Consider the following 1,153,433-nt stretch of genomic DNA (forward strand, 5'->3'; position numbering starts at 1 on the left):
ACTTTTGTTAAATGATCAAATAGGTATGCCCCCTTAGGATACACCCCTTCATATATCTCCTTGTTAGCCCTAGAAACGCTACTGGCCATTTAAAGGCTGTCCATTGAGTGCAAACTCATATTTAGTAATTTCAGACCTCCCCGAGTTATTTTCGTTCATACTTTTTGTATGATGCGTTGTTTTTGGCCGACCCCTGCCCTTAATAGTCCACTTAGTTCATGGACGGCCCCATATGAACTACTTTATACTGATATTTATGTGTATTGTTTATAAACATGCTAATGTTCACTGTTTAGGTGTTTAGCTTAACTTTATGTTTTTGGCACAATGTCACCCCGTAGAAGGGGTGAGATTGTTCCAAAGTTCATGCGCTTCCAGTAAAATTTGGTTTCATTGTAACTAAACCATCTCTACGGTAGTTGTTAATTGAACAATTAACAACTACCGTAGAGATATATACTAATTGACAGGTTTGAAATCAACTTAGTTTCTAAATTGTGTGTATACTGAGCTAAAGATCAAAAACATGTTTTTTTGGCACAATCTCGCCCCGGATGACGGTACCAACATTTGAACCCCGTTTAGTTCCGCCTAGACCTAGACGTGTGATCACGCACTATTGAATTTGTTTTATATTTTATACTATTTGAAGCAAATTGATACTGTTTAAAATCAATTCAGTTCAACATGTTCAAATCTCAGTTAGGCGGTACTGCTAGATAGTGTCAGAGTAGGACCATTATACTAGCCCCGTAATTGTCCTGTACTCTAACAGCCGTCGATGAAGTCTGTCGATAAAAAAGGGTCAAGTCTTAGAAAGATGTTTAAACCCAAAACTTTGCTTTTTAGTCGTTCTTCATTCTTTTTAACATTCGTTTTTTTTTGCATTTTTAGAACATCTTCTGATCTATCTTCAGCGATTTGTAGGCATTTTTCATCATTTGTAGTCTGTCCATCGCCTTTTTCTCATTAGTTACTTTTTCTGGCGACTTTTCTGCGCCTTTTTATCATTGTTTTTTGTCGTCCTCCGTTTTTTCATCGTCTTTTAGCCTACTTGTCATCACTTCGTTGTATTTTCGCCACCATTTCCCCATCTTTTTGTCTTCTATATGCTGTCATTTCGTCGTTCTTTTGTAGACTTTTCGTCACATTATAATTATTATTGTCATTTCGACGCCGCTTCGCCGTTTTTTATGTCATCTGTTTGTTGTTTTTTCTTTGTATATATTGTCTTTTGACGTAGGACTACGTCTTACGGCAAGTTTTGAGATAGGGTGTCATTCCAAAAAATCTAAAAATGCGAGCGTCACGAAAAATGATAGGTTTTGAGCGCTAATAGCTCAGCGGTTTTCCGATCAATTTTCAATATTCTTACACCAATCGATCGGAAAATCTTCTAAAAATTGAAGAAAAGTATGGATTTTTGATGTTGAACTATTGTTTTGTTGCTGCCCAAGAAGATGGAAAAGAAGGCTTCAATTTCCAACATATCACGTCGACAAAATGTTCTTTTAAGGACAAAACATAATGTTCATGAAAATTTGAGGAATTTTCGCTTACTGATTTTAATTCTATTTAATTTAGATTGATTCTAATTGTTCGCTTCTTATCCAATAATTTTAACCGATCACCTCTCGCGCTTCTGTTCGCTTGTTGCTGCTGGTTGAGTTGGTCGTCTCGGAAGGTAAGAAGCAACCAACAAATATACCAGCTCAATGTATTCGGTCAAGCGTCAAAATGCATAAAACCATGGGTTCAATAAAATGAAAGTTTTAGTAACATCTTTTGCATCTTCATTTAAAATTTGTTCGTTCTTCAAAGAACGGTTTTCGGTAATTGATGAAACCTAGGAATCTTGGAACTTAGGGCTTTTCACTCGGTTTTCTTTAGCAACACAAATTTATCCATCACCAATGCTACAGTAATAACACGTAGCGTAATTTTTCTTTGGCAGCAAAAGGCGAACGGCTCACTGGTAACTTTGCTCTTTTGTTCAGACTGAAATTGAAATGCTCTATTTTATTTAACGTAGATGATAGAATGAAGGACCATAAAAAATAGGTGTGGCCGATTCTACTGCCAACATCGTTTGCCAGGGCAAACGAAAGTCACGCTCGACTCGTGCACGTTTGCAGTTCCCGGTCGGTCGTGTTCATCGGCTACTGAGCGTGTGTTGGAGCTAAAGTACTCATTTCGCTGCCGTGATGCAATATCTGGCTGCTGAAGTTCTGGAATTGGCAGGAAATGTGCTGCTCGCGACAACAAAACGACCAGAAGCATCCCACGTCACTTGCAGCTGGCCACTTGGAGTGGTATTTCATCGTGATTCAGGACCATACACAAACGGCTTCGTTGATCGCATAGCTGCTGAGGCTTTCCGGCTGGTCCGTTGCAACAAGCCCTGCCTGGTTATCGGTACTCCAATTTACCGAACAGAGAATTACGTTAAGTGCGTTAGTGCAAGTTTATTGCAAGCTGGAGTTATGGTAATCAAACAATCGGTCCTTTTAAGGGCCACACAACGATTGAACGATTTTCTTGCCCAGTTAATACCATAATAACACAGGCAACGAGGGAAAAGTTGAATTTTTCGCTATTGTGGACGACCAACAAATGACGGAAATAAGTTTTCTGGTCACGGGCGACATTTTCTGCGACTTCTAAAACGCCTGAAGGTTGTAAATGCTTTATCAGTGTTGTTTTGTAAGCCGCAGAAAAGTTGCGAAAAATTTTCAATTTTTTGAAAACTCGCGCGTACCGTCTACCGATGATGAAACAGATCATAAAAATTTATTTACTGCTTGGTTTCGTTTTAATAAAATAGATTCAATCAATTCGTGAATATAACTCCAAAATCGGTTGAGGATTGAATGTATACAATGTTACTACTTTGATAAACGTTGGGTATGTAGCTTGTATACATGAAGAATCGTAGTATTACATATTTGAATACATCCTACTATCGCTACAAAGAGACTTGCGTGGTCCTACGTTACCTATGCGGTCGTGTCTTGTGCACAACCCCTCTGATTTTTTGTTATCTTTCCGTTATATTTTCGTTGTGTTTTCATGGTCCTCATGTTCACACATGTTAATGTGTTCACAACAACAAAGTCGCCAACCGATAAGAACCACCTTCCAGCAGAGCTTTACAAACAGGGTTAGAAATGCTAGCTAGACTGGGTCATTTTCGCGGTTTGCGAGGAGGAATGGATAGAAAGAGTGGTTTGTCCTATCTACAAGAAGGAAAATTTGCATCGATTGCTGCAACTATCGTGGCATAACGTTGGTAAACGCCACCTACAAGGTAGTCGTCTCCTAAATCCCGTTACACCGGCTGTCACCGATCGCACACAGTTTCGTAGGGAATTATCAGGCGGGTTCCATAAATGCTCGCGCCACTACGGGCCAAATTTTTACTATCCAACAGATTTTGAAGAAATGCCGAGAGTACAAGGGAGTGATCTGACGTGCAGGCAGCGAAACGAGAGGCACGATTTTCAGCAAAAGTATTCAACTTCCTGGCTTTGTAGATGACTTTATTAACAGGAACTTTGCAACGGCGAAGGCAATCTAGGCCAGACCGACAGTGGAGTCTAGGAAGGTTTGAGCTAAAAATAAATGTGTCGAAGATCAAATATATAAAAGGAAGAGGTTCAATGGAGTCAAATGCGCGCTTCCCACGGACAGTAGTCCGTTGACAAACCAGAAGCCAACCAAATCTGGGATACTTTGCCCTTTGTAAAACGTTAAGATCAAGGAGCATACGCCGTCGTACGAAGCTGTAAATGTACAAACTCCTTATTAGACCAGTAGTAAGAACTACATTTGGAGGACATTTGCGCCCTTGGAGTGTTCGAGCGGATGGTGCTGCGGAATAATTTAGAGGATTATAAACTGAAAGTGGAGAGTGGTGGAGGCGTATGAATCACGCCCAAGCAACAATGTGAGTTTTATTGTACTCTTACGGCGGTTTTCATGATCAATTTTGGTCTTAAATGCCACCATAAGAGTGTAATAAAACCTAAATTGTTACTTGGGCGAGCTACAGGCACTGCTTGGAGAGATTCCCATCGTACCTCGGGCAATAGTAAGTTACAGTGGGCCGGCCACGTCGTAAGGATGCCAGATGGTAGTACGCGGAAACCGATTCTCTTCAACCACCCCTCCGCTACCAGGAACAAAGGAGCCCAACGTGCAAGATGGTTCGAAAGTCACTTGCGACCGCTGAGTCACCTGCCGACGACGACTATACCCAGCGCCATAACGTGCAGTTGGCCAGATTGGCTTTTGCCAACGGCGCTATAGAGCGTGCCACGGCCTGAACCTTAGTAAGGCACTCTCGAATGTAGCGAAGTACTGGATATAGGGAGTTATACGAATCATGTAGTCTAATTCTAAAAAACTTTAAAGGTACACTAATTCGATTAACGAAGCTGCGCCATATCGGGCCTTCGTCAGGGCCGCCACAATGTCACGCTACGGCTCACGGAACCCGGTCTAGAATTTGAGCCCAAAATCTGACAAAAAATGAGGTATAAAACTTAGTCCACAATCTAGTTTGAATCTGGAACCAAATTTAATAAAAAGTATGGTCCACGATACAGTCCTAAATCGGGCCAAGGTCCACAATCTGGTCCAAATCGGATTAAAGTAGTCCACAATCGGGACTAGAATCTGATGCAGCTCCGAGATCTGTTTCAGGTCTAGAATGTGATCCAGATCCAGAATCTGATCCGAAATCTGATCAAAAATGTGGTCCAAAATGTGATCAAGAATTTGGTCTAAAATCTAATCCGATCGGATGAAAACGATGGTCAAAATTGGGTCCAGAATCTAGTCCAATTCAGTTCGAAAATCTGATACAAAAATTGATAAAAAATGTAGTCCAGGTTCGGAATCTGGTTCGAAAGCTGATCCAAAACCTGGTTAGCAAATATGATGATGCGTAGCTTGACATGTTTCAATAATCTTACTTTAACTCGCATGTGGCCCTTAAAAGAGCTATTGGTTTTTTTTTTTTTTTTTTTTCCTGTATGGACTCATCACTGCGACCATTATGGTTAGATCTATTGTGATATCGCCCGGGTGTTTGTTGTATAACCCGCACTGCATTTATTTTGGCTATAGTCGCTATTGAGTGAGCGATATGCTTATTGAATTTTTTTTATGCGTGCTTGTGTGTAATTTGGGTACCCTTCTTTCAATACTTTACTCTACTTTACCCACCTCGTTCCACATGACAGCGCACAGTCCCCAATTATAGTCATCCCTGACGTAGCAAACCAGTGCATTTTTACTATAAGGGTCTCATTTTTGCACTGTCAATAGGCCATATCGGGATAATATAGAACTCAGCATGAAGGAAGGGCGATGAGGGGCCTGAGAATAAACCCATGCTAAAGTCACTTTGACATCGAATGGCCTGATTCTACTAAGGTTCGAACCCATGACCATTCGCTTGTCAAAGCAGACTCGGTAACCTTGCGGCTACAGAGCCCCTCAAAGAGCTATTGGTTACATATAACATTAAAGCCAAAGCAAGTTTATCGCAAAGCAAGTTTCGACGTGCCGTTCGAATGTCCTTCTCTTTTGACATGAATGGCACGTATCACTGTTCTTAGCTCCGAGAAGGTTTTACTAGTTTACTTTCACAGCTTACCGCTTGTTACATAGCAGAAAATATGGCACATACGCAAAAATTTCTGTTTTATTTATATGAGAGTCCTTATCATTCTACCACAGGGGTGAGGGGTCTCAAACCATCATAAAATCAATTCATACCTCCAAAAACCTCCACATGCCAAATTTGGTTCCATTTGCTTAATTAGTTCTCGAGTTTTGAGGAAATTTGTGTTTCATTTGTATAGGAGCCCCCCCCCCTCCTCTTACGCACTCCATAAAATTGCTTTCTTACCCCTCCATAAAACTCTTGGTCATTTTATCTATCCAACGACATATAAATTGTTCAGTTTCGTTCAGTAGTTCAGTAGCCTAATAGCATTTGAAATCTTTCATTCAAACGTTATACTTCTATTTTCGATTTCACAAAGTGCTACCCAGTTTCAGTATAGTAAACAAAGACGTAGTCCTACGTCAAAATATGGCACAGAATCTGGTCCAGGCCCAAAATCTGGCCCTGGTCCAGACCAGAATTTGATTCACAATCTAGTCCCACATCTGATCCAGAATTTGATCACAGATGTGGTCAATTTGATAAAAAAGTGGTCTAAAATCTGATGTAAATTCTGGTCTAGCTCCAGAATTAAAACCCAAATTTAATCCACATCCAAGTCTGACAATAATGTAGTTCTAAATCTGATCTAGAATCTGATGCAGCTTCAGGATCTGTTTCAGGTCTAGATTGTGATCCAGTTCCAAAGTCTGATCAAAAACTTGATCAAAATGAGATCCAAAATGTATGTGTCCAAATAAAAAAATATCAGGTTTTAAATCTGATACAGAATCTGATGCAGATGCAGCCTAGGTTTACAAATCTGGATCTAAAATCTAATCCAAAATTTGGTCAAAAATCTGATCGAAAACTGGTTCAAAATTTGGCCAGAATCTATTCTGCATCTGGAACAAAATTTGATAAATATGTGATCCACGCTATAGTCCAAGTCCAAAATATGGTCCAAGTTCGAAATCTGGTTCAAAGTGTAATCCAAAATCTGGTTGCTGGTTTAGAATCTGATTAAAAATGTGGCCCAAAGTCTGGTTTATATTCTGGTCCAGTTCCGGGCCCAAATTTAATTCAAAATCCGATAAAAATTCAGATTCAAAATCTGGTTGGTCGCTTAAAAGCTGATCAAAAAATTGTGGCCCCAAAACTGACCCAAAAATATTGATCAAAAATGTCGTCCAAAGTCCGGTTTATAACTTGGTATGGAAATCTGGTTTATAACCTGGTACAAATGGTGATCTAAAATCTAGTCCGAAATCTGATAAAAAATGTGGACTAATATGTGGTTCTGGTCCAGTCTTTGATCCAGATCCAACATCTGGTTTTGGTACAAATTGTGGTCCAATATCTGATCCACAATCTAGTTCAAATCTGTTTCAAAATTTGTTACAAAATTTGAAACAAAATTTGATCAAAAATCTGGTCCAGAATTTAATGGCAGGTTTAGAATCTGGCTGGTGGTTTAAAATCTTATCAAAAATTATAAACCTGAAAGCAGTACTGATTTAGGAACCGAGAAAGTTCTCGACAAGGGCGGTACAATATCACACTATGGCTTCAGTTTTTGTACAGCGCCATTAATCGTAGGTGTCGACAGTAATCTCAAACACGCTCGAGTCGAGTAAATCAGCTGGAATATATGAGGCAGCAATTTGTGCATCCAGAGCGGAGGCGGTTTTATCGCAGGTTACAGACGGGAAAAAATTTGCAAACAGCTAACAAGAATCAGAAACAGTTGAAGATTCAATTGCATCGAAATTGTAGATTCAATTCCATCAATGGGCTAATTTAGACTTAAAGCTTTACTTCAAATTAAACTGGAAATTGGACCTTATATTGGATGTGAAATTTGACTTGAACTCGAATTTGCTGGCTGTAATAGCAGCTGCTAAATCTGGCCAGAACTTCACTGGACCATCATGAAACCTAATAAAGGGTAAAATCTGTTTGTTGAGACAGTCACTTTTACATACTTCCAAATTCACGATCTTATCTGTCGCAAAAACGGTGGTTTTCTTGCCACAGGAACAAGCCTGTGATTTGTTGCACGTATTTATTCGCCAAACTAAACTTGAATCTGTTGGAAATCTTACCGCGAGTAGGAGTCTTGAAGAATTCGACCCCCAAGATTTGGTTGCAATCGTGCTTCACATAAGTTTCATTTTCGAGCAAGACACGTCCATCTTGCTTTATCAGCACCTGGTCGCACTGCGTACGACCCCAGATTATGGCGACTATTGCTTGTTTCGCCAAATCGAAATGCGAGATGTTGGGATCAGACATAACTTTTCGAATGACCTTCATTCGCAGTTGATGATTAAGGGTTCCATTCCGACGCGTAGTTTGTACTTTGCGGGCATTCGTGAAATTGTTGCTTCTGCTTTTTAATAACACGAGCCACTGTATTTTTAGGAACTATCCAGAAATTCTGCCAGCTACCGAGTTCATGCTGATGGATTTTGGAGGGGATTGTGAAAAAATTTTTTCTCCTCTTGCATGATAAATATCTCGAAACAAAGTTAGTTTTAAACTGCGCCCCATTTCTGTCACCAGCGATCCCAAATACGCGATCACATCCCCCACTTCTAGTATGTCAACGGTTACTTTCCGCAATAGGAAGAGTGTCCTTTGAGCCTTTTCCTTTTAAGTATTTGGTCTTCGACACATTTATTTGTAGCCCAAATGATATGCATATTAAAATTTAACGTATTTAAGTGAAAACAGTAAAACTGGATTAAACGAGCATTACACTACAAAAAACAATTCAATAATGTTGTTTTTTTTTTGTTTTCAAGTTTGTTACGCTCAAATACAAAGTATACAAACATGATTTGTTTCCATTTAATAAAACATGTATAGTCAACTATTTTGTTTACAGCATATGACACGTGTAGTTTTGCTACCCATACCCATTAAACTGACAGAATCATTCACTTCTCTTAAATCTAGACAAACATATTTAGATGTTTATTTTCTATTTTTCCTTGCACTGGGAACCGACTGCTGCTGAGAAGTGTGAAAAAGTACGTCCACACAGCATCTGCACTGCAGCGAGTGTGTCATGGGATCATTCCGGATGAATACAAATTTATGCAAACGTATTTAACAATAAATTCAAAACAAATGTCTTCGGAATCGATAACCGCAATGTGAGAAATGATTCTGATTGCTTAGTCGATAATTTATTGTTTGTTTATTTATCTTACAAATTAATAGCAAAATTTTGATGAAAAAGTGCACTGCACAATGTTTCCCGTTGTTCTCATTTCACATTACACAGTAGCTGTAGTGATGACACTAACGATGCATATCACGTGTGTCTGTACCAAATTAATTCAAGCTTTCCTGTTCACACTTACTCACACTCTCGTTAGGAGAGTACAAGCCGTCTTTAGTGCATGATCTCAGGACACGAATAATCATAAACTAGAGCAATGCAATTGGCAAAATTGCCATTGCAAAAACTACAGAATAGCCATTAAATGAGAAAATTTTATTGCTTGGATTCGGTCATCCAAGACTTTCACAAAACGGCAAACTGAACATTCCGTTTCATGCTATGCATGGACAAACCCACTGTATTAACTAAACTCCACTGGACGTCGAAACACAATTTAATCTAGCAAAACCGTTTGACGTAGACGGAGATAACCCAGATAGAATCCTCCACCCACTTCGGCTACCGTGTAGAGCCAGACAATATATAAATAAAAAGAGGAAGATTAAATTGATGCTAAATTCAAATTATTTGCTATCTGTGCTTCTTCGTAATTGCAAGCTATATACATATACCAAATCTTCCTCCCAAGCTAGCATCGCTGGCTGACTTGTGGATGGCACAATGTCCTTGTGCTTGCTGCTATTATGCAATTCAGCGCAATTAAATGTTTTCACTTAACGGGAGCCGAAGAGCACTTGTGCGCAACCCGGTTCGTAAAATACTTGTCGTGGCGTGGCTGCTTGCTTGCTGCTAGCTATCTGCTGGCTGAGATGCGTTCGCTATCCTGTCGAATCCTTGAAAGTTTCACCCCACCAAGCACACTTACCATTGTATCCATCGGCCTTTAAAGTACGAACAGAACCGGTTCGACTTCGCTCGAGTGACGGAGCTCACTGTTTTGTTTCACTTTTCCACATTTTCCACGAACGACCGGGGTTGAAAAACAATTCAATTTTGTACGTCACTTCAATGTTGGTTGTCGTGCGCTGAAAGGAAAAAAATATCGAAACTTTTGTTAGATAATTTCCGATTTTGTTGTTCATTTGATTGTCGCTCGTTTGTTTTGTTTGCTCCCCCCCTTCCCAACCTTACCGATGTGCGAGAAAATCGAACAGAAGGGTACCCCGTGGCACACAAAAGGAAAACTATAAACAATGCGATGTTTTCAATCTAGTTCTGCGCGGTTTTCTCTCGTTTGTATGTTTCCTTTTCAAACACACGACGCTAGCGACAGCGGGCGGATGCAATTTTCCACCAACACTTGCTTTCTCCGACGGCGTCAATGTTCAACCCTCATTATCACCCAGCGGCGCACCATGCTGCTCACGCTCACACTCACACACGCGGTGGTACACGAGATGTGTCGTAAAGGCGCACCCCTGCTGGGCTGATTTTCTTACACGCTCTCCCTTTCTCTGGCACAGAGCGATGCGTGTTCGCAAGAATGGCGGAAGTACGTCATCCTATCAGACAATGACATGGGAAAACACAAAACGGAAACGAATGATTTTCTAAAGTTTTCACCAGCATTTGCCATGATGATTGGCATTCGGCTTTTGTGAAACAAGAGGATTAAAACCGTGCCAAGAATATATTACTTTGTTAGAAGTTGAATGACATTTTTATCTGGTGAGTCTCTTTCAAATAATATTATTTTTTGCAATATCATTCAAAAAAGTACATATCCCAAGTTCGGTGCCAATTGGACCTCCTTTCAGTCAATTGGAAAGACCCGTTTTTATTACATCCTTCAATTTTCTTTTGCTCATGAATGTCTTCGGTAACGTCAGGTTTAGAACCAAATTCTTTTTACGATTTCGAAAGAAATTATTCAAGCAATATAGGGGAAGACATCAACAGCGAAAAAACGTTCTAAAAATTGAGAAAATTGTATGAAAAAAAGTATCAGTCGTTTTGGTTCTAATCCGAATTAGTTACCAAATATGAAGCTGCAATTTCGTCTCATTGTTTCCCAACAGGCAGGAAAACATCTCAATCCAATAAAAATGATCTCAAATCCAATCTAAATCGGCATATCCCAGCAAAATTAGCCCAAATCCGAACAAGTTAGTCTAAGCCCAATCAAAAATTATCTAAATTCAATTGAAATTTGTTTAAATCCAAACGAAATTAATTCAAATGCGATCTAAATCATTCAAATCTACTCAAAATTAATCCAAATTGGTCCAAATCCTACCGAAATTTGCTCAAATCCACTCTAGATTAGTCCAAAACCAATCTAATCTTGCCGAATTAGTCCAAATCCAACCAAAATCATTCAAATCGAATCGAAGTTGGTGCAAAACCACTCCGGTTTAGGGCAAATCCGATATAATTTATTCCAAATCCAATCCAAATTAGTTCAAAATTGAGCAAAATCTTCTAAATCCAATCAAAACTAGCCCAAGCCACTCCAAATCAATTGTCCAAAGTGAAAATTGTCCAAACTTAATGCAATTCAAATAGAAATTAATACAAATCTAATCCGAATCCGATCCAAATCCAATCCAAAACAGTCCAAATCCTGTCTAATTTACTCCAAATCCCATTAAAATTAGTCCAAATCCGACCACAATCTTCCAAATTCACTTAAAATTAGTTCAAAGGCGACCCAGTTGGCTTCGAGGTACGCTGCAGATCTAACAAGCCAGTCGTCGTATGTTCGAATCTCGGCTGTACGGTGCTGCTAGATAGTCAGAAGGATTGTTACACTAGCCCCGTAATTGTTCTGTACTTTAACTAGCGGGCTGTGAAGCCGGTCGACAAAAAAAGTCAAGTCTTTAGACGCTTAAGCCCAAGGCTTTGTTGTTAGTCCAAAATTACTCCAAATCAGTGCAATGCTGATCTAAATTAATTCAAATCCGACTGAATTAGTCCGAATCAAATCGAATATTGTCCAAATTCGATACCAATCAAATGTAAATTAGTACAAATTTATTCCAAATTAGTCTAAATTCTATCCGAATCCGTCCAAATCCGATCCTAATTAGTCCCAATCCAATCCAAATAAGTTCAAAACCAAACCAAATCAAAATCCGCCAAAATTTGCCCAGATCTGATTAAAATCATCTAAATCGGATCGACATAGGTCCAAAGCTACTTCAGATCAGTGCGTTGTCGATCCAATTTAGTCTAAAACCAATATAAATTAATTCAAATCTCATCCAAATTTGTTCAAATCCGACCAAAATCAACGATATTCAATTCGAATCATGTCCGATCCAAATTAGTACAAATTTAATCCAAATTAGTCCAAATCCAATACAAATCAGTCCGCACTAAACCTAAATTAGTCCAAGCCCCCATTACTTCAAATCCGACCAAAATTATCCAAATCCAATCGAAATTAAAGCCGAATCCGATCCAAATCAGTTCAATTCCAATCTAAATTTTTCCGAATCCCATTCAAATTAGTCCAAATCCAAGATTCCAGAATTCAAATTTGTTCAAATCCTATCTAAAGCGATCAAATGGATTCAAACCAACCTAATTAATCCGTATCTAGTCAATATTATCCACATTCAATTGAAATTAATCCAATTCCCGTCCAAATCAGACCAAATTAATTCCAAATTTGTCCAAATCCGACTAAATTTGTCCAAATGGAATCGAAATTAGTCCAAAGCTACTCTAGATCAGTGAAAATGCGATCCAATTTGGTTTAAATACAACACAAATGATGTGATGATAAAGTGTTGATGGAAAATCCAGCGAAAAGTCACAAAATTATGTTCTGTTACAAGGATTTTTTTTATATTTTATTCTTGTTGGTCTCTTTCTAATCTTTTAACGATAAAATTTTCATGACCACATTTTTGTTGTTCCTGAGTTATGCTTAGCTTAACTGAGGTAAGGCTTGTTTGCGACAAAATCTGGACACCTCAATTTTGCAATAAAACTAATTTGCTAGAAGTTTAATCCATGAAACAATTTTATATCATTTATGTGTGTATCGTTAATAATTATCAAACAAATTAACATTACTTATTTGGTCTGCATGAAAAATTGGCGAACTTAGGAGTTTACCCTTGCCATGAGTGTCAGTGCACACTTGTTGGCAACCAATTTAGCTGCGTTTGTCCTAGGTTTTCGAAATTTATCTATAGTTGTTGCTTGTTGTTTTTGCTGGGACAGCTCTCTCTTCACCAAAGCTTAATACCGCTCGATGGGGCGTAACTCTGGACAGTTAGGTGGTTTCGCATCCTTCGATACAATATGGACTCCATTAGCATCATACCATTCCAAAACATCTTTGGCGTAGTGACAGGATGCCAAATCAGGCCAAAACAGCGAGGGTACATCATGGCTGTGTAGGAACGGTAACAATCGTTTCTGCATGTATTCTTCACGGTATATTTCCTTGTTAACCGTTCCCGTAGTGATGGAACTTTTGCTTGCTCGACCACAACTGCACATGGCCTGCCATACTAAATATTTTTTGGGGAACTTGGCTTTCTTCTTTGTCCTAAAATGCTCTGCAACGCCATTCCGTTTCATGGCAGTGTAAAAAGACATACCAGGAAGCTGTTTAAAGTCTTCTAGGACATACGTTTCATCGTCCATTATAACGCAAGGAAACTTCGTTAAATATTCACGATAAAGCTTACGAGCGCGTGTTTTGGCCGTCGTATTTTGCTTATCATTACGGTTTGGCACAGTCCTCACCTTGGCGACATTTTTATTTTACGAGCAATGGTACGTACAGAAAGATCTGATCTCCTCCGTAATATTTGTTTTACCTTCGCATCCTTGTGGTGGGTCTCAGATCCGTTTTCGTTTCACTTCCCTTCTTCCTAGCTGTTGTCAAGCGAGCATCGAACGATTTTAAAACACTGTGAACAGTGCTTGGAGGAAATCCAAGCTTTTTGGCAATTTTTCTTAACGAGAGATCCGGATTTTTATTGCGACCGCACACAATTGTTTTTCGCACCTGCTCTTCTTTCGACGCCATTTTACGCTGAGCGTTTGTAATATAAACAAGTGTTATATTTTCAGATAAGGTTGGTAAACGGCTAGATAATGCGGAATATAGACCCCATAGTGGTCGTTAGCCTCTTATCCAGCAACTCCGATCCCGACCTCCTCGTGGTACCAGCCGGAATACGAGCAACCCTAGCGGAGATCGGGTAACCAACCCCGGTGGAAACTAAGGTCGTATACTAACCGGGAAGGAGGTATAGTGCGTCTCGGCACTATGAGATGGCAGCCCCATCGCGAGACTCGGTAGTGTTGCCCCAGTACGGCTACACACCTAAACTAAACTTAACTAACAACATTCAAGCATATTCGGAGCGGAATATTCGGCATCGACCTAGGCGACGGAATAAAGACGACGAATGGAGACTCGGGACATGGAACTGCAGATCGCTAAATTTCGCAGGTTGCGAGCGGGTGCTGATCGAACAGCTGGAACCCCGCAAACTCGGCATCGTAGCTCTGCAGGAAATCTGTCGCAAAGGAGAGAAGGTATGGAAGATCCGTGGCGGAAAGGCCCAGTTTTACCAGAGCGGTGGCGCTACCAACGAACTGGGAACGGGCTTTGTAGTGCTGGGCGGAATGCAGGATCGCGTGATAGATTGGAAGGCGATCAACGAGAGAATGTGTGTATTGAGGATAAAGGGCCGTTTCTTCAATTATAGCATCATCAACGTGCACTGCCCGCACGAAGGTAGACCCGACGATGAGAAAGAAGCGTTCTACGCGAGGCTGGTGGCAACGTACGACAGCTGCTCGTCACGGGACATCAAGATCGTCATCGGGGATATGAACGCCCAGGTCGGTAGGGAAGAAATGTATAGACCGGTGGTAGGACCCCATAGCCTGCACACCGACACAAACGATAACGGCCAACGATGTATAAACTTCGCAGCTTCCCGAGGCCTGGTGATCCGAAGTACCTTTTTCCCGCGCAAGGATATCCACAAAGCCACCTGGAGATCACCTGACCAACGTACAATGAACCAAATTGACCACGTTCTCATAGAGGGCCGGTTCTTCTCTAACATCACGAACGTACGCTCCCGTCGGGGTGCGGATATTGATTCTGACCATTACCTAGTAGCAGTACATGGGCGCTCAAAGCTGTCCACCGTATACCGGACACGTCAAAGCCGTCCTCCTCGGCTGAACATCAGGCAGCTAGATAACCCACAAGCTGCCGAGAACTACGCGCGAGTACTGAATGAGGCACTGCCTTCTTCCGAGGAGTTAGGTGCTTCAAACCTCGAAGACGGTTGGGGCAGAATACGCTCGGCCATCGGAGAGGCCGCTACCGCGGCACTAGGTATTGAGCCTCGAAGTACACAAAATGATTGGTTTGATGGGGAATGCCAACAAGCGGTGGAGGAGAAAAAAAATGCTTGGAAAAATTATCTAAGTATTGCCACTAGAGAGAACCTGGCCAAGTACCGACGAGCTAGGAACCAGTTGACCACGATCCTGAGGAGAAAAAAGCGCCAAAAGGAGGACAGAGATCGTGAAGAATTAGAGCAACTATTCCGAGCTAACGACACGCGCAAGTTTTATGAGAAGGTGAACCAAACTCGGAAGGGCTACACACCGAAACCTGACATGTGTAGGGACGAGGGAGGGAATCTAATTACAAACGAGCGCGAGGTGGTCGACAGGTGGAAGCAGTTCTTCGATGAACACCTCAATGGCGAAGTCGCAGAAGGAGGCGGAACGGAAATTAACCTAGGAGCGCCCATGGAAGATAGTGATGTCCTAGCACCTGATCTCCAAGAAGTCAAACGAGAAATCAGGTTGCTGAAGACCAATAAAGCCGCTGGGAAGGACCGCCTACCGGCAGAGCTTTATAAACATGGCGGGGAAACGCTAGCAAAGGCTCTACACTGGGTTATTTCGAGGATTTGGGAGGAGGAAAAGCTACCGGAGGAATGGATGGAAGGAGTGGTTTGTCCCATCTACAAAAATGGTGATCGGCTAGACTGCTGCAACTATCGTGGTATTACGCTGGTAAACGCCGCCTACAAGGTACTCTCCCAGATCCTGTTACGCCGGCTGTCACCGATAGCACAAGGTTTCGTAGGGAATTATCAGGCGGGTTTCATGGGGGCTCGCGCAACTACGGACCAAATGTTTACTATCCGACAGATCTTGCAGAAATGTCGGGAGTACAACGTGCCCACGCATCACATCTTTATCGATTTCAAAGCAGCATACGATACAGTCGATCGAGACAAGCTATGGCAGATAATGCACGAATACGGTTTTCCGGACAAACTGACGCGACTGATCAGAGCTACATTGGATCGAGTGATGTGTTTCGTACGCATCTCTGGGACACTCTCGAGTCCCTTCGAGACGCGACGAGGGTTGAGACAAGGTGACGGTCTATCCTGCATGCTGTTCAACATCGCTCTTGAGGGGGTGATCCGACGAGCGGGCATTGAAACGAGAGGCACGATTTTTACCAAGAGTAGCCAACTTCTAGGCTTTGCAGATGACTTCGATATCATTGCCAGGAACTTTGCGACGGCGGAGGCAATCTACGCCAGACTGAAAGCGGAGTCTAGGAGAATTGGGCTAAAAATAAATGCGTCGAAGACCAAATACATGAAAGGAAGAGGCTCAAAGGAAACAAATGCGCGCCTCCCACGGACGGTAACCGTTGACGGCGACGAACTAGAAGTGGTAGAAGAGTTCGTGTATTTGGGATCGCTGGTGACCGCGGACAACAACACTAGTAAGGAGATCCAGCGGCGCATCCAAGCGGGAAATCGGGCCTACTTTGCCCTTCGTAAAACGCTACGATCAGGAAGCATACGCCGCCGCACGAAGCTAACAATGTACAAAACCATTATTAGACCGGTAGTTCTTTATGGACTTGAAGCCGTGACGCTGCTTACGGAGGACATACGCGCCCTTGCCGTGTTTGAGCGGAAAGTGCTGCGGACGATATTTGGCGGAGTACAAACTGAAAGCGGAGAGTGGCGGAGGCGTATGAATCACGAGCTACAGGCACTGCTTGGGGAGACTCCCATCGTACATCTAGCGAAAGTTAGCAGGCTACGGTGGGCCGGACACGTCGTAAGGATGCCGGACGACAGTGCGACGAAAACGGTCCTCTTCAACAACCCCACCGGCACCAGGAACAGGGGGGCCCAACGTGCACGATGGCTCGACCAGGTCGAAAGCGATTTGCGACTTCTGAGACGACTAGGAAATTGGCGACGAGTGGCCCAAGACCGAGTTGAATGGAGACGAGTGCTTGAAACAGCACGAGCCACCCCGGCTCTATGCTGCTGAAGAAGAAGATATATTTTCAGAAAGAACAGACATACGTCTACCACTCTGCAAAATATTTCACTCATTGTTAATGTATGTGTGTGTATGTGTGTGTTTAGGGGTGTCCAAATTTTGTCGTCATTGATTTTGCACATTGCAAAAGCAGTTTTTTTTGTTTGAAACAGAAATTCTGTTCATAAAAATATATTCGCTGTATTCAGATAGGCAAGAAAAATGCAGTGAACACATTTTTAAAGACACAACCCATGTTTTGTGCCTGAAACTGCTTCCGAAATTGGGTTTTCCTACGAAAAGTTAATGACTGCTAATTTCCCGTTAAAGATACATATCTCATGAACCGAACAGTACGCTGTACGAGCAAACAGTTTCTTATGAAAATGTAAGTAAACTTTTTTCTCTTGCTGCTCCTGGAAAAGAGCACGGTAGAAAACGTTAGAAAAACTCGACAAACGGGATGAAAAAAGAGGTAAAACAGGCATGGGAATAAGAAAAATGAAAAACAATGATGACACAATTGATACGTAAAAATAAGAAAAATGGAAAAGAAGAAAATGGGACGAAACCCAAAAACATAGGAGACTAAGCAGAAACAGTGGGGGAACGGAAGAGCAGAAAAATTAGAAAAAAAGAAGTAAAAACGACCATGTTAAAGACGAAAACCTTGAAAAAATGACGCAAAGTAGAAAAAACGGAATAGAAAATGAAAAAACGGGTTAGCAAAGGGGAACAAACGGGATAAAATGAAAAAGAGAACAGGACAAAAAAGGAGCAATAATAAAAGGAAGAACGGAACAGACGCAAATTAAAAATTTGAAAAGGGTCAACGACACAGACTGAAAGACTGAGAAGGACACGGGACACGAAAAGAAAGAGGAAACAGTGGACAAAAAAATACCGATAGAGGAAAATTTTAACAAAATGGGAATGGGAAGGGAAAATGGGACAAAAAAGAAGGAAAGAAAAACAGCAAAAACGGATCAAAGAAAAAGGTAAAATTGGAGAGATATAAAGACGAAAAACGGGAGATAAAAAAGAAAAACCGGAAAAGGAAGAAGGGAAAAAAGCGCAAAGAGGATAAAGGCGTCAGAAGAAAAGAAAAAAGAGACATCCAAAAGAGGAAAAGCGGAACAGACGAAGACGAAAACCGAAAAGGAATTAGGAAAAGACGACAACCAATTACAAAAAAAAGGAAGAAGGGAAAAGAAACGACAGAAAACGAGTATGAAATAAGTTCAGTACGAATTTGCACACTACGGGACTTCTGCTGGCTAGGTTATTTGTAGAATGTCCGATTCGCGGCTGCGATTCGTCATTTTACTTTGCAGTATCCATCGTTGTTACATCCAGCTCCACCTCGGCACCGACACCATTTGGACTCCCACGTTCTCTGCCAGCAACCTTGTATTTCTTTTTGGCGGTGGTAATGGTAAGTACCAATCTCGCTGTTTCCCGTTTCAAAAGCCTAAGGGTCTCTTCCACTGCTCTACGGTTGAATCCGATAATATCGACGTCGTTGTCCGCAAAACCAAGAAGCATGTAAAATTTCGTAATGATAATCCCGTTCCTTTCCTTTGCTATTCGTATTACACCTTTCAAGGTAATGTTGGATAGCAGGTTAGAGAGTGTATCCTCTTGCTTCAATCCATCTAACGTCACGAAAGCGGCTGTGGTCTCACCCGCAATTCTGACGCATGGTTTTGACCCATCCAGTACCACACGAATCAGCATAATTAGTTTCTCCGGAAAACCATATTCTAGGATTATCAGCCATAGCTCATTTCGTTTGACTGAATCGTACGCTGCCTTACGCCTTTGCTAATATATAAACATACATCGGCGGTTAGACCCCGCAACGATTGATGTTTTATAAAAGAACTTCATTTTTTAGACAAAATTATGAAAAATGAAATAGAAAAAATGGCCGACGACCTCAAATTACTTAAACAAGAGGAAAAATTAATATTTTTGTATTAATTTTTTAAGTGGAAATAAAAATTAAATAACAATGATGAATTGAATTCTCTGATGTCTGAATTTTAAAGGGGATCACATACACAAGTTTTGAACAAAATCGGAGCACTTTTAACTTCTTCCCGGGCTAAGTTGGAGTAAGTAGATTTTGATAGTTGAATAAATAACATTTTCGATCAGTGCTAACCTTTCAAGATAATTGAAATAATATCATCAGACCACACGTTGCCGGCGCGGGTTTGAACTGTATGTAACTAGGCAAGGAGTTCCTTGAAAATGGGAATCAGCCATCATAATTATTTATATCTTGATGGCCTATGCTAACAATAATCTTTTTTCTTATGTCTGTTCTTTTTACTGTTCAACTAACGTTGGGCCTATGGAAAACAAACAACTGAAGTATTTGCTAAATAATTGATTTTGACACAATTTTTATAGCAATTTTTATATATAGTCAATAATAACAATAATTTTGCAAAACATATTTGGCAAAATGTCGATATTTTCACGGTCTATAGAAGTTTTAAGCTTGTTCAAGTTTTAAACTTATCACCTATTCAATCTCTAATAATGAAATAAACTAAATTGGTTTGATGAAATCATATAAAAATTGTTTTGTTTATATGTTTGTAAGACTGTTATGAAATTATTATATATGTAAACTGACAATATACCCAAGTAGCACACTTTTGTCACTTCTGGTGGCTGCAACCTATTTATGACTGAAATCAGTCATTAATCGGTTACCACAACTAGTTTATAACAACTGCGCTAGTAGGGTATCCTTTCAGCAGCATTCAGTTTCAACATGGATTTCCCATTGCTTTAGTTTTAAATCATGCTACTTTTAATCAAAAATTCACAATTCCAAACTGTATTCCTCTATTCAATTAAGAGTCATTCTCAGAAAAGCTTTAATTTTGAGCAATAAATCCAGACCGTAACGCAATCATCCGGTCGTGTATAAAGCAATCATCCGGTCATGTATTGAATAATAATATTCTTTATATTTTCGGCCCCAGAAAGACGACTGACAAAAGATGGATAAAAGTATTTGCTAACAAAAATTGCAGTGCATAACATTCTACTAATCTGTTATTACTTTGTTACGCAATATCATGTATGCGAGATAGCAAAGCGGTTGAGCAATGATTTTTATCCGCCGAAATGAACAAACATTTTCTAAAGTTCTTTAAAAATATTATATTAGTTTAGATATTCAATTTCAGCTCTGCTTGGCACTACATTGCCATCCACTGGCAAACTTAACTCATGATTTGCATTTGAAAGTTAAAAAATCCAGCATCATTACTAAGTAATTAGAAAAACGCTCACAGCTCACAACTCGGCACCAATGTCAAACTTGTCACCGCTGCTCTGGATAGGCCAAGCATTCCCGCAGCGTATAGCATTTATCACGCTGAAAATGTTTTCTTCCTGCCCAGCGATTGCGACACCAATCGGAAAGTTTTTCACGGCTCGTGTTGGTTGAGTCTTCCTCAGTATCCGCCTCGGGCAGAAATGTCACTTGCTGCCGTGCAACGACGGTACCATTCTGCGGCAAATATCACTCCTATTTTTTGCCACTTCAATCGAAGAAAATTGCAAACACCACAGCACGCCCCTCGTTTTCCAGCATAGCAATGCTCACAGTTCCAATAAACGGTAAATAACAACAGAAGAGATACAAACGTACCCTTTTTTTCACTGCAAATATGTTGGTGGGGCTCCGCTTAGCCGCGCAAGAAAATTATCACTTTCGACTGCTCTGTTTTCCGCACACTTCAAACCGAAGCAAGATAAAATTACGAACAAACACTGGAAAATGCGGGCCAGAAAAAATCTCACACATGCAGAGAGAAATAAAGAATTAGAGTTTTGTTGTTTTGTTCTTCCTGCTGCTTCTTTCGAATTGTTGGTTTTTCCCTACGCTTGACACGAATTTTCCACCGCCCGAATATAATATAATAGCACCAGAAGAGGCGTTCAGCGTGCTTTCACCGGGAACGAAAAGAGAAGACTGAACGGAAAATGCGGTTTCCTTGCTGCATAGGTATCGGTTTGCGAAACACTGCTGAGCCGAAGGCTAAACGCCAAACTCAAACATCATCATTCATGTGGCCCATGCGGAAAGTGGTTGTAACGATTTTCCTCTCGCGCTCTCACGGGTCTGCCTTGGATGTGTGTGAGGACGAGTTTTCCACGAAATACGGCTTGCACCCAGACATCGAAATCGGTGGGGGGCCACAGTAGGGTGGTTCGCTAGGAAGAGCAAATATTTGACAAATAAAAAATTGGACGAGTAGAAAAATTTTGATTTTGGACCTAAAATATCAAACTCACTGCTCTCTATTTCTGGTGGTGCATCATGCTCGACAGCGCCCATCCTTAGGGTGCAGGGTCAGCCCCGAAGTTTATGGTTTCTTCCTGGTTTTCTGCTCAAAATAGCGTGCAGCAGCTTGCCACATTGTACTACCTTTAGTAAATCGACATTATTTTATACTTGATACAGCTAGGTTCATGCGTCTGTGTCACACACCATTTTGCATTTTGCCGCCAAGAATATATCACAGAATTTTACGGCCAAAACCCCCATCTTGCTGCTTTCTATTTAAAAAGCCTAGAAACCTTTTCCATTGTTCTACGGCTGATTGTAATTATATTGCCGTCATATGCAAAACCAAGAAGTATGTGAGATTACGTGATGATGGTCCCGTTCATTTTCACGTTTGCTCTTTGTGTTGCACTTTCCAAGGCAATGTTCAATAGCAGGTTAGAGAGTACTTTTTTCCATGCTTCAATCCATCGATCGTCGACAAAGCGCTGAGGTCTCATCCTATTCTATTCACTATTCCGACGCAAGATTCAGACCTATCGTGCATCGCACGAATCAGCTTAACTAATTTCGTCGGACAACCATGTTCTAGCATTACCTACCAAAGCACACTTTGTTTAACTGAATCACACTCCGCCTTAAAGTTAGCTAATACGTGATGTGTCTACAAGTTGCTGAACATCTGATCCATCTGATCTCATGAAAACCACCTTAGTATTCGCCGACGAACGACTATACTAACGGTCTTGGTCTACAGAACAGCCGCTCACTTTCCGGTTTTATAAGTTCATCCGGAATATCGTCCTTGCCACCAGCTGTTTACTGTTTTCAACTTACCAATTGCCTTCTTAACTTTCTCCCGTGTTGGTGGCCACACAGCTTGACGTCGCCCACAATTGTTATTTTGTTTACCTCACTATTCAACAGCCAGCGTCTGGAAGTTCTCCTTGCTGTTACCGCCGTTCTGCGTCGGTAAGCTTGCTGTGCTCGCGTTTTTTAGACGATAGGAAGGTATCGTGCGTATCATCTCTCTCGAAGTTGTTTCAATGGCATATTAGAGGTTCCTCCACAGCCTGCTTATATCTTCTTCCCTTTTTGGCTGCTGTCTCGCGGTTCGTTGATCAGGACTTCTGGCGTATTCCGATGCCACACAATCTGCCATCAATCAGCGTCCTCTTAGTGTAAGCATTCGCCGCGTTCGACAATCTTGCGCGAATCTTATACACGACGAGAGTCGATATTTGGTCCCTGAAACGAACGTATGTCAATGGCATCCGAAAACCGTCGACTGTCAATCAAAATATGATCAATCGGGGAACTAGAGTCCCCATTTGGTTGCTTCCCGGTGCGTTTCTGAATATTCACACTTGGATAGTAGGTATTACAGATGACCCATTCCTCTGGCTGTGGCAAAATTTATGAGCCTTAGCATCCTGATCCTTAGCATCTCAGACTTATTTTTTGTCGGTACATATACGTTGTTCAGGCTGTAGTTGAAGAACTTGCCTCTAATTCTCAACACACGGTCATCTACGGGCCTCCATCAGATAACTCGTTGCTTTTGTTTGTTCAAAACTACGAAACCGAATCCACCGCCACTGTTGTACATGTGGTACTTAAAAGAAGTATCTGCAATACGATCTACTGCATGGAATTCCCTTTCTCCAGAATTTGGCTATACAGCTTCCTGAATAGCAGCGATCTTCACTCCGAGTCTACGTAATTCTCGAGCATGTAAGCAAGCTCATGCCGGGCCGGTTGATGGAGAGTTCGAACACTTCAGCTCCTGAGTTTTCAGTCGTTATCTATCGATCGTTTCCTTGTTCTTTGCCGGATCCTATGCCGATTGATCTGTTCCGTATTTTAATTTACGTCGTTAGTGATAAATGAGAGATTCAGTAAACTACCTTGCCAGCATCGCCATGTCTACATTCAGCTTCGCACCTCCTAGCTTAGCTGCTCCAGTATGTACATGAAGCGTTTCCAGCTATGGTCATCGATCGTCGTCGTTTTACTTATAGCGTTTTTGTTTTTGCTTGGGTCCAACTTAGGTTCGCTCTAGTTCCAACCGAACGGCTGTCAAAACATTTGTTTCTTCACTCAGGTTGAACTTAGTTTCGCTCTAGGTTGAACTTTTTAGACGACGGGTTCGCTCTGGGTATTTTTACAGTTTCAACCCGGCCATGAGCAATACACTGACAACCTGAAAACGTTTGTTTATTCTCCCGAAAATATTTGTTTATTCAGTGGTCGAGTTGGAACTAACCCAGGTTAAAAAACAAAAACGCTATTAGACCTGCGTGGAGGCGCTTAAGAGAGCCAGAGCTATATTTGATGCTCCTTCCAGGTAACTCTCTCCATTTCATACCCAGTGCGGCAGAATAAAGGGATGAAATCTGAGAGCTGCACTTCCAACGGTTCAAAGGAACTATGCGATGGCAGTGGCAATCTTCGCCTGAACGAAAGCGGACTTTATGAGCTTCCAAAGTTTCCTGATATCGCTCCTTTTAATAACATTTTGCTAATCCAGTAGTGGACACATCGAAGCCACGTTTCGTCATAGCCATAACCATTAAATTATAAGATGATAATTCATCTTATAATGAACGCGCCTTCTATGTCAAGGAAGACAACTAGGGGGCCGTGCACTAATTACGTAAGGTATTATGGGGGGAGGGGGGGTTCCGCGAAATCTTACAAAATCTTATTTGGGGGGGAGGGGGGCTTAATCATTTCTTACGTAAGATTTTCTCACACGAAAAAATTATGAAAAAGTCACATTTTTAATAGCAACTTATGTTATTTGTTACAAAAATTTTTAAATTGATGAAGTAAGTTGTGAAGTGTCGAAATCTTTCATGCTGCAAGGAAATGCATAGCAACCTGCTGAGTATTTTAGCCTTGTCCACTCAAGGAAATAGCAGTTGGCCTACTTGTTCCAGAGTCTCTGATGTCATCGGTTTATGCTATTATTTATAATTTATAATTTATTCGTATAATTCATAGGACAATTTGGGTCTAAATGAATACTTAAAAGTTACTTAATTGTTAGTATTTACATTGTCAAGTGCACGAATACGTTAGCGGTAAATGCGTGATAGTTCGTCAAAAATAAAAACGTCAGCAAAGCAGTTGAATTGTCTGATCATGGAAGCGATGGGAGAGTTGGCAGCATATTGCGTTGAATAGGAGTCTTCCTGTAGAATCATTCTGGGTCGTAAGACTCTTGAAGGTGCGTAGAGTCCGATTTGCGATAGGATGTCCGGTGCATCATATTCGCCAGTTAAAAGTTTGCAGCCAAACAACGATTGCGAAACCTCTCTACGTCGACTTAGCGTGCTTAAACCCAACAGACGACAGCGGTCTTCGCATGGTGTTAAGTTTTGCTGATCCCTCCAAAGAAGATGACGAAGTGCATATCGAACAAATTTTCGCTGTACGTTTTCCAGTCTGGCGGACCAGATAGACTCGTGCGGGCTTCAAACGATGCTCGCAAATTCCAGCGTTGACCGTACAATAGAGCAATAGAGAGCTTTGAAGCAGATCGGGTCATTGAATTCACCAGCAATCTTAAATATGAACCCAAGACTACGATTGGACTTGTCAACGATGGCAGAAATGTGGGACTTCATGGTGAGTTTCTCGTCAAGTAATACTCCAAGGTCCTTTATCTGTTCTACCCTATTCAATTTTGATCCGGAAATTTCGTAATCGAACTCTATTGCGCTTCTAGTGCGATGGAAACTGATGACGCAACATTTCTCCACACCCAGTAACAATTGATTCCTTACGCACCAGTCACTTAACATGTCCAGAAGCTTCTGCAACATTCTGCAGTCCTCGATTCTTCTGACTTCAAGATAGATCTTCAGATCATCAGCGAAGAAAAGCCTTCCATCTTCATTGAGTAGTAACGCTGCATCATTTATGTAGATACAGAATAGCAATGGTCCCAAATTGCTACCCTGTGGCACACCAGAACCATTTGTAAACGCGGCAGGCCGGCAGTTGCCAAGTTGTACGAAGAGTTGCCTATCCGTAAGGTAAGTTTCCAACCATCTGCACAATCTTGTGGTACACCCAAGTTTCTCCAACTTGCTTAAAAGAATAGTATGATTAACGGTATTAAAAGCGGCCTTCAAATCAGTATAAACTGTATCCACTTGCGCTTTGGCGCTCATACTATTTATGCAGAACTATGTGAAATTCACCAAATTCGTTTCTACAGATTGCCCGGGATCATTCCAACATATTTCGTTGCAATTTCCTATCTCAATCCCGCAAGGCAGCCGCAATCCCTTATGATATCACGAGAAATATTTTTGTTTAAAAGTAGCTTACACAATTAATGTATAGCTGTACCAATGGAACAAGTGCTTGATAAGCTACTATACAACAAAAATGTTTTTTGGGATATACTGTTCTTCTGTTCCCAAATATCTTGCCTGCCGTATGTGGCCAGAGTGGGGTCAGTATTTTGCTTCAAAGGAAACCGCGGTCATTACAGATCTGTACATTAGACGCAACGCAGTGCCAATTCCAACATAAGACCATGTCGCGTGTCATCTAGAAGAGGCAAAGAAGTTCTTTGTATACTACTTGACGAGGACACGTTTTCAGACGATTTAGATTGGATCAATGCGAATTAAGTGAACGCTAGTGAGTTTCTGAGCATACACCAACATTTATTGACAACCTCAATGCTGAAATACGTTCTGTTCGTGAGGGGGCCATTAAGGGATTTACAATAGATAATTGATATTATTTGTTTTTTTTTATGAATTTGTTTGAACTTTGGTTTTTATGAACTTGTTTGAACTTTGTTGACTGTTTCAATATTCTTTCAATGTCTATCTTTTTAAATAAAACTTGAATTTTGATGTTTCAAAAAATCTTACTAAGAACTTGTACGGGGGGGAGGGGGGATTGGCCAAAATCTTACAAAATCTTATATAGGGGGGAGGGGGGGTTCAAAAATGAGGAAAAAGGCCTTACGTAATTATTGCACGGTCCCTAGTCAAATTTTTTCGCTTCAAAAGACTTTTCTAGTTGTAGAAAGGTTTGTACTGCTGTTATTGCAGCTTTGCCTTCATGATTTGCTCAGAAGAGTTTTTGCTAAATAAGATTAAATTTAAATAAAGGTCCTTAATAAAACTATCATCATCATCATTAAATTTAAATAGTCATTTTTTTCATTATTTTTAACAAAACCAACGATAACCTTATCGATCTAATGGATTTCGATGAAGTTTTTTTTCTTATTTGCCTTTGGGATGAGTGACCCAGACCTCAGAGTCGTAGCGTGACATTGTGTCACCTTGGCGGAAGCCCAATTTGACGCTCCCTCATATCTTAAATCAGTGCTCATTCCAGGTTTATCACTTTTTCGTATTTGCCCCTTATCCAATACTTAGATGCACTTAACGTATGTATTGAAAAAATGAATTGATTTCGGATGGCGATGAAAAAAAATTACAAAAGATAATTCAATGAAACTGCCGGAAGAGGGTGAGCTGGATGAAGTCCATCTTGAGGACTGTTGGAATGCCGTGAAAAGAGCCATTAGCGAAGAACGTCCTAGGCCGTGTGGCACCGAATCGACTTAACGAATGGTTTGACGAGGAATACCAGTAGATATTGGCTGAGAAGAACGCAGCGCGGGTATAAATGCTGCGTAGAGCCACCCGTCAGAATGTGGAGTGATACAAACAGAAGTGGAGGCAGCAAACCCGACTCTTCAAGGAGAAGAAGCGCCACCAAGAGGAGAAGGAGTGCGAAGAACTCGAACAGCTTTCACGACACACGGAAGTTCTATCAGAGACTCAACGGATCTTGCAAAGGCTTCGAGCCGCGGGCCGAAATGTGCAGAGATAAAGCTGGAGGTATCTTGACTGACGATCGTGCGGTGATCGAAAGGTGGAAGCAGCACTACGATGAACACCTGAATGGCGTGCAGGCGGAAGACCATGATAGCGGAGGAAGTGACCACATTGGTGTAGCAAGCAACGAAGATGTGCCACCCCCATCGATAAGGGAAGTTAAAGAAGTCATCCAGCGGCTGAAGAACAACAAAGCAGCGGGAAGGGATGGCATTGGAGCGGAACTTATTAAAATGGGCCCGGACAAGTTGGCCGGCTGTCTGCATCAACTAATTGTCAAGATTTGGGATACGGAACGACTACCGGAGGAGTGGAAAGACGGGGTTATCTGCTCTATCTACAAAAAAGGTGATAAGCTGGAATGTGAGAACTACCGAGCAATCACTATCCTGAATGTCGTCTACAAAGTGCTGTCCCAAGTCATCTTTCATCGACTATCGCCAATAGCCAATAGATTTGTGGGAAGTTACCAGGCCGGCTTCATGGAGGGTCGGTCTACAACGGACCAAATCTTCACCCTGCGGCAGATCCTCCAGAAGTGCCGCGAATTCCGAGTCCCCACGCACCACCTGTTCATCGATTTCAAAGCCGCATATGATAGCGTAAACCGACAAGAGCTATGGAAAATTTTGGACTAAAACGGCTTTCCGGGTAAGCTTACTAGACTTATCATGGCTACGATGGATGGGAGTCTTTCCTGCCTGCTATTCAACATTGCGCTTGAAAGTATTATAAGACGAGATGCGATCGAAATGCAAGGCACGATTTTCAATAAATCCAGTCAATTTATCTGCTTTGCTGACGACGTGGATGCTGTCGGCAGAACATTTGAGGCGGTGGAAGATCAGTACACCAGACTAAAACGCGAAGCAGAGAAGCTTGGACTGAAGATAAATACGTCTAAAACGAAGTATATGCTGGCGGGCGGGGCCGAGCGCGACAGGACCCACTTGGGCAGTATCGTGGTAATCGACGGGGATGAGTTCGAGGTAGTCGACGAGTTCTTATATCTTATCACTGGCAACTGAGGACCACGTATTATCAGCGGAAGTCGGGCCTACTACGGACTGCACAAACACTTGCGGTCGAATAATTTGATCCCCCGTATAAAGTGCACACTGCACAAAACGCTAATTAGACCGGTTGTCCTCTACGGGCACGAAACGTGGACACTGCTAGAAGAGGACCTACGAGCACTCGAAGTTTTCGAACGGCGGGTGCTAAGAACCATCTTTGGCGGAGTGCAAGAGAACGGCGTATGGAGGCGAAGAATGAACCACGAGCTCGCGCGTCTCTACGACGAACCAAGTATTCAGAAAGTGGTTAAAGCTGGACGGATACGTTGGGCAGGACATGTTGCTGGAATGCCGGTCAACTATCCTGCAAAAATGGTTTTCGCATCAAATCCGGTGCGAACAAGATGAAGAGGGGTACAGCGAGCGAGGTGGCAAAACCAGGTGGAGCGAGATCTGGCGAGCACTGGGTGCCCGCGGAACTGGAGATCAGTTGCCATAGACCGAAACAGATGGAGAAATTATACTGCCCAGACCTTGTCGTAAGACGTTAGGCCAATTTGTTTTAAATTCTATACGTTTATTAAGCCCTTTATAAAAATGATTAGACGCCCTGCCAGGTGGCTTTACTGCTGTGCACCAGAATCTTCACTATGGTCAATCAAAAGATAGACGTCGGCATATTATTCAACTCTTTCGTGGCCTTGGCGGTGCCTTTTCCGTTTTGGCCACAAAATATTGAAGTAAATGCTATGTTTGAGCGCAGACAAACAGACGAGACACTCGCGTTAATTCCATTGTTCAATCAAAAACCACTCATTTTTTTCAAAAAAGCATGTTTCGCAACATTGCTTCAAGTTTTCAGTATAAACCCTGCAGCATAAAACCCTGAAAATGCAAGCTACTCCGTAACATGTATAACGGAAGGTGCTAGTGTGCAAGCAAAATGCGTAGGACGACGGTTTCGAAAGGATTTTCTTCTATGTGTCATGTCAGTTCGTCAGTGGTTTGAGCTTCGCCCTAAAATTTACTATTGATCGCAGTTTGGAGAGTTGGTGAATGTCGGAACCACCTTTATCTTCAGCCGGTGCATCTCCTCTAGGGATCTCTTGCCCTTGGCCCATGCCAGTTCCGGCCAAAAGACCACATTCTTTGCGCGATACTTTTTATACAACATACAACAGCGGCTTGAACATTCTCTTCTCTCTGATCGTCAGCCATAGAAGGATCTTCTTCGGGAACCTGGGGCAGAAGATATACTCGACGTCATCATTTACTTTTTTGGTGGGAACGTACTCGGTCCTTTGCCAGCCGTTACGTACAGCGTTAAATAGTTTTCGTCGCCCATTATGACCACGACATCGTGCTTCGCCGGAAAAATGTTTTTCACTTGCACCTTTAGCCGTTTTCTGGCCGATTGCCTCCTACTCAGACACGGCCAGCCTCGACTGAGGCTTCCACATATGTGTGTTGCCAGTGAATCCTCTCTGATCTTCGTATTTCTTTATTATAGGCAGTGAGAATTTGTTTATACTTCTCCCACTGTTGCGTTCGTCTAACTCGTTAAATAATTTCCGGGTTTACTCTCTAAATTTCACTAAGGTTTTGTTCCACCTGGGTACATCTCTATTCATAGAGCGTTCCTTTGCAGGACAGCTTTCATGATTTGCTAGTTGGATCAGGTGTGAAAGTTGTTTTGAATTGTCCTCTTGTTCTTGAGTAGCATTTCAAGCTCTTGACTCCAACCTTCAGGTTCAAATTATGCTGATCCCAGTTTGTTTTCCTGGAATCTTTTAAGATTTCTTTCATAAATCATTTTTTTCATAATCAAATATAATTTACTGGTGATCGGACAAGGATTTTTCATTCGATACATTCCAATTTTTTTATTTTATGTTATCGTTGGACCGCATAGTGTTAAGTCAGGTGCTTTTGGTCTTATAACGTTTACAACAGTTGGCGATGTGAGAATAACTCCCGAACGTTGATCCTCCACATGGGTTATTATTTAAATTCAATTTAAAATGGTTTTTAATTGTTCCATCTCTATGATGTTAATTTGCTGGGAAATAGAATCCACTGTTCTTTACCAGCAGTGAACAGGGAAAGCAATTTACTGCACAGGGTGCCCTGGTGCCATGCAGGCTCAGTTCAACTTTGGGAAACTTAATTAGGCCCCTCAAGCATTCATCTTTAGGCACGGGTCGCGTTACACCGTGGGTTCTCAGCAATTTGCTCAAAATCCAGCATGCTTGCTACATTGAGAGCAAAAAATTCTTTACAAGATTCGTCGCGGAAGAAGCCCGGTGTGCAGATCCAGATGGACCCATCACATGGATGCCACCATCCACGAATTTAGCGATAGGTAGCTTCCATTAAGCGTCCTTATTTCATTTGCTGGGTCCATGCCGAATGTTATGAGTCGAATTTTTTGGTTCATGATATATGATACGCTCAAAAAATCAATTCTAACTTGTATGCCCTAAATCATGTAAACTTGATGGATAGATTTGAACTCAATTCAAACGTTTACTTTATACCTACAGCAAAAATCATATAATAATTTAAACTACACTTCACTTTAAAAGCCATACTTTATTGGAGATTTTACATTCTAACATACTATTTTTTACTAATGTACAAAACTGAAATTAATCTTATCTGACTATTATATTATAGTATGATTGTAGATAATCTAGGGAGAGTGACTTTTGATTTTAATGGGTTCTAAGCATTCACATTCTTGCAAGTTAGTATTAGTTTTATACACAGCTGTGCGCGTTATATACGCGTAAATGTTGTTTTGTCGAAATGAATTATTAATATTAGTACTAAACTTTTACTTTTTTCATTAGAAACGAAGGAAGCGAGTGTAAAATAAACTTTATTCCTCAGAGAAGCATTTTCTTTCAGAAAATATAAAATCTATTAATCTTTTTGTATAAAATATAGCGATATTCTGTGGTCGAACAATGAAAAATTATATAGAAAAAATGTCTATGTTACGAAATTGTTTGGAAATTCCACCATATGATTAGTAAACCTAGAACCAAAATACACTTTATGGCCACCTGTAGACGACTTTCCGTACACGATTGGTTGGACTATGTACAAAACTGATTTTACTCTCCATCCGAGTCCGGATCGATCACATTGCGAATGCGGTTTAACGTCTCTAAACTTTCGGGCGGAACGACCGGTGCCTGCGAAAGTCCGGACGTGGAAGGTGCGTTCGGATCGGAAGGATCACTGGAGTTCTGGTTTTGCGGTTGTCGTGCACTTCGTCGCGTTATACGACCTAGAAGAGTTTCGCGCACATAAATAAGTGAAATTTTCAATAACCCAGTTCGGCTATTTCATGCTTACCTTCACCGCCATCGATGATCAAGCTTGTGTCCAGTACTTTTGCTTCGCGTTCCATTTGCAGCTGCTTGCGCAGCTCGCGACATTTCGCAATCGTTGGTTCTCCTTCGAGACCCTTCTCTTGCATAAGGCGCAGGATCGCGTTTGCTCGTTCCTGGTTTGATTTGCAACCTTCCCACAGTTTGTGAAACTTGACATTTTTAAAACCGGCAATTTTCAGATACTCTTTCATGGCTTGCACAGAGCGATCATTACTGGGACTAACTGTGGACTTACTGTAATTAGAATAAGATTACTATTGAATGGAGAATTTCAGTTTAACTTGTCGAAATACCTGTAACTTGAAGAGGATGTGGTCTTGTATGATTTACTGGTTGTTTGGTATTTACCATGCTTGACGGGCGCAGCTTGTGGCGGTCTCCATGATGTATTAGGTCGATTTTGATCCGCTCGCTCGTCATCCGAGGAGCTGCTTCCAAAGGCATATAGTACGTGAAGCGGCACTGGAGAAAAAATACTTTTAATATTTGTTGATTTCTTTTAAAATCAATGTTCAACAAACCGTTAACGTTTCCAAAATAGATATCGTTCGGAATGTCCTGCGATTTATCGTAGAACCGTCCGTGTTTCTTTTTGTTCTTCTTCTTGACCAGACTCTGCAGTTGTGCTTGTTGATAGGCGGGCAAATTTAACCGCGCAATTTGCTCCATTTTTTGCTTCCGTTTGCGTCGTTCTTCGACGTCCGAATCATCCGTATAGTGCCGTTTGCCGGATTTTCCGCCGGTATACTTCGAGTACCGTTCATTGGCCATCTTTTGTCGTTGGCAGCGAATTTTGGTGCTCGCTGTAAACACCCGATCCGGCGTGCCGAAGTAAATGTCGTTTGGAATGAACTCATCCTCGCTGGAAGAGCTGGACCAGGCTCCGAAAGGGCTAAAAGAAGCACAAGTATTGGAAAATTATAATATTTTCAGTTATATTTTCTGTTTGAACGTGATACTTACTCGTTATTGTCGAATATCCGTTGTTTCTTCTGCTTCTTCTTTTGTTTTTCTTCCTTCCTCTGCGCCATCTGCTGCTGCTGTTTGAGATAATGCTGTTGCTGATAGCTCGTCGCCGACTGCGGCTTATGTAGTCCTGGTTCCCGCTTAACAAATCGGGTATCCAGAAGTTCCTTTTTGATGTTCACTATCCGCACCACCGGGAGCTCCTTCTTCGGGGGAGGTAAGGGAGTAGTATTGTCATCTTCCTCATCCGTTAGCAGCGAAATCGTATTCAGTTCTAAATCATTTTGACAAACAACGTCGTCTTCGCTTCCCGATTTGTGACCATCCCCTTTCCTTTGATCCGATGATCGAGATTCCTTCTCCCCATCGACAGGAGAAGCCGTCGCCGATCGCGAGACGCTTCGGTTGTGACTTCGGGTTTCTTCCTCTTCCTTGGATGATTCTTCCCCACTCGGCTGATCCTGATCGGATTGTTCTGCATCAGAAGCTTGATTTTCCTGGCTACTCCCCCGATCGTCATTTTCCTCCGATGCCGTTTTTTCCTCCTCCAGTTCTTTCTCATCATCCGTGGCTATTCCAATCGCTTCGCCATCATCATCTTCAGCTGTGATCATCTCAACTCCCTCCTCCACAACTTCTTCCTCTTCACCCAACTCTTCATCTTGACTACCTTCCGCTTCCTCTTCTTCCTGGTCACTGCCATCCTTCTCCTTCTCACCACCTTCTGAACCAGCATCGTTTTCGTTCTCGTCATCATCCTCATCATCATCATCATCTTCGTTAATCATCCTACTGGGATCAATGATCGGTGCATCCATCGTCACAATCTGTTCCATCTTGTCCATTTCGATACCTTCCATCGCACCGTAATCGCCAAGCTCTGCATTTTCATCAATCAGCAGGTCTCCAGCCCGGTTTAACTCGTCACCACCATCGCCATCACCGGTTAATCCTATATCGTCGACACTCTCCGTCACCCGCTGTTCCTCTTCCTCGTCGTCACTCTCCAGCACTCGTATTTTTTTCCTCTTGTGAGCATCCGAGTCACCAGCAGGAATCATTACCACATTCTGAAAAATCGAAACAGCACTTCTTTTTTCCCCAGAATCAGCCGATCCTGGTCGTTCGTCGTCTTCTCGTTCACTACCGGCAGCAGCAGCAGCGGCAGCATCGTCATCGTTTGGTTTTTCATCGCCTGTGCAAGCATCCAGACCAACATTAGCAGTACCGGTCGGCTCTTCCTCATCCTTTGGCGGCTCTGGTGAACGAAGCAATTCCAGCCGGTCGGGGCCATCCTCTTCTTCACTGTCGTCATCATCGTTCAGTTGGACTATTCGGCGGCGTTTTTTCTTTGCCGTTATGCTGCTATGATCTTCCGGAATTTCAACGGGTTTGCTAGAGGCTACCGGGGTCGTAGTAGAATCGATCTCCATTGCAGCTTCGGGTTGAGTCTCTGCTGCGTCTGATGGGACATCGGTACTGGTAAGTGGAGCGGACGTATCCTTCTCAGACATTTGCACATCTTCAACCGAAGCTGGGGGTTCATTTTGCTCGGGTCCATCGTTCGAAACTGGTTGAGCAGTTTCTACGCACGGTAGAACTTCTGGGATCGGGGTTTCCGTTGATTCGGTGTGGTCTGGTTGAGCAGTTTCTACGCACGGTAGAGCTTCTGGGATCGGGGTTTCCATTGATTCGGTGTGGTCTGTTGTTGGTTCTGCCGATGGTGACACTTCTGTGAGGAAGAAGAAACGTAAACGTAATAAAACAGGCCTAATTAAACAAACCGACGGATAGGATCCGGCAATCGAGGGCGGAATCTAAACAGAACGGCTATCGTTTTAAGCATTTACGAATTGCTAAATAATTAAAAAAAATTCTCATCAAAAACATCGTGCATCGGCAATTTATCGCTTTCGACCAAGCGAAGTGACTCCTTCGCTTTCTCAAGTCTAATTGGATGCAGCATCGGTGTAAGATCAAACACCTTTTCGAATTTGTAAGGTTTGACATTGTGGTCATTTTCTAATACGCGTCGGATGTCACGAGCAGATATTTTCAGTTTTTAACCTGTTGATTGGCACTTCGTGGATTTCGCTGAAGTCGCCCAAGTTTTCAAGATCTCTTCAGCGTCACTTGAATAAAAAGCAACTTGAATTGAAGCCTCGTCTACCACCGCTTGTTTCGTTTAACTGAATCGTACGTCTCCTTGGAATACAGAAATAGATTAAGCGTCGAAAGATCCCGCTGTTGGTTTCAATTTAATGCGAGAGACCAATGTTTGAACATGATCCTGGTATCTGTAGCTATATATAACTATAACTCCGCCAGTGACCGACCTTTTCTGATGAGCCGCCACGTGTGGCTCCCTAAAAGGAGTGAACAAGTGATGGAAAATTGTATCGGGACCCGAGCGTTCTGTTACAACCAGGTTAATGGAGGATTTGTCATTTGTCATTTGTCATTTGTCATTTGCTTTATTTCCAGTAGCGTAAGGTACAACCTTTTTAAAATACTACCTCCGGCTCGTCACAGTCATAGTAATATTATTGCTAGTTTCTTACAAAATAATTTTACTACCTAATCTAACTACGGTTCCAAAACTGTATACAGCCCCGTTTGAAAATTGCTTCCGATGATGAGCGCTTTATTATGGGAGGTAAACTATTCCAATTTATAACACCTTGAATGAACAGTGAATTGGCGTAATTTGTAGTGTTGTTTGAAGGGATCACCAAGTTTTGAATCTTCGATGCAGTATGGCCGGAACTTGCGTGGTTATTAGTTTTCTCAAGAACAAGCAGGATCGGAATGAGTAGAACACTTGCAGAGAACACCCCAACAGATTTTTTTGCAGATGGCTCACATGGTCGTATCTGGTCAAACCATAGACGAAGCGTACACAGCAATTTAATGCACAGTATTTAATGCACCTCGAAGACGTTCAAACAAATTTGCACTAAGGTGAAAATTATCCCCGAAAAAAAAAGTGCGGCAGGATTAGTGATTTAAACAATTTCAGCTTAGTGTCGACCGTTGCAGCAGAAATACAGGAGTATAGCTAAGGAGGATTGCTAAGATTTGTCGCTCGGCGTGGAGCTCCGGATGACTCCATGGCAAATTTGTGGTAGATCTATCCAGTGCTGCACATCGAGTCTCTTATGCGATAAATCTTGTAAAAATCTTTTGCTCTCAATGTAGAAAGCAGTTTAGGAGCATGCTACATATGTGGTGAAATGCGGAAGAGGACCTCAACCCTCAGCGTAACGCGACCCGTGTCAGGAGATGAATGGTTGCGATAATTGAGTTTCCCAAGGTCGAACGGGGCCTGCATGGTACTAGAGCACTCTGTGCTGTAAATTGTTCCCTTTGTTCTAAACTGGTAACGGACAATTGATAGGTACTATCGCAATGGAAAATATCACTAAAAAACTGATAGGGAAGCCAAGAACCGCCAAAAGTTGGTACTAAACACAGGAAAAGGTGTGGCGGTGGTGCACGGAGGTAGATCGCAAATATGTAGTCCGATCGGTTCGGACGCTACTGGCGGAGTGATGGACGTAGGTTTGGAAGAGGACTTTAACCTCGACAGCATGTCACTTCGGCACCAAAGCACCCTCGGGCGGGGTGCACATACAGGGAAATACTAAAAGCTTTCAGCGTAGCCATAGCTACGGTTGATTATCCCGTTGCAGACCGGCCGCGCCGTCTTTCTGAATCACATAGCTGACCAGGAGACTCCAATTATTAGGCCTCTGCTGCAAAGTCGAGAACGATACGAGCGAAACTCCCGCCTGAGAGTGCCCCGTCATCACCAAGACAATACAATGCAATTCCGTAGCGTTAAGGTTGGAAAGTGCGCAACTTCCCTCCGGAAGTGTCGCACCGCCACCTAAACAATGCAACCCTACGAAGACTAGGAGAGCGCCACGAAAACCTCGCAAGAGGCGTACGTAGCAACCACCAGCAAATAACAGTAAACCCCAGAGGCTCAATCCGCTGTAAAGTGCGGGTCGGCGACCCGGTCGCTCAACTCAGCGAAAACGCTGCTGCAACCCGTTCACCAAGATTCGATCCATTATTGGATCAAATTGAAAACGGCAATTCTGCCACAAAATAAGCAGCTTTCGTTGCATTCAACTAAACTTCCACCACGCCAAGTATATGCCGGAAGTTCACCAATAAATAGCTTAGGGCACTTCTGATCCAGGAGCCACTGATTAACGATACTACGATACTCGGTTCATCAGACGTTAATAGTAAGTTGATCTATTGCAGTTAACAGTGAAAGCTTTAGGACTGCTATTCTGTTAAATAAGAACCAATTTTTTCCAACGCGACGTCGCATCGTTGCCATTGCGGTGGTTGCCCCGATGACTTTTTTTTTTTTTTTTTTTAACGAGTAGGGAAATCTGCTATCAGACACCTGAGAAGACAGCTCAGGGAGTGGGGTTTGGTATCCCGTGAAGATCGTGAAGATCCAGACCCACTAAAACCCTACTCGAGTCTCCAGCCTCAATCCCCCCTGGAACCACCTTATCGGTATTACTTCAGGGAGGGGCTATTGTGCTTAACGCACGCTCTTAGATAACTACTGGACTATGGTAGTTAGGCTGTTTATTCGCCGTTGATCGGCTTTCCAGCGGTTTTGTAGCTCAAGTACGATCTGGGTAGCAGCCGCATTGACCGCACCCCAGACGTCCGAGCTAGAACACATCCTTTGGACTAAGTTATCCGGAGTAGTATCCTGTCCGCTAACTGCCATCATGTTGCTTCTCACGCCCTCGAAACGAGGGCATATGAAGAAAGCATGTTCTGCAGTTTCCTCAACGTCCGCGCATTCGGGACACTCGGGGGACTCCGCATGCCCAAATTTGTGCAGATACTGTCTAAAACAACCATGCCCTGACAGAATCTGTGTCAGGTGGAAGTTGACTTCGCCATGACGCCTGTTGACCCATCCGGATAGTTCCGGGATAAGTCTATGTGTCCACCGGCCTTTTGTGGAATCAGACCATGCCCGCTGCCATGTGATCATCGAGGCCGATCTTGTGGTACTCCGTATGCCTCTAGTTCCACGTTGGTTGAAGCACTCTACGTCCTCGCTGATGATGATACCAATAGGCATCATACCCGCTAAGACGCAGATTGCGTCATGTGAAACTGTGCGGTACGCACTCGCCACTCTTAAGCACATGAGACGATAGGTGCTTTCCAGCTTGGCTAGATAGCTTTTGGTACCTAACGCCGATGACCACACCGGCCCGCCATACCTGAGTATGGACTGGACCACGTTGGCTAAAAGCCTTCGCTTGCTGCCATATACCGCAGAGCTATTAGACATCATACGAGACAATGCCGAAATAGCTGTGGAAGCCTTCTTGCAGGCATAGTCGACGTGGCTCCCGAACTTGAGCTTGTCGTCGACCATGACTCCAAGGAGTTTTAAGAACCGCGTTGACGAAATAGTGCAGTCCCCGACACTGATATTTGCTTGCTGCACCGACTTGCGGTTGTTAACCACGATAACCTCCGTTTTATGATGCGCTAGGTCCAGTTTCCTGGATCGCATCCAATCTTCAACAATGCTTATAGAGTGGGCAGCCGTCAACTCAACCTCTCTGATAGATTCACCGTAGACTTCCAAGGTGATATCGTCCGCAAAGCCGACAATCGCCACCCCTACCGGAAACTTTAGCTTCAACACCTCGTCATACATGACGTTCCACAACACCGGGCCCAGTATGGAACCTTGCGGAACCCCTGCGGTGATTGGAACGCATTTCTGACCCTCCTCCGTGTTGTAGCATAGCACACGATTCTGGAAATAATTTTCCAGAATTCTGTACAGCGACACCGGCACTTGGACGTTCCGAAGCGAGCTGGCTATGGAGTCCCAGCTAGCGCTATTAAACGCATTTCTCACGTCGAGCGTGACAACTGCACAATAACGAATACCTGTCCTCTTGGGCTGGATTGCCACCTCGGCTGTCTTAGTGACATACAAGATGGCATCCACCGTAGATTTGCCTTTTCGGAAGCCGAATTGGTTCCTTGACAGACCGTTTGTACCCTCCGTGTACTGTACGAGTCTGTTAAGGATAACCCTCTCCAGCACCTTGCCGGCAGTATCGAGTAGACAGATCGGCCTATATGACGAGGGGATACCCGGAGGTTTTCCCGGCTTCGGCAATAGGACCAGGTTCTGTCGCTTCCATCTGTCCGGGAAGTGGCCAGCTTCCAGGCATCTATTCATTACTGCCCCGAATAATTCGGGAGCCTCTAAAATAGCCGCTTTAATTGCCATATTCGGGATACCGTCTGGCCCCGGTGCCTTGCTCACCTTTAGGGATTTAGCGATATCAATGAGTTCCTCGTTCGTAACCGTCACTTCCTCCCCGACCTCCAAACCGCCGTCGCCCACGTTACTTTGGATGTTCGGCTGGGAGGCCGACCATCCTACGCTATGGTCTGAGATACTGGAACGTCGGCCGTGGGACGACTCAGCGGCCTGGGGCCAGGGCCTTGGCTCGTGGCGCGGAAAGAGGCCCTCGATGATCCGCTCCAGCATCTCTGGCGATTGCTCTGCGGGCGCCATCACACCCTTGGTCTTTGCCATTACGACTCTGTAGGCATCACCCCACGGGTTCGCATTGGCACTAGCACATAACCTTTCAAAGCAGTCTCGTTTACTAGCTTTTATCCCGCTCTTAAGCGCTGCGCGTGCAGCAACAAGTGCTACTCGACGTTCAGCCCTGCTTTCATCCGAACGAGCTCTTTGCATAATTCTCCTCGCACGAAAGCACGCTCCGCGGAGTTCCGCAATTTCATCTGTCCACCAGTAAGCCGGTGACCTGCCATACCTAGGACGACCTTTCCTAGGCATGGTAGCGTCACATGCTCGCGACAGTACCTCAACCAAATGATCAGCGTTCGGATCGGGCATACCGCGATCACCGCACTCTCTCCGGATCGCTTCCACAAATACTTCGGGATCGAAGTATGATGTCTTCCATCCACGGGTGGTTGGAGTGTTGGCCCTACTCGCCGCCTGCCGCCTCGTTATCTGACCGACACCATAGCGGACCGCCTGGTGGTCACTGTGAGTGTAGCCATTATCTACCCGCCAATCTCCTATCAGACCAGGACTGCCGAAAGTCACGTCGATGATAGACTCCGCACCGTTCCTACTGAAGGTACTTGTGTTGCCGACGTTGGCCAGATCTACGTTGAGCTTTGCCAGAGCCTCAAACAGAATCCGACCCCTATGGTTCGTGCGACGACTTCCCCACTCTACCGCCCAAGCGTTAAAGTCGCCCGCCACAACCACCGGCCTTAAACCAGTCAGCACAACTGATACTCGGTCTACCATCCGCGTAAACTGCTCGATAGACCAACTCGGCGGAGCATAACAACTGCAGTAGAACACTCCACCCACTTTGGCAACCGCAAATCCCTCGTCTGCAGTTGACACAACCTCCTGAACCGGGAACCTGCTTGTTGTCCATATAGCCGCCGTCGCAGACCTATCCGAGACCCAGTTGCCGTTTCCGGCAGGGACGCGATATGGATCCGAGACTATGGCATTGTCCATTGCTGACTCAGAAACTGCTTGGTGTAACAGCTGCTGAGCTGTGCTGCAGTGGTTCAGGTTGAGTTGTGTCACTTGCACTATGAACGTGGCTTAGTCGCCGGCACACCGGCCGGGCACCTTGGACCTCCCGTTACGTGCTTTGCGTCCCGTTTACCGGTACAGATCAGGCACTTAGGAGGCTCCGCGCAGTCCTTTGCTTTATGGCCAGCACTGCCACATCTCCTGCACAACTGGCTCCTATCTGGCCCCTTGCAGTTCCAGGCTTTATGTCCGTGCTCGAAACACCGGAAGCAAGCTTCCGACTGCTTGGACACGCTCAGTGGGCATACCGACCACCCCACTTTTAGCCTAGCAGCTTTCAGGGCTTTGTTTCCGTCAATCAGCGGAAGTCGTATGGTGGCTACCTGGGTCCCGGCCGGACCCTTGCGTAGGCGAACCGCCTCGGTTGCCACCACCACTCCACTTTGCTCTTTGAGAGCTTGTACGACCTCACGCACTTCGGTGATCTCGTCCAGGTTCTTAAGCTGGAGAGTCACTTCTGGTGTGAGAGCACGTACCTTCACTCCGTCCCCGAGCACTCCTTCCGCTATGGGCTTGTATGCGGAACTCTTCTTTGTGGCGTCCTTCTTTAACTCGAGGATCATATCGCCCGTGCGTGAGCGGCGGATGCTCCGTACGTCCGCGCCCAGATCCTTGAGTAGGGCGTCTCCTCTCATGGCTTTCAGAACCTCCGAGTATTTCGACCCGTCGGTTTTCAGGATAAGAGCGTCGCCCTTCTTCGCTCGCTTTCTTGCCGGTTTAGGTGGAGCAGTTTTTTTACTGGAGCCTCCTCCGCCTTTTCTCTTGGCCCTAACCTCGGTCCACGGGCCACCTGTCTTGGAGCTTCCCGCTGGTTCATCGGTTAGCTCTGCCAACCCGCTAGCCTGAGGGCTTTTACCGATCAGGCGTTTTTTCGGTCCGCCAGGGGTGCTATCCCCCGGGGACTGTCTCGGGCGCTTGGCGGATGCCTTACCGCTGCTGGTAGCGCTTTCCGTAGCCTCCTGGGCCGCGTTACGACACTCCGTCAACGGGCAAGCGTCCGTTTGTACTGCCTTCGACGCCTTCACGGTCACCTTCTTAGCCTCTCCTGCACGCGCCACGAGGTCGTTGTGCGTTTTGGTCGCTGCATTCAAGGTTCTCCGAAGCATGAGCAAGCTCTGCTTCAGGTCCTTGGAGAAATTGCCGCGACCTGACGTAAACTCGATTATTACCTCGCCCCGATGACTAAGGAAACAGGAGATAGTCGTTGCGCCCGCCTACTTTCCACAGGACTAGGACGAGATACCACCGCCCGAGATTGCTGGGTCCGTGCGGTGCTGCGAGGCAGTCAACAAGCCATACGTGATAGACTGCGACGCCAACGCACACCACACGACATGAGGCAGCTCGAATACAAATAACAGAGGTGAGTACTTACTTGAATATTTTACTTCTAACCATGTCAATGTAATCATTGTAGGGAATGACACCACCTTACCTATCCACCACCACCTATCAGACAAGAGGTCTTAGACCTTACTCTATGAATATGCAGCACCCCCTTGCAGAGAAAGCTAAAAATTGGCATGTCTCTGATGAACCAAGTTTATCAGACCACAGACATATCATTTTCGACATCGAAGCTAATCCTCTAAAGAGAGAACAATTCAGGAATTCGAGGAAAACATATTGGAGTTTCTTTTAGGGAACATCTGATTGTCTCACGTAATTCCTGTCACAATAATATACGGAATGCAGATGAACTGGATATCGCCGCTAGCGACTTCAATGTAGGATTACTGACGCGTATAACACAAACTGTCCAAATCAGAATGCAGCATGCAGAATGCAAATCAGATGCAGCGAAACTAAATCTTTCGGGAGACGAAGCGCTATCTGGAAGAGCAGGAATATGCAGAATTGGAGCGGCTGCATCATTCTCAGGAAACGCAAAACCTTTACCAGAAACTGAACGGACCCCGCAAAGGCTTTGTGTCACGAGCCGAAATGTGTCGGAAATGGATCAAATATTTACATTGCGGCAAATCCTCCAAAAGGGTCGTGAATACAGACTTCTCACGCACTCTTCGTTCGTTAACTTAGAAGCCGCATCTGATACCATCGACCGGAAAGAGCTATAGAAAATCATGGACGAGAACAGCTTTCCCAGGAAGCGATGGATACCATACAGTCCTGTTTTCGGATTACGGGTGGGTTACTCATTCGAATCACACAGAGGGATTCGTCAAGGTGATGGTCTCTCATGTCTGCTGTTCAACCTAGCGCTACAAGGTGTTATGAACCGAGCGGATATCAACACGCGGAACATGATCTTCAACAAATCTAGCCAATTCGTCTGCTTTGCGGATAACATGGATATTATCGGCAAAACATCTGTGGTGGTGACCGAACAGTATACCAGACTAACGCGCGGAGCAGAAAAGATAAGGTTAAAGGTAAATACGTCTAAAACAAAGTGCATGCTGGCCAGCGGAACCGAGACCGACCGACGCCGCTTAGGCAGTAGTATAATGATCGACGGGGATGAGTTTGAGGTAGTCGACGAATTTGTCTACCTTGGCTCACTGGTAACGCGGACAATGATACTAGCCGTGAGATTCGGAGGCGTATTATCAGCGGAATTTGTGCCTACTAAGGGATTCACAAGGAATTACGGCCAAGTTCCGTACAATGTGTACCCTGTACAGTACGCTTATTAGACCGGTTCTTCTCTACGGGCAGGAAACATGGACAACGCCCGAGGAGGACCTGTGAGAGCTCGGGGTTTTCCAACGACGAATGCTAAGAACGATTTTCGGTGGCGTACAGGAGAACGGAGTATCTATGGAAGCGGAGGATGAACCATGAATTCACACAGCTCTATAGCAAACCGTTTCCAAAAAGTGGCTAAAGCTGGATGGATACGATGGGCAGGGCATGTTACAAGAATGCCGGACAACTACCCTGTAAAGATGGTGTTCGCCTCAAATCCGGTAGGAACAAGACGACCAGTGGAGCGAGATTTGGCGGAGAGTACTCGGTGTCCGAGGAATTGGAGAGCGGTAGCCGAGTTACATGGAGAAACTTTGTTTAACAGGTTTAGTCTTAGGACGGCAAGCCACATAAGTAAAAAGTAAATAAGCGGTTCTCGAGGAGCAGCTCAAGATTCTTGCGAAATGCTGTATAGACAACCGCTTGTAGCTAAACTCCTACAAATATGTAGTTATTACATTCTCAAGGAAATAAACCCGACTACACCCTATCAGACTTTACTTTTCCTTTTTTTCCTTTTTTTCGGGTTATCCAACTGGTCGCTTAATAGCGTATAAAACTCTGCGCTGGGCCCTTTTGTGTTGTCAACAAAGTGTCAGGGAGACCTCAAACATCAATTCTACCTGACGAGACAGGCACTGGCGCCCACTAAAACACAGGTAGAGCCCCAAGCATAGCCGTCACGCCTATACCCGCAGGCGGAGGCGTTTCGGCCCTGCGCGGACTCCACGAACTGACTCTAAGATCTCTCTGCCAAAGGCCGGAATGTCATATTTTAAATATAATGATGATGATGACGATGATGATGATAATGATGATGATGACGATGATGATGATAATGATGATGATGAGAAGAAAAATAATAGATCGAATTTGTAAATGTGCTTTGGACTTTTTGTACCACTCGAGTTGCAATATGTGGTATAGTGAAGAAGTGGAGAATTCGTCAGCCCCGCCTGACACTGGTCTTCAACCGCGCGCACGCTTTTAGTTTCCCAACACAAACAACCACAAATGAACCAATAGATAAGACAAATTTCGGAGCAACTCGGATCAACTTATCAGGGCAAATTTAATCTTTCATCCCCTTAGCATTCACAATGCATTCCCACGATACGAAGTAAATTGAGCGCAGCACAAGCTGGACGTTCGCGGTAGTCGACAGAAGCTTCAAAATATAGAGACTCGCCCGCCGAGACCAAAGTGCTGTAAAGCTCTGGGCTTAAACGTTTCTTTAAGACTCGACCCCTTCCCATAGACAGAGCCCGCGGGCAGCCATCAGAGCTCAGGACAGCCACGGGGCCAGTGCAAAAATCCTACTCTATCTAGCAGCACCGCCTAGCCGAAACTTGAACACGCGACACGAATTGACCTAATTTTCCCATCTGCTACCTAAGAAGTGCTATTACCCGTAATCATTACAGAGTGGTCCTTCGGCATCCAATTGGATCTGGTATCCCGCTTACATCCCCTTACTAACCCTAAGCCTCCGACCAACTGAATCAATCCGACATTTTTCGGAGATATTTGTGACAGTTGTTATAAACAGGGATGAATCCCAGAAAACTTCATCTATTGTCAGAGATCCCCATACTGGCATTATTCTTAAACGGAATAAAAGCACTTTCTGAACAACGCAACAATCACATTTGGTAAATTTTTACCCCGAGTCCCACTTGAAATCACAAAAGTATTTTGATATATACCCACATTCAGAAGTAAACGTGACCGCTGTTCATTTACTGATTAGTTAAAAAGCCCTACACCACGACAAGGTTCAGTTTTATCGTAGGGGACTACACCCTATCAGACTTTACGCTGCAAAAACCTTGTTACCTTACTTTTTAAAACAAAAAATATCACAAAATTTGACAATACAAAATCAATTAATAGAATGGTGCCCCTTTTAATAAAAATTTTATGTTGTCATGCTCGAGCCTAATAAGACCTGGTTTGTTATCCTCGCTTGTCCCCTGCGTAGTACATTAAGAGTTCAAAGAATAATGGTTCGACTCACAAAGCAGAGTATTGCAACAAATTTCAATGTCTTCGCTTGTCTAAAGCCAGATTAACTGCTCGCTATTTAAAAATTATGTTAAAGCAAAACAAACAGTTTCGATATCCATAATATACGACCGAATTTTCATGTATTCTATACAACATTCAGCAGATTTGCCCAATTATAAATTCATTTTTTACCTGTTAACTGTTCCTGGGAAGCTGTCACCTCCTCGTTTGTGCCTGCAGCAGTAATTGGTTCATCATTCGGAAGATTGGAGGCCGTCTTTTCCATTCCTAGTTGAATTTCGTCGTATGCCTGTGGCGCCGGTTCCAGCGTCGTTTGCATCACTTGTTCCGGTTGTGTTTCTGGCACGGGAATTGCCTGGTAGCCCATGAGCTGACCGCTATCATTCGCTTCACGGATGTAATTCGGTTGTTCATAGTCAGGTGCTCTGACCGGTATCATTTGCGGAATCGTCACTGGATCAACGGATGTTTCCATTGGAACTATGGATGAATTTACCGGAATAGGTTCCGGCACTGTGGCAAACTGCTGATTTGGGTAGAGTTCATAACCAGCAGGGCCGCTGCCGGTCTGTATTGAAGGCATTAATCCATTGGCTTGCACTGGAGGTAAGTTTTCCTGTTGTTGTTGTTGTTGCTGTGGTATGGGCGGAACAAACCCAAATCCAGCCACAGCAGAACCGGTATTAACATAGTACGTATCGGCAGCTGAAGAAACTTGCGCATCAGGGCCCGGTTTGTTCGCTACCTCATCCGAATATGGTTGGTAGGTTGGCGGGATGCTGTAGGGATATTGATCCATTTCTTCGAATTCGATTTTGTTTATACCGCCGCAAAGTGTACAAGCTTCTAAAGACGCCGCGAAAATAACGCTCGTTTCTGAAATCAGCGATAAGTTTGCCGGATGCAATTGGAAGCAAACTTTTGCTGCATTTTGTCGTGCGCTAAACCATGAATAATATTCCACTAGCAATGACCGGAAGAAATGGTTTAAAATACACTAAGCACTAAAAAAACTTTTGCCAGAAAATCCGAAAACATTGTAAAATGCATGAAAAAGGCAGACTTTGATGACAGAGATTTTGACAGTTAAGTCTGCTTTTTGTTGTTATTTCTGTGATTTTCAATTTCTCAAGCAGCGTTCACGCATACATTGATATGTTTGCTATAAAACATTGCTATATGAAATTTTATGCGGGAGTTGTCTAAAAACTACGTTCTAGAATGGTGACCAATACGTGCGTGTAGCGTATTTAGGGTGTTTTTAGTACGCCTCTCAAGAACCAGATAAACCTTTATTTAAATTTATTGAAACAGGTTTAACCTTTCGTTACTCGCGCCTTATTAGCATTTGCAAATCTAGACGCCACTATAGATGCTTAAGCTTTAATTATTCGCACCAACTTAGATTCATAGGCATGCTAAAACCTAACAGAATTCACTCGAATACTAATGCCACTTGGTGAAAAAATTTGAAACTTTTTCCACTCTTTGTAAGTCTGTGGATCAACTTTGCTGAAAACAGTAATTTTCTTTATTGCTGGAATCCTGAGATAAAGTTAACGATTCACAGGCGTTGTACAAAATACAACAGCGTGAGTAACGGAGGGTTAACCCTGTTTTCAGCAAAGTTGATCCGCAGACCAAGAGCTTTCAAACGGTGGAAAAAGTTTCATAATTTTTTCACCGAATGAGATTAGCATTCGAGTGATTCACTTCACAGAATTCAGAATTCTATTAGGTATCTATAATTCAAAGTTAGCGCGAATAACGAAAGGTTAAGAGAATACTAAGATCTATTCTAGACAAAAAATCACTGTATTCTTCAGAGACTTGGGAAATCAGAAATTACATACACGTGATTGATATTTAGTAGTTACCGTTTTACCGAAAGTTAATTTTTTGACGTAGGACTACGTCTTTGTTTACTATACTGGGACTGGGTAGCACTTTGTGAAAACGAAAACAGAAGTGTAACGTTTGAATGAAAGATTTCAAATGCTAATAACTACTAAACTACTGAACGAAACTGAACGATTTATATGTCGTTGGATAGATAAAATAACCAGCAAATTTAGAGGGGGGTGAGAGAGCAATTTTAAGGAGGGTGTAAGAGGGGAAGGGCTCCTATAGAAATGAAACACAAATTTCCTCAAAACTCGAGAACTAATTAAGCAAATGGAACCAAATTTGTCGTATGGGGGTTTCAGAAGGCAGGATTTTTTTCTACGGTGTACTGAGACCTCTTTCCCTTCTAAGAGGAGGGGGGGGGCTCCCAGACAAATGAGAAAAAAATTTCCTCGAAACTCTAGAACTAATCAAGCAAACGAAGCCAAATTTGGAATGTAGGGGTTTCAGAAGGCAAGAATTTTTTCTATGATAAATTGAGACCTCTACCCTCTTTAGGAGAAGGGGGGGCTCCCATACAAATAATATGCAAATTTCTTTCATAATTCGAGAACTAATCAAGCAAATGGAACCAAATTTGGCACGTGGGGGTTTTTGTAGGCATGAATTTATTTTGAATTTATTTATTTTATGATGGTTTGAGACCCCTCATTCCTCTGGATAAGGACTCTCATACAAATAAAAAAGAAATTGGTCATTCATTACCATTTCAACCTTTATGATGCACACAAGTAATTTTTAAAAGACGTTGCAGGCGTTGTACTTATGAACCCCCGTCCACGTATTTTCAAAGCCATTGCATTAAATGAAGAATTGAATATGAATATTTCGCTCTTCTCTTTTAAACATTCACTTAAACAATGGCACTCACAGATTCTTATAAACATACATATGCCAGAAATGTAATTTACATTAGTCTTTGATCTGAAATCTGATATAGTCCTACGGTATTCTTTCGTACAACCCTTAGCGCTGTATACCTTATAGTTTTTTCTATTTTCAAAACTATTTTATTAAATCAATTCGTAGAGAATTGCCGATCGGTGGATTTTGTAAGTGTTCAAAATTTGAATAAAATACTTTAAAGTTTAAACGTTATTTTATAGCAAATCAAATTCATAGTATTTATTTCCACACTTGCAATGAATCTGTCTGACATTCACATTCATATCACAGTACTCTTCCTCGTAGAAGCTCGCGAAAGACCTTTGTAAATCTTCAAGTCTTTCCGACAATTTCTTCCTCTGATCACCCAGGGCCCACAGTATGCTAACGTGAAAAGATCGGTCCGTGTAGAATTCGGGCAGCTTGTAAAGTCGCATACAGTGGTCAAGTTTCTCTACCAGGTTTTCAAGCGGCCCGCAACTGTTCGGATGAATTTTTATTGCTAAAAAGGTACGCGTGTGCTCTTCATTACAGTAGACGGCTAAGTCGGACAGCAATATTGTGAAGCTAAAAAAACACAATGAACTGTTAGAATATTTTTATACAAAACAAAATATAATTACCGTTTAATCGAGTGGAGTTCGGACTTTACATTGTCCACAAAAGTTGGAATATTATGATGCCGCAAAATGAAAGTTTTTGTAAGGCTCAAATGAAGATTGTCCACTCTGTTCAGTTCTAAACTTGAATCGTTGGAGACCTGATCTACAAGCAACTGTTGTAGATCGTTGATTGCATCAATATCGTTATCTGCAACCATAAAGTAATTAAGTGATTAAGTATATTTCAACATATTAAAATTACACTATCGTACAGTCAATGAAAACGTAACTGGCCCAAATTCCTCTCTCGTGCGGAAATGTTCGAATCCGACCTTGATGCTTTTCTACGTTTTTCGTTGAGGGCTCTTCGGTTTTTTCCAATCGAAGTAAATTTTTTGATAAAGGTAACTTGGTTTCATTTTTGTCGTTGGCTGGTTTCGTGTTTTCATTATCATCACTATCAGAACTGTAGTACTGTAGAATATTCTGCATTTATGCGATTTAAATAAAGAAAGTACATTAAACACCGAGTTCACATGTAAGATTTTGTTTACTTTTGATCGAACGAAAACGAATGCGCTAGTCGCGGTGCAATCAAGGAAAGGTTTGCTCATTCCTCATTGCAGACTTTATAGCACATACCTATCATTTTATAGCATTGCTAATAGGGGATCCCAAAAGCAGCGATTACAAGGTACTATAAAGAAATTCCAAGAGAAATTACGCCCGCCTCTAAAAATAAGTTTGCAAGCAATGGTACTGCGGAGATTCCATCTTTTTAGCTCCCACGCGAAGATTATTAGCGTGTTTGCAATATAACAATATGAACCATCAGCACAGAGAACAGATTAACCTAGGACAGGACGTGACATGTTGTATCGCAAAAGTAGAATCAATATATATAGAATGCCAGTGTAGCTGTTTTTCTACAGGACTCATGGTGGTAAACATGATGCTAACAATCTGTATCAAGTCTGTGCATCGGGAACTTCATTGTCAAAGTTTCTCATTGTTATTTATCTGTTCTTTATCTGTGCGCTGGTTGGTGCTGTCATCAGTGCGCTCATCGCTGTGTTTTCATGCCAGTGAAAGTGTTCTTGAACGTTCTTTTTCTTTCGTCCGGATGAATTGAATCCCACAACTGCGCCCTTTTGCACCGATTTTTTCAGAAATTTGAAGCAAGCGAAGTTTCCAATCACATTATTGCGGAGTTTCCACCTATTTAGAGTCCCACGCGAAAATTATTAGCGTGGTTATTTTCTGCGTTTGCCACACATGTTTGCACTTTAGCAATTTGAACCATCAATGTCTCGTTATTGCCTGCTCACTGCACCCCTCCTTGCTAAACAAGCATATTTTCAATGTATTTAGTAAGTACAGGATAATAATTATTAAAAAACGAATTTGTGTAGGGCTCGTAAAATTGCTGCAAGGTACAATACTTGGCAGCCATATTTGAAATTTTAAACGGGTTGTCAAAGTTTGACAATGAGATTCCCCTTTTGATGAATCTCAGGCACATACATATGCATATATAATGTATATACATTATATGAGCATGTGTGATGTTTACCACGCGCACTGCAGCGACACTGGCATTCTATATATATTGATTATACTATCGCAAAAGAGCCAATTTGCTGTCAAAAAAGAGCCAGCTTCCTGATTGGCTGATTTTATGCGTGCAACTGTAGAAACAAAAATTTATAAGGGAAGCGCAAAAGTGTTGATGGAAACAACAGCAAACACTGAAACCACAGAGAACAAATTAACAGGCTCGAAGGAAGTAATCGATTTTTTGTGCGTAAAATCTGTCGTAGCGCCCTCCAGAAATAGTTTGCCAAACGCATAGAAAATATTCATGTACCTTTATCAATATTTCTTTGTGCTGGAGTTACAGACCCGCTTACGAAAAAGTCGGATGCCTGGCAGAAATCGAATAAAACTATAGTCTTCATTTTTCGCTCGATTCTCTTTATGTCAAATGTGACACTTTGAGGCAGGAGAAAAGGGGTTCATCAATTTTGCAGTTTCGGGCAAAAGGTAAGAGAATAATATGGAACATGACAAAGCAGGTATAATTTAATTGATAACCTGTTTATTGCACGCTTCGTGCTGCTACAGTCCGCTGCTGCTACCCTCCAAAAAAGGAGGGAAAGCTGAATTGGTACAAAACCGGTTTTTATTCGAAACCTCTGGCAGAAATCGAACAGAATTCCGGCAGAAAAACCGAGGCGAAATTTCTGCCCGGATCGAGTGTGTCATTTCTGCCAGTTTTCACGGGTGACGGCGGCCAGAAATCCGGCAGAATGTCTGTCAGAAAAAGTTTTTCGCTGCCAGATTTTTGTTCCTACCAGATTAACAGGCTCGAAGGAAGTAATCGATTTTTTGTGTGTAAAATCTGTCGGTAGCGCCCTCCAGAAATAGTTTGCCAAACGCATCAAAAAATATCCATGTACCTTTATCAATATTTCTTTGTGCTGGAATTACATAGCAGCGATGGCAGCGACATCAAGATTTAGTTTGCCACTTACTGCTCGAGGAGTGCTCTATTGAAGGATTACTCGTAGATTACATAAAAACCTTTGACACACTTTTTGTCAATTACCTGGTAGTCTGTTCTCTGTGCTTTATCAACATTTCTTTGTGCTGGTGTTACATAGCAGCGATGGTAGCGACATCAAGATTTAGTTTGCCACTTACTGCTCGAGGGGTGCTCTATTGAAGGTACCTGGTAGTCTGTTCTCTGTGGTTCTGCTTCGGGCGAAAAAGGGCTGCGCGTATAACTACTGCAAGAAATGTCGCGTCGCGTCGCATGTCGCTTGCACTGTGGGGGTACCCTTAGTTTGTCACTTACAGCTCGAGGGAGGCTCTATCGTAGGATTACTAGTTGATTACCTTGCTGATTGATTACATAAAAACTTTTTACACATTTCTCGTCAATTACCTGGTAATCTGTTCTCTGTGCTGGCACCACTAAGGCGGCGGGAAATATCGTACAACAAACGTAAATAACCATTGGCGGCGGCGGTTTTTCTTTGTTCGGCTAGGGGGCTAGTCCAGGCTCTCTTGTTCTGCCTACAAGCACGTTTAACAGCCCTCTCCAGTTCGGCGTATCGTTGACGGGCAGCTGTTTTAGCCGATCTGGTTCGCGCTCGCTCAATGCCGGCTTTCGCCTCGCTCCGCTCGTCGATCTTCCTCCAAGTTTCTTCCGAGATCCACTCCCTCCGCCCGCTGCGCCCTTGCCGAGGGCTTCACCATTGGTCGTGATGAAGGCGTTCTTGATGCCGGTCCATTGCTCTTTGACGGTTCTATCAGGTTGCAACTCCGAAGCTCGGGATTCAATTTGTCCGACAAAAGCCTTTTTCACCTCACGATTCTCCAATCGGCGGACGTCATAGCAGCACCCAACTTTCTCCTCCCGTCATTGGACACGTACGACGCGCAAACGTATTTCATCGATAACAAGATAATGGTCGGATGCGATATAAGCGCTGCGTTTACTGCGTACATCAAGAAGGCTCCTTCGCCATTTTCAGCTGATGCAGATGTGGTCGATTTGGTTTTCTGTTCGGTCGTCGCGGGAAACCCACGCCCCTAAGGGGGAAGAGCTATCCACCAATGACCATGTTGTTATTACCACAGAATTCTGTAAACAGCTCCCCGTTTCCGCTTATCTCTCCTAGGCCATGGCGTCCCATGACGCGTTCAAGGTCCGCGTTGTTTAAGTCAATCTTCGCTCAAGTGGATGTGGCTATAAAAACTCTTTCTTCTGCAGGTCGGCAGCATCTGTTGGCGCATAGTACTGGATTGCTGTAAGGTTTCTAACCCGTGTTCTGAATCTGGCAACGATTGTTCGCTTATTTATCGGTTCCCACTTAATCAGGGCCGCATATGCCATCCATCTACTCTTACGTCACTGTACGTGGGGGTGGGAGGCAAACGTTACTTTCTCGGGAGCCTCTTCCTACCATATATTTGGTTTTCGACGCATTAATTTGTAACCCTATCCTCCTAGCCGCTGTTTTTAGTCTGCTGTAGATTACCTCCGCCGTCCCACGGTTTCTAGTAATGATGCCGAGGTCGTCTGCAAAGGCTAGGAGTTGGCTACTCTTCAATAGCGATATTGAATAACATACAGGACAGTCCATCCCCTAACGTTGCCCTCTGCGCGATTCGAAAGGACTTGAGAGTGTCCCCGAAACGCGCACGTAGCACATCACTCGTTCTAGAGTAGCTTTGAACAGCCGCGTCAGTTTGTCCGCAAAACCATACTCGTGCATTATCTGCCATAGCTGTTCGTGTTCAACGGTATCGGATGCTGCTCTGAAATCCATGAAAATATGATGCGTGGGCACGTTGTACTCTCGACATTCTGGAGGATTTGTCGGAGAGTAAAAATTTGATCCGAAGTAGCACGGGCCCCCATAAAGCCCGCCTGATACGGCCCTACGAATTCTCTTGCTATTGGGGATAGACGAAGCAACGAAATCTTGGAGAGCACCTTGTAGGCGGCGTTGACCAGCGTAATGCCGCGGTAGTTACAGCAGTCTAGCCGGTCGCCCTTTTTGTAGATGGTACAGACTATACCTTCCATCTACTCCTCCGGTAGCATCTCTTCTTCCCAAATCCTTGAAATCAGCCAGTGAAGTGCCGTTGCTAGCGGTTCTTGGCCATTTTTGTAGAGTTCTGCTGGGAGTCGGTCCTTTTCGCTGTTGTCGTTTGTAGGTACTCCGAGGCTAACTTCCATTGCGTCTCCTGATACTATATCGCCGATGAGGTGCTCAGCAAAGAACTGCTTCCACCTGTCGACCACCTCGCGCTAGTTTGTGATTAGATCCCCTCCCTCGTCCCTACACATGTCAGGTTTTGGTGTGTGGGCCTTGCGAGTTTGGTTCACCTTCTCGTAAAACTTGCGGGTATCATTAGCCCGGAATAGCTGTTCTAGCTCCTCACGATCTCTGTCCTCCTTCTGGCGCTTTTTCCTCCTCAGGATCGTGGTCAACTCATTACTTGCTCGTCAGTGCTTGGTCAAATTCTTTCTCGTGGATATGCAAAGATAGTTTTTCCAAGCTCTTTTTTTCTCTCTATCGCTTCTTGGCATTCCCCGTTCATGTCGTTCACTCGAAGTGGACCGCGGTTGCGGCCTCGTTGACGGCCGAGCGTATCCTACTCCATCCGTTTTCGAGGGTCGAAGCATCTAGCTCCACAGAGGAAGGCAGAGGTTCATCCAGTACGCGCGCGTAGTTTTCGGCAGTTCGCGGGTTGTCTAGTTGCCGAATGTTTAGTCGAGGAGGGCGACTTTGTCGCGAGGTATAAACCGTCGATAGTTTTGAGCGCACATGTACTGCTACTAGGTAGTGGTCCGGGTCAATATAGGCACTCCGTAGGGAGCGTACGTTGGTGATGTTCGAGAAAAACCGGCCCTCGATGAGAATATGGTCGATTTGGTTCGAGGTACGTTGGTCAGGTGATCTCCAGGTGGCCTTGTGGATATCTTTGTGAGGAAAAAAGGTGCTTTTGATCACCAAACCTCGAGAAGCCGCAAAGTTGATGTATCGCTGGCCGTTATCGTTCGTGACGGACTCTGGAAAAATTGGGCTTTGCCACCACGGTTCCTCCACACCTTCTCGCCTTTGAGACAGATCTGCTGCAGTGCCACGATGCCAAACTTTCGGGGTTGTAACTGATTGATTAGCACCCTGTCGCCACCAACGAAATTTAACGATCTGCCATTCCAGGTACCAGGTCTCCATTCGATGTCCTTATTTCGTCGCCTTGGTCCATGCCGAATGCTCCGAGAAGATATTTCTTGACTCTTGTTGTTAGTTTTTTTTGGGTTTAGGTAGGTAGCCGTACTAAGGTTTACGCTACCGAGTCTCGGGATGGGGTTGCCATCTTACAGTATCGAGACAACACTGTGCCTCTTCCCCTGTTAGTATACGACCTTAGTTTGTTGGTTACCCGATCTCCGCTAAGGTTGCTCGTATTCCGGCTGGTACCACCTGGAGGTAGGGGTAGGAGTTGCTAGATAAGAGATTACGGACCACAATGGGGTCCGTCCAACGCATTATCCAACCATTTACCAAACAACCCAGATTAATTGATTACTATTTTCGGTTTTACTGAAGATAGTGCGTTTAATGACAAATAGGATTGATCATTTGAATAGGTTCCTTAGCCAACAAACGTATATCGTTTGTCAACTGATGCATAGTTTAGTTATGTTAAAATTTTGCCTCGACCTCATCTAACAAACATTAAACATTTACGCAACAAACTGTTTAATATTTGAAAAATGTCCTGCATTGTCGAATTGTACCTAACGGGTGGCAATTACAATTTTGGATTTTTTTCGCGGCCCTTATGCTCAACAACAAACGAGCTCAGAGAGAAATGAGAGTATGTATGTGTTAGCTCTCTATCTCTCTTTTTATTTTGTTTATGCTTGCCCAGTTTTGCTAAAAATGGCGTCGAAACAAAAAGCATTCCGGGAGCGCGTTGTACACTTCTGCGAACTGCAACAGAAATCTCGGCAAAAAGTATACGGAACAACATTTAAAAAGCAAATATGTTCCGTCTTCGACTGTTTACCATATCCTAAGATGCCCTACAACTATTCGTAAGCAAGGTATTGGAAGACCAGCCATCATGAAAATGGACAATACGTGTTTTGGCCGGATAGAGCATCATCGTATTACGCCAAAAAAACCCAACCGTTCCTGAATACCCATTCGATCCCATTTTTACCCAAAAACCACGACCCGAAAAATCTGTCTCAGTGCGCTCAATCGAAGATTTCTTCGGAATTTTAAGTTCCTTGGTGTAGAAAAATAACTGGTAGAATCAAGAGATGCATTCGCAAAGTTAACATGACGGCCGTACAACGCTCCTGTTTCGACGTCAAACGAAAGCTTCGCCGAACAGCCGATTACGGACCGTTTTCAAATGTATACTATTCTTTTTCAACAATGGATAATGTATGTTTAATTTCGGTAAATCAGATCTTCTTCTTGTATCTTTGTCTATTTTTGCAGCTTGAGAAAAAAAGAAAAGAAAAGTAGTTTTACGCCAACCCAGCGTTCGAGCCTCTTGGCACAGATCTATATGCTTTTATTAAATGTTGTCAGGCAGTAAAAGAATAAAGTAATATGAGCTATAATTGCTTTTTGTACGCTTCGTTCCTCCGTATTTTTGACTTTATTCATTTTTTTTACTTATTTGTTAATTGCAAGATTATAATTAGTTTTTGTGTGAGGCAGTTCATTGATATTATTGAATTAGCTAAACCTAATTTTCTATTTGCGGAAAACCGCTCTATTTTCCAAACGATTGAAAAAAGAAAAGATCCATAACAAACCATAATTTTTTTTTCTAACTTGCAATACTGGACGGTGCACCATCAACAGCATTCGGGTATCCCTTGGTAATGTTTTCCCGGCGAGACATTTTCACAGATGGGCTAGAAATGCAGCTTGTGGCCCCTGAGTGAAATTGCGAAAATTCTCACTCAAACGCATCTTGCTTGCCTGCCGAACGGAACGGAGGGATTTTCCGAGAAAAGAGTCACCGCCGAACGCGAGCAAGAGAATGAGTGAATGGGTGGAAAAGCGAACGCAAGGAGAGCGCGCGCGAGAGCTGAGCTCCTCCAATGGCAATGGCTGATGCAGCCAAAAATGCTGGGCTATGGCAACGTGCGGTGGAACGGTCTCATGCTGGCTGCCCTCGCCGTCGTTGTTTCAGTTGGAGCTCGGAGCTAAAGCTCCCCAATAACTGTATCGTTAGTATTGTGGAGTACGCGACATCGTTCGGTCGAGTTTTGCAACCAGTGCTCGCGGGGTTATACACTAATCGTGCGCGTGGCGTTTTTTCTTATTCTCTGCTTACCTCATAATCTCATCTCCCTTCAGCCGCGCCGGTGTCTGCATCAAAAGACGGTGGGGGTGACGTGAAGGGAGCCTTGCACAATAGCTGCACAGTCATGGATTTATCGCGGTCCGCCGCTGCGGTGGAGGCAGAGTGGAGTGTTTGTTCGGTGTTTGCGATTTGTGTTCGTAAATGGTAAAGTCACTAGAACGACGACGCTGCTGACAGGCGACAGGGGCGACGGTCGTCATATGTTCTTTGGTTTGGCCCCCGCGCTTACCGTCTTACGCGAGATTCTGCTGATTGGTGGACGGGAAAATGTTACGATCAACAGCCGGGCAGGCACGAAAGATGCAGTGAATTATTTTATGAATATGTCGGCTACGTTGATGGCGACCATTAGGTCGTCCTGAGGCATTTTGTGCTGCGGTTATACATACATAGTTGCGAAGAAAGTGTCTTGCTTAATCGAGTCGTTGCGTGCGTGCTGAAAACGAGGGAAGATAATCTGCAGACAGTGTGTTTTGCTAGCAAAATGAAGTTAATTTGAGAAGAGGTTGTATCGGCTGTACGTGAAACCAGTTGTGTTTAGGAAAAAATCTGCCAAATCCATCAAAATACGCTCGTATTTGTCACCCGCCGGTTTCATGTGGGGGCGGCGATAGGTTCGTGTGGGTACAGTGTGTCAGTGGTGCAGTGAGGGAGGACAGACAGACAAACGAAGAAAACAGAAAATATGCTGCGAGTGTAGAGAAGTGAGTACTAAGACAGATTGAGAATAAGTAACGTGATTACGCGAGAGAGCGAGCGAGAGAGAGAGACTGGAGAATATCGGCGGGACCTAAAATGTTCGCTTGAAGTGAAACTGAGACGGAGCGATGGTTCCCACGTTGGGGTCTTTCTGAAGAGAGCGTGGAATGTAAGCAGTTTTGTAAAACGGATAAGTCGCAGTGCAGAAAAACTCCAGAAATCAAGGCCCGCGAAAGTCAGTCAAACATTCCAGTATTCGATATTCCGTCTTGAAGTGTACGGTAGACATTTCACGACCATAGACGACATCGTTTACCTTGGTAGTGTGGCATATAAACGGCGGACCCCTTGATTGCTTTATCACACTTATGCAAATTAGCTTGGAACGGTCGAAACGGGAAAAGAGTGTCGGATTGGGCCTCAAATTCCAACCCATTTGAACATATGTTTTAGTGATCGCAGCCGGAGCCGATGTGGGAGCCCGCAGCTCTCGCAACCAGTCGACCAGTTCTTGCGGCTCTCGATCGTTTTCTGCACCCACTTTTATTGTTTTTGTTTTGCTTTCGTTTGCTCCCGTCGTCGATCCGGTTTCCCCTTCAAAGTGTGAATGGCGTTGGGTCGGGGTTGCGGTTGAAATCGTGTTTTACACATGCTTTGGACATACGGCAGTGCCTCTTACGAAATCTCACCATCAACAGTCGCGCCAGCGAATAAAGAAGCAGAAATGTGCAGTGTAAGCAAATAGTTGTTTGGATCAAAACAAAAGGCCACAACGAAACGAAACGAAACGAGCGTGAAAAAAGCGGAAAATATGCCGAAAGGCGATAAAAAGTAGATCTTGCAGCGCAGGCATATAAACAACGTCGATTGAGGAAGGATTGCTAAAATAAACAACGGAAAGCAAAACAAAACAATACATAAGCCAGGCAAATAGTAATGATTTTCCGACTGTCAGGAGTGAGAAATTCGTACGAAGAAAACTGATCTCGATCGTACGTACGGCTGAGGCTGTGTGTTTGTGCAAAAAGTGCTTCGTGCCAGTCGGCGGTAGTGAATACGGGCGCGCGGCAAGAAGATGCGGTGGGTGGCCTTCGCAGCGGCTCGATTGTATGGCAAAGTGAGATAAGTTTCAACCAGTCTACCAGCATCAGCAGCAGCACCACCACCACCAGGCAGTACCGAAATTGGATTAATTTTCAACCGTGCGGTTTCTCGGTTCTCGCCGACTGGAGAAGCGCACTACTATTGTAGGCCAGTGAATGCCACAGGTAAGATGCGCTCATCACGTGGAGTTTTTTTTTCATTATTCGCCGTCTGAGAGGAGGTTTTATTGGCATTGAGCTTCAATCGTAAGAGGTTTGGGTATTCGAAGTCAAAGTCAGCTCAATACGTTTGGCAATTCGACGCCGTCTGGTGAAGTTCAGTACATAGAATTAACCTTTAATATTTATGCGATTTTGATTTCATGCGGAGCGCAGACCTTGAAATGGATTTCCACGTAAAGAAATTGGGTAATTGGCGCTGTTGGAACGAAATGATGGCGGTAAAGTGAAGATAGAGATTATTATGAAACGTTTGGTTTATATCAGGTTCTATTTGGCTGCCTTTTAATAATGATTAATGATTTAAAATCGATTTGAGCTGTACATTTTACCTGCGCGTGAACTATTTATTGAATAAATATAAGTAGCTACCATTAAATAAGAAAAGATCACCTTTGTTATACAGTAATGTGTCGATTTTGTCAGCCCCAGGTTGAATTTTGGTTCTCGAAAAGTGATTCTCGTTGAAAAGTGGTTCTCGAAACATTTTTTTTGTCTGGTGTATCGAAGTTTAACGGTCTGCATCTGTCTTCATATGGTGGAAAATTAACATATGGTGGAAATCCAACCAAGATGGAAAGCTCGGTGCGTGCCGGATGAATCTCCTTTGGACAGCTTCGATTGTTGTTCAGCTAGTTCTACTCCCAAGTCTTCGACATTGGCCACATGTTGTAAAGGAGGCCCTACGACTGCCTATATGATTGGAGTTTTGCTTCTAGTAATCGTGATGACAGAAAATGTGGAGACGCTTGTAGAGAGATCCATACGATGCCAATTAGCAAATCGGTCCGCTAGATTTTGTAGCTGCTTGCAGTTCTCTACAGATCTAACGACAAGGAATATTTTCAAATCATCTGCATATAATAGTTTACATCCAGTTATGATTACAAAACACACGTCGTTAAAGTATATGAGGAAAACTAACGGTCCTAAGTTACTTCCAAGAGGAACACCAGACTGATTGCAAACATTACCGGACTCGATAGAGCCTAGCTTTACTACGAGTATGTCTCCTAGTCAGTAGAGTTTCTGTAACTAAAATTTGATAGTCAATACGATCAAAGACGACTTTTAGGTCAGTGTACACTTAGACAGAATGTACTAAACTGTGGAAGGTTAGTGCTTATAAAGCGTCTTGGGAAAAGGCCATGTTGCTCTTTCAAAATATTAGGTTTTACTTTACTAAACAAGAGCTCGTAAACGAGAATCTCCATTAACCTAACATGCACATAAAAATGTTATTGCACGGTAATTCTCGATGTTGCATTTATGGTATGCTATTATTCTGCTGCTACTCGCATAACAGTCCCATTTTCTATAAAGTTTTTACCCTTGTTTATAAATAAAACTGTTATGCGAGTAGCGGCAATATTGCTACACAAACATCAGACTGAATAGATGTGAATAACTGCAAACCACAGTCACATGCATCGTCTTAAAAGTAATAAGTAACTGATTTGAAAAAGATTAAAATTTATTGAAATACTGAACAATATTACTTGTGTCGTAAACATTACCACGGAAATCTAATAGTTCTTATTAGAGTTGCTTCCATAATTTGCTAACGTCTACTCGCAACTCATATACCTGGGACAATATTCTGCCTACAGCAAGATGGTCGTTTAGCGCTGTCTGCAAAAACATTGGAACGATAGCATGAACATCGGTTTGCAGCTTGGTCCCAACACAAAAACACCAAATTAACCGAAAAAACTATCAATTGCTACAGAGAGAAAGAGAAGAACAGAACAACTATAGCCACTTTTTGCTCTCCTTTCTTTTTTGACAGTGATGATAAAGTAGGATGCACTAAATCAGTCAAGACTGGCCAGAATTTGTTGTTGGGCAGCATTATAAGCGGATATAATGTAAATGGCCTGACACTTTGACATTATAGAACATTATAGAATTGTTATATATGTTCATATATATTACAATTTAATTGCCATTTTAATGCTGAGTGGTTACTTGGGTAATATTAAACAAGTTTTCGGGAACATTTCACATCGCTTTATCAATTTGCGCGGAACAAGCCGTGGATGTACTAAAAATGCTGGAAAATGTTTTGCGGAATCCTAGTATTTTTGCGCTTTTCGTTGGTGTCCGGTATCCTCTGGGCACGACAAATTTTTATATTTAAAAACTTATTAAAACAAGTGCATCTAAAAGTGTCTTTTTCAGATAGCCAAATTTTTTGTGGTCAGTTAAGCTTTGTCAAAATTTTGCCTGTTTTTCTGTTTTACTTGTCTCTGACTCTGTCGCGGTCCAACGTAAACTTCGTAACCTAAAACTTCTTCACTTTACAAAAACATTTACACTTGATCGTGACAGAGTTAGAGACAAGTAAAACAGAATAAACACACCCGGTACAGTACAACACTGAATGTGCCACTTAATGGTCGGCAACCGGCTGCTCACTCGCTTCCACCACACTACAGTTGATAACCTTCTATCTTCTCTGTGCGGAGTTTATGTGTGCGTGTATGGAATAGTTGGAATATTGGGATGCTGGAGGGACAAAATTAGATATGAGACTACCTAATAGAGTGTGGCGGTAGTTTAATTACAAAAACTCTTGAGTACCGACCGAGATAGTGAAGGTTGCCTTGAACGACCTAACATATTTTTGGCCTCATATTGAAATTTTTCCAGTTTCATCCAGTTTATCGTTCTTGGCATCAAAGACTCCTCAACTTTTCAAAAAAAAATTGCCTGTTTGCATAATTAGCACATATGGTCAACCTATCTAGTAGTATTTCCGAAAATCTTAATTGGTTATCAATTTACCTGAGTAAAATTGAATACACATGAGATTAAATTCATTTCCATATCCATAATCCATAAAAAATATATGTATGCCTAATTCAAGAAATGTGGTTCCATTAACCATATATCCAACCTGATACTTACATATTTGTAATTTGTGATAAAAGTCGTAAAACATGGTGCCACATCGCTCTGCCATAGAGAAATATGGCACTATTACTAGCTGCCATAAAATATTTTCATATAATTTGGTCCCGACTTGAGACTTCCATAGCTTGATGAACTCTCCTATTCTTTGGCTGCCGTATACATTTTATCTAACCAGTTTGCTCACTGCGCCTCTGGTCATCTTGTTCCGACCGGTTTTGAAGCAAATTTATCCGGCATTCTTGCAACATGCCTTGTCCATCGCTTCCGTCTAGCTTTAGCCAGTTTACCTTAATAATGGGTTCGCCATAGAGTTGTGCGAGTTCATGGTTCATTCTTCGCCTCTACACTCTATTACTCTGTTCTCCTGTATGCCGCCGAAGATCGTTCTTAGCACTCGTCTCTCAAAAACTCATAACACTCGCAAGTCCTTCTCAAGCATTATACACGTTTCATACCCGTAGAGAATACTCGGTCTAATGTTCGTAGAGTATACTTTGTACGGCGATTCATCTGCTTGACCGCAGTTCTTTGTGAAGTACGTCTTCCGCTAAAATACGCCTTCGAATCTCACGGCTGATGGCACTGTCTGCCGTCACCAGTCAGCCACGGTAGACAAATCCGTCAACTTTATCGAACTCATCGCCGGTGATCGTTACTCTACTGCCCAAGTATCAGCATCTTTGGCTCGAGCAGCACGTTCCTCACAATCATCCGCCCAAGTAACTTCGGTCGACCACGGTTCCCCCAGCCAGCATGTACTTTGTTTTGAACGTATTTACCTTTAATTCTTCATTTACCGTTAGCTTTATTTACCTTTAATTTGTAAAAGCTCGTGCACTGCGTGTTCATATCCTCCCAGTTCAAAACAGCTTGTAGTGCTATCACAGACTAACAGACGTAACACTTCGAACACATTTTCTAACAAAACATCGTTTCAATGACACCCCTAAAACTTGGAAAAAACACTAGCATCACCTGGTGCAGTCTTCGCGCTACGCAAAGCAGCTTGCTATAAACTTAGCAATGCTATAAATTTACTTGTATATTATCTGACAACAGCGCCAGTGCAAGCGAGCGGCGTTTTCGCGCAGCGACTGTGGTTTGAGTCTTGGCTTAAGTGAACATTTGAAATGATCGTTTTTATTGGCGATGGAATGAGGCTTCAGTGTTATGTCTGTTAGTCTGTGGTGCTATGTTGATCAATAGCCATGAGAGATCATCACCTTGACGAAGCCCTCTATGAGATTTGAAAGTATTTGATAATCCATTCGGAATCCGAATATTTGGTTCTTTCCATCGTAGATTTAATCGGTTTGATCAGCTTTCCAGGAGAGCCGTTATCGTCCAAGATTCTCCATAGCTCTTTCCGGTCGATGGTTCCATATGCTGCTTTGAAGTCAACTTTGGAACTATGGAACTTTGGGTAGGAACTTTGTATTTTACGGTAACGGTCTTTTTGAAGAATCTGCCTTCTTCTTCTTCTTCTTCTTCTTCAACAGCATAAAGCCGGGGTGGCTCGTGCTGTTTCAAGCACTCGTCTCCATTCAACTCGGTCTTGGGCCACTCGTCGCCAATTTGCTAGTCGTCTCAGAAGTCGCAAATCGCTTTCGACCTGGTCGAGCCATCGTGCACGTTGAGCCCCCCTGTTCCTGGTGCCGGTGGGGGCAGAATCTGCCACAGGGTAAATAGCCGCTACGATATCATCCTTCCCCTAGTTGATTTAATGCTCTTTAGCTGCTTAATGGCCGGCTTAACTTCGCCTATCGGTGGGGCTGGCACCTCTTTCATGTTTGTCGCACCGTTGAAATTGCGTTCCCCGCCGCCATGGTTCTTCATCATTCAGGTATTCGTCGGAGTGATGCTTCCACCTTTCGGTCGCCTCACGAGCGTCCGTCAAAATACTATCATTCGCTCGCGGCACAAAGCCTTGCGTCAGTTTCTGGTAGACTTTCGCGGTTGCTGAGAACGATGCAGCTTTTTGACCTCCCCTTACTTTTCCAGGTAGTGTGTTTTCTCCCGGAGATTTTGGGTTCCCGGCATTTTCTTCTGTCAGCGTCCTTCGACGATTCGACAAATGGCACTGTGCCTCATTGCGACCCGTGCAGCGTTCTCTTCATCTATCACCTTCTTTCATCGTCATACCTCCTACATTTATTGTCATGTTCCGCTAATTTCAGGCCATCCGTCAGATAATGCTCTCTGCTACAATGTTAATGGCTGTTTTGATGGTATTCGAACAGTCCTCGAGAGGGGCTTCGTCCAGCTCGTCCTCTTCCGATAGCGCAGCTTCGAGTGAGTACGCGTAGTTTACGACCAGTTGATGTTGTTGTTGTTGTTGTAGTTGTTGTTGCTGTTGTTGTTGTTGAGACTCCACGATTATTGCCAGAACCAAATTATGGAGGTACAGGTATACCTCGATATAAGACAACCTCCTTATAAAACAACCTCGATATAAGACTTTTGTTACCTCGATATAAGACAAATTCCTTTGAAATAGCTGGTAACGATACCAGAGCTAATTTTCGATTCCAAAATCGGCACCATGCAGGTGTTCATTATTTCAAAATAACCCTAAAAATTGTACAAAACTAATACCTCAAACAATAATAAATAGCTCAAAAAATGTAAACACACGACACAGAGCAAAATTGGCGACCGCCAATGCATTTTTTTTCGAAAAAAATGTTTCGATACATTCAATTTCGATATAAGACAACTTTTGGAAATTATAAATTGTCTTATATCGAGGTATCCCTGTATATAGTGACAGCAGTGCTTGGAGAATTCGCAAAAATTGATGATTTGAATCGATGAACATCTCTCACACTATTCGCCTACCTCGCCGATAATGCATCGATCGGCTTTGAATCTTATCACCAACATAGCCTCATTTTAAACATCGGAATTCGTTCAATAATTGAAAATTGAACATTGAGTGTGGCCGATTTAGCGGGTATAGGATGCCCGGGGATGCCGGGAAGTATTCAAAATAATATCACTACGAAATGACAATAGTTTGAAGTAGTATTAGTTGCTTTAGAAGCAGCAGAATGAGATATTTCGCATTTTTGCGTTGCACTCGATATTCGAAGAGGGAAGTCCTCTATGGTCGGACAGCCTCTATGGCCGGACACTAGGATTTCTCACACACAAAGATTGGTAAAAATATTCGGAAAACAAGGAGCAATAGTAAATAACAAGATTTCATGGTGTCCCAATTATGACGTCTTTGTCTCAAAAGGAAAACAAATGAGAACTGGTTCAACCATTAAAACCAAGAGAAACGAGTAAATTTCATAAAAGTAGGGGATTGTCCCCTGTTATGAAACGGCCCCGGTTGTGAAACACCTGTAATTTTTAACGTTTTTATTATCCTAGTGCAGTCAAGTTACTATCAGCGTCTAGTCTCATAGTAATACAGTAGGATTTCGAATTTGGCAACAACTGCGTGTCGCCTATGTTGCTAAAATCGAAACCGTGCCAAAATCGAGACCCTTTTTGATATGACAAAATTGAATGTAAATGCATTGGAAATTAACTAAATGTTATTAATCAACGATTGCAACCTTTTTCACAAAATCCGCCAAGACCTATCCATGCGGTGTAAGTAAATTTTTGGTGACCTACGGTAAGACATAGTCCTACGGCAATAAAAATATTATTGTTCGAAACATTCTATGATCGCAAACTTTTTTTCATGAACACACTTAGGGCAATATTTTTTCGTCATTTAAAGTAATGCGGAAACTGACTGATATTTAAGCATACTTTTGGAAGTAAAATATTTTGTGTTGCCCAAAACGGATACTTTTGTTGCCAAAATCGAACCATGCCAAATTCGAAATCCCACTGTATAACTTTTGAGCAAACAACGGTTAAACTTCAACATTTACAATGCTTTGTAGGAAAAGTGTTTAAAAACTCCCAGAAAAGTTTTTTCGCATGTTTTGCAATTAATTATTTTGTGTACCAAATGGAATAAAAAGCTCAGGTAAAGGCATATAAGCTAAGTTTTGGACCTCTATTTCATCACACAGACAAATTTTAGGTGAAACAATTGACTCAAAAATTATTATATAATTTTTTTGCAATATGGCCACCGCCCCGGTTATGAAACAGTCGAGTTCCCCGGTTGTGAAACATCTAGGAAATCAATTATTTTATACTTCAATGATCGTATATTACTTCAACTGGGGCATTATGAGTTTTATGGCCGCAGGATTCATTTAGGTTTAGCATAAACTCAATTCCTTGTAACACATGTAATAGGCCAGTGCATTTCAAATACGCCAATATGATTGCTTGCTTTTTTACATGCATTCATTGCGATTCAGATTTAGATGATTAAACGAAGAAATTGACTAATGATTTTGTATTTTTAGTATTTTTCATGAATAGATGATTTTAATTTTAGATTTTCCTTCGATATTTTTATATTTTCTATTCTTTTCTAAAGATTTCCCGAGGTGTTTCACAACCGGGGACACTTTTCTTTTAACCACAAAAAACATGTTTTGAATTTTTGCTATTACTTTTGTGTTTTAAAGAAAAACCATATACTTCCTTTGGCAAAAAGATAGGTATATGTTTAAACTTTCCAATGCTTCAAAAAGATTTGGATTATCCGATTAAAAGCTATGGCCAATAAACAAAACCTGTTTCATAACCGGGGACATTCCCCTACATTTATAAATGTTTTTAATAAAAAAATGCAATATTTCTGAACGATAGAGTTGTTTTCCGAAACAGTTTAAATTTGACATGAAAATACAAGCTTATGAAGATAAAACTTAATTTTTGAACCTGTGTCCTGTCCTCTATGCCCGGATACCAACTTGTTGGTAATTCTTGGTAAATTAATCAGCAAAATATATTTATTTGGTCTACAAAAGCTATATTTTTGATTCCTATCTGAAATAAAATTAGATAGGCTATTCAAAAACTGTAAAAAAATCAGAAAAAAATTGCTGCAAAATATCAGTTTGATGTCAACCTATCAACGTGCCTAGTAAATGGAGTAGCGGCGTACATTTTCGCATGCATTCCACATTACTAGCAATCTCACCAAACATTTTATGTGAGTTGAACTTTATTCAACTTTTATACAGCAAACCTGCAAACACGGGACTTACAAGATTCGTGCTGGGGTAGGGGAACTGGGGGGAAAATGAACACCCTTAGCAATTTCGCCATTTGCTTCCCCAGGAATCAACCAAATGCTGAACGCACTACATGAATTGAAAGCTGGATTCATATTCCACGTAGCAAAATATAAAGGTGTTTGAAAAAGGACGATTTGTCATGAAAAATTCCTTATTTTCGAAAGCGACACATTCGAGCCTGATTTTTTTCGTGTGGGTAAAATGAACATGCATTGAAGGCAAAATGAACATGTCATAGAAAACTAAAGTTAACATGCAGCTTGGATAAATTAAACATCATTTTACCTTATCATTGTTCTACATATGCTGTAGATATTCGACAAGGCTGCTGAAATTAAAATAGGACTCCACAAAGTTAACATAATGTATCTTCGCCACGTTCATACAATGCTTGACTTTCAACTCGCTTCATCGGTCATTTTCCGTCATTTTTCGAGAGAGTCGATCATTTTTATTCATTGAATTGTAATTAGGTCCTGGCTGCTGATAAATGGAAAATAAAACATCATTATACACATGGTTCATTTTGCCCCCATAGTGAAGTGTTCATTTTGCCCCCAAAACACCAATTGTTTTCTAGTGTTTATTATAAACAAACAGTTGATAAAAATATTTGGAATTTTCGACAGATCCGCAGGACAGTGATAAGTAAACAACACTAAATGATACCAATAGTCGAAATTTAATTTGTTTTGCCAAAAAAGCTCATATACTATTAGTGGAAATTACCATCGGCTTCAGATTTTTATTTATTTATTTCAACAAATATTTTTTACTTTTTCAATTTTTTTCACATTAGAAAGCTTATGATCACCACATATTGTCTCAAACAGCTTGAAATACTTATGGGAGAAGATACCTATTGATCTGGAACAGATTTTAATCGGTTTACTGGTAATTTGGCTACCTGTTCATTTTACCCACAGTTCCCCTATACTATCTACTTTCAAAGTTAACCTTGCAGCGCATATTTTGTTGCTTTGCATTTTTTTGCTTAAAATATGGCCATAAAGCCGGTATTTTTTGAGTTTTATCTGACAACCTAAAGTGTTCGAGCGTATAGAACTTCCCTCTATATTCAGCGATGCTATGAAGCGTAAATGTATGTGGCTCACCTGTCGTTTGAACTATTCGCTTCTCTGTTTTCTCGTGACAAAATCGTTTACCGATACTCGGCGTGTATATTCATTTTGCAATCTTTCCAACCTTTGACTGGCAGTGTCGCAAAACACCATGAAGGTGGTCATCAAAAGTCTACAACGTCACCTGAGATGGTTCGAAAAGTGAAGAAGCGGTTTGAGCGAAATCCAGGAGGAAGTGCCAATCAAACCGCTAAAGGACTGAAATCGCTGATCGCATCCTCCGACGCATATTCATACGAGTTGATCATACGAGGATGCAGCGCCTGCCATAATTGGGCTGGTTTGGGCTGCTGTAACCAGGGATGAACGCTGATCAGGTTATCGTGAATATGTCGGGTGTTTTAGAGGCTGCTTTTACGCCGTTGGCAGACAAACATTACAGTCGGTACTACATATCTTATAAAATACAAAATAACCAAGAATAGTTGAAAAACAATGTTCCGAACTTCATTTCGACCACACAATAATGGTTCTCACCAAATGTAAATCCAATGGATTATTCCCTCTGGGTCGTTTTGAAGAGCAAAATCCGAGTTAGAAAATATACCATTCTTGAGACGCTGAAGAAAGTCATTGTGTGAGTGGTCCGAGCCGATTTCATAGACTCTTGATAAGGTTACGCATCGAGTCCTGTAAATAATTCAAGTTCCGTTTAAATATTATGCCAAAACATAGTTCCACCATTACTATGACAACCAACCTTGCTATTGATCACCATACCAGCATATAAATTTTTATTGAAATTATGGTGAGTCAGGGTAACGGATGGCTGAACTCTGTTGAATTAATACATTAGAATCGTCTTCTCAAATTTGTAGCTATAGCCATATCTACAACTATATATCAAATACAACAAAAACGTGTTTATTGTGTCATCTGACTAATAGCCCATCCACGTCTTTTATGGCAAATAAGACACTTCCCAAGTGTGAATTAGCAAATCTAAAGAGTGTGTTTACTTTTTCGCCGATAAAAAGATAAACTTCGCGTATCGCTCGTTAGCGTGTGAACCTGGTCGATCACAACCGGACCGACACTACAGAACGCCTGCATATGGACGTGTGAGGGTATGCATATGCATACCTATGTATTTGCACTGATTGTGGCTTGTTTTTGCGGTGCTAGTAAACAACACTTCTAGGTAGGTAGATACCATGGTTACATTGAGCATCTGAATGTTTATGTTTGGATTGCTCCAGTGGATTTCGAGGGATGTAAGCTAATTAATGAACTTAAACAACTTGTTTGATCTTTCGGTTTGCCTCGATTACCGGCCCGGTTGTGTTGCGTTGGGAGGAATCTTGTTGACTTGCACCTGCAGCGCTCTGCTATTAAATATTTGTCGCGGTGACTTGTTGTGGGTTGAAGCGTCAGTCAAGCTTAGGTTTTCTTTATGATGAGAAACTAATTGTCAGAATCTCTCACATTTTAAGTCGGAATTTTTATTCTGTTGTACCTAAACATTTCAAACATAAACATTTTTTTCCTTTATTACACTATAACAGCGTGTAACTTAATAGCCCCTCGGTTTTATAAAACGAATTTCACCTCAGCGATTGAGGTCCACATTGAATCGCGGTGACTCACCGTCAACTTGCCCAATCAGCCACCGAAATATCCCGCGAATGGTGAATCCGTTCCGGGGGCTGAGGCTGCAATCAATCGGCGGTGGTACGTGCATTGTGCGCGTTTGGGATTTTCTATCCCGATAATCGCAAATGTGAAATGAAGCGAGGGTGCAGATATTTTTTCATCAATACAATTTTTGATACAATGAAAGGGATTAATTGAAAATCGGAGCGAGGCCGTGGATTATGTGTGCACTACGTGGCGAAAGGCAAATTTTTTCCCGATTGTGGAAAACGAGAAGAAAGACTGCGGCGGCAGTGTGTTTTCCAGAGGCAAATAATTATTTATGGCTTGGCATGCAATGGATGTTGAAAAAATGTGTTACCGTTGGTTCGGCTGGCTTTATGAAATATTTTTGCTTTACTGCTTTAATGATGACAAATTTGCCGTCAAGCTCATTGATCGGCCAAGTCAAGTGATAAGGGTTTTGACAAGGAATGGGTAATTGGTTTATTCAAATGCAGTAAATTGGATTCCTGATCTGCTAAGGCTTGGTCACATGTTACAATACTGATACTGACTGGTCAAAAAATAAAAAACTCGGTGAATTGTAGTTGTGAAGTTTTTCATCACCCGCCATATTCATCAGACATGGATCCGTCCGACTACCATCTATTTTGATCGATGTTAAATGTCCTCACTGAAATACAAGGTGTCGGAAGTTTACTTAACGTATTTGTGACCTTAAAGGATCCATAAATTTCCAATTTAAATAACCTGTTAATTTTTTAGATCTCCTCTATAAAGGATCAAAACAAACCAATGGCAATCATCGCAGTTTCAATCATATCATATTCATAAGGTGACAACTTTCGGCGACCGCCGTGATAATTGTTTCCCACCATTTCCTAGTTGTTCTTTCGTTTTGGATAATTACAAATTCCAGAGAGCGGTCGACCAATCTGAAATAGTATTGCAAAAAACCAACTCGCCGTAAACTATTTCGTTTCTGTAGACTGCAGCGCGAAGAGTACAACAACAAACAAGTTGTTTCTAGGGGGTGGGAGATTGCTGTAAGTTAAAGTGGAACTCCGAGCAGACTAAGGATGAGGAGGATATGACATACACTTTCCAGTTTCTGGCCCAACCTGCAGTAAAACTTTCGGGAAGGTTGATACTTGTCGGTTGCTTCACCATCTGCCCGGTAATTTGAATACTTGTTGCTTGGATCGCTCCCGGTTCCCGGTAGTGTTTGGGTAGACGACACGTAAAAAACGTAAAACTGGCATGCAGGTTCTTGTATGCCGACGGGATGAGAGTAAATTAACTTTTAGTTCTCGTGATGCATGCTTTCCTAAAAATACCAAACATGTTGGAGACGTTTCCTATATCAGATGAAAGACCGACATGTCATTGATACAGAAGAGCTCGTAACAAAATCGATAGTTACGCTTGATGGGATAGGTGCTTGTATCCCGGAAGCATTGACTGAATTCTGAGGGATCATAGCAATGGAAAAGTTTTTATGCATTCACTTTGATGGTTAGGTACTATTTACAATACTACTGCTGCAACATTTGATGCTGATGAGTTTTGCTTTCTGTTGTAGGATTTTCAATATAAACATGAAGGTCTCATGCGAGGCTCTCCGATATGGTAATTAGCTGCGCCTGCAGAAAACCAAACCGTACCCACCACGGAGAATAAATTGTTTCTATGAAAAACCAATTAAAACTGCTATCCTTCGGCTTAGCCTATGAGGATCGTATACGATGGTAAACAACATTTCACGGTGATGCTCCCGATTATTGTGTCTTGTATGTTGATGGCAGAACATTACTCCTGACAAATGGCAAGCCAGCGAGCAAACCACAGCGCATCGGTTTGGTTTGGTTTGGTTTCGCTGAGCCGAGGCAAAAATGATACAGGTTCGAATAAAATTGATTTTTAATTAAAAGGCTTCCGTTGTATGTTTCTGTTTGTGGGATTATCCGCGCTGCTGCTGCTGCTGTTGCTGCTGGAAATGTGAAATTGCGAAATGAATGTAATTTTAAATAGAGCCGGTAGAAATATTTTTTTTGCCATCACGCCGCTTATTCTTCATATAATTTATTCACGGGTTCAGCATGTAACTTAATAGCTTTAATTATTTATTTTAAAATAAAAACAATCAGTATCCAAAAATGAAATGCTTGTCTCGGTAACGATGTTGCGAAAGTTCTGAAGCTTCCAGCAGGTACAATTGATCGTTGAACGAGCACCAAACAATTTTATTATTTTTATATGAACAGACGAAGTTTTATGTTTGTTTCCAAAATAAAAGTTTTCATATTAAAATATTTTACATAGCAGCGTTTTTGTTTCAGTTTTAGTTGGAAAACAATACGTTGTTTTAGTTAGTCCATCTAACAAAAATTGGAGCCAAACATAAGAAAATCGAAATTAATGTTTCAACCTTGATTTTTGGTGTCACTTTACTCAAAAATAGCGTAATTTCAGAGAACTCCGTGAATTTTGAGATAAAATATTGTTCGTCATGAAATCAGTTATCAGGTAGAATAATCAAAAACCAATTTTCTCCTAGTGAAAACGTTGTACATTAGCATATAAAAATGCAGAAATATTTTTTTATAACGATAATTTTAACAATAGATGAAGGAAATGGAACAGCAAAGTAATTAGGGTACGGCAAACCGCAAAGAGGAAAGGGTGAAATTTTTTTGAACATGTTCGAATGCTGAATTATGTTCGTAGTTCGTTCTAGCCTGATTTTTTAATAGACCCTACTTGGTAAAATAATCTTAGAGGGGAGACACGAAAAGTATCTTTCATTTGCAGAAAGGAACTATTCAAAAATCAGTTGAGAATAATTCCATCTATTCCACTTATCACAAAATTGCTTTCATTTTTTCACAGAAAAGAAACTTTTCGAATCATTTTTGGTTCCAAAATTTAAAATGTAAGATTTCAGAAGTGCCAACGGCCAAACATTCATAAGTTCAAGCGTCCAAAAGTTAAAACACCCAATAGACGCTAAAAAGTTTAATAGTACCACAATAAAAAGGCCCAAATTCCAAAGTTCAAAAATCTAAAAGACCGGAAGCCCAAAAGTCCAAAACTAAACTTGAATTATAAATCCATAAAAAATTACATCAAAATTCTAGAAGACCCAACATCTAACAGCACAGGGTTCAAATGTCGGAAAATTCAGAAATTTAAAAGTCCAAATGTCACAAAATAAATCAAAAAACTTTAGTTCATATGTCAAAAAGGTTTAAAATTGAAAAAAAAATAACATATAAATATGAAGATCTAAAAGTAAGCAAAGAAAAACTTTTGTGCTACATTTCGTTTTGAAAACGTGATGATTTTCTCGTTTTATTCGACAGATGTCGCAGCCAGTCGTTAAGACAACAGCACAATTGCGGGGCTAGTGCTACGTTCTTATTTACTCTAGCAGCCTCCCGGGCCGAGATTTGAACATACGACGACTGGCTTGTCAGGGCAGCGTTGTACCTCGAGATCAACTGGGACGCACTAACGACAGGTCCAATAGTACAAAGGAAGAAAAATCCCAAAAGTCCAAAAGTTTGAAGGTCCAATATTGGGAGCTTTGCCCAAAGTTGAACGTGGTCTAAAGGAAACGCCGCGCTAGAATTGTTGCCAGAATGCTGTAAACAAACTTGTTGTTCACATAACTGAGCATTTCGTTTTTGAGTTGCGCGGTGGATAACTTTCAATGAAATTCACAATATTATAAAGCCTTAACAGTCGGAAAATTCGGTAGTGCGACCCAAAAAATTAGAAGTCCAAAAGTTTCGACGTCACATAGTGTACAAGGCCAAAATTTAAAAATCCTGAAGCTTTTAGCTTCAAAAGTTTAAAAGTCTAAAAGTTAATAAATAATTATATAGTACCTAAAAATCTTAAGGTCCAAAAGTCTGAAGGTGCTGCATTATAATGTAACTGGATTTTTGTGAATTGGCCCGCTTACGGGAATAAACAATGTTTAAGACCAGTAGTGTTGTTTTATTCAGGGTCTATTGTGAAACACCCCCCCTCTTTTGTTCAGCGTTCGATGGCGTCGGCAGAGCTATGAGGTTAGGGCGGGTCTGTAACGAAACAAAAGAGGGATCGGTGAACCTATGTTCACCCAATAATGCTCCCCTAATGGGTGTATCCGGCCACCTATCACACCTTCCGTAAAGGCAGAGGCTCGGATCACAGAACGGGTCTGACTCACCTTCTCCACCAATCCCGTCGGCTCAGGACACCTCGCGATGGACACTGCTCCGGTTCCTGGGTAACGCGGCTCTTTGGCGGTTATCTGTGGCCTTTCCCCCACGGGTTCTCCTGGGTGGCTGGATCAACGGATGCGGTCCACGATGACCAGTGCAGCGTCCCTTCGGCACTTTGGCACTCGCGGAACCTTTATAATAAAAGAACGGACAGATTTATTTCCGTACTTTATGGTACGTCGTGACTCGCTCACAGTTCACTTCAGAATAGATAGTCTCGGCGATGGCGTCCTACGGGTTTCCTTAACATGGTGGAAATAATCTTCACGTCGTCAACTGACGTGTGTGCTTATGCTGTGGGGCGAAAAGCTCACAGAGAGCATTAAACCTGCAGTTGTTGAACGGGATGGGGGTTGATTGATGTACGGTAGGTTCGAAATAGGATAGGATGGGATCGTGATCGGTGGTTTTGGTTTGTCGTCTCCGACTCTGTTCACACTTGCCTTGTCTCCACTTTCAGTGATCCGGATTTTAGGATTCACCGGTCGGGGTGGTTATTAGGCTAGTAATAGTTCAGTCGATTCCCATCTCTTGGAATCGTTACAATAAAGAGCCAAGAAACGGAAAAATCTCAAGTTCAAAAGGGCCAAGAGCTCAGAACCTTTGGAGTTTTTTTTATAGATACTTTGTTCATTTGTTACCAATCAACAGACCCAGATGGTCCTAATGATGCTTAAGTATACTTAAAATATTTACTTTGATTCTAGAACGTGGCATGTGGAAGTCGAATCCAGAAGAAACTCTTTTGAAGGTTCGTTGCAGACCGATGACAGCACCGTGGGTTCCGTAATTAGTAGGTGTACGTCGAACAGGCAAATTGTCAAAAGCTCAAAAGCTCGAAAGTCTCACAGTGCCGAATATCTAAAAGTCCAAACGATCAAGAAAGTCCAAGTCCAAGAGACTAATAGTCTAAGCCTATATAAGAGAACAAAAGTCCAAATTGAAGAGACCAAAGGTCCAAACCCTGGTGACAAAAAGCGGAAGTCCAAAAGACCAAAAGTTCAATTCCAAGGTCCAATTCCAAGGGAACAAAAGTCTCAATCTAAGACTCCAAAAGTTCAAATCCAATAGACCAAATTAACTATTAACCGGATTAAATTAACCGAAGTACAAGTCTGAGAGACCAAAAGTGCAAATCCAAGAGAACAAATGTCCAAATAAGATACCTAAAGTCTAAATTCAAGAGATCAGAAGTCCATCTAAGAGACCAAAAGTCCAAATCCCAGTGACCAAAAATCCAAATCCGTGTGACCAAAAGTCCGAACCCGATATTCATGGGGACCAAAAGTCTACATCCAAGTGACTAGAGGTCCAAGCCTAGAAGATCGAAAGTCTAATTTCAAGGAACCAAAAGTGTAAATTCAAAAGTCTAACAGTCCAAATTCAAGGGATCAATAAACCAAGATGAAGGGACCATAGGTCCACATTTAAGAGACCACAAGTTGAAGTCGAAGTGACCAAAAGCCCAAATCGAAAAGACTAAAGGTCCAATTGCAAAAGACTAAAGTTCCGAACCTGAGGGTCCAAAAGTACACGTCCAAGGAACCAAAAGTCCTAAACCAAGAGACGAAAAGTCCAAGCCCGGGAAACTGAAAGTCTAAATTTAAGAGACCAGAAATCCAAATCCAAGGGACCAAAAGTCCAAGGTCAAGAGACCAGTGGTCCAAATCCAAGTGACCAAAAGTTCAAACCCCCAGTAACCAGAAGTGCAAGTCCAAGGGACGAAAAGTCCAGGTCCAAGAGACCAAAGATTCAAGTCTAGACCAAAAGTCCAAGGCAAAGTCTAAGAGACCAAAAATCTAAGTCCAGGAGACTAAAAGTCTAAATTCAAGTGATCACCAAATCCAAATGACCAAAAGTGCAACGACAAGGGATCTAAAGTCCAATTCCAAGAGACCAAAAGTACGAAACTGAGGGTCGAAAAGTACAAGTCCATGGAACCAAAAGTCTAAGGACAAGAGACCAAAGGTCCAAATTAAAGTGACCAAAAGTCCAAGTCCAAGAGACCAAAAGTGTAACTCCAAAAGAACAAAAGCTTAAGGTCAAGAGACCAAAGGTCCAAATTCAAGTGTCTAAAAGTCTAAATCCAAGTGACCAAAAGTTTAAATCCAAGTGACCAAAAGTGAAACTCCATGGGATCAAAGGTCCAATTCAAAGAGACCCAAAGTACGAAACTGAGAGTCCAAAAGTACAAGTCCAAGGAACCAAAAGTCCACATCCAAGAGACCAAAAGTCTAAGGACAAGAAACCAAAAGTCCAAATCCAAGTGACCAAAAGTCTAAATTCAAACCAAAAGTGCAAGGGTCAATTCCAATTCCAAGCCAAAAGCGGCGCGTACGTGTCATTTCTATACTGTGTAAACTTTAAGGCTGATACAAATTACACGTCATAATTTCTTGCCGTTCCGTTGTTGTTGACGGTTGATAACGGTTAATCTGAACCGGTCTTTTTAGGTGGACCAATCAGATTGTAAGGCAGTTTGACAGTCGACCATAAACGTTCGTCGAGTGTGTTTGACAGAACATGACTATGCTGGAGCCATCTGTGAAATTTTTTAGCTTTTCCAATGATCCATTGCAAAAGACTAAAGTTCCGAACCTGAGGGTCCAAAAGTACACGTCCAAGGAACCAAAAGTCCAAAACCAAGGGACGAAAAGTCCAAGCCCGGGAAACTGAAAGTCTAAATTTAAGAGACCAGAAATCCAAATCGAAGGGGCCAAAAGTCCAAGTCCAAGAAACCAAAAGTTCAATTCCAGACCAAAAGTCCAAGGCAAAGTCTAAGAGACCAAAAATCTAAGTCCAGGAGACTAAAAGTCAAAATTCAAGTGATCACTAAATCCAAGTGACCAAAAGTGCAACTCCGAGGAATCTAAAGCCCAATTCCAAGAGACCAAAAGTACGAAACTGAGGGTCGAAAAGTACAAGTCCATGGAATCAAAAGTTTAAGGTCAAGAGACCAAAGGTCCAAGTTCAAGTGTCTAAAAGTGTAAATCCAAGTGACCAAATGTCCAAATCCAAGTGACCAAAAGTCCAAGTCCAAGTGAACAAAAGTCCACATCCAAGAGACCAAAAGTCTAAGGACAAGAAACCAAAAGTCCAAATTCAAGTGACCAAAAGTCCAAGTCCAAGTGAACAAAAGTCAAAATCCAAGTGACCTCTAAGTGCAACTCCAAGAGACCAGAAGTCTAAGGTTGAGAGTCCAAAAGTCGAGTGTCTTTAAGTCCAAATGCAAGTGACCAAAAGTCCAAACGCAAACCAAAAGTGCAACTCCAAGAGTCAATTCCAATTCCAAGCAAAAAACGGCGCGTACGTGTCGTTTCTATACTGTGGCACTGCACAGTGGTTTAAAACGCAAACCTCAGCATTTTTAAAAAGAAAACGTGAAAAAACTAGTGTTTTTAGTAAAGTTGTTGTATGTCATTAATGCCAACTTTTGACAGGAATAAATTTTTGATTAATTCACCTTAAAAAGAGATTATTTTAAGGATAATTATTTTTTAATTTCGAAGAAACAAAATGTGTGCTTCGGCAAACTTGTAGAAAATAAAATTTAAAGAAACATGGTCGAAGATACTTCGGTTATATTTCTTCAAACAAACGAAATACAATATTTTTTGTATGAACAACACCTAAAAACTAAAAAATATCTGCTTTACTCTTTTCGATGGCATTTTGAAGGCCCACTAAGTTCTTGAAAGTTGCTTATATGTACCATTTTGCTGAATATGTCATAATAATATCTTGAAGTTTTATGCTGGTTTTATGACTTTTTTTTATGAAAAGTTGTGCTTTTTATACTACAACATCTCGAAAAGTAGGCAATAGTTGTAGAAAAGATGACGTACATTTGAAAGGGTAACATTTTGGCTTCCACATCCTGGTAAATTCAGTAGTATCCCTTAGTACCTGCGGGGCTAAATCATCAACATTGTCATTTTCAATAATTTTGATTGTTTGTTTACGCCACTTTTGTATACCGCACATTATTTTTCCTCTAGTATATCTCCCTTTTAATCATCTAGTGTGAAATAAGAAAAGCGAAATATGTTAATCATATTTAATGAGTTATACTGGAGGGAAAATTCAAAAGACTAAAAATTCAAACTCGATTGACCAAGAGGGCAAGTCGAAGGTACCAAAAGTCCAAGTCCAAGAGTCCAAAAGTCCAAGTCCAAGAAAACTAAAGTGCAAGATCAAATCCAAGAGACTAAAAATCTAAGCCCAAATTAAAAACTCTAAAAGTCCAGGTTCGATGGACCATCAGTCTAAATTAAATAGAACCAAAGTCCAAATCCATAAGATCAAAAGCAATGTTACAATTCGTGCGAAAAGTCAGCGTTGTCTACCCTCACGCGAAATAGTATAAAAAACATAGCCTTCATCGCTTACGCCGCACACGCAGGCGTAAAAGAAACAGCCGCCGGTGCTGTGTGCAGACATTCTGCTACCCACACACTCGCGCACGCACATCCTCACGTCGTCTTCCTGCATAGCTTATTGCCGAGTCAAAAAACTCGCAGGGAATCACCTGCCCGTGAGGCTGTTGGCACACTGGGATACAAGTTTTGCATAACTTTTTCTTCTTCTTCTTCTTCTTCGCCCTCGATTCTACTCACGGTCGGGAGTACGAGCCGTCGTAAGTAATCGGTATCAGTAGATCGGGCTGCAATAACGAACGACGAGCAACGACTGTAGCTGTTAGCTAAACACACACTCGCAAAAATTCGTTGCAGTGCGTGAAGAAATAAGAACGGGAGTTTTAAAGGGATGCTTATGCCGGCGTGTTCGTTAGAATGAGTACGCTTGTGTGAGAAAAATAGACCACACGAGTGTGGGCTTCGCGAGACTGATCAAAAGTCCAAGCAAGAGACCAAAAGTCCCAGAGATCAAAATTGGATTGTATAGAGACCAAAAGTCTTAGTCCAAGAGACCAAAATTCCAAGTCCAAGAGACCATAAGTGCAAGTCAAAGAGACGAAAATTTCAAGTGCAAGACCAAGTCCAAGAGACTAAACGGTCAAGCCCGTATTGAAAACACCAAAAGTCCGAGGGTCCATCAGTCTAAATCCAAGAGAACAAAAGTCCAAATGCAAGAGACCAAAATTCCAAGTGCAAGAGACCAAAAGTCCAAGTCCAAGAGACCAATGGTTCAAGACCAAGTCCAAGAGGTTAAAAGTCCAAGTCCAAATTCAAAATACCACAGGCCCAACAGGCCAAAAGTCCACGTTCTAGAGTCCAAAAGTCCAAGTGACCAATAATGCAAGAGATCGAAAGTTCCATTTTAATTGGGGCTTTGAAAATAATTATTTTACCTCCTCTAAGCCGATTTTAATGATTTAGGTATCAAATTAAAGGTATTCTAGTGAGCTTCTTAGGAAAAATGTGACTGAGGCTAAAATTGTTTTTATATTGCAAAATTTTTATACATCGTTTATCCGTGTTTCCAAAGTTTGAGGACCGAATAGATCCCAAATTTTTTTATTTTTTTTTTCTGAGAAGGTGAGCTTTTTTGCATTATGCATAAGCATAAGAAATCTGGACAGTTATAATTTTTTGGTTTTAGAATACAAATTTTTCAGCTTTCCAGTAAAAAATACAAGGCCGAAGGCTATTTTTTCTAATTACACAACTTTTAATATTTTTTACAGCTGTAATAACATAACATTTTTAATTTTTATAAATTTCTAGAAAGTTGAAATTTCTTTACCTAATGTATCAAAAATTCAAATGTTTTTTTTTCAATTTTGATGTACATTTCTTAATTGTTGCGATAATGTAACGGAGACGCATGGTGTTCTGTTTGGATACTTCTGGAAATGGATGCTTTTACTTTTCCTCTGCTAAACGGATATTTCTTTTCGGGCTAAATCTTTTTCCTTATTTCCTTATTTTCCTTAACTCATTTTCAGGAAGCTTGCATTTGATACCAAATAGTTAATACAGGTGTAGTGGTTCAAAAGTTATAAGTTATCCAATATGGTTCTAAAAAGGATTGAGATGGCAAGGGTTGAGAAGGGCTAATGGCAACCTTCAAAAGAACGTTACGCTAGCGATTACCATCATTTGTAATCTGCTTATAAATGGATTGCGACAATACCTATTTTATAATCTGAAATTAAATTCTTTTGTAATATTAATAGCCTTCAAAAACAATGTTAAATTACAATGCGTCTCCATCGTTCCAGATTACGTTTTCAAACAGTAAGCTATAAATTTTCGAATCTATTTTGATCCGAAAAAATAATTATTTTTAACTTTCAACATTGAAATAACAAATATATTCATTGATTTGTTTGAATAACTTATGTATCTAAGTTGGTAGCATACAGAATAGATCAAATTATTGCTTCGCCTTTTAACTTGGTAATCGCGTGATTTCTTTCTTTATTTGCTTATATATTACCAAACTTTCTCGACCCGCTGCCACAATCGGGGCGGTTCTGCCTTAATGTCACGGTTCAGAAAGGAACTATTCCAACGGTAACCGACGAAAGTGCACCCACCCCCTCTGCCAGAAGTCTGCCAGAAAGCAATAGCTTGTAACAATAAATCGGCAGCAAAAAGCAACCATCGATAGCCTTGCGAGCTTTGCTAGTTCCGTCCGAAATCGAATTCTACCTGTTTCACCGGGGAGCTTCGCTGTGTTCCTAGTCGGTTCAACATGGTACATTGGTTACATGTGCGTAAGTATAAACAGACAGCGTCATAACGAGCTCGATAAGCCCTTACCGGATTAAGGGGCTTCTGTCTAAAAAGAGGATTCGAATTCAGTCGAGCGGATCGGAATGAGTGCGACTGACAAGACTGCGAAATACCAACCGAGCGCTAGGTTGGTACATAGTATCCTTAGCCGTAATCGATACTTCGCCTTTAATGCGGGGATTTACTTTCCCCAGTCGTTCACTCTTCTGGTGGCGTTGAATTGTTGTTGCTGTTGGCGATGTCATGCAATTCCCGGTACTGGTTCGGCTCGAGTGCTGCCCAATCTGCCAGTCAGTAGTGCTAGTACCGACTCACTCATATGCCTGCCCGACCGTACGGATGCGGAAAATTTGACGAAACTGCGCTTCGTTTAGCGGTGAAATTTTCCACTTCCTGTTGCTGAAGGTTCTCCACTGCTCCAAGGTGGTAGCGGCGGCAGGTGGATACGCTTGCCTAAGCGTCCTATTCTGGGAGTTCAAGGACACCGTCGTCGTCGTCGTGTCGTTTTTGTTTCTTTGCAACAAACCCAACCAACAACCGCTCTCTTAGAGCAACCCCTGCCAGCCCAGCTAGTGTAGCGTGTAATGAAATCGCCCGCCCGGTGCCTTCGTAACCTTCTATGGCCTACCGAATAAACGCTTCCGACCTTTTCTTTTCGCGTGAGCTTTTCTAGACCTTGCTGTGCGCCGGCATTATTGATAGCGACGACGGTCGTCGCGGTGCACGTCGAGTTCTGTCGACGATGAGCGACATTTAGCTAACTGATAGCAAAATAGGCAACGTTTTGCACTGTTGTTAAATATAACAACATCTTGCTTTGATCTTTAAGTAAGGGTACGCTTTTATGTGTGCTTTCTGGTTGGTCTCCGGCTCGCGATGCAGGTCTAATAAGCCGTTGTATGTTCGAATCTCGCCTGGCAGAGACCATTAGAGCTGGTAAGATTCTAGCCAATTATCCTGTACGACACTGTGTAGTGGGTTGAGAAATCTGTCAAATGAAAAGAAACAAAACCAAAACTTAGCCTGGCTTAGGCTTATGTGTGGAAGAGCTGCTGCAATTGCGAGTTGCTTGAAAGCTTTTTCTATTAGCTACCAAGTTTCTAAGAAACAATTAATTGGCTTTGCTTGGCTGACGAGCGTTTCTAAGGAGCGAGTCTTTGGCTCGTTCGTTATCCACCAGTACCTACGTGTTGCTCCTTTTTCATTAGTGGAATTTAAGATTGAAAACCTGTATGAAACGGCTTTCGCCCCAACTCGACCAGAGGACCTACAAAAAATGATTTTGTGATGACTTTTAGAAAATATCCTGAATTTTTATAAAAAATACTGCAAAAAATAAAACTAAATTTCTATATTGAAAAAAAAAAGCATTTTAAAAACTAAAAATCGATTTGCATGAATAGGTCACCTCAGAAGTTGATGAAATTTTTTTTGAAGATAGATAATTATGGGACCTATAAGTCTTTCCACTAGCGTTCCCAGACGTAAACAAAAGACGGGGCGCCCGATCCTTGACAAGAATGTTTTGGCCTGAAACATTAGGCCGTATGAATAAAAGTGTTAGAGAAAATGCTCCCATACGATTTAAACGGCAAAAGCAAAGCAAATTGTTTTATTCATACGGCCTATTAAGTAAATGCCGGATGGCGAATCTATGACTTCTTATCACAAAAATACCGGCCGATTAGGTACACTTCTCCGAACTTTCGGATGCAAATGGATTTAAAATCAAAGTTTGGACTAGATATTTTACTTTGGAACTGGGCTTGAAATTAGTGTAGGGGCATTGAATGAAAAGGTGAGTAATAATAGCTGTCAGAAAAGTCAATGCTCACAAAAATAAAACACTTGCATAAATTTCAATTTTTAGTGCTTTAATTACCAGTCGCAATCGTTGTTGAAAAGCGTTCCTTCTGGCACGCACGATATCCTGAGATATTTCATTCGAAATATTCTTCAAATATTGCTTGAGAGGACCCACAGTCAACCATTTGGTACTCTCTAGTTTGGCTGGTTATAACCCCATGCAAAGAAGTCGGGAGGATGTAAATCGGGCGAAAAGGCAGGCCGCTCTTCCGAAGAAATAAAATCCGAAAAATTGTCCTCACACCAAGCCTGTGTAGCTTTCGCCTAGTGAGACAGTGCAGAATCTTGTTAGAAGCGGTACGGTGCATTCTTTTAGTGTTTTTCCGCAATGGGAATCAAATGTTTCTTCAACAAACCATTATCGATGTAATATTTAATGTTGGTTTTATCACCAGGTTCAACGAACAGCAATAAAACCTTCAAACTTTTAGAGAAACATTCTCATACCACCACCCTGGAAACATTCTGGAGCCTTTGAACAGTCAGTTTATCCCGAGGAAGACCAAAAAAATGTGCTGCATGTTTCCGATCATTTTGTTGGTTGTTGTTATCCTGTAACAGGAACATTTTTTCGTTCGAAAACAGAATTTCATTATCATATTATTGAGCAGCTGCTCATATCTTTCGGCTCTTGCAACCTTCTGCTTTTCAGTCAAACTGCCCAAGCAACACAGCTTGTTATCGAACAGTATACTATTACATATATCAGAACATCTCTATTACCTGAAAAGCGCAAAAAAATTCAAGTCTAATGAAACAAGAATTGAAAGAAGTATGTATCAGGTTATTTCATACAAATTTAAAACGTTATTATAGCATAAGCTACAACTTGTTCTTCCAGTAGTTTAAATTTAGTAACGGAGACATAATAAAAACTTTGTGTTGACATGTTGACAAAACAAACATTATACATTTGATATGAGCTGTCAAATAAATTCATATTATCCCAAAACATCTCAAAACCTTAATAATAACGACATATGTTTTCAAAGTACGTTTATAGTACTCTTAAGCGACTACTTTCCAGGAATATTATTTTCTAACTTGTTTTGTGTGTTACTTGGGTGTGCACCCGTTGTTTTTTGTATGGAACTAATCGAAGATCATCTTTTAAAATATTCTTCATGGTTGACAGCGAAATTCGAATTTCCTTACCCATCTTTCGTCCAGACTAATCTGGTTTCCGTCAAATTCGTTCTCTTACTCGTTTGATGGCTTCTTTACACTGCGTTAACGGCCAGGTTTGAGAAGTATTTTCCAAGAATCGGTTTTCTAGTATTGCTTGACGGTACAAAAGATGAATTTTTCTTTAATTCCGAGTGGCTTCAGCTTCTTTGAAATGTCACAGTGCCGAAAAATTTTCAAAAACAGACTTCTCAGAAGTTCCCTTTTTGGATCCTTGATTAGCTGTGTTGACATTTGAATACACTCTACACGAAAAATATACAGACACATCTGTGCTTACCCCCATTTTTATAGGTAAACGCGTCCAAAAATACTGACAGTTAACAATTCTCACCCTGTAGACTCGAATTTGGACGTTTTTAGACTTGAAGCTTTGCTTTAAATTGAACTGAAAATTGGACTTAAAATTAGATTGAAAATGAGATTTAAATTTGAAGTAATTTTACTTGGAATCGAACTCGGAAATTGGATTGAATTGAAAGAAAATTGGACATGATTTAGACTTGCAGTTGGATTTGAATTAAAAGTTCCAATTTGACTTGAGGGATTTGAGGGACTTGAAATTAAGATCGAAATTGAATTTAGCACTGGAACCGAAGTTGTTCATGTAATTGGACATAAATTGGATTCAAATACGCCCCGCAGTTAGCTTCGATGTACGATGCTGGTCGGACAAGCCAGTCGTCGTATGTTCGAATCTCGGCTTGGCGGTGCTGCTAGATAGAGTCAGAAGGATTTTTGCTGAACAGCATGCAGGATAGACCGTCACCTTGTCTCAACCCTCGTCGCGTCTCGAAGGGACTCGAGAGTGTCCCAGAGATGCGTACGAAACACATCACTCGATCCAATGTAGCTCTGATCAGTCAGAAAACCGTATTCGTGCATTATCTGCCATAGCTTTTCCTCCTCCCAAATCCTCGAAATAACCCAGTGTAGAGCCTTTGCTAGCGTTTCTCCGCCATGTTTATAAAGCTCTGCCGGTGGGCGGTCCTTCCCAGCGGCTTTATTGGTCTTCAGCAGCCTGATTTCTCATTTGACTTCTTGGAGATCAGGTGCTAGGGCATTATTATCTTCCATGGGCGCTCCCAGGTTAATTTCCTTTCCGCCTCCTTCTGCGACCTCGCCATAGCTACAAACCATACAGAGCAGCAAATTTTGAACGCGTTTTTCTCTGAATAAGATTTTTGTCACTTGGCTCGGTCTTACTTAAAGCGACCATTTGAGCTATTATCATTCATGTATTTGGTCTTCGACGCGTTGATTTATAGCCCAATCCTGCTAGGCTCCGCCTTCAGTCTAGCACAGATGGCCTTCGTCGTGGCAAAGTTTCTGTCACCTGCTTGGCCACCTGGCAAAGTCATCTGCTTAGCCAAGAAGTTTGCTACATTTACTGAGAATCAAACCTCTCTTTTCGAAATCTGATCGTCGGATCACCTGAAGAGCGATGTTGAGAGTCATACAGGATAAGTTGTTCTTCAGCACCCTCGCTGCGTTTCGAAGAGACTCAGTTCTATGGACTTTCACAGCCTCAGCCAGCCGATATTCGAACATACAACGTACCTCAATACCGGCTGGGAAGCCATAACTTTAACTCTGTTATTTCAATTTGATTTTTTGTCTGATGAGCAAAGCAAAGCCGTGGGATTAAACGTCCTTTCTAGGACTTGACCCTTCTTCATCGACAGACTTCGCAGTCGGCTACTAGAGTACAGGGCACTTACGGGGCTTGTGCAAAAATCCTACTGACTCTATCTAGCAGCATCGTCTAGCCGAGATTCGAACATGCGACGACTACCTGTTAGACCAGCATCGTACCTCGAAACCAACTAAGCGGCATTTGTCTGAAGAAGAACACTCAATTTCAACCAAAATAGTTTTGAACTGAAAATAATTCTCCATTTCCTGAATAAGCTGCTTACGGTTAGGCTATGTCATGTTTGTTCTTGTAAAGTCTCCCCTCCCCCCCAAGGATCTTTTCTGGCTACGCCCGTGGGTAAATAAATAAATAAATAAATAAATGATAACATAGATCTTCGCAGATTTATCCATTTTTCAGTTCCCAAATTGCTATTCAGAGGTCACGTTTAATAGAAAGACAAGCAAGTCATAGGTCTTCACCATCATAGTTCTAAAAGTTTCAACAGAAATTTCAAACATTCTTGCACAATTGAATCCAAGTGTCGTTTGGCTCTTCATCATTACTAGTAGCAGCGTTGTACGAACCGTTCTATAGTCATAATCGACAGTCGGGCTGTACTTCATCCGCTGATGCCAGTCCAGGTTATACACACTGAAGGAAATGCTTTCGTTCTGTGAAGATGCACAAACTTATTCAGTAGAAATATTTTCAATCTAAGCTTTTTTACCGCTTCTTTTAAATCATTAGCCAGCTTGAAATTCCAATACAGTTCTATCATATGCGCTGCGATATAACTAGTCACGATAAGTGAATCTACTGACAGTCCTTTGTAAACACAATGCAGTATACCGCCGGCCAACGTCAAAAAATTTGTGTAGAATATAAACGTAAACGTTTTGTTAAGAAGTCGCTTTAAGCAGCCAAATTGCTCCAACAATGCATTGTGACGTATAACTGTGGCGTTCAACTCAAACTTTAATTCGTTCCAAAACACTTTAACCTTTTCGGTTTCTTGCATCTTTGTTTGCTTTTGGATAATGATGAGCTCGAGCTTTCTATCAACACGAAAAAATAATGAATCATAATCGGTAATCAGTTCCTCGAAACATCGGTTGAATCCCAGAAGATATGTGTTGTGTACGGTCAGGTTTGTTATGTACATCAATGAAGCTACGGGTAAGAAGCAAAAATTTAAAATATCAAAGAACAACTTCCATTTTGGTCCATGTCGAACTAGATTGCCCGGTGTACGGTACGCTGGAGTGTTGGATAAATTGAATATTGGGTTCAGAATCACATCTGCGGAAAAACAAACCAACCAAAATATTGCGAGCCCTCGTGTCAACCGATAAGAACGAGTTCTGCCTGGAATTTGAGGTGGTCTCTTGTTCAACATACGCGACAGATGACCTCTAATCTGTTGCAGATATTCGAGATAATATAGTGTTGCTGCTACACGGAACATAATCAAAAACGTTTCGGCAGCGAAACAGAATATTATGATTTGATCCGCTGAAGTATTGCATTCAAAAAACGCGACATACAGGCGATCGATTGTAAGCATAAGCACTAAAATGATTAGGACTCGATAAAATGCAAATAAACACTGAAAACAAAAGTTATTGCTTGACAGGCGAATCCCTATAAAAAATAACGTTAATTATTAAGTGAGTGAGATTTAACGTTCCAAACTGTTACCGCCAATCAGCAGTGCAAATTGAAACGGACGAAAGAAATCCGATTCATCGTCCAACGCTATCAACATTTGCTTGAAACGATTTACCGCGGTATTGAACATTTTTTTCACAGCTGGTTTATAAAAAGTGCATTCTAATGGAAATTCAAATTCGTACTGCAATCGTTTACTTCGTTTACTTTTACTGAGTCAGTATCATCGCAAAACTTGGCATTGATTTTTGCTCGCTTGTGAGACAATTTAGTATGATTGATGCAAACTAGAAAGTGACAATTTGAAGCAATAAGGTAGATGTACCAGTGATTGTGGGTGTACGAGTAATAGTGGAAACTTAAAACATTTCATAATTTTGGGAGATTTTAGAATAAATTCGAGAGAATTTTAATTTTCTATTTTTAGATATATATTTCTTAACAGTTTTATCTAAGGTACACAGTTAAAATTTAGGATGTTGGTGCAAAAATGACACTTACCTTTTGAACAGACGAATAACATGCAATTATTTAAGAAATTCGTAAGAAATCATTTTTCGCATTTTACCAAGCCTACGTTGTTATCCTGTCAGTTACATCCTGGGCGGTAAACAAAATTCCACTATTATAGAAACATTTTCCACTATATTAGAGGAACGTTACCACTACTGCAGGAGCACAAACTGATGTCAGAAAAAGCAATATTTTAGATATATTAACCAATAGAATTGTATAATTTTGGTACGTGTTTAAAGCCAACGTTATGGTGTATCATATTATAAAGTTCAACTGGAAACTAATAAATTGAGCATACAAATTGTCTTTAAATAATATCCCCCGACATAATCCCACTATTACTGGAGCATCTACCCTACCATGTCAAATTTATTGAAGTTCTCACATTAATTTTTGATGAATTCGAAGAAAGCACCTGCACGTAGCCAGAGGGGAGAAGGAGAACTGAGGACCATGGTTTCTCTGAAATAGTTTAGCTCTTAATATTAATAGTTTTTAAAACTGTACTTATGAAAACTATGTTGCGAACAAACGCTCGTTTTATATCTTTGTCAGCGAAAGTTTTTGCTCAACATATTATGTTCATACATATTTTACTTGGATATTATTCACGAAGAGGAAGACGTGTCCGAAAAAGCCACAGCAAAACATTAGGTCGAAAATTAAATCTAATCGTCCCAGTAAAGTTGTACAAAAGCAGGTAAAGACGCCATTGCAGCCACGTGACCTAGCGGTAGCGTATTGGGCATAAAAGGGTTGGTCGCTTAGCGAGACTAGCGTATTCGGAGCATTTCAGACCCTCCCGTGAGTGTTTGTCTTTTGTTGACAAACAAAACCCCCACCCACGTAGGGTACCGAAAATGCATACATGATGTAAAGACTCGACGGACGCCGAGACGTCTACCAAGAGGCAGAATAGGACGGAACTACCTCCATAGGGAGCAGTCTCATACGGGACTCAGTTTTAGATGCTAAGAACAATTCTGGAATTTAGTCCATCTACGTTCCCGAATATCTGATACTATTGCCCGTTGATGACATCGACCATGGAGTTCCCCGTTGGATATCCAGTTTGTCAAATCGCTAGGTATAAATGATATATCTCAGGCAGCGATAATAAATGTCTACAGTTTTTGCGTTGGCTCCACTGAGACGCACTACGTTTCGCAGGTGTACAACAATATGGATTTAACATTTAACTTGGACATTCGGGTTTTGGCACATAGAGTGATCTGGCTTGAGCGCCAAATGTTTCGCAGTTCTGCAAAGGCATAAATCGTGTGGCTATATCTGTCTTGGGACCACCATCGGGCGTTGTTTGACTACCAAGATATTGAAAAACTTCCATCTGCTCCCGCTACTGTGCAGTTAACGGGATTGTCAGTGTTCACTACCATAGACTTGGCAGGTCTTACATGCTGCTTGGGAGCTCTAAGAAAGGTGCTCTGCATATTTATTCGGCGTTGTGCTAGAAAGAGAATGTTGTCGATTAGATCGAATTCATAGGGTCAAACAAGACGCCATTGTGCAACATCTTGCACGAGGGCACCTCGTACTGAGTCTCGAGGAGATGGACTTACTTACTTATTGTCCATGTCCGCCGGTCCGGCGGAACAAAGGGATGAAATCAGAGATCTCCAATGCTGACGATTACCCGCCATGGCTTTTACCTGTCGCCAGGACAGGTTCTCGTCTACAGCCCGGGTGTCGTTGGCTAAGCTCCGTCGTCATGAGCCTCTGGGTCTGCCTCTTCTACGTTGTCCTTGTGGATTCCAGTCGAGTGCTTCTCTGCAAACCTCGTTCGCTCCTTTCCTCAAGGTGTGTCCGATCCACTTCCACCTACGTTCACGAATTTCTGTGGCTATCGGCCGTTGATGACACCGACGATGGAGTTCCTCATTGGATATCCAGTTATCAGGCCACCAGGCACGAATGATGTATCGCATGTATCGGCACCGGTTAATGAATACCTGCAGTTTTTGCGTTGTTTCCACTGAGACGCACCACGTTTGGCAGGAATACAGCAGTACGGATTTAACGTTTGAATTAAAGATTCGGGTTTTCGTACGTAGAGTGATCTGGTTTGAGCGCCAAATGTTTCGCAGACCTGCAAAGGCACCCCTGGCCTTCCTGGTCCGTGTGGCTATATCAGTCTTGGTACCACCATCGGGCGTTGTTTGGCTACCAAGATATTGAAAGGCGTCTACCTGCTCAACTTGTTGTCCCGCTACTGTGAAGTTGGTGGAATTGTCAGTGTTCACTACCATTGACTTAGTTTTCGCAACATTGACTGTGAGACCTGCTGCCTGGGAGCTCTCGAAGAGGTCGTCTAACTTGCTCTGCATATCGTTTCGGTGTTGTGCGAGCAAGACAATGTTGTCGGTTAGGTCGAGGTCATTTAGCTGCTCCACCGTTAGAGGATTCCAAGGCAATCCTCGATTTGGTCTACTGTCAATTGCTCCAACTAATATCTCATCCATAACGACGAGAAACAGAAGCGGTGATAAAATGCAGCCCTGTCTCACGCCAGCAGTAACCCTTATGGGGTCGGACAAGACGCCATCGTGCAAAACTTTGCACGAGAACGCCTCGTACTGAGCCTCGATGAGATGGACTTGCTTATCTGGAACTCCTCTATGCCTAAGTGCGCCTCAGATGTTTTCGTGATTCAGTTTTTCAAACGCTTTTTCAAAGTCAACGAACACCGGTAGAAGACAGTTGTGGAATTCGTTGATCTGCTCCAATGTAAAACGGTACGTGGTAGATTGGTCTACACATGATCGTGGCCAGCGTGGAATCAAGCTTACCGCGGCTCTTGCCGTATCAAGAATTCCTCTCCATTGTACTCGATCCTGGGCTACTCATCGCCAATTCGTTGTGCGTCTCGACACACGTAAGTTGGTTTCAACCTGATCGAGTCATCTGGCACGTTGAGCTCCTCTATTTCTGGTGCCGGTAGGGTTCTTGAAGAGAAAGGATTTCACTACGTAGTCGTCCGGCATCCTTGCGACGTGGCAGGCCCACCGTAGTGTCCCAACATTCGTGTACGATGGGAATCTCTCCAAGTAGTGACTGCAACTCGTGATTCATATGCCTCCGTCACTCTCCGTTAGCTGTTTGTACTCCGCCAAGAATAGTCCGCAACACCTTTCGTTCATATACGGCAAGTCCACGCATGTCTTCCGTAAGTAAAGTTACTGTCTCAAGTCCGTTGAGGAGGACCCGTCTGATTAGTGTTTTGTACATCGTCAGCTTTGTGCTGCGGTGAATCCTCCTTGATCGAAGCGTCTTGCGGAGGGAAAAGCAGGGCCGATTTCCAAGTTGACTGCGTCGTTGAATCTCCTTACTTGTATTATTATCGACGGTGACCAGATTGTCCCAATTATACGAATTCATCAATCACTTCCAGTTCATCGGCGTCAATAGTCACTGTCCATTGAAGGCCAATGTTGCTTTCTCTGGAGCCTCTTCTTACTATATGTTTGGTTTTCAACGCCGTTTTCGATATCGTCTGCGAAGGCTAGGAGTTGGCTACTCATGCTGAAGATCGCTCCTCTCGTTTCGATTGCCGCTCGCTAGTTCACACCTTCAATAGCGATATTGAATAACATACACAACAGTCCGCAACCCTCTGCGTGATTCGAAGGGAATCTAGAGTGCCCTCGAAACGGATACGTGGATCATCACTCGCTCCAAAGTAGCTGCTCTAAAAACCACAAAAATATGATGCGTGGATACGTTGTACTGCTGAGCAGGGCCCGATAACGTCATCTTCAATCTCATAGCGCCACTCAATAATGAAGCAGTGAAGCTTCGGTTTCAACAGAAGCAGCACCGCTTCAGTTTCAAACTGGCTTCAGTCAGCGTCAGCGAAACTAGTTTCACTTCATCAAGACTATCGGTTTCTACTTTTCATTTGTACTTTTCTATCAAATATTCAGAAGAAGGTCAGTAACTTTGAATGCAAATAAATTGAATTTGAGTAACATTTTCTACAATGCAACGCATATTAAAGTTAACCTAGTCAATGTCGAATAATCGTGCCTGAGTTTCTACCGTCGTCAATTGAAACAGTCACCAACTTCAACTAAAGCTTGCTTGAATCGTTCTGTTCAACAAATGAAGCAAGTCACTTCATGTATGAAGCGAAGGTAAGAGAAAGTTAGCTTCATTTATTTGTTTCGACGATGCCAGGTCCTGCTCCTGACATTTCTGGAGGATTTGCCGGAGAGTAATAATTTGATCCGTAGTAGCACGGGCCCCAATAAAGCCCGTTTGATACTGCCCTACGCATTCTCTTGCTATTGGAAATAGACGTCGATGCAACGAAATCTGGGAAAACACCTTGTAGGCGGCGTGGACCAGCGTAAGTAATACCGTGGTAGGTGGTAATTACAGTAATCTAGCTGATCGCCCTTTTCCACATCCAGTTAGGTTTCCTTTTTAGGGATTTTGACCAATATTCACTACATACAGTTCACCGGAAAAGTTGCAGTTTTCCGTATATTGCTGAATAGCTAATGCATCATTTGGGCTGATGAAGTCGGGTCAGCTGGTGATTTTTTTCGTGTGGGTAAAATGAACATGTCATAGAAAACTAAAGTTAACGTGCAGTTTGGATAAATTAAATATTATTTTACATTATCATTGTTCTACAGCTGTAGATATTCAACAGGGCTGTTGGAATTAAAATGGGACTTCACAAAGTTAACATAATGTATCTTCGCCTCGTTCATACAATGGTTGACTTTTATCTCGCTTCATCGGTCATTTTTCGTCATTTTTCGAGAGACTCCATCATTTTTGTTGCTTGAATTGGAATTAGGTCGTGGCTGCTGATAAATGGAAAATAAAACGGCATTATACAGACTGTTCATTTTGCCCCCATAGAGAAGTGTTCATTTTACTCCCAAAACACCAATTGTTTTCAAGGGTTTATTATAAACAAACAGTTCATAAACATATTTGGACAGATCCGCAGGTTAGTGATAATCAAACAATACTAAATAATACCAATAGTCGAAATTTAATTTGTTTCGCCAAAATAGTTTATTTACTAATAGTGGAAATTAGCATCGGCGTCAGATTTCAGCAAATATTTTTTACTTTTTCATTTTTTACCTTTGTTATACTATAACAAAGGTTTAAAAATTGGTCGAAAAACACGAAATTGATCCGAGGCCCGGAGGGCCAAGTCACATATACCAATCGATAGGGTTCGACGATTTGAGCAATGTCTGTGTGTGTGTGTGTGTGTGTGTGTGTGTGTGTGTGTGTGTGTGTGTGTGTGTGTGTGTGTGTGTGTGTGTGTGTGTGTGTGTGTGTGTGTGTGTGTGTGTGTGTGTGTGTGTGTGTGTGTGTGTGTGTGTGTGTGTGTGTGTGTGTGTGTGTGTGTGTGTGTGTGTGTGTGTGTGTGTGTGTGTGTGTGTGTGTGTGTGTGTGTGTGTGTGTGTGTGTGTGTGTGTGTGTGTGTGTGTGTGTGTGTGTGTGTGTGTGTGTGTGTGTGTGTGTGTGTGTGTGTGTGTGTGTGTGTGTATGTATGTAATGATTTTTTCTATCGCCTGTTTCTTAGAGATGGCTGAACCGAATCGTTCGCTATTACTTTTGTTTGAAAGGTATTATTGTCTAGTAGATCACTATTGAGTTGTTTCGTGATACGACGTTTCGTTTAAAAGTTATAAGCAAAAATGTGAAAACTACGTGTCATGGGTTTCTCCGGAACTACATGACCGATTTCAACGATCTTAGTATCAAATGATAGCTCTTGTTAAACCTAAATTGTTCAGAAATTTTTTATTGAAAACAAACAACTAGTTTAAAAGTTATGCTTAAAAAACCTGTTTTGACAAGGTAACAATTATCGCCTGTTTCTCAGAGATGGCCAAACAGATTTATGCGCTATTAGTCTCATTTGAAAGGTAATATATCCTAATAGATCACTATTGATTGATTTTTTGATAGAACGTTTAATTTGAAAGGTACGAGCAACCGTATGCACCACACCAAAATTAACAATAATTTATAATGGTTTTAACTAAGATAATTTACCTAATTTCAATTATTTTAATATCAAACTAGAGGTTTTGACACTACGAATATATATGCAAAATTTCATAAGAATTGGTTTTACCGGTCAAAAGATATTACCCCCGAACACACGCGCCAACTTTTGTAACACAGTTACTCGCGCGCAAAATAGCCCCAAACCAAAGAAAACGTGTGCACTAGAGTTTTGACTGGGAAAACTTGGTTTTAGGTTTATCGAACCTTTGGAAGAGTTTCTTGAAATTGAAAGCTCTATCGTCTGGTGGAATTTAAATTTTGATTAATCCCCCTAAAAGTGAAATAACAAAAATATTTTTCTTCAGTGTCAATATAACACATTAATGTGTTCTGCAAAGTTATAGAGCATATTATGTATTACAAGAAATTTTGCTAAAGACAATAACCTTCTATCTCTGCAGCGAAGATAGAAAAATCTTATTTATTGTATAAGATTTTGCAAAATCAGTTTTTCTATTTTTGCTCTTTTTGTAATTGTTGTCTGGCTTTTTCATGTACTACAAAATTGTACTACAAAATACACAACTTTGCTGAAAATAGTATACCTCTATGTTTGCTTGTTTAGGAACTGTTTAGGAACTTTGATTATAAAAAATACCCTAATTTTGACTACGAATTACTCGACTACCAGCAGACGGATACATTTAAAACATTTTACATTTGCTGATAGTTTTGCTGCATACAGACACCATTTTTCCATATGAAGAAACAAGAGAAAATTCAAGTTGGGGCCAAATTCTGGTACACCTCACATGCTGATTGCTTCGTTTCTATGATGGCGGTTTATGCTGATCTATTTTCCCAACAATTTAAATTATTAATGCATTGAATAATTATGATGTTTTGCTCATAATAATTTTTTTGGAAAATATACGTAAGTTAAACAACGATTTGTAATTTTATAACAATATGGCGTAGGAAAACCTACACGTTTTGTACAAAATACAACAGCGTGAGTAACCGAAGGTTAATAAAAATTGATGAAAATTATTCAAGAAAACTCTATTTATGTGAATCAAATAGAATGGCATTACAGGAAATTATGCATAGTTCAAAAACCTATAAACTAGACCTTTACTAGGCAATGTATATGTTAAAGAATAAGATTTCCTCTGTCAACTTACTTTTATTTGCACTTACTCAGATTAATAACAACTTACTTATCCTTACTCAGCAATTTCATCAAAAAAGGATCTATCAAAATTTAAAAGTGCTCCTATTTTGTTCAAATTTTGTAAACTTATTCAATTTTCAAAAATTTTATGTAAACCAACGCACTACGCAACGTTAACCAATAGACGAAGGCGTGTCGATTTCTATCTCAAATAGCAAGTAAGACCGTATAACAAAGGTTCCTTTCACCACTAGGTGGATTAAATCGGGTTTTTCACATTGGAAAGCTTATGATCACCATATATTGTCTCAAACAGCTTGAAATACTTCTAGGAGAAGATACCTATTGATCTGGAACAGATTTTGATCGGTTTACTGGGAATTTGGCTACCTGTTCATTTTACCCACAGTTCCCCTACATTTTTTAATAATCAAAGTGATTACTTCAGAGCAACAAATTTTTGATTTCGCGTTGATACACTGGAATTAAAATTGCCTCTTCATCGGTGTGGACATCAATAGGTTTAGTTGCTTATTTTCATGAATTTTTTACACACAGAAAGTTTCATTGAATTCGGAGAGAATACTGCAAACCCTATAGATGAGTTGGCGCGAAATCTTTTGAATGTTAAGCAAATTGGATGACGTCTTATCATGTCTCTAATTTTATTGCGGATTTGTTCCAAACAAAAAGTTTGTATTTCTGAGTACAAAAACAGAAAAATAAATAAAAGAAAATTTTTGTGTCACATACCGATGCGTACCATCGCGCAAAAATTGACAACCTCCAAACAGTATTTCCGTCCAAGCAGCTGCAGTATGACACGTATCCACATACCACATAGTGAAGAACCTTCCTTATCCTAACACCTTCCACTTCACCATGGCACCGGGCCTGCTCAAAAATCCAACCAACATTGCGGCACAATTCCACGAATCGCACGTACTTCACGTACTGCATTAAAATCAAGCTAGCATGCGCGCCCCTCGCCTCGCCTTTCGACGCAGCGTGATGTCATCTTTCAATGACAGTATTTTAGCCTCGTTCGTAACTCTTCCAAACGATCTTCCCACAGACGTCTTTCTTAGTCGTCCAGCACAAAAAAGAAACTTCGTCACAACCGCCGTCTAGTATAATAGACTCTGTTCTGCTCATCAAATACTCTTTTTCGGCAAGTTTGCGATATGACCGTGATGCTTTTTCTCATAATTTTACAACCCACCATTTGTCATCGTCGACCGGCGCCGTCATGTTTTAGCATATTTCCGACCAAATTTTTCATGCGGAGGTGGTGGCGGCGGCTGCAGCGGTTTTGGACTGTTTTGCCCACCGGTTTGACGCGCGCCTTGCCTTGCCTCAATCGAGATCATGACACAGCAGCAGCCGGCATAACTAAAGCGTACGCTCGATGGACTGGAACTTGTTTGTAGCGTCAAACAATATTAGCGAGCATTTTCACGATTTGTCACGTATCCGGGAAAATGCGAACGCGCTCTTTGAGACCCCCGGAAAGTGACTTTTTATAGATCCAAATTGAACGACCATGGTTTGCAACGTGATTTGGCAGTACGGAAGAGAAGGCGCTATGCTGTCGATGGCAAGCTCAAGCACTCGCTATTTTATTATGCTAATAAATCCAGTTATATAGATTCTTTGCACACAAATACATGGGCTCATTTTTCAATCCATTCTGCTTGGGAGGAGAGGTCCATGGTGAAGTGAGAAAAGGCACCCAGAATGGATGCGAAGCAATTATTGCTTTGAGGATTTATACAATTTACCAAAAGTATGTACACCATAACACAACACAGTGATCAACTGGAATTAAATAAACACCTTACCGCTTTGGGACCGACCTTTTTTCACCGTCCCCCATCATCATTGAAATCGTCACCGGCGAATTTGAAATTCAAACCAGAACCAAATTTGCTTCCGCTGTATTCCGAAAAGGTAAACACTTTCGCATAAAATATGATCTGGCAGCACCTTTGCACCTATACGAAACGGAAACCCAACCCAAAAACTCACGCCACCAGCATCCCACTTCTGTCGGCACGGAGTGCGGTGTTGAAGAAAATCAACGTCATGCAGAAAGGTTTATTCGTTATTTTTTTTTGTTCTACCGGGCCTTCGCCAAGGGCTTATTTACTTTTGGGTGTTTTTTTCTATGCGGAGATTTCTTGACACGAGAAGCGACTGCCGGGAAGCGACATATGAGAGTGAAATCGAAAAAGCAATACTTTTCGGAGACCAGAAAAAATAACTGACAATATAAACTAGAGCTGTGATTTGTTTGCTAAAAAAGCAAAACTTTACAACTCTGCCGTTTGTTCCACACATATTGTTTGGCTCCATCAGCAGGAAACGATTCAGTAAGATTGTGTTTACATTGGCTTCAACAGGTCAATAAGGGCCACTTTCTTTTCTTAGTAAAGAGTAAAAACTTCGACTTCATTTTGTCTATGACAATTAATTCTTAAATTTGTTGGCTGACTTTTAGAATTATGGGGAAAAATTGCTAAATATCTGTGGTCGTCTCTCAACAGTATACATAACATAACATAACATATCACTTATCTACGCTCATTTGTTTCCTTTACTGTACTAAAGCCTGGCTAACAATTAATAAAGACCTGTAGAACAACTTATAATTCGGTACTGGGGTGTCGCAAAACAAAATGAATCAATTGCAGTATTTTTATTGGGTTTTAAGTTTCACAGTATTACATCACAGCATTTCTCTGGTTTTGATAAAATCTCAAACTTTTTTCTTAACCGAACTCATCATACCCTACGCATGTGACGAATCAGCATGTTTCTTCCACTTTGAACGCATTTTTTAGCACTGTTGGCTATCCCCTCGCTTCGTCGAAGTCGTGATTTGACAATTACCCAAAACTTTTGTCTTTTGGCACGAAATCGACATTATTAGCTGCATACCTTTCTAGCACAACTTTAGAGGGTAGTGACAGCTAACTAAATCAGGCCAGAATATAACGTTTCCTTTATGCTTACGAATGAATGGCCAAATCCGTTTCTTCTAGCATTCTAGATGAAAGGCTCAGTCTTCAGTCCACAGCTACATATTTCTTGCCAGCTAATGGCCTTCTTTGAGAATTCTTCAGCAAATACGAACCTGGCATATCGCCACGATCAGTTGCAGTGTAAAAATTTTGACCGGGAAGTTGCTTGAAATCCATTTTCGTATCGTCCATCAAAATACATCCGCTGAAAATTCGTTAAAAACTTACGCCTACACTGATAATAAAACTTGGTTTATAGTACGAAAACGAGCGTTTGCTTTACGAATTATTTCGTTGTTTTCTACCACGAAGTAGATTCGTAAAATCAATCCTGAATGTTTTGTACATAGTAACAAAGCTATATTCGTATGAATCATTGCATTCTACAAAATGGTTTGTAGATTTTAGGCTGTCGAAGGCTGTCGATAAAAGTAATACTAGATTTCACTATTTTCCGATAGGTGTCAGTATGCTACATTACCGACACCTATCGAAAAATAGCGAAACCTTTATTATCTCTGAAAAAAAGCTGATATTATCGGGAATCGAACTGAGCTCGTTTGTCATACACTTCTTTACGAACAGTCGACGACGCCGCAAACCACAGAACCACAGCTACTGCGTACCAAGAAGGACATAATTGCACAAGTCTATTTTCTCTTCATACAATCTTCGCTTCCCGTTTTCGTCGATAATGATGCCAGACAACAACCGTGCATCAAATGGGTCTTGATGCAAGACAGCTACGAATGTGCTCTCGTAAGAAATACGAACCATTCGTAATAACAACATTTGCGGTAAACAATAAGCCTACGAAAGTTTTTAAATGGTATGAAATTATTTGTACCAGCTACGAATATAGTTTTACGAATGTTTTTTCAAACAAAATACGAAATTATATTCTCAGTGTAGCATACTTCTTGGCTACCAAATTCGGCTTCAAGTGCCGATTCGGATGTTTACAGGCACTGTAAGCCCTATAGCTTTCTCCAGTGAGGATATTCTGCGTGGTTTTATAGTTGGCATCGTACCTTCTAGTCATATCCCAGATGGAGTTGTCTGGATTGGCTTTACCGCACCTCAATATGTTCCTCCTCAGCGCTCAGTCCCTACTTCCGGTTTTCTTGAAAATTCTTTGCTCATTTCTGACACGTACGTTCCTTATAGGATTTATTTCTTATTCCCGTCGTAGTAAGTAAAGCCATTCTAATTTTTATCATTTGTTGGATGGATTTAATGAATACTCCAAAAGTTCTTGTGCTGATTTGACTAAAACACACTTACCTTCCGATCCGTGAACTTTGAAATCACTGAAAAGCGATTATTAAAGCATATTATTGAAATTACGCAACTGGCTTTATTTCTTAAATTCGTCGTACCGTTTTAAAATCCGACCATCAAAATTTTTCATCGTCCGAACTAAAAATCACAACAATGTTTACGAAGCCAACGCGTATGTATTTGTGTAGGACGGCATGACAAATGTAATTCTGCAAAATGTCTGCAGGTCAGGCAAGTTTTACTGGCTGTAGAATAACGACAATGCGTTTCGTGAGTTATTTTCATTTATGAATGACGGAAACTAAAACGATTAGTCGACATTTTCTTCTTCGTCGCACGAGAAAACGTATGTAATTTGGCTGGTAGGACTTCTTTACCGATAAAAAGCATTTAAATAGATCTCAGCTCACTTTGATTGATCGTGTATGATAGACAACAAACTCAAATATGAGGGAATAACTAGTTTTGCATTATGTGTCCTAAAAATGCTGATATTTTTAATAATTTGTGTTGGATAGGACGGGAATAGGCAATTACGACGAAGCAGCAACATACCCTACCTAACCTTTTAGAACATTACGCTGTTGATTTTGGTATTCTTAGCACTTTAGCCAACTTTGATCCTGACCAAACTCTTGATCTGGATTCTCGATTTCCAGTGTGTGTGTGTGTGTGTGTGTGTGTGTGTGTGTGTGTGTGTGTGTGTGTGTGTGTGTGTGTGTGTGTGTGTGTGTGTGTGTGTGTGTGTGTGTGTGTGTGTGTGTGTGTGTGTGTGTGTGTGTGTGTGTGTGTGTGTGTGTGTGTGTGTGTGTGTGTGTGTGTGTGTGTGTGTGTGTGTGTGTGTGTGTGTGTGTGTGTGTGTGTGTGTGTGTGTGTGTGTGTGTGTGTGTGTGTGTGTGTGTGTGTGTGTGTGTGTGTGTGTGTGTGTGTGTGTGTGTGTGTGTGTGTGTGTGTGTGTGTGTGTGTGTGTGTGTGTGTGTGTGTGTGTGTGTGTGTGTGTGTGTGTGTGTGTGTGTGTGTGTGTGTGTGTGTGTGTGTGTGTGTGTGTGTGTGTGTGTGTGTGTGTGTGTGTGTGTGTGTGTTTGTGTGTATGTGTGTATGTGTCTACAATCCATCGCGGCAGCGCTTTTATGTAAAAAAATTACTTACATCCATAAAGTTTATTTCTGTTAATGCAAATAATTTTAGTCCTGCAGATGGAAGCGGATAGCTCTATTGTTCATCCTGCGACCCATTTCTAGAATACTTGGATATACACGTACATTCCGCGGTCGTCTTCGTAAACAATAAGCCCCGCATGAATATTTTTACATACCTATACTTCTAGAATAATTTTCATTATTCTGGCACGTATTTAGTTGAATAAAATAGTAATTGCAAAATTCTTCTAAACGATTTCAATTTTAATGCATAAATCATTATCTCTACCGTAGCACCAACTTCATGTCAAATGAAGCCACTCTTCGTCAATAAATATCGAAAATTCTACACTCAAAAAAATCAGCACGTCAAGTTTACGTGAAAACATAGGTAATTCTCATCCATCACACTTTTCATGTAACATTCACGTAAATTGTTGGTAACTCGCACTCATGCTAACCAGTTTACGTGCAATCCCGGAAAGTTATATCAATTTTCCCATTAACTAGTACATGAAGCTCACGTAAGTTACTGTACAGAAGTTTACATGATTTTTCACGTGGATGCGACGTGCCGATGTTTTTGAGTGTAAGAATTGAAAATTGGCATCTGGAAGAATTTTTTTGGGGTTTATTAGTTTGTTTTGTTTCCTTGACATGTGATTGTAAACTATTTTAACTTTGATCAGCATACTATAGGAAGGCAGCAACATTAAACACTACATTCGCGCAAATTGCATCAATAAATACTTTATTTGAACACTACAACACTTGAACTTCTAGTAAAACGGAGCGCTCGAATGAAAACAAACAACCGGCAACCGTGATCCCAGACTCTCCTCGACTTTAAATTGGAATTAAAGTGATATGAAATTGGACTTGAAATTTCATTTGAAGCTGAAATTGGTCTTGGTATTGGTGTGGAAATCTGGCCTGTGGCTTAAGCAGGACGATCCGCACAATCGACTTAGAATTGAACTTAACTCAAATTGGATTTGAAATCAGACTTGGTATTGGACTTGAATTTATAGTTGAAATTGGATCAAAAAGGCATAGGAAACTGACCCTGAAATTGAAGTATGACTTAAAATTGGTTTGAAAATTGAGGTTGAAATGGAATTTTATGTCCAAATTGGAATTGAAATTGGATTTGATCTTTTACTTGAAACTAGACTTGAAATTGAAATTAAATTAGACTTGGAATTGGACTTGAAATGGGACTTCAAGTGGAGTTGAACCACACTGGATAAAAAGTTGAACTATTTGGGACGTGCTGTTCAAGTTGAATTAGAAATTTTTTTATTTGAAATTAAAGGTGGCATTAAAAGAAAATTGCACTTCAAATTGGAATTTCAATTGTGCTTGAATATGTTTGTTCTAGTTTCCAGTTAAAATTTGTATTGAAAAGGGACTTAAAATTGGATTTAAAATTACAGTTGAAACAGGACTTTAAATGATTCCTGCCCTGAAGAATTCCTCTCCTATAAAACCTTAAGGGGCATGAAATTAAACTTAAAATGGCACTTAAATTGCACCTGATATTCAAAATTTGGCTGAAATTGTACTTGAATTTGTGAATTTGAAATTGACATTAGAACGGAAGTTGAAATAGAGCCAAAAATTGAACTTGAAATTGTGAATTTGTTAGCATTGAATGAGACAGTAAATGAGACTTAGAATGGGACATGAAATTGATTTTGAAATTGTATCTGAACCTACCCTTAAACTAGGCCATGAAATCAAACTTGAAATCGATCCCGAAATTTTACTTAGAATCTATACCTATAAAGAAGGATTTCTGTCTGTCTGTCTGTCTGTATGTTCCTTATAGAATCGAAAACTACTGAACCAATCGGCATTAAAATATGCATGTAGAGGTTTTTTGGGGCCAGGAAAGGTTTTAGTGATGATTAGAAACCCCTCCCCCCACTAAGAGGGGGGGGGGGGCTCCCATACAAATGAAACACAAATTTCTGCATAACTCGACAACTAATCAAGCAAATAGAACAAAATTTAGCATGTGGGTGTTTTCGGTGACAAGAATTTATTCTATGGTAAATTGAGACCCCTCCCCTCTTTATAAGGGGAATTATAACTCCTCTCCTCTTTAAAAGGGGGGGCTTTCATACAAATTTCCTCATAACTCGAGAACTAATCAAGCAAATGGAACCAAATTTGGCATGTGAAGGTTTTCGAGGGCAAGAATATTTTCTATAGTAAATTAGGACCCCTCCCCACTTTAAGAGGGGGGGCTCCTATACAAACGAAATACAAATTTCCTCATAACTCGAGAACTAATCAAGCAAATGGAACAAAATTTGGCACGTGGGTGTTTTTGGAGACAAAATTTTTTTCTATGATGAACTGGGACCCCTCTTCACTTTAGGAGGGGGGGCTCCTACACAAATGAAATACAAATTTCCTCTTAACTCGAGAGCTAATCAAGCAAATGGAACCAAATTTGGCATGTGAAAGATTACGAGGACAAGAATATTTTCTATGGTGAATTAGGACCCCTCCCAACTTTAAGAGGGGGGGCTCCTATACAAACGCAATACAAATTTCCTCATAACTCGAGAACTAATCAAGCAAATGGAACCAAATTTGGCACGTGTGTGTTTTTGGAGACACAAATTTTTTCTATGATGAATTGGGACCCCTACCCGCTTTAGGAGGGGGGGGGCTCCTATACAAATGAAATTCAAATTTCCTCATAACTCGAGAACTAATCAAGCAAATAGAACCAAATTTGACATGTGGAGGTTCCTGGAGGCAAAAATATTTTCTATGGTGAATTAGGACCCTTCCCAACTTTAAGAGGGGGTGCTTCTACACAAATGAAATACAAATTTCCTCATAATTCGAGAACTAATCAAGCAAATGGAACCATATTTGGCATGTGGGTGTTTTTGGAGGCAACCATTTTTTCTATGATGAATTAGGACCCCTTACCTTTTTAAGAGGGGGGGCTCTCATACAAACGAAATACAAATTTCCTCATAACTCTAGAACTAATCAAGCAAATGGAACCAAATTTGACATGTAAGTGGTTTTGGACGCAAGATTTTTTTCTATGGTGAATTGAGACCCCTCTCTTCTTTAGAAAGCGAGTTATGGCCCATCTCCCCTTTAAGAGGGTGGGCTTCTATACAAATGAAATGCAAATTGCTGCTTATCTCGAGAACTAATCAATCAAATGGAACCAAATTTGGCATGTGGGAGTTTTAGATGGCAGAATTTTTTTCTATGGTGAATTACGACCCCTTCCCCTCTTAAGAGGGGAGCTCCCATACAAATGAAATTCAAATTTCCTTATAACTTGAGAACTAATCAAGCAAATGGAACCAAATGTGGGAGATTTTGGAGTCTTGAATTTATTTTACAATAGTTAGAGACCTCTCACCCCTGTGGTAGGGGTATATGGACTCTCATACAAATAAAACAGAAATTTTTGCGAAACTCAAAAACTAATCGAACTCGAGAAATTCGAGACTCTTCCATAAAACATTAGTCAACACAAGACCACAAAAACTATCTATAGTAACACTAGATCATTCAGGACGAGACGGTCGCGAGTGTTGCCAGTGACCCGCCGTCGGAAGCGCCGCCCACTGGGGGGCTTGCAAAACTCGAGATTGTGACAAAGATCATCCGAGATTCATGATTTATGTACAACACAGGTTAATTTGTGGCAATACGAAGTTTGTCGGGTCAGCTAATTAAACATAAAATGGAGTTGAAATTGAATTTAAATTTAAATTAATTTGAACTAGTTTTACTTCAAATTGAACCAGATATTTTAAACTAGAACTTGAAATAGAATTTAACATTAGACTTGAAATTGAAATTGTAGTTAAATTCTCTGGTGTGGCAAGGCTGGAGAACACTGGAGCAGGTACCAAGTGCCACGTGCACTGGGTCACCTCCACTAAAAAATTTATTACATGTAGAATAAAACTGTTCTCCTTGGTGTAACCCGAAAGTCTGGAGTCGTCAATTCAGCAGCCGCTATTGTTGTGTTAAGTAAATAAATACGTAAAAATACATACAGTCAGTCTCAAATCCAACTCCATGTCCAACAATAACTCCCCTGCTTACATTGTTTGTTGGCCTTACATCTTATGACAAGACCTGCGTAGCATAGTTCCTCCATCTAAATCGGTCCATGGCCGCTGGTCCTAGTTTCGCGGGCACCCAGTGCTCGCCAGATCTGGCTCCTCCTGGTCTTGCCAGCTTGCTCGCTATGCCCCTCTTCGTCTTGTTCCTACCGGATTTTGTAGGGTAGTTGCCCGGCATTCTAGCAACATGTCCTTCCCAGCGTATCTGTCCAGCTTTAACCACTTTCTGAATACTGGGCTCGCCGTAGAAACGGCTCATTCTTCGCCTACATGCACCATTCTCTTGCACGCCACGAAATATGGTTCTGAACACCCGCCGTTCGAAAGCTCTGAGTGTTCGTAGGTCTTGTTCTAGCAATATCCACGTCTAGCAATAGCCCACAGGAGACAACCGGTCTAATTGGCGTTTTATACAATGAGGACTTTCTACGGGGGCTCAGGTTGTTTAACCGTAAGTGTTTGTGGAGTTTATAGTAGGCCCGACTTATAATGTTGTATAGCAGGCGGGATAGACCATCACTTTGTCGAAGTCCTCTGACATTCGAATAGGTTCGACAATCCACCCGAGACATCCGTCACATCACTTGATCCCATCCATCGTAGCCATGATAAGATATACTTGCTCTAGGTGCGAATGAAGCCTTTTGTTGAAGGGCAAATTATAACTAGTCCCTGCACATCCTGGTTCTAAAGCTAGATTGGTTGAAATGTAGTAAAAAGCATAGAAGGAAAAAGGGGTGAAAACACCGACACTTAAGCACGGATAATAAGTAGTTCGCACATTCGCTCACTCAATAGCGATACTGCAAAAAACGAAGTGCGGAACAACGCCTGGATAAGATCACAATAGATTCAAATGCTGGTCGTAGTGCTAATATCCATACAAAAAAAAGAACTCTCCATGAAGACGGCATTATAACTTTTCACGAATCAATTGTCTATTAGCGATAGTCGATGAAAGATGACTTGGGCAGGCACTTTGTAGGCGGTGTTTAGGATAGTAATCGCTCGGTACTTCTCAGTGTCCAGCTTATCGCCTTTCTTGTAGATAGCGCAAATAGCCCCATCTTTCCACTCCTCCGGTAGTCGATCCGTATCTCAAATTTTGACAATCAATTGATGCAAACAGCTGGCCAACTTGTTCGGGCCCATTTTTCTGCTCCAATGCCATCATTTCATGCTGCTTTGTTGTTTTCAGATGCTGGATGACTTCTTTAACTTTGTTTATCGTCGGAGGAGGCTTATCTCCATTACTTGTTGCACCAACGAGGTCACTTCCTCCGCTATCATGGTCTTCCGCTTGTATGCCATTCAAGTGTTCATCGTAGTGCTGCTTCCACCTTTCGATCACCGCACGGTCGTCAGTCAAGATACCTCCGTCTTTATCTCTGCACATTTCGGCCCGCGGCACAAAGCCTTTGCGCGATTCGTTGAGTCTCTGATAGAACTTCCGTGAGTCGTGAAAGCACTGCTTCTCCTCCTGGTGGCGTTTCTTCGTCTAAAAGAATCGGGTTTGTTCTTTTCGCTTCTGTTTGTATCGCTCCACATTCTAACAGGTGGCTCTACGCAGCATTTATACTTACGTTGTGTTCTTCTAATCCAATATCCAATATCTGCTGGCACTCCTCGTCCAATCATTCGTTATGCCGATTTGGTGCCACGCGGCCTAAGACGTTCGCCGCTTCGCTGTTAATGGCTGTTTGACGGCATTCCAACAGTCCTCAAGAGGAGCTTCATCCAGCTAACCCTCTTCCGGCAGCGCGGCTTCGAGAGATAATTCGTAACTTTTGACAACATCCGGTTACGACAACTGTGGCGGACGCCTGTATCGTATATTGTTCACAACAGGTAGTGGTCCGAAACAAAGTTAGCGCCCGGATAAGTTTTGACGTCGATAATGTTTGGAAAGTGCCGACCATTTGTCAGAGCGTGGTCGATTTGTGATTCCGTCTGTTAGGGTCATCTCCAGGTGTACCGATGGTGGAGGTTATGCTGGAAAAAGGTTCTTGGTGGCGGCAAAGTCGAGTAATTCTTACTCTACACAGTCGGGGATTAATCGGCCACCCTCCAATCACCCGCTTCTGCATCTCGCTCATCACTATAAAAGCTGTGCCCAGCTCATGTGGATTTTCGTAGCTCTGGTAGATGGTGTGACCCTCCCTATACGTACATACCATCGTTTCTTTCCATCATACCTTCTGCAGCGCTACAAAGTCGAACTTGCGGCTTCAAAGAGCACATGGGTATTTCCAAGGAAATTTAGAAACTGACAGTTCCATGTTCCTAATTTTTAATCGTTAGTTCGTTTTCGTCGCCTGGGTCTTTGCCGCTTGTTCCGATCCGAGTTATTATTACTTACGTCGTTCGTTGCTTTGGTGTTCTGTTGGTTTAGGCTTGCAAGGCTCGTAACCAACCTTACAGTATCGCCAGAGGACCAACGTGAACGTAGCTCGAAAGAGCCCTCCTTCCCTGTCAGCATACGACCATGGTTTCCACCCGGGGTTGGTTATCCGACCTCCACCAAGGTTGCTTGTATCCCGGTTGGTACCACGCTGCGCAAAACTCGTGCAAAGAAGCTGTACAGAAAGTGGTTTACGAGACCGTTTTCCATTGTGATGGATGATGAAACCTACATCAAGGCCAACACCAGACAAACGTCGGGACACGAATACTATGTTGCCCGCTCTAAGATTGCAAAGATCCCGGGAGTGTACGGAAGAAGAAACTGTCGAAATTCGATAAAAAAATCCTTGTTTGGCCAGCGATTTGCAGTTGTCGAAAATAAGCCAGCCGTTCATCACACCAGCAACCCTAAACGGACAAGGTCCAACTTTCAACTAACAATTGTGTCTATTCAAGATATCAGTTCTGTTCTATCTGCCAGATGCACATTATTCATTCTGTATAGTTATATAGAATACATCATCATATTGGGGAGCAACAATAAAAGTTTTTCTAACAAAGTTTTGACACGAGTTTTGCCTAACTTAATCATACCGAAGGTTTTGTTTTGACAGTTGAATAAGGGTTGCATCTAATTCCATAGGCCAATTATCAAAAAAGTTTCAACCGGTTTATTGGCGCAGATCAACTTTGGGGAAATTCAGAATTAAATAACAAAAATGTGTTACTGTTAAGTGTAACACTGTAAATTGCTCTATATGGGAAAATATACAATAACAAAACGTTAAGCGCTTCATTAATTTGAGATGATCAGATTAAATTTTGTCAAATATCAACTTCAAACTGAAAAGATTGCCAACATGTGGTTTCCAACAACCTGACCGTCACTATTCAGAATACCGAATTCCGTAATTTTATTAAATTATTGGCGGTATGCAATCAATTGCAGAATTAGCTCGCCGGGAATGTGCAACACAATGCTGAGCCAGCTGCCTCGTTTCCGTCGCATTCCAAATGCGTTGCAAATTGATCTAAACATTCTCTGGATGGCCGTCTGAAATAATCATAAAAATGCCATTCCCCATCGTCGGATTCAATTAAAAGCCAATAAAATTAAGCTCCGTAACCATCTTGTTTCGCTTGAATTTTGGGTCCGCTGGCTATGAATAGAACCGTCTGCCCGAGCCAAATCAATACCGAACGCGATGCTGCACCGCACCACCTCCTCCCACACACACAGACGGATAGGCTACAGGGGAGGCTCCCCAGCTGGGCTCCCTTCCTGTTGCGAGCTGCTCTAGCCACATGTAGTCCCATAATCGATTTTTCATCTGCTGGAACAACGGCGAAGGGAAAACATAAAACCGCTTTCTGTTGGGATCTGCCGACCACGGGTAGCAGCACAGAACTTATTTATGCTGAAACCGGAAGAAGCCCTCTCAGCATCCTTTCCGGTCCGCTGCCGCAATAACCCGCAATAACCCGCCATCAAAGAGGTAAAAATATGAAGCTAAAACGGCTGGTTTCACCTAGCGGTAGGATAAACCTTTCTGGGCTAAGCGGTTTTGGAAGTTCGACGTGTTTTTGGTTGACGGTACCCATTATTGTATTTTGTTATTCGAACTCAATCATAGATAGCATTGTTCGGAAGTTTGAACAAATACAACATTTTCCGCCTGATTACAGAACCATTCCAATAATGTTTGCTGTGTAAAAGCTGGAAGCGGAGCGCCTTCGGTTAGAGGTTAAATCACAGAACCTCTATTATAGTCTACCCGTTGGTTGCTTGTAAGTCTCTTATCTAATCCCGCCGAACGTCGATACCTTCATCGCGTTCGATGCTACGAAGCTCGACTCACCCTCCATCACCCCTTTCGTGAGGAATAGCGGGAGTGGAAGGTGTGGTTGCGGGCAGGATTCATTCGGAGAGAAGATAGAAGTTCAATAACACCTCGCAACCAATCGTCCTCTTCCGTCCAATCTCGTCGTAGTTATTTCGGACGCCCGAAGGCAAAACCGGGAAGAAGTAAAAAGAAGAATTCCTTTTTCGATAAGTACCCTCCAAGCGAATGTACCAGACGGGATGCATTGTGTTCCTACAAAGGGTATTCGTTGCTTTATCTTGTGCCATCCTCCGCCTCCCCCCGGCGAAGACCATATTTGTACGAACAAATGTACTTTTAATCAACAATCTATGTGTGCATTGCGACAACCGATGCGGTGTGGCTCTCGTATGAGAACGGGTTACCAATACTTTACCGGAAAATTGAACGGGAGGAAAATTGTTGTGATGCTTGGCCGATTTTTCTCGTGTGTTGTTAAGAATCGAACTCGATTGTTTGACTACAATGTTTATCTGGAAGTTCATTGCGTTTAGCTAGAGTTTGCGGGTTTTATCTGCTGTTTTTCACTTGGTTAGTTGGTTAATCTTGCAAAAAAAATAGATTTCAGAAATTTTCAACTTTAAATTTTGATCAATATTAATTTAGGAGAACTTACCTTTTGTGAATCAAAGCTGTGACGTTAGGAAAAACATGCCCGCGTCAACTGACGTCTGTGTCAACGAACATCTATTGAAAGAAAGGCACAATAATTGTACGAAGAATGTTCCAAAAGCCAATTCAGGAAAAATAAGCAATCACAAGCAGTAGGTACCTACCGCCCACTCATCACTGTTTCAGTTCGAAAGAATGATTACATACAATTTCATCTCGTGGAAGGCGTTGTTGGCAGTTCTATGTTTACATATGTAGGCAAGCGAAGATCTCGCCGTAGACATCTTCGGTGTGTGCTTTGTAGTAAACGCTCAATTTAATCGCGTACACACAACATAGCATAGCCACCCGCAACTGTTGAAACATGACGCGAGTCGCGTCTCGCTTCGAACTGCCAAGCCAGCAGCCGAGCCGGGAACCATCGCCCGTTCGGGTTTAATTCAGGCAGAGCCAGCCTATTAAATTGAGATGTTGTCATTAGACAGCCAGCACCGTGGCCCGTCTCGCATCCAAGTCACGGCCGCGCAGGGTCGCTTTTCGGGATTTTGGGCTGGCACGCAGTCAACCATCGGAGTGATTTATTATTTCGCCTGAAAATAAATGTTGCTGTGCAACAGATCATTGATTGCGAGATTATCGTTCCATGGATAAAAGGTTTTTGGTAACAAGATTTTTCGACAGTTGAAAACATTGAATTTAAACGACGCCTTCAAGTTTTTACGAGAAAAAAGTGTAATGACGTTACAAGACTTCCATAGCTTTTGAATCGAAGCTGCTTTTAGGTGTTATTTATTTGCCAACTCGGCACGAACTTTTCAAAAAGGTCAATCTGCAAAACGTAAACAAACCGAGAGACGGCTTCTTTCCCTATACTAGTCCAGCAGATAATAACATTCACTCGGTTTGTCTTCGTTTTGCAGATTGCCCTTTTTGAAAAGTTGGTGCCGAATGGTTATCTTGTTTATCTATTTAGTATTATTTGTTTATTTTATTCAATACATTCATCTAACAGTGTCTTTATGAAGGTCATATAAACTGTTATAAAGGATCAGTTTTTGACGATCTTTGAACAAAATTTCGAGTGCGCTCTTCAAACTCGAACAGTTCTTCAACCCGAGTGAATATCCGGATGCATACTGTCACTGGTTCGTGGTAGCCAAACGTGGTTCAGAGGAATCCCGTGTTGAATAAAGCCATAGTTCGCAGAGATCGCTGCGACGCTTGAAAATTCACTTTAGAAAGTCGCTGTTCAAAATGGCCCATATTGCTTCCTTGAGGAACACAAAACTTATTTGTTAATACAGGTGAAACAGTAGACTTCAATTCAGTTAACTTCATTTGTAATATTCTATTGCGTAAAAGTAAATCGAACCAAGCCAATAGTAGCTGCGAGGCTCCCGAACGATGCAGCTTCCGTAGAAGAATGCGATGATCCGGTCAAATGCAGCTTTTATGCCAGTGTAAACTACGTCAACTTGTTTGGTAGGCACTACTCGTGCTGTGAAGCTCATATACAGCTCTTGAGAATTTCAGTGCTAACAATAATTTCAAAAAGCTTGGAAGCTACAGACAAGATGCTAATACCTCTGCAGTTCTTAACATTCCGACGATCGCCACTCTTAAATATGAACGGGAAACAGAACGACTAGGTAGATAGATAGTTTTAACTAAACTTACTTACTTACTTATGTGTCCATATCCGCCAGCCCGGCAGAACAAAGGGATGAAATCAGAGATCTCCATTGCTGACGGTTACCCGCCATGGCTTTTACCTGTCGCCAGGACAGGTTCTCGTCTACAGCCCGGATGTCGTTGGCTAAGCTCCGTCGCCATGAGCCTCTGGGTCTGTCTCTTCTACGCTGTCCTTGTGGATTCCAGTCGAGTGCTTTTCTGCAAACCTCGTTCGCTCCTTTCCTCAAGGTGTGTTCGATCCACTTCCACCTACGTTCACGAATTTCTGTGGCTATCGGCCGTTGATGACACTGACGATGGAGTTGCTCGTTGAATATCCAATTATCAGGCCATCAGGCACGAATAATGTATCGCAGGCACCGGTTAATGAATACCTGCAGTTTTTGCGTTGTCTCCGCTGAGACGCACCACGTTTCGCAGGCATACAGCAGTACGGATTTAACGTTTGAATTAAAGATTCGGGTTTTCGTACGTAGAGTGATCTGGTTTGAGCGCCAAATGTTTCGCAGACCTGAAAAGGCACCCCTGGCCTTCCTGATCCGTGTGGCTATATCAGTCTTGGACCACCATCGGGCGTTGTTTGGCTACCAAGATATTGAAAGGCGTCTACCTGCTCAACTTGTTGTCCCGCTACTGTGAAGTTGGAGGAATTGTCAGTGTTCACTACCATAGACTTAGTTTTCGCTACATTGACTGTGAGACCTGCTGCCTGGGAGCTCTCGGAGAGGTCATCTAACTTGCTCTGCATATCGTTTCGGCGTTGTGCGAGCAAGACAATGTCGTCGGCTAGGTCGAGGTCATTTAGCTACTCCATCGTTAGAGGATTCCAAGGCAATCCTCGATTTGGTCTACTGTCAATTGCTCCAACTAATATCTCATTCATAACGATGAGAAACAGAAGCGGTGATAAAATGCAGCCCTGTCTCACGCCAGCAGTAACCCTTAGGGGGTCGGACAAGACACCATCGTGCAAAACCTTGCACGAGAACGTCTCGTACTGAGTCCCGATGAGATGGGCTAGCTTATCTGGAACTTCTCTACGCCTAAGTGCACCCCAGATGTTTTCGTGATTGAGTCGGTCGAACGCATTTCAACGCAAGTCAACGAACACCAGCAGAAGAGAGTCCTGGAATTCGTTGATCTGCTCCAATATAATGCGGAGCGTTGTGATATGGTCTACACATGATCGGCCAGCACGGAATCCAGCTTGCTGCCGCCGGAGAGTAGCTTCTCCTGGATCCGGTTGAGGATTACCTTACAGAGTACTTTGAGAGTAATACAGAGCAACGTGATGTCACGCCAGTTACCGCATTCCGTTAGGTCTCCTTTCTTAGGGACTTTGACCAATATGCCCTGCATCCAGTCCACCGGAAAAGTTGCGGTTTCCCAAATATTGCTGAAAAGCTGATGCATCATCTGGGCTGACAAAGATGGGTCAGCTTTGAGCATTTCGGCTGAAATACGATCTATCCCTGGCGCTCTATTGGATTTCATACTCTTGATGGCTGCTACACGCGATTTATTCGACGAACTGTAGGCGTCGTACGCTGCTGGTTTTGTTGGTCTCTGACATTTGAAACTCGGAAGAGTTGTTCAAAATGTTCAGTCCATCGCTTAAGCTGTTCTGTACGGTCAGTCAATAGCTGACCAGCTCTGTCCTTTAGCGGCATCTTTGTATTCATCCTGGCACCACTAAGGCGGCGAGAAATATCGTACAACAAACGGATATCACCATTGGCGGCGGCGGTTTCTCCTTGTTCGGCTAGGGAGTTAGTCCAGGCTCTCTTGTCCCGCCTACAAGCACGTTTAACAGCCCTCTCCAGTTCGGCGTATCGTTGACGGGCAGCTGTCTTAGCCGATCTGGTCCGCGCTCGCTCAATGCCGGCTTTCGCCTCTCTCCGCTCGTCGATCTTCCTCCAAGTTTCTTCCGAAATCCACTCCCTCTGCCCACTGCGCGCTTTGCCGAGGGTTTCATCACTGGTCGTGATGAAGGCGTTCTTGATGCCGGTCCATTGCTCTTCGACGGTTCCACCAGGTGGCAACTCCGAGGCGCGAGATTCAAGTTGTTCAACAAAGGCCCTTTTCACCTCAGGATTCTCCAATCGGCGGACGTCGTAGCGACACCCAACTTTCTCCTCCCGTCGTTGGACACGTGCGACGCTCATGCGTATCTTAGCGATAACAAGATGATGGTCGGATGCAATCTCAGCGCTGCGTTTGTTGCGTACATCAAGAAGGCTCCTTCTCCATTTCCTGCTGATGCAGATGTGGTCGATTTGGTTTTCTATTCGGTCGTCGCGGGAAACGCCGTGGGGGAAGAGTGACCCACCAATGACCATGTCGTTATTACCACAGAATTCTGTAAACAGCTCCCCGTTTTCGCTCATCTCTCCTAGGCCATGGCGTCCCATGACGCGTTCAAGGTCCGTGTTGTTTGAGCCAATCTTCGCGTTGAAGTCGCCCATGTGAATTTGGATGTCCCCCTTCGTGGAATAGTTGAGTCGAGCAGTTCATTCGAGCAGTCGAGTCGAGTAGTACAGTTGAGCAGTTTATTCGAGCAGTTGAGTCGAGCAGGTCAGTCGAGTAGTCCAGTCGAGCAGTTGAATCGAGCAGTTAAGTTGAGCTGTTGAATCAAACAGTTAATCGAGCAGTTGAGTGGCTAAGTCGAGCTGTTGAATCAAGCTGTCAGTTGAGTCGAGCAATCAAATCGAGTATTCTAGTCGAGCAATTGGGTTGAGTAATTGAGTCGAGCAGCCGATTCGAATAGTCCAATCGAGTAGTTGAGTCAGTTCATTCGAGCAGTCGATTCGAGCAATTGAGTCTAGTAGTCCAATCGAGCAGTGGAATAAAGCAGTTGAGTCGAGCGTGGAATCGAACAGTTGAGTCGAGCAGTCTAGTCAAGCAGATGAATAATGCTGTCCAGTCAAGCAGTCGAATCGAACAGTCCAGTCGAGCAGTTTTATCGAGCAGTTAAGTCGCATAGCCCAGTCGAACAGTTGAATCGAGTAGTATAGTCAAGCATTCGAACCGAACACTTGAGTCAAGCAGTTCTAGTCGAGCAGTTGTCGAACAGTTGAGTCGAGCAGGTCAGTCGAGTAGTCCAGTCGAGCAGTTGAATCGAGCAGTTAAGTCGAGCTGTCGAATCAAACAGTTAATCGAGCAGTTGAGTGGCTAAGTCGAGCTGTTGAATCAAGCAGTCAGTTGAGTCGAGCAATCGAGTATTCTAGTCGAGCAATTGGGTTGAGCAATTGAGTCGAGCAGACCATTCGAATATTCCAATCGAGTATTTGAGTCAAGCGGTTCATTCGAGCAGTCGATTCGAGCAATTGAGTCTAGTAGCCCAGTCGAGCAGTGGAATCAAGCAGTCCAGTCCAGTCGAGCAGTTCAATCGTGCAGTTAAGTCGAGCAGTCGGGTCGAGTAGTAAGTCAAGCATATGTGTCAAGCAGTCGAATCGAGTAGTCCACTCGAGCAGTTAAATCGAGCTGTTCAGTCAAGCAGTAGCGCCGAGCAGTCGAATCGAACAGTTCAGTCGAGCAGTTCTGTTAAGCAGTTTAGCAGTCGACCAGTGAGGTGACTGAGAATACAAACCATTGCTACGAAAGCATAACGTCCTGTCAGGCACCTGTTTTTAGTTACCGATAAGCCTCTTATGACGTCCTGTCAGAGGCTTGGTTTTCGGTACAGACATAGGCCTCTTATATAAATAGATTGGAATTGCGTACAAATAGTTTGAGAAAAAATCGGACAGTTTCAGTGGCTTTTTCAAGAAAGTTCCTTATGAATCATGGGTTTTACCTCGTATTTCGAAGAAACGACTCCAAGAAAGTCCCAGAAAGTCGATTTTTGGATTTTTTTTTTCGAGATAACGCCGGATGTCGACGTTTCATGTATTTTTAAGTCATCTGGCATCAAAAAAATTTTTCGAAAAGGCTGATTTGACTCCTATGGTGATTTTCCAACTTGCATACAAGTCCAACTTTGACGGCCTTGCGGCAGCAGTAAACCAAGTCCGATTGAGCTAAAATTTTGTACAGGACGTTTTTTGGTGGCAAAGAATATTTTACAGAGTGCTCCGTTCGAAAATTCGAACTCGTTTCTTCAAATGTTTATACAATTCCTGGCCTTCGAAGACGACCTCGACGGCATCATTACTAGAAACCTTTGGATGGCGGAGACAATCTGTGCCAGGCTATAAACGGAGGTTAGGAGCATTGGGTTACAAATCAATGCGAAGAAAACGAAATATATGGTAGGAACAGGCTCCAGAGAAAATGGACAGTGCCCATTGATGGCGATAAAGAGAAAGTGGTTGATGAGCTCGTATATTTAGGATCTCTGCTCACCATCAACAAAAATACGAGTAAGGAGATTCAACGACGCTTTCAAGCGGGAAGTCGACCCTACTTTTTCTTCCGTAAGACTCTTCGTTCAAGAAGCATACGCCGTCGCACAAAGCTGACAAAACGTTAATCAGACCGGTATTGGTAGTCCTCTACAGACTTGAGTTTGAGACAGACTTTGCTGACGGACGTGCACGTATGTCCACTTACCGTATTTAAACGGAAGGTGTTGCGGACTATTTTTGGCGGAGTACAAACGGATAGCGAAAAATGGCGTAGGAGAATGAAACACGAATTACAGGCACTACTTGGAGAGATTTACATTGTACATCGGGCGAAAGTTGGAAGACTACGTTGAGCCGGCCACGTCGTAAGGATGCCGAATGACTAGGTAGTAAAATCTGTGTTAAGGTCGAACCAAGTTGAGTTTTACAGATATGAACTGTGCGGCAAGGAAACGGCTCATGGCGATAGGGTGTCGCCCGAACCGATCGACGTAATTGCTCTGTAAAAAGAAATGTGGAAACATTCGCAGAACGGAGTCGATGCAAACTAACGACCAAACAAAGCATTAGTCTTTAAAAATATATGCTGTTTTGGTGTTAGAGGTGATTAAATTGATAATTTTTCAAATTCTTCTCAAATTAGAAAAGACGTCTTTGGAAACGGGTTGCAATTCTAAGATTGAGTTTACCTGCCAATCAAAAAAAAATAAAATTGATAAAGCACCGATTTAAGACTCAAAATCAACTGCAGTTTCAGTTCCTCGAAATCGTGACTCTATTCGGAACGCAAATTGTATTGTATGTGACATGTTGCTTAATTTTTTTAGTAGTTTTACAGTAAATAGCATTTAGTCACGTTCCTTGCAACCTTAGGAATGCGGTTGTTGCGAAATGGATATCCTGCAAGGTTAGATTTACACCTCTGAAGTGTTATTCCAGTTAAATGAAAGTAAAAAAAATAAACACTCCAGCACGTACAACATCATTGTATCTAATCATGTTTTCACCGAACGAGTTTACCATGCGGTTGTGGTGGGTTCATCAGCGATGACCTTGGCGCAAATACTATTAACCAAACACTCGGTTATCTTGCGCCAATCCCATGGAAGAAAAACAAACACACTTCAAAGAAAGGCAAATTGTCCAAAAGCGAATCAACATCCCTGGCAGCCGGCCGCCACGCACGAATCAGTCCGCGCACCTACTTCCTGCAGAATAAACAACAGAGTGTTTGGGATTTTCGTAGCTTCGGCCACAAGCCGGTCGGTCGGCCCACGGACAAAGTCACCATCATCATCATCGTCGTCATCATTGAAAAACAAACCCGATAGCGAGAAGGAAAATAAAAGCAGTTGTACAACAGTAAACAGTACCTAGGCTAGGTGCATTATACTTCATAACAGACTTGAATGATGCCGCCAAGGTGAACAGCAGAATTGTCCCTGCTATGATTGTCGTTGTGATTGTGGTCGGTCAGGTTTGAGTTTTGTTTGATAAACTTTTGTTGGTTAAAAATGGTCTTAATTCGACTTTGCCTGATTGTTTCCTTATTATAAGGGCAGTCCATCAGAAGCTTATACTTAATAGTTTCTTCAGTTTAAATGAAAAATTTTTATATTAATTTTTAGTGTTAACCGTTAGTGAAAAATTGCATACTTTTATGAGAGTAATTGCATCTAGTGGGTAGCTCATTGCATAACAGTTTGCTTGCTGCAGTCCATTGTACGTACGCAGTAATAGTTGTCAACTGGTTCGACCAACACCTAGCTCTGCGGTTTTGTGGTTTTCTATCGGTCGGTTTTACATCAGGACAGTCCGAGTGGTCAGAAGTGAATGTGTGTGCCTCTGCTAGGAAAATAAAACATCCACTGGCACTGGGTCGAAGTAGTTGAATGTTTTTTGGAAGCAATTCAGATGAGCTTCACCACAAGTAGGTCTAACTCCAGCTTTCTCAGATTTTTGTTACCCTTCACGAATTCTATTTCTGCAATTGCTTGTTCCTCCAAATTAAACATCAATAATTTATGCAATTTAAATTGTATTACGAAAAGAACATACAACTTCGTAAACATGTGCTCTAACCAAGTTTTCAACAAGAGCATTGATAGACTTCCAAGTTCCAACATAGTGTTGAAGTCCTTTGGATTCAGTTCATTCATGGTGGTGCCTTAAAGTAAATAAGACTGTTCGAAAATTAACGAAACGCAGTTTGCATAGTGATATCAGTTTTTTGGAAAACTTATTCTACGTGCACATAAATAGCGTATCCAGACATAAGCAAAACGTGAGGCACCCAACCCTTCAGAAGAATATTATGGCCTAGAAGAAACGGAACAATAGTAGGATGGCGAAACTATTATTGTTCTGGACTTTGGTTGCAATTGGATTTAAAATCAAAGTTGAAATTTAACTAGAAATTAGACTTGACACAATACATGAATTAGACTTGAATTTAAACTAATTTTAGCTTGAAGCTTTACTTCATTTTGAATTGGAAATAGGACTTGATATTGGATGCGAAATTGAGCTTAAATTTAAAGTAATTTGAGCTGGAACTTTTATTTGGAACTAGTTGAGTGGCCGATCTTACCCGGGGCGCCTTGGTCTGACAGCCACTTGTACATCAGTTATTGTAACAGAAATGCAATAATGCAAAAATATAACCCTTGTTCCTCTGTTGGATGTTCCTCGTCAGCTCCCCCTCTTTTGTCTACCTGGAAACTTACACATCTGTTTTCTTTACGGAAATCCCTATAAACCCTATAAAGAAAGAGATACAATTACATTTATCCTATTTGCACCTTCCGCTAACAATGGTCACCCCACCCACAGGTAATGAATAGTTTCAAAATCAGTAGAAGATGCAACAGTGTTTCTTCCATGGATACATACAAGCTGTCATTCCTTTCATCTCACTTCAAGACAAAACTTGTTTGTAAACAATGTTTTTAGTTTCACCACCAGGAGCAAGTATGCACAAATTATTGGCCGAGCCCACTCTGGAACATGCCACATAAAGTTGATCATGGGAAAAACATGGTGTTCTCAGATCAACTCCACACTGTTTGAATGATTGCCGCTGTGACTCAAATAGAGTCGGCCAGCAACACTTATCACTAATGGTGGAACACTTTTTATACGGGTCACTTTGATTCGACGCATAATTACACTTGACAAATCTACAGCTGCGAGCATTGCCGTTTAGTGTTTCGTATTTTCATTTTTTCTTCCTGTTAGCAACCTCCTGTCATCAGCTCCCTCTTTTGTTCCACCTTTTGTCACTTAAGGAAGAACCATCCAAATATTTCGGAGTCCTCCCCCTGTTACTCCCCCTCTCTTTTGTCAACCCCTTCAGTTCTAATTGATATAAATCAAGGAACATGTATAAAAGTTTGATAAAGAACGGTCAAGGCGTTTCGAAGTTATCGTCTCCCCCCTATTAGTCCTACCTCCCTTTGTCAATCCCGGTGCTGTTTCCCTGATGTGTGCCAAGTTTGATAAAGAACGATCGAAACGTTTCGGAGTTATGGCCTCCTCCTATTAGGGACCCTCCTCCTGTCAGTGAACCTCCCCGCCTCGTTTTTGTTAACCTCCCAGTGCTGATTCTCTTATGTCAAGGAACATGTGTGCCAAGTGTAATGAATAACCATCCAGGCATTTCGGAGTTATGACCTCCTCCTGTTACAAACCCCTTCCCCCTTTTACTTTCGGAGTTATGGTCCCCTCTTTGTCAACTCCCGTGCTAATTCGCTGAAAGGCGATTCGGAGTTATGCCACCCTCCTTATTAGACCCTACCCCTATCGGGGAACCTCCCTCCCTCGTTTATGTCAACCCCCCAGTGCTGATTCTCTTATGTCAAGGAATATGTGTGCCAAGTTTGATGGATAAGCTTCCAGGCATTTCGGAGTTATGGTCTCCCCCCTGTTACGACCCCCCCCTTTTATTTCGGAGTTACGGTCCCCTCCTCTATTAGTTCCCCTCCCCCCTTTGTTAACCCCCGTGCCAAATCGCTGATGTCAAGGAACATGTGTGCCAATTTTGATAAAGAACGGTCAAAGCGCTGCGAAGTTATGGCTTCCCCCATATTAGGGACCAATCAGGGAACCTCCCTCCCTCGTTTTTGTTAACCCCCCAGTGCTGATTCTCTGATGCCAAGGAACAATTGTGCCAAGTTTGATGAATAACCGTCCAGGTATTTCGGAGTTATGACCAGTTATGACCCCTTCTGTTACGAACCCCCCCCCCCCCCCCCCCCCTCACCTTTTGTCAACCCACCAGTGCAAAACCTCTTATATCAAGGAACATGTGTGCCAGGTTTGGTGGAGATCGGTCAAGGCGTTCTGGAATTATGGTGGAACATACAAACATACAAACTCACGCTCACTTATATAGGGTAGTCGATCCAATAGTTGTGGTAGTACCAATAGTTGCGCTACTATTCATTATTAATGCATATTTTCGTCACCGTAGCATTTTAGATAAAACAATTACATTCATTATATAAAACAGGTTTTTAGAAGTATTGGTAGTTAGACTACACCATTAATTTTAAAAGCATTATTTGCTAAAATGCCAATTTTCCAAAATCTAACGCGCAGTATGAGCGCACAACTATAGGCGCTCATCTATAGTTTTGCTATGATGTTTTTTCACTTGGCAACCTAGCAATGTATATGAAATAACACAATTAAAGGAACATCAAACTTAATTAAGGAAACATTAGCGCAACTGTTGGTACAATATAATTGAATCGGAAAATTCATTTTTGCTTTATAAAGCTTCTCGTACAAAGAAAGCAATTGTCTTGCCTTGTGACAAATACCTTGTATTTGATAAATTTATATCCCACAAGCATTAATTGAAGCATATAGCTCAATAAACAAGCAAAATGAAGTTATATTGTGCTTAGTGGCGCAACTAATGGATCATCTACCCTATATAGATTAGACATGAAATCGAAATTAAAACATAATTTGAAGCTTTTTTTTGAAATTGAAATTGAAGTAGGCTTAGAATTGAACGTGAAATTAAAGTTGAAAGTTGACTGAAGATTGGATTTAAAATCGTGCTCGAATTTGAGCTTAAAATTGGCTTTGAAATTGGATATAAATTGTACTTGACGTTAGACTTGGAATTATATTTGAAATTAGACAAGAAATCAGAATTTAAATTTGACTATAAATTGAACTTTAAGTTTAGGTTTAGGTTGGAATTAAATTACCCCTGAAAATGGGTTTAAAATCGGACATAGAATTGAACTTGATGTTATACGTTAAATTGGATTTGAATTTTGACTAATTTGAACTTGAAGTTTTACTTCATAAAGGATATGGACACGAAATCAGACACGAAGATTTACTTGCAATTAAAATTGATATTCTGCGGCTTATTCTCTCATTCTGTTTTATCTTTTTCTGTTCCGTTTTTTTCCAGTCTTGTTTTTTCCACTTTTTGCTCCGTTTTTTTCCTTTTCTGTTCCGTTTTCTTGGTTTGGTGGTGCTCTCTTTCCTTCCGTTTTTGCTCTTCATTTTTTCGTCCTCTTTCTGTCCCGTGTATCCATTTTCATTGTTCCGTTATTCTTCGTTTCCTGTCTCATTTTTACTTATTTTCACTCCTATTTTTCCTCATGTTTTTCACTCGTTTTCTCTTGACTTTATCCTTTTTTTTTTGTTTCCAGTCTGCTCCGTTTCTCCTCTTTTTGATGCGCTGTTTTTCCGTCTTTTCTGTCACATTTAGGCCATTACAAATATTTTCTAAAGTTTTTGTCCTTCCGATGCTAGTCAATTGAAGGGGGGACGAAAAAAAAAGACTTCTTTAGTTAGGCAAAAAAAAAAAATTCTTGATTTTGATATATGTTGTTATTTTCTATACAAAAACCTGACAAAATAAAGTCAAAATCGAAAAAAAATTTTTTTGCCGGTATTCGGAAGCTATACATATTATTTGTACTTCCAATTTTATTTCGTGCTAGAACTCTTTTTTTGAGTTCTTTAGGTTGTAAACTTACAGATAATTGATATTATACAAAAAATTTTTACTCGAGCTTAACAAATTTTTTTTGCCTCCGATTTTTAGAGTCAATTTTGAAGGGCAAGGGAAGGGCATCTGCAAGTATCTGCATATTTTGCATACCAATTTGTAGGGAATTGTTAAAGTTATCTGCCCAAATGTGTATTTCAGAGAATTCCTGGGAATACCATGGCTGGGAATACCTGGGAATAGTGCGGATTTTTTTCATACATTTTATAACTTAACCTCCTAGCGTCAAACAGTCTTCACAGAAAATATGTATTTCAGCATACTGAATAATTTTGTAGAACATTTGAAAGCAATAAAATAATCGTGTGCAAAGTTATTGAATAAAACTGATTGTTAAGTGCTCTTTTTAACACATCATTCTATTTCGCATCCGGTAAGAGATAGATAGTTACTTTATTCAGCAAAGTTGCTTATTTTAGTATGTTCTGAAACTTTTGGAGAAAAAAAAATTATTTAAGAAAACAAAAGGGTGATATACCTAATAGGTGAATTCATGGTCACCCTAATAGTGCAGGAAGATGCGCTATATTTTATTATTTTACTTCTCCGAAGACAACACCCTTGAAAATTTACACAAATTTACACACAATTTTTTTTTGCCTCCGATTTTTAGAGTCAATTTTGAAGGGTAGTGGGGACAAAAACTTCAAAAATAATTTGCAATGGCCTTATTCTATTTTTGGTTTCCGTTTTTCCCTTTCCTCTCCGGTTTTCCTTCCTTTATCTTTCGTCTTTTTCTCTTCTGTCTTGTCTCTAACCTTAGTGCGTTTTTTCTAGTTTTCATTTTTTCCCTCCTTTTTTGCATTGTTTTTGTCCATTTTTCTCCTTTCATATTCCATTTGACCTTTTATCCCGTTTTCCTCGTTTCCTCTATCGGGTTTCTTTTTGTCCCGAAATTCTTCTTTTCCCTTTTGTTTCTTTTCGGTTCCGTATCTTCCGTATTCGTATCCGTATCTTCCGTATCTCTTTCTTGCTTAGTTTTCCCTCTTTTTTTCGTTTTTCTTGTTTATGCCTTCTCTTTCCTCTTTCTTTGTTTTTTTTTAAATTTCTTTTCCTGTCCGGCTTTACTTAAGTGTTAATTTTCCTGGTTCCATTTTTTGTCTATTTTTACTTTCGTTTTCGCCGTTTTCACGTTTCCAGTTTATTCATCTTTTCCTGTCTCATTTTTTGTCCGGTTTCGAGTTTTTCTTTTTTTCGGTCCCGATTTTCGTCCTTTTTCGCTTTTTAATTTCTTTTCTATCGCGATTTTCGATCTCGTCTGTTTCCTTCTTCCTCTTTATGTCCTGCATTTCGTTTACGTCTGTTTCGCTCTTGCTCTCAATGTCGTCCTTTTCTATTACGTTTTGGTTTTTCTTTTCCATCTTATCCCTTTTTTCAACCGTTTTCATTGTTTTTCTTTTTCTGTCCCATTTTTCTCTCTTTTGTTCCCGTTTTTTCTTCTTTTCTTTTCCTCCTTTTCTATCCTTTTTTTATTTCTTGGTTTTTTCTACTTTCCTGCTTGTTTTCGTTTCTCATCTTTTTCTGTCCAGCCTCCTTATTTTTACTTCATTTTCCCTCATTATTTCTCCCGTTTTTTTCGTTTGATTACAATCACTTTAACAGCTCGTGACTTCTGCGGGGTTGGGATTTGAACCCGGGTCCTCGGCGTGCACTATGGGCCAGAAATTAAAATTTCGGGACAAAAATATTTGCGGTTAAACGGCATGTCTCAGCTCAATGTGGTCTTCGGCAACTTTTTGAATGAACTTTTGAACTTTGAACGGCAACTTTTGAAGGGGTCGTCCAATATTTAAGCGTTACTTAAACAACACTTTAAGTAATAACTTTTTCAGTAAATTTTTTTTCACCTTTTTTTCACCAAAATATTAAAGATAAACTAATTTCAAGTATTTTTTCTGAAGATATCAAACTTCTACCTTTTACCCATTTTCAGCAACAGAACTTTGTTTATAAACGACCTCTCAAATCACATTTCTTCTTGTAGCATGTTTATGTCAATAGACAGCTCAATGTGATGTTCTAGAAAACGATTTGCACATTAAAGAGGAATATTTTTGCTGAAGACTGTTCTGCTTTATATGCATTAATTAATAAGATATAACTAATTTTAGGTTAAAAACCGTCAGTGTAATAGCAATTCTTTCAACAAAAGCTGCTTCACCGATTTGATAATATAAATAGCATAGTGACGGTATCAATGAAATTTGTTTAGTTGTTACAAAAATATTCTTATTTTTAATCGCTGTCTTACTGATTTTTGCTTTCTATCGTATTGACTGACCAAACCATGCATAACTTCCTTACCCGCAATGGGCCATAAAAAGTTATTATTTCGATGTTTGCACTTGCAGGAGAAAATAGAAAATCGCCGGCCGTCATAAAGCATGGGGATCAATTAATTTGGATGACGTGATACCGTGTGCGAGGAAGATTCAGCACAAAAATCCTCATCATCATTATCATCAATGATTCGTGAGACATAGACTAGGCAGCGTCTACCGAGTCTCACTCACTTACCCGCTTAGCTCAGGGAAACAAAGAAAGCTCTTTTCAACGAGTCATTTACGATCGGAACCACTGCTGCAAGTGTGCAACGCTAGCTCGACGTGGAAATAAACGATGCATGTCCGGTTCATTGCACGGCTACACACTTCCATAACTACAACCAACCACATCCCCAGAGCAGCCACACATTCGATGAACTTGTTCCGCAGAGGACATGGATCCCGGGGATCTGCCTCTAATGGCACGAAAGCGTCCTGCGTCCTCCTCCTCCCACACATCGCACCGTTTCGTCAGCACGGTCTGATGGCTGGTCGTTAGTTGCAGAAGAAACAAGCTTCGGTAATCAGATCCTTACATCTTCTTAATTAAAAGCTTTACCAGCACTATTCCGAAGCTGGTGATAATTGTTACACAACAATGGGAAGACAGCATAAAAAACAGGATCAACCATTTGCTTCTCTCGACCAACAAATGGAATGGCAGTTTTCCGGCTCCAATGTCATCGAATAAATGGACCAAGAAGCCAAAGAGTTGGTGGTCAGGTTTCTCGATTTTTGGTTCGTAAATTCTACTGCTAGCTAGCATCGTGCTTCGCTTGCCCGCTTGCTCGAGCAACGAAACAAGGCAAGACTAAGTCCAAGCCAGGTACAACCAAATTAACGTCGGTACTCGGAAGGTTGAAAAACTCTCCGTCAAACGAAAGATTTCCTCGATTTCAACAGGATAGGCAAAAAGCCACTGACATGGAAACTGTATTCCGGGGAGTTTTTCTCAATCCCACCGCTTCCGTTAACGACGCGGTTGTCACCGTCGGTCGTCGTCGACGAACCTCAGCCGGGTACGTTTTGTTTTTTCGTTCATCCCACCGTCAATTAAAATTTTAATTAAGAAAAACGACACGAGCGTCAACAGCTAGTGCGCAACAACGGCCCGGTGTGCGGTGGAGTAACCGAGTCGTGGTGGTGGGTGAATCAGAGCGATGGGACCAGAGAGAAACAGAGAGAGAAAGCGAAAAAAAAAAAACGACGGAAACGGAAGAACGCGTCGGAAGTGCAATTAAAAGGTTCTCTTTTGAAGTGGCCCATGGGAATGGATAAACGCTTTTGGCGGAAATTGAACCAGAAAAAAGTGACTTCTAAGGATTCGGTATATTGGCTGCAGCAGGCTATTCAGTAAGAGGTGTTCGTTAACTTGAGCGTTCAGAAAAGGTTGTTGTCACACTTTTGCGGGCCACCAGGTCGGGAACTCTGACTTTGATTTGAAAAAATTATAACGATGATTGGCTGTTAATCTATTAGCAAATATAAGAGAGTGCAGATTTTCTTTCGGTTTGACTAAATTGTTTCTAAATTGACAATTATTTCGTCCCAAATGTATTGTAACAATTACGCGTTTTTGAGCGAAGTCTATTTTTACGACACCGATGGTTGTCGAAACGATGATGCACCGAACTGTTCATAGGGTTCCTCTTGACAGTAGCACAACGTAACACTGCTTAAACCAGTATAACTACTTGATAATCAAGTACCATCATACTGAATAAAGCCATCTTTTCGACAATGATCGTACAATTCCACATTATTTACCAATGCGTATCAAGCCGATCCATATCTTTTCATTTAACTATGGTCGTACCGAACCATACCCCAAGTAGCACACTTACGATACTTCTAGTTACGTCAACCTAATAACGACTTAAATTAGTGATTTAACACTCAGTTCAATCTTTTTATACCAAGTTTGTTAGTAAGGATACTTCATTAAACATTAAACGTACCGAAATATTTCATTTGCTTATGGACGAATCGGACCATACAATTCTGTGCCATACAGAATCTTTTTATTTATCAATGGTCGTGCCGAACCATTTTAATTAAAAGCTATCCAGAATCATTTTATTCTCCAATGGTCATATCGAACTATTTCATGCATCTATGGTCCTACCGAACCATATACCTCATTGAACAATGATCGTGCCGAATCATTTTACTTATCAATGATCGCACCGAACCATTTGTCTCTTATCTATCGAATCTTACGATCCGGATAATATAAATGTCTGTTTAGAATTCAGAAAACTGCAAATACATTCCATTGGCCAGTGTTTGCGAATATGTTTAATCTTTGTATTAGTTCTTTGAGTTCTTATATTGCATAATATAGCTCTAAGATGTTGTACATAAAAGAGTCAGCCGGAAACTGAAACAAATAGTTTTTATGGTCGTGTTGGATTTGCAAATAATTTTTAAAGTTTTTGTTATCCCCCCCCCCCCCCTTCGAAGTTGGCTTGGAAAATCGGGGGGCAAAAAAACAATTTGCCGGATATAAGTCTTTTATAAAATTGATTCCCTGTGGACTCTACAGTCTAAAGTACTCGAAAAATGAATATATACGCTGCTAACACGGAATAGAAATGGAAATTACGAACAACGGAATTTCCGAAAATCCGCAAAAAAAATTTCGTTCGATTTTGTCTTTCTTTTTCTATTTTTTTGCTGGAAAATAATAACGTATATATAAAAAGCAATAGTAGATACTAAAATTATTAATTAGATATTATTTAGAATAATAAATTAGAGAAATTAGATATTAAAAAATCTCTTTGTTATTTTTCGCCCCCCCCCCTTCAGTTGGCCAACATCGGAAGAACAAAAACTTTTTTAAATATTTGTAATGACCTTATTTAACTGAATAAATACGTCTGGCTGTTTGCAACAGTTATGTAGTCTGATTAGAGTAAAATGTTGCTTCGAAAATTCTTGATCGTTTGCTATCATTAACTCATTTTTTAAAATTTTGCGACTTGGTTCAGTCTGATTTAACACCGACCATATGATATCGCGACAAGCAATCGAGTTGAGCACGCGAGTCGAGCAGTCGAATCAAGCAAGCGAGTCAAGTAGTTGGGTCGAGCAGTCGAGTTGAACAGTCAAGTAGAGTAGTCAAATCGAGCAGTTAAATCAAGCTGTTCAGTAAAGCAGTCCAGCCGAGCAGTTGAGTTGAGTAGTCGAGTTAAGCAATTGAACCGAGCAGTCAACTCAAGCAGTTTAATCGTGCAGTCCAGTCGAGCAGTTTATCGAGCAGTTAAGTCGAGTAGTCCAGTCGAGGAGTTGAATCGAGTAGTCCAGTAGAGCAGTTGAATCGAATAGTCTAGTCGGGCAGTTGAATCGAGTAGTCAAGTCGAGCAATCTAGTCGAGCAGTTATGTCAAGCAGTCGGGTCAAGCGGGTCAGTCGAGCAGTTAAGTCGAACAGTTGAGTCGAGCAGTTCAGTCGAGTGGTCTAGTCGAGCAGTTGAATCGAGCAGTTAAGTCGAGCTGTCGAATCAAACAGTTAAGTCCAGCAGTTGAGTCGAGCAGTTGGGTTGAGTGGCTAAGCCGAGCAGTCAGTCGAGCTCTTGAATCAAGCTGTCAGTTGAGCCGAACAATCAAATCGAGTAGTCTAGTCGAGCAGTTGAATCGAGCAATAGGGTTGAGCAGTTGAGTCGAGCAGCCGTTTCGAATAGTCCAATCGAGTAGTTGAGTCAAGCAGTTCATTCGAGCAGTCGAGTCGAACAGCTGAGCTGAGTAGTCCAGCCGAGCAGTGGAACCAAGTAGTTGAATCGAGCAGTTGAGTCGAGCGTCGTATCGAACAGTTGAGCCGAGCAGTCTAGTCGAGCAGATGAATCATGCTGTCCAATCCAGTCCAGTCGAGCAGTCGAATCAAACAGTCCAGTCGAGCAGTTCAATCGTGCAGTTGAGTCGAGCAGTCGGGTCGAATAGTAAGTCAAGAAAATGTGTCGAGCAATCAAATCGAGCAGTCTAATCGACCAGTCCAGTCGAGCAGTCTAGTCAACCAGTTGAGCAATCGAGCAGTCCAGCAGTCGACCAGTGAGATGACTGAGAATACAACCCATTGCTACGAAAGCATGACGTCCTGTCAGGGACCTGTTTTTAGTTACCGATAACCCTCTTATGACGTCTTGTCAGAGACCTGGTTTGGTACAGACATAAGCCTCTTATATACATAGATAAGAAGATATGGTCGTAATGAACCATTTCAATGCCATACAGAATAATTTTATTCACCAACGGTCGTACCGAACCATTTCATCCGTCTATGGTCGTACTGAACCATATACCTCATTGAATAATAATTGTACCGAATCATTTTAGTTTATGACTATGCAGAAATGTTTTGGTTACCATGGGTGGGTAAATGGGTCGTACGGAACCATTTCTTCTAGTTTAGTTATTGTTTCATCGGACCGTTCCATTTATATTCGGAGTTCTGAGCATCTGAGTTGTCCTTTATCAATTATGCTGGTCATGTGGACCAAGCGCTTCATCGGAAGGGTCGAAAAAATTAAGGAAAGCAAGGCAATAAACAAGCATCAAAAACATACTCTACAAGTATGGATCAAATAATTTTCCTATAATGTGCCAAACAAATAACCCTTCGAATTAGGTCATAATATTTCATTGTTTATGCGACTAATATTTCAATAAAATACGGATTGTAGATGAAAATATTCCGTATACGCGCAACTCAAAGTGACCATTGAAGAAAAAACCTTGACCTCTGCTAAGTAAATTGCCTTTTCCCGGCTGGAAGGCAACTTTTGATGAAGGTTATTTAGCTTGTACACTTTACCTGTCCGTCGGCTCTTCAATACATATAAAATTTATTTGATACTTACTATCAGGCCGTTGACATTCACCAGCAGATAAACAGTGCAACACTGTTTTTTCTCATTGATTTTAGAGAGAGACAGCGAATAACATACGAAAAAGAAACTTCTATCTAGAGAAAAAGACTGAAATTCAGAGACGTTCACTACCCCAATTATTTTATAATACGATGAAAAGACTTGGCTTACATTTGGCAACTTCGTAAGATTCTCCACGTTTTTCTTTGCAATCGCATACTCACGCTGTTGGCAGTCTACTTGCCGCGGGACAGATAAAACGACACATTGTCCAATCAATCGCGGTGGAGACTAGTGCTTCGATCCAATTGATTCTTACAGCCTCTCCCAGTCGAGATTCGAATTTACGACAACTGGCATGTTAGGTTCAGTGTCGCACCTCCAGGCCAACTGAGAGGCACCACCGCTCTGGTAAAATTTGGTTTTATCACTATGAATCTTCAACGCCTTCTGATCTTTGCGGCAAGTTTCCCGCAGTGCCACAATGCCAAATTTTCGGAATACCAGCTGCTCGAACAGCACCCTGTTATCACCTATGTAGTTCATCGATCCGAAGTTCTAGGCAGGGCTTCGACCGATCCTTTTTTTCTACCGCAGTCACACTAACGCACATTCAAGTTCATACCGTCCGTTTAGTGGTGGAATACGAACGCTATGCATAACACAACTGGCAGTTTGCTCAGTCAAACGCCGATTGCACGCAGTAGAACGAACCCGTTCTTAAGCTTCCCAAGTAACCAAAAGTTCCGAAAAAAGGGGATTTTTTGGCTTAATCAGCCAACGAAATGATCATGAATAGAACTCTATTCAACTTATTTTTAAGTAATTAACCGTACTTTCAAGTTCGTATTTGATGATTAAACTTCGAAGGGAATACAAAGTAACTTCTAACCAAGCTTCTAACATAACTATAAAGTTCGCAAAAAGTTCACTTGTCGCTATATAGAACACTGTTCAGCCCAAAAAGAAACTCCAATAATTTTAAAAATAAAAAAAATGGGGGAATATTTTCCCACTTCTTCCTGTTTTCTAGATTCATGACATTTCTCATTAACTAAGGTATTTAATTTCGGTTAATAATCGACTGTTTTTTATAAATATTAATTTATTGTAACTTACCACACACCACCAACCAATATACCTCAGGGATGTGAACTCGAGTACTTCTTTCCGGTGACTTAGACGCATACCACTGCTGTTGCTGGAATATGCGGTTTGCATCGTTTTTACTCGATGTGCTAATTTCTCATTTATCGCAGCCCCGAAACGAACTTACACTTAAGAACAGCACATCAGCAAAATTCATGTCACTAGCGGCGTCAGAGATGGCGCAATGCATCAGGATAGGCTTACAACGAGGAACGCTCGGGTTCAAATCCACCTGCGGTCGGTGTCAGTTAGGCTTTTTTTAAATGGTCTATTTTAATCGCATGAACCGACTTTACAAAAGTTAGAAGGAGGCGGAGGTAGAAAATAGAAAAGTATAAAAATAGAACTAAAAATGCTGTTTTATAAACTTTTGCCAAAGTTTCTTTAGAAGCTGCTTAGCGCTCTATGCAGCGAACTCTAGGCAACTTTGAAGTTTGGTTAATTACAGGTAAAACTGCTTAGCAAGCTATAAATCCATAGACATAAAGCATGTTAACCTTCCTTAGACACCATTATCCGAACTCTAAGTTACTTTCAAGCTCTATGTTGAACTTTCAAGCTGCATGTTGAACTTTCAGGTTGCTACAGATATTAACGGTACTTTAATGAGAATGAAGTTCGGTTTACAAATGTTGTGTCTGGTTGTTCAGCAAGAAAGTTCTGCGGAACTAAATTTGTGTCAAATATGAACTTTCAAGTTTGTTCCTTAAGTGAAATTCGAACTTTTGGTTGCTTGGGTTTTTAACATTTTCGGGAGATCGACTGTTTGCTTTTGCTGAGATGCCGCATGAATTGTAAGACAGCAGCAGCGCAAGCGGCAGATTGACTGGATTCAAAAAACAGTCAAATGATCATTCAAAAAGCGGAGTTTGAATGCGGAAAGCTCACATTCACGGCTCACATTCAACTTGCGATCCCTTTTCAAGCCCTGGTTCTAGGTACAGAGTTTCTATTCCATTTCCCTATTTCGTTTTCATACCCCGCTCCTGGCCTGACGCTGTCGTGAGCCGCCCCAAACCTCATTGAGAAAACTTTTCGTATATTTTTAAGCGTCCTACACATATATTTTTGTAATGTGTAATGTACCCAGCAAATGAAGTTTATATGCCAAACAAATATCTTTTATGTATACACGAAAAATTTGCACATACTTTTCATATGCGTATAATTTTCATGTGTACTTCTAGGCAGATTTGGTTTATATGTGGCACATGAAAATCATACGAATTTTCATATGGAAATTTACCATTAATTATGTGCAGAATATTTTGAGCGAACACTGAACATTGATGAGAATAGTTTGACCAGCCCTACTCTTACTAGTAGATTGTCTGATATTGAAATGCTTTTACTAAACAGTGTACTAAATGCGTATATTCTCAAGTTTCATTGGTAATTTGTAAAGGCATCCCTTTCTCATATGTATGCCGTAGTTCTTTATATATAAATACTTTTTCAAAACTAAATTTTCCGCAACCTGCATAAATATTAATCCAAGTTATTTTTTCTGTTGCTTTTAGTGTACGCAAGTGGGCAGATTGCATCAATTAAACTACTATTAATTAAGCGTTTGAAATTGCAATTGCAATTCGTTAAGCTCGAAATGAACCAAACTATGTTGTATTTAATTCTCAACTGCCTCTTAACAGTTTCTCATAGCCCCAACTATGCAGAGCTTTTCCCTCGTGTTATATTCAGGGTATACCGGAGAAGTAGTTATATCCTACTATCATAGTGAAGTGCAATTGAATTTTTGAAATCAGAACAGTATAGTGGCACAGTTTATACTTCCAACACTTTGCAACCAGCTTTATATGGCTGTGATACAGCAAAGCTCAGTCCCGCCGTTATGCTGTAAACTTTTCCAGAACAACTTGATTCAATTCCACAAATGAAATCTTCATCTAAACTTCATCTGCTCCCTTCCTTTTTTCTGTTTTCCAGATTCACAGCCGGGCTCCCGAGCGGAACAGATCACATTGCATGAACGCATCCAGCAAAGATTTATGAAGCCAATTTAGCAGGCGTCACTAGTACAACCGAAAACGAAACCGAAACGGGCGGAACGCAGGAAAAACGAACAACAAATTTTCAACTCTTGCTTCCGGCACGGCACGGAGAATGCAGCAGCGGGCTTGCTACTAGCTAGTTTACCCACTGTACCATACTGCCACGGAACGTGGCAGCACCCGAGCCTGCCCAATATAGCAGCTGAAGCGTGCAGTGAGGTGTGAAACGGAAACTCAAGTGGAGTTAAGTGAAGTGGTAGAAGAGTGATAGAGAGCGAGAGAGAGTGAGCCAGGAAAATAATTGCAGTGCTGAAAGTGAGAACAACGTGAAAATTGCATCGCAAGAACGCCGCTTGGCGGAAAAATTCCCATAAAATCTGCCACGGAGACTGTGCACAGAAGATCGGTGGTCACTCGCCACGTTAGCCAACCGCACCCGTGCACGTTTTACCGTAAGTGTCAAACCAAACCAAATGGGTGGGGGGTTGATGAAAGGGATAGGCTCGTAACCGAAGGTCTGATATTAATGGCATAAAAATTGTACTTTTGTGGGTGGTGAAGATGCAGTTTTTGATAAACCACAAGTGAAGCTTGCATCTAATAGGGTGTAGTAAACGACAAAATGTGATTTTAAAATTGAGCTATTTAAAACCCCCTACTTATTATCATCGATCTAAACGAATACGTTGGGAAAATAAATATTATGTTTAATGATATTTTTTTTCTTCTCTTTGTTTTCCCCTCTAACACAGTTCACCCAACCGGGCGGTCTATGCGTGCTGAATTACGAGCAGAGATTGTGTCAGTTGTGTAAGCGGCAGTTTTTTTTTTTGCTTCCATAGCATAGATGCAGTTCCAAAAGTCTGCCAGTGTGTCTTATGATCGCCGTTTGTTCCACTAAAGCGTTAGATAATTCCGGTGCCCGCGTTGAAAATTAAATAGAGTAAAAGAAGCCGAAAGTGAAACACAACAAAAGGCAAAAAGTGAAGAGTCTGGGAAATTTCGAGAGCGTGGAAAATTGGGTCTTGCGCGGGAAGTGCGACCGTAGGGAAGTTGAAAGTGAGAGGTCGGCTCGGTATAATTACGGTTAAGGCGCAATGCATTACGCTCGTTGGCCAAATCGGTGCTTAGGCTGTTGGTGCGTTGGCGAATCGACGATATAATTACTGTAGCTGTTTATGCTGAAGTTTATGGAAATGCTGCATTTGTTCTGCTGTGCTGCGGTGTTGCGGTTCTTTTGATTCAGGTAAGCGAACTTCGAATTAATTTTCCACTGGACTATAACGGGGAAGGGAAAGGTTGCCTAACCTACTGTGTCGTTGTGGATGGAAATGAATCTGCGAGATGCTAGTGGGTCAAAGGCAGAGATCAGCAAATTTAGCGATATAACAGCATACTTTCAAAAGTTTAATATATGGATATATTTCTGCTTAGGATATGAATCTTTTTTTTTTCAAAGAAACTATTTTATTTAAAAAACAACAAGATGTTTTCTTTCAGACATATTGTAAACAATTTGGTGAATACCACAGAAATGGAAGATATTTTCATGTTATTTATAACGATAAATAATTAATAAAAGACGCATAGCATTCGCAATTATTTAATTTTTTAGTCAAATAACTTCAGTGCTTTTCAATTGCAAAGTTAGATATATACATGCAGTTTAGTCAGAGATCAAAGCTTGAAAAGCTGGATAAAAGATCTATAACTTATGACAAAAACTTTAAAAATAATTTGCAATGGCCTGAAAAGTAAAAAGTAAAAAGTAAAAAGTAAAAAGTAAAAAGTAAAAAGTAAAAAGTAAAAAGTAAAAAGTAAAAAGTAAAAAGTAAAAAGTAAAAAGTAAAAAGTAAAAAGTAAAAAGTAAAAAGTAAAAAGTAAAAAGTAAAAAGTAAAAAGTAAAAAGTAAAAAGTAAAAAGTAAAAAGTAAAAAGTAAAAAGTAAAAAGTAAAAACTAAAAACTAAAAAGTCAAAAGTAAAAGTAACAAAGAAAATTTTTTATTCGACCAAAAAAAGTGTTAAAACGCATTTTTACTTGTAGTTTAAATGTGAAAATCAAATCTATTCTTGCTTTTTAGATAGACGTTAACAATTTCCTTGCAAAAAAACACGAAAAGAAAGACAAAAATAAAAGAAATTTTTTTGCCGATTTTCAGAAATTCCGTTGTTTGAATTTCCGTTTCTGTTTCGTGTTAGAAGCATTAACTCAACTCGTGGACTCATTTTTCGAGTTTTTCATGCAGTAGAGCCCACAGGCAATTGATTTTATAAAAAAATTAAAGTATATCCAAAAGTGTTATTTTTTGCCCCCCGATTCTTTTAGCGAATTTCCAAGGAGGGAGGGGTTAACAAAAACTTCAAAAATAATTTGCAATGGCCCACAAAGTAAAATGTAAAAAGTAAAAAATAAAAAGGCAAAACTGAAAAAGGAACTGAAAACCGTAAAATGAAAAAAAAACGATGAAAAGTGAGAAATGAAAACAAAAAAATGAAAAAATGAAAAATTCAAAATGAAATATCCAAAATCGAAACCCGAGGCCCTAAATATACAACGAAAAATCCAAAACTCAAAAATAAAAAAACCTTGCCGTAAGACGTAGTCCTACGTCAAAAAAAGAAAACATGAAAATTGAAAAGGAAAAGTAAAATGAGAATTAAAACGTAAAAGCTTTTAAAGAAAAAATAAAAAACTCCATGATGTTTTCATCATGAAAACGAAAGAACTAATTACTAATCAGATTTTTTTCTGAGTTACATGATACAACCCGTGCTATTGCGGGTTTTTATTCGAGACCTTAGAAAATTCCCTAATCAACTTATTCTGTATATTTTTTTGCTGAATTACATAGAAAACTCACTGGCATTTTCGCAGAAAAATGTCTGTTAAAAGTTGACTGACCAAAAGCTAATTTTGAACAAGCCATGTCCAAAAAAATCGGTAAATTTCTTTTAGTTTTCTGGACGAATAGTACCTAGCAAAGCAAGGTCTTTGGCTTAAACCGTCATTAGACATAACCCTTCTTTATCGACAGACTTCGCAGCTGGTTGTTAGAGTACAGGAAAATTACGGGGCCAGTGTAACGATCCTACTGACTCTATCTAGCAAGCACCGCCTAGCCGAGATTCGAACAGACAACGAATGGCTTGTTAGACCAGGTACCTAATGTACCTAATGATCGAATTTTCAAATATGTCGTATTCGTCCAAAAACTATGCGCTTTATGATGTTCTGGAACAACCTGTATGAAAATTTTTCAAAATACCCAGAAGTTCTAGTAAAACTGCTAGTCCATTAATGAATGCTTTGTTTCGGCCCGGTCCAGGTTCATCTAGAATCTTGTCCGTTCAGGTCTAACGCTGTTTAAGTCCAAGGCCGTTCAGGTCCAAGTTCCATCTTGCTTTAATGCCTCTTAACCAAATCTAGGTATAAGTCAAAGTCCAAGCTTAGAATTATATCCAAATCTAGGTTTAAGTCAAGTTCCATAACGAGGTCCAATTGCAAGTCCAAGTACATATCCAGGTACAATTCCAAGTTTATGTCCTGATTCAAATTCTAGTCTAAGTCCAAATCCAAGTTCATGCCCAAGGCTAGGTCCAAGTTAAGGTCAAAATCCAAATCCAAGTCCATGTCCAGGTTTCAGGTCGGGTTGTAGTCTTGGTTCGTCGAAGTTCTAGTCCAGGTTCAAGACCAGGGCCTAGTCTACGTCCAATTCTAGGACTAAATCCAGGCCCAAATCCAGGTCCTAGTCTAGATCCAGACCAAAGTCTAAGCCCAAGTCCACGTTCAGGTTCAATGCTAGGTCCAAGTCCAAGTCCAGGTCCAGGTTCAATGCTAAGTTCGGGTCTAAGTCTAGATTCAAGTCCGGGTTCAAGTCCAGGTCCAAGTCAGGTCCAAGTCCAAGTCCATGCCCAAGTATCAGTCCAAGCACAACTCCATGTTCTGATTCAAGGCCAGGTCTTAGTCTAAGTCCAAGTCCAGATCCCGGTTCAAGTTCAAATCCAGGTGCAAGTCCAAGTCAAGGCCCAAGTCTCAGCCCAAGCCCAAGTCCCAGTCCAGGTACAAGTCCGGTCCAAGTCCATGTCTAAGTCCAAGTCAACATCAAAGTCCAGTTCCAAGTCCAGATCAAAGTCTAGGTCCAAGTCCTTGTCCAGATTCAATGTTAGGTCCAAGTCTCAGTCCAACCACAACTCCATGTCCAGGTTCAAGGCCAGGTCTTAGTCTAAGTCCAAGTGCGAGTCCCAGTTCAAGTCCAAGCTCAGGTCCAAGTCCAGGCCCAAGTCTCAGTCCAAACCCAAGTCCAAGTACAACTCCAAATCCAGATCAAATTCTAGGTTCAAGCCTGGTCCAAGCCCAGGTCTAAATCCAAGTCCAGATCGAAGTCCAGATCCAGGTCAAAGTCCAGGTTCAAATCTATGTCCAGGTAGTGATGTCTAATTTTTTCGGGTAATCGATTAGTTAATAATCGATAAATACTCTTTATAAACTTTGAAATATCTTTTGACGGTGACACAGCCACTACCTAGATAAAACTTAGTATATGGTTTCCAAACTTCAGCGTGATATTTCAAGCCGCCCATTATGCGCAAATTAGCTGATGAAGTGCGGTAATTTTAGTAGCTAAGCCAACCACTGTAATAAATTCAATTTTTTAGATCTTGTCAGGTAATAAAATTTCAAATTTAAATAATCGGAGCACAAGCCAATCGGTTACAAATTAATAGATTATTTCAGTAGATAATCGATTCGTACGATTAATCGAGAAGTTATCGGGCATCACTACTGTCCAGGTTCAACGCTAGGTCCAAGTCCAGGTTAAAGTCCAGGCCCAAATCCAGGTCCAAGGCCATGTCCGGGTTCAGTGCTAAGTACTGGTCCAAGTCCAGATTTAAGTCCGGGTTCAAGTTCAGATCCAAGTCAGGTCTAAGTCCAAGGCCACGCCCAAGTCTCAGTCCAACGACAACTCCATGTCCAGGTTAAAGGCTAGGTCTTAGTCTAAGTCCAAGTCCCATTTCAAGTCCAAGCCCAGGGGTGAGTCCATATCCAGGGTCAAGTCTGAGTCTAGGCCCAAGTCACAGTCAAAGCAAAAGTTCAATTCCAGATCTATGTTTACCAAGTCTAAGATCAAGTCAAAATCCAAGCCTAAATCCAATTCACCATCCGAGCCCTAGTCCAAGTCCAATTCCATGTCCAGGTTCTAAACGATGCCCAGGTTCAAAACCAGGTCCACGTCCAAGTTCGGGTCCAAATCTAAGCCAAAGTCTGAGTTCAAGTCCATGTCCAAGTTCGAGACCATGTCCATATTCAAATCTAGGTTCACATTCAAATCCATGACTAGGTTCAAGGCAAGGTTCAAGTCCAGGTCAAAGATCAGGCCGGATCCAAGTCCAGGTACACGTTCAAGTCCAGGCACAAATTTAGATCCAAGTCCAGATTCAAATCCAAGACCAAGTCCAGGTCCAAGTCAAAATTCAAGTCCAGGTCCCTGTCAAGCTCCAAGTCCTAATCTAAAGTCTTAAGACTCTTAAGTCCTAATCTAAAACCAAATCCAGGTCCAAGTTCGAGTCCGAGCCCTAGTCTAGGTCCAATTCCAGGTCCAAGTCCAGGCCCAAGTCCCAGTCCAATTACAACTCCAAGTTCATGTTCTAGTCTACCAAGTCAAAGTTCACCAAGCCCAAGTTCAAATCAAAGTCCAAACCCAAGTTCGAGTCTTAGTCCAGGTTCTGGTCCAAGTTCAGGTCCAAGTCCAAGTAAAGGTCTAGGTCCAGATCCAAGTCCCAGCCCTGGCTTAAGTCCCACCCCAGTCCAAGTACAACTCAAAGTCTTTTGAGTCTTAGTTCAGCAAGTTCAAGTTCACCAAGTCAAAGTACAAGTCCAAGTTCAAGTCCAAATCTAAATCCAAGTCCAAGTTAAAATACTAGTTCAAACACAAGCACAAATCCAAGTCCGAGTTCTAGTTCTAATCCGAGTCCAAATACAAGTCCAAGCCCCAGACCAAATCGAGGTCAATGTTTTAATTTTAAAACTATACCGATGGCAGTATTAATTTTTATAACTCATTGTTCATGTTTTCATATTGTCCTTCATAGTCTTCCGGAAGATTAATATTTTGTTAGTTCCTTTAATTTGTAAATCCTAAATCCTTCTTACACTAAGAACGATATGTAGAGTGTCCTATTTTCTTAAGAAAAACTGAATTGTTTTACTATTGACATTAAAACTGTTATAAAATCCCACTAATCCCACAATCTTTAAGCAAAAAGATAGCGTTTCGATTAGTACGCACGTGATTGAAATTTATAGTTTTAACTGTAACTTTGTGGTTTTGAATTGTCAATTGAAATTTTTTTTGTACAATAATGTTCACTTAAATTGTGCACACTTAAAAAAAGTACCGAAGTCAGCAAAATTTTGCCGAGATTTGGAAAGCCGAGCGTTCGGTAAATTTTTTTATGATGCCAAACGTTAGTAAAGATCCGTAAACGTCGAACTGCAAAACTGAAATTTTGTCCAAATCTCGGCAAATTTTGCTGAGTTTTTTAAGTGTGATGATTGAAAAAGAAATGAATTATTAAAGCCAAGCCCCACGCCAAACAGCAATGGATTTTACGGTATCAAGTCCACTGTACTTTTGAACTTCCAATGTAAAAGATGCTTCCAATCATTGCTTTCCATTTTATCATATATCAGCAGAATATATCCCAAAACGTAAAACGTTATTTTTTGTACTCTGTTTGCTCCGGCAGAAGCATCCTACTCTCAAGTACAGCAGGCTCATGAACGAACAAAGAAAAAACTTGTGAATTTTCGTACAACATACCAAAAGATAGATGCAAATTTGGATGAACAAATCGGTGGCCTACCGTTCTCATCGGCGAAGTGACTTATCGTCGTTTGCAAATTTCCACCCGGCACGGTTCTGTAGGTGCTAGATGTATGTATGCACTTGCATTCCGGAAATATTACGATTTGAAGTATACCACAAGAAGAGTACAATGCCGGTATGCATTGACGAGTGCAACTAACGAAGGCAAATGTTTGCACGACTGACATTAGATACTCTGTAAAGCCTGGTTTGTTCAAATATCACGCCCCAGCTTGTGAATAGATATTCCATATATACTTCGGTCTCGGTGGGAGCCGCGCTGACGTCGTCCCGGCAGGGATAGAAGATCACTGAAAGGTCGAACCTGTACTCCATTTCCATCCTAACCCGGAGACTGCTAGTGGAGCCTTGCATCCCTCGGCTTCGCTGCTTCCCCTGCCGGCTTGGCCTCGAGTGTCGGTGGTTTCTACCCACCCTTTGATCTACGGCACTATTTTTCCCCGAAAGGGCATACGAACAGTGAACACCCTCGAACTGTTGCATCACACAGCACTGCAACCACTGGCCCTGGTGGCTGGCAAAGTGTTAAAAGGGCTGCTGTTGCTGTGGCTCTCAGCAAAGGCTCCTACCCAGTATAGAACCCGACGGACCGAACAGCTAAACCGTGATTTGGATTTATGCTCGCGATATTGACTAACCATGTAAGGCTCGTGTTTCGTTCGCTCGTCAGGCTTTCCGTCCCGGTTTGGCCTGCTCGCGAAAATGTCAGACCTGATTGCCGAAAGGGGTACGTTCGTTAGTGTTATAGCAGGAGCCTATCGAAGGCGGTGGCAATAAAATCGAGACGGACGCTGACAGCATCAGCAGTAACGACTCCGAGCGGCAGGAGGGCGCTGTGAAAATTTTTCAATTAAAGCGATTTATAAACCACATTTGTCGGGCTAGAGCGACAACGATGGTCGTCTGTCCGTCCTGTAAGGCAGTGCCGATGAACGAAGCTATTTTCACAAGTGAGAACAGGCTTTGCCACGTTTGTGGGTTGTCCGGAGGTGAGTTCTAATGCTGTCGAAATTTAATAGTTGAAAATTTTTAGCTTTTAGATTGTTGGGAAAAGTTAGATTTTGTTTGGAGTAACAGTAAACTGTAGCTTAACTGAGATTTTTTTCCATGCAAGGAATGCCAGTTAGAGTATCTCACCCAGTTATTGTCGATTTTACAGACTAACTGAATTGTTTACGTCATACCGCAGCGTCATTTCTCGTTTATTGCCATTTTGTACGAAGCGATGCAATCAAAACGGTCAATAATTCACAGCACTTTTCCATTCCTCAAAAACATTCCCGTAATTGAAATTGTTTTGTTTTGTTTGTCGTACAGCTGCGTCTCTCCCCGTGGTACGGTCGTTACTAACCAACAACTGCTGGTTCCCCATTTCGGTTACTGTACTGACACACTTGTATCACAATGCAGTAGTACTATTGCAAATTGCTACCCATTAAACGATTGTTACGATTTAAAAGTCAACGAGCTCTGTTTCATCATAGTCGTTGGAAGTTCACACAGAGAGGCGTGGGCGCAGCGTCAACCGGTGGACCAGGCCACTCTGTAAACTGGTGAATCTGTGGGTCAGTGGTTTGTGTTTGGATGAGAAAACGAACGACACTAATTTCGTTCCAAGTTACGCATTGTTTGTCGCTGAAGCAAATTTTTATGCACTATGGGCTCGGCGTTAGCTTGTTATGGTTGTTTGACAACAAACGAAATCGAAAGTACTGGTTCGAGGTTCGAGCGAAGAGAAAAATGTTATGCACCACATTTTGCAATGTCTTAATTACTGTTCACGGGTTTTCAGTAACGATCAATCTAAATATTGGTTGCACGAATTCAGCAGTTATAGTTTTTCTTTCGAGTAAGCAAAACTTGGTTTTGATTGGCTAAGCAAAAAGTTATTTCTGAGTTTATTATGGTTTTCATATCCAAATGACTTAAGCTGCATTAAATCTGCATGAATAAAGTCCATTCGAGAAATAATCGAAATGAAATTTCAAGAATTTCAATTAATAATCCATTCTACTTTCTTCGGCTATATAACTTTTTTTAACGTAGAACTACGTTTATGCTTTTCATAATGAGGTGCACTTTATAAGTTCGAGAAATGATCATGTAACGAAAAGTGGTTATGATTTGCACGCTTATGTCTAAGCCATTTTTCAATGGATTTTAGAGATATTTGCATCAATCGATCAGAAATTTTTCTATAAATTGATTAGTACAACAAATATAAAAGTAATTTGTCAAATCACTATCGACAAAAACATAAATAGTAAGCATTGTCAAAAACGAACGAATCAGCTAATCACATAGAAGCACTCTTTTACTTCCCAGGCCCGGTACGATAATCTGCGGTTTTGTTTACTTCGATTCTAAAAATAGTGACCAAACCCTCGCTTTCCAACAGGACGGGAGTTATTATTCATAACCAGCAAACCTGGACAAAATTGAAGTACCTTCAGGACTATTTATCTAAAAATGCGAAATTACCCTCGCTCTTTGATCGATGTTGTTATTTTAACATTGAACCTAGACGAATTCGATGTCCGGAAAGTAAACTTGTGTACAGGTGTAAAACTACCCTATCAATAATTCCTACCCTTTGATCGATCTTATCATTTAAGCATTTAATCTAGACAAAGTTGATGTCCTGAAAGTAAACCGTTGAAGAAAAGAACGCACCTCTGCTCTTCGATATGCTATAAAAATATATTCTAAACTGAAATCTTGTATAGAACAATCAGAGATGTTGTGTAATACACAATGCAATGCAAAATGTTTTGTGCTTTTTAATGCTAAATACCAATGTTGCGAATCAAGCAAGAAGTCAACCCTGCCTACTCACACGTGAAAGAGTATGAGAAACGTAGCATTCAACGCTCACGCCGCGCACGTAGGCGTAAAAGAAACAGCCGCCGGTGCTGTGTGCAGACATTCTGGTACCCACACACTCGCACACGCACATCCTCGCATCGTCTTCCTGCATAGCTTATTCCCGAGTCAAAAAACTCGAGGGAAATCAGCTGCCCGTGAGGCTGGTGGCGCACTGGGATACAATTTTTGCATTACTTTTTCTTTTCTTCTGCGTCTTCGCCCTCGATTCTACTTACGGGCGAGAGTGCGAGCCATCGCGTGTAATCGGTTTCAGCAGCATGGGCTGCAACGACGAACGACGAGCGACGACTGTAGCTGTTAGCTAAACACACACTCGCAAAAACTCGTTGCAGTCCATGAAGAAATAAGACCGGGAGTTTAAAAGGGATGCTTATGCTGGGGTTTCGCTAGAATGAGTACGCGTGTGTAAGAAAATTAGACCACACGAGTGTGGACTTCGCAAATCGCAACACTGCTTTAAACTGAGCTGACAGTCAAGTAAACATTGGCATCCCTACGGATCCCTCCTGTTTTGTCTTATCCATCATTTTCGAAAGAAATTAATCTAAATGTAATGCTTGACTATTGAAACTATGGAAAGAATTGCAAGCAACTAACTGGCACAAAGCAGCAAATGAAACGTTCAAAACTATTGTCGGATAAGAGAGTCGCTGATTTTTCTAGTTTTAAGCATTGCTGCGCTTCGTCACATGCAAAAATATTTCTGTAGCCCTGTTTCCTTGCAAGGCAACAGTTCCGAACCAATTCTTTCAATACCTATATGGATACAATCTACCAAAAGGAAAGGATGACCGATCACTTTTCTATGACGTTTCACCTTCAGGACATCAAATTGCACTAGATTTAATGTTTAAAGATAAACTCGGTTGAATTGAAAAAAGGGGTGGTTTTATACTTTATCAAAATTACTTACTTTTAGGACATGAAATTTGACTAAGTTTAATGTTCAAACGACAACATCGGTTGAAGAACGGCGGTCGTTTTGCACTCTGGAGTATTTCCAAAGCACAGATGCTAAATTGGTATAGATGTAAACGTCGTATCTTCGACCTGTTGAGACGAGGAGTTTCTGTTACTTTTTAGCAAAAATCAGAGGGGTTGTGTACAAGACACGAGCGCATATGTAGGTGACGCAGGAATACGTAAAAGTCTCTTTGTAGTGATACTAGCATGTATCCTTACTTACTTACTTAATTGGCCTAACGTCTTATGACAAGGCCTGCGCAGTATAATTTCTCCATCTGTTTCGGTCCATGGCAACTGATCTCCAGTTCCGCGGGCACCCAGTGCTCGCCAAATCTCGCTCCACCTGGTCTTGCCACCTCGCTCGCTGTGCCCCTCTTCGTCTTGTTCCTACCGGATTTGATGCGAAAACCATTTTTGCAGGATAGTTGGCCGGCATTCAACATGTCCTGCCCAACGTATCCGTCCAGCTTTAACCACTTTCTGAATACTTGGTTCGCCGTAGAGACGCGCGAGCTCGTGGCTCATTCTTCGCCTCCATACACCGTTCTCTTGCACTCCGCTAAAGATGGTTCTTAGCACCCGCCGTACGAAAACTCCGAGTGCTCGTAGGTCCTCTTCTAGCAGTGTCAACGTTTCGTGCCTGTAGAGGACAACCGGTCTAATTAGCGTTTTGTACAGTGTGCAGTGTTCTCTGCTTCGCGTTTCAGTCTGGTGTACTGATCTTCCACCGCCTCAAATGTTCTGCCGACAGCATCCACGTCGTCAGCAAAGCAGATAAATTGGCTGGATTTATTGAAAATCATGCCCCGCATTTCGATCGTCGCTCGCCTTATAACACCTTCAAGCGCAATGTTGAATAGCAGGCAGGAAAGACCATCTCCTTGTCGAAGTCCCCTGCGAGATTCGAATGGGTCCGACAATCCACCCGAGATTCTCACACAGCACTGGATCTCATCCATCGTAGCCATGATAAGTCTAGTAAGCTTACCCGGAAAGCCGTTTTCGTCCAAAATTTTCCATAGCTCTTGTCGGTTTACGCTATCATATGCGGCTTTGAAATCGATGAACAGGTGGTGCGTGGGGACTCGGAATTCGCGGCACTTCTGGAGGATCTGCCGCAGGGTGAAGATTTGGTCCGTTGCAGACCGACCCTCCATGAAGCCGGCCTGGTAACTTCCCACAAATCTATTGGCTATTGGCGATAGTCGATGAAAGAGGACTTGGGACAGCACTTTGTAGGCGGCATTCAGGATAGTGATACCACCTTTCTTGTAGATAGGGCAGATAACCCCGTCTTTCCACTCCTCCGGTAGTCATTTCGTATCCCAAATCTTGACAATCAATTGATGCAGACAGCCGGCCAACTTGTCCGGGCCCATTTTAATAAGTTCCGCTCCAATGCCATCCTTTCCCGCTGCGTTGTTGTTCTTCAGCCGCTGGATGGCTTCTCTAACTTCCCTTATCGATGGGGGTGGCACATCTTCGTCGCTTGCTGCTCCAATGTGGTCACTTCCTCCGCTATCATGGTCTTCCGCCTGCACGCCATTCAGGTGTTCATCGTAGTGCTGCTTCCACCTTTCGATCACCGCACGGTCGTCAGTCAAGATACCTCCATCTTTATCTCTGCACATTTCGGCCCGCGGCACGAAGCATTTGCGAGATCCGTTGAGTCTCTGATAGAACTTCCGTGTGTCGTGAAAGCGGTACAGCTGTTCGAGTTCTTCGCACTCCTTCTCCTCTTGGTGGCGCTTCTTCTCCTTGAAGAATCGGGTTTGCTGCCTCCGCTTCTGTTAGTATCGCTCCACATTCTGACGGGTGGCTCTACGCAGCATTTGTACCCGCGCTTCGTTCTTCTCAGCCATTCGTCACGTCGATTCGGTGCCACACTGCCTAGGACGTTCTCCGCTACGCTGTTAATGGCTGTTTTCACGGCATTCCAACAGTCCTCAAGAGGGGCTTCATCCAGCTCACCCTCTTCCTGCAGCGCGGTTTCGAGAGATAACGCGTAGTTTTCGGCGACCTCCGGTTGCTTCAGTCGCGCTAGATTAAACCGTGGCGGGCGGCGGTATCGTATGTTGTTCACAACAGATAGTTTTTGACGTATCCTTACCATCACTAGGTAGTGATCCGAATCAATGTTATCGTCCGGATAGGTTCTGACGTCGATAATGTCTGAAAAGTGCCGACCATCTATCAGAACGTGGTCGATTTATGATTCTGTCTGGTTGGGTGATCTCCAGGTGTACCGATGGTAGTGGTTATGCTGGAAGAAGGTACTACATATGGCCATGTTCTCGGAGGCGGTGAAGTCGACAAGTCTTAGGCCGTTTTCGTTCGTTTGCGGGTGGGCGCTAAACCGCTCCAATCATCCGTTTGAATTCCTCCTCCTGACCAACCTGAGCATTACAATCTCCGATGATAATTTTGACATCATGTCTTGGGCAGCGGTCGTATTCACGCTCCAACTGCGCGTAGAATTCGTCTTTGTCATCATCGGTACTTTCGAGGTGAGGGCTGTGCACGTTAATTATGCTTATATTGAAGAATCGGCCCTTGATTCTTAATCTGCACATTCGGGGGTTGATCGGCCACCACCCGATCACCCGCTTCTGCATCTCGCCCATCACTATAAAAGCTGTGCCCAGCTCGTGTGTATTGCCGCAGCTCTGGTAGATGGTATGACCATCTCTATACGTACGTACCATCGCTCCTTTCCAGCATACCTCCTGCAGCGCTACGATGTCGAACTTGCGGCTCTTCACTTCTTTAGAAAGTACGTGGGTACTTCCGAGGAAATTTAGAGACCGACAGTTCCATGTTCCTAATTTCCAATCGTTAGTCCGTTTTTGTCGCCTGGATCTTTGCCGATTGTTCCGATTAGAGTTATTATTATTACTTACGGAGTCCATTGCTTTGGTTTTTTTAGTGGTCCAGGCTTGCAAAGCCCGCAACCAACCCCACAGTATCGCCGGATGGCCAACGTAGCTCGAAGGAGCCCTCCTCCCCTGTCAGCATACGACCTTCGTTTCCACCGGGGTTGGTTACCCGATCTCCACCGAGGTTGCTCGTATCCCGGCTGGTACCACGAAGAGGTAGGGGTAGGAGTTGCTAGGTAAGAGGCTGTGAACCACTGTGGGGACTATTTTATGCCCAGTGCACAAGGCACCGATGGTACGCATTACCAAGCCGTTTACCAGCCACTAGCATGTATCCATGCATGTAATCATTCGATTCTTCAGTATACATGCGTATTTCTATGTGCATTTGGAAACAATTTAACGCAATCAAGAACACACACTGATGTTTTCCTGTTACCTTACAGAAATCAAAGATTTTATTACCAATCGTTCCACCACATTGAAGGAATTTTACCAATTCAATCCCATTTTAACAACAGTACCTTTAATCACTACACTTCCAATGAAACGTCAAACATGCGCATCCATACAGAATTAAATTATAACCGAACACTACAGCTGTAGCGCACTTTTCCAACACAGATATCAAATTCGCCTAGGTTTAATCGACTCGCCGAAAGAATTCGCAAAATCGCAATCTGTTGGGACAATGGACTGTTTTTCATTCCTAGTCCTTTTTAATTCATAGTCATTTTTCATTCAGTCATTTTTTCTGGTACAATTCCCTAACACAGACCAAATTGGACTAGGTTTAATCGCGTTCGAAAGAAATTTGTTGGCACGAGAGGGCTTTGTCACTCTTTCTGGCATGCTTCCCAACCAAGGACATCAAAATGATCTAGGTTTAATCGCGGTGTTAAGAAATCTTGTTGAGACGAAGAAACTTTGTCACTTATTTTGGGTTACTTTCCAAACACAGATATCAAATTGGTACAGGTTTAGATCATCGTCAAGAATCCTCCAGCCAATCACGTAGCGAGGTTTTTCAGTTGGAAGTGCTTCATTATTTTCAATTTTTCAATGGTTCAACATCAAGAATCCATACTTTTCTGCATTTGGGCCAATTCTTAGAAGACTTTCCAATCGATTGGTGTAAGAATATTGAAAATCGATCGAGAAACCGCTAAATTAGCGTTCAAAACCTGACCACTTTTCGAGAAAGATTTTTTTGGAACGACGTCCTATCTAGCCAAACCTTGCCGTAAAACGTATTACTACGTTGAAAAGTTTTTGCTGTAACCTCTCAGCAAGATCAGTTATCGGAAAACCATTTCGGCACAACATGTCTGAAGGTATTAGCATTACGGGAATTACAAAAAAATCAGAGGGGTTGTGTACAAGACACGACCGCATATATAGGTGACGCAGGACTACGTAAGTCTCTTTGTATAGTGATCGTAGCATGTATTCATGCTTGTAATCATTCGATTCTTCATGTATACATGCTATACGTAACATATATACATGCTACATGCGTTGTATGTCAACGTATTTATCAAAGTAGTAACATCACAGAGAACAGACGTCCAAGCGAAAGGTCCCCACTTGGATAAAACTTATGTCAAATTAGTTGGGAAACTATAGTGATGATGTCGCTAAAGGCGCATAAAATTCTACACTGAACTCAAAACATCTAGCTTCTGGCGCTAGCATAGCGCTTGTATTTCATATATACTAGCGCCAGAGCAGCCCAAGGTTGTCAGTGTGCAAATCAAAAGAATCATTTAGTTAGGAAAGTATAGTGGTAGTAACACTAGCATATTAGATGATTTTAATTTGAAATTTTATCTAAGAATTCCCGAAAAATTTGTTCCTGAATGGATGACTGTTCTCTGTGGTAACATTGTATACGTTCAATTCTCAAAAGATTGTGCATTTGAAAACAATTTAACCAAATCAAGAACACAAACTATTGCTTTCCTGATACCTTACTGAAATTAAAGATTGTTTTAATTATCCATGGTTTCCCACGTTGAAGGGATTTTACAAATTCAATCCTATTTTATCAACAGCACATCTTTTCACTACACTTCTAATGAAACGGCAAGCATGCGTATTTATACAGAGTCATATTGTAACCGAATAGTACAGCTGTAGCACATTTTTCCAACACAGATTTCAAAATCGCCTAGGTTTGATTGTTTCGCAGTAAAGAATTTGTGATTTATAGGGACAACGAACTTCTGTCATTTTTTCTGGCACACTTCCCTAACACAGACATCAAATTGGACTAGGTTTAATCGTGTTCGTAAGAAATCTGTTGGTACGAGGGGGCTTTGTCACTCTTTCTGGCGTACTTCCCAAGCAAGGACATCAAAATGGTCTAGGTTGAACCGCGGTGTTAAGACATCTTGTTGAAATGAGGAAGCTTTGTCACTTGTTTTGGCTTACTTCCCAAGCACAGATATCAGATTGGTATAGGTTTAGATCATCGTATAGAATCTTCCAACCAATCACGAAGCGAGAATTCTGGTAAAACATAGGTTCATTATTTTCAATTTTTCAATAGTTCAACATCAAGAATCCACACTTTTCTTCATTTGAGTCAATTCTTAGAAGATTTTCCGATCGATTGGTGTAAGAATATTGAAAATCGATCGGAAAACCGCTGAACTATTGGCGCTCAAAACCTTTCATTTTTCGTGACGCTCGCATTTTTCGATTTTTTGGAATGACACCCTATCTCAAAACTTGCCGTAAGACGTAGTCCTACGTCAAAAAAGATTTGATTTTTTCGCCTTTCCATGGCAGTCACCTCTTAAATATCAATTTTGCTCAAGAACTGTGCACGCGGTTTTTACGATTGCATTGAAATGTTCTATTGATAAAAACTATCACTTTCAAACAGTTAATTATGTTTGACGACAGTCGAACACTATCTCTAGTGACAAATAAAATAGGATAACAAGGGTTTCTTTAACCAATAGGTGGACTAAATCGTTTTTTTTTATTTTTAAATATTTCATTTTTTAATAATAAATTTAGAACGTGGAACGTAATCTGGCCGCACTACGAAGAATCGCAAATAAAATGCGAACGATAGGTCGTAAAAGATTAAGTCTTATAGACGTGTAATGGACCGTTACTAACGGTTATGGACATGTTAAGTTATAGCTAATGTAAAAAGAACCTTTTTGACGTAGGACTACGTCTTAAGGCAACGTTTGGGATAGAGTGTCACTCCAACAAATCGAAAAATACGAGCGTCGCGAATAAATAAAGGTTTTGATCGCTCATGGCGTGACAAAACCTCTCCGTCCCAACAGGTCGAAGATTCTTTGCGACGATTTAACTTAGACCAATTTAGTATCTGTGCTTGGGAAGTAAGCCAAAGAAGTGACAAAGTCTTCTCGTCTCAACAAGATTTCTGAACGGGAAATTAGTAGTCATTGATTTTTTGTCGAAGAGCCCAATTTCGGAAACAGTTTTTGGGTGTAAAAACGGAGTTCTGTTTGTAAAAATGTAAATACTGCATTCTTCTTGTCAATCTGAACACAGCAAATATATTTTCATGAACAAAATTTTTGTTTCAAACAAAAAAACTGCTTTTGAAATTGACAGAATCGATGACGACTAATTTCACCTTAACATCGCGATCAAACAGGTCATTTTGATATCCTTGCTATGGAAGTATGCCAGAAACAGTGACAAGGCTCCTCATTCCAACAAAGTTTTTAGGAACACGTATAAATCTAGAACAATTTGATGTCTGTGTTAGGGCAGTATGCCACAAAAAATGACAAAAGTTCCTCGTCCAAACAGAATGCAAATCAGGGTTAATCCAACGATCCTGTTGATTCAAACAGTTACTCCCAGTCAAGATTCTAACGTACGGCGACCGGTTTGTTAGACTAGAGTGTCATATCTCGAGACCAACTGGGAGCCTAGTAAAAACTGCATACGCTTAGCAAGCATGAAACTGTTATTTTTCATTTTACTTTCAATCGTAATAAAGGAACTGTTTTATTTTTTTAGTTTGTAAATTCTAGAAAAAGTTTGTAATTTTTGAAATCATAATAAACATAATTTAGGTGCAACCTTTTCGATTGACTCGGGAATATCAATATTTGATTTACACAGAAGCTCCTCATCGAAAATGAAAAAGCAGAGCAATTTCCTAATCGAAAAAATCTACCTTGCTTCAGCGCCGCCGCTTTCCGAATCTCTTAGTACAGTATTCCATTCATTGCCATTACAAAAAGAATGAAAAAAAACACGTCGAGAACGAAGCAATTTTCTATTTAATTTTCCTCTCAAACCGACAATGTAAACAGTGATTCTTGTGCGCATACGTGCACAAATCTCAGCCCCTCGTCGCCGCCCCTTGGCTGCTGGCACGGGAAAATGAAACGATCGCATTTTGCAGATCTCAGCACAATCCAATCCTCCCGACCGACCCCCGCCCGCTGCGCTGGCAGCTGGTAGATCAGCAGCGTCGAGAGCAAAAATGCGAATTATTCATGGAACCATGTGCTGCAATGAAATGCGCTTGTAAAAACGCGAACTCATCCGCGAATGGCGCAAAAAATGAGCTCCAGCCACCAGCCATCAGCCACTAGCCAGTGTTTGCCGCGGCTCTTCGCGGTGGTGGTCCCTCCGGTGATAGTGAAACGGCACGATTGCCACTGCTGCTGCAGCTTGAGGCGGTGGTTACTCATTTCGTCGGCTTTAGTGTACCCCCAGTCAGTGCAAGGCCAGAACGCGACGAGCCTCGTTCGAACGAGCCAACCACGGAGGATGGAAGCGACGTAAAAAATATTATCAAAATGCTGACATTCTGCCCAAGAGCGAGGTAACAGAGCCGGGTGACGAAAAGTTTTTTGCAGTCCGCGAAAAAAGCAGAGCACGCGGCCTTCGAGAGACTGTTTCCAGCGAATCTGAACAGGTGGAAGAGGGTGCGGGCGAGGGGACATTGCTGGCTTTGCTACGAGTAGTGTCTCGATTTTTATTTACAACTGCTGTTGTAGTCACAATCCGAAATGTACGTGAATGTGCTTGCTGTATGCAGTGTTGAATTTGGATTTTTGAATGTGCGGTGTAACGAGTTTTTGAAAACATAATGTTGAGTAGCATGTAATGAAGTTTGGCCAACACTACAGTTGGAGAGCTCACGGAAAAGTACCCGTAATTGAGTCTGCCTGTGTGCCTTAGGGCCAGGTTTGGCAATTTAATACAACATTGTAGTTAACTTGAAGGCGAACAAAGTTGTAGCCATCGAAGAATGTGCCAGATTTGAGAGGGTGTGATCTGAAAGGCGTAAAACCGAGTATTTTTGTGAAGTTTTGTTAATTAGGAACCCTTTTGTAAACTTTTTAGTTGAAAATATTGACAAATATCCCGCTTACGAAGCACTGTTTGAAAGTACTTTCTAAACATAATCGCATCAAATATGATTTGAAGTGCCGCATGATGAAATATCCTAAGATCCATAAATGCTCCCGAAAACCGGGTAATAGATTTTCCGGATTTTCTCTAGCTTACTTTTGTGTGCCAGTTCTGGGTCGTATCGTTCTAATGAGCCCAAGGAAACAAAAATCGGATTAAAAATAAATGATTTAAAGCAAGTTCAAAATAATTTTGGTGCCAATGCAAGCAAACCCATGGGTATAAACGTCCTTTCGAACTTAACCCTTCTTTATCAACAGAATTCGCAACCGGTTATTAGATTAGAGTAAAGAGGGGTAAAAGTGCGATGGGGGTTAAAGTGCGATTCAATGATTTATCGGTGCAGATTCCAAGTAAATTGACTACATTAGCATGAATGAGTGACTACATTGACAGCTTGAATCTAACGTAAACTTTGGTTGCTTACGAAGCATAGTTGCTGAGTTATGCGCAAATGTTATTTTAGGGCGGCTTTGATGTAATTTTTCGTTATACGGCAAATACGATATCAACAGGAGGATATTACTTGTTGAAAATTCGTAGCAGCGTTTTACATCATTCACATATCTGTTGTGAAAATACGGTGAAAAGAATTTACAAAATATATTTCGCTTTTCCATAATTTAATCAAATCCCGTCAAGCGCTCAGCGGGGTAAAAGTGCGATCAACGGACGGGGCAAAAGTGCGATTCATGGACGAGGCTAATTATATACAGCTTTACGCACTTTATTACAGATACTAGATATGGAAGATCTGCAGAAAACTGGGTGCTATACAGATGTTAGCCGAAGGAAAACAATGTTTGTTTGTTTTTTATTTGTTAACGGAGACTTTAAATCATAAGCCTCATTCGTCTCCGGAGTGAAGGAAAACAATGTTTTTCTGCTTATGAAACAAAAAATAAACGTTTGGAAAAGTTTCGATCTGACGGAGGCTGTAATAAACATAATAGAAAAGATGCAAATTGAGAGTATTGCTTACCGAAGCATATTACAGATTGAAGATAATATGGTGTTATTACTATTGATTTCCTTGACTTATGTATGTATGTATGTATATATGTATAGGGGGGGGGGGGGGGACATGGGTAGACTTGCAGTAAGGCTTGTTCGCGCCAAAATCTGGACCATGAGGGTCAGTACAGTACTTGGGCTTCAAATGGTGAGTTGACAACCTGGAAGGAGCGTCAAACACAGCCCTGGTCCTCACAAGCTCCCGCCTCACGCCTCCACGAGTCATATGATACCAAATGCGGCGTAGCCTGGGCAATGTTGTCAATCTGACAATAGCGAAGTGAGGAGGTGCGACGCGAATACTGGCGCGGTAACCATAGCATGGCGGTAGAGGAAATGCTTCGTCAAACACGAGCGTCTGTTCACCAAGGAGGTGCGGCTCAAACAGCGTCTGTTCTCCATGTTAGGGGCGGCTGATTATTATACTCGTCCTTATGCCAGCAGGGACTCTAAACAGTGCTGTGCACGATGGTCCTCCGGCGAGACAGGGGGTTAGGGGCAGGCCCAACAAGCCGCCCTGGAAAACTAAAAGTTACCAACAACGAAGAAGAAAATAGGGATCGGAACAGTCGGCGTCGACCCACGCGACGAAATAAGGACTACGATTGGAAACTCGGGACATGGAATTGCAAATCGCTCGGCTTCCAGGGTTGCGATAGGATAATATATGATGAATTACATCCCCGAAACTTCGAAGTCGTAGCACTGCAGGAACTTTGCTGGACAGGACAGAAGGTATGGAAAAGCGGGCATCGAGCGGCTACTTTCTACCAGAGCTGTGGCACCACCAACGAGCTGGGAACCGGCTTTATAGTACTGGGAAAGATGCGCCAGCGTGTGATTGGTTGGCAACCGATCAACGCAAGGATGTGCAAGTTGAGGATTAAGGGCCGTTTCTTCAATTACAGTATCATCAATGTGCATTGCCCACACGAAGGGAGACCCGATGATGAGAAGGAGGCGTTCTACGCGCAGCTGGAGCAGGTGTATGATGGCTGTCCGCGACGGGACGTGAAAATCGTTATGGGTGACATGAACGCGCAGGTAGGACGGGAAGCTATATATAGACCGGTAATCGGGCCAAACAGCCTGCATGCCGCAACGAACGACAACGGCCAACGATGCGTAAATTTTGCAGCTTCCCGCGGAATGGTAGTCCGAAGTACCTTCTTCCCCCGCAAAGATATCCACAAGGCCACCTGGAGATCACCAGACCAACGAATAGAAAACCAAATTGACCATATTCTAATCGACGGTAAATTCTGCTCTGATGTTATAAACGTTCGCACCTACCGCAGTGCGAATATAGATTCGGATCATTTCCTAGTTGCAGTTTGCATGCGCTCAAAACTCTCGACGGTGCATAACACGCGTCGAAGTCGTACGCCGCGACCCAACATCGAGCAGCTACGAGTCACCGGAGTTGCCAAGGAATACGCGCGGCAGCTGGAAGCAGCGCTACCAACGGAAGAGCAACTTGGCGCAGCAACTCTTGAAGATGGTTGGAAAGGCATTAAGACCGCCATCGGTAGCACTGCACTAGCGGCACTAGGTACAATGAATCCGAACCGAAGAAACGATTGGTTCGACGGCGAATGCGAGCAATTAGTGCAGGAGAAGAATGCAGCACGTGCGAGAATGCTGCAACACCGTACGAGGGCGAATGTGGATCGATATAAACAAGCACGGAACAGGCAAAACTCGGTCTTCCGGAGGAAAAAGCGCAAACAGGAAGATCGGGATCGCGAGGCGATGGAAGAACTGTACCGTGCTAACGATAAACGGAGGTTCTACGAGAAGTTAAACCGCTCGCGCAAAGGCCATGTGCCGCAGGCCGATATGTGTCGAGACTCAGACGGTAATCTTCTCACGAACGAACGTGAGGTGATCGAGAGGTGGAAGCAGTATTATAACGAGCACCTTAACAGCGATGTAGCTGAACATGGAGGTGACGATATGGCAATAGATCTTGGAGCATGTGCAGAAGACGACAGAATACCAGTCCCTGACCTCCAGGAGGTAGCAGAAGAGATCGGTCGGCTGAAGAACAATAAAGCGGCTGGGGCTGATCAGCTACCCGGCGAGCTGCTGAAATACGGTGGTGACGCACTGGCTAGAGTGCTGCACTGGGTCATTGTCAAGATTTGGGAGGATGAGCTACTGCCGGAGGAGTGGACGGAAGGCATCGTGTGTCCGATCTACAAAAAGGGCGACAAGTTGGATTGTTGCAATTACCGCGCAATCACACTGTTGAACGCCGCCTACAAGGTACTCTCCCAACTTTTATGTCGTCGACTATCACCATTTGCAAAGGAGTTCGTGGGGCAATATCAAGCGGGATTCATGGGTGCCCGTGCCACCACGGACCAGATTTTCGCGCTTCGGCAAGTGTTGCAGAAATGTCGCGAATACAACGTGCCCACGCATCATTTATTCATCGACTTCAAATCGGCGTACGACACGATCGATCGAGATCAGCTATGGCAGATTATGCACTACTACGGATTTCCGGATAAACTAACGTGATTGGTCAAGGCGACGATGGAACGAGTAATGTGTGTTGTTCGAGTATCAGGGGCAGTCTCGAGTCCCTTTGGATCTCGAAGAGGGTTACGGCAAGGTGATGGGCTTTCATGTTTGCTGTTTAACATCGCTTTGGAGGGTGTGATAAGAAGAGCGGGTATAGACACGAGTGGCACGATATTCACGAAGTCCGTCCAGCTTCTTGGTTTCGCTGACGACGTTGACATCATTACACGTACCTTTGAGAGGATGGCGGAAACGTACATCGGACTGAAAGCTGAAGCCAAACGGATAGGACTTGTCATTAATGTATCGAAAACAAAATACATGAAAGGAAGAGGTTCTAAAGAAGTGAATGCTGACCTCCCTCCCCGGATTCATTTAGACGGTGATGAAATCGAGGTGGTAGAAGAGTTCGTGTATCTGGGCTCACTGGTTACCGCAGACAACGACACCAGCAGAGAAATACAAAGACGCATTATGGCAGGAAATCGTGCTTACTTTGGACTCCGTAGGACGCTGCGATCGAACAAAATTCGCCACCGCACGAAGTTAACAATCTACAAGACGCTGATTAGACCGGTAGTCCTTTACGGCCATGAGACATGGACTATGCTCGTGGAGGACCAACGCGCCCTTAGTGTTTTCGAACGGAAGGTGTTGCGTACCATCTACGGCGGAGTGCAGATGGAAGACGGAACGTGGAGGAGGCGAATGAACCATGAATTGCATCAGCTGCTTAGGGAACCACCCATCGCTGCCACCGCAAAAATCGGTCGCCTGCGATGGGCTGGGCATGTCGTGAGGATGTCGGACGACTGCCCGGTTAAAAAAGTTCTCAATAACGATCCGACTGGAACGAGACGGCGGGGCGCGCAGCGAGCAAGATGGATCGATCAAGTGGAAGGCGACCTGCGGACCCTACGTAGACTACGTGGCTGGCGAATTGCGGCCATCGACCGAGTAGAATGGAGACGACTTCTTCGTACAGCAGAGGAAACCACGGCCTGGAGCTGATTAAGACTAAGAAGAGGGTCAGTACAGACTTGTTGGCAACCAATTTAGCTGCGTTTGTCCAAGATTTTCGAAATTTATCTATAGTTGTTGCTTGTTGTTTGTGCTGGGACAGCTCTCTCTTCACCAAAGCCCAACACCGCTCGATGGGGCGTAGCTCTGGACAATTAGGTGGATTCGCCTCCTTCGGTACAATATGGACTCCATTAGCATCATACCATTCCAAAACTTCTTTGGCGTAGTGACAGGATGCCAAATCAGGCCAAAACAGCGAGGGTGCATCATGGCTGTGTAGGAATGGTAACAATCGTTTCTGCAGGCATTCTTCACGGTATATTTCCTTGTTACCCGTTCCCGTAGTGATGTAACTTTTGCTTGCTCGACCACAGCTGCATATGGCCTACCATACTAAATATTTTTTGGGGAACTTGGCTTTCTTCTTTGTCCTAAAATGCTCTGCAACGCCATTCCGTTTCATGGCAGTGTAAAAAGACATACCAGGAAACTGTTTAAAGTCTTCTAGGACATACGTTTCATAGTCCATTATAACGCATGGAAACTTCGTTAAATATTCGCGATAAAGCTTACGAGCGCGTGTTTTGGTCGTCGTATTTTGCTTATCATTACGGTTTGGCACAGTCCTCACCTTGAAAGACTACATGTCTTGTCGTTGCTTAGAAGTGTGCACGAATGTTGGCGACATTTTTATTTTACGAGCAATGGTACGTACAGAAAGATCTGGTCTCCTCCGTAATATTTGTTTTACCTTCGCATACTTGTGGTGGTTCCTCAGATCCGTTTTTGTTCCACTTCCCTTATTCCTAGCTGTTGCCAAGCGAGTATCGAACGATTTTAAAACACTGTGAACAGTGCTTGGAGGAAATCCAAGCTTTTTGGCAAGTTTTCTTAACGAGAGATCCGGATTTTCATTGCGACCGCACACAATTGCTTTTCGCATCTGCCCTTCTTTCGACGCCATTTTACGCTGAGCGCTTGTAATATAAACAAGTGTTATATTTTCAGACGTCTACCACTTTGCAAAATATTTCACTCATTGTTAACCCTCTAGTGCCCAAATTTTTGATTTGCTTGAAAAAATTCTAAAATGCTCATTTCGTGGCCAGAATAATGGAAAAAATTCTCTAATTCTCTTTCTATTCTCTAATCTATTCTCTAATCTATTCTCTAATTACTAAGTTCAGGAATAGTTTAATTATTTATAAAAATTCGTAACCCGCCAATTGGCGGGGTTGGGCACCTGGGCGCAAAAAAGTTGCGAAATCTAATTTTTCGATTAAATTCGGGACATCAATTTCAGAACATCTATAACAGTGCTAGTATTGATGGAACTAGTTATAATGAGCTTCAACTGAAATTTTTGTATACATAAGATATTTTTTTAAAATTAAAAAATAGGACAACACCGTACAGTTGAAGAATATTTGTCTTGAATGATGGAAATCGTAGAGACAGGCATCTATAATTTTTTTTCAGCGTGTTCTGGGAAATGTTGTACTCCATCAAATCTGATGTCACACGGTGGAAAATATATACGTTCGGTTATGGCAGCTTGACGTAGGACTACATCTTACTGCAAAGATTCAAAAGGTTTGCGACAGCCCCTGTCGAACATTTTGAACATGAAACCGAACATTTTGAATAAAAACATAAATTTTGAACATAAATCCAATAAATGGTATACTAAGCGATTTCTATGCTTTTTAGTTTTCATTCGAAGTAGATACTGACCAACGAGACCGTTTGCCATATCCACGGTTTCCATATACTTATTGTATACCCAAATCATTGGTGGTACAACACCGATATATTTTTTGGTGGATTGGACGAACCGAGGGACAGTCGCACATGGATCTATATTGAACTATTACTATTTTTTCTAGCAGCATAGACAGCATAGGGGTGGTTCTTACCGTATCAAAAATCTTCTCCATTGTACTCGGTCCTGAGCTACTCGTCGCCAATTTGTTGAGTGTCTCGACACACGGAAGTTGGCCTCAGCCTGGTCGAGCCATCTAGCACGGTGAGCCCCTCTGTTCCTGGTGTCGGTGGGATTCTTGAATAGAACGGATTTCACTGCACAGTCGTCTGGAATCGTTGCGATGTGGTCGGCCTACCGTAGTCTCTTATCTTTCGCCAGGTGTATGATGGGAATCTCTCCAAGTAGTGCCAACAGCTTGTGGTTCATATGAGTTTGTACTCTGCCCAAAATAGTCCGCTACACCTTTCGTTCAAATGCGTGCACGAATTTCTTTCGTAAGCAAAGTTACTGTCTCAAGTTTGTAGAGGACTACCAGTCTGAATAGCGTTTTGTACTTTGTCAGCTTTATGCGGCGATGTATGCTCCTTAATCGAAGCGTCTTGCGGAGGGAAACTAGACTTGACTTCCAGCTTGAATGCATCATTGAATCTCCTTACCCGTAAAATTGTCGGCGGTAACCATAAATTCCAAATATATGAACTCATCAATCACTTTCAGTTCATCGTTGTCTATGGCCACTGTCCGTGGGAAGCGAATCTTTCCAAACAGACACAGAAACAGTTGTATTTTCAAATTTGTTAATGAATTCAGCAGAATGACCACGATCTTGCCTACTGATGTCCTTATCAGTAAGCAGCGGGCATTTGGGGATTCTATAACTCCGAATAGTTCAGTAATGTCGTATAATAATTATCGAAAAATATGATTTTTAAAATCCGGTAAAATTTTAGAAAGGCGAACAACAATATTAGTAACAGCTCCCAAGTCAGGATTGGCTACACCATAATATGATTAGAAACTGTAACCATTGAAAAACCATTAGAGTCTGATAGAACATGAAACTTAAATCCTGTGATTTGTTTGATAAATTGGGTTTTTCATTTTTGTTATACACATTTATTCACTACAATCTTTTATCGACTGGTAATTCAGTCAATTTGTTCATTAACACAAACTTATTAACCGGTATAGATTAAAATTTGCGGTTAAAATGGTCTATGATAGATCCCATTTTGAATAATTGTCTTGCTTATCAAGATTTTGTCGTTAAGCATCAAAATTCGCCGGGTTTCATGGAATCTATTTCTTGGTTATAGGGTTATGGTTTTCAAATACCATAAAATGCAAAAATCTTTTGTGATATAGCTATAAAACGCCATATTGCAGCTCGTCAAAAAGGCGCCCTGAAAATTAGGTGATAAGTCCTATAAATTCCCCTTCCATATTAATGCCACTGCATGTTTGTAAATTTTTCAAGGCATATAAAAGAAGCTAACAAGGCTTATAACAATAATTTTTAGCTTAAACTCGAAAACAATCAATAAATAAAACGGAAACAACACGTTGTCAAATTACCAAAAAAAAGTTGGCGTTAATGCCCAACCCCGCCAATTGGCGGGGTCAGTTCCTTGATAACAATCGACCAGTTCCTAAACTTTTTATCGCAAATTTCCTTTTTTACCATGAAGTACAACTTATCAGCTACTCACCAATAATTTTTTTGTTAATTTATTCCAAGAAATAAGCAATTTACAACAATTTGAATTTCACTCTGCAGAGCAAAATAATTTTTTTCTCAGTTTTCTGGCATTTTTCAAGTTTCGCACGAAATATCTGTCTCAAATTAACGTAACAAAACAAACAAACTACTCGAATAGTTAGATTAGACTATAATGAGAAGGTATGGGTGGATATCAACATAAAACGATTAAGCATAGTAGATTTATAACGATTTACCTGAAGCCCGCCAATTGGCAGGGTTGGGAACTAGAGGGTTAATGTATTTCCGAAGCTGTCTGTGTTTAGGTCCAAATTTTGTCGCGAACAAGCCTTAGATGTAACAATCAATTTCGCTGCACCAGCTATAACCCACGTGATGGTTTGTTTGTTCGGAGAGTGCAACATAAATATTGTTTTAAACCTTTAAGAGTTTCCTCCTAGTGATTCCGGTTGACTCCTCACTCCATCCTCCAGTCTTCCACTCATATGATGCCTCTGATTTATGAATTTATCATAGAATGCATTTAATGAATTTATCACATTATATATAATGAAATGCAATTAATAGGGATAGAAATAAAACGAGCTCCCCAGCAGTCCTTTGAATCAAATATATTGAGATTCCATCATTAGTAAGTTTTACGGTCAATGTTTCCATTGTATAGTAGGTGTATGAAAAGCTTTAAAATAGATTCTTGGTCTGAAAGACTTATGCATGATTTTCTCTTTCTTTTCTGCCTTAGCTATGCCTTTAGGTATCTGTCTACTTTCCGACAATTCTCCCCAAATATAGGTATGTCCCAAAGTAAAATCGGCGCGAAAAATGTTAATGAGCTCGGAAATTATAACTCTGTCTATTTTCCGTAAGAAAGCGGGTAGAATACTATCCGGATCTGGTGATTTTATTGATACAAAAGAGCTTAGTGCCCGTTTGAACGAATGCTCGAATCAACGTGCAATGAAAGAAAATGATGGAAACCATGCATTATTTCTGAACAGCCAATTGTGTTGTACCGTGAACGTACCATATTCTGCGCAGTTAAGACATTTTTGTGATTCTTTCGCTATTCTACGTATCCTAGATTTAAATTAACAACGTGGATAGCAGCAACGTGTAGTGTTACGGTCTATAATATCTGGTAAAAAATATGGGAATTATAAGTCGACCAACAATTGAGTATTTTTTTCGTTTTGTAAATTTATCCACGGTGCCTAATTCTGCGCACTTTCTTGCTCGTGTTCCTGATTCTGCGCATATTTGCTCCTAATTCTGCGCACCCAAAAAGTGAAAATAAATACTCTTGCCATGCTTTTTATGTCTTTATACGCTGAAAGCACACAAAAAAAATCCGGCATTCGCCATTACCATAATTAAATCCATGATCCGGTCTTCTTGTGTTGTCCGGGTGGCAAAGGAATATTGCTATCATTTTGATTGCCTCATTTTAATCTTATATTATCGATAACGTGAAGGGCGAATTGATTCGGGTTTTCTGCATACTGAACATTACACTGTAGACTAATACTAAAACTTGTGTTTTCATATAGAAACCACTTCCCCACTCTCTGACAGCCCCATGAGGTTGGACATTAACAAAAAAATAGAACACATGGTTTCATGAATTGGCGCTCGTTCGGACCCCGAGACACAGCACAGGATGCCAATCAATGCAAGTTAAAGATTCTACTTGAATTTTCATCTCTATACCTAAGCCATTTGGGCGAGGTTGCATATTCTTTCGCGATTTCTTCGTAGGATACATTACTGCACAGAATTTGGAACATGAATAAAAATTCTGTGCCTAAATCTGAGCATTATTGCATCGCATTTTTCTAAGGAAAGCAATGCATGCAATCACTCTTTTTGTCAAAAATATGACTAATTATTCTTTCTAATTATGCTGGGTAATTTGATCATTGCAAAGAATTTCGACCATAAATTTGTTAATTTTCTAGAAGGACAATTTTAGCTTTGGTGCTAACGACGATGTTTTCTGCCACATAAAATACTTTCAGTTTCACGTTAAATTATTTCGTTCTCAAATATTATGACCCGTTAGTGAATAATGGCGTAATATTCAACAGACATTTATAAAAAAATAACGCAATGATCATAGTTATGCACAATGTTGAAAAATACTCATATAAAGAAAAATGCGCAGAATTAGGAGCTGCGCAGAATTAGGGGCGGTCACGGTATACAGCCAAGGAATATCCACTACAATTTTTAACATTTTCTGCAGTCATCACCAATCGCGAGGCCCCCCTGAACTGCGGGGCTCTGAGCGATCGCACGGGTTTGCCGGGCTAAACGTAGTAAGGCTCTGGTAGTAAGATGTCATTTAGCCACAATTTGGCCCATCAGAAAGTCTCTACAAAATGGGTCTAAGCAGTGGAATCCGCAAAGTGAAGGTCCGCGGTTTGCCCGTACGCCAAACGGGATCAAATTGGTTTCCACACATTCATTTCACCGAAGAAGTTGGAGGATGTTCCGGAGAAAATGAAGCTTAAGTTCTAAACCAAGCATCCCGCTGGTGTCATGATGTTTGATTTGGTGGCGTTCAATGGTTTGAAATTTGCGCCTGTTTTTGTTGATTCTGCTGTTAAATCATCATCAATACATCATCACATGGTACATCAATATTTTGAAAAACCAAATGTTTCGCTGGGTGAAGGCTAGCTTCTCAGAGGATTAATACGTTGTCATGCAACAAGATGGAGCACCATGTCTTGACGTATGACATCGGACCCAACGATAGCTGATGCAAAACATGAACTTTTGGATAATAGTGATGTGGCCCCCAAGCAGTCCGGACCTTAATTCGCTAGATTATTCGATTTGGGCATATATTAAAGCACAAACCTGCAAAACATGTCTGCTGATTTTACTTTTCATTAAATAAATTATACTAAATTTGGCTGATAGCGGCTTTATGAGCTTCGCATCCATCTGCTGAATCGAATTCCTACATAAAGGCATTACGCATTTGACGAAATCAAAATACCGATTAGGGATTGTGACAGGCTTATAATCGTTTTAATACCTGTAATCATCTGCAAAGCTTTAGACACAAGAAAAGCTGCTTCTAATCGGCTTTTGTTTTCTAATAATGAAATGGAGCAATCATGCCTATAGCTACCCATGAATTCGTACAAATTAACGAACATCTTCTTAATAGAGCAGAACACTTACAAGGGAGAAACCGATATGAAAACTTTAACACTTTGCAGCACGAATGTTCGGAGATGTTCATCTCTTAGTTGGCAATTATCTGCAAATACGCACAAGTACACAAATTTACACACCAAAAACAACAACCAGATCTTGCTCGAGAAGCGTGAAATGATCCCTAATTTTTTAGCTACTTGTAGTCAGTCAGCCAGCCAGCCAGCCAGCGCGCAGTTTTCCGACATGGAAAACGCAACTCTCACTCTCTTTTTCATCAAGCAGTTAATCGAGGCATTATGATGGGAGTCATAATTTAACAAGCCCCACCACTCCGTGCGGTGTCCGAGGTGGGCACACTGATTCCTTTGAGTTAGGTATAATTTGATATGAAAAATCTGTTTTCTGAACCGAAAATAGGTATTATGTTTCACAAATCGTTTCTGTAAGATACTTATACGAAAAGCATTACATTTTTACGGGTAGATGTGCAATGTGATTCAAGTGATATTCGTGCATTCTTAAAATCATTTTATAAAGTACTCTAAAGTATTTTTTAGAATTTTCTGATAAAAGTTTTGGTCTTGAATCAATTAAGTTAAGTGGAAGATTTCTTCCACTGGCAAACCACTGTGTTACCACACTCTTTGTTTGACTTGGCAAGATAAAAGGAACAATTTTGAACACGGATCGTACATGCTGCAATGCTGGGCCAACATTGCGCTCTATTGACGCTTCGATGATTATAATTATTCATGGTCCGTTCATGAACGGATAAGGTCTAATGGTAGTAGGTAATATTGCGCCGGTCGGTCGGTGATGGAACATCAAATTTATTGGCTTCCGAGAGGGAGAGTTTGTTTTATCGCTCTGTCGGCCGAAGTACACGCGGACGTTTAATCATAATTAAAATTCATCGAGATACGGGGAGCGCGAGCTGTTTGCCACGATAGTATAGATTCAGGCGACTACAGCTAGTTATTTGTCGGCGACTTTCGCCAACAAAGGCAATTTTATGTTTATTAGTGTTCAAAGCACGGATTTTTATACAACCCTTTTGAACTAAGTCCCCTATAAAAATATTTAATGTTTATCAACAAAGCTTCAGTGCCTTTCAGAAACCTGTTTTGACGCAAAATTTTTACCGTTCCTCAAAGAGTAAGACACACCAGAGTTTAGGAATTTTGAATTATTTCAAAACAGTATGTCGCGTGATGAATTGTCGAATAGTTGCGCTACTTAATTGAACAGATTAACCGATAGCAACACAAGAAAGAAACTTTTAATCCTCTATTTCACGAAGTAAGAAGTGTCGAGCAACCACGCACCGTAGCTAAAAGTTAAGCTGAATGATAAATATAAATGATAATCATTCGTCAACACGCTACGCGAAATAAACCGATAAAACACATCATACATCAACACCTCCTTCGTGACTACACGGCAACGGTTCAGTAAATTCCAGCCCCGATCAGCGCCATCCATCAGAGGAGCAGAGGAAAAACCAAATCCCGCAAACGGTTTCTCGGCTGGGCTTATCCGGAGAACCAAGAGCAGCAGCAGCAGCAGTAGCAGACCGAACGCAACGGTTAAAGCAAACATGATTTGGATTCAAATTAGGGTAATTGATCTTGAATGGACCTATTTAGCACTTTTTAACACCACCACTCGCACTCCTGCTCAATTTACTCGTCATTTGTAAATAATATGTGGTGATGTTACTATTTGTTGGAAAGTACCACCTTTTTTCTACATTATCAGTACTTTAAAAATGTATAATTGATGAAACTTTTATTAAATATATCGTTTTTTGCCAAAGCCTTTTTTTGATCTTGAATGGACCCAACATGATCTTGAATTGGACCTATTTTTGATTTTGAAATGGACCTAAATTAGGATTGTCATAGTTTCTTGCATGTAAATGAACAAAATAATAACAAAGAATTTTTTTTAATAGTACAACTATACTACTGTTATTTATTAATAGTACACAAGGTTAAACAGTTTTTACCTTTCTTATACTCTGTTAGAAAGGTATGAAAGTCGGTTGAAAAATTTGAAATCGGTCAGTCAGCCGAGGGTCTTGTTTTTATGTCAGCCCAACAATTGAACAATGTTTCAGTGACTTGATATGCGTAGTGTATGTATCTGTGTGTGACATTTGTATATTGGGAATTTATTATTACCTGTTGTTCAGATATGGTTGAAATGATTTCCACGTCATAAAAAAATGTCGCCAATTAGTTTCAAAAATTTAAACCATTCATTAAAAATATGTAATATAACTTGTATTAAACGTAGTTTATCAAGTACAGCTGGGTTCGAGTTTTTATTTAGTGACTACATATTTCGAAAGGTCAGACTTTTACTGACGTAGGACTACGTCTTACTGCAAAGCATCTAAAGGTTTGCGACAGCCCCTGTCGAACATTTTGAATATAAAACCGTTGCAATCGTGAAAAATTCGTTAATTTTTGACACATTTATATGCAATTTTTTCAGTTGAAAAATGGTCTAGATTTTGTCACGGTTTCGATTTTGGCAACATAGGCGACACGTTGTTTAAATGATGGTCGATGAAGAACTGTACCAGATAGAAAATAGGAAGTTTCAAAAATGAATACTTTAGATCTCAGAGTCACTCAATTTCGGTGGACAAGGAGGTATTAATTTTGTCACAAGTCAGAGGGGAGAGGTGCTTAAAGAAAACTTTACATCCCCCAAGAAAAAAATCAGAGGGGTTGTGTATAAGATACGACCACGGATGACGTAGTACAACGTTAGTCCGGTTGCATGATTTTGAATATTTTACTAAACTGATTTTTAATCTATCTGTCAATCGACCAAAAGGTGATGTGAAGTCAACCTGCTTACTTATCGGCGGAATATAAGGCCAGGTGATCCAAACATTCGAAATAAAGGAATATAAGGCCTTTGCAAAATATTTTTTAAGTTTTTGTCACCCACCCCCCTTTGGAAATTGGCTTGAAAAATCGGGGGGCTACAAAAATTTGGAGGATATGAGTATAAAATCAATTGTCCATGGGCTCTACAGCCTGAAAAACTCGAAAAATGAGTGTACTTAACACTTCTAGCACGAAACAGAAATGGAAATTCGAATTCGGAGTTTCCGAAAATCGTCCAAAAAAATTCTCTCGTTTTTGTCTTCTTTTCGTACATTTTTGCATGGAAAATAATAACGTATATATTAAGAGCAAGAACAGATTTGGTTTTCACGCTTAAACTTTAAATAAAAATGCTTCAAACCCATGTTTTTTGCTCGATTAAAAAATTCACTTTACCCCCCCCCCCCCCCCCCCCCCCCCCCTCCGCTTTAGTGGCCCAACACCGGAAGGACAAAAACTTTATAAAATATTGGTAATGGCCTAATTTTACTTTATTCTGAACCTCATAATTATTTTAACTAAACTAAAAAATTATCAAATACAATATTATTTTTTTAGGCATATCCAGTTCGAAAATGGTCCAGATATTGATCCAAATTTTATATTTTTTGCACCATATCATTATCCAGGCCTTTACCTAATTTCTAAATCCTCCATTGACGCACAGATGATTTTATTGCCAAACCAGGTAATTTTGTAGGGCGGTTGGGCATCACAAAGTTTCACGAGGGTGAGGAAGTTGGCGTTCTTAACCATCAGAAGTGGTTGCTTCTTTTTACTCAGACGAGTCTGATTTTGTGACTACAGGATCCGGTTGAATTTTATTGGCCTTAGGGTTTTCGGTCAGCGCGCTAAAGGTGTTTTGAAGCTTTGGTATATGCTTGATTAACGTGTTTAAACTATTTTTCATCTGAGTTTTGTCAAAACTTAAACTTACAGCTAAACTTTTTGCTGTATTTATATGGAAAATACAGGACGTTATTTGTCCATGAAAAAAATTTTGCTTCCAACCATTTTTACGATGTTGCCCGTAGATAGTTAAGCAGGGATAACCACTTTAAATAGGGTTTGGAATATTAGCTTCGTAACTCAATTCGAAGTTCCAATATTAGAGTTTCCTATACAATAAAGCTATATATAAATCTTCAGAATTGTATTCTCAAATAACTTGTTTCATTCTTCTGTGCATTACTTTTAATGATACAAGAATTGTCCCGTTTAGCATAATTTGGGATTTTTTTTACATAGGGCGAACAAATTGGGAAAATTTTACTCTACTTATATAGATTACTTATATAGATTATATAGATTACACTTTTGCTTCGTGCTAAAACAAATACGTAAAATCCAATTGAAAAATTTAAGTGTAACTGGTTTTGTGCTAAATGCAAATGAAGCAAAAATAGCTCTTTTTTAAGGGGCATAGTACCTTTTACACCATATTTTTTGCCTAATTTCAAATAATTTTTTCTCGATAACGCGAAAGGCAAATTGAATCGCGTTTTTGAAGTAGGACTACTTCTTTGATTTCTATATTGGGGTGCACTTCAGAAAAACGAAAAGGGAACATGTAACGAAAAGTGGTTATGGTTTACACGCTTATAACTCAGTCATCCCTCAATAGATTCTAGAGATATTGGTATCAATCGATTGGAAATTTTTCAAAAAATCCATTTCTACATAGTTTATTACATGTTTCCCTAACAGACATGTAATAATTAAGAAAATATTAGACGAACATTCATTAATTCAATATTTTCATTTTTTTCCCTCCCCACGTCAATGCTTCCCAAGCACAGATGACAGAAATATATACGAGATGAGCTATGGTTTAAGCTTCCTTTGATTGTATTTACATTTAGTTTACGCCTTGTAATAGAATCCGTTCGAAAATTGTTAAGCTTTAGCTGTTGCTGCTTGCTGCTTCTCCGGAATAAGGCATCGAAGACATCCAAATTCACTGAGCGAGACGCCAACAAACCGAAGAAGCCATCGACTCGTCCGCCAGCGAACGATATGGTTTTCGCTGCTATCAATGCCCTGAATAATCAACGGATCTTCGCTGCAAGCCGTCTTCAAGTAAATCGCCGCCAGCCACAATTGTGACGTGTCAAGCTTGGTCACATTCGTGAAAATGGTTTTGAAATTAGGTAGCTGTCGAAAAGGTCGAAAAGCTGGTCCAAACAAAGAGAGCAGGCGCTTCCGATTCGTTCAAGGTTGATAAAACGGACGATAACAAATTAAATTTGCTAACTGCTGTAAAGGCGGCTCCGATTAAAGCTGTACTACTGGAGTAAATATGCGGCTGCCCCCGAACAAAAATCTACTAAGCCAATGGAATCCACAGCAAAGGCACCGAAAGCCGCCAAAAGAAGTCGTTCCAGCGGAGAAGGTGGCACGAAAAAAGCTGCTGCCCAGATGTAAATTTCCTTGATTTGCATTACTAGTATCTGGTAGAAAACAATCAGTTCTTTTAAGAACTACTGAATAAGTGTACAAAGCAGTTAAATTGATTTTTCTCACATTTTTCCTCAATTTAAAATGAACATGACAAATTGGAAGTTTATCAAGTATGAACGTACGAGCCCGCCAGTAATGTTTAAACTATATTACATGGCAAAATCCTCTGAAAAGCAAACTGCGCCACTTCGTAATTCGAGACGAAGCGTTTAGTGAGAAAATCGAATTACATCTTCATGTATATATTTGGCCCTAAAAAGGGCTAATTGTTGGATAGTTACAGAAACCTGACCAGATACATTTACTATGAGTATTTGTACTTTGGTGACTGTTTCGGTACGTTCCGAGACGGCGCGCGCATGGCAAACTCACCCGGCAGCCAGCCACACTCACTATAACTTGATATTATGCTTGACTGAGCCGAAGTCAACAAACGAAAGAAAATAGCGTAGCTCTCCTAGCGGCGTGGCTTCTTCTTCTTCCTATCGCTTTTTGCGGCCTTTCCACTGGTTGTCGGTGCCATGACATGAAGACGATGCTTGATCTACAGAAACTGGAAGCTTCAAACAACGTACAAAGTCACGCCTTATTTTCTTCTCTGCCATTCCCTTTTCTACGTGGATCAGCCTTTGTTACAAATTGCTGCCGTTTTCTCTGATATATAACCAACGGTAATCCGAGGAACCACATCATTTTCGCATGGGCATCGGTACCGAGAATAACGATCCAAAGCCAAAAAAAAGTCGTTCCAAGGAGAATGCGGTCCGAAAAAAGCTGCTGCCAAGCAGTAAATTTCTTCGATTTGTATTATTAATATCTGGTAGAAAACAATCAGTTCTTTTAAGAACTACTGAATAAGTATATGAAGCAGTTGAATTGATTTTTCTCATGAATGATATTCCTCATTTAAAAATGCACATGACAAGTTGGCAGTTTATTTATCCAAGCTTTAACACGTACAGTAATTGGATGTTTAAACGGCATTACGACAAATATTGCGAACTCATGTTAAAAGCATCAGGTTATTGTAACAAATGAACAAACAGATGCAAGCATTCACAGTTTCATTTTGTTTTAATAAGTTGCCTTCTTTCCAGCAACTTTCCCACAACAGATCCATTATGGAGTCGAAAAGACCATTATAGTTTAGCCAAATTATTAAATAAAAAAGTTCCACACCAATTTCCAACAGTTTCAATAAAAGCGCTCGTTAATGAGCAGAAAAAGTTATTGAATAATTGTCCTGTACTATAACATACTTACTGAATACAACTGATCATATACCTACCTACATATGCAAAATTATGCCATTTAGTGATTCTTTCTGGAAAGCATGAAACGGAAAAGCCACATTACCTGGCAAAATTCTTTGAAAAGAAAACTGCGCCACTTCGTAATTCGAGGCAAAGCGTTTAGTGAGAAAATCGAATTGCATCTTCATTTATATATTAGGCCCTAAAAAGGGCTAATTATATAGTTACAGAAGCCTGACAAGACACATTTACTATAGGCCGCTATACTTTGGTACCTTCCGAGACGGCGCGCTTGGCAAACTCACCCGGCACAACCACACACAACTGTGAGTGCACGTCTGCCATGCCCGTTGCCGTGCCATCCCTGTCGGCATTAAATGAAAGAAAATAGCGTTGCTCTCCTAGTGGCGTGGCTTCTTCTTCTTTTTCCTATCGCGCTTTGCGGCCTTTCCACTGGTTTTCGGTGGCATGAAGACGATGCTTCATATTAGGTTGCTCTGCAGAAACTGGTAGCTCTTCATTAAGGAAGCACCGGACACCGGTTTTGTTCAAACAATGTACGGTTTCGTTGTACCGCCTTTCTTTCGTGTCTATGATTCTCTACCCTACGTTGATCCGCCTTTGTTACAACTTGCTGCCGTTTGCTCTGGTATATAATCAGAAGTAAGCCGGCGAACGGCATCATTTTCGCATTGGCATCGGTACGGTGCCGAACAGACAGCAGAGAGTTGCGATTGTATCTCCCTCACTGGACTCGGCAAGGACAAACTAGTAAAACGCAGCGCAGCGGCAGCAGCGGATCATTGTTTGGTGTAGAGTGCGCCGAACGCGTTGGTTGCCGGAGCATTATCAGCTATATTAGAACCAAATAGTTGCGGGGAGCGGAAGAGCTTGAATCAATGGAAAATGCTCTGTCCGGTAACCATTGTCACCTGGGAGGTGTTGTTTCAAACATTCAAGCCATTCTGCTGGCCGGATTTTCAACCACATAATTTACCACAACCCGTCCTTTTTAGGACGAACGAATTTGTTTATGAAGAGATGAAAATTTTCTGGTCCAAGCAAAGAACTGGCGCTTCCGGTTCGTTCGCCTACCAAACTTGCTAGCGAGAAGCAAGATTACTAAGTCAATGAAGACCATAGCAAAGGCATCGAAAACTCTAAAGCCAAAAGAAGTTCTAACGGAGAATCTGGTCCGAAGAAAGCTGCTGCCAAGCAGTAAATTTCTTCGATTCGTATTATTAACAGCTGGTAGAAAACAATCAGTTCTTTTAAGAACTACTGAATAAGTATATGAAGCAGTTGAATTGATTTTGCGAACGGCATCATTTTCGCGTTGTTTGGGTTACGATTTAGTGAGTGAGAGTTACGATTTTATCTCCCTGTCCGGACGCGACAAAGGTGGTAAAACTCGGCAGCAGCCGATTATTGTTTGGTGTGGAGTGTAAATTACGCCGACCGTGTTGGATTCGAAACATCGATCTATTATTGTCAATTGCAAGGAAAATTGTCCAATCAATAAGTGTGCAATCGCTCATAAAAGTGCTATTTTAGCTTAAATCGTTTCGGTTTCTTCGGCGCACTTATTGCTTGGAAGATAACGAAAAAGTGCGCCGAAGATACCGAAACGATTTAATGCAAAATAGCACTTTTATGAGCGATATCGCACTTTGGATGGTACAATTTTACTTGCAATTGACAATAAGCTGCTATAATAGAATATTAAATAAACTAGAAAACCCAAATTTTGGTCGCGGAAGCAGAACGGCTTAAATTGGTGGGAAATGCTCTGTCAGGTGTTACGATTGGGAGACGAATTGCTCTACATTCGTAGTCCTACTTCAAGCCTGCGCCCGTGCCACTAGGCATGGACCCTTATACTTTTTGCATTCGAAACATTGCATTTTATACTAATATTTGCAATTTTGTTTTCATAAGGGAACCTCTTACCCTTGCCCCTACGGCTCCTTGAAGATAGTCGTTCAAAAAAAACATGAATTGCGGTACCATGGATTGGCGCTAGGGGGCTTATCCGAATTGAAAAATTCCAAAACGACATGAAAGAACATTAAATTATCTCGTGTTTGATCCATCCTTTTTTAGAATTCGAACACATAACAAAATGGCGGACATTGAAACATAAAAGTATGGTTTTTAAGCGAAAAAATTGACTTTAAACATTTCTAAAAAAATCAAAAATTACAATATCAAGAAAAGGATGGGTCAAACACTAGATAATTTTGTTGGCTTTCAAACAAAAAAAGAATCATAAGAATTGCTTGAGCCGTTCTTGAGATATTTATGGTACCGACTTTCAAAACCTGGTTTCGAGAAAAACGACGTTGAAGTTTTTACTCGTTGTTTAATCGCTCCAGACATGCGCGGTACAAATAGCTGTAAATTTGTCAATATTTGGAATTCATGCAAACCACTTCAAACACATATGGTCAAAATGTTAATCTTTCGAAATAATCAATAAAAAATTTAGATTTTAAAAAATTGAAAAGGTACTATGCCCCCTTAACAGAAGGCAGTTAGTATCCCTCTTATCTTTTAATCAATGATGGTTAAAATTTTTGTACAATACTGAGAATAAATTAAGTTTATATTGTTTTAAGCATAAAATGACATATGTTAGCTAACTAATTAGGAAGACTTTTTAGTTTCAAAAATAGAGGCTACAATGTACAAACACTATGAAGCAACTACGAAAAAGGATGAGTGATAGTTAGTTTTATCAATATAATTAAGTTTTTATTTAGGCTATAAATCAAGCCTACTTTCAATATCCCGTGCTTATAGATTAATTATAAACGGAAATACTATAGTGACAACAAACAGTTTTATGGAATATACAACGGCGTGTTCGTTAGTGGTAGGCAATGATAGCTACCGCCAGTGATGTCTCGGAGCGCAAAACTAGGTCCATTCTAAAATCAATACTAGGTCCATTCAAGATCAAAAAAGGGGGTTAACATTTTTAAGGAATTTGAAGATTTTACTGGTTTTACTGAACTTTTAAATACCTAAATTGAAATTACACATATTTTAGCATCATTTTAAGAGTATTGTTTTATTTCAAACCAGAAGGGTCCCGGGTAGTAACAGTTTGAAAATGCTCTATGGTGACTGCCAAAACGCTGAAAAACAGCTACTTTTAAATAAGCGGCAATAAAGTGGTTTTGGCTATAATTTTAATTTAATTTTAGTATATTTAGGTTCAGAAATGATTAAGGATAAACATAAAAGCTAAATACAGTACAAAGACTTGATAATTATATCCTAAAATTCTTATTTAAAAATAGGTCCATTCAAGATCAGAATTCGACTAGGTCCATTTCAAAATCATTTACCCTAGATAATTTGCAGAATAAAATGAGATTAAAAATTAATTACAAAATGCTTTTGTTCAGGCGGGCTAGTACTAATGTTGTTTGTGTGTTTGGCTGCTCTGTTTCGGCGGCTCTGTACTGAAGCTTATTCCGTCAGATGGGCTGAGCTGTACACGGCTCGAAAAGCAAATGCTCGAAATTCAATAAGCTACCGACATTTTTGTTTGATACACTGCCGAGCGAAAATATGAAACAAGATATATTATAAATATAGCCCACCGTACTGGAAAATATTTTCTAGAATTGATTTGAAACGATCAACCGGTAGTGTTGTAGCGGGTGGAGATGAAGTCAAATTTTATATACCAGCAGGGTGAAGGTAAACCGAACGAAGTGGAGCCAAAATTAAATCACTGGTGATTCCATTAAAGACTTAGAAAACGTGCACCGTTTTCCCACGAATTATTAATACGTAATAGGTACATATAAAATGGTAGATTGTTGATCAGCACATTTTATCGTGTTTTGCTAACGACTTAGTTGGATGTTTGATAAGCATCGCTTTGTTCGGCAACTCGTCACGCGATGCATAAGTGTCGAAAGGGTTGTCAAACAACCGCGTGCATTCGTTCCGTTTTCATACGATTGACGGTAAAGTACAAGAGATTTAATTTGTTTTGACATGAAAGTTTTTACGTCCACTAGATCTACAGTTGCTTTAAGATTCAATATTTTTTCACCAAATTTGGAAATTTTCCCGAAGACCTGTTCTATTTCCATAATTTCTACAGCTCGTGGCCATATGTTACAAAGCCCGGAGTTATTCCGGTGTTTCTTGGGGGATCGCAACGTGGGTTTTTAACGTTTTTGTTTTCTAAATTGGGGTGCACTTTAGAAGTACGAGAAATAACGATATAACGAAAACTGGTTATGATTTGCACGCTTATAACTCAGCCATTTTTCGAAGGATTTCTGCATCAATCGATCAGAAATTTTTCTATAAATTGATTAGTACAACAAATATAAAAATAATTTTTCAAATCACTATTGAAAAAAGCATAAATATTAGGCACTGTCAAATATGAATGAATGAATGAACTCTTTTGCTTCCCAGACCCGGAACGACAATCTGATACACATGCAGTTTCGTTTACTTCGATTCTAAATACTAATTGACCGAACCCTTGCTTTCCAACAGGACGGGAATTATTTATTACCAGTAAACCTGGACTGAATTGAAGTCCTGAAGGTAAACAGTTTCATAAAAATTCGAAACTACCCTCGCTCTTTGATCGATGTTGTTATTTAAACATTGAACCTAGACGAATTCGATGACCTGAAAGTAAACAAGTTTGTAAAGGTATTAAACTATTCTTTAATTATCCCTACCGTTCGATTGACCTTATCATTTGAACATTAAACATTTAATCTAGACAAAGTTGATGTCCTGAAAGTAAACCGTTGAAGAAAAGAACCCAAGTAACAATTTGGGTTTTATTATTTTGGAATTCACGCGTTTTTTACGCGAATTTCGGAATTTACGCGGTTTTTTACGCGATTTTTGGAATTTACGCGGTTTTTTACGCGATTTTCGGAATTTACGTGGTTTTTTTACGCGATTTTCGGAATTTGCGCGTTTTTACGCTAATTTCGGAATTTACGCGGTTTTTTACTCGATTTTCGGAATTTACGCGGTTTTGATTTACGCGGGACGTATCCTTCGCGTAAAAAGCTACTTGAGTGTATATCGATATACTATAAAAATTTATTCTAAACTGAGGCCTTGTATAAAAACGTGGTAGAAGGAATATCGAAGTTAATATTAGTTTTCCGTGGTTTTCTTATATTCACGTTGGACGCAGTTTGGTTGTCCGCGGTCCCAGCGCAACGTTGGTGTACCATGAAACTTAGCATGGTGACGCTCAAGATCTTTCGAGTGCTAAGATTCATGACACACCGACGTTGCAGTGGACAACCGCGGACAACTTTGAACTTATCTCGACCGCGATAAACCTAGACCAATTTGATGTCTGTGTTAGGGAAGTGTATCAGAACCTTGTTCGAAATACAGAATAGGGGTGAATATAAATACCGTTCCAATGATGTATAACACTCCCAATTAACACATTATGATAAAGTTTTATAGACCGGAAACAAAATTAGTCTCAACCTGCAACAGTCTCCTCTACATGCTACATTCGTTGTATGTAACGTTCAACAAAGTAGGCCTAATCGTCTCGCCGTTAAGAATTTGTGATCTGTTGGGCAAGGAACTTTAGTCATTATTTCTGGCGCACTTCCCTAACACAGACATCAAATTGGTCTAGGTTTATCACGGTCGCGATAAGCTCAAAGTTAATTCCCAAGCCGTAGTTAATATTAGTTTTCCATAGCTTTCATATATTCACGTTGGACACAGTTTGGTTGTCCGCGGTTCGACACTTTAATTCAAAATTTAATTTAATTCACATCAATCAATCGATTAGACATTTTTCTATAAATTGATTAGTATAGCAAATATAAATATAATTTGTCAAATCACTATTGATAGAAGGATAAATATTAGGCACTGTCAAAAACGAACGAACCAGTCAATCACAGGGAAGCACTCTTTTGCTTCCCAGGCCCGGAACGACATTCTTATACACCTGCAGTTTTGTTTACTACGATTCTAACAACAAAGTGACCGAACCCTTGCTTTCCAACAGGACGGGAACTATTCATTACCAGTAAACCTGGACTAAATTGAAGTCCTGTAGGTAAACAATTTTATAAAAATTCGAAACTACCCTCGCTCTTTGATCGATGTTGTTGTTTAAACATTGAACCTGGACGATTTCGATGACCTGAAACTAAACAAGTTTGTAAAAGTGTTAAACTAACCTTTAATTATCCCTAGCGTTCGATTGACCTTATCATTTGAACATTTAATCTAAACAAAGTTGATGTCCTGAAAGTAAACCGTTGAAGAAAAGAACGCACCTTCCTGTTGTCTTCAACCGATTATATATCGATATGCTATAAAAATTTATTCTAAGCCGCAGCCTTGTATAAAAACGTGGTAGATGGAATATCGAAGTTAATATTAGTTTTCGGTGGTTTTCTTATATTCACGTTGGACGCAGTTTAGTTGTCCGCGGTCCCAGTGCAACGTTGGTGTACCATGAAGCTTAGCATGGTGACGCTCAAGATCTTTCGAGTACTAAGATTCATGACACACCGACGTTGCAGTGGACAACCGCGGACAACTTTGAACTTATCTCGACCGCGATAAACCTAGACCAATTTGATGTCTGTGTTAGGGAAGTGTACCAGAACCTTGTTCGAAAGACAGAATAGGGGTGAATATAAATACCGTTCCAATGATGTATAACACTCCCAATTAACACATTATGATAAAGTTTTATAGACCGGAAACAAAATTAGTCTCAACCTGCAACAGTCTCCTCTACATGCTACATTCGTTGTATGTAACGTTCAACAAAGTAGGCCTAATCGTCTCGCCGTTAAGAATTTGTGATCTGTTGGGCAAGGAACTTTAGTCATTATTTCTGGCGCACTTCCCTAACACAGACATCAAATTGGTCTAGGTTTATCACGGTCGCGATAAGCTCAAAGTTAATTCCCAAGCCGTAGTTAATATTAGTTTTCCATAGCTTTCATATATTCACGTTGGACACAGTTTGGTTGTCCGCGGTTCGACACTTTAATTCAAAATTTAATTTAATTCACATCAATCAATCGATTAGACATTTTTCTATAAATTGATTAGTATAGCAAATATAAATATAATTTGTCAAATCACTATTGATAGAAGGATAAATATTAGGCACTGTCAAAAACGAACGAACCAGTCAATCACAGGGAAGCACTCTTTTGCTTCCCAGGCCCGGAACGACATTCTTATACACCTGCAGTTTTGTTTACTACGATTCTAACAACAAAGTGACCGAACCCTTGCTTTCCAACAGGACGGGAACTATTCATTACCAGTAAACCTGGACTAAATTGAAGTCCTGTAGGTAAACAATTTTATAAAAATTCGAAACTACCCTCGCTCTTTGATCGATGTTGTTGTTTAAACATTGAACCTGGACGATTTCGATGACCTGAAACTAAACAAGTTTGTAAAAGTGTTAAACTAACCTTTAATTATCCCTAGCGTTCGATTGACCTTATCATTTGAACATTTAATCTAAACAAAGTTGATGTCCTGAAAGTAAACCGTTGAAGAAAAGAACGCACCTTCCTGTTGTCTTCAACCGATTATATATCGATATGCTATAAAAATTTATTCTAAGCCGCAGCCTTGTATAAAAACGTGGTAGATGGAATATCGAAGTTAATATTAGTTTTCCGTGGTTTTCTTATATTCACGTTGGACGCAGTTTAGTTGTCCGCGGTCCCAGTGCAACGTTGGTGTACCATGAAGCTTAGCATGGTGACGCTCAAGATCTTTCGAGTACTAAGATTCATGACACACCAACGTTGCAGTGGACAACCGCGGACAACTTTGAACTTATCTCGACCGCGATAAACCTAGACCAATTTGATGTCTGTGTTGGGGAAGTGTGTCAGAACCTTGTTCGAAACAAGTCGAACGCAATAAAGATCCGATCGAAATACAGAATGGGGATGAATCTAAATACCTTTCCAATGATGTGTATAGTCATGTACGAAATTTTCAATTATTCGACTACCGATTAATCGGGGAGCGTTGTCTGCACTAATCGATTAATTCAACTATGTACTCGTGTCAGTGGTGTTTAATTAAAAATATTCTAATATTTCTTTGATTAATTCGATTAATCGAACAACTATGAACAATTAACGAGCATTATTCGGGCATTATTCGCACTCATTGAACTATTCGATTAATTCAACTACTCGTGCTGGCAGTATTCGATTAAAAATTATTCGAATATTCCATGTGTTATTCGATTAGTTGAATTAATCGAACGATTAAAGGACATCACTAGATGTGTAACATTCATAATTAAAACATTCTGATAAATTTTTGTGGACCGGAAACAAAATTAGCCTCAACCTGCAACAGTCTCCTTTACATGGTACATTCGTTGTATGCAACGTTTATCAAAGTAGTATTTAGCATTGTAGTAGTATACGTTCAATCTAGAATAGAATTCAGAATTATTTCCAAAGAAAAGGAAAACATGCGCATCCATACAGAATCCTATTATAACCGAACAGTACTGCTGTAGTGCACTTTTCCAACACAGATATCAAATTCGTCTAGGCTTAATCGTCTCGCCGTAAAGAATTTGTGATCTGTTGGACAAGGAACTTTAGTCATTATTTCTGGCGCACTTCCACACAGACATCAAATTGGTCTAGGTTTATCACGGTCGAGATAAGCTCAAAGTTAATTCCCAAACCGTAGTTAATATTAGTTTTCCATAGCTTTCATATATTCCCGTTGGACATAGTTTGGTTGTCCGCGGTTCGACACTTTAATTCAATGGATCTTAGAGATATTTGCATCAATCAATCGATTAGACATATTTCTAGAAATTGATTAGTATAGCAAATATAAAAATAATTTGTCAAATCACTATTGATAAAAGCATAAATATTAGGCACTGTCAGAAACGAACGAACCAGTCAATCACAGAGAAGCACTCTTTTGCTTCCCAGGCCCGGAAGGCTTACACACTTGCAGTTTCGTTTACTACGATTCTAACAACAAAGTGACCGAACCCTTGCTTTCCAACAGGACGGGAATTATTCATTACCAGCAAACCTGGACTAAATTGAAGTCCTGTAGGTAAACAATTTTATAAAAATCGGAGGGGTTGTGTACAAGACACGACCGCATATATAGGTGACGCAGGACTACGTAAGTCTCTTTGTATACATGCTACATGCGTTGTATGTAACATTCATCAAAGTAGTAATATTGCATACGTTCAATTCTCAAAAGATTGTGCATTTGAAAACAATTTAACGAAATCAAGAACACAAACTATTGCTTTCCTGCTACCTTACTGAAATTAAAGATTGTTTTTATTATCCATGGTTTCCCACGTTAAAGGGATTTTACCAATTCAATCCTATTTCATCAACAGCACATCTTTTCACTACACTTCTAATGAAACGGCAAGCATGCGGCATTCATACAGAGTTGTATTATAACCGAACACTACAGCTGTAGCACATTTTTCCAACACAGATATCAAATTCGCCGAGGTTTAATCGTCTCGCAGTCGCAGTAAATAGTGATGTCCGATTTTTCCAATTAATCGATTAGCTAATAATCGATTACTTTTTGGGCGGCCAATAATCGACATCGATTAATCGGCGCTATATAATCGATTAGTCGAAATAATCGATTGATTATAACCTTTACGTCCCGATACCAGAAATAAGGATACTTGCAGTTACACTTTCGGCTCTATCTCCATTGTTGTTCAATCGATTTCTATGCAACTGACGTTAAGGGGGGACCCTACTCTGGAAATTCGGAAAAATAGAATTTTATTTTTTTGCATTTTCGAAAGGCTTATACCTTCAGAAATGTCAAGCCAAAAGGATTTTTTGATATCTAATCTTGTCGAAAAGTTACGGCGAAAACTGTGGGGTCACCTCAAGGGAAGTGCATCGCTGTACGAAACTTTAAACACGTTTTTCTCGAAACCTTGTTTATTCAGCTGGCGGTACGTGTATCTCAGAATCCAGTGGTCTGATTTGGCTGAAATTTTTTTTAGCATGTACAAATGAATTATGTAAATTGTTACGTAGCCGTTTTTTGATATCTCAATTTTTCAATTTTTTATAAGCTCGCGATTGGTGATTTTTGATGAAAAAACACCTTTATTTTGGAAATTATGCCGCCATTTTTTAAATTTTCAAAAACCGCTACGTAACAATTTAGGTATTGACCTAAAGCTTCAAAATCATCCTTGAAATTCGTTTTCCGATACTCCGTTGGTTCCCAGCACGTACCGCCAGCAAAGAACTATTTTCTAGAAAGCATCCACGTGCCCAGCTGCCACTAGAATAATAATCACTATTTTGGCATTCAAAAAACAGAAAATACATGTTCGAATATACCTCAACCTATAACCAAAATACCCCAACACTTAACTATAATTTCAATGTGCGAAAAAAATTCACGAAAATCCATTATTTTTCAATCTTCCAGAGTAGGGTCCCCCCTTAAAAGAACTACATTAGATTGGTCGGTAAATAGCAGGTTTTTTTCTTGAGCTGTTTTCTTTTCAGCTGGATACCAGGCTTACGACTTGGCACTTCTTTATCGACAGACTTCACATCCGTATTATTAGAGGGTTATTAGAGTAGAATGGGACAGCTACGAAGCTAGTACAACAACTCTACTGATTCTATCTAGCAGCATCACCTGGCCGAGATTTGAACATACGAATACGACGACCGGTTTGTTAGATCAGCATCGTACCTCGAAACCAACTAAGCGAAACCAACTAACTGGCCAATCGCATGTGGTTAATTTAGTAGCTAAGCGCCAGCCACTGTAATAAATTAAATTTGCTAAAAATTGTTGAATACTAAAATTTCAAAAAATCCGGCATAATCGATCGGCCAGGTAATCGATTATCTAATAATCGGGACATAAAGCAATCGATTAAAAATTAATCGATTATTTTGACAGATAATCGATTAGTTCGATTAATCGAGAAGTAATCGGACATCACTAGCAGTAAAGAATTTTCGATCTGTTGGAACAACGAACTTGTGTCATTTTTTCTGGCACACTTTCCTAACACAGACCTCAAATTGGACTAGGTTTAATCGCGTTCGTAAGAAATCTGTTGGCACGAGGGGGTTTTGTCACTCTCTCTGGCGTACTTCCCAAGCAAGGACATCAAAATGGTCTAGGTTTACCCGCGGTGTTAAGGAATCTTGTTGAAATGAGGAAGCTTTGTCACTTGTTTTGGCTTACTTCCCAAGCACAGATATCAAATTGGTATAGGTTTAGATCATCGTAAAGAATCTTCCAACCAATCACGAAGCGAGAATTCTGGTAAAACATAGGTTCATTATTTTCAATTTTTCAATAGTTCAACATCAAGAATCCATGCTTTTCTTCATTTGAGTCAATTCTTAGAGGATTTTCCGATTGATTGGTGTAAAAATATTAAAAATCGATCGGAAAACCGCTGAGCTATTAGCGCTCAAAACCTTTCATTTTTCGTGACGCTCGCTTTTTTCGATTTTTTGGAATGACACCCTATCTCAAAACTTGCCGTAAGACGTAGTCCTACGTCAAAATTCGAAACCACCCTTATTTATTGATTAACTGATTGATAGGCTTCGCCCGTTATCATCATTAAAACTAATTATTTATCATATAAAATTTACATAAAACAATCTAAAACTACACTTAATTTGCTGCTTTGTCATTTGAACATTAACAATATCTAGATAATTATAAAATATGGACATCATTCTATATACTGGTTCGTTTCTAGCATAGTTTTGGACTCTATTTGTCAATTGGAAAGGCCTAACCCGCCTCAACGAAGAACGTCCATCGTACACGGTTATCTGACTCAACAAATATGGCGAGTTATACCTGCCGCTGAGTAGATCCTTTAGGAAAAGAGCATCTGTGGTACGTCGTCTGCTCTCTAAGCTTTCAGTTCCAATCAACATGCACAACGACTTGTAATCGGGCATCTCTCCAGACCATCCTAAATTCCGAAGGCATAGCGTATAATTTTTTTCTGAATTCGTTCGACTCGTTTCTTATGCACGTCATAGCATGGTTGCCAAATTATGCTCGCGTATTTAATACCACTGCGTACTAAGGAATTATATAGAGTAATGATAGTATACGGGTCATTCAGATCTCCACTAAGGCGTTTGATTAAACCGAACAGTGAATTTGCCTTTGCTACTATCTTTTCCACATGACGAACAAAGTTGAGCTCATTATCTATTTCTACTCCAAGATCACATACACAATCCTTTCTAGGAATTACGTCACCTTCTATTAGACACTCAGACAACAATTTGTTTGGTTTTCGAGTGAACGAAACCTCGCTCTTTGATCGATGTTGTTATTTAAACATTGAACCTAGACGAATTCGATGACCTGAAAGTAAACAAGTTTGTAAAGGTGGTAAACTACCCTTTAATTATCCCTACCGTTCGATTGACCATATCATTTGAACATGTAATCTAGACAAAGTTGATGTCCTGAAAGTAAACCGTTGAAGAAAAGAAGGCATCTTCCTGTTGTCTTCAACCGATTATATATCGATATGCTATAAAAATTTATTCTAAGCCGCAGCCTTGTATAAAAACGTGGTAGATGGAATATCGAAGTTAATATTAGTTTTCCGTAGTTTTCTTATATTCATGTTTGTTTGCAGTTTGGTTGTCTGCGGTCCCAGTGCAACGTTGGTGTACCATGAAACTTAGCATGGTGACGCTCAAGATCTTTCGAGTGCTTAGATTCATGACACACCAACATTGCACTGGACAACCGCGGACAACTTTGAAATTATCTCGACCGCGATAAACCTAGACCAATTTGATGTCTGTGTTAGGGAAGTGTGTCAGAACCTTGTTCGAAACAAGTCGAACGCAATAAAGATCCGTTCGAAATACAGAATTGGGATGAATCTAAATACCTTTCCAATGATGTGTATAGTCATGTCCGAAATTTTCAATCATTCGACTACCGATTAATCGGTGAGCGTTGTCTGCACTAATCGATTAATTCAACTATGTATTCGTGTCAGTGGTGTTTAATTAAAAATATTCGAATATTTCTTTGATTAATTCGATTAATCGAACAACTATGAACGATTAACGAGCATTATTCGGGCATTATTCGTACTCATTGAACTATTCGATTAATTCCACTACTCGTGCTGGCAGTATTCGATTAAAAATTATTCGAATATTCCATGTGTTATTCGATTAGTTAAATTAATCACAAAAAATTAATTTTTGTGGACCGGAAACAAAATTAGCCTCAACCTGCAACAGTCTCCCTTACATGCTACATTCGTTGTATGCAACGTTTATCAAAGTAGTATTGCGGCGCTTATAATAAATCCTCCTGCTACGGCGGTAGTAACGCGCTCAGCAGATAACCGCGAGACAACCGCAAAATTAAAATTTAGGTTTTCTGGTTTTTGGCTCGATAAAATATCAGTTTTGTAACGTGTTTGTGGTGGAAAATAATTGATTTGGTAAATTTTCAAATACTTAATTACTATAATAAATCATGCGCTTATCTTTTTGTGGTTGGATTCAGCTGTCAAGATAACCGCAATATGAGGATTTTTCCTGGAATCTGCAATAGCATTGTAGTAGTATACGTTCAATCTAGAATAAAATTCAGAATTATTTCCAATGAAGTGGAAAACATGCGCATCCATACAGAATCATATTATAACCGAACAGTACAGCTGTAGTGCACTTTTCCAACACACAGGGCTGTCATTCGCTCACACCATGCGCCCAATGTTCCAATATTATGCCTTGTCGCACAGAGCGATTCGGCAACACACCTCTACAGCTAATATGCACACAGCGTACGAGCGAAAGCAGAGTGGGAGCGAACGACAGCACTCGGTGAAAATCGCCCAGTGAGTGACAAACAGCACTTGGTGCTGCCCTTTGCCACACTCCGTGCGAAATTGCGCAAAAAAATTGTTTTGTATTTACAAATTTTCTGCCCTTTTAACAACTAATATGGTCTATGTTAAGTTAGTACGGATCAGGCACCGCAACAGTAAAAATGTTTTTTTCAATCACACCACTTCAACTGACCCAGCGCAGGGTGTACAATCCAGCCGCGCAGAGTGCGGCTCTTGGTGTGGTAAAGCACGCAGCAAATTTATCACTCTGCGTTTGCGACTGCCTTTTGTTGGTGCGCGTAAAGCACGAAAGAGCGTGTTTAGCAAAAGAGACACTGAAGGGAATTTGTGAGCGAACACACACCGCATGGCGAGTGTTGTGTTGTTTAAGAATGTGTGTCTTTTGGTCTGCGCTGCGGTTTATGCCACCTCTGCCAACACAGATATCAAATTCGTCTAGGCTTAATCGTCTCGCCGGAATTTGTGATCTGTTGGGCTAGGGCAGCGGTTCCCAAATGGGGGTTCGCGAACCCCCAGGGGTTCGCCAAAACTTTAGTTCGCTGTAGAATAGTATAGGGAAAACCGTCAGGGGGTACGCGAACCGAAAAAAGGTTGGGAACCACTGGGCTAGGGAGAAGGGACTTTATTCGTTTTTTATGGCGCACTTCCCTGACACAGACATCAAATTGGTCTAGGTTTATCACAGTCGAGATAAGTTGAAGTTCAAAGTTAATTCCCAAACCGTAGTTAATATTAGTTTTCCGTAGTTCTTATATTCACGTTGGATACAGTTTGGTTGTCCGCGGTTCGACAATTTAATTCACTTTAATCTTAGAGATATTTGCATAAATCGATTAGAAATTTTTCTAAAAATTGATTAGTATAGCAAGTATAAAAATAATTTGTCAAATAACTACTAAAAAAGCAGAAATACAAGACACTGTCAAAAACGAACGAAACAGCCAATCACAAGGAAGCACTCTTTTGCTTTCCAGGCTCGGTAAGACAATCGTATACACCTGCGATTTCGTTTATTTCGATTCTAAAAAAAAAGAAAAAAAAACTTCTAGAACTTTTTACAAATAGTTTGCATAAATACACAACATTGCTGAATATAGTATACCCCTATCTTTGCTTGTTTAGAAACTGTAGGATTTTTAATATAAAAAAACCCCAAAAATTCATGTTGACTGAAGAGTTTTAAAATCATGTTTAAAAGCACAAAAGTTAAACAACATGTATCAGCTGACAAAATCGGGATAAAAAGCTGATAAAATCGTGGGTAGACAAAATTTTGAGCTGACAAAATCAGAACATTACTGTACAGTCTTTATATATATAAGGGTTGTCTGTAGCCGGAACCAGGTCTCTGACAGGATGTGATACGAGGCTTATCGATAACTAAAAACAGGTTCCTGGCAGGACGTCATGCTTTCGTAGCAGGTGGTTCTATTCTCTGTCACTTCACTGGTCGACTAGACTGCTCGATTTGATTGTTCGACTGGACTACTTGATTCAACTGGTCGACTAAACTAGTCGATTAATCTGCTCGACTAAACTACTCGACTCGATTGCTTGAATTAACTGTTCGACTTAACTGCTCGACCCGTCTGCTCGACTGGACTGTTCGGTTCGACTGCTCGACTTAACTGCTCGACACAACTGCTCGACTCAACCACTGGACCTGATTGCTCGACCAAACTGTTTAATTCAACTACTCGATTCACCTGCTCGGTTGGACTACTCGACTCGGCTGCTTGATTCAAACTGCTTGACTCAACTGCTCCATTTGACTATTCCTATCGGCTGCTCAACTATACTGCTCGATTTCGTTGCTCGATTTCACTGCTCAACAAAACTGTTTGACTTAATCATTCGACCCGACTGCTCAACTCAACGACTCGACTGTTTGAATAAACTGATCGATTCGACTGCTCGACTGGACTGTTTGGTTCAACTACTCGACTGAACTGCTCGATAAGATTACTCGATTTAACTGCTTGACCCCACTGCTCGACAAGACTTGTGACCCGACTGGTCGGTTCATCTACTTGACTAGACTACTCGATTTGACTGCTCGACTCGACTGTTCGATTTTACTGTTCGACTCAACTACTATACTCGACTGCTCGACTCAATTGCTCATCAAGATATCAACGTGCCGCTTATTTGAAACGGTTCGCGGCAGAAAATGGATGGTTCAGAGCCACTCACACGAAAGAGCATGCTAGAAAGAGTCAATAGGATTATTGCACTGACCCCGAAACTATCATGTACTCTAATAGCTGGCTGTAAACTCTGTCGATAAAGAAGGGTCAGAAAGACGCCCAAGGCTTTTTGCGAGCACAAAAATATGTTTCAATATGTTTGCGAGCAAGTTTCAGTTTCAGGCTATGACTCTTTTATGTACGACATCTTAGAGCTATATTATTCTAATTATAAAATCTTCGCATGCCGTGATGCTCAAAGAATTAATGCAAAGATTAAGCGTCTACGCAAACACTGGAAAATGTAAAGTAAAGGAGTGGCCCACATCAAATTAGACATTTAGACAATTAAATACAACCCATTAGTAAGCTTTTGACATATTCATTTCATTCAACTTCGATGCCATAACCGTTTACTCGCACCTTACACTTTACAACATCTGGCTGCAGGTTCTTCTTCAGAAACCCAATTTTCCTCATTTTCGTTCCTACGTTCTTAGTTCCTACGGGGTACGTTCCTTGGGTACGAAAGTAACCCCGTTGGTTTCGTACCACTCCAGGACATCCTTTGAATAGTAGCAGAAAGCTAGATCCGGCCAAAAGATCGTAGGGCCCTCGTGTTGCTTCAGCAGAGGAAGCAGACGCTTCTGTCGACACTCCTTGAGGTAGATCTGCCCGTTTACAGTTCCGATAGTCACGAACGGCGCACTCCGTTTGCCACATGAGCAGATCGCTTGCCGTATCATATATTTTTTAGCAAACTTTGAAAGTTTCTGCTTCCTTACTTCCTCTTAAACATCAAAATTGTACTGGGCGGTATTCTCAGAGTTTCGCAGTTTCGTTGAAGATTTTCCAGGCGTTTGCGCAAAATAAATTCGCGACGTTGCTTTTCGGGTGACGCCATTTTTGGAAAATTTTTTGGAAAAACTGACAGCTATAAAAATACAGTGTAAATGACACCTCTAAACTACTTCTACCTAAATTTTCAAGAGAAAATATCCAATGGGTATTTTTCTACAGTGTTTCTTCCGTGGTGCAATTTGATGTGGGACACCCTTTATTCGCAGTTTTCTTGACAGATAATTATATTTTCCGAATCGTTAGATTCGGGCTCAACTCAAGTAGGTATATTTATGATCACTCGCTTGTATTCGGTAACATTGCAGCTCCAGAGCCCCTGTATTTTAAACAACATAAATAAGGAGATGTATAGTCAAATCGTACCGTGCGATGAAATTTGTTTTCTTTGATGTACCGATATAATAACAGAACTAATAATGGACTGGACATGGTAATGATGTTATCCATTTCGGAATTGAAGGTACTTTTTAGGGTCATGCGAAAACCTAGCAACGTTGCTGGCTTGCTTTTCTATGGCACTTGGTTTAAACTCGATATGGCTTTTTACATCATTGAAAATTTCAATGTGATTTAATATGTAATGTAATATATGAGCCTTCCCACTCAACCAGTCCTTCAACTGGTTTCATCCCCTATTCACCTCCAAATTATGTTCGACAAGCAGATAATGGTAACTCGGTACACGTGACCAACAGCAATTTCGACTCATTCAACAACAACAATAACAACAACACTCTGAAAATGACAAATTGCATCTTCAACAAGGTAATCTCTCAGTGTCAGTACCTCCAATGAAAGGCACAAAAGGAAGGGAAAAAAATGCGAAAAATCGCGGATTCACTGTACCACCACTACATCGTCGCCGCCCCCGCGAGTGGCTTGTAAACAAGCACATTATGCTAATGCTGGCGAATTAAAGCGCAAGCCGCGCCACTTGAAGCATATGCCGCAACATAGAACATACACATTGCCGTCACATTACAACAAGCATTCCGAAAAAAAGAGCTACAGCAACTCAACGATGTGTGTTCTCGTACGTCATTCTAGCCATCCATCAACGGAAGCTCTCTATCATTATCATCAGCTTCAGCTGGGTAGAGTGGGGTGGGTTGGCAAGCAAGACCACCCACCCAGCCGCCAGGCCGTTAGGGTCGGGAGCAAGCCAACGAAAACACATTCCGTTTGCCCCATTCAGCAAAGCTCGTCAGCCACCCACCCACGTCAGCAACGAAATCAACACACTTCAAAGCGGCAGATGCAAATGTTACATTTCGCCCAGTTCGGCGGAGTTGGGTTGGAAATTGCTGCAATTTCAGAAGTATGCTTTTCATTGTTGCTACCACTCTCTGACTGAGGCTGTTCGTTCGTTCCTCTGTTCGTTTGTTGTGCGGTTGTTGTACTAGCAGATGGTTGCTTCCGTACATCTTGATAGATTTTTTCCATTATCCGAAGTAGATCGGATCTGCTTTTGGGGGTAGAGATTTTCGAAGCGTTTGTTGGTTTGTAGTAGAACTTCTCATTTTGACTTAAGAAGATTTGCACGACAATAGAAGGTGTCCCATTTTAACAACAGTAATGCTGTCAGTTGTGATTTTATACCAAATAGTTTAGTAATTTGGTAGAATCATCGCCCAGGAACAGATGACAGTTGGTGAACATCACGCACAACAACATGTTAGCCCTTTGAGAGTTGGATTTGTTTAAGGTTTTTCGACTGGCAAAAGCCAAATACAGATCCCAACGAATCAATTATGTAGGATTACGGTCCAAATTAGCTGTTAAATAATAATTAGATCACAACAACTAGTTGCACATAGCTAAGCAAAGCTAAGCCAAACGAAATTTCGTAACAAATCTCCTGCTTCGTTTCCCATTTAGATTTCCACACCGGCAAACGGATCCCCAAAGTTAGCAATCCTCCCCCTGTTCTGCCTCCTTGGCTGTACGCGGGGATTTCGGGTTCAGCGACGGCCTGAACCGAGCGGTTTACCTCAAGTCCTCAATCCACTGGCTCGACCCGAACCGTGTGCCGCCGCCGCTGCTGGTTTCCTTTTTTAATGCTCAGCCACAAATGAGATTACAGAGCTCAGTTGTTTGGATAACATTTTTCCGACCGTTGTTGTTGTGGTGGTGGTGGCGGCTGTATGCCACCAACTTCTAGCCCTTTGCTGCTGCTAGGTCGTGCCCTTTCTCCTTGTGCTATATCTCTGGCCCTAGCTGTACTTTCCAAGTGCGGTGGTCGGCAGGCGGGAGAAAGGTTGTCGTGTTGCCGGATGCGCCACACCCAGCAACCGCAACCAGAGTGGTGCGGGGAGTGGTGTTGGGATCGAAAGGAAAAAAGAAATTCGACCTTAATAACTTTATTTTATGCGATTCATATAAATGAGATAAGTTTTTTTCCTCGGGATGGCCTTTAAAAAACCTGTCGTACGATTACTGCTATTCGCTGGAGTGGGGATGCAAGACGATTTCCCTACCCAACTACCCGGAGTAATTGGATGTCACAGTTTTCGAAGAAGTGGAAATTTAATTGAATCGTTTATTCCGGACATCGAATTTGTTTGCGGTTAACAATTGTGTTTAAAAGGGGCATAAAAGTCGACATTTATTGTTAGAGTTTTCAGCGGACCATTCACCAACTTGTTGCTTTCTCTCTCTAGCTCTACTGGTGCATTAATTGTGCTGACACTAGCACTTTGCATTTCTTTTTTAGACGTAAAAGTAGATTTTATCTGACAATCTGACAAAAAGTGAATCAGATTATACAGGATAGTCTCCTTGTAGTTGGACGCACTTGCCAGTAGCATACCACATTCAACGTTTCAATGAACCAGGAATGGGGAATAACATTATAATTATAATACTCCAAGCGGAAGCGGTCCGGAAGTAATTAACAAAGAATCTGGTAAATCGAATTACGAACTTTAATCACTTTTGATCACCTCGGCTAAAGGCCTCCCTGCCTTTGCTTATCATTGCCGATTGGCAGAGCGATATATTTATAGCAAAGGAGTAGGACAGTTTTCATCTTCCTTGCGTTTTATTTTCCGCAGCAATTCTGCTCGAAAGCGAGGGACTTTATTTTATGGCCATTATTGTTTGGACTAAGTTTTGATGGGAAAATACGTTAGCATCGTTTACGAGTGCTTGGCCGCATCCGATTATGATGGATGGTAAAATTATCGGTTGCCTTACAGTTTTACGAAATCTCTCCAATTACGTTTTATTTCTGTCATTATAACTGTTGTACAACGCAAAGTTTTGTATTGTTATGATAAAACTAAATTTTATTTCTGCCGAATTTTATACTAGACCCTCGATTTGAAGCTCAAGCTGAAGTTGATGGTTACTTTTAATGCAGTTCGTTTGTCAAATTTCATGAAACCTCATCGTCTTTATAAAGGTTATTCTAACTTTAGGGCCTTTACCTCTGATATCGGTTGGATTCTTGAAGACAATCGATTTTATCACACTGCCTTCCAGTTTCTTTACGATTCATTTGGCTTGCTTCTGACTTTTGCCAGAAGTATAAAGGAAATTTCTGCAAGCAAAGCTTTCAGCATGATGATGAAAGTTATCTTTTCTTAATGCTTCGTTCAGTTATGCTCAATTACGCTCATTTGATATTTTATAGCCTTTTAGAAATAAAACTTGTAGAAATGTTGTATAATGTGATTTTAATTTATAATATTGTTGGATTAAACAGTTACGGTTAACCGCAATAACTTGCAACAACGCTGTATATGGTTGTTTTATGATCTGTTATTCCAACTTTTAATCTACATTAATCAGGTATTGAAACTTGTTGATAACAAAGCAAAGAAACTCTAGCAATTATGTTGATTTTTTGCTGTGTTTGTGATTGTAGAAAAATCTTTCAACCTGCCGTTAAATTCATTGTAATTTTTTCACCTGTAAAATGTCACCCACAATGAATGCACTTGAAAGAAGCAGAACAAACATTAAGAATAAAACATGATTTATAGCATGAAAATGAATGTTTGTTTTACGAATTCTTTTGTTGTTTTCTACCACGAAGTAGAGTCGTAAAATCAATGTTCAATGTTTCGTACATATAGACGAGGGTGTATTCGTACGAATCATTGTAATTTAAAAACGCTTCGTGCATTTTACGAATGTTATAAAAGCTCACGTATAAACATCGAAAAATAGCGAATTTTTTTTTCTCCGAAAAAAGCTGACATGATTTAGAATCGAAGTTGAACTGATTTCACATATTACCGTAAGAACAACCGACGACGACGAACAACTACAGAACCACGACGATTGTGTATGAAACAGAACGTAACTGCACAAGTATGTTCTCTCTACTAAACAACCTTCGTAGCCTGATCACGTCGAAAACGATGCCAGACAATAACCGTGCCTCAAATGCGTTCTGGTGCAAAATGTGCTACGAATGTGCCTCGTACCAAATTCGTAATAATAAGGCCACTGCAAATATTTTTTTAAAGTTTTTGTCACCCTCGCCTACAGAACTCGAAAAACGAGTGTACGAGCGAATTTAACGCTTCTAGCATGGACCAGAAATGAAAATTAGAACAATGGAATTTTTGAAAATCGTTAAAAAATTCTGCTTATGTTTTTTTGGTTAGATTATAGTCACTTTAAAAGCTTATGTCATTCGTAACTTCTGCGGGGCTGGGATTTGGCTCGGGTTTTTGCATGGAAAATAATAACGTGTATATATAATAAGCAAAAATAGATTTGGTTTTCTCGTTTAAACTTTAAGTAAAAATTCTTAAAACGCTTTTTTGCTCGATTAAAAAAACTTTTTGCTTAGTGAAGCAGTATAGTCGAGCGGTCGGGTCAAGCGGTTCAGTCGAACAGTTAAGCCGAACAGTTGAGTCGAGCAGTTTAGTCAAGCAGTCGAGTCGAGCAGTTGAATCGAGCGGTACAGTCGACCAGTAATCGAGCAGCTGAGTCGAGTGGTCCAGTCGAGCAGTTGAGTCGAGCAGTCGATTCGAGTAGTCCAGTCAAGCGTTGAGTCGAGCGGTTGAGTCGAGTAGTCTAGTCGAGCAATTGAGTCGAGCAGTTAAGTCGAGCTGTAATCAACCAGTTGAGTCTAGCAGTTCAGTCGAGCAGTTTAGTCGAGCAGGTCAGTCTAGCAGTTGAATGGAGTAGTCCAGTCGAGCAGATGAATGGAGCAGTTGAGTCGAGCACTCGAATTGAACAGTTTAGTCAAGCAGTCTAGTCGAGCAGTCGGGTCACGCGGTTCAGTCGAGCAGTTAAGTCGAACAGTGGAGTCGAGCAGTTCAGTTGAGCAGTTAAATCGAGTAGTCTTGTCGAGCAGTTCAATCGAGCAATCGGGTTGAGCAGTTGAGTCGAGCAGCCGATCCGAATAGTCCAATCGAGTAGTTGTGTCAAGCCATTGAGTTGAGTAGTTTATTTAAGCTGAGCAGTTGAGTCGAGTAGACAAGTCGAATTGAGCAGTTGAGTCGAGAAATCCAGTCGAACAGTGGAATCGAGCAGTCTAATTGACCAGTCCAGTCGAGCAGTCTAGCCAACCAGTTGAACAATCGAGTAGTCCAGCAGTCAATCAGTGACTGAGGTGACTGAGAATACAACCCAGTGCTATGAAAGCATGACGTCCTGTCAGGGGTCTGTTTTAGTTACCGATAAACCTCTTATGACGTCCTGTCAGAGGCCTGGTTTTCGGTACACACATAAACCTCTTATATAAATAGATAGATTTGTAATGGCATAACTTTTGCGGTGGAAAATATGACCACAAATGTTTTCAAATAGCATGAATTTTTTAATCAGCTACGAATATAGTTATTCGTAAAACTTTTTTGATTCATGATAAATTATTTTGGTTTATCCTGCTTGTTACCACATAATTTATAGAACATGTGGTTAGAAGAGGTAACTTGCAAGAGCAGCTAGATATAAAATAGTTGTGCTCCGTTACCTCCACGTTGCAAGTTATCATATTTTTGCATCTAGCAATACAAAAAGCACAGCTGGAAAATATACGATGCTTAAGAAAAATTCAGTTCAGTTGGAAATATATCAATTCTTTTCGAGATGTGCTCAAAATGGCCGTTAAAAAGATCAAAAAAATATCACTACTGAGAGAAATTGTCTAGCAATGTGATACGTGTCTAGCAACAATTAGTCTTAACATAAGGGTAACATTCATATATTACGTAACGAAGATATCAATGATCTTTTACACCCTGTTTTCCTCCGAAACACAATTCTCAATTTACGACGTGCAACGCGGTACCGTCGATTCGGGTGAAGTTGATCACCGCGGACCAACGAGCAAAAAATTCATTTTTCTACGTTTATACTGATTCATAAAGCTGACAATGTATCCATTCATATAAAGATTATGTTAAAGATCAAAGTCACTTGGATTTTAACAAGTTTGATCTTGTGATTGGTTTGATTTTTCGAAATTTACTATTTTGATCGAATCGCAATTTTCAGCATGTCCGATAAAACTCCTTTTTCGTTAACACAAATTTCGTTGCAGAAGGAAGTTTTAATAGAACTAATTCGGCTCTCTAATTATCTGGCTGTGCTTTGAAAATGTCCATGAACAAAATAATGCAATAGAATTTTTATAACTTGTTTTATTTTGTTCAACAAAATAAAACGATTGATAACATCATGTACCTAGACAACACTGATTTCTAAACCGCTATAGCTGCGAAATGGAGCTGCCACCTGCGAAAGATTTGTTCTTTCTGCGAAACAGAATAGAGATTTATAAAAGAGTGCAAAAGACACATTTACACATATATACAGCAATGTTTAAGCAAAAAACGCGATTACGATGCTAAAATTTGCTTGATATCCTTTTCATCGTTCATGTTTATTTAGCAGACGCATCAACCATGCTAATAAAGGGCCGACACACCGACACTTTAAGCACGGATAATAAGCAGTTCGCTCACTCTATAGCGATACTGAAATAACAACGAAGTGCGGAACAACACTTGGATAAGATCACAATAGATCAAAATGCTGGTCGTAGTGATAATATCCACACACAAAAAAAGGGCCGACTGCCTCATTTTTCTACTAGTTGCTATACGCGTCAATGTTGCCTACATGCAGGATGTTATGTTGCCTATCTCGATTACGCCAGATTTTATACTGCACGCTAGTTTATTGCTTTCAAAGCATATGGTTTGATAGCAATATCGTCTTGATTTCTATCATGATCAATTTCACCCGTGATTTGTGATTTTTCAATTTCGCGATTACATTAGGTTGTACTAAAAGAAATATTTTTTTAGAAGATGTACCTGACACTGTCGTGAAGCCAGCACTACAGCACTTAGTTTAAAATTGAATCATTTTTTAAAATATGTTTCTATTCAAAGACATATAAAAAATACTCGAAAAAGTGATCAATTTCACCTGATACTACAATTACGATACTACATAACCTCACCTCACATTGCTCCAAATTATTCCTCAGTCCGTATATCGCCTCCAAAATGGTACGGATAAGCGACTTTTGTGCGTCAAATGCGATTTTGTAGGATACATATCAGTACGTAACTCTAATTTGCAATCTAAGTATACATGTAAAAATGCTGACTGGAATATGCGCATTAAATTTTATCGAGCGCCATCAGAATTTCGCCATTTTTGTAAACTAGTTATTTTAACCAAATAAATAAATAAATAAATAAATTTTATTTTCTTTTTTTCTCTTGTATGGACTTATCACTATTGTGATATCTCCCGGGTGTTTGCTGTATTCTGCATTACGTTTCTTTTTGTTATAATCGTTATTGAATGAGCGATATGCTTATTAAATTTAATGCTTGCTTGTGTCTATTGGGGTTTATCCTTCCTTGATAGTTTGCTCTACTTTACCGATTCGTTCCTTAGGTGCTTTCTGGGACATGAATCGATTGTTAAAAACTTTCTTTCAGCAACTCACACTTTGCTTTGATATGATTGCGGATTGAATAAAATATTAGAATATGAATATAAATATGAATATGATAGATAGAGAGGCAGATAGATACGATACGATACGATGCGATGCGATGCGATGCGATGCGATGCGATGCGTTACGATACGATACGATACGATACGATACGATACGATACGATACGATGCGATGCGATGCGATGCGATACGATACGATACGATACGATACGATACGATACGATACGATACGATACGATACGATACGATACGATACGATACGATACGATACGATACGATACGATACGATACGATACGATACGATACGATACGATACGATACGATACGATACGATACGATACGATACGATACGATACGATACGATACGATACGATACGATACGATACGATACGATACGATACGATACGATACGATACGATACGATACGATACGATACGATACGATACGATACGATACGATACGATACGATACGATACGATACGATACGATACGATACGATACGATACGATACGATACGATACGATACGATACGATACGATACGATACGATACGATACGATACGATACGATACGATACGATACGATACGATACGATACGATACGATACGATACGATACGATACGATACGATACGATACGATACGATACGATACGATACGATACGATACGATACGATACGATACGATACGATACGATACGATACGATACGATACGATACGATACGATACGATACGATACGATACGATACGATACGATACGATACGATACGATACGATACGATACGATACGATACGATACGATACGATACGATACGATACGATGCGATGCCATGCGATGCGATGCGATGCGATACGATACGATACGATCCCATATTTCTCCTTTTACACTAGACAAAAAGCAAAGTCATGGGTTTGTACCGTCTTTAGAAATTACCCTTCTTTATCGACAGACTTCGTAGCCAGCTGTTAGAGTACAGGAAAATTACGTGGCCAGTGCAACGATCCTACACACTTAAATATTTTTTACCGAACTCGGAGCAGCCGAACGTTCGGTAAAATTCGATGGTGCCAATCGACGTTTACGGATCATTAGTAATTATTTGGCATCATAAAAAAAATTTACCGAATGTTCTGCTGCTCAGATTTCGGTAAAATTTACGGTAATTTACCGAACTCGGTACTTTTTTTTAAGTGTGTACTGACTCTATCTAGCAAGCACCACCTAGCCGAGATTCGAACATACGACGACTGGCTTGTTAGACCACCATCGTACCATGAAGAATTTTTTTACATCGTTTTTCGAATTAACGTGGTTTTGTTAAACGGTTTATTATTACACGCAGCGTACCCCCCGTGTAAAAAAGACTTGAGTGCTTATCTAGTTGACATTTTTTGTCGTTTTTCAATTTCCTGTCTGCTTTCTTTTTTCTTTCGCATTAGCCTTATTTTCCTGTTTGGTTTCTTTTGTTTTCTATTCCGCATTTCCTTTCTTGTCTCGTTGCAACTCTGTTCTACCTCTCGTTTTTCTTTATGTCTGCTAGCTTTTTCCTCTTCCTCTGTTCCTATTCTCATCTCTTCTAGTACGGATTTCTCCTTTTTTTCTGAGTCCTGAATTTCCTCTGTTTTGTTTTTCGTCTCTTTTCTTTGTTTTCGGGTCCGTTTTTCATCTTTTCTTGGTTCGTTTTTTGTCCTTTTGTGTCCCCTTTCCGATTTCCATCTTATTTTCGTAGCCGTTTTTAACTCTTTTCTATCCCGTTTTTTGTCCGCCTACTTTTCCTTCTTTTCTGTCACGTTCTGTTTTTCTTTTCCGCTTAATTGCTTTTGTCTTCGGTTTACATATTTTCTTCCCATTTTATTTTATTTTCTGTCCCGTTTTTCCTCTTTTTCTATTCTTACGTCTCCATTCTGCTGCTTCCATATTTGCTTCTTTTCTTTTTCTTTTTTCTATCCGTTCTGTTTCGTTTTCTTCGTTTGATTTTCCAGTTTTTCTACATTTTCTTCCTCATTTTCTTTAGGGTTTTTTTTTCTAGTTTTCTACTATTTTTCTTCTTTTCTCTTCCGTTACACATCTTTTTCTGTCCATTCTGCTCGTTTAACCTCTTTTTGTCTCTCGTTTTCTTCTATTTTACTTTTTTCTCGTTATTGTTCCGTTTTCCTCCCATTTGGTCACGTTTTTTCTTTCGTTTTTTTTTTTCATGCTAATTTTTATTCTTTTCTCTCTCACGTTTTTCCTCTTTTTCTAACCCTTTTTTGTCCAGTTTTTGTCATGTTTTTTCGAGCTTTTTTTCTTTTTTTTCTCCTGTCTTATTTTTCCTATTTACGCAATTAGAACTTATCACAAAAATAATGGCAAGCAGTTCCAGGATTCTGGGTAACAGAAATAATTTGGCTTACAGAGAAGGTAGCCCAAGTAACAATTTAAGTTTTGCTGTAGACTTCATTCATTAGTCATTTTGGTCATAAAGACGACCATAAGAGAGTAATAAAACTCACTTTGTTACCTGGGAGAGGACGCAAGCAGTTCATGTCTAATTTCAAGTCCAACTTCACGTCCAATTGATATCCAATTGTAAGTCCAATTTCAAATCAAATTTCAAGTGCAATTTGAAGTAAAATTGAGGCCCAATTTCAAGTCCATTGCATTACCTTAAAAGGAGGAGGAGGCCACTTTCTGATTGAATCTAATTCCAGTTTCAACTCTGATTTCAAATCTATTTTCAAGCCTGATTTCGGATCAAATTTCAAGTTCAATTTATTATCATATTCCCAATTTTACGTACTATGTCATATTCAATACAAGTCCTATTTGAAATCCTAGGTCATGTCCATTTTTAAGTAAAATTAAAATTTATTTTAACCTTCTGCTGCTGAGGTGCCCTAATTTTAACGATTATGTTGATGTGGTAGTCTGCTGGATACCTACACTTCACGTTATAGTTGTTATGGTTGAATTATGTAAATTCAGTTTTTAATTATGTTAGAATTGTAAACATATGTTTAGCAACCAATTGAATGTATTAAACCATCAGATATGAGTCGGGAAGACATTGCAAACATCAGAATCAAAATTCAATACGTAACGTATCTGCTGCGTTTATTTAATTTCTAGAGTCTATCGCAGAAGGTTAAGTCTAAATTTTAATTCCAACTGATGGCGCTTGCCAGAAGGTTTGATCCCCGATAGATGGTCCTACGTTGTGTCTGATGGTGTATGAAATCCGGTTCACCCGGAACGAGAATTAGCGCAAGGGGCTATGGTGAAAGGTTGAGTCGTAGACGACAGTAGCGGCTCCGGAGGTGATTTCGGATCACGGGCGGCGAGGAGAATCACTTTTGTCACACACTTTATTTTATTTTAACTAACTTAACGATGACAAACAATTTGGGGTTTTATATAAACTTTTATTAACGAAGGGATCTCTTAATTTAGCATGTAATCGGTATGAGATCTCGAATGTGACTGAAGGCTAACTGCCGAGTGGACAGATCGGTCGGGTAGTTGGCTTGACGATCAAGTAAATGTGGCTGCCAGAACGCCTAGAAAAACTCGCCTATTGTGCGCCCGTTAGCACCAGCTGCGAAGTGAGAAGACGAAACCTCACTCCGTGCTGCCAGAGCCAACATACCCGCCGCCTTGAACTACTATGTTCAAATTAACTAGTTATTTAGGTTCACTTTTATACATAGATTAATATTTATTCTTGTTGCTCAGGATGGTGATTGATGGCTGGAACATCCAGTTGCTCATCCTCGGGAGTCGATTCCGGAACTGGTAGCAGGCAGATCTTCGTGATTGGCCTTGTTATGGTTCCTTTTGCTGTACGCAAAGTTACCACGCGTGTCAAATTGTCGCTTCCAGGGTGTATTTGTATGATGCGGGCTAGTGGCCAACGGATTGCTGGCAGCATTTCATCTACCAGGATTACCATGCGGCCTGGTTGGATCTCGTCGTTTCGAGCAGCACGTTTCGTATCCTTTATCAGCTCCTGCAGATATTCTGATCGCCAGTGTGACCAAAATTTCTGGACGTGTTGTTGCAGTCTTTGGAGATGGTCGAGGGCGTTCACTGGAGTGTGTAGAAGATCTGGGTCGGGCAAGGCTTGAAGCGATGATCCGGTAAGGAAGTGCCCCGGTGTCAATGCAGCAAGGTTGTTGGGATCATCGGACATCGGCAACAGAGGACGTGAGTTCATAGCCGCTTCAATTTGGTGCAGAATCGTATAGTAGTCCTCGAAACTAAGGCGTGTACTACCCAATTGCCGAAACAAATGTCTCTTGGCGGTCTTCACAGCCGCCTCCCACAGGCCCCCGAAGTTTGGTGCTTTAGGGGGAGTCAAATGCCACACGATTCCTTCCTCTGAACAAGCAGATGAGATTTTGCTTTGCTCAACTTCGCTCCTGAATCTTGCGAACAATTCCGCCAGTTCGCGTTTGGCTCCTTCGAAGTTTTTTCCGTTGTCGGAATATATGTGCGCCGGGGTTCCCCGTCTCGAAATGAATCGACGCAAAGCAGCTAAGAATCCTGGGGTGGACAGGTCCCCAACCAGCTCTAGGTGGACAGCTTTTGTTGAGAAGCATATGAATACACAAAGGTAAGCCTTGGCAGGGGCTGCACGCTTGTGAACGGGTTTTATGTAGAGTGGACCTGCATAGTCCACACCCGTATGTGAGAATGGGCGACTTGGGCTGACTCTAGAACTAGGCAGCTGACCGATTTGTTGCTGCTCGGGAACGGGATGCTGGCGTGAACAGCGGAAGCAGTTTCGTACGATGCTTTTCACCAAGTGACGACCATTCAAGGGCCAATATTCCTCGCGAATCGTTGACAGAAGAAGACGCCCGCCGCCGTGGACAAGCTTTCGATGGTAGTTCTCGCCGATAAGCCGAGTGAACGGATGGTTCTTTGGGAGGAGGGCAGGGTGTTTCGATTGGTATGGAAGCTGAGAAAGGTTAAGCCGACCTCCAACTCGCAAAATTCTCTCTGGGTCTACAAATGGCATGAGACGACGAATAGGTGAACTTTTGGCAACAGAATTTCCTCGCTCAAGCTCCTTGATTTCATTACGGAATGCGTCCTGCTGAGCTAAGCGCACTAGAAGGGTATTGGCATTAGCAATTTCTTTGACAGTGAGCGACTGTCGATCAACGTCGTTATCTGAAAGAGGTGTACGTGGCTGGGTTCTGGTTTTTGATCGAGTTCTTTCCGAAAAACGCAGGCAGTAGCCGATGATGTGGAGTAATCGATTATAGGAGGACCACCGTATAAACCATGGGTTGATGCCAGGTGTCGTTTGAACCGATGCAGCTACGCATTTTTTCTCAGGTACTTCTTCGGGGACTGTAGGCAGATGACAAATTGGCCAAAGCTGATGCGGTTGAACCAACCAGGATGGACCATACTTCCAGGCTTCACTATTTACGAATTCTTCGACTGACATCCCGCGTGAAACGAGATCTGCAGGGTTCTCCGATCCGGATATATGATTCCATTTCCCGCCATGTGTGTGGTGTTGTACTTCTGACACCCTGTTCGCAACGAAAGTTTTCCAGGAACTGGGTGGTGCGCGAAGCCAGTACAAGCAAACTGCAGAATCAGACCAGAAATAGGAAGCCGAGACACAAATGTTTATTGATTCCTTTACGCGATGATACAGGTGAGCTGCCAATACGCAAGCGCAAAGTTCTAGACGAGCGATTGTGAGCCTTTTTAGTGGAGCCACCTTGCTTTTCGAAGCTAGTAGCCGGACTTTAACGATACCCAGAGCATTTTCACATCGAACGTACGTACAGGCTCCGTATGCAGCAGTGGAAGCATCAGCGAACGTATGTAGCTCTACGGTGGCCTCGGGTAGAAACGCGTACCGGTCGATTCGATAGGTTGCAATCTTTGGTAGCTCTCGTCGAAAGTTTTCCCATTTCAGCTGGATGGAGTGAGGTACTGGTTCGTCCCAGTCGCAGGAGAGTGCCCATAATTCCTGCATCATGATTTTCGCTGTGACGACGACAGGTGCAATCTGGCCGAGCGGATCAAAAAGCCTAGCGATGTCAGACAAGATGGATCGTTTCGTAGGAGCTTCATAACGTTGTAGTATTGGAGAATCAAACCGAAGTTGGTCGGACTCTGGCTCCCACCAGATCCCAAGCGTTTTCACAGACTCGTCTGGGATGAATTGGACACTGGATTGTGTGCCGATCTGATCGTTCCTCAGCCCCTGCAAAACTTCTAACCGATTCGAAGTCCATTTCCTCAAGATGAATCCTCCTTTGGTTAATAATTCAGACAACTCTTCTCGGAGCTGGATAGCTTCCTGTACCGTGTTCGCTCCTCCGATAAAGTCGTCCATGTAGAAATTTTTGCGCAGCGCGGGGGCCCCTAAGGGGTATGCAGAGCCTTCGTCGTTTGCAAGTTGTTGAAGGGTTCGTGTAGCCAAAAAAGATGATGGAGCTAAACCGTAAGTCACGGTTAGAAGCTCGTAAGTCTGGACAGGGACGTCCTTCGAAAACCGGAACAGAATGCGTAGCAAAGCGAGGTCATCAGGATGATGTAGAATCTGCCTGTACATTTTTTCTATGTCTCCGACGACAGCCACAGGGTAAGTGAGGAACCGAAGAACAATTGAAAGGAGGTCATCTTGAACCACCGGACCCACACAAAGTGCTTCATTAAGAGAGAAGCCGGTCGAAGTACGAGCTGAACCGTTAAATACCACTCTAATTTTGGTAGTCGTACTATCTTCCTTCAGGACAGGGTGGTGGGGCAGATAAAACGTGTGGGAGTGATTTCCGTCGTCCGGCTCGACCAGTCGCATATGGCCAAGGGAGAGGTACTCCTCTATGAATTTATGGTATTCCTTCTTCAATGTTTCATCGCGGTCGAGTCGCCGTTCAAGCTGAGAGAAACAGCGAAGTGCACAGGTTTTAGATTCTCCTAACATAGCATCAAAGTCGGGCTTTCGTGGCAGACGAACGATGTAGCGCCCCGACTCGTCTCGTGTTGTCGTAGATTGATAGAAATCTTCACAGTAGCGCTCTTCGATGGAGTAGTTATTGTTGACGGTTAATTCCTCGGTTTTCCAGAATCGTTCCATACTCTCCTCCAGTGTCAGCATGGAAACAGCAACGATACTAGGATTTGAGGACTGCAACTGAGCGGGGTGTGTCGTGGTAGCTGAGCCTGTGACGACCCAACCAAATACGCTGTCCACCAGAATCGGAAGATTATCGGCCATCCGGAGACGAGCTGTGCTAGGGAAGAATGAATGGAAATGTTTTGCGCCTAGTACCATGTCAATCTGCTGGCTCTTGTTGAACAGGGGATCTGCTAACACTAAATTCTGCGGAATTTGCCAATCATGAACGGAGATGTCCTGCGCAGGAAGATCTGCAGTAGCCGTATCCATCAGTAAAAACTCGATCCCGCATTCAAATTGATCATTCTGGGACTTGATGCGAGCGAAAATTGTTTCACGCACCCTCTTGGAGAGATTGCCTGCTCCCTGGATAGTCACGTTCACTGGACTTCTCTTCAGATGCAAACTGCGTGCCAAACGATCAGTAATGAGATTAGGCTGGGAAGCACTGTCGAGTAAAGCACGAGCTGTATGGTCCTGACCGTAAGCATCAATAATCTTAACCAACGCAGTTAATAGAAAGACATCTTCTCGAGGCTGCGGCGCAGCAGTACTAGCAACAACTCTGTGAACACTCTCCGCTGATGCCATGAAAGATTGGGATCCATTATTGTCGATGGGCTGAACCGCTTGAGTCGGCATAGACGTATGAACGACGGTTGGTTCATTTGCTGACCTAGAATTTTCACTGGAGTGCAGCATGGAGTGATGACGCTTATTACAGTGCTTGCAATTGTAATTCGAAGGACAATTTCGAACGATATGATCGCTTTTCAAGCAGTTGTGGCACAGTCGTTTAGCAGACACGAATTGCTGCCGTTCGGTTGGAGAATATCGGTTGAATTTTGCACATTTCATTAGCGGATGTTCCTGGTTACAAGCAGGACATTTGCTTTCAGGCCTGGATGTGGAAGCGCAAGATGACAAGCGAAAGTTGGACGACTTCTTGGACGTAGACGTGGACACAAATGGAACGGATGGTGGCTGATGATGGTTAACCATGACGGACTCCAAGACTCGCATTCGTCGCTGTAGAAATTCGATCAAACAGTCGTAGTTTGGTTGATTATTCGTTGATGCATGATCCTCCCAGGATTTCAGTGTGTCGCTAGGAAGTTTAGTGCATAGAAGATGCTCCAGGATGCTGCTCCAGGAGTCAGTCGGCTCACCTAGTTGACCCAAAGTTTTAGTATGACGCTGGAATTCATCGACCAGAGCGTGCAGAGACGCGGCAGATTCCTTCCGAACCGAAGAGATATCGAACAGAGCCTGCAAGTGTCGCTTCTTCAGTAGATAATCATTCGCGTATCGGTCGACGAGTGTTTGCCAAGCCAAGTTATAGTTCGCGGAGCTGATGGCTATCGATTCGATCAGCTGCGATGCCTCACCTTTTAAAGCTGCCTTTAAATAGTGAAATTTTTGGATGGAAGGAACGTCCCCGTTAGAGTGGATCAATGCCAAGAAGGTGTCATGAAATCCTAGCCACTGCATGTAGTCTCCATTGAATTCAGGGAGAGAAATGGTCGGAAGTTTCAACCCAGAGAGAGCGGAAGTGTGAGACGAATTTTCAGGGATGCGAGCTGGTAGACTTGAAACAGGAAGTTTGGAAATCAAGTCGGCTTTTATTTGAAACAGCCGAGGCTCAAAATCGGCACGAATGTCTGCGTTGATTTGCCTACCTTCCTCAGTATCCTCGCTGTCTTCTAGCTGCCCCTGCACCTCCTCCAGGGACGCCCACATGCTGTTCAGGTATTCCAGACGGATCGATACCTGAGCTTGATCCCGTTCTGCGTTGAAGGAATTCACGAAGGCCTCTGCCCGACCCAATGCAGTCATCATCGTTGCTCGCCGGGATAGTAAAGTTGCTTTATGTAGTTGTGCCATTTTCCGTCGTGTTCGGATGATGTTAACTAACTGGCGAGAAACGAGTCTGTCGAACGAAAAGACCCCGGTAGGCCTGGTGAGTGGATTGATAAATACTTGGAATGGTACTCACCAATTCCAAGGCAAGTATGTGCCTTGTATTTTATAATATAAAGCTGCCAACCGGAACGTATAAAAGCACAGTCCGTGCTCATTGAGCTGGATGTCGCTAGCAGTTTATGAATCTCGACGAAAATCCACAGAATATAGATGCTGGATAGTTGAACTGGGTGCAGAAATTATGCACAGAAAACCAATGTCGATCCGCAATGACGATTGGTAGCGATGATTGTTGTATCAATCCACTGAATTGCCGGGATGCAATGGTGGAATAGCGTCTCTGGGACTATCCAAGCTCGCTGTAATGGCGCTTAATGGCCAAAAACACAATGGCGGTGTTCGAACAATAGAGCGGTTGGACAAATTGTCCTCTCGGTGACGGTAACCGGTGGCAGTCAAGATGTACTCCAAACGGCTTGGCAGCAATCACGATCCGGTCCGTCGACAAAATATGCAAAGAAACGAAACGGGAATCTAAGGGCACCTGCGAGCCACAAAATATCAATCGGACAGGTAATTACCTGATGGCCGATTATTCGAGCCTTGTATAATTAGGATATACGCCTATAAAGATGGCCGGAACAAAATGGCAGCGCCCAGAAGATCGTCTCACGTGCTTCGGATGATTGTTGAATCCGGACGATGTGGCCGATCCTGGTCACGGCACCAGTTTTATGATGGCGCTTGCCAGAAGGTTTGATCCCCGATAGATGGTCCTACGTTGTGTCTGATGGTGTATGAAATCCGGTTCACCCGGAACGAGAATTAGCGCAAGGGGCTATGGTGAAAGGTTGAGTCGTAGACGACAGTAGCGGCTCCGGAGGTGATTTCGGATCACGGGCGGCGAGGAGAATCACTTTTGTCACACACTTTATTTTATTTTAACTAACTTAACGATGACAAACAATTTGGGGTTTTATATAAACTTTTATTAACGAAGGGATCTCTTAATTTAGCATGTAATCGGTATGAGATCTCGAATGTGACTGAAGGCTAACTGCCGAGTGGACAGATCGGTCGGGTAGTTGGCTTGACGATCAAGTAAATGTGGCTGCCAGAACGCCTAGAAAAACTCGCCTATTGTGCGCCCGTTAGCACCAGCTGCGAAGTGAGAAGACGAAACCTCACTCCGTGCTGCCAGAGCCAACACCAACTTTAAATTTAATTTCAAATCCGGATATCATATCCACTTTGAAATCAAATAGAATTCTAATTTAAACACTGATTTAAAGTCTACTGTCAATCGAATTTATGTTCAACGTCGAGTCCAGTTTCATGTCTAATTTTATGACCAATTTCTAGTTTAATTTAGTTTCTATCTATGTTCGACTTAAGGTAACAATTTCTCCAATTTTCAATTTTTCATTTGCAAAATTGCATTGCATTTATTAAGGTCAGAACGCTAATGCAATCAGTTCCCCTACACAATATTTGTTTAGGAAAAAAAACTCAAAATTAGTTAAGCCTGAAGTGAACTCCGTAACAACGAATAAAATTCCTCTGTATTAGGGACGGACAAGGAAAATAAAAACGAATGGCAGTTAATTATTATTCATCACAAGCGACACAATCTTCCCTACAACCCACCATAATTATACAGTAAAGTTTTCTTTTTCATCGGTTTTCACGTGTTTTTGTGCGGTATTTATTTTTCGCATTTTTCAAGGGATTTAAACTAATCTTTTCACGTGATGCGATGCATAATAACAACGTAAAAGAAAACCCTAGTGTAGGTACCTATCAATCGATCCTCAGCCGGATCAATCCGAAGCCGATAGCTTGCTCGTCGAAACAAAGTTATTTTAGGCTGACAGGAAACCGCTATTAGCGCTCTGCTGCTGTTGCTGCTTCTTTCTATTTAATGGGGTGCGAAAACAGACGCGCAAGGTTCGGGTCGGTAAGGGGGACCGGAAACATAATTCGGTTCTCTGCTAGGCGGAAGGCGGAAGCTGCCATAAAGTTGCAAATTAGTTCGGTGGTAAAATCAACAGCTGTCGGGAAGTTTTGTCGCAAGGCACGACAGTCGTGCTCGATACGCGTCAGCCCGAAACTTAGACATGATTGTAGCAAAATCGAATTAATTTGCGAAACTGGAAACAGCCAGCGGTTAATTAAGCTGCAGAGGAAATACAAACACCGTCACCGATGTTGATTAATCCGAAATAAACGCAAACAATTAATGGTTTACCAGTTATGAAATGGAATCAGCTGGCAATTACCTCATCACATTCGTTGCTAAGTTCATTCAACAACGATGATGATTATGATGATGATGATGATGATGACTATGAAGTGGTAACGAAACAAAAGCTCAGTACATTTTCATTTTCACCTTCGTTCAGCCGCAGTAATAATAATCTAGCGCGTGTGAATTCTCATTGAGTTCACTTTTTTCCAGTCAGTGTGTGATTCTTCCTCTCCACGCCGTACCGGATGGACGGGTGGGTTGGAATGGTTTGCCCCCTCTGCTGTTACAGCTTAATTTTCCGGTGATGCGAACTTCTTACCTTGTTCCACTCACCGACCGGCGCGCTTGGCGGTGCAGCAGCAGCGGCAAGGTCGTCTCTCTGCTATAGCATCAAGGTATATATCACAATTGTAGGTCTAGCATGGAGTAAACTATTTTTAAAATTGCAGCTGTGTATGATGGTCTTGGAAACAGCTGTCACTTAGTCTGTACGCTTCAGTTCGAAAGTAAGCGAAACATTTGCTATGTGGATCATGAACAGCTTCGGAGCATCCACCCGACGGATGGACCTAACGAACCGAAAACAGCACAGCAGCACCAGCCAACTTATTTAATTCCGGCACATTTTCACGCAGTTCGTTCAGTTCGGTGGTTTGGTTTTGTTAATTACCAATTCAGAAACGGCAACGTTATTTTTTGTTTTGATTTCGATTTTTCTGTATTCTCGTCCAATTGCAAACAAGTATATAATTGTATAATTAGGTTGTGATCTTGTTCAGAAACGCTAGCTCTAATTATTGTTTGAAATATTTCAGCAGATAATCAGGCCGAAATGGCAGACTTGCATTCTTCGGCTTTAAATGATTTCTGAGCTCTTGAGCAGCTATTATTTGGTCAGTGTTAAGTCAGACCGAACCAAGTCACAAAATTCTGATTTCGAGAAAAACGCGATCAAAGTTAGCTGCTCTGTATGGTTTAAAGCTATCAAGCGTTCGAAATCATCTCATAACTCTGGATGTTTGCAACATTCATGTAGTCTAATTAGAGTAAAATATAGATTAGAAAATTCTTGATCGTATGCTGTGATTAACTCATTTTTTTAAATTTTGCGACTTTTTTTTCCATGTGTGGACTCATTACTGCGACCAGTATAGTTGATCTATTGTAATATCGCCCGGGTGTTTGCTGTATGACCTGCACTGCATTTCTTTTTGCTATAATCGCTATTGAGTGAGCGATATGCTTATTAAATTTTATGCGTGCTTGCGTGTATTGGGGTTTACCTTTCCTTCAAAGCTTAATCTACTTTACCCACTTATTCCTCGCTGCCAGCACTATCCCATATTATAGCCGTCCCTGGCGAGGACTCATTCGTACCTCTGACCAGTACACTTAACTATAGGAGGGACATTTGCACTGTCAAGAGGCTTCAGAGGGTAAATATAGAATTCAGCACGAAGGAAGGGTAAATGGAGGGGCCTGAGAATAAACCCATGCTAAAGTCACTTGACATCGAATGGCTTGATTCTACTAAGATTCGAACCCACGACCACTCGCTTGTCAATTTTGCGACTTAGGCCGGTCTGATTTAATACTGACCTTTTAAACTGTCGAGTAACTGCATCGTTTTTACGATGGAATTTACTACGTAAAACTATACTGAAGACAAAAGCATACTATACTCGTCAAGTAATAAAAGATCTCTGAAATAGTTTTTTGTTGTTATGTTTTATGTGTTTTCGTTTTTTGTTTGTAGGTTTTTTGATAAATCCGAACTAGCGATTGCGTCGGTCAAAGGCCGCTGGTTTTTTTCGCGTTCCATCATTATCGGTGCTATGACGCAGACCGTCAAACAATGTAGTGTCTCAATCACTGGCATGCCCAGGCTGGGGCACGCTGAAGTGCATGCCTCACCCTCTCTGTAAAACGAAGTAATTTCTGTAACCCACAAAGCCGCAACTTTCAATTTAATCGGCCACTATTTTTGCGATAAGTATTAATTGAGAACACAGAAAAAATGAGACAGATGGAGAAAAAACAAAAACGAGCCCGAAAAAAAACGGGACAATAACTGGAAAAACTGGTCAGAAAATGATGAAAAACGTAAGAGAGACAATAATAAAAATAGACATGAAGAAAAACGAACGAACAATCACGAGTGAAAAAAAGTGAAAAAAAAAAGAAAATGAGAGAGAAAAATAGGGAAAGCGATGAGAATGGACAGAAAAAGATATAGAACGAAAGTAAAAAGAAGAAAAGAAGGAAGATCTCAAAAGAAAATGAAGAAAACGAGAAAGAAAATGTGTAAAAACTGGGTTGCAAAAGTGAAAAAATAAAGAGAAAGGAAACGGGATAGAAAAGAAGGAACAGCCAAAAACCGAAAAAAAACGGAACGAAAAACGGAACAGAAAAGGAGTTTAAAACGAAAATTTCCGGAAATTTAACGGGGACGGAAACCGGGACTGAAAAATAAAGAAAAAAGTCGAAAGGGAACAGAATTGGACGAAAAACGAACTAGGAAAAGAGGAGAAGAAAAGGGACTGAAAACGAAGAAAAAAGACGGAAAACGAAACGGAGGAAAATCACGACACAGAAAAGGTGAGATAAACGGAACAGGAAGAGCAGAGAAAGGAAACAGAGAAACAGGAAAAAGCTGGCAGAAAAAAGGAAAAAAGATCGAGAGGGTACAGAAGCAAAAAAAGACAAAAAAGGAAATACGGAACAGAAACCAAGAGAAACCAAACGGAAAAAGAAGAACAACACGAGAGAAAAAATAAAGCAGATAGAGGAAACGAGAAAAACGGAAAAAGAGTTGAGCGGGATATAAAAGTAGAAATATGAGATGTCTTCATCAGCCCCGTACCTGCCTCCCAGTTGGCCACGATGTAGGACGCTGGTCTAATAAGCCAGTCGTCGTATGTTCGAATTTCGGCTGGGAGAGGCTGCTAGAGTCAATAGGATCGTAGCACTGACCCCGCACTGTCCTGTATTCTAACAGCTGGTTACGAAGTCTGTCGTATAAAAACAGAAGGTCAAATTTCGATAACGGAATTAGCACCCAGGCTTTGCTTTTTTCATCATCCCCGTTTTCCACATTTTGATGCCCCGTTTTTTGTCTTTTCTATCATTATATTTCCTTGAAGACGATGAAGATGAAGACGATGAACGAGAAAGAAAAGAAATAAAAAGAGTTAGAAGAATCCGAAAACTGGAAATGAAAAAAAAGACGAAAAGCAAAGAGAAAAGACTGGAAAGCATATTGCATCAATTCAGGCGTATTGCATCAATTAAATATGAGATTTCTAAGCACTGCGTTTAACTCAAATTTCATGTCCAAATCCAAGTAAACTTTCCAGTCCAAGATACTCCAAATTTAGGTTCAATTTTCAGTTCAATTTGAAGTAAAGATTCAAGCAAAAATTAGTCCAATTTCAAGTCTAATTGAATGCACCCCCACCTTCCTTTAATAAGGCCATTACAAATATTTAAAAAAGTTTTTGTCCTTCCGGTGTTGGGCCACTGAAGGGGAGGGCGAAAAAAAACAAAGAACAAACAAAGAAAAGAAGTTTAAACGTGAAAACCAAATCTTTTCTTACTTTTAATAAATACGTTGTTATTTTTCATGCAAAAATCTACGAACTAAAAGACAAAAACGAAAAAAAAAAAATTTTTGGCCGAGTTTCGGAAATTCTATTGTTTGAACTTCTGTTTCTATTTCGTGCTAGAAGCGTTAACTCAACTCGTACACTCATTTTTTCGAGTTTTTCAGGCTATAGAGCCCACAGACAATTGATTTTATTAAAAAAAAATTAACTCATATCCTACAAATCATTTTTTTGTCCCCCGATTTTTCAGGCCAATTGCCAAAGGGGGGCTGACAAAAGCTTTGAAAATGATTTGCAATGGCAAATAAATGTTAAGTCCGATTACTATATCAATTTCAAGTCCAATTTCTAGTTTAATTTGAACTTTGATTTCAAACCAAGTTGCCCACAAATGTCCGCCATTTTCAAACTAACCAACTGATATTTTTATGGTAAGTAATAACAGATTCGCCATCTTACGATTACACTCAAGTCGCTTTTCACGCGAATGATACGTTCCGCGTAAATTCCGAAATTCGCCTAAAAAATCGCGTGAATACCGAAATTCGCGTAAACAACCGCGTAAATTCCAAAACTAGCGTAAAAAATCAAAATTTCGCGTAAAAAAACTTTGTGGATTTCAACAGTACAAGAAAAAATAGACGTTTTGAGCACATCCGCGTAAATTCCGAAAATTGCATAAAAAACCGCGTAAATTCCGAAATTCGCGTAAAAACAGCGTAAATTCCAAAAATCGCCTAAAAACCGCGTAAAAAAACCGCGTAAATTTCGAAATTCGCGTAAAAAAACACGTAAATTCCGTAAAAACCGCGTAAATTTCGAAATTCGCGTAAAGAAAAACCGCGTAAATTCCGAAATTCGCGTAAAAATAGTCACGTAAAAAGCGACTTCAGTGTACACCATTTTTTCGAAGGGTCGAGTGCCCCAACTTTTGTTTATGTCTTGGCATGTTAGTGCTTGAAATTGTTGGATTTGGGATTGGATCCAAAATATAATTAAGTTAGAAATTATATTAGACTTGAAACTTTGTTTAAAATGGAACATTGAAATTGAACCTCGCTTGGACTTTAAATTGCACTTGAACTTAGACCAGAAATTGGTCCTAAAGTCGGACATTTCTCTCTTAGAATTGGACCTGGAATGGGAGGTGAAATTGGAAATAAAATAGAACCTAAAGTGGGTCGTTCAGTTGTACATCAAATTGGACTTGAAGTGAATTCAATTCAAGAAAATATAACTTGACTTGAATTGAACTTGTGGTCGAACATGAAATTAAACTTCTAATCTAATCTAATTTAATACTAACGCAACCAATTCTAGCTCCATAGCTAGACTTGATCAACCTACACCATGCATCCCCACAAAGACATCGGCACTCGGAATATTGTTACAGAACCGGTACGACAGCGTTCTGCAACCGTCCCGATCCTGTACGCGAGCACAGAGAGGAGGTATTCTAATACATTATCGCGAGCAAGTACTTGTATCGTAATAATCCCGATACTCCTCCAGTACAGTATTCTTCGAATCGTCAATCACCCATCATTGAAGCAAAGATAATCTTTTCTCCATTTATTACCGGAACGTGGGAGGTTTGCGTACCAAAATCATTCAAATGCGGCTATTATTGAGTGTTGTAGAAGCATGACTCCACGAACTTTTTCGCTGCAATCGCAACCCCGTCAACCAGCCTTTATTTCGGGAGTCAGGGAGTGTCAGTTGGTGTCAAATGCCATCAGAAAAGCTATTAAGTACGTCTAATTGCCTGCGTAAATCTCAAGCAACCAGCTGTTTGCATAAATTTGGGACATCGATCACTCTAAGTTGCTCGTACAAACGCCTAGCCCGTGTCTTGACTACCAAATTGTGCATCAAGTGCCGATTGGGATGTTTGCAGAATAAGAGCTATAGCCTTCTATATTGAGGATATTTCTTATGGTTTCATAGTTAGCGTCGTATCTTTCAATCATATCCCGGATGAAAATGCCAAGATTGGACTCAACATAACTCAAGACCTTCCTCCACAGCTCTCGGTCCCTAGTTCCGATTTTCTTGTAAGTTCTTTGCCGCCTTTCCACATCTAGGTTCTCCTTCAAACCCTTCAGAATATTACAGACTGTTGACTTCGGCATTTTTAGCGCTTTAGCCAGCTTTGATCCAGACCAATCTGGATTTTCCTGGTGTATGTGAAAGATTTTTTTTCGCCTTCCGAGTTCCATTCTATACTGCTCCGCAACGTGGTGAAATATTTTGACGAACTTGCGCAGTTGTTCTGTATAAACATGTAAACGAGGTTATGTCAAGATGTTCCAGGTCCTACCACTAAGAGGCGTGCTAGTACATACGAGGGACGTCCAGAGTTACTTTCAGTCAGACTTTATAATCCCAAAATAAGACATAGGGCATCATTCGCAAATCTTTGTGTACTAGATAAAATTTCAGAACAGAAGGTGGGGCACATGTCCGAGTGTGCCCCATCCCAGGAAATCCAATGTGTTAAAATATTGATTTATAATTTGGCATATATGTTAACTTCCACATGGGCTCCGGGACGTGGAAATCAGTTTGTATCAGTGCGCTTATATTGAAAATAGACAGTCAAACGTTAGCGAAAATTCAGACTGTCCATATGCAGATTCTTTTTTCTGATTTCGCGAAAAAAAAGCACACTGTTATTGAACGACAACTAATTTATTTGTCCCTCTAGCAATTCCGACGGTATAACCTAGTCGTTCCGAAAGATTGGTTCCCGAATGGTCAGTTCGATTTATTCAACAATACCTAGAGCATGAGGTTGGTGCTCGATAGAATAGCAAAACAATCGCTTATACTAGCCGAAAGGATGCGGTATGGTAGCAGGTGCAATACAGCGGAGCAGTAGTTCTGCCAGAAGAGCTGTGTTGGAATTAAATATTTATGCACTTTAAGGGACGTGAGGGGCATGATAAAAGCTGCAAGCATACTCAGTGGGACGTGATTTAAACTTTTGCGTCCGAAAAGTTTTTCTTTCTACTTGGTTGCATCCACCACCGAACGTGCCATAAGCTTCCAAATAAAAAGTTCAGAGTTCCAATAAAACGTAATAATAACAAGTCAATTCTTGTTGCAAATACCTATTCAAGTTTTCTGGGAGATTTTACTCTCCAACATTTTTGTAATAGTTCTTTTTTGCATTCTGCAACTAAACTGTCAATTCGTTAGATCAAATATGAAAACAATGGAGCTGGTGAAAGAATTAAGTAAAAGCCGATTCCAACGAGTTTGAAAATCTATGTAAAACAATATCAACTACGTTTCAAATGTTCGTTTAGTGATACTATGGTATTAAATAACTTTTTTCTTTCTCTCTCTATTTAATTTCAGGTACGCATCGCCAGCCAATATCCGCTGCCATAGAATATACACACCTCCCCGGTGGCTGTCATGTATCCAATCAACCGTCGCTCAATCACCGATAACGCTAAAGTCGAAAATTGTCATTCAACTGCAGTGCTAATTGACAGCAGCTAATCCATGGCCGGAAAAAAGTCAACCAGCGAAGAGGTACGTTACGTTCGTACCTAAAAAATGAAAAGAAAAACCGGTTATTTCACAGGCTAACATTCCTGGTCGGCCACCACTGCCGCGGCACCGGCCGTATTCTCACATATTTCGCCAAAACATGTGAACGAGATATTCACGCATCAATTTGGGCTGTCACTCGAATTTTCATAGCGTTCATGTTCGAATATATTGTACGTAACTCAGCGTGGACAGATTTGGCAAGTGCGGGTTTGTTTTTTGTGCGGCTCACTTGATTTAGCGCGCGACAAGTCAATTAATTTCGCTCTGGATGTTGCCGCGCGTGATCCGCCGAAAGCAATCCACTTAACAGACGAGAAATTCAGGAAAAAACTTTAACTTCTAACGTTATAGTTTATTAGTGAATGAGATTTCCTATTCATAATTCAAAAAGCAAAATAAAATTACTCATCTAACGAGGAAAATTCAGTCAGTGCTAGAATACAAAGCACGTCTGAAACTTGCGTAAGAAAACTCATATCATGTACGAAAGCTCCTTAAAAAATCAATTTAGGATTTTGTGATAGCAAATTTACCCACTCACTCATCCGAACAGAGAGGTAGGTACGAAAATATTGAATCGACATTGTTTCCGCTATAATAGTGCAAAGCACAGTATTATTTATGTAGGATTCAGTGCGTTTTTCGATCTAGATGACACGGCCGCTTTTAGATAGGCCGTTGATTGAGCTGAAAAGTCCTGGTCGGAAATGGTAAATCATGATGGCTAAAGCGGAGTGTTTGCCATTTACAGTTAAAATTAAAATTAGGATGCTGTCATCGGTATACATAGTTACGTAGATATACCTAATGTCTGTCAAAGCCAAGCAAAGCTGGAACTCCTCAATTTTGGAAAAAAATCACTACGGAGAAATGAGTTCGTTTTCACAGAACATAAATATCCATTATCGGGTATTGAAAATAAATTGTTCTAGGAAAATAAACTGCTTTTCTGAAAATTGCTCCTATATTGTAGATCACAAAAAGCGATTGGTTATATTGGGAGCTTTGCTTAATATATGGAAATGCCTAACTTATTTTCAGTCAATATTATTTAATCACTCAATGGCGGTTATAACAAGAAGAAATATAGTGCAGGTTATACAGCAAACACAAGCAAAAGGGCGATATCGCAATAGAAAATGGTACTAGTCGCAGTGGGACTCATCACACATGGAATAAAGGGGAATAAAGTAACGTAACGAGTGAGAAAATGAAAAAAATAGAAGATAAAGAACATCACAAGTGAGATTGTAAAAATAGGAAAATATAGACACCCAGTTGACTTCGAGGTACGACGCTGGTCAATAAGCCAGTCGTCGTATGTTCGAATCTCGGCCGGGGGAGGCTGTTAGAGTCAATAGGATCGTAGCAAGTGGCCCTGCAATTGTCGTGCACTCTAACAGCTGGCTGCGAAGTCTGTCGTATAAAAACAGAAGGTCAAGTTTCGATAACGGAATGTAGCACCTAGGCTTTGCTTTGCTTTGGACACATGACAAAATCCAAAAAGTAAAAATAAGTGAAATTGATAAAATAGGGCTACGAAGAAATGAAGTGGGTGTTACATGACAAAATGAAATTAAAAATTACATTACAACAAAACCTCTGTGGTTCAGGGGTTACGCAGTATCAAGTAACGAGAATCACGGGGGTCTAGGAAAAAAAGTTGATAACAAATCCGTTTGTGATTGGCTCTTATTATCTCATTTCCTAGGTTGGTAAAATGAAACGAGCTACAAGCCTAGTAAGTGTCGCTTCAATGAGTCTCTTCTTATCTAATTTCATGCCCTTTCTTCCTCAGGTCTTGGGGATACTATAAAACACCTGTGTTTCATTACTTCATTCTGCCATTTCCTTCCCTGTTCACCATCTCACGACTGACTGACGCCCCATTTAACGCGGAAAGCTGTCAACGCATTCTGACCGTTTCAACATACCATGTCAATTCACTCTGACCGTATGTAAACAACACACATTACACATTACAGGCAAATCCTGCCAGAATCGTGTGCTATGGTACAACACGGATGAGGGCCAGAAGTGCGTTCCAATCACCACAGGGGTTCCGTAAGGTCCCATACTGGGCCCGGTGGCGGTGTTGTGGAACGTCATGTATGACGAGGTGTTGAAGCTAAAGTTCTCGGTAGGGGTGGCGATTGTCGGCTTTGCGGACATCATCTATCAGAGAGGTTGAGTTGATGGCTGCCCATTCTATAAGCATTGTTGAAGATTGGATGCGCTCCAAAAAACTGGAGCTAGCGCATCATAATATGGAGGTTATCGTGATGAACAACCGCAAGTCGGTGCATCAAGCAAAGATCAGCGTCAGGGACTGCACTATTTTGTCAACGCGGTCCTTAAAACTCCTTGGAGTCATGGTCGACGAAAAGCTCAAGTTCGGGAGCCACGTCGACTATGCCTGCAAGAAGGCTTCCACATCTATCGGCATTGTCTCGTATGATGTCTAATAGGTCTGCGGTATATGGCAGCAAGCGAAGGCCAACGTGGTCCAGTCCATACTCAGATATGGCGGGCCGGTGCGGTGTGGTCATCGGCGTTAGGTACCACAAACTATCTAGCTAAGCACCAATCGTCTCATGTGCTTGAGAGTGGCGAGTGCGTATCGCACAGTTTCATATGACGTCTTAGCGGGTATGATTTAACCAACGTGAAACTAGAGGCATACGGAGTACCACAAGATCGGACTCGATGACCATATGGCAGCGGGCATGGTCTGATTCCACAAAAGGCCGGTGGATACTTCGACTTATCCTGGAAGTATCCGGGTGGGTCAATAGGCGCCACGGCGAAGTCAACTTCCACCTGACACAGATTCTGTCAGGGCATGGTTGTCTTAGACAGTATATGCACAAGTTCGGGCTTGCGGAGTCCCCCGCGTGTCCTCAATGCGTGTAAGTATAGAGGAAACTGCAGAACATGCTTTCTTCATATGCCCTCGTTTCGTGGGCGCGAGAAACAACATGATGGCAGTGAGCGGACAGGACTCTACTCCGGATAACTTAGTCCAAAGGATGTGCTCATCAGATTTCCCAACTCGTAAAAAAATGGTATCCTCTATGGTATAATTACCAGGATGCCACATCCTCCCCATGCGTAAAATGAACAATTCAATATATATTATATCAAGTCAATTATAGATACTTAATATTGCTGATGCAATGGTCCAATTATTCTTGCTTGTTATATTGAAATTCGTTAACCCTCATACATAGATGGTAAAGAAAATCGATATCCGTTTCGTAGTGTGACGACCTAAAATAGAAAATACTACTTGTCTTAAAATCTTTGGTAGGACACGCATAACAGTCCCAGTATCCACCATATCTTGTCATTGATGTAATACGTCTGTCATCCTTACTTTCCTGAAGTCAATGGTCATTATTTTCTATCTATTCAATGTTTTAAGGCTCTCAAAACATTGGCTTTAGACTCATTTGGACTCACGTCTGGACTCAATATTCATAGATGTTACCAATGGCACTCTCGACGGCTCAACTTTAATGTGCATTAACCATAGCCGTCTCGAAGGTTCAATTTTAATATACGTTGGCCAGGACCCTCTCGTCGGCTCAACTCTAATACGAATTACCCAATTTCACTCCATAAAAAGTAGAAATAAATTTTGAATTTATGACAATTTTGCAACAAGCGTACCAAAAATTTTAAAGTCCGCAATAAAAAAAAACTGTTGAAGAGACCTTGTTTCTACTACAAAATCTCATGTAATTTTTTTCCGGGTTGGCCATGGCCCTTTCGCCGGCTCAACTAAAATACGAATTTGTCAGACTGTTTTACCATTTATTTTTGTTGTGTACGAAACATGTTCAAGACGTGCGATTTGTTCAATGAATTACATTACTACTCCAGTTGAGTTTCCGGTTGATTCAATCAATCCGTATCCGAAATTTCTCTTAAATTGTGTTTGAAAGTGAAATTTTTTGTCATCTTTTATGCTAACCTTGAAGTATTGCACCTTGTATTTCGCTTACTTTGGGATCAATCTCAATAAAAGCTGGCGTGATATTTTTTTTTTCTAGTGTGCAATTTTGCCATACCGGCTAGTGTGTCATTTCATTTGCACTGCAAAATATGTTCTATTTTTCTAACCTTACCACGAAATTCATCCCGAAAGTTGGATTTAGCAATAGATCGCCAATGTGATATCCTGCTTGTTCACCATCTCACGACTGACTGACTGACTGACGCCCCAATTCAACGCGGGAAGTTGTCAACTCACTCTGACCGTTTCCCTCTAACCCGTTGCACGCTACAGGCAACCACCTTAATAATGTGTGAACAACACACATTGCACATAATAGGTAATTCTTTTATGGTATAAATACCAGGATGCCACAGATTGGAAAGGTTATCGTTATAAGGCCATTACAAATATTTTATAAAGTTTTTGTCCTTCCAGTGTTGGACAACTGAAGGTAAGGGAGGGGCGAAGAAAAAGTGAAGAGATTTTTTTAATCGAGGAAAAAAAACTGCGTTTTAAGCATTTTTATTTAAAGTTTTACCGGAAATTCCATTGTTTGAATTTCCATTTCTGTTTCGTGTTAGAAGCGTTATTACTCGTTTTTCGAGTTCTTTAGGCTGTAGACCCCACAGACAAATAATTTTATTAAAAAAAATTGACTATCTCATTATATCCCACCAATTATTTTTTGCTCCCCGATTTTCAAGCCAATTTCAAAGGGGAAGAGAGAGGTGATGGTGACAAAAACTTTAAAAATATTTTGCAATGGTGTAAACCTAATTAATCTATTAAAAATTGCAATATATCAGTGGGAGAATGAAAAACAGTGCCCGCTTCTGAGCTAGGGTGGTTCCGAAAATTTTCATTAATTCTATTTTGCATTTGAACCGTTCTAAGCAATTGTTCTGGCCACACTGGTGAGGCCCTCGCGCAACGAACTTAAGTTGACAGGAGAAAATAAACAAAGTTGTGTCAGTGAGACTTGGAAGAAAATAAACAGCGGATAGAAGATTGATTGAAAAGTGAAAGTCATCTTAGATAGTCGGAGTGTATAGAATTTATAGTTGAAGATAGTTGAAGTTTATAGAGTATAAAAGGCCGATAGTTGGAAAGAGTTCTCGAAAGTGAGTTGAAAGATAGCACGAAGAAATAGCTGTTGTAGTGTCAAGAAAGTGTTTTGCGGGAAGAAAAATAGTTTGAGTACGAGTAAAGATACGAGTGTTCATACGGAAAAGCTAAAACGGAAAGGCAAAAACAAACTACACATATCGGAGCTGTGAGTAATTTATCACGATTTACAATAACATTGAAAACTAAAGCCGGGAAAATATTTATTAGGGTGGTTCAATTTACGGCACGATAGATAGCAAAAGAAGTTCGCATAAATCAAGGCAGATAGAAAACAATAATGTAATTAGGAAGTAAAAATAACGTTAAGACCAAAATAACACTAACGGTCAAAATATATATTTTAGTTTTGATCGACGCTAAAAAGGCTCGAATTGCAAAGATCGTTTTTTATTCTGCGGCGTCACAACAGCAATATTGTAAGTGTTAAACCACTGAACCAATTTTGATGCTTTTGTTATCAAATCAAAGATATTTTAGTAATATTTTTTATTTATACGGCTCGCGCACAAATGTTTAACGGAGCCAAAGTGACACTTACATTTTGTGTCTTCTCCCGTAGGCATAAAATCACTCATCTTTTCAACAAAAATTAAATTAGGTAACAATTACAAAAAAGATTAATGAAGGTTACCTAATTACTAAAAATATTAACATACTAATTTGTATGAGTTAACAAAGGTCTAAATCCTTCTGCTTCTATAGTTAGAAAAACACCAATATTCGTGTTTACCCGAGCAGGAGCGAAGAGCAAAATAATATAAAAACAATATCAAACTGTGTTATAATGGTATATTTTGTTATTGAATAGATATGGAGATACATTGATAACAGATTTTGTTATAGAGTAGATATTTAAAACAGTGGTTGTAAGATGACTTTAATAACTGATTTTGTTATCATATCTTATTTTGGCCTTAGAAATGACATTCGATATATTTCATACAATTTTTTTATTAATTAAAGAGATTTTAGATTATAAATATTTTATAAAATGATTTTTTATTATCTCATATACTACTGGATTTGTTATTCAATATCTTAACTAAAATATGTTATTCTAAACTCTGAATATAGTCATGTTATGGCTTTGTTATTCAAATAACACAAGTAGTTATTCTTTTGGCCTTAAAAGAGTAAAATTTTGATATTATTTTTGTTATTTTACCAACTATGTCAGCCAAACCAAGACCAAATTTTGATATGAGTTATTCAATTTCGAATAACACATTTTGATATTATTTTGCTCTTCGCTCCTGCTCGGGTAGCATACGTTCGTTGGCAGTGATAATTATCGAAAAGCTCTTTTATCTACTCTCTTATTCCTGAGCTGCGGTTGCAACCATTGATGCACGAAAATTGATTAACATTAGCCAGTCTGTAAGTACACATGTAGCCTGTTTCAGGATTATGTAACAAGCAAAAAACCAAGATCGACAGTGGAGCTTGTACAATAAATGTCCAAAGGGCGATGTCTAAGGCGGAGTTCTGCTGTTGCCCGCATTTGCTGTGTTATTTGGATTTCAGTCCACAATCTTTTTCATCTTCTTGCCATAACTTGGTTGACCGCCAATAGCTTTCTTCTGCGGCGTAGTCATTCTACTTTTGTAAGGAAAAGTCGCCCAAGCTAGAGTTCACTGGGCCCGTAACCTGTAGATTTGACTAGAGCTTAACCACCTTTATATCTTTATTTTCGCTAACTCGCAATTCAGAACTAACTGATTCAATATTTTCCCTAATAGCCTAATTCCTGAGCTTCTTGGTGTGATCACTTAGATTATACATATTCAATGATCGCGTCAGCGCAACACAAATAACAATCTTTTCAGGTAACCAATAAGCATTAGTATAAGCAGTAAATCAATCGTTTATTAGCATCCCTGGCGTTTTATACTGCAGGTTGCTGTTTATCAGCGTTTTGACTGCATAACTGTTATAAATTGGCATCCACAATTCTATTTAAATTCTTCTGGTCGGTAACTAGCTGCAAATAAGCATTGTCAGCACTATAAGAGGGATAGCAGTAAAGTAGCCGCATATTTTGCCAAAATAGCATTTAAGTAGCATTTAAGGCAACTTTAAAGCTTGTTGGCTTGCATTTAAATTGCATTAGAAAAGCTTATTGGTTACCTGGGTTATATTGATCGCAGAACTACAGTGAGATGCATAAGTAACGTTAATCCATTTTACGCATTTTTCAGTGTAAGCAAAAATCGAAAATTTAAAGCATTTTTAAACCAAAAGCCATTCTTTGATTCTTTGAGCTCATTAGTAGCTAAGTGAATGTTCACTGAGCTTCTATTGAGCAATCAGCATTGTTGCACCGTAAATATAAAAGATACAGAAGGGGTCAGTCCCGGCGTAGTGGTTAGCATTCACGCCTCTCACGCCGAGGACCCGGGTTCAAATCCCAACCCCGCAGAAGTCACGAATGACCCAAGCTGTTAAAGTGACTATACTCTAACAAAAAAAAAAAGATACGGCAAAACTTTATTCGGTAAAATTGTGGATAATAACTAGTTATACAATTTAAATGTCCTGTCACTGTCAAATGAATCAAAATTGTGTCTAAATGATTGAACCATCCCTGGTGTCGTGATAAATTTTTATCATATTCTTTTTCATCAATCAATGAATAATATAATTTCTGATCACTTGATGAAAATACCTCTAAATTCCAATAAAAAATGGCTGAGTTAAAAGCGTGCAAAGCCACTTTTCGTTATATGTTAATTTCTCGTACTTATGAAATGCGCCACAATATAGTAAACAAAAACGTAGTTCTATGTTAAAAGTATCACTTAATTTCGAACAAAAACAAACTCTATCTAATCCTAATGGGATTGCGTAACGTTGTATTCTGTTCTGAGACAGACACAAAATGAGTGTCGTAAAGCAAACGTAGACAATAAATCCTACTCCGGCTGGCACGAACCTATCAGTTTACGCTAACTTTCAACCGCAAATCGAAATAATGGGATGCGAAACTGAAGGCTTTCCGCCAGCAATGACAACACACAACCTAGTATTTAAGGTTGTTGGTGCAGATTCTCGTTTTGTTCGGGTTTCCTATTTTCCGTCGAGCATTAGCAGTCGAGGGGTGCTTCATTGTCATCGCCGGTAGGTTTCGTGTTTCATCGAACGTTACAGTAAACATACATTTGCAATTTGAAATATTGATAACAAATTCTTCTGTAGTTTATTTTACGAATATAAATAAAGTGGCCAATTGAAAGCGTGAAATAATAAATTATTCTAGGTTATAATTGAGTGAGCATATATGAACTGTTTAAAACTTGGCTAAACACTCTAACTATCCTTAGAAACAGGCAACCTTTGGCTTTGTGCTTCCCCGGGGTAGTCTCATATTCATATTTCATAAAAGAGCAGTTCCTTGTCAGCCTATGGAGCCGGCAGAGTAGTGGTAACATCTAAACATTCCTGAACAGCTAATCTTCGACTCGTTGTCGGTTGAAAGCCCATTTCGAGCACTTTTGCTTCCACTTAAAGACGACGACACTCGTTGTCGTTGCCATCATCGAGGGACAGGCTGAGATGATCTGATGAAGCAAAACCGAAATACATCATCTTTTCCCCAGCAGAGTCAACTGATAGGAAATTTTCCCGTACAGTACACTAAGCCGTCTTCGGGGTCGGGAAAAGAAGCACCGAAGCCATCATCATTATCATCATCGAAATCATCTGCTTTTTTCGTTCCCGCCAAGTGGCAGCTGTGGTCTTAGTCCTACATATAGGAGTTAACCTATCGCCGAGCAGCACGTCGAAGATGGTAGAGCAGCAAGCACTTATACGAGCGATGATATGTTTCTCAAATGTATGAATCTTTCATGATAATGATGTTGAAGGAATAATGAGCAAGCTGATGATGATGAACATGGAACCTTGAATGGAGTTCAGGAGCAAAAAGGAAACATCACCACTCGCTCGCCGCCTCGGGAGGGTGGGCTGTTTACTTCTCCGCAAGGAAAACAAGCCGCCGGTTTTCTCGCTTTATTTGGCCCAAAGTGGCACGGACAGGCAGCCCATAATTAATCACACTGTCGTGCATTGTTGGGCCTGAATCGGGAGCCCCGCAGCGATATTCATCACCTAGTTTGATACTATTAGCATCAGAACACGGCGCTGGCTGGCTGCCACATAATACCGTCGATGTTGAAGTTGAATAACAACACGCAAAATGAACATAGAAATGGCAATGTTCTATTATTACATTATTTTAATATAATTGTGGAGATATAAATAATATTTGATTGGATTATGCATAGTTTTTACCATTCCGGTTGATCAGTTAAACACATACAGTAATACCTCGATTAATTACTATCTATTACTATTTTTGAATTTTTTGAGTGTATGATATATTGAGTGTATGATATATAGTTCGATAATTTCGATTTTCAACCTTCAACTAGCAAAATCTTCACACATTCTTCGTTTCTTCGCATTTATAATTTATCTTTCAAACACCAAGTCCAAATCATTAAATTTGGAAGTTACCTGTTTAAAATGCTCTTTTTTCATTTGCAATCAATTTTATTTGAATATAAACAAATTTTGTTTTTGTTTCGATACAACGTAACTTCGGTATAACATAACGAAATTTATGTTTGCAGATATAAAAAAAAATTTCCAATATTTTCTGTGGGTTCACAAATCGGATTCCAAAGTAGATAGTTAAACTATAGTTATCTAAATGTCATATAATTTCTTTTTTTTTCAATATGAGTGTTCTCATAACAAGGCGAGTAAAAGTGCGTACGACGATTTTGTTCCATCAGGCGATGAAATGCGGGATAATGACGGGAAACTATTTACGTGGTCGATCAGAAGCGGGAAAAATGCGCAAGTGCTCTTCGCAAATTGTTTTCTCCTGACGATAAAGAAACGCATAATACAGTTAACAAGACGAATACCACGCACTACATATAAAGGTAAAATGCTTATGTTTTATATCCGAGGGTTCGGAGAAGCACTTAGCTCCTGCTAGAAGGATACTTCTAACGCATTCAGAAACATTAAAGATACCGTAGAAGCCGCTGAATCAAGTGATCTCCTTTTATCCCTCACTTTCTTTGAGGTAGAAACACAGGTTATAACAGTCTTAAACAGACGTTGCCCATTTCATCAGTTCTGCAATTTGTCAGATAGCAAAAATATTTTTCAATTTTCGAATTTCTTTTGAACGCTAATAGATCGGCCAATTATGAATGGATTTTCATGGTTAAGATACCGATCGACTTGTAACAGATGTATCAATTATGTGGTTTCAATTATAATTTTCTTTTGACATAGGACTACGTCTTTCGGGAAGGTAGCTGGTATTCAAAAAAAAAAAATCAAAAAATGCGAGCGTCGCGTAAAAACAATAGGTTTTAAGCGCTAATAACTTGGCGGTTTTCAGATCATTGCCAACATTTTTGCATCGATCGATCGAAAAATCTTCTACGTATTAACTTCAATAAGCACACCTTATAAAAAGTAGTAAAATTTTCTATGTTACCAAACGTTACTAAAAATCCGTAAACGTCGATATACACCATCGACATTTTTACCGAACGTTCGCTTGTTGAAATTTCGGTAAATTTTACCGAATTTTTAAGTGTGAAGAAACCTATTAATTTCAAAGAACGCACTATTGACAAATTAAAAATGGAATAAAGCAGACGAACTACGAACATAAGTTTCATTTTATACGGTTTGTCTGAACTTTTCCTGAATTGTTTCCGGCTCGTTAGCAGATTTTTTTTCGCTCTGAGTACTTAAAATCATTGATATCTCTTGTTTTATGATTCAAACTCATCGGTGTGTAAAAGTGCTTAATTTACATAATTACTCCGAGTGAAGCAATTGGCAACTGAAAAGATTTCTTTTTGAAAGTTTTCCAATTTTAATTCTAATTTATGCACTTGTTTGGAATCTACCATTTTGTCCATCGATTTTACGGACCTTGAATTTTCATAGAGAAGTTTTGAAATTCTCGAAAGAAGTATCTAGTGCTAGTTCTAGGTACAACACAAAATCAGTCGATATATTTACAACTTTACCTAGCGCACAGGTCAACCCCTATTAAAATAGGTAAATGCATTTTGTGACAATTTTCAACTACCAAGAATTTAAAACATACCTATGACGGTGCTTAAAAGGAAAGACGAAATTGATCAGTCATCAGTCAGTCAAAGTTTCTAACACTTGTGTCAAGAGACATTTTAAGTTTTGAAGTTCTTCGCTGTATTTCGAGTCATTGAGTAACCATGCGGCCGACAAATAAAGTGTGTAACTGTGAACAGTGTAGATTTCCCGGCGGTAATTCAGCCAGGGATGGGCTGTGTTCAGCTTGTTATGAAGCTTCGATGCAGGGAACATGTAACATCGCCACAGCAGCTGACGATTCGACGACCAAAATGGCCGATACCATGCGCTCCTTGCTTCGTAAAATACGAGCGCTGCTTAGCCCAAAAAGTGGCGGTAAAATCATCGTGATCGAACATCTGGCAATAAGGAAGACGCCGGAAAAGAGGAAAGTCACCGATATGCAACTAAAACGTCTGCGAAAGGATGTAATCTAACGTAACTAACAAATGAAAAAAAAACCTTATAATTAAGTAAAAGTATAAAGTCGTAAATAAAATAAAGTTTTTGAATACAAATTTTAACTTTCACTCATTTCTCACCCTCAACATATGATGATGTATTCTCTCTGGCTTCTGGTTACTCCTGCAACCGCTTATTTGATTACTTCAGATGAGCTTATATTTAGACCAACCTCTTGTTGTGTTGTCTTGGCCTTTATAATTATAATGAAATCAATGATGTAGGTGTCAAGTAGTATCTCTAGGGCAAGATACAAAGTGAAGAAGAAAGAGTTGAAGATTAGGCCAGGGAACGTTCCTCTTTTCCTAAGCTGGGATATCCTAAGCTGGGAAAAATGGGGCATGGTCCAACTGGAAATCGTCGCTTCGGGATTGGTTAGGAAAAACGCCATCATAGTTTTAACGTGTTTTTTTAAAAAAAGGGACAAAATCTCCCCGTTCCAACCGGTCAAAGATTCTTTGCGATGATTGAACTTAGACCAGTGAGATATCTGTGCTTGGGAAGTAAGCCAGAACAAATCACAAAGTCTCCTTGTCCCAACAAAATATCTTACGACCGCGATTAAATCTAGACCAATTTGATATCTGTGTCAGGCAAGTGTGCCAGAAAAAAGTGACAAAAGTTCGTTGTCCAGGTAGAAGTCCAAACCTCTACCACGCCGAAATGCATACTGACAGGGGTCCAAGAGTTGGTGAGTCGAAACTAATTTTGATCAATCTTCTGTTAATAATCCTTTCCATAGTCTTTCCGGCACAGCTTAGCAAGGTGATAGGTCGTTGGTTTCCAAGCATCTTAGGGTCTTTTCCTGGTTTCGGTAGCGAGATCACAATTCCTTCCTTCCATTCCTTAGGGATGCAACCTGTCTTCCATATGTGGTTGATCAACGTCAGAAAAACGGTTTTTGTCTTGAACGGTAGGTAGGTGTTTTACCACCGAGTACCCTAGCAGATCTGTTCCAATCCAACTGAATTTCAATTACCTGGATCAATCGGCCAAAGCAATCCACTCATAGAAGTGTCACAGTTGTATTAGTTAGCGACGTCGGCAGGGACCCCGGAGGAAAATGGTTCATTCAAGGCCGAAGAATTTTCGCTCAGCTTGCGTACAGTGCGCAAGATAAGGTTGATTTGTGTACTAGGATCAGGCAATCAAAATATCATTGTTTGTACGCAGAAATAACCGACAAAAACGAAGAGCAATAAACCAGTTATTTTCTGCCTATAAAACAAACATACGTAGGAACCAGAATGTATAACGATAACAAAATATTAGAACAAATGAATGTCCCTTCACACCAGCAAGTAGGACAACTTTCGATGGGAATATATTTTGATACACACTCGCTCTCACAAGCGCTTGTTATTGGTGATGTAATTGTACAATAAAAAAGGTCTTTGTCGCCAGTCGGCTGGTTAAAGACAATATTGTATCAGCAACTTGAACAAAAGGGACAAGCAGCAAAATCCTTAAGAAAAGACCAGCTTCCTTTGACCTAAAATCTGGCGTACAAAAGTTACCAACGTTACCTTGGTAACTACCAAACACTGCCGCTGCCGACACAGAGTAACATAATTAGGATTGCTTCTGTTGCGTACAATACGTATTGCATACAGCAGCGTGTCTTTTTCGCAGGCAACAACATAGTTGTCATGAAACACCTCTATCCACGATAAACAGCTCCGATAGCTTGTCTTTGTCCTAACTTCCATGCAATAGTGACAAACTTTCATCATACATTGTCGCAACATGTTGAAGTAGGGACAACATCTTTGTCTCTTGTGCGTTCGTGATTTTTGATTCCCTGACTAGGATTAACGGGAAACTAGCAGTCATTAACTTTTCGTCGAAGAGTCCAATTTCGGAAGCAGTGTTTGGGCCCAAAAGCGGGGTTCTGTTTATAAAAATGTATTCACTGCATTCTTCTTGCCAATTTGAATACAGCGAATATACAATTTCATGAACAAAATTTTTGTTTCAAACAAAAAAACTGCTTTAAAAATTTGCAGAATCGATTACGACTAATTTCACCTTAAACGACTGAACGAACTCCTCCCACAAACTACGCTTTGCCACCCGGAAAGTTTTCCTGGTGTTATTCCGAGACAACTGAAAAATTTTCAATGCTTCGATGAAAAAAATAAAATTTAATTTCTACACTGAGAAAAAAGCATTTTAAAAACTAAAAATCGATTTTCCCAAAAAAGCCCATCTCGGAAATTAATGAAACTTTTTTGAGATAGGTAATTATATGGTCTACAAGTCTCTCATACATTGCAAAATGGGTATATTGAAGGAATAGAAGTTTCACTAACAAAATCTTTCAAGTCCTTCCCGATAAAAAAGGTATAAACAGGTATAAGTTTTTGTTAAAAAAACTTTTTTCCTTCCTTCGTCCTTCGACGGTTCGTTGAAATCAAAAAGACTTTCTCAACGGCGGAGAAAGTTCGAATGCAGGCAGTTATAGGTTCGTGTGATCCAAAGGTTGTCCGGTGAATCGCGGCTACAGTAATCCGGTCGATCGGAGTGAGCGTTGCGACGCACGAATGTTTTAGACAGACAGGATTGTCGGTGCATCGATCTCGCCATTAAATATCTTCGCCACACCACACACACTGCTTGCTGAACCTTCCTACGACGCTCGAGTGTCTGAAGACCCAGGAGACGACATCTATCGTGATACGGCGGTAGATTTGCTGGATCACGCCAAGGTAAATCTCGCAACGCGAGCCTCACAACGCGTTTTTGAACTCATTCGATGCGTAGATTCCATGCCAGCTGGTAAGGGCACCATACCAAACAAACATTGAAAATAATAAGTGGACGTACTAATGAACAATATAACACCTTTAAACAGTGAGGATCATTGAAATCACGAGCGACTTTAGCGATGAAACCTAACTGTCGAGAAACTTTTGCTATTGCAGTGATGCGATGCAAGTTGAAGGGGAGTTTGGCATCAAGCAGTACCCCAAGGTCGCTAACGTTATCAACTCTAGTGAGCTCATTTATTTGATAGTTGTAGACGATTGGACTGGCGATGCGGTGGAAAGTCATTACTTGACATTTTGCGATGCTGATCACAGTTTTTCCTGCGTCAATCGACAAACAAATCCAACAGCCTCTGCAGCCGGACACAGTCATCTATAGAACGAATCACAGAATATAATTTCAAATCATCTGCATACATCAATCTGCATCCTACTCCAAGCAGCGTCGCAATATCGTCGAAAAACGACACAAACAGGAGAGGTCCCATGTTGCTGCCTTGAGGGACACCCGAGCAGTTAGTAAACTGGGAAGAAAAACAGGAGTCGAGCTACACATGTAGAATTCTGCCACACAAATAGGAACTGAGCCATTTCGTAAAATTCCGAGATGCGCCGAGTCGCGAGATTTTCTGCAGCATTATTTTATGGTCAATACGATCGAACGCTGCTTTCAGATCAGTACAGATCGCGTCAATTTGTACTTTTTGTTCAATGTAGGATATGTAGGTGGACGTGAAATCCATAATATTCGTGCTTGCGGATCGACCAGGCATAAATCCGTGTTGGTCGGTAGAGATATAGCATTTTGTTCTAGCTAGTGAAATTACTCATTACTATTTCAAACAACTTGTATGCCGCAGAAAGGCTAATAATACCACGATAGTTCAGTGCTGCCAGATCGTTATCAACAGTAACCGACAAGATCGCCTTCCCTTATAATCCGATTTGTAGGATCCTCAAACTTCGTGGTGAGCATTGAAATCCCCCATTAGAACTATGGGACGTCCTACTTCCTATTATATTGACAGTTCAGATCATGTTTCCAGTAACAAATACCAGTGTTGTGAGCGGAGCTGCAATCGCATTTTCGGGTCGTCCATAATAAGTGAGCATTATTTTTATAGGAAAACGTTCACTTTTGTAGCATCAATTATAGAAGCAAAAGCTCATCTTGCGTTACATTTGAAATGCGCATATTACAAAATTGCACATTTATCTTGTTGATTGTAAATCGATTGCTTTTATTCTTTGTTGTATTTGTTTATAATTAGGCCATTGCAAATCATATCTAAAGTTTTTGTCACCCCGCCCTTGGAAATTGGCTTGAAAAATCGGGGGGCAAAAAAATAATTTGTTGGATATGAGTCAAATTTCTTTTTATAAAATCAATTGTCTGTGGGCTCTACAGTCTGAAAAACTCGAAAAATTATTAATTATTAATTCGAATTAACGCTTCTAGCACGAAACAGAAATGGAAATTCAAACAATGGAATTTCCGAAAATCGTCCAAAAAAATTTTCCTTCGTTTTTGTCTTTTTTCGCATATTTTTGCATAGAAAATAATCACGTATATATTAAAAGCAAGAATAGCTTCGGATTTCACGTTTAAACCTTAAATAAATATTCTGAAAATCCATGTTTTTTTTGCTCGATTAAAAAATTCACTTTGTTTTTTTTTCGCCCCCCACTTCAGTGGCCGAACACCGGAAGGACAAAAACTTTATAAAAGATTTGTAATGGCCTTATGTAATTAAGATGAAAGTCGTAAGCAAATAAGATTTACTTAATCCATCACACGGCAAATATACAAACGTAAACAAACCGAGTGGAAATTTCTTGCAGTACCACCCAGCATATGTAGAAAAACAATATTTTACTTGTTTTGGTTTTCGTTTGCACAAATGCCTTCTTGTAGGTTCATGCTTCAAACGTTCTGTATCTGTTTACGCAGTTTTCAACGAAAAATGTAGAACGAAAAGGTAGATCAACTTTGTTGCAATAAGCATTTACGACGATGATTTTGGAATTGTCGGTCCATGCCGACATTTTTTCACGGTCTTGAGTAAAACAATAGTTTCTAAATAGTATACTGAAAGACAAAATTTGCACGCGTATTGCATGAAAATTCATGCAATGTTATCATTTCGAGTTATTCACCACACTCAAAGGTTAGTAGCGGAACTAGGAACCAGCATTTCGAGGTACGTTTTTTATATATGGGAGCTGTCAGTTTGTCACCCCGTTGGGGATGTCATGTTCAATATAGCGCAGAATGTGTTAGTCGGTTCTTCGATTAGGCAATCAGGAATCAGTAGATTGAGGTTTGATATCACTAGCATTGGGGTATTAGAAATTTCCGCTTCAGTCATAAAGAGAACAGAGCCATTGATATTTTGTTGGTGCTAGTCCATGATCAATTGCGTTGGTGGTACTACCGGAGGATTCTATTAGGGTATTCTTACCAGTTTGCGAGAAGTTTCATCCTGTATTTCCAGGCTTCTTGTGTGGGGGGATGAGCCTAATCTTGGCCCGACTGACGTCATAATTGTTTGCTTCCTCTTTTATATCACCTTACTTCCGTCTTCTTCCGTTTCCATTTCCGAAATCTCTTCTTCGATTTGTGTTTTCCGTTCCGTCATGTTTTTCTTCTTCGTGCCCTTTAAATCGATCAATACCTACTTCAAGTCAGCCAGTTCCATTTCCAGTCCTTTCAACCTTTCCAATTCTTACCGACACATTTCACAGAGTTTTTCGTTGAGTGCAACATCACCCATTAAATACTTTCTTCATTCATAGCTAGTAGGTTTTTGACTTTTTTCTCATTTCGTACCTTGATGGACGTATTTCGTACCATTGTCCACCGGGTATGAATCGTCAATGGGGCCAGCAGCATTTTCTAATGAACGACCAATGATGAAAACGTTGTCTGAGAACACAACACTACCAGTCTACCACTTTCTCTGTTGGGGTTCATCCAATCTGGAATACTCCGTATTATTTCCGTAGTTCCCCCAACGGGGAGCGGCTTGATTCAATTTCGTATAAAACAAAAACGTCACCAGAAAGGCACTTGCAAAATCGATGTATGCAAAAAAGAATGCGAAACCGACGGTCTGTGCCAGTGTGCCGGCGCCCGGAGACAGTGAGAAAATATTCTTTTTGAGGAGAGCTTGCGAAACACGTCCAAACACAAACAGAGCCCCTGTTTTGGGCCGAAAAACTGCTTCCAAAATTAAGCCTTCCGATGAAAGGTTAATGACTGCTCATTTCCCCTTAAATAATGACACTCCCAACAGGTCGAAGATTCTTTAAGGCGTTCAGACTTATACTAATTTGATATCTGTGCTTGGGAAGTACGCCACAAAAATTGGTAAAGTACTCTCGAAATTTATTAGCTAAACACCTAGACCAATTTTGATTTTTGTGTTACAGAAGTGCCCCAGAAAAAGTGATAAGTCTCCTCAGGATTTCTCAGGACCGCGATAAAATTAGTGCAATTTAATGTCCGGAAAGTGAACAGTTATAAAAATGAGTGATCAACTCTATCTTTCGCCTGATCGGGGTGGGGGCGTTTTGACATTTACTACAAAAAATTATTCAAAATTGATGTCTTTTGTGAAAAAGGGGTTGACGGAATATTTATGCGTGTGACGTGATACAGCCATTTTCAAAGTGAGGAAGAACTAGCGACTGTCTGATTCGACAATACGTTCCGGGCGTTTAATTGTTACTTTACTATTAGTTGCATGAAGTTGTTTATATACTTTCGATTGTATCGCTACCAAGTGTTAACCTTCCGTTACTCGCGCCAACTTTTGTAACAGGGATACTCGCGCGTTGTATTTTGTACAACACTTTTTATCTCGGAATATCTCGGAATCCTGGCTATTTAGAAAGTTACTGTCGTCAGCAAAGTTAATCAGTAGGTTAAGACCTATCGTTTGGAGCAGCGGTTCCCAACCTTTTTTCGGTTCGCGTACCCCCTGACGGATTTCCCTATACTATTCTGAAGCGAACTAAAGTTTTGGCGTACCTCTGGGGGTTCGCGAACCCCCATTTGGGAACCGCTGGTTTGGAGGATAAAATTTTAAAAGTTTGTCACCAGGTGGCGCCAAAACCCGCTGTAAATTGTACATCTTACAATTGCAGCCATATACAAGTTGCTGCATTCAGAAAGATCCTTTTATCGTTCCTAAATGATGTAGTATTCTATTGATTAATTTTTTTTCTAGTAGTTATCATGTTTTCTTTGATATTTTTCACATAAATCATCTCATCACATGATACCATTTCTGCAGGTGGCAGAAAGTGGGGCATCTGTGGTTAGAAAGTAGGGCTGATGTGGTGTTTTGATTTACTTGGGCAGGATGGTCAGAAAATTTTTTGCACAGTGATGATACATAGTGTGAAAATTGGATACTTCCGTTCATCAGCCTAGCATTTTTGGTCCACTAAAACATTTTCTGAAAACAGGATCATACAAATAAACAGATTCCGTAGATTTTTTTTTTGAATGGGCTTATCACTTTGACCACAACATTATTGATCTATTGTAATGCTGCCCGGGTGTATGCTGTATTCTGCACTGCATTTCTGTGCTTTATCGTTATTGAGTAAACGATAAGCTTATATTTTTTATGCGTGCTTACGTGTTGAGGGTTTTACCCATGCTTCGATGCATGTCCTACTATACCAAACCTGTTTCGCCTCGTTATAGTTAGCACTGGTGAGTCCTCCTGACGTTCAAAACTATTACCTCATTAGGTCCTCATACCAGTATACTAACCATAAGAAGCGTCTTCGGGATAATGTAGAACTCAGCATGAAGGAAGGGTGATGGGGGGGCCAGAGAATAAACCCATGCTAAAGTCACTTTGACATCGAATGGCCTGATTCTACTAAGATTCGAACCCACGACCATTCGCTTGTCAAAGCAGACTCGGTAACCTTGCGGCTACAGAGCCCCCCCGTAGATTCCGTAGATAAAACACATTCAGAAAACTAGCCCATACACTAGCGCCGTGAAGTCTCGAAATTATGAACTTTTGCACACCTGCGGAATGACCATGAACTGCTAAATAACGTTGCTGTATATAGAAACCATTTTCCGTTTTGAAAAAATAAGAGAAAATTCCAGTACGGACCAAGTGCGGTACCCCTCACACGCCGCTTGCATCGTTTCTGCGATTTCGGTTCAAGCTCAGCTATTTTGCTGAACAGTTTAAAGCATTAATGTATTAAATAATTATGTCATTTTGTTCATAATAAGTTTATTGAAGAATACATTTTGGTTTGACATCGATCTGTTACTTTAAAACAAAATGGCATCCAAAAATCTACAAGTGTTGTACAAAATACAACAGCGCGAGTAACGAAGGGTTAAATCACTGATTAACAGAATGTCAAAAAGAACAATTAATGTGTAGAGGACGTTAGGTAATTGATGATATTTCAACTGTCTTTTAAACTCTTTGTTCGTATGTTAGTTGAAAGGCAATTATATTTCAAATCAACCTCTCTCAATAAATGCTGCTATATATACACTATTTGCAACGAAATTGACGAATGTGAATCACCAGTGAATCATTTACCACTGGTTCACATTCGCCAATTTCCTTGCCCGGATTACTTATTTATTTTTTTCCGTTCAACCATAAGTTGTATGTCCAATGACAAATATTTTATGTTTTGAGCAAAATCCCTAAACCAGTTAACATTCGTTCCAATCCAGTTATCTAAAATTGACTAGTACTATAAGCCACACAAAAATTTTCCAAATGCGATATCGCCGCCAATCACTAGAAGAAGTGTGATTGTGACCTGATAAAACTCTTAGTGGAACTACAAACTAGGTATAAGAAACGAATAAAACTGATATTCAGAGTACGAGTATTTAAGGAATTTAAACTTGTCCTCTTGTTAAATGTGTAGGAATGTTTCCAAGCTTTTATCACAATACAGTAAAATAAAAATTGTTGAATTGTCGAGCAAAATAGTTAGACCAGGTGAAGTAGAGAGTACAAGGTGTCCAAGGAATTGGAGAGCGGTAGCTCACAACCGAGTAAATTGGAGAAACTTCGTCTCGCTGTATAAGGATTATCGAAAAGAAGACAGATTACAAGCGGCTGAGAAACAAAAGGGGACGTGACAAAGGGAGTAGACATATTCAAATGAAGAAAAAGGGTTTTGGTTCTTTGCGTTACAATAATAAATGTACAAGTGACTGAGAGCGAATCGAAAATATCTAACGTAAAGAAACTTCAGTATGACGTTTCTGAATCGAATTCCTGTCTTGCTTCTCGGTGCTCATTTCTCTCTAAAAGTTGAAGACATTTTCTTCCGCGCTTGAGATGTAAATTGTTCAATCGCTCTCCGTTTGCGAGACGTAATTCGAATTTATCAAGCATCGAACTCTCTTGGTTACAATATTACTTACTGGTTACGATTTTAACAAGTAAGCTGGAGAAATTAGAATAAATCAGTAACAACTACTCGCATAATATGCTAAATAACAGTCTGCAATTTCGAAACGGCGTTCAATGTTGATTGTTGACCTCTGACCTGCGTACTTGTTTTTCACTAAACGAAGATTGTTTTCACTCGTAAATTCACTCAAAATACTACGATGTTAACTAGGCAGAAGAGAGCTTTAAACAGTGACACCGATTTATAGCATGCTCAAGACAGGATAAATAATTCAATCCTTTCCTAGAATCGAAACCCACTGCATTGCTTACGATTTTCGTTTAGGTAGCAGGAATTGTATAAAAAACTTTGAAATACGAGTCTCACTTGTCACACAATATCGAGTGAGTTATCACCTGATTTCCAACCCATTTATTACAATTGACGGAGCTTCCAAAGTTAACAGAACGTCAAACAGCGACTCGTGGATCAATCTGTACCCCCATGCGGTATCAATCCGGAAGCAAGTGACGTTGGCATCAAAACCCGCCAATTCTATGTTTTCCTTGATATGCTTTTATGTCTACAGTTTACCGTCAATCGTGTTACATGCTAGATAAGATGCAGTCAGCGAGCGCCAGCCAGCGGCGGTAAAGATGGAACCGAGCTGATGTTGTGTCACTTCGACAGTGATTTTCTCTTTGATCCTGTCAGCCCGTGTATCGCGCGCCAACAATCCGATCGATAAGCCATTTAAAATCCATTTTCTCGAAATTGTCTTCACCTGGGTGGATTTCGCTGTCGGAGCCGTTGGTTGGAGCCGACAGAGCCAGATTCGTTCTTAAAACTGCGGTTTTATTTCCAGTTTTTTTGCTCTCGCTTGGTACGGGACGGGACTACGGGTGAAATCGAACCAAGTGGAACTATTACAAATCAAGGACCGCTTCCGGCACCTGCTGAGCGCTCGGTGAAATGAAAACCCGACCCAGCCAGTCAGGAACAGGGGTTTAACTACTTCAGAACTATATTTTCGCTCCACTTGACGTTCGTTTGCAGGCACTGTTCGTGGTTCATAGGTGATTCTCGGACATTTCAGTTTTTCTGTCCGCCACACAACCGGGGAACGTGGTTTGCGGTGTGCCTGATGTGGATTTCGATTTTGTTCTACCAGGTGGAGTTCTTTTTATTACAACCAGGCAGGTATACGCTGAATATTCGAACCGCGTTGCTCACGGAGCTCTTGCCCAACATTGTAGGAATCTGCCGTGGGCGTGCGGAGGAGCATAAAAAAAATTAAGAACTGCTAAAAGAGCGCGGTGCAACACGATGTGGTGGAACGCACGGTGCGGAGTGAAAGGTTCTGAAAGGTGATTAAAGGTTGTGTTTGTTTTGTGTTCCTGTTCGCCTGACAGGTGCGATAAGACAATTTCGTCGTTTCATGCCAGTCGAATCTATCGATTGCAAAATGAACTCAGGCAGAACTTTATAGACCGAGCGATATGGTCGTTGAACGCGCTTCAATGTTCACCGTTGTTTCATACGGTTCGAATTAATCGCGAACGCTTAAACGGATCAGGTATGTGACTGGAATGACGACCTAAATGGCAAACGTTCTCTTTTAAACGAGTGGAACTATCTTTTTTTTTGTTTACGCTCTTTTGCGTCTTGTGATTTGCTTCTATTTTTAGCGCATGTCCAAGAAATTTTGTTTTGTAAATCTTTACCGCTATTTTAACTGGACAAAAATAATAACATCCTGGGGTTTCAAATAACAAACAGAAAAAAGACGAAAAAAAAGGAAATGTGAAATTGCTTGTCCAGAGTAAAAAAATCTAAACAAATCAAATTAGAAACTGTTCCAAGAATCAAAAAATGGAAGAATCGAAGAACAGAAGAACAGAAGAACAGAAGAACAGAAGAACAGAAGAACAGAAGAACAGAAGAACAGAAGAACAGAAGAACAGAAGAACAGAAGAACAGAAGAACAGAAGAACAGAAGAACAGAAGAACAGAAGAACAGAAGAACAGAAGAACAGAAGAACAGAAGAACAGAAAAACAGAATGAAAAATGAAAAATGAAAAATGAAAAATGAAAAATGAAAAATGAAAAATGAAAAATGAAAAATGAAAAATGAAAAATGAAAAATGAAAAATGAAAAATGAAAAATGAAAAATGAAAAATGAAAAATGAAAAATGAAAAATGAAAAATGAAAAATGAAAAATGAAAAATGAAAAATGAAAAATGAAAAATGAAAAATGAAAAATGAAAAATGAAAAATGAAAAATGAAAAATGAAAAATGAAAAATGAAAAATGAAAAATGAAAAATGAAAAATGAAAAATGAAAAATGAAAAATGAAAAATGAAAAATGAAAAATGAAAAATGAAAAATGGAAAATGAAAAATGAAAAATGAAAAATGAAAAATGAAAAATGAAAAATGAAAAATGAAAAATGAAAAATGAAAAATGAAAAATGAAAAATGAAAAATGAAAAATGAAAAATGAAAAATGAAAAATGAAAAATGAAAAATGAAAAATGAAAAATGAAAAATGAAAAATGAAAAATGAAAAATGAAAAATGAAAAATGAAAAATGAAAAATGAAAAATGAAAAATGAAAAATGAAAAATGAAAAATGGAAAACGAAAAGTGACAAGTGAAAGTGTCAGCACTAAGTTTATTTAAAACTTATACGTCGAATTCTTGTTTATTACATATTTCGCAAGATGCGATAACGTTTGCATGGGAAACTATCGATTTTAAGTTTATTGAAGTTTACTATAACAAATTAGATGCCGAATTGGTCTCAATTAGGAAGCCTGTGCTGCTGTAACAGTTTAACTGCAGTACCTAACCTATTAAAATTTTATCCAATTCTAAATAGTCATTAGCCTGCAAATTTAATCTGCCTCGGTATCACAATCGTCATACCATCTGATCGTCAGTTCTAAAATATCTAAATGTTCATGAGGCGTTTCTAGCCAGTAGTTGACAAATGTATTCACGAGACTGCCATGGATAGTAACAGAACTTTGAAATCCTATACGTCGACTAGTGCCGCCGTTGAGACTGTTAATTACCTCTATATACCGACCCGTTGTCTCTTCCCTCTGGTCCACATTTTAAAATGTATTCCCGTGTTGCAACAGTTAGAACTGTGCCACCGATTTTCCCCATTTCCACTATTTCAATCTCTCGGACTACACGGTCGCACTACGGGGTTTCGCGTATTCATCGGATTAGGATTTGAGCTGTGGAAGGTTGATTGTCGTTCGACACGCGATGTTTACCGATTTCTGGTCGTCGCGTCACGTCGCGTCGTCGTCGTCGTCTTCTGTGTGATGGCTTGAACCGCCACCATAATGCAATGCATGGCAGAGAAAAGGTAAGTACGTGATGCGTGAATGAGGGTAATTTGGTCCCAAGCGCGAAGCCATAATCGATTGTTTTCCAGGTAAATGTTATCGAACCCAGTGGTACCATTTTGAAAACGAGCAGACCGACGTCTGAGTGCTTACAATTATTTACTGTCAATGAATATTCTATTTATTGCTTAATAAACATTAAAATAATACGAATATATTTTAAAAATTAATTCACTAATTTTTTTAGATTTTTTCAATTTTTAATGCAATTTAATTGACAATTAAGAAGGCTTGGAATATATCCCAAGCTGTGTTTTTCTTTTTACTCTGAGCATTTAATTTATTTTTGAATCATTGTACTTCTATAAAAACCAATTACTTGTTTCCAATTTTGTAATTAATTAATTAAGAACTGCTGCAAGTAGTATAGGATTGTGAACACACCCATGCGGTTCTAGTATATTTTTCATTTCCAACGAGCTTTTCTTTTGATCTCGGTCACATCCCCAGCTGAGCCTTACCGTTGGCAACGGCCGGACGATAAAGCAAGCAGAGTTGCAATCGCTCCAGTAACCCGAATAAAAACACGGCGCTACATTGTTGACGCTGGAGGTAATCAAAACGGGTGTGAACGTATGTTCCGTGGAAGTCGCACCGGGCGAGGCGATGGCGATGGTGACAGCATCCGGCGTCAACGCCCGTGCTGGTGACAATCGCTTTAGGACAGATGGTATTATTGTGTTTATGTTGCCAACGACAACAACAACAACAACAATAACAACAGTAATGGCGTCGGCAGGGATTTGAAGCTTTTCATATCATTGGATGCAACACCGAAGGAAGGACATTAGAATGAATGCTATAGAAGCGACACGTCAAAGCGTTACGCCCCATTGAAATTTGCTTCTGACTAGTTAATGTCGGTGTATCATATTTGGAAACGTGAGTGTAGAAGCAGACTTCGAGACGGGTGCTACATAGATGGAGTAGGCTTAACGGAAACGCTTTTTCTCCTGTCCCCTGTGAGCAGCGGATATCTTGTCGAAAGAGGAAGAATAACGTAGAAAAAGAACCCATCCAGTGGGGGATATGGCGTTTTGTACTTTTTCCTTCATCTTTGTTGCGACAAGAATTCACCACTTCCAAGCGGTGGCGGCTTTTTACCACCACAAAGATAAACTGCCAAAGAATATAGACGTGGCCGGATTTGTCCACCCTGAAGGCGTAATGTAAAGTGATGATTTCTCGTTGAGTTTGGGATGAAATTTTATGCCTGCCAAGGAAAACCCCTGAGAACGAGCTTTTAGAATAGAAATCTTGGGATGACCATATTTCACCATTATGCTAGTGAACCACTAATGCGGATCCTGCGGGGAAACAATGCAACTTGGCTTGATGCGGCGGCGGTTTCTCTTCGTTAGAAGTGAAACGTTATCATAAACTGTTCAGAATGAACGAATTCCATCTTTCAAAATAAATCACTTAATGCGCCAACTTGATAAAGAAAATAAACGCACAAAAGGCTCATAAAAGTGATTTACACCATACCGTCGGTCGTCATCTTCGGATTCAATCTTTTACTTTTTCTCTATTACCACAGTGTGCAATCCTCATTCCTTCGCCCGATGCTAGCCTGTCGGAGATTAATGGCTCCGTAGACGCTGCATGTCTGCATGCAGCAAGAGTCCTGCGAAAGTGCACATTTTCTCAGAATACAAATTGAATTCTTAAGCTACGCGAGGCCTCCGCTTGAGAAGGAGAATCCAGTTCGCAAAGAAAGTTTATATTCCACCACCATTATATTTGTCACATCGATTATTGATAGAATTCCCAGTAAAATTGCCTGTCGGTATATTATTTTTTATTGATTTACGTTACTTGTTTTTTAAAAAATAATGGCGGCGAAGATTTTAGAGCCATGTAGGATACAAAAGCAAAGGAAGGCTTTGAAGTCACTGGAGTGAGTGCTGATTAATCTGACTTATACGTACTGTATGGTCGGGGTAGCCGTTGCTGGAAGGTATTGTTATTTTATTGTCGGATATGCACAAACATATGGCAACAAAACATGGCTTTCAAACTGACGCTATTTATCTTGACCGGTAAGCTGCTTTCGATCGAGTTGACCACGGAATACTGCTTAGGAAATTGAGTTGTATCTGCAGACGCCGCTAATAGAAGCTTATGTGTCAAAATGGATTCTGATGTCTTCAGCTTCTTCTTCTTCTTCAGCAGCATAGAGCCGGGGTGGCTCGTGCTGTTTCAAGCACTCGTCTCCATTCAACTCGGTCTTGGGCCACTCGTCGCCAATTTCCTAGTCGTCTCAGAAGTCGCAAATCGCTTTCGACCTGGTCGAGCCATCGTGCACGTTGGGCCCCCCTGTTCCTGGTGCCGGTGGGGTTGTTGAAGAGGACCGTTTTCGTCGCACTGTCGTCCGGCATCCTTACGACGTGTCCGGCCCACCGTAGCCTGCTAACTTTCGCTAGATGTACGATGGGAGTCTCCCCAAGCAGTGCCTGTAGCTCGTGATTCATACGCCTCCGCCACTCTCCGCTTTCAGTTTGTACTCCGCCAAATATCGTCCGCAGCACTTTCCGCTCAAACACGGCAAGGGCGCGTATGTCCTCCGTAAGCAGCGTCACGGCTTCAAGTCCATAAAGAACTACCGGTCTAATAATGGTTTTGTACATTGTTAGCTTCGTGCGGCGGCGTATGCTTCCTGATCGTAGCGTTTTACGAAGGGCAAAGTAGGCCCGATTCCCCGCTTGGATGCGCCGCTGGATCTCCTTACTAGTGTTGTTGTCCGCGGTCACCAGCGATCCCAAATACACGAACTCTTCTACCACTTCTAGTTCGTCGCCGTCAACGGTTACCGTCCGTGGGAGGCGCGCATTTGTTTCCTTTGAGCCTCTTCCTTTCATGTATTTGGTCTTCGACGCATTTATTTTTAGCCCAATTCTCCTAGACTCCGCTTTCAGTCTGGCGTAGATTGCCTCCGCCGTCGCAAAGTTCCTGGCTATGATATCGAAGTCATCTGCAAAGCCTAGAAGTTGGCTACTCTTGGTAAAAATCGTGCCTCTCGTTTCAATGCCCGCTCGTCGGATCACCCCCTCAAGAGCGATGTTGAACAGCATGCAGGATAGACCGTCACCTTGTCTCAACCCTCGTCGCGTCTCGAAGGGACTCGAGAGTGTCCCAGAGATGCGTACGAAACACATCACTCAATGATCAGGTGTGAAAACACACCGACACTTTAAGCACGGATAATAAGTAGTTCGCTCACTCTATAGCGATACTGCAATAACAACGAAGTGCGGAACGACACCTGGATAAGATCACATTAGATCAAAATGCTGGTCGTAGTGATAATATCCACACAAAGAAAAAAAAAGAGCAACCTTACCGGAAATCGCGTAACCAACCCCGATGGAAACTAAGGCTGTATACCGACAGGGTCGACTTTAACGAAAAAAAGGACGTAAATGGAAACTCGGTATTTGGAACTGCAGAACGCTGAATTTGGCAAGTGGCGACCGGGTGCTGTTTGAACAGCTTGAACCCCGCCAGCTCGCCATGGTAGTTCTGCAGAAAATATGTCGGAAAGAAAAGAAGGTTTAGAAGATCCGCGGCGGAATGGCCTAGTTTTACCAGAACGATGATGATACCTTCAATGAACAGGAAACGGGCTTAGTAGTGTTGGGCAGAATGCAGGATCGTGCGATAGATTGGAAGGCGATCAACGACAGAATGTGTCTATTGGGGACAAAGGACCGTTTTTCAATAACAGCATCATCAACGTGCACTGCCCTCACGAAGGTAGACCCGACGTCGCGAAGGAAGCGTTCTATAAGTAGCTGGAGGCAACGTACGATCACTTGAGAAGGAATGACCCGAATATAAGCTTGAAAATTGAATTTTGTAAAAAACTCAAGATAGAATATTTTAAGACCTTCTCTAAATTAATTGTTTTGGCCAATACTAACATCCTGTGAAGAGAAATCTGAGATGCATGAAAATTAAATAATAAGTGCCTTCGGACATAGCGTGCTGCAGCCTCGGACAACAACACTATTAAGGAGACCCAGCGGCGCATTCAACGGGAACTACTTCGCTCTGCGCATAACCGTCATGAAACACACGGTCCTGTACGAAGTTGACAAGTTTGCTTGAGCGACGGGCACTGCTTGGAGAGATTTCCATCTTAAATCTGGAGAATGTCGGTAGGATACGATGGGCCGAACACGTCATAAGGATACCGGACGACAGAGCGACGAAAACGGTTCTATTCAACAACCCCACCGGCACCGGGAACAGATGGGCCCAACGTATCAGATGGCTGGACCAGGTCGAAAGGCCTAGATAATTAGCGACGAGTGAGCCAAGTTGAATGGAGACAACACGGGTCACCCCGATTCTATAAAAGATCTGGGAGTGGTCCTAGATAATGAACTTACATTCAAGAAACACTACGACAACATCATCGCCAGGGCCAACAGCAACTGGGATGAGTTTCGTGACTCACTATACCTGAAATCACTATATTGTTTGCTTGTGAGATCAATCCTCTAAGCTAGCTCTATTGTGTGGTGCCCATTTCATGCTAATTGAGCTTACGGGATTAAAATGATACAGAAGAATTCGTTGCTTTTCGCCATTTCCAAGGACGTGATCCGTTTTCTTTTCCCACTGTACGAAAACCACTGCCGACTTCAGCCCCCAGCAAACATTTTCGTACGTATATCAAAGTCACAAATATGATATACGTACCGATATATATCTAGAAAAATCGCATTCGATGCGCGAAACCAGCATATGCCTACTGTTTTGGAGGCGATATACGTACTGCAAATTATATGAAAACAATTTACATTCATAAGTATTTGTATACGATCAAATTCGACTCAGCATGATTAGTTTCATAATGCTATACAATTCTGTGACGAAAATCGTATGTGACTCAATTACTATCATTTTGTACGAATAAATGTAAACTAGGGTTCGCTTTATTAAGCTTTGTGTACGATTTCGACTTTGTTTAGCGAAATTTTAGATGATTTTCACACATTATTATACGATTTGTGGTTTGCTGGGCCATCGGAGACGACTTATCGCATAAGTGCTTTTAACTGCTAAACTTTTAACGAAACACATCGACTGTCCGGCGTTTTTAGAACAGTTGAACATATATGCTTCCATAAGACCGCTGCGATAAAGAAACTTTTTGTACTTGGAGCCAAGAAGTCATTTATTTGGAGCTCATGAACCTGTACGTATTATGTGTCATCGTTTTTATGAAATATTTGAAGTGTTCGGCTTTAATGTGCCCATCAAAGTCTTTCGTGACCGTCTTCCTGATGTTTGTTTTAGAAATTAGTCTACTAGTTTATTCAATAAGAGGCAAATGTCAGATGAATCTTATAAATAAACAATAAACAACAATCAGTTATTTTGATTAAAGCAGAGGAGCGTTTGGTGCGAAAAATGTTAGACTGAATACTGGGCAAGTTTCGATCTGCGGCTAAAAATATATTGGGTTTAGTTTGCGGCAGTGGGACTCCAACCCACAATTTCTCGATTAGTACTCGAGTGCTTTGCGCATTTAAACTATACCACACCCATGTATTAATGAGTCTCAGATCTAGTTTCGTCTCTACCAGTCCAAGCATTCCATCTTTCGCACACATACGCTCCCCCGGTGACGGTTATTATTTGTAATATGACTGCCCTTTGCTTCTACACGAGAAGATAGACTGTTATCGACTGCATTATGTAGAAGCTAACAGTCTGGTGCCGCCTACCGTCGTCGACGCACAACGGTGTTAAACCACACCGGGTGTGTTCGAGAATCGAGAAATTGTGGGTTGGAGTCCCACTGCCACAAACTAAACCCAATATATTTTTGGCCGCAGATCGAAACTTGCTCAGTATTCAGTCTAACATTTTTCGCACCAAACGCTCCTCTGCTTTAATCAAAACAGAGTTTACGTTTGACCGCGAAAAAGTCAATGTCAGTAAAACGAAAAACAATCAGTTAATATGTAGTACTTACTTACTGATTTGGTCTTGGGCGAAGATGTAAGCTAGAATGTGCACGTGGAGTTGGACTTGGGCGTGGACGTGGACATGGACATGGACGTGGATGTGGACGTGGACGTGGACGTGGACGTGGACGTGGACGTGGACGTGGACGTGGACGTGGACGTGGACGTGGACGTGGACGTGGACGTGGACGTGGACGTGGACGTGGACGTGGACGTGGACGTGGACGTGGACGTGGACGTGGACGTGGACGTGGACGTGGACGTGGACGTGGACGTGGACGTGGACGTGGACGTGGACGTGGACGTGGACGTGGACGTGGACGTGGACGTGGACGTGGACGTGGACGTGGACGTGGACGTGGACGTGGACGTGGACGTGGACGTGGACGTGGACGTGGACGTGGACGTGGACGTGGACGTGGACGTGGACGTGGACGTGGACGTGGACGTGGACGTGGACGTGGACGTGGACGTGGACGTGGACGTGGACAGGGATGTAGACGAGATTCGACTTGAATTTGAACTTAGACTTGGACGGATTGTTAAACTTCGTGAAATCAAAGCCGACACTTGTTGTTGGATCGACCGAGAGAACGTCGCAGAACAGCGTTCGTTAACCAGAATAGGCGAATAGGTCATACGCTACTAACTCATACCCACTTGCTGAAAAAGAAAACCCGCTAATCTGTGAAATTTGTGGAACGATGGTCGATGTCCGACATTTAATACTGTACTGTAGAAAGTACAAGAACGCGAGACAAAAACATGAAGTGAATTCTACTAGCCTCCAGCAACCACTTGATAACGATAACGAAAATGAAAGAAAAAAGTGAATTACCTCCAGGAAACAGGACTATACAAACCGTTGTAGATAGATGATAAAACCTTTTAACAGACACGAATGCACCGAAAGGTGTAAAGTGTCTTTAAAACAAATAAACCTAATCAAAAAATCATGTTTACTCAAAATTCACCATAACGCACTTCTGCCATACCTTGTAACTGAATCGTACGCTGCCTTCAAGTCAATTTCAAGGCTCTTAAGATGAAAACTCGAAATTTGCCGAAGGACCTTCGGCAAGGTAAATATTTGGTCCGTTATGGAACATTTGGCCTCTGTTGAAATCTTGTAATTAGATTCCCTCCCTCGTCCCTACACTTGTCAAATTTCGGTATGAAGCCCTTACGACATTGGTTCATCTACTCGTAAAACTTTCGCATGTCATAAGTTCTGAATAGCTGTTGTAATTCTTCACCATCTCTGTCCTCCTTTTGGCGCTGTTTACTCCTCAGGATCGTGGTCAACTGGTTCGTTGCTGGAAAGAAGGCAGTGCCTTGGCAGTGGATTACCTAGTTGCCTGATTTTCAGTCGAAAAGGACGGTTTGACGTGTCTGGTATACGGTTGACATTTTTGAGCGCACATATACTGCTACTTGGTAATGGTCAGAGTCAATATCCGCATCCCGTAGAGAACATATGTACAAGATGTTAGAGAAACACCGGCCATCTATGAAAACGTGGTCCATCTGGTTCATTGTAGCTTCGTGGATATCTTTGCGTGGGAAAAAGGTGCTTCGGATCACCAGGCCTCGAGAAGCTGCGAAGTTTATACATCGTTAGTCGTTATCGTTCGTGTTGGGGTGCAGGCTGTGGGATCCTATCTCCTATCGCCGGTCTACACATTTCTTCCCTTGTGTAGAACGCTTCCTTCTCATCGTCGGGTCGTGCTGGCAGTGTATGTTGATGATGCTGTAATTGAAAAAACGGCCCTTTATCCTCAATAGACACATTTTCTCGTTGATCGCCTTCCTAACACGCAATCCTGACTTCTGCATATTCTTGGGGCTTTACTGCGAAACATTGTTCCCTCACTATGTATTTGTTATCCTAGTTTGTTGTTGTTTTACTGTTGAAAACCTAGTTCGAAACAGTGAATAAAGGTTAAAAGAAAATAAATATTGATTGAAAACAAAGTTTCTGGTTCAATACTACCTCACGATGGACCACAGAATCGCAACCAGCGATCCATAACGTACTCGTTTTTATTCTTTCAAATTGACAGGGCCCCGATTTATTGTTTTGTATGTGTTAATTTTCCGTCGCAATGGCCATTACCACCTAATGGAAAACAAAAACTTTATTGAAAAGTTTCCTCATTAATGCAAAAAAGTGGTACACATTCCACTCCATGGAATCTCGCAGCCAAGAACCACGCGCCCGCCGGTTTGACGCTAGTAGTTGCGAACACTGCCTAAGTGTAGCGCACCAGTACCAGTCCCAGTATCTATGGTAGCAACATTTAGCGTCGAGAGGGCGGCCGACGGTGGCTGCCGCCAGCTCAGCCCAGTACCTACTATTTAGCATAAATGTCAGTTTTGAGTTTTGCATATATAAATTTGCACACCATCGAGCGTGAGATGAGGGCAATTTTCACCACACAAGAAACCCCCGACGCGACGGGCGCGGCGGGTGAGGGAAAGCCCATTCAACCGAGCAGCACCGCATTGAAAACGTTTTGCAAACACCTCTGTGTTAGACCGCACTTCTCATTACATACAAATTATCTGACAAAACCATCATTCTCCCGAGAGGAAAGGGGGTCCCTACCACCTTGTGTAGTCCTCTGCAGCAGCACGGGCGGGTACGATGCACGATTCTGGTGCCGGTGACGACTAAATATGGTTGCCCTAGTTTACGAGTTTTAGTTGGTGAACTTTACCGAGTTCCTGCAGCTCGACTCTCGACCGGTGATTTATGTGCGAAGAAAGTCAATTCGTACTTATTCACAATCCAGCCGAGTTTTCAACGATGTCGGTTGCATGTTTTGGACTGCCTTTATTTGGGGTGAATAGGAATAGGAACAACTAAATAGTCAATTGCAAATATTGCAGGACTATCTGCCATGGGACTGCAAAATGGATTGCCCCGGTATTGCTTCTGGTTTCAAAAAAAAAAAAAAAAAAAAAAATTTTGGAATCTCGCTGTAGCTGGCAAGAGCAGCAGAGTCTAAAAACTTAAACCTTTGTTGGATCGCAAATACCTACTCAAAACTCGTGACTCGAAACATTTACAGGCCAATTAAACTCGCATAAAGAGTCCATCCTCTTCGGTTGCAGCCTTCGTGTCCCACGGTTATATTCAGTAGAGTCATAAATATCGAGCGTCCTAGTCCGAAGTGCATGCAATCGTGCGATTCAGAAACCCATATGCAATTCACATTTTGTATGCATGATGGGATGCAAGTTTTGCATGTTCTGCTACCGCTACTGGATATTATTTATATTTTTTCTGAAAATTGATTTTTTTTACTTTCTGAGCTAAACCACCAAAACAGGTTCATTTTATGCAACTAAAAATGTGGAGGGGGTCTAAATAAATGCAACTTTGTAAATTTGGTCGTTATTCAAAATGGTAACGTATAGGTATTTCTCGAATGATATTGTAATTTTTGTTTTACAAATGTAAAATGTGTGAACGTATTAGAGTCTTCATTTCAGGGGCTTCAACCAGTGACTGGTTCACCTTGAAGTGATTTATGGATATAGTCAACATTCCGAAACAATTCAGCTAATAATCGTTCCGGACTCATCTACCCAGTTTTGACAGAAGCTTCAAGAAAGAAAGTAACATTAGTTATTTGTTTCAGCTACAAAATAATGTTTAATTTTAATTTTTTAGCGTATAAATAAAATGGAATCTCTAGTATTTCTCTAAATTTCAATATTTTTCAGGGATGTTTTGCAATTATTCGTCTAAACAGTCAAAAGTTGCATTTTTAATCTTATACATTCTAAGCGCTATGTGATATAGCCCAACATCAATGTCAATTTCAAGTGATTGATAAACACTTTATTATATGAAAAATGATGCGTAAAGCGCAAGAAGTTTATTATGATTTCACATTAAAAAGACAAACTTAAACATATTCATCCTAGAAAATGGAAATTCACCAATGACCGAAACGTGGTTAAACGTCTCTCTTTTGGTTGACTTTTGCATGGGAAATAGATAACGTAGGGTTTTTTTTTCAAATTCCCGTCGTAATATGTAAAGCCATTCTAATTTTCATCATTTGTTGGATGGATTTAATGAATACTCCAAAAGTTCTTGTGCCGATTTCTCTAATCTCTAATCTCTAATCTCACACTAACGCAGCCAATTCTTGAAGGCATCCTGGAAAATGACGATTACTTGAATCAATCATTTTTCTTGTCAACGGCCAGGCCAACTGCGCAGCATGTACCGCAGAGAGAATTCCAAGGAATCAAGTGGAACCAGAAAAAATATCTAATTCCATTTAACTCCTTGAAATCAAGGGGAAGGAAGAAAGCGTGGACCTCCCGTACCAAACGCTTCCCGTACACATAGATGATTTATTTACAATCGTTGGGAGTATCTTTGCTAATAAAGGTTAAGTGATACTCCGGACCTTCAGGGATGAACTAATGGTATTTAGACCAGAAGCCAGGCTGCAATTGGCCAAGGATATAGCGCCTTATTTCGCTCTCTGAAAATAGATTAGTTTGCCAAAAATATTAGTTTAAATCATATAATACTTGAAAATAAAGTCGTGTGGTTTAATGGTTGCCTAAAACTACATTTGTAAGGTTAGGAACTGAAAACCGCACGACCCCGCACCTCCTAGCTTGGCTACTCAATTATACAAATTGAAGTATTTCCAGGTATGGCCACGTGGAGGCGCTAGGTAGGGGCTTGGGATGGCTAGAGCTATGTTGGGCGCTTCTTCCTAGTTGCCTTCCCCATTTCATACCCACCAAAAGTTCTTGTGCCGATTTGACTAAAAACACACTTACCTTTCGCTCCGTGAACTTTGAAATCACTGAAAAGCGACTAATGAAGCATATTATTGAAATTACGCAACTGACTTTATTTCTAAAATCCGTCGTACCGTTTTAAAATCCGTCCATCAAAATTTTTCATCGTCCGAACACAATGTTTACGAAGCTGGCGCGCATGTATTCGTGTAGGACGGTATGACAAATGTTATTCTACAAAATTTCTGCAGGTCAGGCAAGTTTTCCTGGCTGAAGAATAACGACAATGCCTTGCGTGAGTTATTTTCATTTATGAATGATGGAAATTAAAACGATTAGTCGACATTGTCTTCTTCGTCGCACGAAAAAACGTAGGAAATTTGGTTGGTAGGACTTCTTTAATGATAAAAAGCATTTAAATAGATCTCAGCTCACTTTGATTAATCGCGTTTGATAGACAACAAACTAAAATATTAGGGAATAACTAGTTTTGCATTGTATGTCATAAAAATGCTGATATTTTTGACAATTTGTGTTGGATAGAATGGAAATAGGCAATTACGACGAAGCAGCAACATACCCTAGGTACGTTTTGTCGGCTGTGAAATTTATTATTTTATTTTTACCGGCCGTCAGTCTTGCTAAATCAGAACAGATTTTGTACACGGATAGAAACTTAATCTCCAAAATACGCAAAAAGACTCATAATTTCAGGTTTCTAGATTATGTTTTATGAAAATACACCATGAATAATAAACATGATATCACGAACTGCTTCAAACTTTATGATTTCATGATTTTATTCATGGTAGTGGTCGGACTTCTACCCGATCCTACTTTCTCCGACGTTATGACTTTATTTTGTAGTCTTTTTCAAGAATCTCCGTCATACATTCCGTGTAAGATTTGTTACAAATTTTGTCAATTTTTGGTTATACGTATAACTGTCTGTCCTTTGTCAATTATCTATGTTTTGTTAAACTAACATGTCCTAAACAGTTAAATACTGTTGTTGCGAAAAAATGCATCGCTGCATTCCGTTTTCGAAACTTGACCTTCTGTTTACAGTACAAGACAGTTGCGAAGCTGGTACGGTATGGTGTGGTACGATTCTATTCTCTATTGACAAACAGCCTCTCTCTATTTTCATTTTTCATTTTTCATTTTTCATTTTTCATTTTTCATTTTTCATTTTTCATTTTTCATTTTTCATTTTTCATTTTTCATTTTTCATTTTTCATTTTTCATTTTTCATTTTTCATTTTTCATTTTTCATTTTTCATTTTTCATTTTTCATTTTTCATTTTTCATTTTTCATTTTTCATTTTTCATTTTTCATTTTCATTCTTCATTCTTTATTTTTCATTCTTCATTCTTCATTCTTCATTCTTCATTCTTCATTTTCTATTTTCTACTTTCTGTTTTCTATTTTGTATTTTCTATTTCCTAATTTCTATTTTCTGTTTTCTGCTTTCTGCTTACTGCTTTGTGAAGTTTTTGGAACGTCTTAGTAGAATATGACGTCTAAAATTAAAAAAGAAGAAAACTTATCCAATTTAATTTTACTATGTATATTTTATTCACGACAGATACGTATTTCGCCTACGACTTGCAAGCTTCCTTAGTGTCTGTTTTCGAACTCAGACACTGAGAAAGCCTGCAAGTCGTAAGCGAAATACGTATCTGTCGTGAATAAAATATACATAGTAAAATTAAATTGGATAAGTTTTCATCTTTTTTAATTTTAGGTTAGGCCATTACAAATATTTTTTATAGTTTTTATCCTTCCGATGCTAGACAACTGAAGGGGGGGGGGGAGGTGAAAACAAACAAAACGATTTTTTTAATCACGTAAAAAAAAATTTTAAGAATTTTTGCTTGAAGTTTAATCGTGAAACCTGAATTTATACTTGTTTTTGATATATACGTTGTTATTTTCTATGCAAAAATCTTCCAAAACAAAGTCAAATCCGAAAAAAAAAATTCTGCTGGTTTTCGGAAGCTACATTATTTGTACTTCCATTTTTGTTTCGTGCTAGAAGCGTTAACACTCCGTACACGCTGTGTTCGAGTTCTTTAGGCTGTAAAACTCACAGATAATTGATTTTATTCAAAAAATTTTTACTCAGGTTCAACATCTTTTTTTAGCCCCCCGATTTTTAGAGCCAATTTTGAAGGGCGGGGGACAAAAACTTTGAAAATAATTTGAAATGGCCTTACTGCTTTGTGTTTTCTGTGTTCTGAATAATAAATCTCATAAACTTAACCCTAATTAAACAACATCTATTTATATAAGAGGCTTATGTCTGTACCGAAAACCAGGTGTCTGACAGGACGTCATAAAAGGCTTATCGGTAATTAAAAACAGTCCCCTGACAGGACATGTTTTCATGTTTGCGTAGCAATAAGTTCTATTCTCAGTCACCTCACTGGTCGACTCACTGCTGGACTGCTCGATTGCTCTGCTATTAGACTGCTCGATTGGATTGCTCGACTGGACTGCTTAACTGAACTACTCGACTGAACTGTTCGATTCAACTGCTCTACTCAACTGCTTGATTAGACAGATCGACTTGACTGCTTGACTGAACAGCTCGTGCGGACTACTTGACTTAACTACTCGATTCAACTGCTTGACACATTTACTTGACTTACTACCCGATCCGACTGCTCGACTTAACTGCACGATTGAACTGCTCGACTGGACTGTTCGATTCGACTGCTCGACTGGACTACTTGACTAGACAGCATGATTCATCTGCTCGACTCAACTGTTCGATTCGACGCTCGACTCAACTGCTCGATTCAACTGCTTGATTCCATTGCTCGACTGGACTATTCGACTCAACTGCTCGACTAGACTGCTCGAATGAACTGCTTGACTCAACTACTCAATCCGATTGCTCGATTCAACTGCTCGACTAGACTACTTGATTTGATTGCTCGACTCCTGTTTGATTCGACTGCTCGGCTTAACTGCTCGATTCAGCTGCTCGACTAAACTACTCGACTCAACTGCTCGACTGGACTACTCGATTCAATTCGATTATATAAATGTTACGAACGGTAACAACAACCGAGTTTGGAGTATGGGCCGAGTTTACTAGCGGAACATTATTATGCAGGTGAAATTCTAAAGGGAATCACACCAAGATGGAGCCTTCTTGATGTACGCAACAAACGCAGCGCTGACATTGCATGCGACCATCATCTTGTTATCGCTGAGATACGTCTGCGCGTCGCACGTGTGCAACGACGGGAGGAGAAAGTTGGGTGCCGCTACGACGTCCGCCGATTGGAGAATCCTGTGGTAAAAAGGGCCTTTGTTGAACAACTTGAATCTCGAGCCTCGGAGTTGCCACCTGGTGGAACCGTCGAAGAGCAATAGACCGGTATCAAGAACGCCTTCATCACGACCAGTGATGTAACCCTTGGCAAAGCGCGCAGTGGGCGGAGGGAGTGGATTTCGGATGAAACTTGGAGGAAGATCGACGAGCGGAGAGAGGCGAAAGCCGGTATTGAGCGAGCGCGGACCAGATCGGCTAAGACAGCTGCCCGTCAACAAAACGCCGAACTGGAGAGGGCTGTTAAACGTGCTTGTAGGCGGCACAAGAGAGCCTGGACTAACTCCCTAGCCGAACAAGGAGAAACCGCCGCCGTCAATGCTGATATCCGTTTGTTGTACGATATTTCTCGCCGCCTTAGTGGTGCCAGGATGAATACAAAGATGCCGCTAAAGGACAGAGCTGGTCAGCTATTGACTGACCGTACAGAACAGCCTAAGCGATGGACTGAACATTTTGAACAACTCTTCCGAGTTTCAAATGTCAGAGACCAACAAAACCAGCAGCGTATGACGCCTACAGTTCGTCGAATCAATCGCATGAACTCGGAGACGCCATCGCTGGATGAAACTGTAGCAGGCACCAAGAGTATGAAATCCAATAGAGCGCCAGGGATAGATCGTATTTCAGCAGAAATGCTCAAAGCTGACCCATCTTTGTCACCCCAGATGATGCATCAGCTTTTCAGCAATATTTGGGAAACCGCAACTTTTCCGGTGGACTGGATGCAGGGCATATTGGTCAAAGTCCCTAAGAAAGGAGACCTAACGGAATGCGGTAACTGGCGTGGCATCACGTTGCTCTGTATTACTCTCAAAGTACTCTGTAAGGTAATCCTCAACCGGATCCAGGAGAAGATCGACGTTACTCTCCGGCGGCAGCAAGCTGGATTCCGTGCTGGTCGATCATGTGTAGACCATATCACAACGCTCCGCATTATATTGGAGCAGATCAACGAATTCCAGGACTCTCTTCTGCTGGTGTTCGTTGACTTCGAAAAGGCGTTCGACCGACTCAATCACGAAAACATCTGGGGCGCACTTCGGCGTAGAGGAGTTCCAGATAAGCTAGTCCATCTCATCGAGGCTCAGTACGAGGCGTTCTCGTGCAAGGTTTTGCACGACGGCGTCTTATCCGACCCCATAAGGGTTCCTGCTGGCGTGAGACAGGGCTGCATTTTATCACCGCTTCTGTTTCTCATCGTTATGGATGAGATATTAGTTGGAGCAATTGACAGTAAACCAAATCGAGGATTGCCTTGGAATCCTCTAACGATGGAGCAGCTAAATGACATCGAACTAGCCGACGACATTGTCTTGCTCGCACAACGCCGAAACGATATGCAGAGCAAGTTAGACGACCTCTCCGAGAGCTCCCAGGCAGCAGGTCTCACAGTCAATGTAGCGAAAACTAAGTCTATGGTAGTGAACACTGACATTGCCACCAACTTCACAGTAGCGGTACAACAAGTTGAGCAGGTAGCCGCCTTTCAATATCCACGCCCGATAGTGGTATCCAATGAGGAACTCCATTCATCCCTTTGTTCTACCGGACCGGCGGACATGGACACATAAGTAAGTAAAATCGCACCAAGATAAGTAAGTAAGCTCTAGGAGCAAAAACAGAAAGCCTCTATTGTTTGATTCTTTAGGAAGATAGGAATTCAATTTTTATGCTATTTGTTTTTCTTCTTCTATTCTGTTTTGGCATGGATCAAAGTCGCGAGAAAGGGCTTTAACGCAAAAATTGTTCTATCATCCGGTCTTCTTTTATGTCCTTATATATTTGTGGCACTTCTTCCGCATTTTGAATTTATTTCTGTTAGTTTTTCTTCTGCTTCGCATGTTCCTAACTTTCTCTCTGCCAACCTATTTGTATTGCAGGCTTAGACTCTTTGTTTTTCTTTTTGTGTTTTCCTTTTCTTCTGTTGAACATAATCTTGAATAATTTGAAGCATGAAACATAAAGCAATGCCACTTAATAAGATCGACATGTCTGAAGCCGCATTTAGTAATACATATATGGTATGTTGCTGCTTCGTCGTAATTGCCTATTCCCGTCCTATCCAACATAAATTATTGAAAATATCAGCGATTTTTATGACACACAATGCAACATTAGTATTTCCCTAATATTTTAGTTTGTTGACTATCATATGCGCTCAATCAAAGTGAGCTGAGATTTATTTAAATGCCATTTTTCATTCAAGAATGCCTAGCAGCCAAATTTCCTACGTTTTTTCGTGCGACGAAGAATAAAATGTCGACTAATCGTTTCAATTACCGTCATTCATAAAATAAAAAAATTCACGCAACCCATTGTCGTTATTCTGCAACCGGAAAAACTTGCATGGCCTGCAGAAATTTGGCAGAATAACATTTGTCATGCCGTGCCACACAAATACATGCGCGCTAGCTTGGTAAACATTATTGTGATTTTTAGTTCGGACGATGAAAAATTTTGATGGACGGATTTTAAAACGCTACGACGAATTTAAGATATAAAGTCAGTTGCGTAGTTTGAATAAAATGCTTCAATAATCGCTTTTTAGTGAATTCAAAGGGCACGGATCGGAAGGTAAGTGTGTTTGAGTCAAATCAGCAGCAGATCTTTTGGAGTGTTCATTAAATCCACCTAAGAAATGATGAAAATTAGAGTGACTTTCCTTACTACGACGGGAATTAGAAATAAACCCTATAACCCGATTAGCAAAAAAACTCTACTGCAATCTTGTTTGTTTTGGCTTCAGTGTTGAAAGCTCATTCCAATAGAATACAGCATTTTGCGTAACATTTACGTATGATTTCCCCTAGGACGCTGTACCGGAAAACAGCGCGTACCTACAGTGCTAGATTTTCATGCCGTTCCATCATTTGCAAATCGGGAAAGATTGTACAAATATTTTCCTAGGCTGAATTAGAATAATCCCATTCGGGTTCTGGAGATTGGTGGTGGATGCGACGATGTGACATTCCGCACGTGATCGGTGTGTCGACAGCCACGTTCATATCCCTCGAAGATTTTCCTGCCGACAGGTAAAATATGCGCACATCATCGTGAATGATTTTAAGTACATAGCAAGAAGGCGGATGATCATCATCATAATGGGTGTGTGTATCTGAGGTTGTACGGTAGAGCGTAACGATGAGGTGTGAATGACGTTAATGCCGATTTGGGACCAGATATAAAAAGCTATTCTCTTTGACTCGATAAGGATAGCTTTATGTAAAAACAGCCTTTCGGGCGAGAAGGGTGAAACACAGCAAAAAAGAATTGCCTTGAGCCAAGGTTGTTTTGCTTACCCGATTCATATGCTAGAGTGCAAAACAGGCTCGTTTGGATATAATTTTAATTTAAGCAAACATATTGAAAGTACCTACTGCAATTAATGACCACTGCCTAGATTGCCTTGACATAACATTCCGTTCATAAAAGTAGTACAAAATGTTATCGATATTAAAATGTTTCTTATGCCATCGGAAAAGCAAAAATGTCAAGTCGTCCAATCAGATATGATAGGTACTGGTAGGTAACGGGTTTTTTAACGGATTTCCCTTATCAGGAGGACTAGCCTAGCAGATTCTCGAAATGGTGCTCTATGATAGGCCCCCGTTGCCGCTACTGTACGTCTACGTTCATATATCTGGGGCCATTCTCACATGTTTATGTCCCATTATGACAATGACAACTGCACCGAGACTATCCTACCGAGTGCCAGCCAGTCTGTGACGCTTTTGTCCCGATGGTGAATGGCGGAAACACTGTAATTTCCGAAAGTTGAGTGTGCTAATCATTTCCCAAGTATGCCACCATGTGCAGCACGGAACAAAAATGGGCTCAACGAAGGATGCCGCTATTGCTGCTGCTGCTGCTGGAAGGATTCATATTTCATGTCGCTGAAATTACCCCTGGGACATAGGTCTCAGACAGTATGGCCACGAGCAAAATTGCATAACGCAAGAGTTCAGTTCTGTTTCTATTTGCAGTTCAGTGTAGGAAATTGAAAAGACGATTTGCAAATGACTCAACAATAAAGTATGTAGAAGTTACCGATCCTCATCTCTGTAATGAAAGTGAACATTCTTGTTCGCTAGCCAAATGACCATTAAAGAGTATCAAATATCCCGCTTTTTTCGTGAACAATAAACAAACTGCATCACTTATAGCCTTTCGAGAAAACATTTGCGGGTATGAAAATTTCGTCCGCATGCTCTCATTAGGGTGTCTTTGCTGCGATCGGCAATTCTAATGACTATTAAAAATTCTCGATCTCCAAAGTGCCATACTCTTCTCCGCTTGTAACGACATGAAAGCACCAATTTCAACTTCAAAACGGAAGGGACCCCCCTTACTCGAACCAGCATAAATGCTTACACATATGGCTGTGACCTGTCCCAGTGAGCCCATACCGGTATGCACATCCGTCATTTGTCTGGTTTCATTTAGGTAAGCTTGTCCCTCCGTTCGAAACGAACCGATGCATGAAGTGCATCACTCGTCGTACAGCGCATATCGTAAACCGGTGTGGTACCTAAGCATGTTTCTAGACATCGCCCCGAACGGTGGTGGCCGGCCGGTTGCTGCCAGCCATGTTTGGGTCGTATCCCACTTACCTTGAGCATTCTGCTGCTGAGCGAAGTGCGCCGTTCGACGGTGATCGATTTTGATCAGACCTAGAAATTGGCGAGTCCTGTAAATAGTCGCCGAGGAGCGCCGACTGCGAGGAAGGAGCGCTTCTTTAGTCACATAACTCCGCTGCGGAATCAATTCTGGCTCAACCAGTTACGGTTTAGGTTGATTTCTTCATTCATGTTTCTACTGCAGACCAGACTGCGGTGATGCGGGAATCCGGGAACGGGGATTGATTGGTTGGTTTGCTTGGAGGATGTGATAACGGCACAACCCATGTGCCCGCTCTGCAACAGTATCGGAATATGGCAGACAATTCAGCGATTCGCCGTTGGCATGTAGATAAAAACGGGAAACAGGAATAGGGTGGATTGGAGTTTGTCGAGATTGTATTTGCATTTTTCTGTATCATTAATTTCCCCAGAGCCCGCTAAGCCAATTTAGACTTTATTCAGTACCACCGCTGCACTGGCAGCAAATGAATTCTATATTAACGACTGCGGTTATGTTAAACGATGATAGATCACGTTTGGAATTAATATTTTTTCTTGCTAGAATCAAGTATTGTGATCATACGAATAAAATATAATACGTGTCTAGTTTTTCTAATGAAACTATTTTCATTCTCGGAGCAAAAATATAATCATAGGTAAGAATAACAGATAACACATTATGATGTTGCGGTTGTAAAAAAAAGTTCCATGCTAATATGCAATGTTCTCCTTATAAAAATGGTACATTTTACTTTTGCTGAGTGAATTTGCACTTTGTTTGTTTTGGAATCAACACAAGTTTGGGTTTGTTGTTGTTATAACAGTAGTTTTGACAATTTACGGAGGGAATGGTAGAAAAAAGACTTTCTTCAGCCGTTCCCTCCGTAAATTGTGCAAACTACTGTTTAAAAAAACATGTCTGAGGAATATTTCAGCAGTGGTGCGAAAACTAGCACAGGGTCGAAAAATTAGATTGTAATCCCTGTAATTATCACGACAATACGCCGGTCAACGCTGCCTACAAGGTGCTAGATCATGTTACGTCATCTAACTCCAATAGCAAGAGATCTCATAGGACAGTATCGAGCGGGCTCTCTGGGGGCCCGTGCTACTACAGATCAAATTTCCACGCTCCGACAACTCTTCCAGAAATATCAGGGGTACAACCTGCTCACGCATCATATGTTCGTGGATTTCAAGGCAGCATACGATACGGTCGAGCGCGAACAGCTATGGCATGTAATGCACGAGAACGGTTTCCGTTCAAACTGACGCGGTTGATCAAAGCTACAATGGAGCGACTGCTGTGCTATATGTGTGTTTCGGGGACTCTCTCGAGTCCTTTCGAATCGCACTGACGGTTACGGCAAGAGGATTGAATGTTCTGTATGTTATTCAACAGCATTATTGAAGGTGTAATCCAGTAAGCGAGCATCGAAACGATCTTCGGCCAAAGTAACCAACTCCTAGCCTTCGCAGACGACCTCGACATCATTACCAGAAACCTTGGAATGGCGGAGCCAACTAAGCCAGACTAAAAAGCGGAGGCTAGGAGGAATGAATTACAAATCAATGCATCAAAAACCAAATATCTGGTGGGAAGAATTTCCAGAGAAAACGTTGTTCACCTCCCACGGACAGCAACTATTGACGGCAATGAACTGGAAGTGGCTGTTGAGTTCGTATATTTGGGATCTCTGGTCACCGCCGACAATAATATGTACGAGCAAGATGATTCAACGGAGCATTCAAGCTGGAAGTCGAGCAAACTTTTCCCTCCGCAAGATGTTTCGATCATGGAACATACGCCACCGTGTAAAACTGACGATGTACAGAACTCTCTACGGAGTCCTCTGCATACGGAAGACATACGTGCATTTGCCGTAGTAGAGCGGAAGGTGTTGCGGATGGACGGTATATGACGGAGTACAAAGGGAAGTGGAGAGTGGCGGATGCGCATAAATCACGAGCTACAAGCACTGCTCGGAGAGATTTCCATCGTTTATCTAGCAATATCTAATCTAGCGGTAGGCTACGGTTGGCCGAACATGCCGTGAGTGAGGATGCTAAATGACGGTGCGACGAAAACAGTGCTCTTTTACAGCCTCACCGGCACCAGGAACAGTGGAGTTCAACGTGCAAAATGGCACGACCAGGTCAAGAGTGATTTGCGACTTTTGAGACTACTAGGATATTGGCGACGAGTGGCCCAAGGTCGAGATAAATGGACAAGACTGCATGCAACAGCACCAGTCACTCCGGAAATGGCCATAACTTGGTTGTTTCTCGATGGATTTTGGTTCTCTTTTCACCAATCGACTGGAAATGAAGTCCTAGACATAGAATGCGCACTTGATAATTCATCTCATAATTCAATGAATACGGCTATGATGAAATCTGGTTTTGATATATCCATTATCCACTGGATTAGCGAAATGTTATCAAAAAGGGAGATATCAGCAAACCTTGGAAGCTCATCTATAAGCATTAGAGCAGTAAAAGGGTGCCCACAAGGAGGCGTAATATTTAATCCTATTGTAACTAATAATGAAGATTGGATGGAGGAAAAATACAACTTTAATCGAATATTTCGTGTATTTGAGCCTAGACGTGATTCTTGGGAAGATGGTGGTCCCGATCAAGGCTAGTCAAGAGAGGCTTTCTGATGTTCAAATTTGTTTATCACCCCTGCTGGGTTACTCTTGACGATCATCGAAATTTTCAAAGCGGAAATTATTGAATGTGATAAAGAACGTCGATGGTTGCTAACCAATCGCTCCGCGCACTCATATTCTCCAAACTGTGAAAACTAGATCCCCTATTTTAACTCACCTTGGTCCCGATCTTCGTCCAGGCTCAACAGTTTTCTATACAGATGTTTCAAAAATTTATTTATTTATTTCTTCAACATATAGTTGCACAGATTATTCACTAACTTAAGGCCTTAATTCTATTTTTATAAGTACATTTACTGATATTGAAGTCGAACACACTTGACGTTTCATCAAAAGCACGGCAGCACATAGTCCACGGTTCATTGTGGCCGTAGTTAGTACGATGGGAACGATGCCATAGCATTGTATGGTTACGCAGTTGCCTATGAGGGACATGTATGCAAATCATACTAAGAAGTGGGCTGCAGTCAATATCCCCGTTGATTAGTCCGAAAATAAACATTCGCTGCAGTAGTTTTTTCTGGCTGCTAACGTATCGATGTCAATAAGCCTGCAACGTTCTACATATGGAGGAAGATTCGTCGTATCGTTCCACGGTAGGACACGTAACGCATATCTTATAAAGTTCTTTTGGATGGACTCAATTCTATTCGCATGTACCGCGTAATAGGGTGCCCAAACAACGACCCCATATTCAAGCAAGCTCCGAACGAGTGTACAGTATAGCGATTTCAGCGCATAGATGTCTTGAAAGTCGTTAGTGTTTCTTTTCAAAAAACCGAGCGTTGCATATACCTTAGCAATAATCGTGGATACATGCACTGTGAATCTGACTTTCGTGTCAATGTAAATGCCCAAATCCTTAACAGTATGGACACGAAGCAAGATACTGTGTCCTATGATATACTCGTGATGCAGCGGCTCGCGTAAACGGCTAAATGATATGACCCAGCATTTTGATGCATTGATTTGCATGCCGTTCAATGCACACCAGCGTAAAAGTGAACAAATGTCTTCCTGGAGAGCGCAGCAGTCAAGCGAGGTTTTGATTTCACGAAATACCTTCAAATCGTCTGCGAACATAAGCTTAGACGATCGTAATCTACTGCACAAATCGTTTACGAAGAGAATAAAAATTAAGGGCCCAAGATGGCTTCCCTGAGGAACACCCGATGGTATCATAAAACTGGCCGAACTAACACCGTTAATGCTGACAAAGGCTGAGCGATCGGTTAAATAGGACAGCATCCACTGAGTAACCCAGTTGGGTAATCCTAAGCATCTCATTTTGTCAACTGCGAGTGCGTGTGGAACCATGTCGAAGGCCTTGCTGAAGTCAATATAAATCGCGTCAACTTGCCGTCTTTCTTCGATGCTGGAGATTAACGAGTTTACAAATACCATCCAATTAGTCGTCGTGGAGCGTTTCTTTACAAAACCATGTTGATGCTCAGATATTATTGGCCGAACCGCACAATATACCACATCATATACCATTTTTTCGAGAACTTTGGGCAGACAGCTTAAGATATAAATCCCACGGTAGTTTTCGATATTATGGATGTTACCAGCTTTATGAATTGGAGTGATGGAGGCGACTTTCCACACTGTGGGAAATACTCCACTAACTAGTGACAGGTTGAAAACAATTGAAACAGGCGAGGCGAGGGACGTGGCAAATCGCTTAATGAACGAAGGTGGCAATCTGTCTGGACCCGGACCTTTAGAGGAGTCAACATTCAAAAGAACTTCCTTCACTTTTTCAACCGAAACATTCAATTGCGGCAGATGCATATCGTAACGCACTATACTGTTCAACCAATCTCTATGTTCATCCGAAGAATGAACTGGAGGGGTGTTCGGGTATACATTACCAAAAAAGTTTGCAAAGAGGTCTGCAGCTCCTTCAGCAGCATCAGCGCGAGCTTCCTTGTAGAACACGTCGTGAGGTACACCGCCATTACGCCGCAGCTTTTTTACGAAAGCCCAAAACGACGACGGATCCTGCCTGGCATTCGACTCATTTCGTAATATGTACTCGTGGAAGGTTGTATTCAGCCGATTGTTGAAAAGTTTCTCCATGTCACGAAGTAAGCACTTGTTTTCCTCTGAACGTTGTTTAAAATAACGTTTCCTCGTTTTACGCAATCTGTTCCGAAGATTCCGTAGTTCAGAGGTCCACCAATCAAGTCATGGACAATCAAGTGGGAGCAGGAGACATTCAAATAGGTATATGCATCATGTCCGACAGCCAAGCAGCTCTAAACGCTCTAAAGTCGGCGACATGCACATCCAAACTCGCCTGAGAATGTATTCAATCATTCCAAAAATTGTCTTGATGTAACCAGTTTAACCTGTCACTGTCCCCAGGTCACTGTGGAATCGATGGAAATGAAAGAGCTGATGCGCTTGCAAGACTCGGATCATCTCATTAATTTGTAGGACCTGAGCCCTTCTGTGGCTTATCTGCTTCTGCTTCAAAATGGAGCTGAAAGCATGGGAATGTACGAAAGTAGAATCAAATTGGAATAACACTTTCGAAGCTAGGCAGTCGAAACCAGGACCGGCGCTTCCCTCAAGTAAAACAAGCAGTTGCTTGGAGCGCCACTTTGAGGGTGCGCCATTTTGGCATTAAAATAAACTGGAGCATCAAATAAATAAGTGGTTAATATAAAACTTTCCTCCTTCTTCTTTAGCGGCATAGAGCCGGGATGGCTCGTGCGGTATCTAGAGTTACCCTCCGCTGTATTTGGTCATGGGCTACTTGCCACCAATTCGTTGAGCGTCTTGATACAAGCAAATCGGCCTTAACTTGGTCGAGCCATCTAGCACGTTAGGTCCCTCTATTCCTAATGTCGCTGGAGGTCTTGAAGAGAATAGACTGCATAGTCGTCCGGCATTCTTGCGACGTAACCAGCTTATCATACTCTGCCGATTTTCGCTAGATACTATGCTATGGGAATATCGTCAAGTAGTGCCTGCAGTTCATGGTTCATACCCCTACACTATTCTTTGCTTTCCGTTTGTACTATGCCAAAAATATCAGTGTTGCAGTGCTACAACACTACAGCCTTCATTATTCTCATGATAACCTATTTGCAACAAAACTTTACAATTAAAACAGTCAGATAAACTTGGTGGAAAAGTCGTATTGACTATTAAATTTAGAAATTTTTCGGGAGATTTTCGAATTTCTTCAAAATCAGTAATTAGCAGATTCATCTTTTGATTAAGCTGCAAGATATGAGGACGAAGTTTCTGAAGCAACAGAAATTTTGAACTTTTTTATTCTTGAAGGTTTATCATTCTGATAATGGGTTTCACGAAACTGACAATTAGTCCGTGTTAATTCAAAGCGGACCAAGTCGCAAAATTTAAAAAAAAGAATTAATGACAGCAAATGATCAAAGATTTCCTAAATTACATTTTACTCTGATCAGATTACATAAATGTTTCAAACAGTCAGCGATATAGATGATTTCGAACGATTGATATTTGATAGCTACAATCTAGAAACAACACAGAGTGGCAAACTTTGACTTCGTTTTTCTCGAAATTAGAATTTTGTCGTTTAGTTGGGACTGATTTGTCAGCGACCAATTTTGCAAAAGAAATGGCAGTTAACCTAAATGACTTTGATGCGTCGTTTTTTCCGAGGATTGAATCCGCTGCTGCAAAAAGAAACTTTTTTTTTATAAAGCAATTGACGAACCGATTCTACTCTGAAATTTAAAGTAGAAGGCTTTAACTCTGTTTTAGATACTGACATCAATTTTATTGAAACATTTTTTTTAAATTGTAACATGTACTTCTGATTTTTATAAGAGAACTTAGCTGGCTGCTAGAGTATAGGACAATTACGGGGCTAGTGCTACAATCCTATTGACTCCAACAGCCTCTCCCAGCCGAGATTTGATATAACAGGACATTGTCCGAACCAATATCATCTGAAGCTAATGGGAAAGCTTCAAGATGATATATGTCGCTCCTGTGGCATAGAAAAAGAAGACTCGAAACACCTCTAATGCCGATTTCCGGCAATTCTCAATAAAAGATCAAGAAAGAGTGCTGTTAGAACCCTCTGATATTTGGAGAACCGAAGACATCCGAAGTGCATCATCATGCTGGATAAATGCTATTAGTCAAACAATGACGATCACTTCTGATACGTCATCTTGACAACATAGTTATAATAAAACGGGGGATATATCACAATAGATCAAACAAATGGTCGCAGTGATAAAATACCCAACGTGGAAAATAAAGTCTAGCTTTGAGGCTAATTATAAATATTAAATAAAATTCCACGACAGACAAAAATAAAACCGATTAAGAAAATCGGTTTTTGACATACCCTCGGATAGCCCGGTACATCTACTATGTACTGACTGGTGCATTTGCAAGACCCTCATCAATTCGATGGACGTAAATCTTGTTGGTAGTTTATCTGATTATGCCTTGAAAATGAAGCTAATATCATGGGAATGTACGAAAGTAGAATCAAATTGGAGTAACACTTTTGTTGCTAGGCAGTCGGAAACTCCGACATTTGGTGGGCATCTCTATTGGGCACAAATTTACGTTTCTTTTTGGTTCAATATTCAAATACATTAGGACGTTATAGTATTGACAGGCTGTATACAGAAAACGTACACCTTTTCTATTCAAAAGCCATCATCAAAATGTACGATACTATTTTGCCATTCATCTTCTTGGTTGGACAAATTGTTATGTTTCTTCTGATTAACCGAAGCTATGCCGAACCGACCTGTAAATTTCACAAATCTTTTAAATCAATAAAATTTACGCCAAATTGAAATATAGGTCGTGAAAATAATTTAGCAGAAAATTTCAGCTTACACAGTCGATCTTATACCTTTTCGATAAAATTCTATTTGTGGATTTGTGCAGCCTGATTCTTACTTCATTTCACGGTTCTACAACCTCTGGGGTGTTCCTCTTGGTAGCAATATGAGGCCTTCAGTTTTTTTTCAACAATATCGCCTTGTTGTTTGCGATAGGCTACGGAAGTCGAATTTTTTAAGCAGTTCACGCTAGGGATGACTGTCGCCAGCTTTAATAGCTTTTGGATGACTTTTGTTAGTTGCTTTGCTATAAATAATAAGTCTGCAGTTAGAGTTTTAAAGTGATGGAAAAAGCAATGAAACTGATAGTATAAAATAACATACCAATGTTTTATGGTGAATAAATCTGCTAATTAGTCCAAATTTTTATATTATACAAACCAATTCGACAATTTCAATAATTTTTTCGAGACCGATCATAGAATACCCCTAGAAAAAATATTTCAAAATTTACAATCGTGTTTTTGCCCAGTTAAGGGATTTTTTAAAAGAGAGCTACAGTTAAACGGTATAATAACTTGAGTACTTTTAATTTCTTTTTTTATTACGAAATTAGGACATAGAATTTTATAAATACATATCTAAACATTTTAATGGCGTTTATGATACTAATTCTGTAAGAAATGGGTTAATGAGCATATTTCAATGTCTGTTTGACTGCAATTTAATTGCATCCATCATGTGTCCACCCATTCTTGCTGATTGACGGTCGGTCGTCTAGAAGCAAGACATATTAATTTGTCTGTCATATAATTAGCTGGCTACAGCTGTCACAACATAACAGATGGTGCTACACAGATCAGTTCATGTCGACTGGCGTCGTTTTATAGACGATTGTAAACTGATTCTGTGATTTGATATGTTAATTTCTGCTAGTAGTCTCTCACATCTGAAATTTTATTATAGTAGAAACGATCGTAGTTAAACATTAATTTCAATGGAATTCATTTCGATTGGGTGCAGAAATAGGAAACAATATACGCTTCACTCATTCACAAATTTAGAGTAAAAAAAACTGAAAAATACACAGGAAATTCCGTGCCACAATTTCCTGCCTTTCCCACGCTGTGTAGGTGTATGATGTGAATGAAACGAGCTTAGATGAAAAATACTAGTTTTTTTTTTCATTTTTTCATTTATTCGAGAGCACAGCATCTAGTTACGACTTTTTATCCGGTCCACGGGTGGACTCGTATGTGGCGTTCTGTGAGCTGGCAAATCCAAGAGGAAACTATAAATGGTCATCAAACCATTTACCGCGACGGACGTCAGTCGTCGACAGTGACACAGTTTCTAGCGCCCGACTCTGATGCCGAACACTTGTGCGAGTGCGAGTGCTCGAGCGGATATGGAATTATGTTTCTTCCAAGAAAATATTTTGCTGTGTATGAAAAGGTTTCTTGTAATCCACCTCGTGGTGTGATCTGTCCTTTCCTGTTGAAAATTGTGCATAAAACTTGTTACTTTTTGCATCGTTCGAAGCGTTTATTTTTATATGTAGTTGACCTGCTAATGTTAAGGTGGAAACATTCTAAAAACATCACATAAAGAGCATCACAAAAAAATGTCACGAGATATCGTGCGAAGTGGTAAATCCGCTACAAAAAAAATAACCGTTCTCTGTACTGCCGGTAAAAACATATTTGTCTCATGTTACAAAACATGAAAATGGGAAAATCGCATTTAAAGTTGAAAAACTGATTTTTCTAAAATTATTTAGTTTTGATGTTATTATTTGTCCTTCTTCGAGAAAGTGTTGAAAAACTTTCATCAATATGGTATAGGACTTGAAAACATTTTATATGAAATGATATATGTAGTGAGACAGATATGCTTATTTTTTCAGTGGGACAAATTGTCTTCAAATTTTTTCGATTTTTCCTAGTATAAACACCATGTTTTCGATTCATATTTTAAAAATACATATGAAATTATAACGTTAGAAAACCAAATATCAATGGCAAAATGTGACATGGGACAGTTATGCTTCCACCGGCAGTGTATGGAGCAAAACAAAATGAAAACTCGTACGTTTCTAGTGGTTATTAGTCTAATTTTAGAATGAATTTTCTCCACTACGCTCTGGAAAAGATACAAGACACGGAAAAATACGGCAGAGTCAGAATGGCAAACCGGGGGTCAGTGTATGTTGGTATGCTAAGGAAACGGAACGAATGAACCAAACTGCTAGCCGCTAACAAAGGGCAGAAGTGCGGTAAAAACTGGGACATGACGTGTATACGTCATTCTGCAGACGAACTGCTCTTCGCCACCATGCATAGGGAAGTTGTTTTCTTATGGAACTATCTACACTGATACCGGGCCATCAGTGGTGGCGCGGCGGCCAGCCATATGACAAGGTCGTAAAATTGGTTCAAGCGCTGTATGACGCAAGAAGGTAGTTAAAAGTGGCGTTAGTTCAAGTTCTTCGTCGAGAAAAGGCTAAAATTATGGTTCGAAATAGCATAATTGAGTTGATTATAAGTAGAGTCGCAATGAAAAAAGTCGTAAGAATGAAATTTTTCGTTTTTGAAGAGGTGAAATAAGAATTTTAAGCATCTCCGATCTCCCTAATGATACCAAGAAACCTGAAAATGTAAGAAAAAAATATTACATTGACTCTACTATCCGTAGACTTCATTTCTCCAGACGCAAAGTAAAGACTCTAAATAGTCGGGTCCAACAAACGAAAAACTATTTTATGTACGGATAAATCAGTCCAAAATCCCGGATTATCGAATTCTCGCCAAATCCAATGAACATACCGCAAACATTGTAAAAATTTGCACAGAAATACAACAGAACAGACAGATATAGAATAAATATTAATTAAAAATAGAATTCAAACAAAATGACACAGAATGATTACATATTAGGAATTAATATAATAAATGGGGAGACAATTGATTTCATTATTAAGACCAAATTGACATTTAATGAATATAGAAAAGAAAAGATAAAAAATAGCATATTGAACAAAATTCGGCTACAACATCTAACACGACGGGGAAAGACTGTTAAAGTTAAATGGATTTGTACGCAATTTGTACGCACGTAGCACGTGCCCAGCCCATCACAACCTGCCACGTAGTACTACGTTCACTACATCAGCATATTTGAATAACTACTCCTTTTTCCATTTTGCCGCCGAGCATTGATCGCAAAATTTCACGCTCAAAAACTCCAAGCAATCTTCGATAATCTTCCTTCGGCGTCCAGGATTCTTGTCTGTAAAAGGCTTGTTTTGTGTGAATTTGCATTCGAACAAATAGATACCGGGATTCCAATCGTCCAATTCTAATTTCTCTAATCGTTTCTATGTTCCTTGCCATGTCCTATGCCGATTAATCAGTTCTTTATTTCCATTTTCGATGTTCGTGGTATGTTAAAGTGTCGGTACACTTCCTTACCGGGGTCACGATACTTACATCCCGCTAGTGGGACTGCCATCTTAAGCATAACTTGCAGAATACAGTATTTAATAGTCAGCCGCCTACTCCGAGACGGGCTGGTACCGTCTGACCGAATAACAAATAGTCGAAATCTAGTTGGTTGAAATTCACCAACGTCACAGAATCACGAAAGGCTGAACCACTATTTCGCCGAGTCTTGAAAGGCTCAATGTTTCCTAGATGATTCAGGGTGAGATGGTCCAGGCTGCTAGTGGTCGCCAGTAATCCGCCGTTCGAAGCGCAGGCCAGAACCAGAAACTACTTCTATTTAGGTGCATCCATTTTCCTAGGTTTCCTGACTATTAGGAATTATCGCGTAGTTGAGTCCGAATGCAGCAGCAGTGAGTCAGGGCAGCATATACCCAACGTTTGGCCAGGTTGAAGACCTGAATATTTTCGATTGAATGTAACATTTGTCCATTCGTGTTTCGGCGTTTTGTGATTCGGCCATGCCAGCTATAATGCCATTTGTGTTTCGGCTAATTGTCGGAGATATACGCTCTTTTAGCCGCCATTACATAGCTTAGCAAATTCACTATGTAAGCATTTCCAGGTAAAGGCACCGATCGTCATCATCATCTGACTTCGATCTGCGAGCAGCAAAACTGCTCAACTCAACTGCTTGACTGGACAACTCGACTCAACCGCTTGACTACTTAATTTAACTGCTCGACTGGACTATTTGACTGAACAACTTGATTCAACTGCTCCACTAGACTGCTCGAGTTGCCTGTTCGACTCTACTGTTCGACTCGCTGCTCGACTCAGCTGCTTTACTCGACAGCTTGTTTCGACTGCTCTATTCGCCTGCTCGATTCGATTGCTCGTCGCAATTTCAACGGCAGCGGCACGCTCACTTGAATCGGTTCGCGGCAGAAAATGGACGGCTCAGAGTCACTTACAGAGACTAGATTATAATCCATCTTCTATCTATAAAATATATAAAGGGGGGATATATAGGGGGGATGGAGATCTAAATAAGTAAAAGGGGCTGCGTTTCTTTTGCATTTAAACCGATTGCAGTTGTGTAACTGACTTTGAGAAAAGAGGGGAATTCCACCGAGGAGGAATATGGCAAATAAACCTTTGCTTCGTTTCAATTATAGCGATTTTCATTGAGCACTCCGATGCATAATTAGCTACGTAACATAAGGGAGAGCTGACTAGGATGGAACTGACATGTAGGGGAACGAGGAACGTGAGTATGACTGTATGTTCCGCCAAAGTTCCGGAACTTCTGGACTGTTCTTCATCAAACGTTGTTTGTCAAACGCATACTTTTTGTCATGATTCTTTTATGCAGCGGGGGGGGGGGGGGGGTTGACAAATGAGGGAGACGATCTCTTACAAGGGGAGAGAAAGGTTCTAATCAGTAAAGGAGTGCGTTTCTCTTGCATTTGGAACGATAAGTTCTTTTATTTCTGAAAGGGGGAATAGGGTGTCCATTAAAAAGGGGGAGGTTCAAAAACGTTGAAAAGGCTTTGTGTCGATTTATAGGGATTACCGAGAAGAAGACAGATTTGTATTTTTTTGTTCCGTGTATTTTTTCCGTTGTTTGAATCACCGTGCGATTATAATTAAGGGGTTTGTTGATACTTTTCGGTGAATAAATAACTCGTTTATGCTATATGCGTTACGCATTTCAGCCTACTATGTATATTTCAGCCGTTTGCGGACGCCTGTCAGAAGTAGAATTACAAATTTTATAATAATTGTCATTACGAGCAAAATATTTTGTGATTTAACAGTAGTTTACATGAAAAACGTTACACTAATTTGAATTATAACAGTCATGATTTGCACTTACAAAAAGAACATCTAAACTCTATCAGCGTCTCGTACAAATTACGCAGTTTCGTTAGTATTCTGCCGGGTTAAGTCCCCATGGGTTATATTGTGCTTAGATTACGTAGTTTTGGTATAAGACCGTCATATGCTGTGTTAAATTTGCCGCACTCACGCTGTAGGTTGACTGTTTTTTCGTTACCGAGAACTTTAATGTAGAATACTTCCGTCGTCAGCCTGGTCTCCTGGTCGTCAATACGTGCGATTATTCGGGTGTCGTCGAATCAAAACAGGTGTCCTTCCTGGATGGAGTGTTGTGCTAGTCCAGTTCTGGCATCATTTTTTTTTTGGTGTCATTCTTGTGCTCCGCTATCCTCACTTCCAACTTCCTTCCTGTTTGTCCTATATACACTTTCCCGTCGTCGGTACCGCATCGGTAGTAGATCACATTGGTCAGTTTTTGTGTTTTCTTAGTATTTTACTAAGCTTTTCGCTCAACCCTGGTACATAAGTGCACGAAGCATATTTTGTTTGTGGTTTCCCGGATCTTAATTTTCAGGCTCAACTAGTATCAGGGGACTGGCAACCGTATCCCTTTCAATTCCAACTGTCAGCAACGCACATATCGCAGGTCGAGCCTTTTTTTAAGAAACTGAATTGGCAAAAGCATTAGATCGAAAGGATAGAATATAGAAAGTGGCAGTAACGATATTTGAAAATGCTTGTGATGTGTTATATTGTGATGGCTATGCTGGCTTAGAAAACATGGTCGCCTCCAGCCCTCTGACTAGTATGGAATACGCAGCGGCTGTATAAATCTGAGGTGAATAAGCGATTATTTAAAGTTCGATAGCAATATGTCAAGATAGCAATGGCAAGTCAGCTTTATTCCCGGTCTGAGCGGGTGTGTCTCAAGGAAATCATTTAGAACCATTTCTTTTCGTCACAGTTATAAGCGAGCTTCCAGAATTTCTTCCAGTAACGGGTGACAACTAAAATTTCGGAATTTTTTCAAGACCCTATGCCCAACAACAAACGAGCTCAGGGAGAAATGATAGTATATATGAGTTAGATTTTTCTCTTCACTGTCCGCCAGTATTTTTTGTTTTGCTTATGCTTGCTAAGTTTAACTCAAAATTGCTTCAAAACAAGAAGCATGCCGCAAGGGCGTTGTACACTTCTACGAATTGCACAAAAATCTCGGCAAAAAGTATACGGTACAACATTTTAAAGCGAAGTGGTTGTGGCTTCAACTATCTACCATATCCTAAGATCGCCAATCAAGTGGTGGACATCAAGTAGTGAAAGACCAGCCAAAATTATGGACGCAGAAGAGTTTCATTTTCTTTCTCGTGCTTTCGACAACAAGGATTGCCTGAGCCAACGCGCAAAAGCGCAAGTTCAATAACTGTTCCCATCAGTACATCTCTGCAAAACATTGCAAAAAGTCGGAATAAACTACCGAAAGAAGACAAGAGCCCCGGAATACACTGAGGAACAGATTTCAACGCTGAAATCCCAATGCCGTTGGTTGATAAAAAATTATTCCGGAATATGCTCTGTTTTGGACGACGAAAGTTACTTCCCTCTTTCGAAGACGTGCATTCCCGGAAATGATCGATACTATTCCATGGATAGTTCTACTGCACCTCTGAAAATGAAATACAAGTTTAAACATAAATCTGAACAGAAAGTGAGGCTGTACATTGCTATTTCCGAGAGAGGTATTTCTAAGCCATGATTCAAGCACTCTGGTTTGGCCATCAATCAAGATGTGTACCAGAATGAAGGTTTGAAAACACAAATTTGATCCCATTTGTACACAAACATCAAGCAGATGGACAATAGGGTATGTTGCTGCTTCGTCGTAATTGCCTATTCCCGTCCTATCCAACACCAATTATTAAAAATATCAGCGATTTTTATAACACACAATGCAAAATTAGTTATTCCCTAATATTTTAGTTTTTGACTATCATACGCGATCAATCAAAATGAGCTGAGTTCTATTTAAATGCTTTTTTTCATTAAAGAATTCCTAGCAGCCAAATTTCCTACGTTTTTTTGTGCGACGAAGAAGAAAATATCGACTAATCGTTTCAATTTCAGTGATTCATAAAATGAAAATAACTCACGCAACGCATTATCGTTATTCTGCAGCCGGGAAAACTTGCATCACCTTCAGAAATTTTGCAAAATAACATTTGTCATGCTGTCCTACACAAATACATGCGCGCTAGCTTCGTAAACATTATTGTGATTTTTAATTCGGACGATGAAAAATTTTGATGGACGGATTTCAAAACGGTACGACGAATTTAAGATATAAAGTCAGTTGTGTAATTTCATTCAAATGCTTTATTAATCGCTTTTTAGGGAATTCAAAGGGCACGGATCGGAAGCTAAGTGTGTTTGAGTCAAATCAGCAGCGGAGCCGTTGAAGTACTCATTAAATCTACCTAAGAAATGATGAACATTAGAGTGGCTTTCCTTACTACGACGGGAATTAGAAATAAAACCCATACATGCTGGCCCGTGAAACCGAGACCGACCGGCGCTGCTTGGTCAGCAATTGACGCATTTGTCTACCTAGTAATAATAATAATAATAAAAAAATTATAAATTGATCATGTACTTACGTTAAAGCTTCAATATTTGGAAAACGGTGTAATTAAAATTCAAGGTTACGCTTGTTCTGCCGAACATCAGTGCAGTGTTTGAAACTAAATGAGAAGTTTTGTTTTCTTGCGATTCTTTCGATCTATCAACTCGGGAGCTGTTTCGATCGGCACGATTTTAAACCCACCTTAAAAGACACAAGTAGCATGGCTTGGATCGTACGACACCGACAATGTACAATTGGAACAAATAATAAATTGCGCAATATATTCAATTTAACGCTGCCGTATGGACTTCGATGTTGGCAGACAACCAGACACTGCCGTTGATTTCTGCAGAAAACTACTACTACCTTTTCCCGGTTCGACTTGGTAAACACAAACCTTCCGAAGCTGGACAGGTCTGCTTGTCGGTGGCAATCGTGAACTCGAACCGTCACTCGACAAATCATTAAATTGTTGGAAGCGCTTTTTGATTAGTTACTCCAGCTGGCCGTTGTCGGTCGGGGTAACCTTCAAACAGGATGAAACTGTTTAGCGAAGCAAACCAGGCCAACCCACAGTGGTCCAATCAGCGAAATACGTGATCGTTTGATATAGCGCCGAAACGTGAAGTTTTTCGCATATAGTGTCTTTAGGAACATTTCTTGGTATAATAAGCCCCTTCTTGTGAGAGAAATATTTGGGTGATTAATTCCCTTAAAAGTGAGATACGAAATTTATTTTCTCGTATATTCGAGATACAGGTTTGGTACTTTCGGCAAAGTTGTAGTAAATATCAATACAAACAACTTTGTCAAAGACACCATACTTATATTTCTTCATGGAAATTGTCTATGAAGCGTTATTCATGGACAAACCCTTCAAAACAGTTTTTAAACCCTGAGTTATTCTGTTCAACTTTTACGTGTTCATAGTGTTCTAGAAAGTTGTTTATCTGGCTAAAATCAACGTTTTTATAGAACATTAATATACGTGATTTTCTGAAGTTTCGGAGATATTGAGCATTTTTGATGAAAAATAGTACTACTTTGAGCTTAAATATTTTCCAAGGTGGCAAATGGTGGCAGATCAAACAACTCGTACTTGAAAGTACAACAAAAAGATGTGTTGCTTATTTTATTTTTTGTTTGAGTCAAATTAATTGTTAACTGCTTGTCAATTCGTGTTTTCTAATTAAATAGACTAAAAACTCATTCCGAGAAAATTCGGTCTTTTGTGACTGTTGTTGAAATTCGGTCATTTGGATTTCGGTCATTCGTGATTCGACCATTTGTGTTTCGGCTATTTGGTACCAGCCCATTATGAGTGGGATCTTTTGAAAAGACATCAATCGAAAGCATTGAACAAAATAGACTTAAGTTAGTTATTTGGAAGCTATTTTCTTATAAATTGCGTGAAATAATTTTGAGTCTACATTCATTTTCGACTCGAAAATAGGCGAAAAAATTGCTGGTAACTCAACTTGTTAGAAAGAGATTGTCAAAATAAACAAAATGGCGTTTATTGCATCCGAAGTACATTTTAATTGTTCGATAAACATGGCTGTGAAGTATTTTTAAAACTATTATAACTTTTGAGGATACAAACAGATACAGTCAATTGACACTTGATTTTAAAGGTTTTTTGTTGTACTTTTAAGTACGAGTTGTTTGGTCTGCCACCATTTGCCACCTTGGGAAATATTTAAGCTCAAAGTAGTACTATTTTTCATCAAAAATGCTCAAAATCTCCGAAACTGCAGAAAATCACGTATAATAATGTTCTACAAAAATGTTGATTTTAGCAAGATAAACAACTTTCTAGAACACTATGAACACGTAAAGGTTAACCAGAATAAGCCAGGGTTTAAAAACTGTTTTGAAGGGTTTGTCCACGAATAACGCTTCATAGATAATTTCCATGAAGAGATACAAGTTTGGTGTCTTTGACAAAGTTGTTTGCATTAATATTTACTACAACTTTGCCGAAAGTACCAAACCTGTATCTCGAATGTATGAGAAAATAATTTTTTTATCTCACTTTTAAGGGAATTAATCACCCAAAGATTTCTCTCATAAGAAGGGGCTTGTTATACCAAGAAATGTTCCTAAAGACACTATATGCGAAAAACTTCACGTTTTGGCGCAATATCACACGATCACGTATTTCGCTGATTGGACCACTGTGCAACCGTTGAATTAATTTATTGGCAAATTTTTATCATCGTAAAATAGCATACTGCCTACGGCTAATGGCAGCGGCAATTGACGCAGTGGTCATGATAAACGATTAACATAGGCTCGAATTGCGTTGATAGTTTGTTTTGATCTTTTATACTGTGTTATCCGGTTAGTTATTGGTTGCCTAAAATAATATTTACGTAGAACGTATCCTTTGGTACACTTTCAGGTTATAGTAGTTCGATACTTTATGAGCAGTGGCTGTTGGCCGATTCTACGCAAATTTGATATTTCCTATTTGTTGTCAGTACGTTCAGAATTTCGCTCATTTTTCTGAAATTGTGTAAAAAAGTTATCCATTTTTATACAAATAAAATCAAATGGATTTAACTTCACAGATTTATTTACATTTGTTTCGCCTGGGTAAATTCGATACGCACAGCACTACAAGCTGCAACAGCGACGAATGAATTCGAATCAGTTTGCAAGTGGCAAACATAATTTAGACAAATTAGTCACTACGGCAAACCAATTTAGGGTTCCCTTTGGAAGAGGGAACGAACGCGCGAACCACTGACAAACTTATAGGGCGCTGAATTGACTAAAAGATTCTCCCGAAGCTATGGCCACCCACCCACCAAGCAGTGACGCATGAAAAGTGATAAAAGGGGCAAACGTGGCCATTCATCATTCAACCTGCTGGATAGAGCGATGATTCTTTCCCATTTTTAGGGACAGCGTTAGCGAGCTGTGCAGCACGACGAACCACGTGAAGATGCATCCTCGGGCTCTCATCATTTCGTAATGAACGAACGGCGGACTTAGTCTCCCGAAAGCATACGGACATCGCACACGCACAGCAGTCTGACCACGTTACAAGTGGCGATGGTTGAACGTGACTTCGGAATGATTAATTGGTTTCCAGATATTAAAAGATGCGGGCACTCTGACACGTCTTCGGCACTGCTGTTTTGACGAGGGATCATCCAGCCGGAGCCGCAGACGGCAAATTCCGAGGGGAAATCATCAGCCAGCCTCCGCGAAGCAATGGATACCGCTGCTGGTGCTGGTGATGCTAGGGTGCCACTGGCACCTGGAGAGTGTTTCCCCAAAATAACTGTAACAAATCATTAATCTGCTGATTTCTTCAACTAATACGTTTAGATGTGAAAAGCTCTCCAGGCAGCATCCTTCAAATCTGTTGATTGAACTATGACGAGAAAAGCTTCCGTTGAGGGTTACCCCAACACTGCATGCATTTGAATTATTTATATCGGTGCAGACATGCGTCGCTCGCACGCACACGCACGTTTTGATTAGGACCTACCAGCATAGCCGTGCGGTACGCGTTTGCCGAAGGCATCAGGCGGGTATTCTGATTGCCGGGTAGGTGTGAGATTTACATCCAATATACTGCGCTTGTCAGTTTGGCAGCGTGACACATAGCATCGGATTACCGAAGACAGCAAATCACCAGAAGCCATTACCCGCAGGCTGTGGGGTATAATTTGTGTTTTGACTTAATCGAATGCATTTAGTGGTGATGTAAAATGTGTTTTAGGGTTTTTCAAGGAATTAAATTGATTGATTTAGCGTGTCGATTGAATTTAACATTAACGTATTTGTCCGTGTTTTGGAACAATGGTAATAAAAACAAAGCATTAGTTGGCATACGGATGACAGGCCTACGTACGTTAGGCATAATGGAAAATGGGCGTAAAGGATGCCGGATGGCTGTGCAGGGAAATCCGTTCTCTTCAAGAACCCCACCGACACCAGGAATAGAGAGGCCCAACCTGCTAGATGGCTCGACCAGGTTAACGCCGACTTGCGTGTGTCGAAACGCGCAACGAATTGGCGACGAGCCCGCCCATTTAGCTTCGAGGTTAATTTCGTAGTGTAATGTCTAATGACGGTTTAAGCCCACTGCTTTGCTTTTTAGCCCAGGAGTACAATGGAGAGGAATTCTTGATACGACAAGAGCCACTCCGGCTCTCGGCCGGAGTAAATTAAGTAAGTAAGTTGTAATGGATGATAAGTATAATTTACAAAACTTCACTTTCTTATTATTACCCACTTAAGCCAATCATCGTTCCGCCACAATACAACAAGACCGGGCCGCCCCTTTAGCATACAACCATTTGGCGAAACGTTGTAGGGCATAAAACATTGGCATATTCATAACGAACCATTTGGCATAATTGCATAAAAATGGTTTTATACCGTTTCATAAATGACTCCGGGCGAGACTACTAGCACGGTTATTACAAAGTTGTTGTCGTAACCGAAATGTGAAAACTAATTTTAGTCGTAATCCGGTTGCTAAACTAAATGGACCTAAAGTGTGCCAATTGGATTTCGTAAAAACCATAACAGTTGTCGATCAAAAATAATGCGGGCACATTGTCTGAAAGATGGAATGCTCAATAGTTTGTCAGATTAAGTCATAATTTAGTGTTTACAGATTATATTATTATATCTGTTTGAAGTTCAATGACTACAGAATATAGGAAGATTCTTTGATTAGGCCTTCGATTTACCTAATGCGAACTGTTGGGCTTCCAAATCTTCCATTAGATGAATCTTCCATTAGACGAAGATAACGCTGCTAGGGGGCTCTGTAGCCGCAAGGTTACCGAGTCTGCTTTGACAAGCGAATGGTCATGGGTTCGAATCTTAGTAGAATCAGGCCATTCGATGTCAAAGTGACTTTAGCATGGGTTTATTCTCAGGCCCCTCATCGCCCTTCCTTCATGCTGAGTTCTATATTATCCCGATATGGCCTATTGACAGTGCAAAAATGAGACCCTTGTAGTAAAAATGCACTGGTTTGCTACGCCAGGGATGACTATAATTGGGGACTGTGCGCTGTCATGTGGAACGAGGTGGATAAAATAGAGTAAAGCATTGAAAGAAGGGTACCCAATTACACACAAGCACGCATAAAAAAAAAAAAAAAAGAAATTCAATAAGCATATCGCTCACTCAATAGCGACTATAGCTAAAATAAATGCAGTGCGGGTTATACAACAAACACCCGGGCGATATCACAATAGATCTAACTTACTGGTCGCAGTGATGAGTCCATACAGGAAAAAAAAAAAAAAAAAAAAAAGATAACGCTGCTGGCTTTTGCACCTATCTTATATGATTTAGACCTCCTTTAGATTATTTTTATAAGTTTCTTGAGGTTTTTAAACCGGGTGCTACGGCGAGTTTGGAGGGTTTACTGTACTGGGGAGCCCGCTGATCGCTAAGCTTGGGGAAAAAGGAACGGGTACACATGCTTCATAAGCGTTGTTTCAATGACCCCTCCTTCCTTAATTTTCCTCACTTTCTGCTTTACGTCTTGCCTCGCTCAGTTTGGATACTAGAAACACCTTTATTTTATTGTTTTCTTTTACCGTCTCCTCCGTCAATTCTAAATCGAGCGTAATAAGCCTACAGTAGGATTTCGAATTTCAACGGTCTTTCCAAACACATTGCGACGGCGTATCTGCCACGATTGCGTTGTAAAGCTGCCGTTCTGATTCTGAAGGAATCTCAAAACTCTCGTCCAAGGTGCCGACACTGTCCAATGAAGGTATAAGCCAGCGGCAGGTCCTTGGCGTTTGCTCCAGCCATTTGACCGTGTTCTGGTTGGAGTAAATCAGTATCAAGTAGTCTTTCTTGAACTGCCCGTTCTTGAACTTGGGCCTTGTTCGCGACAGCTAAAATACGCGAAATTCCGCCAACTGTATGAAACACGTGCTTTCGAAGATTCGAGAAGCATTTCCAGGCTGGCTGCATCTGTTAGCAACGTGCATCGAACATTCTAGGCACTTCTTTCCTATGCGCTAAGCCAGGAAAACATTTCGTCAAACCTTCCCGAAGTTGCCCGAGACGACCAAAATGCCGCGCTGAGTAGTATAAATACTGGCGTTTAACGGAATGCAGAATGACAAGTAAGAGAGAGAGTCAATATCAATTTAGAGTCAGTATCAATTTAACCATCGTGATAGTAACAACAAGTGATAAGAACTACTAAGCGAAAGTGGCACACTGAGTAAAATATAGTTGAATAAAACTAGTGCTAAGTAAAAGTGATCCTTTCCCGATATCCGAAAGAATTCCAGTTTGGCGTCGTCCCCAGTCGGTAAACTGTTCCGGCTAGGATTCAGTGTTTTGCGTGATCCCTCCACTCTCTCCGACGTCGCCTCTGTACTCTAACCTCTGCAGTGGTGTGGCACCGATTCATCCAGTTATTACCGCCATCTTTGCTCCACCGGCGGTAAGGCACCGCTCCACCCACCCGCCTTCACATGTGTGCATTGGTGCCAACAGGCATGATGTTTGGAGTTTCCTGGTCAGCTATTCGCTATGACGGCGCCGCAGTGCAGACACCTACATTAGTTTCGAGTATGCGTGAAGCGGAATAGCGATTTGTTAAAGAGTGCAAAAGACAGATATATGTCGGAAATAATTTTCACGCATTCAGCTGCGGGCAGTTCTGTAAGTGGAAAAGAGGTCGTGCGGTGCCGTCATTGCGAATATGATCCAGAAAAACGGCGCAGACAGTCTGCAGCTGATCCGTAGTGAGCAGGGAAACGGGATAATCAGCCGTAGTTATGACTACGCAAAAACCAAGGTTGGTTCGAATCGTATCAAAACTCACTCACTCCCCATTCATTTGCCGATTCAATACATGCACATCACGACATGCTTGTATCTTCTTGCGAAAAGAGAACCAAAGACGCAAAAGTATAAGGCGAAAGAACAACACGTGAACCTCTATCGCCGATAAACCTTTGTGTGTGTATCGCTGCTTGCGTGTGTCATATTTGATTCTCTCCGAGTGAACGGATCGGCGATAATTATCGTTTCCCGATACGAGTGAGTGATGAGTCTTGAACTTCCGATCGAATCACTTGGCGATAATGCAGTACAGCGATCGGAAGAAAATTTTATCGCAAGCAGCAAACACAGGAATCCACGAGCGGCGGGTACCTACGCATAATTTTGAATTGATATTGGCAAATAGAAGCCGTATACCACTAGCACAGCTGTGTAAACACTAAGATGGCCGTTATTACATAAAAATGAGCTTGATAATTTTGACGTAGGACTACGTCTTTTAACATAATAGACTTCATTTTAAAATATTTTACTAGGTTTGAAATTGCTATCTTAACGTGTGATTTGACTTTGCAGGTGGATTTGTATCGAACCGCGTTGGCGGATGCAAAAGAGGAAGAGATAACAATTGTAAAATTTTGAATATTTCTAGTGTGATTTGAGATCACGGATGATGTGATTCAGTTTAGGTCGTAAAGTAGTCATTCCCTCGACGGCAACTTAATCCGGCTCGAAACTTCTCATATTTCGCAAAACAATTACAATACAGGCTGCGATTTATGTTCATTGCGGAAGTGTAATTGATGATTTTTATTTACTTTATATGAGCAATCTACCCTTTAAAACTTTAAAAGGACGTAACTAAATACAACTTACCTATACATACTCAGCAATTTATTGTAAAAAGGATCTATCAAAACTCAGAAGTGCTTTAATCATGTTCAAATTTAGTAAACCTTTTTGGTTTTTAAAACAATTTTAGATTTGTATTTTTTTCGTTTGGCGTTTAGGTTGGCTTTTTCTGAGGCCCTCTCCTAAAAATCAATTTTCAAATAACTTTGGGACAACCAAATCGATTTTAATGATTTTACTACCAAATAAATGGTTTTGTCATTCTTTATATTTAAATGTCAGTCCAAGTTATATGGAATAAATTGTAAAGCGTCAACTAACAGTTGAATTATGTTGGATGATTGTGTATTTTTTATCCCTCGCTTTCCCGCTTGGTCAACCGTCCATAAAAATTCTACAAAATTTACACCCGTATTTTTTCAATTGGCACTTAGGGAGCCCCGTTTTGAGAAAGAGTGGTCCCAAATCCCAACTTTTGCCAAGCTTTCCTTCTTTAATAATTTATCACTTTTGAACCACTGAATTGATTTTTATTATTTTGGTACCAAATATGGAGTTAAAGCTCAAGGTTTTCATTGACTGCTCAAACATTTAAAATATTTTGACGTAGGACTACGTCTTTGTTTACTATACTGGAACTGGGTACCACTTTGTGAAAACGAAAATAGAAGTGTAACGTTTGAATGAAAGATTTCAAATGCGAATAACTACTAAACTACTGAACGAAACTGAACAATTTATATGTCGTTGGATAGATGAAATGACCAGCAATTTTAAGGGTGGATGAAAGAGCAATTTTAAGAAGGACGTAAGAGGGGGAGCTCCTATACAAATGCAACACAAATTTCCTCAAAACTTGAGAACTAATCAAGCAAATGGAACCAAATTTGGCATATAAAGGTTTCAGAAGCCAAGAATTTTTTCTATTATAAATTGAGACCCCTTCCCTCTTTTGGAGGGGGGGCTCCCATACAAATGAAATTCAAATTTACTCATAACTCTAGAACTAATCAAGCAAAAGGAACCAAATTTGGCATGTAAGGGGTTTTGGAGGCAAGATTTTTTTCTATAGTGAATTTAGGCCTTTGCCTTCTTTAAGAAGGGGGATCCCATACAAATGAAATATAAGTATCCTCATAACTCGAGAACTTATCAAGCAAATGGAACCAAATTTGTTTTGTGGGTGTTTTTGGAGACATGAATTTATTTTACGATGCTTTGAGACCCCTTACCCCTGTGGTACGAGGATAAGGACTCTCATACAAATAAAACAGAAATTTTTCCGAAACTTCCTGAAGACCGTAACTTTCTAGATAGCCAGCAGAGCAAGGCATAGCTTGTATAAGAATGCTACATATACGCTAGCGCTACGTAATAAGTCAATTCTGCGCTATTTTCCATACCATATTGAAGGCGGCAGTCATTTGAGAAACCTTCCCGAAGACCGTAACTTTCTAAATAGTCAGCAACGCCAGATAGAGCTTGTATAAGAATGCTACATATACGCTAGCGCTACGTAGTAAGTCAATTCTGCGCTATTTTCCATACCATATTGAAGGCGGCAGTCATTTGAGAAACCTTCCCGAAGACCGTAACTTTCTAAATAGTCAGCAACGCCAGATAGAGCTTGTATAAAAATGCTACATATACGCTAGCGCCACGTAGTGAGTCAATTCTGCGCTATTTTCCATACTATCTTGAAGGTGGCAGTCATTTGAGTAACCTTCCCGAAGACCGCAACTTTCTAAACAGTCAGCAGCGCAAGATACAGCTTGTATAAGAATGCTACATATACGCTAGCGCCACGTAATGAGCGAATTCTGCATTATTTTCCATACCATCTTGAAGGTGTTAGTCATTTGAGTAAACTTCCCGAAGACCGCAACATTCTAGATAGTCAGCAGCGCAAGATATGGCCTGCATAAGAGTACTACATATACACTAGCGCCACGTAGTGAGACAATTCTATAATCCATACAATCCGACGAAAAGCCCTTGATCTGCTAAACAACTTTGTCGAAGACACCAACGTGCTATACGGTCAGGATCACGAGTTATTCCATGTTGGAACCAATTATGTCAATTCGTCCACTTTTTTTACGTCCAAAACTTGAATTAACGTCCTCTCGTTTTACGTCCAAAATTTGAATTAACGTCCACTCGTTTTACGTCCGAAATTTGAATTAACGTCCACTTTTTTTACGACCGATTTGATTTACGTCCCCCCAATAGTGGACATAAAACGAGATTTGAGTGTACTAAAATCGAGGCACGCCAAAATTGAACTATGCCAAATGTGAAATCCCACTATATAATGGCCCCAAATCCACAGAGGTGGTGATATAGATAACCAGAATAACAGTGTATCAACGCAACTGAGTACGCAAAGCGGTTTTATAAACGTGCAGGGCCATTCAAATCTTTGCTTTCCACGCGCTACCTCGTTCTTAAATTTCAAACCTTGCTGAACATCTGTTTAATTCAGCCATAATATTTTTTGCAAACATTTTAATGAACAGCAAATTGCTGCCTTGTATTTATATTAAAACAATATCAGACATCACTATATCCTCCATTCGCCAACACAATTGCAACAAAAATATCCATAACCGAAAAATCTTACATTTTTTTCCAAGCGAAAAAAGAACGATAATCATCCAATGATCGCAATCCTTTCTCATCTGCGAAAATTATCGCCTGGCGATCCTTTTCCGTGATATTTACACACAGAGCGAATCACGAGAGAGTGAATCGTATTCCCCATGGCGCGTATACGTTTAGGATACAATACAGAGAGAATTAACTCACAGGATTGCCGATTGTGCTCACACACGGAGCAGCATCGTACGATGAATATAGCAATACATTGATAGACGATGTCGTTTCATATACCGAGAAAAAGTTGAATGCCACTCACAGTTTTCTCGCGGATCACCAACCCTGGCAAAAACTTAAAGTGCTGCTTGAGAAGTCTTGATTCTATTCCAGATTTTTGCAATTTGAAGAGTAATAAAGGTATGTCGTTTCTGTCAACTATTGTTAAAATCCAGGTAAACAGTTTTTCGTCGGTGTCGCTAAATGATACAAACTTAAAAAAAAGAAAGTCAATTGAATAATCTTCATAGAAATGAACTTGTCAAAATTTTCGTTTTTACCTTTGTTATACTATATAACAAAGGTTTTTTTTCATAGATAGGGTAAGGGATCTAGTTTTCGACCCTGTGCTAGTTTTCGCACCTCTGCTGAAACATTCATCAAGTAGATTCATAAAAACCCGATTTAATCCACCTAGTGGCGAAAGGAACCTTTGTTATACGGTCTTACTTGCTTTTTGAGATAGAAATCGACACGTCTTCGGAACATAATTCGTCTATTGGTTAACGTTGCTTAGTGCGTTAGTTTTCATACAATTTTTGGAAATTGAATAAGTTTACAAACAAAATTGAACAAAATAGCAGCACCTATAAATTTTGATAGATCCTTTTTTATGAAATTACTGCGTAAGGGTAAGCTGGTTGTTACTAATTTGAGTAAGTGCAAGTAAAAGCAAGTTGTTAAAGGAAATATTATTCCCTAACATATACATTGCGTAGCAAAAGTCTAGTTTATAGGTTTTTGAACTACGCATAAATTTCTGTAATGCCATTCTTTTTGATTGACATCAATAAAGTTTTCTTGAATAAATTTCATCAATTTTTATTAACCTTCGGTTACTCACGCTGTTGCATTTGGAACAACACGTGTAGGTTTTTGAATGCCATATTGTTACAAAGTTACAAATCGCTGTTTAACTAACGTATATTCTTCAATTAACTTGTTATGAGCAAAACGTCATAATTATTCAATGCATTAATACTTTAAATTGTTGGAAAAATAGATCAGCATAAACTGACATCACAGAAACGAAGCAATCAGCATGTGAGGTGTACCGCAATTGACCCCAACTGGAATTTTCTCTCGTTTCTTCATATGGCAAAATGATGTCTGTATGCAGCAAAACTATAAGCAAATATAAAATGTTTAAAATGTATCTGTTGGTAGTCGAGTCATTCGGGGTCAAAATTAAGCCATTTTTTTAATCAAAGTTCTACAGTACCTGAACAAACAAACATAGAGGTATACTATATTCATCAAAGTTGTGTATTTTTACTATTTATACAATTTTGTAATACATGAAAAAGTCATACAACAATTACAAAAAGAGTTAAAATTGAAAAAACTGATTTTACAAATTTATACACAAGGAATAAGATTTTTCTATCTTCTCTGAACAGATAGAAGGTAACTGTATTCAACAAAATTTCTTATAATAATATGTTCTAAAACTTTGCAGAACACATCAATGTGTTATATTGAAACTGAAGAAAAATAATTTTTTTATTTCACTTTTAGGAGGATTAATCAAAATTTGAATTGCAGCAGACGATAGAACTTTCAATTTCAAGAAATTCTTCCGAAGGTTTCATAAACCTAAAATCAAGTTTTCCCGGACAAAATTCTAGTGTGCATGTCTTTTTTTGGCTTTGGGGCATTCTGCGCGCGAGTAACCGTATTACAAAAGTTGGCGCGAGTGTTGGAGGGTTAATATCTTTTGATCGGCAAAACCGATTCTTCTGAAATTTTGCAGATATATTTGCAGCATTAAAATCTCTAATTTGATGCCAAAATAATTCAAACTAGATAAATCATCTTAGATGAAATCATTCTAAATTATTGTAAATTTTAATGTGTTGTATTCAATTGCTCATAACTTTCAAATTAAACTTCCAATCAAAAAACAAATCAATAGTGATCTATTAGGTTATGTTACCTTTCAAATGAGACTAATAGCGCCTAAATCGGTTTAGTCATCTCTAAGAAACAGGCGATAATTATTACCTTGTCAAAACAGGTTTTTTAAGCATAACTTTTAAATTACTTGTTTGTTTTCAATAAAATTTACCCGAAAAATTTAGCGTTAACAAGAGCTTTCATTCGATACCAAGATCGTTGAAATCGGTCATTTTATTCCGGAGAAAATCGTGTCACGTAATTTTCACTTTTTTACTTATAACTTTTAAACGAAATGTCGGACCTCGAATAGTGATCAATAGTGATATACAAGGCAATAATACCTTTCAAACAAAAGTAGTAGCGAACAAATCGGTTCAGCCATCTGCGAGAAACAGGCGATAGAAAAGTTGCGTCCCGCACATACATACACACATACACACACACATACACACACACACACACACACACACACACACACACACACACACACACACACACATACACACACACACACACATACACACACACACACACACACACACACACACACACACACACACACACACACACACACACACACACACACACACACACACACACACACACACACACACACACACACACACACACACACACACACACACACACACACACACACACACACACACACACACACACACACACACACACACACACACACACACACACACACACACACACACACACACACACACACACACACACACACACACACACACACACACACACACACACACACACACACACACACACACACACACACACAGACATTGCTCAGTTCATCGAACCCTGTCGATTGGTATATGTGGCTCCGGATCAATTTCGTGTTTTTCGACCAATTCCTAAACCTTTGTTATAGTATAACAAAGGTAAAAAAGGTAGAGAAAAGCTATTACCGTGCCGTATCGAAATCCGTACACCTAAGAGCTAGACAATTTTAAATGGTCAATATAAAATTATGATATTGTAATAAGCAATTTGTCATGTTTTCTTTTGACAGTATAATGCTCATTTTAACGTTATTTGGAATAACAGGAAGCTAAAATTAATCCTAGTTATAAAAAAACGAGATCAAAATGTGCATCTCTTGATTCAAAATCCGTACACTTTTTTATGCCTGATTCAAAATCCGTACACCATGTTAAAAGTCAATCAAAGTCCACATAATTTTGAATTTAAACCCGTGTAAGCTTGATCGAAATGAGTTTAAAGTTTGTGGCTAAATTGTTTTTGTTTATTTGAGTAATTGCTTTATAAAATATGCTTTTCTCGATAATTGACGCATTGTATTTTAGTCCTGCTCATCTAAGAGTCGTTCACACGCACAGTAGGAACACTACAAGGAATCAATCTTTTTGTTTTTAAGCCAAATTATGGGTAATTGTTCATTTTCGATCGGAAAGTTAAAATATCAGGTTTGGTACTGATTAAATATTGCCTCTATCCATCCCACTTGTAACAAAACCTCGTTTGTGTTAAATGTTCTTACATTCTTTTCCTTATGCCTCAGGAAATATTAGGCTTAGAAACAAACTTTTTTAACATTTTAAAGTAAATTAACTTCACTTATAAACAATATATAACATTTTTTCTTGATTTTTGTTGCAAACTATACGGAAAGCTGAAAAATTGCAGAAGAGACTCCGGTATTTCGAGAGTACCAATTAAATATAGTAGCTCTTATCGTAGTGACCGGAACTTAACCTTTACGTCCCCAACATCAAAAATGAAGGTACTCTCAGTTACACTTTTGGCTCTATCTCATCTGATTTTCAATCGATTTTTATGCAACTAGTCTTAAAAAAACCACATTATATTGGCCTTTAATGAAAAAATATGCTGGTAAATTCTGGTTTCATTTTCCCGGAGATATTCCAGATCGCGGTGGGATTTTTTTTGACGTCATAAGTAGCAGATGAAATAAAACTAGAAATCTACTTAATTGACTGCGCAAAAGTTATCCATTTTATTTGTAGTCACTAATAATGACTTTTACACTACCCTGTAGAGCGCTGACTTATGCCCCACACTTCAGAACATCCGTTGTCGGTTCTACCGGAACTCAAAAGTGGCCATTTGGAATTCTCTTTGGAAATATGGGAAATGGGGTATCAAATGACAGGATTTCTCAAGGAGAGCTCTTTAGTGGACATTTGGCTGTATTTTGAGCCGAACTTGGCATTCCAAAACATCCGGAATTGGTTCTACCGGAAGTCAAAAGTGGTCATTTGGAATTCTCTTCGGAAATATGGCAAATGGGGTATCAAATGACAGGATTTTTCAACACAAGCTCTTTAGGGGACATTTGGATGTATTTTGAGCCGATCTGAGTATTCCGGAACATCCGGCATCGGTTCTACCGGAACGCAAAAATAGTCATTTGGAATTCTCTTTGAAAATATGGCAAATGGGGTGCCAAATGACAGGATTTTTCAACACGAGCTCTTTAGAGGCTATTTCGATGTATTTTGAGCCGATCTGGACATTCCGGTACATCCGGTATCGGTTCTGCCGGAACTCAAAAGTGGCCATTTAGAATTCTCTCCGGAAATATGGCAAATGGGGTATCAAATGACAGGATTTCTCAAGGAGAGCTCTTTAGTGGACATTTGGCTGTATTTTGAGCCGAACTTGGCATTCCAAAACATCCGGAATTGGTTCTACCGGAAGTCAAAAGTGGTCATTTGGAATTCTCTTCGGAAATATGGCAAATGGGGTATCAAATGACAGGATTTTTCAACACGAGCTCTTTAGTGAACATTTGGATGTATTCTGAACCGATCTAGACATTTTCACATTACAAACTTGTTTGGTTTGAAAGAGAAAGGGTTTCAAACGTTTGTTTCTACGGCATTACGCGAATTTCCGGACCGGCAGCAGATGTAAAACTGGCAGGGATGACAATAGGGAAAAGTTTGGGGGCGGCCATTGGCAAGGAGGAGGTTCAAAAAAGACTTAGTTTTCCTTTTCAGTGATTTGATACTCTATTTGCCATATTTTCGAAGAGAATTCCAAATGACCACTTTTGTCTTCCGGTAGAACCAATTCCGGATGTTTCGGAATGCCAAGTTCGGCAAAATACAGCCAAATGTCCACTAAAGAGCTCTCCTTGAAAAATCCTGTCATTTGATACCCCATTTGCCATATTTTCAAAGAGAACTCCAAATGACCATTTTTGAGTTCCGGTAGAACCGACGCGGGATGTTCCGGAATGCCCAGATCGGCTCGAAATACATCCAAATGTCCACTAAAGAGCTCGCGCAGAAAAATTCTATCTATTGACACCCCATTTGCCATATTTTCGAAGAGAATTCCAAATGGCCACTTTTGGTTTCTGGCAGAGCCGATGCCGGATGTTTTGGAATGTCCAGATCGGCTCAAAATACATCCAAATGTCCACTAAAGAGCTCGTGTTGAAAAATCCTGTCATTTGATACCCCATTTGCCATATTTCCGGAGAGAATTCTCAATGGCCACTTTTGAATTCCGGCAGAACCGATACCGGATATTCCGGAATACTCAGATTGGCTCAAAGTACATCCAAATGGCCCCTAAAGAGCTCGTGTTGAAAAATCCTGTCATTTGATATCCCATTTTCCATATTTCTGAAGAGAATTCCAAATGGCCACTTTTGAGTTCCGGTAGAACCGACAACGGATGTTCCGAAGTGTGGGGCATAAGTCAGCGCTCTACAGGGTAGCGTAAAAGTCATTATTAGTGACATTAATGACATTAATAAAATGGATAACTTTTGCGCAGTCAATTAAGTAGATTTCCAGTTTTATTTCATCTGCTACTTATGATGTCAAAAAAAATCCCACCGCGATTCGGAATATCTCCGGGAAAATGAAACCAGAATTTACCAGCATATTTTTTCATTAAAGGCCAATCTAATGTGGTTCTTTTAAGACTAGTTGCATAAAAATCGATTGAAAATCAGATGAGATAGAGCCAAAAGTGTAACTGAAAGTACCTTCATTTTTGATGTCGGGGACGTAAAGGTTAAAGGATTATCCACCATATATTATCGTAATTGCCATCTTCCAGTTTATCGACATATATTTAGCTTTAGTTATTTCCATTTTGTTTGGCAAAACATAGAATAGAGTTGGATCGCTAAGGATACTGCATAGGTGTACGGATTTAGATTCAACTAGTAAAACTGAATCAAAATTCGTACAGTACTAATTATGATGAATAAATATTATTTCAATGCCATAATGAATGAAATTAAGCTGTAGAACGATAAACACCTTTAGTTCAAATTGATTTTCTGGATTTTAAATAGGAAAATCACTTCAAGTGCGCTTTACACTTCATTTTATTGGAAGTTATTTTCTTAGCAAATTACTAACAACACATCCAATTTAGAGGGAAATCTGATAGACATTAACGTTTTAATTTTTATTACTTGTATTTGATGGCCCACTACCTATATTTTGACATTGACGTAATGCTAATAAACCACGGGTCTAGGCCTATTATTAATATTTTGCATTTAGACGTTTTAATACATATAATCAAGCAAATTGTATTAGGTGTACGGATTTCGAAGATGTACGGATTTCGATACCGCATGGTATTTAGGATATTGTCAAGGTTGTTATTTTGCTAAAAATTTTGCAATATCCCATCAAAATTTGCGTTTGTACATCCAAATAATCAAGCGTTTAAAACTGAGACTGGAGTTCAGGTGTTTTCTTTTCGTCTAGTGAAACAGATACGGAATGAAAATTTCCATAAATTGTGTATATTAGGACACTGAATTCATGCAATATATTATTATACAAAGAAAAGGCAATATTTCTATCAAATTTTCTTTTGTTGCAGTGCATATTTGTTTCTTATGGTGTAATTACAGACGTTCAAAAAAGTACGAAAATTGAAACGCGAAACTGTTTGTGTTCTAGATTTCGACCGGTCGAAACAACCTGCTGTATGCTTTCAAATAGCCCAAGTAACAATTTGGGTTTTATTACACTCTTATGATGGTATTTAAGACCAAAAATAGTCTTGAAGACCACCACAAGAGTACAATAAAACTCACATTGCTGCTTGGGAGGCTTGTTTCATTTTTCGACCCGCCGTTTAAAAGCCATGGAAATGGAAAGTAGCCAGACCCGACAGTAATTGCATGATTTCAGGCGTTTTCCGGGATTGCATTTCAAACATTTTCCATCTATTCATTCAAAGGAGGAGGGTAATCGAAATAGTTTACGGAAAAGGTTTACGGTTTAATTTAAAAAAATAATTCCAATGTGATATAACAGAAATGTTGCAATTATTTTTTTGCATTAAACTCATCAATTTAAACGACCCTGGACTTTGCAAATACATTACTTTGTAATTGAGTCGAATATTAGAACACGCAAGAGTCGAAAACTAAAACAAGGGGTCAAAAATTAAATATATATCCTTTTCTACTATTGCAATTCGTTAGCCATGCGTTGGTTACATAGGTCGAACTATAGTGCCCTTACCCTACGTAATTGGAAGACATGCTTATGATACTCTCTCGCTAGTGCGTCAGACTTTATACGAAGTCATTTTCCTATATTAAAATTCGTACTACATAAATCTAGGTAAATGATGATAAATTTGTACATACTTTATGCTGATTGCTGAAATTTATATACTTACTAGCTATGTACATACTTATAAATTTTATGACTTATGACTGACAAAGAGTTTAAATACTTTTTTATTTACTTATTTATTCAATCCATTTGACCGTAGTCTCCATGAATTTGTGATAGAATGGCGGAAAAGCCCAGCTGAGATGAAGTTTGCATCAGGTGGGCGTAAAAACCCTATCATCTTTTTGATGTAAAATACAAAACATTCATGTGAACTGCTTTCCAATTTTGATGATAAAGCCGAGATTTCTGTTCGCCTGAGTGATAATTAGTGAGCAATGATCTCTGAAGGACATGCGAGAGTCCAGCAGTATCCCAAGATCCTTAAAAGTTGATACTCTTGAGAGCATCTGACGAGATAAGGTGTAGTCCCATAGAATCGATTGTTTCCGGCGAGTGAAGGAGATCACATATCATTTGGGTGTACTAAGTGTCAGTTGATTATTGGAGCACCATTCAAACAAATCATCCAGATAACGTTGTAGTTCGATACAGTCTGCTATGGATCGTATCACAAAAAACAGCTTAAGGTCGTCCGCATAAAGTAGTCTGCATCCTGGTGGTATGATAAAACAGACGTCATTGAAAAACAAAGAGAAAAGCAGAGGCTCGAGATTGTTTCCTTGTGGTACACCTGATGAGTTGACGAAGCTGAATGATTCGTGGTTTCCGATCTTTACAGAAAGAAAACGGTTAATCAGGCATGATCTGAGCCACTTGACGAAGCTATAAGAGGCTGCCAATCGAGCAATTTTTGCCACCAGAATAGAGTGATCGACTCGGTCAAATGCGGCTTTAATATCAGTGTATATGGTATCAACTTGAGCACCATCTTCCATATGTTTAATGCAGTGTGACGTGAACTGAGCTAAATTAGTGGTTGTCAATCTACCTGGAAAGAAGTCATGTTGGTCGGTGTAGATATAGGGCGTAGCTTCGTGCAACATTATTTTTCCTATTAGTATTTCGAACAGCTTGGAGGCAGCGCACAGGGATGTTATATTTCGGTAGTTGGCAATGTTCTGCTTATCGCCTTTTTTGAAAACCGGAAACATACCGCCATCCGGGGTGAGATTGTGCCAAAAACCAAAAATGTTTGTTTGTGAAAATTTATTATATCTATAGAATCCAAATAATTCCCACATCCAAATGGGGTCCAAATAATTGTAGCGAAAATATTTGGTCATTTAGTCACGTTTCAGTTAGCACAATTACATCAAGCTCTGAATCCGAGACAGTGACAAATAATTCGTCTATTTTCGTACGCATTCTGGTAGTACATTCTGAGCGGATTTTTGACAGTCAAAGCGTTGTGCGAAGTGCGGTTATCGACGATGTTAGAGTCGGGCATAGATACAAGTTAGTTGTGATCGGAGACGATCAGTGACAACTTGTGGCAATTAGAACAAAATTGAAGGGTTCCTTCATGGCGACCGTGATAGGACACGAACCTGTAATCCCACTAGGAAAGATTGCTATAGAACAACCAGCGAAAGTCGAGTGACTAACGTGAACCCACCACGTCACGAGGATGCCGGACGATTGTGCATTGAAATCTATTCTCTGCAAAAAAAAAACAATGAATAAGCATGCTTCTGAGTGAAGCATGTTTCATCTCACTAATCTAGAGCATGGTTTGCTTTGCTAGCCGATAAAACTTAAAGCTTTTCTAATCTTTACCCAAAAATTATTTTTAAATATCAGAATCAATTTATCGCCCTATCTGATATTCAACCCTTCTAAGGTCTAGGTACACCATTTTTAGCTCTGCAAAATTCACTAAAATGATCATAACCTTCTAAATTTTTCATTTTTCATTAACCACTACGCCGGAACTGACCATGTCGCGGTCCTCCAATGAACACCGGAATAATTTCCGGAATCAAATGGTTTACGGTTTACGGGTCTGTAGGAATTATGAAACTAAATGAAATGATTGTCTGGAAAGATTCCAAATTTGGTGGAAAAATATTGAAAAACAAAAATGATATGACCGTCTCAATAAATTTTGCGATGCTAAAATTAATGTAGACTTTAGAGGGGTTAGTCTCATTTAAGTATGGTATTTTTGGCAGGTATCTTAATAAAGCGACATACAATTTTAATATTACATAACAATATAAGGCCATTGCAAATCATTTTAAAAGTTTTTGTTACACCCCCTTGGAAATTGGCTTGAAAAATTGGGGGACAAAAAAATAATTTGTAGGGTATGAGTTAATTTTTTTTCATAAAATCAATTGTCTGTGGACTTGAAAAATGAGTGCACCAGTTGAGTTAACGCTTCTAGCATGAAATAGAAATGGAAATTCAAACAGCGGAATTTCCGAAAATCGACCAAAAAAATTTTCTTTTGTTTTTATCTTTTTTCGTAGATTTTTGCATGGAAATTTACAAAGTATATATTAAAAGCAAGAATAGATTTGGTTTTCACGTTTAAACTTAAAATAGAAATGCCTAAAATCCATTTTTTTGCTCGATTAAAAAATTCTCTTCGTTTTTTCCGCCCTCCCTTCAGTGGCCCATCACCGGAGGGACAAAAACTTTTTTAAATATTTGTAACTATCTATCTATTTGTAACTAACTATCTAACTATTTTCTCAAGATAATAAGCAATCTACTGTTTATCATTGTCAGAGCGTCAAAACCACCAGTTCTTCCACTAGAACTAGGCCATAAGCCGAAAAAAATAGAATCAACCGCTTAATGGACCGAAAATACCCTCCCGTGCCCTATATTCTTTTATCAGACATAATAAAAAATATAATTTTAGCAAATTTTAAATAAACATCAATCCAATAATACCAATAAATTAAAAAAGGATCATCGAGGTACAGAATGGCAAAAAATGCATAAAATCCATATCGCAATGAATAGTTTGCCCAAAGAAAGACCTCAGTTTAATATACCGTTTATTGCCGGCTCCCCGTAATAATGAACTCGAGCTAAATATGAAGGATCATCAATATCCCTTCCCTGTGCATCTCCTAAAAAGAACTCGATGTACACTTATTGGACGAAACGTCAAACAGGGTACGTACACCGTTTCGCCGTGATAGAATTTTCAATAAAATCATACAAGACCGTTTTGTATGCAGCGGCTGATCACATTAAAAAAAGCGAAAAGAAAAAAGAATGCACCCAACATTGGAGAGGAGAATACCGGCAAGACACAAACGATGACGACGACGGTGGATATCACAATCTGCATCAGCATCTTTTTTTTTTGTTTGTCTTCATGCGCTCCTTCGGTCGTGAAATATGACCTCCACGCAGGTTGGCTGGTCGATTGCCTTCTTGTTCCGGCTGCGCCAGCAGGAGACCGGAGATCGTCGAGCAGAAGAGAAGTCGATGCGCATTACGGATGCATGGGTTTTATGGCGAATGCCGCTCTTTTTTCATCATCTTCTTCTTCTTCTTCTTGTCCATCCGCTGACGACATGTATGATGCAGAAGGGTGGCATGCGCTGCATCGATATTATCTTCATGAAGGGTCTCAATATATGTGCCAGGTCTCTAGGTATATGGGTTGCGCTTTTGCCTGCCGTTGGAGATGTTAATGGGATGCTAACATCCTGAACGAGCCCTTTTTTATCAGACACGGAGATCAAACGTTCTTCCGGAATGGTTAAGAGCCCAACACAATTGATAGTCTTGTCTTTATCAAGTGTTTGCTCTCTGAATACATTATGGTTGAATGTAATTTTTAATGTGCCTTTTTTTCGCTTTTTCCAGGTAAACACCCTTTAATGCTTGGCCACATCACTAATCAAAGTAAGTAAAAATAGAACACGAGTCCTCGGCCTCCCATCAAACGTCATTTTGGCATTGCAGCGTTCCAAATCAAAGTCGAATAAAACTCGCTGGCAGCAGCACAAATCTGCATCAATAAATCACTCAACCTGACTCAGCCAAATCTCGTTTTTTCCGAATTCAAAACATAAATCGCGTTACACGCGTTGGCGCTTCGCGTTACTGCATTATATTTACCTATCGCGAGGAGGCGTTGCCACAGTCGAACTTGAAGTGATGACTGATGGATAAATATAGGAGCTCATTCTAAGGAGGTTCGTACTGCGGAAACGTTCATACGGTTGCGTCATTTCGTATCTCAAGGGGGACATCCGTGATACAACCACGTAAAATGTTAATTGACCTGTATTATACTGCTTTTGGAGCAAACCAGTATAGGTCTAACGTTTCCAAGTTGTCAACCGAGCCAACATTTTTTTCTCACATGCCTACCTCGCTGCTATGTTGGGCAGAAAAAGTTACTAAAAATTCTCGAACCGAAGCGCGCACATAAATTGGCCTACTTTAAGTAAGTCTTGTCCAGTGTGACTGACTGACACCTCTGCTGCTTCGTTCGAAGTATTGCATTAATTTCCATTTCAAGTAGCACCGAACCACCGAACGAAGCACTGACTGACTGACTGGCGCAGTCAGGTTTAGATGTTTGTGACACCGACAGGCGGATCGTCGCTAAATGGACGGCTAGAAGGTGGCTGCTTTGGAGATTTATTTTAATACTGATTCCTTCACACCGCGCTACCGCGCACCTTCAGTTGCCGACCGATTTTATCGACCGCAGATTGCGGAGCTGGTTTTTTCAAACAGTGGATGGAGAACGCTGAAAACGTGAGGAAGACACATCAGGAACATTTCAAAACAACTCTTATGCGGTAGACTTATAACGTAACTATTCATTTGCGGATTGTGTCAGAAGCGTACCGAGCGAGAGCCTACGATTACGCATCATTACCGCGGTCATGTATGGAACTTGATTGTTTTTCGCAATCTAATTTAATTTAAGTAATCGTAGCGGTCGTTGTTAATAAATTATCAAACGTTGAAAATTGGTTAGATTCACAGATTTGGTTTACGCAACAAGAACAAGAACAAGAACAAGAACAAGAGCAAGAACAAGAACAAGAACAAGAACAAGAACAAGAACAAGAACAAGAACAAGAACAAGAACAAGAACAAGAACAAGAACAAGAACAAGAACAAGAACAAGAACAAGAACAAGAACAAGAACAAGAACAAGAACAAGAACAAGAACAAGAACAAGAACAAGAACAAGAACAAGAACAAGAACAAGAACAAGAACAAGAACAAGAACAAGAACAAGAACAAGAACAAGAACAAGAACAAGAACAAGAACAAGAACAAGAACAAGAACAAGAACAAGAACAAGAACAAGAACAAGAACAAGAACAAGAACAAGAACAAGAACAAGAACAAGAACAAGAACAAGAACAAGAACAAGAACAAGAACAAGAACAAGAACAAGAACAAGAACAAGAACAAGAACAAGAACAAGAACAAGAACAAGAACAAGAACAAGAACAAGAACAAGAACAAGAACAAGAACAAGAACAACAAGCGTGAGGATAAGAAAATACATGAGAATAAGAACAAAACTGAAAACAGAAACAAGAATCAGAATCAGAATCAGAATCAGAAATCAGAATCAGAATCAGAATCAGAATCAGAATCAGAATCAGAATCAGAATCAGAATCAGAATCAGAATCAGAATCAGAATCAGAATCAGAATCAGAATCAGAATCAGAATCAGAATCAGAATCAGAATCAGAATCAGAATCAGAATCAGAATCAGAATCAGAATCAGAATCAGAATCAGAATCAGAATCAGAATCAGAATCAGAATCAGAATCAGAATCAGAATCAGAATCAGAATCAGAATCAGAATCAGAATCAGAAACAGAATCAGAATCAGAATCAGAATCAGAATCAGAATCAGAATCAGAATCAGAATCAGAATCAGAATCAGAATCAGAATCAGAATCAGAATCAGAATCAGAATCGGAATCGGAATCGAAATCGAAATCGAAATCGAAATCAGAATTATACCAAAAATAAACAAAAACGAAAACGAAAACGAAAACGAAAACGAAAACGAAAACGAAAACGAAAACGAAAACGAAAACGAAAACGAAAACGAAAACGAAAACGAAAACGAAAACGAAAACGAAAACGAAAACGAAAACGAAAACGAAAACGAAAACGAAAACGAAAACGAAAACGAAAACAGAAAACAGAAAACAGAAAACAGAAAACAGAAAACAGAAAACAGAAAACAGAAAACAGAAAACAGAAAACAGAAAACAGAAAACAGAAAACAGAAAACAGAAAACAGAAAACAGAAAACAGAAAACAGAAAACAGAAAACAGAAAACAGAAAACAGAAAACAGAAAACAGAAAACAGAAAACAGAAAACAGAAAACAGAAAACAGAAAACAGAAAACAGAAAACAGAAAACAGAAAACAGAAAACAGAAAACAGAAAACAGAAAACAGAAAACAGAAAACAGAAAACAGAAAACAGAAAACAGAAAACAGAAAACAGAAAACAGAAAACAGAAAACAGAAAACAGAAAACAGAAAACAGAAAACAGAAAACAGAAAACAGAAAACAGAAAACAGAAAACAGAAAACAGAAAACAGAAAACAGAAAACAGAAAACAGAAAACAGAAAACAGAAAACAGAAAACAGAAAACAGAAAACGAAAAACGGAAAACAGGACCATAAAACGGAAGCGAAAATAAAGAATAAAGAATAAAGAATAAAGAATAAAGAATAAAGAATAAAGAATAAAGAATAAAGAATAAAGAATAAAGAATAAAGAATAAAGAATAAAGAATAAAGAATAAAGAATAAAGAATAAAGAATAAAGAATAAAGAATAAAGAATAAAGAATAAAGAATAAAGAATAAAGAATAAAGAATAAAGAATAAAGAATAAAGAATAAAGAATAAAGAATAAAGAATAAAGAATAAAGAATAAAGAATAAAGAATAAAGAATAAAGAATAAAGAATAAAGAATAAAGAATAAAGAATAAAGAATAAAGAATAAAGAATAAAGAATAAAGAATAAAGAATAAAGAATAAAGAATAAAGAATAAAGAATAAAGAATAAAGAATAAAGAATAAAGAATAAAGAATAAAGAATAAAGAATAAAGAATAACAGAACAACAGAAGAACAGAAGAACAGCAAAACAGAAGAACAGAAGAACAGAAAATATAAGAACAAAAGAACAGAAGTACAGAAGAACAGAAGAAGAATAAAGAATAAAGAATAAAGAATAAAGAATAAAGAATAAAGAATAAAGAATAACAGAACAACAGAAGAACAGAAGAACAGCAAAACAGAAGAACAGAAGAACAGAAAATATAAGAACAAAAGAACAGAAGTACAGAAGAACAGAAGAAAAGAAGAGCAGAAGATAAAAAAAAACAGAAGAACAGCAGAACAGAAAATAGAAGAACAAAAGAACAGAAGAACAGAAGAAAAGAAGAGCAGAAGATAAAAAAACAGAAGAGTAGAAGTCCAGCCGTTCAAATAAAACAGAACAGAGAAACATAAGAATTCAAATATAAACTGAAAACTGAAATAATAGCACAAAACAAGTGAAAAAAACGAAAAGGAAGTGAAAGATGGGGCGAAAAGAAAAGAATAGAAAGCGGAAGAGAAAAACAAAAAAATATTAAAGAATAATAGATATAGAAAAATAAAGGAAGATAAGGTGAGAAGCAAAACATGACTGATGCAATCCCTGGCAAACTGCAGAGTGAAAGATTTGCTTCCAATATTTTTGCAGAGTACGGTAATTTACCAATTACAGTAATGTTCCGATTTTGTCATGTTGAATTTTGGGCTGACAAAATGGGGAAACTCACAAAATCGGGAAACATTTTTTTCGAATTTTTTGTTCAAAATTCAACACTTAAGGCCTTGCAATTTCAAAGACTTTTACTAAAAATGAAATTTTAACCCTCAATTGGTCAACCGAAAGCTCAATGAACCGGGCACAGCACACTGGTCCAGAACCTTTTTTGGTGCGCATTAGCTTTGAGCGGGAAAACTTGGTTTTAGGTTTATCGAACCTTTGGAAGAGTTTCTTAAAATTAAAAGTTCTATCGGCCAGCGGAATTCAAATTTTGATTAATTCCCCTAAAAGTTAAAAAAAAAATATTTTTCTTCAGTTTCAATCTAACACATTGATGTGTTCTGCAAAGTTTTACACCATCTTATTACAAGAAATTTTGCTGAAGACAGTAACCTTCTATCTCTTCAGCAAAGATAGAAAAATCCTATTTCCCATAACTGAAAAATCGTTAAAACCAGTTTTTCTATTCTAGCTATTTTTGTAGTTGCTGTATGACTTTTTCTTGTCTTACAAACTTGTACAAATAGTAAAAATACACAATGTTGCTGAATATAGTACACCTCTAACTTGACTTGTTTAGGAACTATAGAACTTTTACTATAAAAATACCCTAATTTTGACCCCGAATTACTCGCAAGAAAGCACTATTATATTCAAAAACTCTCCCCAGAGAATCAGAATAGTTTCAAGCAGGCTGAAAAGTTTCATAAATCATGTTTAAAAGCACAAAAGTTAAACAAAATTTATAGGCTGACAAAATCGGGATAAAAAGCTGATAAAATCGGGGTTAGACGGGTATTTGTAGCTTTTCTCGACGGTTTACGTTGTTAAATGTAATTTGAAAACAGCATCGGTCATACAATTTCAGTATCCATCGAATGCTACGATTTTTCCTGTAAATTAACGTGATTTTTAAGCGTAATAATAAATTTTCTTACATGTATCCTAGTATAGCTTTCACCAAACGATTTGCTTGTCAAAATTATTGCAAAAATTGATTTGCAAAATAAACTTTCACCGAACGTTAGATGAAAAAAAAACGTAATCAATGGGCTTTGCAGCATTGATAGAGACTTACTATACACGATAAGGTCATTACAAACGATTTTTCAACCCAGGGGGGCTAGACAAAAGCTTTAAAACTAATTTACAATGGCCTAAATGAATAGTATTGGCTCTTTATAACACAACTTGCCGATAAATTCGTAAGTCCAATATTTGTTTTGCTGCGTGGTTTCCAGGTCCATAATGGATGTTAAGGTAATCCTGAAGTACAGTCAGTCCACAAACATGGGTCACACACAATTGCGGGTCATTTAAGCTTTATCTACCGATTAATGCGTGAAAACTGATTGATAAAATTGTTACTCATAAGCAGCACTAATAATTTGATCAATCATTAGGTGATTGATATTAAAACGGAAATTAGCAGCTAAAGCTAAAATGACCCACAATTGTGTATGACCCATGATTGTGGACTGACTGTATGTATAAGTGATTTGGTCCACAAATAAAACAACATGGCAATCGTAATTATGCAGAAAAGTCGTAATCAAGGGCTGTGCAACAATTGGGTGTGAGGTGTGCAATAATAAGATTTGAAGGATAATGGTGTGCAATAATTAAGTGCACAGTTGCTATGCAAAAAACATATTTTACACGATTTTTGTAAGGAATTCCACACAGATTTATATGGGAACTAATTTTATATTAGTCTATTGATCGGCATGGTAAGCTGTTTTGTCAAAAAACTGCTTTCATTTGTTCAAAATCATTAGATTGCTCTGGACGAGTGCCTTGATGAGCAACAATTGCCAATTTGAATTTTTAATCAAAAAAGTAGAAGCATTTTCGCTAAAAATTCATTAATGTTTATAATAAATTGAATAAACTATTTCATATTTATTTCATATATTAAAAACTGAAAGCTTAATGTGTACCTAATCCAAATATTAATATTATCCGTTCTCCAGGTAGAAAAACGACTTTGCACCGTGACGTGTATAACTTATTTTCAAAGAATTCGAGCACTTTTTTACTGAAATGACTAAACTGTATCATTATTCATTCATCAATTACTTTTTGCATATGATTCAGCTAAAAATGAAACAGACGCCAGATGTACTCGGTTAGCATACAACTGAAACTAAATGCTATGTGACTATCTAATAGAAATTTCACTCATCGGAAATGCCTAGGAAGAAAAACATTTCCGTTCATTCAGAAGACTCGTCCCACGCATCGTAGCAATTGTAATAGGGAAAGTGAGGGTACTGCGGACAGTAGATTTCAACTTTTTCATTCTCAAATATTAACAAGCCAAAATCCAAATAGAGTTATTCAATACGCCAGAACAACCTGTTCGGATGTTATTCACCTTTATTCATCCCCACTTTCCCTACTGCTCACCAGATTGGATTGCAGGATTGTCGTCGGCATTGACGGCGCATTGCGTACGACAAAGACAAACTGACCGTCGTCGTCGTCGTTCTCCGGGAAAATTCTTCACGAACATTCCCGTCGTTCGTTCTTTCCTCGGGCGGGAAGTTGTTTCAAGCCAGCCGCAAAATGCACTGTGTCATTGTTGCATAGTTTAAATACTTTCGACTGCTGCGCTGGCTGTTGAGCAAGCATGCTGAAGGTGTTTTTGTGTACATTTCCTCATCTCAGGTCGTGTAGATTCTACAATGTGTGATGGAGGTACATACGATCTCAGTGGAGACACTGGGTAGATTGATGGTTACGATGCGATGTGATGCAACGCAAATGGTTCTGAATGGAATTGTCTTTTCTCTCGGTAGCGTTTGATTGACGTAAATCTTTCGATGTTATTGATTCTGTCTAGCTGCATGTTCGCACATTGTGAAATTAGTTAAACTTTCCTAGGAATTCAAACAATTGAAACTGCGATGAGAGATTTATTAGAAAATGAAATTTTCTTCCACCCAAATACTTTTGGTTTGAATGGGACTCAAAGTTTCGTAATAAAAATAGCAAAAAGTTTTGCTAAATTTTTATCTACGGAAGCCACAAATCATAACTATGCCGAGCCACCTTTAGCCAGCTGGAATCGTGTAGGGGGGACAGCGGTGCTTTTAAACTAAAAAGCTTTTGCTGCTGTCACTTAAAGTTTGACCTGATTTCAACCATCCTTATTCTCCTTCGCCACCAAACAACAGCAGTGGTGCGGTGCGGTGAAGGTAGCAACTGGAGAAACAGTTTTTTTTCTTCTCCATTTTGCTCAACATCCTGTCTGCCATACCATAGCAGATAGTAGTTTATTCCAATAAAAAAAAACTGCTTAGAGCCGTTTTCACCTAGAAAGGTAAGCAATGCACACTTTTGCCTTCTTTGTTTCGCCGCGCTGCTGACTGCATTGATAATAATTGCAACCAGCCAGAAGCAAATTGACGGGCATACTGGCACTGGCTCTTCTTAGGCTGAGTCCCATGCGCAATCGCATAACCGTGGTCTCCAGCCAGCATAACCCACTGGCACAACCGGCATCATTCGCATTCTAGTATCGGTAGGTTGACCCAGTGCCTAGTGGAAGAAATCCTTCCGTCATCCGTCAAGAACCAGTACACGGTTCATCATTATTTCGACTCAGTGCACCTTGACGATGCGATGATGGTGTGGTGGGACGACTTTATTGTGTTTTCGCTCCTCTTCAGAATTCCGCTCATGTGCTTGCTGCTGCAGAGCAGAATGAAGCCCACAGCAGCAGAAAGCAGTGAAGGATGGATCCATTTTTCCACACTTGTGCAACCATTCAGCTTTCGTTGGGATGAATTGTTTTTCTTTAGTGTTGCGTCATTCTGTCTTGTTAATAGTGCCTTGGGGACCGAAATAGCAGTACCTACCTCGGCAAACTGAAGAACGGCGAATTCCATTCTTCATTCCACTAAAAATTTACTAAGTGACCCACCGTGGTGAAGGGATCTTCGCGCTACCACACCTTCGCCAGCAAAGTTTGTTTAAGCTCGCGAATTACCGGACACACGGTAGCAATGTTTATTAATTCGATTCGTGCTCAAACGACCCCAAACTGGCCACCACTCGGTGGCACGTACGCACCGGCCCGGCATACGTCCGCACCTTTCCACACACGAGAGACACGTTGCTGGCTGTCTGGTCTCTGGTGCTGGTTGTGCCGCGCGGCTTGTCGCCTGGTCGTCCGTTTACCTCTTTAGGCATGATTTATCTTCTGACCGAATTGCCGTTGTCGCTCTTTTCCGTTCGTCCGTTCCGTTGACCGGGTTGAGAATAGTTAAATGAAACCAAACACATGTTTCAGTTGGCAGCAATCTTGCGTAGTTAGGTATGACTTCTGCTGAGAGAGGTAACCGGTTGAATCGCTGTTAGACACCGAGTGGAGACAATTGTCAAGCACCGGGGATTTACTGGGTATTGGGCTAAGCGTGGAATATCAAACAGCAGTGAAATTGACATAACTTTGAGTTGAACGACCGGCGGAGTATACACATTTATAACCAAACTTGAAATTCTGAGCTTTGGTGGAACGATCAACAATGTCTTCGTGTTCTGTACTGAACGGACTGACTGAGAGTGACTGCGGGTTTTATGAAAAATTCTCTTTTGATTTTCCAAAATCTGTTTGTAACACGAAGCTTGGTTTCTTGACTGAATAGTTTCACAAATTTATGAAATGATGTAAATTTAATTTATAGGCTTATGGACAAAAACAATGTTTAATTATCGAGGTCACCAATTTTCCCAGAAAACTGCAATCTTAATTTTTCGATTTTCTAGGATATCACTCCAATCGATTATATGTTGTGAGTAAACTCTCTCAACATTTTAGATTATTGATGGATAATATCGAAAATTTTCCAAACGAGATACAATGGAAATGGAAAAATTAAGAAAACTTTCAAGCTCATGAAAATTTTACGACTGCGTCTTTTCTTACCTAAGTTATGACTGAATCAATTTTCCTGAACATTAACTGTTTCAAAATTGGTTATCTTCTGAATGATTGTTTTGGAAAATCGTCAGTTATAGTAGCAAAGAATTCTGCCATAACGATTCCTCCAACGAGGCAGTACCCGTTTCCAGTTCTGTATCTGATCCGCAGTAGAACTCCGCCAATCTGCTTCTGATTTACTACCAGAACGTACGAGGAACGTCGTACGTCGAACAAAAATCGATGACTTTTTATTGCTGTAACCTGTGACTTTAATGATTATGGCACAAGTTTAATCGGTGCTAAACAGAAATAAACGCTTGTTAGATCTGATACTTGCCAATGATCCCGCCATACAACTTTGCTCGATTACCGAGAAAGCTGAACCAATTATCACGCTCAATACTGATCAATCCGCTCTCGATTTTACATTCAGTTTGCCGTTCCGTGTCGTCTTTGAGAATATTATCGACAGCAAAAGTTTAGACTTTCCCAAAAAGGGATTTGATTGGCTTGACTGTGGAAAATGCTCAAGTCGACTGGTAATCCATGTTATTTTTTCCGATAAACGTACAAGATCTTCTGCTCTGCGCGCATTTCATAGATCATAATGCCAAGCCACCAAGCGATACTTTAAACGTGGTTTTGACCCTATAACCGTCTGTTGTATAGACAGTATACTCTACGAATGCATGGTAACTTTCGCGGAAATCCGAAGAAGTTTTGAAATGAAATGTTCTTTGTACATAAGATGTACCCAGTGCAAAGCGCAAAGTTGATAACTTTATATATCAGGGTATTACTTCGTTATGCTCCAGCTCTAAAGTACTTGAGGTAATCATGAATGATATATTGTTTACTTGCTGTCAGGACTATATTTTTTCAAACCAGCATGTTTTTTCCAAAACGCTCAGTCTCTATGAATCTCGTTTATAGTTTCGTCTCGTTCTGACTACGTAACACAAATGAAAAAGTACAAGTTGACGCAATATCGGATCTAAAAGCAACGTTTGATCGTATGGATCACGGTATCCTCCTTGCATGGCTTGAGGAACTGAGAGTTTTTGCATCATTCTGCAAGTGGTTACACTCGTTCCTAACACACCGTATACTGATTGTGAAAATCGGATCTTTGTAGACAAATATTAAAAACAATGTTTATTCGTTCGCTTCTCAAATGCTAATGATAATTTTGCACTGAATGTCACTCTTATATTAACTTCTACTACATGCTATGCCTACTATATCTGCTACAGTTCGGCCATCCTGACAAATTACATCGTCCTCGATGTACATTACATATCATTATTCAGCAATTCGTCCAGGAACATGCAGAATTCGCAATCACATTTGTCAAATCACATTCAACTGCTCCAACAGTTGTGTTGATTCCTCCACGCGCTGCTCCAACAGCGTTTCTGACTGCTCCAACAGTCATACGAGTAGTCGCACCAACGGCTCTGGTTTTATTACAAAAATAGTCTTCGTAGTTTTAATTGTTACAACGACGGATTTAACTGCTCCAACAGTTACAGCGATTTCACTAGTTGCTGCTCCAACAGCACGTCTCGCTTTTGATAGTTCCAAGAGTCGCACCAACGGCTCTGATTTGTTTTTATGTTTAAACTTGTAATTTTGCTCCGAAGTCCCCTCAAATCCACTAGTCTTGCTTTTACGATGACGTCGCAGGCAAAATTTTCGTAGAATTCGCTCAAAAGCTTACATTATTTTGAGTTTGAAGTCTGTCCAATCATTAACCGCTTTTTCTGCTTCTTTGAGCCTCAATTTTGAAGAACTTCTCTGTTTTCCTTATTATAAATTGCTTGCATTCATTCGATTTTTATAAATTTGTCCTGATTAACTTCGTAATTTCGTCATTCCATTGTAACTAACAGCGCCAGTTTCGCTTCTGACTGCTCAAACAGTCCTACCAGCAATCGCACAAACGGTCCTAGTTTCGTTACAAAAACGAGTGCTTGAGTACAGACGGCCTAGCTCCGAATCCAAAATTTCCTCCATGTTGAAAGATTCGATGAATTTCTTTCCAGCAATCCTTCGGTTCTAGAAATTTTTTCGATCGTTCGGGGCGTTCACAAGGTGTCATCCCACTTCTGATAATTGTAGACAAATATTAAAAACAATGTTTATTCGTTCGCTTCTCAAATGCTAATGATATATTTTGCACTGAATGTCACTCTTATATTAACTTCTACTACATGCTATGCCTACTATATCTGCTACATCTTTCTCTGACTTTTCTGATTCATTCTGGAACATCTTTGACGTACAACAGGGAAGCAACCTTGGACCACTGGTCTTTTTTCTTTTTGTAAATAAACTGTCAGCTCTCCTGCCACCTAGCTGTCGGTTATTCTATACACACAATACATCACGATGTAAAAATCTTTAAGATGATTAAAAAGAGACTCCGGCTGCTTTAAACTGCAACAGCTGAAGGATATCTTTTTCGATAAATTTGGTAACATGCACGAGTAACATGCTATCTCAAAGTTCTTCGCCATCTCCTTTCACCGTAATAAACCTATCGTTTTTAGTTGCAACATGGCGGAATATTTGTTACACGTACGCTATAACGACATTATCTTCACAACTAAAGGCCCGCACAGAATTGGTACTTTGCGGTTGCGTTTGCGTTAATCTGACAGTTCTCCCATACAATTTGACAGATTATCTATCAGATCTACGCAAACGCTACCATAAAGTACTAATTCTGCGCGAGCCTTAATACGCAACAACTTGCGTTTTTCTGCGTCTTGAGGTTCATATCTGTAATTTGGTGCCCTTATCAACAAATTTGCATCACTAGAATCGAAGTAGTACAAAAAAAATTCTCACGCTATTCTTTGCGCAGTCTTTAATGGTGTAATTCCAAAATGTTATGAGGAACGTTGCCACTTGCTTAATTAGGAGACTCTTGAAAAAAGACGTGCCAACGTTCAAGTGAACGCAAGTGATTCGCTCGAATCATTGTTTTCAAGTTGGCAATACTGTGTTCATTGCATCTATACGAGCAGTATGTTGAGAATGACCATTATATTGCATCGATTCAGGCGTATTGCATTAATTAAATATGAAGTTTCGAAGCACTGGTATTTCCTATCGTATGGGTATTATATTTCGTATCATGAAGACCACTAGGAGCCTGATAATTTTCACAAATAAAATAAAATATAATTTGATGATTTCTTTCTTTTTCATTCAACCGAACTAGAAAATTAACACAAACTATCACGTCAGATAAGTCAGATGCGCACGAAATGAGTGCATAGTGGTGTAACGGTGGTTCTACAATTGATGGAGGGACGGTAGGGGAAAGTAATGAAAATTGTTTGGAGTGGAGGCGAAAGAGCGGGAAGGTGAGGGGGGGGGGGTTATTGGTAGCTACGTTTAACAAGTAGTCGTTGTGACTCCTACCTTTCGTCCAATGCTGGAAGGTGCATGGGGCGAACCAAGCTATAATCTAAGAGGCGCAGGCACTACTAGGAGAGATTCCTGTCGTACACCTGTCGAAAGTTGGGATACGATGGTGGTTGCGACGTCGCAAGGACGCCGGACGACCATGCAGTGAAATCCATTCTCTTCAAGAACCACACCATCACCAGGAATAGTACGGTCCAACATGATAGATGGCTCGACCAGGTTAACGCTGACTTGCGTGTGTCGAGGCACTCAATGAATTGGCGATCGTTGGATCAAGGAATTCTTGGTACAACAAGACTCAATATTGCTAATGTGGTAACCAGCTACCGGTAATACTGGTTGCTATTCCAAAATACAGCTTTTTACACGACCGAACCGTGGCACCGGCTCACTTCTTCCCGCTCTGTCATTCACTACACGCTACCGGTGACCCAGTGAATATCGTGTAAACATCCTATTACACATTTCAGGCAAACCTTACAATAAAGTATAAATATCAGGATACTACAGCTAACAACAAAAAACAACTCGGTTTTGTAAAGAGAAAGAGTAGGACTTTCATATGAAGTGAAAAAATAATTTGCAGCCATCTTGGATTTGGCCGCCATGTTGGATTTTATCAAAAAATCAACGATTTCGCCGATTTTAATTTTAAACCCACCACTGGAAAGCTAAAAAAATGCCATATGAAGCATTCATTAATTTCAATGTGCAGTGCAATTACCGTCATTATACAATCAATTTGCTGTAGCAAGAATTAACATTACATGAGAATTGTAAGCCTTGCTACAGATAATTAATTGTTTCATAGTTAGTGCCAATACATACCTAATTTTATGAATGTTTCTTGTAGAATTTTTTCTCAGCTTTCCCATGGTGGTCTTAGGATGAAAATCGGTTGGGGGGCTCACGGCAATTTTGTGATAAAATCCAATATGGCGACCAAATCCAAAATGCGCGCCAAATATATTTTTACTGCATTTGAATGCCCTTATCTTCTTCTTTACAGAGCCATGCCATTTGTTAGTTGTTTCATTACAAATTTAGGGAATATCACATCATACCAATCTCAAGGTTTGCTAAAAATTTAACTTTTTTTAAAAGTGCAGTTCTTATTTTTAATTATTTTCAACCAATCAAAGGCTCCAATATTTGAAGACCTCGTGTCAGTAGTGGCCCCGTATCAGCGAGGATTACTCTTATTGGTTCTGTTTATGGATTCGGATATGGTTTGCGATCAGTTTTGTCAGCCTACTTTTGTTTTGGGCTCACCCTTTGTTCTCAAACAGCCATAACTTCTAGAAAATTAGTTCTTTTTAGATGAAACTAATTGCAGTCGACAAGAAAATTTTTCTTATTTTTCCAAAATATTTCAAGATTCGCAGTAGTCAATGGACACCGGAGATTTTCCTGGTTGTCCCGGAGTGTGTTAAAAACCGTTTTTTCATTTCTTTTATCTTTTACTGTCATGGAAATTTAATAATTTTCATATTTTGTCCTATAATTAGCCTACCTACGCTGACATTTTACACTCTCTCGCTCAATAAGACTGATCGTAACTCTCAGCCAAGGCGTTGCTCATTAGCTACGCCATCTCTGTTCTTATTAGTTTCCAAGCGTTCCATGCTATCTTTTCTTGAAATTTCACCATCTCACACAGCCATTTGAAACGTTTCATTCTTCAATCTGTGTCCGATGTGCCCGGGTAAAATCTGTGTAAGTTCTTTATAAAGTCAATAGTTAGCAAAAATCAACATCATAAATGTGCTGCTTTTTCAGTGTAGAGAACCCGACAACTTTATATACGCAAATGACACAAATTACTTGACAAAGAAAATATTTGCATACGTTGTGAGTAGTTAAATTTCAAATGCTAGACTTGTAGAACTATGTAAAAATTTTGTAAATCAAGAGCTGTCCTGAGGATGAAGGGATGCCCTTCGAAACGTCGACATTAAACGAAATATAAATATTTTCGCACGAAACCCGTGACCAAAAGCCAGTATCATATCTATAACAAAACCAACAGTCGTTTTTATTATCATAACTTTGTTTTAATTACCAGCCGTAATCGCTGTTGAGAAGTGTTGCAGTAGGCACACACAATATCTTGAGGCATTCCATCCCAAATCTTCTTCATACGTTGGTTGCAAGTACCCTAGTTTGCCTAGTATGTAATCCCATGCATAGAAGTCGAGAAGATTTAAATCAGGCGAAAAGATAAAACACTCTTCCGAAGAAAAAAAAATTTGGAAAATATCTTTACACTGTGCCTTTAAGCCTGTGATAGCTGTCGCCTGGTGAGACGGTGTAGAATCTTGTTAGAAGCAGTATGATGCCTTCTTGTAGTGTTTTTTAACGATGAGAAGCAAATGGTTCTTCAAAACATTTTCGATGTAATATTTAGTGTTAATTTTAATAGCAGATTCAATCAACAGCAATGGAACCTTCAAATTTTTGGAGAAACATTCCCATACATTTTGGAACCTTTGAACAGCCAGTTTGGTCCGAAGAATATCAGAAAGATGTGCTGCTTATATCCGATCATCTTTTTGGTTGTGGTGATCTTGTAGCAGGAACATTTTTTCGTTCGAAAACAGAATTTCATAATTACCGTGCACCCGTTGATTTTTGAATGGAATCAATCGGTTGGTTGACTACGAAATTTCCAGTTCCTTGGCCATCTTAGGTCCAGATTGATCTGCTTTTCGTGGAATTTGCTCTCTCACACGTTTGATACTTTCTGGTGTCCTTACAGCGCGTTTACGGCCAGGTTTTGGGGAGTATTTTCCAAGAACGGGTTTCCTTGTATCGCTTGATGATGCGAAAGATAAATCTTTCGTTTATTCTGAGTGACTTCAGCTTCTTTACAATATCATAGGGTTTATTTCTAATTCCCGTCGTAGTAAGTAAATCCATTCTAATTTTCATCATTTGTTGGATGGATATAATGAATACTCCAAAAGTTCTTGTGCTGATTTGACTAAAACACTCTTACCTTCCGATCCGTGAACTTTGAAATCACTGAAAAGCGACTATTAGAGCATATTATTGAAATTACGCAACTGACTTCATTTCTTAAATTCGTCATACCGTTTTAAAATCCGTCCATCAAAATTTTTCATCGTCCGAACTTAAAATCACAACAATGTTTACGAAGCTAACGCGCATGTATTTGTGCAGGACGGCATGACAAATGTTATTCTGCAAAATTTCTGCAGCCCAGGCAAGTTTCCCTGGGTGTAGAATAACGACAATGTCTTGCGTGAGTTATTTTCATTTATGAATGACGGAAATTAAAACGATTAGTCGACATTTTCTTCTTCGTCGTACGAAAAAAACGTAGGAAATTTGGCTGGTAGGAGTTCTTTAATGATAAAAAGCATTTAAAAAGATCTCAGCTCACTTTGATTGATCGCGTATGATAGACAACAACCTAAATATTAAGGACTAACTAGTTTTGCATTGCGTGTCATAAAAATGCTGATATTTTTAATAATTTGTATTGGATAGGACGGGAATAGGCAATTACGACGAAGCAGCAACATACCCTACGGTCGAAAAAAAATTTAAAAACAGACTTGTCACAAGTTCACTTTTTGCGTCCATGATTACCACTACTTAAACGAATGAAAATTCAAAACAAACTTACCATCTGTGTTGATATTTGAATACATTCTAAACGAGAAATATACAGATTCATTTGTACTTATATACAGGGTACATCCATTCGAGTAAAATACCGTTCTGATTCAAACTTTGAACACTTAAGCTATGCTGAAACTTTCTTCAGAGAAAAATGTTTGAAAACTTCTTTATTCTACTCCTATAAATGGTTTAATAGCAAGTCAATTTAATTATTTTCGTGCTAGAATTTTAAAAATGAGGATAAAATGTTATTTTACATTAAAAAACACAAAAAAACTGCTGTTCGGTTTTGATTCAAACTTCGAACACTTTCATGGTCGACATTCAAAGCTCGAATATTTCAGGCTCAGACATCGAACACTTGTATTACTTTCAAAAGTATTATTGTTATTAGTGTCATTCAACTTAAATAAGGATGAAATTTCATCCTTTTTCTAAACACTGTCTTTTTAAATCCACCTAACAGTATGATTAAATTTTTTCACCCAATAATTAGTTTCAATCCGTACTTCTGTAGTCAATTGCTAATATTTTCAAACTCTATGTACCACATCTAAAGCAAGTTAACTTTGTACAGCTTTACAATGCAGATAATTCATTTTCCCGAAGGAAAATCCGGAAAACCCGGATATTATTTGTGGGTGTTCGAAGTTTGAATCACACCTCAAAACGTGATTCAAACTTCGAACACTTTTTATTTATCTAATATCTTTGAAATAATGCATGAAATATTGTATTTTAACTATGCTTTAGTACATATATATCTTGCACTTACCTAATAATCGCGAAATGGGAAGGTAAATGTTCTAAAATTGGTAAAATAATGCAAACGAAAAAAACAGCTACTTTTGCGCGAAACGCGAAGAGTATGCGAACGAAGTTAAAATCTGAGTTCTTACTTTTTTCCAGCGCCTGGTGATTTCTTACAAGGAGTCCTACAGTTCAATGTCATACCTCACCGGATAGAGGACATTCTAACGAACACGGTGGTATACAATAAGCATAGTATTTTATCATATTAGCGATACTAACAAACATTTTATTCTAAAGTGTTCGAAGTTTGAGACTGTTCTAAGTTTGAATCAGAACGGTAATTGTATTAGTTTAGAACCGTGGTTTTCGAAACATCTTGGGTCATTCGTGACTTCTGTGGGGTTGGGATTTGAACCCGGGTCCTCGGCGTGAGTGATTGCTAACCACTACGCCGGGACTGATCCCTAATTATTCATCTGATACCTACCTCAAAAAATATATTTTTGTGTTTGATTTCCTGACTAACATATTTTACAGAAAAAAAAATTATAAATTTAATTGTATGTAATACTAAAAAAATTGAATTGTCAATATACAGGAACATATGATTTTACAAAAAGACGACACTAACTCCATCTGTCAGCATTTACGGACTTCACCACTTTAATACTCCTAAACGTCTGCAATGAATTGAAATTTCAATTTCTCTTTCGGATTACCTACTAGGTAGGTTACATGCACAGGCCATTCTGCTACGGTTCGTGACGGCTTTCCGTGAGCCAAAACTATGCTACAACTCAGTCTTAAATCTAGCCTGCTTAACATTCAGACCAAGTTCCACTGCATTGCATTGTTCGAAATTTCTGAAATGTTTTCCATCCCTTTTATAAGTTGTTCCCTGTTCGACAAACTCCGGCAGCAGCAACAGCAATTGATTAAACCACCGGAATAACTAATCCGGATCGCGCCGATTCATTCACCGGTGGTGGTCTGGTGGTAGGTATAGGTATAATGCAATAGGTACAGGCCGACAGACCGAAAACGAATTCCACCGATTACTGCATTACCATTAGCGGCGGAATATGGCATGCCACACGTTCGGGCCATAATTTTCTAGCCTTTCCATTCCTAAAACCTAATTGAAGCAAATCTTTGCTTTCCCTCCGTCACATTTTCAAGCTGAAATTTTATTGTTCGTCCTAGGAATTTAAAGTAAAAACTTCTGTTCCTGTTCAAGAACTGGAACACTGCGGCTAACGATGCAGCGCGTGTATCGATCATAAATCAACAATTATAATAAAATATTTTATAACACGTCCCTAACCCGAGGAGGTAGAGCTTAGCTCCACAGCACTAATCACGAACCATGACTTGTTTATCCTCGTATACTCTACCAGTCGCAGTTTACCGCTTCCCGTCAGGATGAAAATAAGCTACCACTGACTGGCGGAAGGGAAGGGAGAGGAAAATCTTTTTCATTCGTGATTGGATTCTATTTATGGATTCGCATTTCCCAATGCGTAATAAATTCAAAGCTAGTCACAGAGAGAGACAGACAGAGCCAGGAAACGAATTGAAATTTCCACCAAAACGAGTAAATGTCTTGTTGGCTGACGGACAGCTGCTGCAGAGGCACTGAGTGAATGTTCTCTGGCAATAATCTGGATCATCACCGACTGCGATTGTTTTTCGCGTAACATTTTCCGAAAAACGTATCAATAAAAAGTCAATATTTATTAAGCCTACCCAATGAACGTTTTACTTGGTCGAGTGGCTTATCAGTGCGTGTGGCGGGCGTGGTCGATCGAACGGGAATACCTTTATTGCGGACTTTATTTTGCTAAATTATCCCCTTGAAAGTTACTGTGATTGGGATGGGTATATGAATGGTCGAGGTACCTATGTAAGAGGAAGAGATGTCGTGTTTGTCGCAATAAATCGTTATCCACCGTCCGGTCGATGTTTGTGTGAGACCAGAACGATAGCAATATTATTTAGCTATTTATTTGTTTATGTGCTTTTCATTCGTTTCCTTCCGGTAGAGTTTGATTATTGCGGAAAAGTTGCTGGTCCCGAAAATTATGAAATATTATATTGTATTATTTCGAGTATAAAAAGTGCTTTCGAAAGGCAAAAAGTCAATAACGGCTTGAACCTCAATTGCTACAGCAATGCTACATTAAATTAGTCATTTTTTTGCTCCTTTTTCCCCACCACTGGAAACATTGCGATCGCAACAGAAAGACAATAACTAGGTAGCCAATTTTTCATGTAGATGAACAATAGTTTTATGTTTTACTATTTGTTTTGATTTCATTTCGTTTAGTATCTTTTTCCAATTTCATTACTTACAATTAGTAAGCTCAATTTGTTATTTTAATAGATCCTGACTGTTCTCTTAGTTTCTACTTAGGTGATACTTACTTACTTACTTTAACAGCCGAGAGCTGGGGTATCAAGAATTCCTCTCCATTGTCTCCATTGTCGGTCCTGTGCTACTCGTCGCCAATTTGTTGCGCGTCTCGACACACGCAAGTCGGCTTCAACCTGGTCGAACGATCTAGCACGTTGGGACCCTCTATTCCTGGTGTCCATGGAGGTCTTGAAGAGAACGGATTTCACTGCACAGTCGTCCGGCTTCCTTGCGACGTGGTCGGCCCACCGTGAACCAAACCAGTTGTACGATGAGAACTTAGGTGATAATTAGAAATATAATTTTTGACAAACTTCGCATGCATTTTAGACTCATCTTAATGCAGTGACCTTTACGAAACAACTATTGACGAAATCATTTATCGTTTGGAGCACAGAACTATTTCACTACATTTTAAGTCGAACTAATAGATTATTTTGAGGCAAAAATTCAATTTTATAAGTTTTAAATTAATCAGCAATTTTACTAGTTTAAAGGTTAAACTTTTTGCCAGCTCACCGCTCGCTCGCACCACAGCAAACGCTCTTTTTATAGTTTACTTCTATTCTATCATTTGAGAATCGTCTGAAGAGGTCGGGAGTTAATGATAGATAAGCCCAATTTCAGGGAGTGTGTTTCGTCAGTGGGCGTGCGGCTGACTTGGAGGTGCTTTAGGGCTTTCTGCGCAGATTGAACGAGACGTTCCTATACTCCGCCAAAATGTGGTGAAGCGGCCCAGCAAACACCAACTCCTATATCAGTGTACGAAAATTTATCGTTATTGACTTTTTATAGATTCAGGATCGTAAATACAGCCTAATGAAATGCACATAAGTTTATATTCTGTCGTATTTGACGATAGCAAGTACGACTTTGAGTACAGAATTGAATAGCATTATAAAACTAATAGCTTTGAGTCGGATCTTATCGCATACAAGTTGAATTGTTAATGTATATTTTGTAGTAGTATATAAGTAGTACATATATATTAGTACGCATATGCTAGGTTTGTCATCAGATACGATTTTTCAGGGTGTATATAGGTACATATTACTCATTTCTTCCTCTGATATGCATATGAAAATATTTGCTGGGGGGTGGGTTGAACGACCCTTTCATATCAGCGGTGACGAAATGCTCCATTAGTTTGTCCTGGTTCACTTGCTGCGAGGTATTCTTCATCTTGCGACTGGCTCCGTTGAAGTTGGTGCCGCGATCGTTGACTAACTAAACCGGCACTTCTGGCGATGAAAATTTGGACGGCGAGGATGAACAAGTTGGTGATGAGACTGTGAGCGACTTCGAGATGTGCTGCTCATATAATTATCCAGCAAACATTTTTGTTGGATAGTAGCTTATTTAACCATTGTACAGTTAACTACCGGGTAACAATCGCTTGACAAGCTGTTATACGACCAAAATGTTTGCTGGGTAGACAGCTCGCTAGTACGCCACATCGTTTTTGGCCTATCTACCGACAGTTACGTGCATTGGCCCGAAACAGTTGATGCCGGCGAAGAAGTAAGGACGACAAAAGGCTCGAACTATAGACCAGACATCTTTGGAGCTTCTAGATTCGCCCGTTGAATCTTACAGGTTTGGCATCGTTCTCGAACGCGCCTACATGCCGATTTCAGTCCCGGAATGTAAACTCTGCATCGGACCCGTTAGGCGTTATCTGGTGATTTATGTGGTGGGATTTATGTGGAATCTCAGACTCTGTTGATCAAACCAGCTCATCAAAATCTAAAGAAACGTTTCTCGGATGTAACCGAAACTCCCAAGCCTTTAGCGGCTGCCTCCCAAATTTCTCAGCCTACTGGCTTTTCGATGTACCCGGATCGTTTGTCATCCCGAATCTTCTTCTAAACCTATTTAACCAGTTCATTGTCCCGCTGCAAAGGCTTTTCCAGTCAGACCAGTCGTCTTATCGCCATCGATTTGCTGTCTGGCAAATGGGCCGGACTGCCAAAGCAGTCCGATTTTCTGTCACGTTCCTTTTAAAGATTTCAGCAAATGTTCCACTCGCTCGTCTTCCTTCGGTACCAATGGTTTGATGGGACTCGTTACTCCAGTGCTGTCCAGGAACCTGTAATCTCTTACGATACTGTGGAGATCTGCGTCTCTGGTTGAGGGGTTTTAAATCATGATCCGAACACTATCCATCCTACGCGGGTTGCAGCGGCGATCGGTTCCGTCTTTTCCGTCTTTCTACCGCCTAGCGTATGATCTAAGCAACAATTCTGGCTTTAGTTTTCGAACGGTCGCATAATCAACCCTTTTGAATGGGTTATGCGACCTTTTGAAAACTAAAGCCAGAATTGTCCATTCCGATTAGTATCCGTGACTGGACGTTACGATAAGAATCCGCTGGTACGTCCTCCAAGTGCTTATTGTCTGATGCCAGTCTCCGCCATCAACAACGTTTGCTATAGCAGAGCAAGACTCTCTATCGTATGCACTATCGGTATCCGGTATGTCTCCACAGCAAGTGCTCCGAAAATATCCACTGCTAGCATCATGGAATTCATCCCCTGTAATCGATAATCTCCCGTCCAACCTAGACACAAGGGATACTATTCGCCGTCAAGATCCAAACTCCGCTCCATTAGCGTCCCTGATGAACTTTCGTCCAGGAAAACGAAGGTACGAATCGGACATTTACGAACAACCGTTCCTTCCACAAGCTCGCTTTACTGCGCACGCTCCGAAATGCTTCACCAGAAACTTCCAGCATAGTTTGTTCTGCGCTGAAGCCCGTCTTGCCATGATTTCCCATATTTAGAATTTCTACACGATCCCACTGCTATATTCTCCTTGGCAAATCACACGCTTCTTTCCTGTATTCTTGGAGGTCGTGGACGCTGTCGATGCGTGACAAAAGCTAGATTGGAAGTGAACGAGAACTTCCTTCTTCCATATGCGCTTTTCTGGCTTGACGGAATAATTTCTACACAAGCCGCATCCCCTAGTGTCTCCAACCATTTGCTGGAAACTTCCAAAGTAATAGCCTTCAATGTTTGACGATACTTGATCCAGTTGAGCTTCACAGTTGGTGCCAGTCTCTCGACAAGTTCTTGAAGTAGTGCCACGTTGCGAAGATGCTCGTTCAACCTACAGGCTACTACGGCTGCTATGATCGTTGCATTCATGTTCTGGACTGCAACACCGAAATCAACCAGAGTTTCTAGTTTCTCCGTCTTCGGTGCCGGAATTTGCCGAATCTTGCAGACTAGCGAGTGGACGATAACTTTGATCGGTAATATATCATTTGCAATGTATGAAAGACACCTTCAAGTCCACTTTAAACTACGCGTAATTCGAAGCAGCTTTCCTTTATCGCTAAAACTACCAATTCATGTACGGCCCTCCTAAGAGGCCACTCTTGCGGATTTCCTGAATAAAGGCAGCTACTTCGACACCACGTGCCGTGCGGTCGATTGACTTAGGTTGAGTTCATTATGATCAGCATCGGAAAGTTTGGACCTGCTAATCGAATCCAAACCCAGTCATAACCCAAGTCAAATTCAAGTTCAAATACAACCCACATCCAACCCAAATGCAATCCGGAACCAAATCCAATATAAATTCAAATCGATCCTCAATCCATATCCAATCCAGGTCCAATTCAAGTCCAATCCAAGTCAAACCTAAGTACAATTCAAACTCAAATCCACATCGAGTCCAACTCCAATCAAAATCCAATCTAAATTCCAATCCATTCCAAAGTCAAATTCAAATCCAATCCACATCCAATCCAAATCCACCCCTAATCCAATCCGTATTCAAATCCAATCCAAATTTAAATTCAAACCCAATTCAAGTCCAATCTAAATCCAATCCAAACTCAATCCCAATCCAGTCGAAATTCAATCCAAATTCATATTCAATCAAAATTCAAATCCAATCCAAACTCAAATACAAACTCAATCCTCTTCCAATCCAACATACATTCAAACCCTTTTCAAATTTCATATTCAAATCCAATCCAAGTCCAATCCAAACTGAAATCCAAATCCATTCCACATCCAATCCTACTCCAAAACTGATCCAAATTCAAATCTAATCCAAATCCAATCGAAATCCAATTCAAATTCAAATCCGTTTTCATATCCAATCCAAATCCAATTCCAATTCAAATCAAATCTAAATTCAAATCCTTTTCATTGTCAAATTCAAATCCAATCCAAATCTAATTTAAATCCAATCCGAATCCACGTCCAAATGAAGTTCAATCTAAGTCCAATCCAAACTCAAATCCAAATCCATTCCACATATAATACAACTCCAATCCAAACCGATCCAAATTCAAATCTAATCCAAATCGAGTCAAAATCCAATTCAAATTACAGTTCAAATCCAATCCGAATTCATATCCAATCCAAATCTAATCCAAAACCAAATTCAAATCCAAATCAAATCCAACTCCAAACCAAATCCAATCTAAATTTAAATCCAATATCAATTCACATTCAATCCAGGTCCAATCCAAATCAAATCTAAGTCCAACTCAAACTTACGTCCATATCCAGTGCAGCTCAAATTAAAATCCAATCTGAATTGCACTCCTTTCCAAATTCAAATTTAAATCCAATTCAAGTCAAATCCATATCCGACAGGGATGCCACATATAATTCTGTGTTTTTTGTTGGAAAAATCTGACAATCTTTACGGCGAGGAAAAATATCTGTGTAAAATCTGTTCAATTCACAACAATGAGAGTGAAAGAGATAGAGAGTCATTTTGCTGACTATTTCCGTCTTTTTCACTCTCATGTAAAAGCTCAAAAATCTGTTTAATCTCTGTAATTTGGCGAAAATCTGTATTCTATGCATACAGATTCTGTACAGGCGATTTCTTTCAAATATCTGTTAAACACAGAATAATCTGTGCATGTGGCAACCCTGCATCCGATCCGAATCCAATCTAAATCCAATCCAAACTCTAATCCGAATCCATTCCACATCCAATCAAACTCCATTCCAAAACAGATCCAAATTCCACAAAAAAGAACAAAATAAATAAAAAAAAATAAATAAAATAAAAATTCAAATCTGATCCACATGCAACCCAAATCCAGTCGAAATCCAATCCAAATTCAATTCAAATCCATATTCAATCCGAATTCATATTTAATCCAAATACAATTTTAATCCAATCCGAACCCAAATCCAATCCAAATTCCAATCCAACATCAATCCTCATGCAATTCAGGTCCAATCCAAGACCAATCTAAATCCAATCCAAGTCAAATCTAAGTCTAATTCAAACTCAAATCCTCATCCAGTCCAACTCCAATCAAAACCCGATATAGATGCCAATCCATTCCAAAGTCAAATTTAAATCCAATCCACATACAATCCAAATCCAATCCAAATCCACTTCGAATCCAGTCCAAATTTAAATTCAAATCCAATTCAAGTCCAATCTACCTCTGATCCGAATTCAATCCAAGTCCTATCAAAATTCAATCTAAATCCAATCCAACTGCAATCCAAAACCGATCCAAATTAAATCTAATCCACATCCAATTCCAATCCAAATCCAATCCAAATTCAAATTCAATTCTGAATTCGTATTCAAATCAAATTCACATCGAATCCAAATCCACTCCAAATTCAATCCGGATTCAATCCAAATACAAATTTAAACTCAAATCTGAAACCGATCCGAATCCAATCCAAATCCAATCCAAATTCAAATCCAGCATAAATCCACATCCATTCAAGTCTAATCCGAATTCAAATCCTTTCTAAATTCAAATTCTATTCCAATCCACATCCAATCCAAATCCAATCCAATCCGATTCCAATACAAATTCAATTTCATTCCAATCTATTTCAAAACATCGTCATGGAGTTAACTCAAATCGAGTTACTAGAAACACTGACGAACAGGCGTGACACATAGAAGAAAATCCTTTAAAAACTATCGACTAGCACCCTCCGTCATGCATGTTGCGGAGTAGCTTGCATTTGCAATCGCGCGCCGCGGTGTGGCCATGTTGCGAAACATGCTTTTTTGAAAAATGAGCGGTTTTTGATTGGACGATGGAATTAACGCGAGTGTCTCGTCTGTTTGTCTGTGCTAGAAATATTGGAAAAGTTTGGAATTGTCACTGATGACCCGTATTTGAATTTGACTTAGTTAAGTTACATTTTCGATCAATTTATAACGCAAAATGGCACTTATGGCACACCGTATTGCTGATAAATTTGTATATTATTTGTGTGGTATCCCAATGTTTGCACTATATTAGAGGGCTTACCTGAAATGAGTAAAGATATGCTTATACAATAATTGAGAACTTGCTGGTAGTGTGTAACCGAAAGAGAGAGAAAGTATTTGAGGGCACTGCCAACTGCTTGCACAAGCGAAATTAAAATGAGTCATCCAGCCGTTTCGAAGCAATTGCATACATTGATATATATTAAATAGCAAATACAGGTATCACAATTTTGGGCTGTGAAGCATTGCACAATGGGCAAAAACGGGCTCGTAATCCCAAGAATTAGAAGCCGCTAGTTTGGTATCTTACGAGATACTTATTTCTATGTAAAAAAAATGTAGGAAATCGATTGATGATGGTTTCATTCTGCGCAAACTTCGGAAAGTGGTCCATTTTGCCCTATTTTCCCCAAAAACCATGATAAAAGCCAATCAAATAGTAACTTATAAAAACTTATTTGCCGCCAGTAAAATGACCTCAAATAGCTTCCAAACGTTGTCAAAACATCAGAAGAAACAAATCCCATCCATTCCATACTGTACGAAATGCAAAAATATTCCATTTTGTCCAATTCACCCCCATATACATAGATAACCTAATTAAAGCGATTAAAATTAATTCAAAGACAGGGGAATAAACTCGAACCATTTCATTCGAAAGACATCAGGAGAGTTCGACTAGTACCTTGATGAATTCACAATCGGTCCGTTTTGCCTGATTCTCTCCCAGTAAACAGTTTGGTTTGTATATTTCGGTTGCAACTGAGAGATACGAAATCATATCCGTACGAAAAAGTTATATTTCACACCACATAAGAACATGAGTAACAAAGTGGAGGCAATATACATGCAAAAATTTTGATAATTCTATCTTGCATTCTATACAACAATTTTTGGAACACACAACTTAATAATCTTCAATACACGATTAAGATATAACTAAATGTTACAATCATCTATACTGCCCATAAACGCATAACAGTCCCATATGACTTTTCACCATTTTTGAGATAAGTCTGGGAATCATCTTTAAATTACCTATTCTTTCAATATTTCAAACAAAAATACTATGTTTGTTCCCGAAATGTTGAAAAAAATATTAAACTATGTCAGTCCCATATTACAAATTAACGCATAACAGTCACAGTAGTGAATATATATGAATAAGCATTTGATTTTTGGAAATTCCTGAACCGATTTGACTGCAACAACTACCAAACGAAAGATTTTATGGCCTACAAGAACACTATTGAAGAAAATTTGAAGCGGATACACGGTTCCGAAGCTATAGTCGGAACAAGTTCCGGAATATATGGAACTTGAATCACCTTGAATCACAATAATTCCATTATACGACACCTCTAAGTACTCGAATTTGCAAAACTAGACCATTGGTAGTTGTATAAAGTGTTCAAGACGTCATTGACCATATCTAACCACATATCCGGAAATGCTCCGGATACCCCTACATGGATCAGTTTCTGAATAGAACTAAAATACAACATGTGACATCTCTAAGTACGCGAAAGTGCAAAACTAGCTCAGAATAGTTCATTTGTCGTCATATAATATGTCCAGGATCACATTGGTCACACTCGGACACGTTCTGGGAGTGTTCCTGACACAGGAAAGCGACCAATTTCTGAGTTGAACAAAACCTCTTATGCGACCTCACGATGACAAATTACAAATAAAAGCAGAAAATGCTAGGAACTGGAAGTTTATCTTCAGTGTTATCCTTACTCTCGTCAAATTTCAAATAGTTCAGTACAGACATTTGAAACAGTTGAATTAAACGTGCACGTGAATTATCAAAACAACAACCACACGTGGTCGTGAAAATACTCCACCGGCAGTCACCGGCTCACCGGCAATGCAAGGATCAAGGCATGCTGTGAGTGTGACTGTTATGCGTTTATTCTTGCTTATTCAAGCACAAATAAACGCATATCAGTAACTTCGGTAGTTTTTAAAAGTTTTGGAACAAATTGTAGGTCACTTGTGAACAAATTGCTTGTAAAAGTATTCTATAATGTACATTCAAGAAATATTATGATGATTTGGACGATTTGTTTCTGAAATTTACTCAATATTTAAGAAAAAATTGTAGCGGTTTCAAATGCGTTTTTCGCCGCTGCACGTTTTTGCATATGTGACTGTCTTCCATTTATGGGCAGTATACTGCTTTACAATCCACCGCCATAAGTTGTATATGACGACACGCACGACCGCAAAACAACTTATTGTACACTTCACCATGACATACTCTAGTCATTATGCAATTCCAATGTAAAATCGACATACATGCGACTCAGTGTGCACTTTCTATTACGATCTTGTGTTTTTTTTTTATTTTTTTTTATTTTATTAAAGACGTTTTAACCAAATATTGGTTATTCGCGTCTATGAAAGCATATTTACAATACGTTTAAATCTAAGTAAGTCTAATAAAATCTTATTTATATTTCGTATAGTAATTTTGTGTCTTTAAGGTATTCCAACAGTCTTTTAATTTTGGATACATCGTCACCCAGAGCCACGACTATACAGGGATCGATGGAGTAACGTTTGCGTGTTTCAATATATTTACTGCAGTCAATAAGGATATGTTGTACCGATGATGGAACTTCACATACGTCACAAGTTGGGCTCTCTAGATCTCCCATTAAATGTCCGTGAGTTAGTCTTGAGTGTCCTATTCGAAGACGAGAGACAACAACTTCTTCCCATCTATTGTGCCGGTTTGAGGAATTCCATCTTTGTGTGGAGCATTTTACTTTATTTAGCTTCTGGTCTAATTTACACCATTCTTCCTCCCAAATTGCTACAAACTTTCGTTTGAGTTCCTTGCATATATCTGTCAATGGTATAGATATATGCTGGCTTTCATTGTTAGCTGCTGCTGTTTTTGCTTCCTTATCAGCTAATTCATTTCCAGCAATTCCAACATGTGCAGGAACCCAACACAACGTCACATTTCTGTTTCGACGACAAACACTTGCTATTTGCATAATTAGAGGGTGTGTAGGCCTGCTATTTTGAACAGCTTGTAATACGCTCATGGAATCCGAGAATATCACAGTTTTCGAGTTTATTTCATCTGCTTTTTCAACAGCCCATAGTATTGCTTGCGCTTCTGATGAAAATACAGAAAATATCTCCGGTAGTTTAGCGCTTTTATTCCATACTTGTGAGACAACACTACAACCCGTTCCAACAGCAGATTTTGAACCGTCAGTAAAATATGTCTCGTAACCTTCAAATTTCGTGTGTTTAATCTCGCAAAACATCGTCCTAAGTACATCTATTCCTTGTGACTTATTGTTTCCAGACCATAGATCTAAACACACTTTGGGTTTTTCGTATTTCCAGAACTCATCAGAAAAAACTCTGCGAGAGATTTCGTGTAGAGAGATTCCTCTTTTACTGGCAATCATTTCCGCTCTTCTGACTGTAAATATATTAGGATCCGCATAGATTGTTGGAGAAGCCTTTACTTTAGCAGCAAAACATATTAAAACCATCTCAATTCGAAGTCTTAGTGGAATTTCTCCAGCATCTATCAACACGCTTTCAGTACGGCTCGATCGGAAAGCACCAGTGGCCAAGCGTATACCTTGGGTTTGTATAGTGAACAACTTCTTTTTCGCAGTGTTTGAAATGCTGCTCCATGCTGGGTAAGCATATATTAGTTTAGACTGAACCGATGCATTAAACAAGCGTATCACAGTTCTTTGTTCTCCTCCGTATCGGACGCCTCCGCACCATCGAATTATCTTCAGTCTTTTCAAACATTCTATTTTAGTTTCTTCAGCGTGCGCACGAAAAGTCAATTTTCTGTCTACGGTAATTTCCAGTATTTTCTGCTGATTTACAAATTCTATTTTACTCCCACGAAACTTTATGGGAGATCCAAAAGAGCAATGATCGTTTGATCTGCATAGATGCATTGCTTTTGTTTTTTCACTTGATATTTCAAAACCTGTTTCTTTTGACCAACTGTTCAAGATACTAAAGGCTTTCTTCAAAAGTTTCCTGGAGTATACGGGGTCTTTGTGAGCGACTAAAATTGCAATGTCATCAGCATATATTAATATTTGGAATCGTGAGTCAAATTTTTGGAAAATTGTGGATATCGCTATTAGAAATAAAACAACACTTAGCATTGAACCTTGCACCACTCCATTTTGCAGTAGTCTCGGAGATGATAAATGGTCACCGATTCTAACTCTAACTTCACGATCTTTCATGAAGTTTTCAAGAAATTTGAATATTTTTCCACCGATACCCCAAGCTCCTAATTGGTTAAGAATTATTCGCCTCCAAGTTCTGTCGTAAGCTTTAGTAATATCAACGAACGCCGCTTCAACGTGCTCTTTTTTGTCCCATGCTTTTCTGGTAAAATCCTCCAGTAACGCCAAATGGTCCGTAGTGGACCTTCCACGTCGGAAGGCGAATTGGCGCGGATCCAGGAGCTGACGCTCCTCCAGGAGGCCAGTGAGCCTACGGGCAATCATCCTTTCTAGGAGTTTGCCTGGAGTGCCATTTAAGACGATCATTCTTTGGTTTTCTGGTTTGAGAGGGTCTTTTCCAGGTTTAGCAATAGCAATTGCATGTCCTTCTTTCCAAATATCAGGGAATACTCCGTTACGCCAACATTCATTGAAAATACTGAGCATTTTGAACTTCGCGCAAGCCGGTAAATTTTGCAACATTTTATTATGGATTTCATCTGGACCTGGAGAACTGCCTTTTAGTTTATTAAGTTGGTACATCATTTCTTCTATCGAGAAGTCTCTGTCGAAAACTGGATCGGAGACTGACGGGGATGTAATTGGAGACTGCTCCAATGCAACTTTTCTTTTCCGGAAACGTAGGTTATATAAATCATCTGATGTAATTTTCGCAAAATGATCAACCAATACTTCAGCAACTGTTCCGGGGTCGTCGTAGACTATTCCATCCTTCGCTATCATTGGTGTACTAATTGTGTTTCTACCGCCTTTTAAAGATCTTATTCGTCTCCATACTTCTGCTGGTGACGTAACGGATGAAATACCATTGGTATATTCGCGCCATGATGTCTGTTTTGCAGAGCGAATTATTTTCTTCGATTCAGCATTTGCCTGATGATAAGATTCAAGCAAGGTTAATTTCATTGCGTCATCCTTTTTATGTTTGCGGAGTTTTCGTAATGCTTTTCTTCTGGTTTTCACAGCCTTTTTTACATCGTCACTCCACCAAGGAACTGGATGGGGGTGCATGGTACCATTAGTTCGAGGAATATTTTTAACCATGCCATGTTTTTAACGAGGGCGAAGACTGTGGAGGGTATAGAACAACAGGGTAGTGATCACTTCCGCGGAGATCGGAGTCCACTTTCCAGAGAAACCATGGTGCCAACTCTAACGATCCGAACGAGATATCTATTGCGGAAACAGAACCCGTAGATGGGGACATATATGTTGCTGACCCGTCATTGAAGAGGTGCAAATTTCTCTCTGCTATAATTTTATATAGGATTCTAACTGGGTTGTCAGTGAAGTGGTGTCCCCACACTTGATGATGAGAATTAGAGTCACATAGAATGAGGTAAGGTTGATGGAGCTGTTCTATTAAAGCATCCAATTGATTTTTAGACCAAGTAGGATGTGGAAGGTACAATGAGCAAACTGTGATTTTTCTTGGGATTTCAACACGAACAGCAACGGCTTGTAGCGGACCAGTTATAGGGATTCGAGAGCAACGTATGTTTTCTTTAACCAAAATCGAAACACCACCACAAGGACGATTATTCATTCCAGAATGAACAACATCAAACGAATTGAATTTGGGAAAATTTTGGGCTCCGGGTGTTGGTAAGAAAGTTTCTTGAATTGCTAAAACTGTTGGACATACCTCATTTATCAACTGTCGTAATTCATTTCTTTTCGAAGCTAAACCGCGAACATTCCATTGTATTATCGAGGCCATTACTTTGTTGTAGTTTTGACTGATCGTTTTCCACGTCCAGACCCACTTTTTCCGTGACCGTCCAGTTTGGTATGTTTTTTCTTCGTTGCACCTGTATTTTCTGAACTGCTGCTTGTAGGTAACTCTGGTGACTGCAAAATTCTGTTCATCTGTTTCTGATCATCTCTGCTGGAGGTTCCATGATCTTTAATAGCACTTTTTCCATTCTTGGGGTTAGAATCACTGGATTGATTTTTTCGTTTGTACGTTTTATTCTCTGTCGAGATATTGCTCACTTGCACGATTTCCATCACTGATTCTTCTTCAATGTCACTACTGAACAGATCGTTCGTGCTACTTTCAGAGTTTAGATTTTTTCCACTTTCCAGTTGTTCGAGTTTCTTTTTCAGGTTTTCGATTTCACGCGTTTGTTTGTCTATCAGAAGGTCCTTATCGGCAATCGTTTTCACTTGTTCACTCACAATTTTCTCGAGATCATCCATCCTTTTTTGCAGCTTATCAATGTCCGTTTTTGCGGTTTCAGCGTATGATGTGTTTTTCACAGACGATTCAAAAATACGTCTTGCTTCCGGAAAGGAGACACGGTGGTTCACTTTTATTTTGCAAATTGCTTCTTCTTTTTGAGTTGCTGGGCACACTTTACTCATTGTTGCATGTTGTTGGCAACAGTTAGCACATTTGGGAACATTTTCACATTCGTTTCCATGGAATGGGGCTGAGCAGTTTTGACACACTTTTTCCTTATCACACTTATCTTTGATATGTCCGAACTTGAGACAGTTGAAACATCTCATCGGTTTGGGAAAATATGGACGTGTTTTGACTCTGACAAGTCCCACTTTCACGTATTCAGGAGGAGAGATTGAATGGATAGTAAGAATAAGCAAAGGTGTGTTTTTGGGTTTTCCATCAACGAGTTTCGTAATGCGCCGCACAGCAGCCACTTTTTGATCTTCCATCTCTTTCACTATGACGCTTTCCTTTTCATTGATAACACTTTCACAATAGATCATCACTTTCGACTGATTTAGGTTGTCACAGTTAACTATTTCTACGGGGATTCCTTCGTTCGATCCGTCTTGGATACACTTCATACGCAGAAGCCGCTCCGCTGCTGCCAGGTTCTTCACTTGGACGCAGAGATGCCCGGTTTTACGTTCCATCCATGACTGCAAACATCTACCAGCCACCCTTTCTATTGATTTTGCGATCAAGAAAGGCGAAACATCCTTGAGTGATCTATCAGACGCTCCTTTGATTTTGACAAACCGAGGCTCATCTTCGAATATAGATTGCATCACATGAGGCAATTCTGGAAATATAAATTCATTCCTGATCGGAGGACCCGGTCCTCCTTCCGCCATTTTGCTACTCAGCCACTCGGTACGATGACCTCTCTATTGTACAAACGACTACAATTGATTGCAGATTTCACAAGAGATTTCAAACACTCAGAACTACACTAATGCAGATTTCAACACTTGAAGTGAGCGAGCAAAGACCTCGAAATACTATTTGAGGCTTTCTGTGCTTGATAAATACTAAAGAAAACACGTGGTTTCAACCACGCGGTACTGTTAAACAAGACTAATGCCAAAGCGAGATGGCAAGATATAGCTTTGGAATCGATAAGCGCGAACACGATCAACGTCTGTATCCGACAGAGTCTGCGTTTCAACTCACGATCTTGTGTTATCTAGGTCTCCTAGATCTACAAAAACATGTTCGTTTGCTATTGCGTAAAAAAATCGTAAGTTTTCAACGATGGTGTCGAATCTTAGTAGAATCAGGCCATTCGATGTCAAAGTGACTTTAGCATGGGTTTATTCTCAGGCCCCTCATCGCCCTTCCTTCATGCTGAGTTCTATATTATCCCGATATGGCCTATTGACAGTGCAAAAATGAGACCCTTGTAGTAAAAATGCACTGGTTTGCTACGCCAGGGATGACTATAATTGGGGACTGTGCGCTGTCATGTGGAACGAGGTGGATAAAGTAGAGTAAAGCATTGAAAGAAGGGTACCCAATTACACACAAGCACGCATAAAAAAAAAAAAAAAGAAATTCAATAAGCATATCGCTCACTCAATAGCGACTATAGCTAAAATAAATGCAGTGCGGGTTATACAACAAACACCCGGGCGATATCACAATAGATCTAACTTACTGGTCGCAGTGATGAGTCCATACAGGAAAAAAAAAAAAAAAAAAAACGATGGTGTCTTTGGAAAAGTTTATCAATAAAATACAGTGCATCTTTTTAGACTATTAGGGTAATCTTATATTCATCTATCAGGGTGATACAAATTTTTGTTTTTTTTTTTTTGAATACGTCCAAAAAAAATTTTTTTCTTCAAGAAGATTGTAGAAGACACTAAAATGAGCAACTTTGCTGAATATAGTAATTATATATCTCTTACTAGTTGCGAGATATAATGATTTATTTAAAAAATACACCTAAAACAAATTCTGCGTAATAACTTCGCATCCCATTTATTTATTGCTTTCAACTGTTCTCCAAGGTTATTCAGTATGATAAAATATACATTTTTTCTGAAGATTGTTTTTGCCTTTGAGTTAGTTTTAATCGCTTTAATTAGGTTATCTATGTATATGAGGGTGAATTGGGCAAAATGGACTATTCTTGCATTTCGCATAGCATGGAATGGATGGGATTTGTTTCTTCTGATGTTTTGTCAACATTTGGAAGCTATTTGAGTTCATTCCACGGGTGGCAAATAAGATTTAATACTGTTTAATTAACTTTTATCATGGTTTTTAGGGAACACAGGTCAAAATGGATCTGGGCATAAATCTGATTTTTCCTAAGTGGCGAAATTTGTCAGTTATTAGTCAAATTACAGTCCGCGACACACATTTAAATAATAATTAATAATCACGAAAAAAGTATACAATTTAGCATGAATATGGTTATTCAGTAAAAGAAATGTAAGAATTATATTGTTCATGTGTTATCAAATATATGAAACTATAAAATTTCGATCTATTTGGGTTTCTGAAATTTTTTAGGACAAAAATGGCGAAGTATTGGTCCGTCACCCTAATTGGAAGGTTTTGCCTTTTAATTCTTTTTATGATTTGAATCTTGAACTGTTGACTGTGGACGAATAAGTGAAAATAGCCAATTCTCATAAACAAACGACCACGGCAATCAATCAACATTTAAGCACTCCAAAACAAAAATGGAACACAAATTCTTTTCAACTCTTCAATACCGATTTTTCCGCTTACTTCAGGTGGGCTGGCTGGGGAAAAACAATCTGACCATGAATAAGCGAAACGATTTTCCAGCATCCATTGACCGGAGTGCTCTTGACTGATTGCCGCTCGACACACAAGCAACAACAACGATTTCCCGCATTGTTTTTGTTTACGCAGGTGAAGCAGGTATCCGCTGCTGCTGCTTCTGGACCAAACCATGTCCGGGTCCGGGTCCACACGAAGCGATGGCGACGACGAAGCTCACCTCGAATGTGCCACCACAAGAGTGTTGATGATTGCATGCAAGTGTCCCTGGCTGGAGAGCGATTCCTCGCTCGCGACCGAGTGACGCGAAATGACTACTGGAGGGCGAATCGGAACAACAACGCACGCGGTCATCGTCGGTGACGAATACGAGACGAGAGCGGGTGCAATTATTGGCATACTCGGCGAATTCGGTCGGGTTTCAGTGTTAAATCGCTGTGTTTTTTGTCAACCTGAAATATCAGCAACCATTTTAATTGATTGACCTGATTTTAATTAACTTTATACTCATTTGTTTCTCACTGGTACTACTTGTTATCAGCATTTCGTTTTCGAGTTTTTTTTTGTATTTGAATTTGTTCGCCGCATGTTCCTGTACAGGTATCTAATTTCGATCATGATGACGGTAAAAAATTATGTCGAGGCCAATTACAGTATTCAAATTGAAAAATTAAAGTCCAGCTAAATTGATTGTTAAATACTTTGCTAGCTAGACTCTAACACAGACAACTTCCATGTTGCTTCAGTGCGCAATAACTGCCAACGAACTCGCTGGTTGGAGGCTGCATTCACTTGCTGGAGACTGTAATCTTCAACCGGAAACCCAGAGCACTTCGGTGATTAAACGCCCCAGCCCGTAGAAGCATGCCAAAAATATGAACACAGCTCTGTGGAATCATCCCGAGACGCAATCCTGCTGGGGAAAGTTTTATTTTTTGTGTCATCTCCATAGAATTTCGAGATAGCTATTAATAATCATTTCTATTGTCAATTTTAATGCCCGTCTTAAAATTAAAGTTGAACACAGTTCCAACTTTAAAAATTTCAACATTTAAGGAAGATGCTAAATTTTGAGGATTCCAATCACAACCAATCATAAAATGCAGCATATCCATCTGCGATCAAGTTTTAGTACATGTTTACAATTCACACCTTACTTGCGCGTCTGGAAACAGTTTATAACAGTTACAGCTAATCAATTTTATAGCACAGTAAAACTTCTCCCGCAAAGTGCACTAAAAACATACCCGACGACGTAATAGTCACCCCCCTTCAACCGAAATCCATTCCCTGCTCGAAGTTCAAATCTGCTGGGGACAGTGTCAGAGTCGAATTGATCAGTCATAGAAAGTAGTTGCGGTGGCACATACTTCGCCGGAAGTCCATATTGGTCCGCGCGCGCGGACTTCCCGCCGTTTGGAGATGCACGATAGTGGGTATAACTAGCTAGGTACAGAAATTAATTACGGTACGGCCGTAATAGTGCCGCTGGCTGGCGGCAGTCAAACCGAAAACGGCTATCGTAACACATGAACCGTAAATCGAAACGACCGGCGCGGCGGTGACTGGCCTGGCCTGGCACTTTTCCGTCCATTCGGCTGATTTGAATTCAAGTGCTACGCTGCTGGTGCTGTGCACTGCGAATGATGAAAGCTCAGCCAGCTCAGGAATCGGACACCGAATCGGGTTGTAATGAGTCATAAATATTTGACAGGCACGGTGAGAAAAAGATTCCATTGGCACATAACGATCAATAATATGGAGTGGTACAACAATTTCAAGAATATCTAATACAATCATATTAGTGTGAGGCGGTAGTTTTCGATAAAAGAGGTCGATCGTTGAGTGTCACTGAGCTGCACCCAGGGAAATTCCTGCTAAAAATCAAAAATTGTATGCTGGAACGTTTGTTTGTCATTTAAAACAAAAAAATGTTTGCTCTAGTCAATTTGACCGTTACGAACTTTAACTAAGGATGCGATATTCCATCATTTGTCTGTGTTCGAGTGTATCGAGATCAAGTAAATGACATTTATCTCCGTAAGGTAGTAAGTTATCTAGATTTCGCCAAGGAAGATGACGCAAAGCTAGTCGAACAAATCTTTTTTGTATGCGTTCGATCCGTAGGATTCAAGTGAGTTGCCTCAGGAATCAAACCATATTACAGTTCTTCAGCAGCGGACAAATTAGGGCACAATGTAACGATTTAAAGCAGCAAGCGTCCTCAAAGTTCTTTCCAATCTTGGCAGATAAATCCAAGCTGCAAATTGCAGTGCAAATTGAAAGTCAGTTTAGTGTATAGTAAGACACTAAGGTCGCTGACCTGGTCAACTTTGTTTAAGATTCATGAGCGTACACTAACAGCCAGTACCCAACAGTAACGCAATATCGTTTAAGAACTGCATGAAAAGCAAAGGTCCCATTTTGCTGCCTTTAGGAACTCTAGATATACATATTGGTAAATGTCGATGAAATGCTGGATCCGAGTTTGACGCGTAGTGCTCTACTGCTAAGATATGAGCTTAGCCATTCGACCATTTGTTGGGCAGCACCAAGTCGGAAAAGTTTCCATAAACGTATTACATGGTCAATTCGACCGAAACCAGCTTTAGTCTGTATAAACGACATCAACTTGTTTCTTGTTTTCCCTTTTGCGAAATGCATATCAAAGTGACCTTCAACAGATTAATACGGACCGATGGACCAGTCTTAAAACCATGCTGAGCCGTTGAAATGTAATTCTTAGTGAGGGACAGTATAACACCACTCACGAAGATTTCGACCAATTTAGCTGCTACAGAGAGACTGGTAATTCCGCGATAATTTTTATTTAATACTAGCTGACCCGACAAACTTCGTATTGCCACAAATTAACCTGTGTTGTACATAAATCATGAATCTCGGATGATCTTTGTCACTATCTCGAGTTTTGCAAGCCCCCCAGTGGGCGGCGCTTCCGACGGCGGGTCACCGGCAACACTCGCGACCGGCTCGTCCTGAATGATCTAGTGTTACTATAGATAGTTTTTGTGGTCTTGTTATTGATTAATGTTTTATGGAAGAGTCTCGAATTTCTCGAGTTGGGTTAGTTTTTGAGTTTCGCAAAAATTTCTGTTTTATTTGTATGAGAGTCCATATCCCCCTACCACAGGGGTGAGAGGTCTCTAACTATCATAAAATAAATTCAAGACTCAAAAATCTCCTACATGCTAAATTTGGTTCCATTTGCTTGATTAGTACTCAAATTATAAGGAAATTTGTATTTCATTTGTATGGGAGCCCCCCCCCTCCTAAAAAGGTAAGAAGTCCTAATTCATAATGGGAAAAATGGTTGCCTCCAAAAACACCCACATGCCAAATATGGTTCCATTTGCTTGATTAGTTCTCGAATTATGAGGAAATTTGTATTTCATTTGTGTAGAAGCCCCCCCTCTTGAAGTGTGGAAGGATCCTAATTCACCGTAGAAAATATTTTTGCCTCCAAAAACCTCCACATGCCGAATTTGGTTCTATTTACTGGATTAGTTCTCGAGTTATGGGGAAATTTGTATTTCATTTGTATTGGAGCCCCCCCTCCTAATGTGGGTAGAGGTCCTAATTCATCACAGAAAAAAATTCTTGCCTCCAAAAACACCTACACGCCAAATTTGGTTCCATTTGCTGGATTAGTTCTCGAGTTATGAGGAAATTTGTATTTCGTTTGTATAGGACCCCCCTCCTAAAGTGGGGAGGGGTCCCAATTCATCATTGAAAAAAAAATTGTCTCCAAAAACACACATATGCCAAATTTGGTTCAATTCGCTTGATTAGTTCTCGAGTTATGAGGAAATTTGTATTTCATTTGTACAGGAGCCCCTCCTCTTAAAGTGGGGAGGGGTCCTAATTCACCATAGAAAATTTTCTTGCTCTCGAAAACCTTCACATGCCAAATTTGGTTGCATTTGCTTGATTAGTTCTCGAGTTATGAGGAAATTTGTATGGAAGCCCCCCCTCTTAAAGGGGAGAGGAGTTATAATTCCTCTTATAAAAAGGGGAGGGGTCTCAATTCACCATAGAATAAATTCTTGTCACCAAAAAAAACACCCACATGCCAAATGTTGTTCTATTTGCTTGATTAGTTCTCGAGTTAGGAGGAAATTTGTATTTCATTTGTACAGGAGCCCCCCCTCTTAGAGTGGGGAGGGGTCCTAATTCACCGTAGAAAATTTTCCTGCCCTCGAAAACCTTCACATGCCAAATTTGGTTCCATTTGCTTGATTAGTTCTCGAGTTATGAGGAAATTTGTATTTCATTTGTATAGGAGCCCCCCCTCCTAAAGTGGAGAGATCATCATCATCATAGAAAAAATTCTTGCCTCCAAAAACACCTACATGCCAAATTTGGTTCCATTTGCTGGATTAGCTCTCGAGTTATAAGGAAATTTGTATTTCGTTTGTATAGGAGCCCCCCCCCCACTTAAAGTGGGGAGGGGTCCCAATTCATCATAGAAAAAAATTTTGTCTCCAAAAACACACACATGCCAAATTTGGTTCCATTTGCTTGATTAGTTCTCGAGTTATGAAGAAATTGGTATTTCATTTGTACAGGAGCCCCCCCTCTTAAAGTGAGGAGGGGTCCTAATTCAACATAGAAAATTTTCTTGCCCTCGAAAACTTTCACATGCCAAATTTGGTTCCATTTGCTTGATTAGTTCTCGAGTTATGAGGAAATTTGTAAGGAAACCCCCCCCCCTCTTAAAGGGGAGAGGAGTTATAATTCCCCTTATAAAGAGGGGAGGGGTCTCAAATTACCCTAGAATAAATTCTTGTCACCGAAAACACCCACATGCCAAATTTGGTTCTATTTGCTTGATTAGTTCTCGAGTTATGCAGAAATTTGTGTTTGATTTGTATGGGAGCCCCCCCTCTTAGTGGGGGGAGGGGTCTCTAACCATCACTAAAACCTTTCCTGGCCCCAAAAACCTCTACATGCAAATTTTCACGCCGATTGGTTCAGTAGTTTTTGATTCTGTAAGGAACACAGGACAGACAGACAGACAGACAGACAGACAGACAGACAGACAGACAGACAGACAGACAGACAGACAGACAGACAGACAGACAGACAGACAGACAGACAGACAGACAGACAGACAGACAGACAGACAGACAGACAGACAGACAGACAGACAGACAGACAGACAGACAGACAGACAGACAGACAGACAGACAGACAGACAGACAGACAGACAGACAGACAGACAGACAGACAGACAGACAGACAGACAGACAGACAGACAGACAGACAGACAGACAGACAGACAGACAGACAGACAGACAGACAGACAGACAGACAGACAGACAGACAGACAGACAGACAGACAGACAGACAGACAGACAGACAGACAGACAGACAGACAGACAGACAGACAGACAGACAGACAGACAGACAGACAGACAGACAGACAGACAGACAGACAGACAGACAGACAGACAGACAGACAGACAGACAGACAGACAGACAGACAGACAGACAGACAGACAGACAGACAGACAGACAGACAGACAGACAGACAGACAGACAGACAGACAGACAGACAGACAGACAGACAGACAGACAGACAGACAGACAGACAGACAGACAGACAGACAGACAGACAGACAGACAGACAGACAGACAGACAGACAGACAGACAGACAGACAGACAGACAGACAGACAGACAGACAGACAGACAGACAGACAGACAGACAGACAGACAGACAGACAGACAGACAGACAGACAGACAGACAGACAGACAGACAGACAGACAGACAGACAGACAGACAGACAGACAGACAGACAGACAGACAGACAGACAGACAGACAGACAGACAGACAGACAGACAGACAGACAGACAGACAGACAGACAGACAGACAGACAGACAGACAGACAGACAGACAGACAGACAGACAGACAGACAGACAGACAGACAGACAGACAGACAGACAGACAGACAGACAGACAGACAGACAGACAGACAGACAGACAGACAGACAGACAGACAGACAGACAGACAGACAGACAGACAGACAGACAGACAGACAGACAGACAGACAGACAGACAGACAGACAGACAGACAGACAGACAGACAGACAGACAGACAGACAGACAGACAGACAGACAGACAGACAGACAGACAGACAGACAGACAGACAGACAGACAGACAGACAGACAGACAGACAGACAGACAGACAGACAGACAGACAGACAGACAGACAGACAGACAGACAGACAGACAGACAGACAGACAGACAGACAGACAGACAGACAGACAGACAGACAGACAGACAGACAGACAGACAGACAGACAGACAGACAGACAGACAGACAGACAGACAGACAGACAGACAGACAGACAGACAGACAGACAGACAGACAGACAGACAGACAGACAGACAGACAGACAGACAGACAGACAGACAGACAGACAGACAGACAGACAGACAGACAGACAGACAGACAGACAGACAGACAGACAGACAGACAGACAGACAGACAGACAGACAGACAGACAGACAGACAGACAGACAGACAGACAGACAGACAGACAGACAGACAGACAGACAGACAGACAGACAGACAGACAGACAGACAGACAGACAGACAGACAGACAGACAGACAGACAGACAGACAGACAGACAGACAGACAGACAGACAGACAGACAGACAGACAGACAGACAGACAGACAGACAGACAGACAGACAGACAGACAGACAGACAGACAGACAGACAGACAGACAGACAGACAGACAGACAGACAGACAGACAGACAGACAGACAGACAGACAGACAGACAGACAGACAGACAGACAGACAGACAGACAGACAGACAGACAGACAGACAGACAGACAGACAGACAGACAGACAGACAGACAGACAGACAGACAGACAGACAGACAGACAGACAGACAGACAGACAGACAGACAGACAGACAGACAGACAGACAGACAGACAGACAGACAGACAGACAGACAGACAGACAGACAGACAGACAGACAGACAGACAGACAGACAGACAGACAGACAGACAGACAGACAGACAGACAGACAGACAGACAGACAGACAGACAGACAGACAGACAGACAGACAGACAGACAGACAGACAGACAGACAGACAGACAGACAGACAGACAGACAGACAGACAGACAGACAGACAGACAGACAGACAGACAGACAGACAGACAGACAGACAGACAGACAGACAGACAGACAGACAGACAGACAGACAGACAGACAGACAGACAGACAGACAGACAGACAGACAGACAGACAGACAGACAGACAGACAGACAGACAGACAGACAGACAGACAGACAGACAGACAGACAGACAGACAGACAGACAGACAGACAGACAGACAGACAGACAGACAGACAGACAGACAGACAGACAGACAGACAGACAGACAGACAGACAGACAGACAGACAGACAGACAGACAGACAGACAGACAGACAGACAGACAGACAGACAGACAGACAGACAGACAGACAGACAGACAGACAGACAGACAGACAGACAGACAGAAATCCTTCTTTATAGGTATAGATATAGCATCAATATAAATACCATTTAATATGAAACAACTGGCGTGCCCAGACATAAAGAAAAGATGAGGTACAGACCTTTGAAATCCTACTGAATGAAATTGGACTTGAGATCGGAGATAAAATTGGAACTAAATAAGATTTAAAATTGGCGTTAAAATGGGACATTCAATCGAACTACAAATAGGACTTAGAATCGAAATAAAAATTGAAATTAAATAAGACTTGAAGTTGAACTTCAAATGGAAGTTCAAATAGGAATTAAGTTAGACTTGAATTTGTCGTTAAAATGGGGTATATCACAAATAAATCAAGTTATGTCCACTAGCGTGTCTTGACACAAACAAAAGGTGGGCAACCGACCTTTCAGAAGAATGTTTTGGCTTGGAAAAACGGAGTATTATTACTTATCACAAACATAACGGCCGATTGGATTGAAAACTCTGGACTTTCGAGTGCAACTGGATTTAAAATCAAAGTTGACATTGAACTATATGTTAGACTTTACTGCGTACAGAACTACCCAGGTAACAATATGGGTTTTATTACACTCTTATGAAGGCTTTTATGATCAACATCGATCATAAACACCACAATAGTAATGCAATAAAGAGTGTCCACGGTAAAATTGCAACACACTCAAATTGCTCTAACTTTTGTACCGTTGGGTACAATTAATTGAAACTTTGCATGGAGACAGCTCAACGTACATTGTTTATACTGTGTGAGTATTTTTATCAAATGCCAAAAGATAAGAAAATGCCTTTCGCTCGCTTGCGAAAAAATTCAGCACAAATACATCTAATATAAGAATTTATCACATCGTATCATTCACCGAATCCCGAATTCTACGGTACATTCTCGTGACATAAAACGGTTCGGTTCGTGTAAGAAAATGTTAAAAATAGGGGAAAATGAGCAAAATGGTACATTTCCCGATGGCAAACAGGAAAGGGGTTGGCACCACGAGATTCTCTGGAAAATTTTACAGAAGATCACCTATATTTTATCAGCCTGCAGGCCGTATCTTAATTGCATCTGTTTTTTCACTCGTTTTTGACCATAGTGCATTAGTTGAAGAAAAGGGGTCAGTCCCCCGCGCACTAACGCCTGAGATGACTCTCCAACTTAAAAACCTGAACGAGATCACTGAAGCGGTCGAACTGACACGAGCTCTCAAGGAGCAATGTAACGTGCTGGTGACTACCGAAGCAGTTCGTCTGCGCAAGGGACCGGCCCAGGTCCCAGGTTGCTACAATAAGACTTCCACTGGTAGACGGAAATACAGCCCTGAAGGCGGCCAAGCTAAAGGTGGGATGGTCCGTATGTCCACTGAGCGTGTTCCAGCAACCGGAGGCTTGCTTCCGGTGTTTTGAGCGAGGGCACAAGTTCTGGAGCTGTAAGGGTCCTGACAGAAGTCACCTGTGTAGAAGATGTGGCAGTGCGGGCCATATAGCGAGGGACTGTTCTGCTAAGCACACAACAGGAGGCCCAAAGTGCCCGGCAGGCGCGCCGTCGACTAAAACACGGGCGTAGTGCAGGTAACGCAACTAAACTTGAACCACTGCCACGTGGCCCAGCAGCTGTTATACCAAGCAGTTATTGAGTCGTTGACGGACATTGCCATCATCTCGGACCCATACCGCATCCCTGCCGGAAACGGTAACTGGGTCTCGGATAGGTCCGGGATGGCGGCTATATAGACGACAAGCAGGTTCCCGGTTCAAGAGGTTATGTCAACTGCAAACGAGGGATTTGCGGTTGCCAAAGTGGGTGGAGTGTTCTACTGCAGCTGTTATGCTCCGCCGAGTTGATCGATCGAGCAGTTTACGCGGATGGTAGACCGATTATCAGTTGTGCTGACTGTTCTAAGGCCGGTGGTTGTGGCGGGCGACTTTAACGCTTGGGCGGTTGAGTGGGGAAGTCGTCGCACGAACCATAAGGGTCGGATTCTGCTTGAGGCTCTGGCAAAGCTCAACGTAGACCTGGCCAACCTCGGCATTACAAGTACCTTCACTAGGAATGGTGCATAGTCTATCATCGACGTGACATTCGGCAGTCCTGGTCTGATAGGAGACTGGAGGGTAGTTAATGGCTACACTCATAGTGACCAACAGGCGGTCCGCTATGGTGTTGGTCAGATAACGAGGCGGCAGGCGGCGGGTAGAGCCAACACTCCAACCACCCGTGGATGGAAGACATCATACTTCCATCCCGAAGTATTTGTGGAAGCGACCCGAAGAGAGTGCGGTGATCGCAATATGCCCGACCCGAACGCTGATCATTTGGTTGAGGTGCTGTCGCGAGCGTGTGTCGCCACCATGCCTAGGAAAAGCCGACCTAGGTATGGTAGGTTACCGGTTTACTGGTGGACAGAAGAAATTGCGGAACTCCGTGGAGCCTGCTTTCGTGCAAGGAGAATTATGCAAAGAGCACGGACGACGGCAGAGCAGAATATCGAGTAGTACTAGTTGCTGCACGCGCAGCGCTTAAGAGTGGGATAATAGCTAGCAAGCGAGCCTGCTTTGAAGGGTTATGTGCCAGTGCCAATGCGAACCCGTGGGGTGATGCCTACAGGGTCGTAATGGCAAAGACCAAGGGCGTGATGGCGCCCGCAGCGCGATCGCCAGAGATACTAGAGCGGATCATCGAGGGCCTCTTTCCGCGCCACGAGCCAAGGCCCTGGCCTCAGGCCGCTGAGTATCTCAGACCATAGTGTAGAATGGTCGGCCTCCGTGCCGAACATCCAAAGTAGCGAGGGTGACGGCGGTTTAGAGGTCGGGGAGGAAGTAACGGTTACGAACGAGGAACTCATTGAGATCGCTAAATCCCTAAAGGTGAGCAAGGCACCGGGGCCAGACGGAATCCCGAATATGGCCATTAAAGCGGCTATTCTGGAGGCTCCCGAATTATTCGGGGCAGTAATGAGTAGATGCCTGGAAGCCGGCCACTTCCCGGACAGATGGAAGCGACAGAAGCTGGTCCTATTGCCGAAGCCGGGAAAACCTCCGGGTGTCCCCTCGTCATATAGGCCGATCTGTCTGCTCGATACTGCCGGCAGGGTACTGGAAAGGGTTATCCTTAACAGGCTCGCACAGTACATTGAGGGTACAAACTATCTGTCAAGGAACCAATTCGGTTTCCGAAAAGGAAAATCTACGGTGGATGCCATCTTGTCTCTCACTAAGACAGCCGAGGTGGCGATCCAGCACAAGAGGACAGGTATTCGCTATTGCGCAGTTGTCACGCTCGACATGAGAAATGCGTTTAATAGCGTTAGCTGGGACTCCATACCCAACTCGCTTCGGAACGTCCAAGTGCCGGTGTCGCTGTACAGGATCCTGGAAAGTTATTTTCCGAATCGTGTGCTAAGCTGCAACACGGAGGAGAGTCAGTAGTGCGTTTCAATCACCGCAGGGGTTCCGCAAGGTTCCATACTGGGCCCGGTGTTGTGAAACGTCATGTATGACGAGGTGTTGAAGCTAAAGTTCCCGGTAGGGGTGGTGCTTGTCGGCTTTGCGGATGACACCACCTTGGAAATCTACGGTGCATCTATCAGAGAGGTCGAGTTGACGGCTACCCACTCTATAAGCATTGTTGAAGATTGGATGCGATCCAGGAAACTGGACCTAGCGCATCATAAAACCTCGTGGTGAACAACCGCAAGTCTGTGCAGCAAGCAAATATCAGCGTCGGGGACTGCACTATTTCGTCAACGCGGTCCTTAAATCTCCTGGGAGTCATGGTCGACAACAAGCTCAAGTTCGGGAGCCACATCGACTATGCCTGTAAGAAGGCTTCCACAGCTATTTCGGCATTGTCTCGTATGATGTTTAATAGCTAAAAGTGAAGGCTATTACCCAACGTGGTCCAGTCCATACTCAGGTATGGTGGGGCGGTGTGGTCATCGGCGTTAGGTACCAAAAGCTATCTAGCCAAACTGGAAAGCACTTATCGTCTCATGTGCTTAAGAGTGGCGAGTGCGTATCGCACAGTTTCACATTACGCAATCTGCGTCTTAGCGGGTATGATGCCAATTGGTATCATCATCAGCGAGGACGTAGAGTGCTTCAACCAACGTGGAACTAGAGGCATACGGAGTACCACAAGATCGGCCTCGATGACCACATGGCAGCGGGCATGGTCTGATTCCACAAAAGGCCGGTGGACACATCGACTTATCCCGGAACTATCCGGGTGGGTCAACAGGCGCCGCGGCGAAGTCAACTTCCACCTGACACAAATCCTGTCAGGGCATGGTTGATTTAGACAGTATCTGCACAAGTTTGGGCATGCGGAGTCCCCCGTGTGTCCCGAATGCGTGGCCGTTGAGGAAACTGCAGAACATGCTGTCTTCATATGCCCTCGTTTCGCGGGCGTGAGATGCAACATGAAGGCTTAGTCCAAAGGATGTGTTCTAGCTTGACGTCTGGGGAGCGGTCAATGCGGCTGCTACCCAGATCGTACTTGAGCTACAAAACCGCTGGAAAGCCGATCAACGGCGAATAAACAGCCTAACTACTATAGTCCAGTAGTTATCTAAGAGTGTGCGTTAAGCACAATAGCCCCTCCTTGAAGTAATATCGATAAGGTGGTGCTAGGGGGATTGAGGCAGGAGGCTCGAGTAGGGTTTTAGTGGGTCTGGATCCTCACGCCCCAGTAGGAGGGTCGGGATACCAAACCCCACTCCCTGAGTTGTCTTCTCAGGTGTCTGATAGCAGCTTTCCCTACTCGTTAAAAAAAGGGGTCAGTCCCGGCGTAGTGGTTAGCATTCACGCCTCTCACGCCGAGTACCAGGGTTCAAATCCCAACCCCACAAAAGTTACGAATGACCCAAGCTAGTTAAAGTGACTATAACGTAACAAAAAAAATTGGTTGAAGAAGAGGGGTGGTTTTGCACTCTGATTACTTCCCAAGCACAGATATCAAATCGGACTAGGTTTAATCGCGTTCGTAATGAATTTTGTTGGGATTAGGAGACTTTGTCACTCTTTCTAGCGTACTTCTCAAGCACAGATATCAAATTAGTGTAGGTTCAATCGTCGCAAAGAAACGTGGATCTATTGGGAAGGGGAGATTTTGTCACTTTTTTTTTCTAAAAATACGTTAAAACTACGATGGCGTCTTTACAACCAATCACGAAGCGAGGATTTCCAGTTGGACAATGCTTGATTATTTTAGATTTTTCAATAGTGTGTGCTTTGAAAGCAATAGGTTTCTTTATTGGGATTGATGCGTAGAAGATTTTCTGATCGATTGGCACAAAAATATTTAAAATCGATCTGAAAACCGCTAAGGTATTAGCGCTCAAAATCTTTCATTTTTTCATGACGCTCGCATTGGTTGGTTTTTGGGAATGACACCTTATCCCAAATCTTGCCAAAGACATAGTCCTACGTTAAAAGTTACGACCATTTTAGTGAATTTTGTGGTGGATAAAAATGACATAAACCTTACATGGGTTAATTAACAATAATATTTATATGTGGCTTTCAGACCATATAAGTTGAAACCCATTAGAGGGTTAAAAGATACTGTCCTGTACGCACCCATAATTTATATTGAAAGTTTTCCAACGAGTTGAAGAAGAAAAAATCCCTTTAAAAATGTGCCATTTGAAAATTTTGACACCTAGGAATTGTCAAAAAACATTCCAGCCGAACTGCCGGAGCTTGATTTTTTCAAAATTACTCCACCCAATTTTCCATCGTGTCCCAGTAGTGGCCATTCAAAATGCGTACCTAAACCATTCAATCATACCGCGCTGCGTTGATTGCCCAAGCGGGACTGACCGGCCAACAATGCACAATGAATGTGTTGCAGGCGCGCACCGAAACCGCATACGGGCTCACACCGTTTCGTTTCGGAGGTTCGGTTCGGTCCGTGTAAGGAATCAAACCCACAGGAAAAGACAAAACAATCACATATTCAAATATCATTTATGTTTCCTCTCTATCGCCATTGCCCATTCCCCATATAGTATCGATGTCGTTTTATTTCGACGACGCGCACGTGACAGGACTCGCGAATTAACGCGACTTGGCGCACGCACAAGCGCGCACGGACAGGAGCCACATACACACTCACGCCACGCCACGCTACGCCATCGGCTCGCAGGTTGGTGGTTTCCGGTTAACAACGCACTTCGCTACTGGTCACCGGTTCTGGGCTTCAGTTCACTCCGATCGGTCCAGTGCGCAACACCGTCCCGGGTAATCCCGGGAGTGTTGTTTCCGTTTAAAGTTTAAAGTCTGTGGCGTCGTCGTTGTCGTCCGCTAGCCAGTCGAACTGACTGGCTGACTGACTGACTGACTGACCGTTGTTGGCGTGGAATTGGCAACTTGGCAAGATGTTGGCATAGCTGAAAGTTTTGAGTTTAGCTATTCAACTTCTTGTCTATTTTTCCAATTTACTTACATCGGAAGCTGCCGGCCGAAGCCGAGAGATTCGTGATTGTGAGCTTTGTGGGTGCGTGTGTGTGAAACTAAAGTATCCTATTAGTTAGTCGGTTCAGTAGCCTGCAGTGAAATCTGGGTAGTGTTGTATTAAAAGTGTATTATATTTTACAAAATTTGAAACGATTCATATGAAATTTGCCTACAAGTTTACCTTGTAGGAAAAATATGAGTTGACAAGTCATATATATCTAAGTAACTTAAAAAATGAACAATTATTCAATGTTAATTTAGTTCGAAACAATAAAACTAAAGCACAATTAAATTGATACAGAGTGCAACAAAATAAGTAAAATTAGGGTTTATTTCTAATTCTTGTCGTAGTAAGTAAAGCCATTCTAATTTTTATCATTTTTTGGATGGATTATATGAATATTCCAAAAGTTCTTGTGCTGATTTGACTAAAACGCACTTACCTTCCGATCAGTGAACTTTAAAATCACTGAAAAGCGATTATTGAAGCATATTATTGAAATTACGCAACTGACTTTATTTCTTAAATTCGTCGTACCGTTTTAAAATTCGCTCATCAAAGTTTTTCATCGTTCGAACTAAAAATCACAACAAGCTAACGCGCGTGCATTTGTGTAGGACGGCATGGTAAATGTTATTCTGCAAAATTTCTGCAGGTCAGGCAAGTTTTGCTGGCTGTAGAATAACGACAATGCCTTGCGTGAGTTATTTTCATTTATGAATGACGGAAATTAAAACGATTAGTCGACATTGTCTTCTTCGTCGCACGAAAAAACGTAGGAAATTTGGCTGGTAGGACTTATTTAATGATAAAAAGCATTTAAATAGATCTCAGCTCACTTTGATTATAGACAACTGACTAAAATATTAGGGAATAACTAGTTTTGTGTATCATAAAAATGCTGATATTTTTAATAATTTGTGTTGGATAGGACGGGAATAAGCAATCGGCAAGTCGGAGGCAGAGCAAAGAGTTGAACAGAAAATGAAAGCACTGGGTTGCTGTGAAAAAGGTGGAAAAGTTACCAGTCTTATTTTTATAATTTTCAGTATAGTTACTAAGAAAACCAGGTTTGAGGTACTAGCACAGACATCATTGTCTGGGCAGCTACAGACGAACGTGTACTTGATGGAGAATAAATCGTTTTTACTCATTTTGGGAAATTTAGTTGAATTATTCAAAATCTTTAGAATCATTTACTTTCCAATTTTTCAACTTTCTCTCCACTTCAAACAACTCTCAACTTATAACCATAGTGGCCATGTTTTCTTTCGATAATATTTGTCCTGCCTTCTCTCGTTGTCAGTTTTGCGTTGTACGTCCAACGCTTCCTTATAACGGGATTGAGCGTTCCTCGCATTCCTGCTATAAGTTTACTCCTCCTGTATTGTTCACAGCATCGTGTACGATACACTGGACTATCAAACTTTGCTCGAACTGATTTAACCGTTAGACAATTCTTGTTTATGGACAATCCACGTTTCGATGAAGCATTACCGTGAGAACGAATCAAAATTTTCTTCAGAAAGCTCTTCGGAGCTCAGATGTTCCATGGGTTTTCCAAAGATAGCGATAGCAGTCATTCGTAAATGATCCACACTTAACTTAGTCCTTTGGTTTATCGACAAGTTATTGTTTCTCTTTTTTCTTTATCGACAGATGTTCCAGAAAGGGCATATCCGTTCTACCTTTCTGGATAATCAATTCCGGGTTAACCATTGACGGATTTCGCGCTAACTCGTCTATCTAGCTTTTTACGAGTCATAACGGTGGACGTGTTACTGTTCGTCCGTGCAGAAAACGTGCAATTTATTAGGGAAATGTCAAAAATGCTGTTCGAATATTACGAACACGTCCGCCATCAGGGCTTGTTAAAAGCTAGATAGGACTGGCAACATCCTCTCAGAATCCAATGAAGTTTGGTGCGTGTGAAGGTTTCATGTAAACATCTCCCCGTCCCAACAGGTCGAAGATTCTTTGCGACTATTGAATCTATACCAATTTGATACCTGTACTTGGGAAGTACACCAGAAAAAGTGACGAAGTGCCCCGTCCTAACAAATTCTTTGTATTAACGAGGTTTTAACCGGTGTGGTCATTCGCCTCGGTATGGTAGTTTGATTTCCTAGATTTCCTCGTCTAGCCCTATAGTCCTCAAGTATTTTAAAACCTTTTCCTCTCTTTCATCACCATAGCTGAATATCTCGCAGAGATTATCTTCAAGGCCTATATTTCTCCTACATGATTCGAGTTCTTGGCAATCTATTAAAAGTTGTTGAACAGATAGTGTTGTACCATCTGTAATTTAATATTTGTTTACCATGTTTCATAAATGTACTTTCCTTGACTTGAGTAAAAGCGATGTAGCTGACAGGTTTTCGTTAAATTAGTGATAATAAATTACAAATAAATTACAAATTACAAATTACCACAGGATTTACATTTTACCCAACAAATTCTTTTACGTGTTGGAAAAGTGCACTACAGCTGTGGTGTGTGGTTATACAATATGATTTTGTATGGATGGGCATGTTTGCCGTTTCATTAGAAATAACTCTGAAATCTATTAAAGATTGAACGTGTACAATTTTACTACTTTGCTAAGTGTTACAATCAACGGATGTTGCATGTATGTATGCTGCATGTAGCATGTTTTATAACATGTATATATGCTCCTGTCGCTATAGAGACTTGTGTAGTCCTACGTCACCTATGCGGTCGTGTCTGTTACACAGCCCCTCTGATTTTTTACCGAAAGATAGTTATTTGAATATGCTTTCGGATAGTATGGTGTTGGTTTACAGCACCTGTTTGTTTCTTGTAGTTTTGACCAAACAAAGGTCATACTACCCTAATTTAAATGAGAAAATTAGGGTAAAATGACTAATTTCGCCACAATCAAATACCTTGCCATCGAAATCCACATGAAGATAGCTTTCTTTTGGCGAAAAACCTGAAGTAATCCATCTAGCGATAGGACCTGGCCTTTCCACTGCTTTTAAAACATATTTTGAAACAAATTTGCATTAATTAAATCACAAAGATCCTAGAATTTGTTATTATCTGAAAATTACCATTCACATCTTTCAAACGAAACTAGATCGTCGTCGTTTTCTTTTGGGAAAAGCCAAACGATGAACTAAATGTAAAAAATCTAAAAGCAACGGTTAAACACGGTGGGGGTGGAGTGATGGTAAGGAGGTGGATTACGACTAAAGACGTGGTCTTCATCGATGGCATAATGGATCAAAATGTCTATTTAGACAGTGCCAAGTGCCAACAAAATGGGATTTAGGTTCAAGTTTTACCAAGACAATGACCCAAAGCACAAAGCACTTAAGAAACGCACATGGTTGCTTTACAACTACTCAAAACTTATTGATACTCCACCACAATATCTCCAGACATCAATCCCAATGAAAACCTTTCGGAATATTTCGACAAAAAAGTTAGAAACCATCAAATTTTTACCAAAAACGTTCTTGGAAAGCACTTGATGGACGAATGGGGCCAAATTCCCACCGAATACACGAAAAAACTGGTAGACAGCATTCCAAAACGACTAAAGGCAGTTGCAATGACCAAAGGATACCATACTAAATACTAATCTTTGAAATTAAGCCACATCTGCGAAATCAAAACTGTTAATTCGAAGCCCGTACAAATATGAATTTGAGTGGATTTTTTCATGCGCTAGTTTATATTTTTTTTTTCAGATAAATAAAAACCATTTTTCCAAAACCAGATATCATACCTTAAAATTAACATCTGACACTATGATTTTACCTAAATAACATGTGAGTGTGTGAGTGTGAGTGAGTATATTCTATCTATCTCCCACTGTCCGGCAATGATATTATGTAAAAAAGGTAACTGCAGTGATGGTTAGTCCATGCAATTATCTTAGTTTCGGGTTATAGATGGTGTTAGCTCTACTGACTATCCAAAGACCCATGAAAAATGACTGAGTACTTGCAGCGCATTCCGGAATCATTTTCTAGTCAGCAAGCCCCGCCAGAAGGTAATACTAGAATCATATGGATTTTACTATTACATTCGGTCTTTCAACTCGTTTGGTATGTTATTATCAAAAGAGTCGACCCGTATATGGCAACATTCGACTTGAAACGATCTTACCAAATTGCTGCTTGAGTCGATATAACATTTTCTTACTAATCGCGTCATTTGAGTTTCCATCAGTGCGTGTAATAACCAATTAATAATTAATTATGTGCATGTGCATTATTTAAACTTAGTATGGCCAAACTTTTACTGTATAGGTGCTTGTTGAGCAAAACGAAACGAAAATTGAATTAAAATAACATATTAAACTTACCCGATAACAAGGCCTTGCGGCTCAACCGTCTGCCTAAAATCTCAGTTTTGAGATCAGGCAGCCGGGAATCACGCAGCATCGCATCTCCTAGCTTAGCTACTCAATAGAGTATTATCGGGTAAAGTCGCGTGGAGGCGCTAGATAGGAGCTTGGGCTGGCTAAAGCTATGTTGGACGCTTTCTCGTTTGCCTAACCCATTTCATACCCACTATGATTTTACCTAAATAACGTATCACTAACATGGCATCATCCTCCTCCATCATCCGCGTGTACCAGCGAGCCACACGCCCTGGCAAGTGTTGTGGGTTCAAATCCGGTTATAATCTCTGATTATAGCTTGGTTCGACCCATGCACCTTCCAGCATTGGACAAAAGATAGGAGTCACAACGACTGCTTGTTAAGCGTAGCTACCTATTACAGCCCCCCCCCCCCCTTCCTTTCCACTCTTTCCCCTCCTTTCCCAAAAAAATTTTCATTGCTTTCCCCTACCGTCCCTCCATCAATTGTAACAACCATCGTTTTAAAAAATATTAATATTAATGCATGACCGCATTTCAAGGTCAAAGACTAAAACAAGAGTTTGGTCAAGCCCTTTCCAGTTAGGCGTATCGTTGACAGGCAACTGTCTTATCCACTTTCACTGCGCCCGCTGCACACTTTGTCGAGGATTTCGTCACTTGATGAAGACGTTCTTGATGCCGGTCCATTTCTCTTCGACAGCTTCACCAGGTGGCAACTCCGAGTTTCGGGATTGAAGATGTTGGCCCTTTCATCTCAGGACTCTGATAATTGGCGAGCGTCGTAACGACATCCAACTTTCTGCTCTCGTGGCTGAACCCGTAAGGCACGTAGGCGTGTCGCAACGATAACAAGTTAATGCTCGGATGCAATATCGGCGCTGCACATGTTGCTTACATAAGAAGGCTCGTTCTCCACCTTCAGCCGTCGCGTGATCTTTTATGTGCTGATCTATGGGGAAAGAACGATCCACCAATGATCATGTTGTAATTACCCTGAGACTCTGTAAATAGCTCCCCGTTTTCGCTCATCTCTCCCATTTCATGACGTCTGATGACGCATTCAAGGTCCGCGTTGAAAGCGCACAAGTTCTGCTTCAAATGCCGATTAGAATGTTTACTGTCACTGTAAGACCTATAGCCTTCTCGAGCAAGGATATTTCACGTAGTTTGATAGTTGGCGTCGTACCTTCTAGCTATATTCCGGACAGAGACGCCAGGATTGGACTTAACGCACCTCAATATGTTCCTCCTCAGCTCTCGGTCCCAAGTTAAGGTTTTCGAAAAAGTTTTTTGCCAACTTTCCACACCTAGGTTCTCCTTATAACCCTTCAGATCATTACACGCTGTTGAGTTTGGCATTTTGGCACGTAAGCCAACTTTGATCCAGACCACTCTGGATTTTCAGGTGTTTGTGCAAGATTGTTCCACTTCATTCTGTACTGTTCAGTTGTTCTTCATAAACATATAAACAAAGTTAGGGTAAGGAACGAGTTAAGCAGTGTCACCTATTTTAATCAGTTAAACATAAATGAGCCGAAAATGCACTTTTTTATTCATATTTTCAAAATCTTTTGATAGGATCATCTTCACAAATCACTTAACCATACATTTGATTCACACAAACACAATTTACTGGGTTTCCGACAAGAAATATGATGAATTAAAAATTGTTGTCCAAAAATGTACATTTTTCAGCTCCTGAAGGCAATCGCCACCTCGCTGCTAACGAATCCATCAGATTTTTCAGCACTGATTACAACCACTCTAAAAGTCAAGCACTCAATTGTCACATACCATATTATTCAGTCTCTTTTTTCTATTATCTAAGGCTTTGTCACTAGCCGAAAGTTTTATTATTTTCTAACAAAACTGAAAACAAATTCTGAATTGACGGAACCTGTTCACCAGTGGCAGCAGCTGCAGCACAACTGATGAACTATCGTATTGCCAAGACACTGTTTCGGTTCTGGAAATAAGAATTTTAAGTTGGAAATTAACTGAAACCTTCGATGATGAAAACGTGGTTCAATACTTTCAAGAGAAATGAATGTTCATAATTAATTTTTCTTTATTAAAAACAACACAAAAGACAGCTTTTTCAATAATTTTCGAAGATTTTCTCAGTGATTTAATAAAGCAACGATGTGTTCAATGTTATTTGCTTTGACAACACTGTACTGAGTCGGATCGTGTGTACTGCTATGTTTGCCTCTTTTGTTCTCCCACCATCCTTATGAACAGCGAGTGAGACGTCAAACTCGCAGTTTCCCATAAGAACACTAGAGAATAAAAGAGACGACGAATACCGTTTGCCGAACGGTGCGGTGAGTGTATGCCCCGATAAACAATTTAGATAGATGGCATTTTACGCATCTATGCCGATACGCTATGCCGATTACGCATCAGATGCCGATTAGTAGGTCGCGGATAGGAACGCGAACTTACTGAATAGGGGGAAAAGTTCGAGGGATTTTTTAAGGGGACGTAAAAAAAATCAGATTGCAGGATTGCTTAAAAAAGCACCTTGCGGGTGAAAATAGGTTCGGTCAGTTCAAAATTAGTTCCACCGCTCCAACTTTTAAAGCGAAAAATCAAGAGTTTAGCTCAACAATAGTGTCTTCCAATGGTAACAGCTTAAAGAACTAAAGATAGCAAGAAGATTGGTATGCTGATATCCCCCACTTAGTCAACCCATCGCTAGTAATAAGGTAAAACAATCAGTGACCCGCTTAGACTGCTTAAAACTAGTTCTTTACCCTATGTCAAATGGTTCCAGTTTTTGCCACAAGAGAAGTGCCGCCGACGCATCAGGAGCGTCCAGATTTACTTTTAGTGAGATTTTAGTATGTACCAACTTGCTTTTATGTCTCCTATTGAAATTAAAATCATGAACTGCGTGTTTTTTAAAAGCTCAGTCTCGCGTAAATAAAAGTATTAGGGGTCTTGCTTACGCACGGATGTTCAAAATTATCCGCTAAGAGTTTTGTAACAAGCTGAAAGGATCGTTTCGTTACTGAATTGACCAAGTTCAAACACGCATCAAACACGCTAAAATTAGAAAGCAATTACAAATTAAAAATAGTTCAGGACTACAAATCGAATGTTTATTTCCACCGGAATGTCCAAAATGTTCCATGAATTTTAATGTAAACATTCTATTGCTCTAAATCATTCATAACAGAAAATTACAGTTCAATGGCAACTGTCGACAGAGACTAAAATAAAACCAGCAACTTTCTTACGGTTTCAAGTTAAGGTTCGAATTAAACTTTTTAACCCGTCGGAACGAAAACCTATTCGAAGACATAAACGACTCAAGTTTACGATGGTTTCAACGTGAACGTTTGAGCAGGCAGCGATAGGTACCTACCAAATCCAAATGCAACACGTAAACAAGCAACCGAAGTCGGCAGTCGCTCAGTCAACGGTCGGTCAGTTTTTCCCGGGAACTCTCGAACGTAAAGGGTACGTGATGCGCAAACAAAACTTCGTTTATGAAACCTCAGCCAAGTGACTACCCTTCCAGAATACGCAAGTTGATCGGTCGTGCTTCTGTGGATTGCTTCTGTGTGTCGGTCGCTGTATGTGTGTGATGGAGCTTGTCAGTTGTTGCTCTATAGAGTATGCAAATCAGGGCGCACCTTAGAGTCCAATCAAAGCATCACCTGGTGAATGACATGGCATTTGCTTTGCTGCGATGGCGAGTGAAAATAATATCTTCACTTCGGTGAGTTGTTCTCCGTTTTCATCCATGTTACCTTCCACATTGTTTCCGTCGTATTAAAATTTCAATTCAGTGTTCAAATCTTCGTCACAAGTAACGGTGACGAAGTTACAGGATTATCGTCTTACTGAATAATTAGTTTTTGCCACGTGGAGGCTGGAGCCGTAATACTGTGTGTACGTACAATAAAAAATTAATTTAATTTGTATCTGCGCACATTCCGTTAGCGATGACATCCTATTAGGGAGTGTAAAAAGTATGACTTACTCATCCCTTCAAGTGAAATCCCTTCGTTCGTGGCACCGACAAGTTTCCTAATTGAATATTTATATATGCGTTTAATTAAATCCTTTTCCGGCCTCCGTCGTTGCGAACCCGCGTTTGTCGCAGCACATCCGAATATATACACCTACTCAACTGCCTGCGGCAGGAAACAAGCGAACAAGTCGTGACTCATGACAATCGGCTTCACCTGAGCTGAGCTGAGCACCCGCCCGCACACGAACATCGACGTACAACTAACTAATTAGGACCCACTTGTATGCCGCCATCCATCAGTCGGTTAGCTGCCTGCGCTGCCGGTGTACCTTCGTTTCAAGTTTAGCTGCAGTTTCCCGCATTTCCATGATGCAATTAGTCTCGAACCGATTTCGAAGTCAAAGTAAAATTCTGCTCCTCTTCTATCATCGGTGCAGCAGCAGCAGAAGGAGCAAAAATAGAACGAAGGAAAGCGAGAAGCTTTCCGAGACCTAATGAGAAGTGCTTCATCAGTTTACCGGCATGCATGACATGAATGTTCTTAGAAATGGCAAAAGGCTTTTCAATTTTAGTTTGCAGTTGGATCTCTGCAGTTTTCAGTACCGGAATAGTTTTATAATTTACTTTGTACGCTATTCGATTATACATACGCAAAGAAAAAAGGCTTTTTTAATCACAAGGTAAGGGACAAAAAATAGCAATTGATGACAATGAAAGTAGTCAAAACCTTATTTAAAGTTTGCATACACAGTACTTAATAATATTATTTTAATACAGATACAACAGCTCTGTCGAATGACATCGAAACGAATCATAATGGCTCGAAATAGGTTCATGTTTGAAATTTTAATGAAACGGTATCCTTAGATGTCCCTTGGTTCTAATTCGTTCGATACTTAAGTCGATACATGTGAGCCGGAGTGCTGTGCTCCGAACTGCTGTAAACCATTTAGGTTAATGGTCATTTAATGGATTCCGTTTTTCCCTATCTCTCTGCGGATGCCGGCAGAAGTAGAAATCTATTTCAAACGATAATGTTTATGCGATTTTCAAAGGAAAACGATTTCACGACGGAAAAAGGCACTGATAAAGTATAATTGGAAATGCGGAGGAAGCTTGTGTATTCGGATTTCCGAGTTTAAACTTAATCTTTTCTCTTATTAAAGTCTTGTCAGAGCAGTGGCTACTAATTTCGAAAACAACCAGTTAAAGATGTTTTGGAAAATCCACGAATGTCAAACGATTGCATTAGTTTCAATCTGTTGATGCCAGAAGAAATTTTTTTTTAAAAGGATTCCAGTGGTAAGTATTTGGGGTAGAGCCATGATGCTATTGACTTTACTTTAACGATTCCAACACTTTTATCAAAACTGGCAACTTCGTAATCAAAATTTATTTGCCACTAGCTAACCCGACAAACTTCGTATTGCCACAAGTTAAACTGTGTTGTAGGCACATAAATCGTGAATCCCGGATGACCTTTGTCACAGCCTCGAGTTTTGCAAGTTTCTGAGGAGTTGCTGGAGCTGTTAGTTCATCGTTCATCATAAATAGCAACGCAAAACAAATGTTTTAGTAATTATGCACAAAATAACAAATTGCAGACTAAATCTTCAACGTAAAATATTTGTTATTATTCAGTCGTCGTAGTCGTCAGCAGCAGAGGGCAAGTGTCGCCTACATTCAAATTTGATCTTGGGTCTCTCGTCGCCAATTTATCTAGCGTCTTAGAAGTCGAAAGGCGCTTTCGACTTGGTTGAGCCATCGTGTACATTGGATCCCTCTCATTTGATTGCTGATGTTTTTGATGTACTATAAAATATGTTTGTTCAGTACAATTGAGGAGAATACCAAATTAAAATCATAATTTCAACCGATATCAGATACACCTTTTCAAAGGTGCGTGCCTTATAATTTTTGCAGCGATATGATTAGCAATACTCATAGAACTGCTGGCACAGCAATAGGCCTACAAATTTGAACACTGGGAAAATTTGCTTATCGTATTCATTTTCTCAATTGCCAGGCAGGAACTACCGCGGTCCTAAGTGCTGGCTACGCTGGTTAGCCCACTGATCATAGAGAAAAACATTGTCCAACAAACTGAAGTTGTTGGTCAGACGTTTCCGGTTCAACAGGCTGCTTAAAAAGTGTTCGTTACCGCGGTTAGCACCGCCGCAACAAGCAGAACTGTGACTGTCCGGACCGATTGCTACGGTCAAGGTAGAACCGGCATGGCAAAGGTCCCAATTTATCAAGCATGCGGGCTTGAAAGAAATGATCCTAAACAGCTGCATAAACCACAACTAATACTAGATGTCGGGATCCACGCAGCATTTCACCTCCTAGCTTAGCTACTTAATCTTAACGATGATGACCACGTGGACGCACCAAGTAGGAACTTGGGATGACTAGGGCTATGTTGGACGCATATTCATTGCCTTCCCCATTTCATGCCCCAGTTCTCAACTATTGAGGATTTGATTAAAAATACAATATTTTGTCTTTTTTCCGTATGTGGACTCATCACTGCGACCAGTATAATAGTTGATCTATTGTGATATCGCCCGGGTGTTTGCTGTACTATCCCATATTATCGCCGTCCCTGGCGAGGGATTCATTCCTCTGACCAACCAGTACACTTAACTATACAACGGACTTTTGCACTGTCAAGAGGCTTCAGTGGGTAAATATAGGATTCAGCATGAAAGAAGGGTAAACCCATGCTGAAGTCACTTGGCATCGAATGGCTTGATTCTTCTAAGATTCGAACCCACGACCACTCGCATAAAATTAGACTTTAATTTGGATTTTCTCAACGAACCGCTCAGCCAGATATAGAAATTGTGTGAATAAAGGGAGAGATATATATGAGAAAGAGGTAAGATAGATAGAGAGAGAGAGGTGAGAGGGAGAGAGGTGAGAATGACAGGTGTGTATTAGAGCGAGAGGTAAGAAAGAGGGGTGTGTGAGAGAGAGAGAGATGTGTGGTGTTTGGAGAGTTGTGGAGAGTGAGTGAGAGAGTGAGAGAGCGAGAGAGAGAGAGAGAGAGAGAGAGAGAGAGAGAGAGAGAGAGAGAGAGAGAGGTGAGATCTTAAACACTTGCCCTCGTTTTTCTGCGCATGCTTCTCTCTCGGTGCATTAAGGACTGTATCGAAAAGTAATTAGCAACTTTTAAAATGATTTTACTCAAAAATGGGTGAAGTAATTTTTATGTGCGTGTAAGCAAAAGTTTGTTTAAATATCTAAAAAGAGTTGTGCAATCGATTTGTTTCGATTCTTTTTTTACTTTTGGCTATGCCACGGATTGATCTTGAAATCAAAAAAAAAATTCTGCACACTTGGTGCACTGAAAACGGTATTTTTTATCAACCAAATCGCAAACCGGTTTAAAGTGCACCACACAAGCGTAAAAATATCATCGATAAATAAAGAAGAGTTATCCTTGAAGGATCTGCCTTGGTCCGGAAGAAAACCTGGTTCCAGTTAGCCCCCGGTAGATTTTGAAGTAATAACTCATATTAAACGACACCGATTGGGTACAACGTCTTATTTGGCTACAATACTTAAAGGAAGCATTGCGATAATTCAGTGAATCAAGGTCAGGAACTCCGTAAAGACATTCAAGAATCATAAGGTATCTAATAAATCCGGAAAGTAACAATCTCGATCCTAAATAAGGGCACGTTAACTATAAACGGATAATAGACAATGGCAGCAAGTGCATCTATATGGACGACGAAACTTACGTCAAACAGGTTTCAAAAGCGCTTCCAGGGTCGAAATTCTACACGAAATCGGCGGACGAGGTGGTGGACAATACCGACAGTACGCTTACGCTGGAAAAGTTTGGACAGAAGGTTTTAGTATGGCATGCTTTTTGTACTTGTGGTCTGCGATGCGTATTTTCTTCACAAAGTGTGCAATAAATGCTCAAATTTACAAAGATGAATAATTGTAAAAAATATTGTAGCCCCTCTACAAACAGTATCAGTCTCCCCCTCTCTTTTGGCCGAATTTGGCATCTGTACATTGCGCTAAGCCTGTACTACAGTGCCTTTCAGACAATAATATCCAATTCGTCGAGAAAAACATCAATCCACTAAATTGTCCAGAGCTCTGACCAATTGAACGTTACTGGTCGATTGTGAAGAGGATCTTCAGGAGGGAAAGAACAGTTTCCCAAAGCATGGAGAAATGCAAGAAAAATTGAACAGCAGCATCCAGGTAATGCACAAAAGCTAGTGTGCAGAATTTGCTGGGAGGAGTTTCATCAAAAGTGCGCTCATACTTTAAAACCTAATATTTTGACTAATGTAAGCCATGTTATTGTTTCAAGTCGTACTGATCTTCAATAAACCGAAAACAAAAATTGAAATAATAATCGTATTTCATTTTTATTCACGAATATATGTTGCTAAAGACCTTTCGTTACAGTCCTTATTGAATCCCTTCGATGGGTGACCCTCCGGAAATTATCACGGGAAAACCTAATCCAGATCCAGCATGTACTTATTTTTCTTACAAAACAGGACTTTTGACTGATAATACGCTTATCGAATGAATTACTTAATAAAGAGACTCAAAGCATGCGTAAATTTGATAGAAATTAAAGAAATTTGGCGAATTTCACTTTTAATACCTAAAATTTCTTGTTAAATTACTTTATAGAGTGGTGTCTCACAAGCACATAACATTTATCTCACAAGCACATAACATTTATAAATGACATAACATTTATCTTTCAAATGCTTGAAATTACATGATAGTACTCTTAAATGTCTTTGGACACTACTTTTTTGTTCTTACAAAGTATAAAAATTACCTTTTTTGCCGACCGGTTTCGGGTAAGTAGTTACCCATCGACGGGGCCGAGTCCAACTAATTATGTTGATGAGAGCAGCTACAGACTTAACTTTGTTAAGCCGAAGAGCGGCGATACTATTGGAGCATCATCCTCGTTCATCAGTGGCCGCTCAGCTGTGAGGATGTGTAATGACTCCCACGCATTCAAATGTGATGATTTTCGTACATTTTTTAAAAGTTTAGCACTATTCCAGTTTATCACATGTTCACTGCTAATGGCATGCATTGCCACACTGGAGTCATTAGTACGTTTATTTTCGGTTGCAGCTTTATGTTCTTTCACGCGGACTTTAATTTTTCGACGAGTTTGGCCAATATATATCGCCGGGCAATCTTGACACTCGATTTGATAAATTCCCGATTTTTCTTCGGCGGGGACTTTATCTTTCGTGTTACAAAGCAAATCCCGTAGTGTATTATTGCTTTTGTACACTACGTGATACCCATGTCGTTTAAGGCGTTGCTTAATCGGATTGGTGGCTTTCGGGTAGAATGGCATGCTGATTCGTTGTACATCATCTTTCTGCGGTTGTAACGTAGTGACATTTTTCCTGTGTCTCTTGCGCTCATGCAGACGAATTATTTTATCGACAAAATTATTATCGAAACCGTTGATTCTAGCAGCTTCGTATATTTTATCCCTTTCCGTTACAAAGTCCTCTTTCTCCATCGGTATGCTGACAAGGCGGTGTGCCATTGCATGGAAAGCCGCTTGTTGTTGCGCGCCGTAATGGTTTGAATCCGACGTTATGTAGCGGTCCGTGGATGTGGGTTTTCGGTATATGCCAAACTTCAGCGAATTGTCCTCTTTTTTAGTTATTAGCAGATCCAGGAAGGGTATTTTTCCATCCACTTCTTTTTCGACCGTGAACTTTATTGTAGGATGTCGGGAATTTAATAATTCGAGCGTTTGTGAAAGGTGTCGTTCTTTCACGATAGCGAAAACATCATCTACATAACGCTTCCATACTCTCGGAAAGTATTTTTCTTTTTGTAATGCCGCCTCAAAGTCACTCATAAATGATTCCGCCAAGAGTGGGGAGATTTTATTACCCATACTAAGGCCAAATGTTTGTTTGTAAAATTTTTGTCTGAACGTAAAGAAATTCTGGTTCATGCATTGCTCAACTATTGAAACATAGGCTTCGATATGGGTATGTGAAGCTCGGCTTCTTTCTAAATGTTCTCGCAAACTTCGTACTGCTTCAGGAACTGGTACACTTGGAAATAAAGCGCTAACGTCAAACGAAACCATAATCTCTCCTCGTCGAACCGTTACATCTTTAAGTTGTTCAACTAGTTCAATCGAATTTTTCACAGTTGCACCGTGATTAATGGGATATTTCTTCATTTCATCCACCAACCACGCTGCCAGTTTTTCCATGGGGGTGGAGATATTCGATGAGATAGGTCTCATAGCAAGCGGATTTTTATGAATTTTGGGTAAGCAATATAGCGACGCCACTTTTGGATTTGAAGTTAGTAACCGTTTTTCCAACTTTATTTCACCCATTAAGTGAGCTACTTTCTGGCGAGTGCTATTTGCCCCTTCAATCATAGCGTTAAGCGGATCTTTAGGCTTACCGTTCTTGTAAACGTATTCTATATACGGTCCCGAAGAAATCATATCAAGAACACGTGAGTCATATTCTCCCTTATCCATAATAACCACCGCATTCCCTTTATCAGCCCGAGAGTATATGACGTTATGTGTTTTTAATTGCCGAATCGCACACCAATCATTGAACGCTGCATGTCTTTTATTGTTTTGCTGACTAGCAGTGCGCATGAGACATTTCTGCACATCATGCCGTACGGCTGCTTTGAATAAACCATCTCTGTATTGGATATAGCTTTCAATGTTGTTTACTATATCAGCCAGCGGTGCGTGCGCTGGAGAGATAGCGAAGTTTAAACCTTTGTTGAGCAAATCCAGCTCTTCTTGGGAGAATTGCGTGGATGAAAGGTTTATCACAAAATTCTCGATCGGTTGGGGAGGGTTTCTTGTTTTTGCCACCGTTTGTGTGTGGGTGAGAGAAAGTAATTTTCGATGATGTTTCTGTTTTATTTCGCGTATGCGTTTAGACAGATTTAAATTAATCTTACACAGCTCTTCTTGCCAACAAATTCTCTTATCTTCCACACATCTACGTAGGAAACATTCAGCAGCGTCGTGGTATTCAAACTTCTTTAACAATTGCAAATGCAATGGATACAACTGCTCTTCTACTATGGACACTTGCTTATGTTTGGATTTAATTTCTTCGGTTAGCCAAACCTTTTTAGCACTTTTTATTGCCTTTTCACTTGCTTCACTTGTAATAGGTGATTTGACTTGTATAAACTTTGGTAGCAGGCCATTTCTTTTGCACCGCGTGAGGAACCGAATATGCAATAATAACACTCTTTTCTTCATAATTAGTTGGCCATAAAGGCGAAAGCACTTGTTGATTGTAATCATAATTTAACTTCAAATTACGTAGTCGTGCTAACGTAAGAACTAGAATGACTCTTAAATGTCTTTGGACACTACTTTTTTGTTCTTACAAAGTATAAAAATTACCTTTTTTGCCGACCGGTTTCGGGTAAGTAGTTACCCATCGACGGGGCCGAGTCCAACTAATTATGTTGATGAGAGCAGCTACAGACTTAACTTTGTTAAGCCGAAGAGCGGCGATACTATTGGAGCATCATCCTCGTTCATAAGAGAATTTGTTGGCAAGAAGAGCTGTGTAAGATTAATTTAAATCTGTCTAAACGCATACGCGAAATAAAACAGAAACATCATCGAAAATTACTTTCTCTCACCCACACACAAACGGTGGCAAAAACAAGAAACCCTCCCCAACCGATCGAGAATTTTGTGATAAACCTTTCATCCACGCAATTCTCCCAAGAAGAGCTGGATTTGCTCAACAAAGGTTTAAACTTCGCTATCTCTCCAGCGCACGCACCGCTGGCTGATATAGTAAACAACATTGAAAGCTATATCCAATACAGAGATGGTTCATTCAAAGCAGCCGTACGGCATGATGTGCAGAAATGTCTCATGCGCACTGCTAGTCAGCAAAACAATAAAAGACATGCAGCGTTCAATGATTGGTGTGCGATTCGGCAATTAAAAACACATAACGTCATATACTCTCGGGCTGATAAAGGGAATGCGGTGGTTATTATGGATAAGGGAGAATATGACTCACGTGTTCTTGATATGATTTCTTCGGGACCGTATATAGAATACGTTTACAAGAACGGTAAGCCTAAAGATCCGCTTAACGCTATGATTGAAGGGGCAAATAGCACTCGCCAGAAAGTAGCTCACTTAATGGGTGAAATAAAGTTGGAAAAACGGTTACTAACTTCAAATCCAAAAGTGGCGTCGCTATATTGCTTACCCAAAATTCATAAAAATCCGCTTGCTATGAGACCTATCTCATCGAATATCTCCACCCCCATGGAAAAACTGGCAGCGTGGTTGGTGGATGAAATGAAGAAATATCCCATTAATCACGGTGCAACTGTGAAAAATTCGATTGAACTAGTTGAACAACTTAAAGATGTAACGGTTCGACGAGGAGAGATTATGGTTTCGTTTGACGTTAGCGCTTTATTTCCAAGTGTACCAGTTCCTGAAGCAGTACGAAGTTTGCGAGAACATTTAGAAAGAAGCCGAGCTTCACATACCCATATCGAAGCCTATGTTTCAATAGTTGAGCAATGCATGAACCAGAATTTCTTTACGTTCAGACAAAAATTTTACAAACAAACATTTGGCCTTAGTATGGGTAATAAAATCTCCCCACTCTTGGCGGAATCATTTATGAGTGACTTTGAGGCGGCATTACAAAAAGAAAAATACTTTCCGAGAGTATGGAAGCGTTATGTAGATGATGTTTTCGCTATCGTGAAAGAACGACACCTTTCACAAACGCTCGAATTATTAAATTCCCGACATCCTACAATAAAGTTCACGGTCGAAAAAGAAGTGGATGGAAAAATACCCTTCCTGGATCTGCTAATAACTAAAAAAGAGGACAATTCGCTGAAGTTTGGCATATACCGAAAACCCACATCCACGGACCGCTACATAACGTCGGATTCAAACCATTACGGCGCGCAACAACAAGCGGCTTTCCATGCAATGGCACACCGCCTTGTCAGCATACCGATGGAGAAAGAGGACTTTGTAACGGAAAGGGATAAAATATACGAAGCTGCTAGAATCAACGGTTTCGATAATAATTTTGTCGATAAAATAATTCGTCTGCATGAGCGCAAGAGACACAGGAAAAATGTCACTACGTTACAACCGCAGAAAGATGATGTACAACGAATCAGCATGCCATTCTACCCGAAAGCCACCAATCCGATTAAGCAACGCCTTAAACGACATGGGTATCACGTAGTGTACAAAAGCAATAATACACTACGGGATTTGCTTTGTAACACGAAAGATAAAGTCCCCGCCGAAGAAAAATCGGGAATTTATCAAATCGAGTGTCAAGATTGCCCGGCGATATATATTGGCCAAACTCGTCGAAAAATTAAAGTCCGCGTGAAAGAACATAAAGCTGCAACCGAAAATAAACGTACTAATGACTCCAGTGTGGCAATGCATGCCATTAGCAGTGAACATGTGATAAACTGGAATAGTGCTAAACTTTTAAAAAATGTACGAAAATCATCACATTTGAATGCGTGGGAGTCATTACACATCCTCACAGCTGAGCGGCCACTGATGAACGAGGATGATGCTCCAATAGTATCGCCGCTCTTCGGCTTAACAAAGTTAAGTCTGTAGCTGCTCTCATCAACATAATTAGTTGGACTCGGCCCCGTCGATGGGTAACTACTTACCCGAAACCGGTCGGCAAAAAAGGTAATTTTTATACTTTGTAAGAACAAAAAAGTAGTGTCCAAAGACATTTAAGAGTCATTCTAGTTCTTACGTTAGCACGACTACGTAATTTGAAGTTACATGATAGTATAATTTATCATAAGAAAAATGCTGCGAAATTGAATATTTCACTATTTAGTAAAAAGTTTTTATTTCATAAAATTGCAAAAAGTGGCAAAAATTTCACTCACAACGTTTTTCCTGGGACTCTGAGCTATCAAATGGCATCGAAGATTATGATGATAAAAGGTGAGAACATAAACAAATATCAGCAACATATTTGTGTTATTTTGCTATAATAAATACTGCTCGCTTGTCATCATTATATTCATTGAAATCTTAAGTCTATATCGACAAATAATTATGAAATGTTTAAGTTTCAAAAGCCTTTTTACAGCTGGTCGATAGGATATATATAGCCTTAGAAATGTGAAAGGCAACATCCTTACCTACATGAGCGAAAATATATGGCCCATTTTTATTCGAAGTTTGACAGCTCTATGCAAGATGTAAACAAGACAAATGGTTTCAAAATTAACGTTACATTGTGTGATAGGTATCTGGGAAGACAGCGAGGTGTAATTGGAGGGATTGAACGAATTTCAACTTTCCTGATTTTGACCAGCTTTTTGGTCGAAATACTCCTCTGTGCATCGACCTAGGCGACGGAACAAGGACGACGAATGGAGACTCGGTACTTGGAACGTAAAGGTAAAGGGCCGTTTCTTCAATTTAGCATCATTAACGTGCACTGCCCGCACGAAGGTAGACCCGACGATGAGAAAGAAGCGTTCTACGCGAAGCTGGAGGCAACGTACGACAGCTGCTCGTCACGAGACGGCTCGTCAAGATTGTCATCAGGGATATGAACGCCCAGGTTGGTAGGGAAGAGATGTATAGACCGGTGGTAGGACCCGATAGCCTGCACACCGACACAAACGATAACGGCCAACGATGTATAAACTTCGCAACTTCCCGAGGCCTGGTGATCCGAAGCACCTTTTTCCCGCGCAAGGATATCCACAAAGCCACCTGGAAATCACCTGACCAACGTACAACGAGCCAAATTGACCACGTTCTCATAGAAGGCCGGTTTTTCTCTAACATCACGAACGTACGCTCCGACGGGGTGTGGATAATGATTCTGACCATTACCATTACCGCACCGCCTACTTAGCTTCGAGGTACGATGCTGGTCTAACAAGCCAGTCGTCGCATGTTCGAATCTCGGTTAGACGGTGCTTGCTTGATAGAGTCAGTAGGATCGTTACACTGGCCTCGTAATTTTCCTGTACTCTAAAACAGCCGGCTGCGAAGTCTGTCGATAAAGAAGGGTAATGTCTAATGACGGTTTAAGCCCACGACTTTGCTTTGCATTACCATTACCATTAGTAGCAGTACATGTGCGCTGCCCACCGTATACCGGACACGTCAAAGCCGCCTTCCTCGGCTAAACATCAGGCAGCTAGACAACAAGCTGCCGATAACTACGCGCGAGTACTGAATGAGGCACTGCCTTCTTCCGAGGAGTTAGGTGCTTCAAACCTCGAAGACGGTTGGAGCAGAATACGCTCGGCCATCGGAGAGGCCGCTACCGCGGCACTAGGGATTGAACCTCGGAGTACACAAAATGATTGGTTTGATGGGGAATGCCAACAAGCGGTGGAGGGGAAAAACACAGCTTGGAAAAATTATCTAAGTATTGCCACTAGAAAGAACCTGGCCAAATACCGACGAGCTAGGAACCAGTTGACCACGATCCTGAGGAGGAAAAAGCGCCACAAAGAGGACAGAGATCGTGAAGAATTAGAGCAACTATTCCGAGCTAATGACACGCGCTAGTTTTATGAGAAAATGAACCAAACTCGGAAGGGCTACACCCCGAAACCTGACATGTGTAGGGACGAGGGAGGGAATCTAATCACAAACAAGCGCGAGGTGGTCGACAGATGGAAGCAGTTCTTCGATGAACACCTCAATGGCGAAGTCGCAGAAGGAGGCGGAACGGATATTAACTTAGGAGCGCCGATGGAAGATAGTAATGTCCTAGCACCTGATCTCCAAGCAGTCAAACGAAAAATCGGGCTGCTGAAGACCGATAAAGCCGCTGGGAAGGACCGCCTACCGGCAGAGCTTTATAAACATGGCGGAGAAACGCTAGCAAAGGCTCTACACTGGGTTATTTCAAGGATTTGGTAGGAGGAAAAGCTACCGGGGGAATGGATGGAAGGAGTGGTTTGTCCCATCTACAAAAAGGGTAATCGGCTGGCCTGCTGCAACTATCGCGTTATTACGCTGGTAAAAGCCGCCTACAAGGTACTCTCCCAGATCCTGTTACGCCGATTGCCACCGATAGCACAAGGTTTCGTAGTGAATTATCAGACGAGTTTCATGGGGGCTCGCGCAACTACGGACCAAATTTTTACTATCCGACAGATCTTGCAGAAATGTCGGGAGTACAACGTGCCCACGCATCACATCTTTATTAATTTCAAAGCAGCATACGATACAATCGATCGAGACAAGCTATGGCAGATAATGCTCGAACACGGTTTTTCGGACAAACTGACGCGACTGATCAGAGCTTCATTGGATCGAGTGATGAGTTTCGTACGCTTCTCTGGGACACTATCGAGTCCCTTCGAGACGCGGCGAGGGTTGAGACAAGGTGACGGTTTATCCTGCATGCTGTTCAACATTGCTCTTGATAGGGTGATCCGACGAGCGGGCATCGAAACGAGAGGCACGATTTTTACCCAGGGTAGCCAACTTCTAGGCTTTGCAGATGACTTCGAGATCATAGCCAGGAACTTTGCGTCGGCGGAGGCAATCCACACCAGACTGAAAGCGGAATCTAGGAGAATTTGACTAAAAATAAATGCGTCGAAGACCAAATACATAAAAAGAAAGAGGCTCAAAGGAAACAAATGCGCGTCTCCCGCGGATGGTAACCGTTTACGGCGACGAACTAGAAGTGGTAGAGGTCTAGAGGAGTTCGTGTATTTCGCTGGTGACCGCGGACAATAACACTAGTAAGGAGATCCAGCGGCGCATCCAAGCGGTAAATCGGGCCTACTTTGCCCTTCGTAAAACGCTACGATCAGGAAGCATACGCCGCCGCACGAAGCTAACAATGTAAAAAACTCTTATTAGACCGATAGTTCTTTATAGACTTGAAGCCGTAACGCTGCTCACGGAGGACATACGCGCCCTTGCCGTGTTCGAGCGGAAAGTGCTGCGGACGATATTTGGCCGAGTACAAACTGAAAGCGGAGAGTGGCGGAGGCGTAGGAATCACGAGCTACAGGTACTGGTTGGGGAGACTCCCATCGTACATCTAACGAAAGTTAGTAGGCTACGGTGGGCCGGATACGTCGTAAGGATGCCGGACGACAGTGCGACGAAAATAGTCCTCTTCAACAACCCCACCGGCACCAGGAACAGGGGGCCCAACGTGCACGATGGCTCTACCACGTCGAAAGCGATTTGCAACTTCTGAGACGACTAGGAAATTGGCGACGAATTGCCCAAGACCGAGTTGAATGGGGACGAGTGCTTGAAACAGCACGAGCCACCCCGGCTCTATGCTGCTGAAGAAGAAGAAGATGTATAACGTTACAAAGTCGAGAATAGCGATCCATTCTATTAACTTAAAAATTTTGCTTTTGGTAAGTAAAACGGTATTTTCTACTTCAATATTCAATATGGTTTAGCGAAAAAGGGCCGACCTGGACCGCGATGTGATCTCAATTAATTTCGGTGACCAATAATTAGGGTAGACGCACCATTAGTGGTGGTAGTACCAGTAGTGATGGAAACTCGAATTATTTCATTATTTTTGCAGATTTTGGTACAAGTTTGATACTTATCAAATAATACTGTTACTGGTAGTTCGATACTTATCAAACTTGCACCAAAATCTGCAAAAATCATGGAATAATTCCAAGTTTCCACTACTACTGGTGCGTCTACCCTAAACATCTATACAAAATTTGATTTGCTGCTTTTGAGCAGTTTTTACGTTATTGACATTTGAAGAAAACTTTTTTTTTTGAAAAAAATATCTGTAACTTCAGAACCGAAGGAGATAGCGATTTGCTTCTTTCAAACAAAATGTGCGTTTTCAATGAAAGTGAAAGTGCTCAGAAGGTATGATTAGTGAAAAATAAACACGAAAGGAGAAAAAACGGATGTTTTTGGTCCACCCCGACCAAAACCTTTAATTTGCTTCAGCCTATCAACCGTAAAAGAGAGAACTTTTATTTCTTTAGTAAAGTTACTCAAAACTTAATGTTCTTTGACTTTGCTGAACAGTTTATTCCGGGAACTTAAGCCATAAAAAAGTTTATGTTTTGCACTCGCTTACTATGATGGCCACCCTAATGTCATTTACACCAAAAAAATGCGGAGGTTGAGATAACAAATTTTCTCCGAAGATACTATAAACCTAGATCTTATAGCAAAAATATACATAGTAGAATTTAATTAGATCTTATATACCTATATACTATATAGCTTATATTAGCCGCGTCAGTTTGTCCGGAAAACCGTACCTACTCGTGCATTATATCTGCCATAGCTGTTCTCGTTCAACTGTATCGTATGCTTCCCTGACATCCACGAAAACATGATGCGTGGGCACGTTGTACTCCCAATATTACTGGAGGATTTGTCGGAGAGTAAAAATTTGATCCGTAGTAACATAGGCCCTCATAAAGCCCGCCTGATACTGTCCGACGAATTCTCTTGCTACTACCGTGCTAGTAGGGTAATGTTCAATAACACTGCAAAAAGACGGTTTACTATAGAGGCGTTAACAAACTCAACGTAAACACGTCAATTTATGCAGATTGATTTATTCTTAACAGACGGTAGGTAACTAGGTCTTCGCAGAAACATGAATAAAATGAATGAATGAATTGTAGCACTCGAAGAAACATAGAACCATAGTAAAAGTGTTTGGTATTGAATATATCCCATTACTTCTTTGAATATTTCATCAAACTGTTATTAAATTGTTCCTTGGTCAATTTACTGTTCAGGCAGAATTAAAGCACACTTTCGAAGCTCGTGCCAAGTGCACTCCAGGTTGAATCCGTCCCCTTCAGTGCAAGCTTTCCAATCAGGTTGTGTGTGTATGTGTGTCTGTATGTCACTGCTGCAGTAACCGCAGGACATTCTCCAGTGGAAAGCATTAAAACATGGAAATTGAATTCGAACTCAATGCTGCTGCAATGACAAATTGTGCTCCGCTCCGGTCTTCGTTGCGGGCTGCAACATACACAGAAGTGGTGGCGTTCGTAGGAAAATAGTGAAAAATCATGTACTCAGCGGAGAGGTAAACTAGCGCGGCAGCAGCGCAGCCCAGCGGTGAGGAAATATCCAATCGAGTTACTAGTTGGTTCGGAACAAGGAAAATGAATTCCTTTTATTTTATTTTGTTTATATTTTTTTTCTTGAAACTCGCGTCTGATTCCGAAGGGTGTACTTTTACTTTGTATATACTGACAGCTGGTGCACGAGTTGGTAGATGAATTTTTCATAACCCAGTTTTGCCGGTTCTATTGAATCCCGATTGGGAACGACCAACCTAAGCAAACGAAGTCCCTGAGTGCTGCTTGTCAGTCGCCAAAAGAGGAACCTGTGGAGGTGGACCGGTCTTTGCATTCAAGCTCTATCATAGCAATTGTAGAAACGAAACACTTTCTAATGATAGTCGTAAATTTGTGATTTGTGTTGTCCTCGTACAACGATTTCATCCGAATAAAATTGATCTTTATAAAAGAAGCAATCTTTATTTTTCCATTGTTCTTCGGTAGCCCAGCGGCGATGAAATATATTGACCCTTCTAATGGTCAGTCTCTCGGAGATACGAAACAAGATGTTTTCGAAATGCAAACTAGTACTTTGTTTCACAAAATTAGCATATTTTTGTATTTCACCGTGATCACAGATTCCGAAAATACCAACTGGATGTTTACTTTGGCACCGTTGAACTTTTCTTTCCAGATTCCCATTTCAAACAAATCCGACGTGTGTTTGATTCGTTTCAGTTTAACTAGCCGTTAGTGCAGAAGTTAAAAGAAACACAAATAGAACGTGTTATCATTTACATAGAACAATATTTACGAAGTCGAGCGGATACTTTACAAATAATTTATGCATGTTTTTTCTCACCCTCGGGGACAAACACTTACCAGATTTGTTTTCTCGCTTCCTTCCGCAGATTGACAGTCACGTTGTCATCGAGTGTGAAACGATGCTCCTGCAGCCTGGGCCTACGCTCAGTGCTGATCAAATCCAGCAGCAGCAGCCGCAACCGCAACCTTCGCCGCAACTGTCGAATTCCCAGACAGCAACGGCGCAACCTTCGCCGCAGCAGTGTCTTCCGGTGAACCTGCTGTCCAGCCAGCAACCATCCTCGCTAACGTCGTCCTCCAGTGCGTCCTCGACGCCACCGATTCAGGATGTCAGCCGCTATCTGGAAATGGCACAGGAAACCCTCAAGGAAGGATGGACGGTGCACACAGCGAAAGATGGGCGGCTTTATTACTGCAAGTGAGTAAAAATTTCATTTTTATGCAAGGAGGTCGCGTACCATTAGATAAGTATAACGAAATCCAACACTGTCGGGGTGCAGATTCGGTACAGATTGAACAAATGTATTAATTTTTGCAGTAATTGCCTTTCGTAATTGCTCATTGAATATTTTTGAGAAAACTGCAGACGTAATATTCTTTATTGTTTGAAAGCCCACCAGTTTAGTGCATAACTAGCCCAATCTTACTCCGGACTTCTTTGTCTTTCAGTCACTTGTACATCTGTTATAAACGAAAATCCTCATAACGCAAGAAACAAAACCCTTTTTCTTCATTTGAATGTGTCTACTCCCATTATCAGTTCCCCTCATGTTGTCCCCCATCCACTTGTAAATCTGTCTTCTTCTCGACAATCCCTATAAATCGACACAAAGCCTTTTTTGAGCATCCCCCTGTTAATGGCTACCCTATTCCCCTTTTCAGAAATCCAGCAACTTGTACAACTGCTATCGTTCCAAATGCAAGAGAAATGCACCCCTTTACCCATTTGAACCTTTCTCTGCTCTTGTAAGAGTCTGCCTTCCTCTTTTGTCAACCCCCTGCGCTGATACTTTTATGCCAAAAAACATATGTTTGACAAACGACATTTGATGAAGAACAGTCCAGAAGTTCCGGATCTATGGCGGAACATGCATTCATACTCCCGTTCCTCATCCCCCTACCTATCGGTTTCTTCCCAGTTAACTTCCCCTTCTGTCACGTAGCTGATTGTGCATCCGTTTGCCCTATGAAAATCCCTATAATGGAAACGAAACAAAGGTGTTTTTTACTATATATTCGGTGTAACCCCGCTCTTTTCTCAAAGTCACTTGCACAACTGCAATCGGTTTAAATGCAAAAGTAACGCAAACTCTTTTACTTAGCCCCTTGTTAGGGCTCCCTCCTTTTGGCAACCTCCCAGTGCTGATTCCATTATGTCAAGGAATATGTGTGCTTAATTTGATGAAGAACCGTCCAAGCGTTTGGAGTTAGGGCGTCCCCCTGTTATGACCCCCCCCCCCCTTTTGTCAAGCCCTTCAGTTCTGATTCCCTTATGTCAAAGAACTCGTGTGCCATGTTCGATGAAGAACCGTCCTGGCATTTCGGAGTTATAGCCTCACCCCTGTTAGAACCCCTCCCCCCTTCTTGTCAACCCCCAGTGCTGATTCCCGTATATCAAAGAACATGTGTACCAAGTTTGATGGAGAACGGTCAAGGCGTTTTGGAGTTATGGTGGAACATAGAAACATACTCAGGCTCACTTTTATATATCTATACCTATAAAGAAGGATTTCTCTCTGTCTGTCCTGTGTTCCTTATAGAATCAAAAACTACTGAACCAATCGGCGTGAAAATTTGCATGTAGAGGTTTTTGGGGCCAGGAAAGGTTTTAGTGATGGTTAGAGACCCCTCCCCCCACTAAGAGGGGGGGCTCCCATACAAATGAAACACAAATTTCTGCATAACTCGAGAACTAATCAAGCAAATAGAACCAAATTTGGCATGTGGGTATTTTTAGAGATAAGATTTTTTTCTATGGTGAATTGAGACCCCTCCCCTCTTCAGGAGGGGAATTATGACCCCTCCCCCCTTTAGGACGGGCGACTCCCATACAGTTGAAATACAAATTTCCTCATAACTCGAGAACTAGTCAAACAAATGAAACCAAATTTGGCAGGTGGGGGTTTCTGTAGGCAGGATTTTTTTTATGATGGTTTGAGATCCCTCACCCCTGGGAATTACCCCGGGGAATGACGACTCTCATACAAACAAAACAAAATTTTTTGCTTAACTCAAAAACTAATCGAACTCAAGAAGTTTTAGACTCTTCCATAAAACATAACGGACAATAACAAGAGCACCAAAAACTATCTGCAGCCCCCCGGAGAAATCACCTCTGTCCAGGTAAGTAATAGAATAAGGAAAGTAATAGAGGTCAGTAGATCTAGGAAAATAAATAAACCTAGATAGAGGTGATCTCTACGGCGGGCTGCTCCGCGGCGCTTCCGACGGCAGGTCGCCAGCAACACTCGCGGCCTGTCGCCGTCTCGCGCTGAATTATCTAATGTTACTATTGATAGTTTTTGGTGGTCTTGTTATTGATTAATGTTTTATGAAGGAGAGTTTTTATAGGTATAGATTTCAAAGAGCAGGTGGGGCAAGCGCCCCAGTGTGCTCCAGCCTGGGCACGACAGTGGCCTCAGCTTTTACTCGGCTTGATTACCAAGTCTGCGACAACCAGAATAAAATACCTACTGAACCAGTCAACAGGAAAAGATAAAAATTGAGTTTCGATTCGCGTCGCATTCATTCACTTTGTACTCATCAACAAACAGTTACTGTCAAATATTGAATATAGTGCTGAAAATTACATAAACTCTTTGTACATCCATATCGATCCAATAGACAGATCAAAATACGTATTTTGCGACAATATCTTAAGGAATGGAAATAAAGCAAGAAAATCGATTCGTTACTCGAGCAAGAAAAAAATGAAAAAGGAAAGGCAAGTGTAAAATGCAGAACGCCACTTACCACTCCGGTGCTGGAAATAATTTCTTTTTTCTTCTAACCGTTATCGTCCTTCGAGCAGCGTCCGCAAAAGATTTCCCATTTCCGATTCAACAGTTGTGCAGCTCTTCCTGGCCACCCGGGATGCAAGATGCAGAACCAGTTGCACGTTAAAGTTGCATTTCCGGTTTCTCGGGCTGCATTCAAGCCAGCAGCAGTGTTACCTTCTATGTTTCACTTTAATTGAGTACCAGTTTCGCTTTATCGGATTATCCAAGCATCGAATCTCGTTGGGTGGACTTTGAAAAATCCCAGTTCAGCTCACTACTTGAAGCTGCTTCGGTAACATGGAAAGCATCTTTCACAGAGGGGGAGAGCGTGAGAGGAAAGCTAGGGAGGGGGGACCGCTTTTAAGATGCAAAGTGGCATCATTTTTTCCCTCTGACTGAAGTGCAAGCTGGGCACTTGAGGGATGCAGCATCCGACAAAGACAATAGCAGAGGGAAACGAATGGGGATAGATTTTGTCTGCATACTTTTCTACTAGCTTCTTTCCTTTGGTTGCAAAGATGACAGCGTGATTTACTAATATTAGAGAGTCATATTTACTGAAAGTTTCATACTGACGAGCTGGACTGCACTCGAGGTAGAATCAACGTGGATACTTGGCATCAGTTCTACTGACGTGCAGAACGTTAGTTAGGAGACTTGAGAAAATAAGTTGTTTGCTATTATACAATGATTGTTATCATATTAGGGATATTGGATTCTACAAAAAATCATAATAAGATCATAAATCATAACAATAAGAAACAAATAAGGCGGAAAATTTTTGCCAGTTGCGCTCTTCCATCGGCAAAATTGGTTATATGACAGTTAAAAGCTGGAGCCCAATTTTTCTACTCTGAATCATTCTTTGTACCGGAACCCGAAAATAAATAATGATGCTTCTAGAATAGAAATATGATAGGTACCTACATGTTTGTAGCAGCGACCCAGAAAATCTGTTTATTATTCAGTTCCATTGCGTATTTATGGGCAGCCATAAATTGTACAGTTGCGAAATGAAAATGACAATACTTGGCGCTCTTTTCAACCTAAGCGTAGCTATGCGAAACTGATCGAGCAAAAGATTCAGAAATTTACAACGAGATTCATGCCCACTTGGTTTCGACGAACCGAAAATGAGTTACCTGGCATTTCTTTAGTCAGTTTCTTTAGTACATCGTTATGTATTTCAGTAAATCGCTTTTGCGTCTTGTGCACTTTAGGTTAAGACAGCCCTCCTTGTACGTTAGAGTTAAGTTTGAAATGAAATATACCGTGTTTATATTCTATAACCAGTACCGTCAAACGGGGTAACTTGCAACAGCGGGGTAACATGCAACAACGCTATATCGATCCAATTCAATGTACTTTTTGATCTGTTACTTGAATTTTTAATCTATATCAGTCACTGAATCTTGTTGTTAACACTTCAAAGAAGCCTTTGACACTGTTATGTTGATTTTCTGCTGCTTTGATGATTTTTAAAAATCCCACAAGATGGTGTCAAATTCATCGTCAATTTTTCGTCAGTAAAACGTTTGTGTCGCCCACAGGCACTTCAAATAAAAGAAGCCTAATAACCATTTTTTATTGTAAAATGAACAATAAGGAAACAAAATAATTGATTTATGATGACTAGTTTTGTTTATCTTACTTGTTACCACGTTATTCGTAAAACAAGTACTTAAACGGGGTAACTTGCAACAGATATAAACATAATATAGATATAAACAGCTGTTTTCCGTTACCTTCAAGAGGCGCGTTATCATTTAATTTTGCATCAATCAATACTAAAGCACACCTGAAGAGTGTAAGAGACTTTCGGTAAGTCGGAAATATGCCAGTTTTTCTCTGGATATACTGAAAATGGCCATAGAAGCGGCCAAAACGAAAATAAGGTCACTGAGAGAATCGACCAGCAATATGACAGTGTCTAATTACGATCACTCGTAACGTAATGAACAATCATATATTACGTAACCGAGATATCGATGGTTTTTAACTTTCCCACCCCACTTCATGACGCGATTTTGCATAATGGATATACGACGTGTAATGCGTTGTTACACAACTCCCACTTCACTAAGTGCGTTACGTAATATGTGAATGGTCCTTAAAAAGGCAGCTCTATTGTATCCAGACAAGGAATATCAACTGCATGAATAATATAAAATGTTATTTCTGTAATTTCCGTTACGGGGCTCATAAATTGTTTTTACCAACGTGACATAGGGCATTTATGCGTATATTCTTAGCAAAAGCATTAAAAATCGCAAGTCGGATTATCATTTGCATATTCAAATCAAAAGAAACTCATACAAATCTTTAAATTCGTTCAATTTCCAAAAAATATTGCTTGTTGCAAGTTACCCCGTTTAAGGGGTTACTAGTAACAAATTAGTTAAAAAATTCTACAACAGCCAATATTGATCGCATATTTTTTCTCAATATGTGAAATTGTTCTATGGTAAACCTAATAACTACGTATTAATCAAACGTCCTCAAATGTACTACAGATAAGTTTTCACTTGCACTCATAGTTGAGAACTGTTGCAAGTTACCCCGTTTGACGGTACCAGTGTTTTACTAGCAGTGTAGTCCAAAGGTGAAGAACAGTAATAGTGCTGACTCTAGTTCAAGTGTTTCCACCCCAGCGAGTCTGCAGAAGCAACCTAGTGCTCTGCAAGTAGTGATCCTGTGAAAGAAAGGTGTCCACCAGGAATTCTTATTCCGTCGCCTTATTTGCTCCTTCCGACAGAAGCCCTACAGTCCACTTTGCTTGTTCCACCGAAAAGGAAGATAAATCCATCTTGCAGTCATATATGTTTTTCAAAACTATTGTTGGAATGATCGAAACTAGATGTGATATTATCTAATATAGGGTGTCGTGTACTGATAGTTTAATTGTAATAACACTTGGGCGCAAACCGAGAGAGTGTGGATTAGAGTCCCACGTAGCAATTGAACTACGCAATATATTTTTGGCTCCACATCGAAGTTTCGCAGTATCATCCAGTCTACCATTCTTCCTCACTAACGCTCTCCCACCTTTAATAAAAAAAATAGATTTACGTTGGACTGCGACAGTTCCTTATAGACGCAGAATACCTCATACCTCATAAGTCGTCTACTAATCAAGCAAATAGAACCAAATTTGGTATGTGGGGGTTTTTGGAGGCGGAATTTTTTTTCTATGGTGGTTTAAACTCCTCCTCCTCTGAAACGGGAGGCTCTTTTACAAATAAAGCAGAAATTTTTGCATGACTGAAAAGCTAATCAAACTCGATAAATTCCACTCTTCCATAAAACATTAATCAACAGGCCGCTTCCTTCAAGCAAAACAAGCAGCTGCTTGGATCGCCACTTTGAGGGGAGCACCATTTCGGCTACAATAAAAAAATACTGGAGCAATAAATAAACAAATAGTTAATATAAAACTTTCCTCCTTCTTCTTTAGCAGCATAGAGCCGGCATGGCTCGTGCTGTATCTAGAGTTACTTTCCGCTGTACTTGGTCCTGGGCTACTTGTCGCCAATTCGTTGAGCGTCTCGACAGAAGCAAATTGGCTTCAACTTGGTCGAGCCATCTAGCACGTGGGTCCCTCTATTCCTAATGCTGATGGAGGTCTTGAAGACAACATATTTTACTGCACTGTCGTCCGGCATTCTTGCGACGTGACCACCCAAGTAACAATCCAATAGCAAATTGGTCTTATGCATTTCTTATAGTAGTTTTATCAGAGCATTGCAAAATCTATCAGGTTTTATAATGTTTTTCCTCAAGTGATTGTTATCTTATTTGACTAACATTTCTGAAGTATGATTGAAGGAGACTTGAAGAAACACGTATAAAACTGAAATATCAATAAGTGTAATTCACCTTATAAGTGGTTTTAAAGGATACTTGATTTCTGCTCAAAAACGGCGCTCCTTAAAACCTAGCAATAGTTTTGACAAAAATTTATGACATTCTTCTGCAAGATTGGTTTGTCTTAACAATGCTACCATAAAACCGTCTTAAAACCGTATATTCTTGTAAGAGAAATCATACTCTGACGAAAGAACATTCGAGCGTAAACAACTGATCTGTCAAAATGGGCATCTGAACCAGGAGAAAATTGAACAAATACTTTAGCGCGAAACTTTAGCAAGATTTCATATGAAAAATCAGCGAAATCAAAAAACAATGAAGATTTCCAAATGAGCTGAGGAAGGACTATGCCGGTGATGATGCATCAATGGTAGATTTGTATGTTATTAGAAAATTTGGTTCGATTGTATTTTGGCGGAGGCGGTGCCGGTGCCGGTTTGTAGAGTTGTTTGTATTTTTTAAATTGAATATAGAGGTCATTAGCCGGTGTTGGGAAAATGTTCGAAGGGGTTGAAGCAGTTGAAGCATATTTTTTTTAAAGACGGTTGTAACGACAAAGTATATAAAAAATTTTGCAGATTAAACTTTACGCATGGAACTGCCGTGCAGCCCACTTTTAATTTTTAAAATCAATTTATATGGGTAAGCATAATGACTGCTGTACTTAAAAAATAAGAAACTCAATATAAGTAGGTGAACCTCCAGCACAAAAAACAACTTACATTGACACTTTGTTGACGTTTTCTTTGTTTATACTAGAATAATTATCTTGCAAAAAACTTGGTCCCCTTAAGTAATTCAAACAATTCTTGTTCAAGCACAAATTGTCTTCTTCAAGAATACAATAAGTATAGATGAACTTATCGACCTCTTGGAAAATTTTTCTTTGTCTTGTGCAAGACATGTTAGTCTAATAAGCGCTTTCAGGTTGATTTAGATAAAACCATTGAAAAAATGGCGAACAGAACTGTTTGGATTACTTTTGAAATTCTAGCCAATTGCATATGGGCGTTTATAAATGTGTTGTTATGCAATACCATAAGTGATCTTATATTTTCAAATAAATGTTCGGACACTTAAAAGACTTTTTGCCGCAATTTGTTAAAAATTTGGTAGCTATCAACTTCTTCATGAAATTATTGAATTTTTTTTATTAATTAAATTTTTTAATAATCTAACGAAAATAACCGGCGCGTTAAAATTTTCTAACTTTCATGTCACAAAACATCGACAAACTGAGCGTGACATGAAAAATTTCTCATTGATTGACAACAAAGCAGCTGCTTTTATTTTCATATATATCCATTTTGGAAAAGCAATATCTGTGAATGCTTTTTCTCTTATAGCTTTTAGTCAATTTAAAAAAATAAAGACTGTGAAAAGTGTATGATGTCTTGCAAGTGTTCTTTGAGACGACAACCATAAAATCATCAACACTTGTGGTGGTTTTCTTTTAGTTTCAACCGACTCTTGGAAGTCACTATGAATACATATCGATAAGAATTACAAGTTTTAAAAGGACCTTTAGAAATATTCTTGAGAACCTTCTTTAGTGTGGGCCTCCCCAGATTTATAAGGGTTTTATGGCTGTTTTATCGAAGATTTGTAGAATTGCAAGTTTTATATTCGGTTTTAAGGAGCAAATGCTGGAAACCTCTTCAAGTGCATCTTAAAATTAAATTTGTTACTTGGGCAGCCCACCGTATTCTCCGGCTTTCGCCAGATCTACTATGTGGATCTCTTTAAGTTCATGGTTCACATGCATACACCATTGTCCGCTTTCCGTTTGTAGTCCGACCACAAAATCCGAGTTTCAGTGCTACAAAATTACAGCCTCGATTATTCTGATGAAAACCTATTTGTAACAAAACTTAATAATTTAAACACTCAGATAAGCGGGGCGGGAAGGTCGTTTGACGCTATTAAATTATTTAAAAAAATCGGGAAAGATTCTCCAATCTCTTTAAAATTAGCAATCCGCAGATTTATCTTTCATTTATTCATCATTCTGATAATGGGTTTCTAGAATCCGATAATTATACAAGAGAAATGGCGGTTAACTGTAACTTTGATGTATCGCTTATTTTCGAGGATTGAAACCGATCCAGCCACAAGAAGAAACTTTTTTCATATAATGCAAATGACGAACCGTTTCTACTCTGAAATTTAAAGTTAAGTCCAATTCAATTGTTAAATGTACTGACATTAACATTTACATGTTGTATGCTTCAGGTTTAGATTCGAACAGTTAAAGAAGTATCAGAAAACGCTTTCAGTTTTCTCTGCGACATTGTAAGGATTGTAAGGATTATTGTAAGGAAGCCTCCCAGTTGGCTTCGACGTATGACGCTGGCCTAATAAACCAGTCGTCGTATGCAGGGATGGCACGATCACTTTGACTCAATTTATATTCATTTGACAGTACCGTCTCAACCAAGCAAAGTTTTTGACAAAGTTTTATATGGAACATTTGTAGCATTATTTATTATCTACAGTTTTGCTGAACATAGTTTTGCTGTATCTTTTGTACTTACGGCGCTACAATGCTAGTAACTTTTTAGTGACGTTCACTTAGTTACTAAAGAGGTACTAGCATTGTAGCATCTTAAATACAAAAGATACAGCCCAACTTTGTTCAGAAAAGTTGTAGATAATAACTAGTTCTTCAATCGTCCCATATATAACTTTTTCAAATTCTGCTTAACTGAGCCGGTATTGTCAAGTGAATGTGAATTGAGTCAAAGTGATTGTGCCATCCCGTCGTAAGTTCGAATTTCGACTGGGAGAGGCTGTTAGAGTCAATAGAGTCAAACTCTAACAGCTGGCTGCGAAGTCTGTCGTATAAAAAACAGAAGGTCAAATTTCGATAACGGAATGTTTGTTTGCTTTGCTTTGCTATTGTAAGGATGAAAAATAATCTATTTCGCCAAAATCGCCAGACGACGCATTGCGATACTTTTACTAATTGTTTTCCGATTAGAAGCGATTAGCCTGGAATAAAAAGCAAAATTGATTAGATGGGACGCAAAAATTAATTTTATATGCGGATAGAAAGCATCAAATAAACAATTTTGCAATTTTGACGTCGTTAATGCAATGTCTGTCCGAAAAAATCTACCTTATTTTTACGACTAAGTTCTGGAGGCGCCATTTCGAGGATTTGCTTATAGCGACAAATTGGCTTGCGCCGACCCTATTAGTCGATAACAATACCACCAAAAACTACTTATAGTAACGCTAGATGATTCAGAACGAGATGGCCGTAGGCCATGAGTCTTGCCGGCGACCTGCCGCCGTTGGAAATCACCTCTGTCTAGATTTATTTGTTTTCCTAGGTCTACACGGAAAGAAATTTGATTCCAATGCCATGAATGAAATCATGAAATCACGAAATGTGAATTCCTGTCAAATCATGACTGAACTGCCATTTCAGACAGCACAAAATCATGAATAATAGTTCATGATTTTGCGTTGTGTTGTACTGCAAGAAGCTCGTGATATCATAATTATTATTCATGGTGTATTTTCATAAATCATATGCTAGAAACCTGGAATCATGAGTCATTTTGCTCGTTTTGGAGATCAAATTTCTATACGTGTACTAACCTCTATTGCTTTCCTTCAGTTGTGTCCGAACGAGTGACAGCAACTAAGGAGGAAATTACTTCTGCGAAATGGTACATTCCGCGAAAAGGGTTTTCGCGTTTCGCGTCTCTGCCTGTGAAGCAAGGCAAACACGAAAAAACTGTATGGGAAAATTCCTGTTCGTTAATTTTCACTATTACATGACTGAAAATGAAAATAACAATAGTTTGGTATGTTTGGGTTAACGCGTAGCAGATTTTCTGGTCGATTGGTGAAAAAATATTAAAAATCGATCAGAACATCGACAAAGACGTAGTCCTACGTCAAATTGAGAAAAATCAAGAATAGGAAAATTGAGAACCGAAGAAAACGGAAAAATGAGGTTTCTCTCGGTTTGCGCCCAAGTGTTTTGACAATTAAACTATCAGTTTAATCAGTAACTAGGCAAAGCCTAGGTGCTACATTCCGTTATCGAAACTTGACCTTCTGTTTTTGTACGACAGACTTCGCAGCCAGCCGTTAGAGTACAGGTCCATTGCAGGCCAGTTGCTACGATCCTATTGACTCTAACAGCCTCTCCCAGCCGAGATTCGAACATACGACGACTGACTTATTAGGCCAGCGTCATGCCTCGAAGCCAACTGGGAGGCATATCAGTACACGACACCCTATATTAGATAATCTAACATCAAGTTTTGATCATTCCAACAATAGCTTTGAAAAAGATATATGACTGCAAGATGGATTTATCTTCCTCAAGCAAAATGGGAATGGGAAAATGGGACAGAAAAAGAAGAAATCAATAATAGACCAATAAAAATAAATTTGGAAAAATTGGAGAAAAAAAAGAAAAAAATGGGAAATAAAGAAGAAAAATCGGAGAGCAAAACGAAAAACGGGAGTCAAAAACAGAAAAAAAGTAACCGAAAACAAAAAACGGGACATCTAAGAGAGGAAGCACGGAACGAACGAAGACGAAAAACGAAAAGGATGTGCGTTAAATAAAGAAAAAAAATAGAAACGAAAAAAGGGAAAAGAAAAAACAAAAAATGGGAGAGAAAATTGCAATAAAAAATATGCGAAAAAATAAAAGTCTAAAAATAAGCAAAAATGGGATAGAAAAGGAAGAAAAACGGAACAATGAAACAGATAACACGCAAGAGAATAAAATAAAAACGAGAGAAAAAGATGAAAAATGGAAGAAATAACAAAAAAAGTTAGAATAAAAACCAAGAAAACGGAACAGAGAAGAAGAAAACAGGTAAGGTCTAAGTCCAAATTCAAATCTAATTTAATCTAAATTAATTTAATGTCCAATATCAAGTTCAATATCAAGTACATTTGCATGTCCGATTTTAAACCCTATTTCAAGTATAATTTAACCCTCTAACAGGTAAGACCGTCTGTAGACGGCCTTCGCTTTTGGAGCTCCAAAGCCGCATACGAAATTTGTTTTTAATTGGCAATATGCAAAATCTTTTCAGAACAGATTTCTTGACATTTTGATACTAATATCATAACATTCTGACCAACCATTCAAAAGTTATCATCTCTCAAAAACAAAAATTCCGAAAATAATTAATGCGCGAATATTCCGTTTTTTACTTTTGAAGGAAAAGGACATCTAGAACAAAATGATTGACCTAACAAAAATTTTTATGGGTAAATTTCATGCATTATTTTAATTTTGTAATATATCTGAATTGAAAAAATATCTGGGCAGAGCGTTAGGCGTGAAAAAAGAAAAAGAGAAATTGGACTTTTTCTTACCTAGCGCTCCTCCAGATAATTATTTTTGCATGAAAATCAGAACTTAAGGTTTTTTTATGTGTACTTTCCTGATAAAATAGTCATTAGCTTGATCGCATTGTTTTTACGGTGTTGCCCGTTAGAGGGTTAAATGCTATTTTAAATCAAATTTGAACTCTGATTTCAACAAAATCTAACAAAATATGAATTTCATATTTTCAAGTCTTATTTCGAATGTAATTTCAAGTCCAATCTCACGTCCAATTTAATTCCAATTTCAATCCCAATTTTAAGTTCAATTTCAAGTCTTATTTCAAATCCAATTTCATGTCTAATTTCAACTGTAATTTCAGATCCGATTAAATGTTTAATTCAAAGTAAAACTTTCAGGTCGGGCATTACCCCATCGATGGGCTAGTTACCTGAAACCGGTCGGTAAAAGGAAATTTTGTTTTATGTTTGTAAGAACGTTGTGCCCCGTGTTAATAGTAAAACTTCCAGTCCAAATTTTTCCACATTTAAGTCCAGTTTCAAATCCAATTTTAAGTCCAACTTCCCGTTCAACTTGAAATAAAGCTTCAAGCCCAAATTAGTCCAAATTCAAGTCTAATTTGATGCCCTATGTCAAGTCCAATTTCTACTCTAATTTCTAGTTCAGTTCCAAGTCTTATTTCCATAACTTTGATTTTAAATCCAGTTGCACCAAAAAGTCAGAGTTTTCAACCTAACCGGTCGGTATTCTTGTATAATAGTAATAGTAAGTAATTATAGATTTGCCATCCTACGATTATTCAATTCACCAGGCCAAATATTCTTCTGAAAGGTCGAGTTTTCCACCTTTTGTTTGATGTCTGGGCACGCTAGGGGTTGAGATACGTGGGCCTCAAATTTCCCCAACTGGATGTTAAACTATTACTAGAGGGGATAACAGCGTGGGAGCTTCACAGCCACAATGCTTAAGACTTGGTTATTCGATATAAAGTGCTGTCTTGTGTTTCTCTCTCACGCAATTTGAACACTGATGTATTCATTTAATTCAAGCTGAGTTAATTTCAGCTGACAACATAATGGTAGGTAAATTCTGAGAGAAAATTAAAACTTTAAGATGCAATGTACCTAAATGATATTGCCTCTACAAACGATTTTTTAATCATTGACAGCTAATCGCATTAAAGTAATGAAGTCTTCTTTTAGAGATGGTCATTATAACTATAGGTTTCAAACTCGCAACATAAAATGCCCCACAGTAGTAAACTAATACCCTTCGCTTGGAAAGGTTCCGGTGCTGAACCAATCACGCCTAGCCCTGTGCAAAATGGCTGTTGTGTTTCCGGCCGGAAGTTCCCGTATTGCGCGAGGCAACTATTTCCCCTTTTGATAGTTCACAGAAAGTTTGCACCCCTCCGGCAGTCTGCTGGAATAATCCGATCGGCAATCCGATGAGGACGAAGCATCGGCAGGAACCTCTGGGAAGCAAATTTCCCATTTTCGTTCCGACGTTTGAATCGCAAGAACCTTATTTCCACGATAAAACATTTAATTATGCTGCACGATTGGCACGACGACGGTGCGGTGCTGGCGACAGATAAGAGAGAGAGACCTGCGTTAGGTTTGTTAGCTTGTTGTATAACGTCAAACTGGGAAGCTGCGAACGAAAGCTTTGGGAGACGGGGGGAAACGACCTAGCAGCTTAGGCTCTCCGGAAGCAGGAGTACAGGATGCACCCGAAGCACGGGATGAGATAATGTGCAGGCAAAATTTTTGTTAGTTGTATCGTATAATTGGAAACAGTCCATGGCGGTATTTTCAATAGTGTCTGGATGTTGTTTCTGCGAGAAAGAAATATTATAACACGTGAAGTCTGAATACAAATGAATACAAACTGTCTCCTTTGATATTTCTCGAGAACATTTTTCAAATTTGAACATTTTAGATTATTGCACACTGACAAAAGCTGGTCTCCTAAACCGAAACAAGAACGCATTTAAACACAAATAATTAACCTTATTCTCCACATATCCTACACAGGCTAGGTTGGACCATTCACGTAATTAGAACGTGAAGTCTAAATAATAAGTGGAAAGATCTAGTAAAACAATTAAGTGATGTGAATTAAGTTAATTCTACCAAAAGAGGCGAAACATCACAAGTGTAACCTAACAAAACAAAATATAACCATTAAACACTGCATGATATTCATTAGCAAACAAACGGCTTTGTAGATCCCTACCACAAAAGGAGCTTACTGACTTCCGCGATTCAGAAATTAGATTCAAATGGACTAGGTACCCCCATAGTGCTCTCTCCTTCAAAAATTATCCACCATTGAAAGCGGCCGCGATTCAAAATGGCGACCTAGTTAGCGGGCGGTGGTGTGAAACTTTGCATTCATCGAACTTTTGTTTGTGAAATGCCTAAAACGACAAAATTCAAATTAGGCACTGCTGCTGCTGCCTAACCAACTTTTGTTGAAAATTGAAGGGGAGAACAGATTGTCAGAGAACCAGCCAGCCGGCCAACCGGCCAGTGTTGCAGGAAATATGCTTTCCCCGGCGCAGTGTAGGTCGGAACGTTAAAATCACCATAAAGCTTGCGTGCTCAAATGATTTACGAATAAAGTGGGACCAGCCAGCAGCCCGGCTGGACAATCCGGCTGGGCGGCGATAATATGCAGCAGACATGAAACTAATAAATTAAATTCAGTTATCACACTTTTGCAGCCTAGCTCCGGCCACTGTCGAGCATTATTTGCGCTTTGTGCGTCGACAGTTCTGTTCTGACGCGGCGGTGGTTTTGTGGTGAAAAGGCTTAGACTGGGCAGAGTGAGATGGAGAAGAAATATCCTGAATGATAGCTCGCTCTTCATAGTCAGTAATGATAAAACAATAGCTTGACATGGTGCGTTTTCTATTGTAAATTTTATTCAGTTTATGGTGGAAGGAATAAAAAAGAGTATTTTATTCGACCATCCTTCCAAAATGATCCAATTAAGGCGAATCATCAAATATGCTAAATAGAGTAAAGAGGGGTAAAAGTGTGATGCGGGTAAAAGTGCGATTCAATGATTTATCGGTGTAAATTCCGAGTAAATTTTCTACATTGGCATGGATGGATGACTACTTTGACAGCTTGAATCTAACGTAAACTTTGGTTGCTTACGAAGCATAGTTGCTGAGTCATGGGCGAATGTTATTTTAGGGCGGTTTTGATGTAATTTTTCGTTATACGGCAAATACGCTGTCAACAGGAGGATATCACTTGTTGAAAATTTGTAGCAGCGTTTTACATCACTCACATATCTGTTTTAAAAATATGGCGAAAATAATTTACAAAATATATTTCGCTTCTCCATAATTTAATCTAATCCCGTCGAGCGCCTAGCGGGGTAAAAGTTCAATTCACGGACGGGCCAAAAGTGCGATTAATGGACGAGGCAAAATGTATAGCTAATTATTTACAGCTTTAGGCACTATATCACAGATACTAGAGATGCAAGATCTGCAGAAAACTGTGTGCTCTACAGATGTTGGCCGAAGGAAAACAATGTTTTTCCGCTGATGAAACAAAAAACAAACGTTTGGAAAAGTTTCGATCTAATAGAGGCTGCAATACACCAGCGCAAAATAGAAAAGGTGAAAATTGAGAATATTCCATACCGAAACATAACGCAGGTTGAAGATAATATGGTTTTGATAGCTACTGCTGGGCTAATTTCATGGATTCTAGCTTCACACTTTTGCCCGCGGTATTCGCACGTTTGCCCCGCTAGTGGGGTAAAAGTGCGAATCTGCACTTGATCAGAAGAAAGAAGAATTTATTTTGCAAAACACTATTACCGCAGATGATGTATAATTGAATGTGAAGACATTGAGTTACTGCATCACTATAAAATATATTACGTTGTTGTCCTTCTTTATATCTCACGAAAATTAATGACAACTTCAAACATCGCACTTATGCCCCGCCCTACTCTATGGCTTTTCATGAGTGGGAATGCCGAACTGAGGTTGCAATCTGTTTTTGCCTATCTACATAGGTGCAAACTATGAAAATGTTAAATACCAATGAAGTTACTACACCGAGCATGGTTCAAATGCAAGTTATGGACAGAATTTGATATCTTGTTGGCGTAAATTAGTTAACGGCTGGATAATGCGTAACATCGATGCCTAGCGTACCTGCAAGTATAATAGACCCCAATAATGATGCTTAGAGTCTTATCCAACAACTCCTATCCCTTACTCCTTGTGACCCCAGCCGAAATACGAGCAACCTTAGCGGAAATCGTATAAAAACTGAGGTCGTATACCAACAGGGAAAGAGGCACTCGTGCGGATGCTGAATGTATCAACGACTCCAGGTACTCCAGGTACTTGTACTCCAGGTTAGGAGCGGCTCACGATAGCGTCTGATCTGGAGCGGAAGCTCCCAAAACGAGACATCAGCAACTCAGCTAAACCCACCTTACTACAAAAAACCAAGAAAATTCGGCTTGGAACATTCGGGATGAACAAAAGCGACGAAATAAGGACATGGAATGGGTGCTTGGTACCTGGAACAGCTGTAACTCTGAAAGTTCGACAACGTAGTACTGCAGGAGATCGGTCGCAAAGGCGAAAAAGTGTGGAGGATCCGTGGCGGTCCAATTTTACCGGAGCGGGGGACCCAGTAAACTATTTGGTTTGTATATCTCGATTGCAACTGAGGTATACGAAATCATATCTGAACGAAAAAGTTATATTTCACGCCATATAAGAACATATATGTACCAAAGTGGAGGCGATATACGTGCGAAAATTTTGACAACTATTTGTAATTCTATTTTGCGCAGTTTTTATAACACGCAACTAAATACTCCTGAATATATGATATAGATATAATCAAATATTTCAATTGTCTATCCTGCTTTATAATTCACAGTCATGAATTATATATGAAGACACGCACGACTGCAAAACAACTTATTGTTCACTTCGATTTGACATACTCTAATCATTATACAATTCCAATGTGAAATTGACATGAAAACGATTTAATGTGAACTTTCTATTACGATTTTGTGTTATCTGGGGAGCGACTAACGACCTGGGAACGGGTTTTACATTGATGGGCGGAATGCAGGATCGAGGGATGGACTGGAAGACGACCAACGAGAAGATGTTTTTTTTTGTTTGATTATCTGCGGGGTTGGGATTTTGAACCCGGGTCCTCGGCGTGAGAGGCGTGAATGCTAACCACTACGCCGGGACTGACCCTAATGAGAAGAAGAGTATATTAAGGTTAAAAGGTCGTTTCTTCAACTACACCATCATAAACGCGCACTGTCCCCACGAAGGTAGACCCGACAACGAGAAGGAAGTGCTCTATCCTATGTAACAATCCAATGGCAAATTGGTTTTATTAATTTCTTATAGTAGTTTTATCGGAGTATTGCATTGCATCTGTCATGTTTGATAATGGTTTTCCTTAAGCAAATTTGGTCCTATGTGATACACAGTTTTGAAGCATAATTGAAGTATCAATAAGTTCAATTCATGTTATAAGCGGTTTTAAAGGATACTTGATTCACTTTTAAAACGTCGTTTTACAGCTTCCTTAGCATTCTTCTGCAAGATGGATTTATCTGAAAAATGCTGCCATAAAACTCTCTTCAAACCATAATTTTGAAAAAGAACATTCAGAGCAGGCATGGTCAAAAATCGCATCAAAATGTTGTCATTGAAACTCAATCACCGATTCAACTCACACAACTATCACCTTTTATATGCTCACTCAAAGAGACTAAGCGTGCTCTCATAGCAGTTTGCATCATTTGTTGCAAACGAACCAAATTGAATATGAGCTGAAATGATTGCGATCATGCCTACTCTGTTTATTTCACTCTCTGACCCTAACGAAGCAAACGAAACGTTTGCCACTGAGCGAATCTGATCCGATTTTATTTTGCTTTTCATCTTCTCAATTTAATTTTGCTCCAATAAGTTATGTAACTTCTGGATAAGTTACAAAGTGTTTGAATATTTGAAATATATGGAGAATAATTACAATATATTTTAATAGCAGAAGTGTGAATACCATTGAGTTAAAACTGAACGATCAGTGAGCGTAAGTGAACCAAGTTCAAACCGATTCCCATCGCTTACGTTCGTCTTGGTATTGTGTCGGTTTTGATTCAATCACTGTTTTTTTCATATCCCTTTTGAATCATTTCTCTTTCGAGACTGGTTCGACACTGGCACAGCTAACAGCGAGAGCGAATCAGTAAAGTTCTGGATCACTGCTGAGCGTTAGTGGTAGTAATCTTTATGCCTTCGACAGCTTATGATCGTAAATCAGCAATGCTCATTTGAGTGAATGACTTTTTCCATCCTTGATTCAGAGCATAAAGAACAGCATAATCAACCAATCTGTCAGAATAGACGCCAAAAGCTGAGCAAAATTGAAAAGCGTCACAAGTAGGATAAATTCCAACCAAACAATATTTGCTCCGACGATCCAAACAATTTAACAGCGGAACGATGACAATTTAGCCTATTCAATGATGAGTGTTCACGTTCCGTAGATGAGACATGGCACCTGTAATAAATCAGCAACTACTATTCCTGCAGACTTGACATTTCGTCGACTTTTTTTTATTATACTAGAAGAACAGAACTAATTGCTATCTAGCAAATAACTTTGTTACCGTCAGCCGGGGATACTTGCAGCAGTTTTGAACTTTGCTTTGGTATAACTTTCGAAGTGTACCGTTTAGGTCCAAGTGTAAGTAGCCAAAAGTTGTATAGTGGTCAGTACTTTTGATTTATGATCATGAGAAAAAATATCAACTAAATGAATCGAAAATAGGGGTGTTGCAAGTTACCCAGTAAACGGGGTTACTTGCCACACTTTTCTTATTTAAGGTTTCTTATGATTTTAAATTTGATTTCAAACCGCAAATGACTATTTTTAGATATTTTGAGTGTATTTCTAGTAAAACAAGAGATACTGGAGACATGTTTTGTTTCTCAATTTCGTCTATCGCTTTTTAAAGATATTCGGTGAAAATCAGCATGTCGGCGAACTCCAAATTGTCGTTTCAAGACACGTGGAATTTTTCACAAGTTTATTTTTTTCTGGAGAGGGCAGTAGACAAAATTACATCGTACAGCTGCAAATTCACTTTGTACATACTGTCTATTACGATAATTATCTATTTTACTTTTTTTTGTGCTGCAAGCCACGCCATATTGGAAATAACAATACGAATTCATTGTTTCTTTTCCAAGTTCATAATATAAACAAAGCTCAAAGTTGCTATTTGTTAGCTAATAAGATGCACTAACTGTGTACCATGCTGCATCAATATCCGGACACTTAAGCAGGTTATATGTTTAATATGCTTCGTAAACAATAATTTCGCAACATTCTAGTAACTTGTACTAGTCTAGTAGCTTTGCACTATAATCAAATGTAAAGCTTAAATATGTAATAACACGTCAATTTTACAACGAAAACTCAATGAAATACATTAAAATAAGAGAAATAAACTGGTTTGTCTTGTTCATAAATCCGGACACCTCACATCTCAGTGAATCAATATCCGGACACTTTTGAATCATTTTCCGGACAGGCAAAACTTTCTCATGTTTTGTCTAAGAAATGTATGCCTATAAGTAAACAACTAATCACTTCTAATATGTAGTATTAAAAATCATAACATTATACATTTTTTTGACTTTTAATGCCACTTTGGTGTTATTAATGGTACGATTTTAGTCAAGTGCTACACTGACCTTTACATAACCAGAGAACGAAAGCGATTAAGTATTTCTACATTAAATGCCTTAAATTATTTTGGATTTCCAAATATTTTGAGCGCAGCCCACTTAACCACCGATTTTGTTGAAAGGATCTTAGATATATTTGCAAAGTAATCCACATAGCTACACCTCATAAATTGTATATATTATTGCTTATTGAGGATAAATTATAGAAGGTGTCCGGATATTGATACCGTCCGGATTTTGATGCAGCATGGTACAGGAATCAAACGATAAAAAATAATTTTGTCAATGAACTGACGCAACTTTGCATATCCATTTTTCCTACTCTGAAAGTGAAATTACTTTCCAATCGTATAAAAACAAGCAAAACAATGATATAACGGATTAAACTTAACTAAACAATAGGTAAACGCCCTTCTTTAAAACGGCATTGGTTACAAATGGTTATGTTAACAAACAAATGCGTTAGAGCTGTTAGAAGCGTGATGCGCAGAAGTGTTTCAAGTAATCCCGGTGTTGCAAGTATCCCCGGATTACGGTACTTTAAGTAATTTAAACAAGTTTTATTCAAGCGCCATATGTCTTCTTCAAGAATACAATAAGTATAGATGAACTTATCGCGCACTTGGAAAAATCGTTTTAGCCTTGTGCAAGATATTTTACTTTTACTAGCGCGTTGTGGTAGATTCAGATAAAGCCATTGAAAAAATGGAGAGCAAGTCTGTTCTGACGGATGCGCGACGTTAGGCATACAGACGATATGCATACGGAAATTAGGCATACGAACATTAGACATGTAGACGTTAGGCATAATGGACAATAAACATAATGGATAATAGACATAATGGACGGTAGGCACATTCGACTATAGTCATAATGGACGCTGGGCTTCGCTTCGCATTGCTATGAATACTCACTTGGACCAATGATCGCTTCATCTCAATACAGTGAGAATCGGTGCCGCCCATTTAATATAAGTACATTTCGCATAATGCGGTTTAGCGTAACCTCGTTTGTCATCAAACTTACTAAATTATGTATCCAAGTCCGCCGATCTGGCAGAGCAAATGGATGAAATCAAAGATCTCCACTGCTGACGGTTACCCGCCATGGCTTTTACCTGTCGCCAGGACAGGTTTTCGTCTACAGCCCGGATGTCGTTGGCTAAGCTCCGTCGCCATGAGCCTCTGGGTCTGCCTCTTCTACGCTGTCCTTGTGGATTACAATCGAGTGCTTCTCTGCAAACCTCGTTTGCTCCTTTCCGCAAGGTGTGTCCGATCCACTTCCACCTACGTTCACGAATTTCAGTGCCTATCGGCCGTTAATGACACCGACGATGGAGTTCCTCATTGGAAATCCAGTTATCAGGCCACCAGGCACGAATGATGTATCGCAGGCACCGGTTAATGAATACCTGCCGTTTTTGCGATGTCTCCGCTGAGACGCGCCACGTTTCGCAGGCATACAGCAGTACGGATTTAACTTTTGAATTAAAGATTCGGGTTTTCGTTCGTAGAGTGATCTAGTTTGAGCACCAAATGTTTCGCAGACCTGCAAAGGCACCCCTGGCCTTCCTGATCCGTGTGGCTATATCAGTCTTGGTACCACCATCGGGCGTTGTCTGGCTACCAAGATATTGAAAGGCGTCTACCTGCTCAACTTGTTGTCCCGCTACAGTGAAGTTGGTGGAATTGTCAGTGTTTACTACCATAGACTTAGTTTTCGCTACATTGACTGTGAGACCTGCTGCCTGGAAGCTCGGAAAGGTCGTCTAACTTGCTCTGTATATCGTTTCGGCGTTGTGCGAGCAAGACAATGTCGTCGGCTAGGTCGAGGTCATTTAGCTGCTCCATCGTTAGAGGATTCCAAGGCAATCCTCGATTTGGTCTACTGTCAACTGCTCCAACTAATATCTCATCCATAACGATGAGAAACAGAAGCGGTGATAAAATGCAGCTCTGTCTCATGCCAGCAGTAACCCTTATGGGGTCGGACAAGACGCCGTCGTGCAAAACCTTGCACGAGAACGCCTCGTACTGAGTCCTGATGAGATGAACTAGTTTATCTGGAACTCCTCTAAGCCTAAGTGCGCCCAGGATGTTTTCGTGATTGAGTCGGTCGAATGCCTTTTCGAAGTCAACGAACACCAACAGAAGAGAGTCTTGGAATTTGTTGATCTGCTCCAATATAATGCGGAGCGTTGTGATATGGTCTACACATGATCGGCCAGCACGGAATCCAGCTTGCTGCCGCCGGAGTTCCAGATAAGCTAGTCCATCTCATCGAGGCTCAGTACGAGGTGTTGTCGTGCAAGGTTTTGCACGACGGCATCTTGCCTGCCACATAAGGGTTACTGCTGGCGTGAGACAAAGCTGCATTTTATCGCCGCTTCTGTTTCTCATCGTTATGGATGAGATATTCACGGCAAATTTTGCCGAGTTTTTTAAGTGTGTAAGCCCCCTTAAGGGACTGTCAAAATGTGCGAGGAAGCCGAAACAAAAATATTTTCGCCTATTCCCCGTACTTCGCGTGTCTCAGTGTGCCCCACCATGGACACGCCAGTGAGCGATTGTGACCATACCTTAAATCTAATTTACTGCCTACCTTTCAATGCAGGACAATGAAAAAGTTCGCGATGTTAAGTTCAAAATTCAACCAACTTAAATAACCGTCCCAGCCGGTCGTTGAATCCACAAACCATTTTTCGGAGAAGTCAAACCGCTTAAATACGCCCTTTCTGCCAATAATTGTATTTATGATGACGCTGGCTGGAGAAATGTTGTTCCTCGAACCGTTTTCAGGCACGCTAGTGGCACCAAACAGCAACCGCTCACGATGATTGCTGCAGAAAAAAAATCGCTTAACCCCTAATGGCACGATGCAATTAGTATTCTGGACCATACCCCCGCACTACAAAGCTTCATTCATCATCAGCCGGAGCGTCAGGCAGTTCATTGCGAACCGCTTACTGGTCGAAAATATGAGCTACTTCGTGCAAATAGGCAGCAATTAGGACTCGTTTTAGGAAAATCCATTGAGCCACCCAGCCAGCCAGCCAGCCAACCGGCGGTAGTCGCTGAGAGACAAATGGTGTTTCCAGCACGGAACAACCGGCACGGTAATACGTATACGAGCTTGGCAGAGTATTTAATTATTCAAAACTATAACAACGTCGGACAGCCTCGTCGAAACGGGTGGACCTATTATTGTTTGTTGTTGTCGTATGTAATTATGCAGTCTGCATGACCTCAGGATAAACCGTCAGTAAACAGCTTTTGGTGTTTAGCACTTCGAAATTCAATCGGCAAATTAAAGATCAAACTAAGGAAGGACACAATGGCACATGCTAATTATACATTCAGAGCCGGCTTTAAACAATCTTTGCGGTGTTGTAAACGGCCCGGCACCCGATTGCCGAATTTGCCTTATTCATCCTGAAAATGGTCTGATTACAATTTTGCGAGCCGAACCTGGGAGCGGAGATCAGTACCGACGATAACAGCAATAGAACGAAGTGGGCTTTTTTAACTGCTCTTCTTCCTTTGATTGGGACTAAATTTCACTGCCACGTCCTTGGGTCGGTCGCTTGATGAGCTGAAATATCATCCGCCTGCAATCGCCCATTTTTGGCATCGGAAAAACGGATGATAGCAAATTTCCATCTCAACCGGTCAGGAAAAAGTTGAGCAGCTCGTCGTGGGAATCCGTCCTTCTGCTACTGCTAGGTTTCCGACGATACTCTCCTGCTTCATCTCCGTTTCTGCAAATTTCGGTATGTTTACGAGGGTGGATTACAATCAGCTAAACAGTTTTGGGTCTCTTTAGTTCGACTCGAGCAGAGCCCGAGCCATGCAGTGGGCTCGAGAAGTGGGCTGCGAAAAGAGCAATCAAGGAGGGTCCTTTTACACAGAAGACGATTTGCCGTCCAATTAGAGGTTTGCATGAGACCCAGTCCCAGCATAACACTCGAACATTAATGGGTTTTTCGGGAAATTAAAACTAATCAGATGACTTTCTTACTTCCTTGTGGATGAGATATTTTTAATTGAAGTCATGCTTTGAATATGCTAAATATATATATGAAATGTTCAACCCGATTCAGCACTTCTCGTTCCTTTTGTAAGCCTTCCGATTTCTAATCAAGCAAATTAGAATACGGGCACAGGCCTTCCTATCCGGGTTGGGACCATGTTGCTCGAGCTATTCGGTTGATAACTGATGCTATAACTATAGAGTATTTACAGTACAGTAAGGGACTAATATTTCTTTCATCCCACGACTACCAATGGGGGAGGCGCCACGATGGGGCGAACCACGACCGGTCGTTGCACAATCACAGGTTGTCGCACCAAAATCGGAGCACGCCGAATGCTGTAACAACGATTTTCATAATTTTCATTGAAATTAATCACAAACAATTTCACTCAATGTCACTTACACTGGACTAACAATCACGGGTGGACCAGCAACGACAACACCGCCCCGAGGGTGATGAGGCTCAGCCATCGTTGCCTCCCAAAGTATCGCCGATAGCAAGCAAAGGGTTAAAAGCTGGAACTAAAGTATGTTTTGAACTATAATTCACGTGTCACAGGGTTCCGATTTGCACAACTTACCGATCTGACCGACATGTTTCTGTTTTCTCGGAATGCAAACTGGGCAATTTTTCACTTTCAATTGATTCAAAATCGGACGGAAGACTGCTCGTCGTCTGTCAGTAACTTGTATCTTTATAGTATGAACACTGGTTAATAGGTGCTAATTGATCTATTTTTTAACACCTAAATGCTCATGTTGTAGCTTCTGGGGGTGACGAGCGATGACGAATGGCCGCTAGTTCATGGGAAATCACCGATGATGAATGATGGAATTTTTGTTTAAGTGTTACATAAAATTCTTTACGCGTGACTGACTGTATCGGTTTTGAAAAACAAAACTATGAAAAAATATGAGAAAAATCCCCGATGCTATTGAGCTGGTAATTTTAAAATAAACCGTATGATTTTCTCTGGATTGTTAATGGTTAAAGGAGAATGGGTATACTAAAGAAAGCGTATTTTTTATAAATTTTATAGATTTTCAATAAAAAATTGACCACAAAATCTGTCAAAGACTGCAAAACAAGTAGAATGTTTACTATAAGATGGTTCTGCCTAAAATCTTGGAGTTTTTTTATCATATAAAATAATGAACAGACCGCTCTAAGCGCACAGAAATTCCATACTAAATTAATTTATAAAACAATTTCATCACAGCACCGCACTCAACGCTACTCGCCAAACGGAATGGCAAGAAGGGCAACGGGGGAAATGTACGTACCTATACAAGTTCCGAAATTAATTGAAAATGTCTGCAACGGTATCGAATTTCTCGTTCCAATCCGGGAAGCCTCCCTTCTCCTATTCAACAGCAACCGAAAAATGTTGGTATTTAGTAGTAGCCAAAGGCATCCTCCGGTAGTATCTCCTTCAGAACCAGTACTAGACGGAGGCGCGGCGGGTGGCATCGCGTCTACGCTCTTTTCAATCAGCAACCGGTCCAAAAACGGTGGCAGCACAAGTAACGACAATGCACCCAACTTTTATCTACGGCAGCGCGGGAAGCCGGACGACGACGGTGAATCGAACGGATCACGTAATCTTATTAAAGTTACATGAATCTGATCAAAATCTAATTACCCAAACGATGTTCGCTGGATTGCGGAAGTGGATAGAGTAGAATCCGTGCAGCGTTTGAGCATGTGCCATTGAAGCCAGCCCGCAACGACGACCGACCTACCGACCGACGAAGCGATGAATTAAAAATTTAAATTCCGAGGTCGGATTACCGATTCGTTACCTTCGGGGGCAGAGGACGACGCAAATTTGATCAACTTCTTGTTTCGAGCTCTAATCTTTTCAGCACATTTGGCGGCAGGCGCTGTTGGCAGGGGGTAGTTTCTGTTGAAAGCGGAGTTAAAACTTTTATCTACTGTATGTACATTGAAACTATTAGTTTGAGTCCTTTTTAAGGTTTGATGTTAATAGTTTTCTTTTTAATTGAGGTAGTTATTTTACTGGACTTCAAATGTATCTGTTTCACAGTTTAGAGATGTTTGAAGATCATTTAAGCAACAATTATAATATCTTTACACCTTCACACCCAGCAAATTATTTCATTATTTGAAAACCCTTTTTCCAAGCATTACCAGTCAGCACGAGAAACTACATCTCATTCGAATTAACCTCCGGAAACGAGAGGCATTACGTTCAGAATCTTGAACGCGAACTTACGAGATTCCATAATGAGCAGAAGTGAGAAAAAATGTTTCGTTTTCGCGTGTTTGAGTTTGAAAAGAAAATTCTATAGGTAGTAGAAAAAAGTTAAACCGAGTATGGTAGAACAAACACGGCACTTTATGAATTATTCTCCGCCGTTTGCGAAACATTTTGCTAAGCAAGGAGCGCTACCGCAGCAGGTGTAATTGTAAAAACTTTTTTGCGTTGAAGCTGCCTGCAGTTGCCAGTCCGTGATTGTTCAAACACGCACGAAAATTAAGCGTTAAATCAGCTGTAGAGGAGCTCATGAGTTTGTCATTGAGCAATCTTCCGTGTTTTCGAAGGTTTTGTGACCCATAACGATGCCTTCCTCTTCCAAGTCCGTCACTTGATGCTGTAAAAATATGCGATTTTTTAACTTCTGTCAATGTTACTTTGCTCATTAAGAATCTGCATTGTTGGAATCCGTTTTTGCAATATAGAAAGACCTGACTATTACTGTATACCGTCAAATTAAAAAAAAGAACTCCAATTTCACCAATTTCATTACAGTCACAATTTTTGAAAAACTGAAACTTCTGCTTCTGGCAGTATAGACCAGGGTTGACGAGAGTCGGTTTCAACCTGATCGAGCCATCTAGCACGTTGAGCCCCTCTATTTCTGGTGCCAATGGGGTTCTCGACGAGAACGGATTTCATGCAGTCGGACAGTCGTCCGGCATCCTTGCGACGTGGCCGGCTCACCATAGTCTCCTGACTTTCGCCAGGTGTATGGGAATAGATGGGAATCTCTCCAAATAGCGCATGCAACTAGGGGTTCATACGCCTGCGCCACTCTCCGCTTTCCGTTTGTACTCTGTCAAAAACAGTCCGCAATACCTTACGTTCAAATATGGCAACTGCATGTGAATCTTCCGTAAGCAAAACTACTGTCTCAAGTCCGTAGAGGACCACCGGCACCGGTCTGATTAGCGTTTTGTACATCGTCAGTTTTGTGCGGCGGCTTGACTGCCAGCTTGAATGCGTCGTTGGATCTCCTCACTCGTCAGTAGTGACCAGAGCAGGACTTCAACCGATCCTTTTTTCCTACCCCAGTCACACGACCGCTCATTCAAATTCACACCGTCTGTTTAGTGGTAGAATACGAGCGCTCTGCATAACGCCACTAGCAGCTTGCTCAGTCAAGCCTCCGTTTTGAACGATTGAAAGAACGCATTTCAAACCTTTTTAACATTTTCGTTTCGATCAAGTTGCCTTTGCCGTTTGAAGCAACGAATGACTGGCAGTCGCCACGCTAACGAAAAGCAACCGCGCTATCATATGATTCTATACTACAAAAAAACAACCACTACATGTGCATGGAAGAAGTTGATCGGACTCCGTCTAATACAAACGAACATTTTGCTTGCGTCGGACCGCCGTCCGGGTCACAAACTATTACTGTGAGCAGCCGATTTGAAGACAAAAAAAGAAACAAATAAATACGTTATCTTATGCTTCCAGTTAGTTTAGATTCTTCGTTCTGAACACGCAAAGCGGCAGAACGACTGTTGGCTTGTTTTGCGAGGCCGCATGAATTATAAGACGGCAACAGCTCAAGCGGCAGATTAACTGGATTCAAAAAACAGTCAAATGATCGTTCAAAAAGCGCAGCTGGAATGCAGAAAGCGTACGCATTCACGCAGTCACATTCAACTTGCGATCCCTTTTCGAGCCCTGGGCCATAGATCCCAAATATATGAATTCATCAACCACTTCCTGTTCATCACCATCAACAGTCTTTGTCCGAGGGAGGCAAATGTTGTTTTCTCTGGAGCCTGTTTCTATCACATATTTGGTTCTCGACGCATAGATTTGTAATGCAATCCTCCTAGTCTCTGTTTTTAGTCTGGCGTAGATTGCCTCTGCCGTCCCAAGGTTTATAGTAATGATGTCGAGGTCGTCTGCGAACGCTAGGCATTGACTACTCTTGTTGAAGGTAATTACTCTCGTCAATAGCGATATTGAATAACATACATCCCCTTCCGCAACCGTCTACGCGATTCGAAAGGACTCGAGAATGCCTCCAAAATACGCACGTAACACCTTCACTCACTCCAGGATAGCTTTGATCAGCCGCGTCATTTTGTCCAGAAACCCGTACTCGAACATTAGCTGCCATTGCTGTTCGTGTTCAACTTTATCATATGCTGCCCTAAAATCCACGAAAATATGATGTGTGACCACGTTATACTCTCGACATTTCTGGAGGATTGAGGAGGCGCCTGATACTGCTCTACGAGTTCACTTGCAATTGGGGATAGATGACGCAACAAAATCTGGGAGAGCACCTTGTATGCGGCGTTGACTTACACGATGCCGCGGTAATCACAGCAATCTAGCCGATCGCTCTTTTTGAAGATGGGACAAACCATAACTTCCATCCACTACTCCGGTAGATTCTCCCCCTACCAAATCTTTGATATTATCCAGTGTAGTGCCGTTGCAAGCGGTTCTTGGCCATTTTTGTAGAGTTCTGCCGAGAGTCGGTCTTTTCCGGTGACTCTATTATTGTTCAGCTGACCGATTTCTTCACCTAACCGATTCTCTTCGAGTGCAGAAGCTGGCACGCTGTTACCGTTTGTAGGCCCCCTTGGTTAACTTCCGTTGCGTCTTCTTCCGTTATATCGCCGTTCGAATCCATCGAATCGAATAACTGCTCAATGACCATCCTTTACCAGAACTTTGAACAAATCGACTTTTCTGTCTGAAAAGTACGATTTGTGATCAGCATTGATTTTCTGACACCAGAAATAAAGAAAACTGCTACAGAATCTCATCGAATGTTTGCCGAAGTTTACGGTTGTAATAATGGTGAATTCGATGTAAGAACCGAAGAAAGTTCGGGAACAATAAATTGTAATCGCCTTTGAACGAAGATGACACTCAAACTCAACAACAACTTGAAGGCTCAGAAATTTAATAAGACTTAAATTTGGAATAATTTGGACTGTTTTACCTGGAATTAGACATGATATCGGACTTAAAAGAAAATTTAATTTTTTTTTTAAATTAAACTCAATTCAAATAAATTTGAAATTGGATTTGAAATTGGATTAAAATTGGACTTGGAATTACATTTGAAATTGGACTTGAAATTGTAATTCAAATTCTACTGGAACTTCAAATCAGAGTTTTTTCAATTTGACTTAAAATTGAAAATTAAAAGTTTACTTAGAATGGGGCGTAAAATCGGACTTGCACTGGAACTTGAAATTGAACTTGACATTGGACGTTAAAATAGACTTCAACAGGCACGAATCTTCACTTGAAATCAGGATTGACATTTTTCGTCTTACTCTCTCAGTCGTTTTACCTATTTACTGTTCCTCTTTTTCTCTTTTCCAGCTCCGTTTTTCCACTATTTGCCTCGTTTTTCCTTCTTTTCCCTACCGTTTTTTAGATTTCTGTTCTCACTTTTTTATTCTTCCGTTTGTTTATTGTCCCATTTTCTTTCATTTTCTGTCCTGTTTTCCCATTGTTTTTACACATATTTTTAATTTTCTATCCTATTTTTCGTGTTTACTCTTACCTTTTTCCATTTCCGGTTTTGATCTCCTTTCCTTCTCCATTTTCATCTTCACCTGTTTCGTTTTGTTTCTTTTAGATGTCCCGTTATTTTCTTTCCTTAACGTTTATTCTGGTTTTGGCTTTTTTTTCTCATTTTTCACTTTCCTCATCGGTTTTCCTGTTTTATTTCCCTTTTTCTGTCTTTTCTCTCCCTATTTAACTTTTTTTAGTCCGTTTTTCCTGTTTTTCTTTTCTACTTTTTCTGTTGCATTTTGCCATTACATTTTGTTCCATCTTTCTCCTTTTCTAACTTATTTGACCTCTTTTTCCTGTTTTCCTCTTTTCCTTTACCGGCTTTCTTTTTTGTGTCTCGCTAGTCTTCTTTTCTCATTTGATTTCTCTTTTTTCTATTCCAGTTTCCCTCTTTTTTCGTCTTCCCTCTATTTGTCTCGTTTTCCTTACTTTGCTCTCTTGTTTTTCCTTTTTTTGACTGTTTTCTGTTTCTCTTTTCCTGTCCCATTTTCACGTTTTTCAGTCCTGATTTTCCACTTGTTTTTCTCTATTCTGTTACCTGTTACAGACGAATTCCATCAAATTTTCTCCATTTTCAGACGCGTTAAATTTTTTTCTGTCCCGTTCACACATTTTCCATTTTTTCGTATTTGTCTGTTTCGTTCTACCTCTTATTATGACCTGGTTTTACTCCTTTTCCGTCACGTTTTTTTTCGTTTTATCCTGGTTGATTTTTGTTTCATAATTTTCTCTCCATTTTCCTCTGTCTGGTTTCTTAATTTTCCGGCTCCCATATTTTTTCCCTTTCTTTTCCTCCTGTTCTATCCTGTTATTTCTTTTGCTGTCCAATTTGGCATCATTTTCTTTCTTAATCTTCTAGTTTTCTTAATCGTGTTTCCTTCATTTCTGTCATTTTTTTTCTTTTTTCTTCCATTCTCCTGTTTTTTTCTGTCCAAATTCTTCATTTTCCCTTTCATTCCCCGATTTTTTCGTTTTTAATTTTAATTCTCATTCTGTCACGTGTTTCCTTTCATTTTTTATTCATGACAGTTTTTCTTCTTTTTCTCTGTTACGTTTTCCTTCTTTTTATATCCGTTTTGTCCAGTTTTTGACACCTTTTTTCTCCCGTGCACTTTTTCATTTTTTTCTCCAGGACTAGGATCTAGATCTATCAGGAAACCTAAGTTTTTCGATCATTGGGCACGAAATAGGACTTAAAATTGTACTTGAAGTTGAACCGTGTTGAAGTTGGACTTAAAATTAAAGCTTGAAACTAAACTTCAAATTTAATTTATTACTGGATCTGAAACTGATATTATTTTTACCCAATTAATTTACTAATAGCAAAAATTTTGGCAGATTAAATGAAAAACGGCGGACTTTTGGATTTCAGAAATTATTTGTTTTATAAGGTAGATGCATTAGCCTTCGTTTCATTGCTTTTAAAAGGGGACGAAAAATAGCACACATAAATTCGATGTTTTAGTTTTTCGTTCCCGTGGCAACTGCTGTTCAAATCATAGTAAAACATCAGTGGCTGCATATAATCAGTTGGATTTTATGCTTTATCCCCTATATTATACGTTAGTAATGCAAATGCAAGTAAAAATGCAAAATATTTGAATTATTGCGAGTGATAATTTCACAAAATCATATGGAAAATACCGTCAAACGGGGTAACTTGCAACAGTTCTCAATTATGAGTGCAAGTAAAAACTTATCTGTAGTACATTTGAGGACTTTTAATTAATACAGAGTTATTCGGTCTAGGATAGAACAATTTCACGTATTGAGAAAAAATACCCGATCAATATTGGCTGTTGTAGAATTTTTTAACTAATTTGTTACTAGTAACCCCTTAAACGGGGTAACTTGCAATAAGCAATATTTTTTGGAAATTGAACGAATTTAATGATTTGTATGAGTTTGTTTTGACTTGAATATGCAAATGATAATCCGACTTGCGATTTTTATTGCTTTTGCTATGAATATACGCATAAATGTCCTATGTCACGTTGCTAAAAATAATTTATAAGCCCTGTAACGGAAATTACGAATTAAACTTTTTATATTATTCATGCAGTTGATATTCCTTGTCTGAATCCGATACAGCTACCTTTTTAAGGACCAATCACATATTACGTAACACAATTAGTGGCGCGGGAGTTGTGCAACAACGCATTACACTTTTATCTAAAAACCCGGTCACGAAGTGTAGCGCGGGAGTTTAAAATCATCGATATCTTGATTACGTAATATATGAATGTTCATTACGTTTCAGGTGATCGTAATTAAACACTATCATATTACTGATCGATTTCTCTCACAAAGAATATTTTCTTTTTGACCCCTTCTATGCCCATTTTCAGTATATCCGGAGAAAAACTGGCATATTTCCGACTTACCGAAAGTATCTTACACTCTTCAGGTGTGCTTTAGTTTTGCTTGATGCAAAATTAAATGAAAACTTGCCTCGTGAAGTTAACGGAACACAGCTTTTTATATCTACCAGCTGTTGCAAGTTACCCCGTTTGACGGTATGCAACCTGATGCTCTGATTGTTCACGCTCGAGTGTGAATTACCAACAGCAATAACCGCAGTAAGACATCGAACCACTGCTAAATGAGCCACACCTTTTTTCACCGTCTTCCATTCTACGTGTTTCGTGCGAGACGAGCAGCAGCGAAGAAGAAGAAGATTCCATGCTATATAAGCAGTGCGCGCATTGCACGATCATTCAGTATTCCAGTGTTTTTCCAGTTTTCCACGTGTTAGTTTAAGCTTGAAGAGCAATAAATGGAGTAGTTTTCGTTTTAGCCTAGTGCTTCCTTCACATCCTCTAAAGACGTCCTGGGAAGTAGCTGATGCATATACAGTTCAGTCCGCTGGTTGAGTGCTTGCTGTCGACGGACTTGCGGACCAAACTCGTCCTTTTGAGGATTTGAATGAAGAGTGAAATTGTTATCCGCAAGTGCCTGAACAGAACACTCTTTTTCGACGGCTTCTAGCTTGAGCGGCACCGTTCCTGTTCGGTCATGTTACGATATGTTTGCTTATGTCGCAACAAGGCTAGGAAGTTATTTCGTTCCATCCCGAGGAGTCTGCCACGGCTCCGACAGTGCAGTGATGAAATGCGATTCTTGTTCAATCATATTATATCAAATCTTGAAATCCTCAACATAATTAAATTTGAATATTTCTATGTAAAAATGGCTAACAATGCGGTTTTCCACATGAGGGCGAAAATGTAGTACATACGGGGGGCCAATATTGAATATGGGGGGCGAAGATTAAAGGTTTTAAATGCCTAATTCCAATAGTAAGACGTAACCGATTAATAATAAAAATCTTAAATTCTTGTAGAGAAAAAATTGGTTGACCATAATTAGTAACATAAATGTGAAAAAAATCCAAATTAAGCTAGCTAAACTCTGAAATTTTATTGGAAAATGGGTTCTAGGGGGCGAAATATAATACATTTACCCTATAAAATTTTAAAGAGAAGGTAGGACACGTGCCCCAGTATGTTCCAGGCACGCCAGAGGCTTTTTTCAAAACTAATTCTCGTTTCATACTACTGCACCTATCACATAGATTGTGCGAAATCACCCCGACCACGCCTTGTTTGTTTAACCTGCTCACGTTACTGACACATTCAAACCTCTTTTTCCCAGATAATCTGTCATCTACTACCATTGATAACATCTGGTTATTTTGGCGCGGCGTTTTATTCAAATTATAAAAACAATTGCAACCGTTCCAAACCATTCCAAGGCTTTAAAAAATTATGACCGATGCTAAAAAACATAATTCTCCAGGCTGTGCTTTTAAATCATTTTTTAAATCATGCAATAAAAATACAGGTAATACCAAGTTTATCTCGAATTTCCAGATACGTTCTTCATCCATCTCGCGCTGCGATGCAGCTAAAACAAAAAAAAAAATAATATCACGATTCTTGCTGGTTATGGCATCAATTTGCAGCTTCCCGCGGTAGATATATCATTCGCAGGCAAGGTAAAACGTCGGAGTTACCATAAATTAATTTTTATCCTCCTATCGCCTCCCGTTCGCTGCCGAGCTCCATTTCCGATTCATTTGCATGCAGGGGTGTTCCTCCTGTGCGCGCGGTAGATGAATCAAGCGATGAAGGGTGCAAAAATGTTCCAGGTTACAGAGCAAGAAGTGGTACCACACGGTATGTTCGTAGGTATGTGGATGTACGTGTGTATTCGTGAATTATTACACTCGAATGTGCGCCATAAAATTTGCATAAACACGCGCTTGGCGGGGTCGTTGCTTGCTGCTCCTGCAATCACTATGCGTTAAAGCTTTGTACGATATGAAATTGCCTGACCTTTAGTACATCTTGTTCGAAATATATATCTGCTGTAGCAGAAATGCGGCAGCACGACTTAAATGTACAAAGTACAAGGTTGCCTCATTAGAGTGTAAACATTAATCAAGTTGACGTCATCGGCATCTTCAGCCGGTGCATAAATTTACTTTTTTTGCAAAGTTTACCCGTTTTCTGTTTTAAATTCAGTAGGGTAAGTTTTACATAAAAGAATCTCATGAGTAAATCGTGTACAAATAAGGCGAATCCAATTTTCTGCCAAAATACAATGATCTGTCCTAACGACATAAATGAGCAATACTTTTAGGTCTTCGAAGCGTCGGATTTGTGTCTGTTCAGTTTTATTCTAAATCCCTGTAATCCTTTTCACACGATACTTGCCAGAATTGCAGCGAACGCTGGATTTAATCTACTCCGGAGCTCCGGTGCAGATGAGGCTCCCGTCCAATCTTGGTACACAATAGATGAGCTAGGCAAGGTTTATTGTGAGCATATAAACCGCTAGCCAACAATCTAAAACTGTGAAATGAGTTATAATTGCAATTTTTCAACTGCACAGAAGACATGAATTGCTTTGTTATATCCGTTTATCTTAATAAATCGTATGCGACCTTAGAGTCCTAAAATTAATATAGGGTATACATTTATCGTACTGTTGATCGGACAAACTTTTTGCTTTATATTTGTTTATGAGGCGTCAACTACTGCATTAGCGCAGTGAGAATCAACTAAGCGTTTTACTTCTGCTTGAAGACGCGACGTTCTGTACACTATTAAATTCGAGAAAAACTCGAACTTTACGGGTCAGGTTAACTAGTTTCACCCTAAAACGAAGCTATAAAAATGCAAATGGTCTGAAATACCACACCGACGCGTCGACAGAATGCAACAGCAGTGCGCTATGCTGCCGCCGCCGGGTCGGTCGGTGCAAAATTCAGCGCTTCTTCTATGCTGCCGCAGGAAACGATGTTGGCTGCAGGTGATAAATTTTCACTACGTACGTTAGAAAGCTGTTCGATCCACTGCACAGCGATCTGACTCCGTCCGCTTATCCTCGGCCATAGTTAGAAGCATGCAGCAAGGCAGGCAAGCAAGCACTGTCGGGCTCGGCGCGGGTACAACCTATGACAACATCCTTGTGAACATGTGACTCCGAACGAAAGCGAAATAAGTTGAGGGGCTTAGGGCAAAAATAATGGACGAAAGTGGTTAGGTTATCGTACAGTATTAAATAAGCAGGATTAGCTTTGCCAGTCAGTGGATTAAGGTACCTAGCTACATAACGTTCGTAATGATGGAAAGACAGACGCGCTATACAGTCAGAACAGGTGGTTACACTCTTTGAGACAGATCAAAGGAATCGTACAAGTTAGGAGGTCGGTATCGTTATAATTGTCCGTATTTTAAATTGACCTGCAGAAATACTGATTTTATTCAGGTAGCTATAGACAAGAAATGATAAATAATTTGAATTAAATTTCACACACAAATTACACTTTACTTATACTGTAGAATCTACGGCAAAAAGTAAAATCTCAGTAAAACGCACAATTTTAGATTATAAGTTTTGTTCTTTCTTTTTATGACTTCTACGAACAGTTTTTTGAGTATCTAGTAGTTGACTATATTTAGTGGAGTATTTGATAGTAGAAATTTGATTATCAAATGAATTTCACACTAAAGCCACACTACAGAAAGTCCAAAAGAGCTGGGCGGTCCCACAAACAGAGATACTTGTGCACATTGCGGGCTTATAAGAATCTCCTCACAGCATTAGGATCCTCCCATAACTTAACTTAACTTTTTCAGCGACAATTCGTTTAACGAATCCATCCCGGATTCAGGAGCCGTCTCCACATTACTCGGTCTTCGGCTGCCACTTTCCAGTCGCCCCTAACACCCGCTGTTCTAGCATCATCGTCAATAGTGCTCATCCAACGGGTACGGGTCTACCTCGAAGTCGTCGGCCTCTGTCGGGTTCTCTGCCAAGTATTGTTTTCGCTGGTCTCTTATCCGACATCCTTGCTACATCGCCAACCCATTGTAGCCTGCCGTATTTTAGTCACTTCACAATATCCGCATCTTTGTACACTTGATATATTTCATGACGTTATCCTGTTTCTGTTGACCGTTCCATCTTGTTCATCAATGCATCGAAATATTGTTTCCAATGCCTAGCCACCTCCGATCTTTCGGTAATCAGGTACCCCCCTTGTCGTTGCACATAACAGGAGTTGGCACGGTCCGGTTCCTGATTCCGTTGATCGTATTAAAGAAGCTTCTCGAATCGTGCCTCTCGAAGCAATTCTCCGCCTCCGCAAGAACGCGATTCCAGTGCCGACGTTTTTTTACGACGGTAAAGTCTTTTTTCGGCAGCTCTAGCATCTCGGTATCTCTCTCTGCTATGTCGTGTCACAGTTGCAGCTAAAATGTGACTTCTAGCTCGATTCTTCTCATCTGTCACTCGCTGGCACTCTGCGTCAAACCACTCACTGGAAGTGGCTGCAGCAGTAGTACCCAACACTTCCCGCGCTGTAGTACTGATCGCGTCGTGGATGTGTCTCCACTGTTCGTTCAGATTCTCTCCGAGATGTTCACCGATCCGTTCATCAGTCTTCCGAGAGTACTCTGCAGCAACTCCCTCCGCTGATAACCGCCGAATGTTCAGTCGTAGCTTCCTCGTTGGCTTCGATTGGAATACGTTGGACAACCCGGCGCGGATCTTGCTTACCACGAGATAGTGGTCCGAGTCAACGTTTGGTCCCCGAAAGTATCGCACGTCTGCGACATCAGACAACTGCCGGCCATCAACCAAAACGTGGTCGATATGAGAGCTTACTTACTTACTTAGGTGGCTTGCCGTCCTAAGACAAAGCCTGTTGAACAAAATTTCTCCATGTAACTCGGTTGAGGGCTACCGCTCTCCAATTCCTCGGACACCGAGTACTCTCCGCCAGATCTCGCTCCACCTGGTCTAACCATCTTGCTCGCTGTGCTCCTGTTCGTCTTGTTCCTACCGGATTTGAGGCGAACACCATCTTTGCAGGGCAGTTGTCCGGCATTCTTGCAACATGCCCTGCCCATCGCATCCGTCCAGCTTTAGCCACCTTCTGGATACTGGGCTCGCCATAGAGCTGTGCGAGTTCATTGTTCATCCTCCGCCTCCATACTCCGTTCTCCTGTACGCCGCCGAAGATCGTTCTTAGCACTCGTCGTTCGAAAACTCCGAGCACTCGCAGGTCCTCCTCGAGCATTGTCCATGTTTCATGCCCGTAGAGAACAACCGGTCTAATAAGCGTCTTGTACAGGGTGCACTTTGTACGAGGACTTAGTCTGCTCGACCGCAATTGCTTGTGGAGCCCATAGTAAGCACGACTTCCGCTGATAATACGCCTCCAAATCTCACGGCTGGTATCATTGTCCGCCGTTACCAGTGAGCCAAGGTAGACAAATTCATCGACTACCTCAAACTCATCGCCGTCGATCAATATACTACTGCCCAAGCGGTGTCGTTCGGCCTCGGTTCCGCTGGCCAGCATGTACTTTGTTTTAGACGTATTTACCTTTAACCCAATCTTTTCTGCTTCGCGCTTTAGTCTGGTGTACTGTTCAGCCACCGCCACAGATGTTCTGCCGATAATATCCATGTCATCGACAAAGCAGACGAATTGACTAGACTTGTTGAATATCGTGCCCCGCGTGTTGATATCCGCTCGGTTCATAACACTTTGTAGCGCTATGTTGAACAGCAGGCATGAAAGACCATCACCTTGACGAAGCCCTCTGTGTGATTCGAATGAACTTGACAATCCACCCGAAATCAGAACACAGCACTGTGTACCATCCATCGTAGATTTAATCAGTTTGATGAGCTTCCTGGGGAAGCTGTTCTCGTCCATGATTTTCCATAGCTCTTTCCGGTCGATGGTATCATATAAGGCTTTGAAGTCAACGAATAAATGATGCGTGGGAACTCTGTATTCACGGCCCTTTTGGAGGATTTGCCGCAGTGTAAATATTTGATCCGTTGTAGACCGACCTTCGACGAAGCCGGCTTGATAAGTTCCCACAAATCTATTCGCAATTGGTGATAGACGGCGGAAAATGATTTGGGACAGCACTTTATAAGCGGCATTGAGAACGGTGATCGCTCGATAGTTCTCACAGTCCAACTGGTCGCCCTTTTTGTAGATCGGGCAGATAACCCCATCTTTCCACTCCTCCGGTAGCTGTTCCGTATCCCAAATTCTAACAATTAGTCGGTGCAGACAAACGGCCAGCTTTTCTGGTCCCATTTTAATAAGCTCCGCTCCGATGCCATCTTTTCCAGCTGACTTGTTGTTCCTTAGCTGCATGATGGCCTCCTTAACTTCGCCTATCGTTGGGGTTGGCACCTCTTCCCCGTTTGTTGCACCGTCGAAATCGTTTTCCCCGCCGCCATGGTTTTCCGCCTGGGAGCCATTCAGGTGTTCGTCGAAGTGCTGCTTCCACCTATCCGTCACCTCACGATCGTCCGTCAGAATACTGCCAGTCTTATCCCGACACATTTCGGCTCGCGGCACAAAGCCTTTGCGGGATCCGTTCAGTTTCTGGTAGAACTTCCGCGTTTCCTGAGAACGATGCAGCCGCTCCAACTCTGCATATTCCTGCTCTTCCAGGTTGCGCTTTTTCTCCCGAAGGATTTGGTTTCGCTGCATCTTCTTCTGTTTGTGTCTTTCCATGTTCTGACGTGTGGCACTGCGCATCTTGGCCGCCCGCGCAGCGTTCTCCTCATCCATCACCCTCCTACATTCATCGTCAAACCAATCGTTCCGCTGATTCCGGGCCACATGCCCGATGGAGCTCTCCGCTACACTGCTGATGGCTGTTTTGATAGTGTTCCAACAGTCCTCGAGAGGGGCTTCGTCCAGCTCGTCCTCTTCCGGCAGAGCAGCTTCGAGTGAATGCGCGTAGTTTGCGGCGACGCCTGGCTGCTTCAGCCGCGCGAGATCTAACCGAGGCTGGCGTCGGTACCGAATGTTGTTCACAACGGAGAGTCTTGGGCGCATCTTAACCATCACTAGGTAGTGGTCCGAGTCAACGTTAGCGCTTCGATAGGATCTGACGTCGATAATGTCTGAGAAGTGCCGACTGTCGATCAAAACGTGGTCGATCTGTGATTCTGTCTGATTTGGTGACCTCCAGGTGTACTTATGGTGGATTCTGTGCTGGAAAAAGGTACTACGTACGGCCATATTCTTGGAGGCGGCAAAGTCGATAAGTCTTAGGCCCATTTCATTGGTTCGCTGGTGTGCACTGAACCTTCCAATCACCGGCTTGTATTCCTTCTCCTGGCCAACCTGAGCATTGAAATCCCCGATGACGATCTTGATATCATGTTTTGGGCAGCGGTCGTATTCACTCTCCAACTGCGCGTAGAATTCATCCTTGTCGTCATCGGTACTTCTGAGGTGAGGGCTGTGCACGTTGATGATGCTTATGTTGAAGAATCGGCCCTTGATTCTCAACCTGCACATTCGAGGATTGATTGGTCACCACCCAATCACCCGTTTCTGCATCTCGCCCATCACTATGAAAGCTGTACCCAGCTCGTGTGTGTTGCCGCAGCTCTGGTAGATGGTATGTCCATCTCTGAACGTACGTACCGTTGAGCTCTTCCAGCACACCTCCTGCAGCGCTACGACGTCGAACTTGCGGCTCTTCAATACGTCGGAGAGCACTCAAGTGCTCCCTTGGAAGTTGAGAGATCGGCAGTTCTACGTCCCGAGTTTCCAATCCATAGTCCTTTTTCGTCGCGTGGGTCTATTCCGATTGTTCCAGTAAGAATATTTTTGTTCTTCGTTCCATGCTTTAGTATTTTTCGTGGTGACGGCTTGCAAAGCCTGCTACACCAACCCCCTGTTTCGCCGGAGGGCCAACGAAGCTCGAAAGAGCCGTCCTTTCCTGTCAGCATACGACCTTGGCTTCCACCGGGGTTGGTTACCCGATCTCCACCAAAGTTGCTCGTATCCCGGCTGGTACCACGAGGCGGTAGAAATAGGAGTTGCTGAATAAGAGGCTATGAACCACTGTAGGGTCTATTTTATGCCTACACGTGCACAAGGCACCGACGGTACGCATTATTCAGCCGTTTACCAGCCCGATCTGAGAGCAGGCCTCTCCATTAGGGCTCCATTTCAGGTTCAGGTTCGTGCAAAATGGGTACTACAGATAACCATTCCTCTGGCTGCAGCGAAGTTGATTAGCCGGATTACCTACGAATGGCCGAAACACAAATGGCCGAAATAACGAATGACATAATATATCAAATGGCCGAATCACAAAAGGCCGAATCACGAATGGCCGAATCACAAATGGCCGAAGCATCAATCATCTATACTCTACAGTAAATAGTTGTGTTGCTTATTTTGTTTTTCGGTATTCGGCCATTTGGATTTCGGCCATTCGTGATTCGGCCATTTGTGTTTCAGCCATTCGGTACCAGCCCAATTAGCCCCATCCTCTCATGTAATCATCAATTCCACTGTACCAGCATTAACCCATGTGATAATTTGTTTGTGAGAAAGGTGCATAATTGTAATGAATTGACTTACTTTTCCAAGCCCATAAACTTTTACCAACATCCTATCCTATTAACTAATTCTCCTGCTATGTAAACCTTAGCGTCTCAAGGCAGTGGGGCTCTGTAGCCGCAAGGTCACCGAGTCTGCTTTGACAAGCGAATGGTCGTCCGTTCGAATCTTAGTAGGATCAGGCCATTCGATGTCAAAGTGACTTTAGCATGGGTTTATTCTCAGGTCCCTCATCACACTTTCTTCATGCTAAATTCTATATTATCTCGAGATGGTCTATTGACAGTGCAAAAATAATTATTATCGATATCGATTCGAAATCACAATAGATCAACGATACTGGTCGCAGTGATGAGTCCATACAGGAAAAAAACGTCTCAACGCTGAATAGCCTTGAATATGAACTCTGTTTAGCTAGACCGAACCAATATATTCCAGTATACGTTGCCGCTTGTACTTTCCTTAAGAATTAGTAATGCTGAAAGAATATAATACTAATATTTGAATAATACAAAAAGAAATAGCTATAAAGATCCTCGCTTCTTCCTACTACAGAATCACCACATCCAACAAAATGATCGGGTATATGCAGCACATCTTTCTGATTTTCCTCAACACAAACTGGCTATTTAAAGATTCCAGAATGTTTCCAGACTGAAGAATTGGGGATTTTTCTCCAAAATTAAAAGGTTTCATTGCTGTTCATTGAACTTGGTGCTAAAATAAACACTGAATATTTTATCGATAATGTTTTAAACAACCATTTGCTTCCCACCGTAAAAAAAACTCTACAAGAATGTACCATACCGCTTCCAACAAGAATCTGCACCGTCTCACCAAGCGAAAGCTAAACAGGCTTGATGTGAGGACAATTTTCCGAATGTGTTTTTGTCGAAAGAGTAGCTTGTCTCGTCGCCTAATTTGAATCCTCTCGACTTCTATGTATTGGGTTACAAGCTAGGTAAATTAGGGAGCACCAATGGATTGACTTTAGATACTTTCAAACAAGATTTTCAATGAAATGCCTCAGGATACCGTGCGTACCAGCTGTAACGCTTTTCAACAACGATTATGAATGATAATTAAAACAAAGGGAGAAAGATTTGAATTGGACTAATTAAAGACAAATGCTATAGATATAGGGTATGGTGCTGCTTCGTCGCAATTGCCTATTCCCGTCCTATCCAACGCAAATTATTAAAAATATCAGCGATTTTTACGACACACAATGCAAAATTAGTTATTTCCTAATATTTTAAAATGTTGACTATCATACGCGATCAATCAAAGTGAGCTGAGATCTATTTAAATGCTTTTTTTCATCAAAGAATTCCTAGCAGCCAAATTTGCTACGTTTTTTCGTGCGACGAAGAAAAAAATGTCGGCTAATCGTTTCAATTTCCGTCATTCATAAAATGAAAATAACTCACGCAACGCACAACTGTTATTCTGCAGCCGGGAAAACTTGGATGACCAGCTGAAATTTTGCAGAATAACATTTGTCATGCCGTCCTACACAAAAACATGCGCGCTAGCTTCGTAAACATTATTGTTATTTTTAGTTCGGACGATGAAAAATTTTGATGGACAAATTTTAAAACGGTACGACGATTTTAAGAAATAAAGTCAGTCGCGTAATTTCAATAAAATGCTTTACTAATCGCTTTTTAGTGCATTCAAAGTGCACGGATCGGAAGGTAAGTGTGTTTGAGTCAAATCGGCACAAGAACTTTTGGAGCATTCATCCACCTTAGAAATGATGAAAATTAGAGCGGCTTGCCTTACTACGACGGGAATTAGAAATAAACCCTACGTGGATATACTTCACACGAAATACACCCAAAATTAAAATTTGTGCTAGCATCTTATTTTTGTGACCATTTACTTTACTGACAGCTATTACTACTCACCCTGTAAAATGAAAAAAATCTATGTTGTTCAAAGTATTTTCTATCGATAGCTATACATTTTCCCATGTTGCAATTTGGCCACGCCGCTTTCAGTTCACAGTTCACCAAATATCGTCCGCAGCATCTTCCGCAAAAACGTGCATGTCCTCCGTGAGAAGCGTCACAACCTTAAATTCATAAAGAGCTACCGGTCGGCAATTTGGCAGTTTTTACATGGGTTTTCTGTTAAATATCCGCAACGTAGTAAAATCCGTATGCATTGTGTCTGGGCCTTAATTCGTCGCCGACAACGGTTACGGTTTCATGTTCATGTTCGACTGATTTATGTTATGCCTAATCTTCCTAGACTCTGCGTTCAATCTGGTATAGATTGCCTCCACCGTTGCAAAATCCTGGCGGTGATATCAAAGTCATCGGTGAAACCTAGGAGTTGGCTTTGGTGAAAATCTTGACTCTCGTTTCGATGCCCGCTCGTTGAATCACCCCATCAAGCTCAAATTTGTCCGCATCACGTATTCGTGCAATATCTGCCACAGCTGGTCTCGATCGACAGTATCGTATGCTGCTTTAAAGTCAAGAAAGATATGATGTATAGGCACGTTGCACTCCCGATATTTCTGTAAACTTTGTCAGATAGTGAAAATTTGGTCCGAAGTAGCGCCAGATGATTCCCAATGAAACCTTGTACTATCGATGACAACCAGCGTAACAGGATCTGGGTGAGTACCTTGTAGGTAACGCATATACCAGCGTTATGCCACGAAAGTTGCAGCAGTCGAGCCGATTAGCCTTATTGAAGATAGGTCCAACCACTCCTTCCATCGAATTCTCCTCCACCCAAATCTTGGAAATAACCGTGCGTAGAGCTGTTGCCAGCAGGCGCCAAGAACGCTTCTACCATATTGAGTAAAAATCCATACTAAATTAATTATATTTCCAGTATGTTGACAGAACTTGAAAAACACCAAAACATAAATCGTCCGGCTCCCTTTTGGTCTGCTATTGAAGTATAGCAATCCACCGATTAGGCCCTTGGGTGGTGCTATTTGCTCATCGCAATATCTCAGGTTTCTTCAAATAGATATAACTGATTTGTCTCAACATTATGCCAAAAGTCAGCGTTATTGGTAATTGCGCAACTAGGAAATTACGGTGGGTGCACGCGCAGTACCACCTATTGAGTTATTCGGGGGATTTCTCTATAACTCTTGTGGTTTGCGCCATATAAAGGGTGTCCCACATCAAATTGCACCACGGAAGAAACGCTGTCCAAAATTACCCATTGGATATTTTCTCTTAAAAATTTGAAGTAGTTTAAAGTGTATTGTTTACACTCTATTTTTATCGCGGTCAGTTTTTTGAAAATTGGAAAAATGGTATCATCCGAAAAGCAACGCACATAGGAGTATTTGCCCCAAAAAGCTGGCCAAAATTCTAAATTGCTTCTTTCCAGTCAATATTGATAAAACATGATCAGAAATTAAATATTTCCTAATTCTGCATATAAAGTTAAAGAAATTACCAACTAATACCCTGTAAAGTGCAATTCGTGTCTTTCTCTTATATTTATAAAAAACCGATTAAGAACATAACCGTTTATTAGGTGTTGGGATGTGTGTATGTATGTGTGTATGTATGTATGTGAGCTAGTAGAGGTGTATGTGTGATGTAAAAGTGTATGTATGTATGTAAATGTGTAGGTGTGTACGTATACGTATAGAAGCATCATCACATTCTAGTCTTCTGTTTCATAGTCGCTGAATTTCTCATGTTCTTCAGTTTGAAATTGATTTACCTCCAACATATTCAACGTTTCGGTCGAAAAAGGTTTGCTTTTTTTTCTTGGTATCGGCCTTGAGTTACTAAGCAATGGATCCGAACTAAGCAGAAGTCTATTCAAAACATCTCTGTTGCATTGTGTTCTTGAAAATTTCCTACCAAAGTTGTATTTAGTACAGTATATTGTTTTTTATTAAGAATAATTTAAACATACCTTCCGAAATTTACTCTATAATTTCGAAAGTGTTTGAAACCGTGAATACATACCTAATATGAGAATAAAAGAAATTTAAAATTACCTAAGCCCATCATGTACTTCCTCGAATCACTCTAGAACTCGATGGCAAACCCAATAGAAGTCAAATCATATACCTTAATGACTAGAGCCGAATAACTTCCGTTAACATCCGCGAAAGTGGTCAGTTTACTGATTTGTTGATCGGACGATAGTCATTAATACGGTACATGTACGGTAACCATAATGAGGGTTCTCCATAACATTGAATAACATCTTTTTCTCTATAAATGACTTTGAACGAGTGTGTGAAATGATTCAGGGCGAGACAAACGCAGACTGTGACGGTTGCCGGCGACCTGCAAGTATGCTTTTCTTACCGGTTACCCCGTTCGAAAGGTGCCGGTCTTACTCCCATGGCACGTTTTTTAAGAAGACGATTTTTATACATTTATTAATCATATTTCTACTTAAATCTCACTGATGAAAAACCATACTAGCTAGAATATATAAAAACTTAAAATTTAGTTTGAAACTTCTTCTGAGAAATAAAGCTTAAAACCTACTCGCGAAAAGTGACAACGGGCTGCGCATCAGCGACACTCGCATTTATTTTGTTTATTATTTTGATATTTGACGATTTAGTAAGCTCGACCTGTTTTAAAACATCTGAAATAATGAATACAAATATGTTGAGTGTTTAATAACACTATTGATTAATGCATTCTAGTAAAACTCTATGGGTGCTGGTCTTATCCCCTGTGCCGGTCTTACCCGCACGACTCCTACCTTAAAATAATTAAATGTCTAAAAAACGACAAAGCGGAAACATGCGGAAGATTTTTCGATTCCACTATATTCTGTGATGTTTGACCTATCTGATGGTGATTGAAATTTTGCCGGGACATGCTCGGAAGGTTACTAAAACATTGATTAAAGTATCAAAATCTTACCACTATTTTTGGGGTAATTTTCGTAATCACTATTCGTATCGAAGACATTCATTTATTTTATGCAATTATACATGAAAACCATTGAAAAACATTCTTCTTTGCTGATAAATACTTACCCATGGTGAATAGACACTATTTCACTCGGATTTTTAGGTTTTTGCACCAACGAGCGAAAGAACGCATTTTAAAAGCGAAAAAATTTACTGCCGAATGGCGTTCTAAATAGGCAGTTTGCTGAGCGAAGAAAAGCATGAATTCAGTTCAAAATCATACTAACGTGACTAGTAGACTACGCTGAGATTACAGATACTACATATAAATAAAAATCATGCATTTCATATTTCGGACTTATGGCCAACTTTTTGGGTCAAATACTCCTATGTGCAACGTCGCGTGATTATTTTGCTCAAGCACCTAGAAAATCCTCAACTCTCTCATTATGAATGATGAGACTTACGTCAAGGCGGACTTCCGGCAGCTTCCGGGGCTACTGTACTTCACCGCCCAGCACAAATTTGATATTCCGGAGGATGTAAGGATGCAGAAACTTTCATAGTTTGCCAAGAAATACATGATTTGGCCAAGAAATACATCATGTGCCAAACAGAGTGCGCCGTTCGTGACTACCGGGACTGTAAACGAGCAGATCTACCGCAAGGAGTGTTCACAGAAGCATCTGCTTCCTCTATCGAAGCAACACGAGGGCCTTACGATCTTCTGGCCGGATCTACCTTCGTGCCAATATTCAAAGGATGTATTGGAGTGGTACGAAGCCAACGGGACACTTTCGTATCCAAGTACATGAACGGCTCCAACGCACCGGAACTAGACCCATCGAAAAATACAAGGCTATTATGAAGCAGGCACTACGGAGGCATCCCAAGGAGGTCAAGTCTGAGGAAGACATGAAGAAAAAGTGGATTTCCCAACAGATGAAGCTGCAGCTAGGTTGCACAAAACTCTTTATGTGGAGTTAAGCGTAAGATGCGAGCATACGGTTATGGTGTTGAAGTTGAATGAAACAAATATGCCAAAAGCTTACTAATGGATTATATTTTGTTGTTTGAAAGTTTGAAAAAGATCGGTCAATTAGATAATTTTCTACAGCGTTTCTTCTGTGGTGCAATTTAATGTGGGACACCCTTTAGGCGCGTTCGGCCTGCTGGAAATTCAAACCACACTAACCAACAGTGCCGCATGCCGAAATAAGTCGCAGCAACCTCATCATTTTTCGCGACCATAACTCGAATTTAAAAGCGTTTTGTTAAATATTATTAGCTCAATCCAAATCAATTATCAAAAGCTATTTTTGAGCGCCTTAGTAGGATCTCAAATATATGAGTAAAAGAGAAGTTACTATTACGAATCTCAATTATTGTTACGATGATGCCTGCTCGTGGGTTAACTTCGTTTACCAATTTGAAAACTAAAAGTGTTTCTAAAATATTATTCGTCGACGCACCTTTACTTTTGCTCTTAATTTAATAACTAAAATTCGCACACGTAACAAATATTTTTAGTTCCGCTTCTAAAACACAATGGAAAGAGCTTTACACTCTACCTCTCCCATCCCTTTACTGCGGTAAAACTCAACTTTACAGTTCACCAGCGCCCGGCTACTGGCAATAGTTCGATTAAAATTCAATTAGTACCCAAACTGATTCCAATTTCCACGGCGAGAATGTCGAAAACCCGCACTTACTGGTTTTGCCTTCCGAGCTGGACGGACAGTTAGCTAAAAGCCAACCACACCGGTTGTTGTTCGGCCATGGCAACCTCAATGGAGATGAGACCTAATGAAAACCTGCCCGGTCCAGCGTCTATTTCCGTAACTGAGCAGCCGTGGGTGACCCGTGCCCGGTAGGTGTGACAAGGCACGTCGGCCGGGTGGACTGCACTATATAATTGCATTCCTCGATGCCACTCTGGTTCGCATCTAAACTAGTCTGTGTGACGCCACTGAAACTTGCCAGGTTGCTAGTATGTAGTTCCCGACTAAGAGCCTGCATGGCAGTGAAATATCATGACTGTAACGAGCTGTACGACACTCGAGCATTACACTTCCGAGGACAGATTGCCACCAAAGTGAAGGCTTCGGTTTCATCCTTCAAACACACCGTTGCAACCATCAATCTCGTTCTCACTTAGTCAGCACTATCATGTTCACATCGATGCCAGATATACTGAAATATAGACGAGGTCGCGTGGCAAGTGGGTAACGTGTATTGTGTTTGCCTTGCTGTTGCTGTGTTGCAGCGAAATCCAATCACATCGACAAGGAGTGATGGAGAATAAACACCTACTCTACTACTAAGCCCTGTAACATCTCGCCCAGGTCACGTTTGTTAGATGAACACGTGAAAATGAAATTAGAGATTGAATCCTATCCACCACCGTTGGGTTGATTGTCTGCCATCTCTGTAGGTATGTAAAGGTACTGTTCAGAAATCTTAATGACGAGAAAAAGGCATAGGAAGCAAACGTGCTAGTGCAGACGACGGTTAAATCGCTTCAACTTACCTCACTGCTGAATCCTGATGTAATTAAAGGACAATGTTTGCCATCCGCAGGAACGGGAAAATAATTAGTAGACAACACTATCACATGATAAGGTACTTATCTTCCTTAAACCATTTCTCTCATGCGCTGCCTACTGATTAAATCAACGCTATAAATCCGTCCAGCTTTCGAACCAAGGCTTCTATTTCGGCTACCAGCTGCTGACGAAGCCGATCCCAAGCGAGGGACACAAGCCGAGCAGGTTGATTATGATAGTGATAATCTCCGTTCTCGGAATTTTCCACCGGTTAAGACCATCACTAGGTATATCACCGCAAAATGAAAAGGACAACTCCGTAGCGGCGGATTACAGAGTGCCGGTTTTTTTTGTCGTCGAACGATGGTAGCATCACCACCTGAATTAAACATAAGCTGACGGAGAAAATACGGCTAAACGGACCGCAGGCAGGCAGACAGGCAGGCAGGTCAGCCCGCCTGATGGTTTCTGACAGGATTTACGCTTTTTTCCCGGCCATATCAAGCGAAGGCAGCTTTGTGGAGTTTGAGCATGGTTGCGATGTTTGATGGGCCATCTGAGATGAGTGACAAATTAAATAGCTTTCATCTCATCAAGCGACTTGTGTTAGGTCGAAATGATCCAACTATCTACTGTTGTGTGGCTCAGCGATTTTCGCTTGAATGGCGTAATTACTTACCTGAGATGTCAATGTTTTTCACAGTATATAACAACATATTTCTATGTTTAGTGCCAGTTTTAGTACCATTTTACAATTTTCAAATTCCACATTTATTGGCGTAATACGAACTGGTTGAACTGCAAACCTGATGCTCGTCATCTTCAACGCTTCTTTATCTTACGCTCTCACTTACACACGCGGATAAGAGTGTGGGCCTCGCGATCAATCGGCATCAACTACATCGGATTGCACTGACGAACGAGAACGAAGACTACGCTGTAACTAATAGCTAAATACACACTCGCAAAAACTCGTGACAGTGTTTTTCATGCACTGTATAAGAAGGAGACTCTGACAGAGATGCTAATAAACTAATCTCAAGTTTTTAGTCTTGACCTTGAAATGCGGTCATACATATATATTAATATTTTTTGAAACGATGGTTCTACAATTGATGAAGGGACGGTAGGGAAAAGAAATGAAAATTTTTGACAGACGAACAATGTCACGTGCAGTACCTCGCAAGTCGTAAGGGCCGGCATAGTGTCGTCGTCCTGCCAGTAAAAACCAGTTAGATTAAAACTTCTCGCTCGGTGGTAATCTGCAATATATGTAGGAAGAGGCACAATATGTGTCGATAACCCAACCAAACGCGTCGCTATCTTGATAAGTGGATTTTGCAGTCTCCTTTTGTCCAGCGCCTCTATGGTTCAAAGGTACAAGTACCAGCGAACCACATGCCCTGGCGGGTGTTGTGGGTTCGAATCCGGTTATAATCTCAGATTATAGCTTGGTTCGACTCATGCACCTTCCAGCATTGGACAAAAGGTAGGAATCAAAATGACTACTTGTCAAACGTAGCTACCAATATCCCTTCCCCCCCCCCCTCCTTTCCGCTCTTCCCCTCCTTCACCAAAAATTTTCATTTCTTTCCCCTACCGTCCCTTCATCAATTGTAGAACCATCGTTTCAAAAAATATTAAGAGATGCTAATTCCAGTCTATGTTCGTTAGAACGAGATCGCGCGTGGGAGAAAATTAGACCACACGAAATTCGTTAAATGAATCCGCAACGTTCTTAAAACCATAGTCGGGCAAATAAACGACCAATGGTCTCCCTAACCCGGGAGTAGCGCAAAAGCCTCTATGTTTACGAAAAACCTTCTCTCGATCTCAGCTTGGTTACAACTTGACTGATTACTTAAGATTGATTATTATATTCATTACCGGTGGTTAAGTAATTAAGGCGTACATGACTTATGAATTATATTATTTATTATTATTTATTGATAAATTTGAAGCGTAAGGCACATCTATACCTATAAAAAAGGATTTCTGTCTGTCTGTCTGTATGTCTGTCTGTCCGTATGTTCCTTATAGAATCGAAAACTACTGAACCAATCGGCGTGAAAATTTGCATGTAGAGGTTTTTGGGGCCAGGAAAGGTTTTAGTGATGGTTAGAGACCCCTCCCCCTACTAAGACGGGGGGCTCCCATACAAATGAAACACAAATTTCTGCACAACTCGAGAACTAATCAAGCAAATAGAACAAAATTGGGCATGTGGGTGTTTTCGGTGACAAGAATTTATTCTATGGTAAATTGAGACCCCTCCCCTCTTTATAAGGGAAATTATAACTCCTTTCCCCTTTAAGAAGGGGAGCTTCCATACAAATTTCCTCATAACTCGAGAACTAATCAAGCAAATGGAACCAAATTTGGCATGTGAAGGTTTTTGAGGGCAAGAAAATTTTCTATGATGAATTAGGACCCCTCCCCACTTTAAGAGAGGGGGCTCCTATACAAACGAAATACAAATTTCCTCTTAACTCGAGAACTAATCAAGCAAATGGAACCAAATTTGGCATGTAGGTTTTTTTGGAGGCAAGAATTTTTTCTATGATGAATTAGGACCTCTCCCCACTTTAGGAGATGGAAGGGCTTCTATACAAATGAAATACAAATTTCCTCATAATTCGAGAACTAATCAAGCAAATGGAACCATATTTGGCATGTGGGTGTTTTTGGAGGCAACCATTTTTTCCATGATGAATTAGGACTTCTTACCTTTTTAGGTGTGGGGGGGGCTCCTATACAAATGAAAAACAAATTTCCTCAAAACTCCAGAACTAAACAAGCAAATAGAACCAAATTTGACATGCAAGTGGTTTTGGAGGCAAGTTTTTTTCTATGGTGAATTGAGACCCCTCTCCTCTTTAGAAAGCGAGTTATGACCCATCTCCCCTTTAAGAGGGTGGGCTTCCATACAAATGAAATGCAAATTTCCTCTTATCTCGAGAACTAATCAAGCAAATGGAACCAAATTTGGCATGTGGGAGTTTTAGATGGCAGAAATTTTTTCTGTGGTGAATTACGACCCCTTCCCCTTTTAAGAGGAGGGGCTCCCATATAAATGAAATACAAATTTCCTTATAATATGGAACCAAATTTAGCATGTATGAGATTTTTGAGTCTTGAATTTATTTTATGATAGTTAGAGACCTCTCATCCCTGTGGTAGTGGGATATGGACTCTCATACAAATAAAACAGAAATTTTTGCGAAACTCAAAAACTAATCGAACTCGAGAAATTCGAGACTCTCCCATAAAACATTAATCAATAACAAGACCACAAAAACTATCTATAGTAACACTAGATCATTCAGGACGAGACGGCCGCGAGTGTTGCCGGCGACCCGCCGTCGGAAGCGCCGCCCACTGTGGGGAGGCAACTCCCCGCAGAAATCACTACTGTTTAGGTTTATTGATTTTCCTAGGTCTACCTGGGCTTCCTGGAACGAGCGACAGCGAGTAAGGAGAGGATCGCGAAAAGACACTTTCCACAAAAAAGTTTTCCGCGAAATGGTACCTTTCGCTTAAGGTTTTTCGCAAAATGATATTCGGCGTAATGTTGTACAATCATGGCGAATATTACTATCCGCTTTCTGGCTATGCAATGAGGGGACAGGGGAGTTGTTTTCTACTTTACTGTGAGGAAAAATGGCAAATTTGTATATTAAACTACCCATTCCAACTAATAAGCCTTAACGTAGGCAGCAAATCAGCGTATCTGGCATTTTATACTGCACGTTATTGTATGTTAGCTTTTTTACAATACCTTGTAAATTGGCATCCAACATTGTATTCAAATTCTTCGTGTCGGTAATTAGCTGTAAATTAACATTGTCAGCACTATAAGAAGGTTATCAGTAAAGTAGCTGTATATTTTGCCAAAATAGCATTTAAGTAGCATTAAAGGCGACTTAAATGCTTATTGGCCTATATTTAAATAGCATTGGTGATGCTTATTGGTTACCTGGGATGCTTTCATAATTACGTAACTGCCAAAATGAATCATCTAAGGTTGAACTCCTCAGAAACTTGCAAAACTCGAGATTGTGACAAAGATCATCCGAGATTCATGATTTATGTACAACACAGGTTAATTTGTGAAAGTACGAAGTTTGTCGGGTCAGCTAGTTCCTTATAAATGACTACAATTTAGATTCAAAGGATAATTTCAACTATCTGGATTAATTTCAAATTACTTATTAACTATTAATACTATTACAATTAGTTTTGCTGATTTCTGGTGGAAGCAAGTTCTAGATGGCAACGCCCCTTATAAAAATAGTGTTTCCGTAATGAGCTGTGTTATGTCGCGGTATAATGTACCTTCTTGTTCTTAAACTACGACATGGTTGTAGCTTTTCAAATAAGTACTGAGGAGAGGAAAACTTAATTATTTTAAATAAACATAAACAGACGCGTAGTTTTAGGAAATCATGAAAGGAACAACCTAGCAAATGCTTTTGGAGATGCGAAACTCGTGAAGAACGCGATAAGTTGTAAATACATCAAACGCAACTATTTAAGGCTACCCTCAAACGATCTTTGGACCTAGCAGATGCATTCAAAAGAAACTCGGTTCCATAAATAAAATGAGGCAAGATCAATGACTTAAACAGTTTAAGTTTAACATCTTGTCGCAGTATACAAGGAGACCTTCTTAGTTGGCGTAGACTTCCGTATACTTTACCACAAATTTGGTCAACTTGTTGATTCCATTCAAGATCATCTGTAAGAACAAATCCTAGATTGACAACTTTTTGAACAAATTCTATTGAGATGTTACCGAGCCACACAGAGGACTTGTCTTCAATAATTCGCGATCTTGAAATGCACATAACTTTAGTTTCATTTATATTTATGAGCAGTAGGTTGCGCTGGGACCATACGAAAATTCTTTCTAAGTCAGCGTTCAAGCGGCATGCAATTTCATTTATTTCGAGTTCAGTTCAGTAAATATAGATCTGGACATCATCAGCGAACATTTGTATGTGACAGTAATGCAAAACAGAAAGTAGATCATTAATGTACATTGAGGAATACGACGCACGTAAATTACGTCGTTTAAATCAGCAAAAGCAGGCAATAAATGCAAGACGCAGAAGGCAGCGTAGAGCAAGAAACAATAATACACACAATGTTTCTAATAATGTGGATAACGGTAACTCCAATCAGAATCACGCTTTTAACCATAACAACAATAACAGCAACAATAACAACTACAACAACAGAAGCAACAATAACTACAGATACAATAACAACAGGAGTAATAGAAACAACTACAATTGGAATAGCAGGAACAGTAACAACCGGAATAATAGAATCATCGGTAATAACAACAGGCATTACAATTATAACAACAACAACAACAACAACAATAACATCAACAACAACAACAACAGCAGCAACAACAACAACAACAACAACAACTACAGGACTGGTAATCGTAATAACAGAAGGAACCACGAACCCAGTAATAGTAGAAACCATTACATTAACCAACGTAACTCTAATTTCACTGGCACTCAAAACCGAAACATGTGGCTGCCACCTGATAGAGAGCTTCTTGCGGCAGCGAAAGACCAGTTTTCCAGGCCGCCAGCTAACTATCATCCGTCAATACAATTCCAGAGAGGTGAAATTTTAAACCCGTATCCACCTAATGAATTACCGTCGCGCTCTTATAATCTTATGGACCCAAGGAATTCTCTACCTACAGCATGTGAGGCATGCTCCTGCCGACATTCGTGTTTTACGAACATCCGACGCACTCCCTAGAGGAAGATTTAACACCATCTGGCGTGAACTCAGTAGTACAATCAAAATCAGAAACAGAAATTGTAGTGTACTGTCAAAACCTCAACCGCATGAGAGGTTCGTCTAAGATTAGACATATTTGTAATAAAATTTTAAGTTGTTCCTTTCCAATAATTTTGGCAAATGAAACTAGTTGGGATGAAAGTGTTAGAAGTGAAGAAGTTTTTGGAAATGCTTATAATGTTTACAGAGATGACCGAAACTTTCAGGTTTCTGAAAAGAAGTCCGGTGGTGGTGTTTTAATTGCTGTCTCAACTAAACTTGATTCCGACATTATTATTACCACGAAATTCAAAGAATTTGAGTATATATGGGTAAAAGTACTGGTAGCGGGCGAAACACACGTTTTTTGCTCAGTATACTTCCCTCCAAATAACGCAACTAAATCTGCTTATGAAAATTTTTTCAAGGTTGCTGAACAAATTTTTTCCAAATTTCCCCCGGAAGTGAAAATTCATATATACGGTGATTTTAATCAACGCAATGCCGATTTTATTCTAGACACTGAAAATGAGGACATCTTACTTCCAATTGTAGGCGAAAATGAAACGCTACAGTTTATTTTTGACAAAACTTCTAGTTTAGGACTTAATCAAATCAATCATGTGAAGAATCAGCAAAATTGCTTTTTAGATTTATTGTTAACAAACATGCATGAAGACTTTTGTGTAACCGCTTCATTGACTCCACTATGGAAAAACGAAGCATTCCATACAGCCATTGAATTTTCTATATTCGTACATGAAAATAAGAGACCCCTTGATTGGGAATATGAAGATGTCCACCAGTTTCATTTGGCAAATTATGATATCATTAAATGTTGTCTTAGCACATTAGATTGGCAAACCCTTTTCAATTGTGATGAAGGTATCGAAACCTCTGTAGAAATCTTTTACAAATTATTAAATGAAATTATAAATGAGCATGTCCCCCTAAAGAAAGTAAGGCGACATGGCTATTCAAAATATCCTATTTGGTTTAACCAACAAATAAAAAACTTGAAAAATCGCAAACAAAAAGCCCATAAAAGGTACAAGAATAATGGCAGTAACGCAAATCTGGCCCTTTACTTAGATATTTGTAACCAACTAAATGTAGCCATTGATACAGCATACGAGCAATATAATTCCAAAACCGAAAGTGAATTAAAACGTCATCCAAAAAATTTCTTTAATTATGTAAAAACTAAATTGAAATCGAACAATTATCCGACAGAAATGTATCTCAACGAAACGGTTGCTGATAACCCAGATGAAATTTGCAATCTATTTTCAACTTTTTTTCAAGGAACTTATACTGCTTTTTCGGAAACAGATCGGGATTACAGATATTTCGATTTCCTCCCAGAATTTACTACTGATATCACTAGCAAAAAAATCGAAGCACATGTTATTTTAGAAGGTTTAACTAAGTTGGATGCCTCCAAGGGTTGCGGACCCGACGGTATTCCTCCCGTGTTTTTGAAAAAGTTAGCATTAGAACTTACAGCTCCGGCTTTTTAACATGTCACTAGAATCCGGCAATTTCCCTAAGGCATGGAAAGCCTCATACCTCATTCCAATTTTTAAAAGCGGTAAAAAATCTGATATAAGTAACTATCGAGGTATTGCTATTATTTCTTGTATTCCCAAACTTTTTGAAGCAATCATTAATGAATCGTTGTTCAATCAAGTCAAAAATAGAATATCTAATATGCAACATGGGTTTTTTAAGGGCCGCTCAACTAATACAAATCTAATTGAATTCGTTAGTTATTCGCTGAATGCAATGGACAAAGGGAGCTATGTAGAAGCATTATATACTGATTTCAGCAAAGCATTTGATCGCGTTGATATACCCATGCTATTATTTAAATTACAAAAAATAGGAGTCCAGTCAGATCTGCTTAAATGGATCGAATCCTATCTGACTAATCGTCAGCAAATAGTCAAATTTGAAGGGAAAAAGTCAAACCCTCTAGAAGTAACCTCTGGAGTTCCCCAAGGTTCACATTTAGGCCCTCTTTTGTTTATTTTATTTGTGAACGATATCTCTTTTTTGCTGAAAAATGTTAGGGTATTAGTATATGCCGATGATATGAAGGTCTTTTTAGAAATAACAAACGAGGAGGACGTCAGAGTATTCCAGCTCGAAATACAGGTTTTCTATATTTGGTGTAACAAAAGTCTTCTTCAACTTAACACTCATAAATGTAGATCAATAGCCTTCAGTAGAAAAAGAAACATGCCAAACATTACAATTTCTCTAGGAAATAATTTGGTTGAAAAGTGTGAAAAAATCAGAGATTTAGGAGTTATATTAGACTCAAAACTAACATTTATTGAACATTATAACACAATTATCAACAGAGCTAACAGTATGCTAGGATTTATAAAAAGATTTAGCTACGACTTCCGTGACCCATACACAATAAAAACACTATATCTTGCATATGTGAGGTCAATATTAGAATACTGTAGCATAGTCTGGTCACCATTTTCATTAATACACCAGGAACGAATAGAATCAGTACAAAAACAATTCGTGCTGTTTGCTTTGCGTAAACTAAATTGGACAAGCTTTCCTCTTCCCTCTTATGAAGCCCGCTGCTTGCTTATAAATATACAGACACTAAAACAGCGACGTGAGTTCGCCAAAGTGTCATTTGTAAACGATATTGTTTCACACCGTATAGATTCTATGGAAATTTTATCCAAACTCAGCTTTTATGTACCGAACCGTCAATTGCGGAACCGAAATATATTTAGCATAAGTCACTGTCGCACAAACTATGCCAAATTCGGGCCTTTAAATCAGATGATGATCGCCTATAACCAACATTGCGAAAATATTGACTTTACTATGTCTAAATTAAAATTAAAACAATACTTTAACTCTACGCGTTAGATGCAAAAAATGTAAGCAATATTATGTAATTTAAAAGTTGCACTGTTCAGTTTTCTTTGTAGACTGTGTTGTAGTGATAGAACTAATATAATGTAATAACTAATGTAAAAGGTCTACTATGATTTGACGACTAAATAAATAAACATGCAAATAAACAAGAACAGAATAGGTCCAAGAACAGATCCTTGGGGCACTCCAGTCACAATATCAACAGGTTGAGATAAGTCCTCACCAACAGATACAATTTGAGTTCTGTTTGATAAATGGGATTGCATCAATTTTATAGCTTTATTAGAAAAACAATACTGATGTGACAGTTTAGTAAGTAGCTTATTATGGGACACTCGATCGAAAGCTTTAGAAAAGTCCATTAACAATAGAAGCACTAATCCTCTTTTATCGACCTCCTTGTGAATATCGTCATGAATCTTCATGAATGCCGTTGTGGTATTATGACATGATCTAAATCCAGATTGAAAAACGTTTAATAAATCATTGGACTGTATGAAGTGGACGATTTGTTGCTTTAAAATAATGTCATTGAACCATGGGTTGTTATTAGGTCTGGATACTCGAACTGGAACTGAGTTGTAGGTCAATCAAAACCTGATTCAAAAAGTCCAATGCAACATCAGGATCAGACATACTATTTAGTAGAGATAACTCGATAGTTTGAATGGCGTTTTGAAGTAATGTCATGTCAATTCTATTGTAATCTCTATAATAGTGATAAGTTGGAGAACCGGAATTACGCGAAACATTGAGGGGTGCAAATATCATATCATGCCTGGAGAACCCAGGGGCTGAAACTTGGTTGAATTTCAGGACTAGATCATTACTACTGGCGAGCATTAAATCAATTAGAGAACATCCTCCACAAAAATAGTGAGTTGGTTCAAGACTAATAGAATTTAGTCCTAAAACATCAATGACGTTGTTAAGTTTTGATGCTCTAGAGCTAGTTTTTCTAATATCTGTGTTGAAACGATCGTTTCGAATGAGATGTAAACTAGCTGATCCGACAAACTTCGTATTGCCATAAATTAAACTGTTTTGTACATAAATCATGAATCTCGAATGATCTTTGTCACAATCTCGAGTTTTGCAAGTTTCTGAGCAGTTCAACCTTAGATGATTCATTTTGGCAGTTACGTAACTATGAAAGCATGCATGAGTAGTTTAATAAACAAATTTGCAATTTTTACTCACAGTAAAGTAGAAAAGGGGTCAGTCCCGGCGTAGTGGTTGGCATTCACGCCTCTCACGCCGAGGACCCGGGTTCAAATCCCAACTCCGCAGAATTCACGAATGACATAAGCTGTTAAAGTGATTATAATCTAACAGAAAAAAGTAGAAAACAGCCTCTCCCATTGCTTAGCCAGAAAGCGGGTGATAAAGCGGAGCGAAAGCCGGCAAATTATTTTTAAAGCTTTTTAATTTGGCTTCAAAAATCGGAGGGCAAAAAATAATTTGTGGGATGCAAGTGGATTTTTTTTAATAAAATCAATTGTCTGAGGGCTCTACAGCCTAAAGAACCAGAAAAATAACTCCATACACTCATGTTTACGCGTCTAACACCAAACAAACAATTCAAACAATATAATTTGCAAAAATCGCCATTTTTTCTTTCTTTTTGTAAGTTTTTGCGTGGAAAGCAATAACATATATATGAAAAGCATAAAAAAACTTTGGTTTTCACGTTTAAACTTTAGGTAAAAATGCGTTAGTTTTGCTCGATTAAAAAATGTTCTTTCCGTTCAGTTTCCCAACACTGGAAGGACAAAACTTGATAAATTATTTGTAGCAGCCTTATTGACTAATGTTTTATGGAAGAGTCTAAAATTTCTTGAGTTCGATTCATTTTTGAGTTACGCAAAAATGTCTGTTTTATTTGTATGAGAGTCCTTATCCCACTACCACAGGGGTGAGGGGTCTCAAACCATCATAAAATAAATTCATGCCTCTAAAATCCCCCACATGCCAAATTTGGTTGCATTTGCTTGATTAGTTCTCGAGATAAGAGGAATTTTGCATTTCATTTATATGGGAACCCCCCTCTTAAAGGGGGGAGGGGTCATAGTTCCCCTCCTAAAGAGGGAAAGGGCCTCAATTCACGATAGAAAAAATTCTTGCTTCCAACAACACTCACATGCCAAAGTTGGTTTCATTTGCTTGATTAGTTCTCTAATTATGCAGAAATTTGTGTTTCAGTTGTATGGGAGCCCCCCCTCTTAGTGATGGGAGAGGTCTCTAACTATTATAAGAACTTTTCCTGGCCCCAAAACCCCTGCATGCAGATCACGCCGATCGGTTCAGTAGTTTTCGATTCTATGAGGAACATACCGACACACAGAAATCCATTTTATAGGTATAGATGATGCACTTATACACCTTACTGGAAACCCCTTGCACTTACGTGATTTGTTGTTGCTGTTAATGGTTTTCCCACTGTGCTGTTGCAGAGTTTTTCAAACTGAGGTAAATGCTTGGCATGCTCTTTTCGCTTCGATTTTGCCGATGGCTCCTTTAGTCAAATTAGCTTCAGCTTTGTACAAAGCATGTAGTGAGCGAGCTATGATTCTTACCCCAAAAATATGGCGTCTTACCAGGAGCTTGGTTTTGGTTACAGACGAAATAAGACACTTATTATAGTATTAGACTATGTTGTAACATCTTGCACAACTGAAACCTTTGCCGTTTACGAAATTTATTTTCAACAATTAGTTAAAATAAAAATCCAAAAATCGAACCATTAATATAGAGTTTTTTTGCTCTACAACTTCCAGTGCTAGAATCACTAATTGTGAGTTTCGTAATTGAGCACGACATTACCGGCTTTTAATGACAAAATATTGATTCTAGCATGAATCCTGCCAATCATGGCGACTAAATGTGAGTCACGTTCTTGTTCGCAGCAAACACCACTCCGGTGTGATTGTATCTTCTGTGTTAAATCGCTGTCACCGCAGCAGCGACAGTCTGCGGTCACCATTTGCAACCATTCTCGGGCCATTCGGAGATGTGCTCTGAAGAGTGCGTGTCACTGTTTCCGGTTCAATCGACATCATTTGTTGTATCAACAAACCATCCAGGTGCAGGTGAGGATTTTCTACACGAAGCGGTTCTTAACAGAAGAAAAAATCGGAACATTCATCCTGCCACCATGAATCGTGCTCAATCCCGAATGAGGGCATGCTTAGCTCACTTGCCGGCAGACGGAAATAAACGGGATATCGAAAACACGAACCATAACCATAATGTCACGTTAGTTAGCATCCCGTCGCATAATTCGCAGAGAGTACACATCACTCTTTCGAACGACTCAGTCCCATAAAAGCATTGCTAACAGCATCCTGGCAAACTCGTCTGCGTCTGCGTCTCTCTATCTCCCTTTCTCTCTCTCTGTCTGTCGTGTATGTCTTGTGGAACAAGTGACGACAATGCATTGATGACTGCGGCGATGTTTGCACATCTGGTTTTACATGCTAAGTTCGGACCGCCTGAATCAGATGTAGTGCAAATAACAATAATCACATGCATTACGAATGTGCACGTTGAAAGTGCTGCAGCCCTGAAAAGTGTGTCACGATAGTCGGTCCTGAATTTAGAATGGCATCTAATATGGGTTAAGTAATAATAGTAACATAAAGAAACAATTTTAGAAAGCAACCGTGTTTTTATTACGCAGCTCAGCTGTAATTGTACGTCCTTACCTGGAGTGATTTTAAAACCCTTATTTAATACCCGTTGCGATGCCGTTCATGTGGACGTAAGCTCTCGAAAGTGCACCGCAAAGAAGCCCGGTAATTTTCGAGATTATTTTCTCAAACAAGGCAACACATACAACAGAGCAAAAAAATATTACCTTCAGCTCCAGACCACAGCATGCTTTGCAAAAAAAACGAGAAAAAGAAAAATCATATTTCATACAGCTACAACTGCAACCAACAACGGAAACCATAGAATTGAGTACTTTCTGAAAGTTTCCGTCGATGCGGATCCATCCATCCAATTACCCCCGCCCCGGTTTCACTGCTATGCTGGCTGGCTGGCTGGCTGGCCATTCGTTTCACACTATTAATCAGATCGACATCTTGTTTCTGTGGTTGGAGTACTCAGCCGTCGAACCTTCGAAAAGCACTTTTGTTGGTTGAAACACTGCCAACAAGTGCAGCTGGTGGTCGAGGGAAGGGTGAACGTTCCGGAGCAAGGGGAGTCCATTTTCCACGCCAAATGTGAGAAAAGACCGGTGCCCGGTGGGTGGCGGGTGTGGCCGGGTGTATTCCGTACATAACAAAAGAGCAAACTGTCACTAAAAACGTGTAAAATGGATGGTTTTCTGCTTACTTCGGAGTGAAGTAGGTAGTTGCAGGAGGATGAGAAATGGCACAAACGTCAAAGACTTGCTGGATACTTTGTTTCTTTTTAGTAACTCGAAAAAAAGAGAACCGAACCGCACCGTCTGCGCTTTGCTTTCTGACAGCCACCACCGGGCGGGAGGATAGTTTTAAGGATGTTTGCATCGCATATACTGCTTGCTATAGTTGCTATTCAGTTAGGTACTGTGAACAGGAAAAGAACGGAAAACACCGCTCGGATGATGTTGGCATTGTTCTGCACGGTGTGCACGTTAAGCAGGTTCGGTCCGGATGGAATGCTATTATTTTCCTTGTAAATATCATTCCAAGCTAGAAGACAAGAGGACAAGTGTCACCGTGAATCTACTCTATCAAAGTCCGTCGGATTTTTGCTCCGTGGCACACCTGTAGCATGTACGCTCCGGGCAGCATCTTTCGAACGGAGGAAACTGGAAGGATACGTTATGCCTACCATCACGGATCATTAATCAGATCAAGTCACAAATAAGTAGGATGATTTTATACATGAAGAGGGTGCTAGGGGTAACACTCTCAAAGGATTTATGAACAGAAACGATGGAAATAAAACATGACTTTTGTGAAGATTTATCGCAGAGAATAGGAAGAACCGAAAATGCTTGGAATGCTTTGGTCGCATTTGCCAGATTTACAATAAGCAGAACGTTGCAACTTACTAGAATAAATCTCGAAATTATTCACAGAAAAGTGTTTGATTTTCTATCTGTAAGAAAATATATTATCGATGGTGTAAAAGTAATGCAAAAGATAATTGGGTTCCATTTCCATTGCTCCATTGCTGTCAGTAGGTTAACTAGGCGTCTCCACTAGTCGACCGATGGTGATGCAGGGTTGCTTTTGATAATCGTTTATGATTGCAACAAATTACCGTTTTGATTCAAATTTCGAAACATTTCTGAATAAAATACACGTTTACCCTTCTTTCATACTGAATTCTATATTACCCGCTGAAGCTTCTTGATACTGCAAAAGTCCCTCCTTATAGTTAAATGTACTACTGCTCAGAGGAACGAATGAGTCCTCGCCTGGGATGGCTTTAAGGGGTTATATACAGTTAGGTGGCTTAAAAAGTAGAAAACCCTTTAACTGAGTAAAATGAAAATTTGTATAGTAGCTTTTGGCTGTATTTTAACTTATTTTGTTTTTGAAAACAGTTATTTAAATAGCTGCTATATAGCTAATCTCCTGGAACTCTTCTAAAATAAGGCGTCTTGCGGTGATCACGATATCTTTGAACTGAACCATCGGAAATCGAAAAACCAAAAAGAAATCGGTGATAAAATACATTGTCTATAGATTGATCGAAGGATTTTGTAATATAATCATTTTAGACAAAATAGCGGCTTCTTAAACATAAAAATCGATTTTCAGCATATATTTTGCTCTTAAATTGCCCATAAGATGTGAAATATTAATCGGTGAGGAAAAAGCTTTAATGAATCTGCAGAATATATCCTTAGAACACTTTCAGCCGTTTTCGAGAAATCTTACTCAGCGACTTTGAAAACACGGTTTTGAGAAACACGCGTTCGAAGTTTCGAGTTCCTTCTTCAATCGCTCTGACACGTCGTTACAAATATGTGTATAACTTCGTTAATATTTGCCAGATTGGCATAAAATTTTCTGTGTACATAATTAAATATATGTACACTACGATTATAAGCTTTTAACTTCACTTTATGCACTAACGTAAGAACTGACGACACTATTAACACAAGGCATAACACTTATCGTTCTTACAAACAGTACAAATAGTACACTACGATCATGAAATAAACAGAAAATCGATTTTTCTAAAATTCTAACTGTATATAACCCCTTAATATGGGATAGTTCTGGCAGCGAGGAACGAGTGGGTAAAGAAGATCAAGCTGAAGGAAGGGCAAACCCCAATACACACAAGCACGCATAAAATTTAATAAACATATCGCACACTCAATAGCGATTATAGCAAAAAGGAACGCAGTGCAGGTTATAACGGGTGGCCACTAAAATTATGAAGTTTTTTCGCATCCCTTATACTCAACAACAAACGAGCTCAGAGAGAAATGAGAGTACGTGCCAGCTCTCTCTCCTCTTTTTGTTAAAATTTTTTGTTTTGTTTATGCTTACCCAGTTTTGCTAAAAACGGCGTTGAAACAAGAAGCATGTCGGGAGCGCGTTGTACACTTCTACGAGCTGCCACAGAAATCTCGGCAAAAAATAATGATAAAACATTTAAAAAGCAAATATATTCCGCCTTCGACTGTTTGCCAGATCCTAAGATGCCCAACAACTATTCGCAAGCAAGGTAGTGGAAGACTAGCCAAAATTATGGACGCAGAAGGACATCGGTCTCTCTCTCGTTTCTTCAACAACAAGCTCTCTGGTTTGGCTATGAATTAAGATGCACCAGACGAATGTTTGAAGAAAATGTTGATCCCGTTTCTACAAAAACATCATGGAGATGGACAATACGTGTTTTAGTTGGATAGAGCATCATCGCATTATGCCAAAAAAACGCAAACGCTTCTGAATACCCATTCGATTCCATTTGTACCCAAAAACCACGACCCGAAAAATCTGTCTCAGTGCGCCCAATCGAAGATTTCTTCGGGATTTTGAGTTTCTTGGGGTACAAAAATAACTGGAGAGCCACGAATTGCAAACAGTTGATTGGTAGAATCAAGAGATGCATTTGCAAAGTTGACATGACGGCCGTACAACGCTTCTGTTTCGACGTCAAACTGTAGCTTCGCCGAACAGCCGATTACGGACCGTTTTCATATGTACACTAATTTTTTTTTCCACCAATGGATAATGTATCTTTAATTTCGGTAAATTAGATCTTCTCCATGTATCTTTGTCTCTTTTTGATAGCTTGAAAAAAATCCAGACTTTTAGTTGCCACCCGTTATATTCGAACAAAAATAATTTTATGCTTGCAACGGCATATACAATTATTACAATCAAACTAAAAGATCATATGTGTGTCATCATCACTTAAGTTTTACTCGACATGGTTTCATTTTCGTATTTTGTCTCGTTTGGTGTGCACGTACCATGTTTGAGTTACGGTCGTTGATAATAATTAAATTGCGAAACGGTACAATATACGGCGCTATTTTTCGTGACCTCAAACATCGCGGCATAAAAAGAGGCTTTGTATACTATACACTAAAAAGATTTGTCGAGACGGAATCTGTTGAAAACCGTAAGAAAACCAGTTAGAACTGCAGAGAGCAAAAAGGCTGTCCAAAAGCGAATTCGTTGACTGGTCCGGTCCGTACGAAAAATAACAGTTCAGCTGAATATCAAAAGGAAATTTCTTCGTCGATTTTTTTGTTTGTTTTAATTATAGTCACTTTAACAGCTTGGGTCATTCGTGACTTCTGCGGGGTTGGGATCTGATCTTTTCTTGTGAGAAGTTGTTTGTTCTTCAAACCCCACGTCATGCTCAAAATGATCGGTTGTGGTCGGCTTCGATCATGGACGTTCCAAAGCACAAACGGAATATACCACGAAACCAAAATTCATCATCGGTCATGGTATGGGGAGGCATTTCAAAGAAAGGGAAACTTCCTCTTGTATTTATTGACAAGGGTGTGAAAGTTAATGCAAAATACTAGCTAGAATTGGTATTAGAACAAAATTTGATGCCTTACATTCGGGGAATGTTTGGTGAAGAATATTACTGCTTTTAGCAGGATGGAGCTGCAGCCCACACTGCAAATCTTGTGCAGACGTGGCGCAAAGCCAATCTGACGGATTTCATATCGAAAAACGAATGGCTTCCAAGTTCTCCTGATTTGAACCCACTGTATTTTTGTATATGAGCAGCAGAAGCACAAGAATTATAAACCTTGAAGAATAATTTTAGATGAATTCAAGTTAGTTATCAACAAGATATGAGATGATATTCCAATGGAAATAGTGCGAGCCGCAAGTAACGACTTCAAAAAGCGTTTGAAGCGTATTATCCAGGCAAAAGGCGATTCAACAGAGTAATGATTGTTTGTTGCGTTCTGTATCTATGGCAAAGTACTTCTAAAACTAAAATTCGAAATAAAGCCTTTATATACAAAAATATATGGCTTTGTTTTTGTTCGAATACATATGTGTCACACTGTAGACTCGAAAACTACTGCACTGTACTGTACGCAGGGGTTTCTGGGGACTGGAAAGCTTCTTATGATGAAAGAGGGGCGGCTTCCGCACAAATGAAACACAAATTTCTAAATAACTCGAGAACTAATCTAGAGTGTTGCCGGTGCCCTGCCGTCGGAAGCGCTAGCCACTGCGGGAGGGGGGGGGGGGGGGTACAGAAATCGCCTCTGTCTCGGTTTATTTGACTTCCTAGGTTTACGGACCTCTATGATTTTCCTTCAGTTGGGTCCGAACGAGCGATAACGAGCAAGGAGAGGATCACACCTTCCATGACAACATCACACCAGGAGAGGACCTTAACCTTCAGAAAGCAATGAAAAGATGACTAAAATACTTAGAAAAGACAACGAAGAGATGGCGATAAGACAGTGGAAAGATGACGAAAAAGTTATTAAGAGATGATGGAAAAGTGATAAAAAGATAACGAAGATACGAAGGAACGATGACAAAAAGACGACAATAGATAACAAAAGCTGGATGGAGATATACGAGATGTTTTAAACAAGTGTTCGACAAACATGCAAATAAGACGAATATAACTTTTTGACTTGACAACAAACAGGGCGAAAGATGACAAAAGACGAAGAAAAGGCGGCAAAATGACGACGACCACACACCAAAACAGCAACAAAAACCGACTAAAAGCCACCGAAAACAAGCACAAAAATGACAAAAATAAACGTCAACTCGACAAAATACAATGAAACAATGTCAAAAGACAACTGAAATACTACAGCAAGATGAAAAAAAGACAACGAATATGGAAAAGAGATGGCAAAAAGACGGCGAAAAGGCGCTGAAAAGGCCACGATAATAAGACGATAAGATGACTAAAAGATAACGAAAGAACAACGAAAAGGCAGCAATAAACGACAAAAAGACGACGAATATGCAATGAAAAGATAGTGAAATCTGACGAAGAAGTGAAGACAATTGGGCGAAAAGACGATGAAGAAAAAACGAAAGGCGAAAAAATAATATGAAAAGTCCAAAAAGCGAAAAAAATGTCACTAACGGGGCAAAAGCGCAAATACCGCGGGGCAGAAGTGCGAAACTGGAATCCATGAAAGTAGCACAACAGTAGCTAACAAAACCATATTATCTTCAATCTGCGTTATGTTTCGGTAAGGAATATTCTCAATTTGCACCTTTCCTATTTTGCGCTGGTGTATTGCAGCCCATGATAGATCGAAACTTTTCCAAACGTTTGTTTTTTTTTCATCAGCGGAGAAACATTGTTTTCCTTCGGCCAACATCTGTAGAGCACGCAGTTTTCTGCAGATCTTCCATTTCTAATATCTGTAATATAGTGCCTAATGCTGTATATAATTAGCTATACATTTTTGCTCTTCCATGAATCGCACTTTTGTCCCGTTCGTGAATCGCACTTTTACCCCGCTAGACGCTTGACGGCGTTAGATTAAATTACGGAAAAGCGAAATATATTTTGTAAATACTTTACACCGTATTTTCAAAACAGATATGTAAGTGATATAAAACGCTGCCACAAATTTTCAACAAGTAATATCCTCCACATCAAAACCGCCCTAAAATAACATTTACACTTAACTCAGCAACTATGCTTCGTAAGCTACCAGGTTAGATTCAAGCTGTCAAAGTAGTCACCCATCCATGCCAATATAGTCAATTTACTTGGAATCTACACTGATAAATCATTGAATCGCACTTTTACCCGCATCGCACTTTTACCCCTCCTAACTCTATATAAGTATAGCATAACATATAAATGTTTTAGGGCTCTTATTACAATACAGTAAATTATAAATTTTTGTAACAAACTGCTGAACATTTTCAAATTGTCAGGCACTGTCGGATTGTACCCGCATTCTTAATCCTACGTGAACCCCTCGTTCGTTCCCTTAGGCACAGACCTCCATACTTTTTACGTATGGCTTGTAAGGCCTGCACCAACCCTCTGTGTCGCCGGAGGACCATTGTGACAGTACTGTTTAGCCTTCCACGCTGACACAACTACGATGATTTCCCCTTCTCTATCAGGAATACGACCTTAGTTTCTTCCGAGGTTGGTTATCCGATCTTCACTAAGGTTGCTCGTATCCCGGCTGGTACCACGTGGAGGCCAAACCAAACTATCAGCTATTGGAACAATATTATCAAATGTAAACCAAACATAGCATAGCATAGCATAGTTTGGCCGTTTGACCATCAGAATGATGCTTGGGAGTAGCAGATCATTGTGCATTTTCTGGTGATCTAATTCTTTGTGATGATCAATAGCAAAGCTGGCCATGCCCATGCAGATCAATTTGGGAGGGAAAGAAATGTTAGTCCGACACTTGCTGCTACTACAGACCGAGGAATCCTCTGCATCATCCACAAGTGTCACAGGAAGGAGTTGTTGTTAGTAGATAGGAATTGATCTGGATCCACCGAGGCAGGTGGTGCGATCACTGTCGTTCGAGCTCGAGTACGATTTGAGAACGTTTTTGGTTACGTAGCCATTGCAAAACAGGTAGTGGAGATCCGACATACCGCTATAAGAAAAAACTATGAGAAATCAGTTTACCGCACCGAAAGTCATGTGCTATCAACATACATGATTCGTTCGAAATCGCGCGCGGTCAGTTATTTGTTTGTTTATTTATAAAAATCAACTGACATGGATTGTCTTATTGTATATTTCTGGTTGGCTTATAAAAAGCTAACACTAAAAAATTTATGAGTAAACTTATTAAATTCAAATAAGCTTTCCACAATAGGAAAAGTCCGAATGCAGGCAGTAATTGGCTCATAGGATCCAAAGGTGGTCCAATGGAATCTCGGTTGCAGTAGCTCGGTTGAGCGCAGGGCACGTTGCGATGCACGAAAGTTGATGAGAGACAGGATGCTCGGTGACTCGATTTCTTCATTTAAGATCTTTGCAACACACACTGCTTGCTGAACCTTCCTACGCTGTTCTAGTGTCTGAAGACCCAATAAATGGTAACGATCGGCGTACGGTGGTAGATTGATTGGGTCTCTCAACGCAAGCCTCAAGAAACGGTTTTTGCACTCTTTCAATACGCGAATTCCACAACAACTGATGGGGGCACCATACCAAGCAAGCATTTTCAATCAACGGGCGAACTAATGAACAGTACAGCGCCTTCATGCAGTAGGGATCACTGAAGTCACGTGCAATTTTAGCGATGAAACCGAGCTGTCGGGAGGCTTTCGATAATGCCGTGGTACGATGGAAGTAGAACGTGAGTTTGGTGTCAAGCAGTACCCCAAGGTCATTGACTTGTTCGACTCTTTTGAGTACTTGTTCATTTATTTGGTAGTTGAAAACAACCGGACTGACGATGCGGTGGAAAATCATCACTTGACATTTTGTGATGCTGATAACAAGCCAATTTTTCTTGCAACAATCAACAAACACATCCAAGAGCCTTTGAAGCCGGATACAATTGTCTGTGGAACGAACTACTGAATTTAATTTCAAATTGTCAGCATACATTAGCTTGCATCCAACTCCAAGCAGCGAAGCAATATCGTTCTCAAACAGCAAAAACAGAAGCGGTCCCATGTTGCTACCTTGTGGTACACCCGACAAGTTGGTGAACTGGGAAGAGAAGCAAGAGTCGAGCTGCACGCATAGGACTCTACCACATAGATAGGAACTGAGCCATTTTGTAAAATTCTGAGATGCACCAAGTCGCGAAATTTTCTGCAGCAGTATTCTATGGTCAATACGATCGAACGTAGCCTTCAAGTCCGTGTAGATCACATCAATTTGTGCCTTTTGTTCCATATGTGATATGCAAGTAGATGTGAACTCCAATAGGTTTGTGCTTACGGATCGACCAGGCATAAATCCATGTTGGTCGGTAAAGATATAGCATTTTGTTCTAGCAAGAAGAAAATTGCTCACTACTATTTCAAAAAGCTTGGACGCAGCAGAAAGACTAGTGATGCCACGATAGACTCGAACGTTCCGACGGTCGCCACTTTTAAACACCGGGAACATGAATGACTGCTTCCAGATCGTCGGAAATCTTCCGTCCTTAAATGATTTGTTGAATATCTGGCACAACGGATCCACTAATGCAAGTGCACAACGGGTGAAGACTAGAGCCGGAATTCCATCGGGTCCAGGGTAACTTGAACGTTTCATTTTCTTGGCTGCTGACAGAATCATATCGGAAGTTATTTCAAAAGTGTTTATATCCACTAAATCAGCAGGAACATCAGCAGATGCAACGACAACCTCCGAATCAGATGCAGATTTTTCAGCAAAAACGGATGCGAAAAATTTCGCGAACAGCTGACACGATTCCAAAATACTATTTGCTTCAGCGTCGTCGAGAAATACATTGGGAGGGGTAGCAGAATGTTTTTGTTTCGATTTAACAAAATTCCAAAAACTTTTTGGATTTCTGCGAAGGTCAATTTGAACCCGCATAACGTAGGATTTGTACAATGTAGCATTTAACCATTATTAAATACCGATAGCCATTTGTTGCTATGCACGAAAGCTGTTCTGAGACAAACGTTTCTGTTTGGTAATTCATCAAAAACATTGACTGTGCGAGATGGCTTTTGTCATCTATCGATCATAGAACTTGCTTAAAAACTCTGACTACTTTATTAGGGAGCTATAAAAGCTATCAAGCTTTTGGTATTTGAAAATCATATGATAGAAATAACGCGCGATATTTCTAGGTAGGTAACTGGTTTCATGATTAAAATGCACGTTTATAAGAATTCAATAAAAGTTTGGCCTTCTAAAACAGCCGCTGTCGGAAAAATGCAACGAGCAAGACACAAAAGCAAACGATCCTAAATTACCATACGAAACGATTCTCAGTATGTAAGCACCGGTTGTATGAGACTAACCTGGATATTCGGGAATTTTCTTGTACAGCGCCCCATAATGAACCATAGTTTTAAAATTTATATCGAGAAATATCATGCACACGTGAGATTTACGGTTGATAAACTTAAATTTATTATACCTGAAATTTAAAATCAGGCACAATGAAGCGGGCCAGTATAGTCCCTAAGTTGGTAAGCATTTCCTCCTATCAACAGTAATATGCAGCACGCGTTATATTATCAAATGTAAACCAAACAGTTAATTAATTATTTTGTTGATTATGAAGCGTAACTAAATGTTATATCTCTTTTTTCTTTCCAGGTAAGTCACAAAGTTAGTCATTACTGATAAAGTAAAACTAATAGAACAGGTATGTTGAAAAAATTGAAGGTTAACTGTGGTTATTCTACGTAATGTCTAAGAATTAGGAGTACATTAAATTTGAAGTTTGATATACTGTTTCCCCAAAGACTATCGCGTTTTGATCACAGTAAAGGTTAAGTCCATTTTTCGAGATAAAATTTTGCAAAATTTGTATTTACGTTGTTGTTGTGCCCAGACGACGAAAATTGGGACCTAGCAGAGATTACTCGGGTTTTCAACACTATAAGCAATATTTTTATTACACATAGCATAAACTTCAAGCGCAATAATGCAGAACATCAACAAGACTATAAACGATCCGTTTCAACTACGTTAAGCAAAAATTAATTTCATGCAATCGTGGTAATCACAGTTCGAAAACTGTCACTCGCATTCCGTGCTGCTTTCGGCGCTAAATCCTGCCGAAGTGCAAGCTCCCTGCAGAGCACCAACAGCGCCAGACAGAAGAACCCATTGGCAGCCCAAACGACGATGATGGTGATGTCTGGCGAACTCCAGAGCAGAGTGAGCAGTCCGAAATAGGCATAGCTACCGAAATTCACACCGGTAAAAAGGACCCCCAACCGTGTGGCTAACAGCCGTCGGTCTGGTGGCCACATTTCCACCAAAATGCTCAGTGCCGTGCCGAACGTGAAGGTCGCCATCGGCAGTGCCAATCGAGCGGCGATTTCCTCTTCAAAGTAAAGGTAACCAAGGCCGGCTGTGAAGGTCGTTAACAGCGCAGCAATCATTATTTGATTTGAGTTGAGAAATGTGCAGTAGAATCCTAGCAGCGTAAACGCTATCCCATTGTAGGCGACGTTCCAGAAGGCTCCCAGTGAGTCCTCACACGGTAGCACGGCGAGAAATGGACGCAGCAGGGTTTCGTTGTTGTTGAGAAACCTGGGATGGAGTAAATGAGCAATGTATTAAGGATCTTTTTGTCGAAATTATGATTTACCATTGCAGAGTCAGGTTGCTAATTACTGTTAAGATTATAATGCCAGCGGTGGCCACCATGACAAGATGAGGGAATTTGTACGGTTTGGTGATGTTGGACGATCTTTCTGATGCTGTTTCTTCGTAGAATCTAGAGGGCAATAGCAGTATCATTTGAATTATCGTAATTATGAAATTCAAAAAGTATTGTGTATTTTCCCAATACTCCTCCAATTCGCTTAATACCAAAGGAAGTACAGCTGAGCCGATGCATTGTGCCGTAACACCGTAGATAATATTGGGGAAACGTTCGTCATCGGTGCTGTAGATTATTAGTTGATAGTAATAAAACATCATTTTTCCGGCCCAGAACCACTCGGCTGCAAATCCGCAACTCTCTAGACTGACATCATTTCCATCCATTAACATTAGCAATAAATAGCAGCAACTGACAGTCACATGCCCGAAAGCACAAAATTGGCGCACCGATCGAAGGGAAATCCTTGATCCAGACAATAAACATCCGATTAAACTTGGTGCCAAAATTCGGGCCAGGTACAAGTTTGGTTGATACTGTATTTCAATGTCCTCGTCCTCTTCTGCTTCCTCCTCGATGCCAGCATAAAATCCTTCAACCTCCGCTTCCGCCTCGGCTTCGGCTGCGGCCTGTTGTTCGCTGGCCCTCAAAAATGGGTCGTAACCAAGGCCCGTCAATGCCAAGGCTGTTACAGAGAGGAAAACGGCCCATCGCTGAAGATTATGAGGCTTCCGGCGGTCGACAACGGATCTCTCGAGATGGTTAACAAAGCCGTCACTTGCACTGGATTGTCCTTCCATCACCAAACCGTCACTAACCAATCACCGCGGAAAGCTTTCTCTTTCGATGGGTAAGAACAGGAACTGCATCGCCTACTGAAAACTGTGCCACTTGGACGAATGCAACTACTAATTCAAAGCCGGTTTCCAACGGAAACGGTGCAGTTGTTGGTTCGATTGAACTTCCGCTTCTTACCGAAGCAGCTGCAATTTGCCCTTCCAAGTTCGACCCCCCAACCCGGGCGGAAGTCGATTTTAAACTTTATGCTCAATGCCGCCAACAGAGTGAAGCACCTGTTGCATAAAATGTTCCGCACTTGCCAAAACAGGAAAAATGTCGCATCGGGTAAAACGAATTGTCATTAGAACACGTAGGTACCTTCCTGCAAAACTCATCATAATTTGTTTCCCACATTTTCTGCCGTTTAATTTCCTGGCTCTGTATACAGAGTACTGACTTTTCGGCCAGAATCAGGACGAAAAAAAGGACATTTTCCCCCTAGTTAACCACGTCATCAAACAAAAAGAAATATAATGCTCAAACAGAAAAGCTGCAGCTGACGCAGCGTACTCTCATGAAAATAGTTTTATTATTTCATGCTGCCAACCATCAGCGTGTCGGTTGGTCGGTGCCGTCGTTACCGCGCGGCCATCCATCGACATCGTCATCATCATTACCATCAATGCACATTGCACATAGTTCGTCGATATGGCACCAGCTGCAGTTAAAGCTCGATGAAGTTGTTCGTCGTCGGTTCTGTTTTTATGTTTGTTTGAACTGTTTCATTTCGTTTGTGGATTTTGCGCGCGTCGGAGTCGGAGTTTGGATTGAGTTGTTTCTGCTGCGATTGAACTTTTTCTCGCTGCGGTCATAAACATCGTAAGCACTTTTTCCCTCGTTTCGCGCGCGAAACGACGATTCGCTCGTTTGCATATGAAGCACAGACCAAGTGCTGCTGCGACAGCTACAGGATGCCGTTAGAAGAGAGCGGAATACTTTCTGTCTCACGATCGGTGAATGCAGCTGGAAGGATGAAAGCTTTTTTTGCTATTGTAACTCCCTTTGGAAACTTCTTCTTTGCGGAAGTGCAAAAATAAATAGATGGCAGTTTTCAAAGTAGCAAAAACTTCGAAATGACTTATTTCGTCAGTTACTTTGAACTGCTACGATTTGTTAGATAAAGTTAAGGAAAAGTCACTTCATTCTTCATATATTCTAGTTCTTATAGTTCTCGATACGGAACTCCCACGTTTTGATGTGGGACTGCGTCTTATGGGTGTCATTCCAAAAAAATCTAAAAATGCAAGTATCACGAAAAGTGATAAGTGCTATTTGCTAAGAAAACTTACTGGCACCGACATCCGTTTGATCACTGGATGTGCAGCTGCAAGCAGCCGTGCGCTTGTCACATACCTAATTGTACTCTTTTTTCGCTTTTTAAAATTTATTAATTTTTCCACAACTTTTAAGCACACATAATTGCTACATCTGTTATGTGTCGATCGGTATCTAAAACATGAAAATCTATTCATAGGAGGCCATCCATATACCACGTGGACAGTTTAGAGAGGGGTGGGGGGTGTGGAAATGTCCACGCTTGTCCACGGAAGGGGGGAGGGGGTATCGTAAATGTCCACGTGGACAAGTTTTTTTTTCATACCAAAAACAAATTAGAAAAAGAAATATTGAATTAATTATAGATAACCATTGATCAAATAAAGGCTCAAATAAAGTTTTACTATATCTTCTGCTGAGGCATATGTTAACGTAAATACATGAACACATCAGCATTACGGAAGGATTCGTCTTCAGAAGATTTTACGCACCGCGTCGCATCGGAAAGGTCCTGTGTTATGTTGAAGTAGACGGAAAAGCTGAGGTGCTCTAGTTAGACAGGGATACTCTTGACGGAGTAGAATCGTCAAGCAAAAGTCAAACTGAAACTGACTTTCTTGCAGTCGATAAATCGCTGTAGACAAGATTACTATGAACACAAGAATTCAGGTCCTAACACCTTGCATACGGATTTTAACGCTGCGAAAATTTGACAGAAAATGCACGGAAAAACAAAAATTTTCGCAGCGACTCAAAATCCGTGTACATTGTGTCGGCCTTTAGACTGGAGCGTATGTTTTTTTTTATAAATACTGCATAAATCAAGTTGAAAACAAAATTTAGCACCTTGCATTTCTGTTTTGCTAAATTACACATAAGAAAAAAAATGTCCACGTGGACAAGCAGGGAGGGGGTAGGGGTTGAGTGAATGTCCACGCTTGTCCACGGTGGGGGACGGGGGGGGGGGGGGTTGAAAATTGGTATTTTTCGTCATTGCCACGTGGTATCTGGATGGCCCCTAATTGGCAGAGCTATTAATGACTTCAAGACGGCGTACGATTAAGTTAAACGAAATGAGCTATGGCAGATTATGCTTGAACAGGGTTTTTCAACAAAGCTGATTAGACTGATACGTGCTACCCTTGATGGTTCAAAATAAAGCATCAGGATAGCGGGTGAGACATCGGACTCGTTTGTGACGGTAGATAGTTTGACACAAGGTGACGGACTATCGAATTTGCTGTTCAACATTGCATTGGAAAGTGCCATTCGAAGAGCCGGCGTGCAGAGAAGCGGTACCATTATCACGAAATCTCATATGCTCCTAGGGTTCGCGGACGACAACGATATCACCGGTGTTAACCGTAGAGGTGTGGAAGAAGCGTACAAGCATCTTAAGGAGGAAACTGCGAGAATTATGAATTCTACCAAAACAAAGTATATGGTGGCTGGTAGAGAGCGTAGAAGCTCTTCGAGTGTTGGAATTGCGGTGGTGATAGATGGAGATGCTTTTGAAGTAGCCGACGAATTTGTTTACCTTGGTAGACACGAAGAAATGTGACGCAGGTGCATGAATAGTGAAATATAGCAAGTATTCGGATATTGTAAAGCGATTAAAACATGGCAGGCAACAACGGGCTGGCGATGTAGCAAGGATGCCGGATGACCTACGAACCTATAAGTCTGATTTCAATGACCCTTCCTAATTTAATTTTTGACCATTTTATCTTCACGTCTTCACGTCTCACCCTGGAGATACTATCAATACCTTTGTTTCATAACCTTCTACAATTTTCTACGCCTCTTGAAAAGACTATCGTTATAAAAAGTCATTGAAATGTTTGACTTCATTATAAACCAATAGAATAAAATGAGTTTGATTTAAAATCAAGTAATTGTTGGAGGGCAGATGTATTTTTTTGCAATTAATTTACTTATAGTAAAAATACCAGATTAGATTAAAAAATATTATATTATACCCGAGTAACAATTCTAACACCAGTTGGTTTTACTTGTGTGAACAAAGTGTGAGTTGCAGAAAGAAATTTATTATGAATCAGTTTTCATGTCACAGGAAGCACCTAGAATGATTTTACTAGAAACAGTCAGTCCCTGTTTATTTATTTTGTTAAAACAACTAGTTGTCAAAAATTGCATAATTTCGATGGTGCGTTGATTTTAATCACCTATCATACCAATGTGCACGATAAAAATTTAATGCGCATTTGCTGCACAACTACGAAAACTACTGAAAATAAATTATTTGATTATTATGGTCGCTATAACCAAATCGGTCAGGATCATTTGGCAGTAAAACTTTAACTTTTCTCCTTACGGCAATATATTTTCAAGTTAACGAAGCTGGCTAACTGATTTAGCTTCTTTGCCAAGCAACAAGCTGTATTCTCTATACTATATTCTATATTCTTTGACGAACAAAGCAAACAATGCGAATCCTTGGACTTAAACGTCTTTATAAGAATTGACCCTTCTTTATCGATAGACTTCGCGGCCGAGTGCTAGAGTACAGGACAGTTACGGGGCTAGTGCAAAAATCCTACTGACTCTATCTAGCAGTACCGCCTAGCCGAGATTCGAGCATACGACGACTGTCTTGTTAGACCAGCATCGTACCTCGAAGCTAACTGGGTGGTGCTAACAAAGTGAAAACCTTTACTAAATCATGGCGGTGGCTGTCAAGCAACTGAAAGCATAATCGGTTTTATTGCTACTTTCAATGAAGCGTATGGCCTGATTCTTAAGTAGGTTATAAAAACCTTCTGAAGTTTGGCTCACTTGGTCGTAAAGCAGTTTTATAGCGATCATTAGAAGGTTCTAATGGAGCTCATAGCTTTATTAGTGGTTTTATGAAATTGATCCTAATAAGTCAGTCAACGTATGTTCGAATCCCGGCTGGGCGAGACTGTTAGAGTCAATGGGATCGTAGCAACTGGCCCTGCAATTGTCCTGTACTCTAACAGCTGGCTGCGAAGTCTGTCGTATAAAAAAACAGAAGGTCAAGTTTCGATAACGGAATGTAGCACCTAGGCTTTCTCTATGAAATTGATCATGCAAATGACTAGAGGAACGTAACGAAACGAAGGTGAGATGCGTGCCTTCGGATGGGCACCTCAGAAGACTTGAAACTAGATTTGAAATTAGATCGAAAATTGGACCCGATGTTATATTAGAATTTGGTTTTAAATTTTAAATTGGATTCCTACTTGAGCTCCTTTGAACCAATGAAGTCTCCAGGCCCGGATGGCTTTTTTTTCATTGCGTCCATTATTTTGAACTATTGTGGTATGCCCCGTTTTATTGTTTTACTATACGCTTCAAGCTTACCTATCACTTATTGAGGAAATGACAGGCTGGTAGCTGGAGCGAGACATGTGCCAATCAGGGATGACTAGGTTTACGAACCTAGTACCCTGATCGGCGACGCCAACCAGAGCTCACCTTTTTGAGATACTGCAGATACTGCAGTCTGCGTACTATTTGTGTTCCACGATTGCAGAGCAAGGATTCTGAGGTTAAATATCATCTTGTACGAAACTGAGATTCCGAAGATGATAATTACTCGGACAATATTCTGTCACAAGACCGGTAAGCTTGCTGAGATCTCTCTTATTGAGACTCAACAACTTTTGAGTAATCTGGATACTGGATGGATACTCGACGTTATATATTTATTTAGATTGTTTAGATAGAGCCCCCTCCACCATTCATCCCTCGGCACGGATCGCATCACACCTTGGATTAGGGGTTTATCCGTTCAAGTTTTTACATAATAGCCATGGATGACAGCTATTACAACCATCTCCTTTAGGGACTTTGGATCGTCTACTTTGGTTCCTGCGAGTCAAGAGAACCGTCCTGCAGGCGGAGAGTTTACACTTCAGTCTTCGCATGAGTGCCCCCTTCTCTGTTCGCATACGACCCTAGTTTCCACCGGTTGTCCGATTTCCACTAAGGAACGTATCCCGGATGGTACCACGAGGAGGTCGAGATAGGAGTTGCTGAATAAGAGGCTGTGGACCCTCATGGTGGTTCTGGAGCGCATTATTCAACCATTTACCATCCAATCCAGTCCGGATAGCATACATCCCATCTTCTTACAAAAAGCGGATGAGATTATAATGTCCGAGCCCAACAACCTCTTTCGTGTCAGCTTTACATTGGGACATGTCCCGGCAAGCTGGCGGAAGGTCAGGGTGGTGTTCATACCTAAGGCAGGCAAAAAAGATAAAACTATGCCAAAAACTTTCAGACAAATTAGTCTGACAACAACGCTTCTCAAGTTGATGGAAAAAATCACGGATAATCACATCCGTAACGAGTTTCTAAAGAACTCTCCTTTACATGACAATCAACATGCTTACCAGTGCGGTAAATCTACGGAAACCGCACTTCACTGCCTAGTGACGCTGGTTGAAAAGTCGCTTCAATACCAAGAGACGCCACTCTGTGCTTTTATTGACATTGAGGGTGCTTTCGATAACACGTCATTCGCCTCAATTAACACGGCTCTCCTTAATAAAGGAACTGGTCAGCCAGCAATAAGCTGGATTCAAACAGGGAAAACACAGACTCATTGGGAAATACGTCGATCACAATCTCAGCGATCAAAGGATGCCCTCAAGGAGGAGTTCTCTAACCCTTGCTTTGGTCACTGGTGGTCGACGCACTCTTGCACAAGCTATCACAGCATGGCTATGAGGTCATTGCGTACGCCGACGACGTGGTACTTATTGTCAGAGATAATTTTGACGCAGTGCTGTCCAGTCGTATACAAGGAGCTCTAAACTCCACTATTTCATGGTGTCTACGAGAGGGGCATAATATAATCCCTTCCAAAACAGTCGTGATACCATTTACTTGGCGGAGGAGACATACTTTTACTCCCCCTACACGGAATGGCGTCAGACTAAGCTTCAGCAATGAAGTTAAACATCTAGGTATTATGCTGGATCATAAACTGAACTGGACCGCTCACCTAGACTATGCTGTCAAGAAAGTAACTACAGCCATCTGGGCATGCAGTTCACTGTTTGGCAAAACCTGGAGACTAAAACCTCAACTAGCCCTTTGGTCATATACTACTATTGCACGGCCTAGGCTAACTTATGCCGCTCTTGTATGGTGGCTAAAGGTGAATGAGGTGACAGCGCAGGCCAAGCTAAACAAAGTTAAACACCTGGCATGTTTGTCAGTAAACAGTGCCATGCGCACTACACCAACTGCAGCCATGGAGGCAATGTTATGCTTGCTACCTTTACATCTTCATGTGAAGAAGGAAGCCGAACTCGGTGCACTAAGGTTGCAGAGGTGTAGTAACATACTTGAGGGGGATCAAATTGGACACCTTCGCGTACTAAGGGAGTTCAAACTATCACCCCTAGTAACGTCAATATCTGATTGGATGGAGGCACGGCCTAACATGGATGTTCCGTACAGTGTAATTGTTACTGATCGCGCTGTATGGAGCAATGGAGGGCCTGTTCTTCCATCCGGTACCATCTGCTTTTTTACAGATGGATCAAAAATTGGTACTTGCACAGGTTCTGGAGTCTACGGACCCGGAATAAAGGAAGCTCTTCCATTGGGCAAATGGCCCCCCGTATTCCAAGTGGAAGTATATGCAATATACATCTGCGTCAAGATATGTCTAAAACAAAGGAATAGGTTTGCTAAAACCGGAATCTTCACGGACAGCCAGGCTGCATTACTGGGCCTCAAGTCCACCAAATGTGCATCCAAATTAGTTTGGGAGTGCAGCACAACCTTGAGGGAGCTCTCCCGCCAGAACAAAGTTTCATTATTCTGGCTGCCTGGACACTGCGGAATCGAAGGCAATGAGCTTGCCGACAGCTGTGACCGGTCATTTTGTTAAATGAACGGTACCAATCAATGGCGTTAAAGTTTTGCGATTTAGTGTCTAAGTTTAGTCGATAAGTGTAGTCTGTAAGAAAAATTTGTCAATTAATTTTGTTTTGTTTATCTGGCTCTTGTTTATTGTTGCTACTTTATTTTGCTTTGTTGTTTGAATATTTATTGTATTTTTTTGTTTAACATAGAATAAGTTTACTAACCCCTAAAAACTCATCCGTTAATTAAGCGACGAAAAATTTGCAAAAAAAAGGATTTATGTGAGCGTTACCATTTAATAGCCCCTGTCTACAATGATGACTCAGAAGCTCAAAAGAGGCCTTCTGCGCCTACCCCGGAACATCCAGACCAGGTGTTGGGGCTTAGCATGGAGACTCTAAAGGCTCCGTAAATCACTCACTGAGTCAGAGACAGTCTTACCTACTAAATGGTAACGCCCTCTAAAAAACACGTTTGTAACGGAAAGAGCGCAACGGAAAAGACGGCAAAAAGTCCGCACTAAATTAATAACCCCAGTAATAGTTCCCGATCGTACAGCCAATTTTATACCACTTTGGACTGCACGAAAAAGTGGTATCCGGTGGTGATTACGGCGGGAGAAGGAGAGTGAGAGGGAGATAGGAGACAGGAGGAGAGAAAGGAGTCTGTTCGGGATGATCGGCGAGAGGAAAGATCGGCTCGTGACAGTTGGATGCCAGTCGTGATCCAGTACGGAGGGGCAATTGTATTCCCCGTCCTGAAAAAAAGAAAAATTCAGTAAGCCGTTAAGTGAACCGGCAACCAAGGTTAGTCAAGAGAGGTTTTCTGATGTTCAAAATTGTTTTTCACCTCCGCCTGGGTTACCCTTGACGATCACCGAAATTTTCAAAGCGGAAACTGTTGAATGTATAAACAACGTCGATGGTTGCTAACCAATCTTTCCGCGCACTTCTGTTCTACAAACTGTGAAAACTAGATCACCTATTTTAACTCACTTTGCCGGCAACAAAACGATTAAAAGTAAACGGCTACGCGAGTGTTAATACTGGCTCGAGCGGTAGCTATTCGAGTGCGGCGGAGTTTCTTGGTTATGTACCTGCGAGAAGACCGCGGATTAGTCTATTGCTGAGTACCCCGAGATAACAACGATGATCGGCGACAACTCCAGTGCGTCGGAGCTCCCCTTCTGATGGATTTGGCGGAAAATACCCTTTACCCAGAGTCGCGTGATCACTGTTAACTTTGTATGGCGCGTCAAATCAAACCTGGCACAACCAACGTTTACATCACGGAGTTTGTTCCGGACGAGCTAACGATCCCGGTCCAGGACGTTTCCTGAATCAACCTCAATTTTAATCCAGCAAGAAAGCTATGGTCACCAAGGTATGTTTCTCCTCTCCCTCCGTTCGTCGAGCATCAATAGGCCCCATCGTGTGACGTCCAGCGTTGTATCGATGATACGGAAATAAAACTACATGCATGAATTTCATTTCTTTTCTTTCGTACAAAAGAGCCAGATTTCCCTTCAAACCTTCTTTGACGTTTTCGATTGGTCCGCTTCGTTCTTGGTAAGAGTCGGGTTGAGCGAGTCCTCCGAAGGTCGGTTGCCGACCCTGAGATAAGCAAAATTGAGCTAGCTGGGTTGAGTGTTCGAACCATCAATTATACAGCCTAGCGAGACAAGGATCTGCTCATCAGTTCATTGGCCCCGAACCGGTTCTGGGCACCTCCATATTCGCTGTCAAAAGCGAATTACTGACCTGGGAAAAGCTAGTAATAGCATCCAGTTTGTATAAAGCGCAGGGCTGTAGACAAGCTAAACAGTTTATCTACCCAGACCCTGCAGTAGTTAACAAGCTACTCACCTTAACGCGTAGGGAACTGCGCACAATCACGGGGCTCCACCGGACATTGTCCCGCTCTTTACTATTTAAAGAGAATTGGCAAGGTCTTAACCGACATTTGCCGCTTTTGCAATTTAGAACGAGGAAGTTCAGCGCATTTGCTCTGCCCCTGTGGCGCTCTTGCGTCTTACAGGTTCAGCTTTTTCGGAAGCTGCCTATTAACTCCATACTCAGTATGGAAATTTCATCCCAAGAAGGTAGCTGGTTTTATTAAACATGTAATACCTAATTGGGGCACAGTCTTACAACCTAGCTCAACTCCACTGTCTACAACAATCGGGGCCAGCTACAAAAGACAATTTTCTTGACTGTCTCAGTGGCATTTTTGAACCCAGTGCCCTTCTGGCATACAAAAAAAATGACTTGAAATTTAATTTGAAATCGTACTTGAAATTGAACTTAAAATGGGACTTAATTTGGATTTTGAATTAGATTTGAAATTGGACTTGGAATGGAATACACGTTGGAATTGAATTTTAATTTGTAAATTTCTGATTGAAATCTGACTTGAAAAGAGACTTGAAATTGAACACAAAATTGTAGTTAAAATAGAACTTAAAATCGGTTTTAAACTTGCAGTTGAAACAGGACTTTGAGTGGGGTATGAAATAGAACTTGAAATGAGACATGAAATTAGACCCCTGGTTTTAATCGGAACTTCAAATGGGACTTGAATTGGAACATGAAATTGAACTTAAAATAGCACTTAACATGTCACTTGGACAATGGGCTCCCAAGTTGAACCACGAGGAATCATTTTGTTTCACATTAGCTTACTTTAATAGCGAAGATGGGCCATGTACCTCAGTATGCTCGAGCCTTGTTACACCAGTGCGTCAAATAGGACTTGTAATGGGACTTAAAGTTGATCCTGAATATGAATTCCAATTGACCTTATAATTTTACCTGATATTACACTTGAAATGGAGATGAAATTTACCTTAAAAATGTACTTGAACTTAGATTTGGAATGGAACTTGAAATCGGATTTCAAAATGGACTTGAATGTAATAGGAATTAATGGACTGGGACTTTAACTAGGATTTAAAATTGAATTTGAATTTTTACTTGAAACCGGCCATACAGTTAGGCTTGAAATTGGATCTCTAATTGATCTTGAACTTGAAATTTGGTTTAAAATCCACAACTTACTAAGGAGCTAACTGATATCAAATAAATCGTGGTAAAAATAACTGGAAATACCATCTCCTCCTCCTCCTCCTCCCCCTCCAAAGGCGAGATATGATTATAATAATGATGCCTGTACCTCTAAATCAATAGAATAAGAGAAAGTGCATAAAATGTACAACCAAAATCATTTTCAGCTTCATTCTGCTTATCATCGCATCGTCCATCTGGCAAACTGAAGCCGGCCAGCAGCGCAGCGGCTTGCATTTCCCGGCCAATGTTCCACTAAGTTCAATGCAAACCCTCACAAATAAGATGATCCCTTTTCCAAAAACGAGACACTTTCCCGGCAGCCGAAGAACCCATTACTCGCAAAGCGCATTAAACATAAATCATACGAAATTGTCCTCAAAACGCTGATCTAATCATTACGTAAATCACTCTGCCTAAGTGATGCTATCAGTAAAAGGCTGCTTCCTGCTGCCAAGGTTTTCCGTCCCAAGACGGACCGTTTACTTAGCAATTCCGCTCGAAGAAAATCCTTTCCATCCTTCTTGCCTGGGCCGTCGTGTCCTGAATATGGATCGGTATATATGTATACTTTCATTCCTTGCCAGATAAAGTTATGATGGCCAAATTGCTCGGAAAGTGTTTATGTTTCACTTCTATTCATCCACGTTCCTAACATTGTTTTGATGCAGTTCAAGTTTCTAATGGTGCTCCTCCATCTGCTGTTGCGGAAAGCGGAAGAACGACTGTAAATACTTTGATGAAGATAAATTTTGTGCTTCCACAGCGTGCAGTATTGCTATCGGGACGATGTTGCTTTTTCTAAATTGCATTTGCAGTGCACTTGTAGCTTCTAAGCCATAGCATCAGATTATAGTCAGCAGAGGACAGTTATGCTGAATTAATAGTCCGATGAAATTATAATCTTTTTCAGAGTGCCCAGTGTCAAACTGAGCAAAGATTAAGTGAAGTTGACCCAGAACCAAAATACAGTGACACGGAGACTTGCATCGGACTCGAAAGGTCAACGATAACAATCGCTGTGGGACGCATTATTTCGTTAGCCAACCGTTAATGTAAACAAATTGTAATGAAGTTTTATTACGCACCGTAAAATAAAATACACAGAAAACAGCACGATAGGTTCACACCCAGTGCAGACACTGGTCAATCCAGCCCAGCGAAGAGACGTCTTCAGTCGAGCAGAGCCAGAATGGCTAAAACGGCAATTAAAGTAGCCAAATTTATGCGCCTTGACTTTAGCAGCCTGTTGGGCTTGGCATTGTTTGGCGTTTACTGTACCTGCAAGGTTATGTATATTTAGGTGCTATTCTAGGATACAAAAATAAAAGGATGAGGAGAATACTTAAATTTAGGATTACGGCTATTTCCCTTTGCATAATCTTACCTCTGTTGCCGCCAACAAGTGGCAGTCTCAATATCTGATGTGTCGTTTGTTACTTTAACTAAATTAGGAAGGTAGTTCTTGTTTTTATTAGAATTGGCAAAACCTACGATACAGATTGTTTAAAAATTTAACTTGGGATAAACCGAATTTTAAATTTCTAGTCACGTGATAACGTAAATACCACACCTCAAAGGAAACGCCGCCAGAATTCAGGTACTGAACAAACACGAACAGGACTGCAGAGATTTTCCGCAGTCCATCGTGAATGGTACGGTTCCTCCTTCTTGCCAAAAAGCTACTCAAGCTTCGATCGTCACTTGCTCTTTACGGTGCATTTTACTGCTTGTTTTTTATGGGCTCCACTTTTACTTAGCCTTGTAGTGTAATTGAATTTCTGCAGGCAGGCAGGGAGGTAGGTTTGCTTCCGGACGGAACGCGGCAGATTGCCGCCAGTAAGTGAAAACGACAGCATCGTCAGCAGTGTAAAATAAGGCGAAAAGTGCCCTTGTTTGATCGGAATCAATTACTGTTGCAACAGCGACCATAAACACGAGCGAGGAGATTAAAACGAGAATGCAAGAACAGGGGAATTGGAACATCTAAATAGAGTAAACTGGTACATAGCGGAAAATTTTCAACCTAATTGATTTGAGACGATGAAAACATTCAAAAATTTTCGAAGTTTAGAAAACCGAACGTGAACGAAAAGTGGTTATGGTTTGCTCGCTTATTATTCAGTCATCCCTAAATAGATTCTAGAGATATTAGTATCAATCGATCGGAAATTTTTCTAAGAGTCCATTACAATACAGTAGATTACACATTACTTTAACAAACAATTAAAAAAAGTTAGGCATTGTCTAACTAAAAATTCACGCTCGGAATAAGTAGTGCTGGTTTGCCGTAGCGATAATGATGTTTCCATACTAGGGTATGTTGCTACATCGTCATAATTGCCTATTTCCGTCCTATCCAACACAAATTATTAAAAATAACAGTATTTTTATGACACACTATGTTCCCTAATATTTTAGTTATTCCCTAATATTTTAGTTTGTTGTCTATCATACGCGATCAATCAAAGTGAGCTGAGATCTATTTAAATGCTTTTTGTCATTAAAGAAGTCCTACCAACCAAATTTCCCACGTTTTTTCGTGCGACGAAGAAGAAAATGTCGACTAATCGTTTTAATTTCCGTCATTCATAAATGAAAATAACTCACGCAAGGCATTGTCGTTATTCTACAGCCAGGAAAACTTGCCTGACTTGCAGAAATTTTGCAAAATAACATTTGTCATGCCATCCTACACAAATACATGCGCGTTAACTTCGTTGTGATTTTTAGTTCGGACGATGAAAAATTTTGATGGACGGATTTAAAAACGGTACGACGAACTTAAGAAATAAAGTCAGTTGCGTAATTTCAATAATATGCTTTAATGATCGCTTTTCAGTGATTACAAACTTCACGGATCGGGAGGTAGGTGCGTTTTAGTCAAATCAGCACAAGAACTTTTGGAGTATCCATTAAATCTATTCAACAAATAATGAAAATTAGAATGGCTTTACTTACTACGACGGGAATTAGAAATAAACCCTACAAGCCGTACGGTTGTATACAACCGTAGTTAAATTTACACACATTCCAGTTTTTACACTTGCATTTAATGGTTCTTGTTACATTTTTCGTTTATTTTTGTTAAAAAAAAAGTGACAAAGCCCCTTCGTCTCGACGGTCGAAGATTCATTACGAGATTACGACGTTCAGACTTATGCTAATTTGATATCTGTGCTTGGAAAGTACGCCTGAAAGAGTGATAAAGTTCTCTCGTCCTAACAAAATCTCTTGGGGCCGCTATTCACTATGTAAGCACAAATCGATCTCTTGTATTCTCATGGAACTGCCATTTGGCAAGTTTGTGAAGATTTGGTGCAAAGTTTTGTCTATCCTTTTCACTCTTTAACAAACCTATGCACCGACTTCACAAATAGAACAAACTTGGGAAGGTGGCAGCACCGTTTGGGGCACATAGCGAATAAACCTAGACCAATTTGATGTGCTGAAAGTGAACAGTTATAAAATAGTGGGCGACCAACCCTATCTTTCGCTCGATTGTATCGACATACCGAAAGAATTTTTCAAAACTGGTCTCCTGTATGAAAAAGAGGATGACGGAATATTCATTCATGTGACGTGATGCAGTAAATTTTCAAAATGAGGAACAATTAGCGACTGTCTGATCCGAAAATAGATTTTGGGCATTACATTTGTTAATATTTTTTTTTGAAACGATGATTCTACAATTGATGAAGGGACGGTAAGGGAAAGTAATGAAGAAGGATTTTTTCGGGAATGAAGGGGAAGGGTGGAAAGGAAGGGGGGGGGGGGGGTAATAGGTAGCTATGCTTAACAAGTTGTCGTTGTGACTCCTATCTTTTGTCCAATGCTGGAAGGTGCATGGGTCGAACCAAGCTGTAATCAGAGATTATAACCGGATTTGAACCCGCAACACCTGCCAGGGCGTGTCGCTCACTGGTACCCGTGTACCTTTGAACCACAGAGGCGCTGGACAAAAGAAGTCTGCACAACCCCCCTTATTAACCATAGCGCGACGTGGGTTGGTCTATTTTTAGACACACAATTGTGCCTCTTCCTTCACCTACTGTAGAAACCACCGACCGAGAAGTTTTAATCTAACGTCTTTTTACTTTCAGGACGACGACACTATGCAGGCCCTTACGACTTGCAAGGTACTGCGTGTGACGCTGTCCGTCCGAAAGCGTGTTAGTCCGCGTTTCTCAGCGCGGTTCTTCGGAGAAAGGCTCCGTTCCTATGAAAATTGACCAAAGTCGTGACTTTAGTCATGTCATTAGTCATTAATAAGGGGGGTTGTGCAGACTTCTTTTGTCCAGCGCCTCTGTGGTTCAAAGGTACACGGGTACCAGTGAGCGACACGCCCTGGTAGGTGTTGCGGGTTCAAATCCGGTTATAATCTCTGATTACAGCTTGGTTCGACCCATGCACCTTCCAGCATTGGACAAAAGATAGGAGTCACAACGACAACTTGTTAAGCATAGCTACCTATTACCCCCCCCCCCCCCTTCCTTTCCACCCTTCCCCTTCATTCCCGAAAAAATCCTTCTTCATTACTTTCCCTTACCGTCCCTTCATCAATTGTAGAATCATCGTTTCAAAAAAAAAATATTAATATATGCCTGACCGCATTTCAAGGTCATGACTAAAGTCACGAGTTTGGTCAATTACATTTGTTGCTTTACAATTAGTTGCATGCAATTGTTTACATACTTTCGATTGTATTGCTATCAAGTCTGAAATAATTGATAGACACAGTGTATCTCTAGTTATTGACTATTTTCAAGGAAATTGACGAATGTGACACCGAGGTTAATGGTAACCCAGATTATTTATTTATTTTTTCCGTTCAACCGTAAGTTGTGCATTCAATGATAAATATTTTATATTTTCAACAAGATCCTTAAGCCAGTTAACGTTCGTTTCATGTAATCGACCTTAAGTAGATTAGTACTACAAGTCACACAAAAATTTTCAAAATACGATATCGTCGCCAGTCACCAGTAGAAGTGTGATTGTAGTCTAATGAAACTCTTAGTGAAATTACAAACTCTTAGAAACGAATAAAACTAATATACAGAGCACGGGCATTTAGGAAATATAAACTTGTCTTCTTGTATCAAATTTATATGAATGCTTCAGAGCGTTTAATAAAATATAGAAAATTAAACATTTGCGTGACAAGTATCTGCATAATCTCAAGTTTTTTCGTACTCGAAAAAAAAAATTTTTTTTTCGTACTCCTACGTGAGCCCCGGGTATGAAATGGAGAGAGTTACCTGGAAGGAGCGTCAAACATAGCTCTGGCTCTCTCAAGCCCCCATCTGGCGCTTCCACGCAGATCTAAGTCAAATGATGACGGTCGATGGCCTTACCCGGAAAAGCTTCATGTACTTACTGAAGCAGCTAAGCTAGGAGGTGCGAACGAGAGCGCCTGTTCTCCAGGTGAGGGGCGGCTCACACAGCGTCTGTCTCGTAACGGGCGGCTGAATATGAAATGCTGTATCCCGCAAGCTAAGATGGCAGACCCATCAGCGGGATGTAGGTATCGCGACCCCGGTGAGGTAGTATACCGAAAACTCAATTACCACGAACAACGAACAAAGAAATTCAGGACGGAACAATCGGTATAGGACACGGCGAGGGACAAGGAAACGATTAAGGGATAACGATTGGAAACTTGGTAACTGGAATGTCCGAACTCTCCATGAACCGGCACGGGCTGGCTTGCTTGCTCGAGAGCTGCATCAACTCGGAGTGGAGATCGCTGCTATTCAGGAAGTTCGGTGGCCAAATTCTGGAGAAAGGGAGTTCCGTGCAGTAGACCCTATTGCAGGTACTTCTTTCAAGTACCACATCTACTGCAGTGGCGGTAAGAAAGCAGAACATGGAGTCGGTTTCGTAGTATTGGGAAAACCAAAGCAACGAGTTATCCGGTGGAGGCCCGTAGATGACCGTATATGCGTGTTGAGGATTAAGGGCAAACTCTTCAACTATAGCCTAATCAACTTATACGCACACACAAATGATAAATTTGATGATGCTAAAGACGAGTTTTACGACAAGCTTGAGAGGACCTATGGAGAGTGCCCAAAACACGACGTGAAAATCATCATCGGAGATGCAAACGCGCAGATCGGGAGGGAGGAATTCTTCCGTCCTGTTATTGGAAGACATAGCCTGCATCTGTCGACCAATGATAACGGTCTGAGGCTCATAAATTTTGCCGCGGCCAGAGGGATGGCCATCTGTAGCACCTACTTTCCACGTTTGAATATTCGGAAACACACCTGGAGGCATCCAAATGGAGACTCTAGCTCTCAGATCGATCATGTCTTAATTGACGGTCGACACTTTTCGGATGTTATCGTTGTACGGTCTATTCGTGGACCAAATATCGACTCTGACCACTATCTCGTAGTGAGTAAGATTCGTGCAAGGCTGTCGAACACGGCGAAAGCTCGCACTGAGAGGACGCTGCGTTTCAACATCCAGCGGTTAACGGCAGACGGCGTAGCAGTGGAGTACGCCAGGAAGCTTGACCAGAGAATCGCAGAACAGCAGGTAGTAGGAGAAGATATAAATAGGCTGTGGAGGAACACCCTTGGTGCCATCGAAATAGCTGTGAGAGAGACGGTACCCGAATAAAAATGTATAGCGAAAAAACATTAAATTTCACTGTTACAAACATTGAAAAACTTCGAAAAACCACATTGAAACAGTGAAAATCTTTGTAAAAGTTACACTGAAATTACCATGAGTATCGCTGTTTTTACAGTAAATTTTAATGGAAACCGCCAATTTTACAGCGAATAAGGGGGTGATTAAGTGATGTAACACTAAATTTTTCGGCATTTTCCCATACAAATAAAAACCAAAAACAGTAAAATTTGTGGTACATTCACTATAAGTTTTACATTGTTTTACAACGAAGTTACAATGAAATTTAAGGTGAGTTCTGCAAAAAAAATTGTAGGCTTTCGGATTATTAAGACAAAATAAAACCGGCTGATTAATTACGGTATTTCATGTTTTTGAAGATATAATGAATTTGATAGGCTTCGAACTGTTATGATTTTCGAGCCGCATTCATCGCTCATATTAGGAAAGTATTAGAGGTCAGTACACCTACATAAACAAATTCCGCTCTTTCCCATTCACGCCTTATCTCAATCTGTTATATCCTATCGACTCTTTGTTTTATTACTGTCTTCTATCGTTCCCTCTGTCAATTGTAAAATCTACCGTTATAAAAACTTAATTATATGCCTGACACCTCATTCGATGTCAAGACGTAGAAACAACGAGGGTGGTCTATTTCATAGGAACGGAGCCTTTCCCCGAACACCCGCGTTAAGAATCGCGGCTAATATGTTGACAGACGAACAAGTAAGTCGCAAGCGCGTGCATAATGTCGTCGTCCCGTCAGTAAAACGAATTAGATTAAACTTCTCGATAGGTGGTTTCCACAGTAGACGGAGGAAGAGACACAATTTGTGTCTACAAATAACTCAACCTGCCAAGGATTGGACCTTAGATAGAGATTATTTCCTGCTTCTAAACAATTTGCATTGTTGCCGAATTATATGAAAAATTTTCCAAGAACGGTACAGTGAAGTTACAGCATAAAGTGTAGTAAACAATAAAATTCATTGTAATCGTAAAGTTTTTACATTAATATGAAAAGTGAAGTTACAGCATAAAGTGTTGTAAACAGTAAAATTCATAGTAACCGTAATGTTTTTACATTAATATTCGTTATGCATTTCTATGCGGGCACGACGCGTGGAAGACAGCGTAACAGCTGGTTTGATACCGAATACCAGAGAGTGACAGATGAAAAGAACCAGGCCAGGAGCCGCATGCTCACTGCGGCAACGCGTCAAAACAGAGAGGGGTACAGAGAGACTAGAGCTGTGGAAAAAACTACAAGGTATACAGCCCTAAGGGTTGTACGAAAGGGTGACGTAGGACTGTGTCATATAATACTCATTATATTGAAAATGTGTTTTAATCGATGAAGTATAACTTTATGTCTGATCATTAAATCAAAGACTAATGTAAACTGCATTTCTGGCATATGCATATTTAAGTATTTGTGAGTATCATTGTTTGAGTGTTTATTTGTAAAAGAAGAGCGAAATATTCTGATTTAATTCTTCATTGAATCAATGGTGGTTTTGAAAAAAACCGTTTGAAATTGTTTGGTGGCCCTGAAAAGAACTATGTTTGAGCTGATAGCACTTCTTAAAAATCAGTACTATAATTACTGTTGCCAATATATAGATGGATGTCGCTATTCGGTCCTTTAGACTCTAGGATGATGGTTGCCCGCTAATACAGGAGTGATAGGAAATACCAAATCACTGTAAAGTAGAAATGGATTAGTTTTATCAAAATACTGACCGTCCGTCAGTGCGATCGTGCGGTAAATGAGCAGACGGCGAACCTAGTGTGCGATTTTATAGTCACTGGCACTGCCGTTGCTACTTGTAAGCTAGTGTAGGTATGGGAGAAACCAGATCGGCTGCTGCTGCTGCTCAAATAATTATCCAAATGGAACGTTAATCATTTAGAAAGTGTAGAAAAATCTTTCCATTCTTCAATTACTATAGTTCTTATAAGAACTGTTTATGACCACAACGGCCTACTGCTGAATTTGCTGCCCGTCAGTCGATGCGTTTCCATTTACCTTCAGTGTTGGTTTGCGAAAATCACCGCCAGAATGCCATTGGGTTTGCCTCGAATTGTCATCGAAAATGACATTAATTGCCACAAAAGTCCTTGGATTTGCCGCCAAAATGCTATCGTTTTTACCTCCCAATTGCTACCGGTGTTGCCTCCGATCGCTGGTGTTGCCGCCAAATGCCGTTGCTTTCGCCACCAATTCGCGTTGACGAACGTAAGCTGCTGCCACCTCCAAAAGTTTACTGTAGGGGTGAAGCGGAATAGGAATTTCTTAAAGAGCGCAAGAGATCGAAACATTTTGGCCGATTTTCACCCACTCGTACATACGAGCATTTCTACGAGTGTGCAAGAGATCGTTTAATACCGTCAACGCGAATAGCCGTCGATGGTAAATACTGACCGTCCGTCAGTGCGATTGTGCGATGAATGAGCAGACGGCGAACCAAGAGTACCATTTTATTATAATCACTGGCACTGCCGCTGCTGCTTGTAAGCTAGTGTAGGTGGTGGGGGAAACCAGATCAACTGCTGCTGCTGCTCGAATGATTATCCGACGCTGAATGAGCAAGCATTTTCCATGGTATAACGCAAAATGGAACGTTAACCATTTAGAAAGTGTAGAAAAATCTTTCCATTCTTCAATTACTATAGTTCTTATAAGAACTGTTCAAGATCACAACGGCCTGCTGCTGAATTTGCTGCCCGTCAGTCGATCCGTTTCCATTTGCCTTCAGTGTCTGATAGCCGTCGATGATAAATAAAATACTGACCGTCCGTCAGTGCGATAGTGCGATAAATGAGCAGGCGGCGAACCAAGTGTACCATTTTATAGTCACTGGCACTGCCGCTGCTACTTGTAAGCTAGTGTAGGTGGTGGAGGAAACCATATCGGCTGCAGCTGCTTAAATGATTGTCTGACACTGATTGAGCAAGCTATCGAACAATTACGCATGTCTGCGTTGAGGATAATGCAAAATGTAACGTAAAGTGCATCGTGTGGGATTCACGTTGGCCATTGCCCGCTGATTCCGCTTGTCTTCGGGGTCGGTGTTGCCGTCAATAGCCATCGATGTTGCCAATTGGATTGGAAAAGGGGTGTGGCTTACAACGTGGTCTCAAAGGTTATCATTTGGATCCAAATCCTTTGGTGTATCTAATTGTCGTCCGTGCCTGTGAAGCTAGGCGATCACAAGGGAAATGTATGAGAAAATTCGGCCTTAAAACTTTACACACATTTTCACTATTTAGCGTATAAAAAATTATTATTAATATGTTACTATAAAATTGCTGGACATTTTATCTATCCAACGACATATTAACTGTTATGTTTCGTTCAGTAGTATAGTAGCTATTAGCGTTTGAAATATTTCATTCAAACGTTACACTTCTATTTTTCGTTTTTACAAAGTGCTACCCAGTCCCAGTATAGTAAACAAAGACGTAGTCCTACGTCAAAATATGCTGTAAAAGGTACTATGCCCCCTTAAGGACGTATCTCGGTCATCATACCAACCCTATCATTGACATAGGATCAAAATACAGCAGTCCCCCGAATAAATAAGTTCCGAATAACAACGTTTTCAATAACAACGGTCACGATGTCGTGTGATTCCATTAAGATGTTTACGCAGCATATGGGAATCGACTTAATTGGTCCCAACATGGAATAACTAGTGAACCTGGTCGTAGGCTTGGCTGGATGGTGCTTGCTACAGTCAGCAGGACACACTAGCTGTTAGGGGAACTGTGGGTAAGACGAACAGGGTGGGTAAGACGGACAGGTGGTTGATTCTACTAGTTAAGCATTAAAATTCGAAAATGTTTTGATGGGCATCCAACCATCTTGCTATCTCATGATGTCTGAACGTTTCCATCATCATTTACAACTTTCCAATTTTGATAAAGTACAGAAAAACTAAAAATTGGAAATGATTCTGCGTCTGGATGTAACTTTTTTTCCATCGAAATTAAGCTTTTTGAGTGGTTTAATTCCAAAATGTTGCCCATAGCATGAAGTTTTTCGATTGTATACCTTTTCAAGCAACGTCTGCATTGAAATAATACGTAATTTCATTTGCGTATGAAAAATTGTGAACGCTTTAAAAAAATGTGTAATGATGGGGTGAAATGGACAACTGCTAGTGTGGGTAAGATGGTCAATGAACATATTATAATAAAATGGTTGATTTTGCTTCTTGGTGATATCTCAAGCATATAAATGAAAATTTAACCGGCAAACGTGAACTTCAAACAAATTAGCAGTGGCCGGGCATGAAACAGTTTTTGGAATGCTTGTTCATATTGCCGCTGCCAAACAATTTTCTATTGGCTGCCTCTAGTGGGAGGGGGTGGACTGCCCCCTTCATTTTTTGCACGCTACACTACCATATTTTACGTATTCAATTTGTTGAGGGTCAAAAATAATAATATGCTCTTAGTTGGGGCGATTTACAATACCTGTCCATCTTACCCCCACACATTGTCCGTTTCACCCGCAGCACTAAAAATGTTCACTTTTTCGGACCATTTTTAATACTCAAAATACACATTGCAAAACATTTTTGCCTTTCTACTATATAAATATATAGTATAAAGGTATAGAAATCACTTGGAAAACCGGAAATGGAAAGAAGGTCCTGCGGGCCGAATGTTATATACCATTCGACTCAGTTTCGAAAACTGAGCATTTTCTGTGTGTGTGTATGTATGTGTGTGTGTGTGTATGTGTGTGTGTGTGTATGTGACGCTTTTAATCTCACTCACTTTTCTCGGAGATGGCTAGACCGATTTTAATGTTCTTAGTGTCAAATGAAAGGTCTAGGTGTCCCATTGGTCGCTATTGAATTTCATACTGATCGGACTTTTAGTTCAAAAGTTATGTATAAAAATACGAAAAATATGGGACTTCATTATCTCATAGGTCTCTTAACCGATTTGAACAAAATTGATTGCATATGAAAGGGGAGCCTTGCAAAGCCTTAACTTCCAAATTTCATGACGATTGGACTTGTAGTTTGAAAGTTACATAAAGAAATGTGAAAAAATAGTATTTAAAACATATTTATGTAACATATAAGCATTAATTTAATGAAAAACATCACACATTTTATGATTATTTGAAAATTACTGCTGAGATCTATCAAACGAAACTGAGTTATTTAAAATCGGACGCTTCATTCAAAAGTTATTCAAACTTTAACACTTAAGCACCGTATATTAAACCGTTAAAACGTGTGAAATCAAAACATATCAATCAAATGTTGATTGTATTCAATGTATGAGATGTATGTGTGTATGTATGTATGTATGTATGTATGTATGTATGTATGTATGTATGTATGTATGTATGTATGTATGTATGTATGTATGTATGTATGTATGTATGTATGTATGTATGTATGTATGTATGTATGTATGTATGTATGTATGTATGTATGTATGTATGTATGTATGTATGTATGTATGTATGTATGTATGTGATGACAATTTGCAATTTTAAAATTTGCAATGAAATTCAAGAAAAGTGAGAAACATGTCAATTGCCCGAAGTTTTTGAAGCCTCTTATTGGAATACGAAGCCAAGCAAAGCCTGGGTGCTAATTCCGTTATCGAAATTTGACCTTCTGTTTTTTATACGACAGACTTCGCAACCAGCTGTTAGAATACAGGACAGTGCGGGGTCAGGGCTACGATCCTATTGACTCTAACAGCCTCTCCCAGCCGAGATTCGAACATACGACGACTGGCTTATTAGACCAGCATCTTACCCCGAGGCCAACTGGGAGGCACGAATACGGCATGGAATAGGCATGGAATACGAACTCTGAAATTAAAGAAAAGAAAAAACTTTTACCGACTAAATTCCACTATTTAATATTTATTCGCGACAGATACGTATACGCTTTGAAATAAGACACTGATGAAGCCTGCACGTCGTAGGTGAACTACGTATCTGTTGCAAATAAATATTAAATAGTGGGATTCAATCGAAAAGTTTTTTCTTTTCTTTGATTTCAGATTTCAATTGTCATTTTCTTCACTTGCTGTTACTCACAATTGTACAAGAAAAGCAAAAAGCGAAGAAAAGCAGTTTATTTAAGCATGTAGGTATAGTGGTGTATAGAATCTAAAATACTAGTGAGTTGATTTTTCCAAATAAATTTGTACAAATTCCAAACAAATTCTGCGCATCAATAGATGCTCTTTTCAATCAATAGATACTAGAGCTTAGAAATGTTATATGAAAAATAGGAAGTAAACGTTGCACGGTAGAAATTTTGTAAGATTTGTTTTCGTTAGTGATATTTTAAAGGACAGATGTCTTATGTCATGTATCATGTTTTAATAAATAAATCAAAAAAAAGACAAGCACTGGGAATCATATCGATCGTATTTCCCATTCTCAAGCATGTTTATGGCGCAGCTTTGGCACTATTTTTCGACCTCATCTTGTTTTCCTAACTCTCTAACATTGTAAAAACGATGCGATCAAGCTAATGACTATCTTTTCATAAAAGTACATTCAAAAGAAGTTAAGTTTTGATTTTCATGCAAAAATAATTATCTGAAGGAGTGCTAGCTAAGAAATAGTTCCATTTCTCGTTTTCATATCTAATGCTCTATTCAGTAATTTTTTTCTAATTCAGATATATTGCAAAATTGAAGCCAAGCAAACCAATAGTAAAATTTTGAGATCAATCATTTTGTTGCAGATATCCTTTTTCTTCAAAAGCGAAATATAATAAAAATTTTTCTGAACTCTTGTTTTTGAAAGATGCTAACTTTTGAATGCATGGTATTAATATCAAAATATCAAAAAATCTGCTATGAACAAATACTTCATATTGTCAATTCAAAACCAGTTTCGTATGTGGCTCTGAAGCCCGAAAGTTAAGGCCGTCTGTAGACCCGTTAGAGGGTTAATTTCTAATTTTCTATACATATTCATTCAAGTCTGTAAAAATTATCTTTTGTGTTTACATTATTTTTCTATAAATATTATAAAACTAAATAAGGTGTTCATCAAGTAACATAAATGACGCTTACATGTATTTACGCACCCAAGGAAAGAAAATATAATTATTCTACACAATACGTTGTGAATTTTACTGGCAAATAAGGATTTTGAGGAATACGGAACGGATACAAGAAAAGCAAAAAGCGAAGAAAAGCAGTTTATTTAAGCATGTAGGTATAGGGGTGTATAGAATCAAAAATACTAGTGAGTTGATTTTTCCAAATAAATTTGTACAAATTTCAAACAAATTCTGCGCATCTATAGCTGCTCTTTTCAATCAATAGATACTAGAGCTTAGAAATGTTATATGAAAAATAGGAAGTAAACGTTGCACGGTAGACATTTTGTAAGATTTGTTTTCGTTAGTGATATTTTAAAGGACAGATGTCATGTTTTAATAAATAAATCAAAAAAGACAAGCACTGGGAATCATATCGATCGTATTTCCCATTCTCAAGCATGTTTATGGCGCAGCTTTGGCACTATTTTTCGACCTCATCTTGTTTTCCTAACCCTCTAACATTGTAAAAACGATGCGATCAAGCTAATGACTATCTTTTCATGAAAGTACATTCAAAAGAAGCTTAAGTTTTGATTTTCATGCAAAAATAATTATCTGAAGGAGCGCTAGCTAAGAAATAGTTCCATTTCTCGTTTTCATATCTAATGCTCTATTTAGTATTTTTTTTTTAATTCAGATATATTGCAAAATTGAAGCCAAGCAAACCAATAGTAAAATTTTGAGATCAATCATTTTGTTGTAGATATCCTTTTTCTTCAAAAGCGAAATATAATAATAATTTTTCTGAACTCTTGTTTTTCAAAGATGCTAACTTTTGAATGCATGGTATCAATATCAAAATATCAAAAAATCTGCTATGAACAAATACTTCATATTGTCAATTCAAAACAAGTTTCGTATGTGGCCCGATAGTTAAGGCCGTCTGTAGACCCGTTAGAGGGTTAATTTCTAATTTTCTATACATATTCATTCAAGTCTGTAAAAATTATCTTTTGTGTTTACATTATTTTTTTATAAATATTATAAAACTAAATAAGGTGTTCATCAAGTAACATAAATGACGCTTACATGTATTTACGCACCCAAGGAAAGAAAATATAATTCTACACAATACGTTGTGAATTTTACTGGCAAATAAGGATTTTGAGGAATACGGAACGGATATTTAAAAATATAGTCTAATATAACATCTATACATCTACAATTAAGTTCCTGAGAAATTAAATAATGATTATTGTGGCAGTAGAAAGGCTAGGTCACGCCGCTAGGTGGATTAATTCGGGTTTTTGTTAAATATTTCACTAGCTGCTTTTGAAAACAATATATTGAACTAAAGTAAACTGCATTTAGGTTTTATAAATCATAAGTTCTCTGTATTATATTAGCTGTTCTTCTTAACCTGTTCGTCTTACCCACAGTTCCCCTACACTTGCCTCGTACAAACTGGTTACGAAGTTTGTGGATAAAAAAGGATCAAGTCTTAAAGACATTTCAAGCCATTTGACAGTTCAAGTAAAATTTAAGCATCGTTTCTTTAGATGGATTTCTTTAACAAAAAGTGATATATACTCACAGGGAAAACATTACCACGCCAATATCCACATAGGATTATCATATGGCCCTTCTGGACACTTTACGACGTTAAAAAATATTTAATGCCTCAAGCCATGGAAAGGTAGTGTGTAAAAAGTTGATGCCATATGCATATGCTAGATAAAGCATGCTCGCAATTGTCGAAATTTCAGCCCAAAATTGCCGGAATCATGCTTAACCTTCCACACTACCGGCCAGTCTCCGGCGCACAGTATAGTGGAACTATAGCTAAAACTTATCTCGTATGTAGATAGCTAAATTACAAACCATGTCAACATCGTCATCATCGCCGTTGTTCTCGTTGTTTGCCCACAGCGTCAGTACGTACTGGTATGCTAAAGTTGAGAAAATCGCTGACTCTGCCAGGCACGGAAAATTATCCCCCCGCATACCAGTCTAGCTGGATGAGTTTCGACAAAATATTTTCCATCGTCACTGGTGGTTATACGCGAATAGTAGCGGATTCTTGGGACGAAGTTATAAATTACAAAACATTCACTTAATCCCGATCGTTCGCTAACTTCTTCGCACAGAAAGCTGAAGGCGGTTAAGGCAAACATAGAGTGCGCTCAATTTGGCAAATTATAAACTTTAAATTATCGAGTGGTTAAGAAGTTGTAGGTACCTTTCGAGTCAATTCTATTCAATGTATGGCGAACGACTGAGATCTTAACTTTTGAGCAATTTTCTGTGATAAAAAAGAAACATTTTGTATAACCAGCTTCAAACTTTATATCGTCACCACAGGAATATGTTTACATTTTGTCGAATTTCTTTCGGTTTCTTCTACAATTTTATGACCAACTTTTAAAGTCTACCACTTACCAAGTTTTTTTTTGTCGCATAAAAAAATTATACCCGAAACGAACAGCTGCAAAGTTACGGAGAACTTTGCAACTAAAGTGCAAACCTGCTGATTCCCACATTCCCAAGTGAGTGCTGAACGATTATTTTCTTTACTGCAGCCAACGAACCGCAAAACTGACTGAGAACAGACCCGTCCGAATGAAGCAGCGTCAACGAAGCGGAAACTCCCTCTTTTCCCCCTTATTCCACGCAGTGTATATTCTGTAATCCGGAGCAAACCGACATCCGAAAGTGTGAAGAAAAAAAAACGTTGAAAATACAATCCGCTTGTGAAGGTACTCGAGCTCAAACAGTACAGTATAAATATAGAGACGAAACTCTTAAACACCGTTGTTCGGCTTGTTTGGCCACCCTGGTGGGAAGATGGTGTGAAATAAAACTTAACGGTGCATCCCATTTGCCGGACACATCAACTCCGAAATGGTCCCCCGGTTTGCTATTCTGCACGAAACTGCACTTTTGTTTACATCCGCTCCGGAGCCGGCAAATGTTGACAACTGTAGCGCTGCTACTTTGAACTATTGTCGGTTACATTGTCCTTGGAAACAATGGAAAGAAACTTGAAACTTTATGAAACAATGTTGTAAGATAGGGACACAATCTTAGTGTCTATCGGAATTCGTTCTTTCTGCCAATGTTGGAACTTGTTCTGCTCTAAAAAGGTATGTAGGCTATTTCATGTTTAACAGTGTGATAATCACGTTTTTGATCACTGAAACCTCCGGATGTAACCTATGTCAAACAAGCAAAAGAATGCATGTTCTTAGTTGAAACAATATCTGGAATCTAGAAAACATGTGATTCGAATAAATGTGTAACAATTTTAATATAGTGTTTCCAACTTCATAAAATTACTCAATTATTTCGTGCACAATGCATGGAAATATTTTAAAAAACACGTTCCCGCAAATACGATAGCTAATATTTTTTCACTGAATGGTAGGATGTTACGTCAATCCATTTCCGTTTGAGGTTGACTTCTACACAAGCATGTACATGATCCTTTATGGGACGATGTTTCAATCGTTTGTACATTCATGCACATATGTCTGTGCTAGAAGTTATTTGCACTTGCTATAGGTGCTTTATCGGAACCGTTGAAGTCAATCATGCATCTAGTACACCCATTCAATGCAATTGTCCCCGTACGTGTTTGGTTTCATGTTTGAAGCCCGAAAAGAGTACGCTTCCGCATTTCGCAATGGTGAAATGTGAAACGCTAGTCAGAAAAGAAATACTTTTCGCTGCAAACATGTGGGTATTTACTTATTTAGTATAGCTGAAGTATTACCATGAACTTAACAGTTCGAAGCGAAAGTTTTTATTTCATAGGTTTTCAGCCTGCAGCTGGTTCGCCATTGACTAAAAACTTATTTTTATTTGAAAATATAAATTTTTTGTCCTGATCAGTGATGGAAAATCAGTGATTTAGATTAAATCTGTGAGTTATCGTCACACGCATATATCAAGATCTGGACAGTTCATGACAAACAGTGAATCTTTAATAAAGTTAAAGCTTTATTAACAAGATTTTGTTCTTTCAGCAATTTTCACAATGATTGATTTTACCCAGCAGCGAGAAAAAAGGTAACGCATGTTGTTTGAATTGAAATTCACGCACTGCACGCAACCCATCATCTGTATCTGTTATACAGTAATGACCCGATTTTGTCACCCCCATGATGAATTTAGGGGTGAAAAAAACGGGACAGTGACAAAATCGGGTATTTTTTCAATTTTTATTTTTTTGCAGATAACTTAGAACGAACTACATATATTTCTTTCTGATCACTTTTAGGACATTTCGCACTTCCATCTACCTCTCTGTGGACATTTGTCACCTGTTCACAGCAGTCCCACAGGTATGAAAACACGCGTTTTTTAATTGCGCCGAAATGGTTGATTATACTGGTTAACTATGTTCATAGAAATTTCATAGCGTGAAAAGCTCTTTCTTATGGTATGAACCATTTTTTGATTAATCCTCCTAAAAGTAAGATAGAAAATTTATTTTTCAAGCAGTAAGAGATAGAGCAAAACAATGTTCTACAAAATTTTTGAGAAGATTATTATAAAGAACTTTGCCAAAGAAAGTGACCTTCTAGCTATTATAGTTGTGGAGATAAGAAACAACTTTTGTGAAAACTCCACGATAATCAACACAGCTCTTTTCACAGTGTCTTAACACATTTGACATGTTTCAAAATGATTTTCAAACTAAGCTTTTGATAAATCAAAAGCGTGACAAAATCGGGTAAAAAACGTGACAAAATCGGGGGTGACAAAATCGGGTTAAAAACGTGACAAAATCGGGGGTGACAAAATCGGGGAGTGACAAAATCGGGGAGTGACAAAATCGGGTTACCACTGTATTTTCCATTGCAATCAAGCAATGAATATGATCTGGAATGAGGATTATCATATTCTGTACAGATCGCGACAAAGTATTTGTCGCTAACAAGTAGTGATATCAATGAATCTGAATCTGATCGCTCCTATGTTCTTGATAGCTACACCCAAAACTTGAAACTATTACTTTAAAAGGAATAACGAAAAATTCTTCTTTTGCTAACAACTTTGTTACTTAAAGAGTAATAGCGTTCGTCGTCGGCTGAATAATAACATACACTAATGCATATTGTATACGTTATACAGTTCAACTATCTGTTATTTGCGCCTGCGTTTTGATTTGCATTCATAGCAGGACTGTTGGATAGCACTCAATACAAAAACATTGATTGTAAATGTGCGTTGTATGTTGAATTTGTTAACCGTTACCGTTTGCATCGGGGGACTAGCAGCCCCATTCCTTTCTACAACAAATGACAGCAACCGCGGGCCTTATTCGAATGCGACTGAAAACTATCATCCGGCATTGTTTGTTATTTTTTAATTCTAAAGATGATGACACCATTACAATTTGTGCAATCATCAAACTATCTAAGCAACCATTTGGTACCCGTACTGGCAGGAGTATCAGATCGGACATAACAAAGAGTAACGTGAACCACATTTTAAAACACTTAAGGTGCGTTTAGATTGGCAACTTGTTCCAACTGTTCTTCGAAGTTTCCATGAGATGCATGGCAACGTATCACAAATGTTCAAGTGGCGACAGAAACAACATTGAGCAACATGTCGCATTCCACTTGTTTCATTCGACATGTTGCCAAAAAATTGCCCAGTCTAAACGCATCTTTTCAATATGTTCGATGTTAGCAGCAAAACATGGTTGGCTGCCAGCTCCCTGGTTTGCATCTGTAAAGTGTAGGCGTATTGGTAAACTTTGTTTGCGTATTCTAATACGAAAAAGTGAAACTGCGCGGCCAGAATTTCTGGACAAAAAGCAACTAGGTAATTATCCATTATCGGATATTTTGAAACCCATAGTTGTTTACTGAATTGCAGTATATTTTTACAGCTAAAGTTGAATGAGTGAACGAGAAATTGCTCTATTAGGCTTTGTTTGCTTTGTTTTTATTGTGTAAACTTTATGGAAGAAGCAAAGCAAACTTTTTTATTCCTACCGTCCATTGAATTCTAGAATTTCTTTTGCTAAGAAAACAAAAACTGCAGAGCTTATTTTCATTTACCCATGCTCAAAAAATGAATTGGTATACAATCGAAAGTCAATTTTCAAAAGTTAAACTATACTAGCAGCTCTGGCCATGACAAATATGTAACCGATTTCAACTATGGAGTTCGTCTACCAGTTATGGACCCTTTTCATATTATGAACCCTTGCATATAGTTTTTTTGTAACTTATACATATTTTTATATATATTCGATCTGAACCAGAATAAAGTCAACATAAAATACATATTAATTTATAAAACATTTTCCGAGTTCGATAATTAATGTCAATATTTTTAGCAAACGAATATTGTTATATAATAAAAGTGTCGCAATACGTTAAACATACAGCTCAACAATATGATAAAACAATATTCTTGATGATGTCAATATAACTTTTTGGGCATTTCGTATAATCAATTAACAATCAACAATCAACTTTTCTCTCATAAGAGAAATCAACTCAAGTAGAAAAACGGTTTTGGTTATTATACCCTATCAAGATGCAAACGGACAAAAGTGACACCGGTCTGCGAATGGATCCATGAAGAGTAGTTTGGAAATTGGGAACAGGTTACTAAAATCACAACTGCTCGATTCTGGTGCTAGTGTACTCATACGCTAGCGCCGAAATTAGTAAGTGAAGAATAGAGTAATTAGCGAATATCACATCCATATAGCCACAAGAACTTATCTCTAACTAACACATATAGCGCAGTTTTCGAATGTGTGGTTCTTTGCAGAGACGCATACATAGATGTAGCTGTCATTTTTCTTGTTACTTTTAGGTTGTTACTATTTTCGTCTAATGTACGGTCATAAGACGAAAAAAGTAATAGATTATTGCTCAAAAACAACAAAATATTCTCCCCGAGTTTTGGGTGTAAGGTCAATAGGTGAATTCGAGCAAAAGTAATAGCAACCGTTCGCTACCTGGTTGTGATTATTGGAACTACAAAAAAAGTGCAATTCCCAAAATGCTTGCTGGCACCTATATGGAGCTCAACTTTAAAAGTAATATTTTACTGAATTAACAGCAGTGGGAATGATGAAAATGGATAATAAAGGTAAGAAAATGCATTTCCTTTCATTTGATATATATTGTTTCTGATTCGGGAGATTATTAGAGCTTCGCAAGTGTATTTATGTTTACGAACTGATAGGTTATATGTTTGGCTCTTGGCGCAAGTGATGCTAATCACGAAAATAAGTCCGTTAGCATTTGAAAACACATTGGAATGCACTGAAGACTGAAAATAATTAGTGATTCTCTATCCAGGATATGTAAACTTTACAGCTGACTCTATGTACTATTGTTTCATGCGCTTCAAAATCAAACATTAACAATTTTTCTGCCATAAAGTTAATTAATTCGAATATTTTCACTTACTTTAACGTAGATAAACCATTTTTTTCCAATATTACGCTATCTAAAATCCTGAAAATTGAAAGGGTTAATCAAAAACTGCATTTTATTTCAGCTTTTTTTAAAAATGTATGGAGTTTGACAGCGATTTTACTTTTCATCACTTTTTTTATGCAGCACCTCCAAGCGGGTGATAGCTTGTCAAAAACGCCTATAGGATCATAGCACTGGCCCAGCAATTGTCCTATACACCAACAGTTGGCTGCGAAGTCTGTCGAATAAAAATGCAGAAGACCAAATTCCATCGAAATGTAGCACCAACCCTCAGTAGTTAAAAATCTCATATTCAATGTATGCAATATGAACTCACCATTGCCAACCTGAAACCAACGATTCACGCAAATCAATTGCGTCCATGATCGTGTTGTTCTCGACGATAGTGAATGAAATCAAATGTGAATCATTGATTCACTTTGAACAGCCGACAACGGCGCACACAATTACCACAAGCGTATACATTGCTCCAAAGTTTTGAATAATTTCCCTCGGCCAGATTTCGGTTAATTTAAAAAGCAAGCAGCTTAAAAAACTAAACTTTGAGATCTAAAATATCTGTCAAGAGCAAAAAAATTGACTGACAAGTTAATCGAGCAATTTTTCAGCACTGCAATTTATGAATGAATTGTTTAGAAGGGTAGAAAACTGAGAAAGACTGTCAGCAGTTCAGTAGTCATGTGCATGGACTGAGAGATAAAAGAATACTACCAGGGGTAAAACTGAATGCGCTGAATACATTCAATATCTATTTTCAATATCTATATTACTTTCTGCCACACACAGGCAAACACTAACACAGAAACACAGGACCAGGCACAAACACAAATAAACATCACGAATACAAACCAATAAAAAATAGCACAATTAAAATGAAGCCAATAGTAAAAGTATCGTGCCCAACATAGGAAGAACAATTAACGACAGGTTAAAATAGTAATAAATATAACGCAAACAAATGACAGTTACCAGTAAGTTTAAACAGCATTGTATACACAATTAGAAATCTTGACTAAATTCTGATTAACTTAAACATTATGTAGTAAACCAAATTGTACCAAAATCCAAAACCAGACAACACTGTAGGCTTAAAGAATTTAGACAAAGACGATCAACACTTTGTAAGTAACAAACAAATTATAACCCAGATAACAACAGTTAATAAAAGTACCCGTTCGTAGAAGCCCTGATGAAGCCGTTGGCGTAAAAAGGCAAATATAGCGTCTACTAAAATTTAATGACTGAACGGCCAAAATCCCAATCATTCGATAATTACATCTCAGTCGAAAAATACTAGTGTATATTACTTTCTGTTTGCCGTAATTTTCTTTGAGTTCTATTTTTCTATTCTCTTTCCAGTTACATATCTAGTTTGACTTTTCCACTTGCATTCTTTTCTCTACCGTTGTGATCCATTATTCTTTTCTGTTTAATTTTGTTATTTAAAACCATTCGTATCATTTTTTCAAATTTGTATTACATTTCATTTCATTAATACGCGTTTCATTGTAACGTTATATATTATATAACGTTTGATTATAAATATAACGTTACAATTTAACGTTATAACGTTTGAGTCCTATATTTCTATTCGATTTTTGATGACTCACCTATTCGTCTATTCTACTTTTACGTACTATGTCAAATAATTCCAAATTGCATTTTCCTGTTTCATTTACATTTCACGTTGTTTACATTTTTAATTGCTATTTCATTTTGTCGTTTGTTTTTGAATGCCTTTTCTAATTGTCTATTCATTATTACCTATTTAGTAGCGGATTCGAATTCTCAATTTTTTCTGTTTATATTTTCCAATTTCCGATTCACTCATTCTTTTTTGCCATTTCTTTCTTCCGGATATTTCGAGTGAACCCCATTAGGCATACGAACGATAAGCATACGAACGTTTGGCCAACGAATGTTAGGCATACTGGAGTTTAGGTAGTAATATGTTAGGCATATTGATCGTCATGCATAATGGACGATAGCAATAACATGCGGAGGTATACTATATGGTAGACATATCAGATATCAGGTATCAGCATCCTTGGCTCGAGCAACACGTTCCTCACAGTCATGTGGAAAATTTGTGCCTTGCCCATCTTGCCTGTGTCATCATTTACCTGATGAGGACGGGAAGGAAAACATGAGGAATAGGAAGGGGTGGATGAGGAATTTGGACAAACACAAACACATACATACCGAGAAATTTTTGTACGAGGGGATACTGCAATCCTTGGTAGTGAACTTATCAATAGTACACCCCCTGGGGGGTATACTCATGATAAATAAGAGCTTACCCAAGTAACAATTTGGGTTTTACTACACTCTTATGATGGAATTTAAGACTAAAATTGGTCTTGAAGACCACCATAAGAATACAATAAAACTCACATTGTTGCTTTGGTATAGCTCAATATCGGTATACATTATGGTAGACATAACGGACATGAGGTAATCTGCCGTTAGCTAGTGAACGGTCCCTGTCGACTAAGTTTAAAAGTATGTTTCAAACGGCGTAGTACATCAAAGGGCTCAACCAATAGCCGGATGACATAAAAAATATTTGCGGAAGTTAAGAAGATTCAAATCAGGCGAAGAGGCAGGCCACTCTTTTGAAGAAATAAAATCCGCAAAACTGTACTTACACCAATCTCGTGTAACTTTCGCCTAGTGTGAAACATACTCTTTGGTTGTTCGCTTGATAATGTCTGAGATGATAATGATTCGGCTAGCTACACTCAGGGCAACAGGGGAAAACGATCGACGAATTGGCACTTACCCGTTTCTCAAAAGTCTCACACTTGGATATTTCTCTCGTTTCAAAATTAAATTAAGTCAAAATCTCTCATGGCAAGTATATATTAGTTCTAAAGTTTAATTAATGTCACGAAAGTGATTATTTTATCGAAATTGAGAGTCAAATTACCGTTAATTGGGTTTTATTAGAAATAACATACAAATTGTATCTCACGTTGGCATGCTTCTACGTTGCGGCCGTCGGATGGATGGGCGCCTTCGATGAACCTCGTGCAACTGCTACTCGACGAATCAGCTGGAGCGATTACGGTGCCGGCAGGCGTGCCGTGAGTGACCGGTTACCACCGGTACAAGGGTAGAAATGCTATTCCGAGTCTCACTCGGAAGACTGGGGAATTCACCCGGCGGCTACAGGGTGTCCCAAATATAACCGCAGACTGCGGATCGTAGGAATAGTCGGAACGGGGACCGTATGTTGATGGACGGTCAGAACTTTCGCAACACGTGACACTAGATTTTGTTTATCTTCACTGTGCACTATCGTTTCTTTAGAGTGGGTTTCTTCTACCTTGGAGCCACACCGCTTTTAACTTAATCGGGCTTTCGCCAGGGCAGTTGATCTCTAACGTACGGTGATCCGATCTTCTGCCGGCGATCTCCGGACCTAAGTCCACCACTCTGCGATGTTAACCTCCACCACTAAACTTTTGCCCGATTGTAACTCTTGTCGATACAGTGATCGACCGCGTCGCGTTACCACGTTCCAACTCACACTAGTGTCAAATCTACTAATTAATTAGCCCATCTGGCTGCCACTCCCTTTTATAGCTCCGCTCATCGCTCTCTCCAGATGGATCCGGAAACTTTACATCGCAATTGGAGTAGCGATAGCACCGCTACTGTTATCATTGTGCGTTTAGGCCCTTGTGGCAATTTTCAGGAACGGTGTGTAGTTAGTAAAACCTAACGCTAAAAATGTTAATGTTTTTGGGAGTGACTGGGCGCGTCTTAAATTTTTTAATTCTTAAATATATATATATATATTTTTTATTAATTCTAAGTTTATACAATTCAATATTTGTCTTTTTCTCATCAGTTGCCCTTTTTAATTATTTATACATAATATTTGTTTGTTTTTATGCAAGTCGCTCCCACTACTATGTTTGCTGACCCAATCCCCTCCCGCTACCCAGACTCGTTCATTCGTAGTCAATCCCATCGTCGGATTGGAAACGAGCCTGGATAGTGGCGGCGACATCTCACGCGGCTTATTGGGTCAACACACATAGGGTATCGAATATTTGAAAGAACATCTTTTAATAACAATTTTATTTAGGTAATTTTGAGGCTTTTGAGAACACGGTTGTAACCGTTGGTTACAATGCTCCCTTGGCAGGTAGAAAAAAAAATTCGAAGGTATTTTTTTTTCATATCAAACACTTCATCAACTATCCATTTGAATCAGTTAAATAATCATTTTAGATAATGTCTGGGCATGTGTTCTTGTTTTTTGGTACGTATTAAAAAATATAAATTTACTCCGAGATATGTTTGGAAATAATTAGCTTTCTCAAACCTTCTAGCTACCTTGTCGAATATAGAACAGTTACGATTTATCACCATAGCATTTCTATTAAATTATCTATTACGGTTTATTCCAACTCTTCTCTTGATATCAATTTCATCCCCTCTGGTCTACAGGCACTCCCTCTCGTTCATTCCGCAAATGAGGCCTCGAAATTTAACTACACTCATACGAACCGCATTCATACGAACCACGCACTCACCCGATCTGGATTTCTTACTATAAACTCTCCCAAACTTATAACTATAGGTCGACCTACTACTACCAATAACTTTTCGCGATTAAATATTTCGTTCGATCTCTGTCCGCGTCCGGCACGATCGAAACAATAAAAAGGATACAAAGGTTAATAAGGGAGTTACCACACGATCAGTTACTCTGGAGTTCCCGAAATCAGTTACTTCTAACTAAGCGTCGAGTGAACATCTGGCTGTCCCGAGGGCCTACAAAAAAAATTTTTTTTTTTTTTTTCGAATCGCCTGCTCATGGAGAATTTATTATACTTAGAGAAACAAATGTTGCAATTCTCTATAATTTAGTGATTTAATTAAGGATACAGATAAATAAGTTTTTGTGTTTATAAATTCGAAAGAGTGTTTAATATTATTAACCTGGCTTGAGATGCGCTGCTGGCCAGATGCCAAGTGATTTGCCATGCAAGTCTTCCAAGTCGTAGGAAGAACTTCCAATTTTGGCTTTCACCTTACAGGGCAAAAATTGTGCGCCATATTTGGCATTATAGCTATCTGCGGCACTGGATTGCCGCATGTTTCGGCGGTATACTAACTGACCGGGCACGAAAGCTTTGGCAAACCGGCGGTGCCTTAAATTATATTGCTTCGTGCAAAGGGCTTTAGAAGCTTCTAATTTTGTTCTTACTACATCGTATATTTGACCGAAGAGATCTTTTCTAATTTTCCCTTTTTCATCGGCTGATTTTTCTTCTCCGTTTAGGAACAATCGATGGTCCGAACCCGTGGAGAAGATTTCATGACCATGTGTTATAAAATACGGTGTTAGACCGGTCGAATTGTGGACACTGGAGTTTAACACGGTTTCGATCGCCGTAATTTGGGTGTCCCAAACTCGCTGATCCTGCCTAACATAGGTTCGGATAGCAGCATTCACTGTGCGGTTCACTCTCTCTACCGGATTCGCTTGGGAATGGTAGCGAGAGTTGAGCCAGTGAATCAATCCGAATCTATCAACAAGGTTTTTAAATTCCCTGGATGTAAAACAACTAGCATTATCCGAAATAATGATTTCGGGAGTGGAATTACGGAAAAACCACATATCCCTCAAAATCGAACAGAGGCTAGAGCTTTCAATGCGTTTTACAGGATGCAACAATACCCATTTGCTAAACATGTCAGCCACTACCAGTATGTACTGATTTCCCTTTTTGCTACGCGGCAAGGGACCAACATAATCGACCGATATGATCTGCCAGGGATGTTTGGCGATTTTACGGTCGCCCATCGGAGGGACAACTGGAACGGATGACGGTTTAACTTCTTTACAGGTGCTGCAGTTCTGTACATATCGTTTGGTTTGAGCCGCTAGATTGGGCCAATAATATCGCTGTCGGATTCTATGTAACGTTTTCTCATACCCAGGATGCATTTGTGCATCATGACTGGCCTTGAGAATTTCCAATTGACTTTCCGGAGAAGGTACGAGTTTCCACTCGTATCGAGCATCATACGGAGTTTCTTTACCTGCGACGAACTTATATAGTTGCCCACTGTCAATTTTAAAATCTACGTAATCACTGGGGCTTTCTGTGACTTTCTTTTTAAGGGAATTATACCACTCTGAATCGGATTCTTGGTCGAGGGCGGCCACACTCCTCGACAGAGCATCCGCTACAATATTTTCTTTTCCCTTTCGGTGAACAATCGACATATCAAATTGCTGTAGGGTCAAACTCCACCTACTACAGCGCGATCCAACCTTCCAGGAAGTGGTAAGTATATGAGTAAGCGCCGATGAGTCGGTTACTAGGGTGAAGTGACTACATTCCACGTAACCTCGGAACGCTTCTATTGATAATAAGGCGGCAAGGGCCTCTTTTTCAGCCGGATGGTAGTTCCGCTGAGCAGTAGAAAGCTTCTTTGAGAAATATGAAATTACTCGCTCTTGTCCATCCTGATTTTGGGTCAAGACACCTGCGACCGCGACATCGGAAGCATCCGTTTGAATAACGAATTCTTTATCGAAATCGGGACTACTCAGTATTGGAGCAGTGATGAGATGCTCTTTAATGATTTCAAATGCCTTTTCGGCATCGTCAGTCCATTGAATGACTTTGCTTTTAGTTTTTAGCAGTTCCGTCAATGGAGCTACAATGTTACTGAACGCCGGAATGAAACGACGGTAATAATTTCCCATGCCAAGAAACCGTCTAAGCTTGGTAATCGAGGCTGGGCGTTCATAATCGACGATGGGGCGGATTTTCTCTGGGTTTGGCCTGAGACCATCCTGAGAAAGGAGATAACCCAGAAAAGAGAGTTCCGAAACACCAAAGCGCGATTTTTCTAAGTTAATTGCCAAGTTAGCATTTCGTAAACGCCGGGCAATTTCCGAAAGGAGACGTACGTGCTCTTCGAATGTTTCGCTTACTACCACCACGTCATCTAAGTAAACGAAGACATTCGGTTCAAGTTCACCAAACCCCAGTACTCGATCCATTAACCGCGACAACGTTGCCGGGCTGTTGATCAGACCGAAAGGAAGTTTGGTGAACTGAAACAACCCTTTGCCCTGCACACAGAAAGACGTATATTTCCTGGATTTCGGTTCCAACGGTATTTGTAGGAACGCTTCCGACAAATCGATTGTTGATAGATATATAGCTTTAGGAATTTGGCCGAGAATCCGTGCGGGGTGGGGCAAAGGGTAAGAGTCGCGCACAGTTCGCTCGTTTATCTTTCGAGCGTCTAAACAAAGACGCACTTTACCGCTAGGCTTGATAACTGGGACAACATTAAGTGCCCAATCTGAATGGGTTCTCTCGATAATTCCGAGCGACAGCATTCTTTCCAGTTCATCAGCTACTAATGACTGAACCTTAGGAGACATTACGTAGGGGAATTGGCGAATAGCAGGTTTATCTCTCCATTCCTCTTGTATTTCAATGCAATGCGTGATTAGCGGAGTAGTTGAAATTTCTCCTGGCACGGCTACTTTAAACATATTTTTAACTCTTTCGATCTCCTCTGCCTCAGAGGGTGTGAGAGTCGAAGGTAAGTGAGTTGATTCTGGTTCTAATTCATCGGTACAAGCGGTGTATTGTATAATTGGCACGATATTAAATTTCTGCCAAAAATCCATTCCGCACAAACAATTAACTGCGAGCCGTGGTACTACTAGGGTGGGTATTATTTTAGAACGATTTTCAAACGTAAAAAGGATATTGATTTCACCTTGTATATCTAACGTGTCACCGCCTGCTGTTTTTAATATTACAGGGCGCTTCAAATCATGAATTTTATGGGTTTTTAATTTAGAATACATAGCAGCATTAATCATGGTAGACTGACTACCGCTATCAAGAAGAGCTTTAGACGAAATTCCGTCTAACTTAACATGTACATAGGGTCGATTATCATCTTTTGAAGTGAGAGTAAGTTGATTGACTTCCGCGACGGGGCTGTATGTAAATTCATCGGCGGGTTGTCCAATCAACTCTTCCGATTCAAAAGGAAAACAATTTACGTGCGCGGGGGTAAGTTCGGTGGAGGGCGACTTACATCCACCTGAATCCCGTTTTTTCTGCAATACGGACAATTCAAGGTTTCAAAGCCCTTAAATCCGCAGATTAAACAAAATATTTTTAATGGTTCTCGACATTGTTCATGTTGATGATTGGGTTTTCTGCAATTATAGCAGTCCGTAAGACTTGGAGGTCTATGTGCGGCCACTAACTGTCCCAAGGTCGGTGTAGACATTTGGCGTCCGGAACTTGAGGAATTATTAGCCTTAGCTGAAGCATTCGTCAAGGTGGATTCATTCCTGTTATTCCGCCCACGGTCTTCCACTTGATTGACATTATCAGTCCCTTTAGAAGCAGTATTTTGGTTGCTATTATTTGAAAATGATTTATTAGAGTCGGTACGGTTAACCGTCTTCTTAGCCTCATTTTTCTTTTCGCTTTGCTTACTGACCATGTGAACTGTTTTCTCATTCCCGAAAACACTATTCAATAATGAAAAATTATGCGTATCTAGTTTTCGACCAGCCGCAATCAACGAAGGTAAATCAAAAATGGGAATAAACGTTAAAGCTTTGCGATAATCTGTTCGCATATTTTTATGTACAATTTTCATTATCTCCTCTTCCGATAATGGCCACATCATTGATCGGAATAATTTTTCTAATTCAAAGTAATATGATTGAAACGATTCATTGCGTTGCTGTTTACGCATGGTAGTTTTATCTTTAATCAAATTATCTAAATCTGGATGAACGAAGGTGTTCCTTAGTTCGTATACTAAATGATCCCAATTATAGAGACGTCCAAGTGATCGCATGGAATGGTACCAGCTTAAAGCAGGTCCACTAAAAAGATGCAGAGCGGAGTCGAACAGCTCGTTGTCCGACACTCTTTCTGAAATAGCTAAACTTTTAACTTTAAATAAAAATTCATTTAGATGTAACCCTTGATCGTCACCGTTATATTTATCCAAATTCCATCGCGAAACAGGCAACGTTCTGTGATTACTATAAAAAGAAGTATTACCCCACGGTGTCATGCTCGGTTGAGAAACTCGATGAAAATCATAACCGGGATAAGCAAATCTGCTCGGTTGCACACTGGCCTGGTGTGAATTTGCTGAAATTGGAATATACCCGGGCGCAGTAACCGAGTGTGTATTACTATACCAAGGCGTACTATCAACTTTTTGATTGCTGAACCCAGCATAAGAATTAGTTACCGTTGCACCCGGTGTGCAGTGAAACATGGAAGGCTGTATTGAGGTAGACGGTATTGGGGTTGAAAGTGGAAGCCAAGGGTTGCCTGACGAACAGGACTGTAATCTCGGCGCGGAATTACTCGCGGAAATCGTATTAGCCAATACTGGATTTGCATATGGAGGGACTGATGTTATTCTTGATTGGTGCAATTGAACACCTGTCTGCTGGGGAAAACTTGAGCATATTTGAGTTGTACCCGGTTCCCGAGCAAACCTATGATAGCTAACATTTGGTTCCCTGCTAGTAGAGTAGGAATACGGTGTTTGCTGAGCCATATTTGCCAAGGACGAAACAACTGGAACCTGAAACTCGGTCTGGACCGCTCGGTCTTCTGCATTTGAATATGACAACTGTTGTAACCTGTGTTCGAGATTCCTCACCTCAATCGCATAATATTTTTCCGCTTCTTCTGCTCGCTTACGTTTATCTATTTCGTTAAGCAAAACGGATCGATCGACTTCAATTTTATTTTCGTCGTTCGATACAGAATTTAAAATTTCCTCTAATGTTAACGATGTGGATGGTAAAGGGTTAGACTGCTCAGTGCTGTTATCTGGTTCGTTTTCATCCGAATCTTCCGAAGTAAAACTCACAGCTTTATAGAAAAAGTAATACAGATGGTCGGTCACAATTGTGAACATTGTTTCGACATCATCTTTCAAGTTTCCCTCTACTTGATTCAGAATCAACAATATTCTTCCCCCTAAATGCAGCAGACGATCTTTACATTGACTGATATCTTTCTTATCACGCAGCAGGGCCTCTATCTCATCTAACTTTTTTTTGCAAACTTCAATCTGTAAACTTATATCTTCTCTCAACGATTTAATCGGCGTTTCGTCACCCGACTTTTCTGCTTTTAATTTAGCTCTTAAACAACGTAGTAGCTTTGATCGCTCCCCTTCTATAACAATTTCACGCACTTTTAACTCAAAATTTAATTCATCATCTGTTAACAAATCCGGCCGTAAATCATAGTACCACTGTACAAAAACGTTTTGGCGATTCATTGAATCAGGAAAAGAGTTGTAGGAATCCATTGCTAGCGAATATGCGGATGAATTCGATGGATTCTATTATTCCTTTGTTACCTAAAAAGAAGATAGCTTTCTATGTTCGACCACGTGCTAAACGAAGGGAGACAAAGCTTTCACCTATATCAAATCGGTTAAATTATATCTTTTTGTTAGCCCAATCTTTTTTTACGCATGCCTTTTAATTATGTAAAATAGATTAGTTAAACGGTTCTTTGGTATAATTATCCGACGTGGACTCAAAATGATCGCGATACAATGCCAATTTATCGATCTTCCCCTTCACAATGGAAAAAATATTTCGCAGGAATATTTTTCAACTAATTTTACGCTGCGCGCCACTTGAAACATACTCTTTGGTTGTTCGCTTGATAATGTCTGAGATGATAATGATTCGGCTAGCTACACTCAGGGCAACAGGGGAAAACGATCGACGAATTGGCACTTACCCGTTTCTCAAAAGTCTCACACTTGGATATTTCTCTCGTTTCAAAATTAAATTAAGTCAAAATCTCTCATGGCAAGTATATATTAGTTCTAAAGTTTAATTAATGTCACGAAAGTGATTATTTTATCGAAATTGAGAGTCAAATTACCGTTAATTGGGTTTTATTAGAAATAACATACAAATTGTATCTCACGTTGGCATGCTTCTACGTTGCGGCCGTCGGATGGATGGGCGCCTTCGATGAACCTCGTGCAACTGCTACTCGACGAATCAGCTGGAGCGATTACGGTGCCGGCAGGCGTGCCGTGAGTGACCGGTTACCACCGGTACAAGGGTAGAAATGCTATTCCGAGTCTCACTCGGAAGACTGGGGAATTCACCCGGCGGCTACAGGGTGTCCCAAATATAACCGCAGACTGCGGATCGTAGGAATAGTCGGAACGGGGACCGTATGTTGATGGACGGTCAGAACTTTCGCAACACGTGACACTAGATTTTGTTTATCTTCACTGTGCACTATCGTTTCTTTAGAGTGGGTTTCTTCTACCTTGGAGCCACACCGCTTTTAACTTAATCGGGCTTTCGCCAGGGCAGTTGATCTCTAACGTACGGTGATCCGATCTTCTGCCGGCGATCTCCGGACCTAAGTCCACCACTCTGCGATGTTAACCTCCACCACTAAACTTTTGCCCGATTGTAACTCTTGTCGATACAGTGATCGACCGCGTCGCGTTACCACGTTCCGACTCACACTAGTGTCAAATCTACTAATTAATTAGCCCATCTGGCTGCCACTCCCTTTTATAGCTCCGCTCATCGCTCTCTCCAGATGGATCCGGAAACTTTACATCGCAATTGGAGTAGCGATAGCACCGCTACTGTTATCATTGTGCGTTTAGGCCCTTGTGGCAATTTTCAGGAACGGTGTGTAGTTAGTAAAACCTAACGCTAAAAATGTTAATGTTTTTGGGAGTGACTGGGCGCGTCTTAAATTTTTTAATTCTTAAATATATATATATATATTTTTTATTAATTCTAAGTTTATACAATTCAATATTTGTCTTTTTCTCATCAGTTGCCCTTTTTAATTATTTATACATAATATTTGTTTGTTTTTATGCAAGTCGCTCCCACTACTATGTTTGCTGACCCAATCCCCTCCCGCTACCCAGACTCGTTCATTCGTAGTCAATCCCATCGTCGGATTGGAAACGAGCCTGGATAGTGGCGGCGACATCTCACGCGGCTTATTGGGTCAACACACATAGGGTATCGAATATTTGAAAGAACATCTTTTAATAACAATTTTATTTAGGTAATTTTGAGGCTTTTGAGAACACGGTTGTAACCGTTGGTTACAAGTGAGAAGCTGCAGAATCATGCTGGAAACTGTATAGTGCATTCTTGTAATATTTTTTAACGATGGGAAGCAAATGGTTCATTAAAACATTATTGATGCATTATTTAATGTTGATTTTAACAACAGGTTCAATGAATAAATTCGCGAGGAATATCAGAAAGATGTGATGCATATATCCGATCATTTCGTTGGTTGTGGATTGTGGTGAACCTGTAGCAGAAACAATTTTTCGTCCGAAAACAGAATTTCATAATCACCGTGCCACTTGAGCAGCTGCCGACATCTTTTGACTCCTGCGACTTTCTGCTTTTCAGTTAAACCGTTGGTTTTTTTTGTAAGGAATCAATCGAAGGTCATCTTTCAAAATACTATTCATGCTTGACTGCGAAATTCCTAGTTCATTGGCCATCTTACGTTCAGATTGACCTGGTCTGGGTCTCCATCGAATTCACTCTCTTACTCGTTTGATTGCTTCCGGTGTCCTTACATTGCGTTTACGGCTAGGTTTGGGGAGTATTTTTCAAGAACCGGCTTCCTCGCATTGTTTGATGATACGAAAAATGAATCTTTCGTTTATTCCGTGTGAATTCGGCATCTTTCAAATATCACACGGTCGATTTTTTTTTCAAAAACCGACGCAAGTTCCCTATTTGCGTCCATGACCACTACACTTAAACGAATGAAAATTCAAAACAATCTTGCAAACCGTGTTGACATTTGAACACACTCTAAACAAAAATATGCAGACACATCTGAGATTAACTCATTTTTAGTTAAACACGTTAAAAAATACTGATATTTATTATTACTCAGCCTGTACAAGTTTTCTTGAACTGTTTTCATTGGAGTAAGGAAAAGCTCACGGGAGTGATATTTCGAAATTTGATCTTCTCTCATAGGCATGAGACCTCATGTCCCTTCAACTCAAAATAGAATTACATGAAATAAATGTAAAAATATTAAAAGTAACTTTTAATCATGGTAGATTTTTTACAACAAACGGAGGGAAAGTTAGAAGAAGGTAATGCAACAAAAATGTTATCAGAGGAGACAAGGTGTGAAAAGAAAAGAGCGAAAAATTAGATAAGGGAAAGTCATTGTAGCTGCGCTTATTAAGTTTGTATAATGTTTCTCTCACCCAAGCTGGGTTATCCGCGGATCTACGTTCGTGTATCTTTCGCAGCACCAATGATCTGGTCGGTGAAAAGTGTCCGGAAACGTTCAAGATGAACTCCGCTCCCCGGACGAACAAACAGGGGTTCCACACATAGGATTCGTGTGGAAGAATTCAGCAGAACATTCATACAGAATGGCTAGCCAATGAAACACTCGAAATCGACATCGAAACCGTCCATGTATTACGGAAGCGAGGCCCGAAGTGCTGCACGCCTGCGCGGTCTAGGGTTTCTTTTTCAGCAAGAAGCGTTTCTACGCTCTGAACAGCTCACTTACTTATGTGTCCATGTCCGCCGGTCTGGCAGAACAAAGGGATGAAATCAGAGATCTCCACTGCTGACGATTACCCGCCATAGTTTTTACCTGTCGCCAGCACAGGTTCTCGTCTACAGCCCGGATGTCGTTTGCTAAGCCTCGTCACCATGCGCCTCTGAGCTCTGAACAGCGGCTCTCTTAAATTGCGCAGGATGTATTTTACCCCCATGAAATGGAGACACTATTTCGAGTACCGAGTATCGAGTATATCAATATCGAGTATATCGGTATCGAGATGAACTGATTGAGACAAGAATCGACATCGAGAAGAACCGCTGTACAAATTTGGCGTATTTGTTTACATTCATTGTCAATATAATTCTGCGTGGTGGCAATAAGGCAATTCGACCATAAACGAGGATCTACTTCTACTATGGCACATGCCAGTCCGCTGCCAATACGGCAGATTAACATCGACTGCATTGAACGTTCATCGATACTCATCGATCGAAGCCGTCGTTACAGCCATCATCCGCGCCCGATGTCGGTGGTGTGTGGGAGCGTATAGTGCGACACGTGAAAGTTCCCACGTAAGCTCACGACGATGGTCGCTTACGGACGAACTAAATGAAGACATTGGCAGATCGTGAAGTTTTAAAGCCTAATTACGTTATTTTAGGCAATTCATAGGGAATTCAGGCCAGGCTTGGTATGCTCATGGTGCGCATCAGACAATTGTAGAGTTATTCAATATATAAGACAAATTAGAGGCAAAATGAGCGTGTCAAGCCTACTGGCATTCTCGAGTTATTCTGAGAACAGTTTGGGTTTTATTACACTCTTATGTAACCTCTTAGGTAACCTCTAGACTAATGGCCGCCCAAGCAACAATTTGAGTTTTATTTTACTTTTATGGCGATTTTCATGACCTGACCATTTCGTTCGAAAACAGACACTGAGGAAGCCTGCAAGTCGTAGGCGAAATACGTATCTGTCGTGAATAAAATATACATAGTAGAATTAAATTGGATAAGTTTTCTTCTTTTTTAATTTTACTCACATAAAATCTGTTAAAGTCTCTAAATTAAATCTATTAGTCTCAGGCCCCTTAGCATCCTACATTCATATTAAATTCGGCATTTACCAACAATGATGCCGCTTACTAGGGTTAGTCATAAGAGTGGTACTGGCTCGAGGTGCGCAATGAACCCTATTGTCCATGGGCAAATTACAACTTAGTCCACTAGCTGGTTCTAGGAATGCCATTTGTGATGCAAAGCAAAGAAAAAGCACATACACTAGCTTCCTTAATGCTCTGCTTGCTTTACCGACCATGTTGCCACTAGCCAAGACAATGCCTATGACTATTGGTAAATAAATAGTTATAAGAATGGTGCTGGCTAGAGGTGTGTAATGGAGCCTCTTGTCCATGGGCAAATTAAAGCTAGTCCGCGACACTGCAAATATAATGAATTGTGGAATACAGGGAAAACACCTGGACGATGATATCGCCTCCCAGTTGGCCTCGAGGTATGATGCTGACCTAATAACCCAGTCGTCATATGTTCGAATCCCGACTGGGAGAGGCTGTTAGAGTCAATAGCAACTGGTCCTGCAATTGTCCTGCCCTCTAAGAGTTGGCTGCGAAGTCTGTCGTATAAAAACAGAAGTCAAGTTTCCATAACGGAATGTAGCACCTAGGCTTTACTTTGATGATATTGTCCATACAGTAAAAAGATCATTTAATTTTGATTTTCTTTCGATATTTCTTAGAATGAAATTTTTTTATTGATTTTTTGAAGTGTTCCACAACCGGAATTCGTTTCTAATTTTGATTTAACTTTTATGTTTTAAATGGCATTATCTGTTTACTGTTTCCCTTAGCTTAAAGATAGATATAAGTTTAAAGTTTACAATGCTTCAAAAACAATCAAAATTGAATGACCCAAACGAAAGCTACGGCCAAAAAACAAAACGGAAACTTTTAAAATATATCTTGCAAAGCTTTGGGTAAGTGAAGCATCATTTTGTCAGTTTGCAATTCGTTTTTTTGCATTTGCAATTAAGATCAGCTTACGGTCAGCAATTGCTCGCTGAAATATTTTCTTCTGATGTGGATGTCCGCCACAAAAAGTTCGTGTGAATTTGCTCAGTACCTCAAACAACATTTGCTCGCATCTGTAAACGGGCATGTGTTGGAAAGTGGTGAACCATCAAAGATCCACCGTCCAATTATGAAACCTCACACCATCTCGATTTGATGTGGTTGGTATATATTTTTTCTATTTTAATGATGCACATACACTCTTTGATATTCGTGTAATCCAACACATAAGAAGAGCGTTGGATTTAATTCTTGAAAAAATCCAGATCATGAATAAAATTACAAATATAACGATGTAAAAACGATCAGCACTTGCGGCTAAAGAACCTAAACGAGTTCGTTATTTGCATATTTTATAATCGTTCATTTATGAAGGCGCTTGGTTATTTATGAAACAACAAATTGCATGGCGCGCCCAACAATGCAACGAATAATAAAGTGATAATATGAAAAAGCAAAAAGTTTAATTTTAATTTTTGTTTTTACCACTGATTCTGTCCACCAGTCCACTACTATTGTGCCAATTACTTCCACCACGACAGTTTTAGTACTTAGAAAACGCCACCGAGCCACTGCCACCGCGATGATGAAAAAACTAAATGGGTAAAACTGAATTAATATAATCAATAGCTGTTTTAATTTATTTTTTCCAGTTTTGTAGGGTTTACTTTTAATTTAACGAAGATAAGTTTGTATTATACCAACCGACCGTAGACAAAAATGAACATATTTCAGTAAACAAGTCATATTTTCCTAACATCCATCGCTACTTCCATCCTAACGCTACTTACTTCCTAGCTAATTATCACTGAACCATGATATTGAACTAATCGCAAGGCAATTACGAAAGTTTACTCTCAGCGGAAAGCAAGTAGGTACTCTCATTATGTTCTTTATGTTGCGAATATTTACCCATAATTTGTTGCGGCTATTCATGACTTTTTTTGTTCCCCAATCAAAGCCAAACACACGCAAAAGTATCTCGCACTGTAGGTAGTAAAGTTTTTCTCCTTCCCGCAACCAAATAACCAACCCGACGGTTCCGAGGTGTAAGCAGTCTCGACATTCGGGACACCACATCCGGTGTCATGTCCAACACCAACAAGCCCCAACAGGCTGGTGGCTATCGAGGCCATTATCAACACTATCGCCCCGACACAATGTTAAATGTTGAGAAAAGGGACGGACAGAGCAGAGGTGATTTGTTGATGTTTTCTCCAAATCTGATCCCATCATCGCATCATCGGTCGGGTATCGGCCGGGGTGGCTTACGCACGCCGTTATCCCCGCGAAAACTTGTTTTCGCTGCTGAGGCATTAGGGGCCTATCACCTAGCATTGGAAATCTTCTTGCGAGCATCTGATGAATGGTAATGAAGGGTCCAAATGGAGTATTCACTAGAACATTAGAAAGACACAACGTTGTTTGTTAACAAATGAAGAAATAATTTCATAAGTCAGATCGTGTTTCTTTCGCAGGTACCCTAAAACACCGTCCGTTACATAAGTTTTCTCTTCCAGAGCCGATAATAGAGCAATCATTTCTAACCGCCATACCAATCGCTGCGGAAAAACTGTTGCTTCCTAATGAAAAAAAAAACAACGAATGGATCAGCATGTGAGTACGGTAGAACGGTACGGTCGAGTTTCGATGAACCTTCGGAATAATTTATGGGTGAAAGGTGCCCGGTTTGTAAATCCAAATCTGCAAGCCGATTTGTTGGGGGAGCTTGCGTTTGCTTGCGTGGGAAAATCGAATTCAGAACCCAAAAAAATGGGATCTTCGAATCGATGAATATTTATTTCATTTTCCAAGTTCGTTTGCTGGCGATAAAGCGCAGCCCTCTCTGCTTGGATGGAAAACATTACCTCAAAGATTACCATCTTGATGTAATATCAAATTGAAGAAATTTCTACTGGCTTAAAATAAAATATAATAAATAACTTATTTATTTATTTATTTCAATGATTGAATGTAAAATTAACAAGATATTGAATATTTTGCTTCAATGTTTAGGAAAGTTTACTCAATACTGACCGTAAACGGTTGAATTTGAGTTTTGTGAAAATTTTGGTTCAGATATTTGCAATTTAGATTTACACCGTAACACCAAAATAATTTTTCCAGACACAAATAAAAGGGTGACGCACCCGACCTTTCAGCAGAAATTGAAATTAAAATTGGATTTGAAATTCGGCTTAAATGTTTGAATAATTAATAATAAACTATAGAATAAACCTAAAATTGCAGTTAAATTACACTTTAAATTGGGCTTATAACCGGATACGCAATTGAACTTGACATTGTACAATGAATTGTACTTGAATTTGGACTTATTTGAACAATTAGACAGCAATTTTGGGCAATGACCCTTTGGGTTAAAACCACTAAAAAAAATTAGACAGCAATTAGACACAAGGTTTTACTTGAAATTACAATTGACATTTTTCGTCTTATTCTCTCACACATTTTACCAGTTTTCTTTTCCGTTTTTTCACTTTTTCCAGTTTTTACTATTTTTCTGTATCGTTTTCCTAGTTTGCTCTCAGCTTTCTTTAGTTTTTTCTCTTTCGCTTTTCTTTTTTCTGTCACATGTTTCCTATTTCATCGTTACATTTTACTACGTTTTCTGCCTTATTTTTTCTTATTTTCAGCATTGTTTTTACTTATGTTTTTCATTCGTTTTGGTTAATTTCTGTGCTGTTTTCCTTCTTTTCTCTTCTCTTTGTTCTTCTTTTTATCTCCTTTATCCTTTCATCTCATTTTATCTCCTTTCGTTCTCGTTTTTCTTCTTCGTCTGTTATTTTTCCACTTTTGCTGCTCCATTTTTCGTCTTTTCTGTCACGTTTATTCCGTTCTTCGTTTCCTTTTCCCTTTTCTTTACAGTTTTTTATTTTTATATCCTGTTTTCCCCTTTTTTCGTTTTACTCTTTCTAATCCGTTCTTCCTGCTTTTTTCTTCTTTTTCTGTCCGATTTTTACGATTTTTGTACCATCTTTCTGCTTTTATTTCCCGCTTCACCTCTTTTTCTAGTTTTCCTCGTTTCCTTTGCTGGTTTTGTTTTTTCTTCTCACGCTAGTTTTCGTTTTACATTTGGTTTGTTTTGGTTTCTATTTCCTATTTCCCATTCCTTTCTCGTTTTCGCTCTTTTGCTGTCTCTTTTTTTATATTCGCTATTTGCACTTTCTTTGCTCCTTTTCTCTAGTGTTCCTGCCATTTTTCATCCTTTGTCTGAGTCTTGATTTTCCCCGTTTTTGGTTATTCCATCCCATTTCGACTTTTTTCCTTTTTTTGTAACCAATTTTGTCTCTTTTCGCTGTTTAACTTTTTTCTATCCCATTTTTCTATCTAATTATCCTTTTAAACCTCCTTTTATGTCACTTTCAGTTTTTCTTTTCCGTTTTCATTTTTTACTGACCAGTTGTTTTGTTTTTCTGTCCTGTTTTATCTGTTCATCCAATCTTGTTTCTCCATTTTTCTGCTCCCGTATTTTCTTTTTGTCTTTTCCTTTTTCTATCTCATTTTGTCTCCTTTTTATTCCATTTTACTCCTTTTTTATCAAGTTTATCCTCATTTTTCTCGTTTTCTTTAAAGTTTTTCTTTTTTGCATCTCATTTTTCTTCTTTTACATTCCGATATTAAACTCTTTCTGCCCAATCTCCTCGCTTTTTGTCTCTTCCGTTTGCTTCTTTACCACTTTTTTATGCTTTTTATGTCCCGTTTTCCCTCCCGTTATGTTATTTATTTCGTTTTTCTTTTTTCATGTCATTTTTACTTGTCTTTCCCCACGTGTATTTCTTTTTTTTTCTATCCCGTTTGTGCAGTTTTTGTCACGTTTTCCCTGGAGTTCTTTTCCGATTTCTCGCCTATTGTCTCATTTGTTCTTTTTGCTTTTTGTTCTGGAGGGTAGCAGGGGGCGGACATTCTCTGGATTCGTCGGCAATTTAATTGTGAATATACTAAGAAAATTTATTAACTCAAACTTCTCATCTCAAACGTACGCAAGGTTTGCATTCGACCATCAGCGATTTCAACCAAATTTGGCATAATTGTTCATTGCGACCCCACAACCAATTTCCCAAAATATTGTGCCAATTGATCAATCCCCCTAGCAGTGGCGCTACTTCCTTTTTTACAGATTTTCAAAAAGCAGTCATTTTTTGGGTTCGAATATCTCTGAAACAGTTTGATGTGAAGACATGCCAATATACTTTTTCTATTGAGTTTTGGCCGCGCAATCGAATGAAGTTATCAGTTTTTATCTAATTTGTCAAATTCATACTTTTTTTTTGCAATTTAAGACGAAAAATGCGAATATCTCAAAAAACACCCCCAGTTTATTTTCAAATAAATATGCTCCAAATGTTCGCCTGAAAATTCTACATAAGAATCACTTAAGTAGAAAAAACAATGTTGGTAGTGTGGGAGATATGGCGTTTTGAATATCTGGGGCATGCGTAATTTTAACTGAATTGTTAGCGAAAGTATGTTTAAACACGTCTACCCGAAGTTCCCGGACATTTTCATGACTAAATAATGTATTTTAATGAAAAAGATGCATTTTCAACATAGAATCAGCATTATAAATTTTGATGTTCTGGATTCTTTTGTATATCTATACCTATAAAAATGGATTTCTGTCTGTCTGTCTGTCGGCATGTTCTTTATAGAATCGAAAATTACTGAACCAATCGGCGTGAAAATTTGCATGTAGAGGTTTTTGGGGCCAGGAAAGGTTCTTATGATGGTTAGAGACCCCTCCCCTCACTAAGAGAGGGGTTCCCATACAAATGAAATACAAATTTCTACATAACTCAAGAACTAATCAAGCAAATGGAATAAAATTTGGCACGTGGGTGTTTTTTTTCTATGGTGAATTGAGACCCCTCCCCTCTTTAGGAGGGGAATTATGACCCTTCCCCCTTAAATTGTGGAGGGGGCTCTTATACAAATGAAATACAAATATCCTCATAACTAGAGAACTAATCAAGCAAATGGAACCAAATTTGGCATGTGGGGGGTTTTGGAGGCAGGGTTTTTTTATGATGGTTTAAGATCCCTCACCCCTGTGGTAGGGGGATATGGACTCTCATACAAAAAAAACAGAAACTTTTGCGTAACTCAAAACTAATCGAACTCGAGAAACTTTGGACTCTTTCATAAAACATAAGTCAATAACAAGACCAGCAGAAACTATCAATAGTAACAATAGATGATTCAGGGCGAGTCAGACACAGGCCGCGAGTGTTGCCGACGGACTACCGTCGGAAGTGTCAACCACTGCGGGGGGGGGGCAAGCCCCCGTAGAGATCATCTCTATCTAGGTGGTATTTCACTCCTGCGATTATAGTAATTTTGAAACTTGAAAAGGGCTTTATTAACACTTCATTGCATTATGGTGAAAACTGGCTTAAAAACGAACGAAATTCAGAAATAGTCTGCCAACTGATGAAATATAAGTGATCTTATGTAAAATTTTCTGGCGAATCTCATGGTGCCCACCTCTTTCCCAATAGCCATCTGAAAGTATCAAGTTTTGCTAATTTTCGTCTATTTTTAGCAATATTTAAACTTTGAACTACACCAGATTGAGATGAGAAAATAAAACTCGAAATAATTCTCTTCGATTCTACGAACTTCTTTGCATAATATAATTGGGTCTTTAGACTCTGTTTTTTTTTATCTTAGTCCATTAAGTTAAAATATTGTTAAGAATAGGGGAAAATCAGCAAAAATTAATACTTTCCGATGAAAATTGATTTCTGATTTTTGTGTAGGGGAATGTCGTCGTGGTTGGGCCATCTTTTGGTCCACAAATCTCATTTCAAAAGAAACTTTCGAAATTTAACAAAGATCTTATTAATAGTTCGTATTTAGACCTTTGTATTTAGACCTTTGTTAAATTTCCAAAGTTTCTTTTGAAATGGGATTTGTGGACCAAATGATGGCCCAACCACGACGACATTCCCTACGTTTGAGATGGAATGACCCATATAGGTTTTATTGCACTACATTGCGCTTGAAATTGAATTTGAAATTATTCTTAAATTTGGACATAAATTAATATGAAATTATACTTGGCAGAGGATATGAAATTAGACTTGAAATTAAACTTAAAGTACGAATGTAAATTGGAATAAATTATGGTTAAATTGCACTTGAAATTGTATTTAAAATTGAACTTGAAACTGGACTTAAGTTGGACTTGAAGTCGGTGATGAAGTTGGGCATGAAATTATAATTGAATTTGAACTTGAAACTGAGCTCAAATTAGACTTGAAACTAAACTTGAAGTTTAATTTATAACTGGATTTGAAATTGGACTTTGGAATGCGCACGCTAGTGCTGGAGCCCATATTTGGAAGATAGAGTAAACGATTTTCAAGCAAAAGGAGCGCACGATAAAATTTGTTCAAATATTTGTTAATTTCACTAGACATCAGATGTCATAATGCATCGGCAATTCTCGAAACAACTCGGACTGCTTCCGAACGAACGTTAGGATGCTTTGTTTTTCTTTATGTTAGTCTAACATTAATGATTTCCATTTACAACTTTAAAACTTCCCTGTCTCTTTTCTCCTCTTTCTATCAAAATTCATAATTTCAATTTCATAGTTTTCAGTCATGCTGAGAGCAAAGTTTCAATATTCAATTTATGGCCAACAGTAACTAGTACGAGTGCAACACGCCATCCAACTAACTAGTCACTAGCGTGTCCGGACTATAAATAGAGGGGACGAAGCTCTAGCGTTCCTACTCATGTTGATTATTTTCAGAGCTAAAAACTATAATTTGGTATGCACCGACATCTTTGTAACGCCAAAACCAATGGCGCCGAGGCACGTTTGAGAGTTGTTCCTTATTTTCGATGCCAAGCTAAGTACTTTCCAGTTTTGTTCTTTCGTTCGTTCATCTTTTCCTATGTCTAGAATTATATTTTAATGCTCTGGCCCGGCTAGGATGCGCAATTGGCGCTCTTCAAACACGGTAGGCGAATCACTCTTTTCGCTCCACCGATCGATGCTTTCGGGCAGATTTGCTGGGATTATCCTTACTGCCTGAAAGCGGAATAAGCTGCTCGTCTCATAAAAGCAAAAAAAAAGAAAAACTTAAAATGGATTGCTCATCAGTTGTGCATAGGGCGGACGGGGCTCTATTGAACTTTTTTCAAGCCAACGGCGTGGCAGCACGGAACGGTTTCCGAACCACAAAGACACATGCTGTCGGAAAAAAATTTCCGGTTCGTCCGCGGTCTGCATCACCGTCGTCCGGTTGTTTACGCTTCATTGGTAGCAGAGCAGCCAGCAGCGGTTGTCAGCGTCAACAGGGTCGTTAAACTGCGATACGGTGCGCTAATCCTGCCGGTTATCGGCAAAGTGAACCGAACTGGATCCATCTACCGATTAGTTGGGTGCATAATTAAAGATTCAGGAGAGAAAGCTTTCAGGGAATCGATCCTGCGCTTCTGAAACGTTTGCTTTCGGACAGCATGGGGAAATAATGGTAATCTGGTTGAACTTTTTTGCATGCTTCATCAGACTTTTTTTTGTTGCTCGCTGCAGCTTCAGCGAAAGATAAAAGTGAACATTTTTAATTTGACCTCAGCACGGTGTAACTATTCGTCCGTTCGTCCATGAGAAACGGAAGAAAAGAACGACCCCCTGCATAATGGCCGCTAGTTCAAAGGAAGTTTTGTTTGATGATCCTCGCTAATGTGGAATGCTGTTTCGGATGCTAATTGAAGCGGCTGCAAATGGGAACTGACCTGTAAGCAAAGACCTTGACATGAATATATTTAAATTGTATGGAAAATAAATTGTGCTTACTTCAATAGACGGCAGAGATTATGCATTCGTACCGAGGCGAGCGACCTACCGACCAAAATGCCACTGAACAAAATTATGTCAGCCATGTATGTTACGTGACTTATTCATTTATTTATAATAGAAATTATTTAACAAATTAACAAAAAAGGCGCGTGTCTCTCTTCTCTATTAAATTTAGTCTAAAGAAAATGCTCGTGGTGTTACCCGGAAGTGTGAAGTTTTTAATCTAAGCGGCCGACATTTTTTAAATAAGTAAATTAATTGCACCAGTAGTGCCACCCTATACGTCTCGACTAGCATAAAAATTGGAAATGTTTGTTTTTATTGGCGATGGAGGACAGCTTCAACGTTGCATCCATTCGCCTGTGGAATAGTGCTGAAGAAATTGAACTTTGGCCTAATATTTTTCCTGAAAAGCCTTTCAAAATGTACATTTAGTGAACGGAACACAACACTTATAGTTCTTCCAAATAGACAGTTTACCATTTAAACCGACCGGATTCGGGAAATATGTTTCACATCAACGGGGTGATGCCCAACTAACTATCTTGAAGAGATAGTGCAGATATATCCTCAGTTTGGTGCCGACGAGCGGCGATATTATCGGATCATCGTCTTCATTCATTAGCGGTTGCTCAGCTCTGAATATCCGCATAGACTCCCAATCATTTGATGCGATGGCTTTCGCACGTTTTGTACCATTTTTGCAATGTCCCAGTCTATTTGGTATTGACCCAGGTAACCAATAAGCATTAGTATAAGCAGTAAATAAATCGTTTATTAGCATCCCTGGCGTTTTATACTGCTGGTTGCTGTTTATCAACCTTTTGCCTGCATAACTGTTGTAAATTGGCATCCACAATTCTATTTAAATTCTTCTTGGCGGTAACTAGCGGCAAATAAGCATTGTCAGCACTATAAAAGGGTTAGCAGTAAAGTAGCCGCATATTTTGCCAAAATAGCATTTAAGTAGCATTTAAGGCAACTTAAATGCTTATTGGCTAGCTTTTAAATTGCATTGGAAATGCTTATTGGTTACCTGGGGAAGACTGGAGTCCACACTGGAGTTGTTTATGCGTTTATTCTCTGTTGTGTTCCTATGCTCCTTCATTCTGGTTTGGATTTTACGGCGAGTTTGGCCAAAATATATTTTAACGAGCAGTCCTTACAATTAATTTGTTAGATTCTTGACCTATCTTGGTAGTAATTTTATCCTTCGCATTGTCAAGCGCTTATCAAAATGCAATTCATTTGGTAGTAATATAATTAAAATTGGCTAAATGGATTTAAAGAAAGAAAAGTTGTCAAAATGATACTTTTTAGACCAACTTAACTCAGACAGATGGATCTAAAAAATCCGAAAAGCGGAACTTTTTTAACTGTTGATAGTACTTCTATCATGGTATTGCTGTTATATGTGGTTTTGAGCTGACGAAAAATCTTTGGCTTTGACCCCACAAAAAAGTACAGAGAAAATAATTTGGGCGAGCAAGGGAGGCAGTCTTAATTACCTTTTTTTCGATATGATGCCATTGCTGTATTTTGTAACACAGTAAAGTCAACGTTTAGGCGAGAGTGCAGTTGCAGAACCCTGTTTGAATCAGAAGCGTTTCCTGCCTTTCCCTCTATTTACGAAATACAAAATCACTCTTCACTTCTTTACTTCTCCTTTATTCTTTACTTTATTTCTTTACTTCATATCTTTACATTACTTTACTTTATTTCTTTACTCTACTTTACTTTACTACCATAATTGGCCTCGAGATACAATACTGGTTTAATAAACCAGGCGTCGCATATTCGAATTAGTCGCTGTGAGAGTCAATAGGAGACTAGCCCCGCTATTGTCCTATATTCTTACAGCTGGCAACGAAGTTTGTCGTATAAAAATAAAAGGTCAAGTTTCGAAATAGGAATGTCGCATCTAGGCTTTGGTTTACTTTACTTAGATTTAGTTATATATTCTTTATTCTTTATTCTTTATTCTTTATTCTTTATTCTTTATTCTTTATTCTTTATTCTTTATTCTTTATTCTTTATTCTTTATTCTTTATTCTTTATTCTTTATTCTTTATTCTTTATTCTTTATTCTTTATTCTTTATTCTTTATTCTTTATTCTTTATTCTTTATTCTTTATTCTTTATTCTTTATTCTTTATTCTTTATTCTTTATTCTTTATTCTTTATTCTTTATTCTTTATTCTTTATTCTTTATTCTTTATTCTTTATTCTTTATTCTTTATTCTTTATTCTTTATTCTTTATTCTTTATTCTTTATTCTTTATTCTTTATTCTTTATTCTTTATTCTTTATTCTTTATTCTTTATTCTTTATTCTTTATTCTTTATTCTTTATTCTTTATTCTTTATTCTTTATTCTTTATTCTTTATTCTTTATTCTTTATTCTTTATTCTTTATTCTTTATTCTTTATTCTTTATTCTTTATTCTTTATTCTTTATTCTTTATTCTTTATTCTTTATTCTTTATTCTTTATTCTTTATTCTTTATTCTTTATTCTTTATTCTTTATTCTTTATTCTTTATTCTTTATTCTTTATTCTTTATTCTTTATTCTTTATTCTTTATTCTTTATTCTTTATTCTTTATTCTTTATTCTTTATTCTTTATTCTTTATTCTTTATTCTTTATTCTTTATTCTTTATTCTTTATTCTTTATTCTTTATTCTTTATTCTTTATTCTTTATTCTTTATTCTTTATTCTTTATTCTTTATTCTTTATTCTTTATTCTTTATTCTTTATTCTTTATTCTTTATTTTTAAGTTTCACTCTTTAGTCCATACTCCATACTTAACACTCCATACTCCACACTCCCAATTCCAGGCTCGAGATTCCAGACTCTAGGCTTCAGACTTTTTACTCCATACTCCAGACTCCAGTCTCCAGACTTCCGACTTTAAACTTCAGACTTCAGACTCCATACTCCAGACTCTAGACTCCATGCTTCATACTCCAAACTCTAGACTCCAGGCTCCATACTCAGGACTCCATAGTCCATACTCCATACTCCTTACTCCTTACTCCATACTCCATACTCCATACTCCTTCCATACTCCATACTCCATACTCCATACTCCATACTCCATACTCCATACTCCATACTCCATACTCCATACTCCATACTCCATACTCCATACTCCATACTCCATACTCCATACTCCATACTCCATACTCCATACTCCATACTCCATACTCCATACTCCATACTCCATACTCCATACTCCATACTCCATACTCCATACTCCATACTCCATACTCCATACTCCATACTCCATACTCCATACTCCATACTCCATACTCCATACTCCATACTCCATACTCCATACTCCATACTCCATACTCCATACTCCATACTCCATACTCCATACTCCATACTCCATACTCCATACTCCATACTCCATACTCCATACTCCATACTCCATACTCCATACTCCATACTCCATACTCCATACTCCATACTCCATACTCCATAGTACTCCAACCTCTAGACTCCATACTCCATACTCCATACTCCATACTCCATACTCCATACTCCATACTCCATACTCCATACTCCATACTCCATACTCCATACTCCATACTCCATACTCCATACTCCATACTCCATACTCCATACTCCATACTCCATACTCCATACTCCATACTCCATACTCCATACTCCATACTCCATACTCCATACTCCATACTCCATACTCCATACTCCATACTCCATACTCCATACTCCATACTCCATACTCCATACTCCATACTCCATACTCCATACTCCATACTCCATACTCCATACTCCATACTCCATACTCCATACTCCATACTCCATACTCCATACTCCATACTCCATACTCCATACTCCATACTCCATACTCCATACTCCATACTCCATACTCCATACTCCATACTCCATACTCCATACTCCATACTCCATACTCCATACTCCATACTCCATACTCCATACTCCATACTCCATACTCCATACTCCATACTCCATACTCCATACTCCATACTCCATACTCCATACTCCATACTCCATACTCCATACTCCATACTCCATACTCCATACTCCATACTCCATACTCCATACTCCATACTCCATACTCCATACTCCATACTCCATACTCCATACTCCATACTCCATACTCCATACTCCATACTCCATACTCCATACTCCATACTCCATACTCCATACTCCATACTCCATACTCCATACTCCATACTCCATACTCCATACTCCATACTCCATACTCCATACTCCATACTCCATACTCCATACTCCATACTCCATACTCCATACTCCATACTCCATACTCCATACTCCATACTCCATACTCCATACTCCATACTCCATACTCCATACTCCATACTCCATACTCCATACTCCATACTCCATACTCCATACTCCATACTCCATACTCCATACTCCATACTCCATACTCCATACTCCATACTCCATACTCCATACTCCATACTCCATACTCCATACTCCATACTCCATACTCCATACTCCATACTCCATACTCCATACTCCATACTCCATACTCCATACTCCATACTCCATACTCCATACTCCATACTCCATACTCCATACTCCATACTCCATACTCCATACTCCATACTCCATACTCCATACTCCATACTCCATACTCCATACTCCATACTCCATACTCCATACTCCATACTCCATACTCCATACTCCATACTCCATACTCCATACTCCATACTCCATACTCCATACTCCATACTCCATACTCCATACTCCATACTCCATACTCCATACTCCATACTCCATACTCCATACTCCATACTCCATACTCCATACTCCATACTCCATACTCCATACTCCATACTCCATACTCCATACTCCATACTCCATACTCCATACTCCATACTCCATACTCCATACTCCATACTCCATACTCCATACTCCATACTCCATACTCCATACTCCATACTCCATACTCCATACTCCATACTCCATACTCCATACTCCATACTCCATACTCCATACTCCATACTCCATACTCCATACTCCATACTCCATACTCCATACTCCAGACCCCAAACTCTAGACTCCAGACTTCATACTCCAGACTCTATACTCCAGGCTACAGATTCTATACTCCATATTGCAGACTCCAGACTCCAGGCTCTAGACTCCAGACTTCAATCTTTAAACTCCATACTCCATACTCCACGCTCCATACTCCGTACTCTATACTTCAGATTCCAGACTCCAGGCTCTAGACTCCAGACTTCAATCTTTAAACTCCATACTCCATACTCCACGCTCCATACTCCGTACTCTATACTTCAGATTCCAGACTCCAGAGTTCAGACTCCAGACTCTAGACTCCATACTCCAAACTCTATACTCCAGAATCTATACTCCAGACTTCAGAACAGACTCCAGACTCCAGACTGCAGACTTCATACTCCAGACCAGGGAATCAAAATATCATTGTTCATACGCAGAAATAACCGACAAAAACGAGGAGCGACAAACCAGTTATTCTCTGCCTATAAAATAAACATACGTAGCAACCAGAATATGCCACGATAACAAAATATTGGGACAAATGAATATCCATTCACACCAGCAAGCAGGACAACTTTCAATAAGAATATATTTTGATACACACTCGCTCTCAAAATTGTCTTTGTCTTGTCTTTGTCTTGCAATATATTGCATGGCAGTTAGGACAAAGACAAGTTATCGTTGCTGTTTCTGGTGGATACAGATGTTTCATGACAACGATATTGTTGCCTGCGAAAAAGACACGCTGCTGTATGCAATACGTATTGTACGCAACCAAAGCAATCCCAATCATGTCACAGTGTGTTGGCAGTGGCAGTGTTTGGTAGTTACCAAGGTAACGTTGGTAACTTTTGTACACCAGACTTTAGGTCAAAGCCAAGGGGTTTCCCACAGCAAAGATTACTACGCACCTTTTACACCCACTTTTACCTTTTACCTTTGATTACTTTACTGATTACCAGTAATCAATCTCTTGTGATTACTATAAATTAATCATGATTATCAATGATTACTTAAGATTATTATTGATTACTCTACTGATTGCAATATTGCAATAGTGACAAACTTTCATCATACATTGTCGCAACATTTTGAAGTTGAGGCAATATCTTTGTCTCTTGTGCGTTCGTGATTTTTGATTCCCTGCTCCAGACTCTATTCTCCAGACTGCAGATTCGTTTCTCCATACTCCAAACTCCAGACTCTAGACTTCAGACTTCAGTCTTCAGACTCCATACTCTACACTCTATACCCTATACTCCATACTCCAAACTCCATACTCCATACCCTACTAGCACAGTTGTTATATACAAGTTGTGGTAACCGAATAATGACTAATTTCAGTCATGAATAGGTTACAGCAACCAGAAATGACAAAAGTGTGCTACTCGGGTACTCCATACTCTATGCTCCATACTCCATACTCGATACTTCAGACTCCAGACCCCAAACTCCAGACAAGGATGGAGAAAGTCATTCACTCAAGTGAGCGTCACTGATTTACGATCATAAGTTGTCGAAGGCAAAAAGATTACTACCGCTAACGCTCAGCAGTGATCCAGAACTCTACTGATTCGCTCTCGCTGTTAACTGTGCACGAACCAGTCTCGAAAGAGAAATGATTCAAAAGTGATATGAAAAAATAGTGATTGGATCAGAACCGACACAATAACAAGACGAACGTAAGCGATGGGAATCGGTTTGAACTTGGTTCACTTACGCTCACTGATCGTTCAGTTTTAACTCAATGGTATTCACACTTCTGCTATTAAAATATATTGTAATTATTATATGGAGAATTTCAAATATTCAAACACTTTGTAACTTATTCAGAAGTTACATAACTTATTGGAGCAAAATTAAAGCTGATTCAAATGATGATTGCAATCATTTTCGGTTCATAAACGATTGAGAAGTTGAAAAGCAAAATAAAATCGAATCAGATTCGCTCAGTGGCAAACGTTTGGTTCGCTTCGTTATGGTCAGAGTGTGAAATAAACAGAGTAGGCACGATCGCAATCATTTCAACTCATATTCAATTTGGTTCGTTTGCAACAAATGATGCAGACTGCTATGAGAGAACGCTTGGTCTCTCTGAGTGAGCATATAAAAGTTGATGGTTGTGTGAGTTGAATCGGTGATTGAGTATCGATGACAACAATTTGATGCGATTTTTGACCATGCCTGCTCCAGACTCCAGACTTCATACTTCAGACTCTATACTCTAGACTCTATACTCCAGACTCTATACTCCAGACTACAGATTTCAGATTCCACACTCCAAACTCCAGACTAAAGATACCATTCTCCATACTCCAGACTCTAGACTTCAGACTCCATAGTCCATACTCTATAATCCATACTCCATGCTTCAAGCTCCAGACTTCAAACTCCAGACTCTAGACTTCAAACTCCATACTCCATACTCCAGACTCCAGATTCCTGACTGCAGATCCCATACTCCATACTCTTTACTCCATACTCCATACTCTAGACTCCAAACTCCAGACTCCGGACTCCAGACTCTAGGCTCCATACTTAATGCTCCATATGGGAAAAACAAGACACAACACTAAACCATAAATATTACAAGAAAACGTAAACACCTTTTCCGGTAACCGGTTTCGGGTATGATGCTACCCATCATGCGAGTGGTGGTCGCCCCATGTTCCATGCTTCAGACTTAAGACTCCAGACTCTATACGAGACTCTATACTCCAGGGTACAGATTCCATTCTCCATACTCCAGACTCCAGACTCTAGACTCTAGACTTCAGATTTCAGTCTTCAAACTCCAAACTCCAGACTCCAGACTCCATACTCCATTCTCCACTCTCCAGACTGCAAACTCCATGCTCCAGACTCCAGACTTCATACTTCAGACTTCCGACTTCAGACTCCATACTCTATACTACATACCCCATGCTATGTACTCCATACTTTATTCTTTATTCAAGTATCAACTGCTTTGGTTTCAGTTTCTATTGTGTGAGGAAATAAAATATGTTTTTACCTTCGAGTGTATGAGAGTGTGTTACGCTTGACTTTAATCGTCTGTTTCTCGTAGATGGCTAAACCGATTCGTTCACTATTACGATTATTTGGAAGGTGTTATCACCTAGTACTGTAGATCACTGTGAAATTATATTGCGGTCCGTCGTTTCGTTTAAAAGTTATTAGCAAAATGTGAAAATTACGAGACCCGATTTTCTCCGGAACCGCTCAAGCGATTTCAACCTAATATAAGGGTGCGGCAGTAATATAGTTAGTAAAGCATTCGGCTACCAACCGAAAGAACGTGGATGCGAGCTGCGCTTACTGTTGAACGACCCAACATATTGGTGGCCTATTTGTCGAAATTTTCTAGTTCACCCTGTTTATCATTCTTCGCACCAGACACTCTCACTCCCAAAAAAGCCAAAAAGAATTGTTTTTTGATTGAACTTGTAATTTGACAGTTATGTTATGAATAATCGTGTACAACACATCAAAATTTACAATAATTCATAACGATTTTAACCAAGATAATTTATCTAGTTGTACATATTTTAACCTAAAATCAGAGATTTTAATACTGCAAACATATCTTCGAAATTTCATAAGAGTTGAATTTACCAGTCAAAAGTTATTTAATAAAAATTGATAAAATTAATTCAACAAAACTTTAGGGTTTGAATCAATTAGAAAGGCATTAGGGACCGTGCAATAATTACGTAAGGCCTTTTTCCTCATTTTTGAACCCCCCCTCCCCCCTATATAAGATTTTGTAAGATTTTGGCCAATCCCCCCTCCCCCCCGTACAAATTCTTAGTAAGATTTTTTGAAACATCAAAATTCAAGTTTTATTTAAAAAGATAGACATTGAAAGAATATTGAAACAGTCAACAAAGTTCAAACAAGTTCATAAAAACCAAAGTTCAAACAAGTTCATAAAAAAACAAATAATATCAATTATCTATTGTAAATCCCTTAATCCCCTCACGAACAGAACGTATTTCAGCATTGAGGTTGTCAATAAATGTTGGTGTATGCTCAGAAACTCACTAGCGTTCACTTAATTCGCATTGATCCAATCTAAATCGTCTGAAAACGTGACCTCGTCAAGTAGTATACAAAGAACTCCTTTGCCTCTTCTAGATGACACGCGACATGGTCTTATGTTGGAATTGGCACTGCGTTGCGTCTAATGTACAGATCTGTAATGACCGCGGTTTCCTTTGAAGCAAAATACTGACCCCACTCTGGCCACATACGGCAGGCAAGATATTTGGGAACAGAAGAACAATATATCCCAAGAAACACTTTTGTTGTATAGTAGCTTATCAAGCACTTGTTCCATTGGTACAGCTATACATTAATTGTGTAAGCTACTTTTAAACAAAAATATTTCTCGTGATATCATAAGGGATTGCGGCTGCCTTGCGTGATATCATAAGGGATTGCGGCTGCCTTTATACTGATTTGAAGGCCGCTTTTGATACCGTTAATCATAGCAAGTTGGAGAAACTTGGGTGTACCACAAGATTGTGCAGATGGTTGGAAACTTATCTTACGGATAGGCAACTCTTCGTACAACTTGGCAACTGCCGGCCTGCCGCGTTTACAAATGCTTCTGGTGTGCCACAGGGTAGCAATTTGGGACCATTGCTATTCTGTATCTACATAAATGATGCAGCGTTACTACTCAATGAAGATGGAAGGCTTTTCTTCGCTGATGATCTGAAAATCTATCTTGAAGTCAGAAGAATCGAGGACTGCAGAATGTTGCAGAAGCTTCTGGACTTGTTAAGTGACTGGTGCGTAAGGAATCAATTGTTACTGAGTGTGGAGAAATGTTGCGTCATCAGTTTCCATCGCATTAGAAGCGCAATAGAGTTCGATTACGAAATTTCTGGATCAATATTGAATAGGGTAGAACAGGTGAAGGACCTTGGAGTATTACTTGACGAGAAACTCACCATGAAGTCCCACATTTCTGCCATCGTTGACAAGTCCAATCGTAGTCTTGGGTTCATATTTAAGATTGCTGGTGAATTCAATGACCCGATCTGCTTCAAAGCTCTCTATTGCTCTATTGTACGGTCAACGCTGGAATTTGCAAGCATCGTTTGGAACCCGCACGAGTTTATCTGGTCCGCCAGACTGGAAAATGTACAGCGAAAATTTGTTCGACATGCACTTCGTCACCTTCCGTGGAGGGATCAGCAAAACTTAACACCGTACGAAGACCGCTGTCGTCTGTTGGGTTTAAGCACGCTAAGTCGACGTAGAGAGGTTTCGCAATCGTTGTTTGGCTGCAAGCTTTTAACTGGCGAATATGATGCACCGGACATCCTATCGCAAATCGGACTCTACGCACCTTCAAGAGTCTTACGACTCAGAATGATTCTACAGGAAGACTCCTATTCAACGCAATATGCTGCTTTACTGACCTTTTTATTTTTGACGAACCATCACGCATTTACCGCTAACGAATTCGTGCACTTGACAATGTAAATACTAACAATTAAGTAACTTTTAAGTATTCATTTAGACCCAAATTGTCGTATGAATTATACGAATAAATTATAAATTGTAAATAATAGCATAAACCAATGACATCAGAGACTCTGGAACAAGTAGGCCAACTGCTGTTTCCTTGAGTGGACAAGGCTAAAATACTCAGCAGGTTGCTATGCATTTCCTTGCAGCATGAAAGATTTCGACACTTCACAACTTACCTCATCAATTTAAAAATTTTTGTAACAAATAACATAAGTTGCTATTAAAAATGTTACTTTTTCATAATTTTTTCGTGTGTGAAAATCTTACGTAAGAAATGATTAAGCCCCCCTCCCCCCCAAATAAGATTTTGTAAGATTTCGCGGAACCCCCCCTCCCCCCATAATGCCTTACGTAATTAGTGCACGGCCCCTTACAGGAAATTAAACGAATAAGTGTATTCGCACAAGTTTTTTTTGTCTTGATTATAGTCACTTTAAAAGCTCGGGTCATTCGTGACATCTACAATTTTGAAGAATAATTATCCCGTACTGATATATTAAAGATATGCTGAAGATATGCAACATTGTAGAACACGCAAAAAAATATCACGCTAATAATTTTCGCATGGGAGTCTAAGAAGGTGAAATCTCCACAATAAGCTCTGTATATTCCTTTTACCATAAAAATATAAAACGAAACGATTTATAAACTGAAACTCCGATAAAGGGACTATACCAAGTAAATATCAGATTTTTAATACATTGACTTACACATGTGAAATACTGTGATCATAAATCAAGAAGCGTCATTTCAAAAGCATGTTCTGGTTTGTAAAAATCACACAAACGTACGATGATGCATTAAATTAATTTTTATATTATGCAAATGGCCGATAAACACTGTGAACTACGGACTTCCAGAACACACTTCTAAGAACTCGGCTTTATATTCGTTTGCGTTTTAGTTGGGAGTATGCAACGCACCTGCAAAACAAAGATGAGTTTAGTAGTTTATGGGTTCTAAACTGTTTTGATGATAATTACAAATTCGCTATTAAAAGCATCTAACATATACACAGGGCTGTCAATAAGCAAAACGGTTTATCTAGCCAAGCTGTGGCAACCGTAAAGGCCCAGGCACAATGCACGGATTTTATTACGTTGCGGAAACCCCATGGAAAAACTGTCAAATTGCCGCAAAGTAGTAAAATCCGTATGCATTGTGTCTGGGCCTTAAATCACAGGAAACAGTCGCGCCCTTTAACATTGTTCGTAGTTATAAGCCCAAATTGGGAAAATCAACGAATATGCTTCCCTATTGCGGGAGCGTTACCTAGGTTACCAGCAGTGAACATGAGTAATTGGTGGATTGTAGACAGCAATCTACAGTAAAATACAATTAACTAACTTTGCTGTCATTCAAAACATACGATGTTTGTTAATCGGTGGTAGAAACATCATTCCAGCTCACGTTTCCATTTAACCGCTGCTGATTGAAAAATAGTTGACCTTTTCAATCCACCGGCTCTACTATGGTAACCAAATTCACCCAAACTGACCTTACAAACGGCAGCTGGCGCCCCCAACTGGACTGGAAATGAAATGAATTCTCGCGAATTTCGAGAGCTTGATACATAAACCTCCATTCGTCATCAAACATTTTGATTCAAGGTAATCCCCATTGAGCCGTAAATCAGGCAACAATTATTTCGGAAGTACGGTCTCGGTGAAAGCCATAATACAAGCGAAAAAACACGATGCTAAATCTGCGACTCGGCAGAGTTTATTTCCTTTGAAATATTCCGCAAAAAAATACGGCATCATTCACAATTCAATTAGTCGGTGGAAAATTGTTTCGCTCGTTTCTTTTCCACAGAACTTCCCGTTCATCCATCAGTCATGCAATTATGCTCGCACATTTTCCACACGCCCGATCGAGTTCACTGCCCACCGCCAGCCGCTGCGGAACGCTGTGCTGTGGCATAAAAATTTACTGCGAATCGCAATTCAGAAAAACGCCAGCATCAGGATATTTTCCTGCTCTGTTTACGTCCATCATTCGTTTTAAAGAGCACGAATGCGAAAAAAGCGAGTCGTTCAGTCTGAAAGCCCATTGCAGCCATCAACGGTGACGGTGGATAAAGGATTAACGTTTCTGCTGTAACGCTCTGGCATAGTGGCGTATACTTGTTTCCAACTAGAATCCACACACCACCTCGGCAATCCCATTTCAATCAACTCCCACTCCATCACTACCACCATCACCTCTGTACCAGCTATTGCGAAAAACGGAAAACACGGCCAAAGCAAACCGTACTGCGGAGCAGTATTTACCATAAAGTTTTACTGTCTCGTTCAAGCTTAGAAATACACCAGTACGAAAAGCTGGTTGGTACAAGTTTAAAACATAACCATAGCGGGAAATTGGACACCGCCTTTCACTTCCTGACTTGCAGCAATTCGATTTTCGTTTGCGGTTTCGGAAACATTAACTGCTAATTTTGAAAAACAGGTAAAACTGTTGGTCTAGTATTAGCCATTCCGCAGGAGTCGATTTATGCTAATCAAATCTTGTCCGGTAATTTTAGATTAAATTTAATTTTAACATTGTTATGTATGATCCAATCTAATCAGACCTCAATTTGCTGGAATGTTTTCTAGACGAAATCCACTCTGAAGCCGCTTCAGCCTCGATGTGGAAAACCAGAGCGCTTTTCGTCTATGGAAGCTCCGTGAACGACGCATCAACCCCAAAACAAGGGGAACTTTTAGAACGTGAACCTGCGTTAATATTCATGTAATTTTCTTCAAATGAAGTGCAATAAACTGCCAGTGTTACTCTCCTGCTCAAAATTCAAAAGTGCTCGAGATTTTTGTTCCGGGCACGAACGGGACGGTAATACACGGAAGCGGAAAAATACATTAGCTTTAACCAAATCGGGGACACGCACAGCCGCGTAAAAATACATTCTCGCACACACAATTCGGCAAAGCGTCACCGCTCAAAAGCCTATTTAGCACACCCGGCTGGAAAGCGACTTGAAATGGGACGTCGCGCCGGCAGGCCTCTGGCCTTGTGCTACCACATTTCCACAAGTTAATGCCACCCGAACCGGTTTCAAATTTTGCACCAAGCGTAAGGCGGCACAAACCTTCGTCGATATTTTAGCTGGTGCCAACCCGTGAAAGTCAGCAAGAGACAAATGATAATTCCATCAAGGCTGTTGGCCTATCTAAACATTACACCACCACCACCACAGCCGCCGCACCATCCGGCATCGCAAAACCTACAGCTACAGGATTGTTTTCATATTTCCCCGGAGAATAACAAAATTCTGAGCTGGGGATGTTTTGATAACAGCTCATCCTGTGACTGTCGGTGTCACATTTCGGATTGCTGCACGGTGGATTGGTACGACCTCTGGAGTTGACCAAAATCTGGCGGTTGGAAATAGAAATAGAAATATTGCTCTAACCATGCTTTCGTGCGTTTACCTTATACACACCCAAAATTAAAGAATCTCAATCGTTTTTTTAATATGACAAATTTGATTTGAAATCACCTTACAAATTATTTCCATCAAAACATTAATTATTTATGGACCGTTTCTTGCAAGCCTCTCCAAAAAGGCGTAGGGGGATTAGGGGCATAATGAGCACACGGGGCGAAATGGGCACCCCTCTTTTTTACGAAAGTACGCAATTTGTCATAAAACATGATACGCGATACACTACTGTAGGTACTATAGTATCTATTTTTCAAAACGAAGGTGATCTCTCCATTTAAAACACGGAGATATATTAAAAAACTTAAAGTGGTTCTCAAACGATGAAAAACTTATAATTTTGGAGCACTACCAAATAAGCTTTTACAATCGTTTAAACATTTTAATCAATTATGCGAACACTGCAACATGATGTATACATTATACCTCACATTTCACCTTCGTTAAAGTTTTGATTTTATACTGTAATTAGTGTAAAAACTCGTTTTTACTTTAACTAATTGACTAGGGGCGAGATGAGCACTTCTATGTGGGGTGAAACGAGCACACTATGTCGAATAAACTAATCTCAAATTCATCTTAGTAGGCTTGTCAATTTTCTTGCTTATCTCATCAGTGCTTGTTTATAGTGATGGTGCGTACATATAAAAGGAATTCTGGAAGACAGAATTGGTCAAAAACGGCCCTTCAAGCGGCCTTGACCACTGTAAGGCGAGACGGAACATCCACGAAACAAGCCGCCAAGTACCACGGGATTCCACGGCAGACGCTAGCTCGGTATGTGAAGAGATATGAAGCAGCATTATCGGGGCCTGAAGTGTTCCAAATCGGTTCTTTTAAAACCGTTTTCACTCCAGCTGAAGAACAAGAGCTGGTGAATCATATTTTGGAAATGGAAGTTCGATGCTACGGTATTACTACCCGTGAAATCAGAAGCCTCGCATATCAGCTGGCGGAGAAAAACGGAAAAGCACATGTGTTCAACACCAAAATACAGTTAGCTGGCTGGGATTGGCTGCGTGGCTTCCGAAAGCGTCATCCGGAACTTTCGTTGCGTGCTCCAGAAGCAACCTCAGCGGCTCGATTGCAAGGCTTCAATCGGGTAGCGGTCAATAATTTTTTTGATGTTTTGATCCAGACGATGGCGGAAGGCAACTTTGCTGCAAGCAGAATATTCAACGTCGACGAAACATCCGTGCTTACCGTAATTTGAGCAATATTGTCCTAAGTTAAAGTTCGGATAAATTAGGTTTCATGTTGTTTTTAGGTGCAAACGAAAAGATCCAAGGTGCTTGCTTTGAAGGGTCGGCGACAAGTCGGATCGGTAACATCTGCTGAGAGAGGGCTGTTGTCTACGGCATGCATTTGCATGTCTGCTTCCGGATCCTTCATTCCGCCGATGATGATATTCCCTAGAGCTCGACTGACCGAGGCCCTAAAAAAGGAGCTTTTTGTTTGCAACTCGTCGGGGTGGATGACAATGACCGAGTTTAATTCTTGGTTCGAGCATTTCCTGCACCACACACGTCCAACAGCTGGTTCTCCGGTGCTCCTTTTGCTTGATGGGCACAACTCACACACTAAAAATCTGTCCTTTCTTGAGCGAGCACGTGAATGCTTCGTGACTGTTGTGACTTTACCCCCCCACTGCAGCCACAAGCTTCAGCCGCTTGATGTGAGTTTCATGGGACCACTGAAAACTGCTTTTTCGAAAGCAGTCGAAAATTATCTGAAAGCGAATCCTGGTAAAGTTGTTACCCTCAACGAAATCAGCGAGCTATTTGGGTTTGCATACATGCAAACGGCCAATGCAAAAACGGCCCAAAGCGGATTTAGTAAAACCGGCATTGTTCCGTTGAACAGATTCGTGTTCGAAGATAAAGATTTTGCCCCCGCTGATGTTACAGATGTCCTCCAAGAATCTGATCCAATCTCAGACAACGCGCCCTCAAGCAGTAAAGACGATGCAACTGCCGAGTTCAACGCTCTGGATTGTCAGCCAGGCTCTTCCCAGAACATGAACAGTTCGATTGGCAGTATTGCAAATAAAACCATTTTGACACCTGTATCGTTGCGAGCGAGCTTGCTCACGGTTTCTCCTTCTGACATCATGCCTCTACCGAAAACAAGCACCAGAAAAATCGTTTGTGGTAGAAAGAGGGAAAAGGCATGCAATATTACAGGAAGCCCTTATCGGAATAAGCTGAAGTCCTTGCAGGCTTTGAAGGATATAGGCAACCTGAAGAAAGCCAAGAAGGTGGATCAGAAATCTATTTCTAGCAATGTTTTCGAAACCGCTAAGCGCAAACGAGGTCGACCAAAAGCAGCTAAAAACCAAGCGAAGACTACCATCATGCAAGACTCGCTTTGTGAACATTGCGGCAGCTGCTTCAGTTTGTCAGAAGACGGCCAAGATTGGTCTAAGTGTTCGAAGTGCTTCTTGTGGTTCCATGAATGCCAGGAGGATTCCCGATGCGCATCATGTGACTTCGCATAAGTTCAATATCTTGCTGTGTTTTGCCTTTTATTATTCTACCACTTAATTATGCCTTATTTTATTAATTTATTATGCCTAATCAAATTGATTTGTTGAATTTGTTGACTTAATTTTTAATTTTTGAATTTGTTAGAGCTAACAGAACATGTTTTTGTTATATATTTGCTGCAGTACCAAAATATAACAAAAAGGTTTCTAGCTATTTTTACAGCTTTTTACTTCATAATACTGAAAGAAATGTGTGTGTGTGTGTGTGTGTGTGTGTGTGTGTGTGTGTGTGTGTGTGTGTGTGTGTGTGTGTGTGTGTATGTGTGTGTGTGTGTGTGTGTGTGTGTGTGTGTGTGTGTGTGTGTGTGTGTGTGTGTGTGTGTGTGTGTGTGTGTGTGTGTGTGTGTGTGTGTGTGTGTGTGTGTGTGTGTGTGTGTGTGTGTGTGTGTGTGTGTATGTGTGTGTATGTGTGTGTGTGTGTGTATGTGTGTGTATGCGTGTGTATGTGTAATATGTGTGATGTGCTTGTTGTACTTGTATACACCTCTCAAGCAAGTGTTTATAAGGGTGCTCATTATGCCCCAGTGGGGTGCTCATTTTGCCCCACACACTGACTGATTTGTAGTTTTTGAAGCATGACTTTAACTCACATTTTTCATGATAAGGCAGTTATTTTATAACTTGCAAACAGTATGCCTTTAGTAATCGATACTTAATTCATGTTTTGCATTGATGACACTTTAAAAATTTAGTCATTTTGGATGCTTAAATCAGCTATCAAGTTAAGGTGCCCATTATGCCCCTATCACCCCTAGTATGCAAAACAAGTAACTTAAAAACTACGATTTTGACAACCCCCCTTTGTAACAATAAGTAATACTTGAAAAAATATACCCCCTCCCCCTCCTCCACTGGCGTGCCCAGACAGTAACAAAAGGTGGGACACCCGAACTTTCAGAAAAATGTTTTGATCTAGAAAATAATTGAATGGTAGTGGTAGACTGGCGAATTTATTATTGATTATCACAAAAATCGAACTCTCGGGTGTAGTTGGATTTAAAGTCAACGTTGAAATTAGACGTGGAACTGAAGTTGAAATAAAAATTGAAATTAAACTTTAGATCGGACTTGACACAGAACGTTAAATTAGACTTGAATGTGGACTAATTGAAAGCTTTATTTCAAATTATACTGGAAATTGAACCTAAAACTGGATTTGAAATTGGACTTAAATTTGGAGAAATTTGGACTGGAAGTTTTACTTTGAATTGCACTTAAAACTAAATTTGAAGTTTTTAATTGAAATTGGACTTCAAATCATTCTTGAAACAGGAATCTAATTACGCTTGGAATTGGACTTAAAATTGGATTTAAATTTATATTAAAATTAGATTTGAAATTGAGCTCGAAATTGAACTTCGAATTGACATCGGACATGAGTTAGTTTGCACTTGATATTAAACTTTTATTACATTTGAATTGGATTACTTTTGAAATTAGACTTGAAATTGGAATTTTATTCAAACTAGAAATTGGACCTAACATTAGAACTAAAATGGCATTAAAATTGGAATAAAATAAGATTTGAAGTTGGACACGGATACGAAATTAGATACGAAGTTTTACTTAAAATCTCACACCGTTTACCTCTTTTACGGTATACCTACTACTATTGCAAGTTTTCTTTTTTTTCAGTCTCGTTTTTCTACTTTTTATTCCATTTTTACTCTGATCCAGTATTTCACTTTTTATTCCGTTTTTTTCGTTTAATCTAATTTTTACTCTCACTTTTCTTCCTTCTTCTTCCGTTTTTCTTCTGTATCTATCATTTTTCCTGTTGGTGTCCCGTAATTCCTGTTATGTGTTGTTTTTCTGTTTTTATTCGCTTTCTGTCCTATTTTGATTTTTATTTTCAATCCAGTTTTTCCTCTCGTTTTTCATTCGTATTTTTTTGGAGTTTCCTATCCATTTTCCGTCTTTTAACTTCCTTTTTTTCCTTTTTTAGTTTCCAGGTTTCCTTTTTTTTCAAGTCGTTTTATTTTCTTTCCTTCTGGTTTTTCATCTTCGTCTTTTCTGTTTTTAGTTGCCCCGAAAAGAAGAAACTTTTCAGTCATGTATACTCTGCCTGTGATCTCCGGGTTTCTTTCTTTTCTTTGGTTCTTTGAATGAACTTTTGTTTTCCCTTTCTTTTTTCTGTCCCATTTTCCCATCATATTCCCTTTATATCTCGTTTTTCCCGTTTTCCTTGTTTCCTGTATCGGGTTTCATTATTCTCTCTCACTATTCTTTTCTATTTTGGTTTCGCTTTCCCTTTCGCGTCTCGTTTACATTCTATTTCTCTCTCATTTTCCACTTTACTGTCACTTTTTCTTTCCCGTATTTTCTTTATTTGTCTCGTTTTCCCTCCGTTTCCATTTTTTCTCTTACTCTGCTTTTTCTATCCCTATTTTCTCCTCGCTTTTCCATTTCTCTTGTCATTATCTTTTCCATTTCCATTTCGTCTTTATTCCTTTTTAAATCCTTTTGAATTTTTTGTCGTTTTGGCCCGTTCCGTTCCCTTTTCTGTTACATTCTGCTTTTCTTTTCAGTTACCTTTTTTCTTCCGGTTACATTGTTCAATTTTCTTCTTTTTCTGTTCTCGTTTCTACTACTCCCATATTTTCTCTTTTTCTTCTCTTTAAACGTTAAACTTTCAAGTTTTACCTCTCAACTCTCAACTGCCAACTTTCAAGTTTTAACTTTGAACTTTTAACTCTCAACTCCCATCTTTCAATTTTCAACTTTCAATTGTCAACCTTTAACTTTCAGCCTTCAACTTATAACGTTCAACTTTCAACTTTCAACATCCAACATTCAACATTCCCGACACGAATGCACTAAGGAGTGTTAAGTGTCGTAAATAAAAAACAACAACAACATTCAACATTCAAAATTCAACTTTCAACTTTCAACTTCCAACTTCCAACTTTCAACTTTCAACTTTCAACTTTCAACTTTCAACTTTCAACTTTCAACTTCAACTTTCAACTTTCAACTTTCAACTTTCAACTTTCAACTTTCAACTTTCAACTTTCAACTTTCAACTTTCAACTTTCAACTTTCAACTTTCAACTTTCAACTTTCAACTTTCAACTTTCAACTTACAACTTACAACTTACAACTTACAACTTACAACTTACAACTTACAACTTACAACTTACAACTTTTAACTATTAACTTTTAACTTTTAACTATTAACTTTTAACTTTTAACTTTTAACTTTCAAACATTAAACCTTAAATTTTCAATTTACAACTTTCAACTCTCAACTTTCAACTTTCAATCTTCAACTTTTAACTTTTAGCTTTCAACTTTCAACTTTTAATTTTTATCTTTTAACTTTTGATCTTTGACTCTTGGTCAACTTCGATTTTTATCTTTTAACTTTACTCTTGAATTTTTATTTAAGTTTTTAATTTTGAGTTTTATCTTTTGACTTACGATTTTTGACTTTGGCTTTTGCTTTTTAATTTTCAATATTCGATTATTGAGTTTGAAGTTGTGACATTCATTTTTTAAAGTCATACTTTTTATTTCTGTTCTATAGATCCTATAGTTGACTTTGAGATTTCGACTTTCGAGTTTTGACTTTGGATCTTTGACTATAAATTCTGGACTCCATGGATACAAAAACAAAAAAAATTAAATTCTTATAATATCAAAAACTGAACAAACGGGATCAAAAAAGAAGAAATCGCAAGAGAAAGAAAAAGAAGAGTGGGGTTTATGGGGGCTCTTGCTACTACGGATCAAATTTTTACTAGAGTACAACGTGCCCACGCATCATATTTTCGATTTCAAGGCAACATATGATACAGTTGAACGAGAACAGCTATGGCAGATAATGCACGAGTACGGTTTTCCGGACAAGCTGACGCGGTTGATCAAAGGTACTCTGGAGCGAGTGATGTGCTACGTGCGCGTTTCGGGGACACTCTCGAGTCCTTTCGAATCGAGCAGAGGGTTGCTGCAAGGAGATGGACTATCCTCTATGTTATTCAATATCGCTATTGAAGGTGTGATCTGGTGAGCGGGCATCGAAACGAGAGGAACCAACTTCAGCAAAAGTAGCCAACTCCTAGCCTTCGCAGACGACCTCGACATCATTACTAGAAACCTTGGGACGGCGGAGGCAATCTACGCAAGACTAAAAACGAAGGATATGAGCATAGGCTTACAAATCAATGCGTCGAAAACCCAATATATGGTAGGAAAAGGCTCCAGAGAAAGCAACGTTTGCCTTCCACGGAGTGACTATTGACGGTGATGAACTGGAAGTGGTTGGCGAGTTCGTATATTTGGAATCTCTGGTCACCGCCGACAATAATACGAGTAAGGAGATCCAACGACGCATTCAAGCTGGAAATCGAACCCAACTTTTTCCTCCGAAAGATGCTTCGATCTGGGAGCATATGGCGCCACACAAAGCTGACGATGTACAAAACGCTAATCACTGCTTGAAGAGATTCCCATCGTACACCCGGCGAAAGTTGGGAGATTACGGTGGGCCGGCCACGTCGCAAGGATGCCGGACGACTGTGCACTGAAATCCGTTCTCTTCAGGAACCCCACCGGTACCAGGAATAGAGGGACCCAACGTGCTAGATGGCTCGACCAGGTTGAAGCCGACTTGCGAGTGTCGAGACGCGCAACGAATTGGCGACGAGTAGCCCAGGACCGAGTACAATGGAGAGGAATTCTTGATACGGTGGCTCTTAGCTGCTAAAGTAAGTAGTAAGTTTAAAAAGGGAACAAAGACAAATTGGAAATGGAAATTCAAATTCAAATCAAAAAACGAAAAGAAAACTGGAAAATCGGCGAAAAGCACAGAAAAAGAGAAAAAGGAAACAGCTGGAAACAGGGGAGAAGACGGGGCAGAAAAATAAAAATAGGAGAGAAAAAGATGGAAAACGGGACAAGAAAGGAAAGTGAAACAGAAAACAAATGAAATGAATAGAGAAAAGAATAGCGAGAGAGAAAAGACCGATAGAGGAAACAAGGAAAATTGGAAAAAGTGGTCAAACGGAACATAAAAGGAGAATTATGGGTCAAGAGCATAGTGGGTCAAAAACAGAATACACATGGCAGAAAAAAGGAAAACAGGGTATCTAAAAGCGAAAAAACGGAATAGACGAAAACGAAAATCCAAAAGGAGAAAAGATAAAAAGTTAAAAAAAGGCGAAAACTGGAAACGAAGAAAGGAAAAAGAGAAGTGAAAAGATGGAAAACCGAAAATAATAACAAAAAACGAGTAAAAAATAAAAGAAAAAACTGGATTTTTTTTTTCTTTTTGTACTTGTATCTGACTCTGTATGCGATCAAGACGTAAATTCTGTATGGCCGGACAGGCCTCTATGCCCGGACATAGGCGATTTCTCAAAAGCAGCCAATCATTTTTTGTTTTTAAGAAATCGCTTGTGTCCGGGCATAGAGGCCTGTCCAGCCATACCGGACTTCCCTCTGCTCTTTTTTTTTTCGTTGGGTGCGGCAGTAGTTTAGAGCAATAAAACATAAACGAAAATGAAGTGCTGTGGTCGCACCTGCCATTAAATAACCCAATGTATTTTTGGCTTATTTATCGAACATTTTCCAGTTCACCAGTTTCAGTTCAATCATATTACGGCGACGGTCGCAATATAACATTTTGTCCTCAACTCAAATTCTAGCTCTCCATTTGGATTAGGATTGACTTTTTGCTAAATCCGAAAAGAATAACGCACGGTAATTAAAGAAGACAGAAGAAATTCTAATTTTGGTTTTAAAATTCAATTTTTAACAAAAAAAGAATATTGGAATTTGTGAGTAAAAGAATTTGCATCTTACACCTGTCTTTTCTAATTTACTTCGCAGGATTGTTTCTCAAATTAACAATAACAAATGAATTTCTCGATATGTTGGGGTGCAATTAAACAATTAGATTGAGAACAGTTAGAAACTAGTGGAAGGAGAATGTTTGAGTAGAAAATGATATATCAAACACAGAAATCAATGTTTAGCATCATTTTTACGTCCAGGATGACTACTTTTGTTTCTACAACAAGATTGATAATTGTTAAATTATTCAAATTGATTTGAATTCCAATCTAAAATATGGATATTTTAGCATCGAATAAACGAACAAAGCTCATAAATATGTCATGGTTTTGAAAGCCAGCATCAAAACCAATAACATTAATTATGGAAAGATCCACCTATTAATATAATTACAAATCGACTGAAAATCAGTACCATTTGGCAAGATTAATGATTTATGGTTTGCATTTTACACAAATGTCGGGAAAAATTACAACATTCCTCTGCTAATATATGTCACCTGTTGCTTTGTGACCATCCGCGAGTCACTGTGTATAATGCAGTTTCGCAGCTGACAGTGTTACCACCCGGTTTAACAGGCTTTCGCTCAAACAAACTGCGCTTGTCATTTAATAACGATCGGAACTAAAATAACACTTAAACATGGCAAAAAAGTAAATAAAAATAAGGGAATTTCAACATACTTTCCTTACTAACATTGTAACTTCGTAGTTCGTTTCGCGGAACATAAATTGTAGAATAAACGACAAAAAGGCAACACTGAACGTATCACAGCAGCAGCCCTTTTTAGATGGTGCAGCATGGTGCCAAGGGATACAGCAGGATATGGCAGCATCCCCCTCGTGTTTGGTAATTGAATTTTGATTGTAGTCGAAATTATTGTTTTAAATAAGTTATGATCCATTGTCGCGAACGAGACACATGCGATACAGTGGCGTTCACCGACTCTCGCGCACAAAAGGATGAATGAAATAATTTAATTACCGTGGAAAATATTGCAACTTCATGATGAATGTGGGTGATGTAATTGTCGAAAAGTAATCAATTGCGAACGTTAAATCTCGCATGTGCCGTGTGCAGCACAATGCGTGCACCTCTTTTGTCGCTCCAATGGGTGCGCATGGTGTTTTTTATTGTTACCGAATCATTTAGCGAACGAAATGCGGAAGGGTGTCGCCCACGTTAATATGTTCGTATTTTATACGGAGGCCATTGTTTTACCATATTGCAGCGCATTCAAAATTTTCAATAAAACTATTAAATGATCGTTCTCTACATTTAATCCATAAATTATTAATAGAAAACAGGCTAAATTACTTCGGCATATCAAATTACCGTTAGATTCTTCATTCCATTCTTTCGCCGAGAGAGAAAAAAAAACAAAAAATCCTTTCGATAAAGTCATAACTTTTATCTCTTCTCTGTGTCTTTCTTTCAGCCACATCACACGCACCGCAGGATGGCTGCCACCAATCGAGAACTGGATACAAACGATCGACCTGCCGTACGGCTGGGAAAAAGCGGTCGACCTGAAAGGGCAACCGTACTACATCAAGTGAGTATCGCTGGCAGTTGCGTTGCGGAACGGTGGGGAAGGGCTAATTTTTGCCTACGACCGGCCCCCAATATTCACAGTTCGGCAATTTATGGGTCCGCTGTATATCGTGCCCCACCTAACACCCCTATTCGTTTTGCTTACCCTGCTTTCAGCCATCTCAACAAAACCACCACCTACGAGGAACCGGAACGGTATCACTACAATGACTCTCCGCCGGAACCGCGACTGGTGGTGCTCCATCGGAGCCCCACGCTGGGCTTCGGTTTCGTGGCGGGGAGCGAAAAACCTGTGATTGTTCGGTTCGTAACCGAAGGCGGACCTAGTGTAAATAAGGTGAGTTGCTTTCGGGATAATTTTCCGAAAGGGAAATTGCGTGCGTGGAATTCATTTCAGAAATTGCTGTCACACTTAAACGGATGGTTTATGGGTGAATATATTCAGCGAAAATCATGTCGACGTCTAATGTTTGCCATTCATTTGGAAGGGGTCCTTCAGAATTATAAACCGGGGAAGGGAGGATGGTGCGATTTGACCGAAATCTGCTTCACTCAACCAGACATATAGCGGATCAAATTTTGTACGATTTATGACGGAATGGTGAAATGTAGCACGTTCTGCTTACTATTCTCGGTTTGATGAGCCAGTAGAACTGTTTTTTTTATATTAATTTTAGCTTTGTATTACTGAAACTTAAAAATTGGTCAACAAACACAAAAGTGATCCGCAATATAGGTTAATGACTAAATTTGGACCTTTCTAATTTAGATTGAATTTTACGTAGGGGAATAAGGGGTAAGAGGGCCCGGCGGGGTAAGAGGGACCACATCGATTTCGTCAAGAAATCCGTAAATTTTCTACAAATGCCCCAGTATGTTTTGTTTATTAGCCTATCTAAACACTTTCGAGACAACCTGTGGCACTCGGCCGTATCCAACGTCAAAACTAGAATCAAAACAAACTTTTCATTCGCAGTGTCTTCATGCGGTGTAATTTCAGCAGTAACAAATTTAAGGTTTTTCAGCAAAACAAGCTAAGTATTTTGACGTTTCTCTTACCACTGACTTTAATTGGGGAATTCTTGTTCTGCGTGTGGCGGAAAATGTATATAAAATAGTACGGATTGAGAGATAAAAGCAAAATAATGTAAATCGTTAGCTAGGGCTAAGACGGGCCATTGTTCACGGGGTAAAAGGGCCATACGTCATAGTGCTCATAATTGCCTAAAGTTCTTCTGTTTAATGTCTTAATAGATTTTAAAAATATTGAATGAAAAACCCAACCTTTCTCCTGTTAAATTTGACTAACTATTTTATTATTCTGACAGATGCGCATTTGCAGGCTTCATCAGTGTCTTTTTCGAAATAGAGTACACCTGTAATAAAAATTATCCTTGAATCTGAGATCATCATGTCTAACACAGAGCCTCCCACGTCAAAAGAACAGCCAACAAGTGCCATTCGAATAACACAATCAATGTAAATTTGGATCTAACGGAATCAAAATTCGATGATTCCAATTCACTTAACGTTGCCTTCTTTACCTTCACCTAAAGTTAATGGTATTCGAAGAGTAAACGTCCTGCTGACAAATCAACAAAAATAACGCCAAGAAAAGAGTAAATAAAAACCAGTGGAGTAAAATAACGTCTACTCTTATTTTCAAAATTAAACTAGTAGTAAAGTTCCTTCTTTTAGCAGGTGTCTAAATTAAACTATACCTTCTTTTAGCATGTACCTAAAGACCCCTTAAGAACTTGTTCTTACCTAGTTAATAATATTGAAATTGTGTTTACAACTCAAAGAAACCTTCAAATCTGCCACAATCCGCCTTACTCCGCCATGGTCCGTCTTACCCCTTTGGTGGTCCTTCTTACCCCGCCTGGTTGTGAACGAATAATTTTTAGACGTTTCGAAAATTGATGAAAAATCATGGAAAAATAAACTAATTAATTCTTTATATAATTTTTAATGGTAGATAAATTAATGCTTTTCCATGTGTGGAACAAGAAAATGTGAATTTTCGTGCACATTTTATGCTAGCAAATTATTCGCTTAGGGGGGCGTCTTACCCCGTCTTCCCCTACGTGTTTGATAGGAGAAACACTGGCATGCCCAGGCATAAGCAAAAGGTGTGGCACCCGACCTTTCAGAAGAATGTTTTGGCCTGGATAAATGGAATAATCGTAGGATGACGATTGAATCTATTATTACCTATCACAAAAATATCAGTCGATTAGGTTGGAAACTCCAGTCAAAACTGAGTATTTTCAGAATTCAAAAAAAAGGTGAAAACGGAAACAGCGGGCAGTAAATAAGAAAAAAAAGGAAACAGGTATATGAAAGGAAATGAGAAAGGGAATACGGAATAGAAAACAAGAATAACCGAAAGGAAAAATAAGAATCACGATTTCAATTTGAAATAACGCTTCAAGTCAAAATTAGTTCAAATTCAAGGTTAATAAAATGCATTATGTCAAGTCCTATTTCAACTTAAATTTATACTCTCGCTCCAAGTCTAATTTCTAGTACAATTTTAACTTTGATTTTAAATTTAGATTTTTCGGATGCACCCAAATTTAAAATCAAAGTTAAAATTAACCTTGAATTCTATTCCGTATTCCCTTTCTCATTTCCTTTCATATTCCTATTTTCTTTTTACCTTTGTTATACTATAACAAAGGTTTAAAAATTGGTCGAAAAACACGAAGTTGATCCGAGACCCGGAGGGGCGAGTCACATATACCAATCGATAAGGTTCGACGAATTGAGCAATCTGTGTGTGTGTGTGTGTGTGTGTGTGTGTGTGTGTGTGTGTGTGTGCGTGTGTGTGTGTGCGTGTGTGTGTGTGTGTGTGTGTGTGTGTGTGTGTGTGTGTGTGTGTGTGTGTGTGTGTGTGTGTGTGTGTGTGTGTGTGTGTGTGTGTGTGTGTGTGTGTGTGCGTGTGTGTGTGTGTGTAAGTGATGCTTGACTTTAGTCGTCTGTTTCTCGGAGATGGCTGATCCGATTCGTTTGCTATTACGCTTATTTGAAAGGTGTTATAACCTTGTAGATCGCTATTGAATTGTTTTGCGGTCCGACATTTTGTTTAAAAGTTGTAAGCAAAAATGTAAAAATTACGTGACATGATTTTCTCCGGAACCGCTCAACCGATTTCACCGATAAAATGAAAGCTTTTGCTACTGTCAATTTTTTGGGAGAGTTTTATGGAAAACAATCAAGCGGTTCAAAAGTTATGCTTAAAAATGTGCTTTTTCAAGGTGTCAATTAGTCGAACGTTTCTCAGAGATGGCCAAACTGATTTATGCGCTATTAGTCTCATTTGGTAGGTAATACAGCGGACCCCCGTTCGTTTGAACGATTCCTCATGCAAACTAACGGCGTTACTTTTTAATTTGAACAACTGATCACCCTAAATATGCTGAAACTCGTATGAACTGGCCACCCTGTTCTTTGTTATTGTTTTGATGGTTTGATTTAGTTGGCAGTTGCAAGCAGCGAATATTTCATTCTCCGATCGGATTTCTATTACAGTACCGCCCCGCTAATCCGACAAATTTATAGCCGGATTAGCGAATTTTGACTCGATAATCCGACAGTCAAACTGACGTCAGTGTGAGTTTGAAATGTGGTTTTGTTTACATCCATACGTAAACAACTCCGGAAATTTTTGAAAATATTTGTCATAAGTACGCAATAACTATGTTTTATACTCGGTAATACTCAATTTCGTCAACAAAATACTTTAAAACTCTAAGTTAGTGTCGAAATAAGGGCAAGCACATCAGTCTATTGAGAATAGCAATGAAAATATTATAGCCATGGCAAAAGTGAACGTAGTTAGAAGCAGCACCATGTACCATTTCCATTTAGTTAGAAAGAGTGCCATTCTGACTTTAACGGAGACGCCAAACGAAGGTAGTGTTCGATTGAAAGAAGTCAAGTACAATACGTTTTAATTCGGAATTTTCCGGATTAGCGAGATCCGGACTATCGAGTCGTCGGATTATTGGGTGTCGGATTAGCGGGGGGATACTGTATAATCGTTGGGAAAACGAAATGTGCAACAGATTAAACACGCTTGGTCAGTGCAAACAAATCGTGTTTATGTGCATTGTGTGCATAAGCAAATGATGTCATATTGAGAATGACATTTGAACCATTTTTAATTTGCACATCGTGCAAACCAACGGGGTTCAAATTAAAAAGTGTTCAGATTAAAAACGGTCAAACGAACGGGGGTCCACGGTATAGCCTCATAGATCACTATTGATTTGTTTTTTGATTGGATGTTTAATTTGAAAGCTATGAGCAGTCGTGTACAGCATAATAAAATTTACATTTATTTATAACGATTTTAACCAGATAATTAAGCAGATTTCAATTATCTTAGTATCAAACGAGAGGCCTTAACGCTGTGAAGATATCTGCTAAATTTTATTAGAATCGGCCTTACCAGTCAAAAGTTATTTGATAAAACATTGATGAAATTATTTAAGCAAACTTTCCTGAAATGAACCAAATAGAAAAAAATGCGAGCATGTGCTCTAGCGTAAAAATGCTTAACTTCCCAGGTGGCGTGTCTTTGGAAAAGTTTATTAAAAAAATATGGCGCAACTTTTTACACTATTAGGGTGACCGTAATCTACCGATTAGGGTGATCCAAATTTTTGTTTTTTTAAATGCGTCCAAAAAATCACAGTGTCTCCACAAAAGTTGTAGAACACAGTAAAATAAGCAACTTTGCTGTACATAGTAACTATCTATCTCTTACTGGTTGCGAAATATACCGATTTTTTTTTAAATGCAGCGGAAATTGAAAAATTGAGATATCGAAAAGTGGCTACGTCACAATTTAGATAATACATTTTTACATGTCAAAAAATAATGCAGCCAAATCGATCCTCTAGATACTGAGATACCCGCACCGTCGTTGAAAACATACGGTTTCGAGAAGAGCGCGTTTAAACTATTGTACAGCACTGCACTTTCCTTCAAATGATACCACAGTTTTACTGTAAATTCTCAACGAGACCACGGACCGAACAATACTTTGGGCTCAACATTTCTGAAGATAAAAGGCTTCTAAAAATGCAAAACAAACAAGTTTTTCGACTTTCCAGTGAGAGTCCCCCTTTAATATCAATCCTGCCCAAGAACTATGCGCACGATTTTTTGTGTTATGTGTTATGTGTTGATGATAACTAGCATTACTGCCCATAAACGCATAACAGTCCCATGTGATTTTTCACCACTTTCAGTCTCAGTTTCAGCCTCAATAATCTCAGTAGTGAAAATATAACAATAAACAACTGCTTTTCGGAAATGCCTGGACCAATTTGACTGCAATAAGTAACAAACGGAAAGTTTTGTGGCCTAGAAGAATTCTATTGAACAGAATTTGGATCGGATGTACGTCATGCAACACCTCCAAGTACTCGAAATTACATAACTAGACCATTGGTAGTCGTATAAAATGTTCAAGACATCATCGGCTACAACTGAACACGTCCGGCAATGTTCCGGATCGGGGATCAGTTTCTGAACTGAACTGAAATACAATATGTGACATCTTAAAGTATTCAAAAGTAGTTCATTTGTCGTCATATAAAGTGTCCAGGATTACATTGGCCACAGCCGGACACGTTCTGGGAATGTTCCGAATACATCCAGGAAAATGAACAGTTTTTAACTTAAACCAAACCCCAGAATGCGACCCCGCTATTTACTCAAAATAACAACTTACAAATAAAAGGAAAACATTTTTTGAATGTTTTAAAATATTATACAATTTGCTCAGTATATTACATAGACATGCATATGTATTGATGATAACTACCATAGTGTTATCAAAATGTTGAATTATGTTTCTGGCGTGTCGAATTCTATCTCAAATGACAAAAGAGATGGTATAACAAAGGTTCCTTTCACCAATAGGTGGATTAAATCAAGTTTTTTTCCTATTTACTGCCCGCTGTTTCCGTTTTCACTCTTTTTTGAGTTCTGAAATTACTCAGTTTCGATTTTCGTCTTTCTTCTTCCGCTTTTGCCCCTTTTTAGGCTCGTTTCTCCTCCTTTCCTGCCTCTTTTTTGTCCTTTTCTGCTCTGTTTCGCATTTTTTTTTGCTCCCGATTTTCGACGTTTTTCGCTTTTTAACACCTTTTCTATCCCGTTTTCTTTCGATCTCCATGCGTTTTTTCCTTCGTCTGTTCCGTTCTTCCTCTCATTATGTCCTGATTTTCCTTCGTTTCTGTCACATTTTGTTTTTCCTTTTCGTTTTATCCCTTTTGATTTCTGCATTCATTTTTGCATTTCATTTCACTTTTTATTCAGTTCCGTTTCTTCTGTTTTTATATTCTCGTTTCTTCATTCTCTTGCTCTTGTATTCCCTCAGGAACCCTCAGGAAAAATCCTGCTTTTCTAGCCCATTTTAACTGCTCCACGTCTCCGAGTTTTTCAGGAGCATTTATCATTAAAAAATTAGACATTGATAAACAAGAAAAAAATATTTCAAAATAATTCCATGTAACAGAACATAATTTTCCTACTTTTTTAGAGTTTTTCACCAGTACTTAACTTAAAATTGGACTTAAAAATGAAATTGGAAAGTTATAATACTGTACAACATTGCTGAAAATGGCATACATTCTCAAAACAATTTTCAGGTACATGAGAATGGAAACTGCATGTCTGAGAGCTCGAACTTCTTGTTTTTACATACCTGCATTGATTGCAATTCGGATTTGGATGATGAAATTGGGAAACTGATAAACTACTTTGCATTTAAGGTGTTTTCTGTTAATAAATGATTGTAGTATATTATTTTCATTTAATATTTGTTCATTTTCTTTTCTTCTTTTTGGCTTTTTCGAAGTGATTTACAACCGGGGACACTTTTTTTGGGTCAAAAAATACTCTGTCTTCCAATTTCGTTACAATTTTTTAGTTTCAAGCAAAAAATGTATGCTGTCTTTAGCAAAAAGATACGTAAGACTTCAATCTTTCAGATAGTTTATTTCTAATTCCCGTCGTAGTAAGGCAAGCCATTCAAACTTTCATCATTTCTTAGGTGGATTTAAAGAATACTCCAAAAGTTTTGCTGCTGATTTGACTCAAACACACTTACTGCAACATTTTAAATGGATTTGATGGTTATGGTCAAAAAAAGTTTCAAAACAAAGGGAACGCACAACAGGATATATCTTTAAAATTTTAGGACTCTTTCACAAAGTCGATAAAAGCTTTAATGCGAAAACTAATTTTTCCGCTTCTGTGTTCATGCAACCAGCTTACAACCGCGGAGTTTCGTGTACATTTCACTGGTAATCATGCGGTATGAATGGTGTGTAGCCCGTTCAAATCCATAATTACCGACCAATCCACACGACAGCTCCGTGGTATTCAATGGATAATAATCAACGCAATAATTATCGTCTTTCCTTTCTTTTATTTTTTCCTCTTCTTCCATTTCATGGCTGCCCGTTCAGCTGGAACCCGGTGACCAAATATTAGCTGTAAACGGCGAGGACGTCAAGGACGCACCCCGCGACCATGTGATACAATTAGTTAGAAATTGCGAAAATACCGTCACGCTGCTGGTCTGCCAGCCGCAGCTGTACAACGCCGTCGGCCGGAAGTCCACGCTGCTGTCGGCCGGCAAGAAGGCCAAGCTGAAATCACGCCCCATCCGTGTGCGGTTCGCCGAGAGCGTGTGCGTCAATGGGGCACCACTGTTTCCGGTAAGTTCCCTAATTAGACATTCCAGCGCCGCTAATTTGCTGTTGTTGTCGTGTTTTATTGGGTTAATAATTCTACAATCAAAATGCAATTAAAAACACGAAGGGTGTGCACTAGGACTATATTATGAACCCGTAATGTACCTGAATGTTACAATCGTGGTCCATGAAAGAAAATATTTTGCAATTAAACGCTATTTTTAATTTTTAAATGTGTAATTTATTTATGCCATTTTTTCTGTGTTCGATTTTGGTTTAATAATTCTAAGCTGCAGACACTTTTTCACAACATATAAAAATATGTTGTATCAAGTACGACTAGACATTATACGCAAACGAAGGTACGGAAGAATTCCAACCGCAGTAGCATAACGAAAACATTGTGTAAATTGCGCCAATGCTTAAAACGTATAACCATAACTGTTTGGCTGTTTCGTGATGGCTAAACCATCCAACAATGTCTCGCTCAATAAAAACGGGTAATGTTTGTCGTCGTACACTTCGTTTTCGTGGCGCTGCTGCGGTGGCTAATAAAATCGTGCTCATTGATGATGATTATTATTATTGCTGTCATTATTATGTCTCAACGGGCGCGCAGATAGCAAGCAACAGGCTGCTTCCGATAACCACGGAATGTGCCGAAATTATAGGTACCCGACTGCCGTTATCATTGTCACTGGCTGGGGAAGTGACATTAACGAGGAAGAAGGCAGATGTGCACAGTCACCAGCTGTTACGAGCTGGAAATTTATCGAAGTTTTCTATTCATTCTTATTTGCGGCTTGTGAAACTTTGATTTCTTGTCGCGGAAGTAGAATCGTTCGTTTGATAAAACATCTGGGGCTTATCAGATGATCGAAGTTATACTGTCTTCTAGATATGATAAAACAAACTAAAGTTTGTTACTTCAAACTATAACATCGCATGATTAAACATCACCAGTAATTAAAAATTGTGCCACCCGCCGTACTAGGTTCCACCGAACGTCGGCCTTTCTTCGGAAAAGCACTTACAGCAAGATTAATTTTCAAACCGTGCATACAATCAATTTGCAGAATTATCCGGTAATGAAAATCCCGCCTGCCTCGGTTTGTGGCTTTCCGCAGCACATCCTATTAGTTTACCATCTGAGATCAAGTCGTTTGGATGAGCTGTTTCACCCTCGATTATTAGCGATCGATTCACTTCGAAATTTGACTTAAGGCGGCGGCTCATCAACACTAGTGTGCCCAGACCTTGATAGAAGGAGGAGCGCCAAACATTTACAATGCGCAGTACTACAATGGACACGTTTTGTTAATTGTTTTAATTAATGAAATATAATTTCAATTTGGGTTTAATTTTAATGCACTCAAACATATTCCCAAGGGTTTTTGACTACTATTTCTCTAAAAAATTTTCTGATTTTGTGTGAATTACTTTTAGTTTAATTTAAACAAAAGTTTATTACAGTTTAAAATAATATTTCCGCGACTTTTCACATTTTGTTCGATTTAATAAATTTATTTGAACTTTATAAAAGTTTTATCGCGGTATGAATTACAATTACAATATATACAATTTCAGCTTTGATCAGTCCAAAAACATTAGCTGATTCTTCAAAGACTTAATGACAGAAATCCTAACAAACTGGTTTTCAAAAATTGTAAAAATTGTAAAAAAACATTTTAATGGCGCGTTAATTTTAGCTACTTGTCATTCCAATATGCACGATAAAGTTTAATGCACATATGCTGCACAACTATGGAAGCTACTGCAAATTTATTATATATTCTATCAGATAGTTTATTATGGTCGCTGTAAACCAAATCGATCAGGAGTTTCTGCCAGTAAACCAGTTACCTTCTCTAGCCACGACCTAGGATGCTAACCACGGCGTGACCCAAAATTGACCCAATTTCTGATTGGCTGGAAAATATAACACGGTACCACTTTCGAAGTGGAGCTATCGACTGTTGATGATTCCTAAACTTTATGTTTTCGGCAGTATTTAACATCTTTTTCAAGGAGTTAGACCACCAAAACACGACACGTGGTTCTAACTCCTTGAAAAAGATGTTAAATACATCGAAACGTCGGGCATAGAATAAATAGGTGTCGTTTTGCTTTGCCGATTGACTGTCCTGACGAAAACATAAAGTTTCTTTTTGTGTTTTCGTTATTTTTCTATCTTGTCTAATTTTTGAAAAAAAAATAATTTGTAATTTTTGTAAAATCTGATGCCATTTTTGTATCATTTCCGTACCATTTTTTATTTCTATGTAATTTTTTTGGTTTTTTAACACCTTTTTGTGCTTTTTTACCTTTGTTATTATTGTATTATTTGTTGTATAATTTTGTGTTAGTTTTGCATAATCTGTAAACAATAAAAGACAATGAAAAGTTAGCAAAAAGACGAAGGAAATAAAGAAAAGACTAGGGACAAAAAACCAAAAATACGTTATGAGATGACAAAAAAGACGTTTCTAAAGCATCAAAAAGTAACAAAACATGACAAAAGACTATGAAAAAGCGATAAAAAGTAAACATTATCGACAAAAGAGGGCAGCGCAAAACTGACAGCATCAAAAAGTATCAAAACATACAAAAAGACAATGAAAAGGCGACAAAAAGAAGAAAAACCATAAAAAAAATATTTTCTACAAAAAAGGGCAACGAAAAACTGACAGTACAGAGATAAAAAGATAACAAAAAAACTGTGAAACGACGATATAACAGGATGAAAAGATGACAAAAAGACGAACAGAAAATGACAAAAAGACGCCAAAACTGCTGAAAAAACTACAAAAAATGCCAAAAACAATCGAAAATACGATAAAAAATGGCAGAAAGATAATGAAAAAAGTGCAAAAATACGACAGAGAGCTGACAAAAAGACGTCGAAAGACCAACAGAAAGATGAAGAAAAATGGTGAAAGAACGACGAAAAGGCAGCAACTAAAGGACAAAAAGAAGGTGAAGAGGCAACTAAAAGACGAAGGACATAAAAAAAAGATTGGGGACAAAAAACAAAAATGTGATGTAAAACGATCAAAACGACGTTTAACAAACACTATAAGTGACAAAAAGACGATAAAAAGATGCCGAAAATGCGACAAAAAGACAAAGAAATAAAAACAGAAAAACGAAACAAATTTCGACAACAGAAGGCGACGCCAAAATGACAAAAGATACATCAAAAGACGATAAAAGGACGATGAAAATGTGACATTTTCGACAAAAGTAACAAAATTGGTTTTAAATAAGAATTGATAACAGATTTAAGGTGAAATTAGTGATCATTAGGAAATCATCACTTCTTAATTGTATTGGTTCCCGAACAGAGTAGGAAGTGTCAACAACAAATAACTAAATGCATGGTATATATATAATGTATGTTATGTTATTGATATGGGAAGTATTGTAATCATATGTAAATAAATAAATAATATATCGAACTAGTAGATATAACAGAGTTCTATTGCATTCTTAAGACTTTAATCAGATTACTATTTTCGAAAATTTAGTTTTCATTTACATAGAAACATATTTACAAATATGCTTATAGCATTGTTTAACAATGATGAAGACAAATATTTGAACGCAAATACTATTGAAGAGATTATAGATATTAGGTACACGTAAGCTTCGCGAATCATAATATGTATAGACAACGGACAGTAGCACTAAAAATATGTTTTAACCATACCTGAAACCAACACACAAGGTTTACAATCTTTAGAATGTTCTTCTACTGCCAATGTGCGCTGTTTTCGCTGACGCAGAAGAGCAGCTCGCTGTGCTTTCCGCTTCCGTCCCATTTCACTTTGTAATAATAAATCTTATTCGTACCGGCAAATAAATAGCATAACAATACACAACCGCAGAAAATTGTACAAAAAGACGCGAATCGAGCATACGACGCACTTGTCGCATACGTTTACGTTGCTAATCTTTCAAGTATGACCAAAAACATTAAAACTTGAGTCACTCGAAAGCTTTACCAAAATCCGTTGGTTTTTTTCCCTAACACATTAGGCACAACAGGTCCCTCACACAACATCAAAATGTTGCCATTCCCTCAGTTAGATTTCTAACTTTATATAGAGAAAAGACAACAATTTTAGTGTTGCATATGGCATCACTGAAAAAATGACGAGTTCGGACACTACTACAAGGAATGGGGGAAAGAAAGAAAACGAAAATCGTCTCTGCCGCAAAAGATAAACGCACTCTAAAAATCGATACGTTCGTTTACCGGAATAATTATGAATACATCTGATTTGCAGTCGGCATGCATTTCACTTTATGTTTGAAAGTAAAATAAATAAAATTTACTAGATTTTCAGACCAAACGACTAATATGAGTAAAAACAGCTGAAAAGCAAACTTTCGTGGAAAATTCTGTGAATGAAAACTGCGCAAGAGTTTACGCAAGCTCTACGTGCATATTTTTCTTGAGTGCATGCCTCGGTGCATGTTGGGTCTGTTTCGTTCGTGCGTATGTGAATTAGGTGCTTGTGTGCTTTGATGTTTTGCAAATATCTATCAATTTCGGTTATATATTGATGAAAAATCTTCTAGATATGGTTGTGCAATAGTAAAATATATTTAAATACTGAATTTCAAGTGAAGAACTGCCGCCGGTTTTGTTTAAAAGGCTTATGTAGCTGCGATACGGAATCAGATTAGTGTTGTGTGTGTATTGTATGATTTATGTTTTATGCTGAGGTGATTTTGAAGTGCATATTTTCATAAACAGTTTTCTCAACAGAGGAACTTTTTTTTCGATAAAGTCGAGTTGCATATGAAAGATTATAAATAAGGTAAGACAAAATAACATTTATCTTAGTGAATTTACCGTGCTACATTTCAAGAATTCCAACTATAGAGCTACGAAAGCTTATTTACTAACACACCTAAAGCAATCATCGTGATCATCAATACGTACTGAGGGCTAATTTCTCGTTAAAACAAAGCTAATTGCTGACCTTTCGTTTTCGCATACTCATTTAAAACCAATTTCCGACTGAAAAAGCGCAAGAAACGAGCTAAAATGTAACATGTTTGTGAAATATTTCAAAGTGACGCCTATGCGTTGCATGGCTTTTGTACTACCAACAGAAAAGCGCAAATAACTGTTGAAGGGATTTTTCTGACATTTCCCTGGAGTTATGTATTTACAAGCAAAATAATGTCAGACATTTTTCGCAAGATAAAATGGCTAAAGTATATTTCGGTAATTCATCAATCACTCAAAGCAACATTGTAGCCTTCACATAATCCAAACGAAAGTGCGATTTCAAATTTATCGTGAACTTTGCCATTCTACTTCCGAAAAATTGATGCGCTCAAGATTTACTTTTATAAGCAAAAGTTGAGTGGAATCAAAATAAATATCATTTTATGACAATCTCACAAAACATGCTCATCTCTTTGAAAACGTGTGGGATATTTCATATTAATTATGTTATATGTCCCTTTTATACATAAAATCATTCTACGACACAAAAATATTGATCTATTTCATTATATTTTGGGGCAGTCATTGGCCATGTTTATACAAGATTGCGTACAAATGAGCACACCGATAGCCGAAAAATTCGAAACCAATGAAAAGTTGTACTCTATGAATTTTGTTTTGCGTTAACTTACAACTGATTCACAGTTAATTTTTATTTGTGAAAGAACTTAAATTGCGCTCAAAAAATACTCGGAAAACTCATAAATTGTAGCATTTAAGCTCAATAAAATATTGCAATCTTGCGAAAATGTGTCAAAGTTATTGATCTGCGCTGTGCTCATTGTCATCACTTCGCCCGCTGTTCAATAGGGCTTTTGCTACACACATATGCAAGACATCTGTTGGGCACACATTGCATTTGCTCTTCCCAGCCCGTGTGTTTTATATGGAGCTGTCACTTTTGCCTGCCCAACAGATCTCCAATACATATGCACTCTGCAAACACCCTATGCCGGCAATTCGCAGCTACGAAGTTGCTGATATTTGTTTGATTTTTGTGTGACACAAAAAGAGAAGGAAGTATTATTGCTTTTGTTTTCACACAAGTTTTGACAATTCGGCATGGGTTTTCGTGTGAGTGCGAACAGGCTCAAAAATCTTTTTACCTTTGTTATACTATAACAAAGGTTTAGGAATTGGTCGAAAAACACGAAATTGATCCGAGGCACCTAGGGCCGAGCCACATATACCAATCGACAGGGTTCGACGAACTGAGCAGTGTCTGTGTGTGTGTGTGTGTGTGTATGTGTGTGTATGTATGTGCGGGGCGCAACTTTTCTATCGCCTGTTTCTCGGAGATGGCTGAACAGATTTGTTCGCTATTACTTTCGTTTGAAAGGTATTATTGCTTAGTATATCACTATTGAATTGCTTCGAGGTCCGACATTTCGTTTGAAAGTTATAAGTAAAAAAGTAAAAATTACGTGACACGATTTTCTCCGGAACAAAATGACCGATTTCAACGATCTTGGTATCGAATGAAAACTCTTATTAACGCTAAATTTTTCGGGTAAATTTTATTGAAAACAAACAAGTAGTTTAAAAGTTATGCTTAAAAAACCTGTTTTGACAAGGTAATAATTATCGCCTGTTTCTTAGAGATGGCTAAACCGACTTAGGCGCTATTAGTCTCATTTGAAAGGTAACATAGCCTAATAGATCACTATTGATTTGTTTTTTGATTGGATGTTTAATTTGAAAGTTATGAGCAATTGAATACAACACATTAAAATTTATAATAATTTATAACCATTTCATCTAAGATGATTTATCTAGTTTGAATTATTTTTACATCAAATTAGAGATTTTAATGCTGCAAATATATCTGCAAAATTTCAGTAGAATTGGTTTTGCCGATCAAAAGATATTAACCCTCCAACACACGCGCCAACTTTTGTAATACGGTTATTCGCGCGCACAATGGCCCAAAGCCAAAAAGACATGCGCACTAGAGTTTTGACTGGGAAAACTTGGTTTTAGGTTTATGGAACCTTTGGAAGAATTTCTTGAAATTGATAGTTCTATCGTCTGGTGCAATTTAAATTTTGATTAATCCCCCTAAAAGTGCAATAAAAATGAGGTAAGGTACAATAGAGCGTGCATCATAGAGCGACACATTGATGTATTCTGCAAAGTTTTAGAGTTTATTATTACAAGAAATTTTGCTGAAGACAGTAACCCCCTATCTCTTCAGCGAAGCTAGAAAAATCTTATTTATTGTATATGAATTAGTGAAATCAGTTTTTTATTTTAGCTCTTTTCGTAATTGTTGTATGACTTTTTCATGTATTACAAAGTTGCACAAATAGTAAAAATACACAACTTTGCTGAATATAGTATACCTCTATGTTTGCTTGTTTAGGAACTGTAGAACTTTGATTATAAAAAATACCCTAATTTTGACCCCGAATTACTCGACTAGCAACAGACGGATACATTTTAAACATTTTACATTATTGCTGATTGTTTTGATGCATACAGACACCATTTTTCCATATGAAGAAACGAGAGACAATTCCAGGCCAATTCCGGTACACCTCATATGCTGATTGCTTCATTTCTGTGATGTCAGTTTATGCTGATCAATTTTCCCAACAATTTAAAGTATTAATGCATTGAATAATTATGACATTTTGCTCATAACAAGTTAATTGAAGAATATACGTTAGTTAAACAACGATTTGTAACTTTATAACAATATGGCGTTCAAAATACAAAATACAACAGCGTGAGTAACCGAAGGTTAATAAAAATTGATGAAATTTATTCTAGAAAACTTTATTGGTGTGAATCAAATAGGCATTACAGGAAATTATGCATAGTTCAAAAATCTATAAACTAGACCTTTACTACGCAATGTATATGTTAAAGAATAATATTTGCTCTTACAACCTACTTTTACTTGCACTTACTCAAATTATTAACAACTTACTTATCCTTATTACGCAATTTCATGAAAAAAGGATCTATCAAAATTTCTAAGTGGTCATATTTTGTTCAAATTTTGTAAACGTATTCAATTTTCAAAATTTTTTATGTAAACCAACGCACTACGCAACGTTAACTAATAGATGGATTATACTCCGAAGACGTGTCGGTTTCTATCTCAAATAGCAAGTAAGATCGTATAACAAAGGTTCCTTTCACCACCAGGTGGATTAAATCGAGTTTTTACTTTCGTAGTCGCGAATACTCAGTTGTAAATGATCGATAAAAGCTTAGCTGTACAACCGAAATACAACTCAAACCTGTCATTCTGGCTGAAAACATCGGCGTTTGAAATAAAACATTTTTATAACATCTTGTTTTCCATTAAACTTATTTATGATTTAAATGCAACTGTTTTCTGAATATTTTTCTAAAAAACATGTTGCAAGTGTTACTTGGGTAAAAAGACAATACACTCAAGTCGCTTTTTACGCGAAGAATACGTTGCGCGTGAATCAAAATCGCGTAAAAAACCACTTCTTAAATTCTGAAATTCGTGTAAAAAACCGCCTAAATTCCGAAATACACGTAAAAACCCGCGTAAATTCTAAAATTCGACTAAAAAAACAAAAATACGCCTAAAAAAGACCTTGTGGATTTCAACACTACGTGAAAAAATAGATTAATGAGCATATCCGCGTAAATCCCGAAATTCGCGTTAAAAAACCGCGTAAGTTTCGAAATTCGCGTAAAAAACAAACCGCGTAAAAGCGACTTCAGTGTATAAAACTGCGGAACGACGATAAAAATAAAGAAGAAAAAATGCTAAAAAAAGATTAAAACAGCAACAAAAATAACAAAAAGCTACCAAAAAAAGTGCTACGAAAAAGCATTTGGGACAAAAGAAAATAAGATAAAAAGATGGCAGAAAGATAATGAAAAGAGCATAAAAATACAACAAAGAGCAGGCGAAAAGACAACAATGAGATGACGAAAAATTGCGAAAGAATAACGAAAAGGCGTCAAAAAGACGGCGAAAAACACGGAAAACGGAACGGAAACGGAAGGAAAATAATAACATATATATTAAAAGCAAGAAAAGATTTGGTTTTCACATTTAAACTTTAAGTAAAAATTTTTCAAAAATATTTGTAATGGCTGAAGGTAAAGCACGTGCCCCAGTGTGCCCCTGCCTAGGCACGCCAATGCAGTCATCAACAAGACAGCGGCTTGTAGACATGTACTTACTTGAGTAGCGTCGTTTCAGCAGCTAATAATCTCCTCTAGTGGGTGGTTGGACGTTTAACGTTGTGTGGGTAGATTAGAAAATGATTTTCCATGCTTTCCAATGGTGTGGTGCCGTTCCACAACCGGCGGCAATTGGTTCGCCGGAACGACGCACCGGAAGAATAGCTGCTGACGTTTAATGGAACTCTGCAGAAGAATTTTTATGATACCATTGATGAGAATAAATTTCATAAACATCACTTCAATGAGAGGATAATACTACTTAAAGCAAGAGCAGCGCTATAAAAAACGGCGACTACGTGACAGATAGACATTATCATTATCTACTAGTGACTGAACCAGAGAAAGTAATTCTGTTAGATTAAAGCAAAGTGATATACAAAATTGATGATTAAAACATTTGTTCTGCTTATTGTCAATCGTAAGCAAATTTTGATTTGAAAAATTATCTTCAAAAATGTAAATCAAAGCAAAAGGACTAAGTGCTATAAAAAGAAAATACTACAAATGAACACCATTTTTTATCCAGCAAAACAAGTTCGTCAACCGTGATATTACCACAGCAAATAAAAACTTACTTTAACTTTTAAATCTGTTTGTGACGACTCGCAAATAACCGCTAGTCACACGTCTTTGTTGCACACTAGGGAAAAATGAATCCTTCGGAGCCACATTCAAAGCAGCTCCGCCGCCATCAAAGCAATGCAACACAACATGACATGAAAAAGAGAAAATCTAGAGCATCCATTACAAGCGGCTTCCTTTCGCGTTCCCAATCCTCGTCCTCGGTGCCGGAGAGGTATGGCAAAGTCGGTACTTTGTCGAATTAGGGTGAATATAAATAGCCGCTTGGAAAACCACCATTTATTTATTTTTTCTACCACCCGGACTCTTACGGTACACCCGAAATATTGTGCTGACCTGTCCGACCAGAGCAACCAACTGAGCGAAGACAGCCCCCAGAACAGAGCCGAGTATTATTGATGCTATTCTTTGCCCAGCTTGTGACCCCTCACCACCGTCGTTTCAGATTTCACTGTTGATTTTTCTACCGCCCGCCCTGGGAGCTGGGACTTTCCAACACGGTGGCTCCTTGTGATGGCTATTTGATGATTTTTTCATTTCCGTATTACATCGTAAAAGTTCCACAGCATCATGCTCGTAGAGCGCCCGCAGCCCAACGAGACGAGAGGCGAGAATAAACATATCGTTTTGGGAAACATCAAACACAAACAAAACACATTATCCTCGAGACGGGCAGCAACGCTGGACGCTTCTATCAAGTCTGTAAAAAATCAGAATAAAAGTGGGTTGGTGAGTTTTTATTTCTCATACAAATCATTGAGAACCCTTGGAAACCCTTTCAACAACACATCTCGTATATCAGTTCTATTTTCACTACATAAATCTGAATGGAAAACACTATGGTTTAAACTTTTTCTTTAATAGGTACTTGTTAAGCGACTTCTTAAGTCACTGATTCGTTTTGAGAGTGAGCTATTTTAAATTCAGTGAACAGTGTCTTAACTCGCCGAAGTGACTCTTGCCGTATCAAAAATTCTTCTCTACTGTACTAGGCCCTGGGTCGACCATCAGCAATTCGGTGAGCGTCTCGACACACGCAAGTCGGCTTCAACCTGGTCGACCCATCTGGGCGTTCACGTTGGGCTCCTCTATTCCTGGTGCCGTATGGTAGGGTTCTTGAAGAGAACGGATTTCACTGCAGTCATCTGGCATCCTTGCGACGTGGCCAGCCCACTGTAGTATCTCAAAGTTTGGCAGGTGTACAACGAGAATCTCTGAGAAGTAGTGCCTGTGACTCGTGGTTTATACGTCTATGCCACTCTCCGGAATTTGTACATCACCAACAATAGTCCAAGTACCAATTTCGGTTTTATCACACTCTTATGATGGCATTTAAGGCCAAAATTGGTCATGAAAACCACCATAAGATTACAATAAAACTCACATTGTTGCGTGGGAGGACAGTCCATCCCCTTGACGTAATCCTCTGTACGATTCGAAGGATCTCGAGCGTGCTCCCGAAACACGCCGTAGCACATCACTGGTCGTAAGCCACTCCAACCTGGAGTACGACCGCGCACTATATTGAGGAATCGTCAAGCCATCAAGAGCCGCCCAAGGCTGATATTAGAACACATGCCCAATGCTGACAAGGTTATTCCTCATTTGTAGTACAAGTACGTTTAATTTAATAATTTTGTAGATAACGATAAGTTCTATAAGTGCCTCATACAAAATATTGCTCATACAAAATATTGCTCATACAAATATTGCTTAGAGTACTGAGTTCACCGTAGAGTTGCGCGAATTCACGGTTCATGATTCACGGCTCCACATTCTCCTGTACGCCGCAGAAGATCGCTCTTAACACTCGCCTTTCGAAAACTCCAAGCACTCGCAGGTCCTCTTTGAGCATTGCCTACCTTTTATGCCCGTAGAGAAAAAACGGTCCAATAAGCATCACGTACAGGGTAAACTTTGAATGAGAGGTTAGTCGACCATTAGTTCGACCGCAGTTACTTGGGAAGCTGTTACTAAGTTCGATTTCCGCTGATAAAACGCTTCCAAATTTCACGACTGGTATCATTTTCGGCTATAAAAAGTGATCCAAAGTAATTGTTAATTAGCTAGAACTCATTGCCGCCGTTTGGATCATTATAGTACTGCAATTTTCGTGGAAATTGGCGGAACCAGGTCGCAACCAAGCTATCGTTCGAAGCCCTCGCCTTTCTCCAGAATGTAGAGAATGTTGTAAATACCGGAACGGCTATATCGGCAACCTCTTCACTCCGCGCAAGAGCTGGCAGTACGAACAAAGCATCAAGCGTAGTTGCTTGACTGTTTTCGTCAAGGCTGCTGCTAATTAACTGATAATACTGTCAGTTTTTCCATACACAACAGAATCTCTACGATTGGTGGATTTACCACCAGGTGGCAGGGTAACAGCTCTATGCAACATGAAAAAATGCAACATGACATAACTCTTGAAAGAAAAATTATCGTTACGCATATTTTGCCCAAATACTAGCACCATCTATGATCAACATTCCACAAATATAACCTTAGAATAGGAGTGGACCTCGAACAAGCAAGTATTTTTTATGTGGTTTCCCCTCCTTTCGTCAAAAACCGCCACTGTGACGAATACGGAAACATTCCCCACCAACAGTAAATTTGGAATGTCTGTTACAGAGTGCGAAAAATGGGAGAGTGAGTGTTATGTCTGCTTGTCTGTAGTAATATCATGTGAAAAATCAGCCCATTTTTGCATTGCAGTAAACATGCACATTAAACGTTAGGTTTTGGATAACTACAACTACAGAGCATCACTGCCGTGCCGGCCGGGTGCACACTAGGACACATGCCCCGCCATCTCTGTGGAATTTAATGAAAAGCAAAATAATTTGTGTAACACAGAGGTCTGCAGTTTTTAATCGACTACTGTTGATGCGATAAGTAAATTAATTGCGTAAAAATAATTCCAGTTTCAAGTCCACTTATACATTTCATTTCAAGTTTAGTTTCAAGTCAATAGAAGAAAAGGAAAAATACGAGAGAAAAAAAAGCAGAACGACAGAATGGGAGTGAAAACGGTACATGAAAAGAAAAAAAAGGGTAAAAGAAGAAAATAGGAAAGCAAAAGAGGGAAAATGAGAAAAGAGGAAAATGAGTGGAATTGCAAAAAAGGAAAAATTATAAATAATACGATGAGCGAAAAAGAAAGTGAGGATCAACTGGACATAAAAGGGAAAAACCGGTAAAAAGAAAACCCGAGATGGAAAAAGAGGAAAAGAAAAAGAAAAAACACGAGAGGAAAATAGAGAAACGAGAATAGAAAAAAAGGAAAAATGGGACAGAAAAATGGAGAAAAAATGAAAACTCAAGACAAAAAGGCTAAAAAGGGAAATAAAAGCATAAAATGACATAAAATTAGAAGAAGAACGCAACAGACGAAAATAACAAAAAAACGGGATAGAATAGGAAGTAAAAGCGAAAAAAGACGGAAACCGGGACCGAAAAAGTCGAAACGGCATAGAAAATGAAAAAAAGCAGACAATAACAGAGGAAAAATGTACCTGGAAACGGAGAAAAATGGAAGAAACAAGACAAAAAACGGAACTGAGGAGATTCAGGACTCAGGAAAAGGACGAAAAATGGGACAGGCAATGAAGAGAAAAGAAACGGAGAAAGAGAAAAAAGAGCAAAGAGAAGAAGTAAAGAAGAAAGACCGGGCAGATAAAAAGGATATCGGCAGACAATGAGAAGAATGGAAAAATAGATCAAACGGGATATAGGAGTAAAAAGATAAAACGAAAGAGAAAAGAAAAAAGGGAAAACGGTAAAGAAAAACTGAAGAAAAGAAAGAGAAACAATAGAGAAAACAAAGAAAGCAAGAAAGAAAAAGGAACAAAAGTCAGAAAAAGTAGAAAAGTAAATGGACTAAAAGAAATGATGATACGGAAGAGAAAAGAAAACAAAAAAAATTAATATGGATGTGTAAAACTAGAACGTAGAAGAAAAAATGATAAAGAAACCAAAGGGAACGAGAAAGAAATTGAAGACAAACTGGACGGAAACAGATATGAAGCGATTCCAAAAATAGCCTAAAAGTTAAAACTGAACAAAAAAAGTCGAAAAATGGAGCAGAGGAAAATCAGGACAGAGAAAAAGGATGATAAAAGAGGACACGAAAAGAAGATGAAACGTATAGAAAAGGAGAAAACAGTGAAAAAAAAAGAAAATCGAGAGTGAGAAAGAGGAAAAACGTGACAAGAAAGGGAATACGGAACAGAAAAGAAGAAAATTTAAAAGGAAAAAAATAGTGAGATAAAAAAGAAAACCAATAGAAACAAAGCCATGGTTATAAACGTCCTTCAGAGCTTGACCCTTCTTTATCGACAGACTTCGCAGCCGGTTATTTTTTAGAATACTTTTAACTCGGTAGCGGCACTGCCCAGTCGAGATTCGGACATACAACGACTGGCTTGTTAGACCACCATCGTACCCCGTAGCTAACTGGGCGGGCTTACCAATAAAGGAACCGAGAAAAATCCAAAAAAGTGGTCAAACGGGATATAAAGGAAGAAAGCTGGGACAAAATGGGGAAAAGGAAAACAGGAAACACGAACTAAAGAACAAGGTAAAATGGAAGAGAAAATGGTAAAAAACGGGAATAAAGCAGGAAAGTCGAAGAAGAAAGGGAAAAAACAGAGCCAATAATAGAATAAACATGACAGAAATGAAGGATAGATGAGGTATTAAAAATAGGAAAAACAGGCGAAGCCGAAAAACAAGAATGAGAACAGATACTTTAGCTTCTTAGAAAAAGACAAAAACTGGAAACGAAGAAAGGGAAGAAGAGAAGAAAAAGTCGGAATACGGAAACGAAAGTAACAAAAAACCAGTGAAAAACATGAGGAAAAACAGGACTGAAAATAAGAAAGGAGACAGGTAACGAAGAAAAGGGGGAAAAAAGAACAATTAAGCAGGAACACTGCATAAAATAAAATTAAGCGAACGAATCAGGAAATTGAGAGCAAAAACGTCACAGAAAAGGAGAAAACACGGAACAGATAAGAGATAAAACGTATAAAAGAATAAGACAAAAAGTGTCAACCCTAATTTCAAGTAAAACTTCGTGTCTAATTTCGTGTTCATGTCCGATTTGGAGTAAAACTTTTAGTTCAAATGAATCCAAATTCAAGTCTAATTTAAGGCGGCATAGTACTTGTTACACCATATTTTTTGCCTTATTTGAAATATTTTTTTCTCGATAACGCGAAAAGCTAAACGATTCGGGTTTTTTCATTCTAAACATTGCACTTTATACTAATATTAAACTTTAAACATTTCTAAAAAATACAAAAATTGTAATATCGAAAAAAGGATGGGTCAAACACTAGATAATCTTGTTGGATTTGAAACAAAAACAGAATCATGAGAATTGCTTGAGTCGTTCTTGAGATATTTATGGTACCGTCTTTCAAAACCTGGTTTCGAGAAAAACCGACGTTGAAGTTTTTATTCGCTGTGTAATCGCTCCAGACATGCGCGGTACAAATAGCTGTAACTTTGTCAATTTTTGGAATTCATCGAAATGACTTGAAACACATATGGTGAAAATGTTATTCTTTCGAAATAATCAATAAAAAAATTCGATTTTTTTAAGTAGAAAAAGTACTATGCCCCCATAATGTCCAATATCAAGTCCTGTCCGATTTCAAGTTCAATTTCCACTGTAACTGAGTATTACGTTCTACGTCACCATTTCGTACCATCCCATATGGATGTGTACCTTGAAGCTTTTACGTCGTTCGAGTTTCATTTTGTTCTGCTACGCAACATGGTGGAATATTTTGACGAAACTTGCATCTGTTGTTCTTCATTAACATGTAAACAAAGTTATGTCAAAAGGTTTCAGTTTCTACCACAAGGGGCGTGCTGGTGACGCACGAGGGGCATTCAAATTCACTTTTAACCAGTCGTTACGAGGAAGGAAACAGCCGTTGGTTCGTTCGAGATTCGCGGTAGACCAGTCATGGGGCTTACTAGTTTTCCTGACGAGAAGTAAATCAGGGTTCGGACTCTTACCTAGTAATGATGCCGAGTGTTTATACCCTGCGAAATGTCACCGGAGAGTCGAAAATGAAAAATGAAAGCCACGAGCGAAATGGGTATTTTAACAATGATTTTATTAATTATATTTGAACTACATTTATTAACCTGTTTGTTACACGGTGCATATCTTAAACCTAACGTTTGAAGCTACTTGAAATAAAAGCACCGCAATGGGCACTGGAAATAGGGTTCAGCCAAGAAAGAATTCTACCATATAAATCATGTTAATACTTATATTTAAGTTGCATCATGCAATTCAGGGACGGTGCGGCCTACTGGGACTGCTGGGGCCCTGATGGCAAGAACATGCGGACGTAGGAGGAGAGAGACTGACATACCTTGATGAAACCAAGATGTGAATTGAGCTTTCGGGATCCTGACAATCGCTTTATTCACGGCGCTCGGTGACGAAGGAGAGACCCATCGATTCTAGCGTTGAATAGCGGAAGCCAGGCTCAACCAGACCTCCTCGGACCTACCCCGTCGAAATGTTTGTTCTTCTCATCGAACATGTGGGTCTCGACGATACGTCGTTGAAATCTCGGCTTACTCTGCCGGAACAGGATGTCCGGAATGGTTGAAGATATACAGAAACCGGCCGTTGTTGGCCACGCTAATGACAAGACTAGGGGGAATACCCGTAACGCACGCTTCCAGGTTTCTGATTTCTCCCGACGGTGTTTTTCGAGATGGTTCAATCCTAGTTTTGCGTGCGAACCAGAATGGTTAATCAGGACGACCGAATCACGATACTGATTCAAGACGGCTTTCCTCTTCAGGGTCAAAAACTTTATGATAGCACTAGCACGGTTCTATGATGGCTATTCTTTCCTGATCAATATCGATGATCAATATCGACGAAACTACACGTGAACCCGTCAACCATGGTACAAAAATTCACCGTCGAATCTATAGAGAAAGGCCGTAATCCAGGCTCTTTTCGATTTTTTCGATTCCGGTCGGAGAACAGACAACAACGATCCTGTCTCTCGATCGGTTTAACCACGAATGATGTTTTCTCCTTCGGTCTCCTCTCTCTATCTCTTACCACACTCTCCTTCTTTCTCCAACACCGGACACAGTGGTGCTGCGTCGATTTCGCGCCGAAGAGTTAGTCGTGTTTTCCGGATTGAATATTTTAATGCGGTTCTTTGCCATCTTTTTTTGTGGTCTGTACAACTGTAGTGTTTTCTTGTGACTTCATGCAGGGTCTAACATCATTCATTTTGGCTGGGTTACTAATTAGCTGGGTGTTGAATTTATGGTTAGTACATTAAACTACTTAAATCCATTTCATTTAACTTTTTACTCTTAATCTCTGATAAACTATACTATTATACTATACTATTATACTAGCATAAATTTCAAAAATCGCGAAAATTGCTTAAATTTCAAAATCTGCATAAAAACCGCGTAAGGAGCGACTCTAGCGTGTTCGATTTGAATATTATTATTGAATAAATCTTTCTCACGATCCTTATTTTTTGCCTTTTCTACTAACACGATATTCTTTGTTTTCCTGTAACACCTATGAAGGTAGTATGGTGTTCTCTGCACTTTCAAGAGTAGATACTACACTAACATTCGTTCTCACTTCCTCTGCGATTGTTCGGTCATAGCCAAGTATACAACGCTCATATCTAGCAATCTACGATGTGTGCTAATCCTAGTAACCTACACTACTTAAATCTATTACAAATGAAATGAAACATTTTCAAATTATAGTAAAAAGTTAACAAAAAATATATACTATCCACGATATAACATACGATAATTGAAAAAAGAAAAGCAATATTTTAGTTAAAAGTAAGATTACAAAATCTTGTGAAATTAGCGGCAATGAAAAGGTAAAATAACGGAACGGAAAAGGAGTAGATATAAATTGAGAAAAAATAATAAAAATACATACATAAGGTAATTCGTAGCGATAAGCAAGAAAGCCATACAAAATGCGAATAAAGAAATGATAACAGTAGTAATAACGAGAAATAAAAGAATTGAAATTATGGACTGAGCACAGTGAAAACAACTTACTACCAATAGAAAGTGGGCGAAGAAAATGATAATATAGATATGGCGAGCAGATGAATGCAAACAAACAGCAAATTAACATAACTACACGAGGCATTATAGGGTAAGTGCCAAACGAAACTGTATAGAAAAAATGAATAATACGTTCCAAGTAATTTGAACGTCAATAAATTACCACAAACTGACAGCAATGGGACCGAAGAATATGAAACTGTTGGGATACTTCACTCTTCTGCAAAACACTGTAAATTCTTCCACTTCTAGAAGCAAACTGCTTTGTTAAAATTATGTTTCATTAAACGTACCTGCTCAGCAGGTAAATATGTACAGTAGTCACAGTCGGTAGATATCATCGGTAAACAGTCATAAAGGACTACCTGTAACCTGCGTGCGTCGCCTAACCTTGTACACTATGTAACACTAACTCTATGTTATGTACTCTATGTACGCTCAATGCTTTTGCTTGACTTGAATGCAAGCTGGTATAATTGGTTTGAGTCTTTGCTTAATGTGTGTGATTCTTACCACGAAAATATGGCGCCTTATCGGGGGCCTGGTTTTGATTGCAGACAAGGCTTGCAGGCTTATATATGGATAAACGTCTCGCCTTGTACTGAATGTACGTCTCACGTGAATGAGGTTACATCCTACGTAAGCCTAAACCTTATTCGCTCTTGTCATTCCGCGGTTGCAACCGTCATGGCATGACAATTGAATTACATTAGCCACCCAAGTAGCACCTTTTTACCTTTGTTATACTATAACAAAGGTTTAAAAATTGGTCGAAAAACACAAAATTGATCCGAGGCCCGGAGGGCCAAGTCACATATACCAATCGATAGGGTTCGACGATTTGAGCAATGTCTGTGTGTGTGTGTGTGTGTGTGTGTATGTATGTATGTAATGATTTTTTCTATCGCCTGTTTCTCAGAGATGGCTGAACCGAATCGTTCGCTATTACTTTTGTTTGAAAGGTATTATTGTCTAGTAGATCACTATTGAGTTGTTTCGTGATACGACATTTCGTTTAAAAGTTATAAGCAAAAATGTGAAAAATACGTGACACGGGTTTCTCCGGAACTGCATGACCGATTTCAACGATCTTAGTATCAAATGAAAGCCCTTATTGAAACTAAATTGTTCAGGAATTTTTAATTGAAAACAAACAAGCAGTTTAAAAGTTATGCTTAAAAAACCTGTTTTGACAAGGTAATAATTATCGCCTGTTTCTTAGAGATGACCAAACCGATTTATGCGCTATTAGTCTCATTCGAAAGATAATATATTCTAATAGATCACTATTGAATGATTTTTTGATTGGACGTTTAATTTGAAAGTTACGAGCAACCGTATACACCACACCAAAATTAACAAAAAATAATTCAGATCTTAACCAAGATAATTAACCTAATTTCAATTATTTTAATATCAAACGAGAGGTTTTGACACTACGAATATATATGCAAAATTTCATAAGAATTGGTTTTACCGGTCAAAAGATATTAACCCTCGAACACTCGCACTAACTTTTGTAACGCAGTTACTCGCGCGCACAATAGCCCCAAACCAAAGAAAACGTGTGCACTAGAGTTTTGACTGCGAAAACTTGATTTTGGGTTTATCGAACCTTTGGAAGAGTTGCTTGAAATTGAAAGCTCTATCGTTTGGTGGAATTCAAATTTTGATTAATCCCCCTAAAAGTTAAATAAATAAAATATTTTTCTTCAGTGTCAATATAACACATTGATGTGTTCTGTAAAGTTATAGAGCATATTATTACAAGATATTTTGCTAAAGTCAGTAACCTTCTATCTCTGCAGCGAAGATAGAAAAATCTTATTTATTGTATATGAATTTGTAAAATCAGTTTTTCTATTTTTGCTCTTTTTGTAATTGTTGTATGACTTTTTCATGTACTACAAAACTGTACAAATAGTAAAAATACACAACTTTGCTGAAAATAGTATACCTGTATGTTTGCTTGTTTAGGAACTGTAGAACTTTGATTACAATCAATACCCTAATTAGAATGGCATTACAGGAAACTATGCATAGCTCAAAAACCTATAAACTAGACGTTTACTAGACAATGTATATGTTAAAGAATAAGATTTCCTATTACAACTTACTTTTATTTGCACTTACTCAGGTTAATAACAACTTACTTATCCTTACTCAGCAATTTCATGAACAAAGGATGTATCAAAATTTAAAAGTATTTTGTTCAAATTTTGTAAACATATTCAATTTTCAAAAATTTTATGTAAACCAACGCACTACGCAACGATAGAGCAACCAATAGATGAATTATGTTCCGAAGACGTGTAGATTTCTATCTCAAACAGCAAGTAAGACCGTATAACAAAGGTTCCTTTCACCACTAGGTGGATTAAATCGGGTTTTATCACTTCTGGTTGCTGCAACCTATTTATGGTCGAAATTAGTCATTAATCGGTTACCACAACTAGTTTATAACAACTGTGCTAGTAGGGCAGTCCATGACTGCATATGTCGCCTGTTTGCAGCGTTATGTAGCAAGCAAGCTGCTTGCTTGCCTGAGCTTCTAAGTTGGTCTCGAGGTACGACACTGATCTAACGAACCAGACGTCACATGTTTGAATCTCGACTGGGCGAGACTGCTCGAGTCAATAGAATTGTTGCATCAGCCCTACAATTGTTCTGCACTCTTACAGCTGGCTGCGAAGAGTGTCGTATAAAAACAGAAGATCAAGTTTCCAACCCGGAAGGTAGCATTTAGCATTTGCTTTGCTTTGTAGCAACCAAAAAACACGATCGAAAGAGATGTTTGGACAATAAATTTTCAAACAGCTATATCTAAGACGGATTACCACTGGTGGGGTCTAAGCTTAGATCGAAGTAGAAAGTTACAGTGATTAGCTCGGAAGTCTAGCAGCAAATGAATGACGATAATAGCTCTGCTTTTCTTTTTATGTCACTAGCTGACCCGACAAACTTCGTATTGCCACAAATTAACCTGTGTTGTACATAAATCATGAATTTCGGATGATCTTTGTCACAATCTCGAGTTTTGCAAGTTTCTGAGGAGTTCAACCTTAGATGATTTTGGCCTTAGATCATTTTGGCAGTTTTGTAACTATGAAAACATCGCAGGTAACCAATAAGCATCACCAATGCTATTCAAAGGTAGGTCAATAAGCATTTAAGTCGCCTTAAATGCTACTTAAATGCTATTTTGGCAAAATTCAGCAAATTCAGCTACTTTACTGTTAACCTTCTTATAGTGCTGACAATACTAATTTACAGCTAATTACCGACACGAAGAATTTGAATACAATTTTGGATGCCAATTTACAACACCTATGCAGTCAAAAAGCTAATATACAACAACGTCTTCTCCACCGGGACGCAATGTGCAAAGTATTTCGGAAGCCCCTGATCCGTCCGACACAGTCGAGCCTCCCGCAGCCTGCGTTCATCATAGTCGTCCTGGTCCTGTGGTCGGAACTGGAGAAGGGGTCTTCCCGCCCTCGTACTCAGGCAAGTACTCATCGTCTGATGACGTTATACTGTCTGAAGTATCTTCATCTTCCAGTACCAATGCACGTGGCAACTTTCGTGCTGCCTCTAATCTACATGTTTTGTATCAAAACGTTGGTGGTATGAACAGTTCCATCAATAATTATTTGCTGGCCAGTTCTCACTGCTGCTACGATATCATCGCGCTAACCGAAACCTGGCTCAACGATCGCACCCATTCATCTCAAGTGTTCGACAGGAGTTACGATGTCTTTCGCTGCGACCGCTGCCGGTTAAATAGTCCAAAGATTTCCGGAGGAGGAGTACTACTTGCAGTTCGTCGAGAGCTGAAACCACGCGTTATCCCGAATGATGCTTGGTTAGGCGTTGAACAAGTGTGGGTTGAAACCAAATTGTCTGATCGTTCCCTCTTTCTGTGTGCGATATACCTGCCACCTGATCGTATCCGCGATGCAGCCCTGTTATCGGTCCATACTGACTCGGTTGCCACAGTGTGCTCTAAACTGAAGCCGTTAGACGAAGTCTTAGTTATCGGTGATTTCAATCTCCCAGGAATCAAATGGCATCCCACGCGATTAGGATTTCTGTACCCCGATGCCGACAACTCGACGCTATCACCAAGTACTGCTGCCCTGCTGGATTCATACAGTACCAACCTGCTGCAGCAAATAAACTACGTCGAGAATACTAACGGACGGATTCTAGACCTCTGCTTCGTAAGCAACACTGAATGTGCTCCAGCAATCTTCGAAGCTGCCGCTCCACTTGTTAAACACGTGCCCCATCATCCTCCATTGCATCTTGTCCTTGAAAACCGAGCCGCAAAACACTTCCGCCAGACTGTACCTGCAGTATACTATGATTTTAAAAACGCTGACTATGACACCATTTCTGACGTCCTATCAAGTATCGATTGGGTAGATGTTTTAAATTCGGACGAAATTGATACTGCAGTGCAAACATTCTCCAACATCATGAGTTATGTAATCGACAGGCACGTACCCAAGCGAATGCTTTCAAAGTTTTCGCGTACCCCATGGCAAACAAGAGAATTACGTCAATTGAAAACCGCAAAGCGAGCAGCTTTACGTCGTTTTTCAAGGCACCGTACTGTGATGTTGAGGGATTATTATGTGAAGCTAAACCATAAGTATCGACGTATGAGCCAATTATGCTATCGGTCCAACATCAGCTCTATGCAACGAAAACTGAAATCGAACCCGAAGTCGTTCTGGAAATTTGTAAATAATCAAAGGAATGAGTCTGGACTACCTTCCTCAATGATGTATAATGGGCGCTGGAGCTCCGAACCGCAGATGATTAGTGATCTCTTTGCCGCTAAATTCAGAGGTGTTTTTTCGGAGGAGTTTTTGAACCTGGAACAAATTGAATCTGCTGCTGAATCTGTACCCTTTCTTGGTCATTCGTTCACCCAAATCGAGTTAGACGAATCGATGATAAAGTCAGCAATAATTAGACTCAAAGCGTCTTACTCCGTTGGCCCTGATGGCATTCCATCTGCTTTGCTGAAAAAGTGCACTGCCAGCTTGTTGACTCCACTGCATCGTATTTTTAATATGTCTTTGGCCAAAGGCAAGTTCCCGACTTTTTGGAAATCTTCGTTTTTGTTTCCTGTCTATAAAAAAGGGGAGAAAATGCATATTGAAAATTATCGTGGTATATCTGCCCTGAGCTCGGTTGGTAAACTTTTTGAGCTTGCTGTATTGGATTGCATTTATGCAACACGGATTTATGCCAAAGCGCTCAACTGTGACTAATCTTTTATCGTTTACTTCTTATATAACAGATAGCTACAATCATTCTGAGCAAACTGATGCAGTTTATTTTGACCTAACAGCGGCATTCGATAGTATTAACCACGAGATTGCCATAGCCAAACTGGAAAAGCTAGGATTCGGCGGCAGAGTTATCAGTTGGTTGCGTTCGTATCTCACTGGCCGTCGGCTAGCAGTGAAAATTGGTGATAATTATTCTGAAGAATTTTCTGCTCCATCTGGAATTCCCCAAGGCAGCCACCTAGGACCGTTGATATTCCTTCTATACATCAATGATGTGAATTTTAAACTCGAAGTTCCCCGTTTGTCCTTCGCCGACGATTTGAAAATCTTCTATCGTATCAGCTCTATCGCCGACGCCCACGTGCTTCAGCAACAGTTAGACAACTTTGCAGACTGGTGTTGCACAAACCGTATGAAAGTTAATCCCAGTAAATGTGCCGCGATTACATTCTCAAGAAAAAAAGAACCTATCTCTTTCGACTACAAGCTTTTAGATACTAGCATTGGAAGGACTAACTGCATCAAAGATCTAGGCGTGCTATTAGATAGCAAACTATCGTTCCAGCAGCATATTTCATATGTAATCGGGAAATCATCTCGTTGCTTGGGATTCATAATGAGAGTGTCTAGGAATTTTACGGACATTTACTGCCTGAAATCTCTCTACTGTTCACTCGTTCGTTCAGTTCTTGAATATTGCTCGGTAATTTGGAACCCTCATTACCTCAATGGAGTACACAGGATCGAAGCTGTCCAACGAAGATTTGTTCGATATGCTCTTCGGCGGTTACCGTGGAATAATCCACTCCAGCTACCAAGTTACGAAAGTCGTGCACAACTTATGGGACTTGACTCACTGCAAGTGAGGCGTGAGCTTTCACGTGCTATGCTGATTGCCGATCTGCTAACCAATCACATCGATTGCCCTTCGCTTCTCGGCGAATTAAATATCAACGTCCGCTCTCGAGCTCTTCGTGATAGTGCCTTCTTCAGATTGCCTGTTCGACGTACTAATTACGGAACCCACGGTGCTGTCATCGGTCTGCAGCGAACCTTTAATAGAGTTTCTTCTGGATTCGACTACCACATTCCACGTTCTAGAATTAAAGTGAATATTTTAAGTATACTTAAGCATCATTAGGACCATTTGGGTCTGTTGACTGGTAACAAATAAACAAATAAACAAATAAACGTGCAGTATAAAATGCCAAATACGCTGATTTGCTGCTTACGTTAAGGCTTATTAGTTACCTGGAATGGGTAGTTCAATATACAAATTTGCAATTTTTCATCACAGTAAAGTAGAAAACAACTCCCCTGTCCCCTCATTGCATAGCCAGAAAGTGGATAGTAATATTCGCCATGATTGTACAACATTACGCCGAATATCATTTTGCGAAAAACCTTAAGCGGAATGTACCATTTCACGGAAAACTTTTTTGTGGAAAGTACCATTTCGCGATCCTCTCCTTACTCGCTGTCCCTCGTTCCAGAAAACCCAGGTAGACCTAGGAAAATAAATAAACCTAGACATTTCTGATTTCTGCGGGGAGTTGCCTCCCCCACAGTGGGCGGCGCTACCGACGGCGGGTCGCCGGCAACAATCGCGGCCGTCTCGTCCTGAATGATCTAGTGTTACTACACTCAAGTACTTTTTTACACGGTTTGTTTTTTCGAATATTGAGAACGGGGCTATTTAGGGATCATTCATTTATTTCTCAATACGTTTGGGAGAGGCCCGACATTCGTCACGTATTTTGTAAATGGTCCCTAAATTGCACCGTTCTTGAGTAATCGAAAAAAACAAACCGTGTAAAAAAGACTCGAGTGTATAGATAGTAGAGTGTCCCAAAATAGCACTATGTCAGAAAACCCGGGGGCTCACCCCTCAAATGATAGCTCAGGGTGTCACAACAAAACTTTTATATGACGTCAACTTTGGTTGACGCGATTTAGGGGTCGCACATTTGAGTTTTATGAAAAAATGGCATTTTTCAGGAGTAGATTCAAAAAAATATTTTTAGAAATGTTAAAGTAGGTGAAACAAGGTACCCTACTATTTTTTTCACAATCATTGAGATCTGATACATTCAAAAAAAAGTTATGGTGGCATGTCTGGAGTCATATTTGGTTACAAAAATTTATTGAATTCGGCAAAAATTTAAAATTTTCGAAATTCCATTTAAATAAACGTCAAAACAGGGTATCGAACGGTGTCTCAGAGTAATGAGCTACACTGCATTGATAGGAAATTTTATGACGAACAACTTTGCCGAAGAAAGTATGGGCGTATGTTCAAATCTCACTGAGGTATTCACGTTTTTCTGAAGGCGGAGCATAACATATTTTCGTAATTTTTAAATTTTAGCAGTTCCACGTGAAAAAGGTAAATGATAAAACTTTTGTTCTATTTGCTTCATTAGTTCTCGAGTTATGCAGAAATTCGTGTTTCATTTGTATGGGAGCCCCCCCCCCCCCCTCTTAGTGGGGGAAGGGGTCTCTAACCATCACTAAAACCTTTCCTAGCCCCAAAAACCTCTACATGCAAATTTTCACGCCGATTGGTTCAGTAGTTTTCGATTCTATAAGGAACATACGAACAGACAAACAGGCAGAAATCCTTTTTTATAGGTATAGATTTCTATAGTCTTTACATGTCAAGAAGGCGAGAACAGCAGCGCCCCATATTGCTGCTTTGCGGAACTCCAGAGACGTTTGCAAATTTAGAGGAAACACAAGAAGCAAATTTCACAAGCAGTACTCTACCACGAACGTACGCGCTTAGGCATTGTATCATCTGTGGAAAGGTACCGAGCCGCGAAAGTTTGCGCAATAATATTGCATGGTCAATACGATCATAGCTGCCTTCAAATCTGCAAAAATTACATCAACTTTCTTCTTGTTCTCCATTGAAAAGAGAAACTTCATTGAACTGGAAACGTGGAATAGATAAGCATTTTAGTTTCCAATAGACGAGGGAACTGGTAGAAAAAAGTAATAAAACAAAGGTACAGCATCCCTAGGGTGGGACAAGATATGAAGGGAAAATGGCGAAAAAATAGATAATGGAAATGTCATTGAAATGGCACTTCCCCGGGGCGTAGTTCGTTACCTTTTACCAAGCTATATGATCACAGTAAGGGAAAAATAAGGAATAAAAATGCGAATAACGAAAGAAATAATTGGAAATGAACAAAGTAAATGAAAAGAGTTAAAATTAAATTAAAATATAGAATTTAAAAAAAATAAAGAAAATAGGGAATGTCTAGTGGAAAATGTGCACGAAAGTGGGAAATAATATGGCAATTGGAAAGAAAAATAGAAAATGGAAGTGAGTAAGTAGACTAGGGAAATGGGCAACAAATTGAAAGGAAAAAACAAGAGAGCGAAGTGAAAAACGAAATTGTAAGATATGAGAAATAAATAATGGTGAATGATAACTTCTATTACGCATTCGTGCCAACGTAATGGAGAAGAAAAAATAACCGAAATAATCCATCTAGACCTATTACAATAGTCACAACAACAAAATTTTATAATTTCTAAGCATATTTGTTTATTTGTTGTAAAAAATAACATCTAACAAAGTGATTGTCTTAATGATAAAACTAACAATACACAAACACAAAGAGCACAGTTATCTACGAAGCCGTAACTTAAACGCTTAAAGTGGTAGTGTTGAAGGTAAGCAACGCCGTTGAAACTTGTCGACATATAGCGGATAAGATCATGTTGTCCGTACGATACACTTCGATGGGGTAAAAACATGGGCCTCAACGGTCTTTTCAGTACGTACAAGTTTAGATGCTGCAAAATACTCCAAGCATCAATTTCGCCGGACAGAACTTTTGCCACCAACACAGCTTGCGCTTCGAATCATCTACGTTCCAGAATCTGTATTCCAAGAAGCTGACAGCGCTCGGTGTATGCCGGTAGCTGGAATCGATTACACCATGGGAGGAAACGTAGAGTATATCGCATGAATTTCCGCTGCACGGCTTCTATTCTTGAAATCCAATTAGCATTAAAAGGACACCAAACAACCGAGTTGGTCTCAAGAAGAGATCGCACCAAGCAACAATGAAGCGATCGAAGGCACAGGCTCGTGAAATTCGTAGTGTGGGCCAAATGTAAGCGGGGAATCCAAGGTTACACCCAAATCTCGAACCAGGTTTACTCTAGCAACTACCTGACCACACATTGTGTTATTAAATATCACTGGGCAGGATTTTCGGTGAAATGAAATCACACAGCACTTCTCGATACTAACAGTAAGTAGATTTCTGAAACACCACTGCACGAAAATGTCTACTAAACTCTGGAGTTCTAGACAGTCCGCGGTACTCCTGACGATCATGAACAATTTGATATCATCTGCAAATGGCAAGTGGTAATCGTCTGGAAGCAAGGCCGATATATCGTTAATAAACATCATGAAGAGCAGCGGTCCTAGATTGCTGCCTTGCGATGAGTAGACATATTTATATAGTAGAATGGCAAAAAGTTAAACAAATTGGAAAAGCATATTCTGTCCTTTGGTATGAAATAAGAACACCGAAATATCCAAGAGTCTCAAAATATTCCATTTCTCTTCTAAATGGCTGTTTCGAAAGCTGACTGAGTTTTTCTAGAAAATCATAACCAAACACTTGGTTGGGTTAAACCCTTCCGAAAGCTTATTAGCAAAGAAATTAATTTTACTCCACCGCCAACGGTGACCGACCGCCGCCGTGGAGGTACGATTGAATGCGATATCCCTCTTTGTACCAGGCGGTGGAGTGGATCGATTTTGGCCTTGAGCAACCGAATTGCTAACCATCCCGCATAAAGCTAATGCAATCTAGAAGGCGTTTCTGACAGTAAATTACATGAAAAGTGTTTTTCTCCCAGAAGAATCCTACCAGCTTAACTACGGAAACGCAAAAAATGATTATCTCGATGATTAATCACCGCAGATCCCAGCTCCAGCGTACTAGCGAACTCAGAAAACAGATTAAAAGGAATTCGACTCCTGTCAGCCACAGAACGAACTGTGTGTACCAAACCGACAGGAGCATTTGCTATGGTAGTATCAAAAATGGAATTACCGGGTAGGAAAAGCTGAGTGCTAAATGACAAAGCAGTTCTCAATAGAAAGCACGCAGCACACATAAATTCGGTTCTGCATGAACAGCACTGAATGCGAGATTTGACCATTCGTTCACACGTTGTTGAATATAAACAATTATTTTGCACCTGATCCAACTGTCAAAATATTATATATGAAGCATTTTAAACTGTCATGTTCAGCTCACAACGAAAAAAAACCTTGAACAAGTAACATTCAATAAAATTCATCTCCGAATCCGAATGAAAACGAATATTAATTTTGCGAAACGATTGGAGTTCTCTCGGGAACGCCCGCACGCAACAATCGACTACGTATGACACATGAACGGAAACGTGAACTGTCACTAAACCGTAGAATGCGAATCGATTTACATCCATCCAAAACGGTGTACCTACCTTCAAAGAGTGGTACAATTCAAAGAGCATTACACAGCACCTCTTGGGCTTTGTTCCTTTGTCTGTACGAGTGTAGAATTCAGCTTCCTACCGAGTAATCTTCCCACCCAGCAGCATCCCAGCAGCAGCGGAGAAGCAACAGGAACGATGTGTGTCACGTTCCGCGTAAGATGTGTTCCATGAGAAACGAATATTCACATCATCCTTGCCGCCCCTCACCCTGAAGCAACACGGTATAGCTTCAAGCAACAAATATACTTACCACATATTGGCAGCTCGCAGTGACGCTGCATATGTTAGCCAGAAAAGCTCCAGCAAAGAGTTTCAGCAGCCAGCAGCGGGCTGTACGATCTGTGATTTATTACATGATCATATCAATTTGTCATACAATTTCTCCTTTTGACGTTTGCCTGAGTCTACCGGAAACTGATTTCTTGATAATTTAAAAAAATAATAAATATTTAATGACTGCATGAATATTTTGAAATATATTCTGCAAATCATAAGAAACGGATGGCATTTCTAGAAAATCTTTCCAACAAAATAACAAAGCGTTACTTTTCAAAGAACTATTATTTGTACGTTCCACTTTGAATATACAACTTATAACTCTTATCGACAACCTTTGATAAATTCTCATTCTCAGTATTCTACAACACGAGCAGGTATTGTATTGTAATGAATAGACTCAAACATGCCTAGCTAGCAATGTCGAGAAACAGTTTTGCCTCCCGTTCTAATAGAAGTTTACCAGTAAAGAGTTTCCGTACTTCTGTCTAATAGTAGGTAATACTGCTCTGCTATGGGAGAAACACACATATCACTTGCTTTGAACTGTGCCTGTATGAAATATTCTTTAATCGTATGAATGTATGTGGATCACGCTCGAACGTCAATCAGTGCTAAGAACGTGCACATTACAATGCGTTTCAATACATCCGAGAAATGTAACCTCAAAGCCGACAAATATCACAATCGAGGTAAATTATCTGCTGCTGCCAATATTGTCATCTACCGTACCTACCTATAGCTTTGATTTCGAACTGGATATTGCCGACTTCTGTATATTGTCCTCGAATAGGATTGAATAATGATATACAACAGATAATTAGTGATACAATTTATATACAATTGAGAATACCGATCAGGGAAAATAGAAACATAAAGTAAATGGCGAATTATAAAATTAAATTATTTATTTTTCCTTTCTCATGCTTTTTACATTTACATTTACACTTCCTTGAAAAATTTGAATGTGTCTGGCAAGGAAAGAATAATTTTAGTTCCTCTTTGCAAAAATATACGTTTCGTGAATAAAAACAAAACACCATGCGCCACCATTACATTAGCACAACTTCCCTTAAAGAAATAAAAAATCTGCATTTCTTGTTTTTACTCTAAATACATGTTATGCAAAAACGTCAACTTTCACAACTTTCTTTAAAAAAGTATAAAAATTGTGAATCTTCTTGGTCTTCAAACCGCGAAAACACAGATTTTATGCTTTCGCAGTTATAAAAATTAGAGTCAAGCCAATAATACCACAAGAAGTGGATGAAAAAATACCATAAACCTAAGCTGTCCGGCGACGCGCGTGACAAACTTCATGCTAAAAGACACCATTCCTGTAAAATCAATTTTGTTCAAATTTTATGTTCCTGCATTTACTCAGAAGCTAAACATATCGGAATCAACTTCTTTTTGCTTTGTTCGTAAACGTTCAGAGAAGACTTATAATTTTTGAACGTAGTAAATAACATGCAGTCTAAAAAAATATAGAGTAGGGCGGGGCATAAGTGCGATGTTTGAAGTTGTCATCAATTGTCGCGAGATATATAGAAGGACAACAACAAAATATATTTTATAGTGATGCAGCTACTAAATGTCTTTACATTCAACTATAAATCATCTGGAACAATAGTGTTATTGAAAATAAATTCTTCATTCTTCTGATCAAGTGCCGATTCGCACTTTTACCCCACTAGCGGGGCAAAAATGCAAATACCGCGGGGCAAACGTGCGAAGCTCGAATCCATGAAATTAGCACAGCAGTAGCAAGCAAAACCATATTATCTTCAATCTGCGTTATGTATCGGTAAGGATTATTCTCAATTTACACCATTTCTATTTTGCGCGGTTGTATTGCAGCCTCCGACAGATCGAAACTTTCCCAAACGTTTGTTTTTTGTTTCATCAGCGGAAAAACATTGTTTTCCTTCGACCAACATCTGTAGAGCACACAGTTTTCTGCAGATCTTCCATTTCTAGTATCTGTAATATAGTGCCAAAAGCTGTATATAATTAGCTATACATTTTTGCCTCGTCCATGAATCGCACTTTTGCCCCACTAGGCGCTTGACGGGGTTTGATTAAATTCTGGAAAAGCGAAATATATTTTGTAAATTCTTCTAACCGCAATTTCAATAGAGATATCTGAGTGATGTAAAACGCTGCTACAATTTGTCAACAAGTAATATCCTCCTGTTGATATCGTATTTGCCGTACAACGAAATATTACATCAAAACCGTTCTAAAATAACATTTACCCATAACTCAGCAACTATGCTTCGTAAACAACAAATGTTTATGATAGATTTAAGCTGTCAAAGTACTCACCCATCCATGCCAATGTAGTCAATTTACTCGGAATCCGCAGTGATAAATCATTGAATCGCACTTTTACCCCTCCTTACTCTATCTATTCCAATTTTTTTTTCAGGTTTTATTTGATTTACAAACCTCATACGGATATGTCTATGTCACAATCCTTCTACGGACAATCCTCATACGGATGTGTCTATGTCACAATCCTTCTGATTTTCTTATTTTTTGTTTTACTCCAAACCTATTTTCTCAGTTTTGCCACATGAAAATTACTTCCAAACTGGCTTGTATGGTTTTCAGTTTTACTCAACTCAAATGTGTAAAAGAAAAACAAAATTACGAAAATATTGACGATGGCTCTTGATGGCTCAACCAAGTTAGCGGTTGTATTCCAGGTGAGGAGCGGCACACGACAGCGTTTGATCAGCGGAACGGGCGGCTGAATTAAGAAATGTGATGCGGCTGTAGCGTGGCCCTAGCTCCTAGCAAGACAACCTACCTATATCAATTTAAAGGATGTCCCACATCAAATTGCATCACGGAGAAAACGCTGTATAAAATCTATTTCTATTTCTCTTGAAAATTTTGGTATTTTCTCTTCAAAATTTGGGTAGAAGTTATTTACCCTGCATTTTAATCACTGTCAGTGTTTCAAAAATCGAAAAAAAAACTGGTGCAAGCACCTGGAAAATCCTCAACACTGTCATCGAGACAGCGGAAAACAACTCGGAATCATGCAGTCAACGGTGAGTCGTGTGATTAAAAGTTACTACCGTACGAAACTCTGAGCATCGAACGGAAGGATAAATGCGGTCAGAATGGATGTTCTATTAGTGATCAGGATCACAAGCGTGTCGTGAAAGCGATTAAGCAGAATCTCAATGCTTCGGTCAGGGATGTGGCCAAAAAGTTGAATCTTTCCAAGTCTTTCGTTCAGAGAGCCAAAGACCGGGGAGGGACCGCACACGTACAAAGTGCAGAAGGCTCCAAATCGTGACGAACGGCAAAATACGGTGGGAAAGTCACGCGCCCAGAAACTGTATACCCAGATGCTGACGAATCCTCACTGTTTCATCATGGATAATAGGAGTTACATCGAGGCAGACTTCCGGGGCTTCTGTTCGTCACCGCCCAGCACAAGTTTGTTATTCAGGAGGAAGTAAGGAAGCAGAAACTTTCAGTGTTTACCAAGAAATACATGATTTGGCAAGCGATATGTTCATGTGGCAATCGGAGTGCGCCGTTCGTGACTACCGGGAATGTAAACAGGCAGATCTACCGATTTACCTCAAGGATTGTCTACAAAAACGTCTGCCTCCCCTGTTGAAGCAACACGAGGGCCCTACGGTCTTCGGGCCGGATATAGCTTCATGCCACTATTCGAGGAATGTCATGGAGTGGTACGAAGTCAACGGGGGGGTCACATTCGTACCCAAGGACATAAACCCCCCCTAAGGAACTAAGGCCCAATGAAAAATACTGGCCTATTAAGAAGCAGGCACTACGGAAACATCCCAAAAAGGTCAAATCTGAGGAAGACATGAAGAAAAAGTGGGTTTCCGTACAGAAGAAGCTGCAGCCAGATGTACAAAACTTTTTGAGTGGAGTTAAGCATAAGGTGCGAGCATACAGTTATGGTATTGGATTGAATGAATTAAATATGACAAAAGCTTACTAATGGTTAATGTGTTATATTTTATTGTCTGAAAGTTTGAAAAGGATCGGTTAATTAAGTATTTTTCTACAGCGTTTCTTCCGTGATGCAATTTGATGTGGTAACCAAATGGAACATTTTCATAATCTATTGAGTGCAGACGCTTGAGTAGACGCTCCTTGAGGTAGTTCTGCCCGTTTACAGTCCGGGTAGTCGCGAACGGTGCACTCTGTTTGCCACATGAGCAGATTGCTTACCAAATCATGTATTTCTTGGTAAACATTGAAAGTTTCAGCACCCTTACTTCCTCCAGAACATCGGTAAAGTACAGTAGCCCCGGAAGCTGCCGGAAATCCGCCTTGACGTAACTCTCAAATCCATGATGAAAGATTTGAGAATTTTCCAGGCGCTTGCGTAAAATAAATTCTCGACGTTGCTGTTCGGGTGACGCCATTTTTCCCAATTTGCGAAGAACTGTCCGCGATAAAAATACAGTGTTAACAATACACTCTAAACTACTTCTACCCAAATTTTCAAGAGAAAATACCCAATGGGTAAAACAGTTATAAAATATCGAACAGTTATAAAATATTTTTAATTTGCAGTACATCCGAAACATTTATTAAAAATGTAGCAATATTATGTATTGCATAGGACTTAGAATTTGCCTTAAACCTAATTGTACATTGTTTAACTTACAATATTTCATCACAAATCAGTTGGAGAAAAGTAGATGATTAAATTTTATTGCCAATTATGTTGAGATATGAACCCATTGTATCTCAGCAAACAAGCGTATGTAACAACGCTATAACGAACGCTTCCGCCATTGCGGCAGCCTAGTTTTAGGACTTTATACAACACGTGATTAAATGGTAAATTTTTTAGTTGCGTTTAACGCCTAGCTGGGCAAACTTGGTGCGTTTTGTCCACGGGCTTTGGCGTTCTGCCTCACATAATGATTTTGACTCTTGCCAAAAATCGTCAAAAATAACAAAAAATACTGGTTTTTGTTAGGAAATTTCACCAGGAGTAAGTGTAAAAAAGACCCCAAAGTCTTCTAGAAGTTGAAAAACATGGAAAAAACACGCTGTTGCTCTGCAAAATGATGTTTTGCTTAAGCGGTGCATTCTGCACCACCTTACCCTACGTAGATTCTACGACAACTGATATAGCCAACAAACCGAGCAAGTATTTTCAATCCGCGGCCGTACTAGCGAACAGCACAGTGGTTTCAGCGCCCTCACTGAAGTCACGTACAATTTTAGGGATGAAACCAAACTGTCGGGAAGCTTTTGAAATTTCCGTAGTACGATGTAAGTTAAAAGTAATTTTGGCTTCAAAGAGTATCGCAAGGTCATCGACTTCATCAAATATTGACAATATATGCTCATTTATTTGGAACCTAGTTGAAAACCACCGGACTGGCGACTTAACATTTCGCGCATCTGATATCAAGCAAATTTTTCCTTCAACAATCAATAGACACATATAAGAGCCTCTGAGAGTACCTATAGAAAGAACTACCGAATATAATCTAAAGTTATTAGCATACATTAGCTTAAATGCAATTTCAAGCAGCAATATTGTTGAAAACAGCAGATACAGGATCGGTCCCGTGTTGCTTCCTTGAGGAAGACCTGAGAAGTTGGTAAATCGATAAGAGAGGTAGGAGTCAAGCTGCACACGTAGAACTCTGCCGCATATGTAGGAACTGGGCCATTTCGTAAAATTCCAATATGCGCAGAGTCGTGAAGTTTACTGCAGCAATACCAGTGGCTCCCAATCTTTTTTGGTTCGCGGAATCTCTGGCGAAATACCGTAAACTATTTTGCTGTGAACTAACTTTTTGGCGAACCTCCATTTGGGAAACGCTGATCTATACGATCGAACGCAACCTTTAAATCAGTATGTATAACAACAATTTGTGCCTTTCATTTCATGATAGGATATACAGGTAGATGTTAAATCCGTAAGATTCGTGCTTGCGGATCGACCAGGCATTAATCCGTGTTATATTTGATGCTGATAATCAAGAGAACTTATGTTTTCTGAAAAAAAGAGAAAATAATGATTTTCTTGAGTGCTCGTCAGATCTAGCTACACCTGGTCTTGCCACTACGCTTACTGTGCTCCTCTTCATCTTGTTCCTGCCGAATTCGATATGAAAACCATTTTTGCAGGATTGTTGTCCGGCATTCTAGCAACATGTCCTACCCAACGTATCCGTCCAGCTTTAACCACTTTCTGAATACTAAGTTCGCCGTAGAGACGCGCGAGCTCGTGCTTCATTCGTCTCCATACACCGTTCTCTTGCACGCCGCCAAAAATTGTTCTTGGCACTCGCCGTTCGAAAACTACGAGTGCTCGCAGGTCCTCTTCTAGCAGTGTCCACGTTTCATGTCCGTAAAGGACAACCAGTCTAATTAGAGTTTAGTACAATGTGCTCTTTGTACAGAGTTTCAGATTGTTCGACCGCAAGGGTTTATGGAGTCCATAGTAGGCCCGACTTACGCTGATAATACGGCTTTTAATCTCACGGCTGGTATTGTTGTCGTCTGATGCAAGTGAGCCAAGTCATCCCCGTCGAATACCACGGTACTACCTAAGCGGACCTTGTCGCACTCAGAGCCGCCCGCCAGCTTATACTTCGTTTTAGACGTATTTATCTTCAACCCAGTCTTCTCTGCTTCGCATTTTAGTCTGGTGTACTGATCTTCCACCACCTCAAATGTTCTGCCGACAACATCCACGTCGTCAGCAAAGCAGATAAATGAACTGGAGTTATTGAAAAGCGTGCCCCGCATTCCGATCGCCACTTGTCGCTAGTACCCTCAAGCGTTATGCTGAATAGCAGGCGGGAGAGACTATTTTCTTGTCGAAGTCCCCTGCGAGATTCGAATGGGTCTGACAACCCGAGACTGTCACACAGCACTACATCCCGTGCATCGTAGTAAGTTTTGTAAGCTTAGCCTGAAAGCCATTCCAGAATTTTCCATAGCTCTTGTCGGTTTACACTATCATATGCAGCTTTGAAATCAATGAACAGGTGATGCGTGGGGACACGGAATTTGCGGGAACTTCTGGAGGATCTACTGAAGGCTGAAAATTTGGTCCGTTGTAGACCGACCCTCCAGGGAAACGGCCTGATAACTCTCCACGAATCTGTTGGTTATTGGCGATAACCGATGGAAGATGACTTGGGACAGCACTTTGGAGACGGCATTCAGAACAGAGATCGCTCGGTAGGTTTCACATTCCAACTTATCGCCTTTCTTGTAGATAACAGGACAGATAACCCGGTCGTTCCACTCCTCCGGTATTCGTTCCGTATCCCAAATTGTCAGCAATCAATTGAAGCAAACAATTGGCCAACTTGTCCGGACCCATTTTAATAAGACATACGTGCACTTGCCGTATTTAAAAGAAAGGAGTTGCGTACTTTTAGTGGAGTACAAATGGAAAGCGGAGAGAGGCGCAAGCATATGAATTATAAGGTGCAGGCACTCTATTGATAATAAAATTGGTGGACAAGACACAAACACTCTATTGATACACTCCCATTTTTTTTCCTTGTGTGGACTCATCACTGCAACCAGTATAGTTGATCTATTATGATATCGCCCGGGTGTTTGCTGTATGACCTGCACTGCCTTTTCTTTTTACTATAATCGCTATTGAATGAGCGATATGCTTATTGAATTTTATGCGTGCTTGTGTGTATTGGGGTTTACTCTTCCTTCAAAGCTTGATCTACTTTACCCACTTATTCCTCGCTGCCAGTACTATCCCATATTATAGCCGTCCCTGGTGAGGACTCATTCGTACCTCTGACCAGTACACTTAACTATAGGAGGGACATTTGCACTGTCAAGAGGCTTCAGAAGGTAAATATAGAATTCAGCATGAAGGAAGGGTAAATGAGGGGCCTGAGAATGAACTCATGCTAAAGTCACTTGACAAGGAATGGCTTGATTCTACTAAGATTCGAACCCATGACCACTCGCTTGTCAACACACTCCCATCATCACGTGGCGGAAGTCTAGAGGCTACACTGGACTTACTACGCCGTGACAATGTTGGACGATAGAGCGGCGAAATCTCTTCTTCTTCTTCTTCTTCTTCTTCTTCTTCTTCTTCTTCTTCTTCTTCTTCTTCTTCTTCTTCTTCTTCTTCTTTTTCTTCTTCTTCTTCTTCTTCTTCTTCTTCTCTTCAAGGACTCCACTTCACCGGCATCAAAACCAGACGAACATAACGTGCTAGTTGGTTCAATCAGATCAAGCCTAGCTTGCTAGTTTCGAGACAGTCGAACAAATGGCAACAAGCAGCCCAGAACCGAATGAATTGGAGACTAGTTCTTGGCATGGTATAAACCAACCCGGCTCTAAGTAGATAAAGTGTGTTCCAGACGGAACTTGACGACCGGCCACTTTTGATTCACTTTAAAACGTTGAATATTAGAGAGTACTTCGATATTAACTCTAGTTGTAAATATGGTAGCTCCGAAAAGGATCGTTTGATATGAATGCAAACTGTCTCTTGCACACGATCTGCAAGATGCTTCTCTATAAAAAAAATGAGTGATCGATGAACTCTGCAGAAAAAAACTTCTTCTTGATAGTGATAATGTGTACTATCTTATGTTGCTTCCCACGTACCAAATCGAGATCGGGTAAGCTGGCTTCGCTGCTACTAATATTGTTGTTAGTGCTAATATATCTATGTGTAGTCTGTGCTTGGGATCTATGCTAAGCAATTGTGAAACAAATGCAAGCTTTGAACGAAATCAAAGTATTTTTAAGTTTCGGTTTATCTTGTAGAACAAATGCTATGAAATGTTTGTGAACAAAATGAATTTTTTTCTGAACCAAACATTTGTCACTTCACATTACTCGGGGGTTGCTTTTTTCCATCAAGTTACGATGACTGACATAGCTGCACTGACTGACTGATTGTACGTGCAAAGGAAGGCATTTCATCAGTTTCTTGCACTGCTGCGGTGGAGGAATATGGAATAGTTTTGAATATTCGGCTTCCGGCAGAAAGCCGCATACCGACAGCCTGAAGTGTTACATTCATTCGAAGTTCCAACATCCTGCTCAATAGCATCGTTTCATGTACGTTTGCCAGCATCCGCTTTCACTTAGATATTTGTTTGTGCTTGTGTGGGAATTCTAACATGTCGGTATACTGTGTACACGTACAGGGCAAAAACATCTTTCCATAACAACATGCTACGTATCTCCCGGGGTATTCAGTGATGAGGTCAAAATCCTCCACCGACCGACATCCGTTCAGAGCTCCGGTGCATCTGGTCCATTTCGACGTGATTTGCTATTCGTCTTGCTGCAGCAGCAGATGGTTCGAGGGGAAATAATTGATGCCTCTGCTCACCCGGCTGCAGTCAGTCATCTTCAGTTCAGTGCTCGAACGAACGGATGGCGAATCCTTACGCCTCGCTGCGCTGCGCTGCTACTCCGCACCATCCACTGACGCGGTTGCACAAAGGCAAACCCGCTCAGTAAACATCGTCTTTCATCGTGCTTGTAAGGCAAGGTTACGAAATATTGAATAAATGAATGGATGGTTGCAGATAAATTCCTCCCAAACAAGCACCCAAAAGTGGAAACGAAAAGCTTCGGCGCACTGTTTGAAGAAGGCAGATTCCTGCAATTCCATTGAACCCAAACCCCGACCGGTCGGTACTGGTCGGTGCTGCAGAAAGACGTTTTTTGGCACTAAGAAAGTTGATATGTTCCTTCCGAAGATGCTGGTGGTGAATATTCAAATTATTTTACTGACTTATTTGTCGAAATGAAAGCTGTTGTTTTGACGGTAAGTCAGTTCTGTCGAAAAATGTGCAAAACATCCTTTTCATTGTAAAAGGTAAAACATGTTTTGAACAAATATCCATTTTTAAGCTACGACATAAACAATATAATTTTAAGTTATTTTAATTTTTTTCCACGAACCCCTGTGAATGTATATAAAAGCAATTGATCAATGACTTTTAAAAAATTAACCCTCTTAGGAAACGGTCCATCCCGCCGATACAACGGCAATGAAATCAAGCAATTGATCAGTTTATCACAAACGGAAGATGCTAGTTCCACGGGTCGCTCTTCTAGCTGCTGCCACGGGGAAATTCCTGCCAGCCCGGTAAAAGCGGACGACAAAGTTTAACGATAAATTTCCTTCGAGATTTGGTGGAGTGGCACGAGAGAATCTGTTGCTTCGATGGTGAGCCATTCCGGACGAAAAAAAAAGTTTCTTCTCGTATTAACCTATTTTCCGTCACCGTGTCGGTACAGCAGCTACAGAAGCAAACGATCAGATGGTTCAGAAGTCGAAAGCTATTCGACTTCGACTCGGTCTGATTGAATTTATGTGCGAAAAGTTCATCCTAATCAGATTCTTCTAAACATGAATTTTGTCATAAAATAGGCTAATTTATAACGAGCTTCCCTTCGAAGTCACTTTTCACGCTACTTCAACAATTTATTAGGTATAAGTTGATTGGATACTTTTAGCAAGAGGTAGAAATGTTGTTAATTCAATATCTTCACTCGGTTCTAGACAATTTTAATCTCAACAATGCAAATGACTGCCTGTGTTTGAATAATTGAAGAATTCTATGTTATCATTTTATTATACAAAAGTTGCTACCAGCAAAAGCATTTGACTTTAATTGTCGATGGAAATGAAAATTTAACGTTTGGACGTTGGTTCAAGTTGAAACATAACTATAGAGGCCAATTAACGTTCTTTTCAAACATTTTTACCTCGCCTACAAATTTATAGATTCTGCTAAGGTTTCTTCCAAATTATTGCAATTCATCGCCACGCTCCGGTAATTTCCTTCGAACGGCAGGCAAACGAAAGAACTTATTCATTTTGCGGATCAAAAGTTCGTGCCAAAAGATGATTTCGCCAAAGAAGACTGTTTTCATGACAAATTCATAGAATAAACCCCCGGGCTAACGGAAAATATGATTCGATGGAACCCCGAAAGTGTAGAAATAAATCTCGTAGAGAACTTTTTTTCCACTCACTTTTTCCTTGTCTGCGCTTCTCGATCCATCGAAGTTGCCGGTTGGGTGGGTGGCAAGCCAACTCAAAGTACGACGCACTTCACTCCTGCATCCGTTGGGAAATCTGACGATGAGAAAAATGAAAAAGTCTTTAACAGGGGGTATAATTCTTTCACGCTTCGACAGAGAGCTTTATAATCTATTAGAGAAATTCAAACAGCTAGTAGAAGAGCTTCCCCCAGCTTTCCGTCCTGCTTCGTTAGGTATACACACATACCCACACACACATACATATAGCGTTCGTTGCGATTTTCCCCTTCCAGGGGCTGCTACCGACATTTTTACAACCCCGCTGTTGAGCGACTCCCAACGGGATTGCTTTTTCCTTCAGGCAGAGTGCAAGCAGGAAAAAACAGAAAGTAAGATATTTCAGACGTCGAAAATATGGCGAACTTAATCCAATATAGAAACCTTGGCCTTGACATTAAAAAATGATCGAAAAAATTGTTATCAAATGGAGAAAGGTTAAAGTTAAATCGCTTTTATTTGTTAAATGTCAATGATTAATTAATCATCTACCTTCATACGTCCGTTTTCATAAATCTAACAGCAGGTGCGTTTTTTTCCTTTTGACCCCATACTTGATTGATTTTGATTGAAGAAGCAAATTGACAACAAAAGTGATAATTTAAAAAAAGAGCCAAACTATGTGCCGTAGGATCATAAATAAATACGATTATATTTTCCTTCTACTTCTAGCCATCTGCATTCTCCCTGGGAGATCTCTGCGTGCCACCAATGGCGAACGTGCTCAAAGTTTTCCTGGAAAACGGACAAACCAAATCGTTCAAGTACGATTCGACCACAACTGTACAGGTGTGTAGCCATCAAGGACACCAGCGTTTTTTGTAGACATGCTCATTGAATATTGTTTAAAGTGATTTTTTTTTATTATATTGAACCTTTTAAACGGATACCTAATGATAAATTTCGCCACCACTTTAGCGTTAAAATAAATCCCCATTTTTACCACCTCCCCTTTCAGGATGTTGTTACATCGCTACGTGATAAACTATGCCTAACCGCCAAGGAGCACTTCAGCCTGGTACTGGAGCACGTGAAAAGCCTGAAACGGAACAAATTAACCCTTCTGGATCCGCAGGAAACCGTTGCGAGGGTAAGTCCAAACCCACAGAAATCACCAGCCCAGCCACCAGCCTAATCCTTTCCGGAGTCCCGTCCCCTCATCATCTCTCTTTCGTTTTTGTTTTCACAGATTGCAGCCCGGCCGGGTGCCCACAAGCTGCGGTGCCTCTTTCGGGTGACCTTCGTGCCCGTGTCGGCCGCCGCCCTGGCCCAGAAGGACCTGAACGCGCTGGACTATCTGTTTCTGCAGTGCTGCAACGATGTGACCCAGGAACGGTTCGCCCCGGAACTGCAACCGGAAGTGGCCCTTCGACTGGCTGCGCTGCACATGCACCAGCACGCGCTCGCAAACAACATTTCCCCCGCTAAGTTGACAGTGAAAACTGTTGAGTGAGTATGAATATGAATTGTAGTTTGTTTGTTTGGTTACTTTTCGAACGATATTCGATTCCAAAATGTCAGATAGGCACGAGGAAATGGAATGGTTTTTCATTTCCTCTATTAGTAACGTGTGCATGGTTACGTGTGATATTTCCGGTGTTAAGGTTAATGCTTATGCGAAAATACTGGGATTAAAAATATTTATTGGTGTTACTCAATATTCGTTTTCGATAAGGGCCGAGTTGTTTCTCAACAAACAATTTAAACAGAAATTGATTGTTTTGGGCATGTAGAATTTGAGGCCATCAGAAAATCATATTAAACCCTAAAACGATAGCATCTTCAATGTAACTGATTACAGTCCGATGATAATAAGTGGACAAGTTAGGGAGAAATCAGTTTATATTTTTGGACTCTTGATTTGCGGCTGAAGTTTCCGAGAATGTCTTAGATATATTAACGAATTAACGAACGATTACTTTCATTCATTTGAACAAATTCATCTTCTTAATACATTTGATAAGGTTCGAACCAGTAAAAGGTGTCGTTCGAATTCTGAAAGCTTGCCGAGAAACAGTAACCGCCGGTAACACTTCAATGAGGACACAAATGGCATTGAGTAATTCTCGCTGAAACGGGGCCACTACTGATACGAGGTCTTCAAATATTGGAACTTTTACACTTAATTGGTTGAAAATGGTTAAAAATAGGAATTCCACTTTCATTACCTCGAAATAGTGGACCCCTCGTTCGCCAAGGGGCCTAACAGTTTCAAAAAAAAGTTGAATTTTCAGCAAACCTTGAGATTTATATCATGTGATATTTCATTTTCATATTTCATTTCAAATTTCATATTTCATCAATTTGCCATGAAACAACTAACAAATGGCCCGGTTCTGTAAAGAAGAAGAACAGGGCTTTTAAATGGAGTAAATTTTTTTTGACAGCTACATATCTTTGATTTGGCCTCCATATTGGATTTTACCAATTTTATTTATTTTCTCAGCCGTTTTCACCATGAGCTCCCAACCGATTTTGATTTTAAAACCACCAACGGAAAGCTGAGAAATAATGCTATAAGAAATATTCATCAAATTAGATGTGCAATGGAATTAACTAAATAAAACAATTAATTTTCTGTAGCAAGATATGCCATTATATGAGAGTTGTAAACCTTGATACTGATAATCAATTGTTTCGTTTATTTAATGCCATTGCACATCTAATTTGATGAATATTTCTTGTAGCCTTTGTTCTCAGCTTTCCAGTGGTGGTCTTAAAATAAAAATCGGTTGGTCGGTCGGTCTTAAAATAAAATGGTGAAAACGGCGATTTTTTGATAAAATCCAATATGGCGGCCAAATCCAAGGCCAAATTACTCCATTTGAAAGCCCTATTCTTCTTCTTGCCTGTTTACCAGGCTGGTAAACGGCTGAATAATGCGTACCGTCGGTGCCTTGTGCACGTGTAGGCATAAAATAGACCCTACAGTGGTTCATTGCCTCTTATTCAGCAACTCCTATTCCTACCTCCTCGTGGTACCAGCCGGGATACGAGCAACCTTGGTGGAGATCGGGTAACCAACCCCGGTGGAAGCCAAGGTCGTATGCTGACAGGAAAGGAGGGCTCTTTCGAGCTTCGTTGGCCCTCCGGCGAAACAGGGGGTTGGTGTAGCAGGCTTTGCAAGCCGTCACCACGAAAAACACTAAAGCACGGAACGAAGAACAAATATATTCTTACTGTAACAATCGGAATAGACCCACGCGACGAAAAAGGACTATGGATTGGAAACTCGGGACGTGGAACTGTCGATCTCTCAACTTCCAAGGGAGCACTCGAGTGGTGCTCTCCGACGTATTGAAGAGCTGCAAGTTCGACGTCGTAGCGCTGCAGGAGGTGTGCTGGAAGAGCTCAACGGTACGTACGTTCAGAGATGGACATACCATCTACCAGAGCTGCGGCAACACACACGAGCTGGGTACAGCTTTCATAGTGATGGGCGAGATTCGGAAACGGGTGATTGGGTGGTGGCCAATCTATCCTCGAATGTGCAGGTTGAGAATCAAGGGCCGATTCTTCAACATAAGCATCATCAACGTGCACAGCCCTCACCTCAGAAGTACCGATGACGACAAGGATGAATTCTACGCGCAGTTGGAGAGTGAATACGACCGCTGCCCAAAACATGATATCAAGATCGTCATCGGGGATTTCAATGCTCAGGTCGGCCAGGAGGAGGAATACAAACCGGTGATTGGAAGGTTCAGTGCACACCAGCGAACCAATGAAATGGGCCTAAAACTTATCGACTGTGCCGCCTCTAAGAATATAGCCCTACGTAGTACCTTTTTCCAGCACAAAATCCATCAGAAGTACACCTGGAGGTTACCAAATCAGACAGAATCACAGATCGACCACGTTTTGATCGACAGTCGGCACTTCTCAGACATTATCGACGTCAGATCCTATCGAAGCGCTAACGTTGACTCGGACCACTACCTAGTGATGGTTAAGATGCGCCCAAGACTCTCCGTTGTGAACAACATTCGGTACCGACGCCAGTCTCGGTTAGATCTCGCGCGGCTGAAGCAGCCAGACGTCGCCGCAAACTACGCGCATTCACTCGAAGCTGCGCTGCCGGAAGAGGACGAGCTGGACGAAGCCCCTCTCGAGGACTGTTGGAACACTATCAAAACAGCCATCAGCAGTGTAGCGGAGAGCTCCATTGGGCATGTGGCCCGGAATCAGCGGAACGATTGGTTTGATGATGAATGTAGGAGGGTGATGGATTAGGAAAACGCTGCGCAGGCGGCCAAGATGCGCAGTGCCGCACGTCAGAACGTGGAAAGACACAAACAGAAGAAGATGCAGCGAAACCAAATCTTTCGGGAGAAAAAGCGCTACCTGGAGGGGCAGGAATATGCAGAGTTGGAGCGGCTGCATCGTTCTCAGGAAACGCGGAAGTTCTACCAGAAACTGAACGGATCCCGCAAAGGCTTTGTGCCGCGAGCCGAAATGTGGCGGGATAAGACTGGCAGTATTCTGACGGACGATCATGAGGTGACGGATAGGTGGAAGCAGCGCTTCGACGAACACCTGAATGGCGCCCAGGCGGAAAACCATGGCGGCAGGGAAAGCGATTTCGACGGTGCAGCAAACGGGGAAGAGGTGCCAGCCCCAACGATAGGCGAAGTTAAGGAGGCCATCATGCAGCTAAAGAACAACAAGTCAGCTGGAAAAGATGGCATCGGAGCGGAGCTTAAAATGGGACCAAAAAAGCTGGCCGTTTGTCTGCACCGACTAATTGTTAGAATTTGGGATACGGAACAGCTACCGGAGGAGTGGAAAGATGGGGTTATCTGCCCGATCTACAAAAAGGGCGACAAGTTGGACTGTGAGAACTATCGAGCGATCACCGTTCCCAATGCCGCTTATAAAGTGCTGTCCCAAATCATTTCCGCCGTCTATCACCAATTGCGAATAGATTTGTGGGAACTTATCAAGCCGGCTTCGTCGAAGGTCGGTCTACAGCGGATCAAATATTTACACTGCGGCAAATCCTCCAATAGGGCCGTGAATACAGAGTTCCCACGCATCATTTATTCGTTGACTTTAAAGCCGCATGAAAATCATGGACGAGAACAGCTTCCCCAGGAAGCTCATCAAACTGATTAAATCTACGATAGATGGTACACAGTGCTGTGTTCGGATTTCGGGTGGATTGTCAAGTTCATTCGAATCACACAGAGGGCTTCGTCAAGGTGATGGTCTTTCATACCTGCTGTTCAACATAGCGCTACAAGGTGTTATGAACCGAGCGGATATCAACACGCGGTGCACGATATTCAACAAAGCTAGTCAATTTGTCTGCTTTGCCGATGACATGGATATTACCGGCAGAACATCTGTGGCGGTGGCTGAACAGTACACCAGACTAAAGCGCGAAGCAGAAAACATTGGGTTAAAGGTAGATACGTCTAAAACAAAGTACATGCTGGCCAGTGGAACCGAGGCCGAACGACACCGCTTGGGCAGTAGTATATTGATCGACGGCGATGAGTTTGAGGTAGTCGATGAATTTGTCTACCTTGGCTCACGGGTAACGGCGCACAATGATACCAGCCGTGAGATTTGGAGGCGTATTATCAGCGGAAGTCGTGCTTACTATGGGCTCCACAAGCAATTGCGGTCGAGCAGACTAAGTCCACGTACAAAGTGCACCCTGTACAAGACGCTTATTAGACCGGTTGTTCTCTACGGGCATGAAACATGGACAATGCTCGAGGAGGACCTGCGAGTGCTCGGAGTTTTCGAACGACGAGTGCTAAGAACGATCTTCGGCGGCGTACAGGAGAACGGAGTATGGAGGCGAAGGATGAACCATGAACTCGCACAGCTCTATGGCGAACCCAGTATTCAGAAGGTGACTAAAGCTGGACGGATACGATGGGCAGGGCATGTTGAAAGAATGCCGGACAACTACCCTGCAAAGATGGTGTTCGCCTCAAATCCGGTAGGAACAAGACGACCAGGAGCGCAGCGTGCAAGATGGTTAGACCAGGTGGAGCGAGATCTGGCGGAGAGTACACGGTGTCCGAGAAATTGGAGAGCGGTAGCCCTCATCCGAGTTACATGGAGAAATTTTGTTCAACAGGCTTTGTCTTAGGACGGCAAGCCACCTAAGTAAGTAAGTAAGTACGCACCATCTATTCATAGATTTCGAGGCCGCCTACGATACTGTCGATCGTGAAGAGTTATGAAAAATTATGGATGAAAACGGTTTTCTCGGGAAGCTGAAAAGAGTGACTAAGACCACGATGAATGGTATTTGGTGCTGTGTGATGATTTCGCGTGCGTTGTCAAGCCCGTTTGAAATACGCAGGCGACACAGCGATGGTATTTTCTGCCTCCTGTTCAACATCGCACTGCAAGGTGTTGTGAAACGTGAGGGTTTCAATATGCGTGGCACGATCTTTAATAAATCTAATCAATTAATCTGTTTCCCTGACGACGTGGACATTGTCGGAAAGATGTTCCGTGCAGTTACTGAACAGTATGCCAAACTGAAACGTGAAACAGTGAAGATCCGATTAGTGGTGGATACGTCTAAAACCAAGTACCTGTTAGCAGGAGGAACCTAGCGTGAACGAGATCGCATAGGTAATAGTGTGGTAGTCGACGAGGACGAGTTCGAGGTGGTGGACGAGTTTGTATACCTCGGGTCGTTGATTACGTCGAATAACAACTGCAGCAGAGAAATACGCAGACCTATTTTTGCAGGAAGTCGTGATAATAATAAGGTAATAAGACCGGAGATCCTGTACGGGCACGAAACGTGGACAATGTTGGACGTGGACTGGCCGTTTTTGAACGTCGCGTGCCTAGGACCATCGTTGGCGATGTATGTAAGAGAAGAATGAACCACTAGCAGCTCTTCGGCGAATCCAGTATCCAGAAAGTTGCTACAGCTGGAAGGGTAGAATACTGGACAACAACCCCGCAGAAATGGTTTTCGCCTCGAAACCGGTGCGCAGCGTACACGATGATTAGACCAAGTGGAGCATAACCTGGAAAGTGTGGGACAGCCAAGAAACTGGAGACGGACAGCCATGGATAGAGTTTGTTGACGGAATATTATTATGCAGGTCAAATCCTGAGGCACATCACACTAGGATAAGTAAGTAAGTTTCATGTCCGTAAAGAGCCACCGGAGGGATTAGTGTTCTGTAAAGAGCGCCAATTTTGTGCAAATTTACAAACTACGGGATTACAGCTGGCTACATAATCCGTAGAAAGCCCGATTTGCGGCTGCAGTTCGTCGTTTCACTTCGCGGCTTACACCGTTGTCGAATGTCATATCGACTTTATATCGTTCCCCATCTAGCTCCACCTCGGCAGTAACATCAATTGGACTCCCATGCTCCCTGTCCGCAACCATGTACTTCCTTTTTGGTGTTGGTAATGGTAATAGTCTCAATCTCGCTGCTTTCCATTAAAAAGGCCTAAAGGCCACTTCCACTGTTCTATGGTTGATTCCGATGATATCGAATGTCCCTTAAGCTGGCAGTACAAAGTAAGCAGAACATTAGCTAAACCATGCAGTTAATTGATGCTCAATCAATGCTAATTAATGCTCCAAACGGCGAATTTAATGCTCTATTGTTTCATAGGAAAAAACATGCACTGCTAGCTTAAGATTAAGCTAGTAGTGCAATGTCGGAAATGGCACTTCCGGTGCTGATAGAGCACCCAAGTATGAAAATAATTTAATGCTCATTTAATGCTCCAGTCAAAACATTGTTTCGGTAACTTTTTTTTTAAATAGATTTATTCATTCAGGTCCGGAGTTTCGGTAACTTTGGTGGGCATTTTCCATGAAAAATTGAAATAAAAAGAAAATACTCTGCTAGCTTAAGATTAAGCCAGCAGTGCAATTTCTTTTTCTTTCAATTTTTCATGGAAAATGCCCACCAAAGTTACCGAAACTTTGTTTTTCCTAGAGCATTAAATGAGCATTAAATTATTTTCTGCACCGGAAGTTCCATTTTCGACATTGCACTGCTAGCTCAATCTTAAGCTAGCAGTGCAATTTCTTTTTCATTTGATTTTTCATGGAAAATGCCCACCAAAAATACCGAAACTATGTTTTTCCTAGAGCATTAAATGAGCATTAAATTATTTTCATACTAGGGAAGCTCTATCTGACTGAAGTTTTTGGAGCGTCTTAGTAGAATACGAAACCTAAAAATGAAAAAGAAGAAAACTTATCCAATTTAATTCTACTATGTGTATTTTATTCACGACAGATACGTATTTCGCCTACGACTTGCAGGCTTCCTCAGTGTCTGTTTTCGAACTCCGAAAAAAGACACTGAAGAAGCCTACAAGTCGTAGGCGAAATACGTATCTGTCGTGAATAAAATACACATAGTAGAATTAAATTGGATAAGTTTTCTTCTTTTTTATTTTTAAGCTCTATCTGCACCGAGAAGCTAGCAGTGCATTTTTTTTCCTATGAAACAATGGAGCATTAAATTCGCCGTTTGGAGCATTAATTAGCATTAATTGAGCATCACTCAACTGCATGGTTCAGCTAATGTTCTGCTAACATTGTACTGACCGCTTAAGGGACATTGATATCGACGTTATCCGCGAAACAGGTTAGTGAATGCATCCCTTTGCTTCAGTCTATCCAACTATATGAAAGCGGCTGAGGTCTCACCCGCTATTCTGAGGCATGATTTGACCATTAGCTAAGTCGTATAAATCAGCCTAACACCTAACTTGTTTCGTCGGAAAAATATGTTCTAGAGTTATTTACCGCAGCTCTTTTCGTTTAGCTGAATCGCACACCCCTTTAAGGTGCTCAAACAGATTATGAGTCTGAAAGTTGAACTTCCGGAATTGGTGCTATTCGATTTTATTCTCCTGCCTATGAGTTAGTTTTAATCGCTTTAATTAAGTTTTACTATGTATTTGGAGGTGTGTTAGGCAAAATGGACTATTTTTGCATTTCGCACAGTATAGAAAGTATGGGATTTGACTCTTCTGATGTTTTGACAAGATTTGGAAGTTATTTGAGTTCATTTTACGGGTGGCAAATAAGTTTTTATATTGTTTAATTAGCTTTCACCACGATTTTAGAGGATAACAGGGCCAAATGGACATCTTCCCAAAGGTGGGACTATCACCTATCGATTCCTTGCATTTGTTACATAGGAATAGGTATCTTGGAAGATTCCAAACTAGCGGTTTTTAATTCAGGACGGTGCGCAATGGGCGATCTTGTAATCCCAATATTACAATACGGAAAGAAATTTGATTCAGATGCCATGAATGAAATCATAAAATCATGAAATGTGAGTTCATGTCAAATCATGACTGAACTGCCATATCAGACAGCACAAAACCATGAATAATAGTTCATGATTTTGCGTTATGTTGTACTGCAAGAAGCTCGTGATATCATGATTTTTATTCATGGTGTATTCTCATAAATGATGAGCTAGAAACCGGGAATCATGAGTCATTTTGCTCGTTTTGGATCAAATTTCTACCCGTGAAGATCGCCCATTATGCACTGTCCTGAATGTCCAGGAACGCTTGAATTGTTGCCTTTGGTGCCAGATTAGCGATTCCATCTGGGCCGGTACCTTCTTGACTTTCAGTCGTCTAGTTACTGCCATTAGTTCATCGTTAGAGGCTTGTAGACCGTTAGCGTTGTCCCTCACTGCTGTGATGTAAGGCTGGCACCCACAGACAGCCTGCCAAATATTGATAAACATAATGTTTTTGAGATCAATGTTCAGCTGGTTAAGCTGCCATGAAAATAATTAAATAATATTTTCGATATACTTCTTTCTTTCTGTTAAGCGCAAATGAGCTGCGGTCATTATAAGATCTACTATCCCGTATGTTATTTCAGTCATTTGAGTTTCGGATATTCGTGATATGGCCATTCGATTACCTACGAATGGCCGTATCACGAATGTCCGAAACTCAACCACATTATGCTTTCCGAATATTCTGCGTAATGTCCATTATACCTACTGTCCATTATACCTAACGTCCGTATACCTAATAGGGTACACCCGTAATCTCGTCGAAATCCCTGCACTAAATTGCGGTATCTGGGAAGAGCGCTTTAAAGTTTCTGCTTCATCTTGTGTTTCTAGGTTACGACTACGACGCCATCCGCTGCATTCACCTTGGTTCGGTTGCTCTTCCTTTTCATTCTTATCCTGTTCTGTCACCTCCTCTTCACCAGGCATTTCCCTCCTCCCATAGAAGGATTCAGGTTGGCAGATCTTTTCAGCTCCTCCAATTCTTTGGCAGTTAGCCTCTTCGTAACTTCGCTAAGTGCGTTTTCGGCAGTCAAAGCTAAAGCTAGAAATGCTTCTGCTCGCATTCTACTGTAGCCATAGCAAATGCTCACCAGAAACTGTTTGATTCGTGTCTGCCCTCGACGAACTACTTAGGGCTCGACAATCTTTGCCTTCATCATCGGAGTGCGTATTCGTGGAATTTATTATCACTACCTACACCAGCTAAGAACTGAATCTGCTATTTTGTTCCTATTTCAACTGGTCGGTGTTAAATCGGACCGGACCAAGTCGCAAAATTTTAAAATTTGAGAATAAGTTTTTCTTAAAATCAGAGTTTTATTACTTGGTTCGATCTGACTAAATACCGACCAACTGAAACTATTAAAATAGATTGATCAAATATACCTAGTCAAGCCCATTATCATAGAGTTCTGAAATTAAAAGCAATTTTCAGCAGTTCATATATAAGATATCAAAAAAGGCGCCAGTCTGTAAAAATCTTTCAACTACACCTTTTGAATTCCAGAGAAATCAAAATCTATATCATTTTTTGCGGTAGACGACGTAACGTAGAACAATCAAAATCCGAACTCCATTCCACCCTTGCCTTACTTTCAGACAAAGATTTCTGTTATCCTTTCCGAGTTGTTTGTTCCGGACAATGATTGTTCAAAAAAAAAGAAAAAGAAGGCTCACCACTCAGCAGCGAGCAAGCAAGCAACGCCGGCAACACCAACCCGGCCCGACGACGACGTTGGTATTTTTAATTACATTTTCCAACACCAGTTTTCCCTTCGCTTGACAGTGACAGTATCACTTGTCGGACAGAAAACTTTACTTTCGGAGTGACTTTCGTGTCTCGCCTGTCTCATCTCTCCGGCAGCAGCAGCAGCAGCAGTCTCGCATAGTCTTTTTTGTTTCCCGTATATTACGTATAAAAGATTAGATTGAAAAACTTCTCCCACTGCCTGAGGCTGGCTGGCTTGCCTGCTTGCTGGGCGCTGCGCTGCCTGGCATAACTTGCACGGTATGTCTTGCAGGCATGCAGGTACAGAGAGAGAGAACGAGATAGTTACACAGTGATGTCTTCAGTTACTTCGCAGTCTTGTTAAAAACTTACAGTGAAAGTGAATAATGAGCTAAGGCTCCGGATGGTAGCGTTTTAAGAAAGAACTACCTGAAAGAAGTTACAGCAGACAGGAACGACCAAACGGCGCGCGGCGACCAGGTGTAAAATAGAGTGTTTGCCAAAAGTGTCGAAGCAGTCGTTAATTAATGCCGTGAAGTAACTACAAAACTTTGCTAAACTAAAAGTTCGCGCTGGGAAGAAAATCGCGTCGGGTCTCAACTCGCAATAAAAATAAACCAAGCTTCTGCACTGTTCCGCGTTGCGATGGAGAACGCGTGGTTTCTAACGAGACTTAAATAAAACCAGTGCCATCCGTCCGGCGAATGTCGATGTAAACTATCTGTTTCCGTCTGCCCACGGGGAAAACAATTTTGCACGTTTCCATGGTACCGATCGTAATCGGAGCAGAATCCAAGAAATTAATCATAATTAAATTATTCCTTTGTGCACGAGTATTCCGCCATTCTGGTTGGCTTAAAACTGTGCATTTCCATACATTTCCAACCAGCATCGTTTGCTGTGGGTTGATTTTGCACTGAGACAGGGTAACACAGCGGCCATCGGACAAACTCCGATGATAGTGGATGATTCAATTCTAGAAATTAGATTTGGAATCATAAGCGGACCAGATTGTCTGCATCCTACAATGGATTGTGGTGCTGCTGGCAGACTTAATAGCTGAAGACAACGTCAAAAGCAAACTAGCCGAAAAGTTTTGTTTTAGTTTTCACTCTTGGCAGCTCTGCTGACTGCATTTAGTCCTGCTAGATTAAATGAATTTCTGAGAAATAAACAAACCTTTCCTTCGGAATTCTAATGCCATAGCTCAGTACCTTCGCTGCACGGTTGAAATTTCTGTTAAAAATGTATCGGTATCTGTGAGTGCGCTCACTAGCGTGCCCAGGTTGGGGCCAGGGCCCGGCGTCGTCGAAACAAATAAATGAAACTGACTTTCTCTTACCTTCGCTTCATACATGCAGTGACTTGCTTCATTTGTTGAACAGAACGTTTCAAGTAAACTTCAGTTGAGATGGTGGCTGTTTCAATTGACGACGGCAGAAAGTCAGGCACGATTTGTCGACATTGACTAGGTTAACGTTAATAAGCGTTAATAATGCATTTTAAGAAATGTTACTGAAATTCATTTCATTTACATTCAAAGTTGCTGGCCTTCTTCTGAATATTTGATAGAAAAGTGCAATTGAAAGTTGAAACCGATTGTCATGATGAAGTGAAACCCGTTTCGCTGACGCTCACTGAAGCAAGTTTGAAACTGAAGCGGTACTGCTTCTGTTGAAACCGAAGCTTCACTGCTACATTATTAAGTGACGCTATGCAATTGAAGGTGACGTTGTCGGGCCCTGGTTGTGGCACACTGGGGTACGTGCCCCACCTTCTCTGTAAAATTTAATGTGAAACAAAATAATTTTGGTGACCAAGAAGTCCGCAGTTTTTAAATTAATCGCCACTATTCTTGCGATGGGTAATTAATTGGGTAAAAATAGTTCCAAATTCCAGTCTAATTTTAATTCTAATTATAAATTAAATTTCAAGTTTAGTTTCAAGCCTAATTTAAGCTCAATTTCCAGTTTCAATTCAATTCTAATTTCATACCCAATATCAACGCCATTTTCAAATCCAATTTAATCAGAATTTCAAGTGCAATTTAAATCCAAATAATATCCGATTTCAATTCCTACTTCAAGCACAATTTCAAGTATAATTTCATATCCATCGCTTCGCTAAGTCTAATTTCAACATTGTGTTTAAGTCAAATTTTAGTGAAACTTCTAGTCTGATTTTAAATGAAATTTCAAGTCCAATTTAAAACCAATCGATTTCCATTTTAAAGTTAAGTGTTGGAGGAAAACTCCAAAAAAAGACGGAAAATTATGTTCCGTTACTTGGAATTTTATCTTGTTTGTCAGTTTCTCATTTTTTAATGATAAAATTTTCATGATAACATTTTCTGTTATTCTTGAGTTATAGCTGAAAAATTCGGTTATATTGAATTTCTCAATTCAAAAATAAACGCAAATGTTTCTTATGAAAATGTTGGTAATTTAACCCGGCTAACCCGGCAAACTTCGTATTGCCACAAATTAAACTGTGCGGTACATCTGTACAACTGTGCTTCGTCACAAACTCGAGTGCTGCAAGTTTCTGAGGGGTTCAACATGATTTATTTTGGCAGCTACGTAACTATGAAACCATGGGTAGTTTAATACACAAATTTTCAATTTTTCCTCACAGTAAAGTAGAAAACAACTCCTTCCATTGCTACGCCAGATAAAATATAGCTGATAGCATTTAAATATTCGCCGTAATTGTATATTATTTCGCCGAGTTTACGGAAAATCTTTTCGCGAAAAATACCATTTCCCGGGAGTGATCCCCTTCTTCTTCCTACGGACTAACTGGTCCGTAGAGTCTAGGTCAGTAGACCTAGACAAACAAATAAACCTAGACAGAGGTGACCGAGAAATCCTCTGCATCATCCACAAGTAACACAGGAAGGAGTTGTTGTTAATGGAAAGGAATTGATCTCGCGCGAGCTCGCGTACTATTCAGGGACGTTGTTGGTTACGTGGAAACGTGGTTGCGAAACAGGTAGTGGAGATCCGATATGAGAAAAAACTATGAGGAATCAGTTTACCGCACCGAAGATCAGTGTTCTCACACACGCGTACTCATTCCAACGAACACGTCGGCATAGGCATTCCTGTAAAACTCCCGCTCTTATTTCTTCATGCACTGCAACGAGTTTTTGCGACTGTGTGTTTAGCTAACAACTACAGTCATCGCTCGTCGCTCGTCGTTGCAGCCCAATCTGCTGATACCAATTACTCACGACACGGTTCGTACTCCCGCCCGTGAGTAGAATCGAGGGCGAAGATGAAGAAGAAGAAGAAGAAGAAAAAGTAATGCAAAATTTATATCCCAGTGTGCCTCGAATTTTTTAACTCGGGATTAAGCTATGCAGGAAGACGATGTGAGGATGCGCGTGCGCGAGTGTGTGGGTAGCAGAATGTCTGCACGAAAGCTGTCCTGAGACAAACGAGTCTGTTTGGCAATTACATCAAAAACCATGACTGCGCGAGGTACCTTTTGGCATCCTTCGATCATAGAACTTGCTTAAAAACACTGACTACTTTATTAGGGAGCTGACTAAAAGATATCAAGCTTTTGATATTTGATAATCATATGATAGAAACAACGCGGATTATTTCTAGGTCCCCGACTTCACGATTAAAATACACGTTTATAAGATTTGAATAAAAGTTCCGGTTTGTAAACGTACCATTGCTAAGTGTGCTCAAATGAATTCAAAGTGGTTTTCTAAAACAACCGCTGTCGGAAAAATGCAACGAGCGAGACACGAAAGCAAACGATGCTAAATTATCATACGAAACGATTCTCAGTATGTAAGCAACGATTGTAAAGCCTGTAATTAAGAAAATTAAGATCAAAAGTACACCTTTTATATAAATAAAATATCGAGGGCGCGTCATCCAGATCCTTGGGGACACTATAAATCCGGAACCGGTTCCCATAAAAAGGCATTTCAGCATCAGTAAAGTATGTCGTGTCGCATATCAAAAAACATCAGCATTCGACAAAATAGCGATTGGTGATCATCTCATGTCTCTCAGAGGCCGTATGACCGGTTCCGGGCCCGGGGAAGGTTTTTTTCTGATTCAAGCACAGAACGGATTTCGGAGGTTCTAGTCCGGGCCATATGGCCTCATAACTGCGGCAAAGTAACTGATATGTCCGCAGTCGATGATATGTTTACAAAAATCATCAGATTTTAAACAAATTTTAAACATTTGGCAACTTTATTTAAAAAAGCCATGTCTCGGTCCCCCAAGGAACTCCGGAATAACTCCGGGACCATATGATATATGGCCATTATCTATAGATATTATGAAAATAGAAAATATTTTCGGCAAAACTCTCAAATTTGGTAAAAAATATTGAGAGATAAAAAATTTATGGCTATTTTATTGAATTATGCAGTGCTAAAAATGATGTAGACCTTGAGGGGTCAATGCAATTGCACACCTAATTTAATGAATGTTTTTTGTAGCATTTTTTCTCAGCTTTCCAATGGTGGTCTTGAAATGAAAATCGGTTGGGGGGCTCATGGCACCAAAGCCAAGATGGCCGCCAAAAAAATTTTTACTCCATTTGAAAGCCCATTTGTTAGTTGTTTCATGATAAATTTATGAAATATCCCATGATATAGATCTCAAGGTTTGCTCAAAATTCAACTTTTTTTGAAACTGTTAGGCCCCTTGGCGAGCGAGAGGTCCAGTATTTCGAGGTTTTAAAGGTGTAATTCTTATTTTTTAACAATTTTCAACCAATTAAGTGAAAAAGTTCCAATATTTGAAGACCTCGTGTCAGTAGTGGCTCCATTTCAGCGAGAATTACTCACATGCGATATTTACGGCGGCTCGAAAACCTCGTGACAAACTTGAATTTAAATTAAAAATCAGGCACAATGAAGCGAGTCACTTGGGGACTATAAGTTGATAAGCATTTCCTCCTATCAACACTAATATGCAGAGATATAGCGTCCTGCACGCTTGGAGGAAAAACGGGACATTATTAGAGAAAAAATCGGTACAAGAAGAAAACGGAAGAGAAAAAGAAGGAAAACGAGACAAAGACAGGAAAAGATGAAGACAGGAAGAGAGTAGAAGAAAAATGCAAGAAAAGAAAAATCGAGGAAATAGGAGAAAATACACGATATAAAAGGAGGAAAGGAAAAGGAAAGAAAACGGGAAGAAGAGAATGAAAAAACGAGAACACATAAAGAGAAAAAACGGAACAGAAAGAAAATGAAACGAATTGAAATTGAAACCAGAAACTAGAGAGAATATAACCGAACAGAAAAACGACGTGACTAAAACGAGGAAAAGCAGAAAAACAATAATAAGAGAACAGAAGATTATGACAGTTCAGAAAATGAAACGAACGAAAGACGGAAGAGTGAAAACGGGACAGCAATGAATTTAAAAAGCGAAAAAAAGCCGACAACCGGTAGCAACAACAAAAAAAGATGTTGAAAAGGAATAGAAAATGACAAAGAATGAGACAAGAAAAAGTAGAAAAGGGCCTGAAAATGAGGCAAAGAGAAAATGAGGAAGAAGAAGAAAGTAAAACGGTACAGAGGAAATTTGGAACTTCAGAAAAGGTTGCGACGGGAAAAGAAGATAAAAAACAGAGAAACAGATACATAGATAGATAGATAGATAGATAGATAGATAGATAGATAGATAGATAGATAGATAGATAGATAGATAGATAGATAGATAGATAGATAGATAGATAGATAGATAGATAGATAGATAGATAGATAGATAGATAGATAGATAGATAGATAGATAGATAGATAGATAGATAGATAGATAGATAGATAGATAGATAGATAGATAGATAGATAGATAGATAGATAGATAGATAGATAGATAGATAGATAGATAGATAGATAGATAGATAGATAGATAGATAGATAGATAGATAGATAGATAGATAGATAGATAGATAGATAGATAGATAGATAGATAGATAGATAGATAGATAGATAGATAGATAGATAGATAGATAGATAGATAGATAGATAGATAGATAGATAGATAGATAGATAGATAGATAGATAGATAGATAGATAGATAGATAGATAGATAGATAGATAGATAGATAGATAGATAGATAGATAGATAGATAGATAGATAGATAGATAGATAGATAGATAGATAGATAGATAGATAGATAGATAGATAGATAGATAGATAGATAGATAGATAGATAGATAGATAGATAGATAGATAGATAGATAGATAGATAGATAGATAGATAGATAGATAGATAGATAGATAGATAGATAGATAGATAGATAGATAGATAGATAGATAGATAGATAGATAGATAGATAGATAGATAGATAGATAGATAGATAGATAGATAGATAGATAGATAGATAGATAGATAGATAGATAGATAGATAGATAGATAGATAGATAGATAGATAGATAGATAGATAGATAGATAGATAGATAGATAGATAGATAGATAGATAGATAGATAGATAGATAGATAGATAGATAGATAGATAGAGAGAGAGAGAGAGAGAGAGAGAGGTAGAGATAGAGAGAGGGAGGGAGAGAAACCATGTGAGAGAAAATATTGCGAGACAAAAGAAAGAAGAAAACGAACAGAAAAACAGGAAAAAATATCAAACGAGATATAAAAGGAGAAACACAGGACAATAAACGGGATAATGAGACAGAAAATGGGATAATGAGAAAATAAAAATAGGAAAAATATACTAAAATAAAAGAGAAAAAGACGGAACACGGGAGACAAAAGAGGAAAACCGGAAAGGAAAAAAGGGAGTCAAAAACAAAAGACAAAAAGACGCAAAAACGGGGAATCAAAAAGAGAAAGACCGACCCAGACGAAGACGAAAAACCGAGAGGAAAGAGATAAAAAGAATTTAAAAATAAGAAAACCGGAAACGAAAAACAATAAAAAAAAGAAAAGAAAATAACGAGTGAAAAGCATGAAGAAAAGAGGACTGAATAAGAAAAATGGGAAGCGCAAACGAAGAAAACTGGAAACAGCAAACATCGGACAGAAAAAACGAGAGAAAAAGAGGAAAAACGGAAGGAAAGTGAGTGCAAAACCCTAGAAAACGACGAAAAAATGAACAAAAAGAAACTGGAACTCGAGGAAAGGCAGGACAGAAAAGAGCTGAAACACACGAGAGATTATGACGCAAAATTTTAAGTTCAAATCAGTCCCAATTCAAATCTATTTTAATGACTAGTGTCAAGTTCAATTGCATGTCCGATTTTAAACTTAATTTTAAGTCCAATTTCATCAAACTGAATAAAAACTAGTCCAATTTCAATTCTAATTTCAAGTGAAATTTAGATCATATTTATGTACAATATAAAGTTCAGTTTCGATCTTAATTTCAAATCCAATGTCAAGTATTCAATACCAATTACAAATATAATTTCAAATCCGATTTCAGTAGAAATGTCCAATTTCTGTTTTAGGTTGTATTTCAAGTTTAATTCCAAGTAAAGCTTACAGTCTAAATTACTACAAATTCAAGTCTATTTTTAAACCGAATTTATGTCCAATTTTCAGTTCAAATTGAAGTCCAAATTGGTCCAAATTCAAGCGTAAATAAATGTTGAATTGCAACTCTAATTTGTATTCCAGTTCCAAGTCTAATTTCTGGTTCAATTTTGGCTTTGATTTTAAAACCAGTTGCACCCGAAAGTTCAAAGTTTTCAACCTATTTGGCCGGTAGTTTTGTGATAAGTAATAATAGATTCACCATCCTACGATAACTCCATTTTCCAAACCAAAACATTCTTCTGAAATGTCGGGTGCCCCACCAATTGTTTATGTCTGGGCACGCTAGTGTCTATGTTACCACTGTCGTATTTACCCTGAACCAAAAGAATCGAAAGTTTGGCTTGCCTCTGCATTGCTCTCTCTCTCTCTCTCGTCTGATGGTGCGGAATATCGCGAAACGACCGCGATCATTTGCAGTACCTCTAACAAACCGTCTCAGTCCTAAGTGGGATAATTAAAGTCTGGAAAATGCAATTAGTGTTGCGTCTGAGAGTATCGTAGCGAGCAAGTTTTTCACCGCGGTCTTTTCGGTTTGCAGATGAGTTTCGCCGATAATGGAGTGAGTTCGGCTTAAGGCGGAAAAGTTTTATGTTCTATTTTTTTGAGTTGTTTGAATAATAGACTAACTTTTGAGTATTTGTGGAGAAACGATGGTTCCATTAGCTTTTTACACGCTGTTTTATGTGCATAGTTTAGAGCCAGGCTATGCATATTATAAGGAGGAGCCCAAAATTTTAATGCAAATTTTAAATTTATTCATTCTTTGGATGAAGATGGTAGATCAAAAATAATCGGCCCCTATATTTTTAACTGAGAAGTAAACATATAATTATTTTATTAGTTCAATAAAATTATTCGATTAATTAGGTAAACGGCGCACGATTTTTTTTTTCGTTTGGTTATGGAACGTCGATAGGAAACAGTCAAAGTTTGGAACGACACGGTTCCATTCTCTGTGTGTGTGTGCAATCATAAAAATTCAATTCCTCATCCCTCAACAACACTGTGTCGTTTCATTTCAGACGAGAGTTTGGACTGGATCGCTTTGTGCCTGCCTCCTTGATTGACGGAATGAAACGCAAGGAGCTTCGACGCCTTCTGGGGCACTTCCTAAAGTTGAATTCTCAGATGACGGGTTCCTCGACCAAGATGCTAACGCAACTACAGGTAGGTTGTCGTCCTGGACAGCGAACGGCGGGCGCGCGAACCGGCGAACCGTTTTGGCGTGTCCTGCCGAGGCCGAAACTTTCCAAATATTGTTAATACTTGTTTGGCACTTTTGGCGAACTGTTTGCGTCGCGCCCGTCCCCATATATTTAATGTAACTTTGTCTTTTGCTTCTCCGCTTGACAGGCGAAAATCCATTATCTGGATATTATTTCCGGGCTGCCGAGCTACGGTGCGAAATGCTTCAGCACGAATCAGCGAGACGGTGTGGAACGGGTCCTGCTAGTTAGTCCTCGCTTCGGCCTTAGCCAGATTGCTGGCGTGCGGAACACGGTGGTAAGTTTTGTATTTGCCAATCTTCGGCACACTTGGGGCAACTTTGATTTAGATTTATTATCCCACGTGTGTCTCCCGGTGCGGTGTGAAAACGGTAGAACGCAAAACTACTTTATTGAACGGCACTTTCCAAATGTTCGACGGCATTGTTGTCTAACGACGCCCGTGTCCTAAGGGAACAATACATCTATAAAAGAGGCAATGATTGAAAATCCATTCCAAATACGCACAGCTATTGCGTTGTAAGTCGCTGTTTGTCGACCATATTTCAGCCAAAGGGCATAATTAAAATCATTTTCGCTCTGATGAAACGTAATACACCTTGCTTGCGAATTTAGCAAACCTACACAAATTCTCATTTTCCGAATACAATTCAACAAATGTAATCGTTTAATTCCCTTGCCCAGGGCCCAAAAGCAAGCAAAACTACAGCTTGCAATCAGCCAACACAAAACGATAATTGAGCCACTTATTATTGACAAGCGAAACGGAAGCCATTTGGGTAGCAAATCCAATTAAGATATGTTTAGCTTGGACTGCTGAAGGCAAAAACAGCACCGAGACTGAGTACCTAATACCGTTCTCAGACGTTCTCCTTGCTGAAACTTTCCAATCGACTTATAGGCAATTAGTACTTGCAAACAATAATTTACCATTTGGACAGTTGTTGTTTGCTAGAGTCTGCGACTCTATAGCGGAAACACAACCTCAAAAATTATTAAAACCAGAATAAAATATAATTTCTATAATTTGTAAAATAAAAATTCAATGTCACGAAGATTTTGCCGCATCCTTCTGACGAGCCATGTTGAATTTGATAAATCCAAACGTATTTGCTTGTGCACGCGGATTAGATTAGGATCAGGTTTTGGATCAAACTATTTCCTTGCAAACTGATAGATTTATTTTACTATTGATTTTCGACAGTGAGATGATAGATCTTGAAACCAATTTTACAACTTGGATTTTTAAATACAAATAAACTTGGAGTTTATTTTTATTTAAAATAAAAATATTTAAAAAGATCCCACGAGTAACGTGAAAATCGAACCCAACTAACACTTGGATAAAAACTCGTTGTAGTTCGACGAAGGCCCCGTTTACTGCATAAGTTGCCCTTCTAAACGGCACTTGGAGGAACATTCTGTTACAAAGAGGTCGTGGTTGAGTCGTGGTACAACTCACCATCAGGGTATCAGCTACAAGGGTGGCTCGGCACAGATTGCTCCTGGTTGCGAGGGTGTTCAGCTCGATTAGTATTAGGCCTGCTTCATATCTTGGTAGCTGGAGCGGGTTGTTCCTCGGCAGACGACGGAGGGCGAATCGAATGAATTTGCGTTGTATTTTCTCTAACCGATCAACGCCCTAGCGATAATAGGGATTCCAGACCGTCAACCAATGTTCCAGCGATGAACGGACAAGCGCGCAGTACAAATTCTGTAAGCAATGTATATCTGTGAAGCTTTTCGCGATTCTCGTAATCAGGACAAGACTGCGGGATGCTTTAGCAACGATGCAGTTCATGTGCTGCTTGTAGGTGAACTGTAAATCAAGGAGCACTCCCAGGTACTTGATGCAGGGCTCTCTTTTACCCATCAAACAACTTTTTTTCCATGTTAGGTGTTTTTATCACTGCGACCATTTGTTTGATCTATTGTGATATATCCCCGTTTTAATATAGCTGTATTGTCAAGATGACGCACCACTATCAGAAGCGATCGTCATTGTTTGACTAATAGCATCAAGCAACTTGGTTTGTTTATTTCGGCTGCAGCTATCTCTCTCTCTCTGCGAAATTATATCCGCACGAAAAAGTTATATTTGACACCACATAAGAACATATAAGTACCAAAGTGGGGGCAATATACGTGCAAAAAATTTCGATAATTCTATCTTGCATTCTATACAACAATTTTTGGAACACGCAACTCAATACTCCTCACCTCAATATACGATTAAGATATGACTAAATATGATCTATTATACTGCTTTATAATTGACAACCATAAGTTGTATATAACGACACGCACAACTACAAAACAACTTATTGTTGCAAGGTATGTACCAACTTAAACTCGAGGTTTACCCCTCTCATTTGATAGCAGTGCTGGGAACGCCTATCGACGTATCGCAGTGTTACCCTTGTCGATGTCAAATAACGGCAGCTGCCATGACTGTCGGCATAGTGTATCGAACTGTCATAGGAGTAAGTCGTGCTCGTCTCCGATGCAGGATTAGCCAGTTTCCCTACGTCGGGTGATTTCACATCAGTAAGCGGATTTTACAATTGTATACTTCGCTTTAACATCTTCTCCTCTGTTGGGTACTCTTACCACTGTGTCCATTATTTTGAACTATTGTGGTATGCTCCGTTTTATTATTTTACTATACACTTCAAGCTTACCTATCACTTATTGAGGAAGTGACAGGCTGGTAGCTGGAGCGAGACATGTGCCAATCAGGGATGACTAGGTTTATGAACCTAGTTACCCTGATCGGCGACGCCAACCAGATCTCCCCTTTTTGAGATACTGCAGTTTGCGTACTATTTGTGCTCCACGATTGCAGAGCAAGTGTTCCGAGGTTAAATATCATCTTGTACGAAATCGAGATTCTGAAGATGATATTTACTCGGACAATGTCCTGTCGCAAGACCGGTAAGCTTGCTGAGATTGAGACTCAGCAACTTTTGAGTAACCCTCATACTCGATGTTTTATATTTTTAGATTGTTTGAGCGATTGTACAGCCATCCTACTGGCCATAACTGTTCGGCTCTCCTTTTGTTTCAGCCCGCCCTCCAGTACACAGACAGAGATCAGGCAGAGTGAATCTCGACCCGTGAGTAGAGAGTTGGAGCCACATCTTCGTTTGTCAACTCACAACGAGTCGGCGTGCTACGGATAGACGAGGATCAGGACTGAACCTCGGTTAGCGCATCGTTCAAGTCTTGTTCCACCCCTACTCTCCTCTCCACCTCATTCGTTTCTTTATTTTTCGGCAGAGAGAGTTTGCACGGTAAGAAATCGTCCACTGCATCAGTGACCGGCTTGATGTAGCAAGGGCAAATTGCTGTGGAGGGCGCCCTGGTACTCCACAGGCTCCGTTGCAGCGAGAGAATTTATAGAACCCCCTCCACCATTCATCCCTCGGCACGGGTCGCGTCACATCTTGAATTAGGGGTTTATCCATTCAAGTTTTTACATAATAGCCATGGATAACAGCTATTAGAACCATCTCCTTTACGGGCGTTGGATCCTCTGCTTTGGTTCCTGGGAGTCAAGAGAACCGTCCTGCAGACGAAGAGTTTACACTTCAGCCTTCGCATGAATGCCCCCGTCTCTGTCCGCATACGACCCTAGTTTCCACCAGTTGTCCGATTTCCACTAAGGAACGTATCCCGGATGGTACCACGAGGAGGTAGAGATAGATCTTAAGATCATCTTGAGAGCAAAGGAAAGCCTGGGTTCTCGTAACGAAAAGTTTATATCGTTGAAGTATAACACGAGGATGAGCGAGCCCAGATGGCTGCCTTGTGAAATACCGGACGTAGCAATAAACTCACTGGATATTGATTTTAATTGCCAAATGGTGAATAGCCAAGTAGGAGTAGGGTGCCGCCAAGTCCCATCCTGTCGCGATTGGCAATCGCACTTTCATGATTTAACATATTAAAAACAGCAGAGAGGTCGGATTAGATTGCATCTGTTTGGAAACGTCTCGACATGGTATCCGTAGCATGAGTAGTAAATGAAAGTAGGTTCGACGTAGCATGAATCCATATTGAGAATTTTCAATGAATTGCTTACAACGGTAGGATACTGTATCCAAAGTTACTTTTTCCCACATCGGATCTCGCACACAAAGCAGCGATACCTCGGTAATTAGCGATGTCATTTTTATCAACTTTCTTATAAACCATCGGATCAATGCCATTTTTATTCCCGTTTTGTCTCTGTACTTCATTGCTGAAGGTAGACCGAATTATCTCATTTGCTCGTTGAAGTATCTCTAGAACGCGTGCGGAACTGTTTTCAGTTTACTATGTATATAACGCTTTATAAACATGGCGGGGAAACGCTAGCAAAGGCTCTACACTGGGTTATTTCGAGGATTTTGGAGGAGGAAAAGCTACCGGAGGAATGGATGGAAGGAGTGGTTTGTCCCATCTACAAAAAGGGTGATCGGCTAGACTGCTGCAACTATCGTGGTATTACGCTGGTAAACGCCGCCTACAAGGTACTCTCCCAGATCCTGTTACGCCGGCTGTCACCGATAGCACAAGGTTTCGTAGGGAATTATCAGGCGGGTTTCATGGGGGCTCGCGCAACTACGGACCAAATGTTTACTATCCGACAGATCTTGCAGAAATGTCGGGAGTACAACGTGCCCACGCATCACATCTTTATCGATTTCAAAGCAGCATACGATACAGTCGATCGAGACAAGCTATGGCAGATAATGCACGAATACGGTTTTCCGGACAAACTGACGCGACTGATCAGAGCTACATTGGATCGAGTGATGTGTTTCGTACGCATCTCTGGGACACTCTCGAGTCCCTTCGAGACGCGACGAGGGTTGAGACAAGATGACGGTCTATCCTGCATGCTGTTCAACATCGCTCTTGAGGGGGTGATCCGACGAGCGGGCATTGAAACGAGAGGCACGATTTTTACCAGGAGTAGCCAACTTCTAGGCTTTGCAGATGACTTCGATATCATAGCCAGGAACTTTGCGACGGCGGAGGCAATCTACGCCAGACTGAAAGCGGAGTCTAGGAGAATTGGGCTAAAAATAAATGCGTCGAAGACCAAATACATGAAAGGAAGAGGCTCAAAGAAAACAAATGCGCTCCTCCCACGGACGGTAACCGTTGACGGCGACGAACTAGAAGTGGTAGAAGAGTTCGTGTATTTGGGATCGCTGGTGACCGCGGACAAGAACACTAGTAAGGAGATCCAGCGGCGCATCCAAGCGGGAAATCGGGCCTACTTTGCCCTTCGTAAAACGCTACGATCAGGAAGCATACGCCGCCGCACGAAGCTAACAATGTACAAAACCATTATTAGACCGGTAGTTCTTTATGGACTTGAAGCCGTGACGCTGCTTACGGAGGACATACGCGCCCTTGCCGTGTTTGAGCGGAAAGTGCTGCGGACGATATTTGGCGGAGTACAAACTGAAAGCGGAGAGTGGCGGAGGCGAATGAATCACGAGCTACAGGCACTGCTTGGGGAGACTCCCATCGTACATCTAGCGAAAGTTAGCAGGCTACGGTGGGCCGGACACGTCGTAAGGATGCCGGACGACAGTGCGACCAAAACGGTCCTCTTCAACAACCCCACCGGCACCAGGAACAGGGGGGCCCAACGTGCACGATGGCTCGACCAGGTCGAAAGCGATTTGCGACTTCTGAGACGACTAGGAAATTGGCGACGAGTGGCCCAAGACCGAGTTGAATGGAGACGAGTGCTTGAAACAGCACGAGCCACCCCGGCTCTATGCTGCTGAAGAAGAAGAAGATGTATATAACGCACGTAATTCACATAACAACGTTGGCTAATACACTTGTACGCATTATTGATCAGCTTGTAATGATCACGCAGCAATAGGCCACCATATTTTGAGAGTCTCTAAGTGCTACTTTTTCGATGTCTTCAAGCATCGCAAGGAACTTGTCAATCGAAAGGATAATTGAGGATATTCGAGAAAGTCTGGACAGCAACATTGATATCGTTATTGTCAAGAACCTCGTCCCACTTGATATCTAGTAATTAGTAATATACCATAGAAGTCAGTCTGAATTACTGACGAAGCACAGACTAGCTTGAGTTGCATCCAGGCTTGCTCGATGGTTGTACAAGCCTAATACTTGAGTCTTGAGTTCGTCGTTGAGCAGCAACTAACATCCCGTAGGATCTGGAACTGTTTCTATGCGCTCCGATCAGTCCGAAAAACTTCGTAGTAGTCTCCAAATATATGGCAAGACAAGGTACGCTCACAAAGCCAAGTCTTCGTAAGAACGAGGACGTCGCACGATTCGTCTAAACAGGCAACGGACGTATTTATACCGCCAGCATTCTGATAGTACAGTTGGAGGCTGGCACAATGGAATTTGCTGTAAGATGGAATCTATTCAAACAGTACCGATGAACGCATATTACGATACTTGCCTGAGAAGGGATGAAGGGAGCCCACTTCCCGATCCCCGGTTGCAGAACTGGAACAACTGGGATGGCTCGAACAAGTTTGATGAATGTCGTCATGGAATTTGCTGCTGCCTATAAGATCTCTCCCGTATATTGCTCTGTAGACTGAGTTCGTTAGTGGAGTCCTCCGCTGGCGAGTAGCAAACTGGTTTTCGTGAGGGTCGCTCCATTACGGGTCAGTTACTAGACAAGTTTCGAGAGTACAACTGGCAGACTCATCATCTATTTGTGGACTTTAAGGCGGGGTACGATTCAGTCCAACAAACTGAGCTGTGGCAGATAACGCTAGAACATGGTTTTGCAACGAAACTAGTTACGCTGATTCATGCGGCGCTAGATGGGTCAAAATCATGCGTCAGAATAGCTGGTGAGACCTCAGTTACGTTCGTGACGTTGGATGAACTGAAGCAAGTGACTGCACTCTCTATCCTGCTAATCAACGTTGCCTTGGAAGGTGCAATATGAATAGCAAACGTGGAAATAAACGGGACTATCATTATGAAATCTCACATGTTTCTTGGTTTGGCTGCCAACGTTGATATCAACGGAATCAATCATAGAGTAGTGGAAGTAATTGATTCCGATGATATCGACGTCATCCGCAAAACCAAGGAGCATGTGAGATTTCGTTATGATACTCCCGTTCCTTTCCACGTTGGCCCTTCGTATTGCACCTTCCAAGGCAATGTTGAATGGCAGGATAGAAAGTGCATCTTCTTACTTCCATCGAACGTCACGAAAGCGGCTAAGATCTCGCCCGCTATTCTAACGCATGATGTTGATCCACACAGTGTAGCACGAATCAGAGCAACTAGTTTCGTCGGAAAACCATACTCTAGCATTATAGGCGCTGTCTAAATACTCTTGCATTACCCTTAGGTAAGATTTTCGATATATCATTGACGATGGGAGTTTTCCCCGCGTGCTGGAATGATTTCTTTGTTTTCCCTGTGCATAAAAAGAGGTGCAAAAGAACCTTTACTAATTACCGTGGAATTGCTGCCTTAAGTGCTGTATCCAAGCTATTTGGGCTAATCGTTCTGGAAAAGTTGATGCAAGATTGCTCACACTGCATCTCTCCTGACCAGCATGGATTTATGCCAAAGCGCTCGACGACAACCAATTTAATCGCCTTTACATCGTTCATCATCCGTGCAATGCAAGAAGGGAATCAAGTTGACGCCATATATACGGACCTTTCTGCAGCTTTCGACCGTATAAACTGTGAGATAGCCATCTCTAAGGATCACGAATTGGGCATTCACGACAATCTGCTGACTTGGTTTTGCTCCTATCTCATCGGTAGAACTATGTCAGTTAAAATCGGCGAATACGTATCGTCACGCTTCGTAGTAACTTCCGGCGTTCCCCAAGGTAGTCTTTTGGGACCGTTCTTGTTTTTGCTGTAAAAGAATGACGTGAACATGATCCTCAAATGCACGAGATCATCTTATGCTGACGATTTGAAAATGTACTGTACAGTAAAAAGCCCTAATGACGCCCATCTCGCAACAGGATCTCGAGACCTTTGACGAATGGTGCCGAATTAACGAGATGTCACTAAATGTGGCCAAGTGCTCGGTCATCTCCTTCGGTCGTAAACGTAACATGTATCTGCACGATTACGCCCGTCGTGAGACGCACCTAAAGCGCGAAACAACTGTTAAAGACTTGGGAGTCTTGCTTGACTCGAAACTAACGTTCAAGAACCACATTTCTTTCGTTGTATCCAGGGCTTTTTCGCCACTAGGATTTCTGTTCCGCTTTGCTAAAAGCTTCAAGGATTATATTGCTTAAAATCTCTATATTGCTCGCTGGTTCGTCCTATCCTGGAAAATTCCGCCATTGTTTGGTCACCTTTCTACCAAAATGCAATTCATCGGATTGAAGCGGAAATTTATTAGGTTTGCTCTGCGACACCTACGCTGGCGTGACCCACGTAACCTGCCGAATTACGAAAGCCGTTGCAAGCTGATAAATTTAGAACCGCTGGAAGGAAGGCGCAATATGGCTAAGGCGTGTTTCGTCGGCGATCTCCTTCAAGGAAATATCGATTGTCCTGAATTGCTTAGCCGCCTAGATATCAATACTAGGAGACGTAATCTTCTTTTGCACGCCTTCCTCATCAATCAGCACTCAAGAACTAACTATGGGTTGCACGAACCAGTGCTTAGTATGTGCCGGGGTTTTAATAGCTGCTATAGTATAAAGCGTTTGATTTTAATGTGTCTCGTGAAAACAATAAGCGTTGTTTTAAAAGATGTTTGTGCTAGGTTAGTTCATATATGTTTTGATTAGATATTTGTCATTGGGATTATACTTTGTCTGTTGACTATAATAAATGTAAAAACCTTCGGATAACATAATATTGAGAGTACCTGTAGGTTTCTTTGCTCCAGTCCAGCACTCTATAACTATTACATGCAAAGCTTCCTTTTTTCAGTGTTGATTTTACATCGACAGCTACCCATTCTGTTTTATACCTTTTAGGTTTTTCTTCAACAATTCATGCAAATTTTTGCACACTGCAAGCGGCATGGATCTTTTCAAATCCGTCGGTTCCAAATATGCCACTTCCGAGACATCCTAAAGGATGATACTGGATTTTCGGTGCGCTCCCTTATGCCAAAAGATTTCTATCACACACCAAATTAAAATATATTTTTGGACGTTGTTTAGTCAATCGACAAGTCATAAATCTTATTTAACTAGGTAGTATTGAATATTTTTTGATCGTATTGTTTTTTCCCAAGTCATGTGAGGGGAATTGAAATCCTAAAACATTGTTATTACAATCTAATTTCAAACCTCTATTCCAGCCACAGCCAATCTGCATCCTAGAGGACCTTTCTCGTGTCGTGGTGACCCGCGACGATGACGTATCCAACACGGTAACCGTGTTCATCAACCCAGACCGGGTGATCACCTTTTCGATGGAGGATCGTGACGCTTGCGAATTCGCCATTGTTCTGGCTGGTTACTATCGACTAATGGCCGGTAACTAAACTATTTCTGCTTTGAATTTTAGTAATCTATAAACACGTTTCCACACCGCAGGTAAGGAGCTTCCCCTGGAGCAGGAACGGGAAACTGCAGTCGAGGAAATTGCGCCACCTTATCTGTCGCAGCACACAGTCCTTCATGCCTCCTGGAGTTATCTTCCATCCGAGAAGCAAACCCACAGTATGGCGTTCCTGATGCCACCGCCATACCACTCGAGCAAAACGGTGCAGATTCCTTCGAAATCGGACGATTGCGATCGGAATATGAACAACTCGTTGACGTCGAATAAGAACCTCCGGTTGACCGGCAGCGATGAGTATGGGTTCGATATGTTTAATCCTCGCTTCTCTAGAGATGGTCTGGAGCGAGGAATTGGTGGATCTCTCAAGCATAACACATCGGAAGCGCGGAATGAGGAGGTTCTTAGAAGGGTAGCAGAAATGCACAAAATGGTAGAAAGCTCCGAGCGCTATCTGAACGAGCACGGTGAATACTGTCACGAGTTTGACGTGCGACCCGGCAAGTTGAACCTCTGGCGAGAGACATCCGTCGACGTGGAAAGCGATTGCGAAAGCTTGAACAGTAGCAAGCAATCTTCGAATGAAGATGCCCCAGGCATCTTAAAGCACAGCGACTCTCTAACCCTGCTTACCGAAACTATCAATCAAGGACTTGATGGAATTGCCAAAGGATTGAACTCAATATATACGGCTCCTTTCAGTGAAGTAAACGGACAGCTGGATAATAATTCGGCACAGAGCACGCCTAAAAGTCAACGGAAAGTTCAAGGACTTAGTCAAATTCTAAGCGATCTGCAAGCATTAGGAAATGACTTATCTCAAAGTGAGAGCGACTCGGAATCTTTATATACTCCGAATAGTTCACCGATCCATAAAAACCCTAGCCAATTGCCTCAGAGTAACCTAAGGAACAAGACTTTGCGCACGAGTTTCGGACTGCACAGTCCCGACAGCTCGATTCTTGGTTGTGATTCAAAAGATATGAACCTGAAAGAATATCTTCGACAGCTGAAGGAAGCTAGTAACAGTGACAACGTGGAGAACACAGATCTTGCTGCGAAGAAGATTGCCGAACTTTATGGGTACGAAATAGGAGACGAGTCCATTATCGAAACAGATCCCGACATAATAGATCTCCGATCAATACCGCCGCCTCAAACTCCGGACGAATTGGACAACCTAAACGTCCTAAATGTGCCACCTACAGGATTCGACGATGGAACGAATGCAGTCGATGCAGCCAGTACGGAGAATGCGTCCGCCGTCGATAATGTAGTTGGCGATTTGGAGGAATTCTTGAAAAAGGTAACAATAGAGCCCCCAACTAAAAAGATCACACCTGCCGTAGAACTGACCCCAGAGGAAATTCTGTCGTACATTATCCCCCCTCCGCCGGGATTAGGCGATGTCGACCCAGGCACAAAGCAACCCATACCACTAGCACTGAAAAACAACCTCCCTAGTGTCCAGAATCCAGCCAACAACAACAGCACCAATACTAAGAATCTCAACCAAACTACGGCGTTTGAGCTGCCAGTACCGAAGCCGAGAATCAGCACCGAAACGAACTCGATCAATCTACTAGCCAAGTATGACAAATCTCGGTTCGAGGTCTATTATCCACCCGAGTTGCGAGAACAAAAGACTTCCGAATATGACCTATATAGTAATTCAGCAGCGGCAAACGCTAATGAATGCGAAAAAGCCAACGGCCATGTCATCGAGTACTCAACGGTAGATAGAAAAGGACCATTTTCATGTTGTTCAAAATCAAAGAAAGAGAAGACTGATGAACCGACGACCGGCGGACCAGTATCCAACGGTATAAAACTTTTCGAAGCAAAAGCCGAAGAGCTAGCCCTTCCACCAAAGCGTTGCCCGCACGTCACCGAAGCAAATCCTCCCGAACGTCCACCCAAAAGCGTCGACCTGCAGCTGAAGCTCCACTCTCCGCTTCGTTCTCCCAACTACGCTAAAACGAACGGAAATACCGGAAGCTACTACGAAATGGACCCTCCTTCGCTTCCACCTCGATTCGAGAAACAATCGAACTCTCCGCCACCGGTAAATCTTTCCACATTACCACCAAAAAAACCTCCCCTACCTCCGGTCCCGTTGAAACCCTGCATACGTAGTCCCGTTCCGATTCTCAAGAATCCCGTGTCGTACGCACTATCCAGTTCTGCCAATAATTCACCGATCAGAACGGCCGGTATTGGTTCGCCGCATTTACACCGTAATCCAAACTGTTATAGGGAAATTGAACGAGCTTTCAACCGAGATGAACTGACCGACAAACCTCCGCAGTCACTGTCACCAACCCCTATGAACCGTCAAAACGGACACTATCGTTCGCACAGCGACTGTCCACCAGTCTGTCTGAAAACTCCTCCAATGGAAAACCGACCGCAGCTGTCACTTCTCTGCTCACCGCAGATGTCGCGCAAGACAACGCTCAGCAATCCAAGTAGTCCTATCCTGGCGAATAAAAACGGTCACATTCTGAACGTCGATACGCTGATGGCAAAGACGGACGTTGCCATGGCCGGTTTGCTGGTCAAACTAGATCAGGTGGCAGCCATGTGTTCTGCCGCCCAAACGGCCGGCGGAGGCACTAGCATCGACGAAGACAAATTTCAGCAAGCCAAAGACGAGCTAACCGACCAGTCGCTCCACCTGGTGACGGCTTCCAAACACCTGGTGGTATCGATGTCCGATACCAATCTGACCAACCTGCCGGAGCATCTCACGGCATGCCTTTCGTCGTTGCGCCGAATTACCGAGCTGGCGCAAGATTTGACCCGGTACACCTCGGCTCCGCTGCAAACGCGAAACATCGTACTGAAGATCCACGATGTGGCATCGAGCTTCCGGGAGCTGGCGTGCGTCCGAGTTGGCCCGCTAGGGGCCGGTCAGCTGGCCCTGCATGCCGAGTGCTTGGCGAACGTGCTGGCCACACTGCTGCGCAGTTTGCGCGTTTTCTCCCCCTAGGGATGCGGGATGGGCGCTTGCTGCGGGTGTAAATAGAATTGTTATGAAAGTTGTTTTTCTTTTTCCTGTGCGATTTCGACAGCAGGAGTTAGGTTAATTGTTACTATTATATTTTAGTGAATCTGAAGATAAGTTTAATCTGCGTTAGTGCGTTGGTAGTTTTGCGATTGTTATTTATTGAGACATCGTTATGTGTTGGCAGTATGCCAACCACATGAGGTACATTTTGAAGGACATTTGTGCTTTTGGCCCAGAGACGATTCGGTAAGACCTGCAGTCTAAATTTTCACTTTGACAACTTCAAATTTTTTTGTTTACTCTAGAGTTGGATTACGATGGGAGATATGCCCTTTTGTTGATTCTATCTTCAATATCATTTTGAGCATAACAACTGCTAATAATATACAAAAATACAATAGTGACAACTTCGACCTCAAAAGAACTGTATGTTCCTTAGATAACTAATATCGCTGGCATCATTGAATTTTAATAATTTATGTCTGATTGGTAAATAATCTCGAACTTTCATGTGTTTGAGAGTTCTGACTAATTCAAGAATACACTTTACTTTAGCAGCGGCGGTCCTCTAACGGATTTCACGGGACAGTAGTCCGGCATACTTGCGATGTGGCCGCCCCACCGTAGTCTTCCAACGTTCTCCTGGTTTACGATGGGAATCTTTCCAAGTAGTGCCTGAAGCTCGTGGTTCATACGCCTACGCCACTCTCCGCTATCCGTTTGTACTCCGCCAGAAATCGTTCGCAACATCCTTCGTTCAAATACGCCAAGCGCACGTATGGCTTTCGTAAGCCCGTTCCCGTGCAAATCTTATGGGAGAGTTTGCTCTAACTCTTTTATTCATACGGTCTATTGTCTCAAATAAGTAGAGGACTGCCGGTCTGATTAGCATTAGGTACATCGTCAGCGTTGTGCGGCAGCCTATGCTCCTTGATCGACTTCAAGCTGGAATGCGTCGTTGAATCTCCTTACACGTATTATTATCGACGGTGACCAGAGATTCCAAATATATGATCTCATCAACCACTTTCAGCACATCGCCGTCTATTGTCAGCTGTCCGTTCCTACCATATATTTGGATTTCGATACATTGATTTGTAACCCAACCCTCCTAGTCTCCGTTTTTAGTCTGACGTAGATTGCATCTGCTGTCCCAAGGTTTCTAGTAACGAAACCGAGGTCGCCTCCGAAGGCTAGGAGTTGGCTAATTTTGCCAATTTTTCCCTCTCGTTTCGATGCCCGTTCGCCGGATCACACCTTCAATGGTGATGTTGAATAACATACAGAACAGTTCATCCGCTCGCCTTTGCGCGATTCAAAAGGATTCGAGAGTGCCCACAAGAGACAGACAGTTTATCCGGCTTGCCTTGCAGCATCCACGCTTTCCTAGTTCTACTGACTGTTGATACTTATTTTTTTTAGAGTGGACCCAAGGGGTCATTCACCAATACTGTTATTACTTTTCCTTAGCCCTCGCATCGACTCACCGGGTTGATACCGAATGGCCGAATAACAAATAGCCGAACATCTGTCACAGAAGGCCGGAATTGAATTCGCCGAAAACTATTTTTTCGAATAATATGGGTAAAAATAATGTTTTTGAGGTCAATGCAAAGCTGCTCAAGCTATCATCAAAAAAATAAAGATAGTTTCATGCGTTTTAGAAAAATACCAAACAATAAGGACAAAAACGCATTTCGTAAAATACTGGCAGCTTAGTCTCTAAACAACCAAACGCACACGCTCTGCGCCTTATTTTTTTATTTTGGTAATAATTTGTAATATTACTGTATAGATCGATACATACTTCTTTCTTTCTCTTAAACGCAAATGAGTTACGCTCATTATAAGGTGCGAGACTTGTTTTCTGTGTCAGTAACTAACGTTTTCTCAATGAATCATAGCAGCCTCCACAGAAATCACCTCTATTTAGGTGCATGCCTTTTCCTAAGTTTACTGACTATTTAGTAGGGTTTAAGCCTTAGTTGAGTCCGACCGTAAATTAAAAGCCGCAAATATATTCTATGACATTCTGCCAAGTGTGTTTCGGCCATTTATGATTAGGTTATTAGTTCTACTGCGTCATTTGTTATTTCGTCTATTTGTGTTTCGGTTTTTCAACTGAGATGATTGGACCACTTGGGCTCGTTAACGGCAAGTCACCACACGTCCGGTATGCCTATCATACAGTATGGGGTACATTTGTTCCCGTGCATTATCTGCCATAGCTGTTCGGGCTCGACTGTATCGTATGCTGCCCTGAAATCCACAAAAATATGATGCGTAGGCACATTGTACTCCTGAAATTTCTGAAGGATTTATCGGAGAGTGAAAATTTGATCCGTAGTACTAAAGTTTTTGGATCCGTAGTAGCACGGGCTCCCATAAAAACCAGATACTGCCCTACGAATTCTCTTGCTATTGGGAATAGACGACGTAACAAAATCTTGGAGAAAACCTTGTATGCGGCATTACCCACCGTAAAGCCGCGTTAGTTACAGTAATCTAGCCGATCGCCATTTTGTAGATGGGACAGACTACACCTTCCGTCCAGTTCTTCAGTAGCTTCTCCTCCTCCCACATCTTTGAAATTATCCAGTGAAGTACCATTGCTAGGCTAGCAGTTCTTGACGATTTTTTGTACTATCAGGAGTCGGTCCTTTCCGATGGCTCTATTATTCTTCAGCGGATTGATTTTTCGCCGGATCTCTTCGAGATCAGGCATGCTGTTATCGTTTGTAGGTACTCCTAGGTTAACATCCGTTCCGTCTCCTTCTGTTATATCACCATCGAGGTGCTCATCGAAAAATTGCTTCCACCTGACGACCACCTCACGCTCGTTTGTGATTACAACCGCTCCCTTGTCCCTACATATGTCAGGTTTAGGTGGTAGCACTTGACCTTATCGTTATCTGGAAAGTGTTCGAGAAAGTGTTATGATTTCATATCGGGTATCTGGCGATTTTATATCTGATGTCTGGATGTCTTAATGTAGCCGTCTGTTGCTAACTTGCGATTAGCTGCTTTACCGTTTTTGGTCACGAATTTATTGGATGAGATCCTCCGTTTGAGATTCACCAAAGTGTGAGGGTTGACAATGTTCGCTACAAAACGTTTATCTCTATCTGTCCATCTCTTCCAGTGATGTCTTGGCATAATGTGCTGAGACCAGGTCCGACCGAAAGACTACACCCTCTTCCACGTGATATTTCTTGATGAAGACGGCAACTTCCGGCGGGCACTTCGTACTGCATATCTTCCCGTTCACCGCAAGGTCCGAAGGAAACAACAGCGGCTTGGGCATTCCGTCAGTCACACAAGGGCCCTCTTCGGGAACTTGGTGTGGGAGATATATTTGACTTCATCGCTTACATCCTTGGTGGGGGATGTAAAGAACCCGGTCCCCTGACAGTCGTCCATCCTATGATAGTTGGTGTCGTCATTTGTTATGATCAAGACGTCGCGCTTCGGCGGGAAGATATTTTTCACCACCACCTTCGGCCGCTCGGGTGATTGCTTACTGCTCAGACACGGCCGGTCTCGACTGACGCTTCCGCATAAAAATGTCCATTTTGGTTAGGTACCAAGACGCGGTTTAATATACAGAACGATGAGGCCACCTTGCTCTCGGCCTTCCTTTTCAGCTTACTTACTTACTTGTCCTGGTGCGTTGTTGTTGTTTGTTCCGCCAACAAACTCGGTCCTTGGCTGTCCGTCTTCAGAGGCCCTATTTTCACAGTCACCTCACCTCACCTCACTTCTCTCACCCGTACTATTCTCACAGTCACCCTCACCTAACCTTACAGGCCCCATTTGAGATTTGTACAGTCACAAGTGAGCGAAGTCAATTAAGTGACTCTGAGAATCGCAAATTGTGATCTCACCTAAAAAATTTAGGTGAGGTGACTGTGAGAATAGGGCCCCAGTTTTTCGAATGGCCCTCACTTTCCAGGTCTTCCTCCACTTGGTCGAACCATCGAGCACGCTGCGCATCACTACGCCAAACAGCTGTGCTAGCTCGTGGCTAATCCTTCACCTTTATACACCGTTCTAATATATACCACCAAAAAGGGTATTTAGCACATGACATTCAAAAACGGCCAGTGCTTTCAAGCCCCCTTCAAGCATTGTCCACGTTTCGTGCCCGTTGAGAAATACCAGTCTGATTAGCGTTTTGTACATGGTACATTTGGTGCGGGAATGAAGCTTACCAGACTTGAGGTCTTGAGGTAGTAAGCACGATTCCAGCAAGAATACGTCTACGTATTTCTCTGCTGCAGTTGTTATACGACGTCATCAACGACCCGAGGTATTCAAATTCGTCTACCACCTCGAACTCGTCCCCGTCGACTACCACACTTTCACTTTCACGTTTCAGCTTAGTATATTGCTCAGCAACCTCCTGGTACTTCCTTCCGACAATGTCCACGTCGTCAACGAAACAAATAAATTGGCTAGATTTATTGATAGTCGTGCCCCGCATGTTAAGATCCTCACGTTTTATAACACCTTCTAGCGCGATGATGAACAGCAAATAGCATCGTCTAGTCGAAGTTCCCTGCGTGTTTCAAACGTCACCCGATATCTTCACACAGCACTGCACACCATCTATCGTGGCCTTAATTAGTATTGCCGGCTTCCCGGGAAAGCCGTTCTCGTCCATAACTTTCACGGTCGACAGTATCGCAGGCAGCTTTGAAATCTGTGAATAGGTAGTTCGTAGGGACTTTTCGCCGTACTGATGTAGTCATTACCCCAGCTGTCTTGGTATTCCGTTTCCGCGCCATTCTGCTGGGTTTGCTGCCTTTATTTCTGTCTATATCGTTTCATGGTTTGACGGCGCCTCTGCTGCAGCATCAACGCCTGTGCTGCTTTCTTCTCGTCTAACATCCTCTGACATTCCTTATCGAACCAGTCGTTACGTGGACTCCTTTTAGCGAACCCAATGGCTGGCAGCAAAGCCGCAAGGCATTCCGCGTACTTAGTAGCGACTTCAAGAGATCATACCGTGGTGGGCGACGGTACCGAATGTTGGTAACAACGGAAAGTCTTTGGCGTATTTTAACCATCAAAAGTTAATGGTCAGAATCGATGTTTGCGCCACGATAGGTTCTAACGTCGATTATGACCTTCCAACGAACAAAACGTGATCGATTTGCGAGTCCGTCCGTTGTGGTGATCTCCAGATGTACCGATATGGAAGGCTGGGCCGTGCTTGTGAGAAACGTGCTGCTCGAGCCAAAGATGCTGATAAGTACTTCGTATGGCCATATTTTTGGCCATTAGTTCGCAAGCGAGTGTGCGCTGAACTTTTCAATAACTGGTTTGAATTCCTCCTCCTGACCAATCTGAGCGTTATACTTGCTAGTATAACTCATGCAGCGCTACAAGTCGAACTTGCGGGACCTCGACAAATTGAGGGACTTGCAGTTCCCTGCTTCCAATCATTAGTCCTTTTTCGTTGCCTTGATCTATGCCGATTGTTCTCGTCCTAATGTAAATACGCTTCCTAATGTAAATATGCTTCCTGTATTGGTATTTTTTACGGATGACTTGTAAGACCTGCACCAACTCCCTGTGTCGCCGGAGGACGAGAGATCGGTGTTGCTGGTTAAGAGGCTGAGAACCACTATGGGGGTTATTTTATCCAGCTATTTACCAACCTCCTCTTTAACTTCTGCGGTACTTTACGAAACCAGACTTCCTTTCGACGCACTGGTGGACACGAAGTGCCTCACAATGTCCACGATGGCAGAATTTCATACTCACCGTGCCACTTGGGCAGCTGTCGATATCTTTTGACTCTTGCAAACCTTCTAATTTTCAGTCAAACCGTGCACCCATTGTTTTTCATATGCAATTATTCGAGGGTCGTTTTTCAAAATATTCTTCATGCTTGACTGCGAAATTTCCAGTTCTTTGGCCATTTTACGTCCAGACTGATTTGGTTTCCGTCGAATTCGCTCTCTAACTCGTTTAATGGCTTCCGGTGTCCTTACAGTGCGTTTACAGTGGCAGGGTTTGGGGAGTATTTTCCAAGAACCGATTCCCTTGTATCGCTTGACGGTATAAAAGACGAAACTTTCTTTTATTTCGAGTGGCATCAGCTTCTTTGAAATATCATACGGTCGAATTTTTTTTAAAAACAGACTTATCACAAGTTCCCTTTTTGCGTCCATGATTACCACGACTCTTTAATGAATGAAAATTGCGACACAGCGTTGCACGCGTCAAACTTTTCACTGACGATAAGTACGGCGTCGTCGGCGAAAGCAATGGTCTCATAACTCAGCTGTGATAGCTTGTGAAGGAGTGCGTCGGCCACCAAAGACCGGAGGAAGGGGAGAGAGCTTTGATGACCGAAATCGAGACCAACGTATCTACCAGTGATACTGTGATTTCTCTGCTCGAAAGCATTGCTCGAATCCAGCTCATTGTAGTGCGGTCGATTCCCTTTTGACAGAGAGCCGTATTAATTAATACGAAGAACGTGTTATCGAAAGCACCTTCAATATCTAGAAAAGCACAAAGTGCCGTCTGGTAACATTTTTGCGATTTCTCAATTAACGTCCCTAAGTAGTGCAATGCGGTTTCCGTAGATTTATTGTGTTGGTTTCTATGCAACGGAGTTTTTTTTAACTCATTGCGGATATAGTTATCCGTGTTTTTTTTTTCATCAGCTTAAGAAGTGTTGAAGTCAGACTTATCGGTCTGAAAAGCCTGAAAGGCATGGTTTTGTTTTTTTACCAGCCTTAGGTATGAATACAACCTTTATTTTCCGGCCAATTCTTCGGGATATGTCCCAAAACTTTTTGTAATGAAACGGGTAGAATACCATACGGACCTGGAGATTTCATCGGTTCAATCGAATCAAGTTTAATCAAACGGTCAATTGCTGTAATTTTTTTTAGTACACAACAAGGTTGATATGGTTTGCGATGCACAGGTGGACTCACCAGGCGGCAGAGTAATCGCAGGAAAAATCACCAGAATCTGTTTTGGCCTTTTCAACATCATGATACAAATTCACCGAAGGTGTCTACACATATTGACCAAAAATGTACTAGATCATAAAGCTTAAAATATTCTCCAGTCGAGAGCCATAATCTCGGTTCTTGTTGTTGTCCTTGATTCAAACAATTTCCTTTTCGTCTGTAGGCGTAGATTGAAACGACATTTATTTATACAATATTTCTATTTTTTCGGAAAAAAGTATATAAATTTTGTGATGAATACCAAACTCTAATCAGATGCAAATGTAGTTATTACATACAAATGGGGGTTATTTTGAATCCAGCTGAATTTCACTGGTCTTCGTCATGTCCTCCGGTGGGAGTTCGCTCAATCTACCCTACCCAATGTATCCTGAAAGGATTGGTACCCTTTGGATTCACCATAACAATAAAGATTTTATGGTGAATGAGTAGTGTCAACTGACTGACCCGTTATTAAAGTCATTCAAGTCAATCTATAACACTCAATAGGATTTGTTTGCAACGGTCGAATGGTTCAAAAGCGCAAATGTCATTTATTAAGGGATAAAATAATTATTTAGTTCCACATACTTTTACTATCAATATGCTAATTTAATAACTACAATAAACGGTTGACGGTATTTAATGAAATATTGCATTCACACATATGCATGTAGTTAAACGGAATAATTATAGCTTTAATTATTATTGCCCGGTTCAGCAAGGGCAAATAACTCGTAATGAATAACAATACACCCACTGTGGTGAAACAGAAAATGTGACATAAAATACTAAACACTAATCATGATAATAGGCAGAATCAATCAAGTGGACATTGCAATTAACTAGCATAAATCGAAGGGAAACAAATGCAACTACTGAATTATGCTGCTGTAAAACACAGGAAACTGTTATTATAACCGGCTTGAAGTGTTAATTGACAGCAAACGGAAAACTTGGCTAAATGGCAGACTGCGGTTTTTGGATAACCAAGGTTCAACAGCAGGACAAAAAAAACTGACCCCAAATGATAGTGTCGTAATCAATAATAGCGAATTAATTTTCATGGAGAACTGCGAAATTAGATTGCAATTGCGCAAGTAGTCAGTTATACAACCGGGCACTACAATGCGTACCAAAAACAAACAAACAAACAATAATACTCCTGGATTTCCGAGTGTCATATTGAATGTATGAAAAAAAATGCTAGGCCACAGTTCGCGAGGATGAAAATGATTATAAAATGTGTCCGTTCGATGTGTGACAATATTGAAACTAATGATAACTTTCTAAGAAACCGCATACAACCCGTATTTAAAGAAGCTTAAAATAATAACAAACTAATAGTATAGACGGTGTTTTATAATATATTATAATAATAACAATAATAATAATAGTATTAATGACAATGATTAGCGTAATAACCCAATTAGCGTTTCGTTCGAGCGGACAACCCCTCTAAGTTTTATTGTAGAAACAAAGCTTTTCGGGCCATATCATTGAATAGTATACCAAAATCATATCCACCAAATATGTAACAGATAGAATTTCCCGATTTTGCACCGCCTCTACCTTTCTTCCCCATTTTTACTATTGTGTGTCATATATCAATACGAAACGCAGGTACGCATGTACTGAAAATGATCAAAATGTTGTTGGAACATTTAAGGAATTCTACGAGTGTCATCTTGGTAGGTTAGAGTAAACATAACTTCGCTTGTTATATTATTTTCAAGTTTTACGATTGTTATTTATCTGTTCGCTTCAATGGATAGAGCTATTTTTTTTGCGGACCAATCCCAACATGTCATTTTTGTTTTCCATAATAATTGAAATGAATCCGAAAGAGTTCAGCTAGTCACCCGTGTCACATGTACAGAGTTAAAAAAAATCCATACTTTGCCTTCACATTCTCGACATCACACAGCATTCCAATAATATTGAATCAAAACGCAAAGATATTTTAACACCATTTTTACTGATATTTTAATTTTGACTACAATATTTACCTCAGTTTGTAAAACAACAACTAAGCTAAAAAGTTCACAACATCGCAAAACAAACATCTCACGAAATCCAAAACATAAACAAAAAAGAACAAATAAAATTTGTAATAAAAATGCATATCGGATAAACTGGACGGAAAAGTACGGGACAAAAATCTGTCGAAAATACATACATATGTTATTATATGTTAATTGTATGTGAGCATCACTTACCTTATCGGACAAACTGGCAAACTAACGGAAATCAACATAACCACATTTACCGGATATCGCACGTTTAAAGTATCGCTCCCAACCGCCGGTCGTGGTTCGTCGGTGTCCCGTCGGATAACGCGCCGCCGTCCACCACCACCACCCAACTGCTAACCCGTTGTTGTGCAAAGCAAAACTGATGTAGAACTCAACAAAAAACACATGAATCGGCAAACGTAGATAAGTAAACTAATAAAATTAGTTAACATTATTAAACGGTGTAGTTTTATTCTGGAGCACTGTATCACTGATATCTCTTCCGTCGATTTGAGGCAAAATTTTAGAAGGTTTGTAGATATTTTCCATCATAAATTATTTTTTAATGGGCATTTAGTGGGCATGCAGACATAAACAAAAAGGTGGAACTTCCGATCTGTCAAAAACGTAGGTTGGCGAATCTATTATTGCTTATCACAAAAATATCGGCCGATTAGGTGGCAAACTCCGAACTTTCGGGTGCACTTGGGCTTAAAACCAATTGGACTACAAATTAGAGCAGAAATTGGACTTTGGATTTGACATGTGACATTAAATTAGACTTGAATTTAAACAAATTTGGACTTCAGGTTTTACTTCATATTGAATTGGAAATTGGACTTAAAACTGAATTTGAAATTGGACTTTAATATAGAGTAATTTGGACTGCAGGTTTTACTCCGAATTAGACATGAAATCGTACTTAGTACAGAATTGGAAGCTTTTATTTAAAAATGGAATTGAATTACAGTTAGAATTTGATTTGAAATAAAATCAAAATTTGACTTGAAGTTGGATTTGAAATTAAGCTTAAAAGTGAAACTTGAAATAAAATTAGACTTGAAAATAGACTTAAAAGCGGACATGCAGTTCAACTTGAAATTGAGGTTGATATTGGACTTAAATTTGAACTAATTTCAAGCTCAAGTTTCTCTGCTATGGACACTACTATGGATATGGACGATATGGACACGAAATTAGACGTGAAGTTTTACTTGAAATTAGGAGTGACCAGGGATGGAAAAAATGGCTTCTAGCGATCAAGATCATAGAAACGATCAGATTCAGATTCATTGACATCACTACTTGTAAGCGACAAACACTTTGTCGCGACCCGTACAGATTATGACAAACCTCATGTCAGATCATGTTCATTGCATGATTGCGTTGAGAAATTTAACAGATACAGACGATTGGTTGTGTGCATCATATGAATCACAATTCAAACAACATGTGTGACCTTTTTCGACTGCTGAGATTGTTTAGAGAACAAAATCTTGTGATCAACGCTAAAGATTCACTGTTTGTCATGATCTGTACGGAAAGCGATCTGTGCGTGTGGCGATAATTCACAGATTTTATCAAAATCACTGATCTTCCATCCCTGGGAGTGACATTTTTCGTCTATGGCATTATTCTCTTATATATTTTATCGTTTTTCAGATTCGTTTTTTCTCCTTTCCAGTTCCATTTTTCTCTGTTCCGTTCCGTTTTTTCTCCTTTTGACACATTCCAGCGCTACGGGACACAATTAGCAACCATATTAAAATTGGCTCTTGTTTTACCAAATATTTAACCATTTCAAATATTTTCAACATATTCAAATATTAAACCAAATATTTAATATATAACAGCTAAGAAAATTGGTAACTAAAGGGGACTTTACTTTTAAGTTGTATGCCAGGAATTTGGTACAATTGGAACTGATTTGCGGGGTGAGCATGGTGTCCCGTAACGCTGAAATGTGCCTTTTCTGTAGCGTTGTCTTAATTTTCACTCTCACGTTTCTTCCGGTTTTTTTTATCTTTTTTCTCTCGTTTTCCTTATTTTCTGTTCCGTGTTTCTTGCTTTATTGTTCCGTTTTCCGTCGTATCTTGTCCCATTTTTTCTTATTTTCAATCCTGGATTTCGTCATGTTTTTTTTCAGTTTTTCGTCTTTGTTTCTCTCTTTTTCTCTCGTTTTTGTTTCCTATTTTCAGCTTTTCCTACCTCTTTTTGTCTCCTTTTCTTCTCGTTTTTTTGTTTTCGTCTGTTCAATTTTGCCCCTTTGATGTGCTCCGTTCTTTTCTCTTTTCTGTCACGTTTATTCTGTTTTTGGCACCCTTTTTCTCTTTCCTCTCCGGTTTTCCATTTCCAACTCCCGATTTCGACGTTTTTCTCTTTCATCCGTGTATCATGTTTTGCTTTTCTTCTTTTTCTGTTCCATTTTTCGTCCCATCATACTCCTTTTATACCCCGTCAAATTTTTCCCGTTTACCTCGCTTCCTCTATCGGTTTTCTTTTTTCTCTCACACTATTCTTCTTTTCCCTTTTGAGCTGCTACCTAGCACCTCCACGTGGCCGTACCTCTATACTCCAATTCTGGTGTAATTGCCATTAGTTCATCCTCGAGGATCCGGAGTATCACTTAACCTTTATTAGCAAAGATACTCCCAACAACTGCAAATAAATCATTATCTCATATGGGAAGCGTTTGGTACGGGAGGTCCACGCTTTCTTACTTCCCCTTGATTTCAAGGAGTTTAATGGAATTAGGTATTAATTCTGATTCCACTTGATTGCTTGGAATTCTCTCTACGGTACATGCTGCCCTGGTCGTTGACAAGAAAAATTATTGATTCACTTTATCGTCATTTTGCAGGATGCTTTTAAGAATTGGCTCCGTTAGTGTGAGATTAGATTAGATTAGATTCACTATTCTTCTTTTCCCCTTTTGGTTTCTCTTGTTTTCTGTTCCATATTTCCTTTCTTGTCCCATTTTCCCTCTTTTCCTCTTTCGTTGTTCATTTTTTCTGTCAGCCTCTTTCTTTATTTCTTTTTTTTTCCTGCCTTGTCTTTGACGTTGTTCCTAATTTTTCACTGATCATCCTTTTCCATTATTCATGCTCGTTCTTTTTCTGTCACGACTTTTGTCGATAGGCAGAAATGCCGTGTTGACTTTTTTCTTTTTTTTTTTTCTGTCCCACTTTTCGTCTTTTTTCGTTTTACCATCCAGTTGTTCGTTTCCGTCTTATCCGTTTTCCCCCTTTCACGTTCACGTTTTAGGTTCTGTTTGTCTTTTCCGTCTTATCTCTTTTGAGCCTCTTAGTTGGCCTTGAGGTATGACATTCAGAACTCTAAGGAGCAGTCGTAGCTGAAGAAACTGACTAGAAATTATTTATTATTTATTGTATAAAATTCATCTGACAAAATAATGTCAAAAAAAGCGAACACAGGATCATGATAGTTTTCTCATGAAAACATGCAATGGAACTTTAAAGTCAAAAATGCTGTAAGCGGGATTGGATGCACTAGCAATGGCACGGATTGACTCATTTGGTCCGTATTGTCGACTACGAGCTGCGAGGTGTAAAAAGTTGCGTTTGACGTATAACTCTCTCTGGAGCATAGAAGTAACGCTGCCGGAGTAGTTCAGGCGAATCGACTTCAGAAGTAATGATCTTAGCAGCAAAGAGAGCTTGTGCGATGAACCTTCTCCGTTCTAGGGTATCAATTCCAAGTAGCCGGCAGCGATCAGTGTAGGAAGGCAGGTTCGTAGCATCACGCCATGGTAGCCAAGGAAGTGCGTAGCGAACAAACTTTGTTTGTACTCTCTCGAATCTAACAATCCAACACGCTTGGTATGGCCACCATACTACACCACTAAACTCAAGAACTGAGCGGACTAGTGAGCAATACAACGCCTGTAAGCATAGCGGGTCGCAAAAGTCTTCGGACATTTTAAATATAAAGCCAAGTTGTCTGTTAGCTTTCGTCAGAATGTCGTTGTAGTGAGGTTTGAAGTTCAGCTCACAGTCAAGAGTAACTCCTAAGTCTCTAATTTGGTAAACCCGTTGAAGCCTGTATCCGGCAATTGAATAAGTAAACATGATCGGTTTCTGTCTACGGTGAAAGGTTATCACATTGCATTTATATAAGGAAGTGATGCCTCTGTAATTCCGAACGTCTCTCTTATCACCTTTCTTGTGAACAGGGAACATAAATGAGGATTTCCATAGTTCAGCAAATTTGTTCTCTTACAGTGGCCTGTTAAACAGTTTTGTAAGTGGAATAATTAACACCTCCGAGCAGAACTTTAGAATGGACGTTGGAATGCCATCGGGACCAGCAGCATAAGAAAGGTTTAACTTTTAGAGTGCAGATATGACGATTTGTTCACTAATGTGAAATGGACGATACTCAAAAGTATCACTAGGACAGTCGTTTATCGCAATGGCGACTTGTGCAGGTGAGGCAGAGCGTTCGTTGAACGAATTCCTATAGTGTTGGACGAAAAAATCGCACTTCTCAAGTTCAGAGTTGGCAACTTGTTCCCCAAGGTGAACTGACATTGGCAGACCAACCTCTTTCTTTTTGAAATTTACGAAATGCCAAAATCGCTTGGAATTCCTGCACAGAGACAGGCCGTACGGAGAACATAAAGAAATCTGTTCAGTTTCTTGTAGTCGTTGAATTCCTGTTTTATAAGATGAGAAAGATTCCGGCAGTATCTTCATAGAGCTCTAGCTCTCAGTCGTTTTAGTCTGCGTAGGTGATTATTCGACCAAGGAGGTTTTAAAGGCGGGTGGGCGTCGGGTACAAATTTACTAATCACGTTTAAGATTGTTCGCTGGAAATAATCGACGGCGTCGTCAATACATGTAGCAGAGTTTATTGTCTGCCAGTCAACGCGAGAGATAACGGATCTAATTCCGTCATGATCAGCTCGGCGAAAGTCCGGTGTACCATCATTCCCGAAGGCATCCTTAAAAATGATCGGCGTTGGGAGATTCAACAGGACGTCCAAAACAGGATGGTCTGCATCGAAAGCGATCAAAGACTCAATTGCTTCCGAAACGGTGCAGACGGGTGTTCAGGCTTCGTTAGTCAAAACCAAATCAAGAAATCTAACGTTTTTGTTGGCAATACCATTGACTTGCATCAACCCATGTAGGGCAAAACCGTCAATAAGTGTAGAACTGGCAGCAGATAAAGCAATTAGGGAGTCAACCTGGAATGACCCGTTACTCGACTTGCACCACCGAAGCTGAGGTTGATTATAGTCCCCAAACTGTAGAACATAATCACTGAGTTCCAAGTTGGAGACAACAGCACCGAGTCCACGTGCTCATGAATGCTGCTAATATCGTTACGACGATCCAGGGGCAAATAGATGACACTCACACTCACAACTCGACGAGGCGTAGCGATTCCATCGAGTTAAAACAGCAATCAGAACACCCCCGCCACGGGTTTTTCTACTGTTTTCTACACAATAACATCGTAGTCGCACTCGCTAGCAGCCAGAAAGAATGGGTCTAGCTGCGACTACGGCGCGGGGGGGGGATAAGGAGTTTCCACAATGCTGAAATCGGTGCATCCCGGTAGCTGCCGGAGTAGTGGTGGAGCTGGAGCAAGGTCGGAAACTGCATTAACGTTTCTATCCAGATGGAACCCGTTGACGTGGGAATTCGGTAGGCTAGAAGCGCAGAGCGGGTCAGTGGTGAGTTGTGGACTAACAAATTTGTACTTGCCATGAGAGCAATTTCGGATCAATTTTGAAGGAGATGAAGTTCATCGCATTTAGGTCGGCATCCTTCTTCAGAAGAGGGATCACTTTGATAGGATCCTCACACTGTAAGCAGTCCCGAACCGACTCAGTAACGGTCTCGGACTTTACACTAGGGTGAAAACGAGACATGTACAGCCAAAAACGCTCCTTTGGAGGAGGGACAGTCGGTACGGTCAGTGAAGTGGTGGACCTGGTGTCGATGAGGGGCGGCAAGCTAGTCTTCACACGCTCTTCACGACGACGTTTTAGTGGCGGTTCCCTTAACGCAATTTTAGAAGATAGTGGCGTCAGTGCTGTCTCAGTGACTTTCTTAGAAAGCTACTGCATTTGTTCACTATTAACCGAAAAAGCTTCTTTAAGCTCACTAATGGCTACACGATGGCTATCTGGAGTTCAGTCACTCGAGGCCACCTGTCATCATTAAATCTAATTTGCTCATCAACGATTGTTGTGCGTGACTCTGTTCAATGTTGCTCGAAAAAATTCTAACAACATTTTTTCGAGCTCAAGATTCAGGCGATTTCATTAACTGTACGCTACAAACTTGATTGCCTGGTGTTTTTGTTAGGCAACACGGATCGATTTCGTGATGATACGATGATCTTTGTTGCCGTTTGTTTGCAGTCAATATTTTCTGCCGCGTTCATCGACTGATACTCGCCAAGTTTATGAGCAAACTTTTCAGAAGTTTTCATCGAGATTCATGCGCACTTGGTTTCGACGAACCGAAAATGAGTTACTTTGTCATTTCTTTAGTCAGTTTCTTTAGCCAAACTAGTTATCATTAGTATCGATCGTTATCAAGGACTATTTTTTGTTCGTATTATAAATTTTCGGCAAGAATTTTATAACAACTCGAGTGTTCATCGGACAAATTAATTCAATCAACCTGAAAACCATAACGTTTAAATATTGTTCTGATGCTTATTTTCAAAGAGAGCGTCATGCGAAAACTTTGGATTACCTATTTCTCCAATCAAAGTGTAGTCGCTTCTTGACGCTGTTCTTTGCGGAATTGTTTGCCAATTATTTTAGCCAAAATTTCCTAACCTTCCCATTTAATTTAGCAGCTTTCTGGTTCCTTAAGTTTGCAGCTACAATGTCTTCTTTCTATAGCAAAGCAAAGCCTAGGTGCTATATTCCGTTATCGAAACATGACCTTCTGTTTTTATACGACAGACTTCGCAGCCAGCTGTTAGAGTGCCGGACAATTGCAGGGTCATTTCTATAGATAGGTTCCTAAACACAAAACAAATTTGATTCATGCGTTACCTTGGTTTTTACACTGAAACCGGTTAGATTTTCATTTCTTCCACTAGACCTGCAGTCTTTTTACCTTTATTATGCTATAATAAAGGTTTTTCAGTGAAGCTGATGATTCTATTGACCCGCAAATATCCGCTCAAGTGACCGACTTGCTTCAACACATGTGCCATTCAATGAATCACGGCATTGAATTGCTTGAACAGATATTACAAACTCCGATTTGCAACGCCTTACCTTCAACACGCTATATGTACGTGCAATCGATAATCAATCAGTTTCACAATCAGAGCTAAACACGACATATTGGACTAGAGTTTGTATTTGTATCGCCTTCGTACATCATATGAAACAAACATTTAAATGCGAATGCATTTACTTAACTGGCCTAAAGCTTAGCGGCTAAACTGTTGCTGCGGTTAGACTTATCCGATTAGACTGCAGTCGGGTAACACGATTAAGTTAAAATTAAGTTTAAAATTATACACAATAAAATTCCACTAGAATACTCTTCTTCACAATGCACAATTGTTCAGGCGTCACGCTTCAGATCCTCAACACTTACAATTCAACATCTCATTCCGTCGCATGATGATACTTTACGAATGCAATCGCCGCAAGTTCTTTGCAAAACTCTTCCAACACCACGATCGACTCGAACAACGGATCATTAATTTCGTCATCCTCGTTTTCCTCCTCCGCCGCAGCGTGGTGCGCACAAAGCGGCGGATTCGTTAGCAATCTTTTTCCGGTTTCAACTATTTTTTCCTGAAAATTGTCCACCCGAGGTATTTCCGTCAGCAGTTGTCGCGCAAGAAATTGCATCACAGACCACAAGGTGGTAGCCCCAGGAGCTACTGGAATTTCCGGACTCAACAGGATTTCGTGTAAGTACGGATGTGGAAACAGAGCCAATTTGGACAGAATGGCTATCACGGCCAAATTCAGCTCATACGCCTGGTTGCTCATGTGCTTTACGTGGGAGAAAAGCAGTCTAAGCAGAGGGCCTTCGTAGAAACTTTCCTCGGAGATTCCACTATCGCCGCACTGCACCTCGCTGAATTCGGTTTTGATTTTAGGTTTGGATTTGCTGCTCGGTGCTGCCGACAAATTGTTCTGAATCGAATCTTCCCGGGCCGGTGACCCGCTAGGGGTTTCCGGCCATATAGCTTCCACGGGCCAGTTGAAACCACGCGTCCTATTAATCCACGTCTGATAGTGTCTACTGGCGTCCTGCATATATTCCTCGTAGCAGATTCCGGCGGCATCATTCATGATATGCCGCGGCAGCAGTAGCAGGAAGCTAAAAAAATGTCGTTGATTAGATTTTGGGTAATAATAAAACATAAATGCCCGCAACTACTTACTGATTGATCACCTTAAGTATGTTATGTGGGGCAAGGGTTCGCGACTTAATTGGATTATCGGCACTTCCTCTTCGTCGTTCACGGTTGTCTTCCTCATCGGACCAGGACTGAATCGTTACAGCGTTGCTATCGAAGTATCCTCGGTTGTTTACATATAAAAAGATCATACCATGTAAAATCTTTTCGTGGGGATTATCTAACAGCGACTGTTAAAAGGGAAACAAAGTTAGAAATTGCAGCAAAAATTCAATCAGATTAGTTGGTTACTTCTACAAACTGCAAAGTTTGTAACAGAATGTCAGAGTTCTCGTGAGCGTTTTCAATTAAAATTGTAAGCAAACAATCTGCCCCGTTAATATCTGTGATGTCTCCCTCACCAATTAGCCAGTTAGCAATTTCTGAAACATATACTTAGTCTGTTAAACGTCAACCTTTAGGTCACTCACATATCACATTACCATCTAACAGTGCTCTAGATTGAGTCTTCTTGATGATTTTTGCTGTTAACACCAACATAAACGGCGCGTAGACACCCATTAACCCGGGTTCAATGTAGTTGATCAACAGTTGATGCCTAATCAGTTCGCCTAATTCCTTTGCCAGCGCAGGACACTCCTTCATCAAACAATCGGCGTAATCCAACCAGCAAAGAAATGATGTCAGTTGGTAGCGACCAATAAAATGTGGCTGTTCAGAATCCTTCGGAAACAATCCCCAAGACACATTCGCATCTTCAATATCTCCCGTGTCCATATCTTCCGGTATTTGCTGACAGTGACTGGCAACCCGTTCAGCCATCATCGTACTAAATCGGCCAATGCTGTTTTGAATAGCTTTACAGGAAGTATTCAGCGTTGGAAGTGAACCCAGTATAATGATACCTTCGCACGATCGTACAATGATTGTACTGTCCTAGAATAGATCAACAAATATGCTGTAATCAGAGCACTATACTAATCAAACAAATGAAAGCAAAACTTACTGCACTATCCAGGTAACTGACGAGAGCATCAAACAGCACGAAATGTTCTTCTTCATCACAGTCACATGGAGGTTCGGGAGGATCCTCGCTCGGCACAATCACGGCTTCAGAACGCTCATTCTTGTCATCATTATCGTTGCTTTGTTCCTCCCTAACCAGCGAGATCCGTCGGGAGTGATACTCGAATTTTGTGCTCTGAAACAGAGGATTATTAACCGGTGGCTTCGTAGCCGAAACACCCTTCCAGTTGGGTAGCATTTGTGCGGAATGATGGTGAGATTTAAGGAACAGATTAACTAATATGGAATCCTTTCGAACAAGCCCGGCTACCGTTTCTAGGAAAAGAATCTCCTCTCGTTCGTAAGGCGAAGCAGCAGTGCCGTTGCATAACTCTACCAGCTTCTGAACCGGCTGAAATATACTCGCATGACCCAGAGGCGGCGTTTTCATGCAAGACAACAAACGCCGTACCCAGTTCAGAATTATAAGCCGTGCACCAGGCGGTGCATCGTTAGCAGCTAGTTCAGCGAGAACATCTAGAGGACGGTTAGTTAACACGAAGTCCATGCACTCCGCCTCCGGCAACGGCTCAACACCGGCTGCAACACTAGCCGACGCTTGTTCAACGAGCGATTCAGCTGGTTGCTCAACTGGTTTGTCCTTCGCTGCTCGTCCTTCAATGCGCTGTTCTTCTTCTATAAGTATTCGCAACATCTGCTCCAGATGCACTGGGATGTTAGTGTCGTTGATATGAATTTTCGGTAATGACTTGTCTGCGACGTAGAAGTTCTTTACTAGCCTATAGTGATAGTCGAAGTCCTGTAGCGGAGTCGGCGGCGGGGCAAGCTGCATGAGGCGAGTTTTAAGATAATTGATAAATGTATTTTTGGAATTGGCAAGCTATCATTACACCTGAAACTGTCACATATGAAACTGTTTATAATAAAAACATGTGAATTTGGACCAAATATTCAATAAGCACAATAGATAACAAGTAGGAATATAGATATATTCTAAGATTTTGTTTAAAATTATTGTTAACTGTGCGGTCTTCGTCAATTTGTGTCTTTACGAGTGCATTATATAATCAACATCCTTAACATACAAGTTGAGATGGAATAATAAACAAAGAAATTATCCTGTTTTTAATCGATTTCCAAACAATCAATATTTCCTAATTTTGATTTTTTCTGATCGAATCTTTCTGACTTTCTACAGACTATTTTCATCTTATACTGAATTAGTAAATATCGTAAATATACATAGAATCAAAACAAAAAGGCCACTTACCACATCGGCCGCATTCTGCAGGACTTCCGATAATCTTCCCAGCATTTTGTCGATCTCGTTAAACTTCCGACAGATAAACATCAAACGTTACCGGCGATAGGCTGCAATTTACTCCGGATTCGGCATATTTTTCTACACTTTTTCACACCAGAAATGGAAAAAATTGAAATTGAAAAAACTGTGCCACGAATGGCTACCAATGTTTTGATTTTCACTGCTTCTTTTCCAAATCCAAAGGCACACTGACACTGATAATGATTTTGATGATGACTTGCGAGCCATCAACAGGGTAGTGCGCGAAATGCATATTTTTCTCGATCAAGGAATGTTTGACGAAGGTATCTTATTCCGCCATGTACATACATTTATTTCACTTAAATATTGTCAATTGCAAGAAAAATTGTACCATCCAAAGTGCGATATCGCTCATAAAAGTGCTATTTTGCATTAAATCGTTTCGGTATCTTCGGCGCACTTTTTCGTTATATTCCAAACAATAAGTGCGCCGAAGAGACCGAAACGATTTAATGCAAAATAGCACTTTTATGAGCGATATCGCACTTTGGATGGTACAATTTTCCTTGCAATTGACAATATTTATAGTGCGGTGCATCAATTTTACGAGTCCTACGCAAATTCATATTTTAATAAGAATTGTACTTATTAACCAAACATTGTAAATATGATTGTCAAGCAAGGAGGGGTGCAGTGGTCCCTACTCCCCACGAAAAACTGATCGCTCAAATTGCTAAATTGCAAACATGTGTGGGAGACGGGGAAAGTAATTTATTTTATAGTAATTTTCTGCTGGTCTATAGCATAAAGCGGGGTACGGAATCAAAGTAATATTTTTGCTGTATAGTGCTGTTTGCATTGAAAGTTGGATTTTGAACACACTTGTTCAGGCACACACAAGGTCACACATGTAAATGAGAAAAGTTGCCAAAATTTCATAAGAAAAAACCATGAATCTTGGTTGATTCTTATTTGAATTCTAATGCTTCCATAGAGATGTTATCGACGCAAAGAATAATATAAAAATAGTTTCTAAATACATAATTCATAACTTGAAGAAATCTGGCTTTAGTTTTCAAAAGGTCGCATAATCAACCCTTTTGCATGCATTATGCGACCTTCTGAAATCTAAAGCCAGAAATATGCAGCATAGGTATTATCATACCTCTGTTAAATGTTCTTTGCTGAAAAAGCATCGAACAGATCGACCATCGCCATCGTCGATTCGATATTATCGATAAATAATATTGTAATGATTCTCCCATCCTTATTTTGCTTTCGTAGCTCCTCTGCTCTGAAAAGTTTGGAGGCTTGTTAAAGTAGACTTACTAAATAATTTGTGTTGTTTAATCCACTCAGTCAATATTACATTTGAACTACTAATTAAAATCTGTGTTTCTTGAAACTATGGGTAAGCATTATTTCAGTACACACATTTATTTAAATACCCGATAAAACCATTGAACCGGCTCACAACATTATTCTTACTATCTGTCTATCTTCAGCCGTCCCTACATCGGTTTCCCTGGTTCTGGCCTCGGTAACGGCCGTCCTAATTTTTTCCGCCATGCAAATGTATCGACCGCTGATTGCATCTTCTCAACTGGCGACAATTTTCGGTGGATATCTCGGATCTTGGTTGTTCATTCTGTCGCTTACCGTAAGTTAAGTTCGTCGGTCGTTTATCGCAGTTTTTTCATGTTTGGATTCTCTGTCTTCACAGGCGGTGTCCAATCTAGAGGCGGTGGTTTTGGGTAAAGGCTTCCAGGCCAAACTATTCCCGGAGGTGGCATTTTGCCTAATTGGATCTCTAATCGCCTGCGGAATGGTCCATCGAGTGTGCGCTACCACTTGGTTAGTACAAGACTGGTGTGATTAACCACGACCTTTATTCATAACATTACTGTTTTATTTTCAGCATTCTGTTCTCTGTCGCAGCATTATACTATATTAATAAAATATCCCAAAAGGTACACAATGCTCCCGTTCCCGTAGACACGTATGCCGGTAAGAAGAAAAAGAAATAAAGAGAGTTTAATTTGAACAAAGCTTAGCGAGTAGCGAAGCTATAAATAAAACCTAAAATATCGTACTCAATGAAATAAACTAATAGGATATCCAGGAATAGAGTAATTTAATGCATAATAAAATCTCGTGTTTAGCATTACATTATTAAATCGTGTAAATGTAGAAATACGGATTTGCATTGACTATGTTAGCCAAATACCATAGTTTTTTGTTTACTTATCGAAATTCAAAGATAATTGTTAATTTTATAAGATTTCATACACTAACGTGCATTTCACTTTATAAACTATTGATTTTTGGTAGGGCAGTCTTCAGAGAAATTTATCAAGACTGAGGTTTGATGTTTTCCCGACGTTCCGACACCTTGTTGGTGTCTTTTTCAAGGGATAATATCATGTACGTCTTTTTGTTCGGTTTTGAGGAGCGTACATGTTACGGAACGGTCATGAAGGGTAGTAGTATGTACATAGGATTGGATATTTAAAAAAGTTTTTCCTGCTTTGTAACTGTCTGGGGATACTAAAAACTTCGCTTCCCAAAACAGAACAAAAGACGTAAATGATATTACCCCTTGAAAAAGACACCAATAAATTGTCAAAATATCATCGAGAAAGCGACCACCATAGCTTTTTCCAACTCAAGCTCCTACGTAGCGCCTCCACGCGGCGAAACCCGGTAATGTTCTATTTTAGTAGCTAAGCTAGAAGGTGCGATGCTGCGTGGTTCCCGGATGCCTGATCTCAAAACTGAGAATTTGGCCACACGGATGAGTCACACGAGCAGGTAAACCTAATATGTTATCTATACCTATAAAAATGGATTTCTGTCTATCTGTCTGTCTGTCCTTATGTTTCTTATAGACTCGGAACCGATCGGCGTGAAAATTTGCATACAGGTGTTTTCTGGTCCAGGAAAGCTTCTTATGATAGTTAGAGACCCCTCCCCTCTAAGCCCTCCTCTCTCCCATACAAATGAAATACAAATTTCTGCATAACTAGAGAATTATTTGAAAAAAAAAATGTTTTTTTTTCGCCCGGATTATCGAGTCTAAAAACCCGGATAATCGAATCCCCGGATAATTGAGTCCGAACTGTATTGCATAATTTACCTCTATGTGAGTATGTGTCTCGTAAAACGGAACTGAACGGATCTGATATATTGGTCAGGATTCATCATCAGATTTTTTCGAAGTATAAATCCTATCATTAATTTTCAATAAATGTGTCTTATAATAGTGCTTAGTTGGTTTCAAGGTACGATGCTGGTCCAATCCAACAAACCAATCGTCGAATGTTCGAATCTCGGCTAGGCGGTACTTCTAGATAGAGTAAGTAGGATTTTTGCTTTAGCCTTGTAACTGTCCTGTACTCTAATAGCCGGCTGCGAAGTCTGTCGATAAAGAAGGGTCAAATCTTAGAAAGGACGTTTAGACCCACGGCTTTGCTTTGTTTTATAATATTCTGGCTTTCAGATATTCTTCAAAAATCATGCTAAGCATTTTCAGGCTCAATCAGATTTATTAACTGTTGAGATTCTGTATATGATATTGAACTACTATATTCGACATCATCTTACACAGGAAGCTTTGGAAGATTTGCTGCGTATGATAAACATAATATCAGTATCCAAACCTTTTCCTGAATCTTTCAAGACATTTTCAAGTTTTTTCGATGCATATTGATGTCCTTGGTGGACCTTACTACTTTGTTCAACCAGTCAGTATACGACTATGGTGTTACTGTGGTGTATGGAGCAAAATGTCCCATATGTGAATCGTCAAGCTATGATTTTTAAGCGTCAAGCTAAGGGAAACATTTCAAAAATGTAAAATCCAAATTGAACAGTACGCATAACATATCGATCAACATGAAATAGATATACCTAAACCGTGCGATGAATGCACGCCGTTTATTGAACGATCACCCAGGAAAATCTTTCACTTTGAGCGTCAATACGGATGGAGCCACCGTTTTTAAATCTTCCACCAAGAAACCAACCTCATTGTTTTGTCTTGACCTTGAATGATATCAAGCATATAATTAAGTTTTTAAAAATAACGGAAGGGTGTTTTACAATTTACGAAGGGAACGGTAGAAGAAAGTAATAATTCAAGGCCAAACAAAACAACGAGGTTTGCCTATTTCATAGGATCGATGCCTTTTCCCGAACACCTGCGTTGGGAATCGCGACTAACAAGCTGAGAGACGAACAGCATCACACGGCGTGTGACACACGCGACACCGTAATTCGCAATGGTCTGCATGGTGCCGTCGTCCCGTCAGTAAAACGAGTTAGATTAAAGCTTCTCGGTCGGTGGTTTGACTACAGCGGCTAGCAGTTTATTTAGGGTACTGACACCGCTAACACATTTAAAACCTAACGAACTAGCTATTTCACGGCAACACCCAAACTAGGTACAGCTTTCATAGTGGTGGGCGAGATGTGGAAACAGGAGATTGGGCGATGGCTAATCAATCCTCGCATAAGCAGATTGAGAATCAAGGGCCGGTTCTTCAACGTGGACAGCCCTCATCTCAGAAATACCGATGACAACAAGGAGGAATTCTATGCGCAGCTAATGCACGCACACAACCGCTGCCCAGAGCATGACATCAGGATCGTCATAACGAATTTCAATGTTCAGGTTTGACCAACGAAAAACGCAACGTTAAGGAGGTCATCAGACAGCTAAAACAAATCGGCTATAAAAGATGGCATCGCGGAGCGAAGTTTATCAAAATGACATCAGAAAAACTGACCACTTGACTCACCGGCTAATTATTAGAATTTGGTATAAAGAACAACTACTGGAGAAGGGCGACAAGTTAGAATATAAAAATTATCGTGCGATCACCGTTCTCAATGCTGCCTACAAAATGCTGTCCCACATCATCGACTATCACCAATTGCGAACAGATTTGTAGCAATTTATCGAACCGATTTCGTTGACCGACGGTCAACAACGGATCAAATATTTACACTGCGACAGATCCTTCAAAAAGGCCATATATAACTACAGAACTTCCACGCATCAATTCTTCTTTGACTTCAAAACCGCATATGATACCATCGATCGGAAAGTTATGGAACATCATGGACGAGAACGGTTCCCCCTGGAAGCTGATCATACTGATCAATCTACGATGAATGGTACAGAAATACGATGGGTAGGGCCTGTTGCAAGAAAGACGATCAACTACCCAGTAAAGATGGTGTTCGCATCTAATCCAGTGTGAACAAAAGGAGTAAGCGAGTAAGATGATTAGACCAGGTGGAGCGAGATCTGGCAGAGGATAGACGATGTCCCAGGAATTGGAACAACTAAAGTGAATTGAAGAAATTTGGTTCATCAGGCTCCGTCTTAGAACGGATAGCTAATTAATAGGTAAGTTGAATCAATACAATAAGCAAAACGGGTCTATTACATGTTGCAAAGTATGATAATCCACCTTTTTCAAAGTCTTCATATGCCAGTACCGTGAACGTACCATATTCTGCGCAGTTAAGACATTTTTATGATTCTTCCGCTATTCTAAGTATTCTAGATTTAAATTACCAACGTGGATAGCCGCAACGTGTAGTGCTACGGTCTATAATATCTGGTAAAAAATATGGGAATTATAAGTCGACCAACAATTGAGTATATTTTTCGTTTTGTAAACTTATCCACGGTGCCTAATTCTGCGCACTTTCTTGCCCATGTTCCTAATTCTGCGCATGTTTGCTCCTAATTCTGCGCACCCAAAAAGTGAAAATAAATACTCCTGCCATGCTGTTTATGTCTTTATAAACTGAAAGCACACCAAAAAATCCGGCATTAGCCATTACCATCATTAAATTCATGACCCGGCCTTCTTATGCTGTCCAGGTGGCAAAGGAATACTGTTATCATTTTGATTGCCTCATTTTAAATATTTTATACTCGGTAACGTAAAGGGTGAATTGATTCGAGTTTTCTGCATACTGAACATTACACTGTAAACTAATACTAAAAATTGTGTTTTCATGTAGAAACCACTTCCCCACTCTCTGAAAGCCCCATGAGCAGGGATACCAGATTTGCAGATTTGTCTGCAAATTGCAGATTTTTGGAACGGTCTTGCAGATCATTATAAATTTGCAGATATTTGCAATTTTTCTGACTTTTATTGATTTGGTGCAGATTTTTGTTCGAAGCTCTTTCAACTTTCACAGACTTCCTAAAAAAGTGTGCAGATTTTCGCAGATTATTTTTAAACCAGAAAATTCGAGTAGCCAGAAAACTGCTCGATTTTTTCGGTTTTCGAGTAGTTGCAGACATTTTTTTAGAAAATATGGCATCTCTGCCCATGAGGTTGCACATTAAAAAAATAGAAGACATGGTTTCATGAATTGGCGCTCGTAGGTTCGGACCCCGAGACACAGCACAGGATGCCAATCAATGCAAGTTAAATTCTACTGCATTCTACTTGAATTTTCATGCCTCTATACCTCAGTCATTTGGGTAAGGTTGCGTATTCTTTCGCGATTTCTTCGTAGGATACATTACTGCGCAGAATTTGGAACATGAATAAAACAGCTGTGCCTAAATCAGCGCATTATTGCATCGAATTTTTCTAAGGAAAGCAATACATGCAATCACTCTTTTTGCCTAAAACATGACTAAAACTAATTATTCTTTCTAATTATGTCGGGTAAATTGATTATTGCAAAGAATTTAGATCATTAATTTGTTAATTTTCTAGAAGGACAATCTTAGCGTTGCTGCTAACGACGATGTTTTCTGCCAAATAAAATACTTTTAGTTTCACGTTAAAATATTTCGCTCTCAAATATTAGGGCCTGTTTGTGAATAACGGCGTAATATTCAACAGACATTTATAAAAAAATAACGCGATGATCATAGTTATGCACAATGTTAAAAAATACTTATATAAAGAAAAATGCGCAGAATTAGGAGCTGCCCAGAATTAGGAGCGGTCACGGTAGATGTGAGCACGCGAACATTTGCAAAATTTTTGTAAAGTGTATATTTTTGTTTGTTAAATGAATATTTTGTGAACGTCATTAAATTGTCTCTATTTCCTCAAATGCGAAATGTCGTTAATTTTTCGATATTATAGATAAACTTACTTATCGAAACCCTCTCAAAAATACGCAGCCAAATTGAACGTCATTGGTAAACCCAAACAATCCATGCCCATTCCTGTTGAATGCCTTTAACTTTGCCACTCACAAGACAAACCGGTAAAAGACAAAACGGAAATCGCTTCCACTTGCCTCCGATTCTTTTTATCCATGGTCGAATACGAAATAAATTTTCGAATAGTTCATTCAAACTACAAACTCGAACACACACACTGTTTCATTGAAGTAACGCTTGCGCACTTACGCGTAGAGACCAAAAGAACATTGTCTCCTCAACAGTTGAGAAGCACAACGCAGTTCAAAAGAATGAGAACCATTTCACACTAGTTAACATCAACTTTGTTCTAAAAATTATTCAAACTTGAATCATTTGAATTCAAGTTGAATGTATACCCAGCACACATTTTTGTTGAATAGTAGCTTATTCAACCACTGTAAAGCTAATTATCGGACGACAAGCGGTTTATAAGCTGTTATACAATCACCCTTATTCTGCGAGGCGAGTGACGTTACTAATTTGGAGTCACCGCAAATGAGGTGACAATTGTCATCTAGTTGACTCGCTTTGTCACCTAGGTGCTACGATTTATCACTTAGGTGACAGGGGTTTGTTACCTAGGTGACACAGTATTGTCACCTACTTAGGTGACAGCAGTCAATTCGACTCGTGGCGAGTGACAATTATCGTATTGAGTCACATGACTCGCAGAATGAGGGTGAATGAAAATTTGAATTTGAATTTGAATTTGAATTTGAATGAAAATTTGAAAAAATGAATGAAAAAATGAAAATCCATTGTGAGTAACTCGCAAAACGGCAAGCAGAGCTGGTTGTCTTTGGATAAGTTTGTTAAATTTATCGGTACGACGAGGGATAACGACACGCCGAGGGAAAAGATACACACCGTACAGACAACAACAAATAAAAGGATTGCCACGACCAGCAAAGATTTGCGGCGGCTAAAAGTGGTTATGCAAATGTTTTCTATTCTTAATATATAAAAAAATAGAATAAAAATAAAGTGTATAAATTATGGAGTGTATAAAGTATAAAGTGTCATTCAAGTGTTATTGGCTGCCATCAAGCACCTTTTATTCCACACCTGCTCTTGGTGGTGCTACTGATACGTTTGTACGACGATTATTCGACACATATTCTACAATTCCTCTTAGCAATGCAGCTGCTGCGTTTGGGCAACTTTCATTCCACTCTTATTCCACACTCACTCTCAGCAATGCTGCTGATACGTTTGCGCAACACTCATTCCACACTTATTCCACTTTTATTCCCCACCTTCTCGCAGAAATGCTGCGCAACATTTATTCCACTGTTATTCCACACTTGCTCTCGGCAATGCTGCAAATTCGTTTGTACAACATTTATTCCACTATTATTCCACTTTTATTCTGCACTTGCTCTCAGCAATGCTGCTGATACGTTTGCGCAACGCTCATTCCACGCGTATTCCACTATTATTCCACACTTGATCTCCGTAATGCTGCTGATACGTTTGCGCAATGCTCATTCCACTCTTATTCCACTTTTACTCCACAATTGCTCTTGACTGACACGTTTGCACAACGTCTGTTCGACATGCATTTTCCTGGTAGCCTTTAAGCGACCAGTATTCCACACCTGCTCTTAGCCGTACTGCTGATACGTTTGCATAACCTTTATTCGACTCTTATTCCGCACTTATATAACAACGTATAGATGTTGATTAGAAGCTAGGAAAAATTAGGATATGACGTTTAAACAACAGACAATTCAGCATATTCGCTTATTCAGCACCGAATGCTTCCACACAACTCTTATTCCACACCTGCTTGTTTAGGTGCTGCCGTTTTGTTCCTTGGGAATGTTTGTTGGGTAATTCATTATGATAGAAGAAATTCAAAAAGAATCCAAATATATCAAAATGAATACAAAGAAAAGATATCAAAAAGAACCAAAGGAAAATATTTTTTTTTTATTTCTTAAATTATTTATTAGGAGAAGGAAAACCCCTGGGAGTGAAGCTGCTTAGCCTCGTCTCCCACAGGCACAAAACCTTCCTTTATTTTCAGTCATTAACAATGGATTGCAATGGATGTATGTAAATGTATAAATGAATTATCAAAATTGGTACATAGCCGTTCTTCACTTTCTAAATTTTTCATTTTAATGAGCTCTCAATTGGCTTTTTTACGATTTACTATCACAGTCGAATCTCGCACACGATTTCGCTCAAGGAAAATAAAGTGAAAAACAAGGGCAACGAAAACAGAAGTTAAACTCATAAGTTGATTAAACTAAAAGCCACTCTAGTGTCAGATTAACAGTGCAAAATGCGGTATGTTTCATCAAATGATTATCACAGTAGGTGACAATAGTCTAAATAGTCATAAAAGGGGCAATACTCCAGTCTTTGATTTCCTCATACATGAGTAAAATGTATGTCATCAGCACTAACTACTGGCGGTAGGGTGTACTAGACTATCGTAGTCTTTGGATCGCCTTTTCATTTTACACAAGTGTTAGTGGCAGATGATATAGTCAAACGTGTACCTATGAGAACGCTCTACGAACACTTTGACAGATTAGTAATCCCTGTTGCCGTCAGGAGCCACTTTACTGACAATTGAATCTGCGAAGAGTGGCGTATCTATGTTTTTTAATAATCTAAGCTATCAGGGATCTGATGTTTAAAATTAATAAAATAATAAAAAAAAGCTATCAGGAATGATTCGATCACTTTAACTGGATTTTGTTTCATTTGTCAGTACCGTCTCAGCCAAACAAAATTTGACAAAGTCACATTTGGGACATTTGTAGAACTGATGGTTATTATCTACAATTTTTCAAAATAAAAATTTGCTGTATCTTTTATGTTTACGGTGCTACAATGCTAATAGTTCATCAGTAGCCGAGAAGGGACTCTCTAACTGTCGAATCAAAATTGAGTCAAAGTGATCGAACTTTCCCAGATTACTATTTTTGCATTCAAATATACAAAATACATCTTCAAAGAAAGGGTGTCCCACATCAAATTGTATCACGAGAAAAACGCTGTGGAAAATTGCCCATTGGGTATTTTCTCGTGAAAGTTTAGGTAGAAATAGTTTAGAGTGTATTGTGTATACTGTATTTTTATCGCTGTCAGTTTTTCGAAAATTGGAAAAAATGGCGTCATTCGAAAAGCAACGTTGCGAATTGATTTTGTGCAAGCACCTGAAAAATCCTCAACCATCTCATCAGGACATCGGCAAACAACTCGCAATCATACAGCAAACGGTGTGTCGTGTGATTAAACTTCACTACGAAACTCTGTGCATCGAACGGAAGGAGAAATGCGGTCAGAATGGATGTTCTATTAGTGATCATGATCAGAAGCGAGTCGTAAAAGCGTGTAACCCATTAACCCCCGCTCACTTTTTCCAGCAGAGATAAAAAGCTGAAGCTTTCAGGAAAGTTTTGTTTTAGATCAACTAAGAAAAAACCGCGGAGATGTATATTTAATTTTGTCCCTCTGTCCCGCTACGCTGTGCTGAAAAAATGCCAAAGTCTGGACTTACAGGGGGTAGGGGGAGGGGGGGTTGGGGTATGCAGTTTTTACATAGCTTTGTCACTGCGGAGAGGTTAGAAGATTAGATTCAAATTTCGAACCGGTTTCGCTAGTTTGAGCTGATTGAAAATTAGCAAGACCTGTTATGTTTATACGACAGTAATTTCGTTATATGTAACATCTAAGCTTTGAGCAAAAACAAGTCGATTAGATTTTTTTCCCAATTTTTCTGTGTTTTGGGGTCCAAGTTGATATCTCAAACCTAACCTTCTCTAGACGCGAGAGAAGAGTGCGTTGCATTTTAGCAACACTGGGAGAAAATGGGCTAAGCGGAATTCCAATGCTTCATGGATACTGTTCTTCATCACCCAGCACAAATTTGAAGTTCCAGAGGATGTAAGGAAGCAGAAGCTTTCAACGTTGGCCAAGAAATACATGATTCGGCATGCGATCTGCTCATGTGACAAACGGAGTGCGCGTGCGCGGAGTTTCGTGACTACCGGGACTGTAAACGGGCAGATCTACCTCAAGGAGTGTCTGCAGAAGCGTCTGCTTCCTCTGTTTAAGCAACAGAAGGGCCCTACGATCTTCCTGCCGGATCTAGCTTCGTGCCACCTTTCAAAGGATGTCCTTGAGTGGTATGAAGCACACGGGGTCACTTTCGTACCCACCCAAAGAGGTCAAACCTGAGGAAGACATAAAGGAAACATGACATGTATGAAAACCCAGTGCAGTAAGAAGCTGCTGCCAGATGTTTTACAGGACCACATGAGTGAAATTAAGCATAAGGTCTGTGTATACGGTAATAGTACTGAAGTTAGATGAACTAAATATGCCAAAAGCTTACTAATGGGTTATGTTTTATTGTCTGAAAGTTTGAAACAAATTTGCAAAGTTTGAACAAATATCCCTTCAGCTCTGTTTCCATCCAAGACAACAGTTCGGAACAATTTCTTGCGGTATATGGATGCAAATGCAATCTTGCAAAAGGAAAGGTTGACCGGTCACTTTTCTATGACGTTTCACTTTCAGGATATCAAATTTGACTAGGTAAAATGTTATTGTTCAAACGATAAAACCGATTGAAGAAAAGGGATGGTTTTGCGCTCTGGCGTACTTTACAAGCACAGATATCAAATAGGTATAGGTTCAAACATCGTAAAGAATCTTCTGAGACGGTGGGGGGTTGTAACTTTTTGACGTAGGACTATGTCTTTCAGGAAGGTAGCTGGTATAGGGGGTAATTCCAAAAAATCATTCACGAAAAGTGGTCAGGTTTTGAACGCTAATAGCTTAGTGGTTTCCCGATCGATTTTCAATATTCTTACACCAATCGATTGGAAAATCTTCTAAGAATTGGCCTAAATGAAGAAAAGTATGGATTCTTGATGTTGTACTATTGAAAAATTGAAAATAATGAACCTATGTTTTACCAGAATTCTCGCTTCGTGATTGGTTGTTGAAAATGGCGTCATCAAAGTGGAAATGCGTTTTCACGCAACGGCTTATAATAGATTTCCAAGATATTTACACCTATTGATCGGAAAATCGATTTGAAAAATATTGAAAATATAGAAAACTATTGATTTTCAATGCGCGTCATTGAAAAATTGAGTTATTTTCATATTTGTGCCTTCCCACGTCAGTGCTTCTCTAGCACGGATGACAAAAATATATACGATATGAGCTATGGCTTAACCTTCCTTGTGATTGTATTTAATTTACGCCCTATAGATTCCGATCGAATATTTTTGAGCTTCAGCTGTTGCTGCTTCCCCGGATAAGACAACGAAGACATCCAAATTCACCAAGCGAGACGCCAACAAACCGACGAATTCATCGACTCATCCGCCAGTGAGCGATATGGTTGTGGCTGCTATGCCTTTTACTGCGCATCGTCAGTCGGTCAGCGGTTTTCGTTGGCGACACATCGGAAACATTGTTTCCCTTACGGTGCAGTCGTCAGTTGGTCGTGTTCATCGGTTGCTGAGGAAAGGAAAGTATGCTGAGCGTGTTGGAGCTGGAGCAATCGTCTCGCTGCCGTGATAAAATATCTGGCTGCTGAAGTTCTGGAACTGGCAGGAAATATGTTGCTCGCGACAACAAAACGACCAGAATTATGCCACGTCACTTGCAGTTGGCCACCTGGACTGGTATTTCATCGTGACTCATGACCATACACGAACGGCTTCGTCGATCATATAGCTGCATGAGGCTATCCGGCTGGTCCGTTGCAACAAGACGTGCCTAGTTAGCGGTTATCGGTACTCCAATTTACCGAAAAGAGAATTTCTTTAGGTGCGTTTGTGCAAGTTTATTCCAAGCTAGAGTTATGATAATCAAACAATCGGTCCTTTTAAGGATCACACAACGATTGAAGAGTTTATTATATTTTCTTGCTCAGTTAATACCATAATAACAAAGGCAACGAGCGAAAAGTTGAACTTTTTGCCGTTACGGACGACCAAAAATGGCGGGAATAAGTTTTCTATTTTCGATTTCGCAAAGTGCAACCCGGTATAGTAAACAAAGACGAAGTCCTACGTCAAACTCAAACATCAAAATTACAAATAGACGGTTGAGAATGAACAACCCTATTTTGGGTGCATTAACTAGTCACTACTCAGTATATGGACGCTCCTCAACCATGCGTGGCAGCCACAATCACCCACCCACCGCACCGCCCGGAGGCGCATCAGGTGTTCACGCGTCACTGCGATACCTATATACGTCGCGGCGAATGGACGACGCTCGCCACTCGCGCTTTGGGTTTGTTCATCGCGCGCACGTTTCACTGGTGAGATGATGAGAGGTACATAGCATATAGCGTACAATGAAAATTCACCCCACACATTCATCGCAGGCGCTTTCGGTCAGTTCGTTGTTTTCCGGCGTCGCGTGTGGAAGTGTGTCTGATAATCTCGCCAGTTGCTTTCGCTGAGGAAAATATAGCCTTTTCTTTCTGTTTCACCAAGTGGGGAAAAATACTGTGAAGTGAAGTGAATTATTTGCAGTGCAAATCAATCTATTAAATTGCGGAAAAAAGGGGTTTCGATCAATCGATTTGCTACTGGTACGTGTTTAAAAATTGGAAAAACGGTGTGAAATCAATAACGGAGGCTATCTGGAGATCTAAATGAAATGGAATGGTTTCGTGAAAACCTGCAGACAAATTTGAAAAATTTTCTGCATGAGCAGGAAGACTGTCTGGTTCAGCGTTACAGTGAATGAACCATACAGGGGAACGAATTTAAAGTGCTTGGAATGAAATCCAAAATGCTGAAAACATGTGGTTCCAATAGACTGCAAAAGTTTGCCCTGTAGACATCATGTAGTGCGAAGAAATGAAATCCAGCCGAAAGAGAAAAGAGCATTGCCCCCACCCTAACCGTTCTGCCAGTTCTTGCCAATTATTTTATTAGTGGCGTTCCACACAAAACTCAATGCCACAGTGCTTCGCTCGGAAGCTCCCCCAGTTTTCAGAACATCGGCGTTCAACTATTTGGAATTATGCTACTACGTACTGAATAGACCGCGTGGAACTCGATGATAAAAAACTGGTCACGCTCCCATGATTTTCCTGCGCACCAGCAGCGTAGTTGTCTATTATCATAGAATAGTTGGCACCTATTTTGCCACGGGCTAAAATAGGTCCAAGAGCTTCTCTACCCCGCGTGGTGTATCGAAGAAAAATACTCAGTCATCCAATGAATATGTATGCACCCGCATGGAAAAATTTATTTTTAATAATCTTCAATACTCTAATCGCCCAGATCAACGTCATTCGGATGGTGAAAAGCGCATACATCATTTCCATTTCGACTGTATCACCGGATGAAAAGCAAGATAGGGTGAATTTCGAGTCACCCATATTAATATTGCAAAGCGGTGCAGCACAGCACGATGGTGGCACACTGTACGGAAAATTCATCTCATATGCTGAGGTTGTTCGAAATTTTCCTCCACCCAAAACTCGGTCGGTCGGCATCAACACCGTTCGGTTCGACGGCGGTTGTGTGCGAGTGAGAGTACAGTTTGTTGTTGTTTTCGCGTTCGAAACGTCTCCCACGTCTCCGCACAGCTAGCACCGACTGTGACAATCGAGCCCGTCGAGATCCCGCGGTCCGCAGCTTAGCAGCGAGCCGCTCGGAGTCGGACGGAAGTGTGAATGGTTTTAATGCGATGCTCATTTTAAATTCTTTTCTCAGCGCTCTCGAGGGGAAGCGTATTTTTAGTTTTTCCTTTTCTATTCTAGCCACCGCATCACATCGCAGTCGACGACGCCGGTAGGTTCGGTGCCCGTAGTGCATTGTGGTGTTGAGGCGCACTTAACTATATGAACTAGACTGTTAATGAGAACTTGAGCAATGTATAGCCGGTCCCCGGCACTACTGTTGTGGGGACCAATGGCAAAATAGAGTCTGGTTGGAGAAAGAAAGTTGCCATCGGTGACATGAAAATATAATTAACGCTGGCTTAAGGGTCACAGCGTATGATCCTCTATTTTGATTATACACCATTGCTTGGTCGAAACTTTTACGCCCGGTTAAAATAATCATAAATTATCATTTTTAATGTGTTGTTGACTGGGTTAGGGTTCAGTAAATTAAGATAGAGGTTAGTTTCAGCCAAACGAGCTAAGATTTTATCTGTTACTTGTTTGAAACCAAAACACGAATAACAATGTGACTTCAAACGTCACAATTTAAATAAATTATTTCAAACAATAATACTGTATCAAAATGATGAACCTACATTACAGTTGCAAGGTTGCGGAATCTACTTGATGCGGTGGATTAGATTAGATAGTATAATCCAACATTAGACATTTTGTGCACATTTTTACCTTTTACTGAGCGAAATGAAAATAGCACCCCCCCCCCCCCCCATGTTTTCCTCGACAACAGATAAATTATTGTACGTCGTCTCAATTGTTTCCTATTTGTTCTAAATTTTGTAAGCATGATCAAGCATGAATTACATTCGATTCATTCAACTGCTTTGCTTCGAGCCACATAAATCTGAAAAAGGGTGCGAAACAAAAATAACACCACTTGCGTTTTCCTAAAAATCAAACTTTACATTTCATAGGAACGGAGCCTTTCCTCGAAAACCCGCGCCGAGAATCGCGGCTAACACGCTGACGGACGAACAACGTCACACGCAGTACCTTGCAAATCGTAAGGGCCTGCATAGTGTCGTCGTCCTGAAAGTAAAAACATGTTAGAATTAAACTTCTCGGTCGGTGGTTATCTACAGTAGACGGAGAAAGAGGCACAATTTGTGTCTAAACCCCAACCAGACGCGTCGCTACCTTGATAAGTGGGTTTTGCAGTCTCCTTTTGTTCAGCGCTCTGTGGTTCATAGGTACACGGATACCAGCGAGCCACATGCCCTGGCGGGTGTTGTGGGTTCAAATCCGGTTATAATCTCAGATTATAGCTTGGTTCGACCCATGCACCATCCAGCATTGGACAAAAGGTAGGAGTCATAACGACTACTTGCTAAGCGTAGCTACCAACCTCCTCCTCCTCATCTTCCCGCTCTTTTCCCACCACACCAAAAAATTACTTTCCCCTACCGTCCCTCCATCAATTGTAGAACCACCATATCTGAAAAATATTAATATTAATGCCTGACCGCATTTCAAGGTGAAAGACTAAAAACACGAGTTTGGTCTATTTATTTTTCAAAATTTCATCACGTAGAAGTGGGTAATGTGCGTATGAACCATTCTTATGACTTCAATTAGACGCGATTTTATGGACAGAGCCAGTGTTTCCAGAGTTCCCGAGATCTTTTCCCAGCACTTACGAAACCGGCTTTTGAACTAGATTTCTTTAACAGCAAGCCAATGTTTGGCCAGTTTCAAGTTATGGATTGCACTACTTTCTTTCTGGAAAACAAAGTTTGGACCCATCAGTGCTTATCTTTAGCACTTTTACGTAGTATGATAACTACAATAGACCGTTGTATTTTTATTAAAAGGTGTGGCTTATCGGTCTCAGATTTCTTACGAAAACTTTATTTTACGTTTTCGGCTGACGTTTCGAAGATCTATGTCGTCATCCTCGGAGCAACTATTATTATAACTATCATAAGATATTAAAATTATTTGAACAATCTTTATCATTACACATACAATTACTTGCAACGTTAACAAATGTTTTCTTAGTCAAGTGTAGGGACGTCAACAAGAATGTTAATTTTGTTTAACCCTATATATTATATCATATATCTATACCTATAAAAAAGGATTTCTGTCTGTCTGTCTGTCTGTCTGTCTGTCTGTCTGTCTGTCTGTCTGTCTGTCTGTCTGTCTGTCTGTCTGTCTGTCTGTCTGTCTGTCTGTCTGTCTGTCTGTCTGTCTGTCTGTCTGTCTGTCTGTCTGTCTGTCTGTCTGTCTGTCTGTCTGTCTGTCTGTCTGTCTGTCTGTCTGTCTGTCTGTCTGTCTGTCTGTCTGTCTGTCTGTCTGTCTGTCTGTCTGTCTGTCTGTCTGTCTGTCTGTCTGTCTGTCTGTCTGTCTGTCTGTCTGTCTGTCTGTCTGTCTGTCTGTCTGTCTGTCTGTCTGTCTGTCTGTCTGTCTGTCTGTCTGTCTGTCTGTCTGTCTGTCTGTCTGTCTGTCTGTCTGTCTGTCTGTCTGTCTGTCTGTCTGTCTGTCTGTCTGTCTGTCTGTCTGTCTGTCTGTCTGTCTGTCTGTCTGTCTGTCTGTCTGTCTGTCTGTCTGTCTGTCTGTCTGTCTGTCTGTCTGTCTGTCTGTCTGTCTGTCTGTCTGTCTGTCTGTCTGTCTGTCTGTCTGTCTGTCTGTCTGTCTGTCTGTCTGTCTGTCTGTCTGTCTGTCTGTCTGTCTGTCTGTCTGTCTGTCTGTCTGTCTGTCTGTCTGTCTGTCTGTCTGTCTGTCTGTCTGTCTGTCTGTCTGTCTGTCTGTCTGTCTGTCTGTCTGTCTGTCTGTCTGTCTGTCTGTCTGTCTGTCTGTCTGTCTGTCTGTCTGTCTGTCTGTCTGTCTGTCTGTCTGTCTGTCTGTCTGTCTGTCTGTCTGTCTGTCTGTCTGTCTGTCTGTCTGTCTGTCTGTCTGTCTGTCTGTCTGTCTGTCTGTCTGTCTGTCTGTCTGTCTGTCTGTCTGTCTGTCTGTCTGTCTGTCTGTCTGTCTGTCTGTCTGTCTGTCTGTCTGTCTGTCTGTCTGTCTGTCTGTCTGTCTGTCTGTCTGTCTGTCTGTCTGTCTGTCTGTCTGTCTGTCTGTCTGTCTGTCTGTCTGTCTGTCTGTCTGTCTGTCTGTCTGTCTGTCTGTCTGTCTGTCTGTCTGTCTGTCTGTCTGTCTGTCTGTCTGTCTGTCTGTCTGTCTGTCTGTCTGTCTGTCTGTCTGTCTGTCTGTCTGTCTGTCTGTCTGTCTGTCTGTCTGTCTGTCTGTCTGTCTGTCTGTCTGTCTGTCTGTCTGTCTGTCTGTCTGTCTGTCTGTCTGTCTGTCTGTCTGTCTGTCTGTCTGTCTGTCTGTCTGTCTGTCTGTCTGTCTGTCTGTCTGTCTGTCTGTCTGTCTGTCTGTCTGTCTGTCTGTCTGTCTGTCTGTCTGTCTGTCTGTCTGTCTGTCTGTCTGTCTGTCTGTCTGTCTGTCTGTCTGTCTGTCTGTCTGTCTGTCTGTCTGTCTGTCTGTCTGTCTGTCTGTCTGTCTGTCTGTCTGTCTGTCTGTCTGTCTGTCTGTCTGTCTGTCTGTCTGTCTGTCTGTCTGTCTGTCTGTCTGTCTGTCTGTCTGTCTGTCTGTCTGTCTGTCTGTCTGTCTGTCTGTCTGTCTGTCTGTCTGTCTGTCTGTCTGTCTGTCTGTCTGTCTGTCTGTCTGTCTGTCTGTCTGTCTGTCTGTCTGTCTGTCTGTCTGTCTGTCTGTCTGTCTGTCTGTCTGTCTGTCTGTCTGTCTGTCTGTCTGTCTGTCTGTCTGTCTGTCTGTCTGTCTGTCTGTCTGTCTGTCTGTCTGTCTGTCTGTCTGTCTGTCTGTCTGTCTGTCTGTCTGTCTGTCTGTCTGTCTGTCTGTCTGTCTGTCTGTCTGTCTGTCTGTCTGTCTGTCTGTCTGTCTGTCTGTCTGTCTGTCTGTCTGTCTGTCTGTCTGTCTGTCTGTCTGTCTGTCTGTCTGTCTGTCTGTCTGTCTGTCTGTCTGTCTGTCTGTCTGTCTGTCTGTCTGTCTGTCTGTCTGTCTGTCTGTCTGTCTGTCTGTCTGTCTGTCTGTCTGTCTGTCTGTCTGTCTGTCTGTCTGTCTGTCTGTCTGTCTGTCTGTCTGTCTGTCTGTCTGTCTGTCTGTCTGTCTGTCTGTCTGTCTGTCTGTCTGTCTGTCTGTCTGTCTGTCTGTCTGTCTGTCTGTCTGTCTGTCTGTCTGTCTGTCTGTCTGTCTGTCTGTCTGTCTGTCTGTCTGTCTGTCTGTCTGTCTGTCTGTCTGTCTGTCTGTCTGTCTGTCTGTCTGTCTGTCTGTCTGTCTGTCTGTCTGTCTGTCTGTCTGTCTGTCTGTCTGTCTGTCTGTCTGTCTGTCTGTCTGTCTGTCTGTCTGTCTGTCTGTCTGTCTGTCTGTCTGTCTGTCTGTCTGTCTGTCTGTCTGTCTGTCTGTCTGTCTGTCTGTCTGTCTGTCTGTCTGTCTGTCTGTCTGTCTGTCTGTCTGTCTGTCTGTCTGTCTGTCTGTCTGTCTGTCTGTCTGTCTGTCTGTCTGTCTGTCTGTCTGTCTGTCTGTCTGTCTGTCTGTCTGTCTGTCTGTCTGTCTGTCTGTCTGTCTGTCTGTCTGTCTGTCTGTCTGTCTGTCTGTCTGTCTGTCTGTCTGTCTGTCTGTCTGTCTGTCTGTCTGTCTGTCTGTCTGTCTGTCTGTCTGTCTGTCTGTCTGTCTGTCTGTCTGTCTGTCTGTCTGTCTGTCTGTCTGTCTGTCTGTCTGTCTGTCTGTCTGTCTGTCTGTCTGTCTGTCTGTCTGTCTGTCTGTCTGTCTGTCTGTCTGTCTGTCTGTCTGTCTGTCTGTCTGTCTGTCTGTCTGTCTGTCTGTCTGTCTGTCTGTCTGTCTGTCTGTCTGTCTGTCTGTCTGTCTGTCTGTCTGTCTGTCTGTCTGTCTGTCTGTCTGTCTGTCTGTCTGTCTGTCTGTCTGTCTGTCTGTCTGTCTGTCCGTATGTTCCTTATAGAATCGTAAACTACTGAACCATTCGGCGTGAAAATTTGCATGTAGAGGTTTTTGGGCCAGGAAAGGTTTTAGTGATGGTTAGAGATCCCTCTCCCCTTTAAGAGGGGGGCTCCCATACAAATGAAACACAAATTTCTGCATAACTCGAGAAAATTTTCTATGGTGAATTAGGAATTAGGATTTTCTATGGTGAATTAGGAATAAATAAAACAGAAATTTTTGCGAAACTCAAAAACTAATCGAACTTAAGAAATTCGAGACTCTTCCATAAAACATTAATCAATAACAAGACCACAAAAACTATCTATAGTAACACTAGATCATTCAGGACTAGACGGCCGCGAATGTTGCCGGTGACCCGCCGTCGGAAGCGCCGCCCACTGTGGGGAGGCAACTCCCCGCAGAAATCACTACTGTCTAGGTTTATTTGTTTTCCTAGGTCTACCTGGGTTTCCCGGAACGAGCGACTGCGAATAAGGAGAGGATCGCGAAATGGTTCGTTCCACAAAAAAAGTTTTCCGTGAAATGGTACATTCCGCTTAAGGTTTTTCGCAAAATGATATTCGGCGTAATGTTGTACAATCATGGCGAATATTACTATCCGCTTTCTGGCTATGCAGTGAGGGGACAGAGGAGTTGTTTTCTACTTTACTGTGAGGAAAAATTGCAAATTTGTATATTAAACTACCCATTCCAGGTAACTAATAAGCCTTAACGTAGGCAGTAAATCAGCGTATCTGGCATTTTATACTGCACGTTATTGTATGTTAGCTTTTTGACTGCATAGGTGTTGTAAAATTGTATGCAAATTCGTCGTGTCGGTAATTAGCAGTAAATTAGCATTGTCAGCACTATAAGGTTATCAGTAAAGTAGCTGTATATTTTGCCAAAATAGCTTTTAATTAGCATTTAAGGCAACTTAAATGCTTATTGGCCTATATTTGAATAGCATTGGTGATGCTTATTGGTTACCTGGGATGCTTTCATAGTTACGTAACTGCCAAAATGAATCATCTAAGGTTGAACTCCTCAGAAACTTGCAAAACTCGAGATTGTGACAAAGATCATCCGAGATTCATGATTTATGTACAACACAGGTTAATTTGTGGCAATACGAAGTTTGTCGGGTCAGCTGGTAGCAAAATAAAATGAACAGAAACGGACTTTTTACAAACTGACTATTGTATTAGATGACTACATACGTGATATAAGCCAACCTTGTTATAAAACAACCTCGACAATTTTTATCTTATATCGAACAAATGCCTTTGACAGAGCTGGTAACAATAATAGAGTTAATTTTTCATTCCAAAATCGACGCCATGAAGATGTTCATTATTTCAAAATAACCCCAAAAAAATTTTTGAAAAAATCATGTTTCGGTATAAGACAATTTCGATATAAGAAAAATTTTTGAAATTATAAATTGTCTTATATCGAGGTATCCCTGTACGTAGTTTTCCAACTTCATTTCCGTTGTAATTCATGCTAAAGGTAACTTTCCCTGAAAGTAAAAAGCTTCCCAGCACATAACCGTACGACCACCAAAGTTCCTCTTTTTCCCCTCAGCAGCATAGAGCCGGGATGACCTTTGTCGTATCCAAAACTCCTCTCCACTGTACTCAGTTCTATGCTACTCGTCGTCAATAAGTTGAGTGTCTCGACACACGCCAGTCAGTTTCAACCTGGTCGAGCCATCTAGCACGTTGTGCCCCCTGATGCAGGTGGAGTTCTTGAAGAGGTTGGATTTCTCTGCATAGCCGTCCGGTATACTTACGGTGCCGGTGGCCGGCACTCCGTATAGCTCTGCAGGTAGTGCCTATTTGCAATAGCTTTCAGTTAAATACACCAAATATGCCTTCCGTAAGTAAAGACCGACAGTCTCATGTCCGTAAAAGACTACAGGTCTGATTATCGTTTTATACATGTTCAGCTTTGTGCGGCGGTGTATACTCCTTGATCGAAGCATCTTGCGAAACCAAAGTTTCTACTCATCGTAACTTCCTGATCATTACGCATTAATGCATGCTTACATCACGTGGCACAAAGTGAATCTCCCACTTAACCCACTAAAAACCTCACGAGCGCATGACCTAAACACCCCCAGGACAACCGTTACGTGTTACTTTAGGGGGAGGCTGTGTCTGTACACTGCTGTGTAGACCTGTCGGGACGTTTACCGATCCGACGAGGGCGGCTGTCATAACGCCTATACCTTCACAGCCACCCTCGCAGGATTTTCTCGATGCTTGATGCTACTTCATGTAACTAAACCATCCACTTTCCCTGCACCTGCCGAGACGTGTACCAATCCGGAGATGGCGACCATTATGACGTCCATCTCCTCTCGGTCACCCTCGCAGGGTTTCTTATCAAGCTCAGCACTGCTCCGCCGAGTTCGCCACTTCACCTATCGAGATGTGTCTAGGGATAATTTCTCTTCTTTCATGGCCACCCTCGTAGGTTTTCTGATCATCCACAGTGTCACTGCTTCCAGCTTGCCTCTCCACTGCCACTACGTCTATCCAGATGCCCTAGTTCGTGTTATTTGTCCGTTGGTCGTCTCTCCATTTTAGTTGCAACCAGGGCCGGAGCTAGCCAATTTGTCGCTCCGCGCAAATTCTTAAAATGGCGCCCCCAGAACAAACGAAAAACAGCCGGCGTTGCTGTGTGGAGATATTTTACTACCTACACACTCGCAAACGCACAGTCTCGTAGCGTCTTTCTGCATAACCATTCACGAGACAAACATCTCGTGAGCAGCCAGCTACCCGTGAGGGCTAGCGGCACACTGGGATATAGATTTTGCATTACTTTTTGTTTTCTTCTTCATTTTACGCCCCCGATTCTACATGCGGGTGGGAGTGCGAGTCCTCACGAGTTATCGGTATAAGTTGCTCAGGCTGCAATGAAGTGCGAGTGCGACGACGGTGGCTGTTAGCTAAATACACACTTGCAAAGTCGTTGCAGTACATGAATAAACAAAAGCGGGAGTTCGAAAGGAATGCTTATACCGGCGTTTTCATTAGAACGAGTACACCTGTGTGAGAAAATTAGCCTACACAAGTGCGGGATTCGCAACACTGGTCACAGTCAACCGCCATTTCTTTTGAATAATTGTCGGTTTTTCTGAAACCCATTATTAGCATGATAAACCTTCAAAAAAGTTCGGTTCATATTTCCTGTTACTTCAGAAACTTTGTCCTCATACCTTGCTACTTCATCGAAGATGAATCTGCTGATTGTGGATTCTGAAGATTCGAAAAATCTCGAAAAATTTCTAAATAATTTAATATCATCAATGCCACTTTCCCACCACGTTTATCTGAGTGTTTTGATTGTTGTGTTTTGTTGCGAATAGATTTTCATCAGGAGGAGGTGGAGCGCAAACGGAAAGCGAAGAATGACGTAGGCGTATGAACCATGCACTGCTGGCACTACTTGGAATGATTTTTAAAAATACATTAATCGAAAGTTGGGAGAGTACGATGGGTCGGTCACGTCGCAAGAATACCGGATGACCGTGCAGTGAATCTGTTCTTCATTGGCCTTAAGCGCTCCATACACGTACGCATATGTTGGGTTGGAAACGAATAAAATGTTGGCGGGTCATTCAGGTCGAGCGACAAGCCCAATATCTTCTTTTGCCTGCTTGGTTCGTAGCGCTCATGCACAGGCGAGAGTGTTGACCGAACATGAATCCACCAACATTTTCGGCTAACATGTTAGTATGTGATGTGGGTTGTGGGCCTTTAGGAATAGAGAGACCCAACTTACTAGATGGCTCGACCAGGTTGAAGCTGCTTTGCTTGTTTCGAAATGCTCAACGAATTGGTGGCAAATAGCCCAGGACTTAATACAGCGGAGAGTAACTCTAGATACACCACTTGCCATCCCGGCTTCATGCTGCTAAAGGAGAAGGAAGAAGGTTTTATGCTAACCACTTATTTATTTAATGCTACAGTTTTTTCAATGTAGGCGAAATGGCACCCCCTAGAAGTGGTGCTCCAAGCAACTGGTCGTTTTGCTTAAGAAAAGCGCCGGCCCTGGTTGTAACTGCACCATAATCCGTGCTATTACACTGTTGACGGCATTCCATGCACTCTCCTTCCGACACATTTCGTTTACTGCGTTATCCATTCGAAGACCCGCTGTTTCTTCTATTTCTCCGCATTCTGCACACTTCGAAAACATCTTGTAATTTTACGTCTTCTGACATGCACATAAATGGAACATCGCAAATCGTTTAAAATTACGTGTTATTTCACTTAAAGGCTTGTTTATTACGTTTGGTTTGATGCAAAAATATATGTTTAAAAACGGTTCTGGCTGTTTACGTTTTATTTAATGGGAAAATAAATCGGATTTCAGTTTACATCGAATGTGAAAATCATTATTTCGTTCTGTGTGGACATGCAGGTGTCGGTGCGGAGTAGGTATTGCCTCAAACAACCGTGCCCCGACAGAAACTACGTCAAGTGAAAACTGATTTGTCCATGGTTCCTGCACAACCAGATCGACAGAACCGGTATGAACATATACGTCCGTCTACCGTTCTCAGCCCTGGCCAAATCCAGGATGGTGCAGCGGATGGGAAGCATTCCAGCATCCGATGCGATGACATGGTTCTGTACGCACTAGCTACTCTCACGGCAATGATCCAGAAGGTACTATTTAGCCTTGCGTGATTCCGCTTGGTTAACAGCGCTGCGATCCAGGCTGGGGCTCCATATCGTAGTACCGACCATAATACGCTGGCCAGTAGCCTTCGCTACCCTCTCACAAGCGTAGTCAATTTCTGTTACAGCTAAGCCTGTTATCAATCATTACTCCTATATGCTTAAGCATACGTGTTGAGGCAATCACGAGCTCTCCTACAAGGATTTCTGCCCACTTTACGGCTTCACAATTAGGGTAAGGTGGTGCAGAATGCACCGCTTAAGCAAAACATTATTTTGCAGAGCAACGGCGTGTTTGTTCCACGTTTTTCAACTTCTAGAAGACTTTGGGATCCAGTATTTTTTGTTATTTTTGACGATTTTTGGCAAGAGTCAAAATCATTATGTGAGGCAGAACGCCAAAGCCCGTGGACAAAACGCACCTAGTTTACCCAGCTAGGCGTTAAACGCAACCAAAAAATTTACCATTCAATCACGTGTTAAATAAACTCCTGAAACTAGGCTGCCGAAATGGCGAAAGCGTTCGTTATAGCGTTTGTTGCAAACGATTGTTTGCTGGGACATAATGGGTTCATATCTCAACATAATTGGCAATAAAATTTAATCATCTAATTTTCTCCAACTGATGTGTGATGAAATATTGTAAATTAAACAATGTACAATTAGGTTTAAGGCAAGTTCTAAGTCCTATACAATACATAATATTGCTACATTTTAATAAATAATCCGAAACGAAAGATGTACTGCAAATTAAAAATATTTTATAACTGTTCGATCCCGCTGTGATGCATTCTGCCCCTGTTTTGTATTTTGAAGTTTTTTGCAATATATGTGAAAAATATGCATAGTTAATGCCGTTTCTGTGATGAATCATCGAGTATGACAGTATATCAATTAGATAGACTAGTAGAATCAATATATATAGAATGCCAGTGTCGCTGTTTTTCTACAGGACTCATTGTGGTAAACATGATGCTAACAATCTGTATCAAGTCTGTGCATCGGGAACTTCATTGTCAAAGTTTCTCATTGTTATTTATCTGTTCTTTATCTGTGCGCTGGTTGGTGCTGTCATCAGTGCGCTCTCCGCTGTGTTTTTATGCCAGTGAAATGGTGTTAAACCACAGAGAACAGATTAACAGGCTCGAAGGAAGTAATCGATTTTTTGTGTGTAAAATCTGTCGGTAGCGCCCTCCAGAAATAGTTTGCCAAACACATAAAAATATATCCATGTACCTTTATCTATATTTCTTTGTGCTGGAGTTACATAGCAGCGATGGCAGCGACATCAAGATTTAGTTTGCCACTTACCGTTCGAGGGGTGCTCTATTGAAGGATTACTCGTAGATTACATAAAAACCTTTTACACACTTTTTGTCGATTACCTGGTAGTCTGTTCTCTGTGGTTAAACGTTCTTTTTCTTTTCGTCCGGATGAATAGAATCCCAAAACGGCGCCCTTTAGCACCGATTTTTTTTCAAAAATTTGAAGCAAGCGAAGTTTCCAATCACATTATTTGGCAGCCATAGTTGAAATTTTAAACTGGTTGTCAAAGTTTGACAATGAGATTCCCCTTTTGATGAATCTCAGACACACACACATTTGCATATATAATGTAAATACATTATCTGAACATGTGTGATGTTTACCACGCGCACTGCAGCGACACTGGCATTCTATATATATTGATTATACTGATAGACTGTATGTATTATGAAATTTGCATACCGACTAGTGGTAAAAGCTTAAGAGAAAACCGTGATTTCTTACATGTGGAATGAGTTCGCGGATAATCGCTTGATTTTATTGGATGTGGCTATGTTTGATGCTTTTACATGCTACATAATTATGAATTAGCGTGTTTTACACCAAAATAAAATGCGCATTCATAATTTTACCAAATAGTTTCCGCGTTTTTAAGCAATTAATAGCATGGGCCATTCTACCCCCACGGTGCGTTCTGGACAGTCTTCCCCTACTGACCAGCATCACCTCCGTTTTGTGGTGGGCTATTTGCAGCTTCGTCTCCTGCATCTAGTTTTCTATTGTTTTTATAGCTTAGATCGCTAGCATTTTTACCTCCTCCAGCGTTTTGCCTATCGCCGAAAATACAATAGGCCGTATGGATAAAACAATTTGCTTTGCTTCTCCCGTGTTAGCCTTATGGAAGAAGTCAAGTAAAGTCTTTTGTTCGTATGGCCTAATGTCATTGGCAAAGCCGACACGCCTAAACAAATAAACACGCCTCAGGGCAGTTTCAGCATCAACGCCCCATTGTACAACCCGTTCCAAAGCGTTGGTCCGAGAATGGAGCCTTGTGGAACTGCCGCCGTGATGTTCATCATCTTTCAGCCCTCGACGGACTCGTAAACAAGTATCCGGCTTTGGAAGTAACTAAACTCTCCAGAATTCTGTTCAGATATCCCGGGACATGCATTCTGTGGCGATGGCCTCTCAGCTGGCACTGGGTTTGCGGGCACTGTGGTATAGAAGGTAATGAGAGAGCAGACGAGTTAGCCAGATCTGGATCTGCTATGGAATTTACAGGCCCCGAACCTTTCTGTGGGGTATCCAATAGTACGTGCAAGATGGAACTGAACAAATGGGAAGCAAATCAGGTCATATTGAACTGGAATAATACTCAATTCTCAGCTTTCTGATGGCGGGTTTAAAATGAAAATCGGTTGGAGGGCTTATGGTGAAAACGGAGATTTTTTTATAAAATCCAATATGGCAGCCAAATCCAAGATGACCGCCAAAATTTTTTACCCTGTTTGAAAGCCCAGTTCTTCTTCTTTACAGAACCAGACCATTTGTTAGTGGTTTCATGACAAATTTATGAAATATCACATGATATAGATCTCAAGGTTTGCTCAAAATTTACTTTTTTTGAAACTGTTAGGCCCTTTGGCGAACGAGGGGTCCACTATTTTGCGGTATCAAAAGTGTAAGTCTTATTGTTTAACCATTTTCAACCAATTAAGCGCAAAAGTTCCAATATTTGAAGACCTCGTGTCAGTTGTGGCCCCGTTTCAGCGAGAATTACTCTTGGTAAAATGAAAAAATTCAAAACATATTTTATTCGGCGTTCAGGCGTACTGGCTTGTTTAGTAGTAGGGGAAGGGCGGTAAAGACGGACACTGCGGGAAAGACGGACACTTGTCATATTTCATAAACAATAATTTTTTGAAGCAAATCAATGATGGGAAATGTTTCTATAGATTGAATTAACACTTTTGAAATAAACTGCCGATTTTTAGCAGCGTAGCTGTCAATTTTATAAGCAAAACAAAGAAAAAATGCGTATATACGCTAACCGATGTAATTTTGTGCGTGAAGAAAATAGCTGGTAAATCGTTAAAAAACAACATATTCATGCTAAACCGACGACATTGCGTTAGTTTGATCTTTCATTGAATATCGATTGGAAACCTAGTGAATTTTTGAATATTCAGTAAAAAGTTATTGAAGTTTGAAAAAATGGTATCCAAGTCGGGAAAGACGGACACACAGATTTTGAACAAAATGGGTTCACAACAACGCCCAACAACGATTTAACATTGCAAATACTTCCATATTATATATGTAAAAGTAACCAGAAGTCATATAACAGTTGGAATGAGCCAACTTTTAGAAACGATTAATTCGTCACCAATTAAAATATTGAAGGGAACCATTCTATTTTCTCGCTCAAAGGGGGGATCGGGAAGGGGGTTTCCCAAACCAATTCTTTCCTAAATACATTATGAAATATGTTAATTTTTCTTAATACAGTTGGATTACGATTTTGGCAACAAATGCGAGTCGCCTATGTTGCCAAAATCGCAACCGTGTCAAAATCGAGTCGAGACCCTTTTTCGATAGGAAATAATTTAATGTAAATGCTTAAGAAGTTGACTAAATATCATTAATCACCGATTGCAACCATTTTATGTTTAAAAAGTCCGACAAGAGCTATCCGTCCGGTGCAAATAAGTTATTAACACCCTGCGGTAAGACGCAGTCCTACGGCAATAAAAATATTATTGTTCGAAACCACATAACTTTTTTTCATGAACATACTCAGGGCATCATTTTTTCGTCATTTAAAGCATGTATGCGGAAACTGATTGATATGTAAGCATATTTTTGGAAGAGAAATATCTTGTGTTGCCAAAAACGGATACTTTTGTTGCCAAAATCGAACCATGTCAAATTCGAAATCCAACTGTACTGATAATTCAACGACGCGTGACACCTTTTTGCGAGTGTCCGTCTTTCCCATATCAAGTGTCCGTCTTTCCCGCCCATGCGCAGAAACTCTGATTTATACATGATGTTTATAATATTAAAAAATGCATAAATTTTGGATGAAATTTTCCAGCACACGTTGTAACTTTATTAGACAGAGACTTAAAGGTTCAGTTTATACGAAAATTGGGATCAATACAGTTATATTTGAGTAGATATTGAGTCTTTACCTTAAGGTGTCCGTCTTTACCGCCCTTCCCCTACAGAATGAATATATCTACTAAATGAAAAATTAAATCATTTTTTTCTATCGATGAGTAATATTTGAATGAATATACGCAGTTAAAGTCAAAAGTAACTAATAATTGCGTGTAGCCCATGATTGTGGACTGACAGTATTTTCCATATAATACATCCAATATTAACGGTGAAAATTTTATTAAAAATGATCTTAGCCGCAAGTGATTTTTTCTTTTCAAATCACCACCCAGCCACGACATGCCTGTTGATCAAGATTCAATTCTAATCACTTGATAGAGTAATAAACACCGGTCGTAATACGGTATCATTACGTAAACGTAATTAAATCCAAATAGGTCAATTTGCTGTAAGCAAGCGGTAAACACATTGCACCTTCAGTTTAAATTGAAGTAGGGTATAGTTGATAAGTGTCTTTGGCTGCTCCGTTATACGGATTCATCGGTATTATTGATGCATTTTAAAATGCTCTACGCGTCGATGCGTCTGCATCACCCGCCGAGCATTCAACTTGAGTTTTGCTCGCAGCAATTTATGTCTGATTTTGGTGTAATTCTTTTTAATTTGCACTAAAGAGATTGCAGTCTTGGATATAATCAGGGCTCGCCGCACCATACTAGTGCTGCTGCTGCTGCTGCTGAATGTAGAAAGTAACATTTCCTGTCTTTGACATTGATGCCACTCGTATCGTCGTTCTCGTTCGCAATCAACCGGAGGTTGTTAACTTCATTCGGGATATCTCAAATGTTTAATAAAAATTCACGATACAACATATACGGAGCAAATGTTGTGTCTTCGTTAACCAAGGCATAGAATTTGCCAGGGGTATCTTGAAAATGTTTTAAATTGCATATTCAACTGCTGTCAACTCACACCAGGTCAGTGGTCCGTATGATTTGTATTTACTAACACGAAGCAGGTACCTCCGAAGATTGCTAATGATGTCGGCGCTGTAATTTAGGTCGCTACTCTGGAACATCAGAACAGAGTAGGTAGATACTTTTATCATCGGAAAGTGGTTATAAAACTTTCTTCATTGCTAGTTTAATACAAAAAAAGTGGAATTTTATATTGCATTTTCAAAAAAATTGCAAAATACTATTACTAGCGTATGTATGCATTTAAAAGTGGATTTCGGATGACAATGAAAAAAAACCGAGAGTCCATTGAATGGAACAAATTTTCCATCCTACGTTGATCAGTCCAGCCATAAAAATGCTTCGACGCCCTGCTAGGCAGCTGGCTAGAGCCTTTGTCATGGCCGAGAAAGATGTTGAGAAAGGTAGATAGATAGATTCAGCTCTTTTCTGACCTTGACTCATTCCTGGCTCTTGAGCGTGAAATTCCTCCGTTTGAAATTCGCCTAAAGATTATCTATCGGTGGCAACCTGGCAGACGTTGGGAAAGTTGGCGGTCTTCGGTACAGCGTTTATCTTGCAGCCTCCAGTGATTTTTTGGAATGATGAACCGAGGCCAGGTCCGTCCATTCTCTTTCGCGCGATCCTTCTTGATAAACGCGGCAACTTCCAGGTAAAATTTCGTATCGATTATACCGCTCCTCTGCACGTTTGCTCTTCGCATAGCTGCTCCTTCCAATGCTAAGTAGAACAGAAAACTCGTTAAATCGTCACTTTGCTTTCATTCATTTAACGTCACAATTTTGTCCGATATCTCATCGGCCCGTGAAACCATCAAAATATCATCCACCACAACCCATTTCGCCAAACTGAATCGTACGCTACCTTGAAGAAACGGAAATCATCAGCGAACTATCGCATAGTAAACGAAGGTTTCCTATAACGGCCACAGGTTGATAGTTAAACGCACCTTAAATGAAGAATACACAGATATAATTTGAAAAAGTAGTGCATGAGACATTTGTAGAACAAGTAATTGTCTACAATATTGCTGAAGAAAGTAATGTTTTATCTCTTGTATTTACGGCGCTATAAGGCTGCTACCCTGTTGGTAGCAAAAAGAGCGCTCTCTTTGCTACCAACGGCATTGCAGTCCTATAGCGCCGTAAATACAAAAAATAAAACACTACTGTCTTCAGCAATATTTTAGATAATAACTAATTATACAAATGCCCCATACACCACTTTTTCAAATTTTGCTAGGCTGAGTAGCAGTAATCAAAAGAGTAAAATCGAAGCGAAAAGTGTATGCCAAGCCTGGTCTGCGGATATACTAAAATTAAACTATCTTGCCATGAACCAGCCCGGTGTCACCAATACACTCTCACATATGATTTGACAGTACCCCCATACTGATGGGCCCCTCGTTGCTGGGCCCCAAACAACAATGGCCGCTCCATATATTTTCTATGAAATGATTTCCCGCCCAGTGTTTTGACGTTTTAGATTGCAGTCATAGAAAAATGGCGTCGTGCCGGGGAGTCGCCATGAACAGAAACAACAAACACTGACAGCAGTGCTGAATCATACTGCAATATTGACAATTCATCGGCTCTGTGTCACCAATACACTCTCACAGGTAATTTGACAGTATCCCCAAAGTGATGGACCTCTCGAACTCTCGCCCGCCCTGCTACCTGCAGTGTTCAAATTTAACTAACACATACTATTGTGTGTATATTATAAGATGGAAGCACGCAAATACGTATGCATTATGCAATGCATTGCCACATCTTTGCCCACCAATCCATGCACACACAACTTCAATTTCTGTCGGAAGGGGGCGCTGTTACTTATGTTACTTATCATTTGTATGGGCTCAAAGAAGAGATGCCAGTTTCCTCGATGGAATGGTTTTGATATCAGTCACAGAAAAATGGCGGCGTGGCGGGGGTCGCAATTTACAGATCCCGACCAAACCTTTTTAGAACTGTCTTAAGTTAAGAGTCGTTTTTCTCTCATTCTAAATCTTCTTCGTCTTTTTTTTCCTTTTTTTTCGTTTTCGTCTCTTTCGGTCTTCATCCTATTATATCCTCCTTTTTCTGTCAGGTTTCTGTCATTTTTTTTCTCAATATTCGTCTGTTCGGGCTGGTACCGAATGGCCGAATCACGAAAGGCCGATTTTTTCGGAATGCCTAAATTCAATAAAAAACATGAGTTGGCAAGTAGTCAACAAATAACTTTAATCAAACAAAAAACAAAACATACGCGTTACCCTATTTACTATAGAGTATAGATCATTGAAAAATTTTTATTGCCCTAAGCGCAATGATAAATGAACGGAAGTTCATTATGAAGTGCGAGACGGTTGCAGACCGCGAATGTGCGCCGGTGACCCGCGGAACGGAACCTCACAGGAGTTACGGAACATAAAATAAAAAACGAAACTGGAAAAGAGGAAAAACGAGTCTGGAAATGGTAGAAAAAAGGAAAAATGAAACAGGAAAGAGTAGAACAGGAGGATAGAATCAGGATAGAAAGAGTGAAAACGAGACAAGAAAACAAGGGAAAAAGAAAATAGACGGCAAAAAAGAGAAGACGGCAAGAAAGAAAAAGAGGGAAACGAGACAAATAGTGGAAAAACGGGACAAAAAAGAAACAAAAACTGTTAGAAATAGTTGGAAAACGGAATAGAAAAAGAAGGAAAACGAGACAAGAACGGAAAAAGTGGAAAACTAAAGAGATCCAAAAGGAAAAGAGTTTGAGAAAAAACGATAGAGAAGATAAGTAATACCGGATAAAACGATCAAACGAATTATAAACGGATGGGAGAAAAGAAAAACAGAAAAAACGGATCAAAAAACAAGGTCAAACTGGGGACGAATTGCGGGAGTTAAAAACCGGAGAGTAAAACGAAAAATGGGAGCCAAAAACAGGACAAAACGTGACAGAAAAGAAGAAAAACGGAGCACCTAAAAAAGTAAAAACGGAAAAGATGAAGACGAAAAACAATTTGATCGCTTTGAATTAATAGTTTTATAATTGTTTCCGAAAGTGGTTGACGTTTTAATTAAACTTTGGACTCCGCCTCCTGCGTTCCATTTAACAGTGTTTGTGCTGCCAATTAGATTTTTCGCTTTGTCACCATCACATAGTCCATTAATAGAAATACAAAAACTCTTTCCGCTTGTTTACATCATTATTAGTAACGTCTGCTTTTCGTCGTGTAAAAGTAAAAAAAAAACATAGTTGGGCCTGTCAATGGATACTGACGTAATTCTGCACTTCTTGCTGTGTGAGATGAAACGAGAACAGATACCCGACAAATACCTACTTCTCACTCAGCTCAGCAGCTGGCGATTCGTGCAAATTTTTCGCTAAGCTGAGTGATCCAATTTGCTGCACCGTTTATCGAATTACATCATTCGCAGTGAGCCAGTCAGTACAAAACAATCCTATACATCCCGGCCGGCGACGGCTGCTGCCCTGCTGGTATCCAATTGCTCAGCTCATCTTGCGCAGATGCCATTCGATCCTTCCGGTAACGTTCCAAGCCGCCCCGGCCCCGGCCGCTGCTACGTGCACATCCCGCTAGTTCTCCGGTGGCTATTTTTCGTGCTCAACCAGCGTGTAGACCACGTTTCAATGCTCCACCCACCTGTAAATGCGTACTAAATATCATCGCGTAATCCAATTACCTGATTGACTCGTGCCTTGGCCGTCGTTTTATTTCTATTTTTTTTATTTACCGATGCAAGTGCAGAATTATTCGCAACTACTCTGCGAACACTTGAGCAGTGCGCCGAACCATGAAAAGTGCTGTCTATGTGTAATCGTGTGTAAAAGGGTGTATCACATTAAAAATGTTTTGTTAAACAGGTGCAAAACATTTATTCTATTTGTTGTTAGACAATCAAAGTCTGAGTTATTGTTTTTTTTGTTTGCTTGGTGAGTGTCACGTATTATTAAAGTTTTAAAATGAGACCCTCCCCCCTGTTGAGATCCCGATGAAATAAAACCGGGACCATCACATTAACCTGTTCACCACACCGATGCAAACTGTTTGATTGCCACAATAGAGCGTTCCAGTAGGGTTGCTAACCCTCTAACTGCTAATGTGTTGAACTATAACAGTGCTCAGTGCCGTTCAACTCAAGAATCTTACAGTAGTATAAGGTAGTATGTGCTGTTAACGGCATGCCGTTTTGTTCCCTAGGTTACTCTCGAGCTTAGACACTTGATGAGATTTTTTTGTATTTCGTCTTAACTGCTGCGGAGAGCTGTTGAGCGGTTTTCCAGAGAACCCAAAAGATGGGAATCAACTTCAACCGTGAAATCGTACCGATCTTGCGTTGCAGTGTTAGGAGCTGGCGCAGTAAATATTATGTTTTCTAATTTCCACTTCTCGCGGTTCGGTAATAATGCTGGTGCGCAGTGTGTGAGCTATGGGATGCTGCCTTGGGAAGTGTTGGTTATTATTTGTGGTTCAAATGGATTGATTGAACCCGTTGTTTGTTGTGGCAATTTTCGATAGGCGAGGTAATCGTCGTTGAAGCAATCAACAATTGTGTTTAAAGGGCAAACAAATGATGAAATGTTCACGCAACAGAACTGGTGGAATAATGAAACTGAAGATCGTGTTTTGTGAGAATTGAACCGACACAGATTACGTGAAATTAGATAATATTTCTTCTAATTGTATTTGCAGAAAAAGTGAGTCTTCCAGTGGTTACGAACAACAGAAGACGGAAAAATAAGTGAAAACAATCCTTTAGATCGATATTTGTGTTTAAATAGAATCTAAGTTTCGAGCGATGGCTGCTCCAGCTCCCGTGAAAAAAGTTCCAATCCACTTACAGGTAAGTCGAAATCTTTTTGGTTGTAAACAGTTATCGACGGACCAGAATGGTTCCGACAAGAGTAGTACCGAAAGATACTAAATACCGATCAACACCTTCTTCCTCATAATTTCTTTTCACTTCAACATAATTAAAACTATATGAAATGTCAAACTGGCTAGTAATATAGTCACTGTCCACTGCACAGTGGTTCAATGGTGTGAAAAGCGGAACTTTTTTCCTAGTACCTTTTGCTTTCATTTTATCATTTATGGTCTTCAGCACTTTTGTTCGTATGAATACAGTAATGACCCGATTTTGTCACCCCCATGATGAATTTAGAGGTGACAAAAACGGGACAGTGACAAAATCGGGTATTTTTTCAATTTTAATGTTTTTGCAGATAACTTAGAACGAACTACATATATTTCATTCTGATCACTTTTAGGACCTTTCACACTTCCTTCTACCTCTTCGTGGACATTTGTCACCTGTGCTGAGAGGTCCCACAAGTATGAAAACACGCGTTTTTTAATTGCGCCGAAATGGTTGATTATACTGGTTGACTATGTTCAGAGAAATTTCACAGCGTAAAAAGCTCTTATGGTATGAACGATTCTTTGATTAACCCCCCTAAAAGTAAGATAGAAAATTTATTTTTCAAGCAGTAAGAGATAGAGTAAAACAATGTTCTACAAAATTTTTGAGAAGATTATTATAAAAAACTTTGCCAAAGAAAGTGACCTTCTAGCTATTATAGTTGTGGAGAAAAGAAACAACTTTTGTGGAAACTCCACAAAAATCAACACAGTTCTTTTCACAGTGTTTTAACACACTTGACTTGTTTGAAATTGATTTTCAAACTAAGCTTTTGATAAATCAAAACCGTGACAAAATCGGGTAAAAAACGTGACAAAATCGGGGGTGACAAAATCGGGTCAAAAACGTGACAAAATCGGGGGTGACAAAATCGGGGAGTGACAAAATCGGGGAGTGACAAAATCGGGTTACCACTGTATCCCCCTTAACCTAAAACTGTCGAAAGTTCGTCATCATAGTAAGCGATGAATGGTCTTCAAGGTAAAGTTGTTTACCTTTATATTTTCCATAACTTTGCCGAAGAAATCATGTGTCTATCTACTAACACAAAAAAATGGACGTGCGTCAAGCCTTTAGCGAACGCGAAATACCTAAAACGTGTGCTTGCCGTACTCTCATTTGAGTCGTTGGGAACAAGCGGAACCCATACAAGTTTATAGTACTCAACTTAAGCTTTAAGATGAAGCGCTGATTTCATAAATCCGCTTGCCCCATATTACTCCATGGGCGCGTGAAGCTAAGGAAATTTAAAGCTTGAGTATGCGATAACTCTGCAAGTAAAGATCCAAGAGATTTGCGGTCTTCTACAAAAACGTGTAATTTGAGAGCTTCGATAATTGCCTAGAACATTGTATTCTTGTAAAATGCAACTAACAAAAGCTAAGTATGAAAAATCAATTTTTAAAGCAGTTTTGAAGAATAATGCCTATAGTTCAGCACTCAATAAAGTTGGAAATTTTATTTCTTCAGCAAAGTTGCTTGTTTTTAAAATATTTACAACTTTGGCGAAGAAGCTGTCTATATTTCCTAAAACAAAAAAGTTATTTTTTTATTTTCATTATAGTAAGCGATGACTAACTTTTGACAGTTTTAGATTAAAGGGGATATTCATATGAACAAAAGTGCTGAAGACCATAAATGAAAAAATGAAAACAGGAGACACTCTTGGAGATCTTAAGGCCGAAGCAGCGCGAGCATCAAACGGCGTTGGTGCGGTCGAGAACGATAGCATGTTGAAAATCTTAAATAGGGTAGGGTATTTCCAGCACGCTACTAAATTCGGCATACACTCCATTTTTTTGCTGCGCTTTCCCAGATAAAAACTTTGCCGCTATATAACAATACAGAAACGAATATAGCACTCATAAGCTTTAATGTAACTATTTTCATAAAAATGTAAGTAATTTGCTAAATTTTATTCAATAAACATCAAAACTCTGTTTTTCGACTGGCACGTAATCAGGCTGAAAAAACCAGCAGCAATCGCTTACTACGCTTACGCTCTTGATGATGGTTTGAAAAACACACAATTATGATCACGTTTACTTATTCTAGCAACTAAACAGCTGTGAATATGATGTCACAGAACAATTCTACTTCTTTTCATCACGGAAGAACACAAAAATTCCACTCTGATATGAAAATATAAATCAATTTTTATTCACTAGCCATCTACAGCATTTTGCTTTTTAATTTCAGCATATGGTGCTTTATTTACACTACTACCAAGATGTGATGCAGTTGCGCCTGAAACTCTTCTATCGTGTTGACATAGCTAGTATTTGAGTGACAACCACTTGCTTCTGGTGCTAATAGACCGAATGAATCAAACAGTTTGCTTTGCTTTTCCCGTTTAAATCGTATGGGAGCATTTGCTCTAACTCTTTTATTCATACGGCCTAATGTATATGCACGATTCAATGATACACTAGCGCCAGCAGCAAGCTGTTGCCACTGCAAAACTAGTTATCTTCAATGAGCCGGTATCTAGGCAATACCGACACGTTATCCGTCGGTCTCTCTTTTCATCTGTTTTTGTAAAGCATCTAATCCCTGTGCAGGCTATTTCGGCCGGTCGAATTTAAGAAACACAGACACCACTATAGAAAATCGGCCCAATTTAGCCGCAGCGACTTCATCATTTCTCGCGACTATAACTCTAATTCAGTAGCGTTTCATTAAGACCAAAATACACGCCGATATTCAGTAAATATTATTCTATCAACTGGTATCAAAATCTTGTCTCGAATGAATATAGTTTCAACGTAATTCCTGAATATTGTTTGGGCAACAGCTTAATGGGCTGAAAATACCCTCCCGTACCCTATTTCTTAAATGAAGCTACAACATAGTTTTTCGAATACATCATTGTGTGTAAATCCCGCATCTGATATGATATGTTACTACGGTTGAGTATTCAAAACCATCCAAAAATAATGAACCCTCATTGAAAATTTTGCTTCGTCTTTTTTCTCTCTAGTGCGCTTTTTTACGAGTAGGGAAATCTGCTGAGGTCCTTAGAAGATACGGTACTATCAGACACCTGAGAAGACAACTCAGAGAATGGGGTTTAGGTATCCCAACCCCCCTAATGGGTCGTGAGGATCCAGACCCACTAAAACCCAACTCGAGTCTCCAGCCTCAATCCCCCCTGGCACCACCTTATCGGTAATACTTCAGGGAGGGGCTATTGTGCTTAACGCATCGTCTTAGACAACTACTGGACTATGGCAGTTAGGCTATTTACTCACCGTTGATCGGCTCTCCAGCGGTTTTGTAGCTCAAGTACAATCTGGGGAGCGGCCAATGCGACGTCCGAGCTGGAACACATCCTTTGGACTAAGTTATCCGCAGTAGTCTCTTGTCCACTATCATGTTGCTTCTCGCGCCCGAGAAACGAGGGCATATGAAGAAAGCATGTTCTGCAGTTTCCTCTACTTCCACGCTTTCGGAACACGCGGGGACTCCGTATGCCCGAACTTGTGCAGATACTGTCTAAAACAACCGTGCCCTGACAGAATCTGTGTCAGGTAGAAGTTGACTTCGCCGTGGCGCATAGTTCCGGGATAAGTCAATGTATCCACCGGCCTTTTGTGGAATCAGACCATGCCCGCTGCCATGCGATCATCGAGGCCGATCTTGTTGTACTTCGTATATCCCTAGTTCCAAGAAGCACTCTACGTCCTCGCTGTTGATGATGCCAATAGGCTTCATACCCGCTAAGACATAGATTGCGTCATGTGAAACTGTGCGATATGCATTCGCCACTCTCAAGCACATGAGACGATAGGTGCTTTCCAGCTTGACTAGATAGCTTTTGATACCTAACGCCGATGACCACACCGGCCGCCATACCTGAATATGGACAGGACCACGTTGGCTAATAGCCTTCGCTTGTTGTCATATACCGCAGAGCTATTAGACATCATACGAGACAATGCCGAAATAGCTGAGGAAGCCGCAGGCGTAGTCGACGTGGCTCCCGAACTTGAGCTTGTCACCGACGATGACTCCCAGGAGTTTTAAGGGTCGCGTTGACGAAATAGTGCAGTCCCCGACGCTGATATTTGCTTGCTGCACCGACTTGCGGTTGTTCACCACGATAACCTCCGTTTTATGATGCGCTAGCTCCACCTCCAGGAGCGCATCCAATCTTTAACAATGCTTATAGAGTGGGCAGCCGTGAACTGAACCTCTCTGATAAATTCACCGTAGACTTCCAAGGTGATGTCGTCCGCAAAGCCGACAATCACCACCCCTACCGGGAACTTTAGCTTCAACACCTCGTCATACATGACGTTGCACAGCACCGGGCCCAGTATGGAACCTTGCGGAACCCCTGCGGTGATTGGAACGCACTTCTGACCCTCCTCCGTGTTATAGCATAGCACACGATTCTGGAAATAATTTTTCTGAATCCTGTATAGCGACACCGGCTCTTGGACGTTCCGAAGCGAGTTGGCTATGGAGTCCCTATCCCTAGTGCTAGCGCTAGCGCTATTAAACGCATTTCTCACGTCAAGCGTGACAATTGCGCAATAGCGGATACATGTCCTCTCGCGCTGGATCGCCACCTAGGCTGTCTTAGTGACAGACAAGATGGCATCCACTGTAGATTTGCTTTTTCGGAAACCGAATTGGTTCCTTGGCAGACCGTTTGTACCCTCAGTATACTGTACGATTGTGTTTACGATAACCCTCTCCAGCATCTTGCCGGCAGTATCGCGCAGATAGATCGGCCCATATGACGAGGGGACACCCGGAGGTTTTCCCGGCTTCGGCAATAGGACCAGGTTCTGTCGCTTCCATCTGTCCGGGAAGTGGCCAGCTTCCAGGCATCTACTCATTACTGCCCCGAATAATTCTAGAGCCTCCAGAATAGCCGCTTTAATGGCCATATTCGGGATTCCGTCTGGCCCCGGTGCCTTGCTCACCTTTAGGGATTTAGCGATCTCAATGAGTTCCTCGTTCGTAACCGTTACTTCCTCCCCGACCTCTGAACCGCCGTCGCGCACGTTACTTTGGATGTTCGGCACGGAGGCCGACCATCCTACGCTATGGTCTGAGATACTGGAACGTCGGCCGTGGGACGACTCAGCGGCCTGAGGCCAGGCCCTTGGCTCGTGGCGCGGAAAGAGGTCCTCGATGATCCGCTCCAGCATCTCTGGCGATCGCTCTGTGGGCGCCATCACGCCCTTGGCCTTTGCCATTACGACCCTGTAGGCATCACCCCACGGGTTCGCATTGGCACTGGCACATAACCTTTCAAAGCAGGCTCGCTTGCTAGCTATTATCCCACTCTTAAGCGCTGCACGTGCAGCAACTAGTGCTACTCGACATACTGCTCTGCCCTCGTCCGAACAAGCTCTTTGCATAATTCTCCTTGCATGAAAGCAGGCTCCGCGGAGTTCCGCAATTTCTTCTGTCCACCAGTCCATAGCGGACCGCCTGATCTCCTATCAGACCAGGACTACCGAATGTCACGTTGATGATAGACTCTGCACCATTCCTACTGAAGGTACTTGTGGTGCCGACGTTGGACAGGTCTACGTTGAGCTTTGCCAGAGCCTCAAGCAGAATCCGACCCCTATGGTTCGTGCGACGACTTCCCCACTCAACCGCCCAAGCGTTAAAGTCGCCCGCCACAACCAACGGCCTTAGACCAGTCAGCACAACTGATACTCGGTCTACCATCCGCGTAAACTGCTCATTCGACCAACTCGGCGGAGCATAACAGCTGCAGTAGAACACTCCACCCACTTTGGCAACCGCAAAACCCTCGTCTGCAGTTGACACAACCTCTTGAACCGGGAACCTGCTTGTCGTCCATATAGCCGCCATCCCGGACCTAACCGAGACCGAGACCAAGACAGTTACCGTTTCCGGCAGGGAGGCGGTATAGGTCCGAAATGATGGCAATGTTCTCTTAACGACTCAGTAACTGCTTGGTATAACAGCTGCTGGGCCGCGTGGAAGTGGTTCAAGTTTAGTTACGTTACCTGCACTACGTCCGTGTTTTAGTCGCGGCGCGCCTGCCGGGCACTTTGGGCCTCCTGTTGTGTACTTAGCGTCCCGTTGGCCTGTACATATCAGGCACTTGGACGACGCAGAACAGTCCCTCGCTATATGGCTCGTACTGCCACATCTTCTACACAGGTGGCTTCTGTCAGGCCCCTTACAGCTCCAGAACTTGTGCCCTCGCTCAAAACACCGGAAGCAAGCCTCCGGCTGCTGGAACACGCTCAGTGGGCATACGGACCATCCCACCTTCAGCTTGGCCGCCTTCAGGGCTGTATTTCCGTCTACCAGTGGAAGTCTTATTGTAGCCATCTGGGTTCCCACCGGTCCCTTGCGCAGACGAACTGCTTCGGTAGTCACCACCACGTTGCATTGCTCCTTGAGAGCTCGTGTCAGTTCGACCGCTTCAGTGATCTCGTCCAGGTTTTGAAGCTTGAGAGTCATCTCAGGCGTTAATGCGCGGATCTGTATGCCATCACCAAGGACCTTTTCTGCCAGCACTTTGTAGGCAGAACCCTTTTCAGTGGCATCCTTTTTGAGCTCAAGGATCATGTCGCCGGTGCGGGAGCGGCGGATACTCCGCAACTCCGCGCCAAGACCCATTCAGCTGCCCGTCCCCTCTCATGGCCTTCAAGACTTCTGCATAACTCAGCCCCTCAGTTTTGAGGATAAGGGCATCGCCTTTGCGTTCACCTTCGAGTTCACTGTGTTCCTTCGTCGCAGCACGTATGGTACCCCGAAGCATGAGCAGACTTTTTTTCAGGTCCAGGGCTAGGGTGCTGCGGCCTGCCACGAACTCGATGATGGCATCGAGCTGATGAGACGCCGCTACCACTCTTGGTAGCATGTCTCTCTTTCCTTCCACTGCTTTTATTAGCGACGGGCCATTTATCGCTGCGTCTGGCGTAGATGCAGTTGGAGCGAAAGGTGTGCTGCTTCCCTTTCCGCTTACGCTGGCGCTTCTACTCGTATCCATCGGCGGAGATCGTTGGATACCACATCTTGCGAACGGATTATCTAATCCGTCCGCGCTCACTGAAGTTAAGTTTTTTTATTTTGATTGTTCATATAGAATCTCACGAGTTGATGGGAAAGAAGAGTCCGCCGCATCAGAGCCCCTGCTGATGCGGTAAGGGCTGATTACTGTGGAGGGCGCTCTGGTACTCCACGGGCTCCGTTTGAGGCTGAGTATTTATAGAACCCCCCCATTCATCCCTCGGCACGGGTTGCATGACACCTTGGATTAGGGATTTATCAATTCACGTTTTTACTTTTAGCCATGGATAACAGCTATTCAACCATCCTCCTTTAGGGGCTTTGGAACCTCTGCTCAGGTTCTCAGTATTTTCAGGTTCATCGAACATGCTTCTACCGAGATCCGTCATGTGCAGGCGGAGAGTTTACACTCAGCCTTCGCATGAGTGCCCCCTTCTCTGTCCGCATACCACCCTAGTTTCCACCGGTTGTCCGGTTTTCACTAAGGAACGTATCCCGGATGGTACCACGAGCAGGTAGAGATAGGGGTTGCTAAATAAGAGACTGTGGAACTTCGTGGTAGTTTTGGAGCGCATTATTCAACCATTTACCATCCAGGAGCAAACTTTTATTGCACTATGTGTAGAATACATTGATTTTATTCTGGAATGTTTCGAAGTTTTCCGCATTAGTAATTTCCATAACCAGCTTCATGTCGTCTGCGTACACAAGAACACGTATTGAAATAAGAAAGGATATCTCATTTACGTACAGGATGAACAGAAGAGGGCCCAGGTGAGAACCTAGTGGTACTCCAGAAGTGACTTGTATTAGTTTGGAGAAGATGTTTTGAGAGCGAATTTTTATTTTCCATTTTGTGAGATAAGATTGTAGCCATTTCAAAAGTGTTTCTTCTATTCCATATTTTTCCAACTTAAAGATTAGTAAAGGTATGTCAATTTTGTCAAACGCTTTCCAGGTCCAGGTTCTTAAGTGCAGTGTAAATTTCATGGAAAGGAGTGTAAATTTCAAGGAAAATAGGAGGAATAAACGCGGTCGCGGCCTGTTTCTACAAATGTAGTGTATACTTCCTCAAAAACATTGCAAACAAATTACAAATTTCAGTATTATTTTCTCCTATTTGGTAGATGGAAAGTAGTTCCATTGAATAGGTCTTTTTTGCGGTTGAAAACGATTGCCAAGCATTTACGCACACTGATGAGGAGCTCGTTCGTTTTGCACCAGTCGACGAAGATGTGGAGAAGCCTGTGAAAGCTCACGATAATCTTCGATAGACTTTACACCGAGGATGAGTTTCAAATTATCCGCATACAGAAGTTTGCATTCTCGTCCAAAGCAAAGGTCCAAGATTGTTCCCATGGGGGACACCAGTTCGATTACAAAATTGATTCGAATGTTCACTGTCCAGTCTCCCAGAAAGACGTCGGATAACCAGATATGACCTCAATCAGTCTACAAATATTAGCACCGCGCCCATTCGCTTTACTTTAGCTAAAATCGTAGTCCATTCCACACGGCCGCGTTAGGTCTGTGTAAAGTATCTGTTTGAGTGCCGTTTTTCATGTGTCGACTGCAATTCGGATGGAATGTAATGACATATTGTTTTATTTGCATAAAAAAACAAAAGTATTTGATGGAAGTTTCTTTGCAATCCAGTCATCAATATAGTGCACCAACATTGACAGTAAAGCAAAAATTTAAGTGGATAATACGAGTGGTGAAACATTTCCATCAAGTAAAATTGCCGTAAAATTCATATAATTCCTTCATACATAACCAACGTGTGCCAGTGGATGTGGAATTAAGGCGTTTGCAATTTTCTTGGTGAAACCTAATTGCTTCCAAACTCGATATGCTATTATCATTCAGATCCGTCTGGAGTTGTTTGACTTTTATTGCATTCCCATTACGGTTTTTATGACCAGTTATTAAAATGCCGTAAATTCCAAATGGTTACCTGCGAATCTTATACTGTCACGATTAGCTTGTATAGGAGAAAAAAAGCTTTATTCAAAATTAGTCAAATTAAGATTTGCATCTAGAGAAAGCTCCCTGCAAGTCTATTTTTAAGTTAATACAGTATATTATCACAACTACTTTCTCGCTAGTTATGAATAACTTGCGTTGATTTTTCACAAATTGGCTTCATACCATGTCAGCATGTCAAACCTAAGAATATTCAATGTTTTAACCGAAACAGAAAGCATCGTATTAATAATTTAACATTTTGTTCATCATTTGCTACGGAACGGCTTAACAGACCTCCCAAAAAAATGCGCAACATAACATTCCATCTCCATTCTTCGTATGGCACCCATAAAAATCAATCACCCGAATCTGGAACCAACTTCCGATTGGCGTTTCCCGTACTGAGTGATAGACACGTACGACGACGATTGACATCATCCCTAAGCTGATGCCGACACCGTTTACGATTCCCTGCTAAATAACCCAAGCGCCCCGGTTGAAGTCATCATATCGATACGATACGGCAAAAAGGTCTCCGGGTTCCAACTTTGGTATGAAGTGACATTAAACCTTTCTGTCGTATATGAGGTGTAGTCGGGTTTTTGCTGGCATAAAACCGACCAGAAAGTTAATGACAACGGCACTTTGCTGAATTCTATGTTGGTAAGCAATTCAATAAGCGAAACAAACCAAAACGACAAAAGCAAAAAAAAAATGACGTGAACGAAAGGAAGCGGACAGATAAATCTTGGCTGTTTTAGGGGAAATGGCATTTTTAATATTCACCACAATGGCGAATTTAATACGAACTCCAAATGAGTTTCTCAATTCGCTGACGTGTTATGCTTCCGGAGTTATTTTGCTTTTTTTCGCTGCAATACCGTTGAATAGAAGAAGTCTGAGCCATAAAGACGTCAAATAACCGTCACGTCCGCGACCGCGGGTTCGGGCACACTTTTACACGTGCTTTATCTTCTGTTTCGCGGAAGTTAAAGAGCTATAGATTGTCCGATGAAATTCAGATGAATGAACGTCAAACTACCGGTTTAAGCTTTTTCACTCGGTATTTTCTGTGCACTCCAAATAGCTCCAATCTGCTTTCTGCTTTTAGTACTTTATTATGCATTCTACCATTGAGCCGCTGCACTACACAAACGCCGACAATAAATGCATTATTGAACACAAACACCAGATAGCCCACGGTCAACAACTGCAGCCCGTTTGCGTATAGGATAGCTCAGCGGCAATCAACAAGGATGCTGGCTAATCTTGAACTTGCGGGTCTGTACAAGGTGATAAAACTGTAAAACTAAACTACCGCAGCCTGAGTTGTTTGCCGAGTAAATTAAAACAATCTACGACTATTCTCGATAGCAAGCGGTCAGTCAGTCAGTCAGTCAGCCAGTTGCCATTCGACTTGCTGGCGGAACAGAACAAAATTAACGAGATTGTTTGCCATTCTAGTGACATAATTCATGCATTTGTGGAACAATTCGAAAAGTTTTAGTTTTAGAAAATCAAGTTCGAAAAATTTACTTCAAACTATGGAGCAAATCGCGTCCGAAGAGGTTGCTACAATGACTAACTGTGTAAAATAAGCCCTTAGTTGGCAGTTCCCTTAAATCTTCCCATTCACCGTTCGATGAGCGATAAATCGATTTTACCAGAACTTCCAGTTGCCCGTTAAATAAACAGCATCTTTCACTGCTCTCCCTATTACTGCCATCTATTTTCAGAGTGCACAAAACCGTCTGTACATCAAACGAGGTCACGTGGTAAATCATGATGGTATGCAGCAGGCAGACGTTTACATCGAGGACGGAACAATCAGGTATGACCAATTTAGCTGTAGATTGATGGGTCTTCACATTTACGATCCGGGCTTGGGGTTTCTTTCCGTTTTATCGATTAAATATGCGGCATGACAGAATGTTTTAACCTTACCGAGTGCCAGAAGTGAACGTTTTCCGTCGTTAAGAATCTGAACTACCGCAGTTCCTATAGATGCACTCGCATTTTCTTAGTTTGAACTTGGATTTTGCCTTTTTATTTGTATTTGACAGTTAGTGACGAATAGAGGAAATAGTATGGAAGTTTCATTTTAGTTTTCCAAGGATTTAAAATAATCCTGTTCGATTAACCTAATGAAGAAAACATTTGTATTTGCTAATAAATTTTATTTCGGCTATTTTACTTCATCGCTGCCATCTTTTACTAATGCAAATATGAGACAAATTAAATTAGCTTTCATTAACTATCAATTATCACTGCGCTGAAAAGTTATTTATGTGTACACCCATACGTGGGAAAGTCAAAATTTCATCGCCAAAACTGGCAATTCAATAATTTAATAATTCCATTAGAATCGCTTTAAAATGTTTCACCGAAAAACGTCAAGTAGGTGTTCTTTATGGGAATTTCAATTTGAAATCTAATGAAAAAGTATGGAGAGGAGGACGAACTTCGACTGCAGGCAAAATTCGACAATGATTGACAGTTTGAAAATCTTCAGCAGTTTGTTATGCAAATTGAAAATTTACTGTATTGTAATAGGCGCCCTAAAACATCATTAGTTTTTTCGAGTTTGTAATTCCACTAAGAGTTAAACGAGGGCCACAATTCTATATCTCAGTAGTGATTGGCGATGATGTCGTATGTTAATAATTTTTGCGTGACTTTTACTAGTGCTAACTTTAGGTAACTGGCTTGAAAGTAGTATACTAGTTGACGTAGCCAGCAAATAGTTGACGAAGTTAACTGACTCAACGAACTTGCTTACAGTTACCTACGATTAAACGGAAAACATAAATAATTAATCTAGGTTATCATGTACAACACTGATTCGCATCCGTCAATTTCCACGACAATAGTAGATAGCACCATGATAGATTGATTTGAAGTACAGATAATTGTCTTTCAACTAATATGTAGACAGCCAGTTAAAATATTATCAATTAGCAAACGTCCTCTGCACCTTACTAGTCCTCTTCCCCACTCTACTTTGCTGTTATTTTTATACTTTTTATTTTTATACATTCTTAGTAACTAACTCACGCAAAACAGTAAACTAAACGCAAAAAACCTAGGCCAACCTCGTGTTTTTGTCTTGACCTTTAAGGAGGCCAGGCATATAACTAAATTTTTATAAGGGTACTTTTTTACAATTAATGTAGGGGACGGTAAAAGAAAGTAATGAAACAAAGATGTTGATAGTATCCAAGAGAAAGGGACCAGGCGTGAAGGAAAAAGAGCGGAAAATTAGGTAAGGGAGAGCCATTGACGCAACGCTTAACAAGTTGTATACTACTCCTTGTTATCTATGCTTCTGGTACCAACCGCATTCTAGGCGAACACCATTTTTGCGAGTCTGTTGTCCGGCATCCTCAAAACATGTCCCCCTCATTGTATCCTTCCAGCATTACCAACTTTCTGGATTTGCCGAAGAGCTGCGACAACTCGAGGTTCACCCTTCTTCTCCATGCACCGGTTCAAAGATGGTCCTAAGCACACGACGTTCAAAACCGGCCATTGCTTTCAAGCTCCCGTCTAGAAATTGTCCACGTTTTGTGGTCTTATTAGCGTTTTAAGCATAGTAATTTTAGTACGGTGGTGAAGCTTACCAAACCTCAGGATCTTGTAGAGTCCGTAATAAGCACCCCGGCCTTCCGGTAAGAATACCTCTTCGTATTTCTCTGCTGCAGGCATACAAATTCATCCATTACTGTCCTCGTACTTGTTCCCGTCGACTTCAGATACTTGATTTTAGAAGTATTCACCACTAATCCAATGTACATAACACCTTCTAGTGCGAGATTGAACAGCAGGCAGGAAATGCCATCGCCTTGTCGAAGTCCTCTGCGTGTTTCAAACAGGCTTAATAACGCACCCGATATCCTCACACAGCGCTGTACACCATCCATCGTAGCCTTAATCAGTTTTGTCAGGTTCCGGGAGAGCCGTTTTCGACCGTAATTTCCCATAGTTCTTCACAGTCGGAAGAATCGTAGGAACCCTGTCAATCTATGAATAAGTGGTTCGTACTGCGTAGGGATCTGGTTATTGCTATACTTTTGGAGAATCTCTCTCAGCATAATGATTTGGCCCGTTCACAAAACCGGTTTGATAACTTCTCGAAAAAATCTACCAGCTAGCGGAGATAAACGGCAAAAGTTGATCTGAGAAAACACTCAACACTATAGGCGGTGTTGAGAATGGTGATCACTCGATAGTATATTGGGCATATTACCCACTCCTTTCATTCATCAGGTAGTTATTCTGTTTTCCAGATCCTGATCAGCCTATGCAGACACGTAGCCGACCTATCCGAGCCCATCTTGATAAGATCCGCTGCGATGCCATCTTTGTCAGCTGCCTGGTTATTCTTGAGGTAGTCTGATGTAGTCATTCCCCCGTAGTCTTGATATTCCGTCTCGGCGCCATTCAGATGCTCATTGTAGTACTGTATCCAATTTTTGATCACCTCATGTTCATCCGACAAGATCCCTCCATTTTTATCCCGACATATTTCGACTTTGTGCGATATATTCAGTATCTTGTAAAATTTACGCGTTTCCTGGGAACGATACAGCTGTTCCATATCCTCGCACTCCATTTCTTCCAGACGGCGCTTCTTATACTGGAAAAACTGGGTTTGCTGTCTTCGCTTCTGTGTATATCATTCCTCGTTTCGACGGGTCCCCTGCTGCAGCATCGACGCCCGCGCTGCATGCTTCTCATCTAACATCCCCTGGCATTCCCTTTCGAATCAGTCGTTACGTTGACTCCTTTCAGCGAAACCGATGACACCTTCCGCTGCGCTGTTAATGCTTTAACGTTATCCCAGCATTCCTCGAGTGGTGTTACGTTTAGATCTCCCTCACCTGGGGTTTAAACATCTTGTTCTATCTCACCCTGTGTGACCGGGCACAGCCCGACCAGACCAGGATCGCGTACTGTATCGCAGGGTAGATGATCTGTTTGTAGACAGCCAGCTGATTCGTCAGGCTTAATTTGGATGTTCTGCATATCATCGGGTACAACGACCGGATTAGTATGCTACATACAAATTTTCTTGCAAAACATTTCAACGGTAGTCTTTCTAACGGTTTTATAACGGTAGTCTTTCTAATAGACGGAGGCAATAGTACAGTGTGACACATATATATTTGAACAAAAACAAAGCCATATATTTTTGTAAATAAAGGTTTTATTTCGAATTTTAGTTTTAGAAGTTTTACCCATACCCATTTAGAAGTTTTGTTTACCCATATATACAGAATACAACAAACAATCATTGCTCTATTGAATCGCCTTTTGTCTGGATAATTCGCTTTAAACGTTTTTTGGAGTCGTTACATACGGCACGTTCTACTTCCATCGGAATGTCATCCCATATCTTGTTGGTAACTAAGTTACATTCATCCAAATTACGATATTTGTAATCCTTGTGCTTCTGCTGCATGTATCCCCATTCCTTTTTCGATATGAAATCTGTCAGATTGGCTTTACACTACACCACGTCTGCACAAGATTTGCAATGTGGGCAGGAGCTCCATCCTGTTGAAAGCAGTAATATTCTTCACCATACATTTCCCGGACGTGAGACACCAAATTTTCCTCTAGGACCATTTCTAGAAAGTATTTTGCATTAACTTCCACACCTTTTTATGAAATACCACTCCATACCATGACCGCTGACGAATTTTGGTATCTTTGCATATTACGTTTGTGCTTTGGAACGTCGATGATCGAAACCGACCACAACCGATCATTTTGAGCATGATGCGGGGTTTGAAAAGCAAACAACTTCTCATCAGAAAAGATCACTTCGGAATCACCGTACCGACGGAGCATTATTGTGCGAACCGGTCAAAATTGCGAAGAATTCGCACTCGAACAACCTTTTTGACCTTTGCAGTTCTAACGCTTCGTTTTCCTCTGTTTTTTACGGTTTTCAACAGATCCCGTCTCGACAAATGTTTTTACTGCATAGTATGCAAGTCCTCTTTTTATGCAGAGATGTTCGATGTCACGAAAAATAGTGCTGCATGCAGCACCTATTCGGGGTTTATTTATTATCAACGACCATAACTCAAATATTGGTACGTGTACACCGAACGAGACACAATACGAAAATGAATCTAGGTCAAGTAAGACTTAAGTCATAATGACACACACATGGTATTAGTTTGATTGTATTGATTGTATATGCCGTTACAAATATAAAATGATTTTTGTTCGAATATACATGTGTCACACTGTAGAAACAAGTTTTAAAACCAAATGTGTTTCGCAGTATCCTTAGATTGGGACAAGACGAGAAGGACAAAGAGCGTAAATTTGGATAATTTTTTATAAATTTACTTTGTCAAGCAAATCTGTCCTGAGTTTTGAATATACTATATATGCCAATGTAAGGTTCTCCTCGTGTCTCCTCGCTTATCAAAAGCAAAACCAAAGTGCTACATTCCGTTTTCGAAATTTAACCCTCTGTTTAAATTCGACTTCGCAGCCAGCTGCAAAAGTACAGAACGACTGCGGGCCTAGTGCTACGATTCTTTTGACTCTATAAGCCTCTCCCATTAATATTTTTTGAAACGATGATTTTTACAATTGATGGAGGGACGGTAGGGGAAAGTAATGAAAATGACATTTTTTGTGAAAGGAGGGGAAAGAGTGGAAAAGAAGGGGAGGGGGGGAGGTAATAGGTAGCTACGCTTAACAAGTTGTCGTTGTGACTCCTATCTTTTGTCCAATACTGGAAGGTGCATGGGTCGAACCAAGCTATAATAGGATTCCCAAAAATTTTTCATTACTTTCCCCTACTGTCCCTCCATCAATTGTAAAAACCATCGTTTCAAAAAATATTAATATTAATGCCTGACCACATTTTAAGGTCAAAGACTAAAACACGAGTTTGGTCAATCTCTCCCAGCTGAGATTCGAACCTACGATGGCTGGCTTGTTAGACTAGCGCTATACTTTGAAACCGTTCGGCAGGGTTTCTTACGCTTATTACGACGATGTAATGCATCTTTTTCGCCTGATTCAATTGATCTTTTTTCCATGAAATAGTTGCTGGCGGCATAAGTCAGCTAATCGTTAAGAAAAACTGCATTGAACTTTGTTTATGCCGCGATGATAATTTCCCAGTTCTAGAGAGGATTTATTCAAAATCAGGCAAGAAATGTAGCCTAACCATACAATATAACTTAATCTTATACACTGGTTGTTTACATAATTTGCACTATTCCTATCAGGTATGGATAAAGAAGGGTCATTAAATACACTTACTAGATTTGGAGTTCGTCACCTTTTACCAAACTGAGGTATCCGCAATAAGTAGCAACATGTCATAACGGGAGCCAATTATAACCAGATTTGAACCCATCTACGAACTAAGAACACAATAAAAGTTAGTTCCAAGTCCAATCGTTTGGTCTTTGCCATTCACGTCTTGTCCCGCTCAAGGGATATTACAAAACACCTTTTATTTCATTACTTTCTTCTATCATTCACTCCATCTATCGGTAAGACAAATATTATAAAAAAAATTAGTAATGTCTGGTTTCATCATAAGAGTAATTCACGTTGAAATGGGGCCACTACTAACACAAGGTCTTCAAATATTAGAACCATTGTATTTGATTGGTTGAAAATGGTTAAAAAATGAGAATTACACTCTTAACATCTAGGAACAGTAGACCCCTCGTTCGCCAAGACGCCGGACAGTTTAAAAAATATCGAATTTCTAGCAAACCTTGAGATTTATATCATATTTTCTAAATTTGCAATGGAACAACTAACAAATGGCACGGTTCTGTAAAGACGAAGAACTGGGCTTTCAAATGGAGTAAAAAAATTTAATGGCCACCTTGGATTTAGTCGCCATTTATAATTTTAGCAATAAATCGCCGTTTTTGCCATGAGGTCCCCAACTGATTTTCATTTTAAGACCACCATTGTAAATTTGGGAAAAAATGTTACAAGAAACACTCATCAAATTAGGTGTGCAGTGGCGTTAACTTAATGAAACAATTGACGATCTATAGCAAGGTTTACAAATCTCATGTAATGCTATTTGTTAGTTGTTTCATTGCAAATTTGAATATATCACATGATATAGATCTCAAAGTTTTCTAAAAATTCCACATTTTTTCTGTCGGGCTTCTTGGCGAACGAAGGTTCTAGAAATACTCAGAGGTGAGAGATACGCGGAAGCAGCCATCTTGAGAGTCAATCGAGCAGCGAGAATTGTCAAAAGGGAGCCAATCGAACACGCATACTGTTTGCTTAAATATTTGATTAACAACTATTGAAATAGTTATAAAATTTACTTAAGCTATTGTCACGCATCTTGAATATTACACTCAGACACAGTGTGCATAAAGCTTTACAGTGCACTTCACATTGATTAAGTTAGACCAAATCTCCTGTTTTTTAGTCTTGACCTTGAAATGCGGTCAAACATATATTAATATAGCCACATGCCCTGACGGGTGTTATGGGTTCGAATCCGGTTATAATCTCAGATTATAGCTTGGTACGACCCATGCACCTTCCAGCATTGGACAAAAGGTAGGAGTCACAACGACAACTTGTTAAGCGTAGCTACCAATAACCCCAACAAAACAAAACAAAACAGAAACGGATCATGTTGAAAACTATTAGGTCACACTGCTACACCATTTTGCAGCACGGCAAGTGCTGGCAGTTTTTCTACACTGATGCCAAATCGTTGGCTTTTGTTTCCGCGTATCTCTTACTCTGAGTATTCCTAGAGAGTTCCTCTGTTTCGAGGTATTAAAAGTGTAATTCTCGTGTACTTTTTCATTTCGACGTATCTACAAATGAAAGATTCTCTTCGTGTCTCCTCTCTTCCGTTTTATACGGCGATACTAATGCAATAAAACGAAAATTTTCAAAGCATTTCGCTAGCTAGTGACTCCAGCAACCATTCATGCAAAGCTGATGTATCAAAATGCATTAGTATCGCCGCAAACAACGGAAGAGAGGAAACACGAAGAAAATTTCTCATTGTCAGAAACGTTGAAATGAAAAAGTACCCGAGAATTCTCATTCATAACCATTTTAAACCAATCAAGTACACTAAAAAAATCGGCGCGTCAAGTTTACGTAAATTACATACGTAATTCTCATCCATCACACTTTTCATATAACATTCTCGTGAATTATTAATAACTCGCACTCAGGCTAACCAGTTTACGTGGGATCCCGGTAAATTTGATCAACTTTCCCATTAACTAGTACATGAAGTTCATGTAAGTTGCTGTACAGAAATTTACATGATTTTTCACGTGAATGCGACGTGTCGATTTTTTAGAGTGTACAAAAGTGCTAATATTTGAAGACCTCGTGTCAGTAGTGGCGCTGTTTCAACGAGAATTAGTCATAGTTCAAGTCAAAAACACGAAGTTGGGTCAATCGTTTAAACCCAGATAACCAATAACCAGTAACACAGCTGCTTATTAGTATATTTGGCATTTTATACTGCACATTGTTGTTTATTAGCTTTTTGACAGCCAATTGCATTAATTTGCCATCCAAAATTCTATTCAAATTCTTCTTGTCAGTATAATCAGCTGCAAATAAGCATTGTCAGCACTATAAAAGGATTATCAGTAAAGCAGCTGTATATTTTGCCATAGTTTTCTAAGCATTTAGGGTGACTTAAATGCTTATTCGCTTGCATTTATATAGTGTTGGTAATGCTTATTGATTACCTGGGCAAAACAGTCCTAAATTTCGTGCATCACTTGGTGCAGTTTTCGAGCAACACAAAGCGGTTCGCTGTAGGATTGACAAGAAGATTGCAATAAAAAACAAAAGTTTTATTTTGTGAACAAAAATTGCTTCTGAAATTCGAAAAGCTAATGACGACTCGTTTCCTCTTAAAGTTTAAAAACATTTGCCATTATTCCAGAAGCACAGGCCATAAATAGTGATGTCCGAAATTTTCAATTATTTCTTTTGAACTGTTCGATGAATTCAACCATTCGTGCTGACAGTGTTTGATTAAAAATCATTCGAATATTGTTTTTGTTATACGTTTAGTAGAATCGAACGATTTACGGCCACCTCTAACCATAAAGCATAAAATAAAAGCGGCATAGAACCGTAAACTGTACTGGGAATTAGCAAGTCATCCGACAATAAATACTTGTCTACCCTTTCTTACCATTTCCATTCTGTAAATACACCGAAATCGGCTCGTCTTACCGTCTTCGTTATTTATCTTTATCTGCAGATACGTCGGCACCGGTGCGGACTTTGTCGTTCCCGGAGGCTGCCGCACGATAGACGCTGCCGGCAAGTTGATCCTTCCGGGTGGTATCGATCCGCACACACACTTCCAGCTGGAGTTCGGGGGCACCGTGTCGGTCGATGACTTCTACCAGGGCACCAAAGCGGCTGTCGCCGGTGGCACCACCACAGTCAGTAAGTCAACCGGCGATGCGGTCTCTGTTTGCACACGTACTTATGCTATCCAATTTCAGTCGATTTTGTCATTCCAAAGAAGGGCGAATCCCTGCTGGAAGCCTACGACACGTGGCGAGAACGAGCGGACTCGAAAGTAGTCTGCGATTACGGACTGCACGTCGCCATCACCTGGTGGTCGAAATCGGTGCGGGATGAGATGAAGATCCTGTGCGAGGAACGAGGCGTTAACTCGTTCAAATGCTTCATGGCGTACAAGGGACTGTTTCAGGTGACCGACAGTGAGTTGTACGAAATTTTCGAAACCTGCAAGGAGCTCGGTGCGGTGGCGCAGGTCCACGCCGAAAACGGTGACGTGATTGCCAAGAACGTACAGAAACTGCTGGCGGCGGGCGTCACCGGGCCCGAGGGACACGAGCTGTCCCGCACGGAAGAGGTGGAAGCCGAAGCGGTCAACCGAGCCTGCGTGATTGCACATCAGGTGAGCGCATTATCGGAACAACGGTATACATATTATGCCTTTGTCACCTTCAGCTCTCGTAGATTAGTATGATTGCATGTCATTTAACATTATTGCACGTTTGCCTCCCTCCTGGCAGAACGCCCCCTAACCAAATCTTAGCCTCGTAGATTAGGCCGAGTTGTCTTTTCCGTTAGGACCAGTGGTGGTAAATACCACTGATTAGATTAGGATTTACAGTCTGTTCTATGTAGCCTATATTGTACATATTTTTATTTCCAAACAGGCGCGTCACACCTAAAAATGTTTTATGACGCTTCACTCAGATGATATCTTGCAAGCGCCGATTTGTAAACATCTGCGTCTGCGAAGCAAATTTATTTTAAAATCTAGAGTAAAAGCACCAATTCTCAACAAGTCATTTAGCTCGATTAAATGGGTAATTATTTACTATTTAAAACTTGTTGTTAATACGCTCTAACATGTATTATAATTAAAAATGCAATATTTCTAAACTCAATTATTATTATTAATTGAGTAATTTTAGATTTTATGTTTGACATCTTTGCATCTGCACTGATATTCTTCACGTGTTTCATGTACAGTGTTGATTAATTGTTTTGAACCAGTTCAAGCACCAGTGAATGAAGAGATTGACATCATTCCAAATGGAAAAGATTTGTTTGACACAAAATTTAAAAGTATTTTTTAGTTTATCCTCAAAAAAGCTTTCTTAAAATTTTCTCTTTATTTTGCTATGAAAAACTTCGACCCTAATAAATCAATTAAATTGTTTTTTGTCCCTCCATGTTACAACACAAAATTGCAAACAAAGAAAATAATGATTCATAATCGACCTTGTATTGTTACTACTAAAGTTTCAGTGACAAATATAACATTCTCCGGCTTAGTAAACAGCCTTGTAGCTATTGGCATAGACCCAGTTTCTGAGTGTCACTACCAAGCTTAGAACTGTTGTTTGACACGCAACCTCCTTCTAAGTGACTCGTTTAGAAACTGATTATCATAACGACTCTGATTTTTTCCCCGAAACCCTCTCACCAGTCACATCGGTTGTCGGCAACCTACATCAAAACTCTTTTGTTGATTTTCACTATTTTCTTTCCTACACCGGTGACCCGTTTCTTGAAACCAATGGGCCAATTAGACTAAATGTCCTCTGTACGTAGTGCATGTGATGAGCAAATCCGCCGGTATCGAGGTAGCACGTGCTCGTCGCCGGTACGACGGTGTAGGTATCTACGGTGAAACACTAGCAGCTGCCCTGGGAACCGACGGTACGCACTACACGGACAAGTGCTGGCACCATGCCGCCGGTCATGTCCTCAGTCCTCCGCTCAGGCCGGACCCAACTACGCCGGAATTTATGATGAAATTACTCGCCCAGTAAGTTGTTGACGGCTGCCGTCGTCGGAAAATGCAAGGTTTTCTTCTCCTTTTGTGTATTTATGTTTGGTGAAGGAACAAGTTCCATGGTACTAAATATCGCATGTTTTTATCAAACACATCGCTCGCTAACTGGCCACTGCACACCGTTTTCAGTTTTCTACAATAATTTGGCCATTCACTTAACTCAAAATTTTATTCCATTCTCTTGTTTACTCCGAAAACCATGTTTTCATAAACCGGAATCTCAATGTTGTGATCGTCTGCCACGTGGATTATGATTCTAACACTGTCAAACAAAACCTTTCATACAAAAAAAATAACCCACCCTCAACGAACCAACCAACCATCAGACAAAGACACCGCTGTACGTTACCAGGGTAACGGGTAAGCTTGCCGCCGAGCAAGTTTCGCAAGCCAGAAGACGTGGCTTCCTAGTTTACGGCGAAACTCTAGCCAGCTCGCTCGGCTGTACACTAACCAATGTCAAACCGAACGCTCTGGCGTACTACGTGACAAGTCCGCCCATGCGGCAGGATCCGGAAACACCACGACACCTGATGAAGTTCCTGGCGTTGTAAGTTAACTCTTAACCATTTCGTACTCTGTCCTGTGGGTTCCTTTAACGCTTACGTTCACTACCACTTTCCTAAAGCCAAAATCAATGATTCTAATCTTCTAATGTTCGATTGTCCCCTACAGAGACGACTTGCAAACCACTGGCAGCGACAACTGCACATTCAACAAGAACCAAAAAGAACTCGGCCGTGACGATTTCACCAAAATCCCGAACGGCGTCAATGGCGTTGAGGACCGCATGTCGGTCGTCTGGGAGAAGGGAGTCCAGACGGGACTGATCGATCCGCAGCGTTTCGTTGCCATCACCAGCACGAATGCGGCCAAAATCTTTAACCTGTATCCGCGCAAGGGGCGCATAGCGCCCGGTTCCGACGCGGACGTACTTATCTGGGATCCAAAAGCGGTACGCACCATTTCCGCTTCGACACACCATCAAGCGTGCGATTTTAACATTTTCGAGGGAATGAAGTGCCATGGCGTGCCGGACTTCGTGATCGCACACGGCCGGGTCTGCATGGAGGACGGTGTTCTGCGGGTTGCCGAAGGTCAGGGCAGTTTTCTGGAAACTCCCGTCAATCCGCCGTTCGTGTACGATGCTCTGAACGGCATCACCGACCGGAACGGGGACGACAAGAGCGCTCGCAACGGGCTGCAGAATCTGGATCTGAACCAGAAGCACGACGTGGACATTCCGGAGCCGTACGCTCTGCCGGACAAGTACATTCCGGGACCGGCGCTGAGCATCGTTTCGGGAGATTCGCAGATCAGTACGCCGCACAGTGCTCGCGGCCACCGGCCGGACGGATCTAAGGATATGCAACAATCAACGTTTTCCATCAGCGGTAAGTAGCTGCTCTCTGTGGTGTGAACAATAAAAGTTGTGCTTCTCTATTATTATTTGGTTTTTCTTATTTAAGATATATTTTGTCTGAAAATGTAATTTTTACTGTCGGTTATTTTAAAATGTAATGCTAAAATGTCTGCAAATTTTGAACCTATCACCAATCTAGGCAAACATAAACAATGGAACGAACGAACAACTCGAATCTCTCCATAGCTCCATAGTTATTGAAATACACTGCACATTCTGCTTATTCTACTCTCTGAAGATGATGTCACGACTGCGATTAGCTAACCGATGAATACCGAAGAGGGTTGAATAAAACAGGGATAAGCCGAAATTTTGCAAGAAAATTAAAACAGAGGGCACTAATCTTGTGGCCACTAATGTTTTTTTGTCAATAGCTTTTCATAGAAACGTCTTTTTGTTAGTATATGTGTTTATACTCCTCCTCGTCTAGCTATATCAAGAGCTTGTCTCCATTGTAACGCATGCATTAAAAAATGGATACATTTCAGATGGCCATGGAAAAAAATATAAGATAATTCAATGGAACAAATTTTCCCTATCTTCCACGTTTACTAATCGGTTTTACAAAAAAGCTTTGACGCCCTTCCCGGTGGCCTTACGGCAGTTGACTGAAACCTCAACCATGGCCAATGGAAGAATGAATGTCGGCATGTTCTTCAACCCTTCCGTAGCCTTAGTGATCAGCCACGAAATCATTGGAGTAGGTCCTCCGCTTGAGATTCGCCCGAAAATTTCCAATAGATCGCAGCTGGGAGACGTTGAGACGGTTGGTGGTCTTTGATACAGCGTTTATCTTCAGCCGGTCGATCGCTTAACATAACGGGCCAAAGCCAGGTCCGGCCGATAGATCATATCTTCCTTCACGTGATACTTCTTGATGAAGATGGCAACTTGCGGCAGGCACTTCGTACTGCATATCTCCCCGTTCATCGCAAACTCCGAAGCACAGAATTTGAGGAGGGTTGGTCGTTTCCTTCTCGCTGATCGTCAGTCAGAGGAAGACCTTCTCCGGAAATTTGATGTAGGAGACATATTCGACGTCATTGCCTACCTTCCTGGAGAGGACGTAAAGTACCCGGTCCTCTGCCAGTCGTTGCCTTTCAGGGTCAAGTAGGTTTTGTGGTGAAGTATGACCAAAACGTCACACTGGATGGAAAGATGTTTTCACCAGTTCCTTCTGTCGCTCCTTCTAGGTGATTACCTGCTGCTCAGACACGGCCGGCCACGATTGACGATTCCGCAAAAAAAACTTCCATTTTGGTCACATACTTCTTCGCCGGTTGCTTCGACCTCACACCCAAGGTATGGAATGATGAAACCACCTCTTGGAGTTCCTCTTCTGCTTTTTCCGAAATCAAGCCTCCGTTTGACGATCTCGCCTTTATCCAGAAGGCAGAGAATGTTGTAAATTTCGGATCGGCTATATCCGGTAAACATGGCATAACACTGTTAAATTTTTTCTGTACACAATATGGTTGTTACAATTGGCGATGCATAGGCGGATTCACCACCACATGGGAGCGTAATCGCATAAAAAATCATTCTATTAGTGCATTTTTTAGTGCATACGTTACTTGATCCTGGGCTACTCGTCGTCAATTCCTTTCGACATTCGCAAGTCTATCTATTCATATCGGTCAGGCTCTTGAAGAGAACAGATTTCACTGTACAGTCGTCTGGCATCCTTGCGACGTTGCCAGCCCGCCATAACCTCCACACTTCCGCCAAGCGTTTTGGACATCGACAGGTTTGTGCGACAATGTATGCTCCTTGATCGAATTGCCTTACAGCGGAAAGGCTTCAAGCTTGAATTCATTGAATCTTTTTACTGGTATTTTTGTGGATGGTGACCAGAGATCACGAATATATGAACTTATCAACTACTCCAAGTCCATCGCTGTCCATGGAAGGTGAACGTTGTTTTCCTTGGAGCCTTTTCGTACCATACATACATTTCGTTCTCGACGCATTGGTTTGTAACCCAATCCTCTGAGTTTCCATTTTTAGATTAGCGCAGTATCAATCATAGCGTTATCATCGTATGCGAAACCAAGGAATTGGCTACTTTCACTAAAGAAAGTTCCTCTTGTTTCGATGTTTGCTCGCCGGATCTCACCTTCAAGAACGATGATAAACAGCATACATGAGCATACATCTCCTTGCCGCAACCCTCGGCGCTTGATTTGGTTTTACCAAAACGTCCGAGCGTTACTGCAAATTAGCAGATAGGGTATTACTATCAACATTTGGTCAACTTAAACTTGCCGCATTTAAAAAAACCTAAACATCGCAAAGCGACCATCTCAAACTCATTGGATCACTATAAAAGCTGATAAATCTCACAGATGGCTCCAGCAGAGTCTTGTTCTGTCGTACATACTCGACGAACGTCTGTAAACTGGGTGACATTGCGATTCTCGTTTCGAGAGATTTTGGTTCGTTTCGACCACGTTAAACGAATGGGCGAAACGAACCAAAATCCCTCGAAACGAGAAACGCTATGTCACTGTCAACCCTGATTGGTCCTCCAAAAAAGGTCGATTCAGATTAACCGTCAACAACAACGGAACGGAGAGAAATTATGACGTGTGATCTGTATCAGGCGTAAATTTTACTCTAAATATGGCACGTGACACTTTAGTGTCCATCTAGCGGTAAGCATGAGCAAAAGCTACCTAAAATGATCCATTGTCACCTACATAATACACGTTCGAGAAACTTTTGTCAATAACCACAAAGCTAGAAACCGCAGAGTGGAACTGAAGTTTTTGGAGCGTCTTAGTAGAATACGAAGCTTGAAAGTAAATAAAAAAGAAAACTTTCCAATTAACTTTTTCAACCGCAAGGCCGGTGGCCGGTCAATCCGGCAAAAATACCGGTTTTTCGAAACAAGTTGCCGGAACCTTACGTGTTGACAGAATTTAATTGCGCGGAAACCCACTTTTTCCTTATGACTTCCTCACATTTGACCTCCTTGGGATGCTTCCGTAGTGCCCTACCTGCTTCATAATAGCCCAGAATTTTATGATGGGCCTTAGTGCGTTGGGTGCGTTCGGGGAGAGGGGTCATGTCCTTGGGTACGAAAGTGACCCCGTTGGCTTTGCACCACTCCAGGACATCCTTTGAATAGTGGCACAAAGTTAGATCCGGGTCTGTTGCTTAAACAGAGGAAGCAGACGCTTCTGTAGACACTCCTTGAGGTAAATCTGCCCGTTTATAGTCCCGGTAGTCACGAACGGCTCTTCCTCCGGAATATCAAACTTATGCTGAACGGTGAAGAACAGTAGCCCCGGAGTCTGCCTTGACGTAAGTCTCATAATCCATGATGAGACAATGAAGCTTCGTCAGTATCTGGGTGTACAGTTTCCGGGCCCGTGACTTTCCCATCGTATGTTGCCGTTCGTTATGATTTGAAGCCTTCTACACTTTGTGCGTATGCAGTCTCTCCTGGTCCTTACCTCTCAGAACGAAAGAAAGACTTAGATTTCTTGGCCACATCCCTGACCGAAGCACTGGGATTCCGCTAAACGCTTTTTCGGTACGCTTGTGATCCTTATCACTAATAGAACATCCATTCTGACCGCATTTCTCCTTCCGCTTGATGCTCAGAGTTTTGCTGTATCGTTTAATCAATCACGCGACTCGCCGTTGATTGCACGATTCCAAGTTGTTTTCCGATGTCCCGATGAGATAGTTGAAGATTTCTAAGAAGAAGTTCTTATCAATTCGCAACGTTGCTTTCCGGGTGACGCCATTTTTTCCAATTTTCGAAAAATTGACAAATTGAAATTAAAAAATTTAATTGATAAAAGCACAGTGTAAACAATACAATCTAAACGACTTCTACCCAAAATTTCAAGTGACCAAATGGGTAATTTTCTACAGCGTTTTTTTTCGTTATGCAATTTTATGTGGGACACCCTTAATGTGCAAATTTTTTAGTCGATTTGACCACCTTTAGTTATTTCGAGTTAGCGTTAGCAGGCCTCAAAGGAGAAAATTAGATCTCAAAAAAAGCTAGAAATTCTTCCAAATCCACGAGGCAGTAATTAACGCTTAGCTTCAAGAATAGGTAGTGAATTGGAGATTGAAACCTACCGGAAGATGAAATGATAAAATTTCAGTCATCCTGTTACTTTGGCATCCTGTTACAACGAAAGGAAAAAAACCATCCCAAAACGTTCACGAATTTCTGTTACATCGATGACATCGACGATGTAGTTTCTCATTAAGTATCCACAAACTGGAACTCTATCTCGCCAGACGATAGGGCCACAGATAATTGTCGCTTAACGCTCCACGGGAATGCTCCTCCCATCCATCGTGGTGAAAATGTGTCCACTGGTCGATTTCCGGGTATCTGTGACTCCTCCCCAATCCACATCGGTATAGCCCGTTAGCTGCGGACAGTCGGGCACCAGCGCACAGTGGGACGGGTTCAAAAGAAGACGGACATCGATGTTTGTGACGAAACTACCAAAGATATCAACTTACTGTCTTTGCAATGTTTCTTCGATTTATGAGAACTTTATAATAGTATTGTAAAATTTGGGATTAAGGGGATAACGCAACAGACAGAAAAAATAACTTTCTAGTTTCAAGCTTACCGTCTTCGATTGGTGAGAAACATTTGTAGGTAATATTGTTTTGAGCAACTTCACTGAAGAAAGAAAGTGTCTATCTCTTAAGGGAAAAAAGTTGCGAAGCGAAACTTGCGGGTACCCCCTTAATATTGGTTTTTTTCACATAGCCCTTTTATTTCAACTCTTATAAACATGTTATGCAAAGTTGTAGACAATGCTAATTTGCATATTTTTGTAAAATATGTGGAAACTCTACAATTGCCGGTTTTCAAGTTGTTTAAATTTTTTGCTTTTTTCATTGCAAACTTTAAGGGGATGTTTCTTGAGTAGTAGCAGAATGTAGCAGCTGACTTATAATGTTTTTGCAACATTCACTCTTTATGTATAAGAGCATGTATAAATGACAATGGGATCTCATGGGCCAAATAAGTAAACTGCATTTAAGTTTTTCAGTTTTGAAGATTTAACTCTCCAACGAGAAAGACCGCCTGCTGACCTAGATCCTTAGAGCAACTTATGAAATTTGTTTTGAACGAACAATATAAAAAGTTTGTTTACAATAGACGTCTTGACATTTTGGAAATAAGATTACAACATTCTGACCATGCGTTCGAGAGTTATCATCTTTCAAAACCAAGAATTCATGAGAATTGTAAAAAGATTATTCCGTCATATTTACTTTTAGAGAAAAGATCATTTAGAACAAGTTAGTCAACCTCAACATTTTTGTGAGTTGTTGATATGTTTTATTTAAATTTTCTAATGCATTTGATTTTTAAAAAATATTTAGATATACCGCTGGAGACATGGGAATCGTGGAAAAAAGTCATTAGCTCGAACGTACGTTTTTTTCGATGTTACCTGTTAGAGAATCAACGTAAATAATATGTACCTAACAAGCCAGTTGTCGCCTGTTCGAATCTTGACTGGGAGAATCGCAGCACTATCCCTACAATTGTCCTGAATTCCTACAACTGGCTGTGAAGTCTGTCGTAATAAAAAACAAAGTGCCAAGTTTCGAAAATAGCATCTAGGCTTTTATGTTTATGTATATATAAGACATGTTTAGAAAAGAAATCAGCTAATTTAAGGTAACATGAGATTTGTACGACTTTAAACGTTCTTTTGTGCTGTAAAACTGATAAACTTAAATGCAGTTTACTCATTTGGCCCATGAGATCCTACTGTCATTTATACATGCTCTTATACATAAAGAATGGATGTTGCAAAAACATTATAAGTCAGCTGCAACATTCTGCTACTACTCAAGATATATCCCGCTAAAGCTTGCAATAAAAAAGCAAAAAAATTCAACAACTTGAAAACCCGCAATTGTAGAGTTTCCACATATTTTACAAAAATATGCAAATTAGCATTGTCTACAACTTTGCATAACATTTCATGTTTATAAGAGTTGAAATAAAAGAGCTATGTAAAACACCAATATTAAGGGGGTACCCGCAAGATTCGCTCCGTTACTTTTTTCCCTTAAGAGATAGCCACTTTCTTTCTTCAGTGAAGTTGCTTAAAATAATAATGTCTACAAATATTTCTTACCAATCAAAGACGTTAAGCTTAAAACTGAAAAGTTATTTTTTCTGTCTGTTGTGTTATCCCCTTAATCCCAAATTTTCCAACACCGTAAAAAAGTTCTTATAAAGCGAAGAAACTTTGCAGAAGACATTAAGGTAATATCTTTAGTAGTTTCGTCGCAAATATCGATGTCCGTATTCTTTTTAATCCGTCCCACTGTGCAGAGGTTCCACGCAGATAGTTAAAAATCCTCTTCACAGTTTCCCAACGACGCTGCCCCAAATTATTACCCCAATTGTGAAGGGAACCAACTACGTCTCTTTCTTCGGGGTGGAGCACATGGTCTTGTCAAGCATCAAATTTGGCTCCGCTGTAGTGGTGACGGAGTTGGAGTTCGCCATGTTGATTCTCTTCAATGATAATTTTGTGGATCAACGAAAAGCTTGCCGTTCTCTTGATCTCTGTGATCCTCAGGGCAAAACACAGCTTTGCTTCTACCAGATCGTTTATCTTAAAGCGATTGTTCAAGAATGATTTCAGCATTTCTGGAGTGCGTTGTACACTTCTACGAACTGCCACTGAAATCCCGGCAAAAAGCATGCGGTACAACATTTAAAAGGCGAATATGTTGTGGCTTCGACTTTTTATCATATCGCAAGATCCCCAACAACTATTCGCAAGCAGGGTAGTCGGAGACCAGCCAAAATTATGGACGCAGAAGGACATCGTTCTCTTTCTCGTGCTTTCAACAACAAGGCCTCTAGTTTGGCATCAATTAAGATGTGCACCAGACGAATGTTTGAAGAAAATTTTGATCCCGTTTCTACAAAAATATCATGCAGATGGACAATACGTGTTTTGACCGGATAGAGCATCATCGCATTACCCCAAAAAACACGTTCCCGAATACCCATTCCATCCCATTTGTACCCAAAAACCACCACCCGAAAAATCTGTTTCAGTGCGGCCAATCGAAGATTTCTTCGGGATTGTGAGTTCTTTGGCGTACAAAAATAACTGGAGAACCACGAATTGCAAACAGTTGGTTGATATAATCAAGAGATGCATTCGCAAAGTTGTCATGATGACAGCCGTCCCAACAAACACCGAAGCTGTATTGAAATGCTACTGATTTGGTTACAGCTGATTTAACTCTGAATACAGGTGGTAGACGCTGAATAAATTTAAGCAAAGGCGTCAGTATTCTATAAATGTCTAAATAGCCAACGAATGCGCTGTAAATCAGCTGTCACATAATAGTGTCAGGTGTCACAAGCAGATTAGGCGCATCTTCCAACCTCCCTACAACCCGTCAATATTCTCAATAATTGTGCTATACTAGCTGAATAAACGGTTTGTCATCTTATTAATAAACCCTTCCAAGAAACATTTATGTGCTGATTAAACAGTTTAACAGCCATGATTATTCAGCCACAACTGAATATGCATCGAATAAAATTTATGTAAACAAGTCTACAATACTTCTTCAGCCGAAATTGAAGAACTTTTACAACCTATTTCACTTGTTAAGCAATTATATAGCCCTTTATATAACCTCTGTGCGCCTTGTTTCCAGCTTTGAGCAAATTGGTTATCTAAAAACGGGCAAAAGCCGCTATTAAGCTCCATTGCAGCTTTGAAAGCAACTGTTAGCATGCCCGAAGCTTGATAAAATCACGAGATTTAGATGTTTAAGAGCTGAAAAAAGTTTTTATTTCTAAAACTAAACCATAGTTTAGCCACAGGTTGAATAAATTCAGCTATAAAAGTGTTTGAACAGCTTGAAATCGCTACTTGGGTAGCTACTTTTAAAGCTGCAGTGGAGCTTAATAGAGGCTTTTGCGTGTTTTGAAATAACCAATTTGCGCAAGGGTGTCAATTTTATTTTTACAACGAGAAATAGTTTTGCAATGCTTTTTCAGTCGCTTAATCAACGTCTCATCAACCTTTATGTAGCCAAAAAATAATCTATTTTTAAATTAAAAAAAATGGAACGCGTCATATTTATTTTGCTATGGCGTCGTAAGCTATATTTTTAATTTCGGATAACTTGAATTCAAACGCTTTTATAGCTGAATTTATTCAACCTGTGGCTGAATTATGGTTTAGTTTTAGAAATAAAAACCTTTTTTCAGCTCTTAAACATCTAAATCTGGTGATTTTGTCAAGCTTCGGGCTTGCTAATAGCTGCTTTCGAAGCTGCAATGGAGCTTAATAGACGCTTTTGCGCGTTTTTAAATAAGGCTATTGCAAATATTTTATAAAGTTTTTGTCCGGTGTTCGGCCACTGAAGGGGGGGGGGGCGAAAAAAAAACAAAGTGAATTTTTTAATCGAACAAAAAAAACTTGGGTTTAGGCATTTTTATTTAAAGTTTAAACGTGAAAACCGAATATACGTTATTATTTTCTATGCAAAAATCTACGAAAAAAAGACAAAAACGAAGGAAAATTTTTTTGAACGATTTTCGGAAATTCCATTGTTCGAATTTCCATTTCTGTTTCGTGCTAAAAGCGTTACCCGAGTAAGAGCGAAGAGCAAAATAATATCAAAATGTGTTATTGGAAATCGAATAAGTCATATCAAAATTTGGTCTAGTTTTGGCTGACATAGTTGGTAACATAACAAAAAATAATATTAAAATTTTACTCCTTTAAGGCCAAAAGAATAACTATTCAGAGTTTAGAATAACATATTTTAGTATTATTAAGGTATTGAATAACAAATGCAGTAGCATATGAGACATTAAAAAATCATTTTATAAAATAGTTATAATCTAAAATCTCTTTAATCAATAAAAAAATTGTATAAAATATATCGAATGTCCAAAATAAGATATGATAACAAAATCAGTTATTAAACTCATCTTACAACCACTGTTTCAAATATCTACTCAATAACAAAATTTGTTATCAATGTATCTCTATATCAATTCAATAACAAAATGTACCATTATAACTCAGTTTGATATTGTTTTCATATTATTTTGCTCTTCGCTCCTGCTCGGGTAACTCAACTTGTTAACTCATTTTTCGAGTTTTCCAGAGTGTAGAACCCACAAACAATTGATTTTATAAAAAAAATTGACTTATATCCTACAAATTATTTTTCTGCCGCCCAATTTTTCAAGCCAATTTCCAAGGGGGGGGGATGGCAAAAACTTTGAAAATGATTTGCTATGGCCTAACCAATTTGTACAAAGCTGGAAACAAGGCGCACAGAGGTTATATAAAAGGTGATATAGTTGCTTAACAAGTATTTTTTCTGCCTCAAACGAAACAGGTTGTATAAGTTCTCCAATTTCGACTGAATAAGTATTGTAGAATTGTTTACATAAATTTTACTCGATGCATATTCAGCTATGGCTGAATAATAATGGCTGCTAAAATGTTTAATCAGCGCATAAATGTTTCTTGGGGTACAACTCTCCTGTTACGACATCAAACGGAATGGTCGCCGAACAGCCGATTACGGACCGTTTTCAAATGTACATTAATTTTTTTTTCAACAATAGATAATGTCCCAAGTAACATTTTTGTTGTATAATAGCTTATTAAACTATTGTACCGCTGATTTCCGTGGTACAAGTGCTTGATAAGCTGTTATACAACAAAAATGTTACTTGGGGTATGTTTAATTTCGGTAAATAAGATCTTCTTCGTGTATCTTTGTCTTTTTTTGACAGCTTGAGAAAAAAATTCCAAAATTTTCGTTGTCACCCGTTAAGTGATTCTTGATCCTACACGAATTATAAATTGGAATGAAATTATTGTAGGACTACTGTTAAAAGTTAATGTTTCGGAAAAGTTACTCGACCCAATCCCCAATCGGTAACCATTTCCGAGAATCCACTGTACATGATTTAACGATTAGTAATTAAATTTTAAGGAGATAGAATTCACATATTGTTACTAAATAGTTATCTATTTTTACTCTATTCCTTTGCAGAGGAACTCGACGGTGGCGAAAAGCGTTCCTGTATCCGAGTCAAGAATCCGCCGGGTGGCAAATCGTCCGGATTCTGGTAAACTGCTGCGTTAAACACTTCCGAACAAATTTATCCTATATTTATTAGCACGCAGCTGAAGAACATAAAGTATCTAAAATTTTCATACTCTCAACAAACCAAAATAAATCGTGTACCGTTAGGCAAGTAGTTATGCAAACAATTTACTCTAATTGCGTATCGGCTACTAGTAGAAGCTACTATATGACGTGTAATAATAACTTGAACCAAAAAAACAACACAATAAAACGTACTAAACACGCTGCATGTTCCCCTTTCCTTGCGCACGGGTTTGACAGTTTAATACGGTTAGAAGAGCTTTAACTTATTTTTTTTTTATTTATTTATGTAACTTTAAAATCGCAAAAGTGACACATATTACATCCGTAATATTCAAACTTTCGAGCAGGCTGAGATGTGCAATCAATTTTCGACCTAATTAATGTAAGGATTCCCTCAAAATTAGACCACTCATTCGTTTGCACCGCCAAAAGTGACGCACAACCATAACCAGAAGAAGAAAAAGAACCGCCGTAAGCGTAACCCGCGTAGCGAATCATATAATCTTTGGAAAAGCATGATATACATACTACATATATTCTACTCACCCCAACACGTAACAAAGACAAGTGTACCTTTCGTAAGTAGCAGCAGTTGCAATTAAGTTTCTTTTTATGATTACTTGTAGGTAAAAATGAAAAACTGTTAAATGTTTCCTGTAAGCTTAGCTAAATGTTCAAACCCACGCCCACTGCGCAGCTATTTTGTCAGCAAATTGGATTCTATTTATTACATTTATCTACACCCTCCGGTGGGCTGGTGGGCGTGGAGGCGATAGTTTTTTTTTAGGTTGCGTTTGTGTTGAACAAAATGCTAAATTAAGGAAAAAAAATAAACAATCTAGTACTAAATATATAATTAAACTAGGATTAACCGTAGAGTGACTTTTGTATTTGTGAGAACAAAAATAAAATCAAAACTCAAACTAGCTGGAAGTAGCGTTGTTTTTTGGAGTGCCGAATACATAATTTTACCTTCACCACCGCATGTTGTGGTTGTGGGCGTGGGAATGGCTAATCTAATTAGGAGTTAATAAATGACAGGACTTACAAAAGCTCGGATCTTTTAGAAGCAACTTTTGACGTTCCCTCTTTCTCACCACGTTGCAACGCGTAGGTCGACAACAGACCAAATCTTCACCCTGCGGCAGATCGTCCAGAAGTGCGGCGAATTCCGAGTCCACACGCATCACCTGTTCATTGATTTTAAAGCCGCATATGATAATCAGTATATACCAACATACAAGAGCAGTGGAAAATTCTGGACGAAAACGGCTAATGTTATTAGACCTATCATCACTACGATGGATGGGATCCAGGGATCCATTTCGAATCTCTCAGGGAACTTCGACAAGGAGATGGTCTTTCCTGTCTTTTATTCAACATTGCGCTTGAAGGTGTTCTGCTTATAGAAATATATTCACTGTATTCTTCTTGCCAATCTGAACATAACGAATAAGGCTTGTTCGCGACAAAATATGGACACCCCGAAACACACACAGCTTCGGAAAAACGTTAACAATGAGTGAAATATTTTGCAGAGTAGTAGACGTATTTCTGTTCTTTCTGAAAATATAACACTTGTTTATATTACAAGCGCTCAGCGTAAAGTGGCGTCGAAAGAAGAGCAGGTGCCAAAAACAATTGTGTGCGGTCGCAATGAAAATCCGGATCTCTCGTTAAGAAAACTTGCCAAAAAGCTTGATTTTCTGCAAGCATTGTTCACAGTGTTTTAAAATCGTTTGATACTCGCTTGACAACAGCTAGGAAGAAGGGAAGTGGAACAAAAACGGATCTGAGGAACCACCACAAGGATGCGAAGGTAAAACAAATATTACGGAGGAGACTAGATCTTTCTGTACGTACCATTGCTCGTAAAATAAAAATGTCGCCAACATTCGTGCACACTTCTAAGCAACGACAAGGCATGAAGTCTTTCAAGGTGAGGACTGTGCCAAACCGTAATGATAAGCAAAATACGACGACCAAAACACGCGCTCGTAAGCTTTATCGCGAATATTTAACGAAGTTTCCATGCGTTATTACTTACTTACTTACTTACTTATGTGTCCATGTCCGCCGGTCCGGCAGAACAAAGGGATGAAATCAGAGATCTCCACTGCCGACGGTTACCCGCCATGGCTTTTACCTGTCGCCAGGACAGGTTCTCGTCTACAGCCCGGATGTCGTTGGCTAAGCTCCGTCGCCATGAGCCTCTGGGTCTGCCTCTTCTACGCTGTCCTTGTGGATTCCAGTCGAGTGCTGCTCTGCAAACCTCGTTCGCTCCTTTCCTCAAGGTGTGTCCGATCCACTTCCACCCACGCTCACGAATTTCTGTGACTATCGGCCGTTGATGACACCGAAGATGGAGTTCCTCATTGGATATCCAATTATCAGGCCACCAGGCACGAATAATATATCGCAGACACCGGTTAATGAATACCTGCAGTTTTTGCGTTGTCTCCGCTGAGACGCACCACGTTCCGCAGGCATACAGCAGTACGGATTTAACGTTTGAATTAAAGATGCGGGTTTTCGTACGTAGAGTGATCAGGTTTGAGCGCCAAATGTTTCGCAGACCTGCAAAGGCACCCCTGGCCTTCCTGATCCGTGTGGCTATATCAGTCTTGGTACCACCATCGGGCGTTGTTTGGCTACCAAGATATTGAAAGGTGTCTACCTGCTCAACTTGTTGTCCCGCTACTGTAAAGTTGGTGGAATTGTCAGTGTTCACTACCATAGACTTAGTTTTCGCTACATTGACTGTGAGACCTGCTGCCTGGGAGCTCTCGGAGAGGTCGTCTAACTTGCTCTGCATATCGTTTCGGCATTGTGCGAGCAAGACAATGTCGTCGGCTAGGTCGAGGTCATTGAGCTGCTCCATCGTTAGAGGATTCCAAGACAATCCTCGATTTGGTCTACTGTCAATTGCTCCAACTAATATCTCATCCATAACGATGAGAAACAGAAGCGGTGATAAAATGCAGCCCTGTCTCACGCCAGCAGTAACCCTTATGGGGTCGGACAAGACGCCGTCGTGCAAAACCTTGCACGAGAACACCTCGTACTGAGCCTCGATGAGATGGACTAGCTTATCTGGAACTTCTCTACGCCTAAGTGCGCCCCAGATGTTTTCGTGGTTGAGTCGGTCGAACGCCTTTTCGAAGTCAACGAACACCAGCAGAAGAGAGTCCTGGAATTCGTTGATCTACTCCAATATAATGCGGAGTGTTGTGATATGGTCTACACATGATCAGCCAGCAAGGAATCCAGCTTGCTGCCGCCGGAGAGTAACGTCGATCTTCTCCTGGATCCGGTTGAGGATTACCTTACAGAGTACTTTGAGAGTAATACAGAGCAACGTGATGCCACGTCAGTTACCGCATTCCGTTAGGTCTTCTTTCTTAGGGACTTTGACCAATATGCCCTGCATCCAGTCCACCGGAAAAGTTGCGGTTTCCCAAATATTGCTGAAAAGCTGATGCATCATCTGGGCTGACAAAGATGGGTCAGCTTTAAGCATTTCGGCTGAAATACGATCTATCCCTGACGCTCTATTGGATTTCATACTCTTGATGGCTGCTACAATTTCATCCAGCGATGGCGCCTCCGAGTTCACGCGATTTATTCGACGAACTGTAGGCGTCGTACGCTGCTGGTTTTGTTGGTCTCTGACATTTGAAACTCGGATTAGTTGTTCAAAATGTTCAGTCCATCGCTTAAGCTGTTCTGTACGGTCAGTCAATAGCTGACCAGCTCTGTCCTTTAGCGGCATCTTTGTATTCATCCTGGCACCACTAAGGCGGCGAGAAATATCGTACAACAAACGGATATCACCATTGGCGGCGGCGGTTTCTCCTTGTTCGGCTAGGGAGTTAGTCCAGGCTCTCTTGTCCCGCCTACAAGCACTCTCTCCGCTCGTCGATCTTCCTCCAAGTTTCATCCGAAATCCACTCCCTCCGCCCACTGCGCGCTTTGCCGAGGGTTTCATCACTGGTCGTGATGAAGGCGTTCTTGATGCCGGTCCATTGCTCTTCGACGGTTCCACCAGATGGCAACTCCGAGGCTCGAGATTCAAGTTGTTCAACAAAGGCCCTTTTCACCTCAGGATTTTCCAATCGGCGGACGTCGTAGCGGCACCCAACTTTCTCCTCCCGTCGTTGGACACGTGCGACGCGCAGACGTATCTCAGCGATAACAAGATGATGGTCGGATGCAATGTCAGCGCTGCGTTTGTTGCGTACATCAAGAAGGCTCCTTCTCCATTTCCGGCTGATGCAGATGTGGTCGATTTGGTTTTCTGTTCGGCCGTCGCGGGAAACCCACGTGACTTTATGTACTGGTCTATGGGGGAAGAGCGATCCACCAATGACCATGTCGTCGTTTACAGAATTCTGTAAACAGCTCCCCGTTTTCGCTCATCTCTCCTAGGCCATGGCGTCCCATGACGCGTTCAAGGTCCGCGTTGTTTGAGCCAATCTTCGCGTTGAAGTCGCCCATGTGAATTTGGATGTCCCCCTTCGGGATTTTCTCAACCACGCTGTTCAGCTGGCTGTAAAAGCTCTCTTTCTCCTGCAGGTCGGCAGCATCTGTTGGCGCATAGCACTGGGTTGCCGTAAGGTTCCTAACCCGTGTTCTAAATCTGGCAACGATTATTCGCTCATTTATTGGTTCCCACTTCATCAGGGCCGCATGTGCCCCTGGGCTCAGTAGGAATCCAACTCCTTTTTCTCGAGTAGCATTTTCACCTCGTATGCCAGAGTAGAACAAGACTTGCCCGGATGATGTCCTGTGTTCGCCAGTACCCGGCCAGCGGACCTCGCTCAGCCCCAGGATTTCAAGCTTCAGGCGGCTAGCTTCCCTTGCAAGTTGAGCCAGCTTGCCCTGATGGGCAAGGGTCAGTATATTCCATGTTCCGATTCGTGTCCGTGTTTTCATGCTAAAGGTCGTTACCAATAATCCGGAGAGATTTCTTCTTTCATTTTCGGTAACTTTTGTGTGTTCTGGTACAGTAGGCTCTTAACCTAAGGTCCTTATCCCGCTGATGGGGCTGCCATCTTAATGTGGGCGGGAGCCACTGTGCCCCCTTTCCTGTTAGCATACGACAACCGAAGTTGCGTACCCCAGCCGGCACCTCGTGGAGGTAGGAATAGGAGTTAATGAACAGAGGTTATGGAATGCACATGTTTACCCTTTGCCAGCCTTCCATGCGTTATAATGGACGATAAAACGTATGTCCTAGAAGACTTTAAAAAGCTTCCTGGTATGTCTTTTTACATTGCCATTTACAGCTGTGGTCAAGCAAGCAAAAGTTACATCACTACGGGAACAATTAACAAGAAAATATACCGCGAAGAATGCCTGCAGAAACGATTGTTACCGTTCCTACACAGCCATAATGTACCCTCGCTGTTTTGGCCTGATTTGGCATCCTGTCACTACGCCAAAGCCACAAATAACAAGCAACAACTATAGATAAATTCCGAAAATCTTTGACAAACGCAGTTAAATTGGTTGCCAACAAGTCTGCACTGACCCTCATGGCAAGGGTAAACTCCAAAGTTCGCCAATTTTTCATGCATGCAGACCAAATAAGTAATGTTAATTTGTTTGATAATTATTAACGATACACACATAAATGATATAAAATTGTTTCATGGATTAAACTTCTAGCAAATTTGTTTTATGGCAAAATTGAGGTGTCCAAAATTTGTCGCGAATAAGCCTTAATCTTTTGCAAAGCAATTCAATAAAAATAAGGCCGCTTAAATCTACAGATCTAAATCGCGAGATTTCAACATATTTTGTTTAGTACTCATCGGAATTTATCTGCCGCCTATAGAAGTAGCCGGGACTCAAACCGCTTGAATGCTATTCCCATAAGTCAGGACATACACCTTTCAATTTCATTGGCTATAAAATAAAATGCTCTTTGATTTCTTAAATTATTAGCTGCTAGTCAAGGATACCAACAAAGCCACCTGGAGATTACCCGACCAACGTACAATGAACCAAATTGAACACGTTCTCATAGAGGGCCGGTTTTTCTCTAACATCACGAACGTACGCTCCCGACGGGGTGCGGATATTGATTCTGAACATTACCTAGTAGCAGTACATGTGCGCTCAAGGCTGTCCACCGTATACCGGACACGTCAAAACCGCCCTCCTCGGCTGAACATCAGGCAGCTAGATCGCAAGCTGCCGAGAACTACGCGCGAGTACTGAATGAGGCACTGCCTTCTTCCGAGGAGTAAGGTGCTTCAAACCTCGAAGACGGTTAGGGTAGAAAACGCTCGGCCAGCGGGAGAGGCCGCTACCGCGGCACTAGGTATTAAGCCTCGGAGTACACAAAATAATTGGTTTGATGGGGAATGCTAACAAGCGGTGAAGGGGAAAAACTGCTTGGAAAAATTATCTAAATATTGCCACTAGAGAGAACCTGGCCAAATACCGACGAGCTAGGAACCAGTTGACCACGAACCTGAGGAGGAAAAAGCACCAAAAGGAGGACAGAGGTCGTGAAGAATTAGAACAACTATTCCGAGCTAATGATACGCGCAAGTTTTACGAGAAGGTGAACCAAACTCGGAAGGGCTACACACCGAAACCTGTCATGTGTAGGGACGAGGGAGGGAATCTAATCACAAACGAGCGCGAGGTGGTCGACAGATGGAAGCAGTTCTTCGATGAACACCTCAATGGCGAAGTTGCAGAAGGAGGCGGAACGAAAATTAACCTAGGAGCGCCCATGGAAGATAGTAATGTCCTAGCACCTGATCTCCAAGAAGTCAAACGAGAAATCAGGCTGCTGAAGACCAATAAAGCCACTGGGAAGGACCGCCTACCGGCAAAGCTTTATAAACATGGCGGAGAAACGCAAGCAAAGGCTCTACACTGGGTTATTTAAGTAGATGGTTGAAGTATAAGCAACTGAAATTGAACACAACTAAAACAAAATTTATGGTCATTTCGCGGAATCGATCTAATGAAAATGTCTCAGTGATGATTGATAATGAGACAATTGAACGCGTTCGGGAGATAAAATATCTTGGCGTGACTATTGATGACAAACTAAAGTTCAATACTCACATTGACAATGTCATCAAGAAAATTGCCAAGAAGTATGGAATTTTATGCCGATTGAAAAACGATTTAACTGTTGGTAGTAAAATACAACTATACAAATCAATCATCTCTCCTCATTTGGACTTTTGCCCTTCCATTTTATTTTTGGCCAATGAAACGCAAATATTGAGACTACAGCGTTTGCAGAATAAAATAATGCGGTTGATTTTAAGATGCGATAGATTCACCTCCTCAACTTTTCTGTTAGACGCTTTGCAATGGTTGTCAGTGAAGCAAAGAATTGTTTATTTAACTATGGTGTTCATTTTCAAAGTAGTCAACGGTATGTTGCCTCAATATTTGTGTAATCGAATTGAAAGAGGACGAGATTTTCATAGATATAACACCAGAAACGCGGATGAAATAAGGACACCGAATTTTTTGTCAGGTGCTTCACAAAATTCATTATTTTACAAAGGAATAAACGTTTTCAATTCAATGCCAAGACACATTAACCGGGCATTAACACTTGCCGAGTTTAAGAGACTATGCATTTCACACGTTAAAACAATTTTTTAAAAACGGAAGAAAATATTTTACTCATTGCTGTAGCATGCATTTGACGAAATTTCAAAAAGGATTAATTTACATGTGGATAATTTTATTTTGCATAGCATTACCTATATTTATTCTGTTTTTTTTTTCTTTTTAATAATTCGAAGATTGTAACTAACAAAGTTTTTATGAACGGCTCTCATTTCTGTATTGAATATTTTTAACTTGTATTTGTATAGAATTTATTTATTTATTTTTATTTTTATTGTATATCACATTAACTGCTGTGTTCACCACGATGGTGATGATGGAATTTTCTTTTAAATTGTAGTAATTAAAAAAAAAAAAAATAAAGAGTAGTCTACAAAAGTTTGAGCCTCGCGCGCGGAATACAGGTATAAAGGACATTTTTACATTTTGATGAAAAATAATTCATATTGTATGCTTTGAGAGAAATCATAAATGATTAGTGGGTTATCCGGCAGACTGCTGGGCCAACTTGCAAACTTTTGTGGTAGACATCAAAAGCTTTTTTATTAGATCTCAAGTAAACTGTTTTTGAAGGAATTTATACCTGTTTATGAAATCAGTTCGTCTTTTTTGCATAACTGGTTCAAATTGTTATTATATCAATTATCTTATAGATAAACCGTCTTGCTCAAACCTTTGTGGGGGTATGAGGCGGGACCATCATCATCATCATCAATTTCGAGGTTGTGGAAGGAGGAGGAAAAGCTACCGGAGGAATGGATGGAAGGAGTGGTTTGTCCCATCTACAAAAAGGGTGATCGGCTAGACTGCTGCAACTATCATGGTATTACGCTGGTAAACGCCGCCTAGAAGGTACTCTTCCAGATTCTGTTACGCCGGCTGTCACCGATAGCACAAGGTTTCTTGGGAAATTATCAGACGGATTTCATGGGGGCTCGCAGTACAACGAGCCCACGCATCACATCTTTATTGATTTCAAAGCAGCATACGGTACAGTCGATCGAAACAAGCTATGGCAGATAATGCACGAACACGGTTTTCCGGACAAACCGACGCGACTAATCAGAGCTACATTGGATCGAGTGATGTGTTTCGTACGCATCTCTGGAACACTCTCGAGTCCCTTCGAGACGCGGCGAGGGTTGAGACAAGGTGACGGTCTATCCTGCATGCTGTTCAACATCGCTCTTGAGGGGGTGATCCGACGAGCGGGCATCGAAACGAGAGGCACGGTTTTCACCAAGGGTAGCCAACTTCTAGACTTTGCAGATGGCTTCGATATCATAGCCAGGAACTTTGCGACGGCGGAGGCAATCTATGCCAGACTGAAAGCGGAGTCTAGGAGAATTGGGCTAAAAATAAATGCGTCGAAGACCAAATACATAAAAGGAAGAGGCTCAAAGGAAACAAATGCGCGCCTCCCACGGACGGTAACCGTTGACGGAGACGAACTAGAAGTGGTAGAGGAGTTCGTGTATTTGGGATCGCTGGTGACTGCGGACTACAACACTAGTAAGGAGATCCAGCGGCGCATCCAAGCGGGAAATCGGGCCTACTTTGTCCTTCATAAAACGCTACGATCTGGAAGCATACGCCGCCGCACGAAGGTAACAATGTACAAAACCCTTATTAGACCGGTAGTTCTTTATGGACTTGAAGCCGTGACGCTGCTCACGGAGGACATACGAGCCCTTGCCGTGTTCGAGCGGAAAGTGCTGCGGACGATATTTGGCGAAGTGCAAACTGAAAGCGGAGAGTGGCGGAGGCGTATGAATCACGAGCTACAGGCACTGCTTGGGGAGACTTCCATCCTACATCTAGCGAAAGTTAGCAGGCTAGGGTGAGCCGGACACGTCGTAAGGATGCCAGACGACAGTGCGACGAAAATAGTCCTCTTCAACGACCCCACCGGCACCAGGAACAGGGGGCCCAACGTGCACGATGGCTCGACCAGGTCGAAAGCGATTTGCGATTTCTGAGACTAGAAAATTAGCGACGAGTAGCCCAAGACCGAGTTGAATAGAGACGACGACGGCTCTATGCTGAAGAAGAAGTCAGCTAACTTAATTGTTAAATAAAACAAAACTATTTTTTTGGCACAACGTTACACAGTCCAGTCGAGCAGTTAAGTGGAGTAGTCCAGTCGAGTAGTTGAGTCGAGCACTCGAATCGAACAGTTTAGTCAAGCAGTCGGGTTGAGTGGCTAAGTCGAGTAGTTAACTCGAGCAGCCGATTCGAATAGTTCAATCGAGTAGTTGAGTCAAGCAGTTCATTCGAGGAGTCGAGTCGAGCAGTTGAGTCGAGCGTCGAATCGAGCAGTTGAGTCGAGTAGTCTAGTCGAGCAAATATGTCAAGCAAATGTGTCAAGGAGTCAAATCGAGTAGTTAAGTCGAGTAGTCCACTCGAGCAGTTAAACCGAGCTGCTCAGTTAAGCAGTCCAGTCGAGCAATCAAATCGAGCAGTCTAATCGAACAGTCCAGTCGAGCAGTCTAGTCAACCAATTGAGCAATCGAGCAGTCCAGCAGTCGACCAGTGAGGTAACTGAGAATACAACTCATTGCTATAAAAGTATGACGTCCTGTCAGGGACCTGTTTTTAGTTACCGATACTCCTCTTATGACGTCCTGTCAGAGACCTGGTTTTCGGTACAGACATAAGACTCTTATATAAATAAATTAAGAATATTATTATAACCAATATTAGGCCATGGTAAATAATACATTTGATCCCATGGATCCGCCATCCAACGTCTCGAAAACGGCTGAGCTCTCACGCTGATCCATTTAGATCCATCCAGCGTTGATCGGATCAGCTTAATCAGTTCCGTCGGGAAACCAGGTATTCAAACATTCAGCTACAACAGCTCATTTCGTTTGATTGAATCGAACGCCGATATTAAAATTTCAAACGTATGACAAATCTGGAGGTTGTCCAGCACTTGGTCCGCCGAACGTCCATGGAACTGATCTTATACCGATCACTCGAGAACAGCAGTCAGAAATTTTCAATTTTCTTCAATTCTTCTTTTTTCTTCAAACCTGCCTATCTAGTCAGTCTTCCAAAGAGAACTTCTCGCACTAGGTCCAATAACAGAAAGCCAAAGTTATATTTTTTATTATTTTAATTAAAAAAACTAAGTGTATTTATACTTTTATGTCAATAATAATAATTACAAATAGTTTCATTATATAATTTTACTCCCTTCCTTCCTTTTTTATTTTTCGTCTCATTCTTTCCTTTTTCGCTATTTATTTTGCCTTACTTTTTTGTGTATGTACGTGTTGTTGTTGATCGTTTTTTCCATTTCCGACACATCTCTCTCAACATCTTCGATCCAAGTGTTTTTTTCCAATTAGCGTGCGCTGTGTTTTCTGTTTTGTTTAATGTTAAATTATCCTTAATTGAATTTATTTGACATTTATATATTTTCCTTCCTTTGTGTATCCACTGCATTTTCTGCATTGTTTCATTAAATAATAGGTTATTAAGAGTTCCCGTCCTACAAGCTAACGTTAGCTTCTTAATAAAGATTTACTTTATTATATACTTTTTTGTTTTCTGCTTTTATTCTCTGTCAACGGTGCTTGATTTTTTTTTGTTTTACTATTTACTCGTTGCTTCCTTCATAAATCAGCTTACAAAGGAAATGGTTCTACTAGGTTCGTGCTGCTCCTTAATCCGCGGTAAATAAGGGGTCCATACAAAAATTATAATAATTTAATTTCCTTACTGAGAGACAACGACAAGCTCGCGGGGGAGGAAAAATTTAAGTCCTACTGATTTAAACCTGCAATGCAAGAAACCTATTCTCATCTTAAATCAAAGAACCATCACGAAAAAAAGGGTGTGGGGGGTGGAGGGTAAGTTAAGAGTTAAAGCCTGCTCAAGTGCTTCCTCTCTTTCCACGTCTATACAAAAAGCAGTTCCGCTTTTTTTGTCCTCAAATTTACACATAGCTCAACTACATTCTATTCTCCGTCGGTCGGTGCTGGGTTTATCAGCAGAGTTCAAAATTAGCCGGAAACAAATTGGGTACTGCTTCCGCGCCTGGTCAGCAGCGTGTCCAGTTTACATTCGTTTGCTCTAGGGTTCTTATTCGTTAAGCTTGTTACACACACATCCAGTTGTACAACGGAAAAAAGTGGGAAGATAAACAGATATTCATATTTTACCTTTTTTTGTTTGTTTGTTTTTTTGTCTTGTTTACCACAGCTAACTATTCCTCCTTGTTTCGGTGATCCCCTTTTAGCTTGGGGATCAGCTTAGATCTTAAGCCGTATATCTCACTAGTGTGTTCTTCAGCAGCATGTGTTTTTATGTTTTCTTCTCCGTCCCCCCGTTATGACTCGCGTTTTATGTATGTGTGTTTTTGTTTGTGTGATTCAGGATTTAAATATTCGTTTAATCATCTCTAAGTCTAACAGAGATTCGGTTTATTTAGTTTACATGTCCCTAATTCGCTGCCCGTGTTCCGGAGGAAGTCCACCACAAACGACCTTCGGCCCTTGGACACCTTTTTTCAGTAGCTTTTAGAGTTCCACATCTCTTCTGCTGTGCCACCGGTACTACCACATTCGCATTTTGTTTTGTAATTCTTGTTTTTTTTTTGCTGATCTTATTTTTGCCCAATTGTAATCAAGGACCACTCTAATATATTCTATTTGTTGTTTCTATGTTTTTTTTCTTTTTGCTATACTCATATAGTTTTACTTTAGCTACACTTCTAACACATTAATTTACTTCCAGTATCAATCAGTTAATAGATCAATGTTTTCTTTTTTCCTCGCCATTAGCTCGCACGCTCTGAGCCCGGAGCCGCGGAGCCGCGGAGCGATGCATCAATAATAAATTACTAATTACACGTGTTTCCCAATCCTAGAGCGTTTTGTTTTTCTTTGTTTCGCCTGGTTTTCCGTTTCGGGAAATCGAGAGAAAGCTGTCCCCATCGTATTTCCATTCGATTAAGTAGTTTTGTCTCGTACAAGGTCGCTCTTACATATCATAGGGGAAAAAATTTACAATTTCGACCGTGACGTCGTCGTCTTGTAGGTGTGTGTGTGTCTACCAACAATAGAATATATAGTTTGACACCTATACATAGGGGGAGAGGTGGGGTTTCTGGGGGTTGGTAATAGCGATGCATTTCTGTGTGTCATGCCGTTGTAACGCTACACTTTTGTCAGTTAACACTATGAGTATACATACAGTTCATCGTTCAAGTTGTTCTCAGGCAAAAACAAAAAACATTCTTCGAAATATTCTAGAAAAAAATCTGTTTTTAATTCACTGCCAAATTAAAACAAAACTGCAAGTTTTGTAGGTGTTCCAGAGGACCCGAAGGTCTCTGCCCGGAAGAGAAAACATGCGGCACTCGTCATATCAGCTGTCTATCGGAAATAGTACCATACAAAATGCTGCAATGAAACAGGCGTACTCCAGATAGCGCAAAAAGAAATATCTAGTGTAGGCTGTACGGTAATAATATCTCGAAAAGGCCGTGAAAAATAATCGTAGATAAAAATGAAAATTAAAACAATCGATTATTCGGATCAACCAAAAAAGAAACGTGCAATTCTATCAACCTAAAGCATAACATCCTTCTCAATAATGCACACGAAACGACAGCTAGCCAGCCGGCACACGTGTGCTCTGCCGGTAAAACTAAAAACAAGACCTGCCAACAAAGCACTACTAATATACTACCCGATTGTTTCACAGTTTGATTCTAGTGGGACACAAAATTAAAGCAAATTTTTCTTTTTACTCGCAACGGTTGTATCGTTGGTCGGGATTTTTTAGTATTTTAATTTTCCTTGCGGTCCTTCACATCCCTCCGTCCCCATATATAGTAAAGATTTAACCTATTTCCTCTCTCTTTCTCTCTCTCCCGCTCTCTACACAAAGAAAAACTGTCCAACACACAGTACTAGCTACTGCCTTTTGTTTGCTGTTGTGGTTCTCGCCTCAACATCAGCGATAGTCAACCTAATATTAGCAGTTGTTACTGTTTTTTTTCTTTTTTCAAATTACATACTACTACACATTAAATCGCGTATTGTTTTAGTTTTCTTCTTCAGTTTCTGTTCGCGCAGCACTACTCACTCACTCTCGTCGCATCCGTTCCACCCCTGTTCACTCTAAATTACTCACTCCTTCCGTAACACACGACGTTCGCTCCACCTAATCCTACTAGCAGAAACACTTAAAATTTACTGTACACAAGAATATTTACTCTCCTCCTTCGCATTCGCATTCTCAGTTGCCACTTAAACTCCTAGAGGTGTTGGGTTTCTCCCGCTGCCTGGTTTCGCGTTCGCTAGCTGTCCATCCACTGTGTGTGTGTGATTAATCAGCAAGCGTACACATTCATCTATTTCAGGTTGAACATGCTTTGCAGGATGAGCGATTTCTTCCACTACGAGGAAGCAATAATCGGATGCTGCGGCTGTTGCTGCTGCTGCTGTTGTTGTTGTTGTTGTTGCTGCTGCTGCTGTTGCTGCTGCTGCTGGGTGTTTGGGGGTGTTTGCGATGGCGGAGGTGGCGATGAACCAACTTCCGGCGGGCAGCTACTTCCTGTCGGCGGACTTCCGACCGACGAGGACGACGGCGATGGTGCTGATGCAACCACCGCAGGCGGTGGCACAAAGGCCGGCGGTCCCGAATTAGCACTGACCGGAGCGGATGGGGCTGGCATCGTTGCTGCTGGCGCTGATGCTGGTGCTGCCGTCGAAGATGTTAGCTGCGTCAGCGGTTCGCTGCTTTTGGACGATGACGATGCCGTGGAACCGCCGCCACCGGAAGACGACGACGATAGAGATGCCGATGGAGGTGGAGGTGCCATTGTTGCATTGTTGCTACTGCTGCTGTTGCTGCTGCTGCTGCTGTTGGCAATGATTGAATTTAAATGCATCGATGATTTTGCGGCTTCGGACGGGTGGTCCTTGTCGGTCGATTTTTTCAATTCTTTTCGATTACTACTGCTGAGGGATTCAATCTCCATCGTTGTTAGCGGACCGGTACCCCGCGAGCACTGGAACAGGACCTTGGAGATGATGAGAGCAACTTGCTGGTCAAGGATGTGACTCATGACTAGCCCAAGCAGACGTTGCTCCTGTTGCATGAACAGCGGTCGATTATCCGGATGTCTCGCCAGATGGAGTAAAGTTCCGGCGGCTCTTCGCAGCATATCTAAGCTAGTGCCCATCGAATCAGGATTATCGCGCAAGTAGTTGATGCCGTGCTGGTTGGCTACCCCAAGGGCGGTTTGCTCTGCCTGTTCGATAAATGCCACCAGATAGGATACACACGGGGATTGCATAGCCACCGTTCGAGCCATTGCGCTATCGGCCGCAGCGAGGTAGTGAAGTAGATTGACCGAAAACTCCCGCAGCACTTGATCTTCGTTTTTGCACAGATGTCGCGTCAGAACGGAGCAGAGTTTTTCCAATCGCGTGAAAGGAGGCGTTGCTATCACAAGATCTACGTTGGCATCGGTAACACACAATTTGCACAGCGCTTCCAACGCTAGCCGCTGTGGCGATAATACTGAGTTGAGACCCAACGTCGGGAACGGATCCTGACCATGAGCCGACGGACACACGGACCAGTGCAGCAGCCCGTCCAGGATAGGCCTAGAGATTGGTTCGTCAAACCGTGAAAGATCCAGCTGACCAGAAATGTTAGCCATGGAAACCAGCATGTTTTCGCGAATTTGCACCAGAAAGTCCCACCACCATTCCGATTCACCCTGCAAACTACTGCAAGAATCCGAAAAGTCTGCATCCTCCTCTCTATCGTAGTTTCTGGTTTTCTTCGTTCGCATCGGATGTTCGTGGTTCAGAAGCAGCAACTTTCCCAATATCGACAGGAATCGCGAACTGCGAGCAAATTCAGTCTCGTTGCCGGGAACGAACGTCAGATTTCGCAAAATATTCGAGATTGCCACACAACGCCTCGCCAGACAGTCGTGACCCTCGGTAACCAAGTACAGACTGGCTTCGTCCCGCGTGTAACACTCATCTTCGTAATCACTCATTCGACGGCGCTTCAGCACCTTGGCTGGATCTCGAATGGTTGCAGCCACATTAAACTTCTTCTTTCGGTCTTCTTCGCTTACTACTGTCCGCTGGTGGTTGGTGATGCTGCACTCCTCTTCGATTTCCATTTTCACTTCACTGCTTTCCTTAGCAGCCGTGTCGGTCGGCTCATCTGCTGCTGCAGGCCCATCCTGAGGTCCATTCGATAGACTGCTCTTTTCCAGCTCCATGTCGATCTCACGACAGTCGGCATCGCTCGATGCGGTGGTCACCTCATTCAGTTCCTTTTTAACTGCAATAGTGGAAGGAGGTTTTGTATCTTCTTCAGCCCCACTGCTTTCGTCTCCATTCACGATCCGACTATCTCCGTTCGTCCTGTTCCGATGTGGTTGCTGCTGCTGCTGCTGCTGCTGTTGGTGCTCACTATCACTGTCGTCACTTTCAACGGCATGCTTCTGCTGCGTACGTTTCAGGTTGTTATTCGTGCTGCTGCTGTTATTATTGTTTTTGCACCGCGCCTTATACTTTTTACTAGTTTTGATCATTCTAGCGAATGGAATGTTTACAAACTCTGCCTGGAACGTCTCCATAATGTAGTCGTGTGGATCCGGTTCCGAGTGGCCGGCAGTCCATGGATCTCCTCCAACTTCCGTCTCCCGATGGTACCGATGGTCGGCCGTCCGGTCCCAGTTTCGTCGATGGTCCAACACAAAAACGTCCTCCTCGGCCGGTTGGATCTTCACCGGCAGACCTTTCCGGGAGCTCATTGTATAGTTGGTAGTCGAGTTGAACACCACTATTCGGTCCTCCGGATTCGGTGGATTCACTACGCTTCCCAAGTCTAGATCACAGGTCTTCCTAGCCCTTTTGCAACCTCTCGTGCGATGTTGCTGCTGGTGCAGGTCTGTCTTCACTCGCAACCCATCCGCGTTCGTCTCCACCTCTCCATTCTCAATCTTAATCTCTTCGCCACCAACCTCCTTCTTAATTTCCGGCATTCGTGGTTCCGCTTCCTCCACCTTAACGCCCTCGATAGCTTTCCTCTCTTCGTCCGTCATGTTTTCCGTCTCTTCCTCGTCGCTACCGTCATCGGTTTCCTTGCCAAACCAACCGTACGCTCGACCATACAGATTTTTTCTATCCTTCGTGTCGAACATATCGCTCAAACTCTTCTGGAAGTGGTCGAGCAGCAGATTCAAGAGCCCCGGCAGATGGGTCAGCCCAAAGTACACCACCGATGAATCATCGAACAGCAATATATTCAGCACGTCCAGCGCCCAAGTACTTTCGACTAGCAATCCCGAACGCAGGGCCATAAATATCCGCCACGGGTCGGTTTGACCGATGTCCAGCTTGTTGATGCGCTTCCTTCGGTACGTAACCGGTGTCGTCGATTCTATGCTGTCCGATGGAAAGACAATATCCCGCTTCGGGGCGACACTGCTGGTCGGAGGGAACGGTGCGGCTGGCATCGGTTTGCTAGCACCGACCGCTCCCGGCTGGCCGACTACACTTGGAACTGGCGCCACGGTTGCTCCACTGACGGGACCAGCGGTCGACCCGGCAACGGGACCACCGGAAACCTGTGGTTGGGCAGCTGCTGGCATACTGCTGGACATTCCGGTCTGTTGCATCGTAGCAAACGGTTTACCACCGCGCGGAGGCGGCCGCAGAGGCAAACCCTGCGCTGTTGGCGACATCTGATTCCATGGTTGCTGTTGACCCTGAATATTTACCATTTGAAAAAAAAAATTATAATTAGAATCAAACATTTCTTTGCTTTGTGACTGATTAAAATTTACCTGCTGATGGGGCGGATAAGGAGGTTGCTGTTGATTCGGAGGATAGCGGCTAGCATCGGCATTCCATTGGTTCGGTGTACCGGGTGCACCGGGAGGACCTCCAGGAGGTCCAGGCGGTCCACTTGGTCGGGGCCCGTTGTGCGTCCCCCACTGCTGCTGAGGGCCTTGCGGGGGATATTGGCCTCGGTACTGACCTGCACTACTTTGCCATCCGCTAGCTGTAATTAAACAAATTTACATGTAAAAAAACGCAACGTCGTTCCACTGCAGTTTTGTTTCTCAAAATACTTACGATACATCTGCGGTCGCTGCTGGTAGGGTGGATAGGGCTGTTGATTCTTTTCAAAGTCCGGATGCCTCCTTGGCTGGGTGGGCTAATTGTTGAATGAGAAATTAATCGTTTTAGTTTGGATTTGGAAAGCAATTCTTCACGAGAGTTGTGTTCAAGTACCTGATCTGGCCGGTAGTAGTCCGGCTGCTGGGGAGGTTGCGGTGTTGTGGGATATCCCCCTTGTCCTTGTGTTGATGGCGGTTGCGGCTGCCCGGGAGCACCACTGACCGGAGGTTGACTAGCCGCACCTGGTGGTCCTGCCGGTGGTGTTTGTGACGGACCGGAGCTGACCGGAGGTGGTTGTTGGTAAGGTCGCTGCTGTGGTGGTGGTGGATAAGGGGCACCTCCGTAACCTCGATACGGATCGCCTGCTGTTGGCGGAGCGGACCCTGGTGCGGGGGGAGTCGATCTTCTGTGGATAGTAGAAATGGGCGATGTTAAGAATTGTTTGACGGAAAACCACAAGTTACTTACCCTTCACCAGATTCTGGTGGACCGTAAGGAGGGTACATGGGTCGACTGGCAGGCGGATATTGACCTTGCTGGCCAGGTGGGTACTGGCCGGGGGCAGCACCCGGACCGTACTGATCGGGAGCACCATACTGGTAGCCTCCAGGTTGTGCCTGGTAAGGAGCACCTGGAAGACGGAAGAATATAAAGGCAAGGATTATTACTCACATGATCCAGAAAGCATTTACTGAGATGCTGATTAGAGGAGGGTAAAAATGAGAAGATGAGGGGTATAGTGAGAGATGAACAACCGTACCTTGTGGCCGTGAAGCTGGTGGATAGGGAGCACCTTGCTGATAGGGCGCTCGCTGAGGACCAACGGGATCGTCGAAAGGATTGCTCACGCTAATGTTATCTCCCGTGGTCGGTGGTGCCGAGCCTAGGTGCAGAGTTAGACATTGACAAATGAAAGGACCGGATTAGTACATGTGTATGTGTGTTTGTGCAGTGTGCATGAAGTGATGACGCATTAGTACTGGCGGGGGCGATTTAGACACAAGTTGAGCGGGGATTTTATACAATATGTAAACGAGATAGACATGACGTGAGATGATGGTATGATGCATGACCCTCTTGTTATCGATTTGAATGCGCCGACGAGTTGCAACTGGTTATTTTTAAAGGATTATCAACCAATATCGATAACATAGAATACCTTTACTAGGCAAGGTTGTTACGCTCACTAATGCTCATTGGATTTTATTTCCTCATAGAAGCAAAATCTGTAAATGTCGTGAGTGTAATCTATAATCTTTCTGAAAAGATTATTTTAATTTCTGCTAAAGTTCTTGAAGCTTTATTATTGATAAAAGAACATTCGTTTGAACATGTTACATACATGACTTTCACAGATTTTACTTCTATCAGAGGTACAGTCCCATGAGCGTAAGTAAGCGTAACTGATCGCTTCAACCTTATACTAGACACTATTTCAAGTTGAAAGTTGAAATGTTTTAACGAAATCTGTAGTTCATTTCACGAATTGCAACTTTTATGAATATGAAACATAATTATATCACCAGTAGTTAGATCTTGTTAAGAAAAACTCTATCGGTTGTTTAAATTAAACAACAATAATTAAAGAAAGATGACGACCGAAGGGCCCAGGGTGAACACATTTGACGACGTGCCTTCCCAGCTACTCTGCTCATTCGCTTACTATTTTCACATTTGCATTGATTATTTCCTTGTGTAATGTTAGCTCAATTTAATATTAGACAATTATAGTTTTTTGTATCAGTATTCAATCAGTATTCAAGTATCAATATTTTTTTACAATTATAGTTTTTTGTATCAGACAAAAAGATTAACACAAAATTAAATAGTAACATTTTCAAAAAATATTTGCCAAGACAAAGTTTATTTAAATTTAGGCAAAGTTGCAAATCGAGCTAGAAGCCAACGTTGCCTAATCTTTCGCAAGCGAGTATGAGAAGCATAGCATTCAACGCTTACGCTTACTCACACAAGCGTAAGACAAACAGTCGCCGTTGCTGTGTGCATACATTCTATTACACATTTGCGAACGCATAGCCTCGAAGCGTCTTTCTACATAACCCGCTCACGAGGCAAACAACTCGTGAGCAATCAGCTGCCCGTTAGGGCTAGCGGCGAACTGGGAAACAAATTTTGCCCTAAATTCTACTCACGGGCGGGAGTGTGAGTCCTCGCGGGTGATCGGTATCAGCAGCTCTGCAGGGCTGCAATGACGAATAAGATCGACGACCGTGGCTGTTAGCTAAATACACACTCGCAAAAACTCATCGCAATGCAAGAATAAATAAGAGCGAGGCTCCGAAAGGTATGCTTACGCTAGCGTGTCCGTTAGAACGAGTACGCGTATGTGAGAAAATTAGAAAATTCACAACACTGAGAGTGCTTTTTTATATAATTTCTCACCTGATTTTGCAGTAGAGCTTATCTAATAAATGCTTGATAAGTTTCTCTGACATAGAGTAAATCTTACGCTGTTTGTTTAAATTTGTCGATAGAACTTATTCAAAACTCAAATCAGAGTCATATCTAATTTCATTCTTGTTTTTTCAATTCCTATTATTTAATTTGATGTGATTTCATCTCAATTACATCCCTGTTTTATGTCCATTTAGTTTGAATGTTAGCTCAAAGCTTTCTAAAACTAAGAAAAGAACAAACTTCCGTTTGTATTCCCCTATTTATATTTATTCGCAATAAATATTAATAGTAGAATTTAATCGGATAAAGTTTTTCTTTATCTTTAATTTCAGGTTTCGCGCTCCACTAACACGCTTCAAAAACCTCAGTCAAAGCTTTTTCTCAACAATTTGCTTAATTACTTTAATTTGTTGCAAGCGACAATAAATAATATCCAAATACTCTTGAATATGATTATCAAACATTCGAGGCTGTGATAGACAATATGTAAGTAGATTAAATTGGAGGGTTAAATTACTCTCCTTAATGCAGTTCTATTTCGTTTCTTTTTTTTTATTCCATCATCTCTCTCATTCTTTCTCACCTCAATTGTTTTTCACTTTCTCACTCTCATTCTCATTATTTTTTACTTTGTTACTGTCATTCTTTCTCACTCGCGTTCACTCTCACGCTCTCTCTTTTTCCCTTTCATGAACTCGCATTCTCACTCTCGTTTTTTCTCACCCTCTCACTCTCTTTCATCCAATCATTCTCTATCTCCTTTTCTTCTCTCTTTGATTTTTTTCTTTTTTTTTTATTCACTTACTTCTCACTCATTCTCTTTCAACTCCCACATTACGCCGACTCTACTGATTTTGCTTCAACTTCTCATACTTCTCTTCAATTGGTCCCACTCTTCAACTTCTCTTTCCCTATTCCAATTTCTCTTGTTTCTTAATTTTTCTCGCTCTCTAAATTTACTCCAGCTTCACTAGCTTGTCTCTAATCCATTTTCTCGTTTATACTACTCTGCTCTTCCAACTACTCTGACTCTTCCAACTTCTTACATTTTTCCGATTTTTCACTTTCCTGCAATTTCTCTTCTTTGTGACTTTTACATTTTTATCTAAACGAAGCTACTCTCGCTCTCCTTCAACTGCTTTTACTCTGCTTTTACTCTGCTCTAACTTCTCTCACTTTCTTTCGATTTGTCTCACGTCTTTTACTCTACATCATTCTTAAAGTTCTCTCACTCGCCGTAAACTGCATTTGCTCTCCTGCAAATTTACTCGCTTTTCTAACTTGTACATCCTTCTCAAATTTTTTAAACTTTCTTTTAAAATCTTTTGCTTTTTTTAACCGCCTTCATTCTTTTCCAACATCTCTCATTTTCCTTCAAATTTCCTCACTCTACTCCAACTTCTTTCAGGCTGTCTCAACTCCTTACACTTCTGCCACTTTTCTCTGATTTCTCTCCTTCACTCTCCTCACTCCACTCACTCTCCTTTACCTTTAGTTACTTCTTCAAAATTTCTCATTCCCCAAACTTTTTACACTCTTCTGAAATTTCTAACACTTTTCTTAAACTTCTCGTTTTTGATTTCCCCTTACTTTCTGGGTTTTAGTTTTCTCATTGTGATAAAACATGCCATATTGTATAAATGTCTCCTCCTTCTCTTCAACTTCTTTTAGTCCCTTCTTTCCCTCGATTTCCCCTGACCTTATTCAATATCTCCCCGTTCTTTAACTTTTCAGACTCAAACTTTTGTCATTCCTGTAACTTTTTCAATCTCGGCAAACTCCTCTAGTTTTTCTGGAAACTTTTTTCACTCTTCTTCAATTGATCTTGCTCTCCTCCAAATTCTCTCACGTTCCTTAAAATTCTCTCATTCTCACAACTTTTCAGACGGATTTCTAGCTTGTTTCACTCTCCTCTCGATTCACTGAATCGCTTCCAACTTTTCTCGGGTTTTTCTTCTTTCTCAAACTACTCTCACTCTACTTCACCTTATCAAACCCTTTTCAAACTTTTTACACTCTCCTTCAAATTCTCTCACTTTCCCTCAACTGCCCTTCCCCATCTCCCATTTCTTTCATTTTCCTCTAAATTGTCACACTCTCGTCCAACTTCGCTCAGGCTCTCCCAGCTCCAGGCTTGTTTTTGCTCATCATCTTAACCCTCTAACGGGCAACATCATAAAAACGATGCGATCAAGCTAATGACTATTTTATCATGAGATCGTGAGATCATAATCATCACTCAAGAGAACCTTAAGTTCTGATTTTCATGCAAAAATAATTATCTGGAGAAGCGCTAGGTTACAAAAAGTCCAATTTCTCATTTTGGTTTTTCATGTCTAACGCTCTACCCATTTATTTTTTCAATTCAAATACATTACAAAATTGAAATAAAGCATGAAATTTACTCATAGAAAAGTTTTAGGGTCAATCATTCTGTTCTAGATATCCTTTTTCTCCAAAAGTAAAAACGGAAATATTCGCGCATTAATTATATTCGAAATTTTTCGAAATTTTTGTTTTTGAAAGTTGATAACTTTTGAATGCATACTCAGAATGTTGTTATATTAATATTAAAATGTCAAGAAATCTATTCTGAATACATTTTGCGAATTATAAACTCAAAACAAATTTCGTTTGCATCTCTGGAGCACCAAAAGCGAAGGCCGTCTATAGACGGCCTTACCCGTTACAGGGTTAATTATAAAGAGACAGAGAAATCTGCTTCACACAACTACACTGCGCGATTTCGTTTCCAGTCCAATCATTTGCTCTGCCCCCGAATGATGCCAAATACTGTGTTCTCCTGTAACCAGTGCTTAAAAATCTAATATTCAATTTATGTAATACGCCTGAATTGATTGTTTGCTCATTGCTTCTAGTACAGATGAAATGAACTCAGTGTTGTTCGCTACATTCATTCATTCTTTCTCGACAATAGTGAATGAAATCAAATGTGAATCATTCATTCATTTTGACCTGCCGACAACGGCAAACAAAATTACAATAAACGTAAACATTGTTTCGAAGTTTCAATTAATTTCCTTCAGCCAGGTTTTGATTAATTTTAAAAAGCAGGCTGACAGGTTAGTCGCCCAATTGCTGTCAGAATCACAAACACTGTCAGCAGTTCAGTAGTCATGTCCATGTACTGACAGGTAAAACAGTACTACCAGGGATAAAACTGTATGCGCTGAATGCATTTTATATTTGTCTTCATGCAGTGAGGTCAATTTTTCGAGCACTGCTTGTAACAACTCCTGTTGCGCAGAAAGGGCACAATTACTAAGCAGAGCACCCTAGAGACAAGAGACTCCCCAAGTAACCAATAAGCATTGAAATGTCGTGTGACACTTGAAAAATATTTTGGCAAAATATTTGGCTACTTTACTGCTAACCTTCTCACAGTGCAGACAATGCTTATTCGCAGCTGATTACTGACAAGCAGAATTTGAATAGAATTTTGGATGCCAACTCATTAACTGCTATGCAGTCAAAAATCTACAGCAACGTGCAATAAAAAATGCCAATCACCAGTTGATTTAATGCTTATATTATGCCTTATTTGTTACCGGGGTATTTGCTCCGCGTATGCTAAAGATTCTAGCGGACAACCATTTAAACCTAATGAAACGATTTCCTCGGTAACCTTGGGAGCATGCATTCGGTAGTGCTCCGCCAAAAAAAAGAGATAAAAAAGCTTACGTTCTGTTATAGAAGGCGCATAGCAGTAAAGCAGTGTAAAAGACAAAATACTCTTCGCTTACTGGAGAAGGTAAGCTTCGAGAAAGTAAGAGAATATCGATATCTCTTGTGCACTTTGCTGCAAAACGCTGAGAATTTATTGAGATTATTTTCAGAGAAGGGCAGCCTAAATCTGCCTAACTCGCAGCACATTCTACTCGAACTTATTCAACATTTCTCTGAGCTTTTCTCCCACTTTCCTTTCATTCCGTCAACTTCTTACACTCTCCTCTAATTTATAACATTTTTAGACATAACTCCGAACGTAAAATGAGAGGACGTTAATTCCAATGTAGAACGTAATTTAAAATTCGGGCGTGAAAGTAGGTGACGCTAATTTAAATTTTGGACGTAAAATGAGAGGATATTAATTCAAACTTCGGACGTGAAAAGAAAGGACGTTAATCCAATTTTGGACGTACAAAAAGATGACGTTAATTCAAATTTTTGACGTAAAACGAGGGGACGTTAATTCAAATTTCGGACGTAAAAAGAAAGGACGTAAATTCAAGCTTCGGATGTAGAGAGGACGTTAATCCAATTTTAGACGTAAAAACGACGACGGATTCCGGACGTAAAAGACGACGTTAATTCAAATTTCAGACTTAAAATGTGAGGACGTGAATTCAAACTTTGGATGTAAAACGAAAGTACGGTAATTCAAAACTTGGACGTAAAATGAGAGGACGATAAATGAAATTACGAACGTAAATGAGACGACGGTAATTCCAATTTTGGACGTAAAAAAGAGGAAGATAATTCAAATTTTGGACCTAAAATGTGAGGACGTGATTTCAAACTTTGGACGTAAAAAGGAGGACATTTATTCAAACTTTGGACGTTAAACGAGAGGACGGTAATTCAAATCTTGGGCGTAAAACGAGAGGACGTTAATCCAAACTTCAGATGTAGAGTACGTTAATCCAATTTTGGACCTCAAAAATACGACGGTAATTCAAGTTTTGGACGTAAGAAAGAGGATGTTAATTAAAATTTTGGACCTAAAATGTGAGGACGTGAATTCAAACTTTGAACGTAAAAAGGAGGACGTTTATTTAAACTCGGACGTAAAACGAGGGGACGGTAATTCAAATTTCGGACGTAAAAAGAGAGGACGTTATTTCAAGCTTCGGATGTAAAGAAAAGACGTTAATCCAATTTTGGACGTAAAAAAGAGGACGTTAATTCAAATTTTGCACTTAAAATGTGAGGACGTGAATTCAAACTTTGGATGTAAAACGAGAGGACAGTAATTCAAAACTTGGACGTAAAACGAGAGGACGATAAATAAAATTACGAACGTAGAAGAAACGACGGTAACTCAAATTTTGAACGCAAAAAAGACGACGGTAATTCAAATTTTGGACCTAAAATGTGAGGACGTGAATTCAAACTTTGGATGTAAAAAAGAGGACGTTTATTCAAACTTTGGACGTGAAAATAGATGACGTTAATTTAAATTTCGGACGTAAAAGAGAAGACGTTAATTCAGACTTTGGACGTAAAAACAGATGACGTAAATCTATGCTTCGGATGTAAAGAGAGGACGTTAATCCAATTTTGGACGTAAAAAAGACGACGGTAATTCAAATTTTGGACGTAAAAAAGAGGATATTGATTCAAATTTTGGACCTAAAATGTGAAGACGTGAATTTAAACTTTGGACGTAAAAAAGAGGACATTTATTCAAACTTCGGACGTAAAACGAGAGGACGGTAATTCAAATCTTTGACGTAAAACGAGAGGACGTTAAATAAAACTTCAGATATAAAAAAGATGATGGTCATTCAAATTTTGGACGTAAAACGAGAGAACGTTAATTCAAATTTCGGACGTAAAAAGAGAGGACGTTAATTCAAATTTCGGCCGTAAAACGAGAGGACTTTAATTCAAATTTCGGACGGAAAACGAGAAAACGTCAATTCAGATTTTGGACGTAAAAGGAGAGGACGTTATTTCAAACTTCATATATAAAGAGAGGACGTTAATCCAATTTTGGACGTAAAAAAGACGACGGTTATTCAAATTTTGGATGTAAAAGAGGACGTTAATTCCAATTTCGGACGTAAAACGAGAGGACGTTAATTTAAACTTCGGACGTTAAACGAGAGGACATTAAAAATAAAATTTTGCACGTGAAAAAGTGAACATAAAATGAATGGACGTAAAAAGAGATTCTAGAGAACCAATATAAAATAAGTTACCCAAGTAGCACACTTTAGCTCCATTTAGTTGAAACAACCGGATTACGATTGAAAATAGTCATAATTCGGTTTCCACAACTACTTTGTAACAACCGTGCTAGTAAGGTACTGACTCATAGATCGGAAAGCCACTGAGAATAAAACTTGCTTTGTTGGCTTCGCAATACAGGAATTGTGTGAATCTGTAGATAAACCTGAAAAGCTGAAATCAAATCTCTTAACCTAAAAAAGTCACTTCCGATTGAAGTTTTTCTCAGCACAGCAAAACTGGCAATCTTAGTGATTCCCGGTAAAAACTAGAGTGTTGCTGTAGAAAAATCCCAATCAGTCCTGGTCGAACAGCGTGCATTGTTTCGATCTGCAAGTGACTGTGATTAGAAAGAATGATAAATTTGTGTTTGAGTGTCCCCCGTGGAGGGACAATTGCATTCAAAATTTACCATTCTCTCTAATCAATAACCCAGTTTAGAATCATACGCAACTGAAAACGTCGAAGGCATATGCCGAAATTATTAGGCAAACATTTTAATAAACTTTCAGTAAGGTTTATCAAGTAGGTTTAAATGGCATTGAATATAACTTTATGAAAAATACTACAGTATGCTTTCGGCGTTGGCGATTATGATTCTGAAACTGGGTGTTAGTAAGGTTAGAAATTAAGCTAACTACACATATCACCAAAATATAAATGTAACTTCATATAAAAACAATATATAAAAATGTCATATAATGATATACAACAAGCTGAAAATATGGTATATGATGGAGAGAGGATTGAAGCTGAAGAATATCTCGACTCACCTGGATGAGGAGACTGGGTGCCGCTCTGCTGCGATGGTGGTCGTTGTAGGTTCGGTTGGGCCTGCGGTTGCGGAGGTTGCGTCGGCGGTTGCTGCGGTTGCCCGCCGGACTGCTGCTGTTGGCTCTGGTAGTCCGCCGCTGCACCGGGCGGATACCCACCGCCCGGATAGGTACCGTAACCATCCATCGAGGCGCTGCTACTGCCCGGTGCCGGGAACGAGTCCTGTGAGTTGGAGGATCCTGGAAAACGAGTACATTCGGTGTGGAGCGTTAGACGAGCGTTCGCTCTCAACACGTTAGATGCGGTTGACCTACCCGGAGAAGGAACCGATGCGGTTTTGTTCGATTTCTTCTTGGAACCGGCTTCGACCTGGGCAATGATCGGTCCCGGATCGATACCGCCCCGATCGAACTTGCACTCAAACGGGAGCAGATTCTTGGTATAATGTTTTCGCAGGGTGTACGCCGCACTGCTGCTGGCGCCGATGCCGAGTAAACCAGCAATGTCCTTCCATGTTTTACTTTTGGTAACCTTCAGTAATTAGGGAAGTAGAAAGAGAAATTCTAGTTGTACGCATAGCAGAACCCATCAAGCTACTCCGATCCTACTGGGCGATCGGTTTTTAAGCCCCATCACAAAAAAAGCAACAAGCAAACCTTACCACCACCGGAACACCACTGTGGGGTTCCCTTTTTGTTAGTTGTGTTAGTTTAGATAAGCAAACTCACCTTACACACCTCAAGAAAACCGCCGCGCTCCTGCACCAGTGTGTACAGCTTGTACAGGTCCAGGGGTGTCTTCGAGATCGTCGGACAGGCCGTAATCGGGGTTCGTCGTTCCTCCATGAAGGCGAGCAGCTTGTCCAGCCAGGGCCGCCGTTCCGGCTTGTCGTCCATGTCGTACAGCTTGTTCAGACTGTCGGATTTCTGCAAGTGTGGGTGGGCGAAGAAAACAACAGACGTACGGTTAGAATTTGCGGTCGCAATGAGGGGAGAACACAAGAGGGACAACAAACGGAGCTAAACGCGATAGCAAGCACTGGGTTAGGTTTAAATCGAAAGAGAATAGCATTTGGTTAGTAGAGAAGTACGTAAATATTCGGTCGATGGAGGAGTTATTTAGATGAATGATTTTAAAAAAGGATTTCGTTAAACTAAAAATGGGTGCAAAATACGTTGTGTCTATAATAGCAATATTAGATATATACAATAAATATCAATTTTTTATCTATCGGCAAACAGAATAGGTTAAAGCATGCAGTTTAATCAGTATCAGAATCAGTTCAATTCAGAATGAAGATAATTATCAGATTGTACAAAGGATAAAGGTGAATATGGTTTTTCTTCAAAATTATTGATGGTTTCAATGACCAAAATTGGCTATAAAACCGCTAAAAGTCTGTAATAATATTTCAATTATTACTTTGGTTTACATCAAGGACTAAAATATAGCTAATATCGAGTCCTAAAAATAAACTTAGAGTAAAAAATCGAGATAAGATTTATGCTAAAAAGCATAAATATGGACTTTTGAAAGAAGGTGACTTTTTGGAAAACAAAAATCAATATTTGATATTGCATTGATCAATATTCGACTTTCTTGGAATGGGAAAGACTGTTAAGACAAAAAAGAAATCTAAGATGGCTGTTAAAAGTCACAAATCGATGTTTGACGCCATTTTAAATGCACGATGGTGGACGGCTATTCAAAACAGTTATTATGCACTAAAACCTATGCAATATAAACTTTTTTAGAATAGGAAAGATCGTCAAAGGAAAAAAATCGACCTTTGACGCCATGTTGAAATCCAAGATGACGGACTACGTAACATTTTGCATGCACATCGATTTTCAACTTTCAACAGTCAACCCTATTCTCAATAAGTCCATATTAGAAGTTTTCATGCAAAATGCAAATCAACAGGCGGCCATCTTGAATTTAAAAATGGCGTCAAACATTGATTTTAAACTTCTAAGAGCCACCCCCGTTGTAAAAAAATGTGTTGCAGGGGTTTTTAAGCAAAATGCCAAATAATAGTCCGCCATTTTGAATTTTAAAGTAGTTGGATTTTGTTGATTTTCGACCACTGACAGTCATTCCTATTCCACGAAAGTCTATATCGTATAGGTTTTTATATAAAAAAACCGAAACACACTCAAATCTCGTTTAACCTCCACTATTATGGGGACGCAAAAAAACGGTCGTAAAAGAGAACATCAAATCAAATTTTGGACGTAAAAAGAGAGGATGTTAATTCAAATATTTGACGTAAAACGAGAGGACGTTAATTCAAATTTAGGACGTAAAAGAAGAGGAGGTTAATTCAAATTTTGGACGTAAAAAGAAAGGACGTTAATTTAAAATTTCGACGAAAAAGAGAGGATGTTAATTCAAATTTTAGATGTAAAAAAGTGGACCTTTACTCATATTTTAGATGTAAAACGAGAGGACGCTAATTCAAATTTTGCACATAAAACGAGAGGATGTTAATACAAATTTCGGACGTAAAAGAAGAGGACATTAATTCAAATTTTGGACGTAAAACGAGAGGACGCTGATTCAAATTTTGGACGTAAAAAACTGGACGTTAATTCACATTTTGGACGTTAAAAGAGGGTGCAAATTAAAATTTTGGACGTTAAAAAGTAAACGTAAAACGAAATCACGTAAAATGAATGGACGTAAACAGAGATTCTATCTTGAATTTCCGCCATCTCAGATTTCAAAATGCCGTCAAATATCGATTCTTCTAACGACCACTCCCGTTCCAGAAAAGCCTATATCGCTGAGGTTTTCAGGCGAAACGCTAAATAATAGTCCACCATTTTGGATTTTAAAATGGCATCCATTGCTGATTTTGAGCTCTAGCAGTCATTCATTGGCATTCCAAAAAAGTTCATTTTGTATAGGTTTTCATGTCAAGCATCCAAAATAACTTAAATTACCAACCGCCATTTTGCATATCAAAATGGCGTCAAACATTTAATTTCGAACAAATGGTTAAATGGTGTCTGAAAGCATTGAAAGCAGCAACAACTTGGATGAAGATACAATATGTTTGTCTGGCAAGCAGCTTATAAGACATATATTTTTATCCGTTTTTTTGCAGTACGAATGCTAAGGTCGAATGTACTAAAAAGTAATGCATTGCAAAAATGACCTTGTGAAAAAACCTTGTTAGAAAATCAAGGCTGATTTGTTTTTATCAAGAGTAGAGTAGGTATGGAATAAGAACAGAGTAGGAGTAGAGTAGGGACAGAGTAGGAACAGAATGGGGACAGCAGGGACAGAGTAGGGACAAAGAAAGAACAGAGTAGGGACATAGTAGGGATAGAGTAGAGGCAGAGCAAGGATAAAGTAAACACAGAGTAGGGACAGAGTAAGGAAAGAGTTGTGAGAATAGGGATAGAGTAGAGATAGAGCAGAGGCAGATTAGGGATAGAGTAAATACAGAGTAGGGACAGAGTAAGCACAAAATAGGGGCAGAGTAAGGACAGAGTAGTGAGCATAGGGACAGAGTAACAATCGAGTAGGGACAGAGTAAGGGCAAAGTAGGGACAGAATAGAGACAAAGTAAGGACAGAATAGAGACAAAGTAAGGACAGAATAGAGACAAAGTAGTGACAGAGTAGGGATAGAGAAAAGACAGAGGCCAGAGCAGAAATAGAATAGAGGCAGAGTAGGAGCAGTGTAGGAATAGAGAAAGGACAGAATAGGGACAAAGTAACGATTGAGTAGGGACAGAATAGGCATAGAGTAGGGATAGAGAAGAGGCAGAGTAAGGACACTAAGGATAGTGTAGGGAGAGTAGACACATAGTAGAGACAGAGTAAGAGTAGAGTAGGGGCAGACTAGGAGTTGAGTAGGTAAATGTAAACAAGGTTTACATGACGCAAAAATGTTTGACAGTTCAATCTGACAAGATTTAACGGTCACCCATCCCAAACCAAAAAAAAATCTTAAAATTAGCTGGTAAAAAGCCATGAGCGAAAAATTTGGCCTTAAAACTTATAGAAACCTTATTTTACCTTAAATTTTTTTTCAATTTTCAGCCAATTTATCTTATGTATTTTAAATTAATTCCGTTTCTGTTTTGGACGAAGAAAAATTAACTGATAATTTAGGTTTTATTGCAATCTTATTGCGATCTTACAGCCGATATTGGTTGTTAGAGGACCCATTAGAATAATTAAACCTATTATAGACCATTAAAAAGTATTTTAAAAGTGTTTGTCACACCGTCTTCTCACCCCACTTTGATATTAATTATTATTATTTATTGACATCCAAAAATCGGGGGGCAAAAAATGGGTTAGACCTGAGAATGTTTTGTCTGTGAAAGTCTGTGTGCCCAATGATCACAAAAAAAGAGTGTATGAAGTGTTAACTCTTCTATCAAAAATTACCTCCTCAGTTGTCTAACAACGGAAGCCAAAAACTAAAAACTTGTAAAGGCCTTATTAATTGGAAAAGGCATTACACAGTATCCTAATGATTGTAAACAACTTTGATGAAGACAAAATATTTATCGAACCATTCCCAGTTTTATAACATATATTTTTACCAGATACTAATGATAAATAATATGAAAAGACTTTAAAACACTAAAAAGTAATGCGTTGCAAGGCACCTGAAAAGGCTTTAAAACACCAAAAAGTAATGCGTTGCAAGGCAGCTCATTTGATAGATACACTCACTTCACTACAGTTGTTTGGCATTATGTTAAATTTTGAAATAAGTTCATTAAAAATCATAGTTGAGAAATTGGGTTAGACAGTCACTCAAAACTCTAGTTCCTCGTTCCGGTAAAAACAAAAAGAACCAATGTAAAAAACTATTAAGTTTGAGATTTGAGAGAAAAGACAAATTTTCAAAGAAAAATTTCTTAGAAATTAATAGATTATTAATGATTGTAAATGGTTAAAGAACTGTTAGATTTAAAACGAAGGTGTTACCAAAACCGTAAAGATTCATTACCAGAACAACCGTGTGTTACCGAGATAGAGGAGATACCTGTTACTACTTCACTACCGACAATATCATGCAGGGTGCGCTACTTAATGTGCTCATTAAAGTCAAATTTAACTTTACATCCCCCTAAATTAAAGGCTATAATTTGCCGAATTACAACTTAAAAGCGAAACACAATGCCAAACATAAAAACGCACAAACGTCCTCACATACAATACTACAGGTACACATTTCATTCGGCGGGTTCAGTTCAAGTAGGTAGGTACACTATACGAATGCATGCAATTAACCGACAACCGCGTGTGGTGTGGTAGTAAAGCTCAATAACAGCAAGGAGAAAATGAGCAATTAACTAAGACTACGGGACGAAAAAAAATAAATGCAAAGATACGAACTATATTAACCTTAGTCGATCTAAAGGGAGTCTCCGTCGGAGGGACGTGGCTGTTAAATACCTGTAGAAGAAAGAACAAAGAACAGAAACAGAAGGCGAAGGCTTAGTTGAATCCGGGATTACGTAACGAGAAGCGGTTTTGTTTTGGAGCGATAAAAAAACCTTGGCGAAATTAATCACAATAACTGGTTCAGATTTTTTTGTTCGTTTTTTTTGTTTTTGCTGTTGGTGGCGGTTTTGTCAGTCTAATTAGCAAACAAAAGTCAGCTGCAGCAATTTTGAGCGGGAACGGAGAGGGACAGGGGCTAGGATTTGTTGTCTAATTGGACCAATTGATGCCGGTGGGAGGTTGGAAATAAATCATAGCACAATCCGTTGGACGGACACAAACGGAATAACTAGAGAGTGAGAAGAGCATGTATCTACATTTCTACGACTGGCTACCGACGGCGGCCGGCGCGTCATCAGCAGCGTCGCCTGGCGAGGATCGACGTGTGACGACAGCGGCACGGACGAGGACGGCGTGGTATAGGAGGAGTAGGAGTACCAGTACGCAGCGACTAGGGCTGCTGCTGCCGCTGCCGACGCCGAAGCCGCGGACGGCGATGGCATCAGCGGCGTCGCAGCAGCAATGGGGTGACGTTGGTAATGGCACGACGATGGCAATTGCGACGGCGACGGTGGCGGCAGTGGTGGCGGCGGGGGCGGCACCCGTCTGCCAACCGAAACCGTGGCTGCGGCGGCGGCGACTGTACGTTGCGGCATTGCGCTGGCCATTACTATACTCACTGGACTAGCTGGCGGCCGGGGCCAGGATGTGGGCGAGTTCATCTCGAAGTCTTCATGCTGATTGTGCGGTCCGGGGGACGCGGTCGTTGGCGTGCTAGTCAGGTGACTTTGGTTGTAGAGTTCGCCTTTCCGCGATTTCGGCGTCGAGCACTGCGGATCTTCACCGGAAGCTGTGCCGGGGAGAGAAAAAAAGCAGTTAGTCGAAGTTAGTAGTCAAACATGAGACAGACGGTGGATGTTGGTTCGATACTAACCTACTGAGGTATTGGATAAGGTACTCTGCTGACTGGCTTCATCGAGGGTAGCGCCATCAGGTCCCGTTGTAACGAGTGAGGTAACTGGATGTGGCATACCACCGCCCGGTCCAGACGAGCTGACACCATTGTCCAGGCCACCGATCGGGCCCGATTCCGGATGGGGCGGCTGTGGTGGTAACGATCCATCCGGATGACTGTTGGGTCCGGCCTGCGACTGGGATTGTGGTGGTAGCTGGTTGGGAGGAGTTCCCGATGGTGGTCCCATACTGGTAGGTCCCATCGGTGGGCCCATGTGGTGAGGTGGACCCATCGGAGGATGCATACCGGGACCATTGCCGTAGCCTTGAGGCGGTGTAGGGCTGGGTGCACCGCCATAGCCGCCCTTATGCTGTAGATGCTGCTTAAGATAATTCAGAGGCCGTGGCGATCCGCTTTGCGGTGGACCGCCTGTAGGTGGCCCCTGCTGAGACTGTGCTTGATTCGTTTGTTGTGGTGATGGTGGAACTCCGGTGGGTGGCATTCCCTTGCCCGGTTGCTGCTGTTGATGGTTGTTTACGTGGCCTCCGGGGACCTGTGGTCCAGGACCTGGTGGTCCCCAACCTTGTTGATATGGTTGGTGCGGAGGATATTGCGAATGCGGTGGAGGGCCACCGACATGATTTGGCATTCGATGACCAGGATAGCCACCGGGGCCGCTGGTCACACTGTTTGGGGGTGGAACAGGAGGTGGCGGTTGCCCTGGTTGGCCTCCTGGCGGTGATGGACCGTAACCACCCGGGTACTGAGGCCGAGGTGAGTAACTTCCTTGTGAATGTGGCGAATACTGTTGCGATTGAGGATTATGTGGCGGATATGGTGACATTTGCTGTGGTCCGGGCATTCCTGCTCCCGGCCCACCGGGACTGGGTCCCATCTTGTAGCCACCGTGCATATGCGGCGGATGGGGCGGTTGCGTCTGATATCCTTGAGCTGCCATGCTTGCTTGCGAAGGTGGTGGTCCGGGTGGACCTTGCTGTGGACCACCAACTGACGATACGGATGGTGGCCGATTCGGTGATGCTACACGCGAATGATCCGGCGGTTGTTGCGACTGCGATTGATTACCGTGGCCTAGATTACTACTACTACTACTACCTAGTTGATTCGGTGCTTGCTGATTTGGAACTTGGGAGTGACTACTGGAGGGACGCGGAGGCATCGGTAAACTCTGCTGACCTGTGAAAGAGAAAGTAACGGAAAGGAAAAAAGTGAACATCGTACCATCGGTGGTAATCTTATTTAAAACCGTCAAGGTCGCAACCGGGTTGCAGACACAACAAAGCGATAGATATAGGTCAATGTCACGGAAACAGTAGTGTAAACACATACATCTACCTATACTTATGTATAAAATACGTACAGCTCAATGGCTATGACTGGTTGAAACCAGAATAGGAGACACAGGCACGTAAAGAATGGGAGGACGAGTGCGAGTGTAAGCATATACAAAAGTTTACCGACAAAAGCGGAGGCAAGGGCTATTCATAAAATAAACATAAAAAATCCAAAACCCCTTCCCCAAGTGCTGTGTGTGTTCTTCTCGACAAAGTGCCCAGCCAACATGACGACGACGACGACGACGACGACGACGACGGTGGCGGCGGCGGCGGCGGCAGCGACGTTGTTGCTTCTGTTGCTGGCTGTGTGGCATTATTTCATGAATGGAAACGAGAGCTTCTTCTGCTGGCGCGCTTTTCAACATCTTCCCTTCTCCCGGATCACCCCATCCGGTTCCACCCCCACTCCCATCGGCTTCGACTGGAAACCACGCCATTCCATTTATTCTCTGATGAGGGTGGAAGTCCCTGCACAACCACGTGTTCTCTTCTGTTGCGCTATTGAAGCATTTTTTCTCACCCGCTTTGGCATACGCTTGTTGCCGGAATTCAGCCGGTGAAATTTGGAGCACACTGAGAACGCAACTCGTCGTGTGCTGCACCAGTACCAGCATCCAAGAATCTACCCAAACCCAGGCCCGATCCCAATCCCACACCGCTCGACGAATGCATGCATCTGTGTGCGGGCCTACGCACAGCGACCGTCCACCAGGCGAGTCGGGACGCTTTCCCGATAGACAAGGAACGTACGGTCCAAAATCTGAAAATACGCACAGAAACCGATCACGGACTTGCAAATATATAGAACCTTCACCGTGTGTTGCTGCTGTTGACCTCCGTCTCCCTCTCTGCGTGCGAATTGGCGTTGTGGCAGACGATAAAATAATAATACGTAGGTACATTGTTGTACACTGACGTCTAACTTCGCAAAACGAGCTTGCAACGTGAAATGGAAACGAATCCATTGCATCGAGATCCGCAATGATAATTTTATGGAGTTTACAACATTAACATGATATAGGTACTCATACAGCTTAAAGTTAATTTTCTAAACACTTTTTTTACTGTGCTGTGTCCAGTCCAGCAAATCAGCCAGCAAACGGACGGATTTTGTGAAGCTACAACTGCTCCCGACATCGTTGAGTACCATAACGATGACGACTAACTACGACGGACGACGACGACGATGTATGCAGATGAAAGTGAAAATATTTGAATTGATTAAACATACATGTGACCATTAGTTATTCGTATATTCCATCACACGAACGAACTAGCCACCAGGCACCGTTGGTACCGTTGTTGTAGCCGGTTCAGGATCAGAGCCGGTTGCCCGCCATCATCATCAGCATTAGCAGCACCGTTGCGTTGTGCCATTACCCTCGGAATGAATATTAGACGGCGACTAGACGGACGGGATGCGAATTTGCCGGTAATTGCCGAAGCTAAAGTTCACCAGCTCAAGGACGACCGTTATCTACTGTAGACCGACCGTCCACCCGCCGCCGCCGGGGCACCGAAGTGCGTGGAATTGTGGGTGATGATTGCCAATGGTGAACACGACGCTACGTTCGCGTTACGGTTACGTACGTACGATACGCACTTTCATCCGCCGCCACAACAGGTAGATGCTGCCGCTGCTGCTGTTGCTGTGCGTATCCGTATTCATAGAGAGTAAAATTATTTGATCTGTTATCTCTACCGCACGATGTTCCCCATCTGTAGTACGAAACTGTGAAGAACCAACCGACCACCGGTCGTTTAAAATGCAGCAATCGCCACATCGACCGACCGGCGACGGCGGTGGAGGTGGACGGATGTATGCGCCCCAGCCGGGTGAGGAAAAAGGTGGACGGAACGGAAATTGTTACGAGAATCCCGGTCGTTCAAGGTTAGTAGTACCACTCGTGTTTGGAATATTGATGCGATTGAAAGCACGACACGAGATGCTGGTACCTCGTGTGTAGGTACATGTACGGCCAACAACGCTTATGATTTATACTGCATTTTTGTTGGCAAAATTCGTAAATGATACGATGCTGCTTTTTGTTCAAAAAACAACAACTTAACACAACAGCAACTTGAGAAAATTCAGCTCTTAAACTAACAAATTATCAAACTGATCATTTTTACTGAAAGTTATTCATTGCACAGCAGACTGCAAAGGTTCAATAGCCGTGTCAGAGTTGCGGTAAACATTACCACACTTTCTTGTAACAACACCACCAGAAGTGCATAACTCCTTTGATTTAGCTCCCACTGCTGTTGTATGCAAACATTGAACCAATTTGATACGATAATCGGAAATCGATGCGATAATCGGGGATAAGGAAAGTAGGAAGGATAGAATGAAGACAAGTCAAAAGAATTTTCCCACTGCCACAGTGACTGTTTTGAATGGGTCACGAGCGGTTACCTTGAAACGAAATTGGACCGACAATAGACAATATGTATCGAGAAATATCTATCAATTACGGTACTAACCACACCTCCTTTCGTTTCTGCGAGTTCGCTATACGAGAGGATTCGCGTCATAGAAATCATGGTCACTTTGGAGGCATCTGGGAGGCTGGGGTGAAAGCTATGTAAAAAGCAAAGCAAAGCCTAGGTGCTACATTCCGTTATCGAAACTTGCCATCTGTTTTTATACGACAGACTTCGAAGCCAGCTGTTAGAGTGCTGGACAATTGCAGGGCCAGTTGCTACGATCCTATTGACTCTAATAGCCTCTCCCAGTCGAGATTCGAACATACGACGACTGGCTTATTAGGCCAGCGCCATACCCCGAAGCCAACTGGAATGTAACTACCTAAGCTATGTAACGTCACCTAAACACGGACGCAGAAGAAACAAGGAGTTTGACCTGCGAAGAAACGAGTTCAGGACAGTTACGGAGCTAGTGAAAAATCCTACTGACTCTATCAAACAGCACTGCCTAACCGAGATTTGAACATACGACGGCTGGTTTGTTAAAACAGCATCGTACCTCCAAGCTAACTGGACGATCTTAATGATCTAATGTTATATATAAAATGTCACATCCGTTGTAAATTCGTTGATGGAAGATCTTTGTGAATCTTTGTTAAAATCGAACTACAAATAATACGCCTCTTGAAATCGTCTGCTCATGCTCACCATAGTAATAATGACCCATATACAGTGTTTCTAGGAAGTTTTCGTAGCCATTGTCTGTGCATAGATATGAAGTTGACCAAGAAATGCGGGACTGTCAATCTCAGATTGTAAAATTTTTGCACTGAAAACAGGTTGGCAATCCGTCGATCTTCCAATGTTTCGATGCCAATCAATGTACACCTTTATTTATAAGGAGACCAGTCTTGCGGGTGCATCCATGGAAGGTTATGTAACTGCTGATTCGATTCGGGAAATCCATATCTCTTCATAGGGCGACTATACAATTGATCCGAATTCGAGAATAGATCTTACCAATAAACAGCACAATGCGTGAAGACACAGTGTGGATCGGTGAAGTCAGCAGTAACTTTCGAAATGAAATCGAGTTGGCGGTGAGCCTTGTTCACTACAGATGAGTAGTGCGTTTTAAAGGATAGTTGGTAACCTAACAGAACGCCTAGATCTTTGATTTGGTCGACACGACTCAAAACAAGTTCGTCGATGGAGTAGTTGAACAGAATATGCAAACACCGATAGGAAATCGCACAGCGCTTTGCTATACTAATCACAAGATGATTCAGCCGGCATCAGTTGGTAGAGCTGTTAAGCATATTCTGTGGACGAAAACTATCACCTAGCTTGCGGATAAGAAAGTAAATTTTCAAATCATCCGCATAGATCAACACGCAGCTGTTGGTTAGAATCGAGGAGACATCATTGAACAACAGAGCGAATAGAAGTGGTCCTAAATTACTTCCTTGAGGAAACCCGCACAGCGGGCTGAATGTTATTGGTAATCATATAGTAAACTAGGTTGACCCGCCGTGGCTAGCCACGATACCAAAACCTTTGAAAATGTAATATGGTTTACAGTTCAGTAGCACGTAAAATTTATTAGTGAAACAGCTCTCAAATTGGCAACCTTCTATTAAAACATTTGTGATCTCCAAAGGAAGCAAATGGGGCATATAGATAAAAGGGCAAAGATCTGTCAATCGCGAGGAACATGCTGCTCGAGGGAGTACATTTTGAAAAATTACTCAATTTTAGAACCGTGTCTCGATTCGGTCTCGCCAAAATTATGATTGTAGAAAATATTGATTGAATTATACCGGGCACACGCTTGCTGTCCAATCCGCTACCACTCGTTGGACCACAACTACAGAAACAACCTTCGTTTTAGTAAACCGGACAAACTCTTGGATTAGTTATTTGCTTAAAATCGAGTCAATGCAATACAAAATCTTTTCATATTGGAGGTTTCGACGGATTTTTTGCGATCTAGTTCTTTAAAAAATTAGAATACTTCTACTAAATTCTTAAAGTTACAACCTAAATTTGCGGATTTCAATATTTATGTTACTTTATATTGAGATATTTCAGGTCGGGTCAGTTTAGCAACAAAATCATAGAACAACACGTTCCACATAAACCACATTTTGGTGAATTCTTGCTTTTTTATCATCAAAGTTTGAATGTGTTCCTTGATAAAACACCAGACTGTGTTTAAGAAAACACGCTACATCACCTCTATGTGATTCAGATATCATGCCACAACTAATTTGGGAAGAGTTTTAGCTACGCTTTTCGTCAGAAACTCCGAAACAAGCAAATGTAGGCATAAAGATTCTCAACAGGATGCGCGTTTTCACGCTTCAATTGAGTATCCGCTACTTTGGCAGTTTCTGATAATCAATTATAGCTTGATTAAATTATAGGCTGTCCTTATCATCACGTGCCAAATCACACGTTAACTTCATCAATCTCCAACGGTTGACATTTGCTTCAAAAATTTGTTTTTAAATCAAATGTTTTTATTCAAGCACAGAATTTGTTGGAATCAGTATCGCATTATGTGGCAACCCATCACCCTATTTCACCCACCCACCCACTGACTGAAATCATTGTTACCTTCACAACGCGTATTGGAGTCTAGAAAAATTTTTATTCAACAGCTTGCTTGGATCTAGCGTTACAGTCAGACACAAGGAAACAATATATAGTAATATTACGTTGAAATGAGTTCCTTGGTGTTAGTGCTTGAAGAAAAAGTCTTAGCACAACTAGCACGCATCAATGCAACTAACTGGTTGAACCAGATAAGAACAGCATCACTACGGGGTCATATACCACGTGGACAGTTTAGAGGGGGGTGAGCGGTATGAAAATGTCCACGTAGAAAATTGGAATTTTACTGTCTTCGTGGTAATTTGAAAGGCCTCTATGGTCGTTTCGTTCAAAATAGCGATCGGTGAATATGACCAAGTACTAAAAAATATTTATTGTTTTATATTACAGTGTGACACATATGTATTCGAACAAAAATCATTTTATGCTTGCAACGGCATATACAATTAACACAATCAAACTAATACCATGTGTGTGTGTGTGTCATCATGACTTAAGTCTTACTTGACGTAGTTTCATAGCCGTTTTGTGTCTCGTTCGGTGTACACGTACCAATGTTCGAGTTACGGTCGTTGATAATAAATAAATTCCAAAACAGTACTGCTTGTAGCACTATTTTTCGTGACCTCAAACATCTCGACATAAAAAAGGATTTACATACTACACAGTAAAAAGATTTGTCGAGACGAGATCTGTTGAAAACCGTAAAAAAACCGAAAGAAAACGAAGCGTTAGAACTGCAAAGGTCAAAAAGGTTTTTCGAGAACCAATGCGTCGCAGTTGCGACCGGTCCGCACGCAAAGTGGCAGTTGAGGTGAATATCAACAGGGAATCTCTTCGTCGAATTTTGAAAATGGAACTGGGTTTGAAAGCATTCCAAAAACGTAAAATCCATGGTTTAACGCAAGCAACAAAACAGAAAAGGCAGGAGAGATGCAAAATGCTGCTCCGTCGACACGGTGATTCCAAAGTGATCTTTACTGATGACAAGTTGTTTGTTATTCAAACCCGGCATCATCGACGTTCTAAAGCACAAACGGAATGTACCACGATAAGAAACTACATCAGATGCATTTCAAAGAAAGGGAAACTTCCTCGTGTATTTATTGAAAAGGGTGTGAAAGTTAATGCAAAATATTATATAGAAATGGCCTTAGGACAAAATTTGATGTCTTACGTTCGGGGAATGTATGGTAAAGAATATTACTGCTTTCGACAGCATGGAGCTCCTGCCCACACTGCAAATCTTGTGCAAAGCCAATCTTACGGATTTCATATCGATAAAAGAATGGCCGCCGAGTTCTGATTTGAACCTTTGGGTTTTTGTATATGGGGATACACGCAGCAAAAGGTCAAGGATTATAAATATCATAATTTGGATGATTTTAAGTTAGTTATCAACAAGATATGAGATGACATTCCGAAGGGAGTAGTGCGTGCCGCATGTAACGACTTCAAAAAGCGTTTGAAGCGTGTTTCCAGGCAAACGGCGATTCAATAGAGCAATGATTGTTTATTGTGTTTTGTATCTATGGGTCTCACGGGACTCCTAACAGGACACAGCCCCGCTCTTTATCATTTAAAGAATATCGGCAAGGTATCATCCGACACCTGCCGCTTTTGTAACTCTGAATCTGAAAGTTCAGCGCATCTGCTCTACTATTGCGGAGCTCTTACATAATCAAGGCACAACTTCTTAGGAAGTTTCCTTCTTACTCCATATTAGATATGGAGCCTAAATCCCAAAACGGCCATTGGCTTTATAAACCATGTAGTACCGAATTGGGGCACAGGATTGCAACTATCCCGCTCAGCTCCATCAATGGGTATGAGCGGTCCGTAAATTGTTTACAGCAATCGGGGCCTGCCACAAAAGACGATCATTAAGACTGTCGCAGTGGCCTTTTAACCCAATGCCCTTCTAGCATACAAACAAAATCTATGGGTAAACAACTTCTAAAACTAAAATTCAAAATAAAGCATTTGTTTCCAAAAATATGACTTTGTTTTTGTTCGAATATATATGTGTCACACTGTCAATATTTGTGTCTTTCATTCTGTTAACTGCAACAAGTCAACGGAAGAAAAATGAACGCAAGATGCTGAAAATGCAATCCACTTTCTAAAAAAGCAAAGCTTAAGTAATTTCGTTTTCGAAACTTAACATTTGTAATACAGAATACAGGATAACCTCGTTTTTTCGAGATCCAAATTCTCTCAGTCGAGATTTCCACGGTTCGGACCAAAACCACTAAAAACCCGAGCTAGGAACCGCAATCACCGGAATTCTACACAATCCGGGTGATCGGCATGAAGCCGTCGTAATCGGTTTACGGATTAACGAAAAAGCAGAAGTAAGCTAGAGTGACTCGAATGATAAAATGTTTTAAAAAAGTATTTTTGCTACAAGTATAACAAAGGTTGGCTGGTAAACGGCTGGGGCTTGCAAGCCCGAACCACTAAAAAATCAAAGCAATGGTCTTCGGAAATAATGTAATAACAAAGGTAAGTTGGCTGTACCGCGATTTTCCAATGTGCCGAATGATAGATCGAAATGGAATTTCACATAATGTCACACTTTCGCTACTTTACATGGGAACAAAGGTGAAAATCAGCACCAATTACTAAATAGAACATGTTTGAAGAATCATTTCATCAAATTAATCCCAGATAGAGAACTAATGCTTTCACTAGCATTCCGCTCCTTCGCATAAGTCCAATAAACAATACAAGAGTGGTGTCGTCAGAATTTACTTTATTTACAGAATCACTTTTGAATCATTCAAAGAAGTTTTGGTAACTGTGTTTGGAACGAAATGTCTCAGAAAAACGTGCTTGTCAGCTGCGACGCATTCATAAACGCCTTGAACGGTTGGAGTATGAAGACGACTCCCCGATAATATCGCCGCTCTTTGGTTTAACCAAATTTAGAATGTAGCAGCTCTATCTGTTCTAGATAATTAGTTGGGCATAACTTCGTTGATGGGAAACATATTTCCCGAAAGCGGTCGGTTTAAAAGTTAGACTATCCATTCTGTATATAACCCCTCAAAGGGGGTTCCTTTGATTCGCTTGAATCTAAACCAAAATTATGTCCCGAAAGTAAACCGCATTGGAAAAGTGTGCAACGACCCCCTCACTCCTATCGATTGATTGGATATGAAGTTTAGTTATAAACAAATTGAAGATGATGTAATATTTTGGGTATTATTACGAAATAAAGTAAAAGTAAAAAAAGCGCCTCCCGAAAGCGGTTAGGGGCGTTTCACTGATTCTACCAATTTGAAGTCATGTAAAATACACTATGTTAAAGAAAAAGTACGCAAAAGTACTATAACCGCTTGGAAAATTTCGCGACTTAATGTCGTTCGGCATGGCTTGAATCGTACTTTTTTGTTAGAGCCCAAAGTCTGAAACCGCTATTGGTCGTCACAACTCATTAACAGTGGTGATGTACCACAAGGCAGAAACACGGGATTTATTCTAAAAGGCGCTACTTCGCTCATGAGCGTCGTTCTGAGATACTATGAAAGATTTAAGCAATTTTATTTGATAGAAGTAGTATTTTCTGTTCTACTGTATTCGGGCTTTCTCTAAATCGAAGAATCTATAGGTTGGATCAACATTTTCAAGAGCAGCTTCCAAACTCGAATTCATAATAGTTTTCAGTACTACAGTAAGTAAAATAATGTATATATGTGGTGCCCTCCTTACTTATTTACTTACTTCGACCAGCAGTGAGTCGCGGTGGCTATTGCCGTATCAACAATCCCTCTTTACTGTACTCAGTCGTGGGCTACTCATCGACAATTCGTAGAACGTCTCGACACACGCAAGTTGGCTTCAACCGGTTCGAGTCATCTAGCACGTTGGGCCCTTCTATTCCTGGTGCCGATGGGGTTTTTGAAGAGAACGGATCTCACTGCACAGTCGTCCGGCATCCTTGCGACGTGGCCGGCCCACCGTAGTCTCCCAACTTTCGCCAGGTGTACGATGGGAATCTTTCAAGTAGTCCCTGCAGCTCGTGGTTCATACGTCTACGCCATTCTCCGCTATCCGTTTGTACTCCGCAACACCTTTCGTTCAAAAACGGCAATTGCACGCATGTCTTCCGTAAGCAGAATTACAGTCTCAAGTCCGTAGAGGACTGCCGATCTGATTAGCGTTTGGTACATCGTCAGTAATGTGCGGCGGCGTACGTCGGCGGTGACCAGAGATCCCAAGTATACGAACTCCTCAATAGCATCGTCAATTGTTTTTTTCTGGAGCCTATTCCTATCATATATTTGGGTTTCGACCCTTTACTTGTAACCCAATCTTGCTAACCTTCGTTTTTAGTTTGCAGTAGATTGACTCTACCGTGGTTTCTGATAATGATGTCGAATTCGTCTGCAAAGACTAGGAGTTGAATACTCTTGCTGAAGATCCTTCCTTTCGTTTCAATGCCCGCTTGCCGGATCACACCTTCAATAGCGATGTTGAATATCATGCAGGACAGTTCATTCCCTTGCCGCAACCCTCTGCGTGATTCGAAAGGACTCGAGAGTGCCCCTGAAACACGCACATAGCATATCACTCATTTGACCGGAAAACCGTACTCGTGCATTATTTGCCATTCGCTGTTCGCGCTCGACTGTATCGTATGCTGCCCTGAAATCCACGAAAATATGAAGAGTGGGCAAGTTGTACTTTCAACATTTCTGGAGGATTTGTCGGACAGTAAAAATGTTATCCGTCATAGTACAGCCCCTCTAAAAGACGTCCTGATATTGCTCTACGAATTCTCTTGCTATTGAGGATAGACGACGCCACAAAATCTGGGAGAGCAACTTGTAGGCGGCGTTGACCAGCGGAATGCCGCGGCAATTCCAGCAATCTATCTCCTTATTTCCCTTTTTGTAGACGTGACAAACCACACCTCCGGTAGTTTCTCCTACACCCAGATCCTTGAAATTATCCAGTGAACTGGCGTTGCTGGCGGTTCTTGGTGTATTTTTGTTTTGCCGGGAGTCGGGCCTTTCCTGTGGCTCTATTATTCGTCAGCTGACCGATTTCTCGCCGGATTTCTTCGAGATCGGGTGCCGGCACGTTGTTATCGTTAGTAGGTACTCGTAGGTTCACTTCTGTTGCGTCTTCTTGTTATATATCGCCGTTAAGATACTCCACAAGTAACAAGTAATACTCCACAAGTAGTACCCACAAGTAACAAAATTATTATGATTTCTTTTTCGAAATAAGACTGATAGCAGGAATAATGCTATGCTCGGCAAAGGGCTTGTAATTTTTATAGAAACTATAAACCAGGACGTTGACAGTTGAAATTAACTAAAGGAACAGTTTCAGCGATAACAATAATGTTAGAGACCATTCCTAAATTCGTTTTTTAATAAACGTGTTAATAAACTTAATTTATCATATAATCATAATTTCCGTGACATGACAATAATACAAAATACAACCATTGCAGTAATTTATAAAATTGAAGGAAAAACTAGAAATTAGGAACAATAAGAGAATATAGTTTTGAACAGTTTTAGCATGTGTAAGGAGTCCGTTTCCTTAAGTTTTTTTTTCTTGATCGATAAAAAAGCGATCCTGTGAGCGGATGCATAGCTCATAAGCTGAATATTAATAAGCTTAAATGTAAATAAACTTATACTAGTTCATGTTTTGCAAAACCATGCATTCGCAATTGCGGAATCGGGCTAAAAAGGATTTTATGGTCAACCCGTTCTCCGCGTAAATAAGAAATAATGTTTGACCTAAAAAAATACCTCAAAATTTATATTGTGCGTCAAACAAAAGTATTGAAATAGACAGGCACAAATTATCTTCCAAATAGACAATTATTCTAAACAAATACTAATACTAAAAGCTGAAATCATGGACAACTCTTAGCTTTCATTGTTCCCAATCAAATTTCTTGGAAAAAAATCTTATTAACTAGTAGCGTTACGAAAAATACTAAACTATGTTTACGTCACACTTACCAACTGCCGGCGACATAGATCGGGACCCAGATGAACCAGTCGGTGACGGACTAGGCCTCATGCCCTGGGAGTTAGGCGTACCGGGAGCAGCGGAAGCACCACCAGTTCCACCGCCGCTCGAGCTGTCATTACTGTTTTGGCCCGTGGAATCCTAAAATTTAAGAAAGAGAGAAAGCAAAAAAAAAGACAAAACATCGATCAGTATCGCGCGTCATTTTGTGGTGAAATTTTAACTCTCGCGAATAGAAGAGATTAATCGCCTACGTCAGCCTTGGCTCGCCTAACGTCTAGGCTAGTCTATAGGAATTCACACCCGTTATTCAGGTTTCTTTTGTTTCCAGCTCACATATAATCGAATTTGTATTTATTCATTCAATTTTGCCAATTTTTAGCGGCAGGTAACGCAAGCTGAGCTGAGCTGAGCAGGTTTGTATCTGTTGGAAAATTTTGATTTTTTTTTTCTTTCTACATTCACACGGAGTGAGTGTTATTTCACCCTCCAGGGACCACACAACACATGGGAGGGATCGTAATCAGCAGTAAAATCCATGGCAACCGATTTCGACTCCTCCCCGTTCCATTGGGAAAGCTTCCGCCTGAGCGAGGAAATATATGTACCAGTACATCCTATGGCAAACATAATTTATTTTTCAATTTTTCATTAATTCCGAGCGTATTCATACAACTTTCAATATAATTATGCTGCATTTGCAAATATTTGCATTAATGCACATTTTTCACATTTCGTTGGCATTTTTATCACCTAACCAGCATAGTGCCGAACAAGAGAGAAATGAGAGGAGGAACGAATATTGAAAGCTCCACTTGTCAGCCGACCGAAGCGGGGAGGAAGGAGGATTTTTCTCATTATTCATTATTAATTTTTGGGTGAGCATAATTGACGCAGGCAGTCGGTGGTGGCCACGGGTCGGGTCTTGGGTGCGGTAGGGACAGAGAGACCGGGAGAGACAGAGAACCAAAGTGCTGCGTGGTGAATATCTATTTATATTTTTGCCATCTATATTTGCATTTTGCGATGCTGCCTTTCATGGATTTTATTGCTGTCAACAACCGGTCGTTGCTATAATGTTGTTTACTTTCGAGCGTTCGATTGTGCTGCTTCGCCTGTTGCGAGTACACAAATGCTGACGGCCGACGGCCAGGCCAGGCCATGCTCAAGCGATGCAGGTTTTTCCATTTTGCACAATTACGTGCAGAAATATTGAGTGTGGCACACAAAGTACGGGAATACATCACAACCAATAAAATTTGAAAGTGAAATAAAAAATTAAAAAATGAACGCATACCAATCAGTGGCTTTCGAGTTTTTGCATTTAATCAATAAATCAGCAATCGTCCATCACTTAGACCTATCCATCTGTTTCTAGTTCGAAGAAAAATCTTCGAAAGTCACATGCTGCACGTCACACGGAGAATACATTAAAACGGAACGTTTTAAGCCCCGACAGGACAGGATGACGACAACGATCAACAGTCGGCCGATATAATCGTTTGCCCGTCACTCAATTCTTTCTGCGGTCGGTTACAGCGCGCATCCGTGCTGAACGTAAAATTGCCCAACTCCTAGATTTAGTTAACCCCTGCCTGTGTATTCTTGTCGTCGTTAACATCCACTGCGACACTTTTATAACCGACGACCGCCGTGTCGTGGCCAAGCGTGACTCCAAACCACAATTCAACTTTCAACTGAAGCACTCGCGGAGCACTTCCTCAGCTTTGCACCCAACCCAAGCCACGGTCTGCTGTTGCACTACTGTTCGCCGGTATTATAGCAGTTCTGACATTAATTGACGTCATTCAATTATTGCAATATTTCCCGCTTCATGTTTGTTCGCTTCCCGAACGATTCAGTCCTCTAATCCGCCGCTTCTCTACCAACCAACCAGCGGAGAGCAAGCGAATTTTATCGTCAACTTTCAACTAACATTTTTTTTTCCAGCAAAAATTCCCATCGGCCAAACGGGTTAACAAGGGTCATCGCTAGTTTGCGACCAGCACCGCCGCTGCTGGCTGTTTGTTGGAGTACCGGCAAAAGAAATCCGGTACACTTTTTTTACGCACGCTTCGACGAGTCCGTTTTCTTTACGCGGGAATTCATCCGCCCTTGGTTGCTTGCAACTGTTTCACGCTGCCAGTGCCAGCCAGAGCAGTCCGAGGTCCAGGTCCAGGCTGCTGTTGCGAACACTGCGCGGAATGTGCGGGTATTAAGTTGACACTGGTAATTACGTTAACCGACGACGGAACCGACTTGATGGTGGATGATTATAATGATAATGATCGCGGTGGCGATGATGACGGATGATGGTGTCTGGTTCGCTAGGGCAATAGAGATTTACTACCAACCGACTAGGAAAGATACTTAATTATACTGTGTGGAATGGATATGGAAAACACTTAACCGAATGTCTCTCTGGTTCTTAAACATTCAAAAGAAAAACTCGAATTTGATCATAAAAATGTGTATGCTCAATCTGGACGGATGGATCTGAATGGATTTTTGAATAACTATCAATAACTTAAGTAAAACAAGCAATTGAAAAAAATATAGTTTCGGGAAAAATACTCGTACTTGTTAAGCAAAACTCCAAAATAATACAAAAGAATGTCGCTCAATTAGAATCTCACTCAAATACAAACCGATTGGAGTGAAGCAAACTTGCACGAAGAAAGCAAAAAAATCTTTCGAACTGAAACTTATTTATTTCTATCCTTATTTGACCTTCAGTAGATGCTGAATAGCCAACATGTAGGGTAATTATGGGCTAGCTGTTATTTAACTACAATGGTTTTCTTCTATACCTATCATAAATAAATGGAGCGTGGAATTCCAATAAAATAAAAGTAATATCGACAAAATACCGTAAAATCGAACCGACTTACAATTATCCTAAATAAAAATCAAAGTAGAATAGAAACCGACATATTTTGTTTGAGAATGCAGAAAATTATTACTGATCCATTCCATTACGGACACAATAGCGCATACTTGTGTTAGGAAATCAGAACACCGCCGTTTTACACAGATAGAAATGACATTGAAAAGTTGCCAGATCAAAATATACAAAAGAAAGTTTTATTCTAAAAACAATAAAATCGTGATAAAACGAAAAATATGGTAATGCTATAAAATGATACAGTTCTAAATTGGTAAAATAATGTTACATGTTAGAACACATCATTGGAAAAAATTGTTTAATATAGCGAAGAAGAAAACCATCGATTCAATCCTCCTGGTGGTGAAAAAGGAACCTTTGTCATACCACCTTATTTGTTATTTGTGATAGAGGTCTACACGTCTTCGGAAGCCCTTACCGTCCCTTCATCAATTGTAGAACCATCGTTTCAAAAAATATTAATATATGCCAGACCGCATTTCAAGGTCATGACTAAAATTACGAGGTTTGACCAAATTTTTACAGGAACGGGGCCTTCCCGCGAAACCCCGCGCTGAGAATCGCGGCTAACACGGCTAACCTTGTAAGTCGCAAGGGCCTTAGTTAGATTAAACTTCTCGGTCGGTGGTTTCTACAGTAGGTGGAGGAAGAGGCACAATTTATGTATAAAAATAGCCCAACCCATGTCGATACGTTAATAAGGGGGGTTGTGCAGTCTCCTTTTGTCCAGCGCCTCTGTGGTTCATAGGTACATGGGTATCAGCGAGCCACATGCCCTGGCGGGTGTCGTGGGTTCGAATCCGGTTATAATCTTATAATCTCAGATTATAGCTTGGTTCGATCCATGCACCCTGCAGCACTGGACAAAAGGTAGGAGTCACAACGACAACTTGTTAAGCGCAGCTACCTATTATTATTTACCTTCGTGCAGGGAATTTTTTCGAACACGGGTTTTTATCACTTCTACTGACAGATACTACACAAAATAATGCCTTTCATTGAATACCAAAATCATGAAAATCGGCACAGTCATTGAAGAGTTATGATTTCGAAAAAAAATTCAAGACGACGTTTTTGGTGATCACCCCAACTCAAAAACGGCACCCCAAACGCCAAATTAAGAAAAAAACACGGCTTTAAATTTTTCTGAAAATAAATTTAAAGAACATTCTGCTTCAAGTTTCATTTTAACTTTATTTTCAAGTTCAATTTATACTTCACTAGTTGAGCCCGAAGCTTACGATCCGGAAAATGCAAATGTCTGTCAAGAAAACTGCGGATACATTCCATTTGCCAATGTTTGCGAAGATGTTTAATTGTTGTATTAGTTCTGAGAGCTTTATATCAAATTTATTTGCATCACGGCATGCGAAGATCTTACGATTACAATAATATAGCTCGAAGATGTTGTATATAAAAGAATCATAGCCTGAAACTGAAGTAACAGGTGTTTATGCTCGATTGCTCGCATTGGGTTTTATTTAACTGAATAAAAACATCTCCACTGTGCAGATTCTGATTCTATAGGTAGGCAAAATGGCTCTGAACCGTCCGTTTTTTCGCCGCGAACCGATTCAAGTCGAGTCAAGCTTCGAACAGTCGAGTCCAACCGTCATATCGAGCAGTTAAATCAAGTAGACTAATCTCAGTCTTGACCTTGAAATACTGTTCGTGTGTCCGGTATAGACTCGTAAACCGCTCGACGGATTTTGATGAAACTTGGCATACACATTGAGTTTGATGTGAGGAATGTTGTTAGCATGGCTTGAGACCCCTCCCCCCTCTAGAATGGGGGGCTCCCATACAAATGGAACACAAATTTCTTCATAACTCGGCAACTAATCAAGCAAATGGAACCAAATTTGGCGTGTAAAGGTTTTCGGAGGCAGATATTTTTTCTATAGTAAATTAAGATCTCTCCTTCCTTTAAGAGGGGGGGCTCCCATACAAATAAAACCAAATTTCCTCATAACTTGACTATTAATCAAACAAATGAATTTGGGGGTTACTGGAGGCAAAAATTTTTTCTATGGCGTATTGAGATTCCTCTCCCCTCTGGAAGGGGGAAGGGCTTTCATACAAATTAAACAGAATTTTTTGCAATATTCAAAAAGTAATCGAACCCGCGAGTGTTGCCGTCCATACTAAAATATAAGATAAATTTTTCCTTTTTTTTCCTTTTTTTCGGGTTATCCAACTGGTCGCTTAATAGCGTATAAAACTCTGCGCTGGGCCCTTTTGTGTTGTCAACAAAGTGTCAGGGAGACCTCAAACATCAGTTCTACCTGACGAGACAGGCACTGTCGCCCACTAAAACACAGGTAGAGCCCCAAGCATAGCCGTCACGCCTATACCCGCAGGCGGAGGCGTTTCGGCCCTGCGCGGACTCCACGAACTGACTCTAAGATCTCTCTTCCAAAGGCCGGAATGTCATATTTTAAATATAATGATGATGATGACGATGATGATGATAATGATGATGATGAGAAGAAAAATAATAGATCGAATTTGTAAATGTGCTTTGGACTTTTTGTACCACTCGAGTTGCAATATGTGGTATAGTGAAGAAGTGGAGGATTCGTCAGCCCCGCCTGACACCGGTCTTCAACCGCGCGCCCGCTTTCAGTTTTCCAATACAAACAACCACAAATGAACCAATTGGTAAGACAAATTTAGGAGCATTAGTGGTTATCAACTTATCAGGGAAAATTTAATCTTTCATCCCCTTAGCATTCACAGTGCATTTCCACGATACAAAGTAAATTGAGCGCAGCACAAGCTGGACGTTCGCGGTAGTCGACAGAAGCTTCAAAATATAGAGACTCACCCGCCTTCCAACCCTCGAGACCAAAGAGCTAGTGTAGTAAAGCTCTGGGTTTAAACGTCTCTTTAAGACTCGATCCCTTCCCATCGACAGAGCCCGCGGGCGGCCATCAGAGCTCAGAACAGCCACGGGGCCAGTGCAAAAATCCTACTCTATCTAGCAACACCACCTAGCCGAAACTCGAACACGCGACACGAATTGACCTAATTTTCCCATCTGCTACCTAAGAAGTGCTCTGGGTTTAAACGTCTCTTTAAGACTCGACCCCTTCCCATCGACAGAGCCCGCGGGCGGGCATCAGAGCTCAGGACAGCCACGGGGCCAGTGCAAAAATCCTACTCTATCTAGCAACACCACCTAGCCGAAACTCGAACACGCGACACGAATTGACCTAATGTTCCCATCTGCTACCTAAGAAGTGCTATTACCCGTAATCATTACAGAGTGGTCCTTCGGCACCCAATCGGATCTGGTATCCCGCTTACATCCCCTTACTAACCCTAAGCCCCCGACCAACTCAATCAATCCGACATTTTTCGGAGATATTTGTGACAGTTGTGATAAATAGGGATGAATCCCAGAAAACTTCATCTATTGTCAGAGATCCCCATATTGGCCTTATTCTTAAACGGAATAAAAGCACTTTCTGAACAACGCAACAATCACATTTGGTAAATTTTTACCCCGAGTCCCACTTGAAATCACAAAAGTATTTTGATATATACCCACATTCAGAAGTAAACGTGACCGCTGTTCATTTACTGATTAGTTAAAAAGCCCTACACCACGACAAGGTTCAGTTTTATCGTAGGGACTAAAATATAAGATAAATTTGGAACAAAATTGTTAAGAATTAAATCGGTGAAGCCTAGATAATGGGTCAAATTAAATAAAAGTATGATAATATAATACTTATTTTAAAAACAAAATTGAAGAGAAAATACATTGTTGAAATGAAAATATGAAGAAAATAATGTTGACATTACACTAAGTTTATGGTTTCTGACCAGTTTTTAACTGATTTCAATCGAACTGCACTGATATTTCATTACAATTTTGCCGACATTACCATTTTAAGGGTTGGTAATAAAACCAAAATCGTTACGTTGGACTTGCTGCTCGAGTCACAAATGTTGATGCGTTGGATTAGAAGTTTGCGGCATGTTTTAGGAATATTTAGGGTTGTCAAAAAGAAAGCTCTTGGTTGCAAGATTACAATTAATCAAATCTTCAAGATTTGCATGTACCCCCTTTTTAGAATGGCGTAGCAACGCGCGCCGGATCCTCTAGTATATTAATATTTTTTAAAACGGTGGTTCTAACATTTGATGAAGGGACCGGTAGAGGAAAGAAATGAAAATTTTTTTGTGAAGGAGGGGAAAGAGAGAAAAGGTGAGGAGGGGGGAGGAGTATTGGTAGCTACGCTTAACAAGTAGTCGTTTTGACTCCTACATTTTGTCCAATGCAGTTAAATCGAATAGTCTAGTCGAGCAGTTGAATCGAGCAGTCGGGTCGAGTAGTAAATCGAGCAGTTAAATCAAGCAACCAATTCGAATAGTCGAATCGAGCAACTGAGTTGAGCAATCGAATCGAACAGTTTAGTCAACCAGTCTAGTCAAACAGGCGAGTCGAGTGGTTAGGTCGAGCAGTTGAACCGAATATTCCAGTCGAGCAAACCTGTCGAACAAATGAGTCGAGCAGTTGAGTTGAGTAGTCCAATCGAACAAATAATTAGCTGTTCAATCAAGTCGTTCTCTCCAATCGAGCAGTTGAGTCGAGCAGTTGAATCGAACAGTCCGGTCGAGCAGTCTAGTCGATCGGTTGAGCTATCAAGCAGTCCGCCAGTCGACCATTGAGGTGACTGAGAATAGAACCCATTACTACGAAAGCATGACGTCCTATCAGGGGCCTGTTTTGAGTTACAGGTAAGCCTCTTATGACGTCCTGTCAGAGACCTGGTTTTGGCTACAGACAAGCCTCCTATATATATAGACTAGCTGTAACCCCGCGCGTCGCCTCGCGTCTAATTGAGAGCAAATTGGAGGTACGCTATGTAACTCTATGAAATGCAACTACGTTACTTTTGCTCGTCTTGAATGTAATCTGCTATGATTGATTTGAGTCTTTGGTTAATGTGGGCGATTATTACCACGAAAATACATATCGCGCCCCTCGTTTTGGCGGCAAACATAAGCTTCTTATATTTATGATTTTGGACTCCAATTTAATTCAATTTTTAAGTACGATTTGGAGTTTGAATTCATGTCAATTTTCATGTCTAATCACAAATTCAATTTCAAATACACTCAAGTCGCTTTAGCCAAGGATACGTCCCGCGTAAATCAAAACCCCGTAAATTCCGAAATTCGCGTAAAAAACCGCGTAAATTCCGAAATTCGTGTGAAAAAAACCGCGAAAATTCCGAAATTCGCGTAAAAAACCCGCGTAAATTTCGAAATTCGCGTTAAAAAACCGCGTAAATTCTGAAATTCGCGTAAAAATAGTCGCGTAAAAAAACAAACCGCGTAAAAAGCGACTTCAGTGAACATCCATTTTGAAGCCAATTTCTAGACTAATTCAAGTCCAATTTCAAACCTAATTTTATGTCCAATTCCTAGTATAATTTCAAATCAAATTTCAATGTCCAATTTAGGACTGATTTCATGTCTAATTTAATTCCTGGAGTCTAATAAAATTCCATTTTCACCTCCGATCTCCAGTCTAATTTGGTTTGAATCCGAGTCACCAATTTCAGGTCGAATTTCAAGTGCAATTTAATGTCCTATCTTAAGGCCAAATGTGATTCCAATTTGAACTGAATTCGAAACTCAATTGAGGTCTAATGTTAACGGTAATGTTAATGTTCATTTCAAGCCCAATTTTAAGTACAATTTGAAATTCAATTGTGGTACAATTTCAAACCCAATTTAATGTCTCATTTTGAAGCCAATTCCAAGCCAAATTTAATTCCAGTTTCAGCTCCGGTTTAAAGTTCAATTTCAAATCCAATTTTATATGCGATGTCCAGTCAAATTTCATGTCTGCTTTCAAGCCAAATTTGAGCGCAACATTTAGTCTAATTTATTTCCAATTTATGATCGACTCCAAGTCCAATTGCAAGTTCCAATTCCGGTCCAGTTTGAAGTCCAATTTTTAGTTCAATTTTCATTCAATTTTAAACAAAACGTCAATTTCGAATTCAAATCCTAATCTGATGTCTAATCTAAATTTCAATTTTAAGTGTGATTTCAAATCCTTTTTTACCTTTTTTGCGGGTAATCCAGTCGACCACTTAATAGCCTATAAAACTATGCCGGGCCATTTTGTGTTATCATCTTCAGAGTATCAGGGAGACCTTAAGCCTCGGGCAATATCGTAAAAACGATGCGATCAAGCAAATAACTACTTTATCATGAAAGTACACTCAAAAGAAGCTCGAGTGTTGATTTTCACGAAAAAATATTTGTCCGGAGAACCGCCAGGTATGAAAAAATCCAATTTCTCTTTTTAGTTTTTCATGTCTAACGGTCTACCCAATTATTTTTTCAGTTTGAAAATATCACAAAATTGAAAAAAAGCATATAAACTACTAATAAAAAAAATTTGAGATCGAGCAGTTTGTTCTAAATGTCATTTTTCTTCAAAAGCAAAAAAGAGAATGTTCGCACCATAATTTTTTTCAGAATTTTTCAGAATTCTTGTTTTTGAAAGATGATAACTTTTGAACGCATGTTCAGAATGTATTGATATTAATATCAAAATGTCGGGAAATCTGTTCTGAACATATTTTTCATATTGTCAATTTAAGACAAATTTCGTATGGGGCTCTGGAGCTTCAAGAACGAAGGCCGCCTACAGACGGTCTTACCCGTTAGAGGATTGAATGCCAGCTCTACCTGACAAGATAGGGAATGTCGTCGCGCTAAAATACAGGTAGAGCCCCAAGCATTGTCGACACGCCTATGTGCGGAGGCGGAGGCGTTCCGGCCCTGCGTGGACGCCACAAACTGACTAAGATCTCTCTGCCAAAGGCCGGATATGACATTTAAATATGATGGTGATGAGGAAAAATGATAGATCGATTTTGTAAATGTGCTTTGCCCTGAATATCTTCTACTACTTGAGTTGTAAAATGTAGTATAATGAAGATGTCGAGATTTTGTCAGCCCCGCCTAACACAAATTGTCCTTAACCGCGCACCCACCATCAAATTTTTCAGTAGAAACAACCACAAATGAATAAATAGCAAGACAAATCTCGGACCACCAGTGGTTATTAACTTTTACCTTTGGCACAACCTTCAGCTTCCATCCCCCTGTCGGCACGACGTGGGTGTTCGCGATAGTCGACAGAAGTGTTAAACCGTAGAGTCGCACCCCAAACTCAAGACCAAACAGCTAGTGCGCAGTATTTATAACGGGAATACGTCGCCAAACCCCAAAAATCGACTGCTAACAAGCGTCCCGCAGTTCCTGCAGCCTGCAAAGATATATATTTGCAACTAGTGATACGGTCGAATAGCCTATCATGTCAACATTAAGACATCGAAACGCTTTTTTTTCTTTCCTCTGAATTTATATGACAATGAAATAATGACACATAATCATAACAACAAAATTATAGAATGGTAAAGTTAAAATAAGATAACATAAAGGAACGCTCTTGCCGTAACTAGCTTTTTTTTGGTCTCCAAACAAAAATTCGTCGAAATGTCAGTTGCAGATTGGACGCTATTATTGAAGTTCGAATCATTTAATATCTGGACAGACTGTTAATTTCAAGACCGCTCCTAGTGGAGCGAATCTGAAATGTTTTGACAGCAGTTAGCTTTGAAGTGCTTCGTCTTTCAGCGATGAAAAGTTTGTCACGATTAATTTTGTTTCAAAGAAGGCGTGAACCGAAAACTAATTTTGGACACCCGCTTGGAAAATTTGAGGTAATCAAGTTGAAAAACCGCGAAGTCGTTGAAATTTGCGGCTGCAGACAAAAACCTGTGACAAACAAAACTATATTTTCGTGACAAACTAAACTATGGATTTCAACATGTACAAGCAGGAGCGCCCGAAAAACGTATTTTTTGTACAATAAAGCTCACAATGGACCTATAAAGTTTTGGCCTAATTTGACAAACCGTTACTGTAGTGGAGAAGCCCAAGCAAGGCCAAATTTGGTTTTAGATGCCATCATAAGAGCGTAGTAAACCCCAAATTGTCACTTGGGAATACTACAGTGGCATCGAAACAATCAATGGGATGGATTTCTTCGAAGAGGACCTCATTCCGTCCTTAATCCCATCTAATTGAGAAATATGTATTGGGAAACGTCAAACAGAAATTGAAAAAGAGTAGGAAGGTGACTCGGCATGCGACAGAGGCAAAGAAATGGTGGAACAGAGTGTCCAGAGTGTGGCATGTTGCACCGTCTTATTGAAAGCACAGAGCATCCACATTAAGGATACTCAATTGTGATACAAAAAACCAGGCCCTCTATAGCGGTCTATAGTGTTAGTTTCTGAACGGTATCATTTTATTTTTCAAGAGAAAAACGGGACAATGATTCCACCGTAACCGTTAACCGTAAAATGAACAAAACGGAGACAGTCTCTCGAATTGAACCACAGTTTTTGTAAGAAATGCCAACAATTTGCATACGTTGTCCATTCAAATGCAAGTCCATAAGCATTTAAGTTACCTTAAACGCTACTTCAATGTTATGCAATATTGAAAAACTACGTGGAATTAGAAGCGGTCACGGTAGATACTCATTAATTAATGCAGCTTTAATCAAAATTAAATGCTGATCGAAAAATTTCGAAGCTTAGCAGCCGACGGATTGCAGCACCCAAATCTAGCCAGGATCGCTAACCGAATGCATCGAATGCGCAACAATGCCCTCGATATTCCAACCTCCTCATCATCTTCCCCTTCGCCTCTTTTAACACAAGCCAGCAAAAGCTATCCCCCATTCCAATGCGTAAATACTGACAATCAATCTAGCCGGGGGACAATAAAACATGGCATCATGCAGGCAGGCAGGCAGACAGGGAGCAAGCCACCGGCGGTGGCGTGGCGGTATCCTTTTGTGTACCGTCATGTCCGTGTCCCGTGTCCCGAGAGGGGCAGCAGCAGCCGAGGAGGTGCCCTTGTGTGGAAATCGAGCGCGAAACAAGCGAGGCAAGGCAGCGCGCGAACGGGCATAAACGGTGGAGCCAGCCAGTCAGCCAGAGCCAGCGCGCCATTGTCGTTTCGCATGTGCTAAAATTTTATGTATAAATCTATTTAGTGCGCGGGGCTCATACTGACAAAACGACGACGACGATCGATTCCATTTCTCGCATTGGTCGGTCGGTTGGCCGGCCGCCGGCCTATCGGACGTAATTACACAAAATTGCTCGTGGACTGATTTTTTACCTATCAATCTTGCTTGTTATATGTAGTGTTGTATAATGACAATTTTCTGACGTGTATAAAAAGGAAATACAGAGTAATTATTTTTTTGTGAACATCCATCTTTTGTGTCAAAAGACGTGCACAGTTTGTTTATGTTCGACGATGAGATCAACTAAACTAAAGCTGGGCATTGAATGTGACAGATGTTAGTGATCGAAGTTAAACTTCTACATTAAACATTCAACGCAAAAAGGTACCACATGAGCTGCGGCGGTGTGAGCTGAAAATCTTGAAAAATGCAAACGATCCGATTGAAATACATTGCATTCATCGGATTAAAAGTGGTAATCCCCCTTGCACCGGTTATCGTGATCTGGTTTTTCTCCAGCCCCAACAGAGCATAAATGAATCATAAAACTATAGTTTGCAGTCCTCGCTGCTATCGCTGTCTCCCGTGCCGGATGCTTAGTAAATGTCAACCCTACGGCAATGCGAGAAAATGTCCCTTTTCCATTGGGACCGGATACCGGCCATCCTTTTAATTACGAAAATTATGCACACAGAAATGGTTTCCCCGCTGTTGCTGGAAATAAGTTACTGTCATCCGATCATTTTTTATCTAAACCCTGTCAAATTAAAAATCCCCTGCAAAGTCCCTGACATTGTACACACAATTTCTGTTCCTCGTTTCCGTTCTGCCCGTTTCCACTCTCCTTCTGATTCTATCCGTGCGCATATATATGTATGTCGCTTTGAGAGTTCTTCCTTTGTCGGGGGACCGGGCCGGATTTGCCATCCGCACAACTAAATATTCTCTTTCACAGCCGGCGGACGACGAGAGAGCTTGACACGCGGCATGTACGCCATATATTTATTTTATAATACTCTGAAAAATTGAACTGACGTTGAAATTTTCGTTTCGTTCGTCGCCTCCACGTCGCACGGCACAGGGCTGGGCTGTGTGAAGCAGCTCTGTGTATAGGACACTGGGTAGAGTCGAATGTGCTGCGGCAAAATATCACGCTCAGGCAAACGGCTGCTGGCTGGTCTGGTAGGAAATGGATTCACCCATCACATCAGTTGCACACCCCTCGAAACCGAGCCAGTCCTGTGCTGGCTTGGCTGGCTGTTGGAAATAGGATGGAAAATGTGACACTGCAGGAAAGCATGCTTAGAGACTATTTATAATAGTTTTTTTCTCATGTTGGCATACTTTTTAGAATGTTTTTGAAATATACGTACGAAAAAAAAAATTAAATAGCCTTATATTTGAACTTTTTAGTGATAAAAAACGACCCTCACAAATACTCTCATCAATTTACTAAAAAACTCATAGAATGCATGACTCAAATTCTTAAAAAAGCATTTATATTATGCTTGCAATATAAACCAAAATAAAAGAATTTTTTTACAGTGCACAATTACCGAACCGCCCAGAGTTATCGCACATTCTGAAAACTTGCCTAACCTCGTCATCCACAATCAGCACTCCAGCAGGCAAGCAGGCAGGCGGTAGCATCAGCAGTTGGTAGAGGGAGAGAGGTACGAAATATGACCGACAGGCAAGGCAAGGGGCGAGCGAGAGTGCTAAGCAAAATGCGACGACCGAAGAAGATTCTCTGGTGACTCGATTCCGCTTTGCAGCACGGTCGGTCGGTCGGTCGGACGATGTGCCCCCTTCTTGTCGGTCGGTGTTTTATACGAGCAGATGAAAGTGTACACACAGCACACAGCGGAGCACCGAGCACCGAACACCGAACACCGACCGATCCGAGTTGTGTGTCCCGGCCCGGCCCGGTGGTGCTCGAGTGTAGCACTCCGGACCGGACTGGTCCCGGCTCGGGCCCGACTCGAAGCTCTGTGCACCGAAAGCACCGAATAGCACATCGACCAAGGCACCGAGCAAAACATCGCTAGTCAGCCAAGCTAATGCCTGCCTCATTCCCTCAACAATTTGCCGCTTTTTCATCCTACCCTACGACTACGACAGAGATGGCAAACAACCGGCGGTTGTTATAGACTGACGGCAAAACGAGGGGCGATGATGATGGTAAAAACCATCAAAGCATGCACAAAGAAATGTGTTTATGAGCCACTTCTCGAGACACAGCCTCTGCTTGGCGCACAGTTGTGCTGCGAGCTCAGCCGGAGCCGTCGCAATTCGATTCGAACACATCGCAAGGCCGGGTCCGAAGACTGTGGCGACTTCAGGCCTGGGACCGAAAACTCATCAGCACCACCTTTCGTCAAGGGGTCCGTCATTGTTTCTGATAATTTCATCAGAGCAACATGAACAACAACAACAACAACATGTTTCAGCACTCGGCGGGGTTTCGAAGAGTAGTCATTTTTATGGTGATTCAGATTGATTTCAGCCTGTTATAAATGACGGCTCGGATCGTATCGGATGAGCCTGATCAAGTGGATTGCGAGGTACGATTTGCCGTTCCTCGAGATTACATAGGTCAGCGCTTTTCTGACGCTGTTGAGCAGTGGTTGATGTTATCCAGCTTAGCCAAAAACGCCACTCAGCGCTGGTAGCTTATTATCACGTGGTTAAACAGCTACCTAGCCTTGAATGGAATGGTATGGAAATTACCTGTTTTTGGCAACAAAGTGAAAGTAGCAAAGTCGGAAAGAAATTGGAAGGCAGAGAGAAATTACGGATTTATTGCATATTGTGATTTATTCAATTTATCAACCATCCAACACCGATAAGAATGGGGATAACTAGTTTATAGTTTTATTACTTTTAACGGGAAACTAGCAGTCATTAACTTTTCGTCGAAAAGCCCAATTTCGGAAGCAGTTTTTCGACCCAAAAGCGGGATTCTGTTTATAAAAATGTAAATACTGCATCCTTTTTGCCAATCTGAACACAGCGAATATATTTTTATAAACAGAATTTTTGTTTCAAACAAAAAAAAACTGCTTTTGAAATTGGCAGAATCGCTGACGACTAATTTCACCTTAAAAATAGAAATATTGGACGTTGGACAGGGTGTCCTCTTTCCCCTTGTGTTTAGAGTTTAGCCCATTGCAAACAGCCTTTAATGGTTTATATATTAATTAATCCAAAAGCGATTCATTACATAAAAATTTAATCCCAGTTTAAGGGAAATTCAAAAATACCACTGCAAAATGCATTGTTATAATTGTCTATCTTTGAGTGACAAATGCTAAAAACCTAGCTACATTTATTTAGGCTAGCTTTAGTCAGAGAAAATCTACATTCAGTATTCTATTCGACAGTACGACAACGCTTTACGAAAAAGAAAATAGAGCATTACGAAAGGTGTTGAGTGCTAATAACTTCGTGATTTCTTGATCTATTTTCAATTTTTTTCAGCTCCAAGTAGGAACACTATTAGAATGCATACTGTAATTACAATTCATTTGCGTGCTCAATTAACACCATTTGAATTGTTTGCTATTGTTTGAGAAAACCCCCAAAACATTATACTTGATATGAGTCAATTTTCATGACTTTCTGACAGTTTTAAATCCTCGTGAATTACTATCATCCTCTTTCAAAATTCCAGACAAAATGAGTTCCAAAAATTCCTGTTAATTGAGATTGGAAATGTGTCGAGAAAATCAGTTTTTTTTTTGTTTTTCTATCCAAGTGCACATGGCGGGTTTCTCATACATACCATATATTTACTGGTAAGAAGTAAAACTTATAGGTCAAGCAAAAACAAGAAAAGAAAAGATCTCATCCTAATATCTAACCCAGCCTAGCGTAACTTATGATTTATGAATAGCGTTAATCTTTGCAATAAATTATTACGATTTTTGTCGGAAATTTGAACAGCAGGATTTCGAATTTGGCAGCGAATGCCCGTCACCGTCACCTATTTTGCCAAAATCAAACCTTTTTTGAAATACAAAAATTGAATATAAGTGCGTCATAAATTGACCAAATATCATTAATCAACGATTTTTGCGCAGCCATTTTATGTTTAAAAAATTCGGCAAAAGCTATCCGTCCGGTGCCAGCAATTTTTGGTATCCGTCGGTAAGACGTAGTTCTACGGCAATAAAAATATTGTTCGAAACATCCTATAACCACAAATTTTTTTCTCGTAAACATACTGAAGGCATTCTTTTTGTCGTTTAAAGCTCGTATGCGGAAATTTATTGATAATTAAGCATATTTTTGGAAGTGGAATATTTTGTGTAGCCAAAAGCGAATACTTTTATTGCCAAAATCGGACCAGGCCGAATTTGAATTCCCACTGTGATAATTTTGCTTGACATAACGTCTTGAAAACTGCTTTCGGTCGAACTGGCCATACAATACTCTGGCGAAAACTATCTCGACTCGTTGATTCTCAACGAATGGTCGATTGGTTAAATTCATACTTCAGTGATAGAGTGCGTCGTATAAAACTTAAATCCAGTATTTTATCGGTATTTACTTATAAGTCTGGAGTCCCTCAAGGTAGCAATTTGGGACCATTGCTCTTTTTTCTGTTCTTTAATGATGTTACACAATATTGCCTTACTTTTGAGTACTGGATGTAGGTTAGTGTACGCCGATGACCTGAAACTATTTGCCTCGATAGGAAATATGAACGATTGCAGCCGCCTGCAGGATTTTCTTAATTTGTTCGCGAACTGGTGCAAACGGAACCGACTCATTGTAAACGTTACCAACTGTGAAGTTGAGTTTCCATTGTACCAAAAACCCGATTCTCTTTGGTAACATTGTCAATGGTATTGAGTTACCGAATCGAGTGGACCGAATTAATGACCTTGGGGAGTCTTGCTGGACGCAAAAATGGTGTTCAATCTATAAGGTGAATCAACTATCTCCAAGGCATCACGGCAGCTCGGATTCATCTTTAAGGTTGATCAGAACTTTAAGGAAGCCTGTCTAAAATCGTTGTATTGCACCCTAGTTCGTCTGCTATTAGAAAATATCAGTCTGGTTTGGTTTACAAAGCAGCTAACTGCGGATTGAACGTGTGCAACGGAGATTTGTTCGACTACTATTGAGAACCTAATTTCACCGGACTGCGTTTGGATATAATGAACCAATTACTGAATGTTTAAGAACTTTTTTTCAAAAGTGGAAGAATTGTTTGAATTGGGTGAACCATCGTGCTTGTTTGCGCAGAGACTACGAAGATGTAATTTAGTGTAAGATTTTATTCATTTAGACAACCTTTATGTCAAATCAAATGTCGCTAATAATGAGCGCTCATGTCACTACCAAAGGGGTAGCAACCATATAGCACCCTAAATACAAAGGATAAAACTATACTTTCTTCTACAATATTATAGATAATAATTAACTCTTTAATTTCCCCTACACTAGTTGTACGAATTCTGTTTCACTGAGGCGCTGTAGTTAAATGGGCATCTACTTAGCAAAAACCTGAAAAAGAAGCCTGATTTTGAGTGAATTCATTTGATTCAAAGAACTGAATCTTACAAGCAAACGTACTTCAAATAGAACCGGTTACTGGTTCAAATGGTGGCAGTTTGCAGTCAAAGACGGTTTATAGTTATCGATTCGATTAATCGAGATATGCACTACTCTGTAAGAGGATTGTTGCACTAGCCCCGTAACTGTCCTGTACTCTAATAGCCAACTGTTAAGTTGGTCGATAAAGAAGGGTCAAGTCTTAGAAAGGACGTTTAAGCCCAAGGCTTTTTTTATTACTCTGTGGGAATTGTAATGCAGTGCCATTTAAAACTCCATCTGAAAACCGCAAAACAAATAAAACTATGAAACCAGTTATGCAATGAATTTGGGCCCCTTAAATTGAATTCGCTCATTGATCTTCACACGAGATATTTTTTTAAAGTTCTTGAGGTTTCCGGGTACACACAACACACTAAGTTACGACGCTGATATAAGGCAAATCAAAAAGTACAAAAAGTATGGTATTAGCCTGCTTTTAAATTCGGCCTACATTCTTTTTCCTTTGCTGCGCTCTAAAACAATGATGAGACGAATGAAGCACCCACGCGCTTTAATGTATTATAACAATTAATTATTTTCACAAAATAGTACGTAACTGTAAGTATTTATTAAACATTAAACATATTTATTAAACATTTATTAAACATTGATGTTTTAAAACCACCGTTTCTCCACTAGCACTTAATTAGGCCGAAGAAATAGAAGCAATCGCTGACGTGTAACTACTCTCGATGATGGTTTGAAAAACACATAATTTTGTTCACGTTTATTTATGCTAGAGTCTAAACAACTGTAATATAGTATAATAAAACAATTTTGGTACTTTTCATCAGGCGGGAACACAAGAATTCCATTTTGACATAAAAAAATAAACCAAGATACGGCATCGGTCCAATTAGCCAGTCGTCGTATGTTCGAATCTCGACTGGAAGAGGCTGTGAGTCAATAGGATCGTAGCCACGCAATTGTCTTGTAATCTAACAGCTGATTACGAAGTCTGTCGAATAGAAACAGAAGATCAGTTTTTAAAACGAAATGTAGCACCTAGACTTTGCTTTGCTGTGTTGACCACGACTATACTTGAATATGCAAAAGGTATAAATTTGGATGATTTTCCAATATCCGTTTACACACAACTGTTCTTTATATTCTAGTGCTTCTTCGGTTTAGTATAAACGAGATACTTAACCTCATAAAAGTAGACTAGTGGTATCAAACCACATGATCTAGATGGCCGATTTAGTGGTCCAACCGAGAGATTAATTCCTCGCCCAACTCACCTCTCATTTGGTCCACTATTTCGCGTTCTCCAAAGGACAGTAGTGCAGTCTTGTTGAAACCTCATATCAACCAAATCTAATGCTTGCAATGCATTCGAGGCAAAAGAAACGCTTCAGTTACTAAACGTGGTGGCCATCGTCATTTTTGAAAAAATGTGGACCAGTACTCCACCGGCACATACGCTGCACGAAACTGAGTATTTTTCAGCGCGATTTGTACGACAAAAACAATATTGACGCTTATAAACGGCAAGGTTTTCGAGTTAAATTTCTCTAAATAGCTTTGACAACCTTAATGATATGATAATTCTGCTGATATCACTAATCCTTCCCAGTTTAACCATTTGATAGTATGAAATTTAAATAACTGCATGTCTCAAACGACACATTTCAAAATAAACGAAATTCTGAAAAATATTTTTAGACATTCTGATGCCAAATCTATTCTTATCCGCAATCCGATTGTACAATCAAGATTAAATCTGCAATTCAAACCATAAAAAATCCAACCAGCCCCTCGTTAACTAAGGCTTCATATAATATGCACCATTCTGCATTTCTGCGAATCCATACAGCGCACTACATTGGGAGGAAGCGAAAGAGCTGAGCTGTAGTTCCCCGTATCATGTCATAACTTATTACTAATCCCAAAGACAGATAGTAGTAGTAAATCGGCGCGCGCGGTAGTGGACCCCTCGGACACTTCACGGATTTGAACCGAACCGACAGACGGTGCGCGCCATTGGAGCGCGGACGGAGCACCGGACCCGATGAAATAGCACAAGACTGCCGTGCTGAGCTGATGCCTGGCCTGCAGACATACACACCGACGACGACGACGACCGGCGACCGACCGCATCGCAAATCTTGTGCACAGGCATTGAGTGAGCGCGCACCGTTTCTTTCTTTATTTTTCTTTACCGCCGTGCCGTTGATTGTGAGCTCGATGGAGTCTCTATCACCGTCCATATCGCTGTGCTAACGCTGTGTTGTGCAGGAAAGAGAGAAAGATCGAGCCAGCCGCATGGCATGACTTGGTCTTATTCCACTAATGAAAGATTGAAACGACGACGTTTCCAGTACGGGTCAGAGTGGTAGTCAACTGGAATGAGAGATGATAAGTTTTCGAATTGCGATTGTGTACACAGTGTGATCGTTCGTCAATAATCGAATGAGAATGTCATGAGGGGTTTGTTGGCAGCAGGTATGGTTTGGATGGAACCAGCAGCAGGCTTTACAGGACAGGAACGGAGGCGACCGATGACGGAATATTTAATGCAAAAATTGTTTTTGAATGATTGGCGACTGGTTGATGATTCGTGACGGCACGATTGGCCAACTGCAACAGAAATCATACACGAACACACACAGACCTAGATTGGTTCGAATGAATTCACGGTTCCATCACGCACTCGAATGGGTTTTAATTAGGTGAACGCTGGAATTAACCAGCATAATCCGAATTTAATTTTCATAGATTGAAAATTAATCTACATGAGTGAAATTGCCAACAACAGTTGGTAAGGCAAGAAATCATCGATTGTTTTTCAAACTTATCATTCTTGTTTGTGGGGAGATCTTACAAATATGTACGACTTGCGTAAATCAAACTATTGCCTTCTACTACGGTGTGTAGCAGAGAATTTTATGGCTGCCTTCCACACTGCGGTGGAGAAAAAGGGGCGAAACATTCACTTCCAAGGCGAGGAATTTCTCGAAACATGTCATGTGCGCTGCTGCTCTCGGGAAGGCTCTGCTATGCTATGCCGGCTTGCCCATCCATGCAGAAGAAGTTCGACGATGCGATTGGGTGTTGTGTTGTAGCAAGAAAATCTAGCAAGGAGAAACACCACCTAGCATAATACACATAGCATAGTTGGAGGAGGGTAAGATCAGCTCATCGTAGGAAGCGCAAACAGCAACTATAGGTACATGGGTACGACGGTATATTTTTGGTAGCTGCCTTATTGTAGTTGCAATGCTGCTGTTGCCCCGGGACCCGAGGAGGAAACTGCTGGAAGGGTGGCTCTGGGTACTTGGAATAAGTCAGATTACATACTTTCTGTAGGAAGGAGCCACTAAATGTACAGGCAGCATAGTTCAGACGGCTGGTTACACTTATGAATTGGTGCCACAGGGCCGAATTCGAGTGAGTTTTTTTCTTTAGTTCTCTCCCGTTCCCAACTTTCACATTCCGTTCCAAAATGTGGTTCTTGAGTTGCCGGCGGTGAACCCCTAGCATTAAAAATAGCCGCGAAACTTTGTTCGGAAATCATTTTCCGAAAAAAATTCTTCAAATTCTTCTTAAGCACTGACATTAATTCTAAAGAGTGTCCAGAAAAATAATACAAATTCTGATGTGGGGTCGAGGCACATAATGAGACTTCTTGAGTAGGGCTTCCGCTTTCAAGTTCGAGAAGCAAAAATCAGTAGTAGCAAACGTGAAGGACAAAAAAACGTAAAAACCAACCAACAAATACGTCATACTCAAGAAAGAAAGAAACAAGAAACACCGGTGGTGTTGAATCACAAGAGCGCGATAATGGCAATGGAGTGCCTTTTATCTTTTGTGCGACAGAAACAAGAGCAACCACACAAAAACAGTATTATCGCCTGAGTAAGTGTGTGGAGAATGGTAAAATTGGGAGAGCGCAACAAAACTAGACATTAGACTACCTAATGTAACAGGCGGCAGTAGTTTAGTGAGTAAAACATTCGGATACCAACCGAAAGAGTGTGAGTGCGCTTAGCCGTTGCACAAAGCAAAGCCTAGGTGCTACATTCCGACACTTGACCTTCTGTCTTTATACGACAGACTTCGCAGCCAGCTGATAGATTGCAGCACAATTGCAGAACCAGTTGCTACGATCCTATTGACTCTAACAGCGTCTCCCAGTTGAGATTCGAACATACGACAACTGGCTTATTAGACCAGCGTCATACCTCGAAGCCGACTGGGGGACTCAGCCGTTGCACAAACCAATATATTTTTGATCTATATCGAAGTTTTCCAGTTCATCCAATTAATTAGTCTTCGCATCAGACACTTCCTCCCTTTCCACCTTGAGATAAACATAAACTTTTGACCGTTTCTTCACGAAGCCAAGAAACTAATTCTGCCAAAATTACGCAAGCAAGATCACCGCACCGTCAGGCGAGAATTTGGATCGACTCTGTAGTGTCGCTTCTTACACAAATGCTTCATGAAAATTCAAAAATTGGCGTAAAAAAAGTATAAAAAATTGGCAAAGCAGAAAAGCAGAAATTGGCGTAAAAAAGCACCTCCAAAATTTGAGTAAAAAGGACGTCAGCGTACAATATTCACCGGCTTATAACAAAACACAAGAGCTAAATAAAACAAAACTCTTGCTCTCTCTCGCTCCCTCTCTCTCTCTCCCTCTCTCTCTCTCTCCCTCTCTCTCTCTCTCCCTCTCTCTCTCTCTCTTCCTCCAGGGCCTTGCTTTTACTATTTAGGAATAGCTGAGTGCCTCCGCCCCCCATGTTTACCTCCCGTCTACTTGTTTATCTGCTGGGGAAGCCGTTTTTCCCCATTTCGACATCCCTTGTCAACACTGACTTCCTCACCCTTTTAACCAGTCACTTGTTATCCGTTTTCTGTCCGGAAATTCCTATAATAAACGGTAACGAAGCCACAGTGACAAAAGTTCCTCGTCCCATCCCAACAGGTCAGAAATTATTTACACTCAAGTTGCTTTTTACGGGAAACAAAACGTGAATAACCGCGATCTCAGTTTATTTCGGTTGATCTTAGACCAAACTGATGTCCTGAAAGTAAACATTGATGAACATTGGTGAATTTGGTCCGTCTGGAATTTCTCAAGGTAGCCACCTCGGACCATCGATTTTCCTTATATATTTCAACGACGTGCATTCAGTGCTTAGAAATCTCATGTTGAATTTTCACAATACGCCTGAATTGATGCAATATACTGCTCATTTTTTGCTGTATCTAGTGCAGATGAAATGAACTCAGCCAATTGCCAACCCAAACCAACATTTATTAATTCTCTACTGAAGTGAATGAAATCAAATGTGAATCATGAATGAATGAATCATTATGAACTCCCGACAACGGCAAACGAAATTACAATAAACGTAAACATTGCTCCGAAGTTTGAATTATTTTCCTTCAGCTAGGCTTTGGTTGATTTTAACCGTCTAACGGGCAACATCGTAAAAACGATGCGATCAAGCAAATGACTACTTTATCATGAAAGTACACTCAAAGGAAGCTCGAGTGTTTTATCTGGAGAACCGCCAGGTATGAAAAAGTCCAATTTCTCTTTTTAGTTTTTCATGCCTAACGCTCTACCCAAATATTTTTTCAGTTCAAAAATATCACAAAATTGAAAAAAGCGTGTAAACTACTCATAGAAAAAACTTGAGGTCGAACAGTTTGTTCTAAATGTCATTTTTCTTCAAAAGTAAAAAAGAGAATATTCGCAATTTCGCACCATAATTTTTTCAGAGTTTTTCAGGATTCTTGTTTTTGATAGATGATAATTTTTGAACGCATGTTTAGAATGTTGTGATATTAATACCAAAATGTCAGAAAATCTGTTCTGAACATATTTTTCATATTGTCAATTCAAGAAAAATTTCGTATGTGGCTCTGGAGCTTCAAAAGCGAAGGCCGTCTACTGACGGTCTTACCCGCTAGAGGGTTAAAAGGCAGGCAGTTTAAAAACTAAACTTCGAGGTCTAAAATACCACTCAACAGCAAGAAAATTGACTGACAGGCTAGTTGAGCAATCATTCAGCACTGCAATACATGAGAGAATTGTTTTAAAGGGGAGAAAACTGAGAAAGACAAACACTGTCAGCAGTTCAGTAGTCATGTCCATGCGCTGACAGATAAAATAATACTGCCAAAGGTAAATTCCGCGCAAACAGCGGAATGCGTTTTACCTTCGCCTTCATGCTAAGCTGTCAATTTTTTCGATCACTGCGTGAATATTAAACTGAGAGTTTCTGGTTTGTCTTTCGTCGATGTTATAAAATTCTTTAGCAAGATTAGCTCCAGATCGCCGATGCCCGTATGCTTTAATAGCAGTTGCGGACAATTTTGCAGATTGGTGCAGCACAAACCTTATGAAAGTTAATCCACTGACGAACTGACATGACACATGGAAGACAATCCTTTAAAAACTATCGTCCTACACATTTTGCTTGCACGCTAGCACCCTCTGTTATGCATGTCTCGAGTTAGCTTGCATTTGCCGGCTGTTATGCTGTATGGTTTTTACATTTGTATGGTTTTAAACTGAAAACTCGAAGCAACACATGCGCGCCGCGGTGTGACCATGTTGCGAAACATGCTTTTATGAAAAATGAGTGGTTTTTGATTGGACGATGGAATTAACGCGAGTGTCTCGTCTGTTTGTTTATGGTTAATCCAAGCAAATGTGTCACCACTTTTACAGAAACGATAGAACTTAGCACATTTGAATACACTCAAATCTCGTTTAATGTCCACTATTGGGGGAACGTAAAAAAAATCGGTCCTAAAAAAAGAGGATGTAAATTTAAATTTTGGACGTAAAACGAAAGAACGTTAATTTAAATTTTGGACGTAAAAAAAGTGGACGTTAATTTGAATTTTGGACGTAAAAAGAAAAGACGTTATTTCGAACATTCTAAAACCACCTAATGATGCTTGATGACGACGTTAATTCAAAATTTAAACGTAGAATGAGAGGACGTTAATTCGAATTGCGGACGTAAAAAAGTGGACGTAAAACGAAATCACGTAAAGTTAATTGACAAGAGATTTTAGTGTATACCCGAGCAAGGATTGACAACAAAAGTATATCAAAATTATTACATATTCTGCTGTTGATATCAACTAGAAAACATGTTTTGTTACCAACTCAAAATGGCACTTATGATGTATCAGACTTTGCTATCATTTTGTTTTCATTTTTATTGAAAGAAAATTTGTTGACAGATTCTATTTATGATGTAAATACACCTTCAATATTTAAATTAATCTATTTTCATATTGCTAGTTTTTTTCTAGTTAAATGGTTGGTTCAAATTATATGATGATAGCAAAATGATGATGATATAATAGTAAAATGACAACTAATTCTGCTTTCCTATTAATATTGTGTAACAGCAAGATAAGTATTCCGTTTGATATTTTTGATAATAAAAGTAGTATTCAATTTAATTTCACGGCTTGGAATTTTTGCAATCATTTTTGATATTTTAACCGCTAAGTCGACCAAAATGAAATCACACCGAGTATTCAAAATCCGTTACATCAAGATATCAAATTTTGTTTTAAATTTGCTCTAAAACTTTGCTCGGGTAAGCTTCTGGAAGTAGTTTATTTGAAGAATAGAACTGTGTCAAAGATTTAGGCGTCTTGCTAGATAGCAAATTGTCATTCCAGGAGCATAATAATGGGTTAATCACAAATGTGCCTGCATATTTTTCGTTTAGAATGTATTCCAATGTCAACACAGCTTACAAGTTTGTTCTGAATTTTCATTCGTTTAAGAGTCGTGGCAATCATGGACGCAAAAAAAGAACATGTAATAAGTCTATTTTGAAAATTTTTCGACCGTGTGATGTTTTAAAGAGGCTGAAGCCACTCGAAATACACGAAAGATTTATCTATCGTACCATCATGCGATACAAGGAAACCGGTTCTTGGCAGATACTCCCCAAAACTGGTCGTAAACGCACTATAAAAACATCGGAAGCTAGTAGACCAACCTCGAGTAAACGAGTAAGAGAGCGAATTCGACGGAAACCGGATCAAGCTAAACCTAAGATGGCCAAGGAAGTGGGAATTTCGCAGTCAACCATGAAGAATATTTTGAAAGATGATGTTCGATTGATTCCATACAAAACACAACGGGTGCATGGTTAGACCGAAAAGCAGAAGGTTGCAAGAGTTGAAAGATGTCAGTAACTGCTTAAGCGACACGGTAATTGTGAATTTGTTTTCGGACGAAAAAATGTCCTTGGTACCTTCTGCTTAAAATCAACACTAAATATTCCATCGATAATGTTTTAAAGAATCTACTCATCGTCAAAAAACACTGCAAGAACTCGCCATACTGCTTTCAACAAGATTCTGCACCGTCTCGCTAGGCGAAAACTATCACTTGGCTTGGTGTGAGGAAAATTTTCCGGATTCTATTTTTTCGAAAGAATGGCCTGCGTCTTCGATTGTTTTGTACACTCTGGAATTCTATGCTGGACTTGGAATGCTCACTATATAGTTAATAAACAACGAAAACAGTGAGGTTTCCAAGATACTGCCTTCAGGGATTCCGAAGTCAAAGTTAAACCAAATAGACTGGGACGAACCCAACTGTACAGGAATTTTTCGATTGCCCCAAATCTAATTCTAACGATGCTACCGTGTAGCAAAGAAAGCTTAAATATGGACAAATTTATCGGAAATGATTAAAAGCGTCATGAAATTTACACTGCTAGTGTTGATTGAACGTGAGCTTGTTATCCAACAAAACTCCAAGACAATTATTCTGATCGACGTGTTCGAGAATAGATCCGTTTATCTGATAGTCAAATGAGATAGGCACGTTACAACGATGGAATGTTATAACCACACATTTAGGGATGATTATTGTTAGCTTGTTTCGGTTACACCAATCAGTGAGGTGTCTAGCAGTGTTTGCGATCGGTGAGAAAAGATCTTTATATCGTCTACATATACCAGTACGCATCCGGAATCCAGTAGAATAGCAATGTCGTTAAAGTACAAGCCGAAAAGAAAAGGCCCCAAGTTACTGCCTTTTGGCACACCAGAAGTATTACTGAATGCACGTGAAACTATGGAATCCAACTTGACACGTAAAGTAGAGTCTGTAAAATATGCGATCAACCATGAAGTCAATTTATCAGATACACCCAGTGGAGCGAGCTTGTGCAAGAGTATTTCGAGATTATCGTATGGGAGTACTGAAATTGCATTTAGATTAAACTTAGAGAAAGCCTAATTGAACACCACAAACCACACAACATTACCGGAAAATGAAAAGAAGTAGTAAACTACAAATTGCTGAAATCCAGTTCTGTGCCGAAGCACCGGAAGTTAATTTAAGATAGCTTAAAAAAAATTTATTTGCAAACAAAATCTTAATTGCCACATTACCGAATTGAACAAAATAGTTAAGAAATCTCCTATGTCATACTACCAATGCGGTCATGCTCGAGGAAATTATATCCTAACGCCAACTCAAATAAAAACTTAGGTCGTATAGAATTTTCCGGAAAAGGGTTAAATAAAAACAGAATATTTCCCCTTGCATGGTTCCAGCCCTGTACCCGAGCATCGTCTATTTCGAACCAACCGAGAGGCAAGAAACGTAAGGGAATATTCATGATACAGCAGAGCTAGGAACTCCCGAGACCTAGCAACGTTTCCCGCCCGTCATTTCCGCTCCCTTGTTACATACAACGAAAACAGCTCGAGCGCTTGCTCGCACAGGCACCGTGGCCACCGCAGCGCAGCACATCAGAAGCCGTCGGGGGAAAAATGTATAATATGCGCTCGTTCCCGTCTTGGATACGACGTGCACGGAACGGAATATAAATGCTCTGCGCTCGACACGGACAAAAACCAGCCAGCCAGTAGCGAGGGTTTCGCATAAAATGAGTGCTTTTTCCTGCGATGAAAACGGCACATTGATCATTAGCCGCCGGCCCGATGGTCAGAATGTCGGTGAAGCCACGGAACCAGTAATAAACGAGACTGCTGCAACATTGTTGCCGGGCCAACTAATCGATAGTTTTGACTTTTACGTTCTTGCCTCTGTAGGCAAGAAATCTCCGCTGGAACTTGTAGTGCAACAACAACAACATCGTGAAAAAAAATCTCGCCTGATCCATTCCAGATAGAATCCTACCCATTACGCAAACCTGGCTGCAACCTCCGCCTCTGCCTTCTCCATTAATCATCGAGACTAAGATCTGTTTTTTTCCTCTCTTAGCACATTTTTTCGCGCCAGTTCCCAGCGGATTAATTCCCAAGTTAACCGGGCGAGTGGAAAACATCGACAAAGCTGTTCAGAAATATAAAAAAAACAACCTTCCGACTTAACTGCTCTCATCAACCCAGCAGCAGCAGCAACTGCACGGGATGGGAAGGCGCGCACAAGCAGCAGTGATGCAATCTCATATTACGCCAACAACTACCGATCCCTATTGCACGAACGTCGTTTCCCGCGAGCAACCTACTACCGGTTATGGAAATCGTAAAATTAACATTCCACTTAACATTTAACAGCGCACAATTACTCAGAGTTAGCTTGGCCTAGATGTGACTCACGGATCACCGCGCGAGGATACGATATGAATGACGACGAGAGGAAAGAGAAAAAGATCTCGTTTCGTTGTTCGGATTGCATAAATTAGAGTGACGTTCGTCGTTTGATTGCTGCGTCATCCGGCGACGGACTGAGTGCGCTTTCGGTAGCACAGCAAAATGCCACCAAGAACAGAAGAACAACAAAAAATCGTATAAAACTTTATCGTATTGATATGCCTGTTCCGGCTCCTGCCGATGATGATTATAATGATGGTAGCATTAACCGAGGTCAGGTAGATATGTTTTATGTGTCCTCCTTCTCCTCATCGTCCTCCTTTTACCAGCCCCAGCAGCGGTTTACCGTTCACCGTTTTTGGGCAGAATGTCGTGGACATGGACAGACACACGGCTCTGCAAAAGTGTCACGGGCAGGCACGATGCAGGCCCAGGCAGACACCTTTCATCATCATTTTTCGCTTCGATGCTTTGTACCGCCGTGCTGTTTTTGGCAAACTCATCATCACACTGCGGTTTGACGCGTCACGTCATCGTGTTATTCGTGGAATTCATTTTTTTTTTGTCCGTTCAGAGGAACTGTTTTTCCTTTCCAAACATGGTCACATATGTGCGGGGGCGCTGAGAAGTTGTGTCGTCAATGCGCGGGAACAGTGTGTCATCGCTTATTGTTTGATAGACGATGAATCCTTGATTTCTGTAAAGTAACTGGACTGGACTGGACTGGACTGTTAGTTCTTGTTAGTTTTGTTCTTGATTTTGGTAAATTATGCAACTATGATGTTTTCTCGTGGTTTGGTTTAAATAACTTTGTGCATTAAGACACAAAAGTGCGCGATTAAGTTAAATCTACAAATCCAATGATTCGAAAACCATCAACTAAAGGTTGTTCTATTGATACTATTAGACTGTTGTGAACAACGAGTTTGAAAGACGTAAATACCCAATGATTGATATCTTTGGTTCTCAGCTTGATTTTCGACAAACGTTTATTTTTTGATTTGTTGAAAAGCAGAAGGAGAAGTAAGTTCGTATAACTGCTCTAAATACTCACAAACTTCCTCTGGTTTATAGGATCACAGCATTAATATTAAATGTTAGCTATCCGGACGAACAAAAAAGATTCTCACAGAGTCTCTGGGGCACCTCGCATAGGAAAAGGAGTGCGCAAGAAATCTGCATAAAATTCGTACAGAATGCCTTGCCAATAGAACCAGGTCTCGTGCGAGAATTCCCAAAAGCAGGAATCCTGATGTGTTAGTACGAGTAGTTTTGCTAAAAAGTGAACTCAATTCAGATGTGTATTGTTTTCTCATACAGTAAGGAGGGGTAAAAGTGCGATGCAGGTAAAAGTGCGATTCGATGGTTTATGGGTGCATATTCCGAGTTAATTGACTACATTGGCATGGATGGGTGACTACTTTGACAGCTTGAATCTAACGTAAACTTTGAATGCTTACGAAGCATAGTTGCTGAGTTATGTGCAAATGTTATTTTGGGGCGGTTTTGATGTAATTTTTCATTATACGGCAAATACGACATCAACAGGAGGATATTACTTGTTGAAAATTTGTAACAGCGTTTTACATCACTCAAATATCTGTTTTGAAAACACGGTGAAAAGAATTTACAAAATATATTTCGCTTTTCCACAATTTAATCAAACCCCGTCAAGCGCCCAGCAGAGTAAATGTGCGATTCACGGACGGGGCAAAAGTGCGATTCATGGACGAGACAAAATGTATAGTTAATTATACAGCTTTAGGTACTATATTACAGATACTAGAAATGGAAGATCTGCAGAAAACTGCGTGCTCTACAGATGTTAGCCGAAGGAAAACAATGCTGCAAGATGAAACAAAAAACAAACGTTTGGAAAAATTTCGATGTGACAGGGGCTGCAATACACCAGCGCAAAATGGGAAAGGTGCAAATTGAGAATATTCCTTACCGAAACATAACGCAGATTGAAATAATATAGTTTTGTTAGCTACTGCTGTGCTAATTTCATGGATTCGAGCTTCGCACTTTTGCCCCGCTAGTGGGGTAAAAGTGCGAATCGGCGCTTGATCACAAGAATGAAAAATTTATTTTGCATAACACTATTATTCCAGACGATTTATAGTTGAATGTGAAGATATTGAGTTAGGCCATTGCAAATCATATTTAAAGCTTTTGTCACCCCCCCCCCCCCCCCTTGGAAATTGACTTGAAAAATCGGGAGGCAAAAAAATAATTTGTAGGATATGAGTCAAATTTCTTTTTATAAAATCAATTGTCTGTGGGCTCTACAGTCTGAAAAACTCGAAAAATGAGTCTCCGAGTTGAATTAACGCTTCTAGCACGAAACAGAAATGGAAATTCGAACAATGGAATTTCCGAAAATCGTCCAAAAAAATTTTCCTTCGTTTTTGTCTTTTTTCGCATATTTTTGCATAGAAAATAATAACGTATATATTATAAGCAAGAATAGATTCGGTTTTCACGTTTAAACCTTTAATAAAAATACTTAAAATCCATGTTTTTTTTGCTCGATTAAAAAATTCACTTTGTTTTTTTTCGCAGCCCCCAGGTTTTTGTGATCTTTTTTATCGCTTCTTTGGTGTTTTTTATCATCAATTTATCGCAGTTTTGTCATCTTTTCGCTGTTTTGCTGTTTTTCATTGTTTTGCTCGGCTTTTGTCGTCTATTTTCTGTTTTTCGTCATCCTTCTGTCGTCTTTCCGTTATTTTTCTGGCAATTTTTATCTTATCTCGAATGTTGTTTTTGGGACCAGTCAAGTTTCACCAGCCCTTTGGTTAAGTCTTGCTTGCCGATCGGTTCCCTTCTAATTACTTCAGCCGTTCATTAATTAACTACTTGTCCCCTCTCAGCAAAATTTGGCTCATTATCTTCTTGCCGGCTGGCTGGGTTGGGCTGCTGGAGTCTCGACGCTGAGTCTGATTCGAGAGCATCATCATTAGTGTATTACGGTGGCTTCATTGAAGCTCGCAAGCTCAAATCGAAGAAAATACATACTGCACACTTCTTCTTCGGCTCGATGCGACTCTCCAGACCGTAACGAACGCCGTGCCGTCGCTTACGGGTTGGCTGGCTGGCTGGCTGGTACACGTGGTGTTCCAATATGAAAACAGGATAAATCCAATGCACACATACCTACCAGCAACGATTGCAGACTCCGCTTTTATGCACATCCTCTTTTGGATTGGCATTCGGAAATTCGTATAACGTAAAACGTGTGCATTAATATTACTTTCTGTTATCGGTCGGAGACGGTTCCTCGGTCTCATCATCCAGTGTGGCGCCGCAAACTTTAGGAAGCAAATATGCAAGCCAAGACATAGTACAGTCAGCCGTAGCGCAATTGTTGCCGTCGAAGGGATTTTATTTTTGTTTCACATTATACAAAGACGGGCGGCGGCGGAAGGAGCGGCGGCGCACACGTTCTTTATTCCGGCTTCCCCCAGCACATTGCCATGCCGTTTTTTTGTTGTTGGTCCAATGGTTGCACTTTGATCACCGGCAGTCATAATGACGTCAGAGGCGGGAATCTCGTTCGTTTATTTATACAATCTCGGATGTTTTTCTTCCACTTCTTTTCATTCGGTCGTTGCCTGTTGCTGATGATGTTGGTTTTTTTTTCGTCACTGATACTGCTTTATTTTCTCTGCTGCTGCTGTAGTTGGCATTTGCCATGTTCCGTGTTCTATATATGTATGCTGGGCTTGGTACATAAGCCGGCCGGTTCCGTACATAGACAGACATTTTACTCTTTTTAACGAGTAAGATTTATGATGGGGAACTGCAGCACGTGCTGGCTGGCTGGCTGGCTGCTGCTGTCTAGATTTATTTACAAGCGCGATTAATTTGATTGTTTATATTCTCCTACCGGCGTCCGACAATTCTTCCGGGGTTGCCGACGAGCGTGGTGAATGTGTGTCATATGGATGAATTATTACCGAGGTTGTGGGGCATACTTTTGTCGGCCGACTCTTGCAGCGAATTATAAATAACGCGGATCGGTTGTGAGCGCTAATTGACATATTAATGTTTGTCTAATTGTTAAACTATTCCCCGCGGATGGCAATCCTATTTGGGAATTATTGTCTGTTGTTACACTGAGTGATTAACCAAAGTCCTAAAACAGGCACAACGAACCAAACGAAAGCCACTAGGGTCAGAGAATAGTGCCACCTTCCTATTGTTCAATCTTAATGGTGACTTGCTGATGCTGTTTTAGACTTCTATTCAAAAGGAAAGAATGTTAAACCGACGTTTGTTGTTGCTCAAGACTGGCAACATATCACCTGGAAGCTGGAACCCAATAAATGCCACTGAAAAAGTAATTAATGTGGATTCATCTACGTAAAAACTAACATGACGTGACTACTCTAAGAACCCCGACGTAGTCAAAAATATAAAAAACAGAGCGGGACAAGAGGAAAATGGAAAAGAGTGGAAAATTAGGTAAGGAAATAAAGGTGGAAAAGCGAAAGTCATTGAAATAATGCTTATTAAGTTTGTATAACGTTCTTCTTTACAAAAGCTGGGAGATACGCGGATCGAATGGGAGCCAATTATAACCGGATTTAAGCCCAACTTTTCTCAAGGCCCTGTGGATCGCAGAATTGGTGAACCCTTTGAACCTCACCGGACTGGATGAAAAGGAAACTCTACAACCCTCTTATTCAGCGCGAGACATATTTCAAACACCGCCAACACTGACGGGTTGAGTTATTTTTAAACACAAAATGTACCTGTTCCCCCGTCTGTTGTAGTCAAACCACCGAATCTAACTAGTTTTACTTACGGGACGACGAAATTATATAGAACATCTATCTATGATCTGTTCTTTTCTACGCACTAAATTTTTTTTACCGAACTCCGCAGTTTTTTGACGAAATTAGAACTGCTGAATGTTCGGTAAAAATTTCGTTGATGCCAAACATTACTAAAGGTCCGAAAGCGTTGATATCCATCTCCGAAATATTTACCGAACGTTCAGCAGTTCTAATTTCGAATAAAAATTGCGACGTTCGGTAAAAATTTTTAAGTGTGTATGTTTCTTTTGCTGTCTGTCACTCCGACATTCTTTACTTCACTGCGCTATGCTCGTTAAATAAGCGTTAGTAACAAGGTGAGTAAATACTGCTGACATGGCAGTGTTTTATACCAAGGTTTTACAGCGTCAATGGGTTCTAATGACAAACATTCAAATACAAATGTAATTATAATCAAAACTCAAGGAAAGCAAGCCAAACTGTCTACGAAAACCGCTTGATTAACCCTTCAAAACGGGTAACGGCATCCCTTTTAAAACCTCAGATCTACATTCAAAATTTGTTTCGAATGGACAATGTTTTTAAAATGTGTTCAGAATAGATTTCCTTACATTTTGGCATCAAAATTACACAACATTCTGGCCATGTGTACAAGAGATATCTATACCTATTAAAAAGGATTGCTGTCTGTCGGTCCCTATGTTCCTTATAGAATCGAAAACTGCTGAACCGATCGGCGTGAAAATTTGCATGTAGGGGTTTTGGGCCTAGGGACGGTTCGTATGATGGTTAGAGACCCCTCCCCCACTAAGAGGGGGGGGGGCTCCCATACAAATGAAACACAAATTTCTGCATAACTCAAGAACTAATCAAGCGAATGGAACAAAATTTTACATGTGGGTGTTTTTGGAGACAATTTTTTTTTCTATGGTGAATTAAGACCCCTCCCCACTTTAGGGGGGGGGCTCCTATACAAATGAAATACAAATTTCCTCATAACTCGAAAACTAATAATCAAATGGAACCATATTTGGCATGTGGGTGTTTTTGGAGGCATGAATTTTTTCAATGATGAATTGACACCCCTTATCTGTTTAAGAGGGGGGGGGGGGCTCCCATACAAATGAAATAAAAATTTCCTCATAACTCGAGAACTAATCAAGCAAATGGAACCAAATTTGCCATGTGGGGGGTTTTGGAGGCAGTAATTTTTTTAATGTCGGTTTGAGACCCTTCACCCCTCTGGTAGGGGAATAGGGTCTCTCATACAAATAAAACAGAAATTTTTGCGTAACTCAAAAACTAATCGAGCTCGAGAAATTTTAGACTCTTTCATAAAACATTAATCAATAACAAGACCACCAAAAACTATCAATAGTAACATTACATAATTCAGCGCGAGACGGCCACAGGCCGCGAGTGTTGCCGGCGACCTGCCGTCGGAAGCGCCGGCCACTGCGGGGGGCAGCCCCGCGTAGAGATCACCTCTATCTAGGTTTATTTATTTTCCTAGATCTACTGACCTCTACTACTTTCCTTCAGTTGGGTCACCCCTGCGAAATGGTACTTTCTACGAAAAGATTTTCCGTGAAATGGTACATCCTGCGTAAGGTTTTTCGCGAAATGGTATTCTACGAAACTCTATATTCCGCGTTATGGTCAACCGAAAATTGGTGTTCCGCAAAATGGTATTCGGCGAAATGGTTTGTAATGATGGCGAATATTTAAATGGGGAGGCTACGCAATGGGGAGAGTTTTCTACTTTACTGTGAGGAAAATTTGTATATTAAAATACCCATGAACTCCTCAGAAACTTGCAAAACTCAAGGTTGTGTCGAAGGTTATCCGAGATTCACGATTTATGTACAACACAGTTTAATTTGTGGCAATACGAAGTTTGTCGCTTCAGCTAGTCGTCTTTTAAAAATAAGAAAACAGGCAAACTGAAAGAAAAAATCACGGATTTTCACCATTACTTTAGAATTAAAATGACAAAAGATTGATCAACCTCGGAATTGACTGGAAGGACCTCGGAACCTGGAAATGACTTGGAAGGACTAAGTACTAACCCTTCCAAAACAGTCATAATACTATTTACAAGAAGAAGAAAATACAGTATTGCAGCTCTGCAGCTGAGGGGAGTCCAATAGCAGCTATCCAAACGTACAAAATACTTGGGTGTTATACTTGCCCATAACCTAAATTGGAACGATCATCTAGAGACTGCAATCTCAAAAGCAAACAATGCTCTTTGGGCTTGCAGCAATACATTTGGCAAAAAGTGGGGACTTAAACCGAAGATGATTCACTGGATCTATTCGGCAATTGTGAGACCCAGACTAACATATGCTTCGCTATTGTGGTGGCCTAAAACTACACAAATAACAGCTCAAAAAATGCTTGGAAAGCTACAACGTATGGCGTGCTCTTCAATAACTGGAGCAATGACCAGCACACCTTCCAAAGCTCTAGATGCTCTTTTATATCTTCTACCGTTGCATCAATTCTTACAACTTGAAGCAGAAAAAGGTGTTCTTAGGCTTAGGCGTGTAAACATTTTCAAGATGGGGATCCCAATGGACACCTACGAATCCTCCGACATTTTCAACTGAACACCCTGGTAATCATGAACGAAGACTGGATGGAAACTAGGACAAACTTCGATATACCCTTCAAAGTAATCGAAACCGATCGCAGATTATGGAAAGAAGGTGGTCCTAAGACTCGTCCGGGATCGCTCCTGTTTTACACCGATGGTTCTAAAATTGGCAAATCTACAGGAGCTGGGGTTACTGGACTAGAAATCGACATATCAATTCCAATGGGACAGTGGCCCACAGTCTTCCAAGCAGAAATACATGCCATATCAACTTGTACCAACATTTGCTTGACTAGGAAATACAGACATGCCAATATCTGTATTTTCTCCGATAGTCAAGCAGCTCTAAATACCTTAAAGGCATACACATGCCAGTCAAAGCTGGTTTGGGAATGCATCCTCTCCCTAAGACAATTGGCTTTAACTAACAATGTTAATTTATACTGGGTACCCGGTCATGCCGGTATAGAAAAAAATGAAAAGGTCGATCTCTTAGCGAGAATTGGTCCCTCAATTGAATTCGTTGGGCCTGAGCCATTCTGTGGGGTGTCTACAGCCTGCGTAAAAGCTAAGCTTAAGGCAGATGAAACCAAAAAAACAAATGTCGTTGGAAAAATAAGAAAGAATACTGCTTTTAAATTAGATTGGGGAAGTTCATCTGACATACGGATTGTCGTTAATTTTTGCACGAACAAATGTGGCGGTTCAGCAAACTCAAACACTTCTTCCACTTTTGAGAAAGCGCAGCTCCATTGCGTAGTTAGTTCATTAGATCCTAATGCAGTCCCGTTGAGCATAATGGTCGGAAATTAACCCGAATCAGCCCGATGATGTCATATGGCATCACTTGATATAGTCTACACTTCTCGCCAGAAAATAAAAACAAATTGATACTATCGATACGTGCCAATTTGGGCAAATTTGGGTGAAAAATGGACAAAAATTGTTGTCAAATAGTCAATTTTTCCGTTTATTAGTATGTTTAATCCATTTATGCGTAAGATGATCAATTCTCACGGTATCGCCAAGGAAATTGTCACCAAATTAAAATCAGGTTTCTTATGCCGCGAAAACGCAGTTGCCAGATCCTTCAGCGCAACTCAGGAGATAAATGGAGCGAATATTGCAACCGGTGGCAGTCATTATTTCCATTTGCAATGTCTGATTCAGATCATCTGCAAACGAATCAGATATTAACGAAATAACGGAAGTTATCGTTAAAGAACAATAAAAACAAAAGTCCCACGTAGCTGCCTTGGGGAACTACAAAATTTTTTGTTAACACTGATGAAATACTGGATCTAAATTTCACACGCACCCATTCAATGACTTACTGGAAAGTGCCAAATTTAGCCACATTACGATAACCCTTACTAAATTGTCTAACAAACTGCAAACCACATCGTCAAACAATATACCGTCTCTTGATGTATTTAACAAGATGCATACTAAGACATCGTATGAGACGTGAGGCATACGGACTCAGCTGTAGCGTAAAGGCTCACTACATACAGATTTGCAAATGTGGCAGAGAATTGACAGTTTTTCCTTGGATATTCGAACAATATGCCAAAAATCCGCCTTGTTGTTAATTGAACAACTAAGAAATTACGGAGGGCGCGCGCAGAACTACCCATTGAGTTATTCGAGGATTTGCTTTATAAGTGTCACGGTTTGTACCCTCCTAGTTGGCTTCGAGGTATGACGCTGGTCTAATAAGCCAGTCGTCATATGTTCGAATCTCGACTGGGAGAGGCTGTTAGAGTCAATAGAATCGTAGCAACTGGCCCTGCAATTGTCCTGCACTCTAACAGCTGACTGGGAAGTCTGTCGTATAAAAACAGAAGGTCAAGTTTCAATAACGGAATGTAGCACCTAGGCTTTGCTTTGGTTTGTACCATACAAGCGCGTTTAGCCTGCTGAAAACACAAACCACACAAACACTACAATAGTGTCGCAGGCCTAAAATAGCCACAGTAACCTTATCATTCGTCACGATGAATATTACACAAATTTAAAAGCGCTTTATTAATATCAAATAGCACTCCGTGTTCAGGAAACGTTATCTAACCAATTTGTATGGACAACTTGTGTTGAAAAGAGTTTCACTATAATTCATGAATATTGTTCAAGCTACCGTTTAATAGGTTGGAAATACTCTCCCGGACTCTCCCGTGATGAAATCGGTAATTATTGAATTTTATCTAAAAACGCAAACATATTCGAGCTTGGAGTTGTGCTGGAAAACAAACGAAGAACAAAGCAGCGCGGTCTCCAGGGAAAAATATGTTTTAATGAGAGGTTTTCGGATAAAAAGGCGTTCTAGCAGCAACTAGTGGTGACAAACGGGATGTCTGGATTGAGAACTGGAACCAGTCGAGAAATGTGAAAGGACGCTTATGCATGGATTTACATCGAAAGCTGTTGCTTAGGCAGCAACTCCAGCCTGCTGTTACCCATTAAAAGATGCCGGATGGATCAAGAAAGACATAATACAGTTCTGTGTGCCAAAATATTGGCGATCTTTGGTCAAAATAACTGCTCGCCAAATTAATGAAACAGAATCGCTCCTTCAAAAGCTGAGAAGTGAGGAAAATTCAGTGAGAAAGTTCCATTTGCTTTATATAATCTCAAGTTTTATACACAAATTTGTAGGATTATTATACATATCTATTTTCGATAGTTTATAATTATCTATTTTCGGGTCGCTAGTGTGTTTTATCTCTTTTCAGAGAGCGAAATAAAGCGCTAAAACCTTGGCCAATTGCAGCTTGGCTTGTGGTTAATGCCATAAGCTCATCCGCGAAGGTCCGGAATATTACTTAACCTTTATTAGCAATGATTCTCCCAACGTATATAATTATTTAAAAATATGGGAAGTTCTTCCCCTGTAGATTCGAAAATATATCATTGATCAAATTATGTTTGATCTTGATACATTTTAAGAATCATCTCTGCGGCAAATGTTGCTTAGTGGGCCTGGCCGATTTAATATTTACTTTGTATAAACATCTTCGGTATTATACATAGTAAATATTAATACAAGATAAGATGTGCGTTTGAGATTAGCTCTAACAAACACCAGGATCAAACTGGCTGGGTATACATTAGATTGATTGATTGATTGATTGAAAACGCAAACATATGCTTGTGTGAAGTGAATTCTTTTTGAATACCATAGTAGCAGAATTAAATGATAAAATCACTCTTTTACTAATACATATTTGAGATTCTACTAAGACGCAACGAAACGAAATCAAAATTACGAAACGCAAACGCATTTCTCTGGGAAATATGTTCGACTGCGAGGCTGTCCCGTATCCTGTTCTGTAAACTGAGACCGTTAGAGGAGTCGGCGAGTACCAAACTGGTTTTCGTAACGGTCGTTCCACGAAGGATCAGATGTTTACCCTGCGTCAATTACTAGACAAGTTCCAGCAGTACAACTTGCAGGCTCATCATCTGTTTATGAATTTTAAGGCAGCGTACGACTCAGTCAAACGAAATGAGCTGTGGTAGATAGTGCTAGAACATGGCATTCTAACAAAATTATATACGCTGATTCGTGCGACGCTAGATGGGTCAAAATCGTGCGTCAGAATAACGGGTGTTGGTGCCGAGGTTGAGCTGGATAAGGATCGATATGAAGTACTGGAGCAATTCATATAGCTTGGTTTCTACGGATTACGTAGCCAATTGAAGTCCCGCAGTTTGCGCTCTACATAACATTGATCCATTTGATGACCCTGTACGGAAATGAATCCTAAAAATAAAAATGGAGTGTGGCGCTGACGAATGAACCACGAGTTGTATCAAGTATATGAACATGCTGATATAGTGAAAGTAGTACAATGTGGCAGGCTGCGGTGAGCTGGACAAGTGACCAAAATGCCTGACGACAGAGTAGCCAAAACTGTTTTCAGCAGTGAAGAGGTTGTAGACTTCGGGGCAGACCCTGCACCCGTTGGATGTGCGCTGTCGAGGACAACGTCAGCCCAGGACCGACAATAGGAGGAACCATAATCCGTTCGGCGTTCAGGATATATAACTGACCGTCGTCAATAAAGTAAAGTACGTTGGCGAAGTTGGTGAGCTAATATGGCCAACTGAATGAGATTTAAAAAAATAGCTGTTGCTCCCTAATCCCATGTAACAAAATTGTACTACGAATTTCGTGTAAATTTTGATTCAGCTTTCTTCGTTTCGTCAAAACAAGTCCTCATGGAACAGTACGAAAATAAACGCATATGATTGTTCAGAACTCCATCTTTCGGGGAATATTTGAAGCAAACAAACAAAACATATTTTCGACAGAAAGTTGTTCCCCTTACTATAGCACATACAATACACACAAACCAGTCACACGTTCACTGTTTTGCTGTGAAACGGTGAGTGATTACTTCGTACAAATTTACGACGAACGTGGGTGTGAATTCCGTAGCAAAACGATATTTAATAGTCCCCGGTGCATCAGATTACCGCAGCTGGCATCAGGGGATAGCTGTAGATGCGATGACTCACCTGAAAAGAGATGAAAAGAAAAACATAAAATTAGTAAAACGGTAAGTCCGCATCAGGATCAGGAATGTAAAAAAGCAACAACATTTCAATGAGCAGCAGCATCGCCAAGGTCATGGACACACAGTGCCCCAAGTCCTAGAGTACTAGAGAGCGTAGATCGTAACGGTACGTGTCGGTATGTATAAAATATAGCATTGAACTTTTTAGCGCAGTTTGCCCGTACGCTTTTATGTGCCTCACTCCGTCCGTTCGTCCGACTCTATGTAGGTTGATCATTTGTAGCAAAGTTCATGCGGATAAAACGGATCAAAGCGAGATAACTCTAATAATATAGGTTAGGTGAATGTGTATGCGCTATGCTCGATTTAAAAGCCACGCCGGCAACTAAAAACACGTGTTTTGGATATACTGCCTACGACGACGGCAGGCCGGTTCGCAAAACGGCCGGTCTCTGTAGACCGGTGGTGCTGAAGATAGCGATGCGAGGGGAGGATGATGACGGTCGGGTGGGAAACAACGTGCGGCTGAAGGTCGTTTCGTATTATAAAACATTTGCGTCTGTTTTCTCTGGCACTGCCGTGTGCGATTCACACTCACAGGTCGTCCATTCAAACCTAACAACGACGACGGCGACGACGACGATGACGATGGCAATAATGAAAACGATACAGCAGGGATGCGGCGTGAGGGGATGGGATGCATGCAGGGGGTAACATATAAAACGCAGATGAGTAAACACAACAAAAGCAGAACGGAATCTCTCCAGTCTACCGGTTACGGAGACGCAGTGTATAGGTGCGATTCCGTTCCGATGTTGCCCGTCAGCACCCGCGAATATCCTCGGGTAGAAATATGGATGACAGGCTACGTGTGTTTTCACTAATCCATCTCATTGTTGCAAGCGATTGTTTCCATCTCAAACATGTACATGCAAAACGTTATTGAGTTAGCTTTTGCGGTTATATTCTTACACATGATGAGCCGTCATCGCAGCTTCCGTCGACCGAATCATCGGCTATCCACCCCGACAGGGTGTCGGTTTTCTTTCATTTTAATGTAAACTAATATAACCATGACTGCTATCATGGAAACGAATCCGATGCAGATACAGTTAATGGCAACCAAACTGGTCATTATTTCCTAGATAACCGACACCCTGTTGGTCGTACAGTGCCACTTCTGGAGCGGCAGTCTGCTCAACAGGATACGCCAAGAGAAGCAAGATTCCGTTCGCCCGACGGCACATGACACATTTTGCAACCTTCACAGCGGATCAACTTCGAAGCGCACTGTTCCGTTGGCCGGAAGAGAGTGCCTGCTGCAGCTGCTACTGTTGAAAGTCGCGCACTGGTTGCACCGGTAGTGCGGATATGAACATTTCCTTCCCGCCAATTCACGCACTACTGCAGCTGCCGTGTGCGGAGGGGGTTTGGAAGGAGTTGATAACAGCAAATCTCTACCAGCAGGCTGAGCCTACATGCAGAAAGGCTTCGTCGATATCGCAAAACTGCACCGGAGAAGGCTGGGTGTCCTGCCAGTGAATGTACCTAGCACCCAGCCCAGTGGCAGCCACCACACATGCATGCTTGCTTACATTTCGGAAGAGAGCACGTGCTACGTGGACCGTAGCATGTTGAGAACGCTTACTACTGATTTTGGCATGCGAGTCTGGAAAGCAGCATGTGCCGAAAAAGGAAAACATTTCACGTGGCTCCACACCACCACGTGCAAAAGTAAGTAGTAGGTAGTAAAAATTTCGAACAGCCCACGCTGCGTCGTTCTTCGTTCTTCCCCAACGGGGCCTCCCTCCCCATGCCCGTCAAGGGACGCATCGTCATTCATCGGATGCTCTCCGTGCATGCATAGCTGAAACTTTTTGCAATCACCACAGACGATGACGATGCTGACGGTGACGACAATGGGAGATCGACCCGGCATACGGAAAAGTATGCGTTCTGATATACTGTATATTGTATATATATAAAGAATGTAGGCCGCCACAGGATGATGGCCATCTCCTCTGCGGGAGGACTTGCCGGGAACGGTGGAACAGTAGAAACAGTAAAACATTTAAGATAAATCAATATAAGAATAAATGGAAGCGTACCATTTTTACATGCCGTTTCTGTATCCATGCTAAAAGCAAGTGCTTTAACATGTTGAGCATATTTTATTGGTCTGAGATGGACTAAGTAAGCCTAAATTTGCTATGCGATTATTGACAAGTCACATAACGGGTATGCTTCTTCTTGAATTTGCGATTGTGATCAAATGCGATTTATAAACCAGTCATCGAGTATGGCAATATCAGAAAACAGCAGAAACAGTAGGGGTCCCACGTTGCTACCTTGAGGAACGCTGGAAAGCTTAGTAGTTAAATAGGGCCTAAGCCATTTAATGAGTCAACCGCTCTACGGTAACGAACCTCTTATGATTCACAACACTGATGCAGTGTCCAATGGCTTTCAGACTGACGCCATTTAGCTGACGAACTTATCAGCTGCTTTCGATAAAATTAATCATGCCATCGCGACAGCAAAGCTAGAAAAACTGGGTTTTGGATCAAACGTTTTACGCTGGTTCTGATCGTACCTTAATGATCGTCGTCTGTCAGTCAAGATATTCCGAAATTCCGCAAGGCGGCCACCTCAGACCTCTGATATTGCTGCTTTATTTCAACGATGTAAACTTTTCTCTGGAATGCTCGCGGTTGCCTTTTGTCGATGACCTCAAAATATTCTCTGTAATTCAGACTACAGGGGGTGCTCTCAGCCTTATAAAGCAACAGTTAATAAAGATAGAGCAATACTTACTGTAGCAATATTGTAGCTTATAACTTAATCGATAGGTGACACTTAAATAACTTTTTGATATTATGCTTGACTGAGGCGGTAACGTTAAAAGAGCAAAATTGAATCGAACTGTACGTGCCATTTCTGATTAGGGCAACCTGTGTCTGGATTTGTAACAAATAAACGAACAAATAACCCGATAATAAATCATTTTGAGAACAAGGACACGTATCATTAGACAAATATTGAACATTAGCACGGTTCAAAATTGCTACCTTGCGAAATGAACAAAGCAAGTCGAAAAAAATTTTATTCCCAAAAACACATTTGTATTAGTTAAGTACGATTCAAGTAAAGAAAAGTACCTTGATTCTTTAGTTTACGCCAATGACAAATAGCAAATTAAGTAAAACCCAAACATCCATCAAATTTAATCCCTCGAAGTCTTTGACTTTAATATTAGCAAAAGCAGGTTTAGAAGTGCAATAATTAACTCAGAAAATTAGATCTATATAAGTAATAGTAGTCTGTACTGTACTGAAGACTGTAAACAACAATAAATAAAAAGTGTTATCAAAGAGTTTAATTCAATAGCCCGGTATTTTTGCGTTAAATAAGACCATTGTCAATTATTTTTAAAGTTTTTGCCACCCTCTCCCCCATTTCGAAATTGGCTTTAATTGGCTCTTGAAGAAATAAGAACTCGAAAAACGAGTATTAACGCTTCTAGCATGAAACAGAAGTGGAAGTTCACATTGTTGAAATTCTTACGATTTTGGTTGGATTTTACATTAACAATAATAACATGTAGAGTAAAGAGGGGTAAAAGTGTGATGTGGGTAAAAGTGCGATTCAATGATTTATCGGTGCAGATTCCGAGTAAATTTTCTACATTGGCATGGATAGGTGACTACTTTGACAGCTTGAATCTGACGTAAACTTTGGTTGCTTAAGAAGCATTGTTGCTGAGCTACGCGCAAATGTTATTTTAGGGCGGTTTTGATGTAATTTTTCGTTATACGGCCAATACGATATCAACAGGATGATATTACTCCTTGAAAATTTATAGCAGTGTTTTACATACCTCACATATCTGTTTTGAAAATACGGCGAAAATAATTTACAAAATATATTTCGCTTTTCCGTAATTTAATCTAACCCCGTCAAGCGCCTAGCTTGGTAAAAGTTCGATTCACGGACGGGGCAAAAGTGCGATTCATGAACAAGTCAAAAATGTATAGCTAATTATATACAGCTTTAGGCACTATACTACAGATACTAGAAATGAAAGATCTGCAGAAAACAGTGTGCTCTACAGATGTTGGCCGAAGAAAAACAATGTGTTTCCGCTGTTGAAACAAAAAACAAACGTTTGGAAAAGTTTCGATCTAGCGGAGCCTGCAATACACCAGCGCAAAATAGAAAAGGTGCAAATTGAGAATATTCCCTACCGAAACATAACGCAGATTGAAGATAATATGGTTTTGTTAGTTACTGCTGGGCCAATTTCATGGATTCGAGCTTCGAACTTTTGCCCCGCGGTATTCGCACTTTTGCCCCGCTAGTGGGGTAAAAGTGCGAATCTGCACTTGATCAGAAGAAAGAAGAATTTATTTTGCAAAACACTATTACCGCAGATGATTTATAGTTGAATGAGAAGACATTGAGTTACTGCATCACTATAAAATATATTATGTTGTTGTCCTTCTTTATATCTCACGAAAATTGATGACAACGCCCTACTCTATATGAAAAGCAACAATTCATTAGGTTTTCATAATTAAACTTTAAGTAAAAAATTAAGTTGAGTTGACCAATAACGGAAGAACAAAAACTTTAAACATATTTGTAATGGCCTAATCTAACTGTGTAAAAATAGATCCAGCCTCAAATCAAACTTTAAGTCCGATGTCGGACTCGAAATGTAAAATTTCAATTTTAATTTCAATTTCAATTTTAAGTTTAATTTAAAATCTAATTTCATGTCTATTCTTAAATCTCATTTTAAGTGCAATTTTATGTCCCATTCCAAGTTTTATTGCTGTTCGAATCCAATTTCAGATTTAGATCTAACCTACAGTTGAATTTGAAGTGAAACTACTAAATTGGTTTATGTTTAAGTTCAATTTTATGCCAATTTCAAGCAAGTAAGCAAATCCAATTTTAGGCCCAATTTCAAGTGAAACTTCGAGCTCAATTCAAAGTCCAACTTACAGTTCAATTTGAAGTAAAATTATAAGTCCAAATTAGTACAAAATTAAGCGCAATTTCACGTCAAATTGTATGCCAATTTAAAGTCCAATTTCAGGTCCAATTAATTTTACATTTCAAGTTCAATTTTAAGTCCCATTTCAAGTAAACCATAAACCATAAGGTTCCATAGACCTGAAACCAAGTTTTCCTGCTCAAAGCTAATGCGCACCAAAAAAGTTTCTGGACCAGTGTGCTGTGCCTTGATTGAGCTTTCGGGTGCCCAATTGACAGTTGAAATTTAATTTTTAGTGAAGTCTTAAGGTCTTAAGTCTTGAATTTTAAGGTCAAGGTCTTAAGTCTTGAACTTTGAAAAAATTTTCGAAAAAAAAAGTTTCCCGATTTTGTCAGTTTCCCCATTTTTTCAGCCCAAAATTCAACATGGGGCTGACAAAATCGGAACATTACTGTATAGTACAAAAAAAATCACATGGTGCAACTCGGAAGTCCAGTTTTTAATCTAATAGCACAAAAATAGGATCCGCCCTCCTAAGACAAGTTACTTCTGAACGGTCGGTGCGCCAGTCTCTGTTTATGGCTGGACACGCCAATGGTTATATCACTGTCTTAGTTTCTTTCTCCAATTAGTTTTAATTCAATACACTCAAATCTCGTTTTACGTCCACTATTGGGAGGAAAAATTGGCCGTAAAACAGAGGACGTTAATTCGAATTTTGAACGTAAAAAGAGAGGACGGTTGTTCGAATTTTGGACGTAAAAAGAAAAGACGTTAGTTCGAATTTCCTGGAATTACCTCATGGTATTTGACGAGGACTTTAATATCAATTTTGTACGAAAACGAGAGGATATTAATTCAAATTTTGGACGTAAAAAGAGAAACACCGAAGAAAAATCAAACATCAGAACCATAAGATTTTATTGGAACGAGGTGACTAGTAAATTCAAAGCTCTGAGTAACTACACCATTCTTCTTTAGGAGGGATGTGTGGCGGATCACCCAAATAGAATATTTATTTGCATAAAACATCCTTTTCCAACTTTCCTTCTCCATAAATTACATAAAATGCTGTGCTGAATAAGCTGGCCCAATAAGCTAGTCGTATATTCGAATCTCGGCTGGGAGAGGCTTTACTTTGCTTTTTGCTGTACTGAAAAACATTTCACATGTACCCCATCCTGTGTTTATGGCTGGGCACGGCAGTGGTTATATCACTATCTCAATTTCTTTCTTAATTTAATTATAATTCAATACACTCAAATCTCATTTTACGGATTGTTAGGAGTCAAATGACTACTTGTCAAGCATAGCTACCAATACCCCCCCCCCCCCCCTTCCTTTCCGCTCTTCCCCTCCTTCACCGAAGATTTTCATTTCGTTCCCCTGCCGCCCCTTCATCAATTGTAGAACCATCGTTTCAAAAAATATTAAAAGAAAAGAAGTTATTTCGAATTTCCTGAAGGTAACTCCTTGTGTTTGACGAGCACGTTAATTCAAATTATGTACGAAAAACAACTAGACGCTGCACAGTGGGGAATCGCTGGCCAGCAGCCAAAAAATGAAAGTTCATTTCGACTCTCCGTTGTATTTTTCCTGTGATTCTATACTATTGAAGTGTTCAAATCCAAAATTTTAGATCAATGTGATAAAATTTGAATTTTCTATGAATCTTGAAAGTATGCTATCTCAGCATGTTTTAGCATTTTTTTGAAAAATAACCCAATATTTCAAAACATGCTAGAGGTCTAATGGTAACTCGGAATTCAACGGCGTCTAAGGAAAAGTTCTTCAAAAAATAGTGCTGAATAAAGCCCATTAATTGAGTATGCAGTAATTTTATCATAGTATGCCAAAATTTTAAATTTCATTAAAAAAGTGCCATATTTTCGCATAAAACACGCTTAAAAGTTTTGAAGCCAAGGTTCGCCACTATTGACACTACCGGTAAAAGTTAGCGTAAAATATGAGCTTTCAAATGGATATAGTCTCATTTAGCGCAGAGTAGCGCAGAGCACAAATGTTACGCTTGTAAGGCTACTATATCAGAATTCAACAATATAGACAAAATGCAAACACTCAAAGTAAACGGTGGATATCTTAATTATGGGATATCTCCTTTACATTGTTGGATAGGCTGCTTCGAATGTATGATCCATTTTGCATATTGACCAGATTTTAGAGGCTGGAGGAAATCTCGAGGATACAGCGATAGTAATGACGGAAATTCAGCTCGAAGATCTTATGCCAATCCTGGTATTAGTTCTGAAATCACAGGTATTGATACGAAATTAATTAAAAGATTGAGAAATTTTCTTATAGCAAGTTCTTGAACACATTATTTCAGAAAAATTCGAAACTTCTTGTTTGTATACCAAAAACCTTTACGTCAGGGTATAGTCCTCATATAATACGTCCACTGCAATGCAAAGAATTTGAATTCGAGGTCATAAATGAATCTAGACAACTATATTGCTGATAGGACGAATGACTGAAGAAGCACAAAAATAGGTTTTTTTGTTTAATTATAGTCACTTTAACAACTCGAGTCAGTCGTGACTTCTGCGGGGTTGGGAATTGAACCACGGTCGTCGGTATGAGAGGCGTGAATGCTAGCCACTGCACCGGTATTGACCCTCACGGAAATAAGGTTGTTGCCTTGTAAGAAAATATTTTACATGCAAAAATAAGTGTGAAAATACAAATCGTGATAGAATTATTCGTCTTCTTATTTTTCCGGATAAAGCTTATAGCTTCTTCGAAACGGAAATATGTAATTAGAAAAATCTTTCTGAGAACGCTATATTACTATTGAAGACGAAATGTGAAACTAGTGATTCTGCAGAATAAGAAGAAGAAGAAGAAGAAGAAGAATAAGAAGAAAAAGAAGAAGAAAAAGAAGAAGAAGAAACAGAAGAAGATGGAGATAAAGAAGATTTAGAAAACTAATAAGGGGAAAAGTTTTGATTTTTGATTAATATTAACTTATATGGATTTTATGTTGATTATTAAAGCTCATACTTGCTTTGAATTGTTTTATATAATGTTTTATCCTACAAAAATCCATCTGCAATAGTTTTCCAAATGACCCTTATTTCTTATACGTCATTATACTTAAAAAATACTTGAAAAATAGTTGAAAATTCTGCCTGACACAAAATATATACGTTCTAATGCAAAATTAACCTGAAATTCGGGCTCAGTACCCCAAAATTACTTAAGAACCACATATTATCCTTGATTTAAAGAGATTTTTTTGCTTGGCCAGCGTTTGTATGGAGTTGCCCCACTGTGCGCTGCCGCGATTCTCAACGCGGGTGTTTGGTGGCTTCTACCGTCCTCTGCGTTGATTGTAAAAAACTGTCGTTATAAAAAAATTATTATATATCTGACCTCATTAACCCTTATGAGGGAGACGATTTTTTCTTACGTAGAAGGGCGATGGGTACCCGTGTACCCATGCTTATTATAATGCTTAAAAGAAAAGAAAGCTTAAAAAGAAAGAACACAGCTAATATCTCTCTCTCTCTCTCTCTTGGATCGACATACTGTGTTTGGCTTTACTTTCAATTGAATGAAAAACTGGACTTGAAATTGTACTTTTGGTTGGATAAAATTGGAATTAACTTTGGAATACAATATACAGCAGTCCCCCGAATAACGCGGTTTCGAATAAGGACGTTTCCATTAAGGACGGTCTCGAGTGATTCCATTAACGCGGTCGAACGTCCTTATTGGAGTCTACGTAGCATATGGGAATTGACCTAATTGGTTCCAACATGGAATAACTCGTGATCCTGACCATATAGACAGTTGGTGTCTTCGACAAAGCTGTTCAGTACATCAACGGGTTTTCATTGGATTATAGTATTGCGGAATTGTCTCACAACGTGGCGCTAGTGTATATGTAATATTTTTGTATAGGCTGTATCTCGCGCTGCAGGCTATTTAGAAAGTTGCGGCCTTCGGGAAGGTTGCTCAAATGACTGCCACCTTCAAGATGGCATGGAAAAAAGCGCAGGACTGACTCACTACGTGGCGCTAGTGTATATGTAATCCTCTTATGCAGGCTGTATCTCACGCTGCTGACTATCTAGCAAGTTGCGGTCTTCGAGAAGGTTATTCATATGACTGCGACCTTCAAGAAGGGATGAAAAATATTGCAGAATTGCCTCACTACGTGGCGCTGGCATATATGTAATCTTCTTAAGCAGGCTGTATCTTGCGCTGCTGATTGTCTGGAAAGTTGCGGTCTTCGGGAAGGTTATTTATAAAACTGCCACCTTCAAGATGGTATGAAAAATATTGCAGAATTGCTTCACTACGTGGCGCTAGTGTATATGTAACATTCTTAACCAGGCTGTCTTTTGCCCTGCAGGCTATCTAAAAAGTTGCGATCTTCGGGAAGGTTATTCATATGACTGAGGCCTTCAAGAAGGGATGGAAAATATTACAGAATTGCCTCACTACGTGGCGCTAGCATATATGTAATCTTCTTAAGCAGGCTGTATCTTGCGCTGCTGATTGTCTGGAAAGTTGCGGTCTTCGGGAAGGTTATTTATAAAACTGCCACCTTCAAGATGGTATGAAAAATATTGCAGAATTGCTTCACTACGTGGCGCTAGTGTATATGTAACATTCTTAACCAGGCTGTCTTTTTCCCTGCAGGCTATCTAAAAAGTTGCGATCTTCGAGAAGGTTATTCATATGACTGAGGCCTTCAAGAAGGGATGGAAAATATTACAGAATTGCCTCACTACGTGGCGCTAGCATATATGTAATCTTCTTAAGCAGGCTGTATCACACGCTGCTGACTATATAGCAAGCTACGGTCTTCGAGAAGGTTATTCGTATGACTGAGACCTTCAAGAAGCGATGGAAAATATTACAGAATTACCTCACTACGTGGCGCTAACATATATGTAATCTTCTTAAGCAGGCTGTATCACACGCTGCTGACTATATAGCAAGCTACGGTCTTCGAGAAGGTTATTCGAATGACTGAGACCTTCAAGAAGCGATGGAAAATATTACAGAATTACCTCACTACGTGGCGCTAACATATATGTAATCTTCTTAAGCAGGCTGTATCACGCGCTGCTGACTGTATACCAAGTTGCGGTCTTCGAGAAGATTATTCAAATGACGCTGGGATTTTTCTGGTCATTTAGGAAGTAGCATTTGCGGATAGATGGTAGACTAACACGATGGATTATTTTTGCGAGGACTGTGGGGGATATACGAGTTTCTTCTAAAAACAAATTAAACAAATAAACTTTTTTACAAATTTGTATAAGCTTTATCAAAATTATTATTAGAATGTGAATTGGTTGCATGGTTTTAACAGATATTTTGTATTCCCTGCAGCGCAATATAAAGCCTTCACAAGAAGATTACATATACACTAGCGCCACGTAGTGAGACAATTCTGCAATAACTTTCTCGAAGGCCACAACTTACTAGATAGCCAGCAGCGCGAGATACAGCCTGCCTAAGCGGATTAAATGTACACTAGCGCCACGTAGTGAGGCAATTCTGCAAAATATTTTCCATACCATCTTTAAGGTGGCAGTCATATGAATAACCTTCCCGAAGACCACAACTTTCCAGATAGTCATCATCGCAAAATACAGCCTGTATAAGAATGTTACATATACACTAGCGCCACCTAGTGCGACAATTCTGCAATATTTTCCATACCATATTGAAGGTGGCAGTCATATGAATAACCTTCTCGAAGACCGCAACTTGCTAGATAGTCAGCAGCGTGAGATACAGCCTGCATAAGAGGATTACATATACACTAGCGCCGCGAAGTGAGTCAGTTCTGCGCTTTTTTCCATGCCATCTTGAAGGTGGCAATCATTTGAGCAACCTTCCCGAAGGCCGCAACTTTCTAGATAGCCTGCAGTGCGAGATACAGCCTATACAAAAATATTACGTATACGCTAGCGCCACGTAGTGAGACAATTCCGCAATACTGTAATCTACTGAAAACCCGTTGATGTACTGAACAACTTTGTCGAAGACACCAACCGTCTATATGGTCAGGATCACGAGTTATTCCGTGTTGGAACCAATTAAGTCAATTCCCATATGCTACATAGACTCCATTAACACGGTTTCCATTAACGCGGTCCCTATTAGCGTCCTTATTGGGGGGATTACTGTAGTCGCTTTCTACCCGGTTTTGCACGCTATTTATTTTTCATAAGCATTTTGCAATTTACTCGAATTTTTACCAGCGTTATGCGGCGATACTTGCAACAGTCGAGTTGACCTCCCTTCTTGGAAATATAGAATAAACAACATCATCCATCAATTCCTCCAGTAACTTCTCCACCAAATCTTGCGAATAACTAGTGTAGAACCGTTCCCAATGTGTTTATAAAATTCTGCTGGTTGGTGGCTCTGTTGATCTTCAGCACCCGGTTTGCTATTTGATTTCATGATGACCAGGTTCTGGAACAGCACTGTATTCCACGAGTATTCCTAGCTTAACTTCCGTTACGCCTCTTTCTGCAACTCTGCCCTTGAACTGTTTATCGAAGAACTGCCTCCACCTGTCGACCATCGACGCACTTGTTAATTTTGACCAGGTTTCCCTCCTCATCCCTACACAATTACACATAGCTGGCTTCGGTCCTTTACGAAATTGGTTCAGCTTCTCATACAACTTGCGCGTATAATTAGTCCGAAATAATTGTTCTAGCTTGTCACGATGTTTGTCCTGCTTTCTGGCACTTTTTACTTCTCAAGATCGTGATCCACTAATTCTTCGTTCGTCGGTATTTGGCCCAGCTGTTACCTAATTGCCTCAGATTTTTTTCCAAACCATTTTTTCGCTTTACCGCTTGTTGGCATTCTCTAACTAACCACGATCTTGGTGGTTAATTCAAAGATTTTGAAGTCACCGTATTTTCCACACAATAAGTTCATTGAAACGACCGCAGTGGGGCATGTTGCACCTCCTTGTTGGTAAAGAAGGTCAATGCCATCAATTTTGTCAAACTTTTGGATTTTCCGATATGAATCGGAGGTCCCATGATGTTTCGATATTGCGTTATCCTTGAACCATATTGTACCATAGAATGAAACAGTGAGAGTTTGGAACTCTAAACCTGACCCACTTGCTCTGTAGAATAGATGTCTTTAATGTTGAACAGGGTTGAATCTACATTAGCAGGTATAGTTTTATGCCTTTACTTTAAGTTGTCTCTTTACAGGAATTCTTTAAACTTGGGTATAGCGCACAGAGCGCCTCAAACCCTTGGTCACACAAGTGTATAAACATTCATTGAAAAAAATAAGACCAAAACGTGCCGTCGAAGCGCTACTGCGATAACTTTCAAACAAAACAAAACCAGAAAAAGGCCCCCATATTTGGAAACCGATAATTGCTTACAACACAGTGGAAAACAACCAGCAGCGCCACACGAAAGCGGAATAAAGTCTCGCCAATAAAATCGTGCTATGTGTCCTAATTAAAGCAAACAAATCGGTCAATGAGTCAGTAGAACAGAGGGAAAAAAAGAGTAAAAGGAAAAAAAACACGCAGATACGGGAGGCGAAAAACCATCATGCAAGAAGAGCAACCAAGGTCATATTAACGTCCGCACACACAGCTATAGATTTGTTTTTTTTCCTCTCTCTATCTCTCCCTCCGTTGCATGTCATTACGCTGTGGCGCAAGATAGAGACTGAGACGGACCGTTTCGTCGAGATACACGCGGGTGGGTCAATGTACTTTCGGTCAATCGCCGGTCGTCGTCGGTGATAGATAGAAAAACATCATAAACTGAGGCAGTAGGTACAGAGAGGTGATGCGATGCGGTGAGGTGACATCAAACGGTGAACGGGTGTGTGCTGCATGCATACGGTGCGACGACGATAGATTTGAGAATCGAACAAAATGAAAAACGGTGTATCAAGTGGAGCGGGGGTGGGGTAGCATCGAGGGCTCCAGTTGAGGATACGTAACTCACTGTGGGGAATGTGCATCATTCTCCGGAAGCTGACGAGCTTTTGCGCTGTCATACCATACCACCAGAAACGTCGTCGACCGAACGGGTTGAAGGGTGCAGCAGGGAAAAATATAAACAAACTTTACTTGGTTTTATTTTTACTCGCTGACCGGTTTTTTCTTCGACGTGTCTTTGCCATTCAGGCTTAGTAGAACGAATTTATGAATGGAATCGAGTACCTACGAATCGAGGATAAGGATAAGAAGAAAGCAAAAGCTGAAAAATGCTACCCACGGTACATCATCAATCCGTTCAAGTTGGGTTTGGCAAGCCCAGAAAAGGCCTCCAAGCCGGGATACAGTTAAAAATAGGAAAACCGAATGTGCGGATAACTTTCTCGGGCTTTTCCGCATTTCAACACCCACACCCACGGATTTAAATCTTCTCCCCGGACCGAAAACGTACCGAAAGTGAATACGAACTCATTGGAAAGGTTGGCGGCCGCAGCCAGCGCGCGAATACACATGGATGATGGAGCTCTGGTTCGGTGAAACGCGTTTGGGGAAAACTCATGGGAAAATCCTCTTCGTGGGGAACAAAAAGAAGAAAAAAAAAAAGAACACACGCCGACACCAAACGACAGTTGCTGACGAGAGAAGCTCGCCGATGGACGGCGACGGCGGCGGCGGCGGCAGTGAGCCAAACCAGTCAATATCATTTGGAAACTGGATCCGAGGACGCGGGGGTTAACAACGAGCCGTCGCGTCGGTCCGTTGGTTGGGTGGAACGGGGGATTGGTTATGGCATGGCAATGTGGCTGGGGAAGCTCAACTGGTGGTTGATGAGGAAATACTTTTTCCCTCAACTTGTTTAAAATTTACGCTTTTAAAGAGCACCTAAACCGGAGTGGCCGTCGATGGGTGCGGAACGAAACACAGGAGACAAGCGGATCTCGCAGCAAATAAGGATGAACGAAAGGGCCCGGTGCCGACAGACAGAGCGAAAGAGAGGTGTAGTACATTGAATGGGCCATGGGGAGGGGAGAGGGTCTATTCTGGGTCGTATTTCCGCAGCGCATTTGCTTCACGACCGAATTCCCCGCCGGTAAAATTTATATAAAATATGCACTTACATACAGACAGACAGACAGACAGCAGACCTACACATACACACATATACATCAATAGAAAGAGATTGAGAAAAAGAAACCTTGCAGCGGCCTTGACCGAGTGGTACGGGCACGGAGTGGTGCATACTTGCTCTTGTGCTTCAATGTCGGCATCATCTGGGTGTGATTGACCGTCAACCGCGGCGCTGAGCAGCAATGGAGTAGATGAGTGTTTTCCTGTTTTGTTTTGTTTTTACTGCGAATTTTGTTTTTATTCTACGATCGATCAACTATAGTTTGATGTTCTAGTCAACAAAAATAGCAACAAACTCAAAGTGCTGCTTTGTGGAACATCAATTTAAATTTGAAATTTAAATTTTTGAATCAAATGATTGATCGAGTTTCGAGTCTACCCATTTCCCCCCAGAGTTGCGAAAACGCAACGTACTCTTCTCTCGATTCTAGGAAAGGCTAGGTTTGATATATCAACGTGGACCCTAAGAAACAAAGAAAGATCTGGAAAAAATCTCGTTGACCTGTTTTAGTTCAAAGTTCACATGTTCCATATAACAAAATTACAGCCGCGTAAACAACCGTTTCAACCAGCTCAAATTAGTAACTTGGCCCTGGGAATGCGGGGGCTAAACAGGCGAAAGTGGAAACGTCACTATACTGTCAGTGTCAGTGGATGTCCTACATCCAAATCTAATGTTCTAACCTTTCCGGAACGATGAAGTTGAGAAAAAACTGTTTTCCACCGCCCCACCCCGCTGTAGGTCCTCCTTCCGTTAGCATTTTCGCAGCGTATCGCTGCGGAACACAAGGGCAACATTAAACATACACGTCTGCGGTTTACAAACAACACTTTCCTGAAAGTTTCAGCTTTCTATCTCTGCTGGACAGGTATTGATGGGTTTAAGACCAATTCAAGTCTCACTTAATTCCAATTCCATCGCTCATCTCAAGTCCAATTTGAAGTCTAATTTCATGTCTAACTTTAAGTCAAAGGTCAGAGCCTCACATTCTGTTTATATCTGGCCTTGGGTACGTCGATGGACTCTCCATTGACACAAGGTCACCGATGGCACAAGATTTCGTAGGGAATTATCATACGGGCTACGTGATTTTGCAGAAATGTCCGGAGTACAATGTACCCTCACATTACGTCTTTATTGATTTCGAAGCAGCATACGATACAGTCGATCAAGACCAGCTATGACTGGAAATGCACGAATAATGTGTTTCGAGACGCGGCCTGTGTTGAGACAAAGTGATGGCTTATCCTGCATACTGTTCAACATTACTCGCTCTTGAGTGGGCGTCAAAACGAGAGGCACGTGACGGTTTTCACCAAATATAGCCCATTCCTAGGCTTCGCAGATGACTTTGATAGCATAGCAGAGCCAGGAACTTCGCAACGGCGGAAGCAATCTGCGCCAGACTGCAAATGGTGTTTAGGAGAATTGGACTAAAAATAAACACATTCGAAGGCCAAATACGTGAAAGGAAGAAACTCAAAGGAGATAAACTCGCGCCAACCCCGGACGGTAACCGTTCACGGCGACGAACTAGAAGTGGTAGATGAGTTCGTTCATTTGGGATCGCTGGCGACCGCGAAAAACAACACTATTAATGAGATCCAGCAGCGCATTCAAGCGGGAAATCGGGCCTTCTTTGCCATCGCAAAACGCTGCGATCAAGAAGCATGCGCCACTGTACAAAACCCTTCTTAGACCGGTAGTTTTTCATGGGCTTAAAACTGTAACGCTGCTCACGAAGCACATATGCTCCGTTTCCCTACCGTTTTCGATCGGCAGATGCAACGAATCATATTTGGCAGAATACAGATTAAAATCGAAGAGTGACGAAGGCGTATGAAACTCGAGCTACAGCCACTGCCTGGAGACTCTCATCGTACTTCTGGCGAAAGTCGTTAAGCTACGGCCGGCCGGACACGTCGTGAGGATGCCAGACGACAGTGCAACGACAACGGTTGTCTTCAACAGCCCTACTTGCATCAGAAATAGAGAGACCCTGCGTGCAAGATGGCTTGACCAGATCTAACGCGACTTGCAACTTCTAAGAAACGTTGAAAGTTTGTAGCGAGTGACCCACGATCACCAGTTGAGTTAGTTTCGAGGTGCAATGCTGGTCAAACTAGCCAGTATGTTCAAATCTCGGCTGAATGAGTGCTGCCAAAGTCAGTAGGATCGTGCCACTAGCCCCGTAATTGTCCTGTACGAAGTCTGTTGATAAAGAAGGTTCAAGTCTTAAAGACGTTCATAACCTAAGGCTTTGCTTTTGACCCAAGTATTTCCAGGAATCCTCTACTGTGATTATGATGGTATTAATAAGAGTAAGAATAAGGCTTTGCTTTTGATCCAAGATCGAGTTGAATGAAGGATTGCTTGAAACAGCACGAACCACCACGACTCTAAGCTAACGACGACGATGTAAAATGTACAATAGATCAGTTTCACAGTAGTTGAACCACTATGGCGGCCTTACCAGCCGAAATGCAGCACGGAGTCACCAAATTTAAATAGCCTCGACCGTGTCATCCAGCACGAAATGATTCAAATTTAGAATTTCATCCGCACTTACGAGATGGATGAAGTCTTACCATACCGGGAATATGTTATGCGTCTAGATCCGCCCGAAATAATCGGAACTATTTTGCAATATATCGGGGGTTCCTCACGGAAGCGAGTTATGCCCTTTGATTTTCACACTATTTACTCTTCAGTCTTCAATGAGGAGCTCTTTAGAGTGTTACCACTCGGATGGCGCCTGTTTGCGCTGAGAATATATATTAAAAAGCCAAGTGGCTTCAGGAAACGACAATAGATAACTTATTTGTAAATGCCGTGGAATATGGACTTCTATGGACGTATGATGTACGGAGCCAATTATTGTGATTCAAATTGTTCCTTGCTATAAACTTTTAAACGGGCAGCAAATTTATTGTCCAACTTCTTATCTTTCTCGAAGAACGGAGAGTTAACTATGGTCTGTTCAACCCGCTGTGCGGCTTCAGTTCAGCAGTCTTCGAGATATTCGATTTCGACGAAGGCGATGCTCATGTAACAACTTCTCTGTTTTTGAAGTTGTATTTTAGTTTTTGTGACATTAGTATCGTAAAACGGGGTAACATTAATCATCTGGGTAAAATTGATCAGTTAGACCCTTCTTATAAATAAGTGCAATAAACAACTTCTGCCAACTTTCCTAAACTGGTCAATGCTACCGCGCTTTACAGTATTTGTTAAGACCACTATTCGTCAAAAAAAATTAAAATTTACAGAAAATAGGACCAGACAGGCTTTTAAGCAAATCCCCAACGACTAGCGACCACAGCAAAGGCGAAAGTATCCCACCTTGAGGTTATCCTCTATACTTGTTTTTCTCGTTTGGGACATGCCTCGATTCGTAAGCATAGCTTGGATCCAGTTGATTATTTTTTTTACCAACCCCGTGCTTTCTAATCACATTTTCAATTGAATAATGTGAAATCCTTTAATATTAAGAAAAGCTGCTAGTGAGATTTCTTTAGTTGCAAATTGCCATAGAGCTTTCATTTATAGTGCGTCTCTTGTAGATTGGTTATTTTGATAAACGAATCGAAATTTGCTTAGAAGATTTGTTATTAGATACTCCGTTTTTAAATGGTAAATTAATTTTTCTACTACTATCAAAAATATGGACGTTAAATTAATTGGTCTCAATGACTTTGGAAGTGTCTTGTCACGCAACGCAATCCATTTTTCGGTATTGAAAACAACTTTTGTTTTCCTCTAACTGTTTGAAATATGGTTTAGTATTAGGCTTGTGTGACAAACTTCAGTGATGGTGGAAACAATAATTTGTTCACCCTTGTAAAGCATGATTGGCCAAACTCATTAGCTGGAAGGAGTCATTCCCCGAATCGGCCTTCGATTTACTAATTATAGTGCTAGCTAGCAATTGACTTTCTCTCCAAGACGCGACAGATTTCGAGGTTACTTCAGTTATTTTATTTTATTTATAATTTAATGGTATAAAATTTTACACCAAGCAAAGCCAATGAGCACGAAAATCGATCAAATTTTTTGTGTTTTAATTCTGTTTCAATCGTATGATCCTTGGGGCATCTTCTACGGTGGTCTATATTTAGATCAGAGTTATATACCAAATTTGGACCAGCGAAATTGAAAATAGAACTGGCGAAATGGTTCAATTCAGATCAATCCGCAGCGGTGATGCAAATATTTCCTGTTGTGAATCGATAAAAGGGTGCATGATGTAAATAAACCAAAGGATGGTTCGATTTCGTCTTTGCGTTTGTTTATGCCAGATATGAGAAATGCAACTCCAAGCGATAAAATCGAAGCAATTTTAGTTTAGATGAATTGATTAATGTATTTCACAATCAGTCTACTGAAGAAATGGCGATGGCTTTATAAGCTTCACCATATTCATTGTTTTTTTCGTGTCATATGCCACTCCCCCGTACCTGTAAGATTTAAAACAACCTTCGCGCTGTTCCAAATCCATTCAGAAATAGGCCAAAAGTTATACGAGTTGTAACAAATTTACAACTTCGCTCTGGTATAAAATTAGATTTACAACACCGGTGCGGAAACGTTTTTCTGTTTGGTCTAAAAATTGCGACCAAAACCAGGATTTGGATCACCGTAGAAGATGCCTTTATGGATAAGCTCTTTAGTAGAGGACATCTCTTGAAATGTTTATTGAAATTGCAAAACACCATGCTAACGGAATTTACATGTAATGAGTGTAGTTAGTGTATATTAATTAATCGTGGCCTCTCAGTAAAACTTGGCGGGGGTCTTCTAGCGAATTTTGTAACTATTGAAGGGGTCATAGGGGCCCCTTCGATACTAATAACCGGGATAAGCGTGAAATAAAACACGGATTTTATACTGTCCCACCGACCAGAATCGGCCGGTGGTCAAAGACAAAAGCCCTGTATTACTTATAATTAAATAATTAGTTTTGTTCTACGACCACCTACTTAGAGTTATGCCTAAGATATTGATGTCGTCCTATTCTATCATTTGAATAATTGCCGCTCCGTGTCTGAGTGCCGTGTTCATCCGGTCGCTCGAATTCGCAAGGTAGGAGAACCCTGATAGATAATTTGGGTAAGTCGAGGAATCCCTCTCGGCTTAACTCTCACGCTATGCAGGTAACTCTTAGACGCCAATTCCTAGCGACTTGGTTGCGCTTTCTTAACAGAATGTTCAAATTTCATCAGCCAAAAAATGCGCTAAATCAGCACTTTGATGGCTTATGCTTAATATCTGTTTCCAGAACGCGAAAGGCTTGCGTTTCTTGGAAATGTCGTTCGAAATAAATTAAGTAAATTGCGTCGGGCGTTGACCATCCTACTTTGGATTCAACAAAACTTGATGGCGCAATATGGAAATGTAATGGAATGTGATTGAATATGGCCTGATTCGATCCAGGAGTTCGTCCTTCGGATCCAGGCAGAATTAGTATATGGGAGAGTAGCAGGCAGGGTCGGGACCATTTTGAAGTTCCACAAGGAAGCAACCTTGGACCACTTTGGTTCTCCTTATTTTTTAGCGATGTTCGTACTACACTTCTACGAGAATCAATCCAGATTGCTGTATGCTAATGATCTCAAATTGTTTGTGCTGGTCAAATCTTTTGAAGACTACTGTAAATTACAAAAGCTAATCGACATTTCTGCGAACTGGCGTCGAGTTCTATTAGCGTGCGCAAGTGTTCGGTCATCTCTTTTAGTCGCAAGAAAAAACCTATTACTATATATGGAACTATGCGCATCAGGAATGAAGTACTGAAATGAGTATATGTTACGTCTCTGTTTTTGGGAACACTACTCATATGTAATATCAAAATCCAATCAAAATTTGGGCTGCATATTTAGGGTCTCTTAAGAATTTAAAGACCCATATTGCTTACGTACTCTGTACTTCTCTATTGTAAGTTCTATCCTAAAGTATGCTGCTATAGTTTAAAGCCCTTCACAGAAATTTGGTCCTCCAGGTTGGAAGCAATACAAGCCAAATTCTTACCGTATACTTTGAGATTTTCGTATACGTTGCGATTGTTTAGTGCCTCTGCCGTAGTCGGTTGTAGCGGTCTTACAACCTTCTCAACATCTCAAACTCTCGACCATAAAGTAAAAATTGAAAGAGTTCTGTTCATTAGGATAGTTTTAGTGGGTGAATTGAACTCTCCAAGGGCACGAGCCAATTAAAGCTATGCGTTGCTTGTCCAATAGTGTATAGTCTTTTCGATTTTAATGTCCTAGTGATAACTTTTTTTTGACCTCCCAGTTGGCCTCGAGGTAAGACGCTGGTCTAATAAGCCAGTCGTCGTATGTTCGAATCTCGGCTGGAAGAGGCTGTTAGAGTCAATAGGATCGTAGCACTGACCCCGCACTGTCCTGTATTCTGTAACAGCTGGTTGCGAAGTCTGTCGTATAAAAAACAGAAGGTCAAATTTCGATAACGGAATTAGCACCCAGGCTTTGCTTTGCTTGATAATTTTAGACGTTGCTTACGAATGTGCCATAGTCAGTTATAATGGAATGTTTTATTCATGTAGAAGTTGTAGTCAGATGGATTAATGTTAATAAATGATAAATGAGAAAGGTCAATAGAAAACCAACCTCGGGATTAGTCTCACAATTCAACTCCATGTTTTTATACACAAAATGTGAACAAAACTCCTAGCGTTTGCTTAGCATAACTTCGTTGCAACAACAAATCGAGCTATAAAAGGATGAAAAAGCAAATAAAACCGAACGCGAGACCATGTAACGTACGTGCGGCGGAGTCACTATCACCGTATATCAAAGCACTTTGTAACCAGAGAGCTTAGAAACATATTGTTTCGATTTGTCGGGTAATCTGCCCGGATGGTGTAGTAGCACACCAAAGCATTACCTCCCGTCCGTCCGGGTACATTCGCATGATGTTACAAACGAACAGCATTCTCGAGTCCAAGAGAGCTAGCTAGCTACTCGCCGCTACACTGACTGGCCCCGGTCGGGCGGTCGGTCGGTCGGTACCGTACCGGCCTCGGCTGCCGGCTGCCTGTAGGGAAATCAGCTGACGAAAGTCATTGTCATTGTTATGGTTTCCCCGGTGTGCGTCTCTGGTTGTGCTTCTGGTCCCGCGCGTACGTAGCCCTTCTTCCGTGTCTAATCGGTCTGGTTTAGTCCCAGCCAAAGTGATTCATTGAATTTATCACATCATTTTTCATTCATACCAATACTATCCCCGGTTGTAGGATGTGTATACAAAACATGTTCCGTCCAATCTAGCCTAGACGTGACTTCGCAGCGGAGAAAGCGGAATGGGGAGGAAACTACTCGCTGTGCTCACAGTAAGAAGGGGCGGAAAGGTGGCGGCACGTTCTGTTCTGCAAACTGTGCCGTAGGAAAACGGATGCGATTCACGATACGCTATCGTACGGGTGTTTATGTTACTCACACGGAACGACCTGCCGACAGTGCGATGTAACAATCATTCATTCTACACAGCAGTCGGCAGGTGTAGCCAGGTGCACCCGTTGCTGGACACAGTTCGCGTTTTGAAAACATTATCGGTTTGCGCTGCCGTCGCTTTCGGAAGTTTCGAGCTCACAAATCATACAGGGACCACTGATGGTTTGGGCGGTAAAAATAGCTGAGACAAATTTGCATCATCTCTCGAAAATCATTATTATCATCATCACGCGGCACCATCGTCAGCGGGCGCGGCGGTGTGTTTTCGATTCGACCCAGCTTCTGACCTGGGATGGCGGTAAATTTCTGGTAAGGTGTAAGGGGAGGTGTGTGTGTGTACGAACGAATACGGTGTATACGTCAGAAAGCAGAACAGTCGAATGCGGCATGGTGGCAACCAGCGAGCTTCGATCCGCTTTCGAGACGTGTTGTTGCTTTTTAATGGTCATCAAGGTCGTTTTGTACGGAACACGAGACCTCACTCACTGACGGTGCGCTTTTGCCAGACAGCGTGACGTGTGGCATCCCCACGACTTTATCGTTCCGGGACTGTCAACGTGTTTACGTTCGCTCCTCTAACGTACGAACGTACGGACGGACGGAATGCGTGTGTATGTGGATGTGACTAGTTCATGCACAAAAATTAAATTACGCTTTTGAATGCAATAATTATACAATCAGCAACTAAACAGCAATGACTTGGGGAAGACCTGCCCGTGCTACCGTTCGTAGGTTTCAGGAACCGGCGCACGGTGTTAGCGGTGGTGGAATGCTGGTAACCATTGGCAGCGGGGAGGAGGACCGACCGACGACGGTTGTATTATATTGAAACCAATGAGTCAGATGAGAGATAGACCCATATTATAGCACATATGACGAACACCGGCTGCCGGTGCCGGCAACGTGGGGTTCGAAGTCTACGATTACGGGCGATGAAGATGAAGAAGACGCGCCACCGTCCCGTCGTCCACCCGCCGCACCGGTAGACGGTCGGACGCCGGCTTCATCGTCGATGATCGTCCGTCCGTACCCGCGGACGAAAGGACGGTCGGACGGAGGGAGGAAACTCGAAGCCGGCGGAAACCGGCGCAGCAAAAGGTGGAAGTGAATAAGCAGATTTCAATATTTTTGTTTACAGTTAGCGGTTTTTATTTCTGTAGCCGCTGCCCTGTCTCCGCTCCGGTCCGGTCCCCTCTTCACCAGGGGGCAAGTCTGTTGCCGAGTTATAAATAGAGGACATTCGAAATGCGCTAATATAGAACTGATTGTTGCTGATGTTGTTCAACACGGCTGTAGGACGATATCGAGAGACCAGCCGACGACCGACGCGCGACGGCGAGAGTTTATTGAATTGTTACGTAAGCTTTCGATTATGTGAATTTGCACACTGGAGCACAGCCATTATGTCTGTCTTGTTCTGACCGAAGCAATCCGATCGGGTAAATTGCTTCGACCATGGGTCGAACGTTGGCAAATTGTTCGAAAAAGATAAAAAAGTTCGTAGTTAGTATATTATCGTAAGAATTTCCTGCAGGAAGCCGATACTGCAATGAAGACGTATGATGTTTTGGTCTTACCTGAAATGAACAATTGACAATTTCAAGGAGAAGAAACAGCGCCCTGATATAAAAAAACAATTTGCTACGTTTTGGAGATCTTCTTCAGTTAAGCCTGGTGTACCAGGTGGGACCCGAATGCAGTACCAGGCGTGCCACATGAAACAGATTCCAGCGATTTCCAAGCGTCGAAATTCATTTGAAAGACGGAAATCGGGAGCAGAAACCAGCCAGGAAACGGAATTTAAGAAATTCGAAATATACTTAGTAGCATGAGTTTGTAATTTTCCAACATGACAATATTCGGCCACATGTTGCTATAACTGTGTTAAAAATTCTCAAAGAATCAGGGGCTAAAAATTTTTACTCCACCCACTTTATTCACCAGACTTGCTGGTACCGTCAATTTATATCGATCGATACAAAGTGATTTCATAGTGGTACGCTTGACCTCTGAGGTGGCAGCAAAAATTGGCTTGATCGTTGTTGGTTTCGTAGGACGAAAACGCATTTTCACCGATGTGGAACTCATTTACTGACGGAAATATGATAAAATGTGGTCACCAGCAATGGACTTTTTCCATGTGATATTTGGCGGAGTACAAACTGAAAGCGGAGAGTGGCGGAGGCGGATGAATCACGTGCTACAGGCACTGCTTGGGGAGACCCCCATCGTACATCTAGCGAAAGTTAGCAGGCAACGGTGGGCCGGACACGTCGTAAGGATGCCGGACGACAGTGCGACGAAAATAGTCCTCTTCAACAACCCCACCGGCACCAGGAACAGAGGGGCCCAACGTGCACGATGGCTCGACCAGATCGAAAGCGATTTGCGACTTCTGATGTGACTAGGAAATAGGCGACGAGTGACCCAAGACCGAGTTGAATGGAGACGAGTGCTTGAAACAGCACGAGCCACACCGGCTCGACGCTGAAAAAGAAGAAAAAGAAGCTTTACTGTCTTCAGCAATATTGTTTGTAATAAAATTACACTTCTTTTGGTGTATTTTGAGCTCTTATTTTTTTCAATTCGCTTAAGTGGCGTTGGCACCTAACTTCATAAAGTATTAGCTTCAGAAATTTACTTTCTTTAGAGAAGTTATTTATTTTGTCGAGAAGGTATGAAATAGGGACGGCAACTAGGAAAAGACGCACAACACAGCTCTAGTCATCCCAAGCTCCTACCTAGCGCCTTCACGTGTTCATAGCTGGAAACATTTCAATTTGTAGAATTGAGTAGCCAAACTAAGAGGTGCGGGGTCATGTGGTTTTCAGTTCCTAACCTTACAACTATAGTTTTAGGCAACCATTGAACCACACGACTGTATTTTCAAGTTTTATATTATTTAAACTAACATTTTTGGTAGACTAATCTATTCTCAGAGAGCAGAATAAGGCGCTACATCCTTGGCCAGTTGCAGCCTGGCCTCTGGAATAAATGCCATCAGTTCATCCCCGAGTGTCCGGATTATCACTTAACCTTTATTAGCAAAGATAATCCCAACGACTGTAAATAAATCATTATCTATATGGGAAACGTTTGGTACAGGAGGAGGTCCACGATTTCTTCCCTCCCCCTGATTTCAACGAGTTTAATACTATAAGGTATTATTACTGGATCCACTCGATTCCTTGGAATTCTCTCTGCGGTAAACGCTGCCCAGTAGGCTTGTCCGTTGACAAGACAAATGATTGATTCAAGTAATCGTCGTTTTCCAGGATGCTTTCAAGAATTCGCTGCGTTAGTATAAGATTGCATTAGATTAAGTTAAGAGTTGTTTATCTTGTTAAGATACGTAAAGTTATTGAAGACATTTCTATTATTACCTCGATTGTGGGAGAATGAAACAAAATTAAATATTAGACTTCCTAACGAGACGGGTGGCAGTAGTTTAGTGAGTAAAACATTCGGGTACCAACCGAAAGAGCATGGGTGCGAGTCCGCCCTACCATTGTACAACCCAATTTGGTTCTGGTCTATATCGAAATTTTCCAGTTCACCAAATAATCATTCCTCGCATCACACTTCCTCCATTTCCAAAAACAGCTTCCGTTATGACCGCGCATAGTCATATACGAGTAAATAGAAAAGAAAATTGAGGTTATTCTTTAAAAACACGTACCAACTTGTTCTATTCCCAAAGCCTAGGAGCATGTGCGATTTAGTGATGATGGTACCATTCCTTTGCACGCCTGCTCTTCGTATCGCCCTTTTAAGTGCTATACACTCAAGTCGCTTTTTACGCGAAGGATACGTCCCGCGTAAATCAAAACCGTAAATTCCGAAAATCGCGAAAAAAAACCGCGTAAATTCCGTAAAAAACTGCGTAAATTCCGAAATTCGCGTAAAAAACCGCGTGAATTCCCAAATTCGCGTAAAAAAAACCAAAATTGCGAGCAAAAAAACTGTGGATTCAACACTATGCGAAAAAATAGACGTTTTGAGCACATCCGCGTAAATTCCGAAAATCGTGTAAAAAACCGCATAAATTCCAAAAATCGCATAAAAAACCGCGTAAATTTCGAAAATCGCGTAAAAAAACCGCGTAAATTCCGAAATTCGCGTAAAAAAACCCCGTAAATTCCGAAATTCGCGTAAAAAACCGCGTGAATTCCAAAATTCGCGTAAAAAACCGCGTAAATTCCGAAATTCGGGTAAAAAAACCGCGTAAATTCCAAAATTCGCGTAAAAAAACCAAAATTTCACGCAAAAAAACTGTGGATTTTAACACTACGCGAAAAAATAGACGTTTTGAGCACATCCGTGTAAATTCCGAAAATCGCGTAAAAAACCGCGTAAATTCCGAAAATCGCATAAAAAACCTCGTAAATTCGCGTAAAAAAAACTGCGAAAATTCCGAAAATCGCATAAAAAAAACAACGTAAATTCCGAAATTCGCGTAAAAAAAACTGCGTAAATTCCGAAAATCGCATAAAAAACCTCGTAAATTCCGAAATTCGCGTAAAAAAAACTGCGAAAATTCCGAAAATCGCATAAAAAAACAACGTAAATTCCGAAATTCGCGTAAAAAAAACTGCGTAAATCCCGAAAATCGCATAAAAAACCGCGTAAATTCCGAAATTCGCGTAAAAAAACCGCGTAAATTCCGAAATTCGCGTAAAAATAGTCGCGTAAAAAAACCGCGTAAAAAGCGATTTCAGTGTATTAAACAGTAGGTTAGCGTAACAAGTGCAAGCGTTCGAACATTATCTGCCATAATTCATTTCTTTTCACAGAATCGTACGCTGCCTTAAAATCCACAAACAGATGGTGGGTCCGCAAATTGTAATCTCGAAATTTGTCAAGGATTTGACGCAAGGTGAACGTTTGTTCCGTAGTCGATTTACCTTTTCGAAAACCACACTGGTAATCGCCGACGATGGATTCAGATAACGGGTTCAGTCTGTTGTTGAACAGAATACGGGAGATTACCTTATAGGCGGAATTTAGACGTGTTATGCCCCGATAGTTACTACAATCGAGTCGGTGTCCCTTCTTGTATATCGGGGAAATGAGACCATCAAGCCAGTCTGAAACAGTGACGTTAAATGGCCTGGTTGGTGACAAAAACTTGAAGACATTTACCATTTAATCTTGCGACATGTTACTGTTACACAAGCACCGAAAAGAAATGCAAGAATAACGAAAACATCTTTTGTTCTACATGTCACACACTCTTCGATATGGGGGAAAAAGTGTCACTAGTCTTGGAGACACTTTTTTTTTGTATTCTCTTTTGCTGCTTTGCGTCCGTAAGCCAAACATACAGCTTTCCCCCACACAACACGGTTTTAAATAAGAAGGTTCCCAATACATCTTATTCTCTATCATTTCTCCATACTGTTTCAGCTATAACTGTAAGCAAAAAGCGGCAAATGCATGTCATTTCTACACGACATTTTGTGTGAATGGTCGGCTAGCGTATGAAAATGTTTGCTTATTGTCGTGTACATATTCTGGCTAGTCTCGACACTTATAAGATAGGCACTGTCGATACAGAAACAGTACAGAGCGATGGTATTGGTTAAGAGTCTAACATGGCATTGCATGCTGGTAAATGTAATAGAAAAAGTGTAACCATTTCGGTCCCCGGTCTGAAAGCATTTCTTCTTCCATCCAGTTTTTTTGCGATCGTGGCAAGGATTGCTTTGTGCAGCTACTCACTCTCGACTTTCAGAAGTTCGGCCGGAATTCCGTCCTTCCCAGCCTTTCCAATTTAAACTCTTTTATCATCTTTTTAACGTCAACTAGCGTGGGTGGCTCCACAGATTGACCATCTTCCTCAATTCGTATTCTGTGTCTGACGCTTTCTCCATTACCTGTACCATTTAGAAGCTCTTCAAAGTCCTCTTTCCCCCTGGCAGCCACCACAGCCTCGTCAGTCAACAGATTCCCATCCTTATCGTTGTACATCACTGGTACCGGGACGCTCTTATTCGCCGTAAAAAACTCCTCACGTCGGTCCTGGCAAAACAACCTTCTGCCTCACTGAGTACCTGCTCCTAGTACTCACGTTTACGACGTCGATGGGTTCTTTTCTCTGCTGCTCATAGCTCTTTATATCGTTCCCTGTTCTGACGTGTAACCGCAGTGAGCATGCGACTCCTAGCCACGTTCTTCTCATCAGTCGCTCTTTGGCACTCTTCATCAAACCAGCCATTTCTTGGTCGGCTTATTCCGGTACCCAGTACCTTTCAGTGGCTGTGCTTTTCAACACATCATGGACCCGCCGCCACTTCGCATCCAAAGTGTCTTCCCTCGTTTGTTGTTCAATTCTCTCATCAACCCGACCGTCGCTGGAAGTTCATTGTTCAGCCGCATAGTTCTCTGTCTTCTGGAACTTTTTCCGCTTGACAGCCTAGCGCAAATCTTACAAACCAAGCGGTAGTGATCAGAGTCGATATTGGGCCCTCTGAAGCACCTGGATACAACGAAGGAAATGTGGTTCTTGAGCGATAGTTTCGAGTCAAACAAGACTCCCAACACCTCTACAGCTGTTTCGAGGTGACCGAGCATACATTTGGACACATTAAGTAACATCTTTTTAACCCTCCGTTACTCACGCTGTTGTATTTTGTACAACGCTTGTGGACCGTTAACTTTATCTCGGTATATCTCGGGATTCCAGCAATAAAGAAAATGGCTCTTTTCAGCAAAGCTGATCCGCAGACCAAGATCTTTCAAACGATGGAAAAAGTTTCATAAGTTTTCAACATTATTATTTGGCATTAGTATTTGAGTGAATTCTGTTAGGCTTTAGCATGCCTATAAATCGAAGTTGGCACAAGTAACGAAAGGTTAATTCGGCACCATTCGTCAAAGGTGCTCAGATCCTGTTGGAAGGAGTGGGCGTCATTACGGGCTTTTACTGTATAGTACATTTTCAAATCGTCAGCATATGATAATCTCAAACATTTGAGGACCCTGTTCACGTAATTCATTCATTCATTCATTTATTCATTTATTCATTGTCCAGTAGCTTAAGACATACATCTTTTAGCAAATTTACCTCCGATTACCAACAGTTAAAATACAATTTTACAACTTAATTAATTAACTATCATTCTACTTCAACTACAATATCAGGATTATTCACTCGAATTCAAAATAAAATTACTCTACTCGGTTCCAAAAGTCGATGCAGCCTCTCTTGAAATTTGCGTCCGACGATGAACGCTTACCAGCGGGCACAAATTGTAATCCTCGAACGAACAATGAATTTGCGTAGATTGTCGCGTTATTGGCTGGAACTACCAAACTCTGCAAACGGGGTCCACGGGTTTGGATAAGCTTCCGATGAAGAGCACTAGGAGACTGTGTTTTTAACAGATTCCTCAGGAAAACACGTGACCGATAAGCATAAAAGCGTTGTAAACAGATGAGGTGGCTCACATGGTCATAGCGACTCAATCCGTACACAAATCTCACGCAACAGTTTAATGCGACACGCAGACGATTTAAGGAGCTTGCGCTGGGACGAATGTGCAGAACATCGCCAAAAAGGAAATGCGGCAGGATCAGGGATTTGAACAGATTCAGTTTGGTGGCAGTCGTTGCGGAGGGTGTGCAGCAATACAACGTTCGTAGACTAGCATACATCTTTCCGCATTGCTGCGCTATCAAGCCATCCCACTGCAAATCATTTTGGAAGATAAAACCTAGGTTGCTGGCACTTTCTGACCATCCGGTGCTTTGACCATCCAGTACAAATCCAGGTGCTGAAAAATCGGTCATATACATCTACATATACATCGGTTCATATACAACAGATATAGAAACGGTCCCAAATGACTGCCATGAGGAACACCGGAGGTAATTGTGAACGGCGGCAAAGCGTATTCACCGATTTTGATAGACATAGTTCTGTCCGTGACGTAGGATTGAAGCCAAGTCAGCAAATAGTCGTGAATGCCCAATTTGTGGTATTTGGAGATGACCATCTCGTGGTTTATACGGTCAAAGGATGCAGAGAGCTCGATATATAAGGTGTGTACTTGATAACTTTCTTGGATTGCTCGGATAATGAACAATGTAAAGGTGATTAAATTGATTGTATTGGAGCGCTTTGGCATAAATTCATGCTGGTCAGGAAAGATACAGTGTGAGCAATCTTGGGTCAATTTTTTCAAAACGATTACTTCAAATAGTTCAGAAACAGCACTTACTTAAAGCAGTAATACCACGGTAATTAGTAAAGGTTCGTTTGCACCCCTTTTTGTGCACAGAAAAAACAAAGGAATCCTTCCAGTACTCGGGGAAAACTCCCGCCGTCAATGATATATCAAAAACCTTAGCAAAGGGTAAGGCAAGAGTATTTAGAGAGCGCGCCTGGGCTATGGAAGGAATATCATGTGGGCCGCATTCAGTTGAGGATTTCAAATGTTTCCCAGCAGAGATCACTATCGCCAGTAACATTGAACGGCAAACTGGAAACGGTTAGGCAAGGAACGTTAGTTGTGGCAGCAATGTAATCAACATTGGCGATCTCATCCTACAAACTTATTACAGTTTACGTCACACTACAAAGTCAGCATGAGCGGAAGCATTCAGGTTGATACTGTTTACACGGATCTAAAATCAGCGTTTGACAAAGTCAACCATAATATTTTTTAATCGCCAAAATCGACTGTTTGGGTCCACCAACTAGCTTTGTGCAGTGGGTAGCATCCTTTCTCGCCAATAATCGTCGATTGCGTGTAAAACTGGGCTGGCTCCCACGAGTCGAATGATTTTGGAAGCACTTCTGGTAGTATACCACAGGGGAGCAACCTTGGATCGCTATTTTTCTCTATATTTATCACCAATTTTCGTTTCCCGCTATGTCCGCTGGATGCAGACTGTTCTATGCTGGTGACCTGAAACTTTTCTTAAGGGTGAAGTCTATTGAGAATTGCAAGCAGCTGTGGATGACAGACTTGTTTGTAGATTGGTGCTCTGCAATGTACCGTAATCTCTTACACTCGTAAAAAGCATCCAGTCATCAGCAGTACAAGACGGGAATGAACCTTTCAACCTGGGAAGAGCCCTTATCTTTAAGGACCTCGGAATTTAGCTTTCGTCGAAGAAAAAGTTATCAGATTTGTTTGTGTTTATTTGGTTAATTAGTAAAATACTTTCTTTACTGAGGATGCAATTCCATTGATAATTATTTTCGCGCTAAGTTTATTTTTTCCCAAATTTTTTGATTACCAGTTTAGCAACATCATACTAAAACGAAAGATAATAATACGCTTTTGAAAACAATTTACGAGCACCGTTTTTTCGGGGTGCGGTTAGCTAAATTTCACACTGTTGCGCTATCAAACAGCAAGTTTTCCAACAAGCTTGGAATGTTTTCGTACGGCTCAAAACTCAACGAAACAGTAAACCCACAAAACAACAGCCTCGTCGTCGCACTTTTTTTTCTGCGGTGCTATGTGAAACCACACGCACACTTTCTTAAAGCTCAACGACGGAACGGTACCACCAACCAACTCTCATCGTACACATCCATCCCGCAGAAGAAGGCCGCCGCCACAGGCAGCGCGGCGCAATCCACAAGAAAATATTATCAAAACTTTCGTTTTCATTTTAACAACTTGTTTATTTTTCATTTTCCCTCGCGTTCTATGCTGCGGGTCCGCTAGGAACCCGGGTGACAACGACGGCGGTGGCCGTACCACACCTCCTTTCAAGATTCTCGTACTCTCTACTACTCGTACGCCCGCAAGCTTGCCGCAGAGCTTCGGGTGAGTGCAAAGGTTTCTGGTTCAGCACAGTATATCTCATCCCATCGCATCCCATCCCGAAAGCGCCTCTCGTCTTGGCAAATGTATTCAACATTGGCATTCAAAGGCACGGCGGCGCGCTGGAATTCCCTCCCTAGAGGTACACCTAGCTGGCAGGCAGTAGAGGAAGAACGATGGCGGGTGACGGAGGCGGTGCATCAGAAGAGCAGAGTCGACAAAGTTTATTGCCTTAGCTGTGGTGGCTGTTGGGTGGCCCCCGATCCAACGCCCTCACCGACTAGGACGACGACGACCGACTGACTGTTACCGTACGGTTGTTCTCGGTGCGAACATTCTTCCAACAACGTCACAGAGCGATCCGAACACCGTAGCAGCGCGTGACTGGCATCCAATGAAACCGCATATCTAAATGTAAAATACAATGTTTTTCAGGGGCTTACCCCGGGAAGTTTGTGCTTCGAATATCAAAACCCCTGTTTCAGGTTTAGATTAGAACCAGGAAACGACGTTTGATTTCGTCTTGAGCCAAGAAGGGACAAAATTTTGCTGGGCTGTGCTCTGCAGGTTAAAAAATCCGAGTTTTAGTGAGGTGAAAATTTTTTTACATCGTTTTATACGTTTTCGTGATTGAAAGCTATTGAATTACTGCGTTACCTCACATGCAAAATAACCCTTTTCACATCTTTTCACTACGCTTCTAATGAAACGGTAAGCATGCGTATTCATAGAGTCATATTATAACCGAACACTACAGCTGGAGCACATTTTTCCAACACAGGTATCAAATTCGCCTAGGTTTAATCGTCTTGCAGTAAAGAATTGGCGGTCTGATGGGACAACGAACTTGTGTCATTTTTTCTTGCACACTTCCCTAACACAGACATCAAATTGGACTAGGTCTAATCGCGTTCGTAAGAAATCTGTTGACACGAGGGGGCTTTGTCACTCTTTCTGGCGTATTTCCCAAGCAAGGACATCAAAATGGTCTAGGTTGAACCGCGGTGTTAAGAAATCTTGTTGAAATGAGGAAACTGTTACTTGTTTTGGCTTACTTCCCAAGCACAGATATCAATTTGGTATAGGTTTAGATCATCGTAAAGAATCTTCCAACCAATCACGAAGCGAGAATTCTGGTAAAACATAGGTTCATTATTTTCAATTTTTCAATAGTTCAACATCAAGAATCCATACTTTTTTCATTTGGGCCAATTCTTAGATTTTCCAATCGATTGGTGTAAGCATATTGAAAATCGTTCGGGAAACCACTAAGCTATTAGCGTTCAAAGCCTGACCACTTTTCGAGAAAGATTTTTTGGAATGACACCCTATACCAGCTACCTTCCCAAAAGACGTAGGCTTACGTCAAAACTTTTGGATTAAAAAACTCAAACTGATGGGCAGTTGAAGCGAAAATGCCTTGAAAAAATCTAATTAGGATCAAATTAACAAATCCTTTTACCGCTACCCGATAAGGTTCAGACATCTGTACTGTTCTCGGCCGAACAAGATGAGAAAATGAAACTAAAACAATACAAAAACCGAATTACTACCACTAAAGATGACATAAATCGCATACAGTAATGAACCTTCCTCCCCTTTCAAGTGCCCTGAAATGGCCTGATTACGGTGTAATCGTGCGCCTGCTGCTTATGTGCACAAAACTGCATCGTGTGTACACTCTTTGAAGACGTTTTGTGTTTTTTTTTTGTTTCTACCTCCAGCAACTTACTACGCGCACTTGCTGTCCCTTTCTTGCCCAACATATTTTCGCTCTTTCTGCCACTGCACTGCTAATAGTTACCAAACACAACAAACGGTTTGGGATTCTGGCTGTCGTCTTGTTCCTGTGGCCCGAAGCGGAACTGCGATGGTGCATGGTGGCGCCCACCGAAGTACATAACGACCCCGGCAGACCAGGCAGTGGCAGTGGCAGTGGCAGAGCATGGCATGTGACGAGACCGACCGAGCGACCGGCAAATGCTTATGGCTTACAACTCGATCCCCCTTTAGAATATGCAGCACCTTCTTTTCCGTATGGTCGAAAGTAAAAGTGAGTAAAAAGTTTTACTTTCTGCGGTTCGTGTTTTTCTCTTCACGCCTCGCTACCTGCCGCCGCCGGACGGTTTCCCTCCCGGCTGCAGAAGCCAGTTTCTTTAGTTTCTCTTGCCTGCTGATGTGTCCATAAAGTCAAAGCAGAACGATTACACAATACATAAATGTCTTACAACACCTGTCTGTCCGTCTGACTGACTGCATCGGAAGTGACCTTGAAGCACTGTACTTGGCGGCTTCAGTTAATATTTGAAACTATGCAAAATACTAAATTGTTTGCCTAATCACCCCGAAAAAACAACAATATTTAATTGTTTCCATTCCATAACAGACGAAACTAGAAAGTTCTTACTTGACCTCTGCGAAAAAAAAAACTCTAAATTGTTTGCTACCAGCTATCCACCTAGGCTTAGTGTTGAAAAAAGAAACGCCATTAAAAACCGCGTGGTCAAGTCGGCCGATTTCCGAAATTCACCGAAGCGCAAATTTGTTATCTCACTGCACGACTATTCATTCCACGTCCCACCGCTGCCGCTGCCCAACACCAGCCGCAGTTTGGAATGGATCGCAAAAATCTCAAACGGCGGGTGCCTGTCGGCCACGGTTGGCTGGTTGCACATGAGAAAAATTGCAATTTGAACCAACAAGTGGAAGAACGAACAAGCCAGCTTTAGTAGGGGGCTAGGGTAGGCTGGATGGGGCGAAAAAGAGTAAGAAAAAAAACAACAAAAATACTTGAGAGATAAGCCTCGCAGAGAGCCAGGCCAGGCAGCAGTCGTAGTTTTACACCAGCAAACCGTGGTGAGGCTCTAATGTATGGTTGTGATCTTTTTTCTTTCTTTCGCGTATTTTGTGCCAGTATGTACTACCTAAACGTGCCGAGAAAATAAGCAACTCTATCGGACCATATACACACGGCTCTGCTGCTCCGATCCGACACACACTGTCACTGTGGCGAACCCGAGTTCGTTACGGACAGTAAATTCCGTGTGGCAATTGTGGTCGTCACCGTCACCCGTCACCCGTCACAGCCGCGCTATCACGGCGCGGCGTTGCTGTCGAAGCGCGTTTGCGAAGAAAATATTCGCAGCTCAATTTCGATTCTTTGTGTGTCGGGCGGGAGTTCTTTTTCGGGCTGCTTTATCATCTGACTGACTGTTGATTGTGAAACTGATACTGATGGCCGAACGAAACAAAAAAAAACGCTCGAAGACTGCCTACCTAATGAGCGCGCCCGAGTGAAGGAGGAATCGGTGTGATGAAAGAACCACCTGGTTGTCACTAATTATGATAATATGAAGAATGATAGCCTTTCTAGTTTAGGAAAGTTTGAGGCCCTGTAGAGTAGATGATATATAACTTGCTGATTTGGCATCACATTAAGTACGATTTGATTGTGTATGATGCTTTAAATATGAAATTCAATTCAAAGTATGGTAAATATTTTCGGTTGTTTTAATTGTCTTTACTTTAGCAAAGGGAAGCTGTCCGAAAAAACGGACATTTTGTTGTTTGAATATTGGAAACTAGCTAGTAAACTTGCTCCATGCTCGCCTCTCGATTTTAAACAGTTAGGGTAAGTTGCTGCTTCGTCGTAATTGCCTATTCCCGTCCTATCCAACACAAATATTGAAAAATATCAGCGATTTTTATGACACATAATGCAAAATGAGATATTTCCTAAATGTTTGTTGACTATCATACGTGATCAATCAAAGTGAGCTGAGATCTATTTGAATGCTTTTTTCATTAAAAAATTCCTAGCCTAGCAGCCAAATTTTCTACGTTTTCTCGTGCGACGAAGAAGAAAATGTCGATTAATCGTTTCAATTGCCGTCATTCATAAAATGAAAATAACCCACGCAACGCACTGTCGTTATTCTGCAGCCGGGAAAACTTGCATGACCTGCAGAAATTTTGCAGAATAACATTTGTCATGCCGTCCTACACAAATACATGCGCGCTGGCTTCGTAAACATTATTGTGATTTTTAGTTCGGACGATGAAAAATTTTGATGGACGGATTTCAAATCGGTACGACAAATTTTAGATACAAATTCAGTTGCGTAATTTCAATAAAATGGTTTAATAATCGCTTTTTAGGGAATTCAAAGGGCACGGATCGGAAGGTAAGTGTGTTTCAGTTAAATCAGCAGCAGAACTTTTGGAGTATACTTTAAATCCATCTAAGAAATGATGAAAATTAGAGTGGCTTTCCTTACTACGACGGGAATTAGAAATAAACCCTACAATAAACAGCGGATCTGAGATCTTTGACATAGGAAATGCACAGTTTCGAACATGAACAAAAACTCATCATACGACACCTTAAATGACACTAAATCTCTTAAAATAGATCCATGTAAGCCAAATTAAGCACCTAGGGCCACAATGGCCAATTCCGGACATGATTTTATCATCAAAAGTATATCACATTACATTATGTTATTGTACTTCCGTAAGGGTTCCCGAAGTCCCCCGAAGATGTCCAGATATGACCAACGTGACCCTAGATAACAGATTAGGCTTCCATTTATCTAGTTTTTGAATTCAAGTGTAATTTAAGCTACCGCACGATAAATTTTTCTTCATGTGCGAAACCGGCCACTAGTCTGGGTGTATCACGGGAGTCCCCGGAACTTGTCCAAATGTAACCGACGTGGTGCTAGGTAGTTGATCTGACTTCCATTGATCAAGCTTTTAACCTCTAGTGTAATGTGAGGTGGTGCATGATTAGTTTTTGTTTATGTTCGAAACTGGCCATTTCCCCCATGGGTATGAAATGGGGAAGGCAACTAGGAAAAAGCACCCAACATAGCTCTAGCCCCTACCTAGCGCCTCCGCGTGGCCATACCTGGAAATACTCGAATTGAGTAGCCAACTCCTAGAGTGGTTTTCAGTTCCTAACCTTACAACTTTTTATAGTTTTAGGCAACCATTGAACCACACGATTTTATTTTTATTTATTTAAACTAATAATTTTGGTAGTTTAATGTATTTTTAAGCGAAATAAGGCGCCATATCCTTGGCCAATTGCAGCCTGGCCTCTGGTCTAAATGCCATTAGTTCATCCTCGAGGGTCCGGGGTATCACTTAACCTTTACTTTTTTTTATATATACAAATAACAACCGAAAACTTTATGTGCTCCAAACTGTGCTTGGAAAGTACGCCAGGGTGCCAAACCACCCCTCTTCTTGAACCGATTCTATCGTTTGAACATTTAACCTAGCTCAATTTGATGTCCTGAAAGTAAACAATTTTGATAAAGTGTAAAATCACATCTTTTCTTCAACCGATTTTATCTTTAAACTTACAATCTGGTTCAATTTGATGTCCTGAAAGTGAAACCTCTAGAAAAGTGAGCGATCGCCCTTTCCTTTTCCCAGATTGTATCCATATACATACTGCAAGAATTTGTTCGAAACTGTTGTCTTGCACGGAAACAGGACTGAAAGATAATTGTGCACATGATGTGACACAGCAATTCTCCAAACGAGGAAAACCAGCGACTGTCTTATCCGAAAATAGTTTTTGAGCATCTCATTCACTGCTTTGCGTCAGTTACTTGCTTGCAGTTCTTTGCACAATATTCAGTAGTATTTTTTGTCAAGTATGCATGTAGCTGTAAAGTAGAGCGTCGAAAGGAACTAGTAAAATGCAGAGAACGTTAGTTAATTGATATTTCAACCACACGTAAGTTAAATACAATTATTCTTTAAATCAATCTATCACAATAAATGGTGCTATCAACTATGGACGTGGTCCAAACACCACGCATTATCGCAAGTTTTGTTTAGTTTAAAACCAAAGGATCTGGAGACAGAAAAACCACTGACGAACCGTCATGGCACTTAGAAGAAAATCCTTTAAAAACCATCGTCCTACACATTTTGCTTGCACACTAGCACCCTCTGTTATGCATGTTACGGAGTAGCTTGCATTTGCAGGGTTTTATGCTGTAGGGTAGTACGCCAGGAAGCTTGATCAACGAATCGCAGAACAGCAGGAGGAAGGAGAAGATATAATTGGGCTGTGGAGGAACATCCACGGTCCCATCGAAACAGCTGCGAGAGAGGTGGTAGGCACGACGCATGGAAGACAGTGTAACAGCTGATTTGATACCGAATGCCAGAGAATGACAGATGAAAAGAACCAGGCCAGGGGTCGCATTCTCACTGCGGCAACGCGTCAAAACAGAGAGAGATACAGAGAGACTAGAGCTGCGGAAAAAAGAATCCATCGTCTAAAGAAACGCGAGTACGGGGAGCACGTGCTCGCCGGCGCAGTGGAGCGATACGCCAGCAACGACACACAGAGTTTCTATAAAACAGTGAGATGCAGTAATCAGATGTTTACCCTGCGTCAGTTACTAGACAAGTTCCTGGAGTACAACTTGCAGACAAACCATCTGCTTGTGGACTTTAAAGCGGCGTACGATTCAGTTAAACGAAATGAGCTGTAGCAGATAGTGTTAGAACATGGTTTTCCGACGAAACTAGCTGCGCTGATTCGTGCGATGCTGGACGGATCCAAATCATGCGTTAGAATAACGGGTGAGACCTCAGCTGCTTTCGTGACGTTGGATGGACTGAAGCAAGGAGATGCACTCTCTAACCTGCTATTCAACATTGCCTTGGAAGGTGCATTACGAAGGGCAGACTTGGAAAGGAATGGAACTATCATCACGAAATCTCACATGCTTCTTGGTTTTGCGGATGACGTTGATATCATCGGAATCAACCGTAGAGCAGTGGAAGAGGCCTTCAGGTCTTTTAAAAGGGAAGCGGCGAGATTGAGACTTACCATTAAAACCACCAAAACGAAGTACATGGTTGCTGGTAGGGAACGTGGGAGCCCAAGTGGTGTTGGTGCCGAGGTGGAGTTAGATGGGGAACGATATGAAGTAGTGGAGGAATTTATATACCTTGGTACACTCGTGACATGTGACAGCGATGTAAGCCGCGAAGTAAAACGACGAGTTGCAGCCTCGAATATGGTTTTCTACGGATTACGTAGCCAGCTGAAGTCCCGTAGTTTGCAAATTCGCACAAAACTGGCGCTCTACAGAACACTAATCCTCCCGGTGGCCCTTTACGGACACGAATCATGGACGCTAAAGGAAGCTGATCGATGAGTGCTTGGGGTTTTTGGTCGTAAAATTCTGCGATCTATACCACCAAAATGGAAAATGGAGTGGCGAAGACGCATGAATCACGAGCTGTACCAAGTATACAAATATGCTGATATAGTGAAAGTAGTGCAATGTGGCAGGCTGCGTTGGGCTGGACACGTGGCCAGAATGCTCGACGAAAGAGTAGCCAAAACTATTTTCAGCAGAGAACCAGGAAGAGGCCGTATACTCCGAGGTAGACCCCGCACCCGTTGGGTGTGTGCTGTCGAAGACGATGCACGTTCAGCTGGTGTTCGTGGGGATTGGAGAACGGCAGCCCAGGACCGACGGTACTGGAGGACCATAATTCGTTCGGCGCAGGATCGGTAACGGACCGTTGCCACTAAAGTAAAGTAAGTATGCTGTAGGGTTTTTACATTTGTATGGTTTTATACTGAATTCTCGGAGCAACACTCACGCGCCACCGTGTATCCATGTTGTGAAACATGCTTTTTTGAAAAATGAGTGATTTCTAATTGGACGATGAAATTAACGCGAGTGTCTCGTCTGTTTGTCTGTGGAAAAACTCGCTGCTTACTTTTCAAAGTATGTACTTTGCAAAATGCTCGATTCCGACCTGCTTGATTTCAGTGCCAGGAGCTTCTTTGCGCAGTCTTTTGTACCAACTGGACAAATTATAGCTTTGAAAGTGTTATTCCAATTTGATTCCACTTTCGTACATTCCCATGCTTTTAGCTCCATTTTTAAAGCAGAACCAGATAAACTACAGAAGGGCTCAGGTCCTACAAATTGATGAGATGATCCGATTCTTGCAAGCGCATCAGCTCTTTCATTTCCATCGATCCCAGTACAAATTGACTCGGTTACAAGACAATTTTTGGAGTGATTGAATACATTTCCAGACAAATTTTGATGTGCATGTCACCGACTTTAGCGCGTTTGGAGCTGCCTGGCTGTCGGACATGATGCATATATTTGAATGTCTATAGTTCCTGCGCAAGCATACAGTGGTACATTCTAGAATTGCTTGTATTTCAGCTTGGAATACAGTTGGCCATCTGCCCACAGAAATTGACATGTCAATTCCTGGGCCAGTTACCCCTGCTCCCAGTTGATTGTCAATTTTTGAACCATCTGTATAGAAAACTGTCAAACCTGGACGAAGATCGGGACCGCCATCTTCCCAAGAATCACGTCTAGGCTCAAATACACGAAATATTCGAATGAAGTTGTATTTTTTCTCCATCCAATCTTCATTATTAATTTCAAGAGGATTGATACATACTACATAATAGTTTTTAGAATACTGAGATGACCTGTTAGATCACCTTCAAAGAGATTCATTGATCTTTTGATCCTCAGAGCACTCTTTTCAGCTTCTAATTATATAGACTGATGCAATGGAAGTATGTACAGTAAAGCATCCAATGCCTTCGATAGTGTACTTCTGTATTGCACCTGTTATTGAGAGAATGGTTAGACTTTGAAGACTTTCTAGCTTTTTTGGGTAGCTTTCTCTTTCGTTTTTGGCCACTAGACCAACGAAGCATAGGTAATCTTTGGTCTCACAAAAGCCGAATAGATCCAATGGATCATCTTCGGTTTCAGTCCTAATTGCTTCCAAAAGTTCTTTTACCTATCCATAGAGCATTTGTAGCTTTGTTTACTGCTTGCTCTAGATGTGCGTTCCAATTGAGTTTTCTATCAAGAAATAATCCAAGATATTTGACAGTGTCTGAAAGTTTTAAAAGTGTCCCTTTCAATCTGATGTTGTTTAATGTAAATTTTTTCCTTCTCGTAAATGGTATGATAGTAGTTTTATTGCATTCGATTAGCGATAATAGAATCAAATTTTTCTCGAGCAATTATGACTATATCATTTGTGAATCCAACTATTTCAAAGCCTAGCGCTGTTAACTTGTGAACAAGATCATCAACTATTAAAGACCACAATGGAGGTGATGTTACTCCTCCTCGTGGGCATCCTTTTACTGCTCTTATGCTTATAGATGGGCTTCCAAGGTTTGCTGATATCTCCCTTTTTGATAACATTTCGCTAATCCAATGGATAATGGATATATCGAAACCACGTTTCGTCATAACCGTAATCATTGAGTTATGAGTTGAATTATCAAATGCGCCTTCTATGTCAAGGAAGGCAGCTAGTGAAATTTCTTTCGTTTCAAAAGGCTTTTCTAGTTTTTTTACCACAGTTTGTACTGCTGTTATTGAACATTTCTCTATATGCGAATTCATTGATATTTGTTCAAAGAATATTTGGCTAAGGGCACCGCCGGATGACTTTATATGCTCATCAATTACTTTTTCCACTGTTTTAAACACAACAGACGATAAGCTTATCGACCTGAAGCATTTTGATGAAGTTTTATCCTTCTTATTTGCCTTCGGAATGAATGTGACCCGTACTTGTCGCCATACTTCTGCCCTGCAAACACCAACTCGTATATCAATGTACGAAAATTATCGTTATTGACTTTTAATAAATTCAGGATCGTAAAAATAGCTTAATGAAACGTGCACAAGTTTATATTCTGTCGTATTTGACGATAACAAGTGATTGACTTTCGACTTCCAGAACAGAATTGTATATCATTATACAACTAATCGCTTTGAGTCGGATCTTATCGCATACAAAGACTCATAAAATGGAATTGTTAACGTATATTTTATAGTACGTATATGGCCTCCAAATTAGTACGCATACGCTAGTTTTGTGCATCAGATACGATTTTTCAGAGTATATATAAGTACATGTAACTCAATTGTTACTCTGATATGCATACGAAAATGTTTACTGGGTGGTATATGACCTAGTATCAAGCTTGATTGGAAAAGGTTTGTTAGAATGGGTTTTTAAAAACGCCTTGCCCTTCTATAGTAAGTAGTACATACAGAAAAAATTCCATCCCTACCCGGTGATTTAATTTAAAGTGTCAATCCCCCATTCAACCTTGCATCTCGTGAAAATTTTTTTGGTCAAAGTACAAGCATCATTTCTGTTTCTATCTAACCCAGTCATTTCATTCACTATTTTGTCCTGGTTTCTCAAGATTTATAGTTCTCAATGCCGGTGAACTTTGGTCTCCGCATGTATTAATGATTGAACAGGGAAAATTTGTTCTCATCATTAACTCTAATGTTTCCTTAGTTGAGTTAGTAAAAGAGCCGTCCTCTTTTTTTAAAGTACCTAACCCATTAGAATGATTTTTAGTGAAGATTTTCTGCAATCTAGCAGTTGCTGGAGTATATTCAATGTTTTCACATGTGTGCCTCCAGTGAATCCTCTGTGATCTTCGTATTTCCCTATTATAGGCAATGAGAGTTTGTTTATACTCCTTCCACTGTTGTGTTCAGTTAGCCCGGTTAAATAATTTCCGAATTTTCTTCCTCAATTTCTCCAAAGTTTTGTTCCACCACGGCACATCTCTATTCGTAGAGCGTTTCTTTTGCAGGACAGCTTTCGTGATAAGCTTGTTGGATCAGCTTTGAAGGTTGTTTTGAGTTGTCCTCAAGTTCTTGACTCCAACCTTCAGTTTCAAATTATACAGATCCCAGTTTGTTTTCCTGGGATTCCCAAAGTACCCGTTGCAGTTGTGCCTGCCCCAGAACATGCAAATTGAACCAATAAACGATATCGAAATTGACTTGACCGTAAAACCATACTTTGTTTACAGTTTAGTTAGCAGACGTTGGACAGAATTGTAGTGTAAAAGTCAATACTAAGTCCATGAAGTGTGTGCAACCCATAATATAGAATCAAATAACCGAAAAACGAAAATAGAAAGGTTTCTAAAACAAAACCTTGCGGCACATATAAATGGTACCATTGGATTTGATATCGAAAGTATATAAAAATAGAATTTTAATAGAATAGAAGTTTTTCAGATAAGTTCAGTACGGAGATAGAGCTAAACTGAAGTAGCTCAATCCATTCTAAATTACAGCACCGACCGAAGCTGTCGGAAATAAAAACCTGTTGCACATTCACCGACCGTTACAGGTTCCTTAAACTCATCCCAAAAACAGGCGGATGGCGAAAAAAACATAAACACATACAAACACCCACTTTCAACCAAACACAACAGGAAGACAGCTGTGAAGCCGGTGAAGGCAGCGAATCGGTCACAACAAATGGAAATAAATGCGCTTACCCCCGAATGCAGGAGCAGCAGCAACCGCCCCGTATGTTGCGAGTATAATCGACTACACTCGTCAATCCCTCTTCTGTCCCCGACGAGCGCACACCTTTCCGATTTTTCTTCGCAAAAAACAACAAAATCTGAGATAACAACAAAACATTGCATTGGCAACGGCAGCCTCTGTTGTGGCAGTCGACAATGCGCGGTACTGGCCCTTAAAGCCCCGTAATCAGCATACCTCAATTCAACACAGTTGAACATATGCAAGCATCAGACGGGCTTGAAGGAGAAAAAAATCTGAAACATATGGGAGAACCTTTCGGAGGCCAACATTGGGAAATCACTAGCAGCGGCAGGCAGTAACAACAATAACAACAACAACATCAACAAGAGCACGCGTTGGAATCCCGACGATCGGTCGGTCGGTGAGGTTGTGACCGACAGCGAGGACGAGGAGGGAATGGGAAGGACAAGGCTGGCGGACCTGTCGGTCGTCGAACAGCTACGGAAGGCAGCAAGCAAGAAGAACAAGAAAAAGCAGCACACATTTTCCTCTTCGCTATACACACCGCTAACTTTCATGAAATCATGAATGAAATCTTTGTTTACTTTTTTTCGCTCCGTGTCTCTATACCCCCCCAACCATACCATCATACCGCCGTGGATCTGCGACCAAACCCTTATTTCAAAAGAGGCGTTTGCGATTCCTCGCGGCTGGGCGGGGAGGGTCGTGGTCGACTCTCTCGCGATCCGGTAGCGCCTGGCCCGAGGCGGGGGGCAGGGAGGCACCCCGAGTGTGTACCCTCTCGAAAATATTATCAACATCCATAGAAAAGGCAGCAACCGGTCCAACGCAGTACCGAGAAAAGAAGTGCGGTGGAATCCAAACACCCGCTGCTTCACCACCTGCCCCCCAAGCGGGTACTACTCCGATATGCGCTGTTGAATGCAGATTTCACTATCAATCTCTCCGCATCGTCATCGTGTGCCGTCATTGCATCACGTTGTGCATAGACCGCTCTTCCTCGTGGGTGGCTGGCTGCTCTGTCTTGTTATTACAGGGCATTCCATCCACGCTCTGTGTGTTCCGTAAGTCGGTCGCCGTCGATGTCACTTGCAGAATTTGGCGCCTAAACCGATCGCATTTCGAACCAGGGCTTGGCCAAACGAAACCTGAATGGCTGGCCACCCATGTGCACACGCACAGCAGCGTTCCACCCGTCGGCTTTTTTGAAAATGTGCAAACGAAGGGTAATCGACTGCGAGATACGCGACGACGACGACGGGGGTATAATATGCCCCAAAAAGGACATTCACAACGTATGACTCCACCCGATACTCGTTGGACCCGAGCTGAACAAAATAGGGTTCACGAGGCAGAATTCACTCGATTCGCCCCGTGGCGCATTATCCTAGAATCCTACATCCACCGAAATGCATCGTCCCGTTCCCGTTCTCGTTTCCATTCCATCGGGCTGTCGCCGTCGTCATCATCGTCACGGGATACGCGAACTACACACGCAGGAGCTGCACGGAAGGACCGGGGCGCGCGCAAACGTTTTCCAACGGGATCATATAATATCTATCTGCGGTAATGGGAAGCGCATGACCCGTGCGGCTGTGTTAGTGTTGTGTGCACCGCACACTTTGTGCTGCGCCTCAATCTTTTTTGTTGCTTTTGCTGCTGCTGCTGTTATACCGAAGCAATCGGACTGAATGCTATCTCTGTGTACGTGCTTCTAGAGGGCTGCTTGACAGTGCTGCCGGTTGTGCCAGGGTAATTAATAATTGACATATAGGTTAGTACTGACTACTCAAATAATGATTACTTTTTCAATATAATCACAAAAAGAAAAGAGTAAAGAGTTTATGGGGCTCACACTTCAATCTAGGAAACAGTTTAGTAAATGGTAAGTAAAAATTTCACTAATTATCCGCTGTGACAGTTCTCCAGAAGACTATTTTACAACAAAAATGAGTTATGAGTACCAACACCGGACACTCCCTATGAATAGTAAAAGCTGCAAAATAATAGTCCACATTTCTCAAGTATAGGGGAATGTCGGCGTGGTTGGGCCACATTTTGGCATTCACCCATAAACTTCTATTTCGAAAGAAATTTTGAAAACCGAAATACATCGTAATAAAGGTCAAAGTATAAAAGGTATATTTCTGGAAAATCTCAAACTGATTGCTTAAAAAAACAATAAAGTTATAGGCATTTTATGTGAGACAAAAAATGTTGTCAAGGTCGGGCTATGTTGTAAAGGTTGAGCTGCCACTGAAGACCAAACAAATTTTTATTGGAATTCTATTTAGAGACATGAGAAGAATTAATTCCGTAAAAACGGCCCATGAGTTTCGTAGCGAAAACGGTGATTTTTGATAAAATCCAATATGGCGATCAAATCCAACATGGACGGCCAAAGAAATTTTACTCCATTTGAAAGCCCTGTTCTTTTTCTTGGCAGAACCGTTCTATTTGTCAGTTGTTTGGTTGCAAATTTAGAAAATATCACATGAAATGTTTGCTAAAAATTACTCCACTGTTTCGAGCTATTAAAGGTGTAATTCTCATGTTTTAACCATTTTCAACCAATCAAGTACAAAAGTTCTAATGTTTGAAGATCTCGTATCACTAGTGGTCCCGTTCCAACGAGAATTACTATTGATAATTGCATTTTATGAATCATTTCTTGAAGAAAAGTTTACTACGTTTTCAAAGCGTAAGGTTTTGTAAGGTTTAGATTCTGAATTCCGTACGCTAGGTTTTGTATACACGATTGAAACTAACAATATTGTGAAATGTAAGCTTAATTCACAGTGACAGTCGCAGTAAGAAATTTTACTATGCTTGTACATAGATAGTACGAGTTTCTAAAATGATAAAATTGTGGTAGTCCGACCCTAACAGTAGTGGCCCGACCCTAACGACATCACCCTACTTGCATAAATGTTTGAATTCTTCTATTGATTGCATGCGTATTGACTATAGACGTTTGGAAAATTGCCTAGAATCAAAATTATTAATTTACGTTAAGCACTCCTGTTTCGTTTAAAAAGATGACTGTCAACTGATTAGTTTCCTTCGTCGTCCGTAATCGGTTTTGTTTCTCTTCCCTTTTCTGTTAATGATGTGTTTTCGAAACCTGAATTTCATACAACACTTACTTACTTACTTACTTAATTGGCCTAACGTCTTATGACAAGGCCTGCGCAGTATAATTTCTCCATCTGTTTCGGTCCATGGCAACTGATCTCCAGTTCCGCGGGCACCCAGTGCTCGCCAGATCTCGCTCCACCTGGTCTTGCCACCTCGCTCGCTGTGCCCCTCTTCGTCTTGTTCCTACCGGATTTGATGCGAAAACCATTTTTGCAGGATAGTTGTCCGGCATTCTAGCAACATGTCCTGCCCAACGTATCCGTCCAGCTTTAACCACTTTCTGAATACTTGGTTCGCCGTAGAGACGCGCGAGCTCGTGGTTCATTCTTCGCCTCCATACACCGTTCTCTTGCACTCCGCCAAAGATGGTTCTTAGCACCCGCCGTTCGAAAACTCCGAGTGCTCGTAGGTCCTCTTCTAGCAATGTCCACGTTTCGTGCCCGTAGAGGACAACCGGTCTAATTAGCGTTTTGTACAGTGTGCACTTTGTACGGGGGCTCAGATTGTTCGACCGCAAGTGTTTGTGGAGTCCGTAGTAGGCCCGACTTCCGCTGATAATACGTCTTTTAATCTCACGGCTGGTATTGTTGTCCTCTGTTGCCAGCGAGCCAAGGTATACGAACTCGTCGACTACCTCGAACTCATCCCCGTCGATTACCACGGTGCTGCCCAAGCGAGCCCTGTCGCGCTCGGTCCCGCCCGCCAGCATATACTTCGTTTTAGACGTATTTATCTGCAATCCAATCTTCTCTGCTTCGCGTTTCAGTCTGGTGTACTGATCTTCAACCGCCTCAAATGTTCTGCCGACAGCATCCACGTCGTCAGCAAAGCAGATCAATTGACTGGATTTATTGAAAAGCGTTCCCCGCATTTCGATCGCCGCTCATCTTATGACACCTTCAAGCGCAATGTTGAATAGCAGGCAGGAAAGACCATCTCCTTGTCGAAGTCTCCTGCGAGATTCGAATAGGTCCGACAATCACACAACAATTCATACAACAAGCTTCGACTAAACCCAGTTAAGGTTCTAGTAAAAAGCATTAATTTTGAGGATTTCAAAAACAGTTTCTATGCTCAAAACGTTCACAAAAATATATTCTAAATAAGTGAAAACAATTTCATGAATATTACTATTTTTTAACCATGAAAACTACTTTGGATGTAATCATGGGTCTAAAAAAGGAGTTTGCACTGACTAAATTATACTATAATAATGAAGCGAAAATGAGCAGATACGTGATAGCTCGCGCTGTACGGCGCTGGGGAACTTCGCCCTACCTCAACTTTCCCAATTCCTATCCATAGATGTGAAAAAGACATTTTTATGCAGATAGTTTTTATGTTCGACACGCATTTAACAGCTTTGGTCAAATAAAATGTAGTCTATTCCTCTTGTCTTAGTGAGCAGAGATGGTCTGGAATTCTTCTAAGAAAATTAATCTTTGTTCACTATAAGAAGGATCACAAACAGGTATACAAACTCGTCGACTACCTCGAACTCATCCCCGTCGATTACCACGGTACTGCCCAAGCGGGCCCTGTCGCGGTCGCTCCCGCCCGCCAGCATATATTTCGTTTTAGACATACAGTGGTAACCCGATTTTGTCACTCCCCGATTTTGTCACTCCCCGATTTTGTCACCCCCGATTTTGTCACGTTTTTGACCCGATTTTGTCACCCCCGATTTTGTCACGTTTTTTACCCGATTTTGTCACGCTTTTGATTTATCAAAAGCTTAGTATGTCAAATGTGTTAAAACACTGTGAAAAGTACTGTGTTCAACAAGTTGATTATCGTGGAGTTTCCACAAAAGTTGTTTCTTATCTCCACAACTATAATAACTAGAAGGTTACTTTCTTTGGCAAAGTTCTTTATAATAATCTTCTCAAAAGTTTTGTTGAACATTGTTTTGCTCTATCTGTTACTGCCTGAAAAATAAATTTTCTATCTTACTTTTAGGGGGGTTAATCAAAGAATCGTTCATACCATAAGAAAGAGCTTCTTACGCTGTGAAATTTCTCTGAACATAGTTAACCAGTATAATCAACCATTTCGGCGCAATTAAAAAACGCGTGTTTTCATACCTTTGGGAGTGCTGTGAAAAGGTGACAAATGTCCACAGAGAGGTAGAAGAAAGTGCGACATGTCCAAAAAGTGATCAGAATGAAGTATATGTAGTTCATTCTAAGTTATCTGCAAAAAAATAAAAATTGAAAAAATACCCGATTTTGTCACTGCCCCGTTTTTGTCACCCCTAAATTCATAATGGGGGTGACAAAATCGGGTCATTACTGTATTTATGTTCAATCCAATCTTCTCTGCTTCACGTTTTAGTCTGATGTACTGATCTTCCACCGTCTCAAATATTCTGCCGACAGCATCCACGTCGTCAGCAAAGCAGATCAATTGACTGGATTTATTGAAAAGCGTTCCCCGCATTTCGATCGCCGCTCATCTTATGACACCTTCAAGCGCAATGTTGAATAGCAGGCAGGAAAGACCATCTCCTTGTCGAAGTCTCCTGCGAGATTCGAATAGGTCCGACAATCCACCCGAGATTCTCACACAGCACTGGATCCCATCCATCGTAGCCATGATAAGTCTAGTAAGCTTACCAGGAAAGCCGTTTTCGTCCATAATTTTCCATAGCTCTTGTCGGTTTACGCTATCATATGCGGCTTTGCAATCGATGAACAGGTGATGCGTGGAGACTCGGAATTTGCGGCACTTCTGGAGGATCTGCCGCAGCGTGCAGATTTGGTCCGTTGTAGACCGACCCTCCATGAAGCCGGCCTAGTAACTTCCCACAAATCTATTGGTTATTGGCGATAGTCGATGGAAGATGACTTGAGACAGCGCTTTGTAGGTGGCATTCAGAATAGTGATCACTCGGTAGCTCTCACAATCCAGCTTATCGCCTTTCTTGTACATTGGGCAGATAACCCCGCCTTTCCACTCCTCCGGTAGTCGTTACGTATCCCAAATCTTGACAATTAGTTAATGCAAACAGCCGGCCAACTTGTTCGGGCCCATATTATTAAGTTCCGCTTCAATGCCATCCTTTCCCGTTGCTTTGTTGTTCTTCAGCCGCTGTATAGCCTCTTTAACTTCCCTTATCGATGGAGGTGGCACATCTTTGCTGCTTGCTACACCAATGTGGTCACTTCCTCCGCTATCATGGTCTTCCGCCTGCACGCCATTCAGGTGTTCATCGGAGTACTGCTTCCATCTTTCGATCACCGCACGGTCGTCAGTCAAGATGATACCTTCAGCTTTATCTCTGCACATTTCGGACCGCGGCACAAAGCCTTTGCGAGATTCGTTGAGTCTCTGATAGAACTTCCGTGTGTCGTGAAAGCGGTACAGCTGCTCGAGTTCTTCGCACTCCTTCTCCTCTTGGTGGCGCTTCTTTTCCTTGAAGAGTCGGGTTGGCTGTCTCCGCTTCTGTTTGCATCGCTCCACATTCTGACGGGTGGCTCTACGCAGCATTTGTACCCGCGCTGCGTTCTTCTTAGCCAATATCTGCATGCATTCCTCGTCAAACTATTCGTTATGTCGATTCGGTGCCACACGACCTAGGACGTTCTCAGCTACGCTGCTAATGACTGTTTTCACGACATCTTACAGTCCTCAAGAGGAGCTTCATCCAGCTCACCCTCTTCCGGCAGCGCGGTTTCGAGATAACGCGTAGTTTTCGGCGACTTCCGGTTGCTTCAGTCGCGCTAGATTATACAGTGGCGGGTATCGGTACCGAAAGTTGTTCACAACAGAGTTTTTGACGTATCCTTACCATCACTAGGTAGTGATCCGAATCGATGTTAGCGCCCGGATAGGTTCTGATAATGTCTGAAAAGTGCCGACCATCTATCAGAACGTGGTCGATTTGTGATTCTGTCTGGTTGGGTGATCTCCAGGTGTACCAATGGTAGAGGCTCTGCTGGAAGAAGGTACTACGTATGGCCGTGTTCTTGGGGGCGGCGAAGTCGACAAGTCTTAGGTCGTTTTCGTTCGTTTGCGGGTGTGCGCTGAACCGTCCAATCACCGGTTTGCATTCCTTTTCCTGACCAACCTGAGCATTACATTCCCCGATGACAATATTGACATCATGTCTTGGGCAGCGGTCGTATTCACGCTCCAACTGCGTGTAAAATTCGTCTTTGTCATCTTTGGTACTTCCGAGGTGAGGGCTGTACACGTTAGTTATGCTAATATTAAAGTACCGACCCTTGATTCTTAATCTGCACATTCGGGGGCTTAAAAACACCTGTAACTGAAATACAGTGGTAACCCGATTTTGTCACTCCCCGATTTTATCACTCCCCGATTTTGTCACCCCCGATTTTGTCACGTTTTTGACCCGATTTTGTCACCCCCGATTTTGTCACGTTTTTTACCCGATTTTGTCACGTTTTTGATTTATCAAAAGCTTAGTTTGAAAATCATTTTGAAACATGTCAAATGTGTTAAAACACTGTGAAAAGAACTGTGTTGATTATCGTGGAGTTTTCACAAAAGTTGTTTCTTATCTCCACAACTATAATAGCTAGAAGGTCACTTTCTTTGACAAAGTTCTTTATAATCATCTTCTCAAAAATTTTGTAGAACATTGTTTTGCTCTATCTCTTACTGCTTGAAAAATAAATTTTCTATCTTACTTTTAGGGGGGTTAATCAAAGAATCGTTTATACCAAAAGAAAGAGCTTTTTACGCTATGAAATTTCTATGAACATAGTTAACCACTATAATCAACCATTTCGGCGCAATTAAAAAACGCGTGTTTTCATACCTGGGGGGGAACAGGTGACAAATGTCCACAGAGAGGTAGATGGAAGTGCGAAATGTCCTAAAAGTGATCAGAATGAAATATATGTAGTTCGTTCTAAGTTATCTGCAAAAAAATAGAAATTGAAAAAATATCCGATTTTGTCACTGTTCCGTTTTTGTCACCCCTAAATTCATCATGGGGGTGACAAAATCGGGTCATTACTGTATCTGTTTTAGGAATTTCCATTTCATTTCAATTTCCACTATTGCATAGAAAATCGGTCGTAAAAAAGCGGACGTTAATTCAAATATTGGAGGTAAAACGAGAGGACGTTAATTTAAACTTTGGACGTAAAAAATGTGACGTAAAACGAAATCACGTAAAATGAATGGACGTAAAACGAGATTCCAGTGTATAAATAACGTATGGAAACATAGGGTAAGCATCACATTATTGATGTTTAAATAGAATCCACGCCTGATATTGTTCGAACAACTTCACTTCATTTCAAGTCGATTATATGTTTATGTTTACATTTTACCCCCAAAACTTCCCGTAAGAGAAAATCCTACGTCAGAAACAAATTATTGTCACAGACATCACACATCGGAAGCAAAGTTCAATTTCACTGGCACCACTGGCAACCGTCGTCTATATTCACAACTAGTTTCTCCCTCGGTTGGTTGCGAACAACCCTCTATTTCCCCCATGCTCCATACCCACCCACTGACAAACACGACACTATATGCGCACCGCGCGCGCTCTCTCTCTCTCACTCGCTCTCTCACTGACTCGCATATTCACTCTTTCTCCGCTGGTGCAATGCTTTTCCACCCAACTCGGGCCCACCCCATTCCCGTCGTGGGGGCAGCAGCAGCTTTCTTGTTTCATTCGTTCGCACTCGGACGACGGAGGTTTCATCCAAACCGTATCGTGTATGTATATATGTGTGTGTGTGGGTTGGTAAATGTGTTTTTATCGATCAAAATTTATAAAAAAGAACCTAAATTTGGTTTATTTTTAAATTTCTCTCCGACGATGATTCGCGGGAGCGGAGAGTGACCGACCGATCGTGGCCAACAGGACCCGCTGCAGTATGTAACGGTCAATTAACTGGACTTACGTGATTGAAAGTTTCAATTTGAAACCCTGTGTGGTGACCACGACGACAATGATGAATAAACGAGAGCTACTGGTGCAGCAGCTGGTCGGTCGGTCGGTGGGACCCCGCGGTTCGGACCACGGAAGGCAAAACACACCACACGAGCGTTGATGACGATGACGGCAATAGTAAAGTGCTGCAGTTTTCCACGGAACACACTTCCGCCGATCGAACGAGAAATATTTATTCCACTTCCGTAGCCCAAGGCTTCGACAGACACAGATGCCACACTTTCACGGAGTTCTTCGCGTTAGTCGTCGCGCAATCCACAGAATGCTATTCGCGCTATCCGTCGCCTTCTTCGTCACACACTTTGTTTTCTTCCAGATTATGTTTGCACTGTATTATGATTGCTTTGATTTTTTTCGTATTTTGACAGATCTTTTTCGCAACTCGACCGATTATTATTTCACCAATTTTTCACTATTGCTAGAAACACATCGCACATTTTTTTTGTGTGGCCCGTTTCACTGTGGCTCTGACTATACCATATTTTTCACTTCAGCAACTTCGAAGGCTCTTTTGCCTCGTTCACTTCACTGTACTCTGTACTCTGCTTACTGCTTCGGCCGTTCGTTCGTTCATTGGATCGCTGCTTCTACTGCTGTGTTGGGTAACGTCGGTTATCGGATCGATGAATAACGTCGATTACGACCACTTGGACACCCTGGGGTGGCCTGCCAACGTTGGAACACCGTTGGGCGGACCCACGGGAATCGATTGCACACTAATTAAATTACACCAACCGCGCTGAAACACTGAAAAATTTCGAAAAATTTCCAACCTTTTCGCCTTCGCCGTCAGTCAGTCAGGCAATGGTACAACCAGCGAACTCGCTATTGAAGAGAACATCATACTCTACACTCTATACCTCCTAACAACACGACACACAGAGGCCGGCATATTACACAGAGTACATTTCCCACCGAGGAGGCACACAAACACACGCTTCACTGCTATTTACCTCACAAACACCAGTTTACGGACGCTATATCACACTAACACTAGCAAATCGCTTGCCATCAGCATTCTACACGCCATCATCAGCAGCACAGGCGGAGAACTCGAGAAGAAGTATTTTCATTATTTATTATGTTCTCCACACTCCCATTCCACATGGCCAGCAATCCCAACCAAGCGACCGACCGATTCTCTACTACTGTACTGTGCACTCGTTCGTCCGGTGTCCTATCCGATCCGTCCAACTGAACCTATCTTTCTTCTCCTTCTCCTCCGGCACAAGCACACACGCACACTCGCTTCCACCGCTCATTCATCCAAAAGCAGTTGTGGATAATATGCTCTAGCAGCGTTCCCAGCACAGCGCACCGCACGACGGTACACGATCGAAATGAGGCAAGCAAAAGTAGCAGAGAACCTCTATTCCTCCATTCCAACAACAACAACAACAGCAGCAGCAATAACAACAAATCCAACCAACAACAACAACACAGTCTCATGCGAACGAGAATACACACCTCACAAGACACTACCCCCGCACACAGGCATACTTCTCAACCAACCGCGTCGTACTCGTCGTCGTCGCCAGTCGCTACCATCATCGAGAGGATACCGCACTCCGCCGCACCACTCTGCCCAACACTATCAGGCGCTGCTCGCTCGCTACCACGCGATGACGGTCGTCGTTCGATCGAAATCGGCCAACCACGAGTTGGTGCGCTGTTGTGCTCTCTCTGCTGTCGGGTGTCGTGTACGTATGCACGGTACGCTTTACGCACGCAGCGAACGACGAACGAAATGGGCGACGAGTTGCCAGTTTGCTGGCCTATAACTAAAACGTGAACTTTGGTTAAATTTCTAACAGAGAAACCTAAAATTGTTAGTTTTACATTAGGTATGGTATTTCATTTTAGTAAACACTTTTTTTAATTTGAAATTCCATTTGGAAGAAGTTCCAATTTGTTGTATGAAGAAATAATATAAAATCGGTTAACTATTTATATTTATTCTTTGTCTGAGCTGAAACAATTGAACTATATGTACACTGTATGTACATGTATTCAACTCATAGGTAAATGTATGAAAAGTCAATTATTTTTAAAGGTAAATGTATGCGTCAGTTGGTACTTTTATAAAATTTCAATGGAATAACAACCAGTAACTGCTTGGACAAACACAAAACTGTTTATTCAGGAAAATAACAATAGATAAAAAAATCATACATTCTTAAAACAGTTCCGACCGGCTGTGAAATGTAGCAACAAGAGCAATCATGGATTTTGATCGTAGGCTACCTAATAATAATTAATGGGTATGAGCTATGATTTTATTGTACAGTAGGATTTTGAATTTGGCAACAAATACGTGTCGCCTATGTTGCCAAAATCGAAATCGTGCCAAAATCGAGACCCTTTTTCGATATGAAAAAATTTAATGCAAATATGCTTTAAAAATTGACTAAATATCATTAATCAACGATTGCAACCATTTTATGTTTAAAAAGTCCGCCAAGAGCTATCCGTCCGGTGCAAATAAGTTATTAACACCCTGCGGTAAGACGTAGTCCTACGGCAATAAAAATATTGTTCGAAACCACATAACTTTTTTTCATGATTTTCAACAATCATGTTTTCTCATCAAATCGTCTGTGCGAGAAGATAAAAGCTTCAGGTAAACCAAATTACTCCATAGTAGTCACAATTAGATCAATCTATATGAAAAAAGTCAATAATATACAGTGTAATCTGGGAAAAGTTACTTGAAATGGGATTGGATCGATTGACTTTTATGACCAATCCTAAACGTCATTCAAAAACTTTTACCCCAGAGTCCACTGCCGGTGGAAGCATAACTGTCCCATGTTAATGTTATGTTATTTTCGACATTTTGTTGTCTAACGTTATAATTCGATATGTATTTTTAAAATATGAATCGAAAACTTAGTGTTTAAACTAGAAAAAATTTTGAAGACAATTTGTTCCACTAAAAAAAATGGACGCATATTTGCTGCAAGTATATAAAATATTTACAAGGTGTTTACAAAATTGATTGAAGTTTTTCAACACTTTCTCAAAAAGGGACAAATTATAACATCAAAACTAAATAATTTTAGAAAAATCAGATGTTCTACTTTGAGTGCGATTTTCTCATTTTCTTGTTTTTTAACATGAGACAGATGTTTCCAGCGGCAGTCCACTGCATAAACAATCGCAGTGAAATTTTTATGCAAAATTACATATTGTCGATTTTCTCAAATGATGCTTTCTTTTCATTTAAATTTTTTATCAAATTTTACCAAAATAATAAGAAAATCGACCTTGTCCTTATCCATTTTCGCATTAATTCATTTATAATTTTCCTGTTAAAAATTACAAGGTGAGCAGATCGAACCATTATTTTTAGTATTTTCATTATATTAGTGGTGAAATTTCAACAAAAATTTGTACGATTTGTACGAGCAAATTAGCGCATAAAAACCACCAGGATGGCTTTTTTTTGTATGCCAGAAGGGCATTGGGTTAAAAGGCCACTGCGACAGTCTTAATGATCGTCTTTTGTGGCAGGCCCCGATTGCTGTACACAGTTTACGGATCGCTCATACCCATTGATGGAGTTGAGCGGAATAGTTGTAATCATGTGCCCCAATTCGGTACTACATGGTTTATAAAGCCAATGACCGTTTTGGGATTTAGGCTCCATACCTGATATGGAGTAAGAAGGAAACTTCCTAAGAAGTTGTGCCTTGATAATGCAAGAGCTCCGCAATAGCAGAGCAGATGCGCTGAACTTTCAGGTTCAGAGTTACAAAAGCGGCAGGTGTCAGATGATACCTTGCCGATATTCTTTAAATGATAAAGAGCGGGGCTGTGTCCTGTTAGGAGTCCCGTGATCGTGCGTAGTTCACTACGAGTTAAATGGAGTAGTTTTTTAGCTACTGCAGGGTTTGGGTAGATAAACTGTTTAGCTTGTCTACACCCAAAGTAATAAAACTTTGTTTTGGCGGGAGAGTTCCCTCAATGCTGTGCTGCACTCCCAAACTAATTTGGACACGCATTTGGCGGACTTGAGAGCCAGTAGTGCTGCTTGGCTGTCCGTGAAGATACCGATTTTCGCATGCCTGTACTTTCGTTTCAAGCATATTGTCGCACAGATGTATATGGCATATACTTCTGCTTGAAAAACGGTGGGCCACTTTCCTAATGAGATAGTTTCCCTGATGCCGGGTCCGTAGACTCCGGAGCCTATGCAGGCCCCCATTTTTGAACCATCTGTAAAAAACAGATAGTTCCAGATGGAAGATCTGGCCCTCCATTATTCCACATTGAGCGATCTGTTTCAATCACCTCATATGGAACGTCCATATTGGGCCTGGCTTCCATGCAGTCAGAGACTGAAGTTACTAAGGGTGTCAGATTGAATTCCCGAAGTATGCGAAGATGACCGATTTGGTCACCTTCGAGTATGGTTTTACTCCTTTGCAACCGTAGTGCGCCGAGCTCTGCTTCCTTCTTCACATGAAGATGCAAAGGCAGTAAGCATAGCATTGCCTCCATGGCTGCAGTAGGTGTTGTACGCATGGCACTGGTAACTGTAAGACAGGCCAGGCGCTGAACTTTGTTTAGTTTGGCTTGGGCTGTCACCTCATTCACCTCATAACCAAGCTGTGACAGCTTGTGAAGGAGTGCGTCGGCCACCAGTGACCAGAGCAGGGGGGAGAGAACTCCTCCCTGTGGACATCCTTTGATCACCGAAATCGTGACCGACGTATCTCCCAATGATGCTGTAATTTGTCTGCTCGAAAGCATTGCTTGAATCCAGCTCATTGTAGTGTGGTCGATTCTCTTTTGACAGAGAGCCGTATTAATTGACGCAAAGGACGTGTTATCGAAAGCGCCTTCAATATCAAGAAAAGCACAAAGTGCCGTCTCTTGATATTTGAGCGATTTCTCAATTAACGTCACTAAGCAGTGCAGTGCGGTTTCCGTAGATTTACCGTGTTGGTATGCATGTTGATTTACATGTAACGGAGAGTTTTTTAAAAACTCATTGCGGATATAGTTATCCGTGATTTTCTCCATCAGCTTAAGAAGCATTGAAGTCAGACTTATCGGTCTGAAAGCCTTAGGCATGGTTTTGTCTTTTTTGCCAGCCTTAGGTATGAACACAACCCTTACTTTCCGCCAATTCTCTGGGATATACCCCAAAGTGAAACTGGCTCGAAAGAGGGTGATGAGCTCGGACATTATAACACCGTCCGTTTTTTGTAAGACGTCACGTCACAACCAGGACGGCTTAGTCGAATACATAATTTCAAATGGTTATAGATGTATCATTAGAGATCATGAGATCATTATTTTAAAATAAACTATATTATCACAAAAAGTTGACCGATTTCAGCAAATCAACATGCAGAATGGCTCGTCACGGGCTTGTGCAATTGCAGGATTTCTAAAATTGGCTAGAAAGGTGTTCGAAAAAGCCATAATGCCAAGTGAAGTCTGTCGATGACTGCAGTAACATAGATTGCTTCCAGGTCTGACTATCGCCAGATCAAGCAATGAAATACCCTTTATTTCATACCAACAGGATTAACAGATTTACAACGTTTCAGAATATTTTATTCTTCATGTCATTGGTTGAATAAAATATCTACATGGTCGTTTTGTGCTGGTCATTTTACGCTTTAGTGGCTATACATGGATAAAAATCGTGAATCCGTCGTAAAAAAACCTGTGCAACGTAATTCTACGTGAGCGATGTTACAGTTTACTCAGATGCAGTCATGTCTGGAACACAACTCTTCTAATTTTTGAATACTGTTTTCGTTCATAACTCCACTCATTACGCCTGTATATAAAGTTCCATGGAATTAAGGGGATCTTTGAGCCAACTTTCTATGATCATTTGAAAAAATTCCTTGTAGTAAAATTAAACACTCTGTCGATTCAACTAGAGTCAATAGAATCGTTGCACTGGCCCCGTAATTTTCCTGTACTCTAACAGCTGGCTGCGAAGTCTGTCGATAAAGAAAGGTAATGTCTAAAGACGGTATAAACCCATGGCTTTGCTTTGCATTAGACCCCTAAATTGTCCTGTACCGGTTGCGATTCTGAACTCTGAGGCTCGAAATCATCGACGATTGCTGCCAATTGGATAGCTTTTCCAACACTAAGGCAATCAAACAATTCTGTTTTTATATGAATTATATTTTATATGTTCTACCCCCCTCCCCTATGGCCAGCTGCCACGTAGCCAGAGGTGGGACCCTATTTCGACTCCAACTGTTTTAAATGTATATTTTTTCGTTTAGAACTATAATTCAATAAATGGTCGGTGTTAAATCAGACCGGACAAAGTCGCAAAATTTTAAAATTTGAATTAATGACAGCAAACAATCACGAATTTTCTAAGCTACAGTTTACTCTGATCAGACTACATAAAAGTTGCAAACAGCCAGAGTTATGAAATGAATTTCAAACGATTAATAGTTGTAACCCATACAGAGCAGCAAACTTTGAATCCGTTTTTCATGAAATCAGAGTTTTGTCACTTGGTTCAGTGTGACTTAACACTGACCAAATGTATTACAATATATTGTAGCTTAAAGCGACAAAATATGTAAATACATACAAGTCGCTTTTTACGCGAAGGATACGTCCCGCGTAAATCAAAACTGCGTAAATTCCAAAAATCGCGTAAAAAAACCACGTAAATTCCGAAAACTGCGTAAAAAAACCGCGTAAATTCCGAAAACCGCGTAAATTCCAAAATTCGCGTAAAAAACTTTGTGGATTTCAACACTACGCGAAAAAATAGACGTTTTGAGCACATCCGCGTAAATTCCGAAAATCGCGTAAAAAAACTACGTAAATTCCGAAAACAGCGTAAAAAAAACACGTAAATTCCGAAAACCGCGTAAAAATAGTCGTGTTAAAAACCGCGTAAAAAGCGACTTCGGTGTAAAATAATTGAAGTCGAAATACGGCCTCCGGGAAAACTAGCTAAGTAGCTTCCTACGGTTCCGTAGAACAAGACGCGAGGGAATTGCTTAAGCCGTTTCCTTTAAGATTATCACGATACCCATACCGGCTTTGAGAAAACCTGGTTCCGTAAAAAACGGCTTTAAAGCTCAAAGTGTTAATCATCTCTTGAAATAAATCGATAAAAAAATGATTTTTTAGAATTGAAAAACTTCTATGCCACCTTAAGCATGAATTTACCTTTCCTGATTTTTTTTTATTAACGACCCTTTAAATAGATTTATTCATTCAGGACCGCCCTGAATTTATTAAATAGAATCTATACCTACAGAAATGAATTTCTGTCTGTATAATCCTTATAGACTCGCAAACTAATAAGCCAATCGATGTGAAAATTAAAGTAAGAGTAAGCTGGAGCTGGAAGAGTAAGCTCCTATACAAATGAAACACACATTTGTTCATAACTCGAGTACTAATCAAGTAAATAGAACCATGTGGTGGTTTCTGAAGGCAGGATCTTTTTCTATGGTGGTTCGAGACCATTCAATCCACTGAAAGCGGTGGCTCCCATACAAATGAAACATAGATTTCTGCATAACTCGTGAACTGTTCAAGCAAGTGGAACCAAATTTCGCATGTGGAGGTTTTTGAAGGCGAGATACGTTTCTATGGTGGTTCGCAAGTGCCTCCTCTGGAAGGGGGGCCCTCATTCAAATGAAACATAAATTGCAACCAAACATGAAAATTATCCAGGCAACTAAAACAAATGACAAGCATGTTCTGATAGAAGTTTAAATCCTTTCTTAGACAAACAAGGGCGATGGTTGAGCTACTCTTAGTGATACATTATACATTGTAAACATTGCAGTAGAAAATACCGTGACCTGTCAAAATTTATGGTAGTTTTTGTTGCAGTTCAATTTAACAACTGCAGGATACTAAAAAATAAAAAATCACCATATTTTCCAGTGGTCATCTAAGCATTCCATCACAGTATAAACTTCTCAAAAAAGTAGAAAATTTAATTTATACTTTAAGTACATACGAAATTTATAATTTACGTCATTTAACTCAGTTTGTGATAATCTGGGAATCAAAAATCACGAATGCACAAGAGGCAAAGATATTTTCCCTACTTCAAAATATTGCGACAATGTATGACGAAAGTTTGTCACTATTGCATGAAAGTTAGGACAAAGACAAGTTATCGAAGCTGTTTATCGTGGATACAGATGTTTCATTACAACTATGTTGTTGCCTGCGAAAAAGACACATTACTGTATGCAATACGTATTGTACGCAACAAAAGCAATCCTAATGTTACACTGTGTCGACAGCGGCAGTGTTTGGTAGTTACCAAGGTAACGTTGGTAACTTTTGTACGCCAGACTTTAGGCCAAAGCAAGCTGGCCTTGACGACAAAGACATATTTTATTGTATACCTGCATCATCAACAACAAGCGCTTGTGAGAGCAAGTGTGTATCAAAATATATTCTCATCAAAAGTTGTCCAGCTTGCTGGTGTGAAGGGACATTCATTTGTCCTATTATTTTGCTATCGTGATACATTCTGATTGCTACACAGGTTTGTTTCATAGGCAGAGGATAACTGGTTTATCGCTCTTCATTTTTGTCGGTTATTTTTGCGTATGAACAATGATATTTTGATTTCCTGGTGGTAATACGAAGCAAATCGCAAATCATCGCAGTTTTTGAATAAATGATCATGATTCATGTTTTTATAGCTGCTTCCATAGATTACAATATACTCTAGAATTGAGTTACTTATTTCATTTATTTTATATCGTTTAGTAAAAGACTATCAACTTCCAAAAATAACAAAGAAAACAAAGATGTTTTTAGAGAATCAGTACGGATAATAAAGAACTAAACTTTCATTTCTCTATTACGAAGTGTAGACATTTGGGACACGGGTGGCTAGCTGGCAACACTGCCCTTGAAGCAATTATCATCTTCGCTCACAAAATAAAACTCGGCTCGGATTGATGGAATCGGTGCTACCAGCCAACCAGCGCCAGCAGCACACTAATCGTCCAATTTCACAAACCTTGCATGCCTCAAGGAGTGCTGCTCTGCGCTGCTAGCGAGTTTCGTTGGTTGGCCGAATGGCAGACTATGTCGAATTCGAAAATGAAAATAACAAGCGGGCGGCCACTATCGCTGGTAAGCGGGAGACGACTACGATGCAACACACACACCGTCGTACATCGGGTTGATCGAATCAATCCTCCACAGCTTAGAGAGGCAACAATAGGGGAAGATCGGCGCGGTGACATGGGGCAAATTAGATTGCCATCGTATGCCAGCTTTCAGGGCAGTCAAATTCACCATCGATAACCAGCGCAGGCAGCTCCTCCAAGACTCCCGACGGAGGCGACTCTCGCAGGAGATCGAACAAGGGGACCTTGCCTGCTGAAGAGGACTAACGAACAAACTAGGAACGGGGTTCGATTGATTGCGCGCTGTATGTCGTAATAAAAATGCTTACTTTACTCCATATCGAACCGCCGATTCGGACACCGGGTGTGAAAAGCGGAACGCCGCGCCAGAACCATTCGCATCGCAGCGGAGCGGCTAAACATTGTTCCAAAGAAGCGTTTCAGCAGTACACAAGAAAAAGTGCTTCGCTCGAATTGTAGGAGGGAGGCGACGGCCGGCAGATTGCAGAAGGATAGCGAGCGCAAGCGAACGAGCGTATCGCGCGAATGCTCGATAGGTTTGCGCGTCGAAGGCGGAATGATAAAGAGGTACGGTTCAAATGTTGATGAGATATGGGTGATTGGTTGCACACTGATAGGGTTCGACACCGATTAAAGCCATTTGTTCGTGGTTTGCTGGCTTGATAATCCCGTATCAGACATCCGCCTGGCGGCAGCTAATTAATGGAAAATTGGAAATATTCCTAAATCATGTTGGGACCTGACCTTAGGAAATCAGTAATATTTGTAAAGTTTACTGAACTGGAATAGTCTTTTTTTGCGAAAATAAAATCAATGCCAACAAAACAAGTGGTAAAAAATTCCATTGGGTTAAGAGTTTCACGAGGTAAGTTTTATATAGTCTACTAGCTGACGATTTAAGTGCTAATCACTTCGGCTCAACTCTCTAACCGCACGAGCAAAATGTGCAATATCGCTACGATTTCATCGACGCCAGCCAAGCCAGTAGCAGCGATCGGCGGAGCCAGGCCATGACAGCAATATACGAGACTCGAAAGCGACCGTGTCAGAAAGTGCTATGCACACATAACATATTTTGCGTTGAATGCCAAGCCGTAACCCTCTACGTTATAGCAGCACTGCCAGTTATTCGAGTTTATTATACAGAGAGCCATACACTGAACCCCTGATATATTGCACAGCCCTAGCTGTTTCCACCGTACAGCGATCGGAAAACAGGCGGCGAAGAAAAAAAAAATGAAATAAAAATAACAAGCCAAAGCGAACTCACAGCACTCGATCCGCAGGCAGGCCATACATGACATTACGTATATACCTATTATTAATACGAGCTTGCTGCTGTCAGAGTCAGAGAAAAGAAGCAGAAACAGCACATCAGGAAAAACCGTCCATCCGTTCCTCAAATCGAACTGAACGACGTCGTTGACGACGACGACGACGGCGACGAACGCATACACATAGGGTAAAACAACAAAATATAATCTCTTGTTTGTTCGGTCCGTTGGACCGTTTCTTCGCTACGAACGACGTTCAAATTCCCCTCGCTGTACACACAGTGCGGCTCTATACTATACAGCAAGATAGTGACGCTACTGCCAGCTCAGCTTATTCTGTCAGTGTTGCCAAATCGATGACAATATTCACATTGATCCATCGCTGACCACGAAAATTAATTATCATTCAATATTAACAAAATTTCATGTTAGTGTCAGTAAACTCTAGGTAAATAGATAATTTCCAATAAATTATTAGGGTAAGGAACGGATTAATCAGGGATCGCCTATTCTAATCGGTTGAACATATATGAGCTAAAATGCAATGTTTTGTTCATATTTTTAGAATCTCTTGATAACAACGTCTTGAAATTGATACAGGCACAGTTAACTCTGTTTTCGACAAGATCAGTTAAAAATTGTTTTCAAAAAACTTGCATTTTTCAGCTCCATCTCCATCTCGCTACTTTGAGCATTGATTACAGCATTTCTAAAAATCAAGCTTCCAGTTTTAACATACCATATTGTAGTAGAAATGTGAGCGTTTGCGTCATTTAATGCCATGATCAAAAGCTTATAACAGTGATAATTTAGGACAAATCAGTAGAATTCAGGACTGCTTCTTAAGAAAGCACTTTGGGAATTAAAATGCGTATGGGTTCTTTAAAATTAGTTCCAACGCTTCAATTTTCAATGTAAAATATCAGAAGTTCGGCTTAATGATAGTGACTTTCAGTGGTAACAGCTTAAAGATTGGTTTGCTGATATTCCCCCACTTACTCAACCCATGACTTATAACAACTAGACTGACTAGACTGCTTCAAATAGGTTCCTTAATCAATCATATATTTTTTAAGCATTCTCAATTGAAAAAATTCAACCAATTTTTACTGCTGAACATACCTACTTTTAACTGCAATTTCGAAGATATGAAGTGATGGAGTTTCCTCGTTTCAACCTTTCAACAGGTTTGTGTTTTTTTATGTCTTCTAAAACCAAGGCCATTACTATGTCCCGAAAGTAAACCGTATTGGGAGTGTGCTGAACCGTCCCCTTTTTTGGATGACTGTTTGTATGAATATCACGTTAAAGCCCGTTCATACCAAAGGCTGAACATAATGTTAAACTTGTTACTCACTTACATTATAAAACACAGGTCAATGATTCTCTCTATGATCATGCCTAATACATAAAAAAAGAGAACTACATTTAAAAATTTGCGATTCTTCGATTCGTTCCATCGCTAAACTATTTAGTTTGCCAATATCCATTGTTGAGATGTGCTTATGCATAAAGTGCCTTACTATGGAAAGAAAGGTAGGAAGTGATGATGATCATGGACGAAGCAATTCAAAGAAGAAAAGAATTCTTAAAACTGTTGAATCAAATCCCAAGATATCAACAAGGGCAGTCTTAAAATAAACGCAAACGCCAAGATATTGTAGAAAAAGTAAAAACTCATGCTGAATTAAAATCATTTAAAGCTTAAACTTATTAGGATCGAAACGTAAAACAACAAACGTTACTAAAAACACGTTGTTTTGGAAGCGGTACAAACCACATCTTACAAAATATCAGTGCATTGTGATGGATAAAAAAGCGCATTACTTCAACATTTTTAAGTATCTTGCGGAACAGTAATTTTACACTGCAACTAGTCCAGCAGGCTTCATTCTCGGTTTTTTGCTCTGTAGATGCTCATTTGACTATAGTGCCTTAACTAAACAGAATTCGAAAAAGTAGTGTAAAGGGCAATTGTAGAGCAAATTATTATCTACGTTATTATTGAAAAAAGTATATTGTCAATTGCAAGGAAAATTGTACCATCCAAAGTGCGATATCATTCATAAAACTGCTATTTTGCACTTTCGGTAAATCGTTTCGGTATCTTCTGCGCACTTTTTCGTTATCTTCCAAGCAATAAGTGCGCCACTTTTATGAGCGATATCGCACTTTGGATGGTACAATTTTCCTTGCAATTGACTTTCGTACTTACGGCGCTATGGCGCTACCCCGTTGGGAGCTAAATGAGTGCTCTTTTTGCTACCAACGGGGCAGCAGCCCCATAGCGCCGTAAATACAAAAGATAGAACTATACTTTCTTCAACAATAATGTAAATGATAATTAGCTCTACAATTGCCCTTTACACTACTTTTTAGAATTTTGTTTAGTTAAGGCGCTGTAGTCAAATGAACATCTACTGAGCAAAAAACCGAGAATGAAGCCTGCTAGTCAGTCGAAGAGATGCCCCTTAACATCTGAAATGAATGTATCAAACTAATTTTTTTGAAAAAAATGTCTTGTCTGGCAAGCAATATGTTCTTGCGGGGTAAAATCTCAAACACTCGTAACAACAGGTACAGTGAATGCAGAGATTTATCGACAAGAGCGTCTGCTGCCTTTCCTCAATCAACTTCTTCTTCTTCTTCAGCAGCATAGAGCCGGGGTGGCTCGTGCTGTTTCAAGCACTCGTCTCCATTCAACTCGGTCTTGGGCCACTCGTCGCCAATTTCCTAGTCGTCTCAGAAGTCGCAAATCGCTTTCGACCTGGTCGAGCCATCGTGCACGTTGGGCCCCCCTGTTCCTGGTGCCGGTGGGGTTGTTGAAGAGGACCGTTTTCGTCGCACTGTCGTCCGGCATCCTTACGACGTGTCCGGCCCACCGTAGCCTGCTAATTTTCGCTAGATGTACGATGGGAGTCTCCCCAAGCAGTGCCTGTAGCTCGTGATTCATACGCCTCCGCCACTCTCCGCTTTCAGTTTGTACTCCGCCAAATATCGTCCGCAGCACTTTCCGCTCAAACACGGCAAGGGCGCGTATGTCCTCCGTAAGCAGCGTCACGGCTTCAAGTCCATAAAGAACTACCGGTCTAATAATGGTTTTGTACATTGTTAGCTTCGTGCGGCGGCGTATGCTTCCTGATCGTAGCGTTTTACGAAGGGCAAAGTAGGCCCGATTTCCCGCTTGGATGCGCCGCTGGATCTCCTTACTAGTGTTGTTGTCCGCGGTCACCAGCGATCCCAAATACACGAACTCTTCTACCACTTCTAGTTCGTCGCCGTCAACGGTTACCGTCCGTGGGAGGCGCACATTTGTTTCCTTTGAGCCTCTTCCTTTCATGTATTTGGTCTTCGACGCATTTATTTTTAGCCCAATTCTCCTAGACTCCGCTTTCAGTCTGGCGTAGATTGCCTCCGCCGTCGCAAAGTTCCTGGCTATGATATCGAAGTCATCTGCAAAGCCTAGAAGTTGGCTACTCTTGGTAAAAATCGTGCCTCTCGTTTCAATGCCCGCTCGTCGGATCACCCCCTCAAGAGCGATGTTGAACAGCATGCAGGATAGACCGTCACCTTGTCTCAACCCTCGTCGCGTCTCGAAGGGACTCGAGAGTGTCCCAGAGATGCGTACGAAACACATCACTCGATCCAATGTAGCTCTGATCAGTCGCGTCAGTTTGTCCGGAAAACCGTATTCGTGCATTATCTGCCATAGCTTGTCTCGATCGACTGTATCGTATGCTGCTTTGAAATCGATAAAGATGTGATGCGTGGGCACGTTGTACTCCCGACATTTCTGCAAGATCTGTCGGATAGTAAACATTTGGTCCGTAGTTGCGCGGGCCCCCATGAAACCCGCCTGATAATTCCCTACGAAACCTTGTGCTATCGGTGACAGCCGGCGTAACAGGATCTGGGAGAGTACCTTGTAGGCGGCGTTTACCAACGTAATACCACGATAGTTGCAGCAGTCTAGCCGATCACCCTTTTTGTAGATGGGACAAACCACTCCTTCCATCCATTCCTCCGGTAGCTTTTCCTCCTCCCAAATCCTCGAAATAACCCAGTGTAGAGCCTTTGCTAGCGTTTCCCCGCCATGTTTATAAAGCTCTGCCGGTAGGCGGTCCTTCCCAGCGGCTTTATTGGTCTTCAGCAACCTGATTTCTCGTTTGACTTCTTGGAGATCAGGTGCTAGGACATCACTATCTTCCATGGGCGCTCCTAGGTTAATTTCCGTTCCGCCTCCTTCTGCGACTTCGCCATTGAGGTGTTCATCGAAGAACTGCTTCCACCTGTCGACCACCTCGCGCTCGTTTGTAATTAGATTCCCTCCCTCGTCCCTACACATGTCAGGTTTCGGTGTGTAGCCCTTCCGAGTTTGGTTCACCTTCTCATAAAACTTGCGCGTGTCATTAGCTCGGAACAGTTGTTCTAATTCTTCACGATCTCTGTCCTCCTTTTGGCGCTTTTTCCTCCTCAGGATCGTGGTCAACTGGTTCCTAGCTCGTCGGTACTTGGCCAGGTTCTCTCTAGTGGCAATACTTAGATAATTTTTCCAAGCGTTTTTTTTCTCCTCCACCGCTTGTTGGCATTCCCCATCAAACCAATCATTTTGTGTACTCCGAGGCTCAATACCTAGTGCCGCGGTAGCGGCCTCTCCGATGGCCGAGCGTATTCTGCCCCAACCGTCTTCGAGGTTTGAAGCACCTAACTCCTCGGAAGAAGGCAGTGTCTCATTCAGTACTCGCGCGTAGTTCTCGGCAGCTTGTGGGTTATCTAGCTGCCTGATGTTCAGCCGAGGAGGGCGGCTTTGACGTGTCCGGTATACGGTGGACAGCTTTGAGCGCACATGTACTGCTACTAGGTAATGGTCAGAATCAATATCCGCACCCCGACGGGAGCGTACGTTCGTGATGTTAGAGAAGAACCGGCCCTCTATGAGAACGTGGTCAATTTGGTTCATTGTACGTTGGTCAGGTGATCTCCAGGTGGCTTTGTGGATATCCTTGCGCGGGAAAAAGGTACTTCGGATCAACATACCTCAATCAACATACAGTGTAACTATTGTTCTGGCCAAATTTTTTCCTTGTTGGAGACCTTAGACCACTGCGACCAGTTATTTGATCTATTGCGATGTGTCCTTTCTAGCTGTATGCCTTTACTTATAAACAGCTACTATGTCGTTTAGTAATATTATTATTAGTAGTATTATTATCACGGAAAAATTAACCCCTTCGATCCCGTTGGCAATTTCCAACAGTAATTGTTATTTTAATTGAAGACATCCTCCCAACATGGTTGGTAATATGTTGAGAATAAATTGTACTACTTTCTGAGGAGAACTAGCCCATATTTCCGAAGGCTTCAACAATCCTTTATCAAGAAATTTGCGCCTTTTATTGAATTATGCCGTGCATTCGCACACTATATGATGAGCACTTTTACACTCTAGATTACAGAAACGACATCTATCATCATTAAGCTTTCCTATTACCTTCAGATAATATTTGCTTGGACATTGACCACCAACCACTCCGCTAAAAGTACTCAAATCTTTGTTTGAAAGATTCAATAGCTTTTGCATGTTTGAGGCAAAGCAAAGCAAAGCCTAGGTGCTACATTCCGTTATCGAAACTTGACCTTCTGTTTTCATACGACAGACTTCGCAGCCAGCTGTTAGAGTACAGGACAATTGCAGGGCCAGTTGCTACGATCCTATTGTCTCTAATAGCCTCTCCCAGCCCCAGCGTGTTTGAGGCATTTGGCTTGATAAACCGTTTTGCATGACGGGCTGATAGAGTATTATTTCAGTTCAATATGACCTGATTCTCTTCCCATTTTTTCAGTTCCATCTTGCACGTACTATTGGATACCCCACAGAAAGGTTCGGGGCCTATAAATTCCATAGCAGATCCAGATCTGGCTCACTCATCTGCTCTTTCACTACCTTCTATACCACAGTGCCCGGGAACCCAAAAGAGGTTTACCCTGTTGTGTGTAGATAGTTGTTGAAGCAGAGCAGTTTTACGTTCACTACGATCTGGTTCATGGATGCAAAATAAATGGTCAAAATCGTATCTTTTCTCCATTAGGTCTTTAGTTTTATTTATTTATTTATTTATTTTTTATTATTATTAATCAACGGGCTCGATTTGGCCCCAATGAGTGTCAGGGTAACATAAAAATAGTCAAGTCGAATTGAGTAAGATTCTATCAAACGTATACAAAGAGATTTTAAAATAACTGTATCTTCGAGGTTTATCTCTCCCGAAAAAAGCGAGTGAAACTGCCCTGTAGTATCCGTCGTGGCAGATGAAAGTCGAATAACGACGATACTTGATTAAAGGCCCGCTGTAGACCGCCGATAGCGCCGTTCATACTGTAGTTAGTGCGACGAGGTGGCAATCTCAACATTGCATTGTTCCGCAACGCTCGTTCCAGCAGCGCGGGGCAGTCAATTCTCCCTTGTAAGCATGGCAATTTTCGTAAGGCGAATCTAAGAAATCGACGCTGAACGGACTCGATTCTTTCAGCGCTGTTGTTGTAGTTAGGGTTCCAAACAGACGAACAGTATTCCAGAACTGATCGCACCAGCGAACAGTATAGCGATTTGAGGCAGTATATATCAGAAAAAATTTTCGCGATCCTAAAGATAAAGCCTAAGGGCCTTGAGGCTTTAGCGACAACATACCAGATATGATGCTTGTACGTTAACTGCGAATCTAAGATAACGCCCAAGTCTTTAATATGCGAAACACGTTCAATTACTGTGCCCTCGAGCGTATAACGAAACAGGATCGGATCTTTCTTACGGGAAAATGTGATTGCTGAGCACTTCTCCGGGTTCACTATCATACAGTTCACGTCGCACCAAGTGGCAAAGGCCTCGAGTTGATTTTGAAGAAAGTGACAGTCGTCAGTCGAGCGGATCCGGATGTACATTTTAAGATCATCTGCATACGAGAGTCGTGGGCCCTTAATGACCAAATTAACGTCGTTGAAATAGAGCAGAAAAATCAGAGGACCTAGATGGCTTCCTTGAGGTATACCTGATGAGGCTGGATAGCTATCGGATCGACAATCTCCAACGGCAACCACCAGCTGTCGGTCAGTGAGATACGACCGAAACCACTGCAAAAGGTTACCGCTAACACCCAGTCTATGCAGTTTGGCAATTGTGATGGCGAGCTTGAAAAATAAGAGGATGAATTTCAAATTCCTTTAAGATACTTAGGTGGCCTTTTAGATCACAACTGAAAAGATCTTTAGTTCGTCTGAGTCTAATTGCGTTTTTACGGCATCTAGTTGAATGACCTGAGATAATGGCAGCAGATTTAATAGAGCTTTCGATTCATCTGTAAAGAAACAGACGGTACCGGATAGAAGAATGGGCCCTCCATTGTTCCATATAGTGCGATATATATAAAATTTTATACTATTCAAACAGATTGGGACTACACATGAGGAGAAAGAAATTGAAATGAAAAATTAGATAAGGGAGGGCCAATAATGCAATGCTTATCAAGAAGTGTATTGTTCCTCTTTACCCAAACTGGGGATCCGCTGAACCAAACCGGGGGAACCATGCTCTATAATGGGAGCCAATTGTAACTGGATTCGAACTGAACTTCTCTCAGGGCCTGGGAGGCCTACCAATATAAATACAAAACGAGTTATACCTAGTTTGTCCAATCTATCTTTTCAGTATATGAAATGGTGGCTTTCCATTATATGATACTTAGAATGAAAACTACCGTTGAATAAACTAGGGAAACAAAAAGAAATGGAGTACATTTAAAAAACCATTAAAATATATGTTCCATTACACGAGAATGGTAAACCTTGATACAGATAATTAATTGTTTCGTTTTGTTAATGCCACTACACATCTAATTTGATGAATGTTTTTTGTAGTATTCATTCTCAGCTTTCCGGTGGTCTTAAAATTAAAATCGGTTGGGGAGATCATGGCGAAAACGGTAATTTTTTGATAAAATCCAACATGTCGCCATTTTCTTCACTTTTTATATAAGCCCTATCTCTCATATTTACAAAACTGTTACGTTTGTAGTTTGTTTTATAGCAAATTTTGGAAATATCCCAATAATTATATGAAAATTGTTAACTTTGCTACAGATAACTGATTGTTTTATTCAGTTAATGCCACCCAATTTTATGAATGTTTCTTTAGTATTTTTCTCAGCCTTCCAATGGTGGTTTTAAAATGAAAATCGGTTGGGATGCTCATCGCGAAAACGGCGATTTATTGATAAAATCTAATATGGCGACCAAATCCAGGATGGCCGCCAACATTTTTTTTACTCCATTTGAAAGCCCTGTTCTTCTTTACAGAACCGGCCAACTTGTTAGTTTTTTCATTCAAATTTATGAAGTTTCACATGATATAAATCTCAAGGTTTGCTGAAAATTCAACTTTTTTTTAAACTGTTAGACCCGTTGGCGAACGAGGAGTGCACTATTTCGAGGTATTAAAAATGTAATTCACATTGTTTAGCCATTTTCAACCAATTAAGTGCAAGGGTTCCAATATTTGAAGACCTCGTGCCAGTAGCGGCCCCGTTTCAACGAGAATTACTCACTTCTCAAGTACATTACTCAAGCATTACTTTCTGTGTAAACAAAGATCACACTAAACAGACGCATAAAAGCGTATAAAAGATCGTCATAAATATGCTGCTATAACATTGCAGGATATTTTATCTATCCAACGACATATTAATAGTAATGTTTCGTTTAGTAGTATAGTAATTATCAGTATTTGAAATTTTTCATTCATATGTTACACTTCTATTTTCGTTTTCACAAAGTGCTATCCGGTATAGTAAACAAGGACGTAGTCCAACGTCAAAATGTCATTGATTGGCAGCACCTGATGTTTATGTTCAATTTGGCAGTGACTTAACATGTTTCTATTATATTCTTTATATCTTTGCATAGAATATTTCTGATCGATTGATGCAAATATCTCCAAAATTAATTGAAAACTGGCTAACCTATCTATAAGCATGCAAAACGTGACCACTTTTTGTTTTGTTATACGTTCATTTCTCGTACTTCTAAACTGCATCGCAATATACAAAACAAAAACGTAGTCCCACCTTAAATTTTTTTAATTGATCGAAGAGCAAAATCGTTATCTTTTTGGCATCACTGACCCTTCTGCAATAGGGGTTACGAACGTCGAATTCCAAGTATCGAGCGAAGTGTTTTATAGCATTTTTGCTCGTTCAAGAGTTTTGTAAGCACCGACAACGATGACTCCGTGCTGTGTGCTAAAAAGCAGCACCAGTTCATAGCAAAATAATCATTCTATGTGCTGCCTAAACACACAAACACACACATAGGCCAGCCATCCACAGCAGTGGCAGCAGCAAGGCGAAATGCCATTTACCCAGTACCAATACCGGTGTATTCTCAACTCAATACTGTACTGTAACTGTGACGGGACAGAAAAAAAACTGATTTCACCAACACAACGCCAAAGCGGGTGGAAATTAACGCAAACAACAAATGGAACAGCACAGAGTGAAACCCACCTTTCCCCGGTCGCACCGCTGCGCTGCTCCTAACCTCTGCGCTACCGACGCCTGACCGAGCGGCAGCAGAGAACCATCTGAAAGCGCGGATACATTTTAACAGCTCAGCAAACCAAACCAGCGAAGCTAGCGAGCGATCCCACAGCCATAGCCGAGGTGGCCCATGTCTGCCTGCCTGCCTGTTTGCTTGCTTTCTTGTGTTCCAACTTGGGTTGGGTAAAATTTTGCGCTTTTGAACAGAGAGGAAAACGAACGAAACGACGTCGATTTCAACTACGACGACGACGACGACTGCGATGAGAAACCATGGAAAGGAGATAAGCGCAAAATAAGGTTGGCCACTGCTGTGCTGTGCCTGTGCCTGTGCCGCCTGCCTGCTATGATGTGTTTCATCGAATGCTACAGCAGAGCAGAGCAGCAGGAGAAGGTATAGTGCTGCTGCCATGGGGAGGTGCCTGCCAAGCGGTGGGATGCGAGGAAATTGAAATTGGATTGGAATGAATATAACATGGCAGTGACGTAGATTTATATAGATTTTATTTTATTAATTTGAAAGAAGCTTATAATGAGGAAAAGTTTTTTTTTCGTCGCTTCCTTTTCCATCAGCTTCCTGTGGGCTCAGCCGAAGACGAAGAGCAAGGCGACTTCTGTCGGACCCCGCTCGGTGGTGGATGGTGGTATGCTCTTGTGTTATATTTTTTTAGGAAGTTTTTTTTTCGCAGCCGACTTTCGTTGCTGTTTGCTTAACTTCTTTTGCTTTCCCTATGCTGCGCTGCTGCTACTGCAGCTCTGCTATTTTGTGCATTTTTTATGATGATAATTTCGCCTGCTTGCTGCTGCAAGCAAACAAGCGAGGCAAGGCTGCGTGCGTGTTTTTTTCTTTCTTGTTATTGTATGATAACAGAACAGCAGGCTGTGAAGCAGGGTCAGGGAGGGTGGTGTACACGCGCATAAACAACAACCAATCGAGGCGACAGAGGACCTGCTGCTTCGAGCACTGACTGACAGACATCAAGAGCAAAAGGAAAAGGAATCAGTTGATTAGCAGCCGTACTTCATCGTCATCGTCCGAATCGGTGAGATGGAGGAGACATGCGGAGACGGAGGAAACGTTTTTCGTCCCGAGAAGCATGCTTTCTTTCGTCGAGTAAATGCACTTATAAATTTGAGTATCGACAGAAAATCTGCCGTCGTTAAAGATTTTTGTTTTGTTTTGCTCACGAGGAATTTTGATGTGAGTGTGATGATGAGAATAGGAAGAGGTAATAAAATTTTATAGTGCATCGAAATAGAGGTTGTCCGATGACAATGGGAAGCCAGAGGTAGGGTTTTTATGAGCACTAATTTTACTGCAACTAATGTTCGACAGATTTGATTGCTGCTAAATCAATTGATGCAAGTATCTCAACAATTCATTGAAAAATTGCTGAGTAACAAACCTGCAAAGGGTATCTAATTACTTTTCGTTACATGTAAATTAGTTATATTACTAAGGTGTATCCAAATAAAGTAGACAAAAATGCAATCCTATGTCAAATCAATCGCAGTAACCAACAGTTCTCTCATTTACGGCATTGATGAAAAGCACTTCGGAGTTCTTCGACAGCCACTTACTTGTTCGTCTTTCGGGGCTCATATCAAATCATAAACACACGATCTGCCAGCTGTTGTTCATAGCACCTGTAAAATATGTCATTCCCCCCGCAAAAGCTTACACTTATCTTCAATTCGCCAAAATCTAACTGGCAAAAGAAACAAACAAATAATCGCACACTATTCGGGCGTCGATCTCTGCACGCTGCTGCCGTTCGTGATAATCCAACCGATTCCAGGCCAGAAGTAGCACACGGCCGAACGCACTTAGCGCGCACGAGGCGACAACCAATAAATCACTCGTCTAGGCGGCTTCTCGCACAGCTGGTTTTTCGTCGAATGCTCTCTTTTCAGACACGATTATACATACGTCACACGGCCAGCCCACAACAGCACTTGCCCGGCGTTTTATATGCCCAGGACCGAGCGCCGCACTTGCTTTGCTTGCTGTCGATTACCCGAAATATAGCACAATAATTCTCTTTTCCTCTTCTTTCCGGATTATTCCGTTCACAAATACACGTACACACATTCACAATGAATGAAGAAAAACATGCCGACAATAAGTACCGCACTGATATCCGGAAGCCCCCGTCCGATCCGACGATATCGCTCGGTCTATCTCACTTCCAGTGTGCTGCTGCTGCAACTGCACCATCATAATACACATACGGTGTCCTTGCCACCGTACGGCCTTGAGGAACATCCTTGGCCACACGGGCGAGGGAACCCCTCTTTCTACCCTTTGCTTTGTCGAAAGGTTGTTCCGGCAGACCTCGGCGGGCGTGCTGCTGCTACACTCTCGTCGAATTCCGTTTTGTTTCGATGTGCTCTTTTTTTAAATGGGCACTTGGCGACGATTTGCAAACTTACCTGGAAAGAGGGTGTAGAAAAGAGAAAAGCAGAATTAATAAAACAAGTTCAATATTGGTTCATCAGTGAAAAATATCGCCCGCTTCTTGACCCCGCGTACACACCGCCACACCCGCAAGCTCTTTTTAACCGAAACGAGACACAACATAACACACAAAAGACCACGAGTTGATTTTGTATTCATACCCTTTTTTCCTGTTATGCTGTTGTTTTGGTCTCGTCGACTGAATTAAATCTACTCTCTTGTTTATAAGTCGGTTTTCCCCTGTTGTACCCACCCTTCTAACCACTGATACCCAGCCCATCCGCAACTCAGCCGTGTGAGACGATCAATTTTGTCTTTCCTCATCAGCTGTGTGGCGGCGGTGCGTTATTTCCTTCGCCAAGCCAAGGAACCGCGCTCATTCAAAGTGAAGGGACGATTGTTACTGAGTGAATAGCATAAAATATAATTTTTTACGATTCAGATATTCTTTCGATAGCGCGCTATCAATAGAATTTAAATAATGAAAACGTGAATCGCATTAGTTGGAATTTTTGCTGATCACAAGCTCAAGGGGTAGATGCGAAGTTAACTGAAAATCGTTCCATTAGAGTACAGTATTGTTCCGATTATACCAGCCCCTCCGTGAATTTTGGGCTGATATAGGGTTTTTTTCTAATTCCCGTCATAATAAGTAAAGCCAATCTAATTTTCATCATTTGCTGGATGGATTCAATGAATACTCCAAAAGTTCTTGTGCTGATTTGACTGAAACACACTTACCGTCCGATCCGTGAACTTTGAAATCACTGAAAAGCGACTATTAAACCATAATATTGAAATTACGCAACTGACTTTATTTCTAAAATTCGTCGTACCGTTTTAAAATCCGTCCATCAACATTTTTCATCGTCCGAACTAAAAATCACAACAATGTTTACGAAGCTAACGCGCATGTATTTGTGTAGGACGACATGACAAATATTATTCTACAAAATTTTTGCAAGTCAGGCAAGTTTTCCTGCCTATAGAAAAACGACAATGCCTTGCGTGAGTTATTTTCATTTATGAATGACGAAAATTAAAACGATTAGTCGACATTGTCTTTTTCATCGCACAAAAAAACGTAGGAAATTTGGCTGGTAGGACTTCTTTAATGATAAAAAGCATTTAAATAGATCTCAGCTCACTTTGATTGATCGCGTATGATAGACAACAAACTAAAATATTGGGGAATAACTAGTTTAGCATTGTGTGTCATAAAAATGCTGATATTTTTAATAATTCGTGTTGGATAGGACGGGAATAGGTAATTACGACGATGTAGCAACATACCATACCAGCTTTAACCCACGTGATGATTTGTTTGATTTGAATTGAGAAGTGCCATATTTGCTTCAGACCTTAAGGATTCAGGTTGGCAATCCACTCCATGATCCAGCCTTCCACATTTATGATATCAATAATAATCCGGGGTGAGATTGTGCCACGGGGGTGAGATTGTGCCAAAAACCAAAAATGTTTATTTGTGAAAATTTATTAGGGTAATGCCGTTATCGTCGGGCCACTGTTATGGTCGGGCCACCACGACTTTTTCAGTTTTAGTAACTCGTGAAACGTATATAGAAGGAATGTAAAACTTCTTACTGTGACAGCTAACTTTTCACAATATTGTGAGTTTCAGTCGTGTATTCAAAACACGCGTACTGAATTCACTGATTGAATCAATACAAAAAAGTTTTGCAGGTGCAGTTAACTTTTCTTCAAGAAATGATTCATTAAATGCAATTATTGGGATAAATATTGAAAATTTATATTAAGTGTGTTGTGCTCTATTCGAAGGATATTGAAAAATCCCGTCCAGTTAGCACGTAAGGGGGTAAGGGGGTAAATGCCACAAAAGCGCTTATTGTAAAGGTCGGGCCACTTGTGTAGTCATGGTTGGGCCACCATAATTATAAACACAGAAGCGCAGTTTTCGCTAGAGAACGTCAGTCGCGGGAAATGTGATGAAATAAAGCAAAATTAGTATAATAAAAACCTAGATTGTTGTTGATTTTTCATTGTAGTAGTACACTTCGGGAAACGCTATTGTAGTAATATTGATTTTACAAGATCACCAAAAATTTCACAAAGATATTATTAAAAATAGGATATTTATACTTATAAGGGCCGTTGCTCACAAAATTCATTCTTTTGATGTCTCTACATAGAGTTTCAATACGTATTTCTTAGATTAAAAGCGGTGGCCCAACCTGTACAACGCGGCCCGAGTATGACAACATTTTTTGTCTTCACGTAAATGTCTATAACTTTATTATTTTTTAAGCAATCAGTTCAAGATTGTCCAGAAATATAGCTTATTCTTAGACCTTTCCAACGATATATTTAGATTTTAAAAATTCTTTTTGAAACGGAAGTTTACGGGCGAATGTCAAAAAGGCGGCCCAACCACGAGGAAATTCCCCTAAATTTGTAGAAACTGGTGACCTACATTCAAAATGATGATGACCATAACATATTTATTCATAACTTAGAATAGAACACAGATAATATTAGCAAACTATTTAGCCTAGACAGGGTTTCAAAGTTCGCGATCAAAAATACGCGGAAATAACGCTTGTAAAAAATGTCTCGCATAAACCAACTCAAACAAGAAATCGCATCAACTTGCTATCTTGAAGGTATATAAACTAATCATTTACAATGTATTGAAAGGTTATTATGCGTTGGTTAAGTTTTGATTACGAAAATAATATTTTTCGAAACTTTGTACTTTTCGAGCTTCACGGGGGTGATATTGTGCCAAGCCATAATGATCGATCCAATTTGTAGATTTCACATACACAACAAAAATACGTCAGTATACACAGGCACATTCACATTCTTTACTATATTTTAATAGATTAGATTGCATCATCCATTTTGGAGCAAACAGCATCATAGGTCTCCTAAATAATTTAAACTAATTTTTACTTTTTCTCTGGAAATTTCAGATGCTTTGAATAAACACTCTAATATAAGACGAATATATTATACCATGTATAAACTGCCAGTTTTAAGGAGGGGGGAGGGGGTGGGATAGGGCACATGTTCTGCGACCGCGGGTTCTCGAACGAAGTAATGGTTACTTTTGTTAAATGATCAAATAGGTATGCCCCCTTCGGATACATCCCTTCATATATCTCCCCCTTGTTAACCCAAGAAACGCTACTGGCTATATAAAGGCTGTCCATTGACTACGAACTCATTTTTAGTTAATTCAGACCTCTCCGGGTTATTTTCGTTCATACTTTTTGGATGATGCGTTGTTTTTGGCCGACCCCCTGCCCCTAGAAGGGGTGAGATTGTGCCAAAGTTCATGCACTTCCAGTAAAATTAGGTTTCACTGTAACTAACCCATCTCTACGGTAGTTGTTAACTGAACAATTTAGTACATATTGACAGGTTTTAAATCAACTTAGTTCCTAAATTGTGTGTATACTGAGCTAAACAACAAAAACATATGCTTTTTTGGCACAATAATGCCCCGAATGACGGTAGTTTTTATGTTTTTACAGTAATTTTTATGTCTGTAGCGCACAGACAAACACGTGTTATTATTATATACCGTGAACCTCCGTTCGTTTGACCGTTTTTAATCTAAACACTTTTTAATTTAAGCCCCGCTAGTTTGCACGATGTGCAAATTAAAAATGGTTCAAATGTCATAATCAACATGATATCATTGGCTTACGAAGAGAATGCACATAAGCGCAATTAGTTTTGATTGATCTAGCGTGTTTAATCTGTTTAACATTCCGTTTTCCGAAAGATTCTGATAGAAACTCGATCGGACAATAAAATATTCGCCGCAGGGCGCCCAGTTCACATAAGTTTTAGGATATTTGGGATTGCCAGTTGTTCCAACTAAAAACCAACCCCGTTAGTTTGCATGAGGAATCGTTCAAATTAGCTGGGGTCTGCGGTATATTGATTGGTATGAGAGTCCCCACTTCTGGCTTGAGAAGGGGTCTCGAACATTTCTTGCCTTCAAAAACCCCCGCATGCCAAATTTCGCTCCATTTCATTGACAAGTTCTCGAGTTATGCAGAAATTTCTGTTTCATTTGTATGAGAGCTGCCCCTCCCAGAGCGGAGAGGGGTCTCGAACCATCATAATAAAAACCTTTCACGGTACCAAAAGCCCCCGATTAACGCCGATCAATTCAGTAGTTTCCGAGTCTAAGAAGGTCCTTCTTCCAAATTTCTCCTAAAAAGCGTGATAAATTCGATGGCTTTTACCTGCCAATTTAAAGCTCTGGTATCATTCTACAATTCGTTCTTTGACGTGAAATGCCCATCTCTTTTAGCTTCTTTGCAATTTAATTTGAAACACATCGCTTGGGTGTTGAATTAATATCGGAAAACTGCACCAATTCATACATCACGCAGAGCATACTAGACCCCCGCGTGCGACGAGTACGGGCTGACGCGTATGGAAAACAACAACGAAACAAACTTATCGGGTCTCTCTAGAACGTTTCAGCATCAAAATGTATTTTCCGGAAAAACTCGCGGACATTCATCTTTGCTATGGCGTCGTTATTTATAAGCAACGACAGCCCAGCAGGAGCATGGTTGTAGATTTTCCGACTGTCAACTACCGAATGTAAGTGTGTAAACACAAATACAGGAGTGATTGTTTTATTACACAATGATTTAAAAGCAGGAATGAGTATAAAATGGGGAAGGCAACTAGGAACAATCGCCTAATATAGCTCTAGCCATCCCATGCCCCTACCTAGTGCACCTCCACGTGGCCATGCATGGAAATACTTCAATTTGTATAATTGAGTAGCCAAGCTAGAAGGTTCGGGGTTGTGTGGTTTGAGTTAATAACCTTACGACTGTAATTTTAGGCAACCATTGAACCACACGACTTTATTTTCAAGTATTACATCATGTAAACTAGTATCTCCTTGATTTCATTTCAAGGAGTTTAATGGATTTAGGTATTATTTCTGGTTCCAACTGATTCCTTGGAATTCTCTCTGCGATACATGCTGCGCAGTCGGACTGGCCGTTGGTTGACAAGAAAAATGATTGATTCAAGTAATCGTCATTTTCCAGGATGCTTTTAAGAATTGGCTGCGTTAGTATGAGATTATATTAAATTAAATTAGATTCAGATCAAGAAGATTCTTGACGCACCATCGATCTCTTGTTGGAATACTTGAAGGTCTAATTGAGTTGCAATATCCGTGTATAATTTCATATCATCGACATAAATCAATGCTTTTAAACGATTCAACACATACGTAACATCATTAACAAATAAAATGAAAAGCAAAAGACCTAAGTGAGAGCCCTGTGGAACTCCAGATGTTACCTTAACTGGGTCAGAAAGATGTCCATTGAATCGGACAATCCGCAGCCAGCTTGTCAGGTTAGATTTATTCCAGTTTAGAATTTTATCTTCAAACCCCTGAACGATTAACTTTAACTCACGGTAACTCGCGCTGTTGTCTTTTGTACAACGCCTGTAGAACGTTTACTTTATTTCCGTATATCTCGGGATTCTGGCAATAAAAATTTTACTGTTTCAGCAAGGTTGATCCGCAAACCAAAATCCTTCAGGCAGTGGATAAAGTTTCATAAGTTTTTCGCCAAGTGGCATTCGGATTTAATTGAATTCTGTTCTGATTTAGCATGAATCGAAGTTGGCGCGAGTAACGAAAGGTTAAATAATAGCATATGGATATCCACCCTATCACAAGCTTTGCTAAAATCAGCTCTGGAGTATACAACTGCTGAAGAGTAAAAGGCGCTAAAAGGAGGATAGAAAACGTGAGGAACTCTTCCGGGCTAAAAAACGCACAAGTTTTACGGAGAAGATGAACCAAACTCGTAAGGGCTACACACCGATACCTGACATGTGTAGGGACGAAGGAGGAAAACTAATAACAAACGAGCGTGATGTCCCACCATCGGTGGGAGCAATTCTTTGATGAACACCTCAATGGCGAAGTTCCAGAAGGAGGCGAAACGAAGATTAACCTAGAAGTGCCCATGAAAGATTGTAATGTTCCAGCTCCTGATCTCCAAGCAGTCAAACGAGAAATCGGGTTGCTGAAGACCAACAAAGTCGCTGGTAAGGACCGCCTACTGGCAGAGCTTTATGGACATAGCCGAGAAACATTGGCAACGGTTCTACACTGGGCTATTTCCAAGATTTGGGAGAAGCAGAAGCTACCGGATGAATGGATGAAAGAAGTGGTTTATCTCATCTACAAAAAGAGTGATCAGCTCGACTGCTGCAACTGTCGCGGCATAACGCTGGTAAACGCCGTCTACAAGGTACTCTCCCAGATCCTGTTACGCCGGCTGTCACCAATAGCACAGGATTTCGCAGGGAACTACCAAGCGGAGGCTTCATGGGGGCTCGCGCAGGTGCGGACCAGATTTTTCTACCATCCAACCGATCTTGCAGGAAAGTCGAGAGTAAATACACAACACATCTTTATTGATTTCAAAGCAGCATACGATACAGTCGATCGAGATCAACTATAGCAGATAACGCATGAGCACGGTTTCCCGTATAAACTGACGCAACTGATCAGAGCTATATTGGATCGGGTGATGTGTTTCGTGTGCATCTTGTGTCACTCTCGAGTTCCTTAGAGGCGCGGCGAGGATTGGGAAGAGGTGACGACTTATCCTACATTCAACAGCGCTATTGAGTGGGTGATTTGATGAGTGGGCGTCGAAACGAGAGGCACGATTTCCAACAAGGGTAGTCAACTCCTAGGCTTTGCAGATGACTTTGATATCATAGCCAGGAGCTTTGCGATGGCGGACGCAATCTACGCCAGACTGATAGCGGAGTTTAGGAGTATTGGGTTAAAAATAAATGCGGCGAAGACCAAATACATGAAAGGAAGAGGCTCAAAGGAAACAAACGTTGACAGTGACAAACTAGAAGTGGTAGATGAGTTGGTATATTTGGGATCGTTGGTGACTGCAGTGCCACGTCAGAATCACAGCAAATACCGTCGCTTCGTATTGTTTCTGTATCGAGAGAGCGTATCGCTTGATGCGTTGAAACTAGCTCTAATACGTATATGATAATAAGCAAATATTCTTATTTGCTCTGTGACCAGTCGCAGAAAATGTCGCAATATAGAAATGACTGGCATTCGCCGTTTTTTGCTTACAGTTCTAGCTGGAATAGTATGGACAAGCGATAGATTTATCTAATGAAAATTGTTACGTTTTTGCACGGTTTTGTGGATGATAACTACTTAAAAGATTCTCCTTTGAATCCGCGTTATTTGGGAAACAGCTGTTAGGCATACGAATGAAGCAGCAAATGAGAATACCAAAAACCACTACACCTTTTGTCATGCATGATGCTAGAATGTTGAAGCGTGTCTCTGCCGCTCTGAAATGTGTACGACACGATGAGCAAGCGATGTTATTATTATTCTGGTATTTCTTATCGGTGCGTGTGTACTAGAAATCTGCCGCATGACTGGTCGCAAGAAATAATGTCAAATGTCTTCCGATTTTGGTCACCAATCAGTACATTTTACGTCCCTGCAGAGAACATACGCGCCCTTGCCGTGTTCGAGCGGAAGGTGCTGCGGACGATATTTGGCGGAATACAAATTAAAAGCGAAGAGTGGCAGAGACGTATGAATCACGAGCTCAGGCATTGCGTGGAGAGATTCCCATCGTACATCTGGCGAAAGTCAGTAGGCTAACAAGGAAACATCACTATCGGTCACAGGCTTAGAGCTTAACCATATACACCACAGTGTAGTCCTGTCGATTCAGGACTTCACTGTACTGCTCGTATAGGTGTAGCCTATGAAACTTTTTTGAGAAAACTTAACTTGAAATTTGTATGGGCATTTGACTTAATGGAGGCGCATCGTACATTGTGAATATCAGGAACGTTTAAGTAACAGTTCAAAAAGAAAATGATATGTTTTGGAAAAGGATGATTTGATTACGCAACAAGCATTTCTAAAATCCTTTTCTTGTTCACCTGGAAGTGTTATTAAACTTTTCTCATACTGATAATACGTTAATTGCGGTTCAAGTTATTCGTTTGCGATACAGGATGGTATTTTCTCTTTATTTAACTAAATACGGTGGCATAATTGAGACAAACGTTCAGAGATGTTTACAATAGTTTTGCTGCTGGATAACCGAAAAAAACATTCTTCTTTACCTTTTCTTTGTTACGTATCATGTTGAATAAAACAGCAATTGGAAATTTACAAATATACTCCAGCAAATCTGGTTTGATGGGCAGCGAAATTGCCAAGCAATGGATGAAGGAGGTGGCTAGGCGTTGGGATCAACATTCCGATACATTGTTGAAGACAAGATGGAGTGCTCAACAGAAATAGGAGAACGACTGAAGATGATGGACAAGCTATGGATCTACTAACTTTGGACGAGGTTATAAAAGCAGCGTGATAGCTGAAAAATGGCAAAGCAGTTGGAAAGGATGACATCCCTGCTGAACTTTTGAAAGTCGGGAGCGAACTTTTGAAAGAAAGGGTGCAATCCATCAGGTTATACTAAAAGGTATAGACTGAGAAAGAAATTCCTACGGACTGGTCAAAAGGTCTCATGTTCCCTATTTACAAAAAAGGTCTTTGACTCGAATGCAGCAATCACCGTGGCATTACTTTCCTCAATTATGCATACGAAATTCTCTCCCGTATCCTGTTTCTCAGAGCAGACTGATGCCGTTGCAGGAAACCTTTGTTGGCGAATACCTGTGTGGTACCTGTGAGGAACGCTCCAAGACGGACCAAATGTTCACCTTGCGACAAATCCTCGATAAATTCCGGGAATTCAACCTGCAGACTCACCATTTGTTTATAGACTTTAAGGCGGCGTACGGTTCAGTTAAACGCAATGAGCTGTGGTAAATTTTGCTCGAACATGGTGTTCCAACAAAACTGATAAGGCTGAAACGTTCTATTGTTAATGGTTCCAATCAAGCATTAGGATAACGGGTGAAACATCGGACGCGTGTGTGGTTTGAAGTAAGATGACGGGCTATCGAATTTGCTTTTCAACATTGTATTGGAAGGTGCTATTCGAAGGGCAGGTGTGTAGAGAATCGGTACCATCTTCACGAAATCTCATATGCTCCTAGCGTTTGCGGGCGACATCGGTATCATCGGTGTTAGCCGTAGAACTGTGGAAACATCGAACACGCGTCTTAAATCATGAATCGCATAAATCATGAAATCTATCAAGTAAACCAAGATGCGGATAGTGTGAAGCGACTAAACCACGGCAGGCTAAAATAGGCTGGTCACGTAGCAAGGATGTTGGACGATATACCAGCGAAAACAGACCGCGTACCCGTTGGATGAGCGCTGTTGACGTAGCTGCTAGAGCAGCAGGTGTTAGGGGTTACTGGGGAGCGGCAGCCCAAGACTGAGAAATGTGGAGACGGCTCCTGAATTCGGCATGGATTCGATAAGTGAATTGTCGCCAAAAAGTCAAGTAAGTAAAGGATGAAGGAGGTGTTATTGGACATAGTTGAAGATGACAGAGTTTTAAAAATTAATTCGTGGTCCGGTTATAAGCAAATGATGGAGTACCCGCAAATCGCTCAGAAAAAATTTAAAATCATTTTACTTCCGCCTGACTCAAGCTCGGTTCTGTAAACGGCGGATATATGTATTAATCGGCCATTTAAGGATCTGATACGAAGCGTATGTGATAAAATTCAATGGCATCACAATCTTGACCAAGCGGAACAATGTATTGGCAATTCTAGACATGCTTTGTTACCAAGACTTGAAAGTTTTTATGGCATCATGGTATTCATGGTATCGGAACGTCTTCATTGATGAACATCCATATGAATTTAATACACCAGCGTAATTTTGTCTTGATTTTTCAAGATACGCAACATGCAAAAAACAATCTTGCACGAATTTTTGCTTTTTCAATTACATTTGTAGTTTCAATTCAGACCTTTTGAACTGTTACTTAAACGTTTAGGATATTCACAATGTACTATGCGCCTGCATTAAGTCAAATGCCCATACAAATTTCAAGTTGTTTTCTCAAAAAAGTTCCATAGGCTACACCTATACGAGCAGTACAGTGAAGTTCTGGATCGACAGGACTACACTATGGTGTATATGGTTAAGCTCTAAGCCTGTGACCGATAGTGATGTTTCCTTGTAAGGTGAGCCGGAGACGTCGCAAGGATTTCGAATAACAGTGCGACGAAAAGAGTTCTCTTCAACAATTCCACCGGCACCAGGAATAGGGGAGTTCAACGTGCCAAAATGGCTCGACCAGATTGAAAGTGATTTGCGACTTCTGAGACGACTTGGAAATTGACGATGAAGTTAACGCTAAAGTGCAAAAGTGTAAGATTCAAACCGCTATAGTTACACATAAGTCTGAATAACATTTTTCGAAAATATAGCAATATCGAAGCCGTCGTGCTCATTAGGACGGGAGGAACTCTACCATAGGACAAACCTTTTATACTCGTTATAAAAGTTTACTTCATTACCGGGCAATATTAATAAACATTCAAAAGAAGTTATCAAGAAATCAAACAGCAGCGTCATGCCTTAGACCACAAATTGCTCTTGACAACCAAATGACCAGCGGCACTAGCCAGTGGATGCGGAACATAACACTGGAAGCCATGCAACAACAACAACAACAGCAACGACGACGATGTGTCCTGGTGGTTTCCTACGAGTCAACGTCAGAGCAATAAAATCGGGCATAATTCATCCTTCGTCATTCGAGGACGGTAAACATCCGTAGGCTAAAGGTAAACATGAAACCGTCGAGTGCATGTGAAAAGATTACGCACACACACACAGACACACATACATCCTCGTCGCCTGTGGAAACTGCGTGTGTGGGTAGGACGTAAAATCATATGATTTCCTCTGGGATACGGGAAAAAACGGCCGCTCAGAATCGGCACTAGTGGGTGGCGGCAAAAATGAAAGAAGAAAAAAAACTCTTACGGAAGGCGAAAGTGCCACCACCAAGTGCTTACGATATTTTATACATCCCGGTCGCGCGGACGGTTGACTGCGGAAGCGGAGCAGGGAAAACGATGAATTCGTGTGTACACAGAGATTTATACGTTTTTTATTGTCCCGCGAAGCAGATACAGGAGGAAAAAAAAGAATCAACGGAAAATCCCTTTTCCACGTGGAACGTGCCTTTTTATGTGGCAATTCGCGAAGGCACAACTGCTCCGGTGTATGCCGCCAGCAGCCGGTCGATGCGAGGTCCTGCTTTTACGTTGATGGTGTTCAACATCCACTTGCCGTCACGATTCGCTTTCACTTTACGATCGTGGGGATTCAGCTCACAAATCGCATCAGGTGGCGTAAAGGACACGGGACGAAAGCGCCAGGAAGGCGCAAGTTGGACGCAAGCAAGCAAGTAGAGCAAAGCCGCAGGAATATAACGGAAAAGCATTTATCGTTCAGCCTGTCGGTTGTCGGTGGTTCTTTTGTTCGGAAACTGCCTTTGAACTCCTCCTGCGGTGGTTTTTGGCATTCAGAGGAAACGCAATTGATGCGTGCAAGTTAGCAGAAAATCACAATCATCGAACGGCTGTAATCTCTTCGCTACGCAGACGACGCGCGGTGGCCTACGCCTTCATGCGGACAGCGCACATTTGTTGAATTTCGTCGATATCCCAGGGGTCAAAAGTTTTGGCCTTCATCAGGAAGACCGTTCTTTCCAGCTGGCATTTGAAATTACGAAAGCGGAAACTGTTTAATAATATGTGGATTATACCCGAAAATCGGATATTTACTTTAAGAACTGAGGATTTAAATCCGTAAACCGTAATACGTTCACAGTTTTTCCATGCGGCAGGATTCGACTGAGTAGCTCTAACCGTTGCCCACCGGTTTTGGTCAATCAGTCCCTATCTAATATCGAACAAAGTGGAAATAGAGTGTGGAACGAGAGCGCCTAATTGGACACATCAAACATACGTTTCCACCAAGATGACGATGAATAACGAATCCCCGGCGGATGAGACTTCTTCTACTCGCACTTCGGCACGAACCGTTCCGAATTCCGTTTGAAGCTGAGCTTACAAACCACACCGCCGCCGCCGAGCGGCTGTTATTTTGCTGCATTGCGTGGCATTCAGTTCTTCCTGCCTCCTGTCCCCTCCTAAACGTCACTGGCGATAAAGGGGAAAATTGGAGGGAACACATCAGTATCCTCTCAGAAACAGCCGGCTGTATTTCAAGCGAAATAAATGATGAAGGCGAAATGATGTCGTCGAGTAGAACGTGCCTTTTGAATATCCGACTCGTCGTCGGTTGTGATGATGGGTTATAATGATGATGATGATGATGATGGTGATGAAGAGGACGTTGATGCCTGAAAGGACGACGGTGTAGTTTTCGGTGGGCTTTGAGTTTGGTTATGATACCGGACTGATAAACAGAACATGGGAAAGCAAAGTGCATCAACCGGGCACGTGACAGCCAGATGCAGTAGTGAGAGAACGATTCAACTTGGCGGGAAGCAAAAGATGCTGGAAAGCGCGTTGGAACGAACCGACCAGGGAAAATTTTCGTGTCATTCTGCCGGAGCGTAGGAATTTCCGACTGCATAAAGATTACAGGAATCAGTTCGGTACCGGGGAGCTGCCGGAGAGAATGCAAACGTACTTGTTTTGGCGGTTCGTAGTACACTGCTCGCTCGCTCCGTCATCAGTTGTTTGCTTCCGCCGGTATTTGCTTCGTAAGCTTTGACGTGCCTGCTCTTGACAGGATGGAAGGTCTGTGAACTGGTGAATAATTAGCACAATAATGTTAAATTTACGAAACGAAACTGAAAAGTGGAGAAATTTAGTTCGAAGATTTGTCTGTGTGACACTTACAGATAATCACTTATGTTGTAGGCATAATTTGTGGTTAAAAATAACTCAGTCGGCCAACGATGGTGGAGACTGAAAGATGTGTCCGATTATAATTGGTTCTCATTATAATATGGTTCAGCATGATAAAAACTAATGAACTAAGAACCTAGTAACCGCTACTATAATGGTCCTCCATGGTTGCAATAAGAGATGCTCAACTTTGAAATATCTCGTGACGCATATGAGCTCTGTTAATGATTGTCTTTCGAAGCAACTGTAAGTTGACGCAATATTCATAGACTTTTCGAAAGCTTTTGACAAACTCCCACACAAAATAGCACTACTGAAGCTGAGCTGACTTTGCCTTCCCGCATGGATCGTTAGCGGGCTTCGCTCGCACTTGTGGAATAGCGTTTGTAAAGAGCGATTCAATTTATTTATTGCAATTTGCGGGAGAAACCAAGGAAGTCATTTCGGACCGCTCATCTTTGTGTTCAACGATCTGTGCTCACGTATCCACTCTAACAAACAAATGTACGCTGACGACTTGGCACTACCGGATCGAAGATTGGTGCCGATCGAACGGTATAGAAGCAAAAACCAGTAAGTGTTTAGAAAGTTTCCAGCAGAAATTTGTACGTTATGCCCTAAGACGTTTACCGTAGAACCCGCATCGGCTTCCACCCTACGAATATACATGGTAACTAATCAAACTAAATATAAATACTACTTTCTTTGAGACGAACGTTCCTTAATCGACGGTCTGTCTTCGACATTCTCTCTGAAAATATCGATTGCCATGATCTCCTATATCTCCTAGGCAAGGTCATCTTCAGTGTTCCATTAAGACGATCATCAATTGTTGTCACTTTACATCCCAAGATATCGTACTAACTACAGTCAGAATAATCCACTAGACCATTGTTGTAGAAACTTTAACGATCTGTACGCCCTATATGACCCGAGACCGAAAACAAACATTAACCCCTCTAAGGTCTACATCATTTTTAGCACCCGAAAAGTTACTAAAATGGCCGTAACTTTTTTATCTTTCAATATTTTTTCACCAAATTTGTGAATTTCCTCGAAAATCTCCTATTTTTATAATATCTACAAATCAAGGCCACATGTTGCATTGCTCCGGAGTTATTCCGGTGCAGGGATTGAAAAGGGATCGCAAGTTGAATGTGACTGCCGTGAATGCGAACTTTCCGCATTCAAACTCCGCTTTTTGAACGATCATTTGACTGTTTTTTTTAAACCAGTCAATCTGCCGCTTGCGCTGCGGCCGTCGTACAATTCATGCGGCATCTCAGCAAAAGCAAACAGTCGATCTCCCGTTTTGCTTTGCGCTTTGAGAATATAAACTGCAAACTGACTGGAAGCATACGGTGACGTATTTTTTCGTTTCTCTTTTTGTCTCCAAATCGGCTGCTCACAGTAATAGTTTGTCACCCGGACGTCGGTCGGACGCAAGCAAAATATTCGTTTGTATTGGACGGAGTCCGACCGACTTCTTCCATGCACATGTAGTGGTTGTTTTTTTGTAGTATTGAATCATACGATTGTGCGGTTGCTTTTCGTTAGCGTGGTGATTGCCAGTCATTTGACTGTTTTGCAGTCATTCGCTGCTCCAAACGGTAAAGGCAACTTGATCGAAACGAAAATGTCAAAAAGTTTTAGAACGCGATCGTAGTGCTGCGTGCAATCGGCGTTTGACTGAGTAAACTGCCAGTTGTGTTATGCATAGCGTTCGTATTTCACCTCTAAACGGACGGTGTGAACTTGAATGCGCGTTGGCGTGACTGCGGTAGAAAAAAAGGATCGGTCGAAGCCCTGTTCCGGTGTTCCTTGGGGGACCGTGACTAATCTAAAAAAGGGATTTAGATAATGTTGCTAAATGTTTGAAATTTGTTTGAAACATGTTGATTTTCTTTAACAGATCGTCGACTGCAGTTACAAGCCTCGGTGCGCGACATCCGGATCAGGGGGACACTATGAATCCGGAACCGGTTCCCATAGAGGGACATTTCAGCATCAGTAAAATATTTCATGTCGCATATCAAAAAACATCAGCACTCGACAAAATAGCGATTAGTGATCATCTTATGTCTCTCAGAGGCCAAATGGCCGATTGCCTGTCCTGGACAAGTTCCTTCGAAATCCGTACCTGCATGGATCAGGGAAGAAAATCTCCCCGAGGCCCGGAAGTGGCCATATGGCCGAGATGAGATTGTCGCTATTTTGTTAAATATGCGTCTGGTTATACACTCAAGCCTTCTTTTAACACGGGGATACGTGCTGCGTAAAAGAAACCGTTTAAAAAACCGCGTCAATTCGATAAATGTTGTAGAAATAAACCGTGCCGTTAATGTCCGTTAAAACCGTTAATTCAAAAATCGTTATAAAAAACCGTATTAATCTTAAAATCTTCGTAAAAACACCACGTTAATTCAAAAATCAACGAAAAAGCTATTTAAAATCCAAAAGTCGCCGAAAAAACGCTCGAGCTTAAACGTCGCTGAAAAAACCGCGGTAATTCGACAAAGGTTGCAAAATAAATCCGCAAAATAAACTCAAAAATCGTCATAAAAATAAACCGTGTTAATTCAAAAATTATCATAAAAAACCACGTCAATTCAAAAATCGTAAAAATGAAATTATGTTACTAGCTGAGTGCCCAATCTTACTCGGGGCCCCTTTCAGAAACAAAACCCTTTTTCTTCATTTGTACGACTCTACTTCCCTTGTTAGACCTTATTTCAAGCATAATACGAGTGAGACAATCAGTAGGATCGTTGCACTAGCCCCGTAATTGCCCTGTACTCTAATAGGCGGCGAAGTCTGTCCATAAAGAAGGGTCAAGTTCTCAACAGGACGTTTATACTCATGACTTTGCTTGTTTTACGAGTGTTTCGTAAAACGGACGTGTCCAAGAAAGTCTTAAGAAAGACGTGTCCAAGAAAGTCTATTCTTCCGTCTGGCACGTCCAGCAGACAATGAAGCGGGTCAAACCTAACGTCTTCAAGGTAAGGAAGGTGCCTAACCGAACCGATAAACAGAATGTGGTAGCTAAATCCCGTGCCAAGAAGCTATACGAGTGGTTGATCCAACCGAAATGCATCGCAATGGACGACGAGACGTACATTAAAGCAGACGCTAACAAGATCATCGGCCGTCTGGATGCTCCGGAGAAGTTACGAAAGAAGAAGGTCGACAAATTCGCCAAGAAATACTTGGTGTGGCAGGCGACCTGTGTGGGCAAATTCAGCAAGCCGGTACATAACAATCGGCACCATTTGGGTCAAATATATAGAGAAGAATGCCTCCAGAAGCGCCTGTTGCCCTTTCTTCAGTCCCACGAAAATGACACTCTGTTTTGGTCGGATCTGGCACTGTGCCATTATGCGAAACCAGTGATGGAGTGGCACGAACGATGCTACTTTTGTGCCGAAAGAGGCAAATCCACCAAACTTGCAAGAACTTAACACCCAATAGAAAAATTCAGGGCGATTATGAAGAGCAAGCTCTAGAAAACAGGAAAGATCTTCAAAAACTACCAATATTTGGAAAAAGAGTGAATAAATGTGTGTAAGAAAGATGGTAAGTCTGTTAGTTTTATAGGGCTAACCAAACCGATTTATTGCCGCTCATATGAAGAATACATCGAAAACATGTTTTATGCTAGGCCATATTGTCATATTTTAGTATTTTTTAGCCCACAAACAAAAATTTATCAAAGCGAAGTGTGAGTTACAGAAAGGCAGTTATTATCAATCAGTTTTCTTCCGCTACTCGCATAACAGTCCCATTCTCTATGTAGTTACCTATATAAATGGGACTGTTATACGAGTAGTTGGTGTTATATCTTACGTTATCTTAGTTTATATCTTTTATAACTTAGTTTAGTGTTATCTAGTGAGTTACAAAATCATAAACAAAATGCTATTTGTGGGATTATTGTGTCTAGAGTCCTACGAAAAAACCCTATCGTCTTGCAACAGTGATCGTGCATATCTTGGTGCTAGAAAGGGACTGTTGATCATCAGTTTCGAAATACATTACAGAACCTTTCAGGTCAATGTGCAACCTATTAGACCAATATGAACGATAAAATTTAATGCACATATGCTGCGCAACTATGGAAACAACTGAAAATTTATTATTTATTCTTTCGGGTATTTTACGATGGTCGCTATAAAGTAAATCGATCAGGGTGATCTGAAAGTAAAACTTTAACTTCTCTGCTCAAGGCTAAATATTTCTAAGTTAATAGAGCTCTCTGTGATAGAACAAAAAGCTTTATTAAATCATGGCGGCTGATTTACCGATATTAAAGATACATTTTCCATTGTGGAAAAAAAATTAGTGTACATTTGAAAACGATCCGTAATCGGCTGTTCGGCGAAGCTTCCGTTTGATGTCGGAACGAAACGGCGGTCATGTCAACTTTGCGAATGCATTTCTTGATTCTACCAATCAACTGTTCTTTTCCTTTAAACATTCGTCTGGTGCACATCTTAATTGATAGCCAAACCAGACGGCTCGTTGTTGAAGCCACGTGAAAGAGAACGATGTCCTTCTGTGTTCATAATTTTGGCTGATTTTCCACTACCTTGCTTGTGGATAGTTGTTGGGCATCTTTAGGATATGGTAAACAGTCGAAGCCGCGCTTCTTAAATGTTGTACCTGCTACTTTTTGCCTAGATTTCTGTGGCAGTTTGTAGAAGTGTACAAGGCGCTCTCGAAATGCTTCTTGTTTTGACGCCATTTTAAGCAAAACTGGGCAAGCATACACAAAACAAACAATATTGACAAAAGGAGAGAGAGAGAGAGAGAGAGAGAGAGAGAGAGAGAGAGAGAGAGAGAGAGAGAGAGAGAGCTAACACATACATACTTTCATTTATCTCTGAGTTTGTTGTTAAGTATAGGAACCTCGAAAAAATTCCAATTTTAGTTGCCACCCGTTAGGGGAAGACGAGGTAAGACGGCCCCTCTAAGCAATTAAATTGCTAGCATAAAATGCGTTCGAAAGTTCACTTTTTCTTGTATCACGCATGAATAAGCATTTATTTCCCTACCATTAAACATTATACAATTATTTGTTTTATGTATTTTTCCACAATTTTTCATCAATTTTTGAACCGTTTAAATATCATGCGTTAATTTTCAGGCGGGGTAAGAAGGACCACCAAAGGGGTTAGACGGACCATGACGGAGTTAGACGAATCGTGGCAGTTTTTATGCGTTTTTGGAGTTGCAAAACTAACTTCAATAGTATTTACTCAACTGAAACAAATTTTTTAAAGATTTTTCCTAAAATAGCATAAAATTAGCTTGTAATTAACATAAAATTAAGTTGTACCGCCCAGCCAACTCAAATGCCAGTTCTTTGATCATACTGAGTCCATAGAAGCGCTCCTCCAGTTCTAGCAAATGCTGAACAAGTTCCTCTTTCTGAACAGCATTAAAAACCAGGACTTTAGATCCGAGCCTCATTGTTGGCGTATCGTTACGTACTTTAATCTGCCGACGAAGAGTTGTCTTGAGAATTCCGATATACTTTCGAGGCATCTACGCAAACAAAAACGAACATCACACAGGAAAACCTTCAAACATTATTAGCGCTACAACGCATGGCCCTTTTACCCCGTGAAAAATGGTCCGTATTATCCCTAGTTTACCATCTTGACCATTTTGCATTTTTCACTCAAGCCGTACTATTTTACCCACCTATTTCGACACACACAAAACAGGAATCGTTTTACAAACGTCAGCGATACGGAGAAACGTTGGAATACTCCGTTATTTTGTAAAAATCCCTTAAATTTATTGCTGTTAAAATTAGAACACGCACAGTCACGACGAGCGAATAGTTTGTTTTGATTCTAATTTTGACGTTTCGTGACCACAGAGTGTTTCGAGAGTATTCAAATACGTGAACAAAGACGGTACGGTAGGGTAATTGCAAAAAAATTAAGGATTTCTATTCGAAATCGATGAACTCCGTCTTATCCCGCCGGACCTTTTTACCCCGTCTTACCCTACTCAAAATATTGAATCTGGTCGACATGTGATTTCATCAAGACGGCACTACTTCCCACGCCGCACGCAAAAAAGTGAACCAATTGAGAGGCAAGTTTGATGGGCAAGTTAGTCTCTTGTTTTGGATCTGTAAATTGTACTTGTAACCTGTTATTCGTGTACAACGACTATTTTACTATGCGCATCATACGTGTGTGATAAACAGCCCTGCATATAATCCACCACTACTGGAAGAATGTTCGCGAGAACCGGTTCAAGCTATACATATCGCCGTCTTGCTCATCTGCAATTTCCGGATTCTCTACACTATAAAAGCGTCGTCGCAGTAGAGCATCGGTCTCTTTTCTAAGCATCTAGCAGCAGAACAAATTCTGCTGCTCTCGCTGAGTCATCGACACTTGTAAATCCCTACTTCCTCGTGAAACTAGGCGAAATACGAGCAACCTTAGCGGAAATCGGATAACCAACCCTGGTGGAAACTAAGGTCGTATACCGACAGTAAAGGAGCCAATGCTGAATGTAGCGACGAGGAATAACCTTATCAGCCTTGAGCGTCTGTTCCCATTTCAATGGGGCGGCTCTTGATGGTTTGACGATTCCTCAACCAAGTGCACGGTTGTACCCCGAGATTAGGAGCGGCTCATGACAGTGTTTGATCCTCGAAGAAAAGTAATCTCTAAGAAATCGGCCAACTGAAGAATAATAGGACCGACTTCCTGCAGAAATCCTCTACAAAAATGGTCGAGAACCACTGGCCATAACACTTCACTGGATAATTTCAAAGATTTGAAAGGAGGAGAACGGAGGAGTGAACGGAAGGTGTGGTTTATCCCATCTACAAAAAGGGCGATCGGCTATACAGTTCGGACTCGATTATCCGGGTGATTCGATTATCCGGTCTGAAAATAAAAGTGAACACCCAGATAATCGAGTCCGGGCTGTATTGCTGTAAATGCCGCGACATTTCGCTGCTCAACGCCGTTTACAAGGGGCTCGCTCAGATTTTGTTATGCCGTTTATCCCCAATAGCAAGAGAATTCGTAGGGCAGTAACAGGCGGGCTCTAGGGAGTCCCGAGCTGCTACGGATCAAATCCTCCAGAAATGTCGGGTGTACAACGTGCCCACGAACCATATTTTCCTGGATTTCAGGGCAGCATACGATGCAATCGAGTGCAAAGAGCTGCATGAGAGAACGGTGTTCTGGACAAACTAACGCGGCTGAGCAAAGCTTCCCTGGAGCGAGTGATGTGCTACGCGCGTGTTTCGAGGGCACTCTCGAGTCACTTCGGTTCGCGCAAATGAGATGGTCTGATCTGCATGTTGTTAGCCTTCGCAGACGACCTAGACATCATTAAACCTTAAATGAAACCGTGCGATGGTGGAGGTAATCTACGCCAGACTAAAAACGGAGACTAATTGCAATACAAATTGCGTTGTAGAGGCATCACTACTTCGTTTTGTCTTGTAAGTTTTTTGGAAATTTCGACCTGCAGCAGAAATTACAACATTGAAACGAAACTAAAGCGTAGTAAACTAGTGTTTGGAACGGTAAGAATCGGTTCTCTTTACCACATAATATTTGATCCGAATCCGAACGATTGTCTTGACACAACAAAGACTCCAGTTCTATATTTAATTAAAGTGAGTCATGGTTTAGGTAATTCCAACCGGCACACAACATTCGAATAAAATGTAAGACAACGGCAAACTCATGAATTTCTGTGCCATAGTAATAATGTTGTGCACCGTACTTGCGAGACCCAAGACTCCTGCCTTCTTCTTCACTTGATTGCATTTTGCATCGTTTTTGAAATGTACAGAAGTGTATCACCGCTCACTTCTGCAAACCAGTCAGTGTCTCTTCGTTTGTTTGATGTTTCAAGAACGACTGTTTATGTCAATGGGATCGATATTACCATACATCACGTGTATCTAGCAACATGGCATTCCGGTGCACATGCAGCAACAAGCAAAGAAGCAAACTGAGTCGCAAACTCAAAAGAAATAGAGATTAAAATCTTACAAAGCACAGCATACTTCTGAAACGAAACGATGAATTCGTTTCGCTCGGTCACAAATCAATTGAGAGCACATATGCAAGAAAGCTCACGAAACCTAATGAAGAGTAAGCAGATAAACGATCAAACAAAGTACCCTTCATCAGTAGAAACCGTAAATTCCACACACTATTCCGCTAATTAGCGTTTCTTCGCCTCCGTCGGGCCGACTCTGCTAATCGGTCGTAACCGCTTGCGCTTCCCGGGCGTGTCTCTTCTCCCTTTGGGCTGGGTTGGACTGGCTGACTGGCTGATGAATGAACTGCACCAGCATCAGAATTTCGGTTCATCGCTAATTCTAGGTCAACGTACACCACAGTAAGGCAACTTAACGCCTCTGTATCTGCCTGACTGCCGACAGAAGGGAGCGAAAACGTTGGAAAACCCGTTGGGTACCACCGGGAATCCGGCAAAATATCGAACCCTGAGAGCAGGGGTTCGATAACAGGTGGTTTCGGACAGCCGGTGACTGCCGGCAACAACGACAACGACGACGACGACGACGATGATGACGGTAAACCATTACGACGGCCTCTCTCCTCTTATTTATATTTACATGCAGGCTAGGTGCTGGCGCGAAAATACGGGAAATAGGAACAGCTCCCAGCATCGTTAGTGTTGTGTACGCATTTTCCAATCCTGCTGCCGTCGCGTCGTATCGTCGGAGCTTGCTGACGGACGACTAATAAACCCCCTTCATGAGGAGGGCCACACCTGCTTTATTATGTCATTGCATGTGGCGCTGGAAGACCAATAAAAACAAGTTCCGATATCAAGTTCGAAAGGGGCTAGGGATGAGGTGAAGGACAAATTGTGCACGTGTATGGGATGTTCATGTTATATTTTAATTGGAATGTTGCTAATTTGTTGAAAGCGGCTAGCAATAATGGAACAAATTAAGCCGCAGAACACTGGAAATCGAAACAAACAAAAACAAAGCTTCACACGTGCTGAAACAAAAGCGCGGGAAATTCGCTGACGATATTCTACTGTATACAGCACGATAGAGAGACAGAGGTTGCCTTAAATATGCTCAAGTCGTACTCAGTAAATCCCACACCATGTGGTCGGATCGACCGTCCATCCGTCTGTCGACGAGGCAGAAAGAAAACAACAAAGTAAAGGCAAAGATAAATACCTTGAAATTTCCAAAACAATTTAATCGCATCAGGCAACATCATGCTCACCGGCAACAGTGTTGTGTTGAGCAGATTTCTAGCCTGTCCTGTTCAGCGAGCGGGTAGGTAATTTCAGTCCTCCCCATGCAAACATGCTTTTCATAGCCTAGGCTGCTTTCTGCAAAGCCGATGAAACCGCGGATAAATCAAGAGCAGGGGTCAGGTAACGACTAGAGATGGTCGGGTATGAAAATTTGAATACCCGAACCCGACCCGTACCCGATTAGGAAAAAAAATAAAAACCCGTGCCCGACCCGAACCCGCAAGTTTATTTTTTTTGATACCCGAACCCGACCGCAACCCGTCGGGCACGGGTACGGGTCCGGATACCCGACAATCTTTAGTGTTAAACGAGGTCAATAGACCCGACCCGACCCGTACCCGGTTTCAAAACCAAACCCGTACCCGACCCGAACCCGCAAATTATTTTTTTTCAATACCCGAACCCGACCCGTACCCGGCGGGTACGGGTACGGGTGCGGGTTTCGGGTAAATTTTCCGCTACCCGACCATCTCTAGTAACGACAGCAACAACTTAGCATGATCCACAGCAATAGATCTCGAATTTCCGATTGCCGTTCTAATGGATGTGGAATAACCAGAAATTGAGCCATTTTCGAGCCCTAATACCGTCGTTTTGATCCGTTCCGTAAAGCAAATCCGTTGCGTTTCGTCTGTTGGGACGATCATAGAAATAACTTTCCCTCAGAGACGAATAAATCACAAAACGTGCTCCACATTCAGAATTCAAAATTTCTACTTCCAAAGGCCAAGCCACCGAAATACCATCGTCCCTGCCGGCAAGGAAACAATCCGCCATGTCGCCTGCCTAGGAGTTTCCCACCCGCCGCCAGCCACGGCTGTCACAAAGAGTAACTTTTCCTGAAACAGTTCAGTCACTGTTGGGGGACGGGAAAGGAGCAAAGGAAAGGAATCTCGCCACTACTGGTTCGTTCGTTGCTAACTCAACTACATCACCGTCGCTCGCTTTTTTCGTCGGCTCCCACCACCCACCGGCTCTCTCTCTCTTCAGGGGGAATTATATTATAGTTGACAAAAAAATATGACCAAAGACATAGGAACGAAACGAAACGAAACCAACATCCTCCTCCGGTTTGCACTAATTTTACCTCCCGGTCGATGCGATCGTCACACACCGGCGCCGAGTTACGGATTGGGCAGCGCTGCCAGATTCGCCACTAGAACGTGGGACTCGAATTAGAACAAATCATTCACCTACGGATCAAGTGCTCGTATCCGCGGATTTTCATAAACTTCACGGAAATAGTTGAAAATTTCTTTTAGTTACAAAACTCACACCTACGTTGCATACAAACAACGAAGAGACACAGTAAAGACAACGAAAATGCGATTAAAAAGGACAAAGTGATGAAAAGATGGCGATAATACGATGAAAAGTTAGCAAAAAGACTACGAAAAACGACAAAAATATGACGGAAACAGCGCGAAAATACGATGTAAAGACGACAAAACATCGACCATAAGAACAAAAATACGCAAAAAGAGATGTAAAAAGGGCGACGTAAGATGCTAAAAACGACATTGAAAGAACGATGAAAAGATAGTGAAAAAGTAACATTTTTGTTGTCCTGACAAGTAATGACGAACGAAGGAAAATTAACAAAAAAGTGGTGAAAAGACAACAAAAAAAAACGGCGAAACGACGTCAAAGGACAATAAAAAGATGACTAAAACGAAGAAAAGATGCGTAAATAACGACGAAAAGACGCCGAAACCGCTACAAAAATAGACAAAAACGACATAAAATATGAACAAAAATGCAACAGAGAAGTGACAAAAACTTTACGAACACGAATAACGACAACAAAAAAATGACAACAAAACTAGCACGAAAAGTCAGAAAAAACAATAAGCTGATACACTGAAAAGAAACCAAAAACAGCGACAAAAAACATGACTAAATACGACAAAGAAAACAAAAACACGTCAAAAAGACGTTTAAAAGTGTCTAAATGACGTCAAAATAAAAAAAGACAATGAAAACGGCAAAATCGGATGGAATAGCTACAAAAATGCCATGGGCGGTCTTCAAAAAAGCAAAAACTACGAAAATACATTAAAATGATGGCATAAAGACCAGAAAAAGAAGACCAAAATATCGCAGAAAAATGACAAAAAGACGACGAAAAGGTATTGAAAAGACAACAATAAAATAACGAAATGACTATCAATAGATGTAGAAAAAGCAACGAAGACGACAAAATAGGGACAAAAAATAACATTACAAAACACAATTGAAAAGCTTCAAAAACGCAACAAAACACGCAAGATAGACGACACAAAAAGATGGCGACTATACGACAGCACGACGAAAAGACAGTAAAAAGACTGCTTTTTGTTGTCTAGACAGCAAACATGATATAAATAAATGATAAATGATACGATAAAATTTCAAAAATAGATGATAAAACAACAAAAAAAAACGACGAAATGATGACAAGGGACGAAAAGATGATAATGAAAATAAGGAGAAAAGATGACAAAAACGTGCCACAACAGTAGCAAAAGTAGCGACTAAAACGCCATAAAGCCGCCGAAAAAATCAACGGAAAATGCAAAAATATAGCTCAAAAGACGACGGAAATTACATGAAAATTTGATATAGAAGGTAAAACGACGGCAAAACAGCGAAAAAAACAAAAAACACGATAAAAGGATGTTTGAAGAGCGTCAAAATCACGACAAAACATGCAAAATATGACGAATATTCGATAGAATTGTCAGCTGACGACGAAAAGAAACCAAAACAGTGACAAAAAAACAACAAAAAAAAAGAAAGCACGAAGAAAAACGATTAAAATAAATCATTTACAAAGCGTTAAAAAGATGACAAAATATGCAAAAAGGACGACGAATATAAACAACAAAAGAACGACGAAACAACAATGGAGAAAACCTTTTAATTTGTCTTTTTTATATGCCACAAGGGCATTGTCATTGAAACCAATCTTAATGATCGTCTTTTGATTGTCTTCAAAACAAACAGGACAACGGGAGAAGATGCCAAAAAGGTGACGAAAAAACTACAAAAAAAACGATGGAAAGATGACTAAAAACACGAAAAACGGATGGCGATAGAATGGCGATGCCAAAATGAAGGTGAGAAAATAGCAACAAAAAACGGCGACAACAACGATAAAAAGCCGTTAAGAAAAGCGACGGAAAATGCAAAATTCAAAAATCATGATAAGACGACATAAACGTGACGTAAAGATGGGAAAACGATCATGAAAAGACGACAAAAATATGACAAAAAGACTCCGAAAACGCGTCAAAAAATCGAAAAGACGACGAGCAAGTGATGACAAGTAGGCGAAAAGCCGAAAAACGACAAAAATACAATTGAAATGACCGAAAAACGCAAAAAAAAAAGAAAAGAAAATATCTACTAGGCGAAAAAACTAAAAATAGACGCAGAAAAGGCGATGAAGAAACAATTAAACCAATGTTGCGAATCGAGCGAGAAATCAACCATGCCTGCTCGCTGCTCACACGCGAAAGCGTATGGGAAAAATGGCATTCAACACTTACGCCGCACACGCAGGCGTAAAAGAAACAGCCGCCGGTGCTGTGTGAGATATTTTGTTCCCCACACACTCGCGCATGCTCATCCTCACATCGTATTACTGCATGGCATATTCCCGAGGCAAAAAATTCATTCCCCGCGAGTGCCCGTGAGGCTGGTGGCACACTGGGATACAAATTTTGCATTACTTTTTCTTCTTCTTCTACTTCATCTTCGCTCTCGATTCTACTCACGGACGGGAGCGCGAGTCCTCGTGTGTAATCGGCATCAGCAGATCGGGCTGCAACGACAAACGACGTGCAACAACTGCAGCGCAAAAACTCGAAAGACGGAAAAACATAGATGAAAGGCGACTGATGAAAGATCAATTAATTTAAAGTTGAGAGTAAACGTCCTTAATTAACTTAAGTCAAACCTTAAATGTACATAAAATGGTTTAACTGAAAAAAGTACTTTTTTTCTCCCGTTGGCCTCGAAGTATGGTGCTGGTCTAATAAGCCAGTCGTCGTATGTTCGGATCTCGACTGGGAGAGGCTGTTACAATCAATAGGATCGTAGCAACTGGCCTTGCAATTGTCTTGCACTCTAAGAGCTGGTTGCGAAGCCTGTCGTATAAAAACAGAAGGTTAAGTTTCAATTACGGAATATAGCACCTAGGCTTTTATTAATTTTCTCGAAATATAATGAAGCACAAACATCGGTTAAATTTTCATTTAAACCAAAATTTGTTAAAATTTTGCGTTTTCATGTAGAAACAAAAAACGTAACCCTTTCTTCGGTGATGAAAAACATTCGCACACCGTGATTTCGTTTATTTTTGCTACTGTAGAATTTGTAATCAAATCCTCTTATTTCGATAGATTGGAGGCTTGCCGTTTTTATTCAGGCCTGAGTTGATGTCCTACAAGTAAAACTTATCTGCGAAGCATGTGGTGATTTGCCTTTTTCGATCAAAATATCCATATGCTGATAATGGTCATTCAAAAATGATGTCTTGCATGAAACCGTTTTTTTTTTTGTTAGATTATAGTCACTTTAACCAGCTTGGGTCATTTGTGACTTCTGCGTGGTTGGAACCCGGGTCCTCGGCGTGAGAGGCGTGAATGCTAACCACTACGCCGGGACTGATCCCGTATTTGAAGAAATGGAATATTTTATCTATTTATTTTTTCTATTTTTTAGTTCATTACAATTTGTGTTAATAAGGGTACGAAATGGAGATGGCAACTAGGAAAAAGCGCCCAATAACATCAGCTTTACCCAGCCCAACCCCTTACCTAGCGCCTCCATGTGGCCATACCTGGAAATACTTCAATTTGTATAATTGAGTAGCCAAGCTAGGAGGTACGGGGTCGTGTGGTTTTCAGTTCCTAACTTTGCAACAACCCTCCCAGTTGGCGTCGAGATATGACGCTGACCTAATAAGCCAGTCGTCGTATGTTCGAATCTCGACTGGGAGAGGCTGTTAGAGTTGATAGGATCGTAGCAACTGGCCCTGTAATTGTCCTGCACTCTAACAGCTGACTGCGAAGTCTGTCGTATAAAAACAGAAGGTCAAGTTTCGGTAACGGAATGTATCACCTAGACTTTGCTTTGCTAACCTTATAACTGTAATTTTAGGCAACCGTTGAACCACACGACTTTATTTTCAAGTGTTATATTATTTAAACTAAAATTTTCGGTAGAGTAATCTATTTTCAGGGAGTGAAATAAGGTGCTATGCTCTTGGCCAATTGCAGCCTGGTTTTTGGTTTAAATGAAATTAGTTTCATTTCCGAGAGTCCGGAGTATCACTTGACCTTTATTAGCAAAGAAACTACCAACAACCGTGAATACATCATTATCTCTATGGAAAGCGTTTGGTACGGGAGGTCCACGCTTTCTTCCTTTCCCTTGAATTCAAGGAGGTTAATGAAATTAGGTATTATTTCTAGTTCCACTTGATTCCTTGGAACAGGTCTCTCTGAGGTACATGCTATGCAGTTGACCTGGCCGTTGACAAAAAAAAAGATTGATTCAAGTAATCGTCATTTTCCAGGATGCTTTCAAGAATTGACTGCGTTAGATTAGATTAGATTATTACATTTTGTAATTAAAACATTTCAATTGCTACGTTTTCGATGCAATGTTTCATTCAGTCCGTGTCCGTGAAGATCGGGATCGTGGTAACTTAACTAGCTTCAATGACAATCACGATGGCTAATAATGCTGATTAACGAAGGCATCGCAGTCTGAAAGCTTCCGCGAAACTTTTTAGTAGAGAGTAAGGAGAGGCAAAAGTGCGATTCAATGATTTATCAGTTCACATTTCCCGTAATTTGACAAAATTGGTATGGATGGTGACCACTTTGACAACTTGAATCTATCATAAACACTTGTTGTTTAAGAAGCATAGTTGCCGGGTAAAGTGTAAATGTTATTTTAAAACGGTTTTGATGTACAGTCAGTCCACAATCATGGGTCGCACACGTAGCATACGTATACGCATACGTAGCACTAATAGTCATTAAGTGATTTTGAAATGGAAATTAGCAGCGAAAGCTAAAATGACCCACAATTGTGTGTGACCCATGATTGTGGGCTGACCGTTATTGTATACAGCAACTACGATATCAAAAGGATACTACTGTTGAAAGATTGTAGCAACGTCACTCCAACAGCTCTTTTGAAAATGCTCACAGTGCGATTCACGGACGGGGCAAAAGTGCGATTCATGGACGGGGCAAAAGTGCGTAGATAATTACATGCAGTTTTATGCACTATATTGCAGATACTAGAAATGGAAGATCCGTAGAAGACTGTGTACTCCACAGATAACGGAAGAAGCAAAACAGCGAACTAACTTTTCCTTCTGCCTTTCATCAAAGGGCAAAAATAAACATTTTATCGTAAGCCCAGCGGAGGAAAAAAGGTAACTATCACTGGTTATTTACGTCTTCTAAACTCACTGTTTAGAACACCGCACCCCACCGCAGTAGTTGCAGGAAAACAGTTTTGTAGAATTAAACTGCGCACTTTTGAGCCTTAAGCCATGGAAATATTTAAATCAAACCACGTGCTTCATTCAAATCACGTTGATCTGAGTTTATGAAAACATCATAGTTGGTCTGGCAAAAATGTGCATTTGGAAACAATTGAACAAAATCACAAACAAAACTACTGTTGTCCTGTTTAACTTACAAAAATCAAATATTGTTTTTATTACCAACTTTTTCCGCACGTCGAAGACATTTTTAAATTCGATCCTTTTTATCAGTAGCACTTCCTTGCCACAACACAATACATTCACTATTCTTCCAATCAAATGGCAAACGCGCAATTCTATATTATAGAATTATATTACATACTACCAAACATTACTTACAGCTGTAGCGCACTTTCTCAACACAGATATAAAAATGGCCTAGGTTTACTCGGAGTAAGGAATCTTTGACCTATTGAGACAACGATTGCCTAACGCACTTGCCTAACACAGACATCAAATTGGTCTAGGTTCAATTGCGGTCATAAGAAATCTTGTTGGGACCTGTCATCCCTGCCTGTGAAGCAGGGTGATCACGAAAAAAATGTATAGGGATATTTGACCTTGAAAATTTTCGCTGATTTTCACCAATGAAAAAGAAAACTATAATAGAAACCACATAATTGTTGCATCTATTACAAGTCGATCGGTATCGAAACCGTCAAGATTCATTCGTAATTGGCAGTGTTATTAGCGTTCTTTCGTATAATCGTGACGGTAAACTAGAATCTAAACTATGGAATGACACCCTGCGATAAGACGTAGTTCAACGTAAAAACTACAAGGTATACAGCCCTAAGGTTGTACGAATGGGTGACGTAAGACTGTATCAGATCATTAGATCAAAGTCTAATGTAAACTGCATTTCTGGAATAAGTATGTTTTTAAGAATCTGAGAGTGCCATTGTCTAAGTGAATGTTTAAAAGAGAAGAGCAAAATATTCAGATTCAATTATTTATTGAATGCAATGGTGGCTTTAAAAATACGTGAACGTGGGTTCATAACTACAACGCTTGCAACCATTTAGACTTGAGACATTGAGATTTCTTTTAAAAATCACTTGTGTGCAGGGATGCCACATATAATTCGGTGTTTTTTGTTGGAAAGATCTGGCCATCTGTACAGCGAGGTAAAATATCTGTGCAAAAATCTTTCCAATGCAAAACAATGAGAGTGAAAGAGACGGAGAGTCATTTTGCTCGCTATTTCCGTCTATTTCACTCTCATGTAAAAGCTCAAAAATCTGTTTAATTTGTGTAATTGGCAAAAATCTGCATTCTTTGCATACAGATTCTGTACAGGCGATTTTTTTCAAATATCTGTTAAACACAGAATAATCTGTGGATGTGTCAACCCTGCTTGTGTGCATCACTAAGGTTGAAATAGTAATGAATGACCAGCCCACAGATTATTGTATTAAATATGATTAAGCTTAAGGGTGGCTTAACATGTTTAAATAATCTTACTTTAAGTCGCTTGTGGCCTTTAAAAGGGCCATTGTTTACAAATAACATTAAAGCCAAAGCGCGTTCGAATTCGAATGTCCTACTCTTTAGTTTGACATGAAAGGCACGAAAGTCAACGGCGTCGATTCACTGTCTCTTGCTCCGAGAAGATTTTACTAGTTTACTTTTACAACTTACCGCTTGTTACATAGCAGAAACTATGGCACTTATGCAAAAATTTCTGTTTTATTTGTATCAGAGTCCTTATTTTCTTACCACAGGGGTGAGGGTTCTCAAACCATCATAATATAAATTTGAGTTTTGAGGAAATTAGTGTTTCATTTGTATAGGAGCCCCCCCCCCTAACGCCCTCCTTAAAATTTCTCTCTTACCCCCTCCATAAAATTGCTGGTTATTTTATCTATCCAACGACATATAAATTGTTCAGTTTCGTTCAGTAATTTAGTAGTTATTACCATTTGAAATCTTTCATTCAAACGTTACACTTCTATTTTCGTTTTCACAGAGTGCTACCCAGTCCCACTATAGTAAACAAAGACGTAGTCCTACGTCAAAAAAACAAATAAAATACAACCTATTCCGCAATATTATACAGAAGACACAATAAGATTCACGATTTCAAGTTTTGTAAGACCACTTGGCCACATGAATATCTACCGTACTACACCGCACATTTGCATCAATTATTCAATTCCTACCCGATGTGTAACACATCGTCATAAATCCGGCTCGTTAGTATTCAATGCTGGCATCACTGTCTCGCCCCGAAACCATCCCAACGAGAAAATCCTCGCACTTGGAATTGGTTGGGTTGGATGGAAGCACAAAAGACCGAAACTCTCTTACAGCCGTACCCGCCGTACCCGTACGACGGAACGGACGACGACGACGACGACGGCAAAGGCTGCCGGGCCGCACCGCAGTTGTTTTTGCCAGTGTTGTTGCTGGCATATTTATTCCGCTTTTTCCCTGTCATTTTCTCGAGCCTTTTCTCTTCTCCAGCTCTTCGGCGGCGGCCTGATTCGGTACTCCAGCGGTTGGTTCCACCACGTTTCTGTACGCCCGGGTATACTCAGCACAACAAAAACATCATTTATATTCCCCGCCTCACTCGGCGCAGCACGCTCTCTCTCTCTCGCTCTGTGGTCCGGGCCCGTTCGACGACGACGACGGTAGAGATGTTGTGTTGTAGAGCTTCTTTTTGCTTCGTTCGTCCCTTTCCGTGATGTTCTTGTGTACATTCCGCCTCCTTCGGCACACAGTCTTTGCATGTGCTTGCCGGATGATACGGTCGGGGTTGCGCTGTCTCAGCACAGCTCAACACTGAAATGCCCCAAACCCGGCACTTTCTTACTAATTCCGAGTGTGCCTCGTGTATTTCAGGCATTCACCGAAATGTTCTTGCTGTATTTTGCTGTCAGCTACCCCACACCAGCGCTCGGATCGAACTCGGTCGTTTATGGGGTGGTGGGCGGCAGGTTGCAGGAATAAATGAGAGCGCTAGGGACGGGGCAGGGTGCCGGGCCGAGAAGAATGATGGGAGGCAACACACAAGGGACACAAGCTTAGCGCAAATAACAGCATCGGTCGGTGCTCGGAACAGTGCTCTTAGCAAGCGGATCGGACTCGACCGACACACCGGGCACCGAACTGCTCGAGGCACTAGTTCTCCGTGGTCGAGCTGAACCGGCCCACCACCATCGACCATGCAATGCACACAAGCACAGCAGCACAGCACCGGCGAGCACAACAGCGACGATCGTCGTTGACTCACGTTACAGAATCAACCAACCGGCCAACAACGCAGAGAGATAGATGGGAAGGCAGGTCGAACAGCACATCGAGCACACGGGTAAATGGACAAAAAACAGCGGTGATACGGTATTAAGTGCTTGTGATAGCGGGAATTATGATCACCAAATTTGGTCATATTGGTGCTATTGAAAAAACTGATTTGGTCTTATCTAAATTTTTTGTATTGATTTTTTTAGCTCCATGGCAAACTTAGCATTTTAGTTTTTTTTTAAATTCCGGTTCGGTTATATGAGAAACAAGTAAAAAGTGTTTCCCTGTTGTATGTAAAACGCAATTTTCGATATGTTCCTAACAATAACAGGAGACTTTAACTCTTGAAATTGGATATAAAGAATATTTTGTCGTATTAGAAATGGTCGGTGTTTAATCAGACCGGACCAAGTCGCGAAATTAAAAAAAAACGAGTTAATGATAGTAGGCGACCAAGCATTTTCTAAGCTACATTTTACTCTAGTCAGACTACATCAATGTTGCAAACAACCAGAGTTATGAGATGAACTTTTGAACGATTGATAGCTATAAACCATACAGATCAGCAAACTTTGAACGCGTTTTTCTTGTTTTGGTCGATTGGTCCTCCCAATAGTGGACGTAAAACGACATTTGAGTGCATTCATTAATCTGTCGATCAAGTGGGTTTGAAACTGCTTTAAAATTGTTTACTTTGGAATACTTTTTTTTTAATTCGAAGGTCAAAATTGTATTTGCATTATTCACATACCGTGTGTAAAATGAGACAGCGCCTACTTACGTTACCCATAGAGAATTGTAGATTCCTTACCTGGAAGACAAAATAAAACAAAAATACATTAGTAAAACCAGTAAGACAGAGATAAAGGTGCTCTCAAAAACAGTAAGTTATAAAACTGTAAAACATTAAACATTAGATGTAATTCCCAACATGTTCACAGTTTTGCTCTGTACATAAAGATAATACGATTTGCCGCAAGTACTTCACATTTTCCTGTAATGCAGTCATTTTAGGTGATATTTTAAGCGACTATTTTAGCGTTAATTTTGAAATTTGTACGATGTGTTCTTATTGAGGGGGGTTTTAACGTAAATTTTAGAATTTACGTGATTTTTAGCGACTTTCCGAATTGCACAGTATTGCTACGCGTAACTGCCTTAACCTGAAATTTGAAATTAGACTTTTTCTACGTTACGTCGTCTAATTTCGAGCAATTTCACGCAGTTTTTTTCACGCTTTTGATTTATATGACGCGTATGTTTCAGCTCAAACCCCTCAGTTAACTTCGAGTTACGATGCTGGTCTAACAAGCCAGTATGTTAGAATCTCGGCTGGACGGTGTTGCGTCAAAAGTGATAACAAGTAACTATATTTTAATGTGTCTCAAATGCCTGTTTTGTATATGTTGCTAGTTTTATAGACACTTATATTTTAATACATTATTTATTTTATTATATATACTCCTAGTTGGCCTTGAAATACGCCGCTGATCTAACAAACTTGTTGTTGTATGTCTGAATCTCGGCGGGAAGACGCTGTTAAAGTCAATAGGATCGCAATACTAGGCTCACAATTGTCCTGTGCTCTAACCGCTAACTGCGAAGCATTGTTCAACAGGCAGAATGTCAAGGTTCGAAAACGGAATGTAGCGTTTAGACTTGGCTTTGCTATGCCATACATTTTATTTGCGCCCATACTTTATTTTGAATGCATAACAATTAATCTGAGTGCCAGGTTGATTGTAGAAATATACACAGCGGGGATTCTCTCGTCGAGTGCTCACTACCTGGACGAAGAAAAAAGATTCGCACAGAGTTTCTAGAGTTACTCGCATAGGAATTGCATAAAAGGAATTCGGCAGAAAACTCGTACAAAATACCTTGCCTAGGAAATATGGAATAGGAATATGGAACCAAGATTTTTTATGAAAGCTCAACAGTTGCATTTCACGGGATATCCGTGGATATGGCTCATTATATAGTACCATTATTATTTTATTTATAAAAATGGTGTATTTTTGATTTTAATTTTCTTAATTACTGGCTTTACAGGAAATTTCCGAATATCCAGGTTCGCCTCATACAACCGGTGCTTACATACTAAGAATCGTTTCGTATGGTAATGTAGTATCGTTTGCTTTCGTGTCTCGCTCGTTGCATTTTTCCTTCAGCGGTTGTTTTAGAAGGAAATTTTGAATTCATTTGAGCACACTTAGCAATGATGCGTTTACAAACCGGAACTTTTATTGAAATCTTATAAACGTGCATTTTAATCGTGAAATCGGTTACTTAGGAACATCACGCGTTATTTCTATCATATGATTATCAAATATCAAAAGCTTGATAGTTTTTATACAGCTCCCTAATAAAGTAGTCAGAGTTTTTAAGGTGAAACGGTATTGAATCCAAACATGGCCGGAAAAATGGCGTCCACGTAAGGCATCCTCGCATGGGCGCCATCTTTTGCTTTCTATAAGGGAATGCACACGCGGATGCAGAAATATGGGTGAAATTTCCTTAACATGATAACTGAGAAGCTAAAGAAATCGCGTGCATTCTTAACGACAGCCCCAAATGAAAGTAACTTGCCAGTCTGACGTCGAAACAAACAAATTATGTTCAAAGGTGTAACATCCCGACCAGAAGCGAAGAGCAAAATAATATAAAAACAATATCAAACAGTGTTATAATGCTATATTTTGTTATTGAATAGATATGGTGATACATTGATTACACATTTTGTTATTGAGTAGATATTTTAGGCAGTGGTTGTAAGATGAGTTTAATAACTGTTTTTGTTATCATATCTTATTTTGACCTTAAAATGACATTCGATATATTTCATAAATTTTTTTATTGATTAAAGACATTTTAGATTATAAATGTTTTATAAAATGATATTTTAATATCTCATATGCTACTGCATTTGTTATTGAATACCTTAATAATACTAAAATATGTTATTGTATACTCTGAATACAGTCATGTTATTGCTTTGTTTTTCAAATAACACAAGTAGTTATTCTTTTGGCCTTACAGGAGCAAAATTTTGATATTATTTTTTGTTATTTTACCAACTATGTCAGCCAAACCAAGACCAAATTTTGATATGAGTTATTCGATTTCCAATAACACATTTTGATATTATTTTGCTCTTTGCTCCTGCTTGGGATATTTCGAATATTTCGGGTAAACCTTATGGTAGCACTCGGAGTTTTCAAACGGCAGGTGCTAGGAACCACCAAAATGGTTTTCACATCGAATTCGGAAGGAACAAGCAGAAGAGGGGCACAGCGAGCGCGGCGGCAAGACCAGGGGAGCGAGATCTGACGAGCACTGGGTGCCCGCAGAACTAGAGATCAGCTGTCATGGCATGAATTAGATGGAGGAATTACGTTACGCAGGCCTTGTAAGATGTAAGGCCAACTAAGTAAGTAAGTAATGGTAGTGTTAATAATATATAATATAATATAATATAATATAATATAATATAATAATATCAAAATATTCTCATATTAAGAATTTGACTGGGTTCAAACTAAAATATGCATTCTAATGTGCAAGCGGTGTATGAGTAGTAACCATTGCAAGATATACAGTAAAAAAGACGTAATGTCTGCTAAATTATTTCTACCAGCTAATATAGAACAAAGGAAAAAATGTCCACAGAGAGGAAGAAGAGAATTCGAAATATCCTAAAATCATTAACGTAAAATATATCGATTAAAAATTATCAACAAACGATAAAAAAGAAATATTTTCGATTTTGTCACTTCCTTGTTTTTGTCACCCCTGTACCTGTCAAGGAGGTAATAAAATCTGATCATCACTGTATTGCCAGGCGCAAGCCAAGCATGGGTTGGTGGTCAGAAAATGTTGACTGTATTTGACGAGATTATCAGGGAATCTTCCGCTTCGCTAATTCGAACATTTCTTGTTAACAATCTGCAGTAACAACACCTTATATAAACGATGGTCGAAGACACAACATTCAGGATATCGATTTGAGACAATCCCATCCCAATCCGAATTAATCAAAAGTGCAAAGCGTCCCTAATGTAACATTTTGCAGTAGTTCAAGCCAATTTTCAATACTGAATTAATTAATTAATCCAAAACAAGTATTGAAAAGTATTAAAAATATAAATTACCTTGGAAACTTGAGTTTGCTAAGACCTGAACCACTGAAGGTTTCAGCAATATTTCACGATATGGATTCACGTAAAATAATGTAAGGCAGTTCAAAAAAAAACTTTGCTGCAAAAACCAACTTTTAAATCGAATTTCATCACCATCGAATATTCTTTTACTAACAACTTATGAATAAAATATAAAAGGGTATTATTAGCTATTTGAAAGAAGTTATTAAACGAATGGGTACTTGTGCCTACATTAGAATCATTTTCAGCAAATCCCAAACTCTACATTCACTCAACTTTTTTTAATTGTGAAAATGTAAACAATTACATTGTACTTTGAATCAGAAAAATATTCATTTTTTGTTCTTAAAATATCTCGCATCTAAGAAAAGCCGAACATTCGCTATTTTAGTATTATTAATAGATTAATAGCATTAATAGATAAATTATTTTATTTAAAATTTCATCTTTTCATTCAAAAACAGTCACAGTAAACCGTCTTCACACTCCAAAAATATTCGCCAGAAATTGACCATCATTATACTAACCCAGTGTGCCGTTGCCCTGTGCCGTGGCTAGCTCTGGCACCGACACCGGCACTGACACCGCACGGCACAGCACAGCACAGCGAGTTTCGAGCATCAGGCTTCAACCAAGCAGCTAAACCACCAACGTTTCTGTACTCGGCGGCGTTTCCCGTTTCCCTTCCACCTCGTACAGCCACACCCTCCCACCCGTTGCTTCATCCACAAACACACACGATACGCCGGTCGGCAGCCGGGCAACGTCGTTTTGACTGAGTTGAGTGCTGCTATGTCGTATTTCGATTCGATTCGAATATCGCTCTTTTGTACTCACTCTGCCTGGCCTGGCCGGGGCCTGTGTATATGCCAACAGCGAAGTCCTCATTTGCCGTGTGCCTCTTTGGCTTGATTCACTGTGCTGTGCGCTCGGTGCTCTGTGTGCACACTGACTTGGACGGCCCCGACAGAAGGGTTGTAGTCGAATGGAACCAGGTAGGTCAGCATTCAACGACCAGGTTGTACCGTCATTGTTGGGTTAGTTTCATTCTTCTTTATCAGTTGATCACAGTAAATTTACCGGTTTAGCATTATTCTGTGAGGAAATTTTATCACCACTCATGTGTGTGTTTCTCATTTAGTTCAACAATGAGTTGGGCTAATTTGCTTTTGCAAAGAGGACTACAACCCTGGCAGAGTAGCACCAGAAAATGTTGGATTGGTTGTCTAACGAACGGAGCACCACTTTGTGAGCCCCGGTGACTGGGGCTTGGTGCTTATTGCACACACGAGTTCGGAATAAAATGATGGTAAAACCGCACACCACCCATTCCACCCGATAGAGAAACAATAACAGCGCAATGGCGACCGACGACGTCAACAGCAAAGGGGAGATTTGTTGGGTGGTATTTTTCAGGGCAGAGATAGAGCGCGCAGGGCTCCTGCAGCGGAGTGCGAATACGGGTCGCACTGTTGAGCTATGCGCTATGCTGCGTAACCTGGCTCAGTCCGCTGCTGCTGCCGCCGCCAGGCCAGGCCAAGCCAGCCAGCCAGCCAGCCAGCATCGTCGTCGAAGAACACAGAAAGCGAAAAACCAAATGCTGCTGCTGCTGGTAATATGTATTACGTTGGAACATCAAATCGTTTCGGGAGTGCAGCTCCGGCTTAGCCGAGCTGGACTTCGATCGAACCACGGTGGGACCTTGCTGCCACGGAAGAAAAACAAAAACTAAAGTAATCGAAGTATGTAAAAGATTTATAACGCAATCTGAAGAACTTTCGTGGCATGATAGTGTAAACAGAGAATAATTACCGGAGAAATTTGAACATGTTAAATGTTATTGGGCTGGTGGAAGAACATCGTCAGAATTTGCAAAATTGTTTCTTCCTGTAATGAGTAGAAACTTGTACTAATTTTAACATTTTTATTGTATGTTCGTTACGCATTCTAACTTGACACGATTTTTGATTGCGCACAACTTTTTATTAACGGCTTTCGGTTTGAGGAATGAACATTTTCCCCTCGATTTTTTTTCGAAGTTCCGAATTCAGTGTCCAGAGACATTTCCACTTGATTTCAGTAAAACCGAATAAATTTTTTGTCGAAATTCGAAATAAATTTTGCAATATTTTTCGTTAATAGAGATTTTTCAGTTATCATTCTCAGTACAATGGCTTCAAGAGGAAAGAGTAGGACGTTATTAGCAGAAGTAATTACGCGTGGGGATTAAGGTAATCGACATAATAAAACATAACGAATAATAAACGAATGGTTGAGTTAGTCTCACTGATGGTCGAGTGCCCAAAGCAAAGTAAATTAAAGCTACATGAAAACTTTTATTATGCTATTTTGCCAGATTACATCTAATAAAAAAAACTTGAATATATTTTTTCTTTCCACTTGGAGGCAGTATCCATCAGAATGAGGTCCTTAAAAAGTAGTGAAAAAAGATATCGGGATGAGTTAATATCTAATTTATTAGATCTTATTCTTATTCTATTACAGAACATATGTTATAACGGTTGATCATTCATTTTTTTTGACGTAGTACTACGTCTTGCGGCAAGGTTTGGGATAGGGTGTCATTCCAAAAAATGCGAGCGGCACGAAAATATGAAAGATTTTGAACGCTAATAGCACTGCCAATTATGAATAGATTCTCATGGTTAAGATACCGATCGACTCGTAAGGCCATTAAAAATATTTTAAAAAGTTTTTGTCCCTCCGGTGTTGGGCCACTGAAGCGGGAGGGTGGCTTGTCGTGCACTCATTTTTCGAGTTTTTCAGGCTATAGAGCTTACAGACAATTGATTTTATAACAAAAAAATTAACTCATATCCTGCAAATTATTTTTTTGCCGCCCGATATTTTAAGCCGATTTCCCAGGGGGTCGTGACAAAAACTTTAAAAATATTTGTAATTTCCTAATTAGTGAAAATTAACGAAAAGTTTCAAGGTCAAATATCACCATACATTATCTTCGTGACCGCTTTGCTTCACAGGCAGGGACGACAGTTAAATACACCATCAGTTTACTGCGATTTCGATTACTTTCCTTTTAGAAAAAAAAGTGACAAAGTCTCCCCGTCCCAACAGATCGAAGATTCTTTACGACGTTAAGACTTATACTAATTTGATACCTGTGCTTGGGAAGTATGCCATAAAAAGTGATAAAGTCTACTCGTCCTAACAGAATTTCTTGGGACCGCTATAAACCTACTCCAATTTGATGTCCTGAAACTAACCAGTTATAACTCTATTTTTCGCCCGATTTTATATGCCAATGCCTGGATGCAAGAAATTATTCAAAACTGATGTCTTGTAGGAAAAACGAGTTGAAGGAATATTCATGCATGTGACGTGATGCAGCAATTTTCGAAGTAAGGAAGAATCAGCGACTGTTTGATTCGAAAATAGGTTTTGGACGCTTAATTTGTTGCTTTAAAATTAGTAGCATGCAATTGTTTGATTACTTCCGATTGTATCAGCTTTTTTTCCTTTTTTTCGGGTTATCGAACTGGTCGCTTAATAGCGTATAAAACTCTGCGCTGGGCCCTTTTGTGATGTCAACAAAGTGTAGGGAGACCTCAAACGTCAGTTCTACCTGACGAGACAGGCAATGCCTCCCACTAAAACAGAGGTAGAGCCCCAAGCATACCCGTCACGCCTATGCCCGCAGGCGGAGGTATTCCGGTCCTGCGCGGGCTCCACGAACTAACTCTAAGATCTCTCTGCCAAAGGCCGGAATGTCATATTTTAAATATAATGATCATGATGATGATGATGACGATGATGATGATAATGATGATGATAAGAAGAAAAATGGTAGATCGAATTTGTAAATGTGCTTTGAACTTTTTGTACTACTTGAGTTGTAAAGTGTAGTATAGTGAAGAAGTGGAGAAGCAGAACTAGCAGGTTTTCAGGCATTAGCACAGTTGTTATAAACTAATTGTGGTAACCGAATAATGACTAATTTCAGTCACAAATAGGTTACAGCAACCAGAAATGACAAAAGTGTGCTACTCGGGTGGTCCTCAACCGCGCGCCCCCTATCAATTTTCCAACACAAACAACCACAAATGAACTAATAAGAAAGACCAATTTCGGTGCATTAGTGGTTATCAATTTATCAGGGAAAATTTAATCTTTCATTCCCCAGCACTGCACTGTCCCAAGATGAAAGTATATCGAACGCAGCACCAGCTGGACGTTCGCGGTGGTCGACAGAAGCTTTAAAATATAGAGACGCACCCGCCTTCCAACCCCCGAGACCAATGAGCTAGTGCAATAAAGCTGTGGGCTTAAACGTCTCTCTAAGACTCGACCCCTTCCCATCGACAGACCCCGCGTCCGGCCATCAGATCACAGGACAGCCAAGGGGCCAGTGCAAAAATCCTACCGACTCTATCTAGCAGCACCTCCCAGCCGAGACTCGAACACACAACACGAATTGACCTAATTTTCCCAACTGCTACCTAAGCACTTCTATTATTACACGAATCATTGTAGAGTGGTCCTTCGGCATTGAACTGGATCTGGTCTCCCGCTTACATCCCCTTACTAACCCTAAACCCCCGACCGACCCAATCAGTCCGACATTTTTCGGAAATATTTGTGATAGCTGTGATAAATAGGGAAGAATCCCAGAAACATTCATCTATTAATTATTTAGAGGTCCCCATACTGGCCTTATTCTTAAAAGGAATAAAAGCACTTTCTGAACAACGCAACAATCACATTTGGTAAATTTTTACCCCGAGTCCCACTTGAAATTACAAAAGTATTTTGATATATACCCACATTAAGAAGTAAGCGTGACCGCTGTTCATTTACTGATTAGTTAAAGAGCCCTACACCACGACAAGGTTCAATTTTATCATAGTAAGAGCACGGGCATTTAGGTAGGTATCTTGTATCATATTAATAAAAAGTATTAAGGTATGTATAGCAATACAGCAAATTAAAAATTTGCATGACAAACCCAATTTCTTTTCGGCGAGACGATTAAGGCTAGACGAACTTGATAGCTGTGTTGGAAAAGTACGCTACAGCTGTAATATATGCTGCATTTAGCATGTATAGAGGTATATTCACAATTTATGTTTTGCCAAAAAGGTAGTGATAAATCAAGCGGTTTAACAGGTAAAACAATTTTTGAAATGCATTATAGTATTGTTCAGATTATAGTAACTATCTATCTCTTATGGTTGTCGGAATATATACGTGAAGATTTGTTTGTAAAAAACAGTCAAAAATAAATTTGTGTCAATAATAGTAACTTTTGAGGATCAGATCCAGACAACTGATACTTGCTTTTGCAGGTTTTTTGTTGTACTTTTATGTGCGAGTTGTTTAATCTACCACCATTTGCCGCCTTGAGAAATGTTTGAGCTCGAAGAAGTATTATTTTTCACCGAAAAAGCTCGATATCTCGGAAAATTTAGAAAATAGCGTTTGACGATGTTCCACTAAAACGTGGATTTTAGTAAGATAAATAACTTTGTTGAACACTACGAACACGTAAAAATTGACCGGAATAATTTAGACACCAAGAACTGATTTTAAGGGTTTGTAAAGGGTTTGTCGTAGCTAATTTCTATGAAGAGATACAGCTATGATGTCTTTGACAAAGTTGTTGGTATTGATATTTATTACATCTTTGCTAAACGCATCAACCTGTATCTCGAATAGGTGAGAAAATAAATTTCGTATTCCACTTTTTTTAGGGGATTAACTACATAATAGTTAATGTCAAACGAAGCGTTTTTCACACTAATATTAGATATTATCGGGGGCTAATATAATCGGAACCACACTGTATTCCTTCCACAAGCCAGTGGTCGCATGTTCGCATCTCGGCTAGGAGAGGCTGAAAGAGTCAATAGGATCGTGGTAGTACTAGAGCTAGCCTCGAAATTATCCTGTACTCTAAGAATTGGTTGAGCAATCTGTCGAATAAAAAAAATAGAAGGTCAAATTCCGAAACGGGAATGTAGCAACCACCAAGGCTTTGCTTTTTTATGTTTACTTTCTAGTGGTAAGAAGTAAGATTGCGAAGCAATATCAATATTTTTTATTTGATGTTTTATTTCAGAGGCTTTCAAATCTGCGGCTGATTCGCCGTTTAATATCAATATTTGCTTTATTTTTAAAATTAGCAAATGTAAACAAAATTGTTTGTTTTTGAAACCTTCTTAAGGAGCGGTGACATGTAATGGGAGCTTCTGCAGTACGCAATATTTTTCTGAAGAAAGTAAAGCCAATAAAAATTTGCTGAAATTTCGATTCTAGATAATGTCACTGGAAACTAAGGAAGAGCTACTCTGGTATTTGTAGCAAATTTCGAATATTTATTAACAAAAATCTTGGTGTACCACAAGGCAGTGCATTAGGAATTATTCTGTTTATAATTTATCTGACTTGAAACGAATTTTATGACTCTCCGACATAAATTTGTTTACTGATAATTTTGTTTAGGTATTATTCTAAGGATATTAACGTAAGGAACACAAGTCGGCATTGAAATTGATGGGATGATTGTTTGCGTGAGAGGTTAAGGTAAAAGCAGTCGTCATCCAGTTCAACATTTCAATAACGACTACTCGGATCTTAATCTCCTTTCAGCCGCTGGAAAAGACATTCTATTATAAATCTTAACCCCTCTAAGGTCTACATCATTTTTAGCACCGTAAAATTCACTAAAATGGCCGTAACTTTTTTATCTTTCAATATTTTTCAACCAAATTTGGGAATTTTGCGGAAAATATTTTCTATTTTCATAATATCTATAAATAATGGCCATATGTCATATGGTTCCGGAACCGGTTGCCATGAAGGGACATTTCAGCATCAATAAAGTATGTCGTGTCGCATATAAAAAACATTAGCGCTCGACAAAATAGCGATTGGCGATCATCTCATGTCTCTCAGAGGCCATTGAGACTAAAAACTCAGGTGTAGTTTTGGATTAGAAATCAAACTGGAATGCACACATTTAATACGCTATTAGTAAAGCCAAAATCACTCTTTGGGTGTGTAGCAAAATTATTATATTCATACGCCTTTGCCACTCTCCGTTTTCAGTTTGTACTCCGCCAAATATCGAACGCAGCACCTTCCGCCCGAACACGACTAGGGCGCGTATGTTCTCAGTGAGCAGCGTCACAGCTTTAAATCCATAAAGAACTACCAGTCTAATAAGGGTTTTGTACACTGTCAGCTTCCTTACTGATGTTGTTCGCGGTCACCAGTAACCCCGAATAGACGAATACATCTAACACTTCGAGTTTGTTGCCGTCAACGGGTACTGTCCGTGTGAGGCGCGCGTTGGTTTCCTTGGAGCCTCTTTCTTTCAAGTTTGTGGTCGTCGACGCGTTTATTTTTAGCCCAATACTCCTAGACTCCGCTTTCAGTCTGTCGCAGATTGCCTCTGCCGTCGCAGAGTTCCTGGCTATGATATCAAAATCATGTGGAAAGCCTAGGAGTTGGCTACCCTTGGTGAAAATCGTGCCTCTCGTTTCGATGCCCGCTCGTCGGATCTCCCTCTGAAGAGCGAGCGTTCAACAGCATGCAGAATAAGCCATCACCTTGTTTCAACCCTTGCCGCGTCTGAAAGAGACTCGACAGTCCCCGAGATACGCACGAAATACGTCACTCGATACAATGCAACTCTGATCAGTCGCGTCAGTTTATCCGGAAAACCGTGTTCGTGCATTATCTGCAATAGCTGGTCGCGTTCGATTGTATCGTATGCTGCTTTGAAATCAATAAAGGTGTGATGCGTGAGCACTTTGTACTTCCGAATTTTCTGCAAGATCTGTCGGATGGTAAAAATCTGGTCCGTAGTTACGCGAATCCCCATGAAGCCAGCCTGCTAATTCTCTATACGAAACCATGTGCTTTTGAATTGTGTAATTTGAAAGTTATGAGCAATCTTGACAACATTAAAATTTACAATAATTTTTAACGATTAACTACGATAATTAATTTTATTTTAGTACCAAACGGAAGATTTCAATTTGCTTGTACTTACTCAAATCAATAACAACTTAATTTTTATTAACTCAGCCATTTCATGAAATTATTTAATAAAGAAAATTCATGTATTACATGTAAAAAAAAGGATATACCAATATTTAAAAGTGCTCCAGATTTGCACAAAATTCGTAAACTTGTTGCTTTTCAGAAAATTTTAGACCTGTATTTTTTCATTTAGCCTTTGAGGTGCTCAGAAAGTTGAATCAGAGTGACCCAAAAAATCGTCATTTTACCAAACTTTTGAACGATTGAAGCGATTTTCATGATTTTGCGATACCAAATGAAAGGTATGTATTATTATTCTTTATATTTATTCTGTTGGTAAAAGTGATATGAACTAACTAACATAGTAGTGTTAGCTAACAGGTGAATTATGTTTCGAAGACGTGACGATTTCTATCTCAAATAACAAGTAAGATGGAATAGTAAAAGTTTCTGTTAGTGCCAGGTGGATTAAATTTCTTCCATGAGTTTTAGTGATAAAACTGACGATGACGATTTTCTTGATCATTTACCTACTTCAAATATTCACATACCAGGAACAAAACACATGACCTAATATTTTTTTAAGAATGTGTAAATTTTCTTAGCAATCCATGAAGAAAAATGCTTTTTTACAAAAGTGGTGGAAAACTTTAAAGAGAAGCTTATTTAAATAGAGCTTAAATTGGGTAAATTCTGTACCAAACTTCCTAAATTTTACTATTTTTTGAAACCGTGGTTCTAATATTGATGAAGGGCCGGTAGGGTAATGAAAGTAAGTAAGTAAGTAAGTAATGAAAATGGGGGAGGGGGTTTGGTAGCCACGTAGTCGTTGTGACTCCTACCTTTTGTTCAATGCTGGAAGGTGCATGGGTCGAACAAGGCTATAATTTGAGATTATAACCGAATGCGAACCCACAACACCCGTCAGGGCATGTGGCTCGCTGGTACTTGCACTTTTGAACCACAGAGGCGCTGTACTCAATACTTTTTATTACATTATCATTACTTTCCCCTACCTGGTCCCTTCATCAATTCTCGGGAAATTTTTCAAATGGCCTTATCTAACATTTGCATCGAACTGAGAAAATCAACAGTGAAACTATTTACTCATCATTTTAAATCCTATTTAAAAATCTGGCAATTTTTATTTTAGTGGATACTGCCTAACGGTGCTTTTTACTACGGTTTTGCATTATTGTAGTAAGGATTCTAAGTATTTTTAAAAATAATCGAGTTTTGAGCAAAAATAAAGTATACAACGCTTCGGTTCAGTAAAAAACACATACACCCGATCATAAGACATAATGACAGCTAGCGTGTTACTCTCCACTTGGCGTAACGCACGCTATAAACTGGTGCGTTACCTTACGTCATGATGTTGTGTCAGATTGAAAACCTTTATGTTATATGCGTCAAAATCGTCAATATGTTTACATCGTTCAATGCAGTCAAATGTTACTAACGTCGAATTGAACATAAGCATATTATGCTGCATTACAGGCTTCAGCGCAAATAGTGTTGTGTTTTGGCTCGTTGTTCGTATCATTGTGAGTTACAAAAATTCGAGGAAAAACTAAAATAAAGCTATCCGAATAAAAGCCACAAGTTCACACAAAATGACGAAAATGACTGTGGTGCATTTCTTTTTTCTTTAGTTACTTCGGCTGATTTTATAAGAGCGTATGTCAAATGACAATTCGTTTCATACATTCGTCCCGAAGCGGTGCAAGTAAAAAATATAACTGTACGGATGTTCGGTCATATTGTCAATATTGTTGTAAACTTATTGAAGAGTCGATTTTCGTTAATCCAATCTAATAAGTGCTTTAATAACATGTTATATAGTAACATAGCATAAAAAACCGTTTGTTGACATTTTGTGACTTAAATCCCTTTGAAAAATTTCCCGAGAATTGTAGAAACACCGTTTCAGAAAATAATATATATTTGCCAGACCGCATTTTAAGGTTAAGACTAAAAACACGAGGTTGGCCTATTCCTAAATTTTAGCTGATTTTTTTTATAAATTTTTTAACAAATCTGTTTGAAGTTAGTTCGTTATCGTTAACTTATAAACCACCCAGTGGCGTAAGGTGGGACCATCATGAACATGATTTCTCCAGATTTTTTGTAGTTTAATCGAGTACATAAGGGGCTTTATAGTGATCAAAAGTTCAAAGCTTAAAGTCATCAGTCACATGATTTCAGCATGGGTTTATTCTCAGGTCCCTGCACATTCTTTTTCGTACTGAATTCTCCAATACCAACCATTAAGCCTATTGTTAGAGCAATGTGTGAGAGTGATACCGGCTTAACTCGAATAAATCCAAAGGTGCTATACGACATCATTTGACACAGTTTATGTCTCTCGCCATAAAATAATTATAAATTTACAAAGAAGCCTCTTACCATGGCAAGTTTATAAGAATGGTACTGGCTCCAGGTGCGTAATAAAGCCTCCTGGCCATGGGTAAATTAGAACTTGTTACGAAACCTGATTCTAGGAACGAGATCGCTGATGCAAAGTAGTAAGAAAGAAACACATGCACAGAAATACACACCCCCTTTCGTTGTGCAGAGCTCTGATTTATCGACGATGAAGCCTCTAGCCGAGGCTAATTATAAAAATGGTACTGGCTCGAGGTGCGTTATGAAACCTCTTGTACATGGGCAAATTATAACTCCGCACTTCCTTGTTCCTAAAGAGCTAGATTAGTTGAAAAGTAGTAAAAACATGGAAGAGAAAAAACGTAAAAACACCGACAGCCAAGCACTGATAATAGGTATGCATCATGATACTGCAAAAAGAATAAAGGGCGAAATGTAGCAAAAACGCTTGGACGATATTATAAACTAGCTATAAACCCCGCGCGTCGCCTCGCGTCTAATTGAGAACAAATTGGAGGTAGGCTATGTAACGCTAACGCTATGTAACTCTATGAGGCACAACTACGTTACTTTTGCTCATCTTGAATGTAATCTGGTATGATTGGTTTGAGTCTTTGCTTAATGTGGGCAATTATTACCACGAAAATACATATTGCGCCCCTCGTTTTGGCGACAGACATAAGCCTCTTATATTTATGATGATGATGAACATAACCCTGGTCGTAGTGGTCATGTCCAAACAGAGAAAAAAGGGAATTTTTACCATAAAAACCGAACCAAGAATCTTTATGTGTTTAATAAAGCTCACATTGTTACTTTGGAATCTACACTAATTAATTAATCTATAGGTCTTTCAAATATCGTCCATCAGAAACGAATTATTGAAGAGTATTATTGCTAATACTCCTTTATTCTCATTAGTTTTAAACTCTACTTTCGTTGTTCAATAAGTTTATCCCAATTGTGTCAAATGTCCCTTCCGTATCGTGAAATTTTCGCAACATTTCCCACAATACGGCACACCGTGGTGCTAGCTAGCGAATACCGGCGGCCCCGGTGTCAGTTTGTGCCACGGCCACATCGCTAGAGCTGGCAAATGCTCTGCAGCGCTACCGGTGACGCTCGTTCGGTTCTGTGGACCGATTCTCCTGCACCGATGCCGGGTACACCACGTCGTACACCCGTACGTACAACAGTCAGTCGAATGCAAAAACGCTGTCCAATAAGTCCGCAATGCTGTGCTGTCAGATCTCTTACGAGCCGTCCGTCCGTCCGTGTGCTGTGCTGAGCTCGGTCGGCACTCCGCGGCGGTACAGATGCGCTTGCCAAACCGGAGGTGCACCAGTCCCTGTGGGGACGACGACAGACGGAAGACACAGTAGAAAATAACATTATACAATCGTTTCGATTTTGTCGGATAATATTTTTCACATTTCGCATAAAATGAAAAATATTTTTAGCTCTTTCTGCTGCTGCTCTTTCTCTCTCTCTTTCTGTGTCTCGGTTGACCCTGCCCCCTTGCGGAGTTGCTCAAAAACATTCTATTCGTCCGCTGGGTGGGTTAGAGTTTACTTTTTTCTGCGCCCCATTTCCCCCCTCCTGGCATACGGATTTCTTCGCAAGCAGGCAAGCAAGCAAGACAGCGACTTTTGGCCGGCTCGGTGCAGATCGGCAGTGAGTTTTGTTGAAACACAGTGAATCACTTTCAGCTTTATCGCTTTCCCCCCCATCATATCTCTTCGTTTAGTCAGTCAGTCAGTCAGTTATTATGCCTTGGCTGCTGCTTTTTATTCTCTCTCCTGCTGCTGCTGCTGCTGTTGCTGCCGTGACGGCCGTACACGGAGCAACCCGGTGGTGCCCACAGTTAACCACCGCCATCACCACCACCATCACCACATCCACAAGTTCACAGTTATTAAGTGAGCCGAAGCGAGGAGCCTCGCGCACAGAGCACTGGGAGAGTGCACAAAATGTGGAATAATTTATTTTATCGCAATCGCCGGCCCACGAGCAAACGAGCAAAGCAACAACGGGGAAAGCAACGGGTAGAGAGCGAGGCAAATAAAGAAACGCAGTGCATTAAAAGAATATATTTGCTGTGTTTATTGCGGTGATCTTCACGGTCTAGGGGCAGGCAGGCAGCAGAAAAAAAGCGGTGAAAATTTCCGCGGAAGCACAGGGCAGATGTTTAGTACGTACAGCAATTAAGCGCAACATTTCGCCCATTGCAGCAGCAAAAAAAAAAATAAGCGAAACGAAACGAAGGCGCGCGAGACGCGTTGTAAATAGGAAAAAGCTACACAGAAAAGGTTCAATTGTACCTACAGATGCAAACGGTGATTTTGCTCAGATGTAGGCAGAAACGCAGCTCGCAGTCTTGTCACTTGGGCGAATATGTTTTTAATTAATTAAGATGTAAAACTTAGTATTGCGTTTTTAACAACACCCATAATATCCATAATGCCGAACGCATGATAACAATAATATCCGCACAGGTAGCCCAAATAAATGGAAAAACCTGCCACAACTTTAACGACCTCATCCGCATTCATAGGCTCTACACAGCAGAAGGCATTCCATTATTCACTCTTCATTCTGCATACTGTATTATACCGCTCCGGGTGATTTCCATTTTGCATCGTTTTCCCATTACTTACCCGCGCGTACTTGCTCCGTTCGTTAAGACCGTCCGACCGACCGACCAACCGACCAGCCGACGGGAGGTTCAATGTTTTCAAAGTAAACAGACAAAAAAAACGAGAATCAGAACGCAAATGTTGCCTGCTGCCTGCCGCTGCTGCTGCTGATCGGGGTAGTTTTCCGTGCATTAGCAGTTCAGCACATTCACTGTCAGACGGAGCACCCGGCTTATTATGCGATTTTGACAGCTGCTCAAGATTTTTTGACATTCGAATAAATTATTCCGCATTCGCAGAAAGAAGTATCTCTCACAGTTGGCAGCTGTCTCCCGGTAGCACAAAGTGCTGGGATTTATTTTGCGATAAAAGTTCGCTACCGCTGCTCTCAGCAGCCAGCAGGTAATTGCCATTGATTTGTGAAGAGAAGTGATAGATTCTAGCTAATGAAATATTCAAACTACCGAATTTGTTATTTGAACTAACTATGTCACTCCTAACCTATGCTGCCCCATTGCTGCGTCTCGCGCTTTCAGGTGTCAACAACTACCGAGGAATCGTCATTATGTGCCATTTCCAAATTACTTGAGCTTGCAGTGATAACGCCGCTGCTGTCACACTATAAACAATACTTGAATGATGGTCAAGATGGATTCATCGCAGGTAGATCAACCACTACGACTATCCTTTGTCTCACATCATATATTGCGGAAAGTTTAGCAGATGGCGCTCAAACGGACGTCATATATACTGATTTGCCTGTGGCGGAGTTTGACAAAATCGATCATGCTATAGCGATTGCTAAATTGGAAAGACACGGTTTCAGCGACAGTATGTTGCTGCGTTGGTTCATTTCCTGCCTCGTAATTCTTAAACTGATTGTGACAGTTGTAAGTGTTCAATTAAATGCATCTCCGGCCTCCTCTGCAATCCCATAAGGTAGTCATTTGGGACCGTTAATCTTCTTGTTGCACTTCAATGATGTGATTTATCCCTCACCGACGATTTGAAGATTTACTTGAAGATGAGCTCCAAGGATGATGCATAATGTCTTCTACGATAGCTTGACATCTTTATGAATTGCTACAATCTGAATTGTATGCTGGTCAATCCTGAAAAATGCTCCATTATTTCTTTCGCCCGTATTCGAGAACCTCATTTTTAACTGGTGAAGGATATCGGCGTTATTTTGGATAGTTTGTCAGCTATCGTTTAAATGGCATATTTTCTATCATTGTGAACAAGCCATCCAGAACTTTAGGATTAGTCTTCCGCATCGATAAGGGCTTCACGTATATTGCCTCAAGGGAATGATTATATGTTCCCTCGTCCGTTTGATTCTCCAATACGGTTCCGTTGTCTGGCATCCAAATTACCAAAACAGGTTGGAGATTGAAAGTACTATTTCAACGCATCGACTGCGGACAAAACAGCTCTTTGATCGATATACAGCGAATTTTTAATTGGGTTGCTTCCGCATTTGCTTTTAATTTGTCACGTGAAACAATCCGTCGAAACTTTTCTGTGTTTTTTTACTAAGTAATTTTTTTACTTCGATTGTTATTAGTTTAAGTTACTCAACCATATTGGGATTATAATCTGTTGATGTCGACTTAATAAAGAAATAAATAAAACGCTCAGCAGTAATGCCAGATCTAAGGATTTAGGGATTTTCTACGGACCTACGGACCAAGTGCTCGAGTTTACGAATTTTCATAAACTTAAATATTTGCAGTTACAAAACTCACGAGTACGCTACATACAAGTGAATAATATCCCAAAAAGCATAACTTTATTCTTTAAGAATCGACATAAATATTTCTTATAGAGTTCTTCTTAGAAAAAGAAACTAAAAGAATAGTTAAGGGTTTACTGCTCTAATGAGTACAGGGATACCTCGATATAAGACAATTTATAATTTCTAAAAGTTGTCTTATATCGAAATTGTCTTATATTGAAACATGGTTTTTAAAAAAAAAATTGCATTTGCGGTCGCCAGTTTTGCTCTGTGTTATGTGTTTACGGTTTTTGAACTACAGTAATGACCCGATTTTGTCACCCCCATGATGAATTTAGGGGTGACAAAAACGGGACAGTGACAAAATCGGGTATTTTTTCAATTTTTAGTTTTTTGCAGATAACTTAGAACGAACTACATATATTTTTTTCTGATCACTTTTAGGACATTTCGCACTTTCATCTACCTCTCTGTGGACATTTGTCACCTGTTCACAGCAGTCCCACAGGTATGAAAACACGCGTTTTTTAATTGCGCCGAAATGGTTGATTATACTGGTTAACTATGTTCATAGAAATTTCATAGCGTGAAAAGCTCTTTCTTATGGTATAAACCATTCTTTGATTAATCCTCCTAAAAGTAAGATAGAAAATTTATTTTTCAAGCAGTAAGAGATAGAGCAAAACAATGTTCTACAAAATTTTTGAGAGATTATTATAAAGAACTTTGCCAAAGAAAGTGACCTTCTAGCTATTATAGTTGTGGAGATAAGAAACAACTTTTGTGAAAACTCCACGATAATCAACACAGCTCTTTTCACAGTGTCTTAACACATTTGACATGTTTCAAAATGATTTTCAAACTAAGCTTTTGATAAATCAAAAGCGTGACAAATCGGGTAAAAAACGTGACAAAATCGGGGGTGACAAAATCGGGTCAAAAACGTGACAAAATCGGGGAGTGACAAAATCGGGTTACCACTGTATTTATTATTGTTTGAACTATTAGTTTTTTACTATTTTTGGGGTTATTTTGAAATAATGGACATCTTCATGGCGCCGATTTCATGGAAAATCAGCTCTGGTATCGTTACCAGCTATGTCAAAGGGATTTGTTTCGATGTAAGACAAAAATTGTCTTATATCGAGGTTGTTTTATAACGAGGCTGTCTTATATCGAGGTATCCCTGTAATGAATTATAATAGGGAACATTTATGTTAATGTCGCAATGCTGTCAATTCGAACTTGCTTGCCTTTTTCACCAGATCTGCACCATTGTATGCGTTGATGGCATGATATTCTTCACTCTCAGGCTTTGACTCGGGAAACATGCAAAAGCGCGTGATTGGGTGGTGGTCAATCGACAGTCGTTGGTGTAAGTTGAGGATTAGTGGCCGTTTCTTCAACATTAACACAAACGCACAAAGCAGACTACAAAAAAACGCCGAAAAATCGCCAAAAAAGCGACAAAAAGGTAACAAAAATACGAAGAAAAGAAAACTGCTGAAAATGACAAAAAAGGCGTCGATAAAACAACAACACGATATCCAAAGAACAACGAAATGACTCTGAACGTCTTAGTGAAATCAAAGATTGAAATTAAAGAAAGCTTTTTTAGTTAAATTTAATTAAAATAATAGTAGAATTAAATCGCAACGAAAAGACAACAAAAAGACGACGAAGAGGCGGTGATGATGAAAAAGTTATGAACTAAGTATGATGATAAGTTGCCGAAAAGACCTGAATAGAAACGGCAGCAAAAACAACAAAAAAGACAAAAAGTCGTTTAAAAGCGTCAAAAGGTGACCAAAAACGCTACAAAGATGATGAAAAGATATCGAATATACAACGAAAGAACAACACAGAGGTGGTAAAAAGATACAAATGGCCAAAAAATGATGAGAGGACAGTAAAAAATGGCGAAACGATGACAAAATGACGAGTACAAAGTGACGATAATACGATAACGAGGGGGTCCAACCCACACTCCTTCGGTTGGTACTTAAGTGTTTTTGCAATTAAACCAACGCTGCAGCCTTCTATTACATAGTCTCATATCTAATTTTGTCCCTCCAGTCCTAATCATTCCGTACGAAAAGTTGCCAAAACAGGAACAGAAAAGACGCCAAAGTCGTCAAAAAATCCAAAAAAGATAAACAAACGACGGACATACAACAGAAATACGACAAAGAAATGACAAAAAGGCGATGAATGCGAAGCGAAAAGAACAGAGAGATGCCAAAAAGCCGACGAAAGAACAACAAAAAGGCAGCAAAAAGACGATGGAAACATAACAAAAGCTAATGACAAATAGACGGCCCATTGAAAAAAGACGAAAAAATAGGATGACAAACCGCCGAAAAACACCAAAAAGCGATCTAACAAAGACGCCAATAAAGATGTAAATTGCGACATTGAAAATAAACATAGAAACGATGTAAAGATGGTATAAGTACGACGAAAAGACGCCAAAACAACAACAAAAAGAACAAAAACGGCACTTGAATGACAAATACGACAGCGAAACGACAAAAAGACGACGAATACGAAAAAAGACAATAAAAAGATGATAAAAAACCGTCAAAATGTAAAAAGGCGCCAGTTGCCAGAATAGCGACAAAAATGTCAAAGAAAACAAAAAGCATGACAACAAGACCTTGAAAAGTGCCAAAAGCGACGAATAGACTAGGAAATTAACAAGAAAATACGATGAAGACGATGAAAAAACACCAAAACAGCGATAGAAAAAATGACGAAAATGTCTAAAACCAACAAAAAACAAAAACGACAGAAAATCACTTAAAGCGCGGCCAAATACAAAAAGGCGATAAAATATGTAATACAGAGACGACGAAGATAGGATAAATGCCGAAACGGCAGTAAAAACAACATTTTGGTTGTCTATTCCAGAAGGGCTTTGGGTTAAAAGGCCACTGCGACAGTCTTAAAGATCGTCTTTTGTGGCAGTTTTGGTTGTCTGAACAATAAACAGGATGACGATAAAAGGTACCAAAAAGTTTATGAAAATTTTATATACGGCAAAACGACAAGAAAAAACGATGGAAAGAGAACAAAAAACAAAAAAATCGACCAAATGAAATCGAAAAAACCGCTGAAAAAAGCGACGAAAAATGCACAAATGGAGGTCATAACGAACGGACGACGAAAATGTGATATAAAGATGGTGAAAACTCATCGAAAAAACTACAAAGAGATAACGAAAAAACGCAGCAAAAAAGACAGCGAAAAGATGACGAAAATCTGATAAGTAGGTGAAAAGCTGAGGAAAATAAAGCAAAGTTTTTTCCGTCCGTAGCAATGGTCTCAGTAGCGATATCCATCATCGTCAAGCCTTTGACCGTACCGCTATCTCATGCTGCTGCATGTTCTCACATACCTCAACTGCAGAGTTAAACAGAAGAACCGTTGCAACTAGCAACGTGGAAGATAACCACTCCATGCGCATTTACTACCAAAACGTGCGAACATTACGGACATCCATTATTTCTGACTGCAAGCGAGTGTGGCTACGATATTATTGTGTTGACCGAGACATGGCTTGATGAATGTTTATACAGTGTTGTTGTCCAACACCATGATCGCAGCCCCTCGAACAGTATTAAAACCCTTGGCGACTCAGTTCTGATTACTGTTCAACTCGCTGGAATGATGGCAATGGATACTGTAGAGCAACTAAGGGATAGAATCGCTATGCCTCGTCGAGTTGTGAGTGTGGGTGTGATCTACTTTCCGCTGGATCGTCGTAACGATGTTAGCAGCATTATCAACTTGGAACTCAATGATTATGCTCTGCAGTTTCTGGATTATAATCCGCCTCAGCTTCAGGTGCTATAACCTAGGTTTTTACCAAGGGCAAGTAAGTAAATGTACTTGTCCCATCCCCGAGGGTCCGGAGTATTATTTAACCTTTACTAGCAAAATACTCCCAACGAAAATCATAATTTAATCAAATTAATTACTAATCAGAAGCGGTTGGTACAAGACGTCTCCGTTTCTTCTTCCCCTGTAGATTTCGAAATGCATCTATGTATGAATAACTTATTCATATAAGATTCATTTCACTGAATCGTCTCTGCGTCAATACTTCACAGTTGGCCTGGCGATTTGACATTTACGAAATATTTTGGATGTTTTGCAAATGTCAATACATACAAGAAAATAATTTGAAATAATTAAAATTATTTCCAGGATTCCTTTATTGTGGCTGTGATGGTATTAATAACAATAAGAATAAGAATAAGAATATAATCCGCCTCAGCTTCAGTGGTATAAGTCAAATGACGGCATATTTTAGATCGACTTCCTAACTGCTTTATCTGCCGCCAATTTAACACTTATCGACTGGTTTACCCTACATGGGTTCATGCAAGTCAATGCCATAGCACAGAAACGCTCGATTTCCTAATTCGGTCTTGTCTAACGATGCTGCAACACCCGTCTTCACAGTTTCAGAAGCCATTGAGCCTTCGATTACTGTTTTTGAGAATTCTTTCGGGAATGACAATACACTGGACATTAGACGGGATCAGTTCTCGCGTTGACTGGCAGACACAAAACTCTTCTACAAGTTTTGACGATGCCGTCCATTAAATGTTTTCAAACAAGCTTGAACGTAATAACTGAATTTGTTTCCGACGCCGCCAACACCTTCTTGGTCGAAAGCAATCTAAAACGGCTGAGGGTCAGAGCTCCATGAAGAAACTGTAGGAATCGTTCTCACCTTACAAAACAGGCGTTCAACTGTACGAATAACGACTACAAGAAACTTAACTGAGCTGTGTACCAACGATATGTTCTCCGTATGCAGTCATCTCTGTCCAGGAATGCGAAACGATTCTAGTATTTCGTAAATTCCAGAACAAAGAAGATAGTCTGTCCGTGTTAGTTCATCTTGGGGAACAAGTTGTCAACACTGAATTTGAGAAATAGGATCATTTGCTCAACACTTTATAAATGCGTTCAACGAAAGCTTTGCTTCGCCAGATTAAGTCGCCATTACCATCAACGATTAACCTAGTAATGGTTTTGAGTTCCGCCCATTTCATATTCGTGAAGACATAGTCATGTCTGCTCTCCAAAAGTTAAAGCTTTCATATGCTGCTGGTTCAGATAGCCTTTCAGCGTCCATTCTGAAGTCGTGCTCGGAGGTGTTGCTTGCTCTGCTTACGAAATTTTTTAATAGGTCATTGAAAGAGTGCCAACTTTCTGAAATGTCGAAATCTTTGATCATGTTCCCTGTTCACACGAAAGGTGACAAGAAATAGAGGCGTTACCTTATGATGATGGCTTCTCGTTCTGAAGTGTTCATGGACGTTTCGGGCGTCCCACAGGGGAGCAATATTGGATCGCTTATGTTTTCGCTATTTATCAACGAACTTTCTGTTATACTACGATCTGGATGCCGTCTGTTTTAGGCCAACGACGTCAAAATATGTAACATTATCAACAGTACCAATGATTGCGGCTACTTGCAGCTAAGTGTAGATCGTACGCAGAGTTGGTGCTCTCGGAATTTATTGACACTTAGCATCAACAAATGCAACATGATAACCTTTCATCGCATTTCATTTTTCTGTTGTGATTCCGCGCGTTTGTGTCTTTCCCTAATTCATAATACTGTCAGATGAATATTTATATAATAAACAATAAACTCCAAAACGGAAAAATCCTGCATGACCACCTCCGTTTTTTTTCATAGTCTAATTTAGCATTTCGACTCAAGATTAATTTTGAAAAAGGGTGTTAACACGTGAGAAAAGTATGATTTCCTTCACTAATATCGTGAAAGTTCCACTCAAATCAGTGAGGGTCAATTTGGACCGTTTACTCGTTTCACCTGGAATTGCTCTTTGCTCAAATCTATTTTTTTACGTCGGTTGTAGCCGAATAAGGTCGAATAAAATCAACAAATATCGAAAAGAGTTACGACTGATAGCTGCAAAACAAACCCTTGTCTAGTGGAGCAAGCGCCAATAGCGCTTCAATTCCTCAATGCTACCCCAGAGGAACGAGATCCGGAACGGCAAAAATTTGCCATTCAGCAGACAAACAACAAACAACAAAACGGAGGAATGATGAATATAAATAAGTTTGAAAACGAAACGGCACAGCCGAATTCCGATTCGAAACTTCAGATATTATCGTGTTTAGGAATAAACAAAAGACTAATAACAGGCCACACACAAAATCGTTGCTACAGCGTTAAATCCGCCAAACGACGACAGCAGGCAATCGGGCAGCAACGACGGTAGCGACGATATAGTGTGAAGAAGGCTGATGGCAGACCCGCAGGTGGAGCAGCAGGGTAGGGAAGGGACACCGAGGCTGAGTAAAGTGAAAAACAAATAGCTGATTATTACGAAAGCCATTATGACTCATTTGATGTAATGCGATATGGCGCAAATAAAAGTGGCTGCTAATTGACGTCGACGAAGAAGAGCACGGAGAGGAACACGAAAAAAAAAAGGTTGAAGTGCGGCGATAGCAGCCAGCCCAGCAGAAGAAAAGACGTTTAGTATGCAAGTTCAATGCGAAAAAAAGGCGGAAAAAATAGAGCAAAGGTTCAACGCCCGGTTTGTTGCGCTAATGTCGGTTTGTTTATGTCTCAGACGTCACCACCGCACCGCACCGCACCGCACCGGACCGGATTCGAGTGCTGTGCCGGCAAACGAGTGAGTGTGGCGGGCGGAAGGGAAGCACAGCTGATTTATTGGCGTTGAATACCTACCTACCTACAGGCGGGAATGAATATCGTAAATATACAAACCACTTAGGATACGATGCGATGCTACCGCCGCCCGAGAGGGGTTTTAGTTTGAATTTCAGATTTGCTTCTTGACGGAACCCGGTGGATGGAATGCTATTGCATTTTGATCGATACGCAGTGGATCGCAACTAACGGAGTTATCGAATCGATCGATGAGCACTTCGGTTTTCAATTTGGAGCTAAACAGCTACTTGAAACGATTTGGTTCTTTCCAAGCAACACTAACGTTACAATTATAACACAAGTAACTGAAATAAAAGCGGCATAGTTTACTACATGGTTGGTTGCGGGCTTTGCAAGCCTGAACCACTAAAAAAACCAAAGCAATGGACTCCGTAAGTAATAATAATAACTCTAATCGGAACAATCGGCAAAGACCCAGGCGACGAAAACGGACTAACGATTGGAAATTAGGAACATGGAACTGTCGGTCTCTAAATTTCCTCGGAAGTACCCACGTGCTTTCTAAAGAAGTGAAGAGCCGCAAGTTCGACATCGTAGCGCTGCAGGAGGTATGCTGGAAAGGAACGATGGTACGTACGTATAGAGATGGACATACCATCTACCAGAGCTGCGGCAATACACACGAGCTGGGCACAGCTTTTATAGTGATGGGCGAGATGCAGAAGCGGGTGATCGGGTGGTGGCCGATCAACCCCCGAATGTGCAGATTAAGAATCAAGGGCCGATTCTTCAATATAAGCATAATTAACGTGCACAGCCCTCACCTCGGAAGTACCGATGATGACAAAGACGAATTCTACGCGCAGTTGGAGCGTGAATACGACCGCTGCCCAAGACATGATGTCAAAATTATCATCGGGGACTGTAATGCTCAGGTTGGTCAGGAGGAGGAATTCAAACCGGTGATTGGACGGTTCAGCGCTCACCCGCAAACGAACGAAAACGGCCTAAGACTTGTCGACTTCGCCGCCTCCAAGAACATGGCCATACGTAGTACCTTCTTCCAGCATAACCTCTACCATCGGTACACCTGGAGATCACCCAACCAGACAGAATCACAAATCGACCACGTTCTGATAGATGGTCGGCACTTTTCAGACATTATCGACGTCAGAACCTATCCGGGCGCTAACATTGATTCGGACCACTACCTAGTGATGGTAAGGATACGTCAAAAACTATCTGTTGTGAACAACATACGATACCGCCGCCCGCCACGGTATAATCTAGCGCGACTGAAGCAACCAGAGGTCGCCGAAAGCTACGCGTTATCTCTCGAAACCGCGCTGCCGGAAGAGGGAGAGCTGGATGAAGCCCCTCTTGAAGACTGTTGGAATGCCGTGAAAACAGCCATTAACAGCGTAGCGGAGAACGTCCTAGGCAGTGTGGCACCGAATCGACGTAACGAATGGTTTGACGAGGAATGCCAGCAGATATTGGATGAGAAGAACGCAGCGCGGGTACAAATGCTGCGTAGAGCCACCCGTCAGAATGTGGAGCGATACAAACAGAAGCGGAGGCAGCAAACCCGACTCTTCAAGGAAAAGAAGCGCCACCAAGAGGAGAAGGAGTGCGAAGAACTCGAACAGCTGTACCGCTTTCACGACACACGGAAGTTCTATCAGAAACTCAACGGATCTCGCAAAGGCTTTGTGCCGCGGGCCGAAATGTGCAGAGATAAAGATGGAGGTATCTTGACTGATGACCGTGCGGTGATCGAAAGGTGGAAGCAGCACTACGATGAACACCTGAATGGCGTGCAGGCGGAAGACCATGATAGCGGAGAAAGTGACCACATTGGTGCAGCAAGCGACGAAGATGTGCCACCCCCATCGATAAGGGAAGTTAAAGAAGCCATCCAGCGGCTGAAGAACAACAAAGCAGCGGGAAAGGATGGCATTGGAGCGGAACTTATTAAAATGGGCCCGGACAAGTTGGCCAGCTGTCTGCATCAATTGATTGTCAAGATTTGGGATACGGAACGACTACCGGAGGAGTGGAAAGACGGGGTTATCTGCCCTATCTACAAGAAAGGTGATAAGCTGGATTGTGAGAACTACCGAGCCATCACTATCCTGAATGCCGCCTACAAAGTGCTGTCCCAAGTCCTCTTTCATCGACTATCGCCAATAGCCAATAGATTTGTGGGAAGTTACCAGGCCGGCTTCATGGAGGGTCGGTCTACAACAGACCAAATCTTCACCCTGCGGCAGATCCTCCAGAAGTGCCGCGAATTCCGAGTCCCCACGCACCACCTGTTCATCGATTTCAAAGCCGCATATGATAGCGTAAACCGACAAGAGCTATGGAAAATTTTGGACGAAAACGGCTTTCCGGGTAAGCTTACTAGACTTATCATGGCTACGATGGATGGGATCCAGTGCTGTGTGAGAATCTCGGGTGGATTGTCGGACCCATTCGAATCTCGCAGGGGACTTCGACAAGGAGATGGTCTTTCCTGCCTGCTATTCAACATTGCGCTTGAAGGTGTTATAAGGCGAGCGGCGATCGAAATGCGGGGCACGATTTTCAATAAATCCAGTCAATTTATCTGCTTTGCTGACGACGTGGATGCTGTCGGCAGAACATTTGAGGCGGTGGAAGATCAGTACACCAGACTGAAACGCGAAGCAGAGAAGATTGGATTGCAGATAAATACGTCTAAAACGAAGTATATGCTGGCGGGCGGGACCGAGCGCGACAGGGCTCGCTTGGGCAGCACCGTGGTAATCGACGGGGATGAGTTCGAGGTAGTCGACGAGTTCGTATACCTTGGCTCGCTGGCAACAGAGGACAACAATACCAGCCGTGAGATTAAAAGACGTATTATCAGCGGAAGTCGGGCCTACTACGGACTCCACAAACACTTGCGGTTGAACAGTCTGAGCCCCCGTACAAAGTGCACACTGTACAAAACGCTAATTAGACCGGTTGTCCTCTACGGGCACGAAACGTGGACATTGCTAGAAGAGGACCTACGAGCACTCGGAGTTTTCGAACGGCGGGTGCTAAGAACCATCTTTGGCGGAGTGCAAGAGAACGGTGTATGGAGGCGAAGAATGAACCACGAGCTCGCGCGTCTCTACGGCGAACCAAGTATTCAGAAAGTGGTTAAAGCTGGACGGATACGTTGGGCAGGACATGTTGCTAGAATGCCGGACAGCTATCCTGCAAAAATGGTTTTCGCATCAAATCCGGTAGGAACAAGACGAAGAGGGGCACAGCGAGCGAGGTGGCAAGACCAGGTGGAGCGAGATCTGGCAAGCACTGGGTGCCCGCGGAACTGGAGATCAGTTGCCATGGACCGAAACAGATGGAGAAATTATACTGCGCAGGCCTTGTCATAAGACGTTAGGCCAATTAAGTAAGTAAGTAAGTAAGTTTACTACATGTAACACAAAAATAGTAGTGCAACACACAAAGAATTACAGTAAAGTTTATCCAAAGCACTCGTTATGCAATTGTGATGGTTCCAGCCAATTGTGTCGTGTTTAATATCTTTGAGATTACTCCTGATGTTAATAAGACAAATTTTCAGATATTTTCACATGTGTTTAGCAATGGCGATCGACGAATTGTCACAAACTACCGTGGCATTTTGTTTTAATTATTGTCTGATCTCATTAAAAGATCAAGACAGCAAAACATGAGGTTGGTCTACCGAGGTATTTATCTAATTTACTAACTGACCCGACAAGCTTCGTATTGCCACAAATTAAACTGTGTTGTACATAAATCGTGAATCTCGGATGACCTTTGACACAATCTTGAGTTTTGCAAGTTTTTGGGGAGTTCATGGGTGTTTAATATACAAATTTTCCTCACAGTAAAGTAGAAAACAACTCCCCCCATTGCTTAGCCTGATAAAATAAAGCGGATGGCATTTAAATATTCGCCATCATCACAAACCATTTCGCCGAATACCATTTTGCAGAGCACCAATTCTCGGTTGAACATAACGCGGAATATAGAGTTTCGCAGAATACCATCTCGCGAAAAACCTTACGCGGGATGTACCATTTCACGGAGAATCTTTTCGTAGAAAGTACCATTTCGCAGGGGTGACCTAACTGAAGGAAAGTAATAGAGGTCAGTAGATCTAGGAAAATAAACCTAGATAGAGGTGATCTCTACGGGGGGCTGCCCCCCGCAGTGGCCGACGCTTCCGACGGTAGGTCGCCGGCAACACTCGCGGCCTGTGGCCGTCTCGCGCTGAATTGTCTAATGTTACTAATGATAGTTTTTGGTGGGTTTGTTATTGATTAATGTTTTATGAAAGAGTCTAAAATTTCTCGAGTTCGATTAGTTTTTGAGTTACGCAAAAAATTCTGTTTTATTTGTATGAGAGTCCTTACCCCCTACCACAGGGGTGAGGGGTATCAAGCCATCATTAAAAAAATTCCTGCCTCCAAAACCCCCCACATGCCAAATTTGGTTCCATTTGCTTGATTACTTCTCGAGTTATGAGGAAATTTGTATTTCATTTGTGTGGGAGCCCCCCCTCCTCCTAAAACGGGAGAGGGGTCCTAATTCATCATAGAAAAAATTCATGCCTCCAAAAATACCCACATGCCAAATTTGGTCCTATTTGATTAATTAGTTTTCTAGTTGTGATGAAATTTGTATTTCATTTGTATAGGAGCCCCCCTCCTAAAGTGGGGAGGGGTCTTACTTCACCAAAGAAAAAATTCTTGTCTCTAAAAACACCCACATGTTAAATTTTGTTCCATTTGCTTGATTAATTCTCGAGTTATACAGAAATTTGTGTTTCATTTGTATGGGAGCCAACCCTCTTAGTGGGGGAAGGGGTCTCTAACCATCATTAGAACCTTCCCTGGCCTGAAAAACCTCTATATGCAAATTTTCACGCCGATCGGTTCAATAATTTTCGATTCTATAAGGAACATAGAGCAAACAGAAATCCATTTTTAAAGGCATAGATTTGCTTGAGAGCCCCCCCCCCCTCTTAGTGGGGGGAGGGGTCTTTTGCCATCGAGAGAACCTTCCCTAGCCCCAAAAGCCCGTACGTGCAAATTTTCACGCCGATCGGTTCAATAGTTTTCTATTCTAAAAGGAACATAGGGACAGACAGACAGAAATCCATTTTTATAGGTATAGATTTGTATGGGAGGGCTTCTTAGTGAAGGAGGGGTCTTTTGCCATCGAGAAACCCTTCCCTAGCCCCAAAACCACTACATGCAAATGTCCACGCCGATCGGTTCAGTAGTTTTCGATTCTATAAAGAACATAGGGACAGACAGACAGACAGACAGAAATCCATTTTTATAGGTATAGATTTACTGGCAGCAGTTTGATGCGTGGCTACGCTCGTATGTGTGCGCTAGACTCTTGCAGGTGGACTTCGGCGCGAAGAGATCGTTCCTGTTCACAAATAAATTTGATGTACTGCAAGGCAGTAGCCTACGACCACTTCTGTTTATTTCATTTTCTAACGATGCTACCTCTGCTTTTGAAACTGGATGCATTCTAGCATATGCTGATGGTTTTAAAATTTACTTAAATATTTTCTTGCACCGATGATTGTAGTCGTGATGGAAGTTGAGCAATTGGACCATTGACGTGATGTGAAATCCAAGATAATGATGTAATCAAATTCACCGTATCAAATTGCCTAGCATATACGACTCACTACATTTGGTGGTTAGTGATGGTCACGTTTGTGACGTTTGTGATGGTCACCGCGTAACAATTACTTCAAAATCGATCAAGCTTAAATAGAACATGCTTCGAGGGAAGCGTAAACCCTCACACACGCAAGCAAACATAAAAAATAAGCTTGTCGCTTACTCAATACACCAGACGAGGGCCAGCAGATTTTGCTGCAATTTTGTCATTTTTTTGAAATTATATTAAAAAGTAAACTTTTCAATTAAATTCTACTATGTATATTTATTCGCGTCAGATACGTATTTCGCCTACGTCTTGCAGGCTTCATCAGTGACTGTTTTCGAACACAGACGCCAATGAAGCCTGCAAGTCGCCAATAAATATACTTAGTAGAATTTAACTGAAAAGTTTAATTTTTCATTTAATTTCAGGTTTCGTATTCTACTAAGACGCTCCGAAAACTTCAGTTGTCACTTTTTGTTGCAAAATATGTCACTTGTTGTTGTCGAAGGTCAAGGCAAGAAATAGAGAAGCGTTTGGTGAGAAAAATGGTAACTGGATGAAACTGGGAAATTTCATTATGGGGCCAAAAATATATTGGGTCGTTCAATGGTAAGTGGGACTCCAACCCGCACTCTCTCGGTTGGTACCCGAGTGTTTTGGCAATTCAACTATTGTGTATGTGTGTGTGTATGTAATGGTTAGACTGGAGGGACAAGATGTGAGACTGCCTAATAAAAGGGTGCAAAATATGTAGTTTAATTACCAAAAGACTCGGGTACCAATCGAGGGAGTGTGGATGGGGCATCAACTTACCATTGAACGACCTAATATATTTTTGGCCTTCTATCGAAATTTCCCAGTTTCATCCAGTCTACCATTTTTCTCACCGAACGCTCCTCCGTTTTACGAAAAAGTTTACGTTGGACCCCAACAGAGTCAGAGTCAAGTAAAACAGAAAACAGCAAAGCATAGGGCATGTGGATCAATAGTGGACATATTAATATTCAATATATTAGTATTAAAACGGAGGTGTTAATAGAATTTTTGATTGAAATGTACCTTGTATAGAATAAGAAAGTTGTATATATAACTGGATAAATTTTAGGATAACTGCCACAAAAAAAAACAGGGAAGAGGGAACCTTACTCTGCAGTGTCGAAAAAATCGAATTTACTGTTTATTTTGCATTTTCGAGAGGCTTGTACCTTCAGAAATGTCATGAAAAAAAGATTTTTCGATATCTGATCTAGTTACGGCAAAGCCGGTAGGGTCACCATAAGGGAAATGCATCGCTATACGAAACTTTAAACGCATTTTTCTGGAAACCGTGTTTTTTCAGCTGACGGAACGTGTTTCTCAGAAGCTAGTGGTCCGATTCTGCTGAACTTTGAGTAAAAATTGAGCCGGACACCTCAAAAGAGGCCGCTTTTTCACCCTTTTCAATATCTAACAAAATCTATATTAGTTTCGAGGTATGATGCTGGTCTAACAAGCCCCCACTAGTACTGCAACTGTCCCTGTAACCGGCTGTGAAATATGTCGATAAAGAAGGGTCAAGCCTAAGACAGAACGTTTAAGCCCAAGGCTTTTCTTTCTACCTCGGAAGAGGTTATTATGTTATTATGAATTGGGTGTAAGTCGCCAGGTACAAAAAAGTTTATTGGATGTCACATATTGGTATTTAGACCATATAGGGTATGTTGATACAACGTCATAATTACCTATTCCCGTCCTATCCAACATCCAAAAATATCAGCATTTTTATGACACATAATGCAAAACTAGTTATTCCCTAATATTTTAGTTAGTTGTCTATCATACGCGATCAATCAAAGTGAGCTGAGATCTATTTAAATGCTTTTTATCATTAAAGAAGTCTTACCAGCCAAATTCCCTACGTTTTTCGTGCGACGAAGAAGACAATGTCGACTAATCGTTCTAATTTCCGTCATTCATAAATGAAAATAACTCACGCAAGGCATTGTCGTTTTTCTATAGGCAGGAAAACTTGCCTGACTTGCAGAAATTTTGTAGAATAACATTTGTCATGCCGTCCTACACAAATACATGCGCGTTAGCTTCGTAAACATTGTTGTGATTTTTAGTTTGGACGATGAAAAATGTTGATGGACGGATTTTAAAACGGTACGACGAATTTTAGAAATAAAGTCAGTTGCGTAATTTCAATAATATGCTTTTCAGTGATTTCAAAGTTCACGGATCGGAAGGTACCAAGGTAAGTATGTTTTAGTCAAATCAGCACAAGAACTTTTGGAGTATTCATTAAATCCATCCAACAAATGATGAAAATTAGAATGGCTTTACTTATTACGACGGGAATTAGAAAAAAAACCGTATCTAAGATTTTCATCGCTGACCCAATCAATACAATACGGGCCAACTTAGACAGCATTTTTTTCTCTTCACATAAATGCCTGTTACTTTGTTATTTTTGGAACAATCTGGAGCTTCCAGAAATATACCTTTGTGGTTGGTCGTACAACTTTGTAACGATGTAAAAAAATGGTTGATTCCTTTTGAAGCAACAGTATTGGAAAAGAAAATAATTGCAGCTGCTTTCTATACTCCGCACTTCATTTTTTGCAGTTCAGTTGACTCTCTGAAAAGTTAATTGTTCAGAAAAGTTAAGCGCATATTAGTTCCCATGCAACACTCTAAAAAGTTATTTATTGTCTTAACATTTCTGAGCGTTTGAATTTACTGGTTGCCCAAGCGTTCATTCACACACGTGTGTTTACCTTCTATCCTTATTTCTCATTTTTCGGTTTATTGTCGCCTTTCTACAGCTTCATATATAGTTGCGTCATAACTGGGATTAAATTAAACACTTGTTTCGGACAGTTGTAACAATAGTTCAATAAGGGCACATAATTACTTCAGGATTTTTCAAAACATAATGGAAAAGCGCAAACTCAGATTGTATTTTAAATGCAAAAGAAGGAATAGCAGGGAACAAAAAATATGCACGAATATTACGAAACGTAGCAGTAGACTACGATAAAACCAAAGGTGACTAGTATAACCGTGAACTTACTGAAAGGAACTAACTATTATTTCATAAAGATCTTGCTACCTATTTCTTTCCATTACAACTTCCAGATACATAAAAATGTGATTCCGAGAATGTATTTTTCGCTTTTGTATTAATCATTTTCAATGACTTTCAAGACTACCCAGAAAAGTTAATATTTCGGAAAAGTTAATCGACTCATTCCCCAACCGATTGATTAACTTTTTCGAGAGTCCACTGTATTTTGCTTACATCTTCTACTTCTATTCGTCATCCAGGTTCCAGCTGCTGTTGTGGAGTGGATTTTTATAATTTATGCAAAGTACTGCGGAGTTTCCACGTAGTTAGAGTCCCACGCGAAATTATTAGCGTAGTTATTTTCTGCGTTTAGCAATTTGAACCATCAGTTTTTCGTAATTGCCTCACCTCCTGCACTCCTCCTCACGTAAGAAGCATATTTTCAATGTATTTAATAAGTACAGAATATGAATTATTATTAAAAAATGAATTTGCGTAGGACTCGTAAAATTGCTGCAAGGCATAATAGCTTTGTTTTTCTTATGTTACGTGAATTCCCGGACGATAGCAGATGTACAAATGACCTGAAGAAGAATAAAGCGGGTGGTATAAAAGAGGCCATTGGCAAGGAAGAAGCCTAAATAAGGAAACATGACCTTGTTTCTCTTTCAATGAAGGCATGGCTAGACAGCGGAGACAGAAGGAGGTTGGCCACGAACAAGATCGGGCACTTAGCTAGTTTATAAATCATTATCGAGTTTCGCAAGGGAGAAACGTGAGACCGATATTATTTGTGCAGTTCTTCGACGACGTAACTCTGATGTTCTGTTATGTCTGGCTGCTCTTATGTTGTGCTTATGTCTTGAAATGTCATTTCGTATTTGGAATCGTAAAAGGTTGTGGATTTAAAACATAGAGCTTCTACTTTAGTCGAGCGAGTTGCGCTGCTGCTAATGTCGCTTGTTTTTTGTAAGCTTGAGGAAGAGATGCCAGTCTTCTTGATGGAATGTTTTTAATTGTGATGAGCATCACCTCACGGTAGTTAACCAGAACGCTAGCCAAGGCCAATTAAAAATTGGGTGTCGGTATGTTCGGTATGGCATTGTAGCGGAACTTATTAAAATGGACCCGGACAAGTTAGCCGGTGATGGTTAGGGTTTGGGCTACGGAACGACTAACGGAGCAGTAGAAAGACGAGGTTATTTGCCGTATCTACAAGAAAGGCGATTGGCTGGATGGTGAGAACTACCGAGCGATCACTATCCTGAATGCCGCCTACAAAGTGCTGTCCCAAGTAATCTTCCATCTTCTATCGCCAATAGCCAATAGATTTGTGGGAAGTTATCAGACCGGCTTCATGGAGGGTCGGTCTATAACGGACCAAATCTTGATCCTGCGAGAGATCTTTCAGAAGTGCCGCGAATTCCGAGTCCCCACCCGTCACCTGTTTATTGATTTCAAAGCCGCATATGATAGTGCATACCGACAAAAGCTGTGGTAAATTTTGGATGAAAGCGGCTTTCCGGGTAAGCTTACTAGACTAATCATGTCTACGATGGATGGGAACCAGTGCTGTGTGAAAATCTCGGATGGATTCTACACGGAAATGGTCTTTCCTGCCTACTATTGAACATTGCGTTTGGAGGTGTTATAAGACGAGCGGCGAACGAAATGCGGGGCACGATCTTCAATAAATCCAGTCAATTTATCTGCTTTTCTGACGACGTATATGCTATCGACAGAATATTTGAGACTGTGTAAGATTAGTACACCAGACTAAAATGTAAAGCAGAGAGGATTGGGTTGAAGATAAATATGAACGTCTAAAACGAAGGGAGGGCTCGCGTGGGCAGTACCGTGGTAATCAACAAGGGAGAGGTTGAGGCAGAGTCGACGAGTTCGCATATCTTGGCTCATTGGAAATAGAGCACAACAACACCAGCCGTGAGGTTAAGAGGCGTATTATCAACGGAAGTCGGGCCTACTACGGACTCCACAAACACCTCTATGGGCACGAAAAGTGGGCACTGCTAGAGAAGAGCACCTACGAGCACTCGGAGTTTTCGAACGGCGGGCGCTAAGAACCATCTTTGGCGGCGTGCAAGAGAACGGTGTATGGAGGCGAAGAATGAAACACGAGCCCTCGCGTATCTACGGCGAATCAAGTATTCAGAAAGTGGTTAAAGTTGGACGGATACGTTGAGCAGAACATGTTGCTAGAATGCCGGACAACAAGCCTGCAAAAATGGTTTTTGTGTCGGGTCCGGTAGGAATAAGACGAAGAGGCGCACAGCAAGCGAAGTGGCAAGACCAGGTTTAGCGAGATCTGGCGAGCTGCCATGGACCGAATTAGAAGGAGGAATAATGCTACGCCTAGGCCTTGTCATAAGGCGTTAGGCCAACAAAGTAAGTAGGTAAGCAAAGTATATTATTCAGCTTCTTCGTGGCCTTGGCGATCAGCTGCATCTCCGTTTTGACCATGAAATTATTGGAATAGTTCCTCCGTTTAAGGGTTCGCCCAAAAATCTATTGGTCATAGTTAGGGATGTTGGAAGTATTGGCGGTCTTCGGTACAAGGGCCGAAGCCAGGTCTTTCGGCCAGAAGACCACATTCTCATTCGCATGATACTTGGTGATAAAAGTGACAACTATTCCGGCAGGCGCTTCGTACCGTATATCTCCCAGTTTACCACAAGTCCCTAAGGAAAGAACAACGACTTGGACATTTCCTTCTCACTGATCGTCAGCCCAAGAATGGATCGCTTTCGTTTAACTTCTTGCGAGGACGTGAAGTAGCTCCCCAACGACAAGTAGGTCTTGTCATTCATTATACCCAAGCGTTTCGTTTCGTCAGAAAGATGTTCTTGACTAGCACTTGCATCCGCTATATCCGGTAGATGCCCAGTTTTATCATCACAAAACTAAGTGATACGCGAACATGACAGAGAACAATGCCATCATACATCGGTTTTAGCTGCATCTGTAACAGAATGGGTCATTCTGACAGCCCAGACAAATAAACAGAAACTGGAAAACCTGCTCAGGAAGTGCTCGTCGGCATTGTCTGTGAAAAATAGTTGTAGAAGAATCGTTAAAGCTTGCTTTGTTGACTTCGTGAATGGGAATCGTTCGACAATGTCACGGAACGATTCATCTTACGATTCCTTCATCAAGTAATGGGTATTCTTCTCATCCATTATGAAACAAGTTTCGATTATAGTGTGAGGTTGGCTTTGATTGACTTCGATGGCCTTAAGTGACTTGAAGAGCAATGCAAGTTTTCCGTGTATGATGCTGCTTATTAGTGCACATGATTTCTTCTCACAGAACGGGTAGAAGTAAATATATCCGGTTACTGGTGACTTCTAACTAATATTTAGTCTCTGCTCAATCATGATCCACGTTCTGTAACGTTGACTACCTGTATTAAATATTGTGCCGAGGTTTTTGCGTTAGCCAGTGCATCACTGATCAATCCAGCACCATTATTCTGAGCAGCGCGGGAAACCCCCACTAATAAAAGAAACACATTAAACAGTTTTTAAACATTGCTCGATTTTTCTCACACCAGATGAAGCATTACAAAACATAAAATCATCGCATCGCCAACTTTTCAATATCTTTTTCATAATGTCCAACTTCTACATCTAATGTTTCATCACCTCGCCGTTTCATCTTTTGCTGCACACTTAATTCCGCGTCTCACCGCGACGTTGCTTTAGCTGTTGAAACCCGTTTGATATGCTATAAATAGTTCTACACATCGAATGTGAAACGCTACAAATAGAATCCTTGCGAAATGCTGAACGATTCTCTACAACAACCTGCACAACTATTATGTCACTCTCTAAGTGTACGCTTCCTTTCGTTCGCTCCTCTGTCCCCCTGGCACTGTTCCGCATTTAAAAAGTAGTTGAATTCCATTTGCTAAGGCATAAGGCGATCAGGAATTCAATCCACCGAGGAGGGGCGACTGGTGTAGTGAAAGGCTTCGCGTCCAGACGAACGAATGGGGCCGGCGGAGGAGGAGCAGTGGCGCAGTTGCCCGCGAATATGTTTATGAAATGAAGCGAGGCAGAAAAAAATAAACAAAACTGCTGAACTGTAGAAAAGTCCGCGTCAGCGTCACCAACGCTCCACCAGTCGCGTCTTTTCCCTCTTCCCCTCTCAGAGCTGGGCGTAGGGTATTTCCCGAGGAGATGCGGCGGCAGTTACGCCGGTGATGGTCCCGGTTGAAGCGCTCTTCTTTTGACTGTGTAACGACGGCCGGCCTGTGTGCTGCACCATTGCACAGTCGAAGCCGCGAATCAAACAGTCAGCAGGTTCAGTCATCATCATTCACGTTAGGACCGAGGGGGGTTCGGACTGGAGGTGGTCGAAGAAGGGGTGCTGCTATGAAAAAAAAAAACGAAAAGTAGATCCAATGTTGGCAATGCACGGGAACGGCGGCGTGGCGGGCGGACAAAGGTGGTGGCGGCGGCAGCGGCGACGTGGACGGTGTGGTTGGTGGCCTATAAAAATTTATCGCTAGATTGTTCAAGGTCGCGTACTTGAAGCAAGTGTTTCCCGTCGGAATTACGACTGTTGGTGTTTTATTTTCGTTACTGGTATTTGCCTTTGCATTTCTCTTGGTCGGCGTTTCCTTTTCTGAATTGCTGGTGCTGTTGTTGTTATTGTTTAGCCGCGTACGCTGACAAGCGTGGGAAATATAGAGTACGGTCATTGAAATGGATACAGATTGAGGGCACGATCCATTCGTCACTACACCCCGGTGACGATAACCGGGCCTGCCGCCTCTGCCCGGATAGGGTCGATGAACTTTATCAACTATCGTTCGAGAGCTCAGCATTATAGACCGGCCCGACTGCTGTCTGTGAGAATGGACTTCAACCTGAGTTGAATGTTATTGTACTCACACACACTCGATGTGTGTATGAAAACATTTCTAATCGGGGATTTGGAACTGAATTTGTATGCTTTAGAAAGACTCTGTTTACTTTCAACCTAGTTTAGGTTGATTCAACCAATTTATAGGTGGAAATATAGCCTGGTCTAAAACATTATGCAACTTTTTAAGCAGAGGTAATTAAGTTATTCTGAGATGAAGCCATTACTATCCATCATCTGACAGGATATTCTAGCAGCCTGACTGTATATTAATATTTTTCTTTATTTTACACTTCATCTGACTTACACAGTCTAGATTTAGACCAAGCAAGCGAGAGCGATCGGAATATGGAGGTAAATTTTCTGGGTCGCGAAAAGGCAAACTACGCAGGGCCAATCCTATGAATCTCCTCCGCACTCGGTCAATTCGGAATTTCCAATAGAGTTGATGTGGAGTCCAAATGAGGCACGCATGTTCGAGAAGGGGACGAACTAAGTCGCAATACAGGACTTTAAGGCAATGCAGGCAGTCTTTAAAATCTCGCCCAATTTTTGCAATAAATCCCAACTGGCGAGTCCATCGAAAGTCATTTTCGGATCGAAAACCACAACAGGATCATTCACATGCTTAACCCTCTTCAGTGTCTGGTCGTCATTTCGCCGACAGAAAAAAATATAGGCGATTTGATTCGGTGGAACGTCCTAACCATGCATTTAGAGAAGTCGATAGTCAAGCTATTCACTTTGAACCAATTTACAAACGTATCCAAGACAATCCTCGATGCAACGAATCGTCAAGTAGATTTCAAAATCGTCAGCATAAACATAAGTCGGCAGTCTCTTTCAAGCGCAGAGGTGGTGTCGTTAAGGAATAAAATGGTCAAAAGTGGTCTTAAGTTACTGCTTTGCGGCACACCAGATTGATGAACGGGGACGAAACCTTCGAGCTAAGTGTCACTTGTTAGAATCTGTCACACAAATACGACAGTCTTGATATTTTATTAAGCAGTAAATAAGCGGTGATTGATGCGATCGAAGGCAGCTTTCGATTCAGTATATATTATGTCTACTTGCACCTTGTGCTCCAATTACAGTAATGAAATTAGTAAAGTCAAGTAATTCGTCGTCAACATGCGACCAGCCGCGAATCCATGTTGGTTAAAAGAAATGTAATATTTAGTACTACAAATCAAATAACTTGGAGGCGGCGATCAAACTAGTAATACTACGGCAGTTTCTGAAATTTCGGCGATCTCCACTCTTGAATACCGGGAACATTAACGAATGCTTCCAAATGTCCGAAAATTGCACGAAATACTTGTTAAGGATACAACAACCGTAGGGATTCCATCAGGTCCAGCACAATACGATGTTTTTTCTGTTTTTTGGAGCAGCACCGGTCAGTGATCATATCGAACCCGTTAAAGTCGACGCAGTTGGCTGGAAGCTCCACTTGGTCCAGGATCACAAACGAAAACAGACGAAAAGAACACAGCAAATAACTCACATGAATTGGATTCAGTGGACGACTCAGTGGCGATTCAGTGGACGACAAGGTAGATTTCCGAACGAATACATCGGAACGTTAAAATGCACATTTTCTCTAAAGAATCACCGACTTTCGAGGTACGATGCTGGTCTAACAAGCCAGTCGTCGTATGTTCGAATCTCGTCAGGGCGGTGCTGCTAGATAGAGTCAGTAGCATTGTTGCACTAGCCCCGTAGCTGTCCTGTACTCTATCAGCCAGCTGTAACGTCTGTCGATAAAGAAGAGTCAAGTCTTAGAAAGACGTTTAAGCCCAAGGGTTTGCTTTTTTCTCTAAAGACGTAGTCCTACGCCAAAAATCCTTCTACGCTTATGACCAAATCTCAATCGTTACTGAGTTTTTAAACATTTTTTACTTTTCGGTTCTGTTTGCCTTAAAGTAGCTCCGGTACAACAAATATGCTAGCTCGCTCAATCCCGTTGCCTTCATTCGAGAGCTAAGAAAATTCCTACTTCATGATATTTAGTAACTACATATTTAGATTTTTGCTTCTAAGGGCTTTTCGAGGCGTTTTTATTACTATTGTACCGTTCTACTATTGATTCTTCGACGTGAAACGCCCATTTCTTTTAGGTTTGTTGCAATTTAATTTTAAACGTATCCTGTTGGGTGTTGAATTAGTATCTGAAAACTGCACAAATTCATACATCACGCATGGCACACTTAATTACCGCGTGCGACGGACACAGTCTGACACGTAAGAAAAACAACAACAGCAACAACTGTTTTACATAAATTTAGGGTTCGCCTTCACTTTTGCTTGCATAATCCTGCAAAACTGAAGCCAAGCCGTTTAGCTTCATTCGCATGCAGCAGATCTTCAACCTGTAGTGTAGAAAGGATGCATTTTTGCACAGTTCAGCACGCTACATACCTCCAGGGTGACGTGGGGCTATGCCGCAATTTGCCTTGTGCTATTCAGCTCCCACGACCCACAAAATTTTAAGGTCAATTGCTGACGTCACTTGCTGGTGATGCTCCCCTCGAAGCCTCGTTGAAAACAACGTTCCTTCTCGGAAGCGACGGGTAAAATCATTGTGTAACAAAACGAACACTTCTGGATTTGTGTTCACATACTTGCATTAGGTAGCTGAATATTCGACAACATTTTCAAGCTATCTGAATTCATTTCACGGGCGACAAAAAAGTTTCTTCATTGTTTAACTAATTTTTATCACGTTTCATTGGGGATAATAGGGCAAAGCAAACCTCTTTCCGAAGTTTGCACCAAGGCTGTGCGAGATTTCCGTTTTTACCGAAATTTAAGGAAATCGCACAAAATTCATGTTAGATTTTATGGTAGATCACCATTAAACTACAGTCTGCACAAAATGGAACTCTCACCAAACAATTCCTTGCATTTTTTACTCCATTTTTTTAAGACTCCAAACCAAAGCAAAGCAAAGCCTGGGTGCTAATTCCGTTATCGAAATTTGACCTTCTGTTTTTTATACGACAGACTTCGCAACCAGCTGCTAGAATACAGGACAGTGCGGGGTCAGTGCTACGATACTATTGACTCTAACAGACTATCCCAGCCGAGATTCGAACATACGACGACTGGCTTATTAGACCAGCGTCTTACCTCGAGGCCAAATGGGAGGCAAATGGGCACTCCAAACCAGCGGCTTCTAAATAAGTGGGATTACGAGCTCATTTTTGGTTGGGTTCTCAGCGCTAATAACTCAGCGATTTTCTGATCGATTCTCAACATTTTTGCACCAATCAAAAATGAAAGTCTTCTACGCATCGATTGCAATAATGAAACTTTTGATTTAGGTGCATACTATTCAACAATTCTTCTCTGCTATACCTTGTCTATGTTATTTTTAGTACATTTGCTAAGAAAGCATGGTATTTTACTAGCCCAGATATAAGTTGAACCGCTGTTACTGCATCGGTAGCAAATGTGTGATTCATAAAGAATAAATAAACTTTTTCTCGGTTTTGAAAGTTTGGTTTTCATCAGGATTTCTTAGCTTCCCAAGCCCGGGCGACATCACTGTACTTGGTGTCTGTCTACTGTGAACCAATTGTCATGCGGCTTATAGTAGCATCTCATTTGAAATCTTCATAGAGCCATCTTCTTCACGATTTTTCCATTTCCCTAACACGGAGGACAAAACTCATGGCCTTGACATCTAACAATGGATTTCAACTCAAAATATAACAAACTTTAAATACTCTGCAACATGGGCTTGAAGAACTTTGAACATGTCGACTTTTGAGTTTGCTCGGCTGAGACGGTACTGTTAAATGAATCAAAACTGAGACAAAAAGATATCGAACCATCTCTGTTTCGAACTCCAAACTCGTAGATTCAAAACAGACACTAATAAAATACCTATATGTCAAAAGAATAGATTCTGGGTCATTCCACGTCAAGTGACCGAGAAAAAGTTCAAACGTGTAAACGACCTTCACGGATTTGAACCAAATTTTGCCAGATTGTTCGTTTTCGGCCAGAAAGTAAAAATCCAAAATTTGGTGCCGATCGGAATTTCCCTCGATTAATGGGAACATCTCCATTTTAAGGGAAAATAGCCGTTTTTGTCAAAACCTCTTATTTTCTTTTGCTTATATCTCCGGAAATATTAGATTTAGAAAGACACTATTTTCACATTTTCAAAGAAAATTACCCAAGGAATCCGAAAAAGATATTATTTTTGAGCACCAGTGCTGCCAAATACTTTTGAATTCAATTTGAAAACTAAATTTACATTTTTCTTTCAATGAAGACAGTTCTATCTCAAAACTTCATCGTGTTTCGCAGATTATTTTACATAAGAATCACTCATCGCCCTGAGGTATTCTTTACCGATCCCGAGATACAGCGTTTTAAAGCAAGCATTCGCTCATTTTTAATGTAAAATTAAGAGCAAAATAACTTTTTCTTGAATCAGTGATTTTCTACGCAATGTAAAAATACCTTGGCATATCGGGAAAGCATTTATACAGTACATAACAAAGTTTGCATTGCATGCAGGGAAATGCAATAGGAGGAAGTCCCCCAGTACCGGCCACCTACGGATTTTGACATATATAAAATCAACACTTAGCATAACTGCAGTTATTTTTCGCTGGCAGAGTAATTTAGAGAACAATTTTTATAGGTTACACGTACTTGCATCACAAATGAACGATTTTAAAAGCCAAATGAGAAATCGATAAAAATCACTACTTAAAAATTGTGTCTCCCAGTACCGGACGCTTAATAGAAATCATAAAATAAACCTATTCAGGGCTTATAATTGTTAAAAATACATGTCAAAATGTTTAAAATCTCTTATTGCTTGTATACTTGGTGACTAAAGATGTTTGGAAAATTGCTTTGCATAAAAGTCAATGGTTTTTTACGCACTACATCGAAGCTCCTCTGTTTTCTTCGAAAAATTGATCATCAACTGGTTTCCTTGTTTTTTTTTACATATTTATGATGACCGGCTCGGTATAAGTGATGTTTTCTATTTTCTCAATTCCTTTTTTTGCAAAATCTGGATTTCATTAAAAAACTTGGCTGAACCAAGAAAAGCGTTTTGCTGTCCGGTACTGGGTGACGGGAATCACTGAGTACAATTTATATTTTTTAACGGATTGAATAGCTTTTTGGAAAAATGAACTATGGAGCTTGGAAAATATTGAATGAAAGATATTTTATACATGAAAAACGAAATTTTATGCGACCGAATAATACTGTAATGCTGATCCGAAGATAAGCCGAAACATAACAGTTCGATCGGCGGTAGATGAAAGCTAACAAATCTCTCGTTTTACTGATACTGACTTTTTCACGGTGAAACGTAAACTCTATTTTGATTAACGCAGAGGAGCGTTTGGTGCGAAAAATGTTAGACTAAATACTGGGCAAGTTTCGATCTGCGGCTAAAAATATATTGGGTTTAGTTTGTGGCAGTACACATGGTAATTTTTTGTCCTTTTTATTGATTTTATCATATTATCTACTAATGTGCACCATTTGAATTATGAAAGTCAGAAGGTATTGAGAGTAGTCCGGCGCTGGAGGATTTCCCCTTACATAAAAAACAGTTAACTTGGCTTTCAGAACACGCAATAAAAAGCGATGAAAAAATGTTGAAAATACAAAGAAAAGACAACGAACAGATGGCAAAAAGGTAATTAAAATATGACGTAAAGGTGATGAAATGATGGCGAAAATACATTGGAAAGTTGATGAAAAGATAATAAAAAGGACCCAAAATACAAACAGAAACACAACAAAGACGACAAAACGGCAAAAAGACATTTAAAAAGTTTAAAAAAGCGTCAAAACATGCAAAAAACGACGAAAATATGCCAAAAAGACGAAAAAACAGCAAAAAGCAACGGAAAGATGACAAAAAAACGACAAAGGAAAAAAAAGTGACAAAAAGACGAACATAAAACGCCAAAACAGTAACAAAAATACCGCAAACAGCCGTTGAAAAAAGCGACAGAAAAATGGCAAAAACAGCATCAAAAACGACGAACAGACGATGAAAGTACGATGAAAAGATGGTAAAAAGATTATGAAGAGGCTACAAAATTACGACAAAAAAAGGACAAAAAGACGTTGTAAAGACGACAAAACACAATGATCAGCCGATAAAAAGAGGACGAAGAGGCAGCCAAAAAATGGTAAGACGACGGAAAAACGTCAAAGAACCAACAATAAACACAAAACAATCAAAAAAAGCGACGCTACAGTAAAGGTGAGGAAGGGACGATAAAAAGACAGCAGAACAGCGACAAGCAATGCCAAAAAAGGGTTCAAAAAATGACTAGCGTAAAAAGGTATGAAAACAATACAAAAAATATGACGAAAAATAACAAAAAATCGCTAAAAAGAGACAAAAGATGAAAGGAAAAAAGCAAAGCCTGGGTGCTAATTCCGTTATCGAAATTTGACCTTCTGTTTTTATACGGCAGACTTCGCAACCAGCTGTTAGAATACAGGACAGTGCGAGGTCAGAGCTACGATCCTATTGACTGTAACAGGCTCTCCCAGCCGAGATTCGAATATACGACGACTGGCTTATTAGACCAGCGTCTTACCTCGAGGCCAACTGGGAGGCAAAGATGAAAGGACTGATGTTTAAAAAAACGAAAGTCAACTAACAGACGTTTAAAAAACAGTAGTAAAAGGTGACAGAGTACGCATAACCAAACATACGAAAAATAATGACTAAACTCGAAAAAATCGAAGGATGAAAAACAAAAACGCACCTTCAAAGAATGAAAGATAAAGAACGAAAGTCGAAAGACGTGTTTGAATAATTTGAGTTGAATCTTAAATTTATCACAAAAACTATTGCCTGATTTGATAAAAAAGCATTCATTTTCTTCATATATGTAGGCCAAATGGGCAGAATGAACATCGCTTCAGTAAAGTAAAGTAAAGGCAGACAACTTTCTTCAATTTTTACCGATGATGCTGAATTGTGAAGACTAGCATACTAACTACTGTTCTAGTGTTAGTATACTAACTCGCCGTAAAGGAACAAACATAACGTGCGGGTGTCTGCAGCTGCACTGACAGGGATAAAACTGATTTCTGTGTTAATAAGCTGCATCGTTTCCTTAACAAAACCAATAAAAAAACGGAATAACATTTGACAACTTCTCAGTAGCACGTACCTGAAAATCACTAGTTTTTTATATTGCAGTCGATGCGTAGAAGATTTTCCGATCGATTAGTGCAAATTATTGAAAATAGCTGAGTTACTAGCGCACAAAACCTAACCTGATGGACATCTGTCTGATTCTACTACACAGTAGTAGAATTAAATGGCAAAAAAATCTTGCTTACACATACTTCAGATTTTACTAAGACACTCAAAAATAATTCTTTTGGTCTTTTAGTTTTGGTTTTGAAACAAAGATATTCAAAAAGGACTTTTAAACGATTTCTCCTAACTCTATTGGAGTCAAATCCTTGAAAAACAAACGACACGCATCGTGTTCTGGAGGAAAAGTCAAGTCACACGTGGCCCACAAAACCGAAACATCGAAATGTTTCGCACGGCGGCACTCAGAATGGCGATGACGACGCCGAAAAGTTGTTGTCATCAAATTGAATCGAAGCCATGCATTGGTGCTGCTTGCCAGAACCGCCGCGCTGTGCATTAATAAAAGCTCGGAAAAACCGTAATTCGAGTTTCACAGCAGATTTCAACAACTTTCATTGTTATCGGGTAATAACGGCGGCGGCGGCCGTGGCAGTAAAATGCAATGTAAAAATTACATTATTGTCGGTCGGATATTTCTTTGTTCTGGTAAAATGATGATATTAATGTGCGTGTGTACCGTGTGTGTGTGTGCGACGCGGCGCGGCCCGAGAGGTTAACTGCACAAACCATTCTTGTTCGGTTGTATTTTCGAAATGCATCGGAAACAAATTCGGAACTCATCAATGAATGCAATAAAGTTGACAATATACGGTTGATATTTAATGATAGTCTGGTGTTTCGAACCTAGAAATGATATTTTTCATTTTACGATAATAAAAATAAGTTAATAAATCTCGCCGTGTAATTTCGGTTTGCCGGTTTAAATATTGATATAATGCGTCCAATTTCATTTTATAACTATTAATATTGCCCGCATGGATGCATTAAACGTACATTTTTTATATAATATACAAATGTTAAATTAAACATCCATTCTTGAAAACAATTTATAGTGATAAACTAGCCTGTAAATGCAAGCAATCCATTATTAAGCAAGCCGAATGAGTTTGTTTAGTAGAACAAGCGGACAGGCATTTGTTCGGCTTGTTTTAAATTGAATCGATTGATGTATCTGATTTCGCTGGAGAAGCTCCGAATAAGTAGGTTTTATTGGATCGAAATTATGGCTTTTGCCTGGAGAGATAAAAAGGAACGAACAGTGACCAAGAACTCAAAGGCTTCCCAGCCACGTATCTGTTATTACCGGGGTCAACATAACTCTAAAACGCGGCTTACAATAGTTATGTTGCCGCGTGATTACTGGGACTAATAATAACCGTCATTACATTGCTAGTAATAATGAAGTTTTTTTTTCTGTTTTTGTATCCATTTTCATCAGTCCAGTAGCTGAACAATTTGAACGTTGATTGCAAGCATTATTCTAGGTAGGTAGTTGTTCCTGACCGAAAACGCTCCAATTGCATGCGATATTTTTATATCACATTCACAAGGCTTTGTGAATGGCTTTGAAGTTTGCAGCCCGTAATTGACCTGCCAAAAACTAGACGAAAGGAGGACTGCCCTCAAACGGATGGAACATGCCATAATTGAATCGATTAAAATGCTACACAATCCTGCCAGGCAGCAGAATGAAACCATTTCTATACAATCGCAAAATTTGCTCTCGCTGGATTGTTAAACATCGAATCCAACAAATTGCCATCCATTACCGTAGGATATTTTCGATCATATTATCATAATTCAGCAAAAATGATCCCGCCATCATCAAGTATCATTGAAAATATACTGAACGGGACTGATGCCGCATTATTTTGTTACGGCTAACCGATTCGACACTGCTCTCCCACTATGCACCCGCAGCCTGACAGCAAAAAGCACTCAATTAACAACCAACGAAAACAAAATAAAGCTGGAAAATCTCACTTATCAAATTCGTTTATAAAAATTGGCCTCATATTTGAAAAACTTGTTTCGCTTCCAAAAAAAGTGAAGGAAAAAAACACATAAACACACAAATACAGTGGAACAGTATAAACTAGCCAATCTGCTTGGAACCTAGGCAAAAAGCGTCCCGGTTTTTTCCCGGTTAGCATAATGACCTCTGCTGTAGAACAGTGGTGCATTTATACATAATGTGTGGCGTCGAGGCTGTTGTTGTTGTTGTTGATGATGATGATTATGATTATGCACCGTGAAATCTTCTCTCTGTGTGCCCATGTGTGTGTGTGTGTGCAGTTATAAATTGGATTGATCTGATCACAAACATCCGCGGCGCTCGTAGCGGGATCCTTCCAGTGGCAGCGAATCGAAAGCTTTCAGGAAATAATGAATATTACAGGCAGCAACAATGCGCATAAAGCGAAGAGAAAGATTAGCACGGACTTAACCGGCAACCGGAGTACCTAGCAATAATTGTGATAAAGATGGATTAGTCAAAATGTATTATCCCTGTCGGTCTGTCTGTCCGTCATCAACTCGTTACGTAACACACTAACGAAATAGGAAAAAAAGGTGCAGGCTCTCCTCACCCACGAAATGCTGCTATTATTATGTGCTCTCCGCTGGAAGGTGATTGGAAACTGGTCGGGGAGAGGTTTTGTGGCTTATGTGCTGCTGCTGCTGCTGCTACTGTTGATGGTTTCCTATTTCATAGATTCATCGAAGAGATAATGCAATATTTTGTCCCGGGCGCCAATTTGATAGCATCGGCATTGCAATCCGGGAAAAAGTTGGTGCTTATTTATGTGTTCAGAGATCGATTTTTTTTTTCAAACGAGCACTAGCAGGAAACGGTGACTGTGAGTATCACGTTGTTTTAATTACACGAACATAATTATATAGCAGAGTGCCAGCTGGAAGGGGGCGTAAATTAATTATTCGGTTGGAAAATAATATATAATAATATTATTTAAAATAATGAGCAAAATCAGACACTGGGCAGGGTGTGTTTCGATTTTTCGAAAATAAACGTATGTAATTTTGCAAAAAAAAACCTTTTTAAATGAGCACGTTGTCATTTCCTTTCGAGTGGAATTAATGTGAAAAGGATCAAACAGCTTTCTCCACCGCTTTGAGGAATCGTTCATCAAGATAGCAAAAGTTGAAAGTTGTTCGATTGATCATGCTAAATTGCCAGTAAGAAAGACAATGATTAATTATAGATATTCCATTCCCCAGTATGGTCTGGAACTGCTATTTTTTCAATTGAAGCCCTTGCTTCGGAATCAACATACATGCTACTTTATTTCAGTAATTCTTCGCTGTTGCTTTGAACGAGATTTTAATTAACGAACTATCGATACTCAGTCAAATCGGAAATAATTGAGACCGTTAGCGAACTCCTTCGACGGCGAATTCCATACCAAACTGGGTTTCGTGAGGGTCGCTGGTTCTGGGAGTATAACAACGTGTACTCGCTTTCTGTTTGTTGACTTTAAGGCGGCGTACACGTCAGTCAAACGAAATGAGTTGGGACAGACAATGCTAGAACATGGCATTTAGCTAAGCTAATTCGTGCGACGCTGGAAGGATCAAATTCACTCGTTTCGTTACTCCAAGTCAGTGGTGCCCAGGCATAGGCGTGGTACGGACCAAATCAGATCGCCCCGCGAGTCCATGGGCCGCAATGACCTCTGGCCATTGTTGCGCACAACAACATGTAAAATAAGCGACAGCAAAAGCCGACTATTAGGAACAAGATTTAAATTGCGATGAGCAAACAGCACCACTCAAGGGCCTATTCGGTGGATTACTGTACTTCAACAGCAGATCATAAGAGAGTCAGATGGTATACGTATCGGTGTTGCCTACATACCGGCTCATTGAAGATACACTCAAGTCGCTTTTTATGCGAAGGATACATCCCGCGTAAATTCCGAAATTCGCGTAAAAAAAACGCGTAAATTCCGAAAATCGCGTAAAAAACGCGTTAATTCTGAAAATCGCGTAAAAAAACCGCGTAAATTCCAAAATTCGCGTAAAAAACCAAAATTCGCGTAAAAAAAACTGTGGATTTCAACACTACGCGGAAAAATAGACGTTTTGAGCACATCCGCGTAAATTCCGAAAATGGCGTAAAAAACCCCGTAAGTTCCGAAAATCGCGTAAAAAACCGCGTAAATTGCGAAATTCGCGTAAAAAACCACGTAAATTCCGAAATTCGCGTAATAATTGCGTTAAAAAAACCGACTTCAGTGTAACTAGTTTTGCAGTAACAACAGCTTGCTTCTGGCGCTAGTGTTCATTAAATCGTCCATATGTCACTAGCGCGTCACTCAAAAATTAGCTATTTCAACATGCTAGAAGTGTTCCGGGCGCATTTGCCTCGCATATCAAGAGCGGCAAAGATTGGCATGCCTCCGATTAACCAAGTTTGTCAAACTACAGACTTCTCATTTCGGCCATCGAGGCTAATGCTCTAAGAAGAGAACAATTCAAAATCCGAAGAAATTGGAGAACATTTGATTGCCTCGTGTAATTCCTGACACAATAATATATGGATTCCAGTTGAACTGGATATCACCGCTAGTGACCTGTAATGCAGATAGGATCACGGACGCGTATAACAGTATACACGCGAACAGTTTGCCGTGGTGTGCCCTGGTGCAATGAGACGCTTGGCACCGAAAGGCTAGGCATCTATTCAATAAGGCCCAAAATCACGTCTAACTGGAGAGACTACGAAGCTTCCTTCACCAAATACAACGCTGAGCTATGCAATGCCAAGAGGAAATCAATGGTTAAGTTTTGTGAAAGTATACAAGTTCTGCAAGACGCTGCGCGCAAAAAGAGGTATCCAAGAATCACCGCAATGGTCTAGGGTAATTAAAAATAGAGGAAAGAAGTCTCACTGTTACCACCAGGGAAACTCTGGAAGTTCTAATGAACACGCACTTCCCTGTTTCGACAGTGACCATTAGACAAGACATAGGCGGGCAGCAGCGGAATGGATCGTTACAGATCGTGCCAAATGACTCAGTTCTGCTTGCACGCGAATTGTTTACGGAGGCTTGATCGATTCGATTAAACTTGATTCGATTGAACCGATGAAATCTCCAGGTCCGTATGGTTAAAAGTAAAACGGGTAGATTTCTTACAAAAAGCTTTGGAACATATCCCAGAGAATTGGCGGAAAGTAAAGGTGGTATTCATACCTAAGACTGGTAAAAAAACAATACCATGCCTTTCAGGCTTTCAGACCGATATGTCTGACTTCAACGTTTCTTAAGCTGATGGAGAAAAGCACGGATAACTATGTCCGCAATGAGTTAAAAAAACTCCGTTGCACAGAAACCAATATGCATATCAACACAATAAATCTTGCATAGAAACCGCACTGCACTACTTAGGGACGTTAATTGAGAAATCGCACAAATATCACCAGACGGCACTTTGTGCTTTTCTAGATATTATAAGCGCTTTCGATAACACGTTCTTCGTATTAATTAATACGGCTCTCTGTCAAAAGGGAATCGACCACACTACAATGAGCTGATTCGAGCAAAGCTTTCGAGTAGAGAAATCACAGTATTACCCTTCCCTTCCTCCGGTCTCTGGTGGCCGACGCACTTCTTCACAAGCTATCACAGCTTAATTATTAACGGGTGGCAACTAAAATTTTGGAATTTTTTCGCGGCCCTAATGCTCAACAACAAACGAGCTCAGAGAGAAATGAGAGTATGCACGTGCTAGCTCTCTCTCTCCTCTTTTTGTTGATATTTTTTGTTTTGTTATGCTTGCCCAGTTTTGCTAAAAATGGCGTCGAAACAAGAAGCATTTCAGGAGCGCGTTGTACACTTCTATGAACTGCAACGTAAATCTCGGCAAAAAGTATACGGTACAACATTTTAAAAGCAAATATGTTGCGGCTTCGACTGTTTACCATATCCTAAGATGTCCAATAGTTATTCGCAAGCAAGGTAGTGGAAGACCAGCCAAAATTATGGACGCAGAAGGACATCGTTCTCTTTCTCGTTGCTTCAACGATAAGCCCTCTGGTTTGGCTATCAATTAAGATGCCGAATGTTTGAAGAAAATTTTGATGTCGTTTCTACAAAAACATCACGCAGATGGACGAAAGCTTCGCCGAACAGCCGATTACGGACCGTTTTCAAATGTACACTAATTTTTTTTCAACAATGGATAATTTATCTTTAATTTCGGTAAATTAAATCTTCTTCATGTATCTTTGCCTTTTTTTGGCAGCTTGAGAAAAAAATTCCAAAATTTTAGTTGCCACCCGTTAGACCATTGCTTACGCCGACGACGTTATACTTATCGTCAGTGGAAAGTTTGACGCAGTACTGTCAAGTCCCTTGCAAGGAACTTCCCATATTAAGGTCATCACCATATTAAGGTGCTTACAAGAGGAGCTTAATGTTGACCTCACCAAAACAGCCGTTATACCATTCACTAGACGAGGGAAACATACCATATTACTCCCACCATTCCGCGTGAAATAGATAAATGACCAAATTTAAACCATTCTGATTTGGACGAAACCTTACCAACGTGTTTAATAGGAGGATAAACGCACCTAATATAGATTCTGGTACCATTTTGATTCAAGACTCATTTAAAAAAAAGGCGTATTTGGTAAAGTTCCATTCAAATCAGAAAGATTCGTTTGAGATTTTAGCTTTTTCACGACGATTTCGCGTGGAATTGATCAAATGTTATATCAAAACCACCTGTTCTGTCACTAGAACCAGGCTTCGGCTGAAGAAGTAGAAACAATCGCTTAATAAGCTGAAAACACCCGAAACAATAAAAAAGAAGGTATTCTACTAAGCCACTCAAATAAACATTAGTATTAACCCTTCTAGGCTTGTACCCTAGTACTGAAAAAGAAACTCCATTCTTGGTGTTGTAGAATTTTTACTTAAGTTTTGAAAAGCAATACCGTTATACAGCAAATATGTATAGTATCAACAGAGGGTTATAACCTATTGAAAAGTTGCAACAGTGTTTCACATTACTCAAATATCTCTCTTGAACATGCGGTGAGAATCATATACAGGGTGAGTAGGGTTTATTTCTAATTCCCGTCGTAGTAAGGAAAGCCACTCCAATCTTCATCATTTCTTAGGTGGATTTAATGAATACTCCAAAAGTTCTTGTGCTGATTTGACCCAAACACACTTACCTTCCGATCCGTGCACTTTGAATTCACTAAAAAGCAATTAGTAAAGCATTTTATTGAAATTACGCAATTGACTTTATTTCTTAAATTCGTCATACCGTTTTAAAATCCAGTTCATCGTCGTTTCAAATTTTTCATCGTCCGAACTAAAAATAATAGTAATGTTTGTGAAGCTAGCGCGCATGTAGTTGTGTAGGACGGCATGACAAATGTTATTTTGCAAAATTGCTGCTGGTCATGCAAGTTTTCCCGGCTGCAGAATAACGACAATGCGTTGCGTGAGTTATTTTCATTTTATGAATGAATGAAATTGAAACCATTAGTCGACATTTTCTTCTTAGTCGCACGAAAAAACGTAGGAAATTTGGTTGCTAGGAATTCTTTGATGAAAAAAAAAGCATTTAAATAGATCTCAGCTCCCTTTGATTGATCGCGTATGATAGTCAACAAATTAAAATATTAGGGAATAACTAATTTTGTATTGCGTGTCATAAAAATCGCTGATATTTTTAATTATTTGAGTTGGATAGGACGGAAATAGGCAATTACGACGAAGCAGCAACATACCCTAGTAATAACTGTCAGTGTTTTTTGGACGTGTATAATTAAAAATGGGTTATTCACAGATGCGTCTGCCTATGTTTCGATTAGAGTATATTCAAATGTTAACACATGCGTGCCACGCTGTGTCGCAATTTTCATGCATTTAAGAGTCGTGGTAATCATGGACGCAAAAAGGGAACTTGTGATAAGTCCGTTTCTAAGAAAAAATTCGACCGTGTGATATTTTAAAAAAACTTATGCCGCTCGAAATAAACGAAAGTTTCGTCTTTTGTACCGTCAAGCAATACAAGGGAATCGATCCTTGGAAAATACTCCCCAATCCTGGCCACTGTAAGGACACCGGAAGCCATCAAACGAGTTACAGAGCAAATTCGACGGAAACCAGATCAGCCTGGACGTAAGATGGCCAAAGAACAGGAAATTTCGCAGTCAAGCATGAAGAATATTTTGAAAAATGACCCTCGAATAATTGTATATCTGAAAACAATGGGTGCACGGTTTGACTGAAAATTAGAAGGTTTGTAAGAGTCAAAATATATCGGCAGCTGCTCAAGTGGCACGGTGAGTGTGAAATTCTGCTTTTCGGACGAAAAAATGTTTCAGCTACAGGATTACCACAACCAACCAAATGACCGGATATATGCTGCACATCTTTCTGATATTCTTCCGGATAAACTGACTGTTCAAAGGTTCCAGGATGTTTCCAGGGTGAAGGTATGGGGATGTTTCTCCAAAAATTTGAAGATTCCATTGCTGTTCATTGAACCTGGTGTTAAAATCAACACCAAGTATTACTTCGATAACATTTTTAAGAACCATTTGCTTTCCAATGTCAAAAACACTACAAGAATGATTCCAACAAGATCCTGCACCGTCTCACCAGGTGAAAGACACAAAGGCTTGGTGGAGGACAATTTTCCGGATTTTATTTCTTCGAAAAAGTTGCCTGCATCTTCGCTTGATTTGGATCCTCTCGATTTCTATGCATGGGTTTACATGCTAGGTAAACCAGGGAACACCTAATGATTGACTGTGGATATTTTCAAGCAACGTTTGGAGAAGATTTGGAATTAAATGCCTTAGGATATGCTGTTACGCTTCTCAACAACGATTGCGACTGGTAATTAAAGCAAAGGGAGAACGATTTGATTTGAGCTAATTTAACACTAATATCTAGGATATACTTTACACAAAATACACTCAAAACTCTCCCTGTACGAAATGAAAAAAAACTGGAAGAAGTGAAACAGCACCTAACTGCTAGTAAAAGCAAAAAAGCAGTTGAAAAAAGAATTTTTTTTCGATAAAAACAGATAAATCACATGAATGTTTTTAAATGGTAATTACGTTTATATATACCTTTACTATTTTGAGGAGCACAGGAAGGTTATCATTTAATGAAAATGGAGACAGTCTCACCTAGAAAGAAAAAAAACAGGACAAAAATTAGCACGAAGATCATTAAAAGAATTATGAATCTTAATCTTTAGCATGATTCCAGATACTGACATTTTGTTAATACGAATATAGCGGAAATAACCATCGAATCACCTTTATTTACCATTCCACCATCATCACACACAAATGCCTTACATGGTGAGCTTAAGCAACCCAAAAGAGGACACTCGGCAACGAATCGCCTGCCAAGGGCTCTGCCGGCTGAGACAGGGTGCAAATAAACGGATTCATTCACAGTACGGTCGCACGGCCGCACCTTTCGAAATCGCAATTTTCGTTTTCTCGTTATTCATCTTATCTTGTGATTCGGTATTTTCCAAATACGCCGTCGGGCTCCTCCCTTGCCACCCATGCCACTCATCCAGCCGTATTTTCACATCGTTTCCCCCCTCCCACCGGCAGTGCCACGGCTACGGAGTCATTCCGGCGATATGAAGATGTAAGAGGAAGAACCTGCGTCTGATGGTTTCGTCAGTCTCGAAGGCAGCAACCAGCAAGGTTCTGCTTTGCATCATCGCCGGAGAGAAGAGGGTCCGTCGGGCATCCAGGCCATGCTGTAGCGATGTATGTGCGTGTGTTTGTGTTTATGTGTTATTTTTTTGGGGTAAATGCCAGGCCGGTTGTTCCACTGTCTGTAATCTGTTACCGATTATCGTAGGTCAGTGCTCACCCTCCGTCGTCGCCGTCGTCGTCGGTCGACGAGCAACCACCGCCACTGCCGCCCCGTTTTTGAAACGGGGAACGACAATTTTCACCAATGATAAGCTTCCGACGGGATTACGGCGCCAACGGTAGACCCCCCGAAGTGCTACGTAATGCGATAATGGTCGAATGATTTGTGGCTGGTTGTTTAAAGTTCACTGACGTACGTAAATCTTAGTCCTTGGGAAGAATAATAATAATTGCTGGTATCTCATGTTGAAGGGTAAAAAATGAATTTCCTTTATTATTATTACCTCTTCCGACAAACAAATGGCAGAACACTGCAAAATTCCGCCGATCAAAAAATCATTCAATACAGTCGATGTTTGATTTACTATCGTAAAAGCAACGGTACGCTAAGGTCCCGAGTGTTCCCGCTTGGCATTGTAGCCGGCCATCATCCCTTTCTTAGTCAGGCTGCTTATGAACCGTACAAAGAAATTCCGCCATCTCTTTACCACTAACCCACCCCAAGGAGCGCGACGCTATTTCAGCAACATTTCACTTTCGTAGCGACGATAAACTCCATGAACAAGCGACACAATCGTGTGCTCGAGAAGCACATGCGCCACCCTCGCGCTCAACCAAGACGCTTCAACACCCAAGGCACATACATTCGCATTAATAGTAAAAGCATGGCAATTTAGCACAGAAGTTCGATACACGCGATATTAAATTTAAGCATCAATAAAAGGTAAATCTAAAATTTCTGCTCCGTCGTCATTGTTGGCGAACGAACATCCTGGCAAATGCCTTGGGAATAACAGTGTTCCTTCGCCAACATTCCCGGCTCCGCTGCTCCCCCGCTACCGAGGAAGCTGAGTGTTTTGACACTTTCGCCGTCGTCGTCGTCGTCGTTCTTTGCCGGCATTACGTCCTAACTAGCAGCAAGTGGCGAGATTTTACTGTCAACCGATGAAGTTCTATGGGTTAGAAAGCAATCACGACAATGCTGCCGGCTTCTGGTGGAAGTCATTTCAAACTTTGCCCATAATCCTGCAGGAGGGAACCACTGACAGTGTGCCCGCCGCCTCCTTCCATTCCTCCAGTGGGCGCGTCCTGTTGTTGAAGACCGGTTGAAGAGAGAATTTTCTCCAAGTTTCTTGCCACCCGCCCCCTTGACGATGCACAGGGCGGAAAAGTTCAAATAGAACCCGAACACGATACATGTCGAAGGACGAGATATTTTAAACTGTTTGCACCAAAAGTTGGAATGACCCAGTTTTCGATGTAAAGAATTATTTTTTCTTTAATATATGGGACTGCACAGCAAATGGTGGAAACGTTTGTCTAAAAACTACGTTTCGATACGGGAAATACTAAAATTGGTAATCAAAAAGTAACGCGCTTTAAAAAATATTTTCTTTCAAACATGCCAGTATGCATTTAACACATTGTTCTGAACGGTTTTCAGTGGTTTGTATACCAATCGAGATGTAGCAATTATGTGGAAATAAGTACAATATTGTCTTTCAATTGATAACGAGCGACAATCAACGAAAAGTTTTAAGATCAAATCTTCCCATACATTTTCAGGTTGATTACCTTATTTCCCAGGCACAGACGACAATTAGAAACACACTACAACTGCTGATACTTCGGCTATTCCCATTACAGATAAAACTTTTCCCGTTCCAATAGGATGGAGATTTTTTATATCGCTTGAAACTAGACTAATACGACGTCCTGAAGAAAATTTGACCTTCATCCACATTTTCTAAAAATCTAAAAAAAGCCTATTATTATACTATTATACATTTGATTGAACAATTTTTTGATAGAAAAAAATAAGCGGCGCCATCTTTGGAACACTGAAAAAAAATACTCTTGAAAACTTTTTCGATTTTTTTTACCGTGATATTCGCATCGGAAAATTTCCAAAAAACAATGGAAATGTGTCCTGCAGTGAGTATAACATCTGTGATTTTTTTCAAATTTTTATGATAGGGTACTTAATCCAATAGTTGTGGTAGTACCAATAGTTGCGCTACTATTAATTATTAATGCATATTTTCGTCGCCGTAGCATTTCAGATAAAACAATTACATTCATTATATAAAACAGGGTTTAGAAGTATTGGTAGTTAGACTACACCATTTAAAATTAAAGCATTATTTGCTAAACTGCCAATTTTCCAAAATGCAACGCGCAGTTAGAGCGCACAACTATAGGCGCTCATCTATAGTTTTGCTACGATGTTTTTTCACTTAGCAGCCTAGCAATGTATATGGAATACCACAATTAAAGGAACATCAAACTTAATTAAGGAAACATTAGCGCAACTGTTGGTACAATATAATTGAATCGGAAAATTCATTTTTTCTTTATAAAGCTTCCCGTACAACGAAAGCAATTGTCTTGCCTTGTGACAAATACCTTGTATTTGATAAATTTATATCCCAATAGCATTAATTGAAGCATATCTATACCTATAAAGAAGGATTTCTGTCTGTCTGTCTGTCTGTCTGTCTGTCTGTCTGTCTGTCTGTCTGTCTGTCTGTCTGTCTGTCTGTCTGTCCTGTGTTCCTTATAGAATCAAAAACTACTGAACCAATCGGCGTGAAAATTTGCATGTAGAGGTTTTTGGGGCCAGGAAAGGTTTTAGTGATGGTTAGAGACCCCTCCCCCCACTAAGAGGGGGGGCTCCCATACAAATGAAACACAAATTTCTGCATAACTCGAGAACTAATCAAGCAAATAGAACCAAATTTAGCATGTGGGTGTTTTCGGTGACAAGAATTTATTCTAGGGTAATTTGAGACCCCTCCTCTCTTTATAAGGGGAATTATAACTCCTCTCCCCTTTAAGAGGGGGGTTTCCATACAAATTTCCTCATAACTCGAGAACTAATCAAGCAAATGGAACCAAATTTGGCATGTGAAAGTTTTCGAGGGCAAGAAAATTTTCTATGTTGAATTAGGACCCCTCCTCACTTTAAGAGGGGGGGCTCCTGTACAAATGAAATACCAATTTCCTCATAACTCGAGAGCTAATCCAGCAAATGGAACTAAATTTGGCATGTAGGTGTTTTTGGAGGCAAGAATTTTTTCTATGATGAATAAGAACCTCTCCCCACTTTAGGAGGGGGGGCTCCTATACAAATGAAATACAAATTTCCTCATAACTCGAGAACTAATCAAGCAAATAGAACCAAATTTGGCATGTGGGTGTTTTCGGAGACAAGAATTTATTCTATGGTAAATTGAGACCCCTCCCTCTTTATAAGGGAAATTGTAACTCCTCTCCCCTTTAAGAGGGGGGGCTTCCATACATATTTCCTCATAACTCGAGAACTAATCAAACAAATGGAACCAAATTTGGCATGTGAAGGTTTTCGAGGGCAAGAAAATTTTCTACGGTGAATTAGGACCCCTCCCCACTCTAAGAGGGGGGGCTCCTGTACAAATGAAATACCAATTTCCTCCTAACTCGAGAACTAATCAAGCAAATAGAACAACATTTGGCATGTGGGTGTTTTTTTTGGTGACAAGAATTTATTCTATGGTGAATTGAGACCCCTCCCCACTTTAGGAGGGGGGGTCCTATACAAACGAAATACAAATTTCCTCATAACTCGAGAACTAATCCAGCAGATGGAACCAAATTTGGCGTGTAGGTGTTTTTGGAGGCAAGAATTTTTTCTGTGATGAATTAGGACCTCTTCCCACATTAGGAGGGGGGACTCCAATACAAATGAAATACAAATTTCCCCATAACTCGAGAACTAATCAAGCAAATAGAACCAAATTCGGCATGTGGAGGTTTTTGGAGGCAAAAATATTTTCTACGGTGAATTAGGATCCTTCCACACTTCAAGAGGGGGGGCTTCTACACAAATGAAATACAAATTTCCTCATAATTCGAGAACTAATCAAGCAAATGGAACCATATTTGGCATGTGGGTGTTTTTGGAGGCAACCATTTTCCCCATTATGAATTAGGACTTCTTACCTTTTTAGGAGGGGGGGGGGGGCTCCCATTCAAACGAAATACAAATTTGCTCATAACTTTAGAACTAATCAAGCAAATGGAACCAAATTTGGCATGTGAGAGTTTTAGATGGCAGAATTTTTTTTCTGTGGTGTATTACGACCCCTTTCCCTTTTAAGAGGGTGGGCTCCCATACAAATGAAATACAAATTTCCTTATAATTTGAGTACTAATCAAGCAAATGGAACCAAATTTAGCATGTAGGAGATTTTTGAGTCTTGAATTTATTTTATGATAGTTAGAGACCTCTCACCCCTGTGGTAGGGGGATATGGACTCTCATACAAATAAAACAGAAATTTTTGCGAAACTCCTAGATCATTCAGGACGAGCCGGTCGCGAGTGTTGCCGGTGACCCGCCGTCGGAAGCGCCGCCCACTGGGGGGCTTGCAAAACTCGAGATAGTGACAAAGATCATCCGAGATTCATGATTTATGTACAACACAGGTTAATTTGTGGCAATACGAAGTTTGTCGGGTCAGCTAGTACCTCAATAAACAAGCAAAATGAAGTTATATTGTGCTTAGTAGCGCAACTAATGGATCATCTACCCTAATTGGTTTCGGAGTAAACTGCGAAAAATGAAATTCACTCTAGCCGCCATTACTGATTCAAGATGGCGTCTAATGATCTGAAAATTTGCCAAAATGCTCCTCAAGTCAAGTACTTTATTTGAATCATTGCATAATTTAATTAGGTTCGGGAGCATTTTTTGTATGGAAAACCGGTTAGACCCTTTTAGTATAATAATTTAACCGACATTCCACCTGAAGGTTGGTTTATATTAAATATTTATTAGTTTGGTTGGAAAGCGTAAATTAATTTCGATACGTACTGCTTTCTAATATACTAAAGTTTCGTTTTACACGGATGAACCCCGCTTTAATCCGCCTAGACGCGTGTTCACTTTTTATTCCATACATTTTATAGGTACCGTTCTGATTCAAACCTAATTATTAGGTAAGTGCAAGATATATACGTACTAAAGCATAGTAAAAAAACAATATTTCATGGATATTAGATAAATAAAAAGTGTTCGAAGTTTGAACCATGTTTTGAGGTGTGATTCAAACTTCGAACACCTACGAATAATATCCGGTTTTTTCGGATTTTCCTTCGGAAACATGAATTATCTGCATTGTAAAGCTGTACAAAGTTAACTTGCTTTAGATGTAGTACATAGAGTTTGAAAATATTAGCAAATGACTGCAGAAATACGGATTGTGAGAAAAATTTAAATCATACTGTTAGGTGGATTTAAAAAGACAGTGTTTAGAAAAATGATGAAATTTCACTTTATATTTAAGTTGAATGACACTAAAAACATTAATACTTTTCAAAGTAATACAAGTGTTCGATGTCTGAGACTGAAATATTCGAGCTTTGAATGTCGACCATGAAAGTGTTCGAAGCTTGAATCAAAACCGAACAGCAGTTTTTTAGTATTTTTCAATGTAAATTAACATTTTATCCTCATTTTAAAAATTTTAACACGAAAATAATTAAATTGTCATGCTATTAAACCATTTATGGGAGTAAAATAAAGATGTTTTCGAACATTTTTCTTTGAACAAAGTTTCAGCATAGCTTAAGTGTTCGACGTTTGAATCAGAACGGTATTGTTCTTAACTGTATTTGAACGAAATTGTTGGTTTTAAATTAAATCAGTTCATGATACATTTTACACTTGCTTGCCACGGCGATACAAATGTACGTTAAAACATCAGTTTGGCATGAATCGGTTGCTAGCGTCACTATTTAGCTAAACGATATGAAAATTTTCGTTCGAATGCATTTATTTCGCCGTAATAATCAAAAGAGAGGGACACTCACTAAAGAGTCTCTCAATGTTACTTAGATCCTTATGAAAAGTTGCGCTACACTTACTTTCAGGCTTGATTTTGTTCATCATTAAACATAAGGAGATAGAGCAATCTGCTTCTCACAACGACCAAGAGCTTTCATTTTCTGGTCAACCGTTTGCTCTTCCTCCGAATGATGCCTGAATACTGTTTTCTCTTACGAACACTTATCTCGCGCAAAAGGAGCACAACTACAAACAGAGCTAATCTTTTCTTCGCACACTGGAGACAAAAGACTATTTGTTCCGTAACCCAAAAAGAATATCTGACAGGCAATTAATGGACTGAAACGACCTTAAGACATTAGGCCGTATGAAAACAGTTTACTCTGCTTTTCCCGTTTAAATCGCATGGTAGCATTTGCTCTAACTTTTTTTATTCATACGGCCTATTGCCCTTGCTCTGTGATTTTGAGAGCATGCATACGGTAGTGCCCCGGCAGAAAAAGAAAGATGAAACCAAAATGACGCTCACTCGGGGGCAGAGCAAAGCAGCAAAGCACTGCAAAAGTAAAAACACTCGTCGCTTGTCGGAGAAGGTAACATCCGACAGAAAGAGAGAGAGAGAGAGAGAGAGAGAGAGAGAGAGAGAACTGATTTGCCTTCAGCGCTTCGCCAGTAAAACGCCGAAATGTGAGGGTTTTTTTCGAGCACGACAGAAGCCTGCTCACTTTCGGCTTCAGCCGCCAAGTTAGCTTCGAGGACCGATGCTAGTCTAACAACCCAGTCGTCCTTTGTTCGGGTGGTACTTTTAGAGTCAGTAGGATCGTTGCACTAACCCCGTAATTATCCTGATCTTTAATAATCGGCTGCGAAGTACGTCGATAAAAACAGGTTTCGTTTTTAGTTTCGACTTTCGTTGTTGATCTTTCATCATTTTACCATTTCTCTTATGGTTTGTTGTTTTGTGTATTTAATTTTTCGTTTTTTTTTGTTTTGTGTACTCTGTCTCCTTCTTTCCTGAGCTTATATTGTCATGTTCTGCTCATTTTTTTGTTGTCTTTTCAAAGTCTACCAATCGTTTTACATTCTTTTCAACATCTGTCTTTCTCTTATTTTTACATCTTTATTTGCCTCTTTGCCAGCTAAGTTTTGTCATTTTTTATCGTCTTTTGTGGAGTTTCCGGTTGCTCTTTATGCTGTGTTTTTATAGTATTTTTTTCTTGGCGACAAGAAAGCTTCTTTGTCGTTTTTTTATCGTCTCTTCTGTAGCTATTTAAAGCCGTTTCATCGTTTTTTATTGGCTTGTTCCAATTTTTTTTGTCGCTTCCCTGGGCGTTTTCAGCGTTTTTTATCGCTTCCCTGGGCGTTTTCAGCGTTAGTTTTATCGCCTATATGCTGTCTTTACGGTGTTCTTTTGTTAATCTTTTCGTCATCCTATTGATGTCTTTTCGCCGTCTTTTCATCAGCTCCTTGTTGTCGTGTCATCGTATTCGTCGTCTTTTTGTCATTTCTATGTTGTACAGTGGTATTTCGAATTTGGCATGGTTCGTTTTTGGAAAAAAGTATCCGTTTTTGGCAACACAAAATATTTCACTTCTAAAAATATGCTTAAATACCAGCCAGTTTCCACATACATGCTTCAAATGACGAATAAATGATGCCCTCACTGTGTTCATGGAAAAAAGTTTGCGGTTATAGAATGTTTGGAACAATATTTTTATTGCCGTAGGACTAGGTCTAGCCACAGGTTGCCAAAAACTCACACCGGACGGATTAATAATATTTAGTCAATTTTTGTAAATGCGCACATTCAATTTTTTATAGCAAAAAAGGATCTCGATTTTGGCACGGTTACGATTTTGGCAACATAGGCGACAGGCATTTGTTGCCAAATCCGAAATCCTACTGTATTTTGTTAACTTTTCTTAGTATTTTGTCTTATTTTTGTCGTATTTCCGTTATTTGTTTCCTAGTTTTTTTGCCATCTGTTTTTTTACATTTTTTGCTGATGCTTTTGACGATTTTTGGCCGTATTCTGTTATTTTGTCATCCTTTTCTCGTTTTTTGTTATCTTTCCATCGTCTTTTGTTGCTTTTTCGCAACTTTTTTGCAGTCAAGATAATTCTTTCGTCGTCTTTCTGTCTTATATTTGTCTTTTTACATGTTTTGTCGTCTTTTTGACGTGCCCATAACGTCTTAATTGCCGTTTTTGTCGTGCTTTTTTAATTTTTGGTGTCTTCCGTCGTATTTTTGTCGTCCTTCGCCGTCGCCTTTTCGTCGTATTTTCGCCATCTTTTGATCTCATTTTCCTCGTCTTTACGTCATCATTTCGCCGTCTCATCGTTATCTTTTTTTCGTATTTTAGTAATTTTTTCATCACTTTTTTCTTGTTTTCTGAAGTCTTCAATGTTCAACAGCAGAATACCGCATACAATCAGGCAACATTGCATCTTTTTTAATTCATTACTATTTTCTACTTGTTCAACGATATAATGAAAATAAATTAATGTAGGTAGGCTAGGAAATTTATTATAAGCAGACTAAGCCATTGACTGCATGCGGCCTGCATGCGACTCTTTGGGATGGCACCGGCCGTCCGCGGACTGATTTGAAGGATGGTCGACTTATGAGAAAAATTTCGGGTGACACAGGGGTCACTCAACTTAGTCGTAATGCCTTGTGCATGTTGTCAATATGAATGCTTTGCAGCTTAAATCTTGCGGTAGTTACTAGAAAATGATTTTTGCTGCCGCAAATTTCACTTTTTGTTATGCGCAGGAATGACGGGTGGCCCGTAGCATTCATGGGGCGATGCGTATGTATGCGTATGTTGTGTAAACTTGTCCCTAATGATCACTGTTATACGCTGGCGAGTTGGCAATTCTCTTTAGCAACTGGAAAATGTAGGTGTTTTTTGACCATTTTTAGTTCATCATATTTCTTGTCGAAAACAAGAGAGACACTTCTAGTTCTCGCGAGGTTTTTATAATTCTTTGGTAAATTTTCTCATTTTGCCTCTTTCTCGTAAATTCTCACATTCTCTCTAGTAAAATCTTATTTTTGGTCTTGCGAATCTTATGCACGAATCTTATTCTCTTGGTCGCAAATTCTCTCCTTCCACATTTCTTCACCATTCTCTCTCTCTCGCTCTCTGTCTGTCTTTTTTGCCTTTTTAGTCTTTCTTTATCTTCCACTGGCGCTCGCTTTCCTCGTCTCTCTCTATCTGTTTTTTTCAGACTCCCCCTTTCTCTTTATCTTTTTCAGATGAGTTCATTCTTTGTCATGAATTCACATTACATTTTCTCTCTTGGATATTCCCACTATCGCGAATTTTTTCATTCTCTCGCGCAAATTTTCTTGTTTTCTCTCTCCCTCTCGGGATTTTTTCCATTCGGTTTCTCTCGTAAATTTTTTTTTTCAGTGCATAAAATCTCACTTTCAATTTATGCAATACACCTGAATTGATGCAATATACTGCTCACTCTTGGCTGTTTCTAATACAGATGAAATGAACTCAGCATTGCCAACCTGAAACCAACGGTTCGCAAATCACTTATTGCGTTCAAGTTCGTGTTGTTCTCTACATTCGTTCATTCTCGGCAATAATGAAATCAAAGTTGAATCATTCATTCATTTTGAACTGGCAAATAAAATTTTAATAAAGTTTTAATTAAAGTTCCGTAGTTTCAAATAATTTACTTCAGTCAGGTTTAGGTTGATTTTAAAATGCAGGCAATTCGAAGGTTTTTAAAACCTAAACTTTGAGATCTAAAATATCAGTCAAGAGCAAGAAAATTAACTGACAGGTTAGGCGAGCAATCATTCAGCGCTGCAATTCATGAAGGGTAGAAAAATGAAAAAGACATACTCTGTCAGCAATGCAGTAGTCATGTCCATGGACTGACAGATAAAAGAATACTACCGAGGGTAAAACTGTATGCGTTTTATATTGGCCTCCATGTAAGGCTGTCAATTTTTTCGAGCACTGATTTTGTTTTCATCCTTGCGAATCTTTTTATTCGCTTTCTCACGAATTCTCTCATTTTATCTCTCTCATCCTCTAGCGTCCTTCCCCCCTTGGTTTCTATATTTTTCGCCAATTTCTCTTTCTTCGGTAGCCCTGTCCTCAGGTATTCCGCTGGCTAGGATGTAAAACATAATTTCATTGCGATTTGGAGTATCTGAAACATCGCCGGAAAATGGAACCAAATACTTTTTCTTAAAAACCACTCTACTGTAGTTCTTTTAAGATTAGTTACATAAAACATTAATCAGACATCAACGGAGACAGAGACAAAACCCCTTATTTTGATGTCGGTGACGTAGATGTTAAAAATAAAATCTTCGCATTAACAAATCATCTAGTTAGCATTACAGTTCTTGTCTCTATTAGGTCATTTATGGTTCATTATCGTACAGGCACCGGTACAGGCACAGAGTTCCACTAAGTTCTACTAATTTAATAAATACCAACAAATAATAACAATAACAAACTTTATTTAATTTGAATAATGGAAATAATCGATACACATGAAGTTGAATTGAAATTACCGGTGATGTGCGGTCGTTGTCGTTAGTTTTTCGGTTATAACTCAAACACAAAAAATAACGTAACATTATCATCATTGAAATATTAACGGTGTTAACAAAACGATTTTGGAAATTTCCCATCATGTAGAACATATCAATTCCGACCTTTATTTGGAAATCGCCGGTTATCAATCTATTTAAACATGATATACAAAAAACTACAAATACTCTACACCGTCTAATCCTTCATTCAGTGCATGACCCCAACCATGGTACCGCCGGAGCGCGACTCTCACAAAGGGCGAGTAATTGTTACGAAAGTAACAAAAAACTTGTACCTCGCCGTAAAACCGGAACCGCGAATCGTTACGCTAGAAGTATGAGGATGAGGAGGCTCGACAATAAAATCCCATTGCGACCGAAGATGAATAAATTCTAGCAGCAAACACCACACCCCGCCACACCTAGCCACGGTGTCGAAAATTCGAATTCGCTTCGCTTTCGGAGCACCTGATGTTATTACTCCACTTTTTCTCGTCGACCTACCCGTGCACCGTTGTCGTCGTCCTCGTCTTTGTTATCGTCATCGACGTAGGTTCATTTTACCGTTGACAAAGTTCCTTTCTCGACTAGAAACTGTCCCGGTCGTGTTGTCTTTCCGCAAGCTTCTTTCCAAACGCTGGCTGTTGGCTGGCTGGCTGGTGGTAGTGGAGCCAAGTTTCCCGTGTACACGTACACGAACAAGCACTTTACCGGTCTGTCTGTCTATGTGCAAAATGTTCGCCGCCCCCGCATATTGCTTATGCCCCCCTGCACTTTCTCCTCAAGGAAAAAGTTTAATCTTCTCCGGCTTCCGAAACGCTCGCACTTTCTAGGCAAAGGAGCAGCAAAGCATTTCGTCTTTCCCTAGCGGCCAAAAACACCCACACAGATACATACATATACCACTGCCAGCGCCAGGCTGGCTTATGTAAAATGTCGACATAGCTATAGGGTACAACAAAGCAGAGGAAAATTTTCCACCCATCCGGTAAGCAAGCAAGACCAACACCACCCACTCGAACGTTGCCAACTTGCTCTTTGTGGCAGAGGCACGTCACAGGGAGGCAAAGAAAAAGCGGAGTCGGCAAGCAGCAGCGGCAGGATTTCCTTTCGTTTCTGTCCGTATACATCGCACTGCTGGGACTGGGTGGAAAAACAGCCAGTTTCTCTTTCTTCTGCACTTAGAAACGACCTGGCCTGGCACACAAAGCAATGAACCTTGAAGGTGAATCTCTTCGAATCCATAAGACTATGGCGTGGTATGAAATGTGTGCTTTCCAAGGAACGGAACATCGTTCCACTGCTGCCGGTGCTACTGCTGCTGCTGATGGGATGTGATTGTGCTTCCGTTTTGTCGGTGGCAGCAGAACCGACAGATAGTCGAAAACATTTTTCGTTGGAAGTTTTTCTGCGTTTTCCATTCCGTTTAGCTTTTTTTTTTTGTTCTACATATTTCTTCTGCCGACTGGTTGTCCCGTAGCATCGTTTTCCTAACTTCCATCGGTGCTCTGGCTCTCGGTCGGTGTCTGAACTGTCAACAGGAAAAAACTGTTTCGAGCTTGGGTGTTACGGCATTTCCGAAGAAAAATGTGTTTGTCCGTCTGTTTGGCAAATCTAGGAGCGAGGATTTCGGCCCGATCCGTTGCCCCTTTGTCGGCGAGAGCGCGTTTTTCGTTTCTTGATCGGCTTTTTGCTGATGTCAAGCAATGGGGCATGTCATGGACCGAAGGGGTGGATAAGGACAGAGGGAGGGCCGAAGGTTTAGCGGAAGCAACCGGTTAATAATTCACTGATTATCTTATTTTCAGTTGTGCTGCGTTGTAAGAGCGCCAGCGAGCTTTCGAAAGTAGACCATGCAGCAGGATAAATAACCGCAAAACTTTTTTGCGGCTGGAGTGAGAAAAGGCACAGACAAAATTGAATCAAGTGCACACTCTGACACTCGAGTGCCCTTGTTGTCGTGGCATTTGGTAAGAACCGAAGGACCGTACAAACTGAGATCTCTATCTGTATCTATTAGTTTTAATAAGATAACGCCGCGTCCGAACACCGCAAAAACTTTGCACACATTTCCACGAATTATTAATTAACTCATATATTTTTGTGTGAAAGGCTATTTAGCGTTGTACGCTGAAACTGATAAAATTTGATTGATAAAATCTATGGTCTTAGATTGCTGCCTTGTGGTACCAAAAAGCTCCTCAGCAGTTATCACAAAACCGTAGCAACTGCAGTAGAAGTATGTGTTTTCGCCGAAACAATATTATTGATTATCTGTTTGTAGAAGTCTCTGATTGTCACATATAAACTAGGTACAAAGTACTTCAGTTATTGACGTTTTAGTAACTAATGAAGTAAAATTGTACCTTCGTGCCAAGTTGCGTCCAGATGTAACCAATTTTTCGCATGGATACAAACAGTATCCAATCAACATATCGTACATGTTTTGACAGTACATTTAATTCAGGATTTGGAGAGAAAAGCTGCTTCATAGTGTTCTGATGATACCACCAGAGAGCGTTTTTAATTCGCCTGTGAGTGCCGTCTTTAGGATTTAAATTCATTATCCAGGTACTCAGAGTAGCAAAACCCAAACATCTTGAACTCGATTAGATGTATAACCACAGAGTCGGCTACACTTCCATGTTGATCATTATGTCAGCAGTCTTCTATCAATTTACAATTAATTTTCCGGCACAATTGAGGTTAAGGATAGAACTTAAAACCTAACATTTCAAAGCAATCATTCAAAAGCTAAAGAAGGTTAAATTCAGACTCAGTTATTAGTTCACTCTGTGAATCGAGCAATTTCCCCGGTTCGACTCCGGTTTCGAATCGGTTACTGGCCGCATTCCCTGCGTACTGCCACTGGTGGGCATGAGCCATTATTTCGAGAACGGGGCACAGTTCAACGCACTCGTACTTTCCTCTCGACCCAGAATCAAGCATCAATCCTGGCCTAGTTCACGTCTAGACGGTGGCGGCGGCGGCGGCTTTTCTAGGTCGTTCTTGCCTCTATGGTACGGCCCGGCTTCTGGCTGGGTGGGTGCGTGTGTGTTCGAACTCTCCGGTACATTCGAGGAATTTTCGGTCTAACCTTACACAACAAATTCATTTTCAACATGCACCAGCAACAGCCTATACCACCAATCGGGATGAGTCAGACCGGCCTAGAGAAGGACCAATACACGCGTTTCGTACCTCCGGCCTCCGGGGTTTCCAGGGTGATCGGGTTGTGGTGAAAATTTCCAACCACGTGGACATTCAACCGGCCGGCCAGCCAACCCACGATGCAGCAGCAGCAGTAGCCCCGGACGGTTGTTGATGATGTGGTGTTACTTTTCGGCAGTGTCCCTCCTGTTGCTCACATCTCAGACTACGCTTGCTTCCGTACGAGGCTTACGGTGCAGCGAGTGTACACATCGACTCGAAAGCGATGGTTATATTCACAAGAGGTTCGCAGGCTCCATGCAAACTCCGCTTCACCCTGTCCTGCGGCGAAATGGGATCTGCTGATAATACGAGCTCAAGCGGTGGAGAAAATGGGCAAATACGCACGGAATAAATATAAATAAATAAACATTCATCCAGCCAGCAGTAAAGGCTTACCATCTCTAGCGAAATGATTCGAGGCTCGCTGCCGAACAGAGCGAATGGAGTAGCGCTAAAGCCATAACAAACGTCGGAATATACGATGACTATGATGACGACGACGACGACGACGTCGACTCTTCTGCTGCTGCTGCCACCGCCGCCGTTGCAGCTTGTTGTGTCAGTATATTTTGTTTGCCATGTGGAGAGTAGAATAACGTCAGAAGGCCTCCGTCGCGTTTGAAACTGGGTCTGTGTCAAGGTCGTTGTTGATGGGATAACGGAGATCCCAACAAACAAAAGCAACATCAACCGCCGCCGTTATAGTAACCCGTCGAGCAGATATGGTACGAATGGTACCATACCTATATGCCATTAGGTGGTGGTGGTGGTGGTGGAGGGTTGGAGCATGATTTTGTGCAGCAGCTTTCCGTAGGTATATTTGATTTAAAGATTGATTAGTTTGAATGAAATGCGGATCTGTAGTTTAGTTTTTTTAAGCAAAACATAATTCGCAAAGGCATTCGCAAGTACAAGGACCGTATCGTTTATTAAGGATACACGTCTGAATCGCTGTGCTTTTTGTGGTTAAATGCGATTAATCAAATTGGTACACATTACATACCGAAGGATCTACCCGGTCGAAGGCTTGTGTGGTTCAAAGAGCTTAGGTACATAACCTCCTCAAGACCTACATAAAGCAAAAATGTTCCAAACACAGCAAAATTCAAGCAGATTCCGTGAAAACTTGAGCCCAGTTACGTGATTATGTTTTGAACAAAAAGGAAATTTGCATAATTGATGACGAAACAAATGCTAAACTGGACTACCAAGCGCTTTCAGGGCAGGGGCTCAGTTCTACACCGTCTAGCAAGAAACGAATGTCCCGAACCCGAAGAGGTCGATATTTTGTGAAAAATCTGGTAAAAGTGCTGTTATGGTAAGCAATTTGCCAATGTAGTATGAAATCATCACCTAATTTCACAATAGCGAAAATAAATGCCGAAATCTACAAAAACCGTTTGTGAACATTTATCCGAAAGCATTGTTTTAGCCTAATTTGGCATTATGCGTGTTTAATATCGATCTGGTATTCTGAAAATGACGTCGAGTTTATGAAAAAGGTAATGAATGGGCCCCTATTTTCAAGAAATCAGACCCGGGTGCAAAGTATTGGGCTCCGATGAGTGGAAAACTGCCGAAGATGGATGATGGAGCCGACGATCTTCCAAAGGAATTCAAGGAAGGACGAGGAATTCAAAGAGGACTGGAGGAAAGTAAGCAAAAGAATCGACGGAACTCTTGTCCAGAACCCAATGAGGAACATTAAAAAAATAAGTAGGGTACGGGGGGGTATTCCCAGTACGCTACTAATTTCGGCATACATTACCTTTTTTGGCTACACTTTCCTAAATAAAAACTTTGCCACTATATAACAATACTGAAACGAATGTAGCACTTATAGCCTTTAATGTGTTATAACTATTTTCATAAAAATGTAAGTAATTAGCTAAATTTTTTTCAATAAACATCAAAACCACTGTTTTTCCACTAGCACGTAATTAGGTCGAAAAAATAGAAGCAATCGCTTACGCGTATCCGCTCTTGTTGTTGGTTTGGAAAACACACAATTATGATCACGTTTACTTATTCTAGAAACTAAACAGCTGTGAATATGCTATCACAGAACAATTCTACTTCTTTTTATCACGGAAGAACACAAAAAATTTCCCTCTGATATGAAAATATAAACCAATTTTCATTTACCAAAGAAGCCTTTTGTTTTTAATTCCAGCATATGGTACGTTATTTACACTACTACCAATATGTGAGGCCTGAAACGCCTGAAAAGCTTCTATCGTTTTGACACAGCTAGTATTTGAGTGACAACCACTTGCTTCTGGCGCTAATGTATATGAACGATTCAATGATACACTAGCGCCAGCAGCAAGCTGTTGTCACTGCAAAACTAATTATCTTCAATGAGCCCGGAATGTAGGGCAATACCAACACGTTATCCATCGGTCTCTTTTGATCTGTTTTTGCAAAGCATCTAATCCCTGTGCAGGCTATTTAGGCCGGTCGGATTTTAAAAACACTGACAGCACTATAGAAAATGGGTTCAATTTAGCCGCAGCGACTTCATCACTTCTCGCGACTATAACTCAAATTCAGTAGCGTTTCATTAAAACCAAAATACACGCCGATATTCAGTAAATAATATTCTATCAACTGGTATAAAAATCTTGTCTCGAATAAATATAGTTTCAACGCAATTCCTGAATATTGTTCAGGCTACCGCTTATGGGCTGGAAATATCCTCCCGTACCCTACGTGCCTTGCCCTTTTTTTATTCTTATATAGCGACCAACAAAATCAGTAAAGTGATCAAAGTTCCAAAAATGGTGCTCCGAATTACTAATTACTGTCGTCCTGTGGGGCTACTTTTGACCCTTTTTCGGTTTTTGGCGTTTTTTGACTGCCAGTGATATGATATGACATCAATTATAGTTAACTGTTAAAAACCATCAAGTTAAAAAAAAGTTAAATTGTTCACAGTCAGTGCTCGAAAAAGTTGACAGCCCTGCATAAAGGCGAATTCAAAACGCATTCAGCGCATACAGTTTTACCCCTGGTAGTATTCTTTTATCTGTCAGCACATGGACATGACTACTGTACTACTGGCAGTGTTAAACTTTCTTAGTTTTATACCCTTCAAAACAATTCATTCGTGAATTGCAGTGCTGAATGATTGCTTGACTAATCTGCCAGTCAATTTTCCTGCACTTGACTGATATTTTAGATATCACGGTTTTTCTCATCTTCTTCATTTTTCTCTCAATGAAGACATTTTTGTCTCAAAAATTTCAACTTCATCGTGTTCCGCAATTTTTTTTACATAAGAATCACTCATCGCCCCGAGGTATTCTTTGCCGATCTCGAGATACAGTGTTTTAAAGCAAGCAATTCCCCATTTTTGATCTAAAACTAAGAGCAAAATAACTTTTTTTGAAGCAGTAATTCTCTACGCGATATAAAAATACTTTGGCATATCGGAAAAGCATTTATACAGTATATAAAAAGGTTATTCGTAACAGTGTTGCCAACTTTTCAGTTTCCCGCATGATTAGTTACATACATTAATGGAATATTAGTCTCCTAGCAACAATAAAGGCAATAAACAAGGAAGGTAAGAGCTCATGTCTATTAGCGAAATGAAAAACAGTTTACAAGGCTATGATCAAACAACTAACGTATATTTTACGCCTTTTTGAAGTAACATTTCCTCATCTAGTGCTATAAAACAAACGAAAAAGTGAAAAGCTGGCAACACTTCTAAGAAAAACTTTGCCATATATTGTATAAATGCTTTCCCGATATGGCAAAGTAGTTTTACTGTGCGTAAAGAACCACTGGTTAAAAAAAAGTTATTTTGCTTATAGTTTTTAATACAAAATGGGGTATTGATTGAGTTAAAACGCTGTATCTCGGGATCGGCAAAGAATACCTCGGGGCTATGAATGATTCTTATGTAAAAAAATCTGCGAAACACGATGAAGTTGGAATATTTGAGATCAAATTGTCTTCATTGAGAGAAAAATGAAAATTTAGTTCAAAAATGTTTGTCAGCACTGGTGCTTAAAAATAATATCTTTTTCCGAATTCCTTGGGTAATTTCCTTTAAAAATGTGAAAACATGTGTGTCTTTCTAAACCCAATACTTCCGGAGATATAAGTAGAAGAAAATAAGAGGTTTTGACAAAAAAGTATTTTCCTTAAAAATGGAGGTGCTCCCATTAATGAGGGAATGTCCGATCGGCACCAAACTTTCGATTTTTGCTTTCTGATCGAAAACGAACAATCTGGCGAAATTTGGTTCAAACTCGTGAAGGTCGATTACACGGGGCTCGGACACTTCGCGTGGAATGACCCAGTTACAATTTATGTTAAATTTTGTCAAATAGATTTGCCTCTCGAAGGAAGCAAAGGAGTTGTTCCTCGCGTGCCGTGTCATTGGATAGAGTATCCCGAATGGCTCTATCTGTATCTGTGTATCTTTTTACCGTCCTTAAGTTTCTCTTTTCATCTCTAATTATTTCTCTCTCATTCTTTTTCTACTCATCTCTTGGTTTTCTTTACCAACTCTCTATTTCTTGATTTTATCTTTTTTCTCATATCTTGCTATTCGCTCACTCATTTAACTTTCGGTTTTCCGCTCTTCTCATCTCTCGTTTTTCCTCTTCATGCAATTCTTCCCCTTCTCGTCCCATCCTGTTCTCTCTTCTTTATAACCGATGGTTTGACTAGGAAAAATTTGTGTATAGGGTAGGGTGCTACTTTGTCGTAATCGCCTATTTTCGTTCTATCCAATACAAATTATTACAAATATTCCCGTTTTTTGTGACATACATTGTAAAATTAGTCATTCCATAATACTTTAGTTTGTTGGCTGTCATGTGCGAGCAATAAAAGTAAGCTGAGATCTATTTAAATCCTTTTTGTTACCTATTCTCGTGCGACGTAGAAAAAGTGTCGACTAATCGTTTCAATTTCCGTCATTCATAAAACGAAAATGATTCACGCATCACATTGCATTGTCGTTATTCTGCAGGGGAAAACTAGCATGACCAGTACAAATTTCTGCAGAACTACATTTGCCGTGCCGTGCTACACAAATTCATGCGCGCTAATTTCGTAAACATGGTTGAGGTTTTGGGTTCGAACGAAGGAAAATTTTGATGGACGGATTTAAAAACGATACGACGAATTTAAAAACCTCAAGTCAGTGGCGTAATTTCAATAAAATGCTTATAACTTTTTCTGGAAATTGAAGTTCACGGATCGGAAGGTAAGTGTGTTTGAGCCAAATTAATACAAGAGCTTTTGGAATATTCGTCAAAATTCACCCAAGAAACTATGAAAATTGAAGTGGTTTTCCTTAATACGACGGTAATAGGTAATTGGCACTAAACTCTACCTCATGGAAGGCGAGTGCCACTGAGATTTTGTGTGAGGATCAAATGTCTAAGTGCGCAATACCAGGATGATAAAATCTGTTAATAAGACAAATTTATTGTGGTTGCTCATATTACTACAACAAACCTGGTTGGCTGTCACACATTTGATCTATATAAGTGAGGGTTAGTATGTTTGTGAGTGTGAGTGAGCGTTAGTATGTTTGTATGTTCCGCCATAACTCCAGAACGCCGTTCTTCACCAAGCTTGGCACACACATTCCTTGACATAAGGGCATTGGGGGATTGACAGAAGGGAGGGCCCTTAACAAAGAGGGGAGATTCAAATAAAAGGCGTTGTATTTCTCTTGCATTTAGACCAATTGCAGTTGTGCAAGTGACTGTGAGAAAAGAGGGGGTTCCACCGAGGAGGGATATACGAAAAAAAACCTTTTTTTTTGTTTTATAGGAATTTTCATAAAGTAAACCGATGCATAATTAGCTACATGACAGAAGGGGAAGCTGGCTGGGGAGCCGACAGGGGGACGAGAAACAAGTATGAATGTATGTTCTGCCATAACTCCGGAACGTCTGCTCGGTTTTTCGTTAAACGTCGTATGTCAAACACATGTTTTTTGACATAAAAAAATCAGCGCACGAGGGTTGACAAAAGAGGGAGATGGCCTCTTACCAGGAGGGTGGAAAGTTCAAATGGGTAAAGGAGTGCGTTGCTCTTGCATGTTGAACGATAGCAATTGTAAAAGTGGCTGGATTTCTGAAAGGGGGAATAGGGTGGCCATTAACAAGGGGGAGATTCAAAAGCGTAAAAAAGCTTTGTGTCGATTTCTAGGGATTACCAAGAAGAAGACAGATTTCCAGAGCAAGGATTGACAACAAAAGTATATCAAAATTATTACATATTCTGCTGTTGATATCAACTAGAAAACAAGTTTTGTTACCAACTCAAAATGGCACTTATGATGTATCAGACTTTGCTATCATTTTGATTTCATTTTTATTGAAAGAAAATGTGTTGACAGATTCCACTTATGATGTGAATAAACCTTCAATATTTAAGGGGGCATAGTACTTTTTACACCATATTTTTTGCCTTATTTCAAATATTTTTTTCTCGATAACGCGAAAAGCGAATCGATTCGGGTTTATTGCTTGCTAAACATTGCACTTTATACTAATATTTGCAGTTTTGTTTGCATATGTGAACCTCTTCCCCTCTCCTCTACGGCTCCTTGAACATGATCATGCGAAAAAAACATGATTTGCGGTACCATGGATTGGCGCTGGGGGGCTTATCCGAATTGAAAAATTCCAAAACGACATGAAAGAATATTAAATTATCTCGTGTTTGACCCATCCTTTTTTTAAAATTCGAACGCATAACAAAATGGCGGACATTCAAACATAAAAGTAAGGTTTTTAGCCGAAAAAATTGACTTTAAACATTTCTTAAAAATACAAAAAATGTAATATCGAAAAAAGGATGGGTCAAACACTAGATAATTTTGTTAGCTTTGAAACAAAAAAAGAATCATGAGAATTGCTTTAGCCGTTCTTGAGACATTTATGGTATCGACTTTCAAAACCTGGTTTCGAGAAAAACGACGTTGAAGTTTTTATTCGCTGTGTAATCGCTCCAGACATGCGCGGTACAAATAGCTGTAACTTTGTCAATTTTTGGAATTCATCGAAATGACTTGAAACACATATGGTCAAAATGTTAATCTTTCGAAATAATCAATAAAAAAAATTTCGATTTTTTTAAATTGAAAAAGTACTATGCCCCCTTAAATTAATCTATTTTCACTTAATTTTTTTCTAGTAAAATGGTTGGTTCAAATTATATCATGATAGCAAAATGATGATGATATGATATGATAGTAAAATGACAACTAATTCTGCTTTCCTATTAATATTGTGTAACAGCAAGATTAGTATTCCGTTTGATATTTATGATAGCAAAAGTAGTATTCAATTTAATTTCACGGCGCGGCTTTTGTTTTCAATTTGCCCTAAAACTTTGCTCGGGTTACAAGTGGCTGGGGATAACAAGAGCGGATCTGACAAAGGGAGTAGTCACATTCAAATAAAGAACAATTGTTTTTTGTTTCTTGAATTATAAGAATTTTCGTAGCAACAACATATGTACAAGTGACTGAGCAACAAAGGGACCCCGAGTAAGATTGGGCAATCAGCTAGTCTCTTATAAACTTATTATAAGTGGGGCGTAACAATACAATATGGCGCTCAAATCAAAGTTGATTTTATTGCGGTTGCTTGTCAAACCGCCATAAAACAGCTGTGGCGCTTATTGCTGCTATTCAGAAGAATATTAGATGAACTCTAATCCGAAATCATTTTTCTATGCCGTCTTCTAGCATTGTTTTGGTCGCTAAACAATTAATCAAAACAAAGTATGATCTCCACAAAGGAAGTTATTATTAAACGGTTTTTATGTCAGAATGCAACTAGAATGATTTTGCTAGAAAGAAAGATTGACTAAGCAAATATATTTATTTTGTTTAAACAACTGGTTTTCAAAAACTGCAAAATTTTGATGACTAATTGGCTAAACGGTAATTTAAGCCGCTTATCATTCCAATATGTGCGATAAAATTTAATGCGCATATGCTGTACAGCTACGAAAACTGCTAAAAAAAATTATTACTTACATATTCTTTCGGATATTTTTCGGCTGTAAATCAAATCGATCAGTAAAACTTTACCTTTTCTGCTCACGACTATATATTTTCTAGTTAATAAAGTTGCATGTGCGATTTAGCTTTATACGCAGTTAGGGAAAGTTAGGGAAAAATAAAGTTTGAAAATGCAAGCAAAAGTCTTAGAGATTTCTGTTCTTCTGCAAAAACGTGTGTTTTGATTGCTTCGATAAGTACATGGAACAATGTATGCTTGTAAAGTACAACTAACAAAAGTTGAGTATGAAAAAGAAATTTTTATAGAACTTCTAGAGAAAATACTTTATAACTCCGCACCTGACAGAAAAAAAGATTTTATTTCTTCTGCAAAGTTAATTGCTACAACTTTGTCCTGGATATCATATTTCTATCTCCTAACTCTTTTTGGACCACAGTGGGATGGAAGCTCAGATAAGTCGTGCGTACTTTTAGCGAAATCCCGACGTGGAATTAGCGACGAAAACTTAAATCTGTTGACATTTTCCCGCAAAAATAACAATATTGGGATACGAGATACGGTTCTGAAAATGTAATCTAGTCCTAGGCTCTGTTTTTGCAGTTCGCAGCAATAAGATTTATAAAACCAAACATCCTCCAAGGTACATTTTTATTTATTCACTGACGGCTGTTCCTGTTATTAACCTCTTTGTGACAACTTGTCATAAAATTAATACCCCCTAAAGGAGGAGCCTTAAGTCGTAGACTTCATTATGGAATTACCCCTTATACGATCACCATAACACTAAATAGTCATGACATTTAGCCTTCGGCCGACAAGTCAATTTTCCTTCGCATAACATGTCGAAAGAATTCGCAGGCGGACGGCACTACAATCAATTTCGCAATGGTTCATGATACTCTGCCGTGCCGGTCGCATTTCACGTGTCAATTTCACGAAATGTACTGGACACTGCCCAGTGTAACGACCAGCATTGCACACTGTCCTAGCGCATAGCGTCATCCTGACTGAACCTGACTAGGCCGTGACAGCTGCCCAAAAATATTCCCAAACGTTGCTGCAAAACCAGTCAAATCATAATAATTGATCAAATTCTTCGTGACATTGTTTCATTGCTCAGGTAGTTATCGTTCTATCCCGGCCGGTTTCGGTTGTTGCAGGGCGAAGTACTACTGTCCGTGCGCACTCCTGTGGCTATCATTTCCCAAAAACGTTCCAAACTAGCCGAACTGGCGAATAGCATCGGCCCCAAACCCCTCCCCACAATTGGCTCTCGGCTGGCTGCTCGGCGATTGCTCGAGCTTGCCTCCTTTGGTTGGTGGCACCGAATGGCGGCGGCTGCCCTGTGTTCTACCAGATGGTGCATGGTGGATTCCGTTAAATTTTCACACGGTCCACATCGGTCACGAAACTAGTCAGGAACTTTTAGAGCCAGTCAACTAATCTGTAGTTTGGCGGTTGCGAACGTTTGGCGCGAAACGACTTGTACAATCCATCGAGTTTCGGTTGACCTTTTTAATGTGGGATAATGGGAAATGATTGGAAATATTTTACGGTGGTTAGATTAGGGTACAGCGAGTCAACGTTAACCACATCGGTTGGCCAAAAGTTGAGAAAAAATTAACGCAGGTCAACTTAGGATTGGACCGTAATTAAATCGAAGACAGTTAGTGATAAATAAAGCCATCAATAATTTTTTATTTTGAATTTGTCTTGGTTATGCGTTTGGGTTTAAGTCCCCAAGTTTTCCCATTAACTGATGAGTCTTTTTTTATGTTAAATGAACGAAAAACCTTATTTGCAAATTTTAGAATGTTTGAATTAGAATGAATTCAGTATTCCGTACCATCACAAGTAGTGGAAAAGCTGTTTGCCCTTAACCCACCGTACAGCCGAACAACTGCTGATCCCCAAAACGCTCCTAGGCTTCGGTCTCCGGTGAAAACGGTTTCACCATGACTGGTGAACCGGCCAATGACAACTGCTCGCCCGGTTGGTCATATCAATAATGAGTACGATTGCTCCAGTCCATCTCTAGGTTTGGGGTTGTTCACACTGACCCAAATATCGTAAATCTTTCCCGATAAGCTACCGTTGCATACGGCGTAGATGTGACCCCAGTGACCGGTACGATCCGGTGGACAACCCTACCGTGCGCACACACGGTGTACCCCCTTGCGAATGAGCGACTGCTGGCTGTTCGATCCGGACGCAGAGGGCAATCAAACCGATATATAGTACCTGCCGTGCAGTAGTGCACTCGTGCAGAATTACAAAAGAGCACATTCCAGGATTGATGATGTGCACACTCCAATGACCACCATGTTCATAACGAAACGTAAACGCGCTGGCACATTTTTGCGAATCCCCTCGACTCTCCGGCTCCTTTCCGTAGTGCTGCCTAGAGAGACCGTTCCATTCAACCGAATCGATGTTTCAAAATTGAAATTGATGTCAATTTAATTGAATAATCCTTTCATCTATCAATGTGCATTGGCAATCAAATTAAGCAATAACATTTATTTTGCGGTCGATGAACGTGAGCTTTTTTTCGGAAACAGGAATACCGGACTGACAGCCGTTGGTTGCGTCGGTTGTTGCTGGGCGGTGCAGCGACTATGCACGCCGATACGAGGCGAAATGCACGCAGACATGGACTGGTGTTTGCCTGGTTAAATGTGGCACGCAAAATAATTCAATTTCAAGGATTAGAATTTCATTTGGCTCATAATTGCAGGAGTTTGAACTAAAGCTTTGATGTGCCGGTAGGTAGGCATTATATTGGACAATCCTTGATTTATGAACTTAAAATTCAACCGTCGATAGTTCACACTTCGAAATCGAATTTTGTTGCGTGTAGCAAAACACCAGGTTCGCACTATATCGGGACGTGCGTTAACGATCTCTGCGAGGGCCGGCGGGTTGTTCCGTTGTGTGCGTTGCGGTTCCGAGCTGTTGTTTTTAATATTCCGCTCTAAATCGATGGCCGTCCACCAACTCCAGCAACAGCAGCAGCAGCGGGGCGACCATTCATTGGCTAGAATTGGTGGTGGCACATAATACCGTGGAATGGAACATGGCATTTTGCATCGATATATTTTTTTCTGCTTTATTTTGGGACCCCTTGCCGGCATTGTAGCCAGGAAAATGCTGCAGCAAATATTCGAACAAATTAAGCTGTAAATTGGTAGATTTTTACGTTATTCGGATAGAATTTTCATGAAGTATCTAGCCAGTAACCACAAATGGTACGTGAAAAGTACATTATCACGTGTCGTGTCTGTGGTTATCGATTATTGTTGAAAATTCAACAGTGGCTCATCCATAGTGCTCTAGGATATCGTTAGATTTTACATGTGTTGTTGAAATAGCGCACAGTTTACGGTGGGTGTATCGCAACTGATGGAGTTTTTTTTGCTCAATCTAGGGGAAATTTTATTTGGCATGTCAATGACATATGACATCGAAACGTTGGGGGAAGAAAAGATTTTTGTTACGGATATGATAGCGAAGACTGTGTGTATGAATTTCCAATCAATCTTCAAATCAAGAGTTATGTGGGTAAAGAAGAAATCCAAAAATGCGATCAACACGAAAAGTGACGTCATTGGATGCTTATAATTCAGTCGTTCAATCCAAAACCACGTCAGCTGAGTGGAGAAGAGAATGCGAAAACCAACCAAAGCTTTTGAACCACACAACATGCATGCAGCATCAGCATGCAAGGCTATGACCTCCTCTATATTTTGGGACACGGATCCGCGTTCTACCGAAGGACTTCATCAACAATCCCTTTTTCATTCGCCCAAAACATTGTTTCATGAAATCTCACACATCAGATTTCATCCACTAGCCAATGAAAACAACGGTAAATTAAATAGTTGGCACACCTTCCATATTCACCAGATCTAATTTGTACCTGATAGTATATCTCGAAAATATACTGTTGGGAAATTCGTTCCATAAAATGGTATAAATTTTTCAGAAAAGCGCTAGCTGAGCGCTCAATATTGTCGAAGTCTTAGTGGGTTTGTGGTGATAAAAATGTGCCAAAATAGATATGTTCCCCACGCGCTTAGCTTAACTAAAACATTGGCAATAATAAAAGCCGTTACATGCTCAGGCTTCACCAAAATTTAAATGATGAAGATCTGATCGAATGATGATGAATTGATCTAATTTGGGTTACCACTGCTGCGGTCTAGGCGTAGATGGAAGAGGAAAATCGAGCTGAACAACCCGGAAGTCGAGCAGCGAATGGATGAGGATAACCACTCTACTTTTTTATGTCATTTCAGAAGTCATGCACAGAACGCGGGCTACACATGTCATTTAATGGAAGTTCCTTATAGCATTTTTTCTCAGCTTTTCGATGGTGGTCTTGAAATTAAAATCGGTTGGGGGGATCATGGTGAAAACGGCGATTTTTTTATAAAATCCAACATGGCGGTCAAATCCAAGATGGCCGCCAAAAAATTTTTATTCCATTTAAAAGCCATGTTCTTCTTCTTTACAGAACCGGGCCATCTGTTAGTTGTTTTATGGCAAATTTAAGAAATATCACATGATATAGATCCCAAGGTTTGCTCAAAATTCAACTTTTTTTGAAACTGTTAGGCCTCTTGGAGAACGAGGGATTCACTATTTCGAGGTATCAAAAGTGTAATTCTTATTTTTTAACCATTTTCAACCAATTAAGCGCAAAAGTTCCAATATTTGAAGACCTCGTGTCAGTAGAGGCCCCGTTTCAGCGAGAATTACTCACGGTCTTCGATTGGCATCATTATCGGAATATATGCTGTCCTTACTCGTTGTCGCCCATTCGGAGTCTTAATCAGTACTGTAAGATCTACGAATTTAACCGTCGTCCTATGGTTTTAGGAATTTTTACGGACATGTGGATTTTTCCGCACATTTTGACAGTTCCTAATAAAGAAGGATCCTAATAGGGGAATAGAACTTTAAAATCCTTTATTGCTGTCAGATGAATAAGGTTATTCTTTGTTTATAACCAAGTGGGAATCATTGGTTTATTTATATTAATCAGCTCTCTATTTGTGCGATAATTAAAAATTTTTAAGCTTTCAGAAAATACAACAAAGAAAGCGATAACTAGATGGGTAAAGGTGACTAAAATACGAAGAAAAGACGACGAAAAGACGACAAAACAGCTATAAATACGGGAAAAAGCTGAAAAAATGCCGAAAGCTATGAATAAATGCAGAAAATACGATGAAAAGATGACAAAGAAACGAAGAAAAGGCGTTAAAAATACGACAGAGGTGACAAAGAGACGACGAATACGAATAGAAGACCGCAAAGAAATGTCAAAAAGGGTCAAAAGGCGCCGAAAAGACAGAGATAGTATGATGAAAAGATGACAAACGACAACGAATGGTGAAAAGACAGCAAATAGACGACAAACGACGACCGAAGAGGTGGCCCACAGTGGGACGGCTTCAAAAATAGTGAGACATAAGTAATAGCATCGGAACCTGAAGACACCGCATAATAGTTACTTCAGAAAAGTTTCTTCATTCAAAAAGCATTTTCTAGTGGTAAAAAAATATTCGGACATTAGGGTGTCCCTAATTAGATACAAAAAATATTTTCTCTATTTTAAGTCAAAAATGATTGCTACCCACAGAAAAGTTGTAGCTTAACTATTTTCGAGAAACTTTGTTGAATACTGAAGATTTCTATCTCTTACATGAAAGAAGTTAAAGAGCCACACACTTAGGGACGCCCTTCAAAACAATTTTTTCGATCCAGCTCTTTAATAACGTTTCGTATGCTTTTCAAACGTTCTAAGAAATTATTAATCACATTAAATTGCACATTTTCGTCAAAGACAGTAGAGCTCTATCTTTTTCCCTTTAGCAGCTATCACTGGTTTTTTAATTTTTACATGTAATCTTTAAGGGGGTGTAACTCGAGGGAGTGCAGCTGTGAGCAGCTAATCTCACTTATTTTTTGTGAATCAATTTATGCTGTATCCCACCATGTACAACTTAGGGCGAAACACTGTGGAACGTCTGAGAAAAGTTACCATGAAGGCAACCGTTTTTAAAGCTGAAAACTATGGAAACCATAGTTTTGTTCCGTTTCCGCAAAGCAAAACAATCAATATATTGTAGTTAAATAGCACCACAAATAGCTAAATAGTTAAATAGCTTTCTCGCTCCACAGTGTTCCACCTTAAGTTGTATATGATGGGATACAGCATAAATTCAATAAGTGAGGTTAGCTGCTCTCCCTCGAGTTACACCCCCTTATAGATTACATGTAAAAATTAAAAAACCAGTAATACTGTGATCGATATTGTGTCGTCTTCACCTCTCTCTCTCTCTCTCTCTCTCTCTCTCTCTCTCTCTCTCTCTCTCTCTCTCTCTCTCTCTCTCTCTCTCTCTCTCTCTCTCTCTCTCTCTCTCTCTCTCTCTCTTTCTATCTCTCTCAAAAATCTCTCTCTTTCTCTCTAAAACCTCTCTCTTTCTCTCTAAAATCTCTCTCTTTCTCTCTAAAATCTCTCTCTTTCTCTCTAAAATCTCTCTCTTTCTCTCTAAAATCTCTCTCTTTCTCTCTAAAATCTCTCTCTTTCTCTCTAAAATCTCTCTCTTTCTCTCTAAAATCTCTCGATAACGATCGAGTCGATACCGGACCATTGCCAATACAGTAAAGCATATCTCCTGAAATATGAGGTTTAGAACGAAATTATTTTCATATTTTCACAAAAAAATTGCCCAAGATATCCGAAAAAAATATCGTTTTTAGCGGCACTAAATTTACGTTTTTCTTTCATTGAGTACAATTTGATCTCTAAAATTCCAACCTCATTATATTTCCCAGATTTTTTTTACATAATACTCACTGATTATAACGAGGTGTTCCGTACAGATCCCGAAAGACAGCGTTTTTAAGCAAGCAAGCCATATTTTCTCATGTAAAACATAGAGGATTAGAGGATATTTTTTTTGAAGCAGTGAGTCGCTATGTAATGTAAAAATAATTTGCGCTTATAAAGTTTTTGAAAACAGTGTTGCCATCTTTTTGATTTTTGCATGATTAGCTATGCTAGTTGAGGTCCAATTAGTGTCATAGAAACCAAACAGACAAACCGTTTTGCTACTGTAGTTAGAAATGCTCTATGCTCTATACGTTTAAAAAGTCCTAATAAACGAATAACAACAGCATCTATGCTCTATGACAAAGGAGAACTTTTTTTTTTAAATCCCATGAGATAAAGCATAGTTTTTGCGTGACTTACGTTTTTTGAGAGGAATGGATATGAAATGGGGAAGGCAAATGAGGAGCGTCCAATATAGCTCTAGACATCCCAAGCCCCTACCTAGCGCCTCCACGTGGCCATACTTGGTAATGCTCTATTGAGTAGCCAAGCTAGGAGGTGCGATGCTGGGTGGTTTCCGGCTGCCTGATCTCAAAGCCGCGGTTTTGGGCAGACGGCGGAGCCACACGGCCTTACTAATAGGTATGTCTAATACAAGTTATTTTAATTATTTTTATTCGTTTTAGCTAATGAAGCATCTCCTGCTATATAGTAAAAACTTTGGCCAAAACGAGCTTTAATACTGCACATGGATACTAGAAGAAAAAATTAAATTAATTATTGGAAGCACTTATGGAAACTCAAAGGACGCTACTCTATTCCATACGAAGAACTGCTGGTGAGATTGTCCTATTTTTGTCCATATATACCACATTTCATCTTAATATCATATTATTAATAGTATTATTATTGATATCATAAATGTGGCTGGATGATGGAGTGGATTGCCAACCTGAATCCTTAAGGTCTGAAGCAAATATGGCTGTTCTCAATTCAAAACAAACAAATCATCACGTGGGTTAAAGTTGGTACAGTGAAATTGATTATTACATGGAAGGATCCTAATGCTGGAAGGCGACTCTTATAACCCCGGAATGCGCACTAGTGCCCTTCTGTAACAGCATTAGTGTGAAATTCATTTGGTAATCAAATTTGAATCTACTGTAATTCTACCTACATACATTGGCAAGTTCTTGAAATGATGGTGGCTTTCCCCTAGTATTACTTACGTTTTTTGGGCGGAATACGAAGATTCATAGTGGAATTCAATCATTGATTAATAGTGTAATTCAATCGTGAAAGTTTTCTTTAATGCAATCTTTTGTCGACTGGTAATTTACGCAATGGAGTTTCTTTCGGCTTTGCAGTCTTAATTAAGACTCCATTGAGTTTTCTTTAATTTTAATAATTTTTGAAACTTTTCTTAGAGACATTGTCGTTGAAAATTTGACTTTGACTTGTGGAAGTCTTTTTTTTTTGGAAAGAGGAAGTGTCTGGTGCGAAGAATGATAAACTGAATGAACTAGAAAATTTTGATACATATGCCAAATATATATTGGGTCGTTCACTGGCAGGTGGCGTTCGCACCCACATTCTTTCGGTTGGTACCCGAATGTTTTGCTAACTAAACTACTGCCGCACCGTTATATTACGTAGTCTAATATTCAATTTTGTTTTATTCTCCCAGTTCTATCTCTCCATGTGTTACTAAAAGAGTTTACGTCATGTCCGAGTAAGACAGAGAAGTTATCCTTGGAGATTTCTGGTAAAACGAAACGCCTCGAATTTTCTTAAATATCGTTCCATGTTATAAGTCCATTGACTATACGTGGGGGGCTCTGTAGCCGCAAGGTTACCGACTCTGCTTTGACAAGCGAGTGGTCGTGGGTTCGAATCTTAGTAGAATCAAGCCATTCCGTGTCAAAAGACTTTAGCATGTGTTTATTCTTAGGCCTCTCATTTACCCTTCCTTCATGCTGAATTCTATATTAACCCTCTGTAGCTTCTTGACAGTGCAGATATCCCTCCTATAGTTAAGTGTACTGGTCAGAGGTACGAATGAGTTCTCACCAGGGACGGCTATAATATGGAATAGTACTGGCAGCGAGGAATAAGTGGGTAAAGTAGATCAAGCTTTGAAGGAAGGGTAAACCCCAATACACACAAGCACGCATAAAATTTAATAAGCATATCGCTCACTCAATAGCGATTATAGCAAAAAGAAATGTAGTGCAGGTCATACAGCAAACACCCGGGCGATATCATAATAGATCAACTATACTGGTCGCAGTGATGAGTCCACACATGGAAAAAAATACGTGCAAAATTTCATGAAATTCATGACAACAGTCGGTAGGTAGGGGCTAGGGGAACACTTTTTCTTCCCAACTGAACCAGATGCAGAAATCATCCATTTTCAAAACAGCATAGAAAAGATTTAAGTACCAAAACAAAATAGTAGCAATTTTGTACAATTTTCTTTGAAGAAAATGTGCACGGAAAAAACGTTCAATTCACATGCAAAACGGGATATATCATTACAAGCGAAGGAAGCCATAATCGCACATAAAACGCTGCATTTGCCGGCGGAAACGATTCTTACAAGCGCCGCCAGCCAAACCATTAACGAAAACCATACCCGGTTTCCCGGAAGCAGCTGACGTAGGAGCAGCTAGCCATCCTGTGCGCGCCGTCCGTCGTCGTGCAGGCGGCGGCGGAGTTACGATTCTTCGGTCGTCGTCGTTAGTCATGCAAAACCTCATATATCACTGGGGAGCTTTTCGGCGAATGGCACCCAGCCGTGCCCTCTAATGCTGATGGGATGACGGCGATGGCGTGGCATAGTAACGTCGGTCGGTCGGTCGGTCGGATGGCTGGTCGGATGTTGTTGGGACGAAACAAGGCACAGCGAAAAAATAATACAGAAAAGCTTCGCAGCATATCACCGGCCGGCTGTCGTTCTTCTGTGATACTCACGGTGAAGTGGAGAACAACCCAAGGCCCCGTTGAAAGTGAAAACGAAATAAATCTTCCGCACGGAAACACGGCCGGCCTGTGGAAGGGAATTCTGGTTAGTCTGGTTGAGTGTCGATAAAATATCCTGCACTTGCCGAACCAATTTTTGGGAGGTCGAACCCCTTTGCGGTCCAATATATCAAGTTGACGTCAAACAATCGATGTCGGAACAGTTATGGAGTAGATGAATAGACAATTTCGAAGATTTGGATTCGGAATTTTATAGGAATGATTGAAATTGAAAGTCGCAAAAAATGCACACATTTGAAGGTGGGACATGAATGTATGCTTGAACCGCGGAAAATTGCCGCGAATCAGCTGTTCTACTGTTCCAGTTTTTGCACTGCGTTGCACAGCAGCATAAGTAAGTAGATAGTTTTTGCTTTCTTTCCTTTTGCATATACAAAGCGAGCTACTTTAAATCATCGTTGATAGTAGATAACACATATACCCACACTGTATATACCGCAATGACGCAGACTATGTACAAGCATACATAATGGTTTTAGTTGGACAAAGAACGAAACACGTTTCATGTGAATGAAAAAAAAACACATAGTGACGATGCTGCTCAGTAAATGCTGAGGAAAGAAACTACGGAAAAGATAGCCGTTGTTCGACTTGTGCTTTTCTTCTCAATGGGTGACAAAACTTTTCCCATTCACCGGGGTGACCATATTACGTGCCATGCAACTTTGGTTCAGATTTGAACTATCTGTGTTAGATTTTTAAAATGGAAATTTTTAAAATGATCGGTTTAAGGACTGGCTAAGGAGTACACCAATTTGCTTCAACCAAGGCCCATATTTCGATCAACATTCGTCTATCGCTTACTATTCTCGTTAATTGCCAAAGATCTCATGTATAAAATATACAGCATTTATCATAAAAATATCGAAAACCGCAAAAGCTTTCCTTACAACATAATTTTCAGGAGTATTATTCACCCCCACAATCAAACTAATCTTTCCGGTGTGTACTAAAAAATATTAATCCCTCATAACAAGTTTATTCTATCTGCAGAGAACTTTCATCACTGTAGAGAATAAAACATTTCAAATCAACTGTACATACAAACGATGATTTTGCCGAAATTGCACTGCCATTTGATAGCAGCAGTTGATAATTCGCAATGGAATAAAAATGCACAGTTTGGTGAATTGCAAAAACAAGCAAGTGCACGGCGAGGGAAAAAAAGTTGAATGAAAATAAAAACACATCCACAAAAGAGAGCTCTCACTCACTCACCTGGTGCGGCGATTGGGCGGGTTGCGGCGGCTGCGGGGACGGACTGGGAGCACCGTGCTGGCCCGGGCTTTGCGGTGGACCGTGCGGCGACGGAGGTAAATGGCTCTGCTGCGGCTGTCCTCCCGGGCCCGGACTGGCTGCCGGTGATGGCCACGATCTTACCGGTTCGTACTGCAAATAAAGAGGAAAAAAAAAATTATGAAAAAATAAATATCAGATGGACACCGAGAGTGCGAGAGTCAAAATGCTATTTCGGACCACCTATCGTCGCAATCTGCATTTTTCATGTGCTTCCGAAACGATGTGAGTTAATGTGTATAGTTTATCCAGGCATATATCAATTAAATTACGTGAGGTAATTTAAAGCTTTAGATTTTACGTTAAAAATTCTATTATGTTTGAGCTCTTTGATCAAGATGACACCTTACAATTCGACCGAAACGTCGGAGTGGAAACTTTCTAAACTGCTACCCGTTTTGTCCGCTTCGGTTTCGGCAGACAATTCGAGGACGACGCCTGGAGAGCTGGTATGTAATTGTAAAGCCTTTCTTCACAGGAAACGCAAACAATTTTCGATTAGCGTTAATGAAGCGCTGCGCTGCAGTGTCCAGCCTACGACCAGGACCGGAAAAAATTTCCTATCCACTTCCCCCGGTAGATATGCAGCAGTTTTTGAAAAGGTAATTGTTTTGCCTTCGGTGTACCTCAACAAAATTGACACTAGTGTGATAATGACGACGACGTAGCCCAAACTTTACTGCCCTGTATGAAAATGCTAGTATAGATTCAAATTACCTATGTGTGATAGGACAGAGAGTAGCGGAAGGCGGGTATGAGCTGCAGTAGTGCAAACGACAGGCACCGTCAGGGTGAGGGTGTTCTGAACCGTCGGTTGTCTACCCCGAACGGGAGAACGTGGAAAGGGTGGACAAATTGAATCGCAATCCAATCAATTACGCACGCACACCACTGACAAAAAGTTGATGAAAAAAGTCACTTGAATGCATGTCGATGGGGAAAAGCAAAATAGACTGCACAGCAGCTATGACTAAACGAGCATTGGAAGCAAAGGGGAAAACCGGGCGAAAGCAAATGGTTACAAAAACGCAGTCGCCGGGCCATTGTACGTCACGTAAATAAACGGTCATGTGCCGTTCGAAGAGAACATCAAATAGAGTCAATTTCGATCGTACTTTTTAGGTTAAAAGTTGAAATCCGTTACAGAGAACGGCAACGCTGCGCGCTGGGGAGTTTATAAAAGGCACATAAAAATGAAATAATAAATTTTTGAGGAAGACAATTTGTTCGTCGTTTAAAAAAGAGCAGATTGATTCCAACTAACGATGCAAGGAAACTTCGAAACTTGACCATTTCATTAATAAATGTTTATCAATATAGGATTTATTGCAATAATTTACAGTATTGCTTGTGTTTCCAGCAAAAGCCTTTTACTAAGTTAATGTAGTATGATGAGAAGCCAATTATAATTACTACCACAAACTGAGCGCGTAATTCAAATCGAAACACTTCAACCTTTTTCGCTCTCTCTCTCTCTCTCTCTCTCTCTCTCTCTCTCTCTCTCTCTCTCTCTCTCTCTCCCCCCTCCATATCCACCAGAAATTTCGGCCATGCATCATATTATCGTGGATTTCAAGGCAACATACGATACAGTCGAGCGCGCACAGCTATGGCAGATAATGAACGATTACGGTTTTCCGGACAAACTGACGCGGCTGACCAAAGTCACCCTGGCGCGAGTGAAGGGCTTCGTGCGCGTTTCGGGGACACTCTCGAGTCCTTTTGAATCGCGCAGAGGGTTACGGCAAGGGGATGGACTGTTCTGTATGTTATTCAACGTCGCTATTGAAGGTGTGATCCGGCGAACGGGCATCGAAACGAGAGGAACGCTCTTCAGCATGGGTAGCCAACATTACTAGAAACCTTGGGACGGCTGAGACAATCCAAAAGTCCAAAAGTGGTTCAAAAGGATTGAAAGTGGAACTTTTTTCTTACCGTATTTTTTTTTCATTTTAACAATATAGTAACTTCGGAGATACTGTTCGTGGGTATATCCCTCATAATCTGAAACTGTCAAAAGTTGCATATGACTTACTTTTTCCTTTTTTTCGGGTTATCCAACTGGTCGCTTAATAGCGTATAAAACTCTGCGCTGGACCCTTTTGTGATGTCAACAAAGTGTCAGGGAGACCTCAAACATCAGTTCTACCTGACGAGACAGGCACTGTCGCCCACTAAAACACAGGTAGAGCCCCAAGCATAGCCGTCACGCCTATACCCGCAGGCGGAGGCGTTTCGGCCCTGCGCGGACTCCACGAACTGACTCTAAGATCTCTCTACCAAAGGCCGGAATGTCATATTTTAAATATAATGATGATGATGACGATGATGATGATAATGATACCACTCGAGTTGCAATATGTGGTATAGTGAAAAAGTGGAGGATTCGTCAGCCCCGCCTGACACCGGTCTTCAACCGCGCGCCCGCCTTCAGTTTTCCAACACAAACAACCACAAATGAACCAATAGGTAAGACAAATTTCGGAGCATTAGTGGTTATCAACTTATCAGGGCAAATTTAATCCCACGCATTCCCACGATACAAAGTAAATTGAGCGCAGCACAAGCTGGACGTTCGCGGTAGTCGACAGAAGCTTCAAAATATAGAGACTCGCCCGCCTTCCAACCCTCGAGACCAAAGTGCTGTAAAGCTCTGGGCTTAAACGTCTCTTTAAGACTCGACCCCTTCCCATCGACAAAGCCCGCGGGCGGCCATCAGAGCTCAAGACAGCCACGGGGCCAGTGCAAAAATCCTACTCTATCTAGCAGCACCGCCTAGCCGAAACTAGAACACGCGACACGAATTGACCTAATTTTCCCATCTCCTACCTAAGAAGTGCTATTACCCGTAATCATTACAGAATGGTCCTTCGGCATCCAATCGGATCTGGTATCCCGCTTATATCCCCTTATTAACCCTAAGCCCCCGACCAACTCAATCAATCCGACATTTTTCGAAGATATTTGTGACATTTGTGATAAATAGGGATGAATCCCAGAAAACTTCATCTATTGTCAGAGATCCCCATACTGGCCTTATTCTCTTAAACGGAATAAAAGCACTTTCTGAACGCAACAATCACATTTGGTAAATTTTTACCCCGAGTCCCACTTGAAATCACAAAAGTATTTTGATATACACCCACAGAAGTAAACGTGACCGCTGTTCATTTACTGATTAGTTAAAAAGCCCTACACCACGACAAGGTTCAGTTTTATCGTAGGGAAAAGTTGCATATGACTTACTATGATAAAAATTAACGCAAAAAATTTTTGCGTTGGTAAACACAGACATGGTATCTTCGCCAAACTTGTAGCAAATATATAGGCAAACAAATTTCGTGAAGAAATATTTCTATTTCTTTCGGGGGTAGAGATACAGAGCATTTTCTTTAGATTTTTTTTTAATTTAATCATTTTCATACATAGCTTTTGTTAGTTGCATTTTACAAAAACATATTGTTTAAGCAATTATCGAAATATTCAAAACAAACCTTTCTAAGGAAGGCCACAAATCTCTAAGACCTCTTTCATTATAATGTTATCGCTTATTTGAGCTTTATTTTTTCTTAAGTCAACCTATTGGATAAAATAGGACAAGTGGATATATCAAATTAGTACTTCACCTTGAAGGTGCTACAAATTTGCATAGGCCGCTTGTCCCCACCCACCCATATAAGAGTACGGCAAACATATGCTTTACGTGTTTGCGTACGCCATATGCTTAATAGACGCACACTGTTAAACCATTTTATAACAACAAAACAAAAACTATAAGGACCAGTAAATTTATAGTTTTCGTAATTTTCTAGACCACTGTAGGCTTTGAAAACAGAAGGAAACCCGTTCAGGAGACCATAACAAGGTTATATCAGTTTTATAACACACTAGCTGACCCGACAAACTTCGTATTGCCACAAATTAACCTGTGTTGTACATAAATCATGAATCTCGGATGATCTTTGTCACAATCTCGAGTTTTGCAAGCCCCCCAGTGGGCGGCGCTTCCAACGGCGGGACACCGGCAACACTCGCGACCGTCTCGTCCTGAATGATCTAGTGTTACTATAGATAGTTTTTGTGGTCTTGTATTGACTAATGTTTTATGGAAGAGTCTCGAATTTCTCGAGTTCAATTAGTTTTTGAGTTTCGCAAAAATTTCTGTTTTATTTGTATGAGAGTCCATATCCCCCTACCACAGGGGTGAGAGGTCTCTAACTATCGTAAAATAAATTCAAGACTCCAAAATCTCCCACATGCCAAATTTGGTTCCATTTGCTTGATTAGTTCTCAAGTTATAAGGAAATTTGAATTTCATTTGTATGGAAGCCCACCCTCTTAAAGGGGAGATGGGCCATAACTCGCTTTCTAAAGAAGAGAGGGGTCTCAATTCACCATAGAAAAAATCTTGCGTCCAACACCACTTACATGTCAAATTTGGTTCCATTTGCTTGATTAGTTCTCGAGTTATGAGGAAATTTGTATGAAAGCCCCCCCTTTTAAAGAGAGGAGTTATAATTCCCCTTATAAAGAGGGGAGGGGTCTCAATTTACCATAGAATAAATTCTTGTCACCGAAAACACCCACATGCCAAATTTTGTTTTATTTGCTTGATTAGTTGTCGAGTTATGCAGAAATTTGTGTTTCATTTGTATGGGAGCCCCCCTCTTAGTGGGGGGAGGGGTTTCTAACCATCACTAAAACCTTTCCTGACCCCAAAAAACCTCTACATGCATATTTTCATGCCGATTGGTTCAGTAGTTTTCGATTCTATAAGGAACATACGGACAGACAGACAGACAGACAGACAGACAGAAATCCTTCTTTATAGGTATAGATTATGATAGTTATAACATAATCTGTTACAATTTGGTAACAAATTGATCAAGAAGCAATAACAAAAAATATTAAATGTATAACAGATTTTGATAGTTGTAACTCATTTAGATATAAATGAGTAATATAGGTTTCGCCACTAAACATGCTAAATATCACCCTTATAACAAAATATGTTATTTGCAAAAATTAGTCTAATTATTATGATTATTTCAATAGTAAATGAATTTCGTGTGTGTTTAGAGTATGTGAAAAATGGATCAAAAGTTTACGATGGTTCGATAATTCCTGGTTGCACCGAATTAAACAAATATTTTCTTTGTCGAAACTATCTCAAGTTCGGTAGCACAACGAAAGTTGTAGTAGTGTTAATTTTAGATTTCTGATTGTGAATACGTCGGCTGGGATTGATTAGCTCAATAAGCAACCCCTCCCTACAATGCTTATGCATTATTTATTCATAACTTGCACTCTACGTACGAAGTGCAGAATTGTTACTGCACTTCGACGACTCGAATGCGGCGGCAGTGTATCGATGACGCAAACAATGAGTTGATCGCAATCGTAAACAGATTAGGTTCTATTATATTGTCGCATACATTTCAACCGTTCGGTGAACGGAAAGTCTTTCATCTGTTCTGTCCGGAAAATGTGCGGAGCACACTCTTTCCTCATAAAATATTTCATTTTCCTGGAGCACGGTTCGTCCCGGTGACGAAACCTGACGTCGTTCCACCGGACCTCACCCCCTTTCAGCTGCTGCTCGGCGGTAGATGATAACATCGTTTGTCAAATGAATGAATTTAGGTAAAACTGTTGGATGAACACAATGTTGCTGCTGCAGAAAGAGCAGAAACTCATCTACGCTTCTATTATTCAACCCTTGCTCTCCCACGCGTTCTTCCTCCAATGATGCAGACGCGCCCAGCTGGAAAGGACAACTTGCAGCGGTGACCTACTAATTGGAACCTTCCCTAGTAGTGACTGCATTGCACTGGTGGAGGAAAGTATGTCGCGTCACAGCCGGTGACGAGTTTTGCGGAAAACTGACCGAATAGACAGCAGTGAATGAATGGCCTTTTGATGGTCTAGATCCTGGTAATTGATGGATGAGGGACGCACGGTTGGTAGAAAACTTTTATGGGCTCTTTCTTCCTCGTCGAACTCGGCTGCGGCTAGTGAAATGGCTTCCCCGCTTTTTGCTCCCGATACTGCTCTCTCGACGGTTGATGGTTTGTTTATAAACTGTGGCAATTACGTGTTCAGCGCCATCTGACGACCCGACACAATATGAAAATAGTAAAGGATTTGTTTATGCTCACTGAACTAAGGCATCTCTGTATTTTGGTCTTGCACCAGCTTTCCAAATGTGGAAGATAATATCAGGTTTGAATTAAAGTTTCTTCCAAGGTATGCAATTTGAGCACATGTTTAAACGGCAGCCTCGGCAGATTGCCACCGACAATAGTTAGTTCGTACTTCTGCTGTGGATTCGTAATCCGTTCCGTTGTTTGGATTCTCAACGTATGGAGGAGCAACTTTCCAGTGAAGCAATCTCGGTTACCGGCTTTTCAGCTTGTATGCACTACATTCTATCTGCTTCCTTAGGGGGGGGGGGGGGGGGGGGACATTCCTATCTTACTTCTTGTAATCACAGGACAGGTCTGTTTCGATTCGAACGAGAGTGAGTCCCCGTATGGTATCAGTCATAGCAAACACAAAAGCACCTCAACCTGGCACCGGTTGTCGGTCACGTTTCACTTATAGACGAAAGATACTAAATGGAATCGACTGCCGCCGCCAATTCAACACAACCAAGCGATTCCTACAATGCGCCGTGATAGAGCAACCTCATCCCGAGGATTCTGAATGGTTAACTCAATAGACTAGAAATTCCAACAGCTGATGGGCACACGAATGTCTATCCTTACTAGCTTCTGGTTCTAATGCACCTTCCTTACGCGTACAATCAGAGACAGTAATCTCTTGTCGTATAGATCTTCTCGCGAGACGTCCTTCTTGCGGTGGAAGTTCGACGACGTCGGTTGACCATCACGATGCGATTCTTGTGCGCTAGTGAACCGACCCTAACACGGCAGGCAGAGAGATGCAAATCCCAACATGATTGTGTGATAAATTTAAATTGCTTCTATGGCTTCACCGTAACCGGGAACTCGGTTTGCTTCCTGTCAAGACCGGCCCCAAAGGTGAACCAACGAACGGTGAACGGAACGGGGAGAGGCTTCGCACAAGTGTTCATAAATTTCAATCAAACTGAAAAGCCTAGGTCTTAGGTTTGTGTCCCACCCGCCGCCGCCGCCGTTTCGATGAAACTGATGCGATGTTGATAATGATGCATGATGATGATGATGATGACGATGGTAGTGGTGGTAATGGTAGTGGTAGTTGAGACCGTCGATAGGCAAGCAACCGGGTCAATCTGAACTCGGTATGAATCAAAATCTAAACCAAAATAAACGTAAAGTTTTCCACATGATAGAAGATCGATTAATAGTAGAATTGAAGTGAGGTTCTCGTTCTAGCACATCGGGGCATCAATAAGATTACGTTTCTTATTGATACTGATATTTTTCGATTTTGATAAACATTTGTCTGTCTGTCATATCTGATTTTTTTCGAACTATTCTGATTATGTGGATGAACTATAAAATTTCTATAGTTGAGAGAAAATCACCTATTTGTGCATCTAAACATTCAACATGCAAAACTTTTCAAATTATATTTGCCGTGCTCATTCGTTTGATGCGTGTAAATGCTATGGAAGCACATCGTTATTAATTTACAACTTATATGCTGAACATAAATGCCAAAAAGTTTACAAATCTCTTTGAAGCTTTAAGCAATTCACCTTTCATAAAAGAGCTTCACATTGTCGGCGTAAATTAATACGACGACGTTACCGATTGCAGCAGGTAGTTCATTCATCAGTAGAATGAACAGAAATGGTCCCAAACGACTGCCTTGCGGTACTTCTGATGTTACATCGTAAAGTACTGAGTATGAACCATCTCCAGTAACATATTGTTTTCTTCAGGTAAAGTTTCCATGGATCCATGTGACCATTGAGTCACCAATGCCAGCAGGCGTCGCGGCACTGAGCACCCCTTGAATTCCAACAACTGCATTGAACTAAATTCCAAGAAATTAGTCACACAAGTTTCCAGAAGTAAGCAACATTGTACCATTTTCCCGACGTTTCAGCGAAGAAGATGACATTACCAATACGCTTGTTGCTTTCGAACTGTTTTTCAAATTTGCGCAGTACTTCTGAAAAACATGGTTTCATTACTAACTATAACATCCTTAACAATTGTTGGTCTTCGTATCATCATAGAGTTCTAGTCAAATGTTCGCAAACGGAGTGCTTCGTAAAATTTCATTATATCATCAATTTCATTAATCACAGAGTTTTACATATTTGGCTCTCTCATTCTCATTCACAAGCAAAGCAAAGTCATGAGTATAAACGTCCTTCAGAACTTCACCCTTCTTTATCGACAGTCTTCGCGGCCGGCCATTAGAGTGCAGGAAAATTACGGGGCTAGTGCAAAAATTCTATAAACTCTGTAGCGGCAGCGCCCAGTCGAGATTCGAACATACGACGACTGGCTTGTTAGACCAGCATCATACTCCGGAGCTAACTGGGCGGGCACAAATTCTCATTAACAAGTGAATCCGAAATGTTGCGATTTGAGACCGTTTCTGTTAATTTTATTATTGAACGAAACTTCTATACTGCGATGTTAACTGTCGCTTGGAAAGTTCGTTGTACCGAGAATGCTCGACGTCGACGAAACGAGAGATTTTTCCGCTTAATTCCACTACCTGCAATGTAGTACAATATTAAATTTCTAAAAATTTAGTTTCTACTATTTTGCCAGAAGGCTTTTGGGGAAATTTTTTCGAATCCCTTGGTCATCGCTCATTTCAAAAGTTCATATTCGTTGAACCAAAACAAAAAATCCTGAATGTGCAAACCAGCTTGCGCGAAGACAAAACACAACATTGACAACACTTTCATCATTCTTTCTTGCAAGAAGACATTTGTTCTGAATGCAATAACAACAGCATATCCAAGTAATCGTTGCAAGTGATGGTATCGTCGCGCACTTCCCCAACTTGGATTACTTTCCGGTCATAATTTTAGTCTAGGTTCAAGCGACGAAAATAATCTCCATCCTGTTGGAACTTTTTTCACAAATGGAAATAACCTAAATAGCTATGATGTGTCTAATTGTCGTCTGTGCCTGGGAAGTAATGTGTTCACATTGAAAATGTGAGGGGAAATTCGACCTTGAAACTTTTAATTGATTTTTACTATTCATTAATCATGAAAAACAATGTTATACTAATTACTATATAATTGTTATGATGGATGGATGGATTTTAACGATATGCCACTGGCATTTAATCAAAACTGAAGTCTCGAGCGAAAACGTTGGTTGGAAAGAATGTAAAAATCTCGCACTACGCTTTTTGTAGGGAGTTTAATAATCAACTCCGGTAATTTAAATTCTTGAATTTAAACCTACAGAATTCAAAGACCTAATCAATATTTAACTAACCCCGTAAAAGTTTTCTGCGTTTTATCGTAGCAATTCTTGAAATGAGGAATCTCACTTTGAGGCTATCTTCTAAAATACTTCTACCGTCAGAGAGCCGCGGTGGCTCTTGCCGTTTCAAGAATTCCTCTCCAGTGTACTCGGTCCTGGGCTACCCGTCGCCAAGTCGATGCGCGTCTCGACACACGTAAGTCGGCCCTTATTAAAGTACGCACAATATATGTATAATAGTTGTTTTTAATTACTTCAATCTGTATCAAGCTTTCTGTGAACGTATTGTTTCCCGATCAGGAGGAGCTTAGAAACTTATAACAAGCTATGTTACCAACGGACTAGTTTGTTATCAGCTTTTCTAACAACGGTTGTTATAAATTAGAAAAATATTAACAACCGTTGTTATAAAGTTGAGCGACGGTTAGTGGTTGAAATAACAAAAATTCTAACTAAATTTATTGTAGTCAATATCTGATTCCGAACAGGCCTTGATATGGTTTTATCTAAATTGTAACACATTTTGTTAAGAATTGTTTTTGAAGATTTCTCAGATATTTCAAAAATATGACAGTAAATAAAAATATTTTAACAAATACAATAAATGAATTGTGAGTTAGAAACATTAAATAGCGAACCCATCTGGATGAATCTGTGCGGATTCACATGAATACACGTACACATTCAATATTCAGGGTTTTCCGGGGTTTTCAGGGTTACCGACCGGCAAATTACACTCCGCACGTGAGTTCCTTATCTGTTATTTTCCCTCGCGTTAAGCGGAGAGCATCACTCGCACTTTGATCGCTTACCAATGCGCGCTGTACTCTCGCAGCACCGAATTCTTTAGCGCCCATTGCGATTATATCTAAAACCCACCGTGGTGGTAGTCCAGCAAAAAACAACCGTCACTCGGTTTGTTTACATTTTGTGGATTGGCCCTTTTGAAACGTTGGTGCTGATATGTTCAATTTTCATTCTTCGAGCCACAAAGCATGCGAAACAATTTAGCTTCAAAAAACAATTTCGTTGCGCGCACCTTAGGAGAAACCGGGCCGCGCATTTCGAAGATGTTTTATATTTTTATGCCAATATCGGTCGTTCTACTTTCTGACCAGCGCGACTGGGTTTACTTTGCATGGATTGACCGGGATTTAATCCTCCGGGTCCAGACTAGATCTCTGAATTGTATAAGATAGAGGATAGGGTCGTAATCCAAGTCAGGACAGAGTGCTGTGAGAAAAAGGTAGCGAGGAGAGGAACCATATTAAGCTTTAAGCCAATATTTTTCCTAAAATATTCCTTCCAATAATATTGTTTGGTAGATGTGAATAAAACAGTGCGGCTTTCTGCCGCAACATACTCCCCCTTGAGAAGCGAATGTTTTCAACTGCGATGTATAGAATAGCGAAGAGCGATTCTGAGATTTGATAGGAAAGCTGGAGCAAAGCGACCGGGTTAGCGTAGTTGGAACATGTGTCCCGCAAAAATAACGTGGAAGAGCCGGAATATCGTAGCTAGATTTAGCGTCCTTACGAATGGACGGATTATCACAACCGGACTTCGTGCTCTGACAAACTGGTGCTTAGTAGTCGGTATATGACAAAAGTACCTTGCGCCCTCACGAGTTGGCGGTTATACTCAAGGCTTTGTGTTTTAAAAAAGTGACGCCTTTGTCGATTTGATGTTAACAATTTTAATACAAACTTTATCAGCCAGTTTGTTTCTATCACCAAACTGGACACGATACTATAAGTTTGTAAGCTTGTTTGAATAGTTGTCCGTTGTTGGGATGTGAAACACCGGTATCACAAAACGTAAACCTCTGCTTGTATCGTAGGACCCATTTCGCAAGAACAAAAACAAACTACACGCACCTGCTAGGATACTTTACAGGGATTGTAATTACTACCCTTAAACAAGTAAACCTATCATATGCCGAAAACACCTTTCCTTGTTTGTCTAGTTTGGCAACAGCACCTAACCTAACACATTAACCATAGCTTGCATGGCTCTGAAACTCGATTGTCCATGGCCGCCACCGGACCGGATGTTTGTACCGACCATTCCAGGAGACACCTTCTCTTGTCAAAAATGTGAAAATATAGATGTTCTGCCCGAACAACCAAGCAGATGCTACACCACGCTGGTTGCAGGAGCTTCCTACAGTCGTTCGGCAATTATAAAACTCGAATAAATAAAAGTGCCAAAAACAGGTTGTAAACCCCAATGCAACAGACAAAGTCGTAATCATTTTCTACTGTGAAAATCTTCTTGTCAAGAACAGATTTGACAAACGGAGAGGGGAGCCACGCTGAAATTGCATTTTTACTGCTACATTGCATGTCGTACAACGACGCGGATCCAATCCAATCTGTACTTACTTGATGCGGAGGAGGATACGGAGACCGATGGTTGGGGCCGCTGTTCGGTCCTGGTGGCGTAGGATAACGCTGCTGGTAGGGAGTATACTGAGTGTTTGCCTGTGGCGGCGGTGGTCCTTGCGACGAGGGTGGTGGAGGACCACTTCCCGCGGAGCTGCCCGGCGGGGGTTGACCACCCGGCTGCTGGTGACCTTGCGGCGGTGGCGGAGGTCCCTGTTGACCACCGGGCTGGCCTTGCGGACCAACCGGTTGCTGTTGTTGGCCTTGAGTTTGTTGCTGCTGCGGTGGAGGATAGCTGCCCGGACTTTGGTTGGGCGGTCCGGGTGGGTAGGGTGGCTGACCTCGTGCGTTGTTACCCTGTTTGGGATAAAACAGAAAAAAAGAAAAAAAAAATTAGTAATGAGCGCACAATTGATTTAAACTCTAATCAAGTGATGAGTTATTTAATTAACGGGTATCATTTAGTAAAATAAATCGACCGTACCCTGTACTGCACCGTAAAACGACAATAACAATAACGATAATTCATCAAAACTGGAGTATAACACACATCTCTGGATGCAACAGCAGTAATAAAAACAAATATCCCGATACAGATCTAACACAAGAACTGTCACAACATTCACTACAAAACGGATCTAAACTGCAAAATAATCGCTTCCATCAGAGGGAACACAACTTTGTCCTATAATCTCCAGTGGCAGTCAAATAAAGTATCACCACCATTGACTGTGCTGGCATGTCGGATAAGCGCTCCGGCAAGAGCAGAAGCGAACGGGCAATAAAGATCTCCGTCTGCCATAATGCAATCCAGCTGCCGGACCGAATAAATATTCGTCCTCAAAAAGTTGTCCGTATCCATCGCGTGTGTTCATTCATTGTAGTCTATAGTATAGTTGCATCCCGTATCATCATCGACCGGCCGACCGACCGACCATATCCCAGTGTCTGATGCTACTATGAACTCAACCTTTCCACACACCGAACGGCGTCGATGTTTCGGACTGTGCGATATGACTGCTAGTATTACAGCACTTCTGTCCGTTCGGTCCCCATCGCACTGCAGCAATCCCTTACGGATTGTATAACTTTTGTCCTCCTGTCTTTCGGTGATTCCTCCTGAATCATGATCGTCATAGTCAAGTTGCCATGTGTCATATCCAGTGCCGAGCAGGCGTGCCCCAGCTGCGGTAGGGTGCCTCCAAAAATGGAACCTAACAAACAAAATGATTGAATTTCATTTTGTTGCGTTTTTCCTGTTTTCACACCTCAAATTATGCGGTAATTCTGATAGCAAAAGTACTGACATGCAGTTGGACACAAATGTTGCAAAGCGAAACTGCTGAAAACCTAAGGAGAATCGTGACTTTGTCATTGTGTACCGAAAAAAAAATACAAACGAGTCCAAAAGTACAGTCAACTGACCTTTGAGTTTTGTCTTTCATGCGAAAATAATTTGAACAAATGCCAAATGAGTCTATCACTCACTGACGCGTTTTTGTTGTACGCACAATTGAGTTGCCTCGATGTGGGGAAGCTGTGGTTTCAACAAGACGGTGCACCATGCCACACCGCGCATGCAGCAGTTTATTTATTGAAAGATACTTTGACAATCGAAAACCATCGCGTAATGGAATGTAAATGTGCTTTGTCCTGGACATTTTGTTTTACTTGAGTTGTAGGGGAACTGTGGGTAAAATGAACAGGGGAGGCAAAATGAACAGGTGGCCAAATTCCCAGTAAACCGATTAGAATCTGTTGCAGATCAATAGATATCTTCTCTTAGAAGTAATTCAAGCTGTTGAATAGACAATATGTGGTGATCATAAGCTTTCCAATGTGAAAAAATTTGAAAAAGTAAAAAATATTTGCTGAAATCTGACGCCGATGGTAATTTCCATTATTAGTAAATAAGCTATTTTGGTAAAACAAATTAAATTTCGACTTTTGGTATCATTTAGTGTTGTTTACTTATCACTATCCTGCGGATCAGTCGAAAATTCCAAATATTTTTATCAATTGTTTGTTTATAATAAACACTTTTTATTGTTTAACAATTGGTACAATTGGTAATTGGTAAAAACAATTGGTGTTTTAAGGGGAAAATGAACACCTCACTATGGGGGCAAAATGAACAGTGTGTATAATGATTTTCTATTTATCAGCAGCCACGACCTAATTACAATTCAAGCAATAAAAATGATCGAGTCTCTCGAAAAATGACGGAAAATGACCGTGTGCTGGAAAATCGTGCGAGTTGAAAGTCAAGCATTGTATGAACGTGGCGAAGATACATTATGTTAACTTTGTGGAGTCTTATTTTAATTCCAACAGCTCTGTTGAATATCTACGGCTTATGTAGAACAATGATAATGTAAAATAATGTTTAATTTATCCAAACTGAACTGGGGGAGAAAATGGCGAAATTGCTAAGGGTGTTCATTTTACCCCCAGTTCCCCTAAAATGTAGAAGAGTGAGAGTGTGGAGATCTCGTCAGCCCCGCCTGACACCGGTTGTTTTCAACCGCGCACCTACCATTAATTTTCCAATACAAACAACTACAAATGAACCAATGGGCAGACATATCTCGGACCATCAGTAATGATCAGCTTATCAGGGCTTTACCCATGCAACAAATTTCATCTTTCATCCCCCTGGTATTTATGCACTGTCCCAAGATAGGTTTACAAAGTAAATTGAGCACAGCACAACCTGGGCGTTCGCGGTAGTCGACAGAAGATTTAAACCATAGAGTCGCACCCGCATTCCAACCCTCGAGACCAAACTGCTAGTGCGCAATATTTATAACGGGAACCCGGCGCCAACCCCCAAAAACCGACCGCTAGAAATATTATTATTGTGAATTAAATGTAATATAGCATAAGAATTGACTTAATTTTCGCATCTGATACCTTAGCACTCTATCATTGTCCGTAAACATTGTAGAATGCTCCTTTGGCATCCAAATCGGGACTGGTATTCCGCCTACATCCGCTCACTAAACTGAAATTCTTGAATACGAAATTTGAAATTGAAATTTTTGATACGTTCAAGGATGTGTTTAAGTAATGGAAACTTAACAATTCGGCGGTTTAAAACGGCTGATTTTATGGTATTTAAAACGGCTGATATGCTGATTTATGATTATCATGTTTAAAAAAATACCATGTTACTTTACTTTATTCAGTGGCTAGTGGCAGTGGCTGAGTTGCTCTAATCTCCTCAAACACCAGCTGAAGCCCGGCCAGCCCGAAGCCTGTGACCTCTCTCTGGTTGTTTGCTCAAAACAGTAGGGTATTGTCGTTATCGTCGGGCCACTGTTATGGTCGGCCATCACGATTTTACAGTTTTAGTAACTCATGATATCTATGATACAACCATTGTAAAACTTCTCACTGTGATAGCTAACTTTTCACAATATTGTGAGTTTCAATCGTGTATTTAAAACATCCGTACTGAATTCAGTGACTAAATCTTACAAAAAAAGTTTTCCAGGCGCAATAAACTTTTCTTCAAGAAATGGTTCATGAAAAGCAATTATAGAAATAAATTTTGAAAATGTATGAACTGTGTTGTGCTGCAAAAAAAAATCCCCTCCAGTAAGGTGTTTGGGAAGGCTACGGTGAAATACTAGAAAAGCGCTCTTTGTAAAGGTCGGGCCACTTGAGTAGTCATGGTTGGGCCACCATAAGTTTAAGCGCAGAAGCGTAATAATCGCTAGAGAATGTCAGTGAGTCACGTAAAATGTGATGAAATAAAGCAAAATTTGTACGATAAAAACCCAGATTTTTGTTGTTTTTTTCATTGTAGTTGTACACTTCGGAAAAGGCGATGGCAATATTGATTTTAAAGATCGCCAAAATTTCGCAAAAATGCAAATAAAAATAGGGTATTTGTAGCTATATGAGCCGTTGTTCACGGAATTCATTCTTTTCATGTCTCTATATAGAACTTCAATACGTATGTCTTAGATTTTCTGCGGTGGCCCAACATGGCCCGACTATGACATTTTTTGTCTTCACGTAAATGCCTATTTTTTGCTAACTTTTTATTTTTCAAGCAATCAGTTCAAAACTTTCCGGAAATACAGTGGACTCTCGGAAAAGTTAATCGATTGGGGAATGGGTCGATTAACTTTTCCGAAATATTAACTTTTCTGAGTAGTCCTAAGAGTCATCGAAAATAACAAATACAAAAGCGAAAAATATATTCTCGAATACAGGATACACATTTTTAGGAATCTGGAAGTTGTAATGTAAAGAAATATGAATGAATGTGTGAGTGAATGAACGCTTTGGACAACTAACAAATTTAAACTCTCAGAAAAGTTAAGCCAAAAATTAACTTTTTAGAGCGTTACATGAGAGCTAATATTCGCTTAACTTTTCTGAACAATTAACTTTTCCGAGAGTCTACTGTATATCTTATTCTTAGACCTTTGCAACGATGTATTTAGGTTTTAAAAATTCCTTTTGAAACGAAAGTTATGGGCGAATTCCAAAACGTGGTTCAACCACGACGACACTCCCCTACTTTTTTCAAGGATTTTGGCCACGTGCCCAGCCCATCGCAGCCTGCCACATACTGTATTACTTTCATTCTACTCGACATAGCTCGTAATTCATGAAACTGTGCCACGTTCCTTTGCCAGCAACCACGTACATAATTTGGGCAGCGTTGATGGAGAGTCCCAACTCCCGAAGCATGCAACTAAAAGCACTTACAGGCATATTCCACTGCTCTGTGGTTGATTCCGATGATAGCGACTTCTTCCGCTGAACCAAGAGTCATGTGATGTGGAATCTCATGATGATCGTCCCGATCCTTTCCATGTTTGCTTTTTCTATTGCGCTTTAGAAAGCAATATGGAAAGGCAAGTTAGAGGGAGCATCCCCTTGTTTCAATCTACTCGACGCTCGGAAAGCGGCTGAAACGAGCTATTTTGATTGACGCATGATTTTGACCCATTCAGACGAATCAGCTGAAGTAGTTTCGTTGGAAACCGATTTTTTAGCAACATCTGGTGCGGCTCATTTCGTTTGACTTGAATCGTACGCTGCCTTAAAATCGACAAACAGATGTTGCGTGTACAAGCTGTACTTGCGGAACTAATCTAGTGATTGACGCAGGGTAAATATCTAATCGGTCGTGGATCCTCATGAAAATCAACTTGGTACTCGCCGGCGAAGCACTCTGCTAACGGTCTCAATTTAAAAAAAAATATCATGAAATAGAAACCACAAATGAGATTGTGGTTGTTGATTGACTTGCAATTACTGTCGTTTTCTGATTCAACAGATGATGAACGTTTATTCGGATTTTTTAAAGTCTCAATAAATGTGCGTCAAAGTTATAAGATATTTGATCTTTTTATTTCGTAACGAATTTCCGCATTGATTCATTGCAGGTAAATAACTGTTCAACCGTTTCGAAGGTCCTAATGCATGCGGTAATCGGTTCCTGATAACCAAACGATGTACGGTGTTAAGTGGTTTGTAGCAAACCAGTTGATCGAAGAGTACGTTGAGAAGCGAGAAATCAATAGAATTGAATCAATATCACCGTTGATCAGTTTTGCTATAAAAATTGCTTGTTGCTATTTGCAACGGCACTCGAGTGTATCGATTCTCAGTAGACGGCAGCGATCCGGATACGGTGACAGGTTAACGGGGTAACGCCAGGGAAGCTCACGTAATGCAAGTCGGATAAACCATTTTTGTATACGCCCAATCCGAAAATTCCAAGTCAACTGATGTGGAAACCAAACCAAGCTGCAGTTTTCCAGAATTGGACGAACTAGAGAGCAATAGAAAGCTTTCAGTCAATGTGGATCTTTGAGATCGCGGGCGATTTTGGAGATAGAACCAAGCTGGCGTGCGGCTCTGATGTAAGTGAAAAGTAAGCTTTGCATAAAGGATAACGCCGAGATCACTCACATGGTCGACTCTGCTTAGTTTCGATCCGTCGACGTGAACAAACAATAGTCGTACGTGAACGAACAATAGTCGAACAAAATTGACTTTAAAATGCGCTGAAACGTCACAGCCTCACACTTGGCAATACTGATGATTACGAGCCAGTTTCTTCGACAGCAATCAACGAAATCATTCAGTATGGCCTGTAGACGATAGCAATCATCTATGGTTCGAACTACCAGATATAATTTAAGGTCGTCAGCATATACAAATTTGCAGCCAAATTCGAGTAATAAGATGACGTCGTGGGAAAACAGCATGAATAACAGGGGTCCCATGTTGCTTCCCTGAGGAACTTCTGAATTATTCGTAAATTCCGAAGATATGCAAACACCGAGCTTAACGCGTAACATTCTACCGCATAGGTACGAATTCAAGCACTTAACGAGTCGACGAGAAGTACCAAGTCGCGATATCTTACAGAAAAGGATCTTGTAATCAATAGGATCGAAAGCTGCTTTTAGATCAGTGTAAATGACATCAATTTGTGCCTTCTGCTCCATATGCGATATACACGACGAAGTAAATTCCAACACGTTAGTACAAACGGAGCGACCTGCGACGAATCCATGTTGAGAGGTAAAGATGCATTTCTTTCTACGGGAGAGGACGATGCTACTCACTATAGTCTCGAATAGCTTGGAGCCAGCCGACAAATTAGTGATGTCACGGTAATTTTTAACGTTCTGCCGGTCCCCAGAATTGAACACCAAGGTATTGTAAGGTATTTCGTTTATAGAATCAAATAACCACGAATAAACTCACATATCACTCATTGTCTCATTTTTCGCACGCTTTAACAGTCATTTCAAAGTTGATGTTGGTTGGAAATGTCTTCGAATTCGTCAAAGTGGCACTTTTTAACGAAAAGAAGCGAAGGCCACCTACTTGCTACTTGCTTGCCCGAGGGATACTCCTTAAAAAGCAGTCTTGGGTATAAACGTCTCTGAAAACTGACCTTTCTTTAACGATAAACTTCATAACCGGTTACTAGATTGCAGGACCAACGATCCTACTGACTGTAGTAGCACCGCCTAGCGGAGATTCGAACATACAACGACTGGCTTGTTAGACCAGCATCATACCTTGTAGCTAACTGGGTAGTGTTTACTCCGACACAATAGGATACTTCTATTGTAAGATAATGTTTGGGAGTGTCGATCATAGATGGTGCCAGTGTTCACGCACTTGACAATATTTTTGTGAGATTTTCTTCAAAAAGTTTTGTCCTTTTGTCTGTGGCTAACAGCCTTTCGCGTCTTTCCAACTCGCATTTTTTTTGTTAGGGGGGACTTAGACTACTTTGTCCATTGAATTGAACTTTTGTAGTAGCATACTCGCATAAGTCGGACGAATCCCAATCTCAATAAGTTTTGGAATATTTTTCAAGCTAAAACTGTATTAATAAAAGTTTAATTTTGTTTGTCCACTACGATAGTCTCGATTGCTGTACAAAGTTTACGGAATCCTAACACCCTTTGATGGAGTTGACCTAGAAAGCTGCACTTTAATCCTGCACTCCAATTTGGCACGATATGGTCACTAAACCCAATAACCTTTTTTTGTAAAACATAAGAAAACATAGACCAGTATGACGTCCTGATATTTAGTAAACCGTACTTGCGTCAAGCGATTGTGTGGATATGCTCAAAATTGAAGTCTTGTTAGGAAAAGGTAACGAACATATCACAAGTTATTTTTTTTAACATTTTACGTGATGTAATACACACTTGGCTTGTATATATTGTGACCTTAGGCACTTTGCAATGATTGCTCTTAATTTACCTGGGTATGAGTTAAAGTTACGAATTTTCGGACTGGCATTTGGCATCTTTTGTCCTCGTGCCTCGCCTGTTCGAAACGAAAATCGTCTTTTATAGGCGGCTGCGCTTGTCATTTTTTCCGTCATCTTAGTGGTAACTTTTATTTTAGATTTTTTTCGGTAATACTTAGTAATTATTATTATTATTTTAATATTATTATTTATTTCTACAGAACATTCATCTGAATTTTTAAAATCTTAATAAATGTGCGTCAACTTTATAAAATATTCGATCCTTTTAGTTTCGCGACGAATTTCTGCGTTGACTCATTAAAATTAAACAATTGTTCAACCGTTTCGAAGGTCCTCATGCACGCGGTAATCGGTTCCTGATAACCAAATGATGTTCGGTGGTAGTTGGTTTGTAGCAAGCCAGTTGAACGGAGAGTACGTTGAGAAGCGCGGAAGTTCAGGAGAGACAGAAGTGTCGGTGAATCAACATTACCATTGATCAGTTTTGCAATAAAAATTGCTTGTTGCCATTTTCGACGGCGCTCGAGTGTATCGATTCCGAGTAGACGGCAGCGATCCGGATACGGTGGCAGGTTAACGGGGTCACGCCAGGGAAGCTCACGTAATGCAAGTCGGACAAACCTTTTTTGAATACGCTCAATCCGCAAATTCCAAGTCAACTGATGTGGAAACCAAACTAAATTGCAGTTTTCCAGTATTGGACGAACTAGAGAGCAATAGAGAGCTTTCAGGCAATGTGGATCTTTGAAATCGCGGGCGATTTTGGAGATAAAACCAAGCTGGCGTGTGGCTCTTGATATCAATGCGGCATGATGTAAGTGAAAAGTGAGCTTCGCATCAAGGAGAACCCCGAGATCACTTACACGGTCGACTCTCCTCAGTTTCAATCCGTCGACGTGATAATCAAACAAAACTGGCTTTAAAATGCGGTGAAACGTCATGACCTCACACTTGGCAATACTGATTACGAGCCAGTTTCTTCGACACCAGCCAACGAAATCATTCAGCATGTCCTGCAGACGGAGGCAATCATCTATGGTTCGAACTACCAGATACAATTTAAGGTCGTCGGCATACACCAATTTGCAGCTAGATGCGAGTAACAAGGTCACGTCGTTGAAAAACAGCATGAATAACAGGGGTCCCATGTTGCTTCCCTGCGGAACTCCTGAATTATTAGTAAATTCCGAAGACATGCATTCGCCGAGCTTAACGCGTAAGATTCTACCGCATAGGTACGAACTCAACCATTGAACGAATCGACGAGAACCACCAAGTCGCGATATTTTACACAGAAGGATCTTGTGATCAATGCGATCGAAAGCTGCTTTTAGATCGGTGTAAATGACATCGATTTGTGCCTTCTGCTCCATATGCGATATACACGACGAAGTAAATTCCAGCAAGTTAGTACAAACGGAGCGACCTGGGACATATCCATGTTGAGAGGTAGAGATGTAATTCTTTGTACGGGAGAGAACCACGCCACTCACTATAATCTCGAATAGCTTGGAGCCAGCCGACAGACTAGTGATGCCACGGTAATTTCTAACGTTCTGCCGGTCCCCAGCTTTCAACACCGGAAACATAAAGGATTGCTTCCATATTCCGGGAAATTTTCCTTGCGCAAAAGACTTGTTGAAGATATAGCATAGTGGGATTGCTAGCACCTCAGCGCATTTATTAAAAACGACAGCAGGAATTCCATCGGGGCCTGCTGAGTACGATCGTTTTAGCTTCTTTGCTGCGGCTAATATCATATCAGCAGTAACTTCAAAAATTGTCAAGTCGATTAAACTAGCTGGAACACTCTCTGCCGCGATCTCAGCTTCGGTTTCGGAAGCAATTCGATCGGCAAACACAGATGCGAAAAATTTTGCAAACAGCTCGCATGAATCAAGCTCTGATGTTGCCACAACATCGTCCAGGCAAACATTCAATGGTACGGAAGAGCATTTCCTTTTAGAGTTAACGAAGTTCCAAAAGTTCTTAGGATTTCGACGAAGATCGGTCTGCACTCGCAGAACATAAGATTTATACAGAGCACTGTTCAGCCGACGGTATGCATCAATACGATGTTTAAAGTTCAGCTTCGACAAGTTGGTTTTAAAACGGCGATATTTGCGCTGAGCATTGTTTTTTAGTCGCTTTAATTCACGCAAGCGAACAGTACTCCACGCAGGTGAGCTATGGCGCTTCACAGTAGGTAGATTTAAATTCAGCCATTCCACAACAATACTGCAGAAGCACGCAGTCATGTCATCAACATCAATGAAATCACGCAGGAACTCCCAATCAACGTTCGACAAGTGATTTGTCAAAGCATCAAAGTCTATCTTTCGATAGTTTAACGATCTCGTTTCGTTATCCACACATACACGATCAGCGCTGTTACAATTGGCAGTTGCAAGAGTTATTGAAAGAGGCGGGTGGTGAGGATCGACAGGAAGTAGCGGGGCGATGCTACCCTCAACTAACAATCGATCAGAGGAACAAAACACTAAGTCCAGCGTACGTCCAAGGTGATTTTTTTGGAAATTTGCTTGGCGTAAATTGAAAAAATCCATGCCGTCTATCAACGCCGCACCAGCTGCGGGAGGATGAGTAGAAATACCAACTGGGTCAACATTCCAAACAAGTCGAGGTTGATTAAAATCTCCACAAACCAACAAAACATCTTTATCGCCACATTTTCTGTGAAGCTCGCCAACAGAAGAGATATGTTCTTCAATTACGTCGATGATCTGGCTGCGATCGGGAGGTATATAAACGCCACACAGTAGCACGGTCGTGCCTCTAACACTAGCCTTCACACAAATTTGCTCCAGATTTTTTCCACTCACTATCGATGACTGAGCTGGGATGACACTGCGCTACAGCAACCAACACACCACCAAAGCTGGATTTATTGCTATTGCTGACTGGTTTTCCAAAGTCATAAATTATGGGACCTTCCATCTATCTGAACCAAGCCACTTCTAATGTTTGGAAGATTCGCACATTACTAGTAGATAAAATTAATGTTAGTGAACTGTGTCTCCTCAAGAAAACAACTTAAATCCAGGAGTTAAACATCACTAGTACAAAAAGATCGACCAGTAAAGAACTCGCACCATGGCAGGCTTGACCTAGATATTTTTCACCACAATTGACGCACATTGCAACTTTTACTCCAACCTACACAACACAGTATAAGCCCCTCTAATAGATGACCCGTTGTTATTTGACACATGACAGACAATATCGCAAACAAGTTCGACACATTGCACAGACAGACAGGCAGAAAACTCCCAACTCAAGGGTCACCCTACTGCAGTGCAGTGTGAGACCACTTCGCGGGGAGCACCCCAACACAACCCCGTCAGCCAGCCAGCCAAGCAACAACCATCAAATCCTGTGTTGTGTGTTAATAATCAAACATAATTTGATTTCCCACTTTCCTCTCCCGATGGAGCCCCCAGCAACGTGGAAACTTAGTTGTTCGTTCTTCTTGTCCAGCCGGCCTGCCAGCCAGCTGGATTCCAGCACAGCAGTCAGTGCCGCTTTCGGTTACCTAGTTTTATGATTTGATACTATCATTATTCTAAACGCTCCTACATGCCAAAGCCAGCCGCCGGTTAACCATTCGCGTTCGTTCGAGGGGGTATCGCGGAGGTTGGTTGAACCGACTGCGGAACAAATGGCACCTACACCCGCGGTAGATAGTTTCGCAGAGTACCGAACCGAGTGTCGATTCTCGGGCAAAAATGATGCTTTATCTCGTTGACGATTGTTTCATATCCTTCCACCCTCCGGTTTCTGCAGCCGGCGACGACGAGAGGACAGTGCAGAGAAGGAATCGTTCCAATTGGATCCACGGTGGTGGAACGGAACGACGGAAGGGTAGCACATTGTGTGTCAGGTTTATCAGCGCGTGAAGCATTTCGAGAGGGCACACACAAAAAGCAGCAACGCTGGCAGAAGGAAAGTGGGTAGGCTGACAGAGCACACACATAACGGGTGGCGGCAACAAGGGTTGTGTAATTTTCCACCCCTCTGGCTCCACTGTGTTTTCCGGTGCAGAGCCACATCACACATGCCGCCTTGCCCGTCCGTGCCTGGCTTTACAGAGCGCTATAGTCCCTGCATTTAATGGTTTCCTCTGCTCTCCATTCCCTGACGATGTCAGCCAGGACAACCCTCGCAAAAGTGCCACTGCTGCTTGGCTCTGTGCTCTTTGTCTCTGGAACTTATCCCGACTCGATGAATCCTCATCTGCACCCGAGCTGAATAGATAAATGATATATAATTTTTCCCTATACCCGTCGAGTGTGCCACCAGCCAGAACCTGAGCCTGTGCACCAGGACAGGATCCTAAAAACGCTTTCGCATACAATGTTTGCCACTCTGTGCTGCTATAGATGTGTGCATGTCGGTGTGTTTGCGTGTGGGTACGAACCCATTGTTGTTGTCGTCAGTGCTCGGTGTGTACCGAGGGCATTCTGGTTGCTGGTGGAAAATTCATAACACAAACAGGCGCCCACTCAACCCACCGGTGGCAGATCGGACCTGCCGTGTACCTGCACTTGTGTGCGAGCCAGTGTACGTGTGTATAACGGGAGCATAAAAAGCTCCGCCTTCTATTATGCTTATGGTTGTCGGCGGCACCGAACTGACTGAACTACTGCTCCACCGTTATTACACAGAGGAAAATATCGATTTTTCCTCATCCTTTCATTCTACACTGCCGACACAGAGTGCTAGTAGTATTGGTGCAATGGAAACCAGTACGCAGACACTAACACAGAGCTGTGTCGGGTGTCCGCTGTCCGTGCACAGCATGGAAAATGAGATGAAAATAACGTTGCTTTTGTGGCTCTGCTGTGCTATCCTACCGATAGAGTCAGAGCGTTGATGATGATCCTATATTGCTCAGGTGGGTGGTTGGTTGGTTGGCTTGGCATGGCATGGCATGGCACGGCACGGCAGGCTGACTGGTTCCACCGGAATCTGGAATGAGACCTTCAGGATAGATGGAAAAGCACTCATTTTTAATGCTTGGAAACTGTTCGTTCGTTCGCTCGGTTTGTTTGCCATGCCTCAGCATGTGCGCGTGGGTGGACTGACGGATAGATGGGAGGTCGGTTGGATTTTCCTCGTTTTTCCCGTTCAACTTGGATACCATACCGAACTGTCGGTTCTCGGTGCTAAAATGCCTCGTGCCACCACCGACCGGCAGCACCGGCGAGGGTTCCGACACAGCAGCAGCAGGAGCAGCGACGCAACCGGGCTAGGATGGTAGATTGTAATTTTATGGAATCAAGCAGATAAAGTTTAGCGTGGTGAATGTTGGATTTTCTACTTATAATTGAACGTAAATATATTTCCCTTGACTTGTCTCCGCTTTCTGCGTCTGGTTCGGTACGCTGCTGGTGGAGAGGCCGGTGGCACTGCTGCTAAGCAGCGATGCCGGTTTCGTGGATTTTTGCCAGAAGTGGTTGCGTTGATAACACGTCTGGTAAATTTACTCGTGTCAAACAAAGCGGCTGTTGAGCGATTTGCATTCTGATGATGATAACACTGATAATGAGACTGTTTTAAGGGTTTTTGTGGCTGAAAATGTTGAACAAGTTTTCGTCTATTACTGCCAAAAATGTAGTACAGTGGTCAATAATTTGCTCAATTAATACAAAACTCGAAAGTAATTTTCAAACTAACTGGTATTGCTGCAATTTTTTTTCTGGCATGGGGTTTTTCACGATTTTTTGAAGACTTCTGAGTTTGGGCTCTGGCAGAAAATAATTGAGCCGACGGGTCCGCTTCAAAATTTTGACCCTAAACAACTACGGTCACTGTGAAGCGTCGTCCGACGGCCCGTAAACTTGCTTCAAATCATCTAACGTCTCAAGGGGATCCAATATCTCCATCGTTATTCTGACGCTTGATATTGGCTTTTGCTAAAAAACTAAAAAACCATGTTTAACCACAATCCACCACAAAACTCATTTAGCTTAACTGAGTCGTACGCCGCCTTGAAGTCTTTGAACAGATAGTGAATCTGCAAGTTGAATTCTCGGGACGCGAAGCGTCTCCGGTCTCTGTCGGGTTCTCTGCTGAATATTGTTTTCGTTGGTCTCTCATCCGGTTTCCTCGCTACGTCGCCAGCCTACTGTAGCCTTCAGTGTTGTAATCGCCTCACATCCGTTGCATCTTAGTATATTACCTATATTTCGTGATTCATGCGCCTGCGCTGCACTTCTTCTTCTAATATGCCGTCAAGAATTGATTGCAGGATCTTACGCTCAAAAACGCCAAGAGCTCTCTTCCAACGTCCACGTTTTGTGGCCGTAGAGTACCACCGAGTGAACTAGCATCTTATAGAGCGTGAGTTTCGTACGGAGTTGCAGGCTACGTAATCCGTAGAAGGCCCTGTTGGTAGCCGCGATCCGCTATTTTACTTCTCGGCTCAGACCGTTGTCAAGATAAACAAATTCGTTGACCACTTCAAAAGTATCGCCATCTATCACCACCCGAAGGGATATCATGCTCTCTACTAGCCACTATAGACTTCGTTTTGGGACAAATTATATCCTACCCTACCCTGCTTGCTTCTTAAGATGTGCTTCTCTAGCTCCCTCCTTAACACGTGCGTGAGGCGCTTCCACTGCTTTACGGTTAACACCAAAGACATCGACGTCGTCCGCAAAACCCTAGAAAGCATGTGCGATTTTATAATGATGGTACGCATACTCTTCGAATAGCAGCTGCTAAAGCAGTGATGGCCAAACAGCGGCCCTTCAAAATGTTTTGTGCGGCCCGCGGACTGATTTGAGAGATGATGGACCTATGAGTAACTTTTTTGATGGCACAGGGGTCACCGAAATCAGTCGTAATGCCTCGTGCATTTTGTAGTTCCGAATGCTTTCCGGTTTAAATCTTGTGGTAATTCCCAGAAAATGGTTTTTATTGCCGCATATTTTGCATTTTGTTATACGCAGGAATGGCTAGAGGAATTCGCGGCCCGCAACATCATTTGACCCGCACCATGCCTATGCCTGGGCACCACTGTTCTAAAGCAATATTAAACAGCAAATATAGTCCGTCGCCTTGATTCGAACCATCTAACATCAATGGTAATGGCAATGGCTGAGCTCGTACTTGCGAGGCAGGGTACTGCGCGTGAAACATGGTTCCTGTATTTCGTCGCAATTCTGCAAAACCTCTGGTGTTCCGCAAGGAAGCAAAATGGGACCATTGCTGTTTTCAGTATTCTTCAATGACATCACTCAGATGTTAGATATCGGTTGCAGACTTGTGTACGAAGATGATCTGAAACTGTTCCTGGCTGTTGAAAAACGACTGGACGACTGTCGCCGCCTGCAAGTTTTACTCGACACATTTGTCGACTGGTGTAAACGAAGCTGGTTAACGTTAAGTGTTGCAAAATGTGAGGTTATGAGTTTGTACCGCATGGAGAGCCCGATTCTTTGTAACTACCACATCGCTAGTGATCTTGTTGTTTTACTCGATACCGAACTAACATTGGACCTAAATCGCGAGGAGATAATCTCGAGAACAATGCTTCAACTCGGATTCATTTTTAAAATAGGACGAAACTTCCATGATTCGCATTGCCTCAAATCCTTGTATTGTGCTCTGGCTCGGCCACTGCTTGAAAATTGTAGCATTGAATGGTGTCCTCAGCAGTTACCATGATCTACCATCTACCATGGCGTCATCCCGAGAGCCTCCTATCATATTCTGCCGTCTACTTGACCTAGACTCACCAGATTTTCGACGAAAAATACCCCAGGCAGTATTCATGGCAAAAGCCATCAACGGTAAAATCGATTCCTCTCGACTTTTATCTCTATTGGATCTTCGTGCTTCGCAACGGATTCTGGGTTCCTGCGTTTTTGCTTACTGCGAACTCCATTTCACCGTACCGTCGTCGCATGTAATAAATCCATTACTGCATATGTTAGAACATTTTCGAAAGAGGAAGTATTGTTTAATTTCGACGAGGTACAGAGGTTAAGAAGCATCAATGCTTTATAGAAACCATTTTTTCATGTAGACTTCAGTCGGATGAAGTAATTAGTAAATAATAATAATAATAATCACACAATGTCTCACACACTATTCTGAACCAAACCTATTGAACCATCACGGATCAGCCTAATCAGTTCTGTTGGAAAACCATCCACCACATCTCATTTCGTTTAACAAAATCGTACACCGCCTTGAAGTCTGTCGAAAATGGTAAGTCTACAAGTTGAATTCCCAGAATTTATCGAGGATTTGTCGTAAACTGAACATTTGGTCCGTCGTGGAGCGGCCCTCTCGACAAACCGCACTGGTATTTGCCAGCAAAGTTTTCCTGCAACGGCCTCAGTCTGAGAAACAGGATGCGGGAGGGAATTTTGTATTCAGAATTCAGGACAGTAACGCCTTGATAATTGCTGCATTTGAGTCGATGGCCCGTTTTGTAAATAGGGTATATGAGACCTTCCAACCAGTCCGTAGGGACTACCTACTCAGTCCACAAGTTTGGTATTACCTGATGAATTCATAAAACAGCCGCTCGCTTCCGGCTTTTAAAAGTTCGGCGGGGATGGTAATTACTTTACCGTTCAGCTCTCTAACTGCTTTTTTAACTTCGTCCAAAGCTGGTGGATCCATAGCTTGTGTATCATCCTCAATCGTTACCCTGTTTCTGTTAATAACTTCATCTTGTTAGCCATTCAACAGTAACATAGACATGTTAGACCAACCTTGAATTTTTTTTTAGTCTTGACGTTGAAATGCGGTCAAACATATTTTATTAATATTTTTTGAAACGATGGTTCTACAATTGATGAAGGGATGGTAGGGGAAAGTTGGGGTAGGGTTGGCGTTGCACATAACAGGGGTTGGCAAGGCCCGGTTCCCGATTCTGTTGATGGAGTTTTAAGGAAATTTTTAATATCATGCCTCACGAAGCAATTCTTCGCTTCCGCAACCACAGTGGTGGACAGCTTTCGCTTATCAGTTTTCCAAAAGTACTTTGCAGCTGATAACCGCCGAATATTCTGTCTTACTTGTTGGTCTCGATTTGAATACGTTGGACAACCGGGCGCGGATCTTGTTTATTACGAGATAGTGCTCCGATTCGACGTTTGGTCCCCGTAAGGACCGCACGTCTACAACGCCAGAAAAGTGTCGGCCATCAACCAGAACGTGGTCGGCCTGAGAGCAGGCTTCTCATTTGTTTTCCGTGTATTACGAATTTCGACTCCATATTCTGCTTTATTTGGTATCGCTGCTGTAGTAGATGTGACACTTGAATGTCGTGTCCGTCCGCAATAGGATCTACTGCGCGAAATTGGCGTTCTCCCGTCTTCGTCTCGTGGCACTTCTTGAATGGTATTAGTCAAACCGAAAATTCACATCGGAAATACTGTTCGCCAGGCACATAAGGACGTCTTTTCTCCAGCGGATTGTGACTAGCGATGAAAAGTGGAGTCGAGTGAGCTAAGAATCGTTACCATCAAAGATCCTGAGTAAGTCCAGGGGAACCATCAACATCGGTTGCACGGTCAAATCGCTATGGACGAAAGACAATGCTTTATGTTTGGTGGATTTAGATGGGTTTGATCTGCTATGAGCTACTCAAACTTGGCGAAATAATTAATACAAAACACTACCGACAACAACAATGATCGATTTGGGAACTTCTTTCACATGCGACTTGCTCACCAGACTTGACGCCTTCCGATTACCACCAATGCGCATCGATGGGATACGCACTTGCTGAGCAGAGTCTCAGTTTCTACGAAAATGTGCAGTAAAGTCTTGTTTTCGATATTTAAATTTCCATTTCGACCTTTTAAGAGTTTTCATTTCAGATGAAACTTCGAGCACCAACCCAAGGGACCATTTTTTTTTATTTTTTTAAGCGGTCAACTTCAAGAAGTCATTGAAGACGGAAAAGGGAGTTTTCGTATAAAATAATTCTTAATTTTAGTCTGAAGTGTGATGATCAGAATACAACAAAAAAAAAACACCCGAGTTAATTCATCTTTATTTTATATTCATCGGTCACTAATAAAAAACAACAACAACAATAAGGTTGAATCGTCTTCAACATTATCGAGAAAAAATTAAAAATTGACTTGAAATAATATAATTTTTTTTATCATACTCCCGAAAACATCTAAAGTTATCAGTTTTCATTATTTTCTAGTTCGAGAACTAGAGACTCCTATTTTTTATACGCACTAAAAAAAGAAATTACAAATAATTTTAATAATTTTTTTTGAGATATGATTTTTTAAAAGTATTTGTTTGATTTGTTTTTAGCCGTAAGAAAAAGGATGGTTTTGGTTCCTCTTTGTCAAAAATATCCGTTTCGTTGCTGGTAAAAACTGAACAAAAAGCGTCTATTGCATTATCGCAACTTTTTATTGGTGTTTTTTTTTGCAAATGAAATATTTTTCGTAATATTTTTCTGCAAAAGCACATTGAAATGCCATTCATTGGATACCAAAATCACTAAAGTCAATTACACTGTGAGCCTTTTCGCTATTTTTTAGGTAAAATTTAACAGCCCAGCAATTACTATCCCTCAAATGGTTAAATTATAATTTGAATTGCAAACCATTTCATACTTTAACAGAAGGGTAGTTGTTTTACTTAATGAGAGCAAATAAGCTGAGAAAGAAGATATGTTCCGGTGAGAGGGAATTTGTTTATTTGTACATGCGTTGAAACTGGATGAATTTTTGGTGTTCATTTGCTCTGGATAGTTTTTCTAATAAAAAATAATTTGAGGTGAAATGTGTAAAAGATAAATTGCTCCTAAAGGGTGGGTGAGATATGAAACTATCGTTCTCACCTATGCTCATTGTCTAGAGTTATAACCATCGGACAGTCAAAAATAACCATGCTTTGGCGTATGATAAACTTCATAACTACTGACCTGTCAGATTTTAACTAAGAGCTAAAAAACTTCTACAAATGGTTCGCAGCCTAAATGATTCAATAATTGTGAATATTTAGCATAATGTATATTGCATTTGAAATAGGCAAAAATGTTTATACTTGGGGAGACCCCACACGCTAAATGCTTCATGACTACAAAATTAACAAGCATTCCAAGCTCCCAAATTGTGGTTTTGTCATTCTCTTGTTGTGGTTTTTATAACAAATTTGGTCATGAAAACTGCTTTAAGTGTTTTATAAAACCGGCAATGCTGCTTGGGATGTAACTCTATTTGAAAAAATTGAAAATGTAACATAATATAAAAAGAAGAGGACCTATAAGAGAATCTTGGGTAACGCCTAGACCAAACGCTAAATTTTTATTAGTCTAAAAAGTGTGTTTAGCATTAAGGTTTTTCAAGGACCTGATCGTTTCTTATCACCAACAACTTCAACGTGAAATGATGCTGTATTATATATAAATACCGAACTAAACCGATCAGGACAGATAGCAATTAATTTTACCGCACAGTTGAAACCCAACCCAGTCGAACGGGAAACGACACCAGCAAAATACCGGCCGGCTTCGATATCGGCAGCACTGCTGGCCGATTTCGTAGAAACAGCAGAATCTTATCTTCCGCCAGTTATCTGTTACCGAGCGGAGCAAAAACTCTCTGACAGCTCTAGCTCTAACTACGACTGGCGGCGCCCTCGGTTGTGCGGCGGCTATTATTCCTCACGCTTCAATTCGGCGATGTCGTCGTCGGTGGTGGTCCCGCTTCTCCCTTTCCGGGGGCACAACAGCAGCGCTGCCGCCGCCGCGGACGCAGCTGCTGACGACGACGAGCAGCAGCAGCGGCACTGTGGGCAAACAAGAAATCATCCCGGGCCCCGGCACGTACCCCGGCAAGTTTCGTTTCATTCGTTGCGAGATACAGCACAGTTCGCATGAGAAATTGAAAATAAAAGTTGCCGTTTTTCGTAAGGTTTCTCGCGTCCGTGTACCTATTTTTTTGTTCAACCATACTTCGCGTCGATCTCCAAGTTTCCGGCTCCTATGGGGATTGATGAGGACAATAAATTGCTCCGGATTCGATTGCCGGTGATGTCGGGTTGGTGCTGATCGAAAAAACAGGATTGCAGCACATGCGAACACCGACGGAACGGAGAAGGCTTGCCGCGAGAAGGCATTGGTAGTTACCCGTTTGCTGGGAGCTGGCAGGGGGTTTCTCATAGTTTTATTAATTTCCGTCACTAGCAAAAATGGATGATATTTCTTGGAAATATAGAGAAAAAAGTGCATATCTTGCTACCTTGGTATAGAACTCACACATTTTTTATTTCAGAACCGTTTGCAACCCTACTGACGATTCAGTTTCGCCCTCCTTACACGATAAAGGGGAAAAGGTTCAGTTCAGATTGTACTGTCGCAGCAGTTTTTTTTCCTGACTGAGTTCGATTGTTAGTTTCCCTCTTTCGAATGATTTTCCTTCTCTGGCACGTAGCTATTGAGTGACGCTTTTCTGGGGTGTAGCTGGTCTGCCTTAGCTGGCAAACTTCCGCTTCGCTCCCAAGCGGATCGGAGAAGGGCAGATTAAATGCCTCTGGGAAGTAATACTCGCTGCGGAATCAATGCCGAATACGGAGACAATGTTTTGATGAGTGAAAACATTGGAACGAGAGACGCAGAAGTACTGACTACTGACTGCTGGCGTGTCTGGTTGTCGTTTTGGGTTCCTAATTCGCTGCGGTGTTCACAGCGGGTAGATTTGCCAGTCAGGACAATTTGTATTTGTGCTGAACTGCAGCTTAAAAAGAAAGTTATCCTGTGGTATCGTGCACCGTGAGGATTATTTAAATTCAAACTTTTTGGTAAACTTATGTCATTTTTCTAACCCGCTGAAGACATTCAGCCTGTACGGCTAGAAACCATAGTTGCAAACAATTACTACTAACTGCCACAGAGGAGTTGGTGCCATACTTAGCGGATTACATTGTAAATCGATCAATTCCCACCAGACAGTCGTGCTGTATCGGTTGGCGAAACAGTGTTCATGCCGCAGGCAATGCAATGCTGCCAGCAGGCTCTTTCGGTTGATGCAGTGAAATTGCAATTTACCTTCCATTCCGCTGTGCTGGTCTCATTCGCTGTTTGTGCCTCCAACCCCGGAGGGGGCCAACGGGCCACCAACTAGCAACACACGGGTTATAGCGCACAACAACAGCAGAGTATGAATGTTTCATTGTTTTGCGGCTGATGGGTGCGATGTTCGGACTGATGGCATCCCCGAGGAAAGTCAGTGGTGTAGAATTGGGATCGAAATTCAACAGCTACAGCGTGGCCAATTCAGCATAAACGACAAACATAACAAGCGCATTCGATCGGTATGACGGCGTTTTGTTTCGGACAGGGTTGTAAAAATGTTATGCTCCGATTACTTCATTCTCATGAAGGTAATTTCTAGTGATCGCTCGATGAGCCAGCAACCAAACTTACAAGTGATAATATGACATTAAAAATTTCACCCCGGTCAATTGGATACAAAAGTGTACTACATGAATCGGGTTTTATAACAATAACATTACGTCACCAAAGGATTGTTAAAACTAGAGGTATATTTCACATTTTTCGACGTTTATTTCGCTGGGCATTCGACCTGCTTGACCGAGGAAATTTGCCGAAAGATATTCATGTTTGACAATGTTTACAGAGTTGTTTTGCACTTCTAGCTCGTCCGACTTAACCCGGATAATCTGTAGCATGTAGAGCATAATGAAAGCCGCCTGTCCATGGGCAAATAACTTGTTTCACTTCATGGTCATAGAAACGGGAGATGCGAAGTAGCAAAACATAAAGCAAAGCCTTGGATATAACTGTCTTTAGACATTACCCTTCTTTATCGACAGGCTTGGTAGCCGGTTATTAAAGTACAGCAACACCGCCCAGTCAAGATTCGAACATACGACGACTGGCTTGTTAGACCAGCATCGTACATCGAAGCTAACTGTGCTGGACAGGAGCGAAGTAGAAAGTTTGAAAGAAAAAAGTAAAAGGGTCTGTGTCTGGAGGCACCAACGTTGGCTTGGTGTAGGACTACGAATGTAGGTACAGCTCCTCCCCTTAATGTTGAATGAATCTTTCTATAGATTTCGAATAAAGTTACAAAATTAGTGTATTATCAGGTCGAATTTTTCGCTACAATTCGATGCATCAACAATCTATGAGTTCTACTTAATAAATATTTCGCTCGTTGAATCACACCTTCCAAAGCGAAGTTGAATACCATAAAGGACAGTACATGCCTCCGCCGCAACCCTCTACGCGATTCGAAAGGACTAGAGAGTGTCCCCGAAACACGCACGTAATACATCACTCGCTTTAGGGTAGCTTTGATCAGCCACGCTAGTTTGTCCTAAAACCCGTACTCGTACATTATCTGCCGTAGTTGTTCGCGCTCGACTGTATCGTTTGCCGCCCTGAAATTCACGGAAATATGATGCGTAGGCCCGTTGTACTTCCGACATTTCTGGAGGATTTGCTGGAGAGTGAAATTCGAGTCCGTAGTAGCACAGGCCCCCATAAAACCCACCTGATACTACCCTACGAATTCTCTTACTACTGGATATATACGACGGAACAAAATCTGGGAGAGCACCATGTAGGCGGCGTTGAAATCTAGCCGATCGGCAAATCGTTTTACTAGTTGAGGTGGAATTGCTCTACAGGGTGTTCAATAAGTTCGAATACACTTTAAAAATGTGTTTAAAAAATGAAAATACAAGATATCGTTTTCTGAGTCAATTCTTATTGAAGCAGTGTTTATAGAGAACCTCTACGACATATTTGGAGGAAGCACCCACCCTTTGTGCTTTATAACGAGCTTGAGACGTAAAAGAATTAGCGGCACGCACCTGGTCTATGGCTATTTCGTCCTCGATCTTGGAAATGAGCTTATTAAATTGGTTCATAGAGCTCACTTGATGTTCGCTCTGCTTAACATACATAAAAGTCCAGGGGATTAAAATCCGGGGAGCTGGGAGGCCACAAAGTCTTAGCGAGAAAATCAGTCAAATTCTCCCGACACCACGCTTGGACGATATTCGCCGTGTGGGCCGATGCGCCGCCCTGTTGAAAGACGTAATGATCTTTCCCGTAGAGGTCACGAAGTGCCGGGGCCACAATCTTCTCCAGAACATCGGTCTTATAGTACGCGGCGTTGATTTTCACGTTTTTGTCGATAAACACCAGTGGAAGCTTCCCACGCTTGGATACGGCCCCCCAAACCATCACCGACGCGGTGCTCTGGAACCGCGGGATGTTTATGTGAGACGGGGGGATGCTGGCCAACGTCGGCACCCACAGCCGATCATTTTGGACATTGTGCGGCTGTTGCAAGATGAAGAGTTTCTTATCAGAAAACATGAACTCTTAATCAGCGTGCCGCGAAAGTATCAGTTTTGCTCTGTCCAGCCTATTCGTCGTTGTAGCCTGCGTTACCCCGTGAACCTTGCATTTCCTTTACGACTTGCATTCTAGGTCCTTCGCCATGATGACCCGATCGACACATTCAGGTCAACAGCGGTCTACCGGATCAAGCGGTTCATTTTATTCGACGAACCCGCTCCCTCACCACCTTGATGGCTGCTGGCGTCCTCGTCGAACGCGGCCGCGCGGATCTAGCACGGTCCTTGGCCGAGCCCGTCTCCCGGTACCGACGGATGGTGTAATAGATGAAATTCCGCTTCAACCCGTGGGATTTCAATCGCCGAAATATGTCGCCGGGTCGCTCACCTCTCGCAAACAACTTTACTACGACGGTTCGGTACTCCTTCATCGCGCGCGGTAAAAAAATAACAAATGACATCAAGTCGCTACCTTGCGCGTCGGTTAACCTATATATAAGGCTAAAGCTGACACCAATACCAATACACAGAATGCACATGATGCGCACTTACACAACTCCTATACAAATGAAATACAAAATTTCTCATAGCTCGAGAACTGATCAACCAAATGGAACCAAATTTGGCATGTGGGGGTTTTTGAAGGCAGGATTTTTTCTCTGGTGGATTGAGAGTCCTCCCCCTCTAAGAGGGGGAGCTCCCATAAATGAAACACAAATTAATCTCTGCATACTTCGAGAATTAATCAAGTAAAAAGCAAAGCCTTGGGCTTCAACGTCTTTTCTAAGACTTGACTCTTCTTTATCGACAGACTTCACAGCTGGCTAGTAGAGTACAGCACACTTACGAGGCTAGTGCAACAATTCTACTAACTCAATCTAGTAGCACCGCCCAACTAAGATTCGAACCTACAACGGCTGGCTTGTTAGACCACCATCATAGTTTGAGGTTAAAAATTAATTAATGAATTAATCAAGTAAATGAAACTAAATTTAGCATGTGCGGGTTTTGGAGGACTTTTATCGATGGTGGTTTGAGACCCCAGCAGAAAGCAGAAATCATCTCTGTCTAGGTTTATTTGTTTTCCTAGGTCTACTGACCTCTATTACTTTCCTCCAGTTGGGTCCGAATGAACGACAGCGAGTAAAGAGAGATTCACCGCTGCGAAATAGTACATACTTTCTACGAAAAGGTTTTCCGTGAAATGGTACATTCCGCGTAACGTTTTTCGCGAAATGGTATTAACCTGGAATTGGAATTCGGCGAAATGTTACTCAATCACGGCGGATATTTAAATGCTATCAGCTTTATTTTATCTGGCGTAGCAATGGGGAGTTGTTTTCTACTTTACACACTATGAGGAAAATTTGTGCATCGTTACGTAACTGCCGAAATGAATCATCTGAGATTGAACTCCTCACAAACTTACAAAATCCGAGATGTACGATTTAAGTACACTGCCCATAAATAGAAGACAGTCGCATCTGCAAAAACGTGCAACTACGAAAGATGCTGTTGAAGCCACAAGAATTTTTCTTTAATAATGAATCGATTTTGGAAACAAATCGTCCAAATCGTCATAAAATCACTTGAATGTACATAACAGAATACTTTTACAAGCAATTTGTTCACAAGTGACCTAAAATTTGTTCCAAAACTTAGAAAAACTGCCGAAGTTGCTGATATGCGTTTATTTGTGCTTGAAAAGTAAGAATAAACGCATAACTGTCACAGCATGCCTTGATCCTTGCGTTGTCAGTGACTCAGCAGTATTTTCAAGACCACGTGTCGTTGTTGCTTTGATAATTCACGTGCTCGTTCAATTCAATTGTTCAAAATGTCCTTTTTGACTCAAATTTCTAAAATACGCTGCGCTAGAAGACGCTCCAAAAACTTCACTCAAATCTCTTCCTGGCCTTTTCTCCTTTTGATTGTAATTTGTTATCTTGAGTTTATAGTGAGGTCGCATGATGGGGTTTGTTTGACTCAGAATCTGGTCGCTTTCCTGTGTCTTGAACACTTTATACAACTAAAAATAGTCTAGATTTGCAAATCCGCGTATTTATAGGTGTCACATGATGGGTTTGTTGTGGTTCAAGGTGCTTCTATGTTCAAGTCCCATACATTCCGGAACTTGATCCCACTATAACTTCGGAATCGTACATCCGATCCAAATTCTCCTCAATAGTGTTCTTCTAGGCCATAAAATGTTCCGTTTGGTTAGTTGCTGCAGTCGGAATCGGTCCAGGCATTTCCAAAAAAACAGATGCTTATTGATATATTTTTACTACTGTGACTGTTATGCGTTTATTTGTAATATGGGACTGACATAGTTTGATATTTTTTTCAACATCTTGGGAACAAACATAACTTTTTTGTTTGAAATATTGAAAGAACAGTTAATTTAAAGATGATTCCCAGGTTTATCTCAAAAGTGGTGAAAAGTCAGATGGGACTGTTATGCATTTATGGGCAGTAACAGCACAGTTTAATTCAGCCAATACGAAGTTTGCAGTACCAAATACCAAATAAGAGGTCTTACTAACGTCATATTTTATTAGAATAGAACAAGCGGTTCAAAAGTTATATATAAAACTAGCTTTGATTAGGTAATAATTATCGCCTGTTTCTCAGAGATGGCCAGACCAATTTATGCGCTATTAGTCTTATTTGAAAGAAAATACAGCTTCATAAATCACTATTCCATCGTTTATCGATCGATGTATCGTCACTATTAAATTGCTTTCAATTTTGAAAATTCAATAAGTTGCAGAAAATTTTAGAACCGTACTTTTTCATTTGCTCTTTGGGGTGCCTCTTTCTGAAATATTGTGGGACCAAACACGTTGTTTTTCCATACTTTTCTTTAATCATAACTTTTAAACGACTAAGCCGATTTTCATTTTTTTATAATCAATTGTACAATGTACTGTACAATTGACCTAGCGTTATCGAAACACTAACAGTCAGTCCAGACTTGAACCCCATTAAGCATCTTTTGAGATCATTTTAAAACTAAATCGATTTCTAATGAAAATGACTTGAACGGAATTTTTCTTAAAAATTTGGTTTACAATTCGTACAGCAATGTTTGAGAAATTAATTAATTTTATCCCAAACAGATTAAAATAGCTCATCAAGAACATAGATTGTCCTACAAGGCTACGGTCGCTAATCGAGGCTAATTATATGGACTCTTTCTTTACAATGGAGAGCTTTTCCCCTAATTCATTGTTTAAAAATAAATAATTAACTATTTTTTGCAAAAATATTGAGCAATATTATTAAATCAAAAATTTATTCGATGCTGTTCCGAATACTTTTTTGACTAACTGTATTGCAATTAACAAGTAAGATGTTATAATAAAGGTTCAAGACCGTAAGACCGATTAAATAAGATTAAATAGCGCATAAATCGATTCGGTCATCTCTGAGAAACGTTCGACTTGTTGACATTTAGTAAAAACATATTTCTAAGCATAACTTTTAAACTAATTATTTGTTTAAAACAGTTCTTTTCCAAAACTTTTGCACTAGTAAGGCCTTTCATTTGATACTAAAATTGTTAAAGGGACATAAATGACAATTTTTTTTTAAATATTCATTTTTTTTTGTTTCAGATTTTGATTCTGCAATCTTTCCCGCTTATTTTGATAGGGTATGTTGCTGCTTCGTCGTAATTGCCTATTCCCGTCCTATCCAACATAAATTATTAAAAATATCAGGGATTTTTATGACACACAACGCAAAATTAGCCATTCCCTAATATTTTAGTTTGTTGCCTGTCATACGCGATCAATCAAAATGAGCTGAGATCTATTTAAATGCTTTTTTCATTAAAGAATTCCTAGCAGCCAAATTTCCAACGTTTCTTCGTGCGACGAAGAAGAAAATGTCGACTAATCGTTTCAATTTCCGTCATTCATAAAATGAAAATAGCTCACGCAACGCACTGTTGTTATTCTGCAGCCGGAAAAACTTGCATAACCTAAAACAATTTTGCAGAATAACATTTGTCATGCTGTCCTACACAAATACATGCGCGCTAGCTTCGTAAACATTGTTGTGATTTTTAGTTCGGACGATGAAAAATTTTGATGACCGGATTTTAAAATGGTACGACGAATTTAAGACATAAAGTCAGTTGCGTAATTTCAATCAAATGCTTTATTAATCGCTTTTTAGTGAATTCAAAGGGCACGGATCGGAAGGTAAGTGTAAAAAGCAAAGTCGTGGGCTTAAACCGTCATTAGACATCACCCTTCTTTATCGACAGACTTCGCAGCCGGCTGTTTAGAGTACAGGAAAATTACGGGGCCAGTGTAACGATCCTACTGACTCTATCAAGCAAGCACCGCCTAGCCGAGATTCGAACTTGCGACGACTGGCTTGTTAGACCAGCATCGTACCTCGAAGCTAACTGGGCGGTGGAAGGTAAGTGTGTTTGAGTCAAATCAGCAGCAGAACTTTTGGAGTATTCATTAAATCCACCTAAGAAATGATGAAAATTAGAGTGGCTTTCCTTCCTACGACGGGAATTAGAAATAAACCCTACTAATTTTATAATGATCCGACCACGGCAAATTGTCGAAAAATGATCATACACATAAGCATTCCACAACCTCGACGGAATAAAACGCCGCTCCTGAAAAACCACGATTTTCAAACTTTTTCTCAGAAACTACACAACGTATTGGAACAAACTTTTTTTTGTTTTGTTGGTAGAAGCCTGGTAAAGACTTTTAAAACTTTTGAACTTTGTGTGGGCTCGGTCTTAAAGGGATATAAGAATTCTAATAACAAACCTCGAGCGAGTAAATTGAGTTTGATTTTTCCGCGACCGCTAAAGCGTTTTTGCAATGGTGAGCAAACCACATTTTTATGCCAAAGCGCTAAGAAAATCACTAGCCTTTAACCTCCCCAAACCCAATGCTTCAACAGCAAAGGGTGACGGAACTTTCTCAGCTATAGATCGCAATAAAATCTGCAAACGGTATGATGATAAGCTTGGGAAGTTAATACTATTCCATGTGGCGGCAGGCAGGCAGGCAGGCAGACAGCGCAGTTTGCCGTGAGCTGAGGAGTGTGCACTGGAAGGCATATGAAAATCTCATCCAACGAACGTTAGAAAGGGATGAGGCGTTCCGCATCCGAGCATCGAGCTTCGAGTACTACGGCGAAAAGGCGAAAAAGGTTAATTGAAGAATTGCCATGGATGCGGCTGTTGATGTGCTTTTCGAGTAAAATACCGTTGACGGGGCTTCTTGGACCGCTCTGCTGAAATGAGACAGCTGCGGTGGTGGTGGCGGCGGCGGCAAGGGAAGGGTCCCTTTTCGAGTACGTATATTTTCCGCTTTTCGTATCCGAACGAGCTCATACCTACTCTTTGGCGCGTCTGTTTCTCTGATTATGCTGCTTGCCCCCATGCTTTGCCACTGGTTGTCGGTGAGGTTTATATTCATTTTCGACGGTCATTGGATATTCTTGACCTACGTCTAGAAGTTTTACGGTGCACTTGGCTGGTGTTTCATATTATGAAATAAATGTGTACGACGTCAAGTTGAAAAAATGATAGAACGATTTTGAACTTGAGTTGCTTGAGAGGAGTAAAATGCAGTTTATGCAAAAAATATGAGATAAAACTTATCGATTGACTGTATCAATAAATGTCCAATCAGCAGCATTGGTAGCAGAAATAAATCCTATACTGAACATCACCCTCCATCCAGTGAGAGCAAGGCCAAATTACTCACGATATGTATCATCGCACATCATGCAATAATCAGTTATCCATATTATGCAGAATCAGAAAATCGAAAGATTAACTTCGAGGATGTGTTTGAACTGATTTTTTTTTCACCAATTCATTTTCCTCGGAAAGCCCTACAGCATCAATCGATTGAATGTACAATGCTGCGGCGGGGATAATCCGCAGCTTTGGGATTTCGGATTCGTTCTCACTCAATTTGGCACTGCGGTACACAAACTGCAGCGAGCACACATACACAAGCACATCAAATTCCGCTCTACACAGCTGCCGGAAAATTCAAATTGGCAATAAAATTCACTGCCACCGTTTGCCGCCGTTCGCTAGTAGGTCTTGCCTTTTCGCAACCACCCAAAGCGATCGTTATCGTCCTTTTTGGCCGATTTTACGATGCACCTTGCGCCATTAAGACCAGGTCCATGGTCGACGAAGCACCCGGCTGCTTCCAAATTATTGGGGAGAAAGGTGAATAAAACAGCAATAAAACAATCAACTTTGCCCGTTCACTGGAACGAACGCCGGAGAATATCGTCTGACTTTATACTTTCGCTTGTTTCGACTTGAAAGTTGCCAGCCCGAAGTCTCTAAATGGGACGTACAAGGAATTCAGCTTCTTTCCATAATGCAAAGGTGTGCGAAGCTTTTCGGTGGTTCCCGTTCTCCCTTTCGGATTCGTACATATTTTATGACCCACTTGGATATGCCCGTGGAGGCAAAAACTGGATTGTGGGCTTATTCCGGTAGGTAAGCCAAAGAAATTAAAATGACTAACCCTTCCACGGGATGGCGTCGTTGGCAGTCGCGTAGTAAATCTTCTGCGAAGAAATAAAAAAAGAAACTCTTCCTTACGTTCCCAGCTTTCTGCATCGCAGCCGAGCAAAACTTTCGGTTTTCACTTCATGACTTTTTGATTCGATTAGGTAGGGCACTATCGCACTTGTCAGTCTGCTAATGTGCAGTGGATAATGCCGGTGTACATCGGAAGGGATTTACAGGATCAGGATGTGACTTTTTTTTCCTACGCTGGTGGTGAAAATAACATCCTCGTATGTCAGCATAATTAAATACCAATCAGGATAATTGAAATGGGTATGGAAAAATGACTAAATAGGAGTGAGCTATGGGAGAGGACGGCATTAACTCTGATAAAGGGAATGGTTTACAGCAGAAATTCCATGCATTATAATCATATTTTACAGCGAAATTCTGTTGAATTATTAACTGAACGATTTACAGATAGATAGGTCAACTACCTAAATAAAGTAAATTGTTAAAATGTTGGTTTCAAACTTCTGAAATGATTGATCTGATACCGATTGGACTGAAATTAATCAGAGATTGATTGAAGAATCGAACTCATCCTTTCTAACAAATAAAGCAAAGATCAAAGTGAGTGCGTCGGAAAAAGATTTTTATTATCGCATCGATTATTTTTCCGTCATGTAAATCAATCTTTATTTTTAGCTGAGTGCCCTTTAGCAGGGTACAGGTTACAATTATGTATGCCTAAATCTTACAACCAGAGAGTTCATACCGGTAATCTGTGTTCATGGTTTAGAAAAATCCACAAGGAAATCAATCACTACAAGGAAACGATTATAACTCGTATGAAGCAAGATCATTATAAATTTCGCTCATCAAAACACTCCAAATTGCAGGACATGTAACAAAAAAATTGAAATATTATTATTTATTTATTTAATTCATCCGACTTCACGGTCTAAATTAAATGTGATTGGACTGGGATAAGCCGCCTTGAGTAAACCGAATACTCTTACTCAATGTGGCACAAAAACCCAGTAGCACAGCCTTGTTCCAGGAGGCAACAGTCGAGTGACGTCGTTCACAAACAACGAGAATAGCGAAGGTCCCAGAATGCTACCTTAGGAAACGGCAGAACCAGTCTGGAACTTGATTGATTGGGACTCAAATTGACGGTGATTTTACGATTACGTAGATATGACCTAAGCCATCAAAGCAGGCTAGTTGACACTCCCAATTTGCTAGCGAGATATCATGGTCGGCACGACCGAATGCCGCTTTCAGATCAGTTATAAATGGCGTCGATCTGATTATCCTGTTCCATCCCAACCGCAAGTAACAATTCCAAAGCCACTTGGTTTTACCTGAATTTTATGAAGGTTTTATTGCGGTATTAATCATCATATCTGGTTTTATTATGGTATTACCAAGAGCATACGAGTCAAACACATTGTCAATAAAGCAAATTTATTGTGATTGCTTACTAGTTGGCTGCACCACGTATCTTATAAACTTACCATAAGTGTGGCGTAGCAATACAATAGGGCGCACCAAAGTTAATATTTTTACGGTTATTTGTCAAACCGCGAAAAAACTTGTTAGTTTTATCGAGCCTTAAAACGGTAACACCCTGACCAAACCGATTTATTGCTACTATTATCAAGAGTATTAGAGTTCAACACCAAAACCATTTATTATGCGAGGTCACATTGCCATATTCTAGTATTTTGTTTTCGGTCGCAAACAATAATTAATCAAATCAAAGTGTTTTGCAGAAAGAAAGCTTACAATCGGGTTTCCTGTTCCACAGGAATCAACTAAACTGATTTTGCTAGAAATGTGATTTTATCCACCTATAAATATGCACGATAAAATTAAATACGCATATACTGCAAACCAACGGAGATTGCTAAAAATGTATTAAATATTATATGGAACATTTTATTATGGTCGCTATAAACTAAATCGAACAGGATGATCTGACAATGAAACTTTAACTTTTCTGCTCACGAATGTATTTTCAAGTTGACAAAACTGGCGGACTGATTTAGACTTTTACCAGAGTGAAAAGCGAAAAGCTATATCAAATAATGGCGGTAGCTGTCAAACAGCGTGAAGCATAATCGGTTATATTGCTGCTTTCAGCAGAGCGTGATGTGACTACTTGAGCTTATAACCTGACATTGCTTATGAAAATCACTAGAGAAACGCAATAAAACTTGAAATAGTTGCTTGTCAAACCGCGATAAATCTGTTAGTTTTATAGTAGGGCACGGGAGGGTATTTTCAACCTATTAAGCGATGGCATCTATTTTTTCGGCCTATGGCCTAGTTCTAGTGAAAGAACAGGTGGTTTTGACGTTCTTTGAATGAAAAATAGTAGATTACTTACAGTCTTGAGAAAATAGTTATAAAATATTAAAATTGTGTGTCGGCAAAATATTTTTATTTTCGAAAGAAAAGAAGGCAAATAGGCTGAATTTAGAAACCTGCTGAAAATACCCTCCCGTAATCTACTAATAAACACCATGGCCAAACCGATTTATTACTGCTATTATGAAGAATATTAAAATTCAATGTCGAAATCATTTTTCTATGCAATGCATATTGCTGTATCCTAATTTTTTTGACCTTAGACAAAAAAAATCATTAAAGCAAAGTGTAAGTTGCTGGAAGTCTGGCAAAGCAAAGCCTGGGTGCTAATTCCGTTATCGAAATTTGACCTTCTGTTTTTGTACAACAGACTTCGCAACCAGCTGTTAGAATACAGGACAGTGCGGGGTCAGTGCTGCGATTCTATTGACTCTAACAGCCTCTCCAGGCCGAGATTCGAACATACGACGACTGTCTTATTAGACCAGCGTCTTACCTCGAGGCCAACTGGGAGGTTGCAGAAAGGAAGTTTATAATCAATTTTCAATGTCAGAACCAGTGCTCCAAACAATTGAAGGCGAATATAAAACGCATTTAGCGCATGCAGTCTTATCTCTGGTATTATTCTATTATCTGTCAGCCCATGGATATGAATACTGAGCTACTGACAGTGTTTCTCTGTCTCAATTTTCTACCCTTCAACACAATTCATTCATGAATTGCAGTGATGAATGATTGCACGACTAGCCTGTCAGCCAATTTTCTAGCTCTTGACTGATAATTTAGATCTCAAAGTTTAGTTTTTTTAAAATGCCCGCTTTTTAAAATCAATCAAAGGTGGCTGAAGGAAAATAATTAAAACTTCGGAGCAATGTTTACATTTATTGTAATTTCGTTTGCCGTTGTCGGCAGTTCAAAATGAATGAATAGTTCACATTTGATTTCATTCACCATTATCGAGAAACAATGAACGTAGAGAAAAACACGAATATGAACGCAAGTGATTCGCTCGAATAGTTGTTTTCAGGTTGGCAATGCTCACTCCTACATAAACGAGCCGCAGCTAATTCTCGTTGGTGACGAAACCGCAAATTACTTCATTAATCGAATATATTTAATTTTTTGCTTCAACAACTGGTTTTCAAAAATCGCAAAATTTTGATGGCGCATTGATTTTAGCCACCTATTGTTCCAATATGCAGGATAAAACTACTACGGAAGCTACAGAAAATGTATTATTTACTCTTCCCGATATTTTATTCTGGTCGCTATAAACCAAACGTTACTGGTTTTATTGCCAGTTTCAGCAGTGCGTAAAAAAACTATTCAGGCTTATTGATTGATTCCTTAAGAGGTTATAAAAATCTTCTGAAGAGTGACCCACTTGGTCGGAAGGTATTTTTTAGCAGTCATCGGAAGGTGTTATTGGAGCTCATAGTTTCATTGGTGGTTTCATGAACATGGTCATGAAAACCACTAGAGGAACGTAATGAAACTTAAATTGCGGCTTGGGATCCAGGTTATAGCCGCATCGAGAAAAACACATTCATTAAGAGTACTTTGTGGACGACATTATTGAGCGTTACGACGTAAAAATTGCCGAACAAACGATTCTTCTCATAGTTTCTTCCGGGAAATTCTACTTTTTTAAGAATCCGCAAAACACGCTGGTCTAGGTGGCTTATGACGGGTTCGGCTGATCGTCAGGATCTGGGAAATAGAGCAGCTACCGGAGGAGTGAAAGGAGGGAGCAATATGCTCAACATACAAGAAGGACGACAAGTTGGATTGTGAGAACTATCGAGCGATCACCGATCTCAACGCCGCCTAAAAAGTGCATTGTCAGATCATCTTTCGCGGTCTATCGCCGCTAGGAAGTAGATTCGTGGGAAAGTTATCAAACCGGTTTTGTGGACGGCCGATCGACAACGGACCAAATCTTTGTGATGCGAAAGATCCTCCAAAAGTATCGCGAATAGCAAGTGAAGTCCCTACGCATCACCATTTCATAGATTTTAAAGCCGCTTACGATACTATCGACCGTGAAGAGCTATGGAAAATTATGGACGAAAACGAATTTCCCGGGAAGCTGACAAGACTGATTGAGGTCACGATGGATGGGGTTTGGTGCTGTGTGAGGGTTTCGGTCGCGTCATCAAGCCCTTTTGAAACACGCAGAGGACAAGGCGATGGTATTTCCTGTCTCCTGTTCAAATCTAGAAGCTGTTATGAAAAATGCAGATTTTAACATGCGGGCATAATCTTTAATAAATCTAGTCAATTTATCTGTTTCACTGACGGTGTGGACATTGTCGAAAGGACTTTCCAGGCCAAACTGAAATGTGAAGCAGTAAAGGTTGGATTTCTGGTGAATACGTCTAAAGCCAAGTACCAATTGGCAGGAGGAATCGAGCTCGCAGAGGCAATAGTGTGGTAGTCGACGGGGACGAGATGGTGGACGAATCTGTTTAGCTCGGATCGTTGACAACGTCGGATAACAACTACAGCAGTGAAATACGCAGACGTATTCTTGCCGGAAGTCGTGCTTACTACGGACTCCACAAGATTCTAAGGTCCGGTAAGCTTCACCGTCACCCCCGTACCAAATGTACTATGTATACAAAACGCTTAGACCGGTAGTCCTTTACGGGCACGAAACGCGGAGAATGTTGGACGAGGACTTGAAAGCACTGCCCATTTTTGAACGTCGCGTGCTTGAGACTATCTTTGGCGGTGTATGGAGGAGAAGAATGAACCACGAGCTACCGCAGCTCTTCTGCGAACCCAAAATCCAGCAAGTTACTAAAGCTGGAAGGGTAAAATGGGCGGGACATGTTGTGAAAATGACGGACAACAAACCCGCAAAAATGATTTTCGCCTCAAATCCGGTTGGTTCCAGACGCAACGGTGCGCACCGTGCTCGATGGTTAGACCAAGTGGAGTATGAGCTGGAAAGTGCAGGACAAGACAATAGAGAAAATGGAGACGGACAGCCATGGACCGAGTTTGTTGGCGGAACATTATTATGCAGATCAAATCCTGAGGGATATCGCGTGAGGTGTGCCTGGATTAACTTGCTCAGTACATTCTCTATTAATAAGGAAAAACTAATCATGCTAAGGACCTTCGAAACAAGTCATGAGAAAGTTCACAAATCTTAAAATGATCATTCGCAGATTTGAGGGTAATATATTGTTTCTAATTGCACTCGCGGGTATGACATTAATCCAACAAGTCAGTCGTCGCATTCTCGAAATCTTTCGATGGGGTGAGGTTGTTCTTACAACCACGAAAGCATCGTAGCCCCGCAATTGTCCTCTACGCTTACAGCTGGCTGCAAAGTCTGGCGTTAGAAAAAACAAGGTGAAATTTCACGGAATTTTTCTCCTAGGCTTTGCTTTGCTTTTAATTAGTCGGCATTAGCACGTATTTCTTATTGCAATTCTAATTTGAAATACTGTTAGAAAATTCCAGTCCTGATAAACAAAGCTTTACCTGCCATCGCAGGGGAATGAATGCTATTACGTAAATATACATAAATTTAATTATAAAAGCAAACTAACCAACAACGGGTCGCATTTCAGAACTACTCATTCCAAAATACCCAAAACAAGTTTGTTAGATTGGTTGTGCAATCGGAGGTTTTTCCTCTCTATCATAAACCATCAGTACGATCAAAGATGTTTTAAGAGCAATGAACAGCAAGCAACCCTTCCGACCCTGGATAAATATTACACAAACGTTAAGCACATCTTAAACAGCTCACCGCGTCGTCCGCTGTCTCCATCCATCCTTCGGAGCAGCATAAATTCGCAATCAAACAAACACAGCGACGCGTACTGCATATCACGGCAGCTCAGGAGTCACACCGAATCAAACATGTATGTACACAATCATCCTGGCGGCCGATAAACGAAGCAAAGGGGAAAACAATTGCATATCAAGTGGAGCTTTGGCAAACCTCATCCTCCCGCCGATTGCTTCCCTCCTCCCGGAACTCGCTGCTGAAATCCACAGCCAACCGCAAACCTCCGTTGCGTCGTTCACAATCAGTCGCCCCGCTTCCCTCCCTGACGGCCGGTCGGTGCGAGCAAACACTCAAGTTAAGGAGAGCGATTGGCGCGAATTCACGTTCTGCTTCCACAACGAAGAAGACGCGCGCTTCAGAATACGATAATGTGCCGGCAAATAATTTATTGTGCGAGGTCAGGTATGTATGTGACCTCGCCCAACCCCCTCTGCTCTCGATGTTCCACCGCATCGGATTGAATCTCCGCCACTCGCCGTCGGGTCGGCGTGAACGTAAACGTGGATATTGTACGGAGATGCTGCTGCTGCTGCTGCCTGCCAACCAACGCAACGGTTGAGAAGGCCCCGCCGCAAAGTGATTTAAATCTGGCACTGATTTTCGGGTTGCCTTACTCACCGTATTTTTTGCCGCTTTCTGATGACGTGCATGCTAAAGTGTGATTAAGGGTCTCCGAAGAATGGATAAGCGTACCTGTTGTGACATTTCGATATTTTTATCCGTAATTGCACTTACCTAGGGGGGGGGGGGGAAATAAGAGAAAGAAGAGCGTTAGTTGAAAGTTGCATTTTATCAAACCAAAAAGAAGCACGATTCAGTACAGGATAGCTTTTGATTGTGATCGACAATGTTGAAAATTCACTCCGCCAGTTAGAACTATATTTGCTTCTAGTTGAAGTAATCGCCCGGCAACAACTACACTAGCCTTGCGTAGCTAAGGAACTCCTAACGCAGTTTCAACTTTGGTTATCCCTGCTTGGACACACATACACACATACATAACATACGTGCAGATCCAGCGGGCCAGTGGACCTGTAATAATATGTAGTGTACAACCATTACGTTCATAACAAGAAAAACAATCGCGATGCAGGCTCTAAACTCCAATGACCGTAGTGTGCGGTAGTTTTGGATTGTGGGCAAAACAAGCGGCGAAGCAAAATAAGCACATACATGCCAAGCCGCTAAATTCAAACTGAACAACAAATCTGGCATTAGTTTTCAGAAGGTCGCATAATGCATGCAAAAGGGTTGATTATGCGACCTTTTGAAAACTAAAGCCAGAAATGTATTGTATGTATTTCTTTTGAGTAACAATTTAATGCTTTTTTGCATTGTAAGCACATATTAAACAATGTAAGTAACAGACTTGAAGATTTGTCTTATAAGACTAAATGACTATGAATAAAACATTTTGTAGACCAATCTCTGGCATGAGATTTATTTTACTAACATTTGGGATCATTTATTGAAGTCAACAGAAAAAGCAGTGTCTTTGCTGCACTTGATGATAGTGCAAGATGGTGAATACCTAACTTGTTGTATGTTGTACACATAGCAACATGATACAAAAAGCCGCCATTTTGAAAAGCAAGATGGCGAATGCTTATTTGATATTTGGTTTGAAGAATCCTGCGATGTAAACTTCTTTGGAAAGGGAACGACTGCAAAAAATTAAAGTCGATGTTTGACGTAATTTTGAAATCCACGAAGGCGGACAGTTAGTCAGTGTTTAACATGGACATCTCTAAATCACGATTTTTTTTGACGTAGGACTACGTCTCACCGCAGAGTGTCATTCCATAATTTGGATTTTAGTTACTGTCATGGAAATATGAAAGATTTTGAACGCTCTTAATAGCTCTGCCAATTATAAATGGTTTGGATACCAATCAACTCATCAGCTCATCTATCCTATCACGGCATGCAGCAAAACTTATCGCATAAGATTTATTTTCACGAACCCAAGTTGTGTTTAATGATGGAATATACTCTTCCTCACCGCCTATTGTTTCTGGTGTTCCTCAAGATTCAATTCTCGGACCAATCCTATTTTCCTTGTATATAAACGACCTACCAACTGTCACCCACGATGCACAGATTTATTTTGATTGCGCTGACTTGACTTCAAAAGAAATTTCGGTTCGTATAAATCGCGATTTAAGCCGAATTACTTCATGGTACTCAGTAAACAAGCTTTCGCTCAACGCTACAAAGACTCATGCATTGTTCATCAACAATAGGCATAGCAATGAAAACCCAAAACCATGTCTAATTCTCCAGGATAACCCAACAGAATTTGTCTCGAATGCGACTAGCCTGGGTATTATTGTGCAATCGAATTTCGGATGAGAAAAGGTTACTTTCCAGCAATGTGGCAAAATTTATGCCTCATTTCTCACAGCCGAATTAAAAATGAAACAGTTTAAGAGCTTAATTTTTCCGAATTTTATAGCCTGTGATTTTTTGTTTAATCAAATGTCAGCTCTCTAGGCTTAGAGTGGCTTTGAATGCTTGCATACGAGACATTTTTAACCTTAATAGGTTTGCCAGTGTTTCCCACCTACAATATCAACTCCTTGGATGTGCCTTTAGCGATTTTGGACGTAGATGTTGCCGAAAACTGTTTCGAATATTCACCTTAAAACAACCTAATTCCCTGTATAACAAACTACAATCTATTAGAAGCTCACGGATGACAAAATTCATCCTACCTCGTCATCGTACAGCCAAATACGGTAATTCGTTCTTTGTCAGAGGTGTGGGCCAATAGAATAGCTTACCTAATAATTTAACTATTGAATTGAGACAGCCACATTGAAGAAAAGATTGATTGAGCATTTTACTTGATCAGATATATTACACTAGCTGTAACCCGCGCGTGTCGCCTTGCGTCTAATTGAGAGCAAATGGGAGGTACGCTATGTAACTCTATGAGGTGCAACTACGTTACTTTTGTTCGTCTTGAATGCAATCTGGTATGATTGAATTGAGTCTTTACTTAATGTGGGCGATTATTACCACGAAAATATACATCGCGCCCCTGGTTTTGGCTGCAGACAAGGCTCTTATATATATAGATGTTTATGATAATAAGTAACTTAGTATTAGTCGAATATTGAATTGAGTTTTTAATTTACGTGATGCTTCAGTGTTTATCATTATAACCAGTGCTGTTAATATTCATCAGCATAACGTTCAAACTTCTAGATTATCAGTCTGCCTTGCATTGAAAATCTGCTTGCTTTGATCAAACGTACATAATAACTATATACAACAAGCATGAACTTCATGCACGAGAATATAGAATATCAGCGCCCTGTGATATTGTAACAAACTGATATTCACGTTTGAGCAGTGAAAATCAACAAAAAATTTATGTTGTTATTTAGCATCTATTGCGTTCAGCTGTTGGCCATAAGATTTTTCTTTTCATTTACTGCATTTAAAATTGTTTTTTTCCTGAAGTGAATATCACCTTCTGGGTTTGAAAATCACTTTCTCCTGTTCTATTTTCACGATATATTGAACTTGTATACTATGATGAAAATCACTGTGCAGTTGTACATACGAAACTCAGAGGCATAAAAAACAATGTATGCTAAGAAAAAAGATTTTCTGTTTTGTTTGAAATTCGGTGATAATTAAAGGCCCTGATTATAACTAATAAAAAGATATTCGTCTTTCAATTACGGAATGCAGAATAAATAACAAATAACTCATAACAGATGCAGCAATTATGTGGTTCCTATTATATTTATTTTTTCAATCACAAATGAGTGAAAATTAACGAAAAGTTTCAAGGCCAAATATCCCAAAACATTTTCTTCGTAATCGCCTTGCTTTACAGACAGGGATGACATTACTGATTACCGTGGTTTCGATTACTGTTTTTTAAGTGACAGCCCCCTCGTCCCAACAGGTCGAACACTTTTTACGACGTTCAGACTTATACTATTTCGATATCTGTGCTTGGGAAGTACGTCATAAAAAGTGCCGGTCCTCTCGTGCTAACAAAATTTTTTTAGGATCGCTATAAACCTAGACCAATCAGAAGTCTCTGTTAGGGAAATGAGCAAGAAAAAGTGATAAATCTCCTAGTCCCAACAATATTTCTTAGTACCGTGATAAACCTAGCGCAATTTGACGTCCTGAAAGTGAACAGTTATGCAAAAGTAAGCGACAAATCCCAATCTTTCGCCCGATTATATCCACATACTGCAAGAATTTATTCAAAACCGATGTCTTATACGGACAAGGGGTTCACGGAATATTCATGCATGTGACGTGATGGAGCATTTTTTGAAGTGAAGAAGAATTAGCAACTGTTTGATCCGAAAATAAGTTTTGAGCGTTTGATTTGTTACTTTACAATTCGTTGCATGCCATTGTTTACATACTTTCGATTGTATTGCTAATAAACAGAGTATTAAAGAGAATTATTAATGTACAGAGGACTTTTAACTCGTTGTTCGTAAATGTGAGAAATAATAATTATGAGACGCCACAAATAAATGCAATATCCTAAATAGTCAACAGAGAACGCTTGTGTGTAAATATTGAACAATATCCATTGGCCTTGAGAAATTTATGATCCACAGATGCAAATATCTCTGAATCTCCGATTGAGCGGTTTCAATTCTTTTTCTTTTCGATTTACCATTCTCTTTAGTATTTTCCTACAATTCATCGTGATAGTTTTGAGATTCATTCAAACGTGCGCCCAACTTCTTTCAAGCATCAACACCGACTATTTCCCGATGATTATGGGTACTTTTTTTCAATACTTTGAATTGGATTTTTTTTTCAAAAATTCAATGAAATCCGCCACCTTAAGGCGATACCGAAAGTGGCTAACGTTATTGTGTTAGTGCGACAAACACTGTACTGTACATCTCATGTGTTCGTTAAAAACCTAAACGTTTATTTGAATATTGCATTAGTATTGGTAACATATGTAAAATAGCGGAGCTCGCAAACATAAACACAGCTGATTCGCAGCCAACCCCATCGACTACAAACATCCCGAAATATGGTTTGTTTTCTTTATCAAGGCATTCCGATTCAATCAAGATTAACAGCAGCAACTGAATAATGCGTAGGATCACTAGGATGTTTAATTAATCCGTTTGCATCGGAGGCCAGTTTTTGATTCCTGCGCTTCCGTTTTGTTTGTTTACATCACTCTAAGCTTATCGATGCGGCGAAAGTTGAAAGCTCTTTAAAAGCTCATTGATGTGACGAAAGTTTGATACTGTGTTGCTACTTTTTCGGAAACCGCTAGTACAATGAAATATGTGCGCAACAAAATATCTATTGACTAATTCCAAATTATACATTGGTCGCTTTTATGAACACGTAATGATCGATATATGATCAGTTAAATTTATTTTCCATTAGCATTTATGTTTTGCTGAGCGTTTGTTGATATATAGCAGATCGATAAATGGAATGACAAGTTTTAGGAAATTATAACAGCACTGGAAGCACTGAATCCGTGGTGAAAGCGTGCTCTGCCAATACAGCTGCATTTTTAAGGTGCAGAACAATACATGCTTCGAGCGGTAACCATTTATCCAGCCATCTTTGAGCCACTTTCGGTTTCCCCTTAACATGCCTTCGTAAGGGTTTCACGCGTTTCGATTGACCACGCCACGGAACAGTTTGATCGACCAATCGTCTTTGGTACGAACTCGACGCCATTGGCTTTGTACCAGGCTAGCGAGTCCTTCGCGTACTAATGCCAAATCACGCCAAAACAGCACTGAAACATTCGGATGTTTACGAATCATGGACAACAGGTGCTGCTCCAAGTATTCCCGAATGTAAACATTAGCTTTCATTGGGTCAGATGCTACTTCTGAATTACTTTAAAAGCATTCTATACTTGATAATCGCTTGCCACGCCATAGTTATATATGCTGTATATTTCCTTAAAAATGTACTTATCGGCATCGTCAGTAAATTTTTTTGGGTATGAAATGGCGAAGGCAACTAGGAAAAAGCGCTCAACATAGCTCTAGCCATCCCAAGCTCCTACCTAGCGCCTCCACGTGGCCATACCTGGAAATATTTCAATTTTTGTAATTGGCTAACCAAGCTAGAAGGTGCGGAGTAGTGTGGTTTTCAGTTTCTAAACTTCCAACTGTAGTTTTAGGCAGCCATTGAACCACACGACTTTATTTTCAACTGTAATATTATTTAAACTAATATTTTTGGCGGACTAAGCTGTTTTCATAGAGCGAAATAAGGCGCTCATCCCCAAGGGTCCGGCGTATCACTTAACTTTTATTAGCAAAGATACTCCCAACGATTGTAAATAAATCGTTATCTATATGAGAAGCGTTTGATACGGGACGTCCACGCTTTCTTCCTTCCCCTTGATTTCAAAGAGTTTAATGGAATTCAGTATTATTTCTGGTTCTACATGGTTCCTTGGAATTCTTTCTGCGGTACATGCTGCGTAGTTGGCCTGGCCGGTGATAAGAAAGATGGTTGATTCAAGTAAGCGTCATTTTCTAGGATGCTTTCAAAAATTGCCTGCGTTAGTGTGAGATTAGATTAGATTAGATTTTATCGGCAACGACAATATTTTGGTCATCATAGACAGTACAGAACGGACCACCATCCGGATCTTGTGATCAAATTGGACATAAATTTTATCATCATCGATTTTCGATGCGGTAGTTTGAAGCTTGAGGTAAAAAAAAAGGTGAATGTTAATGGAAATAAAAATGAAGGTTATTTATTGCACTTTAAGAGAAAATAGTAAAGACACCATTTTGTTCCACTATCTCTCCATCTCTGTCGCATCCCGAGTTACCTGTCCACTCTTTTACACTGTTCTTCTTTTGTTTGACAATTGGCCAATATTTCTCAAATGAGTGGAGTTGTCGAAAAAATCTACCCTCGTTGTTTTGATACCACTGTAATATTTCTTCGTTGTAGTGGCAACTAGCCAAATCAGGCCAAAACTTTACAGCTCCATTGTGAGCTTTATTGATACGAAAAAATACGTTTTCAGGCGCTCTTACTAGTATATCTTGGAATCCATAGTCTTGTTTCCTTTGACGCGAAAACGTGGTTTTTTTGTCCGCAGTTGCGCATACCCCTGCCGAATCATAAGCTTTCTTGCGAATTTGTCTTCTTCATAGACATAGGGCAGGAGTGGCTCTTGCCGAATCAATAATTTCTCTCTAATCTCCTCTGCAATCGGTCCTTGGCTACTCGTCGCCAACTCTTTAAACGTCTCGACACACGTAAGTCGGCTTCAATCTGGTAGAGCCTCTACGTCTGGTTCTTGTAGAGATTTTCTTGCACAGTCGTCCAGCATTCTTGTGGCGTGGCCGGCCCACCAAAGTCTCCCAACTTTCGCCAGGTGTAGAGTGGGACCTCTGCAAGTAGTGCCAGCAGCTCGTGACTCATACGCCTACGCCGCTCTCTGCTTTCCGTTTGTACTCTACCAAAAACAACCTGCAAATCCTTTCGTTTAAATACGGCAAGTGCACTTATAAGTTCTGTAAACGACGGTGTAAAATGAATTTATCGGCAAAAACATATTTAAACTTGCTGGGGACATCACCTCGAACGGTGGTTTTATAAAATTTTTGTCCGGGAAGCTGCCCATAATCCACCTTCACGTACGTTCTGTCGTTCATGAATAATGCACTTCATTGTACAATACCGTGGCACTTCTTTTGGGCACTGGATACTGCTGCAGTGTCCCGTTTGGTTACTTTTGGACCCGAAATGATCGAAATCCTTCCCGCAGACGAGTCCTTCTGGTGGTGCTTTGGCTGGCATTAAAATTTCTTGGCGACATCATAATCCTTGTTAACCTGACCACGTCGGAGTTTTGAAATGGACGTTCAGAATTAATTTTCGATTCGCGACTTCCATCAAGTATCAAGTTCTTTGAAACGAAATTGGTCGTGAGGAACTTTTCAGTGCTTATCGAAAGAAGCGCGGGAGTGAAATAAACTCCCGAAAAAAAATTTACATGAAATTTTGTATTAGAAACAATGCATCTACAACAGTTTTTATTGTGAACATTGAAACTTATGGTAAATTTATTGTAAAAGTGCCTCAAATTCAAATTTTATTCATATTTTTAAATCTTATTTTATACTATAAAATTGGCCATATTTCACATTAATTTACAGCCTTTTTTAATTATGGGAAAGGCTATTAGAGTCAATAGGATCGTAGACCTCGCACTGTCCTGTATTCTAACAGCTGGCTGCGAAGTCTGTTGTATAAAAACAGAAGGTCAAATTTCAATAACGGAATTAGCACCCAGGCTTTGCTTTGCTGTTTAATTATGTATTGTATTGTTTTCTCGCCTAAAATAAAAATAACCATAAAAGGACTGTAAATAAAAATTTTTGTCCGCGAAAAACTAGATTTTTTATTGTTAAGATACTTAACAACCCGTAATTTTAATAGAATCTCTAAAAGCCATAAAAAATATGATGGATCACAATAAGTATGATAGTTTGCTTATCTTTTCGGACGACAAATTTTATTGTTTTTACTGTATTTTGTATCCTACTGTTACCATAAGTTTTATCTTCGTGTTATGGTTATTTTTTTCCGGGCAGATATTCAATGACTTATGCAAAATCATGCTTAGACCTTTTGGGACACTCTTTTATGTTAATAGTTGGGTGAAGAGCGGTTTAAGCTTAAGCGACGATGATCAGAACATTTAACCAGGGTCATTAGGCATACATTTTGAAAAATCCGGTGAGAATTATTTCTTCAGACCGCTCAAAATGGCACCGTCTTACGGTGGCACACTGCTCCTATGGTTACGCATCTTTAGCTTTCGGCAATATCCTGTCGAGATCAAACATTCTCCCGCTGAAATACCACCCTAAACGCGAACCACTGTCTCAGACGGATATTACACCTTTAAATATCAGTAACAGAGACGAAGCAGTGAGCATGAGTGTAGGCGTGCGAGAACTATGGCAGCGCAGCTGCCGCCCTCATAATTGATTTGAATTTCAATTATTCTAATGATGTGCTGTACCGGGGCAACGGTTCTGTACGCACCGGAAAATACCAATACACCCAAGCACACAACTTTGCAAGAGCAACTAGCAGCAGTGCATCTTAGAGACGATGCTCCGGGCATAGAAATCAATTATTTCAACGAACTGATACTGATCCTTATTCACCCACTCCTCCCCCTCCCACCCCCTAGAGCTGGACTTCCATTGCGGAAACCCAAAAGCTGGGCAAAAGTTATTCCGTTTTAATACGATACCATCGATACGGTTGATTGTAAATAAGTAACAAGGAAACAAGGTTCGAATACCACACGTTAGTCTGTGATGATGCATTACGTGTAAAAGAGGTGACACTTGTCATGGCCGGTTAGCCAGTTTCAAATTTGCACGCACTTGTCAGTAAGCATACATGTAATTTTCGTTTCGTTACCTTTGCTTTGAGTGTAGCTATATAGCGATTCTGGTTGGCGATTTCAAGCCTCGCTGCTCTCGCTGTTAGGAAATTGAAATTTTAATTAGGGTTATAAAAAAATACGATTAACAACGTGTGAAAATGAAAATCTTATCTCTTTTAGCTGACATTTGTCGGAGGCAACCAGTGCTGTGTTCACTAAATGAGATGTAAAAGCCAAACTGTCGATTATTTTCTACCTTTGTTCGAATTGTGTTTCTCTTACTTCACATTCCAACAACGCCTTTTATGTTACACGTGGAAGTGAACCTGCAATTTCCATTATATTTCCTTTCTATGCAAGGTGATGAGTATGAAAAAACTAAACTGCAAATTTTAAGGTAATCATATACCTTCATTTTCATATGTATAAAAAAGGTAAAAAGCAACATTACGTACAGATATACATGCTAAATAAATCGTATTTCATGCGCAAAATTGGCATATCCGTACTATTTTGGAGGCGATATACGTGATTACAAAAAATTTGGAGCGTTACGACTATATAAATATTTATATACGATAATATCCGATAATAATAAGCGCGAGTTGCTCCGTACTACTCTACGATTTTGGGCTGAAAATCGTATGTATGTCAGTCATTATCATTATATCCGACAGAAAATCAACTTGATCCCACTTTATCCAGCTTTACTTACGATTTCGAGTTTGTTAGGAGATATTTACGATAGTTTTCGTACATTGATATACGAGTTGGTGCTAGCTGGGTAGTTTGCTGTGAATTAGCAACCAACGATGTTCGAATCAAAATGTTTTTCTTTTAAAATTTCAATCAGAGCAAAATTCAGCTAAGCTTTCGGTTGCCCGAATTCTAATCGTCGGGCCGTTCGTTTAACCCCTGCCAGATTCTGTCTAATCATCCATTTTGTTTGCCGCAGAACGTCAGATTACCTTAAGGTGAAATAAGTCGTCATTGATTTTGTGAATTTCAAAAGCAATTTTTTTTGTTTGAAATGAAAGTTCTGTACATGAAAAATTTTAGTGAATGTATTTTTAAAACAAAGCCACTGTTTTGGGCCTAAAACCTGCTTTTGAAATTGGGTTTTCTGACGAATAGTTAATGACTGCTCATTTCTCGTTAACCTGTTTCGCGCTTCTAAGTTTTTTTTTTGGTTTTCTTCAGTTTCCGTCTACGATGGCCGTAAAAAAGCAAAGCCTTGGGCTTTTCTAAGACTTGACCCTTCTTTATCAACAGACTTCACACAGCCACAGCCGGCTATATAAGAGTACAGGACAGTTACGGGTCTAGTGCAACAATTCTACTGGCTCTATCTACACGGAGCGAAAAAGCTCCGGTTTATTTCAAACAAAATGATTGTTGTTTTAAGCCTCAATAAAATATTTTTATAACAACCTGAAAATATTGTTGTTTCCAAACGAGATTCTGTTTGAATCAAGTAAATAACAGTTTTGAATTAAAAGTAAAGTATTTTCAAATTTGAAGTTGACATTGATGTAACAATAAATATTTTCATTTCAATCATACATTTCAGTTTGAAACAAAACGAAATTTTTGTTTGTGCGTAAAACAACCATAAATATGGTTGAAACTACATTTTTATTCTCCGTGTAGCAGTACCGCCTAATACTTACGCGCTCTTGCGTGTTGGGAGCGTTCTTGTTCTTGGATACCCTGCACGTTATTGACGGCATACCAGGGCCTTCCGTTCCGTTATGGCAGGATGCAAAACACGGTCAAAACAACACGGAACATCCATCATGTGGCTTCAAGGAATGACGCAGACGGTTTTTCGGACACTCGTGCAAATAAATTTCCTGGTTGAAGGTGCCGGTTGCAATGAAAATGTCGCTTTTTAAATCACAGGTACAGATAGCCTGTCAAACCAGATATTTATTAGCTAACTTGGACAGTTTCATATGTTTGAAAATGTCTGCATAACATTTTCCCTGCTGGTTGCCGTATAAAACTGCTGCTTGGGAAACAGTTTGAACTTTGCCGTGGTGGAAGGACATCCGAGTTTCGCCAAGCAAACATTCGGTAGACGAATAAAATGTTTTGGAATCCGCTCTATACGAAGAATCCAAAAGTCATAGTGCTTGTTCTCGAGAATGGACGAACGAAGGAACAGTCAAACGTGCGTAAAGTACATGGATCACCGAATTCTTTTCCGATTCTGAAGTCAAAAATCAGTGGCTGTTTTTATGTGAAAAGCTAATAACAGTGCATTTATGAATGCTGGTTGACATCTTGTTAGAGGTGCACCATATCACAAACAAATCAACCAATTTTTGAAGTTCAACCACTGGCGGACTTAATTGGCAGATAAATTTTTACATCGTCCGCAAAGCACAACCTTGTTTCGGGAGGCAGTAGCTTAGTGACATTGTTGACAAACAGCGTAAACAGCAATGGTCCCAAAATGCTTCCTTGAGGTACTCCGGAGTCGATCTGAAACCACCTTGATTGATGATAGCCGAGAGTAACGGCAATTTTGCGAAGATAAGAGCTTAGCCAGAAAAGCATGCTAGATAAACCTCCCAATTTGATGGTCGACTCGACAAAATGCTGCTTTTAAATCAGTATAAATGGCATCGATTTGATTGCCCTGTTCCATGGTGCACAGATATAGCAAAGTAAATTCCAATAACTTGCTTGAAGCAGAACGGTCAGGATAAAACCATGTTGCGACGAAGAAATATAGTGTTTTGCACAAACCAACAGCCGATCGTAGACAAAAACTTCAAAATTTTTTGAGCAACCGCACAAAGAAGTGATTCCGCGATAGAGCTTCACATTCTGCTTATTGCCCTTCTTTAAAACGGGAAACCTATACAGTCAGTCCACAATCATGGGTCAGACACAATTGTGGGTCAGACACAATTGTGGGTCATTTTAGCTTTAGCTGCTAATTTCCGCTTAAATATCGCTTAATGATTAATCAAATTATTAGTGCTACCTACGAATAATAATTTTATCAATTAATTAGTATAATATTTATGCATTAATTGGTAGATAAAGCTAAAAAGCCCCACAATTGTACGTGTCCCATGATTGTGGACTGACTGTACGACGATTTGCAGCGATCGGCGATTTCAGTGCATCACAGCATTTTTTCAATAGAGCTGAAGGAATGTGTTTTTCGTCTAGAATGTATTCAAATATCAACACAGCTTGCAACTTACAAGTTTGTTTTGAATTTTTATTCGTTTAAGTGTCGGGGTAATCAAGGACGAAAAAAAAAAACTTGTGATAAGTCTGTTTTTGATTTACTTATCTCGACCGAGTGATATTTTAAAGAAGCTGAAGTTACCTCGAATTAACCAAAGAGTTATCTTTCGCACCATCAACTCGAGACCCCGCTTTGAAAATTATTTATAAAGAGATTAAACAGAAATTTACTGCTTTGAGGAATGGAAAGTTTGCGGCTAAGATTGAGCAGTTGAAACCTTAATCAAAACCTTTCTGGAAATTGTCAAAAATTCTGAAGAAACCTTCAAAGCCTATTCCAGCAATAAAAGATGGAGATCATATTCTTTTAACAAATGAACAAAAGGCTCAACGACTTGCTCAGCAGTTTGAAAATGTTCATAATTTTAATTTGAATGTGGTGAGTTCAGTTGAAAGCGATGTCTCACAAAAATATGATCAAGTTTCTACTCATAACGTCTCACCTAATGAAGTATTTGAAACTGACTTGGATGAGGTTCGTTCAATTATCAAAAAATTCAAGAATATGAAAGCACTTGGTGATGATGGGATATTTTACATTTTAATTAAAAAACTTCCTGAAATCACTTATCAATTTTTGGTTAAAATATTTAATAACTGTTTTAAATTAGCATATTTTCCTAACTTATGGAAAACTGCTAACATTACACCTATTTTGAAGCCAGATAAAAATCCACCGGAGGCTTCAAGCTATAGGCCAATTAGTTTTGTTCCTTCCATAAGTAAATTATTTTAGAGAATAATTCTTAACAGAATGATGTCGGTATGGTATGGGGATGTTCCTCCGAAAATTTGAAGGTTCCATTGCTATTCATTAAACTTAGTGTTAAAATCAACACTAAATATTACATCGATAATGTTTGATTTGCTTCCGATCGACAAAAAATACTAGAAAAATGCATCATACTGCTTCCAACAAGATTCTGCACCGTCTCACCAGGTGAAAGCTACACAGGCTTGCTAAAACTTACTTCAGATAGTATTGGAACAAAAACAATTGCGTGTAATTCAGTTATTTATTATTGAATTCAAGGAAAAGACACAAATGTAGCATTTTCTTCATAATTTTAAGAAAAAATACGGATAAAATTATGCGTCACGGTTTCGAAGGAATTCTCGGACTTTTCCTGTAATAAGGCTCATTAGGCGGCACACAGTTTCTTCCTTTACTTTACTCTCCTCTTCATGATTGCCCAGTATTTCTCAATGGGGCGGAACTGGGGGCAATTGGGTGGGTTAAGGACTGGACCCCTTTCTCTGTATACCATTCTTGAACGACTTTGCTGCAATGACAGCTTGTCAAATCTAGCCAAAACATCATGGCATGGTGGTGAGGTCGAATGAACGGCAAAATTCGTTTTTGGAGACACTCCTTTTGGTACAGTTCCGACTTTATTGTCTTATTTTTAACGAAAACTTTCGTTTTTCTGCCACAGCTGAAAAAGGCCGTGCCAAGTCATAAATTTTCGTGCAAATTTATCGGCAAAAACAAATTTAAATTTGCTTGGAACGTCTCCCCGAGCCGTTGCCAAGTAAAATTTTTGACCTGGCATTTGCCCGAAGTCAGCCTTGGCATAGGTTTCATCGTCCATTGTTGTCGTTTGTCGTTTGTTTACAAAATACAGTCGTTTTGTGGAATGTCAAAAATACATAGGTGAAGCTAACAAAATTTCCGACACGTGGGCGCTAGGAACTTTCAAATTCGTCCACCAAGCGCGCCACAATATGAGCAAAAGTTTGTTCCAATTCTAAATGAAGCAAGCTCTATAGGGATAATTTTATGGACTTTATTTCTTCAAAAGATTGGTTTACCTCTTCACCTGATTTAAATTTTCTCGACTTTTCTGCATGTGGTTAAATGCTAGGCAAACTAGGAAGCACTAAAGGATTAACTGAGGATACTTTCAAGCAACGTTTGAAGAAATTGAGATGAAATGACTCAATATATCGTGCGTGCCAAATGTAACGCTTTTTAACAACGATTGCGACTGGTGATTAAAGCAAGGGGAGAAAGATTTGAATTGGACTAATTTGATACAATTGTTATGGATGGACTTTACACGAGATACACTCAAAATTAATGCAAACGTCAATATTTAATAAACAGGAAACAACACTAACAGTTCTTACAAAACGGATAGTTTACCTTTTAAACCGAGCGGTTTCGGGAAATATGTTTCCCATCAACGGGGTCATGTCCAACTATTAGTGTTGTGTCCTGTTCACTAAATATTGAGTTATCGGTTCTTACGTTGGCATAAAAAAGTTTTTCTAATGCAAACGTCTTACTTTCAAGGCCATTCACTTTACTGACAGTTAATAGTGATAACAAAGATAATTTATTCAAAATTTCAAGGTTTCTTTCGGACAACAAAATGATAGCAAACACTAGTTTTCAACGTGTGATGAACCTATAACAAATACTTAACTCATTGTGCATGTTTATGAGTTTCTTGGCAATAAAACGGCAAACGTATCCGTCTGCTTTGCTTTGCATACTCTATTTTTTTTATTCTGTATTAGAGAGGTTTTTAGCCTTTGCATACTCTATCGAATACACTGTAAAACTACATGATGACCAAACTCCACGCACCGACAATCCCCATTTCAGGAATCGATTTTTCTTAGAGTTACCATTTCCCTAAACGTAGACCCATGAGACTTTGATACGCCGTTTGGCGGCAAACACACTGCAAATCAGCTGGCTGTTGTAACTTTTCCCCCTGAACCCTGCCTCGGAATCATGTCCCTGCCCCGCACGTATAGATGCTGCAACGGCTTTTTTATGGTTTTCTTTCGTTCGCCAACTTAATTTATGCCACTCTCAATGGGGCAGACACTGTTGGAGCGGCGGTAACAACGGATCCGGCCTTGAGCATTACCGGCTCAGGCTCCAGGTTGATTTCTTCTGTAACGAAGGTCAATCGTGACCCTCGTTTGTTACTCTGTGCATAATACCTGCACGGTTGATAGATCACGGCGCGCCGGCTCGTGTCCCAATGAACGTCACAAACGGCACAACACAACACACACACGCCAGGCTGGGCCGGGCCGAGCCGGGCAGGGCGGGTGTGAGGAGGCATTTTACTGTCACTGACAGCGCGAGAACTATTTTTAGTTATGCACCCGCGTTGTCGCAACCCACTGCTAGCGTGTAGTAAAATGCGATGTCTTTAGGTCCTGTACATCGCATCGGTCTGGCTGTGTGCAAGGAATGTCTGGGGGGTTATTTTTAGCGGTTACGAAAAGAGTGTAGTATCCATCGGGTAGGTGGTGCTGGTGGAAATATAGCCGGCTGACTTCTTGAGTGCAGCAGCAGATGGGTTGTAAATATCTTTTCTGAAGAGTATCAAATGTATTGCCGTCAATTCGTAATCGTATTATTTCATGCGAAAAAATTAATGATTTTTAATGAGATAGAAAGATGAAAAAATGATTTGATGCGATTATCTTAACCCGAGAAACGCTTCGCACTGTTTATGTAAACAGCCCATTGAAACCCTTCTGAAACGCAAACACGCACTGCAACCAGCAAAGGGGACACACGCTGTCGCATCTTCAGAGGCCGACGATCCGAGGAAATATTTCTCCGGCCGAAGCGGAATGAGTGCTTTTAATTATAATCTGTGCTTCGCCAGTCTGACTGTTGTTGGACGGGCACTTCACATACAGAGCATACATGTCACGGGATGCTCATCGGAAGCTGTATCCGCTGCCGTCAAAGGCATCAGCACACGCATTATAACACCCCATTTGTAGCGCCTTCTTCACCACCGCCGCTTCCGCTGCCACCACCGCCGAGTGCCAATCAAAACCTCGCTCAGTGCTCCTCGGGCACGCTGCTTTTCCGTCGATTCCCCCCACCACCCTCCACCAATCCGTTTTTGTGACGAACGCAACCCCTCGACGTAAGCATGTTGCTACCTTGTTGTCGTCGTCGTCGTCGTCGTTTGCATGCACACGGCCAATATTCGACGCTATCGGGAGCCGGTGTAGTCTATCGCCATCTCGTTAGTGTTATTGTTATTATTATGATGATCGGCGAGCAACAGCAGCGAAATGCTGTAATAGTGCTGCCGGCAGCAACAACGTTGAAAATAGGATCATCATTCCGGAGGTTGATGTAAAGTTCGACCGTGGTGGCCCGCAGAGCCCGGGTGCGGCAGCAACACGTTAGCTTCACCCGCCGATCGACGGTGGTGATGATAATTCGGAATGTCAACATAACAGATGATACCGCTGCCTGCCTGCCTGCCCTGAGTGGGCAAGTGCGGGTGAGCGCGGTATTTGAATGTTCTTACTTTACGTAGTGCTCCACCAACACTGTTTGCTTGGGATTTTTACAGCGCAGTAAAGTTCCCTTTTTTTTCTTCTTCGGTTCACAACGTTGCCTTGGTTTGGCTCATTTTTTCAACAAGTTTTAACGAAAACCAAAGGGATCGAGATGCCTGCATTGTGCCTGCAAAACCAGTCAGTCAGTGTCAAACGTTTAGGGTAAAGAAAATAATTTTTGTAACTTTTTGAATGCTGATCCTAGCACTTTCGCATACACCCGGCAGATGGTTTCACAAACAGACACGGACGTGCCCAGACCTTTGCAGAAGCTGGGGCACCAAACATTTGCAACACGCAATGGACCTGTTTTGCTAATTGTATTGATGCATTAATTAGCTCAATTTTAATCTTATTTTAGTTCACTTAAATATATTCTCAAGAGTGTTTCGATTCTGTTTTCTAAATGGTCATGACATCATAATAGTTTTTGTTTCTTGAACTATTTATTTACTTACTTTCCTTTTATTTTTTCGGCGACCCGCTTAGTGTCACTTAGTTGCTTTCGATGTACGATGCTGGTCTAACAAGTCAGTCGTCGTATGGTCGAATCTCGAGCAGGCGGTGCGGCTAGATAGAGTCAGTAGTATTTTTGTACTGGGCCTGTAACTATCCTGTACTCTAATAGCCGGCTGCGAAGTCTGTCGATAAAGTCTTAGAAAGGACGTTTAATCCTACGGCTTTTTTTGGCGACAAACTACTTATCAAATATCTGCTTTCTTTAGGTTTGTCCGTCCCCTAACTACGGCTTGTTTCTTATTTATTTATTACATCAACAGACTTATCCTAATGATGGTCTAACTTCTTAAAACTAGTGGTCAAGTGTATAAATAGTAATAAATTCACATAAATATAACTAAACGGATAGACAAGTTATTTGGACCGGCTGAAGAAGCGGTTGAATCGTTCACGAAGAGTTTGGCGCGATAGATGGAAATCGAATATGAATGCTACTTTGTCAAACGTCCTCTGGAGACCGCTGAGGGCTCCCCGTATTTGCTGTAGTTCATACGGTGGTATAACGTCCTCAGCATAGCAGTATTTCGAAAGGATCTAGGCTCCACATTAAGGTCGATGCGCTCTAGAAGTTAAGGGCAATCTAGTTTTCCTCGTAGAGTATCAGTGACTAGCGGGGCTTTAGATGTATCTCTCCGTGTAGAGAAAGTATCTAGGTGGATCATCATACATCGATTTTCGTAGCTCGGTAAGTGATACGGATTTCGCCAGGACAGCCGACGAAGAGCAAAACGCAGAAAGCAGCGCTGGACGGATTCGATTCGTTCAGAACTGTTCTGGTAGTTCAGTTTCCAAACCGCAGAACAGTACTCCAGAGTCGATCTGACCAGGGAGCAGTAAAATGTTTGTAAGCAGTAGACGTCTGTGAAACATTTGGCGATTCTAAAAATGAATCCCATGATCCTAGAGGATTTGTTGACGATATAAGATACATGCTGTCCAAATATTAGCTTTGTATCGAAGATTACACCTAGGTCTTTGATATGATCGACCCGCTCGATAGTGCTCGATAGCAGTGTGTAGTTGAAAATAATAGCATCTTTTTTACGTGAGAACGATATTACAGAGCACTTTGAGGGATTTACAACCATTCTGTTAAAGGTACACCAATTCGCGAAGATATCCAGCTGGCGTTGGAGAGCGATGCAGTCTTCAGTTGAGCGGAGAATATCTGAGGTGGCGCAGAATGTGCTGGATCTACAATCGCCGATGGCAACCATCAGCTGACGATATGTTAGATAAGAACGGAACCATCGCAGAAAAGTTCCGCCTATCCCAAGCCTTTCGAGTTTCGCGATTGCGATTACGTGATTGAGCTTATCAAAGGCGGCTGACAGGTCGGTATATATGACGTCGATTTGCGTCATTGCAGACATGTTGTCGACGATGTGCGTAGTAAGGCACAGCAAATTAGTAGTAGTGGATCGACCATAGAGGAATCCATGCTGATCCGCGCTCAAATATTGCTTGCAATGTGAAAAAGTGGCTCCAAAACGATATTAGGTCGAACAATTTCGAGATGGCACTCAACGATGTAATTCCTCGGTATTTGTCCACATCTCGCTTGTTGCCTTTTTTGTGCACAGGAAACATATAAGTAGATTTCCAGCAAGACGGAAAAATACCGCTGGAGACGGACTTCTGGAATACGAGCTGTAGTGGTCTAGCCAAACAAGTGATGTGCTTCTTCAGGAGAGCGGACGGAATTCCATCTGGCCCGGGATTGAAGGAGGATTTCAGTTGCGTAGCGGCAATGGAGATCATCTCGGTGTTTATCCCCAGATTACTTAGAGCTTGACCGTACGATGGGACGTTTCTTGCGGCGCAGTCGACATCGTCGCTGGTTAAACTTTCATGACTAAACACGTTAGCAAACTTTTTAGCGAATAAGCAGCTTATGTCTGTAAAATTTGAGGCAGTTTCATCGCGATAGATCATACAGGAGGGCAGCACGCATTCCTTGCGTTGCTCATTCACAAACTTCCACAAGACTTTGGGGCGCGACCTGAGTTTCCACTGAATCCAACGTTGATATTGCTGAAAACAAACACGAGTGACTCGCTTGAACTCGTGATTTACTCTAACGTAGTGGTGCTGTAGTGAGAGCGTACGGTGTCTGGAAAACTTTCGTAGAGTGGCTCTTTTCAGTGATTTGAGTTTTCGCCATTCGCTCGTTTGGCTGCGATGCTGCGATGATCTGCTCTGAAAAAATCGTACGTAACAGCAGCGGTGGTGGTGTCGAGATCGCTAGTATAGTTGTCTTCCACAGACATTAACGATTCCATGATTAACGGAGGATGAAGAGGTACATCTTTAACTAAAGGCAGCGGAGCTGTTGAGAGAAATCTTGTGTTGAAAAGAAACAGAGGTCCAAGCAGCGGTTATGCTCGTTAACGACGTGATTGATTTGAGACAGGGTAGCGGCACTGTAACTGTCGAGAATACTGGTAGCACCAGTGTGAGGTACAGAAAGTGTTGGGTCGGGGTACAGGAAATCGCCTTACGATTGCTTCCACGTTATGTCAGGCAGATTATAATCCCCCAGTATCATAATCTGGTCGACTGGAGCAGCCCTGTCGATCACAGCGAAAACAGTTCTATCGAAGACAGCGAAGATGCTGCTCTAGCATCCTAATCAACAGCGCTCATTCAGTACAGGGTACAGGGCCTCGAAGTAGTAGGCCTTTGTCGGGTTCCCTGCTGAATATTGTTTTCGCAGATGACCAGCCTAGTGGAGCCTGCCGCTTTTTAGTCGCCTCACAATATCCGCATCTTCGTATATTTGCCATATTGATGACCATATTGAAGTGATTGATTCTTCTAATATGCCGCCAAGAAACGCCAAGAGCTCGTCGCTCGCTCTCTTTCAACATTAAACACCAAATTCGTTAGCCCGTCGACTTGCTTCAAACCATCTAACATCACAAACGAGTCCGATATCTCACCCGCTGCTCTGACGCTTGATTTTGAACCATCAAGGGTAGGACGTAGCAGTCTAATCAGTTTTGTTGAAAAAATATGTTCAAGCATAACCACCACAGCTCATTTCGTTTAATTGAATCGAACACCGCCTTGAAATCTATAAACAAATGGCGAGTCTGCAAGTTAGGGGAATAATGCCTCGATGATTACTGCATACGTGCCGACTACCTTTTTTTGTAAAAGGGGTATATAGGTCCTTCCAACCAGTCCGTAGGTAGTTCCTTCTCAGTGTATAGGTACATCTAGTTATAACCTGATGGAATGCACAATACAGTCGCTCGCTCCCAACTTTCAGAAGTTCAGTGGGGATGCCGTCCTTTCCATCTACTTTGCCGTTTTTCAACTCACTAGCTGATTTTTAATTCTTGTCCAAAGTTGGTGGATCCAAAGCTTGTGCAACATTCTCAATCGTTACCCTGTTTCTATCGATAGCTCCATCTTGTTCACCATTAAACAGTACATCGAAACTTTAAGTGTTCGGGTACAGTAGGTCTCCGGCTTCGCACAAGAACGCCATCTCAGAGCTGGCATTTCTTGCAGCGATGAAGTCTTTAGCAGCTCGATATCTCTCGATATGTGAGTTTTGGCTCGATTCCTCTCGTCAGTCACTCGTTGGCACTTTGCGTCGAGCCAATCTCTGGATGTGGCTGCAGCAGTAGTATCCAACTCTTTTCGCGCTGTAGTGCCGATCGCATGGTGGTTGGGATGTGTCCGAAGTGCCTGCTTCATAATAGCACAGAATTTTTCGATGGGTCCTAGTTCAGGTGCTTTGGGGTGGTTCATGTTCTAGGGTACGAAAGTAACTCCGTTGACTTCGTACCTCTCCAGGACATCCTTTGTATAGTGGCACGAAGCTAGATCCGGTCAGAAGATCCTAAGGCTCTCCTGTTGCTTCGACAGAGGAAGCATACACTTCTGTAGACACTCCTTGAGGTAGATTTGCCTGTTTCCAGCCTCGGTAGTCATGAACGGCGAACTCCGTTTGCCACATGAGCAGATCGCTTACCAAATATTGTATTTCTTGGCTAACTTTGAAAGTTTCTGCTTCCTTATTTCCTCCGGAACACCAAGCTTGTGCTGGGTAGTGAAGAACAGAAGCCCCGGAAGCTGCCGGAATGCGCCCTGACGTAAGTCTCACAATCCATGATGAGACAATGAGGCTTCCTCAACATCTGGGTGTACAGTTTCCGGGCCCGCGACTTTTCACCCGTATTTTTCCATTCAACACGATTTTAATAGACTAATCTCAAGTTTTTTAGTCTTGACCTTGAAATGCGGTCATACATATATATTAATATTTTTTGAAACGATGGTTCTACAATTGATGAAGGGACGGTAGGGGAAAGAAATGAAAATTTTTTGGTGAAGGTGGGGAAAAGCGGAAAGGAAAGGGGGGGGGGGGGGGGTATTGGTAGCTATGCTTGACAAGTAGTTTGAAGCCTACTGCATTTTGTACGTATGCGGTCCTTCCCGGTCCTTGGCTCTCTGAACGAAAACTTCAACTTCTAGAAGACAGATTCAACTTTTTGGCCACATCATTGACCGAAGCATTGGGATTTCGCTTAAACGCTTTCACGGACGCTTGTGAACACTAATAGAACATCCATTCTGACCGCATTTCTCCTTCCGTTCGATACTCAGAGTTTTGTAGTAACGTTTAGTCGTACAACTCACCGTTGACTGCACGATTCCAAGCTGTTTTCCGATGTCCCGAGGAGAGAGTTGAGGATTTTCCAGGTGCTTACGCATAATCAACAGCGATAAAAATACAGTGTTAGAAAAACTCTCTAGACTATTTCTACCTAACTTTTCATTTTCTCCCCAATGGGTAATTTTCTACAGCCTTTATTCCGTGATGCAACTTGATGAGAAACACCCTTTAACCGCCGATAGTTCAGTCGTATCTTTCTCGTTAGTCACGATTTGGCCAACCGGGCGCGAATCTTGCTTACTACGAAATAGTGCACCGAGTCAACGACTCGGTGCCCGGAAGGACCGCACGTCTGTGGCATCAAAAAAGTACTGGCCTTCAACCAGAACGTGGTCGATTTGCGAGCAGGTCTAAAAAGTTTAACTAAACTAAAAAGTTTAACGTGTATAAATATCATACTATGTTTAGGTGGATAGTTTAGACTGTACAATCCAATAATAGAAACAACAAAAACAACGTAGCATTTGTTTTTTTTCGGAGACAAACTTATCTAAGTCAGAAAAATGGTACCCAAACAGCCGGATCAGTATGCATGCATGCATGTAGCATACTAGCACAACTGTAAACAACTCGAATGAATGAATCAATGAATTCAATTTGTGGTCTCTCCCTCAAAAACAGTCCCTACTCTAGACCCAATCAGTCAAAGTCAGCCCCGAACGTCCAGGACATTAACGATCGCACGTATGTAAATAAAATCACCCTTCCATCCTGAGAAGAGTACAATTACGGACCACACCTAATCGAGTTAAAAAGCGTCAACCGCCGCAGCAGCGTGGCGAGAACCCGAAAGCCACGGGAACCGGAAACCCGCGCGGAATATCGTTTAAAGTGTTGTGCTCGGTGGGTGCCGCGCGTATTCAACGTTTGTCACAATGGATTGTGTGTACGTCGCCAATTTCGTATGCAGTCCTTTCATTTGTCAAACGGACATGTGTACGTTTGGACTCAGACCCACAGCGTGTTTGACCGGCTGGGTCTAGGTTCGCTAAGCCGGCAACCGCACTTCTCTCGAATAAACTCACCCCGCCGTTCCGTTTGGCCGTCCGTCCGTTCGTCCGCGCGCCAGTTCGTTGGATCGTTCTATCGACAATCGCTTCGCTGCTCTCATGCTGCATTCATTCATCGAGGGAAAGGAGAATATAAATAAAAGCGAATTTTAGATATCGGTCGGTAGAGCTACTCGCCCGACCGCCGAGCCCCCCGCCGATCCACCCGCGCTTCGATCTGGAATGAGCTTGCTCTACTTTTCTGGTGCTTGCCAGCTAGCTAGCTAGCTAGCTAGCTATATCACAGAGAGCCGCGGCGGAATATTTTGAAACGAAAAGTGACGGCATGGCATGGTATGCGTCATCAACGAGAGACCTCCGACGGCCGCGAAGTTGAAGCGCCACTTATGCTGATTCGCCAAGTGCGCTGAGGCAGGTAGGTGGAAAAGTGGGACGTAAGGTGAGAGGGAATTCAAGCCGTTCATGAACTTGGCCTGTCTGTACTATGCAACGTAATTGGAGCATTGAACTTGTCGTGCGATGATGGAACACTTTTGGAGCGAACGATGTTGGGTTTAGTTTTCGAGTTTAGAGGGAATGTCTATTGATAGATCTTTTTTTTTTTGCGGGTGATGGTATTTTATGGGACAGCTGGTATTTTTATCGTATTCGACGAGTGAATCACGGTATATCCGGTGACTCAAATGTGAGCTCCATATTCGAGACACGTTTGTGTGTGTTTTTTCCTGCTAGAACGTGTCCTTGCTCGAAGCCATTTGTGTATGTTCTAAAGCTGAATGAAACCAACGTCAGTTTATTATGCAAAACTGTGGTCTAAATCCCATTTACGGCGATTATCAAACACTGCTTGATGCAGATTGAAGCTGTCACCATAATCTAAGCCGTTAATTTTAGTTGAATGCCGCTTAAAGCTATGATTATTTAGTACGCTGCGCGATCAAGAAAAATTTCGTAATTAAATAATGAAATGGGAAGGCAACCAGAAAGAAGCGCCCCAAAATAGCTCTAGCCATCCCAAGCCCATACCTAGGCCATCCACGTGACCATACCTGGAAATACTTCAGTTTATAATATTTGACTAGCCAAACTAACAGGCGCGGGCTCGTATGGCTTTCCTAATCACAATCCTAATTGAACCACACGACATTATTTTCAAGTGTTAACCGCATTTTAAACTTATATTTTTGGTAGTTAAAGTTGGTGTCTTTAATCTATTTACAGAGGACGAAATAAGGTGCTTTAAACTTGGCCTATTTCAGCTTGGATTCTGGTCTAAATGCCATTAGGTCATTCCCGAGGGACCGGAGTTTCGCTCAATCTTTATTAGTCAGGATACGACTGTGAATATATTAAGGTGTTTTACCCACTTTGAACAATGGCCGTAAGAGGTGGATCACCATCTATAGGAATATAGCAAGCATTTGGTACGGGAGGTCCACGCTTTCTTCCTTCCCCTTGAATTTAAGGATTTGAATGAATTACGTACTATTTCAGGTTTCACTTAATTTCTTGAATTCTCTCTGCAGTACATGCTACGCCGTTGGTATGCCCGTTGAGGGCTAAAATAATAGATTCATATCATCGTCATTTTCCAGGATGCTATCAAGAACTGACTGCGTTTGTATGAAGTCAACGGCCAAGTTGAGGCACTCTGGTTGGACAGGGGTACCTTTGAAGGATGAGTCGTCAAGCGAAAGTCAAATTGAAATGGGTTTTCTTGTACTCGATAATAGTTCATAGTAGACAAGATCACTATGGACAGAAGAACTAGAAGAAGGGTTGAGTCGATTTCCACGGAGGGGACGGGGGGTTGAAAATTGGTATTATTCTGTTCACGTAGTATCTGGAAGGTCCCTTGTTAATACTGTCCCTATTGGCAAGGCCCAGATTTGAAATTCATTTCACTGCTTTTTTATATAAATCGGATGACGAAGACTAGAAGACGTTTAGCGATTACTTTTTATCAGTTCATTGCGGTTCAAGGGACTCTGGCTAAAATTTTAACAAAGCAACGACTACAATCAGTCTTAAAACACACAGAAAAAGAATACAAACGAAAAAAAAAACAACTTACCGGTGGTGGCGGACGATACGGTTGCGAGCCCAGCTGGGGACTGTACGGTCGTGGTGGTGGAGCCCAGCTTTGCTGATGACCGTACGGTTGCGGAGGTTGGCCGGGTGGTGGCTGTTGTTGTGGCTGCTGTTGACCCGGTTGCGCTCCCGGTTGACCCGGACCGGGAGATGGCGGTGGCTGCGGTTGATTTGGATCGTAGCTATTCGGGTAACGGTGCTGCGGATGTTGACCGGGTGGATGGGATTGCAGCAGCGAGTTCAACGTCGGTGTTGGACCTTGCGTCGGTTGTCCCGGATGGCCGGGATGTTGACCGGGTGGTTGACCGCCGGGACCACCCGGACCTTGCATGTAGCGTTGCGGAGGCGGCCGGTTCGGAGGTATCATCGAACCAGGTTTCCCACCTGGAGATGCGCTCATTCGGTAGTGGGCGTACGGATCGCCCGGAGGCATGTTCGGGTCATGGTGATACCTAGGATACTGTTGATGTTGCATCGGCGGCTGTCCGTACATCTGGTGCTGATGATGTTGCGGATGTTGCTGATGCATTGGATGATGCTGTGGGTGATGATGAATTTCGTCTTTACTGTTCGGGTCTGTTGGGCCGGCATTACTGGCAGGCGGCATATGGTGTCCCGAGGATTCGTAGGGATGCATTCCGGGTGCATTTTCCGAACCCGGGTGAGGAGGATGGGGCGGAGCAGAGGCTGGTGAAGACGGGGCATTTCCACCGTTACCTCCGGCAGCTGCGCCGGCTAGTGATTTTGCTTTCTCACCACCCATTACTGGTACACTTTGAGAATTTTTCCCGCCTGGTTGAGTATCAGTACCATTTTGCAAATTGCTTAATTTGTTTGTCTGTTGTTGATCGGCACCTATATCGTTAGATTTTGCGAGACTCTCATTGATCTCAGTCTGTTGCTGCGCCATTTCTTTCTTCACACTTTCTAACTCATGATGCCTCACACTTTGCCTTTTGCGCGCGGCATCTTCATTTAATCGAATTCAAAATTGCTTGTCACGATCACGGACAGTGGGTAGAGCTAATCTTCTCATGTGCGCGTAGTTCTGCCGAAACCACGCACAAAAAACACGCTAGATTACTTCGTGGGCTTCACCCTAGAGCACCAATCGCCACAGAAAGCCCACGATAATTACACCGTCATCAGCACACTAATTTCAAACCCGTACACATACTAGCGAGCTGCTGCTCGGTCACGCCGCCAGCAATACGGCTTTGTTTGGCAACAACAATTCGCAATTTCCGTTTTAATTTCGTGGTCAGAGCTCTCGATGCTCCTCTCGTCGGTGCTGACGACTTCACCTTAAGCACACACTAATCTCCAATCTCATTTTTCAAGCGCTTGTTACTCTTCACCGCTGCGATCTCGCGATCACGAAGAAAAAGGAAAAACACCACTTGTGGTGCGGAACACAACGGAAAGCAAAATTACGAAAACACCGGGGCAAATAAACCCCCAAAACTAATGATAATGAAACATTAAAAAACACTAATACGACTGCATTCTATTTATTAATGATTTTCTTCATATATTTTTTGCGCCCTTCTCTACGTCAACTGCTTTTTTCTTCTTCGCTGCTTCTGCGGCACGATCATCCACGTCGCTTTCAAGATTTACAAACACACACGCACTTACGGACACAAAACACACGCGAGATGCGAGAAGAACAATAATTCGGCTGTAACGAGAAGAAAAGAGTGAAAATAGATCCAATTATTATGCAATTTTGATTGGTGTTCATTCTTTTCGCTTGTTTTGGGGTCCCAATCAACCCGTCCCGCGCGCGATCGAGTCGAGGAAACGGAGAAAGGAACACAAAAAAAGCGAACAGCGCTCAAAATTAACACGATTGTTTTCGTGGTCCGTTTTCTTTCAAGTCCGTGGCCAGCCAGGCCCAGGCAGGCAAGCCGACAGAGCAGGTAAGCTCTGACTTAGTGCTTAATTGCTTAATGATTTGTCATTCGGTTTTCCATATTTTTCGGTTTACGGCTCCTTCTCGCCGACGAATTTTGGGAAGTAACAGCTCGGCGCGAACCGGTCGGTCGGCGGCGTGGCGGTTCGCTTCGCTGTGTTTGGGCCTGCGCGCCCCGCAGTTTAATGGATGGGGATCACTTTTCGAGAGGAAATTGGAACACGTTTGGCCGGTTTCCTTTCTATTCCGATTTTCCGGTGCGCGGTGCTGAATTAACGGTTATCAGTTCGACACGTTTCCTGTCTTTCGGAGTCTGACAAGTGTATATGTGTGTGTGCGGTTGAGTTGGTGGCGATGAGATGTTAAAAGCGAGAAAACAATCAAGTCCCTATTAGGAGAGTGTTTCCTCCAGTGAGGGAATATCTCCGGTATTCACTGGCCATTGTGAATCTCGGAATATAAAAAAAGCTAGAAAAATTTCTTCGTCGAATGCAATTGATTTTATCTAAAAAGGTAGAAAATTGTAGAAGTTATGATAATTTGAATTTTGAGAAAATTTTGCCTGTCTCGATCACTTTGTCTAACCCCTGTCCATGCCCTACCCTTCTAATGGGCAACATCGTTAAGACGATCAAGCTAATCACTATTTTTCATGAAAGCACAATCAAAAGAAGCTCAAGGCACTGACGAACTGAAAAAGAAAATCTTCAAAAAACCATCGTCCTACACATTTTTCACGCTGACATAACAGAGCATGTTGCGGAGTAACTTGTATTTGTAGGGTTTTATATGATAAGGTTTTGCCTTTCTACTATATAAATATATAGTATAAAGGTATAGAAATCACTTGGAAAACCGGAAATGGAAAGAAGGTCCTGCGGGCCGAATGTTATATACCATTCGACTCAGTTTCGAAAACTGAGCATTTTCTGTGTGTGTGTGTATGTATGTGTGTGTGTGTGTGTGTGTGTGTGTGTGTGTGTGTGTGTATGTGTGTGTGTGTGTGTGTGTATGTGACGCTTTTAATCTCACTCACTTTTCTCGGAGATGGCTGGACCGATTTTAATGTTCTTAGTGTCTAATGAAAGGTCTAGGTGTCCCATTGGTCGCTATTGAATTTCATACTGATCGGACTTTTTGTTCAAAAGTTATGTATAAAAATACGAAAAATATGGGACTTCATTATCTCATAGGTCCCTTAACCGATTTGAACAAAATTGATTGCATATGAAAGAGGAGCCTTGCAAACCCTTAACTTCCAAATTTCATGACGATTGGACTTGTAGTTTGAAAGTTACATAAAGAAATGTGAAAAAATAGTATTTAAAACATATTTATGTAACATATAAGCATTAATTTAATGAAAAACATCACACATTTTATGATTATTTGAAAATTACTGCTGAGATCTATCAAACGAAACCGAGTTATTTAAAATCGGACGCTTCATTCAAAAGTTATTCAAACTTTAACACTTAAGCACCGTATATTAAACCGTTAAAACGTGTGAAATCAAAACATATCAATCAAATGTTGATTGTATTCAATGTATGAGATGTGTGTGATGTATGTGTGTATGTATGTATGTATGTATGTATGTATGTATGTATGTATGTATGTATGTATGTATGTATGTATGTATGTATGTATGTATATATGTATGTATGTGTGTATGTATGTATGTATGTATGTGATGACAATTTGCAATTTTAAAATTTGCAATGAAATTCAAGAAAAGTGAGAAACACGTCAATTGTCTGAAGTTTTTGAAGCCTCTTAGTGGAATACGAACTTTGAAATTAAAGAAAAGAAAAAACTTTTACTGACTAAATTCCACTATTTAATATTTATTCGCGAAAGATACGTATACGCTTTGAAATAAGACACTGATGAAGCCTGCACGTCGTAGGAGAACTACGTATCTGTTGCAAATAAATATTAAATAGCGGGATTCAATCGAAAAGTTTTTTCTTTTCTTTGATTTCAGATTTCAATTGTCATTTTCTTCACTTGCTGTTACTTACAATTGTACAAGAAAAGCAAAAAGCGAAGAAAAGCAGTTTATTTAAGCATGTAGGTATAGTGGTGTGTAGGATTAAAAATACTAGTGAGTTGATTTTTCCAAATAAATTTGTACAAACTCCAAACAAATTCTGCGCATCAATAGATGCTCTTTTCAATCAATAGATACTAGAGCTTAGAAATGTTATATGAAAAATAGGAAGTAAACGTTGCACGGTAGAAATTTTGTAAGATTTGTTTTCGTTAGTGATATTTTAAAGGACAGATGTCTTATGTCATGTATCATGTTTTAATAAATAAATCAAAAAAAGACAAGCACTGGGAATCATATCGATCATATTTCCCATTCTCAAGCATGTTTATGGCGCAGCTTTGGCACTATTTTTCGACCTCATCTTGTTTTCCTAACCCTCTAACATTGTAAAAACGATGCGATCAAGCTAATGACTATCTTTTCATGAGAGTACATTCAAAAGAAACTTAAGTTTTGATTTTCATGCAAAAATAATTATCTGAAGGAGCGCTAGCTAAGAAATAGTTCCATTTCTTGTTTTAATATCTAATGCTCTATTCAGTTATTTTTTCTAATTCAGATATATTGCAAAATTGAAACCAAGCAAAAATTTTGAGATCAATCATTTTGTTGTAGATATCCTTTTTCTTCAAAACAGAAATATAATAATAATTTTTCTGAACTCTTGTTTTTCAAAGATGCTAACTTTTGAATGCATGGTATTAATATCAAAATATCAAAAAATCTGCTATGAACAAACACTTCATATTGTCAATTCAAAACAAGTTTCGTATGTGGCTCTGAAGCCCGAAAGTTAAGACCGTCTGTAGACCCGTTAGAGGGTTTCTAATTTTCTATACATATTCATGCAGGTCTGTAAAAATTATCTTTTGTGTTTACATTATTTTTCTATAAATATTATAAAACTAAATAAGGTGTTCATCAAGTAACATAAATGACGCTTACATGTATTTACGCACACAAGGAAAGAAAGTATAATTATTCTACACAATACGTTGTGAATTTTACTGGCAAATAAGGATTTTGAGGAATACGGAACGGATATTTAAAAATATAGTCTAATATTACAATTAAGTTCCTGAGAAATTAAATAATGATTATTGTGGCAGTAGAAAGGCTAGGTCACGCCGCTAGGTGGATTAATTCGGGTTTTTATATTTGTATGGTTCTGTGAATTTGAAGAATTGTTCGACGTTAGTTTAATTTTTTGAACGGACTTTTCTGATTTACAAGATTCTCTAAGAAGCATGAACTGGGAATCTTAACAAAGCAGTTGAAAGGTTCTCACTTACTCTGCTACAACTTTTCAGAATATATGTTCCCACCCCTCGTCCTCGACCAAAGCCACCGTTGGTCAAACAGGGGATTACGAGAATTTTAACGAGAAACAGCCCGCGCACCTCGTCATTACATCCCAAGCAACAATGTGAATTTTATTGTACTCTAATGTTGGTCTTCAAGACCAATTTTGGTCTTAAATGCCATCATAAAAGCGTAATAAAATCCAAATTGTTACTTGGGATGCTTCGTCGTCGCGATCCGCTAACAAAGTAAGAGTTCAATCATGCTAACAACTCGTACAGGATATATAGCCATTTTCTGGACTCTAGATATTTAATGAATACTTAATCTATACTTAAACGAAACCCTAAAAGCTTCAGGTCATTCGTAAAGACAAAACGAAAAGAAAACGGACTTCCTTCTAACAGATTCCTTGATAACTAACATTCCTGTTCGCAAAGCGATATTTGTAATCTGTTCGCTAAACACCTCTCTAGAGTATTTAGTGCTACTTCCGCTAACTCGTTTGAAGTCGAAAGTGCTCTTCGTTATGTTCCAGGCAACGTTCTAAACATTGGTAACATAAGTTTTTCCAATGATGTTGTTATTGTTGCGATTGGAAAGTTGAAGTCTGCTACCTCTTATGGATTTGACGGAATTCCAGTAATTGTAATAAATAAAAGTGCAATTACCCTCTGTTGCCCGTTAAAAATAAATTTCAACAAATCGCAAGCTGTATTTTCTACATGTTGGAAAAAGTTTATTACGTCCGACCTTCAAAAAGGGCGACAAGCAGACAGAACATTGCCAATTACCGAGGTATAACATCCCTGTGCGCTGTACGAAATACTGATAGGAAAAATTATGTTACACGAAGCTAAGTCCTTTATCTCCGCTGACTAACATAGCTTCTTTCACTAACCGCAAGGAAGCAATCTCGGACTTCTGTCTTTTTCTTTGTGTTCCAATGCCCTCTTTTTTATACTACCAGGATGCAGACTACTTTATGCGGACAATCTACAGTACAGTGGAGGAAGAGGCACAATTTGTGTCTAAAAATAGACCCAACCCATGTCGCTACATTAATAAGGGGTGTTGTGCAGACTTCTTTTGTCCAGCGCCTCTGTGGTTCATAGGTACACGGATACCTGCGAGCCACATACCCTGGCGGATGTTGTGGGTCCGAAGCCGGTTATAATCTGATCTCAGATTATAGCTTGGGTCGACCCATGCACCTTCCAGCATTGGACAAAAGGTTGGCGTCACAACGACAACTTGTTAATCGTAGCTACCTATTACCCCCCCTTCCTTTCCCCTCTTTCCCCTCCATTCCCAAAAAAAAATCCTTCTAAATTACTTTCCCTTACCGTCCCTTCATCAATTGTAAAACCATCGTTTCAAAAAAATATGAAGTCAAAATGCAAATTTTCATTTCCTGCGCTCAGCCCTTTAACTAGGATAGAGCAAACTGATGGTACAGAAACACTCCCCGTGATCAAAAGCACTTAAATGTAAATTTTGATGATGATCGGCTCATTGGTTTTTGAGTTTATGCAGGGAACACAGACAGGCAGACGGATCTACGTTCTTATTTATATACAGCCTCTCTTTTATAAAATAAAGAATGAATTTAAAAAAACGCAAATGGTCAATTAATTTTGCAATTTTTTTGAGACCAGACAGATGTAAAAATAGATGCGTTTTCGACCGATTTCTGGCAACGATGAATTGGTTTTGGTCTCGAATAATTTCAGACTGACTTGCTATTAACCCTGCGTCATATGAATACAGATATAGGGTAAATTGACAATTTTTGCACACCTAAGACAGGAACTTTCAGTTTTTCTTATCTCTCGGAGAAATTATTACGTCTTAAATCAAAATTTGTCGTGTAAACAAAATGACCTTTCAGAAAAACATTTGGTACGTCATGTGCCGAATATTGCCCACGTTCAATCCAATTGTTGCACGGTAACGAAAAAGATTAAATTAGGAGAAATACCAAGCACAGAAAATCTATCCTATCAAAAAGGATTTCTGTATGTCTGTCTGTCCCTATGTTCCTTTTAGGATCGAAAACTACTGCATTTGCATGTAGGGGTTTTTGGGACTACGGAAGGTTCTCTCGATGACAAAAGACCCCTCCCCCAACTAAGAGGGGGGCTCCCATACAAATCTATGTCTATAAAAATGCATTTCTGACTGCTCTATGTTCCTTATAGAATCAAAAACTATTGAACCGATCGGAGTGAAAATTTGCATGTAGGGATTTTTGGTGCCAGGGAAGGTTCTTATGATGATTAGAGATCCCTCCCCCCACTAAGAGGGGGGGGCTCCCATACAAATCTATACCTATAAAAATAGATTTCTGTCTGTCTGCCCGAATGTTCCTTATAGAATCGAAAACTACTGAAGCGATCGGCGTGAAAATTTGCATATAGGGGTTTTTGGGGCCAGGGAAGGTTCTTATGATAGTTAGAGACCCCACCTCCCACTAAGAGGGGAGGTTCCCATACAAATGAAACACAAATTTCTGCATAACACGAGAATTAATCAAGCAAATCAAACCAAATTTTACATGTGGGTGTTTTTGGAGACAAGAATTTTTTCTATGGTGAATTGAGACCTCTCCCCACTTTAAGAGCGGGGGCTCCTATACAAATGAAATACAAATTTCCTCATAACTCGAGAACTAATTAATCAAATGGAACCATATTTGCCATGTGGGTGTTTTTGGAGGCATGAATTTTTCTATGATGAATTGAGACCCATGACCTTTTTAGGAGGGGGGGCTCCCATACAAATGAAATACAAATTTCTTTATAACTCGAGAACTAATCAAGCAAATGGAACCAAATTTAGCATGTAGGTTTTTTTGTAGGCAATTTTTTTTATGGTGCATTGAGACCCCTCCCCTCTTTAGAAGGGAAATAATGACCCTCTCCCTTTTAAGAGGGGGGGCTTCCATACACATGAAATACAAATTTCCTCATAACTCGTGAACTAATCAAGCAAATGGAACAAAATTTGACATGTTTTTGGTGTTTTTGGAGACAAGAATTTTTTCTATGGTGAATTGAAACCTCTTTAGGAGGGGGGACTTCTATACAAATGAAATACAAATTTCCTCATAACTCGAGAACTAATTAATCAAATGGAACCATATTTGGCATGTGGGTGTTTTTGGAGGCCTGAAAATTTTTAATGATGAATTAGGACCCCTTACCTTTTTAGGAGGGGGGGCTCCCATACAAATGAAATACAAATTTCCTCATAACTCGAAAAGTAATCAACAAAATGGAACCAAATTTGGCATGTGAGGGGTTTTGGAGGCAGGAATTTTTTTAATGATGTTTTGAGACCCCTGACAGTTTTAAGAGGGGGGGCTCCCATACAAATGAAACACAAATTTCCTTCCGAGAATTAATTAATCAAATGGAACTATATTTGGTATGTGGGTGTATTTGGAGGCCTGAAATTTTTTAATGATGAATTAGGACCCCTTACCTTTTTAGGAGGGGGGCTCCCATACAAATGAAATACAGATTTTCTCATAACTCGAGAACTAATCAAGCAAATGGAACAAAATATGACATGTTGGTGTTTTTTAGACAAGAATGTTTTCTATGGTGAATTGAAACCTCTCCCCGCTTCAGGAGGGGGCTCCTATACAAATGAAATACAAATTTCCTCATAACTCGAAAAGTAATCAAGAAATCAAAATGGAACCAAATTTGGCATGTGGGGGGTTTGGAGGCAGGAATTTTTTAATGATGTTTTGAGATCCCTCACCCCTGTGGTAGGGGGATAAGGACTCATACATATAAAACAGAAATTTTTGCGTAACTCAAAAACTAATCGAACTCTAGAAATTTTAGACTCTTTCATAAAACATTAATCAATAACAAGACCACCAAAAACTATCAATAGTAACATTAGATAATTCAGTGCGAGACGGCCACAGGCCGCGAGTGTTGCCGGCGACCTGCCGCTTTATGGTCAACCGAAAATTGGTGTTCCGCAAAATGGTATTCGGCCAAATGGTTTGTAACGCTGGCGAATATTTAAATGCTATCCGCTTTATTTTATCAGGCTAAGCAATTGGGGGAATTGTTTTCTACTTTACTGTGAGGAAAATTTGTATTTTAAAACATCCATGAACTCCCCAGCAACTTGCAAAACTCGAGATTGTGACAAAGGTCATTCGGGATTCACGATTTATGTACACAGTTTAATTTGTGGCAACACGAAGTTTGTCGGGTCAGCTAGTTGACATATAAAGAAGAATTCCTTAAAAACAGATTTACCAATTTTAAGTACCGTACCGTTACCGTTTAGTCACGCATTTGATTTCAATCATCACCGAACAATAGTTTACTAGAACAGGTACAAATTATTGCATTGAATTGTATCAATTAAAATTAATTAATATAACTTTGTTTTCCGGTATCTTTCCCTTTTCAAATTTAAACGAAGATTCTGTTTTTTCAAAAGCAAGGTTTTTTGATTTTTTTTACATTCGAGCGTATAAGGGAAACCTCGACTTTTAAGTTCTTTTAGCCACTACATAACTTTCTCCTCTTCCTTTAATATAGGCTGAAGCATTGCTTTGCGTTATAATTTTCATTTCTCAAGAATTTTTCATAACAAACTTCCGCACACATTGTTCCGCTAATCATCGGTGGATTACGGATACGAAAATTATTTCCTATTCGCGAAAGTTGTTACAGGCCGGTAATATCATAAGGCTTTTGCGGATTTAGTCTCCAGAGAAATCGATAATTATTGGTATTGTTTTAATCAGACAGCCAAATAGTGGTAAAATTTCAATAAGAGTTGGATCAAGTAAGAATGGTAAAGTAGGGCCTAGTTTAGCGGCATTTGCGGATGGTGTGCAAGAAATGGACAAATTTAAAATTTGCTTCATGTTGAGATCTAAAAGCTTAAATTTGATGAGTGATTTCTTAATCCAAACTGTAAGTTTTCGACGTATTTTGGATCTACTATTAAAAAACCGAGAAGTCGGCAATAATTGGGTGGTGAGCAACAATTGGCAAACTACCCTATGCTTATAAACACACTCAAAAGTGAGTGGTACGTAAACTCGGAATGCATCTTTTTTGTCCTTTTTTATAGGTAACTAGCTGACCCGACAAACTTCATATTGCCGCAAATTAAGCTGTGTTGTAAATAAATTGTGAATCTTGGATGACCTTTGTCCCAATCTCGAGTTTTGCAAGTTTCTGAGGAGTTTTAATATACAAATTTTCCTCACAGTAAAGTAGAAAACAACTCCTCTCATTCCTTAGCCTAATAAAATGAAGCGGATAGCGTTTATATATTCGGCATCATTACAAACCATTTCGCCGAATACCATTTTGCGAAATACCAATTCTCGGTTGACCATAAAGCGGAATATAGAGTTTCGCAGAATACCATTTCGCGAAAAACCTTACGCGGGATGTACCATTTCACGGAAAATCTTTTCGTAGAAAGTACCATTTCGCAGAGGTGACCCAACTGAAGGAAAGCAATAGAGGTCAGCAGATCTAGGAAAATAAATAAACCTAGATAGAGGTGATCTCTACGGGTGGCTGCCCCCCCCGGCCTGTGGCCATCTCGCGCTGAATTATCTAATGTAACTATTGATAGTTTTTAATCGTCTTGTTATTTATTGTTTTATGAGAGTTTAAAATTTCTCGAGTTCGATTAGTTTTTGAGTTACGCAAAAATTTCTGTTTTATTTGTATGAGAGTCCTTATCTCCCTACCACAGGGGTGAGGGGTCTCAAACCATCATTAGATAAATTCCTGCCTCCCCCACATGCCAAATTTGGTTCCATTTGCTTGATTAGTTCTCGAGTAAGGTAAGGTAAAAGGTAAAATAAAAGGTAAGGAGTCCTAATACATCATAGAAAAAAGCATGCCTCCAAAAACACCCACATGCCAAATATGGATCCATTTGATTAATTAGTTTTCGAGTTATGAGGAAATTTGTATTTCATTTGTATAGGAGCCCTCCCTCCTAAAGTGGGGAGGGGTCTCAATTCACTATAGAAAAACTTCTTGTCTCCAAAAACACCCACATGTAAAATTTTGTTCCATTTCTTAGTGGGGGAGGGGCTCTAACCATCATAAGAACCTTCCCTGGCACCAAAAACCCCTAGATGCAAATTTTCACGCTGATCGGTTCAGTAGTTTTCGATTCTAAAAGGAACATAGGGACAGACAGACAGACAGACAGAAATCCATTTTTATAGGTATAGATAATTTCTGTTTTAATTTTCAATATGTAGCCTACTACAAAAGATAAATGGAATAAGTAAAAGAATAAATTACGAACGCAATCTAAGGAATTAATCTCAACTGGACTATGGACTATCCCATTAGGTCTTTAGCTTCAGAAAAAATCGAAACGTGTGCAAATCTCAACACCTAGCATGGTAATGATGCTTTGATCTCCTCAGGTTTGATCTTGATTTCTTCTACTCTTAACGCCGCGATTTACATTCACACCGCAGCAAACCGAACTCAGGCACAACGGGCAGGCAGGCAGTTGATTGATTAGATAATTCTCCGGCTCGAACGAAAAAGCCACGATAATTCATTCTCGTCGATCACGCCCGAAGTTCGCGGAAGCAAAACGAAAACTCCTCCCGCACATATCGGCGGCGGCGGTACGGATTCTGAAAATCTGCGCACCATGCCAGTGGATGCAAGCTGGACTGGAAGAGATGAGTGCTCAATTCATCCTCATCGGCATCGCCCTCGATCGTACAGATTCAACCGAACTGGAGAACCCAAGTCAATTGACGATAAAAGATGCGCAACCACTGGGAAATAAAATAACTCAGCGAAGCATTTCCCGGCGAGAAGGAACGCACAACAGAAGGCAGAGAAGACTGGCGAAGGAAAAAAAACATAGCATAGCAACATTTATTATGAGACACGACAAGAAAATAATATTAATAACACAGGAATAAACTCCATCGCAGTCGGGACCCGCAGCTTGAACCGCAGAACACTCACTCGAAGTGAATGGGGGAAGTCTTGAAGTCGAGAAGTCAAAACCGCAAAAGCTCGGCCTCGGCACAGGGCTCCGGCTCGGCTTCGAAGTTAACTTTTGTTCGAGCATTCACTTCATTCTCTCAACCACTTATTGCGGGTCGCAGGCAGGCAGGCAGCAGGCAGACTGGCAGGCCCAGGCAGTAAGGAGGCTGCTGCTGCTGCTGTTAGTGCCAGCAAACCGTGCAGTATTTTCTGGTTACGGGCAACGGAGGGAAAAAATCCTCTCCAGTTAAATCTTTCTTAGCTTGACACGGTAAATACGATCGGCAGTGCAGGGTTCCCGGATGCACTGTTGGCTGCGCGCGGCTGCGTGGTCAGAATTGGAAAATGGTTAGTTTAAATATTGGCCAAATATTGATTTGTTTTTCGAAATGCATAATTTGAGAAGAAATGCAGAGAAATGCATCTGAAAAATCGGTAATTATTAGGGAAAAATAAGTGTTGACAAATTTAGTCTGCACTTACGTAAACATTACTGTGTTTTTGTTCTTTAAAACACTCAATTAACAACTAAGCGGTGTTGCCTTTGCATTTAGCCAATTGCTGATCAGTTTTAGAAATTGTGTTTTTGTTTGGAATAACTAATAGCGAATAGCGAATTTCAAAGTTGATCTGATTTGACGGTCAATTGGAGACGCATAATGGTACAAACAATAAAGTCAACATGCTTCTATTTGACCGCGCTCAACCTTGATTTTACTCACTGTACTATAAACTGGGAAGGCAGAAAAAAATAACGACTCGAACCGAAGTTGATGATGAAAAGTGCTTCGCTTCACAACGCTCACATCCAGCCGACCGCACAACCGGAATCCAAAAACCCCAAAAGCTAGAGCACAGAACAATCAAGCGGAAAGGAACCGAGTCGAGTCGAATCGCTCGAGCTGCTGCGAGGTTCGAGCGCGCATGGCATACCTCCTTAGAAATCCTCCGGCCGGCCCTACGCTACAACCAACCGGTACGTTGGCATTAAGAATACCCGTCAGGCAAGAGAGACAGAGAGGGAGACGATGATGATGATGAGAAGGCAAAAACCTCAACCATCACCGTTTGCTCGTCGTTGTTACTGTCGTCGGCATCATCGTACTGGCCGCGTAAGGTAAAATTTATTTTTTGTCTTTCATCTTTCGGACAAATTTCTGTACCCTCCCCGTGAAATGCGTACACTAACTCCGCTGCTGGTGTTGAGTGCCCACCAGAAACAAGTCGGTCGAACTATAAAACTACGTCGTCGGTGTACCTTCCCCTCTGTACCGACTTCGGTCGGTGCAGATGATAATGTATCCTCTCGAAAAGTTGGGACCCGAGTTTTGGAGTCTCGTCTGCAAAGCACACCGAACACGGTGCTGCCTGAGATCTGTCACACGGTACCCACGATGTGCATTTTCAAAATAAAAAATACGGCAAAATTACTGTTCATCAGTGTCACAAAATATGAAGCAGAAATTAATTGAGTCAACCCACGGTGAAAAAGTCTCTAATTAGAAAACCCATCAATTGACAAAAAAAAAAGTTTCATAAATAAGCACCGAATACGAATCTCCCGGTCAGCAGAAGTCACCTCTCGAAGCCTCGGCACAAAGCTGCTCAGAAAACACACGTCGAAACGGAAAACCTCAAAGAAGAATGAATGCTAAAATGACAAGAGAATATAAATTGAAATGCTAAACTCAAATCCACGCCGGCGTTCGTTCAGATGGTGCCTCCTCTCGACTTGTCTGTGCACAATTTTGCCACCCGGCCACCGCCGCGCCACCATCACCAACCACCACCAGTGGCAGATCTTTTTTTTTGTCCCCGGTCGCTCTCTCTCACATACAATATTTTTGCATAGACTTCTACGTTGCAGCTATCTGTGTGCTGCAGCCGCGGTTACAGTCAGAGTCAGTCGCAAGAGTAGCTCTATAGTAGAGCAGAGTAGAGTAGCACACAGGAAAGCAGAATTTTTAGCCGATTCGACTATGCCAGCAATACCTCTACTGCATGCAGCACTGCTGCACTGCCATAGAATACCGGTGACATTTATGCACGTTCATGGAGTTCGCTTAAATTTGAAGACGTTATTTTTTTTTTGTTTTATCTCGATGTACCTGTGACCCTAGAGCGCTGATAAAGGAGCACTAAATCCTGTTGCATTAATTGCAGCAATCCCCTACAAAAAACGTTAAAACATCAAATGAGAACCATGCACTATGGTTGATCCAAATTTAATAAAAATTAATCAAAAAAGCGATTTTCTCCGTGCAAATGCTCAACTCATTAACTCTTTAAGCACGGAGGGTTTTAGTTATAATATTTTTGGTTTTTAGATCAACATAAATTTTTTTTATCTCCCGAGATAACAAAACCAATGTATTCTACACATTGCAATAAATATTTGCTAAATTTCGCAACCTACACAATTGTGTGGGTTCGGCCTTATCTTATACCATTGCACTATGGGCAAAAACGAGCCGAAAAAACGGACGCAATTAAGATATGGCTTGCAGGCTGATAAAATGTAGGTGATCTTATGTAAAATTTTCCGGAGAATCGCATGGTGCCCACCGCTTTCCTGTTTGTCATCGGGAAGAGCCCCATTTTGCTCATTTTCCCCTATTTTTAACATTTTCCCCCCTTTTTGGACTATACCAAGCCAGGCTTTGGAAAAACAAAACATAAAAACCTAATTATTTTGTGTGAAGAAGTCTACAGAATTGAATAGGGTTGACTACGTTTAGTTTAGAGCGGGATCATCGCTTCGAGGCTCATAGACTTCAGCTTCTGAAGCAGCAGAACGGTCGTTACGTAGCTGTGGAAATACACGCAACTTTTTGCAAGTTAAGTTTTTGCTAACCTTAATACAACATATAGACCCGAATGTCCAGATTGGCTCAAAAAACATCTAAATGTTGATCCAAGAATTTGTCTTAGAAAATCCCGTAGTTGAATACACCATTTGCCACACTTCTTTATTATTTTACAATTTATAAATGACCAGTTTTAGGTTCCGGTAGTACTCTAAACGGAAGTTCCGTAGTGTGGAGCATGAAGGAGTGTTTTACAATATAATGTATTCATTCTCACTGACCCAAAATGAGATAGCAGCAGCAGATATCGTTTTATTTCATCTGTTACTTATGACGTGAAAAATAATTCCACTGAGATCTGGAATATCTCCGGGAAAATGGATCCAAAATTTGCTAATATATTTTTTCATTGAAGGTCAATCTAAGGTGGTTCTTTAAAGACAAGTTGTATAAAAATTGATCAAAAAATAGTAATGATAGAGCCAAAAGTGTAACGGCAAGTACACTAATTTTTGAAGTCCCGGCGGGAACGTAAAGGTTAAAATAGGTATACAATAAGTCCAAACCTCCACAATTGTGTAGATAAGTAAAACCATGTGCGTAAGTAAGTTGTAAAAGTTATTTCCCGTAAATTTTTAATTACATCAATTAGAAATATTTAATACCAATAATTTTTTATCTAAGCAATTTCGAAATATGGATACAATAAGAAAATACGACAGATAAATCTTTTTGCTATTTTCACAAAATTTTGAAGACTAGACAATAATTAATCTAAGCACAAAGCAAAACTTCTTTTTGGGTATTTTCTATTTTTTCTACGAGTTACGATGTTTACACTAGAGATTGGTGCCATATATGTAAAAGTACGACGTTAAGAGAGGGAAGGAAAATTTTTTAAGTGTTCATGTCTCATCTACACAATTGTGTAGGCTCGGGCTTAAAAGGTTAAACAGTATTTGGTGTTGAAAATATAAAATAAGCACAAAAAATTAGCTTTGCCCTTTACATATAATTTCCTTTACATATAATTTAATGTTCTGCGCGAATTGCTTTTGCCTTAGAAATGATTGGCTAATGCTGACTTCCTAATTTTTTAAGTGCGCAACAATTGTACACACCAAATCTGAACCTGTATATACTTCCTTCCGGGAAAAAGAAATGGAATGTTAACTTCTTTCGAACCTATATCCAGTTGATGTCCGGCAAGGAAAACGTGTTCGAAAAGTATGGACGAATTTCGCGTCAACTCGACCAGAAGTTGGCACGATTCTTTCAAACTTCTACGAAACTTGGTAGGTGTAACGGCCTCGTCTAATTAAGAAACTTAGATCAACGAATTCCAGAATCCTCTTCTGCTGGTGTTCGTTGACTTCGAAAGAGCGTTTGAACGACTCAACCACGAAAATATCTGCGGCGTACTTGGGAGGAGGAGGAGGGATGGAGGAGTTCTAGATAAGCTGGTCCATCTTTTCGATAGTCACAGTACGATGCTTTGCAAGATGCAAGGTGTTATCACAGTGGTGCCTTTTCCGACCCAATAAGGGTTAAGGCTTGCTGCGGATAGCATTGGAACAAAAACAATTCTCGCGAAAGTTTTCAAAAGGAGCTAAGTAACAATGAGAGATTCCCTTCGGGTCTCTTCTCTTTCGCTTATCACGGCGATGCAAAGGCACTTTAACACATCAGCTTTGCGTGAATCAGTTGCTGGTGACACAAGCTAGCTATTCGTTAATAAAACTTTGGTTAAAATGCATTTCTGTCGCCGCAATAATCAGCAGGGAGGGACACCAAAGAAAGTCTTTCAATGTTACTTATGTCCTTTTAAAAAGTTTTGCGAGAATTGCGTGTATTTCAGTTATTTATTATTGAATTCAAGATCTTTTCTTACACAAATGTAGCATTTTCTTCATACTTTTAAGAAAAAATACGGATAAAATTATTCGTCACGGTTTCGAAGGAATTCTCGAACTTCTCCTGTAATATGGCTCATTAGGCGGCACACACTTTCTTCGTCCATCGTTTTGGCAATCTTTTTCCATCAGGTCTTCATCTGATTGATGTCTTTGACAACTTTTCCCTTTGCCCCTTGAGTCTCCTCTTCATGATTGCCCAGTATTTCTCAATAGGGCGGAAATGGGGGCAATTGGGTGGGTTAAGGTCTTTCGGAACAAACTGAACCTCTTTCTCTGCATACCGTTCTTGAACGACTTTGCTGTAATGACAGCTTGCCAAATCTGACCAAAAACATCACGGGATGGTGGTGGGATCGAATGAACGGTAAAATTCGTTTTTGGAGGCTCGCAGTTTCCGGTCAACAGTTCCTCTGCGATTAGCTTGAGGCTTCAAGCCCGTTTTCCAATAAAAAAAATACTTAGTAACTATGAACATCTTCTATACTTATAAAAATGGATTTCTGTCTGCCTGTCTGTCCGTATGTTCCTAATAGAATCGAAAACTACTGAACCGATCGGAGTGAAAATTTGCATTTAGGGGTTTTTGAGGCCAGCGAAGGCTCTTATGATGATTAGAACCCCCTCCCCCCACTAAGAGGGGGGGCTCCCATACAAATGAAATACAAATTTCTGCATAACTCGAGAACTAATCAAGTAAATGGAACAAAATTTAGCATGTGGGTGTTTTTGTAGGCATTTTTTATAGTTAACTGAGACCCCTCCCTTCTTTAAAAGGGGAATAATGACCCCTCTCCTTTTTAAGAGGGGGTGCTTTCATACAAATGAAATACAAATTTCCTCATAACTTGTAATCAAGCAAATGGAACCAAATTTGGCATGTGGGGGGTTTTGGAGGTAGGATTTTTTTTAATGATGGTTTGAGACCCCTCACTCCTGTGGTAGAGGGATAAGGACTCTCATACAAATAAAACAGAAATTTTTGCGTAACTCAAAAACTAATCGAAGTCGAGAAATTTTAGACTCTTTCATAAAACATTACTCAAAAACTAGTAACATTTGATAATTCAGCGCAAGACGACCACAGGTCGCGAGTGTTGCCGGCGAGCTGCCGTCGGAAGCGCCGGCCACTGCGGGAGGCAGCCCCCCGTAGAGATCACCTCTTTCTAGGTTTATTTATTTTCCTAGATCTACTGACCTCTATTACTTTCCTTCAGTTGGGTCACCCCTACGTGAAATGGTACATCCCGCGTAAGGCTTTTCGCGAAATGGTATTCTGCGAAACTCCATATTCCGCGTTATGGTCAACCGAGAATTGGCGTTCCGCAAAATGGTATTCGGCGAAATGGTTTGTAATGATGGCGAATATTTAAATGCTATCCGCTTTATTTTGTCAGGCTGAGCGATGGGGCGAGTTTTTTTCTACTTTACTGTGAGGAAAATTTGTATATTAAAACACCCATGAACTCCTGAGAAACTTGCAAAATTCGAGATTGTGACGAAGGTCATCCGAGATTCACGATTTATGTACAACATAGTTTAATTTGTGGCAATACGAAGTTTGTTGGGTCAGCTAGTTAACAATAAAAAACTCAAATGGAATGCAACTGTCCCCTAAAATACAAGCTAACCCAATTTTTAATATTCGCTGGTGCCATGGTAACATTCATTATATGCTGTAGATCATTGAAAGCTTTCATGAAACGGCACGTTGACTCATGTTGGGAGTAATTCCTGTTTTGATGAGGTTGATTAAATACCCGGGTATTCCGAAGTGCAACTTGGCTGTGATTCAAGTGCAACCGTGAAGCAAGCATTTGACTGTCGGTTCATCCAGATAGGATGTGTGTGAAGAAACACTAGTAATCTTATGTCGGCAGTTGATTGTGTAAATGTTGACTAGAACACATAGGTCGTGATACGGCAGCGGTTCATCGCCATTGCACCACAAGTTCCGCAATGCAAAACGAACAAACTTTTTTTGGACTGTCTTTATCCGCTGTGCATATATAGGTTACATATTGCGAACGCCAAACTACACTTGCAAAGTCTAATTTACTTCGCACAAGGCCTACATATATTGCTAGTGTTGCATATGGATCCTTAAGGTCACGACCGTATCGTCTCACAAGAGCGAATAGCTTTAAGCAGTCTTTAATAATGTTGTCTATGTGGCTTGTAAACGAAAGTAAACGATCAAATATGATCCCTAGGTCACGAATGGTTTCCTTGCGTGGCAAAACGATTCCGTTGTAGGAGTATCGAAATTCGATTGCACGTCGTTTTCGGCAAAAAGTCATAACAGAGCATTTATCTGAGTTGATGCTCAAACCACTATTCGAACAGAATATTCCAATGTTGTCCACGCCAAGTTGTAGCTTAAGGCAATCACTGTCAGTTTTGATAGGTAAAAAGATTTTTACACCATCTGCGTATATCAAGATTGTAGCATTGGACAACATATCCGAAAGCCTGTTCATCACCAGTACAAAAAGCTACGGTCCTAGATCACTACCCTGCGGTATTCCCGAGATTAACAACAAATGAAGCAGAGACGTTTTCCTTAATTTTTACATACTGAACTATGCGCGAAAGGTAAGCTCTTAACCAGTTGTAAATCGGTCCCTCGATCTGTAACCGCTTGCATAATACTATCTGTCTTAACAGCATCAAAGGATTTATTCATGTCAGTGTATACACAGTCTACTTAAAACTCCCTTGAGATGTAGTCGTTCACCAGTGACGTAAATTCACAAAGGTTGGTGATTACAGATTTTTTCTTAAAAAACCCGTGTTGTGCAGAAGAGATACGATTAGTAACTATTTGGTATAGATGATCGTAAACTGTCTGTTCAAAGAGCTTCGGTATAGCCGACTGAATAGTTATTCCACGATAGTTCTCAACGTCTGAGCGAGATCCTTTTTTATGAATTGGACTAATACGAGATACCTTCCAAATCGAGGGGAAGTAACCGGAGACTAGAGACGCATTAAATAGACTCGTGAGAGGTTCTATTAGTGCATTCTGAAACTCTTTCAAAAGCTTATTCGAAAGTGTATAAGGACCAGGTGACAGATTTTGTCGAGTCTGCGAATAGCATTTCCGATGATGTTTTGAGATACTTGGTATGCTTCTGCATCGCTGTCTTGAAATGGTATATTGTTACCGTCCTTCTAGAGTTAAGAAAAGTACAAAAATGGGTTTTAATAAAGGAAATTCGTATAAACGCACTTTATTTTATTGGTTCAAACAAGGATGTGATTAATATTTTAACAGTTAATAATTCGTTTCCTTTCCGTTATTTCAAATTGTTTTGAAAATCCTGTCCGGCATCGAATTTTACAGGCTTTTGCAGCGTAGCAACAGGAATGAATCTCCAAGATTCCCCAACTGCAGCTTCGAGCTCCCGTACTATTCCGAACTGCCTTCCACCTTGGTAAACAAGCCACACTAGAATGCTCCATAGGGTATAGCTCTGGGCTACGTGCGGGCCATTTCAAAACATTGATTTCTCGCTCGTCAAACCATTGCAAAGTTCTCTTACCAACGTGATAGCTACGTTATCTTGCTGAAAAATGAAATCTTCTGCCATAATATTCTCGGCAAAGGGAACAAAGACCTCTTCCTACAATTCTACACACTTTTCGGAATTCATCGTTTTTGAAATCATCATCATAGGGGGTTTTCAGTTTACGAAAATGCAGCCCAAACCATAAGCATTCCACCACCATTGTTTATACTCAGTTTGACTTCTGGTTACTTCCTCAAATCACTCCAGTAGTAAGCCAAGCAGTTGGTACCATCTTTTCGACCGAAAAAATTACACTGCTCCATTCTCTTCTCCACGACATGTGCTTTTCCGCGAATTACAGCCTAGCTTGGATATTAGTCGGAGTAAGATTAGGTTTTTTGGCCTTTTTTGTGTACTTTAGGTATCTACATTCTTGCAATATCTGTGCAATTAGCTTGTTTGTAATCGAGAGTCTCAGTTCCTTCTTCATTTCTGCAGCAGAATACCTTCCTGTTTCGCCCAGCTGCGCTAGTCGATTTCGGTCGCGATTTTTTATTTTGGCGTTCCCCTTGGTACACTTCTTTATACCATATTTTTCGTATCGGTTTATTCTCTTTGCTATTTCACGGTTGTTTGATTCCACATCCTTCAATTCACGGGTCAGTTTTTGCTTTGATTCGCTTAAACACGTTCGTTTCGCCATTTTGTCTTCTGTTCAACAAAATAAAGCTATCAGTTTATGTTTTGCTTACCTATGCAATCACAGTATACTAAAATTACAGCTAACTAAGGATTTGTCCTCTCAGACACGACTAACGCCATTTTTATTAGTATGCGTTTAAACGAATTTTCCAAAACAACATGAAATATGTTATCTTATCGGAGTCATGAGTAGCATTCAAACCAAATCAATATATGCACAAAATCTACTCTCAATTACCAGTCGCATAGTGTTGTATTGACATATTCCTTTTTGGTTATTATATCATATCAGCCAAAATTGACCACGCGTTTAAACGAATTTTCCTCACTGTAGATCCTTAAGGTCACGACACATTTTTTCTTAAAAAACCCGTGTTGAGCAGAAGAGATACGATTAGTAACTATTTCGTATAGATGATCGTAAACTGTGTGTTCAAAGAGCTTCGGTATAGCCGACTGAATAGTTATTCCACGATAGTTCTCAACGACTGAGCGAGATCTTTTTTTATGAATTGGACTAATACGAGATACCTTCCAAATCGAGGGGAAGTAACCGGAGGCTAGAGACGCATTAAATAGACTCGTGAGAGGTTCTATTAGTGCATTCTGAAACTCTTTCAAAAGCTTATTCGAAAGTGTATAAGGACCAGGTGACAGATTTTGTCGAGTCTGCGAATAGCATTTCCGATGATGTTTTGAGATACTTGGTATGCTTCTGCATCGCTGTCTTGAAATGGTATATTGTTAGCGGAGGTATGCTCGTCAAACTATTTTCATACTCAGCCTCACCGGAAGTACCATTTCCGAACATTATCTTAAGCTAGCAGAATATTGTTTTTCTTGTGAAACAATGCAGCATTAATTTCGTCGTTAGGTGCATTATTTAGCATCGATTGAGCAGCAGTAAATTGTTCGACTACCCAGGTAACCAATAAGCATTAAAATAAGCAGTAAAGCAGTCGTTTATTAACATCCCTGGCGTTTTATACTGCAAGTTGTTGTTTATCAGCTTTTTGACTGCATAACTGTTGTAAATTGGCATCCACAATTCTATTTAAATTCTTCTTGTTGGTAACTAGCTGCAAATAAGCATTGTCAGCACTATAAGAGGGCTTGCAGTAAAGTAGCCGCATGTTTTGCCAAAATAGCATTTAAGTAAATTAAATGCTTATTGGCTTGCTTTCAAATTGCATTGGAAATGCTTATTGGTTACCTGGGTAACTTCTACTACTAAGCTGGAAGTGCAGCTCAGGAGACATCATAAAGGGTTTTTCTCAGAAATTGGATTCGTTCGATCAAAGTATGTAGATATGTCATGAAACCATAGAGAAGTACTCCTTAACCAAATCCAATTTGAAAAATTTACTCTCAGTGGGGTGCAACTTCTGATCAAAACGAATTAGAAATATCAGTTTAATCCAGCCACAGCCAAGACACAAAACTTCTAATTGACTTGGGGAACGTACCACGAGGGAGGCAGTGCTGATAATCCACCCAGTAGTACAACATTTCCGTAATATTTGTGTTTTTCGATATATGTTTTTGAGTAACAACCCACATGTTGAAAATACGTGCGTAATGTCAAATGAACAACCCGAAATTTGGCATCCGATCTGAAATACCAAATCCCACGATCAAAACCAAAAATTTGTAAGACATTGCTTAACGTTTAATTCATAAAAAACTGCAGCAGTGTTAATCGAAATATCAAATAACAAAAATCATTCAGCATCACCACCACCGCCGTCGGTAGATTTTGGCCTGTCCGCTCGGCCAAATCGACCAAATATAATATATGTTGATTCTTGCGCCATTCTGTGCCAATAGCAAGAAATCGGTATCCGGCCGGCGCGCTGCCGCTGCCGCCGCCGCCGGCAGGGAGGCAGGTATTATAAAGAAATGGATTTATGAACCGATCCTTCCCACATTGCCACCACACCGGCATTTGTCGGCATTGTGCTGCTGCGCGCTGCTTCGTTTTGCAAACAGTCCGACACAGTCCGGGGTCTTATCTGCCGTGGATAAACGATGCTACACGAAAAGCCCCTTTAGCGGAGAATTGCGCGCGATATTTTTTTTCTTCTTCCTGCTCAACCTCTCTGTGGCGTGGAGGAAGAAGGTTCACGGTGAAAAGTATGGGGTAGACTCTAACGATGCTTGCAATAAAAATTTAGTGAAATGCTTTGGCTGATATCCGAAGATTGACGCTTGTCGACTTATATTGTATAAATTCTCTCAGAGCTTTGACAAAACAAAATAAAAGTCAACAATTAGCCCATCAACAACGTCCCTTTTAGCTTCCGAAACCGACGAGTGAGCAATCCCATCACCGACGGTGGAGTTAAATGCAACCAGCTTTACACCCAATTTTCCGCTACCTGAAGCTCACCACGAATCACACGAAATCCCGCGCCAAAATCGAGGTTTCATTGGTCGAAACAGAACACATAATGGAACATAAAGTCACTTAATCAAGGTGTTGCGGCGATTCGAGTTGCATGCAGGCAGGCAGGCATTTCAGCAATTCCACTTTCGCTCATTTCCTGCCTGTGTCTCGTTTTTGTTTTGCTTCCTTTATCTGGTGATTTTTTTTTCTGCTCCGTAACGAGCAGATATTATCGCACCGGGAAAGGTTGCGCCTGATCCGCACGGACTGATAGCGGTTTGTGTAGAAGGATGATGAATATCGCGCTGTTTTAAGAGAGAAGCTTCGTGCTCGTTGCACGGTGCAGGAAGCATGAAATTTGTAGGTTACTGCAAATGGGATAAAGTTTTGTTGAGAAATATGTTGATTGAACTACAGTAAGTCATGGATTTTTACTAATTACGTGTACGATTGTAGCTCATATGTACATCTATTTTTGTCGCATGCTTTGGTCCTATTGTTCCCAATTTTTCCCCGTCGCGTTCTGCACACCAACCATTCCGAGAAACCGTTTGTACGTTCAAGTCTTTAGGTTCGCAATAATCCGCAAAACCGCTCACGTCCCACACCATTTACCGTCGGGATACAGCGCGATAATACCGTCGACCTCCGCGTCATTATGATTTATATCAGCCAGTGCGCTCGTTTTTTTTTACTGTTCCTTTCTCCTGCCATCGCATCGCTTTGGTAGCAGCAACACTTCGCAGACACGCTGGTGCTCGACTGGGGAAGATAGCGAGGCCGAGGCTGTTGTAGGAACAAAAAAAAGAAGCAAACCATGCGAGTTCGGAATCCCAAATCAGCCTTAGCGGAAAGATCAAAACAAGGACACGTACCAAGTAAATCGGCTCCGAGTCATCTCTTTTTTTTTGCGCGCTCGCCATAGCAGTAGCTTTACATAATACCCGCTCATCGGATTACGTTTCGAAGTTCTGACGTAGCGCACAAAATTGAGGTCCATATTCGACCGAAATCCAGGACAACGTGCAAGCGGCACTTGTCGAAAAGCATAACAGTGAGGTAAACGACATTTCCGCCCTCGGTTGCTGCAGTTGGACCCGCTTATTGTTTTCCTATCGGGTAGACAGCATGGCTAATGCTTAATTGCTCCGGCACAAACATTAATGCGAGGATTTGTGTATCCTTTGCGCAGGAAAAGTCTTAATTTTGTTGCTTTATTAGTTCTTAAAAAATGGGGTATTTACTGGGGCTTAGAAAACGGTGTGGTTTCTGTCATGCGAATAGGATTCCTAAGCAACCAATTCATGGCAGTAAACACCAGCACCTCCACGATCTTCCTTTGAGCACAAGTCGGTAAACACAGCACAAGTCGGTAAACACAGCACAAGTCGTTCGAAAATTCCGAGCACTCGCAGGTCCTCCTCGAGCATTGTCCATGTTTCATGCCCGTAGAGAACAACCGGTCTAATAAGCGTCTTGTACAGGGTGCACTTTGTACGGGGACTTAGTCTGCTCGACCGCAATTGCTTGTGGAGCCCATAGTAAGCACGACTTCCGCTGATAATACGCCTCCGAATCTCACGGCTGGTATCATTCTCCGCCGTTATCAGTGAGCCAAGGTAGACAAATTCATCGACTACCTCAAACTCATCGCCGTCGATCAATATACTACTGCCCAAGCGGTGTAGTTCGGCCTCGGTTCCGCAGGCCAGCATGTACTTTGTTTTAGACGTATTTACCTTTAACCCAATCTTTTCTGCTTCGCGCTTTAGTGTGGTGTACTGTTCAGCCACCGCCACAGATGTTCTGCCGATAATATCCATGTCATCGGCAAAGCAGACGAATTGACTAGATTTGTTGAATATCGTGCCCCGCGTGTTGACATCCGCTCGGTTCATAACACCTTGTAGCGCTATGTTGAACAGCAGGCATGAAAGACCATCACCTTGGCGAAGCCCTCTGTGTGATTCGAATGAACTTGACAATCTACCCGAAATCCGAACACAGCACTATGTACCATCCATCGTAGATGTAATCAGTTTGATGAGCTTCCTGGGGAAGCTGTTCTCGTCCATGATTTTCTATAGCTCTTTCCGGTCGATGGTATCATATGCGGCTTTGAAGTCAACGAATAAATGATGCGTGGGATTTCTGTATTCACGGCCCTTTTGGAGAATTTGTTGCAGTGTAAATATTTGATCCGTTGTAGACCGACCCTCGACGAAGCCGGCTTGATAAGTTCCCACAAATCTATTCGCAATTGATGATAGACTACGGAAAATAATTTGGGACAGCACTTTATAAGCGGCATTGAGAACGATGATCGCTCGGTAGTTCTCACAGTCCAACTTATCGCCCTTTTGATAGATCGGGCAGATAACCCCATCTTTTTTCACTCCTCCGGTAACTGTACCGTACCCCAAATTCTAACAATTAGTCGGTGTAGATAAACAGCCAGCTTTTCTGGTCCCATTTTAATAAGCCCTGCTCCGATCCCATCTTTTCCAGCTGACTTGTTGTTCTTTAGCTACATGATGGTCTCCTTAACTTCGCCTATCGTTGGGCCGGCACCTCTTCCCCGTTTGTTGCACCGTCAAAATCGCTTTCCCCGCCGCCATGGTTCTCCGTCTGGGCGCCATTCAGGTGTTCGTCGTAGTGCTGCTGGTTTCTCCAAAGATAGCTTAATCAATACAAATCTTGTTGAATTATTGTGAATCGCTAACCTAATATCAAACTGGGTTAAAGTTCAACTCACAATTTCTGAGTAGCTCAGGGAGGAGATTTAGGACCACCATTATTCTCAATCTTTGTCAATCATGTTGGCTTGCTTATATCTCATAGTTGTATAGTAGAAGTATGGGGAGAGGCCACCATCAGTTCAAGGTCTTGCCAGTGTAGGTAGACTTACAGTAGATCCGAATTTCACTCGTGCTATTACAGAAGGGCGAAAAAAGATTGGGCGGACCACGAGCAGAGACACTCATGGCATATATACCTATAAGGGTTATAAGAATTACTTTTCAGCGTTAGGATCATTCCATGTAGATAATAGTCAGGGCCGGCGCTAGCCAATTTGTCGCTCCACGCAAATTCTCAAAATGGCACCCCCAGAACAAACGAAAAATAGCCGGCGTTGCTGTGTGCAGACATTTTACCACCAACACACTCGAAAACTCACAGTCTCGTAACGTCTTTCTACATAACCACTCACGAGGCAAACAACTGGTGAGCAACCAGCTGCCCGTGAAGGCTAGCGGCACACTGGGATACAGATTTTACGTTACTTTTTGTTTTCTTCTTCATCTTACACCCTCGATTCTACACGTGGATGGGAGTGCGAGACCTCGCGAGTGATTGGTATCAGTTGCTCAGGCTGCAAGACGTGCGAGAGCGACGACCGTGGCTGTTAGCCAAATACACATTCGCAAAAGTCGTTGCAGTCGTTGAATAAACAAAAGCGGGAGTCCGAAAGGAATGCTTATGCCGACATGTTCATTAGAACGAGTACGCGTGTGAGAAAATTAGCTCACATAAGTGCGGGTTTCGCAACACTGATCACAGTCAACCGCCACTTCTTTTGAAAAATTGTCGGTTTCTTGAAACCTATTATTAGAATGAAAACCCTTCAAAAACGAAAAAGTTCGGTTCATACGGCACAAACGGAAAGTGAACAATGGCGTAGGCGTATGAACCATGAAAAATGATTCTCAAAGTACACTTGTTGAAAGTTGGGAGAGAACGATGGGTCGGTCCGGTCACGTTGCAAAAATACCGGAGGGCCTTTAGGAATACCGTGGACATCATTTGCCTTCGCAGACAATGTACATAAACACGATATGTTTGTACTGATCTAGCGTGTTTAATCCTAGTTTAATCAGTTTCACATTTCGTTTCCCAACGATTACGATAAAAATCCGATCGTTGCAAGCAGCGAATAATAATATATTCGCTGCTTGCAACTACCAACTAAACGAGACTAAATCAAACCACCAAAACAATAACAAAGAGCAGGGCGGCCAGTTCATACAACTTTCAGCATATTTAGGGTTGCTAGTTGTTCAAATTAAAAACGAACCCCGTTAGTTTGCTTGAGGAATCGTTCAAACGAACGGGGGCCCACTGTAGAGAGACCCAACTTGTGTCGAGATGCTCAACGAATTGGCGACAAATAGCCCAGGAGCCAATACAGCGGAGAATAACACTTTCCATCCCGGCTTAATACTGCTAAAGGAGAAGGAAGCAAGTTTTAATTAATTAACCACTTATTTATTTAATGCTAGTTTTTTTAACGTAGCCGAAATGGCGCCCTCTCGAAGTGGCGCCCCAAGTAGCTGCTTGTTTTGCTTAAGGGAAGGGAAGGGAAGAGAAGCGCCGGCCCTTATAATAGTTAATTTTGCTGTATCAGCTTTAAACCACGTGATGATTTTTGTTGTGCGAAGCATGCGTCATATTTGCTTCAGATCTTAAGAATATGAAATCGACGGATGCCCTTTCATAGCGGTAGTTTTTTACAATAAACGGAGGGGACCATCCCTGATCATATGCATGGATACATGCTACTATCACTACAAAGAGACTTACGTAGTCCTACGTCACTTATGCGGTCGTGTCTAGTGTAGAATCCCTCTGATTTTTTTTTCTTCAGAATTGATTCAGATCAACTGTTGAATGGGTCCAATTGCTTTCGGAAGGTAGCTAGTAAAAGGGGTAATTCCAAAAAATCCAAAAATGCGAAAAAATTAAATATTTTGAACGCTAATAGCTCTGTCATGGAGTTTGATGGAGACAATATCGCCATTTTTGTTTGAGCACTAGTCAACTTTAGGTAGCTGATTTGAACTTATGGTTGAACGGAAAAAATAAATAAATAATATAGGTTATCATTTACTACTGGTTCACACGTCAATTTCCTTGCAAATAGTATATAGAGTATGTTGCTACATCGTCGTAATTGCCTATTCCCGTCCTGTCCAACACAAATTATTAAAAATATCAGCATTTTTATGACACACAATACAAAACTAGTTATTCCCTAATATTTTAGTTTGTTGTCTATCCAATGCGATCAATCAAAGTGAGCTGAAATCTATTTAAATGCTTTTTATCATTAAAGAAGTCCTACCAGCCAAGTTTCCTACGTTTTTTCGTGCGACGAAGAAGAAAATGTCGATTAATCGTTTTAATTTCCGTCATTCATAAATGAAAATAACTCACGCAAGGCATTGTCGTTATTCTACAACCAGGAAAAATTACCTGACCTGCAGAAATTTTGTAGAATAACATTTGTCATGCCGTCCTACACAAATACATGCGCGTTAGCTTCGTAAACATTGTTGTGATTTTTACTTCGGCCGATGAAAAATGTTGATGGGATTTTAAAACGGTACGACGAATTTTAGAAATAAAGTCAGTTGCGTAATTTCAATAATATGCTTTAATAGTCGCTTTTCAGTGATTTCAAAGTTCACGGATCGGAAGGTAAGTGTGTTTTAGTCAAATCAGCACAAGAACTTTTGGAGTATTCATTAAATCCATCCAACAAATGATGAAAATTAGAATGGCTTTACTTGTTACGACGGGAATTAGAAAATAACCCTACATACAGCACCATTTATTGTGACAGGGTGATTTGAAATATAATTGCCTTTCAACTATTATCAGGTATCAGCATCTTTGGCTCGAGCAGCACGTTCCTCACAATCATGTGGAAGATTTGTGCCTTGCCCATCTTGCCCGTGTCATCATTTACCTGATGAGGACGGGAAGGAAAACAGGAGGAATAGGAAGGGGTGGATGAGGAATTTGGACAAACACAAACATATATATACCGAGAGATTTTTGTACCCCCGAGGGGATACTGCAATCCTTGGTAGTTAACTTGTCAAAAGTACACCCCCTGGGGGGTATACTCATGATAAATAAGAGCTTATAGCTCAATACCGCTTTCGGTAAGGAACATCAAAATGTCTCGTAATTTTAGTTTCCTAAAATCCGATTCATTTAAGACGTAGGATCCAAAGATCCTATGACGCAATTGTGCTACTGCAGGACAGTTGCAAATTACGTGATATGGTGTACCGTAGTCGGATTCACATAAATTACAATGAAACGATTCAGCTCGCTGAATCGTAGCCATATGATAATTTAGTCTGCAGTGACCAGTCAGTGATCTGACAAGAATACTGCAATTTACCTTTGAGTGTTGCAAAAGAAATTTCGCAACCTTCTCACAAGGCTTAACAATGAAACTTTTCGTTTGACGACAAGTTTCAAGATTTTCCCAATAACGTACATGTTCAGATGAAAACCAAGATCGAATCTTTTGTTTTATCCAACATGCCGCAATTGGTAAAGCAGGTTCCGGTCCGAAAACCGACTTTTCTGCTCCAGATCTTGCTAGTTCATCAGCCCATTCATTTCCGGTTATACCAGAATGGCCAGGAACCCAAACCAGATGAACGGCATTTAGAATGCTTAGTTCTTCTAATTGGGTGTGGCAGGCGATGACTGTTTTAGATTTAGAATTAGCCGCACAAAGGGCTTTTATAGCGGCTTGACTGTCAGAACAGAAGTAGATAATCTTGCCTATCAGTTCTTTCTGAAGTGCAAACTGAGCTCCGCACATAATTGCAAAGATTTCAGACCCAACGAATAGGATTCCTCCAATTCCAGCTCACGGCAGTAAACACCAGCACCCGCGCGACCTTCGTACAAGGAACCATCGGTATAACAGACCACATAGTCGGAAATTTTCCTTTCCATGTAGCCTGACATCCAATCCTCTCTAGGAGGAAAGTCACTTGAGAAAGTCCTATACGGGAAAGTACGCATGAGCGTTACATCGCTAGGAGCAAGGGCAAACTTGTCCTCAGCAACAATTTGCGACCACAGTCGAGTATGACCTGTGGAACCGTCCACAGACTGCCAAAGGCCAATCGCGTGTAGTCGATAAGCACATATTAGTGCCTCTTGCTTCAGGTGGAAGTGTAGAGGTTTAATATTGAAAATAGCTTCTAGGGCGGCAGTAGGAGTTGTAGTAAATGCACCAGACATTGCCATTAAACACATCCTTTGAAGATGGTTTAGCTTTGTCTGGACAGTCACAACTTCCCCTCTCTGCCACCATACAAGACAACCATACGCCAGTATTGGTCTGACAACAACCGTGTATAACCAGTGTATGTATTTGGGTTTAAGCCCCCAAGAGTTGCCAATTGCTCGTCTACATTGCCCAAAGGCCATGCACGCTTTTTTAATTCGGAAATCAATATTTGTGGACCAGTCAAGCTTGGAGTTGAGAATCAACCCCACGTACTTCACTTCGTTCACAACATCAACATCCGAATCGTAAAAGCGCAGAGCGCGAGCTCCATTGGTATTTCTACGTCTTGAAAATAAGACGATAGATGTTTTGCTCGGATTTACCGAAAGTGCAGTTTCTCGGCACCACGTTTCTATGACACGTAGTGCCTGCTGCATTAAGTCAAATAATGTGCTTATGCACTTTCCAACTACTAGGATGAGATAGTCATCCGCAAAACCATATGACGGATAGCTTAGACCATTGAGTTTCCTCAATAGGCCGTCCGCCACAAGGTTCCATAAAAGAGGCGAGAGAACGCCACCTTGTGGACATCCACAAACACTTTGCTTCCAAATGCTTGCTTGCCGTAAGGACGAAAAAAGCAATCGGTTACTAAGCATTTGTTCTATCCACTTTATGATTATTGAAGGCACATTATGATAACGAACAGCCTCCAAAATGGAAGCGAAAGATACGTTATCAAACGCGCCTTCAATATCCAAAAAAGTTCCTAAGCAAGATTCCTTTTGTGAAAAAGCAACCTCAATTTTATCCACCACATCATGTAATAAAGTGGTTGTAGACTTGCCACTTTGATAAGCATGCTGTGCTGAATGAAGAGGAACTTCTACTAAGCTTGTTTCGCGGATGTGGTGATCAACAATCCGCTCAAGTGATTTAAGCAAGAAAGACGTTAGACTGATTGGTCTAAAACTTTTTGCTTGCTCGTATGTCGCGCGTCCACCTTTAGGAATAAACTTAATGGTTATTTCACGCCATTGAGTTGGGATGTACCCAATAGCAATACTACACACAAACATCCTTCTCAGAATGTGTTTGAAGTTTGAAGAAAAATTACCTGACCTGCAGAAATTTTGTAGAATAACATTTGTCATGCCGTCCTACACAAATACATGCGCGTTAGCTTCGTAAACATTGTTGTGATTTTTACTTCGGCCGATGAAAAATGTTGATGGGATTTTAAAACGGTACGACGAATTTTAGAAATAAAGTCAGTTGCGTAATTTCAATAATATGCTTTAATAGTCGCTTTTCAGTGATTTCAAAGTTCACGGATCGGAAGGTAAGTGTGTTTTAGTCAAATCAGCACAAGAACTTTTGGAGTATTCATTAAATCCATCCAACAAATGATGAAAATTAGAATGGCTTTACTTGTTACGACGGGAATTAGAAAATAACCCTACATACAGCACCATTTATTGTGACAGGGTGATTTGAAATATAATTGCCTTTCAACTAACATACGAACGAGTTAAAATTTTAACAGTTAAAATATAATCAATTAAAGCAACATATTAAACGCCAAAAACCTGTTTTCGGATCAGACAGTCGCTAATATTCTTCATCACTTCGAAAATTGCAACATGATGTCACATGCATGAATATTCCACCAACCCTTTTTTCATATAAGACAAAAGTTTTGAAGAAATTCTTTCAGCATGCGGATACAATCGGGCGAAAGAAAGGATTGATCGCTCATTTTTTCATAGCTGTTCACTTTCAGGACACCAAATTGAACTAGGTTTATAGCGGTCCTAAGAAATCTTTTTAGAACGAGAGGACTTTATCACCTTTTCTGGCGTACTTCCCAAGCACAGATGTCAAATTAGTATATTTCAGAACCGACCCCCCGGCACGTCGCATTTTTCTGTGACTGAATCTGAAACGTCAAAAATACTGGGCGGGAAATCACTTTATAGAAAATCAATGCGACGGCCATTGTTGTGTGGGGTACAATAGCGAGGGGTCCACCTTAATGGGGGTACTGTCAAATTCTGTAGACCAAGATAGCGATGTCGAGAAGGTGGTCTGAACATTGTTATGAATCTTCGACCTGTTGGGATGAGGAACCTTTGGGGCTTTTCTGTATAAAAGTAAAGGAAAAATGTAACGGTAACCATTAAATGCAAGTGTAAAAACTGGAATGAGTGTAAATTTATGTACGGTTGTATACAACCGCCCTGGCCAATTTTCCTGCGAAGATGGTGTGATGCTACAAATACGATAGGAACCAGAAGACTAGGAGTGTAGTTAGTGAAATGGTTAGACCAAGTGGGACGACTACTCGGTGTCCAAGGAATTGGAAAACGGCAGCCCCCAACCGAGTTAATCGGAGAAATTTTGTTCATCAGGCTATGTCTTAGAAAGGAAAACCCAAATATAAATAAATAAATACAATTTCGGGCTATGACACACGTCAGTTCTATGAGAAAATTCAGCAATCTTCGAGTTCATACCAAAACCTGACATGTGTACAGACGGTAATAGAAACCTGAGCACACACCTTCATAATACCATTGATTTGGGTCTTACACCAAACCATGAAAAATAGACTTAAACGGTACCATTACACCGCCGTGTTGCAAGATTGGTTGAAGATGTCTGTGCCTCATCCCTCTTAGGCTGTGAACCATTTCGCGAAATTTTTAACTTTTTGGTTAAAATTTGACAGTTCGATGGTTATTTCTCCTTGAGTGGTTAAAATCAGTTCAGAATGTGAACCATTTCATATTTGAAGGATTGATAGTTTTTTTTTGCTCAATGAGAGCATATAAGGTGAGGATGAAAATATTGTTTTTTCTGTCCGAGTTAAAATCGGAGGAATTTTTGATGTTCATTTGCTTTTTTTGAAAGATAAAATTCATCTCATTTCAATCCGGGTTGTTTGAACAAATTTGTAATGCGATAAGCATCCATACCAATGTAAAACAAATCTATCGAAAAATCAGCGAAACTTGTCGAAGCTCTCTTCCTCACCTGTGCATATCTCATTGGCTCTCAGAACTTGGGTAAAACTAACCATGCTCCCGAGCAGGGTTATTTTCGGAAAACCATCGAACTGTCAAATTTTAACCAAAAAGTTAAAAATTTCGCGAAATGGTTCACAGCCTTAGTCGAAGTTTCTTGACTCTTTCGACCAGATAACACGCTTCCAGAGCTCCAACGGATTGTGATATGATTCCTTCTGAAGAGACGTCAACGTCAGTCGCTGGTTCGATTAAATATCGACAGATACTACCTTCCCTTTAACGCACGGAAGGTTCTTTGTACCTGGATCTTTCATTCTCTTTCCAATCTTCCAAGTTGTTGATGCTTTGAACTGTGGTTCACTCCAAAGCTTGTTAGCAGTAGTTTCCGTTCAACATGAATCGAAATCCAGAATTAACTATTGTCAATTCTCTGTTCTAAAAGAATAAATTTTGTTCAAATTTTTACATATATTGAGGTCGCTCCATGTAGGTGAAAAGCATTTTCTGGTTAAACTATTGCCTTGTCGAAAACTTGATTAACCAATTATCGGTCAGCGGTTCGTTTATGGCAAGCAATACAAATATTATTTATCAGAACATAAATCCTAAATGTTTGCCTCGCGCAAAGGGTTTCAATTCTACCAGTCAACTTTCTTCTGATTGTCGAGTCTCCTTGCCGAGTAGATAGATTTAATGTTCGAAAATTCCTTCTGAAAATATTTCGTAATTGCTACACAGCAAAACAACTTTATATAAAAAATAATCGATTGACTGCTGCACGGCGGAACAATTCGCCTAGTGCTATTAAATTCAGCATGAGAAAACGAGAATGCGAGGGTAGATACAAGCACAGAAAGCATGCAAGGATAATTGCGAACGTTTACGACCCATTAAAAAGAGGATTGTTACCCTCGTATCCCGTCGATAGTTTCACTTACAATCACAATCAAATAAAAAAAATTGATTTCAACCGTACACGAGACCACTTTTCACTGCGGCGAAGAACTCGTTCCGGATTGCGCTCAAATGGTTCGACTCAGGACGTAGATCATTGCCACTTGCACACACTTGGCAGTTGGTAGCAATAAACCGAAAAAAAAGAAACACTGGATGAGATAGAAGTGTATCATTTTCTCACTGAGAAAAGGAATCTAAATAGCCCACAACGCATTGATGGCTTCGCGGAGCCTGATAGGAAGCTTGTTTTTTTTTTCAAGTCGAATCTTTCAGTTCAGTTTTTATTTTTCCTAACTTCACTCAGCTGACAGTTGTGCGATAGTTCAATTAGTAGAATTAGAGATAATTAGATGATTTCGCTTCTGGATCAATCTGATCTCAACTCGACCTTTCAACACTTGAAACACTTTTCAGGGCTTCAACTAATGTGTTACAGGTAACTTACTACCAGCTAAAATCTTGACCATCCAAAAACGGTATCCGCAAGAAGCATGCTTAAATTCTGCAAACAACTTTTTGATCTGCTCGAACCGTGCCGGTTTCGTATACGGTACACAGCCCGATAGTCGCACCTTTCGCCGCAAGTCGCGTGATAACTGCACCGGGACGAGCGGCAAAAGGGCGGCGGCGGTACGAATCGAGAAAGAATACCGCTAAATAAATACATTCAGAAACGGAACGATAACGATAACGAGCGCCGGAGCGCGGTGAATGGCAATGGCAATGACGCCATGTGGTCGCGATTCTCGCCCTTATGGAGAAGCAGCATTTTCGCGCCAAGCCAAGTTTTTGTTTTGATATCTACCAACCCGGGCGGCCCCGGCGGTATGTGCCGAGCACATGCCGTCATCGTTTTCGAATGAAGGTCGCTTCCGCGAGCTGCATCCCTACGGTGCGGTGCGGTGTTACGGTGTCGAAGGCAGGACAGGACAGGACAGGGCAGGGCACGGGCGGCATACGGTAAGATACGTACGATACAGAACCGGAGCTCAAAACAACGAGGCAGTAGCAGGTTTATGACCTTTTCGCATTTGAAGTAGTTTGAGGTGTTGTTGTTTTGTCGTTGCTGGATTAGATGCATTGTGTTTAGCTTAGTTCTCTGCGAAGAAATTAAATGATACCATCGGAGCGAGCAAAGGAAAACAAAACTGACAAGAAGCAACAGGAGACAGGAGAATGAATTCGAGCGATGTCATAATTTTATATAATGTGAACAAGTAATACGATGGCAACCTGATGATAGAACGGTTTTGTATTGTTTTCTTCTTTTATGCGAGTAGCTTCTGTTGTGTTTGCCTGTTTCACGTGGTCATGCGAGGGTTCCTTCTGCTGCTGTGCCATTTTACGGTCTCCTTTCGGCAACAGTCTACGCCGTGAAACAGGTCTTGATAATTGACTTTTCAAGAAAATGCTCTCGTTGTTGGCTGTTGCTTCTTTACAGTTCATTGCATATTTACGAAAGTGGAAAGAGAAGCGAATCGTAAAGATAATCACACAAAGAACCCACAATTGGGTACACCCGTTGTGGAAGCGTCGTTATTTTCACTGGAAAATCATGATTTCGCCAATATATTGGCGGGTGTGTTTTAGTATCTTTTTCCAGTAGCCCTTACAAAAAATAAAAACCTTTTTGATTGTGATTACAATGCGAGTGGTTGTAGTTTTTCTTCTTGGCAACCAGGTGTAAGCCTATGCGAACCATTGTCAAGTTTTGACATTCAAACGCTTACATAAATTTCTTTTAGTTTGTCCTGTGTAAACTTTATAGTGGTTACAAGCAATTTTATAAGCTCCTGCCCCTGTGCTGCGGTGTATGCTCCTTGTTCGACGCGTCTTGCGGAGTGAAAAGTAGGCTCGACTTCGCTTGAATACGTCGTTGAATCTCCTCCACCGTCGCAAGGTTTCTAGTAATGACGTCGACGTCGTCTGCGAAGGTTAGGAGATGGCTACTTTTGCTGAAGATCGTTCCTCTCGTTTTGATGCCCGCTCGCCGAATCATACCTTCTATAGCGATGTTGAATAACATACAGTTTATCCCCTTACCGCGATTCGAAAAGACTCGAGAGTGCCTCATTCGCTCCAACGTAGCTTTGAACAGCCGCGTCAGTTTGTTCAGAAAACCGTACTCATACATTAACTGTACATTATTATCGTATCTCATTATCATAGCTGTTCGCGTTCAACTGTATCGTATGCTGCCCTGAAATCCACGAAAATAGGATGCGTGAGGAGCACGTTGTTCTCCCGACATTTTTGGAACATTTGAGGATGTGTGTTAAAATTTGATCCGTAGTAGTACGGGCCCCCATAAAGTCCGCCTGATACTGCCTTACGAATTCTTGCTAGCACCTTGTGGGCGGCGTTGATCAGTGCACTACCGCGGATATTACAGCAGTCGATCGCTCTTTTTGTAGATGGGACAGTCCACACCTTCCATGTATTCCTCCGGTAGTTTCGGTAGTGACGTGCCATTGCTAGCGGTTCTTGGTCATTTTTGTAGAGTTCTGCCTAGAGTCGCTCCTTTTCGGCGGCTCTTCTATTCTTCAGCTGACCAATTTCTCGCCGAATCTCTTAGAGATCAGGAGCCGGGACGCTGTTATCGTTAATATACCCTCCTAGGTTAACTACCGTTGCGTCTCCTTCTATTATCGAAGAACTTCTTTGACCTATCGACCACCTCACGTTCGTTTGTAACCAGGTTTACCTACCCGTCCCTGCACATTACAGGCTTAGGTGTGTGTCCTTCACGAGATTGGTCGCAAAGATTTTGGCGGGAATATACGACAGTCCCGCTATACTATCTTCGCTCCTGCTGCACTGTCCACTGCGTCCTCAACGACACAACAACTGCTACGTGTAGGGTTTCACCGCACTAACCTAACTACGGCCTGCATGAACCAGTTCGGCACTTGGCTAATGAATACAACCGTCGTAGATTTATATTGCTCGAGGAGGACCTGCGAGTGCTCGGAGTTTTCGAACGACGAGTGCTAAGAACGATCTTCGGCGGCGTACAGGAAAACGGAGTATGGAGGCGGAGGATGAACTATGAACTCGCACAGCTCTATGGCGAACCCAGTATCCAGAAGGTGGCTAAAGCTGGATGGATACGATGGGCAGGGCATGTTGCAAGAATGCCGAACAACTACCCTGCAAAGATGGTGTTCGCCTCAAATCCGGTAGGAACAAGACGACCAGGAGCGCAGCGAGCAAGATGGTTAGACCAGGTGGAGCAAGAGCTGGCGGAGAGTACTCGGTGTCCGAGGAATTGGAGAGCGGTAGCCCTCAACCGAGTTACATGGAGAAACTTTGTTCAACAGGCTTTGTCTTAGGACGGCAAGCCACCTAAGAAGATTTATATTTGATTTTTAAATTTTAGAGCAATGTTTTTATTTATATGTAATTTATAATGACTGTTAAGTGTTTATGTATTTATAGTTAACAACATAGATATAGATAACAACAGCTATGTAAACTAATGAAAAGATGCTGGGTTTTTATACCACTTTGAGAATGTATAGTTCATGATATTGAATCGGATGGAATTAATAACCTAAATAAATAAATAAATAAAGATGCCGGACGACTGAGCAGTGAAACCTGTTCTCTTCTAGAACGTTTCTGGCATCAGGAATAGAGGGACTAGTTGGCTCGACAGGGTTGAAGCCGACTTGCATGTGTCGAGACGCTCAACGAATTGGCGACAAGTAGTAGCCCAGTACCGATACAGTGGAGAGAATTTCTTGGTACGACAAGAGCCGCCCCGGCTCTATGCTGGTAGAAGAAAGAAGCAAGGGTCATTCATACAAGACTCGCTAGCTTCGTATTTGGTCACTTTCTAGTTTCTACCGAGCTAACTGATATACGGATTGATGCCGGTTATAAAAGGAACTGATTGTAACCGATTTCAAACCCAAATTTTCTCTTAGGTCCCATGGTTCGTCGGTATTATGAACCTTAGAAGACTGGCAAAAGGTAATAATCTCTATGATTTTTATAGAAGCGACGTCTTTCAGACTCTATCATCGCTGGTCTAGCTGAGTTATTTTTAGACAAATTGTGTCCCGTCTATTGTAGTCAACTACCGAACGAGACGTTTAGTCTATAGTAACTGGTTTTCTAACGGGGGCAACATGATTGTACCGGAACAAAAAAGTTATTGAAATGGAAGACTTTGCGGTTCTCTTTCTTCTGTGGAATGTTTTGAACTTGAACTAGTAATGTTCGTGCTGTCAATATTCACATATGATTAACATCTTCATATGATTAGGCAGTAATGCAGGACTACGTAAGTCCCTTTGTAGCGATAGTAGCATGTATCCATGCTTGTAATCATTCGATTCTTCATGTAAACACGCTATATGCAACATACAAGCTACATGCGTTGTATGTAACATTTATCAAAGTAGTAACATTGCATACGTTCAATTCTCAAACGATTTCAGAGTTATTTCTATGTGCAATTGGAAACAATTTAACAAAATCAAGAACACAAACTATTGCTTTCCTGCTACCTTACTGAAATTAAAGATTGTTTTTAGTACCCATTGTTCCCCACGTTGAAGGGATTTTACCAATTCAATCCTATTTTATCAACAGCACATCTTTTCACTACACTTCTAATGAAACGGCAAGCATGCGTATTCATACAGAGTCATATTATAACCGAACACTACAGCTATAGCACATTTTTCCAACACAGATATCAAATTCGTCTAGGTTTAATCGTCTCGCAGTAAAGAATTTGCGATCTGTTGGTATAACGAACTTGTGTCATTTTTTCTGGCATACTTCCCTAACACAGACATCAAATTGGACTATGTTTAATCGCGTTCCTACGAAATCTTTTGGAACGAAGGGGCTTTGTCACTCCTTCTGGCGTACTTCCCAAGCAAGTACCTCAAAATTGTCTAGGTTTAATCGCGGTGTTAAGAAATCTTGTTGAAATGAGGAAACTTGTCACTTGTTTTGGCTTACTTCCCAAGCATAGATATCAAATTGGTATAGGTTTAAATCATCGTAAAGAATTTTTCAACTAATCACGAAGCGAGAATTCTGGTAAAACACAGGTGCATTATTTTCAATTTTTCAATAGTTCAACATCAAGAATCCATGCTTTTCTTCATTTGGGTCAATTCTTAGAAGATTTTCCAATCGATTGGTGTAAGAATATTGAAAATCGTTCGGGAAACCACTAAGCTATTAGCGTTCAAAACCTGACCACTTTTCGAGAAAGATATTTTGGAATTACCTCCTATACCAGCTACCTTCCTGAAAGACGTAGTCCTACGTCAAAAACAACCACTACAATGTGCATGGAAGAAGTCGGTCGGACTCCGTCCAATACAGACGAACATTTTGCTTGCGTCGGACCGACTCCGGGTGACAAACTATTACTGTGAGCAGCCGATTTGGAGACAAAAAGAGAAACGAAAAAATACGCCATCTTATGCTTCCAGTCAGTTTGCAGTTTAGATTCCTCGAAAGAACGCGCAAAGCGGGAGAGCGGCTGTTGGCTTTTCCTGAGAGGCCGCATGAATTATAAGACGGCAGCAGCGCAAGCGGTAGATTGATTGGATTCAAAAAACAGTCAAATGATCGTTCAAAAAGCGCAACTTGAATGCGGAAAGCGTAGTCATTCACGTAGTCGCATTCAACTTGCGATCCCTTTTCAAGCCCTGGTCATATGCTGTTTCATTCATAAACTTACGGGCAAGCTTCTTCGGACATTTCTTACATTTATGATAGTTTGCCTCCCAGTTGGCTTCGAGGTATGATGCTGGCCTAGTAAGCCAGTCGTCGTATGTTCGAATCTCGACTGGGAGAGGCTGTTAGAGTCAATAGGATCGTAGCAACTGGACCTGCAACTGTCCTACACTCTCAAGTTTCGTTTCGATAACGGAATGTAGCACCTGTAGCAGGCTTTGCTTTGCTTTTTTGATAGTTTGATAGCCCCCAGTGACCATCGAGGCACGACGCTGGTCTAACAAGTCAGTCGTCGTATGCCCGAATGTCGACCGAGAAAGGCTGCTCGAATCGCTGTAGGATCGTAGCACTAGCCCCGCAATTGTCCTGTACTATAACAACTGACTGCGAAGATTGTTGAATAAAACCAGAAGGCCAAGTTTTGAAAACGGAATGCAGCAAAGCGTAAACCCTTATCTCAGTTCTCTTAGCCTTCACTTTTGCTCTCCTCCTCATCTAGTAGCATAAAGTTGTGGTAGCTCGTGCTGTTGCAAGTATTTCTCTTAATTTTATTCGGTCCTGGGCTCCTCTTTTAGTACTTGCAACTCGTGGTTCATATGCTTGTGCCACTCGTCGCTTTCCGTTTGACGTGGTACCTCAGTCGTCCTGCATGTATTGTATTGTTGATGGATTATAACGGACAACGATCGTCATCCATTGAGTAACATCTCTCGAACGAGGGAGACACGTTCCGACATATTTTCCGGAGTTTAACTAGGAATCAGGGACCGAAACGGTTACATTTTTTCTATACATTTGCCAGTATGCAGTGCCATGTCAGAATATCAGCCAATACCGTCGCTTCGTATTGTTTCTCTATCGAGAGTGCCTATCTCTTGATGCGTTGAAACTAGCTCGAATACGTACATGATAATAAGCAAACATTTTTATTAATATTTGCACTATGACCAGTCGCAGAAAATGTCACAGTATAGAAATGACAGGCATTCGCCGCTTTTTTGCTTACAGTGCTAGTTGGAATAGTATAGACAAGCGATAGAGAATAAGGTGTAATTATTGATGCGTTTTTCACCTGAACTTTATGTAATGAAAATTGTTGCAGTATGGTACGGTTTTGTGGCTGATCACTACTATAAAGATCTTGTGGGAATAGAGGCAGTAAAGTTCGTTTTCAATTTTGGAAACGTTCTTCTTTGAATCCGCAGTATTTGGGGAAAAGCTGTAGACATACGAAAGAAGCAGCAAACGAGAATACCAAAAACCAGTACACCTTTTGTCATACATGACACTAGAATATTGAAGCGTGTCTTTGCCGCTCCGAACTGTGTACGACACGACGAGCAAGCTTTCTTATCGGTATTCTGGTATTTCTTCTCGGTGCGTGTGTACTAGAAATCTGCCGAATGACTGGTCGCAAGAAATATAATGTCAAATGTCTTCAGATTTTGATCTCCAACCAGTACATTTTACGTCCCTGCTAGGAACACTGGTGAAACATTCATGGCGACATTCTATGGATATGTGCGGTCCACGCAGGCCGCCGACTTTTGCCAATGAGGCAATGCGCAATTCATGGTTCATGGTTACTTCGCCATTCTCTGTAATTCGCCGTGAATTTTATAGTTCGTAGCACCTTCCGTTCACCAACTCCTAGAGTTTAGGTATTCAGTCTGGACGTGTGTGATCAGTGTGGATGTGGACGCCTATCTAACCTCAGCGTATTACAAAGTGTAGGCTCAGTTTGGCCGGAGTCGTTGGCGATCACAAATCATTCCAAATACCAAGCACCCGTGGTAACGAGCTGATCCTAGAAGTTCTTGCCCACAAGTATGTTGTTGTCAACGCATTATTTCGCAATCCGATTCGTCTGGCTTTTGCATTTGGTCTAGTCTCTAGTGCAAGCGTCGCAATATTCAGTACTACGATGTCAATCATCAGCAAAGGCTGGAAATTGTATGAATACTGTAGAACAGCGTTTCCCAACTGAGAGTTCTTATTTTTTGAAACGATGGTTTTACAATTGATGGAGGGACGGTAGGGGAAAGTAATGAAATTTTTTTGGGAAAGGAGGGGAAAGAGTGGAAAGGAAGGGGGGGCAATAGGTAGCTACGCTTAACAAGTTGTCGTTGTGACTCCTATCTTTTGTCCAATGCTGGAATGTGCATGGGTTGAACCAAGCTATAATCAGAGATTATAACCGGATTTGAACCCACAACACCTGCCAAGGCGTGTGGCTCGCTGGTACCCGTGTATTTTTGAACCATAGAGGCGCTGGACAAAAGTAGACTGCGCAACCCCCTTATTAATATAGCGACCTATCTGGCTTTTGAGTTATTTTTAGACACACAGATTGTGCCTCTTCCTCCGTCAACTGTAGAAACCACCGACCGAGAAGTTTTGATCTAACTTGTTTTTACTTTCAGGACGACGACACTATGCAGGCCCTTACGACTTGCAAGGTACTGCGTGTGACGTTGTTCGCCTGTAAGCGTGTTAGTCCGCGTTTCTCAGCGCGGGTCTTCGGAGAAAGGCTCCGTTCCTATGAAATTGACCAAACCAGGCATATTAATGCCTGACCGAATTTCAAGGTCTAAAACACGAGTTTGGTCAACTGAGGGTTCGCCAAAATTCTAATTCGCAGCAAAATAGTATACACATTTGGGCACAATTCCCAGACAGATGTAGTTGACAAAAGCTATAAACCATAGAGTCGCACCCACCTACACCCAACCCCCGAGACCAAATAGCTAGTGTTCAGTATTTAGTTCGAGTCGTTCTGATCCTGTGATTGAGACTGGGGCAGAGGGCTCCCAGCATGCTTCCACTGGACCAAATGGATCACGCAACGCTTACGACGCCGCTACTTCTCTGTGGTTTTACTACCAGAATGTCAGAGAATTGAAGTCTAAAATTGATGAGTTTTTTCTCTAGCTTGTATCGATCAGGATTATGAGGTTATCATACTAGTAGAAAAAGCCAATGATGACCGAATCAATTTCGTACAACTATTTGGCAATCAGTACGCTGTTTACCGAATGGATCGAACCCCTATAAACAGTGTCCGTAGGTCCGGTTGGTGGCGGTTTTGTGATTGCCGTCAGAAGGTGTTTGAACTCAACCTTTTTCGAAGTTGCCCATTCCACTGACCTAGAACAAATATTCGTTTCACTTCGATAAAGAAACAGTCCTCTATTGGTTGGATGTTTCTATTTACTCTCAGATGAACGACCTGATCTCGAGGTTATTCAAGCACATGTGGATTGTATTGAAAGGGTACGCCAACTTTCAAATGTTGATGACACAATAATAGTGACTATAACCAGACCTACTTGACGTGAAAATTTTCGCAGTATGACTATTTGCATATTGATGCTGCTAATACACTTTCCAGAGGATGTAATGAAATAATGATTGAAGAAATGCTACTTGCTGGTATAGCTAGATGTAATCTGTTACAGATTATCATTATCATTATGTATATTTATATCATCTGACACACGGTCTACATGAACAAAAGTTAACAATTAACATACATCAGTCAAAATTAATTACAATTATAAACACGATTCTTAAAACAGTTACTAGTAATACAAAAGTCAAACAAATGATACACGTCATTAAATATATTACACATTGCTCGAATTGGCTCCTTTTGACCGTCCTGTGGAATGCCAGGCGAAGAAAGTTATTAGACCGTAGAGACCTCGAAGCTGCGTTTATATTCACTTGCATCAGTATATTCGGTGCGTCTATTTCTCCAAAAGGTAATTTTGCAATAAATACGGCACGCATACAGTCTCTTCTTCTCTACAAGGTATTCATACTTAATAGTCTACAACGACTTTCATACGATGGGAGTTCAAGCGGGTTCGTCCACGGAAGGAACCGCAATGCTGACCTGATGAACCTTCTTTGCACAGCTTTAATCCTCATGGACCACCACGCTGTAATATAAGGGCTCCAAACGAGTGCAGCAGTTTCAAGGGTAGACCGCACTAACGAGTAGCAGAGAGATCTTAAGCAGTAAGGGGCATGGAAATCCTTTCCAGTCCGCATAATGAATCCCAGGTTTTTGTTCGCTTTTGCGACAATGTGGTTACAGTGGCACTGGAAAGTCAGTTCGGCGTCCAACAAAACTCCAAGGGCCTTCACCACTGTTTCTCGCTGAATTGGCTGGCAATTAATAGTGTAGCAGTAGTCCAAAGGTGATTTTTTTTTATGGTAAACGTAATCACTATACACTTTGCTACGCTGATAGTAAGTCTGTTGCACGAACACCATTCAAAACACAAATCAACCAACTGCTGAAGTCGCTTGCAGTCCTCCTTCGATCGTACCACGAAGATTTTCAAATCGTCAGCAAACATAATCCGACATCCGAGCGGTAGCGCTAAGCGGACGTCATTGAAGAAAAGCGAAAATAACAGTGGTCCCAAATTGCTACCTTGCGGCACGCCACAGCTTATCAGGAACTCCTGCGATCTGAAGTTTCCCAGTTTTACCGATAGAAAGCGGTTGGAGAGAAACGATGCTAGCCAACGCGTGAATGAAACGGAGGCTCCTAGACGTTTCAACTTCGCTAAAAGTAGACGATGGTTGACGCGATCAAACGCAGCTTTAATATCGGTGTAGACAGTATCCACCTGGGCTCCGTTTTCGAAATGCTGGATACAGAATCTAGTGAATTCGACCAAGTTTGTATTGGTGGAGCGACCAGGATAGAACCCATGCTGATCAGGTGAAATATAGCATGTAATGTTACGCTGCCTCACTAATGAGTAATTCAAGCACTTAGGTCCTGCACATAGTGAAGTGATTCCACGGTAATTTGCAACATCACTTTTGCTTCCTGTTTTATACACAGGAAAAACGAAAGACTTTTTCCAAATTGCTGGGAACGTTTCCTCGCCTAGAGATCGATTGAATATTTTGCGGAGTGAATGCACGAGTGTGCCTGCACATTTTTTTAATACGAGAGCGGGAATACCATTCGGCCCGGGATTTGCAGACGACTTCAATTTATCTAAAGCGTTCATGACATCGTTCACGGAGAAATTATCGTTGTTGATATTGCAGAGGTTCTCTGGAACAAGCTTAATAGCCTCATCAATCTCTTTAGCTGATACATCACTATCGCTGAAAACACTCGAGAACTGTTAAGCAAATAAGCCGCAGGTATCTTCAAGTCTGTTTGAAGATTGTTCACCAAGAAACATTTTAGCAGGAAGACCATTCTCCTTGCGTTTCTCGTTTACAAACGACCAAAACTTTTTGGGGTTCCATTTCAACTCGTGTTGCTTTCGGTTAACGTAAATCAAGTATAGTTGACGGTTGTAGTTTCTGTACCAGGAGCTTGCGGTAGTGAAAACTAGCTTGGTGTTTATATTTCGAGAGCGGGAATAACTCTTCAATGCAGCTGCTCTTTTGCGCTTGAGGACGCGGAGACGGTGGTTCGACCATGGAGGTTTACGCTTCGGTTTAGGTTTGGGAACATATGCGCAAAACAGCGAATTCACAGTTTGGATGAACAGATGCACTGCTTCATCTATGCCACCTACGTCAAGGAGTGACCAGTCAATTCTTTGCAACTACTATCCGTTGCCAGCAAGGCTGGGTAATGTAGAACGTCCTTAACAGATGGAGAGCAGTAGGTTGCAAGCACCCATAACGATGATCTCGTCCACTGCAGATGCCATCGAAGCTATTGCGTTAACTGAGTTCATATAGGCATTCAATTTTGGTGGACTACAATAAGCTTGATGCCATAGTTATCTCTTCTGAGAATAAATTTTACTGTTTTTACTGTATCTTGTATTCTACTGTTCTAATTTTTATCTTTATGTTAGAGTTTGGGGGCACTTTTTTAGAACAACGAAAAGGGAACCTGTAACAAAAAGTTGTTATGGTTTGCTCGCTTATAACTTAGTCATCCTTCAATAGATTCTAGAAATATTGGTATCAATCCATTGGAAATTTTTCTAAAAATTCATTATAATACAATAGATTACATGTTTCCGTAACAAACTTTTAAATTGAAAAATGTTAGGTATTGTCCAACTAAAAATCCACGCTCCGTGATTGATCGGAACAAGTAGTGCTGATTTGCCGCAGCGATAATGATGTTTCCATACCACAAGCAGTAGGATTGTACACAATCGTACTTAAATTTACACTCATTCCAGTTTTTACACTTGCATTTAATGGTTCTCGTTACATTTCCCTTTATTTTTATAAACAAAAAAGTGAAAGAGCTCATTCGAACAGGCCGAAGATTCATAACGACGTTCAGATCCGTGCTAATTTAATATCTGTGCTTGGAAAGTACGCCAGAAAAGGCAATAAAGTCCTCTCGTCCTAATAAACGTCTTAAGACCGCTATAAACTTAGACCAATTTGATATTTGCGTTAACGAAGTGCGCCAGAAAAAGTAATAAGTCTCCTCATTCCAGCAAGATTTCTTAGGATCGCGATAAACCTAGTCTAATTTGATGTCCTGAAAGTGAACAGTTATGAGAAATGAGCGACCAACCCTATCATTTGCCCGATTGTATTCAAATACTGAAAAAAATTACTCAAAACTAATTAATGTCTTTAGATGAAAAAGGGGTTGACAGAATATGCATGCGTGCGACGTGATGCAGCAATTTTTAAAGTAACGAATAATTAGCGACTGTCTGATCCGAAACCAGGTTTTGGGCGTTTAATATGTTGCTTTAGTTGATATTTTAACTGTCATAATTTTAATTCGTTGTTCATTTTATTTGAAAGGCAATTATACATTAAATCAACCTGTCACAATAAATGATGCTTTATCATCAACTATTTGCAAGAAAATTGACGAATGTGAATAAGTGGTAAGTAAATAGGAAGGCTTTTTCGTAAAAATGCATTCATTTTGTTCCGATCAAGAATCTGATCGACAGAGGATGTAGTTTCGCAACAACGCAGTAATCCTAACCTCTAAAAGACTTCTACATTGATGATCTAACTAGAAGCAAGCTACGGAAATAGCCAAATTTTCGCGACCTGATTAGCTGATAGAGCTGTATTTTAAATCCCAAAACTTGCTATGTACTTACACGCTAATTTTCTTGTAGTTCCTCAAAATGTTGCTTTGAAACTCTCACGATAAAAATACACCTTTGGAAGAATTGAGGCACTTTGGTTTTGCTTGCTTGCCGACACTTTATTTGACCAACAAAATATATTCAAGTCGTGAATGCAACATTTGAATAACGACGCAACATGCGTTAAGTTTTTCAAGTAAAGGCTGCTACGATCGTTAAGCCATCACTAGCGCTTATATAAACTGTCAAAAATTGAAAATATAAAAGCTGTCAAAACCTGTAAAAATGAAAACACTTTCTTGCTCTAAACCGATATCAAGCTGTTAAGTTACTGGTTTCATCTTCGCATAGATCCGGTCGAATCTTGTGGTGCAATTTGGAAATTTCCTATCTTATATAATGTACAAAATTTTCCCAATTGGACAGATAGACACATCATCCACTAGAAGCCCAACAAGGAAAAGAAAGTAACGTCACAATGACGATCGTTTCAAAACTATGGAATAGGCAGGTAAATTGCAAGAAAGCTGTAAGGAAATATTTTTATCATATTTTCCTACTGATGACAATGAACTTATACTTAAATGTCTATGACTCACGATGGATTGACATCTGTTTAGAGTCATAATTAGAGAGTTTAGATACGAACAAAAAAATTTCAAGAGGTAGAATTTGAACTTCACATTAAAGTATCGTTTAAAGTTAGTAGTTTTTAGACAACTCTGAATAAGCAAACATTATTCATCGTTAATAAGTTTTACAGTATAGTACCTACACTCAATTTTCTATTTCAAGAATCTTTGCATATGGAGCAAAAACGTAACTTAGAAAAATCGTAACGGTTCAACATTCAACATTAAAATTAACCGGAAGGTTGTAAATCAAAATCATTCTTCCGAAATTGCCACCATCGACCACGGGAAGATCTTCACCACACCCACACACCGACTCAACACACAGCATCGCTTACCGCTTACCGGTGCTACTTCCAGAATCAAATACTGGCTGTCAAACTAAAATCCACTTAAAAATCCTGCCGGTACCAATGCCAACCTGCCATGGCCAGGTACAATTAGTAAATCTCCGATTTCAATTGCAGCCCATCTTTCTGCGCTAAAGCTGCCTATCTTGCTAACCGGCCACGGCATCCGGCGGGCCGAGCCGGACAAAGCAGGCAGGTCATTTCCTTACCACGGTTCTCGAACCGCAGCACATCCTGCACAGGTTTCTTGCCGTTCCGTTCCGAAAGCGACCGGAGACCGGAGACGGACCAGCAGCCAGCAGCAGCAGTTACCAGAGAACCAGAGCGCGAACCCCACGCACACACACGTACACGGACGGACGGAGCTAAGCAAAAAGAAAATAACTACACCAGCGCCAGAGAAAGGCAGCCTCGACTCGATTCCGATTGACTCGACTGCGGCAGCCGAGAAATCGAACACTTCCCAGCCCCCAAAACGCACCTTTTCCGGGGTCACTTTTTGCACCAGCTACTTCCAACGGATTCTGGCCGTCACTTTGCACCACTTTTCGATAGTTTTTCACAATTTTTCACCAGTTTTTCGAACCGAAAGACACCGATATCCGAGTGTTGCCCTTTTACTCAATGCGCGTTCATCAAACACGAAGACGACGGCGGCGGCGACGACGACTAGCGCGATCTCTTTATTTTTCGGCAAGTAGCGAACTTGTACACGGGGAAAGGCACGTACACTGCTGCAATTTAGACACTGTAGATACACGCGGCTTCAAAAGGACTGCGTGTGTTGGTGACGGCGAACGCATTTTCGAGATTGAGGTCGCATTTTCGAAATAACATGTTCGAAAGCAAGATGGCGTACCGTCTGCGCGTGAAGGTTTGTCAAACCACTGGGGCGAAAACAGCCCACTGAGTGCAAAAAAAGATGTTTAACCTGTGAAGAAAATCCGGTGAACCACGGGGTGGAAGGGCTGCCGGATGCGTACATTTGTTTGCAAATCTATACATTTTTGTAATAATGACGACTTAAGATAAATCTATAATGTGTAAAATCTGCTTTAAATATGTATTAAATTTTGCAAAAGGAAACATGTGTTTATTATTGCGCTCTTCACACTCAATTGGACTGCACAATTATAAAGTGCAACCTTCAAAACTGTGATGAAAAGTGTGCTACTGATAATATCGCTAGTAATCTTATATCGATAATACCATCAAACTTTATCGTCACGGAAGAGTATCGAAAATTGGAGGGTTTAAAGTGAAATCTTCTTCTTGGCTTGTTATTATTTTAACATTTTTGTTCTATTTCTTACGTATTTTTGCTTATACTGTCATATTATCGTTATTAATTATTAGCGATAAGAAAACTTTATCAATAATCGTTATAGATTTTGATCGGCATTTCCCATCATTACAACTCTCCCATCTGAGCTGACATTTGATTTAGCAGTGGCGCCAGTACCAGTTGTAGGAAAAGCAAATAGTATTTAATTTTTCATTTATTTCATATATGCTGCATATTTGTTAAAATTATGAATTATGCGCGGAATTATGTATTTAGAAACTATTTTTATATTATTCGTAGCGTCGATAACAACTCTACGTAAGCATTAGAATTCAAATAGGAATCAACCAAGATTCATGGGTTTTTACCACGAAATTTTGGCAACTTTTCTCACCTACAAAATGTGTGACTGAACAAGTGTGCTCAAAATCCAACTTTCAATGCAAAGGGCAATACAACAGCTTTTATTGTGAACCTTGCAATTTATGGTGTGTATATTGTATAAGCACCACAAATTACAATTTATTCATGATTTTGTTTCTTTTGTTATGAAATAGAATTGTCCATAACTGGCTTTAGTTTTAAAAAGGTCGCAGAATCAACTCTTTTGCATAGAGTTGATTGTTTTGCAGAGTAGTTTTTTTCGAAAACTAAAGTTTAGTATCTAGCTGAAAAGAAAACAACTCAAGAAGAAATCCTGCTATTTACCAAGCTATTTACCGAAGAAATTTTGACAGCTCCAAGGCAAGCAAATATCTGTCATTTTTTTCTTGTGGTAATAATGCGCCGAAAATTTTTCCGTTCGGAAAAGTGACGTTTCAATTCACTTGCATGTAAAACTGCGCCATCTGAATGTGAAATAATATTTCTTGTGGGGTGCATACTGCTAAAGAAATCGCAAACGGAAAATCTTTTCTTTAGTATTGCGGAGTTTCCACCAATTTAGAGTCCCACGCGAAAATTATTAGCGTGGTTATTTTCTGCGTTTATCACACATGTTTGCAATTTAGCAATTTGAACCATCAGTTTTTCGTTATTGCCTCCCCACTGCACCCCTCCTTGCTTGACAAGCATAGTTTCAGTGTATTTAGTAAGTACAGGATAATTATCATTAAAAAACGTATTTGCGTGGGACTCGTAAAATTGCTGCAAGGTACAATATTTCTTGGCCTATCTTTTTACCCATTTCTTTTCAAGTCGATACTAGGCTTAAAGCCAGATATGTCGTTAAATATTTACTGCATTCCTATAATTATATTTTTTTTTGTTAACAAAATATTACCATGACAGAATGATAAAATTTAATGTATTGCTTTTGCATTGAAAGTTGGATTTTGAACACACTTGTCCAGTCACACATTTTGTAGGTGAGAAAAGTTGCCAAAATTTCGTGGGAAAAAACCATGAATCTTGGTTGATTTCTATTTAAATTCTAATGCTTACGTAGAGTTGTTATCGACGCAAAGAATAATATAAAAATAGTTTCTAAATACATAATTCCACGCATAATTCAAAAATTAAATACTATTTGCTTTCCCTACAACTGGTACTGGCTGTGAACCATTTCGCGAAATTTTTACTTTTTGGTTAAAATTTGACAGTTCGATGGTTTTTCGAAAATAACCCTGCTCGGGAGCATGGTTAGTTTTGACCAAGGTTTTGACATCAGTTCGATGGTTATAGAGTGACTATATACAGAGTGGCGACAATGTCAAAATTGGAATGATAATTATCTGTCAGTGTCATTCCAATCGAGCAGACGACCTTATCCAACGTGCATGCAGGAAAGAGAAAGAAAAACCTTGGAAAAACCGCATTGCATACATTCGGGATGACTTGGCGCCACTCTGTATATAGTCACTCTAAGTCACTCTAGTCTAATCGAACAGGAGACTTGTCAAAACACCGATTAGAGAGCTTTCAAAAGAGTAGCGACTACCCAAGTAACCAGTAAGCACTTAACACTAGTCCTTGGACAACATTATATAAGCATACAGAACTATGATTAAAAGCATATTTTTCTTTATATACTTCTGTAGAACTCACATAATGCTAAAAAGGCGAAATAGCGGGTTATTAAAATGCTACGCCATAAGTATCAAATAAACATTATCAGTGTTTGTTTGAGGCTTAATCGAAATGTCATTTTGTCTACATTATCGACGTATCGAAAAGGTATCGACGGCATATCGTTTGCTTGATATGGAAAATAAAAATAGATTCGGTCGGGATTTAAAAAACTAAAAAAGCAAGCGATTTTTTTTGCTGCATCTCAAGCGGAGCAGGATAAAAACAGAACCATTTTTTGAAATGCTGGATAATGTTACCTAGACAGGATTCGAACCGGGAGTTAGTCATGCAACCTCATTCGTTTCCTTGCACCTTTGCTATCTGAACCATAGGCGTTTTTGACAAGCTATCGCCCGCTTAGAGGCGCTGCATAAAAAAAGTGATAAAAAGTAAAATCGCTGTCAAACTCCATACATTTTTGAAAAAAGCTGAAATAATATGCAGTTTTCGATTAACCCTTTCAATTGTCAGGATTTTAGATAGCGAAATATTGGAAGAAATTTATTTATTTACGTTAAGGTAAGTAAAAATATTCGAATTAATTAACTTTATGGCAGAAAAATGTTAATGTTTGATTTTGTACCGCATGAAACAAAAGTACATAGAGTCAGCTGTAAAGTTTACATATCCTGGATAGAGAATCACCAATTATTTTCAGTCTTCAGTGTTTTCCAATGTGTTTTCAAATGCTAACGGATTTATTTTCGTGATAAGGATCATCTGCGCAAAGAACCAAACATATAACCTATCAGTTCGTAAACATAAATACACTTGCGAAGCTCGAATATTCTTCCGAAACAGAAACATTATATATCAAATGAAAGGTAATGCTTTTTCTTACCTTTATTAACCATTTTCATTATTCCCACTGTTGGTAATTCAATGAAATATTACATTTAAAGTCGAGTTCCATATAGGTGCCAGCAAGCATTTTGGGAATTGCACTTTTTTTGTAGTTCCAATAATGACAACCAGGTAGCGAACGGTTGCTCTTAGTTTTGCTCGAATTCGCCTATAGCGGATGTGATAGAGTGAGTTGAAATTAGTCGTATTTAAATCTTGGTGATATTCCCTCTCATATCATAGTTACTTGTCCTGCATTACCAATAGGGTAGAAAAAGACGGCTTTCGTTGGGTGAAAGAGGACACGAATAGTGGCCGTAGAATAGCAAAATAAGAAGTCAAGTACAAGCCGTTTATCAACACTTACGGCTCATTTTAATGCAAATGACTAAATGCATTATATTGTTACGTTATATGCGCATATATTGCTTTCTTTAATGCTGATTTACGTTAATGCTTCTATGCATCAACAATGTTATTATAGGTTTTATAAGCATTAAGATTGCTAATATACAAAAGTTTGGCACTAGGGATGCGGAATTATTTTCAATATACGGTTTTAGATTAATGCTTATGGTTACTTGGGTAGAGAGCCTGTTAAAGATAGAGACACGCAAGTCACTCGGAACAGCCGTTTTTATGTTAGGCGACTTGAAACGAGTCGAACCCAAGTAACCAATAAGCATTTCCAATGCAATTTAAATGCAAGCCAATAAACATTTAAGTTGCCTTAATTGCTACCTAAATGCTATTTTGGCAAAATATGTGGCTACTTTACTGCTGGCCCTCTTATAGTGCTGACAATGCTTATTTGCAGCTAGTTACCGACAAGAAGAATTTAAATAGAATTGTGGATGCCAATTTACAACAGTTATGCAGGCAAAAGGCTAATAAACAGCAACCTACAGTATAAAACGCCAGTGATATTAATAAACGATTGCTTTACTGCTTAAATACGGTAACCAACCTATTTTGGACCCCTTCCGCAGCTGTACATAATTTGGACACTTCCATTTGATTTTGCTGTAAGTGTCCAAATTATGTACAGCTGTTGAGGGGGTCCAAAATGCGTTGGTTACCCTACTAATGCTTATTGGTTACCTGGGAACTAGTACCGATGCTGTACCGAAAGTGCCGAACTGATGCAAGATTTGTTAAAATCGTTATAATTTGATAGATCTGGCAACCGTGCGAGATGATTTTGACAAATGACAACGGGCAGTTTTCATATGTAAAATTGTACCGGAGGTGTGCCGCTTGATATCTCCGGAGCGCCGCGGCACAATGTGCTGAGTGTCCGACCCCCTGGAGACACACCATCTCAAACCGAGGATATTTTTTGAGCAGATTTTTCTAAATTTTTAGCAGCTATTTATGAATTATTCGAAATAAAAGCTTCAGAGAAAGGTTCCTTGAGCATGTTATTATTATATGTAGCATCGTGATACTGCCTCCTGTAAGCTTCGAGGTATGGCGCTGGTCTAATAAGCCAGTCGTCGTATGTTCGAATCTTAACTGGGAGAGGCTATTAGAGTCAATAGGATCATAGCAACTGGCCGTGCAATTGTCCTGCACTCTAACAGCTGACTGCGAAGTCTGTCGTATATAAAAACAGAAGGTCAAGTTTCGATAACGGAATGTAGCACCTAGGCCTTGCTTAGCTTTTAGCATCGTGAAACTCAAAATCTTTAATTTAAATCACTGGTTCTCAAAAGAATTAGCAATATCAGACAAAAGGTAAGCTACCTAAGTAGGGTTTTTTTCTAATTCCCGTCGTAATTCCCGCCATTCTAATTTTCATCATTTGTTGGACGGATTTAATGAATACTCCAAAAGTTCTTGTGCTGATTTGACTCAAACACACTTACCTTCCGATCCGTGAACTTTGAAATCACTGAAAAGCGACTATTAAAGCATATTATTGAAATTACGCAACTGACTTTATTTCTAAAATTCGTCGTACCGTTTTAAAATCCGTCCAACAAAATTTTTCATCGTCTGAACTAAAAATCACAACAATGTTTACGAAGCTAACGCGCATGTATTTGTGTAGGACGGCATGACAAATGTTATTCTACAAAATTTCTGCAGGTCAGGCAAGTTTTCCTGGCTGTATAATTACGACAATGCCTTGCGTAAGTTATTTTCATTTATGAATGACGGAAATTAAAACGATTAGTCGACATTGTCTTCTTGGTCGCACGGAAAAACTTAGTAAATTTGGCTGGTAGGACTTCTTTAATGAAAAAAAAAAGCATTTAAATAGATCTCAGCTCACTTCGATTGATCGCGTATGATAGACAACTAACTAAAATATTAGGGAATAACTAGTTTTGCATTGTGTGTCATAAAATGCTGATATTTTTAATAATTTGTGTTGGATAGGACGGGAATAGGCAATTACGACGATGTAGCAACATACCCTAATTGTCTTAAACACCTAATTGTCATTTGACAGCACCGTCTCAGCGAATCCAAATATGACAAAGTTATATATGGGACGTTTGTAGAGCAAGTTATTATCTATAATTTTGCTGAATAAAGTTTTGCTGTATCTTTTGTAATTACGGAGCTATGATGCTAGTATCTTATTAGTGACTAAATGAGCGTTCATTTAGTCACTGATGAGTTACTAGTATTGTAGCACTGTAACTACAAAAGATACAGCAAAACTTTGTTCAGCAAAATTGTAGATAAGAACTAGTTCTACAAATCCCATATATAACTTTGTCATGTTTGGCTCGGCTGAGACGGTATCACCAAATGAATCAAAATTAACTCAAAGTGATCGAACTATCCCTGATAACAGCTCCATCACTAGACTTGGGAGCGTAGCCCTAATAGTGCAACCTGCCTAAATACAAAATACAACGACAACGAACTATCAAGAAAATTAGACTCGTGACATCGGTGGTCGGATGCTGCACTTGTTGCGTATATCAAGAAGGATCCTTCTCCACTTTCGGCTGATGCATATCTGGTCAATTTGATTTTCTGTTCGGCCGTCGCGAGAAGCCCGCGTGATCTTATGTGCTGATTTATGAGTAGAGAGCGGTCCACCAATGATTTGTTTTTGTTACCACATAATTCCGTAAATAGGTCCCCGTTTTCGCACATAACTCTCCTAGACCATGGAGTCCCATGACGCGTTCAAGATCCGCGTTGTTTGAGCCGATCTTCGCGATGATTTGAATGTTCCTCTTGGGGATTTTTTTAACCATACAGTTTTAGCTGGCTGTAGAAACTATTTTTCTCCTGCAGCAGCAGACCGGCAGCTTTGGTTTATCGGTTCCCACTTTATTAGGACCGTATCTGCCACTGGGGACATCAGGAATCCAACTCTTCTTTCTCGAGTAGCATTTTCACCCCGTATGCCAGAGTGAAGCAAGATTTGCCCAGACATCATGTTGTGTTCGCCAGTATCCGGCCAACGCAACGGATCTCACTCAGCCCCAGGATTTCAAGCTTCACGCAGCTAGTTTTCCTTGTAAGTTGAGCCAGCTTACCTACATATGTAGCTTAGTACCTATATGTCAACTAACTCTATAGAATATCTATCCTTAGTAATGGTTTTATTTCGTTAAACAAATAAGGTAGGAAACTATTTTTCTAAAAAATTTATTAAAATTATTCTTATCAAAGACGCTTTATCGGTTTCTTATGACATACGATTATTTTTTTAAGAACCTACACTAAACAGTTTTGTGACGTATCAGCCAAAATACACGATTAAAGCTTATTTCTCACTTATGTATCTATCCTTCCAATTAATAGGCGGCAACGGACTATGATTTGGCCTGATTGGCTAGCCATCGCCTAATAAAATCAAGCAAAATATAGAATAAATCAGTACAAAATAAATGAACGCCTCCATGCATAAGTTGAGCGAAAAAATAGGGCGACAGATGATTCGATGACGAAACAACAAATAATACAATGGAAATTCTATAAATTTCACAATTACGAAAAAACTGTAGATGAGATTAAAATCGAACGCTTCCTAAAATAAGCATGTAAAAATGCATATAATGAACGTTTAAAACCGAAAAAAAAATCTAGTTGACTGATGGCAGGGCAGGGAACGAGATGAAGTGGACCTTAGCGAATATTGCACGTTTCCTCTCTTCCACTCGCTTCCAACTGATCACGACGAACCAAACTCCTTCATCCATTGCTGGTACTTCATAAGATCATCCCGGGAGACGCTCTTGTTGCACTTCGCAATCGCTTCGCTAAAATCCTGCGTGGAAACGGGCAGGTCCAGTTCCTCCTTGGCCAGCTGTCGTATCTGCTCCGGTCTGAGGCCGGCAATTTTCCTTCGCATCGACATCATGCTGGCATCACGACAAACGTTGGTAATGTCCGCTCCGGAATAACCGTCAAGCCGGGCGGCTATCAGATTGAGATCAACCACTTCATCCACTTTGACCTCCCGGAGATTGATCTTTAGCAGAGCTTCCCTACCGTCCTTGTTCGGCAGTGGGATGTAAATACGCTTCTCTAACCGACGTCGAAGCGCTTCGTCGATGTCCCAGGGGAAATTGGTGGCCGCCAGGACCATGACAATCTTGGTGGCCTCGTCATTGCTGACACCGTCCATTTGTACTAGCAGCTCGGACTTAACGCGGCGAGAGGCTTCGTGTTCCGATTCTGATCCGCGCCTGGAACAGAGAGAGTCTATTTCATCTATAAAGATGGTGCTCGGAGCGTAGAAGCGTGCCATCTCGAAAAGAAGTCGTACGAGCTTTTCCGATTCACCGCGGTACTTGGATGTCAACGTAGACGACGAAACGTTGAAGAAGGTAGTGCCACATTCTGTTGCCACTGCTTTTGCTAGCATGGTTTTACCAGTTCCAGGTGGCCCTACCATCAGGACGCCCTTCCACGGCCTACGAATGCCCTTGAAATAGTCTGGCATCCACATGGGTAAGACAACGGCTTCTTCCAGCAACCGTTTTGCCTCATGCAAATCGGCAATATCATCCCAGTGGATGTTTGGATTCTTTTGCAGAATGTCACGTTCCAGCATATCGACTAGATCTACATCAGCATGGCTGGCCGGTTCGAACTTACGTTCCGGTTCCTGATCCTGATTATCCTGATCATCAACGTCATCGTTCTTTTCCTTGTCGCCCTTTTCCGCTTTACCACCATCTCCTCCACCGTCACCGGCCGAGTTTCCAGCATTTTTCCCTTTGTTCCTTGGCAGTGTTCCAGTCTTCCCGTTGGTGTTGGCAGTAGATGCCCTTACGTTCGAACCGATTGTCCTCCTGCCGGCAATAGTCGTTGAATTGGCCGATTTCGTAACGGCATTCTTCCTGTTGGCTTCCGCTTTGCGATTCAGTATCGTGCTGTTACGGTTCTGATTGCGGGAAGCGATCGACCGTCCGCCGCCAGTGTTTTGCTCTGGTGGTAGCGGTTCAAAAATGTCCGGATCTCGCTGCTGGTTGTAGAGGTCCTGCTCTGAACGTAACCAAATGCTCGGATCCTTACTCGCCGTCTCGTGCAGTTTCGTGCGAATCCGTGCCTGCAGCGGTGCATTCTGCAAATCCATCGTGATCTCCGAAAGCGTTTTCTGGATCAGCTTCATCTGGTTGTACTCCTTGTTGATTTCCTGCTGGATCTAAAAAGAAATGGGTTGTTGATGATTCGGGAAGGGAATCGTATAGGCGGGATACCAACCAGAGTCCACTTTCCACGTCGGATTGGCTCCGATATGCCGACCAGCAGTTTGTGCAGCATCTGCAGTACTCCCTCGTAGTAGATACCGGCCGAGTCGTAGTTCCCCATGACGGCCATCTCGCGGGCTAGTTTTGTGTTTTCGCAGATCTCCGATGTTGTGAGACCGGCCATTTCGATTGTCATTCCTTGCCGTTGGCGGTAGAACGGCAGCGGGTTGGCTGATATGTTGAGAATCTGTAAACCGGCGAGAAAATAGACAAATTATTAGAATTTTGTTTTTCGTACTTGCTTTTTAAGTGAACCTTTAGGATAATTTTGGACTCAAAAAGAAACAAGCTATAATTCGTCATTAAAATTGAGAATTGCCAACAGGAACGGACCCCCTGCCACTGCTGATAGTCACACTCTGCATTCGGCATTGTTCTGTGTTGCTGTATGTAACTGGTTTTGTTTCATCGAAAATTGACTATCCAAAACGATACAATGCAGGACCACTAGCGTGTGCCCAAACGTAAACAAAAGGTGGGGCATCCAGCCTTTCAAAAGAGTGTTTTGGCTTGAAAAATCGAATAGTCGGAGAATGACAAATCTATTACTACTTCTCACTCACAAAATTACCTGCCGATTAGGTTGAACAAATTTAGGCTTAAAGCTATATTTCAAACTGTACTGGAAATCGGTTTTAAAATTTGACTTGGAATTAGACAAGAATTCGTGTTTACAAGAGAACTAACAATCGTAAACCGGATATGTCAAACCCATTTTTTGGGATGATAATTGGGCAGGTAGACAACCACCCACAATTACTGCCAAGGACTACGCGTGAATACGTGATGAGGCATGGCCTTCTCCCGAGGAGTCAGGTCACGGCCATCCAGGGCACCAGGAGAATGGTTTGTTGAGGAATGCCAATAAAACATGGAGAGAAAAAAGAATATGGAAAAAAATATCTTATTATTGCCAAGTATCGGGAGTACAACTTGCAGACTCATCATCTGTTTGTGTACTTTAAGGCGGTGTACGTTTCAGTCAAACGAAATGAGCTGTGGCAGATAATCAATGCTAAAACATGGTTTCCCGCCGAAAATAATTACGCTGGTTCGTGCGACGCTGATACCAGAAAAGCGGGTGAAATCCCAACGGCTTGGATGGACTGAAGCTAGGAGATGTATTCTATAAGATGCTATTCAACTTTGCCTTGTAAGGTGCAATACGAACAGCAAATGTGAAAGGAACGGGTATATCATCAGGAAATCCTTTACTTGGATGACGTCTATATCATCCGAATCAAACGTTGATTCCGCTGTGCAGTGGAAAAGGCCTTTAGTAAAAAAAAAAACCGAATTAATCCACCTAGCGGCGTGACCTAGCCTTTCTACTGCCACAATAATAATTATTTAATTTCTCAGGAACATCTATAATTAACTTGACTATATTTTTAAATATCCGTTCCGTATTCCTCAAAATCCTTATTTGCCAGTAAAATTCACAACGTATTGCGAAGAATAATTATATTTTCTTTCCTTGGGTGCGTAAATTTATATTATTTGATGAACACCTTATTTAGTTTTATAATCGGTCGGCCTTAACTTTCGGGTTTCAGAGCCACATACGAAACTTGTATTGAACTGACAATATGAGATTTGTTTTTATAGCAGATTTTTTGATATTTTTTTTGAGTGGTTTTAGCCCAAAGGGTAGATTTTTTTTTTATATTTTGATATTAATACCATGCGTTCAAAAATTAGCATCTTTGAAAAACAAGAGTTCAGAAAAATTATTATTATACTTCGCTTTTGAAGAAAAAGGATATCTACAACAAAATGATTAATCTCAAAATTTTACTATTAGTTTGCTTGGCTTCAATTTTGCAATATATCTGAATTAGAAAAAATAACTGAATAGAGCATTAGATATGAAAAAGAGAAATTGAACTTTTTCTTAGCTGGCGCTCCTTCAGATAATTATTTTTGCATGAAAATCAAAACTTGACCTTCTTTTGAATGTACTTTCATGAAAAGATAATCATTAGCTTGATCGCATCGATTTTACAATTAGAGGGTTAGGAAAACAAGATGAGTTCGAAAAATAGTGCAAAAACTGCGCCATAAACATGCTTGATAATGAGAAATATGATCGATATGATTTCCAGTGCTTGTCATTTTTGATTTATTTATTAAAACATGATTCATGACATAAGACATCTGTCCTTTAAAATGTCACTAACGAAAACAAATCTTACAAAGTTACTACCGTGCAACGTTTACTTCCTATTTTTCATATAACATTTCTAAGCTCTAGTATCTATGGATTGAAAAGAGCATATATTGATGCGCAAAATTTGTTTGAAATTTGTATAAATTTATTTGGAAAAATCAACTCACTAGTATTTTGATCCTATACACCACTAAAATTAACTGCTTTTCTTCGCTTTTTGCTTTTCGTGTACAATTGTGAGTAACAACAAGTGAAGAAAATGACAATTGAAATCTAAAATCAAAGAAAAGAAAAAACTTCGCAATTGAATCCCGCTATTTAATATTTATTTGCGACAGATACGTAGTTCGCCTACGACGTGCAGGCTTCATCAGTGTCTTATTTCAAAGCGTATACGTATCTGTCGCGAATAAATATTAAATAGTGGAATTTAGTCGGTAAAAGTTTTTTTCTTTTCTTTTATTTCAGAGTTCGTATTCCAATAAGAGGCTTCAAAAACTTCTGACTTTTCATTGCAAATTGTCATCACATACACATACATACATACATACATACATACATACATACATACATACATACATACATACATACATACATACATACATACATACATACATACATACATACACACATACATACATACATACATCGCACACATTGAATACAATCAACATTTGATTGATACGTTTTGATTTCACACGTTTTAACGGTTTAATATACGGTGCTTAAGTGTTAAAGTTTGAATAACTTTTGAATGAACCGTCCGATTTTAAATAACTCGGTTTCGTTTGATAGATCTCAGCAGTAATTTTCAAATAATAATAAAATGTGTGATGTTTTTCATTGAATTAATTCTTAAATGTTACAAAAATATGTTTTGAATACTATTTTTTCACATTTCTTTATGTAACTTTCAAACTACAAGTCCAATCATCATGAAATTTGGAAGTTAAGGGTTTGTAAGGCTCCTCTTTCATATGCAATCAATTTTGTTCAAATCGGTTAAGGGATCTATGAGATAATGAAGTCCCATATTTTTCGTATTTTTATACATAACTTTTGAACTAAAAGTCCGATCAGTATGAAATTCAATAGCGAACAATGGGACACCTAGACCTTTCATTTGACACTAAGAACATTAAAATCGGTCCAGCCACCTCCGAGAAAAGTGAGTGAGATTAAAAGCGTTACATACACACACACACACACACACACACACACACACACACACACACACACACACACACACACACACACACACACACACACACACACACACACACACACATACAGAAAATGCTCAGTTTTCGAAACTGAGTCGAATGGTATATAACATTCGACCCGCAGGACCTTCTTTCCATTTCCGGTTTTCCAAGTGATTTCTATACCTTTATACTATATATTTATATAGTAGAAAGGCAAAACAAAACAGTAAACGGAATGTGGTGCAGAAGCATTAACCACGAGTTGTATCAAGTATACACATATCAACTATACAGCGCTCTCTGCGAACCACTCAGTGTGAACTTAAGGTTGAGCAATACTTAGTTCAGCAATTGTATGGATAATAATTGACTCTATAAATGCCCGTTACATAACATTTTCGAATTTTGCTTGGCTGATTGGTTACAATGAAATAAGCAAGATCTGTGCACTGAGTGTAGGACAGCCCATTGCTATTTTACGCCAATGCTATAAAAAGATCAAAAACGAAGCAAAAAGAGCAGACCAAGCCTGAAGCTTTGGATCAAGAAATAACAACAACATGTTTTTACCTTTGTTATACAATATAACAAAGGTTTAGGAATTGGTCGAAAAACACGAAGTTGATCCAAGGCCCGGAGGGCCGTGTCACATATACCAATCGATCAAGTTCGACGAATGAGCAATGTCTGTGTGTGTGTGTGTGTGTGTGTATGTGTGTATGTGTGTGCGCTTCAATTTTCAATCGCCTATTTCTCGGAGATGGCTGGACCGATTCGTCTGCTATAACTTTTTTTTGAAAGGTATTATTACCTAGTATATCACTATTAAATTGTTTCGTGGTCCGACTTTTGGTTTAAAAGTTATAAGCAAAAATGTGAAAATTACGTGACACGATTTTCTCCGGAATCACATAACCGATTTCATCGATCTTAGTACCGAATAAAAGCTCTTACTATTGCTAAACTTCACGCCAATTTTTATTGAAAACAAACAAGTGGTTTAAAAGTTAGCCTTAAAAAACCAGTTTTGACAAGGTTCAAATGATCGCCTGTTTCTCAGAGATGGCCAAACCGATTTACGTGCTATTAGTTTCATTTGACAGGTAATATAGCCGGATGGATCACTATTGAATGGTTTTTTGATTGGATGTTTAATTTGAAAGTTATGAGTAATTCAATACACCACACCAAAATTATCAATAATTTATAATGATTTTAACCAAGAAAAATAACCTAATTTCAATTATTTTATTATCAAACGAGAGGTTCTCACACTACGAATATATATGCAAAATTTCATAAGAATTGGTTTTACCGGTCAAAAGATATTAACCCTCGAACACTCGCGCCAACTTTTATAACACAGTTACTCGCGCGCACAATAGCCCAAAACCAAAGAAAACGTGCGCACTAGAGTTTTGACTAGGAAAACTTGGTTTTAAGTTTATCGAACCTTTGGAAGAGTTTCTTGAAATTGAAAGCTCTATCGTCTGGTAGAATTTGAATATTGATTAATCCCCCTAAAAGTGAAATAAAAAAAATATTTTACTTCAGTTTCAATATAACACATTGATGTGTTCTGCAAAGTTTTAGAGCATATTATTACAACAAATTTTGCTGAAGACAGTAACCTTCTATCTCTTCAACGAAGACATCTTATTTATTGTATATGAATTTGAAAAATCAGTTTTTCTATTTTAGCTCTTTTTGTAATTGTTGTATGACTTTTTCATGTATTACAAAGTTGCATAAATAATAAAAATACACAACTTTGCTCTACATAGTATACCTCTATGTTTCCTTGTTTACGAACTGTAAAACTTTGATTATAAAAAATACCCTGATTTTGACCCCGAATTACTCGACTACCAACAGACGGATACATTTTAAACATTTTACACACTTAAAAAAAAGCGCCGAAGTCAGCTAAATTTTGCCGAGATTTGGACAGCCGAGCGTTCGGTAAAAATTTCGTTTCGTTTCGTTTTGCAAATCGACGTTTACGGATCTTTACTAACGTTTGGCATCATAAAAATTTTACCGAACGCTCGGCTGTCCAAATCTCGACAAAATTTAGCCGACTTCGGCGCTTTTTTTTAAGGGTGTACATTTGCTGGTAGTTTTGCTGCACACAGACACCATTTTTCCATATGAAGAAACGAAAGAAAATTCCAGTTGGGGCCAATTGCGGTACACCCCACATGCTACTTGCTTCGTTTCTGTGATGTCGGCTTATGCTAATCTATTTTCCTAACAATTTAAAGTAATAATGCATTGAATAATTCTGACATTTTGCTCATAACAAGTTTATTGAAGAATATACGTTAGTATATACGTAATATACGATTTGTAACTATATAACAATATGGCATTCAAAAACCTACACGTGGTGTACAAAATACAACAACGTGAGTAACCGCAGGTTAATACAAATTGATGAAATTTATTCGAGAAAACTTTATTGTTGTGAATCAAATAGAATGGCAATACAGGAAATTATGCATAGTTCAAAAACCTATAAACTAGACCTTTACTACGCAATGTATATGTTAAAGAATAATATTTCATCTTACAACTTACTTTTACTTGCACTTACCCTCATTAGTAACAATTTACACAGCAATTTCATGAGAAAAGGAACTATCAAAATTTATAAGTGCTTCTATTTGGTTCAAATTTTGTAAACTTATTCAATTTCCAAAAATTTCATGTAAACCAAACGTGTCGATTTCTATCTCAAATAGCAAGTAAGACCGTATAACAAAGGTTCCTTTCACCACTAGGTGGATTAAATCAGGTTTTTATTTTATTTTTTCAATAATTAATTACCAGCTTAAGCGATAAGATAACCCTTTCTTTGAACTGACATGACCTATTCCATGTAGAAATACTAACTGTTTAACCCACTATGACCAAACGTAGGAAATTTCATACGTCAGATTTTTTTACTGACATTCTATAACATTCGTACACCTAAGGCTAACCTAACACCTGAATGGCGCCCAGGCGGAAAACCATGGCGGCGGGGAAAGCGATTTCGACGGTGCAGCAAACGGGGAAGAGGGGCTGGCCCAACGATAGGCGAAGTTAAGGAGGCCATCATGCAGCTAAAGAACAACAAGTCAGCTGGAAAAGATGGCATCGGAGCGGAGCTTATTAAAATGGGACCAGAAAAGCTGGCCGTTTGTCTACACCGACTAATTGTTAGAATTTGGGGTACGGAACAGTTACCGGAGGAGTGAAAAAAGATGGGGTTATCTGCCCGATCTATCAAAAGGGCGACAAGTTGGACTGTGAGCACTATCGAGCGATCACCGTTCTCAATGCCGCTTATAAAGTGCTGTCCCAAATCATTTTCCGCCGTCTATCACCAATTGCGAATAGATTTGTGGGAACTTATCAAGCCGGCTTCGTCGAAGGTCGGTCTACAACGGATCAAATATTTACACTACGGCAAATCCTTCAAAAGGGCCGTGAATACAGAGTTCCCACGCATCATTTATTCGTTGATTTCAAAGCCGCATATGATACCATCGACCGGAAAGAGCTATGGAAAATCATGGACGAGAACAGCTTCCCCAGGAAGCTCATCAAACTGATTAAATCTACGATGGATGGTACACAGTGCTGTGTTCGGATTTCGGGTGGATTGTCAAGTTCATTCGAATCACACAGAGGGCTTCGTCAAGGTGATGGTCTTTCATGCCTGCTGTTCAACATAGCGCTACAAGGTGTTATGAACCGAGCGGATATCAACACGCGGGGCACGATATTCAACAAATCTAGTCAATTCGTCTGCTTTGCCGATGACATGGATATTATCGGCAGAACATCTGTGGCGGTGGCTGAACAGTACACCAGACTAAAGCGCGAAGCAGAAAAGATTGGGTTAAAGGTAAATACGTCTAAAACAAAGTACATGCTGGCCAGCGGAACCGAGGCCGAACGACACCGCTTGGGCAGTAGTATATTGATCGACGGCGATGAGTTTGAGGTAGTCGATGAATTTGTCTACCTTGGCTCACTGGTAACGGCGGACAATGATACCAGCCGTGAGATTCGGAGGCGTATTATCAGCGGAAGTCGTGCTTACTATGGGCTCCACAAGCAATTGCGGTCGAGCAGACTAAGTCCCCGTACAAAGTGCACCCTGTACAAGACGCTTATTAGACCGGTTGTTCTCTACGGGCATGAAACATGGACAATGCTCGAGGAGGACCTGCGAGTGCTCGGAGTTTTCGAACGACGAGTGCTAAGAACGATCTTCGGCGGCGTACAGGAGAACGGAGTATGGAGGCGGAGGATGAACCATGAACTCGCACAGCTCTATGGCGAACCCAGTATCCAGAAGGTGGCTAAAGCTGGACGGATGCGATGGGCAGGGCATGTTGCAAGAATGCCGGACAACTACCCTGCAAAGATGGTGTTCGCCTCAAATCCGGTAGGAACAAGACGACCAGGAGCGCAGCGAGCAAGATGGTTAGACCAGGTGGAGCGAGATCTGGCGGAGAGTACTCGGTGTCCGAGGAATTGGAGAGCGGTAGCCCTCAACCGAGTTACATGGAGAAATTTTGTTCAACAGGCTTTGTCTTAGGACGGCAAGCCACCAAAGTAAGTAAGTAAGTAAGTAACACCTAAGGCTTATCTGATTTTTGTTTTGATTTAAAAGCATTTCCAGCTCAATTAGCAAAATGGTTTGACTCGTCCGCGTCGTCATCGTCAGCAGCATAAAACCGGGTTGGCTCGTGCTGTTTCAAGCAGTCGTCTCAGAAGTCGCAAAATACTTTCGACCTGGTCGAGTCATCTTACACGTTGAGCCCCTCGGTTCCTGGTACCAGTGGGTTTGTTGGACAGAACTGTTTTCGTCGCACTGTTGTCAAGGCATCCTTACGGCGTGTCCGACTTTTGTGAGATGTACGATGAGAATCTCTCCAAGCAGTGCCTGTAGCTGCTTGATTCATACGCCTCCGCCATTCTCCGTTTTTAGTTTGTACTCCACCAAATATCGCTCCTGCAGCACCTTCCGCTCGTTCTCGGCAAGGGCGCGTATGTCCTCAGTGAGCAGCGTTACAGCTTCAAATTCATATAAAACTGTCGGTCTGATAAGGATTTTGTTAATTGTCAGCTTCGTACGGCGGCGTATCTTCTTGGTCGTAACATTTCGCGAAGAGCAAAGTAGACCCGATTTCCCGCTAGCATGTGCCGCTGGATCTCCTAGTTAGTGTTGTTGTCTGCGGTCATCGGCGATCCCAAATACACGATTGCATCTGCCACTTCTAGCTCGTCGCCGTCAACGGTAACCGTCCGTGGGAGGCATGCGTTGGGTTTTTTTTGAGCCCCTATCTTTAATGTATTTGATCTTCGACGCATTTATTTTTAGCCCAATCTTCCTAGACTCCGCTTTCAGCCTGGTGTAGTTTGCCTCCGCCGTTGCAAAGTTCCTGGATATAATATCAAAGTCATCGGCAAAGCCTAGAAGCTGGCTACCCTGGGTGAAAATCGTGCCTCTCGTTTCGATGCTGGATCATCGGATCACCCCCACAAGAGCGACGTTGAACAGCATGCAGGATAAACCATCACCTTGTCACGTCTTAAAGGAACTCCAGAATGTCCCGCCGAGATGCACATGAAACACATCACTCGATTCAATGTAGCTCTGATCAGTCGCGTCAGTTTATCCAGCAAACCATGTGCCGTAGCTGATCTCGATCGACTGTATCACATGTTGCTTTGAAATCAATGAAGATGTGATGGGTGGGCACGTTGTACTCCCGACACTTCTGTAAGATCTGACGGATGGTGAAAATTTGGTCCGTTGTACCGGGACTCCGCATGAAGCCTGCCTGATAATTCCCTTTGAAACCCTGTGCTATCGGGGACAAACGGAATCGGCGTAACAGGATCTGGAAGAGCACCTTGCAGACGGCGATTACCAGCGTTATGCCTCGATAGTTGCAGCAGTCGACCCGATTTTCTTTTTTGTAGATGGAACAAACCACTCCTTCCATCCATCCTCCGGTAGTTATTCCTTCTTTCAAATCTTGGACCGCTATTAGCGTTTCTCGGTCATGTTTATAATGCTCTGCCGGTAGGCGGTCCTTACTAGCGGCTTTGTTGGCCTTCAGTAACCCTATTTCTCGTTCAACTTCTTGGAGATGGTGCTGAGACATTACTATCTTCCATGGGCACTCCTAGGTAAACTTCAGTTTCGCCTCCTTTTGAAACTCCGCCATTGAGGTGTTCTCGAAGAACTGCATCCACCCGTCGACCACCTCGCGCTTGTTTGTGATTAGAGTACCTCCGTCGTCCCTATACATATTAGGTTTCGGTGTGAAGCCCTTACGAGATTGGTTGATCTACCGGGAAAACTTGAGCATGCCATTAGCTCGAAGTAGTTGTTCTAATTCTTCACGATCTCTGTCCTCCTTTTGGCGCTTTTTACTCCTCAGGCTCGTGGTCAACTGGTTCGTGAATGGGATGGGAACATAGGAAAAAACGTCCAACATAGCTCTAGCCATTCAAAGCCTCTAGCTGGCGCCTCCACGTGACCATACCTGGAAATACTCCAATTTGTAGAATTGAGTAGCCAAGCTAGGAGATACGAAGTCGTATAGCTCTCAGTTCTTGATCTTTAAATTGTAATTTTAAGTAATCATTGAACCACAAGACTTTATTTTCAAGTGTTATATTATTCAAACTAATATTTTTGTTGTGGCTTTCAGGTTGATGTTTCTCGGTGAAAATTCAAATTTATAATTTCTTTAAACTACGTTTCGGCTTACTGTTTTTACTACCTTAACTAAACTAATATTTTTGGTAGTCTAATCTAATTTTAGAAAGCGAAATATCCTTGGCTATATCTTTGGCCAACTGCAGCCAGGCTTCTGGTCTAAATGCCAATAGTATATCCGGAGTATCAAAGCAAAGCAAAGCCTAGGTGCTACATTCCGTTATCGAAACTTGACCTTCTGTTTTTATACGACAGACTTCGCAGCCAGCAGTTAGAGTTCAGGACAATTGCAGGGCCAGTTGCTACGATCCTATTATAAACTCTAACAGCCTCTCCCAGCCGGGATTCGAACATACGACGACTGGCTTATTAGGCCACCGTCATACCTCGAAGCCAACTGGGAGGGGGTTCCGGAGTATCACTTAACCTTTATTAGCAAAGATACTCCCAACGACTGTAAATAATATAATAATAATAATCATTATTTATATGGGAAGCGTTTGGTACGGGAGGTTCACGCTTTCTTTTTTCCTTTCTTTGATTTCAAGGAGTTGAGTGGAATTAGAAATTATTTATGGTTCCTCCCGATTGCTTAGAGGTCTCTCTGCGGTACATGCTGCGTTCAAGAATTAGACGCGTTAGTATGAGATTAGTTTATATTAGATCAGGATCGTGGTTTCAACTGGTTCCGTGTTCGTCGGTATATTTCGATAATTTTTCGCAAGCAATTTTCCTTAGAGAGAACTCTCTCTCTCGCTTGTTAGCATTCCTCAGCATACCAATCATTCTGTATTCTCCGGGGCTCTTCACCTAGTGCTTGGGGCCTCTCGGAAGGCCGGACGTATTCTGCCCCAACCATCCAAGGCAGTACCTCACTCAGTATTTGCTAATAGTATTTGCGGCAGGTTGCGGATTATCTAGCTACCTAATGTTCAATCAAGGAGTACGGCTTTGGCTTGTCTGGTAAATAATTGAAAGTTTTAAGCGTCAGAATCAATATCCACACCCCGTAGGGAACCCATGTCCATGACGTAAGAGAAGAACCGACCATGTACGAGAACGTGGTCAATCTGGTTCATTATACGTTGGTCAGGTGATCTCCAGGTAGCTTTGTGGATATTTTGGCATGGGAAAAAGGTGCTTCATTCTGTTCAACACTACAAAGCCCGTTCTCTGCCCGTTGGTAGTGCCACCGCTCTGGTAAAACTGGGTCTTTCCACCGCGTATCTTCCAAACCCTCTCTTCTTTGCGACAGATTTCCTGCAGCACTAAGATGCCGATTTTGCGGGGTTCAAGCTGTTCGAGCAACACCCGGTCACCACCTGCGAACTTTAGCGTTCCACGGTTCCAAGTACCGAGTATCTATTCGTCGTTCTTGTTTCGTCGCTTCGGTCGATGCCGAATATTCCGATCCGTATCAGCTTGAATGTTTGCAGTAAGGTGGGTTTATGTAGGTTGCCTTACTAGGGCCACGCTAATGAGTCTCGTGACGGGACTGCCATCACATCATGTCTCCTTCCCTGTTGGTAGACGACCTTAGTTTCCACAGGGGTTGGTGCGGAGAGCAGGTACCGCTAAGGTGCTGAGGAGATAGAGATAGAAGTTGCTGGATAACAGGCTCCGGACCACTATGGGGAGTCTGTTTTACGCATTATCTACCAACCAACCAACCAACTAACCAATTTCGATACGTATTCTATGGATTTTCAACGGTGGCACAACCTGTACAACGGTGACCCGACTTTGACAACATTTTTTGTAAATGCCTATAACTTCATTATTTTTCAAGCAGGGATGATTCGATTACTTTAACTCAATTTTGATTCATTTGACAGTACCGTCTCAGCCGAGCCAAATATGACAATATTATGTATGGGACATTTATAGAACTAAATCTAATCTACAATTTTTCTGAACAAATTTTTGCTGTATCGTTTGTAGTTACGGTGCTATAACGCTAGTAACTCATCAGTGACTAAATGAACGTTCATTTAGTCACTAATAAGATACTAGCATTGTAGCGCTGTAACAACAAAAGATACAGCAAAACTTTATTCGGCAAAATTATAGATAATAACCTGTTCTACAAATGTCTCATACAGAACTTTGTCACCTTTGGCCCCGTTAAGACGGTACTGTCAAATGAATCAAAATTGAGTCAAAGAGATCGAACCATCGCTATTTTCAAGCAATCAGTTCTAGATTTTCCAGAAATATGACATTCCCCTAATATTTAGATTTTAAATTTGCAATATCTTGAGAACAGCTAGGCCCAAAAAAAAGGTTTATATGACACTAGCTGACCCGACAAACTTCGTATTGCCACAAATTAACCTGTGTTGTACATAAATCATGAATCTCGGATGATCTTTGTCACAATCTCGAGTTTTGCAAGCCCCCCAGTGGAAGGCGCTTACGACGGCGGGTCACCGGGAACACTCGCGACCGTCTCGTCCTGAATGATCTAGTGTTACTACAGATAGTTTTTGTGGTCTTGTATTGACTAATGTTTTATGGAAGAGTCTCGAATTTCTCGAGTTCGATTAGTTTTTGAGTTTCGCAAAAATTTTTGTTTTATTTGTATGAGAGTCCATATCCCCCTACCACAGGGGTGAGAGGTCTCTAACTATCGTAAAATAAATTCAAGACTCCAAAATCTCCCACATGCCAAATTTGGTTCCATTTCATTGATTAGTTCTCGAGATAAGAGGAAATTTGCATTTCATTTGTATGGAAGCCCACCCTCTTAAAGAGGAGATGGGCCATAACTCGCTTTCTAAAGAAGAGAGGGGTCTCAATTCACTATAGAAAAAAATCTTGCGTCCAAAACCACTTACATGCCAAATTTGGTTCCATTTGCTTGATTAGTTCTAGAGTTATGAGGAAATTTGTATTTCGTTTGTATGAGAGCCCCCCCTCTTAAAATGGGGAGGGGTCCTTATTCACCATAGAAAATATTCTTGCCCTCAAAAACTTTCACATGCCAAATTTTGTTCCATTTGCTTGATTAGTTCTTCAGTTATGAGGAAATTTGTATTTCATTTGTATAGGATCCCCCCTCCTAAAATGGAGAGGGGTCCCAATTCATCATAGAAAAAAAATTTGCCTCCAGTAACCTCCACATGCCAAATTTGGTTCTATTTGCTTGATTAGTTCTCGAGTTATGAGGAAATTTGAATTTCATTTGTATAGGAGCCCCCCCTCCTAAAGTGGGTAGGGGTTCTAATGCACCATAGAAAATATTCATGCCCTAGAAAACTTTCACATGCCAAATTTGGTTCCATTTGCTTGATTAGTTCTCGAGTTATGAGGAAATTTGTATTTCGTTTGTATAGGAGCCCCCCCTCTTAAAGTGGGGAGGGGTCCTTATTCACCATAGAAAATATTCTTGCCCTCAAAAACTTTCACATGCCAAATTTTGTTCCATTTGCTTGATTAGTTCTTCAGTTATGAGGAAATTTGTATTTCATTTGTATAGGATCCCCCCCTCCTAAAACGGGAAGGGGTCCCAATTCATCATAGAAAAAAAATTTGTCTCCAAAAACACCCACATGCCAAATTTGGTTCCATTTGCTTAATTACTTCTCGGGTTATGAGGAAAATTGTGTTTCTTTGGTACAGGAGCCCCCCCTCTTAAAGTGAGGAGGGGTCCTAATGTACTATAGAAAATATTCTTGCCCAAGAAAACTTTCACCTGCCAAATTTGGTTTCATTTGCTTGATTAGTTCTCGAGTTGAGGAAATTTGTATGGAAGCCCCCCCTTTAAAGAGGAGAGGAATTATAATTCCCCTTATAAAGAGGGGAGGGGTCTCAATTTACCATAGAATAAATTCTTGTCACCAAAAACACCCACATGCCAAATTTTGTTCTATTTGCTTGATTAGTTGTCGAGTTATACAGAAATTTGTGTTTCATTTGTACGGGAGCCCCCCCTCTTAGTGGGGGGAGGGGTTTCTTACCATCACTAAAACCTTTCCTGGCCCCAAAAAACCTCTAGATGCATACTTTCATGCCGATTGGTTCAGTAGTTTTCGATTCTATAAGGAACATACAGACAGACAGACAGAAATCCTTCTTTATAGGTATAGATAATTTGTTAGAAATGACGCGTAGAAATTGAATTTGCTTAAGTTTTACAAAAAATGTAAAACTCGGATATTTTTGAAAAAAAAAAACAACATAAAACATGTCCATCGATAGCTCTTCACGAGGTTTTAGGGCAAAACTTAAGGTATCCTTAAATAAAAAATCGGAGGGGACGATTTGGAAATAAATTGACATTTTATGATTTTTATCATGGTTTTGCAGTTTTTTCTTTCGGTGTAAATTTTTCCTGAAAATATATTTAATTTCCTGCATTTTTTCTTTCGACGTCATTTTGATCAAATGAGTAGTTTTCAAGATGATTTTTTGAAAAAAATCTTATTTCCAAACACGCTTTTTTGAGTGACTTTTGGCGAAAAAATTGAGTGTAGTGGAAAATGACGCAAGGCTGTCCACATTTCAGCGAAATTTTATTCCAATCAAAAATAATCGAGTCAAAAATGGCTTTTTTCAGCGTGTTGAGCTGGAAATGCTCTTATGTATCACCGAGCTCTACTTTTAATTTTTTTTTTCGTTTGAACCACCATCCCTAAGATGATTTTAGAGAATTGAAGGTGCAAAAGTGAAACCAATTTACAAACTACTCGCTTTTAAATGAAACTGCTTTATTGACCTATGAGCTGAAGCGTGAATAAAGATTCGAAAGAAACCATGATTTATTTTTCTACGCATCAAAACTCATTCGTTATACAGCTCGGTCAGCCGATCTAATCGATTTTAAAACATTCACCTCAGTTGAAAATTCATTACCTATACGACTGGAATCTAATGGGTCAATGGTAATCAGTTTAGATAAAAGGTAAAAAAATCCCACCTGATACCGTGACGTAATAAGTCTTCTTCCATCAATAAAAATATTGTGGCAAACATGAAACTTGACTCACACACCAATTATTAATTCGTTAATTTTTTTTATAGTTATTGCCTCGAAAAATTACCTTCTACCGGTCCGTATTCTAAGCCACGACGTAAACTCGCCTTAAACCAGTCACGGAACGTATGTGTACAGCCAATAGCATCATACAGTTTACTCTAACTGTAATTAATCATTCGGCGGCGAAAAAAACATTGCAATACATATACCGCCGCGGCGCCAGCTTGGGGTCGTCCGCCAGCAGCAGCAGCAGCAGCGGAAAGAAAAAGCGATGACTTCTTTGAACTTGACTCCTGCGCCTTGTTGATGCACTCGCAGTGGTCGGAGTCGGGTCGGTTGTCAGAAACCGACGAATTGGCGAGTCGGCCGACGTGGGGTCACTCACTCGATAGATACTTGTACTTGCCGTGTCAAGCAAGTCGTCAACCGATTTACGATGAGAGCCAGGCCGCGCCGCGCCGCCGTCGGTCGTCCGTCGGTCCTCGCAACCCCGCACCAGTCAAATGCCGTATAATTCTCTCGACGATTTTCTCCACCCGCTCGCCCTTGCCGGGCATTTCTCCTGCTACGTATGGCTATAGGTACGGGCACACTCACGGGCCACTGTTGAACGATTCGGACCCGCGAATACCGCTATGCTCTCTAAGTAAACGGCCAGCACAGAGTAAGTAGAACTGGTTTTTCGATTTTGCTTTTTACGAGCTTTGAAGATGTTTGCTTCAAGTTATTTTCCGTAATTACCTTCATTCGATCTTGTGAGTATGTGACGTGATTAGTGGCCACTTGAGATTTGAAGAATTGGTTTGTACGCTTTTATCTACAACTAGCTGATGACCAAGCTGGTGTTATGAAATTAGCAGAAGTATCAGAAAAATGAAGCAACCGTTGGTTGCTGATACCCTTGAGTCGAATGAGTTATTGAATCTCATTAAATTATCAACAAAAGATTTATGAATATACCGAGAGCGATTTGGGAACAAGCTTGGGAAAATAGACACGATGAGCGTGACGATCCGCAACTTTCGGTTTTAATTGAATGTAAAATACTTTGTTTTCAGTATGCTAAGCACCCACTGCTTGCTGTTCATTGCCGTTAGGAAACGAAACGAAAGTAAAGTACACGTGAGAACCATACAACCCAAAAAGACGTTTACCTTCGAAAGCGTATAACATTGCTTGAATAATGCATTTTGATAAGTAATCAAATTTTTCTTGGCTCGGTGCCGAACCTCGGCAGCTGAACGGCGCAGCAGAGTCCAAATCCAAGCCAAGAAAAATCTATCTTAAGCCTCCGTGAAGGCTGGAGAAAAAACAGACAACCAAACAGCACATGTTATAGCAAAAAGTTACCGTTTAAATGCTGAAATAAATTTACATTATATTTGGAGAGAACCGTTCAAAAATAACACAAAGTTCAAAAATAGTACAACATATTAACATTTACTATCGGATGAAGACCCAAGGACGTGAGGACGTTGCATACAAGTGATGAGCTTTAAGACAATGAGTGTGGGGACTTTTGGTAAAATCCTCCAACCTTCAACTAGAACAACCATCCATGGCTTGAACAGTAGTTTCCGGTAACTTTTCTCACTTTCATCCACTTTCGAGCACGTCATTTGCATTCTTAACTTTCTCCTAGGTCTTTGCGGCTTTTTGCTTCATCATGGCACCAGGTTAGGAGCGGCTCACGACAGCGTTTGAACAGGATCGGGAAGAAATATGTTGTCTTAGCACTACAGCTAAGATGGCAGCCCCAACACGAGACTCGGTAGCGTGGCCCTAGTAAGACAACCTCACCTAAACCGATTTTTACTACGAACAATCAAAGAAAATTGTTTCGAAACATTCCGCTTGGACCAAGGTGACGAACTACAGTTCGCTGAATTTCATGGATACCGATCGAGTGCTGCTGGGATAGCTAGAATAGAACTTGGAAAGTTCGGCATCGTGGTACTGCGAGAAGGTGTGGTGGCAGGGCCCAAATATATGACCAACGAACTTGGAACGGGCTTCGCAGTGATGGGCAGAATGCAGTTCTGGTACGCGATCAACAAGAGGATGTTGAGGACAAAATGCCGTTTGTACAACTACACGATCATAAACGTGCACTGTCCACACCGGAAAGGAGACCGGACGACGAGAAGAAAGCATTCTACGGGCAGCTGAAGGCAGCGTATGATAGCTGTTCACCACGGGACATCAAGATCGTCATCAGGGATATGGACGCTCAGATCCACAAGGAAGCGACGCAAAGACCTGTGATTGGGCCCCATAGCCTGCACACCGACAAGAACGATAACGGCCGTCCATGCATCAACTTGGCAGTTTCACGAGCTCAGGTGATCAAAAGCACTTTCTTTCCCCGCAAAAATATCTATAAGGTCACCTGAATATCATCTGACCAACGAACATTGAACCAATTCGACCATATTGTTATCGATGACCGGGTTTTCTCGAACATCACTAATATGCACCGTATGCTCCGTTTTCTGTTCGGTTTGTTTTGCCTCCCTGAATGTGTACTTCTCTTACTATCACTCATCATACGCAGAAAGAGAACAACTACAAATAGAGCTAATCTTTTCCTCACACTTCACCGCCTACAAGGTGTTCTGGATCAAATTTTCACTCTCCGACAAATCCTCCAGAAATGTCGGGAATACAACGTGCCTACGCATCATATTTGCGCGGATTTCAAGGTAGCATACGATACAGTCGAGCGCGAACAGCTGTGGCAGATAATGCACGAATACGGTTTTCCTAACGCGGCTGATCAAAACTACCCCGAAGCGCATGATGTGCTACGAGCCCCTTGCGGAGGCACTCTCGACTCCTTTCGAATCGCGCAGAGGGTTGCAGCAAGGGGATGGACTGTCCTGTATGTTATTCATATGCGCTATTGAATGTGTGATCCGATGAGCGGGCATCGAGACGAGAGGAACGATCTTCAGCAAGAGTAGCCAACTCCTAGCCTTCGCAGACGACCTCGACATCATTACTAGGAACCTTGGGACAGCGGAGGCAGTCTACTTACTTACTTACTTTACCAGCCGAGAGCCGGGGTGGTTGTTACCGCATCAAGTATTCTTCTCCATTGCACTCCATCGTTTAATTCTTTTATATTGTTTATTTGTACATCAACAGGCCTTGTGGCCCAAATGATAGTTTAACCTAAAAACTACGCGCTATTGATAAAAAACGATTTTTCAGCACGTTACGGCTGACGTCATATTCGAAGCTGGAGTAAAAACGGTTAAAGTGGCGTAGGACACCGGACACCGTCGATTCGGCACGTGTAAAAAGTGTCTATTGCGCAATGTACGACTCCGGACGTGAATATCAAGGTTTCCGTACAGGTCCAATATGTACGGGCAATCCACTCGTGAGGTCAATAAATCGGAGACAATTGTTGCTCTATTTACATCGCGACGAACATGAAGGGGGTCTAGGTCGATGAACCTACAGCGTTGTTCGTAGCTTGGCAGCTGGAAAGGGTTATTCCACGGAAGTCTCCGAATAGCAAAACGAATGAATCTCCGCTGCAATGACTCGATTCGGCTAACTCTAATGTGATAGTATGGACTCCAAACTAGAGCACAGTATTCAAGGTTGGAGCGGACTAATGCACAATAAAGAGCTTTCAAGCAGTAAACATCGTTCCTGCAGGCTTTGTCCACGATGAACGCGATGTGCTATTTGAATGTAAGTTTAGAGTCGAGCAGTATCCCCAGATCCTTAACGCAGGTTTCACGACGTAATGGCGTATTTGACAGCTTGTAGTCAAAAGCGAACGGGCTCAGCTTTCTGGAAAATGTGATGACTTCACACTTGTTGGGGTTAAGCAGCATGCTGTTGTCGACACACCATTTGGTAAAGGTCGATAGTTCCTCCTGAAGGACAGCGGCGTCGGATAGATTTTCGACTTTTGAGTATAACTTGATGTCGTCAGCAAACAAGAGTCGCGGACCTTCAAGCAGGTAGTTGACGTCATTGAAGTAGATAAGGAATATTAAAGGACCAAGATGGCTGCCTTGTGGTATTCAAGAATGAGCAGTGAACGATCCAGAGACTGCCCTCAATCTTCACCTTTAAGTGGCGATCGGATAAATATGAACGGAACCAATGCAGCAACGGACCACCTATGCCAAGCTTATCCAGTTTAGCAATAGCGACTTGGTGATTCAATTTATCGAAAGCTGCGGAAAGATCAGTGTTAAAGACATCTGTTTGCGACCGAGCATCGAAACTATTTATCACGTAGGATGTAAGAGTCAAGAGATTGGTAGTCGTGGAGCGCTTGGGCATAAATCCATGTTGGTTATCAGAGATATACTGTTTAAAAAATGCAAATACTGGTACAAACAGGGCGAGCTCAAACAGTTTCGAAATTGAGTTTAGAGCAGAGATTCCTCGACAGTTATCTACGTTTCTCCTATTTCCCTTTTTTATGCACAGGGAACATGTAATTTGCCGATTTCCATGCTGAAGGAAAGATACCTGAGTTAACGGATAAGCTGAAAAGATGGCTCATTGGAGCAGCGATAGCGTGGATGCATTTTTTCAGGAACACAGGTGGTATACCGTCCGGTCCAACGGAGCGAGAAAGTTTCAACTTCGCTGCCGCCGATGTAACCATCACTTTATCGATGGTGAGGTTATTCAATGAATGACCCAGGAAAGGAACACGCTCGGTCGCTAATTAGTTGAGCATCTCGTCTCGACACACGCAAGTCGGCTTCAACTTGGTCGGCATATGGCACGCAAGGCCCCTTTATTCCTGGTGCCTGTGGGGTTCTTGAAGAGAATGGATTTCACTTCACAGTCGTCCGGCATCTTTGCGACGTGGCCGTCCGTAGTCTCTCAACTTTCGCCAGGTGTACGATGCGAATCTCTCCAAGCAGTGCCTGCAACTCGTGGTTCATACGCCTACGCCACTCTCTGCTATCCGTTTGTACTCCGCCAAAAATAGTCAGCGTTTTGTCACGAAGCGTCTTGTGGAGGGAAAAGTAGGCTCGATTTCCAGCTTGAATGCGTCGTTGAATTATTAGCATAATTAACGTGCACTGCATAATTAACTGTATATGATTTATTTACAGGATAGTTTTGTGGACATTTCAGATAATTTGAAAGCAAGATTTCACGAGCAAAACTTCCGAACACAACGAAAATTTGTTTCAAAACTATGGCAACCGCTGAGTTTGATCTATCTGTGTTTGTTACGTAAGACAGTGATCTTTTGAAAAAACACCAAGCGAAAGCAGTGCACAAAATAAGCATAGATTAGTTATTTGGAAGCTTCTTAAATTAATCACATCAAATAATTTTAAATCTACATTACTTTTTCGATGCGAAAATTAAAGAAAAAATTGCAGGTACCTTAATTTACAAGATCAACAAAGTAAAAAAAATAGCGTTTACTGCGTCAGCACTGCATTTTAATTTTTAAATGACTTGAATAGATTTTTAAAATAACTACAATTTTTAAGGACACAATCGGATACAAACAACTAATACTTGCTTTTGCATGTTTTTTGTTGTACTTTTATGTGCGAGTTGTTTAACCTTCCACCATTTGCCACCTTGAGAAATATTTGAGCTCATAGAAGTACTTTTTTTCATCAAAAAAAGCTTAATATCTCGGAAAATTCAGAAAATATCGCATAATAATATTCGACTAAAACGTGAATTGTAGTAAGTTGAATAAGTTTCTAGAACACTATGAACACGTAAAAATTGACCAGAATAAGTTAGGGACAAAAAACTGTTTTTGAGGGTTTGTCCACAAACAACTCTTTATTGCTCATTTCCACGAAGAGATAAAGCTACGATGTCTTTTACAACGTTGTTCGCATTGATATTTACTACATCTTTGCTGAACACTTTAAACCTGTATCTCGAATATGTGAGAAAATAAATTTCGTATCTCTCTTTTAAGGGGTTTAGTCACATAACGGTTCCTATCAAAAGTAAGTACTTTTAATCCCAAGAAATATTGTTAAAAGCACCATATGCGAAAAATCTCACCTTTCGGCGTAATCTCACGCGATCACTAATTTCATTGATTAGACCACTGTGCGGTGATTGGACGGTTTTGCGCACACCCGCAAACGAAAGAAAACGGCATAAGACTTGTCGACTTTACCGCCTCCAGGAACATGACCATACGTAGTACCTTCTTCCAGCATAACCTCTACCATCGGTATACCTGGAGATCACCCAACCAGACGGAATCACAAATCGACCACGTTCGGATAAATGGTCGGCACTTTTCAGATATTATCGACTTCAGAACCTATCCGGGCGCTAACATTGATTGGGATCATTACCTAGTGATGGTACTATCTGTTGTGAACAACATACGATACCGGTGCCCACCACGGTATAATCTAGGGCGACTGAAGCAACCGGATGGGGGGCTCCGTAACCGAAAGGTTACCGAGTCTGCTTTGACAAGCGAGTGGTCGTGGGTTCGAATCTTAGTAGAATCAAGCCATTCGATGTCAAGTGACTTTAGCATGGGTTTATTCTCAGGCCCCTCCATATACCCTTCCTTCATGCTGAATTCTTTATATTTATCCACTCCTGACAGTGCAAATTTCCCTCTTATAGTTAAGATATATATAGCGAAGATATATATATATATATATATATAGCGCGCATGTATTTGTGTAGGACGACATGACAAATGTTATTCTGCAAAATTTCTGCTGGTCATGCAAGTTTTCGTGGCTGCAAAATAACGACAGTTGTCATTTTATGAATGACGGAAATTAAAACGATTAGTCGACATTTTCTTCTTCGTCGCGCGAAAAAAAGTAGGGAAATTGGAAAGTAGGAATTCTTTAATGAAAAAAAAAGCATTTAAATAGAACTCAGCTCACTTTGATTGATCGCGTATGATAAGCATAAGCATAAGCATAGGATACTGCCCGTGTGCTGCTACTCCGTTATTGACCAGGACCGATGAAAATTGCAAAATGATGGCTGGAAAAAGCATACTTGGGACAGCTCGCTATTCCTCATTGTGCAACCTTATCAGGTCCCTGCATGCTGATCAATACTGACGCCGGCCACGTCCGACCGAATGCGGGTCCTGGTGGGATGGGAAGGAATGTTAGTCCAATACTTATTGCTACTAAAGACCAGGGAATCCTCTGCATCTTAACAAGTATTTCGGGAAAGGAATTGTTGTTAGTAGATGGGGGAGCTAGATGGATAATGAAAGTATGCAAGCACCAGTTATATATGCCTAACCTGAATATTCGAAAATTTTCTTGTAAAATACCTTTTTAACAAATCCAATATAATGTCAATGGTGCTCATATATAACCATAATTTAATTTATACCGAAAAATACTTTGCACATGCTAGATTTACGGCTCGAAAACTACGTGACAACTTGAACTTATTATACCTGAAAATAAAAATCAGGGATAATGAAACGAGCCAATATAGTTCCTAAGTTGATAAGCATTTCCTCTTACCAACGCTAATATGCAGAGATATAGCGCCCTACACGCTTACTTTGATTGATCGCGTATGATAGTCAACAAACTAAAATATTAGGGAATAACTAATTTTGCATTTTGTGTTATAAAAATCGCTGATATTTTTAATAATTTGTGTTGGATAGGACGGGAATAGGCAACTACGACGAAGCAGCAATATACCCTAAGTCTAAAACGAAGTATATGCTGATGGGCAGTACCGACGCGGATGAGTTTGAGGTAGTCGATGAGTTCGTATATTTGGGCTCACTGGCAACAGAGGACAACAATATGAGCCGTGAGATTGAAAGGCGCAGTATCAACGGAAGTAGGGGCTTACCACGGACTCCACAAACACTTGCGATCGAACAATTTGAGCACCCGTCAAAATGCACACTGTACAAAACGCTAATTAGACCGGTTGTCCTCTACGGACCAGAATCGCGGACACTGTTAAAAGAGGACCTACGAGCACTCGGAGTTTTAGAACGGCGGGTGTTAAGAACCATTTTTGGCGACGTGCAAGAGAACGGTGTATGGAGGCGAAGAATGAACCACGAACTAGCGCGTTTCTACGGCGATTCCAGTACTCAGAAACTGGTTGAAGCTGGACGTATACGCTGGGCAGGACAACTTTCCTGTAAAAATGGGTTTCGCATCGAATCCGGCAGGAACAAGGTGAAGAAGGGCACAGCGAACGATGTGGGAAGACCAGGTGGAGCGAGATCTGGCGTGGTCGAAAACCTCGTAGGCTCTGGAAGCTTCGCAAGACGATTCGATCAAAGAGCATACGCCGCCGCACAAACCTGACGATGTACAAAACGGACTTAAGACAGTAACTTTGCCTACGGAAGACACTTGCCGTATTTGAACGAAGGGTGTTGCGGACTATTTTTGGTGATGTACAAACGGATAGCGAAGAAGGGTTCAGGCGTATGAACCACGAATTGCAGGCACTAATTGGAAAGATACCCATCATACACTTGGCGAATGCTGAAAGACTACGGTGAGCCGGCCACGTCGCAAGGATGTCGGACAACTGTGCAGTGAAAGCCGTTCTCTTCAAGAACCCCACCGGCACCAGGAATAGAAAGACTCAACGTGCCAGATGGTTCGGCCAGGTTGAAGCCAACTTGCGTGTGTCGAGACCCTCAACGAAATGACAACGAGTAGCCCAAGACTGAGTACCGTTCTGATTCAAATTTAAAATAGTCTCAAACTTCGAACACTCAAAATAAAATGCTCGTTAGTATCGCTAATATGATAAAATGTTGTGCTTATAGGGTATTGTCGTTATCGCCACTGTTATGGTCGGGCCATCACGATTTTAGAGTTTTAGTAACTCATGATATCTATGATACAACCATTGTAAAACTTCTTACTGTGATAGCTAACTTTTCACAATATTGTGAGTTTCAATCGTGTATTCAAAACACCCGTACTGAATTCAGTGACTAAATCTTACAAAAAAAGTTTTCCCGGCACAATGAACTTTTCTTCAAGAAATGATTCATGAAATGCAATCATCGAGATAAATTTTAAAAATGTATGAAGTGCGTTGTGCTGCACACGAAGACTATAGAAAAATCCTCTCTAGTAAGGTGTTTGGGAAGGCTAAGGTGAAATATTAGAAATGCGCTATTTGTAAAGGTCGGGCCACTTGAGTAGTCAAGGTTGGGCCACCATAATTTTAAGCGCAGAAGCGCAATAATCGTTAGAGAATGTCAGTCACCTATAATGTGATGAAATAAAGCAAAATTAATACGATAAAATCCTAGATTTTTGTTGTTTTTTCCAGTGTAGTTGTACACTTTGGAAAAGGCGATTGTAGCAATATTGATATTACAAGATCGCCAAAATTTCGCAAAAATGCAATTAAAATAAGGGTACAGCCCGGACTCGATTATCCGGGTGCTCATTTTTATTTTCAGCCCGGATAATCGAATCACCCGGATAATCGAATCATCATTTTTATTGCAAAATTTTTTTTTGGTATGTCAAGTTTTTTGACTTTTAGGAATAAGAAATGTTTAATTTATTATTGATCTATCTTCCCAAAAGTCAGAAAAATCCTTTCTTACGATTTTTTCCACTAATGATTTTTTTGGTACATTATTTTTTGTATGTTTTGTTTTTCAATATTTAGGTATTATAAATGTTTTTTTCATTGATCAATCTCCCCTAAAGTCATAAAATTCCTTTTTTGAAATTGTTTTTACTGATGATTACGATGATGATGATAATGATGATGGTGATGATGATTTTTAAGTAAAAAAATTGATTTCATCATCGCAGGATTTATTTTTGTCTTGTTCGCCGATAAAAGGGATATAAGAAAGGAATTTTGTAGCTTTAGGGAGGTGAATCAATGCTTGTCTAGTTGGAATCATCATGTAGCATGAAAACATTTGGGTTTAAAATAAATCAGTGAAAAAAAATTTTTTTTTTCACCCGGATAATCGAGTCTAAAAACCCGGATAATCGAATCCCCGGATAATCGAATCCCCGGTTAATCGAATCCCCGGATAATCGAGTCCGGCCTGTATTTGATTCCGTTGTTCACGGAATTAATTCTTTTCATGTCTCTATATAGAATTTCAATACGTATGTCTTAGATTTTCTGCGGCGGCCCAACCTGTACAACGTGGCCCAAGTATGACAACATGTTTTGTCTTCACGTAAATGCCTATAACTTTTTTATTTTTCAAGCAATCAGTTCAAAACATTCCGGAAACATACCTTATTCTTAGACCTTTGCAACAATGTATTTAGATTTCTAAAATGTCTTTTGAAACAAAAGTTATGGGCGAATTCCAAATCTTGGCCCAACCACGACGACACTCCCCTATACCACCGTGTTCGTTAGAATGTCCGCTATCCGTTGGTATACAATAAGCATAATATTTTATCATATTAGCGATACTAACGAGCATTTAATCTAAAGTGTTCGAAGTTTGAGACTGTTCTAAATTTGAATCAGAACGGTACAGTGGAGTGGAATTCTTGATGCGCCAAGAGCCGCTCCGCCTCCCTGCTATGGGTAAGAAGTAAGTAAGAAAAAAGTTTGTGGCGATTAAGAAAATTAGGACTATTACAACCAATAATTATTCTAAAAGAACGGTCTGTCGTAGTGCAAATTGTTTTCCTCATACAGAAATATTAAGTTTCCAGTAAACAGTTCCGTTTTGGACTCTTTTGGTGAACCGAGGTAGTAGTTTCGTGGATAAATGATTTAAGGGGGACCCTACTCCGAAAGGTCGAAAACTTATGGCTTTTCATGAGTTTTTTTTTCAGATGTATCAATTAAAGTTAAGCGTTCAGTTCAAGGTACATTTGAAGATGTATTTTTCATTTTTTGGATGCTAAAATAGTGATAATTATACTGGTTCTAAAGGCATAAGCCGCTCGAAAACGCAAAAAAAATTTTTTTTGACTTTCCAGACTTTCCCTTCAATGTAAAAATACAAGGAAAGTTAAAAAACCTTCTAGTCTGGAAAATTCATGATTCGTCATAATCAACCAGTAAAATTAGTAGAAAATCCGCACTTAACATTCAACATTAATATTTTATTTCCCTCCGGTAATTTGTGCTGTTTGCTATTCTTTTTTGCTGCATCATTTGCTGGAAGCAATACTGAATGCAATAAACGTAAATCATCTCGTACAAGCAAGCAGCAAGATGTATAAACGTTGATCCTTCTGGCTCTTTTTCTGCAATAAACTGAGGTGATTGCGTCGATTGCGCGGTCATCTTTCATTGTCTTTCCGAGGGGAAAGCTTCTTTTGTGTAATGTTTTGTCATCACACCAGGCAGCGCTGCGACGAAGAGCGAGGTTGAGCTCAGTTCACTTCAACTTCACTTGCTGATGAAACAACAATGCTGCAACAGCGCAAAACAATAGGCGAATAAGTCTAACGAGCAGAGAACAGATCTCGGTAAAAGATTGTGATCAATTGAACAGTGCTGCCAGTCGGTACTGATTACTGAAACATTTAATGGTCATCTGGTATGATGGTGTAGAACCGTTCAGTCGATATTCGGAGCTTCCTTCAAACTTTGAGAGGGAGAGAATATCGTCTAATCCACCAGGCAGCACTGCAGTCATTAAGAAGAATCTGATAATGTTACGTGTTTGAAAGCAGTACCCGTCTACCTTTGTAACCTTCTCTGCAGCTCATTCACCCGATGCCGATAGGGCCGGATGATGGTTAGTCTATTTTTCGTTACGGCAAACTTTTCTTCTGTACCTACCAAGCGCTATTGTTTCGATTTCGCTGCCACAGACGCTGGCTGGTACAACGCGAATTGGGTTAAACCGGTCGGGCAAAATCTAATGCTAATGATGATGACGATGGTGATGACGACGACGGCGGTGATGCTGTTGCACAAAAGCGTGACTATTATTTGCGGGCGGGGGTGTTTCGTTCGTTGGACGGATGGACCAGATCGTTTGAAATGTTGTGCCGCATCGTGGCGCCGATCAACGATGGTCGAATACACCGATGAAAAAAAACACAAGTTTATTGCTGACGGGTTTTCTAACCAATAAGCTTTTTTAATTTTAATTTTATTTTTTTAGTCATTTTACATCTCTCGACACGATAATAAATTACGGTTCCCAGATTATAGCAACAGCTGATACAATTTTTCTGAGTGCAATCGAAAAGAATTTCCGGCCGGCACGTAACAAAGCCAAACGAAGATTTCTCTCCTCTTTATTTTTGGTTAATCTCGTCTATCGAGTACGAATCGAATCAGATCCATTTGCCGGCGGTTGCACAGTGCCTATGAATGGCAAATCCGGCCGGCGGACTATAGATTTTGTGCTACAACACGACCACCAGTGTGTAGGTGGTTATTGACTCGGGTTAGCTTATTCGACCGTCTGATTGACTTTGGGAGGAACTACTGGATATGCGGAAATTGAAGTAATTTGAATGCAAAATTAGAGTGAAGTCAAGTATGAAATACTTAAATGTCACTTCGATTGCGATGCGCGCTTTTATAAGCCCGCGATATCGCATGCAGTATTGTATGGTAGTCGATTCTTCTTTGTTTCTTTTTTTTAGAGATATTTTGACACACTTGAAAATTTATGGTTGGTTAATGTTTATTCACAATACGACCTTGAATCGGAACGCTTGCAACTAAATAAATGATAATTTAATAGAACTGGCGCGTTCAGGGTTGCTTTTCGGAATAAGTTTTGTAAAAATATTTTGCTTTGCTAGTGTGTGACTTCGATTATGGATTGATTTGTGTTTCATTTGTATGAGAGCCTTCCCTCCCAGAGGAGGGAGGGGTCTCGAACCATTAAAAGCGCCTAATCAGGACGACACCAAGATCACAAATGTGATAGATGCGTTGTAACAAATGTCCCGTCATGTTGTACCTGAAAGCTATAGGTTTATTTTTACAGTGCAAAGAGATGGCGAATCGCTTTGAGATGCTGACGGTAAGCATGTTACTCGAATCACCACCAGTCTTCAAATTTGTCCACAAGGCGTTGCAGTTCAATGCAGCCGGAGTCCATTTTAATTACCTTGAAGTTTGTACCTCGTCAGCATAAAAAGACCGGAGAGCTGACAATTCATTTATAAAAAGCGAAAAAAGCAATGATCCAAGGTTGCTCCCCTGTGGTACGTCAGAGAGGCAGAACCAGTTAAAAACTCGGATCCGATCTTCACAGCTAACACTTAGGCATGATTGTAGCCACTTGCAAAACGGTGCGGAAACTCCTAGCTTCCCCAGCCTAGCCTAGCAAGGAGGATGCCGTGATCCACCGCTGCTTTCAGATCCGGGTATCCACACTGCCTCAATCTGAACTCTTCCATTCATTTTGCAGAGGTAGAACGAAGCGAAATCGACGAGATTTGTGGAGACTAGACGTTTAGAAAAAATCAGAGGGGTTGTGTACAAGACACAACCGCATTTATAGGTGACGCAGGACTACGTAAGTCTCTTTGTAGTGATAGTAGCATGTATTCATGCTTGTAATCATTCGATTCTTCATGTATACATACTATATGCAACATATATACATGCTACATGCGTTGTATGTAACATTTATCAAAATAGTAACATTGCATACGTTCAATTCTCAAAAGATTGTGCATTTGAAAACAATTTAACAAAATCAAGAACACAAACTAGTACTTTCCTGCTACCTTACTGAAATTAAAGATTGTTTTTATTACCCATGGTTCCCCACGTTGAAGAGATTTTACCAATTCAATCCTATTTTACCAACAGCACATCTTTTCACTTCTAATGAAACGGCAAGCATGCGTATTCATACAGTACAGAGTCGTATTATAACCGGACACTACAACTGTAGCACATTTTTCCAACACAGATATCAAATTTGCCGAGGTTTAATCGTCTGCGTCTCGCAGTAAAGAATTTGCGATCTGTTGGGACAACGAACTTGTGTTTAATTTTTTCTGGCACACTTCCCTAACACAGACATCAAATGGGACTAGGTTTAATCGCGTTCGTAAGAAATTTGTTGGCACGAGGGGGCTTTGTCACTCTTTCTGACGTAATTCCCAAGCAATGACATCAAAATGGTCTGGGTTTAACCACGGTGTTAAAAAATCTTGTTGAAATGAGGCAACTTTATCACTTGTTTTGGCTTACTTCCCAAGCACAGATATCAAATTGGTATAGGTTTAGATCATCGTTAAGAATCTTCCAACCAATCACGAAGCGAGAATTCTGGTAAAACATAGGTTTATTATTTTCAATTTTTCAATAGTTCAACATCAAGAATCCATACTTTTCTTCATTTGGGTCAATTCTTACAAGATTTTCTGATCGATTGGTGTAAGAATATTGAAAATCGATCGGAAAACCGCTAAGCTATTAGCGCTCAAAACCAATCATTTTTCGTGACGCTCGTATTTTTCGATTTTTTGGAATGACACCCTATCTCAAAACTTGCCGTAAGATGTAGTCCTACGTCAAAAAAACCGTGCTGGTTTGAGGAAATGTTGTGTTGATAGCTATCGAACAAAGCGAAAGAGGTCTAGTGAGAACAGTAGAACACTTTTTCAGGATGCAAGATGGAATACCATCAGGTCCGGCCACTAACGAATATTTTAATTTTCCGATAGCAGTTTCGACTCTTGACTTTACGATCGTCCAGAAACCGATCTACCGGCTTCGTTTTTCTTAAAGTTGACAAATAACCAGAACTTCTTCGGATTACTGCGAAGGTATCAGGTCTGACACAAACTAAAATGTTGAGTGGACCGTATAATGCAGGTCATCCAGAGCCGTGTCTTTAACGGAGGTCCAAAACCTCATACCTTCGAATAGAAAACTTCTTTTGTGTCACACTAAAATCACTAAAATTTTAAATTATAACTGTATCTGATGCGTAAAGAATTCTTTCTTTAAGGAGACTGAAGTAATACTCGTTAATTGAATATGATAGATTTATTCCCAACGATCGTGGCTTATCTATTGGTTATCTTCTGGTTTTTATTAAGAGTGGAGGAACGTTTGGTGAGGAAGAATGGTAGACTGGATGATATTGCGAAACTTCGATGTGCGGCCAAAAATATATTGCGTAGTTTAATTACTAAGTGACTGTAACCCACACTCTCTCGGTTTGCGCCCAAATGTTTTGACAATTAAACTATCAGTACACGACACTCTATATTAGATAATCTCACATCTAGTTTCGATCATTCCAGTATCCAGTCTAACCATTCGTACGCATCCACCATCTTCTGTTGTTGGTGCAGAGAGAGGAGCATATTAATTTTTGTGAGCAGAAACCGAAAGTAATCTAAATAGGGATGATCAATTAATCGCTCTGGCGGATCAAACAGTATCCTTGCATTCGTAGAGTATACTGTTTAAAATGATTGTACGCTCGAAAATCGCATGGTTAATGTATCGCTTAATGGCTTAGCCGCTTTTCGAACACGCACGCACGCAGCGGATCTTGCCCGCTTTAATCGACGAAGATGCGCGTTTCCCCATGGAGGCTTGCGAGCGGGTCGATGTATAGGAACATAATCGGCGGTCAAAGTGTTCAACATCAGAAGAAAGTAACAGAAAATAACACAGATTGCCAGTGGACCTACGCAATTGCCGTGGCTAAGCCATCAACATTAGTTTCTAAGGAGATCTAATGCGTTGTCGTCGATAACATTCGCCAACACGACAAGGGTCGTCACACAACAAGACAAATGTGAATAGCTTTGGCCGCCTCGGATAATCGAGCAAAGTTGTAGGGAGGGATCATGCCCAAGTATCATATGGGATTTTCTGCTGTTCTGATGGTTACGATCGCACCTAAAAACGGAGAATACGCTCCCGAATAGCTGTTGCGAGTGAATCTTCTCGTAAAGCCAGGTTTTTCGTTAAAACGATTATATCGAATAGACTAATCTCAAGTTTTTAGTCTTGACCTTGAAATGCGGTCATACATATATATTAATATTTTTTGAAACGATGGTTCTACAATTGATGAAGGGACGGTAGGGAAAGAAATGAAAATTTTTGGTGAAGGTGGGGAAGAGCGGAAAGGAAGGGGGGGGGGGGGTATTGGTAGCTATGCTTGACAAGTAGTCATTTTGACTCCTACCTTTTGTCCAATACTGGAAGGTGCATGAGGTTGTAATCTCAGATTACAGCTTGGTTCGACTCATGCACCTTCCAGTATTGGACAAAAGATAGGAGTCAAAATGACTACTTGTCAAGCATAGCTACCAATACCCCCCCTCCCCCTTCCTTTCCGCTCTTCCCCACCTTCACCAAAAATTTTCATTTCTTTCCCTACCGTCCCCCTTCATCAATTGTAGAACCATCGTTTCAAAAAATATTGATTATATCGAAGTTTGACCCACTGCAGCAATAAAACAGTAATCGATTTTGGTTCGAAATCCACGCACGTTCTGGTAGTAAATCAGCATTGGAGGATTGGAAGAGTTCTGTTGCTGGTCAGACACAGAGTACATAGATTACACTTTTGAAACTTTCAGACACTGTCGAATGCCTTGGGGCGTTTCTTGACAGAAAACTTAATTGGAAAACACATCTAGAGCAGCCAGTTAACAAAGCTACAAACGCTCTATGGATACGTAAAAGGACTTTTTGTAAGCAATAGGGACTGAAACCGAAGATGTTCGTTGGATCTCCGCTGCTAATGTGAGGCCCAGGATTACCTATGCTTCGTTAGTCTAGTGGCCAGAAACGAAAGAGAAAGCGACCGAAAAAAAGCTAGAAAGACTTCAACGGTTAACCACCCTCAATAACAGGTGCAACGGAAAGTACACCATCGATACTGGATGCTTTACTCTGTATGCTCCCATTGCATCAGTAAGCTGAAAAGAGTGCTCTGAGGATCAAAAGATCTATGAACCTTTTTGACGGTGATCTTACAGGTCATCTAAGTATTCTAAAAACTATTAGTACTAGTATTAATCATCTTATTGTTAACAATAATGAGTACTGGATGGCAAAAAAGTACAATTTTAGTCGAATATTTCCTGTATTTGAACTTAGGTGCCATTCTTGGAACAATGCTGGTCCCAGGCTCAGGCTCGATTGGTTTCTACGCAGATATTTCAAGAATAGACAATTAAGTAGGAGTTACTGGCACAAGAACAGACATGTCATTCCTCCTATGGATAGATAGCCAATTATGTTCCAAGTTGAAAATCAAGCATATCTACAATGTTCGACTGTGTGCTTTAATGTGGTGGCAAATCGAGTGAGAAGCAAACGATACCCACTCTCACGCGAGTGAGTGTGAGAAGCATAGCATCCAACGCTTACTCCACTGACGCAAGCGTACGACAAACAACTGTTGGTGCTGTGTACATACATTCCGCTACCTACACACTCGCGAGTGCACAGCATCGAAGCGTCTTTTTGCACAACCCGCTCACGAATACAACGAATAGTTTTTGAGCTGCCAATAGCCAGTGAGGGCGAGCGGCACACTAGGAAGTATGGATACACATTTTGCTTTACCTCTTTTTTCTTCATCTTACAACCCTCGTTTACACACGCGGGTAACAGTGCAGGCCTATCGCCCGCGGATCCGTAACTACTGCTCGGCTTGCAATGACAAGTGCGCGCAAAACCATGGCTGATAGCTGAACACACATTCGCTAACACTCGTACATAAAGCTACGTTGCAGTGCATGAAAAAATAAGGATGTGAGTCCAAAAGAGATGCTCATGCCAGTGAGTTTGTTAGATCGAGAACGCACGTGTAAGAAAATTAGGACACACGAGTGCGGGCTTTATACGCCTTTGCCCATAAACTAAAGTGATTCAAATATACGCATTAAGTCCGACAGCTATGCAGCTCTAAACGTTTTAAAGTCGGCGACTTGCACTTCAAAACATGTCTAGGATTTAAATGGTTCTAGTGGTGTAAAAAGATGCATCATATTTTATTAATAAACTTCTCCAAAGACCATATCCTTGAAAAAAGCGTATTTTTTACGCAATAGATAATGATCGCATTTTTGTGATTTATGGCACCACTGCGCACAGAGGGGCCGGGCCGGATGCCAAATTTTTAAGTAAACCGAGTAAAAACTAAAGCTTGTAGAATTTTTTGAAGATACCAAAGTCAGTGAAATTTGTTGAAATTCGCAATGCGAAAACTTTACACCCTGTGATATTCAATTCGTTTTAGTTAGTTTAAAATATTGAACACCAGTCCATGCAAAGATGTGTTTTGATAGGAAATTTTCTTGGGAATACAATGGAATTTTTAGATTTCACAAAACATCATTGTTATAAAAGTTACAATATGAAATACACGTTATTATTTGATTTTTAAACAGTGTTTCGGTCTGTAGGACGCCACCTACTTAGGAGTGCATACTAGTGCATCGACCGCTCTTGTTTCATTTTACTGGAAATTTTATCTAGTTTTCAAAAATCATAGTGGCATCTTGCGCCGTTCTGCGCCAAGGTCTCAAATTTGATGAATTCTGAACAGGGTTGGCACGATCACTTTGACTCAATTCATATTCATTTGACAGTACCGTCCCAATTAAGCAAAATTTGAAGAAGTTGTGTATGTCGCATTTGTAGAGCTAGTTATTATCTACAATTTTGCTGAATAAAGCAGGGTTGTATCTTTTGTATTCACTGTGCTGCAATGCTTCTGCCCCGTTGGTAGTCAAGTGAACGCTCATTTGGTTACCAACGGGGTAGCAACCATATGGTACCGTAAATACAAAAGATACATCCTAGCTTTATTCAGCAAATTTGAAGATAATAACTAGCTCTACAAATGCTACATACATGACTTTTTCGGATTCTGCTTGATTGAGACGGTCACACTGTCAAATGAATGTGAATTGAATCAAAATGCTTGTGCCATGCCTGATTTTTTATTATTTCTTTATCATCTTAAATATCTGAAATCGAACGAAATCTTTCTCTGATTCATATGTCGCTTCCATATTAGGTCATTACTTTTGTTATCCATCAATATCTTTCAAATTGCTTCAAAATTTCAAGGATAGCAAGAAACACTATAGCCAAAAAAACAGTTTTAATCTATTTCAAAACATACGTGAATATGAAATAATACTCCAAATTTAAACACAGTTATGTATCGGAAACATGAGCTTGCCCAATTTATTTTAATTTTAGTAGTTCAGTTTGTTGCAAAACACTAAGAATACATAAAAGGTATTTGCAGAAAAATAAAGTATATGATTTACAGTACTAATATTTTTTTAATCAACCATAGACGTTCATATGATAATTTTAGAATATTTTAGATGCAAAAATCAGATTCAGCGACCCAAAATTACCCTTAGGTGGCATTTTCAGCATCTTTGGACAACTTTTTTTATTTTTGTCCAGCTTTTGTATGGAGAGGATCCACTGTGCTGCGTGATGTTGCGATTAAAAAAACTAACATAATCGAAATCGAGAATATACAATCGAATATGACAAAAAAATTATTAATGATACATTTTTAATTCGAAATTAAAAAGCAGAAATCGCAAAGTCAATCCTTAAACTTGTGTTTTAATTAAATGAATTTCTGATAACTTTTACCTTCTGATGAAACATCCAGCTTGACTTGTTTGCTGTTCCATTTGATTTTATCGTTTAAAAATCTATTATTTTTTCATTGACGAAATAATTAAATCGTGTTAACGACTTTTGCTCATTGATATTTTAAGTACCTATACGGTATAACAATAGTGTTAGTTAATGAATTTTCCCTGGAATGTAATCTTAAATCAATTTCGTTTGGTCCGTGTTGCGACAAAGAACCGTGAAAAGTATGTAAAGGCAACCGAACGGTGCAGTGGAGTCGATTCTGCAAAATATGATGGCTATTTTGATAATAATAAATAGGTATTTACATTTCACTTTTCTTGTTCTGTGGCATAATGACTCGACCAGCGAAATCAGTTCATCCAATTAGCTATGGTTTTCAAGCGCATATGGCGTTGCTGTGAAAACCCGTTATTTCAAAGGAACTATACCATAATTTTACCTTTCCGCAGTTTGTTGAACGTATTATAACGCTCGTTAGTGTAATAAACTCTCAGTGCCATTAGTACTAATGCCAATCGGCGGCAATTCGAGTTCGAAAAACAGCTTACTAAGCGTAAAGCCTGTGTATAATGCCAAAACCGAACTATCTTTCGTGCCTTCATTAATAATTAACTGTCAGTTAATCGTTCAGCATTCAAATTTTGCTATTAGAAATAGTAAATTTCCCAACACATTCCAGTTATAATAACGGTAAAGCTACCATGACTGATCGCGATTACAAGTGCACAGATAGAGAAGGTACAGGAAGAGAAAGCCTCCACTCTACTACAAACGACAAGGACTTGAGGTTATTTTTTTATTATTATAGTCACTTTAACAGCCTAGGTCATTCGTGACTTCTGCGGGGTTGGGATTTGAACTTGGCGGGAGAGGCGTGAATGCTAACACCACTACACCGGGATTAACCCGGGATTGAAGTTATTTAATTTCGCCGCAGCCGAAGGAATGTAGCACCTATTTTACATGACGAATCATTCGGAAGCATAGCTTGCTTTGGCAATGCCCTAATGGAAAGGCCTGCTGTTAGATTGATCGCGTTCTGGTTGATGGTCGTGGTAAGCAAAATGCCGTGAATACAGAGTTCCCTCGCACCATTTGTTCGTTGACTTCAAAGCCGCGTATGATACGGTCGACATAAAAGAGCTATAGAAAATCATAGACGAGAACAGCTTCCTCAGGAAGCTCATCAAACTGATTAAATCTACGATGGATGGTACTGAGTGCTGTGTTCGGACTTTGGGTGGACTGTCAAGTTCTTTCGAATCACACAGAGGGCTTCGTCAAGGTGTTGGTCTCGCATGGTTGCTGTTCAACATAGCGCTACAAGATGTTATGAACCGAGCGGATATCAACACGCGGTGCACGATCTTGAACAAATCTAGTCAATTCGTCTGCTTTGCCGATGACATGGATATTATCGGCAGAACATCTGTGGCGGTGGCTGAAAAGTATACCAGACTAAAGCGTGAAGCAGAAAAGATTGGGTTAAGGGAAAATACGTCTAAAAGAAAGTACATACTGATCAGCGGAACCAAGGCCGTATTATCAGCAGAAGTCGAGCTTACTATGGGCCTCACAAGCAATTACGGTCGAGCAGACTAAGTCCCCGTACAAAGTGCACCATGTACAAGACGCTTATTTGATCGGTTGTGCTCTACGGTATAAGAACATGGACAATGCTCGAGGAGGACCTGTGAGTGCTCGGAGTTTTCAAACGACGAGTGCTAAGAACGATCTTCGGAGGGCGTCCAATAGAACGGACTATGGAAGCGGAGAATAAACCTTGAACTCGCACAGCTCAATGGCGAACCCAGTATCCGAAAGGTGGCTAAAGCTGGACGGATACGATGGGCAGAGCATGTTGCAAGAATGCCGGACAACTACGCTGCAAAGATGGTGTTTGCCTCCAATCCGGTAGGAACAAGACGACCAGGAGCGCAGAGGCGAAGAGTACTCGGTATCCAACAAATTGGGGAGCGGTAGCCCACAACTGAGTTAATTGGAGAAACCTTGTTTAACAGACTTTGTCTTAGGACGGCAACTTAAATTAAAAAAAAAAACAACTACCAGGAAGCCTGAGCAAGCTCAGGAGAGCATCACCGTGGGTGAGAAGGAGAATATGAAAAAGCTACTACTGAGGCGGCATCCCCGTTGTTTGATGATTACCTATCGCGGGGTTGACACCTGGTGCCTGGTGAACTGACAAATGTCCTGGCGTTATCGATCGATCGTAATCGATCGATCTTTTTAAGGGCCAACACATAATAATTGAACGTTTAATTGAATTTTCTTCTCCTGTAAACTCAGTTCGTTAAATTATAAAATTAATGTTTTATAAAGGTAGGCAAAACTGCCCGTTTATTGGATTAAATGAGCGGCTTATGGTTCACTACCCAAATAACCAAAAGTTCGAATTTCACTTAAAGAACGAACTTTGAAGTTCATATTTGGTTCAAATTTAGTTCCGCAGAACTTTCTTGCTGAACAACCAGGCACTACATTTGTAAACCAAACTTCATTCTCAATAAAGTACCGTTAATATCTGTAGCAGCTTGAAAGTTCAACATGCAACTTAAAAGTAACTAAGAGTTTGGATAGTGGTGTCTAAGGAAGGTTAACAAGCTTTATGTCTTTGGATCTATAGCGTGCTAAGCAGCTTTACCAGCCCTACTAATCGAACTTTAAAGTTCCCTTGAGCTCGCTGCATAGAGCGCTAAGCAGCTTCTAGAGAAACTATGTGAAAAATTTATAAAATAGCACACTTTAAGTTCTACTTTTATACTTTTCTCTTTTCTACCTCCGCCCCTTAAAACTTCTGTAAAATCGGTTCAGGCTAGTTGAGACAGACCATATAAAAAAGCTTTAACTAATACCTACCGCTGCTGGATTTGAACCCGAGCGTTCCGTGTTGCAAGCCTATCCTAATGCATTGCGCCATCGCTGACGCTGCTAGTGACATAAATTTGTAAAATTTGACCTATAAAAATGGATTTCTGTCTGTCTGTCCCTATGTTCCTTATAGAATCAAAAACTACTGTACCGATCGGCGTGAAAATTTGCATGTAGGGGTTTTTGGGGCTAGAGAAGGTTCTCTCGATGGCAAAAGACCCCTCCCCCACCTAGAGAGAGGGCTCCCATACAAATCTATGCCTATAAAAATGGATAGCGTATAAAAATGGATTTCTGTCTGCTCTATGTTCCTTATAGAACCGAAAACTACTGAACCGATCGGAGTGAAAATTTGCATGTAGGGGTTTTTGGTGCCAGAGAAGGTTCTTATGATCGTTAGAGATCCCTCCCCCCACTAAAAGGGGGGGGGGGCTCCCATACAAATCTATACCTATAAAAATGGATTTCTGTATGGCTGCCCGAATGTTCCTTATACAATCGAACACTACTGAACCGATCGGCGTTAAAATTTGCATACAGGGATTTTTGGGGCCAGTGAAGGTTCTTATGATGGTTAGAGACCCCTCCCCGCGCTAAGAGGGGGGGGCTCCCATACAAATGAAACACAAATTTCTGCATAACTCGAGAACTAATCAAGTAAATGGAACAAAATTTTACATGTGGGTGTTTTTGGAGACAAGAATTTTTGCTATGGTGAATTGAGACCCCTCCCCATCTTAGGAGGGGGGGCTCCTATACAAATGAAATACAAATTTCCTCATAACTCGAGAATTAATTAATCAAATGGAACCATATTTGGCATGTTGGTGTTTTTGGAGGCATGAATTATTTTTATGATGAATTAGGACCCCTTACCTTTTTAGTAGGGGGGGCTCCCATACAAATGAAATACAAACTTCCTCATAAATAGAGAAGTAATCAAGCAAATAGAACAAAATTTGGCATGTGGGGGGTTTTGCAGGCAGGAATTTTTTTAATGATGGTTTGAGACCCCTCACCCCTGTGGTAGGGGGATAAGGACTCTCATACAAATGAAACAGAAATTTTCGCGTAACTCAAAAACTATTCGAACTCGAGAAATTTTAGACTCTTTCATAAAACATTAAGCAATAACAAGACCACCAAAAACTATCAATAATACCATTAGATAATTCAGCGCGAGACGGCCACAGGCCGCGAGTGTTACCGTCGGAAGCGCCGGCCACTGCGGGGGGCAGCCTCCCGTGGAGATCACCTCTATCAAGGTTTATTTATTTTCCTAGATCTACTGACCTCTATTACTTTCCTTCAGTTGGGTCACCCCTGCGAAATGGTACTTTCTACGAAAAGATTTTCCGTAAAATGGTACACCCGCGTAAGATTTTTCGCGAAATGGTATTCTGCGAAACTCTATATTCCGCGTTATGGTCAACCGAGAAGTGGTGTTCCGCAAAATGGTATTCGGTGAAATGGTTTGTAATGATGGCGAATATTTAAACGCTATCCGCTTTATTTTATCAGGCTAAGCAATGGTGGGAGTTGTTTTCTACTTTACTGTGAGGAAAATTTGTATATTAAAACACCCATGAACTCCCCAGAAACTTCCAAAACTCGACATTGTGACAAAGGTCATCCGAGATTCACGATTTATGTACAACAGAGTTTAATTTGTGGCAATACGAAGTTTGTCGGGTCAGCTAGTAATATTTATAAAAAAAACAGTCGATTACTCTTCTGATGATCTTTCATTGAATTAAATAATTCATATTGGTTATCACTATTAACCGAAATTAAATGCCTTAGTTTAAATGGGAAATGTCATGAATCTACAAAACAGGAAGAAGTTGGAAAATTCCCCCAATCTTTTTTATTTTGAAGATAATTGGAGTTTCGTTTTAAGCTGAACAGTGTTTTATAAAGCGACTTAACTGAACTTTTTGCGAACTTTCTAGTTTTCTTAAAAGTTGCTTTGTATTCCCTTTGAAGTTTAATCTTCAAAAATGAGCTTGAAAGTACGGTTAATACTTACTTAATAATTAAGTTCTATATATAGTTCTATTCATGATCATTTCGTTGGCTGATTAAGCCGAAAAATCCCCTTTTATCGGAACTGTTGGTTACTTGAGTAAGTTGACAATGCGGTTAATAACGATTCACGATTTAAACTTTGTATTAATTTCGGGTACGTTTCAAGAATCATTCCGTTGAACACTCTATAAATCATTCTGTAAGCCGTTCACCCATCCCTATGTTAATTTTCTTCATTCTTATTTACAAAATAACCCTAGAATGGAAGTGTTTTGAGAATAAACGGATCCTCATGGTTCGCGACAAATTTTCTGTCACAGACATCATAATCCAAAAGAAGTAGATTAATGGGACTAAATTTTCTCTGAAAATACCAGTTCAGTCACTCAGTTACAAACACTAGTGCTTTTATTATAGTGTAGATAGAGTCTCCTATGAAAATTTAGTGAGGGATAATGTTTGACTGCGACTTCCAAAAGCAAGCCTAGCAAAGTTCTATGTCGCCCATGCGGTCATGTCTTCTACACAACATCTCGCATTTTTTGTTACTTGAAATAATCCTATGACGTAGTATTTTAAAGTCGCTACAAGCTTTACATAATCCTAAGCCAAACTGATCTGACCTGTAACACCAGTCAGTAAGTTCAGTTGTTCCTATTTAAAAAAAAAAAAGATTTATTTCTTCCGGAATAACCTATAGCATCGTCATTAACTTCGAGACAACAATCTGGTTGGGGCCTTTAACGATATACGGACCGCGTCCACGTCCCCAACGAGAAAGGCGGAAAGCATTGTCGCGAGATGATCATCGCGTTCGTCGCAAATCGAGTTCGCCGTTCCATCCGTAACTGTTTGCGATGTTTTCCACCGATCGTACCTTCGTTTCGTAGTAGTAGCAGTAGGTACCAATCGTGCTTATTTTGCCATTCACTCGCAGAATCGGGCTTTTCGATTACTATCGTCCACTTCACAGACCAATGGATGACACAAGCAATAAAAAGCAAAACTAGTAATAAAATTTTAACCGATTTTTCGCTCAATTATTCATAATTGGAACTTGTTTATTGATCGAACATTAACTCTTATACACTGCTTATCAACGTTTCACTTTCACTGGAGCACTGAAGCTAGAAGTGCCATGCTATGCTGCGTACGTATCAACGCCAGTTCGGATCAAATTTTGACATCCGTTTGCCTGTGAAACTAGACACCAGACAATAATGTCCGACGGACAGCTTAGACGCTCGATTTATGGAAACCGTTTTGATTTAGCACTACCGCAGAGATCGAACGTTTGTTGCAGGCAGGTCTTTCCTGTTTTGAATGCAACTGCTGTTGGCTGGTGTTGTTTACATTTTGTTGATAGTTGATTACGCCCCGCCCAGCCCCGCGTCTGCTTCGCTGGCACTTTTAGGTTTGTGTTGTGTTCAATTAATGGTTTGACGTTAAAATACGGTTTAATTATTATATACCAGCAAGCATACGCGGGATAGATTTGTTGTATTATGATGCTACTATTACTGCCATACGATATAATATAATACAACAGAAGGTTATGGGAAAAAGCTCATCTCTAGTAGTGGTTTATCCCGACCCGTTCAATTGATTTTAATAGTGTAATTTACTCTCAGCTCGGAGAGTTGAATAAGCTCTGTATCAGTATTAGAGTGGAGCGTGATTGCACAGAACTAGTCTTTTTTCATCGCATTTAGGGCCGTAAACAACAGTGCCTTGATTGACTAAACTGTGTTTAAAGTAGGTATTAAACATTCGTATTGACCGACCGGTTCTCTACAGATTTCATGTGCCTAATTTTGCTAGAAAAAAAAGATTCGTCTTACAAGAACTTAGACTTAGATTTTGAATGCAGAACTGGTAACCTTCTGTGGCCGAATTGGATGCAGGGACGCAACGATTTTAGTACTTCGGAAGCCCTCAGTACCGGCTTCACAACAGTTCATGTTCGCTTCCTGAAGTTCTTTCGATCCGTAGCAGTTGCTCCTGTAGTGACATTGCAAGATCTCACCAATCAGACCGGAAAACCGATCACGTTACAGCGCTATCGAATGTCCTTGGATTCGGGCAGAGATCACTTCATGGTTTCATGTTTCTCGCCGTCAATCTGTAGTTTTCTCATCTCTAAGGCACACAAATTCATTAGCGTGAGCGTCAATCAATTTGCCGTCATTTGTCGTCACTCTCGGTCATAATTGTCGCCATCATCATCATCATCATCATCATCATCATCGTCAACCGTCAAGCGTCGAATATTTTTCCATAGTCGGCTCGGTACTCCACAGGCTGGAAATCATTCAGTTGTTGAATATTGATCAGCTCAGCGACCTCCTACGCATCACTTTTTTCCGTTCTGACGAGTGGTTGCGATTATTTTTTTTTCTTTTGTTTGCTCGGGCACTAACACCAACGCCGTGTCTCCTGCTTCCACCCTCTCTTTCGATTCCACCGAATGCTACTTTACCTACGCATTCACACAGGTTGTCGAGAGAATTTGAGTCATTGCACTACGCGCAAAGTTAACTGCGCACGAAGTGGATGATTAGCAATCTTTTATCCGCGCCCGCCAGCCAGCAGCCACACAAGAGTGAAATAATTTGCAGTTTTCTCCAAAGATATGTTTAATCGCAAAAGAAAAGTTTCGGCATCCTTAATATTTTGGAACTGATGAAAGAAGGGTGAAGTCAGAGAAAACGCGACCTTCGAAATGACGCGACTTTTATTGCTGCAATAAAACTATCAACCAGTGAAAAACTTTCTTTATTTCAGAAGCAATAAAACTATCAAGCAGCTTCTGTTTAATATGAATTGTTATTCACGAGCAATTCAACATTTCAACCACTTTACATTCGTTTTTCGGCTAACTCTCATACCCACTACTAAGTGGATCGAGTCAAGGTAAATCGATTTACTTAGCCTTTCCGTTGTTGAGCGTCAGCACAGACAAATAACTTTACCACCGAAAAAAAAAACAAAACCCACGCCGGTACGGCGGCGGACACAGACTGGAAACGATACAGCAGCGGGGTAGGTAAGTATTAGGCGTAAGTACTTGACACCGGTAACCGGAGCCGCCGCTCTATAAAGCTAACGGATTCTTTTTTTTTTTTTCGTGCGTTTGAAGTTGAACGACTCAATTTTTTTTTTGACAAAGCAGCTTTGCAAGGCAATATTTAAACAACAGTAACTCTAGCGGGACAATAATAATAATGTTCTGTTTTGGGCACTCGAGATCGACCACGATAGCTTGTTTGGTGGCATGGGCGGTAACAATATGAACGACAGACACGATGTTTTCACAAATTAGAAATCGGTTATTAGAAGGCACGTGGTTTTTTATGCCACACAAAACCATTGTTTCAGTCTAGATTGGTGCAGCCCAATGAGAATTATGATTTGGAACTGATTTTCGTAATACCTATGAATGGAGAACTTTCGATAGCAGAGCGAAAAATAAGTAACTACAGTGATTGCAAAATAACTGTAACTTTAAAATCAGTCATTTACAGTTACGACCACAAGAATAAGGTCAACGTTACTCGTAGGAGACTCCAAACAGGTCAAAGATTTTTTTCGGCGTTTCAACCTATACCGATTTGATATCTGTGCTTGAGAAGTGCAAAACCATCCCTTTTCGTCAAACGATTTTATCGTTTGAACATTTAACCTAGTCCAATTTGATGTCCTGAAAGTGAAACGTCATAAAAAAGTGAGCAGTTATCCTTTCGTTTTGCCTGATTGCATCCACATACTGCAAGAATATGAGTAGTTCTCGCTGAAACAGGGCCCCTGCTGACACGACGTGTTCAAATAATGAAACTTTTGCACTTGATTGGTTGAAAATGATGCAAAAATAAGAATGGCACTTTTAATACCTCTAAATTATCTAAAGTAAATTATATTTAAAACTTATCTTATTTGATCAAAATGGCGTCAAAGGAAAAGCTGTGGGAAATTAGATGTATTTTCAGAAAAAAAAATCACTGAGAGAAAAAACTTCACAAAATTATGATAAAAATCATAAAATGTAAATTTTCTTAAAATATCTCCTCCTCTTTACCTTAATTTTTTTAAGGGTAACTTAAACTGTGCCCTAAAATCTGGTAAAGAATTACTTTCCTACGATAAACAATCTGTGTATATTAAACTTAAATAATTTTGTAGAACATTTGAAAGCAATGAAAAAGATCGTGTGCAAAATTTTTGAGCAGACTTGATTTTAAAGTGGTTTCTTTACACAAATAATTAAATATCGCACCAGTAAGAGATGGATAGTTACTATCTGCAATTTTTGTGAACACTTTATTTTTTGGGCGCATTTTAAAAAATCAGAGGGGTTGTGTACAAGACACGACCGCATATATTGGTGACGCAGGACTACGTAAGTCTCTTTGCAGTGATAGTAGCATGTATTCATGCTTGTAATCGATTCTTCATGTATACATGCTATATGCAACATATAAACATGCTACATGCGTTGTATGTAACATTTATCAAAGTAGTAACATAGTAGTAGATTGAAAGTAGTGCATACGTTCAATTCTCAAAAGATTGTGCATTTGAAAACCACTTAACAAAATCAAGAACACAAACTATTGCTTTCCTGCTACCTTACTGAAATTAAAGATTGTTTTTATTACCCATGGTTCCCCACGTTGAAGGGATTTTACCAATTCAATCCTATTTTATCAACGGCACATCTTTTCACTACACTTTTAATGAAACGGCAAGCATGCATATTCATACAGAGTCGTATTGTAACCGAACACTACAGCTGTAGCACATTTTTCCAACACAGATATCAAATTCGCCTAGGTTTAATCGTCTCGCAGTAAAGAATTTGCGATCTGTTGGGACAACGAACTTGTGTCATTTTTTCTGGCATACTTCCCTAACACAGACATCAAATCGGACTAGTTTTAATCGCGTTCGTAAGAAATCTGTTGGCACGAGGGGGCTTTAACACTCTTTCTGGCGTACTTCCCAAGCAAGGACATCAAAATGGTCTAGGTTTAACCGCGGTGATAAGGAATCTTGTTGAAATGAGGAAACTTCGTCACTTGTTTTGGCTTACTTCCCAAGCACAGATATCAAATTGGTATAGGTTTAGATCATCGTAAAGAAACTTCCAACCAATCATGAAGCGAGAATTCTGGTAAAACATAGGTTCATTATTTTCAATTTTTCAACAGTTCAACATCAAGAATCCATACTTTTCTTCATTTGGGTGAATTCTTAAAAGATTTTCCGATCGATTGGTGTAAGAATATTGAAAATCGATCGGAAAACCGCTGAGCTATTAGCGCTCAAAACCTTTCATTTTTCGTGACGCTCGCATTTTTCGATTTTTTGGAATGACACCCTATCTCAAAACTTGCCGTAAGACGTAGTCCTACGTCAAAAACCAAAAATGTTTGTCACCCTAGGGTAAGGGCACTATAACTCGACCTACGAAACCAACGCATGGCTAACAAATTGCGACATATCGTCTAAATAGCGCTGTTCCCGGAAAACGCCTGTAATCATACAATTACTTGCGGATCTGGCTAATTTCCACTTCCATGGCTTTTGAACGATGCGTCGAAAAATAAAACAAGCGGATTTGAAGGCATGCAGCAGGCTGTTTCGACCGGTCGAAATCTAGAACACAAACAGTTTCGCGTTTCAATTTTCGTACCATTTTAAATTACATTACATCATAAAAAAAACAAATATGCACTGCAGCAAAAGAAAATTTGACAGAAATATTGCCTTTTTTTGCACAATAATATATTGCAGGAATTCAGTGTCCTAATATACACAATTTATGGAAATTTTGATTCCGTATCTGTTTTCACTAGACGAAAAGAAAACGCTCGAACTACAGTTCCAGTTTAAAATACTTGATTATTTGGACATACAGACCCAAATGTTGGTGGGATGTTGAAGAATCTCTAGCAAAATAACAACCTTGACAATATTCTAAATAATAGCTTTCCTCTACCTTTTCCTTAGGAATTTATTTGATGAATGTTTCAGCAATGGTGCGAAAACTACTAAGTGGATCAAGTCAACTCGATCGAGGCACAGGGTCGAAAACTAGATCCCTTACCTTATTTAACGGATTCACGGTCACCCTAAAAGTGTAAGAAACGAAAAAAAATTTGGCGGCCATATAGGATTTGGTCGACATATTGGTTTTTATCAACGACCGACGGTACTGGAGGACCATAATTCGTTCGGCGCAGGATCGGTAACGGACCGTTGCCACTAAAGTAAGTATTGGTTTTTATCAAAAAAATTCCGTTTTCGCCATGAGCCTCCAAACCGATTTTTATTTTGAGATCACCATTGGAAAGCTGATAACAAATGCTACAAAAACATTGACTAAATTAGGTGTGCATCAGCATTAGCTTAATGAAACAGCCAATTATCTGTAGCAAGGTTTAAAATTGTCGTATAATTATTGTGACATTTCCAAAATTTGCTATGAACTAAACAAGAAACGTCATGGTTTTGTAAAGAAAAAGGATAGGACTTTCAAATAAAGTAAAAAAAATTGATGGCTATGTTGGAACCGAAACCGCCATTGGAAAACTGAGAAAAAATGCTACAATAAACACTCTTCAAATAAAGTGTACAGCTACAGCGCAGTTAACTAACCCGATTAAACAATTAGCTCTCTGCAGCAAGATTTAACATCACATGAGAATTGTAAACCTTGTAACAGATAATTAATATTTTTATTTAGTTAAGATGAAGGTCGTCAGAGTCCAGTTGCTTTTTTACTGATTTCAGTACTTGTTGCCACTATCGTTTTGTTGAGAATGGAGTTGCTAGTTGTAGGTAATAATCTGTTATGCACAATTGTGAAACGTAGAATCGTGTATCTATTTTTGCTGTTGAATTAGATCCGACAGTAATTCTATCACATAAAATGTTGTTCACGGTGAATTTTATTATCAGTGAATTACATGAGTATATTATTATCTTCACTCTACGACCTTTAATTTAATAGCGAAAATAATTGGTCAATTTCATGCTCAAATGTTTACGTTAGCATCACTCCATATAAACGTCCGTACCCTTGGCAACGTACAACAACGACGATCCCGGATTCAGAATTGTAATCGAAACGAAGTGAAGTTTTTCCTATCAATACAAGTGAACAGTTTGGGCAAAATCATTATAATATCTTACTAAATAACTGTTCGGATGGCAAATTAAAGTTTCCTGTGCCTTAAGTTAAGTTTCGCCAGTGGTGTGACGAATGAACGGCGGAAAAAAATTAATGAAAAATCGACGGCGAAAAAGTGAAAATATAGCGATGAGTTTTAATTGGCCAGAAATCTCATTATTTAGTGTAATTTATGTCCCAAAAAGTAATAGAACGTATAGAATGCAATGTTTAGTGCTTTGAGTTGCAAGGTCTTATTACGGCTAGCAGGTTATGTCGAATTTATTTATTCAATCCGGATTGGAACTGGATGAACTTTTTGTGTTCATTTGCTCCTATCTGACAGATAAAATTCATCCAGTTTCAACCCGGATTGAATAAACAAATTCGACATTAGTTGAACTGATTTTATTTTTTTTTTGTTATGGTTTCTCGAGTCTATGGGAGCATGTTGGTACACTGAAGAAGGGAAGGGAAGGGTGATATTCGGTGGCATACTGACTGTCATATATGTACTCTGACGACCTTGTCGTTAATGCCACCTAATTTGATAGATGCTTCTTGACACATTTTTTCTTAGCTTTCCAATGGTGGTCTTAAAATGAAAATACCTTGGTAAACGAGGGGTCCACTGTTTCGAGGTATTAAAAGCGCAATTCTCATTTATCAACCAATCAAGTGCAAAAGTTCCAATATTAGAAGACCTCGTGTCAGTGGTGGCTTCGTTTCAGCGAGAATTACTCATACGGGGTGATTTATGTATTTTGGACAGGCGTAATGCGTACGCTATTTTGGACATTTACGGCAAAATCAAATGGAAATGTCCAAAATAGCGCACGCGTAACGCTTGTCCAAAAAACATAAATCACCCTACTGGTGTGTTACTTGCAGCCCATCGCAGTTTAGAGGCACATCTGATCGAGAATCGTGCAAGTGAGTGTGTCGGGCAGGTTTGGATACGAGTCTCTCTCGATGGATACTCATTCTACTTCCGCGGTATATATATACCACCCGATCGAACACGTGATTTGACACTGCTTGATGCGTTGTGCGCATTCGCTGAAGGCGATATTCGCTCGGGTCCTTCCTGTCGATGAAATTGTTATTGTTGGTGATTACAATTTTTGTATCCTGATTCGTTATTTCATACTGGCACCAACAGCGTGATTGACTGCTACAGCTTTAATCTACTGCGTTAAATCAATCCAGTAGTGAACGAAAATGGTAGAATCCTTGATCTCAGCTTTGTGAGCTGTTCTGATTATGCACCGAAAGTTTGTGAGTCTCCTTCCCTTCTTGTCGAGAGCGTTAGGTACCATCCTCCTCTGCATATTTCCCTCGACGTTATACGTGCTACTCTCGGCTGCCAAGTTTCCGACATCGTCAGTTACAATTTTAAGAGAGCTGACTACAATAGTATTATCGATATCCTGTGGAATATCAATTGGTTAGAAATTCTGGACAATGCCGATGTCAACCAAGCTGTAAATACTTTTATCAATAATTTGAATCAATAATTGGTCGTCATGCACCTAAAAGCATTACCATTCTGCGTTCTAGACTACCGTCGTTGCAAATTGCGGAGTTAAGACCGGAGCTACCTTCAACCATGCACTATGATGCGCAGACGGGCTTGCCCACAGGAAATTTGCCAGCTGGCAAGTTCGCTCGCATGTTTTCAAATGAGACGTTGTCAATGTTTGATATATTGCTCGCGGCGCATAATGTTCCTACATCAAGTCAGTCGCTAGATTGTGTTGATATCAATGAATGCATGATACATTCAGCCATCAGCTGAATGCACTTAATTTGCTTATTTAACAGTAACACCTCACCCAAGCAAAATTCGAAAATGTTATGTATGGGGCATTTATAGAGTCAATTATTATGCATAAGATTGCTGAATTAAGTATTGCTCTAACTAACAGTTAAATAAGCAAAACAGGTTCACTGAGTGCAGGACAGCTCTGGCCAAATGAAAGCATCGATGTTTTTGAAACATTGCTGCGCTGCCTTAGTAGTTCCACTGAAACATCTGTTTGGCATGTCGCTCGCAGCCGGAGTTTTTCCAACCCTTGGGAAATCTTTTTTTTTTTGTTTAGATTATAGTCACTTTAACCAGTCTTGGGTCATTCGTGACTTCTGCGGGGTTGGGATTTGAACCCGAGTCCTCGGCGTGCGAGGCGTGAACGCTAACCACTACGCCGGGGTGATCCCTTTGGAAATCTTCCTTTGTGTTCCCAGTTTTCAAGAAAGGAGAAAAAAAGCAAGGGCCTCAAAAGTGGCCGTTTGGAATTCTTTTCAAAAATATGGCAAATGGGGTATCAAATTATAAAATTTTTCAACGCGAGCTCTTTAGTGGACATTTGGATGTTTTTTGAGTAGATCTGAGCATTCCGGAACATCCGGAATCGGTTCTACCGGGCCTCAAAAGTGGCCATTTGGACTTCTCTTCGAAAACATGGCAAATGGGGTACCAAATCACAGGATTTTTCAACACGAGCTCTTTAGTAGACATTTGGATGTATTTTGAGCCGATTTGGACATTTTCGCACCCATTTGCCATATTTTCGAAGAGAATTCCAAACGGCCACTTTTGAGGCCCGGTAGAATCGATGCTGGATGTTCCGGAATGTCCATCGACTCAAAATACATCCAAATATGCACTAAAGAGCTCGTGTTGAAAAATCCTGTCATTTGATACCCTATTTGCCATATTTTCGAAGAGAATATTAAATGACCACTTTTGAGTTCCGGTAGAACCGATAACGGATGTTCCGGAGTGTGAGGCGTAAGCTAGTGCACTACAGGATAGTGTTAAAGTCATTATTAGTGACTATAAATAAAATGGATAACTTTTGCGCAGTCAGTTAAACAGATTTTTAATTTTATTTCATCTGCTACTTTAGACGTCAAAAAAAATCCCACCGCGATCTGTAATATCTCCGGGATAATGGAACCATAATTTACCAGTATATTTTTCCATTAAATACCAATCTAATGTGCTTGTTTTAAGACTAGTTGCATAAAAATCGATTGAAAATCAGTCGAGACAGAGCCAAAAGTGTAACTGAAAGTACCTTCATTTTTGATGTCGGGGACGTAAAGGTTAATAGAGTTTCTTCTGGATTCGACCACCATATTCCTCGTTCTAGAATTAACGTAAACTTTTTAAGCATTCTTAAGCATCATTAAGACCATCTGCGTTTGTTGATTTGTAATAAATAAATGAATAAATAAATAAATTTTGTGTTACCGAAACCCTATGCTAAAATCCCACTGTATTCAAAAGTCTGCTCTATTCAATTTCATGATACATTTTTGATTATGATGCGAAAGCTGTTCTAGATCGAAAAAATAAATCTTTTTGCTGTAGAATGGCGACTAATCCGGCAATTAATAAAGTGCCATCTGCATAATAAAATTCCGTGCAGTCAGTATGCTTCATCATTGTTTATATTCACACAAAATGGTTATTAAAAAAACGAACGCTTTACGTATCCATCAAGGGCTAGAAATTTCCACCGGAAAACGTCGTGACATTTTGCGCAAACGGTAGTCTGTCGCAGACTGTGGCCAGTAAAAGAGGAAAATATTAGTATTCAAGTGATATGTGATGCGACGCCAAATACGTGGAGATGCTTTTCTTCAAGAGCCTCCTGCCACGATGTGGTGGTTACAAGAACCAATTGAAGAACTCCATATTGGGCATCAACTTCAGAATACAGAAAAGATAACACTAAATCCAATGTCGAGCGCCCCCAATGCAGAAGTTTTCAAATACAAGTCTCGCCAATAATGTCTATTATAATGGGTGACGAGACACGCATCAAATTGTTACTGGAACCAAACATTTCTACAGTTTGTGAAGGAAAAGATTTTTATTCATGAAAGATATGATATGACAAGCAATTTGTCAAAGTTCACAAGCCTGGCAGTAAAGATAGAAGCGCGTAAAAATCAGTTCTCTCGCGAACATTGGACTTCTCTATTGCTTCATTGTCATAATTTCAAGCGAAACCAATCGATATTCGGGAAGAACGGTTATCAAACAAAAAGCCCACAAACCTAGATGCTAAATTCAGCGCTTTCAAGGTTAAACACCATTTGAGTTTGGATCCCGAACTGACAAATCACCAAACAACAGTACTTTTTTAGCAAACGATCCAACCAATCCAATGAAATCAAATACGGCACGACTCGTCGAACCTCGTCGTGGCCAGTGTGCATAGTTTTCGATGCTGAAGGAAGAGAAAATTGTACCCGGACGGACTGTGGTGAAGTGAAGTCCGGGGATTTGGGGAGTTGAGCGGAACGATGAAGCGACGACGAAGGGAACTCGTCGTCAGTTACAGTTACAGTGAAGGCCGTTGCAAAGCATGCAACCATGTCGCAGTTGGTGATTTTTTGCTCGCCATACTTTTTTTTGCATCTTTCTTCGATTTTTCTTCGCGACACTTCGGAGTCTATTTTAGTTAGCACTGCATCACGCCGAAGGCGGTTTAACGAACTGCTTCAGAAATGCTTCCCACTTCCTGGTCCGATGAAACGGCTGCTCCACTCCGTGTACCGTTCGTTGTAGGTTAGTTTCGGAAGCGACGACTAAGAAGGTCAATCGAAGGTGGTGGTGTCACATAACAGCTAAGTCTGACTTCGAGTTGGTTAAATTAAATTTTCCAAACGGGCATATACAAAGTAGCTTTCAGCCCACGGCAAACTCGAAAACGCTTGCTCGTATAGTTTCTAATACTTGCTCTGGTTCCCACTCGCAAATCGGTGCCATACCGGTTCAGTATGCGTGTGACCGTTCAGCTGTGCCTTTTTATAGCACCTCCCAAGATCTGTCATCGCGGTCTGTACCTCACCTCACGCGACGTCTTCAAGATTCAAGAGTGCTGCAACTTCTTAGAACGAACGATGATAGTGACGACAGCGACAACTATGACAAATACCTACCAGAGATAGAGAGAGATAAAAGTTAGCGGAGGCAACAAACGACCTTCTCGTGGTGGAGTAGATCGGTGCACGCGCGTGTTCAGACCGAATTCACACAGCACACACTGTAGTGCTCGTAATGTATGAGCGAAGCTAGGCAGTGAAACTTGCATTACAATGATAGTCGCAAGTACAATCAAGGCAAAAGGTATAGCCGATTTACCATTATACGCCGCGGGTGCACGCCGAGAGAGAGAGAGCTCTCCGTCGTCCAACCTGTGCCGCCACCGGAATCCGATGCCGGCAAAACTGCACAGATTGCGAACTGTGTCACTCGAGTAGGTAAAAATAGAAATCCTACCTTTGCCAGTTCACGCGATAAGACGAACGTTTGCTTTAGAACCTCTCGGAAGTCACGATCTTCGAGTTGTAAATTACTTTATCGTGAGGCTTGCTAAATCGTGTTAGAAATTGCAGGTAGCAACTTACCCTTTTGATTGTTGAGTAACAATATAAATTTATGAATGAATTAAATATCATTTATGGTTTATTTTCAGGCTGGAAGTCTCGTATCCTAACCGATAAGTGAGGCGTATTGATCATTCATTATTATATGAAAGTTGGCCTCGAGCTACGCACTAATCTCACATGCCAGTCGTCGTATGTTCGACTCTCAACGGGGAGAGCGTTTAAAATTAATTAGTATTGTAGCACAAGCGATTGCAGGGCTAGTCCTATATTCTAACAGCCGACTGTGAAATATGTCGTATAAACACAAAAGGTCAAATTTCGAAGCGGATTGTTTACACGGATCTCACGATGCAAAGTTCCATGAAATTGTCACAAATTTCGGCCCAAACCTCTAAGATAATTTTGAAAAATCCCCACATGAGGTGGCACACCCTCTTCGTCCGCCGTAGCCAAACACGATCCACACTTTATATCAAGTTTTTTTGAATGAACTATATCTGGCACTGCTTAATTTCTAGCACAAAATGCGTTTTACTTCTTTTGCTTGTTCGCGACAAAATTTGGACACCTCTAAACACACACAGCTTCGGAAATACATTAACAATGAGTGAAATATTTTGCAGAGTGGTAGACGTATGTCTGTTCTTTCTGAAAATATAACACTTGTTTACACATATTACAAGCGCTCAGTGTAAAATGACGTCGAAAGAAGAGCAGGTGCGAAAAGCAATTGTGTGCGGTCGCAATGAAAATCCGGATCTCTCGTTAAGAAAACTTGCCAAAAAGCTTGGATTTCCTCCAAGCACTGTTCACAGTGTTTTAAAATCGTTCGATGCTCGCTTGACAACAGCTAGGAAGAAGGGAAGTGGAACAAAAACGGATCTGAGGAACCACCACAAGGATGCGAAGGTAAAACAAATATTACGCAGGAGACCAGATCTCTCTGTACGTACCATTACTCGTAAAATGAAAATGTCGCCAACATTCGTGCACACTTCTAAGCAACGACAAGGCATGAAGTCTTTCAAGGTGAGGACTGTGCCAAACCGTAACGATAAGCAAAATACGACGGCCAAAACACGCGCTCGTAAGCTTTATCACGAATATTTAACGAAGTTTCCATGCGTCATAATGGACGATGAAACGTATGTCCTAGAAGACTTTAAACAGCTTCCTGGTATGCCTTTTTACACTGCCATGAAATGGAATGGCTTTGCAGAGCATTTTAGGACAAAGAAGAAAGCCAAGTTCCCCAAAAAATATTTAGAATGGCAGGCCATATGCAGCTGTGGTCGAGCAAGCAAAAGTTACATCACTACGGGAACGGTTAACAAGGAAATATACCGTGAAGAATGCCTGTAGAAACGATTGTTACCGTTCCTACACAGTCATGATGTACCCTCGCTGTTTTGGCCTGATTTGGCATCCTGTCACTACCCCAAAGATGTTTTGGAATGGTATGATGCTAATGGAGTCCATATTGTACCGAAGGAGGCGAATCCACCTAACTGTCCAGAGTTACGCCCCATCGAGCGGTTTTGGGCTTTGCCGAAGAGCGAGCTGTCCCAGCACAAACAACAAGCAACTACTATAGATAAATTTCGAAAATCTTGGGCAAACGCAGCTAAATTGGTTGCCAACAAGTCTGCACTGACCCTCATGGCAAGGGTAAACTCCAAAGTTCGCTAATTTTTCATGCAGACCAAATAAGTAATGTTAAGTTGTTTGATAATTATTAACGATACACACATAAATGATATAAAATTGTTTCATGGATTAAACTTATGTTTCATTGCGAAATTGAGGTGTCTAGATTTTGTCGCGAACAAGCCTTATGTATTCAACAATTATGATGACAGGTGCAGCAAAAAAGAGTTCAAAGTGCAGCACGGAACGGTGTAGTACACCGCAAACATGAAAACGTTAATAATAAATAGATAGTGGGAGTAGTGGCTCACTATCACTGGTCGAACACAAGCAATATTTACGAAACATAAATAAGTGTTATGATGTTGCAATTGACCGGTTACCCGGTAGTTGAACGAAATTCCAGGTTTTCCGGTGATTTGAAATCCCGCTCTCCCCGGTTTGGTGGCCACCCTGTAAATCACATTGCTTTCGTATACCACACGCAGTTCCTCAAGTCAGTATTCTGCGACCATTAATTTCTGTGCTCTTTGTGAACAATATAGGGTACAGGGATACCTCGATATAAGACAACCTCGTTATAAAACAACCTCGATATAAAACAATTCGATATAAGACAATTTTTACCTCGATATAATCCCTTTGACATAGTTGGTAAAGACACCAGAGCACATTTTCCATTCTAAAAGCGGCGCCATAAATTTGCAGATATCAAGATGGCTTGACAATATAATTTTTTTTAAAACTTTTATCACCAATATTTAGTGGTTAATTTGTGGCTTCGAAATCCAATTTGTGGTAATTTGTGGTTACGTACTTTCTGAGATTTTTCTAAAAAACTAAGCCAAGTCATCTTTGAAATTGATTTCGCGATAAACACATCGGATTACGATGTTTTATATCTTAATCGAAAGCTTTTTATTTGTGGTTCACGAATATATAATTTTTAATGTTGTTATTGTAGGTATAAGCGCAAAAATCCGCTTTTTAAAATTTACAATAAAACGTAAACATATCTGCTGTTGATGACGTTACTTGAGCTATTAGTAATGCTGCTATCTGTCGATAATGGCGCTAGCTGTATGTGACGCACAGTAAAGCCCTTTAAATTTAAAGTTTGAGTTTGAACGACTGCCATCAAATAGTAGTTCAAATCGAAGTATTAAAATTCGTTCCAATCGAAATAGGACAATGTTTAACGTTTCTTAAAAGCTCACCCAACAAAAAGTATCGTTACTTATTGTATAAAATATGAAAATTTACATTTTAAAAACTAAATATCGCTTACGGTGATGATTTGCAGCATGTGCGAAGCCAATTAAAATGAAATTAAGGGCTGAAAATTTCCTGCTAGCGATAGGACTGTAAAATTTTTTCACCAATATTTAGTGATTAATTTGTGGCTTCGAAATCCAATTTGTGGTAATTTGTGGTTACGCACTTTCCGAGATTTTTCCGATAAACTAAGTCAAGCCAAGTTTTCCCAAGAAAAATCAAATCAAGCCAGCTTTGACAATATTTTTTTTGTAAAACTTTTTCAACAATATTTAGTGGTTAATTTGTGGCTTCGAGATCCAATTTGTGGTAATTTGTGGTTATGTATTTTCTGAGATTTTTCCAAAAAACTAAGTCAAGCCACCTTGGAAATTGATTTTGCGATAAACACATCGGATTTACTCCCTTGCAGCCGTAGTGTGCCTTATTTTTTGGCTTGACTTAGTTTTTCGGAAAAATCTCGGAAAGTACGTAACCACAAATTACCACAAATTAGATTTCGAAGCCGCAAATTAACCACTAAATATTGGTGAAAAAGTTTTACAAAAAAAATGGTCAGAGCTGGCTTGACTTAATTTTTCTTTGGAAAACTTGGCATGACTTAGTTTTTTGGAAAAATCTCGGAAAGTACGTAACCACCAATTACCACAAATTGGATTTCGAAGCCACAAATTAACCACTAAATATTGGTGAAAAAGTTTTACAGTCCTATCGCTAGCAGGAAATTTTCAGCCCTTAATTTCATTTCAATTGGTTTCGCACATGCTGCAAATCATCACCGTAAGCGATATTTAGTTTTTAAAAGGTAAATTTTCATATTTTATACAATATGTAACGATACTTTTTGTTGGGTGAGCTTTTGAGAAACGTTAAACATTGTCCTATTTCGATTGGAACGAATTTTAATACTTCGATTTGAACTACTATTTGATGGCAGTCGTTCAAACTCAAACTTTAAATTTAAAGGGCTTTACTGAGCATCACATACAGCTAGCGCCATTATCGACAGATAGCAGCATTACTAATAGCTCAAGTAACGTCATCAACAGCAGATATGTTTACGTTTTATTGTAAATTAAAAAAACGGATTTTTGCGCTTAAACTTACAATAACAACATTAAAAATTATATATTCGTGAACCACAAATAAAAAGCTTTCGATTAAGATATAAAACATCGTAATCCGATGTGTTTATCGCGAAATCAATTTCAAAGATGACTTGGCTTAGTTTTTTAAAAAAATCTCAGAAAGTACGTAACCACAAATTACCACAAATTGGATTTCGAAGCCACAAATTAACCACTAAATATTGGTGATAAAAGTTTTAAAAAAAAATATATTGTCAAGCCATCTTGATATCTGCCATAAATTTGTTCATTATTTCAAAATAATCCTAAAAATTGTAAACAACTAATAGCGCAAGCAATATTAAATTGTTCAAACAACATAAACACACAACACAGAGTAAAATTGGTGACTGATAATGCCAAATTTTTGTGAAAAAATCATGTTTCGATATAAGACAACTTTTTGAAATTATAAATTGTCTTATATCGAGGTATCCCTGTATGTTGCTGCTTCTTCCTTATTGTCTATTCCCGTCCTATCCAAATGCAAATTATTAAAAATATCAGCGTTTTTTATGACACACAACGCAAAATTAGTTATTCCCTAATATTTTAATTTGTTGACTGTCATGACTGACTGCGATCAATCAAAGTAAGTTGAGATCTTTTTAAATGCTTTTTTTCATTGCAGAATTCCTAGCAGCCAATTTTCCTGTTTTTTCGTGCGATAAAGAAGAGAGTGTCGACTAATCAATCGTTTCAATTTCCGTCATTCATAAAATGAAAATAATTCACGCAACGCATTATTGTCGTTATTCTGCACCGGGGAAAACTCGCACAGGGATACCAGACTTGCAGATTTGTCTGCAAATTCCAGATTTTTGGAACGGTCTTGCAGATCATTATAGATTTGCAGATATTTGCAGTTTTTATGACTTTTATTGTTTTGGTGCAGATTTTTGTTCGAAGCTCTTTAAACTTTCACAGACTAAAAAAGTGTGCAGATTTTCGCAGATTATTTTCGAACCAGAAAATTCGAGTAGCCGGAAAACTGCTCGATTTTTTCGGTTTTCGAGCAGTTCCAGAGATTTTTTTTTAGAAAATATGGCATCTCTGAACTCGCATGACCAGCAGAAATTTATGCAGAATAACATTTGTCATGCCGTCCTACACAACTACATGCGCGCTAATTTCGTAAACATTGTTGTGATTTTTAGTTCGGACGATGGAAAATTTTAATGGACGGATTTTAAAACGGCACGACGAATTTAAAAAATAAAGTCAGTTGCGTAATATCAATAAAATGCTTTAATAATCGCTTTTTAGTGAATTCAAAGTGCACGGATCGGAAGGTATGTGTGTTTGAGTCAAATCAGCACAAGAACTTTTGAAGTATTCATTAAATCCAACCAAGAAATGATGAAAATTAGAGTGGCTTTACTTACTACGACGGGAATTAGAAATAAACCCACTTGAGTAAGAAAAATTGTTATTTACTGTTCTGAAAATCTTTAGAACATTTTA

The 1,153,433-nt window shown here is 40.5% G+C and overlaps 9 protein-coding genes across 20 annotated transcripts in view; 3 read left to right on the forward strand and 6 right to left on the reverse strand.

The window, feature by feature from the left end:
• Window positions 1-30,965: 30,965 nt before the first annotated feature.
• LOC128741427 (uncharacterized protein DDB_G0283697-like) lies at window positions 30,966-46,171 on the reverse strand. Its single transcript, XM_053837234.1, has 6 exons — window positions 45,323-46,171; window positions 32,740-34,474; window positions 32,298-32,668; window positions 32,070-32,238; window positions 31,739-32,010; window positions 30,966-31,670 (listed from the first exon to the last, which is right to left on the reverse strand). Exons 1-6 carry the CDS (start codon window positions 45,948-45,950, stop codon window positions 31,495-31,497), a joined length of 3,351 nt encoding a protein of 1,116 aa, XP_053693209.1. The 5' UTR covers window positions 45,951-46,171; the 3' UTR covers window positions 30,966-31,494.
• A 1,985-nt stretch (window positions 46,172-48,156) lies between these two features.
• Window positions 48,157-49,075, reverse strand: LOC128743518 (U6 snRNA phosphodiesterase 1). Its single transcript, XM_053840115.1, has 3 exons — window positions 48,816-49,075; window positions 48,565-48,751; window positions 48,157-48,508 (listed from the first exon to the last, which is right to left on the reverse strand). The coding sequence occupies exons 1-3, from the start codon at window positions 49,033-49,035 to the stop codon at window positions 48,157-48,159; spliced, it is 759 nt and encodes a 252-aa protein (XP_053696090.1). The 5' UTR covers window positions 49,036-49,075.
• A 7,315-nt stretch (window positions 49,076-56,390) lies between these two features.
• Window positions 56,391-602,735, forward strand: LOC128744312 (uncharacterized). 2 transcript variants are annotated; one of them, XM_053841201.1, is made up of 14 exons: window positions 56,391-58,427; window positions 131,141-131,657; window positions 131,958-132,451; window positions 364,690-365,021; window positions 515,713-515,829; window positions 515,985-516,165; window positions 523,316-523,567; window positions 564,287-564,403; window positions 564,573-564,704; window positions 564,804-565,063; window positions 583,192-583,336; window positions 583,523-583,672; window positions 592,702-592,879; window positions 592,940-602,735. In XM_053841201.1, exons 4-14 carry the CDS (start codon window positions 364,723-364,725, stop codon window positions 595,894-595,896), a joined length of 4,788 nt encoding a protein of 1,595 aa, XP_053697176.1. In that variant the 5' UTR covers window positions 56,391-58,427; window positions 131,141-131,657; window positions 131,958-132,451; window positions 364,690-364,722; the 3' UTR covers window positions 595,897-602,735. The 2 variants fall into 2 exon arrangements, with proteins under 2 accessions (XP_053697176.1, XP_053697177.1); XM_053841202.1 differs by lacking the exons at window positions 56,391-58,427; window positions 131,141-131,657; window positions 131,958-132,451; window positions 515,985-516,165 and having other exon boundaries at window positions 364,857-365,021.
• On the reverse strand, window positions 196,709-201,979 carry LOC128739687 (uncharacterized). Its single transcript, XM_053835184.1, has one exon. It carries the CDS (start codon window positions 201,977-201,979, stop codon window positions 196,709-196,711), a length of 5,271 nt encoding a protein of 1,756 aa, XP_053691159.1.
• A 9,340-nt stretch (window positions 602,736-612,075) lies between the features above and the next one.
• On the reverse strand, window positions 612,076-615,784 carry LOC128744313 (FHF complex subunit HOOK interacting protein 2A-like). The gene is made up of 6 exons (XM_053841203.1): window positions 615,576-615,784; window positions 614,286-615,131; window positions 613,762-614,215; window positions 613,571-613,701; window positions 613,304-613,509; window positions 612,076-613,239 (listed from the first exon to the last, which is right to left on the reverse strand). The coding sequence occupies exons 1-6, from the start codon at window positions 615,654-615,656 to the stop codon at window positions 612,513-612,515; spliced, it is 2,445 nt and encodes an 814-aa protein (XP_053697178.1). The 5' UTR covers window positions 615,657-615,784; the 3' UTR covers window positions 612,076-612,512.
• A 1,104-nt stretch (window positions 615,785-616,888) lies between these two features.
• Window positions 616,889-617,797, forward strand: LOC128744315 (protein KRTCAP2 homolog). The gene is made up of 4 exons (XM_053841209.1): window positions 616,889-617,001; window positions 617,096-617,250; window positions 617,314-617,444; window positions 617,509-617,797. The coding sequence occupies exons 1-4, from the start codon at window positions 616,998-617,000 to the stop codon at window positions 617,615-617,617; spliced, it is 399 nt and encodes a 132-aa protein (XP_053697184.1). The 5' UTR covers window positions 616,889-616,997; the 3' UTR covers window positions 617,618-617,797.
• Window positions 617,798-629,196: 11,399 nt separating this feature from the next.
• LOC128744314 (dihydropyrimidinase) lies at window positions 629,197-684,220 on the forward strand. Of its 4 annotated transcripts, none has more exons than XM_053841206.1 (8): window positions 629,197-629,362; window positions 650,158-650,308; window positions 661,105-661,199; window positions 669,636-669,826; window positions 669,886-670,307; window positions 671,455-671,693; window positions 672,396-673,114; window positions 683,206-684,220. In XM_053841206.1, the coding sequence occupies exons 2-8, from the start codon at window positions 650,264-650,266 to the stop codon at window positions 683,283-683,285; spliced, it is 1,791 nt and encodes a 596-aa protein (XP_053697181.1). In that variant the 5' UTR covers window positions 629,197-629,362; window positions 650,158-650,263; the 3' UTR covers window positions 683,286-684,220. The 4 variants fall into 4 exon arrangements, with proteins under 4 accessions (XP_053697181.1, XP_053697182.1, XP_053697179.1 ...); XM_053841207.1 differs by lacking the exon at window positions 629,197-629,362 and adding an exon at window positions 649,985-650,093; XM_053841204.1 differs by lacking the exons at window positions 629,197-629,362; window positions 650,158-650,308 and adding an exon at window positions 660,793-660,957.
• Window positions 684,221-694,054: 9,834 nt separating this feature from the next.
• LOC128744311 (trithorax group protein osa) lies at window positions 694,055-1,086,475 on the reverse strand. Of its 8 annotated transcripts, none has more exons than XM_053841198.1 (16): window positions 1,086,347-1,086,475; window positions 1,037,442-1,039,139; window positions 976,312-976,668; window positions 964,440-964,610; window positions 729,097-729,247; window positions 716,685-717,902; window positions 716,431-716,600; window positions 715,652-715,702; window positions 711,014-711,202; window positions 710,591-710,807; window positions 710,276-710,515; window positions 701,580-701,742; window positions 701,226-701,517; window positions 701,067-701,148; window positions 700,775-700,992; window positions 694,055-700,696 (listed from the first exon to the last, which is right to left on the reverse strand). In XM_053841198.1, the coding sequence occupies exons 2-16, from the start codon at window positions 1,038,366-1,038,368 to the stop codon at window positions 697,352-697,354; spliced, it is 7,791 nt and encodes a 2,596-aa protein (XP_053697173.1). In that variant the 5' UTR covers window positions 1,038,369-1,039,139; window positions 1,086,347-1,086,475; the 3' UTR covers window positions 694,055-697,351. The 8 variants fall into 8 exon arrangements, with proteins under 8 accessions (XP_053697173.1, XP_053697172.1, XP_053697171.1 ...); XM_053841197.1 differs by having other exon boundaries at window positions 711,005-711,202; XM_053841196.1 differs by having other exon boundaries at window positions 715,643-715,702.
• Window positions 1,086,476-1,093,712: 7,237 nt separating this feature from the next.
• LOC128741386 (katanin p60 ATPase-containing subunit A-like 1) overlaps window positions 1,093,713-1,153,433 on the reverse strand; it is a 66,983-nt gene continuing 7,262 nt past the window's right edge. The window contains exons 3-4 of the mRNA XM_053837175.1: window positions 1,095,746-1,095,979; window positions 1,093,713-1,095,686 (exon numbers count right to left, since the gene is read on the reverse strand). Coding sequence (XP_053693150.1) covers window positions 1,094,208-1,095,686; window positions 1,095,746-1,095,928 — 1,662 coding nt within the window. The 5' untranslated portion in view covers window positions 1,095,929-1,095,979 and the 3' untranslated portion in view covers window positions 1,093,713-1,094,207. The remainder of the gene's footprint in view (window positions 1,095,687-1,095,745; window positions 1,095,980-1,153,433) is intronic.

This window comes from Sabethes cyaneus, chromosome 3 (genome assembly GCF_943734655.1).
Source record: "Sabethes cyaneus chromosome 3, idSabCyanKW18_F2, whole genome shotgun sequence".
NCBI lineage: Eukaryota > Metazoa > Arthropoda > Insecta > Diptera > Culicidae > Sabethes > Sabethes cyaneus.

What these genes read in the sequence shown, in the direction of transcription:
- LOC128741427 (XM_053837234.1), bottom strand. Translation starts at nt 45,950, where the DNA reads ATGGATCAATATCCCTACAGCATCCCGCCAACCTACCAACCATATTCG. An exon ending in CGGATATTCGACAATAACGA is followed by an intron (nt 32,669 to 32,739) that starts GTAAGTATCACG and finishes TGCTTCTTTTAG; the next exon opens with CCCTTTCGGAGCCTGGTCCA. An exon ending in GATCATCGATGGCGGTGAAG is followed by an intron (nt 31,671 to 31,738) that starts GTAAGCATGAAA and finishes AAACTCTTCTAG; the next exon opens with GTCGTATAACGCGACGAAGT.
- LOC128743518 (XM_053840115.1), bottom strand. Translation starts at nt 49,035, where the DNA reads ATGCAGAATATTCTACAGTACTACAGTTCTGATAGTGATGATAATGAA. An exon ending in CAGTTACGTTTTCATTGACT is followed by an intron (nt 48,752 to 48,815) that starts GTACGATAGTGT and finishes TTATGGTTGCAG; the next exon opens with ATAACGATATTGATGCAATC. An exon ending in GAACTCCACTCGATTAAACG is followed by an intron (nt 48,509 to 48,564) that starts GTAATTATATTT and finishes GTGTTTTTTTAG; the next exon opens with CTTCACAATATTGCTGTCCG.
- LOC128739687 (XM_053835184.1), bottom strand. Translation starts at nt 201,979, where the DNA reads ATGACTGCATTGGGTCGGGCAGAGGCCTTCGTGAATTCCTTCAACGCA.
- LOC128744312 (XM_053841201.1), top strand. Translation starts at nt 364,723, where the DNA reads ATGCTCCTGCAGCCTGGGCCTACGCTCAGTGCTGATCAAATCCAGCAG. An exon ending in GGGCGGCTTTATTACTGCAA is followed by an intron (nt 365,022 to 515,712) that starts GTGAGTAAAAAT and finishes TCTTTCTTTCAG; the next exon opens with CCACATCACACGCACCGCAG. An exon ending in CTGGCGTGCGGAACACGGTG is followed by an intron (nt 583,673 to 592,701) that starts GTAAGTTTTGTA and finishes CCTCTATTCCAG; the next exon opens with CCACAGCCAATCTGCATCCT.
- LOC128744313 (XM_053841203.1), bottom strand. Translation starts at nt 615,656, where the DNA reads ATGTTTATCTGTCGGAAGTTTAACGAGATCGACAAAATGCTGGGAAGA. An exon ending in TGCAGAATGCGGCCGATGTG is followed by an intron (nt 615,132 to 615,575) that starts GTAAGTGGCCTT and finishes CGCCTCATGCAG; the next exon opens with CTTGCCCCGCCGCCGACTCC. An exon ending in ATCTAGAGCACTGTTAGATG is followed by an intron (nt 613,702 to 613,761) that starts GTAATGTGATAT and finishes TATATGTTTCAG; the next exon opens with AAATTGCTAACTGGCTAATT.
- LOC128744315 (XM_053841209.1), top strand. An exon ending in TGTTCATTCTGTCGCTTACC is followed by an intron (nt 617,251 to 617,313) that starts GTAAGTTAAGTT and finishes CTGTCTTCACAG; the next exon opens with GCGGTGTCCAATCTAGAGGC. An exon ending in CGAGTGTGCGCTACCACTTG is followed by an intron (nt 617,445 to 617,508) that starts GTTAGTACAAGA and finishes TTTTATTTTCAG; the next exon opens with CATTCTGTTCTCTGTCGCAG.
- LOC128744314 (XM_053841204.1), top strand. Translation starts at nt 660,844, where the DNA reads ATGCATTTGTGGAACAATTCGAAAAGTTTTAGTTTTAGAAAATCAAGT. An exon ending in CGGTGGCACCACCACAGTCA is followed by an intron (nt 669,827 to 669,885) that starts GTAAGTCAACCG and finishes ATCCAATTTCAG; the next exon opens with TCGATTTTGTCATTCCAAAG. An exon ending in ATCAACGTTTTCCATCAGCG is followed by an intron (nt 673,115 to 683,205) that starts GTAAGTAGCTGC and finishes ATTCCTTTGCAG; the next exon opens with AGGAACTCGACGGTGGCGAA.
- LOC128744311 (XM_053841192.1), bottom strand. Translation starts at nt 1,038,368, where the DNA reads ATGGCGCAGCAACAGACTGAGATCAATGAGAGTCTCGCAAAATCTAAC. An exon ending in CTTATCCAATACCTCAGTAG is followed by an intron (nt 716,601 to 716,684) that starts GTTAGTATCGAA and finishes TCCCCGGCACAG; the next exon opens with CTTCCGGTGAAGATCCGCAG. An exon ending in GCAGCGACCGCAGATGTATC is followed by an intron (nt 700,993 to 701,066) that starts GTAAGTATTTTG and finishes GTTTAATTACAG; the next exon opens with CTAGCGGATGGCAAAGTAGT.